At 42.8% G+C, this 1,153,433-nt stretch overlaps 5 protein-coding genes, 4 long non-coding RNA genes and 4 pseudogenes across 26 annotated transcripts; 8 read left to right on the top strand and 5 right to left on the bottom strand.

The window, feature by feature from the left end:
* Nucleotides 1-72,713: 72,713 nt before the first annotated feature.
* NRN1 (neuritin 1) lies at nt 72,714-82,138 on the top strand. Of its 2 annotated transcripts, none has more exons than XM_003897008.4 (3): nt 72,714-73,412; nt 77,649-77,793; nt 80,922-82,138. In XM_003897008.4, the coding sequence occupies exons 1-3, from the start codon at nt 73,358-73,360 to the stop codon at nt 81,148-81,150; spliced, it is 429 nt and encodes a 142-aa protein (XP_003897057.1). In that variant the 5' UTR covers nt 72,714-73,357; the 3' UTR covers nt 81,151-82,138. The 2 variants fall into 2 exon arrangements, with proteins under 2 accessions (XP_003897057.1, XP_009202658.1); XM_009204394.4 differs by lacking the exon at nt 72,714-73,412 and adding an exon at nt 75,613-75,863.
* Nucleotides 82,139-105,193: 23,055 nt separating this feature from the next.
* Nucleotides 105,194-107,772, bottom strand: LOC101003246 (annotated as a pseudogene).
* Nucleotides 107,773-280,749: 172,977 nt separating this feature from the next.
* On the top strand, nt 280,750-282,925 carry LOC108585267 (annotated as a pseudogene).
* Nucleotides 282,926-298,375: 15,450 nt separating this feature from the next.
* Nucleotides 298,376-812,691, bottom strand: FARS2 (phenylalanyl-tRNA synthetase 2, mitochondrial). 12 transcript variants are annotated; one of them, XM_021936584.2, is made up of 8 exons: nt 789,050-790,265; nt 786,980-787,118; nt 693,256-693,888; nt 656,493-656,652; nt 629,821-629,952; nt 514,086-514,246; nt 449,996-450,147; nt 298,376-298,673 (listed from the first exon to the last, which is right to left on the bottom strand). In XM_021936584.2, exons 3-8 carry the CDS (start codon nt 693,865-693,867, stop codon nt 298,535-298,537), a joined length of 1,356 nt encoding a protein of 451 aa, XP_021792276.1. In that variant the 5' UTR covers nt 693,868-693,888; nt 786,980-787,118; nt 789,050-790,265; the 3' UTR covers nt 298,376-298,534. The 12 variants fall into 12 exon arrangements, 11 of the variants coding, with proteins under 11 accessions (XP_021792276.1, XP_031523483.1, XP_003897053.1 ...); XM_031667623.1 differs by having other exon boundaries at nt 786,980-787,032; XR_002521280.2 differs by lacking the exons at nt 298,376-298,673; nt 789,050-790,265 and adding exons at nt 431,984-433,376; nt 441,233-442,330 and having other exon boundaries at nt 786,980-789,029.
* Nucleotides 812,692-812,748: 57 nt separating this feature from the next.
* Nucleotides 812,749-968,960, top strand: LYRM4 (LYR motif containing 4). 5 transcript variants are annotated; one of them, XM_021936592.2, is made up of 3 exons: nt 812,749-813,070; nt 856,750-856,870; nt 959,180-959,477. In XM_021936592.2, the coding sequence occupies exons 1-3, from the start codon at nt 812,985-812,987 to the stop codon at nt 959,420-959,422; spliced, it is 450 nt and encodes a 149-aa protein (XP_021792284.2). In that variant the 5' UTR covers nt 812,749-812,984; the 3' UTR covers nt 959,423-959,477. The 5 variants fall into 5 exon arrangements, with proteins under 5 accessions (XP_021792284.2, XP_017813031.1, XP_017813032.1 ...); XM_017957542.3 differs by lacking the exon at nt 959,180-959,477 and adding an exon at nt 869,945-875,799 and having other exon boundaries at nt 812,757-813,070; XM_017957543.3 differs by lacking the exon at nt 959,180-959,477 and adding an exon at nt 889,253-889,526 and having other exon boundaries at nt 812,758-813,070.
* Nucleotides 819,155-827,444, bottom strand: LOC116275432. The gene is made up of 2 exons (XR_004184515.1): nt 827,154-827,444; nt 819,155-820,167 (listed from the first exon to the last, which is right to left on the bottom strand). It is a non-coding gene; the product is annotated as an uncharacterized LOC116275432 (long non-coding RNA).
* Nucleotides 968,961-980,414: 11,454 nt separating the features above from the next.
* LOC103883429 lies at nt 980,415-988,163 on the top strand. The gene is made up of 2 exons (XR_645658.4): nt 980,415-980,668; nt 986,053-988,163. It is a non-coding gene; the product is annotated as an uncharacterized LOC103883429 (long non-coding RNA).
* Nucleotides 988,164-990,833: 2,670 nt separating this feature from the next.
* PPP1R3G (protein phosphatase 1 regulatory subunit 3G) lies at nt 990,834-993,152 on the bottom strand. Its single transcript, XM_021936591.2, has one exon. It carries the CDS (start codon nt 992,552-992,554, stop codon nt 991,493-991,495), a length of 1,062 nt encoding a protein of 353 aa, XP_021792283.2. The 5' UTR covers nt 992,555-993,152; the 3' UTR covers nt 990,834-991,492.
* An 8,408-nt stretch (nt 993,153-1,001,560) lies between these two features.
* LOC103883428 lies at nt 1,001,561-1,033,587 on the top strand. The gene is made up of 4 exons (XR_645657.4): nt 1,001,561-1,001,736; nt 1,002,472-1,002,563; nt 1,026,633-1,026,713; nt 1,033,194-1,033,587. It is a non-coding gene; the product is annotated as an uncharacterized LOC103883428 (long non-coding RNA).
* Nucleotides 1,010,465-1,015,096, top strand: LOC101026766 (annotated as a pseudogene).
* Nucleotides 1,033,588-1,091,056: 57,469 nt separating the features above from the next.
* LOC108585347 lies at nt 1,091,057-1,108,832 on the top strand. Its single transcript, XR_004184514.1, has 4 exons — nt 1,091,057-1,091,095; nt 1,105,541-1,105,681; nt 1,106,871-1,106,945; nt 1,108,728-1,108,832. It is a non-coding gene; the product is annotated as an uncharacterized LOC108585347 (long non-coding RNA).
* A 44-nt stretch (nt 1,108,833-1,108,876) lies between these two features.
* RPP40 (ribonuclease P/MRP subunit p40) lies at nt 1,108,877-1,117,523 on the top strand. Of its 2 annotated transcripts, none has more exons than XM_003896998.4 (8): nt 1,108,877-1,109,052; nt 1,110,392-1,110,536; nt 1,111,820-1,111,888; nt 1,112,548-1,112,643; nt 1,113,617-1,113,742; nt 1,116,157-1,116,355; nt 1,116,488-1,116,622; nt 1,117,288-1,117,523. In XM_003896998.4, the coding sequence occupies exons 1-8, from the start codon at nt 1,108,930-1,108,932 to the stop codon at nt 1,117,484-1,117,486; spliced, it is 1,092 nt and encodes a 363-aa protein (XP_003897047.1). In that variant the 5' UTR covers nt 1,108,877-1,108,929; the 3' UTR covers nt 1,117,487-1,117,523. The 2 variants fall into 2 exon arrangements, with proteins under 2 accessions (XP_003897047.1, XP_009202652.1); XM_009204388.4 differs by lacking the exon at nt 1,108,877-1,109,052 and adding an exon at nt 1,109,418-1,110,238.
* Nucleotides 1,117,524-1,134,112: 16,589 nt separating this feature from the next.
* Nucleotides 1,134,113-1,134,535, bottom strand: LOC116275235 (annotated as a pseudogene).
* Nucleotides 1,134,536-1,153,433: the final 18,898 nt, after the last annotated feature.

Below are 1,153,433 nucleotides of genomic sequence, written 5' to 3'. Positions count from 1 at the left end.
TATTCCCTGAAGAGAAGAGATTCTGCACTTTGCCCAAGTTGAGTTCACTTCCTTCACATCATGAGTAGGCATTTTACCGACATTTCCTGGCTCTTCTTAACAAGTCTCATAGGACCTTCCTACACTAATCCATCTGAGGATGCAATCTGATTTGATTAGTGCATTTAAGTCTGTGTCTTGACCTCTGTGTTAGTCAGTATTCTCCAGAGAAACAGAACCAATAGGATGTGTATGTGTGCATATATAGAGAAAGAGATTTTTTTAAGGAATTGATTCCCATGATAATGGAGGCTGGGAAGTTTAAAATCTGCAGAGTGGCCAGGTGGGCTGAAGACCCAGGGAAGAGTCAAGGTTGCCATTCAAGTTTGAAGGCTATCTACTAACAGAATCCCCTCTTTTTCCTAGGAGGGCAACCTTTTGTTCTATTCAAGACTTCAACTGATGGGATGAGGCCCACCCACAATATAGAAGGCAATGTGCTTTACTGAGTCTACTAATTTAAATGTTAATCTCATCCAAAAACACATTTTCACAGAAACATTCATAATGTTTAAACAAATATCTGGGTACCATAGCCAGCCAAGCTGACACATAAATTAACCATCACAACCTCTGAGCACCAGAGGGCAAAGACTATTACTTTTTCCTCACTGTACCCCCAACTCATTGCCCCACTCACAATGTGCCATGATAGCTTACTCATAGCAGGTCCTCAGTAAACATGGGCTGAATTGAGTCCAATCAAAACATATGCAGAGGCCCTGACTGTGAAGGAAAGCCAGCATTCTGTCACTCACACTAGATTTGCAAGGCGCTGTCCTTCTGCAGGACTTTTCTTGTCTTCGAGGCTTTCTCCACTCTCGAGACTGCATTTGCCTATAAGTAGTACAAAATAAATATTTTAAAATCTCAAATCAAAGTAACTATTTGCATTCAAAATCTTCTTGATCATAATGAAAATCTCAAATCACAACTTGGGTGCCTCAGAATATCCAAATATGCCCTTGGCTAAGCAAACTTAAGGATACAAAAGAGAAAGTCACTAAAACTAAGTCTACTTTGTTAACCTGGGAACTTCTGCAGGGTTAGGTATCTCCTCTTGACGTTCCCATGGAGTAGGCCAAGGCCCAGGACAGTACACAAATATATATGCAAAGGCTCAAAAGACAGAGGTCTCGAAAAAATAGGAAAATAGGGAACCCCCAGCCTACCACATCCTGACACTTCTGATCTGCAGGGAAGAGCTGAATAAGCAGTTGGCCTACTGGCCAGAAAGCCCTGGGGGATTGCAGCTGAGGAGGGGAGGAAAGGCAGACACTGCCAGACTGCCCCAGCTGAGGAGTGTCTTACGGGAAGAGACAGAGCTCAGAAAGGCTCATTTCCTTTTTTCTCTTCCACTAAGACTCCTACAGTTTCATAATGGCATTTTAAGCTAGCTGTTAATGTTGGTAATGTAGTTTGGGAAAAGGCAAAAAGGCCTAATTATAAGAATCAATATATTATGTGAAGAGAGAACAAGCCTCTATTAAATATGAAGCAGAGCTTCAATTCCAACCAGGACAAGGCCAAACAAGGAAACTGAAACCACTGTGTGAGGTTGAAGAGTAGGAGAGAAAGAAGTTGGTTCAGAGTTTGTTCATTCCTCCTTCCTGTTGAAAATACTGCAGCTTCACTGGGCAAATTAGATCAGCCCCACCCATCCAGGCCCACCCAGCACAGAACACATGATAAGTCCTTTGTAAATAATTGTCGAATTAGTTAATGAACAAATGAATGAATAGATTACTTGATGATAGCCCTGCCCTCCTTTATTTCTTTTAGGCCAGTACTATCAAAGTGTGGTCCCCAACCAGCAGCATCTGCATCACCAGTAAACTTTTTCACAGGGAAAAGGACCCCTCACCAAAACATTAGGGGCGAGGCTCAACAATCTGTATTTTACTAAGTGCTGCTGGTAACTCTGATGCAGGCTTAAAGTTCAAGAACCTCTGCTTTAGGCAAAGCCCAGGTTTCAACAGGAAATCTACCACTCAAGAACAACACATTTTTAGCACTACAGGGTGAATCTGACACATTTCCTGACCTCAAGGAGTCTTTTACTACCATTTCTATTTTTTAACATATTTTTTATTTCAATAGCTTTTGGTGTGTGTTTTTTTTTTTTTGGTTACATAAATGTATTGGTGAAGTCTGAGATTTTAATGCACCTGTCCCCCAAGTAGTGTATGTCATACCCAATATGTAATTTTTTATCCCTCATTCCTTCTCACTCTCTCCCTTCTGAGTCTTCAGTGTCCATTTTACCACTCTGTATACCTTTGTGTACTCATAGCTTAGCTCCCATTTTTAAGCAAGAACATATGGTATTTGGTTTTCCATCCCTGAGTTACTTCACTTAGAATAATGGCCTCCAGCTCCATCCCAGTTGCTGTGAAATACTTTGTTTTGTTCTGTTTTATGGCTGAGTAGTATTTCAAGGTGTGTATATACCACATTTTCTTTATCCATTCATTAGTCAATGGGCACTTAGATTGGCTCCATATCTTTGCAATTGTGAATTAATTTGTAACCATTTCTTTGTACTAGTGGCACTTACAAGGTTCAGTCAGAAAACTCTATTCTTCCCTCCTACTGTCCCTTCAAAGACAGCTCAAACCCAACTGTGGACTAGAGTGTTCCTGTTCCCTGAATGAGAGCTTCTGCAGAACTGATTATTTCTCCAGACCCCACAAAGATAATAAGAAGGTTTGGGTCTATTTTAGTTTATCTAGTTGAGTGTCAAAATCACCCAAGACGATACTTGTTATCTCTCCTTCTCGCCAGCTCTGTCTTCCCTCAAAGAGGAAGTCAGAAAGGAAGGATGAAAATAGTCACCTTCTTTGCCAGTCAAGTTCTTCTGTCCCTCTTTCTCCAGTCACCAAGCTGTCTCTGGTTCCTCCAGGGTAGAGAAGTGGGTAGGGATGGGAAGGGAAAAGTAAGAAAGAGCTAATGAAGCAGGATAGATGTGATGGGTACCCCCACTGAATCCTCAGTCTTCAACCCCTTCACATGGACTATGCCTGGCAACTTGTGGTTTTTCACCCAGTCCCTAGTACCTGCTAGGATACTCCCCTGTTGAGGCTATCTCACTCCTGCAGGCCATTTTCTTGCATGGAATCACAGAACTATCCCCAAACTGGCACCATTTTGGGGCCCACCTTCTTTGGAATGATGTTCACATCCACACAAGTCACCTCTGTTCATCCCAAAGCCTGGCAAGTGGCATCCAGCACAGTCTTTAACCTTCCAGAGATAGAAAAAGACATCAACTTCTGGGTCCTATGTACCCCAGAAGACTAAAGCCAATTCCCCCTGATTCCTGCCACAACCCTCCAACATCTCTCTTTGAAGGAAACATTGTTGATTTTTAACCTCCTTCCCTGACTTCTTAGCTTTCAGTTATATGGCCCACAAAGTGGGTGATGGGTGAACACTGACAAAAAGTTGTTTTCAGAAATCACCTTGGCCAAACCCACATGAGTGTTACATTAGTTAGCTCAGGCTGCCATAACAAAATACCACAGACTGGGAGGCTTAAACAACAAATATTTATTGCTCACAGTTCTAGAGGCTGTAAAGTCCAAGATTGCGGCAGCAGCAGATTCAGTATCTGATAACAGCCCACTTTCTGGTTTATACACTGCTGTCTTCTTGCTGTGTCCTCAAACTGAGGAGAGAGGAAGCAAGCTCTCTTAGGACTCGTATAAAGACACTCATCCCATTCATGAAAAGTCTACCCTCAGGGCCTCATCTAATCTTAACCACCTCCCAAAGACCCCACCTCCTAATACCATCACATTAGGAGGTAGAGTTTCTACATGTGAATTTGGGGGACACAAGCATTCAGTCTATAACAGACGTTCTCATGCCTCACTTTTAAACATGTGGTTGGTTGACATCTAGGCCTGTGGGATGTCAAAACTTGAGCCTGTTAGATTTTGACATCATTATATACTACACACATAAATAACTAATGCTTATATAGTGCTCCCCTGTTAATAAAGTGCTCCCTGATGTGATAAGATACATAATGGCTTTGATGGAAATGGATAAGATCCATATGAAACAAAGAGATGTTTAGAGTTTAGAATTTTTAAAAGAGAGAAAGATCACTTTCATCTGGGGCCATTGGGTCACCATTAATAGATATTCATAGCAATTCAGAATTTGTTCAAATTCGTCAGAAAAGACTCTTCATGAAACCTCAGTAACTCAGCCTTCAGGATGACAGCCACTCAAACAGGTCACTGGTCTTCCATGAACTCCCTGCTCACTCCCTGCCTCTCACAATCTCTCTGAGACTACTGATCCCACCACTTCACCTCTCCTGTAATGCTTCTCAAAATTTAGAATTTACCAAGATCCTGCTTGAGACCCTCTTAAAACAGTCACCAGCTGCCAAACCATCACTTCAGAGAATCTGTACTGAGAGGTGAGCCATAGCCTCTTTGAACTATGTCTTAATGCTGCCACGGGCTGACTTTTTAGTGCAAGGAGTGAAGGAATATGTAAGTAAGGAAACCACATCATGCTTCCCAGCTGGGAGCTGGCCACACAAGGCCCATGGGCACTCTATAACATTCAGACTTTCACATCCTGACCACACCTCAGACCCAGCCAGGTCTAAACTCCTGTGGAACAGAAAAACCATGATTCTAAGGTTTAAATGTTTCTTTTCCTTCCAAAATTTATGTTGAAACTTAGTGGCTAATCTAAAAGAATTAAGAGGTGGGGTCTTCAGGAGGTGATTAGGTCATGAGAGTAGAGACCTCATGAATGGGATTAGGTACCCTTATAAAAGGCCCTGACAGAGGAAGTTTGTCCCTTCTGCCTTTCCACTTTCTGCCATGTGAGGACACAGCGGTTCTCACCTCTGTAGTTGCAGGCTTCATGGCGCCATCTTGAAAGCAGAGACTGGACTCTCACCGGACAAGAAACCTGTTGGTGCCTCGATCTTGGATTTCCCAGCCTCCAAAACTATGAGCAAGAAATTTCTGTTCTTTGTAAATTATCCAGTCTGTTATTTGTTATAACAGTACAAGGAGACTAAGACACCTGGGGATTTCATCCGTTCCCAAGATCTCACCTCTTTCCTGTACCATCCCAGAGAGCACAGCTAATGGCCTCATATTGATTGACTTCAAATAACGTTTCTGACTTGACCAGAATTTAGAAAAACTTGGTTCTGTGGGCCCTAAGGAAATACATCTTCACTTCAGGTGTATTGCCTGTGAATTCATCTCTGATGTGCCATGATTCTATGATCTAGCAGACAGCTACAGAAACTAATGCAGCCCTTCTATACTTAACCAGAGATTTCAAATATTGATAAAGCTTGCCCCTCACTGCCCAAGCCCTGGCCAAAACAACATTAAGTATTCAGGAAAATGCATAAAGCTAATTGCTAAACAGCACTCTAGCGTTGAACTCTCCTTAAGGGGCCAGTAAATGGAACATGCGAATAATTTTACAGCACAAATAAAATTGCCTCCAACTGTATGGTATATATTCTCCATGATGCTCATAAATAGGTTGACTGTACCTCCTGCATCTTCTTCTTTGCCACTCACTCGCTACTTCCCTGGAACTGTTTTGAATGCCTGGAATGGCCAATACTAACTTCTTAATTCCAAAAGTTGACATTTTCCCGGGGTTTATGGCCCTCTCTCTCATACTCATTCACCCTACTCTGCTCCATGGAAGTTCTCTTCTCTCTTGACTAACTTGTCTGATGCCTTTCTTTGCTCCCTCAGCCATCTAAGTACCATTTCCCATAAATTTTCATTCTCTGCTGTCTTCTCTCCCCATCATGCCGTAGACCCTCTACTTAGAGAACATCCTCTTCTAGAGGTGTATCACCAATGCCAGCCTCTCACCTGAGCTCCAGTCCAAATGTTCTAAGCCCCTGATAGGTACTTGTACTTGAATGATCTTTTGGCTACCTGGCATATGACCCCTTTACTATTTCGGGAGACCTAAAAGATTGAAGAAGTTTTGGTGGGATACAGAGGCTATGGCCTGCTATAAATAAGCTGGAAAAGCCAAATACTCACTTTCCCAGCCACCCCTGCAGCTAGGCATGCCCATGTGGTCTGTGCCCCTCTGGTGCACCTGTCTCTTGTACCAGGAGCTTGTAACCCAAGGAAGCAGGGACCCAGAAGCCTGGCAGTAAAGGTGACTGCAGCAGTGGCCATGGGTGTCACAGGCCACAGTGGCCACAGTGTCCAGGCCTCAGAGGCAGCTCCCAGGGGATAACTCCTAATTTGGAGCATTGTTTCAAGGTGGGAAGCTCTACATTTCCTGAAAACTCTGAAAATGACTCAATCTTCTTTTAAAATGTTCCTTTGCCTCTTAAATCAGAGTTGGTGTTGGTTGCTTCCAACTAAGAATCCTAACTGATACCATTTCTTATCCATCATCTCAAATTCAACTTGCCTAAAATTGAATTCTGTTTTTCCCCTAAAACCTGTTATTTATTGTAACTTTCCTTTTCTTTCCAATGACATCATCTTCCCAGTCACCAAGACTGTAACTTCAGAGTTATCTTTAACTTTCCCCACTCTTTTTCCCCCAAACATCCGTTCAAGTAGCAGATGCTGCTGGCTTTGCCGTGATAATGCCTTCCTCATTCATGCCTCCTTTTTTTGTTTGCCTGGCCACAACCCTATTCTTCTAATTTAATCTAACTTTAACATTAGACTAATGTAGCAAGCAGCATTCTAACTGGTCTCCCTCCCTTTTGAGTTTTTCACCTTTCATTTTAAGTGCATGTCACTTGATATATTCATAACACTATTTTTCATTGTATTAGTTCCTGCTCAAAATCTTACGTAGGGCTCCCTAAACCCACAGAGTAAATTCCAGTTTGGCGTCACCCAGAGGCCAACCGGCCCTTTATCCTTGGGTTCTTCCTTCTATGCTCGCTGTCTTTATTTTCATCCCACATCAAACTACATGAGCTTAGCTCCTTTTTGCGTTTCCCCAAAGAAACCAAACACTGCAAAGTGTTAGTGACGAACTCAGATCTTGAAGATTTCTCAGGAGATAGGGAATAGTGGTTCACACTGCACACCCCTATGCAAAGGGGAAATTTATACCCAATGACTCTGCTTCCTAAGTCTTCTTGGCTGTGGAGCCATCAGGGTGTGTGTGTGTGTGTGTGTGTGTGCACGCGCGCATGTGTGTCTGTCTGTGTGTGTGTCTGTCTGTGTGTATGTCTGTCTGTGTGTGTTTCCCTAGCTGACCTTTTCTCCACCAACCCAATACCCAGTCTACCAGGCCTGTATCCCCTCAGTGATTCTCTGCCTCCTGCTCAGTGTGCAAAGCGAGACAGCTCCACTAAGGCCACAACGCATAGCTTCTACGAGCCTAGCTTCATGAGCCAGCTGGGAAGAGTTTAAACCTCACTTCAGCCACTTACTAACCAGGTGACCTCAGGCGCGTTGCTTACCTCCTGGCTCTCTGTTTGCCTTTCTGTGTCGGTTTGCTCATCAGCAAGATGAGAATAATAACAGAACCCACCTTGTTAGGGTCGTTGTGAGGATTAAATGGGTGGATGGATGTAAAGTGCTTAGACTACAGCCTGGCACTATACACATGCTTATTGTCAATGCCCCTGAACTTCCCAGTTATGTGAGCCAAATGTCCTATCTTTGCTTAAGCAAATCTCAGTTGGGTTCCTTTCCCCTTGCCATAAAAGACCCTACCATAAAAAATAAATAAATAAAGATTATAAAAGACATAAAAGACACAACCATACAAAGTAGGTTTTATTTTCTTCATTTTCATAATGAGTTGGTGAAGTTCGGTAATACTCTTTAGAGTCTAGTATCTTTAGGTTTTGGCCTCCAGTGCCATTTTAACCACGGGAAATTGGAAAATACTTATTTTATGATCATCGTAAATATTTTGCCCCTTAGGTTTTCTGAACTGCCCTATAAATAGTATAGTTCCCTTAAATTTCTGGTTCATTTACTTTTTTCTTAAGTAACAGTTTAACTATAAAATATTTTAAACATATAGAAAAGAACTAAAAATAACAGACCTCTTGGGTTTATTTCTAAAAGACTTACAGTTTCTTTTTCAGGATAAGTCTTTAACCCACCAAGATTTTGTTTTTGTGTGTAGGAAGAGGTAGAAATCTAATTGCATCTTTTTCCATATTAGTAAACAATTATGGCTGTATTAAATAATCTATCATTCCCCTAATGATTTGAAATACCATCTTTATCATTTACGAAGTTCCCAGGTATTTGTGAGCCAGTTTCTAGATTTTTTATTCTGTCTCATTATTTGTCTATTCCTCTGCCATGCCCTCCCATAACTGTACATGTTAATTATTACAGCTGTATAATCTCTTATACCTCCCTTCTTCTTCAGTTGACACTATTTCTGGTTTTGCTTTGATCACTGCAGCTACTACTTTTCAAATGTATTTTCTACTGGTTTTGGCCCTTTATGTTTTATATTAATTTTATTTTTATTTTTAATTTTTTTTCATTTTTAATTTTTGTGAGTACACACTAGGTGTACATACTTAGGGAGTACATGAGATGTTTTGATACAGGTACGCAATGCATAATAACCACATCATGGAAAATGGGATATTCATCCACTTAAGCGTTTATTCTTTCTGTTACAAACAATTGAATTACATTCTTTTAGGGTTTTTTAAATTATACTTTAAGTTCTAGGGTACATGTGCACAATGTGCAGGTTTGTTACATATGTATACATGTGCCATGTTGGTGTGCTGCACCCATTAACTCCTTGTTTACATTAGGTATATCTCCCAATGCTATCCCTCCCCTCTGCCCCCATTCCCCGACTGGCCCTGGTGTGTGATGTTCCCCACTCTGTGTCCAAGTGTTCTCATTGTTCAATTTCCATCTATGAGTGAGAATATGCAGCATTTGGTTTTCCGTCCTTACGATAGTTTGCTCAGAATGATGGTTTCTAGCTTCATCCATGTCCCTACAAGGGACATGAACTCATCCATTTTTATGGCTGTATAATATTCCATGGTGTATATGTGCCACATTTTCTTAATCCAGGCTATCATTGATGGACATTTGGGTTGGTTCCCAACCAACCATGGATAGGAATTGTGAATTTACTATTGTGACTAGTGCCACAATAAACATATGTGTGCATGTCTTTATAGCAGCATGATTTATAATCCTTTGGGTATATACCCAGTAATGGGATGGCTGGGTCAAATGGTATTTCTAGTTCTAGATCCTTGAGGAATCACCACACTCTTCCACAATGGTTAAACTAGTTTACAGTCCCACCAACAGTGTAAAAGTGTTCCTATTTCTCCACATCCTCTCCAGCACCTGTTGTTTCCTCACTTTTTAATGATCGCCATTCTAATTGGTGTGCGATGGTGTCTCATTGTGGTTTTGATTTGCATTTCTCTGATGGCCAGTGATGATGAGCATTTTTTCATGTGTCTGTTGGCTGCATAAATGTCTTCTTTTGAGAAGTGTCTGTTCATATCCTTTGCTCACTTTTTGATAGGGTTGTTTGATTTTTTCTTGTAAATTTGTTTAAGCTCTTTGTAGATTCTGGATATTAGCCCTTTGTCAGATGGGTACATTGCAAAAAATTTCTCCCATTCTGTAGGTTTCCTGTTCACTCTGATGGTAGTTTCCTTTGCTGTGCAGAAGCTCTTTGGTTTAATTAGATCCCATTTGTCTATTTTGGCTTTTGTTGCCTTTGCTTTTGGTGTTTTAGTAATGAAGTCCTTGCCCGTGCCTATGTCCTGAATGGTATTGCCTAGGTTTTCTTCTAGAGTCTTTATGGTTTTAGGTCTTACATTTAAGTCTTTAATCCATCTTGAATTAATTTTTGTATAAGGTGTAAGAAAGGGATCCAGTTTTCAGCTTTCTACATATGGCTAGCCAGTTTTCCCAGCACCACTTATTAAATAGGGAATCCTTTCCTCATTTCTTTTTTTGTCAGGTTTGTCAAAGATCAGATGGTTGTAGATGTGTGGGGTTATTTCTGAGGCCTCTGTTCTGTTCCATTAGTCTATATCTCTGTTTAGGTACCAGTACCATGCTGTTTTGGTTACTGTAGCCTTGTAGTATAGTTTGAGGTCAGGTAGCGTGATGCCTTCAGCTTTGTTCTTTTGGTTTAGGATTGTCTTGGCAACGCGGGCTCTTTTTTGGTTCCATATAAATTTCAAAGTAGTTTTTTCCAATTCTGCGAAGAAAGTCATTGGTATCTTGATGGGGACGGCACTGAACCTATAAATTACCTTGGGCAATATGGCCATTTTCATGATATTGATTCTTCCTATCCACGAGCATGGAATGTTCTTCCATTTGTTTGTGTCCTCTTTTATTGCATTGAGCAGTGGTTTGTAGTTCTCCCTGAAAAGGTCCTTCACATCCCTTGTAAGTTGGATTCCTAGATATTTTATTCTCTTTGAAGCAATTGTAAATGGGAGTTCACTCATGATTTGGCTCTCTGTTTGTCTGTTATTGGGTTATAAGAATGCTTGTGATTTTTGCACATTACTTTTTGTATCCTGAGACTTTGCTGAAGTTGCTTATCAGCTTAAGGAAGTTTGGGGCTGAGACCATGGGGTTTTCTAAATATACAATCATGTCATCTTCAAACAGGGACAATTTGACTTCCTCTTTTCCTAATTGAAAATCCTTTATTTCTTTCCCTGCTTGATTGCCCTGGCCAGAATTTCCAACACTATGTTGAATACGAGTGGTGAGAGAGGGCATCCCTATCATTCAGTATGATATTGGCCGTGAGTTTGTCATAAATAGCTCTTATTATTTTGAGATACATCCCATCAATACCTAGTGTATTGAGAGTTTTTAGCATGAAGGCCTGTTGAACTTTTTCAAAGGCCTTTTCTGCATCTATTGAGATAATCATGTGGATTTTGTCTTTGGTTTTGTCTATATGATGGATTACATTTATTGATTTGCATATGTTGAACCAGCCTTGCATCCCAGGTATGAAGCCAATTTGATCATGGTGAATAAGCTTTTTGATGTGCTGCTGGATTTAGTTTGCCAGTATTTTATTGAGGATTTTTACATCGATGTTCATCAGGGATATTGGTCTAAAATTCTCTTTGTTTGCTGTGTCTCTCTCAGGCTTTGGTATCAGGATGATGCTGGCCTCATTAAAATGAGTTAGGGAGGACTCCCTCTTTTTCTGTTGATTGGAATAGTTACAGAAGGAATGATACCAGCTCCTCTTTGTACCTCTGCTAGGATTCGGCTGTGAATCCATCTGGCCCTGGACTATTTTTGGTTGGTAAGCTATTAATTATTGCCTCAATTTCAGAACCTGTTATTGGTCTGTTAAGGGATTCAACTTCTTCCTGTTTTAGTCTTGGGAGGGTGTATGTGTCCAGGAATTTATCCATTTCTTCTAGATTTTCTAGTTTATATGCATAGAGGTGTTTATAGAATTCTCTGATAGTAGTTTGTATTTCTGTGGGGTCGGTGGTGATATCCCGTTTATCATTTTTTGTTGCATCTATTTGATTCTTCTCTCTTTTCTTCTTTATTAGTCTTGCTAGTGGTCTATCAATTTCGTTGATCTTTTCAAAAACCAGCTCCTAGATTCATTGATTTTTTGAAGGGTTTTTTTGTGTCTTTATCTCCTTCAGTTCTGCTCTGATCTTAGTTATTTCTTGCCTTCTGCTAGCTTTTGAATGTGTTTGTTCTTGCTTCTCTGGTTCTTTTAATTGTGATGTTAGGGTGTTGATTTTAGATCTTTCCTGCTTTCTCTTGTGGGCATTTAGTGCTATAAATTTCCCTCTACACACTGCTTTAAATTTGTCCCAGAGATTCTGGTACGTTGTGTCATTGTTCTCATTGGTTTCAAAGAACATCTTATTTCTGCTTCCATTTCGTTATGTACCCAGTAGTCATTCAGGAGCAGACTGTTCAGTTTCCATGTAGTTGAACGGTTTTGAGTGAGTTTCTTAATCCTGAGTTCCAGTTTGATTGCACTGTGGCCTGAGAGACAGTTTGTAATAATTTCTGTTCTTTTACATTTGCTGAGGAGTGCTTTACTTTCAATATGTGGTCAATTTTGGAATAAGTGTGATGTGGTGCTGAGAAGAATGTATATTCTGTTGATTTGGGGAGGAGGGTTCTGTAGATGTCTATTAGGTCTGTTTGGTGCAGAGCTGAGTTCAATTCCTGGATATCCTTGTTAATTTTCTGTCTCATTGATCTGTTTAATATTGACAAGGGGGTGTTAAAGTCTCCCATTATTATTGTGTGGGAGTCTAAGTCTCTTTGTAGGTCTCTAAGGGCTTGCTTTATGAATCTGGGTGCTCCTGTATTGGGTGCATATATATTTAGGATAGTTAGCTCTTCTTGTTGAATTGATCCCTTTACCATTATGTAATGATCTTCTTTGTCTCTTTTGATCTTTGTTGGTTTAAAGTCTGTTTTATCAGAGACCAGGATTGCAACCTCTGCCTTTTTTTTGCTTTCCATTTGCTTGGTAGATCTTCCTCCATCCCTTTATCTTCCTCCATCCCTATGTGTGTCTCTGCATGTGAAATGGGTCTCCTGAATACAGCACACTGATGGGTCTTGACTCTTCATCCAATTTGCCAGTCTGTGTCTTTTAATTGGAGCATTCAGCCCATTTACATTTAAGGTTAATATTGTTATGTGTGAATTTGATCCTGTCATTTATGATGCTAGCTAGTTATTTTGCCCGTTAATTAATTTAGCTTCTTCCTAGCATCAATGGTCTTTACAATTTGTATGTTTTTGCAGTGGCTGGTACCGGTTGTTCCTTTCCATGTTTAGTGCTTCCTTCAGGAGCTCTAATAAGGCAGGCCTGGTGGTAACAAAATCTCTCAACATTTGCTTGCCTCTAAAGGAATTTATTTCTCCTTCACTTATGAAGCTTAGTTTGGCTGGATATGAAATTCTGGGTTGAATATTCTTTTCTTTAAGAATGTTGAATATTGGCCCCACTCTTTTCTGGATTCTAGAGTTTCTGCTGAGAGATCTGCTGTTAGTCTGATGGGCTTCCCTTTGTAGGTAACCTGACTTTTCTCTCTGGCTGCCCTTAACATTTTTTCCTTCATTTCAATCTTGGTGAATCTGACAATTATGTATCTTGGAGTTGCTCTTCTCGAGGATTATCTTTATGGCATTCTCTGTATTTCCTGAATTTGAAAGTTGGCCTGCCTTGCCAGGTTGGGGAAGTTCTCCTGGATAATATCCTGCAGTGTTTTCCAACTTGGTTCCATTCTCCCCATCATTTTCAGGTACACCAATCAGATGTAGATTTGGTCTTTTCACATAGTCCCATATTTCTTGGAGGCTTTGATCATTTCTTTTTACTCTTTTTTCTCTAAACTTTTTTTGCTTCATTTCATTCATTTGATCTTCAATCACTGATGCCCTTTCTTGCTCTTGATCAAATTGGCTACTGAAGTTTGTGCATGCATCACTTATTTCTCGTGCCATGGTTTTCAGCTCCATCAGGTCATTTAAGGTCTTCTCTACACTGTTTTCTAGTTAGCCATTCATCTAATCTTTTTTCAAGGTTTTTTGCTTCTTTACAATGGGTTTGAACATCCTCCTTTAGCTTGGAGAAGTTTGTTATTACCAATCCTCTGAAGCCTTCTTCTCTCAACTTATTAAAGTCATTCTCCATCCAGCTTTGTTCTGTTGATGGCAAAGAGCTGTGTTCCTTTGGAGGAGAAGAGATGCTCTGATTTTTAGAATTTTCAGCTTTTCTGCTCTGGTTTCTCCCCATCTTTGTGGTTTTATCTACCTTTGTTCTTTGATGATGGTGACGTACAGATGGGATTTTGGTGTGGGTGTCCTTTCTGCTTGTTAGTTTTTGTTCTAACAGTCAGGACCCTCAGCTTCAGGTCTGTTGGAGTTTGCTGGAGGTCCACTCCAGACCCTGTTTGCCTGGGCATCACCAGCGGAGGCTGCAGAACAGCAAATATTGCAGAACAGAAAATGTTGCTGCCTGATCCTTCTTCTGGAAGCTTTGTCTCAGAGGGGCACCTGGCTGTATGAGGTGTCAGTCAGCCCCTACTGGGAGATATCTCCGAGTTAGGCTACTCAGGGGTCAGGGACCCACTTGAGGAGGCAGTCTCTCCATTCTCAGATCTCAAACTCCGTGCTGGGAGAACCACTACTCTTTTCAAACTGTAAATGTCATTTTTTTTACACTACATCATCAATAATTATGGTACTACTATTTAAGAATGCTAAATCTAACAACTGCTAAATGTTCTTTTATTCATCTCAACAGATTATCTCTTGCTTATTTCCCATATAGACATTTATGTCATCTGCAAACAAAAAAAAAAAAAGAAAAGAAAGAAAATAACAGTTTGCTACTTGCTTTGCAGCCCATATTTCTTGCATTCCAATGTCTGGTCCTATTGCTTTGACAAGGGCCCTAAGTACATATTCAGTAGAAGTAGTAATTGCAGACATCCCTATCTTGTCACCAGCTGACTCTAATGTATCATCCTAAGGAAATTCCTTTATTTTCTACTTTATTAAATGTTTTATCTTGCATGGCTGTTAAATTTTAATACGTATTTTTTTCTAAACCTTTTGAGGTGATCATATAATTACTTATTTAATCTGCTTATCTGGTAAATTACATTAATAGATGTATTATTACAAAATGTATTACTATGATATATTATGTTAGATCTTTCATCCATTCCTTGATTTGGAGTGCCATTATTTTATTTAGGATTTTTCCTTCTATCTTGAGAAAGAAAGAGATAACTGTGTACAATTTTCCTTATTAGTAGTGCCCTTGACCCGTTTTTGTAATAAGATAATACCGGGCTCATAAAAGGAATGAAGAGCTTACCTTCTATTTTATTCTGTAGAACACAGTATATAAGAATTGTATTTCCTTATTATTGGATGGAAATAATTAATGAAATAGTTCAAACCGCTGTTTTGGGAGAATTTTTTTTTACTATCTATTCCATTTTTTAAAATAATAGAATTATTTAGATTTTCTATATCTCCTTAAATCAGTTTTGAGGAGTTATATGTTTCCAGGAAATTGTTTGTTTCTACAAAGCTTTCAGATTTCTTGGCAAAAATTCGGTGTTTTTCTTTTTCTTTTTCTTTTTAATCAGTGTATATAGTTACTAAACAGTTAAAGCTCCTTTTTTATTTCTAATGTCATTTTTGGTGCCTTCACTAACTTGAAAGTTTTCTCTCTTTTATTAAGGGATTTTTTTTTCTTTCACAGAAATAGTTTTCAGTAGAGTTTATCTTCTCTAGGGTCTATTTTCTATTTCTTTAATTTCTGTTCTTACCCTTATCATTTTATTCTTTAGATTAACTGTTCTCATTTCTCAATTTTTTGAGTGTATACTTGTACGTTTTCTTATCCTTACTCTTTTAAACTATGTGCATTTAAGGACATGATTTCTTTTCTAAATACTACTTTATCTATAATCTCAAAATTTTGATATGTAGAGATTATGTTGCCATTCATTTCTAAAGATTTTCTAGTTTTCATTGTGACTTATCTTGACTCAAATCTATTAGAAGAGTGGTTTTAATTGTCTAAATATAAAAGGTGGTATCTTTCTTTTACTGATTTCTAATTTTATTGCATTGATATGACAGATCGTTATCAACAGACATCTGTATGATATCAATTTCTTAGCATTTTTTCAAACTTGCTTTATGGCTTATTAAATACCCAATTTTATTGGAAATATTTCATGTGTGCCTAAAAATAATGTTAATTCCCTAAATGTTGGATACATTACTCTGTATATATAATTCAAATCTTTCATATGTTTTTCCATTATTTCTGAGTGAATTATTCCTTTTTTTTTTGAGTAATGGCCATCTTTATCTCAAATAATTCTTTTTGCCCTAAAATCCATTTTGTCTGGTAATGTTTCTGAACCAGCTTTCTTTGATTAACATTTATGTGAAATAGTTTTTATCCTTTATTATCAAAGTTTTTTTATTAAGTTTTATGTACATGTATCTTGTAAACAGCGTGTAGCTGGATTTGGTGGGCTTTTTTTCCTTAACCTAATCTAAGACTATCTGGCTTTAATAAATCTTTTATCTTTTAGTTCTATATTTTTGTAATTACTGCCCAGTTTTAACTTATTTCCTATTATTTTATTTTATGGTTTTTATTTAACTGTGGGGTTTTTTCTTTTTGCTTATTTTCTTAATGTAATTTATTGAATACTGTACTGAAAGTAAAAAACAGAATTGTTGTATGGGTACTCGAAGTAGTTTCTACTGAAGGTGCATCACTTTTACACCACCATAAAGTCAAAAATCCACTAAGTCAAACCATTGTAGTTGATGATTGACTGTACTCAACAGCGTTATATGACTAATGACTGCCAGATTAGATAGTGTAGAGATACTAATCATGTTTTCTTAGTTTCTGTATTCTTTTTCAATACATAACAATTGTACATATTTGGGGATAGAAGAATGATGGTTTCCAGAGGCTGGAAAGGGTAGGAGGAAGAGGAGGATGAAGAGAGGATCACTCACGGGCAGAAAACTACAGTCAAATAGAACCAATAAGTCCTGGAGTTCGAATAGCATGGTAGAGTGATTATATATACATCCCCCAGATCAACAGGGAAATATTATAGCTACATTTCAGCCTTTTCCTTTTAAATTACTCGATAATTTAAGCAAGCTATTAATCAATATGGACCAGATTCTCCTTTTTTAATGGGACTGTTAAAGAATGTTGCTGTCTCCATCAGATGTTGCCAGTGAGGATGATAGGATTACTTCTAGGTAGGTCTAGTTTAAATTTAAAAGGAGTACAAGTACAAACAGGAGTCATTGATTCAGATTACAATGGGGACATTCAAATTGTTGTATGTACTTCTGTTCCCTGGAAAGCAGAGCCAGGAGAGTGTATAGCACAGCTCCTGATTGTGTCATACATGGAAATGGGACAAAGTGAAATTAAACAAACAGGTGAATTTGGAAGCACAAATAAACAAGGCAAAGCAGCTTATTGGGTGAATCAAATTATTGATAAACATCCTACCTGTGAAATAACTATTCAGGGAAATAAATTTAAAGGTTTGGTAGATACAGAAGTGGACATTTCAGTCATTTCTCTATAGCACTGGCTGTCCATTTGGCCAATTCAGCCTGCTCAGTTTAACATAGTTGGAGTTGGTAAAGCCCTTGAAGTATATCAAAGTAGTTGTATTTTGCATTGCAACAACCTGGGACTATTCAACCAATTTTAACTTCTGTACCTATAAATTTATGGGGAAGAGATTTATTACAACAATGGGGAGCACAAGTTCTAATTCCAGAGCAATTATAGAACCCTCAAAGTCAACATATGATACATGAAATGGGGTCTGTCCCTGGTATGGGACTAGGAAAATAATTGCAAGATTTGAAAGAACCACTTCAAGTCAAAAGACAAAGTTCCCAGCAAGGTTTAGGATATCATTTTTGATTGTGGCCATTGTTAAGCCTCCAGAACCTTTACAATGGTTAAAAGATAAGCCAATTTGGATAGAACAATGGCCACTGAGTAAAGAGAAACTGGAGGCTTTAGAGCACTTAGTTACTGAACAATTAGAAAAAGAACACATAACTCCAACATTTTCCCCCTGGAATTCTCCAGTCTTTGTTATCAAGAAAAAATAAGGTAAATGGAGAATGTTGACAGATCTTGGAGCCATTAATTCACTTATACAACCTACAGGGACATTGCAGCCAGGACTGCCTTCTCCTGTTATGATTCCAAAAAATTTGCCTTTAATAGTCATAGATTTAAAATAATGTTTCTTTACTCTCCCCTCAGCTGAGCAAGACTGTGAACATTTACAATTCCTGCAGCAAACAACCTGGAGCCTGCTAAGCATTTTCACTGGAAAGTGTTGCCATAAGGCATGTTAAATAGTCCAACAATATGCCAGATTTATGTAGAGCAAGAAATTGAACCTACTCATAAAAAATTTTCACAGTGTTACATTATTAATTATATGGATGATATACTTTGTGCTGCCCCCACTTAAGAAATATTACTCCAATGTTATGCTCACTTATAAAATTTGATTTCTCATACTGGTTTAATTATGGCTCCTGACAAAATTCAGACTACTCCTACTTGGGGACCTTAGTAAATGACACTACCATTGTGCCACAGAAAGTAGCCATATGTAGGGGTCAATTGAAAACATTAAATGACTTTCAAAAATTACTAGGGGACATTAATTGGATACGACCTGCTCAAGGAATTCCTACCTATGCCATGAGTAACCTATTTTCTATCCTTAGAGGAGATCCTAGTCTCCCTAGTCCTCAGCAATTAAAAAAGAAGCTGAGGCACAGCTGCAGCTAATCAAAAAGCAAGCCCATAAAGCAAAATAAGTAGAATAGATCCAGAGAAGGCTCTAGATTTGCTAATTTTTGCAGCTCAGCATTCACCTACTGGTGTTATTGTTCAAGAGGAAGATCTTGTAGAGTGGCTTTTTCTTCCACATACTAATCCAAAGACTCTAACTCCTTATTTAGATCAAATCACTACTATGATAGGAAATAGGAGAACTCAGATTGTTAAATTGCATGGATATGATCCTGGAAAAATTATTGTCCCTCTCATGAAGGCACAAATACAATGAGCTGTTATAAATAGTCTTACTTGGCAAATCCATTTAACTGACCTTGTGGGTGTTCTTGATAATCATTTTCCTAAAACAAAACTGTTTCAATTTTTGAAATTAACTGATTGGATTCTCCCTAAAATAACTAAATTTAAACCAATTGAAGGTGCTGAGAATGTTTTTACCAATGGGTCTAGTAATGGTAAAGCTTCTTATTCTGGCTCAATAGGTAAGGTTTTTCAGATCCCCTATACTTCAGCTCAAAAAGCAGAGCTTGTAGCTGTAATTGAGGTATTGACTGCTTTTAATATGTCTATTAATGTGATTTCTGATTCTTCATATGTGGTTCATTCTATACAGTTAGTTGAAAATGCTCAGTTACAATTTCATACAGATGAATAACTGATGACTTTATTTACCCAATTGCAAGCAGCAATTAGGAGTAGAATGAACCCTTTTTACATTACTTGTATTAGGGCTCATATACCTCTTCCAGGACCTTGATTGCAGGGAATCAAATAGCTGATCACCTAGTTTCTACTGCAATATCTAATGCCAGACACTTCCACAATTTAACCCACATTAACGCCTCTGGTCTCAAATGCAGATACAGCATTACCTGGAAAGAAGCTAAAGCTATTAGCCAGCAATGCTCAACTTGCCAAATGGTGCATTTCTCATCTTTTACAGGAGGAGTTAATCCTCAAGGATTGGAACCTAATTCCCTTTGGCAAATGGACATCACACATATTCCCTCGTTTGGGAGATTAACTTATGTACATGCATGTGTGGACACCTTTTCTCACTTTGTCTGGGCTACATGCCAATCAAGAGGGTCTTCTGCCTTTGTTAAATATCACCTTTTGCAGTGTTTTGTGGTGATGGGCATTCCAGCTTCTATTGAAACAGATAATGCCCCAGGCTATGCTAGCCAAGCTCTGGCTACATTTTTCTCTATATGGAATATTAAACACATTACTAGTATGCCATATAACTCTCAAAGACAAGCCATAGTGGAAAGAATGAATCTCCCTGAAACAGCAGTTGCAAAAACAAAAAGGGGGAAATAGAGACTGTGGGACATCCTATATGCAACTGAATCTAGCATTATCGAATTTAAATTTTTTAAGCCTGCCTAAAGGCCAGATGTTATCAGCAGCTGAACATCATCTACAGAAACCAGCTGCAAAGACAGAAGCAGAACAACTGGTTTGGTGGAGAGATCTAATAACAAAAAAGTTGGGAAATAGGTAAAACAATAACTTGGGGTAGAGATTATGCTTGTGTTTCTCCAGGACCAAGTCAAGAGCCAGTTTGGGTGCCATCGAGACATCTAAAGCCTTACTATGAGCCAGATATCCAGGAAGAGGTTTTTGGAGGATCCCAAAGACCTACCGGTGGCAGCCATGTCAAGACTGACACTGAGGAGGACCCCAACTGTCACGAGCAACACCCGCTGAATACAGCCACCTACCTGAGGACAGATCAAGAAGCTGTCACAGATGATGGAAGAAAACCTGAGGAAAGTGGGACAACCAGTCACAATGAGTAATTTAATGACAGCTATGATAGCGGTGATCACCATTACCATGAGTATTCCTTAAACAAGGGCTGACACAGAGAACAATTATACTTATTGGGCATATTTATCAATCTTGGCTGTCAATAATGCCTAGATGTAATAACTCTATGACAAGTTACACAGGCTTTCTGATCTCAGTATTTACCATAATAAATCTGCTCCTATAATTGAGGCATACCGCCTTCAAAAACCTATTTGTAAATAGGAATGGACCTGGTCAGAAAAAAATGAATGTACTTGTTTGGGAAGATTGTATTGCAGAACAGGTAGAGGTGCTGTGCAACAATTACTATGGAATCATTATTGATTGGTCCTCTAAGGGGATGTTTAGTTTGAATTGCACCTCTCAGTCTGTGTGCCATGGCCACACTATGTTCAGCTGGTCTGAACAAAATGGTCAGATGGTAGAAACGGCAAGACATACAGTAAGGGTTCCTATTATCTGGAAACATGGCAGTATAGTGGCACCTCAACCTCAAATGATATGACCCACTGTAGGAGCTAAACATAAGGATTTGTGGAAACTATTAATGGCTCTTAATAAGATCAAAATTTGGGAAAGAATGAAAAAACATCTAGGAGGACACTCTACAAACTTGTCTTTGGATGTTGCAAAATTAAAAGAACAAATATTTAAAGCATCCCAGGCACACCTGACCTTAATGCCAGGAGCTGGAGTGCTTGAAGGAGCTGCAGATGGATTAGCATCTAGTAATCCATTAAAATAAACAAAAACACTTGGAGGCTCTGTGATTTCAATGACGATTGTGTTATTAATCTGTGTTGTTGTCTTTGTGTAGTCTGCAGATGTGGATCCTGACTCCTGTGAGAAGTAGCTCACCGTGATAAAGCCACCTTTGCTTTTATCACATTGCAAAACGAAAAAGGGGGACACATTGGGAACAGACCCTCAAATCTAGCCATAAACTGGCCCCAAAACTGGCCATAAACAGAATCTCTGCAGCACTGTGACATGTTCGTGATGGCCATGATGCCCACACTGAAGGTTGTGGGTTTACCAGAATGAGGGCAAGGAACACCTGGCCCACCCAGAGCAGAAACCTGCTTAAGGTGTTCCTAAGCTACAAACAATAGCATGAGTGATTTGTGCCTTAAGAACATGTTCCTGCTGCAGATAATTAGCCAGAGCACATCCCTTTTTTTCGGCTCATCTCTTCATTTTCTGTTTTAGTTAATCTATAATCTATAAGAACAATACTTATCACTGGCTTGCTATCACTAAATATGTGGGTCAAACTCAGTTCGTGACTCTTAGCTCTGAGGCTGTGAGTCCCTAATTTCCCACTCCACATGCTATATTTCTGTGTGTGTCTTTAATTCCTCTAGTGCTGCTAGGTTAGGGTCTCCATGACCGAGATGGTCTCAGCATTTCCTAACTCATTTTATGAGGCCAGTATCATCCTGACACCAAAGCCTCACAGAGACACAACAACAAAAAAAAAGAATTTTAGGCCAACATCGATGTGAAAACCCTCAATAAAATACGGGCAAACCAAATCCAGCTGCACATCAAAAAGTTTATCCAACACAATGAAGTTGGCTTCATCTCTGAGATGCAAGACAGTTTCAACATTTGCAAATCAATAAACGTAATCCATCACATAAACAGAACCAACAACAAAAACCACATGATTACCTCAGTAGATGCAGAAAAGTCCTTCAACAAAATTCAACAGCCTTTCATGCTAAAAACTCTCAATAAACTAGGCATTGATGGAACATATCTCAAAATAATAAGAGCTATTCATGACAAACTCACAGCCAATATCCTACAGAATGTGTAAAAACTGGAAGCATTCCCTTTGAAAACTGGCACAAGACAAGGATGCCCTCTCTCACCACTCATATTCAACATACTATTGGAAGTTCAGGCTAGGACAATCAGGCAAGAGAAAGAAATAAAGGGTACTCAATTAGGAAAAGAGGAAGTCAAATTGTCTCTGTTTGCGGATGACATGATTGTATATTTAGAAAGCCCCATTGTCTCAGCCCAAAATCTCCTTAAGCTGATAAGCAACTTCAGCAAAGTCTCAGGATACAAAATCAATGTGTGAAAATCATAAGCATTCCTATACACCAAGAACAAACAAACAGAGAGCCAAATCATGAGTGAACTCTCATTCACAATTACTACAAAGAGAATAAAATAACTAGGAATCCAACTAACAAGGGATGTGAAGGACCTCTTGAAAGATAACCAGAAACCACTGATCAATGAAATGAAAGAGGACACAAACAAATGGAAGAATATTCCATGCTCATGGATAGGAAGAATCAATATTGTGAAAATGGCCATGCTGCTCAAGGTAATTTATAGATCCAACGCTACCCCCAACAAGCTACCACTGACTCTTCTCAGAATTGGAAAAAATGACTTTAAATTTCATATGAAACCAAAAAAGAGCCCTCATAGCCAAGACAATCCTAAGTCAAAAGAACAAAACTGGAGGCATTATGCTACCTGACTTCAAACTATACTACAAGGCTACAGTAACCAAAATAGCATGGTACTGGCACCAAAACAGAGATACAGACCAATGGAACAGAACAGAGGCCTCAGAAATAACACCACATATCTACAACCATCTGATCTTTGACAAACCTGACAAAAACAAGAAATGGGGAAAGGATTCCCTATTTAATCAATGGTGCTGGGAAAACTGGCTAGCCCTATGTAGAAAGTTGAAACTGGATCCCTTCCTTACACCTTATACAAAAATTAACTCAAGATGGATTAAAGACTTAAATGTAAAACCTAAAACCATAAAGACCCTAGAAGAAAACCTAGGTAATACCATTTAGGACATAGGCATGGGCAAAGATTTCCTGATTAAAACACCAAAAGCAATGGTAACAAAAGCCAAAATAGACAAATGGAATCTAATCAAACTAAAGAGCTTCTGCACAGCAAAAGAAACTACCATCAGAGTGAACAGGCAAACTACAGAATGGGAGAACATTTTTACAATCTACCCATCTGACAAAGGGCTAATATCCAGAATCCACAAAGAACTTAAACAAATTTACAAGAAAAAAATCAAAAAACCCCATCAAAACGTGGGTGAAGGAAATGAACAGAAACTTCTCAAAAGAAGACATTCATGCAGCCAACAGATACATGAAAAAATGCTCATCATCACTGGTCATCAGAGAAATGCAAATCAAAACCACAATGAGATAACATCTCATGCCAGTTAGAATGGTGATCATTAAAAAGTCAGGAAACAACAGATGCTGGAGAGGATGTGGAGAAATAGGAATACTTTTCCACTATAGATGGGAATGTAAATTGGTTCAACCATTGTGGAAGACAGTATGGTGATTCCTCAGCATCTAGAACTAGAAATACCATTAGATCCAGTGATCCCATTACTGGGTATATACCCAAAGGATTATAAATCATGCTATTATAAAGACACATGCACATGTATGTTTATTGTGCCACTATTCACAATAGCAAAGACTTGGGACCAATCCAAATGTTCATCAATAATAGACTGGATTAAGAAAATGTGGCACATATACACCGTGGAATACTGTGCAATCATAAAAAAGGATGAGTTCATGTCCTTTGCAGGGACATGAATGAAGCTGGAAACCATCATTCTCAGCAAACTATCACAAGGACAGAAAACCGAACACTGCATGTTCTCACTCATATATGGGAGTTGAACAATGAACAAATGGACACAGGGAGGGAAACATCACACACCGGGGCCTGTTGAGGGTTGGGGAACTAGGGGAGGGATAGCATTAGGAGAAATACTTAATGTAAATGATGAGTTGCTGGGTGCAGCAAACCAACATGGCATATGTATAGCTATGTAACAAACCTGCACACTGTGCACATGTACCCTAGAACTTACAGTATAATAATATAAAAAAAATGAAAAAGAAGGAGGAGATAAGGCAAAGATTTCAAAAGCAAAAGACTCAAGAAGCTGTAAATAGATAAATTCTGAATGTGGACTGTGTCATTATTATCCTCCTTACGTATGTGCTGTCACTGTTATTCTATACAATTTACTCATGAAGATGTCGTAGACTTTTGAGCTTATTCTCTCAAAATCCCATTCTATCTATTAGGCTGAGAGTTTTTTTTTTAACTCTTTCTAACAGCCTTCTCCTCACTCTTGAGGACTGAGTGTTACTCACATATAAACTTGGCTTTCTAAGACAGTCTATGCTTTGCAGACTATAATAGGTGTGTCACACAGCATACTGAGGAAGATATTGAACATATGGCTTTTGTTGGAAATTTATATTCATTCCCAAATTTATATTCAAATTTATATTCATTCCCCAAACCTTCTATGCCTTCTCTCCCATCATAGTAGAAATTTAGTGACTATTTTTTCTTTCTTGTTTTCAAAAGCACAGGGTATATCATTAAAATATTCAGTTTAATGTATTTAAGAATGATTAATCAAGATTATTATTTTTCTATTTCTTTCCTTTTTTAAAAAAAAATCAAATTGTTTCATAAAATTTCCTATGCACTGTGTAATGATTTACTTTAGTTATATGACAATTGCCTGAAGAACAAGATTGCTTATCTCCTCTCACAGTGTCATTTGCCTAACTCAAATATCATTTGCACCTAGTAGGTAAAATGTGGCACCAGTGTTTCACAGCATCAACTATCTTAAAATGTCTATTATAAGAAATAATTACATTTTACTGACTTAAAATCATTCATAAATGCCCATAGATGATAGACTGGATAAAGAAAATGTGGTACATATACACCATGAAATATTGTGCAGCCATAAAAGGAACGAGATCATGTCCTTTGCAGGGACATGGATGGAGCTGGAAGCCGTCATCCTCAGCAAACTAACCCAGAAACGGAAAAGCAAACACCACATGTTCTCATTTATAAGTGGGAACTGATTGATGAGAACACATGGACACATGACAGGGAACAACACACACTGGGGCCTGTTGGTGGCTTGGGTCAGCGGAAGGAGAGGATCTGGAAAAGTTGCTAATGGATGCTGGGCTTAATACTCAAGAGATGGGTTGATCTGTGCAGCACACCACCATGGTACATGTTTACCTATGTAGCAGACCTGCACATATTACACATGTACCCCAGAACTTAAATTAAAAATTAAGGGAAAAAATCATTCATTATGCTAGATAGAATTATAGTCTTTTATAAAAGATACATTGTCTCTGGATATTAGAAGGGAAAATATAATAATGGATGAAATTATCTACCTCTCCAAAAAAATCCTTAAAAAATAGATTGCTTTTGCTTCAAAAGCTTTTTTTATAAAGTTAATATCCTATCTTGAAATTTTTAAATAATCTTATCTTTTATGCATATAACAAATGCTTAGTCTATTAATGGTTTGATGTTATGATAACATATGCTCTTTGAAATCAAGAGATGAAAGACATTTAGCAGAGCACATTTTTATTATATTTCATTATTTTTGCATATAATGTTGTAATGACCACTTCTGCTAAGAATTTTTTGAGACACCAAAAATAAAATATAAAAATAATAATAAGATGTGCTGAAGAGCTAAGCAGCATTCTTCTTTGTTTTTTTTCTACCTAACAATAAATTTGGAGATCATCCTATGCTGGTACATATGTCTACTCATTCTTTTAAATAACTACTCACCATTACTTCATAGCATGGAGTGGTCATTAATGAACACTCATAGTTTTTCACTATTATAAATAATGTAGCAGTGAACAAAAAAAATGCATATATTTTTATACATGTGTATTTCTGCCAAAGAAATTTCTAGAAGTAGAATTGCTGATTCAAAGAAAATATAGATTTTTGTTTTCATCGTTACTGCCAAATGTTTTATAATAAGGTCATATAAAGGTGAATAATATAAAAGTGCCGTAAAATATAACAAACATCATATTAAGTTCATTGCTAAGCTAGACAAAAAAGTAAGGAACTCCAAAGACAAAATGTGAAAGTGAGAGTCATAGATTAAAAGAGCACCCAAACTGAGTTTTGCTGTGAGAAAACTCTAGTGACCTTCAAACTCTAGTGATCTTATAACTCTTTTTTTAGAGCTACATGGACCACAGGTAAAATCCAGGGCCCAATCAAAGTAGGAATCAAATACAAAATGCCCCACATAAAGGTGGAACTCTCAAAGGCCTAGAGGTTCACAATAAGGGTGAACGAGAGATAAATCTTCAGCTGGAAACTTTCTTCTCTTGACTCTTATACTTGATAGAAGGCAAAACAAATTACCCAGATAATTTGTAAGAAGTTCTTCCTCATATAGATTTGGGTCCCAGGTTCACATTACCTTTACAATCCAAAAAACTGTCAAGTAGATTATTTAATTTATAGTCTAGGATAACGAGTGCCCCAGAGAACTAGCAGAAAGACATGAAAATCCTCTATGAAAGACTATAATTTCAAAGCAGCTCTCAAAGCATTTCCCAAAATAAAACTTCAAGGAAATTAATTTGTGTTCAACATCATCAGAAACATACATGGAGAATAAGCACCATGAGTGAGAGCCAGCAGAAAAAGACCAGACATCAAACTCAGATCACAAATACTTCTGAGCATAAAATTTGTATGTTTAGTATGTAACAAGAAATAAATTGAGTCTTAAAACATAAGCAAGAAATATAAAATCTTAATAACAACCAAAGATTTGAAAAATAATGCAGTAGAACAACTAGAAACATAGAACTCAAGGATGACTGAAACAAAAGTATAGACACAGCTGAAAATAGAGCTATTGAACTGGAAGCGATCCAAGGAGCCACTTCCAGAATGCACTCCATGAAAACTAAGAGATAAAAAAATATAGAAATTAAGACAGACAAATGATAAAATGATAAGATCTATCTTACAACCAACTGAAATTCCAGAAGAGATAAAAGATTGATAATACTTAGACAAATATTCACAGAGATTATGATTGAGAATTTTCCAGAATTGTTGAAAGATGCTAAGTTTCATATTTAGAATGATTAAAGAATCTTAAGCTGGATAAATAAAAAGAAGTGAACATCTAGGCACACACATTGTTGTGAAACTACAGCACATCGGGCTGGGCGCAGTGGCTCACGCCTATAATCCCAGCACTTTGGGAGGCCGAGGTGGGCGGATCACGAGGTCAGGAGATTGAGACCATCCTGGCTAACATGATGAAACCCTGTCTCTACTAAAAATACAAAAAATTAGCTGGGTATTGTGGTGGGTGCCTGTAGTCCCAGCTACTTGGGAGGCTGAGGTAGGAGAATGGCGTGAACTTGGGAGGTGGAGCTTGTGGTGAGCAGAGATTGTGCCACTGCACTCCGGCATGAGTGACAGAGTGAGACTCCCCTCAAAAAAAAAAAAAAAGAAAAAAGAAACTACAGCACATCAAAGACAAAGAGAAGATCTTAGAAGCAGCTGGAGAAAAAAGGACAGTTTACTTATAAAAAAAAAATAGTTGGACTAATGGATGATAGAACACAGTGGAATAACATTTTTGAGTCAACCTAAAATTCCATGTGCAAACTTAGAATTATATACCCACTGAAACCGACAAGAGTAAGAGTGATAGAACTCTTACTCTGGATATTAGTGCATCCAGAATCTACAAAGAACTCAAACAAATCAGCAAGAAAAAACAATCCCATCAAAAAGTACACTAAGGACATCAGTAGACAATTCTCAAAAGAAGATAAAATAATGTCCAACAAGCATATGCAAAAATGTTCAACATCACTAATTTTCAGGGAAATGCAAATCAAAACCACAATACAATACCACCTCACTCCTGCAAGAATGGCCATAATCAAGAAATCAAAAAAGAATAGATGTTGGCATGGATGTAGTGAAAGCGGAACACTTTTACACTGTTGGTGGGAATGTAAACTAGTACAACCACTATGGAAACAGTGTAGAGATTCCTTAAAGAATTAATAGTAGGCCAGGTGCAGTGGTTCACACCTGTAATCCCAGCACTTTGGGAGTCTGAGGTAGGCAGATCACAAGCTCAAGAGATTGAGACCATCCTGGCCAGCATGGTGAACACCCCCAACCCTCATCTCTACTAAAAATACAAAAATTAGCTGGGCGTGGTGGCACACGCCTGTAGTCCCAGCTACTCAGGAGGCTGAGGCAGGAAAATCACTTGAACCTGGGAGGCAGAGGTTGCAGTGAACTGAGATTGCGCCACTGCACTCCAGCCTGGGCAACAGAGTGAGATTCCATCTCAAAAAAAAAAAAAAAAAAATGAATTAAAAGTAGATCTACCATTTGATCCAGCCTTGTTAGGTATTTAGCAAGAGGAAAAGAAGTCATTATATGAAAAAGATACTTGCACACACATGTTTATAGCAGCACAACTTGTAATTGCAAAAATATAGAAACAGCATAAAAATCTCATCAATCAACAAGTGGATAAAGAAAATGTGGTATATATGTACCATGGAATACTACCCAGTCATAAATATGAATGAAATTATGGCATTTGCAGCAACCTGGATGGAATTGGAGACTGTTATTCTAAGTCATGTAACTTAGGAAAGGAAAAGCATCATATGTTCTCACTCACATGTGGCAGCTAAGCTATGAGAACGCAAAGGCATAAGAATGCTACGTTGGACTTCAGGGAATCGGGGAAAAAGTGGGGGGTGGTGAAGGATAAAAGACTACACATTGGGTACAGGGTACACTGCTTGGGTGATGGGTACATCAAAATCTCAGAAATCACCACTAAAGAGCTTATTCATGTAACCAAACAACACCTGCTTCCCAAAAACCTATGTAAATAAAAAAAATTTAAAACAAAACAAACAAACAAGCAAAAAACCTTTCATCCCCAACAGTCAAATGTAATGGACCTTGTTTGGATTCTGACTACTGCCCCCATAAAAATTAAACTTTTATTTAAAACCAAATCATAATTGATACTAAGAAAATATTAATTTTGTTAGGTGTAAATAATGGCATTGCAGACATAAGGAAGTTAATATTTTTAAAAGATGCATACTGAAGTATGTAAATATGAAATGGCATGAGCAATGGGATGTGCTTTAAAATATTTCAGCAAAGAAAATGAAGGGATAGAAGCAAATGTTGCAAAATTATGATACTTGTTAAATCCGGGTGACCAGAATTTGAAGGTTTATTCTATCACTCTATTTTGTGTGTTTGAAATTTTTATTAATAATTTTCTTTAATTCCAACCCCACTTCTCTTCCAAGAAGCATCTCAGTTGCCATTTAATCAGATGTAAACAGATGCCTGGACAAGGCTTTCTTACCTAGGTTAAGTTCCATTCATCTCCTTGTCTAGCCTAGCCAAGACCCCACACAAAAAATAACATTTCAACAAACACATTGGTCCCTAAATCTTTGCTCACCTTATTATGATAAGTTTACTGAGGATTAATTCATGAGGTACATTGATTGTTTTTCAGAAAGGTAAAACCAGGTGCATTGCATCCATTGATAGAGTTAAGTTCCATTCATCTCGTTGTGTAGCCTAGGCAAGACCCAACGCAAAAAAATAACATTTCAACAAACACACTGGTCCCTAAATCTTTGCTCACCTTATTATGGTAAGTTTACTGAGGAGCAATTCATGAGGTACATTGATTGTTTTTCAGAAAGGTAAAACCAGGTACATTCCATCCGGTGACAGACAAGGTGCCCTTTTCACCACACCTCTGTCAACGTGGGGTTGGCATTTCTTTTTATAAAACCTCTTATAGGTGCAGTGCAGAAAGATAAACAGGATTCATCTTGTCCCAGCCAAGGGGAAAGGATGTCCAAGACAGTAGAACAGCCTCAGCAAGGCACAGAGGTGGGGAAATGTGTGATTTCTTTAGTTCTATGTGACCAATTCATTCATTTAATACATATTTGTTTGCCCAGAGCCTCTATAATTAAAAGAATTCAGCGAGATTAGCAGTTAAAGACTTATTAGTAGCTAATTGAGCCTTTCTTCCTGATAAAGTAAGAAGAAATGAAGGGGAATTGCTTTTTTTTTTTTTTAAGTTAACATGAAAGGAAGCATGAAAATGATTCTTCTGCAGACTTTCTGGACTATCTGCAATCTTGTGGAGGCCAGCCTGCATCTTCTCCCTTACTTCCACGCCTTCACCACGGCAGTCTGATCACCAAAACTTTAGAACTATATCGAGACCGATGACATCCAACACGTTCCTTTTATCCTGTTACCCATTCAGAAAGTGTCATGGTTTAAAGCCCTTAGTGCAGCAGCAGATTCTCTAACAGGAATTAATAAACTCTTCCAGAAGAATTAAAAAAGCAAGCTCCCTTTTAATAGAGGCAGAGAGGGACGCATTCACTTTCCAACTGGGCTGAATTTCCAAAAACTTCAATAATTAGATCCCATTCTCCAGAAGTCATCATGCTTATCATGAGGAGAGCAATGCCTATTCCAGGTTAATTGGACGGAAAGGATGTTTCCCTTCTGTAGTCACCGTAGTGAAATTATCCCTGCATTGCAAAGCCTCATTGCTCTGTTAGGTTTAAAGCCGGATTTCTCAACTCTAACAAACTGCTTTGCTGTGTTTAATACTCGAGTTGCTCTGACTTGCTTGTCTGCGGGCGTATTTGAACATGAAGGATTAGGAAGGATGAACAGCAAGTGATCACCGAGGCCAGGAGCCCGAGCCAGGGCGGGAAGGCGTCTTCCCACAGCAGCATTGCACTAGGAGGCTTTCTAGAGAGCAGTTTGAAATCGACAGACCTCGTGGGGAACTGAAGCAGGACCTCCGCGCACAGGAGCAGGTTTCCTGGCACTGCGCGCTCATGGGCCTGGTAGGCGCCTGCAGCCCAGGGCGCTGAAACTCCCGCCCCACGCGGCGAGCTGACCTTCCCGGGCGACGCCAGCTGGGCGCCTGGGGCAGGCACCACGGAAAACAACTTAAAATCGGAATTCTGGATTCTGGGATTTGAGTTTTCAAAGTCGTTTTCAAGAAATTCATATTCTTCCTAGAAAGGGAAAAATGCAGTAATACCCCCCTTAAAAGCCAGAGTCTTCAAAAGCAATGTTGTTTTTCAAAAAAATAACCCCTGCTTTGCTTACTCCACACGTGTGTTGATACAGACGGATAAATATATAATAATGGGTACTTGCTTCACGTTTAAATGCGCTATCACACATAATCTCTCATCCTTTGGGATTATTACAATCTCTCATCCTTTGGGGAAGATAAAAGGCAAATTTCCAAAGGAGCTTTAAATAGCAAATGGGCTATATTGCATTATAGTAATATATTGTAATATACGGCACATATAATACTATGTAATATACAGATAAATGTATGCATAAGGACAGAGATACAGTGCCCTCTACTGGATCAAAGTGAACTTGATGAACCTTGCCTTTGGAATAGTTTAACAGCCCTTCAAAGTGGCTATCAACACCAGAATACAAGCCTTAAGGCTAGATGATTCTTCACATCAGGTAATTCTTCTCTGGTTTGCACTAGTAGCAAGCAAAACGCTCTTACATTGTTTTCCAGTCATCCATGTTTAACAGGATTATTCAAATTGACTCCACAAATATCCTATCAGTAAAGGGACATTTGACTGATTAATTTGTTGTAGCCATCTAAGCAATCCAGACTCTGCAGTTCCCAAACTGAAAACAAACTTTCTGTATTGTGTCCTATCTGGGCAAATCAGATGTAATTTAAAAAAACAGACAGACAGGAGTTCAAGCACAGTACCCATGCTCAAACAGTTGAGCAATTCAAGACATCAGGCAAATTAAGAAGTATTATTTTAAAAGCAGCATTATAGCAATGACTTAAATAATACAGAAATTATCATCCTGAATAATTTGTTCTTAAGTAATACAAAAACTCCATAGGACATACACATATGTTCCCAAATAAGCTGGTAATCGAAGGTCTTATGTGGATTCCCAAAATTTTGGAATAGGGATTCTGTGGTATAGAAAATGATGATTTTAAATAATAATAGGAAATGTAAATAACAGGTAATTTTAAAATATTAATAGTTTCCAAAATTCCACACACTTCAATGTAATGTGTGTGTGGCACTGAGGGACAGTTGGACACCTGGAAAATGGCTACCATTGCACTGTAAGGGTCCTCTCTGCATAGCACTAAAAATGTCAGTGTTTCATTTTACTAAGGAGACTTTGCCTTTCCTTTGTGTGGATCTGTATCTCATCTCCTGGCCACCAAATACAAAGACCCACTATGTTAACCTTCCACAGATTTTCAGAAACTGGACAGAGCCTATTATAGAAGTTTCATCACAGCCAAAGTAAGCCAGCTGGGAAATCAGATGCCTGTCTCCTTGATGCAGGAAATTCAAAGAGAAGATGTCAGGTTGATCACAATCTCATCCCAACCTCTGCTGCAAAGAAGCACAGAAAAGGAATTTTCTAGAGCCTCTCAGCCATCGCTATAATTAACATGGAAATTTGTGAATCATTCCTGGCAGAAGAAACATGGCTGGTGGTGAGGCCCACCCGCTCTGCCCGGGTTTCCCAGGGGAGGCTCAGGTAGTAGTATGGGGCATTTTAGCTCTACAACTCAACCATTGTGTGAAAATGTTGACTCTCCCATGGAGCTCACTCCTGTCCAAGGTAGAATATCGTGAGGAAAGGCCACCAACCCCTCCCTGGGCAGTGGTTCTCAGAGTGTAGTAAATATGGGGGCCCCCTAGGAGCTGTGGAAAATCTGGACTCCACACCTGCTCCTGAGATTCTGGTTCAGTGGGTCTTGGAAAGAATCTGCATTTTAACAAGCCACTAGCATCATCTGGTGCAGGTGATCCATGGACCACACTTTAGAAACTGCCTGAAGAAGTGAAGAAGCATATTTGGCCAAATACACTGACATCTTAAGACCTTCTCTTTATGAGCATCCATTTTCTACTGAGATCCTCATGGAATAAAAACTCCTTTGTCCTGATTTCTGCCAGTGCCTAAATAGTATTATAATAAATGTAGCTATTACTTTGAAATTCAACCAGATGACAGTATACAGGACCTTCTGCCAGTGTAGACACCCCCGGGACACTTTGTGATCCCAGACTAGCCCCTGCCATGCTTTTTATTTTCTCCATTGCTCTAGGCCTGGATTTTCTGCTCGTGTCTTCAAAGGACCTTCACTGATTCTTTCCGACCAGACTCTTCTCTCTGCAGCACTGCAGAATATGCAGTCTCATTGCTTTCTCCCACCTACCCTGTCTCAAGAAGTGCACAAGACATTTGAGGGTTTCCTTGAAGCTTTACTATAAACAATGAGGAAAGGGACAAGAGGAAAATAAACATGAACAGAGAATTAAAGAGAAGTCTCACAGTCTTATGCAAAAGTTACTCCCAAATTCCAGTTTCCCTTTTAGCAGCTATTGACTCTACATTAATAATGCCTATTTTATTCCTTCTCTCCATGTTTCTTTTCTTTCTTCTTCCTTCCTTCCTTTCTTTCTCTTCCCTCTCTCTCTCTCTCCCTTGCACAAACTTGCACTGGGCATAACACATAGTGGTCCTGATGGTAGAATCCACAGTCAACAGTGAGTCAAAGTTCTATAAAACACCAAAGAATGGAGGCTTCCAGGTGAGATTTCACTAAGAGCTAGTATTAGAAGAGTCTGGGAGAAGAGTTGATTGAGCAAATTGTGGGGAAAATGAATTTCCAACAGCAGAGAGAACCGCCACATACAAACCACAGACAAATCAAACATATCACATTCTGGGAACCCAGTAGTTCAGCAGAGTTGGAACACAGAGTACATTGGAAAATCCTGGAAATTACACTGGAATGGTAGGCATGGTCAGCTCCCGAAGTGCCACCTGGACTCCAGTAATGAGTGGGGATTTAGATGATAAACCATATGGCTTTTCATAGCCTATGCAGTTGGCACTTTTATAAATCTAATAATTTAAGGTCCATGCAAATGAGGGAGGAGGCAGGGTTAGTAATAACCATACCAGCATAGGAGGCATAAACTTTGGCTGTCTTGGGGCAAACCAGATGACCACTCTATCCATAGGGTGTTAAGCCTTGGGTAATCAGGTTCCTTGATTCATATCTTCCTCCTCTTGGTGAGAAAGCCTTCATGTTAAGGATTTCATCCACTTTAGCAGCTAAATACCATCAGGAAAAATACTTCAGGGAAAATCCCTGAAGCGCTGTCTTCGAGTTCTTTTTTCTTCACAAGGAAAGGCTCTCCTAGGCATTTTCTTGATTTAAAAGATAATAGCTTCTTGAATAGACGGTTGGAATGTTTCAATATATGATTGATGATACTGACCACTATGTGACTTCCTTAATCCTTATTTTTAAAATTCTTCAATAGTGAACAAGAGAGCTTGAGTCCCTACGTGATTTTAAAGATGCAAGGTATGTGACTTCTTAAATATGAAGAATGCCTTATATGTTTTTGAAAATTGGCTGCATTTTATATTAAAACAGCATTCTTCAATAGACTGCATTATCTTGGGAATCTAATAGTATTCACCCAACGCTATCAATATCATCATGACAGTCTGACTCCTAAATTAATTTAAGGACCCAGTAAGAGGGATGGGTTAGTTCTGGGATCTGCTTCCCTTGGCTGGTGGGGCTGCAGAAGCTGCCTGCATCCTTCTTGGACTGGGAGGGTGCGTATGACCTTCCAGCTGTCACATGGGCTCAGTCATTTTTCTGCTCATGAACAACAAGAAAAAAAAAATCACAAATTAAACAAGTGTTTGGTATCGCTCCAGGGTTTAGAATGAAATATCTTTATCCAAGGACTAACGAGTCTCAGTGGCAGACATATTGTGATGTTATTTCCCTTTCAAAGCTCTTAATCCTTTTTTCCCAGTGAGGCAGATGTGTACTAAATGAACATTAGCCGGGTCCCACTCAGGGCCACGTCAACGAGGAGTTCAGCTCTGTTAATGAGAAAACACAACCTCCTCTGGATTTCTCTACAAAGGTCACTTTGTCCTGCTCTGACAAATCATTTTCATGCGGCTAATAATAAGAAGCGCTCTAGAACCATGATTCACGAACTGGAGATTGTATTAGCTTGTGTTCACTAGTCCTGTGGGGGGACCTGAGATTCAATATTTCTTGAACTCCCGACCTCAGGCAATCCACCAGCCTCAGCGTCTCAAAATGCTGGGATTACAGGCATGAGCCACCACACCCGGCCGTGAGATTCGATATTTCTAAGAAGCTTCTGGATTATGCCAATGCTGCAGATCCGCAGACCACATTTTGAGTCCCAAGGGTCTCGAATATATTCAGAAACGAACTCATCAGTGTTTCTGAGATTTTTCAGTGGTAACAGAGACATCAGTCCAGAAAGATGAAGATGCTGAATCAGTCCAGAATATCTGAGATGAGTGGTTCTTTCCCTGCATGCAGTGTCTCTTAGAACCAGATGCGGTTTACGAATCATCACAATTTCTTACACAATTGTTTGGACAAACCTTACTTTGGATCCTCAGGTAACACAGGGCTTGATCTCTGGTGTTACTGTTGCTCATATTCTGTATGCCTTTCCCATTCCATGGTGTCCATTCTCCTTTCCCTTTCCCATCCCTCCCCTCAAGCTGACTTTCCACCTTCATCCACATCAAGTACTTCTCAATCCTGTTCCTCAATTCCCTTGCCCCTAAAAAAAATTCTTTCAGGAGAAAACTCTGACCAATTCATCTTCATATGCACAATCACAGCTTAATGAGGTGTCAGCCGAAGCTAAAAGGATGGCTGTCTAGAGGCAGAATTCCAAATACCAGCCAGGGGCAGGAAAATAACACAGAAGCATTAAGGTCTTTCCAGCAGTGGTCTGGATCCACCCCAGTGTACTTGAGTCTACACGCAGACCCCACTATGGCCTTGGTTTTCTCAGCCCCACCCCAGACAGAGCCTCTGTCTCCAGAGTGGTCCTAGACCCTGACTCAGGGCCACCACAGTCTACACAGGCCCCTGACCAACACCTCAGAATTGGTTTTATGCAGGCATCTGATACCCTGTTGGGTATTGCATTCCTGTTATTTAATTCAAATTATCTAAATGGGAAGTTCTAATCTCAAATTTATTCATTCATATTTACAGAGGTAATGGAGCTAGAAAACCCCCTAAGCGAAATCTTCTAACCGCTTTAGAACATCAGATTCTGCTACAGCAGAAGGCAGGAGAGCCCTCTATGTATTCCTCATTGTCAGGTGCATTACTTGTGTCAAATGTCGGCAAGTGAGGAGAGACAGGAATAGATGGCAGACCTTGGTTTCCTCACCTCCCTCCTCTCTCTGTGTCCTCAAGAGCACCGCTACCTACTAGCTCAACAGAAAAATACAATGGTTCTTGCATCACCTGGGATTAATTTCTGAGGTTCAACCTCTGGGCCTGGGTCACTGGGACCATGCTAGGAAAAGTCATTGCTATAGCTTGCTCAATCTGTCCACCATGTCATTTATGAGGTAAAGAAAATATTGAATTAAGATACCAGGACTATGAATCCAGATGCCCAGCCGGTGAAAAGACCAGTAATGAGAAAACAGAGCTGACCTCTTCCAGCAAAACTAGAAAGTGGCAGGGGAATGTAAGAAGCAGCTGCTCAATTTTGGCAGCTGCAGTGAAGGACAATGTTATGGAATGTCAAAAAGTGGTATATTTCATTGCAGCTCCTCCACTGGCCTTTAATGATTCAGGAGCAGAGCCATCTTTAATGACACTTGGCTTGCTGTCTGGTTTAAAGACAAATAAAATGTCCTCATTCCATCAGTCCTTCCAGAGAAGGAAAATTCAAAAAACTGGAGAGAAAAGGATCATGGTCAAAATCTGTGCTTCTCATGCACCACTTGTATACTGGTTTGTTACCTGGGAGGACCTGGGACACACTCCTCTCCTCCACCTTTACCTGTGAAATGATTTTCTACTTTGCTTTGAGAACCTCCACTGAGATATTTTCAGATCCCATTTCTCCCTTGGTATCTAAATACTCCAAATAATGTGGATCATAATTTGAGGATATTTTAGTAAGTCAAAACTGAGAGAATTTTTACAACCACTAGCCCCATCTGGGAACTTGTTAATTCAACCATGAACAAACTTCATCATCAATTGTGGCATATTCACTTAAACGAGCTCTGTCCTTAAAAGTGTCCTCATCACAAAAGTCATTAAATGCAGTGTACGAAAATGTTTTCTCCTAGTACAGCTCTGTGTACATAGCACGACTAAAGAGGAGGATGTGATGATTATTGTATTTGATCAAAGTGAATCAACTAATATTGTTAAATAAGTCAACACAAACTTTGCAACTTATAACTTTTCCTGAAGGTTTGCCAGACCTAGGTTCAACAGAAAAATCTCAAAGTTTCTTTAATTGACAGCATTTCTGTTATTACAACACTGTATATCATGTGTCATGAACAAAGGATTATATTATACAAAATCCATAATTTTCCCCCAAGATGCTGAGATTTTGAGGCACTTGGCTTGTCAATATCAATTCTGAGGTGCATCACATATACTTTATCACATTTGACTAATAAAGTACTTGAGTTTTTAAATAATTTGCCTTTTATTTTGGCCACATGAGGCTAAAGCAAATTCAAGATTACTCCTAATATGCCATCACTGTCTTTCACATTCCTTCTGAATTGTCTTGAGAGAGAGAGAAGGAGAGGAAGGTGATCGTGGAGAAATGACAACCGAGTCAATACCGTGCATAACCAATGAGAAACAACCATTGTAAATGCCATCAATTGCGTTTAAATGGGCTCCTGTAACCACCCGTTTCATTCATGAGGGGATCTCCCACAGTGTTCCCAGCTGGTATACCCCAAAGGCAAGCCAGCTGTGGAGCTGTTCTTATAGCCCACCCACTCTGAGGAAAAGTTAGACCACGCGCCATGAAAGCCACTTACCCCAGCTGAGCAGATGAAGGGTGAGACATCCACCAGGAAGTCGGACAGTGATCCACATAATTGCTGGCCGAAACTACACAATCTTCCCAAACTAACCAGTGTGGATTTTAACTGTAAGAATGCAAACACAAAATAAAATATTTGAGTAAGCTAAACAATTGGTTCTCACCAAAATGAAATTAAAGCCAAAAAGGACAGAACTTCTGACGTATTCCATTTTGAATCCTCAGTGAGATATGACAAGTTTGGGAAGACAAAATCGGATCAGCAAAGGAACAATATGAGAACAAGAAAGAACTCTCAGGAATAAAAAATAAAATAAAAAACAGATGGTAGGATTTTTCCAGCTAGAAAAATTCATAAGAATTAGCTGGAAAACTTCTAAAAACCGTACATTTTGGTAAGTTGTTGAGTTGAGATAATTTTAGAGTTCTTTAATCTTCCTGAATCCTCCATAAAAACAAAAAATAGGATCACAAAACCAAAAATCCACAGATAACATCTACAACAAAATGCGAGGAGATGTCATTCCCAAGAACCTCAAACAGGAACAGGTGGGGACAAATACAGACAGCCACAAGATCCGTGTGGTATTAGCAACCCTGCAGAAGCGAGCGGAGGGAGACAATATGGTGTCTGTCAGCCTTGAGAACAGAAGAACCTCACAATCACCAAGAACTTTACATTAAGGCAAACTGACCTTCAAACAGGAAGTCTGCAGAGAAGTAGCATGGACATGCAAGAACTCAGAGAATATGTTTCCATGAGCCCTTCTTGGAAATCCACAGAAGAACAAGCTACAACCAACCAAAATGACTAGAGAGACCTTGATAATAAATTGGAAGGAATAGAAGAAGGTAACAGAAGAACATGTTAAATGACACCACAGGATTCAAAGAGAAAAAACAGAATATGGGGAACTCTGGAGAAAAAAAGACCTGAATTCTTCAACAATAACAACAAGCAGAAAAGGGGAGGGCAAGCTTGTAGGTTAAAAAACATGTATGAGGCATCAAATAATTACAATGCATGGAATTTATTTATATTCTTATTCAAAGGAACTGCTAAAAAATAATGTAAAGATATTTGGGAAATATGAACCCTGGATATTTAATGAAATGAAGGGATTGTTGTTAGTATTACTTAAGTGTTAGAATGGTATTGTAGTTATGCTTTTTAAGAAAGAGTCTACATCTTTTAGAAATTTATACTGAAATATGATATCTAGTCATTGCTTCAAAATAACCTGAGTTGGTGGGAGACACGCACAGGGTAGAGATGGTGTGGGATTGGCTTCAGGGTGATGGGTGCTGGGCTGGGTGTTTGGAGCATGGAGATTTATCATATCTTCCCTTAGTTCCGTGTATGTTTGGAATTTTCTATAATGAGAGCTAAAACAAAACAAAAATAGACAAATTTATAAAAATCAGTAGCAAACTTTATTCCAGAAAGAATCAGTTAGGTATACTGAGGAGAAAAAGAGGCAACAAAAAATACATAAAATACCTAGAAATTAACTTTAAAGATGTAAAAAAAAAAAGGAAATCACAAAACTTGACAGAAAAACATAGAAGAGCTTAATCAATAAAGAGACAGCATTTGATGCTCCAAATGGAAAGTCAATATTTGAAGATATTGATCCACACGTTTATATATATATTTAGTGCAATGTCAATCAACATTTTAACTTTTTTTGAACTTGATTAATTAGTTATAAAGTTCACCCATAAAGTAAAAGATAAGAAAATAATGAAGAAATGTTTGAAAAGAATTAAGAAGAAAGGCTATTTGCCTTACCAGTTAACAAAATACACTAAAATACTGGCGAGATTAAAACAGTACAATACTATTCTGGCCCAGACAAATCAATCAATATAACATAATAGAGATTTTGGAAACAGCCATGGGTGTTTATAAGAAGTTATTATAGGGTAAAATGGCATTTCAAATCAATGGGGAAAACATGGATTATCCAAGAAGCACTGCTGGGACAACTGGATCTCTATTTTAAAAAGAATGAATGTTTGATTCAAACTTTGTGAAAACAGTTGCCAGACTGATCAAAAACGTAAAAATTGAAACCATCACTATATAAGAAATATGAGGAATTATTTTTTATCATTTAAAAAGAAAGCATTCTTATCAAGATGTTCTACAGCTGTAGAGAGGGATAAAGATCACAGTGTTCTGAAATGGAAAGAACTCCAAAGTATACTATTAAATGAAAAACAGCAAGGCACAGAATGTGTGTATAGTCTTCTGCCTTTTGTGTATATAAAAGGAGAAAAAATAGACACCTATTTTTATGTTTGTGTCTGTACACAAAAGTAAACTCTGGAAAGTACATAAGCCACTAACAATAGTGGTACCTGTCACCATTGATTGAGGGGGCACTGGATGGATGGGCACAGAGGTAGGAATGAGATTTTCCATTCCAAAACTCTTGTGTTCTTTTTTCAATTTTTTAATTAAGTGAATGTACTGCTCATTTTAAAAGTTAGAGAAGTAAATTTGAGTTTAAAAATTAAAACATTTGGCCAGGCATGGTGGCTCATGCCTGTAATCTCAGTACTTTGGGAAGCCAAGGTGGGCGGAGCGCGAGGTCAGGAGATCGAGACCATCCTGGGTAACACGGTGAAACCCCATCTCTACTAAAAATACAAAAAATTAGCCGGGCATGGTGGCGGGTGCCTGTAGTCCCAGCTACTCGGGAGGCTGAGGCAGGAGAATGGGGTGAGCCCAGGAGGCGGAGCTTGCAGTGAGCCAAGATAGCGCCACTGCACCCTAGCCTTGGTGACAGAGTGAGACTCTGTCTCAAAATAAATAAATTAATTAATTAATTAATTAAAGCATTTTCCCTATAACAGATATTATAAGCAAATTAAATTGAATAGACAAATGAGAGAACAGGGAAATGTTTATCACCTGGATGACAGAGTTAAACTCCTTACTATACATAAAGCTGTTTAAACTAAAGAGAGGAAAAAATAAAACATCAGAATAGAAAAGCAAGAAATACATGTAAATGAATAATTTACTCCCCATCCCATAAAAAGCAACCTCCAATATGCTTAAAGCCTTAGAGAAATTCAAAGTCAAATAATACATATTTTTGCCTTTCAAATCAGCAATATCAGTAATACCTAACGTCGGTGAGAATGCAAGCAAAATGGTACTTCACATAGGTGGTGGTGGTGATATAAATTGGTATTATCTGCTCTGACAACCTATGACCCCACCATCTCTGCTAAGCTGCTTCTGCTAAGTTAGTAATGACTCCCACATCACTAATTCGGGACCACTTTTCAGCATGTGTCCTTCTTGCCACACCTTCCTTGCTTTGGCTTATATGACCCCATAGTTCCATTCATTTGTGTGTTAAAAATGTATGTTCCTGAAATTGTGCTAAGCCTTAGAGGTAAAATAGTGAGTAAAAACAAACCTGGTCCGTAACCACAGGGAGCTTGCAAATCTACAGGTTTTCCCTCTCTCTGGCTTCTCTTTCCCAGCCTCCCTCATTTGTCTCCACCCAGCCTTTAAGTCCTGGAGCTCCCCCCAGGCCCAGCCCCCTTCTCATTTAGTCTCTCCATGAGAGGGGATCACTACCTTAGCCTGCCCCACCAATTTGCATCTAATACACCACTGAGCTGTACTCCAGAGTGGGATGTATTCACTCGGCTATTCCACAGGTGCTGCCGATTCAAGAGTCAAAGTGAATTCGTGGTGTCGCTGCCTCCCCCAACAAGATTCCCCATCATTCCCTCGCTCAGCAAACAAATCCCTCTTTAGTCCACCATGCCTGCCAGAATCCTCCAAGTCAGTCTCCACACCTTTCTCTTCCCTACACTCATGACCAGCCAACAGTCAGGTGGTTTCTATTCCATCTTTTAAATATATCTTGAATCCATCCACTTCTCTCCACCTCCACCACCACCTCCCTGGTCTAAGCTACCATCATTCTCTACAATGGAAATGGCAATGGCTCTGTGTTGTTCTTCAAACTTGTTCTTGGCCCCTTTCCATCCATTCGTCACACTGCAGCCACCACGGTCTTTCTGAATGCACATGTGGTCATATCACTTCTCTGATTAAAGTCTTCTCAGTGCTTCCTATTTCCCTTAGGATCAAGTCCACAGTAACCAGGACCTGCACTAGTTGGCCCCTCTCTGCCTTAGTGGTTTCCTGTGAAACTCCTCTGCTTGGCAGTGATTAGAGAGATGTGGTAGATCTGTGTGCACAGACATGGAACGATATCCATGCTGTATTATTATGTTGTAAAAGCGGGTTACAGGGTGATCTCATTTTAAGTATACAGATATCTTTTAAAATTTATATATATAAAAATATATATATGGAATGAGGGCTATATATACACACATATATATAATGGAATACTGGAGGCTCTCATTCAATATATGTATTATATATATGGAATGTATTATATATATATGGAATAGTGTTTTATTTGTAGACTGTGATCATGTAGGGGAGAAGTCAACTTTCTCTATTTTATACTTTGCCTTTAGATTATACAATACACATGTATGAGTTTAAAATAAAAACACAAAAACATTTGATTCCATTTAAAAATTTCTTTGGGAATGATGCATTTTTATAGTACTAGTGCTTCTAAGTTGTGATTTTATAGTTAATTCTGCTTTATTTCTTAGTTGACCTAAGTAAGGATGCACCAGTAGGTAAAGAAGCATGATTGATAGGCACATCCAGGGCTTCAGTGCACATAAGTAAGAAGGATGCTACCAGCATGCTGCTTAGCACATCCCAACTCTCATTTCAGAATCAAAGGTAGACAGAATGATTATCAAATGAAATCAGCAATAATATTATTCATAGTAATAAGTGTATGTTGAAAATCAATAAATCTGCATGTTGTAATTTTTGTATGAAATAAATTTCGTTTGTGTTCATTATTTAACAGCATATACTTTCTAGCTGGTTAACATTACTTTTGGAGTGACAGTCTGGAAGCATCAAGTCCCTTTCTATAAGTTCAATCATTTTTTTGAAATTGGATAAGCCATATTTTCTTTGTAGAAGGACAAGTTTTGAGACTTCCAAAAGGGCTGATTCATTACTCACACGCTTATAAAATATATTTTATGAATACCATAAAAATTGTAATGTTATTTGCTCTACTTCTCTACAACATTTTGTGGGGATTCATAAAGATTCAGAAATATGCATGGCAATGTGTGGTGCATGAGAACACCAGCCCTCATGTGTACAGAAGCAGGAGAGAGGAAAAGGCTCAGAACTGCTGCTGGTCCCACAAACGGAGGTCAGAGCCATACATTTGGCATCGCACACAGCCTTATTCCCAGCTCCACTGTTGGGTTCTCCAGCTCCCTGTCCTCCATCAGAATGTAGTTGTAATGCCAACATTGCTAGACCAAAGCTCTTACTTCAAAGCTCCTCAAATCAAAGACATATGAGATGACTACGGACATAGGGGAGTTGTGTCCTCGACCCAACCTTTATCAGGAATCTGCTGATAGAGCAGCTCCCTATAGATACACTGGAAAATGCTCCATGGCTGTTTCCTGTTCCAATCTGCTATCACTATCACTTGTCACCTGTCTGAATATCTGCAGTGATGACAATGAGTGTCTTGATTGGAAATTACCACAAATACTAAGTAATGCAACTCCAGAGTTTAGGAAGGGCACAGTGTCATTTTTAAAAGTCTCTGCCTGCTAGTATTAAAAAGAAGTTCATGAAATAAACTTAACACATTAAGCACTGTGTTTTCTCACAGCTGTATCACTTCTCAGCTAGAATTCCATTCCATCTGAAAATGTCACGGGCAATTGCTTTGCTACCAACACAATCTATTTTCCATCTCCTCCAGCTGCTTATGGCTCCTGAGAGAGAATGGCATGGGAGAAGATATGTTGTGGTTTTTATTTCCATGTTTGTTGTTTAAAAAAAAAAAATGAGGCCATTTCAAATGGTAATGGTCGGGGCAGGGGAGATCTGTTCGTTTGTTGGGGATTTACTTATTTATTGGTTGCTATTTTACTCTTTCTCTTAGCTCCTCTTTGACACACAAGGTTTGCATGTACTGGAGTCAGCGCTCTGAGGTTGTGCCCGCTCTGTGGGGTGCGTGGACCCCAATCAGCAGTACTCTGAACACAAACGCAAATGAGTGTCCTCCAGATTTAGGATTTGATCTGCACCAGAACCATTCTAGATTCCGTTTTTCTCTTCCTTGTTCTTCACTCCCTTGCCTGGCTCCACTCTTTGATGATAATCTCTGAATGTTCTCAAGTATTTTGGTCATTGACATGGGCTGGGAGTTAGCAGGTGGCTCCTGGGAGTCATGGTAGCATAGACGTAGTTGAGGGGACACCATGCCATGTGTCTCAGCCCCCCACTCTGCAATGGATCTACCCCTAGGGTTTTATGCACCCCAACCAGCTTGACCCCACGCATCCCCCAAGTGGTCTTTGTTGGCAAGATATCCAGTCTCCTCATGGGTGGATGGATAAAAATCCCAATTCTGAACCTCTTCCACATTTCCTTACCTCTAAAATACATTAGGCTCACCCAGGACTGAAATGTAAAACCTACACCCTCAGCCCCCAGAGGTGTTCATAACAGGGCCCAAAACACACACCGTTCCCTCTACCCCAGGCTACTTCCAGTTTGTGTTGGCTGTATGGACTCGTATAAGCCCAGGGTTGCCATAAGTGAGCCTAGAATACCTAGAACCAGCCCAGAGTATGGGGGTGTGGTTAAGGATATTGGTCATCACTGTGTACTTCCCCTCTCGTCTCTGGGGCCGTGGCAATACAGAACGGCTTGTCTCCTTACACTTCGGAGGATAGGATGAAACACAACCTTCACTTACCTCCCACCTGTGCTGCCCACCTGGCTCATTCAGATCCTGATCAGTGTAGATGGCTCAGCAACAGCCCGTTGGCCTTTCTATCTCAAGGGCACAGGGAAGGAGCTGTTACATGGTTTTAAAAATGTGTGGCCACTGCATTTCCCAGTCCTCAGTTTCTCCATCTGAGAAATAAAACAGGGAAATTAGAATAAATGGTCTTTTACGTCATTCCAGCACCAACGTTATAGACCAGATCTGGGTGGTGACGATGTATGTGATGCGGTTCCATTTCTGGAAACCTCCTGGGTATTGTGCAAACTGATCAAACCAGCTCTTTGCATCTTGAATCCCAGCTCTATTACAACACCGTAACAAGTGAACAATCTCTATTATTAGAATTTTCTGCTACATATCTCTAATGCTAAGTTAACAGATGTTCATACTTTCCAACTTGAAGCATTGCAAAATCTTGATATTGATACTGTCAGAGGGAAAAATAAATTTGGTTTCATTTTTGACAGACCTGAATATAGTCTTTGGAAAATCACTTCTGTCCTCTCTCTCTCTGTCTTATCAGAACATTATATTCTACCATTCCAGAAAAGAGTTTACCACAAATAAGTTAACCTGTACTTCTGTCGGTGATACAAAGAGAACATTCTGGCACTCTGGACTTACATTTTTAAGATGACATTTTGTTACTATTAATTTCCTTAGCAAATGTCAAAAATTATTAAACATTCATTAGAAACTTATGTCGATCCTTTGCTAGAAACTGATCTTAGTAAGTTTATAATCTTCACATTGGAAATACTAAAATATGACCTATCTTTTCCAAATGTGAACAAAGTACAAAAAAAGGAGGAAAACTGCCAGAGGTTACAATGGCCCTGAAGACTCAAGTCAGAGGGGGCACTAGTAAGAAAACTGTAGAAAGGCCTTCATGTTGCCCCATATGTGTGCATTGATCAGAGGCTGAGACGTGCAGCCCCGACGTTGACAGCCTCATGACTGCCCAGCTTCAAAATCCTATCAAGCCGAGCTGGCTTTAGTTTAAGTATGGTCCCAAATGAGTCAGGCTTTTGTATGCCTGTATCAGTCAGTCATTGGCTACAGCAGACTACCTGACTGGGAGAGTGGGTCTAACCTCCCAATGCCTGTGAGCAAGAGGCTCCTGTTGATAGAGGAGGACTCACCAAAAAGCTACAGCTGTGTGCTTCCAGTAGACAACATTCACGGCAGCTGTGGATTGCTACCCAGCGAAGGTGATGTGGCACCTGCCTGGTGAAGGTGATGTGGGCAGGGTGCCAACAGCATCTACTCCATAGCTGTAGCCTAAAACAATCTCTGGTGCTAGGGGAAGAGAGAGATAGTTATCCCCAAAGCCAAATCAAACATTTTGCTCAGGAAAATGGGAGACCCTGAACACTTCCCAATTCGGAATTTTCAGAGGGCATTTTTTTTATGTGTATACAAGGAAAGTAACAAGAAATTGCCATGCTCCAAAGCTACCAAATTTACCCATTGGTTTATTGATTCTGAAAAAATGTATTGAATGCCTAGTATTTGCTAGGCTAGACTCTGGAGCTACATGGATAAAGAAGTGTTGTGCCTGGCCTTAAGTTGCTCACTATGTAGTGATGAGGACAGGCATTTGGACAGATGATAATAGCTGAGTTAGGAGCTGTATAATTAAGGTAGAGACATGGGAACACCTACAAAGAATTGTTGCCTTATTTGGGGTTACTCTGTTTCAGATGCTAGAGATGTATACATACAGGCTATCTCATTTAATTGCCACAATGCCCCTTTTGGATGAGCGCTGTTATCCTCTAGAGCATATGAGACAACTGAGGTAGCAAGTCCAAGGTCACACAGCTGGTAAGTGATAGGTTCAATTTTCCAACTCATGACAGACTCCCACGTCCACGCTTCTGACTACACACGTCCACGCTTCTGCTCTGACATATTATACTGGGAGGGCAGAGAGAAGAAATAGGAAAAGAACCTCCTAATTATTTAACCTATAAACCCCAAATTTGGGGATTTAATTGGGAAGAGAAAATGGGATGATTTATGGGATTGATTACCAAAAACATCATGTTTTTCTGCATTCTATGCAATCGGCTTATTTTATGAGCAATCTCATGAACTGTTACACTATGATCTTAAAAAAGAAGAAAAATAAGGTCATGTGCCAATCTGACACATCTTATCTGCTGAAGCAAGGTAAAACTCTTATGTACATTTTTTTCTAAAATAAGGGATATATATTATCACTGTGACTATCAAAGTGTCTGTAAGTGCAGAATTGTTCATTATTTATATAGCAACATAAATGCATGCAGCAATTTACTATACACAGCACCTGCTGAACAAACAACTCCCTGACTCCCTGCCCCAAAGAGCTGAGAAGAGTTTAACATAGAACAGTACAATGAAGGAAAAACATAATCGAGACAAAGGAAAGGCAGTCTGTGGTCTTTATGGCCAGAAACTTTCCTAGAACAGATATCAGTTTGTGTTTCAGGTATTCAATCATGAGACTCTATACATTGTATTTGTGAAACATGGATTCACCTAATCAGATCTATTATTTATATGCGCTTGGGGAAACCAATGAAACTATGTTTCGAGATCGTCTCTTTGGGAATCAAAGTTGAAAAAAAGTCAGTGGTTCAGGAGAGAGTTGAAGAGTGGATAGCAAAGACAAAATAGGATGTGCATATTAATATAGAAGTGGTCATGGTTTAGAAAGAATTTGCCTGAAAGGTTATTGGAGTGCTGTTTGTCTTATAGAAGTATATCTCTGAGTTGGGCAATGGGTCAAAGTAAGATTGACATGCAAAGTCGATAAAGATATACAGATTAAGGACCCTATGCAAATAACTCACTTCTATCTCTGACCACAGATTTAATCCCCCTGGTATATACAAGTCACAAGTGTGGCTTGTGGCTTATGAGGGGAAATGGGTAAAAGTGTGGCTTGAAGGACAGAAGTCATCACTATTTTGGAAAAGTAATTCAGATTAGCTTTTATGATGATGGTGATGATGAATCAGATTAGCTAGTGTTGGTAAGTTGTTTTAAACTAACACCTTCTATGTTGTAGATATTCTTTAAAATGGTATGAATGTATTATCAAAATATTCATTGACCAAGTAATAGAGTAGGTGATCATATAACTTATTTTCTAGGCCAGGACACTTTTGATGGTAAAAGAAGGCACTATTAATAATCACCCTAACACAATATGAGTAAACCATGACTGTTTTAGGTAAACCTGGACATGTGGTTACCCTAAATATTTGTAAGCTGTGTACCAAATGAGGAAATTGGCCAGGCTACCAAGAAAAATCTATGAAACCTGAATCCTCTTTATCCATCTCCAGCCTTCAGAAAAGTCAGTTACCCTCCAGGAAGGAGGATAAATACAAAACTGCACTCCACAGAGCCTATTGGATAGCAGCCAGAATTAGGTTGCAGACAAAACGGAAGAATGAGTTTGTCTTTATCACCTACTGCATTTCTTAACCAGTTGAACTGACTTCAAAGAAGCTTTGAAGAAAAAAGAGGAAACTTTAAGATGTGTGTGAAAACTATAATGTAAAGGGCATATATGGCAATATTTCTGGCTTATTGCTTAGGAAAATATGACCTGGTGAATGTGAGTCAGCATTTATCCACCCAGCAACTCTCTTCACTCTGCAGAAGAAGACAATGGACTTATTAAAACGTAGACCAAGGTTTCTCAGCCTTGCTGCTATCGACATTTTGGCCCGGATCGTTCTTTATTGTTGGGGAGCTGTCCTGTGCATTGTAGGAGGCTTAGCAGGTCATTGGCTTCTACCCATTCTATGCCAGTAGCACCCTCCCCCCAGTTTTGACAACCAAAAATGTTTCCAGACATTTCCAAGTATTCGCTGAAAGGCAAAATTGTCCTTAGCTGAGAACCACTGGTAGAGACCATGATCCTTTTTGCCATTCCAACCACTACCAACTTAGTCCAGGCCCTGAAGGTCTACAAGTCCCTTGCATCTTTCAGTTAGAAGGGATCTCAGAGGAAATAAATCTTCTCTTCCACATGTTTATTAAAGCATCTGTAACATCCCTGGCAGGCAATCACCTCGATTCTGCTTGACTCTCCAGCATCAGGGATTTCATTTCCTCAGGAGATAAGCCATCCTGTAGTCAGACATTTTGAATATGAGACAGCTCATGAATATCGAACTGAAATCAGCTTCTCTGATTCCCCCTCTCATCCTAACTTTCCAAAGGAAGTGCTATAGAAGGTCTCGCCTCCCTGTTCCACCACACAGCCCTTCTAATATTTGGAATCTCCTTTCTTCCCAGAGAAGCTTCTCTATTGCCTTCCACAATATCTCCCTTAAACAATCCTCCACCTTTTCTCGCTGTCTCAGAATCTTCTCAATAATGAAAACAATGATAGCAGTGAAGAATATGATGATGGAGGTGATGACGATGGTGATGGTGATGATAATGATGATGATGATGGTGATGTTGAAGATGATGATGACGATGGTGATGGTGATGATAATGATGATGATGATGGTGATGTTGAAGATGATGATGATGATGGTGATGAAGATGATGATGGTGGTGATGTTGGTGATGATGATGGTGGTGATGATGGTGATGATGGCAGTGATGATGATGGTGATAATGGTGATGGTGGTAGCGATGATCAGGATGGTAGTGATGGTGGTGATGGTGGTGATGATGGTGGTGGTGGTGGTGGTGGTGGTGGTGGTTGTGGTAGTGGTGGTGGTGATGTTAGTCACCATTTATTGAGTTTCTTCTATGTGCTATATGCTCTTTATCCATCACAATGCAATCCAATGTACCAAGCATACAAACTACACCAAACAAAACTGGTGAATTAATCTATCTAATAAAGAACTGCCATCAAGTCACCACCTGCTTCATGAATCTACCCTAGCTCTTGGCCATATAGTCTTTTTTCAAGTTTTTCAAGTCCTTCTTGAGTGTCTCCATTTTTGGAAATCAATAGATGGCTTCCAATATTAAACCACTATTCAATGAAAAATAGATTCTCCATTTTTCCCCATTGAGGGGTTCCAATGCTCTATGCCAAGTCTCTTCACTGTCCCCCATCCTCATGTACATCCCACCACAGAAAAATAAACCCAGACACCTTGATCCTTCTGTCCCTGGAATGCCCTCCAACTGCCTCTACACCTACTCAAATCTTCCTCTTCTAAGCCAGGTCGAGGGCCTCCCTAATTTGCCTCCATTTACTCACATTTTCAAGTTTCTCTTTGTGCCAAGCACTGTGCTGTACACTGAGATGTAGGACTTGTAGTTCCCTTCTCAGATAACTTGTGGCAAAGATTTACTCATTGACGAGAGTACCCAGCCTCCCTCCTCCCACTTCCAGTCCACTCAGAACAACTTTGTCTGCCAGTTTGGATACTTCTCCTTCCCCACCTTCCAAAGAGAGTCTTTGCCAGGCTGGCTTCAGGGACTTCGTAATGCAGAATTAAGAGAATGTATAGAGGAAAGGTAAGAGACAACAGAAGACACAAGATTAAAAAAAAAAAAAAAAAGAGTTAAGAGATGCAAAAGGGACAAAATAAAAGATGTGGGTTGGGTATCAGTAAAGTTAGGGGTGTTATGTTTGAAAAGCTTTAGAGCAGCCACAGCTATCAGAGGTACTTGGGGAAGATAGAAATAAATTTCTGAAGAGTATTGTTGTAGGTTAGACATTAGATCCCTTTTCATGTTCTTGAGCCTCAAGAAACATTTCTAATTACTTATGGTTACTAGACTGTGCTCTTTTGAATGCAACTACATAAGAAGCCTGGGCTATATGATCTTCAGTTTATGTTTATGTTTATGTTATAATTATATTTAACATCTAAACTGAGTTACTGTTGAGAGTAAAAGGGAGAACTATTAATGAATATTCTGGGATAACAGGCATAAACTGGGACTGTGCTGGGAAAACCAGGATGTCCAGTCACCCGATTTGTAATTATAATAAAATGTGGCAAGTAAAGGAATGGATGTGCCCAGGATATATCTGGGGCTCAGAGAATGAGCGTGTCACTCAGCAGGTGGCAAGAGAGAGGAGAAAAATTCAGGAGAAGAAAAATCTTTCCACTTCTATGGGCCTACAGTATGCTTTCTCTTTTCTAAATTAAACAACCTATGTCACCTGTTAAAAACTACACTATAACCTATCTCATGTTACCTGTTATTTTTTTCTGGAGTGTCGACAAAAAGTAAAAGAAAGGAAAACATCAATCTTTTATAGCATCGGAAGGAAAGAATATCATTCTTTTATATCTCTCACAATGTTGGGTAGTGTGGGAGATTTTCAAAAAAAAGCGCAATAAATACATGTTGCTTGAGCAATTTTGTTCCCCTAAACCAACCAAAATACCCATCCATTTTCCAATTATTTTGTAATGGCCTTTGAGCAAATGCTCAGTAGTGGGGCGATAGTATAATGTCAATACTTTCAGGCAAGCAGGAAAGCATTTCTATTTTTGATTAATGGAGGGGAGAGTGAACTAGAGTCTCATTTACCAGGCTTTGCCAACATCCCAAATCGTCACTTAACCGTCCAACACATTTATACACCTACGCTGCCAAGCGGAGGTAAACACTATTTATCTTCAGCTGTGAAAAAGAAAAATGCTCATTAGGCTCACCATCACTTTCCTCCCTCCACCCCCAATGTGCTGCTCCAAACTTAGCTGGCTTGAGTAAAGAATTTCCAACACAGTTCTGTAATCAATGGGGAGGGCCAAGAGAAAATCCACAATACCCCTTGTTCAGTTACATTCACTGTGATGTGGAAGTGTAGAAAACAGGAAATCCACCCTTAGCAGCTCATGTGAGGCAGCAAATTTCTGGCTGGGGTGGGGAGAACTTTGCTGCAAAATCACATCTTTGGACCCTCTGGAGTACAGATGGAGTGCTGAAAGTTGGGAAAGACCAGTGAAGTGTGCTATAGTAAATGCCTAGACTTCAGACAGGAATGCTGCAGGCAGGGAAGGGAACTAACTTATGGTGACCCAAAATGAGTCTTTTGATTTAGATATCATGTCAATCCTGGCTTCTTCCCAATGAGGACAAGAATGTTCTCTGGTTCTGCCGAATCTGAGATAGAACCTCTGCTGACTGATCGGCTTTGTTATAACATTATTTATGACCTATTGCTTAAGACGTATTTCTGGGATGCAACCAGTTTTCCTGATAGCTGATATTTGTTTATTTACCTCTGCATATATTTATTTAATATGATACAACTTTGGCATTATATTAAAGGAAGAAGGGAAGAAAGGAATGATGTTTGCATGTGGTCAGGCTGAAAGGGCATTGGCAAAAATTCATTGTATTTCATAGAATGGCAGAAACTTGAGTAAACTACTGGTCAAATCATATCACCCTCACCGTCTCTCCATTTTATTCCTTGAGTTTCCTAAGGTACTCAATAAGACAGATCCTACTTCCCAACACCAATATTATTGAGGAGTTCCACTTTAAAGGAAAATGAAATATAGACATTAATAAAACTACTACTTTTCCATCAAAACCCCACTGTTACCACCACTGAAGATGATTACAAATGGCACTTCAAGGTTAGGCTCAGTTCAGGGTAGATTATAACTAGTAACTATCAGTCACAGGCTTTTGGTACATTTTATCCTGTTTTGTGGTTTAACGTCAAACAATTAGGACAAATGGGGTGCAGGGAGTTAAAGCTCAATAAAGATCCGGGAGTCCAAACAGTGATCTGTCCTTTTACTTTGCTGCTAATTAATATTTAATTGTTGTTTAGAGAGCATGTAAGTGGAAATAGCCGTTTCCTTCCTGTGATCATCCTAGTAATGGTAGTTACTTCTCCACGAGCAGAAACAAGAATTTCCTTTTAGCTGCTTGCCTGTGAATAAAGCCTCACTTTCACACGCCAGCTTCTAAAAGACTATGTAAGACTTTCACTTTAGCTAAGTTACATATCTAAAGAAATAAACATTAGACTCTGAGTAGCTTTTGCTAAGACATTTGTTCCCATAGCTAAAGTTTTCTGCAATTTATAGTTCCTCGTGGTTTCATAATTTAGAGATCAGTTTATGGGGAATATATCCAAATCAATTTATTTATGCACTTATAATTACTGAAATGACTCATCTTTCCAACAATACAGGGAAATACCTGCTTTCCTAGTATTTCCCATTTTTTCCAATAATACTAGGAAATGCCTAGTTTCCTACAAAGATTAAAATTCCCTAAACACTAGAGTTGAATACAAGCTTTATTTTTTAGAATTGCATCATGTTTGTGAGGATCCCCGAAAAATATATTATACATTTTTCTCCTTTCTTAAACAGAATATAATGTGTATATACTACTCTCCTCGGTTATCGGAGAGGCTGCCAACACTTACTACAGGTAGTTCCGGGGAGGACTAAAAGGAAGTAAGAGACCAACTGCATTCTAAATTTGAACCCTTTCATGGAAATCACACAGTCCACCTTTGGGATTTATCATACCCCTTCTCATTCGAGTTTATAAAGTCTCTGGAGAGAAAGACATTTACTTCAAATCTCAAATACTGAAACATCCATCCTCTGCCACACAAGCTCACAAAAAGAATATGCAGAGGAGTCACCAAGGAAAACCATTCTGCTTATTATAATTAGGCAGAAAAGCAAACCCAACCCCCCAGAGGAATCAGGTAGATACAATAAGGTAAATAAGGAAAATGCATGTGTGTAGAGAAAGAGGGAGAGTTGAACCTGTGAGGTACTGGAGAGCACGTTGTCTGTCTAAAGGGGGAAGCTGCTGCTCACCTCCAGCTCACTGGGGCCAAACAAGGTTGCGGGTCCCCTTGCTGCCAGTTTCTCTGACTTTACGAGAGCAGCTAGGAGTATAGATCTTTATGTGACAAGTCCTTGCTATTTAAATACTATGCGGAATAAACAAAAGCTGTCTCAGCTCAAAGGTGAACTGGGGGCCGTCTTTTGTCAACATCTAGTGAAAGGCATTGGACTCAGGCTCTTATGTAAACATCACTGAATTCTTGTGAGTGAAACTGATCAATTGAGTGACACCACGTGCAAGTCCCAAAACTTCCATTTGATGCACCTGGACCAAAATTTATATTAGAAATATCTATATCAATCCCAATCAGTCCTGTGGGTCCAGCCTCCTAATGTCTCAGGAATCCATCTACTTCTTTCTATTTCCACAGCTACCAGCATCCTTAGATGACAGAAAGACATTTATTCCGAATCTCAAATGCTCAAAGACCCATCCACTACCCCACAAGTTCACAAAAGGAATATGCACATACCACCTCTATAGCTTCCGGCATGGACACCCTGTGACCCACTCAGTCCATGGTCCCCAGAGCTATTCATTGCTGCAGACCTGTCTCTACCCTCACGTGACACTGGCCTCCTTTGAAACCCTTCCATGGCTTCCCATCACTCCTAGAATAAATTTGAAACCCCTAAGGTGAGGTGCAAGGCCCTGCTTCTGTGCCACCTGGTCTTGTCCCTGTCTCCCCTTTGCTATCCTTTTCACTGGCTGGGCTCTTTCAGACTCACATGTGCAAGCTCCCTTCCACCACAATGCCCTGCTACAGGTTTTATCTTTTCCTGGAATGTCCTCCTCTTGGCTCTTTGCCCACTTTTTCCTTTTTTCCTTCAGGTTTCAATGTAAATACTGTCTCTCCTTGGAGAAAACATCTATGATCCCCATAGTTCACCTCTGTATCTACCTGGTTCCTCTGGGGGGATTGGGTTTGCTCATCTGCCTAATTATGATAAACAGAGTGGTTTTCCTTGGTGACGCCTCTGCATATTCCTTTTGTGAGCTTGTGTGGCAGTGGATGGGTGTTTGAGTACTTGAGATTTGGAGTAAATTGTGTCCCTCAAACGGATATGTCGAAGTCCTAACCCCGGGACCTGTGAATGTGATTTTATTTGGAAATAGGGTCTTTGCAGATGATTAAGTTAAAATGAGGTAATTAAGGTGGGACCTATTCCAACGTGACATAAAAAATGGAAATTTGGACACACAGGCACACACACAGGAGGAACGCCATGTGAACATGAAGGCAAAGATGAGGGTGATACCGCTGCAGGCCAAGGAACATCAAAGACTGCCAAGAGTCACCAGAAGCCAGAAAGAGATCTGGGACAGATTGCTCCTCACAATCCTCAGAAGGAAAGGACCCTGCTGACACCCTGATTTTAGACTTCCAGCCTCCAGAACAGTGAGAGAATAAATCTCTGTTGTTTACACCATTCAGTTAGTGGTACTTTGTCATGGCAAGTCTTATGAAACTGATACAACCACCCAATCTAAAGTAGGTTCCTCCTGTTAGTACTTCTTTCCTATACTTTGAGAAGGCATGAGCACCTGTCACAGTTTGTATTACTCATTGGGTTTGTTTATCTGTGTCAAATACTTCTCTCCTACCAGACCATAAGAGGCACAAGGTCAAAAACCATGCTCATTTTGTTCACCTCTGTATGCCTGGACAGTGCCGGTCCTGCAGGGCTTCAGTAATAGCTGTTTTCATTCCATGAATTGTGCTTTAATACTTCACACACCTTTTGGTTTTTGAGATGTGTGGGCAAAACTAAATAGTCCCAGATTGCTGGCCTGATACTTGCTAGTCCTTCTGCACTCCCAGAATCATGGAACTGTAGTACTAGAGGGACCCCGGAAATCAGTTAGCTACCCACCACCACCAGCCCCCACTGGTTTTTCAGATGAGAAAATTGTGCCTTCTCCATATGCCACCAGCTGTCACTTCTTACAGCTGTCAGTCACCCCTGCTGCTGAACAGCAGCCCTGTGTTGGCTCCAGCTGCTCAGTCTGAGGGTCCGGAGATGGCTTCCCCTCACCTGCAGAAGAAAGCACATGACTCTGTGACAACTATTCGCTGCTCAATGGCATTTCTGCTTTATTAGAATGATAGAATTTTATGCCTTGAAGAGGCCTGTGACATCATCTGAGAAACCTTATCCCCTCGTTTCATGGAGTAGGAAAACTCTCAAGTCATATACACTTTAAAAGTAGTAAGACTGTGGCCGGGCACAGTTGCTCATGTCTGTAATCCCAGCACTTTGGGAAGATGAGGCAGGAGGATTGCTTGAGGCCAGTAGTTCAAGACCAGTCTGGACAACATGGCGAAACCCCGTCTCTACAAAAAATACAAAAATTAGCAGGGTATGGTGGTGCATGCCTGTGGTCCCAGCTACTCAGGAAGCTGAGGCAGGAGGATCACTTGAGCCCCAGAGGCAGAGGTTGCAATGAGTCAAGATCATACCACTATACTCAATCCTGGGTGACAGAGTAAGACCCCGTCTCAAAAAAATAAAAATTTTTTAAAAAGTAACAAGATTGGGCTGGGCTTGGTGGCTCATGCTTGTAATCCCAGAACTTTGAGAAACCACAATGAGAGAATCACTTGAGCCCAGAAATTCAAGACCAGCCTGGGCAACATAACAAGACACCATCTCAAATAAAATAAAATTAAATTAAAATTTAAAAAAATTAAGTAGCCAAGCATGCTGGCACCCACCCATAATCCCAGCTACTCTGGAGGCTGAGGCAGGAGAGTCACTTGCGAGCTGTGATTGCGCCACTGCACTCCAGCCTGAGTGACACAGTGAGACCCTGTCAAGAAGGAAGGGAGGAGGGAAGGAAAGAAGGAAAGAAAGAAAGAAAGAAAGAAAGAAAGAAAGAAAGAAAGAAAGAAAGAAAAGAAAGAAAGAAAGAAAAGAAAGAAAGAAAGAAAGAAAGAAAGAAAGAAAGGAAGGAAGGAAGGAAGGAAAGAAAGAGAGAAGGAGAGAAGGAGAGAAAGAGAGAAAGAGAGAAAGAGAGAGAGAAAGAGAGGAAGAGAGGAAGAGAGGAAGAAGGAAGGAAGGAAGGAAGGAAGGAGAGAGAGAAAAAGAAAGAAAGAAAGAAAGAAAGAAAGAAAGAAAGAGAGAAAGACAGAAAGAAAGAGAGAAAGACAGAAAGAAAGAAAGAAAGAAAGAAAGAAAGAAAGAAAGAAAGAAAGAAAGAAAGAGGAAGGAAGGAAGGAAGGAAGGAAGAAAGAGAAAGAAAGAAAGGAGGGAGGGAGGGAGGGAGGGAAGGAGGGAGGGAGGAAGGAAGGAAGGAGAAAAGAAAGGAAAAAAGAGAGAAAGAAAGAAAGAAAAGAAAGAAAGAAAGAAAGAAAGAAAGAAAGAAAGAAAGAAAGAAAGAAAGAAAGAAAGAAGAAAAGAAAAGAAAAGAAGGAAATTGCTGTAAATTACCCACTTCACTACTCTCAAGTTCCCCAGATATTCCTTAGCATTTTCCAAAGGTCCACCTCCAATGGGCCAGGAATGTGCCCCTCAAAGTCACCTGGGGTTGGCTATGCCTGGGGTGGCCCCAGCACAGCCCTGTCCTTACGCCTCTTCTGTTTCCTTCTGTTGACCTCTCATCTACTTACCCCAAATGTGGAACCTCATTCTTCTCAATACAGCTGATGCTGGGCTGTAAACTGGTAGTGAGACTTTCCCAAAGGTTCATGAAGAATAGAAAGGAAATACAACACAGCAAACAACATACAACTGCTGGCCCCATCCACAGCTGTTCAAAGTCCTACCTGGCTACAGCCTACCTTCCCATGGTCAGAGAAGCTTACTGGGCTCTATCAGCAGTGGGGGTACTTCAGGCTTCCCCCGGCTTCAAAGTCTCAGCCCAGTGGACCTCTGGCCATAGAGAAGGCAGAAAGCCCTTCCTTTAGCTCAGCCTAAGGCCCACCTCACTTTCTGCTCCAAGACAAATGCCTCCTAAAAATTTCACTCCTTTTAAGGAAGCCCCACCCCGGCCCTCCGTGGTGTCATCTCTGTGTGTGTGCTCCAGCTGCTATAATAAAGTGCCACAAACTGGGTGACTTTAAAAACAGAAATGTATTATCTCACAATGCTGGAGGCTAGAAGTTCAAGGTCAAGGTGTTGGCAGGGTTGGTTTCTTCTGCGGGTTGGGAGGAACAATCTATTCCCGGCCCCTGTGCTAGATTCTGGAGGCTCATCAGAAGTCTTTGGCATTTCTTGGTGTAAAATACATCACTCCAATCCAAACTCCATTGTTCACATGGTTGTCTTCAATCCATCTTCCCGTTGTACATGTCTGTCTCTGTGTCCAAACTTCCCCTTCTTAGAAGCACCAGTCATATTGGATCAGGACCCATCTAATAACCTCATTTTAACTTGAGGTCGTCTGTAAAGACTCAATTTCCTAATAAGGTAACATTCTGAGGTACTGGGGGTTAGGACTTCAGCATATCTTTTTGAGGAGACACAATTTAATCCATAATACCCTCCAACGCCAGCAAAATAATCACACTGTAGTCTCATAGCAACCTAGTTCTCAAAGCCTGAGTTATTCAATTTGAAATAGTGCCTCATCAACCTCCCAGTCCTGATTTGACTGCTTCAATCTCATTCAAGTTTCTTATTCAGTACTCCCTCAAAAAACTTTGAAGTCCGGGTTCACCCAGGATTACATGTTTCACACACACACACACACACGAAATGCTTTGAACAGTGTGTGACGATGTGACATTGAATAGTGACTGTGTATCAGGGGTGTGGGGTACTGGTCACCTCTCCCTTTGTTCAAGGTTTTGAACAGCAGAGGACATACATGCACAATACACTGAATAGGAGACAAAGAAGAGCTTCATCAATCCAGACAAATACTCAGCACCTCATAGTAAACCACTAATAAAACCTGGATTAGGGAGGGGGTGGCTTAAGCCTGAGGTCTAAGTGGGTCTCCCTCTTCCCACTCCAAATACATCTTGGGATTGGTATGCCGTAACCACCTGTCTCTAGTGTAAGACAGAGAGAGATGCCTAAGGATACAGAGAAGGTTTACTGTCTTCTCAGTTCCACGTACAATACATGCCATCTACCATGGGCTCTTTCAATACAACATCACACTTTCTCGACAACCCCCATTCGGTAATATCTTTATGCCCTCTTTAGAGGTAAGGAACCTAATGCCTAGAGATGGTATATAATTGGCCCATGTTTCAGAGCCAATACATTTAGGGAGGAAGCCAAAACTCAATCCCACACTGGGCTGTCTGACTCCAAGCTGTGACCCACAGTGTGACCATTTCCATTTTGTGTTAATGAATGATTCATAATGATCAGGAATTCATTGATTGTGATCGGTGTGGTTGAATTTCCTGTTATTTTAAGGGCTAGACAGAGTAACTTCCAAAAGTTTATTACCAGGAGCCTCTGGAAAGAAAGGAAATTTATCCAAAAAGTTTGTGTAAAGATTGTACTCAAGCCCAGCCTCACACCAGGGACAGGGCTGGAGCCAGAATGCCCTTGTGGTGGCTGCCTCAATGCAAGCCAAGCTTTCTTTCCAGCTTCACAAAATAATTGTTGGCGTTTGTAGCCAGGCTAACCTCAGAATAAGGGTTATCTCAGTGTCTTGGCAACATAGGGTCTAAAAGATATAATGACATTTTTCAGAATTATAGTTGGGAAATAAATATATATATACACACACACACACACACATATATATATATACACACACACACACACATATATAAAAGGATATAATTCAAAAGGATGGATCAGTTGAACCTATTTTTTAAAACTTCACAGAAAACCTTAAGAGCAGGAAAGATGACATCAAACATGCTCTGTCAGGAGAAGTGGTTGCTCTTTCCTTTTTGTAGTCACAGGGTCTTGATAGGCAGGTGAAGCTTTCAGTCCCTAATGACAAATAGCCACTTTGTAAATGCCACTTTTAAATCTTCTAGGTGTAAAATAAAATGATAAAATCAAACCATCTTCCATTGAAGCAAAGAAAGAAGACTTTCCAAATTTAATAAATTTCCTGAAAACTGATAATTAGGTCATTCAGCAGGTAAAATAACTAGGAAAGGCTCTCATCTCTACAAATGAGAGGGCTGCCTGCAAGGTAGGGGCTCAGCGACCTGCAGTGAGATGATGGGAATTGCTGAGCTGAGGGAGCCACAATCATCTAAAGATTGAGAATAAGCATCATCGTGTAGTACTCTTGCATTGGGTGAGAGTTTTGCAGGGTTTCAGGGTTTCTTAAGGAACACAGTTTTCATTTGGCATGGGCATCCTTCTGCTGGCCTGGGGAGTTGAGGGTAATCTCATGGTAAATATTATTGGGTTTATCTACCCAGATGTCTTTATCTCAGATGTTAGGGTACTACTCTTTCCCTAACAAAGTCTTAACTTGCACATAAGAAATTGATCAAGTCTATACATTCATTCTGCTAGCTGTGGTTCCTTAAAATTAAATCCTGGGCCTCATTTTTAGCACAATCTGAAAGAAAACTGCTGAATATAAGGGTCTCTTTAATTCTTAAACTATCCAGTATGGTAGCCACTAGCCACCATGTGTCTAATGAAGTCTTGAAATGTGGCTATTCCAGACTGCCATATGCCAGAATTGTAAAATACATACTGGTCTTGAAAACTTGTACCAAAAATATAATAGCACTTACTAATAAGTCTTTATATGTGTTACATATTGAAATAATAGTTTTGATATATTGGGTTAAATCAAACACATTATTGGAATTAATCTCACCTGTATCTTTTTTACTTTTCACTTTATGCCTACTAGAAAATGTAAAATTACATATGTGGTTCTTATTCTATTTCCATGGGGGCAGAACTGCTTTAAATGCTTCATGGGGGCTTCCAGGCTTTCCAAGTGTGCCTAGAGAGCAGAGTCGGCTAGGCTGAGGTTGTTTTCCTTTCTCAAGGATTCTGAAGCTGTGCAAAGTGAGTCAATTCCAATTTGCATCTGTCAAAACACATAGAACTTTATAGCACCAAGAATGAACCTTAATGTATGCAAATTTTTAAAAATCATTTAGGAGGTCAAAGAATCCTAAGACAGAATGCAGAATATGACAAAAGAGTCTAATTACCTTACAAGTGTATGAAACAACCTCACTAAAGGGGGTGAGGGGAAAAGGTGCTGACCAAAGTGACTTTGAACTGAGTGGAGTCTGTAAGACTAAAGGTTAGAGGAACTGCATGGAAGCACTTTACTCAGCCAAAAAGTTGTTTCCAATAGTGGAACAGGTTAATGATTCTGAAATCACTATACATGTGCACTGGAACTGAACAATTAAGTAAATGGCTGGCAGATAGCGGAAGCCAGGTTTCCCACTATTGGAGTGGGAGGTTACATAGCAATGAGGCAAAGGGAGGGGACTAGAATGATCCGTGTGTGATGGGTTAGAGTTGGAGACATCCGTATGAACTCTTGTTCAATCTAATACAGATGTAGATGGTTATATAACAAGATACTGATGGAAATGTGCATATACCCATATATATTTAACATATTTCCTTGTTTAGTCAGCTGAGAGTGCCTAGAAGCAACAATACCTCGGCAGCAACAAGCACATTTACTGCCCAGATTCTGGTTTCTAATACCATTTTCCAATAAAATGAAAGAGAGCTCCTTAGAGAAATAGCCTATTTTAGGCCAGGGTAGAAAATATATATGATGAATATAGAGAATTCTGTCATGCCAGAAGGCAAAGAAGTGCTACAATAAAAGAAAAAGGTTCATAATTATGGGGTATGTCAAAGGGATATGAGAGTCAACTGAAAGAGCTCCCAATGGTCAAAGCTGGAACAATTTGAGGAATAAAATGAATAAAGTAGTATTGGATTATAACTCAAATCATAAAGTAAATATCAGTGAGTCCATACTGATATAAATAAATGATTGAATGCATAAATAAATGAAGGATAAGAGACAAATATCCTATGCAGAAGAATTTCCCAAAAAAATTACGTAGTTATTCTCAAGAATATGGAACTTAACTCCCCTACTCCATAAGTGAGGGCTGTGCACAGTGACTTCCTTCCAAAGAATACAAGATGGAAAGGGGCCGTAAAGAGTAACTTTACAGTGGAAAAACCTAGTAAACGCTACCTGGGGCAGGTGATCAAGTTTAACATGAACAGTGATAAGCCATTTCTTAGTCAACTCAGGCTGCAATAACAAAATACCAAAGAATGGGTAGCTTAAAAAACAGAAATTTATTTCTCACAATCCTCTAGATGCAAAGTCCAATGTTAAGGTAGCAGCAAGATAGGTTTGGTTTTGAGGTGCAGCTGCTGTCTCGTAGTAGGCCCACATGACCTCTTCTTTCTGTGTGCACAGGGAGAGACAGCAAGCTGTCTGGTGTCTCTTATCTGGGACCTTATAAGGGTACTAATACAATCACAAAGGCTTCACCTTCTAGTTATCTTCCAAAGGAATTATCTCCAAATACCATCACAGTCGGGGTTGGGCTTCAATACATGAATTTTGGAAGGGACATAAACATTCAGTTCATAACAGTCATAATGATAGCATTCCCTTGATATGTGATGAGAATGGCACTTAACCTCCATAATCTTCTTTCCAAAAATGCATAATCACCACCTAGTTATGATAAAAATGTAAGACAAATGTCCATTGAAGGACTTAGTATAAAATACCTGACTAGTACTCCTCAAAACTCCAAGGTCATCGAACACAAAGTCTGAGAAACAGCCACGGCCAAAAGGATCCTCAAGAAACAAGTAAATATAATGTGGTATTTTGGATGGGATTCTGGAACAGGAAAATAACACAAGGGATTTACTAATGGTAAGAATATACCATATTAATACAATATGTTAACAATAGGGGAAACTAAGTGTGGGATGCAAGGGAATTCTGTATCTTATTTTCATGATTTTTCTGTAAATCTAAAAATAAAACTGTTCAAAAATAAACAGTTTATTTTTTAAAAAAAATACACAGAGAAAGTTAGAAATTCTTCTACAATTGTCTTCCAGAACATAAATGAAATGGTTTAACAATAGTATAGACATAAATAAAGACAGAATTTATGAAAGTTAGAAAAATGGCAAAAGAACATATCCAGAAGGAGACATGGTAAAACAAAAGGATGGGAAATATGAAACAGAGGGTAAGACATATAGAAGACACAAGACACAGTGAAAAGGAACCACAAAAGACCCAGAATAGACAAAGCAATCTTGGGCAAGAAAAACAAAGCTGGAGGCACCACACTACCTGATTTCAAAATATACTACAAAACCGTAGTAATCAAAACAGTATTGAACTGGCATAAAAATATAAATATAAATCAGTGGAACAGAGTAGACAGTCCAGAAATAAATCCACTCATTTACTGTCAGTTGATCTTCAACAAAGGTGCCAAGAACTCACAATGGGATAAGGATAATCACTTAAATAAATCGTAGTAAGGAAATCGTATATCCACATTCAGAAGAATGAAACTGGACCCCTATCTCACACTATCTACAAGAATCAACTCAAAATGGATTAAAGACTTAAACATAAGACCTGAAACAGTAAATCTACTAGAAGAAAACATAAGAAAAATTCTCCTTGACAGTGTTCTGGGCAATGATATTTTTTTTTTATATGACTCCAAAAGCCCAGGCAACAAAAGCAGAAATAGACAAGTAGGATTGCATCAAACTAAGAAGCTTCTGCACAGCAATGGAAACATGAAGTATATGAACAACCTACAGAATGGGAGACAATATTTGCAAACCATACATCTGATAAGGGGTTAATATCCAAAATATGTAACAAACTCAAACAACTCAAGATCAAGAAAACAAACAACTCAATTTAAACACGGACAAAGGACCTGAATAGACATTTCTCAAAAGATGACATACAAAATGGCCAACAGGTATATGAAAAAATGCTTAACATCACTAATCATTAGAGAAATGCAAATCGAAACCACAATGAGATATTGCCTTACACCTTATCTGTTAGAATGGCTGCTATCGAAAAGACAAAACGTAACAAGTGTTGGCAAATATTTGAAGAAAAGGGAACCCTTGTACACTGCTAGTGGACACGTAAATTTGTACAGTCATTATGGAAAGCAGTATGGAGGTTGCTCAAAAAATAAAAATAGAAGTATCATATGATCCAACAATTTCACTTCTGGGTATATATCCCGAGGAAATAAAATAAGCCTCTCAAAATACTTCCAAGTTCATTGCAGCATCAATCACAAGAGCCAAGATATGGAACCTATCTAAGTGTCTACCAAGAGATGAATTGATAAAGAAACTGTGGTGTGCCTGTATGTGTTTGTGTGTGTATGTGTATATATAATGGAATATTATACTGCACTAAAAAGGAAGAAAATCCTGCCACCTGTGACAACATGGTTGAACTTGCAGGACATTGCACTAAGTGAAATGAGTCAAATACTTCATGTTCTCCTTTACATGTGACCTCTAGGAGGTCAAACTCATAGAAGCAGACAGGAGAATGGTGTTTGACAGGGGCTTCTGTGGAAGGGAATGGGGTGACCATGTTGGTCAAAATGTACAAAATTTCAGTTATGCAAGATGAATAAGTTCTGGAGGCCTATTGTGACAGCATGGTGACTATAGTTAATAATATTATACTGTCTTCTTGACATTTGCTAAGAGAGTAGATCTTAAATGTTCTCACCACAAAAAAGGTAACCATGTGAAGTGATGAATATGTTAATTAGCTTGATTGGGATAAATAATTTTATAATGTGTACCTATATCAAAACACTGCATCATACACAATAAAGATATACAGTTTTCATCAATCATTCCCCAATAAAGCTGGGGAAAATAAAACAAAATTAGAACTGAAAAAATACAATGAGAATGTCTAGTTGTGTGTAATTGGAAAAGAAGAAATAATTGAAGAGATAATGGTATTAAACTAGTGATTCAAAATGTCTTAAGACCCCAAACAGACAAATTATTTTTAAAAATTCACTCCAGCCAGATGCAACGGCTCCACCTGTAATCCCAGCTACTTGGTAAACTGAGGTAGGAGGATTGCTTGAGCTGAAGAGTTCAAGGATGCAGTGAGCTATGATCCACTGCGCTACAGCCTGGGTGACAGAGTAAGACCTCATTTCTAAAAAAAAGAAAAGAAAAGAAAAAAACTTATTAAAAAATGTTCCACATCAAGTACATAATGATAAAATAGCTGAAAACCAAAAATGAAAAAATGTAACTGTAGCAAAAGAATAAAGATTAATTGTCTTCAAAAGAATAACAATTAGAAATGATAACTGACTTCTCGACAGAAAAAAAAAAAAAAAAAAAAACAGAAACCAACAGATAATGAGATATTTTTTAAGTGCTGAAAGAAACTGACAACTTAGAATCAAGTACCATGAAGGATATTTGAGGAAAACATAATTCAAGGATAGCAGTAAAACAAAGCCACGTTTATACAAACAACTGTTACTTGAAAGCCTTCACCAGATAAAAAGGGACCCACATGGAAGCTGTGAGATGCAAGAAGGAATGAACAAAAAAAAATGGTAAATATGTCAATAAATATGTAGATAAATATGAATAAATACTAAATGTATAAAACAGTAATAACAATGCCCCATTAGGTCTTAAATGTACGAAGAAGTAAAACGCACAAAAATGATAGTATATAAACCTGAATAGACAGCAAATGAAGTTATAGTTTAAAAAATTATTGCATTTTCCAACAACAGGATAATACATACTAGACTCTGATAAATTTAAAACATATGCTGTAATTTATAGGGTTCCTCAAACCTAGTAAAAGGGTACGTGACTGCCAGGATTATAGAGGGAGGAGATGGAGTAATAAAAGATAATCAGTCCAAAAACAAGCAATGGAAAAGATAAAAAGAAACATAGAACAGATGAGACAAACAGAAAGTACATGACAAGGTGGTAGATTTAAACCCAAATATATTGGTAGTTAGATATAAATGCACTAGGTGCTACAATTCAAAGGCAAAGATCGTCTGACTGTTTTGGTTTGTTTGTTTGTTTTTAAGACAGAGTCTCACTTTGTCACCTAGGCTGGAGTGCAATAGTGTAATCTTGGCTCACTGTAACCTCCACCTCCCAGCTTCAAGAGATTCTCATGTCTCAGCCTCTTGAGTAGCCGAGATTACAGGCATGTGCCACCACATCCAGTTAATTTTTGTATTTTTAATAGAGATGGGGTTTTGCTATGTTGACCAGGCTGGTCTCGAACTCTTGATCTCAAGTGATCCACCTGCCCGACCTCCTAAAATACTGGGATTACAGGCATGGGCCACTGCGTCTGACCCTGATTGAGTCTTTTTGAAGGATGTGCTGTTTGCAAGAATTATCTAAAATAAAAGAATACAGATGCTTTGTAAGTAAAACGATGGAGAAAGATACATCACACAAACACTCTGCCTCCCAAAAACTTGGATAGTTATATTGATATTAGAAACAAAAGTAGACTTTAGGGTAAAAAGTATTCATAAAGATAGAAACTTAATGATAATAGAAGGTTAGATTCAAGAGGAAGTTATAAAATTCTAAATTTGTAGACATCTAATATAAAACAAAAGTTAACCAAACTGAAGGAAAAAATAGACAAATCCAAAATCATTATATTTTCAACAAAGCTCTCAGTAACTGAAAAAGTGAATACATAGGAAGTCAGTACAGATATGGAATATTTGAAAACATAATCAGTAAACTTGACCTAATAATATTCAAAAAATGCTAAAACCAAAAATTATAGAAAACATATTCTTTTAAAATACACCAAAAATTGTTCCCAAAAAATAGTTGAAACCATGCAACATATAGTTTCTAACTACACTTCAATTTAGCTGTAAATTAATATCAAAATGATAACCAGAATATTACAGTCCTGGACAGGTGAGCTGCTGGTCCCAACCCCAAGGTCAACCCTGAAGAAACTGATAAGAAAACTTTGAGAATCCTTGAGGTGACAGGGGGTGTTATAACGTGTGGTCATTGGGTAGTGGCTTTGACCAATAGACAAAGTACCCACATAAACTCAGTTTTATAATATCTTTTCCAGGTATTGAAATAAAGAAGTGTGTGGAGTGGGTTGGAACATGTGCATCTCTATCTTCTGAGAGGGGGTGGAGGGGGTAGGAACATATACATGTTTGTATTCCTACTTCTATCTTCTGAGGGGGCCCAGAGCCATGACACACTGGTAGCGATGAGCACTACCAGGGTCTAAACTTTGTTTTTGAAACTTTTGGAGAAATGACCCAGGGCTAGGTCAGGATAAAATGAACCTAGAATATCTTTTTGCATCAAAAAGTAAGAATTCTCAATGAACAATCAGGATACACCGAAAGAACACAGAAATCAGCTGGCAGGGCTCCTACTGGCTAAATAGGGAAAAATATAAGCATCAAAATAATAAGAATGGACCACGGCACATTAAATAAAACAGAAATCTATGAGTTTCTACTGATACAAACAAAGAAATAAATAAATGAACAAGGAAAGCTCGTCCTTACAGTCAAATGCCAAATAATACACTTAAAAGCAGTGAGGAACCACCATTTGGAAACCACTATAGATGTGGTTGATTCACACTGGAGTGATGAATAGATGCCAAGGCTGTAGGGTGGGGGAGTTGATGAGGGCTAGGATATCTGCATAATCCCAGAACACTTCCAAATACAAATTATTTCCACATACGGTTACAAAAGGGGGAAACTGTGAATTTAAGGAAGAGAAACCTGGCAGACACCAAACCAAGTTAACATCACCTGTGGTGAAACGGGTCAACGTGACGTAATTCATCCCAATGAGATGTGTTGAAAAGAACACAGCTTCATCTCTGAGGTAATCCCATCCTGATTTTCAGGGTCTGAGGATGATCATGAGGAAAAATCAGATGAACCACAGTAAGGTTATCGTAGAATGTAAGCCCTGCAATCCCTGAAAGCATCCAGGACATGAAAGACTGGGACACACTATAATTTTGGAATATTAAACCAGTTTGGACCATATTTCTGGAATAAATCATATATGATTTTTCTTCTGTGAAACTTATTTTAGGGTGTGTGTGTGTGTGTGCGCGTGTGTATGTGTGTTCTTTAAAACAAAATAGGTTTGGTAAGTTCTTCAGCTCTTGAGACCAATTTTTATGAGTTTGTCATTTGCTCTTTCATTTACTTTAACATATTACTTTACAGACAAAAGTTTTTCAATAATTCTGATCAAATTTATCAATCTTTTTCAATTCATGCTTTTTAAAAGATTTAAAACTATTCACCTGAGTGCTTCTCTTTGTATTTCAAAGCTTTTGACTATTTAGGTCCTTAACCCACCTGGAGTTGATGTTTTTTTCAAATGATTTATTTCGAAATGACTTTCAACCTAAAGAAAAAATGCTGGAACAATGCAAAGAACTTGCATACCCTTTTACCTAGATAGTCACCAGTTAGTAGCATTTTGCTACATGTATTCCATTGCTTTGTATTTATCCCCATTAGCAGTATTCCTTTTTCTGAACCTTTTAAGAGCAAGCTACAGGTATGATGTCTTGTCACTCTAAAAACTTTAGTATATGTTGCGCCAAACAAGGACACTTCCTTCTATAATCAGCATACAATTCTCTAATCAGGAAATCGACATTGGTGCAAAACTAATGCCTACTTCACAGACTTCATTTAAACTTTGCTGGCTGTTCCAACAATATCTCTGTCTTTTCTTGTCTAGAATCGTATCCAGGAATATAGGTTGCATTTAGTTGTCATGCCTCTTCCAGTTGTTTCAGTGTGAGTGGGGACCACATAGGCATTCCCTTTGTCATAAATCAATGAATTGTGCATGCTTGTTTTGTGCATTGTTCTGTGTGTATATTTCATAATAAAAACGTCGATTTGTTTTAAATAAAGTGTTTATTTTTAAGATGAAAGTTAATCACACTTGTACATTTCAAATATAGCATTTGCTTCTGGAATTCAAATTTCTGCATTAAAATCAAGTTCCATTTTTTAATTTTTTTTTTTTGAGACGAAGTCTTGCTTTGTTACTTAGGCTGGAGTGCAATGGCGTGACCTCAGCTCACTGCAACCTCTGCCTCTGGGGTTCAAGTGATTCTCCTCTGTCAGCCTCCTAAGTAGCTGGATTATAGGCGCCCACAACCACGCCTAGCTAATTTTTGTATTTTTTGTAGAAATGGGTTTTCACCATGTTGTTCAGGCTAGTCTTGAACTCCTGACCTCAGGTCATCCACCTGCCTCGACCTCCCAAAGTGCTGGGATTACAGGTGTGAGCCACCGCGCCTGGCCCGCAAAGCCTTCAAGTTTCAACTAACTGAACCCGGGAGGCAGAGGTTGCAGTGAGCTGAGGTCATGCCATTGCACTCCAGCCTGAGTGACAGAGCAAGACTTTGTTTCAAAAAAAAAAAATTAAAAAATGGAACTTGATTTTAATGCAGAAATTTGAATTCCAGGAGCAAATGCTATATTTGAAATGTAGAAGTGTGATTAACTTTCATCTTAATTTTGTAAAGAGTCTCAAGACCAGAGAGTGAAAAAAAAAACCCTTACCAAGTCACAGATGCAAGGGTAGACCCAGGCCTCCCAAAGTAGATTTTATTGGGACCTCTACCAATGTACATACCTCCACAAAAATCTCCTTCCTCTCGTAATCTATATGATTGTTTAAATATGGTATAGTTTTTATCATTTTAATGAAAAGAGTTATGTACATATAAATTCACATTTTGATTAAAGTTTTAGCTGAAGATATTTAAATGGCTGACTAAATTTATGAGAGAGATGTATTGCTAGACCAATCTGTTCTAATAGAGCAGAAGATTTTTTTCTGACCTAGAATACAAAGATGGAATTTCCCAGTGGCCTCGACAACTGCTTTTGCAAATAATTTCAAAGGGCTGTTTGTCGAGATGGCAGTTTCTGGAAAGCCGACCTATGATGGATTCATAGCAGGAGTTGGGGAATCAACTGGCATACTGCTCATCCAGACTGGGGCTGTAGTGGCATGAACTGAGAAAGGAAGTTGGTGCCCACCAGGCTTAAAATTAGACAGAGTCTCTTTCTGGCTGTTCTAGGGATAAGGAGTTTTGCAGATTTATTGCCTTAATTATGCAGACTTACTTTTGGGGGTTACTTTTTGGGGGCTCAATTCAACATGCAGACCCAAACAGCACCTGTGACTTTTTCCCTCTCCTGAACTGTATTTGTTTCTTTAAACAAAATTGCTTTTCAAAAGGAAATACGTTCTTTGCAAGAAGGTGGCTTATAACAAGCACTCTAGCACGGATTTTATTCTTTGGATTGTGAATTTCCACTCCTAATCCCATTCACAGAATTCTAGAAAATCCTTAGTTCACAAAATTTCAAAGGTGAAAACAGCCTTGGAAAATACTTCATAGTCCACTCTTCTTCATTTTCCAAAGTGTGGGGGTCAGCCTGTGAGCTGGGTTTCCCTGCCCCCGTTCAGTGCTCTTCCCACTGCACCTTCAACCTCAAATATGATGTGACATGAGCTTTTCACATTGATAAAGGAGGGAACGTTCTCCAAAGCCACCTCCAACCATGGATGCTACGGTTCCCAGACAGCATGCGTTGACAACCATGAACTGCAATATCCTTTAATTAAAGAACTACGAAGAATCAACCCTGCATGGAACCTTAACTGCAGAACGACCTGTAATTTAAAAGATAAGAAATTTTTTTAAAAAGAAAATATCATGTGCCTCTATCTACCCGGAAAATCATTTGTGTAGAGTACTAACTCTGTTCGCTTCTCTCTTCTTCACTTTAAAAAAGACTCACGCCCATGAGGGGAGGTTGGGACGCCTGGGGAGGAAAGCGAAGAGAGGAAAAAGTCAGCGGGGGTTCCCTCCCGGGGTAGGGCGGTGCGGCGCAGCCACGTCCCAAGGGCAAGACCTGGACCGGCCCGGGGCGCGGCGCCGGCGACAGTGCGCACGCGCGAGGGTTGACCCGCTTCTTTGAGGCCCTCAGCCCTGCCTACTCCACATCCCCAGCGCCCCACACTCAGAGTTATAGGGGAGGGGTTGGAGAGGATCCCAGAAAATGATGTTGAAAAGATCCCAGGTGGATAAGCAGGAGGAAGGCAAGGACATTGAGGGCAAAAAACCTTAAGCCACCCCCAAGCCTGGGCTCTGCACGAGTCTGAGCGAGGTGGAGGACCCTCAGCTGGTGCCCAGGTCCCCGAAAGCTGGGCCGGCCCCACGCGGAACCCCGAGGGGGCGGGGCGGAGCCGTGGGCAGGGCCGCGTGGCAACCCCCCTGAGGCTCCGCCCCTCGGAAAGCCTCCTGCCCTGCCATTGGAAGACGTCGGGGGCGGGTCCGAGAAACGCCCCCCTCTCGCCACCAGCCCCCGCCCCGCCCCCTGTCCGCCCACGTTTTCGGTTCTTCCCGGAGCCTCCGAGCTCGGGGAAAGGAAACACCCGGGGCCACCACTGTGCCCCTGAACGCCGGAAGGCGAGCCCCCAACCGCCCCGCCCGCAGGCGGGTGACATAACCAGGGCGGGGCGACGTGGCTCCGCCTCCAGGGCCAGGGCGGCTGCCTGGGAGTCTGCGGCTCCCGCGGGACGTGGGTAAGAGGCCGCACATTGCAGACACCTCACGTCGCCAAGTGCTGCAATAGGACCCCCGCGGCTCCCCCTCAGCTCCTTACCCTCCATAGCCTGTCCTACCCCCGTTATTTTGCACCTTTCTCCCCCTTTCTCTGTCTATGCATCTCCAAATGTCTGAGTATGGGGACGGCAAATTTGGCCCTGGAGGGCACGCTGCCTGGAGAAGCAAATTCAATGCTTCTCCTTAATCCGTTTGCATTTCTACAGTTTGACAGCTTGACGTCCTCTAGTGTAGTTTGGCAAAATTTGGGGGGTCGTTTTCATTTTTCTCTCTCCACAGGCTTAAGGATTAAAGTTGGCCAATGCCTTCTTTAGCATTTTATTAAAGACGCTACAATTTAGACTTTTGTTTTTCTGTTTGGTGCAGAAGAAGGGAAGAAAACCAGAGCTTAAAGTCGTTTAGAAAGGAAAGAGCCCTGTTAATTTTTCGATTTTGACTCAAGCTGTGGTCGACAGCACCTTGCACCGAGCGCAAACCCAGCTGCAGAAGTACTCTGTTGCAGGGTAGGCAACACCCACACAGGGTCTGTGCCGAGCATCAAAAGACAGTGCAGGTGTGTGTGGGTCCGGGTGTGCGTGTGCGTACGTGATATACGTGTGTGCGTGTGGGTACGTGTGTGTGTAGTCCAACAAATAACCCCAAGAGGCGCATCAAGATTAGAAAGAAGTCCGCACACTAGTGCTTGCCTTGGAAATTTCCTAAAGCGCTGAGAGTTGATTGGTAAATCACTAGTATCCGAAAATTGTCGTATCAGACTCCTTCCCCGGTGCCCTACTCGCCCCCTAAAACAGGTGTCGCTGTGTCCCTTGAAAAGGCCTGTGGCCCGCTGGGGCGTCAGAGGTGGTAAAATTCACAGAGGACATTCGGTGTATATTTCTGGGGCCCCACGTGTGCAAACCAAACCCCCGGGGCCTGGGCGTGTGCGCGCGCTCGCATGCCTTGTGTGCGGGCGGGCATGGGGGCGCTCGGCGCGGCTGGCGGGTGTGCGCGCGCGCGTGTGTGAGTGTGTGTCTGTGTGCTCGTGCGGGGGGCCGGGCTGCGTGCTCACGCGCTGCAGGCTGCGCCCAGAGCTCAGCTGCTGGGTTGGAGAAAAAGAGGGTAGGCAAGCGCAGGGGGCGGGCGGCCGAGGAGGGCTTTCGAATTAATCGAGCCAGCTTAGCTGTTTTTCCCTCTCCCGCTCCTTTAAACCCCCCTGCTTCGTAGAGAGAGGGCTGCATTCTCTGTGGTGCTGATGGAGGAGGGGGAGCAGGTTGAAACAATCGAGTGGGCGCGCCAGGACTCCCCAGCTCCTGGCGGGGAAGGGAGGGGGAGCCCCTGTTCTGCGCAGGGAGGGGGCGGGGTTGGGGGGGCCCCCGGAACGAGGGAGAGGCAGGGGTGACCGCTAGAACAGGGAAGTGGTCACCCCCGGGAGGCAAAATTTCATTCAGATCGCACGTTAATTGGAGATATCTGATTAATTCCAGTTTCTGATGACTATAAATGGCGATTCTCTACCAAGGTGTCTATATTAAAAAAAAAAAAAAAAATCATTCCGTGTCATCCCCCACGTCAGGCCTGCTCGTGGGCGTGAGGCTGTACTTCCTCCGCCCCCTCCTAATGGAGTGAACCATTCCCAGCTCTCCCCCCCCCGCCTCTCTCTCTCTCTCTCTCTCTCTCTCTCTTTCTGTCTCTTCCTCGCTCCCTCTCTTTCTCTCCTCCCTCTGCCTTCCCCGTGCATAAAGTCTCTGTCGCTCCCGGAACTTGTTGGCAATGCCTATTTTTCGGCTTTCCCCCGCGTTCTCTAAACTAACTATTTAAAGGTCTGCGGTCGCAAATGGTTTGACTAAACGTAGGATGGGACTTAAGTTGAACGGCAGATATATTTCACTGATCCTCGCGGTGCAAATAGGTAAGTGGCCGCTCAGCCCGGCTGGAGATTGGAGGCGGGAGGCAGCCTGCCCCGGCCCGAAGCGCGGAAGGGGACTGGCGGGCCCGCGGCTGCCCCAGGGTGCGGAGAAGCCGGCAAACCCCCGAGGGTGGGGGCATCAGTTCCTGGGGACTAGCGCGTCCCAGATCGGTTTTTCCTAAAGCTATAGATTCCAAATGTTCGCCAGGAAATGTGTACGGCCGGACGTTTTCTGGACAGGGTCTTTTTCCACCTTTTTCCAAAGCACACATCCATTTTTGTTTCCCTTTCTGGGTTTAGACCAGGTTTGGTGCGCTCTGGGGCAATGTACTGGCTCCTGCGATACTGCAAGATATTATTTTGAAGAGTCTAAAGGTGAATGCAGGAACAAAATGGCTAGGCAGCCAGGACTGGAAAGTTTATGTGCAGAAAGCAAAGATATTCCAGGGCTCAGACTGCTGCATTTAGAACTTTGTCATTCTCCCGCCCCTCCTCCCCCCTATATCCTAGCTGCAGCGTTTGCACCGCTACCGCAGACCCTGCTGGTGGGCAAACCGAGAGTGATAGGGAACTCCAGACCATATATTTTAATATGCTTACCATTGAAGAGGATGAATTCAGCCAAATTTACGTAGATGTACTTTTCTAGGCGCATTTGTCTGCTACTTTACACATTGGTGTCTGTATTATATATATAGGAAAGGGTTAAGAAGTATTTGGAATATGTCATGTCGGGTGTTTGTTATTTTTGTTTGTTTGAGGTTGGTTGTGGAAGGATTTATTTACTCCCCATTTTATGTTAAGGAATGTTGAGTCGCAGTTACGCTGTCAAGGGTCTCTTAAAGTTCACATTTTTACCATCCAGAATGAAGAAAAGATATACAAGAGGGCACTAGAAAACCCTCTTCTCTGACGCGGGGTCAGAACATTAATTAACGTGGCCTAAAAGTGAAAGTGAAGCAGGTTATTAATAGAATGGACAACAGGGGGGAAAAAAAGAAACTCCTGAAACGGAATTGTTGCCTCCTATCAGTTCAGGCTGTGGCATTCTTTGCAGACAAATCCTTGCAGTATGGGGGGGAGGGGTGCTTTAGGTAATTGGTTTGGGACAAGAAAGGAGAATGCATAACATGTTTTTTCCATAAGAAATGTGAAGGAAAACAAGGTTTGGAGTTCTCTAGACATTAAAATGGATTCTTTACAGTGGGGTTTTATGCAACTGACATGATTTTGAGTATCTGATCTTCTTTTGCAGAAACATTATAAGGATTTTAGAGTGTGTGAATGCAGGATATTGGTGTTTTCCTTTAATTCTAAAAAACGACAATGCTTTAAATCTGGTTGTTTTGAATCTTTGACATTAGTGAAAAGTGCTGCTATAAATAATATTTCTAATGGCAGCAAATGCCTTAAATGTTGGAAATAAGTGAATGTGGCATTTTGCAATAAACCTTTGAATCTTTAGAGAGCAGGAGACAGGGTTGTTTTTGAGATAGAAATTTTAATCGGACAAGATTTGGGACTCTGTTTTCCCGGTAGGAAATAACCTTACTTTGAGAGGTTTGGAGGGGAAAAAAAAAAAAAAAGACGGTGGTCGTGCCTGAGGGACGCGTTTTGAACACATTAACCTCGGTCCGAAAATGACTATTTGTTGGCTGTGGAATTGAAATTGAGCGTATTTGTTCCCGAATGTCTGCCCTTTCCTGCACCAGAACCTCGGTCTTTATTAATTCATGGCTGGGAGCTGTCCCAAATCATTGACATTTGGCAAGAAAAGTGGGGGTTGGGGGGGCGGGGAGGTAGAAGAGTGTGGTGAACACGAAAGAAAACTCAGCAGGAGGAAATTCGGAATGAATGAGATGTCGAACGAATGAATGAACGGATGAAAACCGCACAAGAAAGGGACGGCAGAGAGGACAGGGAAGGAGCCCGGGTCACCCGCCAGAGCCTCGCCTAAGCGGAGTTCAGGAAGGACAGCGAGGGACACACGGGCTGCGACCTGCTGGGACGCGTGCGCCTGCAAAACCCGTCCCGCGCGCAGCCTCCCGGCCTCCCAGAGAAGGCTAGAGTCTAAGGAGTCACAGTTTTAAAAGACAGAAATGTTCACGACTTCTTATTTTACACACGCACACACTCACACATGCGCGGTGTGCAGGGTCTTCTCCAGCAGCTCCTGGGAAGATAACGTGACAAGAGAGCTCCCGCCCCCGGCGAGCCCCAATTCCCCTTAAAAAATGTCAGTGCATTTTAGGGGCTTCTTTCGCCACCGAGTTTTGGGAGTGTAGGCAGGGGGTGAGGAGAGACGTGGACGGGGAGATTGGACTTTATTTTATTTCGTTTCTTCGCTTCAAAGCTGTATTTCTGACATGCGTTATAGAGGAAGACGTGTGGAGTGTATTCCCACTTTGAACGAGTTCTATCAGAACAAAGATTCGTTTATTCTTAAGATTTTACGTGAGTGTTCGATTTGTTAGTATTATAGTCGCCAGGGTACTTAATTTTCGCTGTAAGGTGAACCCGGAGGTTTAAGAAGGTTTACGTATCTGCCCCAGGGGAGGTCGAAGTTAACCTTGGTCCCTTCCCCGGCGCTTCCCGTTCCGGATTAAAAAGCGCAAGGCCCGCCTCGCTCTTCCTGCAGCTCTTTGCAAATGGTACGTTCTCGGAAGCTGCTGCGGGTTCGGTCACCTTCCTCTTCGGCGTTTGGCCCGGCGCTCGGGGACAGGGACCTGCGTGAGGGAACGGGGGAGTGAGGTATCTGGTCCTCCCGGGACACATTCACACACAAACGCAGCCGCCAGAACGCGGCTGAGGACCAGGCCGGAGCCCAGGGTCGTGGGTACCAGTGCGGATTTCGATTCTGAGATTCACCCTTTCTTCCCCGCCCCAAAGCTGTGTTTTCCTGGCGCCCTCCCCGCGCCCGGGCTGCTTTGGGCCGCTGGGCACTCAGCTTCCAGCCGGGTTCGTCGGCCTCAGGGTGGAAAGAGGTGGCCACAGCCGCGCGACCGCAGCCTGGTGCCTGTCTCTCCGTCCCGCGCCTGGGGGCTTGGCCGCCCAGAGGTCAGGGGCTTGGGGCTTGGACCTTCGTGCGGCCTGTGTTTCCTCCTCCTCCTCCTCCTCCTCCTCCTCCTCCTCCTCCTCCTCCTCCTCCTCCCGCCGCTCAGCTTTTATCCCTGCCCGCTCTCTGCAAGGAGTCCTGAGCTGGGGCCGGGAGACCCGGGCCGCGGCGAGCTCACTTTCAGCAGCCAGGCTGGGACCAGGAGAACAGCCTCTCCCCGCTGCTGTCCAGAGTGGAGGCTGGCGTTTTGGCGGGCGGGTGGGTTGTTAAGGGTGTCTGGGGAGCTGAATGACTGACAGAGGAGGAGGAGAGAAGGAGGCCCGAGGTTCGTGGATCTGGCCTTTGCGGAGGTGACCCAGGCAGACTCATCCGTGACCCCGCCCGGCCTCTGGCCTTGTCTGCTCCAGACCACTCATCACCCGCGCCAGGTCTCAGGACGCCTAGGTTGCCCTCTTTCCAGTGGGGCGGGAAAGGGTGCATCCGAGGGTCTTACTCGGAATACAGAGTCCACGGTAGGCAATCGGTTTTATAATGAAACAATCCATTTCGGTGACTGCTGGTGGCTTCCGGGGACTATATTCGTTCATTCATTCAGCAGCGTTTGCTGAGCGCCCACCAAGGACAGAGCGCCAAGCCTGAGGCTTATTCGCGTGATGTGGCGTTGGGTTCAGCTGCGTGACCCCACGCCCTGCCGTCTCCCCACCCCGTTCTCGCCCCCGCACGCTGCAGCCGAGACCCCTTCTGTCACCTCAAAATGGAAGATCGCATTGTGAGAGCTGTGACAGGGCTTGCTGGGGAAGTGTTGGGAGACGAAGGAGGCAGTGAGGAGAAAGAGAAATAAAAGAGATGAGGGAGGTGAGAAGAGGGGGCGATGGAAACAGAAAAAGATATGGAGCGAGATGCGGGAGGGAGCTGGAGGAAAGGGATGGACTCACCTACCTCCCACCCACCCACACCTGCTCACGCACCGACAATCTGCACTAGTCGCAGCGTTAGCCGCAGGTCGGGCATTCCTGGGTCAAGTATTTCATTCACCTTTAACACTGGCGCGCCCCAAGGCTGGGTACTGGGAAAGGCCGCCCGATGCAACGAGGCCGCGCGGAGCCTGGGTCGCACAGGGAAGGGCAGTGGGGCGGCAGGGCGGGATCGTGGCGCTGCTGACCGGTGTTCCCTCCTCCCCGCAGCGTATCTGGTGCAGGCCGTGAGAGCAGCGGGCAAGTGCGATGCGGTCTTCAAGGGCTTTTCGGACTGTTTGCTCAAGCTGGGCGACAGCATGGCCAACTACCCGCAGGGCCTGGACGACAAGACGAACATCAAGACCGTGTGCACGTAAGTGTCCTTTCTGGCCGGTTGGACTTCGGTTTTGAGGGAGCTACTGAGGTCGGAGAGTGCCGAGCCTCCCCGCCTGCGCTCAGCGTTCAGCGCCAGCGCGAACCCAAATCTCCTCACTCTTGCCTTCTGGCTCCAACCCCCAGGCCTAGGACCAGGCCCCCGGGTTAGAACCTGCACTTCCCAAGGGGATCCCACAGCCCGGGGTGGGATATAGAGGAGGATCCTTCAACAGAGACCCAGTCCCAGCTCTACGCGGCCTCACAGGCTTGCACAGAGGTGCGCATGCTCAACGTGCTGGGACCCAGGGCAAGGGGCGTGAAGAGTTGCTACCGGTTCTTGATGCTGCAAAATCTCTCTGCCTCGTAGCAATCTTTATCATTCTTTTCTCTTGCGTGAACGAGCGAGCCAGGTATTCTCTGAAGAACAGTTAGTTTGGATTTGAGGGTTGTTTGGGGGTAATACTACATTTGCCTGAAGGGAAAGTCACTCGTCTCATCTGTCCATTTCTCCCGACATAACGCCCCTGTAATACACATCAAGGAAATGCCGGCACAGGCAAGGAGACACGGGTCCCCCTTCCTGTTTCTAGCAGACAGGCTGAAACACTGTCTTATTGTGTGCCAGTGACTTTACCCAAAAAGAGTAAGTCCAGGTGGTAGTTCAGTGATAGTCGCTGTTGAGTTTACAGCAGATTCCGAGGTTTGGAATAGCCACTCTCCTTGTTTCCCTCGCCCCCTTGCACATCGGCACAGTGTCCCCAGACCTGGACAGCTTCAAAGGTAAAGAGAGATGGGTAGGAGTTCATAGCCAGGCCCAGTGGTGTTTTCTCGGAGCTTGGCTGGAAAGCACTGCTCCCACTAGCAATAAGGTAACCAGCAGAGCACTACTGCAGTGGACCTGCAGCAATTTAGCTGCTGCAGACCTTAGAAAACACCCCCATCCTCTGCAACACACACTGTTTTATTTTGCAAAAAACAGCTGTGTTCCCCCACCCCCACAATAACGCTTCCAGTAAAGCCAAGGCAGGTTATGCCCCTTATTCCCTGAGGTTAGAGTGACTATTTTCTATGGCATCATTTGTATACTGTGAAGGCTCTCCTGTCTCCCCACCTGGGGCAAAAGGGAATGGTGGAAGGAGGGATGTTTGTTTAGGTTTTGATAACTTAAATGGGTGTCAATTTTGCTACTCGGTTTCCTGAATGCCCCAGTGCCTACTAGGAGCCACAGCGGCTGAGTGGCTAGTGCTTTCCTATCATGAAAGGAACAAAGGCATTTAATTCTAAAAGCCTTGTGATGGATAAGAATGTATCTATAAGGATAAGAAAAGGTTGCATATAGAACAGCTCCCGAATCCTCTGTCATTTGTTGGAACTTATTTATTCCAAGCTATTTTAATTTTAAGCAGAACTTTTGTCTTGGAAAACAGGAAAGTGAGAACTCCTCCCTGAGGTCACAGGCCATGGCTAGGTCCCGGCTCTACTCAGTTGGGGGAGCTGGTTGCTCAACACGGAGCTGAAGCCCACCTCTGCCCAGCCCCAGGTAGAGTCTATCCTTCTCTACCAGGTCCCTCAGGACTCTGCCCCCATCTGGGCATGCATGAAGAAAAGAGCAATTTAGGCGTCCTTTAGCAGGGGTGATTCCACAGACTCTCTGCAGGAAAGCTGTCCTCCCTGGGCCTCCTAATGTCCAAATATTGCTGTTTATTACAAGTTGAGGAACCTGGAAGCCCCATGTCCCTCCAGTACTCATAAATTAACACAGTGCCTGCCTTCAATGTGCTTACAGTCCAGGCCAGCGAGCAGAAGGGAAAGAGAGGAGAAAATACAACCAAACTGTGTGGAGGGCAGGCACCGGTAATCTGGTGCTCAAGGCTCAGGGGAGGTGGGGACCAGCTCGGAGTTACAGAGAGGCACAGATCGACCCAGCTCTGAAAGGAGACAGCGCCCCAGGAATCGATCACGGGTTGGGATTATATTTAGTCTCAGGATCTATTTTGGGTTTTCAGAAGAAAGGGGGACAATCAAAAGGGACAGGTTGGATGAAGGTTGTGGGGGCGGGTCTAGGAGCTGAGCCTGGGAGGAGGAAGTGGTTGAGTTAGGCGCCGGTCTCCGGGAACTGACCGCCAGAGGAGGACAGAATGTGGGGGGGTCCTCGAGGGTTGGCAGCGGTGGGCACCACGCCCTCCCCGCAGTTTCGGCCTTGGGGGCTGGCGCTACACCCTGAAAACTGTGGGGAGGAAGCCCCATGAGGCCCAAGCCCAAGGAAAAGACTGGGGAGGGAGAAAGAGGAGGGACCCAACGCGCAAGCCTGGGGCACTGGGATTTGCAAGAGCAGATGAAGGCTACGAAGCCGGCCCCAGGTGCTTGGCCACTAACACTCACCGAGCCGGGGGAGAAGAGAGGCAGGCAGGAGTCTCCAGGCCGAATCTGAGCCGGGGACTGTGGAGAGCAAGGAGGATCGAGGCAGGCTGGGGGGAGGAGGAAGAGGAAGTGGGGAACAGAAGAGAGGAAAGCAGACGGAATGGAAAAAGAAAGAAAGGGAAAATAAGGAGAATGGAAAACAAAAGGAAGAGGTAGTGGGTGGAGGGAAAGAATGAGGGCGAAGGCGAGAGTACCCCGGCGTGGAGAAGGAGGGAGACAGAAGGGGCTTGGGGGAGGAGAATGTAAGAAGCCCCGAGGGGAGGGCAGTGCTCAGAGCTAGTAACCCGTCTTGCAAGCTAAGAGGCATTAATGGGCGGCAGCTTGCGAGGCTTAGCACTGTTTTCCTAGCTTTCCCGGAGGAGGGCGAGCAATCTGTTTGCGGAGGCCGAGGTGCCAGCGCGCCGCAGCGGGTGCACGACCCGGCTCCCGGCTGCCGAGTCCTCTCCCCGCATCTGGAAGGGAAAACCAGGCAGGAGGGGGCGTCCCCCCACCCCCGCTTTAGACAGCCGCTTCTGGCGTAGGCGGAGGTCCCACGAGTCCCGACCTTGCGCAGCCCAGACGCCAGGGCGGTGAAGAGAAGGTAGGGAGGGGACACCCTGGGAAGTTTGCGGGGCCGCGAGCGGGGAGGCGCAGGGGTGCAGGCCCGGGGTCCTCCCGGCGCCCCAAGTGAACCTGCTTCTTCTGTTTTGTTCTGTTCCTCACCAGATACTGGGAGGATTTCCACAGCTGCACGGTCACAGCCCTTACGGATTGCCAGGAAGGGGCGAAAGATATGTGGGATAAACTGAGAAAAGAATCCAAAAACCTCAACATCCAAGGCAGCTTATTCGAACTCTGCGGCAGCGGTAACGGGGCGGCGGGGTCTCTGCTCCCGGCGCTCCCCGTGCTCCTGGTGTCTCTCTCGGCAGCTTTAGCGACCTGGCTTTCCTTCTGAGCGTGGGGCCAGCTCCCCCCACGCGCCCACTCACACTCACTCCATGCTCCCGGAAATCGAGAGGAAGATCCATTCGTTCTTTGGGGACGTTGTGATTCTCTGTGATGCTGAAAACACTCATATAGGATTGTGGGAAATCCTGATTCTCCTTTTTATTTCGTTTGATTTCTTGTGTTTTATTTGCCAAATGTTACCAATCAGTGAGCAAGCAAGCACAGCCAAAATCGGACCTCAGCTTTAGTCCGTCTTCACACACAAATAAGAAAACGGCAAACCCACCCCATTTTTAAATTTTATTATTATTAAATATTTTTTTTGTTGTTTGGCAAAAGAATCTCAGGAACGGCCCTGGGCCACCTACTATATTAATCATGCTAGTAACATGAAAAATGATGGGCTCCTCCTAATAGGAAGGCGAGGAGAGGAGAAGGCCAGGGGAATGAATTCAAGAGAGATGTCCACGGACGAAGCATACGGTGAATAATTCACGCTCACGTCGTTCTTCCACAGTATCTTGTTTTGATCATTTCCACTGCACATTTCTCCTCAAGAAAAGCGAAAGGACGGACTGTTGGCTTTGTGTTTGGAGGATAGGAGGGAGAGAGGGAAGGGGCTGAGGAAATCTCTGGGGTAAGAGTAAAGGCTTCCAGAAGACAGGCTGCTATGGTCACTGAGGGGTTAGCTTTATCTGCTGTTGTTGATGCATCCGTCCAAGTTCACTGCCTTTAATTTTCCCTCCTCCCTCTTGTTTTAGCTGTTACACACACAGTAATACCTGAATATCCAACGGTATAGATCACAAGGGGGGGACGTTAAATGTTAATCTAAAATATAGCTTAAAAAAGATTTTGACATAAAAGAGCCTTGATTTTAAAAAAAAAAAAAAGAGAGAGATGTAATTTAAAAAGTTTATTATAAATTAAATTCAGCAAAAAAAAGATTTGCTACAAAGTATAGAGAAGTATAAAATAAAAGTTATTGTTTGAAATGGGGGTGTCGTTTGTTTCCTACCCCAACCTGCTTCCTTGGCCCAGTTCTCAGGGTACGCGGAGGGACACAGGATGCCAGTGACAAGCTCACCTCTTCAGGAAGCCGCTGGAAACCTGCCATCTTCAAGCAGACCCTCCTCACTTAAGCCACTTGGCCACTTCCCCAAAACCCTGCTTCCTTAAAAAAGAGAAAATGAAAGTTGTTTTTAAATTAATTATTACAAAGCAGAGATTCGTTCTATTTGAGGTTTACAGAAACTGAGCTTGCTCGCACAGGCAGACAATGCCAGTGGCCGGCCGGCTGCCCCCGCCTGAGGCGGGTCGGAGCCCTAACCACCATCCTTGCAGGCCTGGCCCTAACCACGGTTCGCCTCTTCCTCTGTGGTGGCCAGAGGCAGCTTGCGAAGGAACCGCCATTAAGGGCTCCAGCAGAGGGGCCGAGAGGCTGTGTTCCCCGGCAGGGATCAGGTGAATCCTTTCATAATTAATAAGATAGCTCAGCTGAAATGGCGAGGAGACGGGCCCTATTGATCTGGCAGTGGGGCTGCTTCCACCTCTCCTATTTATAGGCCCCGCATGGCCTTACGGAGAAGTAAACATTCCGGAGTAAACAGGTGCAGAGGCTACCCGGGTCCGGGGGCTGTAGGCCTGGAGTAGGCGGGGGGGGGGGGGGGGGGGGGGGGGGGGAAAGAACTGCATGTAGGTCTATGGGTTCAGAGAAATCGAAATCTGAGTTCTTGGAGAAGGTGGCTGTGGGAGGAAGCTGCGGGGGCCCTGGGGGTGGGAGGAAGGGAGGAGAATAGAGGGAGACCGAGGGGGCTGCAGCAGGTTCCTACACGGAGAAGCCCGCCGTCCGCTGCGGGGAGGGTGCGCCCGGGCTCTGAAATGCAATGTGTAAACAATCGCTAGTGTAACAGTTCATAAATCAAACCCAGTGGGTCGCAGCCCAATCTGCATTCCCCCCACGGATTGAATTCCAGCAACACATGCGTCCCTGCGCCCGGAGCGCTGGAAGCTGCAACGATTCTTAATGGCAGCATATATTACGGCCGCGCGCTCACGCACGCGCCGCTCGGGGCCTCTCTGGGGAATCGTTTCGCCCGCTAACTCCCACCCAGTCCCCTCCTCGGTCGATCCCGGGTTCTCCTTCAAAACCAAAGCAGAACCTCGCTACCTGCGAGGGATGGTCACCCGCCAGCAAACGCTCGGGGTTTTGGAAAATAGTTGCATTTTGTTGGTTTCCTTTCAATGGTTATTTTCGGTCTGCGTATAAATAGGATGATTCTAACTTGAGTTCAACCCCTGGAATTCAAATTAGAATGTCTGTGCTTATCTTAAATACGAATCTATGTAATGAGGAGGAGGAGAACCAGGATAAAGAGGGAGGGTCTTCTCCAGTTTTGCCATCATAGCACGCCGCCTCCTATCACTATCTTTTTCTCTGCATATTGGGGGCAAACAAGTGCTCACAACCAAGCCCACTGCTTGTCAAAATAAAAGGCAGGCGCCCTTCTGCTCCGACTGTGGGGAGAAGGGAGACCCCCACGACCCGCAGAGGACGCCCCTCCCCTAGCAGCGCGGGCTTCCCACTCAGAAAGCAATCTCCTGCAAGATCTAGGAAGAGGCAGGCTGAGGGCGGGGCAGAAGGGGCGAGGGGGCGGGGACTGGGAGCGCGGGCTCTTTTGCTCTCCCAACAGGGTTCTTCTCTAGGAACCCCTGGCTCCTACTGCGGTTCCGACTGCTTCCCAGGCGGGGCCGCCCTAGAGGAAGGGCGCCCTCTCCCCTCTCTCAGCCCCTCTACGCGCTTCCAAGCCCCCACGCCACGGAGTCCCAGGTCGCCCCGGGAATCTCCAAACCTTATTGTCCTGTCTGGGGCTCCCTTGCCTGTCCCAAACCGAGGGCCACGCTTACGCGAGCACGGAGACATCCCTGGGAATGCAGGGCCGCTAGTCTTGGAAAAGCAGGCTTCTGCAACTGGAGCGTTAGAGAACGTTTCTTCTTCTTGTGGTGATTGTTTAGATTATTATCGCACCGTCTTCGACTATAATTTGCTGTTTAATCGTGATGACATCTCCATATGTTCGTTGATGTTATCTGTTTTAAGCAGCAAAGCGGCTAGCCTTGTTGGCAGTGCAGGGAGATGACATTAACCAAGGCAAGCATGCCCCATTGATGAGGTGGTGGGAGTATTGGGAGTGGGACGGAGTGGGCTTGACGCACAGAGGACATCGTCATACCTATCTCCTCCCCATGTCGGAGCAGCCTCTCCGTATCTTCTCACCGCCCGTGGCTCTTCAAGTGGCCCACTCAGGCTGGCTTCGAGCCTTTGAGGAGCTGTTGGGATTAGAGAAGGACCTCCTTCATCACATCCCCTGTCCGAGTAGGTTCAAGACAACGCAGTTCACTTGAGTGCAGTGTCTTACAATCCTTATTGTGAACATGTCAGGCCAGCTCCAGAGCCCGGCCTGGGCCCAAGGAAGTCCAGGGCCCGTGGGAAAGGAAATCGGAGGGAGGGAGGAAACTGGCAAGAGAAAAAGGACTCGCGCCTGGAAAATGGGGGACACAGGGAGAAAGGAGGGGGGGGAAGATCCGGAAGTAGAGTTAGAAGGGAAGAGAGGTGGGCGATCACCTGAAACACAGAAGGAGATGATGGAGAAACTTGGAGACGGAGATAGAGCTCTGGGCCAGAGTTAAGGAACAAAGATGACCTCGGTACTTATTTTCATTCAGGACCCCCAGAGAAGCAAATGAGCACAAGAATCTCGACACAGGTTCTCCTTCAGCGGATCCAGAGATCTTTCCACTGTAATCAGAACCCCAGAGGGCCAGGGCCGCAGGGGCCTGGAGTGTTGGTGCTGGACGGACCGAGGCAGGAGCGCCAGCCCCCAGGCCTTTCCCGAACCCCACCCCAGGAAATCCGATGAATCAGGCAAAGATGGAACCAGAGATTTCCCCCTTGCCGAATTCTCCCTCAAATATCAGGAAGGTATTCAACCATTCTCTCCTCGCCACCCCCACTTTTCCCTACAATACGCGAACTCTAGCTTTGCTCGCCGGCTGTCCATCCTCTGGAGCGGTCTATCGCCCGACCCAGGGGCACTCGAGGGAAGGATCCCTGGATCCCTGACCACTCAGAACACCTACCAAGGGAAATCAAAGCGTTGGTCTCCTCCCCATCACCGCCCCCCGCCCCCCGCCCCCCTCCCAGACGTGAAAACGAAGTGGTGAGGTGGGGGTTGGTGGGGGACAGGAATGGGAAGGAGCAGCTGAGGATGCCTGCTTCGGGCTCCGGAAGACACCCCACCCCCATCTCCACACCGGGTCCCAAGTCATTGTACCTCCCTAGGCTAGGGAGTCTAGGAACTTTGTAATCCTGTAGCTTGTGGTTCCCCCACCAACCCCTCCACTACCCAAGAGAAGAACAGTATAGAGAAAGCACCCCCTGCAGAGGCCCTTTTGGAGGGTAACGCCTGGGCAGCCTCCGCCCCCAAACCCGAATGCCGGCGTGAGAAAAGCGAACCCAAACCCTGCCCAGCCCCAGGAGACGAACCTCAGCTTGGCCCCACCGAACTCCGGCGATGCTGGCACGCGCACGGAGAAGGCGCTTTCTCCCCACTCCACCCCCACCGGGTGAGGGGAGGACAGTGTAATCTTTCTGTCCAGATTTGAGCCCTGGAAGGACGCAGCCTTCAGTGTGGCTTCCAAGAGCCAGGACTTCGGAGCTGGAAGACTTCTGTGCCCACCTGCATGACCATGGACGGGTTACTGAACCCGGCTATACCTCAGTTTCCTCCTCTGTAAAATAACGATAATCACACTTACCTCATAGGATTGTACCTTGTATCAAATGAGATAGTATAGGTAAAGTTCTTTCAGACAACATGCCAGTTACCTCCTGCTAGGTGTTACTAATTTAATTTCCTCAGGTGGATCTCACCGAATTCTTCAAAATAACCTTGAGAACCTCATTCTTTTAATATTTTGGGAGCAGCTATTCTTTATGGTAAAGCGTTTTAAATTCCTCTTACTACAGACTACTACCCAGTGCTCCATGGTCCTCTCTGGCCTTCTCAAAGGATGCTCTAGATAAGCTCCTTGGGTTCAAATAGCTAGGTCGATCAACAATGACTGCGTCCCGACTCTACTCCACCCCACCCCGCTCAGTGTCCAGGCCAGACTCCTGGCTTTTCTTTCTGCAAACCCCCAACTGGAGTGGCCAGGTTCTTCCAGCGCACGATTTCTTCTCTATCTTCCTTCACAACTTCTCTTCCCTGCCTCTGCCCTCACTCCCGCCGTTTATCTTAAATTCCTCTCCCAACATTGAAAAATGTAATGAAGTTATTGTAATAATGAAGCAATTCCAGAGTATAGAGAGGGAAGAAAACATCTTCCCTCCACTAATAAATGGTAGCAGGCTGATAAGTGTTCTTCCATGCCTTTCCCCGCTGCTATACACATATACACACATGCATATATGGAGGTTGGCTTTGGGTTTTGCTTTATTTCATTTTTGCAAAATTGTAATATGTATTTCTCTGCAACCAAATTCCTCAAGAGCAATCGTTAAATATCTCCTTTTAAATGGTTACATAATTCCTTCTATTGATGGATATTTAAGTTTTTCAAGGTTTTTTATTTTTTTGTACTGTATAAGTATTGTGTTCATAAATATTCCTGTTCAAACAACATTATGTACCAGCATTTTTATTTCTTCAATACAATAGGTTTGGTCAAAGTTGAAATGCTGGGCAGAAAGTTATGTATGTGTGCTTTTAATTTGAAAAGATGTTTGTTTACTTTCCCAAAGGATGTGGAGTTTCCCTGCATCCTTATCAACACTGTATGCTGACACTTTTTTGCCTCTTTTGTCAACCCAGTAAGTAACCTTGCTGCTCTGGAAGGTCAGGCTGTCCTGCCATCTGCATTAGGTTCCTTGGGTCCCTCTCAGGCCCTGATCACCACCAGAGTGTCCTGCACTAGTGGGGAAGGGCCAGCTGGACTTTGGGTCCCCCTCCCCAGGAGGAGTGGCAAGGGCTGCACAGGGAGTGACTTTTGTGCAGTCAGGCATAATTAGTACTGGAAGACCCTGGCTTTCATCGTCTAATCTAATCAAAATGCCTTGGGGAGTTTAGGGCTTGGACCACGCTGGGCTGGCTCAGCGAGTGATTGTGAACTGGCAGAGGTGGAGCTTAGCTGCGTGTCTCCCCACTGCTCCTGCAGCTTCCATTCAGGACACTCAGCCTGAGCCAGCTCTGCACTGAGGCTGCGATCCCCTGGCCTGTCTGCAGTGGAGGGCCAGCGATGGAAGGAGGCAGCAAAGGAAAAGAAAACAGCAACCACGGAACAAGGGTGGCAAAGATGACAGCTGAACTTTTCTTTTCCTCTCCCACCCAGAGAGCCTGAGAGGCTTCTATGAGCAGGATCCAACCCAAGGAGAGCAATAAGGAAGGCTGAACCACCTGGGGGGGGTTCAGGGTACAGAGATCCAGATCATACTGTCTCTTCTCATCACTCCCACCCCACCACATTTACTGTAACTTTTTAAAAAACTAACTTTCATTGAGCACTTACTACCTGCGAGGTGTTATGGAAAGCTTTGCAAACATCATCCCATCTCCTTCGCAATTTCTATAAGAAGATTGTATTATCCCCATTTTGCAGATGATGAGCTGAGGTTTGGAGAGAGGTTAGTAACTTGTCCAAGACCAGCAAGTAGCAAGAGCGAGAGCTGACCTTTGAACGCTAATCTGTTTTGGGAACCTGCTTTAAGAGATTCCTTCGCTTTGCTTGTTCTATTAGTATTTTGAGGCAAAGAAACACAAAGTAAAAACACAACAACAAAGAACTGTGAGTCCTGTGGTAAGCAGAAAAATGTCCCTGCAAAAATGTCCATGGCTCAATCCCTGGAACCTGTAAATGTGTTAGTTAATGTGGTAAAAGAGAATTAAGGTTGCAGGTGGAATTAGACTGCTAAATCGGCTGCCTTTAAAATAGGGAGTTTATCCTGGATTGTCCCTAGTGGCCAATGTAATAACAAAAGTCTTTAAAAGTGGAAGAGGAAAAAAGAAGAGGTCAGAGTCATATGATGGGAAGATTCAACCCCCCCGTTGCTGGCTTTGAAGATAGAGGAAGAGGCCAGAAACCAAGGAATTTGGGCAGCCTCTAGAAACTGGAAAAAGCGAGAAAACTGATTCTTCCCTAGTGCCTTCAGAAAGAAATGCACCCCAGCGATTTCAGCCCAGTGAAACCCATGTCAGACTTCTGACCTTCAGAACTAATGGCAAGATAATAAAATCATATTAGTTAGGCCACCAAATTCATGGTAATTTGTTAAAACTGCAAATAGAAAACTAGTACAAGTCATTATTCGCACGGTACCAATTTAGTTAAGGGAATACATCACACCAGAGAGGCCTGGGCGTTCAGGATGTGCGTGTACTATAGGGATTTCTCAGGGCCCTTCTTTGTCCGTGTGTGTATTCAGAGGAGGCAGCCGCTTCGTTTCAATCTGGGGTGATGGTGTTTGTGAGAAAAAGAAGACATGGAGAATGAATTTCTAAGGACAAACAAAAAAAAGTGTGTTGATTTTTCACAATGTCTTGTCATAGAATCTTTTTTATTTTTCCCCCTTGTTGTGCTCCTTTTAGCTGCAAGAGCTTCCTATTTGCTTTCTTTCCCTCTAGTAATTTAATGGACATGCAGTTCTATTAAAGGAGTTCTTAGTTTCTGTAACCATCACAGGCCTGCCCAGATGTGAAAAGTCCATCGTCACGGTGATGGATGACTTGAGATACATTCATGAAAAATCTATCACCAGGTAGTTATTCTCTTGATGAATCGCAGCGACTAATATTAGCTACATACCTCATCACCTGGGCAAATCACATGTTGAATTGGTTTTAATGGGAATGGCATTTCCACCCTTTACATTTCCCAGGATACAGAAGGAATGGGTTCAGTCTCTATGGAATGCCTGGAATGAATCCCTTGCTGTGGATGTGGTAAGAAGGGAGAAACAAAGGAAGACACCAAACCAGAAAAGCCTCAGGCAGCCACTACCTTTCACATGGAGAGACACTCCTTAGAATAGTCCAAGTCCCTAGTAAAGAGGAGAAGGGAGAAAAGCACATGTTTGTCCATCCTTGATTTGTTAATCAAGTCACAAATTGCTTTGTTTACATTAAGACACCACCATGGGAGTCTCTTCTTGATTAAGAAAGAAGCAACACCAAACAAGCAAGCCTGTGGGGATGCCAGGCTGGATAATTAACTTCAAAGCACCTTCCTGACCTGGTTGCCACAGACTGCAGTGCCTGGGCCTGCCTCAATCTTTCCATTTCCTGGGAGGGTCAGCTGAGATTCAGCAAGTGACTATAAAAAATGGCTCTCATAGTCCTTAAAGTCCTCTGCTTGCCTCCTCAGGTTGTCACCAAAAACAAGTTGGATTGTGTTCTCCCTGAGGCAGGGAGAGAGATCCCAAGCAAAATGGGTCATTTAACTCTGGCCAAACACAAATTCTTCAAAACAGACAACTTTGAAGGGGATAAGGAGCATCAAAGCGCACAGGAGGCACATCCATCAATCCCTGTCCAGAGACCGGATGGTCCAGTCATGCGACGGCCAGGCCTCCTGGAGGCTTCTGTACTCTCAGCCGGCCTGGCAGTCATGTTGGTATCATGTACACCTTCTACCTTTCACACTGCACCGTTTGTGCAGCATGTTTTCCTGTGTAACCATTCTTCTCCCATCCTCTTGTAATATTTTCTGCTCTTTGGAACATAACATGGGGAAAACTGCATTTCCTCACTGCTTTGTTTATTGGGGTTGTTGTATATTGTTTCCTATTTCTGAAGAGCCCTTGGACACTTTTACAGATAGCAGGGAAAAATGCCTCCAACTCTGCCCAAATCTTTATCTTCAGGAGTCACTATAAATTCAGATCCAAAATGTGCTTGTGTGTACCCATTTATACAGATATTAATATATTCTCTAAATTACATATTTTCTAAGACACAGGTACACACACACACACACACACACACACACACACACCACACACTGCATTTGCAACCCTGATGTTGTTCCTTCTGATTGGCTCTTAGACCTCATCTTTTATCTTTTCCATTGTTTTTGCCATTTTGTGTTTCATTCCCCACATGCTCCTTCCCCTGAGCTCACCAACACCACACTCAAATCTCTTGTAGCCTTAAAAAAAAAAAAAAAAAAAAAAAAAAACCCTTCCCTGTCCATCCTTTTACTCCACTCAGCCATGTCTCCATTTCTCAGCCACTTCAAAATTAGATGACTGCAACTGCAAGTTCCTAGAATAGTGCCCAGCCCAAGGCAAACACTCAGCAGATATTGGGAGATTACATGAATGAGATCCTCCCCTTCTCCTCTTTGCCAGCTTCCTCCTGGCTGGTCTCCAGCCTGTGGCCTCCAGAGCCAGGTTCTTCCTTACCAATGGCAGACACTCCACTCTCATTGGCCTTCTCCTTTTCCCCCATGTGTATCTTACCCTTTAAAAACTATTTTATGTATTCTATTTTAAAATTTTCACCACATGTCCACATTCACTGGGAAAATTAGAAACTACAGGTGACTCAAAGGGAAAAAATTTAAAATAGTCATAATTTCTTCAACCAGAGACACACATTTTGGTCTCAGTGTCTCTGGTATTAATCCTCCCATTCCCACATGGGTGTGAAAATGTCATTTCCCTTCTTTAAGAACCTTCATTTCCTTCCCATTGCTGAATCATTGCTGAGTGACTCTGACTCCCTGCGTGGCACTGAAGACTCACCAGGATCTGGTCCCATCTCATCTTGCCAGCCTCCTCCCCATCCACAGCCCTCTGTGTTTCCCACTCATGTGCTGCAGTCATACTGACTTCCTTCTTGCTCCTTCAACTGACGTATCCCCTCCTCTATTCCATGCCTTTGCTCATTTAGTTCTTCCAGGCTAAAATACATTGCACTTCCACCCCAATGCCTCCCATCCACCCTTGCATGTTGTATTCCTTCAAGACCCTTCTCAGGCTCAACCTTGCATGAGCCCTTCTCTGATTCCCTCGTCAGAATTATTGGGATGCCCCTCAATAATCTCTTGTTGTTCTTAATTTTGTATCACAATTAGATGACTGCTGATCCATTTTGTCTTTAAACCATATGTTCCTTGAGGTCAGGGACTATGTCTCACCCATCTTTGAACCTCCCACAGTATCTGGCACTGTGCCTGGCACAGATGATTACTGAGTAAAGAACATTTCCAGTCCTTACCGCCTCACACATATGTAGTTGCATGTTCTAATTTTAAATAAATAAAGGTGTTGCTAATGCCAACACTTCTCTGGACCTCTTCTTGCTAATGCCTTTTCTCCCTCAGAAACTCCCCCTTGGCAGCATGGGTGTGTATTACTGGTGAGTAGAGGCATAAAATTGTTGGCTGCATGTCATGGAGTACCTACCAATGGTTAGAAACAAAAGAACAGACACATCCATAGCAATGCAGATAAGAAAGAATGAAAAAATGATGGCTAAAACAAAAGGGAAAGAGAAAAGAAGCAACTGACTACGTCCTATTCATGCCTTTCAGAACAACTAGCTCAACATTTCATCAGCTTGTTTTATTTTCTCATAGGCTACAGGGAAACCTGAAGGACTCATGTTCCTTCTTTCATTCCTTCTTTCTCATTTGAGGAACTATTGAAATCTATAATTTTCCTGACCCCTTGTTTGAAGAGGAGAGTTTTTCATGTCTCATCTTCACTCAGACTATGCGCTTATCACCTAATGCATACACAGTGACTATGCACATGGGATCCAGCCTCCAAAAGGGCCTCCAGTGAACTTGACTCCTGGTATATGTGCCTGTGTGTAGTCAGTTTGCACAATGAATCAGGGCTGGCTTTGTGTAACCAATAGACTATGAATAAAGTAACGACATTTGACTTCCAAGGATAAGTCATAAAAGATATTGCAGTTTCCTCCTTAATCCCTTGGATTACTTTCTTTGGGGGAAGCCAGCAGCCATGCCAGGAGGCACTTAAGCAGCCTTGTGGAGAAGCCCATGTAGAAAGGAACTGAGACCTCCTGCCGACAGCCGGCACTGACTTGCCAGCCTCATGAGTGAGCCATTTTGAAAACTAGATCCTCCAACCCCATTCAAAACTTTGAACAGTTGCAGCCCCAGCTGATATCTAACTGTAATTTCATGGAGACCCTGAGCCAAGACCATCTAACCAAGCTGTTCTGAAATTATTTACCCAGGAAACCATGAGAAATAATAAATGATTGCTGTTTAAGCCACTGTCTAAGGATAATTTGTTATGCAGCAACAGATAACTAATAAAGTGTGTCTGGCATATTCTTTCATTTTAATCTGTAATGTTTGTTCGCTTGTCCATGTGTGTTCGCGTGAGTTTTGATAGGTTTTGTTCGTAAGTTTTTTGTTGTCATTGTCGTCGTTTTTTGAGATAGAGTCTTGCTCTGTCACCCAGGCTGCAGTGCAGTGGCATGATCTCAGCTCACTACAACCTCCATCTCCTGGGTTTAAGTGATTCTCCCACCTCAGCTTCCCAAGTAGCTAGGACTACAGATGTGCACCACCACACTTAGCTCATTTTTAAATTTTTTTTGTAGAGACAGGGGTCTGCCTATGTTGCCCAGGCAGGTCTTGAACTCCTGGTCTCAAGTGATCCTCCTGCCTCAGCCTCCCAAAGGGCTGGGATTACAGGAGTGAGCCACACCACACCCAGCCTTTAAGATTTTTTAAAACAAGGAGTTTAGAGATTTAAGTCATTTTGTATAGCAAATAGCAAAATTATTTGAGCATCTAAATGATTCCTGTCAATCAGGAAATGGTTTAGGAAAATAGCTGTAAGTATACAAAGAGGTGAAGAGTCATAAAGAGAAGTAATGTTACTCAAACACAAGTAAATGGGAAAATGAAAACCACAACAGGGCCATTATGACACTATGCTGCCCTTTGCATAGCTGGAGACACCCCCAGAAGCTGAAGGGAGAAACCTTTCTTCAACTTTCCTCCCACCTTCCAATCTCCTGCCAGAGCCTCCCATTGGCAGAAGCTAACAGGAATTAGTAGGCAAAGGAGTCTGGGAAATGTAGTTTTCAGGCTTCCTGCCCTAGCAATGGAGAAAAGATATATAAATAGATAGGGCAACCATGGAGCTGAGCCTAAAACACACACCTCATCACCAGGAACAATAACAGACATAATGGGGGAAAAAAATGTATGTGTTTGAAGCGGCTACTCAAAAATGAAGTAGCCAACCTGAGTGATTAGAGAAAGAGGAATTCAGATGCTCCCACATTCGTCTTCCATGACGTATCCCAGGAGTCGGCCAAAAGACTGGGAATCCACCATAGGTATAGACCTCTAAATTCTTCATATGAGCTGCCACAATAAAGCCCTTTTCAGTAATTGTAGTAGAGCACGTCTATTAAGAAAAGCTAACACATTGGACACAAGATGAGTCAGGCGCTGTTCTAACTGCTTTTCACTTAGCTAATTTAGCTCATCAACATCTCCGTGACGTTGGCCCTATTGTGATCCATTTTACAGGTGAGCACGCTCAGTTCTAGAGAAGTTAAGTCACAGAGATGGTGTGTGTCAGGTCCCAATATGATAGCCTGGCTTCAGAGGCCATGTGTTTAACCATTCTGTTATCCTGCCTCTCATTAGCTGAACCTATGCCCAAAGTTTATTTAAAAAGATGAACAATACAAAAAGGAACTAGAGAACAGGCACTGCAGAAACCCAACCCCTGAGCTACAGGGCCAACCTTAGACTCAGCTTGTCCAAATGTTGACTGACAGACAACCCATTAATTATTTTAGAAAAACCATGGTTTTTTGAGTATCTGGTGCTGTTTTTCTGAAATTCCGGAAGACCTTCTAACTCTGGAAATACCCTCTGCAAACCAAGTGTGGAGGAGTGTTAGTAACCAGTACTCAAGAAGGACTTATTCATGCAAGAGCCATGTGCTTGGGCAGTAACGAAAGTCCATGCAGAATTAGGGTGCAGTTTCCTGCTACCCTATATTCAGGCTGAACACAGGAAGCTGATCATTTCAACAAGCTTGCCTAGCTTTTCCTTTTAATGGAGAGACACAGTGGGAAAAGGCTGGTTCTTCAGAAATTTCATTCCAGTGTCTTTGACAACTTTATTTTTTTGTGTGTTTGGGGAATTTAACTTGTTTTTTAAACAGCAGGTGATTTGCACCATTTTGAAATAATCAGTGCCTTTCTTATCATAGCTTGAGAGAGACTAGGCTAAAGAGCTAGAGAGAGGAGCCCAGGAGGTGTGGAATGCATCATGTAGTAGAACCAGACTCTTCTATCAATTAGCACGTTTTCTGAAGGTGGTGTTTCATTCTTGGAAGTCTCCAAGTTGGGCCTGCCTGTTAGGTTTTAAAAGGAGCAGAAGGATAATAGTGGCACCTATGGCTTTTCAAATATTTTTGATGGCAGATCTGCAATACCTGGGTCTCACTGAGCCAAATACCAGAAGCACCGATGCTTCTTGCCCACCACCTTCCAGTGAAGGGAGGAAGGGCTCTGCTCCACTTGGTCCAGAGCAGTCAACAGGCTCTTTAGGATGTTGCTGGGTGCTGGGTTGCATTGCACAAGGCTACCCAAAGTGGGTCAAATTCCTGTCCTCTTGGATGGGCATCTGAAACAGAGAACATTGACATGGAAACATAAAGAATGACATAGCTGTAATTATGTAAGCTTAATATAAGACACTGGTTTTCACGTAGTTTATGAAAATAATGTTCATTATTTTATAGTCATCCCACCTACAGACTTGCATAATAAACCAATCAGCATTCCCTTTGCTACATTTTCCCTTGTTCATGGCCACAGGAGAAAAACTGGAACCTTCTAAGTAAAAATTTAAAAAAGACCTATTATTTTGATGACCATGGCCTCTGCGTGGTTGTGGATGAAGGGGTAAAGAAAATAAATTATTACACAATAGTCTTTCTCAAAATGAATGGCTTGTTTCAAATAATGCGTTTTTCTTGGCAAGTTCAGAGCTACTACAAAACAACCGCCACTGCTGAAACCTTGCACACCAGCAGGAGCGAGTCATCTTCTCTTGCTCAAGGGACGCGCCAACTGTGAACTCTTCCCTCCTCACCTCCTGGCAGGGGGATGGGTCATTCCAAAGCTCGTATATACCCCAAAGTAGCCTTTTTCTGTTTTGTCCCTCTCCCTTTGGGTCTTTTTATAACACAGCTGTCCACATGAAGAGAAGAAGGTCAGCACCAAGCTGGTGGACTCCAAGTGACCACAGATACAGACGGTGGTTTCTGACTAGGTGCAATGTTACAAAACAGTGAAGACTCTCAAGGACAGGTGGGGGTCCGCTACTGAGAGGGACCGCAAAGAGCTGAGAGAGCCCATCAGGGTAAGGATCATCATTTGCTCTTTCTGTAATGTGTCTCTCCCTATTTGATCCAAGGCCTGCCTTTTTCTCTTACCCCACTGTTTATCTGCTGTTTCTCTGCCTTGCATGCCCCACACTCATTCAGCCTTCATGCCTTTGAACTCATTATTTCCTCTGCCTCTCCCCAGAATCTTTGCATGGAAGGCTCCTTCCTGTCATTTTGTTTCAACATCAATACCACCTCTTCAGAGATACCTTCTCTGACCTTTCATTGTAAAGTGATCGCCACCTTCTCCCGGAAACCCTCCCAGCAAACAGGCACTATCACATTGCCTGATTTTGTTTCATTTACAGCATTTGACACTTGCACAACTTAAAAAAAAATCACTTTACAACATTGTTTCATACTCTAAGTTTCGATGCCCTGGGCAAAGCTGGGCCCTAGGCCTTGGGCAGACAGTCTTCTGTGCAGTTTTCTGTCCCTAAAAGTCCTGAGTGGTCACCTCCAGCCTCTCCCTTGTTCCCCTCTGCATTTGCATCACTACAGTTCCACATCCAGATTTTATCTCCACCACTCAGCTCACATCTTGGTCTCTTTTCTTCGAAGACAGAATCTTGCTCTGTGGCCCAGGCTGGAGTGCAGTGGCACGATCTCATCTCGCCGCAACCTCCACCTCCCAGGTTCCAGCGATTCTCCTGCCTCAGCCTTCCAAGTAGCTGGGATTACAGGCATGCGCCACTATGCCCAGCTAATTTTGTATTTTTAGTAGAGAAAGGGTTTCTCCATGTTGGTCAGGTTGGTCTCAAACTCCCAGCCTCAGGTGATCTGCCCCTCTCAGCCTCCCAAAGTGCTGGAATTGCAGGTGTGAGCAACCATGCTTGGCCAACATCTTGGTCTCTTTTGCTCTTAACAGTAAGCAGGCCTCAATATAGGAACAAGAAGCAAGTGCTGGGCACCTCCAGAGGATCCTACGTGGCTGCCCTCAACCATCCAGAAGAGCAGAAAGTAAGCTGATACAAACCACATTCTTCATGGCCTGCAATGGGGCACGTGAACCCATGACTGCACGAGTAAATGTCGCCGCAGGGCTCTGTGTGGAGTGTGACCGGGGGTGTGTGGATCCTCAGCAAAACGAATCAAGAGGCAAACTTTGCCTGTGATGGCAACACCACTCAGGTCCCCACTTCTCCTGTCTTTGGGGTTGACTTGCTCCAATCGGAAAGAAGCTTCCCTGAAGCTGCTTTTCCTGCCCTTTCTCCCCGAGGAAGCTGAGGGGAGAAGGAAAATGAAGTATCTGATGCAGGGCTAAGGTTAGACAGAAAACATAAGGACAAGGAGGAAAAGAAGCCCTCTGAGACTCTTGGGCGAGGACATTGAGGACAGAATATATATTTCTAGGGTCCCTAGTTGGCGTTCAGAACGTTTTTCCCCATACACGAGTGTTTCTTAACTAGAGGTAACTGTGTTCCCCAAGAGACATTTGGTAATGCCTAGAGACAGTTTTACTTGTTACATCTGAGGAGGGGGTGCCACTGGCATCCCTGAGTAGAGGCCAGGCATGCCATTGCACATCCTACAATGCATAGGACAGCCCCCGCCACAAATAATTGTCTGTCCCAAAATGTCAGTAGTGCCAAGGCTGAGAAACTATGTCATAGACCAATGATGTATTTGGTAATTTTGCTTAATAACTCAACCATAGTGGCTTAAATAGGTTTTGAAGATTTCCTTTATTTATTCATTAATTTATTTTGACAGGGTCCCCCTCTGTCACCCCGGCTAGGATGCAGTGACACAACACGGCTCATTGCAGCCTCGAACTCCCAGGCTCAAGTGATCCTCCCACCTCAGCCTCCTGAGTAGCTGGGACTACAGGTATGTACCACCACGCTTGGCTGATTTTTGAATTTTTTATAGAGATGAGTTCTTGCTATGTTGCCCGGGCTGTTCTCAAACTGCTGTGCTCAAGCAGTCCTCCTGCCTGGGCCTCCCAAAGTGCTAGGATTACAGGCATGAGCCACTGAGCCCGGCCAAGATTGACTTTAATATCTTGCTAGATGTCTCTACTAGATAATATCTTTTAAGCTTCACTTGGTCAAATAACAGCAATTACATGGCTCACACATAGCAGGTACATACATCACTTTGTTCATTTCCTTCACAGCACTAATCATAAAGTGGAACAACCTTTTAAATTTGTTTAATTAATAACTTTCTGCCCCAACTATGATATAAGCTCCTAGAATATTGCCTGATCTAGAGTAGACACTCAATAAATATTTGCTGAATGAATGAATTCAGACAGTTGGCTACTGCCTGTTTCTTCTTATAGGCAGAAGCCATCTCTCGTGTATGTGTCTATATCTATAGCAGCTAGCCCAGATTTTTGTATATTCAGGAAACTCAACAACTGATCTCTGAAACCATGAATCAAAGCATGTGAATGAATAAATGAATTAATTAATATATAAATGAATGGGCAAACAATACTAATATTCCTATGTCCACTGTGAAAAAATTAGGAAGCATGCATGCTACTATAGAGGATATTTCAGAATGCATGGTGAGTTTAAGGGCCTTGTTCTATGCTCCAGCTTCTCCTCTGTAGAACCTTCTCCCTGGGAGTCAGGTGAAGAGTACAGGTTGAGTGCTAGAGACAGTGGTTTTCAGCAGAACTCGGAACCTAAGCCGAGGAGGTGATGACTCCTCTCTCTTCCTAACTACTTTCTAAGAAGTTTTTGGCCCTCTGCCACCAAAGGATGAATGCTGCAAGTAGTGTAAGTTAGTAATACGGCGAGTGTGATGATTCAAATGGCTCAAAGGAGGCAAAAAAGTCTTTGTTCCACAGTTCTGTCTTTCCTATTCTTTTCTATAAAGAGCATGTTGATTTTTAAGAGCTGCTAGTTTTTATAAACTTCTTTTCCAGAGTGATTTATTAGTGTCAAGCATTACTATCATCCTGTAGTTCCAAACTCCTCTCCTGTGGGCAGTAATTTAGCCTTAGTTTTTCCTCTGTGATAAACCTTTGCACGATTAGCGAGTCTCTAATTAGGGATCACAGTTACCTTGGAGGTCTCCGCAAAGAAACAGCCAACAATCTCAGGTTAAGAGACTCAACACAAGAGAGAAACCAGTTTTGCAAAGTGTCCCAATAATGTCTCTCATAGATCTTTTTTCCCTGAGCCAGGATCCAACATAGTATCAGGCATTGCATGTAGCTGTCATGCCTCTTCAGTCTCCTTTAATCTCAAACAGCCGATGGGGGGATATTTGCAGCAAGTATCCGTTAAGAAATACTTACACTTTCCAGATACATCAGCTTGGTTAATTGGAAAGCTCTTTAATAATTGTTTTAGTATGCAAAATTAAGAGTTTCCATAAGAATAATTAATAATACAGTATTTTGTAATAATAAATATTTATGTATCAACTGACTATGGAATTTCAACTTGCAAAGCACATAAATGGATTTTTCACCCTGAGTTACATCTAAAATGCTTACCTATATTTGAAAGTGATGGAAAGCTGGTGAGTAAATATTCCCCTATTCTCTTCCTTGGGTGGACAATTCTGAGACACATTCTACACATTTTCTAAGAAGGTCCTGGCAGCATTGAGATGCATTTGCTCACAAAGGTGTCAGTCTTAGTCTGTATGGGCTGCTGTGACAAATATACCACAGCCTGGGTGGCCAATGTAGTCAGGTTCTGGTGAAGGCTCACTTTCCTAATTCTAATACAATGTTCTGGTTGTGTCCTCACATGGCAGAAGGGGAAGAAGTGAGAGAGATATCTGGGGTCCCTTTCATAAGGGCACTAATCATTTTCATGAGAGCTCCACCCTCATGACCTAATCACCTTGCAAAGAACCCACCTCCTAAGACCATCACCTTACAAGTCAGAATTTCAACATATACATTTGGGGGATCACAAACATCCAGTCCATAACAGTGACCAAATTAAGAGCTCACCCTTGCAAGGATCCAGAAGGAAGAGAAAAAAAAATCAATTAAAGGAAAAATATGATATGAAAGTTGAAAGACATTGAAAATTGAAAGACTTTCATTCATGGAAACTCCAGAAGGAGAGAACAGAGAAAATAGGGGCAGTAGTTGTAGAAATAAAATAAAATTTCCTAATCTGAAGTAAAGCACCAATTGTCAGATTGAAAGAGCCTGCTGAGTGACATCTCCAGAGAGAAGAAAGGAAGAAAGCCAGTTAACTACAATGAAAAGAGACAAAAAACTGGCATCACACTTCTCATGGCAACATGGATATTAGTCAACTATGTGGCAAACCATGGCGATAGTTCAGTGGGTTGGTGGTGAAGCCCTGTTGTTGTTTTGTTTTGTTTCGTTTTTGAGGTAGGGTTTTGCTATATCATCTAGGCTGGTCTTGAACTTCCTGCCTCAAAAGATCCTCCCACCTTAGGCCTTTCATGTATTTCCTTCTTGGACAGAGCTGTGTTTTCATTTTTCTCTCCCTGATTGTTGTAACAGTCTGGAGTTATCTCAAGCTCTGCTTTTCTATTCTAGGCCCCTACACTAGGACGCCTTTGCAGGGAAGGAAGTTTGCTTGCTTCAGAGTGTAGTTCTCCACTTTTAACCTGGAATCAAACACTGTGTTGTGTGTATAAACCAGGAGACAGGAGAGAGATGGTTTCTGGACTGTCCTCTCTGACCTGATGCAGCTCTTCATTACTCACTAGAAGCATTGCTCCATGGCCCCTTCTCTTCTTGTTCCATTTATTCTCTCTAAGTTTGGAATTTCCTCAATTGACCTTTCACTTATGGGTGTGTTGGAATGTAGTTTTCTGTTCACACCTGTTATCAATCTCCTCCCATTCATTTTCTATCTTCTTTCCAGGAATGTCTCGAATTTTCTGCTCTTTTAATGGTGGTTTCATTTCATGTTTTCCTAGAATGCTGTAAATTTATTCTTTCTAAAATACAGCTTTTTATTTTAATAGACTCAGGATTGGAGGTAAGGTGAAAGATTGCACTGTTTGTCAACTGGATTTAATATCATTTATGTGTGTATATATGTATATCTGTTTTATATTTTTATTTTGTGTACTATAGAAAATTTATATTGTAAAATATATATTAATAAATTGCATTGTATGTGTTATTTTATAATCTCTTTTTCACTTGGCATTATACTTTTAACACTTCTCCATAGAAAGACTTCATTAAATTTTTCTCAAATGTAAAGGACAACACCATGGGTAAATTTAACACATAACCAGAAATAGGACACTAAATTTAGGAGCTGTTAATTAACTAGATTGAAAAATGCGTGATATATTCTTTTTCTTTCTTTAATGTCAGATCTTAAAATGTTTGGATCTTATCCAACCAAAAAATTGATCAGACTATCAATGTATTTGTTAATTCAGTTGTTCTAAAGTCCAGTTGTTTTAGTTTCTTAATGGCCAGTTATATGCAAGAATCCAGTGATACAAGATCAAGCATTTTTTTCTGGTTGGGTATATATTTTTTGAATTTGGCTATATTCATAACATGAAGTGAAGATGCAAAGAAATTGCACAAACATCTCTGTTAGAAAATGTCTGTGTGGAAAAATCAGAATACAAGGACTGTGTGTATAAATTTGAAAGCCTAGGGAAATGAAATAGAAGGCAAGTGAGAAAACTCTTTCTCCTTTCCTGGAGATTTTTTTCCCCACTCTGAAAAAATAGGAAAAATCTGTAATCTGAACCATCTCCAAAAGGTCCAGAAGAAGGGATATACAACAAGGAAAAGCAATTTACATTATAGTTGATGACTCTAAGAAAAAAAGGGAGTGCAAGGAATAAAATAATGACATTGAGACTGTGTAAAACTCAGTGGGGAAGGGTAATAATGTTCTTTGAGGGTTTACTAAAATATAAAGGAATTCTCCAAGAAATGGCAATCATTGAAGCTCTTAAATATCAGAAGCATAAGGCTAGAGACTTTATAAGAATATCTTTTTGATTCACAGAGAAGCTCACTCAAAGTTCTAAAGAAAATCTCTACCACCACCACCACCACCCCCGACCTCAATTAATGAATATTTTTGGACCTACAAATATGTCTCTTTATTTTTTCTTTTCTTTTCTTTTCTTTTCTTTTTTTTTTTTTTTTTTTTTTTTTGACACAGAGTCTCGCTCTGTCACTGACTCGCAGGCTGGAGTGCAGTGGCGCGATCTTGGCTCACTGCAACCTCCACCTTCCGGGTTCAAGCAATTCTCCTGCCTCAGCCTCCTGAGTAGCTGGGATTACAGGCACACACCATCACGCCCGGCTAATTTTTGTATTTTTAGTAAAGACAGCATTTCACCCCGTTGGTCAGGCTGAAACCCTGTTGGTTTACTTTCTATCTCCCAGAATATGATACCTTCCATGGTAAAGGGACTTCCCAGATGTGATTAAGGTTAAATATTTTGAGATAGAGAGTGTCTCTGAATTATCCAGGTGGACTTAATATAATCACACAAGTCCTTAAAAGTGGAAAACCTTTCCCAGCTGCAAGTAAAAAGATGAGAGGGGAAAAAAAAGAAGAGAGATTCACAGTATGAGAAGGACTCAACCCACCATGGCAGGCTTTGAAGATGGAGGGAGAGGCCACAAGCCAAGGAATGCAGGGGCCTTTAGAAGCTGGGAATGGCCCTTCACAACCAGCAAGGAACTGAGTTCTGTCAACAACCCAAATCAGCAGGAAATGGATTTTCCCCCTAGACCCTCCAGAAAGAAACATAGCCTATTGACATGTTGGCTTTAGTCAAAGAAACCCATATTGGTCTTCTCATTTAGAGAACTGTAAGAGGATACATTGGTGTTGCTGAAGCCACTAAGTTGATAGTAATTTGTTATGGCAGCAATAGAAAAGGAATACAACTTTGATCCAGTGTTCTCTACCAAGTAGGCCCACATTAAATGAAATATTTCAAACTTGGATTTCTACATATGAGAATATAATTTTTGTTGTTGTTGTTGTTGTTGCTGTTTTGAGACGGAGTCTCGCTCTGCTGCCCAGGCTGGAGGGCAGTGGCGCGATCTGCAAGCTCACTGTGGCTCACTGCAAGCTCCGCCTCCCGGGTTCACGCCATTCTCCTGCCTCAGCCTCCTGAGTAGCTGGGACTACAGGCGCCCGCCACCACGCCCGGCTAATTTTTTCTATTTTTAGTAGAGACGGGGTTTCACCGTGTTAGCCAGGATGGTCTCAATCTCCTGACCTCGTGATCTGCCCACCTCGGCCTCCCAAAGTGCTGGGATTACAGGCATGAGCCACTGCACCCAGCCCCTAAGTAGAGATGTTTTAAAGTAAAAACATCTTTTAAAACAAGAAATGTAATTGTGAGCCAGCTGATGCTGTTGCAGCTTTGTTTGAGTCAAGATTCAAAGGCAGAAGTGGAGGGTGAGGGTGGTGATCACAGACCAGGGCACCTCTCTGCTCAGGGGCCCTTGCAGCAATCTTGTGTCTGAATGTTCCTCCTCCAGACGTGTCTGCAGCATGCCTTCTGCCCACACAGAGGCTATATTCCACTCCTCTTTTGTGGGAAGACTGAATTTTAAAATGGAAGCTCTTCTGAAAATAGAGTCCCATTGGATCTGAAGCTTGGGTGTCATGACATTCCCCCAGTACTACTCCATGTGTAACTGTTTCACGACTTTTGTTGGATGAAATGAACAACATAAATTCCAAAAAACTTCACTCCATTTTTCTTAGACTTTCAGTCTTTTCCTGTGTTCTTGAGTGTTCTGCCTAAACTGGGAAATATTAAATTATCTAATTTCAGCAGTTGGAAGCTGCATTTGTAAATATTTTGATTAGTAAGTTTGTTAGACATTGTGTGGATAGACCTAACTTCTAAATTTAACGTTTCCATTTTTTTTTTTTAAACAACAAAAAAGCTGTGACTGAAAATTATACCCATGCTGTGTGTGCAGATCACATACAGCAGACACTGGTCAATGCAGATTCAGCACAGTAGTTAAGTACATAAAGAAGGTTTGGTGTAACAGAATATTTTCATGTCCCACAGGATTTACCGTAGTCACTGAGCTTGGCTGAGACTATTAGCTTTTTTCTTCCCACCTGCCTTCCTTATTTCCTTTTTCCCTCTTTTATTCATTAGATATTTATTGAGTCTCCACTATGTCATGTGCTATGTTAGTGCTAGAAATTCCGTGATTAGAAAAGCATGCATGGTTCCTATACTAATGGGGCTTAGAATCTAAGAGGTCAGTCAGACTTTAAATAATAGCACCAATGTACATAAATACACTGAAATAAAAGTGCTTCAGGAGAGTATGTAGCAGGGGGCCTAGAACTGCTCTGGAAGTTCAGAAAAGCTCCCTAAGGGAAATAGCCCTAAGCTACACTGTGAAGGATGACAGGGAGCCAGCTAGGAGTCAGCAGCTCATGCAAAGGTCCTGAAAACAGAGGACCATGTCAAAGATGTCACTATCTGAGACCAGTGGTGTGGAGGTGAGAAGAATTTACCAAGACAGTTGTAGGTAAAGAAAGGCAGATTTATTAGAGAAAGTATGAAAATACGCTGTAAGGGAACAATGACCAGTTAGTAAGAGAGGAGCTGACTGTAAAGAGACAAAGGCTTGCTGGGGATTTTAGAGAATAGTGCTTATGCTGTGTGCTGAAGAGGGCTTTGTGCAGTACTGATAGCGCCAAGAGTCTGATGATAACTGGGTGCAGGAAGACAGTGAGTTATTTGCACAAGAGGGCTACGAGTCCTGGACCGTGAAGAAAGTCACACACAACTTATCTGCTTTTTCTTTCTTTCTTTCTTTCTTTTTCTTTTTCTTTCTTTCTTTTTTGATGTACAATGGCGCAATCTCGGTTCACTGCTACTTCCACCTCCTGGGTTCAAGCAATTTTTCTGCTTCAGCCTCCCAAGTACCTGGGATTACAGGCGCATGCCACCACGCCCAGCTAATTTTTGTTTGTTTGTTTGTTTTTGTATTTTTAGTAGAGACAGGGTTTCAGCATGTTGGCCAGGCTGGTCTGGAACTCCTGACCTCAGGTAATCCACCCGCCTGGGCCTCCCAAAGTACTGGCATTACAGGCATGAGTCACTGTGCCCAGCCCAATCTGCTTTTTCTTTTTTCTTTCCCTCAGTCTTGCCATCCTGACTCCTTTTCCCTAATTAGGACTCCACAAAAGATTTCCATCATTATCCAGAAAGAAAAGGGAAACATTGAAGAGTTTTAAATATAGAAAAGAGAGAGTCAGATTTTTGAATTTTTAAAAAATCTTTGTGGCTGCAGAAAATAGGCAAGAGAGGGGTAGGGGAAGCTAGAGTGGATCTGGTGAGAAATGGTGGCCTGTGACTGTAGGATAGAGTGAGCATGGGGGTGGGGAGGGTCCAGACTCCCTCCTAGGTCTCTGATCTGAACACCGGATGAATTCACTTGTGACACCATCAAATCTGGGACTTTTTTGGCTGCAGTTTTTTGTTTTTTGTTTTTTTTTTAGAGATACAGTCTCAGTATGTTGCCAAGGCTGACCTCAGACTCCTAGGCTCAAGTGATCCTCCGGCCTCAGCCTCCCAACTAGCTGGGACTACAGGTATTCACCACCACCCCTGGCTGTCTGGAGATTTCCAATTATTGATTCAATCTCCTTACTAGTCATAGGTCTATTCAGATTTTCCATGTCTTCATGGTTTAGTCTTGGTAGGTTTTGTGTTTCTAGGAATTTGTCCATTTCATGTAGTGTATCCAATTTGTTGGTGTACAATTGCTCCTAGTACTCTCTTACAATCTTTTTTACTTCAGTAAGTCAGTAGTTAATGTCCTCATTTTCTTTCTTTATCTTCAGTTGTTGTTTATTGACATAAAGGTAGGCTCTACAGCCACAGGCCCAGAGGCAGCTGCAGTAGTGGGGGAAAATGGAAGGTGGAGGGTGGAGTGTTTGCTGCAGGACAGCTGAGTGGAGGGTGGGGACAGGTGCCAGAGAGGAAGGCCCAGGGGGTTGGGGAAGCAAGTAAGGGCCAGGGCCAGAGTCTGCTTAAACTGGAACCACTGCCCCATGCCCTAAGGTCCCTAACTCTCGCTGACTGTTTCCTGACCCCAGGCCAGGCTTGGGAGTCCTCTGGGCATCCATTTTCTAAAGGAACTGAACAGAGTACACACAGGAAAGGAAGCTGTCACCCTCTTGCCATACACTCTGGGGACCTCTGTTCTGCATTCCTCCTTCTTCCCTTGCTTGGGTGGGGCCACATGATTGGCAGCCAAACTCTGGGCTGTCCCACCACAGCAGTCTCTAAAAACAGCTATGTTTCAGCGAGGCGTAAATCTTCTTTGCCACACTACAGCCAAGTGAGCTCTATAAGCATTGCTGGCCTAAATGGATGGCTTGGGGGAAGGGGGTGGGACAGGTGCTGGAGGAAGGGCTCTGGGGTCCATCACAGCACAGGAACAACATGCATGATGTTGGTGAAGCCAGAGCCAGGGTGTCACCAGGTCAGCACAATGACCACATCTTCCTTCTTGAAGAAGCCTCAGGCCTTACCAACATTGATGGCCAAGTTCACTCAGAGGTCCACATCCTCAGCCCAGGGCTCCAGGATGGGGTCCTTACACAGCACAGGGAAGAAGCCATGGTACAGGTGGGTCTGGCGAGCTGTCTGGGGATTCCATGTCACAGCAATCATAGGGGCACGTGGGCAGTATCTGGCCCACATGCCCCTATGCCACCTGGTGGGCATACCTGCAGACTTGGTGAGGACAATTATGGCCCCACTGCAGCACTTGAAGGAGGCCTCCACAGCGCTCACGGCAGTGGCTTCTGTAGGGTCGCCGGTAATGGGTGCCCGTGGCAGAACTCCTCAAATAATTGCAAGTGGTAGATAGTGGCCTCTGCCTCACAGGCAATCAGGTGCTGCACGTGCACAGCCTCCAGAGGATAGTCCCCTTTGGCTGTTTCTCCAGACAGCATGATGAAGTCAGCTCCCTCCAGAATTGCATTGGCCACACCATTGCCCTCAGCCCGAGTGGGGTGGAGCTTCTTGATCATGTCCTCCAGCATCTGAGTGGCAAGATGACAGGCTTCCCAGCTTGGTTGCACCGCCCAATCATCATCTTCTGAGCAAGAAAGACCTTCTCTGCAGGAATCTCATCTCAACAGCTTGTGGTAGATCACCACGAGCTACCATAATCCCATCGCTGGCCTCCAGGATTTCATCAAACCTCCAACCCCCAACATAATTCTCGATTTTGCTGATTATCTTGATGAAGACCTGCCTAACTCCATGGACATCAGACGTCTTGCAGATGAATGACGCAAGCATCATATTGACATCTTACCCCCAAACTTCAGGTCCTGGATGTCCTTCTCCAACATGGCAGGCAGGTCCACGGCAGCCCCAGGAAGGTTCGCACCCTTCTTGCTGCCCAAGGAGCTGCCATTTTCCGCCTCTGTCACCAGAAAGTCAGCATCCTTCTGCTTCACCTAAAGAGAAATTAGCCCATCACCCACGTAGATCTTGCTGCTCACTTCCGCCACCTTGCAGATGTTCTTGTAGTCCAGCCACAGGATGCTGTCTTACACTTTTCCATGTAGGTATTATCCAGCGTGAGCTTGAGAGTGGCTCCCTTCTTCAGTTCCACCTCTGCTGTGCCACTGCCCTTGATGGGCCCAGATGGGATCTCAGGTCCTTTAGTGTCCAGAGCCACAGCAATGGGCTGGTAGAGGATGGAGTCAGAAGCAAGGCTTTGCACATTCTTGATGGTCTCCGTATGGTACTCATGAGTTCCGTGAGAGTTCAGATGAACCACATTCATTCCAGACTTAATTGTTTTCTTCAGCATCTCTAACAATGGGGAAGCTGGGCCCATAGTACAGATGATGCCAGTGCTCCAGGCTGTGATGGGTGGCGAGTCAGTGTCCAGGCAGCACATGTGCTCCAGGAATGTGTCAGCCATGGCTGCGTGCAGCTGCTGGGTCATAGTGAAGCCCTGGCTTCACTACAGGGCTTCAACATGGCTTCAGAGGTCCTGCAGTGCTGACCGACTTGGGCTACGCTGCAAAAGCAGACAGGTCAGGAGCCCCGGGATGCGCAGCTGCTGTGACCACTTTCATTTCTAATTGTAGAAATTTAAGTGGTCTTTTTTTCCTAATTCATCTAGCCAAAGGTTTGTCAATTATGTTGATATTTTCAAATAACCAACTTTTGATTTTGTTGATTTTTTGTATTATTTTTCTATTTTCTAGTGCATTGATCTCTGCTCTAGTTTTTCTTAAGGAAAATATATTTTTTAAAACATAAATTAGCTTTATTATTAGCTACTAACTTTGAAAGTTTTATTCTTTTTTAAGGAAAATGTACTTTTAAAAATATATTAAATTAGCTTTCTTTATTGTTAGCTACTAATTATGAAAGTTTTATTCTGCACATGGTAATATTGTACAAAATTATTTTTAAAAATTTCAATCTCCACAAATGCTTGTGTTTGAAAATCATCTTGTTCTTCTTCTCTAAATCCTTATGCAGTTGGAATCTATTTTATTATTTTGACTTTATTTTTTATCGTATTTTATTTTATTAAAGATTCAGGGGTTCCATGTGCAAGTCTGTTACATGGATATATTGCATAATGCTGGGGTTTGGAATTCTAGTGAATCCATCACCTAAATAGTGAACATAGTATACTCTACAGGTATTTGGAAAGGTATTTTTAATGAGAGAGAAAATAACATGTTTTATGCTAATGTGAATGATCCCGAAAAGAAGAAAAATTAATGATGTAGCAAAAGGACTTCTGGAAGAATGTTTCTGGGTTTGTTAGAGGAGGTGTCATTTAGTATGAAGTGGTAGGATGGCTTTGATAAGAGCATTGATAAGAAATCTGAGGTCCTGGGTGGGAAGGCAGAGAAAATGGGTGCAGATAGGTGAGCAAATCTGGGGGCAATTACTGCTGCAAGAGAATCATTACTTCTCTGTGCCGTCATTATCTCTATAGCTATACTCTGGGATGGGATAGAAAAGAAACAGAATAAGAGGCAGGGATTGGCTTTATTATTTCTCCAGCTGGGAAATCTGCAGTGTGCCCAGCAGTCCATAATGGAGCATGGGCCAAGGTCGTGGGGTGATGCAATTCATGGAGGACATGATTTCCAAATGGCATCACGAGATGGTCATTGTGTGAGTGTATGTGAAAGGTTTCAAACCTAAACATTTGAAATAGATGACAGTATGTGCTTCTTTATTATTTTAAAAATATTATTTAGAGCCCTCAAACAAGAGAACTAACTTAGATGTCTCATCCTACCATAGGTCCTGCCTGTCTTACACGCTAACTTGATCGTCTTTCTCACATTGAATTATAGTGAACGATGACTAAAGTTTAGCTGGTTCTTTACTGCCTTGTCTTGTAAAGGTCCCAGGGCCTGTATAGGATTGTCACAGAATGGGGCTGAGGCATGTGCCTTCAGCCTAGCTACCTCATTCCTCTACACCATGAGGGGAGAGGACTCACTACCATTTAACACATTTCTCTACTCTCTGCATTTCCTGTGGGTTATACTCAGATCTGGTGACTTGATTAGCTTCAGATTCCATCTAGATCGTGCTAGTGTTGTGTATCCTGTGACATCTGGGATACATCATGCCTGCCTGTTCCACTTCCAGTAGGCTAAGGTTGATCAGTAGGTTCATGGATACCCATCTATTAGCAAGGCCTCACTCAACCTTCACTTCATGGTTTTAATAGCTATTGATGATCATGCCTGATACCATTATTTCAACAGAGTTGCAAACTGGTAATTTTCTAATTCTAACATTCCTCCTCTATTATCGATCGTGATTTTTTTTTTTTTTTTTAGATGGAGTTTTGCTCTTGTTGCCCAGGCTGGAGTGCAATGGCACTATCTGGACTCACCACAACCTCCGCCTCCCAGGTTCAAGTAATTCTCCCGCCTCCACCTCCCGAGTAGCTGGGATTATAGGCATGCGCCACCACACCTGGCTAATTTTGTATTTTTAGTAGAGATGGTGTTTCTCCATATTGGTCAGGCTGGTCTCGAACTCCTGACCTTAGAGGAGATCCACCCACCTCAGCCTCCCAAAGTGCTGGGATTACAGGCATGAGCCACCGCGCCTGGCCAATTGTGATTTTTCTATAAATAAAAACTTTTCTTACATCAGCTACTTGGTTTCTCTGAAAAAAAAAAAAAATGAATACAGGAAAAACAGGATAGATGTTTTATTCCTTTCCTCTATTTATCAGTCTTCAGAATAATGAGTTGGCGCCCAAGCAACTCCCAAAGGTAGTTAACCAGTGAGTTGTGTGTTGTGGTTTTTGTGAGAGGGTGGTATGGTGTATTATTATAAACTCTTGAATTTTTATATGCTTGACATTTTCAATCCATTTCAGCCATTATTCTTTTTTATCCAAATCATCCATCTCTAGCCAGTGAGTATCATTTCAAGTTGATGCGTGTGTCCTTTCAACATGACCCCAGGAATCTAATCTTTGACTGCTTCTTTTCTTTCTTTCTCAATGTATGCATTTCCTGCCCCAGACCTGGAAATGGCTACTTTTCTAAGGAGCCCTGGTTCCTTTTTGTGAAAGGTATATAAAGTTCACTATCTGAGTGCCTGTAAAGTCTTCCAAGTTGTTTTCTAGGCTCTCCTCACCCCCTCACAGATCTACCATGATAAGTAGCATTGCCAGATGAAAATTCCTGGACCCCTGGTGGGATAGATCATCCTGCGGCTTTCAGCGAACTTATGGGGCCAACAGAATACAAGCCATTCAGATCAGCTAAGACATTCCTGCACCCGGTGCTGCTTTTGTCTTTCACTGCAGCTTTGCAAGAACACTAGGATACAGGATACAGCCAGGCAGCCCTAGCTCCTGGAGAAGTTCATGGCCACCCCATATGTGTCATGGTTGGGGTTGAGCCAGAGTCAAGCCAGCGAATGGGGTGTGGGACACGACAGCACCAGGGTTGGTCCCATCTCCGTCATTTGCAAGCTGGGTGATTTCAAGTTCATCCTCTCCCCCTCAGTGCCTGCAGGTTCCTCATTTACAGAAAAAGGAGAGGAAAACAATAACCTCACAGGGTCATTGTGAAGATTAAGTGGGACCTACATACAGCACCGAGCCCAGGACACTAAAAGACAATAAATAATAGTTTCCTGCCCTTTCCCAGATCACTTACCCTCAGTTATATAATCAGATGGTTCAGAATCTAAAAATTCTGAGTTCTTCCTAAAGTGCTGCAGCTATTTTTACCTGTCCTTTCACAAAAGGTTACAGTCCTGTCCTGTTATCGGGGAGAGGGCAGCCCTGAGTCACTTCCTCCCTCCCTGTGCTGGTCCTTCTGTGCCGAGCTGGACCAAGGCCAGGCTGCTCACCGAGAGCTGCCCATGCCACGAGGGCTTATGCTCGCTGACATTCAGGAGGGTTTCTGTAAAACCACAGGCTTTGCAGGAGACTGGGCTGATCTCCCACTTCCTGAATTGGTCATGCACTTTTACTTCCCCGACATCCTCTTTCTGAAATTGATCAATGTTTCTCCCAAAGTCAGCAATAACTAGCAGGTGGTTGATATTCAGATATGAGGCTGATGTCTTTGGACTTCAAACAAGTGATAAGACTCTTTCCTTTGAAAGATAAAAATGAACGTATAGCTGTGATCCCCAGCTTAACAGCACCTCGGGATGACCAGAGAAGCTTAAAAATACTGACGCGCACATCCCACTCCAGAGACTCTGACATAATTGGTCTGGGGTGTGGCCTGGGCATTGGAGTATTTTATAAACACCCCCAAGTGATTCTAATGTTCAATGAAGGGTGAGAATGGCTAAAAAATAAGTGCTTAGGTAAGTGCGGTTTCTCTGACCCCAAGCAGGTGTCTTATCAGCTGGCGAGCTACAAAGTTGGCCTTTTTTTTTTTGCTTGCATGACAACTTTTTTATACATACTTTAAGTCCTAGGGTACTTGTGCACAATGTGCAGGTTTGTTACATAGGTACACATGTGCCATGTTGGTTTGCTGCACCCATCAATTCATCATTTACATTAGGTATTTCTCTTAATGCTCTACCTCCCCCAGCCTCTCACCAACATGAAGTTGACCTTTCTCTGGCTTGCAGGACTCTCCCATGTGCCATGCCTACAGGTGAGTCAAAAGATGGAAGCACCTGCCAAGTTACGGAAGGCTTATGAGCCATGCCAGAGGGTCTGGGCTAGCTCTTGCTAAAACCCTCGTTCAAGAGTTTTCAGCAGAATGGCAAGTTGTTCAGGTTTGCATTGTAGGAAATATTGCCTGGCAGCACTGAAGAAAATGAATCTGAGTGAGGATGGTCACAGGAGGCCAAGAGACCACTGAGGTCCCAGCAAGAAGGTAAGAACCTGAAGAAAGGCAAGTACCACAGCAGAAGGCCAGGGCACGGAGAACAAGAAAGAGGGGGCTCCTCCTCCTCCCAGTGGTGCTGGCCCAGGACTCGGCCTCTCTGTGCTGAGCCCATTCTCCCTGTTGCCTTGTGATTTGTTGGACTTTTGTATGCAGGCCTCAGTGTCTCCACTGACTTGTTTCTTACTCATAATAATGACTCACGTTAGTTATGCTTTTGCTGTGGGCCAGTCACCCACTCAGAACGTCTCACTTTACCAATAAGACTAAAGCTTAGAGAGGTTAAGTGATTTGCCCAAGGTTACACAGCCAGCAGGAAGTGAAGGCGGACACAGAGGCAGATTTCTGACCAGTAAACGGCCCATTCCCACTTCTACCTGTGGTGCTTCTGTGCTTCTCCCCTGGCTGAGGCCACCTCCTTTTGAATTGAGCCTCAGAACCTGCTGTACCCACAGGCAGTTTCCAACTTTCTATCCTGGGGCTTCCTGGTCAGCCTGCCCTTGGAGTCTTGGTGCCCACAAGAAGGAGAGGGTCCAGCTTGTGGTTCCACTGACGGGATTGACCACCCTCTTGAAAGAGTTCTAATTTTACATTATTTCAACTCCTATTTCCTCATAACTAAAAAGATCCCCTGGTCCCTTAAGTTTCTCACATGCTAAAGTATTGAAACTCTATAAATTCACCTTTTTTTTTTCAGGGAAAATTCTTAAAAATAGTATTCCCACAGAACGTAATCTTTGTGAATGGGTCAGAGTTACAGGCTATAGGTGTGAGTAGTTTACAAGTTCCTGTGTTAAGACTTTGAGTTCAGGTTCCCAGTATGCCTAGAGAAATCCAGAAGGCATAGGGGGACGAGAGAAGGGTTGCACTTTAAGAATTTCTGTGCCAACACTGTTTGAAATGCAGCCTGGAATTACCCCCACAATAGGGAGAACAAATATCTTAAGAAGGCTCCATCAGTTTCCGGTGGTACCATTTCCTTAATCCATGTTACATACTTTTTGGCCATGATTAGCAGTGAGTGAGCGCACACTATATGGCAATGCTGTGATAGTACCTTACATAGATTATCTCTCATTATGACATCCCTATTATACAGAAGAGGAAACTGACGCTCCCAGAGGCTAAATAACTTGCCAAACTTTCCAAGTTAATATGTAGTAGGGACCAGATGCCGTGGCTAATGCCTATAATCCCAGCAGTTTGGGAGGCTGAGGCAGGCAGATCACTTGAGGTCAGGAGTTCAAGACCAACATAGCCCATATGGTGAGACCCCGTCTCTACTAAAAATACAAAAATTAGCCAGGCATGGTGGCATGCGCCTGTAGTCCCAGCTACTTGGGAGGCTGAAGTAGGAGAATCACTTGAACCCAGGAAGCGGAGGTTGCAGTGAGCTGAGATTAAGCCATTGCACTCCAGCCTGGGTGTAGTAGCAAGACTCTGTTTCAAAAAAATATATATGTAATAGAAACTGTACTGTACAGCAAACCCCATGACATGTAACAAACCCTCACATGTATCCCCAAATGTAAAAGTTAAAAAAAGAAAAAGAAAAAAATAGAAAAAGAAACTGTACTTGAAAGTAGGCCTGCCTAACTCAAAAACACCAGGCTCTTAACCATTATCTGTGTAGTTAAGACTCTCAGTAACAAATTGTAGTCTACTGTGTATATTAATGTCCACCACTTCACACATTTTATCTGTTAGCAACAGCCTCTCTGAGCTTTGTATTTGTATATTTGACAGGTTTTTCCTATAGATAGCATTGTAATATTTCCATTTAACTCTATCCTTTGTAAAACGACATCACTGGTATGTTTCAATTAGATTTTCAGTCAGTGACAGCTAGTGAGCAAAGGAGCAATGATTACAGAATCATTTCTTCTTGGGATCTTGAGAAGAAATGATTCTCTAATCATTGCTATGGCTATGTCATCACTATGTCCATGGCTATGTCTTTGCTTATTGTGTAGTGCAGCAGGGATACTGGTCACCTGGGCAGCCCGTGACCAACTGAGGGTTCATTCAGCCTTCAACCCGGTGTGGGGCATGGGATAAGTGGTCTCTCCCGGCCTCTGTTTTCTGCTCTGAAATGTAAGATGTCTTGCAGCGCCAACCTTCTGTGACTCTCTCTGGCGAGCCGCTGGCAGTGCACTAGCAACTCTCTGAAGAGTCGTCTGGTTCCATGATTTTACAGCTTTGTTGTTGGCTACAACAGAAGACTCTTTTAAAATAGGAACCCATCTATATTACACAGAACCTGTGTTTCCCAGTCTATGGTAATCATTAGCATCAACCTGTTGTTAATAAAAATAAGTAACAGTCAATTCAATAAGAGGTTACTGACAAAACAAAATCAGCAGAACTCAGGCATTTCTGGCCACTGGAGACTCCACTGATCACCCTAAAAAGCCAGGCAAGGCTGGGTGCCATGGCTCACGCCTGTAATCCCAGCACTTTGGGAGGCCGAGGTGGGCGGATCACGAGGTCAGGAGATAGAGACCATCCTGGCTAACATGGTGAAACCCCGTCTCTACTAAAAATACAAAAAAAAATTAGCTGGGCGTGGTGGTGGGTGCCTGTAGTGCCAACTACTTGGGAGGCTGAGGCAGGAGAATGGCGTGAACCCGGCAGGCAGAACTTGCAGTGAGCTGAGATCACGCCACTGCACTCCAGCCTGGGTGACAGAGCAAGACTCCATCTCAAAAAAAAAAAAAAAAAGCCAGGCAACTTTGAGGAGACCCAAGCACATTTAGCCCTGGACTGCCAGCACCTGACTCACCCACCCATCAGACGGCCTTGCCGGAGCCACCTGCTGGCAGTGTTGCTCTCCATATGTAGTGGAGTGTATTTTTATTTTTAGGAATTCCAATCTCATTACTAGTTTGAAAGAGCTCTTTGGTGATTCTTTTAGGAAAGCTAAGAATTATTTGGTGACGTGGGTAGTTTTCTCAACTCAATTAGGGGAGGAGAATTTTTGTGTGCTAGTTGTTGTTTGAGTATGCGAATTTCAAGCCTTTGGTAACAGAACTGTGAACTCCTCTGCTACACTGGGGGCACTCTGTGGATAGGACCCGTAAGCAAATTTGCCTGGCACAGGGCAGGCACTAATCTGTGATTGTTGAATAAATGAGTAAATGATGAATGGTTGAATTACAGGACCCCAAAGGCCTTTGAATTCAAATTTCTTAGCTTTATAAGAACCACTATATAAGAATCACTGAATTTACTTAAAGGCTATATATATATACACACACACACACACGCGCACACACACACACACATATTTCTTTTATTAATGTTACAAACATATTGTATACATTTTATAGTTTCTTCTTATACTGAAGAGAGTGGGATGAGAATAATTGTTTATATTTATTGATGTTTCCAGTATGACTTATGATTAGAGAATATGGCTTTCTTTGGAAGAAAATGGTGCATGAACAAAGGCAGGAAACTGTATGGGAAGGAAATAAATGCCAGAAGAATTTTTCTTCTTCATTTAGGTAGAACTGAAGAGTCTTTTCAGGTTCTACCATAAAGAAGAGACTTGTAAAAACTTCAGTTTTCCTTCTATTGGGTTCTGTTGACATAATAACCCCAGCAAATATTTTAAAAGATATGGTATTCAAATAAAATAATCCCTCAACTATGAATATGAGCGTTCATTTAGATAAATGAATATAAAATGAATCAACTGGTGCCAAGTAAATCTTAAAATTCATGTAATTATCTGGATAATATCTGAAAAGTCACCCTCTGTCTTGGTCTGTATAGTATGACTTATGAGACCGTGTTCCTCTCCCATTGGGTAGACAGAATTGGTGCATTTTAATGTAACAGGGATCACATTAGGCAGAGTGTGGGGTAGTCGTGGTGGTTGTTTGGAAGTTTAAATATGGGAAAGGGGTGTGATGGATTTTCTGCTTGGTCTGTGTAAACCCAGCATCGTCCCTGACCCCTGCCACACTGTACTCTGCATTGCTGGAGCGAAGTCTGCAACTTTTTTTCCCAGTGTGCTTCAGAGTTAGGGCTTCCCAATGAAAAGTGGAAGAAAATAATTCTGTCATGCAGATGAGATAATGCGCTGTTGCTTTTGGGGGGAATATCCCCCAAGAATCACCTACTGCAGGCAAGCAACTGAGATTATTGGTAGCAGCTGCCCTTGGCTCTGAGGTGCCCTCCTGAGAATCTCTTGCTTCAGTACTTCAGGGCAGCTGGAGTCTGGGTGGCAGCTTCCTCTGATTCCTACTGTTCTAGATTTAGTGAGAGCAGATTTCCTGACCTTGACAACCCCAGGCCTACTCAATGATCATGAACTTCCTTGGATTTAATCTCTTTCTGCTAAAAATGCTTGGTTTCTCCTTTTCTTTTCTTGCCTGAATGAACCCTGACTGTTAGACTATCCTCACCAACCTCACTCCAGATGAGCCTGAGCCCCAGGGTTCTGGCAGTATTGGAATATGGGGTAGTGACAGAGCTGTCCAATGCCCAAGGGTAAATGGAAGTCACACCCTGGGCAGCCCAAAAACAGGGGGTCAAAGGGAGGGGGAGGAGAGCAGGAATGGAACCAAGTTTGGGTTGTCTGCAAGGATCAGGGCAGCATGGAGAAGCAGATCTTAGTAAGCCATCAAACAATTCCTAGTAGAGAGAAGGATCCTTTAAGGGAGTCTCTGCATGGGGGTGTTGACTGTTGGGACTACTGGGTCAGTTCTTAAAGATATCTCTGACCATTAGATGGCACATATAACAAGGAAACAGACCCCTCAAAAATAAAGTAAATGGAGTGTCTTCATGGGGAAACAGCATCATGGACAGATTTAACTTGGGACAGATTCGTCCCATTTCTTTATTCTTTGCTAGTAGTGCTAGACAGCCACATTTAGCCACAGCCTTGAGGTGTGAGAAATGTACTTCCCTGCCCCTTGATTTGGGTTTTGGTCATGTGACTCGCTTTGGCCAATAGGCTGTTAGCAGATGTTGATGCAAGAAGAGGCTAAAAACACACTAACAGGGCTGGGCTTGTCCCCTAGAGCGCCTGCCATGACCATGGGAAAAATATGCCCTGGATAGCCAATGTCTCTCCAGCCCAGGCCCTAGAACGAAGCACAAGGAACAGAGATGCTGCAACTGACCCAGAGGCCCACAGGCACATGGATGATAAATGCTTATTGTTTTTCACAGAGATTTGGAGGTTATTTGTAATGCAGCAAAATTATAGCAATAGCTACCTGATACAGGTTGCATATGTCAAATCATAGACACTGTTCTTTATGGTGTAATTAAATAATTTTCAGGGATCACTTTGACCACGTTCAGTTTTTACAATCCATGCACTAGCTTTAGTCTCAGATTCACAAATGAAATGAGATCCCACCCTGCCTTCAATGACAACTTTGTTTAGTCTTGTTTCATAAGTAAAATTTGTGACAATTTGTTGCAGTTGATATCCTAGCTTTTATTTAGGTAATGAATGATAGGCCTAGAATTTCCTTGGACAAAAAGATCTATAGTTTCAAGGCCATAGAAATTCTTTTTCTTGTTATCAGCATCAGAAACCTGTACTTTCAGATAATTTCACAATTGTTTTCATCTTCCATTTTTCATCTCTAGTTAAATTTACACAGCGTGGAAGTATCTTTAAGAATGAACGAATTTTTTAAAAAGTCATGAACAAACTGAGAAATATACATGATCATTCATTTGGCACCATCTTCTAAAATTTCACACTTCAAGGATAAGCAAAATTAGTATAATTCACTTCTTAAATTGCTTGCTTACTAACATTGTGAGGCAGTGCAAGAGGAAGGAGATTGTAGCTTTCAATAGATGTGACAAGGCAACCCTCCCAAGGGTATCTGAGAACGGAATGATGCTGACAGATGGCAAACCTACTGACCCCAGCCCTGATGGTTCCTCGGTGGGGGGCCTGAACTGTCTGACCCATGGTGTCCCCTTTGCATACTACACCCAGACTGTGGGTGGTCAAGGAAAATATTTCAGCCACCAAATTTTTCCGCTTGTTTTTTGCTGCCCAAGTTGAATGTTAGTGGTAAGCTATCCTGTTCAATAGTTATTTGAGATAAATAGTTCTTTAACATAAAGTTCTCTTCTTTCTACGGGGGTAGAGATTGGGTTATATCATTGTTGTTATGGTTACACATTCCTTCCTTGAGTTCAGATAGTGCCTCTTAGTAGCCAAGAGAACTCTGTTTATGTGAGCCTGATCCTCCACTCAATCTAAGGAAGTGGAGTGAGAAATGACCCAGCTGGTTTCTTCTGGTTTCTTATTGTCCGGGTCAAGGGAGGAACACGAGGCCCCTGTGATGGGGCTCCCACAGGTACTCTTGCATCGCTTGGCTCCATTTGATCCCACTTGTCCTTGCTCCCATTATCTCTCCAGGTCTTGCATGATGCAGTATAGTGTGGCTAAAAGCATGGGACAGCTTGTGTCTGAGTCCCTGCCTCAACACTCATTAGCTGAGGAAACATGGGCAAGTGACTGAACTAATTCAGACTGGATCATCTCATCTTCAAAATAGAAGCAAAAATAGCACCTACTCAGCAGAGTGAGGTGGCTCACACCTGTAATCCCAGAGCGAGACAATGCCACTGCACTCCAGCCTGGGCGACAAGAGTAAAAACTCCATCCTAAAACAAAACAAAACAAAACAAAACAAAAACAGCGCACCTACTCTATAAGATTATAGTGATAATTAAATCAGATAATCCTATAAATAGCATAGCACAGATCCTGACACATATGTTCTCAGTTAATTTCAGCCACTGCAATATACTGGTAATTACTCTTATGGAGGGAAGATGCCATAGAGTGTAGGTGTAGGTGTAGGGGGTTCCTAGGTTTAGGGAGCTTTGGGCAGAGTAACTGCAAAGCGGACAGTTCCTCTTCCACCATCTTACCCTTAATGTCAGCCCCCAGAGGATCCAGATAAGACAGCAGGGTACTGGAGGATGTGGTGCCCTATGTCCTGACCCCTCACAAGGCTCTGAGGCCCTTCTCACACCTGCCAGGCCTAGCAGAGTGGCCTGCCAGTGTGGTGGCACAGAGCTGGCTGAGAACTGACTCCTGGAGAAGCAGGATGGTGAGGCGAAAAACATACCCAGCTTCCAGGGGCTGAATTTGACATCTTATTTCAGATCTGCTGAAGCTGCCCCAGGCTCCCCCAGGCTGCTGTCTTTCGTGGTTTGACATACACGTCTGTCATTGGGTACATGCCGTTTGGGGCCACAGGGTGACAGGCAGGGCCATGTCACCATGAGCCACACAGCAACACCATCTCTGGAGCCACCACATGGAACAGCACGTGCATGACATGCCTCTTGTTTCCGGGATGTGTCCAGCACTTGCCCCTGCCCTGTTGGGGTTTGGAAGAGAGGCATCTGCTCCACTACTCTGCTCCAAAATGCACTGCTTCAAGAAAAAAAGCAGCACTGGAAGGACTTGAGCTCATGTGGTTCATGGGCAGATTTCTTACAGCACAGTTTGGGGAATCTCACCGTGGGAGCCCTGCTCTACCTAGGGCAGGTTGGCTCCTGGCTTCCCTGTCCCTTAGCTTCACTTTCTCAAACTCACTGTAAGTTGTATTCACTCATCTTTTCATTACAGGGGCTAGATATTGTGATAAATGCCGGGGCACACAGTCTGCCTTGAAGGAACTGACAGTCAGTCAGAAGGGCCCCCAGGGGGCGGTGAGCTGCAATGTCCTATGGTACATATTATGATACAGCTATGGAGTGGAAAAGGGGAGAAAGGATAAGGAAGGACCTAGATCTTCCTAATGGAACTAGGGGTAGAGGGCATCAAGGAAGGATTATCCAGGAACTAACATGTGAGAAGGTTCTAGAAGGAATTCCCCAGGGGGAGAAAAAAACAAGCCAGGTATAAATAGGAGAAGGGATGCTTTAGCCAGAGAGAAGAGCACAAGAAAGCCAGGGACACGAGAAGCCTGACAGTACACAGACCCCGGGAGATTCTTCAGTGTGGCTAGGATGTAGGGTGTGAAGAAGGAATGAGATGTAAAAGGTCAGCAGGGCCAAAATAGTAAAGAACTTTAGATACTTAGAATAATGCATTTAGGGAACTTTGTGAAATAGTGCTATGTATGGAATAGTATCCCCAGGATCCACCTGTAAAACCAGTCAGTTGCCCCAGTTTCAGATGGCATCAGGGAGAAAGAAGAACAGGAAAAAATAATGGAAGTACCCCTTCCTTTAAAATTAACATTTTTGTGGCCTTGGACGAAGGTCAAAGGTAAATCAACCCAGAAATGCTCTTTCTTAGACTAAAAACTCAACTGTTCATTTTAATGGAAGGAAAAAGTGAAGTCAGAAGAGTGAAGTGCCTTACTCAAGTTAGTAGGAGGGCTCAGACATAAACCCAAGTTATCTAATTTCCAGTCCAATCCAACACATTCATTCATAACATGTTAGAAATAGAAGATAAGCTGCCTTAGGGACTCTGGTTTTATACCTGAGAAAACAGAGATGTTCAAGAAGTCAAGTGAGGTCATGAAGTCTTAAAGTTTCCAATGACAGAGGCACAACTTGGATTCAGAACTCAAAACCGCTAACCCTTAACCCCTAAGGAATGTTGAGGCATCCCTTCTCCTATTCACACTGGCTTGTTTTTTTCTCCACCTGGGGAATTTCTTCTAGAACCTTCTCACATGTCAGTTCTTAGATAATCCTTTCTTGACACAGCCCCCCAACCCCAGTTCCATTAGGAAGATCCAGGTCCTTCCCTATCCCTCCTCCTGCCTTCCACTCCATTGATGTGTCATGATTCAGAGCTCATCTAATTAACTACAAATTCCTTACTCCAGGGGAAGCAGCTCTCCTTGGAAGTGGTGACTGGCACCACCTTCGTTAGAGAAGGAGTGCCTCATTCTATAGAAGCTTAGGGAGGTCACGGGAGGTGATTTGCAAAATTTTCTACCCCATGCTTAGAGGACCCTTTCTTTTTTGTTTTTTTTTTGAGACAGAGTCTCGCTGTCACCCAAGTTGGAGGCCAATGGTGCAATCTCGGCTCACTGCAACCTCCGCCACTTATAGGACCCTTTCTAAAGCATTTTCTGGAGACTAGGGCCTGAGAATTGTGACTCTGCGGAACCTTTCCCAGCTTTCTCCACAGAGCTTAGCTTAGTCTCCTATTTATTGCGTACCTGGGTACCACATTCTGTGCTAGCCCAGTGTTAGGAACACCTTGTGAGCAGACCACCCCTCCTGGGAAGTAAAACAAATGCACAGAGTCCCTTTCTGGATCCCAAGCTCCCCCCCTGCAATGTGTGAGCAGTTTGGAAGAAAAAGCTGAATTCTTCCCAGCCAGGCAGAGACAGACAGGTTGTCATCCGCCTTCGGCAACCTGTACCTTCTTTTCCTTCAACTGAATTTATAGCTCTTGGCCATCTTGTCCCTGTGTGGTTTTGCCTCTCTGCTTTGGTCTCTCAGCTGTCACCGTTTTACTTTGGTAACTAAGGGGAACATCCCGTATCTCAGAGACATGACAGGGCCACGTAGCCTGACCAGCCTCACTACGAAGTCATTTCTTTTATGCAAGGTCCTCAAAGAAGCCCCTTTGCGGTTTATGGTGGGGTCGCTGGGAACCAATGAATGGGCTTGGCCAAGCTCTCAAAGAGAAAAAGCACACAAGGAGGAAAGGATGGCGAATATGAAGGTAGAGAAAGTTGAGAGAGCTACATACAGAGAACAATAGCGTGTTTCAGGAGTCACTAAAAAAAAAAAATCAATTCACGTAGATTACTCTTCATAGCTTCAGCACACATGTATTGATAGCACTCTGTGTGCCAGCACGGTGCTCACAGACATGCCCAACTGACCTAGGTTTGCTGCCTCATTCAGAATCATGCAGACTCAAGTCCTGTCATTGCAAGGAAAGAGGATCTAAAAAGCCAAATCTTCCAAAATGCCAACACTGAGCAGTTCTGGCTGGTTCTTCACATCAACAAACTTCTCCGCTCTGCAGCCGAAGTCGCTTTGCTTTGCTTTGCTTTGCTTGTGGATGCCTCAGGACACCTCCCCCATCCCTGTGCAGAGGGAGTGAGGCATCTCACTGCACACGTACAACGGGAAAGCAACTTCCAGAATTACCCTTTTATTTTCTAAATAAGCTTTTAATTTTGGAACAATTTCATATTTTCAGAAAAGTTGCAAAGATAGTACAGAGAGTTTCCATATATCTCTCACCCAGTTTCCCCTAATGGAACATCTTACATTACCATGGTATGTCGGTGCTTTACTATTAACTAAACTCCAGACTTTATTTGGATTTCCCTAGTTTTTCCCCTAAATAGGTATTTTTTTTTTTCTGTTCCGGGATCTTATCCAGGTTCCCACATTGCATTTAGCAGAATTTTGTTTGGAGGCTTACGTACACTTAGAGAAAATTACTCGAAGTAAATGAGGCCATTTCTAAGTGTTCAGAATTTGGACTAATAATTCCAAAGGATGAGTTACATTTCCCGTTTGTTTTGTGTCTGTATGCACAATTTTAAATAATTAACTCAGCAAACAATCGTTTCTTAAAGAAGGTTTTAAGGTTGTTTTTGGTTTTTGGTTTTTTTGTTTGTTTGTTTGTTTTTTGTTTTTAGTTGCAGAACCCATTTTTTACTACTGCCTCCCCTTCACCCAGAAACAGCAGCAACTCAGTCTACTGACTGGACCCACAGAGACTTCCCCAGAGGGCCAGAATTCCAGCTCTTTGCAGTTCTGTGAGCCCCTGAGAGGATGACAGCAGAGTTCATTTTGCCTGAGGGTGTGATGGAAGGTTCTGCCCTCTAACAAATGTGCAACACTGCCCCCTAAAAACTCACACGGAAGTTGTGAGGCTAAAGCTAGGACAGATTCCTCATTTAAGAGTTCAAGTCTACAGATCTACAAAGTGTTGCTTGGCATTTGTGTGACATCTTTCCATGAAGAAGTTCTAGGATGGGGTGGCCACCGTCATGTTTAGAGCTGAGTGTGCCCAAGGACCCCCAGCTGTTGTGCCAAGGGGTCTTGAAGCAGGATAGGATGGAGAGGCTCACACACCTGTCACTCCTCTTCTAATGGACCCTGCTAATTCCCATAAGATAGCGTTCAGCTGACTCATTTTTGCCACAAATTCTGCTTTCCTCTTGTGACTGAACTAGCATAGCAGCTTATTTATCTATTTAACAAGGGGGAGAATTTTTTTTTTTTTTTTTTTGAGATGGAGTCTCGCTCTGTCTCCCAGTCTGGAGTGCAGTGATGTGATCTTGGCTCACTGCAACCTCCACCTCCCAGGATCAAGCAATTCTCCTGCCTCAGCCTCCCTAGTAGCTGGGACTACAGGCATGTGCCGCCACGCCCAGCTAATTTTTTGTATTTTTAGTAGAGACAGGATTTCATCATGTTGGCCAGGATGGTCTCAATCTCCTGACCTCGTGATCCACCCGCCTCAGCCTCCCAAAGTGCTGGGATTACAGGTGTGAGCCACTGCGCCCGGCCTAACAAGGGGGAGGTTTTTAAGGGTGATAGCAGGGACTGTTGTCATTCATATTATTATTCATATTATTGCCCAAGTATTGCGTGTTTTCACACACAGCCCATGCTTAACTATACTTGCTCTTTGATAAGTGTCTGAGATGAGTGAAACCCTAGAAGAGCAACAAACTTCGAAGAACTACTTTGGAGAACACTTAGTGCTTTGTTGGCTTTGAGCAGGTGTGAAAAAGGCAGACAATGGAGAGAAGAGGCAGAAAGGAGGCCATTCGGCCGGGCGCAGTGGCTCACGCCTGTAATCCCAGCACTTTGGGAGGCCGAGGCGGGCGGATCACAAGGTCAGGAGATCGAGACCACGGTGAAACCCCGTCTCTACTAAAAATACAAAAAATTAGCCGGGCGCGGTGGCGGCGCCTGTAGTCCCAGCTACTCGGGAGGCTGAGGCAGGAGAATGGCGGGAACCCGGGAGGCGGAGCTTGCAGTGAGCTGAGATCGCGCCACTGCACTCCAGCCTGGGCGACAGAGCAAGACTCCATCTCAAAAAAAAAAAAAAAAAAAAAAGACAGAAAGGAGGCCATTCATCTCCCACGGATGCCATCAGAAGTTCAGAATCTGGACATGTTTCTTGGTTTCCTAAGGGAGGCACCTTTCACTGTGCATTTTTGTATCTGATTCACAAATTCTTTTAAAAGAAAAACATAATCCCAGGAAAATGATCTTTAAGAATTTAACATCATTTTGCCATTTTTTCCATAGAATAACACAAAAATGATTTTAAGCTATTAATACAAAATATTTTTGTAAATAACTGAAAAGTGATTTTTACTACAATTTTAAAAATATTGTCTTTCCTCATTTAATAACAAACTTTCTGTACTTCCTTCTTTACATGAATTATGCAATTACATGTTAAAAACTATTAAATTATCTGTAACATGTTTGTTTTTAGACTGAATTCATATCAACATGTTACAATGTATGTGTGCAGCATTAAAGTAAACAAAATGGGTTTATTTATATAATTTTATTGTTTTGTTTCCAAATGAAAAGAGAAAGGATTATGGATTTCTGTTTATAAGTTCTTTGCCACAAATAATGCATTGTAGGGTGGATGGTAGACGTCTATACAAATAAAGATTGTGTTTATTGGGGTGTCTGCTCTTGTATCACATGCAAATAACTGGATGGATTTTCACCAAATATAGAGGGTATGTTTGAGATAATATAACCTGAAATATAGTTTATATGGCAAAACAATTTTCTATGTGGGCACCTAAGACCCACTAACAGAATCAGACATTCTCCCAAGCAGCGGAGACAAGTCAAGTTAGAGGATCCTGTGACATCAGGCAGAAGTAACACGTTGTAAGCACTAGGATGTGCTGGACTGGAAAATAGAAAAGCAATGATTTTTAGATGTAAGCACCAAATTAAAAATCAATAGAACAAATGCACCCAGTTGCTAAAGTTAATTTGTGGTGGAGCTACTTCTCACCTGGGGAACTCAGTGTAGCTCCTGGGTAATCAGCAGCAGGGACTTATGTATTTCATGATAGATAATACTGTGCTGTGCAGCGTGAGGAAGCTCAGTCAGACCCCAATGTGAAAAGCCAAACCGGATAAGATCACCACTTAGATGCTTTCTGTTTCATTTTGGTGTCTCGACGTGTTGTGAAGAATTTTGATAAGATAACTACAACTTTAGACCGGGTATAGATTCTCTTGAGGCACATTTGCAGAATGCATATAATTTTATCTGTTCTTCATTAATTTGCTGTATTTCTTCATTAGTTTCTTATGCCTTCTGACCAACCCATGGCCACTGTGTGAATAACTGAACAATGTTTGAGTAAGATTACAAACAAGTGATATTGCACAATGGTCAAAAAAACCTCAGGGCAGCTAGACATTTTAGCCAAGCCATAAACTGAATGCTGGAGTCATGAGCAAGTTCTCTGATCTTGTCCAATCACACGTGTTCACTTGAGATGTGCTCAGGCTTTTGCATGGTTTTGTTAACAATGTATTTATATATTTAGTTGAATAAGAAATACATTTCACATGTTCAAACATTGGAAAATGAAAAGCATATTGTAAAATCTTTTCTTATCCTATAGCCCAGTTCACCTCCCTAAAGACAACTGTTACAATTGCTTGGACTTCTGACAGATATATATTATGCAAATGTAAGCAAACATGTATATTTATTACTTATTTATTTATTTTTCTTAATGAGACATTTTGAAAACAATCCGTATCACTACAAAATGAGATACCTCATTCTCCTTAGTGCCTGCCATTCAATTCCCTTGTATGTACCATAATTTATTACACTCTTCCCTCTAGATGGACATTTAAGCTGTTTCCAATCTCTTGCTGTTACAAGCAATGCTCTAATAATGAATTGCTTTAAACATAGCTCATTTCTCATATTTTCAGGTACATACATGAGATTACTTTCTAGTACTGGCAATAAAAATCATACAATCATCTCAGTAGATGCAGAAAAAGTATTTAGTGAAAATTTAACATATTTTCATGATAAAAAGAAAACTCTCAACATATCAGGTGTCGAAGGAATGTGTCTCAACATAATAAAGGGCATATATGACAAATCCACAGCTAATATCATTACACTCAATGGTGAAGAGCTGAAAGCTTTTCCTCTAAAATCAGGAATAAGGCAAGGATGCCCACTCTCACCACTTCTATTCGCCATAGTACTGGAAGTCCTAGCCAGAGCATTTAGACAAGAAAAAGAAACAAAAGGACTCCAAATTAGAAATTGTTTCTGTTTGCAGATGACATGATACTAAATATAGAAAACTTTAAAGACTCTATAAAAAAATTTTTTAAATTTATTTTTATTATTTTAGAGACAGCGTCTTGCTCTGTAGCCCAGGTTGGAGTGCAGTGGTATGATTATAGCTTACTGCAGCCTCAAACTCCTGTGGTCAAGTGATCCTCCCACTTCAACCTCCCAAGTGGCTAGGATTACAGGTGCGAAGTCGCCATAGCCAGCAAAAAAAAAAAAAAAAAAAAAAAAAAAAAAAGGCTAAACCTAATAAATGAATTCGGTAAAGTTGCGGACACAAAATCAACATACAAGTATCAATTATAGTTCTATACATTAACAAAAAAATCCAAAAAATTAAGAAAATGATTATATTTACAATAGCAGCAAAAAGAATGAAATATTTAGAAATAAATTGAACAAAGGAGGTGAAAGATCTGTACCTTGAAAACTATAAAATATTGTGGAAGACACAAATAAATGAAAAGAAATTCTGCATTCATGAATTGGAATAATTAAAAATTTTAAATGTCCATACAACCCAAAGCAATTTACAGATTCAATGCACTGTCTATCAAAATTCCAATGGCATTTTTCACCGAAAGAGAACAAATAACCCTGAAATTTATATGGAACCACAGATAACCCTCAAAGCAAAAGTAATTTTCAGAAAGAAAGAAAGCTGAAAGCATCACACTCCCTGATTTCAAACTATGTCACAAAGCTATAGTAATCAAAACAATGTAGTACTGGCATAAAAACAGACATAGACCTATGGAACAGAATAGAGGGCCCAGAAATAAACTCACATGTATATGGTCAACTAATCTTTGACAAGTATGCCAAGAATACACAATGGGAAATGGCAAGACTCTTCAATAAATTATGTTGGGAATACTGGACATCTATACACAAAAAAATAAAATTAGATGTTTGTCTTACACCATAAAAAATTAACTCAAAATGAATTAAAGACTTAAATTAAGATCTGAAATGGTAAAACTTTTAGAAGAAAACAGAAAAGGAGGTTTTTGACATTGGTTATGGCAATGATTTTTTTGGAAGTGACACCAAAAGCACAGGAAGCAAAAGCAAAAATAAACAAGCAGGACTACATCAAACTAAAAGGGTTGGCAGCAAAGAAAACCATCAACAAAATGAAAAGGCAGGCTACAGAATGGGAGAAAAATTTGCAAACCATATGTTGATTCATTTAGTCTTCACAGAAACACTGAGCTAAGCACTAGTATTACCCCTCCTTTACAGATGAGGAAACTGAGGCTCAACAAGATTGCTCAAGTAGTGAGCGATGGAGCTGGGGTTTGACTCCATAGTCTACCACTCTGAGAGAACCAAAAGATAAAGACAAAATATCCCACATCTGGGAAGCATGAGTAGACAGGGGCCTATCTTAGTATGTGGGTAGCTGGCAGGTGGGTGACCCCTGGCCAGATGAAAAGAGAGTGGATTGGCAGATAGATGGAATTGAATACACTCTTCCTTACAGGTTTAGTGGAACATCATCTTTAACCTGCAGGTGAAGCAGCTGGCCTTGTGGTCTGGCAATGTGTACTGGTGTAATTCCACTTGTGCACAGAACAAAACACTCGAAAGTTGCTGTATTTTGTTTCGTCTGCCGGCATCTGAGAGGCGAAGAGCCAGGCATTATTTCCCCAGCCAGGGATCTTATTACTTAGGTGGCTGCCATTGTAGGGTGGCTTGAACACCCTGTCCTGCTTTCACACAGCTTTAGAGATTGCAGAGACTGCTGGAATTAGGACTCATCTTCTTTAGGTATTTTAAAGAATGTTTGATAACAAAACAAACCATCCATAATGCTCATTCCCATTCATTTACATCAGGAAAACTTTTTAAATGTGGGCAGGGATAGATATGAATGACCAAATTATTCTAGAATTGATTTAAAAATACAGCGAGAGCCATTAACTTAACAATGATTTGATTGTTGCTATTCCAGTTTACCAGCAAACTTTTTAAAAGCAGAATTTACTCTTCAAAAACAATTTGTAACAATACTGTCTAGTTGTCTTTTAAAAAATGACTTCAGTAGAGTTGCTTAAATATTTGGCTAAAATTATGGGTGCCCCCATCCAGGAGAGCAGCTTACTGGTGAGAAGACCCCAGGAGCAATGGGTACTTCAGTGGTGGGGGTGGGGAGGGAAATGGGGCAGAGACTAAGGGAGTTAGAAGGAAATAACCAGATGTGGACCCTGTCAGGGAATGTGTGGTAGATATTTCCCCTAAAGGAGCCTCCCATAGATCCACACTATGTGCCACAAAAATATCAGCATTTGGATGTCTGCTACTTGAGGGCATTGACTATAATGCCATTTAAGTAAGACATACCCATCCCTTTCCTTGTCTTCATCAGCCCCAGCCCAATACTCTGGAAAATCCAGAGTCCCAGAAGAGAGGGCCTTTGCAGACAGTCAGACAATGCACTCCACCCACTCCATTCTAAAGTCAGATCAACAGGTTTCCCACACTCTGAAATCTTTATGTTGAAGCCTTGCTGGGTCTTAGGGGAAGGAAATTGGAATTAGGTTTGAGACTGGAGTTTTAACCTGAATGGGTTTCTGATAACAGAATTTTATTAAATAGTGATAGGATCTGCCCACTTAGTCAATATGGGGAAGGAAAGGATATTTAGCATAGTTTAATTGGGGAGGCAATAGAAAAAATCCTCCATTCATGTTTTCTTCTGAGTTCAGACCACTTCATAAACCCATTGTGAGTGTGAGAATTGCAATGACAGAAAGAGAGAAGGGTGCCATGAGGGTGGTGCCCCACCTGGGAAACAGTGTGAAGGCCCAGAGAGACAGGGCTGCAGCTGATAGAGCAGCATGTAAAGGTTGGAGTACGTTAGGGGAGAGGTGGTGAGAGATGTTAGCAATGGAATCAGGGACCAGATCACAAAGACCGTGTAAGCCTTGGTAGGGTAGCTAGACATTATTTTAAAGGAAACAGGAAGTTGTGGAAATGTTTTAAAGCTGGGGGAGCCACCGGGGGAGAAGCAAGATGCAACATGGATCGGAGGAGACAGTGGAGGCTGTAATAGAAGGATACAATGGAAGTGTTTTCTCCCGCTACACAACTCTACAGGGTACATTATCATAGGTTGTGAAGGTAGACAGAAAGAATAAACTTCCTACAGCAAGCACAATTGCTGTGAGATGAAGCAATATTCGAACTCAATAGAGTGTGGAAAGAAATTCCAACTCCACTGAAAGTTTCCTTCATTGCATAAGTTAGAGGTGCAAGGCTTGCCCTGCAAGGACTCATTTCTTTCCAGACGTTATGTCCAAAATTTCTACAGCCGCCACCAGGTGAGCAGTGCTACCTGATTTATGATAATGTGGATCACATGGTTAAGCATGCAAATCACAGAGACCAGACACAAAACACATAATTCAGCCATTCATGAATTTTCCACCAGAGTATAACTTTTAATTCAAACAACAGCATACATATTTAACCTCTTGCTGTGTAGAAGTGATCATCCTGTATTCAGCTTCAACTGTTATTAATCACTAGTTAATGTAACTCTGGTTTTAACTTCCATACTTAAGGTTAGAAAATTCAGGGATGCACACATACTGTCAGCATTTGGTCTCAACACTGAGGCTTTAGAGGAGTTTTCCCATAAAAGCCTTTGCCAGTGCCTTGCATTTGCAATTTCCCTCTGTCTTCAATGGTAAGAACCCCGTTCCCTTCGTGTATTGCATTCATGAAAATTTCTACGCCCTCAGAACAACATTTTTAAAAAGTTTTAGTTGTATTGCTGACCTCTTAAAGTAGGTGAAATTCCAAATCAAAATCCAGTTTTCTGGTTTTTCCTGGAATGTCAGATCTGGCTACTCCAACCCTATATTTGTAGGTTATGATGATTGGCGGGAGTCTGGCTGTGCTGCCCCCTGCAGGTTGGACATGAATTCTCCAGTACAACCCCTGGGTTATACTGGCGTTATATACTTGGGTTATAGCTTATATTGCTGGCTTGGCTGGAGACATTTAGTCCCCATCCTGCCTTCCATCTTTGCACTCTCTTTGCGTGAATGATGGCCTCACTCTACCTCGTGTAATTGTTGTCTGTGCACAGCTTCCCCTCTGCCAAGAGACGTGAAATTGATGCGTCTCTCCCCTTCATCTCTGTGGCAGCTCGTTCCATATATCCTCATAGGTGAGAAGACCGCTCTCTGTGTCAGCATAAAAGCCTGTGGTGGCTGCTTTTCAACCAGAAAAATGTCTCCCTGGCCACCATCCAGCCACCTTCCCATCCACTTTTCTTTGTGGCTTCTAAATCTCAGTTTATTTCAAATTATTTTGCATATACACTCAAGTTTCTAAAGATTATTCTGTACCCTAGCATCTCCGGTTTACACTAAATGATTTCTTGAAGTGATATGTTTTCTTTAGAAGACATTTGGAAAAGCACAATTTTTAAGCAAAATTATACAATGATTTTTTTTCACACCTACTTCACAAGTTTTTTGGTTTTTTTTTTTTTTTTTAACAATTCTCTGTCTCTGAAAATGTCTAATAGTTTTTCTACTGAATATGGAAGGGCCTATGATCCCCCCGGTGACCCTTCTCAGTTTCTTCAAGCTGTAAAAACTTTTAAGTCTTCTTTTAATAATTTTCCAAAACATTCCAACTCTCTACCCAAGGATTTCAAGGTGGATTCAATAACAATGAAAAATATAACAGCAGCACATCTCAGCTACTAACAAAATTCTCTCTTAATCACAAAGTGAAAGACCAAATCAATATAATTTCAAGGGAGAATAAAACAGATAGCGAAAGGTTAGCATTCTGCCTTGCTTAGAAATTGAGGTAATTATTTTTTTTCTGAGTTGCCTGTGAAAGGAAGCACATGTGTCTGTGGTCTCAGCTTGGCCACTGCTGTATCATCAAGAGAGCTCATGAGTAAACCAAAGGCAATTCCAGAAGCCCACTGAATCCCCCTGACATGGAAGCCCCCAGACTCCTCCTAGGCAGAGGTACTTTCAAGAAGAATAGACTTAATCTAGTGTTTAGACACATCCCATGCTCCTGAAGAATCTATTTCTGGCTCTAGGCTTCATTATAAATGTCAGGACACAGTGTAGTAATGGTTACAAAGGCATCTTCATTGTAAGCCCCTCTTCCTAGACAATTGCAGTTTTTTGAATAAATTACCCTTTGGGAAAAAAATGTCTCCTCAGCATAAAGGTAAATTTGTATGGAAAGCTTGACAAAATCCAGATTATCTTTTCCTTTTGGTGGGTGACAATACCAGCATAAAGGCATTGAATGATGCCTTACACTAGAATCTTGGGGGTATTCACTGACGAAGCTAGGATGAGGCAACCTGTTTGGGTGGTCTCAGTATTTACAGTCTCGTTGTTTGATTTTATAGTTAGTCGCTACAAAAGAAGATGTTCTGAGACAGTGGAGGGAAAAGAGAGAGGGTCTACCTCTGTTACTCTGGTACATACATAGCCACTGTCCTTCTTCCTTCTTTATTGGGCTGGAGGCTGGGTGGCTGCTATAATTTTTTGTTTTGTTTTGTTTTTGTTTTGTTTTTTACCTCTCTAAATGTCATGTTGAAGTGTGATCCCCAATGTTGGAGGTATGACCTAATGGCAAGGGTCATGAATCGATGAATGCCCTGCCTGGGTGGAGATGGATTCTTACTTTACTAGTGCCCAAGAGAGCTGGTTGTTGAAAAGAGCCTGGCACCTCCTCTCTTCTCTTGCTTCCTCTCTCTCCATGTGTCCTCTGCACATGCCGGTTCCCTTCACCTTCCACCGGGAGTGGAAACAGCCTGCCAGCAGAAGCAGATACTGGTGCCATTTTTTCCTGTACAGTCTGCAGAACCATAAGCCAAAAAAACTTATTTTCTTTAGAAATTACCCAGCCTCAGGTATTGTCTCATAGCCACACGAACGGATTAAGACAGCTGCTAAGATCAAAGGTCTTTTTCTATAGGGCCAGATTTAAAGCAGGGAATCCTCTACCTTTACAGATAGCAAGTGATGCTCAGGGCAAAAAGGTTAGCTAAGTGAAAATGTGAGGGAAGAAAAGCTGAGTTCAAACACCTGCTCCAGGAAAGCAACAAGTGGAGATCAAGAGTCTGGAGAAAAGAGTTGGGTTTTATTGGAATGAAATTGGAATGAAACTGGTGAAGTGTTGATTGGGAAGGAAGGTCTGCCTTGGGCCATCACCTCAGCTTGTCAGTAGATGGAGAGTTTGATGATGCCTCCCACAAGGGTCCCTAGCAATGTGAAGAAGGTAAAAAACTAAGGCAATGATTTCATAGACCCGTTTCCATGACCCCACCATGTTAGCTGGAAATGCAAATGACTGGACATCAATGCTACTAACATAACCTGAACATCTTATCAGTCCTAAGAGTCAAAATTCAAAGTAGGTGCTTGGGTTTGGAGACAGAATTCCTGCTGTGTAATTGATTAGTTATTCAACTGCTTTATAGTTTTTGGTTTTGAGTGGCAAATCCTGAATTCTCTACAAGATCTAAACAATCAGTAACTGTGATTGTCCTATATAACTCATGCTGAATGCTTTGAATTAATAAAGATTTTTAGTGAAAACTTGAATGTTTCAAAAATCCTGGGCTGTATCTGACTCCTCCTCACTGAGTGGGTGTAGAGAGATGGGCTGCAATAGCTGTCCCTTGACATCACCCACAGCTGCTGTGTTTGAAGGACCTCCTTACAGCCAAAAAGGAAAAATTTCTCCTTTCACCCTGGAGGCTCTAATTTCTTCTATATTCTGTCTCCTGCCTTCCCTGCATGTGTGGGTGAATGGTAAATGCCTCTGACATGTTAGAATAGACCTGTGTTAGGAATGAATCTCCAAGGCTTTTAAAAACCACCCACCGAACAAGTAAAAGTTGTCTTTCTCACCCCAATAGAAATTTTCCAACTTTTTAATAAGGTATCAAGGTAGAAAATGGGATGTACATTGAGCCACCACACTAGTAATGAACATCCAAGGATTTTTTTCCTGGCACATTTATAGCCCAAATAGACCCTTCAGATCCCCAAGCATTCTGTAAAAGTTGACTTATTGGATCTCTGCAATCCTTGCAGGATGTGAAGAAGGCAGCCCCCATTAAGGCTCTGCCTCTCCAGGGCCCAAGTACAGTTAGAAGAAAATTCCACAGCTGAACTAAACTCAAACAATGATAACTGAGCACCTTGCCAAAGAAGCAAAGAAAAGGATTAGTTGGGCAAATACTCCCATAATTACACTAGAAATCCTCTTTAAAACAGGGATCATTGGAACCATATTCTTGTGAGAAAAGGGGAGTAAGATTGGTGGACACATTTAGATTCTGCTTACATTAAAATTCTATCTAGAACAATCCAGGGTAGAAAATGATTTGATTATTTTCTCAAAGCAATAAGATATATATTACTTTCTGCTTCAGCATCAAGTCACTGAAGATTTCTACAGCCATGATGGCCTGTGCCTATATCCTGGGAAGATAGTGACATTGCTGACCTTATATTATTAAGGGTGTGGATACTCACAGCCCTTTCCAGCTGTCAGTCAGTGCTCAAGCTGAAGGGTGAAGTTTTTTCAAGGACCGAGGTCCTCAGCACTCCATAGCAACTCCTATCCAATTAGCACCAGCACTATCACTTCCACACCAAGGGCCTATGATTTTTCTCTGATTCCTGCACGACAGAACAGCTCCTCCTATCACTCTGGCTTTCTTACCAGTCCGAACATTGAGTTCATTGGCCTATGAACTTTAGTCATGCTCCTGGAATATGTATACTTTCTGCCATGCTGAGACTGATTCGCTCTTCAGGACTGAGCTCAATTGTCTGTCCTCAAATCTCCTGCTCCCAACTCTTGTTCCCCTTTTCTGTTAACTGTTGCTTCATCTTGACACTTTTTTTTTTTTTTTTGGAGACGGAGTCTCACTCTGTCACCAGGCTGGAGTGCAGTGGTGTGATCTCAGCTCACCGCAACCTCCACCTCCTGGGTTCAAGTGATTCTCATGCCTCAGCCTCCTGAGTAGCTGGGATTACAGGCACACGCCACTACACCCAGCTAATTTTTTTTTTTGTATTTTTACTAGACATGAGGTTTCGCCATGTTGGCCAGGATGGTCTCGATCTCCTGACCTCTTTCTTTTTTGTTTTTGTTTTGTTTTGTTTGTTTGCCTTGTTTTTCTGTTGTGGAGTGAAATTTGCTGAATATGAGCCATCTCAGTTAGCCTTAGTCTTGCCAAATGACTGAGCACACAGTCCAGGGAAGGAAAAATAAGGACCCTGTGTCCACTATGGTTATAAGTCCAGGAGCTGGACAGTTGGAAGGAATGGTCTGGCCACAGGCTATCCCTGTCTCTTACCATATGGAAGGGGTTCAGGACTCTTTACACAAGTCTCCCTTGGTTCCTGACTAGCACTTCTGTTCCCTTGCTGGAATGGCCATGACACTCTGACTGATTCTTAAAAACTCTTGGAGGACAAACCCTGTGTAGATCAAACACCAGAGAAAAAAGCCCCTGTGACTGCATCCAAATCAGTTTCATTTTTTACCTTACCTCAAAGAACATAGGCATCAAAGAAGCCAAAGGTCCTTAGTCTTAATTGCATTCAAGAAACTTTTGCTGAGTCTATGTCACAAACCATCAATAATTAGTACTTGGGCTAGGTGGTGTATAGGGAGTGTTTAGGAAGGGAGGATTCAAACATGACTAAATCATGGTGGCTAGCTTTGTGGAGCTTACAGTGAGCTTGAGATAACCTCATAAATAACTAAGTTCAACATAAGTCAGATTATTATGGCTAGTAGAATAAAATTGTCATGGGTCGCAGGAGTGGGAGAAATCTACCTTAATTGGGCAGACTACAAAGTGCTTCTTAGAGGAAACATCATTTTACCTGGATGCTGAAAAACAAAGGGAATATAATAGGTAGAGATGGAAGTGGAGGGAAACAGGTAAGTAACATGTAGCACCCAAAAAAGGGCAAGTTATGTGGGCTCCAACAGGATATCCTTATGTCTGAAATCATGGGCTGGTAAAGGAAGAGAAGTGGCAAGAAGCGTAGATAGGAAGAAGGGCTGGAGTTCACAAGTGGAGAATCTTGTTGAGAGAGGGTCCTCTGGCTATAAACCAGCCTACCAGTCCTCACACAAATGCTTATGATCCCTCAGCTTCTGGCATTGTTTGAGACAAAATCTTGACCTGACAACTGTCCCAAGTTTTGAGGTTGGTGCAAAAGTACTTGCAGTTTCTGCATTGTTGAAATTTGCCATTTGATACTGGAATATAGTCTTAAATAAATGTGGTTATGTTATACATCATTTTAATGTGCATTTCTCACTTTATCTTTTTTTGCTAATGACTTATTACTTGCAGTTTATTTTATATTTATTTTAGACTACGGAAATGATATTAGGCAAAAAGCAAATTGGAGTGATTTTCTTATTCGAGTTCAAAATGGATCATAAAGCAGCAAAGAGAACTCACTATATCAACAATGCATTTGACCCAGGAACTACTAATGAACATACAGGGCGGTGATGGCTCAAGAAGTTTTGCAAAGGAGACAAGAGCCTTGAAGATGAGGAACATAGTGGTCAGCAGTCGGAAGTTGACAACAATCAATTAAGAGCAATCATCAAAGCTAATCTTCTTACAACCATACAAGAAATTGCCAAAGAACTCAACCTCGATCATTCTATGGTCATTTGGCATTTGAAGCAAATTGGAAAGGTGAAAAAGCTCCATAAGTGGGTGCCTCACGAGCTGAGTGAAAATCAAAAAAAGTTGTTGTTTTGAAGTGTCATCTTCTCTTATTCTACACAACAACAACAAACCATTTCAATTGATTGTGACATACGATGAAAAGTGGATTTTATATGACAACCGGCAATGACCAGCTCAGTGGCTGGACCAAGAAGAAGCTCCAAAGCACTTCTCAAAGCCAAACTTGCATCCAAAAAAAGCAATGGTCACTATTTAGTGGACTGCTGCCAATCTGACCCACTACAGCTTTCTGAATCCTGGAAAAACCATTACATCTGAGAAGTCTGCTCAGCAAATCAATGAGATGCACTGAAAGCTGCAATACCTGCAGCCAACACTGGTCAACAGAAAGGGCCAATTCTCTTCCACAGCAACACCTGACTACACGTCACACAACCAACACTTCAAAAGTTGAACAAATTGGGCTACGAAGTTTTGCCTCATCTGCCATATTCACCTGACCTCTCCTCAAGCAACTCCCACTTCCTCCAGCACCTCAACAACTTTTTGCAGGGAAAACATTTTCAAAACCAGCAGAAGGTAGAAATGCTTTCCAAGAGTTCACCAAATCCTGAAGGATGGATTTTTATGCTACAGAAATAAACAAACTTATTTCTCATATTGGGAAAAATGTGTTGAATGTAATAGTTCCTATTATGACTAATAAAGATATGTTTGGCCTAATTATAATGACTGAAAATTCATGGTCCAAAACTACAATTACTTTTGCACCAACCTAATCCTTATTTGCCTAATCTATTCTTGATCTGCCTTCCTTATCCAAAAATGAGAGCTGCATACTCTTTCCCTTCTTCTCCCCAAACACTTTTACTTTATATTTTAAAGTAATTAAAAATAATAGAAAAATGGATTTCTTTTTCCTTATTTATTCCATTTAAAAGCATTCTGTATATCTTTGTGTGGATCAAAGCTTCTTTCTGTTATCATCTTCTGTCTGCCTTAAGAGCTTCCTTTAACATTTCTGGCATGGTAGGCCTTCTGGAAATGAATTCTCTCAGTTTTGGTTTGTATGACAGAGTCTTTATTTTCCCTGCATTTTTGGAAGATATTTTCACTGGGTGTAGAATTTTGATGTTGTTCCATTGCCTTTGGCTTTCATGATTTCTGTTGAGAAGTCTGCTGTAATACTTATCTGCATTCCTCCATAAATAAAGTCTCTTTTCTCCCCCCTCAAGATTTTCCCTTTGAATTTCATTTTCAGTAAGTTCAATTTGATATACTTAAGTGTGTTGATGTTTTCTGGACTTCATGGATCTACGGTTTGTCGTCTGTCATCAATATTGGAAAATTATTGGCCTTTGTTTCTCTCTTTGTTTATTGTATTGAACTATCTCTGACTCCAGATGTTTTAAGAAATTTGGTTTCTAACCCTCTTTCAGAACTTGGCAAATGGAGTCAGTTTTCAGTCTGCATTGACCTGAGCCCTCAAAATGGTAAGTAGCTAGAACTTTATTTTGCTGGCAGTGTGAAAGCCATGGAAGATTTTTGAGTAGAAGAGAAGTTTAATCACAACTGTATTTTGAGAGGACATAACTGTAAATGAAGAAAAAATTGACATAAATAGGTAGAGACTGAAAGCAGGGAGAATAATTAAGATACTGGTGCAAGTGTCTAGGTAAGAAGGGAATCTCAAAAAAAATGAGCAATAAATGCCTCTGGGAGAGATTTTGCAGGGGTACATTTCTAACAGAATTTTCCAAATTACAGTTAGTACTGAACCACATTTATGTAGACCACTAACAGAAATGCTGATAATTCTTATATTTTTTTTAACATGTGGAAAATTCTGTGGTTGATGAAGTTAAACAGGTTTCTAAATTGCAGAACTTCTCAAAGCATTTAATATGATTAGGTACTCTGAAAATCTCTAAAAGAGAGATACAACTTGTAGTGTTTCCCAAACTTATTGGCCAAAGACTACTGTTCTCGTAATGCCTCCAGTAACATCTCCTGTGTTTCATGGAGTATCAGTTTGAAATACTGCTCAACAAAACTTCAAATGTTTGAATACAGTATTAAGGAGTTAGAGAGGGAGATGAAGGAGAGAGAGGAAGGAGCTGACCACAACTCTGAGGTTTTCATCCTGAGTCACTAACTGGATGGTGATGTCAAAACTAAGATAGGAACATGAGAGGAGTAGCAGGCTTGAAGCAAAAATGAGAAATTCACTTTGGGGCATGAAAATATAGATGCTGGAAAGGAGAATGATTCTTTGATATTTCCTATAAGAGTGATTCATCTCTGCATAGGAAATTTCCAACGTACTTAATAAAAAATAAACCTTACATCCTCTGAGGCCATTAACTAGAGCAAAAATCTATCCATAAAGAGAAAGCTGATTTCCAAACACTTGGCTATGGCCTCCTAAAATTTCTTTCCCTTTGGACCTCTTCACATTATGGCAACCACCATCATGATGGCCTTTGGGAAGGACACTGCTCACCCTTGTAAGTGAATCCCTGACCTAAATGAGAAAACACAACCTTCACATCAATACCCAATAGCATGGCTGAGACAGAGCTGGAATTTTACTAAAGACTTTGACTAGGAAAAGAAATGTAGTCATAAGAAACTGATATATGTCCTACAAACTATTACTTTCTCATCTTCCATTTGGGGCCTAATCAGTTTTCCCTCCTTCCCTTTCTTACAAAGGCCATCGCTACTTCCCTCTCTGAGGAGCAACCTGAAAGATAAGTCCAAAGTCTTGACTCTGATGGTCAGTGTGTCACACAGTAAGTGCCTGACACATATTGAGTTCTTACTGACACACTCAGTAAATACTGTTGAGTTAACCAAATTTTGTTTAGAGAAAAGCAGTTTTTTCCTGCCCCCAGAGTCTTGTTTTCTCCATTCTGGCTTTCTGAATAAGGACCAGACTTGTCTTCATGTGACTGGCAGTAGGAATAGCTACTACTCCCCATCCAGGAGAAAATATAAGCTTTTCCTCGTGAGCCTCAGTATGGCAACCACAAAACACATCACGAATTACAAAATGCAAAACACAGTAACTCAACCTTTACTGAATATACCCAAGGGTTCTCTGTAGGCAGAGGGTAGTTCTGTTGCAGGACGGGTATGGTTACTGCGAAGGAATGAATTCAACCTTGAAGAGAATCTGGTTGTGAGCAAATGAAATGTGGTGAGATAGAGGAGAAGGAAGAATGATATGAGTGCTGCTGGCCTTCTCCAGGTGTTTGAGACCAAGTACAATGAGGTCCAGGGACATTAATCACAATTGTCAGTTTCCTTCTTCATGGATATGTCCAATCAATGTTGGTACATGTTTAAAAAGGATGCAGGTGGCATGTGGCATCCCTGTTTAGAAGGAGGTTTAGGAGAATGAGGCCTCAAACAGTGCGTCCTTATGTGACTGTGTGTAAATCTAAAATCCTGGATGAGTAACTCCTTGGAAGCATTTGGAAGCAACAACCTAAGTTATCTGGCTTCTTTTGAGTATTTCTTGGCCCTCTCCTTCGTGTAGAGGTTGCTATCTGGCAGCCCACGGCTGAATCATGCCCTCAGAGAAAGAGCTCTTCTATGGTTGGAAAGGTGTTTTGTTTTTACTTCAATCAGTTGCCAAACTTTAATAAGCCAGAGTTCACACAAAAATTCAGATTTCTAACTTCTCATGAAAATCCAGAAGGTATGGCAGCACTGGGCCTGCAGTCCATTATCCACCAGATCGAAGTAATGCCTGCCCCTTCTTCAGGCCATCAGAACCCTTCCTGGCCTATTGCATTCTTGTAACTCTAGTCCCTGCAAGCTTCAAAGTGTGCAACCCCTGGTTCAGGAAAGGGCTGGCTGAGGGTGCAGTCATCACTTCAGAAGTGGGCTACACATGTGAAATCCACCTATAGTTTCAGGGGTTCACAAGGAATTCTGCAAGGAACAGACTACTTCTCAGAACTGCTCTCCCAGTATTTTTAGCAAAGCATGCCAGATAGTTTCATGGCTTTCTGCATTCAAAGAAAGCTGTTCTTTAGCTATGTGTTTCATTTTGGTTTACTTCTGATTACCATTTAAGTAAATTCTACATAAGGCAAAAATCATTTCCCTATGATTCCTTTGAGACAGCACCAATGTTCCAAGGCATTTCACTGACCATGGTTGGCTCTAGTCTCGTCCCCAGTGAATTTAGGAATGTAATTTAATGACTCATTTTTCAATCTTGCCAGCAGTGTGAAGGCGAGTTGGAGGGAAAATTAAACCAGGTAGGACCACTGGGACCTTTAGGCTGGAGCTCAGCAGCTTACAGGGAAGGCCCCTTCCTGTGGGCTTAAAAAGACAGGATCTAGGGGGCTACAGATAGGAACACTAGGAGTTGGCTTGAACATGGTGAGGGGCACTGGGAGCAGGCAGGAAGTAGTAGGAAACCTCAAGGGGAAAAGCACAGAACCAGTCAGGAGAGGGACCCTTTGGGGAAGCATTCTGCAGTAAGATTTTATTATTTTTGTTTTTATTTATTTATTTATTTAAGACAGAGTCTTGCGCCCTGTCACCCAGGCTGTAGTACAATAGCATGATCTCAGCTCACTGCAACTTCCACCTCCCAGATTCAAGCGATTTTCCTGCCTCAGCCTCCCGAGTAGCTGGGATTACAGGTGCATGCCACCACGTCTGGCTAATTTTTTGTATCTTTTAGTAGAGATAGGGTTTCACCATGTTGGCCAGGCTGATCTCGAATTCCTGATCTCGTGATCTGCACACCTTGGCCTCCCAAATTGCTGGGATTACAGGCATGAGCCACTTTGCTCAGCCAGTAAGATTTTCTTATGGCAGAAATTGTGCACTGGCCATCCCTAGATTGAACTTGGTTTACAGATGGGTCATAGTTGGCCTATCCAGTGTTTGTTTTAATTTTGAGCAAATGAGGAGATTGTACAATTTTTTGAAAATCTATATTTCTAGTTTTCCTTGGGGAAAAAAACAAAAAAACAAAAAACAGGCCTGTAATTCTAGCACTTTGGGAGATTGAGGCAAGTGGATCACTTGTGCCCAGGAGTTCAAGACCAGCCTGGGCAACATGGCGAAACCTATCTCTACAAAATAATAATAATAATAAATGAATAAACAATTAGCCAGGCATGGTGGCATGCACGTGTAGTCTCAGCTACTAGGGAGGCTGAGGTGGAAGGATCCCTTGAGCCCAAGAGGTTGAGACTGCAGTGAGCTGTGATCGTGCCAGTGCATTCCAGTCTGGGTGACAAAGCAAGACCTTATCTCAAGAAAAGAAAACAAACAAACAAACAAACAAAACAGGAAGATGTTTACAACACTAGGCAGGCATTCCCACATGGCAAAAACCTGCTGCAGCTCAGCAAATCCTGCACCCTTGCAAACTGATCTTCACACAGTCTCACTACACATACGGTGCATGTGAATGTGCTTGCACCTGCTCCCTCTCAGTCACCAGCATCACTGACCTGCTCCAGGTAAGTGTTTGGGTTGAGACATGTGCTTTACGGCACAGAAAAGTTGAAAGTCAACTGACCTGTGGCTAATACTGGCTTAGCCATTTACTAGCATGTGGACATAGGCAAAGCGCCTCAACACACCTGCATCTCAGTTTTTCATCTGCAAAGTGAGGAGCTTGTGTAGAAATACCCTAAAGTCCTTCCCAGCTCTAACAATTATGATTTACACAAGTATAAAACCAGGAGAAAAATACTATTTAAATTTAACATTTCTTTTAAAATACTATTTTAAAATTTAAATTATTTATTCTTTTAAAATATTTAATTCTACTAAAACATTATTAGTAATAATTTTTTAAATTCTTAAGTATTATTAAAATGAATTTGACCTGAATTTGCCTTCTAAGGTGAGGAAACGGTATGGACAGAACTGTATCAAAGGGTAAACTCCTAGGAGAGACGGGTCGTGGGAGGGGGGTCCTGGAGCACTGGTTGTGTAAAGGGAGTCTCAGAGCCCAGCTTGTGTATGGGGTTTGGAGACAGCTGAGCTTTTCTAAGTTAAAAGCAAAACAAGACAAAACAAAATCTAGGAGTAACTGAGTTTGCAGAACTGGCTGTGGATTTCAACAAGGGAAATGCCCAACATTCAATTCTCAGTTATCTGCGTCTGGGGGGTGTAGGTTCCACCCAGCTGCCTACCCTGTGGGAGAGGCTTTATGTGACAGGAGGTTTGTGGGGAATCCAGGGAGGTGTTGTGGCTACCTGGTCCTTGTAGTACCACATGGCAATGCCCTCCCAAGTCAGCAGGCGAGCCACAAGCAGAGCTCCCAAAGAGGATGGGGAGCAGACCATTGGGTGAGAAAGGCAAGAGCCCGCCCGACCCCACCAATCCCCGCCCCTGTGGAGTCTGGGAAGCACTCAGGGCTCACTCTGCAGGTAGGGTGGGATTGGAGCCTGTTCATGTGAATATCGAAGGGCGGGCTCCTCCACGGAAGCCTGCGATGTCTCCGGCGAGCAGATGGTCCTACTCCTTCCAAGGACTGCCATTTCTGATGGAAACAGAACAAAAGAGAACAGCCAGGGCGCTGTGGCAAGTGACTGCTCATCCCCGTGGGCACAGAAGTGGAAAGCAGACAGGCGCTGCCTCGTTTGCCTGGGGCATGGTGAAGGGAAGACTCCCAGCGGCTCAGGCTGTGAATTCATTGCTAACCTTCCTTCTCAGGTGTCTTCAGAACTGACAAGAGGCTGGGAGAGTCCCCCGGGGTTCCCTGCTGGGGTGGCCCTCAAGGAGCTCTGAGGAGCACACCAAGAGAGGGGTGTCCCAGGGCCACCGTGCAGGGAACTGTGGTCCGTCTCCTTCCTCCCTTTACAAAACTCCAGCCTCACCCATACAAACACTGGCTGACAGGCCTTGCTAAGCATTTTTAACTGTTCGAAGGGAAGAGGTTAGTTATGGGGCGTGTATGTGTGTTTTGTTGTCACACCCTGATTTTCACACACTGACTCTTGCCACTCTGAGGCCTTAATCTCCAGTGGCAGGAATAATGTCCTTTCCAAATAAATTGTGAATGTGCCCAGAGGTACAAGCACACCAGAGCTGTGAGGCCAGGAGGGACAACGAGGCATCCCGCCATGAGGTGCGCAGTGGATCGGTGCTGCCAGCTCGCCGTGCCTGCTGGAGTTACAATTCCCTCTCGGGAGCTAAGGGCCTCTCATTGTGCAGCTTCGCTCTTCCCCTACACAGTCTTTTTCCCAGCTCTGTGACCTGGGCCATGACCTAAAGCATTTTGGTGCAGCTGTCACTTTCCGGGCCACCCCCCAAAAAGAGAAGATAGTCCTGATCAGGCTCATTCATTTATTCAAACGAAGATCTCTTATGCAACCTCTGCATTCTAGCTTCTGGGAAAAGAAGTTAACATGAACGATACAGTCTCTTTTCATATTGAACTTGCAATCTTGCAGATATTAAATGACTAATTCACCATTTATTACAGCTATTATTAGTGATATAAGGAGCTACCAGAATATGAGAGAGCTTATCAAAAGATGGCCTGTCCTATTTGAGGCGTCAGCAAAGCCTGCTCTTAGGAATGACTGTTTTTCATTAAGTCTCAGATGTCACCAAATGTAAGACACACCATTATTGTATGTACCACTAAGAAAAAAAAAAAAAATGTTTCCAATTAAAAATGACACGAAGCTGTCTTAGGACTTATTCATTTTACCTTTAATTTGACGTTTTTATTACATATCATTTTGTGCATAATTAAAAGAGAAAATATAAGCAAAATAGGTTCTTAAGGAATTCCTAGAATTTCTTTACATTCAGAATCTATTTCTTCCTAATCACTTTCAATGCAGCATGGTTAATGTCTAGGCTTTTCCCCACAACATCATTCCCTGTGCCATTAAGAGCATTGATGATATGGTATTTCTTAAAAGACTCTATAAAAGAACTAAAAGCTATGGGTACTTTGCTCTTAAGCCAAATTTGCAATTATGTAGAGCTAACCTATTTTTGACTTCTGCTTGGGGAATGTTGCTACACAGATCGGATCCACTCCCTCCCCCACTCACACACCACAACTATTTGCTTCCTAGGAGTTAAAAGAGTGTTCCATGTTATCTCCAGGACTTGCTGCCAAGCCGCTAACCCCATCCTGCAAGTTTTGACTCTGATGCTGTCGGTGTGTGCACAGGTGGACAACCATGTCCCCGCAGCGGCCAGCCAACAGTCCATGCCAACGTACACACCTTAACTTCAGAGATGTTAAAATGTGGAAAACATGCTTTAAAACCAATAAGACATAGTCAGATCTAAGATGAGATCTAATGGATGAGCAAAAACTAGCCAAGTATTCTGAAGCGAGGGAGAGCAATCGTGGTGACCCTGAGGTGGGAGAAATGGTAGTGTGTCCAGGAGATTAAAAATGCTGGGTGGCTGGTCCTCAGAAATAGAGATGAGGCAATGAGGGATGAAGTTAGCTGATACGTAGATCCTTATAAATGGTGTTAGGGATGTGGAATTTCATTCTTATGAAAGCAATAAGCATCCTTTGAAAGGTTTTCCACAGGAAGTTGGATATGAGAGGGTGAGTGATGACTGCAACAATGAGATATTTAAAAGATCTCTCCATTTAGAGTCTGGAGAATGGAGTGGGTGGGGCCAAACTGGATGGTGGAAAAGCCAGCACAGGCCATCACAGCCTCATGAGAGAGCCTAGTAGCTTTATAATTGGAATTTGTGACTGCATTTGTGATTGACTGGATGGAGGGTGAACAAAGAAAGAGAGGAGACAAGGACGATTCCCAGACAACTTCTTGACTGCAGGCACCATTCCCCGAGTCAGCAAATACTGCAGCAGGACCAGGTTTGCAGGTGCAAATAGCATTGGTTTATTTTGTCCAATTTCATCTGGTGTACCCAAGAGACATCCAATAGATGTCATGGAGGCAGAAGGATAGACAGGTCTAGAGCTCAGAGCATGTATCTGGGCAGAAGTCCATTTGAAAGTCACCAGAGTATGCCTGGTAACCAAAGCGTTGGGCGTGGATGTGATTGTTTAGGAAAAGAATGTGGAATGAGGCATAAAAAGGGCCCAAGGCTGCATCTGAAGAACTGTAGCATTTGAAGTTGGGTGGAAGATGAGCTGTCAAAGGAGCTGAAAGAAGCAGAAGGAGGAAGAAGTAAAACCAGGAGAGCTCACCATGGAGGCAAAAGGGTGAGCGCTGACTCTAGTGGCTCCTTAGAACTTGGACACCCCAGAGAACTGCCTCCAGAGTGTGACTTCTTTTATATTTCTACAGTGCCTTTAGCATTTGGTTCCTTTGTAAGGTGTTTTGCTTCTAAAGATCTCGATTTCATTTGCTTTGACACAGAATATACACCTACTCATCACCTCTCCATTTGGGCAACTTTCACCCAGCTCTCAGCAAGCTCATTAATTAGGGTCCTGGTTATAAAAGTACCGAATGCTCCTGAGAAGACAGAAAGGAGAGAGATAGAAAGGTCGGGAAGGTAAAGAAAAAATAGAAAGGCCAGTGTTTATTGGGCACCTCCTCTGTACTGTTTCTTATGCTTATCTATTCTATGCAAAACAGTGCAAGTGAGTGTCACTATGCTCACTTTATAGAAGGCAACAGGCTCAGAGAGGCTGAATAATTTGAACAAAGTCACACAGGTAGCACACCGTGTATGCAGAGTCAGGACTCCAACTTATATCCACGTACGTGAAAAACATTTTTCAAGGGCAGTCCCTTGTAGGAGACCCATGTGTGCTTTTGAAATGCAAGCATATTGTCTGTGAAGCAAAGTGGCTATAGAAGAAGCAGCTTCCAGTATAAAACAGAAATGGTAATAGTTGACAACAGAAGTCTAAACATAAGCCTGATGAATGACCCCCATGAATAAATTTGCTCCCTTTTCCTTGTTAATTATATTGGCGGGTTAGGCTTCAGTAAAGCTATGTGTGGTGTGATAGATTTATTGGTGGCAATTATAAGTGAGAAGTCTCCTCCAATGGGTGTGTTTTAATGGGAGCAGCATCTGGGGGAGTTAGCGGGGACAAGCCTATTTATTTCTCTGCCTCACTTGTTAGCTCCTCTCGGCTCAGTAGGAAACGGCTGCCTAGAGTGGCCCAGATTCCCTTCAGAATAACCACAGTCCTCATAATTCTCATTAAGGTGCCACTGGGGTAGAGTCTGGGGAAGGAGGAGGGGCTGTTTGAGGGCCCGACAAGCTGTAACCATCTCTCTCCCTTATTTGGCAGCGATTCTTCTGTGTGCTAAATAGCCTGGAAATCAGAGAATAACAAATGTTCCCTAAATCAGCCTAAGGGTGCCAATTCCTATCTCTCTGGCCCATCAGACAGGGTGGCAAGGTGTGAGTAGAGAAAGTGGTTGTGATCGATGAGGCTGCTTCTGGGCTTTGATCATGCAAGCAGGGCAGAAGGAACGACGGGGGTGGAGTTTTGCCATGTTACTTTTACATGCAGATAATCATTATTGGGAGCCTCCTCTTGACCCTCAAAGAGAGCATCTGTGACATGAGAGCTTAGTTCTGCAGAAACACAGTAGGCAAGGGTGCTGCCAATCCCCAAAACACTGTTTTAGATTGTGGCAACTTGACATCACATCGTTAAGGGGGCCAAAACTACAAATTGGCGTATTTGAAGATTTTTTTTTTTTTCTGTGTTAAATACAGACTCCTTTGATGAAACTTTCCAGGCAGGAGTGAGGATATAGAATCAAACAGAGGTGAGAATCACTTGAAATGTGTCTGATATCTACCTGGGGCATTCCAGAGGGTACTTCTACCCTCCTTTCCCCATCTTTCTCCTTCCAGCAAATCTAGAGGTAAACACCAAGAAGAGTTAATGAAGAGGAGAAGCTGCTCACCCTGTAGATGGAATTGTAGCCAAAAGATCATGATTGTTTACTTTTTGCAAAACAACTCAGAAACTTGAGAAGGTTTCTTAGAGTCCTGAGCCCTCTTAGAGTCAGATGGAGCCATATGATACATTCTTGTATTCTTACCAACGGAAAGTGAGCAGATATATGTTCCTGCCAGACTAAGCCAGCTAAGAGTGGATGTGCCTTTTTAGTCTCTCTCTGTGTTGACCCTTGTTTGCTGGCTAGCTGATGTCAGGGTCTCTACAAGGACGCACACTGAAGATTGCTGTGCCTCGTCATGAAAGGAGCTTGGATCCCTGAATGACTACATGGAACAGAGCCCACTGACCACACTGAACTGTGACAAAAGCAAACAATAAATTTTCGTTGCACCAAATCGCTGAGATTTTTGAGGTTAGTCTGTTCCTGCTGTCAGTATTACTTCCGCTAATATAGTTGCACAGCTAAAGTTATGATTTTTGCAGTAAGCCTTCTTCTTTCTCATCTCTTGAATCCAACAGCTTTATAAAAATCAGGGTTGGTTTTATTGTTGTTGGGCTTTTTGTTTTTAATGACTGTATCAAGGGCAAGGTATTTTGTCAAAATACTTATTAATGGACAATCAATTAAAAAGCTCATGCTAATAACAACTTGGTAATTAATCATTCAAAAGAGAAAACTGGATGTCCAGGGACTGATGTACTGGCTGTCACTTCCAGGTAAAATTATAGAGATTTGTTTCAGAAGGCTGTCTAACATTTTAGGACAACAACAACAAATGCTCCTTGTTTTCTCTTGAGTCTTCCTGTTTTCAACTCTTGAGTTATCTAACATTCTGTATCAACTCTTTGGAATGTGTCCCCATGTGTCCTTTTCTGCTAAAATGTCATGAGCTGCCCTTCAACATTCAGCATTTCCCAAACTTGGCACCAAAAGACTGTGCCTCTATTCATGTAACACAATGGTCCTCTTTTCCCCAAAGTCAGATTTCTGATTCTCTTCCCTTGAGTCCAGAAAATGTATTTCCGTCACTGTTTCTATCTTGATTTTGAGTTTGTGGGGTTGAAAGTGACGTCATGGGAACCAACAAGGAATTAGGAGTCAAAAGAGGTGAAAACACAAACACCAGTCTCCAATGCGTCTCTGCCTCAGTGGCTTTATTCAGCAGCTCTCCCGTCCCTGAAATGCCTTCCTCATTCTTCCCAGTCTCTCTAAATCCTCCTAATGCTTCAAGACATGGCTCATAAATTCCCTCTTAAGGCTTAGAGAATTTCCCACAAGGACTCTAGTAGGTTAAAATTTCCAGGAGCACAAAGGCCGTGTTTGGTTTGTTCTCCATCATTTGCCAGCATCTAGCACAGAGCCTGGCATTTGTCAGACACTTACAAAATATTTAGTGCATGAATTGATTACTTTGAATAGATGCATTTTGGTCCCTTAGCTCATCTCAAGAAAATGTGAATCATCAGAAAGTGTGGAAAGGAAGATAAATCCATTTATTTTATTCTCAAAACACATATTGTCTATACTACATAATTCAGCAACTAATTACATTTAATGCTGATTTTGATGGTACACAGAAAGTAGTAATTGTGGCCATGTAATCATGACAACATTTCTAACTCAGCTGACTTATTGGGGGCAGGAGGAAGTGCTGGAGTCTGTCCCGCAGACTCCAGCTGCACGACAGGTGAATAACGTACTCAGACACTGATATTCAGTGAAAGAGTAGGCTGGGAGCCAGGCTGCAGACAGAAAAGGTTGTAGCAGCCATGGCCCTAGCAGCCACGGCCTTGACTCGCTGGCCCTGCTGGCATTTATTCAGCACACATTAAATGACAAAGGCTTTGAGTCAACACCACTGGAGGGTAATTAGCCTGGTCACCCTCTCCCTGAGAGAGCAATCCTGCCGGGGAATGATCAAAGGTTAATTTTAGGACCACATGAGTACACAAGTTATTTAGATAAACTCCCTTATATTCCTTTGTACCTCTTTTAAGCTATTTACTTAAGATAAGAGGATTAGGCTGCCTTTAACCAGATCTATTACTGAAGTTATGCAAACCCCCCCTTGTCTTCCAAGAAGGTTTGTGTCTATCTCTTATAACTGTCTTTAAAATTTTTCCCACCAGCCTGCCTGAACTCACACAAGGAAGTGGGATTATAATTACAAATGACAGTACGCACAACAGCCTCCCCACAAACACGAAAAATGGATAATTGTTTTTGCATTAATGAGCCTTGAGATATAGAAAGCTTCTCATTTTCTTCCTCTTGTTTTTATTTTAATAGCAATATTCACTGATCTAATGACATTTGGTCTACATGGCATTCTGTGGAAAGTATACATGCTAAGTATGACAAGAAGCATAATGGCCCCAGAGATGTTCATGTCCAAATCCTCAAACCTAATCAATGTCCTAATCTGAGGCCTCAGACCTAATAACCAGATCTGTGAATATGTTCTGTGACATGGCAGGTGGAAACTGAGGTTGCAGATTGAATTAAGCTTGCTAATCAGCTGGCCTTAAATAAGATTATCTTGGATTATTCCATTGGACTTGGTGTCATCACAGGGTCCTTAAATGTGGGAGAGGCAGGCAGGGGAGTCAATGTCAGAACAATGTGATGTGAGAAAGACTCCACCAGCTCCTCCTGACTTTGAAGGTGGAAGAGGAGCCATGAACCAAGGAATGTAGGCAACCTCTAAGAGTCAAAAACACAAGACACTAGATTCTCTTCCAGAGCTTCCAGAAGGGATGCAGCCCTGCTGACACCTTGATTGCAGCCCACTGAGGCCCGCTGAGGCCCATTTTGGACATCTGATCTCCAGAACTCTAAAATGATAAATCTGTGTTATTTTAAGCTGCTAAGTCTGGGTTAATTTGTTACAGCAGTCATGGAAAACTAATACACTGCAGAGACTAAGTGAAATAGAGAATAAGGGATGTTGGTGCATTTTTTATCAAAAAAAAGTTATAATAAAAGCATTTAATTCCTTATTGTATCCACTTGTGGTTTTGTTTTGTTTTCTTCTGTCTAATCATTCCTCCCTGGCAGAGATTGGGACTTATGCCTTTTTAGTACTCAACATGAAGTGATACCATACAGTAGAAGGTGGCCAGTAAACAAGGATAGATTAAAAATACACAGTGGAAAACAGCAAACATGTTCGCTTACTCAAACTGCACTAAATTGGTGTCTTGCCAGCAACTTTTGGTGGTAAATTGAAGGAAAAGCTCACAACATAGAATAAAATTGTCATATAAACAAGGCTCTCTTGTTGCTCAGTGGTCTGGGGGTCCCAGACCTGATGGCAGGAGGGACAAGGCTGGTATAGAAAGAGCCCCTGACAAGGCATTCCATTAGCTTCCAGCTCTTTGTCTCCTGGTCTTTAGCAGTGCTGGTAACAGCCAACCTTTTCTGACAGATTTGAGTTTCTGCTCATCTCCTCTTCTGTTTGCAAGGGACGTGTCTATGAACAGAGGAACACCAGAAGGTGGGCAGGAGAGGGAGAAGAGAAAGAGGCAATGAGCCTGGGCTATTTTAAAATCTTGGTAATTGGTCCCAGAATGGTCAAGAATAGGCATGTATTTTATATAATATCTATACTCAAAAGGGATTATTTTCCAAAGAGAGAAATAATTATTAGCAAATTCAGCATTTCATACATAATTTGAAAAAGAATCACTTGTCTTCCCCAAGCATTAGCTCACAAGTCCAAGCCTTTTTCTGACATAAAAGCTGGATGCAAGTCACACACACGTATAGGCATTAGTCTATTAATAACTTTAATATCAGCTACCAAATAGAGTCATGGTAAGAATTAACTGTATTGGTATTTGTAAATTAAGTGGAATGGCACCAGGCACATAGTAACTAGCGTGAGTGTCACAGTTCATCATGGTTAAATCAGAGTAAACCATCTTACATAGAACTCTGATACAAAAATAGAACATGGTTCTTTCCATCATGCAATAACACACCAGAGCTTAAAGAACAATTTGATGGGTCCAAGTCGAGTTTCTGCAACTTCCCAGCCCAAGAAAGGGAAAGGAGTTAGGTAGAGATCCTCATAGATGTGGGGCAGCACCAAGGGCAGAGGCACTGAGTGGCCACCAGTCCAGAGAGCTTGACTATGCAGCCCAGCTTGGGCACCAGTGGTGTCACCTCAGGAAGCTGCAAGACTGTGGTGAGACGTCCCATGCATTTGTAAACACATTCTGCAGAGTCTACAGAGGCCAGATCCAATCCTGATAAAAAATCTGCTGGTTGAATGAGTGAATTATCTGAACAAGTCACACACACATAGAGACACACACACAACCCCGAGCCTTCATTTCCCATTCTGTACAGTAAGATGAATGGACTTCAATAATCTCTAGGGACTATCCCAGTGCCTTCCTGCTAATTTATGTAAAGGATATTCTGAAAGATTACTGAAAAATAATAGGAGAATCTGCATTTACAAAACAAAAGCAATCTAAAAAAAGGTCACCAGAACCTGTTCCTCTTTCACTGCCTTTCATTTAGACGTGCAGACTTTAGGGAATACCACTTGATAATAAGCTATGTATTAAAGAAAACAGTTATGATTATTTTAGGTCAGTTTCTCTAGGAACAGCTCTGAGGTAGAGAGATTTTCACACAGGAAGTATGTCATGATGTGGTCTCGGGATCCACACCAGAGGGGAGTAAAGAAAGCAGTTAGAGAGGGAGGAGTTGAACCCCTTATCCTGCAGTCACAAAAAGGCCACAGTTAATTCCACAGAGAGCTCCGGCATAGTCTTTCAGAGCTGTCCCTGCCCCAGGCAAGCAGGCTGTGCCTTCACGTCCCTTTACGCCTGCTCCTACTCGCCAATCTTTGACCAGTCATGTGATCTGGCTGTCACAGAAAATGAGAAGTGGCCCTACAGGAGGTAGCTATCTGTGGTTGAGGACAGTTCCCAGAAACGGACCCAGCCACCTAACCACAGAAGCTGGATGAATAAGAGCCACAGTCCTGTGTTAGTCATCTGTAACTAAGAAACAAATTACCATGCTCTTAGCAGCTTAAAGTAACACATTTACTATCTTAAAGTGTTCATGAGGCATGTCTTAGCTGGGTCCTCTGCTCAGGGTCCTACAAGTCTGCAACCAAGGTGCCCATAGGGCTGCATTTCATCTGGAGCTTGACTGGGGAAGAATTCACTTCCAAGGTCATTTGGGTTGGTGGAAGAACCATTTTCTTGCAACCACATGACTGATGATGGACTTTTTACTGGCTGTTGCCTGGAGGACACCTTCAGGTCTGGAGGACACCCATAGTTCCTAGATGTCACCCAAGGTTCCTTGCCACTTGGACTTCTCTAACACAGCCACTTATTTAATCAAGCATAGTCTCTCACCTCAGGGAGGGCCAGTCCCCCTTTCAGGGATGTTCTCCTGAGTAACTCATTCTCACCCTTTTGATTAACTCCAAACCAATAGATTTGGGACATAAATTACATCTGCAAAATCCTGTTACCTTTGTTATATTCTACTTAACGTCCTGGGGTGCTTCCTCAAAACCAGCAGAGGCAGTTTCAGGGCTGCCTCATGGGTAGGAGACAACAGGAAATAAATCTGTCACTATTGATGAAAAAGTCACAGTTGGGTGGGAGTTAGCACAGCCCTTTGCACGTGGTGGGACTCCATAAATGCCTGTTAAATGAAATTTGTTGAGACTGAGAGCTGTGTTTTATGCTACATGGGAGATGCTGGTCTCTCCAATCTGAATCTTCAGCTGAATGTCTAACTACTCCTAAGTGACCAGACTGTCAGGGAAAATAACAGCCAAGTTTGACTGCCTGTAAAAGTCAGCAGGAAAGTGTTCCCTTTGTCAAGTGAAGATGGCAAGAGAACTCAGAAAAAATCTTCCCTAGACTATAAAAATTTACTTTTATAAAAAATTCCTAGTATGTAGGTTACATTTACAAGCTTTTATTTTTTTATAGAAACAGAGTAGAGGGAAATATAAAAATTGATCTGAAGATGCAAGACAGAACCTACAGGAACTCCAAATTCCCAATGAGAGTGATTGGTCCTGGCATTTCAATGCAGGAGCCAACTCCAGCCATTGAACCTGCATGGCTGATTGACAGACCAAAATGGAGAAAATAGTTTCAGGGGAAGAAGGGAACTATATGCTTAATTCTTTATGTATCTAATTGTCAGTTCATGCTTCAGGGTAGGTACAACATCTGCCTACTCATCCTCATTTTACAGAAAAGGAAACAGTCTTTGTCATCACATGGTTCAGAGCCCACAATGGGAGGCAGATGAGGAGAGAGGCCATGGCTGTATGGTGTGATCACTGCTCATAGGGAGAGCACACAGGTGCGATGGGGGCAGAGGAGGGCACCTAATTCAGGCTCAGGGAAAGGCTTCCTAACAGAATAGTCTGAGCTGACTCCCTGTCTTTGCCATCATGGGGCAGTGTGGAGAACAGGGAACAGAAGGGAAACCTGAGCCTTCTCCTTTGCAGTTTTGCTTGGAGCCAAGTTCTACCAACTCTTGTTTCTCAAGAGCGTGCAAACTGAAAATCACTCGTGTCTTATGTGGAAAAGGATAGCTTTTGGCTAGTTCAACTCAAATACAAATACATGGGAAGAGGCTGGGCAGACAGACAGATGTAGATTATACAGTTGTTCAGAAGCCCTGCTTAGGAACGCAGGTTACCTTCCTTCCCATTGCTGATGGTAGTTTATTCTAAATATGGATTCTAACCACTCAGATTTCTTGGATGAGTTTTGGGAGATCAAGCCCAAGCCCTCTGAAGTGAAGGATTAATATGCCTTCTCTCCATTTCCTTCCTAGCATATTTCTCCTCTCAATTAGGTGTCTTTGTTGCTTCGTCTGGAGACCTGACCCACTCTTAGAGTTAAGAAGCTACATAATTAGAGCAACCATATCATTTATCATCCAACCTGGGAATAATTTTGAGAGTGAAAGGGATCATGAATAATAATTACTCCAAGACAACGGGCATACACTGGAGCCACCCTGGGCAAACCAGGCCTTAGGGTCTTCCTACCCATATAGATGCAGCCCTGTTAACGCTGATGCACTGCAGAGCAGAAAACGGACTTTCCAGCATTCTCAGCTGCTTCCATCTCTGGGGCACAAAGAGGGAGGTGGTGCTACTTTCTTCTTGCTTGAATTTCTTCTTGCTCCCAATGTTGCTATCCCTTGTCCAAAAATAACATTACTGAGCGGGACTTTAGACCCTTTGTGTATAAAGGAGAGAGGAACAGATAATACAATTAAGTTTGTTGAATGCCAATATTTTTTTTTTTAAATTGGCAATATCTCTTTTTAGAATGCTCACTTTTAGATCAGGCACAGTGACTCTCGCCTATAATCCCAGCACTTTGGGAGGTCAAAGCCAGCAGATTGCTGGACCCCAGGAGTTCAAGACCAGCCTAGGCAACATGGCGAAACCCAGTCTCTACAAAAAAGACAAAAAGTAGCTGGGCATGGTGGTGTGTGCCTGTAGTCCCAGCTACTAGGGAGGGTGAGGTAGGAGGATGACCTGAGCCCAGAGAGGTCAAGTCTGCAATGAACACCATGATTGCATCACTGCACTCTAACCTGGGCAACAGAGCAAGACTCTGTCATGAAGAAAGAAAGAAAGAAAAAGGAAGGAAGGAAGGAAGGAAGGAAGGAAGGAAGGAAAGGAAGGAAAGAAAAGAAAGAGAAAGAAAGAAGAAAGAAAGAAAAAAGAAAGAAAGAAAGAAAGAAAGAAAGAAAGAAAAGAAAGAAAGAAAGAAAGAAAGAAAGAAAGAAAGAAAGGAAGGAAGGAAGGAAGGAAGGAAGGAAGGAAGGAAGGAAGGAAGGAAGGAAGGAAGGAAGGAGGAAAGAAAGAAAGAAAGGAAGGAAGGAAGGAAGGAAGGAAGGAAAAAGAAAGCTCTCTTTTAACTTAAAAATTAAAGGAGAGGACAGAATCTTTCAGTATGGAATATCATGACTACAAAAGTGGTTTTCTTTATTAAGAGGCAAGGAAAGTCCCTCAGAGTTTGGCATGGCTTGAATGAAAGAAATTCCCTTCCCTACCTCACCCCCCAAAAAATCCCTCCCCAACAATCCCCTTTGTTGTGTTTTAATCTACATTTTTCAAGAAAACTTCTGAGTGACCCCCATAAGACAGAGATTCTTTGATTTTCTAAATCCACTGATTACTAATGAACAGTATCTTGTTTATGAACTTCACTACCAATAGTCATATTCAGCATCTGTAATTTTCCCAAAACATTAAGAAGATTAAAGATGACAGTTTCAAAATCTGCTTATATATAAAGTATCAAAGAAAAATTCTAACATTAATTTAAATTATTAGAATCTAAATATAGTATCCTATAATTTGAATGTTTGAATTCCCCCAAAATTTGTATATTAAAACCTAATCACCAAAGTGATGGTTTTAGGAGGTGTGGCCCTTGGGAGGTGGCTAGTCATGAGGCTGGAGCCCTTGTGAATGGGATTAGTGCCCTTATAAGAAGCCTGAGAGAGACTCCTCACCTCTTCTACTACATGGAGGACCCAGCTAGAAGGCTGTATGTGGCCAGGAAGTGAGCCCTCATCAAACACTGAATCTGCTTTGATCTTGAACTTCCTAGCCTCCAGAACTATAAGAAATAAATTTCTGTTATGAAAAAGCTACCTAGTTTATGGTGTTTTGTTAAAGCAGCCTGAACAGACTGAGACACTGTAGAAAGAAAACTACTGATAATATGTTATTGGATTTAAAATGTAGGCCAATTTAACCAAATTTTCTAGTCCTGGGAGAACCAACTAGTAGGGCCTGGATAATATTTGACAAATGATATAGAGTTTTCAGAGTCATTTCCACATCACCAAGGCAGGGTTCATAAGGTTTCAATGACATTGTAAGCTCTCCATGGTTCAAGAACTGACTCCCAACTCAACAGATTCATTATTTTAATCAGGTGACTGTATTTGAGTTGAATGGGATCAAAAAGCCTAACATAAACCAAACTTATGAAGTACCAATATAGAAACCAAAATGATTATTCATTTTGAAGGGATGGTCCTTCTTTCCAGTTATGGGAACCTAGGTCCTATTCCATCAGTCTTGTATGAAGCCTTTTTTTTCCCCTTTTTGGGGACAACTTCCATACATTATTTCTTCTACTCACTGGATGGAAACAATCAGGGTGACAATTCTTCAGATTTTTGTAACCAATTCTTGTGTGCTTTCTATATTATTTCTTCTCCAGGCTAAATATTCACAACTCCTTCAACCCTTCTTCATTTTATATAATTTTCAGGCCTTTTAATTTGGTGGCAAGCCTTTTCTAGAGTTATTCCACTTCTCAATGCCTTTCTGAAAATGTGATTCTCAGAACTAAACATGATATTTAGATGTAGTCTGACCAGTAGAGAATAGAGAATGACCATATCTTCTCCTGACTTGTCCAATTAAAGTAGCTCAAGTCTGTATGACTAAGAACTCGATCTATTTGTGTGTGTGCGTGTATGTGTGTGTGTGCGTGTATGTGTGCATGTGTGTTAATTCAACTTTATATTGTGAGATAATTATAGATTTGCATGCAATTGTAGGAAATAATACAGAGACCTCTTGTGCAGTCATTATCTACTTTTCCCCAGTGGCTTATCTTGCAAAACTATAGTATAACATCACAGTTAGGATATTGGCATTGATAGAGTCAAGAAACAAGATATTTTCTTCACAAGGATCCCTTATTGCTATGGTTTGAAATTTAATTGCTAATGTAACAATATTAAGAAGTCAGACCTTTAAGAGGTGATTAGGCCACTAGGGCTCTGCCCTCGTGAATGAATTAATGTTGTTTTTGCCGGAGTGCATTAATTATCATGGGAGTGGATTTGTGACAAAAAAGATGAGTTTGGCCCAATATCTTCTCTTCCTCCCATGCTTACTTTCATCTTACACTTTCTGTTATGAGATGACCCTTGCCAGATGCTGGCACCACGCCCTTGGACTTCCCAGCCTGTAGAGCTATGAATCAAATTTATTTTTATTTGTAAATTACTCAGTCTGTGGTATTCTGTTACAACAGCAGAAAACGGACTAAGACACTCATGTTGTTCTTTTATAGCTATACCCATTTCCTTCCCACTCATACCTTCCCCCATTTAATCTCTGGTAACCACAAATCTGTTCTCCATTTCCATAATTTTATAATTTCAAGAATGTTGTATAAATGGAATCACATCATGGTAACCTTTGTGATTGACTTTTTTCACTCAGCATAATTTTCTAGAGATTCATTCAAGTTATGTGTATCAATAGTTTTATTTCTTTTTATTGCTGAGTAGTAATCCACCTAATGGATATAGCACAGTTTGTTTAAACATTCACCTATTGAATGACACCTTGTTTCCAGATTTTGGCTTTGAGTAATGGAACTGCCATAAATATTTTTGTATGGGTGTCTGTGTGAACAGAAGTCTTCATTTTGCTAGGACAAATGCTCAGATGTGCAATTATTGGGTTATATGGTAGTTGCATGCTTAATTTTGAAAGACACTTCCAAACTGTTTTCTGGAATAATTTCCACCTACTTTATATCAAAATCTGTAATCAAGTCTGGTGTGCCTCAGTCTGAAACCACAAAGTGTTTGTTTTTGTGTGCTTATGCTCGTACATTTTAAAGTTTGGACTCAAATGCAAAATATAATATTTATCTCCTTTAAATGCTAGTTTGTTAATTTCATCCCAATAGTCGAAGTCTTCTGATCCTTAATATCTGATTTCTCTCATTTAACATGTTGACTATCCTTCTTGACTTCATTTTATCTGTACATTTTGTAACTATTTTTATTAAAGCTTTCTTCATTTAAAGATTTAGTAAAAGTTCGTACAGGGTAAAACCTCAAAGCATACGCTGGAGTCAAATTCACCAACTACAGTATCAGCTAACATGCATTTTCCTTCCTGTCCATAAAGATAACGTCAGCAAAATTTGCAAAGGATTTGTCCAACTCAGATCTTCATTTACATAGATTTCCCATTTCGATCAATCTAAGCACTTCATTTTAAACAGAGAAAAATTTAAGTTCTTAGATCACACTATTTCACTGTGAGCATGGTTTATTTCTTAGTGATAGATATTTTTTCTTCTCAGTCAATAGACTGAACACATTAATAAAACACCTTTAGCACGGGGGCTTACTCTTTTAACCAAAAGCTGCAACACTTATTTAGGGCACCAAGATTTTGGAAACGTGATGATGATGGTGGTGATGATGATGATAATGGTAGTGGTGGTGGTGATAATGGTGATGGTGGTGCTGGTGGTGTTGGTAATGATCACAGCTAACATTTGTAGCATGCTTATTTTGTGCCAGACACTGTTGAGAACAAGGAGGTTCTGTTTCATTTGTATAATTATATCTATTTTCCAATAATCATATTCCTAGGGATTAGGAATGTGGATGTTCTTTTCAGATTCACTGTATAGCTGCCATCTCATTTCTCTCAGAAGAACTTCAAGCACTAGAGAAAAAGACAATTGGGTAAAACACAATTCTTTTAGGCAGAAGGGGGCTTGAGAAGTAGTCTGATTACCTTAATTTCAATCATTGTATACTTAGATCATTTTATATCTATGTACTTTTTTGTTTTAGCTCACAAAAATCACAATTTTAAGTAACTGAAATTAAAATCAAAAGTTAAATAAATAAATAAATGATTTTTCTTTGATGAAAAGCGTTTTAGTTTTCTTCTGATTTTCAAGAAAAACATTAAGTTTGTGATATGTGATACAAGAAAAGCATACGAAATGTAAAGAAATAATTATAGAATTCTAAGAAAAAATAGGACATAATGTGATTTACAGTGTTAAGAGGACAGCAGGAAACACAAGCCACATCATGCTTTAAAGATTTATAATTACAATTTTCCCAACGTAATTGTTTTACTATTAAAAAGCAAAAAAAAAAAAAAAAAGTTAATAAAAGCTTTAAAAATGTTGAGGAGCAGCCTGATTTAAGAATCTCTGGTGCCAATTTAAACAGCCATTGGAGGTGCAAACCTGCACTGTGTTAGAGGAGAAATACAATAAAAAGGAAGATATTCTGCTCACGTGGAGGCGTACAACCTTAGTTATAAGCAAGAGCTCATTCCGCCTCACACTATAATGATATTCCAAAATCAGACAAAGGAGTCAGTCCCAAAATGGGATTTCTTAAAAAACAAGTCAGATCTTGAAGGAAGTCTTGGTTGAAACATTCATTTATTTTGTTAAATCCAAAGAGTATTGGGTTGCAGCTATGTAGACTAAACCAATTGTTACCCAGGAAGCATTGTGCTATTTTTTAATATGTAACTTCAAAGCAGTTGAAACCAGTAAGTCGGATTGAGTACAAAACGGCTACTGAGAGATAAGGGGATTCTAGTGGCTGAAAGTTTAAATGCTGGTAAGATGGCAGGGCTCTCCTAGCTGATTTATCATCACACTACTCATGTGACCTTGGCTGACTTTCAAATAGCATGTCTGAGACTCAGTTACCTGGAAAAAGTAGTAGTTAAAATAACTGCCTCAGAGGGTGTATGGAAGAAAAGTTCCTATTCCAGTGTCTTGTGTAGTAGGCAGAGAGAATGCAAATTGTTGTTTCTTTGGGGTATTTTTTTGTATTAGGATAATGACTATTATTTATTAAGCATTTATGATGTACCAAGGATAAGTTCTATCTTACTATCCTATCAAATCCTCACAACTTTATGAGGAAAACACCTTTTTATTAATTCATTTTGCTGATGAGGAAACTAAGGCACAGAAGCTAAGTGAATTGACCAAGATCGCCAGTTAAAGGGAGGTTGAGCCCGGATTTGAAGTCAATCAGTGAGATGGCAGAAATCAAGGACCTATGTTTTCTTCCAAGAGTTTTACAGTTTTAACTCTTACATTTAGGTCTATAATCCACTTCAAGTTAATTTTTACATTTTATACATTTTACCAGTTACTTATAACAACTAGTTTGGAATTTTATGTATTAAATTCTCTCTTTTGGGACTTGGACTAAATGAAGGAGCAATTTGTTTGAGAATCGCTTTTTGGACAACTAGCAGACAAGGAATACTCTGTAATTGTCCCAGGTTTCTGCCTGTAAGTAATTTTCACTTCATGGCACACAGAGAGAGAGAACCCAAGCAGAGTTCAGTGCTCTCACTGAGTTGGGGAGACAGAGAAAGATGCTTAGAGATCCTGAAGCAACTGGAATTTGCAGAGCAGAGTACAGACAGGAAAGAGCCACATGGAGAAAGAAGTTCAAAAATATGCATAAGAGTCTCCTTTAGTCTTTGGTTTCATATTATTCTGGGCATGCATAGGGTGAAACTCCACGAGGCCAGGCAAAGAACAAGTGACAGGCAGCTGTCATTACAAAAAATGAATAATTTTCTGGACTGGGAATTGTTCAAATTCTAATCAGTCTAAGTGGAGAAAACTATTTGAATACCTGTGGCATTCAGGAGCTACCCAGGAATGTCAAACTTTAATAGTAGGGCTAAATTATCCCTAGAGTAAAGGTCTCTCAAGTTATACCCTAATAAAGTTTGAAAACAAGTCTTCAAAGGACCAAGCTCACCTGCAAGTAACTTAACTGCTTGCCAAAACAATCTTCAACACTCTCTAAAGAAAGGCAATATATCAGGAGAAAAAATTAGTCAACAGAAATCATGTTACTCCAGATCCTTAAGAAACTGACACCAAAATGAGATTAAGTGTGCAAAGATTTTATTAGGAGAAACACCTGTGTGCAAGAAAATGGGGAAAAAGCCAGATAAGGGTGAGATTGCTGCTGAGAGAGAGAGAACAAAGCCTCAGTGACCCATAAAATATCACGTTGTCTAATGCATGTATAATTGGAGCCCCGAATAGAGAGGGAGTCAGAACAAACATCTGAAAAATGAATGGTTGAAATTTACCCAAATTTGAGGAAGACTATAAATCCACAGAACCAAGAAGCACAAACCCCAATCAAGAAGTAATTTTAAAAAACTATACCAAACACATCAGTCAAACTGCTGGAAAACAATGAAAAAGAGACAAGTTTAAAAGCAGCCAAAGAAAAAAGATACATTACATACAAGGGAATAAAGATAAAAATTGAAACAGAGGCAGGCATGGTAGTGCAGGCATGTAGTCCCAAATACGAAGCAGGAGACTGCTTGAGTCCAGGAGTTCCGGGCTTTTGTGCACTATGCCCATCAGGTGTCTGCACTAAGTTCAGCATCAGTATGGTGACCTTCTGGCAATGGGAGACTACCAGGTTGCCTAAGGAGGAATGAACTGGCCCCGGTTGGAAACCAGCAGGTCAAAATCCCATGCTGATCAGCAGTAGTATTGCACCTGTGAATAGCCAACTGCGTTTCAGCCTGGGCTACATAGCAAGACCCTCTTCTCTAAAATAAATAAATAGATAATTAATTAAAGCAGGCTTTTTGTCAGAGATCATACAAACCAGAAGACAAAGGAATGGCATCTTCAAAGATCCGAAAGAAAAATCTGTCGAACTAGAATTCTAAATCTAGTGAAAAAATTTTTCACAAATACAAACAGAATAAAGACTTTTTTTTAACACAAATAAAAAAACTGAGAGGCTATCACCAGCAGAACCTACACTACAAAAAAATGCTAACGGAGATGGAGTTGGCAAGATGGCCGAATAGGAGCAGCTCCAGTCTGCAGCTCCCAGCGAGATCAATGCAGAAGGTGGGTGATTTCTGCATTTCCACCTGAGGTACCTGGCTTATCTCACTGGGACTGGTTAGATAGTGGGTGCAGCCCACAGAAGACAAGTCAAAGCAGGGTGGGGTGTTGCCTCACCCAAGAAGCACAAGGTTCTCAGGGAACTCCCTCGCCTAGCCAAGGGAAGCCATGAGGGACTGTGCCATGAGGAATGGTACATTCTGACCCAGATACTACGGTTTTCCCCTGGTCTTTGGAACCTGCAGACCAGGAGATTCCCTCGGGTGCCTACACCCCCAGGGCCCTGGATTTCAAGCACAAAACTGGGTGGCCATTTGGGCAGACACCGAGCTAGCTGCAGTTTTTTTGTTTGTTGGTTTGGTTTGGTTTGTTTTTTTTTTTCATACCCCAGTGGTGCCTGGAACACCAATGAGACAGAACAATTCACTGCCCTGGAAATGGGCTGAAGCCAGACAGCCAAGTGGTCTAGCTCAGTGGGTCCCACTCCCACGGAGCCCAGCTAGCTAAGATCCACTGGCTTGAAATTCTCACTGCCAGCACAGCAGTCTAAAGTTGACCTGGGACGCTCAAGCTTGATGGGTGGAGGGGTGTCTGCCATTACTGAGGCTTGAGTAGACACTTTTCCCCTCACAGTGTAAACAAAGCCACCAGGAATTTCGGACTGGGTGGAGCCAACTGCAGCTCAGCAAAGCTGCTGTAGGCAGACTGCCTCTCTAGATTCCTCCTCTCTGGGCAGGGCATCTCTGAAAGAAAGACAGCAGCCCCAGTCAGGGGCTTATAGAAAAAACTCCTATCTCCCTGGACAGAGCACCTGGGGTAAAGGGAGGCTGTGGGTGCAGCTTCAGCACACTTAAACGTTCTTGCCTGCTGGCTGTGAAGAGAGCAATGGATCTGCCAGCTCAGAGCTCCAGTTCTGCTAAGGGACAGACTGCCTCCTCAAGTGGGTCCCTGACCCCCGTGTATCCTGACTAGAAGAAACCTCCCAGTAGGGGCCAATAGACACCTCATACAGGAGAGCTCTGACTGGCATCTGGCAGGTGCCCCTCTGGGACAAAGCTTCCAGAGGAAGCAATAGGCAGTAATCTTTGCGGTTCTGCAGCCTCCACTGGTGATACCCAGGCAAACAGGGTCTGGAGTGGACCTCCAGCAAACTCCAGAAAACTCCAGCAGACCTGCAGCAGAGAGGCCTGTTAGAAGGAAAACTAACAAACAGAAAGGAATAGCATCAACATCAACACAAAGGACGTCCACACAAAAACCCCATTTGAAGGTCACCAACATCAAAGACCAAAGGTAGATAAATCCATGAAGATGAGGAAAAACCACTGCAGAAAGGTTGAAAATTCCAAAAACTGGAATGTCTCTTCTCCTTCAAAGGATCACAACTGCTCACCAGCAAGGGAACAAAACCGGATAGACAATCAGTTTGATGAATTGACAGAAGTAGGCTTCAGAAGGTGGGTAATAAAAAAACTCCTCTGAACTAAAGAAGCATGTTCTAACCCAATGCAAGGAAGTTAAGAACCTTGAAAAAAGGTTAGAGGAATCACTAACTAGAGTAACCAGTTTGAAGAAGAATATAAATGACCTGATGGAGCTGATAAACACAGCATAAGAACTTCATGAAGCATACACTAGTATCAATAACTGAATCGATCAAGTGGAAGAAAGGATATCAGAGATTGAAGATCAACTTAATGAAATAAAGCATGAAAACAAGATTAGAGAAAAAAGAATGAAAAGGAATGAACAAATCCTCCAGAAAATATGGGACTATGTGAAAAGACCAAATTTATGTTGGACTGGTGTACCTCAAAGTGATGGGGAGAATGGAACCAAGTTGGAAAACACTCTTCAGGATATCCAGGAGAACGTCCTCAGCCTAGCAAGACAGGCCAACATTCAATTTCAGGAAATACAGAGAACACCGCAAAGATACTCCTCAAGAAGAGCAACCCCAAGACACCTAATTGTCAGATTCACCAAGGTTGAAATGAAGGGAAAAATGTTAAGGGCAGCCAGAGAGAAAAGTGAGATTACCCACAAAGGGAAGCCCATCAGACTAACAGTGGATCTTTCTGCAGAAACCCTACAAGCCAGAAGAGAGTGGGGGTCAATATTCAACGTTTTTAAAGAAAAGAATTTTCAACCCAGAATTTCATATCCAGTCAAACTAAGCTTCATAAGTCAAGGAGAAATAAAATCCTTTACAGACAAGCAAATGCTGAGAGATTTTGTCACCACCACACTTGCCTTACAAGAGCTCCTGAATGAAGCACTAAACATGGAAAGGAAAAACAAGTACTAGCCAAACACACCAAATTGTAAAGACCACTGATGCTATGAAGAAACTGCATAAACTAACGGGCAAAATAACCAGTAAACATCATAATGACAGAAACAAATTGACACATAACAATATTAACCTTAAATGTAAATGGTCAAAATGCCACAATTAAAAGACACAGACTGGCAAATTGGATGAAGAGTCAAGACCCATCAGTGTGCTGTATTCAGGAGACCCATCTCACTTGCAAAGACACACATAGGCTCAAAATAAAGGGACGGAGGAAGATTTACCAAGCAATGAAAAGCAAAAAAAAAAAAAAAGCAGGGATTGAAATCCTAGTCTCTGATAAAAGAGACTTTAAACCAACAAAGATCAAAAAAGACAAAGAAGGGCATTACATAGTGGTAAAGGGATCAATGCAACAAGAAGAGATAACCATCATAAATATACATGCACCCAATACAGCAGCACACAGATTCATAAAGCAAGTTCTTAGAGACCTACAAAGAGACTTAGACTCCCACACAATAATAGTGGGAGACTTTAACACCCCACTGTCAATGTTACACAGATCAATGAAACAGAAAATTAACAAGGATATTCAGGACTTGAACTCAGCTCTGGACCAAGCCAACCTAATAGACATCTACAGAACTCTCCATCCCAAGTCAACAGAATATACATTGTTCTTGGTGCCACATCACACTTATTCTAAAATTGACCACATAATTGGAAGTAACACACTCCTCAGCAAATATGAAAGAACAGAAATCATAACAAACAGTCTCTCAGACCACAGTGCAATCAAATTAGAACTCAAAATTAAGAAACTCACTCAAAATCGCACAACTACATGGAAACTGAACAATCTGCTCCTGAACGACTACCGGGTACATAACAAACTTAAGGCAGAAATAAATAAGTTCTTTGAAACCAATGAGAACAAAGACACAATGTACCAGAATCTCTGGGATACAGGTAAAGCAGTGTTTAGAGGGAAATTAATAGCATTAAATGCCCACAGGAGAAAGCAGGAAAGATCTAAATCAACACCCTAACATCACAATGGAAAGAACTAGAGAAGCAAGAGCAAACAAATTCAAAAGCTAGCAGAAGACAAGAAATAGTTAAGATCAGAAGAGAACTGAAGGTGATAGAGACATGAAAAATCCTTCAGAAAATCAATGAATCTAGGAGCTGGTTTTTTGAAAAGATCAACAAAATACATAGACCACTAGCCAGACTAATAAGGAAGAAAAGAGGGCAGAACCAAATAACACAATAAAAATGATAAAGAGAATATAAACACTGATCCCACAGATATACAAACTACCATCATAGAATACTATAAGCACCTCTATGTAAATAAAGTAGAAAATCTAGAAGAAATGGATAAATTCCTGGACACATACACCCTACCAAGACTAAACCAGGAAGAAGCTGAATCCCTGAATAGACCCATAACTAGTTCTGAAATGGAGGCAGTAATTAGTAGCCTACCAACCAAAAAAAGCCCAGGACCAGATGGATTCACAGCCAAATTCTACCAGAGGTACAAAGAGGAGATGGTACCATTCCGTCTGAAACTATTGCAAACAATAGAAAAAGAGGAACTTCTCATAACTCATTTTATGAGGCCAGCATCATTCTGATACCAAAACCTGGCAGAGACACAATAACAAAAAATAGAAAATTTCAGGCCCACATCCCTAATGAACATCGATGCAAAAATCCCCAGCAGCACATCAGAAAGCTTATCCACCATGACCAAGTCAGCTTCATCCCTGGGATGCAAGGCTGGTTCAACATACACAAATCAATCAACATAATCCATCACAGAAACAGAGCCAATGACAAAAGCCCAATGATTATCTCAATAGATGCAGAAAAGGCCTTTGATAAAATTCAACACTCCTTCATGCTAAAAACTTTCAGTAAACTAGGTATTGATGAGACGTATCTCAAGATAATAAGAGCTACGTATGACAGACCCACAGCCAATATCATACTGAATGAGCAAAATCTGGAAGCATTCCCTTTGAAAACCAGCACAAGACAAGGATGCCCTCTCTCACCACTCCTATTTGACATTGTATTGGAAGTTCTGGACCTGGGCAATCAGGCAAGAGAAAGAAATAAAGCGTACTCAAATAGGAAGAGAGGAAGTCAAATTGTCTCTGTTTGCAGATGACATGATTGTATATTTAGAAAACCATTTTCTCAGTTTAAAATCTCCTTAAGCTGATCAGCAACTTCAGCAAAGTCTCAGGATACAAAATCAATGTGCGGAAATCACAAGCATTCCTATACACCAGTAACAGGCAAACAGAGAGCCAAATCATGAGCGAACTCCCATTCACGATTGCTACAAGGAGAATAAAATACCTAGGAATCCAACTTACAAGGGATGTAAAGGACCTCTTCAAGGAGAACGATAAACCACTGCTCAAGAAAATAAGAGAGGACACAAACAAATGGAAGAACATTCCATGCTCATGGATAGGAAGAATCAATATCGTGAAAATGGCCATACTGCCCAAAGTAATTTATAGATTCAATGCTATCACCCATCAAGCTACCATTGACTTTCTTCACAGAATTAGAAAAAAATACTTTAAATTTCCAAAAAAGAGCCTGCATAGTCAAGACAATCCTAAGCAAAAAGATCATAGCTGGAGGCATCATGCTATCTGACTTCAAACTATATTACAAGGCTACAGTAACAAAAACAGCATGATATTGGTACCAAAACAGATATATAGAGAAATGGGACAGAACAGAGGCTTCATAAATAACACCACACATCTACAACCATCTGATCTTTGACAAATCTGAAAAAAACTAGCAATAGGGAAAGGATTCCCTATTTAATAAATGGTGTTGGGAAAACTGGCTAGCCATATGCAGAAAACTGAAATGACCTCTTCCTTATACTTTATACAAAAATTAACTCAAGATGGATTAAAGACTTAAATGTAAGACCTAAAACCATAAAAACCCTAGAAGAAAACCAAGGCAATACCATTCAGGACATAGGATGGACAAAGACTCCATGACTAAAACACCAAAAGCAATGGCAACAAAAGCAAAAATTGACAAATGGGATTAACTAAACTAAAGAGCTTCTGCACAGCAAAAGAAACTAGCATCAGAATGAACAGGCAACCTACAGAATGGGAGAAAAATTTTGCAATCTATCCGACAAAGGGCTAATATCCAGAATCTACAAAGAACTTAAACAAATTTATGAGAAAAAAATCAACAACTCCATCAAAAAGTGGGTGAAGGATATGAACAGACACTTCTCAAAAAAAAAAAAAGACATTTATGTGGCCAACAAATATATGGAAAAAAGCTCATCATCACTGGTCATTAGAGAAATGCAAATCAAAACCATAGTGAGATACTATCTCATGCCAGTTAGAATGGGGATCATTAAAAAGTCAGGAAACAACAGATGCTGGAGAGGGTGTGGAGAAAAAGGAATGCTTTTACACTGTTGGTGGGAGTATAAATTAGTTCAACCATTGTGGAAGACAGTGTGGTGATTCCTCAAAGATCTAGAACGAGAAATACCATTTGACCCAGCAATCCCATTACTGAGTATATACCCAAAGGATTATAAATCATGCTACTATAAAGACACGTGCACATGTATGTTTTTTGCAGCACTGTTCACAACAGCAAAGACTTAGAACCAACCCAAATGCCCATCAATGATAGACTGGATAAAGAAAATGTGGCACATATACATCATGGAATACTATGCAGCCATAAAAACGATTGAGTTCATGTCCTTTGCAGGGACATGGAGGAAACTGGAAAGCATCATTCTCAGCAAACTAACACAAAAACAGAAAACCAAACATTGCATGTTCTCACTCATAAGTGGGAGTTGAACAATGAGAACACATGGACACAGGGAGGGGAACATCACACACTGGGGCCTGTCAGGGAGTGGGGGGTTAGGGGAAGGATAGCATCAGGAAAAATACCTAATGCAGATGATGAAGTTACCTAATGTAGCCTCGGACACTAAGACCATAGTTCAAGCTACTATTTTCTTTCACTGGGATTACTGCAAGATCTCCTAATTGATCCCTCTGCATCTACTCTTTACCCCGAAGTCTAATGTTGATGGGTGCAGCAAACCACCGTGGTACGTATATACTTATGTAACTAACCTGCACGTTCTGCACATGTATCCTAGAACTTAAAGTATAATTTAAAAAAAAGTGAAAGGATATTTCATACCGAGAAAAGGAAGCTTCCAGAGTGAAGAAAAGTGATCCCAGAGGAAACTTGGATCTATACAAAGAAGAGTGCCAAAAAATGGAAAATGTGGCTAACAAAAAAAGACTTCTTTGTGTGTTGTTAGGTTTCTTTAAACTCTCTGTCCAAATAATTGGTGACGTTTCTGTCTCCTTACTGAACTCATACTGATACAGCAGCCTATTTTTTTTCTCTAATCTATCCCATCAGCTCAGAGGGATTTGCAAACCACATCATATCAATCATATCACTCTCTTCTGATGGCCTCTATTATTCTTTAAAAGAACTAAAAACATACAAATATAAACTACTTTGTACTGATTACCTATTATAACCCAAGTATTGCTTTTCTTCCAGCATTATCCTTAAATTCCAATCCCCTTACCTTCTCTGATCCGACCCGTGCAAGCCTCCCCAGCTTCACTGCTACCCTTGTCTACTTCCTGTCCTCTACCTCACACCAACCTGTTGGGTGTCTCAAGCACTTGAAGTTTGTTTCCACTTCAGGATCCTTTTACCCTGGCTAGTTCTTCCCTGGAACGTTCTTCCTCCAGATATTTGACACTTCTTCTTATTGATAGGATCTCTGCTTGAATATCATTCTGAGAGATATTTCTCAACCTTCGTATCAAAATTAGCCACCCCCTTGTTTCTCCCCACCATCAACACCGCCGCCATTCCCCTTCCATTCTACTTCCCCGCTCAATGTTTTTCAAAATGTCACTATTGGAAATTAAGTTATTTATTTATGTTCCTATTAGATTTTAGGTTCTCTGGTAGGTTGAATGATGGCTTCTCAAAGATGCCCACTTCCTAATTCCTGTAACCTGCGAATACATTGTCATACAGGGCAAAAAGACTTGGCAGATTAAGTTAACGATCTTGAGATGATGTAATTATCCTAGATTATTTAGGTGAGCCCAATGTAATCACCAGGCTCTTTATAAGAGGGAGGCAGCAGGGCCACACTCACAGAAAGGGACACAACAAAGGAAGCAGAGGGACCTAAAAAGTGATGTGGCGCTGGAAGCAGGGCCGGAGCAGGAGGTGGAGAGATGCACTTCGAAGACAGAGGCAGAAGCCATGTGATGCTAATTTTGGTCTTCTGGCCTTCAGAACTATAAGATAATAAATATGTATTGTTTTAAGCCATTATGTTTGTGACAATTTGTTACAGCAACAATAGTAATCTCATACAAGTTTCTACTCAGGAACAGAAGCTCCGAGTCACATCATCTTTATTTACTTGATATCCTGTATCTAATATCATCAAATCAATCACATTCGCTCCTCCTTTGGAATATATCACAAATCCAATGACTTCTCAAGGCCTCGGACACTAAGACCATAGTCCAAGCTACTATTTTCTTTCACTGGGAGTACTGCCAGACCTCCTAATTGATCCCCCTGCATCTACTCTTGAAGCCTAAAGTCTCTAGTCCACAGAGAAACCAGAGGAATCTTCTTCAAATATAAGTCGCAACATCACAGGTTCCTGCTGAAAACTCCAATGGCTTTTCTTATCACTCCAAGGAGAATCCAAAGTCCTTACTGGGGTTGCAAGGCCGCACACCATCCGCTCCTGGCATCCTCTCTGACCTCATCCCCAGGCATTCCACCGTATGCTCTCCCAATAAGGCAGTTCATGAATATTTGATGGATACATGACAGATTGGAAGTTCCAAGGAGGCATTTCATGAATAATGCATTTCCTGAATATTTGGTGGCTACATAACAGAACAGGAGTTCTAAGGAGAGGGAGGCCCATGATGGTCGAAGGTAGTCAGGGAGGATCCATGGAGGAAGCAGGGTCTGAAAAATTTTTAATATGTGGATGAGAAAAGAAAAAGAGAAACAGTCTAGGCAGTGAAAATGACCTGGATAAAGGCATAATTTCAAGGAAAACAACTCCATCCCTGTGGGACCCATGTGCCAGGTCAGTGATGGCCTTTGACTCTTCTCAACTCTCTGAAAGTCACTTCTGTCCCCTTATGTCCCTTATGTTGTGACAGTCAGGACGGGAACCAACATGAAGGTATAACAAGAATTGTACATAGTAAGTGCTCCATGCCACAGCTTCCAAGTGTTAAACCTTTATGACATGTTTTTATGTTAATAAATACAAAAATTTTCACTAGAAACAGGCCTAAATTATTCTTTCCTGTCAAGCAATATTAAAGTAGGATGTGTAGGTGTGTCTCCTCTTCTAAGCTCCAAGACTGTGTGTCATATTCATCTTGCTATGCTCACAATACAGCATAGGGTGACATATATTGGTCAACAATTTTTGGTTTAATGAATGAAGGCCCAGCTTTTGGTTCTTTAGAATCCCTAGATGTTTTACTGTTGTGTCATAAAAACACACTGAACACACACACACACACACGCAACTTCAAGATGTTCTACTATAGCATGTATTATGACAAAGTATTAAGGACTAAGAATATGGACTAGCTGTATCAGAAATCATGGAAGTGCTCCAATAACAAAACAGCAGCAGCAACAACATTTGTTAGTTGGGAATTGTGCTAAATGCCTTAGATGTAATTACTCATTTAATCTATAATAACTTTATCCTGAGGGAGATAGTATTGTTAATTCCATTCTATAGATAAGAAAATAGCAGCTAAAAGAGGGTACATGACTTATGTAACGTTGTAAGTGGCATGGGCAGGATTTGAACCTAGGACTGTGCTTCCAAATGACCTCAGCTGATTAAAGTATGATTAGGCATTTTAACCAGGTGCCTGCAAAAGTTTCCCTGTCCCAGGGTTTCACTGTGCAGCATGGGACTCAGTGGACATGCTTGTTTAAATGCAGATCACTGGGCCACTCTTCCAAAGATTTTGATTCAGTAATACTGGCATGAGACCCAGGAATCTGCCTTGAAGATTCACATGTGTCTCTGTACTGCTCACTGAATAGAGTAGGGATTTCTTCTTTTTTAGTTCAGCTATACAAATGGAAACAGTATCTTGTGGATGGACATGAGTAAGATTAACTCAGAAAAACCCAAGACCAAAAAGATCAATTTGTGTCCCCACCAATGGTCTCACCTGAACAATTCTGTAGGAGGCCAGCTTAATTAAACTACAACACGATGGGAAGAGCTAAATGGTTAAAGAAAAATTACCATCATATCCTTTATCTACCTAGTGTTTACCGTGCAATACTAAAAGAAATCTCTTCTTTATGTCCATGTGTTCTCAATATTTAGCTCCCACTTGTAAGTGACAACATGTTGTCTTTGGTTTTCTGTCCTTGCATTAGTTTCCTCAGGATCATGGCCTCCAGCTCCATTCATGTTCCTTCAGAGGACATGATTGCATTCTTTATCGTGGCTGTATAGTATTCCACGGTGCAAGTGTACCGCATTTTCTTTATCTAGTCCTCTGCTGATGGACATCTAGGTTGATTTCATGTCTTATCTATTGTGAAAAGTCCTGTGATGAACACATACATGCATGTGTCTTTATGGTAGCAAGTGGGTTTCACTGGAACTTGATTGCTGACTCTACAGAAATGATAGTAATATTTAATACAGAGTAAGGGTAATTTGTGTCAATGTAAAGTCTGAACAAAATTAGGTCTTGGGTAAAATTGTTCCAAAAATATTTAACATGTGTTCCCTGATGTTGGGACACCTACTCAGATGCCAGTAGGAGAAATGAGAGGTTGGCCTTGCTGGCCTTCACCTACTGGCCTTGGCTGTTACCCTGGTGCAGTATTTTGCCTGGAGTTTGACATTCCCGACAATAAATTATTACCTACTAGATGTCTCATAAAAATTTTTAAAAAATGATTTTATGAAGAAATCCAAGATCTCATCAGCCTTTTGAATGGACACCAAAGTCCTTTTAGCCACTGCCATCTTTATAAGGGAAGGTCACATAAGATGCGACCTTCTGAGTGGCCCCAATGTGGCAGTGTTAAGAGTACGGGCTCTGAAATCCAGCTGTAGTTTTCATTACCTGTGTGAGCCTGGGCAATTCACTTAATTTCCCAGCATCTCAGTTTCCTTATCTGTAGAATCTGATGAATGAATGTAACATACTTACATATTGCATGATAATGTTTGCTGTTATTCCTTGGCAGCGTGATACCCGCCTGTATCAGCCATGGTCCAGTTCCAGGTATAGGAAACCACTTCAGCTCTTTTTAAGGAAAGAAAATGTAATGCCTTGGAAGGGCTGGAGGAAGGACTCCAGGAGACAGCCTTGGAACTGCTGAGCTCAAGAGCAAGAAGCTACAGCTGAGATGCAAAGAGCGGGAAGCGAGTGATGCCACCACTAGGAAGCTGAGGACCAGACAAAGCTGAGCTGGTCACCACAGTCACAAGAATGCCTTTCAGATCCATGAAGACAAGTCTGGACATGCTGCACAGGCCCCTCTGTGATGGCCTCAGTGGTCCCTGCCTCCAGGCGTCCACACTCTTGTGTAGCCTCCTCCTACATGGTACCAGGGATGGTCTGTGTGAGCAACAGAATACAGCAGAAGTGACGGTGTGTCACTTAGAAGACTGGGTTTCAGGAGGTGCTGTGACTTCTATCTTAGTAAGGCACTCAGAGTCTCTTTCTCTCCCAGGTCTTTTGTTCTGGGGGAAACCGGTTGCCTTGTCTTGAGGACACTCAGGCGGCCCTGGGGAGAAGCCCACGTGGTGAGGAACTGAGGCCTCCTGCCAACAACCGTGTGAGTGAACGTGGAGGCAGCTTCTCCAGCTGACAGCTGACTACAGCCTCGTGAGAGGCCCTGGGCCAGAAGCACCCAGCTAAGCTGCTCCCAGACTGCTGACCCGTGGAACTAGGGGAGAGAAGAAGTGTTTACTACAGTGAGCTGCTGACTTCTGGAGCAATTTGTTACTCAGCAATAGATAAATAATACAGCATCTAACTGGGAAGACTTAATTCACCTTCCAATCCTAGCAGCAGGGAGTGTGAGGCATAGATTTTAGCCTTCCAGTGCTGCAGTGCAGAGCAGCCCGTGAGGAGGAGGGGCTGGCTGCTGAATGGTCTAATCCACAGAACGTGCCACACCATTTTCCACCGGGGAGGCTGACGTGGATAGTGTTTTTAAGAAGCAAGGGATCTGATAACCAACATATTCCAGAGAACGCCCTCTTGCCAGAATCTTGTCCGCCTTCATTCACCATTACAAATGAAGCCCTTCTTTTTTTATGATTGGCATTCACCAACAGTTTGTCTCTTTCCCTCGATGACACAGAGAGAGAAGAGAATTCTTTCTGTATCACACAGAGCTTTGACAAAGAATGTCTCAGGATTCTCTGCTAAGCAGAACCGTTTCCTCTGAGGGGCTTACAGTGAAGTGCAAATACTGTAGCAACATAAAGAAACCTGTGCAGGACGACAGCTTGGGACATGAAGCCCTGCTTGGAGGCTTGTAAGAGACCCCTTTGACCGGACCCACTTTGGCTATTGTTGAACAATTCTTGAGCAGTTTGAGTGACCCTCTGTCCACACCACCTGAGGTGGAGAGAAGCCCGAAGGGATCCAAATTACCCTATTTAAAGGGGAAATTGTTTTCCTTGGTGACTCTCAAAAGTATGCGAAGGAAAAGTCTATGCTTTATAAAAGCTAATGCATGGCCTTTGCAAGGACCCACACAAGGAAGTAACTGAGGCAGGTGCTAGTTGCAGTAACAGAGACATTTGTGCCTTTGTTTTCCAGAAACCACGAGAGCCATTTAACAGGGAAAGGGTGTACTGGGACTGGACCTCGGCTTGGGAGGCCAAGGCAGGGCTCTGTATGGAGGCAGTGAGGCAGGTAATTCTCAGAGGGTTAGTGTGGAGATCGTTAGTAGCTTTTCTCTGAGAAATTAACAGAAGGGGCAAGAGTGTACAAACGTCGCAGGGTGGATGCTGTCCACGAGTGAGAGTTCTGAACAGCAAATGATTTATCAAGTGACCTTTAGAAGAGTTAAGCAGGGTGACAAGCGCATTTAATTTGCACTTAGGGCTTGTGTTTCTTTAAACATGGAGTATTACTAGAGGAACTTTCTTTATATAAAAAAACTGTATGGTTTGGGAAAAGTAAAGATAAGTAAATATTATATAATTTTCTGACTCTCTTAGTTTTTTTTATAACTACAAAAAGCTTAGCCCAAATTCACCCTGGACACAGTTATCAGTTTATCAGGTTGCTCTCTGTCCCTAACTAGCGTGTTCTGACTTCATTCAATACACGCACACACACACCAGCAATCTAAACGGATCCTTGGGCTCAGAGTTTTGAATTGCTGAGCATCGGTTAGTGAGCAAACACTCTGAGACGTTCTGTGCTGTGCTTCTGCCAGTTCAGTTTCCGCAGTGCTGCTATCCTTAGGTTTCACATGGGGCCATTTCATTGTACTTGAACCCCATTCTGTCTTAAAGCTGGTGGAAAGTGGAAAATTTAGTTATTGGCCTCTTAAACTGAACGTATGTATGGCAAAGATGAAAATTATTGAGTGGCTCCAAAGTAGTGGATCCTAATCTTGAACCAGACACTTACCGCGCTTAATCGAATTGATTCTGTGTTCAGTTTGAAATCAAATAACAATATTGGAGAGGATTATTAAAAGACAAAATATAAAAAGCAAGTATGGTTGGAGAACTTACAACTTTTTGATCTTTGAAAAAGGAACATGATTTATAAAGTACAGCACTGTTAGACTCTCAGGACAATAGGAATACTTTATATATAAATACTGCGACCAACAGGTGGACAGCTCTCCAGAGACAGTTTGTTCACTGCTGTGGTGGTTAAGAGCCAACAAAGAACAGGAGCTGGGCTTGGCCAAGCCCCAGGAGAACAGGAGCTGGTCCAAGGCAGTCCCAGGGGCTTTAGGGACATGAAATCAAGGCTCATCACCGTACTGTTCTGACATTAATAAGTACCAGCAACTCTTTCCCTCTCTGTTCCAATCCCAACTTCCTCAGTAAAACTGACTTCCTTATCTACCACCTGGAATCTCTTCTCTCCACCTCCCAGCTTCTACTTTTCTTGATGATAGTTTTCACTTATTTATGCTATTCATCATTTTTGGTTCCTTATGACTTTGACTTGCTGTGACCCATCATGATGCTACTGGTACTTTCATTGAAACTTTAACTCTCATTGGTAAATAACAGGTTTCATGTTTCCCTTTAATATTTCTAAGAGTAACAGTCCGGTGAGTAGTAACCACCACTGTTAGGGCTGAGCCTCTAGGTGCCCGTACTTACTATAGGGTGCTGCTAAGCCTATGGGCTGCCTGCCCTTCTGTGAGCCATCCCTAGGGAAGAAAACAAAAAGCTGAGTGTGATTAACCAGCAACTAAGAGATAGTTTTGAAAGCTAGAGGGCCTTCTTGGAAGCCTAGAAAGAGGCTCAAATCTCTGGAAGTGGGAGGGCAGAGAAGGCTGTAGACCAGACAAAGAACTTCATCCGCAGAGCAGCAGAGTTTCAGAGAGACTTACACTTTTAACAAGGTAAGGTTGCTGTGCCGGGGGCAGGGCCGTGCGTGGGAGAGAATGGGCCCTTGACACACATGATGACGGCATCTGGGTGGATGTTTCTGAAGACCCTGGAGGCCCAGATTAGGCCGACCCCTCTGAACGTACAGAAGTGGACTCTCCCTACCAAATCCTTGCTTGAATATGGCACAGAGGCCTCTCCCCACAAAGCATGTGCCCCTGCCTCAGGATCCAACCCCTGCTGCCCACTGGCCATAAGTCCCAGAACTAGGGGTGAGTCACAGCATAACCCAGCCAGGGCCATGCTGGGCCTGAAAAGGGGTAAAGGGACTGTGCCTTGAAGGAGTTGCAGGACCCAGGCAGGTGGTGCAGCAAAACAGGAAATGGTATGGGTGGGCTGGGTCCTGAGGGTGCTGGATGGGAGGCAGAGCCTGAGGTTTGGAACATCGCCCTTGGCCTATGGGGTAACAGCTACTAGGAAATGTTACTGATTTGAAATAATCAATAATGGAAAATGCCAAGGAAATGTTATTGATTTGGGTGTACTCTTTCTGGATTCAGGATGGAATACCAGGGTAAGAACCCCAAGAGATGGTGTAAACATACTACGAGGATGGCCCCAAATAACATGGGATAGTGACAGCTGCGCTGGGTGAGATGGATATGACAGAATTTCAGCAGCATAGTGTGGAGGAAGGGAAGAAAGGCTCAGAGGAATATGCACTCTCAAGTGTATGTGCTCCATGAAGCTGGGAAACACATCAGAGGGATGTGTGTCATGGAAAAGCCCAGGGGACACAGTGTTCACCAAGCACTAAAGGATGTACTGGGGAGAGGGCGCCAGCTTTACTCAGGAGGCTGGTGGTGGCTTTGCAGAAGATACTGCCCCAGAGCTGGGCTCACTGATGGGTAGAGGGACACACTACCTACCACTGATATGTAGAGGGACCCTGAAGCAACCAAGGACTCTTCACGGCATGATGCCCGCTGTGGGGAGCAATCATCACAGGAAGTGGCAAGAAGCTGGGGCCTGATCCTCAGGGAGTGACAGAAAGAATTTATAAAACTCAGTGCCCTGAGGAGCAAAATAAATGGGCAGCCAGTAAGGATAGCATTGCATCTGTGCAATCAAAGAAATCAAGGGGGGTCCTTTGTAGGGACATGGATGAAGCTGGAAATCATCATTCTGAGCAAACTATCGCAAGGACAAAATACCAAATACTGCATGTTCTCACTCATAGGTGGGAATTGAACAATGAGAACACTTGGACACAGGACGGGGAACATCACACACCGGGGTCTGTTGTGGGGTCGGGGGAGCAGGGAGGGATAGCATTAGGAGACAAACCTAATGTAAATGACAAGCTAATGGGTGCAGCAAACCAACATGGCACATGTATACCTATGTAACAAACTGATACGTTGTGCACATGTACCCTAGAACTTAAAGTATATTTTTAAAAAATTCTCAAAAAAAGAAAAAAAAAGAAATCAAAGGGGGGTGAACTGGAGGCCAAGAGCTGTGCCCCCGAAACCATCCTTTCTGATCCACATTTCAGATCCAGAACCCACTGACTAAAGGAGAGTCTGGGTTCCCAGAAGGAAGGGAAGGAGGGTGGGAGCAGGGAAGGCAGGAGCAGGGAAGGCAGGAGCAGGGAGGGCAGTGCCTGCAACACCATGGCAAGTAAACATGGTAATGATTCATCCAGTCTTCCTCAAAGGGACATTTACTTGGATAACTGTACACTGAGGAAAGGCAAGTATCCAAACATTTTGAAGACTGCTGGACACAGTCTAAGCTGACATCATAGAAACACAAATCAATGCTGCTCCCCACCCTAGAATCAGAACATACAGGGATTATGTAATAAATGGAGTCTTGGCCCAGGTCCTGCTCATAGTGGATCCACTGGGCCCATAGACCCCTCCTGGAAGTCATTTCCCTGGTCCTTGAACGTATACTTGGGATAGACAGACTTGACAGGTGCCCAGCACCCATACTGGATCCTTGCCCTGTGGGGTAAGAGCTACCATAGTGGAAAAAGCCAACTGGAAGCCTCTGAACGTACTGCCCCTTTGCCAGCACACAAGTACCTAGGGGCTGGCAAACTTCTGTACGGGGCCAGGTAACAAATATTTTAGGCTTTGCAAGCCAAGAAGCAACATCTTCAACTCCTCAAGCAACCGTCCTCCTCCCCCAAAAGGCTAATCATCTTTTTTATATTTAAAAATCTAAAAACCATTCTTAGTTCACAGACTGTGCAATATCCAACAGGCTGAAGACATGGTGTGGTCTCTGCTGAGTTCACCGTTCTTAGAGAAGGCCTGAAACCTCCAAGGGGGCTGTGAGGTCTCTCAAGAAGCAGAAGTGAAATGTCATTTTTCTTTGGGTCAGGAAGTTCCTAGGACTGTAGACTGTCAAATCCTGGGCATATATGAGGTTTATTTACTTTTTTTCAAAACTAAGAAACTAATTCCAAATAGAATAAACTTTGATCACAGGTTTTTAGCCTGGGAGTCTGGCTCCCCTAATACGTTGCATGCAAAGTTCTCTCTCTCTCTGTGTGTGTGTATGTGTGTGTGTGTGTGTGTGTGTATTTCCCTGCAAGAAGGCCCGAGTATCACTTTCTTCACAAATTCAAAGACTTTGCAAGAACCACCATTGTGGGGTGCCATGCCTGACCACAGCCCAGGCCCCAGGCCCTGCTGGCTGGAGGATTGATGCTGCCTGGCTTCCCTGGTGAGAACTCACCATCAACAAAAGGCCTCTGGGCTGTCACCAGTTCCAGAGGGGCTTCGGGTGGCCGAGAAATGCAGGGGAAAAGCTGTCCCAATCGATAGGCTGAACAGTTCAATAACTCATTTTGCTGCTGAGGCAGTAAAATAAATAAATAAGAACCTGGCTGGAAGTTGAAACTGTCCGTGTTCAGTGCTTCTCAGAGGCCAAGTTGATGGGCTTTAATAGCTTCGGTCGGCTCAGAACACAGGCAGACTGTCCCAGCAGTGTGCCCTCAGTTTCCTAGGTAACCAAACTTGAAATAAGATGATGGCTCAAACTGGGTACCAAATCAATTTGTTGGAGGTACCAATGTGGGGAAGGAGAACTTCACATAAAACTGCAGACTGCAGTATCCACGCTGATGATCTTGTCAGCTCGTGGGTATGCACTACTCATTACCTCCCACCCTGTGCCACCAGCCCCTTCCTCCCAACCCTAGAGTCAAAAAAAAAAAAAAAAAGTCCACAAGTTCCAATTGTGCTGTCATGATCAATAGGATGCTTCTTTCCAGGCTGCCTGTCAGGGGAGGATAGGATAAAAAGAGCCAGAGAAAGCTGTGCATGGGCAAAGCTCTTTTGTGTTACAAGACTTAGCAGTGGGGCTCTGCCTAAAGCAAGGATCTGAGAACTGCTGTGCAAATCTAGGGTGTGAAGAGATTGTTCCAGGGCTTTCTCCCTAGGCAAGAAAATCCCCAAGTACTACAGTTGGCCAACCAGCAATTCTCTCAGCCTTCACCTGGCTTCAGTCTCAGGGAATTACACCAGTTTCCATTTTGGCCCTATCAAGGGTATATCCTTCCCCAGCATCTTGCACACTCCAATCCTAACACCCATCACACTATATTGTAATTGCCTAATAATCCTCTGTGCTGTCTATTCAGCTAACACCAAACATAGTAAATGGCAATGGCTCACAGCATCTTTGGTAAATGAATGCATTTTGATGGAGACAGTCCTGATAAATCCCTCAGCTCATGCAGAATCCTTGGGGTTTGAATCCTCTTGTCACATCCTCCTTTGCACCTCAAGTCTTTACTTCCCGAACTTGAGAAGGAGAGCAACACCTCCTTCCATCCCCAAACCCACAGGACCCCAAGGGAAAATCATTTCCCCCAAGTCTGACACATAACTGGCACTTAATCAGTGCTTGCCAATTAAGCTGGGTTGATTATCATGCAAAGTTATCTCACATTGTTTTAGCATCAGCTTTGGGCTTCCACCTTTTTATTGTCAATTTAATAATTTAAGAGATTTTTTTGAGTGTATCAGTCAAGGTAGGCGGGCATCAGCAAACCTTCTCTCTGCAGGGCCAAATAGTACAATTTTCTACTTTCTAGACCATGCAGCATCTGTCACAACTGTTCATTGCTGTCATTGCTGTGTGAAAGCAGGTGTAGACAATATATAAGTGAATGGGTGTGGCTGTATCCCATTAAAACCTTATTTACAAAAACAAGTGAATAACCAGATTTGATCCATGGGCCATAGTTTGCCAACCCATAAACTAGGATAGGCTATAGCAACAAACACCACCAAAATCTCCAAGGCTGAACACAATGAGAGGCGATTTCTCCCTCATGTGACATGCAATCATGGGTTGGTGAGGAGGCAGGTTTTCTCCACGAAGTAACCACAACATCTTGTGACAGAGCCATCTCTATGTGAGGCTTCAGGGTTCCCCACAGCAGGAAAGGGGAGGCCCAATAAGGCACGTTCTGGCAAATAAATGCCTTAGCCCAGAAGGCACACACATCACTTCTGTGCTAATGTCATCGTCTAGAACTCATCGCCCCACCCGGTCTGAATTCAATGGCATGCAGAACTGTAATCCGAAATGAGAAATTGGCAAATTAAGTCATGTCTACGATGCTGAGCATCAGTCATGAGCAAAGCCCTGATCAGGAGAAGAAAGTAGCTAAGAGGAGGCCCCTGCTTGATAGGCAGACATCCAGCCCAGTGACCAAGACAGGCACACCTGCAGAAAGAGCTGCTGCAAGGCAAGTGGGTTAGGAGGGTGAGGGTCTATACTCCCCTTAGCCATAAACTCCATAACCAATCCTGAGCATGACAATAAGGATAAGCACACAACACATGACAAGGATATCAGGCAAGAATCCCAATTCTTTGCACATTCGATGGGCAGTGAAAATCTGGATGACTTGTGATTGGGCACCCACACCTCCAGACTATTTCTAGATTGAGGGATATTGGGCCTATTAGGGATGGGGTGAGAAAAGAGCAAAGAGAAGAAAGCAAACACAACCTTCCCATGGGTAAAGTAATGATGTAAATTTTTAATATAATTTACTGGAAAATAGTAGAAGCCTATCAAGGACAGATGTTCCTTCCACTCAAGCAACTTTTATGCCACATCAGCAACAGACACCAGTGGATCCTCATTTTGAACACTCATCTGTGACTTTGGGAGGAAAATGCTGGTCAAATTCACTTACAAAGTAGGGAATTTGAAAAGCCTGGAGAGAGCCTGGCAGTGAACAGTAAAGAAAGAGACACACGCACGTGACCCATCGTGCCCTCGTCCAGCTCTGCCTGCAAGCTTGGCATGGCCTGAGGGCCCCTGGCCAGCCTGATACAAAGAGAACTCACAGGTCAGAAGTTGGCACAGGGCTTAGAGGAATGGTATACCTGCTTAATGAAACAATTTATTTTGTCAGTTCCCAAGAATACTTACCTTCTCCCCAGAGACTACCAAGAATTAATTAATACTAAAGGCTTGTCAGGCCTTTGCCAATATTAAGGATTTGTTTAATCTGAAAGGCTAGAGTAAGCACAGATAGAAGAGTTTGGCTTTATTTTATAAATACTCCATCTGACGACAAGCGAAGTGACTTTGCCATGTGGAAATACAAGGAAGAGAGCCCTTCCTGCAAAAGAGTGCCACGCCAGCATACTGTGGCTCAAGCCTGTAATCCCAGCACTCGGGGAGGCCAAGGCAGGCAGATCACGAGGTCAAGAGATCAAGACCATCCTGGCCAACATGGTAAAACCTCGTCTCTACTAAAAATACAAAAAAAATTAGCCAGGCTTGGTGGCACATGCCTGTAGTCCCAGCTACTCGGGAGGCTGAGGCAGGAGAATCATTTGAACCCAGTAGGCAGAGGTTGCAGTGAGCCAAGATCATGCCACTGCACTCCAGCCTGGCAACAGAGCGAGACTCCATCTAAACAAAAGAAAAAAACAAAAGAGTGCCACCTAAGGCAGGCAATATGATATGTGGGAAAGTTCTGTACCTTCTAACCAATTTTGCTGTAAACCTAAAACTGCTCTTAAAAATAAAGTCTATTAGAGCAATGGAACAGAACAGAGCCCTCAGAAATAATACCACACATCTACAGCCATCAGATCTTTGACAAACCTGAGAAAAACAAGAAATAGGGAAAGGATTCCCTATTTAATAAATGGTGCTGGGAAAATTGGCTAGCCATAAGCAGAAAGCTGAAACTGGATCCTTTCCTTACTCCTTATACGAAAATTAATTCAAGACGGATTAGAGACTTAAACGTTAGACCTAAAACCATAAAAACCCTAGAAGAAAACCTAGGTAATACCATTCAGGACATAGGCGTGGGTAAGGACTTCATATCTAAAACACCAAAAGCAATGGCAACAAAAGTCAAAATTGACAAACGGGATCTAATTAAACTAAAGAGCTTCTGCACAGCAAAAGAAACTACCATCAGAGTGAACAGGCAACCTACAGAATGGGAGAACATTTTTACAATCTACTCATCTGACAAAGGGCTAATATCCAGAACCTACAAAGAACTCAAACAAATTTACAAGAAAAAAACAAACAACCCCATCAAAAAGTGGGCAAAGGATATGAACAGACATTTCTCAAAAGAAGACATTCATACAGCCAACAGACACATGAAAAAATGCTCATCATCACTGGGCATTAGAGAAATGCAAATCTAAACCACAATGAGATACCATCTCACACCGGTTAGAATGACAATCATTAAAAAGTCAGGAAACAACAGGTGCTGGAGAGGATGTGGAGAAATAGGAACACTTTTACACTGTTGGTGGGATTGTAAACTAGTTCAACCATTGTGGAAAACAGTATGGCGATTCCTCAAGGATCTAGAACTAGAAATACAATATGACCCAGCTGTCCCATTACTGGGTATATACCCAAAGGATTATAAATCATGCTGCTATAAAGACACATGCACACGTATGTTTATTGCGGCACTATTCACAATAGCAAAGACTTGGAATCAACCCAAATGTCCATCAGTGACAGACTGGATTAAGAAAATGTGGCACATATACACCATGGAATACTATGCAGCCATAAAAAAGGATGAGTTCGTGTCCTTTGTAGGGACATGGGTGCAGCTGGAAACCATCATTCTCAGCAAACTTTCGCAAGAACAGAAAACCAAACACCACATGTTCTCACTCATAGGTGGGAATTAAACAATGAGATCACTTGGACATGGGAAGGGGAACATCACACACCGGGGCCTGTTATGGGGGGGGGGATGGGGGAGGGATGGCATTGGGAGTTATAACTGATGTAAATGATGAGTTGATGGGTGCTGACGAGTTGATGGGTACAGCACACCAACATGGCACATGTATACCTATGTAACAAACCTGCATGCTGTGCACATGTACCCTAGAACTTAAAGTATAATAAAAACAAATAATAAAAAGTAAAATAAAATATTATAAAAAATTTTTTAAAAAGTCTATTACCAAAGAAATGGCTGCAAATTCTTTGACATTCCTCCCATCAAGAGTTTGGGTGGAGGGAGGGGTCTGTATCCCCTCCTGTTAAATCTGGGTGGGCTTGAGACTGTGGGACTTCGAGGGCTAGCTCAGGAAAGGCAATGCTGCTTCCTCTTTGTTTGCTGGGACCCTCGCCTTTAGAGTCTTAAACCACAGTGTATGAAGTCTGACTGCTCTGAAGCCACCATACTATGTAGAAGCCCAGGCCACCTGGAGAGGCCACGTATGGGTGTTCCAGCTGCAGCCTCAGCTGAGGTCCCAGCTGACAGCCAGCGTCATCTACTGGACATATGGATGCCTCCAGGTGATTCCAGTCATATTGAGTCAACCCCAGGTGTTCATGCACCCAGTCGAGGCCCCAGACATATGGGGGAGAGCCAAGCTGTCCCTCATGTGTTCTATCCAAATTCCTGACCCACAGAATTTGGGAGCATAATAAAACAGTCGCTTTATGCAACCATGGTCATAGTGATTTGTTACATATTGATAGCAACTTAAACATGAAGGTGCATAGAGTCATGATTAATAGGGGATTCTAGAACCCACCTGCCTGACTCCCCCATTTACCACCTCTGCAACCTGGTGCAAGGTATTTCAACTCTTGTGCCTCAATTTTCTCATTGGTAAATTGTAGGTACTATTAGTGCCTACCTCATTTGGGTTACTGTGAATATTAAGTGATTCAGAAAGTGCTTAAAATATTGCCTGTTACCCAGTAAACCCTCCATAAAGATTTGCTGTTCTATTTCAAAGCCTCTCCTGACCACTGTAGCCCATGGTGGTGTCTTCTCTTATTCAATCCCTCATCAGGCACCACTCGTCTCTCCCCAGTGACGACTCTTGGGTTGTTTAAGCATGTCTTCTCTCCCTGACTGCTGGGGTCTTCAAGGCAGGGAACAACATGCATCTGGTATCTCAACAGCTCTGGGCACAGAGCTTTGCACAGAATGAATGTTCTAAAGTATATGTTGAAGAATAAAAACACAAGGCACAGACAGGCACATGGCTGGCTCTCATTGGTTCAATGCGAATGACAATTCGGGAGGGCTAATAACTGTCCATCCTCAGTGTGCTTGGCCTAAGACAATCCTCCTCCCTGGCACTTCTCTATTATGCTCTTCATCCACTCTCTTATGTTCCAGTCTTTTTGGAAGATTTTGGTTCAATGAGTTCCTTTCACCCTCAGTGTCAAAAGTACCTTGTTGCATTCCCTGATAAACAGTTGTTTGGACATATGGAAATTCCCAGCATTGCTCAAAGTTGACCTGGGTGTGGGAAATAGTCATTACCTCATCCTGCTGGCATGACAGTACCTGTATGCAGGCATTTTTGAAAGTAAATTAACTTTAACAATGTATCCCCTATTCTGAGGATTTGTTCTAATGAAATAAGTTGTGTATGCAGAAAAGGTTGAGTGGATGAATAGAAGTGCACTACAGCATTATCTACAGTAGTAAAGAAAAATTGAATACAATCAGATGCCCAACATCAGGGCTGGTTAAATATACTATGATTTATCAAAATGTGGCAGGCGATTCCTTCATTCAGAAAATATTTATCAAGTGCTTACTCTGTATCATGTTCTGGAAACGTGAGAGATGCAGTAGACACAATAGTCAGGAATCCTTCCCTTGTGGAGCCTGCAAGCTGGTGGGAAATAGAGACCGCAAGCACAACACACTTTTCATAGAAGTGCAATATGTGGCACATAGGAAGGTACTCTTGGGCTGTGGAGAAGCATAAAACAGAGCAGAAGAATGGAAGACGTGCGTGGGGAGGGGTTGTGGAGGAGTGGGAAACTGTTAAACAGGGTGGTCATGTAAGGCCTCATTGAAAAGGTGACATTAAGTAGAAACCTGAAGAAGGCAAGGGAGCAAGCTGTGGGCAGAGGGTGTTTAAGAGTGTTGTAGAAAATAGCAAATGCATGGCCCTAAGACTAGAGCATATTCAAGGAATAGCAAGGAAGGCACCACAGTTGACGTGGAGTGAGCAAGGGGGAAAGAGCAGCAGATAAGGGGCAGCCGGATGTCACGGGGCCTAGTGGACCACACTGAGGACTTCAGAGCTCCCTCTGAGCCAGGGGCACCAGCCGAGGGACAGAGAAGGCTGAGGAGGAACAGAGAAGGCTGAGGAGTAACAAGATCTAACCAAGGTTTCAAAAGATCCATGACTACCGTGCTGAAGACAGACATCAAGTAACAACGTCAGAAAGGAAGAGACCTGCCAGGAAGCGCTTGCAATATCCCAAGCATAAGATAATGGTACCTTGGACTAGGGTTGAACAAGTGGCCAACTTCCAGCTGGACTGCAGAGGCAGAGCCAACAAGATTTGCTGCCATTTTGAATATAGGATGTGATGAAAGAACAGACATCAAGAAGAGTCGGCCATTCTGAAGGATACACAAGAGAAAATTCAGTGACATGAGAAAATTCAGCGACATGAGAAAATATTCAGAATACGTTTCTAAGTGGAAAAGCATGTCATAAAACAGTGTTTTCAAAGTGATTCTATTTTTGGAAAGAAAAATACATACGTAGGAAAATACATACAACTAAGAAACACCTGAAGGATATCAACTGGAATGCAAATAGTGCTTTCTTCTGGAGTAGGATTGTCAGTGGTTTTTATTTTCTTCTTTTGCCTACATTTAATATCTACTTTTCCCAACATGAATATGCATTGCTTTTTAACTAAGAAAAAGAATTCATTTAAATGTGATCACCCTCCCCACCTTCCTAACCCTAGGTCTGTCAAAACGAGACTCTCTTCTAGACTGCTTTATGATTTTCTGTTTTCCTAACGGTAATTATGGCTACTTGGTACCTTAAAGCGCCAAAGAATGAAGGAAGTTAACATTCAGAAATTTTCATTTGATTTCCCAAAAGCAAACCCAGATAGAAGGGAATCTGTCAGTCATGCACTTGAGGTAAATAGATACATGGGAAAGTTTTAGAGTCACATTTAAGTTTTCGATTCATACTAGATTGTTACACATAAGTGAAGTACCCATCCCAGTATCAAGAACGACTGTGGACGCTGACTGGAAGCATCGCTGCCCCTTTCTATTGAGAACAAGTCTCTTGCTTTGTTAGGAGAGGCAAGACACATGTGTGTGAAAACATGAGGAAGTATATCATGCAGCTCAGACAATCCATGTGACAGGTGGGTGGAGAAAAGATGAGAGCTTGTGCTGGGATATTTGGGTACAGCTGCCCAGAGGTTGTGAGAGCTGACCGAACCCTAAAGGAAAGAAGGGAAGGATGAGGACAGCTACAAAGAAGAGAAGAGGGCATTCCAAATGACATAAAGGGGTTGGGGCTTTCTGCAGCTATTCAGTAAATAATGAAGCCTCTTTGAAGAAATCCTCTCAGGAACATCCAGCCTTTCTTTTTATATGAGGTCCATAGAGCCTATTTACCCAGTTCTCTTTGTCCATGGAAATTTTCCTGTCTACCTAAAATGAAAGTCTACCAATCCTTCTCTTCTCTTAAATGAACAGTTAAAAATGAAGCCTTTAAATTATGAGCATGATATTTATGTGTTTAAGAAATGAATTTCTTTAGCACAGTAATTTTAACATTGCCAATTTCATTGTTAATGACTAAATAAATGGCTCCTGCTTTTGGGTTTGGTAAATATTTCTCTCTCCATTATCATTTATTCTCTTGTGGGAGCCATAGACTGCATCATAAACTCAGTACAGAGAATTGTTTTAAGTTTAATTTATTCAATATTTAGTAGAAACTCCCTATAACATCCATTAGGGGAGATAATGGATTTCTTTCCTTTTGTAGACAGTCTGTACTTCTACTACAGTCGTAAAATGAGCATTGTATACACTCTAGACCTGGGTCTGCCCGAGTTCTTAAATTGTGCAGATGTAGAAATAGGCACAAAGACAATTCTCTGCCATTATGTAAACACCCAGCCTTTGTTATCATTTTCACTGTAGAAGAGAAATATCTGCTGTGTGAGACTGAATACCTGGCACCCCTGCAAGTCTACGTGGATGCATATGTTTGGGAGTTAGCAGGGTAAACTGAGTCTGTGACCAGTAACCCAGCAGGCGTGACACAGGCTCACAGAGTCATCAAGTTCATATGTTTCTCCTACAGTGGCAGCAGTAGCAGCAAAAGGAGATAACCCATGGAGTGCCAACGTGCGCCTGCTGCACACCAGAGAAGTGGGCTTTACTGCGTGATCGTGGACGCAAGACTTGGCCACCAATGCTGAGTTGTACTTGGAGAGAAGGTTGTGACTTCCCCCTTCCCTATACCACACACAGCCTCTCCAGCCACGTCCCCCCTTGGAATTTTTTTTTTCAAAAATACCTGTCACAATCTGTATTAGTCAGGATTCTCCAGAGAAACAGAACCAATAGGGTATATAGAGAGAGAGTGAGACAAAACAAGATTTATTATGGGAATTGGCTCACGTGATTATGGAGGCCAAGCAGTCCCATGATGTGGCGTCTGTAAGCTAGAGACCCAGGAAAGCCAGTGGTCTAATTCGGTCTGAGTCTGAAGGTCTCAGAACCAGAGGAGAGAGAAAGAATTCACCATTCCTCCACCTTTTTATTCTATTCAGTCTCTCAATGGATTAAGTGATACCTGCCCACACTGGTGAAAGCAAATCTTCTACCAATTCAAATGCTAATCTCTTCCACAAACACCTCACAGACACACCCAAATATAATGTCTTACCAACTATCTGGGCACTCCTTAACCCAGTCAAGTTGACCCATAACATTAACCATCACACCATCTCATTTATTTAATATTTACTTCCATTATCTTGCTTAAAATATGGCTGTCTCCCTCTCTTAAAATGCAAATGCCATGAGAGCAGGGACTCTTGGCTTTTTCCCCAGTTACTAGTACACTGCCTATAACTCAATAGTTAGTGAAGAATGAATGAATGGTCCCCTAGTACCTACGAAAGCGCCTAGAACATGGTACTCACTAAATAATTGCTGAATGAATAAGGGTTAACATATTTTATCTCATTTAATCCTACAGGTAGACATTATTATCCCAATTTTACAGACAAGAAAACTGAGACTCAAAGGGGTCCAGTAGCGTGCTCAGGGTCATGTGCATGGTTAACAGTGGAGAGAGAAGGCAAACCGAGTTCTATTTCATGCCAAAGCTCTTATAACAATGCTAGGTTGATTGGGATTGCTTAATGTGGCATTTGGAAAGAGATCCATTGAGAATGCATAGATTTATTGATATCTATATGTACATTTAAATACAACTTGTAAACACTAGTGGCCTGGAGAAAAAAAAATTAATCTGGTTCAGCTTCTCTTTTTTAGTTACCGCAATCCTCAGATGGATTCTGCATCATCAAAGTGTATTAAACAAATATTTATTGAGCATCTATTATGTGTCAAGCACAGTTCTATATATAGCAGGAGACACTAGTGAACAAAAACTGTGTTTTCTTCTGTTCCAGAATCTTGACTCCTTACATTTTATTTGCCTTGGTAGCCTTAAAACCCAATTTTCTTCTCCACAGTCCTGTGAAATTCTGGGGAGCTTTGCTCGGTTTCTCTGTGCCTTAGTTGAGGCTCTCTGCTTTGTGAGAGCCTCACCTGGCTCCATCTTAGGAATCATCGACGGCCTCAAGAGGAAAAGTACTGAAGAAAGTCTGGCTCACATCAACATTTCCCCTTTTCTCTGAGATGTTGGTCCCACAAGTCTGACTGCCTTGGTATCTATCTATGCCTTCTCCAAGGGTTTTTCTGTATTGTATTCAGCTATTCTAGTTATTTTCAGTAGGAGGGCTTATCTGTTTCTCTGATATGAGTTAGACCATAATAATCAGAGGCAGATATCTTCTGTTTCTCTTTAATCTTCAGTAACATGGTCATATTTGCCGCTGCACATCTGAGCATTTCAGTATACAGCTGAGGAGGCTCATGTTCACATAGCCTTTTCCATAGTCATGCAACCTTCCATTCACCTTTTCTTCACTGTTCTTCACGGCTCTGGCTACACTGACTACCTTTCTCCCCCTGACCTGTACCCACCTAAACCATTATCCCTTAACCTTTTTTTTTTTTTTTTTTTTTTGATACAGAGTCTTGCTCTGTCGCCCAGGCTGGAGTGCAGTGGCACAATCTCAGCTCACTGCAACCTCCACCTCCCAGGTTCAAGCGATTCTCCTGCCTCAGCCTCCTGAGTAGCTGGGACTACAGGTGCGTGCCACCACACCTGGCTAATTTTTTGTATTTTCGTAGAGACAGGGTTTCACTGTGTTAGCCAGGATGGTCTTAATCTCCTGACCTCATGATCTGCCCTCCTCGGCCTCCCAAAGTGCTGGGATTACAGGTGTGGGCCACCGTGCCCAGCCCATTATCCCCTAACCTTAACCATCAAATCCCCGCATCCCTCTTGGCTTTAAATGAATGGTTATGCTGAGCTTCTGCTGCTGCCAAAGGAAATTGACTCTTCCCACCGACTGATACCATCTTACCATACACTTCTATCCAGCATGGCAGAGGACACTGTGGAGGAAACTTGCATGATCTATAGATACCATAGACACCAAATGCTTCCGTTAGAGTTAAGTGTCATTGCCACTCCCACTGAGGTGAGTCTGAGAACACTGAACCCTAGGATTTCCCTGATCTCTGGGGCAACAGAAGCAGCCCCCTCTCCCTTGCTAGAAGAAAGCAGCCTCCCATTACCTGGGTATCACAGGAAGTCCTCACCTGAGGGGACTACTTACAAGATGACTTTTGTCCTTCACAAGATGCATCCTCACATCCCCTCATTGCCTCCAGCCCACTAGTTAAGGTCCATTCTCTGCAAAACCCCAGAGAAGGAAAAGAAGTCCCATTGCAAAGGCAGTTGATGAAAGTTGTTCACCAAGTATTTGGTGACTGGTTTACTCGCCAAGAGTCGAAGGGCCTAATACTTACCAGCAGAAGTCAGAGAAACACATATGGGGCCGGATCTTGAGAGTGTGGGGTCAGGAGGTGTGAGTATTATACATAAGAGTGACCAGGGAAAGTCTCCTGACACTCTCCTACAACTCACTGTCCTCCAAAGACAATTGTGCCTATCCTAATAATGCTGGTCAGAGGTTTCTTGAAACTTGGACAAGATGACAGCCTACAGTCAATGAGGGAAAGATGCCATATTTGCCATGGTGTGGTATTGAGGGAGGAGTCAGACCGTCCAGGGAGGATTTATTATGCAAAACCAGAGGCCCTGATCTTGTTCCATGTGAGGCCAAGAGGACACGTCTTTATACAAAAATAAGAAACTCACTGGTAAGGGGCCACCAACAATGTTAGGACTCTCACTAGTGATTGTCTTCCATGGTCTATGGTTCAAAGTAGAAAATGCTGCCACAGAACTGACCTCTCTAACATTACTGAAGATGAAGATATTTTGGATGAAGATATTTTTGAGTAGCAGAGGCCAAGTAGCAGCATTCAGCCATCAAAGTGAATATGACTACCACAAAGTGAATATGACTACCTTATGGCAGCAAGGCCAAGGTGCCAGCCTGGGTCCTGTACACACAGCGTATTTCTAGAGGAAAGATAGATGAGTACCCACTGTGAATATTTCTTGACTTGTGTAACCAGAAAAAAAATATTAAGAGAAGGTAAGCTGAAATCAGATGTCTGCTGCCAAAAAGAAAAGTGATAATCCCTCACCTAGCTCCCAGATTTGAGTCAGTTCTCAGGCCCCTGGCCTAGTGATTGCAGGGGAGGCTGAGTCCCCTTGGAAAAAAAAAAAACCTCTGCAATGCCACAAACCTTCTCCCAAAGGGACCTGTGTAACTTTACACTAAGAAAATGGAAATATACAGATTTTTCAGGGTATACAGGGTCTAACCTTACAATGACATCAGCAGAACCTGAAATTCCATGATGACAGCTAATTAGGATGGGAAATTATGAAGGCAGGTGATAAATGGAGTTCTTGTCAAGGCAGGCTCAACAGTGATGATGAGGGTCTTAGGATTCACTCTGTTGTTGCTTCCTCAGTTCCAGTATGCTTAATTGGAAAGGATAGACTTAGCAGCTGGTAGAGCCCTCATGATTTGTTTTCCTGACCTGTGAAATAAAAACCAGGAAGGAAGAAACAAATGGAAACCCAGAAAGTGCTCATTCCCACCTAAGATAGCAAATCAAAGAAACACCCTATTCCAGTGAAATGACTGAGATTGATGCCACTCTCAAGAACTCAGCAAATGCAGGGGTGGTCATCCCCATCATATCCCCCCGATTCAATCCATCTACATGGTCTCTGCAAAAAATAGGTGGATTTTCATAAATAACAGCAGACTACCGAAATGTTATCTAAGTCGTAGGCCCAATTGTATATAGCTGCCGATTTGGATGTGGTATCTTTACTGGAACAGATCAGCACAGCCTTTGGTACCTGGGTTGTGGCTATCCATTTGGCAAACAAGTCATCTTCAAACCTCCTCAGGAAGGATGGTCAAGGTCAGTTCTGCTTTACTAAGAAAGGATATGAGTACACATTCACTGTCTTTCCCCAAGGCTATATGTATTCTCTTCCTCTCTGTCACCTTGACATATCATGCTGGTATACTATATTGTTGACACTGTGCTGGTTGGACTTGGTGAACAGGAAGTGGCTGGTACTCTGGATGTCATAGTAAAACACATAAAGGTGAAACATAAATCATTTACAGTATCAAAGTCCTGCCATATCGTTGAAGATTTTAGGAGTCCCATGGTTTGCAGCATCCTAAGGCAAACAATTACCCCTATGAAAAGGTATATTGTTTGGTGGGCCACTTTGGATTTTTGGAGGCAGCCAATATTGCACTTGAGATTATTTCTTTGACTCATTTCTTGGGTCATTAAAGGTCTACCAGTTTTGAGTGGGACCCAAAGCATAAGAAAACTGCAGAAATTCTAGGCTTCAGGACAATGTACTCTGCTGTTGAGGCCATATAACTCAACAGATCCAACAGTGCTTGGGGTATCCATGGTAGAAAAGGATGCTATAGGAAATCTTGGACAAACCCTAATAGATTTGTGGTACAGAATGGGTAGGGTTCTGGAGAAAGGCGTGTCTACTCCATTCAAGAGACTATTTATTGTTTAATTACTCACTGCTCAAAAAAACAGCTTCTGATGTGATAAGGGGTCAAGAGAGATCAAGCACCTGAAAGTGGGACATGAAGTGATTATATGATAGGCGTTTCCTATTATGAGCTGGACATTGTCAGATCCAGCAAGTTGGTAAGGTATGATGGAAATGGTATATTCAGGACCAGGTCTGAGCAAGTCCAGAGGGTGGCTCAGGGCTCTATGTTAGCTACCTCTGCTGTCCTGACACATCTCTCAGCTCACATGTATAAATATGGGGGCAGGAGTGAGGGAACTCTAGGATTCACTGATGAAGGAGGAACAACACAGCTCATTCCTGGTTCATGGATAGATTGGTTCAGATAATCAATGCTGCCTGAGAGTGGACAGCTGTCAACACTACCACTCAACTCAGTGGTGACCCTAAAGGACAGTGATGAAGGGAAACCCTCCCAGAGGGTAGAGCTGTGAGCAGTATGCTTGTTTGTCCACTTTGTATTCCAGGAGAAGTGGTATGAGATAAGGATATACAGGGACTCCTGTGTAGTGGCAAATAACTTGGCTGGTGTTGATCTGGGGTTTAGAAGGGGCAAGTTTAGATGACCAGAGACAAAGTGGTCTAGGAAGAAGCATGTAGATGAACTGTTGGAAGTGGCCACAAAATGTGCAGATCTTTGTGTCTCACATCAATGCCACTAGAGAAGATCCGGCACAGACGGGACACTCACTAACCAGGTAGATGGGAGGAACCGGCTAGTAGATGTCAGTCATCCTCTGTCCCAGCCACCCCAATGCTTGCACAACAGATCCTTGAATGGAGAGTGGCCATAGTGGCAGGGAAGGCCATTATTCAAGGCCTCATCCATCATCCAGCATGGACTCCTTTTCACCAAGACAGCTGGTACATTTATTATTTATTTATTTATTTATTACCAAATAAATAAATGTATTAGATCAGACCACTTCCACCTAGGGGGGCAGAGTTCATCTTTACCAGAATTTACCTCTATTCTGAATATGAGTTTGCCTTCTCTTTTCTGCTGCAGTGCCTCTGAGAGCACCACTACCCACAGATGTGCAGGGCACCTGACGTACTGACATGAAATCCTGAGACATCACCACTGTCAGTGGAACCTGTTTCACTGTGAGGGAGGCATAAGAGTGAGTGCAGGACCACAGGATCTACCGTCCTACCACATACCACAACCCTGAAAGAGGCTCCCTGACTGATTGATGCCTCTTAAAGGCTTAGCTAAGCTACCTGAGGGACAACACCCTATAGGGTGGAGGTACTTCCTCTAAGATGCAAGGTGTGTATTGAACTGACCATTGCATGAAACTACATCCCCAATGGCCAGAATACATGAGTCTGTGAACCAAGGGGCAGAAGTAGGATTAACTCCTCTCACCATCACTCTGAGTGACACACTTTGGGAATTTGAACTTCTCTTCCCTCCAATTACTGACTCTGAGATTAGAAATCATATTCTCCTAGAAAAGAAGTGTTTCCACTAGGGAATATGGCAGTGGTTCCACTAAACCTAAAGCTGTGAAGGCCATCAGGTCACTTTGGGCTCACGTTCATAGACCAGCAGGCAGAGAAGGGGGTAGTGGAGGCAGGAGTGGGTATATGCATAGTGGGTATTCCTTGGTGCCTGTCTTTGGTTTTCCAAGCCCAGTAATAGTGGTGTGGCTGCACAGCCAGGGGCTAGCAATGGAAACACACAAAAGGGTTTAAACTGCTCACCAAGTTAGTGGGTTGCTTTACCTGGTAAACAACCTAAATCACATAGGCGCTACTGAGAGTAGGGGAAATCTAAAATGGGTAATGGGGAAGGGACATGAGGAATTAATTACAGCTGGCTTAATCAGAACTGGCTGTATCTGCTGGTACTTTAGCATGGGACATGTACTTTATGTTGCCTAGGCTGGCCTTGAACTCCTGGGCTCAAGCGATCCTCCCACCTCAGCCTCTGGAGTAGCTGGGACTACAGGCGCATGCCATCATATTCAGCAGGATGTACACTTTTAAAGTGTGTGATCTGCTGTCACCTTGAGGATGTGCTAACTGGGTTGACTTCATGTCGGGCGTGGGTAGATCTGAGCAGGGTAAGGAAGACTGCAGGAGATGCTTGGCATGCCCCACACCATGTCATGCCCTTTGCCCGTCTCTGATTTCAGCCGTAGCTGCAGTGGGTAGCTCCGTGCAAACTCACACTCAAGCCAGTTTTGCTTTCTGCTGCAGGGCCTTCTCAGAAGACTCCCAGCCCATTTGGCCCAGGCTCAACACAGCCCAGAAGTGCAAGGGCATTACCACGCCAGGGGCAATACTCCAGCAGTGGGAGATATGAGCCTGTGGATAAATGGTCCCACCTCCCATCACTCAGATGAGAAACACCAAGAGGCTTCCTGTACCTTTCTCAGAGGCCACAGCAAGATCAATCCCTCATTGCACACAGCAGCCATCTCAATAATGCACCATTCTATTAGTGTCTCTCCTTCCCTGTCTCACCCTCCCTGCTCTCTCACTCCTACCTCCAGGATTTTCCTCCCACATAAAGTAACTGCTCCCAAGCCCTGCCCCATGTTCTACTTTCAGGAGTTCCCAGACAAAGGCTATAGCTGCACCTGCAAAAGAAGAGGCTACTTGTTAATATGTGATATAAGCCAGAAAAGCAAGAGTCCACCCAAAGTCAGAGGAGAAGAATTCAGAAGAGTAAGGTGGGGGTGGGTATATTATGTGTATGAGGGAGCATTCGGTAACTTCAACCTACCAAGTGCAGTTCATTCAATAAGCCAGTAATATAGGGTTTTAGAGCTGGCAATGTGAGGTATAACATACAAAAGCTTAGAAAGGCATAGGGAGATATCTTTTTCCTTTGCTTTGAGAGCAGGTGCTTGCATCAGCTCTGTGTGTGTGTGTGTGTGTGTGTATTTACACACACATGTACACTAGACTATAAAAAGAAATCACAACATCCATACAGAAGAACCTGGTTATTTGAACCACAGAAACTTTCTCAAGGCCTCACTAGGGGAAGATAGCCTAGCTACAAGCCAAAGACTCAAGAGGAAAAAGCCCCTGGAGTGAATAAAGTGTCTGATAAACCTAAACATATGTGGTAACTGTAGAAATAAGTCCTTTTTCATCTATAGAGGGAGAGAAGTTGCATATATTAATCATGTCTACTCTTGCCCACACTTTCAGGAACCACTTATACGCCTTGTGAAACATCAATGTTCCATGAAACGCAGTTTGGAAACCTGAGCTAAACTCTTGCCTTTCTTCTAGACAATCTCCACTCAGTCATCTCTAACAGATGGGACCCCTCCACTTTGCTAGGATATCCCAGAGGAGACCAGAGCAGAATTCCCTGTGAAGACGTTGCAATGCTGCACCACTTTGACACAGACGAATATTGCCTTAATGCTTTCTCATTGTAGCTCAATCCTCATTCCTCTTGTCCTAATCTCACTGGGAACAGTAAGAAGCCGCCATCATTTTATGTTATACTTTTATATACCCTAAGGTTATTAATGATTAATGAGAATTAAAGGAAGCTGAGAATATATAAAGCATTTCTTATTTGCAGTTTTTCACTCAATTTGATATACAGACCGTGTATATCAAATAGACATACAGACTGTGCTACAATATTTTTTCTCTTATTGGTAGGGGCTAAATCAGTCTCCCCTCCCCCTGCAAAAAAGAGATGTTGAAACCTAAACTCTCAGTACCTCAGAACTGACTTCATTAGGAAACAGGATTGTTGCAAACGTATACTTAAATTATGATGAGGTCATACTGGAGTAGGGTGGGCCCTGATCTAACATGACTGATGTCCTTACAGAAAGACAGCCACGTACCAGGTACGGTGGCTCATGCCTGTAATCCCAACACTCTGGGAGGCCGAGGCGGGTGAATCACGAGGTCAGGAGTTTGAGACCAGCCTGGCCAAGATGATGAAACCCAGTCTCTACTAAAACACACACACAAAAAAATTAGTTAGGCACGGTGGCAGGCACCTGTAACCCCAGCTACTCGGGAGGCTGAGGCAGGAGAATCGCCTGAACCTCGGAGGCAGAGGTTGCAGTGAGCTGAGATCACACCATTGCACTCTAGCCAGGGTGACAGAGCAAGACTCTGTCTCGAAAAAACAAAAAACAAAAAGCAAACAAACAAAAACAAGAAAAGAATGAAAGACAGCCCCATGAAAACAGAGACACACACAGGGAAAATGCCATGTGACAACAGAGTCAAGAGACTGAGGTTATACAGCTGCAAGCCAAGAAATGCCAAAGATTGCCCACAAACCACCGGAAGCTAGCAGAGGCATGGAATCCTCTACAGGTTTCAGAGGGAGCATGGCCATGCCAACACTTTGATTTTGGACTTCCAGCCTCCAGAACTGTGAGAAATTAAATTTCTGTTGTTTTAAGACACTCAATTTGAAGTACTTTCATTATGGCAACCCTAAGAAACTAATACATTTACATAAACTATTTCTCTTTGATGAAGTACCTAAGATGTGTTGATCAGGATAAAAGTATGTCTCTATTTTTCACCCATTTTCTCCCTTTTTGAGGGACTTTGACAGTTTCTCAATTAAGAGGCTATTTTTAGGAATAGTAATGTATGTATCAATTTTGGATGTATTTAATTATAATTTGTAAATGAGCAGCACTACTTTCAAAAAAGTTCTGTCCTACATCCATCTGCGATTCAAAGAGATACTGAACTGACTGACACCCACTACCTCTGCTGGCCTTAATAGATACACAATTTTCCCTAAGAATAGCAGAGCATTATTCTAAAATTAAAATAATCACTAAAGCTGGGTGACAGAATGCCTTTATGTGGGGCCTCTACAGTCCTGGCTATGCCAGATTTAATTAAGGAGTTTTATTTGCATCGATAAATTGTTATCCAAGGTAAAATAAAAGTTATTCGATTTGTTCACACTCAATTTCATTTAGGTGTACAATTAGTAGTTTAAGTCTATTGCAAAATAATTCAGCCAAGAAATCAATTTTAGCACCTACAAAAAAGCCCAACCAGGCTATAATTACAGTCTTCCAAATGCTAATTGCATACAGTTTTGGATGGGAAATATACATATATCTGTATCTCATCTTACTGTTTACCACCAAAAAGTTATACTTGCATAAAGCATGGGGAAATTATCTATATTATTTATGACTCTCAAAAGGTTAGAATGCTCCTTTTAAAGCCCGTTTGGATTGGCTCATATTAGTAATTAATTGTCTTCTCTAGCTATATTTGTACCTCTTATTCTTCTTGTGCACTCAAAAGCTAAAATGGGTTGGGCAGAAAGCTCCACAGGCATCAGGGACCAGATATAAAAGTAGGAACTGGGACCTCAGGAAGAGTCTGGGCATCTCTGGGGCTTCAGTTGTCTAGAGTGTCAGTTTTCTTGGCTGGACAGCCACTTCTCAATGATCTCATCCACAAGAAGAAAGGTCCTGAGTTGGGGAATGACCCCTCTATGGAGTAATTGGTGAAAACAAAGTTTGTTTCTAAGTAGAAAATTAGATATACGCTCCGGGCCGTCCATAAAGTGACATGCTTGATAAACAATGAGAAGTAAGCAACATTCAACAGGTTGTTCTGGGAATTTTAATGTCCTCTAGACCATTCTGTATCTAAAAATTATGGGTAAATACTTTGGAGCAATTTAAGAATGCAAAAGCAGTGCACATTTGAGTTGGATTTTGCTATTTTGACAATATTATCTCACTCTCTGACAAAACCACACTCACTGTGACAATGATGTCTTGCATTTGTATGGCCAGTCACAGTTTATGAAGGTCCAACACATTCTTCCTGGGAGGTAGACTTGCAAGTGATTATTACTATCATGCTATTTCACAGTTGAAGAGGACACTGGGTGAATTGAAAAAGAAACTGAAGTTTGGAGAAACTGGGTAATTCAACCAAGGCCCCATAGCTACTCCAGCTCCACATTCTGTCATTATGCATATTTGACATTTGCATTTCAAAAGCAATGGTGAATATCACAACAAATACAAGTGCATTATTTTCTTTAATGTAAAGGGTTCTTTTATACATTATTCACTGTACCATACAATGCCTTCTTTCCTGGGCTGTGGAGAGAAAGTTCTTAATGTCTTAGCACCATAAAGAACTGCTCTTCTGAGCACTGGAGCAGTTACCCATTCACATAGCTCATTATCTTTCTGGAAAAATGGATGTATTTCCTTCTGGATCACCTTTACTTGTAATGACACCTACATGTCTCTCCAAGGTGCCCCGGTTTTGAAAGGAGAAAATAAGGATTCACTCAGAGATGAATATGGAAAAGCTAGGTGGAATGGGTAGTAGTGAGGACAAGGTGTCAGCTTCATGGTCACAAATCATGGTGATTTCATGTGACTTTGCTGCTAAGTTTGCGGAGAGATGTTGGTGAATGCAGTGTGCCCAGAAGAGGAATGGTGAGTAGTTGGGAAAGAATTCTTATGAGAAGCTGTTGAAGGAACTGGGAAGTGTTTACTCCGGATTGGAGAAGTCTCAGGAGCCATGATACCTGTCTTCTCTTATGTGGAGAGCCAACATATAGAGAGGCAGGGGGAGGTTTTTGGTGGATGCATGGGGCATAGTGAGATCATTGGGAAAAGACCACCAGGAAGGAAAGTTCACTTCAATTTAAGAAAAGGTCTTCTAACAATTACAGTGACAAACAATGGTCAGAGTGTCTTGTGGAGCTTCCCATCCTTGACTGGAAGTACACAAGCAATGACTAGACACCTGTCAAAAAGAGCACCATATGAGAGTTTCAGCCAAGTGGCCCTGAGATGTCTTCTAACCCTAAATGCTGATGATTCTAAGAATAAGTCCTGCTCGGCTCCCTGGTTTCACTATTCATTGGTGTTTGATAGAGACCTCTCTACAGAGCACCTACCATGATCTCAGGGCCATGTTATAGTATCACTCCTTAAGCTTGTTCTTTCGACTCTGGCTGCTTGCCTCTGAAGAGTACTACCAAACCCTGAAGGAACCACGAAGGGCAGATGGGAAATCCCTATTAATTGTTGATGTACTAATTATTTTACTCAGTAGACTTTTGTATCCTCTGCATACCTCAGTTGGTAGGCACTCAATAAAGTCTTGATGGGTGAGTGAATAAATGCCTGTGTGTATGAGTGTGAATGTTTTAACAGCCAATTATGAAAACAATATTCCAGGCTTCAAGGAAAAAAGAGAAGGGCAAGAATACAGAAAACCTTTTGAACTCTTTAAAGCAGGTGTAAGTTAGAAATTAATTAGCAACAACTCTTTGTGTTTTTAAAAAATATTCTTAGCAAACTAGAAATAGAAATGTTTTCTCAGACTGTTTTTTAAAGATTTAAATATAGCATATGTCATATTAGTCAAATATTAAAAGCAACTCCTTTAAAATCAAATAAAGCAAAAATGTTTGCCAGTGCCATTTATAGTGAACATTCTACTGAAGGTTCCTACATTGTGCAATAAGACAAGAAAAAGAAAAAAAAGTATAAGAACTACAAATTTAAAAACAAAACTGGCATTATTTCCAGATAATATGATTGTCTTTCCCAGAAAAAATCCAAATACATCTGAGATTCGTAAGGTTTCTAGATATAAATTTGATATAAAAAAGTCAACTGCATATCTATACACCAGTTATTAATTGTTAAAAAATTAAAAATTAATACTTATAAAAGCAACCAAACCATAAAATACCTAGCAATAAATATAACAAAATATTAAAGGACTTTTAGGCAAATATTTAAATTCTCTCAGTGACTCCTGGTGGAAGAATAAGTAGTTTTAATCACGTTATAAAATAGCATTATCTAATAAGGTTAAACACATGCATTTCCTATCATTTAGGAATTCTATTCTCAGGAATATATCACAGAAAAGTACTTTTTCATGTACACAAAAATATACATACAGAAATCCTTATATCAGCATTGTAATAGCAAAACTTGAAAACAACGTCCGTCAGTATCAAATTTCCACCAAAAATAAAAAGGATAAATATATTACAGCATAAATAATACTAATAATGATGATGATGATAAAGGGGGTGAGAGAAAACTGGCAGGTGATGGATGTATCTATGACCTTGATGGTAGTGATGGTTTCACGGGTGCATACTTACCCTCAAAATCCAGTTATATACATTAAATATGTACAACTTTTTAACATTTCAACAATATCTCAATAAAGTGGTTTGAAAATATAGAGAGAGCAAATTCATTCAATGAAATACTACACAATTAAGAAAATGAATGAACCACAGCTACGTGCTCTGGAATGTATTAATCTCAGAATAAAACATGGAATGAAAGAAGCAAAGAAATAAAGATTATATATGATGTGCAAAAAAAGCAAAACTAGACAATTTATTATTTGGACATACATATGTATGTGATAAAACTACAATAAAAAGTATAAATTGATTAAAACAAAATTTAGGATAGTGGTGAATTTTTGTGGGGATATAGAGGAACTTCATTGGGAAAGAGCTTCAGGTATCTTCAAAGGTATTGATGGTGCACTATTTATTAGGTTGGGAGGTGGGTACATAAGTGTTTGATTTCTTATTTATACTTTCATCTGTGACATATTTTTCAACTCTGTAGAGTCTCTTTCAGGAAATGCTTTTAAACCCAGCATGGTATGTATCTATTCATTCCACTAATGGTGCATTGCTGAATAATATTTATTCTAGAATGACCAAAAATACAACTGGGGTGGCATAGACTTTAAGTTTTAAATATAAAGATTAAGAATTAGTTTGAGGATATTATATAGGAAGCAAGCTATGTCTCATATTTAATAATATTGTAAGGTTTAGAAAGACCTCAGATGGAATCTAGATAGTATTACCACAGTGATATCACCAGTTTTAGTTAATGGTCAAATTGAGGAATTATTTACAAAATAATTGGAATATTCAGAATATGTCATAAGGCAATACTTCAGCTTATGTGTGGGCTACATATGAACTTCTCGGGATTCTTGGTTGCAAACAACAGGAACCAACACTGGTCAACGTAAGGGAAAAAAAAGTTTCTCAGATGGCTGTGAAGTAACTCACGCATCTGGGGGTAAGGTAAGTCTGGAGAGCTGGGGTCGAAAACCAGACTGATGGAAACTTGTGAAGGCCACATCCCAGGAATCGGTCAGTTGCCACCATAGCTATGAACCCTGAGCTGCCCCTGTGTCCTCTCACCTTTACTCTAGATTCAGGTCTGTGATGGGCTTAAGTTATACATCTATGTTTCAGTCACACTTCTATGTTTAAGTCACACGTCTATGTTTTTGCTGCCAGGTTTCAGTATGAACAAATATCTAATCTTTTTCAATTTCTGGATTATATAAACTTAGGAAGGGAATTCAAGTGATAAGCACTGCAGATGGATGGGTGAATGAATGAATGAATGAATGAATGAATGAATGAATGAAAAGTGGAGATGAAGGGAGGCATGAGAGAGCAAGGAAGAAGGAAGACTAAAAATTATCTGCAGTGCTCATTAAGAATTCTGGCTTCTGAACTTCTAAAACTACTGAATCTTAATTTCTGAAGTTGACAGGCAGAGGAGATTCAACAGAAACTGTCTGTGTTTTTAAGCTGCACCCCAGGTGATGTTTTAAACTTTGAGAATTACTGGCATAAATAACGCAGATCCACAAATCAGAAAGTTTTACTCTTTTCGTGCCTTTCAGTGACAGTGACTGACTTTGCTCTTTGAAGGTTTGGGGCATGTCCTAAAAGAATTTCAAATGTCTTTTCTTCCTAATCATCTCTTTACCAATTTATGCTCTCTAAGTGCATTTCTTAAAGTTGCATAGCAGCAATTTCAATTTGAGAATTAACAATGCTAGGATTTGAATAGAGTCCTGAGAAAATATTACCTGAGTATCCAAATAAATAATAATACTTGTCACTTTAAATAGCAATGCCTATATGCCAGGCACTGTTCTAAGTCTTTTACATCTCTTATCTGATTTAATCATTCCAACAAAGTCTTTGAAGAGTTTCCAGATGATGAAACTGAGGCAGCAAGATCTTAAATAATCACCCCAGCTAATGACTGAAGTGGCTGATTTGAATGTAGATAATCTGTTCCAGGGTCTTGACCATGATTTAATAACCGTCTCCGTAAATATGATTTGATTGGACAAAAGTCTAAAAATTATCTTATTGGTAATAAATAATCAAAATAAAAATAGAAGAAAATTTAAAAATAAAGACCACTAAAATGATCTCTTCTTAATTTGGCCTTGGTAAATCTGTTTTCACTGTCTCTGCTCAGTGGCTAAACAGCATGTTAACAAAAGTTTTCTACACACTAAGTTCCTATGAACTCACCAAGTTTATCTGGGCTGATTGTTTCTCTCTTTTTTAAAAAACAGTTTTTTGGCAAAGGTGCAGTGGTGGCTCATGCCTGTAATCCCAGTACTTTGAGAGACCGAGGCAGGAGGATCACTTGAGGTCAGGAGTTCAAGACCAGCCTGGCCCACATGGTGATACTCCATCTCTGCTAAAAATTCAAAAAAATTAATTTGAATTTTTCCCTTCTTAAGTTTACATAATCCAGGTGGTGTGTGCCTATAATCCTAGCTACTCGGGAGACTTAGGTGGGAAGATTGCTTGAACCTGGGAAGTGGAGGTTGCTGTGAGCCGAGATCACAACACTGCACTCCAGCCTGGGTGACAGAATGAGATTCCGTCTCAAAATAAATAATATAAGTTTTATTGAGATATAATTGTTATATAATAAACTATACATGTTTGATGTGTACAATTTGATGAGTTTGAACACATGTATATTCCCTATAAATCATCACCATATATTCAAGGCAATAGACATATCCATCACCTCCAAAAGCTTCCTTGTGTCCCTTTGTTTTTCTGTGTGGTAAGAACATTTTACATGAGATCTACCCACTTAAGATATTTTTAAGTGCAAATAATACATTATTATTGACTATGGAACAGCATATCTCTATAACTAACTCATCTCACATAACTAAAACTTTATTATACTTATGCAACAACATATCTCTGTAACTAATTCATCTTATATAATTAAAACTTTATTTCTAATTCCCTATTTTCTTCTCCCCCCAGCTCCTAGGAACTGTATTCTCAGCTTCTGTTAGTGTGACTGTTTTAGGTACCTCATGTCAGTGGAATCATGCAGTATTTGTCCTTCTGTGACTGGCTTATTTCACTAACATCATGTCCTCAAAAGCCATTCATGTTGTCACATATTTTAGAATGTCCTTCTTTTTAAAAACTGGATAATATTCCATTGTACATATAAACCACATTTTCTTTATCCATTCATCTGTCAATGAACACTCAGGTTGTTTCCATGTCTTGGCTACTGTGACTGGTATTTCAATGAACATGGATGCAGATATCTTTTTGAGATCGTGATCTCAATTTTGGGAGGTATATACCCAGAAGCGGGATTGCTGAAATCAGAAGTTAATTCTATGTATTTTTTGTTTGAGGGTACCATTTTCCATAGCAGCTACACCATTTTACATGCCCACTGACGGTGCAGAGGGGTTCCAGTTCCTCCACACCCTTGCAAGTGACTGTTCCTTGCATTCCCACACAGCCAGCATCTACTCATCTTCAGTGAGCTCCAGATCATCGTTAGTAAGCAGCTTCACTTTTTGGAGCTTCATCTTAGCTTACATCTTTATAGTGTAGCTCTCTCCTGGAGGAGCCTAAGGCAAATCTTTCTCAGCTGCTCTTCCTGATTTGTGTAACTTTCCATAATCCAACTGTTAAGAATTCATCCTAGGTTAAATGTAGTTGATTCTCTTAAAACAGGAATTTAAATCAAATGGAGTATTTTTTCACATATCCTACGTATAAAATAATTACAAACAGAAATGCGCTATGTCCTCAATAGTCATTCGTGTTGTCACATGTTGTAGAATTTCCTTCTTTAGATGTAAGTTTCCTTCGATGTATGCTAAGATGCAGGATCAGAATAGGCACAAGTAAGAAAGCAGACATCTGGATGGAATGATACGGCTGAAAGAGCTCATTCAAGAGCCCACTGAACACTTCCTCCATGTTCAACATAGAGGTCATCTGAGAAAAACAGGATGTGGCTCCTGCCTGCAGTGGCACCTATCACAGTTAGACAAACAACACCAGCCACTGCAATGGAACAAAAGCAGATCATATACGCTAAAGAGTGAAACTGAATATTCCCATAAACAGATGGGAAAAAATGTGGGCTGGATGACAGAAGTGCTGGGTGATTCACACATAGCTGGTTGAACAAACATACCCAACGGGGCCTATTAATGAACAAATGTCAACAGATAGTGAGATCTCTATTGACTCTACCCTCACTGCAGACTTGTCCGACATTTTGATAAATGATTTGGATAAGAAGAGTAACAGTATAATTGATCGAGTCTGTGATATCATGAAACTGGAAGTGATAGTAAACACATTGAATAACAGAAGCAGAATCCTAGATGCCTACAGCATTGGTCTGATCTGCCAGCATGGTCAGTGGGGTGGTGTGTCCCAACAAAGGGAGCAGACACACTTCTCCTGACCAGCGCTGCACTGACCACACCTATGGTGGCCCTTCTAGGGCAACTCACTCAAACGGGGAATTTTAAATTAGATCAGATTCTGGGAAGAGTGACCAGGAGAACATGCCTTGAGACCAATGGAACTGAGGGGAGAATAGGCAATCTAGCATAGAGAAGATAGCCTATGGTCAGTTGTTATTTCCATATGTTTAAAAAAATAGATGTGAAATAGGACTTCAACTTATTTGATGTCATTTCACAAGGTTGAACCTCACAGATTTTGACTTTCTAGCATAAGCCTTTCAAAGAGAAAGAAAAAGAATATTGATTTAGTACCTATCCAGCGCCAGAAACTGTACTTAGCATTTTACGTCCTTCTTCTAGCAATCAAATAAGATATAAATTATTATCTCATTTTACATACTATTCCATTAATCTATTGCTGAATAACAAACTACTACAAAACTTAGTACCTTAAGGCAACAATTGATTATTCTTATACCTCACCGTTTTGTGGGCCAGGAATATGGACAGGATGGAGGAAGAATAGCTTCTCTCTCTCCCATGGTGTCTGGAGCCTCTTCTGGAATGTCTTGGCTATTTAAGTAACTTTCTTTCTCCACCCAGCCTCTTCACCTATGGGCTTCCTCACAACATGGCAGACTCAGGGTAGAACTTCTTAGTAGCTCAGGGCTTCAGAAGAGTGAGGCAGATGCTGCCACTCCTTTTAGGTCTAGGCATGGAACCAGGGCAGCATAACTTCCTCTGTGCTCTGGTGGTTGGGGTAGTCATAGGGCCAGCCCACATTTAAGAAGAAGGATTAAAAACAATATCAAAATGATTCATGACTGTTTTGAATTCATTACACAGATGAGGAAGTACAGGAAGGTGAAAAGTGGCAGAGCCAGGACTCAAACCACATCTGACCCATTGTCATTTCCTTCCCCCTTCTTATTACCCTCAGTAATGCATCCATGTATGTGGGCTCAAGTGTCTCCTCTAAGATGACTTTAAACTGTGTGTTTCCATCCCCAGCCTTGCTGCTTAGCTCTATCTCCAGTGGAAACTGTACATCTCCATTTGAATTTCCTAGAGCCAACTCAGACTTATTAGGATGAGGCAAGAATTCAGAATTCATCACAGGTCCTATCTCCATCCCAATCTAGGCAAACCAGCAGCTCACCAGTCACACTGGCTCAGAACTTCACTTTGACCTCTGTCCCTGCCCTTTCACTTTTTTCCTGTGTCCAGTCAGTCACCATTGCCAAGGCCTGTAAATTCATGAGCACAACAGTCTTCAAGGCTGCTCAAAGACCAGTTCTGCCTACACCCCCTCCAGCCACCTACCATGCTCACCATCCCCAGCCACACTGCCTGCTGCTCCTCCAAAGCCTCTCCACAGACACCATCTCCCCAGAAAGACCATTCTATCAAACATTACTGATATTTTTATGTCTGTTTATTTGATTATTTATTTATTGTCTGTTTCTCCTACTAGAACAATGCTATTCAACAGAAATATATTTTAAGCCACATCTGTAATTTTACATTTTATAGTAGCCACATTTAAAAGGGCCAAAAGAAACAGGTGAAATTAATTTTAAGAATTTATTTCTCTTAATCATGTGTATCAGTCCATTTTCACACTGCTATAAAGATACTACCTGGACTGGGTAACTTATGAAGAAAAAATATTTAATTGATTCACAGTTCCGCATGGCTGGGGAGGCCTCAGGAAACTTACAATCATGGTGGAAGGTGAAGGAGAAGCAAGGCACATCTTACTTGGTGGCAGGCAATAAAGCGCAGGGGAAAATGCTGCTTTTAAACCATCAGATTTCATGAGAACTCCCTCATTAACACGAGAACAGCATGGGGGAAACTGCCCCCACGATCCAATCACTTCCCATCAGTTCCCTCCCTCAACATGTGGGGGTTACAACTCTAGATGAGATTTAGGTGAGGACAGAGAGCCAAACCATATCACCATGATATCCAGAATACTATTATTTCAACATGTAATCGATATGAAAAATCATTAATGAGATACTTTACATTTTTTAGTCTAAATTTTGAAATTGGATGTGTGTTTTGCACTTTGTTTACCTCTCATTCAGACTGGCCACATTTCAAGGGCTTGGTAGCTACACGTGCTAGTGGCTGTCATCTTGGACAGCGCAGCTCTAAAACAGAAGCTCTTTGAGGGTGTGCACTTTGTTCTCTTTGTTCACCTGTCTCTTCAAGGTGCCCTGAATTTTGCCTAACCCTTAAAAAATATTTTCTTACTGCATGTGTGCAGGAATGCAATGAATGAAGTGCACCCCTTGTTTTGATTGTCCCCCACCCCTTCCTCCTGACCTCACAGTGGCAGAAGCCTCCTACCTGTCAAGCATCTACAGGTGTGGCAAGGAACTGCTCCTTTCCAGCTTAAGATGCTCTTCCCACACCACCAGTTTCTGTCTTGAGCCTCTTTCCACTGGTGAGAGGCCTCAGAATAAGGCTTGTCTGGTGGCCCCAGCCAATGGACACCTGCCTCTTCCCATCTCTTCCCATAGCACAAGAGTGTGTGACTTCAGTCCTCTCTCCTCACCCCTGTCCTACCCTCCCACTGATCTCCACTCCTCACCTTCATCCTGAGGTCCAGAGCAGAGTCCCTGAGAGCTTGTACTGAGGTTGAAGAATGCTGACCTCTGACTTCTCACTTTTTGAATGAGAAAACCTAGAGTCAGAGGCCTGCGTGGTTTGAATCTGTGCTCACTTTGATTCTGAGGCTCTTTGAGGAACCCCACCTTGCGCGTCTGTCCACTGTTTCTGGGACAACCTGGTGCCAGCTTGCAGCCTAGCTCTTAGCCTTGGCTGACAGTTCCAGTCTTTGCATCCCTGGATGTCACATCTTGGGGTGGCACAGAGTACTCTGCTGGCTTGGAGCTTCTCCCCAACTAACGTTTTTGAAAGCTTCTTTGAGATATAATTTACATACCATACAATTCACCCCATTAAAGTATATAATTCAATGGATTTTACTGTATTTACAGATATGTGCAACCATCTTCACAGTCAGTTTTCATATCACCTCAAAAAGAAACCTTTTAGTCACTTCCCTATCCTCTCCCCCAGGCCCTGGCAATCATGAATGCACTCTTCATTTCTATGGATTTGCCTATTCTGGATATTTCATATGAATGAAATCATACAGCATGTAGTCTTTAGTGACTGGCTTGTTTTATAGCATAATGTTATCAAGGTTCATCTAGGATGTAGCATGTGTCAGTGCCTCACTCCTTTTGATGGCTGATAATACCCCATTGTGTGGATAGACCCATCACCCACTGATGGACATTTGAGTTTCTCCTGTCTTGTGGCTATTATGAATAACGTTGCTGTGACCATTCATGTAAACCCCTCCACTGATTCTTCCTACCTCTTGCTGCCAGATGAGTCTTCAGCAAGCATTGGAAAGCAGGTCAGTCCACTGTTCCTAACGTCTGCCATTGGTCCTGGCACTGAAGGCCCTTCATCACAGTGGCCTTCTCTACTCCCCCCACCTGGCTGCAGAGAAGCAGTGAAAGGTCGTGGTCAAGGTTAGGGTCTGAAAGCCAGGGCCTCACCTCCCAGCTGGTAGTGAGCTCAGTCAGACAGAAGGCCAGCCCAGGTTCAGAGTTTGGGAAGAACGGCAGCTACTCACTTTGGTTTACTATCAACATGGCAAGGACATGAGGGATGTGCTCCCCAGGGCTGCCCTCTGCTTCTCACAGAGACAGACCCCAGGCTCCAAGAGGCAGCCTGCCAGGCTGAGTGAGCCATTGCCTGAGAAGCAGGGCCCACCACCCTTCTCATACCATTTTAGGCTGGGGAAGGGGCCACAGCAGCTCTTAGGGGTCCACCACCTTAGCACTGCAGTCACACCCTCTCTATTGTCTCCTACTACCTCACCAGGTACCACCACCACGGTGATTTTAGACAACTTATTTAACTTCTCTGTGCCTCAGTCTGCTCCCCTGGCAAATGGGGATAATAATAGTACCAACCTCAGAACATTCTTGAAAATGCATGCCTGAGTGCTTAAACCCAGCCAGAACAAGGAAAGCTCCATGCGTGTTAGCGATTCTTTCTTCCCAAATCACACTTTGTTGTAGCAAGATTTATCTCCTCCCCATGGTCCTCTCTTCACACCCGAGGTCTGAATTTTCTGCTTTATCTAAGTTCTGGCTATTTGTATTAGTTTCCTATTGCCACTGCAACACATTGTCACAAACTCCATGGCTTAAAACAACATATGTTTTTTTCTCTTAGGATTCTGGAGGTCAGAAGTTCAAATGAGTCTTGCTGAGCTAAACTCTGAGTGCCAGCAGGGCCATGTTCCTTTATAGGGGCTCTGGGGAAGAATCTGTTTTTTGGCTTTTTCCAACTTCTCCCCTCCCACTCCCGCATTCTCCCTTCAACATGCTAGTTCACTTCTGTACAAAGTTGAGTGCAGTTCACCACAGACTCCTCTCCCTGTTAAGTCAGCAATTGTTTTTACTGATTAAAGTGATCGGTCTGTCCCGATCACTTTAATCAGTGTCCAGCTTTGTTTATCTTTGATCATCCCCCTCATCCATCCTCCAAGTCAGCAATGGCCTGCAGAATCCTTCTCCCATCATGTCAGCCTGCTGCTGTGAGTTTGTTGCCTTGTCTTCTCTGACCCTCCCGCCTGCCTCTTCTTCCACTTGTGAGGACCCTTGTGATGTCATTGGGCCCCCAGATAATCCAGGATTATCTCCCTATCTCAAAGTCAGCTGATCAGCAACCTTAAACCCATCTGCAACCTAATTCCTCCTTGCCAAGTAATGTAAGATTTTCAGAGGTCTAGGAATCAGATGTGGACTTTTGGGGGCCATTATTCTGCATGTCATACTATTCTCTTTTTCCCCAACATTATTGGGGTATAGTTGACAATTAAAAATTGTGTCTATTTGAGGTTAACTCAATGATTCAATATATGTATACATTGGAAACTGTTCACCACAATCAAGCAAATTAATACATTCATCACCTCACATTGTTATCATTTTTTGATGCGGTGAGAACACTTAAGAGCTACCTTCTTAGCAAATTTCAAGTATACAATACTGTTAACTGTAGTCACATTGCTGCATGTAGTTCTCCAGACCTTATTTACCTTACATAATGACCTCGCTCATACCCTTTGACCAACATCTTCCCATATCCCTCCCCCTCAGCCTCCAGTAACCACTATTCTACTCTGTTTTTATGAGTTTGACATTTTTGGATTTCAGGTTTGTGTTGTCACAAATAACAGAATTTCCTTCTTTTTAAAGGCTGAATAATATTTCATTGCATATGTATATACAACATTTTATCCATTCATCTGTCAATGGACATTTAGGTTATTTCTGTATCTTGGCTATTGTGAATATTGCTACAATGAACAGATATCTGTTTAAGATACTGATTTCATTTCCTTTGGATATAGACCTCACAATGGGATTGCTGATCACATGGTAGTTCTATTTTTCCTTTTTTGAGAAACTTCCGTATTGTTTTCCATGATGCCTGTACCAATTTACATTCCCATAGATCTTGGACAGGGTTTTTCTTTGCTTGACATCCTCACCAACATTTGTTATCTCTTGTCATTCTGATAATAATCATCCTAACAGGTGTGAAGTGACATCTCACAGTGATTTTGATTATCACTTCCCTGATGATTAGTGATGTTGAACATCTTTTCATATACCTGTTAGTCATTTGTATGTCTTCTTGGGAAAAATGTCTAGTCAATTCCTCTGCCTACTTTTTAATCAAGTTTTGTTTTCTCTGTTGAGTTGTGCAAGTTGCCCATATATTGTGGATATTAACCCCTTATCGGATGTATGGCTTGCAAATATTTTCTCCCATTCTGTAGGTTGCTTTTTGTTGTTGTTGATTGTTTCTTTTGCTGTGCAGAAACTTTTTAGTTTGATGTAGCCTCACTTGTTCCTTTGTGCTTTTGGTTTCATATCCAAACCATCATTGCCAAGACCAATGTTATGAAGCTCTTTCCCCCTATGTTTTCTTCTGGGAGTTTTAGAGCTTCAGGGCTATGTTTCAGTCTCTTTGAGTTGATCTTTGTGTATGGTGTAAGATAAAGATATAGTTTCATTTTCTTACATGGGGGTAGTCAGTTTTCTCAACACCACTTATTGAGGAGACTGTCTTTTCCCCATTGTGTATTTTTGGCACTTTTGTTGAAGATTTGTAGATTTGTTGACCACCATGTGTGAGTTATTTCTGGGTTTTCTGTTTTTTTCTATTGTTCTATGTGTCTGTTTTTATGCCAGTACATGTTATTTTGGTTAGTATAACTTTGTAATATATTTTGAAATCAGATTGGGTAAAGCCTCCAGCTTTGCTCTTCTTGCTCAAGATTGCTTTGGCTACTCTGAGTCTTTTGTAGTTCCATATGATTTTTTTTTCTTTTCTTTTCTTTCTTTTTTTTTTTTTTTTTTTTTTTTGGAGACAAAGTCTTACTCTGTCCCCCCGGCTGGAGTGCAGTGGTGCAATCTCAGCTCACAGCAACCTCTGCCTCCAGGGTCAAGCAATTCTCCTGCCTCACCCTCCCGAGTAGTTGGAATTATAGGCACCTGCCACCATGCCTGGCTAACTTTTCTATTTTTAGTAGAGGTGGGGTTTTACCATGTGTGCCAGGCTGGTCTTGAAGTCCTGACCGCAAGTGATCCACCCACCTTGCCCTCCCAAAGTGCTGGAATTAGAGGTGAGAGCCACTGTACCTGGCCGCATATGAATTTTAGGGTAGATTTTTCTATTTCTGTAAAGGACATCATTGGGACTTTGGTAGGGATTGCTTTGCATCTGTAAATCAGTTTGGGTAGTTTAGACATTTTAACAATATTAATTATTTCAGTCAACATGGATATCTTTCCACTTATCTGTATCTTCTTTAACTTCCCTCATCGTTGTTATAATTTTCAGTGTACAAGTGTTTCATCTCTTTGGTTAAATTTATTTTTAAGTATTCTCTTCTTTTTGTTGCTGTTGCGAATGGGATTATTCTATTGATTTCCTTGTCAGATAGTTAAATGTTTGTGTATAGAAATGTACCTGATTTGCATATATTGATTTTGTATCCTGCAACTTTACTGAATGTATTTATTGGCTCTAACAGTTTTTGGTTGAGTCTTTAGGGGTTTCTATGTAGATAACCGTATCATTCTCAAATAGGGATAATTTTACTTCTTCCTTTCCAACTTGGATGTCTTTCTTTTTCTTGTCTCATTGTTCTGGCTGTGACCTCCAGCACTATGTTGAATAGAAGTGGTGAGCATAGACATCCTTGCCTTGTGCCACATCTTAGGGGGAAAGCTTTCGGTTTTTTCCCATTGAGTTTGATGTTAGCTGCTATCACACTATTTTTCAAATGTTCACATCTGGTTCCCCTTTGTCACAGAATCTTCCCAAATGACCCAGACATCAGGCCCCTTTTTCTGAATGTCCATAAAATTCATCCTCTGTGACCTTCATTTGACACATCTTTTACGTTCTCCTGTATTGTTCCTAAGTGAAATGTGAAGTCTGAGAAGGTGTGAACCACATCTCGCCATCTTGGAGTAGACGGCATGAGCAAGGGAGAAAGGCAGGATAAGCAACCAAAAGGCTGCACTTCGGTTCCACCCAACTGGGAGACATCGGGCAAGTTCCTGAACTTCTATGACCTTCATTTTCTCCACAAAATGGGGTAAATCCACAACTCTAATCCTAGCCATTATAAAAATAAAAATAAAGCAACATAACAATAAAAAACAAACAACGCAATTAAAAATGGGCAAAGAACTTGAATAGACGTCTCTCCAAAGATGATATACAAATGGCCAATAAGCACATGAAAAGACGCTCAACATCATAATCATTAGGGAAATCCAAATGAAAACTACAATGAGATACCTCTTCACACTCATTAGAATGACTGTAATGGAAAAAAAGAGAGAGAGAGAGAACCAGAAAGAAAACCCAGGAAATAACAAGTGTGGACAAGGACATGGAGAAATTGGAACACTTTCACATTGCTGGTGGGTATGTAAAATAGTAAAATGATGAAGCCACTATAGAAAAAAAGTTATAGCAATTCCTCAGAAAAACTAAACATAGAATTACTGTGTGGTCCAGCAATCCCACTTCTGGAAATATGCCTCCAGAAACTGAAAGCAGGATCTCAGGCAGATCCTTGTACACTCGTGTTCATAGTAGCAGTAGTCACAATAGCCAAAAGATGGAAGCAACCCAAATGTTCATCAATGGATGATGAATAAACAAAATGTGGCCTAGCTGTAGAACGTAATATTATTACGCCTTTAAAGGGAAGGAAATTCCAACATATACTACCACAAGGATGGCCCTTGAGAACATTATGCCCAGTGAAATAAGCCAGTCACAAAAGGACAAATACTCCGTGATTTCACTTATATGAGGCACCTGAAGTAGTGAAATTCATAGAGACAGAAAGGAGAATGTTGGTTGCCGGGAGCTGGGAACAGGGGGGAATGGAGAGTTATTGTGTCATGAGGGCAGAGTTTCAGTGCAGAAGATGAAAATGTTCTGAAGATGGACGGTGTGGATGGTGGTGACGGCTATGCCATACATAATGTGAAAGTACTTAATGTACTTGAACTATGCCCTTAAAATGGTTAAATGGTAAATTTTAGGTTATGTATATTTTGCCACAAAAACCCACTTATACAATATAAGGTGACATTATACCTGATATTTTCTTACCTCTCCCCCTCATACACCCACCCCTACTGCTGTGCATATTCCAGATTTCGATAAACACTTGCTAAACCAGTGCCATCCTGACAGAACATACCCTCCTCTCCTCTTCCTCCCCTGCCCATCTGTAGACATGTGTAGTTGGCCAACTTACCTGAATAAATCTTTTAAACCAAACCAGTCTAAATATTTTTAATGTGACAAAACATAAAAAGGGATGGAGAAAGCAAGGGAGAGAGAGATGGGTGTGCCTCGTGCATTCATGGATTTGTATTTATACTCCGATGATCTTGTTATTTTTAAAGTCTGCTAAAGCTGGTTCCACCTGCTGGTTTCTTTTGGTGCCCTAAATCTATGTGTGCATTCTCCATACGCTTGGAGTCCGCGTACACGAGCTGTTTGTCCCCCAACTGGCTTTACGCAGTGGAAGAGGCACAAACAGAATCCGCAGCACGTAGGACAGGAGCCTGAAATCCCACACCGCGCAGCACTCGCTGTGTGCAGGAGCTGAGGGAAGCAATAAGACCTAATAACCTCACCCGTCCTCCTAATTGCTTTCTTCTCCTCACAAAAGAGCCACACCAGCAGCTCTGGTGGCCCTCAGGGAAATCTCTGCTTGTTATGAGGCTGGTGGGCTATCCTTTCATCACTGTGAAATGCTGGCAGTTTGTGTCAACAAATCCAATTTCAGTCAATCAATAGGCACCCTGCCTCCCAGCTCTGTCCCAGCTCGGCAGAACTGCACAGCTGGCCTCCCCTCCCTCCCTCCCATCCGCTGCCACACCCTGGAGCCCTGGCAGCCAGAGCCACTGCTGCCTGTGGGGTGGGAGAATGCCCAGGCAGCCAGGTCAGACTGGATATGGCAGATAGCAATTGACAAGGCTGGTTCCACCACCGAGAGTCACAGCACACTGGAAAGACACCGAGTTGTACAGGGTAGAAGGGCCAGCTTTGTGCAGATAGACTTGGGCACAGGTCTGATTCTGCCACTTTGGGCTATATGACCTTGAACTTCAAGGCAAGTTCTTCACCTTTTTGAACTCTAGCTTCCTTAGTTATAAAGCGGGGATACTACTACTGCCTGCTACAGGATTGTTAAGAAAAGTGTTATAATGCATGCAAAGTGCTTTGTCCGGTCTCTGGCACACAGTAAAGAGAGAGAGAGAAGAGAAAGAGAGAGAGAGAGAGAGAGTCATTGTGATCTGCCAAGTCTTACAAGCCAAATAGGGCAATAAATGGAAACCACTGCAGATTTTACAATCATCATTAGCATCATCATCATTATTATTGTCATGTTGAGGGTTGCACAGAAAACAGCCTGGAACCAGCCTACATGGTTCTACCAACACAGGATGAGAACGTTTGGCCTCCAGTTCACAAAGGTTCGCTAAGCAGAGATGTATACTAGATGATCACCAACATTTGCAAAAAATAAATACTATAGTGTCTTCATCAGAGGGCTGCCACCGGCCTCAGGAGGGCATTCCCAGGTAGAAGTGCCTCAGGAGGTTTGTTCTGTTGCCTGGCCCAACATCCTATGGGGAAGGAGCCCAATAGCGGCTCCCTGAGATTTCTGCATTCTCTGGAAGCCAGAAAAAGCAAAGACCTCCCGGCAATTGAGCTCTCTTGCTTGCAGGGGAGATCGCAGCTTCAAAGATAGACGGCTGTTTTCCCTTGGGTGATAGAGGTCCTTGTTGGGCAACAAAGAGTTAAACACAAATCTATTTCTCGCCAGTAGCTGTCACACCTAATAGATTGGGATGAGATACCACTGCATTCGCGTGCGAATTTCCCCAGATGAAGGCAGCAGCAAAGCCCTTTGGAACAAGCCACAGAAGGACAGAAACAAACTAATCAAGGAATGTACAGCTTCACACAAGATCCAGGGGCTTCTGACATGGGAGGAACACAAAATTTTTAACTAACCAAGGATGCAAACATTCCCCCAGCAAGAAATGGTTAGAAGTACCTTGGAGTGCATTTTGCGGTTGCTGTTACTGCTGCTGCTGTTTTGTATAATTGGGAAGGGAAAGAGAATAATTAGAGGTGAGATTTTCAGGCACAGAATGACCTAGTATTTATTGACTTTCCACTCTGAGGTAGGCACTGTGAGAGGCCCTTCCACCTTGATTATTTCATTGCGTTTGTCATAATAACCCTGCATGGCAGAAATATTTACCCTTTTTGTCCAATGTGGATGCTGAGGCCCAGATAGAACCCAGAAAGCTCTGGGACCTGGCATAGACCAGGTGCTCAGGAACGAGAGATTGACGGAGACTTGCCCAGGGTCACAAATCAAGAGGAGAGATTCAAATGCAGATCCTAAAACTCCAGACCACCCCTCCTTGCTCTCTCCCTATCTGCTTGCTCAGTGCAGGAGACTGGGAGGGCCCTGAGCCAGGATGGGTTTAGACTCACGGAAGAAAATTCCTTGGGGGAAAAATGTTTTTTTCCACAAGAATCTGCTCTCAAATAGCAGCCACACTTCTCCATACAGCCCAGAGACAGCTCCTTCTAACATTCAAGCTAGTTTTAAGTCTTTGGAGGAGAGATTCAAAGATTCTAAATTAAAAAAAAAAAAATAGACCCCCAGAACAGTAGAATATGATTCACGTTTGTTATGAATTACAATTGGGTCTTCATCGTGCAGCAGGGGGTCCTCAATGGTGCTTACATCCTTTGTGAAATTGATCTTATTGGATAGCAATGACCAAAAGGGAAAACAAAAGCAAATCATCATGCGTGTTTGGAAGATCTGGGACTGAGACCCGCAAGTGTGGTGGGAAGGTTCACTGCTCTTGGAAATTTAATTGCTGAATGGAAACAGACATAGAAATCTGGATTCTAACCAGACTTGGGCTCCATGCTAGCATATCAAACTGCCTGTTGGAATCACTATGCAGATGTCCCAAAGGCAGATAAAACTCAACATGCCTAAAAGCAAATGAATTGTTTGATGCTGCACCAGGCTCACCACCACAAAAGGGGAAATCGCCTGCATTCTCTACTTTGGTTGGTGACATCAGCATCCCCCTAAGCCTCTCAGACTAGACACTTGGGATTCTCCCTAGGTTTTCCCTCTTCCTTATTCCTGCTGCCAATGTGCTGTTCAGTTCTCCTCTTCCCACCATCACTGTCCCTTTGTGCCTATCTTCTACCTGTCTTTATTCATCAACCCTTAACCGGTCTCTCTGATAGCAATCTCACTCTCCTCTAGCCATCACTGGTTTCAGAGATTTTTCTAAAATCTAAATTTGACCTTGGCACTCCCTGCTTACCACCTTCAATACCCACCAGCATTGATGGTTTTAAAGCCGAAACTCTTTAGCATTGTATGAAAAACACATAATTTTCAGAGATGAATGCATTGTGCCTGCCTCCGAAGTACGTGCAGTCTTGTTAAATAAGCACCATTGTGATGGTTCGTTTTACATGTCAGCTCGGCAAGGTCATGTGTGTTCATTTGCTATGGCTGCCACAGAAAATACCACAGACTGTTGGTGGCTTACACAACAGAAATTTATTTTCTCACAGTCCTGGAGGCTGGAAATCCAAGATCAAGGTGCCGGCAGGGTTGGTGTTTCCAAAGGCCTCTCTTCTGGGCTTGCCACCTTCTTGCTTCCCCTTCCATCACATGGTCGTCCTTTTGTGCACATGCATCCCAGTGCCCCTCTGTGTGTCCTAATCTTCTTTTCTTATAGGGACACAAGTCAGCTTGGATTTGGGCCCACCCCAAAAGCCTTGTTTTAACTTAATTATTTTGGGGTTTTTTTTGTTTTGCTTTGTTTTGTTTTGAAACGGAGTCTCACTCTGTTGCCAGGCTGGAGTACACTGGAGTGATCTCAGCTCACTGCAACCTCCACCTCCCCAGTCCAAGTGATTCTCCTGCCTCAGCCTCCAAGTAGCTGGGATTTCAGGTGCGCACCACCATGCCTGGCTAATTTTTTGTATCTTTTAGTAGAGACAGGGTTTCACCATGTTGGCCAGGATGGTCTCGATCTCTTGACCTTGTAATCTGCCCACCTCAGCCTTCCAAAGTGCTGGGATTACAGGCGTGAGCCACCACACCTGGCCCACTTAATTCCTCTTTTACAACCCTATCTCCAAATGCAGTCATATTCTGAGTTATCAGGGGTTCAGACTTCAACTTGTGAATTTGGGGAAGACAAAACTTAGTCCATAACAGCCATGGCAACCAGATTTTGCTCAAACACTAATCTACATGTTGCTGTGAAGACTTTTTTTGTATGTGATTAACATTTAAATCAGTAAACTTTGAGTAAAGCAGATGACCCTTCATAATGTGGGTGGTCCTCATTCAATCAGTAAAAGGCTTTAAGAGAAAAGACTGACGTCCCCTGAAGAAGTGGGAATTCTGCCCCCAAATTGCCTTCAAACTTGAGCTGCAACATCAGCTCTTCTCTGGGTCTGCAGATTTTGAACTCGCCAGTCCCACAATCACATGAGCCACTTTCTTAACACACAAACACACACACCCTCTGTGTGTGTGTGTATACATAGCATATACATAACACATACATACGTAAACATATGTATTTCCTGTTGGTCCTGCTTCTTTGGCTAGCCTTGTCTAACAGAACCATCAGACCCAGGCTACTCCATCCTGCCGCTCCACAATACATAATGTGTTACTTCTGGGTCAGAGCTGGCTGCTTGAGCCCCAGACATGGTGGCTCCATTCCAGACAGCTGGAGAGAGGAAGTGACCTAAAAAGACATATTCCTTTATTTTAGGGACAGTTCCTGGAAGTAGAACATGACCATCCCATTGGCCTGAACTTAGTCACATCCAGTTGCAAGGGAATTGGGAACATAGTCTTGATTCCAGAAGCCATGCACCCAGCTAAAAATCAGGAGGGTTTATATCATGGCAGAAAGGGGGAACGGACATGGCGCTGCACCAGGAGACGGTATCTGCCACAAATACCAAACGAAGGGCGCTGACAATGAGCATTTTAGAAGTTAAGGGGAGATTAATGCGGGCAGGGTCCAGCAGAGAGGGCTGCAGAGTGCAAGGGGACCGGGGCTGACTTTGAAAGAGGGCTACTCCGCCCAAGTACAAGAACACGTGAGCACTCTTGCCCCAGAGTGAGCATCAACACCGTGATCTCGATTATTACCTGGGAGGTCTCCTGCCCAGGATCCAGGCAGTGAGGCTGCCCTGGAGGCAGGCTCGCTCTGCTACAGGCGCGCGGGCAGCAACGGCCAAGCCGAGGATGGCAGGCCCGGCGGGCGACCAGGCCTCCGGCCAAGGGCACGCGATCCCCCGACGCTTCCCGGGTACTCCCCCAAAGCCTGGGAGGCGTGGGCACCTGCGCGGGGCGGTGCCGGGGAAACGCAGTCATCGCCTCAGGGCACGCCAGCCAATGGGCGGCCTCACCGATGCGGTAATGCCCCAACGCGGCGTTTCATTGGCCAGCTCTCTTTCAGGTTCCAACTATTTATTAGATTTTTTTTTTTTTTTTAAGAAATTGCAAATAGGCCAAAACAAAATCCAGAGGAGAGGGAAGGGATGCCTGAGCACAGATGGGTGGGAGAACACGAGGTGTAGCGTTGGCACGAGAAGCCCTGTCTGCGAGCCCCGAGGCGGAGATGACTCCCCCAGCCCTGTGCAGACAGGAGAGCCCGCCCCTCCCTCTCCCGCACCTGCTGAACTTTGGGGTCAGCAGAGGAATGTCCCCCGCTGTTAATGTTTTGTTTTTACTGTTTTACAATTCACATTTCGTGCCGCAGGGTCGCTCAGAGTCCTAACACACCAGAGTGTACTGTGAAGCTACAACAGGGACAGATAGGTTTGTAGGAAGCGGCATTTCTCAAAAGCCAACCTCTGAACCTTTTATTCCCAGAGCACATCACAGGTCCAGCGTTCCACAGAACACACCCCACAAAAACGCTCCGGTGGAGGATCCGTCCCGCCAGCATCCCTGGCTGGTCAGGAATGCTCCGAGGGCCTCCTTACTCCGGCTGTTCTCCCTCCCACACATTCACCTGGGCGGACAGGCTCTGGTTAGTTAGAAAATTGTGACATAGCAAGGTATGAGCAGCAGCCCCTTGTCACCTTAGGCCCCAACTGAGGGTGGAGGGTGGGAGATGGGGCTGGGAGGTTTGGGAATGGGAAACCTGACTCTACCTCCCTTCTTCCCATTTGCACCACAGAGCTGGATCCCAGGTGGCCAGATCCCCTCTAACCGACAATGATTGAGGACCTTCTCCGTGCCCGCTTCTTCTCAGCGCCAGCTCCTTAGGTGCTGGACACAGATTCTGCCCTGAAGGTGCTCCCTGGAAGGGCTAAGAAACAGAGAAATAAGCAGATCATTGCGATACAGTGTGCTGGGTATGAGAGTCAAGGTAATGTCAGATATGAGAGTGACTCAAAAGAAGGGAATGATCTTGTCTGGGGGAGGTGGGCAAGCAGGAGGAGCTGTGGCAGAAGGGGATCAGAGAGCATAAAGTCGAAAGTCTGTGTTCGAGATTGTCAAATGAAAGCCATGCACAGTCCAGGGGCTTCAGGAATGTTCTCGTCTCAGGGAATAGGGTCTGGAATCTGGGAATCAGGCTCTCGTTCTCCTGGGACAAGAGTGAGTCTGGGAGTACAATGAATCCCCAGTGCTTCTGCAGAGGCTCGGGAATCCTGGGCTCGTGCAGGCCCTCCCTGGTATTAATACTGCAGCTCCCAGATTCCGCTTGAAACCATAGAGAGAGCTTTGGTCAGAGGCCAGCAAGTCCCTCAGCCCCAAGCAGGGGTAGGCAAAATGCATGGTGGTGACCCAGGAGCCTGGGGTGTCAGTGGTACGGCAGTGTCTTTGCAGTGGTGGCACAGGGCTGAAGTGTTAAGAGGCTGGGAATAAGATGGAGCAGACAAGGTGGAAGGGGATGAGACAGGAGGAAAAGAGAGAGAAGGAGAGGGCAGTTTGCTGTAGTCCCAGTGCCCTGGGGATCAGTAATTTTGCATCCTGGCCCTAGCCTCACTCATTACTGCCTGTGTGACGTTGGGCCAGCTCCCTTAGCTATCAAATGAGCTGCAGAGAGACGCTGCGATCTCTACAGCCCCCTCCTCCTCGAGTGGCATGAGCATTCTCTTTTCTGGAAGGTCCCTTACCAACTGCAGCGGCTACCACTGTGAAGAGCAATGAGCAGGTGGGTGCAGATGGCAGTGGTACTGATGGGAGGGTGGGGGTGCTGGTACCCCAGGATAACTCAAAAGTGGTGCAGGCTGAAGCCCTCCCTCCCTCCTTTCTTCCACCTCCTGTCTGCTGAGCCCCCCAGGACCCAGCAGCTAATGTAATCGTCTCCTCCAATGCCCCATAATGGCCTTGCAGCAGTTTCTGCAGGCTCCGCCTCTCTCTGCTGGCAGCAGGCTGCGAGTTCAGAGGAAAATGAGCTCCCTGCTCTCAGGAAGGTGAAGTCAGGCTCCTGAGTCAGCCTAGAACAGCCGCAGGACTGTAACACCCTCTGGACAAGGGGCCTGTGCAGCAGACCCCACTGGGTACCTTTCCCCACAGAACCTACACAGAAGCACAAGGCCCTTTGCTGCTGATTTGATAAGGTATCCTGTCTTGTGGTTGTTTTCAGACTGTGTTGAGCTAAGAACCCTTTCTTTAAATGAAAGGTGTTATGGAAGCCTAAACAACACATTATTCCATAACGATTTCTTGAAATAAGTGTGTGTCAAGTGCAGTGTTGAGAACCGGGTACACGGTGGTGGCCCAAACAGACTTGATCTCTGCCTTCATAGACCTTGGTCTAGTAGGCAAATCCAACCATAGATGAGTAAATATTTACTAACTCTTCATTGTGATTAGTGTCATGAAGGAAGAAAATGTGGGATGGCCTTTAGGTTGCATTATTTTGAACGATTTCCAGGTCAGGAAGGATGCTGCTGCATCCAGCAGTACCTGTCAGTGTGAAATCTGGGGCCGGGACCAGGTCAAAGCTTTGGATGGCTGATGACACCGAGGAGGAATAAGTTACAAGTTTTTTCTTTTGTTGAGTCTGGTGATGCTCTTATATGGAGTTTAGCATCTTCACATGGTTGATGTATTTAGATTGTATGAAAAGCTCTGTGCTTTCTGCTTGTTGTTGAAATGCAGCCTGGTTTCCTTCTGGCCTCTCGGGGTGTGGGTGGGAGCTGAGGAGGAACAGGCAGCCTCTACACGCAGGTGGGACAGTGAGCTCCTGCCTGGTGGTCTGTGCTGGCCTTCCCCACAATGCAAGCCAAGGCAGCAGCTCCCACCCACACCCCAAGAGACCAGAAGGAAACCAGGCTGCATTTCAACAACAAACAGAAAGCACAGAGCTTTACATACGATCTAAATACATCAACCATGTGAAGATGCTAAACTCCATACAAGAACATCACCAGACTCAACAAAAGAAAAAACTTATAACTGAGGAAACCGAGCTAATAGTCTAATCAGAACAGAAACTTCAAATCTATATACTTAGTATCTTGGAGAGATGTGGGCGGGTATCTATATATCAAATGAGAGCAGATTATTACAAATCAAGAGCTAGCAATTATGAAAAGAAACAGGGAAATTCCCAGGAGTGAAAAATATCAGTATTCAAAAATCTTTCTGGCTATAGTGAGGAGAACGAATTGCAAGGAGGTAAGACACATTTTAGCTGGGTAAGAGATGGTGTGGCTTTGGCTTGGGTGGAGGCAGAGGAAAGGGAGAAGGGTAGATGGATTCAAAATACAGTTTGAATGAAGAGTCGGCAGCATTTGCTGACCTCTACAGCATCTGAGTGTGAGGATGAAGGAGAGGGGTCCCTCTGGGATGATGTCTGGAATGAACACAGAGCTGCCCCGGTTAGAGATGCTCAGGAATTATAATGCATGGCCCCCTGCAGAGACTGCAAAGGCTTCTTTACCCCTCTCTCTGCATCAAAATGAGGTAGCCCTGCCATCATACAATCCTCAAACTGCACCCTTGAGTCTTTCTCCTCTTCCTATCCTTATCAGACACCCAGAGGGCTTGAAAGCAAGAGCCAAGCTGCATCCAGCACTGAAGGACCACTCTATTTATTCCTCCCTGATGTCTTCAGGGAGAGTCTGGTTGGTGAGGGAGGGAAGTGTGACTATTACAAGTTGGGTTCCCTGGAAAGCAGACCCTAAGACGGAGTTTTTTGTGCAGAATGCCGATTAAGGGGTCAACACCTGTGTAAGGAGGAGGAAGCAGTATGCTGAAACAGAAATTGAGCCAAGGTCAAAGACAGCCTTGGTCAGTCCCACGGGGGCAGGGCTTGGGAGATCAAATGGCCCTTCAGAGTTGTTTTAATGTGGTCTGAGATGGCCAGATCTTTATGTGTCCACATCGATCAGTTATTAGATTTGGGCCCCATGGGCATAGGCATGACATCAGTAAGGCTGCTCTCTGCAGCCCAGGCAACCTCTGTGTGCTAGCAGCACTCTGCACCACAGGGACTACAAGTCCTTATTGAGGGGGATCTAGGTGGCACTGTATGGTGTTCACCATAGTGCCCAATGCCAAGGTAGCCTCTGAAGTGGCTTGAGGTACAGCCTTGTACATGCCACGCTGTACTTTGTATGTACCTGCTCTGAAGTCATTCCTGAACATTATCTCCAACCTTTGGGGGAAATCAGAAGTTCAGAAGCAAGGACAGACCTAATTAAAACCAAAGAGACCGTATATTAAGGTAGAAGAGTAAGGAATGCCTTTACATCAATACATAGTCAGCGTAAAGCTGAAAGCACCTCACCTGTGGCAGACTGCATCATCTAAGAAGAATGTCTGGGAATTTACATTCTGCAGTTCAGATTCTACCAGTTCACAACATAAATATCCTGTTGAGAAAAGCAAGTCTCACTCAGTTGATAAATATAATCCTCTCTGCTGCTTTCATTTCAGGTTTGAGATGACCTGGCTGGCAGTGGGCTGAACCAGTCTCTCAGAACCCTTTGAAGCACTGGATGCAGGCTGATGAGCTGCCATAAATGTCTTTGAGTCCCCACACTGCTCAGGGACTGCATATCATACCAAAGTCTGCCTGTGTGATCTTTTAATTTGTGAATGTAAAAACTGAGGTGGGAGGCAAATACTGATGTTCTCAAAGACCCGTCTTGGCTATTCCATTCAAATCGGTTCCAGAATCTTCAAAATTCTGCTTCTTCAGCTTACCTCCTGTCTCAGACTGTTTCCCCAGAAGCATCCTAGAGATGAGGATTTGTGAGAAAGTGATGTATTGGGCAGCGTCCCCTGCAGGGAAGTGAGGATGCAAGACGGTGAGAAAGAAACCAAGCAAGGGTGCAATGTCAAGCAAGGTCCCATGCTTGCAGGGTGCCCGGCTGCTCCCACAGAGGAGGATTGGAGACCGAGAGCCCCTCCCTCCATTGGTCAAGGGCCATCTCAGAGGGATGCATGTTTCTAGGTACCCCCCACTCTCTCTGTACACAGGCAAAGCAGATTCCAGAAGCATGAGGGCAGCCCTCTCACAAAGAAGCATGGGTTCTGGATACCGGGAGTAAAAGCAAACTCAGAGCCAAGGGGCATGAAAATGGGAAAGGGACCCAAGGAAATAGAGTAGTGCATCCACCATGAGTAAGTCCCAGTCACTGAGTCAGCACCTGCCGTGTCCAACACCATGCTAAGTATCACGGACAGGAGAGAAGTTACTAGACTTCCCTGCTGTCATCCTTAACGGTCTATTTTCTCTTCCCTAGACACCTCAAACTGGGATTTAAGGTACATAAGCTCCCAGAAATGGCTTCCTGGAATTATGGCCATGAACATCAATGAACTGTTAGTGCCCATAGTTACATCTGAAAAATGATGGCCATTTCAATACACGGTATTAGTTACAATAATAGCAACAGCCAAAATAATAATGTGGCAGAGACTAGCTTGATGCTCATCACATCTCTACCTAGGCACATAGCAAAGTCTTTTATTCCAGTTCCCACCCTGCATCTCGGGTCCTAGTTCTCAACAATGAAACGCTTCCAAGCCAAGTTAAGCAGCCACAACTTTCCAACAAAAACTTAAAGATCCTGTGTTGAAGACAGTGGCAACTTAAAAATGCAAGGGTAGTATCCTTGAGTCCTCAGGTCACCAGAAAGCCACCCAGTCAGGACCATTGACACTAGACTCCGTGTTAGTAAGAAACAAACTTCTGTTAAGCCATCATGATTTCAAAGCTGTTAGCAGTTAGTTTGCTCCAACAGGATGAGCACTAATAAACACAGTGGTAACAACCCGCTGGGTAGTATCATTATTCTCACTTTGTTGGTGAGGAACTTGAGGCTCAAAATGGTCAGAAAGCTAGCAGATGGCAGAGCTGGTATTTAAAGTCTATTTTTTAATCCCTATCCTGCGCTCCTTGGTCATGTAAACCTTGTGTGACTATATTTGATGCTTTAATGGAGCAAAGAGGATAATATTAAAATATTGGGTTTCTTGGGTAGGATATGGAGTGAGGAGGAAGAACACAAAACAGAAAGGCTCCACATGTCAGAAACCAAACTTTGGGCACTCCACAATTTTGCTAAAGACTTCCCTGCCTGCTCACATCTGGTCTGTTCTCCAGTATCCTCACTGTATTAAAGTTGTTTCTTTGTCACATTTTGCTCATTTTTTCTGGTGTGATTCTATCAACTACTTGCTACCAAGGAGAAGAAATGAGATGAACAAAGGGGTATCCCCCAAATCCCGAAGGCTGTGCCTCTCAAGTTCAAGAAGAGAAACCAGAGAACTCTTGTTTAATATGGATGTGTTAGTTGCCATCCCCTCTGCCATCCCCCCATTTCCTTGTTAGTAGAACTCTGATTTTGCTCATCTTATTCCAAGTTACCAAGTCCTTTAGGGAAGGCTAGGCTGCCTTCTTACCCAGGACTGAGAGTTCATGGTTGAAACCAGATAGAACAGAGTAATTTCCCCTGCCAAACAATTGGTTCAGGCATGAGATGCAATTTGGGCCAATGGAGCTGAAAGTGAAATCTGCTGATGGGGCTTCTGGGAAGGTTTTTCTTGCAAAAAAACAACAATAACAACAAAAAAGCAAAACAAAACAAAAGAAACAAAAGCCACAAGATAAGAATGTTTGCTTTTTTGCCTTTGGATTTGGGCTCTGTGTGTTGTTCCTGAAACCAAAGCATCTTGAGTCCATTAAGAGAGAAGTCTATGAGGATAAGCCAAAACACTGGGGATGGCAGAGTAGAAAAATAGAAATGACCTGGATCTTTAAGACACTGGCAAGCTGGTGAATTAATCAACCCTGGAACGGCCATTCCCCCAGACTTCTTATTATGTGAGATAACAAACCATCTAATTGTTCCAATTGTGATGAATTAGGGTTTCTATTACTTGCAGCCCAATGCATTCCAAATGACTCAACTGGTAATTTGTTCCATGTTCTTTGAGAAGAGCAGAGAAAGGGTTTCTGACTAGCACAACCCCTTTCTTAGTGGCTCAGTCAGCTTTCTAAGTAGATTCTTAGCTTATACCCACCACTCTGATTTGTAATTACCTCTTTCCCACTTCTCTTATTCATGATTCCACTAATCTTAAACCCCACATGTTAGAGAGAGTCTGCTGAATTCCAGCATAACAAATTCTTGCATTTACCTTCCTCCCCTCATTGGCCATCTGCCTATTCTTATGGTTGTAAGCAGGAGAAAGATGTTGAAAACCATGAGTCCTGACAGTGCTTAGTCAAGGGATGGCAAATATTTTCTTGGGTTTCCATATGTGAGTAATTGAAAAGAAAAAGGGGAAAAAGGCTCATTTTTACTAACATTAATTAATTCACACAAGGTCACATTTTACATCATTTTAATTAAATTTCATTGAATTCATGTTCAAAATGAGAGGCAAAAAAAAATGTTCATTAATATAAGTCATGAGGACCCTAGGAATAACAGAAAATTGGAAATTTTTTCCTTCTCCTCAAATGCATGGTGGGGTTTGTAAATTCCTGACTTTTCTCCCACATATCCCCTTCACGGATGATAGGAAGAAATAGACTTGAAGGCATTAACTCTTTCTGGAAGCCTTTCCCAATACTTCTCACCCCTGCCTGTCTTCCTCAGCCACTGGTTAGGTCCTCCATCCCTGTTAACGCCCTAAAAACTTCCATCTCACAGCCACTACATTATCTTGAAATTAACTATTTACTTCTTCATTTCCCCCACAGTACTGTGAGCTCCCTGCGGGGAAGACCTTGTGCTATTTATTTATCTTCTAGCATGATACCTAGCATATATTAGGTGCTTGAGTTTATTGAATGAATGAAAGCCAAGGAAACTTTTCTTTGGTTTCATTTTAATTTCACTAAGGATAATTATGTTTATGTTGCTATATTACATTGTATAAAATGGAAATTAAAACGGGAAATTCCTTTGATAATAGCACCAAAGAGCTGCATATGGCAGGGTAGGTGACAGAACACAGCTGGTGGCTGGGCCACTGTCTGAAATGTAGACTTAGGATTTGAGGTTAGTCCTTGTGCCTCACACCTAGGATAAGAGAGGAGTCTTAAAGTATGCCTGGTAGCGCATCTACTCTCTTTTGGGTGGCTTCCAGAGATACTTTTGTTCCATGTTTTGGCTTTTACAACTGTCCCTAAATTAAACAAAGGCATTTTTCTTAGATGAGCTAACAATGAATCTCTAGATACTTGCTCATCTAACGTGTAAATCCCCCACCACTCATTTGTTATCTATCAGAAATCCCCTGTCAGATGAAATTTCATCCCACTAGTGCTTGTTGAGGACATTGATGTGAGCACATTGATATGAAACAAGCCCGACTGCAGAACTGTAAGTCTTTTTTTGGTTGACCCATTTATCTCTTTCCTCATTGTCCACCAGTCACTTAATTCACTGTCCTCCTTGTTCCAACACACCATACGGAATGACCTTTCCCACCCCCATTTGCCACACCAGCATGAAATAAACTGGAGGAAAAAGCAGTAGTCTTCTCATCTTTGGAGAGGAAGCTTTGTATTCAGGAACATTTGAGGCTGATTTTCCCCATGCTTAGATTTACCTCACTGTTGAAATTTCTAAGTGTGTATACAGTGATCTGCTTCTAAGAAAACCCAGTATTTAGATTTCTAAATGTAGACCCAAATGTTATTCATATCACAAAAAGTTCCCCAATTTCAAAGGAATTGTCCTCCTAGAACTCTTACAAATCAACAAGAATAAGACTGATATCCAAACAGAAAAATGCACAAAATATTTGGATAAGCATTTTCTTTACAAGGTTAGAGGATCTAACCTTTAAATGGCTAATAAACATAGAATATGCTACATTTCATTATTCATCAGGAAAATGCAAGTTAAAGCCATAATCTAATACCAATAGAGCCCATCATAATAGTTAAAACCGAAAATAGTAAGTGTTGTCAAGGATGTGGAGCAACTGGAACTTCTACACACTGCTGTCGAGTTGCCGAATTGCTACAACTGCTGTAGAAACCGATTTGACAATTTCTGTACAGCTGAGTATGCATATAACCTTGACTCAAAGACTCCACTCTTAGGTATATGCCTAACAGAAATGCACATATACATTCACCGAAACACATGTACTAGGATATACTAGCAGCACTATTTGTTATAGGATAAAACTGGTAGTTACATGAATGCTAATTAATAGTAGGATGGATATCAAGAAATGGTGATATATTCACACAATGGAATATTTTACAGCAATGGACACAAATTTACAACTACATAGAACAACATGAATGAAATTTACAAACACAAAGCTAAGCCAAAGAAGATAGACACAAAAGAGTATAAACTGTATGAATCCTTTTAAATAAAGTAAAACCTGACAAAATTAATCTATGTTCTTAGAAGCCATGATGGTGATTATCCTGAGGGGATAAATGACTGGAGGAAATGTAGAAGTTTAGATTATGTTCTATTTCTTGATCTAAACTGGTTACACAGGTATGTTCAGTTGGTGCACTTTTGGGCACGTGCATTATAGATCAACAAAAAGCATTTTTCAAAAAACATATGTAATTCAATTTACAAAATGCTCATGCCATGTGGAACTTTCTAGAAACATATTTGCTGTCCAGAGTGAAATGTAGTACCTACGTTCAAATGGATTGGGTATTGTCCCTCCCACTATTTTCACTAGTTTATTAATTCTGGAAGCACAGGGACTTGAGTTCAGCGTTAGGGAACAATTTGTATACGCATGACATTGGATCCTGCATTTTGGAGTGTTATTTCTAATTACTCCATGACCACACACTCAAATTGAGAACCAGAGGACAGGGAACATTTTACACTTTCCTACATCTCCAAGCCACCCCTTTCTCAATGCCCAACTGACCGAAGGATTCTTCAGAGGAACACAGCGCTGGGCTGGAGAGAAGGATTGCTTACTCCTCTAACTCAGTCATGGAGAAAGCTCCAAGGCAGGTTCCCTGTCCCTTATAAAGAGAGCATTTATTCCATCCTGGGAGCTCACGGGAAGCATCTCAGTTCACCCGCACACACTGTAACCTAGGCCCATTTTACCGAGGAGAAAATTGGGAGGCATTCCCCAAAGGGCCACATCCTTGGGAAGTGATGAGTCGGCACCAGGAGCCAGCCAGCCTCCACTGGCACACATACTGCCCAGCATTGCCTGGAGAAGCCCTCCCCTGCGATTTTAGTGTTCATAAGTGGCTGCCTTTCTTCTGCAAGTAACCACCTGGGCTGCGGCTGTCCTTGGCCAGCCACCAATGGGTAGCTCTCATGCCCCCTCCTCCATCTTACAGCCTGAGACAATCTATCAGGACTCACTTGCTGGTGGTGCTGGCTCTCCCTAGATCGCGGCGGAGCTCACAACAGCCTCACCGGACTCTGAATCCACCTGCTCTTTCTCTGCCAGGAAAGAAGGGAGGCCCCTGGAGCTTTGCTGGCTTTTCTATGCCAGGTGGAGCCCAGAAGCCGCCCTGATCAGCATCTGTGAGGATCTGCTCAGGGCATGCAGCCCCTGCAGACACTCTCGGGGCTGCCCTGGTTAAAAACGATGGCTGGCCTCCTGAATTTCCCCCAGGCAGCCTGATTGCAGGCTCCACATCACAGCCCAGCTGGTCACAGCTCTCCATCTATTGATCACACCCGCTTAGCACTGCAGACATAATGCTGCTCAGTCATATTCTGGGGAAGGCACAGTGCTACCCGGGGATGTGACTACAGCTCAGCGTGGTGAAATGAGCGGCTGGCCTCAAGCTCAGTCCAGCAGCCTTGTTTCTTCCAGGCCTGCTCAGCCTCACACCCAGGGGTAGCAAGCTTGTCCTGTACCCAGTGCTCTGCTGTTGTCATGGAAATCAGTAAGGACAGCCTCGCAGGTGGTGTCTAAACTGGCATGTCATAGGTGAGGGTGGGAAGAACATGAGTCACTGTGCCCAGGGTCCCCAGTCCCCAGGCCCCAATGTTTAGCCAACCTCCAGTGACAAATTTCTGTACTATCTGCTTCCCTGGGCCTGGGGAAGAGAAACTGCTGCATGATCTCAGCAAGAGTTGCAGAGTTTCAATTTGGCTAGAACCTTCCAGGTCATCTGGTTGGTTGGTGTACATTTATCAATGAGGAAACAAGCCCAGAGAAGTTAAGTGACTTGTCCAAGGTCACACAGCTGTGTAAGTAGAAGTATGAAGGGAATCCAGGCTTCCTAATTCAACAACCCCCCACACACATGACAGTTCAGGTTTCTTTGAAACCAAGGAATCCCTCTAAGCCGTGGATGGACGACTACAAGAGTGTCTGCTGATCTGTTTCCACAGGGAAGGCTGGAGAGATCTGTGAAAGGACCCTCCAAGGATGATGAATTCTAAAGGACAGAACACCCTCGGTGCTGGCAGAAGGTCACTTGCAGAAAAGTAGAGCAGAAACTCACCTCATTTGGGCAGCAGTAGCAGGGAGGCGAGGGGACACTTTTCTAGTAGTGTCTTGAAGAGCTGCGCTGGTCGGTGGCTACCACGGGGTATCAGGACGCCCAAGGTCCTTCCAGGGGAGGGACAGAAATTGCTGGCTTCTCCCAGCATCTCTGACAGCAGCAGTGGCATTCAGCTCTCCTTCCTGCTTTGCTCAATGTATCACTGGAACCTGAGAAAATCTGTCCTCTCTCCTGGAAGCTTGGCATGTGGAGCAACTGAGGCAGTGGCAGTAGGTGTCACATCTGTAAGGAGCCACCGTGCAGCCTCTGTGGACACCTGCAGTACTCAGAGTGGTCAGAGCAGGGTCACACACTGGCTCATGTTCTGGAGCTGGCATCCCATGTAGTTTCCTCCTGTCTTCCCATCAGCCCCAAGCAGGGCCCACGTACCTGCTCCCCTCAACTTCACTGTATTTTCTAGTCCCTTCACTGGGAAGATTCTCCAGGACAGAGCACAGGTTTCTCTTCAGCCACAGTGTCCGGCTAGTCCTAAAGCACATGGCACTTTGCAACCGCAGAGGCAGGTCGGGTGCGGGGAAGGGCGTCGTATGAGGCTGGAGCAGAAAACAAAGGGACTCCGGGGAACGCATGTGATTGGATGTCCTCAGGCTCAGCAAGTCTCCGTTTGCTCTTCAGTGTTGTCGTTGCCTTTCTGCATCTCCCAGTAAAGCCCAGGCCCTTACCTGGCTTCACCTGCCCTCATCTGACTTCAACTGCCCTCACCTGCCTCACCTGTCCTCACCTGTCCTCACCTAGGCTCATTTGTCCTCACCTGCCCTCACCTAGTCTCACCTAGTCTCAGCTGTCCTCACCTGCCCTCACCTGCCTCACCTGTCCTCACCTAGGCTCACCTAGCCTCATTTGTCCTCACCTGCCCTCACCTAGTCTTACCTGCCTCATCTGCCCTTACCTGCCTCACTTGCCCAGGGAGCTCCCAATCAATAACCAATCCCCCAGGTAGGACCCTGCATTATGCCCCAGTGTTCCCTCCTCACCCTCCCCGCCTCATCCTCATTCTCCAGGCATGTGCCCACTCTTGTGGACTTGCGAGGTAACTGGCCGGGTACACGGACCAGTACTGAATACCACGTACAGGTGAGAGCAGTGGCCGGTGACTCTGACAGCATGCCCATTCCCAGCACCTTCCAAAAGTGTCCATCCATCAGTGTTGCAACTCCTGGCCAGGCTCCTTGCCTCTGTGGACCCATTTCCATATGAGAGCTCTAGATCTTTTTCAACAAGAAAATCCATGCCCCACCCCACCCCAAAGACAGTGCTATGACTTTTAGAAGAAAATATTCTATTTGTGAGAGAGTCGAGGCTCTGAAGCCAGAATAGATCTGAGCCCTGGCTTTGCCTGCCCCTCACTGCCTGTCCTCTAACCCTTGGTTTTCTCATCTGTGTTATGGGGGTAAACATGATGTCAACCTCACGGTTTGTGTGAAAGACTAAGTGAAATCATACCTAGAAAGCAGTGGCCCTGAGCTAACCCAATAAATGGAACCAAATGTTTGCTTCTCGTCAAACCTGCGAGCAGGTAGGGCATGTTCTACCATCAAAGGGATAAGATGTGCAAATGGAAGCCCGAGGAGTGGCCTGTCTGGAGGCAGAGGGAGCTCAGGCCATACCAAGAAAGGAACGAGGACGCCTCCAGTCCCACCTCCTCAGCGTCCCCGTTTCTATTCTGTCAGCCTCGGTTCTTCTTTGGTAGGTTTGGAAGATGCAGAGAGGGAGGAGCTATCTTTGTGGCTCACATAGACCTGGCTGCATGCACAAAGCCCAAAATAAAATCATTCCTCAGAGTTTGCCCTAGCCATCATTTTCTAGGTGAAGAAGTTAGGCCCAGTGACATGCCCGGGGTCACACAGCTGCATAACAGCCTGTTCCCTCCGTGCCCACCTCTGGGCCTGAGGTGCTGTCTGTTTTTTGATTCAGAGACCAGTGCTCTAGGTTGTTCTTGGTTCACTCTTTTGCAGAATCCTGGAATCAGGGGAGCTTCGGGACCTTGTGATCCAAGGCCCCTCTGGGGACAAGAAGCCCCGCTGGAGCCCCACCTGACCCAAGCTTCTCCTGCCTTCTCCCAAGTCGATGGCTTCGCCTGGTCAAGCCTTGTCCCTATTTTCCACAGCTCTGGTTATCCAGCGACTGTCCTTTTCCTCAAGCCTAAAAGGGTCTCTCTCTGTCAATTTCATCCTGTAGCACTGAGGCTTGGAAGAGGCTCCGGAGAGGGCTATGGTCAGAGCAGGTGGGACCAGGGTTTAACTCATCCTGGATGCATGCAGCCCAGCAAGGGAATATCCAGACTTTGGGTACTACATGTCCAAGAAGTTCCTACTGCAGCATAGCAAAGCCAACCTTCCCAAGTGGCCCCGGTGGCTCAGAATCACAGCCAACCAACCCCCCTCCCCCTGACAACTGTATCAGCTGTGCTGACTTCACGCCCAAACTCTAGCTCTAGAGTTTCCAAAGCAGGACAGAGCGTGCTAGCCTCCAGCTGGAGTCCATGTCACAGGTATCCGATTGCATCTCTATTAAATCCAGCCTGGAGTACTCATCCTGTGTGCCAGCCCTGGAGGGGAGGACGGCAGCAAATCCCAAGAGGATTTTCCTTACCAGAGCTCACAGGAGAATAGACATTCAAGGCTGCTCAAGGAGCAGGTGGCTGCTGTTGTTTTTTGTTGTTTTGTTTTGTTTTGTTTTGAGACAGAGCCTTGTTCTGTTGTCCAGGCTGGAGTACAATGGCGTGATCGCAGCTCACTGCAACCTCTGCCTCCTGGGTTCAAGTGATTCTCCTGCCTCAGTCTCCTGAGTAGCTGGGATCACAGGTGCCCACAACTAACCCTGGCTAATTTTTGTATTTTAGTAGAGACAGGGTTTCACCATGTTGGCCAGGCTGATCTCGAACTCCTGACCTCAAGTGATCCACTGCCTTGGCCTCTCAAAGGCTAGGATTACAGGTGTGAGCCACCGCACCTGGCTGCCTGCTGTTGTTTGACAATATTGGGTATTCTTAGGGATCCAACTCTACTTTTTAGGAAACAAACACAAATATTTATTTTTCACAACAGCCAACAATTCTTTCTTTTATAAGTTCACATTCACAACCATTTTCCCACTCTAAAATTGGCACAAATTTGAAAAGCATAATACATAAAGCTGGTGAGGATATCGTAAGATAAACACTCTCATTCACTGATGCCATGAATTTAAATGAGAACAAGCTTTTTTAAAAAACAATGGCAAAATGCATTCAGAGTTTAAAGCGTCTATTCCATTTGGCTCAATTCTATACGTGCACAGAAACAAAGCAAAAAAAAAAAAAGGGGGAAAATGCAACCCCCGCCCCCACCCAAATCAAAGAACAAACAGGAGCCTCTTCAGGCTTCAAGTGAAGCAAGGCATGTGTCTCGGCTCTGTGAAATCCCCACCCGTAAGACCTGGGAAGGTCACAGCCTTCACGCTGGCTCAAGGGGTTCTCCCCAGTAGGAACCCAGGCTGCTCCTCCTGGGACTGTGCCTCACAGGTAGGCAGCGCTCATAAATCTCAGCGGTTATTATCACTACGGGGGTCCCTAACATCTCAGTGAACCGCCAATGTTGGGGAAACTGAGAAACTGGGAATGCGGCCCCAAAGCCTGTGAGAGACCACATGCGGGCCCAGAGCCTCCCCGCCACCTCAGAAGGCCAGGGAGCCCACAGGCCGAGCAGGGACATCACCAGGGCCCATCCAGTGGACCCCAAGTTGTCCTGTCACTCAGCAACCATACCCCGGCCCCAGGTGGCAGAGGAGGGTGGCCCTCAGGCAGAACAGTCTCCCCAGGCCACCAAGGCTCCTCAGCGCTTAGGCCCCTGGCATGATCCCAGAGTCACTTCACCCCCAAGCACTCCGGGGCCCCACGTCCTCTGTCCTCAGCCTTCTCTGCTGGGCTCATTTCAGGTAGGTTTTTTTTTTTTTTTTTCTTCCCTTCTCATTTTCTTGCTCCCTCTGAGAGGCTAATGTTCTAACAAAGATGTGCTGCTGGAACGAGGCATTAATTTCAATAGTCACTTAAAAGCAATTGCCTGGGAAATATCTCATTTCCCCATTAAATGCCGGAGAGGAGAAGCCTTGGGTGACTCCTCTCTCCCGCTGCACGGCCCCCTCCTCCTCTGTTCTCCACCCCTCCCCTCTTCCAAAAACTCGTTACAACCTGGACACTATTTCCAGTCCCTGTTCTAAAACGCTGCCCTGGGCAGATGGATGAGCTCACTTGGCCACTGGCCAGCACATGCCCCTCAGGTAACTTACTCTGTGGAACTCAAGCTGGGACAGACAGGGTGTGTTTTTGGTAGCACAGACAGGTGGCTCAGCTCAGTTCTCTGGGCCAGGGACAGGGGCAGGCCGGAGGGGCAGGTGGGCCCCCGAGGTCTCCTTTTGACGCTGGGATGCAGCCTATGGAAGGGATGTACTTCCAGATCCCCCTGGCCTTGCAAGACATCCCACAGATGCCCCTCTCAGGGGAAGCTGTGATCAAGGGCTAGAGCCTGGCACACATGTCATTGTTGACTTGAAAAAGTGGACTGAGCAAGAGAAGGGGTCTCAGTCCTACCCCAGGCGCCCCTGTGTCTCCCTGCGGTGCCCAGGCCCTGACCACCCCCAACCGAGGCAGGCTCTTCTCTTGCACTCTGTTACCTTGACGAGCTGTCATCTGACCTCCCTCCAAAAAACTTCATGATAACCTTCTCCCAGGGCTAGCTAATAATTATTATTATATTTTAATAATTAATATAATTAATATATAATTATTATATATTAACATAATATAATTACATATTAATGTATACTGATATAATGATTTTTATTAAAAATAAGAGCTGTTTGAAAGCCCTTTGACGTGAGACAGACATCCCTAGCTCTGTTTCATCAGTACCTGTCAGTCTCTATATGCATAGGTACCATTATCACCACCACAGTCCCCAGTCTACAGAGGAGGAGCTGAGGCCCAGAGAGGCTCCATAATGTCCCCTAAAGCCACACAATCTTGGCCCAAGATTTACTCGGCCCAGGGGTCTGGACGCTTGATCTCACATGGTCTGTCCATGTAGCTTGCAACACTCAGGAAGTCTCTCTCCAGTAAGGGAGCTCCGAACCCTGGCAGTGAGGCCTTTCCAGTGAGGGGGCACCTGAGCCCTGGCAGTGAGGAGCTCTCTGTGACCAGGGGACCCACCCTGCAACCTCCCCATCATTCCACAGCTGCCAGCACCTGTGCCCACTTCTAAGCTTAACCCCAGATGATAAAAGAGACCAGGAGCCAACAACTTTACACACGTCACTTATGAGTCTCAGAACAAACTCACAAAAAAATCTTATTCCCACTTCACAAAGAAGAAGTTGAGGATCGGAGAGGTTAACTCAAATGACAAAGTCACGCAGCTTTTAAGGCCCCTGCTCCTGGCACCAGACTCAGCAGCTTTGATGTTTTTGTTACCTTCCTCCCTGTTTTTATTGAGGGCTTCTGAGGTGTCCTCCTTCTCCATCTCCTCCCTTCTCCATCTCCTCCCTTCTCCATCTCCTCCATTCTCTTTCTTCTCCATTCTCCTTCTCTCCCCCCTCCTCTTCCTCCTCCTCCTCCTTCTCTTCATTCCTCCTCCTCCTCCTCATTCCTCCTCCTCCTCCTCCTCTTCTTCTTCTTCTTCCTCCTCCTCCTCTTCCTCTTCCTCTTCTTCTCCTCCTCCTTCTCCTTTCTCTTCCTGTTTTTAAATTTAAGAGATGGGGTCCTGCTCTGTCACCCAAGCTGGAGTGCAATGGCATGATCACAGCTCACTACAGTCTCAACCTCCCAGGCTCAAGCAATCCTCCCACCTCAGCCTCCAGAGTAGCTGGGAATACAGGCACACCTCACCACACCTAGCTAATTTTTAATTTTTTTTTTTTGAGACAGGGTCTTTCTGTGTTGCCCAAGCTGGTCTTGAACTCCTGGGTTCAAGTGATCTGCCCCCCCTCAGCCTCCCAAAGTGTTGGGATTACAGGAGTGAGCCACCAAGTCTGGCCAAGTCACCCTTCTTGAACTTTGATTCACCAAGCTCTTCAGTGCAACTTTATACAAGTGTGAGCTCAGAGAGGTGTGTGCTTGTGATTCCTTTGTTCACACACAGCCAAGCTGGCACAAGGAAGTGAAACAGAGAAAGGCCTCAGTGTCTGTGGCCAAGCCCACAGAAGGCCACCTAAGCAGGCTGGATGCTGCCCAGGGCTGGGCCACGGTGTGTCCTTTGCAAGTCAGCCAGCTCAGCCCCCGAACCCCATACACACACGAAGACATCGTTCACCCCAGGAGCAGCCCCACAGTGCAAAGGAGCCCACACAGCTGCTAATGGCTGCTCAGGTTCGTCTGAGCTGTCTGGGGTCAGGCACAGCCTCCAGGGGCCTCTGGCCCAGGTTGCATCTTTCCTGCAGAGCGGAAAAGCAAAGCACAGTTAAGAAAACCCCAGGAAGGCCGTCAGTTTCCTCCCTTGAGTTTCTGGGGTGGGCTTCCGGCAGAGCTTTTGGAGAACTGACTGTTGCAGTTAAACAATATGTCTGGCAAGAAGCGAGACTTCCTCCTTTCCTGCTGCCTGGCTCGTGGTGCTGCAGCCTCACTTCCAGAGGTGGCAAGAAAGAACTGTGGCGTCTGCAATCTAAGGGATCCCTGGCAGCCTACGGCAGCCAGAGAACCACACCCCACTGGAAAACTCTAGGTTCTCTATGGTCTCTTGTTACTGCCAGTGCTTGTGTGGTTTGAGGTGGGTAGTGCAGCAGCCTCCTGCAGCCAGCCCAGGACTGGGCAGCATGGAGCCAGGTAGTTAGTGTAGGAGAGAGAGCCCAGGCTTGGAAAGCAAGACTTGGCTCTGTCACTGGGCAACTGGGCAGCATTTTTATTATTTATTTATTTATTTATTTATTTATTTATTTATTTTTGAGACAGAGTCTTGCTCTATTGCCCAGGCTGGAGTGCTGTGGCATGTTCAACCCCTGCCTCCCTGGTTCAAGCAATTCTCCTGCCTCAGCCTCCTGAGTAGCTGGGACTACAGGCACGTGCCACCACAACCGGCTAAATTTTATATTTTTGGTAGAGATGGGGTTTTGTCATGTTGGCCAGACTGTTCTCAAACTCCTCCCCTCAAATAATCTGCCCCCCTTGGCCTCCCAAAGTGCTGGGATTACAGGCATGAGTGACTGTGCCCAGCCTGGGTAACTTTGAAGAAGTTACTTAGCTTCTCTGAGCCTCAGTTTCCTCAACTGTATAATGGAAGCAATAGTGTCCGTTTTGCAGGGCTGATATGACTAGTAAATGAGAATCCTCATGAGGGCCTGGAAATGACAGCATCATAATGCAGGTGGTTCTGCTATTACCAGTGACTAATATTTGTTGAGCACTGATCATAGACTAAGTTTGGTGCTGAACATTTTATATTTATTGTCCCATTTAGTCCTCCTAAAAATCTAATGAGATATGACTATCCCCAGCTTACAAATAAGAAAATTGAGACTCAAAAAGGCCAGCACGTGACCCCAGATAACTGCATAAGGATATGCAGAGAGTGAGCAACAGGAGCCGAAGCCGTGGGCTCACACCGCGCTCTTCCTGCCTCTTAAGCCCATGGCACAGTTGGTGGGTGCTACCTGAATTGAGTGGACGTGCCTGTTGTTTTGAAGTTGGGGTCTATGGCCATACCACCCTGAACGTGCCTGATCTCGTCTGAAGTTGAGGATAGCCATCATCTTTCATTTCAAAATGAAGAAACTGAGGCATTGGGACGTTAAGTCACACATAGGCAGCAAGTGGCAGAGAGTGAAAGGAACCAGCATTGATGAGCGCCTACTGTATGCCAAACACTGTGCTTACTTCAAGATCCTACGATCTGCTGGGTGGTTTTGGAGATGCTGGAGTTTCACTGACTTCCCACACCGCCCTGAAGAGGTCTTATTAGTATTAGCCCCATTTTACAGAGAAGGGAACTGAAGCTCCATACGTGTAATTAGACACTGAAGGCTGTTGATGGATAGGGAAGGAGAGGCTCCCTCTCTGCTTTTAAGGAATGCATGGACAGTTATGATTCTGGCCTGAGAAGGAAACAGAAGGGGCTCTGTGCCCATCTCACATACCCTGCCCCACCCCGAGGGCTTCATGGATCCCACCAGGGAAGGCTCCTGGCTGCCCAACAGAGGAAGGCGTCACTTCAGAAAGGGCTGTCCCCTCAGGCCTTCTGTAGGTGTCCGGTGGGGTCTGAGTGTGTGTGCCCTTCACTCCCTCTTCTCCATTCCCCCCGTTCTCTCTGTGCTCCTGTAATGCCCACTGGACCACTGGAGAGCCCCCATAGAGAGTAAACAGCAGCAGAGCACACAGCCAGCCTCCCAAGGGAACAGGGCTTTCCTGCACTCTCAGGTCTAGTAAAAAGCGAGCTTCCTACAGAAACGCACAGGGGACTGAGATCAGAGTCGAGCGGGCCTGGAAGGATCCCGGGGAACCAACAATGCTGCAAGTGAAGATGGAGGCCGCCCTCGGCAAGCCGTCCTTTCTGGCCCCCGAGGAGCCCTGGGGTGGACCCTGGTCACTCTCTTGAACATGAGACTCTAGTCTTTTTGCTCACTTCCAATATCAGTAAAATAAACTTGAGCACGTATTCCACAATGTGAAGGTTTATTGATTTATAAATTCTATAAATGTGCTACTGAGCTAATAAATGCATCACAATGCAGACATAAAAGTTGGTATTTTACTAGGATAAGAGGAAACCGTAACTAGAATTTCTGATATCTTCTTCCTACACCCCCAGCATTTTGCAGTGTACCCGCTTTGGGCCTTGGGAAAGCGATGTGGAGCCTGCAGAGCCTGGTATTGGGCTAAGGCCTGGCTGCAATGGGACACTGCCCTTCCCTGCAAGAGGCCATCAAGCAAGGCATTTGGCACAGGTTTTGGGGTCAGACAGAAGTGGGTTCTGATCTCAGCTCTGCCTCTGAGGAGCAGTGTGGCCTGGGCAGTGACTTACCTCCTGCAGCCTCCGTTTCCTCATTACAAAGTTGGGGAGATAATCTTCCTGTGCAGAGGTGATGAGAGATGATGACCCCAAAGTCACAGCACGGTGCGTGACACAGAGGAGGTGGGGCTCAGTCGATAGTCCTGAATCCTCTGCTTACCAATGAGCTCCCAGTTCCCACCCATGCCAGGGAGGTCAGCAGGCAGCCTGGGGGCCTGAAGGTTCGTCCTAAGGATGAAGTCTAAACGCGGAGAACGGATGACTTGGGAGAAACGTCCCTGCAGCTCCTCCTTGGCTCTGGGCAAGCCTTTCCCATGAGTGGTAAGTCGCGTTCCTACGGCTCCAGGTAGAATTCCACAAAAAGAAAGATATGCATACACAATTTTTATTTCATCCCTCTTCTGGCATCCTCCCAGTTCGCTCACACATGCTTGTGAGTCCCTTTGGTGACTTAGAAAGCACAGTAGAGCCAGCATAGTCATTCTGCAGCGGTAGAATCTATTTTTAGCCTGGAATAGCCCCATGGACAGGAGACCTGTACTGGCCCCCATTAAGGGGACTCCCCATCCTATGCCATTTATCAGGACTCACACAGCCCTCATGAGGCCACCAAGTCACAGCTGCACAGACAGGACACCTCCCAAGTCACAGCTGCAGCCCTGAGAGGGACACGTACAATTTGGCCCCTGGAGGCAGCCTCTTCCTGAATGAGTGGCGGACTGTTCCGTCATCAAGCTGTCCGGGGCAAGATGGAGGAAGCCGCTGTTGACCGCTTCGCCCACGCCCCAGAGAGGTTCTGAGGCGCTCCTGTGGCCTGGGACAGACTGTCTCTGTGAACAGCAGTCCATGGCCAGGCAATCACAGAAACATCTCCTCTGGAAGACCCGCATTCAAAGGACCACCAAATTAAACTCCCACTTCACACTGAGGGGGAAGTGATAAGTCATGGGGGCGTGGTGCAGAGAGATTGGGCCTACAGGTGGAGGAGGCCTGCAGCGCTTCTCTGGGAGGGGCAGCCTGCTCCCCTGGGAACCAAGCCACTGTTCTCTCCAACACCCCTACCCCAGAGGACTCTGTGTCTGAGCTTTCTGTGCAAGTATCAGCTTCCACTGCGGCTGCAGCAGGCACGTTGTTGGAGAGCCCGGCTGGGTTCAAGGACTCTTCCCTGGTGCAAGCCTGGGTTGCAAAGATCATGCCTGTAGGGGCTGGGATAGATGCCCTCTTATTAGCCATGCACCCTAGTTATTCCCTTCCCCACCTCTTTCCTGCCCTCCCCTTCTTTTCCCCTCAGAAGTGAAAGTGCTGGTAGCGGTCATCAATGTCCTTACAGAACATTTAGCTCAAAGTTGCATAATCTTTAACTTTCCCCAGGCCCCAGCCTGTCGGTCTCCACACCAGCCACTATGAGGACAGGATGAATTCATTTGCAGAGGACAAGCACAAAACCTCCGGTAGAAAATAAAATGCAATGTACCATAGTAAATGGGAGCAGCTTTAAAAAAAAAAAAAAAAGAGCACAAAATCCATTGGGGACCCCGTTGCCATAGGAACTGGCATTACAGCTTGCTTCCAATAATGAATAGAGGGTTTTGCTATTACAGTATTCTGGAAACTTCGCTTTCCCCTGTGCTGCACTGCAGAATGCAGCATCCTCTCCCCATTCATAAATATTTCATGACCACCGGCTGCTGCGTTTCATCACCGCGGATAGCACTCGGCCTAATCCACCCCTTGCCAAATTCATGTTGTCCTGTCAGAGAGCAACTTCCATTTCTTCCTCTTTCTTCTGCAGTCTTCATTTATCTGGTTTGAAGTTCTTTACATTCCCAAACCCAGAATGGTGGCTTTCATTGTGGCTTTGTCTTCAGACGCTGAACATCTCTTTCCTGTGCCTGTCTTATTTTCCTGAAGGTTCCGTGGGCCTCCCCCAGGGGCACTGGTTCTGCTCAGGCCCTTCCTGCCCTCTGCACATCTGCTTTGATGGAGTCCTGGGAGGATACTGGGCTTTTGAATTCTGGTGCCTCAACGTGCTGGCTGAGCCTCTGTTCCCTCATGGTTGAGAGGAGATGCCACCTGCCCTGCAGGGTTGGAGAGAGAGAGCCAGATAAGATACAACACATGTAAAGTAACCATCCCCCATGGGTGGGCTCAAATGGTCACAGTGGCTGCTGGTGTTAGTTTGTTCTCTTATATCTCTTGTTTTTGTCTAGATAAAATAAAATCTGTAACTTTTTTTAACTGACAAAATTGTATATATTTGTGTGTACAGTAAGTTTTGATATTTTGACACATAGAATGGCTGATCCAAGCTAATTAACCTGTGCATTACCTCACATACATTTTTGCGATGAGAATACTTAAAATACACTATTAGCAATTTTCAAGTATGCCATATATTAACTATAGTCACCATGTTGTACAATAGATGTCTTGAACTTCTTCCTTCTGTCTAAATGAAAATTTTAATCTTTTAATCAACATCTCCCCAAGCCCCCCAAGCCCCTGACCCCTGGCAACCACCATCCTATTCTTTGTTTCTATGAGTTTGACTTTTGTTTAGATTCCCCATGTAACTGGGATCATGCTGTGTTTGGTTTTCAGTGCCTGGCTTATTTCACTTACCTAATGTCCTCTAGGTTCATCCATGTTACAAAGGACAGGATTTCCTTCTTTTTAGAGGCTGAACAGTATTACATTGTGTATATACATCATATTTTCTTTATCCATTCATCCATTGATGGATACTCCCATCTTGGCTACTGTGGAAAATGTTCAATGACATGGGAGTGCGGATATCTCTTCCACATACTGATTTCATTTGCTTTGGATATATCCCCAGTAGTGGGATTGCTGGATCATACGGGAGTTCCATTTTTAATTTTTTGCAGAACCTCTATATTGTTTTACACAATGGCTGCACTAACTTACATCTCCACCAAATGTGCAAGGGTTCGCTTTTCTCCACATCCTTAGCCATCCTGGCAGGTGTGAGGCGCTATCTTGTTGTGGTTTTAATTTTCATTTCCATGATGATTAATGATGAGCATTTTCTCATACACCTATTGGCCATTTGTATGTCTTCTCTTGAGAAATGTCTATTCCGGTCCTGCGTCCAGTTTTTAATTGATTTACAGATGTTCCTTGACTTACGATGGGGTTATGCCCCAATAAACTCACTGTTGGTTGATAAGACCATAAGTCAAAAGTATTTTTAGGCCAGGCAGTGTGGCTCATGCCTGTAATCCCAGCACTTCGGGAGGCTGAGGCAGGCAAATCACTTGAGCTCAGGAGTTCAAGACCAGCCTAGGCAACATAGCGAAATCCCATCTCTACTAAAAATACAAAAATTAGCTGGGCATAGTGGAGCACGCCTGTGGTCCCAGCTACTCAGGAGGCTGAGGTGGGAGGATCACTTGAGCCCGGGAGGTGGAGGTTGCAGTGAGCCAAAATGGAGCCACTGCACTCCAGCCGGGGTGACAGAGAGAGACCCTGTCTCTAAATAAATAAATATTAAAATTAAAAAGTGTATTTAATGCACCTAATATACCCGGCATCACAGCTTAGCCTGGCCTACCTTAAGTGTGCTCAGAACTTTCATTAGCCTATGATCGGGCAAAATCATCTAACACAAAGCCTATTTGTGTTGAACATCTCATGTAATTTATGGAATACTGTACTGAAAGTGAAATACAGAATGGTTGTATGGGTATGGAAGTACGGTTTCTACTGAATGCATGTCACTTTCATATCATCATAAAGTTGAAAAATTATAAATGGAAACATCATAAGTGGGGGACTGTCTGGATTTGTTCCCCTGCTGTTTAGTTGAGTTGCTGTTGCTTTAACTTTAAATAAATAAATAAGCTTCTTTCTCCTTGCTGCCCTAGTGGAGGGGCTAGCCGGACAGCACGTTCAAGCTCTATGGCCCGGGATGATCCCAATGAAGGCTCTTCACAGGAACATGGAGAGAGGCCAAACCCTGGCCCTGCAGACACTGAGCTGTGGATAATGCTGTGTAATGGTGACAGGGATGGCCAGGCATGGTGGCAAACTCCTGTAATCCCAGCACTTTCGGAGGCCGAGGTGGGTGGATCACCTGAGGTCAGGAGTTTGAGGTCAGCCTGGACAACATGGTGAAACCTCATCTGTACTAAAAATACAGAAATTACCCAGGCATGGTGGTGGGGGCTGTAATCCCAGTGACTCAGGAGGCTGAAGCAGGAGAATCACTTGAACCGGGAGGTGGAGGTTGCAGTGAGCCAGGGTCACGCCACTGCACTCCAGCCTGGGCAAAAAGAGTGAAACTCCATCTAAAAAAAAAAAGGTGACAGGGACAAGTCCTGAGCTAGAGGAAGTGGCAGGTTGATTCGTGTGCATTTAGTACAGAAACAGTGCTCAGCGTCACCTTCTCCCAGACTCAGAGCCTGGCTCTCCTCCTTCTTGCCTCCCCTAAGCACGCTTCAAGGCTCAGCTAGTGAACATTAGTGAGCCTCACTCTGAGAAGTTAGTGAGCTTCACTCTGAGAAAATGCACTGATGGTGGGCGTGGAATGGAGCCTTCTGCTCTCCTGTCAGGGGAGCAGCATCTGGAGAGGATGGCTGGTGGCTTGAAGCCCAGTGCTGCTGCTGGGTCTTGAGTACCGTCCTGTGGGTGACTCGGGGCGATTCTCCCCTGATTCTGCGCTTGTTTCCTTCCACCTCCCACAAGACCACAAACACACCACGCTGTTGCTCACCACCAGGCCCGTCCAGCCTCGGGGCCTGTGATAACAGGGGAGAGTCCTCCCGGACACCTCCTCGGCAGCCTGCTCTGGGGCACGGTGGTTGTCCCCCTTGTCCCCATTCCTTACCTTCCTCAGCACCACAGAGACTCAGGGGCCGTTGCCTTTTGAAGCCGCGTCCTGAAGGCAGCCCTGAACACCCATCATCCCATGGGCAGTTTCTCTCACAGGGGACAGATGCATAGAGCAGGCCCAGGGGCCAGAGCAGGCCAGGTGGGTTCAAGGATGGCAGGAGCCAGAGGGGTCAAAACTAGAGAGATTGAATCCTGCCATGACGTCTCAGCAAAAGTTCAGAGCAGAAGACAGAAGCCCCCGCCAAGAGCGTTAGAAACGGTGAGATTTCCGCTTGAAACGAGGAACTGGAAGCAGAAAGTGAGGTGGGATTGAGCACAGAAGGTCCAGCCAATGGGCAGGGATACAGGGATGCGTCATTGTCTCTGCTAAGGGGCTAGAGAGGGTCAAGCTAGTGAACGCCACGAATGCAGAGGGACCTCAACCGCTGAGACTGCATTTCTCCCACTGCCTTGAGCTCCTCCTTCAAATCCAGCCCGCGTCACACATGCTGGCTTGGCGGTTTGAGCTCCAGAAACCTCCCACCCAGGTCCTCCCGTCATGGCAGTGGTGGCCAATGGGGAACAGTGTCTCTACTGGCCAACCTGCCAATAGAGACTGGCAGACTCCCCAACCTGCCCCCAACAGTTCAGGACCCTGTTTGGCAGCGCTTCCAGCCTTCTATGCAGACTGAGGAGGAAGCTGATCTGAGATTCAGCGCTGGCTCCTGAAGCCCCAAGAGCACTAGTGCTATCTGACATTCTTCTCTAAACCCCTTGACCAATGAGGCCAGGGACCTCAGTGCAGCCTCACCCTCCTGCCCCTGGGGACATCTGCTGGAATCCTCTGCTGCTCTGATTCTGCCAGCCCCTGCCTGCAGGGAGTTCATACAGCCCTCGAGGAACCTGGGCCCCTGGGTACCTATGCACAGCCCTAGGGGAAGGACCCTCTGCGGGGCAGTGTGTGGGAGCCTCTCCTGTGGGTTCTCTCTCCTGGCCTCCTGGCCTGTTCTGGTTTCCGGGACACAAATTCAAACCCCTGCCCACACTCATCACCACTTCCTTCCCTGCCCATCTTTTAAATATCATCATGCAATAAAATATACATAATATAAAATGTGCCATCTTAGCCATTTCGAAGGACATCATTGAATGGTATTGAGCACGTTCACATTGTTGTGCAGCCATCACCACCACTCAGCTTCAGGACTTTTTCACTGTCCCAAACTGAAACCCTGAACCCATGAACACTAACGCCCCATTCCTCCCTCCCTCTAGTCCCTGGCAACCACCATGTCACTCGCTGTCTATGAATTTCACAATTGTAGGTGCACATGTGAGTGGAATCACGGAGAATTTGTCTTTTTGTGCCTGGCTCATTTCATTGAGCAGTACGTTCTCAAGGGTCATCCATGTGGCAGCGTGTGGCAGAATTCCCTTCCTCTTTAAGGCTGAATGTATTTCATTGTCTGGATAGACCACATTTTGTTTATTCATTCGGCCTTCAGTGGACATACGGGTTGCTTCCATCTTCAGGCTATTGTGAGTAATGCTGCCAGGCACATAGGTGTACAAATATCTGTTTAAGCCCCTGCTTTCAGTTATTTTGGTTGTATACCCAAAGGTGGGATTGCTGGATCATATGATAATTCTATGTTTATTTATTTATTTATTTTGAGAAACCTCAATACTGTTGTCCACAACGATTGTACCGTTTTACATTCCCACCGACCGTGCATGAGGGTTCCAGTTTTGTCATGTCTTCAATGCCTGTTATTTTCTATTTATTTTTAGCTATGGCCATTCTAATGGGTGTGAGGTGGTATCTCGCTGTAGTTTTGATTTGCATTTCTTAATGATTATCGAGGTTTAGCCCCTTTTCCTGTGCTGAATGGCTATCTGTCTCCTTTGAAGAAGGTCTGCTCAAGTCCTCTCTCTGCTTTTTCACTGGGATGTTTGTGTTTTCATTGTTGACTTTTTGGAGTTGCTGCCTATTTTAAAGCTCTTTGTAGCAGGCATCATCATGAATGAGCCCAAACAACCCCCAGCCACTGACCTTTGAGAGTCCTTTTGGAGTCTGACCTCTGCAGCCATGTCTCATTAATCGTGGTCATCTCAGCTGCTCTTGTTGCAACCTTCTCCAGGTCTCTCCTCTTCCTCTCCAGCAGGAGTAAGAAGCACATGGTGTTTTTTCCGTTCTGGGCTCCCAGTGGTTCCCTTTGTGCAGGACAAGTGATGTGCTATTCCTGGGACCTCCCCTCCTGCTGGGGTTCCAGCAGCATCCTGGGTCAATGACCTCTGCAAACCTTCCACAGAATTCCTCTAATGCCTCTTCCTGGGTCAGAGCAGACAGCTCAGTGCCAAACATTTCATGATTACTGCTTCAAAGATCCTGCACCACACGTGCTTCAGGGATGTTCCAGGGGCAGAGAAAGGAAGCGTGCACTGGAGGTGTTATCTGGATTCATTACCACCATCATAAAGATTGAGTACTTACCTGCCAGGTTGCACAGTGTTCAGTGCTGGAGCGCATGTGAATGTCTACGATGCGTTGCCCACTGGGCCAAACCCTAGTTCCCAAGGCCTTCCTTGAGTGACTTCAGCTCATTTCTGGAAAGTTTCAGTGACGCCACTTTGCAGCTCCAGGGAGAATTTCTGGAGAGTCAAAGCAACGAAAGGCAGAGAAAGCAAGAGAGAAAGTAGAAGGAGGGGAGGAAGAAGTGGAAGAGCAACAGATTCCTTTTTCACTCTCAGACTTCCTCCTCTCTCCCACTCAGAGCCCCACACTCGTTTGCTTAGAAGTTGCTTGCTCGGCTGCCCTGGATTCAGTGGCTCCAAGCTCCACTCAGGACGAGGGAAACCTGGGAGAGCCCAAATGCTTAGGGTCTGACTTTCAAGGAAGATGATTTCCCTTAACATTGGGGCATCTGAGCATTCGTAGGTTAGCTCCTCATCTGAGAGCAACTGCCTCTCTTGGGGGAAAACATTTGTCCTTCAGAGTTGGCCTGGGGAGGGGGAGGAGGGAAGGCGGAGGGAGGGGAGGGGAAGGAGAGAGCAGGGAGGGCAAGGACAGAACACAGGTGGGAGGAACAAGGGGGAGGAGAGTAGGGAGACACTTAACACCATTTGGAGAGGAGCTACAGTGCCTCGCACACAAGACACATCTGAAGACTGAAAGGCTGGCCCCAACAGATCTTATGAAATGGGGGGGTTTCTTCTAGGATCGCTGCCCACCCTATCCCCATGTCATCTGTGGAAAATAAGGCTCAACATGTCGCCTTTGGGACTCTACAAGTTTCTCAGAAGTGCCTGAGGCACCAGGTCGTCAAGCAGGGGATGTCGCATGGCGGGGGCCTGACCCTCCAGCCCACTATCCAAGGAGAGCTACTCAGTGTATATCTGTTCAATGTGTATTAAAAAGACATTCTGGGGCTGGGCTCCATGGCTCACACCTGTAATGCCAGCACTCTGGAAGGCCAAGATGGGCGGATCACAAGGTTAGGAGTTCGAGACCAGCCTGGCCAACATGGTGAAAGCTTGTCTCTACTAAAGATACAAAAAATTAGCCAGGCATGGTGGCAGGCGCCTGTAATCCCAGCTACTCAGGAGGCTGAGGCAGGAGAATTACTTGAACCCGGGAGGCGGAGGTTGCAGTGACCCAAGATTGCGCCATTGCCCTCCAGCCTGGGCAACAGGGCAAGACCCGGTCTCAAAAAAATAAATAACCACTGCTTCAACATAAACACACAGAGGACTGGCCTGGACTCCACCCCACCCCCCATCAAGGACCCCTTCACCTCAGACATCTCCTGGTCTTCACCCTGCCCCAAGCAGACAGTGACAGATGTCCACTCTGTTAGCCGTAAGGAACTGGCTAGGTCAAGCTGGCACAGAAGGAAGGGACTTGGATCAAGTTCGTGTTCCTCACACCAAGAACTGTTGCCCCTGGGAGCTGGGAGAAGTTGGAATTGATTGGAATGCCCAAGGTGGCTTGACTGGGCCCAGGGATGCTCAAATTCATTAAAAGGAGACCTTCCGGGGCCTGTTGTCAGTCAAAGGGAGTGAAAAAGGGCTGATGTTAACTTCATATAGAAACTCTCTAGAAAAATGAAATTGATTTTTCTAGAAATGAAAATAAAAATGTTTCATAGGCCAGGCGCAGTGGCTCACACCTGAAATCTCAGCACTCTGGGAGGCTGAGGCAGGAGGATCACTTGAGCCCAGGAGTTTGAGACCAGCCTAGGCAACATAGGGAGACCCCATTTCTACAAAAAAGTTAAAAAAATTAGCTGGGCGTCTGTAATCCCAGCACTTTGGGAGGCCGAGGTGGGAGGATCATGAGACCAGCCTGGCCAGCATGGTGAAACCCTGTATCTACTAAAAATACAAAAAGTCACGGTGGTGCCAACCTGTAATCCCAGCTACTCAGGAGGCTGAGCCAGGAGAATCGCTTGAACCTGGGAGGTGGAGGTTGCAGTGAGCTGAGATTGCACCACTGCACTCCAGCCTGGGTGACAAAGCAAGACTCCATCTCAGAAAAAAAAAAAAAAAAAAAAAAAAAATTAGCTGTGCGTGATGGCATGTGCCTGTAGTTCCAGCTACAGGCTGAGTCAGGAGAATCACTTGATCATTTGGGCCCTTGGGTTCATCGCTGCAGTGAACCATGATCACACGACTGCACTCCAGCTTGGGCAACAGAGCGAGACTCTCTCTCTCTCTCTCTCTCTATATATATATATATGTGTGTGTGTGTGTGTGCACGTGTGTGTGTATTTATATATATACACACACACATACATATATACACATACACACACACATATATATATATAAATTTTTAAAAAGAAATGTTTTATAAAACATAACAAATACTTGGTCATTTAACCATTTTCTTACTGCTCTCAGAGTCTGAATGTCTCTTGGTAGAGAAGCTGAGTAGAAATCTGCAGAAACTCGGGAATCTGGTGTCAGCCTCTGAATTGGTGATGCTCAACACCGGCTGCACTTGAGGACCTCCCAATGGGTTGGCTAACACTTTGTTCAAGCCCCACCCTCACCGAGTCTAGTTTAAGTGGCCTGGGTGGGGGTGGGCATAGGGATTTGTTAAATGCTCACCAGATGGTTGCAATGGGCAGCCTGGGTTGAGAGCCATCAAGGCAAAGTAAAAGTTGTGTTAACTTCCAGCAGCCACACCCCTTATTTATGAAAGGAGTTGAAAACCTTTTCCACACAAAAACCTGCACGTGGATGTTTAGAGCCACTTTATTAATATTTGCTAAAACTTGGAAACAATCAAGATATCCTTCAGTAGGTGAGGGGATAAACTGGGGTACATGCAGACAATGGTATATTACTTAGCACCAAAGAGAATTGAGCTGCAAAGCCATGAAAAGGCATGGGGAAACCTTAAATGCATATTACTGAGTGAAAGAAGCCAATCTGAAAAAGCTGCATACTGTACGATTCCAACTGTATGACATTCTGGAAAAGGTGAAACTATGAAGAGGGTAAGAAGATCAGTGGTTGCCAAGGGGGAAGCGGGAGGAAGGGATGAATTAGTAGGTTACAGAGGATTTGTAGGGCAGTGAGACTACTCTGATATTATAATGATGGATACATGTCATAATGCATTTGTCAAAACCCATAAAATGCCCAATGCAGAGAATGAACCCTAAAGTAAACCACGGACTCTGGGGGATAGAGATGTGTCAATCTTGGTTCATTAATTGAAACAAACACGCCACTCTGGTGGGGGATGTTGATAATGAGGGAAGTTGTGCACGTGTAGGGACAAAGGTACCTGGGATACGTCTGTACTCTGCTCAATTTTTCTGTGAACCTAGAACTGCTCAGAAAATGAAGTCTGTTTTTAAAAGAGAAAAGCTATGACTCTCTTCTCCTCTCTGTTCGACAAACAGCCCCATCTACTCATGCAGTGTCAGCCTCATCCAGGATACAATGGTGAAAGTCTGAGTCAATGGATTTGGCCATATTTGATACCTGGTCACCAGGGCAGCTTTTAACTCTGGCAAAAAGGACATTGTCATCATCAACGATCACTTCATTGGCCTCAACTCCATGGTCTACATGTTCCAGTATATTTCATGGCAAGTCCAATGGCATAGTCAAGGAAAGAGAACAGGAAGCTTGTAATCAATGGGAAGCTCATCTCTATCCTCCAGGAGCAAGATCTCGCCAACATCAAATGAGGCAACTCTGGTGCTGAATATGGCGCAGAGCCCACTGGTGTCTAGCACCATGGAGAAGACTGGGGCTCACTTGAAGTAGCCAAAACTGTCATCATCCATGCCGCTCATGCTCTTGTGCAGATTCCATGTTTGTGATGGGTGTGAACCATGAGAAGTATGATTTCTCTTCTGGAGATTGTCAGCAACGCCTTCTGCACCATCAAAGTTTGGCACCCTTCGCCAAGGTCATCTATGACTATAGTCCATGCCACTACTGCCACCCAGAAGACTGTTGGAGAAACTTCGGCATGACTGCTACAGAACATCATCCCTGCGTCTACTGGTGTGGCTGAGGCTACGGGCAAGGTCATCACTGAGCCAGATGAGAGGCTCACAGGTATGGCCTTCTGTGTTCCCACTCATAAGAGCCATGTTGGTCATGGTTTTCATGTGCCATCTGCAGAAAGCTGTGAAATGTGATGGCATGAGAAGATGGTGAAGCAGATATCGGAGGGCCCCCTCAAGGGCATCCTCAGCTACACTGAGGACCAAGTTTTCTCCTCTGACTTTAAGAGTGGCACCCGCACTCTTCTACCTTCAATGCCAGGACTGGCATTACTTCAATGGCCACTTTGTCAGGCTCCTTTCCTGGGATGACTTTGGCAGCAGCAACAGGGTGGTGGACCTTATGATCCACATGGCCTCCAAGGAGTAAGACCCCACGACCACCAGCTCCACCAATAGCACAAAAGGAAGAGTGAACCCCCAGCTACTGGGGAGTCATTGCCCCACTCAGGCTTCCCAAAGTCAGTTTCCATTCCAGACTCCTGGAGGAAGGGGAGGGGCTTCAGGCACTATCAATGAAGTATACCATCTCCAGCCAAAAGAAAAAGGCCACATAATTTAACATGGGCAAGAGTCCTCTCACATGACTCATGGTATTGAGCATTTGGTTAGTAGAACAGAAGATCGGTCCACTTTCTAAAGATTTTAATCATGTGTATACTGATAAAAGTGAAATCATTACAGGTGGTCATTGGTTGATGTGATGCTGTGGTGTCTTTTGATGGAAGTGCTGCCATAAACTTTTCCCTCTGGCCAATCCCCAAGACCAGGCTGCTCCAGAGGGACTTTTGAGAAGAATAAGACTCCAAAGACATTAAGAATCCCCCAGTTCAAAGGAGCCCTCCCTAGCTCAAGGTTGCCTAGAATTCCAGCCCTCTCCTCCCAGGCTTTATGGGGCTGGTGTTCCTGGGAGCGTCCGTGGCACAGTGTGAGTAGCTACGCACCTAGTGGGACTGTGTTGCACCTGTTCCTGAGAGCAGGTGTGATAGGAAACAGCAAGACGAAGGGCAGCACCCAGGCATGTAGGGGTGAGAAGGCACTGGCACATCCCTCCCACCTGGGGCTTGCTGTAGGAGAGGCATGGTCTCCAGAGGACCCCTCCCTTCACCAGCGTGCAGGATGCTTGGTCAGTCCTGAATATTACAGCCAAACCCTAGCCAGGGCCCCTGCCACCTGAGGCAGAGGCTGAGTATGCGAGGATGGAGTTCCCACAGCCTGCTGGCAAACTCTTTGAGATGCCACACATCCTGAGAGCAAAGGAAAAGAATCTATGCCAAAATCCATGCTAGCCTATGTCCCTCTCTTCTTAAAACTGCTTTGGGAGCTTTAGTTCTTGTAGAAACCACACTTTGCAGATCCAATTCAAGACTTGCCACATACCCCTTGTAAATGAGGATGTGCATTTCTCAAGCCTGAACAGTTTGTACAAAGGCCACAGTTGGTCATTCCAGGGACAGTGTCAAAAAAGCGGGTGGTCTTCCTGAGAAGCCAAGGGGTGACACACCCCTGCAGGGGTTCATTCTATGCATGGCACATTTAAGTCAAAGCTCTCCACACACAAGGTTCAAAGGAACAAGCTCTGAGATATTTTTCAGACCAGCAAAGGGTTCCCATGATGTGGGCAACTCACATCCTTGGAGGCATCAGCAGGGTTGGCTGGGATGCAGGCTGCAGCTTGTGCTGGAAGTGATATTCACTCTCAGAAGGAAACCTGGACCACTTCTCCCTTTGAGAACGTTGGAGTGTGGTGGAAAGAGCTGGATGTCCAGAGTCATGAGACCTTCTGGGTACAACCCTATGGTCATATCTTCATCTCAGAGCAAATGCAAATACCCTGTAGTGCCTGTCACCCTGGAGGGTATGAGGATCAGAGGAGGTGCTTTGGAAACACCTTGAAACTGTATAGTTTTTTGGATATAAACTTGATACTCTCTGATCTCCCAGTGGCCCTTTGGGAGGAAATGGGATCACTGTTGAACCCAATGCAACTCTCAGAGAAGTCAAGACACAGGGTAAATTGGTTGTAGAGGCCACTTGTGCCCGTCCCACACATCACAGCTGCGATCCTTCTTTTGGGTTGCATGATGCAAGTCTCCGTGGCTTCCAAAACAATGAGTCCTCCAAGGTCAAATGTATTTTTAAATTTCTCATCAGAGTTCTTTGAGAAAGGGAACGTTGTTGTCAGCGTCTCTTTTTGCAGAGGATAATTAATACTACTGATAAAATTGCTGGTTCTGTGAGTAGACCCGCCGTGATGCTGGGATCACATGACCCTGCAGGCCTTTGAGTCACTGGAAGCCGTTGCCTTCCAGAGGGAGCCCTGCACCCCAGGGCTGTGCAGGAGGAAAGAGGGAGCCCATGGGAGCAGGGTCACATTGTGAAGGGCCAGCCAACCCCTCGGACGGTCCTGCTTCCCCCGAAGACACATGACAACACTCCTTATAAATAGGCTCCTCCAGCTCAGGCAGTTGACAGTTTCAAGAAATCCGTTAGAAGAAACAGGCAGAGTTGTGATGCTGGCAAAGTTCTAGGGCTTTTTTTCTTCCCCATTTTAACTGTTAAAATTTATCTCCGACATTGCACAAACGAATGAAATCAACAGCCTCTTATCAGATCCCAGATCTGTCAGCCAATGTCTACCAGCCACTTGGAGCCAAAAGCCTCTTAGCACATGTGTGACTTGAGCTGAGAAGGGACCGGGACAGGAGCGCAGGCAGCTTTGTTCTGGCATCCTCGTTCCCAAACATTTGCTCATTTAGAGCCCAGGAGGCAGCAGTGCCTCCACTGCCTCCGATCTCGGTTCTGTGGGCTTCCAGACAGGGTTCAAGCACCTCCCTGACAAGCCTTCATCTCTTTCTTCAGTTACCAACCATCACCCATGGCCGTAGGGGCCAGTGGCCAAATTCTGTGCTGTCCTCCTAGCCTTTCATGCATGCCCAGGTCTCCATGGGGTGGGAAGAGTTAGAGGTGCTGCTGTGAACCCACAGTTGCCTTAAATGGCTTAGGCTGAACCAGGCAGAGAAAGAAGCCCAGCATTCCCTGGGGCACGGTCACCCTGGCACCCACCTTGGGCTGAGCACTTTCATGACTGGAAGCTTTGGAGAGCAAGTCCTTGAGCAGTACCTCTGGCTGGGCTGGCTCCAGGAGTTTCTGATCCTGGACAGATCCCAGTGTGCATCTCTCCAAGACATGTCTGTTCCCATGATATCTGGAGGAAGGCGACATAAGACTTAACGTAAGTTCCCCTAGAGTTCCTCTGGGTTAATCTATTTATGTATTCCTGGGGTCAGCACATGAAAACTACCAATAATAATAAGTACCACGCATGGGCCATCTCCCATACAGCAGGCACTTTTTATACAGGCATAGCTGATTTTATTGCACTTCGCTTTATTGTGCTTTGCAGAGATTGCATTTTTTACAAACTGAAGGTTCATGGCAACATGGTAAATTGGTTGTAGAGGCCACTTGTGCCCGTCCCACACATCACAGCTGCAATCCTTCTTTTGGGTTGCATGATGCCGGTCTCCGTGGCTTCCAAAACAATGAGTCCTCCAAGGTCAAATGTATTTTTAAGTTTCTCATCAGAGTTCTTCGAGAAAGAGAACATTGTTGTCAGCGTCTCTTTGGCATTGAGCAAGCCTATAGGTGCTCACTTCCTGTCTCTGTGTCACATTTTGGTAGTGTTTGCAATATTTCAACCTCTTTCCTTGTTATTATATCTGTTATGCTCATCTGTAATCAGTGATCTTTGGTGTTACTACTGTAATTATTTTTGGGCACGAGAAACCACACCCATATAAGACAATGAATTAATCAATTAATGTCGTGTGTGTTCTGACCGCTTCACTGAGGCTGTTCCCATCTCTCTCTCTCTCTCTCTCTCCTTAAGTCTCGCTATTCCCTAAGACACAACAATATTGAAATTAGACCAATTAATATAACCCTACAATGGCTTCTAAGTATTCAAGTGAAAGAAAAAGTGGTATGTCTCCCAACTTTAATGAAAAGCCAGAAATGATGAAGCTTAGTGAGGAAGGTATGTTGAAAGCCAAGAGAGGCTGAAACCTAGCCCTCTTGTGCCAAAGAGGCAGGCTGTGAATGCAAATAAAAAGTTCCTGAAAAAAGTTAAAAGTGCTACTGCAGTGAACACACAAATGATAAGAAAGTGAAACAGACTTATTGCTGATATGGAGAAAGTTTGTGTGGTGTGGATAGAAAATCAAACCAACCACAACATTCCCTTAAACCAAAGCCTAATCCAGAGCAAGGCCCTAACTCTTTGGTTCTATTAAGACTGAGAGAGGTGAGGAAGCTGCAGAAGAGAAGTTGGAACCTGGTAGAGATTGGTTCATGAGGTTTAAGGAAAGAAGCTATCTCCATAAAATCAAAGTGCAAGATGAGGCAGCAAGCGCTCCAGATCTTGCTAAGATCATTGGTATGAAGGTCACTCACTAAGCAACAGATTGTTCATGGAGATGAAGAGCCTTCTATTGGAAGAAAAATCCACCTAAGGTTTTCATTGCTAGAAAGGAGAAGTCAATGCCTGGCTTCAGAGCTTCAAAGCACAAGCTGACTCTCTTGTCAGGGGCTAGTGCAGCTGGTGACTTGAAGTTGAAGCCAGTCCTTATGTACCGTTCAAAAATCAAAGAGCACTTAAACTTATGCTAAATCTACTCTGCCTGTGCTTTACAAATGGAACAACAAATGCTGGGTGTCAATACATCTGTTTATGTCATGATTTGCCGAATATTTTAAACCCACTGTTGAGACCCTCTGCTCAGAAAAAAAAAAAAAAAAATTTGTCAAAATACGACTGCTTATTGAGCATCAGGTCACCCAAGAGCTCTAATGGAGATATACAAGGAGATGAATGTTGCCATTGCAGCCCAGGAATCAAGGAGTCATTTTGGCTTTCAATTCTTATTATTTAAAAAATACATTTTGTAAGGCTGTAGCTTCCACAGATGGTGATTCCTCTGATGAATCAGGACAAAAGAAATTAAAACTTTCTGAGATAATTCACTATTCTAGGTGCCATTAAGAACATTCATGATTCATGGGAGGAGGTCAAATACCAACATTAACAGGAGTTTGGAAGAAGTTGATTCCAACCCTGGATGACTTCAAGAGGCTCAATTGAGACTTTGGTCAATTTACCAGAGGAAGTCACCGCAGATGTGGTGGAAATAACAAGAGAACTATAATTAAAAGTGGAGCCTGAAGATGTGACCGAATTGCTGCAATCTCATGATAATGTTTAAATAGGTGAGGAGCTGCTTTCTATGGATGGGCAAAGAAAGTGGTTTCTTGAGACAGAATCTACTCCTGGTGAAGATGCCGTGAACCTCGTTGAAATGACAACAAAGGATTTAGAATGTCACATCGACTCAGTTGATAGAGCAGTGGTCGGGTTTGAGAGGACGGACTCTAATTTGGGAGGAAGTCCTACTGGGGGTGAAATGCTATCAGACAGCATCACATGCTACAGAGACATCTTTCGTGAAAGGAAGAGTCAATTGCCGAGGCAAACTTCACTGTTGCCTTATTTTAAGAAATTGCCACAGCCACCTCCACCTTTGGCAACTACCACCCTGGTCAGTTAGCAGCCATCCACAGTGGAGCAAGACCCTCCACCAGCAAAAAGATTATGACTCGCTGAAGGCTCAGATGAAGTCTAAGACGTCACCACCGGGCACCTCTTTGTCCTCACCCTTGGCAGGCAGAGCCCCGAGGCTGCCTCTGAGAGAAACACAACACACTGGCATGTCTGTGCCTCTGACACCCCACATCAGACAGACACACAGACAACCTGATGGGAGGCACAGACCCAATGGGGAGGCCTGGTGGACAGCACAGGAGAGCTCAGCAAGCCACGTTCGTTGAGCCCTTATTGCAACCCCAGCCCCATGCTACACCCTGAAAGGGTTTGAGAAGAGACGGGGCGAATGATCCAGACTTAGCCTCCTGAAGAATGGATGAGCAAGTGCTTACTTGTGTTTTAAGGGTCCCCAGGATCTGTTTTAATTAAGGATGATAAGGTACACAGACACAAAAATGACTGTCATGACGGAAGAAGCTTATTCTGCTCATACATCCCTAGAAACAGGAGGCCCAGCACAGCACACAGGGCCTCACAGGAGACACTGGGCCAGTCAGGAACACAGGGAGAGGGAGGAACTGGGGGCTGGAGCCTTTTTATGGTTTCCACGGGAGGAGTGGATAAGCGGAGCACATAGGCTTAGGATCACCTAGTTTAACTAATTTCAGGGCTCCGGGGCAGATGACTGTCCCTAATGTCTGGCAATGGCCCTGGGGCAACTAAGGCAGGTGGATAGACAGTAGCCCTCATGTGAGAGCCTGACAGGGAAGGTGATTGGGTGTGGCCTCCAGATTGGTGGGTTTTCATATGAAGATGAACTCACAGAGGAGTTTGCTATCTCTAGGAATTAGCTAGCCCTGGGAGGGGCAGTCCCCCCAGGGTCACCCAGGCCTCAGATGTCAAAGTGTCATGAATGAATATGGAAAAGTAAAGACACAGGTAATACACCCAGTGCCTGAGGACCCATCAGGGCAGAGGTCTGCCCTGGGCAGTGGATGTCCAAGAAAGGACAATAATGTTCACATATTTAAAACATAAGTCATATCCAGGATCATACAGTTTTGGGATGATAAACCAGAAAGAATATGCTTCTATCAACATCTGTCACCATCACCTCCCTTCATTAGTGCTGTTACCAGGTAGAGACGGGCCTTTAGTGCCAGGGCTATGAGAGCCCCTGCATGGCTGGCCCCACCCTTGCCTGCCTCTGCAACCACATCCTTGCCAGACCCTTTTGCTGCAATCCCTCCAGCACGCCAGGCTCCTCCTGGCCCCAGGGCCTTTGCACCTGCTGTGCCCGTGCCCAGCTGGGCCCTCAGCTTACCCACCACAGAGCCTGGCCTGGGAAACTCTTACTCCTGCTTCAGGTCTCAGCTTGAAATCAGGCCCGTCTTCCCTGATTCTCATCCCCTGAACGTGAGCTTCCCAGGACTGCTCTAAGCTTCTCTCACAATCACTGTTTCAGTGGTTCATGTATCACTGAAGTGTTGCTCTGTCTGAGCCAGACTTCTCTGCTCTAGTCCAGAAATCAAACTTTCCTGTAGACTCTATCTCTATACATCAAATACATCAGGGTTCTCTAGAGAAACAGAACCAGTGGGGTGTGTGTGTGTGTGTGTGTGTGTGTGTAAATACCTTTATGACAAGAAACTGGTTCACATGACTGTGGAGGCTGAGAAGTTCCAGATCTGCAGTCAGCCAGCAGGAGACCCAGGAGAGCCATTAGTGTAGCTCCCGTCCGAGGGCAGAAGACCTGTGTCCCAGTTCAGAGGTCAGCTATGAGGAAGAGTTCCCTCTCACTCAGCCTTTTCGTTCTACTCAGGCCTTCAGTTAATTGGACCGGGCCCACACACATTGGGGAGGGCCCTCTGCTTTCTTCAGTCTACTGATTCCAATGTTAACCTCATCCAAAACCTCACAGACATGCCCAGAATAATGTTTGACCCAATACCCGGGCACCCAGTGGCCCAGCCAAGATGACACGTTAAATTGTCCATCGCACTATCTTAATGTTTCCCAGTCTCCTGGAGCTTAAAATGTCACATATTGACCTCAGTACCTTCCCCTTCTCAGCACAAAACCCTGCACACTCTGCCTTCTACAACACCTCTCAGACCCATGCCCACCTCGCAGCCCCACCAGGCCTGGCTTGCTTTGGGTCTCATGACATCCTGAGTTCCAGCCACTGCCTGTGTGGCCTCAGACCAGCAGCATTTCCTCCCTGCACTGTTCCCCACATGACACCTTTCTGTCTCTCTGATGTCAGGCTCTTGCCTAAAATCTGTCTGAGGTCTCCTCTCAGGGTGAAATTTCTGCTCATGAGCCTGTGACGGAGGCCTGCCTAACAGAGCCCTGACCCGCCCCTTCAGGCCCGTTTTATCTGCCGCCCCAGGAGCCACCTACAGTTCTGAACACCTCTGGCCTCTTTATACCTCTGTACTGCACCTTCCTTCCCCTGTCTCTGCCTCCTCCCTCGACTAACCCCAGTCCCATCAAACACTCACAGCCATCTGAACTGAACTCACCACACGCACCCCACAGCTGTTCCTTCTCCTTCCCCTTCATCTCTTTTCAAATATTACCACCCTTCATAGCATGAATGGATTCCATCGCATGCACCTGCACACATCAGAAGCGCATTCACAGAGCACCGCATGGAGCTATGTGCACCGACGGCTCGGGAGACTCCCCTACTGGTTTTGACTTATGATGTAATTTACGCCCTTGGGTGGAGAACACTTTGCAAAAGACACAGCTTCCATCCCTGCACACTCAGCCACCATGACAAGGCAGGGAGGGTGGGGAACAGGGGGTCCTCATTCTTTATTCATAGCCTCATGAACTTCAGGGAGCTCAGGCAGCATTATCCCCAAGAGGGTTGCTCCTTCTTTCCTTCCTTCCTTCAACAAACATACTTGGAAAGTGTATTTCCTGACTAGCACTGTGCCAGACACTGGAGATAATAAAGAAAAATAGCAGTGGGCCTATAATTGGGAGTCTAGATATATGACACAGAAGTGCAACTGACAATGCAAGGAGCAAGGGGAGTAGCACAGTGGTGCATGGCATTTTCTGGGCACAGAAAGCGCTGATGGAAGGGAAGGAGAAGGGGAAAAAGGAAGGAGGGAAAGAAGGAAGAGGAAAAAAGAAAGGACAGGAAGAAGGGAGGAAGGCTTCTGCAAAAAAAATTAAAATCAAATTGTTGACATTCTTTTTATTTGTCTTTTTTGAAACAAAATGACACTTGCCAGACACCAGCTTCCTGGCCCATGTCCTGGCCCCTGGTATCCAAATGACAGCAGCGTGATCCTCCTGTGAGGTCCTTCTGTGGCCTCTGATCTGAGTTCCTGAAAACAGAGGGCCACTCAGGAACTGCTGTCCCTCAGGCCAGCTGGCTGGTGATGAGCTTTTGAAGACTCTGCTCTCTCTCCTGCTGGAAGAGCTCCCCAGAGGCCACCGGGAGCCAGGTGATCGCTCTCAGCCTCTGTCAGCTACTGGAGATCAGCAAACCTTTGCATACCCTGGGCAGGTGTCAGGCTTTCTGCTCTGCAGGGATGTTCTGTGGGCTCCAGTATTCTGGCGAGCATCAGCTTATTCTGGGCTTAGTCTTCTTGCTCAATCACTCCTGCCTCTGTTTTGCTTCTTTTTAGTGATACACTGTTTCCATCTTATGAAGAAGGCCTGTAAAATCTAAGATCTGCACAAATCCCCAGGGGTTGTTAGGGGCATTGGAGAATGGCTGTGTGTCAGCCACTTGGTTGGATTTTACATCCCTTGGACTCGAATACTTATAATTTAAGTTTGAGTCTCTGTCAATGTAACTCTTATGTATTTTCTTTTTAAAAATTTCTTTCCCCAAAGTCTAGGGTATATGTATATATGCTCAGTACCATGAATCTGTTCTGAAATTTTCCTTTCTGCCAAGATTCTTACACAATTCATCTTCATAGATCAACAATAAATCCAAATCAGAGTTCCTTTATTGCTTCCTCTTTTTGCTTTTCATTTTATAACTAATTCAATATTTATTTGGAAATATGGTGAAATATTTAAAATGTACACAATGCATATAGAATAATTCAGTGAACTATGTGCATCCACCATCCAATGGAAGAAATAAAACATTATCAGTACATTGGAAGCCCTCGGGGTACCCAGTCCCAGGCTGCATGTTGACCTCCCCACAAACAGATAAACACCACCATGAAATTAGGGTTTATAATCATCATACTTCTCTTTATACCTTTAGTACATATGCCTGTATTTCTATGTAGTATGTAGCATATTAAACTGTTCTTGTATCAATATAAAGAACTACCCAAGACTGGATAATTTATAAGAAAAACAGGTTAATTGGCTCATGGTTCTGCAGGTTGCACAGGAAGCACAGTGCTAACATCTGCTTCTGGGGAGACCTCAGGAAGCTTACAATCAGGGCTGAAGACAAAGGGGGAGCAAGAGTGGCAGGGGAGATGCCACAGTTTTTAAACAACCAGATCTCATGAGAACTTGCTCACTAGCCTAAGAACAGCATCAAACCATGAGGGATCTATCCCCATGACCAAAACACCTTCCACCAGGCACCACCTCCAGCACTGGGGATTGCATTTCGACAAGAGGTTTCAGTGGGGACAAATATCCAAACAATATCATTCAGCCTCTGCCTCCTCCCCCAGCAAATCTCATGTCCTTCTTACATTGCAAGATACAATCAGGCCTTCTCAATTGCCCCCCAAAATCTTAACTCTTTCCAGTATTAACTCAAAAGTCCCAAGTCCAAAGTCTCATCTAGAATGAGTTCCTTTCACCTACGAGCCTATAAAATCAAAATGAGTTATTTACTTCCAAGATACAATCAGGGTACAGACATTGGGTAAATATTTCCATCCCAAATAGGAGAAATCAGACAAAAGAAAGGAGCTACAGGCCCCATGCAAGTTCAGAACCTATCAGGGCAGTCACTGTCTTAAGCTTCAAAATAATCTCTTTTGACTACATGTCCCACGTTCTGGGCACGTCATATGCTGGGTGGTCTGCCAAGGCCTTGAGGAGCTTTGACCCTGTGGCTTTGCTGGATTCAGCCCCTGAAGCTGCCCTCACAGCTTACTGAGTGCCTGCCACTTTTCCATGTGCAGGATGCAAGCTGCTGGTGGATCTACCATTCTGGGATCTGAAGGATGGTGACCCCTCCCCTTGTCACAGCTCCACTAGGCAGTGCCCCAGTGAGGACTCTGTGTGGGGACTCCAATCCCACAATTCCCATCTGCACTGCCCTAGTAGAGTATCTCCATGAGGGCTCTGCCCCTGCAGCGGGCTTCTGCCTGAGCATTCAGGCTTTCCCATACACCCTCTGAAATCTAGGCAGAGGTTGCCAAGCCTCCTTTACTCTTGCACTCTGTGTGTCTGCAGGCTTAACACCACATGGAAGCTGCCAAGGCTTATGACTTGCATTCTCCAAAGTGGCAGCCCAAGCTGTATCTGGGGTCCTCTGAGCTGAGGCTGAAACTCGGGTGGCCTGAATGTGAGAAGCAGTGTACTGAGGCTGCACAGGCCCTGGACCTGGCCCACAAAGCCATTCAGTCCTCCTGGGCCTCTGGGCCTGTGATGAGAGAAGCTGCCTCAGAGACTTCTGAAGAGCCCTAGAGGCCTTTTTCCTATTGTTTTGGATATTAGCACTCGGCTCCCTTTTAGTTATGCAAATGTCTCTAGCAAGTGGTTTCTCCACAGCCTGCTTGAGTTCCTCCTCTGAAAATAGGCTTTTCTTTTGTACCGTATATCCAGGTGGCAAATTTTCCAAATTTTTATTCTTTGTTCCCCTAAGTTCCAACTTTAGGGCATTTCTTTGCTCCCACATCTGAGCATAGTTCATTAGAAACAACCAAGTCACATCTTGAATGCTTTGAAATTTCTTCTGCCACATACCCAAGATTATTACTCTTAAGTTGAAATGTCCATAGATCCTTGGGGCATGGACATAATGCAGCCAAGTTCTTTGTTAAGGCATAACACTCATGACCTTTGCTCCAGTTCCCAATAAGTTTCTCACTTCCATCTCAGACCTCAGCAGCCTGGACTTCACTGACTATATCACTATCAGCATTTTGGTCACAACCATTTACCCAGTCTCTAAGAAGTTGCAAATTTTCCCTCATCTTCCTGTCTTCTTCTGAGTCCTCCAAACTCTTCCAACCTCTGAACATTACCCAGTTCCAAAGCTACTTCCACATCATTAGGTATCTTAATAGTAATGCCCCACTCCTTGGTACCAATTTTCTGTATTAAGCCATTCTTGCATTGCTATAAATAAATACCCGAGACTGGGTAATTTATAAGAAAAGAGGCTTAATTGGCTTATGGTTCTTCAGGCTATACAGGAAGCCTAGTGCCAACATCTGCTTCTGGGGAGACCTCAGGAAGCTTACGATCATAACAAAAGGCAAAGCAGGAGCAAGAGTGTTGGGGGAAGATGTCACACTTTTAAAAAGCCACATCTCATGAGAATTCACTGACTAGCATAAGAACAGCATCAAGTCACGAGGGATCTACCCCACTGACCCAAACATCTCCCAGCAGGCTTCACCTCCAGGATTGGGGACTACATTTGGTATTAGTCTGTTTTCATGCTGCTATAAAGAACTGCCAGAGACTGGGAAAATTATAAAGGAAAGAGGTTTAATTAACTCACAGTTCAGGATGGCTGGGGAGGTCTCAGGAAACTTACAATCATGGCAGAAGGCAAAGAGGAAGCAGGGCACCTTCTTCACAAGGCAGCAGGAAGGAGAATTGTAGAGCAAAGGGGGAAGAGCCCCTTATAAAACCATCAGATCTTGTGAGAACTCCCTCACTATCACAAGAACAGCATGGGGGAAACTGTCTCCATGATTCAATTGCCTCCACCTGGTCTCTCCCTTGACACTGGGGATTATGGAGATTGAAATTCAAGATGAGATTTGGGTGGGGACACAAAGCCTGACTATATCACATTTCAACAAGACATTTAAGTGAGTACAATTATTTAAACCATATGATATAGTATTTTTTTTATGTTTTATACTTATTAGAACTAAATCTTGATGATACATATTCTTCTGTAACTTTTCTTACTCAACACACTTTTGAAATCATGCATGTTAATATATATAACACTAGTGCATGCATTTTCACTGCTGCATATTACTCTCTTATATGACTGTAACATGCTTCATGTATCTATTATTCTACAGATGAACATTTAAGACGTCTCCAGTTTGCTGTTGGGATTTTGTTTTGTAATTCAAAGAATGTTGCTATAAACAAATACCTGAACCTGGGTAATTTATAAGTAAAGAGGCTTAATTGGTCTCTTTCCTTTGCATTCCTGGGAAAAGCTCAATGCTGTCATGATGTACTTTTATTTTTATAAGTTACTCTATTTGACTTGAAACTTGACACAGGGACTTGCAGTCATGGATGGCCTTTCCAAGAGTCACGAACCTCCTTGAAGGGCCATGTATAATTCAAGGTTGGGTGGCATGACCAGCCTGGCATGCCTGTTCCAGGCCCCCAACCCAAACTTCTCCATGCTCCCATCCCCCTCAAAGGCACCCTTCACCCCTAGCCACAGAGCCCTGCTCACATTTGGAACAGCCCTCCCCTCCCCAGCTGGGTCACTATCTTGTGGCTGTGCCTGCCTCTCCTCCTATGTCTGTGTCTCAGTCATCTGCAGTAAAGCCCATATTTACCCAGTGTCCATGTTCACATCTCCACCCTGAGGGTGGCTGGAGAACATGTCTCCTACACAGCCAGGTGCTGCTGTGCATGTGCATGTGACGTCTGGCTGCCTGGGATGCTCCCTCTTTGAAGGCTCTGCAGAGATGACTGGGCTGGGGAAGCAGATACTTGCTGGCCATGAAGCCTCATTGCAAGTTGTTCTTGAACATCTGAGCCCTTCCTGGTGCCCACCAGGCACCATGGCTTCCTCTCCAGAATGTGGTTTTGCCTGGGCGCAGACAGAACCAGCTTGGGATGCTCTTGGCCAAGGGTATTGGGGATCCTCTGACCTTTTGCAACTGATCCAAAGATACCCAGAGCCAACTTACCTCAACCTCACCCTTATGGAAGACTCACCTGCATGCAGGTTGTCCTCACACCCTATCCTCACAGGAAAAGGCAGATTGAGGCTGCTGAGTCAGCCTTGATTGCACAGACAGAGTCTATGCCAGATTTGGCCCTGTCGAGGGGACCGGTGCCTTATTTTCAACACTCCTTTCTAGTTCTACTGTTTGTGCTTCTAAAATAAACAGGACTTGATCATAAAAGAGAGAGAGAGAGAGAGAGAGAGAGAGAGTTCTATTTAGGAGAGACAGAGGTCCAACCTCATTGGGAAATGATGGGAAACCTGGATGAGAAGTACACTTTCTTTAAGTGAACATAAGGATTTGCAAGAAGAGTAATTTGGCAGAGTGCTATTTTAAGATATTAATATGAGAGAGAGAGAGAGAGAGAAGCTAGTGCTTAATGCTCTAAATAGGGTCTGTGACAAAAGAAACTCACTTCTTGATTCCTTATTTTGTAGGAAACCCTAAACACTTAGGGAAAGGGAATTCACAGAGCACCTTGAGGAAACCTAATGGAAGAAAGAAGCACACAGGCTTAAAAGAAATGCTCCTGCCACTTCTGCCGCTGCCCACCACCAAGCCCAGGCTGCCCCTCAAAGAGGTCAATAAACTCCAGAAAGGAAATGGCCACATGAGGGGTCCAGACGGATGAGGCCACAGGCCCATGCACAGGAATTACTTTCCTCTGGTGTGATATGGGCGCGAGAGTTACCAGGCACCCCAGCTGCATCCTGCCTGTGCTGATGTCCAAAGACCAAACGGATGCCCCCCTGGGCAACGGGACTTTGTTAAACCCCATGATGGTAGTCCGATGCTAAGGAAGGGGGAAACCTCCCGGGAACAACCATCATTATGTTTTTTATCTGACCGAATAGACGCTCAGAGTTAGAAAATGTGAAAAGTTATTTATTTTTGCACACCCAGTTTGTGCGCTACGCGTCACGCATCATTAAGTGGTAAATTCTACTGTTCTGTCTTGTTAGCCCGAAGCTGTAAAGAAGGCTGTTACCGCAAACTACAGACAACGCACTTGGTAGAAAGCAGCAACATCCTGAATTCTGGTCTTGCAAGGACATACCCAAGCAACAGCAGCGACCCACCCACCTCAGGACCCAGTTCTCAGCCTCTGTGTGGCTGGCTCTTAAAGCTGAGAAAAGCCGGTAGGAATGTAGAAATCCAGTGAGAAGAAAGCCATGGAGCTTCTGAGCACTCTGTGAGTAGCCAGGAGCAACATGTTCCCAGATCCTGAAACTTCCACGGTAATAAGTCTGGCAGCGGTGGAGTCATGCCGGGGATGGAGCATGTGAGCCTGAGACCCCTTGTTCCTACTTTCTATAAAGCCATAATAATCATCCTATTAGGCCTCAGTGCATTTCCCACAGGCGCCCCGGTGGGCTTGTGTGGCAGCGACATTTGACACTACCATGATTATTTTTTGGATGCATATGGAAGATGCTGGTGGTTCTATTTTATTAAAGAAACATGGAAATAAATTGATCTCAGAGAAAAGATCAAACCATGAAGTCACACAGAAAAAGGAATGGACCAGAATGTTCTCTGTGTTGCGCTTGGTGCTGATTCCTGAGGTTCATAGTTAAATTATCTTTTAAAGCCATTTTCTTTCTTCTCCCTATGTTTAACTAATTCTATCCAACCGTCTAGCTCAGATTCAGGACTGTTAACCTGGAAAATAGGGGAAAAACAGAGGTTTCCTTGGTAACTATGTCTGTACACCGGCTGGAGTTGCTGCCTTCGGTGGATCTGAGCAGAGTGCTTCTGAATCACTCTTGTTGCTCAGCTCCCGGCAGCTTTGCCTGGGGGCATCAAGAAAGGTTTAGAAAGATGAGCACCAAACACCCCTGTGTTCAGAGGACCATCTATGCCTGGGTGACACAGCCCCTGCTTCTCCGTCGGGATTTTAAAATTTGCTCCTATCTGTTGCAAATCTGCCTTTCTTTCTACTTTATCTTCAGATCTCTACTTAGATCATTGGAAACTTTTTTTGAAATAAAATAGCACCTTTTAACTCAGAAATTCCCACCCGGGAATCTAGCCCAAACAAGTTAATCCACAAGATAATAAAAGCTGTATGCATGAAGATGTTCATTGCAGAACTGTTTTACACCCATGACAAACAGAGACAGGTTAAATGACAGGAAGATGATTATATGAATTGTGATATATCCAGGCAATATGTTATTACACTCAACAAAAGTATAACTAACACTTCGTGGCAACAGGGAACAACACGTCTTACAATCGTAAGTTTTAAAAGAATACACGATTATAGCAAGTAAAAGATATAGGCCAGGCGTGGTGGCTCATGCCTGTAATCCCAGCACTTTGGGAGGCTGAGATGGGCAGATCACCTGAGGTCAGGAGTTTGAGACCAGCCTGGCCAACATGGTGAAACCCTGTCTCTACTAAAAATACAAAATTAGCTGGGCGTGGTGGCGGGCGCTTGTAATCCCAGCTACTCGGGGGGCTGAAACAGGAGAATCGCTTGAACCCAGGAGGCGGAGGTTGCACTTCAGCCTGGGCAAAAAAGAGCAAAACTCTGTCTCAATTTAAAAGAAAAAAGATATATACATATATGACTGTGTGTGTGTGTATATATATACACACAAAGTGCCAGAAAGGAAGGCACAAAATAACACTAGTAATACTAGGTGAGTAGCTGTAAACATGAATTCCCTTCTGATGTATGATTAATAAAATAAATAGCACCCTGAGCATCTTCAAATATAAACCAAATGTCATAATTGCTTGCTGGTGTGAGTCCAGAGTCCAAAGGCTGACTATTCTTATGATTTCTTTTTAACTAAGCCTGTTAGGTATGGGGCCGAGTGAGTCAGAAAAGATTGAAAGTTGAGCGTTTTCAAATTTGAAGAAGGATTTCTTTTCACCAAAGCAGTAAAATTGCTCTCTTTTTTCTACCCTTATTTTGTTTCAGTTTCTCTGAGTTAAATGCTAATTTTTATTATCTATTTTTTTAAAATGCTGCTTTCCATGCAAACTTTAGATCTTTAGGTCACTATTTTCCAATTAACCCTCTTATCCTCGCTGCATCAAGCTGGTCCTTCTCTCTCACCACTGCAGGCTCAGAAAATCATCGCATGTTAGTTGGGCATGATTGCCCGAACCTGCAGTCTCAGCTACTGGGGAGAGTGAGATGTGGGGATCACGATCACTTGAACCCAGGATTTCCAGGCTGTAGTGCCTGATGATTGTGCCTCTGAATAACCACTGAACTACAGCCTGGACAACATAGCAAGACCCTGTCTCTTAAACGTTAACTAATCAGTTAAAATGAAAAGAAAATCATCGCATGTTAGAACTGTAAAGGATGGGGCCAGGCATGGTGGCTCACACCTGTAATCCCAGCACTTTGGGAGGCTGAGGCAGATGGATCATCTGAGGTTAGATGTTCGAGACTAGCCTGGTAAACATGGAGAAACCCCATCTCTACTGAAAATACAAAAATTAGCCAGGTGTGGTGGTGGGCACCAGTAATCCCAGCTACTCAGGAGGCTGAGGCAGGAGAATCACTTCAACCCAGGAGGTGGAGGTTGCAGTGAGCCAAGATCATGCCACGGCACTCCAGCCTGGGCGACAGAGTGAGACTCCATCTCCAAAAACTAAAAAGAAAAAGAACTGTAAAGGATGCTAGAATTCTTCTGTTCAAGGTTTCTCAAATTAGGGTCAGTTGGAAGTAGAAAGGTATGTGGCTTTGTTGTTACGTAGTCCTTCAATTTACTTTGCATTGATAATTTTATAATAGTATAAGGCTATATATAAGCATAAGGCATTTTCAATGGACTGAATGTTTGTGTACCTCCAAAATTCATGTGTTAAAATCTTAAGCCCCAAGGAGATGGTATTAGGAGGTGGGGCCTTTGGGGGGTGATTAGGTCATGATGGCAGAGCCCTCATAATGGGATTAATGATCGTGATGGTTGACTTTGGGTGTCAACTTGGCTGAATTGAGGAATTCTCAGAAAGCTGATAAAGTATCATTTACTCCGAATGCTGCAGCAGGCACTGAGCTATTTCTCTTCTGCAGAAAGGGACACCCAGCTGGTTTTACTTTGGACTAGAGTGTTTCCCGAGGAAACTGGCCTGTGGGTCAATGGACTAAGTGTGGGGAAATCTGCCTTCGATGTGGGCAGGTACCGGCCAACTGACTGGGGGCCTGAATGGAACAAAAAGGCAGAAGAACAGCAAAGTTCTCTCCCTCACTTTACCAGGGCTGAGACACCCTTCTTCTCCTGCCGTTGGACGTCGGAACTCCAGGTTCTCCAGCCTTTGGACTCTGGAACTCACACCAGCAAGCAATGCCAACTGGGGACAGCCACAGGCACCCAACTCCAACCCCTGAGAGCGGCTGCGTGGGCTGAGCCCAGCAAAGCCATGGGGATGGGGCTGCCCAGGGCTGTGGAGGATCAACCCTCACCCAGTAAATTCAGATACCAAAATGTAGCATCAAAGAAGATTGAATGCCTTAAGATTTAATGACTTTTGCCCTGTTAAGTTTTGGACTTCCTTGGGATCTGTTATTCTTTTCCTCTTTCCTATTTCTCCCTTTTGGAGTGGAAATGTCTGCCCTGTCCCTGTACCACCAAAGTATTTTGGAAACATTTAACTTGTTTGATTTCACATGCTCACAGTGGGAGGGAGGGAAATTTGTCCTAGAATGACTCCTGCCTGGGGTCTCACTCATACCAGATTCAGATGAGTCTGTGGGCTTTAGACTTTTAAGTTGATACTGGAATGAGTTCAGAGATTTGGAGCTATTGGGATGGAATGAACATATTTTGCATGTGAGAAGGACATGAATTTGGGGTGCCAGGGTCGGAGTGGTGGAATGCTTTGGTTTGAATGTGTCCCTTCCAAAATTCAGGTGTTGCCAATGTGATAATATTAAGAAGTGGGGCCTGTGGGCTTCATCCTGGGATGCAAGGCTGGTTCAACATATGCAAATCAATAAACGTAATCCAGCATATAAACAGAACCAAAGACAAAAACCACATGATTATCTCAATAGATGCAGAAAAGGCCTTTGACAAAATTCAACAGCCCTTCATGCTAAAAACTCAATAAATTCTGTATTGATGGGCATTATTATCTCAAAATAGTACTAAGAGCTGTTATGACAAACCCACAGCCAATTCATACTGAATGGGCAAAAACTGGAAAAATTCCCTTTGAAAACTGGTACAAGACACAGATGCCCTCTCTCACCACTCCTATTCAACATGGTGTTGGAAGTTCTGGCTAGGGCAATCAGGCAAGAGAAAGAAATAAAGGGTATTCAGTTAGGAAAAGAAAAAGTCAAATTGTCCCTGTTTGCAGATGACATGATTGTATATTTAAACCCCATCATCTCAACCCAAAATCTCCTAAAGCTGATAAGCAACTTCAGCAAAGTCTCAGGATACAAAATCAATGTGCAAAAATCACAAGCGTTCTTATACACCAGTATCAGACAAACAGAGAACCAAATCATGAACGAACTCCCATGCACAATAGCTTCAAAGAGAATAAAATGCCTAGGAATCCAACTTACAAGGGATGTAAAGGCCCTCTTCAGGAGAACTACAAACCACTGCTCAGTGAAATAAAAGAAATTTTCTAAACAAATGGAAGAACATACCATGCTCATGGATGGGAAAGAGAATTCAATGTCGTGAAAATGGCCATACACCCAAGGTAATGTATAGGTTAGTGCCATTCCCATTAATACCAATGACTTTCTTCACAGAATTAGAAAAACTACTTTAAAAGTTCATATGGAACCAAAAAGACCCATTGCCAAGACAATCCTAAGCCAAAATTAAAGCTGGGTATCCAGCTACCTGACTTCAAACTACACTACAAGGCTACAGTAGCAAAACAGCATGGTACTGGTACCAAAACAGAGATATAGACCAATGGAACAGAACAGAGTCCTCAGAAATAATACACATCACAACCTTCTGATCTTTGACAAACCTGACAAAAACAAGAAATGGGGAAAAGGATTCCCTATTTAATAAATGGTGCTAGGAAAATTGGTTTGAGTCATAAGTAGAAAGCTGAAACTGGTTTCTTACTCCTTATATATGAAAATTAATTCAAGATGGATTAGAGACTTAAATGTTAGACCTAAAACCATAAAAACCCTAGAAGAAAACAGGTAATACCTTTCAGGACAGGCATGGGCAAAGGGACTTCATGTCTAAAACACCAAAAGCAATAATGGCAACAGAAGCCAAAATTGACAAATGGTATCTGGAGTAAATAAAAGCTTCTGCACAGCAAAGAAACTACGATCAGAGTGAACAGGCAACCTACAGAATGGGAGAACATTTTGCAATCCCTATTCATCTGACAAAGGGCTAATAATATCCAGAACCTACAAAGAACTCAAACAATTTACAAGAAAAAACAAAACAACCTCATCAAAAAGTGGGCCAAAGGATATGAACAGACCTTACTTCTCAAAGACATTCATACAGCCAACAGACACAGCAAGAAAAATGCTCATCATCACTGGTCATCAGAAATGCAAATCAAAACCACAATGAGATACCATCTCACACCAGTTAGAATGACAATCATTAAAAAGTCAGGAAGCAACAGGTGCTGGAGAGAATGTAGAGAAATAGGAACACTTTTACACTGTTGGTGGGACCATTGTGGAAAATAGTGTGGCAATTCCTCAGGATCTAGAACTAGAAATGCCATTTGACCCAGCCATCCCATTACTTTGTATGTAATAACATACAAAGTAATAACATTCCATTACAAAGGATTATAAATCATGCTGCTATAAAGACACATGCACATGTATGTTTATTGTGGCACTATTCACAATAGCAAAGACTTGGAATCAACCCAAATGTCCATCAGTGACAGACTGGATTAAGAAAATGTGCTTTGTTGCGCCGTGAATACTATGCGGCATAAAAGAGGATGAGTTCATGTCCTTTGTGGCAGGAACATGGAGTGGGGCTGGGAAACCATCATTCTCAGCAAACCTCGAGAAGAACAGTAAACCAAACACTTGCATGTTCTCACTCATAGGTGGGAATTGAACAACGAGATCACTTGGACACAGGAAGGAGAACATCACACACCGGGGCCTCGTGGGGAGGAGGGAGGGGGGAGGGATGGCATTGGGAGATATACCTAATGTAAATGACGAGTTAATGGGTGCAGCACACCAATATGGCACATGTATACATATGTAACAAACTTGCACGTTGTGCACATGTACCCTAGAACTTAAAGTATAATAGAAAGAAAGAAAGAAAGAAAGAAAGAAAGAAAGAAAGAAAGAAAGAAAGAAAATCCTCTGTGAATATAATAAATTTCTCGTGACCAAATCTTGTTTGTTTATGGAACCAGGGTATGAGGAAAATGGAATTCCCTACTCTGAGCCCTCTGCTTATAGCAGTGCCATGCTCCAGAAAAAAGAAAAAAAAAAAGAAGTGGGGCCTTTAAGAAGTGATTAGGCTATGAGGGTTCCTTCTTCCTGCATGGAGTTAGGCTTGGTAGAGGAAGTTCGTCCCTTTTGCCCTTCAGCCTTCTGCTAGGTGAGGACACAGCATCCTCACCTCTGGAGTATACAGCAATAAGGCACCATCTTGGAAGCAGTGACTGGATGGTCATCAGACAACTGAATCCACTGGCACCTTGATCTTGAACTTCCCAGCCTCCAGAACTGTGGGAAAGTTAATTTCTGTTCTTTATAAATTACCCAGTCTCAGGTATTTCATTTATTTTTTAAAATTTTTAAACTTTAACTTTTTGTAGGTACATAGTAGGTAGATATATTTCTGGGGTACATGAGATGTTTTGATACAGGTATGCAATGTGTAATAATCACATCATGAAGAATGGGGTCTCCATTCCCTCAAGCATTTATCCTCTGTTACAGACATTCCAATTATACTCTTAGTTATTTTTAAATGCACAATTACATTATTAGTCTCGGGTATTTTGTTGTAGCAGCACAAATGGACTAAGACAATGCATTTGTAAGAAGAGACATGGTGAGAGATAATCTCTCTTGGACATGTGAGGACATAGTGAGAAGTTGGCTGGCTGCAACCTCGAAGCAGGCCCTCACTAGAACCCAATCATGCTGTCACCCTGATCGCAGACTTCCAGCCTCTAGAATAGCAAGAAATAAATTTCTGTTGCTCATCAGCCACCTGGTGTATGGTAGTTAGTTTCAGTAGCTTTAACTGACTAAGACAGCATTTATACTTAATTGTATAATTACATATATTTAAGCATCACTACAATAGAAATATTTTTATTCAGTTAACACCCAGGAGGGGCATGAGAATTTTCATTCTTTATAAGAGGCCAGTCCTTAGTAAGTCTCTACCTGCCTTCATGTGATAAGGACTCTGAGTCTGAGGCAAGAGAATGACTGGGCCCTGCTCCCTCTGGGTTGGGGGACTAAAACCTGTTCAGTATGTGTCTTAGTCTGTTTCGTGCTGCCATAACAGAATACTAGAGACTGGGTAATTTATAAAGAAAAGAAATTTATTTCTCACAGTTCTATAGGCTGGGAAGTCCAATATCAAGGTGCTGGCATCTAGGGAGATCCTTCTTGCTGTGTCATCCCATGGTTGAAGGTGGGAGGGCCTTCTTGCTGTGTCATCCCATGGTTGAAGGTGGGAGGGTCTTCTTGCTGTGTCATCCCATGGTTGAAGGTGGGAGGGTCTTCTTGCTGTGTCATCCCATGGTTGAAGGCATCACATGGTGAGAGAAAGGGAGAGAGAGGGAGAGAAGGGAAAAGAGCCAGACTTATCCTCTTATCAGGAACCCACTTTTTGGAATAATTAACCCACCCCCCTGCAAATGGCATTAGTCCATCCACGAAGGCAGAGCCCTCATGACCTAATCACCTCTTAAAGGTCCCACATTTCAACGTCATTGCACTGGGGATTAAGTTTCCAACACATGAACTTCGGGGAACACATTCAAGCCATAGCTACACACTTAATTATTCCATACAGGATTTAGAAGCTCTGGCTGGCATTGGCCTGTCAGACTCTACATCACAGGTCTGAGAGCTCAGTGGTGGTTGTAGCTTCCCCAAACCATCTTTATAGTCATGATCAAATTCATATATCCCACCCAGAACTGTCCCCTGAGCTCCAGATTTACATTTTGAGGCATGTACTCAACATCTATTCTTGGACATCTCAAGCTTAACACACCCAACAAGTGCCTAAGTCTTCCCCTTCCCATTTACAAGGACACTCTCTGATATGGTTTGGCTGTGTCCCCACCCAAATCCCAACTTGAATTGTATCTCTCAGAATTCCCATGTGTTGTGGGAGGGACTCAGGGGGAAGTAACTGAATCATGGGGGCTGGTCTTTCCCATGCTATTCTCGCGATAGTGAATAAGTCTCGAGATCTGATGGGTTTATCAGAGGTTTCCGCTTTCACTTCTTCCTCATTTTCTCTTGCCACTGCCATGTAAGGAGTACCTTTCGCCTTCCACCATGATTCTGAGGCCTCCCCAGTCATGTAAAACTGTAAGTCAAATTAAACCTCTTTTTCTTCCCAGTCTTGGGTATGTCTTTATCAGCATGAAAATGGACTAATACAGTAAACTGGTACCAGTAGAGTGTGGCGCTGCTGAAAAGATAATCCTAAAATGTGGAAGCGACTTTGGATCTGGGTAATAGGCAGATGGTTGGAACAGTTTGGAGGGCTCAGAAGAAGATAGGAAAATGTGGGAAAGTTTGGAACTCCCAGAGACTTGTTGAACAGCTTTGGCAAAAAAGCTGATAGTGATATGAACAATAAGGTCCAGGCTGAGGTGGTCTCAGATGGAGATGAGGAACTTGTTGAGAACTGGAGCAAAGGTGACCCTTGTTATCTTTTAGCAAAGAGACTGGCAGCATTTTGCCCCTGCCCTAGAGATTTGTGGAACTTTGAGCTTGAGAGAGATGATTTAGGGTATCTGGCAGAAGAAACTTCTAAGCAGCAAAGCATTCAAAAGGTGACTTGGGTGCTGTTAAAGGCATTCTGTTTTAAAAAGGAAACAGCATAAAAGTTCAGAAAACTTGCAGCCCGATGATGCAATAGAAAAGAAAAATCTGTTTTCTGAGGAGAAATTCAAGCCGGATGCAGAAATTTGCATAAGTAGCAAGGAGCCTAATGTTAATCCCCAAGATCATGGAGAAAATGTCCCCAGGGCGTGTCAGAGACCTTCAGGGCAGCCTCTCCCATCACAGGCCTGGAGGCCCAGGAGAAAAAAGTGGTTTCATGGGCTGGCCCCAGGGTGTCTGTGCTGTGAGCAACCTAGGGACTTGGTGCTCTGTGTCCCAGCCTCTCCAGTTGTGGATGAAAGGGGCCAACATAGAGCTCAATCTGTGGCTTCAGAGGGTGGAAGCCCAAAACCTTGGCAGCTTCCATGTGGTGTTGAGCCTGCGGATGCACAGAAGTCAAGAATTGAGGTTTGGGAACCTCTGTCTAGATTTCAGAAGATGTATGGAAAAGCCTGGATGCCCAGGCAAAAGTTTGCTGCAGGGGCAGGGCCCTCTTAGAGAACCTTTGCTAGGGCAGTGTGGAAGGGAAATGTGGGGTTGGAACCCCCACACAGAGTCCCTACTGGGGCATGCCTAGTGGAGCTGAATGAAAAGGGACACCATCTTCCAGATCCCAGAATGGTAGATCCACCAACAGCTTGCACCATTTGCCTGGAGAAGCTGCAGACACTCAATGCCAGCCTATGAAAGCAGCCAGGAGAGAGGCTATACCTTACAAAGCCACAGGGGCGGAACTGTCCAAGACCATGGGAACCCACCTATTGCATCAGCGTGACCTGGATGTGAGACCTGAAGTCAAAGGAGATCATTTTGGAACTTTAAAATTTGACTGCCTCGCTGGATTTTGAACTTGCATAGGGCCTGTAACCACTTTGTTTTGGCCAATTTCTCCCATTTGGAATGGTTGTATTTACCAATTAACCGTGCCCACATTGTATCTAGGAAGTAACTAGCTTGCTTTTGATTTTAAAGGCTCATAGGTGGAAGAGACTTGACTTGTCTCAGATGAGACTTTGGACTGTGGACTTGTGGGTTAATGCTGAAATAAATTAAGACTTTGGGTGACTAATGGGAAGGCATGATTGGTTTTGAAATGTGAGGACATGAGATTTGGAGAGGCCAGGGGTAGAATGATATGGTTTGGCTGTGTCTCCACCCAAATCCTCAACTTGAATTTATCTTCCAGAATTGAGGGGTCCAGGGGGAGGTAATTAAATCATGGGGGCTGGTCTTTCCCATGCTATTCTCCTGATGGTAAATAAGTCTCACAAATCTGATAGGTTTATCAAGGGTTTCTGCTTTTGCTTCTTCCTGATTTTCTCTTGCTGCTGCCATGTAAGAAGCACCTTTCACCTACTGCCATGATTCTGAGGCCTCCCCAGCCATGTGGAACTGTAAGTCCAGTTAAACCTCTTTTTCTTCCCAGTCTTGGATATGTCTTTATCAGCAGCACGAAAACAAACTAATACACCCTCCTTGGCCAAACCTGAGTCAGGCCCTGCTCAGCTGTCTTCTAGATTAGGCCTCATCCTCAGCATGCCAAGCCCAGGTTGGTGAGAATCTGCCCACTCTTGATACCTAACCAAGTTCCTTTTGGTAACTTTCTGCCCAGTGACCCCTCACCCTGTTGGCCATAAATCCATGGCTGCCCCTGTTGCATTAGGATTTGAGTTCAGTCTCCTTCCCTATTGCAATAGTCTGGAAAAAAGTCTTCCTGGCCTGTTAAACTCTGTCTGGTGTAATTTTTCTTTCACATCACCTCCACACCCACCCCCAAAACTCATGCACCTCCACCTTTTTCTGCCAGACACCCAGATGCATGGGCCCTAAAACACAGGTGTCATACTTGATGCCACCCCTCCCTTATTCTTTGCATCCAATCAACCCATCTCAACTCTGTCCACTTCTCCCTCCCTAGTCCCAGTCACGCTGACCTCCATCCCCCATGACTACAGCCTCCTCCAGCTGGTCTCCCATGTCGACTTCCCCCCCCTTGAATCCATTCACACAAAGCAGCAAGACTGAACTGCTTAGGTGACAAATCAAACAATGGCTTGCTCTTTCTCAAACCTTCCAAGGGCTTCTCGTTTCTCTGAGACTGAAATCCAGACTCCTCACCTGACTGCAAGGCCCTTCTCCCCAGCCTCATTGCATTACCTTTCCCTGGTTCCTCTGCTCCAGGGGCCACACTGATGGGTCTTCTGTTTCATAATCACCCATCTCTGCCTCATCTCGGCTCTTTGTTCTGGGTCTGCCCTTGACCAGGATGATGTCTTCCCCTCAAGTGGGTCCTTCTCATCCTCTGGGTCTCAGCTTCAATGTCAACCTTCTGAGACACTCTTCTGACCAATACCCCTAAAGTGCAACCCCTGTCTGGTTCAGACCTATGCTCATTTTCTTCACAGCCCCCACTACAATTGCACATAGTTATTTGCCTGCTTATCTGTCTTCATGTTTCCCTCCCACTGGCATGTAAGCAACATGAGGGCAGGGCTGTGACATCCTTGTTGACAGCGACGCCACCTTCACTTGCCTAGGACTGCACCCAACATGTGGTAAACTCTCAGTCAAAACACACTGAATGACCTGAGTTAACCTTGAGTCGACATTGACCTTTTCTGTAAGCTCTTCAGTCACAGAACAGTCCCCTGCAGACCAGGGGGTGGGTTTCCTGATGGGGCCCACAGTACTGCCTACTTCAGACAAGCTCCTGCCCTCTACCTTGGCACAGCCAAACGTAGGCTGGCTTGAGGCAGGGAAACACATATTGTTTATGTTGGCCTCAAAGTAGCATTAAGTGTTTTTTGTTTTGTTTTTTGTTTGCTGTTTGTTTGTTTTGACGGAGAGTCGCTCTGTCACCCAGGCTGGAGTCCAATGGCGTGATCTCGGCTCACTGCAATGTCTGCCTCCCGGGGTTCAAGCAATTCTCCTGCCTCAGCCTCGCGAGTAGCTGGGATGACAGGCGCCCACCACCACATTTGGCTAATTTTTTTGTATTTGTAGTAGAGACAGGGTTTCATTGTGTTAGCCAGGATGATCTCTATCTCCTGACCTTGTGATTCGCCCACCTCGGCCTCCCAAAGTGCTGGGGTTACAGGCGTGAGCCATCACACCCAGCCAGTAGCATTACGTGTTCTTACATTTTATGTCACAAAGTGGCGGGGTCCCATGACATGACATTGGACATTGTGTGGGCCATGGGCAGATAAGCTTGCACCAGAGCCCATGGCAACCATGAGTTCTGAGAAGCTGAAATGCACATTTGGGAAATTTAATACTTCTTCAATACAACAACAGAATTTCTCTATTTCCATCAAAGAAGGTCACTAGGAATGAAACTAAGCATAAAAAAGGAGTTAGGGTTTTATTTGTTTATTTGTTTTTTTTTCATTTCAGCTTGTAATTAAGCCATCAGGTAATGGCATTTTACTGAAAGTGGCTGCTGTATGTCCCTCTGGTACCTGGGGTTTCCTGCTCAGGCTTCCCTTGCAGACCCACAGGAGGCGGGAGGAGGCTGCTCAAGAAATTCTCATTGCATCAAAGCACAGCCTCACCCTCTTTAGGCTGAGCAGTTTCAAAGCGTGGACATATCAAAGGGAACGAGGGCTGAGTGAAATCCTGGAATAGACGAAGGGGGACACAAGCTCTGGTAGACACCCAGTGACTTGTGTAGGAAACGGGAGATGAGGTACGGGAGCATAAAGGCACTCTCTTCTGATGGCTTCCATTTCCCAGGAAAGTTGGGAATGGGAACCAGCTCCCCTCGAGTGAGAGCAGGAGGAAGGAATATTGGAGGCTCCAGGACAGAAGAGTATGAGCTGATATCCAGGAAAAGGAGGCGCCTGCTGATTAAAAAACTGCAGTGGAATTGGCTGGAAATAATTAAGGGCCACTGAGGTTCGGTCAGCAATGCAGAGTGCCACCCGTTGGCATTGGCTGGGCTTTTTCTCCAGGCTGTTTGGGTTCACAGATGTAGGTGGGTGCAGAGATGCAGACACCAGGGGAGGGATTTTTCTAGGCAAGCATGAGAGCGACAAGCAGGGCAACTGAGTTGTAAGTATTTGCCAGGGACTGGTTAAAATGATGGAATGTGGCTTTACAGTTTCAGGTTTTATGTTTAAGTCTTTAATCCATTTTGAGAAAACATAGGGAAAAAGCTTATGGGTATTAGCCTTGACAATGATTTTTAGACATGATCCCAAAAGCACAGGCAACAAAAGCAAACAGGTGGGATTGCACCAAACTAAAAAGCTTCTGCACAGCAAAAGAAACAAAGAGTGGAGAGACAGCCTGTCGAACGGAATGAGATATGTGCAAACCATATATCCTATATGAGGTTAATGTCCAAAATATATAGGAAACTCAAACAACTCAACAGCGAGAAAGCAAATAACTTCATCAAAAATGGACAAGTTACCTAAGTGGACATTTCTCAAATGAAACATATAAATGACCAACAGGTTTGTGAAAAAATGCTCAACATCACTAATCATTGGGGAACTACAAATTAAAATGAGATATCACCTAACGCCTTGAGAAAGGCTATTATAAAAAAGACCAAAGGCCGGTGTCGGTGAGGATGCAGAGAAAGAGGGACCCTTGTACTGTTGGTGGGAATGTGAGTTAGACCAGCCATTATGGAAAACAATTTAGAGGTTCCTCAAAAAATTAAAAATAGAGCTACCATGTGATCCAGCAATCCCACTACTGGGGATATATCCAGAGGAATGAAATCAGTATCTAGAAGAAATATCTGCACGTCCACGTTTGTTGCATTATTATTCACGGTAACCAAGACATGCCATCAACCTCTAAGTGTCCACTGATGGATGAATGAATAAGGAAAATGTGGTATATGCACACATGTGATATATATACTCCACATCCTCACTAACACAACAGAATACTACTCAGCCTTAAAAAAAACATTTCCAACAACATGAATGAACCTGGAGGACATTATGCTAAGTGAAATAAACTAGACTCAGAAAGACAAATACTGCATGATCTCACTTATATGTGGAGTGTAAAAAAGTTGAACTTTATAGAGGCAGAGAGTAGGATAGTGGTTACCAGTGCCCTGGGGTGAGAAGAATGGGGAAATGCTGGTCAAAGGGTATGAAGTTTCAGTTAGACGGGAGGAATGAGCTCTGGAGACCTATTGTACATCATGGTGGGTATAGTTAATAACAATGTATTGTGTTCTTAAAAATTGCTAAGAGAGGCCAGGTGCAGTGGCTCACGCCTGTAATCCCAGCACTTTGGGAGGTGGAGGCAGGTGGATCACGAGGTCAAGAGATCGAGACCATCCTGGCGAACATGGTGAAACCCCGTCTCTACTAAAAACACAAAAAAATTAGCCAGGCGTGGTGGCGGACGCCTGTAGTCCCAGCTACTCGGGAGGCTGAGGCAGGAGAATCACTTGAACCCGGGAGGTGGAGCTTGCAGTGAGCCAAGATCACGCCACTACACTCCAGCCTGGGTGACAGAGTGAGACAATGTCTCAAAAAAAAAAAAAAAAATTGCTAAGAGAGTAGATCTTAACTGTTCCTCCCACAAAACATGACAAGTATGTGAGATGGTAGATGTGTTAATTGGCTTGATTGTGGTAATTATTTCACAATGTATATGTATATCAAAACATCATGTTTCTTGTCATAAATGTAAACATTTTTTGTCAATTACACTTCAATAAAGCTGGGAAAAAAGAGAGTTCATTCAAATGAATAGCACATTAAATACACCCCACTATGTAATTTTTTAATGATGGAATATGGGGTCTTTTCATTTTTTTTTTTTTTTTTTTTGACACAGAGCCTTCCTCTGTCGCCCAGGCTGGAGTGCAATGGCATGATCTTGGTTTACTGCAATTTGAGTAGCCGGGATTGCAGGCGCCTGCCACCACGTCCAGCTAAGTTTTGTAGTTCTAGTAGAGATGGGGTTTCTCCGTATTGGCCAGGCTGGTCTCAAACACCTGACCTCAAGTGATCTGCCCACCTCAGCCTCCCAAAGTGCTGGAATTATAGGCGTGAGCCACTGCACCTGACAGTGATAATATTTTTTAAGTAGGAATATTTTTAAGTAGGAAAAAAATGTAAAGCAGATGCTAGTCAGATTAAGAATGAGCCGGTCCCAAGAGATAGTCCATGGAAGCACGCAAGACTTCATCCTGCACCTTTGACTTCCGGGGCAAAGGAGTCACCGGGACACAGGGTATGAGGAGCACCCCTAGAATCGCCAGCACCTCCAAATGGGTTTTCTGGTCAGAGTCTGGCTCTCCAGGGCACAGCTTCCACTCCTCCTAAGATAGAATCCACTCCACTCTTAGGTAAAATGTGAGTTAATACACCAAAGACAGGCAGGGGGAGAGACTGGCCATCTGTGATGGGTTGGGTTGTGTCCCCCAAAATTCACTGATGAAGTCTTGATCTTCTGAAGTCTTTACAGGGGTGGTTAAGTTAAAATGAGGCCATGAGGATCTGTCCTAATCTAAAATCATTTGTGTGCACGTGTATATTCATTGCAGCACTATTCACAATAGCAAAGACATGGAATCAACCTAAATGCTCATTAATGGTAGACTGGATAAAGAAAATGTGGTGCAAATATACCATGGAATACTATGCAGCCATAAAAAGAAAAAGATCATGTCCTTTGCAGGAACATGGATGGAGCTGGAGGCCATTATTCTAAGCGAACTAACACGGGAACAGAAAACCAAATATCACATGTTCTCACTTGTAAGTGGGAGTTAAATGATGAGAACACATGGATACATAGAGGGGAATAATGCACACTGGGGCCTATCAGAGAGTGGAGGGTAGGAGGAGGGAGAGGATCAGGAAACATAACGAATGGGCACTAGGCTTAATATACCTGGGTGATGAAATAATCTGTACGACAACCCCCATGATACCGGTTTACCTACGTGGCAAACCTGCATTTGTACCCAGGAACTTAAAATAAACATTTAAAAAAGAGGCAATTAGGATACAGACATGTAGAGAGGGAAGTCTGCAAGCCAAGGAGAGAGGCTGCAGGAGAATCCAAACCTGACACTTTGATCCTGGACTTCCAGGCTCCGGGACTACGCAGCAATAACCTTCTGCTGTTCATTCCCCCAGTGTGTGTAGCTTCCTTACAGGAACCCCAGCAAACGCATACACCATCCAGACTAGGTAGGCCATTTTTCTAAAATATTACTAAACTATGTCAAATATTTAAACACTGTTTTGTAAAATACAAGCTGAAGTGTTTGAACAACGTTTCCTCATTTGCACATTTATGCGCCAGTGAATTGCTGGTTGACATATTCATAGGTTTCAGCATATGGCTTCTGGTGCATTTCATATATGTTTGGTTTCATCACACTGAATTCTGTTGTCACTTACATTAAGTCCCCAAAAGACCTTTTCATGAAATGTTACGGAGGGATCATGAAATAATGAAATCAGATAAATAAACAATTGAATCTGGTGAATCCAACCAAAATTAAAAGTCATCATATTAGGGTCGCGTTTGTACTATTTTGAGTGATAGCAACATATTATGGAATGAGACACAAGATGCATTCCTAATTATATGTGTCTGTGCACGTGTGTGTGTGTGTGTGCGTGTTGATGTATCAACTCTGGACCAAAAAAATGTTTTCTTAAATAACTATCTGAAGGCAAATAGTTCTCCAGTTAAATAGTTCTTCAAATAGTTAAGAAACTATTTAAAGTTTCTTAAAGAACTGTTGGAAAGTGGATAAGAACAGGCAAAAACGGGAAGAGTGTCCATCTGTAAGGGATGAGGATTTGCCTGGCTTTCCATTGGGGCTGATGTAGAAAGTAGAGGCTCTCTCACTGCCTTGAGGGCTCAGCAGAAGAGAAGGGATTCCTAAAAGGCTTGAAAACGAGGAGGGAAAGGAGCAGGTCAAAAGGAGCAAGTGAGCGCTTCCGGATATGTTGTCTGCAGGCACTTAGAACGGTCCGGCGTTTGACATACTGTCGTAGGCTTTCCTAAAATACAGCCTTTAACGAAACTAGGCTGCCCTGAACCCCTGGTAATGGAATTGTTTACCTTTATACCAAGAAGGTTGGGAAAGCACCAACATCTGCATGTGGCATGTGCCCAGGCAGACTTCGAGGGGTTCGTGCGGTAAGACCTAAAGTTCTTATGAGATGGTCCAAAGCGAAGAAACATGTCCGCAGGGCCTGTGGTGGCTCCATGTGTGCTAGATGTGTTCGTGACAGGACCAAGCGTGCCTTCCGTATCGAGGAGCAGAACATTCTTGTGAAAGTGTTGAAGGCACAAGCACAGAGTCAGAAAGCTAAATAAAAAATGAAACTTTTTTGAGTAATAAAAATGAAAAGGCCTAAAAAAAGAAAGGAGCAAGGGGGGAGCTCTTAAAACCTGTGTATAAATTCCCCCAGGTCTTCAACTGACCTCTCAGCTGTGCCTGAGTGGGAGAGAGTCCAGGGAAACTTTCAGAAGGAGCCAGCTGGAGTGCTGAGGAGACAAGGGAGGAACCAGAAAATACGATGTAGTAAATCTCAAAAGGTTGACATTTTGGGGAGCATGTTCTCTGACTACAGTGAAATTAAACTAGAAATCGACATTTTGAAAATCTCCAAAAAGTTACAGTGGGCATTACTGGGCAATTGATGAGCTTTGATTGTGGGCTGAGGATTCAGGTAATAATATCGTATCGGTGTTAAGTCTCCGGATTTTGGTAATTACAGTGTGGTCATGTCCAAGATGGTCTTTGTTTCTGGGAAATACACGCTGGAGCATTTAGAGGTAAAACGGCACAGTCTGTGCGGAGGGGAGAGGGAGAGAGAAGGGAGGAGGACGAAGAGAGAGGAGTGAAAAAGCAAACAGCATAAAATGTTAAACAATTGTTGAACCTGGGTAAACAGTACGTGGGAGCTCTTTGTACTGTATTTGCAACTTCTCTGAAATTTTAAAATTATATCAAAATGTACCCTTAAAAAAAAACAAAAGAATACCTAACTGGCATCCTATTTTGCTTCTATTTACTTCTGGAATTGTCTGTATAGGAGATTAGAGGTAAGAGCTTCCAAAGTGCTCCACCCTCACACCCAGCTGGGAGGGGCCGTGAATGGTACCATGGGGATGGTGGCCAAACGGCAGACAGGGGCTTTGTCACCTAGCGCAGAGGGCAGACCAGGTCCCCACAGCGCCAGCCCGCTCCTGAGCACCATCTCACCATTATTGGGTTTCTAAGTGGACAGCAGCAAGATCCTTGTGCTAAACTGCAAAACACATCACAGAGCCCAGAGGCAAGGATTAGTGTCCGCTAGACAAACGACCAGCTGCGATTATCATCTTGTTGAACGTTTAGAAACATCGAGATAGGAAAGGTGAGAGAGTAATTGTCTCTGAATAATGAGTTTTTCTGCGGTGGCAGTGGTGCGGGGCGTTCAGCGGAGGCTGAAGAGGGGAGAGAAAGTTGCCAACCATGAAGAACGCTTTAGAGAGCAATGTTGACTTCGCGATCGGCCCCTGTCTTAGCATTTCCTGCACATCCCCCACGCACCACACTCCTCAGACAGGTTCTCTTCTGTCTTTGAAGCAGGCATTAGCTCTGCACATGCTAGTGGTCCTGAAGCACCTCTCTGCCACCTTCCTGTGTTTGGGAGAATCTCTCCTCCTGGATCTCAGTGGGAGGCAGGGACTGACTCCCACAGCAGAAGACAAAATGCCAGGGACTTGCTTCCTCAGCCTTCCTTGCAGTGTAAGGTGGGATGTGAGGCAGCCAATCAGATGTGTTTGCCCAGAGTCCCAGGGATCCCCAAGGCCCTCTCTCAGGCAGCTAGCACAGCTGCAGGCCATGGAGACCCTGGGTCAGCAGTGCAGGTGCAGCACCCAGCAACTAGGACCCTCAGTGGCTGCAGAAGCAGCGTCCCTGAGGAGCGGTCACGGGCATGGTTCCCACACAGCTAGCCGCTCTGCGACTTGCCAGACATCATGTGTACAATCCAGTGACATTAAATACTTTCTCAGTGTTGTGCAGTCATCACTACTATCTAGTTCAGGACTTCATCACCCAAACGGAAACCCCGTATCCACGAAGCAGCCGCTTTCCTTCCTCCCTTCCCCACTCGGTCCCTTGCAACCACTAGTGCATTCTGTCTCCATGGATTTGCTTTTTCTGGATGTTTGATATGAATGGAATTACGTGGTCTGACTTCTTTCCTTGAGTGTTTTCAAGCCCCATGCGTGTTGTAGCATGTGTCAGAGCTTCAGTCCTTTCTGCAGTCAAACAATATCCCATTGCATGGATATATTACATTTTGTTTACCCATTCATTTGTTGATGGACAGTGGGTTGTGCCCAGCTTTTGGTGATTGTGAATAGAGCTGCTATAAATATTCATGTACTAGTTTTTGTTTGGAGACCTATTTTCCATTCTTTCGGGTATAGACCTAGGAATGGAATTGCTGGGTCATGTAGTGATTCTATGTTTAACTTGTGGAGGAACTGCCAAGCTATTTTCCCCAGTATCCTTTTAATACATTATTTTCTCCTTAATACAATCAGAGTTTATTTCTGTTGTTTGCAACTAGGAACCCTGACTGATACCTTATTCCCTTACTGATGGGAAACCTGAGGCTCAGGGAAAGACTGAGTGGTTTGTCCAAGGCTCCTGACTGGATCCAGGCTACAAATCCCTTAACAGTTTGCTGCTGAGACTCTAGGACAGTGAGATTCCCTTTGCGTCTTACCTCCTGCATAAATAATATGGTGCGGTGGTTCCCAACGGGGGTCCCTGGAGGCCAAGGGTGCCATGAATTATTGACCAGGGTCTGGGAGCTATTTTGAATATTTCACTAAGTGTAATGGAAAACCTCCCACTTTCGCACGATGAAGCTGTTCAAGCTACCTAAAATGTCAAGTTTCTTTGCTTTTGGCAGAAATTAAATCAACCCATGGTGGTAATAAGAGTTACTGCCTGCTGATCAGACTCTGGCTCTCTAGCTGGCAGTTATGTATATCTTTGATTAATTTTAAAAATTGGAAAATGAATAAATTATTACTTAATAAATGAAGTTGTTTGGTGAATGAAAATCTTTTAAAACATGGGGTCCACGGGGAGAGAAATCAGACATGAGTGTCTTGGTGACAAGAAAGTCATCAAAGCATTGAGAACACGTCCTCGGCTGTCTCCTGGGGCTCTGGGTCTGAGGGTCTTGATTCTGCCAACGACAGCTCAGACCTTGTGCAAGTGACCGTGGGTGTCCCCTTCTCTGCTACAGAGGGGCTCACTTACTGCTGCCAAGCTTCCTTCCAGCTGTGGTGTCCTGTGATTCTAACCCACCTATGAAGGGAGGCAGCGATGAAGAGGGGGGAATAATTCGTTTTTTCTAGGTGGCTGTGGGGCAGATTCCCAGGGAAGCCAGAAGCTGAGCTGCCCGCAGGACACGGCAGTGACCAGAGATGGGAGGTCCTGCACATACCCCAGTCTCTCTCTCCAGACCCCTTCTCCTGCTGTATCCTCTGGCTTACAGATGGTCACTTTCCTTCACCCCTCACCTCTTCCCTCACCCACGTCCCACCAGGCCATTGCCAGGCCCTTTCTGTCTCTGGAGGTCTGTCCTCTGGATCAACACCTCTCTGTCCCCAGGCTGTCTCCCACAGGGTCCCCAGCCGGGCTCTGAACCTCAGGCTGGGCCTCTGAGCATTCACCACCTACTTCCCTGTCCAGCATCACAGAACCCTGATACCTTTGTTTTGTCTTTGCTAGCAGTGGTGTGGTCACATCACAACTTACTTCGTATAAGGTAAGCAAGTAAGGTAAGTCATGAAGCAGCCGTGACACCTGCCCTCCCAGCACACCTCTCACCATCCTTCCTAAAGCCTGCACCAGCCACAGGGAGCCACCTGCGGCCTCCCGGATGGCCAGGCTGTTCCCGGCCTCCAAGCCTTTGGGTCATCCCTAATTGCTTTCTTGACATTTAGCTTGAAAGAGTGACAAAGTGACATTTTAACTCCTGGCGATACATACTGGTCCTGATGACAAATACAGTCAGCCCCATTGGGCTTCTGTGTGATTTTGAACCCGCCCCTCCACCTCTCTGGGTGCTGAATACACTCATCACCTGAAAGAACATTTACCACCTACTTAACCATGAGCTATGGACATAAATAAATTAACGTTTGTAAAGAGCCTCAGAACGTTCAGGGGAACGGTACCCAGCAGTGAGTAAACAGCTCCGTGAAGTGCCAGCTCCTGAGGGCAGCCTTGCATGTCGTGAATACCAATGTCTTTACTGATGAACCCACAAACAGGCATTCATCAGTCAAAGACAATGGTCTGTGAACTCTTGCAGTTCACGCCCTGCGTGGGCATCAGACCTGAGATTTACTGCTTGATGGGTTTATTTAATATCTACCCAGAGATAGCGTCAGATCCCACAGCGGGAGGGCTCAGTCTGGAAGAGTGCCCCTCAGCCCTCAGACACCAGTCGCGGGGCCAGGCCTCCAGAGCTTCCCACCCATTGGCTTCAAGTTGGGGTTCCTACAACTCCCACTTTGTGTTTGATTAACTTGCTGGAGTGACTCACAGAACTCAGGGAAACACGTTTACCAGTTTATTTTAAAGAATGTCGCAAAGGATACAGATAAAGAGATGCACAGGATGAGGTACGGGGGAAGGTGCCTGGAGCTTCGGTGCCCTCCCTGGGCGCGCCACCCTCCAGCAGCCTCCATGGGTTCAGGTATCCGGAAGCTCCCGGACCCCATCCTCGTGGGTTTTTATGGAGGCTCCGATGCACGGGCATGCTTGACAACCACGTGGAAATGTGACTGGACAGAAAGCGTGTGATTTAAACCCAGCAAGGCCGACCCACTCAGACTTTTCTTGGCCTCTGTAAGCGGCATTCCTTCCTCTAGGGTATGGGGCAGGACCTTCTGTGGAATGAGGGCTTTTTGATCCACAAACAGATTAGCATCCCGCCATGGGCAAGTGAGAGAAAGCAGAAGGTCAGAGAGAGATTCTGTTTCCTGAGTCCTAAAGCACCCCAGCATTCTAACAAGGAATGTGGGCATTGGGAGCCAGGAACCTGGACCAAAACCAATACGCATATCCTAACACCACAGGCCTTTTGCGATGCGACGTTTTCCAGACACTTCCCAGACCTCACAACCCCTTCCGTCCTCCTTTCACTGTCGACTTCTCGGGCCTGATGCTAGCAGCTTTTGCACACACTGTGCCATTTAACTCTTACATCAGCCCAGTGTCCCAGCCTGCAGGTGTGGCTCAGGGAGCTTAGTAGGGGCTCAAGGACACTGTATTTGAACTTGAACTGCCCGACTCCAAAGTCCAAACTCTTCACTACTTTGCTAGTCGTCTTGTTTTCATCCTGAAATGTGCTTGAGGCAACCCTATGAAACAATGTTTCTCAGGTCTGTTGCCCACATACAGCATGAACTACCAGAGCTCACAGGCCCTCTTCTGGCCTGGAGTGAGTCCCCAGCAAATCCCAGTTAGAGCCTGCTGGGGAGGCAGGCAGGGAAAAGGCCAGGCAGCGGGGTGCTCTGCCCCAGGCTGGAACAGCACAGCCAAACCACGTCAGAGCCAGTCAGCCCCAAGGTGTGAGGCAGGGAGGCTGGGCTTGTTTAACTTTCTCTCTCCCAGGGTTCTGTGGTGCCTGTCTGTAGGGGACAGAGAAGCTCTGTGAGCTCGTTGTCCCTGTGCTATTAAAAGGCCCTGCAGACGGTGCCACCTGGGCGTGGGGGTGATTAAGGCACAGCAACAGCAGGTTGGCCTGCTGCCCTGGCCAGGGAGCGGTGCTTTGCCAGGCATTGTTTCCCTCATCAAACGGGGGAAACAGGTGGCTGGGCCCAAAGTGCTTCCCTCCGATGCGGGTGCGGCTTCACTCCCATCTTCTAGGTCTGAATTAATCCCAGAGCAGCCTTCTCCAGGTGGGCTGGGCAGGAGACAGGTGCACAGGGGAGGGAGCCGGGGAGGAAAGGAGTGAGAGGAAGGATAGGAGGAAGGAAGGGAGAGAGGGAAGGAGAAAGTTCCCTTGCACTGCCCAATGCCAGTGCTTTGCAGGGTGGGGAAATGGGAGAGGAAGGCATTGAAGATGTTACTCGTATCCAGGCTTCCCTTGGGATCATCAGGATTTCCTTTGCCTGGGTCCCGATGGCCTGTGACTGGCTTAAGGGGCACCATGAAATCCTCTCACATGTAGCTGCCTCATCAGAGCAGGGAATGTGGACCTGCTGGGCACAGCAGCCAATGGTGGCCACTTCCTTGCTCCTCCTCCTCCCCACTGAGTAGCAAATTCTTAGGGAATCCAGAAGACATTCTTACCTGCGAGGGTCGAGTGCCTGGGAGCATCTGAGATCTGCTCTTCTTCTCGTCCCAGCTGTCACTGCCCTTCTGTCTCTTGTGCCCTCCAGTGCTGAGGTCATGGGCTGGCAGAGCATGTGGTCTGGACCCTCTGCGCATGGACAGGCCCTCCTCAGCTGAATTGCCCTGAACTGGGAGCCGGCAGGCTGGGCCACCCCTCTGAGTCTTGGCCATGGATTAGGGGCCAGCTCACAGGCTCTCAGCTCAGCTGCCTCTCCAGCGGCTGCCAGAACATGTCGGGGCATCTGGGTCACATGAAGGCTGAGCATCTCCTGGGGACACTAAACGTGAAGGCCCCTTTAGCCTAAAGACACCATGAGCCCCCAGTTTACTAGCTGTGGCCACTGTCACAGGCAGGCACGGGGGGAGTCATCTGGAGAGGGGCACAGTCCGCCTGTCTTGGGCACTGTATTAGATTCCTATAGCTGCCATAACAAAGCACCTCGAGCTACGCGGCTTCAAACCATAGCAATGTCTGGTCTCACAGTTCTGGAGGCCTGAAGTCTGAGATCAAGGTGTCAGCAGGACCACGTTTCCCTCTGAAACCTGTAGGAGAGGAGCCTTCCTTATTTCTTCCAGCTTCTGAGAGCTTGCTGGCAATATTTACGTTCCTTGGCTTATAGATGCTCCACTCCGATCTCTGCCTCCATTGTCACATGGCGTTCTCCACGTGTCTCTGTCTTCATGTGATCGTCTTCTAATGAGGACACCAGTCACATTGGATCAGGGCCCAGCCTACTCCAGTATGACCTCACCTTCGCTAATGACATCTGCAAAGACCCTACCTCCAAACAGAGTCACACTCTGAGGTGCTCAGGGTCAGGACTTCAACCTTTGTCTTTTGGAAGACACACAATTCAACCCATATCCGGAGCTCTCGAGGATCTGAGGGTGAAATTTCCTTCCTCCTTCCTTGTGTAGTCTACTGGTTAAGCCTCAATGGTGAGCAGCTCAGCCTTGCGTGCTCTGAAAGGAACACAGTGCTCCAGCTCCCCTGAGTGCATGGGTTGCCTGGGGCCTTGTTAAAGGCAGATTCAGACTCAGCTGGTCTGGGGAGGGGCCCAAGACTCTGCATTTCTAACAAGCGCCCAAGTGATGCTCAGGCTGCTGGTCAGTGAACCACACTTAAATAGCAAGGAGCTAGCCCATGAAAACTTCCCAAGGAGTCAGGCCCCTCCTGCCCCAGAGGAGAGTGGAGGACTGCAAGGGTCAAGTGCTAGAAGGAAGGAAGCAAGCAGAATACTGCAGTTTAACAGGCAACAGAAAACGGTATCCCTATTACACGTGCATAGTCAAATCTGCTCCAAGGCCCCAGGCTGGGAGCTGCCATCTGAATTATCTATAGCCAAATCCCTAGCAAAGACACAGGCTGAGTTGCCAGGGAGACCTCAGGGGAGGCCCACCACTTCCGCCTGCGTCCACCTTTGTCCCAATTCAATCAACTCCCACGCTTTTATTTCTCTTGGGAAATACTTTAGAAATGGGATTTTTCTGGGTCATATGGTAAATGTATGCTTAACTTCTTAAAATAACTTTTTATTAGGTATAATTCACCTACCATAAAATTCTCCCTTTTCTAAAATGTGTGATTCAATGGCATTTAGTAGATTCACAGAGTTGGGCAACCATCACCATGGTCTAATTCTGGGATACTTATGGATTAAAGACTTAAATGTTCGACCTAAAACCATAAAAACCCTAGAAGAAAACCTAGGCAATACCATTCAGGACATAGGCATGGGCAAAGACTTCATGACTAAAACACCAAAAGCAACGGCAACAAAAGCCAAGACAAATGGGATCTACTTAAACTAAGGAGCTTCTGCACAGCAAAAGAAACTACCATCAGAATGAACAGGCAACCTACAGAATGGGAGAAAATTTTTGCAATCTACCCATCTGACAAAGGGCTAATATCCAGAACCTACAAAGAACTCAAACAAATTTACAAGAAAAAAATCAAACAACCCCATCAAAAAGTGGGCAAAGGATATGAACAGACACTTCTCAAAAGAAGACATTTATGCAGCCAACAGACACATGAAAAAAGGCTCATCATTACTGGTCATCAGAGAAATGCAAATCAAAACCACAATGAGATACCATCTCACACCAGTTAGAATGGTGATCATTAAAAAGTCAGGAAACAACAGGTGCTGGAGAGGATGTGGAGAAATAGAAATGCTTTTACACTGCTGGTGGGACTGTAAACTAGTTCAACCATTGTGGTAGACAGTATGGCGATTCCTCAAGGATCTAGAACTAGATGTACCATATGACCCAGCCATCCCATTACTGGGTATATACCCAAAGGATTATAAATCATGCTGCTATAAAGACACATGCACACATATGTTATTGTGGCACTACTCACAATAGCAAAGACTTGGAACCAACCGAAATGTCCATCAATGATAGACTGGATTAAGAAAATGTGGCACATATACACCATGGAATACTATGCAGCCATAAAAAAGGATGAGTTCATGTCCTTTGAGGCGACATGGATGAAGCTGGAAACCATCATTCTGAGCAAACTATCACAAGGACAGAAAACCAAACATGCAAGTTCTCACTCATAGGTGGGAATTGAACAATGAGAACACTTGGGCACAGGATGGCAAACATCACACACCGGGGCTTGTGGTGGGGTGGGGGGATGGGGAGGGATAGCATTAGGAGAAATACCTAATGTAAATGACGAGTTAATGGGTGCAGCACACCAACAGGGCACATGTATGCATACGTAACAAACCTGCACGTTGTGCACATGTACCCTAGAACATAAAGCACAATAAAAAAGAAAAATGCTAATTCACTTGTAACATTGTACTGTTAGAAACTAAGAGCTCCCCTGCCTTAGCTCATTTTAGCCTCACTACAATCCCATGAGTATGATTAGTACCCTCATTTTCCAAGTGGGGAAACCAAGTCCCAGAGCTCTGGGAACTGCTCAAGTTCTCCCAGCTGGTCAGTGGCAGAGCCACAGTTCATGCCTGATGCCTGAGGCATCTAACCCTCAGCAGGGCTTTTGGTTCCTCCCAGCTGGCAGGTTAATATGTTACCCAGGGGGTGAGGGGTGTGTGGGGTGGAGTCAGGCCCTGGTTCAAGGGCGGGTGCTGGTCTCACACCATCTGAGTGGAACGAGGCAGACGGCGGGGCTGGTGGCCTGAGAGCAGTGGGTAGAGGCTCATGGAGTCTGACTCCCATGGGTGGGAGAGGGAAGCCGTGGGCAGTTGGCCTGGCTTTGCTGTGTGGTCACTGGGTGGGAGATGGACTGAGGAAGTACTCATGTCCACCCCACTGCTCTAGCTCAAGGGACTTTGAGAAGAAGTAGCGTGGATAAACCAGAGGCTCCACCCTCAGCACTGGGGTCTCACCCTTTCCCTTGCCTCTCTGTGCTGTTGAGTCCACCCTATCTGTTCCCAGGATGCTGCCCAGCTGGGCAATGTCAGCAGCCTCCGATGCTCCGAGGAAACCACCGACAGCTGGGGCCACATGGCCTCATTGTTTCTCTCCCTTTGTCTTTGCAGGCCTGGCTTGCACCCTAGACACCTCCAGCTCCACCCTGCAGCTTCATCCATGAGCTGTCACTCTCCTGGAGAGAGCTCCATGCCCCAGGTGTTCCATCAGCTCGAGGCTGACCTAATCCCCAGAGCCCTTTCAGACCCACTTCTCTACCCATCTCTTCTGGAAAATCTGCTCCCTCAGCTCTGAGCTGCCATCTCCACTTAGGAGCTGCGCTGCTCATTTGGTTGTGAGATGTAGCGAGTCATTTTCTTCTTCTATTGTGGCATAATTTGCATACAGCGAAAGGCATAGATCTTAAAGTCTAGAGTTTGATGAGTTTGGACAAATGCATTCATCTGTGTAACCACAATCCTATGAAGACAAGAACATTTCTGGTCAGACGTGGTAGCTCATGCCTGTAATCCCAACACTTTGGGAGGTTGAGGCAGAACTGATGGAAACCAGGAGTTTGAGACCAGCCTGGGCAACACAGTAAGATCCTGTTTGAGAGAGAGAGAGAGAGAGAGAGAGAGAGAGAGAATTGCTATTTGGGAATCTGGGCAGCCTAGCCAAAAAAAAAAAAAAAAAAAAAAAGAGAGAGAGAACATTTCCCATCACCTGAAAATTTCCCTTGTTCCCCTTTACAGTAAATTCCTTTCCAGCCCCAAGTGGCCTCTGATCTGTTTTTTGTCACTGGAGATTACTTTTATCTCTTCTGTAACTTCATAAATGCATTTCCCCACTGACAGATAACGTTGACCATCTTTTCATCTTACTGGTCATTTATAATCTTTTTGTGAAGTATTTTTTCAAGTCTGCCCATTTTTTCAAAATGGCTTTTAAAAACATTGTTATCAAGTTGTAGGAATTCTTTGTATATTCTGGATATAAGTCAAATATATGTGTTACAAATATTTTTTCCCAATCTGCGGTTTGCCCATTCATTTTCTCAATAACGTATTTCAAAAAGCAGAAGTTTTAATATGGAAAAAGTTCAGTTTATCATCTTTTTCTTTATTAATGTTTTCTGTGTCCTTTCTAAAATATCTTTGCCTATCCAAGGTCAAAAAGATGGTCCCATATGTCTCTTTCTTTAAGCTATGTAGTAAGTTTTTGGCTTTTATACTTAGGTCTGTGCGCCGACTCGAATTAATTTTGTGTGAGGTAGGGTGTCGAGATTTTTGTTTCTTTCCTTATATGAATAACCCATTGCTCCAGCATCGTTTGTTGAAAAGGCCTTCCTTTCTCTATAGGACTGCTTTGGCATCCTAGTTATTTCTCATTAATAATAAAGTATAGATGGCATCAAATGATTCACTCTTGCTACATTAGCAGCTGTTTAAAAATAGATGTCAAATTTTCCTTTATACTAATGTCAAGCTCATACGTGTGCATTGTGAGGTCCTTTCTTGATTGGGAGAGCAGGGGCGAGTTGTACTCTCCACACAGCCATGGGTGCACCTGTGTCCTGCACGTGAGCTTCTAACAGCCAAGGGTGCAGCAGGAAGCACAGGCCGGGAAGTGTAGCTCTAGACAGTGTAATGCAGTGATTTCCTTTTCAGATGAAACCTTTTGTTTAACCAGTCTCAAGAGCCCACCTTGATTTTTCTTGTTGAACTCAACATTCTCTCCGTTGTTTTGCATGTGAGCGCGTGCTACGTCCTTCCTAAGGCTTACATCCAGAATAGACAGACACACTTCACTTGGGGGAGGGAAGGCTGTGGAGGGCAATGCACTGCTCGTATTCATAACGTTCCCATCTGTCTTGCATGCCTGACAGACACACGGCATGGAGGGAAGGCTGCGGGCTTTAGTCTCAAGGAGAAAGGACCTTAAATTCTCTCTCCAAAACCCACTGAGGACTCAGGCCTGGTCCTCGGGCCTCATGTTCCCAACTCCCAAGTAGACACATGGTGGCTACCTTTTGTGGAGTTTTTGTGAGGTTAAAATGAGATGCATCAAGTTTTACACACACGATTTCCCTACTCCTTGCTGAGCCATTCACACTAGGGCCAGAGATTATAGCCTCCATTTTAGGGCTGAAGTGCAGGCTCAGGGATGTTAATGACTCATCTGTGGCAGAGCTGGGTTTAGACCCCCGGTGTGGCCTTGGGCTTGGTCCGGGGCTCCGAGGAGCATTCCTGCTCCGCTCTCCTCCTGAGCACAGCCCCTGAACTGTCGTTTCTTATATATGAAAAAAATAGAACTTCCAGTGTTGAGGGGCTTCCTTTTCCATTTCTTGGCTGCCTGACCACCAGCCACCGCTGGGAGTATCAAGCCCCGGCTGAGCTTTGCTGACTTGTTCAGGACCTGGGCACAGCCAGGAGCAGAGCAACCCGGGGAGGGGAAGAAGACACAAATGGCTGTTGAGCCTGCAAGGCCCCCTCTCCACCCGAGGCTCCAGCTGGTCACAGAATTCATTCCCACGACAAACCCAATTGCTAGTGCCTGCTGGCCCCAGTCTTGCTGGCGCCTTTAGAGGCCTATCACAGGGATGGGTAACACATGTGCTAGAAGGATCCTTGGTCCCCAGCTCCAGGATGTGGGCTCCTAGACCATCCTCACAAGGAGAGAAACTCTACGTAAGGTTGTCCTCTTACGTCACTGTATCTTGAAGCACCAGACAACAGGGCTGCAGGGAAACTTCTCCAAAAGACCATGCAGTTGCAAGAGTCAAGCCTGAGGGCCCTTTAGGAAGGACTCTCCAGCATATCCCAAGGCGCTGCCGCCCCAGCCTGACCTGTCCTGACCCCCGTGGTGGCCTTCCACCTAAAGACACCCTCAGGATCTCTGCCTCAATGTGGTGTTTGGAAAAATGCTCTGGAAACCCCAGTTTGAGGCCCAGCTCTACAATACTTCACTGTCACTGTGCCCTTGGGTAAGTCACTTTGTCCCTTTGTACTTCAGTGTCCTCGCGTATAGACGGGGGGAACACGTGGATGCCCTGTGGGATCTGTTCCAGTTTGGATGGTTCACGCGTCCATCATTTTCTCCCTGAATAATGATCAGAGCAGTGTCCCTTCCTGACGGCTTATCAGGTGCTGGGTTCTGTGGCAAGAGCAGTGCGCGATGTCTCACACAACCCTCGCCACAGCCTCTGCAGCAGGCGCTATTATTCTCCTCATTTGACAAAGGAGGAAACTGAGTGTCCCGGAGGGTCACAGCCATAGTGCTGGTATTGGTCACCATGCTGTCCTTCCTGTGGGACTCATGTGTTTCTTGAACTGCAAAGTGATTTCATCTAATGGATTAATTTACCTTTCTTCTTCTTCGTTCATTATTTATTTTCCTGTGGGAGTCACATGAAAAAGTCAAGAGCTGTATGTCCCTTTGGCTCTTTGATGGTAGGGAAGGCTCACTTTTGGCACAAGTGCTGGTCAGAGTGGACCCTGAGGGGGTTCTGCACAAGCCCTCGTAGAAACAGAATGAAGGTCTAGGGAGCAAGAGAGAGGAGAGGCACAGACCCTACAGTCAACCCACTACTGTTTACACAGATTTTTTTTTTTTTTTTTTGAGACAGGGTCTTGCTTTGTTGCTCAGGCTGGAGTGCAGTGGCACGATTATGGCTCACTGCAGCCTCCACCTCCTGGGCTCAATCAATCCTCCCACATTGGCCTCCCAAGTAGCTGGGACTACAGGGGCATGCCACCATGTCCAGCTGGTTTTTAAAATTTTTTGTAAAGACAGGGTCTCACTGTGTTGCCCAGGCTGTAGACAGACATTCTTAATGTGGAGGCTGTGGACTTGAGTGTGAGGCCTGCCATCTCCTGTGTACGTACCTTAAGTAACAGACGAGACAACAGAGGCCTGAAGAAGTCACGGATTAAGTCATGGCCAACTCCTGTGACTTCTTCAGTCTTTTGTTCCCTCACTTGTAAGATTTAAATAACAGTCGATTACACCTCATGGAGTGTTAAGGGGAGTGTTCAAGAAAGGCCTCTGTGAACCCTCTGGAATGTCAGCCCTACCCCAGGACCTTAGTATACGGTTTGGCACAAATATAACGTCACGTAACAATGTTTCAGTCAACAACAGATGGCGCAGGGGACAGTGATAATACAGTACTTGTTGCTATAACTTTTCAGTTTAGAAACACAAATAACATTTGTTACAAGTGCCTACAGTATTCAGCACAGTAACATGCTGTGTTACTCTGTTCTTGCATTGCTATAAAGAAATACATGAGACTGGGCAATTTCTAGAGAAAAGAGGCTTCACCGGCTCACAGTTCCGCAGGCTGCACAGGAAGCACAGGGGCCTCTGCTTCTGGGGAGGCCTCAGGGAGCCTTTCCTCATGGCGGAAGGCAAAGCGGGAGCAGGCATCTCACATGGCAGGAGCAGGACCAAGAGGATTGTGGGGAGGGAGAGACTATGCATTTTTAAGCAACCTGATCTCATGAGAACTCACCATCATGAGAACAGCACCAAGCGTATGGTGCTAAACCATTCACGAGGAGCTGATCTCCATGATCTAACCACCTCCCAGCAGGCCCCTCCTCCAACACTGGGGCTTACATGTAATCATGAGATTTGGGTAGGGACACAGATCCAAACCATACCACATACTGTGCAGGTCTGGAGCCTCTCGCCTGCAGCCTCTAGCAATAGGCGATGATGCCATGTAGCCTAGGGGTGTAGTATGCTATACTGTTTAGGTTTGTATGAGTACATTCCATGGTGTTTACACAATGACAAAATCACCTATGACACATTTCTCAGAATGTTTCGCTGTCCATAGGTGACGTGTGACTGTATTTGACAAATATTGCTCAGATTCTGGGCCACAGGGCAGCATCATGGTTTTGCATTTTATATACCTAGTTTGCTTTCTTTAAGAACATTAATAAACGCCTAATCAGTCACGGGGATGAAGGGACATCTTGAAGGGCAGCCTGAGGCCGAATCAGAAATGGCCTGCTGGCAAACGCCACGGAAGAGGAAATCACTGTCACACTGTGCCTTCCCACTCAGACCCAGTCACTTGGGGAACTGTACCTGTAGGCCCTAAAACCCCAGACAGCGGTTTGGTTCCAGGACTGGCTGTGGGACTTGGGGTATGGCTTCCTCAATTCCCTTAAAAATCCAAGGGAAGAGTCCAAATTAATCACATGGTAAGATGACATTAAAGCTGTTCCTTCCCTTAGGAAAGCAGCTGCCTACCCCCATGCCGCTAGCTGATAATGGCCACTCCTCATCAAATATTTATCCCGGCGCTTGCAGCCCTCCATCAGCCTCTAGCATCATGCCAGGGGTGGAAGCTGATTATTAAAACTGGTCATGAATGAGGCAGGCAGACTACAAAGTGCCTGGGATGGAAAGTGGGGGACATCAAAGCCCCATATTCTTCCTTAAAGGTCGCCTTCTGGAAGTGGAGGCTGCCTGCTGGGAAAACTTGAAGGGAGTTTGAGGACCTGTGCCTCCAAGACTCGGGCAGCTCTCGCCTCTTTCCTTCCTCTCCAGTGCGGCGAAAGGCAGCTAAGCCCAAGTCCTGGGGCCAGAGGCCTGACTCCAAGCCATGGGTTTATGAAAAGCAAATAGATATCCTGCCCTGGCTCAAAGATGCAACTCCCTTCACATTCAAGGGGAGCGCTGGCATTTCATTAGTGCCCTCTTTGAAGGCTGCCCTTTGCAAAAGTGAAAAAGAAGAGAAGGGAGGAAGGAATGGAAGCTGATTCAAAAAGCTTCCTGTATTGTATCTGGAATCTCTGATGTCCCTCTGTGTGGCTTCACTCATTACACGGGTGGAAGAGCCTGTCAGGCAAGAAATCATGCCTGGTGCTTAATGGAACCCAGGGACCAATTAACCATACTAAGCACCAATGCCAGTGGGCAGAGCACTTCTAAAAGGAATAGGAAAAGACCTTCCCTCTTTCCCCAAATAAAAGACAAATGCTATGTCAACAGCTTTTCAAGAGTGATCTTTTATTTTGTGAAAGTCCTAAGACTGATCCATTTATCAAAAGATGATTGATGCCCCAGTTCACAAACCGTATCTTTTTCTCTTTCAGCAAATCCTGGAGCCCCAAGAGGGCTGCAGCCTGGGTGAAGTGGTGACATCAGAACCTGCCCTCCACACCCAGCCGCTGGACTACAGCCTCCTGCAAGGCCTGGTGGATGTGCCTGACCTCTCTCTGGGACAAAGTCCGTTCCATGTGGCGGTAGGTGATGCGGTAGCAGTGGCTGGTCTTGTGCGTCCTATAGAGAGGAAGAGAACACAGGTGAGTGTGGGATGAACGAGGCTGTGCCTGAAGGAGCAGTGTGGCTTGCCCTGGCCAGATCTCCCCAACTGCAGTGGAGAACTGAGGTTGGGATCCAGGTACCACTTACTGCTAATAATCTGCATCTTTTACAGGGGGAGAAGGTGATAGTCAGGGAAACATTAACTTGACTAAAGGAGGCTGCTGGTTTCCACTGGACTGGATGTATCAAAGTCCCCTGGGAAGGACGCTGACAAATTTGATTTCCTAGGCCACACTCCGGAGATTTGGATTCAGCAGGTGGGAGGTGGGACCTGGGCTTCTAAGCCTGTCCCAGGTTCCCCACGTGATTCTAACAAGCAGACAGGGTCAGGGGTCAACCCAAGTGTGCCTCCTTCATGTCATGGAAGGTAACTGTGTTTGTGAGGCACATTGCAGTATCAGCAAGGCTTGAGGCAAGGCTGAGGGACTCACTCTCTCAGCACCCCTGTTGGCAGTCCAGGAAGCATACAGGCCATATACGCCATGTATGTGGTGTGTAGACAATTACTTTAGTCTCTCCTTTACGACATAGGTGTTGACTTGGCTTGCATGGAACAGCTGAGTAATTCTGGAATACGTGGAGAGGACAGCAGTAGGGCCTTCTATTTGCATGGCAGGTGCTAAGACACACTGGTCAGTTGATCTCATGAGAAAGACCCCTGGACCATGAACTAGCAGGCCTGGCCCTGTCCCCAACCTGCCTCTCACTGGCTGTGTGGCTGGGTGTCTGACATCTCACCATCTCTGAATGCTCACATTTCTCTTCTATACAATAAGGGGACCTGGTCAACTTCAGAGCCACACAAATTCCTCTTTTCCCATCCGCAGCAGCAGCAGCAGCAGCAGCAGCAACAACAACAACAACAACAACAGAGGCAACCTAATCCCTTCTTGGCCTTAGGGGAGGAAACGGAAACAAAGTGAGGGCTCCCAGGCAGATTCCTTTCATGATGCCGTCAACCAGCCCTTAGCCTAGTCAGGGAGACGCCATGTGCTTTCTGGCAGGTGAGACAGGGCTGGGCCTTCAGTAATACCAGGGTCTTGAACAAATGGGCTTCTGGTGGAGCTGGCACCTGGGCCACTCCCACATAATCACAGGAAACTGGTAGTCCCATTGATGCCACCTGAGTACAGAGCCTTTGCTTCCAGGGGCCTCCCGACGCTTCATGGATTGCTCTCACTGGGTTCTCTCCTCTTTCCTCTCCCTCTCCCTCATCTGAATGCCAGAGCCCTTGGCTGGGCAGAATATGCCTGGTGCGTGAGAGTCTGCCTTAGTCCTGGCCTCCCTAGTCTGCCCCTTCACCTCCCCTTCCAGTGTCTCCTCCCCTCTCCCCCGCTCTGGCTTGGTCATCTTTGTCATGCTTTTCTCCTTCCACTTTCAGGGAGGATAAGCTGCTACACTGTGCCTCACAGGGTTATGTGCATTTCAGCCAAGTATGCAGCCCCCATTTGGATCAAGCCACAGGAGGAAGTTACCACTGAGGGGCTGCGATAGGCAAGCTGGGCTGGGGGAGGAAGTTTTCTTTAGGGACTTCCTGGGGATTCCCGATAGCACATGGAGGCCTGCCCCATTCCCTCACCCAGTGTCAGCTGCCTGCTTTAGACCAAGGGAGAAATCAAATCCTCTCCCCACCTGGCTCCTTCTTTTTCAGTCCAGCTCAGGCCAATGGCTCTGCTCTGTGGACATTCCTCTGGGGTGGGGACCCTGACTCCTGGGGGAGGCACTGCTGCTCAAAGTGCCCCAAGGACCTCCCACAAAGTAGAGTCGTCTTTTCTCCTCACTCTCTGCTCCTAACAAGAGTACTCCAGGTACCATGCCCACCTAAGCCTTTCAGGCACCAAAATGCAGCGTGACATAAAACCTGGCTCTGAGAGGAAAACAGAGGCTCTTCAGGAGTGGGAGCTTATGAAACCAAATAGCCAAGACCCTGGCTGCCACCAAGTGCTGACCCATTCCATTCAAACTACAATTGTTCCATTTACAGTTACTTGTTTTTTGACAAGGGCACCAAGACCATTCAAGTGGGGAATGTCTTTTCAACAACTGGTACTGAGACAACGGGATATCTACATGCAAAAGAATGAAGTTGAATCCCTACCTCACACAACACACACAGACTAACTCAAAATATATTATATATCTCAATACAAGAGCTGAAACTATATCATCCTTAGAAGAAAACAGATGAGTAAATCTTTATGACCGCATAGACAAAACCTCCTTAGATGACACCAAAAGCACAGGTGAAAAAATAAAAAAAAAAGATAAGCTTGGAATTCATAAAAATTAGACATTTTCTTAATTCAAGGCATCAAGAAGGCGAAAAGGAACACACAGAATGGGAGAAGATATTTGCAAGTCATATACCTGATAAGGGATTTGTATCCAGAACATACAAAGAACTCTTACAACTCAACAATAAAATAGCCAACAACACAGTAAAAAAAGTACAAAAGATTTGAATAGACATTTCTGCAAAGATAAACAAATGGCCAACAAGCACATGAAAAAATGTTCAACTTCAGCCATCAGGGAAATGCAAATCAAAACCGCCATGAGATACCACTTCAGGCCTATTAGGATGCCCATTTTAAAAACAAAAGGAAAATAACAAGTATTGGAGAAGATATGGAGAAATCAGGGCCTGTTTAGAAATTGACAGGGCTTGGCCGGGCGCGGTGGCTCAAGCCTGTAATCCCAGCACTTTGGGAGGCCGAGACGGGTGGATCACGAGGTCAGGAGATCAAGACCATCCTGGAACACGGTGAAACCCCGTCTCTACTAAAAAATACAAAAAACTAGCCGGGCGAGATGACGGGTGCCTGTAGTCCCAGCTACTCGGGAGGCTGAGGCAGGAGAATGGCATGAACCCGGGAGGCGGAGCTTGCAGTGAGCTGAGATCCGGCCACTGCACTCCAGCCTGGGCGGCAGAGCGAGACTCCGTCTCAAAAAAAAAAAAAAAAAAAAAAAAAAGAAATTGACAGGGCTCTGTAAATTATAAAGTGCTAATTGGGTGTGAGGTGAAGGTATCATTGTGGCAACTGTTATCACATTGTATTTTTTCACTGGTTCACTCTGGTTCCTCCCAGCAGAAGAGCTGGTAATATGGCACCTCTAAAAGTTATTGCCAATTGAAGATGGATGGGAAAAAATCTGTTTTCCTATTTCTATGTACGCAGAAAAAGGTCTCTATAAGGATTCTTGGGATTCAAATAGCTTATACAGAGCATTTTGATGAGTTAGGTGTAAATGATTCATAAATACGTGGATTATGAGATAAATTCTCATAATACATAGATATGAGAGAAATACTATTTAGCAGAATGTTTGTTTGGTGATTCTGTTGAATTCAATAGAATCAAGTGAAAAGCAACCAGATTTGCCTTTTCCTAACATGAATGATGACAGAGAAGGCTTCCTTTTATTTTCCAGAAACTTCTGTGTGTAGCTTTCAGATGACAGGATATACTCCTGTCTTCCTTTGTCATGTTGGAGAGCTGAGAGAATGGAGCTGGCAAGTGGTCGGGGTGGAGGACCCCAGTCTCTCATTCTTGAAGAGTCTCCCCAGGAAAGCCACAGGCACGTGGAGCTGAAGATTCTTGGAGCTCATCAGTGAACAGGTAAGAAAACTGATTCCTCAAGTGAAAGATGTCCTCAGCAACCAACCCCAAGTGTCTGGACTCTCCTTCTGCTGGTTCTTTTACATCACCCAATGCAGTCTCTTTTAGACCAAAAGCTTTTCAGTCTTCTATCTGCCGTGACCTACACTGTCTCTTGGTAACAGCGGCAGCAGCAACAGCAAACATTTATGCAACAGTTTTGTATACCAGGTACTGTTCTGAGGCATTCACGTACACCACCTCTTTTAAGTATCACGACCTCATTGAGTAAACAGCATTACTGACCCATTATACAGATGAGGAAACTGAGGCACAAAGAGCATAAGTAACTTACCGATGCTCACAGAGCTAATAAGAAAGTGGCAGGGCTGGATTCAAAGCTAAGCAATCTGGTGGGAATGTACAAGCCACAGTATGGTGGTTCCTCAAAAAGTGAAACACAGAATTACCACATAATCCAGCAATTCTACTCCTAGGAATATATCCTAGAGAACTGACAGCATGTGTTGAAACAAAAACCTGGCCAAGAACGTTCATAGCAGTGTTATTGACAACTGCCAAAAGATGAAAATGTCCATTAATATCTGTATGGACTGGCCGGGCACGGTGGCTCACGCCTGTAATCTCAGCACTTTGGGAGGCCGAGACAGGTGGATCACTTGAGGTCAGGAGTTCGAGACCAGCCTGGCCAACATGGTGAAACCCCAACTCTACTAAAAATACAAAAATTAGTCAGGTGTGGTGGAGGGCGCCTGTAATTCCAGCTACTTGGGAGGCTGAGGCATGAGAATCGCTTGAATCCTGGAAGTGGAGATTGCAGTGAGTGGAGATCCCTCCACTGCACTCCAGCCTGGGCAACAGAGTGAGACTCAGTCTGAAAAACAATTTTTTTTGGATGGATTAACAAAATGTGGTATATCCACACAATGGAATATTATTTAGCCATCAAAACGAATGAAGTACTGATACAGGGATAGATACTAGATGGATTGTGGATGAACCTCAAGAATGGAAGTGAAGAAAACCAGATGCAATAGAGCACATATTATACAATTCCATTTATAGAAGATATCCAGAAAAGGGGAATCTATAGAGATAGAAGGCAGACTGATGGTTACCAGGGGTCGTAGGGAGAGACTGCCTCATAGGGATATGGTTTTCCTTTGGGGTGATGACATATTTTGAAACTAGATAGAGGTGATGGTTGCACAACACTGTTCTTATTTAGTATACTAAATACCATTGAATTGTACGCTTTAAAAAATGGTTAATGTTATGTAAATTTTTTCTCAATTAAAATAATAAAAACTAGGAAATCTGCTTTCAGAGCCCAGCTATTAACTGTCACCCTCTTCCTTTAATCCCAACGTCCTCTAAGAAGTGACAAGGTTTGCAAGTTATGGAGAAGAGTAATTTCTTTTAATTGTGCTGTTAAAAAAAAGACGGAATGAGCCCATGCTCCTCTCTGGTTCTGCCGTTCCACCAACAACAGAGGGCACAGCTGGAGAGGAAGAATGACTGTGAGTGGGGGCGCTGTGCCTGGGGCACAGATGCTTTCATGTCTTTCCTGCTTAAAGGGGCATTAAGAGGTGGTCTGGGAAGCCAGACAGCTGGCTGGGAAAATGAGAGGGCTGCAAGGGTAAGAAAGGACGGGTAAGAGCATGGGGCCAGGGTGGGCACCACGAGGTTGCCACTGCCCCTCCCAACTCATGCAGGTCCACTCATCAGGACAAGAAACCTGCCCCGAAAGGAGAGAACAGGCTGCGCTGACTGCCTGGAGTTTTAGAGGCAAATAAAGTTCCCTTTTATGTACTTCACAGCTTCTACTCATAGGCAAAGTAAACGAGATTGCCCATGACTGAGTCTGAGAGGTCAAATTCCATCATAAGGAGTTTGAAGAGAGATTCTAAAAAAATGTTTTTTGGTGCTACAATTTCATTGCATTGGGGTATTGGCTAAAATGAGTTGGTCACTGGATACAGTTTGAATTTTTGAAAGATTTTGGTATAGGAATCTTAGAATGTTTGAACCTCTGGGGCTTTGATTGTCACCAGTTTATTCATAGATTCCTTTAGTTATTCAACAAACAGCATGTTCCAGTCACTGGGCTGGACACAGATAAGCACATGAAGGGGATCCAGTATCTGCCCGCAACCAGCTCACATCCGGGAGTTAGCAGCCTGCTGAGGTCCTGCAGCAACCCAGGAGCCGGCTGAGCAGAGGACCGTCCCCGAGTACGCCCATGACAGCAGGAGGGGCTGGTACTTGCTTGGCAGTGAAGTCAGCCACATCTCACCCCACGTGGAACCTCATGTTCTCCTGAGATTTGCTCTTCAGTACATGATTTTTCCCACCTCCCCGAGAACACTGACATGCACGGTTTGTCTAGTACAGTGCGGCACTACAGGGCGCACCAGAGGGCTTCAGATTATCCTGCCTGCTAGGAGCTTACCTCTTGAGAGGGGCAAACAGAATATAAGACAGCCCACGCTCCCTGCCATTGGCAGGTGATGAACGATGCCATGGCACATGCTGCGCCCAGGGCCCACCTCTTCCACTCTCCCACTGCCGCCCATCAGCTCCCCTTCTGAGAGATTCAGCCTGGCTCTGGAAGCTGGAGACATGACTCAAACTTATCCTGAACCTTACTTTCACTTGGATCCTGGTCCCTGCTCCAGTGTGACTGCCACCTAACTTTACCATCCTGTACAAGAGTAGCTGCTTGTGTGGAAGCCGAGAGCCAGGGCCAGAGGGGCAGCCCCGCGTGGGCCGATGGGAGAGCTGGGCTGGACAGCAGAATGCAACACCACGGAGCAGATGGCGAATTTTGATGCCGCCTCCTACCGGAGCCCTTGGACCAAAGACAAGGATGTACAGGTGCTCAGTATAGTCAAGGCTGGTTCTGTGAAGCATTCTCAAAACTATAAATGTTAAAAGGGGTCCCTCCCCAGCACTTTTTTTTTTTTCCTGATCAACTTAAGTGATACAACTAACAAGTACCAAAAGTACTGCCAAGAGCGTCACTGCTCTCCAGTTCAAAGTGTGCCAAGAGGAGATTTTCCAAAGAGCTCAGGGCTCTCAAGCCTTACTGGAAAGCTGGCACAAAGGGTCAGAGTGTTAGCGAGGGTTGGAATTCCTCTATCATACAACCCCTTGGTTTACCCTGGCAACCAAACAGGCTCTGAACTCAAAATAAAACCTTTCCAGGGGATCCAGCCAAATCCCAGCTCCTGCAACATCCACAATAGTCTGCTTCTCCATCTGTGACAGAGCAGCGACTTCATGTTCTTGGATGATGCGCTCGCCACCTCCCAGAATAGATCACATACGACCAGCAGTCACTGCAGCTGCCATCTATTCATGCAGGGATTACTCAACAGGAGAGAAGATGCTGTCACGGGGCAGCTTCCATTTTCAGAGTAACAAACACTGGGTTTCCCCGGCTCACTCCTCATCTGTCTCCTGCTTTTCTGATGCAGAAGCTCAGTCTGGAGCTGCCCACGTCAGAGGCACGGTGCATGGCTGTGAGGGTCAATACACGCAACGCTTTAGTGGGTGGGGCTGGACTTGGGCAAGAGGCACAGTATGGCAGGAGGAGGAGGAGGAAGTAAGGACAAATTCCATGGCCTCTCCTGAAAATATAGAACTGAATGGGCATGGTGGAGTGGAGAACCAGAGTTTGCAGCCAGAGAAACTGGGTTCTAATTCCCGCTCTGCCCTTTGCTATCTGTGCGACGCTGGGCAGTTTACATCACCCTTCTTGCCTCAATAACTCCATCTGCAGGGTGAGCGAACAAAACTTGCTTTCCAGGGTTTGTGAAGGCTGAATGAGGGGGCATGGAGAGTATTAATACAGAGCCAGCCACCCAGAGTAGGCGCTGAATACCTACGCACCCGCCCCATCTTCCTCCTTTACTCCTGTGGCTTACTGGAGAGTGGAATGAAACTGCGGGGGCGAGGGACTTGTATTTCTTCTGTTTCTTTTACCCTCGTCTGGGTTTGGACTCTGACTTTGGACTGAGGATGGGAAGATTCCTTCCCATGGAGCACGAATGCATTAGTTAGCTTTGGCTGCATCAGTGAAGTGAGGAGTGGAAGTCAGATCGGGCAGGATTTAAATAAGTGGTCTGGAAACTAAGTAAATCATTTTCCCCCTTTACCTTCCCTATGTTTTTTTAAAACAAAAAACAAAAACAAAAACAAAACAAAAGGGAAGAGAGGATGAAATTCTGATCATGAGACTTAGGGTCTGATGACTCTATATGGCTTTCCTAATGAACTGCTCTGGGCTTAATGCAAGAAGAGGACACAGGCCTGGGAGGCAGGAGGCCCGGGTGCCAGCCCAGGCTCCCGTGATGACTGTGTGAGTCTGGGTGAGTCATTTAACCTCTACTGGCCTCATTTTCGCCCCCAGTGACAGGGGTGGAATAAACAGGCTCTGAGGCTCCTTCTGGCTCTAGAATCCCAGGAGTCACCTCAGAAGACAGAAGAGATCCTTTTATTTTTATGTATTTATTTATTTGAGACATGGTCTTGCTCTGTCACCCAGGCTGGAGCGCAGTGGCACAGTGACACAATCACGGCTCACTGCAGCCTCGACCTTCTGGGCTTAAGCGATCCTTCTACCTCAGCCTCCTGAATAGCTGGGACCACAGGCGTGCACCACCACGCCTGGTTAATTTTTTGTAGAGACAGGGTCTCGCTATGTTGCCCAGGCCAATCTCAAACTCCTAGGCTCAAGCAATACTCCAGCATTCCCAGAGCCTGCACAGGAAGAAAGGGCAAGGCTAGGATGGGTCCGTGATACAAGCGATGGGAGCCAGTGGGAAGCATGCTGGCCTAATGAGGGCAGAGTGCAGCCTGGCAGGGCCCACTGAGAAAGCCGTCGTGCAGACCACGGGGCTCCAGCAGTAACAATGCTCTGGACACTTCTTCAGCCCCTCCATCTATTTCCTTTGTTATTTCGCAAATACCATCCACGTACTCCCCAGAGGAGGTTCTCCTCCTCGTTCTCAGAAGGGTCTGTCCTGGGCCTGACGCTCCTGTGGGGCCGTTCTGAGTGGTGCCTCCCCCAGCTCCCAGCCAGCAAACACCAATGTTGCCGCTCCCTGCTGCTGCTGCTGCTGCTGCGCCTGTGATTTCCTCCCAGAGGGATTTCTGTTCCTCGGAGTCAGTCACAAGAAACCAGTCCAGATGGTTCCTCTGACAGTTATTGCCTTGGGAAAGACAACTCCAATCCAGGCCTTGATGGAGGCAGGGCCAGAGGCAGAGAGAGAGAGAGAGAGAAAGAGAGAAAGAGAGAAAGAGAGAAAGAGAGAGAGGGCCTCCCCCGCCAGGCCCAGCTCCTAGCCAGCACACGTCGGCAACGTAAGAGTTCCTTAGAGACACGCGTTTTGCAGGCAAGAAATGCTTTTTAACATCAAATACTCGCCAAGTCCTCAGGGATGTTTCAAAACACCCCCAGGTTTTTATTCCCATCACTCCCTGTGACTTCTCCTGGTACTTCCCAGTGAGTGTCTCCTGCCAAGCGCCTCCTGGGGGATGTGGCCGAGCTCCTTGGTCCTTGCGCGCATGTGTATATGAAAATAACTGCTCTGGGGAAATCTAACGGAATCTCTCATGGAGAGGCTTGGGATGCAGACGCGCCTAGCTCTGCCGCTTCTCAGTTACAGAGTCCTGGGCTGGTTCTTAATTTCTAGTCCAGGTTCTCCTTCTAGAATATAGATCATGAACTGACAAGAGCTTTTGAAGGAACTGAATGAAAAAAATATATAGGTAAAGTGTTAAGTGTTGTTCAGGTTAACAGTTAACAATCGGTATTATCATTCAGGTAGCTGAAGGCTATAGCGCCCTCTACTTTGGCCCACACAGAAAGACCTGAATGACCTTAGACAAATCATCTGAGCTTCAACCTCCTCGTCTGTATAGATGGATCACTGATATGACGCAGGCTATGACACAGATGAACCATGAACACATGATGTCCAGTGATTATTACCAGAAATGCAAGGTGGGAACCCACATTATATTGAAAAGCAAAACAAAACAGGCAACAGCTCACTGGTGTGCACACAGCAGGGGGCTGCAATGAGTCTCACGTGACTGGCTTCTGCCCTCCCCGATGGAGCATCTTCATGATTTCATTAGCTTAGCAACGAAGATATCTTGCCTTGTATACAAATGACTTTTATTTTTTATTTTTTTAGATCCTCCACTCATAATGCTATGGCAGAGTCGGGCCATATTTAACACATTCTTTTCAACTATTCCATTATCTTCGAAACCATCTTTTTACATTTCTAACAAGAAGCAATGTCTCATTTTACACGGATTTCCAAAGCCCTGTGCTTTTCGTTTGTGTGGAAAATTTGGAAGAGATTTTATTTTTCTCTCTGGCTTAGTCTGCAGAGCCAAAGTCAACAGAGCTAACTTTAACCGTGTACTGTTACAAGGCAGCCTCCCAATCGTGTCGACACTTTGGTGGCTGAGTCAGGTTACAGAAGATAAGACCTGTGTCAGGTGAAATGCTACGTTTCCAGCTCAAGCAACTGATCAGCACTGATTTGTTCTGTGCTGAGGTGGACACTGCAAGAGACACAAACAGGTAAACGAACTGCTTGATCGATCGATAAATATTCATGGAGTGGCTGTTCTGTGCATGACACAGTGGTAGTGTGAGGGGAACATGTATCTCAAAGTTACAGAAAAAAGGATTAGGCTATATTACAATCCACTTGGGGTCCATAAGACATTCATACCTGAAAAGACAGTCAACAGGATGAAGCTATCAATACTAAATGTTAAATAAATGGCATGGACCATAGACAACTTGGAGGTCAGCAAAGACTGGCAGAGGAGATGAGATTAGGTTTAGATGTTAAAGCACAAGTAGAATTTTAACAGGTGGAGAGAGAGTGCAGTCCAGTTGGCAAAACGTCACCAGAGGTACTGGTGGCAAGGGGCATTCATTGTATTACTTTGCCTTCCATTTCAACAAAGATTTGCTGAGTATATGTTCCAGGTACAAATGGCCCAATGGGGACCTCTTCAGAGGGTGCATGACCTACTGAAAGAGGACAGGCTGTGTACAATCACCGTAGGAAGCTGGCTTTGGCCATGGCAAGTCCACAAAGTGGTTCACCCTGCCCAGGAGCGATCAGAGCAGTTTCACAGACTGGCGCCAAGTGACCTGGTGATGAAAGGATGGGACATGACTTTGGCACATGGTTAAGTGGTACAGAGGAAAAGCCCTTTCTGCAGAGGGCACAGAGAGAACTGTGAGCCTGCACAGACCAGTCCAAGGAGCAGCAAATAGTTGAGAGCAGCTGGTCTGCGTTTTCAGAGGGTGGAGTGCAGAAATCGGGTGGGATGCTGCAGGGAGGGGTGGGGTCACAGAAGAGGGCCTTATATTTCTGTTTGAGAAGGCGCAGCCAAAAATCAATCATTAAGCAAGCAACAGGCACAACTGGGCCCAGGATCAGGTCCTGAAAAGCCTCCTCTGAGAGGCTGGGATGACCTTGCTCTGAGTGGCTTCACTGCATACAGAGGCTAGCCTCCTGTTCACCTCAGGTCTCATTCTGGCAAATAAGAGAGAAACACTGAGATGTTAAAGGAATGGCACGGACCATAAACAAGTTGGAGGTCAGAAAGGACAGGCAGAGGACATGAGATTGTCGTGTCACCCATACGGTATTAAGAGCCACCTATCCAAGGAGTTCACTGCAGCATCACCCTCAATCCCCATTATTCATGAGTAGAATTACCTATGACTGTGTTATGTTGTAAAACTTTTCTTCAGTGACTAATGGAAGAAATAGGTTAATTACTTTAAGACTCAGTGTCAGTTAATTATGAAGGAATTACACATCGGTAAAGAGAAATTTGTATACATTTCCAATGACACTGTTATTCTGCAAATACCTTTGAGGGGAACTCTGGGTCTAATTAATTGCATCATCTCTTGACAAACAGTGAGAGATTGAAGGGAAGAGGGGCAAAACAGGGATTTGGCTGGCAGGATGTACCTCCTCCATCTGTAATATTCTAGGCTGGAATATAGCAGTGATATCCTGATTAAAGATTCATCATACAAGTAATGTTCATGAAATCACAGACTCAAAGGTAAGGCACCAGAAGGGTCTTCTGGTCCATGCTTGAGCTCTTTCTGGCAGGCCTTATGTTGGATCCCTCGTGGGGCAGCCCATTCTATGCTCTGACAGTGCGGGCTCCCCGTATACTGAGCTGATGAGTGTGTCCTATGTCTCTCCTCACATTCTTTCAAGGAGAGAGAAATCCTTGCTCTGCAGAGCATAAAGGCAGCAAGACAAGCAGCAAACAGGCTGAGGAGGTCAGACACTGGATTCTCAGCTTAGAGCTCCTCTTTGTAAGAGAAGAGAGTTGGTGCGAGTCCCTTCATGGCTCTAAGCCTAGGCATCCTGTTTTACAGTGGGGATTCCAGCTGCCTCACGGTGTGATCGAGAGTGCATAGGTTTTTAAGGCACTTTATAATTATAAATGACTAAATTTATCACCATAAAAGGGAGACTTCATTTTTGCAAATGGCCCAGCAACATTTAGAGCCAAAATTGGTGAGAGAAAGTAATCTAATTGATTAATATTCTATGTATGTTAAAAGAAGGCATAACCATAAAGTAACAAGATATGGTTCCTGATGTGGCTTATTATTGGGCCTATAAAAATTCTTTAAAAAAAAAGAACTGGCTGCATTACAGGCCTTCGCCATAGGCCACATGGAGGGTGCAGTGCTTGTCTGAATTCAGAAGTTGCTAGAATGTTTGTGCTTACTATTTCATAGCTGTATCACAGTTATGCTACATGTCTTGTGGATTCATTTTTACCTTCTAGGGAGAAACGTGACTATCCCATACCACCTCTTCACCTGAAGAGCTAACATGACAAACTGATGGAAACTCATCCTAGGTTCTATATGAAAACAAATTTTATGAAAACAAATTTTAAATTCCAAATATGCATAAAACTAAAGAAAGTTCTGGGTCTTGCCGTCACACAGTATTTGTAAAATTGAAGACATTTTGTTAATAGTAACCACAGCAACAATAGGGACAATGAACAATTATAAAGTTATGCAGCTTCTAGAGCCCTTGTACCCACGTGATCTCACTGGCTGTGATTGGAACAGCCATCCTGAGAGGCGGGCACTGTCACCTCCTATTGCAGAGGTGCACCCAAATAATAGGTGACAGAGGTGGGATTCCAATTTAGGCATGCAGCGGCCTCCAAAGCTATGCTCTTAATCCTGGCTAGAAAACATCGTCTGATGTTTGTGGCCAACGTCTCAGCTATATCCCACCTCAAAGCACTAGCAGGTTTCATAAGGCTGATCCCTTGATGAAACTTGAGGGAATAGCCTTAAAATAAACTTCCACAAAAAAGTAATTTTGCTTGGGGCAAGCGGGTTGGGTTGGGTTCAGGTGCACAGTATTTTTGGAGGTCTGGCTATCTTTGCTACTTGGATAAATCTATGGACTCTCCAGGTCTCAATAAAACAGAAATGATGCTATTTGCTCCTAACTACTCCCTCAGTTAGGAAAATTGAAGCCATGAGAGTGAAGCATTGTCAGCAACTTGGAACAAGTAAGTACTAATAAAGTAAAAGTCAGAGTCAATAAACTCTTTCAAAATCATATTGAGTTGCAGTTGTCCATTTCCAAACTTTGTGAAAAGAAGTGTTCTATTCTTGGTATTGTCTTACTTCAAAAAAAAAAAAAAAAAAAAAAAAAGATGTCAGGCTTACATTTCTAGTGCACTGGAGAGAAACATAATCAACTTTTTCAACTTGAAGTGTGTCTATTATGAATGCTTAGGGAGAATTTAATAAGACTGCCCATGGGTTAATTTCAAAGGCAAAATGTCAAGAGACTTCAATTATGGGCTTGGGGGGATTGTGAAACACTGTCATGCCTTGAAGAAGCTATTGATGTGGACAAACATTTTTAGGCCCCGTTGCTTCATGTTGAATTTTTTACTAGGCAAATAAATGAGCACAGGTTGGGCAGAGTGCGTTTTGGACAGATTGCTAAAACACATGATCAAAGAGTATGTCTGTCTCTTTCTCTACCACAACTTTTCCTATGTATGACAGTTAGTTTATAATAAGATAGTATGACTTAGAAGGTTCTAGAGTGATGCAGAATAAGATAAAATAAAGATTCTACTGCTACATATACCTGGATGTGCTGAATAACATTAATATGATTTTTTTTGACTCTGTGTCCCCACTTAAATCTCATGTTGAATTGTAAAGCCCCAGTGTTGGGGGAGGGATCTGATGGGAGGTGACTGGATGATGGGAACAAATTTCTCCCTTGCTGATCTTGTGATGGTGAGTTCTCATGAGATTTGGTTGTCTGAAAGTGTGTAGTGCTTCCCCCCTTGCTCTCTCTCTCTCTCATGCTCTGCCATGGTAAGGCATGTTTGCTTCCCCTTCCACCATGATTGTAAGTTTCCTGAGACCTCCTGGCCATGCTTCCTGTACAGCCCGCAGAACTGTGGGTCAATTAAACCTCTTTTCTTCATAAATTACCCAGTCTTGGGTAGTTCTTTATAGCAGTGTGAGAATGAACTAATACCATATGTAAGAGCAGTGACTTTCTAAAAAAAGTAGGTAGCTGAGGAGATAATAAGAAAGCAAGGGAAAAAAAATCTCCAGATGCAAAAAGTAAATAACACAAACCACAGCGGTAAGTGCCCAATGCTGCAGCTACCTGGAGCAAAGACAGTATCCATTATTGTAACCTAGAGCTTAGATTTTAACCTTCACCTGAGAATGAAGGCTTTGGCCCACACGAACCAAGAAGTTGGAACTGAGATTCCTGCCCAGTGTGGGTATCCTAAATGGTTGCCACCCTTGATGTAACAGCAGACTAGGGAAAACAAAACAAAACATATCCTTGGCACAGATTGGCAAAAAGGAATCTTGTCTCTATCCGGATGTGAAGAACACGGAGAAGAAGCTTACCCTGAAAGTTAAAATTCTAGGTCTGTGTCTTATATGGATTTAGAGTTCAAAGTGTACAATACCTCAGATCCTAAAGCTGAGAAATTAACAAAACACTGGTCTTGGGAAGGTGCTAACCCTTGGAGAGTCGGCAGAAGAAAATGCAGAAACAGCACTGAGGAAAAGGCTGGCCACAGGGGATTGTCTCAGGATATGCTCCAATGAACATAACCTCAAGGCCCCAAACTACAGAACACATGAAGAAATAACCCATTATGTGCTAAACATGAAAGACAGAAGGATCAGTGTCCCAATGATTTCGGATATAAGAACAATCTAAAAAGTATTTAAATGATTGAAAATGAATTTAAACATTTAAGAATGTTTAAAATGCTTAAAGACATGAAAGAACCACATGAAAGAGCATAATGAAAAAAGAATAGCAGGGACACGGATGAAGCTGGAAAGTATCATTCTCAGCAAACTAACACAAGAACAGAAAACTAAACACTGTATGTTCTCACTCATAAATGGGAGATGAACAATGAGAACACATGGACACAGGGAGGAGAACATCACACACCAGGGCCTGCTGGGGGTTGGGGGGCTAGGGGAAGGATAGCATTAGGAGAAATACCTAATGTAGATGACGGGTTGATGGGTGCAGCAAACCACCATGGCACATGTATACCTATGTAACAAAACTGCACATTCTGCACATGTACCCCAGAACTTAAAGTATAATAAAAAAAAGACTTACATAAAAATGTATGGAAATAAAAATGTAATTTAAAAATGCGTCGCAGAGTTAAATGACAGATTAGACACAGCTGAATGGAGAATGAGTAAATTGGAAGACAACTCTGAGGAACTGTTTGGAATACAGTAGAGAGAAGGACAGAAATGGAAAACATAAAACAGGTTAAGAAACATGTAGAATACAATATGAGTATTAGAAGAATGTAGAGAGAACAAAGAGGCAATATCTAAAGAGACAATGACTGAGAGGTTTCCAGAATTAATGAACTCTTCAGACTCAGGAAACACAATAAAGTCCTGAATGGGGTTAAATTTTAAAAATTTGTATTAGTCACATTGTAATGAAACTGCAGAATACCCAAGATGAAGAGATGACCTTGGAAATAACTAGAGAAGAAAAACAGGACTTACAAAGCAACCACAAAGAAATAGCTTTCTCAGTAGCTACAAAGAGTTTAGGAGCCAATGGAATAATACCAAGAAAGTGTCAACCTATATCAATTATACCCAGCTAAGCTGTGATTTTAGAATAATGGCAAAATAAAAACATTTTCAGATGAAGTGAGACACAATGAAAAGGTCTGCAACTCACATACCTTTGAAGAAAGACCTAAGAAGGGTATATTTCAGGAAAAAGAATAATGAACTCAAAAAGTAAGTGGATGTGAGAAGCTAGCAACAATAACATGATGGTTCAGATCACAACCTGTGGAAACTAAGTTTACTCTCTAGTAAGACTGTTTTAAAGCTGTGGTTTCAGATGTCCCAGTGTTCCAGAGATAGTCTCAGATGGTTTTTGCAGAATTGCCCTAAGCTGGAGTAAATAGCTCAGGAGAGCTGATTTCCTGTCCTGGCCATTACAATCAGTCTCAGACTTCCCAGAGAACCGACTACTCCCTGGAACACACTGTGAAGCAAAACAGCAGAAGGGCTGAGAGCGCAGGCTCTGAAGGCACACGGACCCACTCTCAGTGCATACTAGGTGATTCCACTGTGGCAAGTTACTGAATCCCTCTAATCCTCAGTTTCAACGTCTTTAAGTCAGATAGACACACGTGTATGAGATCCTAACACAGTGCCTCGAACAAAATAAATACTCAATGAAAGATAGCAGTTACTATAATAATTATCAGTATTACAGGCTTTGTTAATTAATTTGTTTAATGAGAAACACATATATGTATTTAGATTAATAAAAAGTTATGTGTCCCTGGCATTACTTAAAAAGAAAAAAGTAAGAGCATTGATGTTAACTAAAATTTTGGTGCCATGTGTTAGACACTATACAGGCAATCTCATACTATTCCTGGTCTGTGAGCCCCACCAGCTGCCTATGACATGTAGGCAGGTCCTCTGTCAGCACCACCATAGTGCTGGACTGCCACTTTTCATTAAAACTATGAGAAGTTTCAATGGCTGGTGAGTCTCTCTCTGAAAGGCTATGCTGACCATATTTGATCTGGAAGATATATCCTGGTTGGTTTTGTCTTTTAAAAATCACTCTCTGCAGCAATCTCTCGTCATAGGGAAAATCAAAACAGAGCGGACAAAGGCATGAAATGTCTCTGCATGTTACATGGGGAGGTGATGGGTGGCAAGAGAGGCTGGGTTACTGACAGCTCCGTGCCACAGCTGATCATTTCTGCGATTCATTAAAAGACACTCATTCACCTTAGCCTCCAGGTACAGAAACTGGTCTATTGTGATGACAAAAGCAGCAACTCACAGATGCAGGCAAGTGTCCAAGGAGAAAGCTGCAGAGAGATCTAATATCTTGTTGGCAGGCGCGGAGCAGAGCTCTATAGCTGGAACAGAGGTTTAAACATAAATTCTGAGTCCTAGAGAAAAATGTCCAAGAGGGCACCCTTTTTCTTTATTACCTACCAAATAAATTGATGTCCAAAGTAGAGTCCCCTCTGGCCACCATCTTTCTTCAAAGTTTGCAGTAGTAACTTTGATTCATAATGTTTTCACACAACACATATTCTCACTCTCTCTCCTCTCTCACCCTCTCTCCGCTTCATTGTCCTCAAATCAAGAATGAAGGGACTTTCAGGTGCCTAAAACAAGAGTTTCTACTTGTTTTGGGCAATTTCTTATGGCTATCTCATACACTTCTCAAACTCTCTTACAGAGCATGACGCTTACGGGAACAACCAGGAAACTGAGAGCTGGGAGGGTCATGACCTGCCGCTTCACCCTGCTGAATGGGGCAGAGTCAGCAGGGTCCTCTCCGGACACCACACTGTCCCTTCCTAAGACATATCTGGGAGAGAGACCTGGGGGGATTTTGGGGAGAGCAAGGTGTGGAGTGTCAGGAGGTTTGGGTTCCTGTGATGTGGGCCTTCTTACCCACCTGTGTAATCCTGAGCAACTGCCTTCCACCCCTGGGCCCCAGCCCCTTCATCAGGACCAGGTGGTCGACCACGAAGATCTCTCTCTGGCTTCTCAGCTCTAAAAGTCTCCAGGAGCTTCCTAGTGCTTCTGTGTCAATCTCTGGTGAGGACAGACAGAAATCTGGGATCCAGGGGAAAGCATGTGTCTAACTCATCGCAGAACCCGTCTGTTCCGTTCCACTCTGGCAGTGATCCTTGCTGTTAGCATACAAGTGAATCAGGGGCTGGGAGACCTCGCTGTTTGTGGCGTTTGAAGCGAGACTTTGCCATAGCCATTCTGAGTAAGTAGCTACAAAGCTGCTAATTGGATTCGGCAAGTTGCTGAGTCACTGTCGTGTCAGATCAAGTTGCTTTGTGCTGATGAGGAGGCCCATCCTGTCGGCAGCTAAGAACATCTTCTTTGTGATTAAAAAGAACAGGAGTGTGCAAAGACACGCTGTGGATTAGTTTTCACAATTCACCATGAGTAATTAAAATCTAACAGACCGCAATTAGACAACATCCACCAGAACCTTATTTGCCATTAGTCTTTTAATTAAATATGTCCCGTGATTTGGCTCTAATTCTGCACAGATTTCTGATGGGCGCGGGGGAGACACAGAGCGCTGGGCGCCCTGATGTATCGGTTACGACATCTTCCTGGAAGAGGAGGGTAGGGAGGAAGCTTGAGTGTTTCGTATCAATCACTTACTTTCCCTTCTTGGGATCTTTGCACAAGAGATATGAAGTGAGCCTGGCCCCTCACTAAACCACCACCGGGCACATAATGCAGCCCAGGACCCCCCATGAAGAAGGGCCAGGGCAGAGCTGGTTGAGGACTTTGATTTTTTAATCTTCCAGCACTGACAAGGTGAGAAGTGGGAGAAATGTGTCATTATGCCATTAAAAAGAAATGTTTACCAGGGCACTCAGGCACAAACTGAGGTGGAAAAATCATTTTTAAATGGAAGAAACTGAGAGTCCTTTTTTTGTGATCTCACTGGCTTATCACGAGGGAGGAATGGCAGTGCTGGGCATGTCCAGGGTCACTGTGTGGAATCAGAGCCAAGGAACAAGGGCGTGGGGGGACCTGTCTTCCTGTGCATAGCCCGGGGGGGGGTCCAGGCCAGCACAGGCTTCCACTAGGCCCACCCCTGGCACTAGTGGGCAGAAAAGCATTTACTCATCTGCCTCCTTTGGAGTTGGGCAGGGAGAGGGAGGAGATATTCTACTCTAGAGGCTTGGACAGGATCCATGATTGCAATTAGATTTACAGACTCTTTTTTAAAGGATTCCTCACTAGAATGAATGCGGGTGAGGACAGAGTTAAAGGCAGTTCACATAATGGCTCATTCTTAAGCTTGCTTTTTGCCCAGTAGGAAAATGGTGTCTACTGCTTGCTGAGAATTGATGCATTTGTATTATTTCAACAACTATCAGGTGCCCAGGATAACAACACCTAAACCCAAGGCTAGAAGAAGCCATTTGCCCGATAAACTAAAAGGAGATGGAAAGCCCAGACTTAGCCTGAGTCCATTCATTGGCTACTCTTGGCTTTCCTTCTAAGACTGACAAACTGCGGAGGTTCAACTTACATGATTTCCTAATATAATTAAAATCACTCGAGGGAGAGTCCTTACAGAGAGTTATGTTCCAAAGTATCATCTACAAGACTGAGTTTGGGCCTAGAATGCATCGTACAACTCAGAAAAAACATTGAACAGTATATGGTGTTAGGATTGTGGCCCAGCCCCCCAAAACCCACCTAACTTATTATATTTACGAAGTTCACCTTAGCATGGGAAAATGAAGCATCAAGTTCTAGTTTGAGTCAGTTGGGTGTCTAGCAAAACAATATCCAAAATGATGGTGATGAAAGACTTAGAAATCCTAAAAGAATGGGTTGAGCATGAGAGATGATCAGAGATGAGTGAGGAAGTTGAAAGAGAGCCTATTAATAGTCATCTTTTAAAATATTCTAGCCTTTCTTTCCAGGCAGAAATAAGAAGCCACCGAGAAATGCTTTCAAAGTCCAGCCACCAAAATCAAAACTCCCCCACCTCCTGCATTCACAGCAATCCTGTTCTTTCTCTTCTGTCCCCTCCTGAGTCTAACCCCACCATGGCGAGCTGCATTCCACTGCCTTCGACTTCTCAGGGGCCTTGCCTACCAATGATCCCTTCTTCCTCCTTTACCTGCAACCCCTCTTTCGCCTGGAACCCTTCTCTTCCCTCCCACCAGCACTTAGGGAAGCTGAACTCCAGCCCATGTGAAAGAAACTCACTCCTGCCTGGGCCTCCTCTCCGGTCATCTTGTTTATCTCTTGCCTCTCCTTCTCAACCAAGCTTCCTGAAAATATCTCCATTGTCCAGCCCACTGCCATCTTGTCTGATCAAGGTACAAGTAGGAACTGAAGGCCAGTTTGTGCATCAGGTGCAGGGCTGGGTCTGCGTCCCAGGAGAGAAGGGTGCCCGGCCATCACTCCAGCGAGGGCATGTTCTTCCCCTTCCTCTATATCCCGCCCCACCCCGACCTTCCATTTCATCAATTCCCGCTCATTCCTCAGGTTTCTGCTTGGAAGGTCCTCCCTGCTTGGAAGGTCCTCCCTGGAAAAGATTTCCCTGCCCCACTCTTCTAGGAATTCCCCTGGCATTGCCGTGCTGTCGTATCATGATGATCTGACACTTGGCTTTTCCCCCAGCCCAGACCCACTAACTCTGAGAGGGCAGGGATTCTGCCTTTCTTCACTTTCACTTGCATCCCCAGCACCTGGCATGATGCTTGGCCCCCAGGAGGGCTCCACAGATACCTGGTGAATGGCAAATGAACAAACTTCCTTCCTAGGTGGAATGCCTGTATCTCCCCACAGGCCCAATATCCTCAGCCTCCCAAGGGCCGCTCCGCTGGGCCAGCTGCAGCACCTTCACGGCGGCAGTGAGTGGAGGCAGCACACAGAAGTGGACCTGGAGTGCTTCGTGTTCTCTCATTAGCAACATGCACGCCTTCCCTAGTGACAAGCCTTCCTCCCCAGGGGAGGTCGGGCTGGTAGCCTGCCAACGACTACACCTAGGTTATAGCTTTGGTATGGGGAGGATAAAACTCTTTACGGTCTTTTTACTTCATCCACTGTAAACATGCCAGGAGGAAGAAGTTTTCGGGTAAAACTGAACCTTGAAGAGCAAACACTTTTCACTGGGGCCTTCAGTGCAGAAGGCACGGGCCAGGGTCTGAGGCCTGAGCACAGCACAGTTGATGTTCTTGAGGACCAGCAGCTGTATCTGCCCCACCTGTGTCAGTGCCAGTCCCAAGGAGAAGCCGGCAGCAGGAGGTGACAAAGCAGCCCCTGGCTGGCCTCCATTGCCACTGGCACCTTCCATCCAGGCCACCAGCAGCGTCTCTGTTTCTGGTCCTCCCCACCCTGACTGCAGCCTTCCTCCAATCCCCACCACAGCTGGTGAGATCTTTGAAAAACATCAATCCGATCATGTTACACCCTGCTTCAAATGCTTAGCCAGCCTGTCTGGCCCCAGCCACTTCCTCACTCTGTTGTCCCGCCTCACTCCTGCAGCTGGAGCCCCACAGCCGTTCGGCGCGTTCCTGGAGGCATTCTCACAGGCCACTCCCACTCCCAGACCTGGACCCTTCCCTCGGGGAGGGCTAGTATGAGGGGAGGAGAGGAGAGGACGGGGCCCATGGCTCAGTCCCCTTTTGGACCAGCTCATCTTCTGGCTTGCAAGGCTATCTCTTTAGAGTTGCAGTGGAGATGACATCAGGGAAGGCAGGTCAGGGAGCCTGACTGTGGCTATAAATCAAACCGTAGCCTCTCATTTCATCATATCAGTAATGAATATTTGATCTTCGCCTGATTCCTGTCTGTACTCTTAATGACATCTGAACTCAGCAAAGGAAGAGGGATGCCACTTACAGGTCCCCCTCGAAACATCAACAGACCCGATCTTTTACAGTTGCAGGCTCACATACACGAATTAGAAAGCAGAGCGGCAAGCATCCACAGCATTCACCCACAGGCAGCACTTCATTTGTGCTGGTTGAATGAGTGACAGAAAAGTATTCAGAACTGGCTGGGAACAGTTGAACGAACTCATTTTTGGTGACTGCTCCAGGCTCTGTCACTGACTAGAAGTGTGTCTTCGAACGAGTTACTCAACCTCTCTTGGCCCCAGCCGTGCCATTAGGACAAAATAATATACTGGATGCAATACACTTAGCAACTGTCAGGTATACACTGATAATCTATGTTAGCTCTTCATTTTTACCAGTTTTTACTCTTATCACTGATTCTTGCCCGTGGCCATGATGGCTGGCTGGACTCATGCCTGGCCCTCACCATTCTTGGGGAGAAAAAACTGGCCAAGCACATTAGCTTTGAGGCTTGAGAGTCCCAAAGCTTTTGAGGTTATTTTCTCTTTACATTTTCTGCATTGAAGTTGGCTGTGCCCTTTGTACCAAACATGCCATCTTTTCCACTATATATGAGTCCCTGAGACGCACTTATTTTTAGCTTTTGCTCAAAATGAGAGGTGTCATTTTCTCCCTTGGCCAACCACGAAGAAAGGGGCTCCTGGTACCAGTGGGAAAAGGTGAAGGGGAGAAGGTCCAAGCCTCAGGAAGCAAAGATTCCTGCTCCCACAGCAGGGATAGTGATGGGAAGCTGAGGGGAGGGGTGAGAGTGGGTAGGAGGGGTGAGGGAAGGAGAGAAGGGTAGCAATGGGAGTTTTCTTGGGATGAGGGTTGAACTGGGTTTGGAGGCAGATTTTGAGCAACATTTTTGTTAAAGCTATTTCAGATGAACTCTTGATCTCAAGAAATGATCCAGGATGAAACAGAATATTTCAGAAAGGAATGAGCTTAGAATCAGAGAAAATGGAGGCTTCGGATATAGATTTTTAAAATCAATTGATCTCTGAATCGAATAATTTTAAAAAGAGAAGCATCTTGGGAATATAAAAAACAGATCGACAACTCAATATATTTCAGCAATCAATAGGAAAATATTATTTAGCAACGAAGTGAAGGCTGTCAGGTGACTGCCACCTGTCCTTCCAGCTCTCAAGATTACATGCACAGTTTCAGCAAGTGACTGAACCCTCCGATCCTCACTGCAGGGGCTGCTGCATATGCTTCTCACGCATCCATTCACCTCCATCCATTGTGGCATCCAGCCTCTAAGACAGTGCCCAACAACTCCTGCCATCTGGCACTCATCGCTGGTGTGAGCCCCTCCCACATCGTACTGGGGTTGGCCGGTGAGGCCAACAGCATATGGCAGACAGGACAGGGTGTCACTTACTTCACACCCTGCATCTAACCCAGAAGCAAATCCCACAGTCTCCATCTCCAGAGCATATCCTGCACCTGAGCACCTCTTACCACCTCATCACTGCTATCCAACCACCACCATCTCTTGTTTACATTTTTGCAATGGTCTAACTGGGCTCCCTGCTTCCACCCTTGCCTTCTTACAGCAGCCAAAGCAATGCTGCTAAAACAAGGCACATCACATCCCTCCTCCTGAAAATCTTCTAGTGCCTTCCCACTTCCTCCAGAGTAGAGGCCGTCCTTTCAATGCCCACAAGCCCATGTGATCTGGCTCCCGCCTGTTCTTCCTGACCTTATCTCTTGCAACGCCCATCACGGACCCTGCTCTAACTGCTGTGGCCTCTCTTGGCTGGTGTCCATGGTACCACCGCCTGTTCCTCAAACTTGGGGCATGCTGCTGCCATCCCCTTTGCAGCCGCTGCTCCTTCTGTCTAGAATGCTCTTCCCAGTCTCCAGCTGGCCCACTGCTGCATGTCTTTGCTCAGCTGTCACCATCTCTGCACAGCCTTCCCTGACTGTCCCATTTAAAAGTGCACACGCTCTCCCATCCCAATCTAAAGGTCCTACATATGTTCCCCATTTATTTTATGGTCTGCCTTTCCCCACTTGTCAGCTGTACACGCACAGAGCTTTCTCCTTAGTTTTGTTCTCTTCTCTTGTCTTTGACCCTGGCAAACAGCAAGGGTTTAATCAGTATTAGCAGATATTGATACTGATCACTGTTAGTGATGTGCACAGTCCCATGCACTGACTGAGGCGACAAGGAAGAATAAGACCTGACCCTTGCCCTAAGGAAGCTCAGCCCCCACCCCCACCTCTGCCTATTCTCCACTCTGCTTCCTCCTGACAGAGCCTCCAATCTCACCAGCCAAATCCTGCTGCCACCTGGAGGCCAGGACAATATTCACTGAATTCCTCGGCCCAAGGAGATGCTGCTTGCAAAGAACTTTGGTTTGAAAACTCGAAGAGCACCCTGTCACCCTGCTTGGCTGGGGGACTCTGAGTGGCAGGACCTCAACGACAAGGGGGACAGAATGCTGCTGTCTGGATTGCACTCAAAGTGCAAATGAATGTGTGGCAAGCAGACAAAAACCTGCCGTTGTGAAACACATAAAGCAGACACCTTCTGTATGGAAGAACAGTGCACACACACAGACACACGCTCTTTAAAATCCCCTCTTCCACACACCATCTAAGGACCACGTGGCCATCATGTCACTGTCTTTGTTCATGAGGGCAGGCTCTGACTGCTCCTAGTGGAAAGGCTGCCTGGCTTTGGGTTGGTCTCAGCAGTGTAAAAGGATAATTATCTGCCGGCTGCCTGGGAATGTAAGGTGTCAAATAGATTACCTTAGTAATTAAAATAATGAAAAGAATCATCAGGACTAGAATTTTTAAAAATCATTTTAATTGAAGACTCTAAAGAAGGGCTAAAATATGAATTGGAAAGGAGCATCCTTATTAATCCTTATTAATCCATCTCATAATTACAGGACGCAGTTGGAGGCTTGCTGCCTCCTCACAGGCTTTTGGGGTTCCTTCCAACGGAGAGGTCTCCCCAGGGTTCTCCTCCGACTCTGTACCATACAGGGTCACAGAGGGCTCACTCTGATATAAAGGTGGCTGTAAAGACCTATTGATTGGCGGGGTGCAGTGGTTCACACCTGTAATCCCAGCACTTTGTGAGGCCGAGGTGGGAGGATGAATTGACCCCTGGAGTTTCAGACCAGACTGGGCAACATAGTAAGACCTCATATCTACACAAAATACAAAAAATTAACCAGGCGTGGTGGTGCGTGCCTTGTAGTCCCAGCTACTCAGAAGGCTGAGGTGGGAGGATCGCTTGATCACAGGAGGTGGAGGCAGAAGTGAATCAAGATTACGCCACTGCACTCCAGGCTGGGTGACAGAGCGAGACCCTGTCTCAAAATAAGAAAGACCCATTGATTTATTTATTCTCTTATTTGTAGCCAATGGACATTCTGCAGACTTTTTGATTACACTGTCTTTGAAAAGAGCTAATACAGAATCAATTACAAGAGATATACACAATCAGAAATGGGTATTTATCTATGCAGGATATCTCCTGAAAAATAAAAAGATCATTAAAGCACAGACACACATACTGAAGTGTATCTATTTAAGATGGCCCGCCTCAAATGTTAGTGTGCTCTGGCTGGCACAAGGCCATGGGTGGCATGACAGATGTCCCTTCTAATGGTCTTGGAAACCACTCTCTAACTTTGGATTTCCAAGAAATCACTTTCGGGGCCATTTTCCCTGAGAATTTGGCATCACGAGAGATAGAAAGTAGAACAGGGCTAATAATAGCTTCATTGCTGCTATTGCCCTGACTCAGTCAGTTTTATTTCATTAATGGCTCTTTTCTAGGATAGCATTTTGTGGGTATATTTGTGGATGTTCGTTGTGGCATGAATGGTATACAGACTAGGGTATAAACACCATTACTTTTCCTAAAGAGTGTCAAATGCGGGCCGGGCGCGGTGGCTCACGCCTGTAATCCCAGCACTTTGGGAGGCCGAGGCGGGCAGATCACAAGGTCAGGAGATCGAGACCATCCTGGCTAACATGGTGAAACCCCGTCTCTACTAAAAATACAAAAATTGGCCGGGTGTGAGGTGGCGAGGCACCTGTAGTCCCAACTACTTGGGAGGTGAGGCAGGAGAATGCGTGAACCCAGGAGGTGGAGTTTGCAGTGAGGCTGAGATCCATTACACTGCCTCCAGCCTGGGTGACACAGTGAGACTCCATCTCAAAAAAAAAAAAAAAAGTGTCAATGCTACAGGTATAGGTAATGTCGTGACTAGGCCAGGATGACCATCTTGATTTCCTTTGCCACCAATGTTTAATTGCCAAATTCAAACAGTTCTTGATTTGGGCATTGTTTTTATAATTGTTCATTATATCGTATATTTATTTTTTATGCATTTTTATGCATGTGTGTTATAGCTAGCCATAAAAGGGACTGAAAGATTTAATGTACTGCCTCCTGTTAGGTTTCCTTGGCTATGTGCCAATCACAGAACTGCCCTGAGCTGTGAGGTGTGTTGCAGAAGCCACTGACCACGTGCCCTGTGCTCTGGCCTTTATCCATTTTGGCTCAAGGGCAGAACCAGAGCGGGTTTCCTCCTGCTTCCCAGAAAGTGAGCACCTTCCCGACGATCAGCTGGTGAGGATGTGGGAACAGACAGAAACCGCGGGGCAGAGGAGGCAGGCTTGGGAATCAGATAGAACTGGGTTTGTATCCCAGCTCTGCTACCTAGTCCTGTGATCTGGAAAAGTTAACTAACCCCACAAAGCCTCCGCTTCCTCATCTATAAACGGAGACTTAATGGTACTTATCTCAGAAGACTGCTGTCATGGGTGATTTACTTACACACTGATTGTTACCAGTGCGAACATACTGTTGGCTGTGGGTAACAGAATTTCCAATCCAAACAGCTTCAAAGGATGCAGAACTGTGTTGGACTGAATTCGATTCATGAGGAGGAGGGCAGGGTTGTCTTACCGCAGTGGTTCTGGCTTGGTCTCTCCACCCCTGTTCACCTCTGCTGTCTTCTTTGTGGCAGCTTCGTCCCTGGGCCTATAACAGGCCCAGCTGCTCAGCCTCCCCAGGCTTCTCTCTCCAGAGTAAGGCATCACTCCCAGAGGTCCTCAGATCTCGCACACCTTCCCCTCACAAACCACTGTTCCCATTTGGGTTATCCCCTGTTCCTAAACCAATCCTGTCCCACAGGAAGTAGTGTGCACCGACTGAGACCTGGTGAGAAAGCTGGGGTCAATGCCTCAAATGGCCGAGCTCCTATATAAGAGGTAAGACAGGAAGGACGTTGAGGAGAAATGCACAGTGAGTGTGACCCACACATATGTGATTAGCACTCAATGAGTGGAAACTATTACTGTGTAATAGCGTAAATAAGGAGACAGTTATTCAATGCCTGCTGATAGAATACCTTTGTTTTTAACTTCCTCCAAGGAGAGTGAAACAGCTGACTTTAAACTCAGCATGTTTTCGATGACAATGCTTTCCAAGCTTCCATTCATCCTCTCTCTCCCCCAACTCCTCCACACAGTGGCGTCTACCAACAGTGTGCTCCCTTATGAGGCCGCCGGAACGTGAAAACAGCTTCGGTGCCAGTGTGAGCCTTCAACCACAGCATTCGAAGGAACATGGTTTTGTTCTAAGCCAGGCTTGTTACTGATCAAATGCTAGCATGAAACTTTCATAAGGTTATTATAGAGCATGGCTTTCACCTTCTAATATTCAAGCTGTTTGGTACAGTTGCAAAGGGACAACAAAACTGGGAAGCGCTCCTGTAAATCAATACAAACACTGTGGCCTTTCAGCCACTGCCAGGAAGGTGATACAAGGTCCTGGCCTCGTCTGTTGGCATCCAGAGCTTGTGGCCAGCACCCCCAAAACAGGGTGGGCTATAGATTCCAGTGTTAGGGCTAGGGTGGGTGAAAGGACGTCTCCGCCATTTCCAGTGTGGCCATTTGAAGGATGTGAGTCACCAACTTGAGGCTGGTCCATCAAGAGAATTTTAGAGATGAGAAAAGTGAAAGGTTCAAAAGGGAGCTTTGGTTGCCATTTAATAAGATATTGGCATCCTTAAAGGTTCCCAAGAGAGCTCGAGATGACAGCCTGGAGAGATTTTCAAAATTCAAATACCTGGACAGAGCCTACAAGGCAAAATTGATAATGCCCTTGATTTTTGGAGCCCATATATCCTGCCCCTGCCCTGTGAGCCTTATATACACCCCACTCCACCCTCACACAAACACACGCACCCCTGGAGGTACCCTGCTGGCCTTCAGGAAACACGCACATTCTCTCAGGAGTATCGGGAGCCCATTTCCTCGCAGGGCTGTGGATACTTGCTCCCTTCCTCCTAGATCCAAGAATTCCTTCAATATTATGTCGTTTTTTTTTCTATTTAAAGAAACTCTTATGGGATAGAAAGTTTACCAGTTCAGAACAATGTCACCTGATGATTTTTCCTTGTTTGCAATACCCTCAAACATATCTTCTTTTTTTCAGACACTCAAAAAGCAAGAGGCAGGCAGAAGAGTGGAAGTGGCGGGGTCGTGCGAGGATAGGAAAATGCAACCAACCAACCAAACCAAGAAAACCAAATGACAAACTCTGCCAGATAAAAAATAAGAGGAAACTTTGTACAGAAAAAACAACAAAGGTCTCCAATTCTAAAAGCTTTCTACCAGTGAAATTCTCACTGAAGTCAGTGCTTAGAAGGTGCTACATATAATGGGGAAAAAATACTGTGTGCTTAGCAAAAAAAACAACCTACTAGAATTCTTCAGAATTGTCATCCCTCTCCCTGCCCTCCTCCCGTAGACTAACCGACTTTGTTCTTTTGAAGAAACTGTTTAGAATGAAAGGGATAAGAAATATGGGAAGAGAAACAATGCAGAGAGAAGGTTTCGAAGTAAGAGATGGGAGGAAAGTGTGACTATTAAAAGCAAATTGTGGAAGGGTGAAAGCTGCACCCCAAACTGGATCTATGGGACATGAAATGCCGGCTGCATGTGAGCATCTTGGTAACCAAATAATAAGAAAGAATGTGGGAGCGGGCAACCCTGGGGCAAAAGCTGATGTCAACGTATCCATTCATCTTAGAATTGAGACTCTGATCTGTTGTTCCCAAGGCCAGATCTACAGATAAACTTTCTGTCTTGGGCAGAATAGATGGCTGAGATATCAGAGACAGAGACTGAGGATATATCCCAGGAGCCTGTTGACACAGAGGCCCTGATAATTAAAGAGAAGTTCCAGCCGGGCGTGGTGGCTCACGCCTGTGATCCCAGCACTTTGGGAGGCTGAGGTAGGCGGATCACTTGAGGTCAGGAGTTCAAGACCAGCCTGGTCAACATGGTGAAACCCCGTCTCTACTAAAAAATACAAAAATTAACTGGGCATGGTGGCACGTGCCTGTAATCCCAGCTACACAGGAGGCTGAGGCAGGAAAATGGCTTGAACCCAGCAGGCGGAGGTTGCAGTGAGCTGAGATCGTGCCACTGTGCTCCAGCCTGGGCGACAGAGCCAGACGCTGTCTGAAAAAAACAAACAAAAAAAACCAAAGGAGTCCCTCAGCGCAGCCAAGCCAGGAGGCTGTTGTGCAGGCCTGGCTGCTGGTGCATACTCACAGGGGCTGTAGACCCCACGGGGGTGGCCCCGTGGAAGCAAAGGTACAGAAGTGAGCAAGGGTCACTTGTAATATCAGCCGAACCACACCCTGGAGAGGCTCTCCCAGCTGCTGGGCATCCTAATCCTGTGCATAGTGTGGACGAATCAACAGGAGACCTGGAAACACGCAGAACAGACAGAAGGGCAGGGAAAGACATGGCATCATAGGCAGAGCTGCTGTATGGCCAATGCTCTCCATTCCCATAGCATCCACATGCCCTGTGCATCTCCCGTGCAGCCAGCAGAGGGTAACTCTCTGTACAACTGTGGGCCCAGTGCACAGAGTCAGCTGGAAGAACAAAAGCTAAAAATGTGAATCTTACTAGAACCTGGTTAAACTTTTCTTCCTCAAACTTAAAATGACTGTTGGTTTTACCAGGAATTAGTTCACCAACTCTCGGGATGCTTTAAGATTTGGATGTGCACCAACTCTCTTGGGATGCAGAGGCTGGTGTGGGAGGAAGGACAGGCATTTCCCGAGAGGCCCTGGGGGACCCTGCCGCGGTCTGTGATAGCACTGACTTGTTTGAACAGTGTGGCGGTCAGAAGTGAGTCCATTTTCCCTTTAGTAGATCCAGTAGGCTGTCGTGAATATTCTGCCTCGATAAGGCTCCTGGTAAGGAGAACAGGCTACGTAGGGCAGAGTGTGCCAGCAGTTATCTTCTCAAAGGCACTGGCCTACAAAAGACGGAGCCTGGGAATGAAGTGCAACGCGGATCCTGGAGCGCTGAAGTCTCCAGCAGTGGTGCTGTTCCTCCCAGGTTACAGACTAACGAGTTGTTTCCCTGCCTTCAATTTCCTGGACAATGTGTGCTTGCTTCCTGGGGATAAAAGGCAGGGCTCCAGGAGGGTTTCTCTTTGCCCAGGTGAAGCACAGTGGAGCTGTGCTTTCTTACTGCAGGTAAGCGGTGAGCAATCGGAGAACACAGCATCTGGAAACGGGGGCGTCTGTGGCTCCACGACAAGCCTGGGAGGGAGGTTTGTAAATATCCGCAGTGGGGTTGCTGAAGCCAAGCTGATGGATTTTGCTTTTTCGAAAAAAGAAAAAATGAAAACCTCACTTGGTACTTCATTTTGATTAGGAACAACCCTTGCACAGGCGGTGCATCAACAGGCTTAAGAAATCTTTACTATTTACTTACCTCGTTGGTAAAAATTAAAATGGCCTCAAAGGTCAAATGTATTTCAAAAAACCATCAAGGCAGGCCGCTCTACAACGAGGCTCCCAGAAAACTTATTTTGGACGGTTTCCTTACTTTTAAGTAACAGCTGAAACTTTCCTGTATTTATCACGCCTGAGATGAAGAGGCTTTGAAGGGCCCTAACCCACGACAGAAGGGGACCCATGGTAAGTCTGGAGGAGATGCTCTAGACTTCCAGTGTTCCCAGGACACGTTCCCTACCAGCACACAGCGGTCAGATGCCACTGTATATAGGGGCTTTGACCTGTTCTTCACTTTGGACTAAAACCATGCAGTGGTCAGAAGCATGGACTCTGGGGGCCTTTGAACCTTGGTTTAAGTCCTGGCTTTGCTACATGACCTTGACGTGTTAATTTTTCTAAGCCATAATTGCTTTGCCTGTATAATTGGGTTAGCAACAGTATCCATCTCATACAGTTGTTGATGGGATTAAATCAAACGATGCAAGCAGTGTGTTTAGTGGGGTGGCAGGGACATGACAGGCTCCAAGAAGAGGGAGGTCTGGATGTAGACCCAGGTCAACTCCCCTGCCTTTGCTCACAAAGGCCATGTGACCTTGTGGCAGCACCAGGCGCTGTCCTGCCTGACCTACCGTTCTGGGTAGGGGAACCCCTCATCCACTGTCCTCCTGGATCCAAAGCAAGGACTACAGAAGAAGATTTAGAAGGCAGATTATTTTCTAACACTCCAGAGTTTTGCTGTAAGAAGCAAAGTGGTCGCTGGTAGCCTGAGAAATGTCTTGTAGACATTTCCCATGAAGCTGGTCCTGCCTCCTACACACAGGCCATTGGGCACCGGAGGGCCCAGGCCACAAATTCCTCCTCCTAAGCCATTTTTAATTAATTTTAAACATAAAAAATAACCCACTGCTTTATTTTGGTTTTTATTATTGCTTCCCAGGGAATAACTGATCAAACAACAGGTCAGTGTTCCAACTTTGCCAAAATTGGAAATGGCTGTGCTAGAAGTTAGGATTCTTGATTTTTTTTAATTATAATTTTTTTTTTTTAGAGATGGGGTCTCACTATGTTGCCCAGGCTGGTCTTGAACTCCTGATCTCAAGCAATCCTCCTACTTTGGCCACCCATAGCACTGGGATTACAGGCACGAACCACTGCATCTGGCCAGGATTCTTCATTTTTTTGATACACGCAACAACTTGGATGAATCCCAAGGGCATTATGTTGAGCGCAAAAGGCCTATCTCAAAAGGTCACATAGAGTATGACTCCATGTACATAATAGTCTTAAAGGGACAAAAGTATAGAGATGGAAAACAGATTAGTGGTTGCCAGAGGGCAGTGATGGTGGGGGTAAGGAGGGCAGGTGTGACAAGGACCAGCACGAGGGAGAGCCTTTTCATGAGACAATGTTGCATGACTGATGCCTGCTCTGACGAGTCATTGCCTAGGCTGTGCTGGCTGTTAAATATTATGAATATAACCCCTAAGTGTTCCAAGATTTTGTCTTGCATCCTAGAAAATGAAAAAAACCAGCAACAATACACACACAACTCTTTGATTAAAGTTTTATGCTTTCAGGAGTCTTGAAACTGCTTTTTTTTTTTTTTTCTAAATGTAGGGTCTGTGTTAAGTTTTTTGATTTTAACTGTTGGAAAGAAATCTGACTAGCTTCGTGACTCGTAACCAACTCTTCTTGCTGTTACCATATGGTGTTTCCTTTAATAAAAACATTTTACAGAAATAATGATAAAAAAACTACTTTAAGCTTTTATAAAAGTTAGATGTTTCTGGCAATAAAAACATCCCTTATAATTATGTAGATGGCTTTGTACCCAGTAAACAGGAAAAACTCTTGTTCTCCTTGCTGTTTTACTTCTAAGAAATGACGATGCTCTCTGTCATTCATCTCTGGACATATTCTGAATCTCTTATTCATTGACCTCACTTTGGATTGTAGTAATGTACACTCAAAGAACCTGTTCTATTCATATATCTTTTAGGGTTCTATTTCCTCTGACTGTTTGCAGTAGAGCAACATATTCAATCTCTTCAGAGCTCTGGCATAGTGTGTCACTTCTGATGAGGGCAGCTGCATTCAACAAAAGAAAAAGGACACATTAAAAAAATTCCAGAAGTAGCTGGGTGTGGTGCTCATGCCTGTAATCCCAGCACTTTGGGAGGCCAAGGCAGGAAGATTGCTTGAGCCTGGAGTTTGAGACCAGCCTGGGCAACATAGTGAGACCCTGTCTCTACAAAAAAATTAAAAAATTAGCTGGGTGTGGTGGTGTGCATCTGTAGTGCCACGTACTCAGAAAAGCTGAAGTGGAAGGATTGCGTGAGCCTAAGAGTTCAAGATTATAAAAGTGAGCCAAGATTGCACCACTGCACTCCAGCCTGGGTGACAGAGCAAGATGTGCTCTCTAAACAACAACGACGACAATAACAACAACAGATTCTGAAGGTATGCAGACCAAAGCAACTACTAATGGTGCCACGGGGAATCCGGGCTCTTCTTTCTGTTCCACCATCCTTAGGAAGCAAGCCACTGTCTTCATGGTTTACAAGACGGCTGCTCCCTCTCCAGTCCTCCCATCAGCAATGCACAGAGAGATGGAAGAAGGGATACATGGTGAAAGGCCAAAGGGGCATGACAGACAGTCCTCAGGAGACCTCGCCCAGAAACCTCTGCTTATTCTCACTGGCCAAAACTGGGTCACATGACCACCTCTAGGCTGGGACGGGGAAGTTATGCATGCGGGCTAGGTCAGCTGACCAATGCCATCTGCCACTCACACTATTCCAGAAAGCAGGGAGGGGCTCACTTCCCTTCCCATAGGATCTTATTTCTTTTTGAGACAGAGTCTCGCTCTGTCGCCCAGGCTGGAGTGCAGTAGCACAATCCTGGCTCACCGCAACTTCCGCCTCCTGGATTCAAGCAATTCTCCTGCCTTAGCCTCTCGAGTAGCTAGGACTACAGGCATGTGCCACCATGTACCGTTAGTTTTTGCATTTTTAGTAGAGACGGGGTTTCACTATGTTGGCCAGGCTGGTCTTGAACTCCTGACCTCGTGATCCACCCGCCTCGGCCTCCCAAAGTGCTGGGATTATAGGCGTGAGCCATTGCGCCCGGCCAGGATCTTATTTCTAAAGCCTGTTCTATTTCTTGTTTCCCCCATTGCCTTTCAGGATCCCTTTTGAGCGGCTGTGAGTGTATTTCTGTGAGGTTTTTGAAGCTCAATTTTAGTTCCGATGGAAGCAACTATGTGATCTCCCTTCATGCAAGCTCATCTGTGTTGCTAATATATGGTACCTATGAAGTCTGATTTCATTTCCTTACATTAATTCATAGGGCAAAGGGAAAGTACAGTAAATTTAAATGAATGTTTTCATCCAGAATAATCTGGCTTAGTGCGGAGGGCGAGAGGAAGGGAGCAAACTCACGTGCTAATGGGAATGGTGGGGACAGAAGAGAGATGAGTGAGATGGGATGCAAATTATTCCACATTACAGCAGCTGAGGTAGTAAATTGGTTTGCCATGTACTTACCCATCACTCTTAGATAACTCTCCCTTCTGGATTTAAAAAAAGGGTATTCTAGCACCTATGTGGTTTAAATTTATGCAAGAGTTGAATTCATGCTGGTCTATATTTAAAGATGTGCAGCCATTTCTATGATAAATAGCCAGGGGTACATGTAATTTTTTAAAAAAAAATCCCTTGAGGTTAAACTGGAAAAATAGTTTCTAGCTTGTTTTTAAACTAATATCGGTTGAGCTTTTTGCACTTGAATATAATCCAAAAAAAAAAATCAGGTGACATGTCTTAGAATAAACGTGGACATAACCTTATTCTGAAGGGCTGCCCGCCCTATTTGGGCTGGTCTTTTTAGAGGCAACAGTTGTGAGGAGGAGGAGGAGAATTCTCTCAGCTCTCCAGAGACGAGAATGTGCCACCTGAGGTGGCAAACTCCAGAGATGCCCCCTAAAGATCCCCCCTCCTCGTGTTCCTGTCTTGTGTGGTCCCTCCCACACTGGACCAGGGTCGGTCTGTGTGTTCAGGAGAATATGGCGGAAGTGATGGTGTGTCACTTCCAAAGCCAGGCTATACAAGACCCGTGGCCTCTGCCCGCTCTTGGGCCACTCCCTGGGGAATACAGCTGCCATGCTTGCCCTGTGGAGGAGCCCAGGTGGTAAGGAGCTGAGGTCTCTGACCGACAGCCAGGGAGGAACCAAGCCTTTCCTGGCACAGTCGACTGAGCTGGGAAGGGGGTCCTCCAGCCCCAGTTGAGCCTTCGGACTCCTGTAGCATCAGCTGACATCTTGGCTGCAACCCCATGAGAAATCCACAGCCAGAATCAATCCGCTAAGCCCCTCTGTTTTGGGAGGTAATTCATTCTGCAGCAACAAATAACTCATCTAACATCCTTCTCACTTCCTAAATGGTTTAAGCCAGCTCTCCAATCTTCTTGAGAAGAGTCTTCTAAAAGAAGAACATCAGTGGCTGTCAGGACACTCTTAACTTCCTTATGATTTTTGGCAAGTCAGCATGGGACAGCACAAAGCATGGCGCCACAGACAGGTCCAGCCCCACAGGGTGTGTTCCACAGGCTGGGGAAGGAGGCAGATCCCAAACAGTGAATTTGAAGGGCTAGAACATTACCACTATTGACTGCGGTTATTAACAGTAAATATTCAGAGCTTCACAAAGGCCTTTCAGACTTCATACTGTTTTATTAGCAGGTAAAAGATAAAAAATTCCTGGGAGAAAACAGCCAGGACTGTATGGTGTACTATTAATTATAACCACAGTGACCACTTCTGTGCTGACACTTCACAGCTTTCTTTCATCTGATCCTCATAACAGTCTCGAGAGAAACGGAGGCCCCGGGAGGTCAAGTACCCAGGGAGCAAGGAGCGATGGAGCGGGCGGAGTTGGGAGTGGGCCTGGACCCGTCTTCCTCCAAAGCTCCAAGCCCTTAGTCACCGAGTATCTAGCATTTTCCTTGGTCCAGTCCACTAGTGTGACCTGGTGAGCTACACACACCAAGGGAAGGATCACAGGAAAATGATGTGGAAATAGCAGCTGACAGAATCAGAGAATCCAGAATCAAATTACAGTTCTGCTATTTATTAGCTCTGTGGCCTTGAGTAAGTTACTTAACCTCTCAGTCATTCATACATAGCCATATTGCATAGATTAAAATTCTATAATAAATTTATGATAAATGTATAATAAATGTAGCCAGGGGTACATAGAGTAAAAAAGCCCTTGCAGCTAAACTGAAAATTAAAGTTTCTAGCCTTTGTTTTAAAATTAATAACTAATAACACTTTTTTGCATTTTAATATAATCCACAAAATGACCAGGTGACACATCTTGCAATAAATGTGGAGTGAATCTTCTAGAAAGCTGCTTAGTTTATTGGGTTGGTCTTTTTGGATGCAGCAGTTGTGAGGAGAAGAATTAACTACCTATAGCTAGATATAGTATACTATACTAACGGTTTCTATCTGTGCGACAGACAGATACAGTTTCTATCTACACTATAGATACAAATTCTATCTATCTATCTATCTATCTATCAACCTATCTATCTGTCCCTCTTATTTACCGAAGAACTCTCCAGGCTCTAATGAACTGTCCTCATTTTGTGTCAATTTCTCTAGGTATAAGATGAATATAATATAATGCCTATATCAAAGGGTTATTAAGAAGATTCAGTAAGATAATTTATATGAGGCATTTAAACTACTATCTGGCTATGTTAAGTGCTACATAAGTGTTCCCTGCCGTCATCACCATCATCTCTCTGCTCCCTCTCTACAGAGAGGGATTCTGATCTGAAGGGTCAGATTCTGGGGCCAGCTGGCTCTAAACTAGAGAGCACATGCTTGCCATGTGTTGCGACGGTGCCCACAGATGCACGGCCCCTCCTGACACCCTCTCCTTGCTTTACGTCACAGTGGAAAGAAGACTGAAAGCCCAAGGCTTGCTTCCTTCTCCCATGTGCTTGAAGTCCTAAAGAGGACCAGCTCTTTCCTATAGGACAAGAGCTGGCCATGGCTTCCTTTCTCAGGATAATGGGGATTCAGGATTGCAGGCTCTTGTGCTCCGGTGGTCAGACCCCAAGTGCTGGTCTGTGGCGGGCAGGAAGAGGTCTCTTTGGCCTTTAGGACAGGGGTCCTGCTCCAGCCTAGCTTTCTAGAATTCTCAGAATGATACAGGGCTGTATTTCCATCTGCCACTGGAACTTGCCAAGAAGTGATGGCCATTGTCCACAGCAGGTTTTGGCAATCCCAGGTCCCTTAGCTATGACACCAATTTAGCACTCTTGAATCCCCTGATTACTTTTTACAACAGCAAAGGTGATTATAATAGCAGGTATTTCTTGTGGACTTACCATGCACTAGACATTCATATATCCATTCACTTAATTCTTACAACAACTCCAGTGGCAAGGCTATTCCAATCCCTACTCCATACATGTAAGAAAACGAAGTCCAGAGGGGCTACTCATTTCACAGGGTTACACAGTAAAGAACTAGGATGGGACCAAAACCCAGGTCTCCCTCACTTTGGAGCCAGTGTCCCCCATGGTCAGTGGGACCTGTCAGTGTGTGGCAGCTATGGGATCTCTGATCTGATTTCATGACATTGAGGAAAAAGCAGACCGGGGGGTACAGCATGGACTCTACAGTGTTGCCAACACTCAACTCTGTGCTACTAATCTTTGTTCTTGAGCAAAGGCCATTAAAGACTGGAGAGTCAGTGTGATTAAAATTAGGGCAAGGCAGTGGAGAGGAGGGAGAACAAAAACAAAACATAAACCCACCTGTGGCTATGAAATGTTTTTGGTATTTTGGAAGGAGAGTCAAGGGTTTGGATGGAAAAAAAATCACATCTTCTTAGAGCAAAAATTACCTTTCCTGGTTCGTGGTATTGCATAGATTAAAGAAAATGGGCCACGTGACCTCCTACTGTAACTTGAAATGATTCAGGACACACTCCACGCTTAACTGACAGAACTCCAATTTCCTCTGTTGAAAACCAAATCCCATTTTCACTTGTGGGTATTCCATTCATCTTTGCTTTTTTGGTTTTTTAATTACACAGCAGAAAGTGCTACTGTGATTTCCTCCCCATGTCACGATGGCAGTATTCATCAAGAAGTTTTTAATTCTACACAGCAATTGCTTCTCTTCAAAAATCTAATTTCAATCTCTGCAGAGGCAGAAGGGTAGGATTTTTTGACCCTGAGGTTAATTATCTGCAAATAAGTTAAAATCACACAAAACCTCTTCCTGGGAAAAGGGAACCCAAGCCCAAGCCCTCCCTTCGCCTGTCTGGCCATTGGTGGTGGTGTGGAAGGTGAGGCTGGGCCGGGCATCACCCAGCCAAGGGGGCGTGGGGGCAGGACTGTCTCATGATGGTTGCATTTTCAGAGCCTGGTACAGTATGTGGCACGAAGGAAGAATTCAACAACGGTGGAAGTGATGCGAAGTGAAGGCAGAGTGAATAGAAGAACAGGATTTTAATCATTCCTGATTTTTTGTTTTTCGAAGTGTATGAAAAGGTCCTATCTCTGGAGGAGAAAAGAAAGAGGGAAGTGAAGAGGAGACTCACTGGGAGCTGTCCAGGAGCTTGTGACTGGGGCTGGAGACCAGCTGACCCCTGGCAGGAAAGCTTGATGTGTCTGGAGACCAGGGTTCTTGCTCCCAGGCTCGGCCCCTCGGCACTGTGCTGCTTTCCTCCCTCCTCACTGAGAACGTCTACTCTTCTTTCCAAGTTCTCTGATTCTCTCTCCATGGGCCCAATATTCATTTCATTCATGGTCATTTATTCATTTGCGGAACACAATCTGTGTGGTCTGATACTGAAAGCTCAGGGAATGGGTTGCAAGGGAGAGGAGCTACAGAGATGAGAACAATGAGAGCTAACAGGTGTTGTGTGCTTGCTATGTGCCAGGCCCGACAGCAACGCTTCCCCAAGCCTTAACCCGTCTAATCCTCACTACCTCCCTAGGAGGCAGAACGCATATGGGTCGCTGCCCTCCACGGAGGGCTGCAGTGTTCACCACTCTGTCACCGACATGTACCTCCCTCAGTCATGTGGTAGAGCTGGGACACAGACCCTGCTCTAGAGCCATTTGTTGACACTGTCACTTTCAAGGACTGTTCTTCACTTTTGTGTCCCCAGCATCCAGCATAGTGGCTGGTACACAGCAGGTGCTGAGCAATGTTTGCTGTGTTATTTAAGCAACTTTCAATCCAACAAGAAAGGACACTCACATAAGAAGAACACAAAACTGTGCATGAGGAGCATCGGGGACAGCTGTCTCAGTGATGGGGTCAGCAGGACCCTGAGGAGGAGCACAGGAGATAGGGAGGCAGAGAGTATGAGGGTCTCATACAGCCAGGCCCATACAGCTCAGATGAAACATGAAAGAATAAATCACATTAGGACACCAAGAGGGGGAAAGGGTCCCAGCCATGGCTAGCAAATGCTGAGGACCTCAGAGGGACCAAGGGGCCCCATTTTTCTGATCTTCAGTTTAATGAGAAAGGATGTTGGAGAAGACAGACAGAGATCAAACAGTGTGCCCCAAAGGGAAAGATCCATAGGTTTGGGTGGAATTTCACTGCAAAGGGACTTTGAGCTCCAAGTACACGATACGCCCTGGCTTCTGCCCTGCTATGACATGGTGCTACTCATAGAGGAGTATGCAGGAGATAAAAGGGTACAACAGAATAAAACTGTTCATTAAAAGTCATACTCCTGTGTGTGAAAAGTGCTCAAAGAATGGCACCCATGGCTTCTAATCCAAGGGGCAGGAGCCCAGGGCGTGAGTGCAGAAGCAGGAGACATAGAACGAATCTGGGGAGCAAGAGGATTGAGGATCTGGGGCCATGGTCTCTGAGGGGACCAAGGAGACAGCCCCATAGAGGAGGAGAGTCTGGGGGGCTATACGGAGAGAGGAGAGCTGAAAACAAAGAGGAGGAAGAAGGGAAAGAAGAAGGTACACGGAAGAGAAGGAGGAGAGAGGAAGGAAGGAAAAACAGGAGCGGGGCTTGTCTTCCTCTGAGTAGTAGTCCCTGGGGTCTGTCCAACACACTCAGTCTCATTTTCCCAGTTTCTTTATGCCTCTTTTAAAAAGCCCAACTCCCAGTTTCTCTGAAATGACCAATGCTTGTCACTTTCTCAGATCAGCGGACTCTCCTGAGAATCATCGGGGGCGGGCTGTATGGTGGGAATGCACACACGTGCTCCAGGTCTCAGTGTTTTCTCCAGACTAATGAGCATGTAGTCATTAGGGCTGATGCTTTCAGAGCCAGCAGTGCGAGTCTGTGTCCCAGCTCTACCACTCAGTAGCTGTGTGACATTGGGCAAGTTACTCAACCTTGCTGTGTTCCAGTTGCCTCATCTCTAAAAGACCATCCAGGGCTGAAAGGATTAACTGAGTTAATCCATATAAAGCTCTCAGAACAGTGCTTGAAACATAAGTAGGCAGTAGAACTGGCAATCATCACTGCAGTGATTAGGGGAGGTAAGATTACTACTACCAAAAGAACCATTTAACAAGGGTGAGCAAGTGAAGACCTCGCTCATGACCTCTGAAGCATTGCCAACCCTTGCATAATCTGTCCTTTGTGAGGAATATTTTGCTCCTCTTAGAAGGAGGTTTAATTCCTCTCTGCTGGCCCTGTGCTGGGACATATTAACTGATGATGGTGAATTACTGCCTTGTGACATATCTTTGGAAAATAAATCTAAGAAAAACTTAGAAAATCTAAGAAAAATCTAAAAAAAACCTCTTTGTAATCTAGAAAATCCCTTTTCTACATAAATAGATCTAGGACTGGGTTAAGTGATCTTCCTTACGACCAAAACATTTTCCTCTCTCTTTTCCATTCTTTCTTCCCTCTGGTCTCAAAAAGGCAGCAGCTATCTTCTTCCCAAGTATCTTCCCCCAACTGTGTAGTACCTTGGATCTTATCCAGCTTGCTCAGTAATTATCTCCTCCATCCTCAATCAATCAATCACGCTCTCTTACTGCCTCTCTCTCTCTAGAAAGCCTCACAGTTGGAGTCTGTTTAGCTCCCAAGGCACTACTGTCCCAGGATGGATACTGGGCAGCCCAGCTACATGGACAGATGGACAGATCAATGGGTAGGCAGACAAGTGAATAATGAACAATTATTAAACATTTAATAAACAAACAGACTGGCATATCTTTAAAATGGGTGGGCTGCCTTGGTGTGATTCCTGTAGACCAGCGGTTCTTATCTGAAGGGAATTTTGCTCCCTAGAGGGCACTGCACAATGACTGAAGATATTTGTGGTTGTCACAACTGGGGTCAGGGGGTTGCTCCTGGCATCCAGTCAGCAGAGGCCAGGGATGCTGTTAAATGCCCTATAATGCCCACGTCAGCCCCCATGATACAGAATCATCTAGTTCAAAATGTCCAGAGTTTTGAAAGGCGGCTCTTAGGAAATAGGTGTTTTTAGGGTAAGTGAAGGAGCATAGGAGTCATTTTATACTCGAAAATATGTGCCTTGAAAGCATACATACAAAAAACAAAAGCAAAGCAGAGAAAGAAGCCTGTGCCTAAAGAAATGAGGGCACAGGTACCTGTGGGTCACCTACACATCCATCCTTGAACGCGAAAGAAGGGGGAAAGGCAGACGCAGTCTTCTGAGTACCGAGGAGGACAAAGCTTTGCAAAAGAGCCTAAACATTTTCTAAGAGAAAAATACAATGAGCATAAACCTCATCTTTGGAAAATACTTATTATGAACAGGTGCAGGCTGCTTTTTCTGGACAAGCTCCCTAGCCTCTAAGGTGAGTGTCTACTAGGCAGCCTCTGCCCATTTCCTACAGTGATCCCACTCCAGTGTCCTCAGACCCTGCTCTCTGGGATGTCCATGCCCCCATCCCAGGGGCAGGCTCTCAGCCTTGCCTCTGCTCTGCCCGTGGGAGGGCTGGGACAGTCACAGGGCCTCACTGGACACCTCCAGAGACTGATGATGCTCTAGGGACACCTCATTCATTAGCACAAGCTATTCATTTCCCTTACTTCAAGAGGAAGGTGAGTCAACACATACTCAAGACCAACTCCAAACACCAGCTGCCCAGGGCCTGGCTCTTTCCTGCAGCAGGAAGATTGATTTCGCCTGGGACTAAATGCCTGCTTTGCTTAAGTGCCCTTTTCAGTTAAGTTGTGAAAAATGGAAATAACAGCCATCTGCAGTATGAGTGTGCACTGCGGATGCGGAAAGCCATCGAATCTCCTGCCAGCTTCCCAGGTAGCAGGCGTCCTAGCAGGCTTCAGAACAGGCCACTGTCAAGAGCGTACCAGCCAGTGCTGGGGACAAGGAATATCTCTCCCCTTCTACCACCTTCAAAAGTCAGTGAAAGGACAGTGGTGAGCTCAGGCAGGGTTTCAGGGCAGGCAATCCCTGCGGTGTAGGGTTGCCGAGGGAGGCCAGCGCAGTGGCTGAGAGTGGAAAGTTTCACCCAAATCCGCAGCTCACGTCGGGAGGGTACCTGGTTCTTTTCTGAAGAAACCCAACCACGGGAGGCTCAAGGCTGGGCCTGTCTCTTCTCGTACTCTAAACCCAGCCTCCATTTCCTTCCTCCAGCTAGGCTTTCTGAAGGAGAGGGGGCTGTGTATACGGAGCCTTTCTTTATGATTTAAACCAATTTGCTGCTAGTTATAGCTATCCACGGCGCACAATGTGTTTTTCCTGTCACTTACTGCAGGCAGAGAATCATGTGAGTGTGTTCTCAGCTTTGCCAACAGCAAAAATCATTTCGAAGAAGGAATCCTTCTTCCATGAGGAGAATTACTCCCTGTACCTCCTCACCCCCTCCCTGTCATGAATAAACAGTCATTTTAGCGTTAGCAACCCTCACTTCAAAAACAGGCAAAGCAAAACAATAAAGCTTTAATGCTCCAAAATCCATAATCCCCCTCCAAATGTCACTGAGTGAAAGCACTCGAGCCCCTTCAAAGCCCATTAGCAAGCCAAACCAGCCCATTCCCAGCTATCAGACTATTCGGAAACAAACCCAAATTATTGGGTGGAATTGCAGGCCTGGCCTGATTCCTCCATTTAAGTTTCTCATGAAAACTCTCCCTGTGATCGGAAACCCTGGCTACCATTTGAGATGAACAAAGGATGCAGACGCTGTTGATGAAACATTAATGACCAATTTGCAAATGTTCTCGGACCCCTTTAGTTCATCGAGGGGCCATCAAGGCGGCATCCACCCATCTCTCCCTTTATTCTTTGAATTATTTAGCATCCATTAAGTGCCCACGGTGGTAAGCTAAGCTCCCAGGGACCTTTCACCCCAGCGCTTCCCCTCTAACAGCGTCATTCACCTGGTGGCCCTCCCAGCTGCATGGGCAACTCAACCTTTGCCTTGAGGCAGGAAGCTCATTTAGAAACCAGTCTGTTGGTATCCCTCGCATTACATAGCCAAGTGCTGGGGACACATGGCAATGAGCAGAATGTATAGAAGCTCGAGGAAGTGTTTTGAGCTGTCACAGTGCATTGGAAGAAAATGCACCTGAAAGTGTGATCCTTGTGGCACTCCAATCAGTGAACTCCTCAGACCCACTTTATCTGGACTTAACTCATCAATTGGGGCATGTATTAAATATGTATGGGTGCCACAGTAGCCCAAGCATGGCCTCAGTAGGAGGACAGAGATATAGTGACACTGCAGGCAGGGCTGAGCAGGGCTGCAGACTCAGAGATATAGTGACACTGCAGGCAGGGCTGAGCAGGGCTGCAGACTCACAGAGCCAAGTTCTGAACACACGGAGACCGCTGAACGCACTTTCTTCCGTCACCCGAAACCCACGAGCATGGCATTTTTGGTCTTTACTTAAACAGAAAGTCTCTGACCTGGACTTTCCTGCGTTCTGGCCAGTCAGCACCCTGCCTTTGAAAAGTGTAACAAGTATAAATGACAACACTGCCACAGAGAAAGTAGCCGGTGCTGTGAGACAGGCACAAACACAGTGTTCCAGGAAACCAGGGGAGGAGGGAAAGTTCTGTGCAGAAGAACTGGGTCCAACCTCATAGAGGAAGCTGCATTTCAACCATCTGAACCACTGACTAAAACTAGTGATGAGAGGCACAGCCCCCTCCCATGCCCACCCCTACAGCAGCAGCCACCATTACTGTTGACTTAGCAGCTTCCCGGGTGCCATGCACTGCAGTCATGCTTTTCCTACTAGTAACAGCCTGGTGAGGAAGGTAGGTACTGCAGAGGCATTGCTCCTTTCCAGACGGTGAAAGTGAAGCTCGATGAGGCCAAGTATCTTACCCAAGACCATACCATTTGCAGCTGACAGTGCTAAGGAGGGTATTTGAACTGTGTTTGTTTTAACCAAGACCATCAGTGTAATAGCCTAAGGATGCTACTTTCAGCCCCTGTCCAGTTACCCAGGAAGCTCACCCTGGAAGGGCCCTGATCCTGAGGAAGCACTGTCTGTGAGGAAGGGAAGGGCCCCCTCTCTCTGGTGCGGGAGCCATTGGCTGCGATTTTCCATTGCTAGAGATGGCGGTGCCTCCTGGGGCTTAGAGAGGGCCGAGGGGCTCTGCAGACCAAGGGCAGTTCTGTAAGAACGGACATCCCCCACCCTCTGGAGCCCTCCATCTCTGCTAAAACAATGGCTGCTCTGCAGTCGTGGTCTCTGAGACATAGAGGGATCCTGGGCACACGCTCCCTCCTTTATTTTTTCTGCTTTAAAAATATTGTTAAGACAATTGCAGAAACATTAAAGGAAAACTATCGATGCGCTCCTGCGCTGCCCGTCTTAACACGAGCGCCACTGTTGATCTGCGTTTCTTTAGGGCCCTGGTTCATCCATGTTTTCACATCGTGAAGTGAGTCGAGATGGGGCTACTGCGCTCCAGCCTGGGCGACAGAGCAAGACTCTGCCTCTAAATAAATAAACAAGGGTAAGCTGGTATTATAATTACCACCATTGTCGTCATGATTGTTGGAACATGCATTGGAAGGAGGTGGGTGAATCTGGGTCAGTGGTTTCAGGCTTTATTTCATTTATCATCATTGCACAGATATTTGCCCACGTGGCTGCAGAGTCTTCATTCTTAGCCTCATGCTGGTGGGTTCCAGCCATCACCTAGGAGCCCCCTGGCACTGGGCCTGCTGCTGAGAGAGTGAGGCTCTGGAAATTCCTTCCCCAAGTTTACACGTGGGCAGCATGGCCTCAAACACACACAAGTGCACTGTACCCCCTGATGAGGGGCTTCCGGAGGTGATTAATCCCAAGTGAGGATTAAAAAAAAAGATTCTAAAAAGAAAAAAAAAGAGCCAGGTTTCTACTTATGTGAGTGAACATAGCACAGGTGCCGTTTCGAGGAAGGTGGCAGCATACCTAGACTTTTAAAGTCAGGCCTCTGGTGTGCCCTACTGCGAATGACACCCACTGACCCAGATTCACCCACCTTCTTCCAATGCATGTTCCAACAATCATGACAACAATGGTGGTAATTATAATACCAGCTTACCCTTGTTTATTTATTTAGAGGCAGAGTCTTGCTCTGTAAGCCAGGCCTGGGCGCCAGTAGCTATCTCGTCACTGCATTTCTGCTTCCCCAGTTCAAGCGATTCTCCTGCCTCAGCCTCCTGAGTAACTGCGATTACAGGTGTGCGCACCACGCCCAGCTAATTTTTGTATATTTAGTACAGACAGGGTTTCGCCATGTTGGCCAGGCTGATCTCAAACTCCTGAGCTCAACTGATCCACCAGCCTTGGCCTCTCAAAGTGCTGGGATTACAGGTGAGAGCCACTGCGCCTGACCCCAGCTAACCTTTTTAAAGCACTTTTCCACAGCTAGGCATGGCTCCAAAAATGTCACATGCATCAACTCATTTGCTCTTATAAGTACATATCACTATTATTTCCATTTTACAGATGTGGAAACTGAGGCACAGAGAGGCCAGGTAACTCTTCCCACTGCTACTGGCCAGGATTGGAGCCTGGGAAGCCAGGCTGCAGAGGCCATGCTTGGAACCATTTTATAATAACTGCCTCGAAACTCAGTTCTAACTTCCTTCCCTGCTCAAAGCTCTTCTCACCTGATGATCATCAAATGCAGTTCCAACTTCTTAGCCTGGCACTTAACACCCTGCACGACCTGCCTCCAAAGCTCCTTTCCAATTTTCTCCCCACAGACACCCTTCAACTTCCTCCATACACCCCAGTGCCCATGTTTAAAGTCATCACACCATCCCCAAAACAGGCTGTGAATTTGGTGATCACTAACCCTCCCTTTCAACTAAAGCAAGCTGCTCAGCACTGTGGTGTGTGCTCTGCATCACCCAGAGAAGATTTCATGGAAATCCCATGGCTTTTAAGTCAGGCCATTGCAAAATACCTTCCCTTAGCCAGAAAACATAGCTGACTATTTTCCACATGTGTGGTAACACAGTAATAACGGGAAACTTCATTTTATCTTTAGAATTTTGTGTGATTATTTGTTTAATAGCATCTGCCCCACTACATTTCAGTCTCCTGGAAGGAAAATCTATGTCTGTGTCTTGTCTGCTGCCTGGCATGGTGCAGGGCACGGAGTAGATCTAATATAAATTTCGAAAAGGGACGGATGTATTTCATGATACTGTGGAGACCTGAATTAGGATTGATCTCTCGAAATTATGGGGCAGATTATGGCTCAATGTAAAGAAGAATTCCCTAATTACAAAGAGTTGTCCTGAAGTACAGTGGGCTGCTATGCCCGGAGGTTGAGGGGAGGTGAGTGGAGCCTGTGTCAGGGAGGACACAGAAGCCTCAAGATCCTTCCATGAGGGACAGCCTGAGCCCTGGCTGGCCCCAGTAGAGCACCAGGCTCTGGCTGCAGGATGCATCGTCTCCTGCCAGGTAGTCGTGAGAGGAGTTCTTCTCCTCCCTTCTCACTAGTGGTGGTTTCTTTTTGTGCCCTGGGGGCTCCATTCCTTGGCTGTGGGCCATCCTGGGACTCAAGAGCTGGCTCTGGCCACCTCATGGGCACAGGCAATCCTGAGACTCAGGCCACAATGGCATCACTATGGTCATGGATATTTCCTGATGACCACAGAGGGAAGGGATGGCTCCAGCCATGGAGTCCTCTGTCATTTCCTGCAAACATTCTGTTATTCCTTGTCCCTGCTAGCTCCTCTTCATCCTGGAACCCAGAATCACCCAGCTCCTCTTGAATCCAGCAGGGAGGGCACCGATGGCTGCCCTCTCCGGTCTCTGATGGCTGACACCGCTGTGCCAATCCTTCCTCAGGAAAAGCGTCTAAGCTGTGGAAGCTGCCTAATGGGGCAGATTCTAAGCCCCGTCAGAGAAGTGAAACCATGCAGTGTGGGGAAAAGTGAACTGAAACTTAAAACCCTTGCCTGGAGCGGCCTCCTGTGTAACCCACTGGGGCGGCCCTTCCTTTCCCGCGGAGCCCACTCTTTCTCTGACAGCCCCTGCGCAGTGGGCAGCCCAGCGTGGCCACCGCTCCGCAGTGCTCTGCAGGGCGTTTCTGCTGTCTTGGGGGAGTCTGCCTGTCACTAGCAGGGCCCCTCACAACAGACACTGCCTGCTGTGGCTGCTTCTAAAATTCATTTCAAGGCACAGTTTGGCCCAAAGCCCTGAAGCCTCTTTTCAGGAAGAAAGCACGGAGCCTCCCAATTTCATTTTGTTTTCTTACTGCTTGTTCAAAGAACAATCATAAAAGATAAAAATACCATCCCCAGGCAAAGAGAATTTAATTCAAACATTCTTGAGAACAGATTCAACAACCTTTTCCTCACAAGCAAAACAAAAACAAACCTGCTTCATTCTTGGTTTTTCCCAGTTACATAAAGAAAGGAAAAATGCATAGAGGGAGGCAGCGTACACAGGAGAGAGAATTTCCACCTGTGCAGTAAACGTGACTGAGAGACTTGTGACAGCGGTTCACACGCATTGTCCTATTCGATGTTCTCAACGAGCCTGTGAGCGGATCCCGCAACTATTCCACACCGTAGAGGAAGAAGATGAAGACACTGAGGCCTGGAGGGGTCTGCAATGTGTCCAAGGGTGTACACAAAGCCGAGTTTTGAATCCAGCGGCCTTTTGCCATGACCCATGGTGGTACACTTGATATTTGCATAACTAGGGTTGAACAAGCTAGAAAACAAACTTCTGGCATGTAAATGAATGAAATATATAGATATGAGCTTTGTTTCTTTTCTACCCTTATTCTCTTTTTATATCAAACCTAGGGGCACGTACTTGGGTCTGTCATGACCCGCAACTCCTGACACACTCGTGAGTGGCCCATTCATGGTCTGTCACCTTCACTCACTCATCCTTACTTAGTAAGATCACAAATACCCACAAAACACCACTCACCCCCAGAACCAGAACTCGGACGAGGACTTTTGTCCATCTGTGGAGTCTTCCCCAACTCGTCCTCCTGCCTGCCCCCTCTCAGGGAATCACTCTTCTGAATCCTTGCTTATTGCTCCCTTGACTTTCTTTGTAGATAGCTTTATTACAGCTCTGAGCTTTTAATAAGTTGTTTATTTTACAAAACGAATACCATGTTGTATGTAATCTTTTGGGATTTTCTTTTTCACTTATATTTACAACTTTATAACTGGGGTTAGAGTTTCAAACCCAGTGGTGGCCCCCTAGAGAAGAATGGAGGTGGAAGTAGCGTGAGGGGAGACTTCCTGAGGCTACAAGGTGGACGTCACCTTTCACCTTGCTTCACACCCCTCCAAGGACATCCTCGTTGCCCTTAGAATAAAATCCTGCCCTCACCTTGGTTCCTCAGGCCCGATCAGGGTAGCCCTTGACAGCCTCGCTGACCTTTTCTCTCCCTGCGCTTCCCCCTCCTCACCATGCTCGGCACGGGGATTCTTCTGCTGCCCCTGGAACATTCCCTGTGAGCTCTTGCCGTCAAACCTGGGCTGGCTATCCCAGTCGACCTGCTCTTAAGTTTCATCTTAAATGTCACTGCCTCCGCAGCCTTTCATGGCCATCCAACCTGAGGTAGCCCCTCTGTCACAGCACACTGCTTTGCTTTGGTTACAGCACTCCTGGTGTATTCTGTTTATTATCTGTCTTCCCCCTTTACAAGAAAAAAAGTCTTGTCTATGTCAAACTGTATATCTAGTGGGGAGTTTTAAAAGACTGTTCTGCAGACCTCTGGGGGTCTCCAAAACCCCTTCAGAGGCATTTTCATACTATTAAGACTTTATTTGCCCGTTTTGCTGTATTGCGGCTTACACCTTTGGTGCAAAAGCCACAGTGGATAACACTGCGGGTGCCTTAGCCGGGATCAAGGTAGTGGCACCAGCTTATACTGGTGGTCACTACATTTTTTACCATCTCACACTTGCAGGGCAAAAAACAACAATTTGTTTCATCCATTAAAGCTGGAAAAAAGGAGAACATTTAAAAAGCACTACAAATTATTACCTTTATTAAGTTTCAACCCTTGAGTACGTCTTTTTTATATTCTGTGTGACTCAGTGGGGAACACACAGAGAGCCTGTGGTACACGCTGAAACACAAGGTTGTCTCAAGGAAATGTGCGCCTCAGATTCAACTGTGAGCTGAACCAGCAACTCTTTTTCAGGGAACATTATTTTTACATGAAAGAAGTACTGACAGACCAATGATGGCAGAGATAATAAATGCAGTGAGCCTGCCACTTCAAGAACTGATGGTATTTTTGGCCAATGATAAAATTCAAGCACATCTGGAAAATTCTCAACGTTGGAAAACGTGTCTCCATATTTCCCAATACTCAAGGCATTCCTGATAGGATTGGTGATGATACTAATGAATGTGACTTTTTGGTCTCAGATAATGAAAAGTGTCGATGCTTCAGAGTGTTACATAACTCAGTGAACCAATATTTCTAATTGAATGATGCATGATTTCACACAATCATTCCAGAGTAAATGATCCACTCAGAACTGCAGGCTAGACTAAAGGATTTCAATGTAACACGTGAAAAATTATACCAGTCATTGATATAATTTCAGATTTCACAATGCAACTAACTTTTAAAAAACTACTACTTGTCCAGTTTTGGTAGAGTGTCAAAGAATGAATAGCCATGATTTTCTCAAAAGGCTATTAACACACTTTTCCCTTTTCTAACAAAATATCTTGGGTAACCAAAACAACTGAGAGCATCAGACTGAATACAGAAGCTGATATAAGAAGCTAGTTTTCTTCTTAGACCAGACCCGAAAAAGATCTGCAAAAATATAAATCAATGTCATTCTTTTCATAAAAATTTTTATAGTTATTTTTCATACAATTATATTAGGTTAACATGCAATGGTTTTATTATTGATATGTTTAAATAAATTAATAAAATCTTTTAAAATGTTTTACTTAAAACATTTAAACTTCAATTTTTTTAAAGAGACAGGTTTCACTATGTCACCCAGGTTAGAGTGTAGTGGTATGATCACAGCTCACTGCAGCCTCGACCTCCTAGCCTCAAGCAATCCTTCTACCTCAGCCTCCTAAGTGGCTGGGACTACAGGCATGTGCTACCGTGTGCAGCTAATTAAAAAAAAATTTTTTTTTGTAGAGATGGGGGTCTTGCTATGTTGCCCAGGCTGGTCTTGAACTCCTATCCTCAAGGAATCCTTCTGCCTCCACCTCCCAAAGTGCTGGGACTATAGGCATGAGCCACTATGCCCAGCCAAAACATTTAAACATTTATATACAGTTTTAATTTTTAATATGTCAATATCAGTAGCTATAACCCCACATAAACAAAAACTCTCTGGGGTCCTCAATAATTTTTAAGAATGTAAAGGGGATCTTGAGGCTTTTTAAATTTAATAATCTTGAGACTATTAGGAATGTAAAGGTGATCTAGAAAACTAGTGGTCTGAGAATGCTGCTCTAGTGCCTAGTACATGCTAGGTACTCAATAAACGCTGAATGAATATTGTAAAGACACATTCTCTTTAGAATTTGTCTGCCTTCTGAAGGTTCTCTCTTTCAAAACCGCTCCAATTAACATCTGGAAAACTGATCTGTTTGTTTTATTTCCTTGTGAGCCATAATGCTTTAACTATGGCTCATACATGTTCGAGTAGCACTACTTAGATGAAGACCCAACGGCAAGAGTGTGTAAGCCCCAGAACTCAGAAGTTACCCTCAGAATCACTACAAATGTCTACAACTATTTCTTATCCTTTCCTTTTCTTTAAGTGCCTTCATCAAGATAAAAATTTAAAACTACTTCACAATGTGTTTAATGTAATTGCTTTTATTTTAACTATTGGTATTGCAGCAGTGTTTTTTTTTTTTACTGTTGAGCATTGTGAATGCAGGGTGATCTAGCTACACTGCATACTAAACAGGAGCCTAACTACCATTGAAACAGCAGTTTTTAATAGGAAAGCACTTGCCAACTTTTAAAAGTGACTCTCAAGTGTCCTTCTGGAAGACGATAGACATTGTGGTTATATTAATTCTGTGGTATAACAGAGAGTCCACAACGGGTTTGTGTCACACTAAATGGACACCACATTGCAAGCTGTCTCATGTTTAAGCAAACACTATGCTTTACAAGATTATTTCTGAATGGGCTGCAATATATAAAATCAACTACAAGCTTTCAGATGAGCTGAACGATGCTACAGAACCTGAACTTGGAACTACCTTGTCTTGGTAAGATGTACATTCTCTCTTTTAGTGTCACATCAGTGACAAACTGGTGACAGCCACAGCTCTTGGCTGGCCACATCCCCAGAACTTCTGGTAAAGTCCACATAAAGCTCATCTTTGTGGGAGGCCCCAGAGAGTTGAGGCCTCAAGAGGGCACTGAGTTGTGCCCTCGCAACTGCCTTGCCTGAGATTTCTGAAAAAAGGTCTCCTGCTTTCAAAATCCCACATTAGCATCTAAGTGCTATCTTTCAGCTACAGCAGGCAGCTCTTTTCTTTCCTTTCTTCTCTTTTTCTTTTCTTTTCTCTTTTTCTTTTCATTTCTCTTCTCTTTCTTTTTCTTTCTTTCTTTTCTTTCCTTTCTTTCTCTCTCTCTCTCTCTCATTTTCTCTTTCTCTCTTTCTTTTTTTTTTTTTTTTTGAGACAGGGTCTTGCCTCACTCTGTCACCGCTGCAGTGCAGTGGCATGATCACAGCTCACTGCAGCCTTCACCATTCAGCTCAAGAGATTCTCCCACCTCAGCCTCCCAAGTAGCTGGGACCATAGGTGTGTGCCTCCAGGCCCAGCTAATGTTTAATTTTTTTGTAGAGAGGGGATCTCACCTTGTTGCCCAGGCTGGTCTTGAACTCCTGGGCTCAAGCCATCCTCTTGCCTCAGCCTCCCAAAGTGCTGGGATCATAGGCATGGGCCACTGCACCCAGTCAAGCAGCGTTTACTTCAGACGAGCTTAACTAAATCAGCAGGAGAGGGAGTAAGGTGAGAGACGAATCTCAGATCCTGACTATGATATGAATTGTGATTTGTTCTGCATAAGCTGCAAGCACTTAGCCTCAAAGTGGGATTAGAAATCTTCCTGCCATCTTCCATAGGAAGACTGGTGAGACACAGAGGCTCAGAAGAACCAAAGATTCAGTATTAACAGGAAGATTCTAGATAACATTTCCCTGTTTTGCAACACATCTAACCTGAATTTAATAAACCAGGATTAAATAAAAGCATTTTATTTTCAGATCCAAAACATGAAGCCACACAGCCTTAGGCTGAGAGTCAGATTTCACAAGCTGAGCAGGAACAAGCCCCATTTTCTATTAGCTACTCGGTGTGTCAAGGAGAACTGGAGCTGCAAATTGGGAGGGAAAAGGGCCACATATTTTCTGGTTCAATTAGGTAAGAGGCTTTGGTTTAAAAAAAAAAATGAGCTTGCGTTCTGAATTACCAGGCTTAAATTTGATATTTCAAATGTCTCTTGTGTGTATACGCAGGCTACAGTCTGTTTCACCTGGTTTACTGTTAAACAGTGACATCGTCGGAAAATAGGGAAGTTGTTGAAAAGCTATCAGCAAAAATGCCGCCAATACTTGTATCACAGGAAATCTTCAAGGAGAGTATACTGTAACAAGTACCTGATAGTCATTCACTTACTCAACAACTACTCAGCCAGATCCTATCATAGGTTCAGTTGGGGGTGGGCGGGCACTGAGAACTAGCAAGACAGACCTAGTGCCTGCCCTTGGGAATTTTTCAGTCTACCAACGAAGGGTTAAGTAAATTATCACATAATTAATACAAAAATAAAACGGCCCTGTAATAGCTGATACAGGCCAGGTATGGTGGCTCACACCTGTAATCCCAGCACTTTGGGAGGCTGAGGCAGGTGGATCTCTTGAGGTCAGGAGTTCAAGACCAGCCTGCCCAACATGGTGAAACCTTGTCTCTACTAAAAATACAAAAATTAGTCGGGTGTGGTGGCACACGCCTGTAATTCCATTACTCGGGAGGCTGAGGTGCGAGAATCACTTGAACCTGGGAGATGGAGGTTGCAGTGAGCAGAGATCGTGTCACCATGCTCCAGCCTGGGCAACAGAGTGAGACTCCGTCTCAAAAAAAAAAAAAAAAAAAAAAAAAAAAAGCTGATACCTTCTCATTTTCCTGCCTTTGCAATATAAGGGCACTAGGGCATGGTAGAAAAAGCACTGTTGCATTCTTAGAAGGCGTTTACTACCATTATGAGGAAAGCCAGCTCCCTGATGGATAATGGACTTAGGCAGTGCTCATCAATGGCTGTGGAATGTATTAGGTAAAAAAGCCAATGGAGGAATTTTATAATTATATATATTGAGTTAACAACACCTGAATCTATTGATCAATCTCAATAGAATGAAAGGAGAGACAGTAGAGGCACCACTCATCAAGTAGTCTTGCCAAAACCCAAACCAAATGAACTTAAATCTGATCAAGCCTCTAGATTCAGCGACTAGTTTTCAGGAAATACAGAGGATAGAAGAACATGTTAAATGACACCATGGGGAAACAACTGGCAAAATTCCAAACATGGAAAACTGCATAGGGCCAACAACCCAGTTTCTTCAAAAACAACAGAATGACCAGAGAGGGGGTTGTGAGAGAGATATACATAGACACACACACACATACACGTATATACATATGTATGTTTCTATCCATGGTTCCTGGCTGGTAACTCCCACAACCTTTGTTACACTCTTTTGTTACAACGTTGGGGCACTTTAGGTCTCAGAAGCAGGCCTCAGAAAACAGAATCTCTCTCTGACCTTCTCCTACCTTCTTTTCCCTTGCTCCTTTTTCTCCCCAAGGCAGGATTCTAATCTTTCCCCACCTTTCTCTGATCTACCTTGTCTGACTGTAGGTCATAAGTTCCCCATTTCTGAAGGGGCCCTGCCTCATCCCAGGAGGAAGGAATGCTGCACAGAGAGACCAAGAAGAATCTGAAAAGATAGGACTTGCTGGGTTCCCCCACTCAGTCTATTAGTATTAGATCATACCCTTTGTGTCCACTCACATATCTACATGGTTGTCCATGCTTCAACATGCCTATCCAATGAAGTCTCCATACAAGCTTTAGGAGAACAGTGTATAGAGAGCCTCCAGATAGCTGAGCATGTGGAGGTTCCTGGAGGGTAGTGCACCCAGGGAGGGCATGGAAGCTCCATTCCCCCTCCCCCATATTTTGCCCTCTGCACTTCTTCATCTGTATCCTTTGTTATATCCTTCAAAATAAACCAATAGATGTTAGTACATGTTTCTGAGTTCTGTGAGCTGCTCTAGTAAATTAATCAAACCCAAGAAGAGAGTTGCAGGTTCCCTGAATTATAGCCAGCTGAGGCTTGTGAAGACATCTTAAATGGAAGCAGTCAGGTGAGATGGAGCCCTCAACCTGTGGGGAGGGGGGCCCCATTCCCCTGAGCTGGAAAATAAGACCCCCAAGAGAAATATTAACCAAATGTAAGTGTGGGCCTTGTTTGGATCTAGATTAAACCAATTTTTTTTTTTTAAGTATGAGACAAACATGGAAAACAAGAAAATCTGAGCACTCTATATGTAATAATTAAATACATTTTTAGGTAGTGGTAGCAATATTGCAGCTATGTTCTTTAAAAGTGTCTTTATATTGTTATAGGTATACTATGTGAGTATTTACAGATGAAATGACATCCCGAATTAGCTTCGAAAAAATAGCTGGAAAAATAAGCGCATGAAAAATGCTCAATATTACTGGCCATCAGGGAAATGCAAATCAAAATTAGAATGAGGTAACACTTTGAACCCACTAGGATGGCTATAATAAAAAAGAGATGATAACAAATGTTAGTGAGGATGTGGAGAAATCTGAACCCTCATACACTCTAGTACAAATATGCAACAGTGTGGCCACTTTGGAAAACAGTTTGGTAATTCCTTAAATGGTTAAACATAGTTATCATGTGCAACTCAGCAACTGCACTCCTAGGCGTACACCCAAGAGAAATTAAAATGAGTCTACAGAAAAACATATATAAATGTTCATAGCAGCATTATAAATAGCCAAAATGTGAAAGCAGTCCAAATGTCCATCAAATAATGAATGGATAAGTATGGCATATTCGTACAGTAAACTACTATGCTGCAATAAAAAGAAATGACGTATTGATATATGCTATAATATAAATGAACCTTGATATCATTATGCTGAGTAAAAGAAACCAGTCACAAGATACCACATATTACATGATTCCTTACATGTGAATGTCCAGAATAGGTAAACTGTAGAAACACAAAGTAGATCAGGGGGTTTCCTAGGGCTGTGGTGTCAGGAACAAGGAGACTGGGGGCAGTGAGTGGCAGGGAAAGGGCGAGGATTGCTAAGGGGTCTTGGGTTTCTTATGGGGTAATGAAAACATTTAAAAAAATAACCATGGTGATGAATGCACAACTCTGTGACTCTACTAAAAGCTACTGAGTTGTACGCTTTGAAAAAAGCATGCTGGGGAGGGTGTGGGCAGGGGTACAGGTGAAATATAATATGCCATGTGTTGAAAGTTTTTAAATGTGAAGGCTCTATCATCAGACCCCCTGGATCACATCCTTACTCTCAAAATTATGAGCTGTGTGACCCTGGGCAAGATATTTAACCAGTCTGAGACCTAGTTCCCTCAAATGTAACATGAGGATAGTAATATAGGCATGCACAAGTTAAATGAAGTTGATATATTTAAGGCACATAGAACAGTGTCCTGTACATGTAAAATGTCCATGGGACATCAAGTTGTTTTTATTTTTTATTTTTGAGATGAAATCTTGCTCTGTCACCCAGGCTAGAGTGCAGTGGTGTGCTCTTGGCTCACTGCAACCCCTACCTCCTGGGTTCAAGCAATTCTCCCATCTCAGCCTCCTCAGCAGCTGGGATTACAGGTGGTGGCCACCATACCCAGCTAATTTTTGTATTTTTAGTAGACATGGGGTTTCACCATGTTAGCCAGACTGGTCTCGAACTCGTGACCTCAGGTGATCCACCCACCTCCGCCTCCCGAAGTGCTGGGATTATAGGCGAGAGCCACCGTGCCCAGTAGGATGTGAAGTTTTGTTACTCTCATCTGCTTGTCTTTGGGTCAGCTCCTTCAGGAGTGCCCATTTCTTCAGCATCTCCCTCAGAAACCGCAGTCATTAGGGATACCTAGCAGGGGCTCACAAAAGTCTTCCTTTGGTGGCTCTGACCTTCTTAGTTTCTATGATGCCCCTTACCAAGGCATTATCTTCAGAAGGTTTTTCATGACTTAGTAAGTTTGTTTTCTCTTTGATTTTAGGCTACGGATGAAAATGTAGGAGCAGCAGGAAGAGATGGAAGAAGGAGACCAACTGAGTCACATTCATGGACTCTGTGCCAGAGGGCCTGACTCCCCCACCCCAGGGCCACACATGTGGGGACAGCAAAGGATAATAAATCCCATGGATCGTCCTTCCAGACCCTTCCCATGGGTGATGCCATTAGAAGACTGGCTCAACCTGGAGGCAACTGTGTGCTGTTCCTGACATTACCAGACCTGCCCACTCCTCCCTGGATCCCAACATGGCCATCTGCCTGGGTCCTCACTCTTGCAACCCAACGATGGCCTCCTAAATTAGCAAAGTGCTTTGGCTCCTTGTCAATAACAAAAGCTCTTTTTGAACCTCATCAGCGAGACTATGATAAATATTTTATAAATGCCACTCTGAAAGCACAGCTCAACACACACGCACACACACAATGGCGTGTATAGATACTCACATGAGCTGTCTGCCCAGGGATGCAGCATTTTCTCCCCTTCAAGTTTGTTCCCAAACAGATTTATTTTTTAACTTTTATTCTGTTGTACTGTATGTATCAACTGCACAAGGCAATCAGCCAAAGAGATATTTAAACATACGGACTAAATTTCATGTCTTGGAGAACATGGTAGAGCCAGACAGCAATATGATCTTCCACTCTGCTCTCTGGAGCTGCCACCTGGCTGGGGAGGGGCCATGTTACACCTGGGCCAAACCATCCTGGGGCTCCCACTCAGAGCGCCACCCTCATGTCTGCAGCAGCCTGTGCAAATATGCAGAGGCCCCTTTGAAAGCTCTGCGGTGCTGCTTAGCGGTGTTCTTTGCACCTTGAGCAATGCTCAAGACCTGCCCGTGGACATACCAGGATTAGCAAAATAATCTGTAGTACTGATTTTCTGTGGGTGTCTGCATTTGGTATGCTACAAGGGTAAGAGATTGTCAATTACAGTGAAAAATAAAGGTGGTGTTAATTAAATTTATTTTCCTAAGTGTCACCGTCTCCAGACCTCTATTCCTTTTGTGAGGTGAGCAAGTGTGTCCTACAAAAGAGTAAGCCAGAAATAAACTTCATTTTAGTGTGATAATATCCAGAATTCACACATTTTTAAGCATTTGCCAAAATAAGTAGTGATTTTACAACTGACTTGCATAAGCTCTTTGTATTCCTCTGGTTTGGAAATTGAAGTAGAACTGTGTACTGTATTACTTTGCCCAGATACAACATTGACACTGATGTTTTACAACCAAAATGCTATCACCTCTAGCTACATACTGTAACCTCACATACACTGTGTATAACTTGCCTTCTTCCCTCTCAAATGTATCCATTTCCAGGTCAAGTTAAAGAGAGTAAAAGTTTAAAGACAAAATCACAAATCAGCAGCTCCACCATAATGCCAAATTGCCAGGACCATTAAAGGTTTGTGATTGCACACTGGATCAGGGTAAGCTAGGGCACACACTGTGCATTGTAACATGGCTCTTTCTCTTACTTCCAGAAAGCTTATCAGATGGAAGGATCACAATGGGGACAGTGAAAGTTCTACAGGTACGCTTTTCATATGCTCCATTTTAGATACAAGTAGGCGCGTCTACTGTGTGAGCTTCAGGACTAAGCATTAGTAACAGGTTCCTCTGTGCATGCCTGACTGTGTGTCTGTGTGACCACAGCAGCGATTTGGCAGTGTGAGTGCAGGCGTGCTCTCTAGACCAAGCCGGTCAGGATGACAAAGCAAGGATGGCAAGGACTGGGACAGGTGGGCAGGGAGTTGGAAGACAGGCAGGTGCTGCAGCAGAAAGACTGCAGGCTTTACAGGCAGATGTGCCTTAGTTGGAAGCTTGGCTCTGCCACTTTCCAGGTCTGTAAGTAGGGGAGTGAAGTCACTTCTCCTAGCCCTGTGTGTCTCACATGAGAAACAGGAACCGTCTATATTTCAGAGTTGCTGAGGAGATGGAAAGTGAACAGCAGGTGCACAGCAGGGGTAATGGTGGTTGTAAAAAGTGGGTGAAGAAGCTGCGGAGGTCCATGCCAGGTACCCAGCCCTACCCACTCCCTCATGGACACTTGCCACTCGCAAGAGACTGGGAGGCTTGGAAACCAGAAGGGTCCTGGATGGGCTGACTGCTTATCTCAAGGGATAGCTCAAGCTGAAGGCATTGAGTGGCCTGATTTATTTTTGTAATGAAGTAACTCGGGTTTTTAAAACTAAATTCATTATACTATTCTATGGAGCTACTAACATCACTTGTGATATTAGGAATGGCTGTCATAGTGAGGATGGGAAGGAGAAGGAAGGAAAGAAGCAGTGAGAAGTAGGTACTTCAGCTGTGCTGGATATTTTGCTTTGGTCCCTTTTTAATATTTAAAATAATCTGGTAAAGTGAACGCTTGAAAAATATTTATTGCCTTTGTTTTAAATATTATGTAATTAAGTTTATATAATTACTTTTTAATAAACTTTTTATTTTAGAAGCTTTAGATTTACAGAAAAATTGGAAAGACACTACTGAGTCCCCATATTCCCCCCACTCAGGTTCCCCTGATATTAACATCACACATTAGCCTGGTACATGAGTATGTTAGTCACAAGGAGTGAACCAACATCACGACATTATTTTCACCAGCATCCACACTTTACTCAGATTTCCTTCCTTTTCCCCTGCTGTCCTCTTCCTGTCCGGGATCCCACACTGCATTTGGTTGTCATGCCTCCTCAGGCTCTCTTGCCTGTGACACTTCCTCAGGCTTCCCTTGTTTTGGGTGGCATTGACTATTTTGAGGAGCATTGGTCAGGAATGTTGCGTAATGGCCCTCCATTGACAAGTGTCTGACTTTTTCCCCTCATGATTAGACCGGGGCTATGGGATTCTTTTTTGTGGAAGATCACAGAGGTTGAGCATTCTCATCACACCATAGCAAGGGGACATTCTCTCAGCATGGTTTCACTCTTGATGTTGGCCTTGGTCACGTGGTAGAAGTAGTGGTCATCAGCTTCCTCCACTAACTCTCTTTCCTCCCTTTCCAACCCCTCCTCTCTGGACAGAAGCCTCTATGTACAGCCCACACTAAAGGGTGGGGAGTTATGTTCCACCTTGTTGGGGGAAGAGTATGAATTACTTGGAATTCCTCTGCACGGGAGATTTCTCTATTCATCCATCCATCCATCCATCCATCCATCCATCCATCCATCCATCCATCCGTCTGGCATTCATTTATATTGGTATAATCGGATGGATTTTTATTTTATACTTCGTGTTATAACCCAGCATTCCATTGTTTATTCCGTTTCTTATGTGTTTCAGCTCTGGCTGTTGGAACTCTTTCAGTTGGCTCCTGTTCCCCTTTGACATTCTGCCATCCCCCAATATTGTGGCCTTTTGGAGCACCTTCTTATTTTCTGGCATTATGAGATATTTGTATTATATTATTATTGCATTAATTATTGGCTCATATATTTCCTGACCCAGTCCTAGAATAAATCACTTCTCCAAGAAGACTTGTAGACTTGCTTTTTAAGCTGTTAGCAGCTTTCAGTCCAGGGCTGTTCACCACCATTGAAGTAATACCCTTCTGAGTATCGTACCCAAAGTTCATCCTCCCGTGGCTGCTGGGAGCACAAACTATTCCCTGCTGCAAATGAGCTCAGAGATTTTTCTGCCTGTCCTTTCTGGAGTTCTTTCCGCAGCTGCCATGGGGGCCCCTATGCTCACACACGTGTCCGTCAGTGCCCAGCCGAGGACTGGGGGATCCTCTCTGGAACTCCAGAGCTCTCTCTCTGGGCAGCTCTTGCCTGTCTGGCACTCTGCCTTGAGAATTCCGGATGCTTCAGCATCCCAGATTCCTATCACTGTCTTGTGCATTTAGAGACTCCTGGGCTTTGTGTGGGGTCCCCTCCCTGTGCTGTGGCCTAGGAAGCCCCCCAGGCAGTGAGCGGGGGAAGCGGCAGGGCTCACCTCCATTGCTCTCCCTCTCATCAACCACTGTCCTGGACTACTCTATGTCCAATGTCTGAAAACCCTTGTTGCATTTCTTTTGCCTGGTTTTCAGTTGTTTAAGACGGGAAGGTAAATCCAGACCTTGTGACTCTATCTTGGCCTGAGTAGAACTTCTAATTGACACCAACATTTACCAAAGGGTCCCATTTAGCAATGAGACTGACTTTCCTGGGATGCTAAATAGTCTCGTCATAGTCAGTGACCCACAGTGAATCTCCTGACCAAAGGAGGGACGCGGCTTGGACCGTGCGGCGTTGTACAGCTGCGCTCATCTGTCTCTATCACATATGAGATTGCTCGTGGTACAAAATTAGGAATGGATTAGACTGAGAGGGTCTGAAAGCCCAAGGCTTTCCTACTCGCTCTACAGGACCATCAGAAGGTAGCTGCAGGGAGGGCTGCTGGGCAGGCCCAGCCACTCTCTCAGGAGACAAGGGTCTGTGCTGGCCAGCAGCCACCACAGGTTTTAAATGAAAATGGCCTATAGAAGTGATATGCGTGGTGGCACAAGAAGCCTCAAGAGCCCAGGAGAGCGATTGGTTTCACAGGAGTTCATCCTGGGCAAGCTAAGAAGTGCTGAACGAGCACTCACCAGAGCTTGAAAACCCACTTGGCTAACAAGGGTGGAAAGTGGAGAACAGGGCTGCGAACGCCCTCTGGGCCTCTGCTCAGTATCTTTCCTTCAGCTCCACTACATCAGAATCACACACACACACCCCCAACAACCACCACCGCCGCCGCAGCACACACACACACATACACACACACACTCCCCACACAACCACCCCCCGCACCACACACACATCCCACAACCACCGCCGTCGCACCACACATGCACACACCCCCTACACAACCACTCCCACACAGCCATCTATAATGCGCGCGCGCCGGATCCTGGATCGCGGGTGGTCGCATCATGCCGCCGCGCGCCCATGGATGCGTAATCGCCATCAGATCCGTTCATTACGTGCTCCGCCGCCGCCTGCCCGCCTGATCATGCGGTATGCGCCGCCTGGTGTCGCGGATCCACTGGATCGCCAGTTATGTCGCCTTGCGCGCGGTGTATCCGCCTGATCTTAACGCTGGCATGAATAAATGGGCATGGCAACATCCGCCTGGTCGCCATCATGCTTGCTGGATAAACCGAAGATTATCGCGCTTGCATTATTTTATGGGTAAATTGATGGCGGATCTTCCGCATGGGTATTACCCTTCACGCCGTATGCGCCAGACATCGCCGCTCACACACACACACACATCCCTAGCCGCCCCGCACCCCCACACCCACACACCCTCTTGGAACATCAACAGTGGACCATAATTTTCTTCTTGGTTTCAATTTCATTGTCTTCAGATCTTAGAAACTTTCCTTCTAAAACAGTGCGGTAGATTTGGAACATGAGCCCTCACCAAGAGCTTGAAAACCCACTTGGCTAACAAGGGTGGAAGGTGGAGAATAGGGCTGCGAATGCCCCTGGGCCTCTGCTCAGTATCTTTCCTTCAGCTCCACTACATCAGAATCACACACACACACACACACACACACACACACACCCCATAACCACTTTGAAGTAATACCCTTCTGAGTATCGTACCCAAAGTTCATCCTCCCGTGGCTGCTGGGAGCACAAACTATTCCCTGCTGCAAATGAGCTCAGAGATTTTTCTGCCTGTCCTTTCTGGAGTTCTTTCCGCAGCTGCCATGTTCTTCCGTCCATGTGTCCATTTGGAAACATTTTTTTTTTAAATCCAGGAACTTTATACTAAACAAAAGAATGCTTTCCAAAGGTGAGTGCAAAGAATTTTCTTCAAGCAGCTCACTGTGTACATCAGAGTTCCTCCAATTGGCAGATTTACCTGTAGTTTGCAATAAGTACCACAAAGCCATCACCAAGTGAGTTAATGAGACCACATTCTCTGTCCTCCTTCAACCAGCTGTGAGGGAAGGTGCAGCTGGGATGGAAAAGGTGCCAAGGAGAGGCACTGCCCTCCTCTGCTTGGGCCCACCTGCCAGGCCTCCACTGTCCTGAGGGTAAGGTCCACTCTCAGCATCTATGGCCTCACCCTCACCTTCAGTCTCATTCCACACCTCCCACCAACCATACCTTCTGGCCCACCCAAAGCAAGAAAGCCCTTAGAGAAATGAAAATGTTCATCCTCATTAAAAAAGACTTCTAATTAGTGAAGTAACCATAAATGACCATGGAACTCCTTGTTTCAGACATGGAGCTTCTTCAAGACCTGTTTAGTGTTGTTCACAACAAGGGAGGAAGTATCCCATTAAGACAGATGAAGGCCAGCAACCCTGGCTTTAGAGTTAATTAATATATTCATCTTTAAGAAGGGAATGGGTCTCACTGATTTGGGAAGCTGAGGCAGGATGATCACTTAAGGCTAGAATTTCAAGACCAGCCTGGGCAACATAGTGAGGCCCTGTCTCTACAAAAGATAATTCAAACATTAGCTGGGTGCGGAGGCGCATGCCTGTAGTCCCAGCTACTCAGGAGGCTGAGGTGGGAGGATGGCTTGAGCCCAGGAGTCACAGCTACAGTGAGCTATGATAGTGCCACTGCACTCCAGCCTGGGCAACAGAGCAAAACCCTGTCTCTAAAAACCATAAAGTGGGGGAAGGGTGTGTGGGGGTGTAGGAGGATTTGGGGGGATTGTCATGAGCTCAGCTTCAGTATGAAGCCTGCTTTGAGTGGTTTGACCAGAGTCTTTGCACTCCGTTGGCACTCACAGATCTCTGCTGGATGAAACCGAAGTAGTTTCCATGACCGAGCCCCTTTTTCACCTGATTCCCTTCAGGACACCTGCCTGGGGCCATAGCTGTGGACTCCCACAGCCTAGGGGACCACAAGACAAACTGGAGCTCACTGACCATGTGGGACTTCCTGAGTAAAGGTGTGAGCTGGCCAGTGACAGGTCCCCTTGGATCTCACATCCTGATAAGAGAGTGAAATGACGCCAAAACAAAGAAAAAAGAAAAATCCATCCAATGCAAGATGTAGGCTCAACCCATAAGGAAATCCCATCTTCTGGGCAAATCTAAGGAATGAAAATTTCTCACAAAATTAAACTGCTATTTTCTACAATAACTGATCGTTACCTCCAGGGCAATGTTGGTACAAAGCTCTGCTACCCAGCCCTTCTACCACCCCGACAGTTCACTGTTCTACAATCACACCACGACTTCGAGGCCCACACGTTTTCATTCTACCCACAACAGCCCCCCTGACCTGCTCCACCCTGGGGGAATTCTTGCTTATTCTCCAAGGTTCAATTCCAATGGCACCTTCCATCTGAGATAGTCCCTAAGATTCCACGATATTTGCCACGGCCATAAGGAATTAGTAGCCAAGGCTTTCTTCCCTGGGCTCCCGTGGCTGCACCCCACTGTTCGTTCAACTCCTGTCTTCTGTTCTGGACTGTGAGGCCCCTGATGGCAGGGCCTGAGATTGATTCTGTCTGGGGCCCCGAGGCTACTCAGAGACAAGACGGGGCTCCGCGAGATGTGCGCCGGGGGATGGACACATGGACGGAAGGACATGGCTGCTCCACACTGGCAGTGTAGGCTTCAGGATTTTCAAAGTAGACTGGCATGTGCGCTCTGATTTGCCCTTCCCCTCCTGGGAAGGCAGAAAAAGTATTATTCATGCTCCACTCACAAGGACACGAGTGTTGGAAAATGTGAAATGAGAGGGAGCCTGATGCTGCCCGGAGTCCTAAACTAGACCCACAGAGACTTGAGCTCTAGTTCTGGCTTTCCTGCAGAGTATTCTGGGTGACTGTGAGCAAGTCTGTGGGCCTGGGCTTTAAGGAATTATCTACATAATCTCTGATGCAGTTGCAATCGTCTATGCCTCCCTTTCGGTCATGTGTTCTTAAGTAGTGAGGCCTGAAGTAGCATCAAGATTTTCAGATGCTTAGTGGCTTGTGAAAGATCCTGGTACCACTTCATTCTCAGGTGCTGAATCTGTTTTTCAAATCTATGTAATACTGGAATAATGGTTGGTCCTTAACTGGTAATGAGAAGTTGTTTTTCTGAGTGAAACCCGCATTGCCAGCTCGGCTTGGGGTAGGTCCATGCTGCTAACTCTAGACGGGGATCAACGGGAAACTGCACGGATACATTCATTTCTTTCAACAAATATGGCAACAAGATGATGATATCCAACAGGTCTCTAATAAAGGAACGCAGGAAAAGCACATACAGAAGAACAGAAGTGAGTGAGAACAAGCAAGGGCTTACAGGTTCTGTGCTGCCCATGCCTCTGCTAAAACAAAAACAAAATATTTTGGTTCATCCAGATGCGCTGGAGAAAGCTGAGCTGCTGCTGCTCAGACTCTATCACAGTTCTGCTGACTGTGACATGCAAACAACAGGAGCCCCATCAACGGATGGAAAGATCGTAATTTCTCAGACCGCATCCAAGTCTCACAAAGCCTTGTCTGAATGCTGTTCTGAGCGCTTCATTCAGCAACATTTGGCAAATCTCAAGGCTGGAGATGTAGCAATAGGATTAATAGAAGGAGGAGTTGCTGAATGAATTTCTCAGTCCATACACGAGGAGCAACACAGAAAGTTAAAACATGGCCAGTGATTTGCAGCTGGCTTGCCCAGGGGAGCCGCTGAAGGCCTCCTTCAAAAGCTAAATATGGTCTTCCTTGTAGGAAACCCAACAGTGGATGTAGCCACGAGTTTAAAGGAACCTCCCTGGGCTACTATCAGGACTCTCAGGCAGGGTAAGTAGCACCTGTCAACCAGGCCCAGTGAGCCTTCAGTCCATAAGACGTCAGCAATGCTGCTATGGAACGGGAAAAGGCCCTAGAGTAATGGAGACAGCACTGGCCAACTTGAACATTAGAACTACTGACCACCAGCATACTATGTGGGAGAATCATGATGGTGATCAAGACACAGCCGCTGCCCTGAGAGAGCTGTCGTCTAACACAGGAGTCCCCAGCCCCCAGGCTGTGGACCAGTACCAGTCCGTGTGCTGTTAGGAACCAGGCTCCAAGGCAGGAAGTGAGCGTTGGCTGAGTGAGCACAACCACCTGAGCTCTGCCTCCTACTAGATCAGTGGCAGCATTAGATTCCCACAGTAGTGAGAACCCTACTGTGAACTGTGCAGGCGAGGGATCTAGGTTGCGTGCTCCTTATTAGAATCTGATGCCTGATGATCTGAGGTGCAGCAGTTTCATCCTGAAACCATCCCCACCCACCCCATCCATGGAAAGATGGTCTTCCACAAAACTGGTCCCTGGTGCCATAAAGGTTGGGGACTGCTGCTCTAACAGATGGAGGAAAACAAATATGTCACTGCTGATCACAGAGGACTAAGATAACAATCACCAACAAGGAGAAAATGGCAAAGTGAGATTGAGGTTCAGAGGCAGCGAGCGCAGGCGACTGGGAAAGAAAGGGTGGCTTTGTGTGTGCGGTTGCATTGGAGATGGGCGAGGAAAGATGGGCATAAGCTCAAAAAGCCGAGATGGGGAGACACAGGGGGGCGAGCTGAGGGATGGGTGCATGGAGGTGTTCAAGAAATGGGAACATTCCAAACGGCTAGAGCAGTGACTATGCAACTAGGCAAACAAAAGGAAATCACATTGGAAATATGATGGGACCAAAAGGGCAGTGAGCCACAGGCGAGACCCCGGGGTTTCAGTGGGCAGAATGGGGAAGAACTGTGCCCTCTTTAGCGGTCAGGTATTAAGGCTGTCATTGAAGGGGCTGGCTGTACAGCAAATTCAGGGTGAATCGAGGCAGGAAACCAGTTACTGGCAGTTACTGGGCGCCTCTTCAGACGCTCAGTAACTTCAGACGCTCAGTGAAGAGCCATACTCTGTGGCTTGAGTAGAATGCAGAGCAGACCATCTGCCAACTCGCACACCGGAACCGCTCTTCATGGCGCATGCAACTCACATCGCACGGCCTCCACGCTGTCGCTTAGCAGAGGAATTTTGCCAGCAGCTCACTCTGCTTTTCCTCTGAGCACGAAGTCAAGAAGAAACATGGGAATTTTCTAATATTTCACTATCTGGAACTATTAACAAAATGGCAATTTCATGATTCGAACTATATTTTCTATTTAGTTTATGGCTTATTTGGTCAGACTGCAACTTGGACCAACTTTTACAAGTATTCATGGTACTGCCACAATTCTGGTCATTTCTCCATCTTTAATGACACAAGTGTAGCCTTTTCCTAACAAAGCACTGTTACTTTCATTCATTCTGGAAAAACCTGATAGGTTTAGAGAGATGGCTGTGTTTTATGTTAATAATAATAATTTCGATAACTATAATAATGACTGCCCAGACAGCACATAGACATGTACACAGCATGCCACATGTGTTACCTCATTTACGCCTCACAACCACTCTGAAGTAAGTTCTAGTATCATCTCCATTTACAGATGAGGGCACTATTTAATGGAATTCCGTAACAGATAACTACCAAAGGCCAGAGTTCAGTGCCTCCACAGTGCAAGTCAGTTCAAATTTTCAGATGTTCCTTATTATACTTCCGATTTGTATTTTTCTTTTTGGGCTGTTTTTATAAAATCGTGACACTTACAGATTCACAATCCACAGGCACAGTAGAAACTTAATTACTACCACTTGCATATGTCTTGAGTTCTAGGATTTATGCATTATTTTCACTTGTTTTGGACGTCAGTGAGCCACTTTGAACTGATCCAACCATTGCTGCAAAGGGAAATCTAGCATATGTATATATTAAAATGTGAACGAGACAAAATGCAGTTGCAGAGAATTACACTCTTTTACTTAAATGTTAGCTGAAAAGTGACCAAGACAGTCCTTGCAGCATATGGGCAATATATTTTATCATTACTCTGAACTGAATGTTTATCTTCCCCTCAAATTCATGTTAAAATCCTAACCTTCAAGGGCCCTTTGGGAAGTGATTAGGTCAGGAGGGCATAGCCCTTATGAAGGGATTAGTGCCCTCACAAAGAGGCCCTGGGGAGCTCCCTTGCCCCTGTGACATGTGAAGACGCAGCAAGAAGAAAACCATCTATGAGCCAAGAGGTGGGCCCTCACAGACACGAAATCTGCTGGTGCCTCGACCTTGGCCTTCCCAGCCTCCAGAACTGTGAGGAATACGTTTCTGTGGTCCCAGCCTATGGTGATTTGTTACAGCAGCCAGCATGGACTAAGACGACCATCATGAAAACTAAGCAGACCAGTGTTGGCATCTCACCCCATCTCCACCACCGTAGGAAGGAGAACCCACCATTATGTTTTTAAAGCTCACTAAAGGGAGGAGGCGACGCAGGAAGGAGGAAGAGGGACGAAGGAGCTCAGAGAGGGAGAAAAACGGCTGGATCGGGGCAGTTTAGGAGGCACAAACTGGGAAGGCAACAGAGGTTGGAGGATCGTAGGAGAAGGAGAAGCCAGGAACCCAGGCCTGTACAGCATTTTCCAAGGGTGGCAGGGCCTCTGTGGGAGAGCTCTGGGATACAGGGTGGGATGAACATCAAGAGCTGGAGCTTCTGGAGCCCTGGTGAAAAGCCCCTGCGTCCAGCTTTGCACGGAAGCAGAGGAGCTGTCTGCCTGTAAGACTCTCAGGCCAAGATGGCAGGTTGAGGGCGTTTTCCCAAATGTTCCCAAGGCCTTCCCCAAATCTGGTCTGTGTGTGGGTGGAGGGAGGGAGGAAGAGGTAGTGTGAAGTAGATGTAATCACATTTAGACAAATAGAAGGTGGTGACATTTCTCACACCCAGAGTTGTGGGATAAAATGTGTATCTGCTATAAACTGTTACTAAGAATACAATGGGATAGCTGCAAAAAATCACAACTGATCTTACACTTCACATTTCCTCTAAAATTACCAAGCCGCCAGCAGACCCACTAGTTAGCCCACAGAGACCACTAGGGACCCACAAACCTTATTTTCTAAAATAATGTACTGGATCTGAAACAACTGGATCTTAAACGCCGGGGCTTTCAGCACCCTGTGGATAGTAAGCAGTGAGAAGGCACCGAATCGCGCCAATGGTGTTTGGTTCCAGCTGTTAAGCTGGTGACTTCGGAATCACAACAGTGTGAAAATCTCCCATCCCTGGGGCTACCAGAGGTTCATCATTCTTTGGAACCAACACGTATAATCCATAAGGCTTGACAGCTATGTTTGCTTTTGACAAATGTCTGAATTTTACTTAATGAGGATTAAAAAAAAAATTTGTTTCCATGAAAAGTATTGCCTATGGAAGTTTTTGAGCTTGAAAATTTCAGACCTAGTTTCACTCTGAGGCAGAAGGACCCCATAACACGGAAAAGTCAATATCCATAAAACAAAAGCAGTGCCTGTGGGAGTTCCACCGAAGTCCCTTCGTATGAAATTTCCTGGTGTCCCTAAGGGTGAACACAGTGACATCCCAGGGGGTACAGGAAAGACAAGTCCTCCCAAGACCCTGTCCAGGCGCCCTCCAAGCCTGGGCCTCTCCCCTCATTCTTAGTCCTAAACGTTTGGGGACATGTCAGAACCTGAAAGGGAAAGGAAAACATTGAAGAAAAATGATACTAGAAGTCTGGTTGAGCATATATAGTTTGCTAAAGGAACACTTTGAAATACTTCGCTTTCTGGTATCCTAGTTAAAAAGCATAAAACAATCTCTAACAGGGAGAAAAATACTAAAATGTGTTTGTCCCTTGCTGTTGCTCATTTGCTTACCCTGAATGAAACATTTAAAAAAGATACATATTGGCCGAGGTGGGCGGATCACGAGGTCAGGAGATCGAGACCATCCTGGCTAACACGGTGAAACCCCGTCTCTACTAAAAATACAAAAAATCAGCTGGGTGTGGCAGCGGGCGCCTGTAGTCCCAGCTTCTCGGGAGGCTGAGGCAGGAGAATGGCGTGAACCCGGGAGGCGGAGCTTGCAGTGAGCCGAGATCGCGCCACTGCACTCCAGCCTGGGCGACAGAGCGAGACTCCATCTCAAAAAAAAAAAAAAAAAAAAGATGCGTATCATTGGTTGTCAAAGTACCTTCTATAAGCTACACCAAAATTTCGATCTGGTTGGGAGAGTGGGGGAAGGTCAAGAACAGCAGTACAATAAAACAGAAGTCAGAGAAAGGCTTGACAAAGTTACGAAATAGCCAACATAAATTTGAAAATGGCATGAGAACACATCTGTAAGTATGGTGCTGTATTTTGTATCTGACGAGCCACCCATCATTTTCTACCTATGTTATCACTCCCAAGATCTATTTTAATATTTACCATATATGTTAATAAAAATGAGTGATGGAAAGCATCACGACTCAACCACATGCCATGAGCAGCCCATTAAAGCACAAATAACTTACTAATAAAAAATTCTTATTAGAATACAGAGAATTCCAATTAGCCTTTTTATTTACTAACATTATCTTAGAGTCAACATAAAGTTAACCGCTCCCTGCTTTTAATTTAGTTCATTCTAATGACTATTTCTCTGCATCTCTACTGTTCGTTTAGGGACGAACATGGGGATAATGAAAACCAAAAGCCCTGCCAGCACTGACATTGTCAGGCCTTGATATCGGCACTTAAAACAACTGTTTGTGAGAGAGAACCTGGTATCTGGCTTCTGACGTTTCAGAATAATCTTCTATTCTGCCCCTGGATGACGTCACTGTTGTGTGTGAGTCCTTGGTCCCGAGAATAGCCCAGCACAGAGGCGCCAGGGCATGCTTTCATACTTACATTCATATGGACATAACAGGAGTCCTGCATTGCACGCTTCCCCCAATGACACACGCCCCATGCCTCCAGGTTGTGCATAGGCAATGCGCAGTGGCAGCCCAGAGGGAGAGGTGATTTACGGTGGCTCAGGCAGACACCACTAATACCGGCTTTTCATGTGTTTGACCAACAGCCTTTGCAGAGATGTGCACACAGGGCCCTCACTCTCCGGGGGCTGCTAGGGGCAGAGCCCGGTAATCCCAATGACTTAGTGGATCCTGTGCCTCCCAAGGCTGGCGCCCACGGTGACTGCGCACTTGTCACAGACTGGCAGGCCATTTGTCTGCTGCAGCCCAACAAATCCCACAGATCCTTCTGGACCCTTTGCAGCAGGCTTTTCATACCTTGAGTCTTATTTAATGTTCACATGAAAAAGCAACTGCTGCTTGCTGCGCTCATAAAAGTCTTGTTAGAAATTAACACCTTGCGCGAATGAAAACATCAAGTAAAGTATTTATCTGAGGTCGTTTGGAAAAAATAGTCCCGTGGGTAAGGTTTTACAACAATAGGTGCTGTAGTGACAGAGGAGTGCTCCCCAAAACGACGGGGCTCTCTGAACAGCCGGTGTGCAGCAGAGCGCGGCCCATGTGTGCAACCTCATTCCATTGGGAAAGGTAATAAAGAGGTCAAGGATCCTGATTTCTGTCTCCAAAGTCAGGTGTCTCTCAAACATGTGTCACTGATCACAAGTGGAGGTGAAGCAGTGAGAGTAATGAAAAGCAGTTGCGGCTACGCCTATAATCCCAGCACTTTGGGAGGCCGAGGTGGGCGGATCATGAGGTCAGGAGTTTGAGACCAGCCTGGCCAACATGGTGAAACCCCGTCTCTACTAAAAATACAAAAATTAGCTGGACATGGTGGCACACACCTGTAATCCCAGCTACTCGGGAGGCTGAGGCAGAAGAACCCGGGAGGTGGAGGTCGCAGTGAGCTGAGATCACGCCATTGCACTCCAGCCTGGGTGACAGGGCAAGACTTCATCTCAAAAAAAAAAAAAAAAAGAAAAAAAGAAAAGCAGTTACCACTGCTACTGAGAGAGAGAGATATATATGTGTGTATATATATATATATATTTTATGTCGCACTGCTACTGCAATATAAAAAAATATATATTTATTTTAAAAGCTCCTCAGTTTATAACTCCCAAAGTTAACTCAATGAAACAAGCATATTCTTCCAATTATCCATCATATTTTTGATGTTCAATAAGACTAAAACAAAAAAAGATACATAGTACCACGGTAAGCTGTCATCTGGATGAATCAAGCCCTACATTTTCTTAATCAGGAAAGCTAAATGTACAATTGAGTAAATGCATGTATTTATGTCTCCGTGACTTGTAGTGGTGGCATTTTCAAGGAAAAATTTAGATGCAGTCATCCTAGGCCCTCTCCAGTCATGAGAAGAAGGCATGTACAATGCCTGGTGACTTCTGCTAATAGGCTAAAACACATTATATAAAAGCATAGAGTGTTTGGGGACTGGAGGTCAGTCTGATATAGTTAGAGTGAAAGACGGCACAGGGAAGGTTTGGGAGCCATACTATGGGTGGTTGGGAGTGTCCCCTGAGTTCTTAAACTCCAGAGTTCTCAAATTCTCACCCATGATAGTCACCTGAGAGCTTTAAAGGATCTTGGTGCAAGGCCCCAGTCCAGACCTGGAAACTGGGAATTGGCAGTTTTTGAAGCTTTCCCGATAATTCAACTGTGCTGCCAAATTTGAGACCCAATACTAGGCATAAGTGCTTTTCAAACTTTAATGTTTGAGATCTCGACCAGCCTGGCCAGCATGGTGAAACCTCATCTCTACTAAAAATACAAACAATTAGCTGGGCGTGGTGGCGGGCGCCTGTAGTCCCAGCTACTCGGGAGGCTGAGGCGGAGAACTGCTTGAACCCAGCAGGCGGAGGTTGCAGTGAGCTAAGATTGCGCCACTGCACTCCAGCCTCGGCGACAGAGTGAACTCCATCTCAAAAAACAAAACAAAACAAAAAGAAAAGAAATCTCCTGTTATCCTGTTAAGATGCAGACTCTGATTCTGTCTGATTCTGCAGGTCTGAGGTGGGGCCTGAGAGGCTGCATTTTAGCAAGACCCCAGCTGATGTTCATACTGCTGGTCTATGGACAAGTTTGACTTGCAAAAGTATAGAGAATGGGAAACCTCGAAACATTTCTGTGTGAGGGAGTGATGTAACCAAAGCTGAACTGTGCAAAGAGGAATCAAGCATCCCTTAGCAGAAGCAGACTTAAAGGGGAAGGAATGAGGTAGCAGACCATTAAAGAAGTTGATGAGAGAGAACAAGAGATGGGCTCGGAGAAGTCTGAATGATTCCTGGTAGCAGGCTCCCTGTGGAGAAGTAACCCCATCACATTCCACGCCACTCTATGGGGGCTGTTGCTATGGGGCAGGCCGGTAAAAGACCCTACCAGGATCTCAAAGACCCTGTGAACTGTAGTCTACTTAGATATACAGTCCTTCCCAGCAGTCTGAGTTGCCTGCACAGCACAGTGCCTTCCCTCTGCTTCCAGGCACATGGAGGAATTGCCTGTGCTCGCGCCTTAGCAGTTGGCAGGGCACGCAGGTGGTGTGGCTTCGTTCCCTGCAGCCCGGCAGCCCCAGGAACAGCCGAGAGAGTAGATCCCCCACAGACCAGCTCTGTGTGTGAGAATTATGTAGAAGGCACCCCACCCGCACATGGCCAGAGTGAGAAACACTTCTGTTGGGTGAATTCACAGATATTCTCAGGTTATTTGTTACTGCAACACTAGCCTGGCTGACTCTGACTGTTACACTAATCAGCTGGACCCACACCCTGTGGGTCAGTTCCAGGAACCTGGCAAAGGTGATCTGAGGCCTGGCGGGCCTGCTGGAGAACTGCCCAGATTCCATTTTATAAGGGGGATATGGCCTGAGGATCTTGATCCTAGTAACTCACCTAACCTCCAGGACCACTAGTGAAACTTGGCAAGACCCCACATGTTAGAAGGGTGGCCTCAGCTCCTGAAGCTTTCCTTGTGATATAGTTTGGATACTTGTCCCTGCCCAAATCTCATGCTGAATTATAATCCCCAGTGCTGGAGGTGGGGCCTGGTAGGAGGTGTTTGGATCATGGGGGTGGATCCGTCATGGCATGGTGCTATCTTCGGGATAGTGAGTTCTCATGAGTTCTGGTGTGTGTGGCACCTCCCTCCCCCTACTCTCTCTCACTTGCTCTTGCTTTCGCCATGTGATGTGCCTGCAGCCCCTAGGCCTTCCACCATGACTGTAAGCTTCCTGAGGCCTCCCTAGAAGCTGAGCAGATGCCAGCATCGAACTTCCTGTACAGCCTCCAGAACTAAGAGCCAATTAAACCTCTTTCTTTACAAATTTAGCCTCGGGTACTTCTTTATAGCAATGCAAGAACAGACTAATAAACCTTGTGAGTAAGATATTTCGTAAGTCAGTGCTGTTGACCGTGGTGCTTTACCGTTTCTTCCCTCGTCCTCCCAAATCACAGTGAGTGAGAATCGGACGTCATTTTTGGCTTTCACTTCTGCTGTCTACTTCAACCCATGCTGCATTTTCTACATTGAGTTCTAACTAAAGAGCATGACACAAACTGTTGTTAAGAAAATTGAAATAATACTGGATTTTTTTAAATTAAAAAAACAAGTGTTGCTTTTAAGTTGAGGATTTAGCTTGATATTCTTTTCAGACCTCTCACTTCATGCCAAACCAAAGAGAGTTCCCAGGGCTCTAATGTCACTCAGCTAAACTTCACCCTGAAATGAGATATTTGAAGTCTGCAAATGAATGCAAAACAGGTTCTGTGTGAATAAGGTATTAAAATAGTGACCTGAAACTACTTCAAAGGTGAATCATCAATTTTAGTTATATCTTATGATTTTGCCTTTGTTTGTTGAAAGCCATACTTATTTCTCAAGTGAATAACGAGCAATGTCCTAGAAAAATATTCTTCTTGCATCAGATAGGATCAGGAAGTGGAAAGAGTATTGCATTGGATACTTGTTATTTTTAAATTGAATTAATGAAAAAATTAGACCCCAATTTTTTCTTTGTAAAATGAAGGAGTTAGACGTCTTTCATCTCTAAAGTTTTATGCAATGATGGTTTAAGATTCCCATAAATGGTGGATGTGACTCTAACTTGGCTGGAAATCTGAATATTTTTCAAAGGAATTCTCAGATTTCTTATACACTCTCAAATTCTCCAGCCATCAATCTATTTCCTTTACCTCTTATATAACTCAATTTTAAAAAGACAAAAATCATTCTAATCAATCATCAGTTCGGCCATCAATTTGCTCTCTTTGCTTAGACATAATCTTGCAATTGTTATCTGTATTTAAATTTGTAGCCTGTTAAAAATAAAGCCCATGTGAGCTTACTGGTATTTTCCAAATTTTGACAATGAATGTGTCACTTTGTAAATAGAAAAAAAAGGTATTAACATATACACGGAATTGGATAAGATTTCAGAAAGTATCTTTCCAAAAAAACTATTTTCCCTTATTTCTGCTAGGCTGAAGAACTCATCTAGCTGGAGAAACTCACTCCCAAGAGGTTCTAGTTGGTTTTGCTAAAATTTTTATTATCTCTACTGCTTATTAAGTCACTGATATCTGTTCTCTACGGTTGGATAAGTTCTATCTGTCAACATGGGATGATTTACTTATGCTGCTTCCTGCAAACAGGGCCCTAATAAATGAATGCCTTCCACACTGTATTTTTAGAAATTAGCGTTTTACTATAAAAAAAGGTATGTTCATAGTAAAAAATTTAAATCGTATGCATATGAACTGCAAAGTAGACAATACCCTCAGTTCCAGTCCTCAGTAGATAATAATTGTTAATGATTTCCTTTGTATCTTTATAGATACTTCCTATGCACAAAAGTCTACATGTTTATACAAACAAAAAATGGAATAATTTATAATACATTGTATACCTTAGTTCTTTCAATGTATCTTTGTCTTCTTTACTTAATGGTGTATAGAACACTTTATAATGGCTACTTGAGGGGGCATACCTATTGTGGAATATTTAATTTCACATCTCTACTTGCTACACATGAGATCCAGAGCAAAAATTAAAAGGAAACAAAACAAAATATATGTGCCATGCCCTATAAAAAAAATCTTAGCTGGGTGATACTTAATGAGACAAGCTGTATAAAGTGCTAAAATAAAAAACAAGATTCAAGTAAAAAATAATAATAACGGCTACTAGTGTTTGTTAGTATAAACATTCTATGATTTATTTAATCAGTCTTCTATTGATGAAGTTTCTGGCATTGCAATGAATACTGCAGTACCCATATCTGTGAATATCTGTATTAAAATATTTGTGGAATAAATAAATGCTGAGTCAAAGAGTATGTGTAGTTTCAGTTTCAATATAGAGTTGTACCGATTTGCATATCCACAGATAATGCAGATGGAGGATACCTGTTGTCCTGCACGCTTGACAGCACTGAATATTATCCACTTCTAAAATCTTTGTCAAACCTACAGCTGAAAATGTAATTTGCAGCAAATAATTTGTATTTCTCTAATCACGAGTGAGGGTGAGCATCCTGTCCTATGTTCACAGCAGTTTGTATATCTCGTGCTCACTGACTGTTAAAGAGTTCTTTGTTATGTTTTAAAAATTGGCCTTTTATCACAGCCTGGCAGTCTCCTTCCCCACCCCACTAGTTTGTTATATATCCCTGATCCAATTTTTTGGTGCAGTTTGTTCAGCAGAAGCCTTAAATTTTTATGTGGCTAAATTAATCACTCTTTTCCTTTATGGCTTCTGACTTTCCCACTAGGTTTACTTTTCTAAGAAAGGAAGAACTGCTTCTAATTTAATCTCTATAATCAGCTGAAAGTAGATGGAGAGGCTGGGTCCATCACATACGGTGTGACCTTCTACCAGTTACTCATCCTCCCAGAACTTCAATGTCCTCATCTGTGAAACTGGGACAGTAAAAGGTCCTTTAAAGGATCATCGTCAATCCCAAATAAAATAATGTGGTTACGACTGAGCGCACAGCGCACAGGAAGTGTTCAGTAAGTGGTGGCTTTACTTCCCCGAGATTGTAAACACCATCATCACTTAACAGCTCCAGCAAATGAGTCATAGACGTGTGGCAAATTCCTGTTTCTCTGGAAGGCAGAGAGAGCACTGGGAATGACAGCGTACCGCCCGTGGGCCAGTCCCTGGCTTGCTGTGGCACTGCCACAAATGCTGCTGCTGTGTAACTTCCTACGGAGCAGGATTAATTCCTAGCATGGTTCTTAAGTCACTTTGGGATCTGAGAGACGTTTCAATCATTCTAGGATTTGAGCTTCTTGAAAAGGCTCAGGACAAATGGCAGTGAAGGCTACGTGGACACACAGTTTGTGGGTAAGCACAGCGTCATCACCTTAACTTTCATGAGAATGAAAAGAAGAAACTGCTCAAGAAAAAACCAGAATTGAGACGAGAAATAAGTGTAAAAGCTTACATGGCATATATATATATTTATCTGTTTTTTTCTTTTGGAGATGGGGTCTTGCTCTATCACCCAGGCTGTAGGGCAATGGTGTGCTCATAGCACACTGTGGCCTCAAACTCTTCCAGGGCTCAAACGATCCTCGCACCTCAGCCTCCCCAGTTGCCAGGAATACAGGCGTGTGCCACCAAGTCTGGCTAAATTTTTTTTTTTTTTTTTTTGTGGAGGGGTGTGTGTGGGGGTCTCACTATGTTGCCAGGCTGGTCTCAACCTCCCAGCTTGAAGCGATCCTCCTGCTTAGGCCTCCAGAGGGCTGGGATTATAGGCATGAGCCACCGCGCCTGGCCGTTACATGGCATTCCACATAGGAGTCCTCCTCTGTCAAATGAGAACTCATAAGCACTACACATTGCTGAGTCCTTTAGAACATAGAGAGAAATACATACGTACACCTGGCTAAAGGTTGTGCTGAATATTCACACTCAGTCTCTTATCTGATTCTATTTATCATGGCTAGATAGGTAAAAAAAATATAAAATATAAACATTCCTCTGAAGAACTCAATTATTTAAAAAGCTTCTTACTTTAACAGAGAATAGAGTCAAACTTTAACCAATTTTTATATGAAGGAATCTACTTTCCCCATAATTTCTAATCAATGTAACCTTCTACTATTCAGGAAAAAAGGCAGCCTAGCTCTAAGGTATCAGGACGTAACTGATTCAGAGCGGCAGTAGCTTTTTTGGTTGAATTTCGAGTTCCAAATAGCTAGAAAACACTCCTGTGGGCTACCTGTTGTCAACTTAGCATCAAGACTACTGCTCAGGTGCCAGGCCTAGCATACACTGACCTTAGCTACTCCAAGAAATGCTAAGGATTAGCTATACTCCTATTACCACGTTTGCAGATGTGTTTTCACCAGAGAACTTAACTTGTTTATTTCCTACAGAAACCTCTACATAGAGCACAGCACAATCTCTCAAATACAGCAGCAATGCTATCTTCCACCTTACATGGTCTTCCAGTTTGGCTTTGACAATCCTCCCTTTGAGAGGCACAGGCTGTGTACTCTTGCCTTGAAAATGGGTGGGCTTTTATGACTGTTCCCACTAGTAGAGGGCAGTGGAAGTGATGCTATGCGACTTCTAAGGCTAGGTGACAAAGACAGCAGAGCTTCCACCTGTTAACTTGCACACTTGCTACCATATAAGGAAGCTAACAATTCAGAGGCCACTGCAGTGAGGAAGGCCAGGCTGCTTGGAGAGAGCGAATGTTCTCCAGCCATCACCCCAGCAAGCCCCAGCAGACAGCCAGTGTCCAGTGCCAGATGTGTAAGTAAAGATGCCTCATCCCAGCCCAGTCAAGCAGTCACTCCCAGTCTTTGAGTATTCCCAGACAAGGCCCCAGCATCACAGAACGGAGATAAGGACACATGAGCATCATAAAATCAGTGCTTTATGTCACAAAGTTTTGAGGCAGTTTGTTACATGGCAATAGATAACTAGATTTTTACTCTAGGTTTACTTGAAAACAGGCCACCTTGCAACTGCTAAGGATAAATGATTCCCCAAAGCACTGCAAAACTTCCGCAGAACAATGCAAATGCATTAGCCACCTTGCCCATTAATATCCTGCTCAACAGCCATGCTTTGGGAAGCGGTCGTTCATCTCTCCCTCCCTCCATCAAAGCTAAGCAATGGATTTCCCAGAAGTCATCAGGCTGCTCCAGGATTAGTGGTGAGGGGGCAGATCTGGTGAGGGTTTTCGGAAAATAAAGTAAAATATTTAGATCATTTTGCAAGTTGCTTTTCAGATGCCACATTTTTCTCTTTCATCTGTTCCAGCTGACAATGTGTGACAGTTGTCTCTGTGGCTGTTTAACCTCAAAACCATTTATCCTGAGATCATTAAAGATGAACGTCAGGCTGGATTTGCTATGTGTAAAGTAAACTAACAGGATGTTACTATGCCAGAGGAGTACAATAATAACTTATTGTTAATATTTGTTTTGCAAAACAGATGAAATACAAATTCCCTAATACAAAGTCTAACACAAAACAATGGGACGGGGAAGGGAAATATGGTATTGACTAACCTGATTCTATAAAGATCCTCATTTCTGGCGGGGAAGAAAAAAGGAGGGTGGGATAAAGAGCCAGACTATTACCTCTGAAGCTTGGGAGGGTTGGCAGCAACTTGGTGGGCTTGGTGACAGCACCCCTGATTTGGCCTTTGTGACACCTTTTAAACATCTGGACCAACATACAAGGATATAAAACTAGCGACACACACATCATATCCCACATGTTCACAGGCCATAAATTCAATACATTCATAAATTCAATACATTCGTTATTGCATATATTTTCACACCAGCATCTATTATTGATTTTCATACATTACAGAAATAATTTCATATTCCTCTGCTAACATTGGTTAACATAAACAGATTAAGATTTTTAACCATTAAGCAGTATTTTTAAGCCCATTAAGCTTCCGCCTATCTATTTTCCTTCAATCTAAAGTTTTCAAAATTCCTATTATCAAAGTCAGTTCCGAGCACAACTTTACAGTGTCAAGCCCAGTGTGTGGTGCAGAGTGAGTACTTAGCCAATATGTTTTGATCGATGGGAAAGGAAACCTGAGGCCAAGGCAGTGAATATATGGTTTGCCAAAAAATACAGCAAGGGCTAGTTATTACTTTGGCAGCTGAGGTTGAGATACATTTTAAACAGCCTAAGAAGTTCATAGAAAGAAAGACTGTTGTCATCCACAATATCAAACCTGCATGACTTCTGCAGACATCTATTGAGTGCTCATTATGGCCCAGGCACTGTGCTAAGAAATGCAGGGGAAACAGAGGTGAAACCTCATCATCCACCGGTCTTTCTTGGGCATGCTTCCAGGAGCTGTAAATTCAGCTCCAGCATCATTTTCACCCTTCACGTGGGAATCCTGAGGCAGTAGAAGTGATCCGAATATCCCCCGAGTGGTCTTGTGGGAAGAGTATTCTAAAGTTATTCAGTCTAAATAACATCATTTAAAAATTACAGTCTTCATTCTTCTTGCTAATACAAGGAGAGTTTTCTCACCTTGAAATTGGAGGAAATATTGTCAAGCAATTAGACTTGAACAGGAAGGGGCCTGATATGGGCCTCTTCTAGGAAGCGCTTGAGTGAAACCTCAGCTCTGGTCCTGGGTGAGGCCTGTGGTAGCTGGTCCAAGAGAGGGTGTAGCACGTTCCCCCTGCCCCAGCGTCCAGCCCCCTAGGCCTAAAGCCAAAACCTCATACACTTTATCTACTCCAGGTAGAATTTAAAACGACTTCTCCAGCCCAGAGTCACTCTGGCTTAAACTGCTCCCCAACCCGAGTTCTGTCTACTCGGTGCAGCAGAGTTGGCCAGGTCTTGAGGACACCCCTCATTCAGCGTAGTCACACAGTAGGCCAGTCACCTCAGGACTAAAGCCACTCTGGTGCGATAGTGATTTGCAGGGTGTTGAAAAGAGGCCTAACTGCTCACCTCCATTGCCACGATTTCGGATGGGTTGGAAGGATTGGACAGGGCAGCTCTGAAGCCAGCCATTGGATCTCCAGACCTAAATCTTTTCAAGACTTCAGTGTGAAGAGACCCAGAGGAAACCAAGGGGCAATCTTGGTTCTGTACCTGGCTCAAAAATAATGAATCCTTTATGAAAAAGCAACTATACGTACAAGGGAAGAAAATTCTTCCTTGAAATGGCAGATGTGAAGAAACTATTGATTGGTTCTGTCCCCAAAAGACAGGAACCCTTGCCTTTTGCTTCCATTCTGCTTGCGGCTGGCTCTGCTTCTTCTTGAGCTGGCTGTGAAGAGCCTCCTGCCTCCAAGTGACAACCCCACACACTGATGTCATGAGTCTCCATGGGTTCCATGGTGTTTTGGGTCAAGGATTCTGAGTTTCTTTACTTCAAGAAAAGAAATTATAAAGAAAATTGCTCTCTGGCTCCACTTAATTTTTTTTCCTTGATTGCTAAGGGGGAAGGCACACAAATTCTTCCCTGGCTGGTGAATTGGCAATTTGAATGACTTTAGAAGCTTAAATAGAGTGCTGGGAGTCACAGAAACCTGTCTTAATGGAGTCCTTTCACAAACATAATAGAATTGGCTCCTGTTAGCAAGAAAAACATCTGATGGCTGAGATTAGCTCCCTAAATTGTCCTTTCAAAATCCATTCCACCTCTCCATTCAATGTGAAAGATGTCGCCTTTAGGTGACAGGCACTGGGATTTTTGAGATGGTATTGGAGAGAGAGAAAGAAGCTTCCTGACTGGAAGCTCTAAGCAGTGCTTGGAGGGTGAAGCTAGATCCTTGTTGCAGCTTTCCATTTATATGGCTAGCTTACTCTAGGGTAAGGGTGATGGAAACAGCCGTTGGAAACAAAGCGCAGCATTCGCTAACTTAGGAAGGCAGTGATCATGAAAACAAACGAATCACCTTAGTTGGCAGGAATCCTCAGAGAATGACGTGCCAGTTTAATTTTCTGGATACTCAGGGATTCATAAGGACATCCCTTGGTCTCACTCTTGAAGGCACTCTTTCTCAGCTGTGGTTTTGCATACTAGTGCACAGGGCTGGGCAGGTGATGGGCGTGCAGCAGAACTAGGCGAGGGGCCGGGGACTTGTCAGTGGGGTTTATTATTAACACAGTAGGCACATCAGGGATGGTCCTCTGAGGACCCGGGCTGTGACTGCTCATGCGCAGGAATGCAGATAACAATGATGACACCGTTATGCACCTGAATTAGGCTTTAAGTGGTTGACAAAGCTCTGAAAGGCAAGCTAGGCAGGTATGCAAGAAACCACGTTCTGAGAGGCAAAGTTATACTCTCTATAAAACTGTTATTTTGAGCAAAGACTTGGAACCAACTCCAATGTCCATCAATGATAGACTGGATAAAGAAAATGTGGCACATATATACCATGGAATACTATGCAGCCACAAAAAAGAATGAGTTCATGTCCTTTGCAGGGACATGGATAAAGCTGGAAACCATCATTCTCTCAGCAAACTGTCACAAGAACAGAAAACCAAACACTGCGTGTTCTCACTCATAAGTGGGAGTTGAACAATGAGAACACATGGACACAGGGAAGGGAACATCACACACCGGGGCCTGTCGAGGGGTAGGGAGCAAGGAGAGGGAGAGCATTAGGACAAATATCTAATGCCTGTGGATCTTCAAACCTAGATGATGGGTTGATGGGTGCAGCAAACCACCATGGCACATGTATACCTATGTAAATAACCTGCAGTTCTGCACATGAATCCCAGAACTTACACATGTAAACCTATGAAAATAAGAAAAAGAAAAAAGCAAAAAAGCACTGCTCTTTTGTAGCAGAGGCGGACCAGACTCATGTTTCCCAGCTCCTAGGCTGGCGGTCTCTCCTGTATCCCTAGAAATCCTTTTCCTGCCCTGAAGAGATAGCCATGGAATTCTGGGAGTGAGGAGCAGCTCCCAGACTAACTTAGCACACTGCAATCAAAGCTAGGCAAATGCTCACCCAGGAATAATAAAATCTATTCCTTCTTCCTCCCAGAAAATGACATCACTATTCACCTGCTTACTTAGTCCCAAACCCAGGATGTGTCCTTGTCTCCTGGCTTCTCCTCACACCCCACACAGCATGCCCTATGCCTTCTGCCTTCAGAGCAGACCCTGACTCCCTTCATTCCCATGCCTGCCCTCCTAGTCCAGGCCACCTGGACGGCTGAAAGCCTCTAACAGCCCTCTGCTACCCCCTTCTCTGATAGGCCATTCTCTCAAGAAGTCACATCACATGCTAAATGAGTAAATCTGTCCCACCCCTTAAAACTCTCCATCTCACTTAGACCCCAGGCTGTGGCCCACACAGCCCTACACATCCCAGCGCCAGCTTCCCTCTTTGAACGCCTTTCCTCTCACAGCCATGTCAAACTCAGCTCTGCCTCAGTGCCTTTGCACGTGCTGTTCCCACTGCCTCCCCAGCCTTTCTACGGTTTGCTCCTTCACTTCCCTGCTTTCTCAGAGGAGTCTTCCCTAACTCTCCTTAAAATGAGTTACTGCTTTTCCCTTCACTCTCTGCCCCACACACTCCTTTACTTTTCTTCACTGCAGGTGTCACCATTTGAAATTACATTGCAAACGAACTTGTTCACTTATTTAGTTTAGCGTCTGTCTTTCCCAATGCCTGGAAGCTCTGTGAGGGCAGAGCCTTGTCATCCTGGTTCTTGTGTATCAGCTGCGGCTGAACAGGACCTGGCTGACAGCAGGGCTCAGTATCTACTGAGTGCATGGATAAAAGAATGACATGCAAGGCAAGAAGGAAAAGCCCCATCTGCTCACTGAGGACTGGACAGACATACTGGAGTCCATCACAGTACGTTTTACATAAATTCAGTGTGGAAAAGAATGACACGTTCAGTGTTCCCTTCGGATAGAGCCAGGCTGCCCATAATAACATCTTTGCAAATGAATTCCATCACCCCTACTTTATACTTCTTTACAACTTAACGTATTATTAAACTACCTTAAAACAATACACGGGACTTGCATAGCGTCTGGCATATGGTGAAAGTTCAATATTTATTGCTGAATTTAAAACATTTCTCATGTGTCATTAAATTTTCATTTTTCCCTGCTTCCTTTATTTCCTTCCAATACAAATGCATATGTTTACATTGCTGTAACTATATATAGATATTAATTTGTTTCCTGTTTTTCTTTGGTAACACTTTTTGACATTGCAACCTAGTTACTGTCATTTTTAACAGCTAGGTAATATTCCATCAAGGTGATGTACTATAATTTGCTTTTTGTAGTCTCCTCCTTTGGGCATTCAGCTACTAAAAGTTCACTGAGAGTAGAAATGCTAAACAAATGGAGGTAGAGTCGGAAATGTCCTTTTAGCAGAACCCAAACCACATGCTGACCAGGGCAGAGTAAAATGGCATGCTGGTCTGTCACCCAGCAGCCTGAATTCCGACTCTTTACCGCATTAGTTTATTAGAGCAAACTGTAGGCTGCTGTTAGAAAGCTCTAAATCACTTCACAAATTATTGATGAAAGAATGACTTCAAGCACTGAACAAACGTAGCCACCAGCCTCAGGAAAAGCACCAAAAGAGGGAGGGAGCCAGAGAAGGAAGGGGAGGGGGAGAAGCAACAGCTGTAAGGAAGCTGAGAAGACTTCAATAAAGGCCTCTGCTACAGCCTGTTTCATTTCTTCGATCTCTTGAGATACAGCCCGCAGTTTGTTAGCAGACGGATCAGCCAAAGTCAGAAGGGGAAGAAAGGCCTTGTCTATCTTGGGGATTTCCCTCTCTTTCATTGTTAAAATGCTCCATAACTGCTGCGAAGGAGTGATTTTCTTCTTTTTCCATTTTTTAAGTAGCGTTTTCCCCCGTACACAAATGGAATACTCATTGAAAATAATTTGGGAACTATGGGAAGGCATAAAGAAAGTAAAAGTCACCTGTAGTCCTGTGAGCCACAGATAACCATTGTGAAAACTGGATCTGCTGTCCTGCTCTCCCGCATGGACAAAACATGAATATTTATAAAATGTGAACTAGATCACATACTCTTCTCTTTACCCTTTAAGCCCATTGTTATACTGTGAACTTTTTTTTTCAAAGGTGTGCAACTGTTCTTTAAAATGTTTTAAATATCCGTAAAATAGTTCCTTGTCCAGATGAATAAACTATAACGTATTTGTTTCTCAATAGGTCACATTCAGGTTGCTTCCAAATTTTCAATCTAATAAAGAATAATGCAGACATCTTTGAACTTTTCTCAGATAAATCTCTTAGCACAGATTGCTAAAAAGCAGAATTACCAGATCAAGGGAATGGGCACCTCCAGGCTGATTAGTGTTGACAAAACACAAACTTGGAGATTTACACTCAAGGCAGCCTTCTACGAGAGCGATGATGTCAATACTTCCTCATCGGAAGCAGGTATTATTGTTTTTATATTTTTTACTGTAGATGAAAAATGGAATCATTATTTTAAATTACATTTCTTTGATTACTGGTAAGGTAAAACTTTTAAATTTTGTTTTCTGGCTATAAGTGTAGATAAACTGTTTAGTGAACTGTTTTTATTGAGCTGCTGCTCATTTTTCTATTAGAACAAATTTTTTTTCACTGGTTGTTGGAGCTACTATAACAGTACTTTGTAGAAGTAAAAAAAAAAAAAAAAAGACAACGGCTATACTTTCTGCAGAACAAAAGAGATGTGCATGAAAACAAAATTAGAAGGACATACACCAAAATGTTGAGCAGGTGTTATGGATTAGGTGGTAGGACTGCGGGTACTTGCTGAATTTTCTAGAAGCAGCCTAATAAAAAGGTAACAATAAACCATCTTCCATATACATCTCATGTGGTGAAGATAGCAGGACGGATGGGACAGCTGTATGGGAAATACAGGGTGGACTGATTTTCCTTTTAATTCTAGTTGATCATAATTCTCATTTAACATTTTCCCTATGTTCACCTGTGTTGTTGATAGAGATGCCCACCAGAAACCCTGTTCTAGTTGACCCTGTGGATGAACAATGGCAGGTGACAGCTGCCCAAGCTGGTGCTGTGGATGCTTATGTATAACCCATGGCCACTCATGCCTAACCCGTGGCTACTCTCACCATCAGCTGCAGTCTTGTTTTCCTGGTTATGTGTCTCAGTGTTGGTTGGGCACCTTTACTGAAGTACAAGTTTGCTCACATTCGCACAATGTCCAAGCACACACAAGTGCTCTGAGCACAAGCACTGTTTCTCATGCCTTCATCAAGACCCTAACAGCATCTGAGCTATGCTGCATTCTGTTGAAATCAAATAATCATTAAAATAACTGTGATTATGTAGTAGGAAGGAAAGATTGCTATGGGCACATACTGGGCTATAGCTGTTTCCATATTGGGTTGGAGGAAGAAATTCAACTTTAGAGGGAGAACAACTCTTTAGGAAAACACTTTTAAGAGTTTTTTTTTTTTTATGAAAAGTAAGGCTCTCAAGAACTGGGAAGTAAAAACGGAAAGTAAAAGGATCTCATTCTAGGGTGTTGTTACAAAGGAAATGTGTGTGTTGAGGGGTGGGGATGGGGGAAGTGAGGGTTCCTCTTAGTCAGGACAAAAAAGATAGGAGTTTTGGGAGGACCAGGCACTTAGGAAAAACCAGGAAAGGATAGAAGATTTTCTAAAGAGACGGCTGCTTCCTGGTGTGAATCTATTCACAGGGCAAGGATGGAGAGTAAGAGATTCTTTATGGTGATGAATCACTGATAAACTGTCAAAACTGCAATGTGGAAATTCAATTTTAATAGTTTCCTCTCCATTATTTCTTTTGAAAGCCATTGTACTGTTCAGGAGACCCTGGGAAAAGAGGGAAGTAAGGCAATCAGCATTGTGGACACGTTAACACCCCAGGGAACGTTGACAAGAGGGGTGATGGAGGAGGGTCTTGAAGCCAGAATTTAGAGCTGGAGGAGACAGGAGGACATAAATACCTCCCAGGCAATCTGCAAAAGCACTCAACAGGGCAGGTAAGTGCAGGAGAGCTTAATGTTTTTATTAGGATTTTAGAGGGAAGAGTAGAAGGAGGCTGGTGACCCCAGGGCACATTTTGGTCGCAATTATGTTCCACGGGCTGGTATCACTCATTTTGAGGACCAAGTTTTAATGTCTTGGGCGGCTAAGGTCTCTCAGGATATAGAGGGGATCACCCCTAAAAAGTATAGCCTGAAGGAAGCATTAGAAACTGAGAGGTTTGCTTTGTCGCCTCCGTTCTCTGGCCTTCAACAGAAGGTCAATTGCAGCATGTCATCTCTTCTCAAGCAAAAAAATTTGTGAGACTATTTCCTAAGGACAAGCCTCTGGCAGGATGTTCCTAGAGCTTAGCTTACGATTCCCGCCACAAATCAATGTGTTTCAGACATTCCTTCTGATCCAAGGGGCGCCACTTCTGGATCAAGACAAGACTGCAGCCTCATTCACCAGGTTATGAAACAGACAGTGGGGAAAATCTCCAGGAGGCACACAGCAGGGATTTCCGCATTCGGTCAGCTGGTAGAACTTTCAGAGAAGTTCTTGGGAGATTTAGAGAGCTCATTCCAAAACTTTGGAGAAAGAGGGGCTGAAAATAGAAAATGAATTATTTATCATATTCTCTCTGTAACTCACAGACTTTAAAGAGCACAAACCAGGGTCTTTCCCTCCTAGCTTCCACACCACTCGGCCAGGTAGGTGCCTCTTCGGCACCTCTGAAGGATGTGGGAATGAGACACATTTGAAGCTCCAGAGGCCAAGGAAAGCGCAAGCAGCGCTCGTATTCCAGAGGATGGCTGTGTGTGAAATGAGGTGAATCTCTTCCCTGAGAGATCGTTTACTTAGAGAGTAAGAGGCTATCTGCAGTAGTGGTTGAGGGCACAGCACTGACAACACAGACTATAAAAGCATGTCCTCTCTGATGTAAACTTAGTGCCTCTGAAAGAAGCCATGGCCTGAGGGGCTAATCTCGGCTGACAGGTACCCTCTTCCAGGAGGCCAAAGTGTCTTCTCACGGCACCAGCTCAGATTTCCTATCTCCCTCCCATCCACCTTTCCTCCTAAATCTACGAAGGATGGCAACCTTCAAGCGTGGATGGAAATGTCCCTTAAAACATGGACATCGGCTAAGTCTACAAAATAGTTTCATCTGCTTATCAGACCTCCAGGAACTTGGGTGAGTGTGGTAAGGGGAGGGGATGTGAGAGGCTAGAAATGCAGGCACCTTTTAGAGGATGCTTCTTTGAGAAAGAGATTTGGCAAACTTTATCTGTTGGCTTCCCTCATGAGGTTTCTCACTGAGTTCCCACTTCTACGACTGCCTCCCAGGCTCTTTTACTCAGCAATAAGCCTGGGAGGCTTTGATGCCTTGATCTCTCCCGCTTTTCTCTTAGTTTTGTCTCTCTGTTTTCCACATCCATCCATTTCTTGTAGTTTTCAAAGATGCCATTTGAATCCATACTTTCCTTGCTGCCATCTGCATTAACGGACTGCCTGACAGACATTCATTCACTCATTCATTCCTCACCCATTTACTGCATTCCTCCTTGGTGCTAGGCATGAGACATAATTCCTACCCTCGGGAATTTCACAATCGAGTCAGCAAACAGACATGTGAACACTTCAAGTAGCTGCGAGATAAAACTGTATGTGCGAGAAATGAACGCACACTCTGCTACACAAGCTCACAGGCAAGAACAATGACTCTTGCCTTTGACTCTTTGACTACAGCCCCTTGCTTGGCTCTGCATGGGCTGGGTACCCACTCCTCTCTGTCCTACTCACTGAAGCCGGGATAATTTCCCAAAGCATCATTGCAAGGCCACTGTCACTAACGGGGACTTACCTGTGGCACTGGCTCCCACACAGGTATCTTGGTTCTGATTGTTGGAAAGTATTTGGAGCAGAGCACTTAAATGCTCTACTGCCAGAGAAGTCTAGCCAGAGGAATTTGATTATGCTGGCTCATTGCCACGTTCTTGAAGCAATATTACAGTGTGAGGGGGCGAGGCAGGGGCAGGGGCGTTTGTACCTTGCCAGAGAGGAAAGCCGGAAGAAATAACTTGAATGGGAGCTAGGAGGAGATAGAAGAAAGCAGAACACAAACCTTACCTACTTTATGGATCCTCTTCAGACCAGGCCTTTTAAAATATGGTTGCTTTGATGCTCAGTATTTATACCATGCCCATATTAAAAAAAAAAAAAAAAAAAAAAAAAAGCGAGACACATGGTTCGCTCAAGAATTTGTTCTGATTCACAAATTTATATGAAAGTTAATCATCTTTGGTTACATAAAAATTAATCATCTTTGGTTTGTTTTAAATTAAAAAATAACATTTCATGAAATTAATTGAGAACAGTTTTAGATGTGTGGGTGCTTTAAATATACATATGCCTCTGAATTGAGATCGATTTTTAAAAATAATTGTTTCCAATGATAATAACCATCTCCTGGTTGTTCCAGGAATGACTATACTCTGTGCTTTTCTCAAATGGAATTTTCTTTGTACTAGGTAAATATTGAGACAACATTTAAGTTGGCTCAAGTCTGTCTATATTGACTGCAGAAAGCAGCAAATATCATGGGACAATACCAAAATGAAAGAGGGAATCTTGCAGTCATAAGATGGGGCATACACTTGAGATTGACTACCAAGATTTTCTCTTACTAACATAGAATAAAAGCACACACTAAGTCCTAGTAAGTTTGGGAGCATTTAAGAGATAATTAAACAAAATGAAAGTCTCACATTCAGAAATATGACTTCAAATATAATTCTTTTAACTGCTGTTAACACTTTCCATAAAAATCCGATTTGCGATCATTTAATATATTATTATAAGGCATGTGGCATACAGTCCACCTTTATGTGACATTGTAAATGTCCTTATGGCTAGCTCTGCTCTTTGCAATGGTTTTATTAGAATGTTATTGAGAATTAAAGCAGATCCCAAACTCAGACACCACAGGCATGTGCAATAAAATATATTGTTAGTCTTATAATGTTAAAATAGAAGATGATATAAATCTGAATTTGCAAATATGTATCCAGTCTAATATGTGTATTGTTTCTATTTAATGAATACACAATCCAATTGAAGGCCATGCCTAATCTGAGAATGTAGGAGGAAAGAGAAGAATCAAATAAATGAAATCATCAATAAAAGACAAGAGCAGAATCCCTTCGTTCATCTCATGCTCGGTTCAAGTGTTTCCTTTATGACTGGAGCCGACATCTTTAAGTGCCCTTAAGAAAAGCTTCTTGCATACATAAATGGGCTGTACTAAATTAAGCCTTTCTGTCACAAACTTGAGTCAGGTTGTTTTGACTGCCATTTAAATATTTTTTTTATATGAGCCTAACCAAATTTAATAGTTAGTTATCTTTATTTTAATTTATACTTTAAGTGCTTCCTTCATTCAGTAAAAAAGTGAAATTTCCCTCAGGCGAGAAAAAAAAGAATGATTTTCACCTTAGGTTCAATGCAGCATGTGCCATGATTATGACCGAGATGTTGTTCAATACGTAGGAAAGGTGATTAGGAAAACAAAATCTGTGCTATGCAAAAGACAGTGACATTTAACTTCCTACTGGATATGTTAGCCAATGGAAAATAATGAAAACAATGTATCTTCTGTAGGTTATTATGAATTAGTCCAGGTTTATTTTATTCATCTCTGAATTTTTTACTGAATTTAGTAAAGATCAGCTCTCCTAGGCACTTACATGCAACTTCTCTTTATGGTTTCTAAGTTACTCTTTCAAAATGAAATATTCAGAAACTTGGAGACACAAATCTCAAAGACATACTATATAATTACTCGGTAATGTTCTTACTATACTTGTTCTGTGATTTATCCCAGCTGAACAGGACTCTTTTTAACACTGTATTTGGTACATGTGGAATGGCAAGTAACATATTTCATGACTAGACAAAGAGTTACCGCAGACAATACTACACTGATACCAAAATACACATAGAGATGTGTATGGCTTTCTCACTTCAACAATTCCGATAAGTTTCCATTGAAAAGAAGTCTATTTTCTCTGTCTCCTAAAATTCTCGGTCACTCCTCTCCAGAGCTTCTTCCTTTGAACAGAGCCACATAGACTGGGACACATGACAATCAAGTCCCTGTACTGATTGACAGCACACATGTGGTTACCAGCTACTTATCACTGTGTGTGTGTGTGTGTGTGTGTGTGTGTGTGTGTCTATCTATCTGCAAATATATTTTTATTGACTCAAGAGGTAAAGATATGCAACTTTATCAAACACCTTCTTCACCAAATATTTATTGACCACCTAAGTTGTGACATAACTCTGTATTTTTTTCTTTCCCCCCAAAAATGCAGATTAGAAAACATTTTTTTTATTAATTCCCCATAGTAATTGGGAAATATTGGTAGAAAGTACAGAGTATGACTGGTAGTAAAAAGGAAATTGGGGTCTGGCCTCAGCCTGGCCACCGACCACTTCTTGTGACTCTGAGAACTTCCCTTTGCCTGGGTTGGTCTCAGTGGTTTCATTTGTATAATGAAGGAACTAGACCAGACAATTTCTTTAAAAAATCCCTCCAAGCACAAAATGCCACAGTTCCAAATATGGAAGTATTTTATAATGTTGGTAACTGGCAAAAATAGTACTTCTCCCAGAAGAACGAAATGATATTGATCTCATTTAGGTTATAGGCATTCCTATGTGAGAAGAAGGCAAATATCACACCTCCATCCACCCACTCAAGAATCTGAGAGTCTAGGCAAAGAGAAATCAGGCATTCACAGAAGTACTGTGAAAAAAAACAAATTTGAATGACCACAAACATTTTGCAAATGTAACGTGATATAAAATACCAATAGCAAATCATTGCTCCTTGTCTACAGTTGCCGGGAAATAAGAATTCCCAACTTGCAAACTATTACCTCTGCATGGGTCGGCCAAGGGTCCGATCCCCAGTGGCCTTTACAGTGTGGCCAACTAGAACCAACATCTGACCAACAAGTCTTTCTCTTAATATCTCTGTCAAAAACATCCTCAATAGGAAGTTAACTTCCTAAGAATGTCGACAAATGAAGAAAGTTGGCAGTCTGGGCTGTTGCCAATATTAGGCTTACAGGCAAAGAAAATAAATGGTGTGAATCTATCAAGATGTGGCAATTTCTCTGATATGTGACATCTGCTTTCCTGTTTCTTTTTCTTTCCTTTTTTTTTTTTTTTTTTTTAATAAGAATGCAGTAACTGAAAACAATCATTTTTAAACTGACAAAAAACAGGACACATCGTCAGGGCAAGTGGTTTCTAAGTCAGTGTTTGAATACAACATAGACATAAACCTTTGGCTGGATCACCGAATACTGATACGATTCACTTCAATGTTTTGGCTAGTATTTGGTTGGGCTGAAAGAATTCTTCCACACACACAATAAATTCTTATAGACTCAAAAGTTTAAATAAGCAAATAAGTAAAATGATTAAAGGATTCCATAAACCTACCATCCAGAGAGGAACGCATTTAACATCTTGTCTATCTAGTCTCCTAAGTTGGACAGATACATTATATATATTACGTATTTATATGTATATTCATATCTCAAGTCCATCTCATACTCCAGATATCCCAAGGCGTCCCAAGAGCTGCACAGATCATTATGCTGGCACCCCTGTGTGCAAATCTGTGCGCTAAGGCACCCTGGTTGGGAAGCTCTACTCTACACTTCCGTAAGTTTGAGTTTATCGGAAACAAGCATCACTGACATGGCAGCTAAGAAGCTTCATTTCTTGGAAAGTCCCCATGTTTCTTACATCTGTCCCTCACTTCCACAGAGCTGGCGTGAGTTCGACTAGCGTAAGTTTAGCCGAAGTCTGCATAAATGGGGGGGAGCATAGAATTTTCTCACTGCCCCAGTCCCATTAAAAAAATAAAACCATTGTAATTGTATCCTTGCTAACCTGGATCTCTTCCTGCTTCTGCAGATACTTGCACCAGAATGGACAGGCCCAAATTTGTGGCCTTATTAACCGTGGTGCCCTAGGAAGGGAATGAAGGAATGTTTTCCCGAATGAGTCTTTCTGATGGCAGAAGTGGGGAAGCAGGTGCTGGAGGCTGGACCCGTTCACTTCAGCTCCAGGAACACAGGTGCCATGCACAGCAAAACCAGATGTGGCTTCTGTCCTCCAGGCGCACACTGGTGTGGAAACTGACACATACATGAGTATAATCAACATGGGAAGCAGAGAGTGCCTCTCTAATTGGTTTGTGCTTCCCCAAATTCCTTCAGGGTAGGGACCGCATATTCTATCATTTGCCTTTCCTCAATGGGAAGCACAGTTTGGGGCCCAGAGGAGGTGCTCGGGGGCTCTTGGTTGGTAGACTGACTTGATGCTAAACTGCAAAGGCAGAGGAGATACATTCCCTTCACAGCCCCAGAGGTCTTTGGTTATGTTAATTACTCCTACCTTCCCCTAACAAATGGCTAGGGTGTCACAGCAAGAGGACCCAGAGGGCGCATTAATTGCAGTGGCCCATCTCATCACATTACTCTCACTATTCAAAGGTGTTTCTAATCCAAAGGCAAAATACAGTGTCTCCAAACTCCAGGGAAAGAACAGAGGAACACATGTTGTCAGTGGCAACCAAACTTAGCTTCATCATGAATCACTGTGGCCTCATTCTGACAGGTCCAGTTGCAGCCTAGCCCTAGATCACACCAAGCAGTGACTCAGCTACAATGAAACTTCAGATGCTATTTTTAAGAGGGGGGCTCGCAAGGGGAAGGAGGGAGGTGTAGAAATGCTTTATTATTTTTTCCTGAATTTTCATAGCCTCAACTAAATCTTTACTTTGAGACCAGAATTCTGGAAAAGTTAACCTGCCCCTGAAGTTATGTAACCCATAGTTTACTTTTTATATCACAGTTTGCCCATTAAAGTCACAAACCATTTCCATGGCCAAAATTTGTTTTGAGTAAAATCGAAAAGTGTTCAGAAGGGTCTGGACACAAGGGAAGCAATTATGGTACAGTGGGAGGAACACTGGCTTAAGAAGCAGATGGTTCTGCAGCTTGTAAGTTGTGTCACTGTGGGACTGAATGGCCAGGATGTGGCCAGGGGATAGTGAGGCTGAGGTGGCTGTCCTGGATGGAGTCTCAGGGTGGGCCACCACGGGCATCGGTGGGTGTGCCTACCCTGCTAGCTCTGCACTTTGGATTGGTGAAGAAACCCCACCAAAGCCGCTTTAGGTTCCACAGACTTCAGTGCTGTCTTCTTTTTACTCTTGCCTTCCCACTGAAGGGGCTTTGCTGTTCCCACGGCTACCAACTGATTCCTGTGTTCATTTACTCATCCTTCTCTGGACTTTTTCCAACTGCTACCTTCTCTTGAGCAATTAGCACAGTGCACATATTTCCAGAGTGGAGGCATGGTATTTTTGTGGAAAAGTAGGACAACGTCTTCCTCAAATGCACGTTCCTCACGATGATCGGAATTGTGTTTCCTCTCCTGGCATGGTCCCTGTCTTCTGGGGAACAGTCCCCCTACAGTGATTTTTGGCTTAAGTTCTTAGACACAAGCGATGGCTCAGAAGCCTCACCTCCCAGCGTTGTTGCGATTTCTCCTGCGGGTGTCCCTGTAACATCTTTGGGAGAGCAAGACATCCAGCTCAGAAGCCCTTTCATGAGGCAAAATCTAATCTAAAAACTCTTCAGTGGCAACATCTTTAAAGGTTAAACCATCCTGTGTAAACACGTGCTTGGTTCTTGGAGTAAGTCCTTTCCTATTTTTTCCAGAGCTAAGTCTTCCAGGCTGGAGGGCTTAGGAAGAAATAACGCCCAAATTGGCCCTACAGTGTTGAGTGGAAGTGGGGCACAAGAAGGGGGAGCCTCAGCATCTGCTGATAAATCCATTCATACCACAGTGACCTTGAACACCATAGTTCTTTCTGTAACACCAGGAAGCTCCAGCAGAAACAGAGGAGAGAACTGAGCAGAGCCCCAGCTCAACGCTGAGACTTCCCTGTGCTACACCACATTAATCCTAAGACCGAAGAGCTCATTAGCCAATCACTTTCATGAACAAACCCATCTAGCTCTGGGGACAGGAAGAGCAGAGACAGAGTGGGAGTAACTCTGACGTCATGCTCTGAAAGCTCGGCCATGAAGCCTCATTTTTCTGAGGTACTCATGGACACTGCAACTTCCTCCTCCTCAGCTTCTGGCCAGCAACAGGCCCTAAATTAGTTAAATTTAACTATAATAAACATGCTGCAAATGAATTATATTTAACTCTAACAGCCACCTCAGGGTTTGTCTGGAGATGAAATAATTTTAGCTTATGCTACCATACGTCCCCCAACTAAAGCAGAAAGTAATTACCTAAGGATTTACTGTAATGAGTTCACTGACACTCATTATTCATTATAGTGCGTGAACATTCCAGTCTTTTATACAGTCAGGCACAGACTGCACACTGCTGAATATATAGTCTTGAGTGAGCACAATAAGGACACTAAAAATAAAAAACCACCTGATTTCAGTCTTAAGAATTAGTAATAATTATGAGAAGCCCTGGCTGAAACTTTACACCATCAGTAGAACTGGGCCTGCTAAGAAAATGAACAATGTGATAAGGTTTTGGAGCGATGACACTGCAGAGCAACGCTTAAAAAGTGTGCTTATTTAAAAAAAAAATGTAACTGGGCTTCAGTGCTGTGCATACTAATGAGAACTCATGTTTTTCTATCCATTAAAGCAGGATCCTACTCAGAAGCATTTGGTTAGGGGAAGAGCTTGTGTTTCTAAAAGTACGTACAAGTAATAACTTGCCCAAAATGCCATTCCTTATAAAATATTACGATATTCTACATTTCATTTACTCTGAATAATCTTGCCATTAAAAATTCTCATTTATCTAGTCACCCCTCGTGATCCATTGTGTATCAGTCGTAGGCCAAGTACTATAAGCATAAAGAAAAATAAGACACGGTTTCTACTGTCTAGAAGCTAAAAGTTTACTTAGCCCTGTAAGTAAATATTTCCCGAATTGTGATATCCACAGTGATCGGGGGTGTACTGCCCGTTGAATACATATTATCTAGTCAGTACTGATATAAGTTATTTGGGTGGAGAAATCTAAATATGACTTGATCAAGGATCAAAGCAACTCTAGCCAGCTTTGGCCACTGAATGTCCTCTGTATACATTGTGCATTCTGGGCAGACGCACCCATGCTTGGCTGCATATATCATTAATACACCGCTGTTAACTTTTATATAAGGGTTTATATCTTGCCTCATTCTATGAAAATTTTAAGGAGGCCTACAAAAGAAGGTATACAATAAAATAATGTTTCAATAGGATAGAAATCAAGAATCAACATAAGAAATGGGATGTTACTGACACTTTTCTCACGTCAGACTCCATTTTGCCTGCTTCTTCCCCACTCCCATTCATAGGTCATGAGCTGTGCAAGCAGTTAAAGGGATCTGAAGGTGTGGGGTTAGAGGGAGGCACAAGGCGTGCTTAAACCAACTCGGCCTCTTCTTCTCCTTCACCAGCTCCTCCACTAAGCCCCACTCCGGACAAGGTGCTGGGTGCTCTTGCAGGTGAGAAGGCGGTGCCGGCAGTCACTCCGCTTCACTCTCTGAATCTCAGGACCTCTGTTTGACATCAGGAGGCCAAATGACGAGCAGGGCAGGATTTGGAAGCTCTTGACTTGGGCCTATAATATCACAGAACAGCATCAAAGCCCTCTCCTAACACACTGCAATACGATGGGGGAAAATATTAGCAAGTACAGGACTACTGAGAGCCGGGAAAAGAGCACACAGCAGCAAGCCCTGGGGCTGACGCATTCGGAGGCTCTCTCCAGCCACAGTGAAGGAAAAATGGTCACTTATGAAACCCTTAAGGTTAAATTTATCCTTATCTTGAGGCACACGAACTCTTGGTGCTTAATTTTTAAAACATTTCTCACAAAAGGTTTTATAGGCGGGACGGGGGTTTCTCTGGCTATTTGACCAGGGGACCGGGGGGATGGGGGATGGGCTGAGTGACAGTAATGGACAACCCTCAACAAGCTTACTATGGGACCTACAGTAGTAATTTTCTCTGTTTCTCAGGATCTGCTGATGGAAGCCGAAGGCACAATGTTCAAGTACTGACCACAGAAGGCAATGGCGAAGGAGGCCAGGATAACACGTCTGCTCCATGTCAAGGAATGGCTCCTATTTTCCCATTCCAGGACTACTTTCTTAGGAGAAAGGGAATTAACATCTGTTTGTTGTTTTCAGGGACTGCGCTAGGTACCTTATATTGCTTATTAAAATATAACCTTGAAAGCACTGTGCACTATTATCATCATTACAAGTGATTAAAGCCCTTGAGGCCTAGAGAAGTTAAGAAACTTGCTCAAGGTGGGCCGGGTGCAGTGGCTCACACCTGTAATCCCAGCACTTTGGGAGGCCGAGGCAGGTGGATCGCCTGAGGTTAGGAGTTCAAGACCAGCCTGGCCAACATGGTGAAACCCTGTCTCTATTAAAATACAAAAAAATTAGCTGGGCGTGGTGGCAGGTGCCTGTAATCCCAGCTCCTTGGGAAACTGAGGCAGGAGAATTACTTGAACATGGAAGGCAAAAGTTGCAGTGAGTTGAGATCATGCCATTGCACTCCAGCCTGGGCGACAAGAGCCAAAAAAAAAAAAAAAAAAAACAAAAAACAAAAAACAAACCCCCCCCCACACACACACAAAAGAAACTTGCTCAAGGTAACATAGCAATGAAGAGGTAAAACCTGGATTCAAACTTGGATATTCCTTCAAAGCCATTCATTTTTTGCCTCAGCTGTTTCTACATAAAGAATAACAAATGTTTTGCCTGAATTAAACAGTAAAAAACATCTAAACCTCAATACATTTAATTGAATGAAGTTCAGGAATTCACTTTCCCTCTGGTTTCTCTGGCTATTTGACCAGGGGAGCAGCCATTTCAGTATCACATGAACACACACGGATAACCCTAACAGTGTGCTGGGTGTCCAACAGTCATTCCAAGCTTGAATTGGTACAGTATTATTCATATGAGCTGCTGCTGTCCAACAGCACAAGAGTGACAACAAATTAAATACTTGCTTATGTGGCTACTTATAAGATACATATAAAACAGAAAATAAACCTCACATTATAAGAAGTCATCACCATTTATAAGTAAAATTCAACACAGCTGAAGCTACTAAACCCCACATCATCCCTTGAGGGAAGAAAGCCTCTCATCTGTTTTCAAATTTAAAAACCTCTCATCTGTTTTCAGACCTCCTATTTACTGTTGGTATGCACAGACTTCTGATGGAGCTGAGCAGAGGAACGGTAAAGAGAACCTCTCTGATGGTGGGCATTAAAGGAAAGTGGGCTACGAAATAATAGAGCAGGAGATTGTGGAAAAGCTCAGCAGCTCAGGAAACCCACACACCACACACAAAATCCCACATCAATGTTAGAAAGTGTTTCTCTTGCTCTGAGAGTCGATCACCAGCAGCCAAAATATTTTTTGAGGAAAATAGCACCTGTCTTTTTCAACCCACTAAAGTTAAGATGTATTTACCCACTGTAAATGCAGCCAGAAAGAAATGTAAACTAACTGTTGCTAATATCTTTGCATGGCTGGGTCTCCACTTCCCCCTCTGTAAAATAACAGATTTGGACAGATTGTTCTAAGGGCTTATCCAGCTCTGATGTTCTAGAATTCTATGGGTTTAGCTGGATGGCTCCATGTTTGGTACTGATAGTTATTTTCTTAAGCGGTTATCTTTAATGCCAAATGATATCTTACTTTTTCCCCAAATTTTTATTTTGTTTATATTCACTTAGTTATATTTAACAAAGAATATAATCTTTTTTTTTTTTTTGACATGGAGTCTTGCTGTGTTGCCCAGGCTGGAGTGCAGTGGTATGATCTTGGCTCACTGCAGCCTCTGCCTCCTGGGTTTAAGCGATTCTCCTGCCTCAGCCTCCTGAGTAGCTGGGACTATAGGCATGTGCTACCACACCCGGCTAATTTTTGTATTTTTCGTAGCGACGGGGTTTCACCATGTTGGCCAGGCTGACCTTGACCTCCTGACGTCGTGATCCGACCACCTCAGCCTCCCAAAGTGCTGGGATTACAGGTGTGAGCCACTGTACCCAACCAAATATAATCTTTATTTTTAACTTTTATTTTAAGTTCAGGGGTACATATGCAAGTTTGTCATATAGAGAAACTTGTGGCATGGGGGTTTGGTATTCAGATTATTTTGTCATCCAGGTATTAAGCCTGGTATCCATTAGTTATTATTCCTGATCCTCTCCCTCTTCCCACCCTCCACCCTCCGATATGCCCCAGTATGTGCTGTACCCCACTATGTGTCCACGTGTTTGCAACATTTAGCTCCCACTTGTAAGTGAGAACATTCAATATTTGATTTTCTCTTCCTGTGTTAGTTTGCTAAGGATAATGTCCTCCAGCTCTATCCATATTTCTGCAACGGATATGATCGCATTCTTTTGTATGGTTGCATAGTATTCCATGGTGCATATGTACCACATTTTCTTTATCTAGTCTACCATTGATGGGCATTTAGGTTGATTCCATGTCTTTGCTATTTTGATTAGTGCTGCAATGAATACACATGTGCATGTGTCTTTATAATAGAACAATTTGTATTCCTTTGGGTATATCCCCAGTAATGGGATTGTTGGGTCAAATGTTAGTTCTGTTTTTAGGTCTTTGAGGAATTGCCATACTGTTTTCCACAGTAGTGGACCTAATTTACATTTGGATATGATCTTAACCACATTTTAATTATTTTGTCTATCTGTCTTTGCCTCCAGTGTCTAGCACTGTACAGGCCTGGTATACAGCAAAGCTATCATGTACTATTTATTAAAATAGTACTGCTCTCTGTCCTTGCAACCGGAAAGTTTCCTGGAACTTCAGGCATCATATAGTTCTTCCATAGTCAGGCTGGCTGCTCTCCTGACTTGAACTCCTGGGGGGGCATGTTGGTTGCATTTCTTTCAACTCAAAGCAAATTCAGGGACTTGCAGTGGTCATTAATGAGCAAGAGTTTACTGAGCATATTTCTGTGCCTTATACTACATAAAAAGCAAAACAAACAAACAATATTATTAACTCTTAGTTATGTTTCTTTTAGTTAGGAAATAAATATTCTAAGTCAGTTGAGGGAGTTACTGGATTCTTCTTTACATAGCCCACTATTCCTGGCACTAAGCACCACACACATGAGGTACCCAGTATTTCGGGTTTAGTTGAGTTCAATGAACTGATAACTACTATAGTCTTTTCAAGTGCAGCACCCTAGACCTGTTATGCTATGAATCTTCCCTTCCTCCTTCCAGATCCTACCATGGACCCAGAGGTACCTCCCTTCCCTGGGTCTCTTCAATGCCAGGGCCTGTGCAATTACAGCCACCTCCTCTCCAAACCCTTATGACATTCAGCCACATCACCAACTCCTTCCACTCAAGGAAGGGTGGAACTGTCCTAAAAAGGAAGCAGAAAGCTCTTACCTCCTGCTAAGAAGCTGCCCAGTAGTTGGTAGTAACTGGCTTCTCACTTACCAATTTGAGTCCTTCCAGGGTCTGTTTTGTGAAAGGATTAAAAAGGCAATACTATACAGTTAAACCTCAAAGGAATTAGTTGAAATTTCCATTATCTTTTCAAATGGCTAAATGCATCTCAGCCCCTTATGTTTCCAGAAATTGTTTAGAATGTACTTCTCTCTGTCCCAGGTCACTGACATGTCTGCTCTGGGATACGTGGTTCTGGCTCAGACAACCTGATCTGAGAGGAAAATAAATACGATAGAAACATAAAGCTTACTACCTTATTATCAAGCAGTTAGAAATCACCTCATCCACACACACCCAGGCCTCTGTGTCTCTCTGACAGTCTCCTCTCAAATCTTTCTAGAGTCTGTGAGACTACATCTCCGAGAAATGCTTCCTGTTTTGAAGACGGAGCCGCATCATGACCTCCGCACGCCTGCCCAGTCAGCACACCCCAGCATCCTTGCAGCTATGACCCATGTGCTTAACAACACTGTGAGTGGCCAGCCTCTCCAGGGCCACCTCTGGAGAGAGCCTGCAGAACCATGGCCCCTATTCACCCATCTGTGGACCATGCTGCTTGTCAGCGGAGGCTCCAGATGTCAACTCTCCAGGGTAAGCCATCAGTCAACATCCTGGCCATCGGAGTTTTTGGGTGAGCATCCTCAGGACAATGGTCGCATGTGACTGCCCAGCTCTACTTAAACACATTTAGTCCCTTCACAAACAGCCTGTCCTTAGAAAGCTTTTTGTGAGGAGCTGAAATTGACCTTTGATAACTTTCTTCCCACTGGTCTTTGTTTTGCCCTGAAGCAACAAGTATACTCCCTTTTCTCTTTAAAACAACAAATAAAACAAACAAAAAACCCCTCAGCATCACCGTATATGGAAGGATACAGGAAACCAGATGAAGAGAACTGACAGGACCAGAGTAATAAAAATAAAGTATCTTTGTGAACAAGTGAAGGGGCAGAAACAAGACTTCTAATCGCTTCTCTGTCCAGCTGCCCTTGAGCTACTGAATGATAGACCCATAGGACTCTTCAGAGATCACAGTTATATGCCTCTGCTGAGGAAGGGTCCGCATTGGTGCTCTTAAAGCACAGAGAGGACCAGGATGAGATCCATCCTCAACATCTCATGTCCTAAGAAGAAAGACAGACCAGTCTAGAAGTAAGCATAACACAATGTCCACTTCTTATTCAAGGAACTTACAGTCATTGATTATAGGATACTTTGTGCTTTTGAGATGATGCTTTTAATGGATTAATTATTCATTTAAAACAGAAGTGGAGGAAACCAAGGGAAGTCAGCTTACTACCTTATTATCAAGCATGAGGTCTGGATATAACCTGCAAAATCACTGGCGTAAGACCAACCAGAATCTGGGTGAGGGATCCATGCCCAAGGCCTGGAAGCCAGTTCCCAGGGTGGCAGGCAAAGGCCTCGGCATCCCTGGCGGACCCTTGATGTAACACTGGCTGCCCTGAGGGCATTTTCTAAGTGAAAATGAGTCAAGGGGGTCCACTTGATTCTCAGCCACTTGGATAGTCTTTGACTTCCCAGCCCTTTCTCTCCTCTCCAGCACAGGGGAGTTCCTATTTTCAGCATAAAATTAGCATAGAGATGAACCATTTCAAGGAGCATAGAATGAATTGACACAGGAGACATTAAGTTTTCTGTTTCTAAAATGAAAAAGTTTTCCTTTTTCCTTAAAACCCCAAAGCTGCCACTTAATTTGTGTTCAGATTATACTTTCACTGCAGAGCTGCTAACAGTGGGACACTGTTCAGGGGGGCTGAGAGGGCCGGGGGGCCACAGATCTGAGCTGTGAACACAGCCATCTACTGTGGGGACATTTAAGCACCTGCAGGCCATGGCCCTGGCCAGCGTGCATCCATCCTTTCCGCCTCCAGTAAAGACACCAATGCAGCCCCGGAGCGCACAGTAGTGCTGAGTACATCTTCCCTGGAGATCTACAGAGCAGGACCTGGTCCTGCTCACCTCCATGTCTGTCTCTGGCTCCCCTCATATCATTTCAAAGACATCTTCCTTGTTCTTTTGGACAGGATTTCTCTTCATCTCTCTTCCCACTGGAAAAATGATTCTAAATAGCTGGACTGGGACGAATGACAAATCTGCCATGGAGCCCGCGCCACCCCTTCTTCCACACCAACTTTTGTCTTTTTTTAGGTTTTCTCACATCTCTCCTCTCCGCTCTTTTAAGCTCTCAAGTCCTCTCCACTTTTTCTTTAGTGGATTGCTTCTGATCTCATCGAAACACATTCTCTGAGTCATTAACAATACGAAGCACTGAAGGAAGCTGTCTGCTGGGGGCCCCAAAGGCAGGCCCTGTCCAATGCCAATGTCAGGGCTTTTCAATTAAGGGAGCACAGAACGGCTTTGAATAATGCCAGATCTTTACGGCAAATGATTCCACCCAAACAGATTTTGGGAAGAATTTTTTTGAAAGTTCAATCATCTGATCCCACTGCTAAATGTTTAAAACAGCTGAAAAGGAAAGAGGTTTTATTTGTGCCAAGCTGGCTAAGATATTCCCTCCATCGAAGAGCCATTCGGTACCCAGGGGGGCTTGTTTTTAATGCAAAGGGAATGGCTATTGATTATTATATATATGGGAAATGAGATGTAAACATTCATCTGCTACAAAATCTTATGACTGTGAACCATATTATTTTAGACACTGTGAAAAACTGGACATAGAATCACCTACTTTTGAGAGTTGTATGTGACTAAAACAAAAAGTGTTTCCCAAATGAAACTGTAGCACGTGGAGGCAGCACAAGGTAACAGGCTCCTAAAGCACCATCACTGCCTCCAAGATGCTATCATAGAATTTATTAAGTACTTACTATGCGTCACGCATTGTTCCAAGAGCTTTACACAAACTAATTTAAATCTTACAATAATCCTACGAGCTTGGGAGTATTAGGTCTGCTTTATAGCGAAGTAAACTGGGGCACAAAGAAATTATAACCTGCCGAGGTCACACATGGCCAGCAAGTAGCAGGACCAGCATTCAAACCCAGGGATCTGATCTGAGAATCTTCCCTCTTGACCACTGCACACACCAATTCTACATTGCTGGCTTCTCAATGAAGGGCCTAAAAATTGACTAATTTGCATAACTTTCTAAGATAATTATAGTTTTGATAAATAACTGAAATTAGAAGTTCGTCTCTTCACACACATTTGGATGAATCTAGAGACACCTGTCCCTCGTTCAAACGGTAAAGCCAACAAGGGGAGTGGCCTTGGTAGGTAATGCCTCCCTCCAGGGCTTCCTCCAGAGAAGGATCAGGGAAGGCTCCTTCCAAAGGCAAGCGGCAACATGACGACGCTCTGGGAGCCAGCAGTGTGGGTGACGATTTCCACGTTGCTGTTCGAGTGAGTTTAACATATAGTACAGAGGTGTATTGAGAATGATTGTCAGATTTCCTAAATGACATTCTGCTATTCATGGGGAAGTCCCTGCAAAACTAAAGTAATAACATGCATGTAGAACTGTAATAATAATATTGTCTGCAATGCACTGCAAGGATGGGAAAATACAACAAATGAATAGAACAGTATGTAATAAAAGAGCTGACAAAGAAAAAAAGAATGAAAAAACCCCAACTTTCTGAATTTAAAAATACGTTAGGTGGAAAACCCACGGTAAAAAGTCCATAAAAATTACAGTGGTCTAGATCCATGTCAAAGATAAGCCTAAGATGAAATCTAAGCAAAACAAGAGGAAATATTTTTCCTTTTCTTTTTCATTCAATGTAAAATACCCTTGTGTCCAGTCTAAGGTCAACCCTGCTCACCCTCCTCCAGTGTGGGGTCCCAGGATGTCTTACCTTCTGAGGAACGCTGCACCTCTCCTCTGTCTCTCTCTTACATAGTTACCTCTCCTACTCTGCTGGATCCTTCTACTGACTTCTACACACTCCGACGTTATTACACTTTGACGAAACTTCTCTTACTGCACGCAACCTTTCCAAGCACGGCCTTGTCTCTCTTCTTCCCTTGAGGTGTCTACTTACTATCTCCATTTCTTCTCCTCCCACTTCATCTTCAACCCACTCTAATCTTGCTTCTGGCCTGCTGAGTGATCATTTCTCCCCACAGACACCAGTGACCTCTGTTGCTAAATGCAATGGCTTTTTGTTGATCATGTCATTGGCTCTTCAGTGACGTTGGCTACTCCCGCCATCTTGGAACCTACTACCCCTGGCTTCCAGCGCTCGCACACCCTGGCTCTTCCTCACTCCTGGCTCCCCCATTTCCAGGCAGATTTGCTCTCTTCTCTCTGGCCACTAAGGGCCCTAGTTCCATAAGATTCATGCAAAGCCCCTTGCTCTTCTCACTCCATGCTTCCTAGTCCACCTTCTCCATACTTCAGTTTTAAACACATTCTCGGTGAAGATCACTGACATTTATATGCCAGTGTCTGTGTTTCCTGTAAGCTCCAGACTGTTTCAAACTATCTGTGCAATGTGGTAACTTCAGTGCCTCCAGTAAATCTCAAAGCCAATGTGTTTAAATGCAAATCTCAACCAGTTGTGTCCTTAACAACAATGGCAGCATCATCCATCTGGTTCCATAATCAGCATCATCCCTCTTCCCTCATGTTCAACCAAGTAGCAAGCTGTGGAAGTTTTGGGTTTTATTTATTTTGGGATCTGCTGACTTATCTCTATCCCCTCGCCACAGCCTCAGTTGGAACAACCTGTTGCTTGTGTACCTGTGCTGTAGCCTCCCACTGGTTCTGTGGCCACACTCTTCCCCTTCAGTCCCCCTCCATAGAGCAGCCAGAGTCATGTTTTTGGAAACCAAATCTGATCATGTGACATTCCTTGCTTAAAACATTCCTGGGGCTTCCTATTGCTCTTGGTAAAGTGAGAGATCCCTACATGGTCAAAAAGGTCCAGTGTGGTCTGGCCTTAACCCTGTTTCAGCCTCAACACTGTGTCTCCCACTTTTCCAGCCACACTGGCCTTTCTGGGGCTCTGATCCATAGATTTCTTTTCCTGCCAGGGAGCTTTGCTTAGGCCACTCCTTGGCTTTGAATGCTCTTCTCTCCCCGGCCCCACACTCAACCTTGACTCCACTGCTCACTGTTACTTTTTTTTTTTTTCCCCCGAGACAGGGTCTCCTCTGTTGTCCAGGCCAGAATGCAGTGGTGTGATTATACCTCACTGCAGTCCTTGACCTCCTGGGCTTAGGTGATCCTCCCCTCAGCCTCCCAAGTAGCTGGGACTACAGGCATGTGCCAATCATGCCCAGCTAACTTTTTAATTTTTTGTAGAGATGGGGATCTCACTATATTGCCCAGGCTGGTCTCCAATTCCTAGACCCAAGCTATCCTCCAACCTCGGACTTCCAAAGTACTGGAATTACAGGCGTGGGCCATGGTGCCCAGCCTGCTCACTGCTCTTAAAGCATCAAGTTGCAGATGTTTATTTCAGCTATCACTCACATCTACATGTGTGATTATTCCATGAAAGTTAATTTCCCCTCTAGTCTAGACTATTGCTCTTTGAGAATATCAGCCATGTCTGCCTTTGCTTTCCACAGTGACTACTGGCTTAGCAAACGGTGGACATTCAACTGAATAAACAAACGCATGAACGAAAGAACGAACGAATCAGTGAAGGGAACAAGCAGATTGTGAGCCAGAGAGGGCAGGATTGGTGGATGGCATTCTCTTTGCACTTCATCATGGAGCACAAGGCTAGGCCCACCTCCTCTAACACAGGTGGGACACAGTCTCGAACGTAAGAAAGAAAGTAAAAGAGGGAAGGGAGAGGATGGTTAGTAAAGCGGGTTTCACAACCTACTTTAAAAAGTAAATGCCCCAAAGAAGGAGGTGCATTGTAAAGTTCCTTCGAATAACTAACACATGAAATACCTGTGAAAACCTCAGGAGGATTTAGGCAGGATGAAATTGTGTCTTCCATGTACCTTGCCATGTTTATATTACAGTTCCTTTAACACGTGTTTGTACCTTGTTCTTTATATGCTGGTCTCCTTCAACTAGACTGTACATTACTTGGAGGCAAGAACCATGATTTTTCTCCACTAGTATGTAGCATTTAAGTGACTCTGGGGTCCAGCATAGCTCAGGCATTCTTAAGTGTTTTTGGATGAATGACTTATAGATAGACAAATAAATGAATGGATAAATGGAGAGACAGGCATCAAAAACAAAAGCTCCCCTCTTTACAACCATGTGGATGGATAAGAAGCTGAAACAGTATATGCCAAAGGCATTCCAGTGCAGGGAAACAAGCAATGGGCTGAGAATCAGAAGGTAATTTTCTGCTCACCTGACTGTCAGCTCACTGTACTGTGAGTTCCTCAAGGGATGGCAGGGCCTTTTTTATTTGTCCTTGTGCAGAGTGAACGTGAGCTCTCTTCTCATCCCCCTTAATGTAGTTACCAAAGGAATCAAAGTCTAGTCTAAGCCCCTGCACTGACGACCAGGGCTAGACTTGGCTGGAAAAACGTCATTTCTCTGGACTGAAAATGAGAAAATAGCACTAGATGACCTCCAAGATCTTTTTCCCAGCTCTGACATTTGATGAATCCACAATTAACCATGTGAACAAGCAGAGAAAGGCTGGGGACAGCCAGGACTTAAGCAGTTGCACTAATCTCAGTGGGACGTATATGACTTTGAAAAACCTTCCATATCGCAAATCATATGAGGTACTGCTACGAATGGTAAAGGAACGACTGTAGTCCAATACGGGCACTGGGCATCAAAGTCTCCCAATACATAACAAAGCACTATCAGGAACAACTGTAAAACACAGGGGCGAACATTCGTGTTGGGGCGCCTGGCAGCTAAGGAGATAGTAATTCAAATAAAACATACATTGGATATGAGCATATATCAAATGTTTGTATTTTCAGGGTCTGTGGAAAGGATATTAAGCCATTTGACACAAATTTAAAATTATCCAGTAACTTGTGTTATTGGGGTGGGGGGAAAGATGCTTCATTTCTCCTAGAATTCATCTCCTTGAAAATATCTAAGACAGAAATCCAGTCATACATTTTGCTAATCATCTACCTAATTCTAGAAAAGATTAGTTCTTCGATGAAAAACTCTTGTAACTTCCCTCCAGTTTATAAAACATAAATGCCATCACGGCTATGATAATAAAATGCTGTGCCACATACATTTCTTAAAGAGGCAATGTATGAGTAGACATGTAATGCAGTTTATGTAGTTAGGGTATACAAGTGTATACTAGAGTGCACACTGGTATACTCTTGGGACTAGAAGGGTACATTTGAATAGCTCAGTGGTCACCCCCTTGAAGTACCCATATGTTTCCGGAATTTAGTTACTGGAGATAAAAAGTCTTTGAAATATTATGTGTTAATGCGTCCAATCTCTGCTAAGTAATAACAATAATAATAATAGTAACAACCACCAACGGATATTGAGCAATTATTTTGTGCCAGGCACTGTTCTAAGTTCTTTTTTTTTTTCTTTTTTTTTTTTTTTTGAGACAGAGTTTCAATCTTATTGCCCAGGCTGGAGTGCAGTGGCACGATCTCGGCTCACCGCAAGCTCCGCCTTCCAGGTTCAAGCGATTCTCCTGCCTCAGCCTCCCGAGTAGCTGTGATTACAGACATGCGCCACCACGTCCAGCTAATTTTGGACTTTTAGTAGAGACGGGGTTTCTCCATGTTGGTCAGGCTGGTCTTGAACTTCCCACCTCAGGTGATCCGCCCGCCTCGGCCTCCCAATCTAAGAGCTTTTAATACGTTATCTTATTTCCAATCTTCACAACCATTATGAGGAAGGCATTGTTTATGACTATTCCCCACGTCATAGAAGAGGAAATTGAAGTTGAGTAACCTTCTAACCAACATGGCTGGTGAGGGGTAGAACTACAATTTGAACCTAGGCCATCTGCCTGGGAGCCTCCACTCTTAACGATGACTCAAAACTGCTCCTTTATAAACTACTGACCATACAGAAATTTTTATTGGAAACTGAGAGTTATAAAATTGAACATCAATTTTTGAAAGTGACTCTGTCCTCCCTTTCATATTATCTGCTTTTCAGAACCATTAATGCAGCCCAGGTTTTGTGTAGCTAAATGCATATAAATCCCCCTGGAGCACTTATAAATCAAGACCCCTCTGAAGCCAGAACCTCATTTAGCCAGGGCAGAGGATGCCAGAACAACAGACTTCCAGGACCAGTTTCATAGTCACTGCCTTCCTGCATCTTAAGAATGGAAACCTCTGGGTCCCATAATCAGTGGACTTCAGTGATCCTGTAACAGGAGGGCAAATATTTAAAAGATTTCCCGCATCCGATCTTCCATGCCATTTCCTATTCTAAGCTTGATTGGTCAATCTAATCAGTGCAGCATAGTGTAAGAGATGCCTTCATTTCAACAAGCAATCTTTCATCTGGGTTTGTCCAGAGAAATTTAACCTCGTGGGTCCTCATTTAAATAAAGGCTTCCATCTTGAAAGATACAAGCATCAGTCTTCTGAACTGTGAGGGGAGTAGAAGCAGAACAATAATAAAGGGTACTTAATATTTTTTTTAAAATACACATCCCGCAAAAAGTGATAAAGAGATAATAGTTGAATTCACAAGGCCTTTATATATATTTTCACATATTGTGATACATATGTATATATACAAAATGTATATACATATATGCATTACATAAGGATATGTAAAATATATTTTAGTATCTGTAAAATATCTGTATAACATTATTAAAGTATCTGTCAAACACAGATCAAAAGCCACCCATGTGACACTCACTGGACCACCAAGGTATATACAGTATGGTTAGCCATTCACAAGATTTTCATTCTCATTGGGACACACCACATGGATGCTTAAAACAGCTGTGTCAAAGAACAAGGTTGGCCGGGTGTGGTGGCGCACACCTGTAATCCCAGCACGTTGGGAGGCTGAGGCGGGTGAATCATTTGAGGTCAGGAGTTCAAAACCAGCCTGGCCAACATGGTGAAACCCTGTCTTTACTAAAAACACAAAAATTAGCCAGGCGTGGTAGCATGCACCTGTAGTCCCAGCTACTCAGGAGGCTGAGGCAGGAGAATCTCTTGAACCCGGGAGGCGGAGGTTGCAGTGAGCCGAGATTACACCATTGCACTCCAGCCTGGGTGACACAAGCCTCCGTCTCTAAAAATAAATAAATAAATAAATAAATAAATAAATAAATAAATAAATAAATACCAAAAACAAAGAACAAGATTAAGGAGAAACACGGCCGAGAGGTGAGAGTTTGTTTAATGTCACCGCTCCGGTGCTCTGGGGGGTGGCAAGAATCAGACGGTAAGTAAAAGTGAAGTGGGCCCTGGAGCTCAAGCACATCACGCACTCAGCTTATTTCCTCTCCTCTACAAACACTTCCAGTTCTAGGTGACCCGGTTATGCCCGTGCGGCAGATGAGAGATCGGAGCCAGCTACAGCCGATGTGTGTGAGACGAGGTCAAGGTTTCCACAGCAAAGCTAGTGACAGGTTGGCACAGACGGGAGCTCTGGAGTTGGAGATAAAGAAGGCAGGAATCCACAACAACAAAGATGACGGCAAATGCAACAACAGCGTGACCATCCTCTTCCTTGTCTTCCATTGTACTTGGAGATGAAAGGAGAGTTTCCAAGAAATATGGCGATATTGGTCTTTCTGGAGTGTTAGTGGTTCCCTAGGATGATACCCAACACACCTGGAGTTCAAGTCCAGTTTTCAGAGTGATGACCCACCATCACCGTAAAGACATTTTAATAATCTCCTAACTGCTTTAAATAACGGAGAGAAATTTTCTAACATGTATTACTTTATAACAAGGAAGTGAGTGATGTGTTTTGAAAACCTGGTCCACAAACACTCAGAGACAGAGATGGAGAAAGGAAACGACCAGCTGAGTTTTAAAGATGTTTAATTAGCACCTGTGGTAGGTAAAAGAATGATCCTCTGAAGACATCTACCTCCAATTCCCTGGAACCTGAGAAAATATTGCCTTGCATGGCAAAAAGGACTTTGCAACCATGCCTAAGTTAAGAATCATAAGACGGGGAGACTGTCTGGGTGGACACAACATAATCACAGGAATCCTTATAAGAGGGAGGAGGCAGGAGGGCCAGAGTCAGAGGGGGAGATGTGAGGAAGGGGCCACAAACCAAAGGATGGGGGGCTGCTAGATGCAGGAAACGGCAAGTCCATGGATTTTCCCCTAGAGCCTCCAGAAGGTGCCAGCCCTGCCAGTAAGTCCCTTTCGGCCCAGTGAAACTGATTTCAGGCATCCGATCTGCACCTGTAAAATGATCAATGTGTGTTGTTTTAAGCCACTATGTTTGTGGTAATTTGTTAGAGCAGCGATAGGAAACTTGTACAGCTACTCACTGCAGTGAAAGGTGGGATCCTGGACACAAAAATGAATGAAAAAAAAAAAATCAATCAAGCTAAAAAGGATTATTGCTCAAACACCAAAGAAAGAGGTTTCTCAGACCACGGGCTGGAAGCTCAAGCTCTATAGAGTTGAAGGAAGACAAAATGTGGCTAGAAGTTTTTTCTCAAGGAGAGAAAAGCATATATGGTGGACCCTTGAACAGCTTGGGAGTTGGGGACACCAACCCCTCACCCAGTCAAAAATTCACATGTAACCCTTGACTCCCCTGAAACTTCACTACTCATAGTCCACTTTTGACCAGGAGCTTTGCCAACAGCACAAATGGTTAACACATATTTTGTATGTCATAGGTGTTATATACTAAACTGTTACAATCAAGTAAGCTAGAGAAAAGAAAATGTTACTAAGAAAATAAGAAAATATACATTTACTCTTAACTAAGTGGAAATGGGTTATCATAATGGTCTTCATCCTTGTCATCTTCACATTGCGTAGGCTGAGGAGGAGGAGGAGGAGGAAGAGGAGGGGTTGGTCTTGCTGTCTTAGGGGTGGCAGAGGCGGAAGAAAATCCACGTAGAAGTGGGCCCATGAAGTTCAAACTTGTTCAAGGGTCAACTGTAATGAACAGAGAACCACTTCCTGACAGGACAGACACTGAAACCCCCCACCGACGGGTCTCAGGTGCAGTGGTGTATGAGGCTCCCGACATATACAGGGAATATGTAAATACCCCTAACAGAGTCTTTGCAAGGCCTGGAATCCACCCTTGAAGAGTAGCAGCTCTTTGAGTCTGAAAGCTTTTCGGTGTTACGCTCATCCTTGTTGAACATTCAGTTAAGCTTAAGGGGAAGGGCAGTAGCCTAACGCCAGAGGCAATTAATGCAGTCCAAGCTATTATCCACAAAGGATGTATCAGGCTGACAACACCGTTTTTTTTTGGAATAAATATTTTAAACATCAACTCCAGGAAAACATTTTTAAGTTCTGATTTAATCTCTCTAAGATGGTTATCAGTGAATACTGTAACAGAGATACTGGGGAAGAGTCATCCGACCCCATGGTCTGCCAAGAGGAAACCCGTGGATGTGGCAGGTAAGGTGGTCCAGAAAGGATGCTATGTCCCATTAAAGCAGACCCACGCCGACCTATGACCCGGCTGGGATGGGGCAGCCCTGGTTTCCACAGAAGGTCTCTGCTCCTGCTGCTCCCCTGTGGGCTTAGGGCCCTAATGTGACTGGGATTCCATGTCAAAGGGTCAGGGCAGAAGCTTCTGAGAAACACTGCTCACTCCACTAGTGATGTCCTGGTGCTGTCAGAGAACCCAGGGTGCCACCGATACTGTCCTTACACACAGCACCCATGCCAGCCAAACTCCAAGACTGCCAAGGACTGCCCAGCATTACACAGGAAACTTCTGAATGTTCACAGAAACCAAGGTAGAGTCAGAGCAGGGAGCTGCAGCCCACCCTTTCCCACTATCCTCTTCCGTGCACTCCACGAAGGGGAACTTTGCTCTGGTGCGTCCCCAGGGTCCAGAGGAGCATCCGACATGTAACAGGCCCTCACAATTGTTGAATGGGTAAATGAATCAATGAATGAAGGTTGGGGATGTGTTATTGTATAACTCCAATAGTGCAAATCCCTCAGCTCATGTCTATCTCTTCCTGATCCCTGAAATGAGACGTCTTCCCCTCCGATCCCCCAGGAGGGGCCTGCTTGTTCCTCTCATACACTACTCTTGTCAGACTTGTGTTGTGGTCAATTAGTTCTTAGGATTTTCCTTTTCAAAATAAAATGCAAAAAGCTAAGGGCTAAGCCTACTTTACTCACCATTATACCCACTGCAGCCAGCCCAGTGCCTTCCACATAGTAGGTGCACAATAAACACTCGTGGGTCTGAATTGGTAAAACATTTTTTCTTCAATTCTTTTTGGAGTGATAGGGTTTGCATAGAAAAGCTCACTTGTATTACTGAGCAGAAGATTACAGTAAATCAGTGTATTTTTTTGTTAAAATCAGGCTCATAATTACCCCGTAGGAGGAAGAACTGCTAGAACTGCTATAAAATAATAAGATGATACTTCAGTAAGAGAATTCAGGTTCATTAATGTCTAAGGTTCTGCCAGAAATGAAAAGCATTCTTAAATCAATTTATCAATATATAAACACTTGATATTAATGTAGATATATATGCATATATGTATGATTAGATTTACTAATTAATAGGCTTTCCCTGTCTTCGAAGTAAGAAGAGATAAAAATAAAGTGGCATATCGCATTGAACAAATGGCATATGGCCTGCTTTATAAATACACACACTTTGTCTCTCTCTCCTGCATACATACAAGCCCCAAACTCTGCCTTTCAAGATACTGGCCTCTTGCCCTAGTTGGAGGTGGCTAAAAGAAAACTCTTACGATCCTGGACGCGATCATTGCCTTACAGACTGTCTGGGGCAGCTCCCCCATTACCTGCAGCCAGGAGGGCACCTTTGCTAGCGCCCCGGGAGCAGTCAGACATTGTCACTGTCCCTTCCCACAGCCGCAGGAGGTGCTCTACCCACATTAGCTACGCCCCACATCTGGCCATTTGCTGGGCCTCGATCCAGGCACCCAACAAGGCCACGGATGGTAACAAGCGCTCATCAAAGGTCTGTCAACAGAATCCCCTGCTTTTCTGTCCTTCCCTGGAAGTTAGCAAGCGAGAAATGAAGGCCTGAAGGGCAGCCGGGCCATTCTGAGAGAGGTGAGCCATCAGCGGCCGCACCGTGCCGGGCTTTCATTTCTGCCTGGGACGGGAACTTGTCCTTTGAAAGAAAAAGGAAAGAGGAACACTAACATTTACCGAGTTCCTAGGAAGATAAAACAGATTTATTTTATAACAGTACTGCCAGGTATTTATGCCCTTCTAAAGTTTAGCTTTTATTTTTATCAAAGTTTGACTTGCACAGATTTGAAGGGTCAAATAATTCTCAGGACTTTTCCTGAAAGACAGTAGCCCCCATCCCCTATCCTGCCCCAGTCTGCCCAGACAGCCTACAGGTGACCTGTTTTCAACTCTTTTAGTTGGTTCCTTTGGTGGGTCTCTCTGGAGCTTTAAACAAGCTATTTTTCTTGCTACTTCTGGTTTGTTATTTGTTTTAGGCATTGCCTCTGTATCACCGAAGAGAAGCACTTAGCTGTTTCACGCCTCACACCTCCTGCCCATGCCCGTGCCCCTCCTGGGCACATCTTCCTGATGTGGGCATGCTAAGACTCCCGTCAGATCACCTTTCACACTGTTACCTGTTTAGGTCACTACTGAGCTGCACAGTACACTAAGATGACTTCTTTTCTGCGCAACGTTCTGTTTCCCCTAGCTTTCCCAGCCGTGTTAACTTGTTACCAGCTTGGTTGCTCCTGTTGTCAAGGGGGTGAGGCGTGGTATGCTGGTTATTAGTGTGGACTGCCTGGGTTCAAATCTCAGTGTTGCCACTTACCAGCTATGCAATTTTGGACTAATGATTAAGCACTGAGTGCCTCAATTCCCTCACTGATAAAAGGAGGATAATGATTACTATCTAATAGGGCTACTATCAGGATTTAATCATTAATACATATATGCTTAGAACTGTGTCTGGCACACAATGAACACTCAATAAATATAAGAGGCAATGGTTGTTATTAGGTTTGCAGTTACTTGATCCTCTTGAAGCATCCCTGAAGCCTTCAGATCTGCTCCAGTCTGAACAGATCCGCCTCTGATGATGACCGTGCAGCTGAGGCTTTGGGATGGTTCTTGCCTTGCTTTTTTTGTTGCAACTCTTATTTCATGGATCTTGTCTTAGCTTACTTCTCGTTTCGGTGGAAACGCTTTGCTTTTATCCTCTCCAGAGAATAAATCTCCAGACTTCTACCAAGATGAAGGCTTGTTGGTGATTGGCAGGGTGGTCTTTTTGCTACACGTCAGGGGGAGAAAATTGAGGGTTCTGCTCCTCAAACACATTTTCAATCGACAGTCCCGTGTTAGCCCTACTTCAAGAGGAAGCTGGTACTACTGACTCCTGAATCTTTGGGGGATTTTGAAGTTCAAGTTGGATTGCTTCTTGACTGTGCCCCGGCCAACTTGGGATTTCAGCTTTCTTGGGTCTACTGAAACCTAACTACTCCACTTCTCCATCTGCTTTTCAGCTTCCAAAATTAAGTTGCTGATGTCTCCTCTCCCCTTCACTTAGTCTCTAATTACTTTATACCCGAGGGGGAAAAAATCAAACCCTTTACTATTACTGTATTGAGAGGCAACTGAGGTTAAAGCATATGTGCTATCTGCCATCTTTAATCAAAAGTCTATTAACCCTACATCTTACTGAGAGAGTAGCTGAGGTACCAGGAGAGGGTAAATAATTGGTGGGAGCTCGCAAAACCAGTAAGAAATAAATCAGAAAGTGAACTCAGGATCAGGTCAGCCTGATCCTAAAGTCCATCCCTTTCCATTGGAGCACATTCTCTCTCCAGGGAAACATGGGGCCTCTTCCAGTAGCAACTGTTTATTGGAAATATGTCCCACTTTGGCCGGGCACAGTGGCTCACGCCTGTAATCCCAGCACTTTGGGAGGCCGAGGTGGGCGGATCACAAGGTCAGGAGATCCAGACCTTCCTGGCTAACATGGTGAAACCCTGTCTCTACTACAAAAATTAGCCAGGCGTGGTGGCAGGTGCCTGTAGTCCCAGTTACTCGGGAGGCTGAGGCAGGAGAATGGCGTGAACCCGGGAGGCGGAGCTTGCAGTGAGCCGAGATCGCGCCACTGCCCTCCAGCCTGGGCAACAGAGTGAGACTCCGTCTCAAAAAAAAAAAAAAAAAAAGTGTCCCACTTTGACATCAGTACCAGGATAACCACCATTAGACCTTGAAGATTCAAGTGACATCTCTCAGCCTACTGCTGGTACCACGGCGCATTCCACGTCCCCCTCCTGAATGCCCCTGCACTTTTGCTCCGTGAATTCTTTTAAAACCCAGGCTCAGTCCTCTGACCTTAGTTTGAAAGGGTTCCTAACAGGAAAGAAAATGGGTCCGGCAGTGGGGCCCTCTCCCTTGCTTGCCTTATAATATGACTGTCAACTGGAACCTTTCCCAGTGATCAAAGCACCTGCAGGAAATCTAAGAAGCCCCTTCTCGGAAAAAGTCTGGGGTCTTTTTATCAAAAAGGCAATGAGAGGGATACTTTTAGGCCTCACTCACCAACAATTATGGCTTTCAGCTCATGGGCAACCCTAGACCACATCTGCCGAACTTGGCCTGCGAGTCCCCATCAGTCCATCCCACACAGCCTAGTACATAAGAGTACAGGCTCTACAATCACATGGACGGGGGTTTGATCCCAGCTTTGCCACTTATCTACTTGCGTGCACTGAGGATGAGTTACTCAGTTCTCTAAGCCTTGGTTTCCTCATCTATAAAATGGTAATAGCTGCAGTATTCACTTAATTGAGTTGCCATCAGTTGAAATGAGATACCGTATATTAAGCATTAGGCATAATATCTGGTCTGGTGCCAGGCAGGGCAAACACCACAGGTATCTTCACGGTGTTCCTGGGAACGAGGTCCCCAGCAGCCTGCACCCTCAGCTCCTGGCCCTGCATGTAAACCTCGAGGGTCACCAGAAGCTGGCCTCAAGGTTCCAGGGTTGCCCCCAGCCACTCAAATCTTCCAAACAATGTGTACTGGGGACAGAAACTTTGATTATGTAAAAGTTTAAAAGAGTGAAGTGATGCAAGCTACTTTAAGGATACCGGAGATAAATGATCTATTTATATTTTTATGGTGAAGACATAAATAGAAAAAAACACAGCACCCAAAGAAATGTTCCTTAAAATATATGTACAGCATGGAAGAGAGATATATGCACAGAACAAACAGATGCTAACTATATACCTTTTCACATCAGCCATAATTCTGCAACACTCATTAATTCAAGGAGATTTACCAAGCACCATTATAATTTTAAAAACCCTGTAACAAATTGCTGCATGGTGTGCTTTGGTGACTTTGAAAAGACATTTTGTAGTAAGTCTGTCAAAACAGAATAATGAGGAGCTCCTAAATCCCAACCTTAACTATTGACCCACAGACATTATAAATATACAGGACAAGGTTGTTTTATACTGTATTTATCCATTCAACTACTATTTACTGAGTGCCTACTAAGTGCCAGGCATTGTCTGGGCCCTGGGGATGCAGCATGTGCAATGGAGACAAAATCCTTGTTTCCACAAAAGGTGTTTGCCAGTGAGGGGAGATGGGCACCAAATATGCTGATACATAATATTTTTATATAACTAAAAATTACTATAAAAATAGTAGTGGAATTAAATTAAATACTTCAAATAAAGACAGTTGGGTAATCCAAAAATCTAGCCTTTGAATTTGAATCCTATGAAGGGTAGATGGAAAGAGAGAGAGAAAAAAGGAGAGATTAAAAGGGAAAAAAAAGAAAGCATCAGAAAGGAAGTGAAGGAGCTCTGAGGCTCATAAAATAGGAACCCAGGAAGGACACTCACCTAGAGACCCTGGGTCCAAACACCCTGGTTTCCTCCCTTCACCCTACAGGGAATGGATCCTGAGTGCAGGGAGAGGGAGGCCCCCTTTGGGTCCCACTCAGGACACAGAGAACCCTGACATGTAGCACCCCAGGTAGGGAGAGAAACAAGCCGACCAAGGGGAGTTGATGGGGTCACAGACGACATGGAGATCTGGGGGGACCCGTATTCTTGCCAGTAAGTGACAGCAGAGACTGAGGGCTCCACGTAAGAAGCCAGCCCTGTAGCCCTGTTTCTGAAGTTTGAAGAGGTGCTGATGTTGGCAAATTGGCAAAGGAGGCCGATTGGCTGCTAAAGGACATGAGGCTATTGTGTTTAACTTGAGGAATTTACTCCCGTTTGGAGTATGTGACTTCACTGAAGGGAAATTCTCTGGAATTATCTTAGGTCTTGTGGACTATGTACAAATCAAACAGAAGTACATTTATTTACAGTGAGAAACTTAACTGTCATTGAGTGTAGAAGGCAATGTGCCTGGCACTTCATGTGTACTAATTTATTTAATTCTCACAATAACCTGAATGCAGTAGAAAATATTATTATCTCCATTCTACAGATCAGGAAAGTGAAGGACAGAGAAATTAAAATAAGTGAATACAGAGCTGTGATTCAAACCACGGCAATGTGGCTCCAGATTCCATACTCTTAACCATTAGGTTACGTGCTAATTACAGGAGATGAAAAAAGGAGAAGGATTTAGAAAGTGGTTTGGGTCACTGGGTGTATTATACCACGCACTGATGATCCTGTGGAAGCTAAAGCACATGTTTGCATTTAACCTGCCTTTGTTAGTCCTTTCCCCATCACCATGTTTTATTCCGAACCTGTTTTGCTCTGTTGACTTCAAGATGTGGTGCTTGACATATAAGAGACAAGCTTCTCTTACCTTCCGAATGAAGAACGCAGTGATTTGGGTGAGTTTGACAGAGTAAGTCGTCTATCTTCCATTTTGATACAGAAATCATAAGTGATCAATCAGTTGCCAAAACTTTTTAGATAACTCTAGTCAATACTTGGGCAGGAAATGTGCCTCCCAGGTCCAGGCTGGTAAACGTGAACATGCTCTACCTCTCCTAGATCACGTTAGTTTCCATTTTACTTTGAGGACACGGTTGATTATGTTAAATTCTAGGTTTAGTTCCATGTCTTCCTTTTCATCTTCTTAGCCCTAAACTTTGGACCAATGCAGTCAACAAATATATTTTGATTATCTGGTATGTACCAAACTACACTAAGGGGACAGAGATGAAGGAGACACTGGTTCCCCCAGGAAGAGAGGCGGGAAGGTGGGAGGAGGCAGGGAAGGCAGGTAGGCCTAGAGTCAGACTCACTACTTGAGATGGGATGAAGGTGAAGACCCTCCCTGACAAGAGAGTAGTAAGCAATAGCAAACAATGCTACCTTTACCGTTGGTGAGGAACACAACAAACAAACAAAACCATTGGGCCATTGTTTTCATTCTCCTGCTCCTAAGCCTTAAACTAGGAGGTTGTCACAGCTGCTAATAAGCAAAGGGGACATGGAGGGGTTCATCTCACCTTTCTAGATATTCTCTGATGAAAATCTTTACAAGGAGCTAGGAAAAAACAAAATATCGTTGGTCCTCCATATCCATGGGTTCCATATCCATGGATGCAACCAACTGTGGATCAAAAATATTTGAAAAAAGAAAAGGATGGTTTGGTCCATACTAAACATGTACAGACTTTTTTCTTGACATTATTCCCTAAACAATATAGTATAATAACCATTTACATAGAATTTACTTTGTATTAGGTATTATAAATAGTCCAGAGATGATTTAAAGTATACAGGAGGATATGTGTAGGTTATATGCAAATACTATGCCATTTTATATCAGGGACTTGAGCATCCCTGGATTTTGGTATCTGCTGGGGGTCCCGAAACCAATCCCCCATGGACAGCAAAGTGCAACTGTAGTTATACTGAACAGATTCATAATCCACACCCAACTAGGCATTCTTTTAAAAACCTCTACTCTTTTCAAGAGTAGAGGAGCTGTGAAATCTGAGGCCGTGACGCATAGACCACAGACTGGCAATGCTAGAGTAGACCATGAGACTGTGTGGGCCCATGGCCCTCACTGCACAGGTGGGAAGCAGGTTCACAGAGGCTGAGTGACCTGTGCAAGGTCATACCACAGCCGGTTTGTCAGAACCACTGCAGCCTGCATATATTCTTCTCTAATCTAATTCTCGCTGCAATATTATAGCCTGGATATTAGGGCAACATTAGATATACTCGGAAAATAGTGAGAGGCCATGGGAGTAAGAATATTAAAGTCTTCATTAAGGACACATGGTGACCCCAAGCAAACCTCACCATTTTTCCCCTGTGTCTCCCTGCTGCTCTCTCTCTCTGTCATGTCAGTTCTAGCTTCTTATTCTAAGAAAACTCATCCTTATCAGCCACTTACACTGAAAAATGCCCCTTCAGTCCTAAAAACAGGATGGCTTCCTGGCATCATTCTAGTCCCTACCTCCGTTAAACTAAGTAAAAAACATGTAAAAATGCTTCACTCTTTGAAGGGAGTGTGAGACAACCAATTGCCACATGGCACTAAAAATGGTAACGCTGAAAAGGTTCTTTGTTGAAATGCATGGCTTATTTATCCTATAGCCTCTGGAAACACATGAGGCCTGTGCAATTAATTTTAATAGTTCACCGTGCCAATCTATCAAAGCACCAGGTCAACTGAATGCAGTCGGCTGTGCCAGACAATACGTTTGCCAAGATAAAGGCAGGATTCGACTGGACCCAAGCCCCCCCCAGTTCTCAGGGCAGGCCACCTTCTTAAACCTGACAGCCTCCATATGCACCAGCTGCATTTTTGCAGCAGTTCATGCACACAGAGGAAGTTTCAGAGGATGGAGAAGCGGGAAAATGGCTACGTGGCCCTGAACAAAAGGCACAGCTGCTCTTCTGCATGCATTTTCGTCATTCCTAAATGAATCCCTGAAACCTGGCCCGACTGTGTGTGGGGACAGAGGAGGAGCTTGGCGCTCGTCCCTCATCCCTTAGGGTTTGTTAATCTCTTTACACTCTCTTCCAAGGTAATATTCAAATCAACCACACAGCTCAATTTACTTGGCTTGTGACTCTAATTGAATAAATCTAAAATAACAACAGACGCACTGGCCCAGAGCCTTGACCAAATTTTTCCTTAGACATTTCAAGCACATTCTGGCTGTTTTAATTCTGCCTGCAAGCAGGTAAACGCACTCTTGTCCAGCGCCTAATTTTATACCAGAGGGAGAATGACTGTCATTCTGTCTACTGCTTCCAAGGTGGCTAATATTTCCCGATGGGTAGAAGCTTTGCAGGAGAAGTAACCCAAGAAAAACTTAAGCATCCTTGAAGGTGGGGAGAACATTCTCATCCAAGCAGGTTAGCTGGCCTTTCACACAAAGATGTTTAATAAGGTACTGTTCTGTGCCTGAATATCACTTCTTCAGAATCATAAGGGCTGAGTCGCCTCTGAGAGTTTGTTCAGTCTCTTTTCTAGGTTATGTTTAGGTGAGTCTTCAATGATCCTGAGTTTGCAGCTATTCCCATTTGTAAACATATCCAGAGAACCACTGCTCTACTAAGCCTGCCGCTCATTCTAGTTTCTCTCAATCCTTTTGTAGAGGGTAAGAATTTTAAAAACTGGATCATTTCCTACTAGGGGTAGGAATGCAGGCCAAGACTTAGGAACATGGCAAGATAAGTAAGCAGTCAATGATAGTTTAGAACCGGTCAAACTTCAGAATGTCCAAGCTTTCCTCTGGGGCACATCACCTAACGAGAATGTTTTCGAGGTGGCTCACACCTGTAATCCTGCACTTTGGGAGGCCAAGGTGGACTAAAGATGCTGAGTATGTTTTTAAGGTTATGTGAGTAGATCTGCTGGCATTCTTGCAGCTGTCTGAAGACAAGGGTTAAAAGGAAACAACAGGCCAGGCACGGTGGCTCACTCTTGTAATCCCAGCACTTTGGGAGGTCAAGGTGGGCAGACTGCTTGAGCTCAGGAGTTCAAGACCAGTCTGAGCAACATGGTGAAACCCCATCACTACAAAACGCAAAAGAAAAAAAAATTAGCCAGGCGTGGTGGTGCACACCTATAGTCTCGGCTGCTTGGGAGGCTGACATGGGAGGATGACTTGAGCCCAGGGAGCTTGAGCTGCAGTGAGCTGTGACTGCACCACCCAGCCTGGGTAACAGAGTGAGACCCTGTCTCAAAAAAAGAAAAAAAAACAAAAGAAAAAAGAAACAACAAACATGATTGGCACCTCTCCAAGAAGGGAAGGAACCTGCCCAGGGTGGCTCTGCTATGGCTGGGTGGTGATGGTGCTGTGGCAGTATCTGCTATCTTAATGGCAAATGAAGACACCCCCACAAGCGCAGGGCCTTCGCAATGAGCACGTCTGTTTCTCAGTGGGCAAGCGTGTTCATTACACCTGCATCCAACATTCGTCAGAGTTTGGAAACTCTTTCTCACGGGTACAGTAAATGTCCCAGCAAGCACTGTCAGGCCAAAGGCCTCTTCTAGCTTCTCTACAGAGACCAAGTGGCCTTCGCCTTCTCGGCAAGCCTGCCACACACGTGACCCTAGCCCCTCCTTGAGTTTTTCTTCTACGTAGAATTATTCCAAGTCTTTCTTTCCCTTTTCCAGGCCCTAGTGTCTCATGAAGCCCAGGTACAATGAATGCTCAGGCTGGTAGACTGTGGACCAACCAGTTTATGCTTGGAAATTGGCTCCAAACCACTGGGAAGTCTGGTCAGAAGGTGTCGTCTTAGCAACCCAAATCCACCTCCGGTACAGAGTACTCCAGTACAGAGTACCTCATGCTTCAGTGAGAGCCAGCCAGTTGCCCTATCTTTTTATATAAGGGTAACATGTGATACGTTACCTTAACATGACTGCTAATACCATCACCGATGCCCAACACAGTGAGGAAATGTTTACCGAGTGAATGAATGAATGTCGACATCATTCCCTGGAGCAGGCCTCCGTGCTTATTCAATATCTCACAGCTGCACATTTTGGCTCCTATTTGAGGCTTTTCCTCCTTATATTCGTCGTCTGCCCTTCTGAGCCCACATCTTGTTTCTAATCACAGCTCAGAGTGAAACACGTGTAAGGTAATGACTCCTCAGCGTGCTGTGGCAGCGCTCATTGATTAGAAATCATTTTCACAGGGAACACTATAACAAGGAGTTTTGATCAAAGGTGGGTTATTATTTCACTTCTTTGTCTCCCCCAGGTACATTTGCTCCCTCCTCCTCCTCAAAGAAAATGTGTGTGTGTGAAGATAGATCCTAAGGGAGACAGGAGACTTTTTTTTAGAATGAAGCTATTTCTTTCTTTAAGTAATCTTAAGTAAATATTTCTTTAAAATAAATTACTAATCAAGCTTTTTCCTGAAGCTCATGCTCTGAACCCACAATGCTGTTCTCTTCAAGCTCATCTCTCTGGGAAGAGGCTGTGTTCATGTCCAGATGTCCTGCATTGCAGGGCCAGACCCAACCACAGCCAGCGTGAACACGCTTCATCAAGGCTGCAGGGGGCTGGGGTATCAGGATCCAGTGGGCTCTTGGAAGACATCAAATGGTCTGTGGAGGTTTGACGAATCCAGCGAGTTTCCTTACAGGTCCCGTCTTTCTGTGCCTGCCCTAAGAATGGACTGAACTCAAAATAACGAGCAACTACACCACACAAGACATTTCAAGTATGTCCTTCTTTTAAGTTGTTTACGGCTGTATACATCATTCTCTTTTCGAATACTGGAAAGCAGGCATCTAAGGTCTGCAACAGAAGCTGAGGTGAGAAGCACAGGAGGAAGTTCAATTTTTTTTTTTTTGACATTTAAAAAAATCATCTTCCATTCTTCTTCCTGAGATGCTGGGTTAGATTCCATATGCAAGGGGGAAGATAGGGCATGCTCTGATGTCAAGTCTCAATGACTGCTTTAGATGGAGAAAGAATAACTCAAGACATTCCAAAAGGTTTTAAAATTACAATTTATTTTTTTAGTAACATTTTTACCTTGGCATAAGGTATCATTAGTCCTTAATCCAAGCAATCAGATAGCTTAAACAATAGATAAGAAACTTAACAAAAAAGTCCTATCGGGGACTTACAGTGCTCAGAAGAGCACTTCCCATGGATTGTCCTGGATCAATGTAGCTCAAGCTTAAGTCTATCATTCTACATTTATAGCGCTCTAGAGGAATAAACCTATTCCTCCCAAAATGATAAACTACACGAGTTTAAAATATGTATTATGTATGCATATACATATACACGTATGCATGTGTTATAATACATACATACATAGACATACACACACAACATGCAGACACACACAAATACATACATATATGTATGTATGCACCCATGTAGTATCAGTGTGAGTCCTTGGCTAAGGAGATCTTATTCATTCAGTGAACATTCTAATCGTGCAATCAGTATGGTAAATACCAAGGATAACATCAACAGATTTCCTACCCTCAAGGAGTTAACAGTCTAGTGAGAGGGACACAAAGTCAGTAAGTGTCAAACAGCAGCTTTCCGATGGGCCTACATGTAGGTACGGTGACCACCAAGGACAACGACCTTGGAGGACAGGGGCAACATGAAAGCTTTTCTAAAGAAGTGGCCTTGAGAAGCATCTTAGAGGTGTTTGCCCAGAAGCCTCTGTGTATGAGATCTTTGATACATGGTTATCTTTCATATCCTGCTCTTGGTATGTATGGTAACTTACTGATAACCATTTGGGGTATGCAAACATCTTCTATATTAGCTCAAAGGGCTGACGTCAATCCTGAGTTTTACCTGCCTTTGGCATCCAGTGAACGCAGCCTAGGTGCTTTCCTTAGAACTGTGGACATGTGAGGCTGGGCACAATGGCTCACGCCTGTAATCCAGCACTTTGTGAAGGCGAGGCAGGCAGATCACCTGAGGTCAGGGGTTTGAGACCAGCCTGGCCAACATGGCAAAACCCTGTCTCTACTAAAAATACAAAAATTAGCTGGGCATGGTGGCGGGCGCCTGTAATCCCAGCTACATGGGAGGCTGAGGCAGGAGAATCACTTGAACCCAGGAGGTGGAGGTTGCAGTGAGCCAAGATCACGCCACTGCACTCCAGCCTGGGTGAAAGAGTAAGACTATGTCTCAAAAAAAACACACACACACACACACAACAAAAACAAAAAAAACAACAACAAAAAGAACTGTGGACATGTGAAACGGACAGCGCAGTGTAGAGAGTGGAGAGGTTCACGGGAAATGCCTGGTGAACTGGATGAGTTGGTGCCCTCGCCTCTCAGTGGCCCGGTAATGGCATACCACAGTGAGCAAGAAGCACACCCAGGGAAGTGAAAGGTATTTTGAAAATAAAGACAATGTTGCAGAACAACTGTTGGCTCTTCTCACAGTGGTCCTCTTGTCCACAGGATGACAAGCTGGCCTCCTCTCCAGCTTGTACTGGGAGCAGGGCATGGGGGAGCTTTTTAAGAAAACCTTTGCCATTAGCATAGCCATGTCAACCTAAAGGGAGAAACTGAGGCAAAATCAATAAGAGGGGAGTTTATTAGGGCCAAGATAAGAAGATCTTCTTAAAAGACTCAGACCCAAGTAACCTTGGATATGAGTTCCATTTGACCTTTATTACAAGTAGGATTTAAAAGCCAAGAAAAGGGACAAGGAGTGGGGTGTCAGAAAGGTATTTGTCAGGAATTCTCATTGGTTTACAGAAATAGCATTGATTAGTGATTGGCTATACGCAGTTGAACTATGTGGTATGGGTCAGGTGTCTGGTGTGCAGTATTGTTAGGTTAATTTACGGCTACTTGTGACAAGTCGGCCTAGAGGCCATATAGCAGGCAGCTTCAAGAGATGATTAATTAACTCATGGGGGCAGTGGGAGGTGGCCGCTGCCTCATTCCCATGCCTCTCTGGGCCTGATAATTTAGAGGCAGCTCACATTCATCAGATAAAATGTTTCTTTTTCTTCCTCAGTAACTATGTGAGCAAGCCAGGCCTCCAGTCTGTTATACTGACCTAGAAGGAGTAACATTCAGATGCTCCAACTCGGGGGAAGCCAGGGGTGCGAGTAGCCAATTTGCAGATTTAGCTTGGTGGTTTGCCATGATATGAAGCCAATTCAGATCTGCTGCATCCCCTTTAATCCTGCCATGACTGCTTAATGGCCGTGAGACCTTAGACCTGTAAGTCAGATGCTCTGAGCCTTGGTCCTCCCACAGTACCAGCACATAATACGGTACCTCATACAGAATGGGCACTCAATGGCATGTGCAAGCATGTGTCTACACGTGTGCATGCAGGCGTGTGTGTGCATGTTTTCTCAGGTACACACATACACACACACACCTGACAAAAGTTCCCTCAAATGATTAAAGGAAAAAGGGACTTGAAAGACACACACTCCCCCAAAAGTTAAACATTATTTTGGGAATACAACTTTTACAAGCTCAGCGCAATAATGGAACAGATATGCCCAAAATGGATCCCGATGTTAAAAAAACATTATTCCAAAACCCACCAGATGAGCTGAGAATTTACTAAAGAGACCAGTGAGGAAAAGCAGGGGACCCACTTGGGGCACTAATGCTCTGAAGTGAGCGGAATAAAGCAGGTCACTCTTTAAAGACCTCGGGGTTCCAGCCGATGCCCAGGACGTGATGGGCAGCAACAGGGACCCCAGCCCAGAGGCACTGACCCCATCTTCAGTGGTAAGCAGCCACTGGTCATCAGGGAAGTGCTGTAAGTACAATACAACACCTTCTCAAAGGCTTACACTCGAAGGGCCTGCTGGGCACCGTTCTTAGCTGACTCATTTGGAAATAAAGAACAAATGTGGATAGAAGAAGGGAGGAAGGTAGGTCTGATTCCCCAGTTTACAACAGAATATGGCCTTTCCCAAGCACCAGCGCTTCCCACAGGGCATTTATGCAAAGGGCCCCCTGAGAAACACACCCCTCTACTGAAGCAAGAGAAATCTACTTCTCATTGTTGAAAATCCCCAAAGGCATTCTGAAGATATCTGTCAGGATTCCCAGATGAGTACCTACCTTTAGGAGTTCTTTTAAGTACAGGGTGTAAACCTGGTAACATTTCATATGCAAATTTCAAATAATCACTGAGAACAACATGGCTTCTGGTTAAATGGTAACTCCCATGATGGGACTTGAAATGCAAAGGCAGAGGGACTGGGCACTGGCACTGGGAATATGCTGGCCACCGAAAGGCTGAAGAAACACGTCAAAATGAAAAATCCAATACCTTGCTGTGAAATATGTGGATGTACGTTTAAGCACTTCAACTCTTAGACTTATAATACTGCTTTTAAGGTACAGTTATTACATCAGTGGCTCATAGAGGCTAAGTAACTTGTCCAGATGAGAGAGGAGCTGGGGTTAGAACACAGATCTCTTTCTACTACATCAATCAATGTCACTGTACTTAAAGTATCTTTAAGACAGAGATTTTATCTTGTAGTTGACAGGCTATACGAGTTGCCAGTCAGTTATGAGTGATGTTATGAGCAGCCTTAGAGTGCCTGCCACCTCCAAGGCCCCTGTATAAGTCTGTGCTTGGACCTCATCACCGGGGCTGGGTGCCAGGCATTCAGCTGTGAGTGGCCTGAGCTCTGCCCAGTGGAGGCCCCTATCCTGGTGGTGACTGTATGGACCGATTAGATTCTTTCTTGCGAGGAAACTGGACATGGCACAAACAGTCGTCAGGAGCAGAAGGCTCAACTGAGGGAGGCCCCACCAAGTGCCCAGACTCCATACTGGTTGAGCCAGAGCAGGGGGTATGGGAATAGGCTTCCTGGAATGCTAGCAAGGCACCCTCTCCTGAGAGTCCTCAGGTTTCAGTGAGGCCTGCTCTGAGAAGACTGGGATGGTTTTTGTTTTTTGTTTTTGTTTTTTGAGACAGTCTCGCTCTGTCACCCAGGCTGGAATGCAGTGACACGATCTTGGCTCACTGCAGCCCCTGCCTCCTGGGTTCAAGTGATTCTCCTGCCTCAGCCTCCCAAGTAGCTGGGACTACAGGCACGTGCCACCACACCTGGCTAATTTTTGTATTTTTAGTAGAGATGGGGTTTCACCATGGTGGCCAGGATGGTCTCAAACTCCTGACTTCAGGTGATCCGCCCGCCTTGGCCTCCCAAATTGTTGGGATTACAGGCGTGAGCCACCGCGCCTGGCCCGGGATGGTTTTAAGTCTCCCCTAACAGCTTGCATATTCTCTATGCAAGCCTCCAGTACCTGTAGTAGCTCTTTTCATTGTAACTTAGCAGAGCCAAGCATATCATTGCTTTAAAGTACTATATTAGAATATAGGATCAGAGAAGGACTGGACAGCACCATCTTGCAGTATAAGGTACACCATCCCCCGGCAGAAGTCACTCTTCCGACAGGGCTCTCCAACCACCATGGACATCCGATGGACTGAAATTTATGGTTATCCATAAAAATCCCTGGAGACATCTGTTACGGGTCCTCCCAAAATTCATATGTTGCAGTCCTAACTGCCAGTACCTTGAATGTGGCTGTATTGGGAGACAGATAGGGTCTCTAAAGAGATCAGAGGTCATTAGGGTGGCCTAATCCAATCTGACTGGTGTCCTGATGAGAGGTGGAGGACACAGACACATACAGAGCAGGGATCACGTGAGTATACAGGGAGAAGACGCCATCTACCAGCCAACGAGAGAGGCCTCAGGAGAAATTAACCTGCCCATACCTTGACTTGGACTTCCAGCCTCCAGGACTGTAAGGAAATAAACGTCTGCTGTTTAAGTCAGTCTGTGGTGTTTATTATGCAGCCCTAGCAAATTCATACAGAAGACTTCAAGTTGGATTTTTATGAAAAGAAAAAAGAGGCTCACAAGTGATTAAATCAACGTGCTGGAAGCAATATAGAAATTTGGTAAGAATATGGTCCTGGATTTTGACTGCTGAGGGCGATGCTGTCTCTGTCACTTATAGGCTGTGGCTCCCTGGGCGAGCTGCTTACCTGTGGCCTCATAAATAAAAGGCAGCCAGGAACACTGCACACGTCATGGGTGTGGTGAAGGTGTAGGGACGCCAGGCGTGCAAAAGCCTTGGCATGGTGCTAGAGCCTGTGATCCTTGTCCTCAAGAAAGATTTGCTTTTATTTTTACCTAGCTAATCCAGATGCCATCAGATACAACTACCTAGATGTGATATGTGGAGGATGAAGCTCTTGGTACCTAAGGCCTCCTCACCAGGAACGGTTGGAGAGCCTCGTCTGACTTGGCAACTGGAATGCCCCCGGCAGCTCTGGGCTCTCTTCTCTGCAAGTCTGCCACGCTGGCAGGAGCGTCGCACGCCACTGAGGCTGGCAGAACCGTGTGCGTCTATTCAGCTCCGAATCTTGGTCTCTTCCTATGCACTTGCCTAAGTCTCCCTTTAACTGAGAGTGTTTATGGAAAACAAAGAGCTTTGCTTCTTCCCGGAATGTTCTATGGACTTCTCGTCATCTGGAGCCTGCAGTGGCTTTTCTCCCTGTGAGGCCCTGGGGCGCACTGTGCTCACTACCTGAGGCCTCTTTGCTGCACCAGCTGCTTCTGTTAATGTAGTGGGTTAGGGAGAGCAACTCATTGATCGAGGTGGACACTTAGGCTAATGAAGAGGCTCTCAGGGGACACAAACAGGACACCTCTGTGCTCCCAGGGTGCCTCTGCTGGACTCCTGGGGGCAAGCAGTGGGAAGCTACTCCTGGTGGCTTGATCAGGCGGGGAACTTGTTTCAGAAGCTAGCAGACGAAGGCGAGGCACAGAAATGGGGACTCGAATGCCCTCTGGACTCTCTTGCCTCCCTACTCTGCTTCTCTCTGAAGGGAAGCTTGCTTCTGCTCTCTGCAGACTGCCATTCTTGGCCTTGCTGCTGCTCAAGGCAAACAGACAATGTGGAAAGTGGCTGTGGAATGAAAGACTACCTCTATCATCGCCAATTGTAAATTCCTTCATGGGTCAAGCATCTGTCCGGGTCCAATCAGCTGAGACTCGAGGGTAAAAGGATGCCTCACTGCATAAAATGGCTGCCAGGGCCCATGGCTCTGGATTGGGAGGGAGGAGCAGTTATTAGCAAAGAGGGAATCACTGGGAGCTGGGTGGACACCCCAGACAGTGACTGTACACTGTCAGGCCTTCGCTGCAGAAGCTCAGGTCCTGTAACCACATTTTCTCAACCCTGCTATCACATGGAGGGCCCTTCACAGTGACTCTTCCTTTTAGTCTTCCTTGTAAGTGTTGCCCATTTTGTTAGCAATAACCAATATTATAATTTCATTTAGGACTTTACACTTGGGGATGCTCATTAGATATCTCCAAAGAAAAATACTGATAAAGCAAACAACAAACCCTATTACACTTCTTTAAAGCGCTACCCCCACCAGAAACACAACTGCTTTTTGTGAATGAGTATAGCAATGCTATTTTAAAACAGATGTCTATAGCTTATGTGTTTTGGAAATTTTTTCTACCATAACATTTTTTTAAAATACCAACAGATAATACAAAACAGTGTCATGTCCTAGAAATATGGCTGATATATCTTATTTCGTGAACACTGACAGTGACTGCTGGATATTCTCTTCCAGCATCAAATCAGCAGCTCACTGAATTCCAAATGCAAATACAAAGCGCCACACGCCTTCTGCAGGCTCCCTTTGCCGTGTAGACTCCATGGGGTGGGCTTCGGGCCTGAATCAAAACCTGGGGCAACAAAGACATGAGGCCTGGCCAGGCTGCACGTCTCCTCCGACGCCGCCCTGCACACAGAGGGGCTGGGTGCATGTTCCCATTCTGCCATTTTCTGCATGGGGCGTCCTTCCCATTTCCTCTACCTTACTTCCCCACCAGCACATGTGTTACCTACATCCTATAACACTTACTGTGCATAAAAAAAGAAACAAAAGTATATTGCAACTTTTTTCCTTAAGGTGTTAAAAAAATTTCTTTTTCACATCTTAAAAACCCACCAAACTTTTATTCCCAGCTTGTGACATCCTCAACCTGCTTTATTCTTTTTTTCCTCTTCTTTCTGTCGAAAACAATTAGACCTTAAGAAAGTAATTTTATTGTTTGGAGTAAATCATCATCAGCAACTGGGTGCTTATTTTGAGTATGGGCTTAACTACAGTAAACATAAAACACAAAGTTTGCTCATTAAAAGCTTGGCTGTTCTTTGTTTGTATTTAATGCTTGTACTTAATTACAATTAGTTTTTCCCAGAGGAAACTCACCATTAGGATGTAACCAGCACCATCAACAATAGTAGTTAACATTTACTGGACACTTGTTATGCACCAGGCACTGCAAAATAACCTTCTAAGGTAGGTTCACTGTTAAACCCAAAGATAAGAAATTGAGGCTTAGAGAGGTGAGTAACTTGCTCAAATGGTTCCACGGTCAACAAGTGACAAAGCCAGGACTCGCACTCAGAGTGGCCTAAAGCCAATGCTGTAGCCACTACTCTACAAAGGCTTCAAATTCCATTCCTTCCAGGACACATTAAGAAACAAGAGAGAATATGACAAAAACTACATTGTATAGCGACTGCAGGAAACTGAACTCCAGAAATCATAACGAAAGCTCAGGAAATGGATCAATCTGACTGTGGAATGATTTAGCTGGGTCGAAAGCCACACAGAGGCTTTGCATTCCAGTTACTTATGGCTACACTGTGGCCTCCAAAAAAGGGACTGGGGGACTGCCACATGGGCTACTCTGGTCACATTAAGAAATAAGAGAGTATAGGACTATAACTTCATTGGTATAGAGACTAGGAGCACAAGTAAAATCCAGAACCATCATAATGAATTGCTTCATAACTGGTACCTAAAGTACTATTTTAAAAATTGAGCAAGGCCTGGCATTGTGGCTCATGCCTTTGGGAGGTGAAGGTGGGAGAATAGCTTGAGCCCAGGAGATCGAGACCAGCCTGGGCTCTCAAGCCTGGGCAACACAGCAAGACCTCATTTCTACAAAAAAAAAACAAAAAAGAAAAATTAGCTAGGCATGGTGGTACACACCTGTGGTCCCAGCTATTCAGGAGGTTGAGACAGGAGGCTTGCTTGAGCCCAGAAGGTCGAGGCTGCAGTGAACTGTGATCATATCACTGCCTTCCAGCCTGGGTGACAGAGCAAGACCTTGTCTCAAAAATAAAAATAAAAAAATTGAGCAAAATAATTGGTTTTGTATCTTTTGTAAAAGATTCACTTATTGTAAATTATCTATCCTATAAATGGTATCAGGAAAGCTGGTTAACCATTTAGAAAAATAAAAGTTTGATCTTCTCATCTCACAACACCATAATTACAATTCCAGATGGAACTAGAAAAAAATGTTTAATAATAAACAACTTAAGAGAAAATGTAAGTAAATATTTATATAATCTTTTGATGGATAAGAACTTTTTACACGTAAAAGCAATGGACAAAAATTAATGAAAAAAAGTTGGATATTACAAAACAAAAAATATAAAATAACTTTATGCCCCACATATGATGAAGGATAAGAAAAGGCAGATAACAACTTGAAAAATTTGTAACAAATATGAGATAAAATGGATTAGTATTTTGGGTATATAATTAGCTAATCATTTATATGAGATTTTTACTATTTATTAAATGCCAACAGAAAAAGTGGACAAAAAAAGAGTTGAACAATTAAGAGAGGAATATAAATGATTAACAAATATAGGAAAATATTTTGTTTCACCAGTCATAACAAATGCTCTAATAAATCGATGCAAATAACTATAATTTTGCCATGTAAAAAAGGGTTAAAATGTTAAAATAGTATATGACAATGGCAGAATTTTCTTAGTATATATGTATGCAAGTTTATCCTACACATTTTTAAAAACACTAGAAAAAGGATATAAAAATTATCTCTGGTAAGCCTGGTGCCAGGCACAGTGGCTCACGCCTGTAATCCCAGCACTTTGGGAGGCTGAGGCAGGCGCATCACCTGGGTTCAAGACCAGCCTGGCCAACATGGTGAAACCCCAACTCTACTAAAAATACAAAAATTAGCTGGGTGTGGTGGCGCATGTCTGTAATCCAGGCTACTTGGGAGGCTGAGGCATGAGAATCACTTGAACCCAGGAGGCGGAGGTTGCAGTGAGCTGAGATTGCACCACTGCACTCCAGCCTGGGTGACAGAGTGAGACTCTGTCTCACACTCACACACACACACACACACACACACACACACACACACAAAGCCAGGCATGGTGGCATGTACCTGTAGTCCTTGTGACTCAGGAGATTGAAACTGGAGAATCCCTTAAGCTTAGGAGTTCAAGTCCAGCCTGGGCAACATAGCGAGATCTTGTCTCTAAAACAAAACCAACTCTCTGGGTGGTAGAATGATGGGGAATTTAAATTTTACTCCTTACAGCTTTCTTTTCTAAAATAAAAACCCACTACTTCTAATAACAAAATCCAATACTTTCCGTATGTAAGAAGCAAAGAAAGGAAAGAAAAAAGAGGAAAAAACGGAAGGAAGGAAAAAATGGAGGAGGGAAGGAAGGACGGACGGAAGGAAAGAATTCTTCACCTTCGAGAGGTTAGGAGGCAATGAAAAGTTTACAGTGATAAAGGTCTAGTGTTCAGAATATATAAAGAACTCTTACAGCTGAACAAAAAAAAGAGAACTCAACTGAAAAGTGGGCAAATGACTTAAATAGATGTTTTTCCAAAGGAGTACATAAATGGCCAAAAAGCACATTAAAAGATGTTCAACATCATTTAGTCATCAGGGAAATGCAAATTGAAATCACGATGAGACACTGCTTCACAACCATTAGGATGGTAAGAAAGAGAAAGTAAGAAAGGGGAAGAAGGAAGGAAGGAAGGAAGAAAGGAAGGAAGCAAGGAAGGAAGGAAGCAAGGAATAAAGGAAGGAAGGAAGGAATAAAGGAAGGAAGGAAGGAAGGAAGCAAGGAATAAAGGAAGGAAGGAAGGAGGGAGGGAGGGAGAAGGAAGGAGGAAGGAGGAAGGAGGAAGGGGGAAGGGAAGGGAAGAAGGGAAGGAAGGAAGGGCGGAGGGCGGGCTAAATGGGTATGCAGCTTCTTCTGGGTAATGGAAATATTTTGTAACTACATAGTGGTGGTCATTACATTAAGTACCACTGAATTGCCCTCTTGAAAATGGCTTGAAACTTTATGTCATGTGAATTTCACCTCATTTAAAAAAAAGGAAAAAGAACACCCTTCCCACATCACCAGAAAAAGTTTGGAATGGCCCTTCTAGAGTGTCAGCAGCTGAATGGAGAACAACTGAAAATAGATTTGTAGCACATCTTGAATCTGAGACCCGGGATTCAGAGGTGAAACACGGGCAGAGCAAGTCCTGCCTGTGAAGAGATTCTCCTCCTGTCGTCTGGTATGAATTTTTTGGATCTGTTTTTCCACAGAATACACCTATGGGATATTTTAACAGATACAGTTTCTGTATTTTTATTGGGGCATAGGGTGAAAAAGTGATTTTTAAAACGTAATTCAAAAGCCCAACTGATAAACAAATACAAAGTTTGAAATTATGGCTAGTTTTATCTAACTTTAATTTTCATATTGACTGATGAAAAAGAACTAAATCATCATCTAACAAAATTATTAGCCACTCAAGGAAGCATACCAACAGATCATAATAGCTATTTTTCACAGTTGCTAAAAAATGTGTCAGAACAGTTGAATGTAATTTTAATTAAACAAATTTGCAATTATGAGTATAATAACTGCCTTGACATTTTTACATTATAGCTTGAGCTAGAAGGAAAAAAATTTTCCTTTTATTGCAAGAAGCATGAAACTTAAGTACAAATATTATTTAAAATAGTTAAACAGTGTAATTATAATATGTAAAATGCATAAATCAGGCCACATGTTATAGGGTTCAATTGCCGACCTCCACTTGGTCCAGCCACTGGCTGAGTGAAGCTGGCTGTAGGGCAGAGTGGTATCCAAGATCTTAGACAATCCCAGCCACGGAAGAAGGATTCTACACAGACAGGATGCAGGAGCACACCCTGCCTTAGATGGCCCTGGCTACACTCTCTAAGAGACATTTGTTTCTTGAGAAGCACTTGAAACAGCTCTGCTCTGAAGGTTACAGGGACCTTGAATTTTGGTTTTCTATTAACTATTAGGATTTTTTCATCTTGAATATCTATATTGATCTCCTTTACTTAAACCATGCTAAGAATAGCTTCCATTCAGACTAGTCATCTTGATAATTTGATCTGTTTAATATTGCCAGATTTATTCCTGTATCAGACATGATATAAATTTATTTGGGATTCGTATTTAAATAGATTCTCCTGCAGTAGGAATCCCAAAACTAAGACATTCAATGCATAGGTATTCATTGATTCAATCTGGTTTGAAAAAAAATTCTAAATATAATCAACTCTTATCTGTTTTCCCAGCAATATGTTCCTCACACCTTCCTTTCCCAGCTTTCTTTCTCTTATTTTGGGGAGGCTGTTTTTAGTTTGCGAGGTGAGTGGAGGTCAGGTCTAATTTCAAATTGTGCATACTTTGCATTGTATTGCACTTTGCTTCCCGAGGACTGGCTTTCTCCTTCGGAGGAGGCAATTCTTTGCAGCAGGTGAACAGATTTCCCGGCCAAACAAAACTGAAGGGAAGTAAATGCAACTTCAAGAAGTTTTCTCCCCCATGTGCCATATTAAGAAATGCTGATCAAAGCATCGCTCAGAATCCATTCATATTTTCAGGTCTTAATGTGCGTGCTATATCCTTTCTTAAGTTAGACACATTGGCTTTACTTGATGAAGTGAATTGAATGAGGCTTGTCTTAAGTGGGCCACCCCAATGCTCGGGAACTCTGATAGCCAATCATCACGCCTGTGTCATTCTCCCTTCTCAGACAGGGCTGACAGGAGAGCTTTCAGCCATCTTATCCCATCCTTCAAGTGAGCTATACGAGGATGAAAAATCAGAATGGGTAAATGACAGCAACGTGAAACTTCCCTGCAGTATTATTCCAAATGTCTATTACCAGACACATAACTATGAAGAGGCGGGTCTGTTTCCAGAGTCAGGACGTTTTGCTTGCTCCATGAGACACCAACCCTTTGCATAAATCCATTAAATCAAGTATTCTCTAGTTATGAACATTTGTGGAATAAATATAAGTAAAGGCACAACAGGGGGGATATTTAAAGAAACATGATCATCCAAAGTATTTTTCTACCACTGAACTGACTACTAGAAGACTACTCATCGTCAAATCCATGTGGTCTGCGCGTTTTCTGACGACACTACAGTCTCGCTCCTGCAAGAGACGCTACCTTCCAAAGGCTTTCATTCCCAGTCTCTGCTCTTTGACTTCTTCCTCCTGGGTCCTCCTTCTTAGTTCCTCACTCACTCTCTCCACCATCCTTTAAACCTTGGTGTTCCCTCGGGTCCTTTCCTCACCTTGCTCTTCACCTGTTCTAGACATTCACCGGGCATTTAGGTCATGTCTGGAGCTCTCGTGGTCAAGAATACTACACATTCCAATACTGGCCTCTCTCTGCTGAGCTCTTACAGTAACATTCCCCTGTGTCCTGCCTCAAACTCAGGAAGTCCAAAAGTCACTAATCATCTTCTCCACCAAAGCACTGCTGCCACTACTTAATCCTCATCTCCATTCCAACCACCAACCTCTCGGCCACACAGGTCAGGACTCCGGGAGTTACGTGATTTCTTCATCCCCACGATCTCTCCTTTGAACTGCCCCCTTTCCCATAGATTTGAGCTCCTGTCTTTTTTTTTTTTAATTGTCAGCTTCTCTCCACCAGGCCCCTGGCACTGACTCAGCCCAGACTCTCATTTCCTTTCACTCAGACTATTTATTAAAAGTTTGCTTGACCTGTTTTCCAACCACCAACCTTACCCTTGGCCAACATAGTTAAGATAGGTAATCATTTAAAAACTGCACATAGAATTATTTAATGACTCTCCACATTTTCTACCAGGAAAGCCCATATTTGTATAAGGGAATACAGGCTTTAGGATCTAGCCCCTCATCTCTCCAGCCTCGTTTTCCCAACTCTCCCATCCTCCCTATTATGCTGCTCACACTAAATCACTCTCACATTTCTGTCTTTATACGTGGGCAACATGTACAAAGACAGACATATAAATTCTACCTGAAATTTCTAGGCCCCTTCCATATCAAATTCCTATTTTTGTTTTTCAAGATTCAGCTGAACCACAATCTGCAAACATTTCTTGAGTATATAAAGCAAAGTAAGGTGCTACCCCTGTTTGAAATCATGGTGACACGTTTCTAATTCAAGATATTTTTTCACAATGAATCACATATATCTATGCGATACCTCCTATCAGACTGTGAGCTCCTTGAGGACAAGCACTCATTTTTTAAAAGTTACTTTTATGTCTCAGACCATAAATATCACAGATGGCAGAGTGTCTCACCCATGGTGAGTGTTTAACGCATTCATGGGTCATCCCATGTTCCCAGGAACAGATGTGTTACAACCTGACATCGTGTTGATTTTCAGCTGTTCTAGCTATAAGGAAAAGAACCCTTTTTGGTTCATACTGAAATGGTCATCTCAGCCTCAACCCTGTGGTGCTCCAGAGTTCTCTCACAAAGAAGTTGATCACTTCAACCTCTTACCTCTTCCTTCTTGTCCTCTTCTAGTGCCTGAAGTCTGCAATTGCACGTGTTTTAGAACTCATTTGATCTCAAGTGATGGCAATGCACATGAAACCAGCTTAAACAATAGGGGAACTACCACTGGCTTAGGGAATCGGAGGAAGGGCTGGATAACCAAGCTGTGGGAAGGGCAGCATGCGGCTGGGCGCCAGGACACCAGCGAACCAGGGACTCAGGCACACCAGCACTTTCCCTCCATCTCTCATCTCTGTTCACCACATTCTCCCCTTGATGGGAAACGTGGCCATGGTTCCTAGGTACTCACAGCTTCAGCTGCTGGAGGAGTAACCCAAGCGGCCTTTGGTTTTCTGTCCAAACATTACAGAGAAGAGGCCTCGCCTGCCCAGCTTTGCTGGGTGCCCATCTTCAGATCTGTCCACGGGGCCAAAGCATGGAGTCTCGCTCTGCCAACATGGAGGCTCCCTTACTGACCATGCATGTGGGGGAAGAAGCTGCTTCTACAAAGGGGTTCTGAGAGCCCGGGCCAGAGGTTCACAGTGGTTTGGAAATTACACCTTCAAGAGACCTGAAGTTTCTCTGCTTTCCCTGTACAGACAAGCATTTTACTTCCTTTGATGTTACCTTCCTTCAGAAATGTTCCCTGCTCCTCATCTGTGGCAAACAAACGAGCAGACTTACACACAAACATGTTACAATTTGACTCCCTGAATTTCTCTCCGACCCTGTGATCTCCGTGCTTCCTATCAGAAAGGGTTTCCCAGGTAACCGTGACTAATTTACACACTTCCTACCGTTTTCTGCTCCTGGAAGCTAAAGAGTTTTAAACTATATTTTCTATAGGATTTGATTAACCTTGTTAAAAGCACTTTTCTTTTTTTCCCTTTTCCCTATCTGAATATTTGGCCAGAACCAAATTATTTTTATATCAGCAATTTACTAAGAACCCAACTTACTGTACACCCAACTTCTGTTTCTAAGGAGTGTTCTCCACCCCAGTCAGTTTCTCCCTTTTAAAGAAATCATCATCATGGACAGTAAAGAGTTCTGGTCACCTAGCTGGAAAACACTGCCAACTGAGGTTAAGTTGTGGCCTGTGGAGCAAGTTAGGTCAGTTACATCTGGAGAAAAAATAATACAACATATGCTGTTGGTGGGATTTCTTTCTCTTTATCATTAATTCATCAAAAATATGTATTGAGTACTTATTCTGCTGTATATCCCAAATGTAGTGGAAAGCTAAAGACCCAGTACTTCATAGTAACTTAGTGCAACGATGAAAAGACATATAAACACCATGCAATGTGGCAATTGCTATAACAGAGAAATGGGTTAGAAATGCTTATTCCATCATCAATGCAGAATTTCAAAAATTGTATGCCACGTGCATTGCTGGACAGGCAATCTGCTAGGAGAAATTAGCATATTTAATGAATTATGACATAAGCAATTACTCTAGTAACATTCTGTATAAATGTCTAGACCACAGCTGTCATGCCTTATATAAATACTTCACCTGCTTAATTTTCACTACTTGTTTCTTCTTTCTTCATCTTACTACTGTTATTTCCTTTAGGGGGAAGTGAAAGCAAAGAAAAGCAGCCACATCTGTCAAACACAGAATCCAAAACCTACTGTAGGGTATGCCTTCATTCCCGAGAAGTATAACGCAAATTAGGCTCATCTTATAAAATATAGTCATGCACTGCACAATGGCATTTCAGTCAAAGAAAGACTGCATATATAATGATGGTCCCATAAGATTCTAGTGGAGCTGAAAGCTACCTCTCACCTAGTGACATTATAGTCCATGTAAAGTCACAGAGCAACACATTACTCGTGCATTTGTGGTGATGTAGTGTGAACAAACCTACTATGCTGCCACTTGTATAAAGTATCTTTAGATATGTTCAGATACACATATACTTAACATTGTGTTACAACTGCCTACGGTATTCAATACAGTAACATGCTGTGCAGGTTTGTAGCCTTGAAGCAACAGGCTACACCGTACCCCATACAGCCTATGTGTGCAGTAGGCTGCACCTTCTAGGTTTGCTTAAGTACACTCTATAATACTTGCATAACAAAAGCTAATGATAGATTTCTCAGGATGCATCCCCGTCGTTCAATGATGCATGACTCTAGCGATGCTCACAAAAGATTACTAGGCAACTGGAATTCTGTTGATTTCGTCCTCATTTCTGAACTGTGCTCCCACGTAAAAGAATTTAGTCAAAACTGAGATCTAATCAGGTCTGAGGTGAAATCTCCAAACCTTTATTTGCATGGGTTTACCTGGAGAGGAAAGCCTAAGGAGGATTTGGGAGAGGGGCTTTGCAAAGGTGGTAGAAAGGTGGGGCTCAAAGCTGAGCTGCTTAAGTCCCAGGTGACAAGCGGGCAGTGGGGAAAGGCAAAGCTCTGAAATACAATTGGACACCATCATGGCCCCAAAGCCTCAACGGTGGTGTCCCCTGGGGGCCCAGTGGGAGTCACTGTCATCTCCAGTGGAAGTTAGCTTACTGTGGACACCCCCTGAGACCTACAGAAACACTTTTGGGGGGCTCTGCGGGATACTGGGGTCCATGACACCAGGTAGGTGGCGATGCACTTGGGATATCTGAGTATGAACATTATTACGTACCCTCATCTGGACCCGCAGGCTGGGGATGTCTGAGTTTGAGAACTCATTTCCTAAGTGTCTGGTTAGTGCCTTTTCCTTGAGGTAGTTCCCACTAGAAAGCAGGGATTCCCTTATTTGTACTAGGCTTCCTTCGGGCGTTATCTTCTTCCTGTGAATGTCATGGAACATTCTGCCTTGCTTTTTTCTTACTAGACACCCAATTAAATTCCAATCATGGTAACACCTTCCCTGGCTCTACACTATACATGAATATGTAGATTACTATGAAGCTGTACGCTATTAAACAAAACAAAAAACCAGCTGAAGCCCCTGTAAAGACCTGCTCGATGCCTGGATGTTTCTAACTTAACTATCCCCACCACCTGCGCATCTGAGATTCAGCCTTGTTGTGATTCCAAGCCCAGTCCTACCTCTCAGGAGAGACCATCTGGAGCCTGGCCAGTGGCTCACCATCAGGGCAGGCAGGCAGCCTTGCTGATGATCCTGCTGTAACAGCAGGGTCCCACAGCCCAGGGAGTGATCTCCCCATGCCTCTATAATTGTGCCTTACCTAGGACTCCACTCTGCCAGTGACTGGATTGCTGTCCCCCTAAGCCTTATTTCTCTGTGACCACTTGTCTGCCCCGCCACACATGTGCAGTGTCCACTGGCCACTTGTCTCTCTACCAAACATCCCTCCTAAGACAGACACCCAGGATCTCGGGTGCCATTAGGACCACTGGCAGACATCTGTGCACGTCATCAGTCCCTCCCCTAGGAGCTGACCATGCATCCCTGTCTGTGCTGGCCCCTTGCCTTCTTTGGTTCACCCTCCTGGCTGCTACTTGAGCCTCAGTTATGAGCAAATTAAAGAAAAGAATTAGCACAAGAGACATGGGAGCTGCCTCAGCCTGCACCCCCATGTCAGTCGTGGCCCTGCTTGTGTTATCCTGGAGCCCAGCTTGTTTCTTGCTCTGGAGAAGACCAGCAACGTGTGGCCCAAGTCTGCCAGACCCGTCTGCGCTGCTCAGAAATGTGAACTGGTGAAGCGTGACTCCAACAGGTATCACCCGCATATCCTCGAGACTGTCTCACAAATCACAGGCTTGTCTTTAGAGACGTAGCCTCAGGATCTACAATTAAGATAATGGTCCCTCTGAAGGGGCCAGGATGTATCCAAATTCACAAATCTCTTCATTTTCAAGACAATATCATTAACTGTGGGAGCTACGGTGCATTCAAGGCTGAGCCATGTGTGGGATGAGAAGAACTCCAAGACTGACACAGGTGGATGGACAGTGAGTTGGGCGGGGATGAGGGGCAGACTCCCATGCTGGCTCCGGACATCGAATTTGGGTGGTAGCCAGAAGGAAGTGATGTTGTGAACGGAGGCAACAAGTTTAAAGATCTCGAACAATTCAGAGTCTCACTCATAACTGCCTAAAATGGCGGGGGGGTGCCCCACCCTACGCTGTTTCTGCCAGCAATTCTGTAACTTATATCATGTCACAGGTTGCTCTCGGTGTGCATTTAACTTGCTTGAATCTAATCATAAGGGGGTGGGACAGGGAACATCAAAGGATGTGAGTTGCTCTCATCCCTCATCTTGGAAAGACAGCGTCCCATCACCACACTACAAAAAGGTACCCGGGATGCCAAGGGAAGACAATAGCCAGAGACTCGCTGAAAACCGCTAAGTGAAAGTTACAAAGGATTTCATAAAGGTGCGCATTACCGCAGATCACTGAAGACACAGCTCCTTCAGCGCCTGGCTTTGCTCCCTGCCTAGCCACTGCTGAGCGGTCTCTCTGCCTCTGCCCTTCTCTCTGCAGAGACGCTACTCCTGGGTCCCTGCCAGGACAGCACTGAAGGGAATCCCGAAGAATCTTCAGGCAAATGGTGATGTGCAGGGCAACAAGGAGGAGCAAGGTGTTTGGGGACTGAACTAACTGTGATTTAATTCGTCTAATGCTGGCGTCAAACAGGGCTGCTATGTGATGGGAATGAGATGCACCCATCCTAAGCTATTAAAAGAAAGCTTGGGGAAGGAGGAAAGAGAAAGGAAGAAGGGGAAAGCAGATATCCAGGCTAAAAATAGTTCTTGAGAATTGCTTTCTCGGCTGTCTGAACCACGACAACAAAAGTTCTTATACCCACATCACCAGCATTACAATAAAAATGGGAAAGAAAAGGGAGCAGCCAGGAGAGTTTTAAAGAGGCCTGGCAGCATCTGGCCATCTCCTTGGTACTGCATGCTGTCAGTTTCAAGGGGACATAACTTCTGACAAGCTCCCTGCACCCACGCCTCTCTCAAGATTAGCTGTCATTGGCTCTTCAGTGCTGGCCTATCTTTAAGTTCAGATAACTGCACTTATTTGGCTCTGTCCAGAGGAATAAGACCAGGATGTGATTTGCAAACCAGAAATGTCATCTCATCTGCCACTGTCCACAGCATTTTCCCAACACAGGACCCAGAGAACACCAAGACTGGCTATATAACTCTGCTGACCAGCATCGATGTCACTTTACAAAGTCTTTTTTTTTTTTGAGACACGGTCTCGCTCTGTCACCCAGGCTGGAGTGCAGTGGTGTGATCTCGGCTCACTGCAACCTTCACCTCCTGGCTTCAAGCAATTGTCCTGCCTCAGCCTCCTGAGTAGTTGGGATTACAGGTACACGCCACCACGTCCAGCTAATTTTTGTATTTTTCACTGAGACGGGGTTTCACTGCATTGGTTTCACTGCATTGGTCAGGCTGGTCTCGAACTTATGACCTTGTGATTCACCTGCCTCGGCCTCCAAAAGTGCTGAGATTACATGCATGAGCCACCATGCCCGGCCTACAAAGTATTTTTTTAATTAAAAATTTCCTCCTTAAATTGCAGGAATAACATGCATCGTTTCTGAATGACAGCTTTATGCAAAGTCTCATTCTGTTTCCCTTCATTATCACAACTTCCCAGTTATATGCATTTGGCTGCCAAGTCCAAGGCTCCTAGTTGTACTGAGGAGGTTATTCTTCATTTTAAAGTACAAGTTAGATTGACTATGACACTTACTGGTTTTTTACTCTACCAGCTAACTCGTGTTTTGGAACTCTCTGTAATTTTCAAAGCATTTCACATATATAGTGTCATCTAGTTTTCATAACTACCATTTATGGATGATATTACTCCTGGTGGTAGATGAGGAAACTAAGGCTCAGAAAGTCTCAACATCACACATCTAAGATGTAAAAAATCAGGACTCACCCATGCCTTCCAATTCTAAATTCTGAGCCCTTCCACTAAACTACATTGACTCTACTTCTCATGTCATAAACTATTTCCAGTCATTTAATAACAGTTCCTCTAAGGAAGGAAGAAGGACTAGTTAACCATCCACCAAGCATTATGTAGTAAGTCTCCCTCCACTGATATAAACATTGCAGGAAGATGAAAATGAGCTATTGTCTTAATCTGTTCCTGCCACTATACAAAACAGCTTAGACTGAGTAATTAATACACAATAGAAATGCATTTCTTACCGTTCTAGAGGCTGGGAAGTCCAAGATCAAGGTGCCAACAGATTTGGTGTCTGGTGAAGGCTGTCTCTCTCCACTTCATAGATGGCTCCTCTTATTTGTCCTCACATGGCGGAGGGACAAAGGACAAAAGAGACGAACACTGTGTCCTCCCCATGGTGGAAGAGATGGAAGGAGCAGGCAGCTCTCTGAAGCCTCTTCCATGAGGGCACGAACCCCATTCATGAGGGCAGAGCTCTCATGACTTAATGATTTCCCAAAGGCCTTGCCTCTTAATACTACCACAATAGAGATTACTTTTCGACATGAATTTTGGAGGAACACAAACATTCAAACCATAGCAGCTACTATGCCACAGGCCTCTAAGGAGTTTCCATCATGTGGAATAGCCTAGAAAAGTTTAAATGCAAATAGAGAATAAAAGCTAAGAATGAGCCAACAATGAGGTGCAGTTACACAGAGTTCTACACATGGAGCTGACTGGTGGCGGATGGGGGAAAGAGGAAGGCGGTGTAAAAAATCTGATGAGCCCTCTAGGTTGAAATTGCTCTGCCAATGGCTTCCTGCTCTGGTGAGTAAGGTTGGGCTGTTTCATAAGTGGCCCCTAATGAGATTGACAATGGATTCTTAACCCAATGGTAGTCCACGTGCAGATGGCCCAGCACCTCAGGAGGCAGCCTGATGCAAGGGGATCTGCCCGAAAGGCGTGATGGTGTTTAGCTCAGTCAGTCAGGCTATTTCATTCCAGAATTTGCGCTGGATAATGAAGCAGATTGGCTAGAAAAGACTGCAGGTAATGTAGAAAGAGCAGAGATGTTAATGTGTGTATGGTGGGGAAGTAGAAGATACAGACTGGCCAGCAGAAGGAAGGACAGAAACAGAGCCAGAAGCACCCAGAGGCTGAGGGTCTCTGGCCCTTAGACCTTCCCTCAGTTCTGAAGAGCTTTCCAGTTTTGATTCAGGTGTATCCTCAAATAAATCCCCTTTGTCCTAAGGGACTCACCATAAGTGGGTCTATCCTGGCAACAGTTTACGGAAGCTGAGTTTCTATGACAGGTAGTTTACACACATTAACTAGAGTTGTGAGCAAGACCTCCATCTCTACAAAAAAAAAAAAAAAAATTAGCCAAGTATGGTGGCCCACGCCTGTAGTCCTAGCTACTTGGGAAACTGAGGTAGGAGGATCACTTGAGCCTGGGAGTTGCACTCCAGCCTGGCCAACAGAGCAAAGTCCTGTCTCAAAAAACAAACAAAAACAAGCAAACAAAAACCTCAGAATCTTGCCTCCCTACCCTTATGACCACATGGCAATTAGCCCAATGTTTTCCATAGCACAGGAACTCAAGAATCACTTGGCAAATTTATTTATGGCATGTCTCTTTGCATGAAGTTTAAGGAAGTCTAGAAGTGGTAGTGCCTAAATCAGAAGCTATGTAGTTCAGGTGAAAGAGAAAATAAAGAAGGATGTGTAACAACAGTAAACCTACTGACAGGTAGGAGAAGGCCGGAGGCCTGTTTACCTGACCCACGTGGCTAACTAGACCCTGGGCAGGCATCTGACTCAAGTGGAGCCCATCTACCAGCTGCCTCTGATCTGGCAGGAAAAGTTGAGTTGGGCTAATCAGGTCCCTTTGTTGTGACCATCAGAATAAGGCAAGGGACTTGGAGTTGGTGCTGATTGCTGGACAGTGAAGGTCATGTGGGCTCAGGGCCCTGGTGGGGTATTCTGAACTCTGTATAAGACAAAAAAGAGCAGAAATGACACAGTGGGAAAGTGGGGAGAGACAGAATGAGTGTGAGAAAATGGAACGGAATAGGGAAGTAGTGACACCACGGAAGGAGTGAAGGTCAGACCTTTCATCTGCCTCAGTTCCTGCTCTTTCCAAAGCCTGGTTAATTTGTCCAGCTTGTCCTAGCTTTGAACAAGTGGGTCTCTCTGTTCCTTGGGACCACTACAGCTCCTACTAGAACACCTCCTCCTGTGATGTGTTCTATCCCTTCTCCCCACTGCTTGTAACATAAAATGAAGCACAATTTTATGAAACTTTTTTTTATACGAAGCATAAGACATTCTCCATTAAAGAAAATCCCAGTGGTTCTCAAACTGGGGGCAATTTTGCCTATCAAGGGGGCAATGGAGACATTTTTGACTGTCGTGTGTGTTTGTGTTTGTGTGTGTGTGTGTGTGTGTGTATGTGTGCGTGCACCGTAGGAAGGCTGTTACTGGTATCTAGTGAGTAGAGGACAGGGGTTCTGCTAAACATCTTATAACACACAGGACAAAGAGTTACTGGGTCCAAAATAGTAGTAGTATGAGGTTAAAAAAACCTTCCCCAAGACCAAGGGATGACAATGCAAAGCATATACTAACTTCTTTATGTAAGGGTTGAAAACTCATCTGATGCACACATATGGAAAACAGTCAGGATTGGGAAAATGTAAAAGTGTAAGAGTTGGTGTGTTAGGGTGTTGAGATGATGGGTGAATCTCATCTTTCCTATTTTCAAATTTTTATGCATTGGCATTTTTATTGGGTGTAATTTGACAAAGTGAAAATGAATGAACACATGGAAACAAGAACGAAGAGAGGGAGACTGGAAGGAGAATGCACTTGAACTGCCTCATCGAATGCTGCTCCAGTACTGCAGAAAGAAGAGCTTGGACCAGGTCAACATGCATGACTCATGCACACAGGGAAGCCAGGCCAGCCACACCGAGAAGGTGTCTCTCATGGTGAAGACCCTCTTGAGAATTCTGTCAGATATAGTCACAAGTGTTCTAGTCTACTCACTTAAGCCAAATTATAAAAAAAGGCAAGTGATCGATCACCAAAGGGAATAGAACCATGAGGAAGTTCAAGTAGGGATGAAGAGAACTGAGAGGCCCCTTTAGTGACCTGGGGTTGAGGGAGCTCACTTCTAGCATCCCTGCTCTGACTGACAGTGCACAGACTCAGGAAGCCCCTTTTTTTTTACTGTAAGCAGGAAGTGGCAGGCCAGCTGCAGCCCCAGGAACAAGGAGTGAGTCTATGAGCAGAATCGGGTTGGGGCATCAGTGAATCCACCTTTTCAAGCCTGCCCTTGCTGCAGGTGCCTGGGGCATTTTTCACCACCAAATCCCTCCTTGCAGTCAAAGGAGGGGGATAGTAGTGAAAAAAAATTTTACTTCCCAATTCTAACTCTCAAAAAGGTCTGTCTTAAACTCAGACCAAATCTGACCTGTTAAGGTCTACTTAATTTTACAGTCCATCTCCACAGTTCATAAATAATCAGCTGGCATCTCCAAATGAAGTGTTGGCAGCTAAAGGCAATGGCTAAGTTCCCCTGGGCTACTCTTCACTCTTCCTTGTACCCCATTTCGCTAAGAAATATTCTGAGCAACTGGTGTTACAGAATAAAACAAAAAACAACACCATAATTCCTTAAGGTGCACGAACTTGGAGACTGAAGATGATCAATGTATTCCTATTACAAATGTGTTGGAGGGGATATCAAGTTCATATGCTGACATACATGACTGCCTTCTCACGTTACCCATTTAGTCAGTGCATCGTATAGTACAATATTCCAAAGAAGTCAAAGGCCATGGCAACCTGGTTCCCTTCCCTACAGGTAATCACCATTCTATTTTTTGTTACATTAAATTTTAGAACTACAAGAACTCTTCTGCACATTAAGTGGCCCATAGATTAAGTGGAAAAGATCCTCTGGGAGAAGGTTCTAAACGACTGGCTGGAACAAAATGCCATTTTTTTCTAACCTGAACATCTATCCTCCTTCAGGGCACAAGCTGTTATTTGTAATCAAGAAAAAATTTCTCCATTTGTCTAATACGAAATTAGGCTCTTCTTCGGCAGTTTATGTCTCCCTGAGACATCTCAGGATCTGTTTTTGTTCAGAAAATAACATGCAATGTGTTCAATGACTTTGTCTTTCACTCAGTCCTATCACATCTCACACGTAAGCATGCTTTGATATTAGGCAAAGAAAGGGTCGAAGCTCTTTTGCACTATCTGGCTATATTTCATTTATGTGTTTAGAGAATAAAATAAATCTTGAGGTCAAAGTTCAAAGTCAGGAGACCATTCACTTTGTACCACCTAAGTAGTCAGGGACTCGGTGGGGAGATGGGGGGGGGGGAAGGGTGCTCAAGGAAGGATGATCTCCTAGTAGAGGGTTTTGGAATTTGAGAGTCAGAGTCTTAAACTTCAAGTATCCCCCTCCCCCAAATCAAGGGTTAGCAACCTATAGCCCATGGGCCAAATTCACACTCCACTGTCTGATATTGTAGTCAAAGCTTCATTGGAACACAACTAGGCTCGTTTGTTCATATTTTATCTGTGACTGCTTTTGCAGTTGCAGACTTGAGTAGTTATGAGAGAAATCTTATGACCCACAAAGTCAAAAATATTCACAATCTGGTCAACCCTTGCCCTAGATACTTATTGAGGATCACTGCACAGTAAGCCATCATTACTAAATAATGTGTCCTTTTTCTCAGGTATATTTTCCAGTACTATAATAGCTAGGTTTCGCTTTGGCTGTCAATAATGAGATCTAAAAAACAAGTGGCCTAAACAAGGTATTTCTCTCTCAGCTAAACGTCCAGGGCTGAAGTGACACAGATTCAAGCCCCAAGCTATTTCTTCTATGTTGTTGCTCCACTCCATACAGTCTCCATTGCCAAGGCCGCACCATGGCCCAAAATGGCTGCCAGAATACTAGCTATCACATTCACAATGAAGTAGCAGGAAGAAAAAAGAATACCCTCAGTTCAACTTTTAAAGAAACTTCTGGAAATACCACTAGACATGTCTACTTACAAATCATTGGTCAAATTTAGAAGTATAGACTTCTAGTTGGGTGCAAAATTGCTGAGCTAAAAAATCAGGTTTTTGTTATTACAAAAATGGTACCAGGCGGAAGGACGGGGGGAGTTGGATATTGAGAGATAATTAGTAACATCTGCCATAGGAACCTTACTCCAATCACCAAGCCCCTTATTAAGAGGGTCACATGCCCTTGGCAGCCATGCCCTTTGGCATAGCTCCAAAAAAAAGTCTTTAAATATCTGTACAATATGTATTTAAGATATTGTAAGATCAGTGCCAATGAGGAATTTTTTAAACTTCTAATCAACAGTACTGTCTCCTTCAGAAGGAACTGAAAAAGTTCACCTTTTAGCAGTCAGTATGGGGTTGTGTGTGTATACCTGCATTCAAAGAGTATTTCTAATACTCTATGTTTTTTAGAAAAATATTCATGTTTTTTCAGTGACTTTGTTTTTCATGGGGTGTCTGCCTGCCTGATCTGTCCCTGGGTCCACAGGACCCTGACACTACCCCACTCCCACTGCAATCTCTCCAGTTAGCATGCCCATTCAGCATTCCCCTTGAACACTACCAAATTATCAAACAAATTCAATGTTTACCCCCTCCTCAAGCAACATCTACGCCCACATCCAGCACAACAGAAATTTCTCTCAGCTTCCTAGGTTTTTAGCATCTCTCTATAACCTTGTAGGTTCTGAAAATCTCCAAGCGAAAAGGTCACTCATCTCACTTTTGACGCTGGCAAGGGTGAAGCTACAGCCATATCAGAAAGCAAGAGGCTGTGAGCTCAAAAATTAAGAATGAATTCCAAATCCCTGATTCCAGAGTTTTCTGTAGGTTGAGCATCTCTAATCTGAAGATCCAAAATCCAAACTGCTCCAAAATCTGAAGCTTTCTGATTATTCAATATACATAAACTTTATTTCATGCACAAAATTATTAAAAATATTGTATAAAATTACTTTTCAGGATACATGTATAAGGTATATATGAAAGAAACTTTGTGTTTAGACCTGGGTCCCATCCCCAAGATATCTCATTACATATAGGCAAATATTCCAACATCTGAGAAGATCCAAACTCTGAAACACTTCTGGCCCCAAGTATTTTTTGGATAAGGGATACTCAACTTGTACTAAAAAAGAATGGGAAAAAAATTACAAGTCACATGCTTTTGGCATATCAATTAGTACTTAGCAATCAGTCGTGTTCCAATATTTTTCCTTCTCTTCAAATGTAAATAACTAGACTTCCAGTATCAACATGGAAACTCCTGGAAATTTCTTTCTCACATAAAAGTCCAGGGCTGAATTGGCACTCCACAGCATCAGGGATCCAGACTACCCCATACATTCTATTTTCTGTAAAGTTAGGAGACAGATATCATCTGCAAGCTCCAAAATATATTTAAAGGTTGCCAACAGCAGCTGAAATCAAGTAGAAGCCAAATGAGAGGAAGTGAAGAGATGAAATACACAGAGTGGCACATCTCAGAAAACTCCAGCAAAAACATGGTTTTTTTTTTTTTTTTTTTTTTTTTTTTTTTGAGCTAAGGGTTACAATCTGAAGTGTAAAGTCTCTATCTCCAAGTGTTGATAATGGGGTAGGCAAAGGTCATTCTTCTGTTTCTAACAAGTGTAGATTTGGGGTGGGAGGAAGACCTATACAAAAAAATCAAAGAGATGAGTCATGTTTAAAGAAAGAGTTGGTTTCTTGGCACTGGAGAAAAAGAAAGCGTGAAAACAAACTAGGCTGAATGTCTACCCCAGCCCCTTCCTGCTATGCCAACCCTCAACCTCCCCCCAGTCTTGTGCAAATAGCTGGTCCAGGAAACCCAATGTATTCAAATGTGAGTGGCAAAAAAGCGATCATATGCACACCATTGACAGATCAATTAAAAAAGAATTGAGGGAAAAAAGAGGACAACGGCAGAGAAACGGAGAAGTCACAAAAAAATGTTGCCATTGGGGCATTTGAAATTTCTGGCTAAATATTTTACAATGAATTTTTTAAATGTAGTGAAGCAATTTCTCTACGAAGGAAGACCAGAAAGCAGAAATAACTCAGAGAAAAGATGGCAAGAAATCAGGGGGAGCTGAAATGTGAGCTTGCAGAACTCAGAACAGGGAGAAAAGCAAAGTAACTGCAGATGGAAGGTACACAAGGGAGAAAAGACAGAAGAAAACACAGTAAGGGACAAAGAAGAATAACAATGAGGAAAGCATACCAAATGAAGCGGAAATAAGAATTTTAAAACATTAGAAAGAAAATAATAGGTACAGAAGTCAGACAAAGGAGAGCCTACTTATGCATAACTGGATCCCTGAAGAACGAAACAGAACAGAACAATGGATCAGAACAAATCCCTAAAGATATAATTCAAGAAAATTTTCCTAAAATAAATAAGAGTCCAATCTGTGAAACACAATGATATATACTAGGGAGTATATATCATATATACTAGGGAGCATAGATCAATACTGAGGTGGAACTTGATAAAGGTATTAAACTTGAAAGATAAAGAAGGAATCCTTTAAAACAAAAAGCAAAAAGATCAAGTATGGCATCAGATTTCTTTACATGAAATTAAACTTGAAAGAACAATTGAGCAGCACTTACAAGATCCTCCCTAAAAGAAAGACGAAGCCAAGATTTTACTTCCAACCAAACTGTTATTCAAGTATAAACAAACATGCGAGAGCTCAGGGACTATTGTTTCCACAAGTTGTTGAGTAAAATTCTGGATGATGTACTTCAGTCATTTAGATGATTGGTGAAAGTAAGACAAAAGAATTGGCAGTGAACACTGAACATCTTTATCTAGAGAATGAAAGCTTTAAAAGACAAAGAAGAAAACAGATGGGAGTCTGAATCACAGGATAGAACATGGGGTCCAGGAGCCCTGACAACGTAGATATGACACACCTGGAACAATCAGGAGGGGAAGGCAAAAATGGAGGTGTGAGCTAGACAGGATTTGGTGGCTGTTTCTTCTTTAACAGTTAGGAGCCAAAGGGGACCATTTAAAGGTGACCCATCAGAAATGCAAATCAGATCACGTCCCTTATCTCTCTGCTCCTATCCTTCTATAGCTTCCCACTACAATTAGGGTAAAATTCCAAGTCTCAGACCTTGCAGATTCTGGCCCCACCTGGCCCTGGAAATACATCACTACCCTACAATCATCACTTTACATGGCCTCCCCCTTGTTCCTTGAGCTGCTGTGTTCTTGGCTGCCTTCTGCACCTCATGTGCCCTTTGCCCCCCAGGACTCCCATGTGCTATCTGGGATGCTCCTGCTTCTTTCTTCACCGCCCATCATCCTTCTGTTCTCAGCTTCCATGTCTCAAAGTGGCTTGCCCTGACTCCCCAAATGAAATTAGTTTTTTGATGACACCCAGTGCATTTTTCCTTCATAGTAGCACACTTTCATAATCATGTATTTAATGTCTGCCTCTCTCACAAGACTGTAAGTTCCAAGAAGGCAGAAATAAGTCTGTTTGGAACACGTTTAATTCCTAGGACGTAATATAGATCTTGGCATGTGGTAAATGCTTAATAAATATTTGCTGAGAGTCTATCAAAACAACTTCTACTCCACAAACCACTCTTTCTGCCTCATTTCCTCTGCACCTGGAACATGCTAAGGTTAGAAGTCACTTCCACAAACAATACTGAAAAGCCACAGGACTTTTAAAAGATTCTGTTTCATATATTTTCTTTACTAAGGCAGGAAGGATGGAAAATGCATCTTGGAAAGATTTTCAGAGAGGACTGATATCAAAGAGTTTCCTGATAAGCTATACATTCACTACAAATTCAGAAGACATTCTGTTCCAGATACACTGGGTTTCAGCAAATTTTATGATATGCTTCCATATGACATTTATCACATGGAGATAGTCAAGGGTAAAATCAGAAAGCTTTTCACTTACTTTGGATGTTCAAACTTGTCTATGAGATCAACCTTTTCCACCAGGTCTCCTCCAATCGTTCGGACTAAGTCGTAGAAATCATTCTCTGCGTAATTCTCAGAGGGCAACCAGAATGAAATATCATTTATCATAGGAGGATATTTGCTCAGAGGCTAACAAAACAAGAGCAGAAAAGATACATGAACTTGTTAGTTGAACGAGAATATTTAAATTTTTCATAAAAAGTTGCACTTGGCTATTAGGAAATGCTGGTAAAACATCATTTCAGCATTTAAATTTGCAGAACAAAATGAACTTAAAAGATAAATCAATGTTCAAAAGTAGCAAATTCCATTATGAATATTACAGATTCTTATCACATTCATGTGTAACGTTACTATATATTATATTTATATTGCCATTAATGTTCAACTTACTACAAAGCAATTTGAATATATTATATTTCAGTTTTTTCCATTTGAATACTAGAGGAGAAAAGTTCAAATTTAATTAACATGCAATTCATTAACTTCTTGTGATACTTTCAGAAAGCCATGTTAGTAGAGAAATAAGTAAGAGCTTATCAAAATTCACATTTCAATTAGTAATGTCATTATTTGTTATTATTTCTAATTATTAAAATAAAGGATTGGGTTGATAAGTAGTCACTTGGGGAATTATTTTTCAAATTATGCCTTTAAGGATGTGATAAACATAAATGTAGCCATTTCCCCCACTTTATTCCATTTTTTCCAGCTTATTAAGCTCAGTAGTTCACCATTATATAGGACAGATATTTAAAATTAGATATGTTTAGAAGTTACTATATTTATTGCTTTCCCCCACACACAAATATATATATATATAAATATAAAACAACTAAACATACAGCTCTCACATATATACATCAAAATTATACATAGACATATGTGTGTATGTGTGTATGTTTTGGTCTACAAGTTACTGCTGCAATAAAAAAAGTTTCGTTACATACCTATGAAATCCTAAGGGAATATCTGCTAAATCCGGGCAAATTTATAAACTGATGTATGCCAAGCCTGACATTGCTATAAATCCTTCGGTGAATCATTGATCAGAGAAAGTATAAAACTTTTAAATGGCAAAATATCTGAAGAACTAAATGCTCAGACATAGATGATTATTCAACTTGAAATATCAATAAAGTTGTCAAACAAATGCATCAGTTTAGAACACACATTTCATACAAACACGGTAAAATTAGCACCCTGGTGCTGTTGACAAAATCTGCTGGCTCCTGAGAAGCACTCTGTTTTCTCTCCTACAGTCACGAGGCTGTGATAAATGACCCATGGGTTAATGTAACAATAGATGACAGGAGTTTGGTGGTTACACAGGTTGTTTTTCCTTTTGACAATACCCTCTTGTTCCTCACGGAAAATGGAAATTTAGGGAGACAAGAGACTGAGATTGCCAAGAATTAGCACGGAATCTCCTCTTCAATTAATCCAAGCTGAGGTACCGTACTTACTGAGTTCTGATGTGAGGCATGGTGACAGAGAAATGGGAGAAGGCGTCCCAGTGAAACATACGTCAGCAATTCCTGGACAACACTCGGTATGATGATAACGCAGGCAGCCAGAGCACATCCCCCAAGACGTTATTAAAATATACATTGTGGTAAATACAGTTTAAAATCCACGCAGTTCAAAAGAAAAACCCAGACAGCTTATTGCATTGCAAGCCTATTTCAAGTTAAAAAATATGAAAAGTTTAATGGTTTAACTGAAAAGAAAGCATTTAATTCACTAATAGATAGGTATCAGACACAGGATATCCACTAGTGGCCTTTGCTTTTTTGAACGGGAGAAACAGAATTTTGTTTGGGAAATAAGAGGCTAACTACAGATCATGGCTACTGAGATGTGGGCTTTCTTTCAGGTGCTTAACCAGCAGTGGTGGTAAAAACCATCCGGTGGCTCCCCATTGCCCCAGAAGAAAGCCTCCAATTCCTAAAAGCTTCTACCTCTTTCCCATGTTCTCTAGGCTCGGGCCAGCCCAGCCTACTGGGTTTCTTAAACACACTAAGTGGCTTTCTCCACATACAATTTCCCACCCTCCCTACCTCACTTCTGGTCCTCAGCCACCCTGTTCACTTGGTACCCTCACAGACACCGTCAATCCCCTGTTACTGCACCCTATCCTTCTCTTGCTCAGTACTTTTCATCCTCACTGTTTGTGTACTTACTTATTTCACGGCTGTCTTCCTAAGAGGTTGCCATTTTTGAGGGTGGGGTGTGCATCTCTGTTTCCACCTCTGGAATCTATTGTGCATAGTCCCTGTTACATTGTAGGTATTCTAGAGGCTAGAGGAGCACGTTACAGAGCGCCTGCTGTGAGCAATGACTACATTACAGTCAATGCATTCAGCTGTGTTTTCTCGTCTAACTGCATGAGCTAATGGACATACCATGTGGGTGAGACATAGAGCCTTGCCTCCATCCCTGGATTGTCCTAGCGTTTAGTAACCAGGTGGAACGGCAAAGAGGCTGAAGCTGGACAGGCAAAGCCACCTAGTAGGAATTCCATAACCCACAACCACAGAATCGTGGAATTTTAGAATCCAAAGGGACTTTCAATTACATACAATATTATTTGTGTTTTCCTATTTCTTTTCTTAACAGAAGGATGACTATTTTACTAGTTTTATCAGATAACTGCATACAGTCGTCCCTCAGTATCTGAGGGGGATTGGTTCCAGGACCCCCACAGCTACCAAAATCCACAGGTCCCTTATACAAAATGGTGTAGTATTTGCATATAACCTATGCACATCCTCTTGTATACTTTAAATCATCTCTAGATTACTCATAATACCTAATACAATGCAAATGTTATGTAAGTAGCTGCTATATTTTTAGATTTTTATTTTTTATTGTTGTATTTTTAAATTGTTTTACCCCAAAATATTTCGGACCTACGATTGGCTGAATCCACAGACGTGAAACCCCCATATACAGAGAGCTGGCTGCACTGACATGTTCTTTTTTTGGTCCTCTTTAGAATTCTTTTTTTTTTTTTTTTTTTAAAGAATTGAAAAGGGCATCAAAACTACAGATACGAGACACGTTCGTCAGCTTGCTACTTTCTGCTCGTGGACACACCAAAGATGCATCGTTAAAGTCTCTCTTCTCCCTGCCGTCCTGTCTAAGTCAGAGTCTCCCATAGAGCCCGAACAGCGGAGGAAGCTCTTCATTGGAGGGTTGAGCTTAGAAACAACCGATGAGAGCCCGAGGAGCCATTTTGAGCAACGGGGAACACTCCCGGACTGTGTGGTCATGAGAGCTTCCAACACCAAGCGCTCCAGGGGCTTTGGGTTTGTCACATATGCCACTGTGGAGGAGGTGGATGCAGCCACGAATGCAAGGCCACACAAGGTGGATGCAAGAGTTGTGGAACCAAAAAGAGCTGTCTCAAGAGAAGATTCTCAAAGACCAGTTGCCCACTTAACCGTGAAAAACATATTTGTTGGTGGCATTAAAGGAGACACTGAAGAAGAAAAACATCACCTAAGAGATTATTTCGAACAGTTTGGAAAAATTGAAGTCATTGAAATCATGACTGACTGAGGCAGTGGCAAGGAAAGGGGCTTTGCCTTTGTAACCTTTGACGACCATGACTCTGTGGATAAGACTGTCGTTCAGAAATGCCATCCTGTGAATGGTCACAACTGTGAAGTTAGGAAAGCCCCATCAAAGCAAGAGATGGCGAGTGCTTCTTACAGCCAAAGAGGTGAAATGGTTCTGGAAACTTTGGTGGTGGTGGTGGAGGTGGTTTCGGTAGGAATAACAACTTTGGTGGTGGAGAAAACTTCAGTGGTTGTGGTGGCTGTGGTGGCAGCCATGGTGGTTGTGGATATGGTGGCAGTGTGGACGGCTATAATGGATTTGGTAATGATGAAAGCAATTCTGGAGGTGGTGGAAGCCAGAATGATTTGGGCAATTACAACAATCAGTCTTCAAATTTTGGACCCACGAAGGGAGGAAACTTTGGAGGCAGAAGCTCTGCTCCCTATGGTGGTGGAGGCCAATACTTTGCAAAACCACGAAACCAAGGTGGCTACGGCAGTTCCAGTAGCAGTAGTAACTAAGGCAGTGGCAGAAGATTTCAATTAGAAAACAAAGCTTAGCAGGAGAGGAGAGCCAGAGAAGTGTCAGGGAAGCTATAGGTTACAACAGATTTGTGAACTCAGGCAAGCACAGTGGCAGGGCCTAGCTGCTACAAAGAAGACATGTTTTAGACAAATACTCATGTGTATGGGCAAAAAAATTGAGGACTGTATTTGTGACTAACTGTATAACAGGTTATTTTAGTTTCTGTTCTGTGGAAAGCGTAAAGCATTCCAACAAAGGGTTTTAATGTAGATTTTTTTTTTTTTTTGGCACCCATGCTGTTGATTGCTAAATGTAATAGTCTGATTGTGATGCTGAATAAATGTCTTTTTTTTTTTTTTAAATGTACTGTGTAAAGTTAGTCTACTCTGAAGCCACCTTGGTAAATTTCTCCCATGAGTATGAAGTTAGAATTCCTTCAGGGTGATGCCAGGTTCTATTTGGAGTTTATATACAACCTGCTTGGGTGGAGAAGCCATTGTCTTCAGAAACCTTGGTGTAGTTGAACTGATAGTTACTGTTGTGACCTGAAGTTCACCATTAAAAGGGATTACCCAAGCAAAATCAAGGATTTACTGGTTATAAAAATGATTGTTGGCCCATCCTATGCAGTATATCTAAATTGAATCTGGTACCAGATAAAATTATAGATGGGAATGAAGTTTGTGTATCATTCATTATCATGTGTAATCAATAAATGATTTAATTCTCAAAAAAAACCACTACAGATACAGCAGAGACTTTAAAAGTCATAGGTGAATATTTTGAATGATTTAATAATAATGAACTTGGAAACTTTGATCAAATGGATATTTCACTCAAAACAGAAAACTTAAACTGATAACTAGGTACCCACCATTAGCAGTGCTCTGTCTCCTCACAGGTCTAACCAAGGCAGTAAACAAGAAATAGCTATGTACCTAATGAATAGAAATGGCATAGGCAAAAATGTGTGATCCCAAATTTAAAGTTTTCCTACCAGGCATACGACTTGGACATGTGCAAACTGATGCTAAACACTCCTATAACACTCTCTTCTTACCCTTACATTTATTGCACTGCAGCTACTTCCAACGGGCTTGAAACAATATCCTTATATTTGAGGTTAAAAAGCAAGTTACAACAAAGTTCCAATAATGAGTAATACTAACTTTTCTGACATCAATGCAATTACACTTGATATTCACAATAAAAAGATATTCATTAAAAGTCACAAAATTCATATATTTTTGCAAACTAAAAAGAAAAAAAATTCCATGCCCAAGTAGAAAGTAGCAATATAATCAATGTTCTCGGGGTGCCTGAAAAGTATATTACCTCTCATTCTGGTGTGGTCACACTTCTTTATTGTATTATTCAAATCTTCTATATCCTTTCTTTTATCTGCTTGATTTTCTTGATCTATCAAGAAGATAATAATATCTCCCACTTGATCTCTCGGAAAGGTCCCTCCTCAGTCCCAGGAAATGAAAGTCATGACTTGTTAATCGAGACTAGCATAAACCAGTGATGGTTATTTACACCATTGGCCAGGCGAGGAGTGGGCATGAGCTCAGTTTCACCAATGACATGTTGTGGCAATTCTGCGGAGACTAAAACATCAGACCTCAGTGGGGACAGCTTTTCAACCCGTCCTTCCTGCTTGAGATGTTGGAACAAGGTCACGATGACTGAGTGGCTTCAGATTTTTAACAGGTCACTTTAATCTATATTCACTGTGATAACCAATATATTTTATTTCTACCATCTTCATTTGTGTTTTCTGCTAACCAGTCTTCCTCTTTTCATAAATTTTCTCCTTTTCTGCCTCCTAGTAGATGCTTGATTTTCAAAATATTCTAACATTTTTCCCTCTGGTGTAAACAGTAAATTGGATTTCTCTTCTTTAAGAAATATATGTATATATAATATTTATATTTATATTATATATATTTATTTATATATATATATTTTTTATATATTCCTTTAATAGATTGTTCCAAGCACAAAGTTATTTAGTGTCTCCATTCAACTCCTAAAAAAGACAGGAAGTTTCATTTTCCCTAGCAGTCCGTCTTCCTGGTTATTCTTACCTAGAGTTTCATCTTCTAAACGAAATCACAGGTAAAACAATAAACTCAACAGCTAATTTTAAGTTAAAAGTATTTTAAAATTCCATATGTTTTTCTTGTATTCCACCTCTTTGTTGGAGGACAGTGCTCCACGGAGTTTTCATAAAACTCGTGGTGGCTTGTACACCAAATAGCACTGGAAGATGGTGAGTCTCTCCCTCTGGAGCAGAAAGTAGGTTGTTCCCTCACCGGAATGATAAACATAATGTCTTCCTCAGGGACAAAGATTGGGCAGGTTTACTAGCAGCCCCTTTAAAAGACTGGGATAAAAACAAACACATGTAAACAGACAAAGGAAATACTGGAAGGAGCCCAAGCTTGAGGCTTTTCAGCTGTGCCCCAGCCCAGTGTGTGCACAGCATGTGGAGCTGCTCCACCTCCCCGCTACTGAACTGGGAAACTAGAAGAGCCAACGCCAAGAGGACTCACGCTGCCTCTGCGCTGAGTAACAAAGTCCTTGGAGGCAGGAGTCTCTTGTCTTTCTGCCTGCATCTATGAAAGTGCAGTGGTACCTTGTTAACCTGCACTGAGGTAAAAAAAAAAAAAAACAAAAAACAAAAAAACCCAACCTGAGGTAAAATCTTAGGCCTTTCCTAGTCCTAACACCCTTCCTTCTTTTTCACTTCTGCTCTCTCAGATAAGTATCCTTCGACAGTTTTTTTGGCAGTGCAAGTCCACAGGAGGCAAACTCTCCCAGTATTTACATGTCTGAAACTCCTCACACTTTAATAATTTGGTAGGACACAAAATTCTAGCTTCATGTTTGTCTTCCCTAAGCACTCTGACAATTTCCCTGCTGCCTATTAGTAATGGTGACGAGTCTGCTGTCAGTCAGTGCTACTTCCTCACAGGTAATCTGTCTTTCCTTCCAGGCAATTTGGAAGCAGCGAATCTTTATCCCCCAGGCTCTGCAATTTGACTCTGATGAGGCTGGGTCTGCATTTATCCTTCTTTATGCTGCTCAGCACTCTGAGAGTGCTCTCAACCAGACGGTTCCCGTCTTGTTCCAATTCTGAAAAATTCCAGCACTACTTCTCTGCCATTCCTTTCATTCTCTCCTGGATCTGCAATAATCAATACTGTGGAGCTTCTGAATCTATCTTCCTTTCCTCTTAACTGACCTAGTTTAGGTTTTATTCTGTGTGTGTCTGTGCCGCATTCTGGGTGAATTCTTCAGTAACAGCTTCTTAACTAATTCTCCTGTCAACTGAGTCTACTAGTCTCATCTGCTTTTCCTTCTTTATTTTAATGAATCTATCACTCATTTCTGAGATTCTAATTTTTTCCCTTATCTACTTACCCTTCATTTCTGCCAGTTTTTGCCTCTTATTCAGAATTTTCTTTTTTTTTTTTTTTAAATGGTTATTATTTATCCAATGGTCTCTTTGAGGGCATCACACATTTTTTTTTTCAAGATAGCTTTTTTTATTTTCCTTTACTCTCAGTGAATTCACATTCTGATTGTTGATTTGGATGGCTGACACCCCAAGGTCAGAGTTCCTCACGTGGCGTGGAATTTGGGTGTGTACGCTTGGCCTGTACAGGGGATAATTGTGAATGTTCTCTTGCTGATCACCCTCCCTGCTCAGAGGTTTTTATGGTTCCTCTGCTTGAACCCCTCACACAGAATGGAGTTGACATGGTGGTCTGGGTTTCTACCCAATGGTGATATGGCTGATGAGGACATGGGGGTACTTGGCTCAGTTCCTGAGAAGGAGGCCTTGTCTCTGTCCTGTGCTCTTCCCAGGATCAAAGCTTTCTATAGGCTAGAGGTTATGGCGGGCAGTGATTTGGACCTCCCTTCTAGGTCAGAGGACAGGACCACTACCCTGCCTGCTTTCAAGCAGAGCACATGCTCTGGCCTGGCACATTTAGTCTTACTGCCACCAGAGCTCAGCCTCTGTTTCCACCTCCCGGCTTGTGATCCTGCAGCCCACAGTGTCCAACGTTTCACACTCTGCTTTGTGTGTGTCTCTTGTCTATAGTGATATATCTTTTTTAGGGGAGTAGGGGGCATGATTATGACTTTTTCATTTTCCCTTTTTAGATTTTGATCTATCACTGCTGTGTGTTTGGAGCAGGCAAAGTGCAGCCTACAAAGCAACCACAACGTGACTCTGTTTCTTTACACAATGGTTCTTAACTTTGTCGGGGAGCAGGACACAGGTCTCCCTGAGAATATGAAAACAGATTCAAATTCTCGTTCCAGAAATGTATATATCTTCTTAAATACAGATTTTCATATAGAACTTTCAGGATTCACAAACCCAATAAAGTCATTCAATGACCAGAATAAGGATCTGGTCTGTGACCCAGACTCAAAATTGTGTCATGCAGTTCAAATATAGACAGCTGTGATGACTGTCTTAAGTGAGTTAAAAAATACCAAAATCATACTTTACTAACATGATCTATACATGTATGTACATATACTGTGTATACCTTGATACTGTTAAGAATATATACTTAATGATAAAAGCATACATGAAGGCAATCATTGTTTGTCTTGTGGTAACTACTTGCAATGCAGCATATTTATTTCAATAACAAAAGTCTGCCTTTTATGGGCTAGAAGAGAAACCCCTCCCTGCAGCTCAGACAATTCTGCAGTTTCAGAGCTGCCTGGGGTCAGCTGAGGGCCTGGTAGTGAGTGCACGGCAGCCCACCTCCTCCCCTACCCATTCCTGCTGCCACCCCTGCCTTTCCACAGGTGTTGATCCTGCGAGCACCTGCTAATGAGCTTCCGGCATGTTCATCTCTGCCTCAGAGTTTGCTTTCTGGGGGAAACTGACCTATGACTCCAAGACATCAACAAAACGTCAGCAACCATCAACATAAGAATTGGTGTCCAGGGAAACAGCAAGCCTCAAGGAGTGTAGATGGGAGTGTGGCAGACCTGGCTTAGAATCTGCCCTGTCCTATGACCGATGACAGAGGAACAGCTCTGTTGGGGCCCCTGGCAACCTTGCACATAGCTGCTTAAGCCACCAAACAAAGACTTGAACCACAGCTCATCTGTGTCTTGTCTTGAAAGGATAAATGCCTTGTGATCCTCTGGTGTTCCAGGCCTTTAAGGAGCTACCAGGAGCCATCTCCTGCCCATCTCCCTACTTCCCTGGGAGGCTGTCATGAGGCAGTCTCTCCTCACCTTCCAGGTTCTGAAGGCGTATGAGGCTTTCTGGCTCCCCTCCTTGGAATAGTACCATAGAATATAAAACGTCTTAGCTGCAGCCTTTAACTGGCTTCTCTGCAATGGGCTATGTCACAGCTGGCATTGTAATCACCTGCTCTATTACGGATTGACTTGTGTTCCCCCCAAAAAATAGATATGTGGGAGTCTGAAACCCCAGTACCTCAGAATACGAGCTTACTTGGAGACAGGATCTTTACAGAGGTAATACATTTAAAATGAAATCATTGGAGCAGACTCTAATGCAATGTGACTGGTATCCTTATCAAACGGGGGAGATCTGGACACAGGCACGCACACAGGGAGCACACCACATGCAGATGAAGCCAGAGGCTGGGAAAATGCTCCTGCAAGCCCGGGAATGCCATAGCTTGCCAGCAAACCACTGGAGGTGAAGGAGGCACAAAACAGATCCTCAGAAGGAATCAACCCTGCCGACACCTTGATCTTAGACTTCCAGCCTCCAGAACTGAGACACAATAAGTTTCTGTTGTTTACGCCACCCTGGCTATGGTACCTGTTTATGACCGCCCTGCTAAACTAACATACCCTCCCTTTGTTTCAGGATCCTCCTTTTACGACGTGTGGGAGCTGGTACCTTTGGCTACTCTTCTTTCTGCGTCTACGTAAGTAATAAGCTGTCTAAATCTACAGAGGCTCCTAGCCTGGCCAACATGGCGAAAACCATTTTAACAAAAAAATACAAAAATTAACTGGGCGTGTTGGTCCATGCCTGTAGTCCCAGCTTCTTGGGAGGCTGAGGTTAGAGGATTGTTTGAGCCCAGGAAGCAGAGGTTGCAGTGAGCCGAGATTGCGCCACTGCACTACAGCCTGGGCAACAGAGCAAGACCCTGTGTCAAAAAATAAAACGATACAAAATAGAGTGGCCCCTTGTATCTTTACCAGCTGAAATCGGTCAGGCCTTGGCCCTGACTCATGTGCCGTGGGCTTGACACATGACTGAGGCCAATATACTCGGTTTCTTCATCTATAAAATGGAGACAGCACCTGTGGCAGCATACTGTGGTGAAGAGGACATGAAAGAACATTCACAAAGCACAGACGTCATAGTGTTCCGGACAAAACACTGATTTGGAGAATTCAACAGATACACAAGTTTCACAGTTGTCCATGACCCCGTTATAAATTATAAGCTTGCCAAAGGGGACTGGGGAGGGGAAGGGGAAAAAGTGGGATTCTGGTTTAACAATGCTACTCCATCCTAACTGTCTCTGCTCTGGGCCTAGCCCCCATATCTGAAACACAAATGTCTCCATGCACCTTCCAAGGTTAAAACCCTGGGAGGTTCTCTTTTTTTTGAGACGGAGTCTCGTTCTGTTGCCAGGCTGGAGTGCAGTGGCATGATCTCGGCTCACTGTAACCTCCGCCTCCTGGGTTCAAGCAATTCTCCTGCCTCAGCGTCCCGAGTAGCTGGGACTACAGGTGGCCACCACCATGCTCAGCTAATTTTTGTATTTTTAGTAGAGATGGGGTTTTGCCATGTTGGCCAGGATGGTCTCGATCTCTTGACCTCATGATCCACCCACCTCAGCCTCCCAAAGTGCTGAGATTACAGGTGTGAGCCACTGCGCCTGGCCGGAGGTTCCCTTTTATCATTCCGTGATTGAATAAAAATTCTTCAGCTCCCATGAATCTGTTCATAAACATTCTCAAGAAGGCTAATAATACATTGTCAATTGTTAATACAACCCAGTACCGCAGCACCATTATTTCAGTAAAGTTTCTTTCTGCACCAAAATCTTCCTCTTACCTTAAAACTCTCTTCTCCTTTTTAATGTTACTGAAACAGGGTAATATTATCATTCTCCATTTGCAAATTTTTCCATGCTAGTCAATCATTATTAAGTCATTCTCTGGTTTCCTTCCCTTTAGGCTAAGTTACTAGGTTTTTTGGTTTTCTTTCTCAGCTCAGAAATTATTTGGAAAGAGTGTCAAACAGGGGAGGGTCTCTGTTTTCTCCACAAGTTCGCCACAGTTATGACATTGCCAAGGTGACCTTCAGTCAGCTTCGAACCATGGCCACGTTTAGTTAAAGGACCACTTTGCAGCTTCTTTGGCACTTGTTCTCTTTCTAGATCAGAACACACATCCCCGATTCTGATTGTGATTATATGATTACCAATGGTCACTGTTTGTGGGGTGCTGTGTGCCAGAGACTGTGCCAGCCTCTTCATGTGCATTATCTCATTAACACACAGCACAACCCCACGAGATAGCCACCATTACCACTCCATGTGTCCACAAGGACAATGAGACTTAGAGACCTTAACTAAGCTGTCTAAGGTCCAACAGCCAGTAAGTGACAGAGCCAAGGTCAAATGTAGGTCTACTAAGGCCAGGCTGTGCTGTTAACCCCTGTACTTTGAGGCCTCCCCGCCACCCCCCCTTTGTTTTTTTTGTGATAGAGTTTCACTCTTGTTGCCCAGACTGGAGTGCAATGGTGCGATCTGGGCTCACTGCAACCTCCACCTCCCAAGTTCAAGTGATTCTCCTGCCTCAGCCTCCCGAGTAGCTGGGATTACAGGTGCCCACCACCATGCCTGGCTAATTTTTTTGTATTTTTAGTAGAGACAGGGTTTCTCCATGTTGGTCAGGCTGGTCTCGAACTCCCGACCTCGGGTGATCCACCTGCCTCAGCCTCCCAAAATGCTGGGATTATAGGTGTGAACCACCGAGCCCGGCCCCCAGGCCTCCCATTTAAAACCAACGGCTCTGCTGTAGCTCGGGCTGCTGTAACAAAAATACCACAGACTTGGTGGCTTGAACAACAAACACTTACTTCTCACTGTTCTGGAGGCCACAGGGTACCAGCATGGTTGGGTGCTTGAAGGCTCTCTTCCTGGTTTAGAGATAGCAGGTTTCTTGCTGTATCTTCACATGGCGGGGGGAGAGAGAGAGCTGCAAGCTCTGCTGTCTCTTCCTCTAATGGCACTAATCCCATTCCTGAGAGATCCACTCTCATGACCTAATTACCTCGCTAAAGCCCCACTTCCTAATACCCTGGTGGTTGGATCTCAAAGTATGAATCTGGGGGGCATACAAACATTTAGTCCAAGTTTCTACTACTGTTTCCAGAAGTAGTCTACTCAGCCTAATTAACAATTATGTAAATAAGACCAAATCCAACATTTATCCCTATGGTGCCTCCCATGACATTTCCTTTCCAAATGATTAATTTAGCTTTTAGATTAATTATCTTGAGTCATAAGTACTTCCAGTCTGTTTATAGCCCGTGCGATTGTGTTCTTCTCTAAATTAACTTAAAACTCAGCTTTACCTATAAAAAATAGCACGTACTATCAGTTACTTCATTTTACATCTAAATGTTTGATGGCCCTTACTTTTAATTCCATCTATTCATTTTTTAATAAAAACTGATTATCAGATTTGGCTGGTGAGTTTGGTATTTTATGAATTCAGGTTGTTTTAACTTATGATTTCATGCTGCTTTGATATTTACAGATTTTCTCGCTTTGTTCCAATATTTTGTTTTTATTCTTACTCAATTTCACTGAGTACCAGGAGCATACTGTGTTGGCCAGAGTTAGGCACAGTTCCCACTCAGGCAACTTTTGTTCTGTTACTTCATTAAGAAACCACACGAGACTCACCAAGTTCTAAACATCCCTCTAAATTGTACTGTTTCCCATATTTGTACTTAACTTTTGACAGAATTTCTGTATTTCTATAATGAAATCATATGGAACAATCATTTTGGTAACCTTGTATTCAATTAACTTTTGATGTTTCAATATCATGGTTCCCCAACTATCTAGTGAATTCCTTGAGGACAGAAACAGAGTTTTAAGTCTTTTTGAATCCTTTCACATTTGCCTTAAAGCTCTAGAATGCTTCACTTAAACAGATCATGCATTTGGAAAATGGAGCTACAGTGTGCTACTCTAGTTAGACAGGAGAGTAAGAGCCCATTTGCATTGCATGTGGCTCCAAAATCTTCATGGTTCATGGGGACTTAGGGGTCTGGAGCAAGGTTTCAAGGCCCCTGCCTGAACTTAGTGGTTTTTCACACACACACACACACACACACACACACACAGCAGCAGACCTCAGAAATCTTCATTAAATAAAATATCGCATGTGCCTCTGGTTAGGGAAGGACTTGCAGAGGAGGTGGAGGCCTCAGCCCAGAGTTCATAACATTTCACTACCTTTGAACATCTGGCCAGGTATTTTATACAGAATAAAAATGCCAAAAGTACAGTATCTTGTGGGGTGATAAAAATGTTCTAAAATCGACTGTGGAGATCACGTATCTGTGAATATACTGAAAAACACCACTGAATTACAGACCTTAAATGGGTGAATTGTATAGCATGTAAATTAATCTTGCAAACGTTTTTATGAAAACAAAAAATGAATAAATATATTGATAGAAGAAATACAGGGAACTTCTCTTTTCTATTCTGCCTCTCTATCTCATCTTCAGAACTTATCAAATACTTCAACTTTTACATCCATTTTTTTTTTTTTTTTGGTTAAATAACTAGTCTTTCTGGAGGCGGCATTACTGTCACACTCTATTTTTCCTCTCAGAGGTAAAATATTTGCAGGAGGTTTGCCCATCTGTGTAGATCTTCCATTCCATTTCTTCTCTGTATCGTCATGGTCTTGTACCAGCACATACTTTAAGTGAACTCACGTACGGTTTTGATGATAATTTCTCCCAGTTAATCATGCTTACTGTGGCCTTCCATTTGCCTCATTTAAAATGAGTGGAGATGCTAGGTGAAAACACACATAATGGGAGCTAGGTCTGTGAACCCCTAACCTTGAATTTAACCTCAAATATACTTAGAGGATGAACTCTCAGAGTTGGCTCACAGTTTCTTGTTAATTTTACAACATCTCAGTCTCTGCAAGGCCCTCATTCTGACAGGGACTATATATGCTGCAAGGTAAAACTGAAGCCCAGCTAGCGAAGTCACTTGAATTTGCCTGAATCCACACAGAGCTGGCCTTCTGACTGTTGCAGTGTACAGAGGAAAAGGAACAAATCAAAATGAACCCAAAGAACTTAAGACGTTGATTTCCAATGACTTGTTCAAAATTGGAGTAAATGTCAAACTTCCAAATCTCACAGAAGGAAGGCCTTTTATAGACTGGACCCCCTTGAATCTGACCTTCCTCCTTTCTTCCTCACCCTGCCCCTAACCCTATGTCCTGGTCTAGTGGTCCTTTGGGGCCAGATGCTTTGATACTACATGTTTTAGATTTCTTCCTGACCTCTACAGTGCCAAAGAATGAACACTGTTTCTGTTGTTTCTCTGCAGTGACCCCAGTCCCCCAGTAGACATTCATCCTATGCCTGTGTTGGAAGCATTGTTCTCTATCCCTTTTGGTGACAGAAATACCCAGGGAAAGTGGCTATGTTGACTTGATGACTTCTGAAAACATTTATTGATTGATACTTCCAGAAAAGTCTCACATCAACTCTCAATTACAGGGTAGAAATGGAGAGAAGACAAGAAAGCTAAACATGACCACTTATTTATTTATTTATTTACTTACTTATTTATTTATTTATTTATTTTGGAGACAAGGTCTCCCTCTGTCGTCCAGGCTGGAGTGCAGTGGTACAGTCATAGCTCACTGCAGCCTTGACTTGCTGGGCTCAAGTGATCCTACAGCCTCAGCCTCCAGAGCAGCAGGAACTACAGGCAGGTACCACCATGCCTGACTATTTTTGCAGAGACGGGGTCTCACTATGCTGCCTTGCCTCATCTTGAACTTTTGGCCTCAAGCAATCCTCCCACCTTGGCTTCCCAAAGCGCTAGGTTTACAGGCATGAGCCTTCTTGCCCCATCTTTCACCTAACTTTTTAAGAGAAAATATCACAGTTGCTCTGGGCAAGGAAAGGGGTGGCAGGGAGACAGGATGGAGAAGAAAACTCATGGTGACCCCAGGGACTGGTGAGATTTATCACAGGTCGGGTGGTGGCTTCATGGGTAGCTACTGTATTATTATGTTGTATAATTTAAACATAGCATGTATTTTCTAAATATCAAGTACTAGATAAAGAAAATTAAAGGACAAAGGATATCAATGTTAGTCATTACCTAGAGAAATTATGTAATGGAAGGAAATATTGGCTACAGTTTATGCATTTGCATGTTTTTAAAAATTGGCTTTTCTATATTTAAAATAAAATTCCACCTGTTAATATTAGAGTATACTTCAACAAAAAAGACAATGAGTTCAATTTCTCCACATTAGGGAGAAATGTGAAATGTTATTTTTTTTCGCACCAAATTCAAATGAGTTCAACAAAGTCTACACCAAAGTTCACAGGGGGCCGCTGTGATGCCTTGCTTAGCAGAGTGACGAATACGGAGTGCTGCTGGAGAAATGGCTGGCTCCAAGCTCTGGCGGTGGCCTGCAGAACTCAAACATCAGACCAGAGAAAGAACGTCAGGCGCTGCGATGTGTCTTGCCTGCGATGGCTGCTTCAGCCACTCAGACTTCCTCCCTGCCCCCCAAGAGCTCATAGGCCAGAGGGGAAAAGGGAATTTTAGACGTGGCAAGTGCAAAACGTGGCACTGTGCACCAGGAGCAGAAGCAGACCCAGCCGTCTTGGCAAACATGGCTCAAAGCCCTCAAGGGGTCAGGTCACTCTCCCCTTCCCAGAGACAGCCATGCCTTCCATCCAGCAAGTAAAAGTCTCAGTATGATCAGCACATTCAAATAACAAAACACGGGTGAATATTTACAAGTTGTTGGCCATCTGTTGGGTCAAATGCCAAACTTAGCAGAGAGAAGAAGAAGGTACTGAGTGCTTTCTGGAGCAGCTGCTTACCGTCTAGGGCAGCAGTCCCAGGGCCGGGCCTGCTTCTCCCTGACCAGGCACAAACTGTCAGCTTTCTGCATCCAGGTTTCCTCATCTGCAAAAGTGGGTGCTTGGCACCTCACACACTGTCATCTGACCGAAACTGTCCCACAGCGTGTCATGAGGGGGACCGTGAAAACCCTGGGCCATTGTCAAGTACCTCTGAGACCTGCTGGATTTAACCAAGTTAGGCAGGGGAAACCTGACAAAGATTATAAGTGTGTTTGTCCTTCCTACATTGTAAACAGAAAAGACCAAGTGCAACCCACATTTTGGATTCCACTGGTTACCAGAGGCCAGAAGAGAACCTGGCAGGGGCATTCACATCCGACTTGCAGGCTACCTCATATCTCACCTCCACTCAAATCACTATTCCTGTTTCTCAAAATGACCATGGGCTTCTTGCTGGTTTAAGAATATTAACTATTTGATATCTGGAAAAGTAGCTTTTTAGTGTTTCATCAAATAAATTCTATGCAATGTCGCAGAGGCTATGAACAAGTAAAATCATCAATTAAGAGCTAACATTCTAAGCCCTTTAATGATTAATTTCCCTTATGCAAAATGAATGATAATGGTTCCATACATAGCACTAGCCAGGAAACCAAATTTAGTCTTCTTTTCTCCAAAAACTATCGTGTGTGTGACTCCCCAACCTCCTGTTCAGCCAGAAATCACAGCACACCCAACAAAGCATCACCTCTTCCTGACGGCCTCCCCGAATATGCTGAACGTATAATGGTGGTGGCGCCTCTCCTGTCTCTTAGAGACCATCTCTATTCCTATTTTAGCTTCAGTAGACTCCTACAAAATAAGACTAACATCCTTACCTCATCGAATTATTATGAAAATTAAATAGGGTAACATATTTAAAACCCTTATAAATTACAAAACTCCATACAAGGTAAGGTATAATTAACTACCCGCTTTCTCTTGCCAGGCACTGTTACTTTATCTCATCTTCAAACGAAGTCTAAGGGGGAGGTCACTCAGCCACTACAACTCAGCTCTGCTACTTGCTAGCTTTTGTGATCTTTGGCGTTTCCTTAATCGCCCAATGTCCCATCTACAAAAGGGGGATCATTGCAGTCATCTGTCATGGCGTTGCCAGTGAGGATTAAAGGTGTCGGTATTGGTAAAGCATATAGTAAATATAGATGTGTTTATTATTTTATTGCTCTTCCATTCATGGCCAACCACAATTTAGTTCAGATCTATCTGCTTCTCCCACCTCCTCAAGCTGTGGCAACGACCATCCCAGTCTGTAACCTGGGGAAGAGTTTACATTTCTGTTTACATTTGTGTCAGCTGATGGCAAGCGGTAAGGGCAGGGATCACATTTTCTCCCGCGTTCTATTAACCACAGTGCCTGGCACACAGCGGAAATAACCAACATCTGTGGACTTGAATTAGAAAGTCTGTGGCTCTCTTTCATGATTTCTGCTTTCACCAGCCTCGATCTGGCTGCGGTACCAGGACGCAGGAAATGGGAGGAAGGGCCATCGGAGAAATGCCCACAGAAGGAGCGCATGATTGGCGGTTCAGCTGAGACGCCATTTCCCCTTAGGTACACGTCAAAGGATTAAGGGGTAGACCTCCTAGGCAGAAGGCATGAAGGGATTATAAAATGGACACTTGGAAATGCTGAGGGTCTTTTAGACCTTTTCTCTGAAGAGCTAAAGGGTCAAACTCAGAGCTAGAGAGGAAGAAACAACAAGAGAAAAGTGCAGGGCTCAAAGTTACAGGACAGAAAGGGCCTTTGGCTTTGCTCTGGGCTAACAAAGCAGTAATTAAGCTGTGGCCTCTCAGCTCTAAACCTGCTTCCCGCACTCTGCTGTGGGAGACTGGGCTGGACTCTGCAAACTGCACTTCAATGCACTTCAGCCTGGCCAGCGGCTCCCTGGGAAGCGCCTCCAGTTGGCCCTGGAGGAAGGCTGCTGGCCGGACAGAGGAGAAGGGGCTGGCTCCATTCTGCTGGCTTCCTGTTCCTGTCAGGAGCTCAGCAACGCGGCTCCTACACACTGGCAGCCAGGAGCAGAGGCTTCATTCACATCACAGTTTTCCCAACATCACAGCATCAGCCTCATCGCACCCTCCCTCAGAGCTGCCAGTGCAGCCCCTCTCCTTGGAGGTGGGTCCCAGCCCCACGGCTCCCTCCTCTGAGCTCAGAGACACCTGCTTGGCTTGTCCTCCTCTTTGGGGGTCTGGGCCTTAGCTCTGAAGGACCCTCCACTGAGGTTTTAAGTTTCATTAATTCCAGCCTCTTCAATTGTTCCCTCAGCCCCAGAGTGGGGAGATGCTTTCTGTCATCTACCTCCATGACACCTCCACATTCTCCTCTTGACTTCTTAATCACCTCCCTCAAAGGCTAACATGTCTTTAGGTTAAATTCTCTGTATTAAAAACCAAACAAATGGCATGGTTTCTGTCTCCTGCCTGGACCTCACTGATATGGCAAAGAAGGAAGAGAGAAACAAATTTATCAAGAAGACTGTGGTCTCTACCCCTGTTATCACACCAGATTCTAATAAAGTACAGAAAGAAAACACAGAAAAACCAATTCACAACATAAATTTAAACAAAGAACTGCAGGAACAAGGGTGTTGATAAGTTGCTCAGGGAATAACAAAGGTGCTTCAGGCATGAATCCTCCGCTCATTGAGGGAAACTTCAAAGGTACCAACTCTCCTCTCCTAATACTCAACAAGAAAACACTCTCCAAGTACTATGCCCTACACTGAAGGATCCCCGTCCCTGCAAAGAAAAGATCCTAGGCCTAATGCCCTCAAGTTTCTTTCCCTTCCATTCTCAAAAAATACTCAGCATGTCAGAAGAGAACTCCAGCCAGGTGAGGGACCTGGGAATGAATGTCAGGAAGGGTGAAGGAGTACGGAACAGGACTGGAGGGGCCTGTTCCCATGCCTGCCACATGGAAATACTCCTTTCACAGATCCTTAGCCAGGGATTTAGTGCTGTGTGTCCAGCCACCTGCTACCCTGTGGGGCCATCATGAATTGTGTTTGAGCAATAGCAATGAGCCAGAAGACACAGCCCTGCACTCTGACTGGCACAGGACCCTCCCACTGTCCTCCTGTCCCCAGGGCTTCTCCACTGCCCTGAAATGCCATAAAAAATTCAGCCTGAGCCTGAATAAAATAGAATCAAACATTTTCCTACAGTCTGTTTTCTTTCAATAACTTCCTCCCCAAATAACCCAAGGATTCAAAATGGTTTGCAGAGTCTCACCATTGTCCCCACTTGACAGGTAATATGTAGACAGCCTTTGTTCCCATGGAAAGTGTGAAGAACCTGAATCTGACAAACCACACAGGAGGTCATTTCCTCTTGGCAGAGATTTCCACAGGTGCTAAATTTCTTTAATTTATTTATTTTTGTGGAGAGGGAGGCGGAAGAGGATGGGCATAAAAAGACGACTACTGGCTCGTCATTTCAGTTGGAGGGGTTTCTCTGCAACATTTTCTCTAGCTTTCTCTGCTGCACCTTCTCTTACAGGCATCACTTTGTCCTTGCATTGTGAAGATAACTGTTTGCTGGGTACGGCGGAGCACCTCTGTGTTTGGAAAGGTGCCAGCAGAGGCTGAGGGGCGGGAGGTGCAGTTCCTCCATGCAGGAGCTATAGGGGTAAGCTTCCGAGAGACACGGCTTCGCATGAGCTGGAAAACCTTGCATGGATATGCTTGTTACTCACTCACGGTTGGCAGGATCCTGTCTGTTCTGTCCACCCCTCCTCACTTGTTCTGTGTGCTGCTAATGAACCAGAACCACGGCAGTGCTCAGGATGGCTTTGGTCGGCTCACCCTTTCTAGTACTGTGACAAGGAGATAAGGCAGAAAGCAGAGATGGGAGGAGGGTGAGGGCCAGAGGGAAGATTTGTGAGATGAGGCAGAGAGAGAAGAAGAACCCATTGCCTTAAGAGGCGGGGCCATGAGCAGGCTGCGACCAGGTGCTGTGTGGCCCGGTGTGATGGATGGTTGGTCCCTCACGCCACCAGCTATGACTTCAAGAGGCCTAGGTACCTGCTAGGTCCTCCTTTCTGGGCTTCTCTCACTCTGGGCCTGGTGGCAGGCAAGGAGTACTGACTGTGCTGTGAATATGAAACATTTCTTTCCTAAGGGAAAGCGAGGGGAGACAAAGCAGGGTATGTCAACATCAGAGGCAGTGTCTGCTGTCTTCCCCATTCTTACTGGCTACTGGTTGTTTTGAAATACGGGATCTCTCCAGGTGAATAGCATATGTCCTCTCAGCTCTAAAGCAAAGGCACTAGATAAATCTAATAAACAAAGAAAGCCTGGGGCTGAGGCTCAGTCTATTTCAGGGTTGGCAGGTTGGTGAATTTTCCACTGTAAGATCGCACCACTGTTTTCAAGGGATTTAAAATATTACAAGTGATAGTAGAGGCTGTATCTCTTAAAGATTTGAACCAATCAAAGTAAATATGGCAGATTTGTTTTTTCTTCTTGTGGTTTTTTTGTTTGTTTTTTCCTGGTTTTTTTGGAGACAAGGTCTCACTGTGTCACACAGGCTGGAGTACAGTGCTGTGATCACGGCTCACTGCAGCCTCAACCTCCTGGGCTCAAGTGATTCCCTGAACTCAGCCTCCCAAGTAGCTGGGACTACAAGCATACACCACTATGTGTGGCTAATTTTTGATTTTTTTGTAGAGATGGAGTTTTCCCATGTTGCCCAGGCTGGTCTCAGATTCCTGAGCTCAAGCAGTGTTCCCACCTTGGCCTCCCAAAGTGCTGGGCTTACAGGCGTGAGCCACCACGCCCGGCCAAATATGGCATATTTTAAAAGGCTAGAGCAGCAATATAAAAATATAAGCATCTACAAAATGTACTGTCTGCAAACACTTCGGCATCAATTGACCCATCTTAGACAGTCTTCCTTTTCACTCATTCATTCAACAGATATGTATAGAACACTATGTGCGAAGAAACACGAAAGGCACACAAGATTAGTAAGATACTCTTTTTCCACAAGAAATTTACCAAGTGATGGGGAAGTAAGTATGGGTTAAATTAATTTAAATATTTAATTTAAACATCGGTTACACCAATTTAAGGAACGAAGTACAAACACAGTACTATGGGAATCCAAGGCGCAATCATGATCTGTTGGGAGGATCGTAGAGTGAGGGGCTATGTGAATTGATGATTGGATAATGGCAGGAGTGGAAAGGGATAGGATCCTCGGGGCAAGAAGAAATGGGTCTGGCAACAATATTCCATCAGCAAACGCTGGGAGGTAAAGCTGAGGTTCCTTCAAGCTCCACATGCCATGGTATAGATGAACGAGGTTTAGTATGTCGAATGTGAAACACAACAGGTCATCTGAGTGGACGTGCCAGCAGGCACCTGGATTGCCTATAGCTCGAGGAGGTGTTCAGGCCAGAGGCAAACCTCGTGAGAGCAGAAGTCACGTCTCGTGTTTCTGTGATCTTCCCCACAGAATCCAACAGGGTGGTCACAGGTGTGCACAGAGAAGCTGACGTAAGTTGTGGAGGGGACATAAGATTTCTTCTCATATTCAATCAACTCTCAAATACAGAAAGCTGACCACCTCGTCTAGGAGCACTTGGTTCTAGTGTTTTCCCTTGTTCCTGCTGTTTGTTACTCGACCTTAGTGTGACTCTCAGATATCTAAACTTCATTTAAGTACGGTATTCTTTTCTCTAAATTCCAGGAAATTAATTTATAACTTTGTCAAAAAAGATGAAATGATAGGGTTTTCTTACCCAAGATTCAATGGCATTAACACCAAAAGATTCCCTCATCCATTCCCGAAGGTCCAATAAACAGAAGTCTGGGTTTATTGTGAAAGTGTAATGTTGCACTCATATTTATTTTCTTAGATCGACATGTTTTTTATATGTGATTGATATGGATAATTTACACCATATCACCAGAATACATTCTCACAGCTCATCTCCATGACTGCTTAGTAATTTCTCATGGTTAATCCATTTCCCAGGAATTTCACTCTAAGCTTACAATGTGCAAAGCAATGAGCTGTTAGGAAATTTAAAATAAGTAAGACACAGGTATTCTTCAAGAGGAGTTTGAAATTTAGAGAAAGGGAAAGGCCTGGAAATGTTTATAACATAAGACATGATAGGCCAAATGCAAAAGTGGAGCAAAATCTCTTCCCTCAAAAAATTAAAGTGCTGGCCAGCTTCAGTACAATGGACAAAGCTGTACTTCCACTGACTAACATAAAGTCTACTGGGATAAGGACTGCACATATGGGATTGAGGGGTAAAACAGGCATGTGAATAGTGCATGAGGCCCATTTCCTACTCAAATCCATATCAACAGATGCTACACTGGGAATCTTTTTCTCAGAGATGGGGACAGATCTGAATGAATGCTCACATTCCCAGCCTGTCCCTCCTAAAACAACGAACACTTCTGTGCTAGATGACACCAAGGTACAGCTGGTAGCTATGAACTCAGTAACTGTGGAGCACTGTGCTGGAGCCGAAGGGCTCTCAACCGGGCTGGCTGGGTGCCTGAGACTCTAGGCAAGTGAATCTACATCTCCAGGAATAGTGCTGGGCATCGGTCTCCTCTAAAAGCTCCCCAGAGAACTTAGACACATACAAGCACTGCTCCAGCCTCACGCAACGTGTTTCTCTCACTCAGTAAAAGGCCACTGGTCATCTATGAACGTTCTTCACTATCACATGTGCCTGCACTGAGATCCAGTCCAGTAGCACCATCAACTTCAAATATGTTATCTAACATTACTGAGCACTTAGAGTATGTCAGGTACTGAACTGAGGACCTTACATACATTTTGATATATAATCTTCAAAAACTACCTTAGGAGTTAAGTCCCATATTGGTTTCCCAATTGATAGATGGAGAAACTGTAACTTGCAGTTAAGTGACTGTGCAGTCACACAGCGATGCAGGGTGGAGCTGGGGATGGAAACGATCTCTGCTCGGCATCCAAGTTTATGCTTCTAATCACTAGACTATAGTAGCTCATTTATATGTATGGAATATTCAATTTTTTAATGTGCTCTGCATCTATGCACAAAAAGCTAAGTGACACATACTTATCCATAAAATAGAGAAAAATAAAATATCTACTTGGAAATGATTCACCAAAAGGTTATATATTCAGCATTTATTTTCATAAGCTATTTTGCTCCTTATCTGTGTCCAGTCTCAGCATCCAGACTCTTAGCAGGATACCACTGGCGTTCCCAGATACGGCAGGTTGCAATGTGCTTCATCCAACACTTAAGGAATCACTGCAGCGAGGCTGCTGCATTCCAGCGCATCTGCTGAGGTAGCCGCACTCAGTGTGCAAATCGAGCAGGCTCTGAAAAACATGGCACTGCCAAAGCGAAGCTACGGGGTTCTTGCTGTCTTCAAAATAAAATATGATTCTTACATTGTTCAAGAGAAGATGACTGCCAAAGACAAACTAGTTTTCTGAGCTCTGTCCTCTGATAAGCATGTACTGCAAAACTGCCACATGAATACTAATTTTACCACTAAGGGTCAATATTTATGCAGCTCTAGCTGCCTGCCAAGTGCTCTCTTGAGGCTTTCTGTTAATCCTCACACCAACCGCTCATCAGAGCTGAGGAGACCGAGGCACAGCCAGGCTAAGAAAGTTGCCCCGGGTTAAGTTAGGAAGCAGCCGAACTGGGGCTGGTGGACCTGGGAGAAGGGGAGCTGGCTCTGGCTCCTTGGCTTTTTACCACCCCCTCCCTACAGATGAGGCTGTGTGACAGGCCTTGGGATTATAAAGGTATCTGAGCTGCAGTTCCTTGAGAAGCGGAGAAACACACCCACCACCGTGGAGGTGGGACGTGGACCCATCACCGTGGAGGTGGGACATGGACCCATCACCGTGGAGGTGGGACATGGAGGGCCAGTTGTCTAAGTCTAAAGGAGCAACATAGTAAGGACTAACCTAAAACTGTCAAGAAAGACTATCAGGAAAGGTTCCCTCTCGTAGAGTATTAACTCCTGGAAAATGGTTCCAAAGAGCTGATCGCCTACGGCGATGATGTGAATATAGAGAAAGGCGTAGAGAAACAGGCAGGCATGGCCTTAGGATGAAAACAGAACTGAAGGCTGTAATGTCAGGCTGCCTGGGGATCACAGATGAGGCAGCTGGATCCCCACAAAGAATTGCACGCGAAAGAACCTAGCAAGTCTGGAGCCTGGTGGACAATGAAATAAACGGCGATTACTGGTTAGGAAGCACTTGGAGAAGGAGTCCTGTGATGGAAAGAAAGGCCCAGTAGGCAGAACCAGCGGAACCCATTGGTTGAACAGAAGACATGGATTTTCTTTCTTTTTAGCAAGGCGAAAGGGGAGAGGTCAGAGCAAAGCTAAAAGGTGAGCAAGCTGGCAGGGGAGGGAGAGGGCAGCTGCCAGGAGCCCATTAGCAGAGGTCGCTAGGACTTTGCTTTTATACGCAGACACTGCAAAACTGACAGCTCATGGGCCAAACAGTGTGCTGCTTTGTGTTTTACTCTGAACAATTTTTCTACAGGAAAATCAGGAAAGTTAACATCTTCCAGATTTCTAACTTACCTTTTAAAAAATAAAAGTCAAGGCAGATTGGCCTTGGGCTTCCAGGAGGCCACAGCGTGGTCCTGTAGAGAAGAGGCTGGCAATGCCCTGCTGCCCGCGACCCATACCACTTCCCCCTGCCCTTCACCCTGGGCCCCTTAACATGTGGGCATCCCCTGCCTGGTCCATGTACGCATTTGAACAGGTGACCCTAAGTTCAGAGACTAAGAACAGGAGGGAATACGGCTGCCTTGGGGAAGAACAAGGACCCATGCTTTACAGTAAGGGGAGACTCGATTATGAAGAGGCCCTGCCGTCACCTTCACTGGGGAGTTAAAGGCCAGAGAAGACCACTTGCCCACGAGTGCTTCCAGCCTGCTCCCACCTCCCATTCCCACCACAGTCAGGGTTTGACCTATCTTAAAATATGTTATTTCATAATTTACATACACTGTCCCATTAAACAACATGTATTAAAAATATATTACCTCATTTAACAAGCTTATGAGATAAATATCATTGTCCCCCTTTTACAGATGAGAGTGTTGAGGTTTAGAGAGTTACGTAATTAGCCCAAGGTCACACAATGGAGATCTGAACAAGGGCAGTCCACCTCCGGAGCTCATGAACTTGAGGTGGTATGGGATATTAGACCCAAAGAATGTTAATAGATGCTCTCTTTAAGAGGATTTTTCATGTCAAGTAAGCTAGGGAAATATTCGTTTCAGGTTTCTTTCTTAAGATTCTCAGAATCTTTAAAATACTAATGGGCTTTGTGAATCTTCAAATGTCTCCAAATTGAGTCATGAAATCTTTGCCAGAAACACAGCATGAAATATGCTGTGGTGGAAAGATGGTTTCTAAAGCAAGATGAATGAAAACTTCTAATTATGGGTCGAGCAATGTGGATTTTCTAAGCCAAATCAATTATTTGCAAACCTTACATTTTTGAAAACAGTACTTCATGTATAGACATCTATTAGCTTATGATCCCACCTTTTCCTTACTAACCTAAAATCTCAATGAAAATAAATCCTGTTGTTATGATTCTATTAATCTGAAATTCTATGAACTGTGACTCTTGCTATCTTCAACCATAGCAAGATAATAAAAAATAATCCCACATATGTATAGGATATTTTGACATGTATTGTTTTACATATTCCTTAATATCACCTTTATGAAGTAGAAATGATTTTGTTTCCATTTTATAGATGAAGAAAATTAGGCCCAAAAAGGTTAAACGAATTGACAAAGGTCAAAGAGCAAGCAAGTAAGTGACAGTACATCTTTAAGTGTTGCCAGACATTAATGTACTGACTAAATACTAATACAGTTTTTATAAGAAAAGCATTTAGTTCTCTTAGTTATCAGGAGATTATTCATATTATTAAGTCATACAGCTTCCATTAGCCACACATTTTGATAATCCCATTCCTCAACCTTGGTAGTTTAAAGAGAATGTATTATAATAAGTCTTCTAAGTAATGTGGTTTAGCATATCAGGATTACAAGGTCTTCAATACGCCAAAAAGTCAATCCTAAGTGTCAATAGTTTTTAAAACAGAAACATGGCTACCAAGAATTTAAGGAAGAATTAACAACAACCCTTCTCAAACGATCCCAAAAATTTAAAGAGGAAGGAACACTTCCAAACTCATTTTATGAGACAAGCATTATCTCATTCCTAAGTTAGACAAGGGTACTACAAAAAGAAGAAAGAAAATTACAGACCAATATTTCTAATGAATATGGATAACAAAATCCTCAACAAAATACTAGTAAACTGAATTCAGTTGCACATTAAAAAGATCATACACCATGATCAAGTGGAATTTCTCCCTGGGATGCAAGGATGGTTGAACATACACAAATCAATAAATATGATTCACCACATTAACAGAATGAAGAATAAAAATCATATGATCATCTCAAAAGACGTAGAAAAAGGAAATGACAACATGCAACACTTTCATGATAAAAACACTCAATAAATGAGACACAATAAAAGCCATATATGACAAGCCCACAGTACATATCACACTCAAAGTTGAAAAGCTGAAAGCTTTTCCTCTATGATTAAGGAAAAGATAAAGATGCCTACTCTTGCCACTTCTAGTCAACATAGTACTAGAGGTGCTAGCCAGAGCAATTAAACAGGAAAAAGAAGTAAAAAGGCATCTAAATATGGCAGGAAGATAAATTGTCTGTTTGAAGATAATATGATCTTACATATAGAAAACTCTAAAGATGCCACCAAAAATCTGTTAGAACTAATAGACAAATTCAGTATAGTTGCAGGATACAAACATCAACAAACATCAGTTGTGTTTTTATACACTAACAATAAACTACCTGAAAAAAAATCATTATGAAAAATAGTACAGTGGTTCCTCCATACATCCATAAATTGAAAAAAGAACTACCATATGATCTAGCAATCTCCCTTCTAGGCATACATTCAAAGAAAATGAAATCAGTATTTAGAAGAGAGATCTGTACCCCATGTTCACTGCAGCATTAGTTAGACTAGCTAGTGGAAACAGCCTAGGTGTCAATGATAAATGAATAAAGAAACGGACATATCTATGTGTATATAAGTGTTTATATGTAAATATAAGTATATATATGTGTGTATTCCATATATAATGGAATATTACTATATTTGAATATTATATATAATGGAATATTATATATATAATATATTGGAATATTATTTAGCCACAAAAGGAAGGAAATCCTGCCATTTGTGACAACATAGATGAACCTGGAAGACATTATGCTAAGTGAAATAAGCCAAACATATAAAGACGAATAGTACATGATCTCACTTAGATGAAAAATCTTCAAAAAGTTGAACTAACTGAAGCAAAGCATAGAAAGTTTCCAGGGGCTGGGGGTGGGAGAATGGGGAGGTGTTGGTCAAAGGGCACAAACTTCTAGTTATAAGATTAATAGGTTCTGGGCATCTAATATACAGTATGATTACTATAGTTAATAATACTGTATTCGTTTACTTGAAATTTGATGAGAGCAGACTTCAATTGTCCTTACTGTACATATACTCACACATACACAAAAAAATGATAACTGAGTGGTGATAGATATGTTGATTAATTTGGTTATAGTAATCATTACACAATGTATGCAGACATCGCATCATCACATTGTATACCTTGAATATATAAATTTTTGTCAATTAAATATTTTAAAATAAAAAACAGTAAAATAGAAATATGAAGATTTTTAGTCTACAGAAAAGTAAATATTTATTTTCCCCATATAATTCTGCTTTCTTTTCATATGTAACATATATATGAATCTTAAAGACCTTTAGAGCACCATGTTTTGGTATGAAAAAGAATATGGGAAGGATATTACAATAAGAGAAACAATGCATTTTTCTTCTCTATGCTGCCTCTTGTCATTTAGTTTCTGTGTAACCTAATTCTTATTCTGATCAGAGAAGAAGGAACTGAAAATCAGGATTTTATTAACATCATCGATATCGCCCCACTCCTTGGCAAATGCACAAACATAGTCCTCTGGTTTCTAATTATGCATTTCACAGAAGAGTTTCCATGGCTGCTCTCCATGCAGATGATGAATAAAGTAGCTTTTGTTTTCAGAGATTTATTTCGAAGACCTCTTCATTAAACGCTATTTGGGGGCAAATGCGTATCTATGGAGGGTTAAGAAAAACATGCTGATAAAATAGCCATCAAGGAAATGTGCCACTGACAAAATCTAACATGGTCTGTCTTCAAAGAATACATTTAAAATATATAAACACACACACATGCACAGGCACACATGGGAAGGAGAGAGGGAAGAGGGGAGAGAAAATGAGAGAGGAAGCCTGGAAGGAGGAATTAATTTTAAAAAGACCTTTGAAACCACATTTAAAATATATGAAAATTCTAACCAGAGTAATCATTACTTGCAAATATGGCTGAGTGTTGAGAAGTCAAACCAAGCGGTCTGCTTGTTTGTTCTGATGGTGGGGTGCTGGGGTGGGGAAAAGATGATAATGTTGCAAAAATTACCCAATTCTTTAACGGAATCTAGTAATTCTGCTTTTTTTTCTGTCTCACAGTTTTGATGAAGGAGTGAATGGGTTTATAGGACTGAAAGGAAGAGAGTAGAATTTTGACAGGCAGTGGGAAAGGGCTGACTCTATGCCAACTTCTTATGTTGTCAGGCAGGAACTCGGCCCATAGGGTCCTCATCCAAACACTCAAGGAGTGTGTGTGTGTGTGTGTGTGTGTGTGTGTGTGTGAGAGAGAGAGAGAGAGAGAGACAGAGAGAGAGAGAGAGAATGTCAGGGGAGAGCTAGCTAAGGGGAGAAACTGGAACTAATGGCTATTCCATTATAGAAACAGAGATACCTCCTGGAAAAATCCTTCCTTTTGTTTCTGAATTCCTTCACAAACTGGGTAAAAAAGGCACTGAACCTTTAAGAAACAGCAATAGTTTCCTCAGGAAATAAGTGCAAAATGCATCACATTTAGGGACACGAAGAAGAACCCTTTCAAAACAGACGTCCCCAGTGAGAACAGCCACTTGCCTGTGCCCGGGATGGAACAGGCTGCAGGATTATCACATTAGGAAGGGTATGAACCAGGCTGCCAGGGTTTAACCCGGCTTCCTCACTGACTTTCAGAGTCCTGTGGCCTTAGGCCTGTTATCTAACCTTTCTAGGTCTCAGTTTCCTCATCCGTAAAACGGGAACAGTAACAATATCTATGTAATAGGTTTTTAAAAAATATGTAAAATGCTTAGAACAGTACCTGGAAGTAAGGCTTAAGGATCTGTTAAACAAACAAACCACTCTAATTGTAAATACAGACAGGCTGAGTGAGCTGGTTTCTGTTAGGGAACAATTTTATTTATTAATAATGTAAATGGCAGCCATGTTTCTCTGGAAGATTTTAAGCTGCCATACAAATGAAATCTCTTGGAAGCAGAGCTGTCTTTATTCATTTTATAAATAGGGAGACTGAGGCACAGTAGGGAACACTTAAGCATGTATGACTCTTCCACAGATTCTGCAGAATGCCTCTCACCTGGCTACAGGTGCACAATCAACACTGGTGGACCGAGCCGAATTTCCAGAGGTCCAAGACCTATCTGCTCATGCAACCAAGATAGAAATGTTCTTCTTTATTCTAACACCACTCATTCTAGACATTCTAATTGCTAAGGAAGAACAGTGATATATTAGGCACACTGACCATTTTGTTTTCATAATTACTTCTCAATTTTAAGCATGAGAATTATGTATTGGACACAGGGACCACTTATCCATGGACTGGTAAGATGTTTGTTTGGAGAGTATCACTGGTCTAACAATGAAAGAATGAGGGCTGGAAATCACCAGTCATACCGCCACAGCACACTGATTTCTTACAGCTCATTAGGCCTTGGCTAAGCACCCATTTTAATAAACTCAAATATCTCTATGTGAGCTTCACAGCTCACCCTGCAGGCAGGGCAACACACCCAAGCAGTCAAAAGTCAACCATCATGGAATCTGCAAGTTCAACACTGTTGTAACCACAATGATATCATGAACTTTAGTATTCCATGTCTCAGAGTTTAACATAAAGAGCTATTTTGCTGAAAGTGCAAACAATTTTTTTTTAACTTTGGAGAAGGTCATCTTTTTAATTTGGTGAAATTTGACTAAAAGTTAGCCCAGCCATGGAGAGTTTTACATCAGCATATACATCACAAACTTAGAGTTACCTGGTGGCCATGGCTCTGCCAGAAATTGTCAGCATGAACTACGTGAAATTTTTAATAAGTGACTGGTTTTTGACACCTAGAAAAGCAATTTCATATGGGCTACCTGATAGTTGTATAACGTAGGACAGATTTCTAAATTCTCTAAATGTCAGTTTCTCATCTGCAAAATGGGACACTCTTAGTACTTTCTTTATGGTATTATTGTAAAGATTCTAGGAAATACATGAAAAGCATTTAGCATAGTCACCGTGGGTCCATTAGTACTTAACATAGGTAAGTCATTATTTGTAGTCATAATATTAGCACCTGGTTCTGATGCTAAACTGAAAGTATGTTATTGTGACCATTTTTAAAAGTGCATCAGGAATTAAGGGCCTGGCTCCTCAGAGAGAACCACTCCATGCCCCAACCTGCAGAGGCAGGACACCTCACGATGCCCTCCTTTCTTTTTGCTCCCTCTTCAGCATTAACAGCGGTTTCAACAAAGCAGCTGTCAGCTGGAGGAGGGTGCCAGGGCTCAGAGCAAACAAGCATACCCAGCAACTGGCACACACCTGGCTGGGAACTGCCTGTATGACATGCCAAGAGTTCTGCTGCCCTCTGGGACGATGTTCAGCTTCTTCAGCAGCAGCACTAGCCGGTTAGACATATGACAGATTTTGGTTTTTTAAGAAAAAGCAAAATATCACTCATCTAAAGGCTTTCTGAAATCCCCTTTCTGCCCACTATGGCCGACCCTCATTTCTCTATGTGTATGTGTGGGTTTGGTTTTTAACTTCTTTTTGTATTCCTAGTCAAGAGAGCAGTAAATGTTCTGAAACTGTTTCTTGGGCACTGTTTTTCTCTCCTCAGCTGCACTCGGTGCTAAGGCAGGAGCCATCCCTGGTGCTGGGCACATACCAGGCTCTCAGTGAACAGATGGTGAATAATTGATGCTGCAAATCCAGTTGTGAAAATGGCTTCTTGTCCTCTGTAATTCTGCACACCTTTAAGGCTGCAAGCCTTCAAAACCACCACCATGGCCCTTTTCACTTCCTGTAAACTCTGTCACGCTGCTGTGAATTCCAAATTCTTAATTTTATGCGCACAGAGGGAAAACTTTCCAGAACCAATGAACAGACAACCTTCCCAAAGGTTCTGTTTATCTTTCATACTAAACAAATGTGGTTTTTGGCAACCTACGTCTTCCACTAATTGTGCATATTGACAGATAGATATTTATGTCCACAGATGGTAGCAGAGGATAGGAACCAGTATCCAATGTGGACGTGAAGAGGGCTGCCTGGACTGGGAAGGGTGAAGCCTCTCTCTGAGAATGGTTTCCCAACTTCCATCTCATGAATGGCAGTGTCCAGAGCATGACAATCAATCACGTCTTCCGAGCACTGTCTAGCACTATCCCTGCACACAAAGCCATCTCTCAGGCAAGGTCTCACTTACCCTTGTGAGGTGAGTAAGGGAGGCATTATACCCACTTTACAGAGAGAAACTGAGGCAAATGTGGCAGCAGAGACACACGGGGGCTGCTGCTGCTGGCCATGTGGGTATCTGGGCTTTAGGTGGGTGCAGCTGTTAGGACAGGGGCACCTTGTTTCTGTGTGGTTGTTTCTCTGGTTGAGAAATAGATATGCCTCAGAGAGCCTCCATTTCTTCAAACAAAAAATGAGAGTAACACAATTTAGAGAATCAAACCGTCTTAAACTCTACCCTTCCTCCTTCCTTCCTTCCTTCCCTCCCTCCCTCCCTCCCTCCCTCCCTCCTTCCTTCCCTCCCTCCCTCCCTCCCTCCCACCTCCCTCCCTCCTTCCTTCCTTCCTTCTTTTTTGGACGGAGTCTCCCTCCGTTGCTGTGGAGTGCAGTGGCATGCCCTCGGCTCACTGTAACCTCCACCTCCCGGGTTCACGCCATTCTCCTGCCTCAGCCTCCTGAGCAGCTGGGATTACAGGTGAGTGCCGCCTGCCTCGGTCTCCCAAACTGTTGGGATCACAGGCATGAGCTACTGTGCCCGGCCTACCCTTTCTTTCTATAGGCCCTATGTTCTGACAAAGCAAAAGCAGACAAAACTAAAGGCAGAAAACAACAACAACAACAACAAACAAAAAACAAGATAGAATGAGTAACTGATTCAAATGTGAGAGCAATATTTTTTTAAAGCTATTTTATTTTTAAGTAGATTTGCAGAGATGTGTAAAGTCTTATTTGCATCATTAACAAGTGACAGCATTGCCATGGTGATTACTTATTTTCAGAAAAGAAATAACCATAGATCATTCATTAATAACTCAACAAGATACAAGGTGCTGGTCAGGGACTGGCAGGCACACACATCCCTCCACATGCAGTATAAAGCATGTTCTAATGGACAAAGAAAAATATTGGTTTGGGGGAAAAATAACTTGTTCCTTCTGCTAAACCCAGAGAATAGGCATTAAAACCTCATAATAGTCTGGGCATGGTGGCTCATGCCTATAATCCCAGCACTTTGGGAGGCTGAGGCAGGTGGATTACCTGGGGTCAAGAGTTTGAGACCAGCCTGGCCAACATGGTGAAATCCCATCTCTACTAAAAATACGAAAATTAGCTGGGTGTGGTGGCGGGCACCTGTAATCCCAGCTACTCGGGAGGCTGAGGCAGGAGAATCTCTTGAACCCAGGAGGCGGAGGTTGTAGTGAGCCGAGATCGCGCTGCTGCACTCCAGCCTGGGCGACAGAGCAAGACTCCATTTAAAACAAACAAAAACTCCATAATAAGATGGGCAAAGTCACTGGCAAAATGTAAGAGCAGTGAAAAACATGTTTTGAAACATTTATTTACACCTTTAAGTACATACAGCAACTCCTAGCAGGGCAAGAAGAAGTTTATACACAAGCCTTAATATACTCATTTAAATACTTGTAAAGCATTTATTTAATACACTGACATGGACATTTATAGCTATAAAAATTAAGGCAATGTTTTCTCTATGTCAGGTACTGTGCTAAGAATTTTATGTGTATTGAAACTCACTAATCCTCACAAAACCTTATCCTCCACGTAAGCATTAATATTATTCCCATTTTACAAATGAGTACACAGGCCAGAGAAATGTCATAAGCTAGTAGAGGTGGGATGTGAATTCAGGCAGTCTGGCTCTAGGGCTCATGTCTTGCCACTGTTTTCTTTTTCTTTTTTTCTGAGATGGAGTGCCACTGTGTCTCCCAGGCTGGAGTGCAGTGGCGCGATCTCGGTTCACTGCAAGCTTCGCCTCCTGGGTTCACGCCATTCTCCTGCCTCAGCCTCCCGAGTAGCTGGGACTACAGGCGCCCGCCACCACACCCGGCTAACTTTTTGTATTTTTGGTAGAGACGGGATTTCACCGTGTTAGCCAGGATGGTCTTAATCTCCTGACCTCATGATCCGCCTACCTCAGCCTCCCAAAGTGCTGGGATTACAGGCGTCAGCCACGGCGCCTGGCTCACTGTTTTCTTTTTGCTTAGTTATCTTTTTATTTTCAATTTTTTTAAAGTTATTTTCAAATACGGTGGCTCATCCTATAATCCCAGCACTTTGGGAGGCTGAGGCAGGTGGATCACCTTTGGCAACACCCTCACAGACACACCCAGGATCCATACTTTGTATCCTTCAATCCAATCAAGTTGACACTCAGTATTAACCATCACAATTACAAATACCTTACAGATAATATTAACAGATGCTAAAACCAGTGAATAGAATGTGATGAGACTCAACCTTAAAGTACCACTCCATAAATAACTTACTTATAATGTGTAAAGGGGGAAAGGGTAAGTTTGTGATAGAGAAACATGGTGCGCATCACCTTAACCTAATGGTCAAAGCTAGCGCCACCAATGTGGGGGCAAACTGACACCATGCCCCTCCTGACACAACGCATCGAAAAGGACAAAACTGCACTTCTGTGGTATTTCACTAAAAATGCACAATCTGAAGCCAATAAATAGTATAAAACAGAATGAAATCGAATTTTATGTTATGAGGAAGGTTCTGTCAATTCGAATGGAAGCCCATTCTACTATATTGGCCTGTAATCTTCAAAAATATCACGATTAACTAACACAAAGCAAGACTGAGAAACTATTTCAGATTCAAGGAGACCAAAGAGCTATGACAACAAAATACAATGTATAAAATTGTATTGAATCCTGGATCAGGAAGAAAATGGCAATAAAGGACACTATTTATGAGAGAGAGCTGACAAAATTTGAATATGGGCTTTGGATTAAATATTGAATCAACATGAAATTTCCTGACATATATTAACTTTACTGTGATTATGTAAGGAAAAGTTCTTGATCTTAGAAAACACATGATGCTTTTAGGAGAAGAGGTTATGTGTCTCCTATCTGCTCTCAAATATTGAGTGGAGGGGGGAGGTACAGATACACAGCTGATCCTCATGACGCCCAGATCCTGTGTGCACTCATTCATCTACTTGTGAACATTTATTTGTAACCTCCAAATCATTCTTTGCCATGCTCCATGAAGGAGCGAAAATTTAGAGAAACAGAACACACATGTTCCCAGCTGACGCTGAACAAGGTGATGGTCTATGGTCTGCATTCTTGTTTTATTTTGATTAAGTGCCACATTGTTTGGAATTTGGTGCTTTATGTTGGTGGTTTCACAGTTTAAAATGAACTCCAAGCATGGTTCTGATGTACTCTCTGGTGTCCCTTAACCCAAGAAGGCTGTGATGTGTCTTATGGAAAAAATACTTGTGTTTGAGTTATAGTGCTATTGGTCAAGAGCTCAATGTTAACAACACAAGGACACACAGCTGACCATTGAACAACATGGGTTTGAACTTCACTGGTCCACTTATATGTGGATTTTTTTTTCAATCAAATGTAAACGGAAAATATAGTATTCTCTCGATCCTAGAATACAGAAGCTGACATTTTATATATGCAGGTTCCACAGGGCCAACTACAGGACTTGAGTATGTACAGGTTTCAGTATCTGCAGGGGGTCTTGGAACCAGTTCTCTGAGTATACTGAGGAACAACTGTAATTTAAATAAAGTACCACTAAACAGAAACACGCATAAAACAAAGCTATTCATTAAATGATTTGATGAAAAGGTGATCAGAAGCTCCCAGGAACCTAATCCTGCATTTTCTCTAGGAACTAAATCTCAGTATTCAGTGTTCAGGGCAAGTTTATAGAACATATTTACTGCAAATAATGAGAATTTACTGTACACACACACATACACACAAAATCTGAATAAAGAGTATAGCTTTCATTGCCACAAAGTATTTATTTTACACATTCTGCATAATGTATTTAACCACTCTCTTCCTGAGGGAGGCATAGGGTGTCAACATTCTACTATTATAAATGTGACCGCTCCATACATTAGACTTATGTTTCTCAAAAGACTCTCCTAATGCCTGTAATCCCAGCACTTTGGGAGGCCGAGGTGGGCAGATCAGGAGGTCAGGAAATTGAGACCATCCTGGCTAACATGGTGAAACCCTGTCTCTACTAAAAATACAAAAAATTAGCCAGGTGTGGTGGCACACACCTGTAGTCCCAGCTACTCAGCAGGCTGAGGTAGGAGAATCGGTTGAACCTGGGAGTTGCAGTGAGCTGAGATCGCAGCACTGTAGTCCAGCCTGGATGACGGAGTGGGACTCTGTCTTTAAAAAAAAAAAAAAAAAAAGACTCTCCTAGTGATTTTCATAAAGAAGTAGTTGAGAAGCACATGCAATTAGCATATTCACTACTTAAATACAAATGCTGCTGTTGAAGTGTTCCTTGGAAAACATTTGCCAGCCTTTACTGTATAGCAGGCTAAACATTTCTCCAATGTTCACCACTATTTTGGTGAGCAAATACTTTAAGTCATAGACTGTAGAAAATATACTTTAACTGAAAATGTTCTACTTCCCTTAGATTGCTCACTAAAGATTACTGAATACTGATAGGACCCAGACACTGTGCTTGTGTGAGAGAGAAAACCAGTGCTGGGCCCTGAATATACAAGGAATGCCATGTGATCCACTATACTTAAGGATCTCCCATGCCAGGAAGCAGAGAGAGAACGCCCGTGCCTGGAAAGTGTCGTAATTAAGCCCAACAGAAAGAAGGCACTTAAATGCTGTCAGAAGTTTGTTGAATAAACAAAGGGAAATGGAAACAATAAGGTAAAGGGGTGTAGGGAAGAGGGGATGAAAGATGGACAGAATGTCTGAATGTGGCCTTAAGGAGAAGCAGTGGAGCACAGGAGTCAGAAGACCAGGTTTGCAGATCCAGCTCACACACACCAGCTCTAAGACTAAATTTCCATTGCTTTCACTAAAATATGGGGGTAAAAATAATACCTACACCATTCAGCTGGGATTAAATAAAACTATACACACACATATGTGTCTAGATGCGTGTATGTGTGTGTGTGTGAATAAAAGCAGCAAGGGAAAGAGAGGGCTGCCTGGCTTAGGCCCATTTCTTGGCCCATGGTAAGCACTCAATAAAAGTTGCCTATCGTTTTCAATGAGAGAAATGGAGTGAGGAGGGTGTTTTCTAAGAGGAGTAATTGAAAAGAGGCATGGCTGTAATCTCACTGAGGGAAGGGACTATATGTCTTGTCATGAACTTGGTGGCTGAGTGCAGAGTCTGTATCATAACAGAGACTCAACAAAGAGTTATTGAATCAGTGAATCAACAAATAAATTTCTACTGACTTCAGAAAATAGAAGTCCTATGTGACCGCCAAAAAGTGGGTATAAGGGAGCAGGGGGCAAGACAGACTGGATAGGAAGAAACATTTAGTGAACAAATAGTTTTGATATTGTGCTAAGGAACTCAAGATCTATTTCTTAAGTAATGAGGAACTACTGAAACAAGATCGTATTAAACTATTAACATGAGACGGTACCATGATATGTGGATGATGGCCAGAAATAGGAAGAACCAAGTTAGTGGAACCAGTCCACTGGTTCTTACTACAGTGTTGGGTAGAAGTGCTCAAACGTTAAGGCACAGAAGAATCACCGGGAGCATTTTAAAAAGCAGATTTCTGGATTCTATCCCCAAAGATTTTGATTAGGCAGATCTAGGATGGATAGAGGCACCTGAAAAAAATCAGAAGTGGAGAAGAGAAAGGATGGGGGATTTCATGTCAGATGGTCTAAGCTCTTTTCCTGGGATAAAATGAGGCTACTTGTTAAGGGCTTGGGGTGGGGAGGTGGGCAACGAAGCTGTGGCACAAACCTAGAACGCCCAAGAGGAGATCGTACATTTGTATGGGAGGCAATCATCTATCTCTTTCTTACTATTTTTTTTTAGGCATTGATATAGTTTAGATATTTGTCCCCACCCAAACAGGATGCTGAATTGCATCCCCAGTGCTGGAAGTGGGTCCTGGTGGGAGGTGTTTGCATCCTGGGGGTGGATCCTTCATGGCTTGGTGCTGTCTTGTAAAAGCAAGTGAGTTCTTGTGAGATCTGGTCATTTAAAAGTGTGTAGCACCTCCCCACCCCCAGCTGTCTCTCTCACTTGCTCCTGCTTTCACCATAGGATGTGTCTGCTGCCCCTTCACCTTCTGCCATGGCTGTAAGCTTCCTGAGGCCTCCTGAGAAGCAAAGCAGATGCCAGCACCATGCTTCCTGAATAGCCAGCAGAACTGTGGGCCAATTAAACCTCTTTTCTTTACAAAATTACCCAGTCTCAGGTATTTCTTTATAGCAATGCAAGAATGACCTACTACAGGCATGTTCAACATGAAAACAACATGTCCAAACAGGAAAAACATAAGTTTGGGGGCTGATATAGGATAGGGGCCTGACTAAGTAGGCTGGCAGAAATTAAAGGATGAGGGAGCTGAGGGTGCAGGTGACAGGACAGTGCACACAGGTGACTGTGGGTTCGGTCTGGGCTTGATGGCACAAGAAGTGCGGCTTGAGGTTTGCCTAACAGCAGACTGGCAAGCAAGAGACAGGGGGTAAAGAGGGAGCCCAGGAGAGGGATTGGTGGAAATGGGGGGAAGGGAGAGAAGAGCAGAAGACTGTGGGATGAGAGGCTATTTCTGATAAAAGAATGGTGGCTAGGGATCCAGGTGTGGCCGTGAAGGTCTGCGAAGTCCCAGTTTACAGAAGACTGAGTTACTGGGGCACTTGCACTGCCTCTAGGCTGGTGGGGAGAACCGCAACCAGGTGCTGGAGCCACTAGATGACACAGAAGGACGATCAGGAGGTGACAGACGACAGTGTGAAGCAGAGGGCTCATGATTCAGAAAGCCATCTCTGAAAAGGCAAACTTGAAGAATCCTAATGAAGGCCCCAGTTGTGCCTTCTTTTCCACCTTCAATGCTTCAGTAAGTAGGATTCTCCGTGTGCGTTGGTGAGACTTTCTTTTTTATATGATTTAATAATCTTTTCTACTAAATTAGCTATTTTTATTTAATAGCTAAGTAAGCATCTAAATCAACTTGAAATGAAGGTATTCCACCCATATGTCACAGAAGAGGCATGAATTAAGTTAGACCAAAATGAAATTGACATCTGCTCATATTCATGCAGGCCCATCATGCATAGTTTTACGCATTTCTATAGGCTCTCCTCTGATTACAATAATACTAATTAAGTCAATAAATAACGTTTGAGGCTCTACCTCATTTGTTCAGCATACAAGTTCAATTTACATACTAATGGCTGCATATTTGCCTTTAATAGATGTACTATGTGGAAGTAAGTATAATAAATGAATAACCATTTGAGTGAAAAGTTACCACATCTTCATGAAAAATTTGAAAACGAAACAGTCAGTGAATCTATTTATTTCTTCTATGCTAGGAAATAAAGCTAATCCCAGGATGAGATGATAAATGGAAATTATTTCAGAGTGGCATAGTAATGGAAGTGGCTCAGTGATTCTTCCACAAATAAATGTGCAGAGCCTGATGGATCAGGCTTGGCTTCTGTGGTTTGAAGCTGGAAATGCGTGCACAGCTGCGGTGACGGCGCAGACGTACTCCCTGTTTCCAGGGGTCTGCCAGAAGCTTTTCTTGTTCCAGTTCTAGAATCTATTAAACAATCAGGTTCTCCCCCCATCAGCAATCATGTTGTGGTTCCACGCCCAAAAGCATCACTTTTTGAGGTTGAAATAACCTATTAACAGAGTGTTTTCCATTCTCTCTTTTTTCTTTAAAAAGGCTAAATGGCATAATACAATTTTCTGTGCAGCAGGTGTGTAGTTAACAAGGTGCTAATTGGGAAACTGGGTGAGAATAATAAGAAACTCATACAAAACCGGAAATTTGAATCATGCAGGAAGAGGGCAACTGAATTACCTTACAAGATGCAAAAATTATGGTAATACGATATTAAAGATGCAAATTTAAGCCCAGAAGAGTGAAATAAAGAGAAGATGTTGTGGTTTTTATCACTGCACCAGAATGCAAAGGGCACACCATAATATTCAAAATTGTCAAAACTTTAAACAAATAATGCAAGTCAACTTTCAATATCATCCTCTCTTCTCATTTCCTCACATTTCCACCAAAATAAACACATTAGGAAGATGTTCCAACTATTCAAATCTAGATAGCACTTTCTAGAGAGAACATCTTATTCTATCTTTTTTCTTTCACTTTTCAGTCCTTGGTCAAGGGAGAAATATTTTCTGCTTAATATATAGAAACATCTGGGAGAACAGACCTCCAAAAGCTTAATGCAGCTGTGATTAAAGAAAAAAAGAATGTGAGTTTGGCTTTTGCTGATGACTAGCATTTACATAACCTGTCCTGAAGCAAGGTTCAAGAACTGAAGGGCCTTTACAGAGTCCAGCATGCTGGGCAGTCGGGGAAGAAAACTGTAGACCCGACCCCGACATCCATCTTCTACCTCTCCCCCAACCCTGTTAACACAGTCCTCTTCTGGAGGAAGCTTTCCTTTACCTTACCTGTTGACCTTTGCACTCTGTCCTCTTGACAGCCATTCCCAAGCATCAACCCATGCCAGTGCTTGCTCAGCAACTACCTCTCCCCAGTAACAATACGCCCTGACTTCACCTCCCCTGGACCATCCTCTCTTACAGGGCTCAGTTCTGACTCATCCTCCACAATAAACACCCCTGTTTCAACTTCTCACTTCTGCTTTGGCCTGAGTTGTCACTTAGGCCAGTCATACCTAAGACCGTATGCTCAGCTGAAGACTTGACTATGCCAATTAAAACAAACAAAACAAAGACAATGACCACTGCCACCACCACAATGAAGTTGTTTAAATTCACATTTTTATAATCCTGCCCAAATACATGGCTGACGCCTGTAATCCCAGCACTTTGGGAAGCCGAGGTAGGTGGATCACTTGAGCTCAGCATGGGAACGTGGCGAAACCCCATCTCCATAAAAACTATACAAAAATTAGCCTGGCATGGGGGCATATGCCTGTAGTACCAGCTACTCAGGAGGTTGAGGTGGGAGGATCGACCAAGCCCAGTTGGTCAAGGATGTAGAGAGCCATGATTGTACCACTGCACTTCAGCCTGGGCAACAGAGTGAGACCCTGTCTCAAAAAAAAAAAAAAAAAAAATTATACTCCTGTACTCACTTGGCCAAAATCAAACTCATCATCTTCTTCTCCAGACCTGTTTTTCCTCCTATTTCTCATTCACCCAGCTCCTAAGGCAGAAACCTAGGAACCATTTTCTTTCTGGCTCATGTTTACCTACTGTGATTAAACACCCACTTTACCCAGGTCAATCCCAGTTAGTACCTGGACATGCAGCACAGTTATTAACAATGCCCCTGCAAGTCTCAAAGGCAGCCAGACCCCAATTTAGGTGTTCAGCCATGCAATCACTGTGCCTCTGCCTCACATCAGGATCCAAGATCTTTCAATGTTGTCTCCTAAAATTTCCTAAGCCCAACCCTACCTTCTAGTCTCTGCTACTGCCCTACACAATATCACATCATTTCTTCTGTGCTGGGCCTCGAGTGGGCTCCTAGCCTCATAGCCCCAATCTATCCTCATCTTATCAGCACTAGGATCTGTCTAAAATAGAAATCTGAACATGAAACTGGATGTCTTGCTAATTGCCTTACAGAGACCATTCAAAGTCTAAGCTTTGCGAGCTAAGTTTACCGTTGCCCGCATTCCCCAACCTAACTCAGCACACTATGCTAAAACACCCTACACTGAACCACAGACTATGGCTGTCTCATGCCTCCAGGCCTTTTCTCATAACTTCTGTCCCCTTCCCATTACTGGACTGATTGCCTGCCACACAGTGCAGACTCCTCAGGCCTAGCTACCTTTGTCAAGCACCTATACATATTAATGCCCCTCCCTCACTAGTGCGGGAGCTATCTGAGGGCAGGAAACTATACTCCCTGTGTCCCCAGGGTCAAGCACGGTGCCTGGCACAAGAGCAGATGCTCAGAAATGTTTTATAAATAATTAATAACACTCTTGTGGTTTGGGATAAACCCTGTCGAATGTCACATACATCAACAATAGTCTCAATAAAGAACAGATAAATCACTCCCATTGTGGATTTTATGCAGCCTGGGACCATTTCCCCCTTGCTATATTGACAGTTGAACGTGAATCAGAGCCGCATATTAAAAGAGTGACAAGAGACAGAGTGAAAGAAAATGCCACATAGAAAAAGACAGCAAGAGACACAGACAGAAAGGGGGAAGGACAGAGGCAGACCAGACAGATGCAGAAAGAGAGGCTTGCACTCTGCACTGTTCCCATAATCACAAGTCAACAGAGAAACAGTCATCATCTCTTTTCACAACAATTTTTTTAAGCTGGCAAGATTAAGTCAAGATGAATGTCAGGAGTAACAATGTAATCTGAGGTACACAGAAGAGGAGATAGGGAAATCCTACTCACCTTTATAGCATCCTAGAATAAGGAGTGGCCTTTGAGAGTATCTGAACTTATTTTACCAGTGAGAAAATGTAGTGACAGAACGGTTAGGTGAGTGACCCAGGGAAAATAGCTAGCGACCAGTTAAATAATTCCAAGGCCTCTAAATTTCAGATCTCTTCTTTCTCATCATACACTCAAAGATGATGTTGGGGATGGATCTGACTGTATGTCATATATAAGCATAAACATGGGCAGAATTTTAAAAGACTGTTAGAATCAACTCTTTATCCTCCATCTATTGTCTGAACCTTAGGAACCTTAACGTGTAGGACCTAGGGTGATGACACCAGGCTATACTCAACAAATAGATATGTATCTAGAAGAGTAACCGCAAGACAAAAAATGAACCTCAAAAATCACATCAAACAATACCAATTCCTTGTGGCCAGTAACGGTCTAAATGTGTTATATATTTTCAATCATGATGCTTAACGATGTAATCTGTATTGACAGCAATTTGTTTACAGTAATACAATGGCCACATTTGCAAATGATTTGCTTTTTAAAATATATAAAAATAACAAGAAACCAAGAACTCAATTTAAAAATGGGCAAAGTACTTGAAAGGACATTTCTCCAAAGATGATATTCAAATGGCCAACAATTACAAGAAAAGATGCTCAACATCACTAGTCATTAGAGAAATGCAAATCAAAATCCCAATGAGATACCACTGCACACCATTAGGATGGCCATTATTAAAATAAACAAAAATAACAAGTTGGCGAGGATGTGGAGAAACTGGAACACTTGTGCACTGTTGGCAGGAATATAACATGGTGTAGCCACTATAGACTACAGACTGTAAACCTATAGACTGTTTTAGACTACAGATTGTAAACCCAGCTCCTCCCAAAGTTCGTTCAGCCTACGCCCAGACATGGGCAAGGACAGCTCTGGGGCTGGAAACAAAATGAAGTTGTTTGGGTCAAATCTCTTTCACTGTCTCAGTGACAGTTTTGCAATGACAGTTTCAAAGCTGCTTATCACTCCTATTAAAAATACCTTGTACAGGCCGGGTGCCGGGGCTCACGCCTGTAATCCCAGCACTCTGGGAGGCCGAGGCGGGCGGATCACGAGGTCAGGAGATCAAGACCATCCTGGCTAACAGGGTGAAACCCCGTCTCTATAACAATACAAAAAATTAGCCGGGCATGGTGGCGGGCGCCTGTAGTCCCAGCTACTCAGGAGGCTGAGGTGGGAGCATGGCGTGAACCTGGAAGGCGGAGCTTGCAGTGAGCCGAGATCGCGCCACTGCACTCCGGTCTGGGTGACAGAGGGAGACTCTGTCTCAAAAAAAAAAAAAAAACCTTGAAAAACTTGTACACTTCGTGGTTAAGTCATAACCTCATTAAGGCTCATTGGTTTCACCTGTGAGGGCACCTTTTGTAACATTCAAAAGTCGAAAATCTTAACTGCTTGGTGTGGCTAGAGTCAAGTAACAAGGGATGTAAAAGGATTTTCTTAAAGAGTGCTCAGCTTAATTAAAAGTAGATATTCAAGTTATAGGTATATTTAAAAGGCCTTTATGTTTTTCTCTTCTTGAATCTTGTTTTTCTGGAAAAAGGCTCTTTTCTTCTCAGTTGACTGAATTATTTTTCTCCATTTTTTGTCTTACCACTCTTAATGCGTGCATAGAAGGCCCTAAAATAACTTCTGCTAGTATGGGACTTCTGGGGAAAAACAGAGGAGGCGTCACAAAGCCTGTTTTGGGGGAAAACCTCTGTTTTCCTCATGAAACCCCGGGAATTAAAAGGAGCTAAATCCCTCTCAAAATCAAAGGCTCTGTTCTGTTTTGCTTGTGTTATCTGAACAGTTTTGGGTTTTGGGGGTATCAGAAATTGACTTCGTATTACGAGAGAGCTTTGGTGTGTAATAACTAGGTAGAAAATACACTGTAAGGGATGGCTGATAGTAGTTATAAATCAGAGAAGCATGCTCTTGACCACCTGGAAGATACGGAAACATCCCCACCGCACACTGGGAGATGAGATTCCCATCAGGGATGGGCTGATTACGAAATAAACCAATTGGCTTTGGGTTGCCTTGCAATGAAATGCATGGTACAAGCACTACACTATCTTCTCCCACAGCATCTAGATGGTCTTCTCATAAATTAAGCATTAAAATAAAAGCCATAGCAAGGAGGTCCTAAGACACTAATCTGCCCTTTAGTAAAAGGGTTATAAAAGGTTTGTAAAGATTTCACCTCATGGTCAAATTGGTTAGGATTAGATGGAATAATCCATACGGTTTCATGTAAATGAATTGGGGTTAACATTAATAAACTAATGCAAGGGTAAAATTTGGCTTTGCACAAACTTTTCATGTCATAGTAAAGGCTAATGAAAGGTTTTTGCCTTTCGAGTCATCATTTTGGCAAAATAATTTGTGGCAATCTGGAAATTGTCCTTTGTGATGCCTGGCTTTTTGGATAGTTCAGAAGGCCCCTGAAACATTCAGAAAAGAGGTAAACGGGATCATCTTAGATGTTTAGTCACATGAGATTGCCGAAATGATGTCCAATCTTCTTTAAGTTATATTTTGGTGAATAATACAATATATGTTCCGAAATTGTATGGGATTTCTAAATGCTAATGTGTAAGTATATGCTATCAATCATAATTAATCGTAAAGTTATTGTAAACCACGAAGATAAACTTGTCAGTCATATTTTTAACTATAACTATCCTGGAAACCTGTCATTTGCAAACAATTGTTGTCTTGCTTTGTTCCTTCTCAAAAGACAGTTTATAATCAAGCTATATTAAGGACTTTAACAGGTGTTCTCAAATGCAGGTTTTTAAAAGCTTTAAAGATTGTTACATTGAAATAAAGAACGTACAGGACTCATAAAGAACTGACATGTTGACAAATATCAAACTAAAACAAAAGTTCACTAAGTGGACTACACTCAGAAAGTTAAAGTAACCTTTTTAACTTTTGCTTGGAATATTGCTGATCCTTGTTTTGATTTTCAGAGTCGAGGAAAGTTATTTTAAACTATTTATGGCCTTTAATAATTGAGTAAGGTATACTCCTGCGAACAAAATTTGGAGCATGTTTATTTTTCTCTGCCTGGTTCCTCTAGAATTTGGAAACTATCTGTGAGTACTCTTAACTTATGGCAATATAGTTGTTTGCATCAGTGCAGTAAGAATCCATTTTTCTTCGTCAACAGGACACAACTGGAAAAATTGGTTATTTTACTAAGGCTTTGACTGAAAAGGTGTGTTTTCCTTTAAGGAATCAAGCTTGACATGCAACCAATAAAAAAAAAGCCCCTTGGGAAGAACTGGCCTCATATCTTGTCTGCACAGTCCCCGCAAAGGGTTCCTAACCTGTGGTCAGTAAAGAATGTCACTTTCTAATAGGTCTGGAAGCTCCAAGTTTATCTTGGGACCTCAAGAGGGGAGGATCCCCCAACACACAGGTATTAGAGGATACAAACCCATGGCTGGGCTTGGCTTTAAAAGTCTTATCTGAAATTCCTTGTGGAACAGTTTCATCAAAGTCAATCCAAAAGGTCTATGTAAAAACCATTCTTGCTGCACTTTATGCAAATAATCAGGCCAAGTATAAGACTAAAGTTTATTCATAATTAGTTTTTACCAAAAATAAGGACTGGAGAGAAAAATTTTGCTCCAAAGCTTATCATACATTTGTCATTAAATCCTAGTCTCATTAATTGTTTTTAAGCTTTTTGTCTACATTTTAGACTAACCCCACTTATTCCTGTGAATCAAGTGGTTATCTGCAACTTGGAAAAAAAAAAGGGATGCGTAACATAAAAATGTGAATCAATATGCTGGTTCTGGGCAATTATCTTGCAAATTCTGCCAGGTAATGAAAATGAGTAAGGTGCTCATAACCCAGAGGTTTCTTTCTTTGGGAAAATAAAACCAAGGAACTTCATAGACCCCCAACGGGGAATTCTATATCTTAGGCAAGTAAAATTTTAGATGGAAATTACCTACCCACACCACATTTGTGGGAATTGCTGTCCTCACTCTACTATTTGCGATAGGGTTATACATGGTAGCACCTTCTAGGTGAAATATTGGACAGAGAGTTTCCATTGCTATAGTATTTTGCTTAATTATTATCCTTATAACAGGGATAATAGTTGACAAAAAGGAAGCATTAAAGTTTTACTATCACTGAATCTGCTAGGACTTTTTATTGGGTTTAGTAATGCAGTTTTAAATGAAACATGCTGCTTTTGGATTAACACCTCTAGTAAAGTAGAAGAAAATCTACAGGTACTTAAACATCAAATCAAAATTATTGACAGGCTCAGGGAAAATGCCGGCTTCAGCCCTGAGGGGCTGCGATCCCTCTTTAATAAACTCCAGTCTTCTTTACGGAATTGGTTAACCCCTTTATTAAGCACTTTCTTGCTTATATATCTTGTATTGATATTTGGACCCTGTATACTTAATGCTATAACTTGAATTGTTTCTTCTCGCCAAGAAGCAATCGAAGTCCAAATGGTGCTGTAAGCTGAACCACACATGGACACGCCATTCTTCCAAGGACCCTTAGATCGATCCTAGGCGGAGCCCTAACTACTTTTTCCCATTCGAAACCCCTTTTCCGCAAGAAGTAGCCAGAAAGAGTCCTCACCCAAAGCCCCCAACAGCAGTTAGGGTGGCATCTCCACAGGGGGGAATGATGTAGGAAAACGGGTCCTTGGGAAGTTTTCATTTTTTAAAGCATCTCTGGAAAAGTTTCTTGTAAAGCCCTGGCTCTTAGAGCCAGGCCAGTAACTTTTGATATGCAAATACTGTCCATTAGAACCTGGGTCTACCCAAACATGGAGATTCCCTCAGTCTTCTTGTCCTTTCCCCACATGATCCTGGCAACACGGCCGCCCCCACATATTCCCAGGTGTGTATAACATCATGGTGCCGTGCATTTGCATATTGAAAGGCTAGGGTGGGAGGGCCAACATTTTCATGGGCTACATGAATGACATGCCTAGTCAAACCAATCCCCTGAGCCCCATGCAAATCAAATACTGCCTCCTCCAGCCTCTGCATATATACCTGGCAGGTGGGGACCTCTTCTTTTGACTTTGGAGCCCCCCTCCCTCTGTCTCTGTACGGGGCAGCTTCTTCCTTCTTTATTCTCCCTTCCTTCTTGCCTATTAAACTTTCTGCTCCTTAAAACCACAAAAACAAAAAAGAAAAACAAAAAACAAAAATTAGCTGGGCGTGGTGGCAGGTGCCTGTAATCCCAGCGACTCAGGAGGCTTAGGCAGGAGAATCGCTTGAACCTGGGAGACGGAGGTTGCAGTGAGCCTAGATGCGCCATTGCACTCTAGGTTGGGCGGCAAGCGAAACTCCATCTTAAAAAAAAAGAAAAGAAAAGAAAAGAAAAAAATGGTTAAATAGTTAATTTTATATTACAAAGATTTAATGCAATGAAAAACATTGTGTGTGCGTGTGTGTGTATATATATATATATAAATTACAGTGGAGTCAACGTTGTCATTTTAAGAATATCCATTTGACTGACTTACATAAAATATACATCTGTGGGAATAGGCTGTGCCAATAAATGTCAGGGCAGGGAAAAGGCTGACATAACAAACACAGACACATGCCATACAACTTGCTTTCTGATGAACACTCATCCAAAAACCTAAATGTTAAGGAAATTGTTTCCTGGGGCCTCATTTCAACATCCTGTCATGATGCTGCTATGAGTTCATGCTTTGAATCACCTACTGCTTTATAGGAAGCCACAGGAAAAAGAGATACTCACTACTCTTGATCAGGTATTGAGCCAAAATCCCCACTAACCTGGTGACAATATAATCAGAAGGCAAGCACTCTATAATGCCATTAAAAGACAAGTTCTTAACTGGGCACCCTAGGGATAAGAGGATGCCATAAAAAGTTGGTAGACAAGATGGACAAGTGGTGATAATCAAAAATGGGAGAAAATGAGCATGTATTCAAAATGAGCTTGCAAAGTCAGACTTTGAAACACAGAAAAATTATATGAAGAAACACAACCAATTAAATCAACAACAAGAATATGAACTCATTTTAGATTTAAAAAAATACAGAATAGCTAAAGGCTTTAAAATAAGCATACTGAGGATATTCAAATTACTAAACAAAGTAACCATTTTTAAAAGCAAGAAATTTGGAAACGAAATCAAACAAGAAAATGGAGAAGAAAAGGAGCTCATTTTAGAAATAAAACAGTAAACATTATTAAGTTAAAAAATTAGAGAGAAAATTATTAAATTGGTAGAAAGTACTGACAAATTCACCAATACAAGACAAAGAAATAAGAAATGCCAAAAAATAGTTAAGATAACTGATAACTAAGAAGCTCCGATATACAATAGGAAACCCAGAGAAGATAACAGAGAGAATCTAGGAGAGCCACCGTTCAAGGAGAGTAATAACTAAGACTTTTCTGGAGTTGAATAACTATATGAATCTCAGAACAAAAACACCCTCCAAATACTAAGTGGGATAAACAAAAACAAATCCAAACCAAAATGTGCCATATTAAAATTGGAGAATGCCAAATTTAAACAGAAATTCTTAAACATCACCCAAAATAAAAGGCATTATTATCTACAAAGAAACAACAATTTGATTAATATTAGACTTTTCCAGAAGGCAGAAGTAGCATCTTCAAAGTCCTAAGGGAGAATGAGTTCCTTTCCAGAATGTTATGCCCTGTTAAACTGCCATTCAAGAATGGGAGTAACATGAAGACATTTTCAGATATACAAAGACCAAAAGAATATACCACTCATAACCCCTCACAGAAACAAACACTCAAACAATATACTTCATTAAGAAGAAAAGGACTGGGAAAGTACTAAGGTGCTCACGCCTGTAATCCCAGCACTTTGAGAGGCCAAGGTGGGTGGATCACAAGGTCAGGAGATCGAGATCACCCTGTGAATGGTGAAACCCCGTCTCTACTAAAAATACAAAAAAATTAGCCGGGCGTGGTGGCGGGCGCCTGTAGTCCCAGCTGCTCTGGAGGCTGAGGCAGGAGAATGGCGTGAACCCGGGAGGCGGAGCTTGCAGTGAGCCGAGATCGTGCCACTGCACTCCAGCCTGGGCGACAGAGCCAGACTCCGTCTCACAAAGAAAAAGAAGAAAAGCAAACTCGAAGAGAAGGTTTGGTATGCCAAAAAAAAAAAAAGTGTGTGCAAAATTTGATAAAATATTAACAATTATGCTCAACTGTTGACTAATTTAAAATAGTGTTTTTTTTAAATCGATATATTAAGAGAATATTACCAACAGTTTTATGCCAGCACATTTTTTCATTTGTTTTTGTTTTTGAGATGGAGTCTTGTTCTGTCACCCAGGCTGGAGTGCAGTGGCATGATCTCAGCTCATTGCAACCTCTACCACCCGAGTTCAAGCAATTTTTGTGCCTCAGCCTCCCAAGTAGCTGGGATTACAGGCATGAGCCACTGCACCCAGCTATTTTTTTTTTTTTTTTTGGTATTTTTAGTAGAGACAGGGTTTCACCATGTTGGCCAGGCTGGTCTCAAACTCTTGGCCTCAAGCGATCTGCCTTCTGTCCCCCAAAGTGTTGGGATTACAGGCTGAGCCACAGTGCCCAGCTGTGCCAATACATATGAAAATTTAAAAATAGACAAATCCCTAGAAAAAAACACAATTTATCAAAACTGATAGAAAATAAAACAGAAAATCTGAATAGCCTAATAACTAATTAAAAATATAATTGTAATTTAAAAACTTTCCACAGCCCCAGGTGACTTCACTAGTAAATTTGATCAAACACTTAACATAAATCTTCAAATAATAAATAACATAAATCTTCAAAATACTCTTCCAGAGGCTAGAAAATGGAAATAACTTCTAAACTAGTTTTATGAGGATATCATAATCTTAACATCAAAACCTGAGATCGTAACAAACACAGGAAATTAAAGGCCTAGTTCATCCCTGAACACAGAGTTAGAAATCCTAAAGAAATATTAACAAATAAAATCCACAAGTATATAAAATGGTAATATTTTGCAACCAAGTTATATATATTTCAGGAATAAAATATTGGTTTAACATTCAAAAAATAATCACTAAATGTCACAAGATTAACAGAATAAAGCCAGAAATCATGAGATCATCTCAAAATACATAGAAGGGTTTAATAAATTTTAGCGTTCATTTGTAACAAAAACTTTTAGCAAACTCAAAGTAGAAGGAAACACCCCTAATTTGATAAAATGCTTTACAAAAAACTTACAGGAAGCACTTTAAGTGAATACTCATTTCTTAATTTCTTAAGAGCAGACATTTAATTAGGTTTTAATTTTACATTACCATTTTACATTACCATAGTTCATTTAGTCCAATCTCCTCAATTCAATTTGCTCCAAAAAGAATGAAAGAATCACTCATGGTAAAATGGCTTTTTCAAAGGCAGTAAGCTAATAAATTGCTTTTCACATTCAGATCTATGAATCCCCTGGAATTCATGTTTGATCAATTATAAATATGGGGTCGTTTCATTTTTTTCCATGTGGATACCCAATTATCCCTTCTCCATGTACACAGAAGCCTTGTCCTCTTGCCTCTGGTCCATACTGCTAGTACTGCCATAAATCTGCCATAGTGTGCAGGTGTGTTTCCAAGCTCCTTACTGCATTCCATGGGCCTTTTTGTGTTGATCCCTGCATCAGTTCCGCATTCTCACAATTACTATCGCTTTTCAAAAAGACGACATAAGATTAAGCAAATCCTTCAACATTTGTTATTTGGCTATTCTTGGCCCTCTACATTTCCATATACATTTTAGAATTTGCTCAACAAATTTCCAGAAAACCTCTCTGGATGTCTATATTTTAGCCAATTTGACCATATACTATAAATTTTGAAGCAATCCTACACAATGGTTTTTGGACACATACAAATGGAGTACGAACATGAGAATGGTAAATATCAAACTGCAGCTAGTGATGACCTCTGGGGAGACTGGGAGGCAGAATGAAATCAGGGAGACATAGGTGTTTCAACTGCATTTCTAATGCTTTTACTGTTTTTTTGTTTGTTTGTTTGCTTTGAGATAGGGTCTCACTCTTGCCCAGGCTGGAGTGCAGTGGCATGATCACAGCTCACTGCAGCCTCGACCTCCCTGGCTCAAGCAATCTTCCTGCCTAGCCAACCAAGTAGCGGGTACCACAGGTGCACCACCATGTCCAGCTAATTTATTTTTATTTTTTCTGTAAAGACGGGGTCTCTCTATGTTGCCCAGGCTGGTCTCAAATGCTTGGGCTCAAGCGATCTTCCTGCCTCAGCCTCCCAAAGTGCTGGGATTACAGGCGAGAGGCCCCTGAGCCTAATCACTTATACTCTTTAAAAAAATCTGTAGTAAAATCTTAGGATTTGACAGAGGTAAATAGCTGGCTGGTAGGCACACAGTTATACATTTTTATTAGCAAGTTAAATCCAGAAATATATGTTTAGAACTTATCATCATTTAAAAAATGAATCAAAATAGATGCACAATCGCTTCTCAAATCACAGTTACCCAAGAGTTCAAACTCTGCCATATGAACTCTTACAAGGGTCCTCCATTTATAATTCACTATAAAGGACAGTGAATTATAACTTGTAATTTACACATCTTACAGGGAGAGTTAAAAAATAAATTCTGAGGCTGAGGCGGGCAGATCACGAGGTCAGGAGATCGAGACCAACCTGGCTAACACGGTGAAACCCTGTGTCTGCTAAAAATACAAAAAAAAAAAAAAAAAAAAAGCCAGGCATGGTGGCGGGTACCTGTAGTCCCAGCTACTCAGAGGCTGAGGTAGGAGAAGGCAGAGTTTGCAGTGAGCCGAGATCATGCCACTGCACTCTAGCCTGGGCGACAGAGCAAGACTCCATCTCAAAAAAATAAAATAAAATAAAATAAAATAAAATAAAATAAAATAAAATAAAATAAAATAAAATATTATTCTCTCACATTGAAAGAAAACATTTAATTCATTATTTGGTCAAGTGATAGAATAATTAAACTATCCACTATATAAAGTACTGCTTCCTTTAACCACATTCTTCATCTTCAAGGTTGCAAGATTACACATAGAAAATGCCAGTATAAATGCATGAAGTTTGAAAAGCCATGTGACACTCTACCTACAAAGTAACTCATTTCTCTGTCTAAATACAGGCAGCCTTCAATTCCTCACATCTCAGGTGTGCCCATGTGCTCCTCTTACCCTCTGAGTAAAAGGAGTAGAATGAGCCTCTGACTGAAATAGTGAAGAAATGTGTTTGTTCTTTTGTACAGGATGAGGGAAGTTAACGACACAGAAAAACTACATTTACCTTTCTTAACTAATTACTCTTACTCAGTAAATTACTTTGACTTAATTTGGTCCCTAGACAAAGTTCAAATTAATATGAACCTGGACTTTTCCATTTGAATTAGTTCTGATCAACATTTGAGAGTTCCTTGGTAACTCTGAAGATCTAACTCCTAAGTTGTGTAAAGTTAGTTTTCAGCCCCTTTTTCCTTTTGACCAATAGAGTTAAGTTAGTTGAATGCACCACAATGACCCTGATTTCTATACTCAATTTCAAACAGAAAAAAGTGTTCCATAACTACACACTTCCCACTAATCCATCCAGTTGTCCTATGAAAGGTAGGCACAGCCAGTTCTAGGCAAAAGGAACATGTTACTTTTAACTAGGATAAAAGTATTAAACTAAAGGAAGTGAGCTCTAAGGGGAGATTTCAAGCATTAGCCAGCAGAAGATAGAGTGTAGGTTGCAACAGTTCTTCCAGTAGCCCCTATCATCCATTTAATAAGTGACTGACTGTTCATAAAAATATCTACAGTAACAAGAGATATCTTTCTCGATAGGCCATAATTGTACACATGTGGCATTGTTCGTTGTGAAATAATGCAAAAGCATAAGCTTTATTGACAAGAGCTTAGTACGAATATCAGAAAATAACAGGCCAGGCACGGTGGCTCAAGCCTGTAATCCCAGCACTTTGGGAGGCCCAGACGGGCAGATCACGAGGTCAGGAGATCAAGACCATCCTGGTTAACACGGTGAAACCCCGTCTCTACTAAAAAATACAAAAAACTAGCCAGGTGTGGTGGCGGGAGCCTGTAGTCCCAGCTACTCAGGAGGCTGAGGCAGGAGAATGGCATGAACCAGGGAGGCGGAGCTTGCAGTGAGCTGAGATCCGGCCACTGCACTCCAGCCTGGGCGACAGAGCGAGACTCCGTCTCAGAAAAAAAATAAAAATAAAAAAAAAATAACAGGCTAACTTCACAGACCACTCCAACTACCTTGAAAATGAGATGTGAGGGAAATCTGCTGAGGTCTCCCTGAAAAACTCTCCCTCACTCTTATGAAAAGGAAGCAAATGTGTTCCATTTTCTGCCTCTAGACTTTGTCGTAAGAGGTAATGCTTGGTGGTCCTGTCACCATCCTTCAATCTTGAGGGGACAAATCTGAGATTACAATGTTCAGTGTTTTAGAGCCCTGACATCATTGCGGGTGTGCGCTCTTGTTCTTATTTAAGCCACTCTTAGCTGGGTCTTCTCTTGGTTGAAGCCAAAGTCATCCCTACTACCACCCTGTAACAATTACTTCCCATTTCACACCCCGGGGGGAAAAAAAAACATTAACTTGTCCATCATCAGTTAATTGACATGACCTTTCTTTCTATGTCAGTTCCTTCAAACTGGTATTTGTTTCTGGTCCCTATTCTGATGATCTCTTTCTACAACTATAACTTTTTAACTCTATAATCCACCAACTGTTAAATATACAGTTTAGGTGATTCTGTGCAGTATAAAAGTATCTCTCTGATTACAGGGACAGAAGTACCAAAACTTCTTTAGTCGGATAGATGATTCCTAAAATACAGGACACCTAATTTGTCAAATTTTATAGACTGTTGGCAAGATTTAAGGTTTAATATGCTATCTATAAATAGAAAGTTCTTATATATTTACTTCCATAAGGTTAATAGCCAAGAAAATGCAACAAGGATATTGAATATGTTTAATATTCTTCCAATCTACACGACAAGAAAACTGTAAGAAAATGCTGAGGACCCAGTTCGTCTGTTCGTTCTTTCTTTCTGCCTTTCTTTCTGCCTTCCTTTCTTTCTTTCTTTCCTCTTTCTTTCTTTTCTTTCTTTCTTAAACAAGAAAGAAATATGGAGTTACAATAATCTAAATATGTAAAATATACCAAAAGATCTCCTTTTTCACACAAACAAATTGGCCCATAGACCGCTGATGGAGCAGGTTTCAACACAAGCAGAGGGCCACAATCCATAGAACTCCACAGACTACAGGGCAATTAAATGTCCTAACGTCATCAGGCTAAGGTTATACAACATCAGTGTTGGCAAAGCAAACTGAAGATGGAAACTGAGGGTACAAGGGACTGAGAATCATGAGGACTGTGGCTGCTGCTCTCAGAACAGTGTCTGTTTCCTTTTGACCAACAGAGTTAAGTTAGTTGAACACACCACAATGACCCCGATTTCTATACTCAATTTCAAACAGAAAAAAGTGTTCCATAGCTACACACTCCCCACTAATCCCATCCAGTTGTCCTATGAAAGGTAGGCACAGCCAGTTCTAGGCGAAAGGAACATGTTATGTTTAACTAGGATTAAAGTATTAAGCTAAAGGAAGCAAGCTCTAAGGGGAGATTTCAAGCATTAGTCAGCAGAAGATAGATTGTAGGTTGCAATAGTTTTTCCAGTAGCCCCTATCATCCATTTCATAAGTGACTATCTGAAGTTGTGGGGGTGGTGGTGACAACAGAATAGTGGTAGTGGTGAAAATGTAAATAACATTTAACATGGATTAAATGCTTACAATGTGACAGGCTCTGTTATAAATGCTTTAGATATAAGCACTATAATGATTCCAATACAAACTTGTCTAAGTCTTGGTCACTGCCCCTCTCCTTATTTTTAAGTCAACAGTGTTTACTGAATACATATAAAAGGTTCTATGATTGGTCATCTTTCACATTTCTTCCTGTATCCCTAATAGAAAATTAGTTTTTTTCTGAGATAAACTTCCCTAGCAAAAGAAAATACTTAATATACTTTTGGGGGAAGTAAAATGAGAAAAACACACATGGAAATAATGAAAAAGTTTGAGATCCATGAATTTCATTGCAACACAATGAAGCTGATGTGATTCTCATAGCTGGATTTATTTGGGAATAGAATGAGGAAACACTGCAAAATCCCACATTAAGTCTCTATTAGACAACATTTATGATAATGACAGCAAAACCAGATCTAGAAGCTATTCCAAGCCAAGGAGATTAGCAAGTAATCACAGGCTCAAGGCCTAATACAATTCTGGAGAGACATGGAAGGATTTAGAGAATTAACTAGCAAAAAAGGATTAAAGAAAGGAAGAAGAAAATTTTGACCGCCACATTCATTGGTCAGTATCAGTGAAATTCCACATTCACCTATGTATAGTTCCACTGCTGCTACATACTGTATTAGTCTGTTTTCATGCTGCTAATGAAGACATACCTGATACTGGGAAGAAAAAGAGGTTTAGTTGGACTTACAGTTCCACGTGGCTGGGGAAGCCTCAGAATCATAGTGGGAGGTGAAAGGCACTTCTTACATGGTGGTGACAAGGGAAAATGAGGAAGATGCAAAAGCAGAAACCCCTGATAAGCCCATAAGATGTCATGAGACTTATTCACTATCACGAGAACAGTATGGGGGAAACTGCTCCCATGATTCAAATTATCTGCCACCAGGTCCCTCCCACAACATGGGGGAATTATGGGAGTGCAATTCAAGATGATCCAGGTTGGTTAAAGAAAGTCATGGTAGGCAAAGCACTTAATTCAAAATATGTAAAATGAAAATCAAAAATTAAAATCACATTTTAACTTGAGTTTCTCACTGACTAGATTTAAACAATGGGTTTCAAGGTATTCAGGAAAAGAGTCGCACAGGTAAGGACTCAGGGTCCCATCAATCAGAGACTGTTGCTAGCACCCAGGAGAGAGACCCACAGCTGGACAGAAAGATGTACATGACAGGATGTGGAGGCCACACAGAGAAAGACACCACGGAAGCCAACACAGCCTAGAGCATAACTTAGGAGGGCCTAAAAGGAGACCAAGGAAGATAAATTTCTGCTTCTTGCACAGCAGGATTCCCAAACGGCTTCCAGAGTTTCCTGGCCAGAGGAACCACAAGTTTATAGCTGCCAACAGGCCTTTCCCCTGTTTTCTTGCCCAACCTCTGGGATTGCAGAGGATTACAATCATTTTAAGTATTTTTCTCAAGGCAGGTTAACTGTGGTGATAAAACAAGTTTTCTGTCGATACAGTCCCCTCTTATATATGTAAATATGACTACTCTACATAAATATTTGAAAATGGCTAATACTTTAATATTACCCGTATTTTTTATCCCTAAAAACAAACCACTCTATTATACCTGAAGGCAAGCAATCTGTCATGATGAAATAGGATATCAAATGGCACAAGTGATAGGCTAAATAATAGCCCCCTTCCAAAGATGTCCACGTCTTACTCCCTGGAACCTGTGAATATGTTATCCTACATTAGGAAAGATGTTTATAGATATAATTAAGGAAGGATGTTGAGATGAGGTGGTTATCCTGAATATCCTGGTGGGTTCCATGTAATCAGAAGAGTTCTTCGAAGAGGGAGGCAAAAATTCAGAGAGAGGGTGAGGTGCTTACAGAGGAAAGAGGCAGGGCGTGGGGGAAGGCAATGTGATGCTGTCATAAGCCAAGAACTGAGGACTGTCTCTAGACTGGCAAAGGCAAGGGAGCACCTTCTCCCTCAGAGCCTCCAGAAGGAACCAGCCCTGCTGACACCTTTACTTTAGGCCAATCAGGCTGATTCTGGATTTCTGTCCTCCAAAAACATAAGAGAATAAGATCACGTTGTTTTAAGCTTCTAAGTTGGTGGTAATTTATTAGAGCAGCAACAAGAAACTAATACATATTTCTGTATCTGGAAGTAAGGTACTGCTTGTAACAAATGCATAAAAATGTGGAATTAGTCTTGGAATTGGTCAGTGGGGAGTAGAGAACTTGGAGCACCATGATATGAAATGGCTATTTTGCCTTGAAGAGACTCTTGCAGAAATACAGATTTACAGACTCCAACAGGCAAGGAAAAAGTGAGGAGCATGGTAGAGAAAACCTATACTGTCTGAGAATCCAAATATTCATAAACATACTGGTGGTAGAAATGCAGATGTCCAAAGCCCTGCTGGTGACGGCTGGCAAGGAAATGAGGAACATGTTAGTGGAAGGTGGAGGAGAGGGGATTCTTGTTCATTCACAGTGGCAGAATTGGATGAATTGGATGTGGAAAGCAAAACTTGCAAACAACGAACTTGGATATTTAGCTGAGGAAATTTCCAAGCAAACAGTGAAAATGCAGCCTGCTTTATTCTTGCAGGAGAAAACAGACTAATCAAGAGAACTGCTATGCGAAGAGGAGCAAGATTAGGTAATTTGGGAAATTCTTAGCCTATCTAGATTGCGAAAGACAAAAAGTTAGGAGTTTCACTGACAGAAAAGTGCTCTGGAGAGAAAGCCAAGAGTGCAGCTATACACCCCTTTGCTGATGCCTCAGAAGTTTCGAAGGATCAAGGTATTTAGTGACACAGAGGGCTCTTTGAAGAAAGTAAGCATATGATTCAAGGATCCCCTCAGGCATCTCAGCAGAAGCCAAAAATAGCAATGAATTATTCAAGAAAGATCTGCAGAAGAGCCTCTTGTGTAATGGAATGAATCCCTATGACATACATGGGAGAGCCACAAGGTTTTTGAGAATGATTTACCATCAGGAACACTGTCAGCTGGAACTGAGAGGGACAAAAGAAAAGAACAAAAAGAAAAGGAAAGAAAGAAGGCTATCTGACTCCCTAAATTCTTCAGGCAAAAGCCAGGGTAATAAAACAACTCACTGGCAGATACATGCCACCCTTAATAAAAAAGGAGGTTAGGCATAGTGGCTTATCATGCCTGTAACCCTGACACTGTGGGAGGCCAAGGCAGGCGGACTGCTTGAGCCCAGGAGTTGAAGACCAGCCTGGGCAATACGGCAAGACACCCTCTGTACTAAAAATACAAAAACTTGGCTGGCTGTGGTAGCATGTGCCTGTAGTACCAGCTACTTGGGAGGCTGAGATGTGAGCTTGGGAGGTGGAGGTTGCAGTGAGCCGTGATGGCACCACTGGGCTCCAGCCTGATGACAGAGCAAGATCTGGTCTCATAAATAAATGAATAAATTTTTAAAAAGAAGGATATTTTAGAGGGTAGAAATACAGGTCAAAAAGGCAAAGCCAAGGGCCACAGAGAAATATCCCCAGGCCTTGAAACCTAATGGCTGAATTTTGAAATTGCTTGGAACCAGTGATTCTTTTTTTTCTCCTTTCATTTTCTCCCTTTTTGAATGGAAATGTCTATGACTATTCTCCAATGCCTATCCTACTCATTGTATTTTGGGAGTAAGTACCTTGTTTCAGGTACAAAGGTGGAGAGGAATTTTGCCCCAGGATGAATCATACCCAGAGTGTCACATAAACCAGCTTTAGATAATTAAATAATGAAATGGGACTTAGGGGCTGCTGATTTTTAGATGACATTTTGGATTTTGAGTTGATTTTGCAATGGGTTCAGAGTCTGTAGGACCTTGGGATAGGCTGAATGTATTTTACACAAGACAGATGTGAATCTTTGGGGCTCAAAGGGAAGACTGTGGTAGACTGAAAAATGCCCCCAACCTTACCCAAAGACATCCATGTCCTAATCCCTGTAACCTAGAAATACGTTACCTTATATTCAAAAGGAAATTTACATTTCCTTTTGTATTAGAGAATTAGTTTGTATTAAAGTATTAAAGGATTACTTTAAAAGAAGTATTTTGAGATGGGAAGATTATCCTGAATTATCCAGCAAGGCTTGATATAATCGTAAGGGTCCTTATAAGAAAGAAGCAAAGGTGGAAGAGGAGGCAATGTGACACAAGACGGAAGGAGAGAGAAAAGGCAACATGATGCATGGCTATGATCCAAGGACTGAGGACGGCCTTTAAAAGCCAGAAAAGGCGATACTTCGCAAGGACAGAAAACCAAACACCGCATGTTCTCACTCATAAGTGGGAACTGAACAATGAGAACACTTGGACACAGGGTGGGGAACATCACACACCGGGACCTGTTGTTGGGTGGGGGGACAGGGGAGGGATAGAATTAGGAGAAATACCTAATGTAAATGATGAGTTAATGGGTGCAGCACAACAACATGGCACACGTATACATATGTAACAAACCTGCACGTTGTGCACATGTACCCTAGAACTTAAAGTATAATAAAAATAAAAAAAAAAGCCAGAAAAGTCAAGAAGGTGGATTCCCCCCAGAGCCTACCGAAGGAACCAGCCCTGCTGACACCATAACTTTAGCCCAGTTGGGTGGATTTTGGTTTTCTGACCTCTAGAACTGTAAAATAATAAATACATGTTGTTTTAAGCTACTAGATTTGTGGTAACTGGTTACCTAAGCAACAGGAAACTAACAAGAATAGATACTAATTATAAGTGAATACTTAGGTAATAGTATGATCTGTAATCTATACTTTACAAAGTATTTTATAAATATATACTAAATATGAATATACAAATCCTAACTGCCCCATTAGAAGTTCTTAAGTTTGTTACACAAAGACAACTATAAAAATTATATATTAGTGCAGGTATGCATATATTGGCTTTCAAATTTGAAGGCAGAAAAGAGAAAAAGAATGATATTTAGTACAAGAGATCAAGAGTCTATTTCTGACTATGTCTGTGTCTCATAAAAAAGATTGTTGTAAGTACACTTAAAATTGAATTTAAGCCACTTAATTATGGTGGCAACTGTGTTTTTCATCTTTATTTGTCACACCATTCTGCACAATGTTGGTGTTCTATAAATGTTTGCTGATTAAATAACTGACAATATATTTAAAAAATGAATGAGAAAAAGTTACAGCCTTTATCAGGTTTTATTGTGAATTAGACACAACTTTATTTCAAATTAGTCTAGAAGGAATTGATGCTAAAATAAAACGATAATTATTCAAGTAGAAATTTTTAAAAGTCCTCATAAGGTAAAACCAAAAATATATGCATATATACATATATACATAGGGAGGTTTAAGATGCAGATGAGCACACACACAAAATCAGTGTGTTTCACTGTAACAATAAAAAAACACATTTATAAAAATCATACCTGTCCTTAAAGTTGATGATATGGTTTGGCTGTGTCCCCACCCAAATCTCAACTTCAATTGTATCTCCCAGAATTCCCACATGTTGTGGGAGCAACTCAGGTGGAGGTAAATGAATAATGGGGGCTGGTCTTTCCTGTGCTATTCTTGCGATGGTGATTAAGTCTCACAAGATCTGATGGGTTTATCAGGGGTTTCTGCTTTTGCTCCTTCCCCATTTTCTCTTGCTGCTGCCATGTAAGAAGAGTCTTTCGCCCCCTGCCATGATTCAGAGGCCTTTCCAGCCATGTGGAACTGTAAGTCCAATTAAACCTCTTTTTCTTCCCAGTTTCGGGTATATCTTTATCAGCAGCATGAAAACGGACTAATACAGTTGAAGAGATCTGTACACAAAGATAAATAAGTGTAACTCCAGAGAGAGATGAGCCCTGATGGCTGCTTTCACCACTGGGGCATGAGTAGGCAGAAGAGCTAGCCTGCTACTGGCAAAGACATTTTGTTGAAATAAGAAGAAATGAGCCACACTTGTATCAGCCAAGCATGGGCTGGCATGGCAGATTGGAAAATGGAGAAACAGAGCTAACCCTCCCTGCCAGCCAATTCTCCTTCATAATATTTCTGCTTACAAATGCTGGTGGTGGTAGAAGCTGGTAAGTGGATGGAAAACAGAAAGATATCCTGTTATCTCACATGGTTAGATCCCAAACTCTGCGGCACGGCTAGATCTCACCATCAAGAGGAAATCAGATGTGAAATCCAACTCAACTCCTGATTAGAACAAAAAGATCTGGCCTAGTCACCTTAGTAGCCAGATGGTGGAAAGCATAAGGCTTTCTGGGGATAAATTTTATCTACCTCAGTCTTTGTCCATTCACACACACACACACACACACACACACACAAAGACAACTGAAGAAGCAGGAAAAATGTAAGCCATGATTAGGAAAGGAAAACAACAACAACAAAAGAATACTAGATAACTAAGTGGTTGGAATTCACAGACAAGTACTTTAAAATAACCATCACCAGGCCAGGCGCGGTGGCTCACACCTGTAATCCCAGCATTTTGGGAGGCCGAGGTGGGCAGATCACGGGGTCAGGAGATCGAGACCATCCTGGCTAAGACAGAGAAACCCGGTCTCTACTAAAATAATACAAAAAAATTAGCCAGGCGTGGTGGTGGGCGCCTGTAGTCCCAGCTACTCTGGAGGCTGAGGCAGGAGAATGGCATAAACCCGGGAGGCGGAGGTTGCAGTGAGCTGAGATCGCGCCACTGCACTCCTGCCTAGAGGCAGAGCGAAACTCTGTCTCAAAAAAAAAAAAAGATACTAGATGAGAATTTTCCAAAATGCTTGAAAGATATTAACCTAACACAGTAAATCCTGAAGCAGAAAAAGAGATAGGAAGTCATATGTAGGCCAAATTGCTGAAAACCAGAAATAAAGGCAACAACCTGACCTCTTTAAAGTCCCAGGACAAAAAGGAAAAAAAAACAAAACCTGACACCTAGACAGCAGGGATAACAAAATTACACTATTATAAAGTGACTAAATGTTTCACAAAGTTAAATAATATTTATTCATGATCAAACATGATGAATGAATTATGCATATTAATATGTAATCATTTGAAATCAGAAAATGATGAAACTGAATACAAACAAAAAATAAAATGTAACACACACACAAAATAAAAACAACAAACTTCAATTTTCAAGCCAAATAAATAAAAAATTGATGAGGAAAATGGAAAATAAGTTAAAAACTGATATAATTAGGCCCAAGAATGTCAGTTATTATTTAATATATTAAATGTAAGTGTATTCAACACTCCAATTGAGAAGACAAAGACGAAATCTGGTTTTTAAAAAACAGACCCAACTTTATGCTGCTTATGAGACGTACAATTAACATAAATACATAGAGTGAAAGTAAATGATCTACAATGCAAACACTATTCATAAGAAATCCAGGGTGTCTATATTAATATTATGAAAAGTAAACCTTAAGAGACAAATATCAGTGATAAAGTTGGATATTTCATAATGATAAAATGTTCATTAAAAAAGTACAAAATTGGCCGGGTGCGGTGGTTCACGCCTGTAATCAGAGCACTTTGGGAGGCCAGGCGGGTGAATCACAAGGTCAGGAGTTTGAGACTAGCCTGGACAACATGGTGAAACCCCGTCTCTACTAAAAATACAAACAATTAGCTGGGCGTAGTGGCAGGTGCCTGTAATCCCTGCTACTCAGGAGGCTGAGGCAGGAGAATCGCTTGAAACTGGGAGGCAGAGGTTGCAGTGAGCTGAGATGGCACCACTGTACTCCAGCCCAGGTGACAGAGTGAGACTCTGTCCAAAAAAAAAAAAGTACAAAATTGGTTCTCTGTCTAGACTAATAATATTGACAAATATCTTTTCTCTTGCATAAATTTTCTGAAGGTTTATAAACCCCTTGTGTGTTTATGGACCTCTATTTAGGAACTTCTTTTTTATTGAGACAGAGTTTCGCTCTTTTTGCCCAGGCTGGAGTGCAATGGCATGATCTCAGCTGACTGCAACCTCTGCCTCCTGGGTTCAAGTGATTCTGCCTCAGCCTCCCAAGTAGCTGGGACTACAGGTGCGCACCACCACATCCAGCTAATTTTTGTATTTTCAGTAGAGATGGGGTTTCATCATGTTGACCAGGCTGGTCTCGAACTCCTGACCTCAGGTGATCCACCCGTCTTGGCCTCCCAAAGTGCTGAGATTACAGGCATGAGCCACCGTGCCTGGCCAGGAACTTCTTTACAAATTCACATTATTTAAAATTCATGCAGCCATAAAAAAGAATGAGTTCATGTCCTTTGCAAGAACATGGATGAAGCTGGAAACCACCATTCTCAGCAAACTAACACAGAAACAGAAAACCAAACACCACATGTTCTCACGCATAAGTTGGAGTTGAACAATGAGAACACATGGACACAGGGAGGGGAACATCACACACTGCGGCCTGTTGGGGGGTGGGGGTAAAGGGAGGAAGAGCATTAGGACAAACACCTAATGCATGCGGGGCTTAAAACCTGGATGACGGGTTGATGGGTGCAGCAAACCACCATGGCACACATATACCTATGTAACAGACCCGCACGTTCTGCACATGTATCCTAGAACTTAAAGTAAAATAAAAAATAAAAATAAAATAAAATAAATAATTGAATTTTACAGTGGCTTTCAAATACATGATCCTGTCAATCCTTGACAGCCATTTTTATTATTATCTATTCAGTTCTTACAAGTCCTCTTACCTGAAACTTCACCTTCTGATCAATGTTGGATACACGGAACTGCTTCAGGAAGCGCTCGTCCTCACTCCAGAAGAGACGGATATCAGGGATGTCGTAAAGGATCATGGCTAGCCTTTCTAATCCTAGGCCAAAAGCCCAGCCAATTCGGTCTTGAGCACCAGCTATGATTAGGAAACAAAACAAAACAGTTGCTTTTAAAAAGTATTGAGATTGGATAGGCTCATACCACTCCCTGATAGTTATCAGTGACACTAATGAGATGCCTACCAGTGGCCAAGGCACTGGGCAGCCGCTACAAAGACATCCAAGAGGCTGTCCAATCTTCCACACTTTTTCCTCTCCATATTCCCGACTGCCCTCACGGAAGCATTCTGAAGTCATACTGTCTGGAGTACTGTCTTTTGTTTCTGATTAAATCCTAGGCTTTCTCAAGCACTGGTTCCTGAACTGAGTTAAGATTTTTCTGTAGTCTTTGCTTGCTCTGATGCAAACATTTAGCCCACTGTATACAGGTTACAGAGCGGAAAGAAAAGACGGTCTTTGTCCCTAAGTATAGTAGATAATGAGAGACATTCAAAACGTGCCATACTGACCATAACATGTTTAGAATGAACTCACATTCAGAAAGTATATATGTCATGCCTTTAAGAACCTCAGCTTTATTAAAACACCATAATGCTTATGCCTAGGAAGAGCTACTTCAGCATTGCAGAGAATACAAGCAAGCCCAGATGAAGGGCGTATCTAGCACCACCTGCTCCAAAGGTATAGTGTCCTGCTCAGATTGTGTCAATGCCATAATTAGAAGGGTTTGCTTTGCAGACTGAGGCACCATAGAAGAGAAGACAGAAACTGCAGAATGAAGGCAGGCAAGGGAGCCATTCACACTGCTGGAAAGCTTATGAAATGAGCTCACGAAAGGAATATAATTCCAACTGGACACTAACAGATGAGTAGGATCCTGTGGTAGGCTGAGATGGCCTCTGAGACTCGCACTCCGCATGCACATGCCTTGTGTAAACTCCTCCCATTGAGCTGAGTATAGGTGGGATCTAGGAACAGCATGGGAATTTAAGCCTGTGACTGGTTTACTTTTTATCCAAGACTCCATCCTGGCCGACTGGAGAGAGATCCCCCTCCAGGTTGAAGAGGCCGCATGGCTCGGCCCTTGAGAAGTCCTAAAGGAGCTCAGAGAGGCACCAGCAGCCAGAGAGAAAATGGGAACTTCACTTCTACAGTGGGATGGAACAAATTCTCCCAACAGCCAGAGTGAGCTGATGATAGGACCCCGGCTTCAGAGGAGAACACAGCCCTGCCTCTGCCTTGATTTCAACCTGGTAGGATCCTGATCAGGGGACGCTATCAATCCATAGCCAGACTCCTCATGCAAGGATATTGTGATATAGTCAATTTGTGCTATGTTAGGCCACTAAGTGTAATTTGTTACCCAGAAAAAAGCAAAACAAACAAACAAACAAAAAAAGCAAACAAACGAAAATAACTAACCCAGATTCAAAATGTAGAGAAAGGTGATAGGAAATTCCAGACTGAAGGAGTTTCTTCAATAGCAAAGGGAAGGGACGCAGCATGGGAAGGCTGAGGAGTGGATTCTGGAGATACGGGCAGGACTCATCTCAATGAGCCACAAGAAACATTTTGTTCTCATTTCTACTTTGCATTTAATATTTTCCTAAAACATAAAAACCTTGGCCGGCAGCAGTGGCTCAAGTCTGTAATCCCAGCACTTTGGGAGGCCACGGCTGGCAGATCACGAGGTCAGGAGTTCAAGACCAGCCTGGCCAACAGTGAAACCCCATCTCTACTAAAGATACAAAATTTAGCCAGGCAAGGTGGCGTGTGCCTGTAATCCCAGCTACTTGGGAGGCTGAGGCAAGAAAACTGCTTGAACCTGGGAGGTGGAGGTTGCAGTGAGCTGAAACTGCACCACAGCACTCCAGCTTGGGCCACAGAGCGAGACTCCATCTCAAAAACAACAACAACAACAAAAACCACTTACAACTGTTTCACAAATCCCCATTCGCTCTAGCTGAACCTGAACATCCATGGAGCCTCAGGATCAGATGTGCAAAGTCCAGGAGGGAAAATGCTGCATTACAAGTGAAACACCAGCACTTGTGGTTATCACTTGGCATCAAGGCAATCATCAAGACAAATGGGAACACAGGCTATAAGTTACAGAGAGATCGAGAGGCACTGGTCATTAGCAAAGAACTGTTTAAAAATTTCCAGCACATCACAGGCTGATAATTTGGTCACGTATAAAATTATGCACATGACATTCCACTTAACAGCAACATAATGGACATTCTTTTCAAGTGCACATGGGTCATTCACCACCACAGACCATATTCTGGAACATAAAATAAATATTTTTATATAAAATAACTCAAATATTTAAAAGGATTGAAATTGTACAAAAATGTTCTATGTCCAAAATGCAAATAAATCAGAAATCAACAGAAAAATATCTGAAAAATCTCCCAAATATTGGGAAATTAAACAACATATTTCTCTAAGTAACACATGAGCCAAAGAAGTCATCACAAGGGCAATCAGAAAATATATTTAAATGAATAAAAATTAAGATATGACATATTACAATTGGAACTCGTAAATTATTGGGTGGGAATGATAAAGCCACCTGGGTAGTTTCAAAAACAGTTTGGTAGTTTTTTACAATAAACCAATATTTCTCAACTGGGGGCAATTTTAGCCACCAGGGGACATTTAGTAAGCTCTGAAGACATTTTTGGTGATCAAAACTGGGAGTGGGGAGCATCCTGACATCTAGTGGGTAGAGGCCAAAGATGTTGCTAAAGATCCCATAATGGAAGGAATGGTTTCCCACAACAAAGAATTATCCAACCCAAAACATGAAACAGAGAAACCCTGATAAACAGACACTTAGCATAGGACACAGCAATTCCCTTCCTAAGTATTTACCTAAGATAAGGAAACATGTGCACTGAAAGTCCAATGAATCAATGTTCATCACGGCTTACTTCAGAATAGCCCAATCCCAAAACACCCGAAATGTCCATCAACCAGTGAATGGAGAAATTGTGGTATATTCATGTAGTAGAATTGTCAAAGGCATCTGAACCAGAGTGACTCCATCTTGAGTAGGGGCTGGGTAAAACGAGGATGAGACCTGCTGGGCTGCATTCCCAGGAGGTCAGGCATCCTGAGTCACAGGATGAGATAGGAGGTCAGCAGGGGTGGTATCACAAGACACAGGTCATAAAAACCCTGCTGAGGAAACAGGATATGGTAAAGAAGCAGGCCCAAACCCACCAAATCCAAGACAGCGACAAAAGTGGCCTCTGGTCGTCCTCATTCCTGGTTATATGTTAATTTTAATGCATTAGCATGCTAAAAGACATTCCCACCAGCGCAATGACAGTTTACAAATGCCATAGCAATGTCTGGAAATTACCCTATATACTCTAAAACGGGGAGGAACCCTTACTTCTGGGAATTGCCTGCCCCTTCCCTGGAAAACTCATGAATAATCCACCTCTTGTTTAGCATATAATCAAGAGATAACCACAAATATTATGCAGTGGAACAGCCCGTGCCACTGCTCTGTCTATGGAGTAGCCATTCTCTTGTTTCTTTACTTTCTTAATAAACTTGCTTTCACCTTCACTTTCACTTTACACTGTGGACTTGCCCCGAATTCTTTTTCACACGAGATCCAAGAACAGTCTCTTGGGGTCTGGATCAGAACCCCTTTCTGAGAGCAGAATATGACCTAGTAATAAAAATAAATTATTCCTATACAGAACAAAATAAATTAATCTCAAAAGAATTATGTTTAACAAAAAGAGATTAGTCACTAAAGATTATCTACAATATGAATTCAATTCACATGACATTCTAGACAAGGTGAAACTACAGAGACGTGTAACAGATAGGTAGGACATAAGAGAACTTTTTCGGGAGATGGAAATTTTCTCTATCTTGAGTGTGGGGTGTTTACATGACTGTATATATCCTTCAAAACTCATCTAGCTATGTTTTAAAAGTATGAATTCTGTTGTGTGTAACACTACCTCAGCAAACTGGCATTTCAAACACACTATACTTGAATGACATGGCAGTATGAAGTCAAATTCCTATAAGTTTCTAAAGGCTTACTCTCAGCATCTGCGGTTATCTCCTTGTGAACTGGAAACTGATAGTTTGTGGATCAGCACCATTCTGAGCACCACACTTTGAAGTACACTGATTTAAATGATATAGAATATGCTTTCATATATATATATATATATAAACCCACAAAGTTAAGACGTTTCGTAGCAAACTCTTACATATTCTAAGTGCTGATTCATAGACCCCCAGGAATCTGCATACTGCAAGCTGAGAATCATGACTGGGAAACAAAATATAACCCCTAACAACAGCACCAAAGGCCCCTCACACCGGGTGCTGGGCCCACCACCTCGGATTATCCACAGTTCTCTAAACATCACATGTCCTTGTCATAACATAGCGGATCTTCCTAACACTTGCCCCTCTCCTAAAGTAACCTCTCACGGTCCTCTAAAGCTTCACTGAAGTATTCTGACTGTGAGATTCTTCCTCTGACCCAGATTCATTAAGTTTACCTTCATTTCCCCATCACAAACATGCTGTACATATTTCTACTAGCAACTATTATATTTGTAAGTCTCTCTCCCCATCTAAACCTGAGAGTTCTGAGAAAACAGTCCCTATACAATGTCATACACAGTATTGATTACTCCATAAATGATTTTTAGACATATATCTGTGCTAATGAGAAGAACATGCACTTCCCATGTAGTGAATTCTTTGAGTCAGTCTCATGGCACAAAACTGAAGATACGACAGTGTGAATGAATGTCTCAGAGAAAAACAAAAAGGGCCGGTGTTCTGAAAACCAAAGTTTACACAACGTTCACAATTAAGGGTTGTGAGGCTAAAGGCGTACAGAAGAAGAAAAAGAGCACTAAATGCTTCATTCATTGCTTGCTAGACACAGAATACCAGTTCCACAGATGGGAAATGTAAATAATCACAAAATGCTCAGAAGTAACAGCATTAAAAGGAATAAATACCATCTAAAAGTTAAATCTACATTCTATGATGTTTGTCCAAATAGAAATACCAGAAACAATAGGAAAGAAAGGTATGAGTCCAAAATCAAATTATCATAAAGTTCTGGAAAAACAGAAATTTCCCATTTGCTATCTTCGTGCCAGCTGAGCCAGGGAGCCGCCAAGCACAGCGAGCGGTCCTGAAGAGGCCAGACCCACGCGTGCACTGCCATGCGGTACAGGTGAGAAACATGGCTCGGGAAAAGGGTGAACAAACTTCACGTAAGAGAGAGCCCCATGATTGCCACTGTGAGAGCAGTCTAGGCTCCACTGTATCATAATAGGTCTCAAAGTCAAGGAGGACTTGCTTTACCAGCCTGATGTGGCCTGGCCTCTGAATGGAGCAGGGTAAGAGGGAGCAGAGGGAGCACCGCCAGCTGGAAATCACATCTGCAGAACACAGCGAGGGAGGCCGGGCTGTCCGGTGTGAGGAGGTAAGCTGCACACTGGGAGTCGTGCCGATGACGAGAATTCAGTTTTTCGCATTCGAAATGGCCACAATAGATAGTTGCTCCTGCCATTCCATGACTGCCATGCAGAATGGCTCAACATCAATGAGTCTTAAAATTAAAGTCATTAATCAGATTAGCTAATATCCAAGAATTCCACTGAAAAGATAAAAAAAGTTACCTTCACAAATGCAACTTCCAGTTGCTTTTCTCAGAAGGCTCACTGCAAAGCTACATTGCTAAAAGTCAGATGTTCTAGAGCTGGATTTTTTAGAAATGTAGAAATGTTTGGCTGGGCGCGGTGGCTCAAGCCTGTAACCCCAGCATTTTGGGAGGCGGAGACGGGCGGATCACGAGGTCAGGGGATCAAGACCATCCTGGCTAACACGGTGAAACCCCACCTCTACAAAAAAAACAAAACAAACAAACAAAAAAATTAGCTGGGCATGGTGACGGGTGCCTGTAGTCCCAAGCTACTTGGGAGGCTGAGGCAGGAGAATGGCGTGAACCCGGGAGGTGGAGCTTGCAGCGAGCCAAGATCAAGCCACTGCACTCCAGCCTGGGCGACAGAGCAACTCTGTCTCCAAAAAAAAAAAAAAAAAAAAAAAAAAGAAACGTTCACTGGCCTAAGTGGATGATTGGCAGGACCACACTAAAAGGTTGATGGGGGAAAGGAAGGCTCATGGTTGTGCTAGGGATATGCATGACTCCAGAGCCTCAGTCCCATGTGGCTGTCAGTAGGGACAAATGGACATCCTCTTCTAAAGACAGGAGACTGGCTCTACCTGAGAGGACCCAGTGCTAAGGTGACTGAGGGGGTCATTCCCACGGGCACGTAAAATCCCACCACGTATGTCAAACCTTATGGGCCAGACCTTCATTGGGAACGGAGAGCAACTGGTCTCCAGCTGCCTACCACTGCCTACAACCTTCCATTCTCATCATCATCCTGATAAAAAGTTTGCCTGTGACAATCAATTTTCATGGAGGGTTGCAAGAAAGGATACGGTGTCCATTTGCTGAGTTGCATCAAATTTTACCTTTAAAACATTTTGTTTTGGTTCCCTTTCGATTTGTTTCTTCTGAATCGCACCCCTGCATTGTGTCATTGGCCTATTCCATTAGTAAGACAACACTGGGGACTCCTGTGAAGGACCCGACCACTCTATCATACAGTTTTCTGTAGGAGGCTCCAGGAAATAAATTGATCTTAGATTTAAGAAAATGACTTTGGATCCTGGGAACAGAAAAGCCTTCCTTTTCTTGACAACTGGATTGTTTTTAATTTTAAGGACGCCATGTGCTACATAATTGGTCAAAATTCACTTTTTACTTTGGCCCCATGGGAGCTTAGAGGCAAACCTGCAGGTCACCTTTACAACTGCACAAGTGTTCAGGGTACATTTCTCTTTGTGACTCTTGGTCCAGTTTTATTTTCTTATCCGTATTTCCTCTTTGCCCTGATTATCTCAACTATTTATTTTATCCTCGGATATGTACTTTTATAAGGCACTTCAAATTCTTTATGGAAGAAAGTGAGTCATAAATACATAGACACTTAAAGGTATTGTCAGCCAAGGTAGGTATAATTTTCAGGTCTTTGGCACTCCTCAGCTGTAATTTGTTGCCAAGTACCCAGGTCTGGCAGGGTTTTAAGGCAGTAGTTTTGTTTTTTGTTTTTTTTTGGCCTCATTCCACAACTAGCGGGTTCCAGTAAACTAGAGTCACCAGAGTATAGAACTCACTGTGGAGGAACGTTCCCAATTAGACAGAATATGCAGGATTGGAAGCAGTTAGGCATTTTGACTAATGTAAGTCTGTACAGCACTGAGCATCCCATGCAGGAACATTTTTTGTATTTATAATTCTTGAAAATCTTCCTAAGAGGGCAAGTCTATGCACAGAAGTAAAAGAATGTAAGAGAAGAATCCAGAGATGGGAAAGTTTTTAAAAAAAGGAGAGGAAAAAGTGGAGGACGAGGAGAATGGCAATAGAAAAGAGGACAGTGAGAAGCTATCAGTGTGAAAGGAGAGAAACAAAATTTATCTTAGAACTTAAAAGATTCTGATCCCACAGGGTGATCCTTCTAAGCAGCATCTGGCTTTACAGGCTCTGCCTCTACAGCTGCAGAGATAGAAGCATCTGCAAAGGAGAGCCCAAAGCACAGAGGTTCTGCACGCGGCCTCTTGTCTGTATCTCCAATTTTAGAAGAAGCCCGGGATATCTCCAACTCGAGAGGAGGCCTGGGACATCACCAACAGGAACACAGCTCTCGGGAGGCTGAGGCAGAAGAATGGCGTGAACTCGGGAGGTGGAGCTTGCAGTGAGCCGAGATTGTGCCACTGCACTCCAGCCTGGGCGACAGAACAAGACTCTGTCTCAAAAAAAAAAAAAAAAAAAAAAAAAAGAAGAGATAAATTAAAACTGGAGGTTTAAAGTAAAGATAGTTTTCACAGGGGCTCACTACAAGAAAGCCACATACCAATATCTCTTATGAACACAGATGTAAACTCCTCAACACATTACTAGCAAACCAAATTCAGCAGCATACTAAAAGGATCATATGCCATGATCAAATGGATTTACCCCAGGAGTGCAAGCAAGAATGATTCAAAATATAAAAATCAATCAATGTAATATGCCACACCAATAAAGGAAATAAAACCCACATAACCTTATCAATTGATATAGTGAATGTATCTGACAAAATCCAACACCCTTTCATGATAAAAATATTCAATAAACCAGGAATCCAAAAGAATGCCCTCAACAAAATAAAGACTATGTGTGAAAAACCCACAGCCAACATCATACACAATGGTGAAAGTTGAAAACATTTCATTCATTCCACTTAGATAAATTTCACTTAGATCAGGAACAAGACAAAAATATTCAGTCACTGCTACTAGTCAGTATAGTACTAAAAGTTGTAACCAGAGAAATAAGGCAAGAAAAAGAAATAAAAGACATCCTAACTGAAAAAGAAGAAGTAAAATTATCTCTATTTGCAGATGACATAGTTTTATATGTAGAAAGCCCTGAAGAATCCACACACAAAAAACTATCTAAACTAATAGACAAATTCAGTAAAGTTGCATGACACAAAATCAACACATAAAAATGTTGCACATATTTACATTTCTATACACTAACAAAGAACAATCTGAAAAGGAAATTAAGAAAACAATTTCATTTACAAAAGCATCAAAAATAAAGTACTTAGAAATAAATGTAACAACAGGCAAAATATTTGTACATTCAAAACTATAAAATGTTACTGAGAGAATTGTAGGAAGATTGGCCATGAAAAGATTCATGGCCAATAAGCTTATGAAAAGATACTCAACATTATCAGTCATCAGGGAAATACAAATACGAACCACAGTGAGATACCACTTCACATCTACTAGGGTGGCTATAATAATGAAAATTGTCATAAAAAGTGTTGAGAAGGTTGTGGAGAAACTGAAGCCCTGTGCGTTGCTGTTGAGAATATAAACTGGCGCGGCTGCTGTGGAAAGCAGTTGGGCAGTTTCTCAGCAAGTTAAACACGGATTTGACCATAAGACCCACCAATCCTCTCTCTCAATCTCTGTGTGTGTGTGCGTGCATGCATGTGTGTATACATATGTCTGTATATATGCCTCTGTGTGTGTATCTCTAAAAGAATTGAGTAAAGAAGCTCAGACACTTGCACACCAATGTTCATAACAGCTTTATTCACAAGTCCCAAGGTGGAAACAACTCAAGTGTCTGTCAACAGATGAATGGATAAACAAAACATGTTAGTTATACACAATGGAATATTATTCAGCCCTAAAAAGGAATTAAGTTCTGATACATGCGACAGCATGGATGAACCTCAAAAACAATAGGCTAAGTGAAAGAAGCCAGGCGAAAAAAAATCTATGATATCCCTTACATGGAATATCTAGAACAGTAAGCAGATTAGAGGTTACTAGGCACCGGAGGGAGAACGGAATGGGGAGTTACTGCTTAAAGCGTACAGAATTGATCTTTGAAGTGATGAAAATATTTTGGAGATAGATAGTGGTGATGGTTGCACAACACTGTAAATGTTATTAATGCCACTGAATTGTACACTTAAAATGCCTTAACTGGCTAAGTTTATATTATGTAACATTTTATCACATAAAAGTAAAATTTCAGAGGATGTAGATATTTAAAAAATTTGAAGAAAGTTTTCATGTGTTCTTCCCTTTCTGAAAGGAAAACAATAAACATATATTTTTTCTCATCACCACATCTGTCTCTGAAAACACTGAGATCTACTAATTGAGCCATTATACTACCAATTATTTCAATGGACTTCAGCTTTTTCTCTCCTAAAATGAAGAACAGCAATGATAGGGTGTCTCAAGTTCCTCCTAGCTCTGAACAGTCTATGATTTGGCTCAGTTTAGAAACAGTTAACTAAGGTTCTATTCTAAATCTCCCTTAATGAAATAAAAACTACTGCAGAATAATTTTGCTTAACATTTAACAGCATAACAAAAGATACCTGCCAACTGCTCTCTCTCCTCTCAGCCCCGGTCCCCTTAAAGCCTTGGGACATACAGGTACATTCAATGTCACACCCCTTTTGGGGCAGTAATGTCCAGGGGGAAGGGTCTTCCCTCCATCTGTTTCAGGTCCCTGTTTGAATGTCCCTTCTCAGTGAGGTCTCCCGGACATCCACTTTAAAACGGTAAACCTCTCCATCAACCTACCCTCCAAACCCTCTCAACTCTGCCCTCTTTTCCCCAGAAAACACCACCTTCTAATATGCTACAGCCTTTTCGTTTACGTATTGCTGACTTTCAGACTCCCCTGCTAGCCTGCAGCGCATGAGGGCAGCAGCTGAGCTGGTTTTCGCCACTGACCCGTCTCGAGTGGCCGGCACACTGGCACACAGCAAGTACCCAGTAAATATTTGCAAAGAAACAACAGAATGGTATGGTAGGAAAGGTTTCAAGACTGTCCCCCTTTTTAGTTTACTCACTTCATTTAAATGGATAGTATTATGAAGAATTTCATACTTTAAGTTTTCAATACAAGTGATGACTTTCTTAAATTTTGTAGCTGTGAGAGATTTTATCTATCGTATTATAAAGTGACATTTAACAGTAGTGATATTGGGGGTGCCATTTCTGAAAAGACATCTCAGAAAGGAGAGAAATGGAACACACAACGTAACAGAAAAAAGTGAATATTCTTTTTTTTTTTTTTTTTTTGAGACGGAGTCTCGCTCTGTCGCCCAGGCTGGAGTGCAGTGGCGCGATCTCGGCTCACTGCAAGCTCCGCCTCCCGGGTTCACGCCATTCTCCTGCCTCAGCCTCCCGAGTAGCTGGGACCACAGGCGCCGCCACCTCGCCCGGCTAGTGTTTTGTATTTTTTAGTAGAGACGGGGTTTCACCGTGTTCGCCAGGACGGTCTCGATCTCCTGACCTCGTGATCCGCCCGTCTCGGTCTCCCAAAGTGCTGGGATTACAGGCTTGAGCCACCGCGCCCGGCCTAAAAGTGAATATTCTATTCATTGACCCCTACCTTCATCACCATTCACTGAGCTCTGTTGTATACAGGGCACCAGCAGGCACAGGGTCGCAAGTCCCCTGACGCCCAGGATCTTATTGCCACTTCTGCTTCAACATTCTTTCTATTTTATTTTCTTCCCCAATGACTGGGCTCTGGAAATGCAAACAGCCCCTGCATCCTCAGGTTTCTCCTTATAGACTGTTTTGTTACAAAGCCAAGAGATAAGTGAAATGCTTAAACTATTACATATCGAAAAAAAAAATTTGTATGATTTTAAGTATATTTTTCCTTCCTTGTCAAAAAGGTTGACTTCCGGGAATTCTTCCACTTAATGAACTCACATGTTTCCAAAATAACTGCTACAAGGAACACTAAAACAACCTAGCAATGAACATTCATATTATTATTATCATTATTATTTTGAGACAGAGTCTTGCACTGTTGCCCAGGATGGAGTGCAGTGGCACGATCTTGGCTCACTGCAACCTCTGCCTCCCAGATTCAAGTAATTCTCCTGCCTCAGCCTCCCGAGTAGCTGGGATTACAGATGCCAACCACCACACCCTGCTAATTTTTTGTATTTTTGGTGGAGATGGTGTTTCACTATGTTGGCCAGGCTGGTCTGGAATGCCTGATGTTGTGATCCACCCGCCTGGGCCTCCCAAAGTGCTGGGATTACAGGTGTGAGCCACTGCGGCTGGCCAACAGTCATATATTACAGAACCTCACCAATGACAAAGAACTTCACCTATATTATCTTGAGTTCTATCCTCACAAGTGCTTCTATGGGAAATGTCAAACTGGTATCATCTATGTTGAAAAGATAAACACCGTTTAAGCAAGATCACTAGACACTGGGACTTGAATTTATGTTTTGACTTTAAGTCTACACCCAGTAAATGTTCCCCTAGATTCACGCTGAAACATTAACTGAGAAGGGCTACATTCAAGGTATGTCAAAATATCAGAAAGTGCTACTGACATCTGTGTGCTTTCTATGTTGTTACAGCTGATTTCCTGGTTGACTATAATTATTCCACAGACCAGTAAAATGATTTGTGTAGGTAGGTGCTCACATAACAGTAGATTTCTCTTCTGAACGCTGGGTTTTATCACTCCAAAATGCCTTTCACACTGGATTTGACTGTAATATACACACAGACCTACTGAGTGAACTGAAGGGTCTAGTAGTTAGCAGTGGTATTAAATGAAGGCATCCACGTCGCCTGACTGTTAGTTACAGTGACGGACGCACAGGAATAAAAGCACTGCAGTATCCTGCTGAGACACTGCACATCCAGAGGCAGGCCTAGAAAGGTCAGCCCAGCTAGGTAAATTCTGATTTCTTAGCTTCCAGCCATGGATGTAGTCCTTCATCCCCTGCTTTCCAGTCACAATACTTGAACTGCTTCCTCAGAGACTCGCTATCGGATGATTGACTTTCCAAGCTGTGCCCAAAGATCACTCTCCTGCCTGAAACGTTTCTCCAGCTATATATATCCTTGGCCCCAAACACTCTGCCAATAAGTGCTTCAGCTCATCCAAAGGCAGACCTCTCTTTTAAAAGAACGCTTTTCACGGTACGGAGCAGACTGTGGGTGCGAGTCTCCGGGTCTTACAAGCAGGGTTCTTTAATACAGTCTGAGCTGGATGACATTCTCATCAGCTTACTGCAAAAAACTTTCATACCCATCTCAAAAAAACTCACTTTGGACCACCCCCTTTCCTTCCTGAGTCCTAGATTGTGGTTCTCTGGAGTTTAAGAAAGAAAACTGCAGTGTCTGAAGCACATGCTAATGAGCAGTGCATGAAGCAATTCCCAGTGGTCCCGCGCAGTGAGAATCCTCCTTACATGGAATGTGTAGAAAGCGTTGGTCCCTCTTTGCCTGCAGTTTGGACAGTGATGCACCACCCCCTTCAGGGGCTTGACTCCCACCCCCCACCAATTTCCAGTGACTGGTTGAGGGGAGACATGGCCAATAAGATATGAACGATATAAAATATAAGATATAAGTGAAAATCTGCTAGGATGCTCATAGGCAAGAGTTTTTTTGGTTTTTTTTTTCCCCAGAAAAAAAGGCCCTCTGAACTACTCCCTTCTTTCTTTCCACATTAGATGCTATCACTCAAGAATATAATGCCTGGAGCTGCAATAGCCAACATGTGACCTGGAGCAAAAAGCTGGAGGTCAGCAGCCCTGTATTTATATTGATATTTATTAATATTTATAATGTATGTATAAATTATATAATTATATATGTATACATTATACAGTTATATGTAGATTGTAAATATATGTCTCTTGATATATTATATAAGCATAAATATACATCTATTGATATATTTATAAACATATCTCCATTTATATATTGACATACTTGTTAATAGTTATATATTACATAATATATAAAATATTTATATATAAAATATATAGTTATATATTTGATATTAATACAAATATATAGACAGTTATTGTTCTATATATTTTATATTTATAAATATAAATATATCAATATATTTTTAAATATTACAATAATTTATCAAGCCATCTGAGAGTAGGTTACATACATCATGCTTCTTTACCACTGAATACTTCTGTGTATACTTCCCAAGAACAAAGATATTCTCTTACATATCCCTAGTATAGTTATCGAATTCAGGATATTTCACATGGATGCAATAACCCCACCTTATCTGCAATTCATATTCAAATTTTGCCAATTATGTCCTTGTAGCATTTTTTTCCCTCCCATTCAGGATCCAGTCGAGGATCACATATTGTACTTACATATCATGTCTCTTTAGTCTTTATTAATCTAGGACCATTCCCTAGCTTTCCTTTGTCTTGTAAGACATTGACATTTTGGAGACTCCTAGCCGGTTGTTTTACAGAAATGTTCCTCAATTTGAGGTTACCTGATACTTCTTCATGATTGAATTCAGGTTCAGGACCCCAGCTGGAACACTGCAAAAGTGCTATGGTGTCCTTCTCCAGGTGACATATCTGGAGACCCCTGATGCTTACTTATCCACTTCAGAGCTCCTCTAGATCATTTTTTTTTTGCTGCAAAACAAACCACCCCAAAACTTAGGGGTTTAAAACAACAACTATTCACTTAGCTCAATGTTGGCTGGCACTTTGGACTTAGGTGGAAAGTTCTTCAGCTCTCAGGTGGGTTTACTCATGCATATGTGGCCTGCTGGAACTCACATGTCTGGTGTTGGCTGCCTGCTGGCTGGGGCACTTTGGTTCTCTTATATCATCCAACCAGGTAGCTTGGGTTTATTTATGTGGGTTGCAGGGTTCTAACTGCATCAAGAGAGCAAGCCCCAGGGTGCAATCACCTTTCATGCATCTCTTTTCATCATGTTTGCCACTCCCCTGATGGGCCAAAGCAAGTAACAGAGCCAAGTCTGATTCAAGAGGCAGAGAAGGACTGTCTACTCAGTCATTCAAAAGGCAGTGAGAAGCCATTAGAGTGGCTTATCTTGAAAAGTCGGTTCAACTGCTTTATTCTAATATTCATTTATTCATTCAACTGATAATTACTGTAACTTAGGCCGGGTGCAGTGGCTCACACCTGTAATCCCAGCACTTTGGGAGGTCGAGGCAGGTGGATCACAAGGTCAAGAGATCGAGATCATCCTGGCCAACATGGTGAAACCCCGTCTCTACTAAAAATACAAAAATTACCTGGGTGTGGTGGCAGGTGCTAGTAGTCCCAGCTACTCGGGAGGCTGAGGTAGGAGAACTGATTGAACCCAGGAGGTGGAGGTTGCAGTGAGCCGAGATTATGCCACTACATTCCAGCCAGGCAACAGAGTGAGACTCTGTCTCAAAAAAGAAAAAAAAAAATACTGTGACTTGTTTTTGTACAAAAAATGTGATAGATGCTTTCTGGCAAACAATACCATACAAAGGAAGGAGAAAGAAAGAAACATTCGCTTGCTCGCCACGCGTCAGAAAACAAGACCTCATTAATTGTCACATCAACTCTGTCAGATGACTATCATTAGCTCCATTTTATAGACAAGAAAACCAAAGTTCAGAGAGTTTAATTTGTCGCAGATTATACAGCTATTTGGAAAGATTTTTGGCTGCAAGCAATAGAAAACTCTATTAAAAGTGATCTAAATAAGAGACATCTAATTTCCATAAAAAGGACTCTGAAGATAGGCATTTCCAGAGTTGGTACAGGAGCTAGAGGATGCCACTGAAGACCCTTGCTCTTTTTATCTTTCTGCTCCAATATCTTAGCAGGTCCGTTTCCATCATTATTGTGGTGACTTCGTAACTACAAAATGGCTGGTCGATCTCCAGTTATCATATATCAGTCAGGAGGAAAGCAGGAACAGTTTCAGTGTGCATGACTTACATACCTGTTGCTTTTATAGGGAAACACAAGCTTTCCCAAGGGTCCCCAGCTGTCTTACATTTCATTGCTCCAAACTGGTTTGCTTGGCCACTCTTATATTTAAAGGATGAGAAGAGCCTAACTGCCTGGCTTTTCCAAACTCTCGAGTGGGATGTATGCAAGGTCAAATAGTGCTAGGACTGCCACTGAGTCAGTCAACCAACAGCAAGCAAGTGTCCGATCTGGGATGTGAACCCAGCATGTGTTAACTCCGTAGTTCAAGCCTTCAAGGGATGTTTACTTTGAAAGCAGAGAGAGAAAGATATATAAATGCATAGGCAAATCAGTGCCATGAGTGATAGAAATTAGGTTCTATGGGGTGCCAGAAGAAGAGGTCACTTTAAACATCCCGAACAAGGATATTTTAGAAGAGTCATGCAAGTATGGTCTTAAACGACATGTAGGGGTTTTAAAGGTGAGCTAGGCACAATGACATGTATGTACCTGTAGTCCCAGCTACTCAGGAGGCTAAGGTGGGAAGATCACTTGAGCCCAGGAGTTCAAATCCAATCTTGGCAACAGAGTGAAACCTCCATCTCTTTTTTTAAAAAAACACAAATTTTAAAAAAGGTAAAGATCTTCCAACAAGAAGGAAAAGTAAACACAAACATACGAAGACAGAAACGTGAAATGAAGATGAAGTGACCAAATTGGGATAGGGTATTGTAGAACTTTTTGAAAATGTAAAGGTAATAGTTATGCCTTGCTTAGCATTTATTAATAGTTAAAGGCTAAATATACTGACTTGCATATGATCTACCAAGGACTCATACACCATCTCCTACCTCTCCCTTTGACTAGCCCCCAATACAGCATTATGTCTTTCATCCCTTTCCCTCAAATTTCAATCTAAGTTCCTAGAACTCAGAATTAAGTACTGTTAAGCAGATCATTGCAACAAACAGTTTTCATTCAGCAAAAGATAGATTTCCTAACAGTTTACCAGTCTTGAACAATTTCCATTTTTCAGTTTCCTAACAGTTTACCAGTCTTGAACAATTTCCATTTTTCAGTTTCCTAACAGTTTACCAGTCTTGAACAATTTCCACTTTTCAGAAGCTGTTTTCGCTTGATTGTTTATTGTGGTTTGTTTTTAGCTGCCTGAATTGAATTGCATACAGAGCTTCAGGAAACAATATATTCCCCCAAATTTATAGGGGAGACTTTAAAAATCTGAATGATGTTTTAAGTGCATTAAAATGATCATTAATCAAATAATCACTTTCAACTTAATGTGGATTCTTCATATAATAATTTTTATAATGCGAGTCATATCCATAAGAAGAGTTTGAGGAAACACTGTTGAAACACTGTACAGAGTTGTGAGTGTTGGGAAATGTTTTCGTTTACCTCAACTGTATTATTAAATTCCTTATTAATAAGAGTCATCAAAACTAGGCCACAAGTAGAAAGCTAACTAGAGTTTAGTGAGTTCACTACAGTAAAAATAAGTCTTTCAGAAAGAACAGAGCAGAAGGGAAAGGAAACTGAGTAAATCCTCTGAGCCAAAATTATGGAGACACTATGACTCTAGGGTACATGCCGTTGGACAGCAGGGTCAACGCAGTCCTTCTGACAAATGCCATGAGCCTTTGTTGCTCTGATTCCACTCACAAAATAGACTTATAGGGTCAGTTCCAGCTTGGGAGAAGCACTGGCCTAGCACACTGCTGACTGATGAGAAAACAACGCAAGAGATGAAAGAAGGTAAAAAACAGTGGCTACAGCACTTGAATAACTTTTACGTATATCTATATAATACCGTATATACTAAGAAGAGTGTCTGCTTCCTTCCTGAGTGTGGAGAATATGAAAATCCACTGATAAACCTTTTAAACACTTTCACCCATTATTGAAATTCTTGAAGAATTATGTACTTCATAATTCTTGAAGTATTCAAATTCTTGAAATAGGTATACTTATCTGTTTCTTTCTGTTAAGAAACCAGGCATAGGCCCGGCGCAGTGGCTCACGCCTGTAATCCCAGCACTTTGGGAGGCCGAGGCGGGTGGATCATCTGAGGTCAGGAGTTTGAGACCAGCCTGGCCAACATGGTGAAACCCCATCTCTATTAAATATACAAAAATTAACTGGATGTGGTAGTGGGCGCCTGTAATCCCAGCTACTGGGGAAGCTGAGGCGAGATAATCGCTTGAACCCAGGAGGCAGAGGTTGCAGTGATCCGAGATCATGCCATTGCACTCCACCCTGGGCAACAAGAGCAAAACTCCGTCTCAAAGAAAAATAAAAAAGAAAAGAAAAGAAAAAAGAAACCAGGCATAATAGTGACTTTCATCTCTCCAATAGAAAAATCGCTTTCCAAAATAAAAGTTAATAGTGCTCTATTTCTTGTCACACTGTTATAATTTTTTAACCAGGAAAGGAACTTAATTTAGAGTAAGTGATGCCACTGTCACTTAAATATATGAATGATAAAAGGGATGTCAGCTGCTCTAATTCCATAATTCCCACGTAATGACTATTAATGAAATACTCTTTACTAGAGGGAGTTGTTTTAAGCAGTAGATAAAGGAGTCACTGAGCCTTTTAAGATTTATTCTCATAACCAAATTTCATCTCTCTTCATCATTATCCAAAATATAATTAAAAGATGACATTTAAAAACAAACTAGAAAATCAAACTGCATCCCACTCCCAAAGGAAAAGCAACTGAGAGACAACTCTTTCCTTCCACTTGAGCACTGAGAGGAATCTGAGAAACCCCTATCTCTAACTTCTACCTTTTATGCTTTAGCTGTCGCCCTGGAGCACCACTCTCACTTATCAATACAGGAAACACTGTATCACTGAATCTTGAATCTTATTCAATAGATACTTGTTGAATAGATACTTATTGAATAGATACTTGAATCTTATTGGATTCAATCTTATTGGAGTCAATCATTGAATCTTATTGGACAGATACTAATTAAGTAGTTTCACTGCTGCAGAAATATTCTTCAACCTTTCCAAAAAGAAAACAAATCAATAGGATTACCTTGTAAAGACTTCTGTTTTCTCCCTCAGTTTGCTCCAGTAGTGTAAAATTTATTGAGTTGCACATTTGTGGTCTTCCTGTTACAACATCTATTTTACCAACTATCTACACTAAGAGAAAAGGCATCTTTTCATATTTGCCCAAACACAAAATTCAGTGGCCTCTATAACTCCTTGGCTGAAGCCCAGTTAATTATTAACACACAAAATTTCTGAGAGAAAGTTAAACATCTTGATCCAGTCTATTCCCAAGTATCTTAAGGGCAAGTAACTAAAACCTAGGTAAGCTCTTTGAGCTGCTTTTCGCTCCTTATTTTTAAATCTTAATCTACTAGATTCTGTTCCCCTCATTGACACTCACACAGTTTTCTTTATAAGACTTAACTCTAACGAAGTGTTTGCTACTGGAGGGCACATCCCTTATGAAGCTACAGTAATCAGAGGTTGATTAGAGGCATGTGGTCAATGCCACTCTGCAATTCTCCAGGGCCTGAGCCTCTCAGCTGTGTGCAACTACTTACAATAAAACCTGGAAATGCATGAATCACGTCCCAACACAGTCCTGAAGGGGCACTGTTCATTCACTGTGTTATGAAATATGTAACAGCCGGCAACGTTACCAAATACCAGCTACTGATTCCCCACAGCAGGAAAGCCAGGGATGGAATAATAATCTAACCATAACAATAAACCACTAATAATATTAAAAATATACCAAATGGATTTTTTTCTATCAACATAGAAAATGAGAGTTTTCTTATGGGGGAGCTCTGCTTGCTGGGAAGAATGCAGAAGCCAAGAAGAGATGAATCTCCTGGGAAGCAGAGGCTGTATGTTGGCAGCCATTCCCTTCCCAGGAATTTCAGAGGAAAGCGACTGCCCAAGGAAAGAAGGAACACTGCCCTTTTGCGTTCTACAAAGGCCTATTTATTGGCCATTCCCTGCTCAGGGTTTCCCCAAGAAGCAATGTCTGCTCTTTAGTAGAAAGTAGAACACAGCGGTCTCAGGCCAGTGGCAAAAACCTACTGTAGAGTCACCAGGGTTTGCTTTCCTTCTCAGAGGAAAACTGGGCTCTAGGTAAGCCGCAGCCTCTTCCTGTCCTATAAGCATAGCTATACAGTTAGCTTAATCACACGCTATTTACCTATCAAAAGAGTAGACAGGTTAAGAGCACAGACCCTGGAGCTAGACTAATCCTGACTATACCATTCACTGGCTGGTGATGCTGGACAAGTTATTGAATCTCTTTGATTCAAACTCGCCATTTGTCAAGTAAGAATAATTGGCAGTACTTACCTCCTAGAGCTGCTATAAGGCCTAAATCAGTTATTACAGGGAAAGGGCTCAGAAAAGGGCCTGGTGCAAAGGAAGGATTACAAAGGTACTGGTAAGTATTATCATTATACAGTTCTGTGTAGATACAAACACATAAAGTAGCAATGAATATGCTCTGCTTTTAACTTGGGATTTGTCACTGAATGTTCACTGTGAACAAATCGCTCATATCCTATACTAATACATCTTCTCTAAATCTTCTCATGTTTACACAGTAGCTTTTATTCTGCTTAGGGGTTCTAGGATTCCCTGTAGCTTCCTCTGCCCAGGAAACCAAGAGCCTCTACATGACCAGCTCACTCTGTAGTCAGGCACTCAGTGCCCTCACAATTCCTCTTTCCCACATATGCCCTTAATCCTTGAAATCCAGCATACATCCTCTTCCAAGTTCCCTCTCTCCTATGGGTCTCATTGCTTTTAATGTCTTACGGATTGCTCACCTTAATATTTCCTTCCCATAGGTATCACTGTTATCTCAAAAGATGTGAATATGAGTAGAATGTTAAGTGGTACATTATCTATTGTCAGCAGAGGTTCCAAAGGCTAAAAAGAATAGATGCTGGGCAAACTCTGAAACAGTGAGACCAGTCTTCTCATCACTCCCCTTTATGCTGTATTGGTAAAAACTAAGAATTCATCATGTTCTTGGAAACATGAACCCTTTGAAAAATTATCATGAGATAATTGCCTTTCCCTTACTCCTAGGGAAAAGAGACAGTGGCTCTCCCATCAAAGAAGTAGGGGGATTTGGGAAACCACATGGAGAACTTGGCATGTGTCTCCTTGGATTTGAGGGACCTAGAGACTAACCATCATCCATACCCGAAAAACCCTGAAGGGTAAAGACAAAATGGAAAAGGCTATAGTTGTGCAGGTGAGAAAACACACACACACAGAAAGTGTGCTAGATAACAGTAGAAGAATTGTGAGTTTGCTGTAGCCTGGACTGGCACCTGAGCATGCAGCAGCTGTCTGTGAACCTCCATGAAAAGCACCCTATGCACGAGGTCTGATGCAGCGGCTGAGCCGACCGCAGCAGAAACAGCCCACAGGTAGACCACTGAATACAGAGACCCTGAGCAGGGACCCAACCACCAGCCAGATATGACATCACCCAGGCCCAGGCCTCCAATCCAAAGTCACTAATGGGAAATCTCCAAGAAATCCACCAAAGCACTCCCATGAGAAAAAAAAAAAGATAGCATCTGTATACTTACTGGTCACACCCATGCTGGTGGATTCCAACTCTACCAGTCAAAAAAGCCCTCTGTTGTCCTTGCCCTACTTCTCTCCTCCCTCTCGATCCTTTCTTCCCCTTCCTCCCAGCTCACCACCACCATACCACAAGCTTCTACGCGTGTGCAGGTGTCCTGAGCCAGAGGAGGGAAAGAAGCTTTAAATTAGATGGAAGATGGAAGCTTTGCCATTAGACTGGACTGGTCATGAAAATGACCAGGAAAGTTACAAGATCTCTTGAAATTTCACTCTGACTGAGGAAGACTCTGGCAGAACTCCGTGAAGGCAGTGATGTAAAAAATAAAACTATTCTAGGAGTTTACTTCCACTGAGTCCAGCACATTGAATGCAATGGTTATCACTATGTTTTACTTCAACCTTCCTTCTCTCCTCCTCTCATCCCAAATGGCTTCACTCAGTTCTCTTTTCCTTTCTGTTTTGTTCGATCCCGTATCTGGCCTTGTCTCCTTATGCCTCTAGCTAACAAACAAATACTTGAAATATTTAAGTACTTTGTTCCTGGCCCAAATTAGAGTAGCACATCATGTTAAACTAAGTAGAAATAATGAAGAAAGAAAAAATGAAAGAGATAATTTGGGTTAAATAGGTCCAATTTCTCTATTTTTATTGTTTTCCTTCTAATGTTAAATCTTGCCAAAAAATTCATCCAGTTAGTCAAGAAAATGGCTCACTCTTCCCAAGCGAATCCAATGTATCTTTTAGCCATGGCTATGGAACATAAGAAAGAAAACAGATGGAGGAGGAACTTAAAAGGACATTGAATAGCGATGGATAAAAATAAGATATTGGTTGGCAAAGCCAAAAACATACTTCCGCTGGTCCGAGCACATGAAACTTCTGTAACAAAATGTGCTAATGAGGCAAACCAAATCGGTATATTTATCTGTGGAACAATGATGCAGGCTGTCCCTTTCATCAACAAACTTTGTCCAGTCACACCTGAGCCAGTAAGAATGACCTACATGACAGAAGATGCTATATGAAAACCACATTCTCCTCTCGTGGTCACAGAGGAAGCTGTACATCCTAACCCCCTTGCAGACAGACTGGGGCCACATGACCTTCCTCTTGCTAGTGGCATCTAAACAGACAGGCAGACAGACAGATTGAGAGCCCCTTCCAGGTCTGGGCTTGGGAGACCCTGCAACGCTCTCTTCCCTTGCTGTGAGGACCTTGGTGGCCATATGCTCCAGAGCTTGACTGCGCATGGTGGACTCGACACTGGTCTCTCTCTGACTGAGAAATAAAGCATCAATGAATTAAGTCACTTAAATTTCAGGGGGTTTATCTGTTAGCACAGTAGCAAGCCTAGACTATCCTGACTATTAATCAGCCCTAACAGTCTGGTACACAAGAGGAATCTGGAGTCACCGAAGTTACATAACCTCTGAATGGTACCAAACTCTTATGGTCAATGACATTTTATCCTTGTCCTATAAAAATATTTTTGCTCACTGATTATATACTTTTCTTTTTTTTTTTTTTTGAGACGGAGTCTCGCTCTGTCACCCAAGCTGGAGTGCAGTGGCGCGATCCTGGCTCACTGAAAGCTCCGCCTCCTGGGTTCACGCCATTCTCCTGCCTCAGCCTCCCGAGTAGCTGGGACTACAGGCGCCCACCAACGCGCCCGGCTCATTTTTGTATTTTTAGTAGAGACGGGGTTTCACCATGGTCTTGATCTCCTGACCTTGTGATCCGCCAGCCTCGGCCTCCCAAAGTGCTGGGATTACAGGCGTGAGCCACCGCGCCCGGCCGATTATATACTTTTCACTTAAGTTCTAGAGGAGGAGATTTGTAGAGACTCAACCACTTATAAACAGTTATAAAAAAGATAATGTTCTTCAACAGTGCAAAGGTTCAATAAGCACGACTTTGGTTAAAATATGAGAAAAGAAAATCCTTGAATGTCTAAGGACCTACACACTGAAACAGGTTACCCAGAGAGGTTGTATAACCATGAGTTCTGCAAGTCCCTATAATTAAGACTGACAATCGTATGTAGTCTTGTCTGTACCCAAATTTTAGTTAGTTTCTTGCATAGCTAGAGTCTTGGGTCTTAGTCAGAAGAGCTTTTCCAGCTTTATAATTCTTTGTTCAAGCAGCGGCTTTCTACTACAGGAAGAAAATAGAGGTAACTCTGGTGTGTATTCATCTGACAGCTATTTAGTGAGTACTATCTATGTACACATCAACACTGCACCAGTATGGGGATACAACAGGAAATAAAGAGTCCCTGCTTTCCCTTCATACATTCACAGTCCAGCAGCTTTAGGGGCTATCCTCATCTTTTTTTTTTTTTTTTCTTAGTAGAAAAAGACAAGTATCATATATTGAACACAGCTTCTCAATTTGAGTGTCAACTGCCAACTGGTATTCTAAATACTGAATGTTATCAGATGTCGGTACACAATTTCCCACTGCCTGGCAGCACCAAAACCTAAATCTTACATAAAACCTCAAAAGAAATCATCAGGATCTTCTTCAAGCCTCTAGGATTCAACTCTTTCAGAAATATGCTCTTTGAAAGTTAAAAAACAGAACCAAACATAATATAAATACAAAAATAATTTAAAAGGGAAACGAAGGATTTCTAAGAACTCCTACAAGTATGCAAAAAAGCTTCTAAGAACCAGAGCTCATCTGTAGTGCAATTTTATCAGGAAAGAGGCAGGAACAAGACTATCACTCTTGTTGTTAAATAACACCTGTCAAAAGAAGCCTACCCTGATTCTTTTGGGGGTAGCATCCAAATCCATCATTTCAGCAACCAATCACAATCCAACAGGACATTAAAAATATTCTGATTCACTCACACACACACACGTCAATATTCTCTGATTTTCAATTTTAATAAATTTACCATGAATTTTTAATCAATATTTTACTTCCTTTTGGGGCTATATTTCTTTGAGAATGTGTCCTTCATGTGTTATTTTTCTCAGGAACTCCAAGGATAATTCGAAAAATATGGCTTCATCATTTTTCACTCATCAGATTGGCAAATGTGTCAGTTTGACAATGAAAAATGTTGGCAAAAAGGTAGTCAAGACTTCCATACGCTGATGCCAGGGGAAGGAGGGTAGACAACAGGCTTAATTTGTATCTGTAACGTCTTCTTTCTTAAGCTGGTGATGTGAACAGGGTGTTTCTTATTATTCTCCATATTTTGTGGAATGATTGAAGTTTTTCTTAACAATAATTTTTAGAGTATGTCCTGTAACAGGACAGGTCACTTTGTTCACACACTGCCAAATAGAAAGAAATAACTATGCAAGTCTAAGAAAGCAAGACACAAGCAGTTTCCTAACTGGGCAGCTCTGAACTACATGTGGCTATTCCCAGCAAGAGCGAGACTCCAGTGGGAAGTTGTGAATATCTGATCACCAGGTGTAATTACAGCCTCTTTTTAAATGCCCACACGGAGGCCTCAGGAACCTAGAAATAATAACATTATTAACCCAAAAAAAAAATCAACCCAACATGCGCCCAAATTCAGTTCAAACCCAGTCTTGGAACTAAACTTATGATCCTCAGGTCTTGCTCACCCTAGGGTGTAGCAGGTTCCTCCTTAGTTTCAGGCCAAGAGAGGGTACTACTGGTTACCACCCCTGAAAAAGTGCGTTGTAGGGAACTGGGCGGAACTGTTCAGCAGGGAGACCCCAATCCATCTGACATGAAGCAAAGTCGAATTTTAAGGAAGTCATCAAAGGTCACTGCTAAAACTTCTGAGCTTGAATTCTCTCTTCTAATTTGGCTATTCAAAGCAACACAATAATATTACGAATAGATACGTCAACCACTTTCTCAATAGAGTTTGTTATTAAGATCACACCGCAAGCCATGAGTGAGGCACAATGGAACCAATGTCATAAATTCAATGACATAAGGGGATGTTTGTTTTATTTTACTGTTATTATTTTAATTGCATAGGGGACTGGACTCAGAGTCATACTGCCTTTAAGAGTGTAGTTAAAGAAAATGGATACTTGGAATACAGAACTGCTCTTTTATTAGATACATCTTCTTCCTTGCCCTTGTTGGGAGTACAGAAATTAATAGCCTTATTTTTGTTCTCAGTCCTCACTCAGCAGTCTGTCTAAAACCATGACCTCTTTCTTCAACCAATCAACATGTTTAAAACTCCCCTATCACAACAAAACCCTCCGTGACTGGTACCCCTTCTGGCATACTTTACTTCTTGGTTTCTGGACAAGCTTCTTAAAGAGTAATCTACAGTCATGGTTTCCACTCCCTCAACTCTCATTTACTCCTCAATGCAATTAAATGTAGCTGCAATCTGGCTTCTACCACACCATTCTATTAAATTACTTTCACTGACATTGACAAGAGCCCCTAGCCTCTGATTCCAAAGCTGCCTTCTAAAGCATTTTAGAAGTAAAATTTTACCACAAAATTATCACCTATTTTGTGCAAACTGGCTCCTTAAAACCTCAAGAATTATATCAGTTCACACTAATTTGAAAATCTTCTATACATCCAACAAAATTGCAAGTGCTGCTACTGTAACCACTACAAAGCTTCTGTTTGCCTTAGAAATTCTTAGATTTCATAAGGAATTAGTTTTGCTGCTAATATTAACAAAAGCAGACATCAATTTTATTAGGAATTATTAGTTAGAAATGTAATATAATTATTTAAAACTATGAAGTAATTATGAAAAAATATATTTCTTGCTTGATGCCAACACTCACATTACTAATAATAGAAACGCTATACTTTCAACATTAATTATAATAAATATTAGTGACCCTTGATGGAATCAGTGATGGGTATTTAAACATATGTAATCAATCATAGCCATATACATTCATATATTTTCCTCTGGTCCTTTCTTAAAAGTCAATGTTCTTCCAGCAACTATTTCTGCTTCCTATACTTCTCACTCTATATTCTCATAGAATTTCACTGTTTTAGCCACCACCTGATCACTTCCAGATATATTTCTCTAGCTCTGACATCCTTCCAAAACTTCATTCATCTACCGTAACTTCTTTTGAATATGCCACATCCAAGTTATATCAACATTTCCAAAACGGAACTCACTGTTTATTCTTCCTGATACATAGTCTACTTCTCTGAAATTCAGAATCTCAGTTTTGTGACACAACTGCCCACCTGTCACCCAAAACAGGAATCCAAGAGTCATATTTGACTACTTGCTTCAAGCTCCAAATCCTGATCACCATAGTTATAGCCACTGCCCTTAAGCAACCCCTCATATTTGCTCCCTGGATACAGTAACAACAGCCTTTCGATCAGTACCCCAGCCTCTGCCTTAGAGCCTGTTGTACCATCACCCACACGGCCTAGAGCTAAGTAAAATGCAAACATGACCTCATGACTCTCATATTTAAAATTCACCAGTTTAAACACCTTATTCTGAGTCTGCTTAGAGAACAGCACCCAAGACTTAACACACCCTATTTCTGCCACTCTCTGCACCATCAACTCCTACCACACCTTCCTGTACGAGTTATGCTCTAGCACAGCCCAGGCCAAGGCGGGGACTTACATTATATTTCTATTGGGCTGGGCTATGCTAGAGTGTAACTTGAATAGGAAATTTTAAAAATGTTCTAGCTACATTTAAAAAGTGAAAAGAAACAGGCAAAGTTGATTTTATTAATATACTTTACCTAATACTATGTATCTAAAACACTCATTTCACCATGTATTTAATTTGGAAAATTATGAGATATTTTACATTCCTTTTTTTGAACAAAGTCTTTGAAACCCAGTGTGTGTGTATGTTGTGTGTGTATATATGTATATACATTTTTTTTTTTTTTTTTTTTTTTGTGATGGAGTCTCACTCTTGTCTCTCAGGCTGGAGTGCAGTAGTGCGATCTTGGCTCACTGCAACCTCTACCTCCCAGCTTCAAGCGATTCACCTGCCTCAGCCTCCCAGTAGCTGGGATTACAAGCGTATGCCACCACACAAGGCTAATTTTTGTATTTTTAGTAGAGACAGGGCTTCTCCATATTGGCCAGGCTGGTTTCAAACTCCTGAACTCAAGTGGATCCGCCTGCCTCGGCCTCCCAAAGTGCTGGAATTACAGGCAGTGAGCCACCATGCCTGAAACTCAGTATACATTTATACTTAAAGCAAATATCCATTGGAACAAGCCGTATTTCAAGTGTTCACTAGCCACATGTGGCCAGTGGCTATAGACAGTGTAGCTCCAGCACTAATAAAATGCTTGATGTTCTTCCTCATAGACTGTGCTTTTTTTATACCTTTGTTCTTTTTTCCAAACTCACTCATACCATTCTTTGAAATTCAGCTCAGAGAGCCCTTTCCATCTTCCAAGCTGTGCCAAGCACAGACACTCTTATTCCATTCATGCTCATATTCCATACCACCACAGTACTTCCCAAAGCATAATGAATGCATCTGTCTAAACTTTTGTCTCTAAGGCTAGAAGATTAGTTTCTCCAGAATTACATCCTACTAGATCTACTCATTTTTATACCCCAAGCATCTTGCAAAACGCTTATACGCAGCAGTGGACAGATACATCTTCAATGAATTCACAAGATTTAGAGTAGCATGCGCACCACTGAAGCTGGAATTGAAAAATTTAAACTGGGGGGTTCCTGAGTAAACAAATTATATCCTTGGTTAATCAAAAAATGCAAAGTTATATTGCAAAGTTACACAGCTCTTTTATAGGTTCTCTTTCAATATAGAGCCCCCTTATAACATTATACCTATGGTCAGAGCTTGAGTGGAATAAAGAAATTTAAAAACTTTGGAGTTATAAGGGATCTTAGGCATGATCTAGTTATTTTGCAAATGAGTAGAAAATAGGTGAAAGAGTTTAAGTGACAAACACAAATTTGAAAAATTAGGTAACACAGAATAGCACCATAATCAGAAAGGTGCCCAGGTCCCTAGGTCCCCAGAGCTTTCTTTACACCACTCTGCTTCTGTGGCTGTGTCAACTATGCACATTAATCAAATAAAATTTATAATTAAAATCCATTTACAAACTACAGAGAACCTATACTACTGAAAACCCTTTTGGTTGTTGTTGCCGTTACTGTTGCTGTCAATTACTTCCAAGATGGCATGGCAGAGAACATATTGTTAAACAAATATTCCTTGTGCTACACTTTCTAGTCCCTCTGTAGTCTAATGGGGCTATGTGACTCATTGTAGCCAATAAAGTATGTGTGAAAGTGTGTCCCTTCTGGGCAGAGACATTCAAGAGCTGGTGTGATGATTCCATGCTTCTGTTCCCTGACCCCAGAACTAGCATTGGGCTGGCACTGCCACAGTCTGGAAGGGGCCTGGCTGGCTATGCTGAGTTACCACATGGAGGGGTCAACCACTGCAGGCTCAGAGCATTTGCAAGAACAAGACATAACCTTGTTGTTCTAAGTGACTGAGGTTTTGAGATGTTTTTTCTGTTGCAGCAGCTCATGCTTAATTACCCTAACACAGACAGCAAACTAAATTACAGACATAGAACTGTGCGTCTTGAAGTTGAGCACTGTAACAAATGTAATTAACATGACATAAATTACTAAACATAAACCCACTTAAAATATTTTTCTGCTATTTTTATTTTAAAATGATATGCTAAATCATACATTAAATTTAAGATGTATCAGGTATAAACCTGATTAAAGTCCTATAAAATTATCAATGTCTAAAACACACAGTCAAAATCAAATGCTGGGCTGGGCACAGTGACTCATGCCTATAATCCCAGCACTTTGGGAGGCTAAGGCAGGTGGATCACTTGAAGCCAGGAGTTCAAGACCAGCCTGGCCAACATGGCAAAACTCCCTCTCTACTAAAAATACAAAAATTAGTTGGGCGTGGTGGTACACATCTATAATCCCAACTACTTGGAAAGCTCAGGCACAAGAAATGTTTGAACCCAGGAGATGGAGGCTGTAGTGAACTAAGATCACATCACTGCACTCCAGCCTGGGTGACAAAGGGAGACTGTCTCAAAAAATAAAAATAAAAATAAAAAAATGCTGAATCAGGTTTCAAACACTAATTACTTTTTCTAAAACGGCAATATCCCCATGAAATGACTATACATAGTTATTGTCCGAGTCTAGGACCTAGAGTTTTTGTTCCACATGGTCATAGTACACCATGAGAAATATTCCTATTGGCAAGTTTCATGGGACTTCAAGTAAGCTTCATTCGTCATCTCTGAGTAGCAGTGCGGTGTCACCTTATTTCCAGAACTACAAAAAAGTTTTTATTACTACTGTCCTCTTTCATATTTTATTATGATGTACCTCTTTCAATTTTACTATTTGCTATTATTTTCCTATGTCCACACATATTACAATATGTCCATCTTTAATTAAAAGCCACAGATGGAGTTTTGCTTGAAGGCGTATCCCTGTAATCCCAGTTACTCAGGAGGCAGAAGCAGGATGACCACTTGAGATCAGGAGTTCAAGACCAGTCTGGGCAACAGTAAGACCCCATCTCTTGGTGGGGGGCGGGGGGGGGGGACATTTAGCCAGGCGTGGCATGCACCTGTACTCCCAGCTTCTTGGGAGGCTGAGGCAAGATGATCACTTGAGCCCAGGAGGTTGAGGCTATAGTTCATGCCACTGCACACCAGCCTAGGCAACAGAGCGAGACTCCATCTCTTAAAAAAAAAAAAAAAAAGAAATGAAATGAAAAAGAAAAAGAAAAAGAAAGAAAGAGAAAGAAAAAGAAAAAAGCCACAGATGTCATTTTGGGGGAAGATTAAGAATGTACAATTTGAATCTCATGACCGTACCCATAGGGATGTCAAGGGATGTCAGTATAAGACTGTAGTGGAACATTTGGAAAGAGAGTTGTTGTCAATTTCAGAGAAAATACTCTTCACCAGGTAGAGCTGCTCACAGCAATAGCTACTTTACAAACTAAAACCATGATTACTTTGTGTTTCGGCAAGAATCATTCAGCCAACTGTGGGGTGAATTCCCTAAGCCCAGAATGTCCCAACTTTAAATTCATACTGAAAAACTTTTAGAAATTTAGAACAGATTTTCATGAATGTTTAGACTTTTAAATGCAGCCAAGCCTCTCTAAATAATAAATGAAATTAGGCAAGTCCCAATTACTATTACAGAATGACTATGCAAGACAAGGCTATCCACATTTCTGAGACGATCAAGAATTTTGTCTTTTTAATGTTCCTCTAAAGTACATTTCCTTCCATTAGAAATGTGTACTTGGAAAGAATTTCATAATTCACAAAACTTGTTTTAACTAGGTGGCTGGCAGATTACTTATGTTTCATTTAAGGGTTTGGCTGCATATTTGTGAATCTGTAATACACAGAATATTTCTTTAAACTACAACACATCTGGCACATTCCGAGATTCACTTTATCATATATATATGTCCTGATTTTTATGTTAATTTTCTATTTTTTCCCTACTTTACTACATTGTATATTTTCCTTAAGTATCCTCAAACCTTCTGTATATCATGGAGAACACAAATCCCCAATGAAGAGATACAACAGTGCATTTGGCTGGATCAATAGTGTTTTTTTTTGTTGTTGTTGTTTTGTTTTTTTAAATAACCTAAAAATACCTCATAAAGTCATTTTTTTCTTGAACTGTTGTGATCTGCAGTGGTATAGAAAGCCTCCCCTCCCTGGGAACCTGGCAGGACCCTGACTAGGGCCTACATGCCCACTTAGACAGCAATAAACTAAGAACTCAGCACTCATTTTCTGTGACTGAGGGCTGCTGAAAGAGATCGGGAAACTAAACACTTAATAAACAGTAGTTACTATGACGTTACCATTCTTATCACCCTGGCCAACCTGCTGCCTCCGTGAACACACAGAAGAGGTTCAGGAACAGAAGGCCACGAGGCAATGCCAGGAGTAGAAAAAGGTAGAGGCATCTCATTGTGGTTTTGATTTGCATTTCTCTGAAGGCTAGTGATGATGAGCATTTTTGTATGTGTCTGTTGGCTGCATAAACGTCTTCTTTTGAGAAGTGTCTGTTCATATCCTTTGCCCACTTTTTGATCGGGTTGTTTGTTTTTTTCTTGTAAATTTGTTTGAGTTCTTTGTAGGTTCTGGATATTAGCCCTTGGTCAGATGAGTAGATTGCAAAAATGTTCTCCCATTCTGTAGGTTGCCTGTTCACTCTGATGGTAGTTTCCTTTGCTGTGCAGAAGCTCTTTCGTTTAATTAGATCCCATTTGTCAATTTTGGCTTTTGTTGCCATTTCTTTTGTGTTTTAGACATGAAGTCCCTGCCCACGCCTATGTGCTGAATGGTATTGCCTAGGTTTTCTTCTAGGGTTTTTATGGTTTTAGGTCTAACATTTAAGTCTTTAATCCATCTTGAATTAATTTTTGTATAAGGTATAAGGAAGGGATCCAGTTTCTGCTTTCTACTTATGGCTAGCCAGTTTTCCCTGCACCATTTATTAAATAGGGACTCCTTTGCCCATTTCTTGTTTTTGTCAGGTTTGTCAAAGATCAGATGGTTGTAGATGTGTGGTATTATTTCTGAGGGCTCCGTTCTGTTCCATTGGTCTATATCTCTGTTTTGGTACCAGTACCATGCTGTTTTGGTTACTGTAGCCTTGTTTGAAGTCAGGTAGTGTGATGTCATCTCACACCAGTTAGAACGACAATCATTAAAAAGTCAGGAAACAACAGGTGCTGGAGAGGATGTGGAGAAATAGGAACACTTTTACACTGTTGACAGGACTATAAACTAGTTCAACCACTGTGGAAGACAGTGTGGCAATTCCTCAAGGATCTAGAACTAGAAATACCATTTGACCCAGCCATCCCATTACTGGGTATATACCCAAAGGATTATAAATCATGCTGCTATAAAGACACATGTACCCGTATGTTTATTGTGGCACTATTCACAATAGCAAAGACTTGGAATCAACCCAAATGTCCATCAGTGACAGACTGGATTAAGAAAATGTGGCACATATACACCATGGAATACTATGCAGCCATAAAAAAGGATGAGTTCATGTCCTTTGTAGGGACATGGATATAGCTGGAAACCATCATTCTCAGCAAACTATCGCAAGAACAGAAAACCAAACACCGCATGTTCTCACTCATAGGTGGGAACTGAACAATGAGAACACTTAGACACAGGAAGGGGAACATCACACACTGGGGCCTGTTGTGGGGTGGGAGGAGCGGGGAGGGATAGCATTAGGAGATATACCTAATGTAAATGACGAGTTAATGGGTGCAGCACACCAACATGGCACATGCATACATACGTAACAAACCTGCACATTGTGCACATGTACCCTAGAACTTAAAGTATAATTAAAAAGAAAAAAAAAAGAACAAAGAAAAAGGTAGAAGCAGCACCCAGAACGAAGAGATAGAGGCACCCTGGATGGCATTTGAGAGTCGAACACAAACAATGCAAACTTCTCTATTTTCCCTGATTGCCTCCAAATCATTCTCGACCTTCGGCTAAATATCATTTCTTCAGGTGGCCTCCTGTGGCCTTCTGAATTAGGATGACTTCCCTTGTTAGTACTTCCTGGTATGGTCCTGTTTGTAGTATTCAGGTATTCACTCAAAAATATTGACTGAGTCCCTCCTACATGTCAGGCACTGCTCAAGGTAATGTGGATACAACACAAACACAGCCCTGCTCCTTTCCCCAGAGTTCCAGTCTCAGGTAATGACCTTGCCGTTCACCAAGGTTCCTGACTGTCTGAACCCCATTCCCTCCCTCACCTGTCACGTTAGATGAGTCAGTAGGACTTGCTGATTTTGACCTCTGGATTCTCTTGTGAATCTAGTTTCTCTCCGTCCCAACCACTGCCACCTCATAGTGTCCACCCTCTCCCCAGGACATATTCCCACAGCCTCCATCAGGTTTTCCAGCCTGCCGTCCAGCCCTCTCTAACCCAATCCACGCACCTGTAATTGGAGTGCCTAGAATGAAAATCGGACCAGGACACTTTCTTGCGTCAAACCTATCCAGGGTCTCCAATGTGTCTGATGACTGGACATCAGCCTACGTTTTTCCCTCGCTCCCATATCCTCCCATGTGTGCCCTGTGCTTCTGCCATAGTGAACTATTTGCAGTTCCTCACCTATGTTCTACTTTTTTAATGCCTACTAATGACACCTAGCATACATAGTTCCTGTCACCTACTTTGTGCTTAATACATATTTTTTTGTTGAAAAGAATGAATGCAAGAAAATGTTTGTATTTTTACACTTACTAGGCCTTCTGCTTGAATTGCCCTTTATCTCCAAATTATCAATGTATCTCGGGTATCTTTATCACATTTGTATCTCGGGTATCTTTATCAATGTATCAATGTACCTTCATCACATTTGTATCTCAGGTGCCAGGCACAGCATCTGTAACCTAGGAAATGCTGAATCATGTTTTCAGAATAAATGGATGAACGAATAACTGACAGGCAAAACCATCCACCTTAGCTTAGGACAGAAAGTAGAATACAAGGAGGTAGAAAGCAATGATTTCTCCTTCACGAAGACGTCCAAAAGCCTTTGCTAATTTCCTTCAGGAACATGAACAATGCGAGTCTTGACAGGTAAAATCAGAATAAATTATTAGTGGCCCCAAGGAGAAGACATGCCCTTCTTGTTTCATTTTGTTTTTAATTCAGCTGCTATTGATTGAGGTAGCATAGAGGTAGCACCAGGTAATGGAAAGAGCATTGCCCTGGGAGTCAGAGGACCTGAAGTCAATTCTAGAACTGACTCTCCCTCTAATTAGCTGTGTGGCCTGAATTCAGCTGTATCAGAAGCAAGCCCACCCCCCGGGCCTCCTATTATGTGAACAATTGAAATTACTTATTTGCTTTAGTTGGGTTTCTGATTCTTGGAACTAAAAGAATGCTGACTAACATCCCATTCTTATCATCTCTTGTGGTTGCATTTACTGGGAGGGCAAGCCAAAAAATGCCATAGATAAAGCATATTCTGATTATAGCAAAGCATTTGGCTGAAGTCTCTGGAATATACTCACAAAAGAGAAAAGAGGACTCAACTGTTTATTTAGATGGATGTGAAACTTGTTGAACCTTTATATGTGAAAAGTTCTGATTAATGAATGTGTACACATGGAAAGAGGTTCCTTGTATCATCTTACCCCTGAACCTGTCCCTAATCTATTTAGGGTTCTCAGCAGCCACTAGGAGAAATAAAAGGGGTGTTTATGAGACTTCTACATCCCTCAAAGCTAGAATACATCATTAACATAACAGAGGCATGAGTCAAGATTCACCAGTTTAACAAGGAAAAGAGAGAAAAGGCATGGTTAGGGCCATAGGTCTCTGAAACGACCCTTTTCCTCTGATATCCCTCCTAATACATTTAGAGGCATTACCTGGCTTAGGAAGTGAGACTCTTCTGTTTTTCTCTTTGGTTTTTATGGCTTGTAATGAAGTTTCTTGTCTGCTTGTGTATTTTTATTCTACTTTGTGCACAGGGTATTATTTCTTAATTGTAACTATTCCTAAAATTATTTGGGAAACTTGCCCATTTGTGATTAATTAGCTTTTTGATTATTGCATGGTTAAGAGCCTTGTGCCTTCAGGCATGTGCACCTAAAAATTAAAATGTATTAATATGAACACAATGAAATCAAAATGATTTTATGTAACTGCATGATTTATGCTTATTGAGGAAGTTATTTAAGTATAATTTATAGGTTAGTTCTTACAGCACAAATGCTTTCCTTCTCCTCATTTTCTCTTTTTCTTCTGCAGGAAAACTACAAGATCCCTTAAATACCTTGTCATATACAAAATCTTCATCTTGGCATCTATCATTCTTTCCTGTTCTTGCTTCTGTCCCTCTACGGTTCATTTGCTGGTTTGACTAAAAGTTGGACCAATTTGGCGTGAGAGTGTGGGACACTCGTGCCATCTGGCCTCTCCTTCTCCTTCCTGTGTCTTGAGAGAGAAGGGAAGCTCAGTCCCCTCTGAGCTCAGGACAGGGCACGGGAGAAAACTCTGGCTCCGATCCTCAGGCCTCCCCAAGCCCTGCTGAGGGAGGGAGAGGAGATCTCACATCCAGCCCACCGGGGGGCTCCACCTCTGCGTACCAGTAAAGCCCGGCACAGACAGGCACTCCTAGGCATCTGCCCGCCATTAATAAATACCAGCTCATCTCTCATGGGCTCATTACCTCCTGAGTTCATCTCCTCTGACAGTGAATCCCCAAAAGGACAAGAGGACAAGACGGGGTGGGTGGGGCTCAGAAACAAGGCTGGGAACCCGTTCTACTACATATGGGGTCAAGCTCCTCACTGCTTCATCACTCACCTACTCGCTGCTCACTCGGCCAGCGCTGGGGAGTGTGCTAGCTCTCTAGCAGGCACAGGGACTGCAAAGATGAGTCAGACACAGACTCCGCACGCAAACAGCTCACAACCCTCTCATGCGCTCAACAGGCACCGTGTGCCCACCATGTGCAAGGCCCTGGGTGTTCGGCGGGCATTCCGGAGCTTAAAGACTAGGGTGGAAGACAGGCCAGGCTGCGGCAGAACAAAGGGTCGGAGAAATGCTCTCTGAGGTCCGAAGGGGAGAGGCTGCATCAGCTCCGCAGCTCTGACGGGGCTGCCTGGAAGGAGGCAGGCCAGGATGGCGCCCTGCAGGGAGAGGGCAAAGGGACCAGGCAGAGTCTCCCCTAAGGGGTAGACTAACTCATCTGCCACCCCTGAGGAAAAATAATATAACGTTTCACTCTACAGATATCCACAGAATCACTGAACTAAAAAAACAAAAAACAAAAAAAAAATGAAATTAGGCAAAATCTTTGTTTAAATAGAAAAGGGAGCAAAAACCAACCAACCAATCAACCAAACAAAAAACCCCTCGAAACCCCAGCCTTTGGTTGTCCTATAAAAATCTAGCAGTACTGCCTTCTTGCCATCTATCCAGATGACACTCTTCTTAATCCCCAGCCCAACACTGGCGGGCCTCACAAAATGTAGAGCTAAAATTACAGTCAGCACTACCATAAAGAGCTCCACATTAAATGAGAAAACAAAATTGGGCGACATAATGTATTTTGAGTAAGAGGAAAATAAACCAGAAACGATGTGTATATATAAACATGTAGAGGAGTGTGCATATGCTATGTGTTGGTATATATAGATGTTGTGTTGTGGAGAACGCTCTTCCCAGTAACCTGTTTTTTAAAAACCAGCACACTCCAGCAGGTATCCACATAAAGAAACCACCCACTTTCTGCGGAGACCACAGTCCCCACGCTCAGCCTTTCCTGCTGAGCTTCCACGGCTCTCCCGCTCTGGCACCAAGCTAGACGGACGACCCTCTGGACATCCCTTTCTCCCTCATTATCGACTCCTTGGAAAAGCAAGCCACTCACAAGTGGCTGGGACCTCTCGCCTTACCCTTAAGAACCCATTTCCCTGTACTGTGCCCATCGAGTCTGCCCCTTGTCTGCTGAAGTGCATTGGAATTGTAAAAACCGGGGCCAACTGTGTCCTACCAGGAACAGCTCACTTCCCCAGTGTGCTCACTGAGATTTCTGTGTGACATTTTCATCAGCTACCTGGTGTAAGCCGAGAGCCACTCACCAGACGGAGGGGCCGCTGCTTTAATCAAACCTCGTAACTTGTTCCCTTTCTCTATCTGCATATACAAACCCAGTGTCACCCTGGCGCTCCACACCAAGGAATGCTGGACAGGAGAACCTGGGCAAAGCTGGAAGTTTAGTATCTCAGGAAGAAAGTGTTCTCAGCAATTCTGATTGGGTGAAATGAAATCTTGGCTACAAGGTTAACAGCTTTTAGCTAATGTCTACTTCTCTTCTCTAAGGTTGAAAATGTTTTTCATGCCTCCTATTAGGGGTTGGCAAACTTGGCCCTTGGGGCAAACACAGCCATGAGCATGCACGGATGTACTGTCCCTGGTTGCTTTCACACTACCATGGCAGAGCCAGATAGTCACAAAACTCAACTGGAGACCAGCCCGCAAAACTCAACATGTTTACTATCTGGCCCTTTACGGAAAATGTTTGCTGACTCCTTCCTTTATATTTGTCACTAAATACTGTCGTTTCTTCCTCCAAAAGTCTTCCGACTTCTCAGTGCCCCCTCATTTCCAATGATAGTACTATGATTCAAACTCTCTCTACCTCTCCGTGCGGGATAGCTTCCCAATCCAGTCCGCCCTGCGTACGGCTGCCTGGCTGTCATCCTGTCACTGGCTGAATCTTCTCAAACCCATGCCCAAAAACATACATGCTCTTAGGTGCCACCAGAGCCAATCTCCTAATTTTACCTTTCAGGGCCTTCAATTCAGATTTCGGTCTCCCTTCTGCCCTGTACCCTTTGGGCCCGTACCCTCCCTGTGGGCACACCCACGCTTTCCTCCACTGCTGGGCAGGCTTCAGCGCCTTCCCCGCCCCACCTGCCAGCTCTGCTCCCCTTTCCCCAAGAAGATCTCCTGCTGATCCACAGATTCCCTCCAGGCCTCTCCACGTTCGGCCCTGTGGTTCAGTCCCTGCTGCCATGTGTTCAATTACCTGAGCTTGGTTCTTGCTGAATTATCTGCTCATCTTATAGACTCCGATGGTAACAAAAAATAAATTAGGACAAAGACTACAAGAAAGATTCTGATGAGAGGAATCCATGTGGGGGATGATCCCCTTGGAGATGTGGCCTCCAAAACTATACTAGGTCTCAGCATGGGGATCACCTACACTCCAGGTGGAAATTCCTATCTTGGTGCACACTGCACTTAACAGTTTCTATCACTGACTTATATATCACTTGCTTTCCAAGACATTTCACATCTTTGCCTTTTATCTCTTCAAAGAGTTAATAACTCCCCATTAGAATATGCATATATATTGTAGTGCTAGATAATAAGTAGAGGAACTTAGTAACTTATTGTGAAACATATAAGTACACCTTGCTTTAATAAAACTTCATACCTTGTTCCCTTTCTCTATCTGCATATGAAAACCCAGAACTTTCGATCAATTGCTTACCAGACATTCTGAAATTGGGAAGAAGAAGAAACCTTCTCCTCCCGCGGGGCACATGCTCTGGCCACACATCCCATTTGGATGGTCAGCTTTTAACAGGCTACACATTTATAAATAAATTCTTATACACCTCTAAGTTTTTCTCCCCTGCTCTCTGCTTCTCCTTTGTCCCTCTGCTCCCTCCAGTCTTCTCTTCATGTGCCATCATGGCATGTCAGCAGTCTGACCCACTAGCCAGGAGGCCACTGAGAGGTGGGCTGGGACACTGGAAAATGAGCCTCATTTAGAAATTAAGCTCAAATTATAATTTCCGCCTCTCCTAAAAGCTATTACCATTGACAATGAACAGCTCTGCTTCCCCTTCACATTCTCTTAAAAGCAGGTGGAGCCCCTGCCTTCCACCCCAGCCTGCCAATTACACACTCTTGTCTGGGGACTTTCACTTTAAACTGCTTTTTACAGACATAAATGAAAGTACTCAAAATTAACAGCTGAAAGGAGATGAAAAGAAACATGTCTCAAACTCCTTCTCAGCCATTACAAATCAACAGGAGCTAAATATCAGACTTTTTTTGTTTTGTTTTGTTTTTAAGAGCTTCCTTTTAATGAACAGGTAAAACATATGTAGGAGAGAATACCTCAAACCCCAAATGTGTTGTGAACATAACATTTTAACTTGTGTGCCCAGTTCCTAAGTAAATGTTACCAGTTTGACCACACTTAACAGTGGAAAGCTAGTCAGGCATGGCAGAGTTAAGCAACTACTATCGTTAACCATACTGTTAATGTGTTAGAAGCCATCACTTTTTTTTGCTGCCAAATTCTGAAACCTCTGTCTTTGAAAGGCTGCAAGCACTGTATTCACAGAGAAGGTAGGTGGCAGAAAGGGGTTAAAGAGGTTAGGTGTCTATGTGAATCAGTTTTTAGAAAGATCTAAAACTCCAAACAGCAGTGTGCATGCACTCAAATGTGCAAAACTGGACAAAGTCATCCTATGTTGAAAAATCAAAGCCATTTACAGTAGACATGTATCCAGGAAAGGGGGGCAGTCTTTAAATATACGGTTAGCCTTTTAGCCTCTCTCTATGAAAAACTCTGGATTGCCAAGAGCAACACTGAAGATTTATTGTTATAGTCAGATTTCCCCTGCTATCTTATTGTTCACGAACTTTCAGAGTGATTCTCCATCTAGCTGTTTTCATGAATGCCTCAATGATCAACCACTGAAGCAGATGACTTTTCTCACCAGTTGCCATGTCTATTAGCTAAATCTGCTCTTTCCCCTCAAAGCAGATCCTTCCAGGCTCCAAGCATCTTGCTGTAACGTTATGAAGGTTTGTATATGCTAGGTGTCCGCAGAGTGATACCCATCTGGAATCTCAGGCAGTGGTGGGAGGTGCTAGACACAAACCAGGGAAGCTTCCGCACTGATCCCAACCAAAACATGGGGAAGAAGCCCGCAGAACGGTAAACAGAAGACAATTCGGCGGTTAAGAGGCTGTGTCCAGCTCCACTCTCTCTAGCTGCCCGTTTGAATGTTGGACCAACACTGGGACATTCACGAATCTTGAGAGTCGAGGTTCAGATTTAGTTTCAACTCACAGTGGGGTGCCTCCATTCTGCTGGCCTTGTGTTTTCTATCTGCTAAAAACCTTCCATTGGAGTGACCCTCCTGACCCCGTACCCTGCCCTTTACTGAGTCCTGCTAGGAACTCAGTACTCCCTAGGAGGAGCAAGTTACCTGCTGGTCCACATTTCTGGATGAGGCGGAGCTGATCTACTAAAGGACCTGAAAGTTGGGAACAGGCTTTCTTGCCCTGCTCTCCACTGGGACGGCTGAGAGACTATGCTTGTTATGCAGACCCCACCATTCCCCAGGTTGGGCTGGAGGGGAGGGAGGGAGAGCAGGCCCTCTTCATGTAGCTGCAAAGCCACGTGATTCAATCAGCCGAGAAGAAATAAAGCTGACATTCTCTTTCCTTCACCTGTTTCAGTGTCTTAATTTGCTTAAAACTTAGGTGGAAAAGAAAAGACTCTTCTGGTTGCCAAAGGCAAGTAAACTTAAATTTATAATCGCAAAAGGTTAATTTATTATAAAAATGTTTATAATATTATAATGGCTGGTGGAACCGAAGGGGAGTCTCGGGAAAAACCACACCCTGGATATCAAACATGCTGTTTTTCTTCTGCATCTGCTGTCTTCCTCTCTGTTTGAAGACTGGCCACCTCTGCTCCTCAAGTGCAAAGTTGAGAAACATGATCGTTCAATGCTCACAGGCATTGCATCCTACAGCTTCAGCCACTGATGAGAGACAGTACTCTTTCTTCTCTTAAATCCAGAGTTCTCTGGCGAAAATTGTGATTGCCTCCACAGTGAGGGGACCATTCCTAGACAGACAACTGTCCAAATTGGAGTGGAGCTATTCAATTAAGAAACGGGATCGTGGTGGAACAAAACCACTAAGGCACAACAGAAACTAAAGTATCAAGCTAGAAGAGCGAAGGAAGCTCCCAGGGACTGAGCTGCTGGGCCTCCAAGCCTTTTCCATGTAATCTCAACGTTGTGAATTCCACCATGTTTTAAACCTAAAGGTTCACAAAAGCTATTAATAAAATAGCCATAGTCATCATTCACACCAAGACACTTCTGGGCATGAAAGTGGGAACTACAAATAATTAAAATTATATTATTTTGAAATGTCTATTTATTGACTAACAAACTGGTTTTCTCATAATGATGGATCTATATAATCACTCTTATTCAGAAAGTATTTTCAAATCTAAAATCTTTATTTAAAAAACGTCCAAGCCAGGTGTGGTGGCTTGCACCTGTGGTCCCAGCTACTTGGGAGACTGAGGTGGCAAAGGCTGCAATGAGCCAAGATTGTGCCACTACCCTCTAGCCGGGGTAACAGAAAGACCCTATGTCAAAAAAGAAAAAATAAAAGTCCACATACATTAAGGCAAAATATAAAAACTTTATATTCTTTACATTCATGTTAATTATAAACATTTAAAAGTAATATAAATAGTAATTGATCTTAGCATGTATTTACATACCTTGATCAGTTTCGTAATTGTATGTTTTGAATTCTGTCCTGGTATTTCTCTAAAAGTATTTGTTTTTGATACGACCTTGGTATCCAGTAATTTTTGTCAATCTTCCTTAATGTTGCATTTTGTGCAACTTGAAGTTGTTGACATCTTCAATGGACCTTTTTGTGAAGTCCACATTATTTTAATTTTTGAAAACACCTAAGGGTAAGTAATAAGCTCAGAGCAAATCCTACCAAAGGAAAATGTTCTCAATTCTTCTTCTTTTTTTTTTTACTGGAAAGCATAAATATTTCATTCCCAATATTTTCAAAGGAACTATCTTTCTGCTTCCACTCAGTATATAGGTGTTTAATGAAAACTTTAGCAAGATCAAGCTCTTCATATTAATTGTCTCTCTTTATGATTCTTTTGAATATCTGAGCAAATGTGGACGATGCAATCTTATAAGCCTTTTCAACTTCATTCCATTGTGATATAGAATAAAAATTTATCCAGTAAAATACAGAAGTCTCATGAAAAAATTATTTCCATAACACAGTTGTCCTAAGGAAAAATTATACAATTTTGAAATTAAATTTTGTGTATCTACCATTGGGCCCTCATCCTATAATTTGTCACTCCCTACTCTGCTTTTGTGAGGAAATATGGCAATATCTTCTAGTTTGCAGGCTGTGGTTTTAATAATGGCAAATCTCTAAAAGCTGCCTATGCTGAAGTTCCTGATGCTCCATTAATTGAATACTTTTAAGATTTCCACTTGATTTGGGGGAAAAATGCAGACAAGATTTAAAGGATTCATACACTCATTAACAGTGTAGGATAGTTACAGTGAGATACAAAGAAGTTTTTCAAAGGCTGACATATTTCTAAAATCTGATCATTGATGGGGGCAAAGAGAGCAAGTGTGTTCTTGTCACAGTGAGGTATGTTTTTGTATTTAACTTCAGCCTTGAAAAAAATTGAAAAAAATTCTGTAGTTTGATCATTCTGTGTAAAGATATAAATATCTGTAAATTTTTACAACTGCAGCTTCTAATTCTAAGAGTACAATATCACAACTTGTTTGGATACAATTATCAATTATATGTACATTCTACATTTAATGATTTTACAAAATACATTTCATATTATATACTTGCATATCTTATTTAAATATTTTAATTAATTTGTTTTCTTTTAAAATTGTATGTACTTACGGTATACAATAAGATGTTTTGATATACATACACTTAGTGAAGTGATTACTATAGCCAGGCAAATTAACATAGCCATCATCTCACACAGTTCTCTTTCTCTTTCTCTTTCTCTCTGTGTGTGTGTGTGTGTGTGTGTGTGTGTGTGTGTTAAGAATACCTAAAATCGACTCTTAGCAATTTCTAGTATATGATATAATATTATTGACCACAGTCCTTGTGCTGTACATTTCTAGACTTGTACTTCATAACTGCAATTTCATGTCTTTTGACCTACATCTTCCCATTTTTAATAAAATCTTTTATTTACTATTTTCTCAAAATATTTTTATATATTTTATTAATTTTTAAATTATGAATTATATATATATATATCTCACCATCAATCCAGGTATATTTCTGCTACACTTTTCTTAATTTACTGAGGATGTTTTTATTAAAACATTGTTCTCCATAAAAGTTTTCATACATCATCACTACAAAAATAAATAATTTGATCATAAACATTGAGCTTTTTGAATGGATTTACAATCACAAGCACAATCAGGTGTGTTACCTTTGACAAAATGAACTTCCAAAAGCATTCCTTTTATCCCATGAATCAGATGGAAAACACAAAAAAAAATTGGAATTAACTTTCTATTTGAAGTATCTGATGAGATGGCTGTGATATAAAATTGGCAGGATCACTTAACTGTTTGCAAAGTTCTTTTGCTAACTGACCCAAGATATTAAAAGCTACATCTACCTTTTTACATGTGTGCAAGAAAACTTGAACTCCAGAAAGAATGAAATGATCTTATAATGAGAGTTACTTGGCCTAAATGAAATGTCATTCTTTAAAAACAATCTGCAAAAATGCTGCATTATGTTTGTTACAAGCTCCTCTTTGAAATTTTAAAAATTTTAAAAATTTTAAAGTCTTCTTCAATAGATTTCTTTCTTTTAGAAATCTGGTCAGTGATATTGTTATGACCTTTATGTGAATGGTAAATATTGATAGGTTACACATTCAATATCAACGTTCTTGACAAATCCAGTAATACATTTTTCCTTAAAAGGTGCTTCTGGAGAGAGAGTAATTACCACCAAAAGGGTTTATTGACAAATAATTTTTAAAATCACCAAAAAGTAAAATAAATGAAGAACTTCAGATGTATACCCAGCCTTGCAGCAAGGGCTATTCTCTGTATCTATAGGTTCTAACACATAATGGCTCAGCCTCTCTCCAACACATATTTTAACGAATAATTTGCTATAATTCTCACGGTTTCATCTGACTAAAGGCCAGTGGCTCCTGTACTTTGCAAGCTATGGAGAAGTCCACAGCACAGCTGGCTGACAGACCACAAGGCTGGCTGGGGTAGTAGTCTCAAATACTCCTCCCACACCATGCTGGACTGGGAGGAGCTAACTGCCCCAGCCACTGGTGTCTCAGCACACTGTTTTATCAAGAGCACCTGCATGCTTCATTCCAGGAGGTATTGGCTCAGCTGCACTGTGAAAGGTCTGAGAGAAGAGAAGAAGGTCACTGCTAGACAGATTTAGATTCCACTGAGAACTCTGTTCACTGCACACGCATCTCACATGTGACTGGAGGGGCACCCTGGCAAGCTCAAAGTACAAAGTCTATCAAGCCCATTCTGGCATATTTTAATGCAATGCATAATGATGATACTTTCTTTTAAAAAATGAGAAACCATCTGGCCATGGTGGCTCACACCTGTAATCCCAGCACTTTGGGAGGCTGAGGCTGGCAGACCACTTGAGGTCAGGAGTTCAAGATCATCCTGGCCAACGTGGCGAAACCCCATCTTTACTAAAATACAAAAATAATCCAGGCGTGGTGGCTCATGCCTGTAGTCCCAAGCTACTCAGGAGGCTGAGCCATGAGGATCACTAGACCGGGAGGCAGAGGTTGCAGTGAGCCAAGATCATGCCACTGCACTCCAGCCTAGGTAATAGAGCGAAAATCCATCTCCAAAATAAATAAATAAAATAAAATAAAATTAAATTAAAAATGAGAAACCCAAGACAATGCTAATTAGGAAGGTTAAAGGCGCTAACTGGGACTGTCCTGGGCAAACTGAGCTGTGTAGTCACCTATCAGTGAATGGCTCTGCAAAGAAAATGTAATTAACATAGCTAAGAGTTCAGAACTTACCACGAGGCATATGCTAAGAGCTTTACAGGCAATATCTTTTTCAATATGCCCACAGTGCATATATCTCTGAGATAGGTGTTATTTCTTCATTAGACTTATGTCCTTTGTTTATCTTAAGTAGAAGGCTGAGGTATACAGATACTACCTAAAGTCTTTGAGGATTAGATACCAGATGGGGAGTGGCAATATTCATTCATATCACATCTGTTGGCTTGGTCTGTCCAGCAATTCTAACCCCTTCTTTTGATAAGCACAGTCCAGTTTTCTCTGGGTGAATGAAACTTGTGTTTGTTAATAACTGTGTTCCCTCGTCTAACCCCATCTCTCAAAATAAGAACAAGACCAGTCCTGGCATCTCTCTCTGTCTCTCGGGGATTTGAAGCTTGACTGGAATGTCACAAGGACAGAAACTGTTTTGTTCCAAGTCATTCCAGTGGCACCACCTTCAAGAGGCTGTCCTAGATACCAGAACTACCCTGTTCTTATCCTTTATCCTTTCAACTCTTCTACCAGTTCTGCGAATTACCCAAAGTCCTTTTAATACATCCTCCATTAAAAAAAATGTAAGGTAGCAAAAATTGGTTTCCACAGCTTACAACCAAAGCACTCTGACTCCCTTAGCAATTAAACCTAGGTCTGTCCAACTCCAGAGTCTGTGCCTTAACCACGGTACCCTGGTATGTTCCTTAGCCAGCCCCTGGTACCAGACAGGCCTGCACTTTACCTGCTCTGATGAAAAACAGTGGAAGGAAACTGCACAGGCCTCTCCTCTGCAAGCTGCATCTGAGGCGCCTGGCCTTGCCCCACCCTCCGCTGGTTTGACTGGCCTTGATTTCCCTTCAGTCATCCAGGAGAGATGCTTACTAATGTGGTGTCTCCCTCCTCAAGTCTTATTTGGTCTCCATTCTGCTTTGACAGAACCACACGGGCAGCTCTTCGCAGCCTGGAGAAAAGTTGCATTTCTATGAGTACTTTCCCAGCCTCCACAGCAGCCTTTTCTCAAAAGCTGAAGAAAACGCAGTACCCAAGTTACCAGAATTTCTCACTGTACCACACACATTTTCCCAAGCTAGAGAAAATAACGTTTTCTAGGGAGGGAGGCAGCGCAGTGAAATAATAGAGAACAGGATCACATACCCAATAGACTTCTTCAACGATGGCAAGTGGTAAAACTGCTGACACAAAGAATCATGTGAAAATTATATCTTCATAAAACAACACATTTGCAAAGGACACTGGCCCTAGAATTGTTTCCTCAGCTTGGGACAACTGGCAAAATTTCAGATGTCCCTTATATTAATGTATGCAGGGAGAAGAAAGAAGGCATTGAAAAGGCAGCAATCATATGGGGACAGTTGAAAACCAACACAAAAGAAACAGGAAATGTAGGCCATTGCTATACCCAAAGTTTAAGTAGTCAGTGACTACTATTTGAGTCACTTAGTTTTAAAAAGTAAAAGAACAACTTATGATCTCATCAAAGATATTCTGGCACACAAAACTAGATAAATGGCTTGGTACCAGTTTTCTATTTCTGCAGGCAATGATATCACCAAGCCAAAGGAAGTAAATTGGGAGACAATGATCCTGAGGTTCAAACTACAGCAAACAGTAAGAACTCTGCGGGGAACTTGAGGGAAGTTTGAATTTTCTAAATGCATGGAATTTAGGAGCAGCAATCATTAGCTGTCAATCTATCTAACACACTCATGGATGAGCATGTTGGCACCCAGAGAGATTAAATGACGTGCTCCAAGCTCACAGACCCAAGCAGTGTTAAATCTGAAAACAGAAATCAAACCTTCTGACCTTATTCTAACCATTCTTTCCTGCTCACCGCACTGCCCCAATTCATTCCTGTCCTGCGCTGAAGGGCACGGAAGTGCGGTCTGCACCTCATGAAGGAAACATGTGTCTGGACCTCCCTAATAAAACCACTAGGGAAGCACCACACTGTCTGACTTGCTTCCCTTCTTTCTACTCCCAAGAGACTTCATCCAAAAAAAAAAGAAAAGTCTTTGCTGCAATCTTCCAGGTTCCTTGAGTTAGGTACACTTTGGCCAGAACCAAGTGAGTGACCTGCCAGTGAAAGGCCAGATGCAGCCTTCATCGATACACGCCCCGTCCAGAATTCTTTTAACAAGAAAAGGGCACCCCTTCGTGACCAGCCTGGCCAACACGGTGAAACCCTGTCACTGCTAAAAATACAAAAATTAGCTGGATGTGGTGGTGCGTGCCTATAACCCCAGCTACTCAGGAGGCTGAAGCAGGAGAATCACTTGAACCCAGGAGGCGGAGGTTGCAGTGAGCGGAGATGGCACCACTGCACTCCAGCCTGGGCGACAGAGTGAGACTCCATCTCAAAAAAAAAAAAAAAAAAGGCACTACTGGCTTCAATCTTCAATGGAAATGCAACTGCCTTGTTTCAATTTCTAGCATCCTGCTTAATTTATGTTGTAGGTTATCCCAATTCAATGGAGGAGCTCCCTCATCTTAACTCAGATATCTTAACCTTCTCTTCATGCTCCTATCCTGCTGTAAAGAAGCAGGAATTCAATCTGAAAAGTGACTAACTGCTGGTGGTGAGTGACAGCTGCTTTGCGGAGGAGTTAGTCATAGGTGACGTAAAGCCAACTCTGCTTTTTGTGTAAACTAAAAACAAACAAAATACATGGATCATAAATCGAATTCAACAACTGAACATCCACTGAGTACCCAGTGCGTGCAGTCACTCTGCTGGTGTTAGAGACACGGCGATGAACAGATTCCTCCCTCCAGCAACTGAAAATCTGGAGGAGAAACACGTGTGCTTATGATAAGTAAAATAAGCTCCATCGGACAGTCAAATGGTTAACTTGGCTGATCTGATTCACCTTGGCATTTCCTTTCCCTGCTGATGCTCTTGAATGATAACTCTTAAAAATGAAACAACCAAAAGCCTAGTGACACGAATAAAAGGAAAAAATAAGGAGCCCGAAAACTGCCACTCAAATGATCTTATCTTCTGAGATAATCTAGAACTGACTATTTTATCATCAGAGGATGTGTTTCCAATTTAGAACACCAAAAGATGAAAAAAAAATTTAATCGTTTCTTATCCTTTAAGATCTGTCCTAGATTCCATTCAGTGAAACTACAAGTAGCACCAAATCGCCTAACTCAACAAATATGTAAGTCCTAAACACCCCTAGAGAGTCCCTTCCACTCCCCAGGGCCCCCAGCACAGCCAGTGAAAGCAGATGTGATCAGAGAAGCTATCTATCCCTCTCAAAACTGGCTCTAGAGTTGTATAATTAGCTGCACAATCCCTAAATTATAGCTCTCTGGGGAAAGAGGGTGAAACTATTTGTTTATTCACAATGAATGATAATGTAAAACAGTTAATTGCCTTCAGATGCTCACACTCCTGTTACAATGAAAGGTTAATGAATTACTTATTTAGGGTAGAGGAGAATAAAAGAAAGGATTACATTTTAAAAATAAACATTTCCTAAAATTCTATTTAAAGTGAAACTAAGAATAATAAAATTACCCACATCTCTCAATCAGAACAATATTGAGGAAAATATTTTAAATACATTTAGAGAACTGTAAAAAGTTTGAATGATACCATTAGCATTCATTTTCCATGTTAATATCTTATGTACCATGATAACAGTTAATACAGGCTTTTAACTGAAGGTGTGAAATCATGTTTGTTGAAACATTTTTACTTCTATTATTAATGAAATCAACACCCAATGTTCCTTTTACTTATTTTTCTGACATTTAATCCATGACAGCCAATCATTTTAGGTGCTGTTCAGTTTGTCCTTTATCCCACATTAAGATTTTCATTCTCATCAGGCCTGGCAAAAAGATTCAGTATTTTAGAACTGCTCCAAACTCAACAGAGTTGCAACAGTGCTGGCCCCTGGCCTGCTCCTGACATCTTGGTTTACTTCTCTACATGCACTAGTTTCTCTAGGAACAGTATCAAATTCAAACTCACTCTTTCCTCATGTGGACGCAGTCATTTCAAACAGGATCAGTTTTATACTATAACGATCATTATATGTACTGTTGTATTTTATATAATAATGATAACGATGCTACCATGCCTATAAGTAGGGATTTGGAGTTTTCAAAATCATCCAACACAAGATTTTATTTAAGTCTCAGTACCATCCTATAAGGGAATTAGTCTTACTTTTATATTGAATGCTGTTCACAGTCACAGGATTAGAGCTTATTCACCCCATTTGGGGCTGAATCATACCCCCCTCAAAACATATATTCAGCGCTGGGTGCAGAGGTGCATGCAGGTAGGCCCAGCTACTCAGGAGGCTGAGGTGGGAGGATTGGTTGAGGTTAGGAGTTTGAATCCAGCCTAGGCAATATAGTAAGACCCCTATCTCTGAAAAAATAAATAAATAAAATTAAATAAAAAGAAAGAAACAACAACAACAAAATCTTCATATATTAAAGTCCTAATCCCCAGGACCTCAGAATGTGATATAGCCTTTAAAGAGGTAATTAAGAGGTAATTAGTTAAAATGAGGTCTTAAGATGGGCCCTAATCCAATTTGACTTGGATGTCCTTACAAGAAGAAGAGATCAGGACACAGATACACACAGAGGGAAAGACCAGTGAGGACACAGGGAGAAAGTGACCATCCACAAGCCAAGAAAAGAGGCCTCCGGAGAAACCAGCCGTACTAACACTTCGATGTCAGATCTGTAGCCTTCAGAACTATGAGAAAATACATTTCTGCCACTTAAACACCCCACTCTGTAGTGTTTGTCATGGCACCCGTAGCAAGTTAATGCACACACACCCCCATCTCTTGGATGCTCTACACAGATGTCCAGCTTTTAGGTAGAGCAAATTCACTAATTTCCCAAAGCTCCTCCCTCTCGATGACAAAATATTCTGAATGCTGAACACCTCGTAAGGCTTCATTTTAAATAATCTTATACTGATTCCTATAGTACCAGCACCAGAGTCATCAACCAAAAACACAGAAGTGACAAATGGCCCACTTAAGCAATGTGTTCTGCTGCAGAACTAGAGAGACACGCAACACGTTCAAAAAGAGGGCCCAATAGAGCATCAACCTCCCTCCGTCCCCCACCAAATAAAAGGTAAGAAGAAAAGGGCATATATTGTTTGATAGGGCCAAAGTAATTGGGAAGAAAGCACAAGAATTAGCTGGGGGTGGGGAGTCAGGGAGAATTGGGCACGGATCCTAGTGGAAAAGCAGATTATAGTAATTTGAGATGATTTTAAGGAGACAAGCTTTCTTCCATATTCAGACAGTGAAGCGCTGGTTAGCTGCTCAGGCAGGGCATCGTGATATTGAATATTTTACAGGATCGCAGTCCATCAGCCCTGCACTAGGGACCGATTTGGCCTGATACACATATTGCAATCTACTTACTATTCCTGCTTAAATCATGAGAATTTAAATACAAATCTCTCAGAGTCCACATTGTTCTATTATGGTCTCTGCCCTTGATTACTTCAACTGAGAAGATAATTAGCGTGGATCAAGCCAATCACAAGCTCTATGAGCTACCACCTCAGTATTACTGGTTTAATTTTGGATAAAACTTTCTAATGATCTGAGCCAAAGAAAAGAGCAAATTTAGAACAGAAAACCCAAAGGCTTAAGGGCTGAAGTTCCACTAGGAACCTTTTAGCCTGAATTGCAGGCTTCCATTTTCCCTTCCTAGCTCCAGATTCTTTTTGCACCTTTCCATGTTTCTATTAGACCAGACCCCAGAAGCATCGGTGGAACAGAGGACGTGTTCCCATTTCCAATTCACTTTTAATTATAGAAAACAGTTGGCAAAATATCAAAGCCCCATGTACAATTTCTTCTGGCTCCACTGGGAGCACAGGGGTTTACCAAGGGGAGAGAATAACAGAGAAAAACAATAAAGTTTGAGAATTACGACAGTGTAGAAAAGGAAAGAAAAGATGAAACAAAGGCAGAAAATGATGACAAATTTACATCTTCCAGCTGGCACACTACCTTGGCTCAAAAGCAAAAATGTGCATTATAGTTTCAGGTGGCTACAATTTTCACAGGGTTTAACCTGAGTCACATTTTGACCTCTACAGTTTCTATAATTGGAAAAGGATTTTATTATCTGAAAGGGAAGAAAATGAAGGCAATGAGAGGGAAGGAGGGAAAACAACAAAGTTATCTGCTCTGGCAGACCTTTGTCACCCAGAATGTTCAACCTCACACAGCAGTCATTTTAGGAGGTGTATTCTGAAGAGAAGAGCAATTACCCCCTGAAATAGGCTAACACGTTCATTTGTTTAAAGGGGTCAAAAAGAAAGGGATGAATCTGAACTATAAGGAAGCTTATAATAGAGTTATTTTCGATTGCTTTTTCCTCATCTAGTTTTCTTTTGACATTTTAGACCATTAGGACACCTTGAACTAGCTCTAGGGTAAAAGGGGGAGAGAGGAAAAAGAAAATAATAAAGCCTCTTGGTACAGACTATGTTTGAAGTTTCATTCCTCAAACACGTGAACTTGTGCAGGCAGTACAGCAAGGGAGACACGGGAATGATAAAGAAGGGTAAGATGTGAAGGATACAGCAGAAGAGAATACTCCAAGTGGAAAGGATGGGTAGTAGGAAGAGAGAAAAGAGAATTAGTGGGCATGAACCTAATAATGGAGTTTGCTCTTCCACAGGAGGACCACCTTCCCAAAATGTAGGAAGTATGTTTTTACAGTGCAAAACGAAAATTTGCTCTTATTAGCAATAGAAAGATACAAAAAGAATAAGAACCTATCAAGGACACCTAAACATGCAGAGCTTCAAAGCCCGCTGAGAAGCAAGGCAGTGTGAAGCCGCAGCCAGTACAGGCCCGGATTCCAGTCCTGCGGCTGCACAAGCTTGGCAGGCTTCCTGAGCCTTCTCTGCCTTGTTTGTGAACTAAAGGATGGGAGGACTGTACGATCACCAAGGCTGCTGCTTTCTTTGAAGGTATTATGGTTCTAAAACATAGAATTTTACTTTTTAAAATCAAATCTGACTCAAACAAGTAGTCACTGACTATTTAAACTCTGAGTATATACCCTACATTTTAAACCACCCCCACAAAAGCTACTTGACACCACAAAAAAAGGAGGGGGGAACAGAAAATAAGAGCTAGAGAAAAACAATGTAAGGAGTATTGAAACGGCCCAACAGTGGCCCAAGATGAACTTTTGACAGGAATTCCAACAATCCTCGCTGCTGAAACAGTCCTGGCACTCACTGTTGTTGTATCACACGCCACTGTCCACTGTGTCTTTAAACTAAAATGGTATTTTCATAATATAGAGGGGTATGCCATTAATGCAAGAGACAAAATAAAAGCAAATGACAGTAAAATATTTGTGCAGCACATTGTACTTTATAAAGCAATTGAACTGTCATTACACCTCTAGTGCTTTATGACAAAAATATTGTAAATAATTTGTTACGTGTGTGCGAGTGCCTACTATGTAAGAGTTATTCATTCATTCTGTGTGCTTTCTGTGCCTCATTTCTTTTAATCCTCAAAACAACTCCATGAATAGCTAATACTACTGGTCTCATTTTATAAATGAGGAAACTGAGTCTAAGAGCCATCAAGTGACCTGTCCAAGGTTGCAGAGCTAGTTAGCAACACAGCTAGAAGTTAGATCTCAAGTCCTAGCTTGGCGGTCCGGGGTAAACATAAGGTCCCCCATAGAGACTGGGACTCTGACTTTCCATTCCTCTTAGAGGTCAATACACTGCAGTCTTCATCTAGCCACACATCAAAAGACATTTGTTCTATCAGTGTTTTGTCAGATCCTGCTTTCATTTAAAGCAGTATTTCTTAAATGTTGCTCTGCACTGAGCACTGTACTAACAGACCTGTGATCCCTACCTTCTAGAATATTAAATTCTACCTGGAGAAAAGAGGAATAAATTAGAATGAAAAGCAACTGTCCAATAGTTAAGTAATGAAAGAGCAACATAGTACAACACGTGGCTCATTTCTTCCTTTTTTTTTTTTTGAGACAGAGTCTCCCTCTTGTTGCCCAGGCTGGAGTGCAATGGCACAATCTCAGCTCACTGCAACCTCCGCCTTCTGGGTTCAAGCAATTCTCCTGCCTCAGCCTCCCAAGTAGCTGGAATTACAGGCACCAGCCAATATGCGGCTCATTTCTAAATAAGTAGATAGAATACAGGGCCATAGGAGAAAAAGTCCAAAGGAAAAAAATGTGTAGGTGCCTTTGTGAGCCATTAACCAGAGGCAAACGTCAGCTCCAGCACACAAGGGCGTGCTTATAAGGCTGGAAACCCTAAAGTGGTGGGTGGCAGGGCAGGAGCAAGGTCTGCAGAGTGTAAGGCAGCACGACCCGACTATAGCCACTATGCAAATTCCATAAACAAAAGGTTGCAGGGAAAGCCAGGCACAGTGGGGCATCTCCATGTCAGCCTCTCCAACTGGGACTCCCTGGACTATGAGATTCTCAGCTTATTCATTTTCATATATTCACTCCCAATTCTAGGCCCAGAACATGGTGGGGGGTCAATAAATACTTGTTGAATAGAAAATAAAGTTCATAGAAAATATGCCAACTGCCAACATTGGCATTTACAGACCTAGTACAATGTTTAATACATAGCAGATACTCAATAAATATTTGCTGACATGATTATATCGCTGGTAGAATTTTAAATCTGTACTTAAAATAAAGCTGTGAAGAAATGCCCATTTAAACAAAACCAGCAATAAATAGTAATATTTTATCAATGTTTACATAATACATTTTACTTTTTCAGAGTTTATCCTTTAACTCATCTCTTGAGATAGAAAAGTTGAATATGCACTATCTTAATAAATCAGTCCTGTACTTATCTTAAGTACTGTAGAAAGATCTCACTTCTTTCCTTAAGGCTGTTTTTTAATATATATAAAAATTAGAATTTATGTTTTTAAAGAAAAGCATTCAAATATGACAATATACTATCTGTGTTTTCACCATTCAAAGTGCTGTTTGTTACTTGAAACATCAACTACTACCACTTTATTAAATGTCACTTAATAAAGTGACCAAAATGTGTTGTGCTCTTTATTGCATTTTCACAGCTTTGAAAATCTATGCGCATATTGTTTCACAGAAAATGAGTAGTTTTTATTGACCTAGATAATGGTAGTTCTTTTGCACATTTAGTGATTTAATATCGGGAGGTCAAGAAGTTTGGTTACTGAATCTGTTATATACTAAATCCTGTAAAAGGAGATCTCTAACCTCAAAAAGAATTTGCATACCAGGAAAAAACATCTTTACAATAGCACCGTGAGGTAGGTGTTATGAAAATTCTGCTAATTTGATTGGATATAGTTTTCATAGAATTCATTGTGCTTTATATTTACATGTGAGGTGTTACAAGAGTGGCAGTAGCCTATGATATCTGGTGAGTACAAAAGCAATGGGTGTTAAAGGGACTAGTGAGAAAGAGGGCAAGATTACAATGGAAACAAAAATTAGGGATGACTATAAAATATGAACAGGTAAGAAAATGACGAATGTGCCATAAAGCAGATGCAGAAGAAAAAATGCTCATATTTTTCAGAGAAGGATTCTCGCAACATGGGAAAGTAGTGTGTCTATGGAACCCTCAGTAACTGGCAAGAGACAGGGAAGCGATTAATGATACGGAAAACGTTTTGAGTGCAGGCTGAAGGATTGCCATCAATGGTGCATGATTACTAATTCGACGTCACTGCAGGAAAATGCAGGAGATGGAGAACTTAAAGCTCAGTATGATCAAAATGCTGCTAGAAAGTTACTGCAAGGCTTACTTAACTCTGCACAGCAGCAATTATGGTGACTGCCTCTGGTAAGAATTCTCATCTCTTATAGAGACAGGGCAACCAATTTTCAGGGAAGAAAATACAAAATGAAAACATAGAAATGACTCAATTTTTTAAATGGGCAAAATATTTCAACAAACTCTTCACAAGACAAGATACACAAATAGCCATCAAAAACATGAATATAGGCTCAACATCATGAGTCAACAGAGAAATGCCAAACAAAAATACAACAAAATGCCACCACATAACTACCAGAATCGCTAAAGAGAAGTAACAGTATAAAATGTTGCTGAGAGTATGGAGAAGATGGAACTTGTATTCCTTATCTATTGATGTGTAAACAAATTATCCCCAAAACTTTGCAAGCTTAAAACAACAAAAATTAATTATTTCACACAGTTTCTGATGGTCAGGAATCCAAGCGCAGTTTAGTGGAATAGTTTTCAGGGTCTCTCTTGAGGTTGCAATTAAGAGGTCCCCTAAGGCTGCAGGCATCTGGAGGTGTAACTGGTTGGATATCTGCTTCCAAGCTCACTCACATAGCCGTGGGTAGACGGTAGCAGTTTCTCACTGGCTGTTGGCCAGAGGACTCAGTTCCTCACTATGTGGGTCTCTGCATAGGGCTGCTCACAACACAGCACCTGGCTTCCCCAACAAAGCAAATGATTCAAGAGAGCATAAATAACCAACCAAGATGAAAGCTAAAGTGTATTTTACAACCTAAGCTCAGAAGTGATGTACCACCTCTTTTGCTATACTCTACTGATCACACAAACCCATGCTGACAAAATGTGGGAAGAGACTGTATTACCGGCACAAGCCCAAGGAAGCAGGGATCACGGGGGGCCATCTTGCAGGCTGGTGGGAATACAAAATGGTACAGTCGCTTTAAAAAACACTACAACAATATTTTAGAAAAGTAAATATACAGCCCTATATGACCCTTCACTCCCAGTTCTAAGTACTGAAACAAAAGAAATGAACACATTATCCACACAAACATGTGTCCGTGAATGCTCACAGCAGCATTAATACACAATAGCCCCAAACTGGAAGCAATCCAAACGTCCACCAGCTGATTAGTGGATAAACAAATTGTGATATATCTACACTATGAAATGCTACTTAGTAATTACAAAGAACAAAATATTAATACGTACAACATGGATGAACCTCAAAAATACTTTGTAAAGTTAAAGACAACAAACACAAACATCTAGGTATTATCCAAGTCCATTTTTATGACATTCTAGAAAATGCAAACCATAATGACGGAAGAAAATCAGCGATTGCTTGGGTTTGGGGACGAAGAGAGAGGTCAACTGCAAGGGCCACAAGGAAGCTTTTAGGGTGAGAGAACGTTCTGTATCTTGATATTGCGCCTACGCGACTCTATATACTTACTGAAGTTCATCAAATTGCACATGAAATGAATAGCTTTTATTCTATGCAAATAATACTGTAATAAAAAATATTATCATTATGTGCGTGGCATTATCATATGTTTTTCAACTTCAAAGAAAACTATGGCAATCTATTCAAATTTTATAAAATTTTCATAACCTATTTATTCTAACGTAAGTTCACTATGCATAAAATGCAAAACCATTCTATAATAATAACCAGCAATGAATAATCAAAAATCATATTTAAAAGAGCCTAGTGACTGGTAGGCCTATCTGAAGGCTAATATGCCTGTACAGGAAAGAGTGATAAAGCCCAGAACTGGAAGTAATGGCGTTGTGAGTAGAGAGAAGGAAATAGATGGAAGCATATTACACAGGTTGAACTGACTGAATTTGTCAACTCACTGGAGATGAAAGAGAATCAAAGGAGAAATTCAAATGTCATGATAACATTGAAACATCAAATGTCACCTTCCCAGTGGGACATCTGATGACTGTCCTATTTTCTTTTATTTTTTGACATGGAGTTTCATTCTGTCGTCCAGGCTGGAGTGCAGTGGTGCCATGTCAGCTCACTGCAACCTCTGCCTCCTGGGTTCAAGTGATTCCCCATCCTCAGCCTCCTGAGCAGCTGAGCCTATAGGCATGCACCACCACACCTGGCTATTTTTTGTATTTTTAGCATAGACGGAGTTTCACTATGTTGGCCATGTTAGTCTCAAACTCCTGATCTCAAGTTATCCGACCACTTCAGCCTCCCAAAGTGCTCAGATTATAGGTGTGAGCCACTGCACGCAGCCTGTCTTATTTTAAACTGAAATACCCCGACCCCCACTCCCACACTCAGAATTTCCTATCCTCCTTCCCTGATTCATGTTTCACTCTATCATTTATGACCTGATGATACTAGATAATATAATTTACTCATTTTCCTTGTTGATTGCCTACCCCCACCATACTGTAAGCTCCAGAAAGGTAGAATTTTGGCCTGTTTTATTCACTGCTACAGACCCAGTGTCTAGAAGTGTACCTGCGACACAGTAAGAGTGCAATACATATTTACTACATGAATTGACTGAAAACATTAAAAGACATCAGAGCACCAGAAAAAGAAACAGGCATGTACATGTGTGTGTTTGAGGAAAGCAGGAAGAAATGATGGATTCAGATGTAGATATGCGGAGTATGAAGTATTTAAAAGCCAGATAAAAGCCAGAGACTGCAAGAGAAGTTAGGTTGGTGATTTTCCCAAAGATAATGGCTGAAGTTCTGCGAAGACACGAGATTTCCAAGAGGCACCTAAAATTCAACAAGTCCACAACCAAACTCTTATGTTCCATTAAATCAGCTCTCTTTCATGTAAGAGACCTACAGCAAATAAACAAAAATCTACAATATTTTATTCAGCACTGTACTGTAAAATTATTCATTTGCGCATGAACAGGTGAATATGAACACATTGTAATGATGATTTCATGTACGGTCAAATATTAGTACAGAGCAAATAATTCTGTCCATGGAATCAAATATAAGTACATTAGATTAGAAATATTTAGGCAGTGCAAGAGTAGACACTGACCCTACTAAATCCTTCAGCTCTGACAGAACTGGTGGAAGCCTGAGTACTTCATATATGCAGAACCAGTGAAAAAGTTCTTCACAAGGAGCAGAATTACAATCTGACTAAACAAAGCCTTTTGAATATTATCACTAATGTATGTCTGTACGTTTTTCCTTGAAGTTTGAGTATTCCAATCACTGCTGTTTAGGGAAAGTTGGGATCAAGTTAGGGAAGATTCAGAGAGACAGAGGTAAAGAAAGGGCCTAGGCTTAATACAAAAGCAAAAGATGCCAGGGCATAGGAGAAAACACATTTGTCCAAGGACACAGCTGATCATAACATCTACTTTCTGATGAAGGGTAAAATCCAAAAAAAAAATCTTCAAGCAAATAACACCTCTTCAAGGAGAGACTATTCTCCAGAATAGGCCCCAGAGTCCAGCTCCCATGCCCCTACAACATGGGATAATATGGAAGTCAGTCTGCTCATCAATGTTTACTGAGTCTTTCCACATGCCACATACATAGAGCATGTGTCCTCAAGGAGACCAGGTGATGTAAGCAAGTAAAGCCACTGAGGGGTCTGATGACTGCAGGATCTAAAAAAAACCACGACATGTCAATGACCAAAAGTCTTTGGAGCAGTCTGGTCAAACCATTCATTTTCCAGAGGAGGCCCTGAGTATTAAAGCCACGTACCTCCATCAGCTGTTGGTGAGTGGCAGAGACAAAAAGAGAACCCACACATGTTGGGGAGACCACAGGATCTGCCCTCAGACCAGCTAGGGTTGAATCTGGCTCTGCCACCGAATGAAATGTGTGACTTGCTCTCTATGCCTCCAGTCTGTAATGGGTGACATGGGAATAGCAACAATAGTGCCAAATACACAGGACTGTTGTAGATACTAAAGGAAATCACTGAGGTATGTTTTTGATCTTGGTACCTACCACTTGGTTATTGAGTGCACACTGCACACTCTATGTTAGGAATTGTAGTGCTGGTTGGTTCTATTATCACTTTGATTCTGTTTTTGTCAGTGGTCATTGGAGACTGGTTCTCACTAACTCTGCTCCAGGATATACAGTCATGGGGTTATTGAGTTTAGTTCACCTCCACAAGCCTGTCAGTGCAGACAGCTTGTTCCTACAACGTTGGCACCCATGTAGGTGCACCAGGGGCTGTGTGATGAACCCAGAGGTCCAGGGAAACAGCAAAACGCCTAGATGTGGAAATTGAAAGACAAACAAATGAAAAACCTTCTCTGTATAAGCAATGCTATATCAGCTGAGTATTATCTTTTTATGCACACCTTACTTGGTGATTTATTTGAAAGAATCATCAACACCCCTGGACATGAGCAGCTAATATCCAAACACCTTCATTTCTGTTAGTGACGGGGCCCTTCTAGGATTCTGTGTGATGTACACGGCACAAAAAAACTGGTAAATGAGTAGGTAAACCATACAATTCAATTGATCAAAGATTCATTTGAGATTGCTAATAATACTGCCATTATCAGCTGATCATATTAGCATTGAAAGACCATGATCTCTCTTCACAGGAGACAGAGGTGGATCATTTTGCTTGGAAAGACAGAAGGATTAACTCCTGGTGGCCTGTTCATGCATTCCCATGATGGAAACGTGACTGACAGCTGACCACAGGGGATGAAGGAAAGCAATGCAAAGCTGAAGCCCACACCCCAACGTGCTGACCTCCTGACACCACATTTGGCTCATTACAATGTATTTTAAAAGTCCTGTTGCTCAGCAACAAAATATACTCGTATTGAAAGAGAAGCTAATCAATACAGCACTGGCTATCCCTCCTCACAAGCCAAGGGAAAGCAATCATTTACTCAGCAGTTCTGATCACGAAGCCCTCTCCTCCGTGAGATAACTTTTATCCCTAACCCCACCACTAAGCTGAACAAAGATTTATCACAACTTTTTCATGAAGTTACCACAGAGTGAGAACTCACCTGAATAGAAGGTTAAAATAAAAACAAGTCATAGAAATGACAGACACCAAGAACAGACCTGTTCTGTGTGGAAACAGAGTTCGGGGCTTAGGGAAATGCTTCCCTTTCTCTGGTCAACTACTAGACTAAAACCAAAACTGCATCTCTGACTTCCCAGGTGTCCTGTAGTAAGGATGATAATCCCTTTTTCCAAATCTGAAAATATATAATATATAAAAAGTTAAGCTTTACTAAAATGAGTAGTAACAGAAATGTATCTGTTTCTATATTAATAGCTAACATTTACTGACTATTTCCCATTAGAGTATTTAAGGGATCCAAGCCTGAGAGAAGGCAAAAAATGCTGACCAAGGTATGCCCTCATTAAGTTTTGTACAGTCAGCCTCCAAAACAACACTTAACATTTACAAACTGCATTTGCATTCATTATCTCATGTTTTATTTAAAACAATCTCATGAGCAAAGTATGCCCATTTTACAAAGGAGAAAAGTGAGACATCATGCTCAATGCTACATCAAAGGAGAGGCAGCTCCGAGTCCACTGACTTGGCCATGAAACAACATTTCTGTAGAAGCTGAAAAAAATGGTGCATGTACCAGGGTCACAGGAGTAGCCAATAAGTTCAACTAATTCAAGCAGAATAGCTAAGGCCATGGGCTTTCGGCCTCTTTGGGAGGAAGAGGCTCTCTCCTCTCCACCATTGAGTGCGGAGGGAGAGCTCCTCCGGGGCCACTTCTGGTTTCCAGAACACCCACAGCCTCTAACGTGGCTTTTTCACAGGGGTTCCTGAAAACTAGCACAAACACAGCCCCAGGAGTCCAGGCGCCCTCTGAACGGTGAACAGCTGTGCCCCCGTCTACCCCGTCTACCTAGCTGCATGCACTAAGGATACCATTCTCTCAGCAACAACAGAGTCCCTTTGGAAACTCACTGTGCCCTGCAACCCGCTAGCAGGTTTCTCTCTGACACACCCTCCAGGCCACTCCTGTGATTCCTGGGATGTGAGGACCTTCTGGGGCTTACAGAGTAAAGCAAACTACCCTTTTCTTTTTCACCCTGGGACCACTGACTGTCCCCAAGTTTCCCAGAGGTTACATGTGAGACTTCAGTATTTTGTATTCTTTCCTTATGCTCTCTCTAAACGTCACTGTCCAATAAAGCAGCCAGTGGCTATTTCGGTTTATACTAATTAAAACTAAGTAATATTAAAGCTCAGTTCCTCAGTTACACTCACTTGGAACTCAAGTTCACTAGTCACATGTGGTTAGTGGCTACCATACTGGACAGCACAGATGTAGAACATTCCCATCATCACTGCAAGGTCTACTGGACTGTGTTCCCACCTAAAACCTAATATTCACACAATTCCGATTAGATGCAAATACATGATGAGGAAGATCGTGATTTCCTTCAAACTTCTGATTGGTAATGCACCAATGCCACATAACCATTACCAGATAATTCCTTCACCACACAATGAATTCAACTCACCATTATGATTACTTTTTGAACACTGCCTTCTACATGTCCCCCTTGGTCCATCCAGAAATAATGGAATCACCTATTTATGTGTTTGCCTGAATGATTTCTACTTTTGTTTTTGTTTATTTTTAGAGACAGGGTCTCGCTCATTCTATTGCCCAGGCTGGAGTGGAGTGGCATGATTCTAGCTCACTACAGCCTCAAACTCCTGGGCTCAAGCAATCCTCTAGTCTCAGCCTCCTCAGTAGCTATTGCCTGAATGTTTGACTGGGCATTACAAATTTCCAAGTCTCCTTTATCCCCTGGAGTATTCTGGTGTTGGTGGCATGCATTGAATCTGTTCAAATTACTCTATGAACCACTTCAGCCTTAGAAATGCATGTGCAGCTACACCTTCCATCCATTAGCTCTGGCTGTCTTTGTCTTAATGCCCTGCCTCACCTGCTCATCCTCTTCTTCATCTCCATCTCTTGGGCTACCTTTCTTGAGCCAGTTTTATAGCATATTCTAAATCTCCTTAACACAAGCTTTATTTATTTATGTTTTATTTATTTATTTATTTATTTTTGAGACGGAGTCCCACTCTGTCATCCAGGCTGGAGTACAATGACTCAATTTCGGCTCACTGCAACCTCCGCCTCCTGGGTTCAAGTAATTCTCCTGCCTCAGCTTCTTGAGTAGCTGGGACTACAGGTGTGCACAACTAAACCTGGCTAATTTTTGTATTTTTAGTAAGACAGGGTTTTGCCAGGTTGGTCAGGCTGATCTCGAACTCGTGACCTCAGGTGACCTGCCCGCCTCTGCCTGGGATTATAGGTGTGAGCCACCATGCCTGGCCTAATATAAGCTCTAAGTTGGTACTATGAAAAAAATTTGGTACTGAATTACTTTGGGTTGCTCCAAAAGCAGAGCCAAAGACAAGGACTTTGTTGCAGGTGGCTCCTTTGGGAGTTGATCCCATAGAGTGAAACAGCAGGGGGGTGACAAAAGGAGAAAAGCTATGATAAAGGTGTGTTTTGAGATGGCTACTGTGAGCAATAGTATCCACTGCACAGCATACTTTTAGAAATTGTCAGCTTGAAGGAGAACCCAGGAGTCTGGAGCATCTAACCACCAGTTCCCATCCCTCCTTATTTGAGGGCTGCCATTCCATAGTTCTTGAATATGGACCAGGGAGTGCCCACAGAGCTGGAGAAGTCCCAGACAGAGGTGGATAGATGTGCGTATGGCTTCTTGTGGGCCCTGATAGCAATGGTCAGTCAGAGCTCCAGCGATTCCTTCCACCGCTGCTGTGGCAGAAACCAGAGCTGGGTCATGAGGAGGAAGCATTAGGTACACCCAAGGCAGGCTGCTTTACAAATGAGAACAAGCACGATTTTCCCAACTGTAATTTCTGGAAGGTGCTGACTCTGAACTTTCCTAGCTAATCCATCATTGTCCTTTAGGACTCAGCCCAGTGGCCCCTTTCTTGAAGATTTTCCTACCCAGCCCCACGTCAGCTAAGCTGGGTTTTTTTTCTCTGTGCTTTCCCAGCACCTTGCAGTGCTTATCACAGTAATTTATAAATGGGTACTGCTCTGTCTCTCTCCACTAGACCCTCAACTCCCTGGGGATAAGGCTGTCCTTCGCCTCCAGGAACCTTGCACTTAGCACACCACCTGGCACTCGAGTGTTCAATACCCGCAGGAAGCAAAGAAGGACAAGAGAATCCCTAGAAATCCACTATGAAGTCAGGATGCCAAGTCTCTCTCCATGTTTATGCTCTCCATTAACGAACCTCAGCAAAAAGGGCCCAGTCTCAGAAAAATTCAGTGGACATTTGTAGAGTTCCACATGCCTCATCTTACTTCATTTAATCTAGCAACAGCCCTGGTCAGTTTAACCATATTTCATCAAATCAGAGATTATAAGATGCTGCATTATTTTATTTACCACTAGAAAAAAATAATTCTGCCAAAATAATTGAAAGATAATATGGATTGTACTGATATCAAATACTGATATCAAAATATAAAAATGTGAGGAGGCATTATGCTTCCTAGACTTTTTGAAATGTGGCATTTATTTCTTTTCCATCTGATTCCAAAAAAAAAAAAAGATTGAAGGTGGCAATCCTATGAGACAGATACTTACTATTCACTTTACCAGTAAAAACCTGAGGTTTCTAAGAAAGAGAATGCATGTTTCCTTGGCTTCTCTCCTCTCCGTTTCATGAGACTCAGTCCCCACTCTGGTAAGACCTTCCTTCAAGAAAGCCTCTGATGAACCGATTCATGCTGAGAAGGAACTTACAAGGACAGTCTTCAAGCATATCCACAGATACTTAGGGAGGAGCAAGAAGCCAGCCTAAGGGCTGCATCTCCACGTGTGAAAATACAGCATCACAGAGCAGACCACGAGAGTGGATTTGGAAGCAAGGTGCGGGGGGGTCTTTTTAACAGCCTGCCATTCCAATCCGCCTAAGTACCCGCCAGAATGTATACTAACAGATATCCCAAATTCCCAGGGAAAAATGGCTGGATAAGTGCAACTGACCAGTGAGAAATTTAAAAGGAAATTCTCTTGAAGCTGTGCATGACAAATGCAAGCAATAAATAAATAAGACTGTGACTCTAAAAGACAAGGGCCTCGGGATAGAAAATGGTATCAAATTGTTGTTTTCTTTCAAAGAGTCAACTTAATGGCCACGGATTCTGGACTACTGATAACAAATGGTTGGAGATAGCTTCTCCCCTTCCCAAGTCTAAGAACAATGAACTGAGGGAGACCCAAAAAAATGACAAAGGAAAAGAAACTGTGGTAGTAATTACAACTTGCCCAGTGTCCAACTGACAGCTTGCAATGTGCCCCATGGCTTCATTCTCCCTTCACAACACCACGGGCAGCCTTAACTAGCTAATAAGTAGGTGGCTGTGGCTAAAAGCTTTGCAGGGCTTTGCACATCCCCTCCCCCTTCCCTGCCTATTAACACGTCTGCCTGGCACTGTGTCCGCATTTCCATGTGGTGTGCCTGGGCAGGAACACACGGAGGGCTCCCCTGGGCTCTGGAGGCAGGTGGTGCCCGTTCTGAACCGAGACGAGAAGATGCTTGTGCCAGAATATTTGTCTTTCCAGCGGGGAGAGATGGGGAATTGAAAGGGAGGTGTAAGACGTGCATAAAGGACTGACTGCCTTTTCCTGCTGTCAGTGAACACTGTGCTGCAGGCTAACTGCAAAGACTGTTTTAAAGAGTGCTTTCATTTTTAATTTTGCAAAATGGCTTCGACCAACAGACTAGCACATGCACAAATGCACGCAAGCGTGTGCACATACACACGCACGCACTCAAAGTTGTTTACATTTTTAAAGTCTTCTATAGACCCTGTAGAATCCTGCTTTATAGAGACATCCATTATGACACTATAAATTCACCATGCAGTTAAACCTAGGGGGAAGGAGGAAGGATGAAAGATTGCAGGCAACTCAGTCAGAAAAGAAGCCACCTATTTGGTAGCTTTGCTTTAAATGGCAGTGGTAGCAGAAGTTTTTATTTGAGGGAAGGGGACAGAGTGGCAGAGAGGCAACAAGGAGATAGCAAAGGGCAGGGCTTACTCCAGATCTTTGACAATTTCCCTAAGTGTGCTTGAAACCATCATTCTTACTTCAAAGAGTTTATCCAAAAGTCACATGTCTCAACCTACCTCAACCTGCAGTTAGAATATTTGCCCTTTAAGAGATATACCAATGTAAATGATGAGTTAATGGGTGCAGCACACCAACATGTATACATATGTAACAAACCTGCACATTGTGCACATGTACCCTAGAACATAAAGTATAATAATAATAAAAAAAAGAATATTTGCACTTAACTTACTAAAACAGGTATGCCATTTGATAATCTCTGAATTTTAGTATATCTCAGGTCAGGAAGAGAAAAGAAACACCAAATACAATAAACTAGATGCATTCTGCTCCATGTTCTTGCTTTTCTTGAGCTGCCTATGTACTTCTACAACATTGCCTGCATTTTTCAACAGCCTTATTATAAGTTAACTCATATTGAATCTGTGACAAATTATATCCTCCACTTCTCTCCACTCTGGAGTTGTGCAATTAATTTTTTAAAACTAATTTGAAGGCTTTATATTTAACTTTACTATTTTTCACTTTGCTATTTCTGGCCTATCCTTTTAGAGGATCAAGATTTTCTTGACTCAAGATCAAGTTACTAATCACATTAGCTATCCTCCCAGCCTTGTGTCAACTGCCAGTTTGATAAACATGTCTTCATCAAAATCATTGATAAAAATCGGGAACCAGACAGTTCTGAGGACAGGGCTCTGCATCACTCCACTAGAAATATTCCTCCAGGTTAACATTAAGCCAATAATCTACACTTTGGAAAGATCTGTTCACATAAATACAAATATAACTAAATTCATTATTCCTCTACTCAGCCCACATCTTTCCAGTTACTCAGAAGGGCCTCTGGGGAGACTTCCTCAGATGCCTTGTGGATATACAGATATGCAATATACTATGTGGTCTCGATCCATTGTTAGTTAGATAAATGAAGGTCCTGAGCGCAGTTGAATGGGACGGGAAGGAGAAGGGAGGGGGAGGGCAGGGAGGAGCTTTCAGTCACATCTTGGCAGCACAATGGCCATGATAACCAGTCACAGCTACCCTGGCATCCCCCAGTCCTAAGGATATTGTTCATAACCATCCCTCCTCCTTCTTACCCAGGACTTCAGCCACCTACATTGGCTTATATACTCCCTTTACCAGAGGTCTGCATATTGGTGGGCTAGAAACCCAAGTTATTTCATCTTCAGAGGCAAAGTAAATCAAATTCAAAATCTGAATATGACGTTTTAAAAACCGGCCTCAAGCAGTGAAAGCAGAAACTACAAGCCCCTGGGTAGTATCTCTTCCCCGTATGCATGTGCCCCTCTCCTGGAAGCAAGAGGCACTGAACAGCGGCTCAGGAGACCCGCGCCCCAGGGCTGCCAGGAAAAGCTCTGCGTCCTTGATCATGCCAGTTGTCTTTTAGGCACATTTCAATCATTTTATCTGTCAAAGGAGGGAGCTTCCTTGGGCGGGCCCAGCTATAGGCCCTCCTCAATTCTGCACAAATCATTGCTTGCCCTTATTCAGCCCAACCCCTTTTTTAATTTGGGAGCTGAGGCTTATCATGCAAGGACAAGAAAACTCAAGAGAAGAGAGAGAGAGAGAGAGAGAGAGAGAGAGAGAGAGAGAGATAGGGAGAGACAGAGAGAGACTGTGTGTGTGTGTGTGTGTGTCTGTCTGTCTGTCTGTCTTGTATCAGCATGTGTGCTTATTACCGTGGGTAAGTAGAGGACCTGCAGACACAGACATGACAGAAGGGAACTGTAGGTCCCTAACTCCTCCAATTGTCCTGCCCTTTTCCTTCTCCTGAGGAGCAGAGGCCTGTGCTAGAACAGGGTGCACCAATATAGCTAGCTGATGTCTCCCTGAGACTGGTATATTCAGATGTGCCTGTGCAGGTTTTGGCTTAACTGCTTTAAAGTTGTTACCTAACCATACAATTAAGTTGTAATGTGGAGTTAATACAATAATTCAAACCAGAATGATTTTTTTAAATCACTGTGGAATTTTATATATAGGATACTGCCTGAACTGGGTCACTGCACAGGGCTTTAGCAATTGCTTTATTATGCAGAGATATGAGCTGTAACAATATTTGTTATAAGAAGTTATAACTTCTATGGATACATTATGTAAAAGTAGAAGTTATAGATCAGAAAGATGATAAAATTTAAAAGATAAACAACTATGTATTAGAAATGCTTTCATCCCGCTGGGAGTTAAAACTAGATGACTATCTGAAAATTTTGCTGTCCTGGGTTTTCAAGAAAAGACTGTCCCCTGGTCAAATGCATGAACACTAAAGTAAAGTAGAACTCCATTCCTGCTTCAGACTCCTTAAATGCATTCTATGTCATTTTGCCTCTCCCATTGTGGTATGTCCTGGAATAGAATATAACATTTTGAATACAATGAGTAGAATCTAACAATGCCAACAAGAAAGAGTACACACACCCAACACATTTGTAGGCAACATGCTAAATGCTGTAACCCCAAGAAGGATTTCCCTAAGAAAGGGATTACAAGTGAAAAGACTGTATACAGAGAACCAACTGTGCTTGGATGACCAGACCCTTACCCTAAGCAAAAGTGACTACAGGCTGATATGCAATGCAAGTATATCCAGGATACAGATTCCCGGGTTCACCCCGATGGAATTCCCAAAAGCCATAATTTTACCACATAACAAATAAACTAATTGCTTTTATATGTTAAAATAAATGCGACTATATGATGGTGTCTGTAATTTGTATATTTTATAGCCAAGAAAAGATAGGGAGCGTCTAAAAATATTGGCACTTTCAGCAAGTATTTGGGGCTCAGCCTCACTTCCCTGCGGGCCTGAGCACTCTCTCCTTGGCTCAGAGGGAGAATACGGGCAATCCTGGGAAGCCCTGCTCTGTGGCCACCATGAGGGAATGAACAAACCACAACCATCTGGCCACTTATGGCAGCTCGGACTAGGTATACAGCAGCCCAAAGAGCACCAATTTGGGGGCAAGCCAGGGAAGCACCCTGGATGAACCATTCTTTTAATGGTGGTGTTGGCTGTTCTGCACTTGGAAGATGGGGGCCCTGAGTCGACGTGAGAGAATCATGGCGGTTTGAACACTTACCTTGCCTGGGCCTCCGGACATTTATTCTATGTCCATTGGTAGCACAGATTGGGATGAACAGATGGGGAGCTCCAGCCAAGGTCTGGGAAACAGGAGGCTCATACTCTACTCGTGCTTCTGCCATGAGTTATTAAGGACACTTAACCTCTCTGTGACTAAGCTTCCTGTTTCATAAAACAGAAATGATATTCCTGTCTATTCCCAAGATCAGCTGTCAGGATGAGATCAGATAGTAAGAAAATAATCTGTAAAAGCATCATACGAGTGAAAGATATATTATCACCACCTATCTGTCTGTAACACACTGGAATTTTATCTAGAATTGGAAAAAGCTACCAATAGACAGCCAGGTTAAATAGTAACTGGTCACAGTTTAGGCTAATGAAATTATCTGGAGCCTCTGTTACAGCCACATCTATCTGTGCTCTTTCAGTTGGATTCCACACATATTGACTGAGTGTCTTCATGTGCCAGGTTAATACTGCATCACGTTTAATATGTGCCCCCACTACCTAAATGTTTTATTGTGTGTGTGTTGGCGGGGGCGGGTCATTGTTACTGGGTTTGTTTGTTTATTTGTTTGTTTGTTTGTTTGTTTGTTTTTTGAGACAAGGTCTCGCTCTGTCACCCAGGCTGGAGTTCAATGGTGCAATCATGGCTCACTGCAGCCTCGACCTCCTGGGCTCAAGTGATCCTCCCACCTCAGCCTCTCAAGTAGCTGGGACTACAGGTACACACCACCCCACACCCAGCTCATTTTTTTATTTTTTGTAGAGATGAGGTCTCACTATGTTGCCCAGGCTGGTCTTCACCTCCTGGTCTCAAGCCATCCTCCCATCTTGGCCTCCCAAACTGCTGGGGTTACAGGCATGAGCCACTGCACTCAGCCTTACCTAAGTATTTTATATGGATTTATTTGCTTACTCCTCAAAAGATATCAGTTAGTTACACACACAAAATTAATTTACGATAATTTGTAAACTGAGGCTCAGAGACATTAAGTAATTTGCCCAAGATCACCCAGCTAGTAAGACTGGATACAAACACAGGCAGTCTGACTTCAGAGCCAGTGTTCCTAATCACTATTTTGTATGTCCTGGAGATGCCGCAGTGAGACAAGACAAGTGAAAACATTGTAGTATTCTCTACCTCAAGTCAACTAGGCCTTATAATAGTCGCCATTGGCATTAATCAACCCTGTTCTCATGGGTCAAACAAATAAAAGTGGTATTTCAGGAAAGCAGGAAGTGTCAGCAGGAAGACAAGAAGCTAGGGTAATGAGAGAGGGAATACCTGAAGGAGGTCTGTTGTGAGCTGAGACACTGCTCAGAAACTAGTTCCTGGCTAGTCTCGGACCATCTGAATATTCTTAGAACTAGCTCTATTTAGCCCTGTTAGACCCAAGGACAGTCAAGGTCTTTACTTGGTTTTGGTTTTGTTCTAATAAAGGAATTATACACAAATTATTATGATAAGCACATAAAACAGGGGCTCTGGCCACATAAATTGAATTGGACATCGAGTCTGCTTTTGAGTCATGCATAATAACTAGGAAAGAGAAGTACCAATTGCCAGGCCTGATTATCTTCAGAAAGAAAGAGAGGGATATTTTCTTCTGATTATAAAAGTAGTCTGTCTTCATTTCCACATTTTCAACTACCAGCTAGAGCTCCACACTGATGCCTAACTGGCACTTAATATTCTACACTTCCAAAACACACTTCCTTGTTTTCCAGTATTGCAATTGCTATTCCTCCTATATCCTGTTCCTCGCAAAAACCCCCCGGTGCAGCCTCAGGAGTTAAGCCCACCTCTCCCCCTGTTTCCCCTCTGGCTGCAGTTCCAAGTCCTGTCAGGTTTGTCACATCCCTTTTGTCTGGCCCTTCCCCACTGCACTGCAACAACCAAGGGGTAGGCTCTCAACGCCTAGCTGTGAACTCCTCGGCACAGCAACAGCCTTCTATAAGCCCTCTCCAACCCCTCCCCATAATATTTTATAAAACACACAAGGGCGACATTAATCTCCCTCCCTCACTTCATTCATTCATTCATTCATCCAATAAACATTTATTGGTCACCTACTGATACTCCTCACACTGTTCTAGGAGTTGTGAATTCAGCAGACAAGACAGATAAGTTCCTGTCCAAATGAAGCTTAACTGATAGTAGGGAAGATAGGCAATAAACATGAGAATAAATAAACAGGATAATTCACCAACTGACAAATGCCATGAAGAAAATAAAGCAGAGTGATATAAAAAAAAAACATCAATCAGTATGCTTCCCATTCAGGTAATAGAAAACCCGACTCAAAGGGACTTGAGAAGGAGATAACATCTCACAAAGCAAGAAGTCTAGGTGTGGATATGTGCCATCCAGACTCTGGCTCTCTGCCATTCGCCACGGGCTGCCTTCCTCTGAGTGTCAACTGTCCTTACTCAGCAGACCCAGACCTCACCTCCTGATCTTCAACTTGGAGGGAAGGAAGAGGCAACATCTCTTTAGTGACATTTTCTCAGAAGGGAAGACACTTTTCCCCCCACCATGTCTCATTGGCCCCTCACTGGGTCACATGCCATGAATGAACCAATCACTGATAATAAGAGAATTACTATGATCACATTAGCCCCTGGCCAATGGATAGGCACACCTCCCCTGAGTTACAGAATGGCTACTGGAGCCAAATCATGAGAGAAAACAACATCAGGGGAGCAATGACCAGCATCCATGACAGTAAGCCACTTGGGACTGGGGCATAGAGAGGAGAACTGGAGGCTGTGAGGCAAAGAGTGGAAGAAGGACTCTCTGAACGGCATCTGAGTAATGAGAAAGAGGCATCCATGCAAAGCCCTGGGGTAGGAGTATTTCAGCTACAGAGACCAGTAAGAGCAGAGACTCAGCTCAAAACAAGGTCAGCCTGTTCAGGAAACAGTAAACAGTGTGACTACAGGAGTGAGGGAAGTAGAAGGTGGTCTATGATGTCCAAATAGGAGGCAGGTGCCCACGGTGCAGAGCCTTGAAGGCCATGAGCTAGAGCCGAGATTCTCGGCTCACTGCATGGGAAGTTTTTGGAGGACTGTGGTCAGGGAGAGTCCTAGTCTGAAACGCACATGCTTCGTGCAACGTCGTCTCATCTGTCCTCTTTTATTATCCCTCAACTCACTGACTATAAAAGGAAGAGTCTAAACTCCTTGGCTGAGCATTTAAGGTCCTCAGTAATCTGGCTCCAAAAGGCTTTTTCTACATCATGCATTCAAATCAAGTTCTGTTTCTTTGTTATGTCCAAAGTCGTACTACGCCCACATTCTTTCACGTGCCTAAAATATACTTCTCTTCAAGCCTGCATATCCAACTCTTTTCGAGAACTGTCCAAGAAATCTAGTCTTTCAACCATTGGCTATGAGTGAATCGGGAACCTCTTCAAAGACTAAGTCAGATGCCACAAAACCTTCCCCAGTACCCATGGAGAAGTCATTTCTCCTATCTGCAAACAATCATATCCTTTCATTTAGTTTTCCTCTTGTGGTACTTGTCAATTTCCACTTTATATATGGTTCTTTCTGTATACTGTAGTTCACCAAGTAATAATGTTTCGGTAAATAGCAGACTACTTATATATGACAGTGGTCCTTTAAGATGACAGAACCTGGCCCGGCACGGTGGCTTACGCCTGTAATCCCAGCACTTTGGGAGGCCAAGGCGGGTGGATCACGAGGTCAGGAGTTCAAGACCATCCTGGCCAGCATGGTGAAACCCTGTCTCTACTAAAAATACAAAACTTAGCTGGGTGCGGCAACAGGCACCTGTAATCCCAGCTACTCGGGAGGCTGAGGTAGAGAATTGCTTGAACCCAGGAGGCAGAGGTTGCAGTGAGCTGCAATCACACCACTGCACTCCAGCCTGGGTGACAGAGCAAGACTCCGTCTCAAAAAAAAAAAAAAAAAAGACAGCACTGTATTTTTACTGTACCTTTTCTATGTTTAGATATGCCTCAGATATACAAAAATTTACTATTGCATTACAATTGCCTACAGTATTCAGTAAACTGCTGTACATGTTTGTAGCCTACAAACAATAGACCATACCATACAGCCTAGGTGTGTAGTAGGCTACACAATCTAGGTTTGTGTAAATACACTCTATGATGTTCACACAACGACAAAATTGCCTAACAACATGTTTCTCAGAATGCATCCCTGTTGTTAAGTGACACATGACTGTATATCTTATCTCTACAACACACCTTCAGCATAAAATTTGTGACTGTGAGTCTCCCTATGTCCCATCTTCATCTCCCCTTCAAGTACCCAGTACACTGCCCAACATACGTCAATAATAAATAAATGAAATATTGCATTAATGAACAAACATATGTCTATAATAAATAAATGAAATAATGCATTAATGAACAAACAAATGAACACACCGTGCTGGCTGGCCCTGGTTACTGAAGCCCCAGCAGAAATTAATACATGTAGACAGTGGCATGTGCCATTAGAGATAACAGAAATGTGATGATGGCTCGAGAAGTATGCAGTCCTTTAGTCTGATGGGTATGAAGGACATTCACGAACGATGTGTTTTCCTGCCTTCACAGAACTGAAGGGCTGGTTATTGGGAGGTTACATGGAGAGCACAAATTTGGTAACAGGAGGGATCCTGAGGTTCCTAAATCATTCATAGATAGACTGGGTTTCTAGAGTGGTGTTCTAAAAACACAGTGATATCAGCAGTTAGGGGTGCAAATTTCTAAAGGGATCTAATAGGACAGCATCCATTCTGTGTGGCCTGTGCAGTAAGATCTTTGCTTATGCTGATTATTTTCTTTTTCTACTAGATTGAAACACATCGCTGCCCACATCACAAACAAATCTAACCTCATATGCCTGGGTAGATCAGGCTAAAACGTAAGTAACAAAGATAATCCAATTTAGCCTGCAAATAAAAAACTGAGTCTTCTACCAAATTCACTCTAAACAAGAACAATGGAATAACTCTGAGGAGTGCTGTAAGAAGAAAAACAACGTATGTATATATAATTCAATGTTTTCTAAAGCTTTAGATGCCTCTCCTGAATCAGGAGCAGGGCATTCTTTTTTTTTGAGATGGAGTCTCGCTCTGTCGCCTAGGCTGGAGTGCAGTGGCGCACTGTAGATCTTGGCACACTGCAAGCTCTGCCTCCCGGGTTGACGCTATTCTCCTGCCTCAGCCTCCCAAGTAGCTAGGACTACAGGTGCCCACCACCATGCCCAGCTAAGTTTTTGTATTTTTAGTAGAGACAGGGATTCATCGTGTTAGCCAGGATGGTCCCGATCTCCTGACCTTGTGATCCGCCCACTTCGGCCTCCCAAAGTGCTGGGATTACAGGCGTGAGCCGCCACACCTGGCCAGGAGCAGGGTACTCTTAATGCACACAGTGTATCCAACATGTGTGAGTTACAAAGCATGAGCCTTTGCTTGCGCTGATTCGTGTCACAACCTCCCTGGCATTATTTAAATGTAGCGCTTTGTATACAAAATATAGGTAACACCAAAAGTAACATCTAAATGAGAACAAAATAAGAACAATACATACTGGTTAAAAATAATTTCATGTATGAACATGTCTATGTACTGCAAACGTTACCCTTTTGGGCCATGAATATATATTTGCAGATACTTCATCCAAATGTTAACACACTTTTTCCTTACGCACAAAATTTTGTGTGCGACATATACTGAATGTGTGCTCTCTGTATTTAACAAAGTTGCGGGTGTGTGTATTCTTATTTCTTCCACCCAAATAAACAAGCAGATTGACATCACAAGGCTTCTTTTTGCTTAGCAGAATATTGAGCAAACAAATATTTATTCTGGGTTACTCAGCTGTGATACATAAGGGGATTCATGACATGCTATGTCTGGTGCCTGCTAAGCTTTTACGAGATAATTGCACCTTGGACCACCTAGGACATCACATTAAATGGAGAGACCTGATTTTAAAATTTAAAAAACATGGAATGGGCAGAATTTAATCAGTCATGCTTCTGTAAAATTAAGGAAGATATAAATAAATGGGCAACAGAAAGGTGCAATAAAACCAGGATTAATCAAACCGTGATTAATTCAGGATCAGATTAAAACCAATAGTGCCAGCTGTATCCGATCCATTCTGCAGCATTATTCTCTCCTGCTCCTTTTTGTTTTCCCATTTTTCCTCCTTCTCATTCCCCTTTGCTCTCACCCCTAGGGCACCCTCCTTGGTGGATAAACCTGCAGGAGAGTTAATTGTCACATACATGGATTTAATCACATTGTCCATCACATTTGGGGGCCCTGCCTTCAGCGATCCATGACTAATTGTTGTGGTAATTTTTCAATCATTAACAGCAGCGCATATGCTGCAGACAAATCCCAGTGTGCCTGCTAAACCCCAGTGACATGCGGCCCACGGGCTCCAGAAGCGCCACTACACCAGCCCCCAGCCCCAATCCTATTAGTCATGCGTGGTCATTAATACATATCTATTCCAGGGATATGTCAGGCCGCGATGAGGTCGGAGGGGGCTGAGCATGCTTTACAACACAGCCTTGTTTTCAATCTATTCTTTGAAAAAGGAAGAGGAAGAGGAGGAAAAAAGGAAATTAAAACTCCATGTGGGATAAGGAGCTGGGGGACTATTCTGAATTCCACTTGTTTCTCATTCATTTTCAGGCAGGCTCCTGAGCTGTGGCAAATGCCCTTTCTTTGGGTTTCAGCAGTATTAGCGATCTCCATGGCAACCACCAGTACGCATCTGCTGCACCACACTGCAGCTTCCCTGGGCTCAATTCTCAAGTTGCCCTGGTGTCAGACAGGGCGCACCATGTGCACTGGTGGGACGAGACCCTGCCTTGGGGAATCATCCAGCTGACTGAAGCCCTGCTCTAATCACCACATAATATGAGCCAACAAGATCACACAGAATATGATCTGCCTGCACTAGGCAATAGGATTCCAGGACTGCTATTTATTTTCCATTTTCCTCTCCTTAAGGGCCTTTGTTGGTTACAAGCAAAGAGCCACTAGAATAGCTATCTAACAAAAGGGATTAATTTTAAAATAGGTGGTACAGTGTTGTGGGTAACATTTATTTAAAGCAAAAATCTCATATGTCCTTCATTAAAGGAATTATTCAAGAGGAAATTAAAACTCCTGGAGTTTCCCTTTGGTTCTTCCTAAATGAAGGGCTATTTGGGATATTAGCCAGAGCAAGAGAAGGTAAGAGAAGGATTCCTGGGTTTTTGCTGAAATTCTGACTCTTGCTATGGAGTCTCAGGAAATTCCCTCTTATACCCAGTTTCCCCAAGATTAAAATAAGATCTACTTATTTTAGGCACTTAGCACTGGATCACTGAACAAGGCCTCGGCAAGACTTAATTAATACGTGCAATTCATTTTTAGCTCCTCAGATGAAAGATGTTTGGTGCAGGCTCCATTATTATGAAATGAGGGGCCGAGCGCCCTCTACTGCTGCTTCTGGGTCAGTCTCTCAGTGGCTGAAAGCCCTCCACGGGCTTCACTTATTGTTAACATGTAACTCTCACTCTAGTTTAGAAAGCCTTTTCTGATCAGTAAGAGCAGGAAGAAAGGAACGCAGTAAGAGGAAGAGAGCCAGATAATAGACTGGTTGTTATAAATAGAATATACCTGTACCAAGACTAGTCAAAGGTACTTGAAGTTAATACAGCGAAGGGAGAAAGATCTGGGAAAATGCAGAGTGCTCAATTTTGCATCATGCACACATATTAAAAGATAAAACAACTGAGTCTCTTACTTTCCACTCACCTTCTTCCAGGACAATGATACTTATAGGATCTCATTGATTTGTCTGTTTTCTAGAAAAGTTAGACGAAAAAGAAAGTCGTGTTTTTCTTTGAATTTTTAATAAACACAGGACTTAGTTTCCAACTTTGTTTTTGAGTTTAGTCGCAACAAACCCAGTCCCATGTGCTACACAGAACTACACAAACGATACAGAACAAATCCACTTTCGAGCCTTATATGTAGTTACTAGTTATTCTAATAAAAAATTACAGAGGAGAAAATAAAGCGATTCCATTACGTAATGATGATACTTAACATTTACACATCTGTAAATACGAGTTCGGCATCGAGCTGAAATTGGGCAGTGTACAGTCATCCCTCAATATCTTCAGGGGACTCTTCCAGGACACCCTGCAAATACCAAAACCTGAAGATGCTCAAGTCCCTGATATAAAATGGCATAGTATTTGTGTATAATCTATGCACATTCTCTTGTACACTTTAAATCATCTCTAGGCCTACTTATAAAACATAATACCATGTAAATACTATGTAAATCGTTGCTACACTGTATTGTTTTTTACTTGCATTTTTTTCTGAATATTTTTGATTCACAGTTGGCTGAGTCTGTGGATGCAGAACCTGCAGGTAGGGAGGGCCAACTGTATTAAATAAATTCTGCTTCTTTATCAAAAATTAATTCCTTTTGGAATGGTGTTGTGAACGAAAATAGTAACAATAAAATAGATAATAATGAAATCTACTACTCATTGAAGTTTTATTGTGTCAGAAACTTTTCTAAGTGCTCTACATCCATCACTTTTTAATTTTTACAACTCTTCAAAGTCAGCACCAGTATTATTCCTAATTTTGAGATGAGAAGAATGAGACCCGGAGAGGTAAGTATCTCATGTAAGGGCACATGAATGACAAATAACGAAACTAGAATTCAGATGCAGGACCCTGAAATCCTAAACCCAGAAAGTTAGCCATTAAGTTATATTGAAAACCAGTGATTAGAAATCTAGTTCCCTTAAAAGAAAAATTGTAAAAGTTCTGTTCATCTTACGTATTTCCTACTCCAAATCCAAACCTTATCCTTTTAGAAGCAATGACTACATATTTTTCCATCACCTTTAATTTTTTCATGAGACATTATCAATTGACACTTGAACTGAGTCATCCTCACTCACAGAAACCCAGTTCCTTTAAGAGATGCGGAGGCCAGTGTACAGAACATTCTACATGATTCAATTCCAGAGCCTGGCAGAGGGTCTGAGACTTGCTGGAGTGGCAACTAGCAGCGAGGCACTGTATTCTGACATGCTGGAGTGGAAGAAGCGGTTTCCTCAGCTCTCTGCAGTTGTTTAGAGAGAAAATCAAGAAGGTATCCAGCGGAGGGATTAGCTACTGACACCCCCTGAGGGACACACAGCAAGGATATGAAGTGTGGGGCGGGGCTCCGCACAATGGGAGACAGGCCGGTTCTGCTGTAAGGCAGTGACAATGGAGTGGGATCGGGGGTGCAGCAATGCACAGGAGAGGAACCTCCGTGGACCAAGCAAGTGGAGATAGCTGCATGTGGGTAAACAACGGAAAGTACGAGCTGGGCAGCTGACTGAGGGCCTGCCACCAAGTGGTCCCAAGAAACAGTCACTGGAAGTGGCAATGGCTAAACACTGGTTTCTGTGAAGACATCTGTGTAAGGGATTTATGTCAGACTCGAGTCCTTTTCAAGAGCCCAATCTCATCAGGCTTGAGATGACCAGAATCCAGTAAACTGAGATGGGCAGGAAGATACATTTTCAAACTTTACCTGCCACATAACAGCTGGAAAAGGGAGTTATGGTATGCCAAGTCATATACACATCTGTGTTACATGGATACAAATTCCAGATACGGAAACCCTTAAATTTCACCATTCCAAAAGGATATGACTATACAGGAACATCTCCCATACATTACCAGTGAAATCATCTTTACATCATTAGAGATGAAATCATCTTTTTACTCTTATCTCACTGTCATTTTCCTGTGTAAGATCTGAAACGGACTACTGCATGCTAGGCATTGCATTCTTGTGAAAGTATGAATAACTGGCTAATTGTTAGAAAACAAAACGGATTGCTGATTATGCAAGGAACCTGAAATCCATTCTGCAGACACAGGAATAAAAAGGAACAATCAAACACTGGTATTAGAATAGTGTCATTACCTTTTATGAATGAAATGGTCCTCTTTGAAACAGATTCAAAGATTTCTGGTCGAATTATATTTTAAATTTATATTCTTTCTATAATATTATGGATTATCCTTAAATAATTCTCTCCCTAAATATGAAGCACTTGATGAAAATATTAAAGGGAATTCAATTATTTTAGTAAGATACAACATTACCATCACACAAATTCTCCTTTTCTTTCATTATATGGCTTTTTAAATTTTTTTTTACTTTCCCCAGCCAAGGAAAAAAATATCTAATTGGCATGCTCTGAAATCTTGAGCTAACCCTGGTACTACAGATGTGTAGTCTTTCACGGTTTGGGAATATTATTTTGCAGTGCATCGTAGAATGAGAAATGCCACTGAGAAAATCATGGGCTTTGATGTTGCTGACACAAAGGGTTTCCATGACATGAAGCTATTAAAAGAGTTTATCTTGATGTATATAACATGTCACCATAACTTTTGGGTTGAGAATATCACCACTTTCTGAAAGCAGGGACAGACAAGATGCTCTCTCAGGTCCCTTCCAACTCTGGTATTTGGTGGCTATAAGTTTTTACTACTGGCCTCAGTCTCTCAGTCAGGAAAATGGATAATAAACATTGCACCAATATATATTCTATTTAATGATATTCTGAAGTTAGACATATTAAGAAATAAATGTTTAGAAACATAGTTCATCATTCCCTTCTGATAACTTTCTTAAGGTAATGAGCATCTAGAATCATCAAAGTCTGTATCTAGAATCACAGAACCATAAAATGGTAAGGCAGAAGTTATCTTAGAAATCATCTTTTGGTCTGACCACATTTATTTTACTGATAGGAAATACAGAGGTCCAGAGAAGAATAATAGGAACAGTAATAATGATAATAAAACTTATGACTATTATTATCATCATCAAACTAACATTTATCCATAGAAAAGAGTGGAAGCTACTGGAAAAAATTAGATTGTTCACCTATAACATTTAGCATGGTGGGGGTAGCGTCAGTATGGAAAGCCCACATTTTGAGGAGCTGAGACAGGAAGAGGATATAGCAAAGTTGACTAAGAAAGGAGATCACTGAAGAATATTTTATTAATATTTCAGACTTATGGCATCTTATTTCAGTATCTAAAACTTCATGGGCAAATGTTGTTAGCTCATAAGCTTGTAGGACTCTAGATATTACAATGAGAAATTACTAGGGCAATGATCATGAACCTTCTCAGAAATGAAATGGCCCCGAGATTAGGGTTTCTGAAGCTTTGAAAGTCATTCTCCAACTGCAGTAAAATGTTGTTACTTAAACCTTAAAATGCCCATTTAAGGATTGGTTAAGAATGGGTGATCACCTGTGGCAAAAAATAAATAAGTAAATAAATAAAAATAAAAAATAAATTATTAAATTCATACAGTCAAAAAACGTGAACCACAGATAGAAACATTTAGTTTAATTTAAACAAACTAATTCTTTAAAATGGAGGGTTTAACAAGCAATAAATCAGGGAGTGAGTATTCAACTTACAAAATAACTCACTGCCGGCATCCCATGGTCCATTCATAAAACTTTAATTTGTATTCAACGTCTTAGGAGCACATCCTGTTGCAAGAACTGAAGAATATGTGCCTCTTATCATTCCTGCATGGGCTGTGCTAGTAAAGAGAGAAATCACTGCAGCATAGGCCGAGGTGCCCATGTGCTCATGGGTTCAAGGAATCCATAGAAGAGTCAGCATGGGCTGCTCACTCCAAATGGGCTCCATTCCCAACTCAGTGCTTCTCAGAGGTGGGTAACAACTTCCTGCACCAGAATCACCAGGGGTGCTGCTTCAGTCTACGGATCCCAGGCACCACACACAGCCTTGCATTCGACCCTCTGGAAGGAAATAGGCATTTTTACCAAGCTCCCCAGGTTTGAAAATCACTGAGTCACTTTGCCAGCATGCCTGAGAATGAGCTCTCAGTTGATGGGTGAGTGCCATCAGGACCAATATTAAGTCTCACATCCTCTGGGTTGATGTGAAACTGAAACAAGCCTAGCGAATAACAAACAAACAAAACCTCCAATGAGGTATTGAACGTATTTCCTTTTCTTCTTCCACTAAACATTTATTAACTATGTTTCCAGAGCTAAGCCTGGGAATATAGTTGACTAAGACATGGCTCTTGCCTTTAAGGAGCTCAACATCTAGTGGGGGAAATAGGAAGGAGACTCAGAAATCACACAGGCATGACAGTGGCACTGGAGACAGGCACACAGAGCATTTCAGAAATACAACATGTTTCATGTTGGTCTGGAGTGGGGATGGGAATGTAAAAGGAGGGGCAGAGGCAGGATCTGTGAAGACTCTGCAGATGAGAAACAAATTACATCTTCAAGGATGAGTAGAAATTAAGGGAATGGGGAAGGGACTACAGCCAGGAGTGGCATGTGTAAAGTTACCAAGGCAAAGAGAGAAGGAGCATTCGGAGAGCTGCGCATTACCCATCGCTGTTGAAAAGAAAGAACTACACAGGTGTTGTGTGTGAGAAATGAGCTTCAGAAGTCTGCAAGGACCAGAAAAAAGAAGCAGGTCCGTCCTGCTAAGGGCCACTCACCACAGAGTTATTGAGGTATGTTAAAAATAAGGATAAAATTGATTCTCCTACAGTGGAAGAATCCAGACAAAGGTTGATAAAAAAATTTTTGAAAAAAATTCTTTTTTTCAAAAAAGTATGGCTATTAAGAGGTCTTTATGTTATATAAGTTAAAAGTGAACAAATAAAAAAGCTAATGATGCTTACATTTTTTAAAAAAAAACTTCCAGTGAATGGACTTTCAATGCCTCCATTTATTAGAAGAAAAAAGATATCTCCTAGTGCTTATCAAATAATTTCTGACAAATACCAAAGGCTACAGGACTGGTTTTCACAAGAGTACTTAGAGTGATATGGCTATAGAAGGTAACACTGGGTTAAGAATTAGAGGTGTGTCCATCAGAGTTAGTGGGGATGAAACAGATAAATGGGAAGACCAGGGGGTCTTTTAAAGTCAGAACAGAAAATCGATTAGAGATGTAGTCTGAAGCGAGGCGCTGAGCTGGTCTAGTTTTAGTTAGAAGCCAATGAGCAAAATAGCAAATAAACTATAATATGCAGATAAGACTAGTAGAGTGCCCAGATTAAGTTAACTTTAAACGAGTATTAACATAAAATGAAGAAACAAAAAGTATAAACATCACCAACCAACCATCTTGCTAACCATGCTATTAGAATTCTCGTTGTTTTTACTTTTTCAAAGGATGTAGGCTTAACAGACAGTTGTTAAAGATGAAGATCACAAGTTCACTTTGCATCCTAATACAACTACACAAAAATTAACTATTAAAAGCAGATTTTTTTTCTCCTTTTTTGCTTTTAAATAGATTTGACTAGTACTTGCGATTAAAATGGACATTTACAAGGATGTTCCACATATCTATTCCTTTCAAGAGGACTGTATTTAAAATGCCTCCAAGAAATGAAAATCTACTCAGTAAACTTCAAAAGTCTAACATACTCTTCATAATTCAGTTCAAGCTTCTGCATTCTCCACCAGCTAGAGGGTCTTCCTTATATCTTATCTAAAGCACCTATGCGGCAGCCTGCGTGACTCCTCTAGTTGTTCTCATCAAGGACACCTGAAAAGATAATTCATCCTCTTTGTGAAAACATGTTCATTTTGTTATTTTCACGTTAAGATGTGATTTCATGATTAAGTTGTTGACCTCTCCAAGGAGGCCAATGTTTTTCCCTTTCTTTTCCTTCTTTCTTTCTCTTTCTTTCTTTCTTTCTTTCTTTTCTTTTTCTTTCTTTCTTTTCCTTCTTTCTTTCTCTTTCTTTCTTTCTTTTCTTTTTCTTTCTTTCTTTTCTTTCTTTCTTTCTTTTTCTTTCTCTCTCTCTCTCTCTCTTTCTTAACTCTATAAGAGATACTTTTCTCTGGTTTGTGGTTTGAAATTTTTCATGTATTATAAAAAGGTAAGGAATGCTGGCCTGCTACTGATTTCACAGTTATAGGAAAATACTATATGTGGTCCCAGTACTATAAGAGCTTATAAATGAAAGAGGAAAATAGGTATCTAAGAGGTTGAGGAAAACCTAAACACTACTAAGGAATGTTCTCATCTCTGGCAATTGAGTAAAGGTAAGGAGAGTTTTCAAAACAGAGAAGGGAAAAAGTGACAAAGCAATCTTGTAGAATCAGCAAGGCCTGACTCAGGCAGCAGTTCTTTCTCCCCCAACATATCCCCAGTAATAAGGAAGACCTGCAATAAGCTAGAAGGCAGCCCAAGATTCCCAATGACTCTACCCAGACTGCTCTGATGGACTTGGAGGACACCGGCCTGAGGGCCAGTCAAGGTCAGGACTGTCCATTGTGGGAGTATGAAGCCTGCACATATGGTGGAACCAGCTGCTGACCAAGCCAGTTGCTCTGCTGAGTCACAGCCTGTTCCTCAAGCTCAGCTGGGTGGCAACATAAGAAACTATTTCTGTCTATCCAATATGTAATGCTGGCCCCTTAACAGGGGCTAACCTTCCTTTGCATTTCTAGGAAACAGCACACAGCAGGTGTTCAATAAATGCTGCTTAGAAAGGAAAAAACTGGTTAATAAAAAAATAAGATGGAGAAGTGCAACCAAATGTACATACTTAAGGCCAGAGGTTGAATCGTGGTCCACTCCACAGCACCTGCCATGAATCCCGACACTAGAACAACCCCTTATGAAATCTTCATAAAAACTTATGAAGTTATTAGCATGACTACATTACCTTAGTAAAGACTCTTCCATTCCTTCATTTTAACAAGGCCTTTCCCAACTGGCTATTACTGGGAGAAGGGGAGAGAGGAAATCAGTAATGTAAACCAAAAGGAAAATGAAAGAAATGCAGGGTTGAAACATGCTGTTAAGGGACTCACTATGCAGAATCCACAAAGCAGTTTTCAAGCACAGGGCAACAGAAAAATGGCATGTGCTGTGGGCTTTAATCCCATTTTTTTTTTTTTAAGGAAACAAATCTGCTCATAATGCTGTTGATATATTGATGCCACAGGCATAAGAAATGAAATCTACAGATAATTTGTATTATTAAAGTTTTAACACACCTATTATTGTTGAAAATTTTCCTATGATAGTTTCAGTATAGGCATAATAACAACCATGCTCTTTCTCTTTCCTTACAAAGACGAGGCCACAAAACAAATGCCCTAAGCTCAAGAAAGGAATTTCACTGTTAGTTTTTTTACAGATGACAAGAAAGTCGGCCCATGCAATGGATGAAAGTAGATCCACACCAAGACACACAATGTGAGCTTTCAGAACCCACAAGAACAAAGAAAAGGTTCCTGAAAAGTCCTGAGAATCCACAAAACCTCCTAGAACTAATAAACAATTTTAGCAAGGTCACAGGATACAAGATCATCATATGAAAATCAATCATAAACAGTCTGAAAATGAAATTTAAAAAGCAATCCCATTCACAATACTGTTAAGAAGAATAAAATACTTAGAAATAAATTTCATTAAATAAGTGCAAGATTTGTACTCTAAATAAAACACTGCTGAAAGGAACTAAAGATGATCAAGTCAGAGGCCCAGGGTCCGGCCTCCAGCTTTCGTAAATAGTCACTGGAACACAGCTCATTGTCCACACTACTTTCTCACCACAATAGCGGAGTTGAGTAGCAGGGCTTATGAAAACAATTCTTTACTACCTAGCCCTTTCAGAAAAAAAGTTTGCCAAGTTCTGATATAAATATAAATTCCATCCTTACTCAATACTATTGAGATGGCAATTTTCTCTAAATGATCTACAGATTCAATGAAATTCCTATTAAAATTCCAACAGACTTTTTTTGTGAGGTTGACAAAACTGCTATTCTAATACAAAGGCAGTAGAATAGCCAAAATAATTTTGAAAATAGAACAGTTTGAGAACTTAACACTAACCGATTTTAAATAGATTCTAAAGCTTCAATAGTCAAGACTGCATGGTACTATATACAGATTTTCAACCAAGATACCAAGGCAATTCAATGGGGAAGGACTAGTTTTCTCAACAAATGGTTCTAAACAAATGGATATACACATTCAAAAAGATGAATTTTAGAACCTTTCCTTATGTCACACACAAAACTTAAATCAAAATGGAAAATATACCACAATGCAGGAGATAAAATAATAAACTTCTAGAAGAAAATACATGGGAGAATCTATGTGACTTGGGTTAGTCAAATATTTCTTAGGTACAACACGAAAATCATAATCCATAAAAAAACAGATGAATTAGATTTCATTAAAATTTAAAATTTCAAAAGATACCACTAAGAAAATAAAAAGACAAACCACAGACTACAAGATAATATAAGCAATCATACATATAATAAAGATCTTATATCTAGAATATATAAAGAACTCTTACAACTGAATAATGAGACAAATAATCCAATTAAAACTGGGCACAATATTTGAATAGGCATTTCATTAGAAAATATATACAAATGGCTACTAAGCATATGAAAAGATGCTTAACATGATTAGTCAAAGGAAAATGTAAAGTAAAACTAATGAGATACATACTCGTTGGGACACCTATTTTCAAGAAGTCAGATAATACAAAGTGTTGGTGAAGATGTAGAGAAACTAGAACCCTCATATATTGCTCATGTACAGACACTTTAGAAAAAGTTCAGCAGTTTCTTTAAAAGTCAATCATAAGCTTACTATACAATCCAGCAATTCTACTCCTGGGTGCCTACCCCAAAGAAATGAAATCATATGGCCACATAAAGACCTGTATGTGACTGTTTATAGCATCTTTATTCATTACAGACAAAAACTGTAAAGGATCCAAATGCCCACTGACTGGGTAAATGGATAAATAAAATGTGTACAATACTATTCAACGATAGTAAAGAACAAACTGCTGAGACATGCTAATAGGATGAACCATCAAACACTGTGCTAAGTGAAAAACTCCACATGCCAAAGACTACATATTGCAGGCAAATGATTTAGGCAAATGATTCCATTTACCTAAAATGTCAAGAAAAGACAAATCTATAGAGACAGAAAGTAGGACAGTGGATCGCGCCACTGCACTCCTGTCTGGGCAACAGCAGTGAGACCCTCTCTCAAAAAAAGGCAGTAGAACAGGTGGCTGCCTGGGGCTGGGAGAGAGTAATGACTGGCTGCACATGGGCATAAGGAAACTTTTTGGGGTTGATTGTGATGGTGGCTGGAAAACTCTATAAATTTACTAAATAATCCTTGAACAATTACCTACATTTTTCCTCAATAAGCTATTCAAAAAATTTTAAGTCCCAGGGAGAAAAACTGGCTAAAAATAAATGATCAGAAATTAAAATGTCTGGGCCGGGCATGGTGGCTCATGCCTGTAATCTCTGCACTTTGGGAGGCCAAGGTGGGTGGATCAGCTGAGCTCAGGTGTTCAAGACCAGCCTGGGCAATGTAGTGAGACTCCATCTCTACTAAAAATACAAAAAAAAGTAGCCAGGCCGGGTGGTGCTTGCTGGTAGTCCCAGCTACTCGGGAGGCTGAGATGGGAGGATCGATTGAGCCTGAGAAGCAAAGGTTCCAGCGAGCTGAGATCGTGCCACTGCATTCCAACTTAAGTGACAGAGTGAGACCGTGACTCAAAAAAAAAAAAAAAAAAAGATATTAAAATGTGTGCAGTCCATCAAAACAAGCCCATAATCTCTCACACACACACACACACACACACACACACAGAGTGCCCTGGTGTGGTGTGCACAGTGGAACGGCACTCAGCATTCACTTCCACTCCCATCTGCCTTTCTGTACTACAGAACCCAGAAAGCTAAACACCACATTTTCTGGCCTTTCTGACAACTGAGTTCCTTGAGTAAATTAGGTTTTTTCCAATTAGATGTACTCAAGTAAGACTCGAGAAGTGAAGGTGGAGGCCATCGTTCTGAAGCTTGGCTCTTCCTCCTGATCAGCATGTAGAGGGCTACTGGATTGTTCTGTAAGTACTCCAGCAGTCAGTCACCAGCTTCATGGGTATCAAGAGGCAGTAGCTGCAATGTAAGGTTCTGATCCTTGGACTGCAGCTACAGCAGAATGTTCTTGAAGTGAATAGTCACAGAGGCGGCCTCCTGACTCCCTCCCATCCTAATGCAGTAGATAAAGCAACACCCCTGGCAGGCCAGGGCAACTGTGTGGTTTTGGGGCATTGCTAGAAACCTAGTCTCAAGCCCACTCCTCCAGCCCTTCCAATAATTTAGAAAGCACCTAATCTCTGTTTTAAGTCTCTTTCTGTTTAAAATAGCCCGTGTGGTTTCTGGCCCTCCAACTGAACCCCTGAAAAACATAACACACAGGAAGACACAGGAAGCAGTACACCTATGTGATAAAAGAACAGCCTGCCTAGGTAGGGGCAGGTCAGAGGCTCTGGGACAGACATCTCCAAAAGATCAAACCAAAAGAGTGATGTATGTGAATGTATTGAGAGTCAGTTCAGGCCATTTGCAGACAGTGTGCGTTTGCATTACTGAAAAGCATACAGAAAACTAAGCAGACAAAAAAAAAAAAAAAGACTGAAGAAAAAGTTATGTGAAAGAGAAAAGGTAATTACAGTTTACTAAATATTTCACCAGTGGATAGCATCAGTCAACATAACCTAATGCAGAGCACCGATCTATCCCAAAATATGCTCTAACTGCAGAGAAGTTAGAAGAATGAAAAGGCTGTCTTTTGGTTGGTTTGGTGTTAGGGTAGGGGAGACATGGCTAAGTCCTCACATTTCACATTGCATGGTCAAAGGAGAATATTTAAAACGTAAAGAAATCAAGAAGCAGCAATATGAACATGTTACTTAGAGATACAGAGAATGATTCCAAAGACTCAGATGTCAAAGAGTTGAAACTGGCAGCCTCTAGGGAGGAAGAAATAGGAAGGTGGAGAGAGTCGGGGAAGAGGGAAACGTGTACAGGAGACTGCTGGGGCTTGGTACTAAACCTTGCAGAACGATTTGACTCCTTAAGCCAGAAAGTGAGTAAACTTTAATAGAAGGAATAGAAGTATTTTTTTAAAAGAGTAAAGAAAGAAGAACAGGCAGTGACATGGATTCTCTGCATCATTCTAAGGCCAAAGTGCTGTGGTCAAAACAATGTCCCTCCCGCTCTGGGCACACCAACATGGGCAGCAGGCAACCAGAGCACATTCCACCACCGTGCAAAAAGGGGGCTGGGTCACTGTGAGCCAAGAGCACAAAAGAGAAAAGGAAAGAAGTTCCCATAAAAGTGGAGCCAGAGCAATACAAGAAAATCATGTCAAAAAGACATCCCAGTATACTAGGGTCAAAATAAAATCATAAACTGCTTTTTAGAGATCAAAGATCTGAAGAAAAAAAGTTTGAAGCAACCACTAACAATGATCTCTGTCTAAAAGAGTTGTGAAAATACCGACGTTTTGAGCTAAAGGTTAATTAGATTGCCTAAATTCAAATTTGTTTCTGATGTATCCAAGAGTTTCCATTTCTAGAAATATATTAAACTAATTTGTTTTTCTTGGAATTAAGCAGGTCCAAGAAACGGATTATTAGACTGCTCTCAGAGGAATCATGGTTCCCTCCATGCCGGCCACGTGGACCAGTGTCAGCAGTTCTGTTGAACATTGTGGGTGATGAGACAATGCTAAAGTTTCACAAAGCAACACATCAAGTAGAAACAAATCCATTTCATCAAGTTAATATATTTCAGGCTTTAATTTTAATGGAATGCATCTGAGAGAACAAAAGAATAAAAACTATTACCACCATCCTTGTTAAAATGTATCTTCAGGGTAGAATAGCACCATTTATACAGGCATGGATGGCCATTCTCACCACAACAGACAAATTTGCACTTGCCTGAGCAAAATTTCATTCTTCCTGCAATCAAATTGCTACCAGCATGTTTGTGAACACTGTAAATCTGCCCATGTTGATTCTTGAAATGAAAAATATCAAGGGAAATAAATAATCCTTTACTCCCTGCCATTCTTAGGAATAAGAAACAGACATTTTGATGAGGTAGAAGAAACAATAAACATGTCCTTATTTAGCAGGCTTCTGCTTGGAAGTGCCAGTCTCAATATTATCCACGTGTGCGAGGTGGATTATATAACCACTCAGGGCTGATGGGCCTGATCTCTATGTGGGAAACAAGATCCTGATTTTATGTTCTTAATAATTCACTATTATTAGCAGTTATGGGGGAGGTGTATCTGAGTCACCTCCTGCTCTTCCCATTTGTGAATTCATGTCTGACTACAGAGGCCCTTGCTCTGGCTGGCCAAGGGGCTGGACAGCAGCCTCCTTCTAGGGCTCCAGTGCTCCTCAGCCCTGGCAGGAAGGCCAGCTTTGCCAACCCAGGCTTCTTGCATCCCTAGGCCTGGGAGGGCCTCAGGTGTTTCAGACACAGGTACAGCCAGCTCTTGCACAAACCCCTTTCCTGCCAAGCCAGGATTGCATTTCTAGTCATGGGCAGGCTTTGCTGCAAATGATTACATAGGACTAAACCTAGACAGACCTGAGGAGCAGAAGGCAGAGTCAGGCCAAACCAGAGCCAAGGGGAAGGGAGCCAAAGGGACTTGGCCATGGGCGCAGACGCACAAGCTGCGCCCTGGAGCTGATCAAGTCCCTCGCAGGAGAGGGCTGGGCAGAGGAACCACGACGGCCATGCGGAAGCCACACAAGAGCGATCCAATGTCTCATCTCCGCCCTCAATCATGGCCTCCGCTGATGCCAAAGTAAACCCATTCAGCTTCAGGAGGCTTTCCAGCAAACAAAACATAATTTGTATGACAGATCTTTGTGTGACAGGTAGGAAACACTCCTGAAGGGAGAGATCTGGAAGCTTTCTAATATTACAATGCTCTTTTATTGCTGATTTTCTCTCTGGATTTTTAGCCTTGGTTGACACATCAGCTTGTGAGTTATTTATTTTTCTTTGACTCAGTTTCCCCTGAGAGAAACAGAAATAAAAACCATATGATCATTTCCACCTCTCAAATTCAACTATCCAGGAATTAAATTCTGTTTATTTCAGGCTATTAAATATTCATGGAGTCCAAGAACCGGGTACTTCAGGAGATTAAAAAATAAATAAAACACAGGCCCTGCTATCAAAGAGCTCAGACCTAGAAAGTTTAAAAAATTCTCAAATAACCATGCCAAAAGGTAAAATGTAGTAAATATCACAGGAGATTATGATAACAGTCTGCTCAACAAACAATTTCAGGGGATCTGGTATGTGCCAGGTATTGTGATAGGCACGGAAAGAAAGTTTAAAAAGTCTGTCGGCCCTTCCCCCACAGTTGTGGATGGTGCAGCAGGGACTGAGAGACTCAGGGAGGAAGAAATAATCTCTGATCCTAGGCCGAGAATTGGGTGAGAAGGCGCCGTTCAGCTCTGATGGCACTGCCATTCAATACCTATGCCCCCTGACCATAGGGGTGGGAGTGGGGGTGGTGGAGGATGTTGGCAGGCAGAGATAGTGAGTCAGCTTCTGAACTGTGAACACACACACAATGGCCTGCAGATGAGACAGGGGGCACCCCATGTGCTGCAGACACCGGGCTGCCAGCTCGCCCACTGACTTGGACATGTGTAAGGGAAAGGGAGGAGGGTGGCTCGGGGCCTCGCTGGAAAAGCAAGTGTTCATGCTCTTGTCTTGCACACGGTAGAGGATCACGGGCATTTGAAATGACACAACTGGAAGCTAAATCCAACAGCAGGGAGACCCTTACCAAGGCGAGGTAAGTGGGCTAGCCTCGGCCTCCCCCTCCCTGCTATTGTTTTGGTAGCTGGACAGGAGTATGCTTTCCTCCTGTGGACCGTTCGGGGGGCCATGCCCTGGGGGAGCCATTTTCACCAGCCAAGGCAAGATGGAGCCTCACTTTTCAATCCTGCCTGCTAATGACCCTGCCCATCTCTTTTATTTATTTATTTATTTGTTTGTTTGTTTGTTTGTTTATTTTGAGACAGAGGTCTCACTCTGTCGCCCAGGCTGGAGTACAGTAATGCTTTCTCGGCTCACTGCAACCTCTGCCTCCCAGGTTCAAGCAATTCTCCTGCCTCAGCCTCCTGAGGCTGGGCTTACAGGCATGCACCACCATGCCTGGTTAATTTTTTGTGTTTTTAATAGAGATGGGGTTTCACCATGTTGGCCAGGCTGGTCTCGAACTCCTGAACTCATGATCTACCTGCCTTGGCCTCCCAAAGTGTTGGCTTACAGGCATGAGCCACTGTGCCTGACCAACCCTGCCCATCTCTTTACTCAACATATTCTCCAGCCACAGCCTTTAATCACACAGAACCTTTCATAAATTGGGACTAAATAGTAGGCCCTTCAAATGCTGAGTGAATGCAAGCTGTAGGAGGACAAGAACACTGCTTTGTTTGCACTTTGCTGTATCTCAAGCACCTGGGAGAGTACCCGGCACATAGTAGGCATGTAATAAATATTTGTTTCTTTTTTTGCTTTTTGGGTTTTTTTTTTTTTTTTTTGAGACAGGGTCTTGCTCTGTCACCCAGGCTGGAATGCAATGGCACAATCACAGTTCACTGCAGCCTCGACCTCCGTGCTCAAGCAATCCTCCTGCCTCAGCCCTCCAAGTAGCTGGACTACAGATGCACGTTACTGTGCCTAGCTAATTTTTGTAATTTTGGAGAGACGGGGTTTCACCACATTCCCTGGCTGGTCTTGTAGTCCTGGGCTCAAGCAATTTGCTTGCCTTGGCCTCCCAAAGTGCTGGGATTACAGGCACAAGCCACCGCACCGGCCTTGTTAATGAACAAAGGAAGCTTGATGCATGGAGGGAGTATAAACTGAGATAATAAATAATCTTAAATACCATTTCTAATAGCTTCCTTTTATAGATGAGAAACTGAGGCTCAGAGATGTCAAAGGATTCCTCTAGGGCAAACAGTCAGCCAGGCAGTAATAAGTTAGTTAAAAACTATTGTCCAGGCCTCCTGATGCTGTTTCTACTACCCTGCATTACTTCTGTTTTTTGCACTTTCAATGACCTATAATTAAGAGCAATGAAATTAGAAAGTAGCAGTTTATAGATCTCCAAAGAATTTTATTCTAAAGATGTTTAGAACCTCCATGACACAGAATATTAAGGCAATAAAAACAAATTAGAAGTAGGATGGGCGAAACAAGCTGATTTCAGGTCAATGAAATGAAAGCAACACTCTATGCGTTTTCAATGCTGCTGTGTAGAATTGCTGAGGTTACCTCCATTACTCTGCTTTGAAACTGCTCGGTAAACGACATCAGACATTACTCCACTAACACTCACAATCTGGCCTTCCCTGCTGGTTCCCTGGAGACTAGCGCATACCCAAGCTTCAAAAATTTTCCCTTGGCAATAAAAGTGTATATATTTTGAAAGGCAATAAAATAGAGGCTTGTGTCATCTTTGGAGGGGCTTTTTGGAATCTTCTGCAAAGATTTAAAAATCAAAAAGCTGCTTGGTAGCCATCTGCAGGGTAAGAAACAAATAAGCAATAACCAAGATGGTTTTGAATGAAAACCGGAAAAGGAAATCTCCTCCCAATGACATCAAAAACAAGTACACGTGACCACCAGCTCTGTGCCAGGTATCGTGCTAGATGCTGGAGGGTCAGCAGTCTATGACCAACAAGGTCTTTGTCCTCATGGCACTTGCAGTCCTGGGAAGGGGAAGTCAGAATCAGTGACATTAAATAAAGATAGCATCACAATTGGTTTACTACAGTGGTGATGCTTGCCGTGAAGTAGATATGCAGATGCTACTGGAGCAGGTCACAGGGTTATCAGATGTGCCCAGGCAGTCCCAGCAAAGGAAGGGAGAACCAAAAGGCTTGCTCAGCTGCAATGACGGTGAAGGCGGCCCTGCATGGCCAGAGAGCTGGTCAGAAGAGAGCAGAGCAGGCTTTTCCTCAGAGGACACAGTCACTACAGATTTGGACCTTTACCCTCACAGCAATGAGAATCCAGAGATTATACAGAGATTATCGGGACTGAGAGTTGACTGCTAAAAGATTATTCCTTAAAAAACAAGATCGGGCTCGGTGGCTCGCGCCTGTAATCCCAGCACTTTGAGAGGCTGAGGCGGGTGGGTCACGAGGTCAGGAGATGGAGACCATCCTGGCTGGCTAACATGGTGAAACCCCATATCTACTAAAAACACAAAAAATTAGCCAGATGTGGTAGCACGCACCTATAATCCCAGCTACTCAGGGGGAAGCTGAGGCAGAAGAATTGCTTGAATTCGGGAGGCGGAGGTTGCGGTGAGCAGAGATCACGCCACTGCACTCCAGCCTGGGCAACAGAGCGAGACTCCCTCTCCAAATAAATAAATAAATAAATAAATAAATAAATAAATTTAAAGAAACAAGTGTTGATAGTTTCAGAACAGTACAAGCAGTTTGACATAAGCACATATAAATTAGGATGTAGGGATTATTTGATAGCATTCACAAGTGACAGCAGAAAGACATGTAAATTAGGATGTAGGGATTATTTGATAGCATTCACGAGTGACAGCAGAAAGGCATGTCCATGGGTCTTAAAAAAAACTGGAGGGAGAACTTAGTAACCCCAAATGGCATTGATAAAAGTACTAGGCATAATGCTTTGAAAAAAAAAACAACAACAACAGTCCAAAAAAAATGTCAAAATAATCAACTTTTTAATTTAGTATATAAGCTAAACAATAATAATAATATTGGTGCTATTATCAAAAGCATCCCGCCTTGTGAAACCTCCCTTGGCTCCTCCAGCCCACACGGGTCTTGGCGTCTTTTGAATTCACAGACCCCACCTGGTGTCTAAGCAGGTACATAGCAGTAAATCAGGCGCAGCTTTGTGGGCTCTCCTGTACGGTTTCTCATTATTCAACTCTTGCATTTAACATACTTTCCATGTGTTTATGCCTAGACTACCCACTGGCACGGTGAGCTCCTTCAAAAATTCCTACATACCTTGGTACCATCTGGGGCACCTGGCAACCTACCACACACACAGGAGCTGCAAGTATTGACTCACCAATAGAACAATTGGTGTAAAAGAGAAAAAATAGAGTTTTGGAAATAATTTGCAGATTTGGATTGTAGAGATCTTTCACAATTAACTTCATCATATGTTAAATGGAGCAAATCAAATCCTATTATACTAGTAAGAAGAGACTAAGGAATGTCAGAAAGCTCATTTTGAAATTCAATTGTTTGGAACACATTCCGCCTCATACATGAGGGGAAATTTTTTTCTCAGCTTCCTCTGTCAAGAATATTGTGCTTTCTCTGAAGAAGAATGAGCATGATTTTATCTTGCAGACACTGTAGATAGTATTAATTAATTATGTTTCCCTCCTTCCTTTTACCATTAGGCTGCTGAAATCCAAATCTGTGCTTTTTTGTGGTAACTGACAGAAATGTGTATTTCTTCATGCAACCTCACCCCAGCTTTGCCATTTTTATATTCTTATTTTCCTTTTACCTTTTGCCCCTTGGTTTTTGTTTTCTCCAGATACATCTATATCTACAGATGCCACTATCTCATATCCTTTATAGAACTATGTTGCAGCTAAATTTGTAAATAAATTGAATAGTTAAGCGAAGGATGCTTTAGTGCTCCACAATTTACTATGCTGTGCAGCCTTTGGTAGTGGAGTTTTTCAAACCAAGGCAATAATCCTCAATAAGCTGATTCTCAAACAGACCTACATAGAACGGTCTCCACTCCCATCCCATACCCCACTTTCGCCCACTGCGCACCCTGCAAAACATCTAATGACATGATTAGGCGGGCTTCAGGTGCCTGTCTTTAACTTTTCCACTTCCCTTAGCTCTTCATAGCATCCATTTTATCCACTGATCACTGGGTCCTGTCAGTTCTACTTGCCCAGGTCTCTAGAATCTATTTCCCCCCCTTGAATTTCTACTACTACAGCTGTAATTCACAGGCTCAATGTTTCTCCCCCAGGTATGACACCCCTGCTTGGTCTCACTGCCTCCCATCTCTGCTCCATCCAATCTATCTTCCAGCCCAGAAGTGAAGGTTTTGTGCCAAAATGCATTCACCCATCCAAACATTCAATAAATATCTACTAAGCACCCACTAAAGATTAGGTGTGCGTGAAGCCCTGGTGACAAAGAAATAAAGAGACCCAGCCTCTTCCCTTAAACAGCCAGTGAACGGTGCAAAGGCAGGGCAATAAACCATGGCATGGTTTGAAAAACGAGCATGAGGACTGCCAAGGGTCCCTTTGGGAAATGCTGAACAGAGCAGGTGCATGGCACATTCAAGAGCTCCTTGGAGCACGCAGTACCCTCAGGCAAGAGTGGAAGAGAAAGCAAGGAGGCAGGCAAAGGCCAGGGCAGGAAGGCCCTGAAAGGCCATGTGGACCTCACCATGTGATTTCTGTTTAGAAACTCTCAATGGCGCCCCATTCCAAACCCTTAAGCATGGCCTCTGTGCGTCCTGGTGTAGCCCCCAAGCTACATGTCTGATCCATTCTCAGTTCGTAGTACTGTGCTATACCCACCTACACCTCACTCCGCAAAGACTCCAAGTAAACTCACGCTCCTGGCCTGACTCAAATCATTCCCTTAGGCCACTCTGGATCCCAAACCGTCTCCTCCACAACTCGGCCTGCTGAAACCCCACTTACCGTTTCTTCAGTATAATACTGCAGCCACTAACCAGTAGAAATTAAGCATGGTCCTACCCTCAAGGAGGTTAGACTCTTGTCGCAGAAAAGGATACATTTAGTAACTATCATGTAACTATAAAAGACATGGTGATGATATGTGATAGGTGTTTCCATAAAATAATCACTTCACTGCAATAACGACACAGTGGGAGATGAGTTGTTGGACTTCTCAAGAACTGTTTCAAGAATAAAAAAGCATTTAAACTGATCCTTGCCAGTTAAGTAGGGTCCAACCAATCACAACAGACACTAATACCAGCTGATTGTCACCCCCTCCTTCTCTTGCTGTACCCCATTAATAACAGCATCTCAGAAAATGCCTGCTGAATAAACCATACATAAGCATAATAAATTCCAAAAGAAAAGATTAATTATGTAGAGTATCATCCTTAAATGTTACTTCTCTTAATTCTAACAAAAATCTAAAGAGGATTTTACATTAGCCCTATGCCACCGAGACTGACGTCCCCAGTGTCCCCTGTAACCTCAGACACGGGTTACATGAGGACCTTAGTGATAAAAAGTCTCCACTGGACATTTCTCCATTGATTATGGAAATGAGCAGTGAGCCCCAACTCCCCAATTCTTACGACAGTTCGAGAACCATCACCTTGGCATACTTGAGAATTAAATACTAAGCAGAGCGTGTTTCCTGGAGACAGGAATAATTGAATTTTCATGAAACGTAATGCAATGTTTGTTCATTCTATGTAAACACATACAGATTGCAAGTAAGGCTAGATTAATTCCTTCAAAGCACACTAGATTTCCACAAACATAATGAAGCTGTCTGAGGTAATAAAGCCTTAGAAGTCAACATTTGAAGACTTTTTCATTTGTTTCCCTATACCTGAAGTGGCAGGATAAAAATAAGATGAAAATATAGGACTTTTATATGTAAATTAATCCCAAAGTAACTTTTCTAGGAAATACACAAAAAGTTCACAATGAAAGCAAACTATGTGTGCATACACAGGAATGAGCAGCGGCTTAGAAAGCCCCGAAGTGTTTACAGCACCTCCAATCGTATCTAAAACACCAGATTCCTGTCCGTGGAGCAGGATTTTCCCCAAATCTTCATGAAAGGAAGCAGAGGTAAACAAAGCAGAAAATTAGGGGAGGACCCTGAATACCTTCATGAAGAATCACAGAAGATTATCCAGAGAGGCACAGCAATAATGAAAGAGGTAGCCCAAGGCGAGGTATCCAGGGATTCCACATAGGGCAGATTGGAGGAGGGAGACCCTGGAGGCAAGGAGACCCATAAGAAGAGGCTCTCAGAGAACTCCTGTGTGCTTCTCTCACCTTAACCTTTGAACAGGCTGTTCCTTGCGCCTGGACTAAGAGGCAGCACACTACATCCTGCACGCCAAGTCTAGCTCCCTAACCCTCTGGTTTTTGTATGGCCTACAAGCTAAGAATGAATTTTTCTTTTTTAAAAGGCTGGAAAACATCAAAAGAAGAACACTATTCATAATGCATGGAAATCAGAGGAAATTGTCACTATTCATAAATAAGGGGTTACTGGAACCCAGCCATACTTCACTGATGGCCACCGCGACCCTCACACTACAACAGCACTGGGGAGTTGGAGCAGGAGACCAAGGCCAGCCCAAACCCAAATGCCTACCACTTGGCCCCTTACCAAACTGGTTCGCCCCTGCAGACCACATCACACTTCCCCTTCCCCATTCCCTGTTACCACTAACCCTTACTCATTCCTCACACCTCAGAGTAGAAGGCCTTTCTGAAAACTTCCCCAGGTCACACTAGATGCCACCTCCTACTATTCCCACAGTGCAATGTGCTGCCTTCCTCACAGCATGTGTCAGTACATACTGACTACACATTTACCTGACCATATTTCCCGCCTGACTGTGAGCTGCAGGAGGGCAGGGACCATCTGTAGCCTCATACAGTTGACACTTGAACCACAAAGACCGGAACTACACAGGTTCACTTCTACATGGATTGTTTTCCACCAAATGTGGGTAAAAAATACAGAATTTGCAGATGCAAAACCCATGTATACAGACGGCCAACTTTTCATATACGTGGTTCCTCAGGGAGCTGCAGGACTTGAGTATGTGCAGATTTTGACATACTCGGGGGTCCTGGAATCAGTCCCACATGTATACCAAGGGATGACCGTATTTTCATCATTAATTGGTACAGGCTGAGTATCTCAAATCTGAAAAACTTGAAATCTTAAATGCTTCAAAATCCAAAACTTTTTGGGAGCCCACATGATGCTCAAAGGAAATGCTCATTGGAACATTTCTGATTTCGAGTTTTCAGATTAAGAATGATAAATCAGTAAGTATAACGCAAATATTCCAAAATACACATACACACACAATCCAAAACCCAAAATATTTCTTATCCCAAGCATTTAACATAAGAGATATGCAATCTGTACTACTAGGTATTCAGCAAATATCAAAATGAATGAATGCATGAACAATGAATGAGTAAGTCAAATAAAGACCTGAACCACATGAGAACTCTTGCCTTATGCAAATGAATTCCAGTAAATTTAATAGACAAAGGAACCCAGGAGAATGTTTATTTTTCTGAAACCTTACACTTTTTGGCCTTTCTCTTCTTTTCTTTATGATAATTTTCATATGTAGATAAAATCTTAAGTCTATGGCTTTTCCTTTTTTTTTTTTTTTTTTTGAGATGGAGTCTTACTCACTCTGTCAGCTGGGCTGGAATGCAGTGGCACAGTCTTTGCTCACTGTAACCTCCACCTCCCAGGTTCAAGCGATTCTCCTGCCTCAGCCTCCCGAGTAGCTGGAATTACAGGTGCCCACCAACACACCCGGCTAATTTTTGCATTTTTAGTAAAGACGGAATTTCACCATGTTGGCCAGGTTGGTCTGGAACTCCCAACCTCAAATGATCCACCCGCCTCAGCCTTCCAAAACGCTGGGATTACAGGCATGAGCCATGGCACCTGGCCAGTGACTTTCAACTTCACTGATGAATTCAAAATCTCCTACAGAGCTCTCTTACACTCTCTGATCTTTCACTTGCAACTATCTCCTAGATATTTCTACCTAGAAGACATTTCAGGCTTGAGAGGTCGAAAGCAGGGGTGCAACCTGCATAGCTTCTCTGTCTCCATCTTGTGAAATGGCATCATGAGTCACCAAGGCTAACTTAGCACCATCCTCCATTTTGCTCATCGCTTACCCCCATTCAATCCACATATCAGATATGACTGTTTCGCCCCAGGTCTACTTAATAGGCATGATGTCTATAAGAATTATAAATGCATATACTGTGTGATTTAGCAATTCCACTTCAAGAAATAAATCCTATAGATGTACTTGCATGCAAAATGTGACACATGTACACAGTTATTCACTGAAACATTGTTTTTAATAGCAAAAGATGGAAACACACAAAATGCCTATCAAGGGAGCACTGATTAAATACATTATGGTTCATACACACAATGAAATACCATGCAGCTGTGAATAGAAATGGGAATGCTTTCTAACATTCAAACATCTCTAAAATACATTGTAAGTGAAAAAAAAAAAAGTAAAAAATATTGTATGCTGCTTTTGTTTATAAGGAGAAAGAAAAATAATATATATTTGTATTTGCATTAAAAAAACTTGAGGACACAGAAAAACAGACATGAAAGTAGTGGGAGGAAGAGTGTACACACTCACAGGCACACTCGCACCCCAAAGAAATGCATGACCTATAAAATAATTGTATACAATACATGAAGAGGAGGACTCCCTTCTTCCACTTTCTCATTGCCTTCCCTTCCCAAGTAAGTCTCTACTGGCTACAATAACAATAGCACAGAGTCCATACTCCTTTAGCTTTGCGTACAAAGCCTCACACTCCAGGCTTCTCTGGATCTACCTCCCACCAGCACTCTCATTGTCCCCTAGTCTACCCCAGCCACACTGTGATTCTCTGTCCTCAAATAAACATTCTGGATCTTTCGAAACTCTGTATCATTGAATGTGCTATCTCCTCTGCCTAGAAGGCCCTGCCTTCCTACTGTCCTGGCAAAGGCCTATGCATTCTTCAAGATGAAGGTAAAAGAACCTCTCTTCCAGTTAATTCTTCTGGGATAACCTCCCTGATTTTACAGGCCACTTGCCTCCAAGCATGATCATGTATCTGCCTACGGGGCTATTTGTGAGACTGCGTCCCTCATCAGACCATTCACCCCTTGAAGGCAGTTCTGCCTTGTTCATCTTCACTTGCCAAGCATCTACCTTTCTTACAAATGCTACTCATCCTCCCTACTTTATCCTCAAGAAATGTTTATCCTCAGTAAATGTTTACTGAGGATAAGGTAGGGAGGATGAGTAGCATTTGTACATTTTGCCTTCTTAGGTAACAAGAGCCTTCACCTCACAGATTGTACTTCTCTGGATAATGTTCTTTAAAAATGCCTCCACGATGAGGAAGAGGTTATGCTAGTGATGATGATTTAGGTAGCTTAAGGTAGAGAATGGGGGTAAAAAGCGGGCTGTGGAATTCACCTACAATTCTCTGGAGGGTGTGCCCGTGGCAGCGTATTGCTCAAAGGTTCTGTGTGTCAATTATGCTTAGGAAAGCTGCAATCAGAACTAATCTGCTCCTTCAATCCATGACCTTTTCCTCATGCCAAGAAGGTGGTCCCTTGCACATAAAGCCTGGTGATAACTCTTAAAAGGCACACAGTCTGGCCCCCTCTCTGCCCACTGCTTCTGCTGCTTCAGCTCCTGCCCTCATCACTTAGAGCCTAGACAATCCTCCTGTTCTCCTTGTCTTTGAACTTTTGCATTTCTTCCACTCACACTCCACAGTAATGCCAGATTCCCAAATATCAGTCTGGTCACATTATTTTCCTACTTTCAATATTTCAGTGCCTCAGTACTTACTACCAGAAGGATGAGATGTAAGGTCTTTGATTTTGCATTCGTAGCCCTTCCGGAACCGACCCTATCTAGGTTCCAACCTCCTCCACCTAACTAACGTGTTTCCTGGTATAATCCAGCGATCCATGAGTCAGTCTTCCCAGACACACAGTGCTGCCTCTCACTCCCTGCATCTCTGCACAAGCAAATGAGTAGCCAACAGCTGCTCATGACACAGCGGGGGAAATGGGTGACTAAGTGAGATGATGGCTATGTTAATTTGTTCCCCTAGAGTAACCATATTACTATATATATGTATCTTATAACATCATGTTGTATACCTTAAATATACACAATAAAATGTACTTTAAAAACCTCCTCTTCCCTCAGCCCCTGTCATCTAAACTACTCAGACTTCATCTGTCAGCTCAAGCATCACATCCAAGTACGAAGATTTGCACAAGCTCTCAGGGAACCGTTTCCTCCTTCAACTGTTACCATAGCACCTTGGACAGAGCAGCTTACCCATCAGCCTCTACCACTGGACTGGAAGTCCCCCAAAGGCAGAAACCACCTCGACATCCATAGCACCTGGGTATGGTTCCTACCACACAGATACTTAAAGGTTTGCTTCAGGGATGGAAGAAAAGAGGGAAGGCTGATTCTACTACATGAAGTATCAAATACACATAACGGATTTTGAGAGCTTTTTTCTTTCTAATGCCTTTGAAGCCCACAAGCCCTCAATTTCCAGGGCTCCACAGACAAATAATCTAAAATGGTAAATGAATGTTCTGAATTCCTTATGTTAGTATCAGCTACTACCCTTGGTATTGAAGGCATGCCTCAAGGTGAAATTTTTAAAGAGTATCTTACTATAGTTTGTCCCTGCTTCCCCAGAAAACATTTCTATCAGCCTCCTAGTTTACTGTCAATCCCGGCAGCCAATGGATGAGCATGTCCCCATGTGTACTTCTTGGGACAGGATCCATAGAAGAAATCTTTTCGTGAAGGGATTCTGCGGTCAAAGAAGTCTGGGAAATACTGCACACTCCCTCCCTCAAACAGAGCTAGTTCTTCCTAGCTTGGAGACACTCTCCAGTAAAGAAAACTCAAACTTTTTCAGACCATCATTTGCCATACTTAGGTGACTATCAAGTCTTTATTTCTGAGAATCACCCAGTAATATCCAACTTTTGAATTATACCAATTAAGAATCATAATTTTAAAACCTGGCATAAATTTTACCTAGTGACATTACCTGGGATAAATTTTGCCTATTGACATTACCTCATTTTGTCCATGGACATAACAACATGGCCATTTCATGAAGACATTGCTTCCAGCCTAAAATACAGGAATGAACCTTGAAAAAAAAATGATACAAGAAAAACAACTTAGCAGATTGTGTTTATCCCCACAGTACCATAAATAATTCCTAAACTTCTAAATTGCCTTTTTGCAAGGGAGAAAATAAAATTGAGCCACTGAGAGCACATGACTACCTGCCTGCAAAGCTGCAGTGATCCCATGAAGCAAGAGTTTCATAAATAGTTTAAATAAAATCCAATTATATGAGCATCCTCTTTTTTTTTTTCTCTCTCTCTCTCTCTTTTTTTAAGGTCTCTAAGAATTTCTTTAAGAGGAGGAAAAACCCTGATTAACCAACCATATATACCCAAGTCCTGCTGCTACGCAATTTTCTATGTGGTGCTATACAAGAAAACACAATCCTCTACGGGTTTTATTGATATTAAGAACCTCTAGGCTGTTTAAGATTTGAGAGCTAAAAGGAAATCTGAAAATTACATAATTTAGGCCCCTCATCTTACAGATGAAGAAACTGCAACCCACAGGACTTGCCCAAGATCTCCAGCCCAGCTGGTGGCCGGGCCTGACTGGAGCCGGGTCTTCACTCTGAGGCCTATGTGCTTCCCACTGCACCATCCTTGGAAACTGGGAATTGTACTGAATAGCTGAGGGCAGAAAGAGTCATGAGGAAGCTTCAAAAATTAGATCAGTTTCCCCCCACATTTTACTGTTTCCATGAGCCTGAAGAAAGAATAACAAACATTGGGATGAGGAGTGGGGGGTCCACCCACCCACACACTCATCCATCTAATTTATATATGGATATTGAGTGTCTTCTATGTGCTAGGCATTGTTCTAGGAACTGGAAATACCACAGTGATCAAAACCAAAAAATTCCCTGCCCTTATGAAGCTTACAATTCACTGATTCCAGAGTCTTCGACCTGAGGTTGATTATAAATTTAGACACCTGGCACTAAGAGTTTTTTCTTTTTCTTTTCTTTTCTTTTTCTTTTTTTTTTTTTTTTTTAAGACAGAGTCACACTTTGTCGCCCAGGCTGGAGTGCAATGGTGCAGTCTCGGCTCACTGCAACCTCCGCCTCCCGGGTTCAAGCGATTTTCCTGCTTCAGCCTCCCAAGTAGCTGGGATTACAGGCACCTGCCTCCACGCCCAGCTAATTTTTGTATTTTTAGTAGAGACGAGGTTTCACTATGTTGGTCAGGCTGGTCTCGAACTCCTGACCTCATGATCCGCCCGCCTCGGCCTCTCGAAGTGCTGGGATTACAGGCGTGAGCCACCATGCCTGGCCTGCACTAAAATTTTAAAAAGGTTATATTGCAAACACATGCACGTGCACACACACACACACACACACACGCACACACGCAAGAGGATCTTCCATATATCAGTAGCTTTTCAAAAACCTCCCATATAGAGGACATTCCAGACAAATCCCACCCCCAATCCCTGTCTGGTTTTCAGAATCACCACCACAACCCACTAAAATACTGAGAAACTATTTCAGTGGCTTCTCTGCAGAGGGAGGGAAGTAAAAAAGTCAAGTTCTTTCCAAGTATCTTTCCTGCTAAGTTAGAAAGGGGAGTGAAGAGGAAATACTTGAGAGAAATAAATGAGCTGAATTTTCTGTGAATGATATTGGAAGAGAGAATCTTAAGCATTCTATGAGCCCTTGGTAAGCTGAAAAACAATATGACAACCACAATGTATGTTGTATCAGCCAGCTACAGCTGATCAACAAACCACTACAAAATCTCAGTGCCATGCAACAACCACCACCCATCTGCGAGGCTGGGGCTCGGCTGGTCCAGACTGCCTGAGCTTCAGGCCCTGAGGTTGGTTCAGGTCCACTCCACATGCTTCTTACTGTTCTGGAACCAGCAAGCCACATAGGGCATGTTCACCTCATAATGGCAGAAGCTAAAAAGGGCAAAAGCAACCGCTAAGTACATTTCAAGCCTCTTTTCCCGTCACATCTGCTAACTTCCCTTTAGCCAAAAAAGTTACAGGGTCAAGCTTCAAATCAGCAGGGCAAAGAAGTATATTCTTCCCATAGCAGACAGTGCTTCAAAGTCACGGGACCAAGTGCACAGATACAGGGAGGGGTGAAGAACTTGGAACAATACTATAGTCTGATAAAAGAAGGGACCACTTGCATCAATACCAACTTGCCAAATTCCATTTCTTTTCAATCCACACCTTTTATTTGCTCACTCACAAACTGTCCCAACAGCTTCTATGTGTAAAAAGCTAATGGTTAGACTGTGTTATTGGTGTTGCTGTTTCAGGAATGGGAGAAGACAACAGGAAAAAGGATAACAGTTGAAAATGGAAAATTAAGTCCACATTGATGAGGGAAAAACTGGAAAGTTAAATGGAAATTGCTTCATATACCTGGCAAGCATACAAGACCTTAGATGTTGAAATGAACATACAGGACAGACTCTCAGCTTTCCAGATGTTTCTTATATCTAGAAAGCATGCCACAGACGTATCGCGACAGTTGCAAAAACATCAGAAATGTAGACATATACCACAGCTTAAGACAAGGTGCCAAAGCCTTTATTTTTATTACAGTAATGGAAATACTGGAGGGGTGGTGTGGATGAGAAGCAGGATTAGGGAAAACTAAAAAACATAGGAGGAAATAAATCTAATTCAGTGACAATGACATCACTGGACTCCTAGGCAAGCTCTGAGCTACATTTCCTAGTTAAACAAGCACATCCTAGAGTATGACTTCCCAGCCAAGGGAAACTGTCACCGAGGGTGGGACTAAATCTGACAGAACACTAGGAAAGAGAGGGTAAATGCTTGGAAGTCATTAAATATTTAGAATCCCAATGCTGAAAATATGAATAATAAGGCAATAACATGAGAGACTTAAACTACCAGAATCAAGCATGACAAGCGAAAGGGTTATCTTCATAAAACTTGCCAACTTACACCCACGCACAATCCCGGGCAAAGTGACTTTTTTGGAGAATGATGTTATATAAAGAAACCTAAAGCTACTCAAAAAAAGAAACGTGTGTGTGTGTGTATATATATATTCCTTTTATGAAAGAGCAACTTAAGAAAAGAACAGAAAAGAAAAGCCACAAACCTAAAGAATATAATTGCAATATATAGAAATGACAGATGATTAGTAAGCGATATAAATGTAGAATTCCTGCCAATCAATTTTAGAAGACAGAAATGAGCCTCACCCAAAAAATGAACAAAAGAAAAACTATAAATGTCAAATAAATAAATAAAAATGTGTTCAAACCTAACAGTAACCAGGTAAATACAAATAAAAACCGCAATATACCATTTGATTTAATTTATTATTTATTTACTTAATTTTTGAGAGAGGGTCTCACTCTCCCACCCAGGCTGGAGTGACGTGGCGGGATCATGGCTCAGTGCAGCCTTGATCTTCTGGGCTCAAGTGATCCTCAAGCTTCAGTCTCTTGAGTAGCTAGGACTACAGGCACACCACCAAGTTCAGCTAGAGATACTATTTTCAGCTTATCAGACTGCTAAAATAAGTTGAACAAGGTTAAGTGTTAAAGAGGATGTAAAGCACCAGGGAACTTTAGAAAGGCTTAAGACAATGTAAATTGGGCCAACCACTTTGGGAATCAATTTGATGATACCCAAAGATGCTTGTAAGTGCTGACTTCCAGCAATTTTACTGCTATGTAAAATATAGCTCAGTGAAACTCTTATACCTATATATTCAGATGTATAAGAATGTTCAGCAGTAGCATTTGTAATAGCAAAAAGAAAATTGTAACCAAGCAAATATTCATTAAAGAATGGATGAATGAACTACGGAACATTCATCCAATAGCTGCAAAAAATAAACGGACTAAAACTCTACCTATGACAACACAGATGAACTTCATACGAATGCATGAAAACCAAAAGTCATGAAAGGATCTATACTGTGATTTCATTTGTTAAAATATAAAAGCACATGAAAGTTAACTTGTTTTACTATATAAATAGTAAAACTATAATGAAAATAAAGGTAATAACACAAAATTCAGAATGTGATTGCTCCTAGAAGGGAGGGAGAGAGGGAAGGAGTGAAGACACTGACAGGGAGGCATACACAGAGGACTTCAACAAAGATGAGAATAAGTTATCATTTGGAGTGAAAGAACAAAAAGAAAACTTACAGAATATATTCTAGCATCCTTCCTAGTCTCATCAGAAAATGGACTGAGTGGCTGGGCGCAGTGGCTCATGCCTGTAATCCCAACACTTTGGGAGGCCAAGGCAGGCAGATCACTTGAGGTCAAGAGTTTGAGAGCAGCCTGGCCAAAATGGTGAAACCCTGTCTCTACTAAAAACACAAAAATTAGCCGGTTGTGGTGGTGCATACCTGTAGTCCCAGCTACTCGGAAGGCTGAGGCAGGAGAATCACTCGAACCCGGGAGATGGAGGTTGCAAGGAGCAAAGACTGCCACTGTACTCCAGCCTGGGCAACAGAGCAAGACTCCGTCTCAAAACAGAAACAAAACTAAGAAAGAAAACGGACTGAGTCGATAGCTTCTGGGAACATGTTCAGTGACACTAGTGACCAGGAAAAAAGAAAGGGAATTATACCACCACCAGTATAAGCTTGATACTGTGGCACATGCCTATAGTCCCTGCTACTAAGGAGGTTGAGGTGGGAGGATCATTTGAGGCCAGGAGCTCAAGTCCAGCCTGGGCAACACAGTGAGATCCCCCACTTCTAAAAAACAATAACAACAAAACACCAGTGTACATTTTTTTCCTGTTAAATGTAAAGAGTAAAGAGACTGATAATGTTCAATATTGGTAAGGGTGTGGAAAACTCAACACTTTCAAATACTGCAAGTACTTTTTTCTATTGTGCCTATGAATATGCACCATAAACCTTGGGAGGAAAAAAACAGTAATTCCACTTTCATAAACTTATCCCAGGAAAATATTACGACAAGTGCACAGGACACATGGATAACAATTTTATTGTCAACAACTCATCGATCTAATTAAAATAAAGAGCTTCTGCACAGCAAAAGAAACTACTATCAGAGTGAACAGGCAACCTACAGAATGGGAGAAAATTTTTGCAATCTACTCATCTGACAAACGGCTAATATCCAGAACCTACAAAGAACTCAAACAAATTTATAAGAAAAAAAACAAACAACCCATCAAAAAGTGGGTAAAGGGTATGAACAGACACTTCTCAAAAGGAGACATTTATGCAGCCAACAGACACATGAAAAAATGCTCATCATCACTCACCATCAGAGAAATGCAAATCAAAACCACAATGAGATACCATCTCACACCAGTTAGAACGACAATCATTAAAAAGTCAGGAAACAACAGGTGCTGGAGAGGATGCGGAGAAACAGGAACATTTTTACACTGCTGGTGGGACTATAAACTAGTTCAACCATTGTGGAAAACAGTGTGGCAATTCCTCAAGGATCTAGAACTAGAAATACCATTTGACCCAGCCATCCCATTACTGGGTATATACCCAAAGGATTACAAATCATGCTGCTATAAAGACACATGCATATGTATGTTTATTGCAGCACTATTCACAATAGCAAAGACTTGGAATCAACCCAAATGTCCATCAGTGACAGACTGGATTAAGAAACTGTGGCACATACACACCATGGAATACTATGCAGCCATAAAAAGGGATGAGTCCATGTCCTTTGTAGGGACATGGATCCAGCTGGAAACCACCATTCTCAGCAAACTTTCGCAAGAACAGAAAACCAAACACCGCGTGTTCTCACTCATAGGTGGGAATTGAACAATGAGATCACTTGGACACAGGAAGGGGAATATCACACACTGGGGCCTATTGTGGTGTGGGGGGAGGGGAGAGGGATAGCATTAAGAGATATACCTAACGTAAATGATGAGTTAATGGGTGCAGCACACCAACACAGCACATGTATACACATGTAACAAACATGCACGTTGTACTCATGTACCCTACAACATAAAGTATTAAAAAAAAAAAAAAAAAACCATCAACATGGGAGTGGCCAGAAAGATCCATCCACAGTGGTTATGCAGCCACTGACGATGATGTAGATAAATATTTGGTAACATCAAAGGACACTTGTGTCACATTTCTTGTGGAAAAAATTATTACAAAAAATATTCAAAGTATGATTCTACTTTTTACAAAACATATAATAACTTCTACATGTAGGTATATGTGACAATTATAAATATCCATAAAGATTTAAAGTTTTATATAGCAACTAAATTTTATAAAGAATCTATTTTATGTCGGATCATGGAATTACTTTCATTTTCATTTTTATATTTTATTTTCTGAATTTTTCAGTGATTACAGATTGCTTTTACATCAGAAAAAAAGTCTTACCATCTTAGCTGTTTTGAAAAGGGAAAAAGGCTAAGTAAATATTTGAACAGGCATCTCTATTCTGGCAGCTTGAAAATATGTCACCATGAGAAACTCGAGGCAAAACCTACACATGGGGCTGACGTGTATTTGTTTGCTTTTCTGAATGGGCACTAAAAAGGGCAAGACTGACTTAAAGGAAGAAAGGAAAGTTAGGAAGGTGAAAGAAAGGAATGGAGAAGGAAGGGAGGGCGGGAGGAGGGAAACGAGCCAGAGTTTCACAAATCATAGACAGTCTCAACTAACTGGCCTCAAAAATGTACCAGGCTTAATTCTGATTAATAAAGTTGATAGAGTAAACAGACAAATGGAGCCAATACTACACATTTCCAGCACCACATGCGTGTCACGTAATTATCCTTTCACCTGGAGTGCATACACAACCCAAACTACAGTTCAGGTCCACTACGGGGGCATGAGCCCACCAGTCCATCCCTCTCTCTGATTACAACCAAAATCTCTAAACAACTAACAAAGGACTCTGAAAAGTAAACAAACAGAAAAATTATAAAGGACAGTTAATACTTGGAAAGGCAACCCACACAGGGTGAAGTTCCTGCTTTGTTTTCTTCTCATATGATTTTGCCCCAAAGGTGAGCCCCAGTTGCACAGCTGCACAACAACACAGGCAACTCAACTCAAAGAGAAACCTGTCTGTCTGTCTGTCTGCAGATAAAGGAATTCTGCAAGTTGAGGAGTTTGAGGGTATGATCTTGGGGTAGAGAAAGCCCAGGAAAGGATGCCCACATTCTCTGTGGAAACCCGCACAGATATCGGCCTGACACTGGAGTGACACACGCACAGCCCAGACTCAAACTAGCACAGAAAAAGCTGCGCAAACCGAACTGAGATCTGAACCACTCACACAAGTTGCAGACTAACCCCTCAAGCACAGGATGTACAAAAATAAGCCCAGCAACAACTGACACTGAGAACTGAATCGCTGCCCCTAGGAAGCAGATCCCACTGAAAGCCTAGAGCTCACGAGGTTGATCACTCTACACCGCAGATGACAGGATGCATTCAGAATGTGCAATATACAATCCCAAATGTGTTTGCAAACCACCAGGAAAATGTCACCAATTCTTAACAGAAGTCAATCACAAGACGATCCGGACATTAGAACTATCAAAGAGATACAAGTTCAGTATCCCTAATCCAAAAATCCAAAATCCAAAATGCTCCAAAATATGAAACTTTTTGAGCATGGACATGATGCCCATTAAGAAACGCACATTGGAGCATTTTGAATTTTGGATTTTTGAGTTACGGATGCTGAAACAGTAAGTATAATGCAAATATTCCAAAATCCAAAAATCTGAAACACTTCTCGTTCCAAGCATTTTGGATAATGGATATTAAACGTACTTAAAGCAACCACTGTCACTTTGCTTTATGAGGTAAACGAAAACAAACTTGATAGAAATGAAAATACAGGAATTCTCAGAAGAAAAATAGGAACTATAAAGCAAAACCAAATGTAAATTTTAAAACAAAAAAAAAAGCACTGAAATAAAAATGTATTTGGCGATCAAGGCAGCAGAATGGAGATGACAGAGAACAGAGTCAATGAACATGAAGATGGATCTGTGGAAAGTATCCAATCTGAAAAACAGAAAGAAAAAGATTAAAAAAAAAAAAAAAAAAAAGTAAGCAGAGTCTCAGGGTCTCCTGGGACAAAATCAAAAGATCTATCATAAGTGTGAGATAAACTTAAAAGAAAACCGTACCTACACATACCAAAATCACACTGCTGAAAAACAAAGATGGTGGGGGGGAAGTCTTGAAAGTAACCAGATATCACAGTAAAAAATTATAATTAATAATTTTTTTTTTTTGAGATGGAGTCTCACTCTGTCGCCCAGGCTGGAGTGCAGTGGCCGGATCTCAGCTCACTGCAAGCTCTGCCTCCCGGGTTCACGCCATTCTCCTGCCTCAGCCTCCCGAGTAACTGGGACTACAGGTGCCCGCCACCTCGCCCGGCTAGTTTTTTTGTATTTTTTTTAGTAGAGACAGGGTTTCACTGTGTTAGCCAGTATGGTCTCGATCTCCTGACCTCACGATCCGCCCGTCTCGGCCTAATAATTTTTTTTAAAAAAAAGAGAGATAACAGTATTTACAAGTGAAGAATGACTGAAAAGATTATGGCTCTCTTTTTAGAAACTATAGAGGCAGAAGACAATGGATCAACGTCTTTGAGTTGCTGAGAAAAAAAATAAAAATCCATCAATCTGGAATTCTATATTCAATAAAAACATTCTTCAAAATAAAGGGGAAATAAAAACATTCTCACAAAAAAATAACACTAAGAAATTATCACCACTTGACGTGGTTTATAAAAAATGCTAAGGGAAGTTTTTCTTATTGAAGGGAAAAATAATTACCAGAAGGAAACAGGAGGTATTTTCAGGAATAAAGGAACAGCAACAGAAATGGTAAACAGCTAAGTAAATACAAAAGAAAACTACTTTCCTCTTAAGGTTTTTAAAAATGTATATGACTGTTCAAAGGAAAAAGTGTAACAATGAATTGTGAGGTTTTCAATGTATGTAGCTGTAATTTATGTAACTATAACAATATAAAGGCAACTGGGGAGAAAGGAAGACAAGGCGGGAATGGATATTATAATATAAATGAAACAGAGTCCAAGGAAAATTACCAGAGATAAAGAAAGACATTTCACAATGATAAAAGGAACAATTCCTCATGAAAATATAACTACTATGAAAATATATGCACCTAATAATATGGCTTCAAAAAAACATAAAGAAAAATTGACAGATAAAAGGGTAAAACAGACAAGTCCATAATCATAGTAGAAAATCTTACTCTTTCCTGAGCAATTGATAGAGTACTAAGACCGAAAAATCAGTAAACATAGAAAGAGGAGCTAAACAACACTATTCAATTACCTTGATGTAACTGACATTTATAGAACACTCCACTCATAGGATTTTTGCCTCTAGAGAATGGAAATATATGTCCACACAAAGAATTTTACAATGAAACACTACTCCAGATAAAAAGGAATAAATTGATACACACTATACACAACATGGATAAATCCCAAAATCATTATATGCTGAGTGAAAGAAGCCAGGTATAATGAATACACACTGTACAATTCCATTCATATAAAATAGTAGAAAATCCAAACTAATCTATAATGACAGCAGGTAGATCAGTCATTGCCTGAAGACAGGAACAAGGGGAAGAACAGATTACAAAAAGTCCATGAGAAACAGCTGGGAATGAAAACATTTATCATCTTGATTGTGGTGATGGTTTCACTGGTGTAAACATATGTCAATAATTGATCAAATTGTATACTTTAAATATGTGCAGTTCATTACACTTCAATTATATCCCCAAATAATTGGGAAAAATATTCAACCTATGCTATAGACAGGGTTTTCGAAGTATGCTCTGAATTGGGCCATTCATAAGAATTATCTAGGTTTAATATTCATATCTTGGTCTCCATCCCAGACCTCCAGATTCTGATGCTCTATGAACAGACATTTTAAATAACCTCTCCAAGTAATTACTAGTCACACATCTGAGAATGACCACTTAAGGCCCAATTCAAAGACCGCCTCCTTTATGAAGCCTCTGCTGATCCAACTGATAGACACAGTTCACTTTTCTCATCTCACAACACTCATTCTCACAAAATGCATTTATATGCATGACTATGTACTAATGATATAATCTTATCTTCCCTAGTACACAGAACTACAAGTTTTCACAGGGAGAAGGTATGTTTCATCCATTTTCCTAACTTCCTCTGTCCAGCACAGTGCCTTGCACACAAAAGACACTAATTACATAAATGGCGTATTTATTACTAGTACCGCCTTCGTTCATGCTATTACAGATTCACCAACTTAGATCAACAACACTGAACCATGTTAAGTATGCGTAGAGGCTACAGAGATCAACCACCAGAGAGAGGGGCAGACTGGAAATAGATTCATGCCAATATAGGAAAAGCAAAGAGAAACTACATCTCTCCTTGCAAACAAGAACCTAACTCACTCTGGGATGCACATTTCAAATACCTATCGCATCAATATTCCATCCTGAGTGTAACCAGGGAAAGGCCTGGCACCACCTTCTCTAACCCATCTCTTCCCCACACATTCTGCCCACGATACCCCGTTATGAATACTTACCACATGGTACTGTATACGTCTGTGTGTGCTGTGATATTTTCAAAAGCAGGAGCAATGCTTACTCACTTTGATATAGCCTTAGAAGGACTTCAAGAAATATTTGATAAGCAAGTCAATGATGATCCTTTAAAACCAGAAACTGTTCATGTACCTGTTTACAAGGTTTTCCCAAAAGAGCCAATTTTTAAATTTTGACAAAAAGGTAAGGAAGGAAATTTCATTTTTAAAAAGATACTTTTAACTATCAAGCTTCTTCTCCCTCTTGGCCCACGTAAAATCTTCTAAACTTCACAGGGGCAAGGAATGGTACATTCCTTCCTGGCACGATCACGGCCCATAGCTGTCCCAGTGATGGTTTTGGATGTGGCGCTCCATTTACTATGTGAAAAGACACAGCAGCCTGAGTCAACCCAGTGGGAGGCAAGTGTGTAGTATTTGGGGATGTGACTCAGTACTGTCCTCAAAATACCTCCCTAAGGGAAAAACAACCAACTCAGCCTGAAAACGGTCACCACTCACATCACAATCACTCAGTCTCAGGATCCTGAAAGCAATGGTGAAGACACTATGACTTAGGGAAGAAGAAATAAAGTAAAATGCTAGAAGCCATTTAGAAGAGCCGTGTTCCACACATAAAAACACATATATGCCACAGTCGCTTAAATGTGTAATAAAATGTTTTTACTGACTGTTCAAATTAGCAATCTAATTTCATGCTTTAATTAAACACACTCTATCACAGGAAGAGAACACACATGGGGGCATAGCCCTTCCATAGAGGTAACTACAGAACAAATAAAGTTTTGTTTGCTATGTATTTGTTTGATTTTATTTCAGTTCTTTCATTCTATGTTAGGCAGAATGATTTATTTGAAATGCATTTTTAGCAACTTCAAAATCATGCAATTTACTATTTGGGGAGCATAGCTTATTAGTTAACTGTTGTCAGAAAGACTTGGCAAGTTTCACTAGCACTGTCTAGCTATTTGATCTGAATTACATTTCTCCAGTTCTGTAAAACACGGGTTATAATAGCATCTACCTTGGAACCTTGTTAGCAAGGTTAAATGAAAGAAACCATATGAAGCATGCTTTATGGGACGCTGGCATCCAGGAAGGACTCAACTGATGTCTGCCACTATCATTGCTCCATCAGCTTCTTTGTTTTCTGGTTATTTTAGCACTCACCTGATTCTCTATAAGAACCTTAAAGGGGAGTCATCAATTATATTGTTTCTTGGAAGTTCTCTTTAAAATCAGAAGGGAATGAGGAAAAGTAAAGAGAGGGGAAGAGCAGGGGTGGGGAGGAAAAAGGAAGGGAGAGCAGGGAAGCAAATACAGAAGAAGAGATAGAAAGAACAGCAAAACTGAACGAGCAGGATAAAGTATACATATTTGGTCTTTCTCCATGCCATACGAACTCAAAAAACAGAAAATTAGCTGCACTTGCAAATGTCTGTGGTTAGTGACTGCCAGGCAGTTTACAAATTTTAACTACAGCCATCCAAACACCTTCGAATTTGAGAACACAGAGGAGAACTCTGTCATAGTAACTTCAAATTCAAATAGCAAAGTCTATACAGAATCTCTTCTATAAAGTTGTCTCTTCTTCCATTTCTTTCATTTCCCTCTCTTGTGAAATATTTAACTTAAATGTTATGGCTGGGCACAGTGGCTCATGCCTGTAATCCTAGCACTTTGGGAGGCCAAGGTGGGTGGATCACCTGAGGTCAGGAGTTCGAGACCAGCCTGGCCAACATGGTGAAATCCCATGTCTACTAAAAATACAAAAATTAGCCAGGTGTGTTGGAGGGTGCCTGTCATCCCAGCTACTCGGGAGGCTGAGGCCCAAGAATCGCTTGAACCCAGCCAGGGGGCAGAGGTTGCAGTGGGCTGAGATCGTGCCACTTCACTCCAGCCTGGGCAACAGAGCGAGACTCTGTCTCAAAAATTAATTAATTTTTATGTGTACAGTTTCCCCAAAACTCAAAACATCCTACCATCACTGTGAATCTCTGAAACATATTTACAACTTAGGTGTCTTTTTCACTTTATCATTCCATTCAAGAATATCTAACACGGCTGATCTAATTGCAGAACAGCAGCCTCATTAATGTGCAATAATGACTTTGAAACCTGCTTCAGATAACAATATTCAGCCAATTACTGTGTGAATCAACCTCATAAAAACTCATCAAGGATATTGGAAACCGTGCAAGGAAGTGCAATTCCAAGCAACAACTGATGTGTAAGCTGATCGTCCCTGATTTGCTTTCTGAGCTCCAGCCTCCTGACACCAGGCACTGCTGGGAGGAAGCCGAGCAGCCATTCAAATCTTTTTCTAAAAAATAAAACTATCAAAACATCACAGAGGTATCTGAAGTCAGCTCCTACTCAAGGAGAGATTAAATATTTCATATTCACACCCGGTATTTTACGTTTTCTGTTGAGATGCATATACGTCTATTAAGCTGATTTTCCTTTTCTTCCTGTTTATTACTCCTACTTTTCTTTTTCCCTGTAAAATCACTCACTCAGTATAAAATCGTGGACACAGACATGACTACAGGTCAAAGAGGAACAAATTACATTGGTTAGAAATTGTTTCTATGACAGGCAGGAACAACTTCTGTTTAAATATTTCCTACTAAGGGGACCCTCTGTTGATAAATGGCTCTAACCATTAGAAAAATTTTAAGTATAACAACATCAGCAGTTAATTTTTATTGAATGTTCACTGTGTGCCAGACCCTTTGCTAAGCATGTTAGAGGAATCCTCTCAATCTATCCCCATAATGGAACTCTGAGGGTGTATCCCTGCACCCATCTTAACCATGAGAAGGCCAAGGCTCATGGGGTGATGAACCCTGCCTAAAGATACATAGCTGTTAATGAACAGAGTTGTGACAAAAACCCTGGGTTTCCAGACACTTAAGCCCAGGCCTCACAACTTCTCCTCCCAGGTCCTGATGTCAACCCCTGTGCTCCTTCTCCTCTAGGACAGCTCTTCACCTATTTTAAAACCGTCCACGAAGCCTCCAGCCCTGTGCCAGGCTTTCTCCTGAGGCTTCCTCGGCAGGATGAAGAGGAATCTGGGAGCCTGTGGAGTCTAGGCCTCTGCAGACAGAGAGTACCTAAGAGTAAGAAGGGAAGGCCAGGCCTCCAGTCTCCCAGCCAAGGTAACACAAGCTCCTGCACTTCATGCACCCTGCCTCGTCACTCTCTGCTCATCCTCATTTTCCAAGCCCATCACCACATATATGTCCTTATCCATGGTCTATTCACCTTTCTTAGCTACCAAGAAGGACCCCTCTTCATTCTGCTACAAGAGGCTGGGCGGTGAACCCTGAGTCAGAACTGCCCTCCAAGGCCAAGCAGCAAGTGTCCTTCCAAGGGAGCAGAACCAGAAAGGTTTCCTGAACAATCTACATCAGTTCCTCACTGCTTATGCAGTGAGCTCACATGCCTGATCCAAACCAACTTTCCCTTTTTTTCTTGGAGGATTTATATTCTGAAAAAAAAAAAAAAAGAAAAAAAAAGAAAAAAAAAAGAAAAAAAATTATATATATATATATTTTTTTTTTCTTTTTTTTTTTTTTTAGACTGAGTGTTGCTCTTCTGCCCAGGCTGGCTGGAGTATAGCAATATCGGCTCACTGCAACCTCGGCCTCCCGGGTTCAAGTGATTCTCATGCTTCAACCTTCCAAGTAGCTGGGATTACAGGCACACCACCACACCCAGCTCATTTTTGTATTTTTAGTAGAGACAGGGTTTCACCATGCTGGCCAGGCTGGTCTCAAACTTCTGACCCCAGGTGATCCACCCACCTCAGCCTCCTAAAGTGCTGGGACTACAGGCACGAGCCTGTAATATTTTTAAATTAAATTCAGATAGTGACTTCAAAAAAGTACTAAATTCAGACAGTGACTTAAAAAATCAAATTCAGATAGTGACTTTAAAAAATACTAAATTCAGATAGTTACTTAAAAAAATACTAAACTCAGATAGTGACTTAAAAAAAGAACTCACAGCAATGGTCTTACAGAAAAGAGCTAGACAGATCCTTCTGAAATGCCTATAGATATGGGTAGAATTCAATCAGCAACCTTGTGTTTCCATTTTCTCTCAGTCAGGTGGCACTGCCTATGCAGAAGGAGGTGATGGATTAAGCATCATGGGCCTATGTGTTTTTACATTGCGTTTTAGTGTATTTATAAAATACTTGCTGAATTTGGGACACTATACTAAGTGCAGTAAGAACAAAAATGGATTATGCATTGTCTTTGTTCTTAAATAGTCTGAAAGACAAACTATACTCCTGTGACATGCAGCAAATGCCTTTGGGGCAATTACAAAGCAACATATCAACAAACACGAAATCACAAAGTACAAATCCAGCAGCCAAGTGCTGACAAGGAGGATCTCCAAAGACAAAGAGCCTTCGCAAATAGATACGTGAGAAATTATTTTTTCCAGGACTTAGTATCAAAGACAAGTCTACAGGGGACTCTGAAGAGAGACCAATGATGCTGCTGCCCCCACAGAAGTATGTAAATACCTGCAAGTGTGCCGTGGGGCTGCCTGAGAAGGGAGGGTTCCTTTAGAGCATGTGTAAATAAAATGTGGGATTCTTTTGTACCTGAATTGACCAGTTGTTGTTCCATCACCCCGCAGCCAAGAACTTCCAGCCATTCTCCATGAAAGTTGATCTCCATCTCAAAGGAAGGATGTGTAAAAGGAAAGTAGCAGTCTACCCATCTTATCTCCAGCCCTGCAAAGTTGCCAAAGAAACAAATAAGTAGTGTTAAATAGCTGTCTGCCCTTTCTTGTGATCAAATTTTCCCTTCCACTAATGACACCAATTACTACATTCTGAGTAAAATAAATAGCAAACAAACTAATTTGCAACATGTTAGGGTGAGGCAATAAATCTTAAAACTTGTGAAAAACTGGGCATGTCTTCTCCAATACAGAAAACACTTTGTGTAATTCCAGGACCCTCTGAAACCAAATCAATCACTTGTCAAATCTCTGCCACCAGCTGGCAGAAGAAAAAACTAGGCCAAGATCATGGGAAAGCAAGTAATTCTGTTAGTTTCTATACATGAAAATGACATTATTTCAGAGTTAAAGAAAGTATATTTTTACCATATAGTCCTCCAAACTTATATATCAATAATATGACCAATTAAGATAAACTGATCAACTTTTACTTCCATAAGTATACATAGATATATATATTATTTTTAAGTTTATAAAGCTAATGAAAAGTCAGATTAAACCAAATCTATCAGTCAATTTTAAGCAAAGCGTTTTAAAAGTCCAACATTTTTCCTACAGACGAATGATAAAAAGTACATATGCTAAACGCCAGAATGAATTTCTAAACAAGCAAACATAAATACAGCACGTCTGAGAAAAAGTGCTGTAATTTAAGCAATGGCCTTATAATTTAACAAGGGAAAAGACTAATGAATTCAAAACAAAGCCTGCAAAGAGCAGAGGTCACCAAAAGCAGTGAAACTGTATCAGAGGGTCACCTAGGAACTCAATGCCCCCTGAGAAGAACACAGAAAAAAGTGGGCATTTTGACAAATCCTAGGTTCCTGTCCCTGTGCTCCTTTCCCTTCCTGTGCTGACCTCTTCTTTTTTTAGGCAACGCTCTGCTAAAGTACTCGATTCTCCATGGTAATATGGACATGCCCCCTCGTGAATTCAGAATACTGTATGTTCTCACCCCAAACTACCTACATTTTAAAAATCTTGTGTAAATCACAATGTGAAGCAAATAAAAATAATGACAAAAATGGTTTCCATCTATTGAGGACTTACCATGCTTCTACCAACCCATTTCATAGATTCAGGAAGAAAAAAAAAAAAAGGCAACTGTTTTGCCCCAAGTCCCACTGCTAGCAGATGCCTGGGCCACTGTGCCAAACCCACGTCTGCTCTGCCCAACTCCAAAACCCCTGCTCTTGCTGTTTTTTTGTTTTGCTTTGTTTTGTTTGATAGGCTCTCATGCTGTCACCCAGGCTGGAGTGCAGTGGCACCACAATCATAGTTCATTGTAACTGCAAACTCCTGGGCTCAAGCAATCCTCTTGGCTCAGCCTCTGAGTAGCTGGGACTACAAGCACGCGTCATCATGCCTAGATAATTTCTCTAATTTTTTACTTTAGAGATGAGGTCTCGCTGTGTTGACCAGGCTGGTCTTGAATTTCTGGCCTCAAGCAATCCTCCTGACTCAAACTCCCAAAGTGCTGGAATTACAGGCGTGAGCCACGGCACTCGGACCCAAAACCCAGCTCTTGACAGTTAAAACATAATTGCCTGCCAATCAACAAAGATATTTTGAGAGTCAAACATTAGATAAGAGTGTAATTATCAAACACGGGGGGCTTTCCTATGCCCCAGATTCCACAGTAGAAGGCAGATTTTTCTTTAATTGTTTTGTTTTAATTGCATTTATTTTCCTTCTTACCTGCTGTCTATGACAAGTGTCAACTGATTTCTGTTTACAACAGTAATACAATATTTCCCCTTCTGATTTTCTCTGTGGTATAATAGACAAACATTAAAGTGCACAGATATAAATGTACAATGTGACAAATGTTGACATATGTATGCACCCATGATACTGCCACCACAATCAAGATAATGAACATAACCATCACCTCCCAGTTTTCTCATGCCCCTTTGTAATCCTACCTCCCGCCCACTGCCCCAGTCTTCTCCCGACCCCCGACATCCACAGGCAGCCACTGATTTCTTCTGTCACTATACATGAGTTTGCATTTCCTAGAATTTTATAAAAATGAAATCATACAGAATGTACTCCTTTTTTTCTGGCTTCTTTCACCATGGTTATTTTAAGATTCACCTGTGTTGTTGCACCTATCAACAGTTCATTCCTTTTTTTTTTTTTTTTGAGGCGGAGTCTCGCTCTGTCGCCCAGGCTAGAGTGCAGTGGCCAGATCTCGGCTCACTGCAAGCTCCGCCTCCCGGGTTTACGCCATTCTCCTGCCTCAGCCTCCCAAGTAGCTGGGACTACAGGCGCCCGCCACCTCGCCCGGCTAGTTTTTTGTATTTTTTAGTAGAGACGGGGTTTCACTGTGTTAGCCAGGATGGTCTCGATCTCCTGACCTCGTGATCCGCCCGTCTCGGCCTCCCAAAGTGCTGGGATTACAGGCTTGAGCCACCGCGCCTGGCTGCAGTTCATTCCTTTTTATTGCTGTGATCGCATCAACACTTTTTCTAACTGGGAAAAAAAAAAGCTGGCCTTGTCACAGGCCATTGGAGAAATGTCCCCAGGTCCCCCAGAGTAGTCGACTTTTCTGTGTGGAAGCTCAGACATGCAGAGTCACTGCTTATTTGGGACTGTATTCTGAGAAGAAGGAATTTATACACCTGTATCCTTGCCCATCTTTAGGACCAACAATTCCCTATCAATATTTTTGTAAAAAGCACCAGAGACAATCCTGCTAACAAACGGAAATGTGTGACGCCTTGGGACATGTAAGCTGAGTGCAGAAGGACTGACAAACAAAATAATTTTTATCTTTCTTTTTTTATAACTCTTGGCAGGTAAGCAAAAAACATTTTATGAGAACAGTTTGGAACGATATATTTTGTGTACCTGGCTTTTGATATTTGGCCTGAATTTTACCAAAAGCAGGAACAGGACTCAGGGTTAACATCATGATTTCATATAATCAAATGTAATTAATTGTATGCAATTAAACATTACCTAAATGCTTGGAACATAGCGGTAAAGTAAGTCCTACACAAGTTTACTTTCTCGGTATGCCCTTAGGTTCTGTTAAAAAAAAAAAAACCATTTTGGATAGGCTAAATAAATACGTAAGAGTTCAGTTATACAACTTCACCTCTCACAACTGTAATATCTTAGGTTCCCCTAGTCCAAGAGGAAGTCATTTCCAGACATTAATAAGCACTCAAAACAATTACAACTGTTGATTAAAGTTATTCCATAATCAACGTTTATTAAACCCTAACTAAATGTCTACTGCATATGGTCTTATGGGAAGCCGGGTCTCCACAGAGACAGGTCCCTGTTTACACACAGCCACTAGAGCTGCTGGTGCTGATGGCGTCAGCACAACTCAAGGATAGAATTGAGAAGTGATGTGATGGCTCTTCCCTTCTCCAGGAACCTTCCTTCACTGAAGGGCTTTTGCTTTACCACTTCTATAACGAGAAAAAACAATTATAGCTTTGGATGGAAAATTTCTGTAATGTTGAACAAATTATTAAGATAAAATACGTTTTATCAACCCTTGCTCTTTTTTTGGTTTAAGATCTCAGCCACCACAGTCCTCAGTTTCTTCCTCCTCAATCATCCTGCAGGTGTCTTTTTTGACAACAATGAAAGTAACTGCTCCACAGTGAAAACTACACATAGCAAAGCAAGAAAAGCAGGGAGGTTAGCCAGTGTTTTTCAGAATCCACCGAGATGATAAACACTAACGGTTTAACGTAGCAGAAACTATTGATAATACCATAGAAACTAAAACGGAAAATACAGACTGGTAAAAGTTGTGTCTAACGATACCAGGAAGTTTTTAATCCTTTTTACCCCCTCAGATCCTCTGCTCAGTTTCCTTTTAAAATCTATACGACCCCACAAAGAATGCCAAATCTATACACCATTCATTTCCTTTGTTCTGCTACTTTAAGGACTTCTTCAGTTCTTAAGATTTGCCTCTTTCCCATAAACAGACAAAAGTCAAAATCTGTGCTTTTGAAGTCTTATCCATAAAACCTTTGCCTAGACCAATGTCCTGAAGCGATTCATCCATGTTTTCTTCTAGTAGTTTTATGGTTTCAGGTCTTACATTTAAGTCTTTAAACAATTTTGAGTTGGGTTTGTATATGGTGAGAAAGACAGGACTTGCCCAGCATCATTTATTGAAGAGAATATCATGATGGATATGCTAATTTCCCGAATTTGATCATCACATTGTATACATGTATTAAAATGTCATTCTGTACCCCATAAATATGTACAATTGTGTGTCAACTAAAAATAAAAAAGGCCAAAATTTGCAAAGCACTATTTTTGAGTAGGCTATGTCTCTACTTCAAACATAAATAGTAATTATTTGAAAGTAAATTATATTAATGTGAACTTTTTCCCAATATACCATATTCTCTTACACATTTTAACAATTTAAATTTGTTACATTGGGCTGGGCACAGTGGCTCACGCCTGTAATCCCAGTACTTTGGGAGGCTGAGGCGGACAGATTACTTAAGATAGGGAGTTCAAGACCAGCCTTGCCAACATGGTGAAACCCCATCTCTACTAAAAATGCAAAAATTACCCAGGTGTGGTGGCACATGCCTGTAGTACCAGCTACTCGGGAGGCTGAGGCATGAAAATTGCTTGAACCTGGGAGGTGGAGGTTGCGGTGAGCCAAAAGTGAGCCACTGCACTCCAGCCTGGGCGACAGAGTAAGGCTCAGTCTCAAATTAATTAATTAATTAATTAATTAATTGTTACATTGATACATTCACAGTGATTTTTTAAAAAATCATTGGTAGTGAAATTATTTCTTGAATACTTTGATATAACCCCCAAAATACACTTTCTTCTTGTTTTTCACCCTATGATCTCAAAATTACTGTAGGTATTATTATATCTAGTTGAAAAAGCATCTTGACATGCTTCTTGTATTAAAAGATACAATTAAAAGCCAAATGACTAGCTCAAAACTATGTTGAGTGTGACTTATTTCACATGTCAAGTATTAGAAGTCAGAATATTTACTAACAAATATGTATTTCGTGTTATATATTAATAGAGGAGAATTTTTAGTAAGCATGTCCAAATCGTATGGATTCATTCTGCATAAGACTAACCTCTTATTGCGGCTATAATTAAGTGCATATATGAACTATATATCTAGTGGAAAATAATGTCAAGGGTTTTTTTTTTTTTTTCCCTATTTCCATTTTTCTTTTTATGAGGGGGGAGGGGAACTTAATAATTTCCTAAACCACATAGATGAAGCTCTGAGCTTTTTTAATGGCTTCAGAACTCTGAGATTACAGCAATTGTCAAAAATTATACATCTCAATTTTCAGCCTAGAGCCACATAAAAGAAAGCACACTTTCAGAAAAAACCACACCTGGGTTGAAGTCTCAGTCTTCTACCTTTTTCCTGTGAAGCCGTGGGAAGCTGCCTCACCCTCTTTGAGCCCCGCCCGCCTCTTCTCCACACTGGGAGAATGACTGCTGTCTCACCCAGGGAGACCACCCAGTGGTTTCAAGAAAAGACCCTGTGGGAGCCCAGGTTTTCTTAAGAGGCAGCGATCCTCTTTGGAGATCTGGACACTGACTCGAATTTCTCCTCTGAATGAGGATGCTGAGTTTGTCCAAGAATGAGGAGAGCCCAAAGTCAAGAAGCAATCCCTCAAGCGGGACTTCAGAATTAAGTAGAAATTCCTTCAGGACAGTGACATGAGCCCACATGGAGGAGGTATAGCAAGAATTCTAAGCCTTTCTCAACTCTGGCAGGACACTACCTGCCACAGGGATGGGGCACCTTTGGCAAGACCAACCAGGGACACGTGCAGGGTGTGTGTGGGGGGGGGGGGGGGGGTGTGGTCTCTTCCCACCAATCCCTGAAGGGGCTGAGCACTCTGTCTGACATACTGTAAACATTTAAGTGGATGTCATTCCATCCCATCCCACCTTTGTTATGGATCTCATTCTGAATAAACATCACATTCCATTTCCCTGATTTATTGACTCATTAAAGAGATTCTTCTGCTGTTTCCCATACCGTTTATATTTAAAGGTGGGACTTTGCTATCAGAACTGCCTTCCACGGGTGGTAGAATTTAAATTTTGAAAGATCCCTGGCCCAAACTAGAGCATATACCAGTGATTTTTCTACACCATACCAGGGGTACCCTTCGTGAAAGCAAATAATTTTTTTAAATTAACTAAACAAATATGCAATTAATCACTGGTGTTTGGCATTATTTTTAAAATAGATTTTCCCTCAGTTGACACAGAAAAAAATAGTAGAATATAGTGGTTTAATATAAGGGTTGCTACTCACACTTTCTGAACAGCTATGCAGTGTGTATCCAAGGAAGGAAAGGAAAGTGGAAAGAAAAAGGAAGGAGGGGACTCTCTGGCTGGAAATAAATTCTTAAAAAGCTGGGACCATCTTCGATAACCACAATCTAACCAAGGGAAATCGCATCGCTGCCACCGTCAAAGACACCTGATGATTCCATCTCTTCTGCTTCTGTTGAAGACCCACAACCTTTCGATAGAGCCCATGTTTTCCTGATGTTTCAATAGTGTTCTAACAGCATTCTTTCATACATTGTTTTGTTTTGAATAGGTAATATGTTCACAACATTCAAAATCAAAATACTATAACAGAATTCATCTCATTATGTAATAGGGTATGACGAAGAAGTCTCACTTACTTCCCTTTCCCATCTTACCCCAATCTCCTGGACCCTTACAGTAAACTCTCAGGGTTTCCTTTTTACTGCCAGATGTAAGCCAATACAAATATGTTTCTATTTTCCCTCCTTTCTTATATAACAAGCAGCATAGTGCACACGTTATGTGGCACCACACTTTTTTCACTGAATGATGTGTCTGGAGGCCTCTCCATATGAATGCGTAGAGCACGCCCTCAGTCCTTTTCTTACTCCTGCCAAAGATTCCTGCGTGTGGCCCACATTCATATAAGAAGTCTTACCGACATACACTTGGAGTATATTCAGTATTTTGCTACTGAAAGCAATGCTGTGACTAAATACCCTGTTGAGACGAAGAGTAAATGCTTTTATGATTTTAATAAATACTGCCAAAACGCCCTCGATAGGTGTTGTATAATAGTTTGCACTAACATTAGCTCAGGAGCCAAGGCCATAGAACTAACTGGTAGAAGAATACAATGAGACTGTAGGTCCCAGACAAAGATCCAGGGCTTTGCTGATAAAAGAACACCAGCTCAACCCTCTTACGCAGCTCCCACTTAGATAAAGCAACAGTTGAGCACCCACAGACAAGATTCCCAGGGCTGCCTTCCTCACCCTTGCTGTTTGCATCTCGTCTCTCCCCTAAAAGAAGAAAAGAGTGTCTTCTGGACTCAGTAAACGTGGCTGGCAATCATAGGAAGAGGAGGCATTTTTAAAGCCTGAAGCATCCATGTGGGAATACAAACACTAATTCTGTTTCCAAAGCCCACCTCACACGCAGCATGAAGTCATTCACGACTTACACTTCATCTCTACCTAGGGCCTTACAAACCTGGCAATGCCACCACTGTGACTCTTTAAGAGCGCCATATATATCCTATGTGTCCACACAACCATGTACCCTGGAGTCCAGTGCTGCGGAGTGCCAAGTGGAATAAAACCATTCCTACTACAAAGTTAATGGTAAATACCACCTCTTCCCTCTCAGAGAGGGTAATAAAAACCTCCAGTGTGGGACCTCCCAAGCACACAGCAGAAGATATTAACACTGTTTCAGCCACAACGACTCCTGCTAAGACATACACAAAGCAACAGGGGGAAAATAACAGGCAGGCGATTTCCTCCACCATTGGCAATGGCGTAACTGGTCCCACAGCTGTTATTCTTCTGCTTGGCAGAAAGACCAGTGTGTGAAAGTGTAGTTCCACACTGTTTCCCTGGGACTCCTCTACACAGGGATCCTTCTGACTAGGGCTTGGATCATAAGACGATATGATCGTTTTTCTACCTCACAAGGAAATGAGAAATGGAGTATGGCACCAGTTAATGGGCCCCTCATTCTGAAATCTGGGTATGGGTTCAGAGGCACTAGGTTAAGTGATCACTCCCCTGCTCTCTATCAAGCAGCAGAGGGGACAGTCCAACAGCATCCCAGCCTCAGGGAAAGCCACAGCACAGCCCTTTGGTCTTCGATCCTCTCATCAACCCATTCTCGAAGGAAACCATCTTCAGATCCCTGCAGGCTACACAGAGAGGCATTGTAGACAGAAGGCTCACACACCAGCCTCCATAAAGCTGGTCGGTTGGGGGGCAGCCTGGATCTAAGAGCCAACACAGATCTAGAAGCAAATCCCAGCTTTATCACTTGCAGCTGAGTGACTTCAGGCCAGTTACTTAACCTCGCGCTGCTTCAATTTTGTCAAAAATAAGAATATCTCACAGAGTTTCTGTGACAATTCAGCATGGAAAAGTGTGTAAAAAACCTAACACAATACCTGGCACCTCATAAACACTCAGTGGGTATTTTTTTTTTCACTGAATGTCATGAAATTCAGCTCATAATCTGAAATATCTCACTTTTTAATAAAATATGAAAAAATAAACATTTCTAAATTGTGTTCCTAACTGACATTTACTGTTCATTTACTATGTGCTAGGCACTGTGCTAAACATTTCCCATGCCTCCTCTCACTTCATGCTTACGCTGATGTGAGGCTGGCATATACACTGCACAATCATTACTTTCATTCCCACTTTGCAGATGAGGGAAATGTGACTGCGACAGCTTACATATCTAATCTCGGTTTACAGTAGAGAGTAAATGCCAGGATCAGAACCAGGTGTGTGGCACAGCACAGCCCCATGCTGCCCTCCACTGGAGCAGACAGTGCAACACCACATTAACTCAGCTTCCAACACAAAGCACACTCATGAGACCAAGAAGGCACGGTCTGTGTCCTTGTTCTCCTGACACACAACAGTGACATTTATAGTTTTAAAAAGGGAGAGAGAGAGAAAGAAAGAAAGAGAACCAAATAGTCATAGTCTAAGTTGAAAGACAAAAGGCGATATGGTTTGGCTGTGTCCCCACCCAAATCTCATCTTGAATTCCCACGTGTTGTGGGAGGGACCCAGTGGGAGGTAACTGAATCATGGGGGCAGGTTTTCCCATGTTGTTCTCGTGATAGTGAATAAGTCTCATGAGATCTGATGGGTTTAAAAACAGGAATTTCCCTGCACAAGCTCTCTTCTCTTATCTGCCACCATGTGAGATATGCCTTTCATCTTCCGCCATGATTGTGAGGCCTCCCCAGCCATGTGAAACTGTGAGTCCATTAAGCCTAGTTTTCCTCCCAGTCTCAGGTATGTTTTTATCAGCAATGTGAAAACAAACTAATACAGTACATTGGTGCCAGCAGAGTGGGGCACTGCTGAAAACACATCCAAAAATGCGGAAGTGACTTTGAAACTGTAAAAGGAAGAGGTTGGAACAGTTTGGAGGGCTCAGAAGAAAACAGAAAAATGTGGGAAAGTTTGAAATTCCCTAGAGACTTGTTGAATGGCTTTGACCAAAAGCTGATCGCGATATGGACAATGAAGTCCAGGCTGAGGTGGTCTCAGATGGAGATGAGGAACTTGTTGGGAACTGGAGCAAAGGTAACTCTTGTTATGTTTCAGGAAAGGGACTGGCGGCATTTTGCCTCTGGTCTAGAGATTTGTGGAACTTTGAACTTGGGAGACATGATTTAGGGTATCTGGCAGAAGAAATATCTAAGCAGCAAAGCATTCAAGAGGTGACTTGGGTGCTGTTAAAGGTATTTGGCTTTATAAGGAAAGCAGAGCATAAAAATTTGGAAAATCTATAGCCTGACAATGCGATAGAAAAGAAAATCCCATTTTCTGAGAAGAAATTCAAGCTGGCTGCAGAATGTTAATCCCCAAGACAATGAGGAAAATGTCTCTGGGACATGTCAGAGGTATTGGTGGCAGCTCTTCTCATCACAGGCCTGGAGGCCTAGTAGCAAAAAGTGGTTTCATGGGCCAGGCCCAGGATCCCCATGCTGTGTGCCTAGAGACTTGGTGCCCTGTGTCCCAGTCATTACTGGGGTCAACGCAGAGCTCGGGCCGTGACTTCAGAGGGTGCAGACCTCAAACCTTAGCAGCTTCCATGTGGTGTTGAGCCTGTGAGTACACAGAAGTCAAGAATTGAGGTTTGGGAACCTCCACCTAGATTTCAGAAGATGCATGGAAACGCCTGGATGCCCAGGCAGAAGTTTGCTGTAGGGGCAGGGTCCTCATGGAGAACCTCTGCTAGGGCAGTGCAGAAGGGAAACGTGGGGTAGGTGCCCCCACACAGAGTCCCTACTGGGGCACCACTTAGTGGAGCTGTGAGAAGAGGGACGCTGTCCTCCAGACCCCAGAATGGTAGATCCACAACAGCTTGCACCAGGCACCTGGAAAAGCCGCAGACACTCAACACCAGCCCATGGAAGCAGCTAGGAAGGAGGCTGTACCCTGCAAAGCCACAGGAGCAGAGCTGCCCATCTTGCATCAGCACACGTCTTGCATCAGCCTGACCTGTATGTGAGACATGGAGTCAAAGGAGATCATTTTGGAGCTTTAAGATTTGACTGCCCCACTGGATTTCACACTCGCATGGGGCCTGTAGCCCCTTTGTTTTGGCCAACTTCTCCCATTTGGAAAGGCTGTATTTACCCAATGTCAGTACTCCCATTGTGTCTAAGAAGTAACTAACTTGCTTTTGATTTTACAGGGTCATAGACAAAAACGACTTGCCCTGTCTCAGATGAGGTTTGAGACTGTGAACTTTTGAGTTAATGCTGAAATGAATTAAGACTTTGAGGGACTGTTGAGAAGGCATGACTGGTTTTGAAATGTGAGGACATGAGATTTGGGAGGGGACAGGGATGGAATGATACCGCCTGGCTGTGTCCCCACCCAAATCTCATCTTGAATTCCCATGCGTTGTGGGAGGGGCCCAGTGGGAGGTAACTGAATCATGGGGATGGGTCTCTCCCGTGCTGTTCTTGTTATAGTGAATAAGTCTCACGAGATATGATGGTTTAAAAAACGGGAGTTTCCCTGCACAAGCTCTCCTCTCTTTTCTGCCGCCATGTGAGATGTGTCTTTCACCTTCCACCATGATTGTAAGGACTCACCAGCCAGGTGGAACTGTAACTCCATTAAACCTGTTTTTCTTTCCAGTCTCAGGTATGTCTTTATCAGCAGTGTGAAAACAGACTAATACAAAATGTAAACCTCCACAGGCCAGAAACAAAACAGGAAGAGAGGATAAAGTGAGCCTGCTGGGCTTGGAGTCCACAACCAAGAAGAACCAGGAGCCTGCCTCCTGCAGGATGGCACACGGCGGGCTTGTGGCAGGAAGGAGGCAAAAAGCTTCGAGTCAGAGGCTGGGATGGGATAAGCTCCATGATGGTGCCAGAAGGAAGTCAAATACTGTCACCTAAATGCAGCATGGGGCTGTAGCCCTAAGGAGCTGTAAGATTAGGGATCCAAGTCTTGGGCATAGAATCAGCGCCAGCCCCTCATTGTATGGGTGCTAGACATCTGATGGATCCCTAGGAAATCTCATTCTGGATTTCAAGCCTAGAGAATTGGGTGGAATCATCTGCAAAACCACTTATAGGGTGAAAAGCAAGAGACAGGGGATAGGGGGAGAAGGACAGGAAGAAAGAAAACAGAGAAAGGGTAAAGAACAAAAAAACCTTCCTCTGAATATGACCCTGCAACCCAGAATTCTAAAACACATGGATAAATCTAATGCTAAGTAATACAGCCAGCAAAACAAATAATCAAACATTAACTTACCTCAGATAAGATTATTTTTATGAAACAATCTGAAACTTTAAAATAAGTGTGTTTTAGATCTCCTAAGAGATACATGAAAGCATAACTCACTGATGTGTTCTAGAAAATAAAATTCACAAAAATTTTGGTTTTGTAAACCAGATCTAAAAATGCATCTTCAGGATTGTATCCATCTCCCAGTCAAATTCTTCTCTGAGAAGGAAAACACTAGCCACCCTTTCAAAGAGTTCCTGTCACAAACATTAAGCTGCATCAGAAAAGAAGACCAAAAAAGGCACAGAGAGTAAGTGATGAGAGAGATGTAAGAATATAACGAAGGCGAAGAGGGGAATGAGATGTAATAAAAATCGCAGGAAGGAAGGTCCAGAGGGAGTAGCCAAACGATTCAAATGAAAAAGAGAAACTTCCACATCGGGACAGGACAGAATAATAAACCAGTTTTACCCCCCCCATATGAAAAACTGAAAAATAAAATAAAATAAAAAACAGACAAATACATAAAATAACACCACTCAAAACATGGGACACCAGTTGACCAAGGACACAGACCCCCCAGAGGGGCGAGACCTAACAGTGCTCCAGGAAGGAAGGAGAGCACGGAGAGCCCAACAGTCTCTTTGATTTGAGGAGACAGAGCCGGGAGTCTGGACAAGCCAGGATAGCTAGAATTCTCAGGGCAGAGTAAAGGAGAGAAGAGAGCTGTGCAGAGAACTCTGGAGATCTGCAGAGGAACCCCTTCAGTATTCAGCTGAACACCGATCCTGTGTGTTGAAAAATCTACCTGCGGTCGGGGAACAAATCCTCAACAGGATTAGAGGGAATAAAGATGGAGCTCACACAGGACCAGGAATAGTGCCAGTTCTCAACAGCCAAGCGGAAAAGCCTCATAATTCACGGGTTATCAATTACAGAGCTGAGACAGGTCTGGCATAGGTAGTGGGCAAAACTATCCCCAGACTAAACTCTATACTGGTCCTGCCTAATAAGGCTTAAAAAGACCTAAAAGGATCAAAGTGTTTCTAAGTAATCCCAGAACAAAGCTCATGGATATCAGGAAGGTAAAAATACCCAATGCATCAGAAGGTAAAATTAATGATGTTTGGCAATATCCTACAGTAAATTACCAGGCACGCAAAATAGAAACAAAATACATAAAGAACAGAAAAATCAAAAGCAATTCACCAAGGAATGACAGATGTCGGAATTAGTAGGAAAAAATGAGTTAAAATATGTATTATAATAATATTTGCTATGTTCAAAAAGCTAGAGGAAAGACTAAACATTTTAAGTTGAAACAGGGATGATATTAAAAATATCCAAACTGAAGCAAATGAATGAAAAATACACAGGACGGAGTTAATAGAAAATTAAACACTGTAGAGGAAATATTGGTAAATTTGAAGATAAAGCAATATTAATTATCCAAAATGCAATACAGAAGAAAAAAAAATCACTGAAAGAAAAATGAACAGAGCACCAGCAGTGGAAAAGTTTTAAGTGGCCACATACACATGCAAGTGGAGTACCTAAAGGAGGAGAGTGACAGAAAATATTTGAAGAAATAACTGACCAAAATTTCCAAGATTTCATGAAAAACATAAATCCAAGAAGCTCAACCAATTCCAAACATAAGAAATCTGAAGAAAACTTTAACTACGTACATCATAAGCAAACTGCCTAAAATCAGTGACAAACAAAACACTGCAAAACCAGTCAGAGAGAAGAGACACATTAGGTACAGAAAAACAAAGACAAGCAAAGTTGAGAGCAGATTCCTCACAGGAAACAGTGCAAGTGAGAAGAGATAGGAATAACATCTCTAAAAACTGAAAAGGGCCGGGGCACAGTGGCTCACACCTGTAATCCAAGCACTCGGGGAGGCAGAGGGAGGAGAATCACTTGAGGCCAGGAGTTCAAGACCATCCTGGACAACATGGTGAGACCCCATCTCTCTATAATTTTTTTTTTTTAATTTTAAAAGTTAGCAGGGTGTGGTGGTGCACACCTGTAGTCCCAGGTCTTCAGGAGGCTGAAGTAAGAGGATCCTTTGAGCCCAGGACTTGGGGGCTGCAGTGGGCCATGATCACGCCATTGTACTCCAGCCTGAGTGACAGAGCAAGACTCAATCTCAAAAATAAATAAATAAAAGTAAAAAAACTATTAATCTAGAATTCCTTTCCCGTGAAAATATCTCAAAAAAAAAAAAGACAAGATGAAGGCTTTATCGGACATACAAATGCAAAAGAATTCATCACTAGCAGAAGCAGGCCTTCGGTTGTGCAGAAGGAAAAATCGGTTGGGAACCCAGATGAAGAACACTGCAGATGGTAAGGACCTAGCAGATATAAAGGCTTTTCTTATTATGTAAATCTCTTTAAAAGCTGATCAACTACTCAAAGCAAAAATAATCATAACATATTTAGGAGTTGATAGCATACATAAGAATTAAAATATGTGACGGCACAAAGGCCAAGATGGGAAAAAGGGAAGTCTGCTGTTCTTACCCTATACAGGAGTGGGGTAACAACACTCAAAGTGAGACTGTGATAACTGTAAACCCTAAAGCAACTGCTACAATAACAAAACAAAAAGTTACAGCTCATAAGACAAAGGAAATAAAATGGAGTAATAAAAAATACAATTACTCCAAACAAAGTAAGAGAAGAAACAAAATGTTACTCATAGAAAACAAATAGCAAAATGATCATTTAAATCCAACTACATCAACAATAACATCAAATGCAAACAATCTAATTAAAATCACTTTGAAAAAAGAACAAAGCTACAAGAATTCAACCGATTTCAAGACTTATTATAAAGCTACTGTGATAAAGACAGTGAAGTATTGGGTCAAGATAGACAAATAATAGATGCATGGAACAGAATAGAGAGTCCAGAAATAGCCCCAGACATATATGGTTAATTGATTCCAGACAACGGTACAAAGGCTTTGCAGTGCAGAAGGAAAGGTCATTTCAACAAATGATGCTGGAACAACTGGATATCAATATGCAAAACAAAATTTCAATCTGTACCTCAGATCATCCATAAAATTCTTCAAAGTAATCATAAATCTAAATATAAAACTGAAACTATAAAACTTCTACAAGAAAACATAGTAGAAAAATCTTTGTGACCTTGGGTTAGGAAAGATGTCTGAGAAACAATATCAAAAGCAAAATCCATAAGAGAAAAAAATTGGTTAATTGGGTTTCATCAAAGTTAAGGAACTTCTGCTCTTTGAGGGACAACATTAATAAAAAGGCTGAGTGAAAATATTGCAAATCCCACATCCCACAAAAGAATCATATCCAAAATTCACAAAGTTTCAAAAATCAATAAAAAGATAATAGGGTCAGGTGCAGTAGCTCACACCTCTAATCCTAGCACTCTGGGAGGCCAATGTGGGCAGACTGCTTGAACCCCAAGAGTTCAAGGCCAGCCTGGACAATATAGTGAGGCCCTATCTTCACAAAATATGAACAAATTAGCTGACACTGTGATGAGTGCCTGTAATCCCAGCTACTTGGGAGGCTTAAGTGAGAGGATCACTTGACCTGGGAGGTCAAGGATGCAGTGAGCTAAGATCATGCCACTTCACTTCAGCCTGGGCAAAAGAGCAAGACCAAAAAAAAAAAAAAGGAAAGAAAGAAAACAAACGGGCAAAATATTTGAATACTTTGCCAAATAGTTACATGAATGCAAATAAGTACATAATATTCAGCATCATTATCGACTAAGAAAATACAAATTAGGCAGGGAGCGGTGGCTCATGCCTGTAATCCCAACACTTTGGGAGGCCGAGGTGGGTGAATCACCTGAGGTCAGGAGTTCTAGGCCAGCCTGGTTAACATGGCGAAACCCTGTCTTTACTAAAAATACAAAAATTACCCAGGCATGGTGGCGTGCACCTGTAATCCCAGCTACTTGGGAGGCTGAGGTGGGAGAGAACTGCTTGAATCCAGGAGGTGGAGGTTGCAGTGAACTGAGATCGCACCACTGCACTCTAGCCTTGGCAAGAGAGCAAGACTCTGTCTCAAAACAAGAAAAGAAAAGAAAAGACAAATTAAAATCATAATCAGATACTACTACACTCCTATCAGAATGGCTAAAATTACAATGACTATAATAAGTGCCAGCAAAGATGAGGAGCAACTTCCACTCCTAGGCACTGCTAGCGGAAATGTAACATGGTACAACCAGTTGAACAATTTGACAGTTTCTTTAAAAGTTAGTCATGGCCGGGTGCGGTGGCTCACGCCTGTAATCCCAGCACTTTGGGAGGCCGCGGCAGGTGGATCATGAGGTCAGGAGATCCAGACCAGCCTGACCAAGTTGGTGAAACCCCATCTCTACTAAAAATACAAAAAAAATTACCCAGGCGTGCTGGCGGGCGCCTGTAATCTCAGCTCCTTGTGGGGCTGAAGCAGAGAATTGCTTGAACCCAGGAGGTGGAGGTTGCAGTAAGCCGAGATCGTGCCACTGCACTCCAGTCTGGGCGACACAACAAGACTCTGTCTCAAAAAAGCAAAAAAACAGTCATAGACCTACCATGCAGACATTCCATTTGTAGCTATTTACTCAAGAAAAATAAAAGCTATGTCCATATAAAGACTTGTCCACAAATATTTCTAGAAGCTTCATTTGTAATAGCCAAAACCTGGAAACAACCCAAATAGCCAACAAGAGGTGGATGAATAAACATATTGTAGAATATCAACACCATGTAACCCCCTACTTAGTAGCAAAAAGGAATGAAGTATTGATAACATGCTACAAAATGCATGCATCTCAAAATAATTATGCTGCATGAAAGAAGCCAGAGAGAATACATACAATAGGATTTCACTGAACATAAATCTAGAAAATGCTAACCAACCTACAGTAACAGAAAGCAGATCACTAGTTACCTAGGCCTGGTGGGTAGGGAGAGTGGGCAGAAGAGGTGGTAGAGGGACAGTGAAGGAGCAGAAGGAAACGTTTTGGGGTGATGAGTATATCTTGATTGTGGTGATGGTGTAGTGTGTGTATAATTATGTCAAAAGTTATTAAATGGTACACTTTAGCTTATTGGAAGCCCATTATAATTCAACAAATAAAAGAGTAAGCAGAAAGATTCAGCATGATAAATTTTTTCCCCAATCTATTGAATTTTATAATTTGGAAATCAATTGTGACCTCAACAGAAACCATTACAATGAACTAACCACCACTGCCTGTGTTGGGCAGTAATTGGAAGGTATATTTCATAAACTGTAGCTGAAAGGACAGCAAGTTTCCAGAGAAAGATGGATAGTCAAATAATGGTAGCTGTTTGTTTTATCGTGAGATGACATAGTTTAGAATATATTTAAAGCTGATGAAACAAAATTCTAGAGAAACTGATGGGCTGGTAATCAGCAGTCCAGCTAAGCACAAAATCCACACCCAGTCACCTAGATTTTCTCAGTAAAATACAGCTTTTACTCTGACACAGACTAGAAAAACAGAGACTGAAAAACTGGTGTAGAGTAACAGAAAAAAGGAATTTGTACAGTGAGCTGACCAAAAATAGAAAGAAGAGAGCCACCAACCTTGACTTGGCTAAGGTGGCAAATCTGAGCCGCTACAGGAGCGGGAAGCACAAAGAGATTTGGGCACCGATTCAAGGCTAGGCTTTCATGGAGTGTCTAGTGCAAGTCAAAGGAGTGAATGAGTTAAAGTGGTTGATAACAGAGTTCCGATAACTAACTTTATACTGATGATCAATTCCTCAGTAGAGCTAGGAGAGGCCAGAAGAGAAGTGGCTGAAATCAATCAGGAAATTGAGCTTTCCACGAACCTAAAGAGTAGAAAGAGAATCTTCCCTCTCCCCCTAAATCTTAATGGTTTCTAGGTCACCTGTATACCAACCACCTAAGAGTTATTAGTAGCAGTAAAAATAGTTTGTAATGGGTGTAGTTCCAGGCACACTGATGGTTTTCATTACAGTAGCCCTAAAATTTTCAGTGCCTTTTTCTCTGTATCTTAAGATCCAATAATTTTATTTTAATTAGCATAAAACCCCAAATAATTTCAATGTATTATTTCCCTAGATTAGTGAACCTCTCTGTTATCCTCTGCCCAACTGCCATAGAATCAGGAAGGTTTTTGGGCTCCTTAAAAGTATCATAGTTCAGCTCAATCACTGCTATCTCAAATTTTCTCTAAAGAGGTTCCCTTGTACCAATTCCTTAGCCCCGAAAGATCAACCCTAGAATACATTTTCCCCATTCACTAGACATCTAAGGAAAAGTGGGTCTTAGGCCTCCCTCCACCTGATTCCTAGGGTGATGTCTTATTTCCACTGAGTCCCTCCACTGGCTTAAAGCGAGGCACTTCACTTTTCATAGTTAATGATCCCAAGTCTCAGAGGTTGAAGGTGTTGGCCCGTTTTTATCGGAAAGAGCAACCTGCTCTAGACTACATCTAAGCTACGGTGAGGCGAGTACAGACAAGTCAAAATGGCTTGAATGCAACAACTGCCGTGGCTACTTCACTGCCAAGCGGTACTCTGAGAAGGATAACACTCCTCAAGCCAGGCAACACCAGCCAGCCCAAAAGAGCTGATTTAAAAAATTATTAAAGTGATACATACTTAAAATTTTTGATGTGATTCCATTTAGGAAGAATGTAGCACTAACAATTATAAACCTAATTCTTACTCTCAATCCCTTTCACTTCATTTATACTAACACAGCCTCATGGACAAAAAATATGAAAAGATACGGAAGACATGATTCCTTATTACCATGATCAAGCGATTTCACTCCTGACCAGGACATCACTCACAACACAGGGCCCCAGAACGTTTCTGCTGGATGGGACCGTATATAGGTCCCTATGCAGGTTGGGCTGGCAAGCAAGTTATCTGAAGGGAATCAACACCTGTGGATGGAAGACAGTGGCAGCAAACTGGGCAGAGGGAGAAGCCAACAAACTACAATCAGGCCAGTGAAGCCTTTACCTTGCCAGAGGTCTGGAGCAGACAGCCCATTAGAATGGCCCATGGAGGGCCTTTGTATTCTTGCCACATTCAGTCTTCAGATGTGGGCTGCCCTGGGAAGGGCATGTCTTTGGGCAAGGAGGCTCCCTGCAGCTAAGGCAGTTCCCCAAGAAGCTGACAGCTGGAGGCGATCTGCAATCCCATCAGCCTGGACCCTTGGAGGGGATGCTGGGAGGTGCACTTCAATGACCACCACAGGTCTTTCAACAAGCAAAGACAAGACGTGACTCCCCCATGGCGACATACCTTGTCAAAAACGGAGGGTCCCAATCCATCTCTCCTTCACACTCATTAATCTAAACCGTGCTATGAGGCCAATCCTTTAGAAAGGGAAATGCCAATGTTTAGCAAAGAAACTGTGCCAAAGAAAGGCTGTAAACTCAAGGACAGAAAGAGAAATTTAAAAGTTAGAAATCCTAAATCCCCACCTTACTTACTCTGAAAGAAATGATCTACCAAGCACAGTACAAAATATACAGAAAACACTTGAGAAATATTAAAAATGACAACAAAATCCACAAGCATAAAAATAGTCTAAAGGGTTATTTTATTTCTTTTTTTCTAATTCTAAAATGATAACCTCTCTTATAATAGCCTTAGGATGCTGGTACAATTGAAATGTTAGCAGAAAATAATAAACCACATTTGGACAGGAAAAAAACCTGAAACTAAAGCAGCTGTAATAACACACTGCCACAAGGAAATAGTGTGTTCCAATTTTTAATTTTGTTTTTCAAGAACAAAGGAATCCAATAATAATAATAACAAAAGGTGAAAAGCCTAGACCATAAACACAAATATAAAAAGAGTTGCTGAATATTTCTGAGGCCTGTAGAGGTAGTTCCCATTCATCACTAACTGTAGAAAGAGTGAACCTTAAGTTTTTAAATGGTCTTTGCTACCCAGAATATAACTGGATATGATGTAGTAAATGGAGGCTTTACCACAAGCTAGCTACCAGGAGGCACAGAATGGGGAGAGAAGGTAAAGGAAAGAGTCAGAGGCAGCACCTAGAGAGAGGTCATTTTTTTTTTTTTTCTTTTTAAAAGAGACAGGATCTCAGTCTATTGCCCAGATTGGAGTACAGTAGCATGATCATGTCTCCCTGCAGCCTTGGACTCCTGGGCTTAAGCAATCCTCCTGCCTCAGCCTCCTAAGTAGCTGGGACTACAGGCGTGAGCCATTGCGCCTGGCCCCGAGGGGATTTTTGTTTTGTTTTGTTTTTTTGGGGGGATGACATCGTGGCTTTTGTAGACCTCACAGTCTCTGAAATATTACTAATAAGATTTCTTTGTATCTTATCAAAAAGCTAACTTCTGGTATGGCCGTAGAAGTCAGACTGGGGGCTCCAACTGCCTCAAATACTTACCAGTCCTGTGATTTTTACGTGGCACTTTATTTCTCTGTGTCTAGGTTCCGTCATCTGAAAAACGGAGATTGTAACACCCGTATCATAGATGCAGGTCAAAAGAAAAAAACTCCTTGTCAACATGCTTAGCACAGGGTTTCACACTGCTACTATTATCTCTATTGTTACCATTATCACCATTATTATTGCTATTATTAATCTAAATTTAATCCGGGTTGATGGCACCTAGACAGGTTTACCAAGATGTTTTCAGAAGCTAGCAAAATTACTTAATAAACCAACCAACAGCAAGAACCCAAAACCCATAACTAAATAGTGCTTCTGAAATGCCTGAAATAGAACAAGGTGGCCAGGCACGGTGGCTCACACCTGTAATCCCAGCACTTTGGGTGTCCGAAGTGGGTGAATCACCTGAAGTCAGTAGTTCAAGACCAGCCTGGCCAACACGGTGAAAACCCATCTCTACTAAAAATACAACATACAAAAAAGTAGCCAGGTGTGGTGGTGCACGCCTATAATCCCAGCTACACAGGAGGCTGAAGCTTGAGAATCGCTTGAACCCAGGAGGTGGAGGTTGCAGTGAACTGAGATCGCGCCACTGCACTCCAGCTTGCATGACAGACTCCGTCTCAAAAAAAAAAAAAACACAAAAATGAACAAAGCACTTTTCTTTAGATTTCAGAAGAAACAGCTGAGAATCCTGAAACAGTTGTTAACATTCAGTGTGAGCATGAAGGAAGCACACAGCACTGTCTGTGTTCTGTGATATAGACCCACTCACCCTTCTAGTTCATCAGATGGGCCCGGGCTCCGGTCACCTTCCCACTTCACATCTCCCCCGAGAGGCAATACAGCGGACATCACAAACACGGCAAACACAGTCGGGGACAAGCTCACACACCTCTACAAGAACAGCTCATGGCAACACACCCGGAAGAAATACACCAGGGCATGGCAAGGGTATGTGAATGAGGTGCCTTTCAGCAGTCTCAGGATGCCTGGCCACCGTGTGGATGGGGTTAACAATGACCATGGCTCAAAGGAAAGAAGAAAAAGAAAAGGCTTTCTTCCCAGATAGATTCTAGTGTATGAGAACCAACGTGTATTCTCCAAGCAGGTGAATTTTTAAACTTTAATTCCATTCCATGATTCTGCCAACTCAGTCTCACAGACAAAAAATTTGAACATTTATAAAATAGCAACATCGATATGTAATAAAAGCTGACTACTGAAGTCTAGGCTGACAATATTTTTTAAAAAATAAAGCAAACATATGCCTAAATGAAAGAAGCTACAACTTCACTGCTATTCTAAAATTTAAGATTCTTTATTTTTTCTTTTTTGGAGACGGAGTCTCGCTCTGTCGCCCAGGCTGGAGTGCAGTGGCGCAATCTCAACTCACTGCAACCTCCGCCTCCCAGTTTCAAGCGATTCTCCTGCCTCAGGCTCCGGAGTAGCTGGGACTACAGGTGCCCGCCACCATGCCTGGCTAATTTTTTGTATTTTTAGTAGAGACGAGGTTTCACCATGTTAGCCAGGATGGTCTCGATCTCCTGAGCTAGTGATCCGCCCGCCTCAGCCTCCCAAAGTGCTGGGATTACAGGCATGAGCCACCACGCCCGGCCCAAATTTAAGATTCTTAATTCTTGTCCAGGATCGTGCCCACCATGTCAGGACGGGCATCACAGTCAGAAAAGATATATTGCAGAAATGGTTTTTTATAAGGAAACCTGCCATCTGGTTTTGAAAGCTACGGAAATATGAATATAAAAAATAATACAAAGGAAAGTCTAGGACCGTATTTTCAGAGAGATATATATCCTGAAACACCTTGGAAAGCTTACATAATCTATACAGAGGCTAGTACATGGCTTATTTTTTAAAAATATCTGCTGGTGCAGATATGAAAGCCACCATCAGCACCAGTAAGGCTGTGGTGCTACAGTCTGGCGGTACACTGCTCCTTCTCGCTTCCTTAGACGTGATAAAGGCAAATCAACCACGACCGTTGTTCTTTGATCGTATTACTCTTTCCTCATGTGCTCCCTGCTTTTACTGTCTTGTCTTAACTTTCCTTCCCTTCCCTCCTCCTTCCCTTTGTTCATATTTACGCATTTATTTGATATTTTCTACTTACAAGGCATCTTTCACGTTATCTTGTTTTATTCTCAAGTGAAGTAAGTATCACCGCAACTTTTAAAAGTTAGAAAACTGAGATCTGAAGTGCTACGTGACCCGTTCAGGACTTCAGAGTAAGGGGATGAACAAGAGCTTCATTTTAAATTTTCTGATTCTACACTACCGTTTCTCCACGGTCATAAGAGTCTGCTGCCAATCATTTTTCTTCCCCTTGCCTCTTCTTTCCTTCTTTCCATAGACTGTGCTGCATCATGCTTGCTCTCCACTAGTACTTGTGTCACCTACTTTGTCATTTTTCACCCCATTCGTCTGCCCCTCCCCTTGCTTATCCCTTCCCAAGGCTAATTCCCACTTCTCCTCTAGGTGTCAGTATGCATGTGCCTCACCAGGAGCCTTCCAGGAGCACAGGCTGGGTTCAGGAGGAGGCTCCCTGCCTGTGGCACCAACAGCAAATCATTTGATCATAGAAATGTGTAGGATGACATAAATAAGGAAGGTGCTAAAAAAATTCTCTCCATAGTTTGACAACAGAAAAATTCAGATGAGCCTGAATCTTTCTGTAAAGACAGAACACTATCTCCTTAAAATACCAGAATCCCTTCTACCTTACCCTGCCTGTAAAATGGCCTGAACAGCACAATCCATCTCCCTGTATTTGTGTTAAATAGATTATATAACTGTTTAAAATATTACAATTCCTTTCTTTTATCATGAAAGCAAAGAGATGCTGGCTATCATAGGTTTTTCACATCAGCAATTTCTGTTTGAAACCTATTTCACTATTATGCCATTTTAATGAAATATATCAAACCTAGAGACAGGAAGAGAAAATAGCAACCACGCATATACTCATTATCCAGTTTTATCAAACTATAACATTTTGTCATATTTAACTTTAGTTTTTAAAAAGTAAAACATTATAAATACATTTGAAACATGGTTTCCACCCCTCCCTAACGCCATTTCCCACTTCCTAGAAAAACATTACCTTGAAGTTGATGTACACTTTTTGAAAATATATCTATATTAAAAATATACAGGATTAGCTAGTGGTTTCTTATATATTACATGAACTATGCATTTGGCAATACGGCAGTCAAGATATTCTAACAAACTTTGCTAAACAGAGCAGGAGAGGCTTAATAAATTACAACAAGATTCTCTTTAAATACATATTTGAGTTCAGGCATAAGTAGGGGAAATCTGGAGTATGAAAAAATAGAGGTGAATCAAGAATAGTTAGTACTAAAGTCCCAGTTGGAAGAATGGTGACCATGAATCCTAACTAAGGCCAGAACTTTGTGCTACACTCTATTTCTCTACATCTTTGTCAACAATTCAAAACGTTAGATTGAAAAAATTACTTCCCATTTGAAAATGCTCCTGGTGGTTTTCTTTTGTTTTGCCCTGAATACTAATAAAGATAAGCATCTTTTCATATATTTATTGGTCATTCTATATATATCATTTGCCACCTTCATGTTCACCCATTTTTCTCTTAAGTTGCAATTTCTGTTTGCTTATATGGAGGAGTCCTTTATAAATGCCAAATGTGTATTTGACATACCACGGGACTCCTGTTAGAATGGCTACAATTAAAATGACTACCCTTATCAAGTGTTGCTGAAGATGTACAGCAACTGGAATTTTCATAGACTACTGGTAGGAATTGAGATGGTGAAACCACTTCAGAAAATAGTTTAGCAGTTTTGCTTTTTTTTTTTTTTTAAGTTAAACATACACCCACTATTTGATCTAGTCATTCCCTCTTGGGTATTTACTCAAGAGAAGTAAAAACTTAGGACCCAGAAAGAATCATCCATGAATGTTCAGCGATGCTTTACTAGTAAGAGCAAAAAACTGGAAACTACCCAGATATCTATCAATGAGTGGATGCATAAACAAATCATGGAATTGAATACTTTATAAATGCCAAATATGTATTTGACATACCACTAGACTCCTGTTAGAATGGCTACAATTAAAATGACTAACCCTATCAAGTGTTGCTGAAGATGTACAGCAACTGGAATTTTCATAGACTACTGGTGGGAATCGAAATGGTGCAACCACTTCAGAAAATAGCTTAGCAGTTTTTTTGTGTTTTTTTTTTTTTTCAAGTTAAACATATACCTACGTTTATGAGGAGTGAAAACTTAGGACCCAGACAGACTCATCCATGAATGATCATAGACACTTTGCTGATAACAGCAAAAAAACTAGAAACTACCCAGATACCTACCAATGAATGTATGGATAAACAAATCGTGGAATGGAATACTGATTAACAATAAAAAGGAATCAACTACTGATATACACTATGACATGGATGAATTTCAACATAATTATTTTAAGTAAAACAAGCCAGACAAAAAAGAGCACATATTCTAAGATTCCATTTATATAAACCTAAAAAATGCAAACTAATTAATGGCACCAGAAAGCAGATCACATGTGGCCTGGGGTGAGATGTGGTAAGCGCAGAAGGGAAGGACTGCCAATGAGCAGGAGGAAACTGCTGGGGACAATGAAGGTGTTCATCTATTGATTCTGCTGGTAGCTTCATGGCATGAACTTGCAAGACGTCAAAACTTGTAAGATTGTGCAAGTACGTTCATGTTCAGTTCATTGTATGTCAACTTATCAAAATGTATACTTTAGATATGTATAGCTTACTTTATGTTAATTATACCTCAACAAAACTGATTTTTAAAAAAGCTCACAAGAATAAGACAGTAAAGGAGAATCCCAACCACAGTAGGTATCTGTCTTCTCAAATAAGAAATATAAGTATTTCTTAAAGATAGTCACAATTAAGAAAATCCACCAACCTTCTCTTTATATCGTGCTTTAAAAAAACAAAATACATCTCAATTAAGTTAAAAATAGTTGGAGTGGGAAGGTGGCATTACTGAAAACAAGTATTTTTTGAAAAATAAAGGCAAGTGACTAAGTGAGGTCTACATTGTAACAATATCGTTCCTCCTGCAGGAAATAATATACTGTTAGTATTTTTGCTGTTGATAGTGGTAATCAGTATGGCAATATGTAAAGTTTTCCACTGGTTCATTCACATGGTTAAGAACCTAGCTCCACTGGGTCGGCGTGGTGGCTCACGCCTGTAAGCCCAGCACTTTGGGAGGCCGACGTGGGCAGACCATGAGGTCAGGAGATCAAGACCATCCTGGCTAACACAGTGAAACCCCATCTCTATTAAAAATACAAAAAATAGCCAGGCATGGTGGCGGGCACCTGTAGTCCAACTACTCAGGAGGCTGAGGCAGGAGACTGGCGTGAACGCAGGAGGCAGAGCTTGCAGTGAGCCGAGATCATGCCACTGCACTCCAGCCTGGGCGACAGAGCGAGACTCCGTCTCAAAAAACAAAAAAAAACCTTGCTCCACTGATTACATCCTCATGTAATAACATAATAATATACTCCTAATCAGCCTGTATATTTTTACTCCATTGATGACATTGATCCCAATCCATTATCATTCTTAGCAAAGGTTATAAGCATTTTTCTTTCTCTAGCTAAAAGTTTCTGAGAGTCAATCTGAAGCCACAAGTGAAACGTTTCATACCTGATCTCATTACAGTTTTCAGTCAAATCACAGTCAAAACTTTGTTTCATGCATGAAATTATTTAAAATATTGTATCAAATTACCTTCAGGCTATGTGCATAAAGTGTATATGAAATACAAATGAATTTCGTGTTCAGACTTAGCTCCCATCCCCAAGACATCTCATTATGTATACGCAAGAATTTCAGGCCAGGCGCAGTGGCTCACACCTGTAATCCCAACACTGTGGGAGGCAGAGGTGGGCGGATGATGAGGCCAGGAGTTTGAGACCAGCTTGGCCAACATGGTAAAACCCTGTCTCTACTAAAAATACAAAAATTAGCCAAGTGTGGTGATGGGCGTAATCCCAGCTACTCAGAGGCTGAGACAGGAGAATTCCTTGAACCCGGGAGGTGGAGGTTGCAGTGAGCTGAGATTGCACCACTGCACTCCAGCCTGGGCGACAGAGCAAGACTCTGTCTCGGGGGAAAAAAAAAAAAAGAATTTCAAAATCTGAAAAACAAAACAAAACAAAACAAAACAAAAACAAATCCAAAACACTTCTGTCCCAAGGATTTCAGATAAAAGACACCCAACCTGCGTTTGAGGACTTACCGTCTCCAAAAAGATGTGCCACGAGCCTGGTAAGCGTCTGCTTAAGATCAAACTCTACAAGCTTCACGGCCTCCATGGTGTGTGTCTCTTGTTTATGCACAGAGCGAGAACTTTGTTCAAAGAGCTGCAGGCTGTCTCCATCCTTTATACCAGCAAATAACTGTAAACCAACAAGAAAGGATAAATAAAGAAAATATCCTGGCCCATCTGTATCAGATAACTTTAAAATTCTGCTAAGAATCTTTGACTTTAAAAAGTTATAATGTGGGTATAAGACTCATTATGTCTTGTCAATAAATGTAATGAAATTAACATTCACTTGGTACAGCTCTGAAGAAAGCACTACACTACATGGTATGGAGGGTCTTTAAAGAATTAAGACATTCTTCTGATCTTTGCTAATCTGTTTTTCATTTGCATGAACTTATAGTCATTTCCTAGCAAGAGACATTATCCTCAATTCTAGTGGAAATACCAGTGAATCCCTTTCATACTCTAAAATTACATCCCTGACCATCCCACAGTGTCGAGGAAATAAATCCTGTAAGGTCCATGAAGGTAGAAAGCAAGCTGGAATTTGCTAGCCCTGTATCTCCAAAGCTCAAGGCAGAGCCTGAAACATGTTTCTGCCACTTACTATCCATGTAAACTTAGGCAAGTGATATGGTAGCCAAGCCTCAGGGAATCATCTACAAAGTGGGAGTAATAATAGTAAATTAGTAGATTTTATTACAAACAAAATAATATATAAAAAATACAGAGTACCTGGTGCATTCCAATGGCTAAATAAGTTTTCCTCATATCATGATTATTAACCACAGCTATCATCAGTCATAAGTTGCTTTACCACTGAAATAAACTAACTTTCTGGTCAGTGACAGAGCAGGTCTTTACTTGGTAGAAGATTGGCTCAAAACAGATAACTGAGCAAATGAATGTACCATTCTTCCCACTCAGAGTTGCATAATCAAACATAAAAAATATTTTCATAAAAGAATGAATCAGCTGCCATTTCTAGTAATATTGGTTTGGATAATTAGAACCAAACTTCCTGATAAATGCTACTGAAAAAATACAGAAATTCTTAAAAGCATTAAAGAAGTAAAAACAAGATAGAGCGGAGTGACTGAACTCTATAGGAAGCATGAAGCCAGGGGTAAAAAATTTAAAAATAAATAAATAAATAATAAAGTAAACACAAAGCCAGAGAGAAGCATTGAGAATATCTGCCTATCTAACCTATCAACTGAAAACCTGAACGTGGGGTATATAACAACTTACCATGGAAGTGAGACAAAAGGGAAAGCTTTGCTGTGGAACCAAGCTGGGGTGCTGGAGTCCCTAAAAGACTCATCCCCCTGATGAGGATAAGCACAAAAGTAAACCAGTCCTTGCGCAGACTTGAAGTCAGATGTCACATTTTCTGCACAATAGAGAGAGCCTTGGGCTAAGAAGATGAACTAAGGCAATCCCAGACACACTTCCTCTAACGTGCCAGCAAAATTAGACAAAACCATTTTCAGAAAAATATTCTAATCTCCTAGGCCTCAAATTATTCTTGTGAGGACAAAAGACAATGACAGCTGTCAATGCTTCCTCTAAAAATAATTTAGAGCAACAAGAAGAACAAATAAAACTACTGAACACAATGCCGTTGGCAGACAGGAAGGAAGGAAGGAAGGAAGGAAGGAAGGAAGGAAGGAAGGAAGGAAGGAAGGAAGGAAGGAAGGAAGGAAGGCCGGCCAGCCAGCTAAAACCTAGGGACAGAACTGTTACACTCCTACCCACTGATAAGGCTTTAAAGTAAGCAAGAGCAAGCTGGAAAAAATAAGAGAAAGAGAGGAGAATGAGTGAGGTGCTAAGGTTGACCTTAAAAACCCAGAAAGTGTAAGTTACACTAAGTGTGAAAATCCTTTAAAAAGTGTCCCAGTAGGCCTGAGCAGGGACTACAGAAAAGTGGTATAAAAGCATGCCCAATATGAAGTGACAGGCCTCCAAAAGCATAGTTACAATGGAAGAGAAAGGAGTTAATACAAAGTGAAAGACAACCTGTTCAATCGAGAGGAACATAAAAAAGATGCAAAAAGGAAAATTCAAGGTTGCCAAAGATAAAGCACAACTAAAACATCAGAGGATTTACAAAGCCATTCTCTAACCCATACCAAAAATAAATAAATGAACCACTAAAGTGTGCATTGCTACACTAACAGAAGAGGGCACCAGAGACTAAGGAAGTCTTTTTTTTTTTTTTTTAAATACTTTAAGTTCTAGGGTACATGAGCATAACGTGCAGGTTTGTTACATATGTATACATGTGCCATGTTGGTGTCCTGCACCTGTTAACTCGTCATTTACATTAGGTATATCTCCTAATGCTATTCCTCCTCCCTCCCCCACCACACAACAGGCCCCAGTGTATGATGTTCCCCACCCTGTGTTCAAGTGTTCTCATTGTTCAATTCCTACCTATGAGTGAGAACATGTGCGTGTTTGGTTTTCTGTCCTTGGGACAGTTTGCTGAGAATGATGGTTCATCCATGTTCCTACAAAGGACACAAACTCATCCTTTTTTATGGCTGCATAGTATTCCATGGTGTATATGTGTCACATTTTCTTATTCCAGTCTATCACTGATGGACATTTGGATTGGTTCCAAGTCTTTGCTATTGTGAATAGTGTTGGCAATAAACATATGTGTGCATGTGTCTTTAGAGCAGCATGATTTATAATCCTTTGGGTATATACCCAGTAATGGGATTGCTGGGTCAAATGGTATTTCTAGTTCTAGATCCTTGAGGAATCACCACACTGTCTTCCACAATGGTTGAACTAGTTTATACTCCCACCAACAGTGTAAAAGTGTTTCTATTTCTCCACATCCTCTCCAGCACCTGTTGTTTCCTGACTTTTTAATGATTGCCATTCTAACTGGTGTGAGATGGTATCTCATTGTGGTTTTGATTTGCATTTCTCTGATGGCCAGTGATGATGAGCATTTTTTCATGTGTCTGTTGGCTGCATAAATGTCTTCTTTTGAGAAGTGTCTGTTCATATCTTTTGCCCATTTTTTGATGAGGTTGTTTGATTTTTTTCTTGTAAATTTGTTTAAGTTCTTTGTAGATTCTGGATATTAGCCCTTTGTCAGACAGGTAGATTGCAAAAATTTTCTCCCATTCTGTAGGTTGCTTCTTCACTCTGATGGTAGTTTCTTTTGCTGTGCAGAAGTTCTTTAGCTTAATTAGATCCCATTTGTAAATTTTGGCTTTTGTTGCCATTGCTTTTGGTGTTTTAGTCATGAAGTCCTTGCCCATACCTATGGCCTGAATGGTACTGCCTATAAATCTTTTACACAACCAAAAAGGAACAACAAATAAATTCAATAAAAATATAGAAAATTAGTACTCAAAAATCAGAAAGTCAATTCAAAGGAGCTCAACTAATGAAAATCTAACTTTTCTCCCACCCCCCCAAAAAAACCAAAGAGCACTAAAAAGAAACATAAACTAATACTTAAAAACTAAGTTACATATGTTCAATCAAGCATATAAGGATATAAATTGCTTTAGTCAGAAACTCAAAAATTAAGAACAAAAAGAGAGAAAAAAATGAAAAGATAACTGATTTAACTCAGAAAAAAAAAAAGAAATAAATAAAATCATCTCAGAAACAAAGTCTAAATTCCAAAGCATTCAAGGGACAATGGACTCAATCAAGATTTAATAAAGGGGCACTGAAGACAAGGAGAAAAACAACCAGGAGGAGGATGGTAAAATAAAAAAAGAAGAATCAGAGAGAAAGTGGTAGAAATGGAACACAGGCAAAGAAGGATTTACATTTATATAATTGGAGTCTGTTAAAGAGGGAAGAAAAACCAATGCAGCAGAACTAATACCAGATAAAACAGGTACCTGTGAAAAAGAACCTGGAAGGATCAAATATAGGACACATTCACAAACAATGGGGAAAATCATCAAGACCTCTAGGCAAGAAGATCAACTAAAGTAGAGGGGTAAAGCAATCAGAATGGCATCAGATTCTTCAAAAACAACACAGAAACAAGACAACAATGAAGCTACATTTTCAAACAACTCAGTTTTTAAAAATGTGGACCAAGAAGTTTATATCCATCAATACTGTCCTTAAAGCACCAAGTCTACAGAAAACACTTGAAACACACAAGAGCATAACGAATGCCACATTAATGAGCTCTTTCTAAAGGATTTACCAAAGCATGAGCCTTGTTCAAGTAATAAATAACTAGGAAAATTTAAGCACAAAACAAATCGAGAACATGTTAATACATAAACATTGTAGATTTCAGACTAAAAGCTGGGGATTACATTGATAGACTATTATCCAATTGTTGTACGTTCTGACAAAGTAGAAATAACACAGCTAAAAAATGAAAGAAAGAAGCAAAGAGGAAAGTAGAATATATTAATTATTGCATAGGCAATAGTTAAAGAATACTTTTACGACAAACTAGACAGAACAAAGTTAAATATGAGGAATAAGGGAATTTAAAAGTTTTAAGAATAAAAGCAACCATTAAAACAAAAATATAACCTTTCTAAAGAGCAATAAAAATTTCAATTCAAAAGCATAATAAAACATATTTTGTAGAGAAATAAAATATAACATGTTATGACATACATAACACCACAATATATGATAGAGTTGAGATCAAATATATCAATAACTCAATAAATGTGAAAGTCTTATCAATAAATGTGAACAGGTTTAATTTACCTCTTAAAAAAATAAATCTGGCCACAAAGCATTACTCAACTATACAAAAGATACACCTAAAACACTGTTAAAAACAAATGGATGGACAGAATAAAACAGGCAAATGGATACAATAAAAAAGCAAGCATAGCATTCTTAAAATCAGAAAAAGTAGAATTCAAGCAAAAAAGCACTGAGCAAGACAAAGAAGATCTTGTAGTAATGCTAAGTTTCAAATCACAATGAAGGTATAATACTTACGAATAGCTATACATCAATAAGACAATAATTACCTTTGTGTAGAAAGAACCATAGGGGATGCAAAAGACACACATAGAAACACATTAATATTAATAATAGGAAACTTTAATACACCATTCTTAGTATAAGATCAAATGTGCAAAATTAACAACATAAAAGACCTAAAAACATAATCAGGAAATGAAATCGTGTGTATACATAAATATGTGTACATGTATTTTACACACACACACACACACACATATTAAACTTACTCCCTTCATAATTAAAAATACATTTTATTTTCAAGGGCCCAGAGACTATTAACAAAAACTGATCACATAGTAAGTCACAAAGAAATAAGTATATTCCATAAAGAAGAAATAATAAACTATACTCTCTGATTAAAATACAATAAAACTAAAAATCATTAACAACATACACACACACACACATAAAAGTCTTTCCGCCTGAAAACTGACAAAAAGAAAAAAAAAAAAGAAGGGGAACAAAAGTCAGGAAACATATACCACAAAGAGGTAACACCACTATCGTAAAGAAACTTTTAAAAGTTGACAAAGGGCCAAAAACTCAATAGAAAAATGGGAAAAGAACAGACAATTCACCAAAAAAAGATATGAAAATGACCCCTGAACATATGAAAAGGAATTCAAACTTAGAGAAGAGCAAATTAAGCAAATTAAAATAACACTGACATAATACTTCAATCAAAATGGCAAAAATTTAAAAGCTAGACAACACATTCTTTTGAATACGTTGAGGCTTTAGAAAGTAAGTACAGTCATACTTTGCTGGTGAAAATGGAAACTGGTAGAACCCTTCTGGAGATTAATTTGACAATACCCAACAAAACTACATATTTGTTGATCTCTTGACCCAGTCCTTCCATTTCCAGGTACTTACCCTGAAAACATACTTCCAACATTAATACATATGCACAAAATTTTCATTGTAGTATTGTTCGTAGCTGTACCATTTTTTTTTAAAGTCTTACATTGTAAAGATGTTAAATAAACTGTGGTCTATATATACAATAGAATACTTTTACAGGTGTAATACAGAACGAGCAAGATCTCTCTGAACTGATATGGAATGATTTTCAAGATACACTGGTAAGTAAAAAAGGCAAAGTGCAAGAGAGCATATATTACTTGCTACCTTTCACGTAAGAAATAATAAAACATACATGAATCATCCCATTTGTGACAAAAAGGAAGGATAAGCTAGAAATAACAGAAATAAATCACCTACAGAGAGGTGGGTAAAAACAGGATGGAAAAGATGGTTGAATGGGAATGGAGTATAATGAATGGCAGAGTGGGGGTCATGACCTTTAAGTCAACCTTGTTTTATAGTTTGGAGTTTTAGAAGGACGTTAATATTTTATCTACACAAAACATTAAAAATACAATCCTGGCTCACACCTGTAATCCCAGCACTTTGGGAGGCCAAGGCAGGAGGATCACTTGAGGTCAGGAGTTCGAGACCAGCCTGGCCAACATGGCGAAACCCCGTCTCTATCAAAAAATACAAAAATTAGCCAGGCTTGGTGGCGCACGCCTGTGGTCCCAGCTACTTGGGAGGCTGAGACAAGAGAAGCACTTGAACCTGGGAGGCAGGAGATGCAGTGCGCCGAGATCACACTACTGTACTCCAACCTGGGCAACAAAAGGAGACTCCATCTCAATAATAATAATAAAAATAATAATAAATATAAAATCTACCCAGAGGTGGGAAGAACCCAAATGGAATACAAACAGTAATGATGGACAGAAGTTTATTCTAAATAAATGACAGCCACTTAAAGAGAGCGGAGAAGAAAAGAATTAACCAAAATAACTTTCAAAAACAATATTTTAAATATTCTATGGTGAAAAATAAAGTAACCATAGCAAATATTGTAAACTAGTTAGCAAATTGTTTCCACAGAGGTATGTGCTAACAATTATGAAACTACCTTATGTTCATTCCAGGACTGAACAAGAAAGTAAATATATCATGAGTAAGAAGAACCAGGTTTCTCACTGTCACTGTCAAAGGCAATGGGGAGGGCTAGAATGAGCCATGCGGTGCTGGCTCAGATTGGAGGTACCCATATGAATTCATGTTTTGTCACACATATGCAGATACATCAATACAGAAATAGAAGTAGGCATATATATTTCCTAGCTCTGTCACTGGAGGGGGCCTACAAGTAATGATATCCCTAGGGCAGTAAGTACACTCAGGTCTAGGCTTCTATATACCATTCTTTAATAAAAAAGGAGCAAAGTTTCTAAAAGAAGTGACTGATTCCAGGGGTGGGGTGGAGAAAGCAAAAAATGAATCTGGGATATCTCATGGGGACAAAAAATGACGACAACATGTCAGAGGACAGACAAGACTACTTGAGGGGGCCCCCAAAGACCAAATCTGGGTAAATTTCAGGAATAGAATAAATCATTTTGGTAATAGATTATAACCCATACAGTAACCAAATATACATGAAGTCATACTGATATAAATAATTAAATAAATGTATGGGAGAGAAGGTAAAGGTCTTCCTTATAGTAAAATTCTAATTAATACCTTTAGAATAAATTAGAAAGAAAATAACCATTTGACAAACACCACAATAATTTCAGGCAAAAATTATCAATGGAATCCAAAGTTAGCAGGGCAAAATATTATGAGAACTATTTACACAGTCTCAAAGTATCTTCCTGCAAACACTTACTAACTACAAAGGGGAAAATAATAATAGCAGACAATCCTAATAGATGCCACATTTACCAAGTGATCAAAGTCAACATATCAACACTACGTTCCTCATGATATAACGCACTAAGGGCACAACAAAATTTCCATGACGTTTTGTCAAAAATGTAGAATATGAATTTCACCATGAGAAAATACCAAATTATGTCAAGTTGAGAAACATTCCACAAAATATATGGCCAGTACCCTTCAAACATCAAAGTCATGATAAACAAAGAAAGACTGAGTAACTAACCCAATTTAATAAAGCAGATGGACACATGAAAAATATAACATGTAATCCTAGATTGAATTCTAGTCCAGAAAAAGGACAAGTTTTTTAATTTAAGCAAACACATTTTTCAATTTTACATGTTCTATTTAGTTCTTTCTCAAATCAGTATAGTCTCTTTTTTTAAATAAAGACTTTTTTTAAGAGCAGTTTTAGGTTCACAGCAAAACTGAGAGGAAGGTACAGAGACATGCCATATAATTCCCCCTCCACACACGCACAGCTTTCTCCACTATCAACATCCTCCACCAGAGTGGTACACTTGTTATCCTAGATGGATTTACACTGACACATTAGAATCACCCACAGTCCTTAGTTTACCTTAGGGCTCACTGTTGGAGTTGTCCATTCTATGGGTTTAAACAAATGAAGAACATATATCCACCATTATAGTATCACACAGTGTTTTCAGTGCCCTAAAAATCTTCTACACTCAGCCAATTCATCACTCTCTCCCCACTGGCCCCTGATAACCACTGATTTTTTCACTGTCTCCCTAGCTTTGTGTTTTCCAGAACATCATATAGTGGGAAACACGGAGTATGCAGCCTTTTCGGCTTGTCTTCCTTCATTAGTATTATGCACATACATTTCCCCCATGTCTTCTCATTGATTCAAACTCATGTATGATCTTTTGTTAAAAACCATTTTTATTACTTATACATATTTGAGATTGTATTTTCTACTTCTTTAAAGATTTCCCACAGTCATTTTATAATTTGCGCCAAGGAATTCAAATAGCTGAAGCAACTGGGTGGTGACTTCTGCTGATTTTCACACAGGATAGTTTGTGTTTGCTGATCTTAGGCTGGATGATATCAATCAGGGGGAACCGTGAGGGCCTAGGTTGGGGACACTTGCCTTTAAAGACTGTGTGTAGCCAGGGCACCAACAGCCCTGGAACCAATGTAGCTTTCTTGAAAAGGCAAAGGGGAGGGGTGCAGGTTTGACTTCCCCATCTTGCCACTACCACAAGGCCTGATCTCCCAGCTGCCCTGCTGCTGACAGCAGTTGCAGCACCTCCACACACTTCATGTGAGCTCATTGCTTCTGGCACTCAGTTCCTTCCATTATTTCCCCTCTCCCTTGGGAAGTTCTCTCACTTTCGGTGAGCCTAAAAATTGTAACAAAATTATTTTATGTGGAGTATAGTTGGCGTATTTTTAGCCAGCATATCTAGTCTGTGATAGAAGTAGAAGTTTCCGGAACTTGATTTCATAAACTGCTTTCAGAATCAGATTATAAATCTCCCAGGGGGTGAAAAATCCTTATACTTTTATACCTTGTTCTTAATCAAAAAAAATTACTACTCTGCTTGACAACCCAAAATTCCAGCCTTGTATCCAAATGATTTTTTACTGTATGCAAAAAACAAATCTCTGAAGTGATGAAGCCTGAGTATCAAGGACAATATATAATGGTGAAATTAAACACAACTCTAACAATATTTGAGCAACTTTAGCATCACTGGAATTTATTTCTCCTGAGGAAATTAACTGAAAGATAAAAATAGCCTTTAATTACTAGAATCTGTTTTTAAAAATCTCTCAGTACCTTTTAAACATAATATACATGTAACACGGAGCTCTTGGGAAACAGTTTATATGAATTCCAGGTTTCATGAACATTATTCTTCTTTAAGAACAATGAATTTAGCAAATACAACAGATTAAATTAGCAAGCAATAACAATTTTCTTTAAAGAACAGTTATATATGAAATAAAATTATTCTAATAGAATACTAGAATGTCAGTGGGCTATGACATTAACATTAAAATTCAAGATTTAAAACAAAACCATAACATTAAAAACATTTATCACCACTAGGTGGTCCGATTGCCCACAATTTTTTTCTTCTTGGTGCTTTTATTATATTATACATTTCCTCAATAAGTAAGATTACATTTGAAGTTGTGGAGAAAACAATAAATGTTACTAGAAGGATAAAAAAGGGGAATAGGAAAGGATTCAAATGTCAGTGTCTCCTAAGGCTAGAAATACAGTGGCCAACCCCAAAATTATTATAAGCACATAGTGTTTTGATATTCCTACAAATGAAGATAAAGCTGTCTGTTCCTGAGATGGAAACTACTCCCAGAACATGATAATTAGTGGGGAATAAGGAGAGGAGAACTAATAAGATGAAATAGGGGGAACACTTCTCTGCTAATGGTACAGAGAAAAATGAGGCGTTCTTGGTCAAAATGGGGCTCCAGGTAGCAAGTGTCATCCCTACTAAACAAAAATATAAATAACTGATCAGGGCCAGAAAGACCCAGGTTCCGAAGAATAACTTTTATATCCAGGAAAAGTGAAAATTTTGTTACCTGATCTAGTTTGGTAATAAAAGGAAGTAGTTACTTGCAATTATACATTAAAAACCAATCAGTGGCCAGGCACAGTGGCTCACACCTGTAATCCCAGCACTTTCAGAGGCCGAGGCGGGTCGATCCCTTGAGGTCAGGAGTTCAAGACCAGCCTGGCCAACATGGTGAGACCCTGTCTCTACTAAAAATACAAAAATTAGCCCAGTGTGGTGGTGCACACCTGTAATCCCAGCTACTCAGAAGGCTGAGGCAGGAGAATCGCTTGAATCTATGAGGCAGAGGTTGAAGCGAGCCAAGATCACACCACTGCACTCCAGCCTGGGTGACAGAGCGAGACTCTGTCTCAAAACCAATCAGCGGTGTTGATGGTCATTCAACTAGAAAAGGGAACTAGAGCAGGGACTTGAAGAATAAGCCTGGCTAAACTAAGAAAAGGCAAACAAAAAAAAAAATAGGCCCACAAGGTAACAGGCCTACTCTCTTTCAAAAGACGCAGGTCATCCTTTTTTAGACAACGGAATATGGTTTCTATACCACTTCAAATGGCAAAATGAGTGTGATGTCAAAAGTTAATGAGCATCAAGAAAAAAAATCTTTTTATGTTGCAGTTATTTAAGGACACCAAATTTTTTTTTTAAAAAAACACTGTCCTTTCCTAACACAGATGTTTCAAAGTGACACGTGGAAGAGAAAACAAACAGCCGCTACTCCATGTCACTTACAGGAGGTACAAGAAAAACAGCAGAGTTTCCATGAGATATCACCCAGTTTGACATTTTCTAATTAGGTAATAAAACCTTCATAGTTTTACTGTAATATTTATATATACATATATGTACACACACAAGCATGTGTCACTTAAGGAGGAGGATACAATCTGAAAAATGCTTCATTAGGCAATTTTGTCATTGTACGAACACCAGGGAGTGTAGTCACACAAACCCAGGTGGTATAGCCCACTACGCACACCTAGGCTATGAAGTATAGCCTATTGTGCCTAGTCTACAAATCTATAACAGCATGTTACCATACTGAATACTGCAGGCAACTGTAACAGATATCACTAGGTGACAGGAATTTTTCAGCTCCATTATAGTCTTGTGGGACCATTGTCACACATGGGGTCTGCCATTAACTGAAATGTCTTGCAGTTGTGCTCGCCTAGGCAACATATACCCTAAAATTGAAAGGTTTTGCGGTGCAGGACTGTGTGGTATATGTATACATACACACATACATATATTTCAGCTTTATGCTCCTCCTCATTCTGAAGCTTAAATAGCCCTCTTTATGACACTAATGTCATTAAGTAGTTGCTAGAGAAAAATAAACTCTTCTCTCAAATTTCTGCTCAAGCCAAGGAGAAATACTTGATCATTTAGGAAGTCAGAGTCTTAAGCTTCAGTCCAATATGGCCATGACCATTCCTGGCAATAAAAACTAAAGCCAACACATTTTCAGTCTGAATGCATAACAGTATGCTCGAGAAGTCTCATTCATTCTGCCCCTTCCACCCACACACTAAACAAACATCAGGGAGGAGATGACCAATGAGCATCTCAGCAGTTCTCCGTCCTCCCGCAAGGAGGACAGCTCTAATACCTACAGTCAAAGAGGAAAAGGGTGCGTTTCTCCAAACAACACATGATTGCGTGACAGTACTAATTATACCTCACACTGGTAAACTGTATTATTATTTTAAAAGCACTTGTCATCTTCTTGCTTTTTTTTTTTTTTTTTAGGCAGAGTCTCGTTCTGTCGCCAGGCTGGAGTGCAGCGGCGAGATGTCGGCTCACTGCAAGCTCCGCCTCCCGGGTTCCCGCCATTCTCCTGTGTCAGCCTCCCGAGTAGCTGGGACTACAGGCGCCGCCACTTCGCCTGGCTAATTTTTTTGTATTTTCAGTAGAGATAGGGTTTCACCGTGTCGGCCAGGATGGTCTCAATCTCGTGACCCCTTGACTCGCCCACCTCGGCCTCCCAAAGAGCTGGGATTACAGGCATGAGCCACCGCGCCCAGCCAAAGCACTTGTCATCTTCTACATGAGCCACTCCATCGTCACTCCAAGACCCTCCACTGCTGCCACTGACACCACAACCTCCACTCCTTTACACACATGGAATCCAAATCTTTGGGAGCATCTTTTCCAGGGTTCCATGGTTAGTATATAATAATCCTGGGAGTCCACCTGAGCACTAAAGGATTCAATTATTAATTGCAGCCAAGCTAGTTTCAATAGATCAATCAGAAATACTTGTGTGTCCATGTAGGTACATATGAAAAATATTAGGGGCAGATGGGAATGGTTGAAGCAATAAATCTAAAACCCACTGATAATTCCCAAAATGCGGCACACATTCCATTTTGAAAATTTATTTTACATATATTTTAATAAATTTTAAAAATATTTTAAGATATTTAAAATCAATATATTTTATATATATATCTTAGAGATAGGGTTTTCCTATGTTGCTCAGGCTGGTCTTAAAGCTTAACCTTCAGTCCAGTGTGGTCATTCTGGTCATCCTAGGCTCAAGCGATCCTCCCACTTAAGCCTCCTAAGTGGCTGAGAGAGCAGGTGGGCTAAGTACTTCATTTTAATAACTACATTATACTTTCAATGTGTACTAGAAAAATATATAACTCTCCTATCAAACCCATGATTTCACAGGTCCTATAGCTTAGTATAGCGCTAAGCAAAAGAGGTCAGTCACTTTAAGGCTATTTTTAGAAAAGTATTAAGATCTAATCATACAGGCACCATATGAGTATGACCAAAACATAACTGTAACACACACTAAAGTTTTCAAAACTCTGAAATAAGGAAAAGCAGCAGTTCATAAGGCCATGTGCACAACACAACACAGAAGAACAAGACTATCTAATCAAAGGCAGAGATTATTTCTAATGGAAATATAACACTGGAGTTAGAAGAGACTGTAGTGCATTAACCAATGCCATACAAGGAGAGGAAACTCAGAAAGGTAAAGATCCACAGAGGATAAGATCACTCAGCCAATTAGACATCAAGCCAGGACCAATCTCACCCTTGACGCCAGGGACCATTAAGTGTCTGCCTATCACTTAGCTTTATGTGTGGGAGATACCACAGTATTGAAATTAAATTAATTTGCATTAATTGCACACAACAGTCTGTATAATTTATTTTTCCACAAGGACTGCTTCTGTTTCTCTATTTTCCTAACTGTCCTTGTGCAAATCCAAATGACCCAGAACACAAATTCAACCCCAACTACAGTTGCTTACAAAAGCCACAGAAACTAGTCCAGAACTATTGAGGAATTAATGAGCAAGGAATTACTTCTCATCAGATTTAAGAATAAAAGTAGATTGTAAAAGCCAATTAAATTTAAAATTTGGAAAGCCAGCAAGATTCTTCCAAAAGGTCTAGATTTTAAACACATATTTAAAGAGCATATAAGGCCGGGCGCGGTGGCTCAAGCCTGTAATCCCAGCACTTTGGGAGGCCGAGACGGGCGGATCATGAGGCCAGGAGATCGAGACCATCCTGGCGAACACAGTGAAACCCCGTCTCTACTAAAAAATACAAAAAAAACTAGCCGGGCGAGGTGGCAGGCGCCTGTAGTCCCAGCTACTCGGGAGGCTGAGGTAGGAGAATGGCGTGAACCCGGGAGGCAGAGCTTGCAGTGAGCTGAGACCCGGCCACTGCACTCCAGCCTGGGCGGCAGAGCGAGACTCCGTCTCAAAAATAAATAAATAAATAAATAAATAAATAAATAAATAAAGAGCATATAAAAAAGAAAACGGTCAGAAGAAGAATCTGCATCTACGCAAAATCCTAGAAGTGGCAAAGTGAAAATGGGCTTGGATGATAACAGATTTTCAAGGAAATATTGAGGACTGGTCTGTGGCTCCCAAAGTAGTCATTTTTATACCAGTCATTACAAAAATAACCATTGACCACCAATTTCATCTATACAATCTGCCTTACAAATTAATGCTAAACACTTATCTATCGTGACTCTGAGTTGCTGTGACTGATAACATGACCCTGTTACACACTTCACTGCCACTTGCAGTACTAACGGTTAGTAGTTCCACACCATTTAGTACATTTGTTACCCTGCTGCGTGCTTATCTTAGATACTATATGGTTTCCTTTCATCTTCACAATCCTCATTATTTCCCCATTTCTCAACTAAGAACCCTGAGGCTTAGCGAGGTTAAATAACACGTACCATGACATAGTAAACGGTGGGGCCTGAATTCAACCCAAAATCTCCGAGTCATGACCCCAGCTTCCAGGCTCCGTGGTTATTTCCATGATGGAATATACATTATCACTCTCTTCAGCTTCAGTATTAAAAGGGCCAATAGGGTCAGAAGAACAGGATTTAGAACTGGACATAAAACACCCATGAACAGAGCTGAGCTGCCGTGGTTCCACGTACTTCTACTGCTTTAGGCACCCTGAATAAAATAATGATGGTTTACCCTAGTGAGATCATTCTTATTGAACAAGGACTAATATATTTCTCAAAAAGCGATAAATTCAGGTCTGCCTTTAAAATGCACTTAGCATACATGCAATCGCATCAGCGCGGACAGTTTCTTGGGCTATTCTAGGAGGACTGCTTTGAAAAAAATGTAAGCTATGATCATGTTCCTCGCTACTCACAAGAAGGCATTGTGTGGTTAGAGGCCCTGTGAACTCCCAAAGGCGACACGGAGCACGGGAAAGGGGCCATACCTGGGGCAGCTATTATGACACCAGGGCTTGACACTGGTTATCTCAGCCCCTTTCCTCTTAAACTAAGGGAATGGAAGAGAACCAAAGAGAAACAGCGGAAGAAATGTAGGCATAATATGTTTGAGAATTGACCAAATAAATGTTCCTCATATACACGGTAAGGGAAAGAAATTTTGCTCAAACCCAGGAGTTGTTCACAAGAAAGCCTTCACACAGAAAAGACACTGGTTTGTGATACTGTTGTTCAGTTGATAAAATTCTGAAAGATGATGTGTCATAGAAAATAATCAAAATAATCCTTGAAGTAACAGTAGGACTTGAGTAGTCCCTGTGGTTAGCTGGGGACTCATAAAAGGCAGGATCCCTCAAGGGTACTGAGTAAGGATATTTTTAGCATGTGGGATGCAAAAGAATACATACTCATTGCTTTCCTACTTAATCCTAATGCTGATGAAATAATTCTACCTACTGCTCCTCCCTGAGGTGTCTGGGGCCAAGCATGGGCTTGAAACTGGCCTAATATCACAGGGAAAGAAAGCGATAGTACTCACTTTCTGAATAACCTGAACAAGCAAGGTAAGTACTGGAACAAAAAACTGTAGTAGACGCTGGGTGCGGTGGCTCACACCTGTAATCCCAGCACTTTGGGAGGCCAACATGGGTGGATCTCTTGAGGCCAGGAGTTCAAGACCAGCCTGGCCAACATGGTGCAACCCCATCTCTACTAAAAATACAAAATTAGCCTGGCGTGGTGGCGCATGCCTGTAATCCCAGCTACTCGGGGGGCTGAGGCAAGAGAACTGCTTGAACCCAGGAGGTGGAGTTTGCAGTGAGCCAAGATCGTGCTACTGCATTCCAGCTTGGGTGACAGAGAGACACCCTGTCTCAAGAAACAAACAAACAAACAAAAACAAACAACAACAACAACAAAACAAAACAAAACAAAAAACTGTAGTAGGAGCAGAATTCAGAAAGCTCTGTTTCACAGAGGAACATCAGAAACAGATGTAACATTTTCAAACTACAAGGCATTTTTGCATTGTAACATTAAGACAAATATAATAAAGTCACTTTAACTGCATTTGAAATTTTCAAGCAGGTGGTAAGTCAGTTAGCCACTACCATATCACCAATTTCACTAATACTAGCTTCATAAGTCAATTTTTGCCTGAGGTAATAGACCAAAAAGGTAAAGTCTGATGGGACACACCACAGGGCATTCTTGCTCTGCACAATACCAAACACAAGTACAAGTGACATGAGCAGTGAAGAGATGATCCAAGAGAATGCTAATAGAAAAATCTTGCTGGGTAATGCAGCCAAACAAAATCGTTTAAGTAGCAGATTGAGGACATGAAAGAAAGGAGGTCATAACTAAGAGTCCAGGCTGTGCCAACCAGCATTTTAATGAAGAGGAGAGAGAGAGGACATGAGAGAGAAGACAGGGAGGGAGGAGAGGAGGAACAGTAGCACCTTGGAGAACTCAACAGCAGTACTCAAATAACACTGTGGTCAGCTGATGTAACATTTTCAAACTACAAGGAATTTTTGCATTGTCCAAGAATGAAACTATGTCCAAAGTCATAAAATATTTCTGCAAGCTGATATTTTTTAACTGTTTAATTTAGCTGTATAATTCTATTCGAAAGGATCTGACAGAAAAGTTTAGCAGCTTAATTAAGAAGGAAAAAATGTTACTCTCTGAGTAAAAAGTAAAGCGAGTCTTTGACATTCGTGGATGCCAGGGGAGGGCAACGATAAACAGATATGACGGAGAAGTGAAAACCCAAAGGGGCCCACGGAATACAAGATACCTGCTAAATAACTCCATATGACAAGTATGACAAAAGGGATTTTTTAAAAGGATTTTGGAATATCCCGGCTCTGAGAAGCGGGTACCAGAGAGCAAAGTTCCACCTGGAGGAATGGCTCAGGACAACTGCCCACCGACAACAGGAAAAGGAACTTGAAGAAAATACAGATCCATTAAATATTTTTCAGAATGATTTCATTATAGGTTACATGATACAAATGCTCTCTTCCTTAAAAATTCATCAGCAAATTCCAGATCACTCACCAATGATTTGGTGATGGCTGGACTCTCACAGGAACTAAAACAGGTTCCCAATTCTGTGTTTTGCTGAGAGCGAAGTAAAAACAAGTGAACACAGACACAGTGGCAGCCAGAAAAGAACAGGCTTTATTATTCCAAACTGAAGAGCTTAAAAATCATGGGCAAATATAAAATCAGTGCCATCTAGAGGCAAAGACATAGAGAACTATTTTATTACTGGCGATGGTACACGATCTTGTCACCGAAAAACATTCTTCATTATTAATTCCCCATGAACCCCATTTTTAAAAAGATTTGTGTCAAATTGCATTTAATAAATAATCATACTTTTTAAATTAAACACACATATAACTGACAGTAGGGTCATATGAACTTGATAAAATCCCAGTTGATATTTACTTTTTCTGTGCAACCATTTCCCCCCTCCCCACAAAGTGTATGATTTTTGAAATAAGAAGACGTAGGGTTTAGGATAAGAAAATCCTAAAGACACAAGGAAGGGGATACTTCAAATTATTGGTTCATCTCAGGTTTCTGAAGTATTAGTAGATAAGTTCTTCTCCCACTGCCAAAGATAACTGAAAAGGTCATAGCAAGAGAGTTTAGAAACAAAAGAACAAAAATGAATGTAGGTAATAACGTAAAAAAAAATTGGTTCACCAATTGTGACAAATGTACCATGCTAATGTAAGATGATAATAATGCGATAAACTGAATATGGATTATACAGGAACTTTCTGTACTGTCCTTGCAATTTTTCTGCAAACCTAGAATATTCTGAAATTAAACGCTTATTGCAAAATTTAATATAGAAACAATATACTCCTCTGAATGAGTTCAGCCTGCTATAGACAGATTACAGCCCCAGGAACAACACTTCAGTCTCTTATCATGAGAGAAGACAGACAACCATGGTTTGTAACCAACATAAAAGCACAAGGAAAGGGCTCTAGAAGGGTAACGTCATGACCTCCGGAGAAGAGACCCCCATCACAGTGCCCTGAACATAGCAGATGCTTCACGCTATTCTTCCTAATTACTTGATCAATGTAGACTGCCTCATAAGCACATGCCGAGTCAAGAACCAAATTTTGGAGAAGAAAGTATTAGCTGTTCTCTCCAGTTAACTTCAGAGACTATGCTAATCATGTACCTCACTTGTTAAAATGTCTATCCCACCCACACTACTTTCAATTGGGGAAAAAAACTGGCTTTGTCCTCTTCTTTACTGAGAACAGAGAAGCCAACAGAGAAGAAGCTCCCTAATGTCTAAGCCTTGTATTCCCATTCATAAACATCTGTGTCTTTTCTGCAGCCATGCTTCAATCCTTCATTCCTACCTTAGTAACAAAAGGAAAAGTGTGCCTTCCCCTGGTCAGGCTGCAGATGTTACTAATCCATCTCCTCACATCTTGGATACACCCTATCCCATCACTCTGTCTCCTCAAAGATGTCACTTAGAAATCACGCCATCTCTCTTGCACCAGTAATCTCTCCAAAGGTTCTTTTCAATCTGCTACTCCACCACCTGAAACACAGTGCTCCTTCTTCTCTGCCTGTACAACTATAATGTTTTGCCTGAGATTCTTTGGGACACCTTCTATTATTACCCCCAGGAATAGAGCTCTCCCTCTTCTGTGCCTTGGCTGTATCTTTCACTATGCTGACTGTGGGGAGTAGAGTTTATACTTTATCTCTCTCTATATATATAGGAACAGCACTTAGTCAAGATCTTATTTTACACCAATCTGGTTTAGGATGAGCTTCCCAAGAATGTGTGGCATCCAAACACAAAGGCAATCTATATCCAACTCGGCTCAACCAAAACCTGTCGCTAAGCAGGCGACCTCTGAGTCCCAGGGATAAGCCAGTCATCTGGAGAGTGACAGACACAGGCTGTAACTGTGATGAATACAGCCTCACATATTTGGCAGGCCTACTGCTTACTAATTCTTGGTTCACAGAGAAATAGGAATCACTTCTAAACATGAGCACACTCACATTTCTTACCAAAGAAACTCCCAGCTGGGCGTTTCCAGCAGGTGGCTTACACCTGTAATCCCAGCACGCTGGGAGGCTGAGGCGGGCAGATCACGAGGTCAAGAGATCAAGACCATCCTGGCCAACACGGTGAAACCCCGTCTCTACTAAAAATACAAAAAAATTTAGCGGGGCATGGTGGTGCATGCCTGTAGTCCCAGCTACTTGGGATGCTGAGGCAGGAGAATCGCTTGAGCCTGGGAGGTGGAGGTTGCAGTGAGCCAAGATCGTGCCACTGCACTCCAGCCTGGAGACAGAGTAAGACTCCATCACAAAAAAAAAGAAAAAATAGAAACTCCCAAGCCTTCATTTCCCCTAAATGCAGCAAGAAAATTCAATTACATTATTCAAATCCAACTAAAGCATTTCAGCAAATATTAAGTATTCAAATCACTTTGGAGGAAGGATTGGGATGCCTTAGTAAGATGAATAGACAGATATATTAAAGGGATAGCAAACTTATCCAAGTGGATTTCAGCTGCTAATTTCTACAGTTTTCAATTTCTCTAAACAACTGGGCCCTAAGTAGGATCTTCTACTGCTCATCATTTGGGAAGACTTGTGTTTGAAAGGGCCCAGTTAAATACAACTCTGTCCTAAGTCCATTCCTGTTTTAACTAATAGACATTGAACCAGCTTCGCCATTCCCTGGATTTTCTATAACGCACCACATGCCAATTAATCAAGTTACAGAGATTAGCACAGGGGAAGGAATGCATTAAAGCTCTGCATTGCAAAACGCAGACTTTATTTTCTCCCTGCTGCTTGTCTCATTTCCTCTCCTTGCAATGAGACTTTGTGCCAGTGGATTAATGGGAAGAGATGTGAAACAGTCAGTATTCTGTGGTGAAAGATACTACAGAAACACATTGGTGGCTGAGAAACAACTGCCAGGCAGCTGAACAAAATACTGGCTGTCAGGGTGCTATACTAGATTAGAAGCTCAAGCTTCAAACAGACAGCTTCCTCCTATTTCAGTCTAAGCTTTCTCAGGGAAACCCCTATGTCAGACCTTTAGTTTCCAACTCAAACAAGTCCTCGCTGGAGGACTTGTCCATATGGCCTGTGCATACATGGCCTGTCCATATCTCTCCTTACTTAAGCCTCCATGGCAGAAAAATCAAGTTGAACATATCACAGAGGCTACTCAGTTCCTTGCTTAGTGACCAAAACATGTGCTCTCCAGAGGCCAGGGACAACAGAACTCCTAAGGGCAGCAGGTTCCATCCCATGGGATTCCACACAGCCATGCAGCCAGCACAAGGCGAGGCTGCCCTCCACAGTGCTGTCAGTGGGGTGGCATCGGGCAGCTACCTGAACTCGGTCTCCCCAAAAATACTGCCAAATGCTGCTGGGTATTTTGGAAATCTGGCCATTTGCTTTGCCTGCTTTTATTAAGCCTGACATATCACGATGAGTATACTTTCCAGCACTTTTCTTCTCTTAAGGGCTCTCCTAGGGGGACCAATGGGAAAAGGAAGTAGATTAATATTCCTGCCAAGCTCTGGCCTCTACGGAGAATCAGAAATTTCAATCCGTCAAAGCAAGGAAGCTGCACACAAATTACATGGAGATTAAATATCTGCATCTGTCAAGGCAAAAAGCACAATGACAACAACAAAAAACACCCCATTCTGGTGTGAACTGGTTCTCATGACAACCACCATTTAAAGTAGGAGAAAACTTCACCCATTCTGCTGTCAACTTTAAAATTATGATCTCTCAACATCTTCTTCCCGGCCCATGATGACAGATAAAACAGAGAAAAAGAGATTGCATTTTCTTCTCCAGGTGGCTAAACAGCTCATTCATGATGCCAGTGGGTAAAATATAACGGGACAAAGGCCCCATCTAAATTCCATCCCCTATTCTACAGGAAGGTGATAGAAGACACATTACTAATCAGTTACCCATGGGAAGGAACAGAAAAGACAGCAATGGCTTAAAAAAAAAGTAGATCAGAACTAAAAAAGACAACCCACAAGATACATAATTGACATTGACAATGCTCAGATAGATCTACACTTAACACAAAAGGAGGAGACAACTATTTGTAAGACACATGGAAGGGGATGGGCGGGGCAGCCACTATTAGCTGAGAATACCTCCTAATGTCAGGGAGCGTGGCAGGCTTGTTCACCACCACTCAAGGGCTGTCCTCATTTTAGTCATGGACACTGAAGCTCAGAGTGTAATGTTAAATGACTTATTTCAGGTCAGCAGAGGCTGAGTTGCAGAGTCAGGATTTGCCTCTCCTTTCACTAGCTCAAAAGCTGGTGTTATTCTAGAGAATAAGTACTGCTATAAAAACAAACATTTTCAAGATATAATGCCCAGGCCCATGGAGGGGCTCCAAAAGCCAGTAACCAAAAGTTCCAGTCCTTTATTCAGTCCTAAAGGGCAAAAAAGGCATAATTCCTTATTCCTATACTTTTATGTATAAATAAAGGCTATTTATTAGTAATTGGCTAAGTGGTATACTAGGAGTTACTAATAAAAATGTGGCATCGATAGAACATAGAAATTGGAACTGACTGAGGACTCTCAGTGTTTCACCATGAAGTCTAGATCCCCAAGAATGGTATGATGGTTAATTTTATGTGCCAACTTGATGGGGTCACAGGGTGCCCAGATATTTCGTCAAACATTATTTCTGGATGTGTCCGTGAGGGTGTTTCTAGACCAGATTAACACTTGAATAGGTAAAGCGAGTAAAGCATGTGGCCCTCCCCAGTGTGGTGGGCCTCAGCCAATCCATCAAGCACCTGAACAGAATAAAATGCTGAGGAAGAAAGAATTCTCTCTGCTTGACTATACCTGCGCTGGGACATCAGTCTTCTCCTGTGTTCAGTCTTGAACTCCATCCCCTCTTCTGCTTCAACAGCCTTCAGACTGAGATGAACTGTAACACTCATTCTCCTGAGCCATTATTTTTATTGCAGATCTGTGCTATATCCTGTGGGTTCTGTTGCTCTGGAGAACCCTAATACAAATAGACAATAACAAAGAACCGTCTAATCCCTGCAGCACTCTTCAAAACGTGGAATCTCCACAATTCCCAAGAAGTAAACTATCAGTAGATCTTCAGTGGTAGCCTGAGTTGGTTGTAGACCTCACATACTATCAAGGCCTTTTAATAATAAATCACTGTTACTCTAGCTACATCATTATGGATGACTTTACTGTGTATAAATTGACATGATAGAATCGATATCTAACAACTAGATTTTAAGATTATATTTGAGGCAATAAATAAAAATCGTATGTACCACTATTACCAAAGGAGATGGATACATATTCTACATAGTCCTACCACCAAATTCCCAAATGACACCTCATTGCTATCACTGAATTCCTTTTACATTAAAAAGACGAAAGACTTGAAGTAACTGAACTGAACGGTCTTTTACCTTATCTGGGAATCCATAGCATAAAAATATTAAGAAGCATCACCCTGGAGAAGGTTAACCCAAGTTCCCTTGACACTCATTCTCTCACTCAGAATCTTTATGGTGAGAAAGCATTTCTTGTCATTTGTCAAATGTAAATCTTTCTCTGCTTGATTTAAGCATAGCTCATAAACCTTGAAGAATACACACACGTTATCTAAATTCCAACACATAACAAGATTCCAAGGGTCAGTATTTACCAGATGCATGGTAAGATCTGCTCCCCGCAGCACCCATGCTGCCCACTGTCCCTGAGTCTGCTCTCTGGCTATCCCTCCGCCTTACCAGCTTTCTAAACAGAAACCAGCTCTTTGTACTTCCTGGTTCAGAAATGACCACAACTTAGGAATGTTCCCAGCCCTGGGAGAGGGACTTTCAACTTCTCCATTGGCTTCGCCCAACACATTCAACCCAGCCTCCTGTTCCTATACTGCCTCTGACTCTGAACTCCTGACTTGGTTCTCAATCTCAAATCATTCTAATAACTGACATCTGGTCACACCCAAGTTAGGCAGCACTCTCTGTCTTCCTACAGGTAACTTCACCCTAACTTCTGTTGCTACTTACATCATCTACCATCAGACATAACCCCAGCATGGCAACGCGACCCAAAAGAAGTGTTACAGAAAAGCGGCAGCTGTGGAAAGAGAGAGGATTGCTGAAAGAATCCAGAACAGCTTTTCCAGTTTACTACAGACTTAGACTGGGAATTACCTATTAACAGCGAAAACTAGCTCCTTGACCCTGACTTCAAATTTCATAATCTAATCCAGGAACCTATAAAACCCTTTTAAATTATATAAAAAATTCTGTGTGCGTGTGTGTGTGTGTGTGTGTGTGTGTGTGTGTGTGTGTGTTTCTGGGCAGTATGCAAATTTCTCATCAGACTCTCAAACAGGAAAAGAAAAAAAACATTAGAAATCATTGCGATACATGTTCTCACTCATAGGTGGGAATTGAACAATGAGATCACTTGGACACAGGAAGGGGAGCATCACACACCGGGTTCTATTGTGGGAAGGGGGGAGCGGGGAGGGATAGCATTAGGAGATATACCTAATGTAAATGACGAGTTAATGGGTGCAGCACACCAACGTGGCACATGGATACATATGTAACAAACATGCACGTTGTGCACATGTACCCTAGAACTTAAAGTATAATTACAAAAAAAATCATTGCAATAATGAAATACTATTGATCTTATATAAAATTATATAAAGTTTCTATAAAAACTAAAAAATACAGCTAAAAACTAACATTATATTTAGATGATGTATCTAGTTTAAGAAAACTATCTTACCTTTCAAAGTCATTGAAACTAACAAAAGTTTACAATTTTGCAGAGACCTATCCCAGGATGAGTCAGGGAGATGACGCGGAAAGCAGATTTTAGGATAAAGCCTCAGAGCGAGGACAATGAAAGTACCTAGTATAGCGAGCGTTCTTGGTCAAACAGCAAGAGTGTAGTCTTTTACATTTGTGAGTAGACTTGGGTATCTGGACATATAATTCAACACAATGTGAGTGGCACAGGCTGCTAGCCATTTTTGAGGCTGGCTGGTAAAGAAAACTCCCTCTCACCTACAGCCCACCTGCACCTACCAAGCTCGAAGTGTGAAATTAGACCACTCCATCCCCACAAGTAGCGTTCGCTAACACACACCAGGCAGAGAAATGCAGTTCCTCGCAAGGCGTGAAGTTTACTGTTAAGAGCATCATTTCTCTGTGAAAATATTTTTGCTATTTTCACACATCACTTCGGCTAGTAGAAAAAAAAACACTGTTACTGTAATTATATGGATTTGGTAAACCTAATGAGGCCCTCTTACCCTTCAACAACAAATGTAGAATGTAAATGGAAATAATTTTCCTGAGATCTTAGAGACATGACATGTAAAGAATATTAATCTGTTCTTTGGATGCTATCATTGCTCCAGAAGCACAAGCTTTTACCCTTGAGAACATCCTCTATTCTCTATGTATTCCATCTACTAAGATCCAATAACTAGAGAGCTTTCCCATTACCTATTTTCAGAAATATTAAATTTGAATTCGGAACAAATATTTTGCCTACATAAATATGACTTTCCCAAGCAGCTCATGTAATTGCATAAATGATAGCCTATCTCCCTAAAGGCTTCTAGACATTCAGGAAAGGGAGCAAGCTGACTCTGTCACTTATCACCTACACAAAACAATCAATCCTTCATTGCCTGCTCCGTGAAAACTGAGTTGAGTCCTTGAAATATTTTTCCTTTGCCAGCTGGCACAGGAAATGCTAAACTTTGTCAGTAGAGGTCACTGGAGGGACACTGCAAAGGAAGGTATTCTTACTGGGCACCCTGTGCTCCTTTTGCCCAGATCTGCAGTGCAGGTGGCAACACAGCTCCTCCAATGGCCAGCTGTTCCCCTCAGTACCCCATTTGATCATTTTCATAGCAGAGTGCTTCCTGCAAGACAAGTCTCCCAAATTAACTTTCCCCACACCCAGGAAAGCATATTTCAATAAATTCCAGAGCGTGGATATCAAGCAATTTCACCAGCATGGCGCCACTACCACTTCTGAGCCACTCAGTGAGCCACAGCCGCCGAAGAAGGAAGGGGCTCTTCTTTGGGTCACCCATCTTAGTCCTAGGGGTAGCAGCTGCCCCTTACAGATAATACTTCTGGACTCTCTCATTACCCCTTACTAGCCAATCCCTGATTACCCAAGTTCTGTGTTGAAGTTTCTAATTCTTTACATTATGCTTCCTTGATCAAGTTACTGTGTGATTTCTGTATCAGAGTTGGACCCTAACTGACACGTGTGCTCTTACAGCTGAGAATACCCAACCGGAAAAGCAAACAGGTGAGCTGCCATGCAGTTAACAGTGCTAGCTGTCATCTTTTGCAGTGGAAGTTGGCAGTTCAGAAAGAGAGAGCCATTGCTGTTCTGTGCAGAATCCAGGGTTAGAAATATGAGGCACAAAGAAAGATAGAGTGGCCCCTTTACGGAGCTGACTAACCAGCTGGAGACCCCAGGCTCACACAAACTAACATTTCAAGGCAGTGAGTTGCTGAAAGCCCAGTAAGGGTCATGGGCAAGACTGTTACAAGGCAGTGATGGATCTCAGGCTAAGAGCCTAACAGTTTCTATCTTGTCATAGCCAAGGACTAATTATCTGCAGAAGCCCTGTGCCACAGAAAAAGGGGTCTCTCTCTCCAAACGGTCCTCCAAATCATGCTTTGTCCCCCAATAATGGGGTATTTCCCAAATCCATGGACTCCTCGCCGTGACCAGTTGCCTCTCACTTCACTGTCAAGACAGAGAACTATGTAAACATGTGGGCAGAGAAAAATAATTTTAAAAAGGAAAAGCTGTTTCAATTTAAGTGTGTCTTCGACAGGGACAATGCTTCCTAAAATATTTTAAAGAAGAGATTAGGGAAACATGGGGACTATAATCTGTCAAAGCCAAATAAAAATGCCTTCAACAAAACCCCTCCACATGAGGCTATTAAGGAAACCCAATAACCACACGGCGGAGAATAAAACCCTGTCACTCACTGAAAGACAGAAAAGTGATTCGGAGCAGAAAGCAGGAAGAAAGAAACTACCATGGGCTCACTACAAGAGTAACAGTGGGGAAGCTTAGAAAGAGAAGCCCAAGAACAGGAGGGTTCCAATGAACCATCTGGAAAGTGGGAGAGAATATCAAAGGCAGCAAAAGTAAGATTTTCTAATGATAAATGACAGTGTTTTTTTCTGACAAGGATGAACCACAAAGATTGCCAAAGGGGTGTTCACAATGAAGTACCTCACTCCCATGGGAAGGAATCGCGAGGGCGAGAGCACCACCTGTGGAAGGCGCCCCTCACCCGCACCCCTCCACGAGGAAATGGCGAATGAGCATGATTATGTTGAAAGGGGTGGGTGGTATATGAACTGAACACACACCTCTTGATGAAGGGCCATTCCAGTAACGGTTTGTGGTCAACATTATATAAAAAGCTTACTTCTCTGTACACCTTCACTCATCTTTTTTATAAAAAGATTTCCCTTTGTTTCTGTGTGAATATCTGTAAATTATATAATATTTATAACTTCTCCACAATTATGCCTTCATTTGTTAAGGTGTAAGGTTATATATTTCATAGATTGGTAAAAATTTCAAAAAAATTATAGGGACTGAAGGTAGGCAATGCTTTATTTTGCCAAGTACAGGCATATGCTTAAAATACTATCACCATCACTTCGTAAGAGAAATTATATTTTAACACTGAAGAAAGTGGCAAGGAAATCATCCAAGAACAGAGAGGAGCTCTTTAAAATAAATAAATTTACCTTTATAAAAATTGGTACATTGCTCTTATATTTTTGATTTTCCTGCAAAATGAACAAAAACTTGGTCATGGACCAAGACTGGTGAATACACTCAAGTTTGAGAACTACTAGCAAGGACAAGAAACAGATACAAACATTCTTATATAAAATTTAAGAAAACAAGAGTCATTTAGAATTTTTTTAAAAAAATAATAATGAAGACAATCTAGAAGGAAAGAAGGCTCATTATGAATCATCTTAAATTCAGGAGGAAATATTGCCTGCATATGCGTGTACACGACAGAAAAATCCTGGAAGAAACGGACCCAGAAGATGTTATCAAAGGGGAATGAAGACAAAATAAGGAAGCAAAGACTCCACCGCCAAGACTGGAGAACAACCTGTAGAATGCCTGTCTCTCACACAACTCCTCTGTCCATCCTCAGGGCCCACACACGAGTGTGCACCTGGTGAAACAGGACAAGGCGCCGCCAGGGAGAGTGGGAAAACGGAACTTCTCTGAGCACTGGTCTACACATGCATGTTTCAACTGATATTTTTAATCAGATTAAATAGACACAGGATTTGTGTGAGCTTCCGCTGGTGGGCCTGTCAAATACTTGAAATCCACCATTCTCTGCAAACTAAATGTCTCAAGTGTTCTGTAAAAATTTCGTTTTGAAGCTATAGTACAGTGGTTCTCAAACATGTAAGTCTCAAAATCCTTCTATGCTCCTAAAAATTATAAAATATTGCATCATTTGCAAAGAATGATATGATGCCTGATCTCATTCACCCTCCTTCCACATCATAAATAATCACTACCTTGATTTTGGTGTTTATTATTCCCATATATTTTTTCACATCTACTTTTGTGTTTATCTAGCTGGATTAAAGAAAGATTGTGTTTGTGTGTGTGAAAAAGAGAAACAGACAAAGACAGATAGAGAAAGAATATAAGCAAGTCCATAAGAACACACGTTCTCAGGCATGTTTTCGTTGTCGGATGCATTTTGAATATCCATTTTAAAAGATATGATAGTTTAGTATCACTCATGGTGTACTTGTTTCCATCAAGATTACATTAAAACCCATCCATATTGACACAAGTACCTCTAGACTGTTTACGTTCATTGCTATAAAGTATTCAATATAAAAACAGACCCCATTTTATTTATCCTTGCTCCTCTTGATGGGTATTTGAGACTTTTTAACACTTAAAGAAAAAATGCCAAAACACATAGCATACAATTTTTGTTTTCATTGGAAACTACCAAATTACCCTCCAACGTGGCAGTAACTACATACACTCCCAAGAGAAGGACATAAGATGGACAGTTCCTCTAGGCCTTTGGTATTGTAAGGACTATTAAATTTTGCTAATCTGCTGAGTTTGAAATAATATTTGGTTGTTTTAATTTGCATTTTCTTGTTTATTGATAAAGCTGGTCCATGTGCCTTCTTCTTACACAATAAATCATACACGTAAAAGTATACGAGTATGACATGTTTAAAGAATAGTAAAAGCTCAAACATGTGTACTCATCACCTATATGCATTTTCAGAAGAGAGAGCAGTGTCAAAAGATTGACAGAAGATTGGTAGTGATCATGTAAAAGAAAGTCTCAGGATGAAAAAAAGAATCCAGTAGGAAACTGTCTGACAACATAGCAAACATCTCCACCTAGCACGCAGAAATGTCTCATAACTTTGATTATGGAGACTTTTATTAGGCAGCTGTTTTAACAATGTAGCCAACTTTAGCACTTCTTTCCCTTAAGGATTTTTCTTGTTTAAGAATTCTGATGTTTACGATATTATATTCTATCAAAGTAAAAATGATAATCTCCTATATTTTCTTCAGAAAGTTTTAAAGATTTCTTTTCACAAATGAATTATTAATCCATCCATTTGATGGATTTAATGTGAGGTAGAGAGATCCATTGTTTTCCTATAGAGATGATTGTCTCAGAACAATTAATGTAGAATCCATCACCTCCCACTTATATAATATCACTTATACTTTATAAGTTCTCAAATATGAAGTAGAGCTGTTTCAACGTTCTCTACCCAATTAACCTTGTGCCATTACTAAACTATCTTTGCAACTACACAAGTATAAGTCTTAATACCTGGGGCTCTTTCTATAAATTTTAAGATTAGTCCTTCAATTTTTCCAAAATATCCAGTGAAACTTTTGGTTGGATTTGTACTGGATTTGTAGATTAATTTTGCATGAATTGTCGTCTTCATGATATTGTTTTCCTATCTATCAATCGCCAAATATGGTAAATCTCTCCTTGTGTTCTTCTGTGCCTTTTAACAATATTTAATAAATTTATCCATAAATATCTCAAACATCTGACGCAAGATTTATACCTAGGTACTGAAATATTTTAGTTGATACTACAAATAAAATGTGTTATTACATTTTCTAATTGGTTCTTACTTATGAATAAAAACATTAATTTTTCTATATTGTCTTTGAATCCAACCCAACTTTGTTGAATTGTCTTATTAGTTCTAATAGTCGATCTGTATATTCTATTTTTTTCTAGGTAAATCATTAAATCATCTACAAATAAAGCAGTTTTATCCATGTTTTCCAATGCTTATGCCTTCTATTTCTCTTTCTGGCTAACTGCATAAGCTAGAATTTACCACATAATGACGAACAGTAATAGCAAGGAATCCTGAATTGTGCCTAATTTGGATAGAAATGTTTAGAATGATTCACCATTAATTATGTTTGCTGTAAGTGCTTCATGGATTTCATTTATAAAGTCAAGGAAGTTTCCTTCTATTTCTAATTTGCTAAGTTTTTATCATGAGTCATTGATGTCATGAAATGCTTTTTCAATGTCAGGAGACATTAAATGCAATCAAAGTATTTTTCTACATCTATTGAGATGGTCACATGCTTTTTCTCCTTGTATCAGTTAATACAGTACAATGTAATGTATGTACAATAATAATGTGGTAGGATACAATAAATCAATGAATTGAATTTTCAAATATTTCATTTAATAATTCTATATCTGTTCATTAAAAAAAGAATAATCTATGTTCATAACGATGAAACTTCAAAAGTTTTCTTTCTTATCTAGTTGGGATATTAACATGTCTAACCTCATAAAATGAGCTTGATAGGACTCTCTTTTTCTATGCTTTGAAACAGACTGTACAAGTAATTCATGATTTGGTAAAAACTTGTGTAAAATCATCTGAGGCTGATTGAGGAAAGGCTATTAATTTTAGAGTTAATTGCTTTCAGTTTTCTATTACATGTAATGTATGCTTTTATCTTTAATTTATCCTGCATTCTTTTTTTATATTAATAGTTGTCTTCCCCATGAAAGCAGAGACAATCTCATGACTGTCTGATATCTTCTTACAGTCTTGAATCACAGTACATACTCAGCCAGTGTTTTTGACTGACTGACGGATCCCAGTGTTTTCCTTCAGTCTTTTCCCTTAGCCTTTTATTTGGAAATTTTCAAACGTATGCACAAATAGAAGGCATGATGATTTCTCTGCATCCAACGCCCAGTTTCAATAATTAACAATTATTAATCCTCTTACATCTATCTCCAAATGCCTAATCCACCTTCCCACATTATTTTGAAGAACATCACAGACATCAGATCATTTTGCCCTTAGGTATTTCAATATGTATCTCTAAAAGAAAATGACTTCATAAAAATACAATACCATTTATCACACCTAAAAAATAAAAAGAAAAAAGAACTCAATTTCAAATATTCAGTTAGTGCTCAAATTTCCAGCAGTCTCAAATGTCATGGGTTTTTTTTTTTCTTTAAAAATAGATAGGATCTACACATTGTGACTGATTGATCTTTCTTTTAATCTACAGGTATCATTTCCATCCCTTTTTATTTTTCTTGCAACTATTTGAAGAAATTGGGTCATTTATCCCATAGAGCAGTGCTTCTCAAGCCACAGTAAAGGAATAGTTTTAGATTTCCCATGGATCACAAACTGATACAGGGGCCTACTGCTACTACATAGACTAGGCACACTCAACCCATCAAGAGTATTTAAGGACGCTTGAACCCATCCACACACTATTCAACAAAAGAAGTCCACTAATAATGTGCTTGAATACAATGGCATAAACATTTCTAAACCCTTAGCATTGGTTAAATGTTTCCTAGCACTTACTTTTGGGTCCTCTATTTATTTCATTCTGCAGATCACATCTCCAGCAGACCTGCTACACAATTTCCCACAGCCTAAAGATGTCCTACAAATACGGTAGTTGGGTCTAGAGAATTCATCAGACTCAAGTCCAACATTCTGGGGGAGACTGTATAGTTGGTATTGTTTCCTTCCTTCAGGAGACTCGTTAAGTGTGGTTGCCCCTCTGTTTGTGACGTTAGTAGTCACTGATGAACAGTGATACTGGAATCTCTCCAGTAAATCTACCTGTGGGAAGTTTGTTCTCCAAGAGACCCCTAAGGAAGCTCTCCTTTTCTCTCAGGTACTGCTGTGTCCCTATACTACCTGTTTCTGATACAGTGCAGACCTTCTAGCTGTTCGTTATGACTTCCCATGCGTTTGTGAGGATTTAGGGAGAACTTGTCACCTAGTTGTGTCGTAGATGCTGTCTGTGGTTTTTGATTTTGCTATTCTAGTTGCTCTATCAATTTGGTAAGATTTGGGGATATTCAAAAACTATACACCCACCTCCCTTCCACATTTTTTTGTAATAGAGTCATTTTTAGCATCATAAATTGAACACTTAATTTGATGATTTCCATTTTCAATTTTTAAAATAAGCTTATCTAAAGCTAAAGGTGCGACCAATACCCCTTTAGCTAACACCATCGGTTTTGTTTTTCTAATGTTAACTGTGATCCTATGGCTTAGGTGGGGACTATCAAGTTTCTCCATAAGGAAGTGATTATGGTTCCCCACATTGGAGCAGTTCAAAGTATTTTCATTGCTCATCCGTGATAAGCAATTTGCAATTTATTGCTAATATTTCTCTTTAACCCATGAATCTATACTTGTATATTTTTAAATTTCTGAGAATATGGAACATTTTTACTATACTTTCTTATTGCTTTCTACATAAACTACATTGAAGTCAGGAAGGCAAAGTTCTATTTCTGTTGTTGATCCTTTGACATTTGTTTAGACTTTGACTGTCAATTAGTCATGCATAAGTAATTTTTAGAAATCCATATGACTATACAGTTCTGATATTTGCATATAAAACTCCATGTGTGTGCATGGGTCTGCATGTGTGTTTATACACATATACATATATAATTGTGTATGTGTGTGTATATCTGTTTATGGCAGCCAAATTTTAAAAATAAATATAAATCAAGCTTGTCAACCATCTTTTCCGATTGTCTGTATCTTTATACGTTTTATTTTCATAACCCATTGGTTTCTGACTGAGGTCACTTAAAATCTTCTAACATGGTTATAAATTCGTCAAACTTAACTTTTAATTCTTCAGTTTTGCTTTATGTACTAAGCCTATGATGTTGAATACATTAAAATTCTTAATTCATAAAGTTTCCTGATTGAGGAATTATCCCTCTCTGTTACTGTTTACCACTTTTTCATAAATTTTATTTTACATAATATTAATATTGCTATACCAACTTTCTTTTGGTAACTATTTGCTTGACATATCTTTTTCCTGCCCCTTATTTTCACCCTCTGGTGTGGTTTTGTTTCAGGTTTCTCTAACTGAAAAATATCCAATCTGATAATGTGTGTCTTAAATTAGTAAGTTTAACCTATTTAAATTCGTGAATACTGATGTATTTGGACTTATATCTACATCCTTAATTTGGGGTTTCTATTTACCATACTTTTTTTCATTCCTTTTTCCTAATGTCTGTTTGATTGAGATTATGCTCTACATTCCTCCTTTTCTACTCCGTTTACAATGCATACATTGTACTGTAATCTAATTTTTTTCCAAAGAAGTCTGAAGTTACTCAATAATTTTAACCTATCCCCAAATATGACAAGAGCCTTAGCAGACTTTCAATATCTATTTGTTCACTAGAGTTTTCATTTTACCATTTTTCAAAATACAAAAGGTTTTTTCCCCACAATTGATAGCTAAGTGTATAGATTATTGTGATTCATCCATTTCTTTTTTTTTTTTTTTTTTTTTTTGCAGACGGAGTCTCGCTCTGTCACCCAGGCTGGAGTGCAGTGGCCGGATCTCAGCTCACTGCAAGCTCCGCCTCCCGGGTTCCCGCCATTCTCCTGCCTCAGCCTCCCGAGTAGCTGGAACTACAGGCGCCGCCACCACGCCTGGCTAGTTTTTTGTATTTTTTAGTAGAGACGGGGTTTCACCGTGTTAGCCAGGATGGTCTCGATCTCCTGACCTCGTGATCCGCCCGTCTCGGCCTCCCAAAGTGCTGGGATTACAGGCTTGAGCCACCGCGCCCGGCCTGTGATTCATCCATTTCTATACTTATCATTGGTTTTTGGTTTTTTTTACCCTGCCCCTCCGTATTTACTTTTCTTCTTGCTGAAATACACATTATAGTGATGAAAGTAGCAATTACAAAGATCAAACAACAAAAATTGTGTGGGAAGTCAGGGACCCTGAATGGAGGGACCGGCTGAAGCCGCAGCAGAAGAACATAAATTGTGAAGGTTTCATGGACATTTATTAGTTCCCCAAATTAATACTTTTATAACTTCTTACGCTTGTCTTTACTGCAATCTCTGAACATAAATTGTGAAGATCTGAGGGACACTTATCACTTCCCCAATCCATACCCTTGTGATTTCCTATGTCTGTCTTTACTTTAATCTCCTAATCCCGTCATCTTCTTCGCAAGCTGAGGAGGATATAAGTCGCCTCAGGACCCTGTGATAATTGTGTCAACTGCACAAATTGTTTGTAGAGCATGTGTGTTTGAACAATATGAAATCTGGGCATCTTGAAAAAAGAGCAGGATAACAGCAGTGTTCAGGGAACGCCAGAGATAAGACTTCTGGCCGCCAGTGAGCCGGACAGAACAGAGCCGTATTTCTCCTCTTTCTAAAGCAAATAGGAGAAATATCACTGAATTCTTTTTCTCAGCAAGGAACATCCCTGAGAAAGAGAATGCGCCCTGAGGGTAGGTTTACAGAGGGCCCCTTTAAGGCCTGCTGTCTTTTATGGTCTAAGCTGAAGGGATGAAATAAGCCCCCGGTCTTCTGTAGGGCTCCCAGGCTTATTAGGACGAGGAAAATTCCCACCTAATAAATTGTGGTCAGACAGGTTATCTGCTCTCAAACTGTTTCCTGATGTTATCAATGACAAAGCGTGCCTGAAACTTCATTAGCAATTTTAATTTCGCCCCATCCTGTGGTCCTGTGATCTCGCCCTGCCTCCACTTGCTTTGTGGTATTTTATTAGCTTGTGAAGCATGTGATCTCTGTGACCCACATTCTATTCGTGCACTCCCTCTCCTTTTGAAAATCGCTAATAAAAACTTGCTGGTTTAAGGCTCGGGGAACATCAGGGATCCTGCCTACATGTGATGTCTCCCCCAAGCCCCCCGCCGCCCCGACACCCAGCTTTAAATTTCTCTCTCTTGAGCTCCTTCCCTTTATTTCTCAAACCAGCCGAGACATTTAGGAAACAGAAAAGAACCCACGTAACCAGCGGGTTCTCCCGATAAAAAATACCTTAAAACATAACAATAAAATGTTTAAAATTGTCTCTGTAAAATTATTATTAAGTCTAAAACTCCTATTCACAGGGGAATAAACTGAAAGAGGAAAAAACAATTTGTTTAGAGTTAAGATTAGGTCAGAATTAGTACCAACACTTTAGTTGAGTTTAGGAATTCAGAAAATACCACAACCTTCTGACTCCACTCTCCATACCATTCTTGGAACCAAAACTCCCCTTTCGGTCATAAGCAGGCCCCACATACAAAGGAGTGTCATGAAAAAAAGCAGAATATAGAAAAATAGGCAATGAATTCAGAAGAGCTGAGTTCCAGCTCTAGCCATGTTACTAACTGCTGCAGCAACTTTGGGTAAGTCACTAAACCTTCTGGGACCTCATTCCTCATGGCTGAAGTCAAAATGATCTACCTTGCGAGATTTTTATTAAGAGGAGTAAATGAAGCAATGAACACAGATGCACCTTATATAAGAAGATTAGATACATACATACACATGAGCATAATTTTTTAACTACATGCAGAATATACAGTAGCATTATCAGTTTAGATTAGTAATTTGTGCTAAAATTGGACTGGACCCAAAACAAATATGAAACAAGGTGAAGGCTAATTTCCTATCCACTTCCTACTTCCCATCGTCTGTGGCAGCCTTGATTTTCCCTCCATTAAAATGCTAGAAGTGCCTGGCGGCCTTCATTGCCTCTTTCATGGCACGCAGGCTTACAAATCAGGGCGCACGGTCCTTTCTTATCTCTTTAATGAGGTAAGCTGGGCTGAGCACCTGTCTGCTACTGTGACCTGGACATCATATTACTGGCACCACAGCTACTCTTGCACATTAATTTTAAATGACATCCCTTCACTTGGACATATTTCCCAGATTTTGACCTGTCTTTGTTCATCTCATTTTAGTTCCCTAATAAATCTATATCCTTATTAATCATTATTTTTCCTAACTTGGAAAACAGTCAGCTATTCCAAGTAGTGAGAATGCTCATTTAAGATCCCCTGAGATCCAGCATGGATGGCCTTTCTGTGTAAGGCTAACCTATTACTGCATTATCACAGTCACAAAATAATAGCACATCCAGAGGCAAACAGAAAGAAAAAGAAGAGAAGGGGAGGGCAGTCCTGTTCAGTTATCTCCTGCTATATGACTTACAGAATACAACAAAACAATGGTTACCTATTAGCCTAAGGATGCTATACTATTTGTTTTCATATTAATAACTCATTTAGCTTACATGGCAGGAGAGAGTTTTGTGACAATAATAATTCCCCCTGTTCCAATGAACATGTCTGGAAGGGACATTGCTAAGGAGGTAAAATGAAATACACCCTGTGTTAGTTTAATGCATCTGTTTCTTATATAAAAACAGAGACGGTTTTTAAAACATGAGTGAAGGATAAGTGGTATGGCAAGTTTTTAGGAAATGGAATCAAGCTTGTAGGGATTTCATAATTTGAAAAAAAAAAAAAAGAAAAAAAAAAAAGATGCACACAACGTATTAGGATAACATCTAACAGATGCAAGGAGTTAGGAAAAGGCTCCATGCATCCTAACATATACTTCAAGAATAGCAGCAATTAAGACATCCCACAGCAATTAAGACATCCCACAGCAACATGCAAAGCCAGGGAGGGTGAGGAAAGTGCCTGGGGACAAGACACAGTTTACAGTCCAAGCCAATAAATCGTCAGGCCCCTAAGGTACCTAGAAATTCATTTCTCTCTAACAGCATGAAAATATAATTTACTTCTCCTAACAGAACTAAGAATGACCTGATCACAGGTTTCCAAGTTGCACCTTCAGCCATCCTGGATTAAAGGTGAATTTGAGCCACAGACTATTCTCCATTCATAAGAAGTAACCCAGAGAAAGGTGGGTCAGTATTGAGAGAAAGGATAAGGACAGACAACTGAAAACTAAGGCTTTTCAATTTCTGTAGTTACACAAGAAATCAGTCAAAAAATATGGAGGCACACCTATACACAAGCTGTCATTAAGTATGGATGATTCACTAAGGCAAAATAAGGCAAGCAAGGATGACTATACTGGTCTCATTGAGCTAAATGTTAGTGACCTCAACATAAAACGTCTATGACATCCTCAGCCATGAGAAACATCACAAGACTCACCTCATGTTTGGAGAAGAGCCGCACGGCCTCCAGCTGGTGGAAAATAGGGTAGTGCTGGGAGTCGATCTGGTCACGCCTGTAGACATCACCCACCACCAGGAAGGCATCTAGCCCCGCGTGCAGCAAGTCCCACTGATGTGCAGACGTGTGCGCTCTCAGCATGTGAGTCCGATTCAGGTAATAGTTGTCCCCCTTCTTCCTGCTGGGGTGGTCGGCTGGGATGAGCAGGCTGTCAAAGTTCTGCCAGGTCGTGACCACTGGAGAAAGGCTGTCGTAGACTGAGAACAACGGGGTCCCGAAGCGGCCCACGTACTGCTCGTAGAAGTGCTCCTTCACCCTCTCCTTGATCAGCCACAGAGGGTGGTGCTGCTGGTTGTGCAGGTTCCTGCCAACTCTGGTGAGGACCTTCCGGGTGAGGTTGCTGTAGTCGTCCTGAGGGTAGGATGTGCCCAGCAGCTCCACCACACTGCCTGGGGCTCTCTGGGCAGCACACTCTGCTGCAGCAGGTCTCGATCCCCAGGCCTGGTGCTGATGGCCCCTGGAGATGTGACTGGCCTTGCTCACCAGGTAGACATAGGCATGGGCACCTCTCCTGAGAGCTGAGCCCATCATTGTAGAAACTTCTCACGGGTTCTGGAAAGAGCACACAGGCAAAGCACAAGTCAGGTGTCACTCTGTGGAAAGCAAGTCTGTTCTTTGTGTCTCCCACCAGCTGCCACTTGTCATACTGGCATGTCTCCCCCACTATGACCTCCACACAGCTGAAAGAGCCAATTAAAGAAACCTAACAGATGCGTGATACTTAATGCACTAAATCAGAAGGTTCTTGGAAGTCACTTTTAGATCCCTAATCTCTAGTTGTCCTTCCTTTGTCATTCAGATCCTTGGCTTTGTACAAAACCTCATTTATTATGTTATCATGTCCTGAACTTGTGATGTGGAAAAAAACTTTAAATGTGACAACCTCTACATTATAGAGCCAAAAACCTTTAGAGGGATCCCCTAAAATACAGCATTTAATTGGACCCTACTATGGGTCCCACTAATAAAGGAAGCAAATGATTCGATAGAGGCCTCTGAAGGAGAGTGGAAGAGAAGAGATTAGAAGAGCCATCCTTCACATTTCTACCAATCATTAGAAGTTCTCTTTATCTCTGACATAGCATAACTTCTGGATTACTTCACTAGATCACAAAGGGATACTACTAATTTTTTTAAAAAGTTTTAAATAAAATACACCACTTTAGATGGTGGTTAACTTTAATATTTTAAAAATAAAATAGAAAATCTAAGGAAATGTTATACAAAGTGGTAGCCTATATCAATGGACAGCTGTAAACGCAAGTCTTCTCCCATCTGGTCACTTAAACTTCATACCTTTGTGGCGCCTTCTCAATTACACCTTTGGCAAAACAGCAGATTTCTACTACACACCCACAATTAACCAGAAACAGGACTAAACTTGTTGGGGGAGAGGGACAGAGCAGCCAGAAGACAGAGCACTGACCTAGATTTTTAAGTAACTAAAATGCCTAGAATTTAATAAAATCACCAAACTTTACAGCTGAAAGTCACCTCAGCTGTCATCTAGTATAGGCGGTTCAAGTCACGGATGAGGTAAGAAAGACCTAAGTGTAACAGCGAAACTCTAAGCTAGTGGAAGAGTTCAGTAAGACAATCGCAAAGGGCTGTGGACCACTCACACGGTGTCTTCTTCCCACTCCCACAGAAGCCCGTGATGAACTCACTCAGGGATCCCAATAAGGAGAGTCTTGAGATGTCACTTCCCAATGTTCACAAATAATTTATGTTCACAAACTTCAATTATAAAAATCCATCTTCTAAAATGTGGAATTCTTCCCTACTGGGCTACTTTAAAGCATACAACTACGTGGCTGTTTTACTGCAAGGGCCGTGCAATTATACCAAGAAAATATGTAACTTCATGATATGAAGCTGCATTAGGAGAGAATTATATTGTTCCAAGTCACTATCAAAGGCACAGTCTGTCCCTGGACAACACAATCCACCTGACTCCAAATTAGAACTGAGGACATCTAGCTTCAAGTTGAAGGGCTGTGCTTGCGTGTGATTGCTTCTTAGAAGCCGTGCACAGCACCTTTGTCTGAGACTGTCATCACTTGAGAATTGTTCTGGGAAAGGTGCTTCTGATGCAGTTACTTGTGCGCTGTTGTCGATGCTTTTCCTTCCCAGTTTCCTGCTCTTCACACATCCAAACCCACACTTAGGTTCCATTCCCAGGGATGCGCCCCAGCCTCGTGTCCCTTCCTTGCTCTCCTCACACAGTCCCCAGCTTCCCGATGAAAGTTTGAGGTTCTTGCCCTCGTTTTCAGGCCTTCTATCTATCTGCTCAGCCCTGCTTACCTTCTTCACTGTCATTCACCCCACCCAGAAAAGTATTTGTCCTCTATTACCATCTCTAACAGAGGGAAAGGGATGACTAGGAGAGCCTTCCCACTTCTATCTGAGAAGTGACTTCCTTTCCTCCCACCTCTATCAAATTTCTCTATAAGAAATATATCATCTGGAAATACATAAGAGACCCAGGAGGATAAGACCAACGACGTTCATACTTCTATTAACACACTGTTCTTCCATTTGATCCTTCAACAGTTCTGTGATGTAGGTATTGTACATACCACTTTACCAACAAAGAATATAAAGCTCAAAAAGATCACGTAACTAGCATAAATTCATATGCCTAGCTAGCCATGAGACACAGTTCAGAATTCTTGGCAATTCAAATATAGCTGACCCTCAAACAACATGGATTGAACTGTGAGGATCCACTTACACGCAGATTCTTTTCAATAACAGTTACACTGAGTGCGACTGCCCCTCCTGCCTCCCCTGCCACCTCCTCTATCTCTTCTACCTCTGCCAGCCCTGAGGAGGCAAGACCAATCCCTCCTCTCCCTCCTCAGCCTACTCAACGTGAAGATAAGAATGAAGATCTTTAGGATGATCTACTTCCACTTAATAAATAGTAAATATATTTTCTCTCCTCATGATTTTCTTAATACCATTTTCTTTTCTCTAGTTTATTGTAAAAATACAGTATATAATGCCTGTAACATATAAAATATGTGTTAATCAACTGTTTATGTTATCAGTAAAGCCTCCAGTTAACAATTAGTAGTTAAGTTTGGGGGAAGTCAAAGGTATACAGGAATTTTCAACTGACTGAGGGAGGGTAATCAGTGCCCCCAAAGCCCCCATGTTGTCCAGGGGTCAAGTGCATTTCTCAGTAGGGTGTGGTGGCTCACACCTATGATCCTAACGCTCCGGAAAGCCAAGGCGAAAGGATCACTTAAGCCCAAGAGTTTGAGAGCAGCCTGGGCAACATGGCAAGACCCTGTCTCTAGAGAAAAAAAAAATTCTTTAATAAATTAGCCGGGTATGGTGGCACACACCTGCAGTCCCAGCCACTGGGGAGCTAAGGCAGGAGGACTGCATGAACCCAGGAGTTCAGGCTTCAGTGAACCAGGATCGCACCACTGCACTCCAGCTTGGGTGACAGAGTGAGACCCTGCCTGACCAAAAAAAAAAAAAAAAAAGTATTATTTCTCAATCAAACGTCCAAGATTAAGTTCAAATGATATCTCCGCAATGACCTCCCTTAACTTCTATTTTATCTAATTGAGATTATATATCAATGTGTTTTTAAATACATAAATGCATGAATAAGTAAATCCAATAAAACACATTAGTTTAGATGGCAAAAATGAAATAAGTATTTAACTACAGACCTAAGGGCCAAATCTGCCCACAGTCGTCTGTTTGGGCTTTTTTTTTTTTTTTTTGGCTTTGGCTTTTTTTTGTTTTTGAGACAGGGTCTCACTCTGTCACCCAGACTGGAGTGCGGTGGGATGATCATGGCTTACTGGAGCATCGACCTCCCAGACTCACGTGATCCTCCTGTCTCAGGCTCCAGTGGCTCCCTGCCCCAGAGATAGCTAGGATTACAGGTCCAAGCCACTACACCCGGCTAACTTTTGTATTTTTTGTAGAGATGAGGTTTCGCCATGTTGCCCAGGCGGGTCTCAAACTCCCGGCTCAAGTGAGCTGCCCACCTCAGCCTCCCAAAGTGCTGGGATTACAAGCATAAGCCATTGTGCCTTGCCCATAGTCTGTTTTTGCAAATAAAGCTTGTTGGAACACAGCAACAGCCATTTGTTGATTTATCATCTGCAGTGGCTTTCTTGCTATCAAGGTAAGATTGAATAGCTGCTACAGAGACTGTGTGGCCCACAATGCCCAAATACTCACTATCTGGTCTGTTATAGAAAGAGTTTGCTGAGCCCTGTTTTAGCTTAACCTACTGAAAAATTTTTCACATTATTAATAAAATCTTCCTACTCACAAATATATGTAGATTATAAAGTCACAAAAAAGGAGCAAGAATACAAATGTGGACATCAAGTATGTTAGCACTGGTACAAAAGAAACAATCAGACCAACTATAAGAAGAGAAAACACAGTATAATGGGCAACAGGCCAGACTTCGCAGAGATGCCAATGTTGGTTTGATCCTAAGTTGACCTCTTAGCTGCCGTGTATCATCCTTAAAAACATTATTTAACCTTTCTGGCCCTCAAGGTCCTCATCTGTAAAACAGAGAAAAATAATACCTACCTCATAATGAAAAGATTACACTAGACTGTGTTCATCAGCTAATTAACTCATTGCTCAGTGTTTAACAGATAAGATGAGCTGAATTCAGAGTTAAAAGTGACCCAGAGATTTCAAGAGATCAGGTAATGGATGAACTAATAAAGTCATTCACTGATACAGAGAACTCAGAATGGGTTTTCGTTGTTTGTCCAGATCATCTTTTGTAGAGGGAAACAGATTTGGACAAACGGAAGTTCAGTATGAATGAGATAGCCACATTACAATTTCTGTAATATTATAGTTTGGAAAGGAGGTAAGACATTAGTCCTGGAAATGTAGACCTTGGAGGTAATTTGCATAGATGGAAGAGTTAATATCACAAGCATATATAAGAATCCACGGGAGGCTAAGAGCAAGATAGAAGTGGGCAAAAGATAGAAGAATACTTGGAACTTAGCACATTGAAGGGAAGGGGATGTAAGGAGTAAGACAGAGGGGACATAAAGGATGTCACAGCACAGAAGTCAGGGGAAAAGACATCTAGAAGGAAACAGGGGCCTTTTCTGAACCCGAATACCACTCAATGTGCAAGTTTAGCGTGCCGTATTATTACTACCTGCTGTTGTCTGTATTCCTACTAGACTGTGTGGTTCTTGAGAGAAGAGCACACAGTCACACACATATATACACACATACTCTTTCTCCCCTCTCCGTCTCTCATATTTATCACTGTATGCCCGGAATCCAGCACCACATCTGGCGCTGGGTGGAAGACGCTAGAAGAACAGAATAGGAAGAAAAAGAAAAGAATGGAAGGAAATTGGTCAGCAAGGTCACACAAAACAAAGAAGCCCGCCGCTTTGGTAGGGGCAGTAAATAACTATTTAAAAACTCAATAGAGTGAAGAGACAACTCACAGAATGGGAAAAAGTATTTACAAGCCATATATCCGGGAAAAAGTCAATGTCCAAAATATATAAGGAACTCACGCAACTCAACAGCAAGAAAGCAAATAACTTAAAAATGGGCAAACGGGCCGGGCGCGGTGGCTCACGCCTGTAACCCCAGCACTTTGGAAGGCCAAGGTGGGCGGATCACAAGGGCAGGAGATCGAGACCATCCTGGCTAACACGGTATTTTCTCTACTAAAAATACAAAAAATTACTCGGGCGCGGTGGCGGGCGCCTGTAGTCTCAGCTACTCGGGAGGCTGAGGCAGGAGAATGGTGTGAACCCGGGAGGCGGAGCTTGCAGTGAGCCGAGATCGCGCCACTGCCCTCCAGCCTGGGCGACAGAGAGAGACTCCGTCTCAACAAAAAAAAAAAAAAGAAAAAAGAAAAGAAGAGGGGCAAAGGATCTGAATAAACATTTCTCAAAAGAAGACATATAAATGGCCAACAGGTATGTGAAAAAAATCCTCAAAATCACTAGTCATCAGAGAAATGCAAATCAAAAGCACAATGAGATACCACTTCACACCTGTTTAGAATGACTATTACCAAAAAGAGAAATGGTAAGTGTAGCTGGGGATGTGGAGAAAAAGGAACCATTGTACACTGTTGGTGGGAATTTAGATGAGTATAACCACATATGGGAAATAGTATGGAGGTTCAAAAAAATTAAAAAATAGAACTGTTACTATATGATCCAGCAATACCACTTCTGCATATATAACATAGGAAATGAAATCTGTATGTCACCTTGTTCACTGCACCCCCTTGTTCACTGCAGCATTATTCACAATGGCCAAGATATGGGATCAACCTAACTGTCCATCAACAGATGAGTGCATAAAGAAAATGTGATGTATGTACACAACAGAATATCATTCAGCCTTTAGAAGTAAATCCTGTGATTTGTGACAACAAGGATGAACTAGGAGAACTCTCGCTCTCTCTCTCTGAATCTTACTTTCCCTATATTTCTCAGCGTGAAAATAACATATACCTTGCAATGGCAGTAAGAGTATTAAATAACAATGAAGGTAAAAAACATAACACAGTATCTTGAAGGAATATAACAGGTCCTCACTAAATGGCAGCTATTATCAGTATTATTATTATTTCTATCATTACTATTGGGATACAGCTGCCCGGAATGTCCAAACAGTGGGCATGGTGGTCAAGTCCACTTCTCTACAAGACTGCTCTAAGAAGTAACATTTCAAAAGGTATCTGAAGCATCTGTTACATGGTCATGGATCACATTTGAATTCTTTCGCTTGTTTTTCATTTTGGACACATGTAGAATGCTGTAAGCTTTCTTTATCACTATAAAGCGGCACAGTGACAACAACTAGTAAAATACTGAATAAATGTTTATTGTTAGAATGAATGAGTTTTATAATGGTTTCAACAGTCCTTTCAACCTCCCTCATTCTTCTGTGTAAAGAAAACATTAAGCAGCATGCAAATTGTATTGGACTGATCATTTCCCTAAAGCATTATTAGCTTAAGGGAAATAGCCAATGGTGAGCAAGCATAACCCATATACGGTCACCACTATACAAAAGTGTGCAAGCACAATCCATAACCACCAGATGCAATACTCACACAATTTCTATCAAGAAAAAACGAAGCTTGGTTCAGTCAACACAGTTACACATTTTATTCTACTAAATAGCGGTGGGAAAATGGCCAAATTCCATTCACTTTTACTGATAGAAAGGCAAGTCAAGAGAATGCTTTGGTTCCTGCTGACTAGTATGAACAAAAAGAGAAGGGCTATAAGCAGGCCATTTCCTGTATTACTCACGAGGGTGTTATTGGCGCAACATTTCTAGAAAGCGATTCAGCACTATCAAGAGACTTAAAACTGTTCATACCCTTTGACAGGGTAATTACCCTTCTAGGAACTTATCACGAGGAAATAATGTAAATGAAGACAGAAATTAAACACAAAGAGGTTTCATTACAGTATTATTTATAATAGAAAAAAATAAATACATCACATAAATGTCCCACAACAAGGGAATGATTAAGCAAATTACCGGAGAACCATAAAATAAAATATTATGCAGTCATTAAATATAATGGTTGCAAAGAGTTTTGATGATATAACTATATAAAGTGATAAATAGGATATAAAATTATATGTATGGTATGATCTTAACTCTATAAATATATATCTACCTATAAACACATGCATATGATATTTAGAAACCATGAGAAGAACTAGCCAGAAGATTTCATAGCAATTATCCCTGGTACTTATTTTCTATTTTATGTATTAATATTTCCAAATATTCTAAATAGACATTCATTCTATTTTAAATTAAACTTTAAAACCATTGTCCTATCTGACCGAGTTTCAACTGTGCTCTTAGTTGGTTCAGGTAATATAAGCATTCTCTAGCCTGATCTTGTCTGTTTTGCTAAAAATGTCTTGAATACTGGCATGAATTTTTCTAAATTCAGAACATTCTCCTTCTACTAACATAACATGATAAATTTTAAACTGTACAAGCTCAGCTCCTGATCCCGGTTACCCTATCCAGACCTTCTTTCTGAGAGGGAGGATAAAAATTTTTTAAAGTTCACATGCAAATGAAATCAATTATCAGGGACAAGGTCACACATTGTCTAGATATCTACCTTGGAGAATACTTGGGGGTTATTCTTAGAGGGACTTTGTGTAATACGCAAATAATAAAATCACCAGGAAGCCAGCTTGGATGTGTAGAAGAACAGAACATGCTGGGTCTACAAATTCTGGAACTAACTGGGCACTGGGGAAACCTATCTCCCATTAGCTTTGTTGAAATCATTATAAATAAGCTGGATATTTAAAATGGAAATACATTTTTCATGCCAAATGACCCAGGCAGTACTTACCTGCAGACATGTGTACCTCTCCCACTAGAAAATAAGACTTTGAGGGCAGGAGCTATTCATTTGATTGTTTCTATAAGATGGTCAGGCACAGGAAGTAAGTGCCCAAAGAAAGTGCTCCTTCCATGAATGAATGAATGAAAAAAAATGAATGAATGGCTCTCATACCACACTGCTACAATTGTTTCCAGTGAGCTTAAGAAAAGCGAGTTGCATAGTACCATTCAACCAATATAAGGCCAAATGAACAGTGCATTTTAAAATCATTAATTTGAAGTAACACGAAATGCCTAGGAGAAAATGTTACTATACAGTTGTAATGAGAGCATCTCACACCCTTTTCTTGAGTTTCATCCATTTAGACTCAAATATTAATTTTCAGAGAATTTGGTGTACCTAATTCTAGAAATGACTGCAGACCCTGATACAATGACACTGCTTCTAGACTGGGCACTTTAACAGCCTTGAAGAAGCAGATAACCTCTTTTCTGTGATGGTTCATCAGGGCATGTTTTTCTGATTGATTCTGGAGCTAGTAAGTGACAAAAGAGGAGCCCTCAAGGGAGGAAGATGCAGCTCCCTCACACGAGAGTGTCTACAGTTCAGAACCCCAGCAGCCCCTTACCATTCACAAATGCGCTTGGCTTCCATGGATAAATATAAGTATTTTTAGGTCAAATGACTATTTACTTATCTATCATTGGTCTCAACAATGTATTTAAGGCATGGTTTATAACCATCAGCAAGAGCTTGGCACTGGATTTCACTGCCCGGGGCACATGGCTTCCATGGGTTGGCAAAGGCCCAACACAATATTAATGAGTATGCCATTTGTCAAGACAATTATGCAAGCACTTGGCAACTGCACAAGGAGGGCAAGCCTTAAGAGAGACAGTGCCAGGGCATACGGATCAGACAGCCCAAGAAATCCTTTGACATTTCAGTCTTTTTTGTAATAGCTATCTTTTGTGCAGACAATGTCTATTTAAAAAATTAAGTCTAATGGGGAAAAAAAGTAGTGAGGGAAGCAATTCTAAAACAATTATTATCTCAATATACAATGCCATCTTCCCCATTAAGAAGAGATATCTTGGCCAGGCACAATGCCTCAAGCCTGTAATGCCAGCACTTTGGGAGGCCTAGGTGGGTGGATCACCTTGAGGTTAGGAGTTTGAGAACAGCCTGGCCAACAGGGCAAAACCCCGCCTGTACTAAAAATATAAAAATGAGCCAGGCACAGTCGCACACACCTGTAATTCCAGCTACTGGGGAGGCTGAGGCAGAAGAATAGCTTGAACCCGGAAGGCAGAGGTTGCAGTGAACCGAGATTGCGCCACTGTACTCCAGCCTGGGTGACAGAGCAAGCCTCCATCTCAAAAAAAAAAAAAAAAAAAAAGAAAGAAAGATATATTTTCATCACTGTAATTCAGTTGAGAAATGACTATCAATACTATTCTTTGCTAATAAATGCCATATGTTCAAGAATGAGAGATTTGAAGGTGTTCTGTCGCACTGGAAACTTCTATACTTGTGAGAAACATATCTTGTGACAAAAACAAATGGAAAAATACAACTTTTAAAAGTTTTTTTTTTTAGACACAAATCATAGTACTTAGTTCCAAGAGAAATCTGTTTTGCTATCCTAAGTCAAAAGGTTAAAATCTGTAATTAAATGAATACATAAGAGAATGACTACAGACCAAAGACACTACAAAATTAATCTGAAGATAAGCATCTAAAGATGTCATTGTATTTGGAATTGTAGTGATTCCCAATCCTTCTTTTGCTATTGTTTTTAACTTTTAAAAATATATTCAGTTAAAATTAAGTTCACGTTACCAATATCCACTTGTACAAATGCTTTCTGAAACATAGCAGGGAAAAAAATTCCTCTCAATAAATAGAAAAAGCACAATACATACTCTCGCTTTCTCTCTCTCTCACACACAAAAATATCTAAATCACCCCTCATGTTTTTTAGCATCTCAACAAAATCATTTATTTTTGTTTTTAAAAAATGGTATTAACCAAACTATAGTTCTACATATTCCATATTTCAGGAATGTTGGCATAATTAATTATCCATGATATTCAGCATTTAAAAGAATTTTATAATAATCTTACTATGTACATATATATAACAGTTTTAAAATTAAAAATATTCAGCTAATGAAAAAGAATCAAGTTTTCTCCCACAAATAATTTAGCAAGCAGAACAGTTATGGCAAGTAAAATTAAAGTTTTTTTTAAATCAACTCTCTAAACTGCATATTAAAAACTATTTTAAGCAACTGAAAACATTACTGTGCTACAGAAGAAATAGCCTCCAGGTTAAAAATTCTTCTCTCCTAAATATTCTAAATAAACTGATTATTTATAAGATTCTCTAAATGAAGTCAATGCATATAAACTCCTTGCTCTTGACTGTAGTGCAGCAATTACACAAAGGTTTCGTCAGTCTTCACACTCACAATTAGTAAGTAGAGTCTAACAGCCTGAAATATTTCTCTACCTACAAATGGTAAAGGAGCATCATCTTCTCTCTGAAGCCTTTTATTACTTCTTTCTTTTAATTCTCATAACACCACTATGAAAGACAAACATTAATCTGTGAAAATCATGCCAACTGACCAAAAGTACTTAAGTGGCAGCACCAGGATTCAAACCAGGTTCACCTGACTCCTACCTGGTTCCAGTCCACCCCTGCTATTTCCATTGCCTGCCCTCTCCTAAGGAATATTAGCCTACCTTGCATTTTTCAATAGATGTAGTCCTAGTAAGTTCTTGATAAAATTTATTTTTAAGTCAAAACACATCTTCCCACTAACATGATCTATAATTCCAGAAATGTTTTACTTCTATGCAAACCATAATTTATCCTATATGCTCTCCTCGGGGAGAACTGAGCCATCTCTTCTCTCTTCCCAATTGTCTTCTGTACACACTTCATTTGTGGCACACAAAACACTCACTAAACTTACCAGTTAGGATGCTAGTCCATCTGTCAGATCTTAAGCAACTTGAGGACAGGGACAGTATGTCCTCAAGTTGCTTCAGACAATGTTTTGGACAATATGTCTGTCTTTAAAACGAATGTTTTGCCAAATCAAACGGAGTAAACCCATTATGAACATTTATGTTATAAATTTCCAAATCATTGTTTAGCTAAGAAAAGATACCATTTATTTACCTCACAGTGACATTTCCAAAGCTCCATTTTCTCTCCATAGTGGATCTAGTGACAAAGTAGTTGAAAAACTAAAGCACAGCACTGAAGTTCATTTAGCAAGTCCTTCGAAAAGACGGACATCAAACAACTTTTTATTTTATAATTCAGAGTAGGCTGTTCTATGCATGGTAAGTCATATCCTGAACATAGTGGCAAGACTGCTAGAAGAGTAGAATTCAGGCCTACATATCAGAGTTCCATTAACCCCAAACAGCCCCATCATACTGTGCTCTCTGCTAAAATTCCCGTTTAAAAAAAAAAAATATATATATATATATATATATACACACACACACACACACACACACAGCCCTCCACTTCTCTATAACCTTTGTAGGTCTGTTGTAAGGATTAGCAATACGTGAAATCATTTAGTTGAAACTGCAAAGCATATAAGAAATAATACATATGCCATCCATTCTTCTTATCTGCAGCATAGTCTATAAAGTTGCTATGACCACTGAATTAGCAAACAGTGAAGCGCTGCTCCAAGGGGAAATATACAGTTGGTTTCCTGCGAGCCTCTGGTCACGTTTTTGTCAACTAATCAATACATAGTCTTGTCTTATGTGTGTTTCTGTTTAAAACATTTAATACATATTATTGACTCATTAACATTGCACTCACAGCCAATAGCATTATAACTCATACCTAAATGAAGCTCTTAACATACATGTTTTCTCTGTAAGGCATATCACAGCCTTCCTGTACTTAGAGACACTATACAGCACTTCGGTCAGGTCTATCTGTCTAATCTATCTAATCTATCTATCTATCATTTGACAGAGTCTCGTTCTGTCGCCCAAGCTGGAGTACAATGGCACGATCTCAGCTCACTGCAACCCTCTACCTCCCAGGTTCAAGCGATTCTTGTGCCTCACCCTCCTGAGTAGCCAGGATTACAGGCGTGCACCACCACACCCGGCTAACTTTTTGTATTCTTAGTAGAGGTGAGGTTTCACACATTGGCCAGGCTGGTCTCGAACTCCTGGCCTCAAGTGATCCTCCCACCTCGGCCTCCCAAACTGCTACAATTATAGGCATAAGCCACAGCGCCCGGCCCAGTCTCACCACTTTTAAACAGCAAAATCACAATAAACAGCACAAAAAAGTGTGAAATGTGACACTACATAGACCATGAAAAGGACACTTGTTTACACTTGTTTGAGAGCTGAACAAGGCAGAACATCACCATGTTCGACCTCAGCTGGGAATGTGTGCATCAGGCAAGTCAGATTTATTCCCCCTGTTGTGCACATCTCTGAAAATGCCCATGAAAGCGCCTCAAGTGCTGATTTTGAGGTTACAAACTGATTTTAGAGAGCAGGCAAATTCACAAGCACGGAATTCATGAATAATACTGGATTGAGTGTATATCAAGAAATTGATAATAGTAGGTGTCTCCAAGGAAGACAATGATGTGGCTGGGAGAGAGCAGGGAAAGAAATTTATGTTTTACCATATGACCTTCTAACTTTGTGCATGTTATACTGTGTGTGTGCATGTGTGTCCGTGTGTGTGTGTGTGTGTGTGTATGAATATTATGACCACTGCTCAGAAAACAGCATTAAAAATCTAAAAAGGCTGGGCACAGTGGCTCACACCTGTAATCCCAGCACTTTGGGAGGCAAAGGCGGGTGAATCACAAGTTCAGGAGATCAAGACCAGCCTGGCCAGCATGGTGAAACTCCATCTTTACTAAAAATACAAAAAAATTAGCCGGGCATGGTGGCACGCACCTGTCATCCCAGCTACTCAGGAGGCTGAGGCAGGAGAACTGCTTGAACCCAGCAGGCGGAGGTTGCAGTGAGTTGAGATCATGCCTGGGTGACACAGTGAGACTCTGTCTCAAAAAAAAAAAAAAACTTAAAAAAAGTAAAATTATCCTTTGGGTTCAAACAGGAAAGGGAAGCAAAATAAAATAAAAAATATGAAAATAGAAGTAAATTCAAAAATGGAAAAATCACATATATTTACAGTCTCTCTAAATTGAGGAAACCGAGGGCAGATTCCCATGGTGGGGGAATCACACGGAGAATTATTTAAAGGCAAAGAATCCCATGACTCTCAATTCACACCAAAGGAGGTGGGAGCCACAGGAAGTAGGATACAAAATGAAAATATTTTAAAAATAATTACGTAGTAAGGACTAAGCTTTACATACACGTTATTTTTCCCAGGAAATTTAAACTTCTTATTTTAAATAACACTTAAAATAATTTTGAATACAACAGTAGTTCTCAAAGTATAGTCCTAAGACCAGCAACATCGACATCACCAGAGAAGATGTTAGATTCTCAAGCCCTACCCTAGACCCAAAAAATAGGAACTTTGGGGCAGGACACATCCGTCTGTACCCTAATAACCCTTTAGGGTGATTCTCATGCCAGCTACGGCTTGAAAACCGCTAGCATAGAAATCCACTGAAATGTTACTGTACTATTAAACAGAGGGTATAAATATATTCTAAGCTTTTTGCAATGACCATAGTAATTCTTTAGGAAAATCTGCATTCTGTGCAATAGAATAGTTGTTAGTGTTTTCATTTTTACCCCTTTGATTTCAGCTGGTCAGCAGATCCTCTACTGCTATTATAATAATAGTACTCAGCTCCTCCATCCTCTCTGAGTCTAAGAGGCTTTCATGCTGTTGTAAGCTATCTGGGAAGCAAAATAATTAAGCTCATGAGAACTGAATGTTAAGTAGTTTCAATGAAATTGGGTAAAGACCTAGAGAATATGGTGTCTGGTTTTAGTGTAAGAGGATTGAAATGGCCATGTTTTATCCTTAGAGGCTTTGAATTCTCAGTCCTGGGCTATGCTCCAGAGGATGACATGGAGAGAAAACTAATCTCTAGATGAGATGGAGATATTAACATAGTAAGATTAGAAAAAAACATTAAAAAAAGATTTTATCACTTCGACCAGAATATATGTCTGTGACCACTGTTACAAGAAATCACTTAAAAAAAACCACACACACACACAAACATTACAATTTAAACACAGGTAAAAAAATCTGAAGACATACAAATGGCCAACAGATGTATGAAAAACTGTTCAACATCATAAATCATCAGGGAAATGCAAATCAAAACCACAATGAGACATCATGAGACATCACCTTGCCCCGGTTAGAATGGCTACAAAAAATAAATCCCGGCAAGGATGCAGAGGAAGAGGAATGCTTATACACTGTTGGTGGGAATGCAAATTAGTACAGCCACTATGGAAAACAGTATGGGGCTTCCTCAAAAAACTAAAAATAGGACTTCTGTATGATCCAGCAGTCCCACTATGGAGTATGCACCCAGAAGAAATGAAATCAGTGTGTCAAAGACATATCTGCACTCCCATGTTTGTTGCAGCACTACTCACAATAGCCAAGAAATGGAATCAACCCAAGTATCTATCAACAGATAACTGAATAAGGAAAATGTGGTATATATACACAATGGAATACTGTTCAGCCATAAAAAATAATTAAATTGTCATTTACAGCAACATAGATGAATCTATAGCACATTATGTTAAACGAAATGAGTCAGACACAGAAACTCAAAAATCACAGGATCTCGCTCATGCAGGAGCTAAAGAAGGTGATTTCACAGAAGTCAAGAGTAGAGCAGTGGATAGCAGAGGCTGTAGAAGGGAAATGCGTAGAAGGGAAATGTGACCCATGTACAGGGTCACAGACAGGAAAAGTAAGTTCTGGTGTGCAGAAGTTCTGTGCAGAAGGGTGATTATAGTTAACAATATTCTACGGTATGATTTCAAAATATCTAGAAGAAGGGATTTTGAATGTTTTCACTACACAGAAGGAATGAATGTGTGAGATGACAGAAGTGTTAAATACCCTGATTTAATCATTACACAATGTATATGTATCAAGACATCTCACTGTACCACATATATATGTACAACTATGTGTCAGTTAAAATAAAAATAAAAACTAATCCAGGAGGAAGGGAGGAAGGGAAGGAGGGAGGACAGAAGGAAGGAAAGCTCTCAAGGCTAGTCTAGCAAGTATTTACATCTCAAAAGAAATGTAAAATTTACAGTTAGAGGAAACTGAGAGATGAGTTAGATCAACCAGAGGGCATTTCCTAGATGAGGAAACCAAGGCCCAGAGCTGGTCTTCTCTGCAGAAGCAGTGCTGACTGGAGGTAACTGAGGACAAAGCCTCAGGCCTTGCTTTCTCCCTTCCTGCTCACCTAGTGCTAATGACCGACCCACTGCATCTTCCTTCACACAAAGAAAGCACCAGCATGAGGCACTGACATAGTGGCAAGCCAAACACCTGAGCAGAGTGGGCATGACGTTCTTCAAGTTAGAGTTTAAGATTTCAGAGGATGGGCACGGTGGCTCACGCCTGTAATCCCAGCACTTTGAGAGGCCGAGACGGGCGGATCACGAGGTCAGGAGATCGAGACCATCCTGGCTAACCTGGTGAAACTCAGTCTCTACTAAAAAAACACAGAAAACTAGCCGGGCGAGGTGGCGGGCGCCTGCAGTCCCAGCTACTCGGGAGGCTGAGGCAGGAGAATGGTGTAAACCCGGGAGGCGGAGCTTGCAGCGAGCTGAGATCCAGCCACTGCACTCCAGCCTGGGTGACAGAGCAAGACTCCGTCTCAAAAAAAAAAAAAAAAAAAAAATTTTTAAGAAAAATATCAATGCTCATCTTCTGGTTAGGAAGCATTTTTTTTTTTTAAGGCTCCCTCCCAGAAATCAAGTGACCTTCAAAGAACATCATGACAGTGTATCACCTATCATATAAATCAGGGGTGTCCAATCTTTTGGCTTCCTTGGGCCACATCAGAAGAATTATCTTTGGCCACACATAAAATACACTAACACTAATGATAGTGCATGAACTAAAAATTAAAAAAAAAAAAATCACAAAAAAATACTCAATGTTTTAAGGAAGTTTATGAATTTGTGTCGAGCCACATTCAAAGCCATCCTGGGCCACATGCGGCCCACAGGCCATGGGCTGAACAAGCCTGATATAAATGAAGGGCGGGGATAAGCTGTTTTCAAATTTCTATTTCCAGAGGTTTACTCTAGTAGACATGGTGGCATCTTTTTATAGAGATAGCAAAAGTATACTGCCCCTAACACAATATGGCAGAACAAGAAACAGTTATTATTCCTAATGAGAAACAACTTGACTGTCTAACACTAAGGGGCTTGTGCAATAAAGCATGTGTGATGTGTGAATGAAGATTGTTTTTTCACATTGGGCAACGGTCACAATATAGATAAAGCAGCTAAAAATTACACACATCTCATAACACCATCTTTATTTTCTATGTATGTAGGTGTGTCTTATGCTATTAAAAAAATACCAGAAGAGCTCATAAAGAAATTAACAGTGGCTTACGAGATTATGGCAATCCATCTGATTTCCTCCACCCTGCTTTTATGCACTGAGCTTCTCTAATCAAGGAAAATAAGAAATGTAGTTTACTGTGGGGGGGATCAGTTAATCTCTGTCAATAGTCTATCAAAGAACATCTGAAAATCTTCCATAAGCTATTACAAGAAATATATCACAAATATGTATTTTGAAGACTGGATTTTCTGAGTTTGCTCAATCTTGGGTCCAGTTGTCACCATACTGTGAAAAGATATGCTCCTGCAATCTATAAAAAGAAGAAAATTTAGTTTTACATCTCCCTGTCCAGTCCCTTTGTTTGGTCAAATGGCTCACTGCTCTCATAAAAAGTAAAAGCATATATTCATGTATTAAATCAGTCATTCACCATATTTGCATACAATGGCTTATATACACCAGCTACAAAGGCAGGTAGCTGGTATCTGAAGATGAACAAATAATGGCCCTATGCTCCATTTAACAGGCTGGTAGAGGCAGCTCTGTGGAATAAATGCAATACAGAGAAACGAGTATTGCCTTGATGCTCTCTGAAATTATACATTCTTCCTGGGGTAATATCCTACCACCCATATGGCTCTGAATCTCAAATATTTATATCTAGACATGTACTCATTTTTTGAATTTTCAGAACCTATCAGTGAATTTGGCAGAAAGTAACAACTTACTAAATGATGAGTATGTAAATGACTAAATGAGCAAACACACAACAAGCTGGAAGACACCCCAGCTCTCCAGAGGAATTAGCTTTGAAGGGGATTTTTTTAATTAAGCTTTTCATTTGAACATAACTATAGATTAACATGCAGTTGTAATTAAATAATACAGAGCAATTCCACGGACTCTTTACCCAATTTCTCCCCATGATAACATCTGGCAACACTAAAGTACAATATCACAACCAGGATATTGACACAATAGCAATGGTATTGATATATATACATGATCCATTTTCGGCTACTTTTTACACAAACTGTGAGGTGTAGGTCAAAGTACACTGTTTTTCCTAGGGATGCCCAAATGTTCCAGGGCCATTTTCTGAAGAGGGCAGCCTTTCTCCACTGAAATGCTTTTAGACTTTTGTCAAAAATAAATTGCACATTATTTGTGGGGCTCTACTTCTGGATTCTCTATTCTGTTCCACTGCTCTCGGTGTCTAACCTTTCACAAATGCCACAATGCCTTAGTTACTATAGCTGTAGCAGATATGAAGATCAGGTAAAGTGATCCTACTGACTCTTCTTTTTTAAAATTTTAGTTATTCTAGAAACATGTCTTTCCAAACAAAACTTAAAAACAGCTTGTGTATAAAAAAATCTTGCTGGGGCTGGGCACAGTAGCTCATGCCTATAACCCCAGCACTTTGGGAGGCTGAGGCAGGAGGAATGCTTGAGACTAGGAGTTTGAGATCAGCCTGGGCAACATAGTGAGACCCCGACTCTACAAAAAAAAAAAAAAAAAATTCACCAGGCATGGTGGTGCACACCATGTAGTCTCAGGCAAGAAAGACAAAACAAACGAACGAACCTTGCTGATTCCAAAGAGAATAGTAAAGAAAAGGTAGGGGTGGGGGAAGAGTAACTGTACAATGGAGAAATCTGACAAACACTACACTGCCAGGTGATCAAGGTCAACATCTACAGTAATAAGCTTTGTTGAAGGTAATGAACCCATGTACACTGTGATGAAAATAATGGCCCTTTACAACTGTAATCCTTCAAAAAAAAAAAATATATATATATATATATATAACTCCAGTCTAAAAATGAGAAAAAAATCAGAAAGATCCAACTGACAGACATTCTTCTAAACACCTGACAGGTACTCCTTTAAATTGTCAAAGTCATCAGAAACAAGGAAAGTATAACAGTCACAGTCAGGGAAAGATTACTGACTAAACGTAATGTAGTATCCTGGAACGGAAAAAGGGTATTAGGTGAAAAATAAGAAAATCTGAATGAAGTGTGGATTTGGTTAATAATGTAACAATAGTGGTTCCTTAACTGCACCAAGTGTACCATGCTAATTTAAGACATTAGTGAAAGAGAAAGGGTGTAGGCTATATGGAAACTCTCTGTATTATCTTCCCAATGTTTCTGTAAACCAAAACCTGCTCTAAAATACAAAGTTTACTGAAATATTTATATACATGCTTTCAAGAAAAAAAAAACTTTGCTGATATTTTCATATGAATTGAATTAAACCTACAAGTCAATTAGGGGACAACTGACATCTTTAGTATGTTGAATTTTCCAGTCTGTGAGCACAATATGTCTCTCCATTTATTTGGGTCCTTTGTCAAAAATCAGGTTTTTGTCATCTTCAGCATACAGACCCAATATGTTTTGTTAAATATATACCTAAGTATTTTATTTCCTTGAGAGTGATTGTAAATGATATTCTGTTTGGAATTTTGGTTTCCACATATTCATTGCCAATGTAAAGAAATCTGACGGATTTTCATGTGTTGATCTTATATCCTGAAACCTTGCAGAACTCACTTATTAGTTTAAGGAGGGTGTTATGTTTTATTTTTGATAGACTACTTTGGATTTTCTATGTAGACAATTATATCATCTGAAAACAGACATAGTTTTCGTTCTTCCTTTCTAATCTGAATGTCTTTTATTTTTCTTGCCTTATTGCAGTGGCTAGAACTTCTAGTATGATGTCAAGAAGAGTGGTAAAAGCAGACATCTTTGTTTTTTCCCAGTCTTAGAGGGAAAGCATTCAGTCTTTCACCATTAAATATGAGGTTAACTTAAGATTTTTATAAATGTTCTTCATCAAGTTGAAAACAGATAGAGATCTGTAGTGTGTTGAGAGGTTTTTTCTGTTTGTTTTGTTTTGTTTTGTTGTTGTTGTTGAGACAGAGTCTCGCTCTGTCACCCAGGCTGGAGTGCAGTGGTGCAGTCTCGGCTCACTGAAAGCTCCACCTCCCAGGTTCACGCCATTCTTCTGCCTCAGCCTCCCCAGCAGCTGGGACTACAGGCACCCACCACCATGCCTGGTTAATTTTGCTTTGCATTTTTAGTAGAGACGGGGTTTCACCATGTTAGCCAGGATGGTCTCGATCTCCTGACATTGTGATCCACCCGCCTCGGCCTTCCAAAGTGCTGGGATTACAGGCGTGAGCCACCGCACCTGGCTGAGAGTTTTTATTTTTATGAGTATTGAATTTTTCTACATGCTTTTTCTGTATCAATTGATACAATTTTTCTTCTTTAGCCTGCTGATAATGGTAGATTACATTTATTTGTCTTCAAATACTGTAAAAATTGAGTTTTAAAGGATAAAAAGAACTTCACCAGATATTCATAGAAGAGCATTCGTGTTTATTTGTTTAATGCCTATCCTTACTACACAACAAGAACCACAGTGGCACAGATTACTTACGTTTTATTTAATACCACATACTTAATACCTATCCCAGTCGCTAGCACATAATAAGCAATCAATAAATAAAGAAGTGGGCCAGGTGCAGTGGCTCACGCTTGTAATCCCAGCACTTTGGGAGGTCAAGGCAGGCAGATCACAAGGTCAGGAGTTGGAGACCAGTCTGGCCAACATGGTGAAACCGTGTCTCTACTAAAAATACAAAAAAGTCCACCAGCTCTGGTGGTGTGCACCTGTATTCCCAGCTATTTGGGAGGCTGAGGCAGGAGAATCACATGATGGAGGTTGCAGTGAGCCGAGATTACACCATCGCACCCCAGCCTGGGCCACAGTGCGAAACTCCATCTCAAAAAATAAATAAATAAAATAAAATAAAATAAACAAGTAAATAAGTGAGCCAATAACACAACATACAAGTACACAGACATGAGTGTATATATATTTGGGAAATGGCCAGTCAGCCAGGGTAACAGCAGCAGAGATTATGTTGAAGGAGTGGCCAGAAGAAGGCAGAGCTCCTATCTCACAGCCCACACATACATCCATTCAAGACATAGCAAAGACCTAAACGTAAAGACTAGTGACCAAATGTGCAGCTTGTACAATAAAATATATGAGAATACTTTCATACCTTGGAGTGGACAAAGGTTTTTTAGAATACAGAAAGCAATAATGACAAAAGAAAATATTTAGAGAATGGATTTTTTTGAAAATTAAAATCTTACATTCCTCAAAAGACATCTTTAGGAAAATGAACAGGGAAGCCAAAGACTGGCAAAGAATATGATACAAACTGACAGCTGGATATATGAAGAATTCCTACAACTCAATAATCAAAAGACAAATAGCTCAGTTAAAAACAAATCAACAAAAGATTTGAACAAACACTTTACCAGAGAAGATACAAAAAAGCTGATAAACACATGAAAAAGTGCCTGACATCATTAGTCACCAGGGAAATGCAAATAAAAGCCAGTGGAATACCACCATTAGTTATCACCATCATTATTATTGTTGCTGTTGTTGTTCCAGGAGAAAAACTAAATTTAAAAAGACTGAAAACACCAAATGTCAGTGAAGATGTGGAACAGGCAGAACTCTCAATTTGTTGGTAACGTTGTAAAATGGTACAGGCTCTTCAGAAAAAGGGCTGGCAATGTTTTACAAAGCTAAACATACACCTACCATATGATTCAGCAATTCTAATCCTAGGTATTTAACCAAGAAAAACCACTCAGAAGAAAAAGAGTTGTACATTCACTGCAACTGTATTCATAACAGCCTCAAAATGGATGCAGTCCAGATATCCATCAACAGAAGGGTAAACAGTGGTACATTCCTAAAATGGATTACACACTCACACACACACAAACTATACACAACGGGGATGAATCTCAAAAACATTTGATAAAGGAAGGAAACCAGACACAAAGAATATATTTTATATATATATCTCATATATATATGGAAACTATATAACAGATAAAACAACTTTTTTGGTTGGAAAAAAATCAGAACAATACCTACTCTAGATGGTGTGAATGAAGACTGACCAGAAAGGGGCATGAGAGGACTTCTTGGGGTAAAAGGGATGATTAGTATCTTGACAGAAAGTTTAAATTGCAAAGATACATACTTTTCTCAGAACTTAATGTGCTGGCTCACACCTGTAATCCCCACACTTTGGGGTGCCGAGGAGGGAGGATCACCTGAGGTCAGGAGTTTAAGACCAGCCGGGCCAACATGGCAAAACCTCATCTCTACTAAAAACACAAAAATTAGCCAGGTGTGGTGGTGGGCGCCTGTAATCCCAGTTACTCGGTAGGCTGAGCCAGGAGAATCACCTGAACCTGGAAGACAGAGGTTTCAGTGTGCCAAGATCCTATCACTGTATTCCAGCCTGGGCGACAAAACGAGGCTCCATCTCAAAAAAAAAGAACCTACTGAATGGTATAACCAAGGTCTGTGAAGTTCACTGTATGGAAATTTTACTCTAAAAAAGAATTATATATAAATGTTGAACTCCAGCTAATTAGCTATCGTTATCTACATCTAAGGGGAATTCGCAACATATTTGAAACCTATCAAAAAAAAAAAAAAGAATTGGTGGAGGATACAGGGATACACAGATGAATATGTGACTATAAAGCAAGTACAGTAATATGTAAATTATAGAATCAAGGTGGTGGCTATGTGAAGTTTAACTGTAAAATTTTTTCAACTTTTCCTGTATGCTTGAAAATTTTCATAATAAAATGCTGGTGGGAAAAGTAGACACAGGATTGGATCGAGAATACAACGGTACACTCAGGAGCATGGATCTAACCCTGAATGTCTAATTTTCAAATCCTGGGGCTCTATAGATATCTCAGGGATGCTCAGGGAGTGAAAGTGAAACAGGAACTGAGGGTTCAGTCCCTGATGAAACCACAGCAATTCTACTTTATTTATTTTACAAACTGGCCCTTCATATAAAATAATTTTAATGACTCCAATGATGCAACGAAACCCAAATACACAGAAAATCACTGCTGGAGGTGGTGATGAATTTTATCCACCCAAGTACTATGGGCATCCGTGAATAAAAATGTACTCATGTATTATTCTTCAAGAATGGTTGATATGCAGAGTGGTTTTTCATATGTATGCCCAAAGACATGGAACTCAGGAAAGAACGTTAAGGATCAGCTGGTTTAATATCTTGACCTTATGGACGCGAAAGCCTGGTCCTGCGAGGGAAGAGACTTCTGGGTGACTGCATGTCCCTGGTAGTCAGGGTGAGGTGGCAGGACGCCCCGGTCCATGAGCACTGCTGATCCAGGCCTGCTCTTCCACACCGCCATATCCTGCCACCAACCCCAGGACTCCTCAAGAGTCTTTTAATGAGACTTGCTCATGGTTTCTGGTGACAAGGCATTTGAAAAATAAGGTCTGTGCTTCACAGGACAAAATGCTTCAGAAACAAAGTCCATTCTCTTCATAACTGCCTGTGAAAGATTATAGGCCTATTTTCTGATTTTGACATTTATTTGAAATTCAGATTCTACTGTATAACCTAATAGGAGCTGTGGAGATAATTAACACAAATGGAAAATCTCAGGGTAAAATGGGAGAACGGAGGAAAGGGAACATTCTTAAAGTTCAAGCCACTTTCCTGTGCCACTTCCCAGCATTTAATTGTGAGCTATTCTCAAACACAAAATTCAAACACTAACCTGAAATTACTCTGCTCTCTGAATCTCTTACCACTCACCTCTGTTGTATTCTGCACAGAGAGCACGTGGACCTCATTTCACACATGCATGCCTGAGAAGCTGTGGGTAAACTGCTACGTAAAGGAGACCAGAACTGAACTTTTGCTGTAATCAAGACGCTGCTCTTAATTTAACGTACCTGGGGGTGAAGTGACACTCCTGCCAAATACATTCTGCCTAACTACCAGGTTTACTATCTGTGCAGCCCTGGGTCTTTCTGAGAGTTTTCAAAATCAAAAATAGCAGCTTGCCTTTAAGGTTTTTCACCTCTGTAGCAGATCAATGAGGAATATCTCTAAAAGCTGGTTACCTTCTTACTAACACCTCCAGCAAAACATCTGGTGGAAGAACAGACGCATAATAAAAATAATTATAATGGTGTTTTATTTTTATTATTATTTCTTTATACACCAACCAGGCACTTCACATACATTGTCTCATCTAGTCATCATCATAACTAAAAATACATTATAGAAAGGGAACACATTGGCCAGGCGTGGTGGCTCACGCCTGTAATCCCAGCACTTTGGGAGGCCAAGATGGGTGGATCACTTGAGGTCACGAGTTCGAGACCAGCCTGGCCAACATGGTAAAACCCCGTCTCTACTAAAAACAAAAAAAAATTAGTCAGGTGTGGTGTCATGCACCTGTATTCCCAGTTAATTGGGTGGTTGAGGCAGGAGAACTGCTTGAACCCGGGAGGTGGAGGTTGCAGTGAGCTTGAGATCATGCCACTGCACTCCAGTCTGGGTAACAGAGCAAGACCCCCTCTCAAAAAAAAAAAAAAAAAAGAGAAAGAGAAAATGAGGTCCTGTGGTTACATAGAGAAGAAGCGGGACTGGCAAGCATCGGAAATCCAGATCTCACTCCAATGCCCATTCTTTTTTCCACTGAATTTGGTTGACAGATAAATGTCAGTTATCCCAGCCAAGCGAGCTCACTCTCACTTCACTGCCTCTGGTTAGTGGAGCAGATTTTATCAGTTGGTGCAATGTGTCCTTTCACACAAAGACTTCCATAACACACTGCCTCCTCCCTAAACCACTCAAGGTCAGTAAAGGTTCAGCTGCCTGCACTTGACCTTTCAGCCCAGCAGATTAGGGGGGTACAGTATACTGAAGACGACAACATGGATTATCCAAGACACAAAGATAAGCAGCAGCAACTACTCTGAATGGGAAAAGGGGACATATCTACGTCAGGGCCTTCCTTCGGGTCAGTGTGATCTGTTACAAATCCCTGTCACTTCCTCTCTGGGCCTGTATGCCTCCATCTCCAGGAACCCATTCTCATGCAACAATGGTATTAGCAAGCAGATACCCCCACAGGGAATGAAGTCCTTGCCTCGGCCAGCCTCTCTACGGGAAACAGCTGCAGTGGCTTTCCTGAATCGCAGCTTCTGACTTAGATAACTGGACCTGGAGGCCACTTGCTCTGAGGTCACCACATCAAATGCAGTGACTTCTGTGTCGTTTGGTGAACCAAAATCTAAGCATCCATTGAGGTGAACACACACCCAGAAACAAGCCTCCGAAGAGAAGCATGGAAGGCACAGCTGTCACGCAGCTCAGAGCAAAGACAGAGGACACCTGAGAAGCAGGCAGTGTCCATTCTTAGCCATTGCCACACACAAGGACCACTTACGGCTGTGGCTAGAATTTGAGCTAATTTATTTTTATCTTTTAAAGGGACTGGGGAGGTAAACTTCATTTCTGAAATTCTCAAGTGGTAAAACTGACACCACAGACCTGGGCAGAGAGGCATGAATATTAGTACAGTAGACAGCTACCAAGGCAAAGGTCCCCTCCCTCCCACAGGAGAATCCCCAGACAGGACCTATGTCATACCAGCTCCTCCTCCACTTTCATTCACCATACATTCCTGGAAAAGGTGATAAAAACTTAATGTACAGAAGTTCAACACTGGGTTTACATGTTCCAGATTACTAAAAATGTGTAAAATTTCTAGTTATAAAATGTATATTTTTATATCCAACTGTTAAGGAATGCACACTTTTAAAACACATCAAGAATAACTGAAATGTAGGCTGGGTGCAGTGGCTCATGCCAGTGATCCCAGCAGTTTTGGAGGCCGAAGCAGGCGGAACACTTGAGGTCAGGAGTTCGAGACCAGCCTGACCAATATGATGAAACACTATCTCTACTAAAAATACAAAAATTAGCTGGGTGTGGTGGCGTGCACCTGTAATCCCAGCTAGTAGGGAGGCTGAGACAGGAGAACCGCTTGAACCCAGGAGGTGAAGGTTGCGGTGAGCCGAGATCGCGCCTTTGCACTCCAGCCTGGGCAACAAGAGCGAAATTCCATCTCTAAATAAATAAATAGATAAATAAATGAAATGTACAGTTTTGTCTACAGTAATAAACAACAGTTTTGTCAGCAGTAGTACCATCTCTAATCGGTAAAATAAATTATTACTACCATTATTAACTGTAAGGAGATATTAATGGTCATTTCATACAGATTAGGGAAGAAATGAGTGATGTAGAATTTAATGAGGTCTTGTCTGTTTTCTTGTAAGGCACCAGCTACCTTCTGTTGATGACGAGTCTGTAGTAAGATGGATACCTAGTGAATGGACCCATGAACTCTTTCCCAGTATTTGAGTTCCCAGAATATTCTGATAATAATTTTCATTTCATATTTTAGTGATCTTTTCTCAATTCTCTCTCACTTCCCCCTATCACTTGGACATTGTAGTCTTGGAATTTGGGATATGTTTAATTTTTACCCCTTTGTGGCACTGAGTGGATCAGCTTATATTCTTTTTTTTTTTTTTTTTTTTTTTTATTCAGATGAAGTTTCGCTCTTGTTGCCCAGGCTGGAAGGCAATGGTGCGATCTCGGCTCACCGCAACCTCTGCCTGCCAGGTTCAAGCAATTCTCCTGCCTCAGCCTCCCAAATAGCTGGGATTACAGGCATGTACCATCAAGCCTGGCTAATTTTGTATTTTTAGTACAGACAGGGTTTCTCCATTTTGGTCAGGCTGGTCTCGAACTCCCAACCTCAGGTGATCTGCCCACCTCAGCCTCCCAAAGTGCTGGGATTAACTTATATTCTATAAGGCCTAGTTCACCTTATATTCTATAACTGGTCTAGTTGACCATGAGTCACTTAATTGTGTCCATCATTGTCTCAGTTGTCTGGCTGTTAGTATCAGCACTTATATGTTACCACTTCTGTTCATTTTTAGGAACTAATATAAATAAATGCACCACAGTATTCAAATAGTTGTGCAAATAAACACTGCTTAGCAAAGTGCAACTGTTGACTATTGTGCTTGACTGTAACGAAGTAGTAGAACTGTTCATCAGCTGATGCATGGAAGTCCCAATTAGGCCTAGAAAAGGTAGTTTGAGGGCATCTATCTTTTAATATTGAAAGTGCTGATTGCATGAAAGTCACATTGTCAAGTTGTGAAGAACACATAAATAGCTAGCATTACAAGCCTTAAGTTGCTTTCTAGGTCTCAGTTCCCTCTTCTACAAGATGACCAAATTAATCTTTATGATCTTTAAGATGTTTTAAAATATGATCATGTGATTCTACTTGGGCTATTCAGATCCTTACAAAGAAACTGAGTTTTCTTACTTTCGATGTAATTTGAACTGGCTTATTTTACCTATCTCATTTTTTTCAGCTCAGGTAAGAACTGGAATTGTTTTTTGTTTGTTTGTTTGTTTTTGTTTGTTTTAACCTTTCTCTTAACTTGAATAATTAAAATCAGCTTACAGCAGAATATATAGTTACGATAAAAAATTAGCCAGATGCGGTGACTCACACCTTTAATCCTAGCACTTTGAGAGGCCAAGGCGGGTGGATCGCCTGAGGTCAAGAGTTCAAGACCAGCCTGGCCAACATGGTGGAACCCCATCTCTACTAAAAATACAAAAAGTAGCCGGATATGATGGTGGGCACCTTTAATCCCAGCTACTCGGGAGGCTGAGGCAGGAGAATCGCTTGAACCTGGGAGATGGAGGTTGTAGTGAGCCAAGATCACACCACTGCACTCCAGCCTGGGCGACAGAGCGAGACTCTGTCTCAAAAAAAAATAAATAAAATATAACAAAATAATAAATAAAGTTATGATAAAAAATAAAAACAGAGTCCTAAGTAGGGAAACAGAAATAAGAGTGGAAAATCAGAACCATACAAAAGTATCACAAATATATAGATGATTAGGGACCTACTGATGTTTTGCAGTGTAGGCAGGTCAAGAGCAGCTGGGACACTGATGACTGAAGGGGGAGCTGTCAATCCCCACCCACTGTCTCCCAGGAAAAGCTTCTCACAGTTTTCTCAAAACAACTGCTCTCACAGGGGGGAAAAAAAAAAAAAAAAAAATCTCTCCCCATGGCCACAAAACAGGCAAAGGAAAGTGAAAAAACGTGTGCATATGAAACTGAGTCAATAAAAATATTTCCTCATCCATTTTGTGTCTTCTGTTCCCTGCCAAGCCCCCAGGCAGATGGCTCCTCCTCCCCACAACAGCCAATTCATTTACAACCACAGCAGCACCCAGGCAGGAGGGCAGAAGATGGCTTAGCCTTGACCAGAAACAACAGGGAGCTCCAGAGTTCCTACTGAAAGAAGTGGAGACCTTAATGTAGCCATTTCCTGAGACCTACTTACATCTTTGCATTTATTTTTTACCACCTGTGGCACTGTTGGTGCTCTAACCATTCCCAATATTAAGAAAATGTAGGCTAAAAATGATTATTTTTAAAAAAAAAACAGAAAATTCTGATTGGTTTTTAAGGAAAAACTTTATGGGCTCATGTACTTACACTAAGATCAGAGAAAAAAGGTGATTATTCTTATAAAAGTATTCTGAGACCTTAGGAAGGAAAACACAGTAGGATTAATCTTTCACCAAGAGTAGACTTTAGATAGAATTCTCTACTTGACCTAATAAATAATCAATAAACTTGAGCTATTTCCAGGGTATACGCATGCATCCTTCTGAACACATGCTGATGCTCCAAGTCATGTAACAAAGCCTGCTTCCTGGACATGTAGGGTATTGGACAGAGCAAGGCCATGTGGAAAAACATGTTACAGGTGACTGGTTGCTACCTTATCACAAAGTATGGCCTCATCATTGCATAGCAAACGCATAGCAAAGCAGACTCAACATCAGTTCTGGGTCACTGTGATAAGTAGATGTGAAAGGCACCTAACAAGAACTCAGTCAGTATTTGGTTGTTATTAATATTGTTATTGTTAAAGAAAAATCAAATGGAGGCCACAGTGTGGGGATATCCTTAGGCCAACCACCCATAGCCACAGAAGAGAAATGTCAGCTATCCTGACTTCTCTAAAATGCTGGCTCTGGCCATAAAGGAAACTTAAGCTCTCTGTCCTTGTCAGCATGATAAAAGGGAACCAACCATCTACAAGCAAATAAGCTTTTACAGCTCTGCTTGCCCTGAAAGGAATGTAAGGTTATAATAACAGCAACAGAGATTAATGTACTTCTTCATTTATGCTTTATAAGTTGCTGTGAGCCAAGCTTCTGTGAGTCAAGACTCCTGGTTTGGCCAGGTGCCATGGCTCATGCCTGTAATTCTACCACTGTGGAAGGTCGAGTTGGGTGGATGGCTTGAGCTCGGGAGTTTGAGACCAGCTTGGGCAACACAGCGAGACATCATCTCTACAAAAAATATAAAAATATAAAACTTAGCCAGGCGAGGTGGCATGTACCTGTGTCCAGCTACTGCCAGCTGAGGCGGGAGGATCACTTGAGCCCAGGAGGTCAAGGCTGCAGTGAGTTGTGTTTCTACCACTGCACTCCAACCCGGCTGAAAAGGTGAGACTCTGTCTCAAAAAAAAAAAAAAAAAAAAAAAGGAAGAAGTCTCCTGGTTTGTGAATTAATTTTTGGTATGCACAATAAACAAAAAATTTGCTAACTTGCCCTGATTTCATTTTTGACATTATCACTAATATTAAACATGATTTTAAAATATAGTTATCTTTGAGCCAATTAGGAATATTTGCTAGATAAAATTGTTTGTTACTGAGATAGAACGTTCCCAGTTACATGACAGTGTCTAAAACATTACACATTGGCACTAGCACAGTATTTTTCATTAGAGGACATAACATACTGACAGAGTAGGCAAGCCATGCCACTGGACACAAAGTCCTGGCTTTGGTCACAGTTGTATTTTTGTCATCTTGCATTTTTTCTGATCCTTTTGGTGTGTTTTTAATTTTTTAAAATGTTTGAAATGAAAAAGCCATATAAAAATATAAACTTTAGTTTCAACTCATTTTTACCAATAGCCACATATGACACCCAATAAAAACAAAAAGCATATACCTGTACGTATCTTGACAGTCATTAATATATTATTGAAAATAACAGTATATTGAGGGAAGGCTAATAAATCTGGGGACTGTATAGAAAAATCGCAAGAAAACTGCATGTGCCAAGGCACTGAGCACCAAAGTACAGCAGCCCTTCGCTCACTTATTCAACAAACAAGGGTGATGCTAAGCACTGAAGATTCACAGAGAAGGTGACATAGCCATGAAAACACTGTGCCAAACTCTAAACATGTCTCAAATACACAGAATGCAAGCTACAGAGTATTAAATGCCATGGAGAATGCCAAGAAGTGCCCTGCAAATCCAAGAACTCATACCTGAGATAATCAGAGCGCTCTATCAAAGAGGTAAACTTCTGTGCAGGTGGGTGGGGGGGGGGGGGAAAAGGGAGAGCATTTTAGAGCAGAGGAAAGAGCATGAGGAAAGTCACTGCGGTCAGGACGACCTGGACAAGGCCAGGTTCCATATGAATTCTACTCAGGACTGTGGGGCATTTGAAAGACTATGCAAAAGATTGCTGAGGAGAAAAGAAAGACAAAAAGTCTGCATCCAAGAAAAAGTACAGAAAGGGAGACGAAAACACACCCAGAGAGCAAACAGATAGATGTTTTCAGCTCTGGTAAAAACAAAAGCGCAGTACACAATTCAGGAAATTAAAAACAGCACATCGTGAGAGCGAGTTAGTAGGGAAGTCACATGAATAATTTTTTAAAAAGATAACTCTACCTGAACCTCGTGAAAAAAATCCGAACTATTTTATTCCATATAATCTATAGGTCTATTAAAACAATCACCCATAAAAGTTGGGTTTTACTTTCGAATCAGTGAACTCATTATTTTTTTATTCTAAGTGTCTCTGTCTCAATATCACCAAGTTTCCATCCAGAAACAGAAAAAGGACAAAAATATACAATTATCTATTTTAAAATCTGCCTTAAGTTTTCAAAGCTACTATTTTAATAGATTTTCCCTAAAATTCTAATTGTTCTACCAAAAATATGAAAAGATGTCATTGGTCATTACCACATGAACTTGATGCTTTCCAAGAAGCCCTTCTTCACAGTAATCTGTGGTCTCTGGATGAATTAGTTACAAAATCACTCCAAACAGCGAATAGGCAATTTACAGTCCATCATTTCTAAAATGTATAGGACTTCAGCCAATGTAAGAACATTAATTAGATGGGCACTAATGGAATGTGACTACTAGAAGGAAGAAACTGAGATACGTTTCTGGCCACAACACAATGGAACATCCAGAATGCTCAAGTGAATCAACTCATGAACTATTAGAACAAATAAAAGCGTGGTGAAGGGAATTAACGTACAATTTTGAAAAATCAACAGCTTAAATCCCAGCAATTACCAACAGTAAATAAAGATATAATGAAAAACATCCTTTACAATAACAAATATATAAAGGGGCCTATGTGAAACAATCACAAAACTTTGTAAGAAACCATGAAAGAAATTTGGAATTTAAAAGGGAGATAGTCCTTGCATATGAAGATTGAATAGTATACAATGCCGCTCTACCCAAATTATTGTCCTGGAATTCACAGTGAAAAGGTCTGCAGAAGAAAAGAGGAAAACAAGGGGAGCGACTTGTGAAAATGATTCCCAAGTTCGTTGGAAAGATTAAACAATTGACAGGACCCAGGAATTTTTTTTTTTAATTCCTTAAATTTTATTATTATCTATTATTTTAAAAAACAGAGCAACAATAATGAAAACTAACACAAGACTTGACACAGCAAACAAACTCTGATATATTAGTTCTCTCTCAGTCTCTCTCTCTATATATATATATATTTATACACATACACACACACACACACACACACATAATCTCATAAACCAACGTAGAAGGAATAAATTACATACAAAATAGTGTTGAAAAACTATTTGGGTAAAAAAAAAAAGAAGTGATATTTACTTCCTGTCACATGCCAAAATAGAATGTACAGGGTTTTATTACCTGTTTAAAAAGAGAAACAAACAAAAAATACTGGTAATTCTTTAACTGATTTTGTGTGAGGAATGACTATTTTACAAAAGAAATTTAAAAGAAGTATACAAAACCAAATGAAAGATACATACATTTGACCACATGAAAATTGAAAACTTCTGATGTTTACAAACATCAAAAACTTGCAAGGCTGAAAAAGCAATTGTGGGAAATATCTGCAGTGAATGAGGAAACACACGCAGATGTTTTCTTTCAAAACTAATCTGAAAAAATAGAAAGAATGAAGAAGATCTACTATTTGATAGCACAATCAGGTGAATACAGTCAGTAACAACCGTACGTTTTAAAATAAAGGGTGTAACTGGATTGTTTGTAACTCAAGGATAAATGTTTGAGGGATGGATGCCCCGTTCTCCACCATGTGATTATTTCACACTGCGCGCCTGTGTCAAAATATCTCATGTACCCCATAAATATACACACCTAATATGTACCCACAATTTTTAAAATTAAAAAAATACAAATTAAAAATAAATTTTTAAAAATCTGAACTTTTGAAAATAGGTTATCTGACCATAGGTTTATGAGATCCACATACGTAAAGAAAAGTCTTTGATTTTAGAAACACTTTGAAAAGACTCATAGCTTCTAGTTATATGGGTATAAAATAAAGTCACCGAGACTTTTAAATCCATCAGATTGTCACGTCTCTGTTCTTCCAGAAAAAAAGGCTGTCTTATTTTATAACCCTGAAGTGTTATATTTAGAACTAAGGTGTTTTTTATTTTCTCATTTCTGAGTGTTTTTACCAAAAACCAAGCTTACCTTTCAGTCTGTTTATTTGTCAGATACTTTTAGTATCTGAAAAACAAAAATAAAACACAATAGGAAGAAAAAGCTGAGAATTAACAGTTCCACTACATTTAGACCTCTGCAAATTTTCCTATTAAGTCTTAAGAGAGCTCTGTGCTGAAGAAACAGGTCCACTGCTCCTCTGAGTGTACACTAGAAAGACAGTGGGCAAATGGGGAGGCACCTCAGATTCAACACAGGCTTAACAATAAAATCTATTCCTCTCTCTTCTCCTCTAAACAAAGCAAAGTAACTCAGAAGTATAAAAAGAATGGAATTAAAAGCACAGGTATCACTATCTAGTACACATACTGTCCTGCTACTTGACAATATGACTAAATTAAAATGAGGCCTATGTTTACATATCAAATGTTAATAATTTTTCACTTTCCACTTGGCTAAATGTTTTATACCTTTTGATTACTAGTCACACAATTTCTCCAAAACTTAAATCTCCAATAATAGTGAAAAACTCATTTATGACACTCTTACACACTGAATCATCCAATAAAACTTGATTTCACCAAACAGCAGTGATAAAGTATTACAGAAAACTAATTTACATTACAACTAATTGCTAATTGCTCAATAACATGTTAATATTCACCTAAGAAAATTTGTTCCTAAAAAAAGAGCTTGGAACAGTTTCTATCTGAATGATAAGTCTAATTAATCAAATTAATTCTACATTTCAATTTTGGTTAAAAAAAAATCAATATGTAAGTGCAAAATACAAAGATGAAAAAACGTTCATCAATATAGTAAGCTTTCACCACTGCAGAAGAAACATCAACATAAAGCACCTGTACAGTTAACTCCGGGTCCCTCCCTGGCACTTATTCATTTCTTATTCTCATTTCCCCTCTCTGTTTGTTCCTCTTTCAGGCCAGGGCTGTTAAACAGATCACAAAGGATCAGATGGGAGCAGAACTGAAATGGATATGGGCTTTGCAAATACAAGAGTCACTTAAAGCAATGAAAATCCTGAAGTGAGGAGACTGATTTGGAAGTAGGAATTCAGACAACACCTTTCTAGAGTACGGTCATACGCGTGTCAAGGAACTAATCCTCTCACAGGTCAAATGTCAAGAGATGGTGACATGCCTTAGAAGCCATATTCAGTTTCATCAACTTAAATCACCAAACTATCACAGAAACCATCAAAAAGCAGTATCAGATCCCAACCTTAATTTATAAATAGAAAGCTTTGCTTCTCAAAACAGGGCTTGCCTACATATGGAGCTGGGAAGCAGCTGTTCCACACTGCCCTAAGATAAACATGGCTCATAGGCCAAGACTACACATTTTCACAGAATAATATTTTTATTCCTGGAGAGATAATATTTTTGGATTGTTTTCCTGATATTAAGCGATTTATCATTATTTTATGTTAAAGACAAATGGGGAAATATTGCAGAGGAGAATAAAATCATAATTTGGTAACTAAAGCCCCAAAACTATTAAATATTTCACACTTTCCATCATCATCTTGTATGTATAAGTATACATACCCATCTTCCGCCAGACTTGATTCTCAAACAAACATGAGCAAACTGCTCTGCACCTCTTCTTGTCTGATAAGAATTAATACGGGTGACTGCCCACAGCAGTACAGTAGTGCATAGCGATCTACCTCATTCTTTTCAATGGTGCCAAGTATTCCGTCATATAAAAGCCCATGTTTACTTCGCTGTTTCCTTACTGATAAACATTTGTTTCCAATATTTTGCTAAAATCAGTAACTCTACAATGGAAATACTTGTATCTTTTCATACACATGCAAGCATTTTTAGAATAAATTTCTGAAAGCTGAATTGCTAGTCAAATGGTTTGTGTGTTTTATATTTTAACAGATAGGGCCAAATGGATCTCCTAAGAGGGAGTGCGCCAGTTAGGACTCCCATCAACAATGTACAAGTGCCATACTCCCCGCACGCTTTGTACCACTGTGATTAAACTATTTTACTGCTATACTGCCAAGTAGTTTTACTACAAGTTACTGTACACTAAGTGATAATGTGAGAGGACTTTAAAAAAATGTCCTACTTTCCAAAATACTGTTGTTTAAATCATCATCCCTGGCCACAAACATTTTAAAATGTATGAAGCCAGAGGGCCACCATATTCATAGGGAAACATAAATACATTTCTAAAAGAGCATGTGATTAACAAGAGGACAGGCATCAAGTCCCTTGGAGGCTTAGGAGAAAGAACTGCAAAAGTAGAGGATGCCAGAGGAGACATTCCTTGAAGAGGCTGAGGTTCCAACTGGATATTTAATGATGAATCATACTGGGAGAGCCCAAAGCAAACAGGGATGATGCAGTAGATGGTAGATGATGTACGTACAAAGTGCACAATGGCAGAGCTCAAGTCAATAGAGAATTATATGGTAAGCTATAGGTCTAACACCTCGCTAGGGACTGCTCAAAATACAAACAGGCCAGTCAAACAAGATAATCAAAACAGTGGCCAGAGTACAGTTTTTAAAGTGCAGGAAACTCAACTATACTCAGCCACCACCAGTTCAGAAAGACACTTGCCTCTGCTGAAGATGAATACATCCGCATTGCCCAGCAAGGTAAGAGGTTCCTCAGACATGTCTAAACTGTATAAAATATCTACTTAATATGATAGCATTGCTCAAAATAAGTAAGTCAGAAAATAACCACAACTTTCCCACTTCGTGTTTCATAATCTAGCTGGTCATTACAGTTCAGTCATTTCAAACTGCAAGAAGCAGCACACTCCAGCAAAAGAAAGGGGTTTTGAAAGAAACAGTCCTGGGCTCAAATTCTGACTGCATCGTAACTAGCAAATTCATTCAGCCTCTTAAAAAATCACAGTGTCCTTATCTGCAAAATGGTCATCAAGGCTACGCAGATGAAATGGGATAGGTATGAAGCTAGTGGGCCATAAGAGACACAAGTCTCCTTCTCCTCCCTGTCCATCTATTTCAAGTAAGACCAAAATAAACAGTATTGCTTAATTATTGACTGTTCCCAAAATCTTTTAGTTTTCTAATTTCATTGCCATAACTCCATTAAAACAGTAAAAAAGTATTTGGTGATGAAACATGTCAAGGCGATTCAGAAAGCAGAATGGTACACTTTAGAGGTTCCCAATGCCAAGAAAAAGTATTATGGATTAAATTCAAAAGATCATATAAGAAAATCAATATTAGTATAACATTCTTGATTTGGTCTATAAACCTAAGAGCTGGGTCAACTAAGAATAACTCATTTTGCTCAATAAAAACCAATGTTCAGTATCCACTCTTCTCTACAACTTAATACTGAGCCATTACCTTTTTAATGCGGTTCATCCTTGTCTTGATTCTCATCACCCTCCCATGAAAGCGTTTGCCCTACGTGCCCTGCACACATCATCACTAACCCCTTGGGCACAATATCATATGCAATATACAGACGATTGGTGTTGAAACCACCTAACATTGCCCTTGTTTTATTTCTTTCCTCTGACTCTGTAACATCTTACATCCAACATAAATAGGTAAATACCTTCAAGTGTATTAAAAGTAAGGTTCTCTGAGTTAGCATGGTTTTAAATAAAACAAGTGATGCTAATCGGAGTAACTCAGCTACTTTAGGTATAATATCAATCATCAAAATCAGCCAAAAACTGCTAGAGTAGCATCTTCCCAACTTCACATAAATAAATCTGCTAGTTTCTTAACATTCCATGCTTTCCATTAGCCTTTCTATGGCTCTGCTCATTTCTTTTTTATAACCATATACTTCTTTCTATTGATTCTTAGCACTTCATATATTGGCAGGAAACTATTGCCAGCCTAATGTCATGCATTTATGCAGTGCTTTCAATTAAGTCATTTTGGAACCTCCTTAGCATTCTGCTGAAGATGATGTGCTATGCCCCTGCAAAGTGGGTGGTTTCATTCTTCTTTACATTTCCAGCACACGACCCACTGCTTGCTGCACACTGGGTGCTCAGTGTCTATCACTGGAGCAAGATGACAGCATGTCTCTAAAGTTACACAGTCCTCAGCCTGAATCTCAGCGCTGGTACTTCCCAAATTTAACCTGAGGCCTGGGCAAATCATGTGACCTCTCAGGGATTTCGTTTCCTGTCTGAAACTAAAGGGGATCAGGAATATCTATTTCATTGACTTTCTGTGAAAACTCAATGAAATAATGTATTTACAGTGACTACTACAGCAGCTGTGCCATGGCACATTAGGGCTCAGGAAATTGGAGCCAATTCACTAAACCATGCACATATCCTCATTCAAGTTCTCTTGGAGATCATAAAGTACCTCAGCAATGTTGGGTAATAGGTTCAGAGTAGGGCAGTAGGTTCAGGGCTAAAGCCCTCTCTCTAAGACCAGTCACTATAGAGGTGTGACCCCAGGCCCCAAGAAGCAGCTGATGCTCTCTGAAATTCACTTTGATAATGCTGAATTATTTCCCACACATTGTTTTTAGTTCAATTCTGTCAATGTTGACCTCGCTCTGCCTTTCAGACTCAACCCCACTCTGACCCAGTAACGACACCAGCTGAGGTAAAACTGGGCTGGCTAATCCCCAGCTCTCCCTTACACATGTCCATCTTCATATCAAACCTTTGTTATTTCACTATTGGCAATAATAGCACCAGGGGAACTAGAGACAAATGTGAACAAGACACCAGGTAAGTTAACTTATGTGATCAGACAGGAGAAAATCCCAGCCACCAGAACACTGTTATTCAAGCTCTTCCCTGTGGCCAGGGAATCCTAAGGGATATAATTTGGCAGGCTGGACATGGGACATGTGAACACTCCCAGAGATGTGATCCGTGGCTCTGGTTAATCTCTCATTATGAATATCTAAATACATAGCACTTTAAAACTACAACTCATTAGTCAGGCAAAAACTCTTTGAATGAGGTAACATTAACATGAAGAAGGCCATGATTAAGACAGCCAAGCAAAATAAAAGAGAAAATTCATTCTGTTAAAGCCCATCTAAGTAAAATACTGAAAACATCATAGAAATAAGACTCAAAAAATATATACGTAGAATAAGACCATCAACCAATTTTTTTTTTGAAAGAGTTTCACTCTGTCACCCAGATGTGATCTCGACTCACTGCACCCTCGACCTCCTGGGCCCAAACAATTCTCCAGCTTCAGCTCCCCAAGTAGCTGGGACTACAGACCATACCACCACACCCGGCTAATTTTTGGGACTTTTTTGGAGACGGGGTTTTACCATGTTGCCCAGGCTGCTCTAGAACTCCTGAGTTCAAGCAATCCTCCTGCTTACGCCTCCCAAAGTGCTAGGATTACAGGCGTGACCCACTCCACCCAGTCAAAAATTACTGAATTAATGTCTACTACAGTAACATTCACTCCTGTAGAATTTACAAACTACACACTCAAATACATACATATTCTGACTTCTCAAATTTACCCCATTAGAGAAGAGTGAACGAATACATGTCTGGGGAAACATGCATAATCCAAAGGTATCTGTCAATGAACATAAAATTTCATTGATGCCCCCTGTTTGTGAATCATTTGCTACTCCATAATATTCCTGTATTCATTTTAATTTCCTCCAAAGCTTTGAGTGAGATTAAAACTCCATAAAGATGTGCTACAGTTATTCTCCTAGCCTATACCATATAGGAGGCAACACCCCACACAGTACCCTCGATGTTCCTGGGGTACCCGTGGAGCCAGCATAAGAAACATAGCTTCCTCTGGGGATACATAACACTGAGCTGAATGGAGCCACCAGCACAGAAGCAGCATAAGCTACATCTCCTCTCTCGTGGGACTTAAAACCTACTTTGGGACGTAAAACTGAAAAAGCAAACATCTACATGGCGAAGTAGGTCTCAGAGATGTTCAAAGAAAGGGAAATCACAAAAGAAAAAAGTGAGGATGGATAAGATTTAGAAGACAACACTACACTACACTCTGATATAATAATAAATCTATATATTTGCTCACTGTCCCAGGTTCCCAAGGGGCTCCTAAAATCTTTGTAGTATCTTGATTAATAGGAATAATAGGAGCAGCTTGTGTTCTAAAATTTGGTGTTTGTCCCATTCCCGACTGAGAATTCCTAAATCCCGCGGAATTTCTAGGAAGCTAGGAGTACGTTTTCTTCTCTTAATGCCACTCTTGGTGGCCCATGAGACAGCTTCCGGATGGACACAGGTCTCCAGAAATATCAAAGCAAGAACTGAGGGCCTCACAAACAGAAAGGGGAAAGGGGCTGGAGATTAAGGCAATGACCAATAGCCAATGATGTAATCTATCATGTCTATGTAATTAAAGCTCGATCAAAACTCCTGAACCACAGAGTTGAGAAAATATCCCGGCTGGTGAACACATCCAAGTGCTGAGAGAACGGTGTGCCGGGAGATGGCATGGAGGCATCACACCCAGACCTCTTCACCCTGTGTATCTCCTCCTGGGTTGTATTCTTTATAATAAACTGTTAATATAAGTGCAGTGCTTTCCTGAGTTCTGGGAAACTTTCTAGCAAATGATCAAGGGGACCCCCCAATTTATAGCCGGTTGGTCAAAACTGCAAGTGATAACATGTGGTTTGAGACTGGAGCCTCTACTGTGGGTAATCTTGTGAGACAGTTTTTAACCTGTGCAGTCTGGTCTAACCCCAGACAGTGTCTGAATTGAATTGTAGAACACTCGGTTGGTGCCCAGAGACTTGGATGATTGGTTGACATAAAAAAAAAATTTTTTTTAACTCATACATTTGTTGTCACAAGTTTTATTAAAAACAAAACAAACAAACGAACAAAAAAACAGGTTGAAAGCATATCAACCATGCCAGGACAACAAAAAGACAATTGAAAAACACTGGTGAATTCATTCCAGATCTCAATCACAATTCATAATTTGGAACCATCACTCTGACATTGGGAGAAACTGAATAAGGTAAAGCATATGATTTGTTTTACAAACTGATAAGCTGCATTAACTTTAAAATATCTTATCACATGGTTTACCTCACAGTAAAAAAGGATTGCCTCCAATCAGCTTGTTTATAAGTTGGTTGGCAGCCACATTTTTTGTTTTAATAGAAACAACATTAAACAGAGACTTTAGAAATCGACCAGGCTACACTATCACTGAAACACAGCACTCTAATACCACAGAACTTACCCACCACACAGAAGAGGATGACTTTGGAAAGTTATAGAGATAAGACACTTTCCTCCCTCGAACTGCTCAGGCCCGCTAATCCCACTTTATCTCCAGCGAAGATTTATAAGGTCATGTCTGAGGAAGTACGAAAGACGAGCTCTTTGGCACAAAACTGGGCAAACTGCAATAAGAAATTACTCCAATATTAACAGTCAGGTTAAAAACAGAAGGTTCCGGAACATGGGGCTGCAGAGAAAAAGTCTACATGTTAGGTTTTTTTTCTTTTATTTTTAAGGACCTCTTACTTATAAAGCATTCTTGCTAGGAAAAGATTCCTAACTCAATTTGCCATAAAATCTTAAAAGTCAACAGGGATAAGGTAGGAGTCACCAAGATACCATAAATACACTGCCATCAGTTATCCTTCAAACCATACAGTAACACCAATGAAAAGATGTAGCCTTAGTGGATGTCAGAGACATGATGGACCAGAGGGATCAGTTTAGGAAATGGAGGCAGAGATTGCCCCCCATCATATGGGAGCTCAAGGGCACAGAGCTCAGCCAGAACCTAGGTCTCCTGAATCTCGAGCTGTTCATCTTTGATGACATGACACTGCCAATGGAGAGCCTATTTCACGGTCTCAGTGTGAAAAACAAAACACAAACAAAACCCCCTATCATTGTATCATTCATGCTTAAAACTCATGGGAGAACATAACTGTAAAATTATAAAGAATATAAAATTATTTCCTAGACCAACATTCTCAACCAACAGGGTCAATAGTGCTTTGGGGGAAAGGGTAAACAAGGAGGGAGACTGAGCATTCTCTGGCTAAAATTATTTTCCTAATTCCTTAAAAATACACCAAAGCTAACATGTAGGCTCTAAATGAATAAGTGACTTAACAGCAACAAAAACAAAAGGTATACATTTAGATATCAAAAATCTATTAAAATCAGTATTTTAAGGTGAATGCAAAGAATGACATGAATTGCAGGTACTCTTTTACTGTTGGACAACCAGTCGTCCTACTCTCTGCACAACCTATGAAGGGGTAAAATTTCCCCAAAGGGTATTGAAAGTCATCTGTACACACCAGTAGTCAGCATGTCATTCCAATAATGTGCAGGACAGTATCAACATCCAGTGGAATCCATCAAGTGGAAGTCAACACAGGGTCAGTGGCAGAGCGAGCCGAGCTGTCCCCTTTCCTGTACTATCTGTTCTCAAGTGAGGCAGGTGGTAGACAACTCCCTCCAGGATAAAGGGCAAGCAAGGAGAAAAGGAGGGAAAGATAAACTCAGCTCCAGTGGTACACTGTAAACCCTAAGGGCAATGTATTAGTCTGTTCTCACAGTGCTAATAAAGACATACCCAAGACTGGGTAATTTATAAAGAAAAAGAGGTTTAATGGCCTCACACGGCTGGGGAGGCCTCACAATCATGGCGGAAGGCAAAGGAGGAGCAAAGGTATATCTTACATGGTGGCAGGCAAGAAAGTGTGTGCAGGTGAACTTTCCTTTTATAAAACCATCAGATTTCATGAGACATATTCACCATCACACGAACAGCAAGGAAAAACCTGCCCTCATTATTCAATTACCTCCCACCAGGTCCCTCCCATGACACGTGGGGATTATGGGAGCTACAATTCGAAATGAGATTTGGGTGGGGACACAGCCAAACTGTTATGAGGCAAGCTTCACATAATCTGCAAAATCTATAGTATAGCCTTTCCTGGATGTTTCAACTCTTCATAAACCAATTTGACAAATGATACAGACTTTGTATTAAATAATAGAATTAAAGTAGAATAATAATGGTTACCATTAGCACAGGCCTATAAAATGAAAGATAATAAACGTTAATTTCTTTTCCTTCCTTTTTTGTTAGGGGGTAGGCTAATTCAGCCAAAAGTTATGAAGGCACAATTTCCCTGGAATTTGTTAATTGAGATATCACTCCAGTGTAAGGAATCATGGCTAAGGAACAGCTCTTGCCAGCTGCATTTGTGAGCGGCCTAAGCTGATTTACCATTACCATGATTATGGTTTTACAAATCTATTCAGTAATTCACAGGTTTAATGCCCTTAATGCTGAGTTGGGCTACAACACTGGTTAGCTGCACTAATTAGCTGAATAGAAGACTATCTGAAGTTATTAGAGGATTATATGTAAATTAATGCTAAGAGTATGTAAATAGGTTTCTAATTCCAAATATTGCCTCTAGAAAAAAAAATCCAGAGCACAACTGCCCCATGCTCCCCACACCCCACTCTGACCACCTGATGACACTGGCACATGGAGATGCCATTCATGACGACAGAGCAAATCCTGCTGCTGTGAGTGCATCGGGTCACCCAAATGGCCACCAGGCTCCAGTGGTGTTCCTGAAGAGGGTGGAGGGAGACGGCTGCTGCTCCTGGAACTTGAAGCTTTCACGAAGGTGACACAGGAGGGAGCCCAGGCCAGACTCTAATCCTGCCTGGTGCCAGTCAGTGCGGGAGACCAAACCTGCCCTGGCTAAATACATGCTGGTGGATCTCAGAGCAGGCATGCTGAGCCCTGGGGACAGCAACCACATGGGCCAGGCTCTGTCTGCAGAGCTGACACAACTGCCGTGTACTGGACGTTAATGATTTGCTTCAGGGAAAGACAAAGTGGATGCTGCTCACCAAGTGTCAGGGCCCCTGCACTAGAATCTGTGATTGTTCTATCCAGAACAGAAGAAATGTTCCTTCAGTCACTAGCCTGGTACCTTGGGTTTGCCCTGGGGCTGCGCATAAGCTCTGAATCCAGTGAGTTACACATCAGAGAAAGCAGGAGGCAGAGCAGGCTCCACTGATGGCACGGGAAATAAATAACACTGCACTCAGTCATCCTGGGTCATTCTCCTTTGGGGTTTGTCCACTTATCTTAGGATGAGTTAAGAAGAAATTCCCATGTCAGAAATAGAGTGTGCATATTCTAAACTGTTATCACACATTGCCAAACATTGTCATAAACATTGTCCCTGTAAATGCCCCCATCAACAATATATGAGAAGGCACTTTTCCCAATTCCCTCCTGACATGGTATATTGTGAGTTTTTTTCCATCTCTGCCAATCTGATGCTTAAAAATGTATGCTTTCATATTTATTTATAATATTAGTAATGCTTAAAATTTTTCATTCAACTTTGGTACTTACTTTTTGTTAACAGCCTATCCTTGGCATTTTACTACTACTGTGTTGATTGTTTTCTTATCAATTTATCCATCATATGTACTGCAAATATTTGGTAATTTCTCCTTCATGCTTCCTTATGAAACTTAATAATAGAAAAAAATCATTTAAAATTTTCATCAAAAAGGATAAATTGAGGCATATTCATAAACAAGTAGACCATTTTTTCATGGCTAGCTTGATAATGAGTACAAGTAATTCTACCGGATACTTGTTTAGGAGACTGCGCTTAAGCTGTAGGAAGATTACTGGGCCCTACAATAAACTACCAGAGGTGCTTGTGGCTTCTGCTCTTCAGCGACTGAGTAATCCTTTGTGCTTGAAGCTTGGAGGCTGCACAAAGCTGAAACTGGCCCCTGCACAGGCAAGCAGCCCAGGCAGCAAAGCACTGGGAACTATGCCAGTCCCTGCTGCCACTGGATGGCAGGAGGGGGCAGTACTCAGCATGCCCACTAGGTGCATTTAGCACCAGGAAGCAAAATCAGTGATATGTGGCTCTGTCAATTTCCTTACCTGCACTATTCAAGCTGGAAATAGATTTGCTTCAGGTGCTCTGGCTCCCACGATGTCAGCAGTTCCTCTCCCCTTTGACTCAGGAAAAGAAAAGTATATTTGAGAAGCACCCACCAGAGCTCCCAGCTTACAAGGGGGTGAGGGATCCGGAAGCAGCTGCTATGTTGTGCATCTCTGGAGTAGCCAAGCAATGTTCAGCCATTCTTTCCTAACTAAAAAAAGACTGAACAAAACCAAAAAGGAAGTTTTCAAACACCAAAAGCCTTTTTTGATAAAAGGTGAAGTTTCTCAAAATCTGCCACCATGAGGTACACAGATGTACAAGAAACCAGATGTGTTTGCCAAAGCTTGCTAACAAAATCCTTCCTGTGGCAGGGATGGCACATCTCTCAACAAGACGCTCTCAGGAGGCAGGGATAAGACAGAGGAGGGATAGGATCTCTTCTTGGTGGAGAGCCCTGTGACGCTCCCTCCCTGCACGGGGTGAAGTACACAGTGACCTTGGTGCACTTCTTCCTAGAAGGGGACTAAGACTCAGGGGCTACCAGCCAAGTCTGGAAAGGCTCGAGTTCATTGTTCATTTCATCAAGTTGTGGTAGTAAACAGCTGGGTTTCTTCAAACACTGTCTGTACACAGTTTACTGTATATTTATGCTTGGAGTATGTGTACTGTTCACACGTTGGTAAACAGAAATTTACCTCACAAAAGGGCTCAACTGTTTCTTCACTGACATGTTCCAAAAACTTGCCAGAAGCAGAGCAATAAGTGAGAAAAGAAAGGGATGATGGTTGAAAGGTGGGGGGATCCACATTTTTCCAGAATAGTAGGATGGAATTGTAACCAACATCTTGGTAAAAAAAATAAATAAATAAAAAATCATAGTCTCTTCCCCACAATAATACCACAATACCTAAAAAGACCAGTGATTGGCAGGTAAGGAAAGAGAAAGGTGAAATAGATTATAAATTAATTGATAAAGCAAAACAAAAAAAAAATCCCAGAAGTAAATTCCCAAGCAGCTTCAAGCAGGTGAAATGCATATGCGTGATCCTCTCTCTTCTAAATAATTTTACAGCCCCATACAATAGGGTTTGTCACTACTGTTAAGAGCTAAAACAAGAGGAAAGAAACACGAACTGCGGCTTGACAGTTAAAGACTGGTTTACTTTAGATAAAACCGGAGAGGGGCTTCTGGCTGATTTCACTCAGGAGCGCTTTCTCTTACAGACTAAGAGTATATATTGGTTTTAGGGTGAGGGGGTCTATCACAAGCTTGGCATGTTTCCATGTGAGGGAGAAGTTTTATGACAGGTTGGAATGTCTCTGGGAGGAGGGGAAGTTATCTTGGGAGCTAGCATCTTCCCGACTGGAGGGGGATTATCTTGGGGCTATAATGTCTCTGGTCAGGGAGGAGTTTGGAATATTTCTGGTTGAAGATGTTATTTGTGGTTTATGGTCGTGCTGACCTTAGCCATTAGGCTGATGCCCTTTGAATTCAGGTGGTTTTTGATCAAGGTGAATTTTAAAATGACAGTGCTTGTCCAAGATGGTGATACTCCTGCTCTATCAACTACAGAACCAGGATCAGCTCTGGAAAGTACTTGAGGAAGCCAGCTTCCCTCCAGCTCTTCCCTCAGGCCCAGCAGGGATGAGTCCTTCCGTCACTGGATCATTCTATTCTGTCCTCTCAGTTGGTGGTAGAAACCTTGGTAAGATTCTGGATGGCAGTTCCTTTACATCCTAATTGTCATATTTTAACAGAAACTCATAATGAAAAGTCAAGACTTCAAAGCCTACGTCTCTAATTGTATAATCTGAGGTACAAGGAAAGCAGCAGGAGGTTTTTTCAGCATCTCTCAAATCATAACATAAGAACAACCCAGGCTTCCTAAGGCCAAACCTTGGGGTCTCTATTGTGCAAAGAAGGTTAAGTCGAAGATGTCATAAAAGACAGGATTATGCACCATTATCCTCAGTCTAACAAAGCTCTCTCACTTTAAATGACCCAGTGGGTCTTTAAAATAAATAAATTATGGAGCATAAACAAAGAAAAACTTTTTTGAGGGGTGGCATTTTACAGATCAGAGAAAAATCTAGAATCTTTGCATTTTATAAAAAATAAATTATATGCCCTATAATATCCAATATCTATATCTATGAGTATATGATGAGTACTTCCAAAATAATTATTTTTAATTTTCCCCTCAAAATGTATAGATGTTTAATAAAAAAAAAATTAAAACCTGGAAACACAGATTTAATTGTTATTAAATTGATAAAAGTAATAATGCACTAGTTGCTTGCAAAAGAAAGCTTTCAAATAAAACAATCGTTTTTGGTAGGACTGAAGATGGGAGCTATTGCTGTGAAATGATGAAACTAATCAGAACAATCCATGTATTGATCAATAACAAAGAGAGTAATCAGATGTCCAGGAATACTCACTTATCAAACTCTAATCATCACTGGAAACACTTCTAAAGCTTTCTCTCTGAACACAAGTTTTTGTCTTTCAAAACAGCAGACAAAATCAAAACCAAAATAAACACCATATAGAGGAAGGTGAATCCTGCTTAGGCAGGCAATAAAAGGGAATTAGTGCCCGAAGGTCACATCTCTGCAAGCCCCACTGTCCCTCTGTGTGAGGGCTTTCACCAGAACAACAAGGGTCCCACACAACAAGATGAGCCCTCCAGGACCCTAATCTTACCACTCACCCTATTACAACCAAAAGGAAACAAACCAAAGAAAGAAAAAGAATACATGCTAAAGCTTTAGTTCCTCACTTAAAGCAGCCAATGCATTTAACTGTAAATTCAGGCAATGGAAACAATCTACCTTCATTCTAGTTAAAAAATAAAAAAACTTACTCCTTAATGAGAACATGCTCTATGCTTCCTCATCATATCACCAGGGATAAACACTGTTCACTGTGGTTCATAACCAACTTTTCTATACATTGGCAAACATGAATTTGTTTTTATAAAAGATTATACTCTGTACTTTTATTATCAAACTTTTAAACTATCCAGTGTTATTAAAATCATTTTATAATTCTTGGAAATAATTTCAGTGGCTACCTAACATTAAGCCAAAACAAAATGACAGTTTGTTTCATCATTTCCCTATTGGACATTTAAGTTGCTTCCCATGTTAAATTTATATTTATATGACTATTTGATGAAAGTTTGCCTGCCTCATCAGATTGTAAACACGTGTTTGTTTTTGGTCACCATTATTGTTCATTCTCTAGCAAAACCTAAAATATAACAGGTACAAATAGCATGTGGTCAATAAATGAACCTGTCCTTCAATTCTTGCCTCAAACCAGCCTCATCTACAAAAGGTTTTAGCACCAAGAGCTGGTTGGAAATAATGTAAGACATAATTTATGTCCCACCACACCATAAATTTTGAATAGCTCTACTCTGTGTGTGTCATAACACACATGTGAAAGCGGGTGATCAAGTATCTAGTTAATCTTTACTAAAGATTACAGGAAACGGCTACTTGACTTCCTAAAAGCAATCAAAATATGAGGCAGATTTAGTGGATGAGGGAGGAAAGGGTAGCATCTGGAGGTTCCCGCACTTAACCAGATTTGATTGTAGAGACAATCTTTTAAGCACTTTATATGATACATTTCTATATGGATGAAAAATGACACTAGGGTGTGAGTTAAACATAGAAGATACCTACCAAATGGGGATGAAGTAATTACAGCAAAGTTTAGTGCAAATGTCCCTGACTGAACAGCCTCACCTCTTCACCCCTGCACAGTCCTAACCTTGTCTCCTACAAGGCACAGAGGCCACACTCAAATTATGACAAGAGAGAAAGATAAATAAACACAGGAATGCTTCCCCCAACACATCACACAGGCCACACTCCACCCTCTGCTCACACTGTTTCCTCTCCTCTTCATGCAGAAGCTCCACCCATCCTTCCAGATCCACCTTAAAGGCTACTTCTACAAACAGTGCAAGAACACATCAAGTCCAATGCACCATCTGCCATCATGTGTAAAGTCCTTTTCTACCCATAGGATTTTAGAAGTCTGAGCATCATGAAAAACACAAATGAAATACTTACTGAAATTAACACCTGGAAGGTACATAGTGACATCAGGAGAGTAACTGGGGCAATGATCACTTTGTACAAGTGACCCAAGAACAAAGGCTTTATGGAATCAGGAGAAATCCATAATTTTTTTTATTGCTTTGATGTCCAAGAGAAGGTCAGATCCTTTCTAAATGACCTGCGCTCATTGGTAACCTTGACATTTCCAATATAGCTGAGAGATGAATCTTATGTAACTTTCTCTAACAAAATTCAGCCAGCTTCCTGCTGTGGTCTAAATGGCAGAGCCCTCATGAATGAGATTAATGCTCTTGTAACAGAGGACCCAGGGAGTTAGCTTGGCCCCCACCACCACCACATGAGGGCACAGGTAGAAGGTGCCATCTACGAGAAATGAGCCCTCACCAGACACCTAATCTCCTGGTGCCTTGGTGTTGAACTTCTCAGCCTCTGGAACTGTGAGAAATAAATTTCTGTTGTTCAAAAGTCACTCATATTATGCTGCTGCCGTTACAGCAGCTTAAATGAACTAACAAACTGCCTCTGACACTGAAAACGAAAGTCTTAGAAAGCATCATTTTCTCAAGGCTTGACGTACCAAAATACATCAATTATTTTCTAACTTCTCCTCTCCCTATCAAGAATTCCTACTTTCTCCCACCAATATTACAGCTATGAAAATAAATGTTGATGTTAAAATTCATACAAGTCACAATACCACCTTAAGAGGTCCAAAGAATGCAAAGGAGGAAAGAAAGAAGCAGGTGCTTTTCAGCCACAGCAGAAAGCTGGCACTTGGGGAGCTGAAGGGCTTGGTCCCCAGCACAGAACTAATGGATGGTCAGTCAGCAGAGGTGACCCTCAGTCCTCTGGACAGCTCCTCTTACTCTGTTTGTGGCCTGCCATCATTAACACTTCTGCAGCCCCTCCCTCCAGCTGCTTCTAGCTTGTGTTGATCTCCCTGGAGAGCAGCAGATCTTCAGGGAGATCCATCTGTTAGACCAGCCAGGGAACATCCATGCCACTGGAACACTGGAAAGGTGTTTCCCAAGGTGCGCCCAGTTTCTCCAGACGCTCAAGTGAAAAGTTGCCCAAACCTTCTGGAAACCCATGGACTCTTCTCCTTTTTAGAGTCACGATGGACATTTGCATTTTCTGCACCAACTTGACCTTGGGATCTATTTATCGAGTGGCATTATCCCAAGCATTGTGTGTTCTAAAGAACATCTTCAGGAAAGCACTTGCTTTTTCTTTCTTTCCCACATGGGTAGAGCGCAAATTTTCCAAACTTTTACACTCTGTTTCCCTTCTAATTATAAATCCCAACTTTCAGTCATTTCTTTGTTCCCACATCTAAGTATAGGTTGTTAGAAGCAGTCTGGCCACATCTTGAATGCTTTCCTGCTTAGGAATTTCCCACCCCTACCTTCTTGCCTCCCTTTAAGCTGATCCAGGTTAGGTAACAGAAAGCTTCCCGTTACCAGCAACTAATCCATACAGATCTGCAGCAACTCGATTCTTTCCTCCTCGGAAGAAAGAATTCTGCCAAGGGGCATAAGGCAGAGTGACAGACCACAGCAACTTTTAGAAAGGAGTGAGAGTTTATTAAGTTTTAGAGCAGGAACAGAAGGAAGTAAAGGACACGTGGAAGAGGGTCAAGTAGGCAACTTGAGAGATCCATGAGCACTGTCTCACCCTTGACTTGGGGTTTTATACACTGGCATGGTCCGAAGTTGGCATTTCTCCTCCCTTAATTTTTCCTTGGGGTGGGCTGTCTGCAAAAGCAGTGGCCTACCAGCACTTGGGAGGGGCCACATGCATAGTATGTTTACTGAAGTTGTGCACATGCTCATTTGAGGCATTTTTCCCTTACCAGTAGAGTGTTCCTAAAGGAAGGCTATATACCAGTTAAAATCCATCATTTTACCTCTTAGTGTGCATGCTGGAGCCCACCTGCCCAACTCCTGAGATCTTATCAGGAAGCTACTCATCAAAAGCTCAGGGGTCCTCTACCTATTGGGAGACTGCCTTTCCCTAGCACCAGTAGTGACCAATTATTATTTTAGACAGACAGTGTAACAACTTCCTATCACCTGATGGTCACCTGACATTCCTGGGAGGGTGCAGGGGGCCTCTCCACCTGCTCATGTCTGGATAGCTATCTACTCTAACAACCCCTCCTAACATAGCTGACCAAGCAGAATTCCCAACCATAAGGAAGACCTAACCACTTATCTCCTTGAGTTACTTCTTAGCAGGTTGCTGAAGCTGAGACAGGACAATAGGGTCTGGAGGCAGGGAACCTAAGGCCGATGCATGCTGAGTGGATATCAGAGGCTACTCCCTTTTCAACCACGCCCTTTTCTGCCTGGCAGTTGCTGACTGGCAGTCGGAAATGAAAGTACCTCTGATTGGTCCCCTCCTGCAACCAATCAGACGGGTTGCGGACCTACTCTTCCCCTCCCACAACCAATCAGACTGGTCGTGGGCCACTACTTCATTTGAAAAGAGTGAGCCAATGGGAAAGCTCTAGAAGGTATTTAAACCCAAGAAAATTGTGTAACTGAGGCTGAGCAACTTGCTGGAGCCTGCTCCCACTCTGTGTAGCGTACTTTCATTTAAAATAAATCTCTGCTTTTGCTGCCTTGCTTTGTTTGTGCTTTTTGTCCAACTCTCTAAGATGCCAAGAATCTGGACAACTACCCTCAACTGGTAACATAGTGAGACTCTGGCACTCCTGATAAAAACCTGACCAGATCCAGTCAGCTAAAGACAAGACGGACTCCAGCACTGACCTTCCACCAAGTTTTTCCTCATTATCTTGTTGGGGGTTTTTTGGGGTTGTTTGTTTGTTTTTTCTTGAGATGGAGTCTCACTCTGTCGCCCAGACTGGAGTGCAGTGGTGCGATCTTGGTTCACTGCAAGCTCCACCTCCTTGGTTCAAGCGATTCTCCTGCCTCAGCCTCCTGAGTAGCTGGGACTACAGGCGCCCACCATGCCCGGCTAATATTTGTATTTTTAGTAGAGACAGGGCTTCACCATATTGGCCAGGCTGGTCTCTAACTCCTGACCTCATGATCCTCCCGCCTTGGCCTCCCAAAGTGCTGGGATTACAGGAGTGAGCCACCGCACCTGGCCTATCTTGTTAAAATACTAAAAATCAGACCCAAGGGTGGAGATTTAACAGGCTAATGAGACACGTAACCCATGTACTGCACAGGTGTGAAAAGTTCCCCACCTCTACATGTCTATATGTTGCTCCTTTCCCCGCCTCAACTTCCTGAAAATGATAAGAATGAAGCCCTCCAGAGAGACAGCACGGAGACCCCTTTCCTGGACGCTGCTCCCTTGTGACTGCTCCTCAAGCCACAAGCCTACTAAAACTTGTCTGCAAAAAATTTGTTTGGCTGGTATTAATTTTTCCTTTTTTTCTGAGATAGGGTCTTTGCTTTGTTGCCCAAGCTGGAGCATAGTGGCATAATCATGGCTCACTGCAGCCTGGACCACCTGGCTCAAGAGATCCTCCTGCCTCCGCCTTCCGAGTAGCTGCAACTGCAGGCCCACGTCACCATGCTCAGCTAATTTCTGTATTTTTGCAGAGATGGGGTTTTGCCATGTCGCCCAGGCTGGTCTCAAACTCCTGGGCTCAGACAATCCTCTTGCCCCAGCCTCCCAAAGTGCTGGGATTACAGGCATGAACCACCACACGCAGCCTGGCCTGGTATTAATTTATGTTTACAGGAAAGCCACGAACTCGAGTCTGAACTGTAGTAGCACGTGTATGCTTCCCCTTTTTCCATGAGCACCCCAAGCATATTAATATTAGTTACTTTACATTACTGCTCTGATAATTCAAAAACCTCTGCCTGAGTCTAGGCCTGTGGGTTGCTCTGCCTCTTCAGACTGTGCTTTCTGCCTTTTAGCATGCCTTGTAATTTTTTGTCGAATATTAGACAGAACCTATTATGTAAAAGAACTGAGGTAAACAGGCTTTTGGTGTGAGGTTTTCTGTTTATCTGAGTAGGAGTTAGCTGTTTTTACTGTTTGCTGTAACTGTAGATGCCGGAGGCTAAAATTTCCTACAGTATTCTTGTTTGGTCTCCTTTAACCCTTGCATTACTTTTCACTGTAATCCCGTTACCACACAAGAGCCTAACTGATGTGGAGGTGAGTGTGAGAGGAGGTGAGTGTGATTAGGTACCGGGCTGTGCCCTTCACAAGTGGGTCTCAGCTTTATTTTTCCCCCTTAATGGAGACAGGAAGGCTAGAAGGGGACAAGAGCTGGGCATTTCCCATCCCTTGGGTCAGTTAGACTCCGATAAAAGCTAAGTCTGCTGGGCTTTGGTAAATAGTTTGAGAGCAGGCTTTTGTTAAAGAGAAAAGCCTGTTCTGGATATATTTCAAAATGGTTACTTTCCCCCTCCCTCTGCCAGAAACAAGTAGGATTTTGGTGAGACACTGGTGAGACTCCTGGAACTAAAATTCATGGAAGTGTGGCGGCTCCCCTAACGCTGGGCCCCACGGTCTTTAACCCTCAAAGTCAGTGCATGCTGGGCCCCCAGCAATTCATCAATTATAGCTTATCTGTTCCCACTAGTATAGGGGGTTGGAGTGAGGTTCTGCTCCTGGACTTCTATTTCTGGTAACCTGTCCATTCCAGGTATCCTCTCTCCATTTCTCAGGGAAGCAGTTTACCCAGTCACCTCAGTTCTCCCATGGGTCTAGGAAGAGTCATTGATTTTCAGTTTTCTCAGTCTTTTCTCTTATTGCAAGGACAGGAGTACGGACGTTCAAGCTCTTTACATTTTGTCTCATTAATATTTTGGCTTATTAATGTGTCGTTCGAGTAGTTTTATAGTCCTCTACGTTTACAATGTTCATAACTTCCAAAACATATGTTTGTTTCAAATACCTTGTTATAACATGCTGTCTTAAAGTACTACTTACACACAGGAGAAACACACTGTGCACATACAAGCATTTAGAGAAACTGCTAATCCCTCCCACAGCGTCAGTCACCCTAAGTGAATCTTTCCCAGTACATCTGACATTTAAAATCTCTCTGGCTGTTTTGATTACAGCGATCCTTTCTTTATAAATAAATTCTGAAACCAGATGTCAGCCAACAGGCAGATGGCTCCATTAGTCAGTTCAGGCTGCCAGTTAGGCTGTCTGGATCACCATCAGCATCCCTCTCCATGATGAAGCCCCTGCAAGATGACACAGTGAGCATCAGCACTACGTGCTTCTCCCTTCCTCACGCACCACTCATTTGTCGATGCCCTGTAAGGGAGCAGGAGGGAAATGACTTCATTTAAATAAAGCAGTTTCCTAGATGGTAGTTTATCATGGTCATGTGCCTCTGAACGTGCATTTATAACCAGCCCATCACAAATGTGTGAGGTATTCTGCGTCCTCTATTCCTTCCTTTCTTCTCCAAAAAAGAAAGAAATAAATCAATATACCCTTTAGAAATGAAACAAACATTATATTCAAAATAATATGTTGGCAAGAGTAGATTTTGGTGTCTGGGGAAAAACTTGCTGTTTTTCAGATTGTAGATGGGTTTTGTTTGGTTTTTAGATTGTGATTTCGTCATTTCTCCTGGATCCTTTTTCTCACCATCAAATGATTTTCCCACTTACTCCTGTGATTTCTGGCTTCAAGACTTACTTGCTTACCTACATAAATCTATAGTGAATTTCTTTACAGTTTATGACTTTAGAATTACATTGATGTCAACAGACCAAAATGTCACACACAGGGATTCGATTTCACTATGGAGTTCTTTAGGCACTGCATGCAAGGAAGGAGATGGGAAAACTTTATACCAAAGACACAGTAATGGGGAAAGGCTAGACAGTGTATACATAAAGGAAGACTTCCTTTGTCTGACATTTTAGCATTATATGGGGGCAAAGGGGTCTTAATCCTTGCTAATCCTTGGCCAAGATTCTCATAACAATACATAGTAGATTATATACATTATAATACCCAGATAGGCTGTTACTTATTCCAAAAATTTATTCCTAAAATCCAAGTCACTTAAAGAACATAGAAAACTTACTTTACAAAAGATTCTCAAAGGACATCTTTTTCACAAAGCCAAGAACTCGCTACCAAAATCATCAACCGCCAACTACCTCTACACAGAATGTGCCTGCTTTGTAAATTCAGATTTTTGTATATTGGATTTTCCTAAAGAAAGAACACAACTGAACTTTTGTTACAGAGGTTGTATTTCTTTCTCAAAGAACACTAGATTGCTACATAAAATTTGCCTCACATTTCTCCAAAAACTTTTCAGATAAAACTGAGATGTATTTCCAATTCAATTACATGAAAGAGTAATGAAATCTGTATTTCCCCAGCTGTCTCTCATTCTTCGCACAAGAGATCTGAAGTTCTCTGGAGGCCACTGAGCCAGTGGTAACCGCATATCGACCAGGACCTGCGTGGGTCACAAGTGTGAGGAGAATCCCCCTTAATCAAGGCCACAGATGTCTCATGCAAATGAGCTATAAGATGATTAATCATTAGAGAAAAAAAAAACCCACTCAAACTGAAGAGGAACAAGGCATCACCTCTGCCTGGAAGAAAACAGACTCCAGGCAGTTTATCATATAAGGTCAGTGCTCAGCAAACAGCTAATGGATTTTCTCAGCTACCTCTTGAGAGGAGAAACTAGTATAACTTGGTCACCCTGGTTCAGCAGGTCTGGTAGAGTGACCCCTGCTGAAACATGGAAGCAATCTCCCAGGATCATCCCTTTCTCCCTGCTCCCACCCACCTAAGCTCAACTCATCCCTCTCCTCCACCCCCACACACCTGTCCCATCCATCACACCCGTGCCATCCATAAACAGTTCTGCTGAATCCACCTCTTCAATATCCCAGCTAACCATCTGCCTCTTTCCACCTCTACTGCCACTCCCTCCTCCAAGGGGCCACCTTAACCTTCAGGGACCTCCAACCAGGTTCACTGCCTCCAGCCTAGACTCCTCAATCCAGTTTCACCAAAGCAATCTGAAGGATCTTTCTAATTTACACATCTGCTGGTTAAAGACTTTCAGTGGTTCCTCGATGCCATAAATCCCGCTCTGAATAAAATCCAAATGCTTTAGCATTAATTCGTAAGATGCTTAATAAACTGGCTCAGAGGTGCCCACATTTTGCTATGCATTGTAATCTGAGAAAGTTTTATAATTCGCAATGCCCCAGCACACTACATACCAATTAGGTCACGATGTCTGGGGCACAGGAGGTGGGGAGGAGCTAGGGATTGGGAGGTTATTTTATTTCATTTATTTTTTTTAATTTAATTTTCCTCTAAATTCCCAGGTGACTCCATTGTGCAGCAAAGTTTAGGAACCACTGAACCAATGACTTACCTCTCTAGGCTCACCTGTTACCACTTCTCCACCACATATAAAAATCATTTCTCTGTTTTCAATACTTTCTTATGCTTTCTTACATCTATGCAGCTCCACCTAGCTCCACGTAGGCTGTTTCCTCCCTCTGAACACTTCTCCCCTATTAAGTCCTGTGCAAATCTCCTTCCCAAAATAGCTAAACTCAATTTACAGTAGAGTTCTTAAAAATGTCCTAACAAAAACTGCCTACTGGAGAAATCCATATGAAGTTACCAACCAGGAAAAGATATATGAGACGGCAATAAATGCAGATCTGCGTTGTGAAAGCTGTGATATGTAATTAGGGAATACAGCCAGGAATCAGCTAAAACGATAAGGTATGGCTCTGCATCAATTAGCCTTTATGCAGTAAGTACTAGAGATGAGCTACAGAGTAAAATATAAAGCCAGTAGTAAATTACAACTGGGAAACTAGGAGGAGCTAATGGTAGTCTGTCTGAGTATGGACAGCCCTCAGCAGACAGACAACCGGCGATTTGCATAGAGAATTTGGTAGCACATCCCAGCCTGATAACAAGGGGCAGGTGATTTTCTAACATCAAATTCAGATGATCCTTTAATAAGCCATTATCTGATGATCTTTCAATGAACCACTGTATGTGTAAACAACACTGAAGTTTGTGTTAGGGGGTGTTGGTTGGTTGTACTTTGCTGATTAGGTTGTTCTGCAGTACCACCACACACTTTTTCTCTTTCTTTTTTTTTTTTCCTCTCCATCTCCCTCTCACTCTCCCTCTCCCATCCCAGAGTCCTCAAATTTGGATTCGATGCCATAGCTATGTGCTCTCCAGTAATTCATACATCCCCTATTATATCACTGAACACAAGGTATTGGGACTGCTCATTGACCTGACAGTATCCCCCAGGTTCTTTGGGGGCAGGAATGTGTCCACCGCAGTGACCACAAGTCACCAACAGGAAGCCCCAAATGTAAGCTCCTAAAAAAAAGGACGGTGTCTTTGCTGTTCAACACGGTGCCTCCAGCACTTACTACAGTGCTTGCACATACGGGGCACTCAAATTCTTATTTGAGTCCAGGTTGGACTCCTTATAATTGATACTCAGCACTATGGTCTTGAAAATCAGAGGCACTTCTTTAGGGAACGAGAGCCCAGAACAGAAGGCAAGAAGAGAGAGCCCTACACTTTCTAACACGCGTTGGGAATAACCCTACTGTTCAAAACCCTCCTCCATAAGCACATTCCCAGCGGCTAGAGATGACTTAAACCTTTCAAGTTTTGATATTTCCTTTTTTCTGCTGTCTTAGTCTAATCTTCTGCATCATTGTTAACGTCTTCTTTAAGTTGGCAATATAGTCCTCAAATATCAAACAATAAGTCCTTGGATAATGAAGAAAATTCCCAGTCTACTTCTCAGGGATGTTATGAAGTTTAAGTGACAGTGTATAAAAAAGGCCTTCTGAAACACAAAAAATACTACACAGACATAAGCTATGAGACTTATTATAGATTAATAGTAAGCAAAGCCCAAAATAAATTCTTATTAAAATTTTTATACTTCAATTTCTGAAGATAAATGAATGCTATGAATTAAACTGCCACCCTTTTGAGTTAAAGGCACATTCAAAAGGACTGCAGCTTGATTCATAATCTGAATCACTTTCAGAAGATGGTCCCAAGTTATTTGCTTGTTCCTAGATTATTTATAAGTTTCAGACATTCGACACATGTAAAATGTTCATTAGAAATCAAGGAGCTTTATGTACCTAAATATGGTTTGTGGATGAATATGTTTGTATTACATAAAACCCCTAAACACACCAAAGAGTCTATGATGCACGGAAAGTTATTTAAGCTTAACTTACGCTCCCCCAGACAACCGGCACATTCACCTGAGGCCACAATTAATATATTATATCAGTGTGGATCAGAACTACATTACAGCTGTGGAACAAAGGAATCTGTGAGTGGCTTTTTATCTCTCATTTTTGACAGTTAGATACAAATATGAGCTGCTTCCTCCCAACAAGTACAAACCATTACGTTCTCATGTACCCTCCACGCCAAAAAGAGGCACATGGTCCTAGTCTTAGCTAAATAAGACAACCAGGTCAAAAACTGAGAACATCCCAATCTTAAGACGGCTTCTTATATCTAAAGAAGATAGGATAAATAATTTGATCTGACGCCAATACCACAGTCAACAAATAAAGAACATTTTGTGGAAATTTTTTTCTAAGGAACATTTATTAGGGCTGTGTAAGTGTATGTATGTTTTAATACACAGAAGTAAAAAGAAGGAAAAGTTCTGTAACCTCATACTCAGATAACTGTTGAGTTAAAAATAATGAGAATAATAAAACACACCAAATGTACACACACACACGTGACTGAAATAGGACCCCTTCTGTATCTCCAACTCAGTGGCTTTTGCGACTTTTCCTAAGTTTCCTGTGATCCCTTTTGAAGGGGTTGAGGGAACCCCTGCGGCATCTATTTAATCTATCAGTAAAACATACTCCTTTTGATTCTTAACACAAAGAGGTCATGTACCACATCTTGTGCAGCATCTATTTAATCTATCAGTAAAACATACTCCTTTTGATTCTTAACACAAACAGGGTCATGTACCACATCTTCCTTTTTACTTAATAACAAAATGCACTGGAATTCCTTCTCTGACAGCACATACAGATCCTCTTCACTCTCAACAACTACAAACTGTACCATCATCTGGATGCACCATGATTTATTTAACCAATGCCTCACTGATGTGTTCTGACTGTTCCCAGGTTTCTGCTATGACAACCAGTGCTGAAATAAGCATCCTTGCCCACATATTTTAGCAAACTTTTGTAAGCACAGAAGAGGAGTAACTTTTTAATGGTGGGATTGCTGGAGAAAGGGGCACATGAATTTTATTTTGATATTGCTAAACTACACTCCACTCAAGTGAGATTGCTCAACTTACTCTACCAAGAACAATATTTTCATGCATTCATTCATTCACCACATGTTCACTGACCCCTTATATTTCTCTATTTTCAGGATATGGCAGTGAAACAGATTTTTTGTTAAAAAGGGCCTCTGCCTATAGAACTTACGTTTTGGTAGGGAGTTTCTGTTTGCCCAAAGCCTCATGAGTGCTTAGATTACTTTTTGTTTGACTGTTTGCCAAACGGGTCAAAAATGATGTCTCACTAACATACCTTCCATTAATTATCAATGAAGCTGCACGTTTTCATTTGTTTTTAACATTTGCATTTTTTTTCTTAAACTACCAATTCTCACACACACACACACACACACACACACACACACACACAATGTATTAGACTGATAGCTTTTTCATTACTTATTTCTATAACTTTTTTTTTTATTAAGATTGTTACTGGCAACTCTTTCTTGGTCATACGTATCACAAATACTTGCCAGTTTGTGGCTGATCTTTTGACTGCCTTTGTAGGTATTTTTTTTTCTTAAATTTTATATAAGCAAATCTAACAATTATTAGTTTATGACCTTTGAGGTTTTTGCCTTGCTTAAAGGCCTTCAACACTCCAAAATTATTAATAAATCTATTCATGTTTTCTTATAGAAATTATAATTTATGCTTTTATGTTTCAATCTTTTATCTATCTGGAATTTACTTGGGTATAAAGAATGAAATAAATATATTGCATTTTGTTTACTCTTGTTTCCTTAAACATTTAAAATTACTGGAAAATTTATTTTCCCTAGTGATGTGAAAACCATCATTATCATAATTTAATTTCAGGTCCATTTCAGGTTTAGTTTTGAACAATTATTTGGTTCCATTGATCTGTGTCCCTTTTTCTTTTTCTGCAGCAAGATCTTAAATTATTCAGTTATTATAGCTTCATAACGTATCTAACATCCAGTAAGTCAAGTTGCCCCTCATTACTTATCTTTGGAGAATTTTCCAAGTTATTCTCACAATTTGATTTTTCCGGATGGATTTTGTATCAGTGTGCCAAATTCATCTGCACAACAAGAGCAACAAAAACTCTGTTGCTCTTTAAATTAGGATTTCATTGATTATTGGATTAATTTATAAAGAATTGGTATCTTTCAATATTGTCTTCCTTTCTAACCTGTTTCTTTTTCCATTTAACTCTTCTAGCAAATCTCTTTGTGTTTTAAAGTTTTCATCATATATATCTTCCACATTTCTTATTTCAAATTTATCCACAGGTATTTTATTATTTTGGCTGTCACAAGAAACCTATTTTAAAACACATTTTACTGAGTAGGTACTCAGGCACAGTACAAAATTCGAAACTCCCCTACCCTTATCTTTAGCCACCCAGATTTCTTCCTAGAGGCAGCATCTCATCAGGGAAATTCATTTCAAATCTGTATCAGTATGCTAATCTTTTTGCTTTTATGAAATTAGTATAATCTCACACAATCCTGCCAAGTCTAAAGAAAATGTCTCTCTCCCCTCTGGAAACAGTGCCCCGTCCCTGCCTCTCAACCTGGAGTCCTCCTTCTCCTCGAATCTTCCACAACCAATCCTTTAGTAAGTCTTAGAGAGTCTATCTGCATTATATGCCTCATATTAATCTACTTCTCTCCCAATTCAACCTGACTATAAAATCTGAACAGCAGAGACAACCTTTACTTCATATCCCACTGTTTATCTTGTACACACAACATTGTATGGTGTAAATAGTTGCTATAAACTCAATGTTTGTGTGCCCCCAAAATTCATATATTGAAATTCTCACCTCCAAGGTGATGGTACTTAGAGACGGCGCCAGTGGGAGGTGGTTAGATCACAGGGGCAAAGCCCTTATGCATGGAATTAGTGCCCTTATTACAAAGGCCTGAAAGAGATCCCTTGCCTCTTCTATAATGATACAGGGAGATGGTGCCATCTATGAACCAGAAAGCCCTACCAGACATCAAATATGTCCCTTGATCTTGGACTCCCCAGCCTTCAGGTCTGTAAGAAATAAATTTCCATTGTTTATAAATCACTCAGTTTATGATATTTTGTTACAGCAGCCCTAATGAACTAACACAGTTGTTACCCATATACCACGGCTTGATCCACAGAAAAGATGCAACACATTGTTAATGTTGGAGCTGCATTGTCAGCCAAGGCTATCAAAGTGTGGTCCACCTGATACCAGCCCATGATAAAGTAAGGACACAAGGCGAGAGTAAGTACATAGAAACTTTTGTAGCAATTTGACATTACTGTCACATTCAAGCTCATGGTCATTCTTCTGGTAATCCATGTTTCTTGTATTCTATAACAGTATCAGTGTACAACAGATTAGAAATAAAAACTTATGGCCCTTCACCAGAGATGGTTTAGGAAGCACAAGCACACGGGGTACCATCACCTCTTGCCTTGGCTTCTCCAGGAGGCACCCATCGGGAGTTGCTTCTTCCTCTCTTGCCTTTCCAGGGTGATGCTTCTGTGAATCACATGCCTGCAACTCAAACCCTTTGGTGATTTGCCATAGCATTTGCCCCGACCTACTAACGTCTGCATCACTGGGCTCCCTCCCGCCTTCTGTGACTTCATCCAGGTCTTCCTTGTAAACATCCAGGTACCCTGGTTTCATCATTCTTCTCGGGACATATCACTCCCTTTTTTGCCTTGAGGCCTTTGCATGTGGCATTCTCTCAGCCCAGAATGCTGGTTGAGAGGAGACACTCAATAAATTGAGGAAATAAGAAGAAAAAGAAAGGAAGAAGAATTTTGTAGCAAGCTGTTTTTAAAAAGCGAAAAAATTCTCACATCCATGACCCATTTTATTTGATAAACATAAAAATCTCACACCTTCCCTACTGTCCTTAAAAAATCTCCATATAAATTGCAAATAGTTGCCAACTCAAACTGAAGCAGTAGTAAGGTCAAAAACAAACAAGCGTTTACTTCAGTGTTGAGAGATCCTGTCTTCCTAAAGCAACGTGGGCAGTGTAAGTGCTTTCCTGCCAACTCAGGTCAGGAGCCTGGAGGCTGACCCCTGAGGCTGCACAGCAGCTTGCTTCCTAACCCCAAGATTCTGGATTAGTGCCCCCCCGAGATTCTGACAGGTGCCACTCCTTTCTAACCACTACAACTTCAAGGCCACGATGAATTAGTTCATAAAACAGGAGATCAAGTAGCTAATCAAGTAGCTAATCAATGTGTGCTGAAGTGTTCAGGCTCACTACTAAGCCAAGAAATTTAAAACTTGACGCTATTTTTTGCCTATCAAGTTAACGAACTTAAAACAGCAATAATACCCAATGTTATGTGTAGTATGTGGTTAGGTTTATACATTGAGATTACTAGTGGCAACTTGCAGAAAACAATATATACAATATGGTACGATGTACATTGTGCATGGGTGTGTGCACACGTGCGTGTAAAACATCAAAATGTCTCATAGAACTTATCAAAATGTCCCTTTCATGGACAGCAATTCTACTCTGAAAAAATATCCCAAAGAACTAATGCACAAAAAGCCCACTAGAGGATAATTTTAATTGGAAAAATATATGAGCTGTTCAGATCAATGACTCTCAAATGAAAGAGGAGGTCTGGCCACTACTGAGTGAAAAGACAGCCAACTCGTTAGTCATAATTACTGATGGACAGTGCCATTAGCCACTCACATCCCACTGATAAGTAAAGGACTGAACCATTGGATAACATATGGAAAGAACAAGTAAAGATTTTAACAAATGCCCCTCAATGGAAAATGAAGCTTCTCTAGGAAAAACATATAATAACAAAGAGAAACATATGTAATAATTTTTCAAATACCAAATTTTCATAAACAGATTACAACTACATAAGAATTATGCATTAAAAAAGAATGAAATAAAAATTAAAATGTCCTAAGTGGTTTGCATTCCATTGGAGGGGTCTTAGATAAGTTTTCTCTCAATTTTTTTTTAAGTTTTTCAAGACAAGTTCATATTTATCAGTTAAAAAATGTTAATCCCTTCAAAACCAAGCAAAGTCAAAATACGCCCACCTCAGCACACTGTAGGGAAATATTTATCAACAGCAGGTCAGTGAGACTCCTCTAACTTCTTTTCAGCATGTGACGTATTACTGTACAGAAGACAGTGTGGAGCTAGTCTAGCAGAGAAGCAGAGAAAAATCCTCCTGTCTACTAATCCAAAAGGAGGACTGAGTAGATCATCTTTTTGCTGTCCCAGAAAGAAAGTGGCTTACACACTGGGACACACTGGGAATGTGAAGGGGCTTAAACACTGTAGCACCATGCGTAAAAAACAGTTATATCAAGGACAAGCATTTCTAATCCAAAATTACAGAAACATAGTAAAGGCCCTCTGAAATGTAAATAGCCATAAATTCCAAACCTGATTACCCAGTGGCTGTAACTGCTGACAGCCTACGAGGTTCACATCAATTTCCATCAATTTCAAGGGGCCTCAAGCCACCATGGAATGAGCAGGATCCAGTCATCTACAAATCATTCCATTCCCAGGGCAGCCATCACATGGCTGTTAAAAGAACCAGTAGACTGTTAATTCTCTTTCCTGCTTTGTCTCCTCAGTCATTTCATTCGACATTCACCGTGAACACTTCCCTCACTATTAATGCATTTAGCTTCTGAATCTCAACTACAGAACCAAATGTGCTCATCAGATTGGGGCTAAGGGGTTCTGGAAAGAAAGGAGGAAAAACAACCACGGAGTTGATACAATATTGAGGTTTAGATTTCAGTCACACAAGATAAATCAAGAAGCTCAAAGTTAATGCTACCTTAACAACCTTAAATCTCTACACTAGGCATATGGATCAGAATGGCAGTTTTACTAGGATCACAATTGTATCAAATACACACTCAAATCATGTACCACATCTACCATTATACGTTCTCCCTTTAAAATGAAAAAAAGGTTATATTCCAAACTGGAGATAAGGCAAAGCTATAACTTTGAATAGAAATGAATTGTGATCTGGCACTGTCTCTTGGCACTCAGTATAAATCTTCATACCCCCATCTGACTACTGCCTCAAGGCCACAATCTCTAAACTCATTCCTAATTCAGTTACATAGGAGGACAAGCATGGTGAGACAGCAAAGAAAACTCCCAATATACACCTGTAGGGGCTATGGCGGGAGAGGCGCAAGCAAAACAAGCATGCCAAGCTCTCCCAACAAGGTGTAGAGGAAAGGACATTGGACCAGGAATCAGGACCCAACTTGGAGTTCCCAGTCACCCACCATCTCTGTGATGGTGGGGAAGCCATTTGCTCTTATTTGACTGACTTTACTCCTGTATAAAACAATGAGGTCTCATTAAATGATTTGGGTGGTCATATAAATGAGTCAAAGGTCTCTGCTGGCATTACCTTCCCTAAGTTTCTCGGTTGAAATTTCCTTTCCTTTACCCCTGTGAGGTCTGCTGGAGGTTTCACATGTGAGCAGGCAAACTGTGGGATCCCACTACTGAAACACAGGGCTTTGATTAAATGCCTGGGACTATGACGAGAAAGTAGTATATTCCCTCATTCATTCAATCAGGGGACACAAAACTACCATACACATACATCATATACAACACAATGTGCTAGACGCTTTAGGAAATGGGTAGAAAATTATAATTTTAAAAGGTACAATTCCTACATAAAGGCATGAAATGTTTATAATCCAATTGGATAGATAACAAACTGAAGAAAATTGCAATGACAAAAATCTCGAACAAATTGCTAATTAATCACAGTATCTTTCCCACTGAGCCTAGGTGTGACCTCAAAATCCTCTCAACACAAGCACTCCATTCAGCACCCAAAAGACTGTCCTCACCAGGTGAGGTGAGGTGCCTTGTGCAATCCACAACAGGCCCTCTTCTGAGCACATGCCCAGCTACTTCCAGTGCCCTCCCACTACTGCTCCTAGCAAGCTCCTTTGACTTCCACCTTCACCTCCAAATCACTAGGTATTCCTAAAAAAAAAGGGAGCCACTAAGAACCTTGTCACGCTGGCTGAATGCTCTTGTCAACTCACCTTTGTCCATTTTTTTTAAAAGTCCGAATTCTAGGAAAAGAGGAAACACCTACACCTTGCTTTAATCCATAGCAAGCACACATCTATTTTAAACACTAATGGATGACCATTATGTTGTCAGTAGACATCTAGTACATTCCTATTAACAAAGGCAACGCATGGTGTCACTGGGCTTAAATCAATACACAAAGGCACCAACAAGTTTTATACACACATAAACACAAACACAAACACAGACACAGCTTCTCATCTACTGTGAGAGGCTGCATCCCTAACCAAGTTGGCCATCTGGGAAATGAAGGCCTTTGTGGTGGCCTTGTAAATTGCCTCCACTCTTCTGGAAAGCAATCTGGCAATACATTTTAGAAGCCGTAAAAATGTTCATACTCTTTGACCCAGTCATGCCACATCTGAGACTCTATCGTAAGAAACTAATTCAAAATATGAAAATAGCTACATGCACAAATGTATGCCTTGAACTGTTACTAGTAATTGTAAAAAGTTGGAAGTAATGCACGTGTCAACAACAGAGTTAATTAATGATGTGGCATCACAACAGAATACGATACAGCCATTCAAATGGTAACTATGGAGATTACACAGCAATAAGGGGAAATGTATATACAAAACAACTGGTACAACTATGAAAAGCTACTGAACAACTGTTTAAAAACTGATTACCATGTTTTAGCGCGGTAAATGTGGATGTTTCCCCTTCTCTATTTCTAAGCTTTTTGTAATACTGCTATGATGCCTCTATAATTAAAAGAGAATCTTTTATTTAAAAATGATATGCATGCCTTTGATCTCAAAGATAAAGAAAGAGCCACAGCAGACCATGCAGCCTGCTATGTTATCCAGGGAGGAAGAGGGACCATTAGCATTCCACAGACGCACGGGCATCATGGGCTGAGCCACACAGAGCAATCCGTGGAGAGCCACCTGGAGGTGTTGCGTACTTGTCAATGATTGCCAAAAAATGAGCAGTGTCCATCTGCTAACCCCAGTCAATTCCCTTCATTACGAGCATCCTGAGGCAGAGAATTCCCCGGGCGCACTTCGCGTACTATCAGCTTAGTTATCCATTTAAAAAATTTATTTGAGGTCACGTGGGGCTGTATAATCATTTGGTTAAAGTAACAAGCCCAGATTTTCACATTGGGAGCAATGAAAAATGTCTGTGGCAAGAAATGCAATAATCACAAGGATGGAGGAAGGCAAACAGAAGCAACTTTTCACTTTCAGAGAAGCAGGGGGCTTGGGGAGCAGCCAACGTGGCCGCAAACACGTTTGTCTAAGAAACAGAGTCGTGGGGAGGGCAGGGTCAAAGGGAGGGCAGGTATGGCTCTCTGGAGATGACACAAGGATGAAGACACAGGAGGTAAAGATGTGTGTTCAGCCCTAATGAGCCTGAACCATCAGATGGCAACCGACTTCACCTCGGGGCCATTTAACCCCACATGCAGTTTCAGCCCTGTGCCAGTCCAGGCACCAGTCCTACTCAGGAAAATCTCAAGAGATCTTCAGTCCAGTTTTAACCATTCAGTCCCAGGAGCTGCTCCTGCATTCTTGCCCCTCATCCCTGTGTCCAGGTACCTCTTTATACCCTAGTGTCAATGCTCAAGTTCTTTTCTCTCCTCTATACCTTCACTTCCCCACTGAGTCCCTGCCAGGGAAGCAGCAGGGCAAAGAAGCCTCAGACAGAGGTTGTGAAATCAGACGGCACTGACTTAAAATTCAAGTTAAGCTACTCTTCTCCCTAGATGACCTTGGGAAAATTACTCTCTTGAACTTCGGTTTCCTTCTCTAAAAGATTTGTACCTGCACCATAGGATCGTCATCAGGGTCAAATGAAATAACAAACGTAAACCCCAGTATCTGACACTTACGAATGCTTAATAGAAGTTTGCTATATTTACTCTCGTTCCTCAGCAGCTGGTACCCTGTGTGGCTTCTTCCTCCACTAACCCTGTCCATTGAACACGACCCACACAGTCCCGCTCTCTGTTGCTCAGCCCTCCTTGTGCTGATCTCAGTCCTGAACTCAGCGTGCCTTCTGGAACCACTCCACTGCCCAAACTGAGACGCTCTCACTTCTGCACCGTGAGCCGACTCTCCCTGCCGACAGCTGTAGCCCCCCAAACACTCAGGAAGTGCGCAATAATGTCAAAGCTTGGTACCGAAGCCACACTGCCTGGTTCAGAGCCCTCCTCTTTCACTCATTAGTTCACGTGACTTTGCTCAAGCTACTTAACTTCTCTGTGCCTCATCTCCCCATCTGTAAAAGACAGTAATAGTGTCTACCTCCTCAGACCCAGGAGAGGATTCAGTGTACAAGTAAAGCTCTGAGAACTGTGCTAGCACATAGTAACCAGGCACATTTCTTTTTTAACTGCAACTCCCCAAGGCCAGAGGTACTTGGTTAGCCTATGTCATCCCATGTCATCAGATAACCCAAGCAGCTTTGCTACTCTCTGACACAGGGAGAGATAATATCTCTCGACAGCAAAGCCTTGCTATCCACCACGTGGTGCACAGACCAACATGGGCACTGCCTGGGAGCCTGTTAGAATCTCAGGCCCCACCAAGCCCTACTGAAACAAAATCTGAATCTTAACACGTTTTGCAGACAGAAGTCACCTAGAGGTCTTGTTAAACAACACAACAACACAGGTTTGGATGGGGCCTGAGATTCTGCTGTTCCTAGGACCAAACTTAGGGGAGCAGAGCTCTAGAGGAAAGTTCTTAAGTAGAAGTGTTCCAACATGTGGGAAGACTGTCACCTGGAGTCTGTAAGTGACAAAGAGGGTAGGTAGGCGTGACTGGTAACTGGAAAAGTGCGTGGCTAAGAAGATAAACGACCAACAGCATAAGGAGTTCCTTGGTAAGTTCTTACGAGGGTAGGGACCAAGTCTTCTGAATCTGTTTTATTGAGAGAATTCCCAACATGAAGGAGATGGTTCACCAAAATCATCTGACATAATCCTTACTTGCGTGGGGTCCACCAATTTATTCCCATTTTCTTTCTTTCTTTTTATTTATTTTGTGTGTGTGTGTGTGTGTGTGTGTGTGTGTGTGTGTGTGTGTAGATGCAGGCTGGACTACTTTGCAACAAAACTGGAACGTTAGTTTTAAAAAAAAAAATTGTTTTATATTAGTTGCCCCTCCCCAACCCACCCTAATATATTAAGCTACACACTTTCTGCATGGAGACAATGCAAACTACTCTTGATAGAAGGGAATGATTTCACAATTGCTTCCCTTAGAAATGATGCTGGCTTTGATCCAGAAGATGGAGTGGGTGGCCTGGAGACAAGAGATGGGGCTGGCAGAATATCTTGTGCAAAACATTGGACTGGGCTTTGAAAGAGAACTTGCAGTTACTTTACTGCCATCGTCTTTGTTTTTTTAGAGACAGGGTCTCGTTCTATCACCCAGGCCACAGTACAGTGGCATGATCACAGCTCACTGCAGCCTCAAACTCCCGGGCTCAAAGGATCCTCCTGCCTCAGCCTCCCAAGTAGCTGGGAGTACAGGGGCATGCCACTATGCCCAAACTTTTCTACCATTTCATTTCAAACTCCCAGGATGTTGCAAACTAAGTTAAGGCATCAGAAAAGTTAAGTGCCTCATTTCTATAACCCTTGATCTTTTCTTAGTGACATATGTAACTAACCAGACCCTGGAGGTCAACAACCAGAGAATAATAATTATAGAGAAGAAAAATAAAAGCCTACAGACTAGAAAAAGCATACCAATTGATCCAAAAGGTCCTTAAACACTCCCTCCCACTCCCAGTAAGCCCAGTCTTCATTTTCTAGGACTTCAGAAAAATCCAGAGGTGGCTGGGTATGGTGACTCACGCCTGTAATCTCAACACTTTGGGAAGCCAAGGCAGGCAGATTGAGACCAGCCTGGATAATGTGGCGAGACCCCATCGCTACAAAAAAAAAAAAAGTTTAAAATTTTTTAAAAAGTAGCCAGGTATAGTAGCACATGATTATAGTCCCAGCTACTTGGGAGGCTGAGGCAGGAGGGTTGCCTGAGCCTGGGAGATAAAGGTCACAGTAAGCTATGATGGCATCACTGCACTCCAGCCTAGGCAACAGAGCAAGACCCTGTCTCAAAAGAAAAGAAAAAAAAAAGGAAAAAGGGAAGGGGAGGGGAGGGGAGAGGAGGGGAGGGGAGGGAAGGGAAGGGAAGGGAAGGGAAGGGAAGGGAAGGGAAGGGAAGGGAAGGGAAGGGAAGGGAAGGGAAGGGAAGGGAAAGGAGAGGGGAAGGGAACGGAAGGAAAGGAGAGGGGAAGGAGAGGAAAGGAGAGGGGAAGGAGAGGAAAGGAGAGGGGAAGGAGAGGAAAGGAAAGGGAAGGGGAGGGGAAGGAAAGGGAAGGGGAGGGGAGGGGGAGGGGGAGGGGAAGGGAGGGGAAGTGAAGGGAAAGGGAAGGAGAGGGAAAGGAAAGGAAAGGAAAGGAAAGGAAAGGAAAGGAAAGGAAAGGAAAGGAAAGGAAAGGAAAGGAAAGGAAAAGAAAGGAAAAGAAAGCAAGGAAAGAGAAAGAAAAGAAAGAAAAGAAAAGAAAAGAAAGAAAGAAAAGAAAGAAAGAAAGAAAGAAAGAAAGAAAGAAAGAAAGAAAGAAAGAAAGAAAGAAAGAAAGAGGAAATGACCAGATGCCCATGACTGTTATCTAAGCAATCTGTCTCTCTCATCCAACAGTGCTCCCTGCCCCACCCACCACCTCCACACAGACACCTGTCACCTCAGTAATTAACTAAGGGAAAAATCTGCATAAGAGTGAGAAGACAGCTACATTCCCAGTCCCCACAACCGTTACAAAATTATCTAAATGTGAATGCCATATCAAACCCAAACGTGCTTCTCTCTGAAAAAAAAAAAAAAAAAAAAAAGTAAGGATCAGCATCAGATGTCCCTTCCAAGTCAAAGGTCAGGAAGAATTTCCACTGTGTCACTCTGAATCAGCAGCTATGTATGACCATAAACAGATATAATATTTGGACATGCTTATGTTATATATACTTACATGTACACACGCAGACACACATATCTCTGTTCTACCTACATCAAAAAAGGTTTTGGAGCAGGTAAGAAGTCCTTGTCCTCAACCACCAGAGTAATCCAATCATTTTCTGCCCTCAGTGAGGGCTCTAAAAGATACACAGCAGGAAATCTACCACGGATCATACATCCTTTCTCTAACTACTCACAGAGTCCTCATAGATAAATAAAAAACAAAAAATGAAAACATTTTTAAATTTGACATCTAAACTTTCTGCTCCAACTACTGACAGAGCTCTCATATATAAATTTAAAAATGGCAAATTTTTAAAATTTTACATCTAAACTCATCCTTTTTTTAATAGATAAAGGAATCTATTACGGAAATTGGCTTATGTGGCTATTGAGACTGTGAAGTCCTGTAATCTGTAAACTGGAGAACTAGGAAAAAGGGTAAGTTCATGTCCTTTGCAGGGACATGGATGAAGCTAAAAACCATCATTCCCAGCAAACTATCACAAGGACAGAAAACCAAACACCGCATGTTCTCACTCGTAGGGGGGAACTGACAATGACATCACTTGGACACAGGGCGGGGAACATCACACATCGGGGCCTATTGGAGGGTAGGGGGCTGGGGGAGGGATAGCATTAGGAGAAATACACAATGTAAATGACGAATTGATGGGTGCAGCAAACCAACATGTCACATCTAAACTCATCTTTTAAACAAAAGCAAGGCAAAGAGAATACTTGTTTCCCCTGAACCCCAAGTGTCATCCCCAAACTTTGATGAACTTTCAACCAAATAAGCTTAAAGCCACAGTCCAAGACAGCCATTGCTGTTATAGAAGAAAAGTTATAACACAGATACAGCTCTGTAGTTTTAAACAAATCCCAGGGTCCCAGAAGGGGCTTAGACAAAGCACTCCTTGAAACCAAAAAACTCTCAGATTGACGGTATGGTTCAAAGATACACCTAGATTTTCTAATTTAATAATGAGGCTAAGTGTTTAAATACACAGGAGTGCAGGAAGCATTATAACTATGTTCACCAGAGGAGATGACGGTCTAAATGAGAAACCTTCAGGAACTATCAGAAATATCAGCACAGATGTCTACATGGTATATAGTCTTCAGTTTATAAAATGGAACTGCCATCAAAACCCAAAGTGAGCTAAAGCTTGCATTGAAATCTAGGCAGCAAACAGTTGCTCTTTACCTTCCAAAATGCAAGGCTCTGCAGAGTAAACTAGATCTATCTTTTAGCAACCCGCACTACATGATTTCAATGTAAAAATATACTCCATAAAGACATAAAAATGATCTTCCACCACAAATTAACAAAATAGAAGAAATCCCCTTCATATGTGAGGAATAAATTTCAGCAATCTCAGCTAATAAGGACACCCAAAGACAAGAAAAGACATTTTTGTGTCTTTTTTTTTTTTTTTTTTTTTTTGAGATGGCGTTTTGCTGTGTCGCCCAGGCTGCAGTGCAGTGGCACGATCTCAGCTCACTGCAACCTCTGTCTCCTGGTATTTTTGTATCTTTTGACAGTAAAAATCTTATTTAAAGCCCAAAGAACAAGGTATTAAAAAGAAATCACAGCAGTGGTCCCACATCTTGATGGCACGTTAGAATCATCTCAGAAGCTTTTTAAAAATCCCACTGACCAAGGCCCATATCAAATCTGTTACACTGGAATCTCTGGACGTGAGACTCTAGCATCATTGTTTTTCTAAGGTCCCCAGGTGGACTGCAGTGTATAGCCATAGCTGGGAACCACCAAATTAGAGATTATTCTAAAGATATCTTCCAAGTCAGAGAGTTCCTCTTTGCAAGATCATGGGCCCTTGATGTGCTGGGACAAGAAGCATTTGTCTAAAGCAAGTGTTTGTCTAACACCACCAGCTAAGATACTGCACTGAACAAGCCACAGTCCAAGGCAGCCATTGCTGTTAGAGAAGAAAAGATTACACAGATACAGCTCTGTAGTTTTAAACAAATCCCAGGGTCCCAGAAGGGGTCCCGGGATGGGACTGAGGATCATGTACACCCCGGCTTCCCAGCCTTAAAATGCAACCCTGATGAGGCAGGTCCAGGGTCCAGTCTGTATTTTCAAGAGGCATCTCCCTGACAACAAGAAGCAGTGGAGACAGCCAGTGACACTAAGTGACGCACAGGCCCAGCAGAGCAGCGTCATCCAGGGGCAGTGCTATTTTCAGAAGGCCACGCAGCCCCACTGTGTCTCTGAGGGAAAATGCATATCCTCTTAACAAAACTAGTACAGGCAAATGTGTAGGTTTCTTAGCTGTTGCTCCTCTGTTGACAAAGCTGCAAAATTCACTTTATCTAAATGTTAGAAGTCCTCAATGTTTACCACTGATGCCCTTCAGGCTTCCCCTAACCTATATCCCAGCTTTAGATACTGTTGCTTGGTTTTATTTAAAAGTAAACTTCTGATGGGAATGGGTAGAGTGGAGATGTTTTTAAAAACTCCACAGGAACCAATGCATATTTGCTTCAAATTATTTAAAGGCAAAATTTTACCCAAAAATTTTAAATAAAAGGGAAATCAAAAATACTACAGACTTTTTAAAGATGACGTTTTAAATAACAAGAACATTTTAAAGCATACATTTGGAAAGCATACATTTTAAAGCATACATTCCAGGAAAAAGTCATATAAAAACATGAGAAAATTAGTTTTTGTTGTTGTTGTTGTTGTTCTTTTGGTTTTTTATTTATTTTTTGTTTCTGAGACGGAGTTTTGCTCTTGCTGCCCAGGCTGGAGTACAATGGCACGATCTTGGCTCACTGCAACCTCTGCCTCCTGGTTCAATCAATTCTCCTGCCTCAGCCTCCCGAGTAACTGGGATTACAAGTGCCCACCACCATACCCGGCTATGTTTTCTATTTTTAGTAGAGATGAGGTTTCACCATGTTGGCCAGGCTGGTCTCGAACTCCAACCTTAAGTGATCCGCCCGCCTCAGCCCCCCAGAGTGCTGGGATTACAGGCGTGAGCCACTACGCCAGGCCAAAATTAGTTTTTTTAAGAGAATTTTTATTTAAAAAGAGCGAACTCTACGAGTCCTTCACGACATGAGCTCTGAAGGCAGGCTCTGAATCACTCATGCTATTAGGCAGGGGCCCTCAGTCACACCCGTTGGACTCTCTGTGCCTCACCTTACCTGTATGTCACAGGAGTTAAGCTTCTGGAGTCAAATTCAGATTCAGGTCTGCACATGTGAGCCATGTGAGCTCACTTAACCTCTCTGTGCTACCCTTCCTCCACTGTAACACTGAAAGACAAATAATTACCTACCTCCTGTGTGAAGAAATTGGAACCCCTGTGCTCTGCTGTAAAATGTAAATGGAACGTAAAATGGTACCGTGACCATGGAAAACAGTATGGAGGTTCCTGACAATGTAAACATAGAATTGTCATATGATCAAGCAATTCCACTTGTGGGTCTGTACCCAGAATAACTAAAAGCAGGATCTTGAAAAGATATTTGTATGCCCAAGATCATAGCAATATTATTCACAATAGCCAAAAGGTAGAAGCAACCCGAGTGTCCACTGGTGAATGAATGGAGAAACACAGTGTGCTCTGTCCAGACAATGGAATACTACTCGGCCTAAAAAGGGAAGGAAATTCTGGTACATGCTACAACATGGGTGAACCATGAAAATGTTATGCTCACTGAAATAAACCAGATGAAAAGGACAAATACTGTATGATTCCACTGATATGAAGTTCCTAGAGTGGTTAAATTCAGAGACAGAAAGTAGAATGGTGGTCGCCAGAGGCTTGGGCGAGAGGGAATGGGGAGTTCGTGTTTAATGGGTACAGAGTTTCAATTTGGGAAGATGAGAGAGTTCTAGAGATGGGTGTTGGTGATGGTTATACGAGACCATGAATGTACTCAATGCTAGCAAACTGTATGCTTAAAAATGGCCACAATGATAATTTTTATGTTTGTACATTTCACCACAATTAAAAGTAAAAATAAAAAAATGAGAAAGAATAGTACCTACCTCCTAGAGTTGCGGTGAGGATTAAACATACGGGAAGTGTTTAGCACGCACCTGGCACACAGTAAGCCCTCCGTGGATATCACTGCTATCTTACCTTCCCGCCTCTGTAGCTCCCCACACTCCCTGCCACAGTGTTTTACGTGAAAAGATGCTCACTGCCTAGACTCTGATTCTCCCCCTTGGAGCTATACACCTTCTGTGACAAAACATTTCTAGCCCTGGGCTTCTTTCCAGCATAAACACTCCTTCGTCTAGAGAAAACTCCCACTGCAACAGGATGAAGATGAAGAAGTCACCTATTTCTGAACTGAGTCTTCACCTTATACAAAGCTAAGATGACCCACTGAAAACAACCGAGTCTACTGTCTTTACCTCCTAAATGGTTTGTTAATAATTTTGGCTCAAAAATAGGTTCAAAGACTATGGTTATCGTATAAATTGATAGAAGAGAGAAAAAAGTCCCCTTGCTATTCATAAACATTCTCTCATTTTTATCATTTTTTACCAAAACTATTTTATTTCTTTGCTTGATCCTTTTTAAAATATTTTATTATTAAATTTCCAAGCACACACAAAAGGAGAGTTCAGCTAGCATCAGGTTACCAGCTTCAAAGCCAATCGTAACCCTGTTGACTCAAACACCTAAGACTCAAAAAAAAAGAATAATACCATCAGTTACAATTGAAAGAATTTCTAACTCTAACAACAATCATCATCATCACTATTTTTATTTACTTTTAAAAGATCTTTTAAAAATATCTTTTCACCTCCTTTCATTTCTTCCTTTGAAACTTCAAATAATGTCAATGCCCACCTTGCTAGGTTATTGTGAGGATGTAATGTATATGAAGGCACATAGCTTGGTGTGTAGCATGTACTAGTTCCTGAGAAATACTAGTTCTCCATAGACTGCTGCCTCATGCCACTCTCCAAGACTGAGACACACCCCCCATCTGTGGTGTTAAGTGGTATGTTGGCTTTTGCCCACAGTTCCTGGCTCATAACTCCTACAGCCCTTGTTGTGAGTGTGTTAGGCCATGTCAGATGCTTCAGGCCTCAGGGGCAGGCCTCTGACCTCCTGCCCTCCTTTCACTATATGTTCCCCCAGCTTTCTGATAGTGGGTCTTAAGATCCTTCCGTGAGAGAGTCCCACCCTATACTTTGGGGGAAGGAATGCTGATGTCATGAAGCTTCCATAAAAACCGAAGGGGAAAGGGATCAGGGAGCTTCCTGATAGCTGAACATGTGAAGGTTCCTGGAGGGTGGCACACCCAGGGAGGGCGTGGGAGCTACACGCTACTTCCCCCATACCTTGCCCTGCACGTCTCTTCATCTGTACCCTTTGTAATATCCTTTATGATAAACCAGCAATCATAAGTTTCTCCCTGAGTCCTGTGAGCCTCTCCAGCAAATTAATCACACCCAAAGAGGAACTCATCAGTCAGAAGTTCAGGAGGCCAGGACTTGTGACTGTCGGGGAGCGAGGGGGGCAGTCATGGGGACTGAGCCCTCAACCTGTGGGATCTGACACTATCTCTGAGTAGAGAGTGTCAGAACTGAATTAGAGGACACTCAACTGGTGCCTGCTGCTTGCTGTATAGGGAAAAACCCCACACATTTGGTCACAGAAGCCTTCTTCTGTGTTGATGATTGTTGTAGTGTGAGAGTACAGGAAAAACACAGTTAGAGAGTTTCCCCTACACACCACCACAAACACGTCATTCTCCACTCTTTGTCCTCTACTCCTCCTTTCCCTTTCTAAACACTGGTCCTGGCTTCCTTCCTGCCCCTCCTTTTACACCAAGAATCCGAAACTCAAATGCCTAGTCACCAATTCAATCATCAAGAAGACCCCAAATAAGTGGCTAAATTGAACTGATAAATGTATTTCACAATTAGGGCACTTGTTTCTGAATTAAAACTATAAAACATACCTCTTTATTATTTATAACTATATAGAACATCAGGCTAGATGCTAGGTTGCATAATCACAAACAGGAATTCAAATGCAGGTCATTCGTGTGTGTGTGTGTGTGTGTGTGTGTGTGTTTTAAACATTAAACTTACTTTTTGATGATCTAAGAAGTTTTATCTGATAATGAGATTCATTTCTTTGCAGTACTTCTCACCTGTGGCAGACCTGCCACCTCTAATTTGCTTTAAAAGGAATTCTAATCACCCAATCAATCATGTTCTTGACCTTCAGCCTTCACAGCCACTTCACTGTGGTCAAAATTGACTCTAAAAATTCCTGTTGTAACAGTTCTGTTGTCCTCAAGTTCCAAAATGCCAGTGACAGGGATATAATTTGAACAAACTTTCTGATCGATGAACAACAACAACAACAAAAAAATGGTACATGGAGTTTCTAATTTGTTTTCTAACAAGATTCTTTAAATAAAAGTGAGTACCTATGATATTATTAAGTAATAACCTTTCTCCCGTTGGGGTTTAGAGATTTATAAATCATCCAAGTTTCCTGTAGTGAATCTAGTCTCTTCACCACAAAAATCTCATGGCCCAGTTGTGGCTTTAAATGCCATCTTTTATAATGTAGATATACAGAATGGTCAAGTAATAATCATTCCGTCCCCACCTCCTCCCCTCCCAGCATACATGCAACCTTAATTGCATTAGCATCCATCTTTCCTGCTCCCATCCTATGTGGATGCGAGCAGAAGCTTTCTGGCCTAGGCCAAAGCCTCATGGCTCATTCACTTCAGCACATAATTTCTCCTACTGAAACAAAAAGCACCCCTTCTCTTGACGATCCTCTCTTGATAGCTCAACCCCCTCTCTCACGGCCTTGTGTCTTTCTTTCCCAAGAAGGCACTGAGACATAAACACTAAACACTTCTTGTTTGCAATTCACCTCTCAACCCAGTGAATTCTGGGTTCTCTCTACCACTGCACTGGAGCTATTTCCAACAGTGTCACCAATGCCCTCCTATCTACTCAATCCAGCGGCCACTTGTCAGTGCTTTTCTTACTTGAATTCTGTGCAGCATTGGCCGCCATCGGTTGCACATTGGTTGTACCCTCTTCAGAACTGCGCCTTCCGTCAGTTTTTGTGGCCTCTCTTCTGGCCTCCTCACCTCCCTGAACACTCCCACTCATCTTCTTTAAGGATCTTCCATCATCCCTATCCCTCAATACAGAGTTCCATCTTTGGTCCTCTTCTCCCTCTACTACATACCCTTTCTTGGTCTCATCTACCTACAAATATAATAGGCTTGAATTACCAATTATACACCAAGGTCTCTTAAATATTTGTATTTCCAACACCAGTCTCCCTTAAAAGCTCCAGGCTACACGTGCACCTGTCTATGCGGGACTTCTCCATTTGGGTGCCCCTCAGGTACCTCAAACTCAACACAACCAAACCTAATACCACCTTGTGCATTTACTACCTGGGTGAATACTACCAACCACCACCCGAGTACCCAATCCAGAAAACTGGGAGACATCCTTTAGTGTCCTTCTCTTCAATTCCTCATGTCCAATCAGGGACCACGCCTTATTACTTCCAAATCCCAAGTCACTCTGGCATTTGTCCATCTCTCCATTTTGTCTATTGCTGGCAGTTCAAGACTTCATCATCTCTCACTGAGATTACCAGAAGTATAACACAAACGTAGTTCTCTGCCACCAATTCACACACGTGCCTCTGGCCTGCTCTCCAGGCTGCTGTCAAAATGATCGAAAACACAAGTCTTAAAAGGTCACTTTTCTGCTTAAGACTCTTCAGAAAAATCTAAAGTCTTTTGCCTTCATAATTTATTTCCTGAATACCTGACCAATCTCATGTCTTGTCATCAACTACCTCCCTGGAAACATCAACCATACAGACACATGTGTCATACAAACATAGTTCCCTCAGCCAAGGAAAGGTCTCCCAGCCCCTTCACCTGCTTACCTCCTGTTCATTCTGACAACTCTCCTGAGAAAACCTTCTCTGACTCAATCTGTCCGGGTCTTCCTTTCTGACCTCACAGCACATATCTGTCTACCTATCTATAATATGATCACCCATATTATAGATTTTTATTGTAATTGTTCACTTATTAGTCTCCCCTACAGACTATGCACTCTTTGGAGGAAGAAAATAGTATATCTCACTAGACTTTGTATATGCAACAATTAGCACATCTTTGTAAAATTAACAAATGAATACTCACAAAGAAATCTGATTCTTCATCAAAACTATTCAATATTTAATTCTTTTTTTTTTTTTTTAAGAGATGGGGTCTTGTTGTTGTCCATACTGGTGTGCAGTGGCTCAATCACAGCTCACTTTAGCCTCAAACTCCTGGGTTCCCGTCTTAGCCTCCCTAGTAGCCGAGACCATAGTCATATGCCACCACTCAGGTATTCAATATTTAATTCTTTTTTTTTTTTTTTTTTTTTTTAGACGGAGTCTCGCTGTGTCTCCCAGGCTGGAGTGCAGTGGCGTGATCTCCGCTCACTGCAAGCTCCACCTCCCGGGTTCACGCCATTCTCCCGCCTCAGCCTCCCAAGTAGCTGGGACTACAGGCGCCCGCCACCGTGCCCGGCTAATTTTTTGTATTTTTAGTAGAGACGGGGTTTCACCATGTTAGCCAGGATAGTCTCGATCTCCTGACCTCGTGATCCACCCGCCTCGGCCTCCCAAAGTGCTGGGATTACAGGCTTGAGCCACCGCGCCCAGCCTCAATATTTAATTCTAAGGGTAAAAAGTATTGATAAAATCTCTCACTAATTATCAGTACCAGAAAGACTAAATAATTATTTTTCATAAGAAAGATCTCAGACTTCATTTTCTTAAAAATTATAAAAATCAAAGAGGATTCTTTTCCCCAAATTGGATAGTTTAGGAAGTTGGGATCACCATTGGCCGCTAAAGCCTCTTCACCCACCTCCCGCCAAACCCTCCAGGACCTCACCTTCAGAGAAACGTTTTAAGCAGCACTGGATTTTGGAAAAAAGATTAGAAGGTGTTCAACTTATTCAAAATCAGCATCCTACTAAAATCCCAATGATAAATGAAAGGATCGAGGCTAAGCACCAGCTTCTTGTGGTTAGATCTGGTATTATGTCATGTCAACAAGACTGAATTAATCAGAATGACTAGGTACTTATTAGGTAAATGCTAACAAAGCCTGTTCTTCGTGGTAAATGCACATTGCACCATAAAGTTTCTACAACTATTTCTGAAGTGTATGAAAGTAATAAAAATACAGGTAGACTCTTATATACACTACATGCTTCAAGAAGACATTTGGAAAGAAATTTTCCTTGTAAGATTAGCACAGGCTAGGCATGGTGGCTCACACCTGTAATCCCAGCACTCTGGGAGGCTGAGGTGGGAGGATCACTTGAGCCCAGGAGTTCTAGACCAGACAGGGCAACATAGTGAAACCCTGTCTCTACAAAAGAGTTTCAAAGTAACTGGGCATGGTGGTGTGTGCCTGTGATCCCAGTTACTCGAGAAGCCGAGGTGGGAGGTAGGAGGCTGGCAGGAGGTGGAGGCTACAGTGAACCATGACTGTGTCACTGTACTCCAGCCTACAGGGCAGAGTGAGAAACCATCGCAAAACAAACAAACCAAAGATTAACACAGTGCTGCCATTCTAGAATTATCTAAAACCACCCCCAGGGGGATAAAATGGAAATACTACCAACTAATGTTGAGCTCATCAACCAATCACAAGTCATCAAAATAGGAATATGTCAACCTAGAATTTTTATCCTTCAAGTAGAAAAACTGAGCTACTTTCCATATGAAGCATATTCTGCTTTAAAAACTCCTATATTATTTAATATAGGCTGTCTTGTTTTCTAACTTCGAAAATTTAGAAATAAACATATTGTGCATTTTAAGTTGTCAATTTAAAACAGATACCCAAATTGCTTTGATCTTTTCTCCCATGGAGTTTGCAATCTCAGAGGTAACTTAAATGCAATCTGTGAGATATCATGGTTTCCATCCACAGAACCTGCCAACTTTGTACAGAAAGTGAACTACCCACCTAGAGAAACCTCTGTATCAGGAAGCTTGAGTTGTCAGCCGTTACTGTTTCCCTCACACACAGAGTCGGTACAAAACAGATAAATGGGGTAAAATGTCATTGACTTAAGACTTCTGTTGAAGGTTCTGGATATCAAAATATACCAAAAGTCAACTTTCCGGTAGTTTCAGGAAATGTAATACACAGTAAGCTATTTCTTATTTCTGTCCAAAACTATTTTACACTTTAAAGCACCATTATTTAATATCGATCTTGAAAATTTTACACTCTCTAACTAGCTTTCAAAAAGAACCATGAACACAAAAGAGTGGCATTCCTTCTGTTTTGGATTTTCTCTGGTACAAGAATTCAAACTGAGGCAGGAGAATAGGGTTTGGAGGCGAGGAACCTAAGGCCAATTCACACTGACTTCCTACAACTAAATCAAAAGGAAAACCCCAACTTTCCATGCCCAAGTAACAAAAGAACCAGAGCCTACTTCTCCCCACTCTTCTCCATGTGGCAGATGAAAAATTGAAAGTACCTCTGATTGGTCCCCTCCTGCAACCAATCAGACTAGTCACAGGCCAAGTCTTCATTTGCACTGGAGTATAACCTTGTAACTTCACTCCAGCCTCTGATTAGTTCCCTCCTGCAACCAATCACACTGGTCACAGGCCAAGTTTTCATCTGCATAGGAGTGTAACTTTGTAACTTCACTTCAGCCTCTCATTGGTCCCTTTCCGCAACCAATCAGACTGGTCGTGGACCACTACTTCATTTACGCAGAGCGTACACCAAGTAACCAATGTGAACCCTCTAGAGGGTATTTAAACCCCAGAAAATTCTGTAACTGGGCTCTTGAGCCACCTGCTCGTGCCCCTTCCCATTCTGGGGAGTGTACTTTCAAAATCTGTGGTTTTCTTTCATTGCTTTGTTTGTGCTTTTTGTCCAATTCTTTGTTCAAAATGCCAAGAACCTGGACACCTTCCTCCAGTAACAAAACAACCTTGACTTCACAATAAGTTATCAAACAAAGGTGCTCCAGAAAGAAGCGATGACCCCAAGAGTTCTGATAGTGATTCCCTCTTGGAAGGCAGGAGGGATTGGTGTTTGGGAGAAGCTCAGTGGTGTATGTAATGTTCTTTTTTGACTAGGATGGTCAGGGTATTTGCTTTGTTATAATTCAATGAGGTTAAAAAACAAGAAGAAGAAGAAGTCACTTCAAGCTATTGACTAGAAACATCAAAAGAAGCAGACAGCAAGATCTCAGGGCAGATGGTTGGACAAAACATGAAAGATGATCACTGGACTCGGCACAGTAGGAAAGCAAGACCCAGAGGAGAAGATCTTTGTCACCCAGTCCCGGCTGTGACGCTGCCAATGAGCAACATGGGAACAAACATGTTGGATGCAGCGACACTCCCTTGATAAATACGAGGAGAGCTCGGGGAACAAGGCAGGTGGGAGGAAGATGACCAAAGGGAGAGGAAAAGAGAAAATATTGCAGGAGAACATGACAGATACCTGCACTACCTTAATAATAATCAGAGGCTTCTGTGACTGTTTTCCTCATCCCCAGCCTCTGTCTTCAGTAGAGTGAACAGCTTTAAATTTCCCAAGTGTGGCCACAAAGATGAATCATCTCTTGAAAAAAACAACTGGAGCCACATGGGGCTGGAGCAACTTGAAGAGCTCTGCATCTTAAGGAATTCCCCGTATGTACTAAAGTGTTTTTCTGGAAGAGGCTGACATCCAACCATTCAAATAAACAGAGCTATTTCTGACACAGAATTTGTGGCATTCTACAAGGTCCTCCAAGGGAGTAGCATCGACAGAAAGTAGGCCAACTCTCTAAGACTTTCTGTGGGACGGGAAAGGGCTATGAGGTGGGAGAAAGCACGAAGGAACAGCAGCCCGAACGTCCCCTCGTGGGGCTCGCACCAGGCCAGGGGCAGGCTAACTTGAGGGACACAGGAGAGCAGGAGGAAATAGGCAACGGAAAAATGGCCACTCTCAATGCCAAAAAGAGAATCAGGATAGAAAAAGGAAACAGTGCAGCCAGGAAGGAACGGGCCATGGGATGGGCTGAGAACACCTCCGTGAGAAGTTCTGAGCACTAGAACAGGATGATAACAAGGACCACTCCACCATTTCTCTTCTCCCTTCCCCACTAGCACCACTGCCACCTCTGACACAAGGTCCACAGCAAATGTCTGCAGCCCAGTTCCCCACAAACAGAGCTGAGAAGCCAAGTCAGGCAAAGGAATGCCTCGGGCTCAACATGCAAAATCAAATCTGAACACTGTATCACACCTGGAAAATTTGCTTTGCTTTGGAAAGAATCAACACCAAAACCAAATTGAGCTTCTCTGGCTCTTTACCTAAAAAGCTAACCAGGCTAACAGTAAAGCTGGAGCTAACAGGCAGCCCTCAACAGAGTCAAGCCACAGGGCAATGGCCATGCTCTGTGCTCCACAGGTGGCCAGGCCTGGGACCACAAGTGCAGCCAGTGTTCCCGTGTTAGGTCTGATGAGGTCAGGCTTTCTGCACTCTGGGTTCGGAGGGGAACAGGCCCCAGGAGGAGTTTATCACTCTCGGAAAGATTCTGTAGTGGCACCAAAATTAACGTGGAAATTATTTAACCTATAGAAACTATTCTCTCTCACACACATACACACAGGCCAACATATGTGTTACATACATAAAAATAAACTATATAGTATGTATGTTCTACATTATATACATAATTATATGATATTAATGTATTTGGTACCCATATCATACATGTACTTTATAAATCGCATTATATATAATTATGTATATAATACACACACATACACATCTACGTAATTTAGTTCTACATACAGAGTGATAGAGCATGGGTAGGAAAAAGCACTTTATATGCTGAATAGAAGTACAAATTGGCCAGGCACAGTGGCTCACACCTATAATTCTAGCAGTTTGGGAGACCGAGGCAGGCAAAGCACTTCATCCCAGGAGTTACCAGTCTGGGCAACATGGAGAAAACCCCTCTCTACAAATAACACAAAAATTACCCAGGTATGGTGACATACAACTGTAGTCCCAGCTACTTGGGAGGCTGAGGCAGGAGGATCACTTGAGCCCGGAAGGTCAAGGCTGCAGTGAGCCAAGATCGCACCCCTGCACTCCAGCCTGGTGACAAAGTGAGACTCTGTCTCCAAAAACAGTATAAACTTAGTGCCCTTAGGAAAAGCACCATAAGATACTATAAGGAAACATGGACAGTCAGATTATAATTCTATCTAGGAAAAAGGGGTCCGTGTTGACCCCACTGACAACAATCAATCCAGTGTTCAACGTAAAGTGTACTAAATGCAGGCCTATGAATTAAAGTGTTTGGAAATCAGTATTTAGATGAGCAAAAAAGGTCACCTTTATCCTGGAGAAAGAGACATAAGAAGGGCACAGCTATCATATTTGAAATGTTATGATGCAAACGGAGGAAGAAATGTGTTCTGGGCAGGTGTATGAGACTGTGGGTGGGAAGGAGAGAGCAAAGTGGAAGAACCATATTCTCCACAGGTACGAACTTTCTTAACACCTGGGGCAAACAACTGGAGAGAAGCAGCCCCGTGCAAAGCAGCAGCACCACCCAAGACTGAGGAATTCCAGGGAATGCCACGAGGCCTCTCAGGACTGCCGAGGGTGACTGCTAGCTGGGCTTCATGGCCCCTTACCACCCACAGAGATAACATCGCTGAGACAGACACTGAAACTTGACCTAAATGGTTTGATTGACATTTCAAGACATATGAACTCCTTCTCTACCTGCCCTAAAGCTGCTGATATGGAACTGCTAATGGAGAGACTGAAAAAGCAGTCTTCCCTGAAGACAGAATGCACCTGCTGACGCAGCCTTACATTCCAGGAATAACTGTCAGTGCCCACCACGTGCAAAGATGAACCCCCCATGGTCCTCCGCATTCTCCTACACACTTTAGGACTCTCTCAAAAGCAGCTGAGAACAGCATTTTGCTCACAAAGGTATAATACACGTTAAGAAAAATGTTCAGAGGACTTAAAATGCCTATTCTCCTCAAGAACCAAACCCCACTCTTCTTCTCAGCACAGGCCTCATCCTCCAGCCGCTGGTGTTCCCCCATGAGTATCTCTGGATCCCACCTTCCTCCCCTTCTCCCTGTGGACTCCTCCTCCGGCTTCTACTCCCCTCAGTCGCCTCCTGGACACTGCTCCCTTGGCCTCTTCAGTCCCTGCATCTGATGCTTCTCACCCTGACTGCTTCTGCACCTCAGACAGATAAGGCTCCTGTCAGCCTCTCCCTCTCCAACCTGTGGCCTTTTCTTTCTCGCTTCAAGTCTCTTGAAATCTGTATTTGTTGCCTGCCCCCTTTGCTGTTACTTTTTCTCCTTGCTACCTGGCTTCTCAGAGCCAGGCACATGGCAGGCACTCCACACATGCTGGAGCCAGGATCCTTAACAGAACATTAGAGGTTGAGTGAGAAGCTGACTCGGGGTGGGGGTGACAACTGAGTTTGTTTCAGACACGTTGAGTCCCAGGCTATGGCAGGCCATGCAGATGACCACGTTAAGCAATGTTTCAGACAGGCCCACGCCAGTGATCATGGGAGTCCAAAGGCCACGGAGGGAGCCTCTGGGCAGAAGACAGAAGCGCTGCGAGGAGGAAGACCCACCAAGGACCACAGAGCTCAGCTCTTCACGTCACAGAAGAGGAGGGAGAACGTTTCAAGAAGGTGAAATGAGAACACTAGTCAGGGTGCGAAAAGCCACAGATGAGTGGAAGGGGTTGGAAGACAGTAAACAAGGTGAGGGAGTGTTAATGTAATCACCAGGAGGCGACTGGTGATCCTTGAAAAGTAGTTCCAGTGATAAATAAGACATAAAACATAAGCACTGTTTATGCTCTAAATGCAGAAATCCCAAATAACATATTAGCAACCAGAACCCAGAAGCCACGGAGGGAGCGCCGGACCCCAGCCAGAGCAGGTGGCGGACAGCAGGCACACATGCCGCCATTCAAAATAGGAAATCTATTTCTCTACTTTGTCCTATGATCAAGAGAAACAACATACCATCAACTCCCCAGACATTTGACCAAAGTTAAAATTCCCTCTTAAGACAAATAAACTTTTAATAAAATAGAAGACTGTTGCCTCAATATATCCACCAAAACTCCAGAATAGTGATTTACTAGAAACCACCACCAGCATTCCATAAAAGTCCAACCTCTGAATAGCAAAATGAGAATGAGCTAATGACAGAAAGTTCCCCTGAAATGAATTACAAATGCCTCTGAAAGCTCTAACAAGGTGCTCAATAGCATTCATGAGAGAAATGCAAATGGAAATGACAATTAGATAGCATTTTCAATGTGCAGTTTGGGAAAGGTCAAATTGTTTGATAACACGATCAGTAAGGGTCTGAGAAAGAGGCATTGCTGGTAAAAACCTTTGTAGAAGATAATTTGACAATATCTATCATTTTAAATGCATATATCCTTTTATGCATTTAAAGTTTAAAGTAGTAATTTAAACCTACATATACACCTGTTTGTATGTGTGCAAAATGGTGCCTGAATGAGAGTATTATATTCACTAAACAATTTGTAAAAGCCAACGACAGGAAACAAATTTTTATTGATTGGGGACTGGCTAAGTAAATTAAGAATAAGGCACCTCTACATGTATTGACATAGGGTATCTGTGGGATATACTGTTAAAGGATAAAAGCAAGATACCTATTAGTGTGAATGGTACCTGACACCTTTTAGAAATGCAATATAAATGCAGTTTATGCATATACATACATATATAAGAAAATGTCTAAGACCAGGTAAGAGCTGAAGGACAGAGACAGGAGAGAAGCTGATTTTTCATCCTGTATACATTTATGCCTTTTGATTGTTTTGTTTTTTTTTTTCAGAGTCTTGCTCTGTCATCCAGGCTGGAGTGTAGTGGCGCGATCTCAGCTTACTGCAGCCTCCACCTCCCAGGTTCAAGAGATTTTCCTGACTCAGCCTCCCAAGTAACCAGGACTACAGGTGCCCACCATGACTCCTGGCTAACTTTTTTTTTTTTTTTTTTTTTGAGGCAGAGTTTCACTCTTGTTGCCCAGGCTGGAGTGCAATGGCATGATCTCAGCTCACTGCAACATCCGCCTCCCAGATTCAAGCAATTCTCCTATCTCAGCCTCCTGAGTAGCTGGGATTACAGGGGCATGCCAACATGTCCAGCTAATTTTTGTATTTTTAGTAGAGATAGGATTTCTTCATACTGGTCAGGTTGGTCTCGAACTCCTGACCTCAGGTGATCTGCCTGCCTTGGCCTCCCAAAATGCTGGGAACACAGGCATGAGCCACCACATCCAGCATTTTTTTTTTTAACTTTTAGTCAAGACAGGGTTTCACCGTGTCAGCTAGGCTAGTCTTGAACTCCTGACCTCAAATGGTCCACCCACCTTGGCCTCCCAAACTGCTGGGATTACAGGTGTGAGCCACCGTGCCTGGCCCTTGAATGTTATACTATATGCATTGCAAGCTAGTGGCTTTATGGCCACTCTCTCCTTTATCCCTGCTGTTCAGCTGGCCTCAGTTTTGACAATATATCTGCCATTTGGCCCTCCCACACCTCCCACCCTCACCACAATGGACATAACGTAGAGACCCTCAGCGTCTTCCTCCTGGAGAATTACAACAGGCTTTAACCACTTTCCCTTTTAAATAACTTACCTTCTCTGACTGACGTTAGGCACCATTCCTGGACCGACCTTTCTAAAGCACCAGTTTATTAACTTTCACAAAATCAGGGTTCCACTTGGTCTATCAAAGTGCTCCACACGGGCCCAAGCCCCTTTCTCTTCCAGGGACTACATCGCACACTCCAGCTGATCAAAACTTGAACAGCTGCTCCTTTCTTCCCTACCACTAACCCTCAACTCCGGTGGCCTCCTTTATCAGAAATGCCCACGTCATGTTTGTCTCCCTTCCCCATGTGCACCAGCTAAAATGGCTCATGGCCTTCAGCACCTACTGAAACCACCAGCAACCTCAGGCGCTTCCCCTGGTGTCCACCTGGGATATGAATGCTCCCTCCCCTAAGCGCCATGGATTGTGTTTTTCCTTTGCAGCCCCTGCAATAGGCTGCCTCTCATGCCTGCTTGCTGCTGCTTCCTTCTAAGCAGCCATGGCAATGGTAGGCCTCTCCCTGCAGCAGCTGCATGCCCTGCTCTGTTCCTCAGTGATATTACCCTAGCAATACAGAGCAAGTCCTCTGGTAAGGTAACACTTTCCTTGAAATTCCAAAAATTCCTATTGCTCATTAAATGACTAAAAAGTCATCTGAATCCCTGTGTTTAAATGTACTTATTTTGTATGGTTGCACAGCATTCACAATGACATTATACTGAAAGCTAGTAAGTATTAAAAATATTACATAACAGTTACTGACTTTTTTTGCCTTCTCAGTGGAGACTGGTAAAAAGTTTGGAATATCAAGCACATACCCAAGACAGTCCATTTTACCACCTGTCAGTTAAAAGTCATTTTCTAGAATTATTGTTTTCTTAAATGAGAGAAATGATCTGACTTAGGGTGAACACGTAAGGTTAGTGATGGCTAGGGGCACTGACTAAATTGAATGGTTTCAGGTCCTTAAGAAGTGTCTACCATTTCCCAATCCAAGGCAATTATGCATTTAGTTAGGTTACAGTCATGTTAAAGGAGGTGATCGCTGAAGACACACAGAGAGATATCATCATTATATATTGGTTTGGACAATCACTGTGGACAACAATTTTATTTATTTTTTGAGACGGAGTCCCGCTCTGTCACGCAGGCTGGAGTGCACCGGCGCATCTCAGCTCACTGCAAGCTCTGCCTCCCAGGTTCACGCCATTCTCCTGCCACAGCCTCCCGAGTAGCTGGGACTACAGGTGCCTGCCACCACGCCCGGCTGATTTTTTTTTTTTTTTTGTATTTTTTTGTTTTGTTTTGTTTTGTTTTGTTTTTAGTAGAGACGGGGTTTCACCGTGTTAGCCAGGATGGTCTCGATCTCCTGACCTCGTGATCCACCCGCCTCAGCCTCCCAAAGTGCTGGGATTACAGGCGTGAGCCACCACTCCCGGCCGAGGACAACAATTTTAAAATATCATCAAATTCACAGAATAGTGGTTACCAGGGGCAGGGGAGTGGGAGAATGGGGAGTTGCTGTTTAAGGAGTACAGAGTTTCAGCATGGGATGATGAAGTCCTGAAAAATGGATGGTGGTGGTGTTTTACTCAACCATGTGAATATACTTAATGCCACTGAACTGTATACTTAAAAATGGCTAAAATGGTAAATTTCATGTTATATATATTTTACCACAATTTTAAAAATCCATCATGAAACATGACTTTTAAGCATTTTTTTGACACAGTAAAAACAAAACAACTACAGGTTCTTTTCATTTCTAATTTAAAGACTGGAATAAGACAAAATAAGTGAAAGAGCAGCAGTTTATTTTAAACCTGATGCCTCTAATACATTAATTATTACAGTTTATTCTATTAAATCTTTTTAAGTGTTACCTTCACTTATAAAGTATTAATATATTATTAAAGTTTAATCTGCTAATTCTTCTTTTCTAAATCCCATGCTTTGTTTAAGAAGCTTTTAGACTGCAGGACCAATCCATGCTATGAAGTCATAACGGCAACAGTTGCATAAATACTTGCTGACAATGGTTAGCCCTACAAAGGAAACTGTGGAAGGCTCAAGTACAAAGTAAACCCAATCTTTACTCCCCAAAGTGTCATCCCTCAAACTAAAGTCCAGGATAGCTCCAGCTAATCTGACAAAATACAATTAAAATAATATAAATCAAAAATGAAAAATGGAAGGAAAATGCAATGACAATCGTAAGTCATAAAATGTCACTAAAAACATAAGATCTTCTACTCCTACATACTTCTTAACTAAACCTTAAAATATACCTACAATATATTGAAAAATGAATTACACATAGTGTATAATTTACTGTAAACCTAGGTACTTTCTGAAGCTGTGAAGGCCTAACAATTCAAGTAGGAATCATTAGAAACCTAAAAATAGGAATGGAGACCTTTTTTTTAATTTAAAAAAAAAAAAAGATGGTTTGGGAAGGCCTGTCTGAGGAAGTAAACTTTAAATCAAGATTAAAAAGATAAGCCATTCAAAAAGACAGTTTCCAGATAAAGAAATTGATATATCAAGGTACTCAGATGGGAAAGGCTTAGCATGTTCTAGAAAACGATTTTAGCTTATTCTACAGAGCTGTCTCATTAAACTTGAAACACCAAGCAAAGCATTTAACTGACACCCAAATCTATTCCAATGGGGAAGTTAGACAACAGTTCATATATTATCCAAGGCAGTTCTCCTTCTCCCTCTAAATCACCTGCCTGTCATTTAATCTCTTGAAGCACCAATTTCTGAGTGGGCAGGTACAGAAAGAGCAATTAATTTTGCTACTTCTTAGAAGAGAATAGGTGTAAGTGAGTTTCTGAATTACTGTGAATTTTAACTAGTTGTGTTCTTCCATGCCACTATTCATATGAGTAATTAAGATATTTTCATCATAGGTTCAACAGTTTCCATTTAATGGCACATTATCATTATTTATGCCAAGAGCAAAAAATGCACATAGACTTCAAGCAGCAGTATCCAGGAAATGTAGCTGGCAGACATGCAGCCACAGCACTGTCACTGCTCCACAGACAGCTCATAGATAGCAAACCAAAAACACCCCTAGCCTTCAAAAGACAGGACTAAGGGGAAACTAGGTGTTTTCAGTGCCTTTGCCCAGTGTAATAGTTAGTCTTATGTCAACGTAACTGGGCCTTAGGGTGCCCAGATATTTGGTTAAACATTATCTGGTGTGTCTATGAGCATGTTTCTGGATGAGATTAACACTTGAATCAGCAGACTTAAGTATAACGGATTGCCCTCTCCAATGTGGTAGTCCTCATCCACCATTCACTGAGGTCCTAAGTAGAAAAAAGGCTGAGTAAGAAAGAATTCTCTCTCTGCCTGTCTTTCAACCTGGGACACTGGCCTTCTCCTGCCTTTGAACTTGGACCTGGACTAGAACTTACACCATCCACTCTCCTGGTTCTCAGGCCTTCAGTCCTGAGCTGAAACTTATGCCATGTGCTCTCCTGGGTCTCCAGGTTGCCAACTACAGATCTCGTCTTCCTTATTTTATATAGATTAGATAGATAGATAGAGAAAGAGAGAGAGATACATATACATACACACACACACATATATAGTATATATATATACACACACATATTTATATTTTTTATTTCTCTATATTTATTTATAGAGAGAAATATAACCAAACGAATACACTCAGCAACTCACTGAACTCCATTTACATACGCTTTTCATTCTATTATCTTTCAATCTTCTCACTGCATTTTCAACTCAATATTGTTTTCTTTTGTTTTTTTTTTTTTTTTTTGAGATGGAGTCTTGCTCTGTTGCTCAGGCTGGAGTGCAGTGGTACAATCTCAGCTCACTGCAACCTCCGCCTCCCAGGTTCAAGTGATTCTCCTGCCTCAGCCTCCCGAGTAGCTGGGACTACAGGCACGTGCCACCGCGCCTGGCTAATTTTTTGTATTTTTAGTAGAGATGGGGTTTCACCATCTTAGCCAGGATGGTCTCGATCTCCTGACCTCGTGATGCACCCACCTCGGCCTCCCAAAGTGCTGGGATTACAGGCATGAGCCACCGCGCCCGGCCTCAAGATTTTCTAATCTCACAGCCCTGGCTGTGTTCATCACAGCACACCATCCTTAGTTCAAGTTCCTTTCAAAGACCTATGCAAAGCATCTGCAGGACACACAGGACACATCGCCAAGACCTCCAAACCGTGTGGACAGGAGGGCCACAAGCAAGCGCTGAAGCCACCTGTCTTCTTGTGCACTCAAGGCCTCCTGAGGATGACTGGAAGACTCTACCCTCCTCTCTACTTAGTGGGAGCCAAACCATCCAGGCATTTCCTTTCCCGCTGCATTTCTTTCAGAGAGAGAAAACAGAGCCTCTTTTGCTGGGAAGAGCGAAAGTGTATCATACTGGGTGGGGAAGGGGAAGCCTGCGTCTCAAACCAAATTAATTCAGAGTCAAATATGGAAATCATGCTACTCATGACAGGTTTTGATGGGTTTTTTTTAGTCTAGTAAAGAAAAGACCATTGCTAACCAAACAGGGAAACCCAGTGAGGTTGAATAGTTATGGAGGAGAATGTTAAGGAATGTATTTTAAATCCACACAGGCTATAACATACATCAAGTATTTCAGTAATAAAAATAAGGCTTCTTTCAAATAAAGTATGCCATTAACATTGTTATTTTTAGTAAAAAAAAAAAAAAAAAAACTTTGTGTAAAAAATCCCTTCATTGTACCACATTTTGAAGAAACCATAATCTTTTGCTATTAAAACACCGTGCAAGTTAAAAAACAACCAACCAAAAACCAGTGTTCCTATCAGACCCCAGCACTCATGGCAACAATACCAAGCTCTGCCTACACACCCTCCTTATTTCAGAAAACCAAAGCACACTAATGAGAATATGTTCTTAATCTTTACAATGTCCCTAGGGGTAAAAAGAGAATAGGTTATTTCAGTTCTGCTTTAGATTGAAGAAAGCCAAGGAGGAAAAGGTCATTTACTCACAGACCATACAAGCTAGGGTACAGCCAGAGCCAAACTCTCATCTTTCAGGGCTCTGTTCAGTCCTTCCCCATTTCAGGATCACACTGTAATAACTGAAAACATCAACAGTCAACTGCTTTGAGACTATAATTTAGATTAATTACAGAGGAAGTATACTTTAAGGAGAAAATATTGAAAAGATTAAGGTTTTAGTCCAAATGGAGCAGAATATAAGACATCAAACTCCTAAGTATCCATTCCGCTAACACTTCCCTCATTTATGAAGTCAGGATATCCAAAATGGACTGGGTACAGTGATATTCCTTAAAATGAGGGGTCAGGGGGCAGTGAAAATGGACAACATGGTATTAGGATTTTATTGCAAAAAAATTTTGAATAATGCTGAGCAAGGAAAAAAAGCCAATGTTCTTACATATTATAAATTATGATATATAAAGATTAAATAACAAACCGAAAGTCCTCAAAATATCTTTCAAATCTTAAATATATTCACTCTAAATCTGGTATTGCTGATAATATGCTATAACATAGAAGTAGATTTTAGTTTTGAAATTGCCAGCACCCTTTATGCCCTACAGAGATTATATATCATCTCTTTACAAACAAATGTATAAAGTATTCAGAAGGTGGCATTCCTTAACTTTACCAAGCTTTACTGCATTTTCTTTGCAGCTGAACTTGTACTTTTCTGGTAAACAAAAAAATGTGTATTATTGGAACTATTAAAAAAAAGTATCTGCCACCACCCATTTGTAATTGCTATCCATTTTCTTTTCCTCAAAAATGTAACTGAAAAATACAGTCATTCTAAAACCTCTTGGGTCAATTTAATTTGTTTAAAAAACCAACCATTTTGCCATTCTAAGCTGCTACTTTATTTTGCCATTCTAAGCTGCTACTTTATTTAATGTTTTGGTTTCTTTTAAGTCTTTCAAAAAGTCAGACATCTACATGTGACAAGCCACAATTGATCTGAAAAAATAAAATAAAATACTGCGAACAATCCTGCTGACAAATGAAAAAGCTTTGAGTGACATGACACTGCACTCGCTATCTGTGACACTATCTGTGCCTTCACCCAGCTGCTGCTTCAGTCACCATTTGATCAATGAATGACAGAAAGGTGAAGTTAATTACAGAGCAGCTTCTATTTGAATCAGGCTTAAACACCACAGAGAAGAAAAATTATTTCTCCTTACACCACAATGTACTGAGGCTGGCTCAGGAGATCTGGATTTAGTTGGATATAGTTGGATTTCACTTCAAGGTATAACAATAACATGTGTTTATTCCTCCTGTGCTGCCTGATTTATAGAGATGGGAAAGGACAGGCAGAGAGAAATCCTTGAGGGTCAGCCAAGTCCCTGGGAGTGTCTGGACAGCCCGACATGCCCTCCTCCTGGATGCCCAGCTACCTGGACGACCACTCCCATCACATCAAGCCATGCACTCTGCTCACCATTTCCTACAAAAAGGCTGGTTTGGTTTTTGTGTCGTTGTTTCAATAATTATGCACACGAGTCTGTGCTTATCTAGGGAGATAAAATCCGTTTCAGCTAGGAAGCAGCTTGAATTCTGTCATATTTTAAAACAAATGAAACTGATTTGAAAATATTTACTGTAGACTTGAGAGGTTCAGAGCTGTCACCTATTATGGAAACAAAGAAGAGTAAGAAATTTGCTTTCAAAGATTTAACAAGGCAGGACTTGCAAGACTCCGAAATTAGGTATGGGCAATTACTATCACTTCATAAGTCACATATTCTGGGGGTAACACTAAGGCCAGCGTTTCTCAGTCCTGACTGAACATTAGAATTTCCTGGGAAGCTATTTAAAAATATCTCTGTCAAGGTGCCACCTCCAGAAATTTGTATTTGATTTATTGGAGGATGGAGGAAACTGGATGCCCTGACAGCAGTTTTACAAGCTCCCAGGGATTCCAAGGTGCAGCCAGGACCAAGAACCACAGCCTGAACCAGCAGTTCACAAATTCCCGCCATCGCTATGGTCCAGGATTCCTCATGCTGGTTCTCAAACTGTCAAGCAGTGTTCATGTCGGTCTAGGATTTCATGAAATACCTAGCACACTACCCATCAATTTCTTCCTTTTTTTTTTGCTTTATGTTCAAAAGACTTTCTGTAACTTGAACTTCAACTAGTATATAAACATAACTTAGAAGGCTATAAGCACATTTAGATAATCACTTTTAAATTTATCTACATTTCCCGATATCACTTTTATCAGAAAAATCACTTCATATGATAATTTCATTTTGAATTAATTACTAGGATGTGTCAAAATATTTAACAGAAATAAAAATATTTTGCAAAGAAGTAAAAAGCAAGAAATACTAGCCATTTTCAGAAAGATCCTAAAATTATCTTCACATCTTCTACAGAAAGTTTTGCTAAGACCAGTTCAACAAAAGGCTAAGATATAAATTCAGGCCTTTATGCAACATCAGATTTTGCTTTACAGTTTTGCTGTTAAGAGTTTGAAAGAATGACACACATATGTTATAAGAAGACTGGTTAAGTGAGGTAGCAAGAAGTCTTGGTGTGATGTTAACTGTCACGTATTTCAAAATTACGGACAGAATCAATTCTAAAGCTGCTTAAGGAAGGAAAAGTTCAAGTACAGGACTTTTTTTACCCTAAGAGTAACTTCTCTCTCATGTCAAAGGAGCTTACCAAGAGAAGCTCTGCACACAGCTCACCCACAGTCATGAGTTGTTTCTGGAGATCTGTGATGTGGAGACAAAGGTGGCAATTATTTTTCCTGGTGGCATTTATATCATCCTGCTGAATTCAGGGACACATCACAGCTGTGCTGAAAAGAAATGGCAAGGACACACTTCATGCGGGCAACAGGCACAGATGGGTACCCTCTGCCATTCCACTCAGCTGTCTGACTCAGGCCTGATGAGCGTGGTCCTCCATCCTGGTGTCACGTTAGAAGCCTCTGGGGCTTTTTAAAGACCTTACTGCTGTGCCCCATCCCTAGAGTTTCTGTATCTTTGGTACAGGGAGAACCCTGGTATCAGTATTTTTTCAAAGGTTCTCGGCAGTCTAAAGAGAGGCCAGGATAGCTACCCAGTGCCAATGAAACTAAAAAGTTATCTATCTGCCAACTCATGTGGCAGGAAGTAACTCAAGGGGCACAGAACTAGATGAACATGGGTCTGACCTCTGGGCTTGGTGAGATGATTCAAACCTTGGTCTCTAATCTAGACAGAAATATAAACAGAAGGCAAGTGAGAAGAGAGCTTGAACTCACAGTCATCCAGACAAGAGTTCAAATCCCAGCTTCACCAATAACTAGCTGTGTAATCTTGGTAAACTTGTGAGAGTTCTTTCAGGCGTGGTTTTCCCAAACGTAAAATGGGACTCAATTATATCTCATCCAGGTTTTGCCAAGATTAAAATGAACAAGATGTAAAAGTAGTGCAACAGGTATTCAAAAGTAAGAGCTGTGTCAACATCTGAGCAATCCACATGAGCTACGGCAATAAAGAGAAGCATCCCGTAGTTCAGCCCTTCACACATAAGAAGCATTCAATAAATCATTTCTCAAACTTTCACAACTTTCACAATCTCCAAATTTTTCTCCAAAAATCTCTCAGGGCTAACATGTGGAGAGAGCATAGCTTGCCTGTTAAACAAAATTGCCAGTAATGCCAAACTCTGAAAAAGAGGGAAGTGATTAACTTGAATGTCAGAGCAAAGGAAAAATGTTCAAGAGCCTCAGCCCCACATCTACAGAAGAATGGAATACTTAACTGAGAGGCAGAGAAGGAATGCAAACTCCAGAACAAACACATCCCTATGGCTTTAGAGTCCCACGGTCTTGGGTTCAAACTCCAGCTTCAACACTTCAGTACATCATACACCCTTGCAGCTTCAACGTATTCATCTACTAGACAGGGATTCTGCCATCTTTCTCAGAGTTCTCATCAAAAGTAAAAGTGAAATGTAGAGAAAGTGCTCAGCACAAGGTGATGTTTGGCCAATCTGGCTTTATTTCCCTCTTCCCAGCTACATTTTGATCCCTGGTCAAGAAGTTTCTGATTAATAATGCCTCTGAAATATTTCTTCTTCATGAATCAAACAACTGTCAAACATAGTGAGCAAAAATTCACAGACAATCCTATTAAAAGTCACCAGAAAGGTATCTTTGGTAGAGTGGTTTACCTTTTGGAAGCAAGTAATTAGAAAGGTAAGAAGAGGGTAAGACACAAATTGAGATAGAGATGAGTTAATTCCACTGAACACTGACTTCAAGTCCTATGTAACATTTCCAATGTCTGAACTTCAACACTATTGCAAAAAAAAAAAAAAAATTCATTAAAAAGAGTAAGAATGATAATGTCATAAGTTTATTTCTTGCTCTTTCATGTACAATGGACTGTAATATCCTTCCAAATCTTGAAGTTGTCATCATCTGACCAGGTCTCAAAGGGGCACTCTATGGAGGTACAGATTAATTACTAAGCAGCAAACAAATCACATTAAATTATGAGATTCATATAGGAAATCTGTATCAAATACTGCAACTAAGTGACACAAAAGCTGAGATATGTGATCAATTGACGAACAATTGCCATTGGTTGACAGAAAAGAAACTCAACCGGTTTTCTACTTGAATTATGAACCTGTGAAATCTAGCAACCTACAGATGATGTTATATAATTATTATTATGGTTAGAATGAGATGGATGAGAAGTAGAGGTATATGATTATATAAACATCAAAATGACTTACTTTTTCCAGTAGTCTACAAAAATCCATCCGCATGCACTCTTCTGAAATATCACAACTAATATCACTGTTACACAGGTTTAGCCATTTTTTAAGAGTGAATTGAGTATTTGGCACCGTAACTAACAACTGGTCACACCTTTCAAGCAGCTCTCAGACTACCAGAGAACCAGGAGTGAGAGATATATAGGTTTGCAACTAAAACACAGGAAGTGACTACCCAACGTGGGGAAAAAGAAGAAGCAACAAAGAACAAAGATTTCACAACAAGGGAATCTTCAGTGGTTGACCACTCACACCATTAGACACTGTGCACCCCTCTTCCCAATTCTTTGGTGCCTTCATGTTGGCATCCTGAAATGGAGTGTAAATACACCCCCCGTGGCCAAACACTGCAAATCAGCCTCCCTCTATACAAACGTTACTGAACACCTACCGGCACACCAATGATCTTAATGGCAAAGTTCTCAGCAAAGACCACATGTGCAAAGGACTAGAGGCAAGAGAGTGTAAAGACCATCAAAGAGCAAGTCGTTCAGGATGAATGAAGTATAGAGAACACATGGGGTGATAAAGAATAGGAAAACAAAGGGAGTTTGGGGCTACACATTGAGGAGCTAATAATACTTTTTTTGCCCTAAAGAAAAAGTAAGGTCAGTATCATCAGAAGAGCAATAATAATGACTTGTGTGTTACAAATATCACCCTGAAACTCACAGGGGAGGTGGGGCTGAAGGAAAAGGAACGGCAAAGATACACCACCTTTAATGTTACAACCTGTCAGTGAGTGACTGTCACAGTGAGGTAGGATTGAGGAAGGAAACAAAAAAGCAGCAGTCATTACATCACAATATACAAAGCTTTTAACATAAGCCACACTGACGTGAACCTCAAAAACTCAGGAGCCCTCAGACTGTGATAAATAACCAAACCAAAATGGAAGCTGCACGGTGACTATTTTTTGACAAAAAGAAACTGCCGATCCAGAGATGAGGAATTACCAGAAAAGAACCAAATCAAAGACTATCCATAGACACTGATAGACGAAAACAAAACTTAAAATATAAGCAGAAAAGAGGAAGAGCACATTCCTCAGAACAGAAATTATCCTAGGAGGCTAAGTGTTTAGACAAATTGCTATCCAAAATCTAAAGATAAAGGTAAAAAATAAACAGGCCAGGCATAGTGGCTCATGCCTGTGATCCCAGCACTTTGGGAGGCCAAGGTGGAAGGATCACTTGAGCCCTGAAGTTCCAGATCAGCCTGGGCAACTTGGCGAAACCCTGTCTCAGCAAAAAATACAAAAATTAGCCAGGCGTGTTGGTGCATGCCTATAGTTCTAGCTACTCAGGAGGCTGAGGTGGGAGGAAATCTTCAGCCCAGGATATTGAGGCTGCAGTGAGTCATGAGCATGTCACCGTTCTCCAGCCTGGGCAACAGAGTGAGACCCTGTCTCAATAAATAGCTGGATGGATGGATGGATAGATGGATAGATAGATAGACAGACAGATAGATAGAGTCGTCTTGGGAGGGGCAAGTCAAACAAGATATACCAGAGATTTAAAAAAAAACAGAGACATCTTAAGACAACAGAAGACAAAAAATATATTGGTACAGCTCAAAAAATAGAGGAGAAAAATGAAACTAATTCAAAACGATTATGATATTAGAAGTAACAAGATGTTAAGTAAGCAGAAATAAAAATCCAGTCAAAAGAAGGGAAGACGAGCCTGAGAAGCCTCACCAAAAACGATGACAAAGAAGATAAACACAAGCACAACCAGGAGGAAGATGCTGGGTATGTAAGACAAGAGATCTAGCTTCACATTACATGCTCCTAAGGAAGAACAAAAAAAAAAAGAAAAGAAAAGAAAAGAAAAATATCCAAAGACATTATAGAAAAGAGACCTCTCCTAAATTAAAATAGCAGACCATGCTCTGAGAAAAATTAATATGTCATGATCAACACTAATAGCCTGGTAAAGGTACTGAACTTCAGAGACAAAGAATTCATCATGTGGGCTCTGAAAGACAGTAGAGTCATTCAAAATATGGAAACTGGAACCAGATTCCGTATGATTAGGCAGAAAAAGCTAGTCACCCAGAAAACAGAAAAGTCAGGCTGGCATCAGTTTTAAGGCTGGCTGGTGTTTCTTGGAGTACAAAGGTAACACATATTCTCAAACATCCAATAACTCAGACATAATACTGATAAATCTTTCCTTGAAAAAAAGAAAAACAGTTGGTCAAAATACACATCCAAGAAATGGAAAACTCTTTGAAAAGAACTGGTTGGCGGGCACTGATGCCACTTAAAAGAGTATAGCTAAACAACCGCTGGAGTTACTGGGTAACAGCAGAAAGTTCAAGTCAAAAATCAAACAACATAGAAATAAAACAAATCAAAGGGTGGAGCAGGGAGGGAAGGTGGGAGGAAGTGCAAATGCACTCCTTTTATTCATCTTTCAAAGCAACCACAAAGACCAGCTAAAATCAAAACTTTCTGTCAAAAAAAATCATGACCCAAACATCAGTGTTTCATGATTGAAGTTCAGCAGTACCTTCCGTTTCATAATGTCTCTCTCTTCTGTTACATTCAAGTAAAATTAAATATGTTTATTAAAATTAAAAACACCATGTGTGGTATGATCCTATCTTTGTAAAAGACTGTCTAGCCATCCATGCTTCCATTCATAGACATAAAAATTCAGAGAGGAGGCCGGGCATGGTGGCTCATGCCTGTAATCCCAGCACTTTGGGAGGCCAAGGCAAGTGGACCACATGAGCCCAGGAATTTGAGGCCAGCCTGGGCAACACAGTAAAACCCTATCTGTAAAAAATAAAATTAAATAAATAAATAAATAATACAAAAATTAGTTGGCTATGGTGGCTCACACCTATAGCCCCAACTACTCAGGAGACTGAGGTGGATGAATCCCTTGAGCCCAGAAGGCAAAGGTCTGCAGTGAGTCAAGATCATGCCATTGAACTACAGCCTCGGCAACAGAGCAAGACCTTGTTTCAAAAAAGAAAAAAAACTCAGAGGGGTGATGACATGGTTTGGCTGTGTCCCCACCCAAATCTCATCTTGAATTGTAGTTCCCATAATCCCCAAGTGTCATGAGAGGGACCCGGTGGGAGGTAACTGAATCATGAGGACGGTTTCCCTCATGCTATTGTCGTAAGAGTAAGTTCTCATGAGAGCTGATGGTTTTAAAGAGGCTTCCCCTTTTGCTTGGCTCTCATTCTTCTCTATCCTGCTGCCTTGTGAAGAAGGATGTGTTTGCTTCCCCTTTGCCATGATTGTAAGTTTGCTGAAGCCTCCCCAGGAACTATGAGTCAATTGAATCTCTTTCCTTTATAAATTACTCAGTCTCAGGTATGTCCTTATAGCAGTGTGAGAACGAACTAACACAGGTGATTAGAATGATGTTTACCAAATATTAACCACCATTATTTCTAGACTACAAGTCTTGGGGTGGCTTAATTGTCTCCCATTTCTTTTCCAACGTGTTTGGATTTTTAAATAATCAGTGGGTATCATTTTTCACAAAACCTGTATGTCAGGATGTTAAATGAAGTTTTCAATGAGGTAAAAATAAATAAATGTCACATAACAAAATGTTTAATTTACAAAGGGAATGGGTGAAAATTACTTCTGCTACTCTAGGACTACAGTCAGTCCAAAGAAGATACAAAAAGCAGTCAGAGTGTTGAAAGGAGATGGATTTTAAAAGGATTCCTTCAGAGGAAGCTTGGTGGAGCCCCTGGCCTCAAGCCAAGGGAAGGGGAGAAAAGTGTTTGCCTCCTAAGCTCAAGAAGTTTCAACCAATCCCCTGCGGAAAGAGGCTGATGTGTGCTCCATGCAATGGGGTAGACTATGAACATGCACCCAACGGGCACTAGAAACCTGAGGAAGGGCCAAGAGTGAGCACAGAGGACTGCACTGCTGAGGTCACTGCACCAGCCAGCAGTGAGTTGTCTCATGGGCCAGACAAGGCAGTAGAGGAGAGAGCCAGTGCTAAGCCACTGTAAGTCTTGCCCAAGAAAGCACCTGGGCAGGTTGGAGAACATTAACAATAACATTTCTTCTGTGGAAGGAACCTCTGAAGAGCCAAGGGCAAAGGGCGATATAGCAAGCCAAGGAAGAATAGCCTAATTCAAGGAAGATGGAGTTGGAAGGATCTACTAGGGGTCTTCTGAAGAATCCAAGAAAAAGCCTTGAGTACCAAGCCACCCAGCTAACATGACTGTTGTGGTCCTTTACTCTCCTCTCCCAATTCTTCCACCCTGGCAGTGGCCTAAGTGGTAAACAGCCAGCTCAGGGGAAAGGGAGAAAGCAGAGAAAGAGAAAAAAAGCCAGACGTACACCCCAACCCTTTCCCATCACCAAATCCTTTGCAGGGGGAGTGGATAAAGAAAGAAGTTTTCATCCAGAGGCAGGAGAAGAATACCCTGAATGACCACATTTCTTTTTTAGTTGAAAGATCTCAACTGGCTTTATTAGGATTCTAGAACCACACAACACTTCATTTCATTTCATAAAATAAAATAAAGTAAAATAAGTGTCCCTGAACACAGTTTTGAAGGCGTGCTGGAGAAAAAAAAAAAAAATGTGTTTGATTTACATTTCATGGCTTGTGCCAGGTCCACATACTGGTTACATATGCAATATCACCAAATAATAAGCAGAAATGTAGATAGCTAGCAAGGTGCACATACACCTACAAGGTTTCTTCTTTACACTATAAATTAGTCTACAAGTAAAAGCTCATCAATAAAGCAGATTAGGGAAATAATTAGAACTGGAAACTATACAGCAGACCAATTAGGATATTACAAAGCAGTGAACACAAAATCTAGGCTAAGTAAGGAGGGAAGTAAAGATATGAGAGGGATATGCCACAGTGAAAAGGTGGAAAGGCCAATGGATTGTAAATCTAGCAGTTTCAAAGAACTGCAGAGTAGTGGGAGCAAAAGGAGTAAAATGGCCGGGCGTGGTGGCTCAAGCCTGTAATCCCAGCACTTTGGGAGGCCGAGATGGGTGGATCACAAGGTCAGGAGATCGAGACCATCCTGGCTAACACGGTGAAATCCCGTCTCTACTAAAAAATACAAAAAACTAGCCGGGCGAGGTGGCGGGCGCCTGTGGTCCCAGCTACTCGGGAGGCTGAGGCAGGAGAATGGCGTGAACCCGGGAGGCGGAGCTTGCAGTGAGCTGAGATCGGGCCACTGCACTCCAGCCTGGGCGACAGAGCCAGACTCAGTCTCAAAAAAAAAAAAGGGAGTAAAATGAAATCTAAGAACATCAGAGTAAGAGAAATGCTTAAAATTGAGGTTATGGAGGAAGTTCAGTCAATAAACCATGTTTGACTCCAAATCCCAGCCAAGCCACTCACTGTGCATGTTTCGTCCTTCTGCAGGATTGCTGTGAGTATTAAATAAGGTAACACCGGAAGCAGCTACCCAACACCCAACACGTAATAAGCAGTCAGAGAGTAGTCCCACTAATGCAGATGGGAGCTGAGGAAAGCATGAACCAGGAACATCAGAGGGACAAGGAACAAAGGCAACTGAGCTACCAGAATAGAACCACGCACATTTTAAAATTCATATTACCTAGCTTCAAATACAAGAATCCTGCATCATGAAAGAAATCCAATTTTCAGGGGAAAGAAGTAAGAAAATCAACAGACATTAGTAAACAATGAATCTACAGCAAGATAAGGGTATTCCAGTGAATAATTAATCATTTAATTAGCAAATACTTGTCGAATTCTATGCAAATAGTTATTGAATCCTACGCAAGGTGCAATCTCAGAATTTATCTCAGCATCTATCTGCTAATTATATATTGTTCAGCACATAAACAAAATCAGAGCTGGATTAGAAGCAAAATAGAGAGTTTTATTGATTGCTCAGTCAAAAAGGGGTGGGAGCCAAGAATGACATGACCCAGGAGCTGCCAACAGAATGACGAGAGGACATGCTTCTGCCACATGAAGGTAGATGAGAATATGCCATGTAGCCATGGAAGAGACAGAAGCCATATGGTCAAAATGGGAGACACAGCCTGACCTGATTATGACCACACCAGGGATTCCCAGGCTATTCTAGCCTGAGGGTAAGTTTTAACTTTGAAAAAGTATCCAACCCCCAACAAATCAGATACATACTTTCAACATCCACTGTGTAATTAAAAATTACTTGAAAGCATTAATGAATCACAGTAGCTTTTAATCACTGTGTATTTTTACAATTACTACACTGCCTGCATATGTTTGAAAATGGGGAGGACACACATATGTTTAAAATTTTAAAACTCTTGTTAAATCAACAGATGATGTTGGGAACACTCAGGGATTCGTAAGCCTTTGTTTCTGTGGCTCCCACAGTTGCCTAGCACACAGGTTAGAGACCGAAGTTGTCACCAATTAAGCTGACAGAACCACAAATCTTCTAAAATTCATATTCCCCAGCCTAGAATTGCAAAACCTGCAATATAGTCAGGAAAAAAAAAGCTGATATTGAAGTTGAAAAAATGCTTGCGAGGGATTCAAAGTAAATACAAAATCAAAGCTCATGTTTCCTCGAATGACCAGGTAGCAAATATTCATTGAATGTTTAGTGTATGCTTACTAATGATCACTTTCTATAATCATCCTTAAAAATCTACACACCCATCGTACTTCTTCAAGCATAGAGCCAAAGAGAATAACCCAATTATTGGACAACTAGGGCTTGAAAACAAACGTTTAGTGGTAAAAATGCTTACCCAGTGTAGACGGATGCTAATTACAGACAGTAAAGAATTAAACATAAATAATTTTTTAGTTGTTCAAGGCTGCTTTTAATTTGTACCACCAAATCAAATATGGCATGCCATAGTCTGGCAAATGCACACATTTTGGAATCAAACAGTCCTCAGTTCAAGTATCAAATCTGTCATGTGAACTGGGGCCACTTACTTAAATTCTCTAAGCTTTGGTGGTGGTGGAAGAGGAAGAGGGGTGTTTCTGTTTTTGTTATTGACAAAATATGAGTAACAATGTCTACTTTGTTAAATTAGTATAAGAATCAACCAAGTAAGAATGTATGTCAAACGTCTTTTGCAATGCTGGGCAATCAATCAAAAACTGTTTGAGAGGCCGGGCGCGGTGGCTCACGCCTGTAATCCCAGCACTTTGGGAGGCCGAGACGGGCGGATCACGAGCTCAGGAGATCGAGACCATCCTGGCTAACACGGTGAAACCCCATCTCTACTAAAAATACAAAAAATTAGCCAGAGGTGGTGGCAGGCGCCTGTAGTCCCAGCTACTCGGGAGGCTGAGGCGGGAGAACGGCATGAACCCGGGAGGCGGAGCTTGCAGTGAGCTGAGATCCGGCCACTGCACTCCAGCCTGGGCGACAGAGCGAGACTCCGTCTTGGGAAAAAAAAAAAAAAAACTGTTTGAGAAAGAAGAGAATTCAATATTGTCTGTGACTCTCAGGAAAATCTCCTACATGAGGCTCAAGACCACCTCACACTGACATGTTATCATTTTTCTGTTTAATGGAAGACAGACTGAGTTAACAGACAATCACTATCTTAACCAAGGAAAAGCAGGGGTAGGGGCCCGTTCCAAAGCACAGATGGCAGAGCTGCAGCATGGGGAAAAGACTGCAAATCCTTTGCTAAAAGTTCCTGTACTGAAATGCCCAACTACTTTTTTATGTTCCTGTTGATATTCAGAAGCTTTCTTTTAGAAGCCCAAATAATACAAAACAAGATCATGATTAAATAATCATGTACCCCCAAATTCTGTATTAAGCGAACATTTCCCTTCCTCCTGCACCTTAGTACAGCCAGCTAATCATGCACAAAGAGATTCATCCCTGAAGCAGAGAACACCCCACAGCCCCAATCTCCTACTGCCCAGGGAGCCACATCAGTTTGGGGACCCAGAGTGATCCCCACAATTGAAGAATCACACCTCTGGGCAGAAGGTGTTGAGGATGCAGCCACTCTGTAAAGAATAAAGGGAAAGTAAAGCTCTTTGATGAGCCTCCAATTCTTAGTTCCTGCAATTCACAAGGGTATGCAGATTAACATAGTCATCACAGATTATTGTTATCACATAGAGTGACCATATGTCTCAGTATCCCCAAGACAGTTCATGTTTATGCTTGTCATGCCAGCAGAATTAGTTAACAGCACCCACTTTCACTCATCGCAAGTGTCCTGATGTAGGAAATAAAGTATGTGATTGTCCAAATGCTAAGTAATTTACCTAAAACGATGTGAAAAAACCTACGACACAGCTGCAAAATGAGACCAAATCGACAAAATCTTAGTCAAGTTTTCTCCCTTACTATCACATATATACAGCATTTACACTCATTTCAGAAATGCACAATAAATCTTCCTCAACACAGTAAAACTAATACCAACAATCTAGATTACAGCATGCTGAAACTAAAAAATTTATTTTAAAATATCTCCATTCTAAGTCAATAACTTGTGTCAACAATTCATACAATCCCCCCCCCCCAACTGAGCCTTTTTTGGAAAGAAAATAGGGCTTCCAAACGCAATTTCAAATGATTGTGACTAGTAACAGAGCTAAAATGATAGTCATTTCCGTGCTTCTAGCGCTATCCAAAAGCATAAAATAAAAACGTTCACTACTAGGGGCTCTTCAATTTATAAAAATAGTGCCAGCAAAGCTTAAGATAATGTAAAATTCTGGGAGAATAAATTGTAACGCAAGAGATAAAGTATGCAAAATATGAATCACTCTTCTGAAGGAACTGACAGTGTGTTTACTCAGTTACTATGCTAAGTGACTATGCTACTCCCATTATATTTTCTATTGAGGTAAACAAAATTAAAGTCTAAACGCCTAACATCTAAACGTAAATCCTGACCAGCAGGGAGCAATATGATCCAAAGAAATGCAGCAGATTCTGTGCTGTGGTTGAACACTCCAAGTTCCCTAATATTCTTGGTGGTGACTGGGCAGGAGGATGAAAGATGCAGAAATCTAAAAAAGTCAGGCTTATATTCCTTCATTTCCTCATTTAACAAAGGTCTACTGCGCACTTAGTAGGCACTATGTCTCTAGTGATGAACAAAACAGACATGGTCCCAGCCCTCATGGAATTCACATTCTGGTGGGAGAACTCAACATTAAACCAAGAACCTTCTATTATGTAGATATACTTTGTACAATTTTAAATTATAAAAAGTTAAGGTAAAGAATAACATGTCATAAGAAATAATAATAAAATCAGAAGGGTGTAATTTAAACTGAGGTTGGGAACATTCCCTGAAGAAGTAACATTTAAGCTGAGTAGTCATGACTGGAGTGAAGAGTATAAGAAAATATTGATTACTCAAGAGAATGACCCTCATATACAAATGTCCTTCAGTGCAAAAAAGCTTGGCCTTATATACACGTAACAAACACATTCTGTTTAAGAAAAAAAAAAAAAAAAGAAAATATCCCAGTGCTTCAAAAGTAGCAAAAACAAATAACCTTAAATTGACAAATCTAATAAATTCCAAATAAAGACTTTTGGCAAGGCTGAAGTGGGGAAGCTCTATTTCATTTTTGGCACTATATTGAAATATGTTGGGTCAGGCTCACACCTGTAATCCCAACACTTTGGGAGGCTAAGGCAGGAGGAATGCTTAAAGCCAGAAGTTTAAAACTAGCCTGGGCAACAAAGCAAAACCCCATTTCTACCAAAAACAAATTTATTTTAATTAGCTGGGTGAGGTGGCACGCACCTGTAGTCCCAGCTACTTGGGAGGCTGAGGCAGGAGGATTGCTTGAGCCCAGGAGTTGGAGGCTGCAGTGAGCCATGATGGTGCCACTGCACTCTAGCTTGGGTAACAGAGCAAGATCTTGTCTCAAAAAAAAAAAAAAAAAAAAAAAAAAGGACATGGTGAACTGCATAAAACAGAAAGACCAAATAATCGTGGCTGAAAACAGGAAAACAGAAAGACATTAGTTGTTAAAAAAAATATATGAAGTCTAGAGGCATCCAGTTCCAGGGTTCATTCCATGGCTCAGAAAAGCCAATGTTTAGGCTGGAATCTCATATTCTCTTGGTCTTTCCCTCACGCATATCTGCTGAGCTTCAAGCTTTAGTATTACTTGCATTCCAAGCAGGGGAGAAGATGACATAAGCAAGCCCTCTTGTGTGAATACTTATCTTTTAATAGAAAAAATCTTTCCTAGAAACCTTCCAGACAACTTCCTGTTGTCTCATTAACCAGATCTGTGTCTTGTGGCTATGCCTGGCTATGACAAACAAGTATCTGGTAAAGAAGGAATGGAATCACCATGAAGCCTAAGACCACATTACAATTCATTTCCAGGAACTAGGCACACAGCCACCCAACCAAAATCAGGGTTCTAATGGCCGGGAAGTACAGTTGATATGGTTGATAGGCAGCCAAAAAATACTATCTGCCAAAGTCACTCAACAATTTTTACAGATAAGTTACGGTAGCTCCTCTTTGTCTGCGGAGGTTCCAAGACCTGCAGTTGATGCCTGAAACCATGGAGCATGCGAAACTCTAAGTACTGTTTACTATGTTTTTTCCTGTATGTGAATATCTCTGATAAAGTTTAATTTATAAATTAGGTACAGTAAGAAATTTAACAACAATAACTAATAATAAAATAGAGAACCAGATATAAATCCACACATTTACAGTCAATTTATTTTCCACAAAGGTCTTAAGAACATACAATGGGGGAAAAAAACACTCTTCGATAAATGATGCTAAGTTCCTATCTCTCACCATATACAAAAATCACATAAAAGTAGATTAACGATTTAGAATCTAAGACCTGAGACTATGAAACCACTACAAGAATACACTGGGGAAACAACCCAGGATATTGGCCTGGGCAAAGATTTTTTGTGAAGACCTCAAAAGCACAGGCCATCAAAGCAAAACCAGAACAATTAGACTACATAAAGCAAAAATGCTTCTGTAAGCAAAGGAAACAATCAACAAAGTGAAAACACAACCCAGAATCTCCCAAAGTATAGCAGAAAGTATCTGCAAACCATCCACCTGGCAAGCGATTAATAACCAGAATATATAATGAGCACAAACAACTCAATAAAAAAAAAAAACACACACACAATCTGATTAAAAATTGGGCAAAAGATCTGAATAGACATTTCTCAAATGAAGACATACAAATGGCCAGTAGATATATGAAAAATGCTCAACATCACTAATTATCAGAGAAATGCAAATCAAAACCACAATGAGATATCATCTAACCCCAGTTAAAGTGGCTTTTACAAAAAGGGAATAAAAGATGCTGGCATGGGTGTGGAGAAAGGGGAACCCTTGTAAACTGTTGGTGGAAATGTAAGTTAGTATAGCCAACATGGAAAACTGTGTGGAGGTTCCTCAAAAAACCAGAAATAGAACTACCATATGTCCAGCAATTCCACTGCTGGGAATATATCCAAAAGAAAGGAAATCAGTATTATCAAAAAGATATATGCATTATAAACAGCACACCCGTGTTTACTGCAGCACTATTCACAAAAGCCAAAATATGGAATCAACGTTAAGGGGACATCAACAGATGAAAGGACAAAGAAAATGTGGCATAAATACACAATACAGTATTATCCAGCTGTAGAAAAGAATGAAATTCTGTCATTTGCAGCAACATGGACGGAACTGGAGGTCATTAAGTTAAGTGGAACAAGCCAAGCACAGAAAGACAAATATCATATGTTCTTACTTATACATTGGAGCTAAAAAAGTGAATCTCATGGAAATAGAGAAGAGACTGGGAGTTACCAGAGGCCAGGAAGGGTACAGAGCAGGAGGGATGCAGAGAGGTTGACTAATAAGTAAAAATGTAGCTTCATAGAAGAGATAAACCTTAGTGTCTGATAGATCACTGGGTGACTACAGTTTATGATAATCTACTGCATATTTCAAAATAGCTAGAAGAAAACAATTTGAATGTTTCTAGCATAAAGACAAATATTGAAGGTGATAGATATCACAATTACACTAATTTGATCTTTACAAATTATATGAATGTATTAAATTATCACATGTATCCTAGAAACATGTACATCTATTATGTATCAATAAAAATAAATAAATAAAAGAATTTGAGACAAGAAAAATACAAACCATTAAAATCATAGTTTTCTGCCTGTTCTGTGATTGCATTTTCTCCTTGATTTGATAATGCAACTGTTCGTGATACCATTTCTGCATAAGATCATGGTTATTATTATTTTTTGGAAAGAAAAAAATAAAAACCATCATTAATTCAACAAGAAAAACTAATAATAAAGTAGAACAATTATAACAATATATCTACTGTAATAAAAGTTATGAAAAAGAGAAAGAAGACAGTCTCTTTCTCTCTCTGGAAGTATCTCATCCCACTGCACTCACCCTGTTTCTTCTTGTGATCTGTCCATAACTAAAATCGTGATCTTGTGGTAACTGAGAAGGCAACAAAGTGACCAACGGGCGGGTAGCCTGTACACAGCATGGAGACACTGGACAAAGGGAGGTTTCATGCCCTGTGCGGATTTCAACACAAAACTCAGAATGCACTCATTTAAAGCATGCACTGTTTATTTCTGGAATTATCCATTATATATTTTCAGAAGATAGTTGACTCTGGGTAACTAAGAAAGCAAAACCATGGGTAAGGGTGGGGAAGGGGGCCTTACTGTATTTGGAGCTTATGTGATTGACTGAGTCATCACACTATTAATATTTATTGATCATTTACTATGTGCAAAGCTAGATGTAAAATGTTGAAGAAACAATAATAATCAAAAACAGACTTGGGAGGCCAAGGTGGGCAGATTACAAGGTCAGGAGTTCGAGACCAGTCTGGCCAATATAGTGAAACCCCATCTGTACTAAAAATACAAACATTAGCTGGGCGTGGTGGCAGGCGACTGTAGTCCCAGCTACTCAGGAGGCTGAGGCAGAAGAATCGTTGGAACCCCGGAGGCGGAGGTTGCAGTGAGCTGAGATCGTGCCACTGCACTCCAGCCTGGGTGACACAGTAAGACTCCTTCTCAAAAAAAAAAAAAAAAAAAGACATAGTTCTTATACACAGCCTAATATCACAAAAAAGTATTAATCAAATAAAGAAACATATAACTCTGGCAAGATTGCTCTAGTGAACTTTGTTACCTTTTACAAAAATTAATTCCCCTTTCTCTCTAGGAGCTAGGCAAGTTGTTCAAGACCAAAAGAATCCTATCTTCTCCCTGGCCACAGTTATTGGTTCAGAAATGGATGAGTACATGACACAAGGAGGGCCAGTGACATGAACGGAGAGGACTGCTGGGCACTCTTGGTCCAGAAGCTCTCTCACTCCTCTAAGATTCTGGAAACAAGTACCCTCAAACTGTTGATGGCTTCCCATAATCAAGAGAGGACTCTGGCCAGACGATAAAATTGACAGTAGAGAAGACAAAGTGGAGAAAAGCACAAAATTCAATCTTTGGCAACATCACTCAAACCAATCAACCCTAAAGCCCATCTGGTTTCTGAACTCTCAAGACACAGGAAACAATAAAGTCACTATGCTTGTTTAAATCAATTTGACTTCAGTTTTCTGTTACTTGCAACAGCAGTCACTCTAAGCTGAAGAGCAAGTCACAATACTAAAGGAGCTTAACAGACGAAGGTTTACTCAAATTAGAGAAGGTAGCTCTTGAGTAAGCATTTCTTAAACTGAGATCAGAAGAATAATTAGGAAGGGAAGGAAGGGCACTCCAGGCAGCTGGACCAGCATCTGCAAAGGCCCCCAGGGTAGCGGGGAAAGAGGTGAGTACTACAGAATGAAAAGCAGTAAGTGAAAAAGAAAAAGCAGCAAGTGACATGGGATGGAGAAGTGGGTAAGCGCTATACTCATCAGGGTCTCACAGGCTGTGCTAAGGAATTAGACTTCATCCAAAAAGTGCTGCAGGTTTTTGCAGAGAAGGTGGCATAAAAATTACTGTCTATAGTGTGGTGACATTAATTCACATATACCTAAGGAACATACCTGACCACCAGTACTATAATGAACATTTAATTTTCAAATAGCTTTCAAGACAACAGAAAAATTTCAGGAAACACTGTAACTTGACACACGTGGAATCTCCTCTACCAAGTTAACAGAAGGGCATCCAGACAGCTTGACAGCTCTAGTGAACCACACTTATGTCCTGACATGTGTTAATCCAGGATAGTTTACTTGGAAATTATTTGAAGACATGGGCTGTACAAATGAAAGCTGACTGTAATTATCAACCAGCCCAGCTCTCACGGTGCGCTGAAGCCAAGGGTGTCAGTGGGATTCCTAACGGGGCTCACTGTCAGGAATGCCCAGGCACATGTGCTTGTCTCAAAGTGCTCCAAGACTGGAAATAAATAACAATGTGCTTATCTCAAAACGTCAAGAAACAGCTGCCTGCTAAGCTTTTTTTCTTTAATGACTGCTTCATTTTACTTTCCCCTGCACTGCAGAATTCCAGGAATTGCTAAAAAAATATAATTCTCCCAAAAAACTCATCTTCATTAACTGAAGCTAACTGTTTTACTCTCTGCCAATATTACTGCAATCCATTTCACAGAAGACAGGCTTTTATTACTCTCACATATTGTTAGTTAACTCAAACTCACAATTACACATACAGATTACAGGTCTGCCAGGCTGAAGTGTTTCAATTGTGCTCAGAAAATAAATGTTTACATTGAAAAGTTACAAAATATTAAATCATGTAATTCACTGTAATAGCAAAGAAACCATTAATTCTCTGTATATCTATTGTTTATAACAGTCTACAGTATACTATCGATGGTATGTATCATCCTCTGAGAGATCAGTTAACATCACAGATCACAGTACTGCATATCTTAAGACATTGACCTAGTATTTTTCCAGTGATTAGCAAAATGTTGGCTGTTTTTTGTAAACCGACTCAACACTGCAAATCCTAAATGTTTTCTGTAAACAACCTACTGACCTGAACAAACAAGAGATGGCGGCTAATACTCTCATTCAAAGAAGTCAATCAGAACTTGAAATATGTCACTAGAAAAATTACTAAAATAAGATATTGCTAAACAGCATGAAAAGGACTCTCCTTTTTTCTTTTTGATTATTTTTTTTAATTATACTTTAAGTTCTAGGGTACATGTGCACAACGTGCAGGTTTTTACATATGTACACATGTGTCATGTTGGTGTGCTGCACCCATTAACACGTCTTTTACATTAGGTATATCTCCTAATGCTATCCCTCCCCCCTCCCCCACCATGACAGGCCCTGGTGTGTGATGTTCCCCATCCTGTGTCCAAGTGATCTCATTGTTCAATTCCCACCTATGAGTGAGAACATGTAGTGTTTGGTTTTCTCTCCATGATAGTTTGCTCAGAATGATGGTTTGCAGCTTCATCCATGTCCCTACAAAGGACATGAACTCATCCCTTTTTATGGCTGCATAGTATTCCATGGTGTATATGTGCCACATTTTCTTAATTCAGTCTATCATTGATGGACATTTGGGCTGGTTCCAAGTCTTTGTTATTGTGAATAGTGCCGCAATAAACATACGTGCACATCTGTCTTTATAGCAGCATGATTTATAATCCTTTGGGTATATACCCAGTAATGGGATGGCTGGGTCAAATGCTATTTCTAGCTCTCATACCTAGGAATCCAACTTACAAGGGATGTGAAGGACCTCTTCAAGGAGAACTACAAACCACTGCTCAACGAAATAAAAGAGGACACAAACAAATAGAAGAACATTCCATGCTCATGGATAGGAAGAATCAATATCGTGAAAACAGCCACACTGCCCAAGGTAATTTATAGATTCAATGTCATCCCCATCAAGCTACCAACGACGCTCTTCACAGAATTGGAAAAAACTACTTTAAAGTTCATATGGAACCAAAAAAGAACCCACATTGCCAAGACAATCCTAAGCCAAAAGAACAATGCTGGTGGCATCACGCTACCTGACTTCAAACTATACTACAAAGCTACAGTAACCAAAACAGCATGGTACTGGTACCAAAATAGAGATACAGACCAATGGTACAGAACAGAGCCCTCAGAAATAATATCACACATCTACAACCATCTGCTCTTTGACAAACCTGACAAAAACAAGAAATGGGGACAGGATTCCCTATTTAATAAATGGTGTGGGGAAAACTGGCTAGCCATATGTAGAAAGCTGAAACTGGATCCCTTCCTTACACCTTATACAAAAATTAATTCAAGATGGATTAAAGACTTTTAAATGTTAGACCTAAAACCATAAAAACCCTAGAAGAAAACCTAGGCAATACCATTCAGGACATAGGCATGGGCAAGGACTTCATGTCTAAAACACCAAAAGCAATGGCAACATAAGCCAAAATTTACAAATGAGATCTAACTAAACTAAAAAGCTTCTGCACAGCAAAAGAAACTACCATCAGAGTGAACAGGCAACCTACAGAATGGGAGACAATTTTCGCAATCTACCCATTTGACAAAGGGCTAATATCCAGAATCTACAAAGAACTTAAACAAATTTACAAGAAAAAAATAAAATAACCCCATCAAAAAGTGGACAAAGGATATAAACAGACTGTTTTCGAAAGAAGACATTTATGCAGACAACAGACATATGAAAAAATGCTCATCATCACTGGCCATCAGAGAAATGCAAATCAAAACCACTATGAGATACCATCTCACACCAGTTAGAATGGCGATCATTAAAAAGTAAAGAAACAACAGGTGGTGGAGAGGACATGGAGCAACAGGAACACTTTTATACTGTTGGTGGGAGTGTAAACTAGTTCAACCATTGTGGAAGACAGTGTGGCGATTTTTTTTTTTTTTTTGAGACAGAGTCTCACTCTGTCTCCCAGGCTGGAGTGCAGTGGCGCAAACTGGGCTCACTGAAAGCTCCGCCTCCCAGGTTCACGCCATTCTCCTGCCTCAGCCTCTGGAGTCGCTGGGACTAAAGACGCCCGCCACCACACCTGGCTAATTTTTTTTGTATTTTTTCAGTAGAGACGGGGTTTCACCGTGTTAGCCAAGATGGTCTCGATCTCCTGACCTCATGATCCACCCGCCTCGGCCTCCCAAAGTGCTGGGATTACAGGCGTGAGCCACTGCGCCCGGCCTGCACTCTTCTTTTCATGGCAAAGCTCCTAGAAGAGAGAAAACAAATTCTAAATAAATAATAGCTATCATTACAATAAGCTGTAGCTAGTTTGATTAACGAATCATTCTAAAATATCCAGACAATATGAAAGCATTATTCCTAAAATACCGGTCCCTCATAAGCATCAAGAAAGAAAGAATGAAAGTTATCTGTAACTGATTACAACAAATCACACTGTCAAAGAATTCTCATGTTGGTTGGGGTTTGTCATATGAAAAGACGGTTTCTTTCCTTTACAATGAAAGGAAGTAATGTGGTGTTTTTTTTAAATAAAAAAGAAAACCTCTAGAAATAACTGACATTTGATATACTTTACACAAAATAAATTGTCAATTTTATTGTTACTGCCCACAAATATGGGAACCCTTCGCCTCCAATCAATGAAGCTAGAGTGTCTAGTTGCAACATATCATAGCTTTCAAGATTCCTCAAAACAGAGAACAGATTTTCATAAGTATATCTGAAAAGAGCTTCTACAGAAATGCGAGTCTCAGAAAATCCCCCAAGAGGAAATGTCTCACATACACACATAAATAGACAACCTAAAAAAGCACTAAGTCTTTTCAAAGAAATGTTAATAGAATAAAATGTAAATTTATCTTAAATAACTAAAAAGCTAGTACAAAATCAACACTTGAGATTCCCAGAATATTTATAATATTTCCAATACAAACCGGTTAGCTTTACAAATAAGTGAGAATCCAACTAAATTAAAATTCAAATATGACTAAAATTTACCCATGTTATCCAAGAAAAATCAAAAAACTTCAAATTCCTGAAGCTGGTGCTTTATCCGTGAAGCAGTGTTGCATCACAGCTAGACAGATCACATCTCAGGGCAAGGCCCACCCCTAGCTACTTTCCAGTTGTCTGACCCTGGCTAAATAAACTCTCAGCTTCAGCTTCATTTTTTTTTTCTTTATTTTATTTTATTGGGATGGGGTCTCGCTATGTTTCCCAGGCTGGCCTCAAGCTCCCAACCTCAAGTGATCCTCCCGCCTTGGCCTTCCACAGTGCTGGGATTACAGATGTGAGCCAACACACCTGGGCAGCTTCACTTATCTTAAATGGAGATCACAGCTCTTCCATCAGGTCATGGAAAGATTAACTCACGTCCTATCAGGATTCAGCTCATCTCGTGCGTAAAACATAGGAAAGCCGATGTATTAACTTTCCACGGGATCTCCCTGTTCTCACCCTCATGCACTCTACAGCTCTGGCCAAAGCCTTCTGCAGGTTATGATTGTTTTTTCTTAGATCTCAACCAGGGTTTCTCCTTCATCCTTTCAAGGTAAAGGGCTACAGTAGCCATCTTACAACCACACTCACACATTTAAATCCTTCCATTCCTTTCAAGGCCCAGGAAAAACTTAAATCCTCTCAAGCCCAACACAAACACCACCTCCTCCATGAAGCCCCCTGATTCCTTCAGGCCAATGTTTCTCAGCCCTGGCTATTCCCAGTCATGGAGGGAATTTTTCAAAAAATTAAACAAAATTCTCTGAAGCCTGGGCCTTAGCCATGCTGTTGGTCTGAGGTGTGGCCCAAGCATCAGGGAAGGAAGTGACCTCTCCTTGCACTGAGACCCCACAACACTTCACCAGCCCTTTCCTTGCAGCACTTTGTACAGGATGGTGGAAAAGTTATTGCAGTTTTTACTATTAAAAGTAATGGTCAAAACCACAGCTACTTTGGCACCAACCTAATACCTCATTTTAATCATATACAAATGCATTTAAACTATAAAGTTCTGGAAAACAGGATCAGTGTTTGATTTATATATCGCCCTCAAGTTATCACAAGAACAGTAACTTGAATTGCTAGGCTGCCAGCTATCTCCTGAATGCACAGGTAAATAAATAACATTTCAGTGCCCCTGGAATATAGGATTCAAATTCATGATTTGAAACAAAAATATTTATCAGTACCCGAATAAATAAATAATCTTCCATTTCAACAGCTCAGCTGTTACATTCTACTTATATGACTCAGCCAATGCATAAGGGAAAAAATAATTTATTCCAGAAAGAGACACAACATCACTAAAATAAAGCTAGTACAGGGCTAAACACTTCAGTGCTCCCTCCCTTCCCACCTCCTACCATTCTAAAACACTTAGAGTTCTCTAAATAGATCAAGCACCCTTCTTCCTCCATGCTTGGAATATACACTGCAATCTTCAACCACATTCCTCAACTGGCTCTTACTTCTCATTCTGGAAACACCTTCTACGATGGAAAGCCTTCCCTTAGGTGAAAGTCCTGGCTCAGTATTCCTCTTCTGTATTCCTTTAGTGTTTGCTAATATTACTCATATCACAGCAACTGTCAAAAATAAATTACTGGCCAAGTGCCATGACTCACAACTATAATCTGAGCTCTTTGGGAGGCCAAGACAGGAGAGGCACTGAGGAGTTTGAGACCACCCTGGACATCATAGTGAAATCTCATCTCTACCAGAAAAAAAAAAAAAAAAACTTAAAAATTTGTGAGGCATGGTGGCATGAGCCTATAGGCCTAGCTACTCAGGAGGCTGAGACAGGAAAATCACTTCAGCACGGGAGTTTGAAGTTACAACAAGATACGATCGCACCACTGCACTCCAGCTTAGTAAACGGAGCGAGGCCCTGTCTCTATAAAATAAATTATTGTTTGGCTTATCTAGTCACATACAAGTTTCTTAGGGGTGGGGAGGCTCTCATCACTGTAACTATATCGTCTTATATAACATATGGTACTCATGGGCTGGGCGCGGTGGCTTGCGCCTGTAATCCCCACACTTTGGGAGGCCCAGGCAGGTGGATCACCTGAGGTCAGGGGTTCAAGACAAGCCTGGACAACATGGTGAAACTCCATCTCTACTGAAAATACAAAAAATTTGCCGGGCAAGATTGCACTATTGCACTCTAGCCTGAGCAACAAGAGTGACACTCTGTCTCAAAAAAAAAAAAAAGAAAAGAAAAGAAAAACCATAACCTATAGTACTCAGGAAGTGTTCAATAAATGCTGAAGGAATGAATGAATGAGGAAAAAGGCTTCAGTTTGTTCATCTGTACAAACGAATGAGTTGGTATCTAAGGTCTTTCCCCTTCATGTTCTATTAAAATGAAGGATCAATGTATAATACTTGGATTCATGTGTGCTGTAGAATAGAATAATTTCTTTTTTCTTTTTTTTTTTTTTGGTAGACAGGGTCTCACTCTATTGCCCAGGCTACAGTGCAGTAGTGTGATCATGGCACAATGCAGCCTCAACCTCCAGGGCTCAAGCAATCCTCCCACCTCAGCCTCCCAAGTAGCTGGGACTACAGGCACATGCCACTACACCCAGCTAATTTTTGTATTTTTTGTGTAGAGATGAGGTTTTGCTATGATGTATTTTTTGTATAGATGGGGTTTTGCCATGTTGCCCAGGCTAGTCTCAAACTCCTGGGCTCAAGCAATCCATTTACCTCAGCCTCTGAAAGTGCTGGGATTACAGGTGTGAGCCACCATGCCCAGCTGAATAATTTCTAAATAATACCATAAATTACTACTACTATACAAATTTTACTTTATACATCATTTTGATATTTAAGCTTAAGGACAGAAAATTGTTGTTACACTGTTTATGATTAGAGAAATTTCTCTTCACAAAGCATTAAGTCGTCATTGACAACCCTAATTTTAATAGAAGGTAATAAATGATCTTACATAAAGAACTACAGGTAGTCGGTAACTTTCAATAAACGAATACTAAAGAAATTTTTATGTTTTGATGCCTAAATGGTACCTCCTACTTTACAGATATTCGCTAAGAAAAATTTCAACCCAGAATAGAACGCATATTAAAGGACATATGTGTAAGGTCCATTCTTCTGCTTCTGGCCCAATTCTACTTACAATCTCAAATAGAATTTTTTTTGTTTTGTTTTGTTTTACGTAATCTCTGCAGTGAAGATGTGCAAAAGTGAGATGTAGCTTCAGAATGATTATTTTCTTTTAGTTTCTCCAGGCAATGATGTCCAACACATTGGTAAACCATTTTAAATAAAATAATGAGGTATTTTTGTGAAGATTTGGCTCAGAATTAACCGGGAAGCTATCACTTTCCTAACTGCAACCATTGCTCGTACTAACGGAGGACTAAGCTACCCAAACTATTTAAACTATACATATTTATTTGGAAAAGTTTTATTTGATTACAACAAAGTTGAGTCATTTAGATATACCATATACATTAATGATTAAATTCCTTGATAATTAGGTAGAAACAATTGTATATAGTTATTCCAACTTTACTCTCAAAAGCAAAATATAAATAACATAATCCTTGCTATTTTTAAACAAGCCAAAATAATCTTCAAGTTTTTCCTTTCCACTCTGATAGCATTCTCTATCAGCAACTTGCATTAATGTTGCAGCTTTAAGGTGCCGCATATCATTTCATATCACCAGCACACAATAGTGTATCAAGAGAAATCAGCTCTGAATCTTACTCTGTAACAATGTGCAATTGCCTTGGTCTTGGATCCTTTAAGAAATACCAAAGGGAAAACTCAAAAAAGTCTTTTCAATAAACCCGAGGGTAGATTTGCTCAACGACCTGGCCAACCAGGAAGTAACAGAAGTTTTGCTATCCTGTTGAAAAAAAAAAACAAAAAAACAAAAACAAAATCACAGACATGAGATTGTCAAGAAGTCAGGGAGGAGACTTAAAGGTATCTTAATGAAAGTATTTTCTCTTCAGTGCCTTTTAAAAAATGTCACTGCATCAGGATTAATAAGAATATCTGGATGCAAGGACACCAGGTTGCAAGTACACTAAAGAATGGTAAGGTCAGAGAAGTGTTTCCTGCCTTTAAAGTTCCTGAAAATAGAGGCTAGACGTGGTGGCTCACACCTGTAATCCCAGCACTTTGGGAGGTTGAGGCAGGCGAATCACAGGGTCAGGAGTTCGAGACCAGCCTGACCAACATGGCGAAACCCCGTATCTACTAAAAATACAAAAATTAACTCGGCAAGGTAGTGCGCGCCTGTAATCCCAGCTATTCGGGAGGCTGAGGCAGGAGAATAGCTTGAACCCGGGACGCGGAGGTTGCAGTGAGTCCGAGATCCTGCCACTGCACTCCAGCCTGGGCCACGGAGAGTGACTCCATCTCAAAAAAAATAAATAAATAAATAAAAGGGAAAAAAAAGTTCCTGAAAATATAAAGTTGCTTAGATATACAGCAAGTTTATCATTTTAAAACCAAATACACTAAAGCAGATGAGAACACAACCGTGACCAAGCGGTTGGGAGAAAGATGGATTTTAATGCAAAGTTGTTTTGTTTTTACGCATAAGGTAGTCCTCGCTGTGCTCGAGTGCGGAAAGGTGGGGTTCTTCCTAAGGTTGATTACATAAAGCAAGATTCCAAAAACAAGAAAAGTGCTTTGCAAACACAGTAACTAGAACTGGCTGAAGCTTCCAGCGTCCAGTCCCATGCTCAAAGATCAGAAAAAGCAACTTTATCCACCACTTTAATAAAATGATTCAAAAAAGTTGAAGTCTTCTGAAGAAAGCCATGGTTGAAAACTTGCTCCGCTTCTTGGAGAACGCCTAAAGCCCTAACGGGCTCAAATTATTCTCCAAAGTCTACAGCCCAAGCTGCATTTTACGCATTTATTAGACTACAAAACCACGGGTACTCTTCACTCAAAAGCAAAAACACATCCGGAAAGAGGAAAAAATCCATCGCCAATGTAACCCCCTAATCACACGAACCGCCCACGTCCTACCCCAGGCTGCAACGAGGTCGGCACTCACCCACCGCTCGCCCGGGAAACCCAGACCCACGTATTTCAAAATCAGAAGCACGGCAGGCTCGTTGGCTCTCACGGGCAAGAATCTTAAACCCCAACTTCAGAGATACCCGTGCACGCTGGGCGCTGCCATTTTGACAGAAAGCGGGCCTTGCCCCGGAGGCCCCTACGCAGGTCGCCCTGAGCAGAGCCGGAGTGCCACGGAACCTCTGTCTCATCACCTCCACACCCAGACGTCGCATCCCCCGGCCCAAGGAATGCCAATAAATCCCACCCTGCCGACCATGATCGGGCGAAGTTAAGTCACCCTTGAAATCCCGCAAGGTCTCTCAGGCAGCGCCGAGGGCGGCCGCCGCCAGCGTGGGCGGGGCTGTCAGGGGCGGGGCGTCGACGCGGCGGCCTTCGGTAACCCGGGCAACGCGGCCTTCTAAAGGTACAAAGGGGCGCTGCGCCCCGAAACACAAATGTCTCCGCCAAAACTCCAGACGGTTCGCAAAGGCTCTCCGTGATGCAACTGCACGTCCCTCGAATGCCCGGACCTCCAATATCCGTCCCCCAGGAGCTTGGCTGGATGCACGGGCGGCCGGGCCTCTTATTTTCTCGCCCTCCGGCCGCGTGGAGCGGCTGCTGGATCCCGAGCCTCCCGGCGGGGGCGGAGGCGGGAGCGGGGCGGGGCGGAGGCATCTCCCTCCCTGCACCGCCCCTTTAGCTGCCCCGAGCCCTGCCTTCGCCCGCCCCCGAAGCGGCGCGGGACGCCCGGCGCGGTCTGCGGTCCGCAGGGCTGCCGGCTTAGGCTTAGGACCGGCCCGCTGGCAAGGTCGAGCCGCTGCATTTTATTTCGTGCGTGGTTTCTGCACAGGCTGGAGTTCCGAGGTTGGGTCGTACTTGGGACCTCGGCGAAGAGGACCCGTTAATTTTTTTTCTTTCCAAAATGGCAGCCTCCAGTCGCGCACAAGTGTTAGATCTGTACCGGGCGATGCTGAGAGAGAGCAAGCGTTTCAGCTCCTACAATTACAGGTGACCCAGCGGGCACCGGGGGCCAGGGGCCGGGGACCGGGGATGTGGGTTGCCGCGGAATGTCCCCGGGAACTGGGAGCCACTGTCCTGCGCCGGCGTCCGCGAGGCAAGGACCGGGCTCCGCCATCGAAAAGCGTGGTCCTACCTACAGGTGTGGCCTCTGTGACCTCGGGGAGGAGCCCTTGTTTCTATCAGGGAAGACGTTCATGTCCTGTGACGCTTTCCCCCTAACGACTATCTTGGTAGTTGTTCTAGGAGCATGATTAGTGTTACGTTTCTGCAGAAGAGAAAAAAAGGATGGAAATCAGCCATTGGTGAAGTTAAGGCCAATGTGTTGCATATGTAAAACTTCCCTTGAGCTGGAAGAGTTGAGAGTGGAAGTGGCCAGTGAGTTGCACACAGCGACAAAGCTGAAGGCACACTCTGGCACCTCCCTAAAATTTCCTGGGTGTCGTAATGAGTTCTTTTGGTTGCAAGAATCAAATCCATTCTATTTAGGGTACGGTGGAAACGTGTAGCGGTAAAGGAAAAAGCGTCTCAAGCTTTAGAGCTGAAACAGTTTATCCTGGCACACCAGACAGAGATCCCGCTTCCTGGACCTTGACAGCAGAATACTGAGGGCCTAAACTCTTACATCGTTAATATAACACATTCACTTTTTCCCACGCCTCCCCATTCCCTATTTGCCCATGAGTCTTTTATTGTTACTCTTTGTATGTTTTTTGTAATTCAGAACCTCTGCTTTCACAGTGTTGCTGGTTGTGACCCATCATTTTCTTATGGATTCTCTCTGCATTTTTTTTAGGTTTGTTTTTTTGTTTTGTTTTGTTTTTACTAACTACCTGCTCCTCTCTAAGTTTGAGCCATATTCCCATGAGAAAGAATCTGATTGGATCAACTCATCTCTTTACCCCAAGGCCCCCTTAGGTGACTGGCCAGACTGTGGATTGGATGTCATAAGAGCAGAGCCTACCCTTGGAACACACCTGGTTAGGTAGGCCGCGCTCCACCAGGTGTGTGAGCTGGCAGGCCCTGAGATGGGTCTGCCCAGTACAACTTCGGTTGGAGGACAGGAACACTAAGCCTCTTAAGCAATGATTCCCAAATTTTTAGAAACCTGCCTAGAAAATGTACTCATCCTGCAAATTTGAAAACAGCATCTGTGTCATGCCACTGAGGTTGTATCCACCCAGTTAAGTGGTTAAATTTCATGGGAGAGAATGATTTTACTTAATGACTTTGACTCTGGAGGATAAAGAGTGTAATAATAGGCATACTGGTGGAACTTTAGCAAGAATTAACCAAACATCTAGCATCAAGTACTTAACCAAGTCTGTTGAGGAAACACATGAAATATGCAAGTTAAATAAATAGAAAGCATTTGATTTCACCATAGTCTGGAGTAAGGTAGTTTGTCATAAAGCTTACTCAGGATACACAAGGACTTGGAATCAGTAGGCAGTTCACACTGGCAGGGAGAGTCTTACGTGAGAGCATGTAGGAAAGTCAAGGTGGAGCCCTCGAAGACTATAACTTGGACAAGTTATTCAATCTCCGTATTTCAGTTTTCTTGTTTATGAAATAGACTGTTGGACTAGACAATCTCTAAGGACCCTTCCGTTTCTGAAATTCTGTTTGGAAATGATTTATGAGCAAATGAGGCCCAAGTGTTTTCAAATGAGTAATTGCCAACTGAAGAGGAAAATCATTCAAACTTTAGGAAAATCATTCAAGGCTGTACCTGAAAGGCAGCAAATTGAAAATGGGTTTCAGTATGGGCAACTGTAAGATCATATGCGTTCAGAAAATAATTGGTCAAATTACACTTTATAAGCATATACTTTTAAGCTAAATTTATTATCCAAATATAAATATATTATCCAAAGAAATCTGGTAATCATTTTATACTGTTGCCTGAGATCATGGACCTAAAAACCTAAATACCTGCTACTATTACCTCCCTAGATAAACTTACTTGTTATAAAATATGCCTTTCTTTTACATTAAGGCTGTGTCTTGTGAATTTCAAGAACAGTCCCTTCGTCCTTTCTAATCTCAGCAGCTGTTTGTCACTAATGGCAAATCAATGGCAACACAACATCCACTATCAATTCTGTGTACCACTGCTATCTTATGTTCTTCACGTCTATTAACACATTTGTTTTGACAATAATCTTGTGAGGTAGGTACTATTTTTATTACCCTGTAAGGCAGCTGAGGCACAGGGAGGTTAAGTTACCTATCAAAACTAACACAGGTAGTGCTGAATAAGTAATCAAAAGTAGACTAGTAAACATTTTTTAATGACCTGCGAATTGTGGTGCCTAAAGTAATTGGAGTAGTGAAATAAATACTTTGGAACTCTCTTGCAAGACCTATAATATAGGCCACTTTTTGATAGCAGGAGCCTTATCTGCTCCTCCAGTCTCAGCCCAAGTCCCACATGTGCATCGTGTCCTCTGTCATCATCTGTTGCAGTTTCCTAAATGTGCCACGTCCTCTTGGGCCTCCAGGCCTTTGCAAGTACTGTTCTATCCAGCGGGACCTTTATCCTGTCTAGAGTGCCTCCTCTTCCTTCAAGATTCAGCTCAATTGTGACCTTCTCTGAACAAAAGTTTTCCCAACTCTCTTCATCCCACAGCCTCCACTCCCATGCCTCCCACCACCCAAATAGGTCTCATTGCTGTGTGCCATTTTGTAGAAGCATACTTTGCCCAGTGCTATACCATAGCAGTCCCCAACCTTCTTGGCACCAGGAACCAATTTCATGGAAGATGACTTTTCCATGGACCGGGTCAAGGGAGGGTTTCAGGATGAAACTGTTCCACCTCAGATCATCAGACATTAGATTCTCACAAGGAGCATGCAACCTACGTCACTTGCATGCACAGTTCACAATAGGTGCACCTACGAGAATCTAATGCCGCAGCTGATCTGACAGGAGATGGAGCTCAGGCCATGATGCACACTTACCTACCACTCAATTGCTGTGTGGCCTGGTTCCTAACAGGCCACAGACCAGTACTGACAGGTCTATGGCCCCAGGGTTGGGGACCCCTGCTGTACCAGGCCCTGGAGAGAGAAAGTTGAGATTTTTGAGCTAAGCTAGGCACCTGTTATCAATGACTTTACAGGCCTATGTGGGACACAGGTACAGAGATAGTTATCACAGACTGGGTTAAGTGCTGTGACAGAAGGATGCACAGGGTGTAGAATCTAGAAGGCCTCCCAAGGGGTGACGTTGAATCAAAGGCATGAAGCAGCGTGTTGTGCTCAGGCAGGCAAACAGCACAGCACTGCCAGAGAGAGAAGTATGATACAGGGGGTGACAGGAAGGCACTGAGGTTGGAGAGGGCCACTGATTTGAGGGTCTGGGGGCTATGCTGAGGACCCTGGATTTAACCCTTAGCTCACAGGCAGCCACTAACATGACGTGACCAGGTTTGCAGTTTTTGATAGATCACTCTGGCAGCATTGTAGAAGATGATTTTGAGGGGCCAAGGACATCAAATGGGAGTTGATTACAGCAGTGCAGAGTAGAGATTAGGACGCTAGTAAGGACCGGAATAGTGGAAGATAGAGAAAAATGTTGTATTTGAGAAATCATTACAAGGGAAAATTGTTAGAACTCGAATGATTGGATTGAGGACTAAGGAAGAAGAGAATCCAAGCAGAGTTAAGAATGGCATCCAGGTTTCTGGTGAAGCTAAAGCAGAGAGGGTGAATTTAAACTTGCACATTTAACTAACTTAGGTAATGCAGAACTAGGTCTTGTGGAGAAAGGGTTTTTTAGTTCATTTTTAGGGTATCCTGGGTGTAAATTTCCCCTGGGATGCCCAGCAGAGGTGGTTAATCACAGGGCTCTGAGGCTCAGAGGAGTGGTCAGCACCGCAGTAGTCAGCAACAGCAGCTCTGTGTGACCCCAAGCAAGTCACATCACTCTCTGTTCTGTAGTTTCTTCATAAAATGAGAGTCATAATTGATCCATCTCACACAGTGTAAAAAGGTCCTGAGACCAGTAAGTTTAAGAACCACATTTTTTTTTTTTCCAGTTGAAATCTTGTCCTTGTTGCCCAGGCTGGAGTGCAGTGGCGCGATCTTGGCTCACTGCAACCTCCACTTCCCGGGTTCAAGCGATTTTCCTGCCTCAGCCTCCCGAGTAGCTGGGATTACAGGCACCTGCCACTGTGCCTGGCTAATTTTTGTATTTTTAGTAGAGACGGGGTTTCAACATGTTGGCCAAGTTGGTCTTCAACTCCTGACCTCAGGTGATCTGCCCATGTCAGCCTCCCAAAGTGCTAGGATTACGGATGTGAGCCACCGTGCCTGGCCAAGAACCACATTCTTAAACTTTGTCTTCTTGGCTCTTCTTCAGCCAACTCCTTCAATTTTGATGTTCCCTAGAATAGCATCCGTAACCACTAATTTTCTCACCTCAAACTAGGATTTCTCAATCTTGGCATGACCAACCTTTTGGGCCAGCTAATTCTTTGTTAATGGGGGCTGTAGTCAGCACCACCGTTGTGAGTTAATGCACATCAAGTACTTAGGATAGTCCCTGGTGCAGAATAGGTACTTGATAAGTGGAATTATCACCGTTAAGTCAAATGAAAACCTAGATATTAGATGAAGTATCTAGGAATACTATTTAGGTTAGTAGTTCTCATCCTGGGGTGATTTTATTTGACAGTATCTGAAGACATTTTTGGTTGCCACAACTTGGAAAGGGGGTGCTAGGCGTCTGAGGCCAGGGATGCACGGGGGATGGTGTCTGAGGCCAGGGATGCACGGGGGACGGCGTCTGAGGCCAGGGATGCACGGGGGACAGCCCCCACTGAAAAAGAATTAGCTGGCCCAAAGGGTTGGTCATGCCAAGATTGAGAAATCCTAGTTTAAGGTGAGAAAATTAGTGAGCTACAGATGCTATTCTAGGGAACATCAAAATTGAAGGAGCTGGCTGAAGAAGAGCCAAGAAGACAAAGTTTAAGAATGTGGTTCTTCAACTTAGCTGGTATTAGGCCTTTTTGAGGACCCCAAAAAGCTTTTGTGTATGTGGGACACATTTATCACATTAGAAAAAAAAAAAAAAAGCTTTTAAAAACACCTATTTTAAAATGACTAAATCCATTATCTTAAATAATACTTTTATGAAGAATAACCATTTTTCCTCCCCCTAAATTAGCAGATTGATAGTTTGACACTTGTGCACGTCTCTTTCATGTTTGGCTTAATAGAAGACAACTGGGTGCTTATATTTGTTGCTAACTACAATTTGTTGCTATATCACGTGTCGCTTAGTATCTAATAACTTCCCCTGTATGCTCATAAGAGAATGCAATGTCTTCCTGATAACTATGAAAATAGTTTTCCTGGTGGATCCGTGAAAGGTCTCAGAGACCCCCGCCTGGTCTCTTGGCTAACTACTGCAGGGTTTAAGAAATGGGAGGAGACCAAGTAAAGAGTAGTGGTGCAGAAGTCAAGATAGTCGTATGTTTGGGGAAGGTAGCTGTGGCCAGCGGTGTAGCTTGTCTAAGCAATATCCAGTTCATAAAGAGGGCAGTGTAGAGACCTCTGGTACCATTACCAGAGCAGCATTGTTAGTTAAGTGGTTATGGCAGAACCCAGATTGTGGGGGTTTAGAGTTGAATCAGAAGTGAGTAAATTGCTCCCACGAGTATAGATACCCCCTCCACCTCCCACCAGAATTTTGGTTAATAAAACAGGAAAGTAGATGACGCTAGAGCAGGACCCCATGAGACGTGAAAAGTGGTGCCTGAGAGCACAGCTGGAACGGTGTTTCGTTTTACAGGAGTGGAATGAAGGAGAAGAGGGTAAGGTGGAGTATGAGAGGGTGGAAAGTTGAGTTTATGTGCCAAGCCTGACAGCCAGTTTCTGGGTAAAGCAAGAGATAAGCAGATGTTGAGGAAGCACCTGTTCTTACCTTTATTAGGGCACATATCACACATACACAGTTAGCAGAAATTCTGTCTTATCTCTATTCCTAGTGCTCAGCACAGTACCTATGTAGCAGGTTGGTGCAAAAGTAATTCCGGTTTTTGACCATAAATTTAAAATTATTATAACTAGGCTCAACTGTATCTTTATTAATCAAAACAGGAAATATTATAATCAACACGTTTTTGCCAAAAAGAAATAAGTTTCTTGCTGTGGCATAAAAATCCATGCTTCGGGATTCTACAAACCCTTGGAAAGCATTTTCTTCATCCTGCTAGTCAAGGAAGCATTTTCCCTGCAAAAAGTTGTCGAGATGCTTGAAGAAGTGGAAGTCGGTTAGCGAGAAGTCAGATTAATGTGGTGGATGAGGCCAGTTTGTTCAACTTGTGAAGCATTGGTGTTGCGACCAGCAGTCGAGGGTCATTATGGAGACAGTTGGGCCATTTCTGTTGACCAGTGCCGGCTGCAGGCATTGCCGTTCTCAGTGCGTCTCCTGGATTTACTGAGCATATTTCTCAGATGAAACGGTTTTGCCGGGATTCAGAAAGCTGTAGTGGAGCAGACCACCAGACAGTGAGCATGATTTTTCTTCGGTGCAAGTTTGGCTTTGGGAAGTGCTTTGGAGCTTCTCGGTCCAGCCACTAAGCTGGTCATCGCCCATTGTCGTATAAAATCCACTTTTCATCACACATCACAATCTGATCAAGAAATGGTTCACTGTTGCATGGAATAAGAGAAGACAACACTTCATAATGACAATTTTTTTTCTTTTTTTGCTCAGTCATGAGGCACCCACTTACCGAGGTTTTTCACCTTTGCAATTTGCTTCAAATCGAATGACCATCAAATGGTCAACATTGAGTTCTGTGGCAACTTCTTGGGTAGCTGTAAGGGGATGAGTTTCCATGATTGCTCTCAATTGGTCGGTGATGACTTCCAATGGCCGGCCACTAGGCTCCTCATTTTCGAGGCTCTCGTCTCCTTTGCAGAACTCCTTGAACCACCACAGCACTGTATGTTCGTTAGCAGTTTCTAGGCCAAATGTATTGTCACAAGTTGTCTCCGCTGCTTTTTGACCCATTTTGAAGCTCAAATAAGAAAACTGCTCAAATGTGCTTTTTGTCTGACATCATTTCCATAGTCTAAAATAAACATAAACAGCAAGTCATTAGCAAAAAAAAAATAATAAACTGAGAATTGCCCATTAAAATGATGTATAATATAACCACATTTATTCAAGAATGTATTCCAGTGTCAAACAGCAAATTCCAACAATGCAAAAACCGCAGTTCCTTTTGCATCAACCTAATAAATATTCATTGTTGAAATGCAAGGGAAAATTGTATTCAGAGGTATCCCTCTTACAAATTAAGAAATATGTTATTGTAAAACTTGAGAAAAGGCTAAAGTGATGCCCAAATGCATATCAGATGTAGTGTCAGAACTCCCTAATTCTTCATCAGATATTTGAGTTTTTATTAATGTGTTATACACTAAGCATTGTGCAAAGAGCTGCAGATCAAAATGAGCCCCCTATTAAGGGTAAAAAATTACAAGCTCCCAAAGAAGTTTATCAATGAAGTACAAACGAAAGGCCATAGACAGGAGCTGGTCTCCTAAGTGCCAACTTAAAATTAGGAATGCTTTTGACCAGAAGTCATAGGAAGCCCTTACACGGGCTTAAGTAAATTGGGGGCTTATTCTTCTCACATAGAAAAAGTCTAGAGGTATGTAGCTGCCAGAGCTTATTTAGCAGCTAGAAAACATGAGGTGTGTATGAGTCTCAGTGTTCCTCTCAGGCTTACGCCTGATGGTTGCAAACAGCTTTTGAAGCTCCAGATATATCCTTGTTTAGTCAGGAAGAAGAAGGGCAGTCACAGCCAGGAAAGGGTAAAGCTTTCCAGGAGGACTCTGCTTTTGTCTCTTTGACCAAAACTTAATCATTACATTTTATATCACTAGGTAAACAACAGGCTGGAAAATTAGGATACAGTTATTCTAGCTTCTCTAGTGAAAAGACAGCAGAGAGAAAATGGTGGGAAGAACTACTGGTCAGGCAACAGTCTGTGTCAGCCACAGAGGTGGACATGCGATGGAGGAGCATTCCAGGCAAAGACAGTAAGGCATGTGAAAAGTAAAATGCAAAGTGTGTATCAGAACCAGATGTGGGTAACTGGCTGAAGCGTTGGACTGAGCTAAATGCCATGATGTTAAGTGCTAGGTAAAATCCCCAGTAAGTAACAAAATAGGTCTCAAAGCAGAGTGAGGGATAGAAAGGGGAGGCAACTTGATTGGCCTCACAGTTGGTCAAGGGCACAATGGGATTAGAAGGCCGCCTCACTCCCCATGGGCTGCTGCTTCCACAACCCCGTCCTTTTCAGAAGAAACTTCCTGCACCTGTGCATCCTGTGACTAAGCCTGCAAAATCTGTAGAAACATCAACCCGAGGAAATTTATTTTCACAGTTCCTCCTTACAGGTGAAATGGTTAAACAGGCTCCCTAGTTTCACGAGTGGTATGATTCCTAAGTCCTGATCAACCTAAGTACTGATCAACGTCAGATCTCGATTACTATGTACTACACAACTGAATGAAACATTATTGATATCTGTGATTGCAGTCTTAATGAAGGAACTAAATAATGATTCATGTTTAGGAGTCTTGTTTTCTTTTTGAGCCACTGGAACTCTTTAATATATTACCAGTTGCAATCCAGATTTATTGGCAAGCTGAGGAATTAGAACCATGAGCTCCTGGAATGGGAACCAGGCAGCCCTCTCACTCATCAAAGGATTTCTTTCGCATGTTTTCCTTGTCGCGAATCTTTTAACGGTGACTGCCTCTTCCACCCTATGTGTCACTGATTGATCAAGAAAGCTAGCATGAATAGTAATGATACAGTTTGGATGTTGTTTCCACCCAAATCTCATGCCAAAATGTAATCCCCAGTTTTGGAGGTGGGGCCTGGTAGAAAGTAGTTGGATCATGGGGGCAGATTTCTCGTGAATAGTTTAGCACCGTTCCCCTTGGTACTGTCTTCACAATAATGAGTGAGTTCTCATGAGATCCAGTTGTTTTAAAGTGTGTGGCATCTTCTTCCTCGCTTGCTTGCTCCTGCTCTGGCATGTGATGTGCCTGTTCCCCCTTCACCTTCTGCCTTGATTGTAAGCTTCCTGAGGCCTCCCCAAACCTGAGCAGATGCCAGCATCACAATTCCTGTACAGTCTGCAGAACCGTGAGCCAATCAAACCTCTTTTCTTCATAAATTATCCAGTCAAGTGAGAACAGACTAATTCAGTATCAACCCTAATTTGAATAGTATTCACAAGCACCTTTCACTTTGTAAAACAGGGCGGCTACAGTGAAAGCCTTAATGCCAAATATTCTTCCTCTTTGAGACAAATCAAAATCCATTTCTTCCTAATATTTCTTGAACATTCACAGTGTGTGTGTGTGTGTGTGTGTGTATTACCACACTAGAACCTAGGAATAGGTAGAATACAAACACAAGATGGCCCTGCTGCTACAAGATTGTAGTATGGTTGGGCATATGAAATGTGCATATAAGGACAGCTCAAGAAACTCACAGAGGAAGCATGCAAATTGAAATAGTGCCCAAACAGTGGAGATCTGCAGAATGTAGTGGGGCTGAGGAGACACCTTGCATAATGTTTTGGCTGTCACATATTATATTACAGAAATATTTTTAAAATAACACTGTATTCTATTTTCAGCAGCCAAATAAGAGTTTTGCTCACTGTGAAATGTTGAACACATCATACATATCGGTAAAAATTGCTTTAACTCTTTAATTATACCATACGTAAGAACATAGTAAAGGAAGGGAAAATTGAAAGAGAAAAAGACTGCTTTGTCAAATTTTCTCAGTTGTTTCCAAATCAGTTCTTACATTTGTTCTGAATTTGTGTGACTGGATTTCATATAGAGCCTGTGGCACTATATTACAAAGAACTATTGTTACCTGACCTCTTCAACAATGCACCACAGGCAACTAGAGGTAATTCATTTGTGCCTAAAAACAGTTTCTTAGACTTTTGAAAGATTATTCATTATTGTTAAATATGCTGGAGTTTCCAAAAAAATTTTTTTTCTCTTACGTTGCTAAGTTCTGCCAGGTTTAATGATAATGGTTTCAAAAAATAAAAACAGTACGGTTAACTTAGAGTAGAAAATATTTAAGATGTTTATATTGAGAAAATTATATTCAGCAGCCAAGGTTTTGGGGTGAAAAATAACATTCTTTTTTACTCTAGATATTAAAGCGAAGTGTCAAAAAGTTATTAGATCTGTGTGTCATTGCTGATTTATTAACTGTAGTTTACAAGAGTTTCTAAATTGCACTTATTCTATTTATACTCTGCCTTGGCCTTTAAAGCATTTTTAAAACTTACAAAAATACATATAGTAAAATATAATAAAATAAAATAATTGTTATAATTAAAAAATAATGAGGGAATCAAAGCAAAGAGAAAATAGAAGGGAATATAAGAAAATGAGGAGTAAAGTTAGGCCAGAAAGTACAATTATAAGTAAATAGAATTTTCTGAAAGTATCTCTAAATTATTCTTTGTTGCAGTAGGATGATACTCTTTTGTATGCAAGGTATAATTACAAAACATTCTCTTTGAAGATGGCTATCATGAGCCTAATAGAAAATTACCTCTTAATGACTCATGTCGAGAGTCATATGCAGACTTTGCTGAGGATGAAAGGCACTTCATATCATATTACTGCTCCTGTATACCCCTTTCTTCACACTGAATCCCACCTCATCAGATCATAGATTTCATTTGTCTTAGTATTTCCCCAATCAACTGGTACCTAGCCAATTTAGGAAAGTTCTGACCTTCAGAAACCAAATGAAGTAATAAAACTAGATAAGTTACATGAGCCAAGCTGAGAGTTTCTAGATTTAGCAAAGTTCGGCTCAGTTAAGGCGGGTCCTCCTGGCTGTTGTCTGGATCTGTGAGAGGAATGCAAGTTGCCAAGGTTATGACATAATGTATCACTGTGATATCTTAATCATCTGTGTGGTTTCATAGGTTCTCATTGGAATTCTGTTTGATTGTATTAATAGTTCTCTTAACTCAGGCATTTTGAGGTTAAAACACAGCTCGTAGAAATGATCTTTCGTGATTAAAAAAAAAAAATCGCAGTGACTTCCTTCTAGAAGTTTCCCCTAATTTTCTTTTCACCCCATCTTTCCCCAAAATTGTGACTCCTGAACTACTTTGACTTACATGTTGTTTTCACTATAACGGATGAGTATTATGAGTGAGGCAGTCTTGACTTAGAAAGATTTCTGGCCTTTAAGAAACCTTGGCTCAGGCCGGGCGCGGTGGCTCAAGCCTGTAATCCCAGCACTTTGGGAGGCCGAGACGGGCGGATCACGAGGTCAGGAGATCGAGACCATCCTGGCTAACACGGTGAAACCCCGTCTCTACTAAAAAATACAAAAAACTAGCCGGGCGAGGTGGCGGGCGCCTGTAGTCCCAGCTACTCGGGAGGCTGAGGCAGGAGAATGGCGGGAACCCGGGAGGCGGAGCTTGCAGTGAGCTGAGATCCGGCCACAGCACTCCAGCCTGGGCGACAGAGCAAGACTCCGTCTCAAAAAAAAAAAAAAAAAAAGAAACCTTGGCTCAAATTTTAGGCCAACTAACTTTTTTATTCTGTGACTTTGGTATAAATCATATACTCCCTGTGTGTCATCTGTAAAGTGAGACTACTACAGTTGCAGAACTTTCTAGCAGAATATTTGGTATTCTAGTAAGTGCTCCAAAATCATTTCTGTATTTCAGTAGATACAGATGAATTAGTTACTACATAGTTGTCTCTTACACTGGTAGTCCAGCTGCCAAATCTTTGAAATTTCTCATAACTAACTGTCACTTTGCCAACTCAGTTAAACTTGTTGAACCGTATTCTCAACCAGGTATTTATTAGTCATCCAAAGAACTCTATCACTGTAGTATGTAGCTTTGATATGATGCTTGTTTGATGTTTCATTCAGCAAACATTTATTGGGTACCTGCTTTGTGCCAGACTCATTGTTCCTTGCTGAGGATGTGGAGATAAACAAAACATAACCTTTGCCCAAGAGGCACCTGTAGTTCAGAACATGGACTGATAGATTCCCTTGTTGAAATTTCTACAACAGCATGTTGACAAAATACCAATAGCGAAATGAACAGAATATTGTGGAAGCAGATAGGAGAGACAGCAGCCTAACCCAAAAGGGGATCGGAGCTGAAGAAAGCAGTGGTGGCTGACCTGAGCTATAAAGGGCTAGTAGGGACTCGCTGGGGAAGGGAGGCAGAAGCAGATGAGAAACGCAGCGTAGTTGGTGTTGGCTGTCAGGAACTCTGGTTTTGCTGACACTCTGGTTTTGCTGATGGCATGTAGTGGGAGATGAGGGTGGAGACAGGTGGGACTGCTAATCACAGAGAGCTTCATATGCTGTGCTAAGATAAGATGCTAGAATGTGGTCCTTGGCATTGAAAAGCCATTCAGGTATTTTCAGCAGAGTGCAGACACTCCTTTAGCTAGCTCACCCCGTATAGAAAAGATGCTGAGGACATGGAGGCCAGTCAGAAGGCCGTTGCCCTAGTTGAGTTTACTCAGATGATGCCAGAGGCTTGGCTAGAGCAATGTGACAGCACAGGGAGAAGGGGACTGGCTTTGAGGTATGTTGATAAACAGAATTAGCTGGCTTTAGTGTTAGGTTGAATATGTTGGATTAGAGAGAACAAATCAAACTAAGGTTATGGGAATATCATTGGAAGAAGAAAAGTCATTCCAAATGAAGCATCAGACATAGAGGACACTGCCTTCTTGGTATGAAGAAGACATCTTCCTTGAGTAGCTTTTCGTACAGTGTCACTTCCTGAGAGCATCTGAACATTGCACGCATGATCTTAAAGCAGGTACCTGGATCTGGGTCTTAGCTTAATGTGTAGCCCTCTATATCTGCTTATTTCTCTCTTCTTTATCCAATTTTTATGTATCTTTTCTATATTAATGTTAATAATTTGCCTATTAATGTTCTTCAGTGCTCAATTAGTTGATTATGTCTGCTCTCAGAGTAATTTTTTTTTTTTTAATTTATTGGATGACTGCTGCCCTCATTAGACATCACTGATGCTTGTATTAAGCCGTGTATATTTATTCTTTCGTTCCTGGTGTAATGTTCTGAAAGGGTTTACCACCCTCTCCCTTTGACCTAGTTTATTCCAAGTTAACTTATGTGATCAATTCATTGTAATTATGAATACTACTCTGTAGCATAGTTACTGACTTAAGGATTCTATACATTTTTTCTGCATATTCACTCAGTTATTTTCCCTATACAGTTAACCATCGTCCACATCTGATTCCTAAGAGTGATATTGTTTTAACCAGATATCACTTCTATAGGCAGAAGTGTCTCTTAACTAAGATCTTCTTTGCCCTTGACTAAACAAAAAGCTAAATTAAATGAGAATACAATTCCTTGCACACAGATTAGACCCAGAAAGAATCACTGATTCTCCTGTCTTAGTCCAGTTGTCTTTTATTCATCCAACAAATCTTGTTTGAGCACTCACTGTGTCCTGAAATCTAGTGTTCTGTTTCTCTCCTCCTCAGACTAAGAATCAAAAGCTTCCAGCACTGTGGGGGCCTCTGGAGTTGTGGTGCAATTGACGTAGTGAGCATAGCATGCTTTCTCCTCAAACTTGAAACTTGAAGGAAATTCCCAGTGTGGGTATAACCACACCAGGGCAGACCCTGATCAGGCAGCCTTCTGGAAGGGGCATTGCTCACAAGCTCTGCCTGCTGTGAGCCACAGAATCCTGACCATGACCATCAGTCTCAGCACGGAGGGTTAGAGGAGGGTTAGACACGCCTCCTTTCCTGTGTCGCAAGGACTGTTTTCTCTTGAGGCTCTGACGTACTAGAATTATGTCCATATACCTCAGATCTCTGTGGTTCGTCCTTCACCCATTTCCTTCTTTGTACTCTCCCTGTCATTTTATCATATTCCATGGTTTCAATTGCCACCTCTGTCTTTACTCCCAAGTCTCTGTTTCCAGCCCCAGCCCCTCTTCCAAATACCAGACACATTACTCACCTGCCTCCTGTGAGGGTTCTTCAGAGGTACATAGGCAGCTGCTCCACATCCACCTAGACCTGCCATACCAGAGCTGGAACTGAGCATTTGTCCTTCCTCGCCCCAACTTCCCAGCATTCTGCCTGGACACCTCCCAGGCCCATTCCCTCCCCTTCACCCTCACTACCTTCGCCCATCCCATCCTGACTTCTCACTTGGATGGCTGTGTCTGTATACCACTGTCAGTCCCCACTGTACCCTGGCCTCCTCTCTGTGAGGTTTCTCAAGTACAGCAGCAACTCACTTAGCTGTGTGCTGGGCACTAGGATAAATGTGGTAGTTGGGGGATTCTTAGGAAGAGGAAGTTCAGTGGTTTCTCCAAATTAAAGACCTTGTAAGGAGAACAGAGAAGTGAACCCAATCTTTGACTCCAGAACCTGCACAGTCTCACCCAGCCACTCCACCCCCTTGCTTCAAATGTGCCAGTGGCACCACGTGGTTTCTGGAAGGGAACTCATTCTTAGCTTCACATGGCACTCTTGTTCTTCCCCCTCGCTTCCTGTCTACTCTTCATGTCAGCAAATCCAACTTCCTGCATATTCTTAATAGTGCCACAGGGCTATAGACCTTCATGTGATTCCATATTGCTTCCTATGTTTGGAACACACTTTCCTCCCTTATTAGCAAAGTTTTATTCATCCTTCAAAATTCAACTTACAGGTCAGCTCTGGGTAAGCACTCTGAAACTGCCCAACACCACCCTGCTCCCTTTTTTAAATTTTTTAAAGAGAAGAAGAAGGAAAAGGAAAAAACTATAGTTGTTTCTTATTGTTCTTGGGCTAAAGTCCAGAATCCTTCCCATAGCCTGTGTTTCCCTCCCTTTCTCGCCTTATGTCCTGTCACCTTCCCATTTGGGGATGGTGGTGTCACTCTGGCGTTTTCCCAGCTTCTTAAATGCTCTGCTCCCTGGTGCTCATGCTGTCCCTCTGTCTTAAGATCTGCACTCACTCGCCTGGACCCCAGCAAGGCACTCCCTAGTCCTGTAAGCTCACAGCCCCATACACGTTTCCATAGTGACACTTACACCACTTGTAATTGTAAATGTATTTTGTTCTGATCTGCATCATAGTTCTCTGGCTCAGGCTCCAGGAAGTCAAGGATGAGGACTAGATTTGCTTTTGCTCAGCACTGTCAGCCCAGCATCAATGCCAGGCAGCTTGTGGGGTGCACAAGTCCGTGCATATGAGTTATGTTTATGGCAGCCCCTCTCTTGTCTTCCAGACACTGTATGCAAAGTCCTGGCTGTAACATGTCCCCATCACTCTTGCCACATTTTCACTAGACTGCCATCTTCCGTGGGGTGCAGGAACTGTTTGAGTTAACTGTTTCCACAGTGACAGAACACTGCAAAGCGTAAGAACCATTGGCTGAGTGAACGCTGCATGTGTGCATGCTGCTTATTAACAAGTAGGAGTAAAGGGATTTGGGTGAACTACTGGGGCGGCCATGTTCAGGCCCAGTTACTTACTTCCTTGTCCTTCCTTCCTCATCACATCTGAACATGAAAGATTCTCATAGAGTTTTAATATCAGGTGCCGTTTTCCCAAACCAAATTTATATCAATCTTTTTTGTTTCCAGAAATTCACCTATTTTTTTTATATATATATATATATATTTTTTTTTTTTTTAAGATTTTCCTGCAAATGAAGTCAGCATGATTTCTTTGTCATTGGGATCAGTGTCACATATGTGTTGTAGGCAAACAAAGAGCTAATGCATAGCCATGCAGTAACAGGATAATCTGGAGAAGACAATTAGCAGGGGATGAGCCTCAGCAGGAACCAGGAGAACAGCCCTCAGCCTGCCCCACCCCACCTCAGATGCCATCCGCTTCTCAGAACTACACTCAGCTGCCCCCATCAGTGCCATGAAAGCTCCACGCTCATCCTGGCACCTCTTGTACCACAGCCAGCAGTCAGCGCAGATGGGCTCTTCGTGCCTCATGATTTGAACGTCCATGTGTGCATCCTGTCACTACTGACCCATCTGCCCACGTCGTCACTGTTGTTGTGGCCCTCTCAGTGCCTCACGCTAGGTGGCCATGCAGACAGCGGGTCCCTCTATCCCAAGCTAGGTCAGAACTGCTTCTCATCGCAGAGTAAGGGACTCAGGTCTGGGGCTCTTTCTTCCTGTGTTCTGGCTGAACTCACAAACTGGCCCAGAGAGGAGTCTCTCTTCTCCTTTCCAACACTCTCACCCCTCTGCTTTTGGCTCCCCATTCCCTGAGATCTTCAGAGCTGGTCCATCCCCTAAGGAACGAACAGGGATGGGGGAAGGGATGTATTACAGAGATGTCATGTCAATAGCATTTTTAAGAAGGACAGATGCTCCTCGACTTAGGACAGGGTCACATTCCCGTAAAACCATCATAAGTTGAAAATATATTTAACGCAGTACACCCAGCCTACAGAACATAGAGCTTAGCTAGCCAATTTTAAATGTGCTCAGAACACTACCCTTAGAATACAGTTGGGCAAAATCATCTAACACAAATCCTGTTTTATAATAAAGTATTGAATATTCCACGTAACCTGTTGAACACTGTACTGAAAGTGGAAAGCAGTGATTGTATGGGTACTCGAAGTATGGTTTGTACAGAGTGCCTGTTGCTCTCATGCCATCATAAAGTTGAGAAATCCTAAGTCAAACCATCGTTCGTCTGGGACCATCTTTAGACTCAATTCAGGAAACAAGATATGTTAGAAATACAGTTTCTTGAAAATCATTTCCTTTCCCTTTTAAAAAATAAGAACATAAGGGAAAATTACCCCAGATATTGAGACATTTCAGATTATGAGCAAAATTTGGTCTAGGAATAAGAAAGGTTCGTGTCATTGGAAGTGTCTGCCACCATATGATTGTGGATACGTTGTTTTATTAAGATGCCACCATCTGTTTCACCAACGATTTTCGAAGGCCGGAAGAACCAATTTGAAAGATAATGTATGGAAAAATAACTCTTTGTTTTAATTAATTAAAAATAACTGAGATATAAAAAGAACTTCTTGTTTCATAACTTCTATTATCATATCCAGTCTTCTGGTAATATTGTTTTCATAGTAATTAAATTTAACCCACAGTCTCTCAAACAGCTTCACATACTTCAGGCATGTAATTATTATCACAGGGAATTATTTCCCAGAATTCTTCTAACTCTAGGGAATAAGAGGGATTCCAGTGTTTATTTTTATTGTATCCTCCATTTTTTCTTCTTCTTCTTTAAAAATGGAGGAAAGAGTTATTGCCTTTCAGCGCAACCTGTTTCATTTTGCAATTCTTTTATATTTTCATTTGCCAGCCTGGAGAAAAATGTGTTCAGAATATTGGTACGTAAGAAAAGAGAATATGGTTGATGTATTTCCTATTTGCAGAGTCCTTGCCCTGTGCGCAAGAGTGGGAGCTTTATGGCCAGCAGGATTAGAACCCAGCATGCTGTGCACCCCAGGCATGAGCGTCACCACAGTCCTGACTGACTCGGTGATGGGGCACTGCAAATAAAAGAAAGCACAGGGTACAGGCAAAACAAATGGGACAAGCGTGGGTGGAGCAGACAGACGAACTGAGCATTTGCCCTTCAAATTTGCCCTTGAAGAATTCTCTCAGCCCTGCCATATTTCCAGCTATATTTAAGAGCAGAAATCCTATCATATTAATGTTGTTGTTGTTGTTGTTTTGAGAAGGCGTTTCGCTTTTGTTGCCCAGGCTGGAGTGCAGTAGCACGATCTTGGCTCACTGCAGCCTCCACCTCCCAGGTTCAAGTGGTTCTCCTGCCTCAGCCTCCCGAGTATCTGGGATTACAGGCGCACGCCACCACACCTGGCCAATTTTGTATTTTTAGTAGAAACGGGGGTTTTACCATGTTGGCCAGGCTGGTCTCAAACTCCTGACCTCAGGAGATTAACCTGCCTCGGCCTCCCAAAGTGCTGGGATTACAGGCGTGAGCGACTGTGCCCGGCCTCACGTATTTTTAAATCTCCCACTGACTTTGCCTAGAATAGGAACTCTAATAAAAAGTGTAAGTGACTGAGTGCGGTGGCTCACGATTGTAATCCCAGCACTTTGGAGGCCGAGGCGGGCAGATCACGAGGTCAGGAGATCGAGATCATCCTGGCTAACATGGTGAAACCCCGTCTTTACTAAAAGTACAAAAAATTAGCCGGGCATGGTGGCACGTGCTTATAGTCCCAGTTACTCGGGAGGCTGAGGCAGGAGAATCACTTGAACCAGAGAAGCAGAGGTTGCAGTGAGCCGAGATCACACCACTGCACTCCAGCCTGGGTGGCAGAGCGAGACTCCATCTCAAAAAAAAAATAAAGTGTAAGTAAGCCAGGAAATTATAAATGAGAGAATTTGTGAGTGAAGACTTTGTAATCTGTAAAGCACTTACAAATTAAGGTAGTAGTAGTAATATGATTGGGAGTGTTTGGGAGTTTCTTATCTAGGTTGGAGGATCTTACAGCCTTGCTAAAGAAGATGAAGGCCTCTATTAGAATCTCCAGTATTTCTGAGTCAGACCAATGGCATGTATCACCATTTTACTTCCAATTATCTCCACTGCCTGTTTTCCTGTCTCTAATCCTTGTGGACAGTAACTTTTTAATACTGATATATAACATATGCCTGTGAGCCATATTCATTCAATCAACAAATTTACTGAGCTTCCACCGTGTAACAGGCACTGTTCTAGGCACTGGAGATTCATCAGGAAAACGGAACTTACCAAGTTTCAGGCGTCATGGAATTTATGTTCTACTAAGATTTATGCTACAACAGACACTTCCAATACTTTTGATCACTGAATACACTGGAGGCAGTAGTCTCATAAATGCCTTCACTGTACAAAATTCTATGCTGAGGCTAAGTTACAGTTAGATTCCAGGGATCAAAAACATTGGAAGAATTGGTTTCATTCAAATGCTGATGAAAACCATTGTAATGCTAATAAAGTCTGTACTTGCCTATGAGACTGTTTACTGCCTTAGGGATCTCTCTTCCCTACTCACACAAATCCCTTATTATTTGCTAGACTGAGAAGAAAGGGTAGCTTCAGAATGAATTAACATTGATTGATTACATACTATCTGTCACACAGTATATGTTATAGACTTTAATATGCATTGTTTTATTTCGTATAGAATCACTACGAAATGGGTATTCTTACTTCATTTTACAAATACAATCATAACAGCTCTTTTTTTAATTAACCATCTCCCATGGGCCAGACACATGCTAGGCCCTTCCTTGCATTATCTTATTTAACTGTCATAAAAACTCTATTAAGCAGACACTTTTAATTTCCCCCATTTTGCAAACAAGAAAGCTGCTGCAGTTCATAGAATAGAAGTAACAAACCTAAAATAACTAAGTTGCTATGGAGCCAGCTTTACACCGGATTCTCCAAAGCCAGCGCTTTTCCCCATATTCCACGTTGGTTCAGGCAGGTACATGCTCCGCCTCCACCTCCTTCTGCATCTTTGGATGTGCTTCTTTATGTAAGTGATAATAAGACTGGCAGGTTCCAGTGTCCCGCCAAGTGGGCCCCCGCCGTTGAGCTGCTGCTGGTATTGCAGTGAAGGTTTTTCTGCTCTTGCCTCCCCTTGACTTCAAATTACAGGTCATAGTGTGGACTCTTTAGTTGTTACTCCCTAAATAATTATTTTCATTTTCTTAGCAGTCCTTTCTTTCCCTGGCCATGCTCACAAAGCTGGGACCTACATTGGATACCACTACTGCGGGTTTACAATCCTCAGTCCACCTGTCTGTGGGGAGACGGAAGCCCCTGAGTACTTTGCCCAGGATGTCTTGTCTTTGGAACTCCACTCCTCCCCCAGCTTGGCAAAACCCTTTGTGTGCTCTTCTTTTAAGACAGAGGGTAAAACAGATACTTAACAACCGTCATTTCACAGTTGGTATTTTAATGATATTTCTCCCAGCTGCTATTGGTTTAGATTTCTTAAGTAAATATTGTTGTATTGTGTTTGAATATCCTAGGTAATATTATCACAAAGGGTACAGTTTTATAAATTGAAAATAAATTAACTTGGGTGCATGCCATATTTCAAAGTGTCAACAGAGGAGGGTGAGTAGTGTTAATGTAAAATATTTCTGCAAAGTAGTAATAATGGATGGCAGAAAAAATGAAGAGAAAGGAAAGATAGGAGGCAAGATTTTACCAGAGTGAGTCAGGGAACAAGCAGACATACAGAAGGCCTGGAAAGGTTGGATGTACTGTAAGGAAAGTTTTCAGCAATAGGATACAGCTGAGGCTAGGTTTGGCGGAGCTGGGTGGAGTACTGAAAGGTGATGTCTTCGAAGCCTGTTGGGTTTTGAGTCTTATTTTGCCCTGTTGACCTTAATGGAAGGAAAAATCCTAGACCACAGGCGCTGAGTTCTACCCGATTGGCTGCAGCAGGCAGCATGAGCATCCCTGCCGGGGGCATCAGCTTCCCTCCTCTCTCTGTCCTCCCATGCACTTGTTCTATCCCATGGCCAGGTACTGTTCCCTATGCGGGTGGTGAGAATGTGGCTAAGGGCCTGTGCTCAGGGACCCTCACAGAGCAGAAACCCAGATTCTGCAGGTCCACATCAGGACCTGGAAGAGCCTGTGACCCTCCTGGGAAAAGACCAATGTGGCCTGTGCTGATGAGGAAGTCAGTGACACCCTGACCGCCTGCTGCTGGTGGGAGTGGCCCGCGCACTCTCCCTGCTGTCAGCTGTCCCCACTCCTCACTGCTGCAGTCTGGCTTGCCACCTTCCTTCTTGTCACTTTCCTTCATTGTATCTTTGGTCTGTTTGACCAGTCTCCAACTTTTTTCTTCCTTCCCTAGCCCGCGGGACACCACCTTCTTCTTGCCTCCTCCTTTCTTGGCTCCCCTTGACATTGGAGGCCCCCTGCACTCCATCTCGAGCGTCTCACACCCTCCCTAGATGCCCACACAAGTCATGGCTCCAGCCTTGTCTGCTGTAGTGATTCACCTCCATTTGTCCTTTCCAGGGGCCTCCTGGGCATTTTCTGGTTATGCTACCAACACTTCGTATCTAAACTAAAACTGCACATCATCCTTATCCCATCCTGGCCCATCAGGCAAACGCAACACTCCAGCATTCCCTCTCATCATCGCAGTATGGACTTGCGCAAGCTGGAAGTCACTTCACTTTCTCCCGTTACTTTACCATAGTCAGTGGGTCCTTATGCCCAGCAGGTTCTCTCTCACTTATTTCCCTTGCGGACCTTCTTTATGTCTCACGAGTGACTGCTTTTTGTTGGGTCATCAGTTTCTGTCTGCATTTTTACAGCCCCCTCCGGGTCTATCTGATTGTGCACTTGTTTAACACATGGGTGTAAAAGTAGCATAATGGGTTATCAGAAGCAGAATTCTTCCTTTAGAGGCTAAAATTTTGTCAAGAAAATTTGACTAGATAGATTTCAAATGCATAAATGCTGAGAGCGAGCCCAGTTAATAGTCTTGGACTATGAATAACTGTGTCCAAGACATTATTATGTTTATATGAAATAGGTTGGATTTGCTTATAAAATTCAGGTATCCTAGTAGATTCATTTTCTGCTGCTGGAAATAGTAAGGTCTGACCCTGGGTCAAAATTTGCATTTGTTTCCTATCATGTAGAAACTTCAGCAAAATAGACAGGATCATAAAATTAACATTTTATTGTTCTTCACAGATCTGTATTCACTTCACCTCACTGAATTGAATCACCCTGTTATTTGTTTATATAAGGAAAAAAGAACAAGTCTACTGACTGAATAAAATATGGATTATTTACAAGGCCCTTGGACTCATTCCTATTTAAATGCTTATGATTTGTTAGTTGACTTAACTTACATATCCAGTGCCTATACAAATTCAGATAATCAGTGATGTCTCTTTAAACATAAATCCTCTAATAAGAATTTCTTTTTTAACATGAATATAGAATTACCCTGGGATTGACTTCTCTTAACACTGTCATTTTGCTGTATCATGGTTAAATTAAATTTTCTTGGACTGCCCTGTGAACTTTACCATCTTTTAACATTGTTGTTCCAAATTCTCAGTAAGAAATTTTAGAACCCTATCATGTCTCTTAGTATATAGTTTATACTCTCATAGTTTATTTGAAAACAAGTTGCATTTAATTTTATTCTGAATTTCAATGTGTTTTTAACCACAGATCAGAATTGTTTGTGGGTGCTTTAAGTAAGAAAATCAGGAAAATAAGAATAGGAAAACCAAAATAAGCCCTGGGATGAGGTTTCCAAGCAAAAGAGTGGTTAGAAGGCAGGACAGACAATAGGCAGCCAGGAGTACAGCCTCAGGTCTGGTTCTGAGCTTCCCAGCAGCCTATGCAGGGAGAGGACCATGATTAGTAACGTGAGTCAGAGTGTCTGTGGTACACAAGCAGCCAGTTTCTTAGAAGAATTGTAACTCGGGTACGAAAGCGCAGGACATTCTCTTATGCTTTTTCCATGAAGGGCAGCATCCTCAGCGTAAATACAACGGTCTCAAAGGGCCTGTGCTTCTGGTGTCCTGTCATGTTGGCTGGTAGCACAAGGCCACAGTAGGAAAGCATTTTGCAGGTAACCAAAATTACAGGTCCTTGGCACATCCACAGACACAGCTTAGCATATCCAGAAGAGTAGATATGGGGCTTGCCTTTTAGACAATCCTTCATAAGTAGTGCTCAGTCCAGCCCAACTTTTGATACATTTTAAACCAGTGGTCCCCACCCTTTTTGGCACCAGGGACCGGTTTCATGGAAGACAATTGTTCCACGGACTGGGGTTGGAGGGGGAGGGGATGGTTTCAGGATGATTCAAGCACATTACATTTATTGTGTACTTTATTTCTATTTATTACATTGTACTATATAAGGAAATAATTATGAAACTCACCATAATGTAGAATCAGTGGGAGCCCTGAGCTTGTTTTCCTACAGCTAGATGGATCCATCAGGGGATGATGGGAGACAGCGACAGATCTTCAGGCATTAGATTCTCATAGGGAGCGCACAACTTAGATCTCTCGCGTGCGCAGCTCACAATAGGGTTTGTGCTCCTATGAGAATCTAAGGCCACCACTGATCTGACAGGAGGTGGAGCTCAGGCGGTAATGCGAGCAGTGGGGAGTGGCTGTAAATACACATGAAGCTTCGCTCACCTGCTGCTGTGCGGCCCAGATCCTGACAGGCCACAGACCCAGGGTTTGGGGACCCCTGTTTTAAACACCAATGGATGTGAAGTTACACTCCCATACAAGCTCTAGACTGAGTAGAGAGCCAGTTCTTTACCTTGAGGGATTTCCAATGGACAAAGACCCCTAAGAACTTTGAACCTGCTGCAATTCAAAGCCCTTCTATTCTGTTCCTTAGAGATTGTTTTTTTTAAGAGACAGGGTCTCACTGTCACTCTGGCTGGAATGCAGTGGCGCAATCACAGCCCACTGCAACCTCAACCCCTCGACCTGGGCTCAAGTGAGCCACCCACCTGAGGCTCCCAAATAGCTGGGACTACAGGCGTGCAGCACCACACCGAACTATTTTTTAATTTTTTTCTTTTTTTTTTTTTAGAGGCAGGGTCTCACTGTGTTGCTCAGGCTGGTCTTGAACTCCTGAGCTCAAGCAATCCTCCCGCCTTGGCCTCCTAAAATGCTGGGATTACAGATGTGAGCTACTGCGCTTGGCCCCCTTAGAGACTTTTTTAAAGGGATTATTATAACAGACCATCTCTTTTAAACAAAATAATGTTCAGATGAGACCTTCAAATACTTTATAAACTATAGGTCTGTAGGGTTAGTTAGAGCTGGGAGCCACTTAACATGTACCAAAAATTGAAACTTTGGTTTCAGAAAATTTTATCTAACGCTTTTTTTTTTTTTCTTTTTTTTCAGTTGGAGTCTCTGTCGCCCAGGCTGGAGTGCAGTGGTGCTATCTCAGTTCACCGCAACCTCTGCCTCCTGGGTTCAAGCAATTCACCTGCCTCAGCCTCCCAAGTAGCTGGGATTACAGGCGCCCACTACCATGCCCAGCTGATTTTTGTATTTTTAATGGAGACGGGGTTTCACCATGTTGACCAGGCAGGTCTCAAACTCCTGATCTCAGGTAATCCACCCGCCTCGGCCTCCAAAAGTGTGGGGATTACAGGCATGAGCCACCAAGCCCAGCCTGATGCTCATTTTTCTTAATGCAATATTTTGAGCTCAGTGCCATTACCTATTAACACCACTCCACTTGTTAATTGAGACCTCAATATCCACCTACGGGAAAATGGCTTTCCCTCTACGCTCAGGAAGAATATTTTGTTCTTGTAGAGTGGTCACCGATTTGTTGACATAGAGTTCCTTCTCAGATAGTGTCAAAAATGTGGCATTTAGCATGATGTTAACATTGTTTTCTTATTCTAGGCCAGTATATTACATATACAGTATTAGGAATCTCAAAACCAGTGAGAACATTTTATATTTTCACATTTCTTCCAGTGGCAGTCAGTAAACACATTTTCTTCTGATGAAACCACTTCGTAACCAAATAAAGCTCAAACACAGGGGTAAAAGAACAGACTTTGAGCTATGTTCTTAAGACTAATACAACCAAATTATTTTTCTGTTCAAAGAATTTGAAAGTAACTTACATCCACATACTTAATCTAGTGCCAGAGTAGAATTGTAATCATGTGTTTAAATACCTTATGCCTGATACAGCAAATGTTGAGTATAATATGCTGATAAATAGAGGTATATGTAAATTATTTCCACAACTACCAAATATTAGCATTTGCTGTAATGGCTGTTAAATGAATAATGAAGAGAAGATAAGCATGTGATTAGTCGCCAAAACATAAAACTATTATCCAAAATTTCTTGTGAAGTTAAAAAAAAAAATGAGTACTATATTAGTTTAGTCTATTGATATATATCATTCTTGTGACTAAATGTAACTGAATTTTTATTCCTTTTAGAATAGAAATCAGCTCATGGGTCTTTGTGATTGTATTTTTTTTTAATTAAATAAAATTTACAATGTGCCAGGCGCAGTGGCTCACGCCTGTAATCCCAACTACTCAGGAGGCTGAGGCAGGAGAATCGCGTGAACCTGGGAGCTGGAGGTTGCCATGAGCCGAGATCATACTACTGCACTCCAGCCTGAGTGACAGAATGAGAGTCCATCTCAAAAAAAAAAAAAATTTTTCAATTCAACAGTGGTTTTGGCACCACTGTGTGCAAAGCATAGTAGGTCCTGTGGGGGAAGTAATGATGGAAAGGGGCCAAGCACTGCCTTAAGGAGATGCAGAACCTGGTGGGAGGAGAGACCTGCGGTGAATCCCCGGGTACAAGGCAGTACAATAGGTAAGCAGCGTGCCAGGTACAAAGCTCGGCAGGTACACGGCTGGCAGTGAACCTGGGCTCTGGGGGCTTGGGAGTAGGGGGACAGGAGTTTGGCATTCTCATTGGTAGAAACCGAATTTTGCTTGCTAGCTGTAATTCTGAAACTACAGCTTTACTGGTAATTTCCTTCCCTCTCAATCTAATAATATTACTAGAGAATTCCATCCCATGTTCAGTTCCATGTACTTCTTTATAAAGTCACCTTTCTTTTTTTCTTGTAGCTCCTCTCTCCTTTTTCCAAAACTTTGTATTCTTTCTTCCATATTTTTATCTTTCCTTTTCTGTGTTTTCCTTCTCAGGTAGAACATGGGATTTTGAATGCTGTATTTATTATTAGCCTGTCTTTGCAGAATTGCTTTCCCTGTGGTGAAATTCTATTCATCCTTCAAAGACATCACCTTCCCTGGAAAGACTTCTCAAAGCCCCTGGCTGAGTTACTCCCTCCTTCTCTGTTCTCAGAGCGCCGCATGTATACTCCTGCTATAAAACAGAGTAATTTATAATATGTCCCCAGCACCAGGAGCTTTGTAAAGCTTGTCCTGTTTTCGTTTGAATCCTTACCGCCTAAGGGCACCTGGCACCTCTGCAGAGAGCGCAGGAGTGAACGGAGCTGCCCGGTGAAGGCCCCTTGCCGTTGGGTGATAAGCACACGAGGGCCTCATCTCACAGAAGTTCCTTGTTTTGTCCACATCTCAGGGATGCTAGACGCAAACAGAATAAGCAATTTAAATAATAGTGAAATTTTCCCCAAAACTAATGCTTCAAATGTAAAGCAGTGCTAAATTTAGTCTTCCTAAACAAGAATGAGAGTTTTTTATTTTGTTCTTTTATGTTTTACATCATGATAGAAAATATATTGTATAGACTATTTTCAGAAATATGACTTGAAATTAGAGCCAACTTTGGTCACCTGTTTTAAACCAAATGAAATGATTAGTTACAGTTGTTGGGGAGGAGGGGGTGAAAGGGCAGGCTGTAGAACTGCATTGTGACAAAGAATGTTTAGATCAGACCAGGTTTCACTTGCCTTGGTAGGCATCTTCTCACAGCCAGTTGTGTGCATGACCATGACCCAACACAGGGATCTGTATGGTCTGGGACCTTTTGGGAGAAGGGACCGTGAATATATATTGAAGATCTCTGTTGTAACTAATGGAACTCACCTGGCTAAGATTATCAGATGCTAAGCTAAGCATGGTGGCATGGGCCTGTGGTGCCAGCTACTGGGGAGGCTGGGGCAGGAGGATCAGTTGCACCCAGGAGTTGGAGTCCAGCCTGGGCAACATAGAGAGGCCCTGTCTTTTAAAAGAGAGAGCGAGAGAGAGAGCTCTGAGGCACTTCTTAGGATATGTGGCTAGAGGGTTATGTGAGATTCAAGTAAGATACATTGAATCCGCCTCCAGCCTCCGAATGTTGAAGGCACTGGCTGGGCAGAAATTTTGTGCAGATCAGCATTTCCCACAGTATAATGGGTGTTACTGGGAGTGGGTAAGGTTCTGCGAATGAATCCAGGTCCCTAACTTTTCTTCTCACGTTCCAGGGCTTCTCCACTGCTTTAATATTCAAGTTTTCTTTGTGATTGTTTTGGGATTAAAGGAAATAAGATACTATGTTTCTTCTTCCTCACTTAGGACTAGTATTTTCAGGTAATACACGCTGGGAAATGCTGGTTCACATGTCGAATCTGATTGTCACCTGCTTTCAGCTTGCGGAAGCACAACTAGGCAATCAGAAGGCCCCCCCCAAATTTGCCAAGTCACTCTTTTGGGGTTTTTTTTTTTTTTTTTTTTTTGGTTTTTTTTTTTGCCTGCCGTTGATCATGTGGATGAGACCCTCTCTCAGGAAATGGGAGGCAGGGCATCTTCAGAGAGAAGGCAGTGAGGACAAAGTGGAGCCTCCGCATACTGAATGCTGGGGATGCGGCTTTGTGTGCTAATCCGTGGATGAGCGTTCTCTTAAGTATTCTGATAAATACAGAGTATCACACTATTGTGGCCTTTAATGCAGCGTGCACAATTTTAAATTTTTAGTAGGTAGTTAAGATGGAACTCAGTTAAGTGGGTCTACCCTACATTGACATGGTTGCTAAACACCCACAGGGAAGCTGCTGTTTGTTGATTCTGAACAGGGCTTATTGGATCTTGGAATTACAAACAATACTGAGGCCAAATACCTTCTTGCTCTGAGCATTTATGTATATGGAAAACTCAGCCTTGGACTTAGGCCAAGTAATAAAAGTTTCATGCAACTCAAAATGAAAGTGTGTTGCAGATTTCTGATCCCTGAGGTTTTAGTGCTAAAATACAAGTGGTGGAGAGTAAACTCCTTATTTCACCATTTGCAACCTGGTATCTACATACTTAAGGACAGCATCCAAACAGCAGCAGTTGCTGAGACCCTGGACTGAAGCAATTGGAAGATACCAAATTCAGAAAGAAAAGACTCCAGTGAGATATGTGAATGGTTTTGTTACCAATGCAGCAAATTCTTTCTTGTACTTCTTTGCACTGCTAGAAAATATACTGGCTCCTTTGATGTAATGACCCTCAATTGCCTGTCTTTTCCATGTCTCCTAAGCCAGGCATGTTCTCTTTAAGTGTCTGGAAATTGGCACCACCTCTGTGTGGCATCTTTATTTCTAGAGAATTTCCACAGCTGGGCTGTCCGGTCAAGCAGGCAGTTTTCCTTGGAGCTCTGCAGAGTGACTGCAGCTTACAGGAGTGACCAGGTTTCTTCAGCGGCAGTGTGCCCTGAAGGGAGAGATGTGATATTCCCTCAGGTGAAGACTCCTTTTGCCAATCCTGTGGCAGGAAGGAGAAGAGTCCAGTTTATATTATTCATCAGTTTATTCTGAGACTGCATTTTTTGACTTGACCTTCCATGTCTGTTCTTCTTGTGTGTTGACAGATCAATGCCAAGTGCCATTCTGATATTGTTTGGTTAGTATTAAGAAGAAAAAAGTGGCATGGTAACCAGTAACAATTTGTAAATGCAAATGTTTGCTCAATTTTATTCAGCCTCAAAGTCCTCAAGTTCTTTAAAGTAAAAATAAATCCTAACACACAAAACACCTACTGGATGATTCACAGGGATGTTATGGAAATAAATTATGTAATGCATGGAAATATTTTGACCTACTTGGAAGAAAGATGCTGTAACAAGTTATTTGTATTATAAATAGCCAAGCAAACAAACTTTGTTTCAAGACAATATGGCACTCCGATCAAAATAACTATCCCTAGTTATGTTACAGTGCGTGGTATTGTATTCCGGGTCTCATGCTGCTTACGGCATCCCAGCAGATGAAAGAAGCTAAGTGTATTTTCAAATTTATGGAATTTTAGACTGGACAAGACTTTAGAAATGCCCCTTCTCTGCAACAGGGAAAATTAAAGTTCTCCAAAGGGAGAAAGGGTTACCAGAATTTTTTAGTAAACACAGGCATGTGGTTCACATGCTCATCTGCATAAAAATTACATACAGCATTTGGAGCCCTTTAACTTCAAGAAGTGAAGTAAAGTTAGCTGGTGGGTTCCCTTGCCCTAAATTCAATCCAGTATTCAGGGATTCAGGGAACAGAGGCCCAGCTTGTTCCCTTGCTGTCCTTTCAAAACCAGAACTCTCGGAAGCCCAGCAAGCTTTTATGCTCTGTGGCCTCCCCGAATTCAGCCCTGCAGCCTTTTTTCGTTACCTCCCGGTTTGTAGCTTTCTTATAAATGGGTGAGGTTACTGTACACCTGAAATGTTCGGGGGTTGTTTGTGTGTGTGTTTGTTTGTTTGAGACACAGTCTTGCTGTGTCGCCCAGACTGGAGTGCAGTAGCTGGGATTATAGGTGCCCGCCACCACGCCCAGCTAATTTTTGTATTTTTACTAGATACACGGTTTCACCATATTGGCCAGACTGGTCTCGAACTCCTGACCTCAAGTGATCCATCCACCTCAGCCTCCCAAAGTGCTGGGATTACAGGCGTGAGCCACTGCACCTGGCCTTGAAATGTGTTTATATAGACTTTTTTTTCCTCCTGAATAGCCCAGTAAACATTCTGCCATTTCACATATTTTAGGAAGGGGGAGGGAGAATTGTTCTGCATTTTTGTGCTGAGTTCATCATCCTTCATGACGTGTCCAGAAGAAGGTAAATGACTGATATGTGTCCCCTGTTCTCCTTCCTTCCTTGCTCTTGTGTTGTTGCCAGTGACTAATAGCTGTTGGAAAGGGTAAAGTGAAAGTCATTTTCTTTGACTCCTATTTCCTATTTCCAATGGAAATTTTAATGAAGAGGAATTTTCATTGTTCATGCTTTATTTTCCCCCATAAAGTGGAAAATCTAGAATTAACTGATCTACCGTATGTAGTTATTCTCCATAAATTTTAAATAATTTAAAGGCCATGTCTTACATTATTGGCTGGTTCACACCTAATTTTAAAATAAAATTTAGAAAACTGTGTTCTGTAGTCTAATATTTAACTCCTAATACATGATGGAAGCTTGAGCTGGCTTTTCTGGTATGAGATCAGGCTCAGTCTGGTAGGTGGGGGAAAAAATAGGCCAGAAAACCTTTTCCACGTACATGGAGCTTTTATACATGGGCACTGTACTGTCACAGTGACACTTTTATACATGGGGACCTGTACTGTCACAGTGACACTTTTATACATGGGGACTGTACTGTCACAGTGACACTTTTATACATGGGGACTGTACTGTCACAGTGACACTTTTATACATGGGGACTGTACTGTCACAGTGACACTTTTATACATGGGCACTGTACTGTCACAGTGACACTTTTATACATGGGCACTGTACTGTCACAGTGACACTTTTATACATGGGCACTGTACTGTCACAGTGATACTTTTAGAAGAAATATGACCAGTTTCATAAGAGGATATGTAGATATGAGGAAAGTGTGTTTTTCCCCTGACAAAAGTAGTTTGTAGGACTCCACAAATGAAGCATGTGGTCATCTTTGAGTCTAGGAGCATGTGGAGGGAACTGCGGATCTTAGCTACAGCCACCAGTTCTTAGCCTTCAGCCTTCAGGGAACTGCACTGTCTGAATAGGTACGTCTAAAACCAAACAAAAAAGGAGCCAGGGACCTCGCTGCTGCTTGATCTGTATGCCTAACTGCAGACAAGCTAAATACGTTTCGTTTTATAGGTGGCCTTTACTTTGATAAATTGGTTTACACTTTGAAAAATCTTATTTGCAACAAAATGTCAGTGGCTATGAGGATAAATCCAAGTGATAGAGTTTAATTTTGATAAATTATAGGTTAAAGATCTTAAATGTTATTGAGCACCGGGAAGGACGCCTGGGCAGAAATACTCCTAAACTTTTCCTCTAGGGACTGAAAGGAGCATCTGCTGTAGAATGGTGACGTTTCTTTCTTTCTATTATTTTATTAATTTTTTTAAGACAGTGTTACTTTCAACAGACTCTGTAGAACCTGTCTCAAAACCTCCAGTTATATGAAACTGTGTCATGTTGTTTTGAATATACTTTTTTTGCACATAAATTTCATATTTATCTCAACAGATATCTTTCAATTGATTTACCATAATTTCTCTGACTGGTTTTTATTGGACATTTAGATTAGGACTTGAGTCCTACTTAGGGGGCTGAGTCAGAGGTTAGCCTAAGTCACAGGAGCTGGGGCTTTGGGAATTTTGTAACTGTGGAGGAATAAATTACTAGCGCCACCCACTCTGAGCCGTGGAGAGAGTTCTTCCCTCCCTCTTTGCCCTTATGTTACACCCATCTGTCAAAACTGCACCTGTGGATGTAATCAGACGTCTGCCTTTTCTGTAACTACACCTGGGCATCAACCACAGCTGGAAGACAGCCACCCTCTTTGGCAAATTGGTACCGCCACATTGGCCATTTCCAGCCTCAGCAGCCTTTTTCATTTGCTTGGCAAGTTCTGGAGTCTGCCCACAGTTTTCAAAATGACTGTCCCAAATGAGGCTCTTACCAAACCTCTTCACTTTTTTTGTTATAATTGTTTTTTCTGAGGTGTAACCCAAGAGCCACAACATTAAAAAACAAAATTGTCTTAGCTGTGTCTACTGACATTTTTTTTTTTTCACTTTGAACTTGTTTAACAAATATTTTTAAAACCTTGTGTTCTCTATTTTCTCGTGGGAATTGTACTATTTTGCTTTTCTGGACTATTAGGAAATATTCTTAATTTATTAAACTTCGCTAGTATTTTATTATTAACAAAGATATTTAAACCGTTAAGTTTCATCTAAGTATGGCTTTGACTAAATTCCAAAGATTTTATGCATTATCTTTTTCATTATTTTAAAGACACTTTCTTGGCCGGGGGTGGTGGCTCATGCCTATAATCCCAGCACTTTGGGAGACCGAAGCAGGTGGATTACCTGAGGTCAGGAGTTCAAGACCAGCCTGGCCAACATGGGTGAAACCCTGCCTCTACTCAGATATACAAAAATTAGCTAGGCATGGTGGCACAGTCCTGTAGTCCCAGCTACTCCAGAGGCTGAGGCATGAGAATCACTTGTACCAAGGAGGTGAAGGTTGCAGTGAGCTGAGACCACATCACTGCACTTGCAGCCTGGACGACAGAGCGAGACTATCTCAAAAAAAAAAAAAAAAGACACTTTCTTATGGTGTAATGAATTTCCTCCAAGGCCCAATTATTATTTATGACTGTACTTCCATGAATTTAGGGGTTTTTTTTCTGCCATATTTACTACATTGTGATCAATAAGTATATGCTGGTGTTTTTTTGTTTTGTTTTTGTTTTCGTTTTGTTTTGTTTTACTTTAAGTTCTGGGATACATGTGCAGAATGTGCAGGTTGTTCCATAGGTATACATGTGCCGTGGTGGTTTGCTGCACCTATCAACCCATCGTCTAGGTTTTAAGCTTCACATGCAATAGGTATTTTTCCTAATGCTCTCGCTCCCCTTGCCCCCCACCCCCCAACAGGTCCTGGTGTGTAATGTTCACCGCCCTGTGTCCATGAGTTCTCACTGTTCACCTCCCGCTTATGAGTGCGAACATGCGGTGTTTGGTTTTCTGTTCCTGTGATAGTTTGCTGAGGATGATGGTTTCCAGCTTCATCCATGTCGCTGCAAAGGACATGAACTCATTCTTTTTTATGACTGTATAGTATTCTGTGGTGTATATGTGCCACATTTTCTTTATCCAGTCTTTGATGGGCATTTGGGTTGGTTCCAAGTCTTTGCTATTGTAAATAGTGCTGCAGTAAACATAACGTGTGCATGTGTATTTATAGTAGAATGATTTATAATCCTTTGGGTATATACCCAGTAATAGGATTGCTGGGTCAAATGGTATTTGTGGTTCTAGATCCTTGAGGAATCGCCACACTGTCTTCCACAATGGTTGAATTAATTTACACTCCTACCAACAGTATCAAAGCGTTCCTATTTCTGGTGTTCCTAAGCTGGTGGGGTTTTTTGCAAAAATCACTGACATCCTAACAATCTTATCTACTCTCTGTAAAATTTGCTGCCTTGTCTCCTGTGATTATTCTAGCTTTCCAGCTTCTAGGTTGACCCTTCTTGCTCCCTCTCGTTTCATAGATCCTTCTCTGCCTGCTCTTAAATATTATGATTTCTCCAGGGCTCCTTCCAAGGCTAATGCCTCTTCCCATTCTATGGCTTTCATCAGAACAAGCTCTTCTTACCCCATGGTGTTGCCTCACACTTCCTTGTCCCTGATTTTCAGGTTTATTGCCAGTCTGAACCTTCTCACCTGAGCTCCAAAACTTTATTTCTGGTAGCCTATTGGACATGTCCACCTTGTCCCATTGTTGCCTCAAAATAAACGGTCTAAAAATATACTCATAGAGCCTTTGTCTTTATCAAATAAATACTTCTTAATCCAACCCCTCTTCTTTTCACCAGGGTTTAATTCCTCATCATATATCTCACCTGCTTATATGTGTTGATCTAATTGTATATACCCTTCCCCATTCTCTTCTCACACAATTTGAGCCCTCTGTACTACTGATGTTTCCTTATTGTGGTATATTACTGATTTCTATTATATCAATAGGTACTTTAAAATCATTAAGAAATAACAGTTATTGTAGTAATTTAGGAGGCATAAATTTCAATAACCAAAAGTAATTATCGTTAACATGCTGTCATATTTCCTTCTAATTTTTCCTACACATATATTTTCCATAATTGAGATCATCCCAAATATCAAATTGTATCTTTCACTTTTAAAAACTTAACAATGGGCCAGGCGCAATGGCTCACGCCTCTAATCCCAGCACTTTGAGAGACTGAGGTGGGCGGATCACCTGAGGTCGGGAGTTTGAGACCAGCCTGACCAACATGAAGAAACCCCGTCTCTGCTAAAAATACAGAATAGATTAGCTGGGCGTGGTGGCCCATGCCTATAATCCCAGCTACTCAGGAGGCCGAGACAGGAGAATCGCTTGAACCCAGGAAGCGGAGGTTGCCGTGAGCTGAGATTACGCCATTGCACTCCAGCCTGGGCAACAAGAGCGAAACTCCATCTCAAAAAAGAAAAATGTTAACAATGGATGGTGAAGTTAGATTCATATTCAACAACTTCCACCAAAACAAACTCCGGAAAGACCAGAGTTAAACATGAAAAATTAAGTTCTCGAGAACACATGGATGAATATTTGTTTAAATCTCACAGTAGGGTAGGCTTTTATACATATGAACAGAAGCCGTAACACAAAATTTGATACACCTGACCACACAAAAAGTGAACATTTCTACATCACAAAAATAAAAAGCACCATAAACATAGCCAAATGGCAACAAACCAGAATGAATATTGTAACTCTACACAAAAGGCTAGCTTCTTAAAGACCTCCTTACAAATCCATTCGAAAGACCAATCACTCAGTTAAGAAGAGGCAAAGGATATAAACAGAAGTACAAATAGACTTGGGACAATGTGGTGGACATCATACATAATGAGAGAAAGGCAATTAAAAGTAAAATGAAGTACTGTTTTTCACCTATTAGATTGATTAGCAAAGATCAAAAAGTTCGATGATGCACTGTGTTGGCAGAGATGTTGGGGACATAAACTTGTGCTTCCTATGAGGAAAATAGCCTTATAATGTATAATTTTTATAATATTTTGCCCAGTAAAATATTTATCTATCTTTGAACTATCAGTTCCACTTTAGAGAATCCATCCCACACATAGATATGCACGGGATGCTACCGTACGCAAGGATGCTGATTACCGCATTGTTTGTGGTAGCACAATTGGAGACAACCGAAACATCTGTTAATAAAGGGCTACCCGAATGAATTCTAGTTCATCTGTATAATAGGATATAACCGTCTTTAAAACTGGTCACCTTTATTTGTGTTATCAAATGATCACTAAGATAGATTTTCATTTAAAAGTTAAAAGTCTACAGTATGTTTAGAATGCTACCATTTGTGAAAGAAAAAAAATGTACACAAACAGATTTTAATATGAACCTAATGTCTCCAGAAAGCTGTAAAAGAAACTGACAACTGTAATAGCATCTAGAGAGAACTGGTTGTTTAAGGGACAGGAATGAGAGGGAGAATGATTTTCCACCTTACACCTTTTTTACCTGTGACTTTATGTTTTTTTAAAACATTTTTTTTTTTTTTGATTTGGGGTCTTGCTCTGTTGGCCAGGCTGGAGTGCAGTGGCACATTCTCGGCTCACTGCAAACTCTGCCTCCCAGGTTCACACCATTCTCCTACCTCAGCCTCCGAAGCAGCTGGGACCACAGGTGCCCGCCACCACGCCCAGCTAATTTTGTATTTTTGGTAGAGACAGGGTTTCCCCATGTTGATCAGGCTGGTCTCAAACTCCCAATCTCAGGTGATCCTCCTGCCTCAGCCTCCCAAAGTGCTGGGATTATAGGTGTGAGCCACAGCACCTGGCCTATTTTTTGAGACAGTTTGACTCTTGTTGCCCAGACTGGAGTGCAGTGGCGCAATCTCGGCTCACTGCAGTCTTCGCCTCTGAGGTTCAAGTGGTTCTCCTGCCTCAGCCTCCTGAGTAGCTGGGATTACAGGCATGCACCACCATCCCTGGCTAAGTTTTGTATTTTTAGTACAGATAGGGTTTCACCGTGTTGGTCAGGCTGCTCTCGAACTCCTGACCTCAGGTGATCCACCCACCTCGGCCTCCCAAAGTGCTGGGGATTATAGGCGGAAGCCACCGTGCCTGGGTGAAACATCTGTTTTTAAAGCTACATAATTTCATAATTTATGTAGCCAATTCTCTATTATTGAAAACTTAGGTAGTTTCTATTTTTAATGCTTATAAATCTAAAATGAACATCATTCTGTATATCTCTGCATATTTCAGGTTATTTCTGTAGGATAGATCCCTAAAAGTAGATTACTGGGTAAAATATTAAGAACATCAGTATCCATCCATTAGTATACTGTTTTCTTCACAGGAAGTACCAGTTCGTGCTCACACCAGCAGGGTGTACCTGTCCCTTTGTCTTTTCAAAAACTTCAGGTAATTTGGTGGACACAAAATGATGCCTCATTTAAATTTTCATTTGTCTGATGGTGACTGAGGCTGAACATTCACACATCTATATCTGTCTATTATATCACTCTCTGGTCTCTTGTGAGTTATTGTTTTATGCCACTTATTTACTGTGGTCTTATTGTCTTTCTACTCAATTTATATGTGCTGTTTGTATTCTAAGGATATTAATATTTTGTCATATGTTTCTAACTGGCTTAGATCTTTAAAGAGGAATAGGAGTTAGCCAAGAATCCAGCTGGAAAAGGACACTCCATGTGTGGAGAAATAGCAGGCCTCCAGGAGAGAAGACCCGGGAGACTGCAAGTCTTCCAGGATGGCCAGAGTTGGTGGTCCTTGCTGGAAGCTGCTCGATGGAGTAGGAGAGATGAGCAGGAATCCAGAGAGTCCTGTAGGCCATCCATGCCAATGCAGTTGATCGTTATCTCAAGATAATGGAAAACCATTTGGGAATTTTAATAGGGAAGTGTGTAATAGGTTTTATTTACAACTGCCCAAAAACCCGAAGCTTTGATCTCCAAAATGGATTTTCTCATGGTAATTTCACTTCCCACTGCACAAGCCTCCATTGGTTGCCCTCCTCCTTTTTAAAACAATTAAACTCAATTATTTCACCTAGTGCTTTTATTAATAGTTCTTTCCGTTGAAATGCTCTCATCCATTTGCTTTTCTGAAGACATGTTTGGTGCTGAACTATTTGTAGGAACACTTGAAGCAGAGTTGAAAGGTTAGATGACCTTTTTAAGCTTTGTGATGCCAGAGACAATTTTTTTAAATGCCTCTTCAAATGGACAACCACTCGGCTTTATACCAAGTACTTAACAAAGATTGGATGGGGGTTATCGACCTGTGGAGGAGGAATAGCCTAGGGTTGAAAATCACAGGCTCTAGAGTCAGCTGGGTTCAGAACCCAGCTCTGCCACTTACCAGACATGCGAGATCTTGGCCTACATTTTTTAAATCTTTCTGAGTTGTAGTTTGTGAGGATTAAATGAGATCAATATGTATCAGGTACTTAGCACACTGCTCTGTGCATGGTGTGTGTATCATTAATTGATGATATTCTTTTGTTATCCTATTGTACCCTTAAAACAGCAATGCAAATGACTGTGGAAAGCAGCCCTTTTCTTTGAAGATTTGAAAATAGGTATCTGAGGATGTGCTTATCTGTATTCCATTCGATATTAACTGCTTAAAGTTCTTTCTTTGTCCTTAAAGTATTCTTTCTCTTAACCTTGGAGTCCAGGGTTTTATAAGTAAATATCTTGGCATTGTCCTCTGGTTGTTAAATTTCAGTGGTGAGTCTTCTCAATTTTTTATAATCACTTCTGGGACATTTCCTTCCATTATAAATTTAATTGCCTATGCAGTTCAGTTTGTTCACACTTATTATTCATAGGTTATACACCTTTGCCCTATTCTGAAGGTTTTTTTAATACATGTTTCTCACCAACATATTTAATTTTTCCATGCTTTGTATTTGAATTTCTAGTTTGTCTTCTGTTTTCTTTGATTCAGTGTTATTGCTTCTGTCAGCCAGGTACATATTCTCTAGCATTCTAATCTTTCTTTTGTGTTTTCTCGTTTTGCTGTTCTTAAAAGTGGGCAAATGTAATATAACTTCTATACTTTTTTTTAAATTTACTTTAATAGTCAACTTACTGAGGAATAATTTATATACAATAAAGTGCATCCATTTTAAGTGTACAGTTCAGTGATTTGACAAACCTAAGGGCATGTGAAAACACCGCCACATTCAAGAGAAGGACCACTCCATTACCTCAAATCAGTCCCCTCGGGCCCTTTGTGTTAACTTGGAATGGCTTCTATTTCTTATATCATCTCTTTATCTACAGATCTCGTCACCCACCGAACCTGAGACCAGCACCCTAGTTATTCTCCACCATATTCCCAGCTCCTGGCATAATGCTTACATAGTAGGCATTTAGTATGTATTTCTTGAATAAATTCTAATTGTGAATTTTGTAATCATTGCCTTCTAGAAGTTGTTTTAATCTTTTTGCTGCAAACCCTTTTTTCATGGTTTTGTTTTCATTATTGATTATTGATGTTTTTCTTGAAGTTCTTTTTGATATTGCCTATGGTATTTTGATAAGCTCATTTATTCATTAAACATGTATTGAATATCTGCTCTGTGCCAGACACATACAGTGGTGAGCCAGAAAGATTAAAGTTCCTGCTACATGGGGCTTACTTTGTACCAGGAGCTCACATTATCAGAAAGCAGCTTTCTGCTCTTCTTCACTCTGTTACATACCTAGCGTCCGTGTGACCTTCAAATGATCCTTGAGCTTCCTCTCCATAGGCATCATGATCCATTTTGTTATACACCACACACATACACACACCATAACCCCAAGACTGTTAAATTACTTTGAGAGAGAAGAGCCTGAGCCAAGATTGGGACTGAGGAGTTGGAGAAGTAAAGGTGATTTAGAAGGGATGTGGAAAGTTAACATTGGAAGATTTATGATTGGTTGCATATAGGGAGTTCTGGGAAAGGAAAGAATTTAGGATGAGTCTCTTAAGTATTTGATTTGGGCAGTTGACTACATGAAGGTTCTCCTACCTGAGGAAGGAAATACTGGTCATCATGAGCACTTCAGTTGTTTTTAGTTTGTTGTTGTTGTTGTTGTTGTTGTTATTGTTTTTAGATATTGTCTTGACCCGTAGCCCAGGCTGGAGTGCAATGGCATGGTCTTGGCTCACTGCAACTTCTGCCTCCAGGTTCAAGCAGTTCTCCTGTCTCAGCCTCCCGAGTAGCTGGGATTACAAACATGCGCCACCATGCCTGGCTAATTTTTATATTTTCAGTAGAGATGGGGTTTCACCATGTTGGCCAGGCTGTTCTCGAACTCCTGACCATGTGATCCGCCCACCTCAACCTCCCAAAGTGCTGAGATTACAGGCATGAGCCACCTCGCCCAGCCGGGCACTTCAGTTTTGAATGTGTTCACTGGAAGAGTCTATATTTTAGTTGACAAGTCCAAAAGGCAATTGGGTATATGGATTTTGACCTCAGAAGGAAGGTCTGGACTAGAGAAATATTGGTAGCCAATGGCATCTATATGGCAGGTGAAGCCTTTGACAGGTGCAATTACTGGCAGAGATCTTATAAATAAGAAAAATGGTTCACATATGTGCCCTAGAGAATACAGCGTATAAAGGGCAGCAGAATGAGATGAGCCCACAAAGGAGCTTAGGAAGGAGTAGCTATGCCAGACACCGTGGCTCACACCTGTAATCCCCACACTTTGAGAGGCCAAAGCGAGAGGCTCCCTAGAAGTCAGGAGTTTGAGACCAGCCTGGGCAGCATAGTGACACCCTGTCTCTACAAAATAAAAATTAGCGGGTCGTGGTGGCGTGCTGCTCTATTCCCAGCTACTTGGGAGGGTGAGGCGGAAACGGTCATTTGAGCCCAGGAGTTTGAGGCTACAGAGAGCTATAATAGCGCCATTGCACTTCAGCTTGGGTGGCAGTGAAACCCTGTCTCTAAAAAAAGAAACCTAAAACTGATGGCCTGTGTATTGCAATGAGTGCTCTTTAGACATTAAGACTTGAATATGAAGACTTGACCTCCAGAAATTAACAAGTAACAATGTCATGGAGGCATGCAACACAGTATTGTCAGATGGCGTGGCCTCAAAGATGCATAGGGGTGAATCAGTGATCTGGAAGCAGCAGCAAGCTCCCGGAATACACCAGCACCCTCCTCTGGGCCCTGTGGAATATGGGGACATGCTAGAATTTAGCAGCTTCCCCTTGCACATTTCAGTTAAGGCAAGTAGGTGGAGGATGTGTCCTTCCAAGTCGTCGGAGGTAGATGAGTTTGCCCCACAGAGACCAGTAGAAAGGACTGAGCTTTTTATTGTTCCTAGGATACTTGAGTTAAGGTTGCAGAGGACCAAGAAAAGGCACGATGTGTTTATAGGATGGGTACACAGAGAAACCAGCACTTGAGATGCTGATGAAGATGACAGAAATGAAAGGCATTACATTAGCTGGTTTCCACATCACACATTGGATGCTAAAGCTGATAGGAGCCTCTAAGTGCTCAGAGGCTGTGATTATGGCTGCATTTGGTGTTTCTCTGAGGGGACAGAGTAAAGCAGAACCTCAAACACTAATGAGCTTTCGTTACTGCCTGCTGTGTTGCTGTGCAGCTGGGAAATTGGAGTGAGTGGAGGAATCTCAGAAAAGAGTATATAATGCTTGCAATGGTAAAAAGAACCTGTGGGCACTTGAGATCTAATGACAGAATGAAGCAAAGGCTGGGGTGGAGAAAGAAAGCCCAATGGGAGTCTCCTGCGCAAAGAAGCATCAAGAAACTGCCAAGCTTCAGGACAGTGGAAAGGACAGTGTGTGTGAGAACATCATCACCTCGCCGTTTCTGTGGATGTGGGGCTGCTGCTTTGTATTTGGTTGTGTTGCCCTTTGTGTGTTAGTTTTTCATGCTGTATTTCAGACAGCGCCTGACTTATTAGGATCATCCTAATGCATGGCATTGTGTAACAGCTAGCTGCCATTTTCACTGCAACATCTGCAAATTTTTCTTTGAAATGTTCTTGCTCAGTGGTATGGTCAAGAGGCTGATAGCCAGAATCTGCACAAAAAAAAAAAAAGAAAGAAAAAAGAAAAAAAAAATGGTAAAACCCAGGGCAGGGCCAGGATTGAAATAATTGATGATTAGCCCCCCCCACCAAATTTGAAGATTCACTCAAATTTGTGATGACTTTCACCAAGCTGTGATCATTTGAAATAAGAATTCTTACAACTAAAGAATCAACTGTTCATGCAGTAGGAGTTTTGCGTTTCTGAGCCAGTGAAATATTTTCCCTCAGGGCAAAGAATAACACTTGGTGCTGTAAGTGGGGCAGAAAGAGCAAGACAGAGAGGAGGGAACCATTACAGCATTCATCTCAAAAGTGCATCGAAAATTTGAATCATGTCTCTTGATTGCTTTAGACACATCGAAGTCCAAGATCTAGAGCTTCTTTTCTTTAGGTAAGGACTTTGGAGAGCTGGGGAGACAAACAAGAATACATAGCAGAATATCCGGACCCTGGACCTTGAGCTCAGTTGATATAAATTGTTGAGTGTTTTAAGCTATTTTCTCATTTCCTTAAACTTTGGAAGACCTTAGGTCTTTACATTCCAAACAGTACTCCTTTTTTCCTAGCTATTCTAAGGTAGTTACTAGCTTTTAGAAAAATGAGTTTAGCAATGACTACTGTTGCCCATTTTGTTTGTCCAAGAAGCCCATGCAGCATACGAAATGAAAAATTGAAACAATAGATGATTCCTGGAGGTAAATTCATGTTGTAAACCAATTTTGCCTATGGAACAAATATTAGAATTAAATTATTTTGTCCCCTCTTTGCTGCCATCATTGCCAAAAGAGAAACTGCTTTAGAGGAGTGTGTGGGTGTCAAGAAGAACAGTGATACTGTGTTATATAAATAGCCATTAGGCAATGCAAGAAAGTGTGCCAGAAATTGCTGTTAATTTACCTAGCTGCCATCTAAAATCTTGTTAGATTAGCAGCTGCACCTGAGGAGAGTCTGTATCTGATGTATTCTATTTGTAAAATCCTCCCATATCCCTTTAGAAGTGAATGAGCCCCAGTTATGTAGCAGCTGCTAGTACATGGATTCCATGCTCAATCACTGTAGCCCTTTAGGATTGATACTGAGCACCCAGCAGCTCCTCTGAAATACTCCAGCTGGTTCACAGAGGGTTAAGATCAAAGTCTCAGCAGTGTCTTACATTCTGAAAGTACCAGTTCCTAAACTCTTCCCTTCTCCTTTATGATTCCTAATATTATAAGATTTAGTTTTACTCTTGCTCTTAAATGCAAATAGACTGACATTTGAATTGTTTAATGTAAAATGCCTTTTTACTTTAAAAAACTTGATCTAAAACAAAATTTGTCCTTTTTAAGATAAAGTTTCCCAATAAGTTGTATGAGCTCCCAACACCCGCTCCCCGCTGCTCCCAAGGAAATTGATATTCCCTTCCTCTCATTTCTTTGCCTATATTTCCATTCTTCTATTGCTCAATATTACCACCGGCATCACATGGATTCTTTAACCGGTGCTCAAGGTTAAAAGCAGAGCAGTCTGTGATCATTAAGACTGGAGAGCCAGGCACTATGGCGTGTACTTGTAATCCTAGTTCCTTGAGATGCTAAGGCAGCAGGGTAGCTTGAGCCCAGGAGTTTAAGACCAGCCTGGGCAACACAGCAAGTCCCCATCCCCCCCAAAATTTTTTTAAATTAGCCAGGCATGGTGGTGGGTGCCTATAATCCTAGCCACTGTGGAGGCTGAGGCGGGAGGATCACTTGAGCCCAGGGGTTTGTGATTGTAGTGAGTTATGATCATGACACTGCCTGTGCAACAGAGGGACACCCCATCTCTAAAAAAGAAAAAAAAAAATAGAGAAAATGGTGTCTCACATGTCTGACTCAGTCTGCTTCTCCTTAGTCTTGTGCCTTTCATTCTGGAGTAGATGGGGTGGAGCTAGAGATAGACCATAGCCATCTGAGTGTGGGACTATGTCTAAGGACTGCTGAGTTGTCTGTTGTGGCTAATTATCCAGACCACTCTACCTTCTGTAGACACACTATGGTGTGACTGTAAAGATGCAGGACTAAGGAAGGCAAGGTTATGGCATGAGGAGAGGGAATACTAATTGCATTAAGGCGTAACAAGTGTTAAGAATAGCTTTCATTTATTGAGTCTTTCTATATAACAGGCTTTGGGCCAAATTCCAGACCCATGTTATAAAGCCAAATTCTCCCAGCAGCACTTAGCATTATTATGCCTTTTTGACAGATGAGGAGACATGGCCTTTTGTTAAAAAGCTTGCCCAAGTTCACACAAACAGTAGGAGCTGGAGCAAGGCTACAAACCCAAGCCTGTCTGATCCGCAAGCCTTGCTGTGGAACTGCTGTCCTGTACTGCAAGTGATCTGTCTGCTTGGGGGTGGGTGGTAGGCGTGTGCACTTTCAAGATGGAGGAAAAGAAAGCATGTTGGCCTAATTCCACAGGTTCAACTGTGGTGGGATCCTAATGTGGACCACAGAAAGGGAAGTGAGAGCCAGAAGATGGGACAGGGATTGGAAAGCATAGGTCACTATCTGGGTACATGCAAATGTGATCATCATTTAACCTCTGAATTTTTTTCTTCCTTTTTTAAAGACAGGGTCTTGCATTGTCGCCCAGGCTGGAGTGCAGCAGCACAATCATGGATCACTGCAGCTAACCTCTGAATTCTTGATTTATGTCTGTACACTAAAGGTTCAATTATCCATGTAAATGGAGTGAAGCCAGATGTGAATAATGCTAAAGAACCAATAATCTAAGGAACTCTTCAGTAGCAGTTTGCCATTTGTATGTGGCTTGTTGAGAGTAGATTTATTTTCCTAAATCTGTTTGCTTAGTTATCCCAGAATGGTAATGGATCTGCCTGCGCCACGAGCAGAGATCAAAGTGGATTATCCATAGGGGAAGATTAGACAGTTAATTCTAAAGGAAAAGCTTTTAAATTCATTTGAAAGCATCGTCTCAGACACGCTGACACCTCTTCTTTTTTTTTCCTCTGAATTCATTTAGAACATATGCTGTCAGGAGGATAAGAGATGCCTTCAGAGAAAATAAAAATGTGAAGGATCCTGTAGAAATTCAAACCCTAGTGAATAAAGCCAAGAGAGACCTTGAAGTAATTCGTCGACAGGTAAGATAGTTCAATGACGTACTGGTTTTTCATTAAGAGCTTTAAACTTTGACATATCCCCCTTGCTTAGACAGCAGTGCTTTTGGTGTTGGTGATTTACAGAGCAGGATCATGAAACTCTGTTCCTTGTACTAATACAGACATGTAAAGGTGAACTCTCATATTTTCAGATTCAAGTTGAACTTAAAATATCAGCTTTCCAGAATTTCCAGGAAGTGTATCCTTCTGGAAAGCTGATACTTTAAATATGAGAAACTTCTGCATTACTTTTATTGAAAGCTAAGTTTTTATAAGATGTATTGCACATGTATACTTGGATATATTTCAGAGTATAAATATATTCTCCCTTTCCTAGTATTTTTAATCACAATTCGGGATAAACAGAACGTGGCCCTTTTCTTGAAGACACCATCGTGGGTGAACCTGAATTACGTTGCCACATGGGCGGTGCATCTGCAGGTGCAGATGGTGTAAAGTCAGCTGCTTGGGTGCTGACCCCATAAAGGACCCTGGAGGGCGTGTTTTCATTTCGTGGAAGTGCCAAGGATCACCTTGTGCTTCCTTTTCTCATTCTCGTCAGGCGGGTGCAGCTTTTCTCATCCTCGTGAGGTGGGCGGGGCTTCTCATTCTCGTGAGGCGGGTGGAGCTTTTCTCATCCTCGTGAGGCGGGCGGGGCTTCTCTCATCCTCGTGAGGCGGGCGGGGCTTCTCTCATCCTCGTGAGGCGGGCGGAGCTTCTCTCATTCTCGTGAGGCGGGCGGGGCTTCTCTCATTCTCGTGAGGCGGGCGGGGCTTCTCTCATTCTCGTGAGGTGGGCGGGGCTTCTCTCATTCTCGTGAGGCGGGCGGGGCTTCTCTCATTCTCGTGAGGTGGGCGGGGCTTCTCTCATTCTCGTGAGGCGGGCGGGGCTTCTCTCATCCTCGTGAGGCGGGCGGGGCTTCTCTCATCCTCGTGAGGTGGGCAGAGCTTTTCTCATTCTCGTGAGGTGGGTGGAGCATGTGCAGCGGCTTGATCTCCTGGGCGGTCTGATAACATCCCCAAGAGTAATTAGAACGTCAGAGGTTGAAGTCACTGTCCACCGATGGGTTTTCTTGCTCTCTAAATAACACCCTTTTCACTGTTTCTCTTGGACTTAGCAGCAATCACACAATAAACTCCATTTCTGCTTCCATTCGTGTTTCTCTTTTACTTGCAGGAAATTTGTTTATAAAGTATGGAGGGGGAAACCCTTTACCATTTCTGTAAGTTATGCTGTACTGTTTTGCGAGGGCTTCTTTAGCATCATCAGGAGATGCCAGCTTGGCTGATATTAAATTAGATAATAATCTTTCCCTGACCCTTCTTCATGCTTGACTCTAAACAGAATTCAAAAAAGAAGCAATATTTGAAACTATAATTTGCAATTTATGTCAAGATTAAAGGTCTTGTTATATTGCCTACATAACAGTTCTTTCTAGAATAGCATTTTGGATTCTCATAACCACCCTTGAGTTCTACAGCTATTTAGTAATAGAATAACTGCCACACTCAGACAGTCCTGGGAAATGATCTCTAAAGCCAGAGGATAGTAGGGTACTCAGAAAAGAAACTGATCTGTACATTTATATATATTTTTAGAGTGGCATTTACGTGAGTAAACATTTTGAAAACTCTAGAACAATGGTATTTCCAATCACCAGTGGTTGAATTTTATGAGATCCTTTAGCAGTGGAGCATAGAACAAGCAGCTGAGTTCTTATTTTGCATAAACGCAGAAAGATTTTGTTCTTTGGCACTTTCTGTGTGTAGAGGTTGGCAAAACAGGCAGGTTTTATCTTTAGCGTAAAATTATACAGAGTATAAACTGCTTAGAAAAGAGGGATTGTAAATAATCTGTGCCATCATTTCTCCTGCTATATCTAATTGTCTGTGTCACTTCTTGGTTTGAAATGCTCAAACCACCCTTTCAACAAAAAACAAAAACAAAAGACTAAACTGGCCCTCATCTGACATCCCAGTGATTCCCCCTCCCCCCAGGACAGACTCCCTGGAGCAGTGGCATGTGCAGGGCAAGGGCGCCCTCCCCAGGGCAGCCTGTCCACTGCACCTTCCTGATGGAGAATACACACTGCGGGGCCAGGGCTTCCACGGCGACCTTGCAGAACAGCATGCTGTCACCACCTCAGGGATGAAAGCGTTCTCATCCCTTCAGAGAACCACTTAGACAGCAGCAGCTAGGAAGTTTCTACTCACTTCCCTTTCATGTCAAGACTCTTCCTGAATCCACATGCAGCCTTTACCGTAGTTAGGGTATAAGGCGTAGTGGCCCCCCAAGCCATCTGGCTGCAAGCTGGCATAAGGTGCCTTTGGACTAACAGCCTATGGTGAGGTGGAGAGTCTGTATTTTTGCACACTGTCCTCTGTAACTGGCTGCTGTAGTAGCCTTCTGACCTGTCCTCCGGGTGCCCCCACTACCACTGCACCCCACACACGGTCTGTTTTCCACACACCACCATCACAGTGATCTTTTTCAAAAGAAAGATTGGGCCACTGCCCCGCTCAACCCCTTCCAGGCTCTTGCTTCATGGCACCCTAACATAAAACCTGAAGCCCGTCTGAGGTCCCCAGAGGCCCTCCATTGCTCTCCTCTCCCTCACTCTCCCTATTTCCATGAACTTGCTCCCATCTCAATGCCTGTGCACCCCCTACCTGGAGGAGTCCCTCCAGACGTTCCTGTAGCTCCCTTCCCCTTCCACCCAGGCCTGTGCTCAGATTTCATCTTCCCATAGGGGCCCCCCTGGGATCACACCATATAAAACAGACTCACTGTCTCTCCCCTGCCCTGCCTTAGTTTTCCTGACAGCACTTATCAGTACCTACTATGACATTACTTGTGGCCTTGTCTGTTTTCTCCCTCTTTTGCAAGACAGCAGGGGGCATGAGGACAGGGATCTCCCCTGTCGTTGTCATCATCTCCACTGGGTGGGGAAGAGCATGGACTCTGGGGCCAGCCCGTCTGTGTTCACGTCCTGACTCAGCCTGCTAGCTATGTGACCCTGAGCAAGATATTTAACCTCTCAGCGCCTAATGCAAACTGCAGATGAAAGTAAGCCCTACTTTATGGGTGGTAGTGAGGATCAAGTACCCTAACATATGCGAAGCCCCTGGGATAATGCTAGCACATAGTAAATGTTGTGCAAATGCTTGCTGTTATTATCCACAGGATCGAGAACATCCCATGTAAGAACATCCTTACTAAGAGCTGGCTCTTAGTAAGTTTTCACTGACTGACTAAATGCATGAAGTATATTCCCTGAGGTCATACACCTCAGTCACGGGGTCTATACCACCAAAATCAGGGTGTCTTTTTGGCCACCCGCAGTCTCCCTCCTGAAGGAATGAACCATGAAAGGAATATGGAAATCTGATGGGGATCGTGACATATTAACCTTCATGGAGTTGTGATAGTCTTCATATCAAGTCTCTCTTCCACTTGATGATTTGGACTCCAAGCCCCACCTGCCCAGGTGCACATGGATCCCAGCTTCACGGTTCCACCAGTGAGGAAGCCCACAGCCACTTTTCCAGCTGCCAGACATGCACACCGTAAAGGCAGTGCTCACACTGAAATTCTCCACCCGCAACCCTTACCCGCTCCCCCTGCTTTCCACTCATTCTTCAGAGGGTGGCTTCTTCAGTCACGTGAGTCCTCTGTGGTGCTAATGATACCCCCCACCCCTGGTCCCATAACCCTGGTAAATTTTGCTTTTTAAAATAAGTCTGTGGACAAAAATGATCTGGTTTTCTGGGTAGAGAAACCGAGGTGCAGGAAATCTGGAAGCCTTGTCTAAGGTCACATGGCCTGGCATGCGCCCAGCTCTTCTTCTAGCTCCTTAGAGCAAACTCAGAAGTTCAAGGACATGGGCTCCTGAGTCAGTAGAAACTGAAGGATAGTCTTAAGTCATCCTCCCGTTTTGTTCTGATAATATTTAAGGACCACTTCAACTCTCCTCAGAGGTCATTCATTCTTCCTTTGTTGTCCTTAATGTGCAAGATCTTCGTCTTCATTGTGGCAACCCTGAGGGATTCTAGATACATCAGCCTTTGTTAGCCTTCACCCAGTGCTTAAGGATTACTCTCATTCCAAGAAGTGGCAGCTCGTTTTTCTTTCGTGATAAGCAAGTCAGCCTCCTTTTGCTCATTTCCCATGATTGTGGCCCACTCAGTAGAAGCCAGACATACACTTGTTCTTTCCTTAACATTCTTGGACCACATCTTCCCTGGAAAATTACCATCCAGTCTGTCAGTCTCAAATCTCTTTCCAACTTCATGCATCGTGTCATATCCCAGAATTAGCAGAGGCATTCTTCTACCTTTTGATAAAATGCTGTTATTTCCATATAAGATGATTCTGTAAAGCCAGCTGACCCTGAAAGCTCTCCCTCTCTGCTGAAAGCAAGTTCTGGGCTAGCCCCCATTAAACCTAATTTCCCTGTCTGCCCCCCGGGTGAGATCAGAAAGATTTGAGAGGCCTTTTATGTCCAGACTGGCTGGAGCCAGAAAGAATGGACAAACCTGGGTGGTTTGTAGGGTTGGGCAAATAGCTCTCAACAGTCTGAGCAGCAAAGAAGCACCAAAGGATTTCTACCCCAGACAATTGACAAGGCTTCTTAGATGTTTCACATCAGAAACAGGAGCAAAAAGGCAGCCCGATTTTGCTTTTGTCTTTGTACTTTTCTCCATTTTGCTGTTCTAAATAAAGATACTCCTCTGGACCCTATTTGCAAGGCATTAGTTAGAATAACTATCAGTAAACTGCCCTGGCTTATAGGTAGTTCTGCAGTATGCCACTCCCCTTTGGTTTTTAACTCTAATGTACCTTGTTTTGTGTCACTATTTCCTGTCTGTTAGCACCTGCTCTTCAAGCATCTTCTAGAGACTTGCAGCATCAGCATCACTGGGGCGCCTTCCTTCCCTGTATAGTTCATAGAGGTTTAGTGTTCACCAAAGAGAAAATATTTTCTAAGCATTTTCAAATAGAGTTGTAATCTTTGTTGTAGAGCTAGCTTCATAGCCTCATGTCTAGAGAAAACAAAGTAAAAGAGAGCGTTGTGGCCAGGCGCGGTGGATCACGAGGTCAGAAGATCGAGACCATCCTGGCTAACATGGTGAAACCCCATTTCTACTAAAAATACAAAAAATGAGCCGGGTGTGGTGGCAGGTGCCTGTAGTCCCAGCTCTGGAGACTGAGGCAGGAGAATGGCATGAACCTGGGAGGCGGAGCTTGCAGTGAGCCGAGATCGCCACTGCACTCCAGCCTGGGCAACAGAGCGAGACTCCATCTCAAAAAAAAAAAAAGAAAAAGGGGAAAAAAAAAAAGAGAGAGAGTGTTGGGAATGGGAATGGGAAACAGGAATGGGAATGCACCAGATTCTAATGAGATTCCCCTGAACCACATGAATTAAGATCATGATTTCAGGAATATTCAGCAAAATCTAAGTATTTGGATGAAAAAATATATTGTTATTATAGTACATAATTGTGCAGTAAGAAGATAACTGGATGTGTTCCAATTCTAGATAATGGTAGGGTTTTGGAGTCGTGCCCATCTTCCCATCAGCTTTTCAGGGGTCACTGTTTTCTACCACAGCAGCTGTTCTTCAGCTAGTGCTTTTTTAGTTAAGCAACTCAAAATAGTGGATGTGTTACACTCAAGTTCAGAATCTGCAGTTGTAAGAGATTAAGAGCAGACACCATGTACAACCATTAAAGATTATTGGAGAAGGGGTTAACATTACACGTAATATCCATTTTTGTTAATGTCAGTGTGAGATGAAGCATTTTCAGTGTTTCTTAGCTTACACTTTATTTTTCCTTTTGTAGAATACTAAGCAAAGTAATTTGGTGAATTTATTGCTATTTGGGGTAGTGGTAGTTGAGTCTCTGAAACCATACTTATTTTTACCTTTATTTGCTATTATATGGTTCAGTCTTTGAATGTGCTGTTGTGAAATTAGAAGCTAGTGAATCATGACCAGGCCCTCTCTCATTGTCAGTCACTGCAATATCCACTCCAATGCCCTAGATGGTGGTTAAAACTTGAATGAAAGTAACAGCCTGAGAAGAAGTAGGTATGTTTGAGGTCCTTTGTGGGAAAACACATAGTGCACCCTGTATCTCTCCACTTGTATGCATTCAACTTAAGTATTGTTAATATTTGATAATTTGAGAGAATTTATAAAATTTATGTGCCTATTGTTTTAGTGGAATAAAGGGAAGTCAGTCCCTATCTAAGGGACATTTAAAATACATGAAAATAATTATATACTATTCACAATAGCCAAAAGGTAGAATCAGTCCAAATGTCCAACAATGAATGGATAAACAAGATATGGTATATACATACAATTGAATATTATTCAGCCTTAAAAAGGAACAGAATCCTGTTACATGTTACAATATGGATGAACCTTGAGGACTTACTAAATGAAATAAGCCATACACAAAAAAATACTGTATGATTCCATTTATATGAGGTGTCTAAAGCAGTCAAATTTGTAGAAATTCAAAGTAGAATGATGAATAACAGGGGCTGGAGGAGGAGAAAAAGGCAAATTGTTTAATTGGTACAGAGTTTCAATTTGGGAAGATGAAAAAGTTCTGGTCATGTTTCACAACAATGTGAATATACTTAATACTGCTAAACTGAACGCTTAAAAATGGTTAAGATGAGAAATTTTATGGTTTGTGTTTTTTCCACAATAAAAACAAACCCCTTCTTTTTCAAAATGAATTATAGCCAGTCACTGATTTTTTTTTAATTTGGAAGAATGAAATTAAATTTTTCAGACCCTGGTATTTAGGGATAGGAAGCTTAAGTTATTGGAAGCTTGAACCTAGTGAATTTATATCTGTGAGCCCTGTGTTTTCTCATCTGTAAAACCAAAGGATTATACTGTAATTTCTAAGGCTGCTGCCAGTTCTAAAATCCCATGGTTCAACATTCACATAAATATCTGTCCCCTTCTTCTCTGTTTAGAGAAACTACTGATACATGTTAGACTGAAATACTCTGTGCCCGGTTTTCCTTGGCCGTTTTTCACCAAGAACTTAACTCTACAGAGTTTAGGCTGCAGATGAACAAAGTTATATGCCAGCTATATGTTTATATCATCATAGATTCCATAGACTTCTCTTCATCTAGCCTTTCTGTTAGAAGGAAACGCAGAAAATTGAATTATTTCATTCATGTTGTTAGCACCTCTGCTGTTAGCCTTCTTCCTTCCTGGTAGAAGATATGTTACCAGTACTAGAATATATCTCTGATCAGACAGTTTCTTCCAAAGAAAATGAAATAACAGTTGAAGAACAATAATGTAATAACTGATAGACAAAGAGAGATTTAAATGCTTTTCCCAAGCCCCATCTTAAGTTTATACTACTGTCTTGGTTTGACTTCTCCCCGTTCCCCGGTTGGCTTCTCAGCTATGTTCCACATCGTCTTCTGGATAAGTGACACACACTGTATAGTTTACAATTCCGTTGCCCATGGTGTCTTTTCCTAGATATTTACTGAGCACCCACTCTATGCCGTATAATTATGAAGTGGGGAGTTAACATGGAACTATGAGGTCCTTCAGACCTTGTAGAAGTTCTGTCTCATTTTGACCCTTCGGGGACATAGCACTCTTCCCACTTCTAAATGTCCCATCTGTTCACTCATTTAATAGAACCGGGATAAAGTTTAAAAGCATACCCCAGCAGTACTTTCCCCTATACCTTTATAGATCAATTATGATTAAATCAAGGGATCAATCTACATATTTAAAAAGTAATAGTAGGCTGGGTGCAATAAAAATGTAATAATAGGCTGGGTGTAATAAAAAAGTAATAATAGACTCAAACTTGTAATCCCAGCACTTTGGGAGTCCAAGGTGGGTGGATCACTTGAGGTCAGGAGTTCCAGATCAGCCTGGCAAACGTGGTGAAACCCCATCTCTACTAAAAATACAAAAAAATTAGCCAGGTGTGGTGGCAGGCACCTATAATCCCAGCTACTTGGGAGACTGAGGCAGGAGAATTGTTTGAACCTGGAAGGTGGAGGTTGCAGTGAGCCAAGATCACGCCACTGCACTCCAGCCTGGGCAACAGAGTGAGACTCCATCTCAAAAATAATAATAATAAAATAAAAAGTAATAATAAACCCATCAGAGGCAAAGGAGATTTAAATATTCTGTCTTGGACTGCAGTAAAAATCCTCAGGAAAGCAACATGAATTTACATACAAAGACCAGAACTGCCCCCTAAGTGAACCCTTTATCTTTTGGATATAAGAAGTTTTTCCAGATGAGTGGAAAATTCCCCAGCCCCCTGTCGAAGTTTAAGAATGCAAGGCAATGAGACAGTTTGTTTAGCTTTATAGCTTGGCCCCTGTATGACATTCATTTTTTCAATCTACTTAATATATAATTCCTCTGCAGCCATAAAAAGATGTCTTCAAATAGGAATTTAAACTAATTTCCTCCCTGCTTTTTCTAGAAATTCTAGTAAATCCTCAAGTCTGGGCAACAGCATTCCCATAGTCGGCGTTCCTGTGGAAGGAATGCCTCTCATTTGGTTGGAGATTGCCTGTTAGTTTTGCTTGATTTCTCCAAGGATAATGTGCATTAAACAAGATTCCATTTCCTTTCTAAAAGAAGCCTGTCTCACCATGCGTCTTTCATATACAACAGTTGTCCTTGAGTGTATTTCCATGTGCTGGAGAGCTCCCGAAGAAGGCAGCAGTAATGCTCTGCGTTCTTCTGCAAGAGTTTCATTTGGGAATTTTTATTATGATATCCATCCTTCTCCCATTTAGTCCTCATATCATTCACTGTGGAATTCCTTGAGGAACTGTTTTGATGCTGAAGCACCTAAAGTGGAAACAGATATTATTAACTCTGGCAGAGAAAGCACATTGGTCTCAGAGGCAAGAAGCGGAAGTTCTCAGCTCAGATGGTATTTTACCTCATGATCTCGGGCAAGTTGCCTGTTTGCCTAATTTACCACATCTGTAAAGAGTCACGTTTATGATGGTGGTGACAGCAGTGGTGATGTGTGCTTGTCAGTGCTGCTTCCTTGCACACACACCGTGCACCACACACTGTACTCCACACTTTAAATATGTGGTCTCAGTGTCTCCTAAGAGAAAGGAACTCTTATCCTCATTTTTTTAGGTGAGGAAATTCAGACCTGGCATTCTGGAGTAATTCTCCCAAGGACACACAATTAGGAGAATGATGGGCCCATATGCACTCTCGCTTGTTAGTCAGCTGTCAGAAGAGGGATCAGATTATGGGTGGCCTTACCTTGACAGAAGGAAGACAAGACATTGAAGATGAAAGACAGTGGCAAGATGCAGGCTTCCTTTTTCTAATTGTTCATTTAGAGCTCTTATTAGAAGGTAACAGCTTACCCTCTGTAGGCTCATGAGTAGCTTGATCCCTAGAGGCCTGGCTCCTTTATCATTTATCAGAAAACACACTGTCTCTCTGCCTTCAAAAGAAAAAAAATACAAAAACTACACTCTGAAAATGTGAAAGTTCAACCACCTTATTTAAGAAGTATTTGCTCAGAATTTCCCTGTAGATCTGAAGGCTGCAGCTCCAATTGTGCTTTTCCAGGCACGCTGTCACTGAAGTACCCTTAAGTGGAAGCTTTCTGATGCCTCACTGCTTGTCTTGTCCTTTCAAGTAATCAAAGTTGACTCCAGTCCTGCTTATGCAGACCTTCTCCCAAGATGACAAAGGAAGAGTGTCACATCTTTTAGGAAGGACAATCCAAGGGGCTCCCCCTTGTTTGTGTTAATTTGTATTTCTGTATCGCACCCTCTGAGGTGGCAGGGAGGTGATGACCCCTTGCCCGCTGTGTATATGAGGGCATGCACTCATTTCCTGAGCCCTTGATAGCTACAGCTGAATTTTCTTTTCGGACTGGTTGGATTTCACCTGTGTATATGTGAAGGCTAGTTTCATCAGTGCTGTTGGGAAGATCTCTCCTAATTGTACATCTATCAGTCTAAAAAACGGCGTGACTTTTTCCTCCCTGAGATGTAATAGGAGTGGTGAATAAGAGAAGAGGTTTTGAGCAAGATACACCTAAATTTAAATCCTAATAACACTTACTCAGTAGCTGGTATCAAGTCTCTCTAAAGTCATGTCAAATACCAGAGCCAAATGATGTGTCAGAAATTTTGTATCTTCCCCAGTCTGGTAATTAAAGCTGCGATTTCATGGATTGGTCAGTTATGAATACTGAAAAGGCTTTAAGAATTCTCTAACATGTGGTACCAGAATGACCTTCGTTTGATTAAATAATGCTAGTGTGGAATTAAATCAGTATTTTACATATCTTTCTTTTCCCCAAACATTTCCACTTCATCCAGCCTAAGAAGCACTTTTCTCCCCACTCCTCCCGCCTCCTCAGTGGAATAAAAATAGCACCACCCTGAAGTCATAAGGATTCCCCTTCAAAGTCTGTCACAAGTTAATGATAGCATCACCACGAAGTCCTCACCTCTAGGCCTCACCTGTAAACAGTGAGGAGTTGAGCATATTGGTTTCCAAGATCCCTTATAGCCCAAGAATTTTTTCATGAATTGGCTCTATTGTTACAATCTAAATTTAACTGCCTTGTTGAGATCCTTGGGGTTTCTTTCAATAGGCTATTCCATTTCACTGATAAGTGAGTGCATTTCGGAATTACACACAGAGATAGCTATGCCGTGGGAACCCAATAAATACTCACTGATTGCTGGCCCAGTGAGCCCGGAGACCTAGGTTCTGCCCCCACCCGCCACTGGCTGGCAGCCAGCCGTCAGAGGCCAGCTTCCTCCTGTGGGTAAAGAGAGGGTTGCTCAGTGGATCTCTAAGGTCCCTTTCATGCCTGACATTTTCTGGTTCTGAAAATAAATGCTAATGATTGCTAAGTCCCAGAAACACCCTGGCGAATGCTGGATTTTGACCAAGGGTGAGCTATGTCACTGACCCTCTCTATTGACCAAACTGACTGTAAAGGGAAAGCCTGACTGCCCAGATCTCCCAGCAAGTGTGTTTTCTTGCACATGGGAGAGTAACTGGATGATGTAATGCTGAGTTATGTAATGCTGGTTCTTCACGGTCGGCCCCAGCAGCAGGGCCTGTTTGAGAAAAGCCTGGAGCTGCACTTTGTGAAAGCTTTTGACACCCAGCAGTGGCAGGAGTGTTGCATGGATCATCGTGACTTCTGGGGTACTGTGACCTGGAAAACAGAGCCTGCCCTTTCCTACAGGTGACAGGTTGTAGGTACCTCATTTACGAACGAGGTTTCCCTCCCTGGAACTCATCAGAGCTTGTGAGAAGGAGTGAGGTGGAGAAGGGAGGGGCTGGTAAAAATTGCAAAAATAAATTTTCCTCTTGCTTTGAACCAGGTTCTATTTTAACAGAGCCAAACTTAGCGTTTTGTTTTTTTCAAAATAAGTCTCAGCTATTATTTAAAGCTCACTGCTGTCTGTATAGCTGTTCATGTTTTTCATAATATTAAAGTATTTTTCCTACTGGAAATAATTTTTGAAACTCAGCCTGTTTTTTTTCTACAAGACGTTGACCATACTTTTTTCTGTCCCAGGCAGATCAGGGAACCACTCGGAAAATAGCTTGCTCCTGTCTGTTCCTGTACTGTGTTCCGCCCGTCCCATGATAGTCTACTTCATGGCCAGCCTCTGCAGTATTCCGGTTGATTCCTAACCATGAGTCTCTCTCCAGCCAGATTGCAGGATGCTGTCGGGCTGGGCCTTGCATGTCCTTGGAACCTAGCACAGCATGAGGCCCACAGCACACCCAGTGCACTTCTGTCTGCATTTACCTCCTCCCCTGGGGAAGGCCTTCGGTGACCTTCCCGCCCTTTTCTTCCTGTTGAAATCTCGTCGTCCTCTGGGCCAACAACACACTTGATTGTGACTTCGCTTAATAGCATGATCACATTGTTTTAGAATGGCATTTTAATAAGTCACCGTGTCCCTACCCTGTGAGCTACCAGAGGGACAGGGTTGTTTGTATTCACTGTGATACCCCCAGTGCCTTGTCGATGCAGAAAGCACTCCATTAATGCCTAATAAAGTCAAGCTGGCTTGGTAGAAAAGCACAGGGAGTTCTACCGAGACTCATGGTTCTGGTCCAAACTCTGACTTGCTTTCTGGCCAACAGTCTTCACCTGCCCTGCGCACCACCTACTATCTGTGTGAATAGACAAAGTGAAATGATGTGCACTAGCAGCCTCTGAAAACAGCAAAGCTGCTGATCAGTGTAAACCAGAAAGTGACGGAGGCAGACCTCAATCGATAGAGGTTTCTTTGGCGAAGGTTGAGGACGCACCCTGGAAAAAGAAACACGAGTCATAGGAGGATCTGTCATCTGTGCCTTTTCCAAAGAGGGTTTTGGGAACTTCAGTGTTTAAAGGGGAAAAAGCGTGCAGGAGAGGAAGGGGAAAAAAAAAGGAGAGAAGGTAGCAGTGAGGCAAGTGGATCCGTCCTTGTGAGGCTCTGACTAGCGCTCAGTGAGTCTGCATTTCACATGTGAAGACGGGGGAATGTCAGTTATCTGTTTGGGAGCAAAAGGAAGGCAATTTTTGTGACTCACTTCCCAAGCTTCACTTTCCCTTTGGCATCATGAGTTTGGGGTCCTTCGATTCTGCTTTTCTTTCACATCAGTGAGTCCTGTTATCCTTAACTAACAAACACTCAAACTAATACTCCTCCTTTCCTTGATGAAGTGGCCATATCCTTTTCCAGAAAAGAAGCCAAAGAAACTAGAGTATTCTCCTGTCCCCCAGCCCACCCCCAGAGTCAGTTGAAAAGAAAAGGTGATCCTGAGGTAAGTTCCAGAACGATGAAAGGAGACTGTGGAACTCTTTTATTTTCCCTGGTGCCCCATGGGGAGGCATGAAGGCACAGGCCCAGGAGTACAACAGGAGTGGTTTCAAGTCCTGGCTGTCACTCCCAAGCTTTATGAGTTTAGGCAAATGACTTTCTGTGGGACTCTTTCTCTTCTGTAAAATAGGCATAATTGTCTGTCCTTCCTAGGGGTGTGAAGGAGACTGACAGTATTTGTGAGGCACAGAGCACAGCACTGGGCCCATGGTAAGTGTTCAATAAGCAAGAGACAGCTGCAGCCTCATCTATACTTTAAACTGCTTTTTCCATACTACTTTTAAAAACTCAAGTGCTAAAACAAATCCCGATGGAGACATTCCCACTTTGGTTTCAGCCCCATAAGTGTGCGGAAAGGGAACAGCTGTCCGTTCGTCTTTCATGTGCTTCTGCTGCCCAGCCACTTAGACACGACACGAGGGGCCCTGCCCAGCTGCAGGCTCTCGGCACGCTGTTCTTGTTATAATACACATCTGACTTTCCCAGACGCTTTTCAGTGCGTTAGGTGGAGCTGTGAAGACTAAATTCCAAGTGACAGTTTCAGTATGAAATATTTATTGCATGCTGATAAAAGTATATCTACCCGAATAGAATCAGGAGGGCCAAGGGAGAATTTCAGTCCACGTAATCTTCCATATTTTGAACGTTCCCATCACATTGCCGACTGCTAGGCAATGAAGTGAAATAAAGGCTCCAGGAAAATAGAAATCTCATGTAGGGCAAGTTGGTGTTTGGAAGTAAAAAATGGGAGTCCCTTAATTTGAATAAAGGTGTTCTCAAATTCAGAAGATGGGGAGGCAGGACGAGGAGCCATTAGGAGGCCTAGCAAGCAGCTATCCCAGACAGCAGACTACTGTATATAGACAGAAAGGCCTGATTTTCACTGTTGTCTTTTCCTCCATACCCATGTGCATAGAGTGGTGCTTGATCAACAAGATGTGCCTCATTAGAGCTTCAGTGAAATTGTCCTTGGATTTCCGTGCTACCCATCTCAGCCTGTCTTTCCGAGCATCATGGAGTTACCAAAGTCCAGGGGGTGTGGGTAGTTGATGGTTTGTATTTGAGGAACTTGTTTTCTAATGACAGATGAAGGACAGATTTCATGTGTGCATGTTCAAACACATGCCTATAGAGGTGGGCAAGTAATCAGAGTTGCTTATGTGACTTCTTGGTTTATTAGTGTTGTATGTCCTTCTCTCCTTGGGGACTAGGGCTGTCCTCTCTGTCTCACACTTATCACAGTGCCCTACACACTGATAATGCTTAGAAAATGCTGCCAAATGAATTATATGCTGTAATTATAAAGAACTAGATTCCACAAACTTGAATTCCTTCATAGTAGCTCATGTCATTCACTATGTTTATGGAATACCCTTATGAAAAAGCAAAAAGTCTAAGCTAACAAAATTTTAGCTATATCTTGGAACAATAATTAGAGCTATAACTAATTATAACAGCTCTGTCTTTGGAGGCAGTTGGCAGCCCTGACATACATCCAAACTTAGGGCAGGCTATTCATCTTTTCTTGGGAGAACTAGGGAGAAATAAGGTGGGTAGGGTGGCCAAAAACCACTTTGGAAAGGCCTGTTGGAACAAGTACTTCTTGCCCAAATCTGAACAAAAGGCCCTTTGCTGAGTTAGGCCACGTGGTCCATCCAGTGCCCATATCATCCTTTCGCAGCCTCTTGGGATGGCATAGAAAGTTCATATTCCTCCTGTTTGTATGTAAGGAGGTTGGAAGTTGGGAAATCAGGCTGCCCGTGGGAGTTGGAGCATCAAAGGCAAGTCCAGGAACCACACACCGCACAACGAGCCAGGCCCCCCTGCCTCTCAGTTTGTGTCTGGACTTCCATGGAATACAGGTATTGTAGACACACAGACTCTTCACACAGTGTAATTTACTCACCTGTACCTGTGGGAGAATTCTATGTATGTAAATTCAGACATGATGAAAATACAGAAAGATCATATGCAGTAATGTTCTTGTCAGGGCACTTAGTTTACACAAATTCATTATAAAAATTTAGATTTACCAACAAAGTGCAATTCGGTTCATTGAGCACCTGCAAAAACAGGTGTTGGTCATGGTTATTCACTGATTGTGGAGGCTGAGGCTTTTCATTTATGTTTTATATACCAGGTGCCGCAGGCATGGATCATTTCATGAAAGAGGATGACCCTGCAGGGCCTCCTTATTTTGCAGATGAGGAAACTGAGGCTCAGGGAAGTTAAGAAATGAGCTCAGAGAGGTTAAGGAGCTTGAGACTCCACAGCCAGTAATGGTTGATGCCAGGATTTGAGCTGAGGTCTCTGTCACCATATCATGCTGCCCCCAGTAGGATCCTTTAATTACATTTTAATAGAATGAATTTTATTAAAATTTTACATAGATATCCTTTTGTAGCCTTGGCTAACCCATTCCAACTGAGAGCCAGTGACTTGCTCAAAGTCAGAGTGCATCTCTGGGGAAGGCGCCCCCAGCCCCGTGATTCCTGACTGCCCCGTCTCGGTGCCCTGGATCTTCAGGAGCTCACAGAGAGAAATGAGGCACAGCTGCCCCCAAGCCCTCAGAAGTGTGAGGGGGTCACTGCCAGCAGGTTTGGAAAGACAGATGGTTCCCTCTGGAGCAATAAACAGATTAGCTAAGGAGGTGACCCAGCAGGCCAGCCCCAGAGCTGAGCGCAGAAGGCTGAAAAGAGGATTTAGTCAGCTCGGTGAACTGATTCACTCAAAGAAAAGTAAGACAGTTTGTGGCATGAGCTTGTCAACCCCCTTCCCTCTTGCCAGTTGACAACGATTTAATGCGTTGGTATGTTTCCAGGTCACTTTCAGGGGTCTGAAATTCTTGGCTAGACAGGGAAGATCATTGGAGCCTGCCCATGCACTTGCACTGCCAGGACTGGTAAGCAGTGCTGAGGTTTCCCTGATCACTTGTCCCCATCCTTGATGGCAAAAGAAAACTAAATGAAGACTGATGCATTCCATACCCAATACCCATGTTGCACTCTAAAGTACTCTCCTCAGATACATTAAACCCGACACAGCTGGAGCTTTCCACTATCTAAGCACTTGTAATATTTGGAAAGAAAAACCATAACCAATCTCAAAACAACCATGATTCACTCCCCCCCAAAAAATGAAAAATTAATCTTAATTTTAAAATATTTTTTTCTTATACATTACAGTACACTTGGAATTTAGTTCAACTTTCTCTTTTACACAGTATTACTAGGTGAACAAAAGGCTATCTGGCTCTAAGGGTATCTTCAAAGACGAGACTTATGCCAGTGGTTATCCGCCCTGACTGTACATCAGAACCATCTACAGTGCTTGTACAGTGACCAGGCTACTCCAGACCAATTGAGTTTGAATCTCTGAGTGTGGGACTCAGGAACCAGTATCCTGAAGCGATGACAGTGCACAGCCACAGTTGAGAACCAGTGGCTTACAATGAAATAGAGAGGGACCTTGGCCTGGTCCTCCACCTGTGAGCCCTGCAGAGTACATGTTCTCCAGAAGGCCAGTCTCTGGGCAAGCTGTCTCTGGTTTTTGTAATGACTTTCCCTGATCTCTGAATCTCTCTAAATTCAATCTTTGTTCTGCCGATTATTTTTATTCTGTTGCACTTTTACCGAGTTTCAGACTCTGTTTATGAGTTTTATTTTAAATTAAACAGTGAAAGTTTTACTGCAACTGAAAATTTCATGTGCTTCCACCCAATGGAGTAGAGTGCATACTCCTGATGAGGCTCTTTGGGGTTCAGGCTGATATCACAAGACAATACCCTTAACAACCAAGTAGAATAACAGGGCTTAGTGCCAAAAGAATACCAGAGACATATCCTCAAGAATGGAGTCCTGATCTGAGGGAGATGTTATTTAACATTCTTTTGCAGGCATTTTTGTAGTGCAGCTGAGGGTTTGCTACCCATACAAATTGTGGCTCATCCATCCTGCACTTCTGGAGATAGGCTTATCATGTAAACGCTGACAATAAGAATATCCACAGTGTCCTACATATTTATAGCAAGCATTTTCCCAAGTAGGATTCCAAGTACATGTACAGTTATTAAGAAAGTCACACACCTTCTGTCCTTTCAGGGGGAATTTGTGGGAAGAAAAGAAGATTAGTATACCTATATATCAAGAAAGATGCATGTCAAATGTGTTCAGCCCTTCAAGATTGTTGTTATGGGTATGCTGTAGACCAGTCTGTTTTGAAACTATGTTACTGTCCTCAGCTGCACAACTTGTTCTCAATATCAACTCTCTCCTAGCACCTTGGGAGCAGCAAGGAGACCTGTAGAAGCAAAACAGGGCAGTGGTTTTTGGGAGCTGGCCCAGTGATAAATGCTAATACCCTGGGCCAAATGTCCTAGCATCCAAAGGAACTGGATGGCACAACTTAAATTGGGATGAGTTGGCCAGACCAGAACACCAAACTTTTTTCAGGCAGTTGCCTGGCAATTCCCTAGTCTGATTTTTCTCACCTTTGGGGCCATTCAGGGTTCAGCCTGTTGATGGAAATCTCTGTGACAGTTTCAGTCTGGTAGTGACTGTTCTTCCCTACAATACTGTGTAGATTTCACAAAAGCATTTATAACAGCTTTATTGAGATGTGATTCATGTACCATAAAATGCACCCATTTAAAGTATACAAGTCAGTGGTTTTTAGTATATTCAGAGTTGCGCAACCATCACCATGATCAATTTTAGAACATTTTCTCTCCCCAGAAAGAAACCCCATACCTGTAGCTGTGACTCCCCATTTTCCCCCAACCCGCCCTTCCCTAGCCCTAGCCAGTCGTCAGCCTACTTTCTATCTTTGTGGATGAAATTTATATTCATGACTGGCCTCTTTCACTTAGCATAATGTTTGCACGGTTCATCCATGTTGTAGCATAAGGGAGTACTTCTTCCTTTTTAATGCCAAATAATCTTCCATTATATGGATATACTACATTTTATTTATCCATTCATCTGTAGATGAACATTTGGGTGATTCCCATGTTTTTGCTGTTGTGAATGATGTTGCTATGAACATTCATATGCCAGTTTTTGTGTGGCCATATGTTTTCATTCCTCTTGGATATATACTTAGGAGTGGAATGGCTGGGTCATATGATGACTGTGTTTTAACTTTCTGAGGAATTACCTAGTCTTTTTCCAAAGTGGTTGCACCGTTGTGCATTATTACCACCAGCAAAGTATAAGGGTTCTAATTTTGCCACATTCTTGTAAACACTTGTTTTTTTCTGTCATTTTGATTATAGCCATCCTAGGGGTTATGAGTGGTGTAAGATACACCTTTTATACATAAAAGCAACCAGATTTAGATTAGGCGGCTAACTTTGATCTAGTTACCCTTTAAGGAAGGTTGAGACTGGGGGGAGGCGGGGAAGGTCATGAACCTTAGGCCAGTCCTCTGTATCTAAACTCCATTCTCTGTGGATTGAGAACCAGTTTAGCCCTTTGCTGACTTTACAGTGCTTGTAAGAAATGGGTATCACTGGGCAATGAGGTTTGGATAGCTTGGGACTAATTCAGAGCATCTGGAGCTCTGGATAAGAATCCCGTCTCTCACTGCTCCCTGTGCGCCTCCCTGAGCTGCAGTGGAAGAGAATGACCTCCAGATGGACAAGAGTAATGTGTCTTGCCTTTCGTGGTACCTCATAGAGTCCTTTAACACAGTAGGTGTAGGCTGATTTTTTTAACATCAAAAACACAGACCTTCTTAGTGCTAAGCCAGCCATACTTTTGTTAGCCTGATTCTTCTTGACAGACCTGATGCTGTTTATCATACCTCCTCTTTGAAACTTCATCTTTAGCCTTCTTTTTTCATGCAAGATATAGGCCTCTGTGACAAATAGATATTTGCACTTGGGTGTTTTATGAGTACTTGAAACCCGTGATGTCCAAAACTGAATTAGTTGCCCTCCCTTTCTCTTTTTTTTTTTCTTTTTTCTTCTTCAAGACGGAGTCTCATTCTTGTTGCCCAGGCTGGAGTGCAGTGGCGCAATCTCGGCTCACTGCAACCCTCCACCTTCAGGGTTCAAGCGAGTCTCCCGCCTCAGCCTCCTAAGTAGCTGAGATTACAGGTGCCCGCCACTACACCCAGCTTTTTTTTTTTTTTTTTTTTTTTTTTTGTTGTATTTTAGCAGAGATGGGGTTTCACCATGTTGGTCAGGCTGGTCTCAAACTCCTGATCTCAGGTGATCTGCCCGCCTCAGCCTCCAAAAGTGCTGGGATTACAGGCGTGAGCCATCGCGCCTGGCACTGCCTTCCCCTTCTCTTAAACTAATTTGTCTTCCCAGTTCCTCCATTTCTTAGTAACCAAGGCTCAAATCCTCCCTCTTGCCTACACATAGAAGATGGTACCTTGATTAGTTTATCTATTTAAAATAAATTCAGGACTTTGTTCAGGTTCTCCAAAATAGAAGATCGCTGTGAATATTAAAATATATCCTTTTTTTTTTTTTTTTTTTTTGAGACAGAGTATCATTCTGTTTCCCAGGCTGGAGTGTAGTGGCAGGATCTCGGCTCAGTGTAACCTCAGCCTCCCAGGTTCAAGCAATTCTCTGCCTCAGCCTTCCGAGTAGCTGGGATTACAGGCTCCCGCCACCATGCCTGGCTAATTTTTTTTGTATTTTTAGTAGAGACGGGGTTTCACCATCTTGGCCAGGCTGATCTTGAACTCCTGACCTCGTGATCCACATGCCTCGGCCTCCCAAAGTGCTGGGATTACAAGCATGAGCCACTGTGCCCGGCCGAATACTAAAATCTATTCTAAGATATTACCCTTTTTCTTGAGGTTCTGGCTTGGCATATGCTCTAGACTTATATAATCAGGCACAGCCAACTCAGGCACTTGGCCCCCACCTTTAACCAACTGTGTCATAGTCTTGAACCCTCTTGAAGACCTTCCTTGCCTACCTTATCATGAATCACCAGTAAGCACCTATGTTTTTTTCCAAAGGACTTGGTTTGAGGTTCTGTTAGATGTTCCTGTTGACTGGATGCTCATCTCTTTCAGTAATCTCACTTGAATGTGGAAGCACCCTTTGTTTCCTGGCAGCCTAATTTCTCTGCACAGTTACAGTGGTTAGATGTGTATTGATGAGCATTACTCTCTAACTGCTTGTGTCAAAGCACTTGGGGAGGCTCATCAATCTTTTGCTTTTTTAATTGACATCAATAATGTGTTTGCATTTATCAATATTTCCTAATTGCCGAGTTATCACAGTGGAACTTCTGTAATAAATCATGCCCACAGATAACTTCAGACATTACAGCTTAACACTCCTGTCAATATTTTGATGTATTATAAATTGTTTTTATGAGAATTTTTTCCTGGGAGGTAGGAGGAACTGTACAGCAAGAGACAAAGAATTGAGTCACTGTCACCATATACAATTACGTTAAAGAACCAAATCATTCCAGTGGAAATAGAACAAAGCTATTTCCCAAGCTGGTACAATTCTTTCACATAGAGTTTGGCGTCATCATCTAGATTAAGGCAAATATGTTTCCCCTGAGAGTGGTGTGCTGTGCCCAGCTCCTCTGAGGAGAGGTATCTGGACGGTGGGACAGTGAGCACTCTTAGGAGGAAGGCACCGTATCAACCTGCTTTTCAGAAGAGGAAACTCTGTGAGGAAGCTTGGTGAGCTGCAGTTACTTGCCCAGAGTCAAACAGTGATTTTGCAACTCAGGGCTGTCTGAGTCCATGTTTGGACTCGACCTTTTAGGGAGAAGCTTAAACCCAAAGGAGGATGAGGCCTGGGTGTTAGAAGGCATAAATGTCTGTCATCTGGTAAAGCAGGTAGAGGCAGTAAGGTGTTGGGCTTGGAAAAGGAATGGTTGTGAAGGCTCCTGGAGCCGCAAGACAGTCACATGAGGGAGAGTTAGACACGTTATCTGCACCAGATGATGGGGACTGGAAAGGTAGAGGGAGTTCACTGCCCTGGGCAGAGGCAGTGCTGCGGGGTCGGAGCCACACTGCCCCAGCGTCCTTAAGCGACTCTTACCACTCTCTGTCCCAGTTTCTTCAGCTCTGAGATGGAGATGTGGGAGCGCCTCACTTGTGGGGTCATTAGGAGGATTCACAAACTAATATATGACAAGTGCTTATAATGATGCACGGTGCATACTAAGTGCAGTATAAGGATTTGCTGTTACTTTGTTATAAAGCCAGACTTTCAGTTGGTGTGAGGAAGTTTTTTCCTAAGAAATCATTCAATATTTATTCATTAATTCTGGGGATACAGTGATAGATAAGACAGATATAGTATCTGCCCCTGCCCTCATGCAGCTTACAATCTGTGTTAGAAAGGGAGTTGCCATGTGCATCAGGAGAATAGCTGTTGAGCACCTGAAGGAGCCATGTCTGAGACCGTGACCCCACCCTTTCCTCGTCATTGGAGATGCCGAAGCAGACACTGAAGTCCTTGTGAGCAGGGCTTCATACTGTGGGGGTACTTTGTTTTGTTTTGATGAGACAAAGTCTCACTTTGTCACCCAGGCTAGAGTGCAGTGGCAGTCTCTCAGCTCACTGCAACCTCTGCCTCCCAGGTTCAAGCGATCCTCCTGCTTCAGCCTCCCGAGTATCTGGGACTATAGGCACATGCCACCATGGCCAGCTAATGTTTGGGGTTGTTTGTTTGTTTGTTTGTAGAGATAGGGTTTCACCATGTTGGCCAGGCTGATCTCAAACTTCTGACCTGAAGTGATCGCCTGCCTCAGCCTCCCAAAGTGCTGGGATTATAGGCGTGAGCCACCACGCCCAGCCTGATACTGTGGGGTTTTATAATGTCCTTAACATCCCTCTGCAAGGGAAGGTTAATTAAATGCAACCAATGATAACAGCATCAATATGTACATTGCTTTACTTTAAAACTACCTGGCACCCTCCAGGTCTCCAGAGTGAGGTGAGTAAACTTCAGGATTATGAAGGGCTGCAAGAACGAAAGGTAGGACTTCTCCTTACAATTTTCATTTATCTATTGTATGTATTTTAATGAGAACAATTTCGTGGCACAGGAACACGTACATAATTTTTAAATAAATGTATGTATATTAAGCCTTTATGTGTAACAGTTTCTTGCTAATGTCGTAAACAATTTTAAAAGTTTAAAGTCTACCACTGTAGGTTTTACCAAAATACCTGAGCTTTGTAAAGCCAGAAGCTATTAGAGTAATGAAATAGTGTTTCCATAGCTGGGTGCAGTGGTGCACACCTGGAGTCCCAGCTATCCAGGAGGCTGAGGTGGGAGGATCGCTTGAGCCCAGGAGTTTGAGGCTACAGTCAGCTATGATCATCTACACTGCACTCCAGCCTAGATGACAGAGTGAGACCCTACCCATAAAATAAAATAAAATTAACAGTGTTTCTGTATTTTCCTAATGTTATGATTTAGCCATTTATGGATAATTTTCAAAGGTAGTATTTTTCCAAAGACACTGTCACTTCTACTGGAGAGCTTAAAAAAGAATCATGAAATACTTGATGTTTTTATAGGACTTAACAATGCTATTGCATTTAACCCTCCTAGGAGCCATGAGGTAGGTCTTATGTCCCACCTTGAAGAAGAGGGAACTAAGCCTTTTTGAAGGCATGCCCAGTTCTGGTGGCACCTCATCATTTTGCCAGAGAAGAGAAATTACAGACTTAGGAACCGTAAAGCTGGTGCTTGTTACCAGCCGCACACCAGGGTATGCCTGTTCGCACGGGTCACAGGGGATGCTGGGAGGGACTGTGCCCATTTGTTCTTACTAGTGCCACCATCTGCTCTTACCCAAAGACAGCACCCTTAAAATACGTATCCTTCAACAAGATTTATTAGGAAACTACAGTTGGCCAAACCTTCAGGAGCTTTCAGTTTATAAGAAGAGGTAACGTGTCTTTTCCAATCCCCAAATGGAAAGTATGAAGCTGGCTGTTAATTAGTGGCAAACTTTAATTTGGAGGATAGTCTCCATGTTTGTCCTTTGTCTCTCTCTTTCTCATTCTCTTCCCCCTACCACACACACACATATGTGGGTACACACAAACACACACCCTGTTGGTTCTGTTTCTCTGGAGAACCCTGCCTAATACAAGATCTAAACCTTTGAAGTCAGACCTGGCCTACGTAACATGCATTTTTCACAATCGTGTATTTCTGTTAAAGCAGCTGAAATGAAGCATGAACCATTAAATTTGATCATCCGTTTTATTAAAATTTGGGAAATTTTAAGTACCTAGGTGCTCTATGTCCCTTTTCAGAGTTTCTCTTAATTCCTAACCAAATCATATCCATAGTATGCATCTTTCTAAGTCGCTGTCAGTCCTGGCTGTGTCATACTTTCCAAGGGCTTTTGCTGATGCGTTCTTAGTTTCAGCCTAGGAAGGTTGTCAGGATCTCTGGCTGTTCATCTATCTCAGCCATCAGCGTGGTCTCTTGATAACTTAGATTGTTGGTTAATTAGAGAACAGCTTTAGTTTGCCCTTTTAGCACTTCTGATTAACTAGGACAGTCTGCTTTACTCTCCCTCCGACTTCTCTAAGATTCCCTGCTGCCTTAGTTTCAAAGACCAAAACAGGAAGACAGAAACGCAACACACAGAGTCTCTCAGCTGAGTATGAAATTTCTGGCCATCCTTCACTGCTCTCTCTCAGGATTATTAAATGCTTTGGGAAGAGTCACAAAGAACCCTGCCCTCTATTTCATGTTTCTCAACTCGATGGCTAGCAAGCTACAATTTGAAATGGTCTTCAGAAATACTGTTCTTTACAAAGCTAAGGTGTTTTAAAAAAAAAAAATCACATATAGTACGTAGAGGTGCTAAAAATAGAGCTTACAGTTATTTCTATTTCTTCACTCATAGGAGAAGAAAGCCCTGTAAGCCCAAGGGTTGTTCCCTTGTTGTTGTTTTTGTTGTTGCTGTCATGTCAGCCCACTCTTCTTATTTGAGGAACCTTGCATTTTGTAGGATTGTGTGCCTGTTACCTCTGCCTACTGAACTGAAATCCAATAGTAAGCTCTTAGGCCCAAACACATTTTGTTTTCTGTTTTTTGTTTTTGAGACAGCCTCACACTATCACCCAGGCTGGAGTACAGTGGCGTGATCTTGGCTCACTGCAATCTCTGTCTCCTGGGTTCAAGCAATTCTGCGTCAGCCTCCCAAGTAGCTGGGATTACAGGCATGCACCACACATGCCCAGCTAATTTTTGTATTTTTAGTAGAGATGGGGTTTCGCCATGTTGGCCAAGCTGGTCTCAAACTCCTGACTTCAGGTGATCTGCCCGCCTCGGTCTCCCAAAGTGCTGGGATTACAGGCATGAGCCACCACGCCAGGCCCTAAATGCACTTTGGATACAGTGAAATACACAGCCTGTTGTGGATTTGATGCCTTTTAACCATGCACAGATTCAGAAAGATTAGATCTCATCATGGAAGAGGACAGCAGCAACAGCCCCACAGAGATGCAGTCCCCTGTGGATGATGCCCCTCACAGGCATTCTGTCCTGTGCTGATGAGCACAGTGGGACTCAAAGGCCTAATTCTCCCAATGCTGTGATAATGATTAGGACCTCAGAACGGTTTTCGTTAAATTGAAAAAGTCAATTTTTCCTGATAGAGCCTTAGTACATGTCTCTTTTGGGGGACTGAGTAAGGGGAGGGGTGCTTCCTCAGAGCACATTCAGGAAGCGTATTAACACGGCTCCTGCAGTGTGTGCTGTCCTCCTCCTGCTCTCCAGGCGAGGACATTATGTACTGGCCTCCTGCCTTGCCCCTGGCCGTTCTCCACCCACACAGGGTCCCTCCACCACCCCACCCCAGGCCATCTTCAGTCAGAAGTAGCAGCACTTTAAATGTCATTCACAAAGTCCTGTGGGGAACAGCCCCAGGATGTCCAGCAGAGGAAACACAAGCTTTTATTGCTGAAAAGTTGGATTATAAGCCCGTTGCCTTTTCTAATATACTCTTTGTTTTCAAATTTCCTCAATTGTCCTATATTATCTTTTATAATTTTCTCTTCTTATCCAGAATCCATGCAAGCATCAAGTATTGCGTGGATTAGCTCCCCTGCATTTTTTTAACTTTTATGACATTGATGTATTGAGTCCAAATGTTCTCCAATCTTTGTTTGTCAGATTTGTTTCTCTAAGATTACATTCAGAATAAGCACTTTCGACAGGAAAACTACGTTAAGTAGTATGGCATTCTTCTCAGTGCACCGCACCAGGAGGCCCATAATGTCAATTGTACCGTTTCTGGTTCATACTGAGTTTGATCATTTGTCAGAGTAGAACTGATCAGATGTTTACACTGTAAACATACTGTTTACTTCGAATTAATAAATCTGTTCCCCAGCAACCTTTCACTCAGTGGTTTTCAGACCCATTAATGTGCCTTGCCTGAATCAGTTGTTACATTAGTGGTTGCAATATGGTGACTTTTCTAATTCTCTGATCACCAAGTTGTCTTCTTAATAACACACTAGGGCCCATTTTAATGAGAATTAAGTCCTAAGTTACAATCAGGTAAATTTCTCACTAATCTGTCTCAGTTCTCATTCCTAGTTTAACAAATTCATTCACTTAGCTAAGTGTCACTTAGCTCAAGACAGTGAAAATACTCTCTCACAACACATTTTCAGGTCTTATCTTTGAGTTGTATACTTCTCAGAATGGCACGTAGCTCTTATTTCCACTCAGAGACATGGGGTCAGTCTGGCATGAAAAGGACTTCAGATTGCTTCCCTGAGCTGCCTGTGACAATCATCCAACCTGCCTGGACCACTGACATGGACAAAAATGGAGACCTAGGTTCCCTTTCTAGTCTCTTTGGGATAGTAACCTCTTTTTACCAAATGCATGGTGAACTTTTCTCATGTGACCCCATTCTCTCTCGACTCATGTTGTTTTAATAGCTTCCAGTATTTCATTTTATAGCTTATCTAAATTTGTTTATTTTTCCTCCAAATGTTGAATATTTACTTGGTCCCTAATTTTTTTTTTTTCTATTACAGTGTTGCCATAAATATCTTCATGTACGTCCCTGATTTTTTCTTAGAAAAAATCTTATTAAAATAACTAGATCAAATAATGTGGATGCTCTTAAGGCAAATGAAGCAAGTTTTTAATATAATGCCTTTATCTGATAAAAACTCGTCACCCTTTCCCCAGAAATAGGTATGTATATACACAGAGACAAAGTTTTGCATAACGTATCTGGAAGCTCCTGAAGCTATAGGCTCAAGTTCAGAAACTTGAAATCTGAAAATTCCCAAGATTATATTATCTAGGAAATTCTCTCAGGCTTTCTCTGATCACACCATTCCACAGTTTCAGACACTAGATTTAGCATCAGCCTTATGACAACACATGAGTAATGCATTGCACAGTGGTGTTACAACGGCAGAGTTACGAGATGACAGGAATTTTTCAACTCCATTGTAATTTTATGGGACTGCTGTCATACATGGGATCTGTTATTATGTGGCACATGGCTGGTTTTTGGGAATCAGTGTTTTGAGTCACATGAGAGATGGTCAAGTTATCCTGCTCTGCATGCATGCCTGTGTGCGTCCCCCATGTGTATATTAGGGGGCAGTGATTTTAATTAAATAAATATCATTTAATTGAATATTTAATGCCAGAGCCTGTTAGAAAAGATACGGTGTTACTACAGAATATCAAGTGAATTTTTTTCTAAATGGGCTTTTACCTAAGCAGAGTTACATTGTGCTAAAATACATCCATGCATCTATCTGTCTATTAGGAGAGCATTTAGAAGTCACTGCTACTTAAAAATGTTGAGCATTCTCAGTTTGAGCCAAATTGGTTTAAAAAAAAAAAAAAAGCCTCAAGGAAATCAGTTGCTTTGAGTCTATTAAAGAATTTACTGAGGCTCCAGTACTATCTACTCTGTGTACTTACTGTAATACTTTATTATTCCAAAATCAACTCAGAACTGATTCCAAGAAAATCCTAGGGAAAAATTAAAGTGAGGAGGAAATAATCCCTTTGTGCCGTGTTTGAGGCAAATTAGAAAGCAGGAGTCTCTGAACTCAAATCTGGTTCCGTCATTAAATCACTAAAGGACCTGGGGAAATTGCATAAATTCTTTTTGTTCTGTCTATTAAATAAAGACAACAATATCAGCCTACTTTTCTAGACCAGGAAAAGAATTATTTAGGTCAGATCAACCTTTGTTGTATACAGATGTATTGAACACAGTAGTACTACAGTGAAAATGCCTAGTTTTGGGGAGAACAGTGATTAGATTCATAGATTAGGTGAAGCATGTACTGATTTTTTTAGACAGGTGATTTAGCCACCTTTGTGTGTTTTATTTTTTTGCTTTTTGAACTCTTCTCACTCTCATGGCTAGCACTGTAGGCAAATTTAAAAGCTTTTAAAGTCATGCTCATCAACAAAATGAAGTTATAAGTAGCTCTTGATTTTCCTGTCCTAGGCACCATGTAGAATAATGTAGAGCTTTATGGTGCCTTGTGGCTGGAATTTCAGTCACCCAAAATGCATGTCAGAGCGCCAGGACTGGTGGCTTACCGGCCTTCCGACAGCTGTGCTGGAGTGACATCAACTCTTGAAGTCACAGATCTGCTTTCAAATCCTCAGCTAAACACTTAATTTCTCCAAAACACATAAAACTGGGGCTGTTGTGAAATTGAGATATGATAATAGTGTTTTATAATCTAAAAACAATATGTTAGCAAGAGGCAAATGTTAATAACAATTGTATGTAATACAGTATGGGAAAATGGGCCAGGCACCATGGGAGCCACGTGCAGTGGCTCACACCTGTAATCACAGCACTTTGGGAGGCTGAGACAGGCAGATCACTTGAACGCAAGAGTTTGAAACCAGCCTGGGCAACATGGTGAAACCCCCATCTCAACAAAAAAATATAAAAATTAGTCAGCGCGGTGACATGCACCTGTAGTCCCAGCTACTTGGGAGGCTGAGGTGAGAGGATTCCTTGAGCCCAGGAGGTCAAGGCTGCAGTGAGCCATGATTGGGCCACTGCACTCCTACCTGGGTGACAGGACAAGACCTTGTCTCAGAAAATATATCATAATAATAGTGGGTCATGTTTATTAAGTTCTTACTGTGTACCAAGCTCTACACAAAATGATTTAATGCACTGTCTCATTTAATCCTCCAACAGTACTCTAAGCTGAAGAAACAAGTTTAGAGGGGTTAACTTACCCACTGTCACTCCCTGGTGAGTAAAGGAGCCCAGTTTCATACCCAGACCACTCAGACTAAGATCCGAAGCTCTTAATCAGGACTTGATGTGATTATTATGATCACTATTATTATTGTTAAAAATAAGAGGAACAAAAACCCAACCAATAATCCCCTTTTATCCTCCTTCGATTTACAACTTAGGTCACTTAATTTTTCTGAAATTTGTATTTATTTACTTACCATTTTTTAACCAAAATAAAATACTGTCTCTTTTTTTTTTTTTTTTTTTTTTGCTTTTGAGAGTCTTGCTGTGTCGCCCAGGCTGGAGTGCAGTGGCATGATCTCACAGCACCTCCAGTGCTCGAGCGATCCTCCCACCTCAGCCTCCTGAGTAGCTGGGACCTCATGCCACAGGCACATGCCACCACTCTCGGCTAATTTTTGGTTGTTTTTTGTTTGTTTGTTTGTTTGTTTTTGGTAAACATGGGGTTTCAGCATGTTTCCCAGGTTGGTCTCAAACTCCTGGGCCTCCAGTAGTCCTCCCACCTCAGCCTCCCAAAGTGCTGGGATTACAGGTGTGAGCCACCATGCGTGGCCAATGCATTCTAAAGATTCGAAATTTAAACAAGAAACTTCAAAGTCAACAGGAAAGTTTTTCTCCTCTCCCTTTCTTCTGACTGCAAAATCTCACTTCCCACATAAAGATTCTTATGTAGCCTTCCAGAAATTTCCCGTGCATTTAGAGAGATTGTGTGTGTGTATACTCTTTTTTTTGTTTGTTTAACACAAATGAGATTACACTATAAATACTCCCTTACAGCTTCTTTTTTTTTTTCCACTAACACAACATATAGTACATTATTCTACATTGGAATATATAAACCTGTCTTTTATTTTTATTTTTTTTATTATACTTTAAGTTCTAGGGTACATGTGCACAACGTGCACGTTTAATACATAGGTATACATGTGCCATATTGGTTTACTGCACCCATCAGCTCATCATTTACATTAGATATTTCTCCTAATGTTATCCCTCCCCCAGCCTCCCACCCCCTGACAGGCCTTGGGGTGTGATGTTCCCTGCGCTGTGTCCAAGTGTCTCACTGTTCAGTTCCCACCTATGAGTGAGAACATGCGGTGTTTGGTTTTCTTTCCTTGTCATAGTTTGCAGAGAACTGTCTTTTATTTTTAATGCCCAAATACTCCACAGTGTGGACATGCTGTAATCTCTCTAATTATCCACAGAATGATGGACATTTACATTGATTTCAGCTTTTTGCCATTATAAGCAGTGCTGTAGTGAACAAGCTGATATGTGTGTCTTTGTGATGGACAAAGGCCTTGAGGTAGGATGGCTGAATCACTGGGTAAGAACATTTAAAATGTGGTCTGGACGACTTACTGTCCCAGCCACCTGTCTTCACCCTAATTCTTCAGCCCTGAGAAGATCACATATTTTCATCTTTATCAACACAGCATGTGAAAGACAGTATCTCCTCTGTTGGGGTCATGTTAAGAATATTTGGTGCCATTAGCATGTGCATTTCTTTTCTATATTATTCATTCACCGTTCTATTGTTTCTTATATTTGTTACAAATACAGTTCCTTGTTTGTCATTTATTTTGGGGCCCCATTTATTATTCTTTTATAGATTTTTTTTTTTTTTTTGAGATGGACTCTCGCGCTGTTGCCCAGGCTGAAGTGCATTGGCATAATCTCAGCTCACTACAACCTCCACCTCCCCGGTTCAAGCAATTTTCCTACCTCAGCCTCCTGATTAGCTGGGATTATAGGCGCACACCATCACACCTGGCTAATTTTTGTATTTTTAGTAGAGATGGGGTTTCACTATATTAGTCAGGCTGGTCTCGAACTCCTGACCTCAAGTGATCCACCTGCCTCAGCCTCCCAAAGTGCTGGGATTACAGGCGTGAGCCACTGTGCCTGGCAGACAATTATAATTTTTATGTAGTTACATTTCACTTTATTGCCTTTGAATTTTGTGTCATGCTGAATTCCCACTGCAAGATTATAAAAATTCTCTTGTATTTTCTTCTGGTGCTTTTGTAGATTTTTTAAATGTTTAATTTTTGAAGTATTTTGAATTTATTTTGTTACAAGAAAGGAGATGAGAGTTCAGCTTAACATTCTCCAAAATGATAACTTTCTCCTATTCTAGTATCATTTATGGAATAGGGAGACATTTTTGTCTTAGTCCAACATACCAGAACGCAAGGCCAGAACTCCCTCAATTCCCTGCATTTTGCTTCCAAAGGAAACATCCATCCTTTTGCTGAAGTGACTGGTCTGCTTTGCTCCGAGTTACCACGTTTTCCTCTGTGATGCCAGTAAGCCTGCTCCCTCAGCTGTCTGCTCTCCTAAACCTCCCCTTCTTCCTCTCCATGTTCCATCTCCCCAGTCCAGAAAGAAGCCTTTGGCTTCCTGGCTTCCAAGTCATACTTCCTAGCTCTTTCCCCTACTCCTCTATCTGCAGGGTCATTTGCACTCATAAGCTTCACTCCCTCCCCTTAACACCTCAACCCCCTGGCATCCAAGCAGTAGCCTCCCGTGCTGTGCTGAACCATCTCCTGCGCAGATACCCAGGGTTCTGATCGCCAAAAACATGTGCATGCCTTTGTCCAGTTTGACCTGTCCATGGCGTCTGACCATTCCGGCTGGCCACTCCAGGAGGTTCTCCCAGCCCTCCTCACTCCTGCCTCCCCTTCTGCTGACCCTGGCCCAGTCTCCTCTGCTGGCCCTCCCCCTCTGTCCCTCTAAAACTCAGGCACTCCCCAGGCTTTCATTATTGGTCCCTGTCTTTCCCTGTGATCACATCCACCACCATAACATACCTGTCTCCTGCAAGGATGACTCTGAAGTCTGTCTCCTGTCCTGACATCTCACTTCAGTGTGGTGGTTCAGAGCACAGGTATTGAAACCAGACAAGCCTGGGTTCAGATCTCCACCACTAACCAGCTGACCCTGAGGAAGCCACTTAGTGTTTCTCAGCCTCCTTGTGGGCCTGTGTCTCCTCCTAGACTGTGGGGTTGCTCGGGTAGAGACTAGATATTAGATTAGATTCTACCATATTGAATGCCCACTTGGTGTCAGGTGTTACACTGTGCACTTTATGCAGCTCATCTCGGATGAAGTAGGTATGTGTTTGTATTTGCTTTATATCTCAGCTCAGAGGTATTTGAATCGAAAACCCATTGCTTCCCAGTATTTGGTAGTATGTCTGCAGAAGCTTATGCTCTAGCAGAAGACAAGCCGTGTTCTCCTGGGAAAGTGTCCTTTCTAGCTGTCTTAGCTGCCTGTGCTCTTTCCACTGGCTTAGCCAGCTTTCTGCCTTTCCTTAGCTTGAGCACAGGGCAGATGCTTGGTCATTGTTTAGTCTCTGAGGGACACAGTATCCTCCTTCATTCGTTCACTCATTCATTCATTGGACACATATTTATCCTTGTCTTTGTGCCAGACTTTCACTCAGGTATTGGGATTCATGGCAACAAGGGGCAGACTCGACCCTCGAGGAGCTAGGTAGGAGAGTATTGTGATGCAGCAAAGTAAGTACAGGGGCCAGGGAAGACACAGGGCAAGGAGGAAGGGACTTCAATGCACAAGTGACAAGAAGCAGGGCTTGTGAGGTGAGCCTCAGAGAAAGCAAGAGGCAGCAAGCTCGTGTGACCTTGACCCTGTGCTTGGGCTTGTGCGGGGGAAGGGCCCTTCTAAGTGTAATCAGAGGTGTGATTAGGCTGTGTTCCTCCGCTCTTCCCTGTTTTCTGTACTGATATCCGCAAGGACCATCTGCTCATTTACCACCCTCTCGGAGCGCCTGGAGATCGGGGACTGCCTTTTTCAGCCCCAGAGCCCAGAACAGTGCCTGATCCACAGTAGGAGCTCAGCAAGAGTTTGCTGGGTGAGTGAGTGGGGGTTACAGTGCAGGGTCTACTTGTTCTTAAAACAAAAGCATGAACTCATGAGCTACTTACATCCTGTTCATTTATTTTCTTTGAGGAACAAGATCCATCTTCTAAGTACCCGATGACTTAAATTAATTTATTAAAATGTTAATGAGGTTGCCCTTTATAAAATGTAAGCAAGACTTTTTGTTTTCCTGTGTTCTTAACAGCATCTCCACAAAGCAAAACAATCCTTATGGCTATGTGCTTATTAATATAGGTCCCTTTTGGACACTAGGATGTTTAATATCTACTGCCTTCTGATGGGGAAAAAGAAAATTTTAACTTCTTTTCTCTTAAAGGGACAGCTCTTTTGAAGAAGGAAGAAAGATTATCCAGTTATAATTTTGAACCCCTTTCTTGTGAAACTCCATGCCACTCGCCATTTATATCCTGCTTTAGATTGTTGGGGTTTATTTATTTGAATAACTACAAAGTGGACATCTCGGGATCATTGTCTTTAAGAATATGTATGAAAAACATTTGTCTTCAATGCAGGCAAGTCTGAAGATAAGAAAATGGACTAGATTACCACTTAGTTTCTTGTATAAAAGCTTTGATACACAAGAAAAAAAAGTGTGACTTTTGGTTCTTACTCTTTTTAAAAAAATGGACATGTAAAAATTGTATATATTTATGGTGTGCAACATGATGTTTGGATAGATGTGTACATTGTGAAATGATTTAATCCAGTTACCACATCCATTACTTCACATACTTACCATTTGTTTATAGTGAGAACATTTGAGGTCTACTTTCTTAGCAGTTTTCAAGTATGCAATACATTATTATTAACAATAGCCCCCATGTTAGACAATAGATCTCCAGTGGTTCTTATTATTCTTAACAGCTCAAGTGAAGCATTAAATAAGATCCAGGCTTGCCTTCTTATTTAGTTGTCAGACTATTTTTCTCCCATTTTGTTTATTTCTAGTCGCATAATTGCACAGCTGAAAGATGAGAAATTACCACTTCTGTGCCATACACTTGATTTTGTCGATCTAAAGGGGGACAGAAGGGGTGTGGGAATAGGGAGAACTGAGGTTTGATGTGAAACTCAAAATTGGAGATTGTAGAGGCACAGCAGAATTACTCAGTAGTAAGCTTATTCTCCAGAAATTTTTTTACCAACTTTATTACGTTGGTGCAAGTTGATTCCTTTTGAATAGGAGACCTTTGCTTTACTGTATATTATTATGGCTATAATAACAGCAGTTACCATTGAATGCATTACTTATATGCTACACGCTATAAGCTGTTCTCACTGACTAAGGTTAAAAAGAAATGCATGCCACTGAAAGCTGCAGAATTCTACATTTAAGTATTTAGGATTATTTCTCCGACAGCAGACGGAGGATGCTGTGCAGGGCAGAGCACAGGGAACCTTTCATGTATGCATCATAGGACAGGGTGGAATTACAACACGGCACTTTTATTTTCTCTTTCTTTCCTCCAACCATGTCCCCACAAGCTCTGGATTCGCCAGCTAGAGGCCTGATCCCTGAACGTCTTTCTACATAAAGACACATTGGCTGTAGGTTAGTTTTGGTAGCACGGGGAGCCTAAACCCTGGAGAGGGGAAAGTGGGGTGAAGGAAAGAAGAAGCTTTAGTAATGAAATAATGTAAATGTGCCAAGTACTTTCACTTAAAATCTAAGATTTATGCCTTCATTATAGTCTCTACAACTGTATGTGGCAAATGCTAAAATATAAAAATAAAGCATGCATGCAGATTAAATTTTTTACAATAAAAATTTCTCTATAACATAAAATATTCCCCACTCTTAGGCAATGGCTTCCTTCAAAACTGATGCATTTCAGCTAAAAAATACAGAAGGTCCATGAATGTCAAGCAAAATTAGATTTAACTAGTAATTCAGGTGTTAACAAAGGCTACACTAATTACTGTCCTCTCTCCTGGCTGGTTAGAGGATGAGTCTAAACAGTGGTTCTCAAACAGGTTACCTTTTTAAAATACACTTATTCAAGCTTGTAGTTCTGAGCCCCTGGGCTCTCCTAAAGTCATTGTTCTAAACCACTCTTAGGATGAAAAGAGAGATGTGTATGATACATATCTAAAGTATTGATGGGTTTTCAGTATCTGCAGGGCTTATGAGTATGTATAAGTTTATTCTCAGTTTAATGATTAATTTATGAATTTTACACATCTAATAAATGAAACTTTAAAATGGATTTTTGTTAAACATTTAAGCATTGATTAAAAGCTAAATTATATTTCTATAACCAATTTAAAAAGCAGTTGCTAATCTAATATAGGTTTCTTTTAAAGTTTTCAGACACCTTAAAGGGTAACTAAAACAACACAAAAATAGTCATTACAAAACCAGTTACTACATTTACAATTCTACCTGTTTCAAAATATTCACATCATTGGTTTAATTCAAATCTTCATTCTTCCTACATAACATCATAGGGGTTCAGAAATGTCACATTAATTAATACCTGTCTCAGCTTAATAACATGAGGAAAAAAAAATAGCTGCAGTTACTGGACCTGGAGGAGATATCACCTGACTCCCAGGCAGGGCGCTGGTCACCAGTCTGAACTGCCTCATGGGCGAAGTTCATTTGTTCATTTGTTATAAAGTTTACTTATTACAAAGTACGTTTGGGGATCGGGGGGAGGTATTTTTTGGCTTGGTTCAACAGGAATGCTATTAACAGCAATAAGGAACAAAGGGGATCCATGGAAGGAAGGAGAGTTCTCTTGGAGACAGACTGAGTCTAAGATGCTAGCATTGTGTCTTCTGGGTACATTCAGCAGGCAGGTGAAAATGCAGACCTAGAGCTCAGAGGCCATCTGGGCAGGAGACCCAAGTTTGGAAGTCATCTGGTAAGAGGTGAAGCTGGACTATGTTACCTAGAGGGAGTGACCAGAAAGAGAAGAGGCTGAGAAGAGCAGTAGGAAGAAGAGAGTTGCAAAGTGGGGTGTTTGGCCACATCTCTTATTTACAGAGAGCTCGGCAGGGAGGCCAGTTGAGCACTGGCGACACAATACAGGGTAGAAAACCATTCATGGAGCCTGATCCCAGGGCAACGAGGGGAAAGCCAGGTTTCTCGCATGAGTCCTCAGGATCAGTGTCGTGGAAGGAAGAGGAGGGGAGGGACACAAAGTGGTCAGGAGCTCTGCGGGCACCACTTCTAGAGGCAACAGAAGTTAAAGAAGCTCACATTTTCTTTTCCCACCTTATCATTCCTCTTTCAACCTGGTTTGTGCTTTTTTTAAAAAAAAAAAAAAAAACCCTTTTAATTGTGTAATCAAATATTTCAATTACTTCTTTCATGTTTTTGTTTATTTGGCATGAAAATTCATCTTAAATGGGTGTGATCCTTTCAAAAAATTAAATGAAGAGAGCAAAACTCTGCATAAAGTCTGTGTTGTAGGATTGAGATGTGTTGCTTGAGAAAAGAGAAGAGGGTTGAGTAGTAGTGTAGTGGATGTGGGGACGGTGAGGACACTCCATGAACAATGGGTTCAAGGATAGCTGTACGCAGTGATAGCAAAGGTGAGTGACACACTTCACTAGCAAGACCAGTCAGTCCTGTTTTACAGAATGCATTATCCCCCAAGTTGGCAGTGTTGAGGAGCACGTGAGGCCTAGTATGTTCTTGGAAAGAAATCTTTATTTCCCGATAATCACTTCTCATCCCTGTATAAATGCATGTGACCTGTTTGTAAGAGTATGAAACAGTTCTGGCGCTGATGGGAGAGAGAGATTGGTGCCATCTTCCCCAAGCTGGGATTGGCAAGGAGAATGCAGCAATAGAAGTCAGGTGAAGCAAGGGTATCCACGAGAGCATCACTGCAGTGATGGGTCACCAGGTCCAAGCCGGCAGAGCAGCTGAGAGGCTGGAGGGGACTCTGGGCTAGAATAGGAGGAACCAACAAACCAGAAGTCATATTGAGGAAGAGCAAGCTCAGGGGTGACAGATTGAGAAAAGTGGGAAGATGGGAAACTGAGTCAAAGTCTAGGGCTCAAATATGTTCTAAATGGTGGTGAGATCCAAGCTGCAACCTACCTAAGTTTAGGTAACATTAGGGAGGCAACAAGGATCTACATTTGAGGATGCTAGGGCCTGTGTAGAGCCAGACTGTTTGGAAGATCTTTAGCCTAGATGCTGAGCCTAAAAATGCAGGCTGAATATTGACAGGAAAACTGAGCTATGTATTGACATTGTCACGGTAAGGAAATCATGAGACAACAGTCACACACTTGGGAAGAAGGTCAATACTGCCATGGTGTACACCTGTGCCACCGTACATGATAGCCCCAGGGAACGGCTACTGTCTGTGGAGCAGCAGGAGGTGTAAACTGCAGAAGAATCCGCAGGTTTTGTAGAGACCTCTAGGTTTAGCAGCCCTTCAGATTTCATTAGTAACCAGCTCCTGTGAGATGCTGGCATTGTCAGATCAGCCCCGTAAACGAATCTGCTTATTTAGCTGAGTCATCATTTGTGGTTCTGTGTTGAGATTTAGCCTTGTTTGTTTCTGCCTAAGAAACTGGTATGTGACCAGAAGTAAAGGAAATTGATTATTCTGAGTGACTGGCCTAGTGAAGATTCTATCTGCCATACTTACATCTCCTATGATGAGGCACAGTAAGAAATTATTGATAAGCAGAGCCATAGTCTAAAGTGTGTTGTAAGCATGATGGGGCAAAATATTATAAAACCCAGCTTAGTAATGTTGTTTCTCCAAAAATGAAACACAGCATTACCGTAGGATGCAACAATGACACTTCTGGCTATATACTCAAAGGAAGTGAAAGCAGGGTCTTGATTAGGTCTTTGTACACCCTATATGGGTAGCTGCATTTTCACAATAGGAAACAGGTGCAGCCCAAGTGTCCATGGATGGATGAAGGGATAAACAAAATGTGGTCTATACATACAATGGAATATTATGTAGCCTTAAAAAGGAAGGAAATTCTGATACATGCTATAACATGGATGAGTCTGGAGGACATGATGCTAGGTGAAATAAGCCAGGCACAAAAGAACAAATACTGTGCTATTCCAATTATATGAGCTACTAAAGTCAAATTCATAGAGATAGAAAGTAGAATGGTGGTTGCCAGGGGCTGGGTGATGAGGGGCTGGGGAAGGCGGAGGGGTGAGGATGGAGAGTTGGCGTTTGATGGGTAATGTGTTTCAGTTTTGGAAGATGAGCAAATTTTGGAGCTGAATGGTGGTGATAGTAGAAAAACAATGTAAATGTATTTCATGTCACTGAAATTACACATAATTACAGTTTAAATGGTAAATTTTGCTATGAACAATTAAACACCTTTTTAAAAAGAAAAACATGAATAGGTCCTTCTGGAAAAGGGCTTTACATGCTAAATCTTGTGTTATATATATTTTGCCACAGTAAGGAAAAAATAAAAATAAAACCTTAGCCCTGACTTTGAGTTATTGAGGGGTGTTTCCTCTTTTCTTTCTCTTTCTTTCTTTCTTTCTTTCTTTCTTTCTTCCTTCCTTCCTTCCTTCCTTCCTTTCTTTCTTCCTTTGTTCCTTCCTTCTTTCCTTCCTTTCTTCCTTTCTTCCTTTCTTTCTTTTTTTCCTTGCCATTGTACATTTACTTCTTAGTGAGAAGAAAAACAGCAAGCGCATGACCCATAGATCATTTTCTAATCTGACAAGGGCATGGAAAAATATATGCTTTATTCAGCTTTTGAAACAACGAATTTGAACTGCCAGTAAACTTCTTTCCTTAAAAGAAACTCACGGTGTTTCAACCCTTTGTAGCAGTGAGATACAATCAGAGGAAACTCCTCTCTTTCTCTCTTTTTTTTTTTTTTTTTTTTGAGACGGAGTCTCGCTCTGTCGCCCAGGCTGGAGTGCAGTGGCGTGATCTCGGCTCACTGCAACCTCTGCCTCCCGGGTTCAAGAGATTCTCCTGCCTCAGCCTCTAGAGTAGCTGGGATTACAGGCGCGGGCCCAGCTAATTTTTGTGTTTTTGGTAGAGACAGGGTTTCACCATGTTGGTCAGGCTAGTCTCAAACTCCTGACCTCAGGTAATCCACCCGCCTTGGCCTCCCAAAATGCCTAGATTATAGCATTTTAGGCACCCAGCCTATTTCTGTATTTTTCATTCCCCCCTCCACCCACTAATGCAGAAAATAAAAGAGTTTACTTTTAGAAGCTTAATTAAAAAAAAAAAAAGTTGTGAATCCCTGAACAATTTTTTTTAAGAACCATGTGAGAATTCCTACATCCAGGTGTTACCTTTCAAATTATTTGCCTTAGAGAGTCTGTCGGTTTATTCCAATAAACTTCCGTTTCAGAATGGCCTTCCGTTTTAGTTGATGATAAACATAAGAAAATTGAGTAGTCTAGTGGCTTCTTTCTTCATACTTGACTCCGAATGACTTTTGACTGTTACCAAAAGGTAAATCTACCCTCAAAGGATGAAACTGCCAACACAGACAATATACAGAAGAAAGTATGTGTGATTCATTCAATAAATATTGAGTGTCTACTGTGTTGCCAGGTGTTCTGCTAGACACCAGGGGTATAAGATGAAAAGACAATTTTAGTCACTGCTCTTAAGCTGCTGACACTCTTAGAGGAAGACAGACATTCTCACAAGTAATTAAATACTTAGTTTAAAAAAAAAAAAAAAAGTAGTGGCATGTGTGGGTATAATGAGAGCCCAGGGTGAGGAGTGGCTTTCAGAAATGTTTTAAACAAAGATGTCATCCCCAGAATGCATTACCCCCAAGCTGGCAGTGTTGAGGAGCACGTGAGGCCTAGTATGTTCTTAGAAAGAAATCTTCATTTCCCGGTAATCACTTCTCATCCCTGTATAAATGCATCTGACCTGTTTGTAAGAGTATGAAACAGACATTACTATGTGTGATAACTTGTCCTCTAGGCCCTCAGACTATTCAGAGAAGATAACAAGTCACAGCATCTTGTGACTCTAGTTAGATTTTATTTTTTTATTAGTCACTGAAATAACCTGGTGCCGCAAGGATATATTTGACAGATGTAGCTAAAGGGATTAAAGAAAGTATGTAAATGAAAGATTCCTCAAGCCAGAGCGGCAGGACAGAAACAGCATGTCCTAACAAGACAACATGGGAGACTGGGTCTAGAGGCCAGTTCAACAAGGTTCATTCGGGATCCTTCACCCGCATGATCAGTGTGTTGGCACCAAGAGCTTGTGTCTCACTGAATGGTGCCCTTACAGAGGCAGGCAGTGCCTAGGAAGGGGTCATCCTGGAGAGCTGGGTAGGCTTTCCAGTCAGATGACTGAGTTCCAAGCGATTGAAATGTTTGGATGCAGTACTCCTCCAAGGACATGCTTATCCCTAACTGTCACTGCCTTTCTAGGAAAACTTACTTGTTCAGTCCTTAAGAGGACTGTGTCATTTGAGGACAGCCTTAAGAAGATATTAAGTAGCAGAGAAACTTCTAAGCTCATCTGTGATTTCAGCAGTGGTCACACCTGTTAAGAGCAGAGTTCTTTTAAACACACAGGGAAGAGACAGGAGGCCTTGGTAATCCTCTGGCAGTTGTTGATGGTGCAACTGTATTCGCACTTTTCTATATTTTCCCTTCATATTGCCATTCTCAAGTTTTGTCAAGTTTTGTGTATGATATTTACACAGTAGGGGATCTATTGAGATAGTTTCAAAGAACCAACAATCCTAATCAAAATGTGTGCTACTGAAATAAGTTATTTGGAGTATTAAAACAAGTATCTTCCTGTGGACAACTAGTCATTTGTAATTATGTGATGGGAAGCTCGGGGAAATGTGCAGGAGCTTTCAGAAGTAATACTTCTGCCTCCATACCGTTGTAGATAAAATTATATACTCATACTTTTAGAAATCCGAGATACACATTTACCAAAACTTGTAACCACTGTGAAAGAAACAGGTAATCAGCTGTCATTGCCCTTGTGTTCAAGATGAAGCCCAAAACTTCATTTTCAAAGGCAAATCTGTCATAACATAAGCACACTTCCTTCAGTCCTTCAGGCCTCAGTAACAGCCAAGACTTATCTCTAAACCACACTACTCATCAGGGTGCAGTCTATGAAAACTGCCCAGGAAACCTCCTTCCCATTGGTTCCTGAGGAGGGGAGGAGCAGACTGCACACAGGTGAGTATTCAATTTGATCATCTCAGGTAAAGCTTAGAACCCAGCAAAGGCTAACAGTAACACTGGTAGCACAAAAGAAGCCATTTCAGATATTTTCTTAGTATTCCATAGGCCTTGGTATACCAACAATCTGTTTCTATCACCTTAAAACTTAATAGTGTAAGCCGGGCACGGTGGCTCACGCCTGTAATCCTAGCACTTTGGGAGGCTGAGGCGGGTGGATCATGAGGTCAGGAGTTCGAGACCAGCCTGGCCAATATGGTGAAACCCCATCTCTACTGAAAATACAAAAAGTAGCCGGGCATGGTGGCGTGCCTGTAGTCCCAGCTGCTTGGGAGGCTGAGGCAAAAGAATGGCTTGAACCCGGAAGGCAGGTTGCAGTGAGCTGAGATCGCGCCACTGCACTCCAGCCTGGGCAATAGAGTGAGACTCTGTCTCAAAAAAAACAAAAAAAAAAAAAAAATAGTGTAATACAACTACTATTTTTGTTATAACTCACAGATTATCTGGACTGGGAATGTGACAGTGCACATGCTGTCAGCCTTAGCTGAGAAGACTAACGCTGGGTGTAGTCAAATGGCTGGGGTTCGGAATCACCTGGAGACAGGTCTGGTGCCTAGGCCAGGATCAGTGGCAGCTGTAGAACAGAACGTCTGTATGTGGCCGGGGCTTCCTCACATCATAGTAGCCTCAGAGCAGTGTGACTTCCTACTTGGTGGGTAGAACTGCAGAGAAGAGTGTCCTGGAGGACAAAACAGAGCTGTGCGACCTTTTGTGAAATAGCCTTGGAAATACGTAGTTTCATTTCTGCCATATTTTTGTGGTCAAAGGAGTCACAAGCTCAGATGTAAGGGATGGGGACATAGACCCCCGACTCTCAATGGCAGGGTGTCACAAAACGTGTGACCCTGTTTTAAAACCACCACAGGCCCCCTCTCCTTAGTATTCCACTGGCCCTTTATCCCGGAAACCTCGGGAAATTGTTGTTCCTAATTATCGTCTTTAGTTCTCCTCTCCCATCCCTTCCTCAATCCAGTTCAAAGATGAGGGCCTAGAACTCCACCTGTGTCCTGTTCCCTCTTGAATCTACAGGTCGGGCAGGAAAGTGAAGGGTGAGGTTGGCATGTGTACAAGTGCCAGTGGAGGGCGCTGTGGCTGACTGGAAAGCCCCTGTACGTTCTAAAGGACAGCTGTTCCAAACGGAGGTGGGAATGAAGTCCTTGTGTTTCCAGATTTCCCATTTTAATGTGAAATGAAATATTGAAATGTTGCTTCACAGTGTTTTAAAAGCATACCATGAGATCTGGGTTTATGCTGTTGTCTGTGTCCTGGCTCTGAGCCCCTCTTTGAAAGACCCAGAACTCTAAAACAAGGCAGTATTTAAGATTGCACATTATGTTTATCCCCAGAAATTTCCACATTGGGGTCTGGAATGCCCTTCCTTCTTTAAATACTTCTTACTTTAAATCATATTTGCAAAGAATTCTTATAACTGAGAATCTAGGCTCTCAATAAATAGACCTCATCCTTCCTTCATCCACACATGAATGGCAGCATTTTGTGCATTAATTATGTGTGTGATGTCTCTAAGCTGAATTGGCTGAGGAGCAGAACTTTCATGATTAGCTGTATAAAAAAAAGAGAGCTTCAATTTTGACGCTAAGCCTTGCTTATCTTTTATATTCTCAGCCTTTCTCAATGTTTGTTAGAATTTAAACTTGTCCTAAGCATGACAACATCTGTTCAAAAGAAAAGGGGGATAGTATATGTTTATATATACACACCTTAATTTAGTATTGGGGACCCTCCAGTTACCAATTATAAGTGTAAAGACTAAATCAAAGTTATAGAAAAATAGACAAAATGAACAGTGACCAAGAGAAGATTTAAGAAATCTGAAGCTAAAGATTTATTTTTCTGCCTGCCCTCCTTGAAGTAATTATTAACTAAGTTTATAAATAGCCTCCTTCCTCTGAGAAGAAATGTCCAAGTGACACCAAACAGGCTGCGGTGTGCTGAATGCTCCCCCGTTTCATGTTGAAACTCGAGCTTTTGTGAAGACTGTCGTTGTGCATGCCTCTGTCTCCCCTCATTACCACTTCTGGGTGGAGCCGGAAGCAGGACAGATGCAGATAGTCCTCATTTCAACCACAGGAATTGATTTTAAAGGTGACACTGTCCTCAGTAACGTGGCTGATACCCTGTAGGGGTAAAATTAGTTGTGTTTTCTGTGCAGGTGAAATGTTAGTGATTTTTTTGATATTCTGTAGAGCACTCACTGCAAAATGCATTGTAAGATCTAAACACCTGCAGCTGATTGTGGAAGACTCTTTATTTTTTCTTTACCCTAACTTAAAAAAAAAAAAAAAAAGAGAATGTTTCCAGAGAATCTGCTAAGGAAAACATCAGGTCTGACAACAAGGGAGAACTGCGAGCGAAGAGGAGGCAGCTTTCTGCACTTTGCACACTGGGTTGCAGTTCTCACAGAATCCTGGGGCTCAGGACAAGATGGGAGCTTACTCCTTGGACCTGCATTTACCCCAGGCCTCGAAACAAAGCCCCCCAGTCTATAGCTCTAGTATCACTTCACAGACCTTTTCATGCCACAGCAACCCATACTGCCAGGAATCTGCCAGTTGTCTCCAGGACAGCTTCCTATTGAAAGCAACTCTATGGTAACCTGCCTTAAAGCAGATTACAGCTCTATTTTGAAACCCACTGCAGTAATTCGGGACAGATCTTTTTATCAAACGGCTTTCTCTTTTGCATACATGTTTAAACATGAGCCACACACTCAGAACAATGGACTGGTTTATAAAAGGTGATTGTGATTAGCACATAGTACTCACTCAAAGAATTTGTAAATGAAAAAAGCTGAAAATATGAAATACTGATCACTGGGGTACTCATTAACTGTTCAAAAGCATAATTTAGTTGAATTTCAAATGTGTTAATATAGGATATCATTCATTGAAAAAAGGATTGTAATTTTACACTTCATGTTTAACTTTGTAAACTGTGGCATCTTTAATGCGGGTGTTTGTTCTTAGAACTCTTAATTGTATGACTGATTCAGACTTCATGATTCATTAGCCCTGCACATCTCGAGAACATACATGAATGTGCTCATACAGAGGTTAGAACCTTGGGCTAGCTCAAGGGTAGCCTAAGAGAATATTGCAGACAGAAGGTTCTAGTTGCTTGAGCAGTGCCCAGAGCATAGCTCCGTATATAGTGAGCATAACAGCGCTGATGTGTCTGATTGGTGTGTTGGTATTAACAAACATGTAATGGCACAGAGTACAGGAAATTTCATTACATCTCTGGCAAATTCATATTGAAAGAAAGAAGGACAGATGGTTGAAAACAGCCATAAAATATTCTATTACATGTCTGCAGAAATCATTAGCCAGCAGTTAAAGAGATGTTATTAATGGATCAGATCCACTTGGGGAGTCATGTTTCTATAATGCACATTAAAGTGATGGTACTTCTGGTGTTTTTAATGCAGTCAGGGCCAAAGACAAACCTGTCTTTCTGAGTAATTAGAAAATGGATTTATTGGCAGTGAAGAAGCTGCTCTCCAACTTGACTCCAGATCATTTGGGGAGGTGGTTTTGATCATCTGTTGTCAAAGAGTAGAACGTAAGTGGCTGCTAGCCCTGTAGGTCACTGAAATAATACCATATTGCTTTATTAGTATTTTGGGGGAGATAGGAATAAAATTAGTATTTCTGAAAATCATCAAGGGATAATTTTAATCTCTCAAGTGCCTGAACGTGTCTCTTTAGAATTAATGCAAACATCAGGCTTTTGACTTTGTGAGCATGAGAATGATTTTCGGTGCGTGTTTCTGTCTGCGTGATAAACAGCACAGTGTCTGTGAGATGCTGGGGAGCCCTTTGGACCAGGTGCGGTAATTTGTCTGGTCCTCCCTTCGCAGAGAGGAACTTTCAGCCCCGCGGGTCCAGGATGTGAGAATACAAGGTGCTCAGTCCCTGGGAGGAGAGGCTTTCCTTAGGGCATCTCGCATTTCAAAGCAAGGTAGGGTCGGGGCAGCTTAGTGACGCTTGCATCAAAGCAAAAGGAAGGGAGGTGCTCATGGAACTGTGGTCATCGTTCCTGGACAGTCCAGAGCTTCCTCTGCCTTGAAAGTGTTTGGAAATGCACTGACAAATCCTCCCCCGTTAGCTCCTTTTAGTGGGCCTTCTGAGAATTGTTGCCGCTCGGGTGATGCTCTTCCGTGCTGTGCTGCCCGTGTTTCAGCGTGCTTTCCCAGCATGTTGGAACACACGACGTGCAGCACATGTCTTCACTTGCTTCCTTTTGGATCAGCTGCCACCCTAGGGTTTCCAGGTAGACCTGTCATCAGGTGGTTAGTGTGTCTCCAGAGGACCCTTCAGGAATGGTGAAGGGTTCCTGTATGCAGCCTGTGAGGCTTGTGGTGTGTGGACTCTGCATTTTGTAACCCAGGAGAGCTTTCCCTAAAGGACATGACCCAGAGCTCCACATACAGACTGCAGTCCTGTCCATGACCCCGTATTGCCGTGTGGGTGTCACTGTTATGGACTCTCTTCCAATGGAGTGGTGATTTACAGTGTTCTGTCCTAGAAATTGATAAACTCTGAGTAGGTTTTCCCCCATTCATAATTCTTCCCATATCCCTTCAACCAAAAAATCATGATAAAAAACAATCTAAAGATGCTGTATACATCTGCCATGTTTGATAAAGCAAGGGAAATCTCATCACCTACAATGACAGTGGTGTAAAAGCCCTGCATTTTGCGTAATTTTGCTTAATGAGAGTTTTCACCACAGAAAGAGGTGCTTTGTCATCACTTTGGACTCTTAAAATGTTTATGCGGTTGGTTAACAAGCATCAGCAAAATGGTAACAACTGCTTATCGATTCTTATATTGAGTTTGGGAAAAGTTTAAACCCCCTGATTTATCTCTGCTTATAAAAACATCGCCTGGCTCTCTTTTAGCCTTCACTGTTTCTCCCCCCACCACGTCCCCCAACACACACACCAGGAATCATTTGTTTTTGTTTGACGTTGGTGTGTCTTTCTCAGGCAAGAGGTATAAACTGGAGGTCGGAATAGGTCTTCCAAATATTAGGTGCTGAATGGCTTTAGTGATTCACAGTTGTAAACATGGGAGCTGGAGGGATGGAGGACTCTCCTGAAACAGTGTTTTAGTGTTGTGCCTGGCAGGAAAGGAGAGTTAGGGTGGGAGCTAGAGAGGACTGTAACGTTGATGGATGACTAGGGGTTTGGTTGGCATTAGGAGCGGTGGCTTAAGGGAAGTATTGCTTTTTTATTACACAGATAATCCATGGTTATTGTAATAATGTTTGAGGGTAGAAAGAAAAATTATTCATAATCTTTTTATCATGAAATATTATTTTCATGTATATCCTTTCAAAATGTTATTCTGCAGATAGATAAATATGAATGTATAGTTTTCCTTAAATGGAATCCTACTAATCATTTATAACTTACTTTTACGATTTCCTAATTTCACATTAACATCTTTCATCAGTAAAAAATATGCCTGCATCATCGGTTTAAAATGGACACATAGGGTGCCACTCAGCACAGAAACTATCAGATGTTGGGCCAACCCCTAATGGTGGACCGTTAGGTCACTTCAGCTTTTGCTTCTTTAAGTGATGCTGTGATGAACACCTTTGTGACCCCTATATCTTGGTTCACTAGGATAGATTATTAGAAGTGGAATTGACAGGCCAAAATGTATACCCAGTATAAAGAGATTTTATACATGCCCAATTGGGGAGAAAAGGGGTTGTGTTTGTTTTTAACATTCTGCTACTGTGTTGCTCTTGTAGTATGAGACTGAATGAAACCCTGTTACTCGTATAGCCCTATTTAAAAGAAATAAAGTCAGGAGGCTGAGGCATAAGAATCGTTTGAACCCAGAAGGCAGAGGTTGCAGTGAGCTGAGATCACACCACTGCACTCCAGCCTGGGCGACAGAGGGAGACTCCGTCTCAAAAATATAAAATAAATAAATGAATGAATGAAATGAAGTGAGAAAGCTCTTTTGATACCCAAGTATATTTTGGGTTACAGGCCCTTTGTGAATCTAAGCTTTGGATACTCCCCTTGAAAAATACATATACGTATATATGCACATACACACACAGTTTCACTAAGGCATGGACCTAACCCGTGGATTTCAGTTAAGTCTTTGATTTATAGCTACTTCCTAGTGATTGCTTTTTGTTTTTAATTATTATCTTCATGCCAGTTAAGAATGAAGTTAATTCATTGTTTCTGTGTTCATCTAGTAAATATAACTCCTTTTTTATAGTCTATTTTATGTTGGACTATCAAAAAATTGAGAATGAAATGATTTTCCAGACATGTAGAATACCCCTACTGCTCTAGGCTTAAATTTGGCAATGATTCACCAAAGATTTATCTGAACCATTTTAGTGAGACTATTGCAAATATACAGGATGTGGTGGTCTCATACTTCACCTTATTACATCTGTTCATGTATTTTCCCTGATTGTGGTTATTTATCCAGTTAAATACTGTCCCCTTTGGCGTGACCAAAGCCAAAGTCATTGTTTTTCTCTCAAAACATGCTCCATCCGACCAGCCACAGTGGCTCATGCCTGTAATCCCAACACTTCAGGAGGCCAAGGCAAGCAGATCGCTTGAGCTCAGGAGTTTGAGACCAGCCTAGGCAACATGGTGAAACCCTGTCTCTACTAAAAATACAAAAAATTAGCCGGGTGTGGTGGCACGTGTCTCAGGTGGGAGATCTGAACCTGGGAGGCAGAGGTTGCAGTGAGCCAGGATTGCACCACTGCACTCCAGCCTGGGCAACAGAGCCAGATGCCCTCTCAAAAAAACAAAACAAAACAAAACAAAACTGCTCCATCCACCTCCTTCTATCCAAATACTTGTTCGTTGCACCCCACTTTTCCCAGTCACTTATGGTTGAAACTTTAGATTCACCTCGAGCCCTCATTCTCCCAAGAAACAGAAGAGGAGATGTGTGTGTGTGTATAAATATAGATGCAGACACAGATGTAGATAGATTTATTGATTATAAGGAATTGGCTCATGCCATTATGGAAGCTGTGAAGTCCTAAGATCTGCAGGATGAGGTGGCAAGCTGGAGACCCATGAAAACTGATACAATTCCCAGCCTGAGTCCAAAGACCAGAGCACCGGGACAGCTGATAGTATAATTCTAGGTCAAAGGCCAGCAGACTCAAGACCAAGAAAGAGGCTATATTTCACTTCAAGTGTGAAGGCAGAAAAAATGCCAGTGTTCCAGTTTGAAGGCCATCAGGCACGAAGAATTCTCTTACTCTGGGGAGATCAGCATTTTTGTTCTATTCAGGCCTTCAACTGATTGGATTAGGCCCGCCCACATTAGGGAAGGCAATCTGCCTTACTTAGTCTGCTGATTCAAATGTGAATGTCATGCACAAACACCCTCACAGACACACCCAGGGTAACGTTTGACCAAATACGTTGGCACCTCGTGGCCCAGTCAAGTTGACACATGAAATTGACCATCACACTCCACATCTCCATGTATTAATGGGCTCCCAAATCGTGTTAATTCCTCCTGCCTGGTGTCTCTTTATCTCTGGCTTATTCTCTCCATCTCCAGCTCTACCTGCTTAGTTCCGACTCCTCTCTTAACCCAGGTCTATTGCAGTCACCTCCTAAATGGTATTTTTGCCTTTGTCAAGTGATTGTCAAGGTTTTTACCACCAGTACCCTTTTTCCTATTTTTCCCTATGAATCCCAGCTTCTGAGAGAGTCTACCAAGCCAGCTGTTTTGCCATTTTTATTAATGGAAAACATTTATAGTTGTCAATAAGTAGCACTTATTATTTACTATATACAAGGCACTATTCTAGCCTTTGTATAAATCACATTATTTAAATGTGATTTCTGTATTTATATTTACATATTTTAATATTTATATATTTCTATAAATTACCTTAAGTATACAAATTACCTCTCTATAAGGCAGACACTGTTCCATTCCCACTTTATCACGAGGAAACTTAAGCCTCAGAGGCTACATAAACAGCCCAATATTGCACAGCTAGTAAATAGTAGAGGCAGGATTCAAATCCAGAACTATGAACCCAGAGCCCTGGTCTCCACCTCACAGCTACGCTGCTTCCAGTTCGGTGCTGGGAGTGATGTGAGACCATCTGTGCGTTTCTACAGCACATTGGTAGAATCTCAACCAAGACCAAAAGGTTGATGGTTGGATTCACTTGTGCCATGTTATTGTAGGTCAGTATGCTAATTCCATTAGGTTCGCTGGGAAAACAAAATGAAAATGCTTGCTTTCAAACAAAGATTTGATGTTGACGTTTACGTTGCCCCCTTTCTCAGATCCAAAACCCTTTGGCATCCAAAGGGGCCAGGTGAAAATCCTATAACCTCTTCTCCCTTCAACCAGCACTGTACACTGTAGCCAAGTTAGCCTTTTCTCCTGCAATTCTGCTTGCACAACCGTTACCAAATCCCTGAAACCTCAGCTCCTTCAGCCCGCCCAGTTGTTGTCTGCGTGACCCTGGGCTGTAGACGTGTTTGTACCTTGTCCATAATATCCCTCCACGGCACCTTGGGAACGCTTGTCTCTCTGAAAGCTTTCTCAAGTTATCCTACCCTTGGAGCTTTCCCTCCTACACTGGTCATGGGTTCCTCCTCCAATCCCAGTAGAGGGCTCACAGCAGACACAGAACACAAGGCGATCTGTGATCTTACAAAACAGTGAGAAAAATCATCGGTAAATAGACAAACAAATAAGTCCGCGTGTCATTGTACATTGTGAATCGTAACCCAAGACAATAACCACTTTCAAGGTTGAAAAAAAGGTTTGAATTAAAGGTGGTGTATATGTATGAAAATAGGTGTGTATTTCACATCCCTTCTACTCTCATTCTCATTATTCATGCTTATCAGTTCGGCTACTCACTGAATTTATTTGTAACCTTAGAACTCATGCTCGCTGCATTTTTGCCTTGTATGGTTATCTGCTCAGTTCCACTTATTTAGCTATACTCTTGGCTGTCATTAAAAGTCTCATTGTAATTCCTCATCTTAAAAGGGATTCCTGCTTGAAAATACTCCTGTGTGGCCAGATGCATTTTGTGTGTGCCAGTGCCTTCCTTTCGTTCTTATTCTGGCCAGTTTTATCTCCACCATTGAATTCCAAAATGATCAGATCTGACTGCCGTCATATAAGTGATAAGATTTGATACTCAGGCAAGAGCAAGCCAGTGCCGGGCCGGGCACGGTGGCCCACACCTGTAATCACAGCTGCTCCAGAGGCTGAGGCTGGAGAGTGGCTTGAACCCAGGAGTTCCTGGCTGGCCTGGGCAACAGAGTGAGAACTTGTCTCAAAAAATAAGTTAAAAACAAAAAAAAAGAACAAGCCAAATGCACATTCATCTTTTTTCCCCCTAATTTTTTATGTTGCAAATTTTCAAGAATAAAAATAATATAATGAAAACCCATATACCTTCCCCGATTCACCAGCTGTTACTGTTTGCCACATTTGCCAGGTCTCGCTCATTCACACATGCCCTGGCCCTCCTCCCTCTCCTTTATCACCGTCACTCTCGCAGTGTATTCTTTCCTGAGCCATTTGAAAGTAAATTGCACATGTAATGAGACTTCACCCCTAAATTCTTCAACATAGTCTCCTAAGAAGAAGCGTGTTCTCCTGCATAACCACAGTACTAATGTCACACCCAAGACATTTATCAATGTTGCAATACTACTATCCATTACCATAAAATACAATCCAATGCAAATTTCTCCAAACTCCCCACCAAGCCCTTCCCTGCCCCTGCCCCATCCAGGATCAGTAAAAGGTCAGTCCATTGGCTCTCCTTGACTATCATGTTTGTTTTATCTCCTGTAATCTGGGCACCCCCACTTTCTCCTTTTTTTGTCTTTCGTGACGTTTTGGTTTTGAAGAATCCAAGCCAGTTGTCCCGCAGTCTGGACGTGTCTCATTGTCCTCATGCTTGGGTTCAGGTTAAACGTTTCTGGCAAGAATACTGCATGCATGATGTGTGCTTCCCATTCTGTCACATCAGGAGGCACATGTTGTGAGTTCCATTATTGGTGATGCCAAGTTTCAGCATTTGCTTGAGATCTTTCTCCTTGTCATTAGCAAGTAATATTTGAAACTTAGTTAATACCCTGTTCTGCAGCAACATTTCACCCACATGTTGCATCCATTGGTGATGACCCTTGCCTGATTTAATTATTACATGAGTGGTTGCAGGAGATTAATTTGTATGTAGCCAGCATTATTTTATAAAGAAGAGCTTCTTTCCTCCTTCCTCTCTCTTCTCCCACTGTTTTTTGTTTTTGTTTTTGTTTTTTTTAAGTATCATGATAGACTCATGGATTTTCTTTTATTCAGCATATTACAGTCCATGACCATCCTTATTCTTTTTGATGTTCACATTGTCCCACATCTGCCAGTGGGAGCCCTTGCACCCTAGTTCCTGTGTCCCTTTGACATGGCCCCATTAGTCTTTGAGCACATCCTTGCTTTATTACAGTTTTTTTCCTCTGTCTTTTCCCAGTAATATGATAAGATGCAATTGTTATTTTCTAGCCATAGTTGTATCAGAAGAGCTGAGTATTTCAAATCAGCAAACAAAAAAAGGTACACCCCATTCATAGCTTAAAAAAAAAATGCAATGTATTTCTCTAGAAATGGATCTCTGGATCAGAGCCCAGCTACTAATAACCCAAATAAACAGGGACTTCCTATACATGAAGAGTAAGCCATTAAGAAATATCGAGCTCAGCATTGTTTGCGTGTGAAATGCCTCCTTCGTGACAGGAGAAGAAGGAAGGCGAATTCTACTTGTGATTCAGAATGTAAGAACATTCATCAGACAGGGGTTTTATCATTTATATTGCGTGCCTAGCACTGCATTAAGTGGTATTATAGATATAAAAGGAGGTGCTGTTAAAAAAGCAAAATAAGATGGAACTACTTGAAAAATAGAAATTGTTATTAAAAGTAAATACATTATGGTGTACTTACTAGTGTTACAGGAATTAATAGGGGAAGAGGTAAGGCAATGAAGAGTGTGGAGGAATTAGTCTGTTTCTGTGTATTTGGGTAGACACAGAACAAGATATTTTCAGGTATAAGACTGTTAATGGTGATTATCTTTGGGGAGGGTGACCAGAGGGATAAGAGAGAAGGAAAATTAAACATTTAACTCTATTCCCTTCTGTGCTTTTAAATATTTTACACCTTGCATATATTACTCTGACAACAAAAAAACTAATTTAAGATTTTTTTTTAATTAAAAATGTTTGAACTTATGGGAAAAAGGTGTCTACACCAACTGAACAAAATGCCTCAAGCCCCATAATGGACTGGGTCAGGTGATGAGGGTAGAGCCGATCTCAGGCAACAGTAACTGCCGAAAGCCAGTGATGAAAGCAGGCACTGGGCTGGGCCAGCGGCTCACACCTGTAAAACCGGCATCTTGGGAGGCTGAGGCGGGAGAATGGTTGGAACCCAAGAGTTCAAGACTGGTTTGGTTTGAGTGACTTTTTGGTTTTGACAGGTTTCAGGTGTATGTATGTGGTGTGTGTTTGTTTCCCTCCCTTGAATATAACAATCTATATCGAAGGAAAATAATCAAACACTCTGAATAATTCAACTTTCATTCACTCACATCCAAGCGAGCTTTTGAAAAAGAATATTTCATTCCTCATTCATTTTAAGCAACTTGTCACTTTCCTCCTGTCTCCAAAAGTAACCATGTGAAACCCAGACCAATATTTTGTTTCATCTGTGCTTGAGTCTTACCTGATTGTGGTGACGATAATGTACATGGGTTATTCTGGGGGTAAAATGACTCGGTTTTTTTTCTCTGCTAGTCTCGGACCGATATCCTAGAACAAATAGGACAAGTAGGAAAAGGCTTCCATACAGTAATGTTGTCTACTGTCTTTCTCTCCTGCCCCCAAAATCAACAGTCAGTAGAATACCTTGAAAACAAATGAAGAATAACTGTATGATATATTCAGCTTAAAAAGTGAGCCGGAATATCACGTGACAGGGCTTTCTAAAATGACCGTCAAACACTCAGCTCTCTGCTGTTTATGTCATGATATGACCACGTCTGTGCTTTCTTTAATGAAACCTTTAAATATTTGATGTGGTTTTTAAAAGTTTTTCTGTGAATGGCTTTCAAAACTACCACAGATCTATTTGTAGTAATAGTTATTATAATGTGTTCCTTAAAAATTTTAAGTGTTTAATGCATTACCAAAGCTGAAGTAAATACAGACACAACAACATATTCTTCAGGTTAGCTCTTTCACAGCACTTGCTATTCTCGTGTGTCAGAATTTATTTTTATTGAAATATAAGTTATAATTACAATTTTATATAAGTTTATGATTTTAGAAAACACTGAAATTATCCATCTAGCCATTCAGTATATTTGTTTGCTTAAATAATCTCAACTTCTTCGATAATTCATAGTTTCATTTGAGAATTTTTTAGTGAATTATATGTGAGGCTCAATTACAGTACCATATTATCTAAAAAGAAACTAAAAGGATATAAACTTGCATTTGTGGCCGGGCACAGTGGCTCACACCTGTGATTCCAGCACTTTGGGAGGCTGAGGCAGGCGGATCACCTGAGGTCAGGAGTTCGAGACCAACTCTAGCCAACACGGTGAAACCCCGTCTCTACTATAATTGTGAAAATCTGTTGGGTGTGATGGCATGCACCTGTAGTCAGCTACTCGGGAGGCTAAAGCAGGAGAATCACTTGAACCTGGGAGATGGAGGCTGCAGTGAACCGAGATCGTGCCACTGCACTCCATCCTGGGCAACAGAGTGAGATTCTGTCTCAAAAAAAATTTAAAAACAGAAAAAAAATAAACTTGCATTTGTTTCAAGTGTCTTCGGAAATTGGGTTGTATCACATCTAAAAATGAATCTCCTGGAATTCAGTAATTGCATCTACTGATTAGTTTAGCATTAACACAAAACTAGAGAAAAACAAATTATAGCAAGAACAGTAGCATAACTAATCTGCAGAACCTGAAAGAATACTTAAAGTCGCTGTGCCTTTTTATGATATTGTATTACAGTTCTTGGAAAACTAAACCCAGATACACACTTGTGTCCACGCTGGAGCGATTGATAAAGCGCTGTAACGGGGATGATAAGTGATCGTTTTAATGGGAATTAAGGCAAACCGATTGAACGTGGGAATATGTTGTATTTTTTATTTCTCCATTTTCTCATCTAATAACAAAGAAAATGTTTCTAATTGTATGCTTAAAAAGAATTCAGCATGCTAGGAGGAAAGATATAATATTCAAAAGTACTGCATTAAAATATTTAATTTACAATTTTGAAAGCTTTTATAGAACATAAAAACTTTTTTTTTCCCTTGGTACTAGTATTTTTTTTTTAGACGGAGTTTTGCTCGTGTTGCCCAGGCTGGAGTGCAATGGCACGATCTCAGCTCACTGCAGCCTCTGCTTCCCGGGTTCAAGCGATTCTCCTGCCTCAGCCTCCTGAGTAGCTGGGATTACAGGCGCCTGTCACTATGCCTGACTAATTTTTGTATTCTTAGTAGAGATGTGGGGTTTCCCAAGTGCTGGCCAGGCTGGTTCAACTCCTGACCTCAGGTGCTAACCCACCTCGCCTCCCCAAAGTGCCATGGGATTACAGGGAGCCTCACCATGCCTCGCTTTTTTTTTTTTTTTTTTTTTTTTTTTTGAGACAGAGTCTCTTGCCACCCAGGGTAGAGGAGTTTATCTCGGTCTCACACACTGCAAACCTCCTCAGCCCCTGGTTCAAGTGATTCTCCTGTCTCAGCCTCCCAAGTAGCTGGGATCACAAGTATGCACCACCACGCCCAGCTAATTTTTCTATTTTTAGTAGAGACTAAGACTGGGTTTCACCATGTTGGCCAGGCTGGTCTCAAACTCCTGACCTCAGGTGATCAGCCCGCCTGGGCCTCCCAAAGTGCTGGGATTACAGGCTTGAGCCGCCGCAGCAGGCCAAGATGGATTTTTATATACTGAAGATAGGTATCATCTTCCCAGAATCCACATAAACAAAGAGAACCAGAAACACCTAGAATTTTTTTGCAGTCACTGTACTCTACCACCAAGAACCACTATCCTGACTTCTGAAAGAGGCTGGTTTTTGTTTTTTCTCTTCTATAAAAGGAATCTCATACAGTGGTGCTCTCTTTATACGTTATCCAGATGGAGTCTGATTACTCTTGCTCATTAGTATTTGTGAGATTCATCCATATGGCTGCATGTAGATATGGACAGTTCTTCCTCAGAGCTGTATGTTTTTTCATTGTGTGAATAAAGCACAACATATTCATTCTTTTTACTATTGCTGGGCATTTGGGTGGTTTCCAATTTTGGGCTAGTGGGAATAGTGCCAATATGAACTTTCAGGTACTTACCTTTAGTGAGCTGTCATTCTAGGAATGGAATTGCTAGATCATAGATTTTGCATATGTGTCCAGCTTTAGAAAATATGACCAAGCGGTTATCCAAAGTAGTTATGCCAAGATGCATTCCCATCAGCAAGGTGTATTCTAGCTTTTCTACGTCCGTTCTAATACTTGGTATTTCCTGTATTATTTTTAACCATTCTAGTGGATATGGTGGTTTTAATTTGAATTTCTGTAATGAGATGATTGCCTTTTCATGTATTTATAGATGACAGCATATTCCATGTGTATAGGTTAGAATACTCAATAGCTTGAACCCGGGAGGCAGAGGTTGCAGTGAGCCAAGATTGTGCTACTGCACTCTAGCCCAGGTGACAGTGAGACTCTATTTCAAAAAAAAAAAAAAAAATTTAATGCAGTCCTGGGACTAGCAAATTTTCTTTTGCAGAAACTGAGACACTCATTCAAAAATTCACATGAAAATGCAAATGGCCAAGAACAGCCAAAGAATTCTTAAAGAAAAAAAGTTGGAATGCTTCTGCCACCAGATGCCAAGCTCTGATGATGAAGGTAGTGTGGCGTTGGTGCGAGGCTAGGCAAACTGATCAGTGAAACAGAATAGCCTGCAGAAAGAAACCCACTTTTATACAGTCACCTGATTATGTCAAAGATGTTGTGCAGTGCAGTGGAAATGGCACGGCCTTGTCAATAAATGGATTTAGCCAATTGGATTGCTATTTGAAGGGAAAGATGTCTTGACCCCTTCCTCATACCGTACATGAAATGGATTGTAGACTTAAATGGGAATGATGAAACAACGAAGTGTTGGAGGAAACAAAAAACACCTTTGTCAACTTGGAGCAGGCAAAGACTTCTTAAACAGGTCACAAAAGAGGGAACCATAAAAGGGAAACATTAATACATTGGATCGTAAAAGTCTGGTGTCAGGGGCACTATTATTGAGAGAATGAAAAAGTAGAATGAAAAGGAAGAAAATATATGAAAAAATTTATATAAATATATGAAAAATTTGTATAAATATATAAAGAATCCTACAAATCAATTTTTTTAAGGCTGAAAGCCAACTTCTAAAAATAGGTAAAGACTTGAATGTTCACTTTACGAAAGGCGGCATCCAGATGGCCAATTAACATACAATGATTCCATCTTTTATTGTTACCAGTTTCCCTTTTCTTCTAGTGAGAGAATATGTATGTAATTCAGCTATTCCAATACTTCTATACTAATGACGTTCTTAAATAGTATGTTTATAAAGCATTGGCATTGTGTATGATTGCATTAAAATACAACGTCCTTTAAATATTACTGTTTAGGCCTACGATGTTTTGATGCCATAGACACGTAAACATACAGAATCTAAAGGATGCAACAGCAGGAAACACCAGATGGCTTCACGAATACTTATAACCCTTTGAAAAAAGTAGTTTTTCCATTACCATGAAATGTGAGCAAACAGATCTCCCCTGCCACCTGCCTCCCTTCTCTCTCTCTCTCTCTCTCTCTCTCTCTCTCTCTCTCTCTCTCTCAGTTTCTCTCTCTCTCATTCTCTCTCTCCCTCCCTCCCTCTCCAGTCTCTGAGCTGTAGACATCACATCCCTGACCCTGGGCCACATCAGGCTCACTGTCGAGGGTCAGTTGTGTCATCCTTCGGGAAACACTGAAGGGACATGTAAGGAGCAAGGATGAAGTATGGAGGCTTCTTGTGTGCTCTGCCTGGAAATTCTAAAAAGCTGGAAGACTTAGTGGGATTTTTAAAAATAAGGTAAATGAAATAGGTGTAAAATTGACACAGAGACCAAGTTAAAACATTCTGCTCTGATACATACTGATAGATTGAAATCATCTAGCGAGCTTCAGAAACTAGCAATGCCTGAGGCCAAGAGTGTAGCCAGGTGATCTTGCAATGCAGGCAGGGTTGAAAGCCTTGGTGGTGCTCAGTCCTCTCATAGTTAAAGCTGAAATGCCTTGGTCACCCTCCTGAGCAACCCTGTTAGGCTACATGACTTGTGTTGTAGCTGGGTTGGGGAGGAGTTCTTTTTACAGTTTTTTTCTGGGGGCTGTTATAAATCCTGGGAATGAGTAACAGAAAGTGGTAAGAGTGTCTTTTCATGAATATGCTCACAGATTTCCTAAAGAGTTAGATTTCCCTTCCTAATCACCCCTTGAGAACCTCGCTGAAGATAATGGGCACCCAATGTTATCTCAGCAGAGAGAGCTCTTGCAAACAAGAAAGGCCTAGATTGTTCCTGTGTCCCTTCTTCTATCCTTCTCCTCAGCCCTACTACACTGATTAGGAGTTCATGAGCGTAACACAATTATGTCAATACTGTGAAAGCACAGGGCTCCAATAGCTTCCTCCAATGAGAAATGGAGTGGTAGGCACTGTTTTAATTTTTATTTCTTAAATGCTATTGTGAATACAGGTATACTGTAATGAAAATACTTTTCTGAAATATTTACATATTTCATACAGCCCTTTGCAACTGCTTTCTTCAGCAGCTAAAATCTTGTTTACTCTTCAGTAACAAAAAATACTAGATATATTTTAATATTTTGTACTATACTGCTTTGATTTCATAAGTTATTCCAAATGCTAACCAGTAAGGCTGTACTCACCTAATAATCTATTTAAAATTGTCATATGTTCAAGAAAACAGGTTATATAGAACAGTTTGAAGACAATGCAATAGAAAAGTCTAAATAAAAACTTTTAAAGATAGGTCCTACTAATTTCTCATTTAGCTAATAGGTTTTTGCATTTATTATATTTTTCTGTTTATTTACCTATCTTCTCTGCCAACCAAAGAGCAAACAGTAAATAAAATTTTCATCTACCACCTCCAACCTGGTTCTTATTCTTAACATAGTTTTTCATTCACTAGTTCAGAATATTGTTATTTAATTTTAAAAATCTAAATTTATATATCAATATAATGTGGAATATTTTCTTTCTTTTTTTTTTTTATGCTTTTTTTTTTTTTTTTTTTTGAGACGGAGTCTCGCTGTGTCTCCCAGGCTGGAGTGCAGTGGCGCAATCTCGGCTCACTGCAAGCTCCGCCTCCCGGGTTCACGCCATTCTCCCGCCTCAGCCTCCCAAGTAGCTGGGACTACAGGCGCCCGCTACCACACCCGGCTAGTTTTTTGTATTTTTAGTAGAGACAGGGTTTCACCATGTTAGCCAGGATAGTCTCGATCTTCTGACCTCATGATCCACCCGCCTTGGCCTCCCAAAGTGCTGGGATTACAGGCTTGAGCCACCGCGCCCGGCCAATGTGGAATATTTTCATAATTCTGTAGCTTAGCAATTTCTTCTTCTAGTTTTAGATATTCCACATATGTAGTATTATCAATGTAGGGTCTCAGCATTTTCCATAGTTTCGGACAAGACCATATCCTTCATTTGTCTAGTGAGAAAAGGAAAGCTGAAGTCCAGAGCAGTTAGACTGTGACTAACTTTCTTTGTTGTTAACATAGGGCACAGAAAATGGAATGCCATTTTCTGGTCTAAATCATTTGCTCTCCATCATATATTTGGAACTTTCCCATGTCTATAAATGGCCAGTTGACTCGGAGGCATAGGGAAGGAGAGCATCTCGTGGTCATTGAAGGCCCACAGAGCCATGCACCAAGCAGGTGCCTTTCCGCCTTACCTGGTGTGTTAGCTCGTTTTCATAATAAAGACATGCACAAGACTGAGTAATTTATAAGAGAAGGAGGTTTAATGCACTCACAGTTCCACATGGCAGGGGAGGCCTCACAATCATGGCAGAAGGCAAAGGAGGAGCAAAGGCACATCTTACATGGCAGCAGGCCAGAGAGCATGTGCAGGGGAGCTGCCCTTTATAAAAATATCAGATTTTGTGAGACTTAGTCACTATCACAAGAACAGCACGGAAAAGACCCACCCCCGTGATTCAATCACCTCCCACCAGGTCCCTCCCCCGACACGTGGGAATTATGGGAGCTACAATTCAAGATGAGATTTGGGTGGGGAAACAGCCAAACCATATCTCTTGGGTTGAGACCCATACCTGATGCATGATGCATCAGCCTTCTGTGCTCCACTTCTCAGCTGAGCATGTAGAGGGTCCGAGGGGCTAGTAACCAATCCAAGGGAGTTGAACCCAGGTTTACCAAACTCTGAACTGCCACCAGTTTGCTACGTCTCCGGGAGCTTAGCATCCACTGGGAAGAAGGGAATGATACACACACAAATAGACACAGCTGAAGAAAAGGGCCAGTTAGTGTTATGAGTTACAAAAATGGCAGTCACCAAGCTAATGGAGTCCTGAGAAATAAGATCTCACTTCCGGATGGTTGGTCCTCGAACTGCTTCTGCATTAAAAAGATGAGCCATAAGCTGAAGTTTTAAAAAGAGAAGGGATTTCAGGAAGCAAAAAACTAAAAAGAAAAACATCCTAGGAAAAAGTTATGGCTTCAAATGAGAAAGGCATAGACGAGGGGAGATGAGGATATGGGAAAATCAAGCAGATTCCCAGCCAGTGCACATGTGTCAGGAGGACAGAGCTGTGTTTGATATAAGCCAAAGTCAATGTTCATATGCTTTCTGAGGTTATAAAGGAAGTATCAAGAACTGTGAACTGAGGAGTCCCATAAAACTTCCCTGAATGTGATTCAAGGTCGATTATAAAAGATAGATATGAATTGTGAGGAAAGGTCTTGAACAGAATGTCAAGATGGGAAGACCCAAGACCTAAGGTGTGCTCGCGCAGTGGGAGGCTAGAGGACAGGTTTTCTTTGGAGAGAGCTTGAGATGGGCTTGGATAGTAGCCGTGTAGGCGGTAAAGGACCGCTAAAAATACTTGTGTTCAAACGCTACTCTTACCAGGGTCACCAGTGGCCTCTTTGTTGTAAATACAATGAATAAATTATAAGAAAATAAGTTTTTTCCATCCCTTCTCCTGCATGATCACTCTCAACTTCTGACAGTGCATTGACCAGTTTCTCTGGAAAATCCTGCTGCGCTGGTTTCTGAAACACCCTCTCTCCTGGCTTCCCTCTCACTATGACTCAGTCCCCTCCATGGCCCCTTCTAGGCTTGTCCCCTTGTCCCAGCATTGCCTAGTCTGGCCCTGTCCTCTACTCACCTTCATCTTATCCTGAGTGGGGATGACACCCACGTACCTGTCTGGGGCCCACCTGCCTGCCAGGACCCCATGGGTACCATCCTACCTGCCTACTATACAGTTCTCTGAAAGAGTACTGTCACTGCTGCCAGTCTGGCCCCCTCCAGCCCAGCTTTCTCCCGACACAGATGTGGTCATGCCTTTCCCTGAAACCCATGACGTTAGCATGGAGTGGCATTAGAATTTCCCTGATCCCATCTCCCCCATGCGGCCCAGCCGAGGTCCAGAACCTGCCTGCACGATGAGGGGGCCAAGGTTGCCATCTCACCCACATTTCAGTAAAATTATGAACCTTTAAAATACTCCCTCTCAAACTGCTAGGCATGTTGTCCCTAGAAATCTTTGTTTCTTCCAGATTTGACCCTCTTCCAGCCTGGCAAAGACAGTGGCTGCCACTCTAGATTTCTGCTTGACAGACATGACCTCAAGACCTGCAGACTTGACCAGGCATGGTGGCTCACACCTCTAATCCCAACACTTTGGGAGGCCAAGGTGGAAGGATTACTTGAGGCCAGGAGTTTGAGACCAGCCTGGGCAACATAGTGGGACCCTCCACAAAAAAGTAAAAAATTAGTCGGGCGTAGTGGTGCATGCCTGTAGTCCCAGCTACTTAGGAGGCTGAAGTGGGAGGATCGCTTGAGCCCAAGAGTTTGAGGCTGCAGAAAGCTATTACTGAACCACTGCACTCCAGCCTGTGTGACAAAGCAACACCCTGTCTTTAAAAAAAAAAAAAGAAAGAAAGAAAAGCTGCAGACCAGAGAAATAAACCTGCCATAGCCAATTTATCTCACTCTCTGTGTGGCAAGGGCTTTAGAAAAGAATATTATCATTAATGCTGGCTTGTAACAATGCATTCAGTGTAAATTTTTATTGCCAAGAATACTTGCCCAAGGTTTTTGTGTTCCTGTTTATTTATGCTTCTTGAAATACTCTGAAACACTGCTTAGTTACTCTTATATCAGTATAGATCTATATGTACATACATGAAGACACATGTATATGCATGCATACTGTGAACATACATGTGTGCATTCACATGCATGCATAAATGTACACACACACACAGACATACACATTATAAATTTGGGTTGGGGGGGCTGTGTTTCTTCCTTTTTTTCTTTTGTTCTTTTTTTCCTTCTCTCTGATCCTGTCCTCATAGCAAAGAGTGTGTGGTTTGTGGTGCTGCCTTGGCGTTTCGGGCCGGCCCTCCTGTCAAATCCTGCATCCTCTTTTCATCAGACCTCCTGGATGGCAGCAGAGCCTGCCGACAGTGCAGAGCAGCTGCTGGCCGGCCGGGGTGTTCTCACTGCAGTCTGCGCCTACAGGCTTTATGAAAATCCAATTCATGTTACCCTACTCTGGCTCAGGCACTGTTAAAATTGAGAGATATATTCAATTTTAAACAAGAACAAACTAAATCTGTCTTCTAAAGAAAAGTACGAACAGCCTCTTGTGGCATTTCTTTAAATGGACTAATATGTTGATCTCGGAGAAACTGGGAGCCATCCTTCGTGTTTTCATTATTAAGCCAGGTAAAATGAAAACCAAATCTCACTCCCAAATGCCACCTCTGGGAATTCTCTGTTGTTTCTATTTTAAAGTAACCTACATGATTCCTTCTGTAGTTAAGGCATACTGTTGAAAATATAAGATTTCAGTCTTCTTTTTTTTTTTAGTTTTAGATACTGTTTAGGTACTTCCTGTTCGCAGGGCTCATGCAAAGAACATTTCATCATGTTTACTGGTTGTGACTATCTGATTGTATGAGAAGTAATTGCTGTGGATCTTCCTTGACAAATAAACTACAATCCGAACCTGGCAATAAACTACCAATTATCAGAGTACTGCATCATAGTCCGTCGCAGATACCTAAGTCCTTATTTATTTACATGTTTTTAAGTGAAATTATGTGTCATAAAATGTAGGCATTAAATGGTACCTTTTGCCACACTAGGCTATTCCTGATGATCTAGGGGAAATACTTTTTCACATCGAGTGCTTTCACTCAGTAACTCTTTATAAAGGAGCAAATATTCTTAAGAGAATAGAATGCTTTCCTCTTTCTTTTGCTAGGGTCACTAACTCACTGACCTTGTAGCTCAGTACTGTTTATCTGGCTTGAAGGGGGAAATTCTGGAAAGTGGGCTTAGCATTGCTTTACTCTTATTTACCGGGAAAAACTCAAAAGGCCAGAGAGGTTTGTGTTTATTTTTCTCTTAAAAAGATGGAATTGGGCTAAAGCGAGAGCTTCAGGGGAGACTTGTGACATTCCCATCATGTCTATTGTGATTTGAAACCCTTGCAGGTTCATGAGCCGCTGCAGAGCTGCCCCTGGGATGTCAGGACTGCCTTGCAGTACAGATTCCCACCCGTACTCTCCTATCCATCTTCCCCGCCCCCACCCCTTCCTGAAGAAGAGCTGGGTGTTTCTGTTTCTTGTTTTAGCACAAAACAGATGATAAGAGATCTGGATTTCAGTTGCATAAAACAAATCTGAGACAGGGCATTATTCTAATGACACCTAGAGCATGAGGCGGCTCAGCAAGGAGCCTCCACAGGTCACCCACCCAGACTGGAAGTCCTTCAAGATGCATGGGCAGCTCCAGCCATTCCACACGTGCACCATTGCTTTCCTTTTTATCTCTTTGCCCTTCTATCCTGGCTTCTGCCCCCCCGCATATTCTTTCTGCTACTAGTGGATTGGCTGCCACTGTGTTCTGGAATGCTATGATGAGTTCAGTATAGCAAATGCACAGGCACACTCTTGCACACATACATACCATGGGTTCCTGCCCCAGCCACTCCAAAGACCTGGACCACTAGCAGGCGCCTGTGGTCCCACGTCCTCTCCTAGGACCCAGGGCTCTCCACTTGAAGCACAGTGCCTTGCTGGAAGGAGCCACCTCTGGACCACGCTGCAGAGAAGGGCTGTGAGCCTCAGCTTTATGAACGGCTGCCTTGCGTGTTGAGCTGAGGCTGTATCTTGGGAGCACAGTCTTCCTCTTCAGAGCTAACTTCATTTCATCATCCTGGATTTGATAAGGGTTATTCATTCAATCTCTTTGCCTCCTATTTTGGCAAACACTCCAGAAGACAGATGATACCATCCTATTGAGAAAATGACTGTTGAATAACAGATTATAAATCTGTGTATTTCCTCTGGAGAACTGTGTGTGAAATGAGAACACTGGGTTTGTCCAGCCTGCCTCCAAACGTATCTCAAGACATTTCTCTCTGCCTGTTGTCTTTAGCCACAGGAGTCAACTAATGTGTATTTCTCAGGGATCGTGTATAATACTTTGGAACATACACACTTCCGAGGGGTGTAACCTACCAAAGACCTGTGTTTTTTCCTTTGCTTTGCTTAATGCCTTAAACTTTCTTAAGTGCTCCTCCGGACATTAACATGTGAACCTTCACAGTAGCTAGGAGAGGCTATCCATATATTTTGCTGCCAAGAAAAACAGGCCCAACACTTTACAACAGAAAAATGGCAGGACCAGTGTGAGAATCCTGGTTTTCTGGTAGGCTGGTTCCCTGACATCCCAGTACAGCAACGTATCGTCCTTAAAAGATATATAAATGTTGGCATGACGACCCCGCCTTCCCAGTACCCACAGCCAGTGAAACCCAGTTACTGAAAAATGACGGAATTTACCAGCATCTGTAATTTCCTTCTGTGTATATGATCTCGGTGGCTGGGGAACTGCCTAATAGCCTAGTAAAGGCAGACTCTGAAAACTGTCCTATGTTTCTGTAGTAGTATTTAATAGTAATCTATCTCAGCTGGGCTCAGCGGCTCACTCCCGTAATCCCAACACATTGGGAGGCCAAGGCAGGCAGATCACTTGAGACTAAGAGTTCAGACCAGCCTGACCAACATGGTGAAGCCCTGTCTCTACTAAAAATACAAAAATTATCCATGCATGGTGGCACACGCCTGTAATCCCAGCTTCTCAGGAGGCTGAAGCAGTAGAATTGCTTGAACCCGGGAGGCAGAGTTTGCAGTGAGCTGAGATCACACCACTGCACTCCAGCCTGGGCAAGAAAGCAAGACTCCATCTGAAAAAAATAATAATAATAAAAGTTCAGTCTCACAGTAGGCAGGGTAGGGGACTCGATGATTCTGTACAGAAAAGAAACAGTGCTTCTGTGTCACTCTTGCTCCATCTATCCATCCCATCCACCATCCTGTTAGAATGGCATTGTTTATTAAAAGTCCCAGGCCTGGGGTGAGGAGACCTAAACCCCGACGCCCCCCTCTGACACTGTGTAATTTGGGTTAAGTTACTGCATCTTTGTGAATCCGCCTTTCTTTTTAATCTGTATGAGGTGTTGGGTTGTCCTGTGATGTTTCTATCTGTGTCCTGTGTGATCGTAGATCCTGCATGCCACTCTCTGTCCAGCACGGGATCCCCTTTGCAACCTCCTTTCTCACCCACCCTGGGGCTTGGGAGCTGGAGGTGGGGGAAGAGGGGTGGTCAGTGAAATATTACAAATCAACCTTCTGTAGACCCAGTTTGCAGATGTTATGTGGAATTCCTTCTGCTGTTTCATTCCACTGCATTACATTTTTATGCTAACTTAATAGGCTAATATTTTATGAACTTGTAAGATTGAATATATGGAATGAAATCGATGTTTCTGATAATTACTTGTAGGGTGGGGAGGTTCAGGAGAAAGTCATTTAAAACTTCCAGACTGATATTGATTAAAATTAGTGGCTTAAAGATTTAGAATATCTAATTTATACAGTTTTTTTCTTGGTATAGCTTAGGTGAAAAATGTTTCTGTAGCATTTATGATAACACTTAGCAGGTAATTTTCTTTACTAGATTTAGGGAAGAGCCAGTAATGTACAATCAGAGCATTCCATGTGTCCCTATTTAGGACGTTTCAGGGTTTATTGATGCAATTTAGCATTTTTGTCTGGGATGTTCAACTTCTAAGGGACAGGCTCTTTGTTTGCTGTTTTAGAATTATTAGAGTCTTTCATTGTATCTGTCTGTATTCACAGCATATATGGTCATTTCATTTGCGTGTTAATGAACAGGCATTATATCAATATTCAATAACAGATTATAAATCTGTGTATTTCCTCCGGAGAACTGTGTGTGAAATGAGAACACTGGGTTTGTCCAGCCTGCCTCCAAACGTATCTCAAGACATTTCTCTCTGCCTGTTTTTCCTTAGCCACAGGAGTCAACTAATGTGTATTTCTCAGGGATCGTGTATAATACTTTGGAACATACACACTTCCGAGAGGTGTAACCTACCAAAGACCTGTCTTTGGTATGTTACTCTATATATCAATATATCAATAATTCCTTATATTTGTCAAGCACCACACAACGGTAGTTGCCAGTTCTGACTACACATCAGGATGTATTTTTGAAGATTTACAGAGATGATTTTGATGAGCACTACTGTTGAAAACCACAGGTTTTCCGAGAGTGTCCGTGTGTATTTCACATGGCTTTACTCATCAGAAGAAGGTATTGCACATGGTACTGGTGATTGCCTCTTTTACCAAAGAGGAAACTGAGGCTCTGGAAGGTTCTGTGAGTTACCCCCGGTCACACTGAACAGCAGCACTTCATCAAGTTAGTTTCCAGATGTCCAGCTTCTCTCCGCCCAGCTAGGCAGGCACAAGAGACTTGCTGTGTTAGGACCTGGTGTCTTAGTCGTGTTTAAGATTACCAAGGGCGCTGGGTGCAGTGGCTCACACTTGTAATCCTAGCACTTTTGGAGGCTGAGGTGCATGGATCACTTGAGGTCAGGAGTTTGAGAGCAACCTGGCCACCATGACAAAACACCATCTCTACTAAAATACAAAAATTAGCCGGGCATGGTGGTGCACACCTGTAATCCCAGCTACTCAAGAGACTGAGGCACGAGAATGGCTTGAACCCGGGAGGCGGAGGCAGAGCTGAGATCACACCACTGCACTCCAGCCTGCACGACAGAACAAGACCCTGTCTCACACACACACACAAAATAATAAGATTACCAGCAGTTCAACAGAAACAAAACTGACAGCATAGTGTATTGTGACAGTCATGGGACATAGAGGAAGAATTAGGTACGTACTGCCTTCATTTAAGGAAACTGCAAGCCCAGCGGCCTTAAGTATGCTGCTAAGGATATAGTAGTTGTCACATAAATAAAATTCTAAATCCTATCATTATAAAAGCCACTCTATGCCTTTCTCATCTGGCAACAAGTTTGTCAGCACAGGCCAGTGGGCAACGTGTTGCCGTGTGTTTCCATTTGCCCCGTGATGTAGCCTAGAATTCCTACCAGCCAACAACAAAGGAGGCCCGAGAGGAAGGCTTTCCCCGGCAACATGCAGTCCCATCCTTGGGAACAGTTCCCATGAGCACGTTAGCTTCGCTGGTTATGAGCGTAGCGAGGCGTCAGCTCAGGCAGTGAGTAAAACAGACCTTTGTAACAGGGCTGTGGGAGGAAGGGTGTAGACCAGAGGGGAACAGCCAGGCCGGAGACAGACACGCAGCTGGGGCTGCCTCACTTCTCCATTTGCCTCCGCCAGCCATGCCTTCTGACTGGACATTTTCACCAAAGAAGGTACAGTGGGGTATGCTTTTTAAAAAAATATTAGAAGGATGGCAGGTTATTAAAAGCCAGCTGTCATTCCCTATTTAGTGCGTCATGCCGGCACTGAAGACAGTACATGTGTGTTGTTTATTGTTTGTGGGCGTTTCCCCGAGTGGCATAGTTGTAAGGGAGGTACCACTTTCCTAGGACATGCTTTTGGCATCACATACCTCCCTGCGGCTGATCAGGGAAGCAGCTCGGCAGGGCAGGAGAAGCACAGAGCTGAGTCTGCCACTGCTCACTGGCATGCTAACCATGGGCAAGCCGCTTAGCTTCTCAGCATCGTATTCCTCAGCTATAGAACGAAATTGGGTCAATGATTTATCTCTAAGGTCCTTTCCAGTTCCCATACTTAGTGGTTCCAGTGATATATTGACAAGAATGTGGTATCATTCTTTTATTCCTTCATCAAGTCTGTGTGAATCACCCATGTCTGGGAGCTTGCTCGATGCTGTGAGCAATGCAGCAGTGAATTCCACAAAGATCCTGCTTTCCTGGAGCCTGTCATCCAGCCAGGGAGACAAAATGGGGGCACACATGATTCTCCCAGAAAGCAAAACGTGAAAAATACCGGTTGAAAAGGACATGGAAAAATTATCTTCTATTTGTGACGCTTTCCTCTGTGCCCTAAAGACTCTCTTTGATAATTAATGGACTTTTAATTTAATTATGACAGTAATCTGGTAGGGTGGATATTATTATCCCACTTTATAGATAAGGAATCAAACCTTCAGAGAATAAATAATCTGCCCCTAGTCATGCAGCTAGTAAATTGAGCCAGGATTTCGAAATAAGCCTTTCTGATTTCAAAGCCCATTCCTTCTCCATTAGAACATGCTGCCTCCTGATAAAATGCTCAGAGAATTGATAAAGGGGATAGCGTATGCCACTGAGGGTAGGATAAGCATTTTCTGATAGAGGAGCCATTTGCTCAAGGACCTAGAAATGGGAGGACTTGGTGGAGAGGATTTCCTGGAGGCAACAACTGTGAAGGAGCAGGAGCAAACCCAGTGAACAGGGAGACCAGCCAGGCAGAGACTTCAAACGTTAATTAAAAGGCATTTTGGAGGCCAGGCGCGGTGGCTCACGCCTGTAATCCCAGCACTTTGGGAGGCCAAGGCGGGCGGATCACAAAGTCAACAGATAGAGACCGTCCTGACCAACATGGTGAAACCCCGTCTCTACTAAAAATACAAAAAATTAGCTGGGCGTGGTGGCGCACGGCTGTAGTCCCAGCTACTCAAGAGGCTGAGGCAGGAGGATCCCTTGAACCCGGGAGGCAGGGGTTGCAGCGAGCCGAGATCGCGCCACTGCAACCCAGCCTAGCAACAGAGTGAGACTAAGTCCCAAAAAAAAAAAACATTTTGGAGCCCCCGAAGATTTGGAGTTAAATAGGTAAAGGTTACCTCCAGTCATGCCTTGAGAGTACGAGTGTAGACACTAATTAAATAAGCTGATAGGGGCTTGAATTTAAGATTAAAAGTCAGGAAGGGAGAAAAGAAGACATGGAAGAGAATGCTATACCATTCTCGTAAAGGCTGTATCATCAGAAATATCAAACTCAGGAATAGGAGCCAACCTTAGAAACACATTGAGGACTCTGAATTTAGTGACTCTAAGCTGCAAGAGATTGCTTCAGCTGTAATTCTAAAACTCAAGACAGTGGTCAGAGCCTGAGTGTGCAGGGGTCACACAATTGCAGGGCAGAGCTGGAGGCTCGACTGAGAATTAGTAAATGCGTGGCACTTTGCCGCTTACGGAGCATGTGCACATTTGCTATCTGAGATGCTTTTCAAGGTGGCCAAACGAGAGACCACAAAGAAAGAATAATTATGTTAATAGCTAACAATTAGCGAGGGCCTACTGTGTACCAGGCACTGTGCTCAGGATTTTGCGTACCTCAGACCTCACTTCCTTATGAGGTATCATTATTATATCCCATTTTCATAGAAAGTACCTGAAACCAGGGTATCCATGGTCACAGAACTAATAAATGGCAAAGCTGAGACTTGAACCCAGGCCTGATGGTCTAAGGTCCCCAGCCTTGGTTAAACAGAGAAGGAAAGGAGGTGCGGCAATAGGGGAAAATCAGACTCCAAAAGAAGAAAAAAATTGCAAGGAGGGCAGATACGGTTGGTTTCTCTGTTGGTTCGTTTGCCATTAGAAACTTTGAGAATAAAGGTCGAGAATGTAGTTGCTTAAAATAATGTACACCTGGTTCACCACGGTTAATGATCACCTGCCTTCTACAAAGCTTACATATTGAGCTTTTATGGGACAGATGGGCTGCGGTGCATTACTGCCTCTTAATACCCTGCATTACTTTAGCCTGAAACAAGGGTGACTGTCTGAATGTCAGCGAGGACTTGGGAATGCCAGAGGCATGCTGCTGCGTTCATCTGCTTCTGTGCATAAAGATTAAACATTTGACGTTTGCCCTTTTTTCCAATTATCCTAGAGTTTCTTAACATTATTTTAAAGTGATGGATGTTTTGCTTGTAGGAAATCATTCAGAGGAGTAACAAACTTACTACCACGATGAACTAGTAAGACGACATGTTCTGGGAATGGCTTGCACCTGCCTGTTGTGTATATGTGTGTCCATGTGTGGACAGGCATGCTTTTAAGTGGAATTGTGTATCTGATGTTTATGTATCTAAACAATTTATATATAATTTGGTCCAGATTTCCTATTATCTCTTAGTTTTATTAATCCAATCAGAATGTTTAAGATATAAAAAGCCCTCTGATGTCCTGATCTCCACGGTAATCAGGGGCTTCAGGGTCCCTCTTTCCGCCCCCACCCTCCAGAAGACACACCAAGATTTTTAGATTAATGTTTCCCTTAATCCTAGAGTATTCTGGAGAATGTCTCTCTGAGAAGCAGTAAGGGTCAGTGGTTTGAGCCACGACTTTGAAAGCAGACATGTAAGGAGGTTTGAATCCCAGCTTTGCGACATGCTGTCTGACCTTGGTTAAACACTGAAAATCTCCCTGGCCTCAGTTTCAGTGTCTGAGATAATGAGCCAGACACCATCCTTGATATCTGTGTCCTGGGGACCTGGAGGAATTAATGAGCTGATGCCATAAAATCCTGATCCTGGCTTGAAGGGCCTCTCCTGTGAGGTCTTTCTGTTGCAGTACATCTTTGTTAGCAGGCTTTTCCCACATATGGGGGCTTCTTTCAGGTCCTCATTTAGTGTCATCACCACGTTAGTGCCTAGTTTGCTTATTTTTGAAAACCTGAAAATATCACACATACGAATGGAGATTTCATTGAATATTGATGAACACTCAGAACTGTACATGCAACAGAAAGCGAAATTGGCTAAATATTACTCATTCAATAATTTATCTGAAATACGGTGTCATTTTGCAGTTCTAAAAATATAATAATTAATGTGAAATTTCAGGTTTAAAGTACAGTTTTAAAATATCAAACAAGCATCATGTCAAAAGATGAAATTTTATTAAAGGAGCTATTCTAGACGATTAAGAAATGAAAACTAGAGTTCTAGGGGAAAAATTCAGAACCACGTTTAATTTTATACTTGGTAGTGCACTGCAAATGGCAAGGTAATTTTTACGTGTATATTTATAGATTTAATTAGCAGTTATTTCATTATATCTTTCATATAACTATACATGGAAAATGATTTCAAACAATAGACTGTCATCTTCAAGAATTATTGTTAGTAAGGTTATGGGAAGCTGATTTCTTGGTCACTATAAACAGAGAGAGAAGTGTGTCTGTGTAAAGGTCATTACTTGTCACCTAATATGAATTCTTTCTTTCATTAAAAAAAATTTTCTATAACGTTTCTCATTTTCTCATCCATGTTTTGCACTTGAGAATATTTAGAAGGCACCATGATTTGTTCAAGGCATATACCCAGCCCAGCTCAGGATTAAGATTCAGAGTTCTAACTCTGCCCCACACAGCACAGGGAAGTCCTGCATACCCTGTTGATCTGGGTGTCAGATAGTCTTGAGGCTCGTAAAGGTCTTTGCTTCTCCTTCCTGCTTTCACGTGTCAGTGAATATTGAGGCACTGGGTAGTGGATGATGGAGACTCGGTACCCACTGCAGAGGGTGGGGACCAAGTCTGCATCATCCACTCCTCAGTGCCTCAGTCGGTCTGGGAGCCAGTGTTCAACAGATGAGCATGCGGGTAAGTAAAACACAGCCAGCTGTAAGAAGTGCTGTTCAAAAGGATGGACTGGGAGGGTGGCAGGGACGCCCGTCTCAGATGTCTTCTATGAGCAGGAGCGCTTTAGTCTGGGACCTGGCGATGAGTAAGGTGAGGTAAAGGGAGAGGAGGGGAGGGCAGGTGGCCTGGGCAGGGACAGACTATCGGCGACCCTGAGTGCTAAAGAGCTTGGTGTGTTCTGGAACTAAAAGAAGACAGAGATTGTTTTCCCGCTGCATGTGGAGGGAATCTGTCGCCCACTAATTTACAAAAGAAAAGTCGGACAATAATCTCTCATCAGTGCAGCTATTAATGAGACCTGGAGCTTCCAGGAAAATCTGGCTTAATAACTACCACACTGTTACTTCCTCGGGAAAATTAAAAAGGAAGGAGCGGTGAGACAGAAGGGCCTAATTCACCCCCCAGTTGACCAAGTCTGACTTGGCCTGCTAACAAAGCAACTTTAGGCAGTAGGGAGAGAAGCGAGGGAAGATGGATGTCTCTACAGGGAAATATTTTATGACTGTGAATTTTAGTATCTCTGTTTCTTGTCTTCCTTCAGAGATTAAAAGGAATCCATGTATAAAACAGGTAGTCACATGAGCATATGTCAAATTTGGTTAAGCAAATTCAAGGACATTTTTTTTTTTGAGACAGAGTCTTGCTGTGTCGCCCAGGCTGGAGTACAGTGGCGTGATCTTGGCTCACTGCAAGCTGCGCCTCCCGGGTTCACACCATTCTCCCACCTCAGCCTCAGCCTCCCGAGTAGCTGGGACTATAGGCACCCGCTACCACGCCCGGCTAATTTTTTGTATTTTTAGTAGAGATGGGATTTCACAGGATGGTCTCGATCTCCTGACCTCATGATCCACCCACCTCGGCCTCCCAAAGTGCTGGGATTACAGGCGTGAGCCACCGCGCCCGGCCATTCAAGAACCTTTTCTACTTACCTAGGGTCAGTATATTCTATGGACATTGATAACCCATGGTTTTAACTGTAACCTCACATTGATCCTCAGTTTTCAGGTCACTGACATTTTAGGTGAAATCCTGAAGTGATTTATGAGTAGCCTAATTAGGTACTTTTTCCATTATTTAACCCAAAATCCAGGTTAAAATATTATGACATGAGTGACTTGAGCTAGACCATGACTACACACGTTTACTTCCTAGAGTCATTAACCTGGTTAAAGAAAAGAAAATCCCAGCACATCCTTGTTTTGTTAAGGTAACAAAATGAGCTCATATCGAACACATAGGTTTAAATTACTTTAAAATTTTTTTGTGGGCTCAAACAGAAACATCACAACAAAGCCTTACCTGTGACCCAATTAGGAGCATCATGAAAATATAAATCCCAATTCTACTCAAGTAATACCAATGGCCTGGTACCAGTGGCTTCCAGCAGGCCACTGGGGTTTGACTCCCAAGTAGGAAAAGCCCCTGCCTCTGGGGGGATAGATGATGGGGAAATCGTTCCATCCATCCCAGTGCTGAGCTCTCACATGCCCTTCTGCTTTTCTGTAGATTGACCTAAAATGGCCATCTTTGATGGTCTCTCACTTTCTCTCTCAATCCCTGATGTGAGAATGTATTGGAATTATTTTATAAACAGTGAGTCTGCCCACAGACCGACCTCCTAGCTCCGGTTTAGCAGTGTCCAACAGTAACAATAGAAAAGCCCCTGACTTATGTCTTCTTTTGAGAGCAGAGAACCCTTTTGCAGAAGGCCCAGGCACCCCCTCCTCTAGCCACGTTGACCAGAGTTGTGGTGTACAGTTATGCCTAAGCTGTTCACTGGACAGGTAGCTGGACCGCACCACAACAGCCTTAGGTCGAGCAAGATTGATGGCTTGGGGCTAGGCTGGGAGGAGGCCCACTTCAGGGGAAAATTGGGGCTGTGTTGAGAAGGAAGGAGGGCAGCTGTGGAATGGGCCACTGAGCGGGACCGTGTTTCACAAGCACTCCAGGTCCTGCCTGGGGGTATAAATCCTGGCTCTCCCTTTTCCAGCTCTGTGGACTGCATAAAAGTTTACTATCTAACTTCTTGGCATTTCTGTGTTTTCACCAATAAAAAACATGAAGATAACAATACCCCTCAGAAGATAACATGCGATGCAAGATGGAAACACAGACCCAGCACAGGCCCCTTCTTTACTCTGAGTCAAGCTTCCTTAGGGACAGGGCATCAGTAAGGGACCCGTCAGCACTTCGCACGATTCATGTAGTTCTCAGCCGTTCATTTGCTAGGACTGAACAAGGGAGACAGGCTACTAAACTGCCCCCGAACTCACAGGCTTGTGGTGTGTGCTGGATGAGACACAGCCCGTGCTGAGGCAGGCAGGTCTGAATCCAGTGCCGCAAGCACCATGGGCCGTGAGGTGGCATTAGAATATTTGGAGCACTGATGCAATGTCATCGGATGTATACATGTGCTGGAGAAATTGCCATCATGAGAACAGTTAATTGTGGAGTTGATCGTAGAGGCATAGTGTCCAGGCAGAACCCTACTCCAAGCAAGAGATCATTTGGCGGCTGAGGGAAGAGAGTGCCAAGGGGAAGGGAATGGAATGAAATGCAGGAATTCTAGAGGGGATTTAAAGGCTGAATGTGCTGGTTTGCAGGCTTGAGTTAGGAACCTGCATCTGGCAGTCAGTATTACTAGAGCATTGGTGATGAAGCTGTGGGTATAAATAAGACCACATGAAGTGGGCATATGTGAAAGACATATTGGTGATCTTTCTGATGTTTTCTACCATTTCATATGAATAGGCAAGAGGAATGAAAACAGGAAATGATTTTTCTTTCCTCCTCCCTGGCAGCCTTGTCTCCTGTGATGTTTTTTCCTCATAAGGCTGGGGTCCTGTTGCGTTCCTTTTCGATGAGGCTTTTTTGTTACTTGGTGGGTATGGGGCCTTAGGTGTGGCAGAGAATTTCCACAGCCTCGCCCTTGCCGTCGCAGTGATGAAGAGCGTTGACTTCGGAGTCAGGCGCTGGGTTTCGTTCCCGCTGCACCACATATTAACCAAGTGAAATTAAGCACATGTTTTATTAATCTTTATAAACCTCAGTTCCCCTCCTGCAAAATGAGAACGATAATAGTGCCGACTTCACAGCACTGCTTGCAGTGGCAGTGAGCTAAGGCGCTTACACAGGCGCATGCCTCCACCTGGGGGAAATGCTGTAGATGCTGCTGGCTCCTCCACTCACCAAAACTGCATTTTCTCTCCTTTGTTCTAAAAGAGAAACCAAGTGTGGGGAGCAAATGGGAGAAAGGAGCAGGAGAAGCTTGCCTCAGATTCCAACTCATATGACCTGTTAGTGACTAAAGACGGAATGCCAACACATGCATTGTGTGTTTGGAATGCCAGGTTGGTGTTTTCCACAGGGATGTGCCCATTGTTCTCTGTTTTCTGTGGAACTGTCTTCCAGCGCCAGACCTGGAGATGGGGCCTGCCCTTTTACCTCTCAAATATGTTCCCAGGGAAGTGTGTCCTTCTCTGGGGGCCACCCCATCACACTGAATCTCACGTTGGGCTCATTGCTAGAAACTCTGTAGCCTGTACCTGCTTCCCATGTCACATCAAAGCATCTCAGCACACAGACCTAAAGGAGACCTCAGAGGTCACCCAGCGTGGCCTCACAGAAACACCTGCGGGAAGGGATTACGGAGGTTTGCAGGGAAGGCCGGGCAGCCTGGGAGTGAGCGCCGCACTGCAGCCCCCAGACACACTCAGCTCCTGCTCCCAGGCAGGAATGAAGTGGTTTCCCAGCTCCTGGGGCCATGGGTAGCTGACTGATTAAATATCTGGTTTGGGAAATTCACCTGACATATTTCTTTTTTTTGAGACAGAGTCTCGCTGTCACCCAGGCTGGAGTGCAGTGGCGCGATCTCAGCTCACTGCAAGCTCTGCCTCCGGGGTTCCCGCCGTTCTCCTGCCTCAGCCTCCCGAGTAGCTGGGACTACAGGTGCCCGCCACCATGCCCGGCTAGTTTTTTTTTGTATTTTTAGCAGAGACGGGGTTTTACTGTGTTAGCCAGGATGGTCTCGATCTCCTGACCTCGTGATCCACCCGCCTCAGCCTCCCAAAGTGCTGGGATTACAGGTGTGAGCCACCGTGCCCAGCCTCACCTGACATATTTCTTTCACGTAAGCCACTTCTTTTTCTTGTCCAAGCTGAGGCCAGCGCTCACCCAAGAGTCACCTGTATCTCAGTGCAGGTAGCTGAGCAAGGCACAGCCGCCAGGAGGAAGGCAGGGAACAGCAGCCGGAGCCTGGGGAAGCCCTGCACACATTGGCCTTGAGGAAACCACCTGACAGACGTTTGCTCTTCCTCACACGGAGTTGGTGGGCATTCTGACTACGTGGTCATATCAGATCACTCTCACCTCTCTAAGCATTTCTTTTTCTGGAGTATGAAATAGCTGTTCAGGGAGGAAAGCAGTTTGATGTCAGAGGCTCCTTTGAGCCCTGGGAATTAGACCTCAGAAGCTTAGAATTGGAGCTCTGCTGCTGGTGGAAAATACACTGTGAATGTTTTATTCAGTAATGCATATATAACATTGAGCAGAATCCAAGTACATAAATCACTTATACAATAGCTGTGAAGAGCCACCTTCCAGCACTTCGGAACCAGGCAGCCAGTAGCTCACAAAGGCCTCTGTTGCCATCTGCTGGCCACATGCTTTCTCATGCTGTTCATTCTTGCTCTTTGGTATTTTTTGTTCCTGCAGCCTTTGGGGCACTCAGGTTCTTCTGCTGTAAAATTTGCCTCCATCAAAGCTGTATTGCCTTGTGTTTTTGAGGCTTTCAGAAGAGACCCTTAGCACTCTAAAATTCTGGGAGGACAGAGAAAGCAAGATGGAGAGAGATGACAAAGCCGATTTCTTCCCCCTGGCTTTTTTAACCGGTTATGTGCACTATCAGGCCGTCTGAGCTTAGGCCTATGCCAGACACATCTCAAGGCCAAGGACACAACACTCAGTTTGTCTTTGTAACAGGTCCTGTTATTGTGTCTGTCAACCTCCCGATGTCTGTATCACAGTCACCAATATATTATACTAAGGAGATAGGAATTATTAACGTTGCCAGTAAAACTTGCCCATGTGTAAGCACGCAGTCACACAGTTATGGGCCTGAAGACTACCCCCAGGGGCGAAACTGTGCCCCAAAGGTTGCCGTAAGTCACTGGAGCCAGAAGGCAAATTTGTGTAAGATTGGCCACCATTCCCTGAATGACAGTGGTGTGCTGACACGGCATCAGACTCCTCTCACACAGAAGATCCGCTCGTGGTGCAGGGCTTGGCCTCCTCAGTGTGGCCACAGGCCCTACAGTGCTAACAGATGTCACTTGTCGGGATCGCCCCCGAGCCATTGTGAACATGAAGTGGCATCACTGATCTCTCACCAGCTCTGAACCAATACATGTGGCATCCCAACTTCTTGAGAGGCTGACAGAGCATATCCAGAATGCAGCCACATGGGGAGTCAGAGTAGGGCAGGGATATAGGGGTGCTGTTGAAAACTGAAAACACGGGGGACCAGCCCGCGAAGCAGCCTTCTGGGAGACATCTGCATGAGGCCAGCAGGCCAAGGGTCCGTGGCTAGGGATGGCTGTGCTCTCCTTAGGGAGAGGCGTTCCGGAAACTGAAGTTACGAGGCAGCCGTAGGTAAAGCATCCTGGGCTCTTCAAATCTGGGCATGGCTGTGAGCCCCAAAGAGTTGTCGTCGGTTTACGTAGTCTCCTAATACACAGGCTAAGTCATTAGGGAAAAAATCATGTCTCAGGTTTTAAGGGGAAAAAATGAAAAGGTGCATGGCCTTTAACTGTAAACAGTAGAAGGGGGTGGGGAATGGTTGAATGGTAGAAATGAAAATCAAGAAATGTAACGATGGCTGGTAACTTAAGGACCTTATGTATCAGTTACTGCTGCACAGTAAATCATCCCCTAAAACTTAGTGGCTTCAAAGAACAATCTTCATTTATTGCCACACCCCACTTCTACAGGTCAAGAATTCAGACAGGGCATGGCGAGGCGGACTTGTGTTGCTCCACAGTGATGGAACCTCAGCTGGAAGATTGGAAAGCTGGGGACAGGAATCATTTTTTACGTAGCTGTCTGGAGGTTGATGCTGGCTGTGATCAGGAGTCTGGCCACGGTGTCAGCCGGAATGTAGCACACATGGCCTCACTGTAACCTGGGCTTCCTCACAACGTGGCGGCTGAGTTCCAAGGGCAAGAAGAGTCCCAGCAGAGAGAGCCAGACAGCAGCCATATTGTCTCTACGGCATAGCCTCAGGAGTTGTACAGCGTCACCTCCACTGTCAAGGTTACAGAACCTGTCCAGGTTCACTTAGAAGAAGATAAACCCCTTCTCTCGGTAGAGGAGGGTCCAGTCATTGTAAGACAAGCATTGGAAAATACCATCTGCCACACCAGTTCCCTTATCACCCGTATCCGCATCCCCCCACACAGTCACAGAAGCAGGGCAGCCTGTCACAGACCCTCAGCGATCGTGGCGTGGGTTTGTGCTGGGTAAATAGGTGCGTTTGTGGGTCGGCTCTACTTGTGGTTTGTAGTTTGACCTGGTCTTAACCTCTCTGGATCTCAGTTTCTTCTTCTGGGAAACAAAAAGGCTGAGCTGCAAACCAAGTCATTGGAAACTTTAACCTTTTCTCTTAACCTTTTTTGTACCCTGATACATATGTCTCAGTGGTAGTGAGGGTCACAATTCAGTTTGGTGGAGGGGGTAAAAGTTTGGAAAAGCCTCCCTCAAAAACTCTAGAATCCCTTCCAGCTCTGACCTCTGTGAGTGCTGAGACGTTGGTCATGCTCTTTGGCCTTTTGGGATTTTCCTTTCCTGCTGTGTAAAATGAAGGGTCTACTCAATTATCAGTTAAACTTTTTCCAGCTGTCACGTTTGATGGTAGTGTTCGTTTTGACATAATGAGGTTCCTTCATCCACACCAGTACTGTTCTGCTACTGTGGACATGTGAGTCGACAGAAGAAATCCTATGTTTACAAGTTCCTGCCCGGGCTATTGAAGAAGTCTTCCTTTCTGTGGAATGATAGAAGCTTGAGTGGCTTTTGCAGCAGGGACCTGGGAAATCAGCATACTCTCCACTTTACAGAAGAGAAAACTGATGCACAGAGAAGCCAAGCGATTGCCAAGGACAGAGGGCGAGTTACTGATAAATCAGGCTACAATTCTATGACCTAAGGCAGTGTACTTTACTGTTGTGACCTCATCCTCTTAATAGAAAATACGTGAGCATGAGGACCCTGAGTCATACCACCCCATCTCTCCCATCTGCATTTTTCCTGTGAAGGGCCAGTGCCCTCAACAGTGCCATCTTATTTTTATTTCCACAAATGTGATCAATGCTCAACTGTTATGAAAGTACAGTTTTTCAAACATGAAAATTAGATTCAAAAGCTGAATGTGCAAAATAATTATAACCAAAGGTCGTGGTAGTCATAATCACACATAGAGGCTCTTGGTCTGATTTCTACAGAGAGAAACAATGCTTGAATACTTGTAGAACTGGACACCTGAAAAACAAGTGGGAAGGCTTTTAAAGCCATTTGGTTGGTGATTTAGGAGGTGGAAGTGGCATAAGGAAGTCAGTACTGCTCACAGTCTAGGAAAAGGGAAAGCGTCTACATTTTGGTTTCACTTTGTGTTACCTCTTTTATTTTTCATACTGGCAAAATACACGTAACATAAAATTTACCTTCTTAACCATTTTTAAGCATGTATGTTACATTTTTAACATGCTTTTGTTGAATGGTTAAGAATCTCGGAAATGATAAGCCTCACGTGTTCCCAAGTGCCAATCAAGTTGAAGAACAAATTGACTTCCCTGAGCCCAACTCCATGTTCCAGAAATGGGGTCCTCAGCCACACACTGTGAATACCTGTAATGCACTTAAGTACTTTTGACTTGTAAAGTACAGAAAGCACATCATAGTGTATACAAACCTTTGTGTTGGTGTCCTGCAATGCCACAGCCTTATGTCCTTTGGAAATACTCATTGTACAGGTTTAAATACTCCTTCCTCCAAACAGACTTTTTCAATCTTTTCAAATTTTAGTTAAGCTTTATTTTGTTTTAAGTATTGTTGAAAGAAAAACCTTAGACAAATTAACCAAGTTTAACTGAGCAAATAACAATTTGCAAATCAGGCGGCCTATGAGTCAGAATAGGTTCAGAGAGGCTCCAGCACCGTCATGTGCTGAAAGATTTTTTTTTTCTTTTGAGACAGGGTCTCGCTCTATTGCCCAGGCTGGGAGGCAGTGGTGTGATCACGGCTCACTGCAGCCTTGGACTCCCAGGCTTAAGTGATCTTCCCCCCTAAGCCTCCCAAGTAGCTGGGCCAGGCACAGCACCATGGCCCACTAATTTTTGTATTTTGGGAGGGACAGGGCTTTACCACGTTTTCCAGGCTGGTCTCAAACTCCTGGGCACGAGTGATCCACCTGCCTCAGCCTGAGAATTGGTGGTGTGCTTGTCCCAGCTGCTTGGGAGTCGTATGTGGGAGGATCACTTGAGCCTGGGAGGCCAAAGCTGCAGGGAGCCATGATCACAGCACTGCCCTGGAGCCTGGGCAACAGAGCGAGACCCTGTCTCAAAAAAAAAAAAAAAAGTGGTGGGGTCACAGGCATGAGCCACCACACCCCAGCCTGGAAGAAAATTTATAGGCACAAAAAAGGAAAAGGACGTACAGAAAATGGAAGTGAGATGCTAAACAGCCAGACTGGCTACAGTTTGTTTGTTTGCCGTATTTGAGCGCAGTTTGAACAATTGGCTGCCGGTAGCCAAAGCTCAGTGATCAGCACAAGAGTAGATTATAGTCTGTGTAACACATCCAGTTAGGTTACCATTCACTATGTACACAGAAACCTTTAAAATATGTAAAGAGGCAGCTTTAAGCTAACCCTAATTTAACAATATCTTGTTAATATTAAACACAATCATAGCAAAAATGTCGAAAACTAGTCAAGTGCTACTGTTTTAAATCGAGCCAAACATTAACTTTTATCTGATACTCGTCCGTGCCCTACTCCAGTGTGTATTTGTAAATACAGAGTGACCTGTGTCATGAATGAACCTTGATATCCTGTTGCCTAACTTTGAATGAAGCCTGTGCCTTCATTGGTCAGAGTTGTGGATATGATATGCTCACCATGTTTCCAGAGTCAGAGTTCTGGATATGATATGCTCACCATGTTTCCAGAGTTGCTGGTGTTTCTCCAGTTAGCGAGGTGGAAATGCAGCAGTGCCTGGGAATATCAGAGGCATTGGGCTGACAGGGGTACTTTGCTCTGCCACTCACCAGAACATTGTTCATTCAGAATAAGCTACTTCTGCTCTTCTCCTACCACAGAGATGTCAAGACCTATTTCCCGAGAATGTTAACAAGGACGACATTCAATTACATCGACAAAGTACCTAGCGTAAGGGCCTAGAACATAGTAGGTACTCAATGAACATTAATATTATTCTTCTTTTGAGATCAAATTCTTTTAGGCTTATGTGTAACAATCACTTTGAAGTCCTCTGATTGCTCAAAAGACTTTCTTTAAGACTTCAAAGTATTAACCTGATTTTGAAGAGCAAAATGTCTGTGTCTAAAGGATTAATCTCATTTCTATCTTTTAACCTGTCTTAAACACCTCTAACACTTGCTTCTGTTTGAAATCCCAAAGACCTCTTTCTTTCTGTTAACTCTTACTCTTAACTTTCTTTTAGTTTTTTCTCTTTTTTCCCCCCAGGCATAAAGTCCATAGTCATGTCTGCCACCAGGTTTGTTTTCTATTGCATCTCGATATTTTCTTGTGTTTTCAGGGGGGAGCATGTTAGAATTCCTTCATATACAGATGTCATTGTATATAAGGTTTTCTTGTGACTTAGTCTACAAATCAGTCATTAAAAAAAGTAATTATTCTTACTGGCTACTGATAAAAATTCTTTAAGTAAGAAAAACTATCGAATATATATATATACACACTTTTTTTTTTTTTTTTTTTGGATACAGGGTGTCACTCTGTTGGCCCAGGCTGAAGTGCAGCTGGCATGATTATGGTTCACTGCAGCCTTGACCTCCCCAGTCTCAGGTGATCCTCCCACCTCAGCCTCCCGAGTAGCTGGGACTACAGGCGTGTGCCACCATGCCCGGTTAATTTTTGTGTTGTTTGTAGAGACAGGGTTTTGCCATGTTGCCCAGGCTGGTCTCAAACTCCTAGGCTCAAGCAATCTGCCCACCTTGGCCTCCCAACGTGCTGGGATTACAGGTGTGCGCGACCACACCTGGCCTTTGAATATCTTTTCTTCTATATATAAAATCTTGGCAGAAATGTCTTCTTTTGTCATCATGAAATTTACTTTCATGAAACCTTCTGAGAGCCCCTTATCTACCATTAGTCTTTTTGGAATCCTTTTTGACCTGCTGAAAGGCAGCGGCATAGTATTTTTCTTGGTGACTTGTGGAGCCACCACCATACCCAGTACATTTTGACTAAAGTCAAAGTTAAGTCTGCACCACTTCAAGTCTATGAGTAACACAGTGGAAAGGGGTCAGAAGACTTGGCTGGTGTGATTTGCAAAAATGGCAGGACGAATGCTCCATATCCTCCCTCAAAAATACATTCAGATGAGGATAATTTGGGTGTTGGCCACAGGCAGCTTGCAAACTCAAAGCCTTGTCAACTCTTACTCCAGTGTGTGACCTGAGTGGAAATGTCTGCAAAAGAGCAGGAATCCTCTCTTCTTTGAGAATAGGGCAACAATCGAGTGGGTGGTTTTAATTATTCAGATGGAGTCACAGGACATTAGATGCAGAATATTAAAATCTCCATCATCCAGGGAAAATTATTTTAAATACAGGTAGACATATAGAGGCATATCACCAGCTGGGTAGCAAAGTCATTTTTTAAAGAACACCAGAGTTCCTTTGTGAGGAGGAACTGCGCGCAGAGATGATGCTCAGTATCAATACAGTGAGATTACAAAGTACAAACCTGAACACCTTTGTAAGCTTCTCACTAAGTGGAGGAGTGGGGCCAATTCCAAGAGCTTGGTGTTTGCTTGTCTGGTAATCTCTTGACAGATCCTAGAAGCAACAATTCTATGTTGAGGCTTAAAAAGAAGAGGTAGTGTGATCCAGCAATCCCATCCCTCCATGTATACTCAAGAGAAATGAAAACATGTCCACACAAAGACTTACATGCAAATATTTATTGAAACTTTATTAGCAATAGCCAAAAAGTAGAAACAACTCAGATGGCCATCAGATAATAAATGGATGAGCAACATGTGGTGTAGCCATACAATAAAAGTATTACTGGTGGTAAAACGGAACAAAGCACTGACACGCGCTAGACCATGGATGGTCCTTGAGAACATTATGCTATGGGAAAGAAGCCAGACACAAAAAGTCATGTATTGTATGATTTCGTTTTTATGAAATGGCCAAAATAGGCGAATGCGTAGAGACAGAAAGTGGGTTAGTGGTTGCCAGGGGCTAGGGAGGATGGGACATTTAAAAGGTGACTAATGAGTGGTGTTTCCTTGGGAGTAATGAAAATGCTCTAAAACTGATTGTGGTAATGGGTGCACAACTGTGAATATACTAAAAACCATTGAATTGTACACTTTAATTGGATAGATTTGATGGTGTATGAATTAAATCTCCATAAAGCTGTTAAGAGACATCAGGAAGAGACCAGAGTTTCTTCTGTGCAGAGCCCTCTGCCACAGGAAATGAAGGAAGTCTACCCAGTCCTCCTACAGGCGTTGCTCCTTGGGGTGGTTTAGCGTGCCGTTACCACAGACCGTGGCTAGGACCTGTGAGACTCATTTGTAAATGCCGCCTTCTTTGACAATACCTGGGATTGTTGAAAGGGAAGTAATCAATTACTAGAAGCCATAAATTGAATGCTGTGTGCCAGGCGTCGTACTAAGACATTATAAATACCATCTAATTTATGTAAAATTGATATTATCCCATTCTGTAGGTGAGGAAACTGAGACTACAGAGTTAGGTGAAACCCAAGGTTTCTGAGCCAGTGATTGGCAGAGCAGGTGTTTAAACTAGGTTTATCTTGGAACAAACCCCAGGCTCTTAAGTACTACATTAGCCTGCCTTCTCCCTTCTCCACCCTCAACCCAGCCCCAGTCAAAAAAGCAGCAGGAAATGGGCCAAGTTATCACTTAGAAGAATATTGATTTGGTTTTAAAAGTATTGAATAGAATGACCAAATGATCTAGTAATTCCGTTTCTCAGTATATGCCTCAGAACTGAAAGCAGGGACTCAAAATGATACTTGCCCACCAACGTTCACAGCAGTATTATTCACAACAGCAACCCAGTGTCCTCAACAGATGGATGGATGAACAAAGTGTGGTGTAGCCATACAGTGGAATGTTACTCAGCCCTAAAAAGGAAGGAAATTCCGCCATATGCCACAACAAGGATGAACCTTGAGGACATTGTCCTAAGTGAAGTAAGCCATAAAATAAACAAATGCTGTATGATTCCACTTATAGGGGTCCCTAGAGTCCCCCTATAGACAGAAAGAAGAATTGGGGTTGCCAAGGGCTGGAGGGGAGGGGGAGCGGAGAGTTAGTGTTTAATGGCTACAGGGTTTCATGGAGGAAAATGAAAAGATTCCGGAGAAGGGTGCTGTTGATGGTTGTACAACAGTGTGAATGTACTTAACGCCACCGAACTGTACGCTTAAAATGGATAAAATGGTACATGTTGTGTTTTGTATATTTAACACACACACACACACACCCCAGTATTGTGTGTGTTTGAAAGTCTAGAGCTAGAAAGCTTTTTTGAGTGTATTTAGCAGGAAAACTTAGAAGAAAGTTCTTGTCTTTGGAGGAGACAGGCCTGAGGCATCCAGAGGGAATGGAGGCCACCCAGGGAGGCAATTCCGTTCCCACGAAAATCACACCTGGAGCGATCCGCACTCGTCACAGTCCTAGGAGTGCTGTTACCAAGGGAGAGGAAGGAGAAGGAATAGGGATGAGGTCTCTGAAATAGACATTTGATGACATTTTCCCCAATTTGTTAGTTTGCAATGACTAAGACTTTTTGCTTTTTAGCCTGTTATTATGGAAAAATGTGAACATATACAAAAGTATGTAGAATTGTCAAATGAGTCCTGTGTATCCATCACCCATTTTTAAGAGTTAGATACTCTGTAATATCAATAGCTGGTATTTTTTTCATCCTTACAGCTACCCATGCTCTCCCGTATTGTTTTGAGAAAATGTGTATTCGTTTCATATTAAACTATTTTGGTACATATCTGAAAAGATGATTCTTTTTAAAACATAGCTATGATACCATTATCATAACTAACAAAATAATACTAATTCCTTAATATCATCAAATACAAAGTGTTAAAATTTTAATGTCTCACAAATATCACCAATTTTCAAACTGGGTGATCTGTCTGTCATAGGTCTTTAAAAGAAATCTACAGGCCCATGTGTATGTTTTTTTCTTCCTTGCTCTTCTTTTTCCTTATAATTTCTTTGTTGAAGAAGTCAGTTCTTTTATCTGGATTTTGCTGATTTTATCTTTATTTTCTTGCTTATCTTATGTAAAAACTGAAAGCCCTATCTTAACCAACTTGGTTCTTAGCCTTGGCCAGACATTACACTCACCTGGGAAGCCGGTAAAATCCTGGCATGTGTGGAAAGCAACTTGTCACTTCCTCAATAGGTTAAACATAGAATTACCATATGACCCAGCATTTTCACTCCAAAGGAATTGAAACAGGTTCAAACATAGTCTTGTATTCGTATGTTCACAGCAGCACTATTTTCAGTAGCCAAAAGATAGAAACAATCCAGATGTCCTTCAGCTGAGGAAAGGGTCAACAAAATGTGGTATATCCACGCAATGGAATAGTGTTCATCCTTAGAAGTCACGAAGTACTCATGCATGTTTACAACCTGGATGAACCTTGAAAACACTGCAGTAAATGAAAGAAGCCTGACACAAAGGCCATGTAGCATATTATTTCATCTGTATGAAATGTCTACGGAAACCCATAGAAACAGAACATAGACTAGTGGTTGCCAGAGGCTGGGAAAATAAGAAAACGGGGAGTGGCTGCTTAATGAGTATGGGGTTTCCTTTTGGGGTGACGAAAATTGCCAGAACTAAATAGTGTTGATGATTGTACAATTGTGAATGTACTTAATACCACTGAATTACGCACTTTGAAGTGGTTTAAATGGTTTTACGTTATGTGTATTTTACCACAATATTTTATAATTCTGATGTATAAGAACACCCCAGACCAAGTATCATAGTCTCTGAAGTGTGACCCAAGCATCAGAATATTCTAAAGCCCTCCAAGGGATGCCAGCGTACAAGCAAGGTTTGGAATCATTGGCAGAGGCTGGACGGGCCAGGATCACGTCTTTCAAGCCTTCCTCGCAGGTGGTGGTGGCGTGCTATATTTAAACCCGTGCAAGTTTGCTTCTGTTTTCTAAAGGACAGCCACGTCCCTTGCATCCCTGTCAGACAGCAGACACTGTCAGGAATCTGCTGTCTACAGTCACAAAAAAAGTTCTGTCCTTTTTTAGAAAATAAAACTTAGTAAAACCTAAGAAGAAAACGATCGATCATCTTGATTTTGTTTTTATATGAGAGGAAAGGGCCCTCTGTTTCTAGCTACCATCTTGATGTGTAAAACAGTGCTGCCTATGGCCTCACCCGTGAGATGGCAACACGGGGACAAGTGGCCCTCAGGCTGCCCAGCACATGCGCACACACTCTACCCAACACAACAACAACAACAAAAAGAGGCAAGAGGCAAAGTAACCACTCCTGATTCCTTGGGGAGACTGGCGAATCTCCTGTAGTCATCTTTCTCCTGCAGTGTCTGGTGCTGCCGTCACACGCGTAGAATCTCAGCAGTGCGTGCTTCCCTACCCTGGGAAGGAAATGTCATTTCCTTGCAAGACTCACTTCTCATGAGCACTGATAGGCCACAGCTGCTGCTGGCTCTGCAGCCTTGGCAGAGCTGCAAATAGGTTAAATGGAGATGGGAGTTCTAGTTCTCCTTTGCTTCAGCCAGCTTCCTTTTCTGGCTAAATCTGAATAAACTCAAAGAAACTGGGCAAGTGGTTTGTGGCTCCCCGTGGAGCTTCACAAAGGTAAGTTCCACTTATGTGATCCAAGAGATGGTTGGCTTGTGATTTTCTTTGCTCAGCATTACTCGTTAATATCCTGAACTCACATTTCTGAAAACAACTGTAGCTGAGATGTGCTCCTGGAGCAGAACTACAAGTTAAACTTGGAAATCAAACCTCCCACTTTCACTCTCAGCCTTTTGTAGCACAGACTGGGTACTCCTCCTTGAAAGCATGGGATTTTCATTTAAAATGTTCATTAGAAAGAAGACACTCTTTCAGAGGAGGTGTGTTGTAGTTTTCATTTTTGTTTTTGTTTTTTTAAGTGCTAGATTTTGAAGTCAGAAGACCTGGAAAGGAATATCTCAGCTCCATAATTCATTTACCAGTTGTGCAAATGTACACAGGTTACTCAGTTTCTCTGGTTCCATATACTCATTCGTAAGGAAATGTGAATATTATGTATTGCATAGGACAGGGCAAAAACTGTGAGAAACTAAAGCATGTAAGCTTAGCACATGCCCAAGAAATGTCACTTTCCTAAATATGTGTTGCTTATGTATTAAGCAAGTAATCCTCAAACTTAATCCCAAAGAGGCAGGGAGGTTAAGAGGCGAGATGCAAAAATGCCCTTTTTCTTTTCTGTGGGCATGTCCTGAAAGCCACAAGGAATTGAGTACAATCATGAAAACTTGCCTTGGGTTAAACCAAGTTAAAATTTAGGATCTGCTGATATGTCTTGATCTGTCAACTGGGGATCCACAACTGCTTAAAGATAAAGGCGTACGTCAGGGATAAAATAGAGAAGCCAAGGCATACAATGATTGCCTCTCAATTATGAGTTGTATCCTGCTGCTTCTTTTCACAAAACATATTTTCCAAGTCTTTAAATATTCTTCTATAATGTCATTCTTAATAATTGCATAGTGAGGATATGGCGTAGGAAAAAGCTATGGACAGCTCTGTGGCAGCTAATTTGAAAATCTAATAAAAAAGTAAATTAACCTGAGGAATAGAAAGCTTGAATAGACCAATTACCATAGAAGAGATTAAAATATCTACTGGTTTGAACCTTTTCAGACTTTCTTTTGGCCTAGCCCTTGATGAATTTTTGTGAATGGCTTACAGACAACGTTTTCTTTGTTGCTTTTGGAGGGAGCTTTCTTGCAGGCACAATTTTCTTTTTTCTCTTTTAAGAGATGAGGTGCCAAGTTGGCCTCAAACTCCTGGCCTCAAGTGATCCTCCTGCCTTTACCTCCCAAACTGCTGGGATTACAGGCGTGAGCCATTGCACCCGGCCAGACACCATTTTGTTTTTAATGTATTCCCTGAGATACATGTGTGCGTAGCGTATTTAGTTTGTCCATTGTATTATTCAAATTCTCCGTCATTACCTTTTTAAATGTACTGTTCCTATCCAGCTTGGAAAGAGGAATGTCAAAGTTCCCTACCATCATTTTGTCTTTGTCAGTTTCTCCTTTTATTTCTAATAATTTAGGTTTTATGTGCTTAGCTACAGTCTTATTTAGTGCATACAGGTTTATGACTGCTGCATCCTTTCTGTAAATGTTGCTCATTATTTAGTTTGAATTCTGCCTTGTCAAATGTTAATACAGAACTTTCCCCCACAAATGTATCCGGTATATCTTAACGCATCCCTTGATTTTCAGTCTTCCTTTACCACTTTTGTTTAAGGGGTTTTTGTCTTGTTTTGTTACCTATCCCAGTTAGTCCATTCACATTTCATATTATGGCTGATGGAGTTGATTTTATTCTGTCTTATGCTATTACGTATTTTAGTTGATTCTGTCTTTTCCCTTCCTTATCTTTAATGGTTTTATCAGGTAACTATTCATTCCCTTTTTATCTCTCTTTTCTTTTGTCACTTTGGAAATTCCATTCTACTTTTCTGTGCCCTTAATGACTGTCTTCTGTAGCCCAATGCTTATAATTAGAAGCATATATTTTTTACTATTATGTGTAAGAGGAAACCAGTTGTTCCCACCAAGCCCTGTTTCCCTAGACATACATTTCATAAGTAAGTGTATTGCTTCCTAGTTGTTCCGAGTCTCTGAGTGCTCTTCCTGCGTACCGCTTGTCGTCCTCTCCTCCGCAGTTTGAGAAGCAGCCATTTCTTTCTGATTTTTTTCTCTCTGACTCCGGGATTCCCTTAGACGTATTGGTATTTTTCTTTGTCACCTCACTGGGGCCCAGGTCTGCTTGTCAGAGTGCCCCCGGTGGCTGCAGTTCTCTAGGTGATAAAGGTGAAGGGCTCCCTACTCCGGAGGACCGGTGGGGCAGCAGCAGTGGCAGCTGCCAGTCTCCCTGTTCCCAGGTCCCCTGTGCAATCCCAGCCTGAGGAGCAGGGAGCAGCAGCCTTGCTCTCTAGCCCCTACTTGGCAGATAAAGCTCACTTGGGAGGCCAGTGTCAGCCGGATCCCCAGGGCCCCCATGTCTCCTCCAGCCCCACTAATCCCAGAATCCCAGCGTTGGCCTCCAGGCCCTGCATGGTCCACCAGGAGGAAAGCTCTCCCGAATTCCCCCTGCAGCCCACTCCCAGGCCCAAGACCTCACTCACACCAGCGTTGCCCCCAGCCCTGAGGTGGGTACAGGGGAAGCATAGTCTATTCAGGGCTGCACAGTTCAGAATTCCTCTCTCTAGTACCTCTTAATAAAAAGATTTCAGATGTAATTAGTTTTTGTAGTCAGAGCTGGGAACCTAATCCATATTTAGAACATAATCTGTAAGAAAAGCATATTCCAAGTACTTCACCAACTTTGAATAAAGACTTCCGCAGCACAGCTTCCTTCCCACCCTTCCACACCCCTGCTTCGCCTCGGCACGAATCTCTCTGACTTGGCCTGTTGGGCTGCTTTGTGCTCTCGCTTCTCCCTCCCTTCAGTGTGGCTGGTAGAGTAAGGATAGTCCTAGAGCTATATTTTCACATTTTCTACAGTAAGGTACATTAAAATTTTTAAAAATAATTGTTTTCAACAAAGCCATAAAGTAAGATATGGTAGGTTGAATAATGACCCCCAAAGGCGTCCACATCCTAATCCACGAGACCTGTGAATGTTACATTTTATGGCAAAAGGGACTTCACAGGTATGATCAAATGAAGATCTTAAGATGGAGATCAGCCTGGGTTATCCACATTGGCCTACTGAAATCACAACTATTATTCTAAGAGGAAGGCAGAGGGAGGCTTGACTGCTGAGGGAGAGAACGTGACAGAAGCAGAGATCGGAGTGGCTGCTCTGAGGATGAGGCAGGCACCACACGCTAAGCAATGCAGGAGGCCATGCAAGCTGGAAAAGACAAGGAAACAGATTCTCCCCAGAGCCTCGGGAAGAAGCCAGCCCTGACAACACCTGGACTTTCACCCAGTGAAACTGATTTTTGACTTCTGGCCTCCATAACTGTAAGAGAATAAGTTTGTGTTGTTCTAAGCCACCTGCTTGGGGGTAATTTTTGACTGCAGCATTAGGAACCTAACACACAGGGCAATCCTTTGGAGAAACCTGGGTTGCCTCAGGGCAGCCCGCAAGCCCAATGCCACTATTTCCCATATCCCCAGCTGAGTGCGGGAGCAGGTAGACGCAGTCCTAGGATCTCACCATCAAGTGCAGTGGTCCTTGATTCCCTGGAAGCATGGCTGGAGTGCAGGCAGTGGCTAGTTGCAGCTTCTAAGCCCTCAGAGACGGTGCACACATGGAGAGAAGTCCTTTGGGGAGTTGAGCATTTTTTTGAGCAAATGCATATGTAAGGAGCACATCAGAAGCTCTGGAGAGGCAAAGTCAAGCCTTTGAAGGGCGTAGGCCCAAGCACTGGCTGCCCAAGAGAAGCCCCAGGCCGTCTCTGCTGGTAGCGTCACCTAGTCATGCAGGTGACATGGGGCCTCACACAAAAGATGTAAGTAAAAGCGAGATTGATAAGCTTGGTCATACCCCATGTAGTCGTTCACATCCAGAGTCGTGTGAGAACATGGATGGGAACTGTGGACAAAGAGGAAACCAGAAGAACAGTAAGAGGGTTCAAGAGACATGTTCACAAAATGGTCATGAGGGAAAAGAAGAGGGAGGCATCTTCTCCAAATGCACGTGTTTGTTTTGTGACTGTCACTTCCTCACAAGGGGCACTGAAATCTCCAGACAGGATTTCCTTCCCTGAAGAGGGAAAAGTAAAAGGTGGCTCCTTCTTATCTGCCATCTGTCATCCAGGCAGCCTTGTCACTTAGACTTTCCTCGAAGAGATGCACTCCACCACTATGAAGCCCAACAGTCCCATTTACTCCTGAGTGAGGGCTGAGCTAGGGACGCGATTTGTATCTACAAGGCCACAGGGCATTCTTACTTTGCAACTCCGTGTCACCCCTACCTACAGCTGGGAGCAGGGTGTGAGCGGTGATGGGTGCCCTGCTTCCAGGATATAAATGTCATCACTGCTATCCTCTTCACTATTGGCAGCTTCTATAAAATATTTCTCTGCAGACAGTAAGAAACCTAAGTTTGGATTTTGACTTAATTTTTGTTATTCCGAGCAGAACCAAATTTGCTTTATAGAGAAATCAACAACTGTAAGACACCCTCTCCCACTGCCTGCCCAGACTCTTCCTCATCCAGGTGCCGATTTGGCTACCACCAAAAAAATTGTAAAGGATGGTGCAAATGTCAGTTTCCAGGTTTCATGCTGTCCTATAATTCATGCTGTCCTATAATTCGGCAGGATGTCTCCATTGGAGGAAATAGGGTGAAGGGTACAGGGACCCTCTACTATTTTTTGCAACTTCCTGTGAATGTATATTTATTTCAAAATTAAAAGCAAGGGTTAAAAATGGTAAATTGTAATGTAACAATGTTGTTTTTATCACAGGTTTTTAAAAACCAACTAAAAATAAATAAAAATGAAAAAAGGATACAGATCACAGTGTCCGTTAGAAAAATAACATAAGCTATAAATGCAAGCTATATGTGTAATTGTCTAGTTGCCACATTTTTTTTTTTTTTTTTTTTGAGACGGAGTCTCACTCTGTCACCCAGGCTGGAGTGCGGTGGCGCAATCTTGGCTCACTGCAAGCTCCGCCTCCCGGGTTCACGCCATTCTCCTACCTCAGCCTCCCAAGTAGCTGGGACTACAGGCGCCCGCCACCAGGCCCAGCTAATTTTTTGTATTTTTTTTAGTAGAGACGGGGTTTCACCGAGTTAGCCAGGATGGTCTCGATCTCCTGACCTTGTGATCCGCCCGCCTCAGCCTCCCAAAGTGCTAGGATTACAGGCGTGAGCCACTGCGCCCAGCCAAGTTGCCACATTTTAAAAAGCAAAAAAGAACAGACAAAATTAATTCGAATAACATAATTTCTTTAACCCAGTATATTTAAAATATTGCCATTTAAGCAATACAAACAAAAAAATTAAGATATTTTGCTTTTTTTCTTACTAAGTCTTTGAAACCCAGTCTGTATTTTATACTTATAGAACATCTCTGTTTGGACCAGCCATATTTCAAGTGCTAAATAGCCACATGTCCAATAGAGTAGCACAAGTCTAGACAGTATTGGGGCTATAATTGCAAAATCTTTAATGACTTTTTAACCTGTATTTTTAACATCTTTATTGAGAATTCACATACCTTAAAATTCACCCATTTAAAGTATATTATTCAGCCAGGCACGGTGGCTTATGCTGTAATTGCAGTACATGTGAGAGGCCGAGGTGGGTGGATCACTTGAGCCCAGGAGTTTGAGACCATCCTGGGTAACATGACAAAACCCTATCTCCACAAAAAATACAAAAAGAGGCTGGGTGCGGTGGCACATGCCTATAATCCCAGTACTTTGGGAGGCTGACGTGGGCAGATCACTTAAGGTCAGAAGTTTGAGACCAGCCTGGCCAAGATGGTGAAACCCTGTCTCTACTAAAAATACAAAAATTAGCCGGGTGTGGTGTCAGGTGCCTGAAGACCCAGCTACTTGGGATGTTGAGACAGGAGAATTGCTTGAACCTGGGAGGCAGAGGTTGCAGTGAGCCAAGATCGTGCCTGGGTAACAGAGTGAGACTCTGTCTCAGAAAAATAAATAAATCAATAAAATATATTATTCACTGGTTTTTAGTATATTCAGAGTTGTGCCAGCATCACTACAATCAATTTTAAAACATTTTCAGCACCCCAGAAAGAAACCCCGTACTCATTGGCAGTTGCTCCACATTCCCTCCCACTGGCCTACCCATCCCCAGCCACTAACCTGCCTTCTGTCTCTGTGTATTGGCCTATTCTGGATATTTCATATAAATTGAATCATACAGTATGTGGCCTTTCGTGTTTGGCTTTTATCAGTTAGCATAATATTTTCAAGGTTCATCCTTATAGCATGTATCTGAACCTCGTTCGTTTTTGTGGCTAAATAATATTCCATTTTATGAATATACCACATTTTATTTATTTGTTCTTCAGTTAATATGTCTTTGGGCTGTTTTCACTTCTTGGCTGTTGTGAACTGTGTTGCTGTGATAAGATCTGCACGTTTCTGAGGCGCATGTTTTCATTCCCTTGGGTGTGGCTGCTGTACAGAATCATTCTTGCACTGTACTGCAGTTGCTTTTTCATGCATTTCTCTTGGCCGTGATCTGCCTGCTGTCTGCATTCTTCAAATATCTGAGCATTTCTAGCAACTTCACTGCCGATCTCCCCGTGGTCTTGAAGGGTTTGTTTCCATTCCCCTGAGCATTATACTTAGTCGGTGCTCGTGGCCTGGCTCTAGCCAGATCACTAGCAAAGGGCCAAGGATGTGAAGGGCTTTCATCACTGTCTCCCAAGGGAGAGGAAGCCTTGCGTTTGCACAGCTCCGAAAGAGCCATTGTTTTGCATCAGAAGACCTTAGGATACTTCTATCAAAAAATAAAGGAAATAATCTTCATATCTAAAGGGCTCAACTTTGTGGTAAACTCTGCAGCTTTCTACAATAGGTTCCCAAAGGTAAGTGGCAGGAACATATTACCGTAATTCAGAAATAAACCATGTGAGTGGTGAAAGGCGATATCTTTGCAAACTGCCCAGAAGGAAGATCTTGTCCCACCAATGGGCGGGGTCCTTAGGGTTGGACCCAGCGTCAGTGTCCCTTCGTCTTGATGCTGGGAGAAGTAGATCAGCCACCTTGTTTGAACCAAAACACACATCAGAAATGGGTCCGAAGGAAAGCCACTTGCTGCAGGCTGAGTTTGTGGGATTCAGGGGTCAGAAAGAAAACCCAGAGCTTTTCTCACTGAGCTTATCGTCAAAGCCTTTAAGGTTTGCTTTGCCTAAAAAGATCTAAGTCCCTCCGATATCTCAGTTCCCTAATTCATATGAGTACATTAGAACATCTTGTCCCTAAACAGCATGAAGAATGCTCCTAGGAGGGCTGCCTTCCTCTGCCAGGCTCAGCTGCAGGCTTGTGGCAACTCCATATGTGGCGACCACTCTGGGATTCTTGTTCCTGTTCTGCCAGGGCTTGCCCTGAAACATTACACAGGTGCCTCCTTCTCTTGGAATTCATTCCTTCGTTCAGCAGAGTGGCTGAGGCCCTGGGCACAGGCCAGGGTCACTGTGCTCGAGCAGCTGACAGGTCCATGGGGGTGTTTGCTCACAGCCTGGGTCATGGGCTCCACCCTGGCTGCCTAGACCAAAGATTCCATGTCGAGGCAGCCAAAGCAAGTGATAGGCCAGGCCTAGTTGCTTGAAAGAGAGAGGAGAGCTGGGGGAGGGCCTGGCACCCAGCCAGGGAATGGGGATTCCATAGGAGGGAGCCGTCCTAGAAACCACTGGAGGTTTCTGGGCCATGGGTTGATGTGATGAGCATGTGTCTGTAGAGGGATGACTTCAGCAGCCGTGCAGGTGCAGCAAGGTGGGGCACAGGCCCCTTCTCCTTACCATGGCTGCACCAGCCACATCAGCAAGGCCAGGAAGATGCCCACAGGTCTCGTATGAAAATGACCGGCTTCCCAGACTCTTAGGAATAGTTTCACTAGGAGATGAGGGAAGCTCTGCACTGCTGGGTGCTGGGGACATGAAATGGGCTCATCCCCTGACTTCAGGGAGCTCACAGTCTCATGTCAGAGACAAACACCAAAACCACACAAAGTATATTGACAGCCCAGTGTGGCTGGTGCTGGGATGGTGACAGAGCACAGTTGTGAACAGCTGGAGCAGTTTTCCGAAGCATGGTCTGCAGCCTTGTCCCAGATCTACTAACTCATAATCTCTGGGGTGGCAGAGAGCCCTCCGGTAAATCTGACACCCACTGCAGTCTCAGCCCTGCTGGCCAAGGGAGCTGGGCAGGGAGGTGGGTCAGGGACACTTGCTGGTTGGAGCGCCAGCCCCTGTCAGAATGAAGTCCGCTGCCCACTGTTGATCCTTTGTTAAATGGCTACGTACTTGTAATCATGGTGATTAAAGTTGAATCCCATCTCCCTGAATTGAGGTGATTATTGCTTGGAGGTTCACCCATGAGGGACGAATATTTCCGAAGTCACACTTTAGGCCAGTCAGAGGCAGAGGCAAAAGGGGGAAATGGAAAAGAGGAGAAAGAACAGAGAAGCAGAGAACACATGAACTCATTAAAGCACTGTGTCCGCTAGGAAAGAAGCCTTTTCTCTAAATTTTCTTAAAACTAGAAAGTAAGGCTGGATGCAGCGGCTCACGCCTGTAATCCCAGCACTTCATGAGGCCGAGGTGGGAGGATCGCCTGAGACAGAGCAGCAGGGGCGGCTGCGGGAGAAAAGTGGGCATGTTCTGGTGTGGAGGCCGAGGCTTCTGGGCCGGTATGTGGAGCCCGGCAAGTGGATTATTTTCCCTCTAGGTGTTTAACTGGAAGGTGTATCCAGTAAACTGGGCTTCAGGAACCACACTAGGGCTGTGGAGCCACCAGCCAGTTCCCCATGCCCTAAGACAGTCCCAGGGACCCGAGAGGAGAGCTTGCTTGAGAGAGAGTGTGTGCCCGCCCTCTCTATGGCCCTGGGAGAGCAGAGGACTACCAAAGAGCCACCACAGTTGGACTGGCACCAGAAAACAGGAGGCCCAGCTCCCCACCTCCCAGACCCCGGTGTGGTCTGAGGCTCCCATTCGCATCATCTTCATCTCTTGCAGCACAGGCTGTTCTGTGCAGCTGTGCGCGCATCTCCCCTGCACAGTGCTGGAGAGAAACTGCATTGTGAGTTGCTTGATCGTGGCCTGTCACCACAGACCATGGCTTCCTTTCCAGGGACAGCCCAAACTCTTACTCCGAGGTCCTCACCCTCCAGGTGACGCTCAAAATACTGAACTGCTGTGGGCCATCAGCCTGGGCCCCTCAGAATGGAATCTGGTCATGCTAGAGCAGCATTTCAGGGACCCACCAGGCCGGACGGGGGTCAGGGCACCCCAGGGGAGGGAAAAGGGAGGAAGGCGGCTTATTAAGGAGGGGCCCTGGGAAGAGCTGGAAGTTGTTCAGCTTCTGACCACAAGACCAGGACATGCTAGCTGAACGTCAGTTAGCTACCCTGGCCAAGCGTCCCCTTCCCCCAGAAGTGCTTATACCTATACTCAGACATCTCCTAGGCCCTGCCATGTGGGGGTCCTGCAGAAGAGTCTAGGACCAGCGTCTTCGGGAGTGACTCACGTTAACCAGGGCACTGCCTGTTCTGTGCTTACCGCCCCCTGCCCCACCACTGCTGACTTCCCATGTCCCACCCTCTGTTCTCTCTCTCACCTCCACTCTCAATGACCAGCTCTTCCTGAGGGCTTCTGGGAACAGAGCTGCTGCCTTCCCGAGGCTGGGGTTGGGATGAGGATATGTGTGCTGGGCGGGGGTCAAGTATTCTCAGAGCACTGGGCCCACCGCTCCAGCTGAGGCCCTGTCACGCCCTGTGGCTCAAGGCGATGTTTTCCCTCTCACCGTGTTGGTGTTCCCTTCAGCCTGATTTCTGGGTTGGGGGAGACAGAAGGGAGCCCAGGTAGTTGGGTATGTTGGTATACATATGACCCCAATATTGTTAGCCCATGACATCATTCCTGGAAGGCTCCCAAGCCCTGGGCCATTGAGAGGGTGTTGCTGGCCATGTGTTTTCAAGTCCGTGGATATCACGTAGCTGCTCCCTGTTGAAGGTGAGCAGAGGAACATAGTGCAGCCATCGGGAAGAGACAGTTACGTGGAAAGATGCCTGGGATGCTGAGCGTGAAGGAGAGCACGTGCTAGGAAACCGTGCAGACAGGGATGTCGGCCTCATTGGTCTCTGTTGGTATTCACCACCATTTCTTGCATGAGCCAGATGCCAGCCCATCAGGGCAGAGGTAGGACAGCTGCCACCAGCCATGGCATGCAGTCAGGAACAGGTGGATGTGGGACTGTCCAAGAGAAACTTCTGGAAAGCACTGGGTTGGCAAGAGGAAGGAGCCCAGCAGGGAAGGGGCACTCATTGTCTCTCCTCAAGGGATGTTCATTCCTGACTATTTGACGCCCAAAAGTGTCAAACTCCCCTGGACCACTTATTTAAGGAGGCTAGTAATCAGCACATTTTACAAGCCTGAATTTAAAGAAAAAAAAAAAAAGTGTGACTCCTGGTTCCTCTTCTGGAAGCCCTTTCCAGTCCTCAGTGTCACGTTTCTAGTGTGGGACCCTTAACTTGGGTTCTGCTGTGTTTGTTGCTCTGGAGATTGTGAAACTCTCAGAGTGGTGACTTCTCAATTAATGCTACCCCCCATCTGGAAGCCCACAAGGTCAGGAACTTCTAGAATCAAACGAATTAGTGTGGGTGGTTATTCTCTGTACTCTCCAGCCAAGCAGGGTGTTGTCAGTCATCACCGGGGGAAGGCAACAAGCAAAACCAAAGAGGCAGTCAATATTCCTGTCTCTGTATACAAGTCATCTGGGCTGGGCGAGCAGGCTCGGGATGTGCCTTTTTCCGCAGGTTTCTGCTGAGCTTCCCTGCTCAATTATATTCTGTTAAAGCAAATATCAAAACCAGAACTGGTTCAAGTTGACTTTTAAAAAAGGTGTCCCTGGAGGGGTAAAATAGAGGCAGCCTGATAGCCCCCAGAAAGTTTGTCAAAGATATATATCCCCCAGAGCAGGCGGTAAACACACCATCAAGAACTTGCTCATTCCCCGGACACATCCCAGGAAGGATCAGCCTCACATTTGCATCACCTTGTAGTTAATTGTAGAGCAGCCAGGATTCTGGCCTTGCCGCTGTGGTTTTGGTGGCGTGAAGCAGAGTTCAGGGAAAGACATGCAGCTGAGCTTTGGTCTCTCCCCAGATGCGGGAGTGTGACCTCTGATAGGACATGACCTCTGGCAGTTTGCCTGGGCTCTGTTGTCGCCATCCCAGGGAAATGCCAGGTCTTCCTCTGACGTGATGTTTGGGCCCTGAGTTCTGCCCAGTTCCCAGAAGGGCCTGGTGACAGTTGCAGCGGTGGTGACATGTAACATGGTATGCTGACTGTTTGGATGCTTTTGTCTCGAGGAGGCTCTGTTGTGCAATGCTGCAGTGCCAGCCCCAGGGGACTCCTGGCTACTGGCTGGCACTGTTGATATCCACTGTCCCCATGTGGCCTTCTCTGCACTGACCATCAGGGGCGGAGAGGGTGGATGTGTAAGTGTGATGGGAGATAGCTACCTGTCTCCTGTTTTATAACTGTCTCTCCACCCTGAGCAGTGGTCTAGAGCAGCAGATAGAAATCACCCATAAAACCCAGCTCCCCTATAAAGTACAGGTGTATGTATAGAAGACAGGAAGATATTCCCTGCCTTCAGCTAGCAGTGTAGCAGGCAATAGCATCCTATAGGAACACCATAGGGTGCAAAGGCACTTCTGTCCCCTGGTTTTGTAGTCCATGGCCCTACCTTCTGGAAGAACTGTACCCAAAGTGCACCTGGTAGGAAAATCGCTACCCTGGTTTTTTGTTTTTTGGAAAAGTATGCACTCCATTGCAGGGCAGGGGTGGAGGGGGAGGAAAGCCAGGCAATACTCAAAAAATAAGTGCTCAGCCTGAATCCCCGTAGATGAGCACTGCTTCTCATTCAGGGACGCTAGTCAGAAGCAAGGAAGCGATGACATGCGTGCCCCCACCCCCCAGTTACCTCCATAAGGAAAAATTCCACAGGTGGGGCTGGGCCACCCAGGTCCTACAGAGCAGACCCCGTGACTCCAGTGCACAGACCTCAGTAGGAACCTCTGCCTTAACCCGTGTGTCCATTCAAAAAGGACTCATTCCTGCAGAGGGAACAGAAGGCTTGTGAGATGGGAACCTCTGCTAGCTGCCCACAATTTCGGACTCTTTGAGATCCATTAAAATAGTTTCATTCCTGGCCGGGCGCGGTGGCTTACACCTATAATCCTGCCACTTTGGGAGGTCGAGGTGGGTGGATCAGGAGGTCAGGGGATCAAGACCAACCTAGCCAATATGGTGAAACCCTGTCTGTACTAAAAATACAAAAAAATTAGCCAGACATGGTGGCACACGCCTATAGTTCCAGCTACTCGGGAGGCTGAGGCAGAAGAATCGCTTGAACCCGGGAGGCACAGGTTGCAGTGAGCCGAGATCACGCCACTACACTCCAACTTGGGTGACAGAACGAGGTATCATCTCAAGAAATAAAATAAAACAAAATAAAATAGTTTCATTCCCTTTCCTGTGATGATGTGGAATGCCACGGAAAGACCGTCACATGGTGGGCCTGTTTTTTTTTGTTTTTTTTTTTTTTTGGAGAGAGAGTCTCATTCTGCCACTGAGGCTATAGTGCGATAGCACAATCTTAGCTCACTGCAGCCTCCGCCTCCTGGGTTCAAGCGTTTCTCCTGCCTCAGCTTCCCGGTAGCTGGGATTACAGGCATATGACACCACACCCAGCTAACTTTTTTTTGTATTTTTAGTAGAGGTGGGGTCTTGTCATGTTGATCAGGCTGGTCTCGAACTCCTGGCCACAAATGATCCACCCGCCTCAGTGGTGGGATCACAGGTGTGAGACGCCGCACCCGGCCTTTTTTAACTGAACATGAGACATTCAGAAAGACCACAAGCTGGGGCAGCATGCTGATAAAAGTGGATAAGAGTGAGGGCAACTGTGTGTTCATGATTGAGGCAGACACTTGAGAGTGGACAAGGCTGTATCTATAGTCACCCTGGGACAGTGGATGTGGACTGGACGTGTGGTCATGCTGACGAAGAGTGCACGCTCTTGCACCTTGTTTCTCTCTTGTCCCAGCAAGCAAAGATGAAACATGTTAATTATTAACTGTGACACGGGATAGTGGGCAGGGATATGAATTTACTTATCACTCTGCCAGCAACAACACAGAGGAAATAAGAGGCCGACTCCCCACCACCTCCCCCCACATTAAGATATCCCGGCCGGGCGCGGTGGCTCAAGCCTGTAATCCCAGCACTTTGGGAGGCCGAGACGGGTGGATCACGAGGTCAGGAGATTGAGACCATCCTGGCTAACCCAGTGAAACCCCGTCTCTACTAAAAAAAAAAAAAAAAAAAAAAAAATTAGCCGGGTGAGGTGGCGGGTGCCTGTAGTCCCAGCTACTCAGGAGACTGAGGCAGGAGAATGGCGTGAACCCGGGAGGTGGAGCTTGCAGTGAGCCGAGATCCAGCCACTGCACTCCAGCCTGGGCGACACAGCGAGACTCCGTCTCAAAAAAAAAAAAAGAATATCCCATATCTGGAATTCAAGGCTTACAGGAAGGATGGAGATGGAGTGTGTACCGGGAGAGGGGAAGCAAAAAGATGCACTCCTGCTTCTTTGAAATGGCCTTCTTTCTCAGCTACCACGCGTCATTGGAGATTGGGGTTTCAGTAAATCCAGTTTGGATGATCCCTTCAGGCACCCTTCTGTTGCATAAAATGGTGGCAGAATTAAACGTAGCAGTGTTATGCTATTATATGTAAACATTTTGAAGAACAAGCCTACTGGATTCTAAAAAGAAGAAAAGGTTATGTGGACTGAGGGCTGTTTTTAGAGGAACACCATGTGGTCGATATTCCTAAGTTTGGGTTTCACAATACTTCTTGTTGCCATACAGAAAAGACTGAAAAAATGTAGACATAAATTCATGCGTGCCTATTTCAGTGTGCTTTTTAAAAAAAATGGGAAATATAAAAAACATGATAAAAAACAGTCTATTTGACAAATAAGCTTTTATCACTGGTGACTTGACTGTGACAAGGCTGTGGCAGTGCCTCTCCATGCTGGGATCTCACCAGGGACAATTGCTGCAGGAATTGCAGGCAGCGTGAAAGGATGTCCAGCCTTGTCATAAGCCAGAGGAGGGGCACAGATGTCATGCTTACCTTCCCCAGTGCAGGTGAACAGGAGCAGGCAGCTTAGCATGTGCCATCTGAGACCATATGTTGAAATTCTGTCAAAAACGTGTTGGCCGGGCATGGTGGCTCATACCTGTAATTCTGGCACTTTAGGAGGCCAAGTCAGGCGGATCACCTGAAGTGGGAGTTTGAGACCAGCCTGGCCAACATGGTGAAAGCCCATCTCTACTAAAAATACAAAAATTAGCCAGGTATGGTGGCGCATGCCTGCAGTCCCAGCTATTCAAGAAGCTGAGGCATGAGAATCACTTGAACACAGGAGGAGGAGGTTGCAGTGAGCTGAGATCACACCACAGAACTCCAGCCTGGATGACAGAGTGAGACTGTGCCTCAAAATAGATATGTGTATAGATACTGTTTTGGTGGTTCAAGGGGGGGTTTTTCTTGCCTTGCAAAGCCCCCATGAAAGTGTAGCTATCTTAGGAAAGTGCAGTATCTTAAAAATATGTTTCTGAAACTAGGTGTGTCAGAAGGCACTCAAAGGTAACAGGGTAAAAACAGTGCGTCCTCTTGGAGGGTCAGGATTACTTGTCAACTTGGAGGGGAAAAAACTGTGAAGAGACCGGGTCTTGCTCTGTTGCTGAGACTGGAGTGCGGTATGTATTCACAGGCGAGATCATAGAGCACTACAGCCTCGAACTCCTGGGCTCCAGCAATCTTCCCACCTTAGCCTCCTGAGTAGCTGAGACTACAGGTGTGCACCAAGGTGGGTTTCCCTACCACATCTGGCAGGGAAAACATTTTTATATGAAAATAAGCACAGATACGCTGTACAGCAGAGTACACCATTTACGTGAAGATCAATATGAGACTTCCAAGAAATATTCCGGCTACCACAGCCCCTTTAGCTAAGTCCCAAATCCCCAGAAGAACGATTTTGGTTTTTTGTGTTTTTTTTGTTTGTTTTGTTTTGTTTTTTGTTTTTTGTTTTTTGTTTTGAGACGGAGTCTCACTCTGTCGCCAGGCTAGAGTGCAGTGACTCAATCTCGGCTCACTGCAACCTCTGCCTCCCAGGTTCAAGTAATTCTCCTGCCTCAGCTTCCCAAGTAGCTGGGACTATAGGCGCACACCACCACACCCAGCTAATTTTTGTATTTTTAGTAGAGACGGGGTTTCACCATGTTTACCAGGACGGTCTCGATCTCTTGACCTCGTGATCCACCCGGCTCGGCCTCCCAAAGTGGTGGGATTACAGGCGTGAGCCACCACACGGCCAGGAGTATGATTTTATGTGTGAACTACCTCTGCATAACAGGGTCTGGTTTGTAACTCTCTTGTGTGAATTTCTCTGTCCTTGGGCCAATGCCATTATGTTTAAATAATATCTTAAAAACGCTTTAAGATTTTCCTTTACAAAGGTTTTCTTATTCGTGACTTTTTATTCACAAAAACCTTAAAGTCATTTTGTCATGTATTTTTTAAAATCTTGTCAGATTTTGTATTATCATTGTATTAAATGTGAATTCATTTGCAAAAATTGGCATTTTTATATGACTCAGTCTTTTCACGAATATGGGTAACTCTCACTAAAATTTTATATTTCTTAGCTTTTTAGTTTCTTTCTAAAGATCACACATGTCTTACTAAGTTTACATCTAGGAGTGTTTTTTGTCACTGTGACTGTTGTTACTGCCCTTTCCAGTACGTTTTCAGTGTGATTCACTGGGGTGCCAGCTTCTGACATGTGAAATGGAAGAGCATGCCTAGCAGAGCAAGTACACACCCTCCAAAAATAGAAATTCAAAGAAAACATGACAGAGTTTGCCTGTAAAAGCCTACAAATTGATGATAATACTGGTACTTTCCTCATAAAGTCATTGTGAGGCCAAAAGAAATACTTTCATTTAGTTATTAATAATTGATTAAGCACTTAGAGCAGTGCCTGGTACATAGTAAATGCTCATTAATCGTCACTATTGCTTTCATCATCATCATCATTATTTTGTACTAGTCATAGCATTATCATCATTAATTGAAAAAGTATCATCATCGTGACACCAGAGGCAAGATTTGGTACTGTGCCCTGCGGCCCCCAATCTCTGAGGGGGAAGAGAGCAGAACAGTTTGCCCCTTGGCTTCACCAGCAAAGCTAGACATCCATGTCTCTCCTGTAACTTCACAGGGCACAGCCACCTCCTTCTCGTACCAGACTCCTCTGACCAACTGGCAGTGTCATGGGCCCTGTCTGGGCAGGAAGCCGATAAGAGAAGAGATGAGGAAAGAACAACTCAGCAGTCAGTCCTTGAGTCCAGCCCGGAAAGCTCACATTCACACCCAGGTGGTGAGCTCAGCTGTCATCGCCACCATATTCTGCAGTTGGGGGTTAATTATTACAGAATCATGTGCTCTTATAGCTGAAGGGTGAGGGGCCTTGAGATCCTAAGATCAGGGTCTGGGACCCCATGATATGCATTTTGTTTTTTTGGGTTTTTTTTGTTTTTTTTTGTTTTTGAGACAGAGTCTCGCTCTGTTACCCAGGCTGGAGTACAGTGGCGTGATCTTGGCTCACTGCAACCTCCGCCTCCCGGGTTCAAGCGATTCTCCTGCCTCAGCCTCCCGAGTAGCAAGGATTACAGGCGCCCACCACCACACCCGGCTAATTGTTGTATTTTTAGTAGAGACAGAGTTTCACCATGTTGGCCAGGCTGGTCTCAAACTGCTGACCTTGTGATCCGCCCACTAGGCCTCCCAAAGTGCTGGGATTACAGGCGTGAGCCACTGCGCCCCGCCCATGATATGCATCTTGACAGAGACAGGCCTTGCACAAATCTGTGCATGTAAGTAATGTTTAGCAGGCCCTTGCCAGGTGCCTAGCACTGTGCTTATTTGATTTTCCCAGTAGTGTTAGGACATTTCATGTATGTGGGCCCTGGGAAGGAACTGGGGAAAATGGTAGATTTTCTTCACATCTAGTGTTTCGTTTGATTCCCATAACAACTCTGCGAAATAGGCTGGAAGTGGCAGAGGCAGGAGTAGGATCCCAGCCCAGGGCTGCGTCCATTCCCCACCTTCCCCACCCACTCCCCTGGCGAGTGAGCCCAGTTCCTGGGACCCAGGTCCTGTAGACATGTGTTGCAGGGATGGCTGGGCATTGCTTCAGAAGAAAGACTACGCAGTGAAGACCTGAAACATTGTACCCAGTTGTATTTTCTTATATCTTGCTCCTTCCTCCCCTGCAGGTTATTTGTCTAATGAGTCTCAGAGCTCTTAAGTGTTTCTGGGCCATCTAGTCATCCCGGCTACTGGCAGTTGAGTAATCTGTGTACTTTTCCAATGAACTCTAATGTCAACCCCCGAAACTTAATAGAATAAAAGTGTGATCAGCTTTAATGACCAGTTTATGCACAGTACTGGTTTGATGTGGCTGTATAAGTCAATTTGGGATTCTAGAGGGACTGGAATTTGAAGCTGTTAATTGCACTACCTTACTTGCGTTGACCAGACCCTCTCACCTGCAGCTTGGAGCATCATTCTCTGCCATTAGCACCACAGCATCAATCCTGGCTAGCCTCCTGTTGTGTGCTGACACATTTTACAGCCCAAATAAATGCAACAGAACTGCTACACAAACATTTATTGCCTCAACTCCTTAGCCCTCATTGAGATAACTTTTTAATATTTCCCCCCTGTGTGAACTGAGTATTTCCCCTACTTCTTCTGTAATGGCTCTAGGTAAATCCCATATAGCCCTGGATTCTAGCCTTAAACCCTCTGCTGGGCCACATTTAAATCATTTCATTTCACTTAACGGTCAGTGAACATTCTTGTTGCACTAAATGATCCTACTGCTGTTTTTATTCACTTGTCTTCATCAGTTCTATATTTCCACTTGTGGCTCACCATCAGAGCACTCGGTAATCACTCAGCTATCTGGATTTTAGAGTCAGTGGGCACAGACCCTTAGAACCGTGGAGTACGGGACTGATATTTTTAGTTGTCAGGTACTTTCTGAGCACTTTGTATGTGTCTGGCACGGTCCTAAACTGCGCTTTGAAGGCACCTAAGTCAAGTAACATGATCCCTTCTCCCCCCTCCCCTCAGTCACCGATGCTTATGCTGGGGAACTGAGGCAGGCCCACTTACCATTACAGTATAGGGACCATGTGGGTGGCCCCAATATATGCAGTACATATGTCAGACAGACATGCATCTCTATATCCTCTTAATACCATTCACATTGTAAGACCTGATGTCATTAGTTTTTTCCCCCCCAAGGGCCATAAAATTGTCATACTGGAATGGGGTTTGTTTTTTGTTTTTTAATTTAATTAAAACTTCTGTCAAAGCAGACTATAAATTTGGTTTGTTTTGATTTCAAGTTTCCTGAAACTTGGCTCTTCAGATTGCCCCCCAGTTCTTCATTCTGTGGGTTTCCTTTGGGGTCTTTTCTATGGGGCCGTTCCCACCTCACAGCTACATGCCTTACAGGAGAGCACCCCTCCCCCAGAAGTTTCATCCTCTAGATTGGTGGACTTTGTGAAATAAACATGATGGTAACTACTGTAATGGGGGCTTTTGTAAGAAACATAGCAGAGGGCCGCATTCTCCTGTTGGAGAATCCTGTGTTCTTGTTCTAGCCGGCACATAGAGAATACAGCCTTTAGCACACAGAGCTCACGCACAGGGAGCTACATGGGGAGAAGCGTGTTTGTTCTGAGGCATGATAAGTGTGCCACCAAAGCCTTCAAAGGGACCACCAGAGGAAGTGTCGGCCAGACAAACAGACCTTCTGGAAAGTAGTTTTGCAAGATCCATCAGTAACCATAAAAATATTTATATCTGGCCAGGCGCGGTGGCTCACACCTGTAATCCCAGCACTTTGGAAGGCCGAGGTGGGTGGATCACAAGGTCAGGAGATCGAGACCACGGTGAAACCCCGTCTCTACTAAAAACACAAAAAAATTAACTCGGCGTGTTGGCGGGCGCCTGTAGTCCCAGCTACTCGGGAGGCTGAGGCAGGAGAATGGCGTGAACCCGGGAGGCGGAGCTTGCAGTGGGCCACTGCACTCCGGCCTGGGCGACAGAACGAGACTCCATCTCAAAAAAAAAAAAAATTCATATCTGTTTATCCAACAATTCTATTTCTAGAAACCTTTTATAAGGAAAAAAGTCAGATTTGATAAAAGGTTATATATGAATGATAATCCTGGCATTAAGTGAAAACAGTCTAAATGTTCATCATATGGGAGTGATTAAATACATTATGGTACATCTTTACAATGGAGTATTACACAGTTACTGAAAATATTCCTTCAAAGGACAGTTAATGACATAAGGATCATAATGTGAAGTTAAGTTCAAAATCAAGTTATGCTATGATCCCACATTTAAATATTCTGTGTATTTTAAATCTACATGTGATTTAACAGACTACTCAAAAATACCAAACTACTAATAGCCACATATCCGAATGCAACTAAATATTTAGAGCAAGCTTGTCCAACCCACAGCCTGTGGGCCATGTGCAGCCCAGGATGGCCTTGAATGCAGCCCAACACAAATTTGTAAACTTAAAACATGAGATTTTTTTTTGCGATTTCTTTTTTCTTTAGCTCATCAGCTTTCGTTAATGTTGTGGGTTTTATGTGTGGCCCAAGACAATTCTTCTTCTTCCAGTGTGGCCCGGGGAAGCAAAAAGATTGGACACCCCTGATTTAAAGAGAAAAAGAACAGAATCTTTATAATTTCCCGTGTAGCTTTTTTAAACTTTGGAAACAGCTACAGTAGGTACCTGTTAATTGCACCACCCCAGATGACAGGGACATTGTTTCCACTTGCCACAGGGCACAGATCACCCCCTTCTCTGCACCAGCCTTCGTTTCATTAGTCCTATGATCTCACATTAAAATTCTCATTGTGCATTCAAGTCAGTAAAGATTGGTTTAGCTGTATGTAACAAGAAACCCAAGCAACAGGAGCTTTTAAAAGATGGAGGTTTATTTTTCTCGCACATAAAAGCTGGCAATAAGGTGTCCAGAGCTGGCATGGTGTCCCCATGGTCATCAAATACTCAGACACCTCCTTTCTACCCCCCAGCCTTAGCGTGTAGCTCCCATATCAAACTTACCTTATGGTGCTAGATGTCTGCTGGTGTTCCAGCTATCAAGTTCATATTCCAGGCAGAACGGAGACAAACTAGGGGGCAGGCAGGCAGTGGAGTGCCCCCAGTCTGAGGCGGCCCACTTTAAAGAACTTTCCTAGATGCTCCTGCCTTGATGACAGCTAACACCTCATTGGCCACATCTAGCTGCACAGGAGTCTGGAGAGTGTAAACTTCTAGATATGCACTGACCCTGTAAGGATAAAAGGAGAGATGGATACTGGGCAGTCCACAGTTCTCTCATGTGGTTATCTCAAATTTTCATAACATAGGTTCATAATTATACTGATGTGTAATTTGCGTTATGAAGAAATCATTGATTAGCCAGGCATGGCGGCACATGCTGTAATCCCAGCTACTCAGGAGGCTGAGGCAGGAGGATCACTGAAGCCCAGGAGTTCAAGACCAACCTGGGCAACATAGTGAGAACCTGTCTCTAAAAAAAAGAGAGAGAAAAAGAAAAGAAAGGAAGAAATGGTTGGGACCTGGTAGAGGAGCAGCATTTTGGAGAAAGCACTGGACAGAGATCAGAAGATCTGGGGTTCACGTCTTTGCTTCTATATGGATTGATTCTTCTGGGCTTCATTCTTCACCAAAAGCTGAGGGCAGTGATTCTTACAGCATCCACGTGCAGCAGTCTTGGACTTGCAAGGGTGGGTCCCCTTTCAGTGCAGCACCCATTCCTCTGGCTGCTCCTCTATAACTTCTGCCACTCCTTCCAAGCTGGGTCACCTCTCACCTGCACTCCTTTTCTTTTTTTTTTGAGACGGGGTCTCGCTCTGTCACCCAGGCCAGAGTGCAGTGACACGATCTCGGCTCACTGCAACCTCCGCCTCCCGGGTTCACGCCATTCTTCTGCCTCAGCCTCCTGAATAGCTGGGATTATAGGCGCCCGCAACCTCGCCTTATGTATTTTTAGTAGAGACGGGGCTTTACCATGTTGGTCAGGCTGGTCTCGGACCTGTGACCCCATGATCCACCCACCTCGACCTCCCAAAGTGCTGGGATTACAGGTGTAAGCCACCGCGCCCAGCCTCACCTGCACTCTTACTGGTCCCTTAACCGGGTCCCCTGCCACAACTCTCCACCTCTTCCTTGCCTTGACCCTAAGACAAGGTGATCTTTTTAACCACAGATCTGGATGCTCTGGTCCTCCATTTTTAACATTCTACCAGCTTTCCATTCCCTCCAAGTGGAGCATGGCATCTGTGTTCTGGCCCTACCACACTTTCCTTTTATTCTCTCTTCTCTGCCGTCTCCACCCCCATCCTCACCCTCACCCTTCCGTATCCGCACTTAGTCTATTTCTGTCTCTGACAGTCTCCGCATCCAGTCGTGTCATGGGCTTCTCACCCCTGCCGCGGCTCCAGCCTCTGGGCCTCTGAGCTCCTCCTCCCCTGAGGCTGTCTCCTCTGAGAAGTCTTCCGTGACTCCCTCAGGCTGAGTCACATCTTCTAGATCCCTCTAGTCCTGTGTGCCCTCCTGTGCTAGTACATTCCAGATGCTAGGTCGTTTATCTCAATTCTTGTCTGTTTTCCCTTCCTGGACTCAGAGATTTCCGCAGGCATTAATCACATCTGAAAGTCTCACCCGCACAAGGTGCCTGGAACAGGAGGTGCTCACTGCTTGTCTGCAGAATGACTCAGGGCTGGGGCTGCCCTTCCAGCTCCTCCGGGTTTTCTGGGTCTTTGAACACCTGTGCATTGTGTGCTGTGTATGCCTTTCACTTGTAGGAAAGGGCCCTGCCTGCCTGTCCATCTTCGCTGCAGAGCCACTTGCTCTCAGTGCATTGGGCTCAGATTCCTTCTCTCGCTCACTCGTCACAGATCTGCTGAGCAGTGTTGTCTCCTAGGACTGTGTGGGGCCCAGGGACACAGAAAGCAGTGTTCACCAGTCCTGCCCTTGAGGGGCTCTCAGGGGCTGGAGAAGGGAAGACAGACATGAACTAGAGCACGTGACCTCATAGGGACCACACACACAGACCACACACATGGTCCAGGTGGCTGCAAAGAGGAGGGCGGGCTTCGCGAGCATGCCGCCCGGGCTGCAGGCGGTGAACGGGTGGACAGAGGTGCGCCCTCCCTTCAGGAGGGGGCGGGAAGCCAGTCACCCCTCCTGCTGCTGCAACACGTTTCTCCCCTCCATGTCTGCCACGACTCTCCCTTGGCCAGATTCCCACCAGCTGCCCTAGGGACTCCCATGCCATGTAGGTGCTGTACTGGTTGGGGACCTCACACATCTTTTTCTTGACACTGGCCAACTTTACTGAAGGCCCAAAGACTGCTGGAGCTGCAAAGGACCGTAAAGATCACCTAGAAGTTTCCAGACCTCATCCCACAGGTGAGGAACTGAGTCTAGAGGAAGTGGAGAGTCTCACGTGGCAAGTGGCGGAGCCATCCCAGCTGCAGCCCAGCTGTCCTGTTCCCGCTGCCCCCCTCCCCCTCATCCCAGGGCCTTTCCAGGGTGCCGCCTTTCCTTCCAGAGTGCCAGAAGTAGAGCATGTGGATCAACACTGGGCCATTCAGAGACCATGTGTCCCAGATGGATCCTGGAGCCATGGACAGTGCCTGTAATCACAGAAGCTGAGAGTTGGAAGGAATCCATCTGGTTCAGCCCTGGTCTAGCATATACCTTCCTTCCCATCCTCAGTTTCTGCTCCTCACGGGGACAGAGAACTCACAGCTTCCCAAGCCAGCCCATTGCAGTTTTGAACAGGTTTCTTCTTATGCCATCCCATAACCCCTGCCTGCCACTAAAGCCTTGAGAAGATGATGGTAAACTCTGTCAGGTACTCATGGGATGTCCAATTGTGGACACTTCTAGGACAGGTTCCTGGTGAATCCCCTGAGATCAATTGAATACAGAACAAGCTCCCAGGTAACTGAACCATCCAAGCTGTTTTACAAAATTGTTTGTATTAGCCTAGTTTTAGTTATCCAAAAAGTAATGGTTCCTTTTTTTTTTTTTTTAAGGATCATTGGTATTCTAGCCTTTCTGTTCTCAGTATCGTTTGATAGTGGGTGCATCTATCTGTTGAGGTTAATATATGAAAACAAAGCCATGTACTATTCAGGGTGGAGGACAATGCCGATCCTCCTCTTCTCTGTAGTAGGGTATAGATGGCTTCAGCTCACCCAGTAGCTATTTCAGGTTGTCCAGAAGGGAAACTCAGAAAGTCCCTGCATTCATCATGACTGTACTGTAGCCCCCAAGAAACCCAGTGCGGCTCCTCACAGCCCTCAAGATGATTTCCGACCTTGCCACCTAAAGTGTGGCCCATGGACCAGCAGCATCAGCATTACCTGCAGGTTGTGAGAAATGCAGCACCCCAGACGCCCCCATCCACTTGTATCCAAAGTCTTCTCTATATTAGTGAGCGGAAGGGAGGACTGAGGACACAGTAGCCAAGCTCATCACTGTGACTTGTTAGGAGTTGTGCTGGAGCGCTCGTTCTCTACACCACCTTCCCATAGCTCCTACCTATCTCTTTTGGTTTTTAATTAGGACATTCACTTGCATTTAAAAATACCTGCAAGATCTCCCCCATCCCCCAAATCTCCACTGTCTACTTTTCTTTCTTCTTAGATGACGCGCTGCTCTTGCCTCTTTCTTCGCTTTCTCTTGCACCTCAACACTTAGCAGTTATTATCCGTGCCACGGACCTTCAGGACACCTCTGTGCAAGGGCAGACCGAAGACCGAGCAATGGCATGGAAAACAGGACACCTCAGATGGACCGCGGGGCTGTCCTTGGTGACAGAGTACTGCTCTTTAACACGTGCTGTAGTAATGACATGATCGCCTTCTGTCCGGGGCCTTCACTTCGAAACAGAGCACTAAGGTCGGGGAGGAAAACCATATGAGGATGTTGAGCCCTGGCTGCTCTGGGTGGTAGCTGTGGCCTTTAGGAGTTTACTATCGTTTGCTTAAACAGCAGTTACTCGCCTCGAATTTCCCATAGATAGTGACCAACTGGTCTGAAATCCAGATAGAGTTGCTAATGGTCAGCCCTTTCTTCACCAGTTCCACTTATCCTTAAAAATGTATCACTCAGGAAATGCTTTTACAGAAATATTGTGGCAAGACCCTTTGTTCCCAAGGAAAGACCTTCTCTAGCCCCAGACAATGACTCCAGCGTCCACCTGGGACAGTGGAAACATTGGGCATGAAGACACTTAATAAAAAGGACACTTTAAAAAGAAGGGGGCAGGAAAGATGGAAGGCAGGAGGTGCAGGCACACAGACAACTGCCCTCAACCCCACCCGGGATGGGCCATGGAATAGTGTTTGCATTACCCTGAATGCAGTGCTTTTTCTACCCCAGCATAGTCGGCACCCATTTCTACATTGTTCTAAAACCCTTTCCCTATGCAATAAGCAGTTCAAAGGGAAGGAAACCGTCTTAGGAGAGGAGGTACTGGGCACACATCTGACAGCTATGCCAGCAGCAGGCAGGCCTCACCCAGCTCAGCGCAGCCCCGCTATGCTGTTTCAGAGAGAAGGAATGGGTGTGTGGATCTCTGTAACTTCTCACGGTGAGGGAAGTGGGGGTTGGATGGTGCAAGGAGCTAGCCAAGCGGCTCTAATGACTGGCTTTGCCCCACAGTGCAGTTGCCAGAAGGGAGCAGCCCTGGGATGGCCAACATTTGTATTCGAAATGTTAGGAAATGTTCCTTCTGACCTTTCCCAGGGGCTAGAGGGCCACGGTTCCTGACCTGTGTCCTTTCTTTGCCTTCAGGTCCACATTGGCCAACTGTATTCAACTGACAAGCTGATCATTGAGAATCGAGACATGCCCAGGACCTAGCAAGCCGGGGACCAGCCACCAGCGGCGGCCAGGGACCACCTTCAGCATCCACTCTCTGTTTGAGATGGGGGCTCCCAAAACCAGCTTACAATAGCCTTTTGCGCTGCCTGCCCTGTGGGAGCTGATAAACCAAGTCACGTTTGCGTTCTGTTGCAGCCTTAGTGAAAAAGGATGGCTGTGTCTCCTTGGTTCACGTGTTAGAATGGAGAGCTGGAGTTTGTTCAGAATAGTGCTGTGTGTTACCACGTCTCCCCTCCACCCCACTCCTGTCTCGTAGCTCACGGCCATTGTGTATAGCATTTCAACGTGTTGTTTCTTGGTCCTTGACAATAAAAAGAATTATCTCCCTGAGCCTTTCACACCAGATAAACCCCTCCCGATTAATGCATTTTCATTTTCTACTGACAGAAGGCCTGGAGAGGGCTGTTGGGGGCCCTCAGGGAGGGTTCGACCCGAGAAAAGAAGTGCCTGTGTGAAGGCAAGTCCAAGCACCGCTTGAGACTGGGGTCAGTGTGGAGTAGGGCAGGGCTGCGAGGGTACACGGTGCACCCTGTAACTTATACCTGAACCCAGTACAACAAAGGTAACGGGTGTGTAGGTACATGCCCAGAGATGGCGCACTGCAGATCAGCAACCTTAGCCCCACCTGTGAGCTTGCTGGAAATGCAGGCTCAAGCCCCTCCCAACACCTGGTGAATGAGAGTCCCCAGCCTGATCCAGGCCCAGGACAACCCCCATACCCTGAAGCCGGGAACGTGCTGCGCAGCACTGGTGCCCACATCTGGCTGGTGGACAGAAGCACCTGGAGAGTTGGAGCGCTTTTTAAAAAGACGTCTCAGCACTTCGCTCTCTGCAGATTCTGACTCAGTAAGTGAGAGGTGAGGTACCTTTTCTTCTCTTTCTAAAGCTCTGCCAGTGTTTTTCATGTTTAACCAGTTGGGGACCCCTGCTCTTTAAGCATATTACAGGTAATAAAGATATTGTTTCTATGCTTTTATTCTTGGAAACAGATTCATTCCAAACATAGAAAGAACGTATTAAATAACTTGCTTGTCATCTGGGGAGTTTACGAGGGACCAGACCCGTCAAAGTGGTTTCTTGTTTCCCTTTGCATACAGTGCTGAGTGGATTTGGTATCTGTGTGTTAAGGTTTGGAACAGGCTCATATAGATAGCACCAGTCCTGGAATAGCTGCAGCGCTGTCACCCCCTCATTTTAACTCTCACAGTCATGGGAGTGGGCACGCGCAGTCTGAGCCCACGTTCTTCTCACCCTCACGTGAGAACTCATGTCTTCTGTTGTCTTCCAGAGAGCATAGATTTGCTACAGTGATGCATTCAAATAGATGTAACATGTAGCCATTCTATTTGGCAGTACAACCTTTGATTTCAGGATAAAGTCTTTTTTTTATTATTATTGAGATGGAGTCTCGCTCTGTCGCCCAGGCTGGAGTGCAGTGGTGCGATCTTGGCTCACTGTAACCTCTGCTTCCTGGGTTCAAGCCATTCTCCTGCCTCAGCCTCCTGAGTAGTTGAGATTACAGGGGCCTGCCACCACGCCCAGCTAATTTTTTGTATTTTTAGTCGAGATAGGGTTTCACTATGTTGGCCAGGCTGGTCTTGAACTCCTGACCTCATGATCCCCTCAAAGTGCTGGGACTACAGACGTGAGCCACCGCGCCCTGCCAGTTTCAGGATAAGTCTTGAGCATCTGTGAAAATGAAGCCCTTAGCAAGTCCCAGATCTCTTACCCTCTAACCAGTTCCTGCCTGGGAGCTGCAGTGTTAGAGCACATGCAAAGCCCTTAATGTGGGGAGAGCCCTTCGGTGGACAGTGAACGGAGGTGACGTGGCAAGAGTAATCACTCCCTTCAGCTGACTGTCACGGGGCAGAGCCACCCAGTCCAGCCCTGTGTGTGGCTCTGGCTCAGGTTTCCCACCCTGCATCAGTGAAGTTCGTGGTCACTCAGCAGTGAATGCCTCCAACCACGGTACTAACGACAGCACTGCCAATTTATACTTAATTTAAGCAACTGCTGCTTGGAACCGAAGTCCAGATTTGAACCTCCGTGCTAAAGGTATCAAATTGCTAGCAAGATAACAGCTCCATAGTAGACTTCTCCCACGCCCCCAGGTTTTAAGCAACGAGGCAGTCCACCCAAACTTAACGTGGGCTGCAGGCTGTAACAGCAGGTTGCTTTTGTGTTCATTAAACTGCATGAATGGGTTTGAACATGCCCAAAGCCTTGCTAATGCAAACTTAATTTCGTAAAATTAACTATGCAGTTGGAATTTGCAGAAAGATATAAATCCGAATTCTGTGGCAGGAAATGCCACAAGCAGGCCTTGGTCCTCCACATCTCAGGTGTATATCTGGCAGGCAGAGCCTGGCACTGGGTACTCCCCAACTCAGATGACCCAGTATTGATGCTAGAGCTTTGAAGAAAGTGGCATTCCCATGGGGATGATCCCTGGTGTTTCTCTAGGGAATCTTTACGCCTCCTTGACTATGCACCAACTGAGGGGACTGTGGGCAGCTCGAACGTCCATGGCCTGCCAGCCTCACAGAACTCTCTAGAACTTATGCCTGCTCTGAAGATAGGATCCAGGCTGGGGTCTGGAGATCACTTAGCAGCGCTAACATTTGGCAAATGAGAAATACTGTCATTAGTTAACTTCCCAGGCAAAACTCATTGGCCGAGCAGGGCTATCTCCTAGACATTCAGAGATGGCTCTGGGCTGGGCTGGCTGGCATGACCTCATGGCTGGGAAGTCTTGCACAGCCAAGTACAGGGCTGTGTTCTGATGGCTGTTGGAATCTGGATTTTGGAACTGAAAGAATTGGCTAGATTGCTTTAGGTATACTCCGTCCTGCTACTAGGTAATTAGCTACTAACTCCCCTCATCCACAGCCTCACCCATTATCTCAAGCCCTGCCATACAACCCACCGTCATCCAGGAGCAAAAGGGACAGGCAGAGGGTGAAGCCTACAAAGATGACAAACACCAGAGCTCCCCTAGGCCAACCCTCAGATCTTCAGGTGTTAAAACGAAGAGCCTGAACATCGGCAGATCATGTAGAGAGTCAGGGCCTTTTCCCTAAACCCCTTTCCCTCATTAATTTGTTTACTCAGTATTGACTAAGGCCACCGAGTGCCAGGTGCCAGGGAGCAACCAGTGAACAAGACAGACGTACCTTCACAGAGCCTGTGTCTAGCAGGGAAATCCAAGAAGAAAATGACAAGTCTTATGAATGTTACAAAGGGGGAAATAAGAGTGCTGCCGGAGCCGATGGGATGGGCCAGGGAAGGGCTCCCTGGGGAGGGGATACTTACGCTTGCAAAGTAATGATGAGGATTGGCTGTGTGAAGGTGGGGAGAGGAGCTGTCCAGGCAGGAGGAACGGCACATGCAAAGAACTGAAGGGAGTCTGGGATGGCGGCAGGCAAGAAAGAGGGTTCTTTCCACATCGTGGAGCAGCTTGGAGCCTCAGCCTAAGGATGGAGCAACTCAGGAGTTTTTAAGCAAGGTGAGGTTTTTGTTTTGTTTTGTTGAGATGGAGTCTCGCTCTGTTGCCCAGCCTGGAGTGCAGTGGCGCAATCTCAGCTCACTACAACCTCTGCCTCCCAGGTTCAAGCAATTCTCCTGCCTCAGCCTCCTGAGGAGCTGGGACTACAGGTGTGCACCACCACACCCAGCTAATTTTTATATTTTTTAGTAGACACAGGGTTTTGCCTTGTTGGCCAGGCTGGTCTTGAACTCCTGACCCCAGATGATCCGCCTGCCTTGGCCTCCCAAAGTGCTGGGATTACAGGCGTGAGCTACCACCGCCCCCGCCAAGGTTTGTATTTTTTTAAAAGGTCACATCTGATTTTGAGGGGATACACTGGGAGAGATGCAGGGAGACCAGCTTTTTGGAGGAATGGGGATTGGGTGTGGCATTCCAGGCAAGCGATGATGGTAACTTCACCAAGAGACAACAGCTGAACAGAAGCAGAGTCAGCATCACCCTGAGAACTGGCGGGGCTGGGCCGCCGTCCAAGGAGGACAGGAAAACTGGAGCAGAGCGGCCGCAGCTGAGCACAGCCCGAGCTCCCCAGCCCACCTGCGGACACACGAGGACATCCACAGAGTCCCCTAGCCTGGGCTAGCTTAGGTCAGTCATATTCAGCCACCCCTCAGACATGTGCTAAACAATTAACTGCTGCATTAGTCACTGAATTTGGAGGTAGATTATTATGAGGTAACAGCAAACTAATATACAGAGCATCTCGTGTAATACTTTATTACTTTCTCAGGGCCACATAGCAAACCAAAGAGTAGGTAGACAAACGGCCAAAACTGACGTCTCCTGTATGGGGACATTTCCACAAATATCTTCAGAATACAGGTCACTCCCTTTAGAGAACAGGTCCTGGAGAAACAGTGTCCTACAGATAGACGGGCTGGCCAACCAGAAAGGAAAGAAAAAGTCGAGTCAACAGGACCTGGTGATTGATTGGATGGGGAGACCAGGGCTGAGGACTGCGGGGAGTCCAGGAGGAGTCCCAGGAGCAGAGCCTGAGGAACGAAGAAGGGGCCCTGGCTGAGACCGAGCAGGAGCAGCCACTGTCTGGAATGTTCCCCCCTGCTGACTTCGAACAGCCTCAACTTCAAACAGAAAGCCCGGACACTGTGAATTTATCTTTTCTTCCCAGAGGTTAGAAATTGTTTATTCATTTAATAATTTAAAAAATCACTGGAGTCGGGTGTGGTGGCTCCTAACTGGTAATCTCAGCACTTTGAGAGGCTGAAGTGGGCAGATCACTTGAGCTCAGGAGTTCGAGAACAGCCTGGGCAACATAGTGAAACCCTGTCTATACAAAAAATACAAAAATTAGCTGGGTGTGGTGGCTTGCAACTGTTGTCCTAGCTGCTCTGGAGCCTGAGGTGGGAGGATCACTTGAGCCTGGGTGGCGGAGGTTGCACTGAGCCATGATCGCACCACTGCACCACTGCACTCCAGCCTGGGTGACAGAGTGAGACCCTGTATCAAAAAAAAAAAAAAAAAATTCACTGGAATAAAACAACTTGAAAGACCCTTATAAAGATTTTAACTGTAACTCTCTATAGAGCAAATAACTTCCGTTTTTAGACAAAGCTCTTTGTGTGTAACTTCGATTGGAAGAGGAGGGCTGGTAGAGGGGAAATTTTCTACTTTGGTCACGAGATTAACATTAAAAGTTTGAGGAAGGTTGCTCTATATATTGGCTGCCTGTTTCTAAGAGTGAAAATAAAAGCACAGTAAAATAACAACAAGTATACAGAAAATATAAAATACATTTGTAGAAAATGAGCTGGGTTTTTTGTTGTTGTTGTTTGTTTGTTTGTTTGTTTTGCTAAGTACTTCATACAAACTAGTATTTGCTTTCTAGATTAAAGAATATCGGCCGGGCGCAGTGGCTCACACCTGTAATCCCAGCACTTTGGAAGGCCGAGGTGGGTGGATCATGAGGTCAGGAGATCAAGACCATCCTGGCTAACGTGGTAAAACCCTGTCTCTATTGAAAATACAAAAAATTAGCCGGGCGTGGTGGCGGGCGCCTGTAGTCCCAGCTACTCAGGAGGCTGAGGCAGGAGAATGGCATGAACCCGGGAGGTAGAGCTTGCAGTGAGCCAAGATCATGCCACCGCACTCCAGCCTGGGCGACAGAGAGAGAGACTCTGTCTCAAAAAAAAAAAAAGAATATATCATCTAGGCGCAGTGGCTTACACCTATAATCCCAGCACTTTGGGAGGCCGGCCGAGGCGGGTGGATCACAAGGTCAGGAGTTCAAGACCAGCCTGGCTAATATGGTGAAACCCCATCTCTACTAAAGATACAAAAAAAATTAGCCAGGTGTGGCAGTGGGTGCCTGTAATCCCAGCTACTCAGGAGACTGAGGCAGAGAATTGCTTGAACCCAGAGGCGGAGGTTGCAGTGAGCTGAGATCACGCCACTGCACTCCAGCCTGGGTGACAAAGCAAGACTCCGTCAAAAAAAAAAAAAAAAATCTCAGATATTGAAGCCAACCTATAAATACAGCAGAAGCTGAAGAAAAGATAACGGCTCAAAAAGCAGAAGGAGAAAGCTTCCCTGTCCCTGAGGACCTGCCCATAGTTGTGGATGAGAAGTCCCTTGATAAGTAGGGTCTGAACCCACATGATCCAATGTTAGCTCTGTGAACCTGGGACAGTGGCTGTGTGTCAGTAGCCCAGGGTGATTCAGAAGCGCCATGAAGCAGCCATCTTGCCTGGATCTCTGGAATGTGCACATCTGCTGAGATCACAAAGATGAAGCTGGCAGAGCCCGTGTGGATATTCATTATTACGAACGAAAGAACAGCCAACAGGAGCCGTGCCACGTGCATACCGTGAGTTGACAGATGCCTCCCTGCTTCTTCTAATGTTTGCCAGTTGTTACAAAATGATCTAGAGAAAAACCGGAACTTGATGGAGAAAGCGATGACTTACGATTCAGCAGGCTTTCTTCGAGAGTTTACCCAAAATCTATATGCACAGTGCCTCAGCTCACCTCTGAGAACACTAGGATCTTCACTTTTCAATCTTTCTGCAGCCCTTATTAGTGCCGCAGGGAACCATGGATGAAAATTGCTTCTCGTGTTGATACCCATTTGGGGAATAGGATGGATGCAGTTGCTTTTGTTCAAAGGCAGAGTTCTAACTCCAAAGACCCTGAAGAGAACCCAGAAGGAAAACTCTCAGAGATTAATGGACTATATTCTTTACCTGGGGGATCGTTGACGCCACAGCCGTAACAGCAAAGTCAGTGTTGTGCTGTCTTGAAATTAGATGACAAGAATAACTGACGCCAGTAGAGCTGGACCTGCACTTGGAGCCTGTCTGAGTAGCCTGTCTCAGGCTGACCATATCTGTGCTGACCACACCGTGGCCCGTGTTCATCTTGAGGCATTCTGGCTGTACCTCCACAGGGATGCCAGCCTTCCAGTGAGAGGCTGGTTCAGCAAGAAAATACCCGCCTAGAGATGGTCCACTTTCTCTTCCTAGTAAAGTGATAAGCTTTCTTAGTTCAATGGTACTAAATAGAAACCTTTTTCTTCCGTCAGCCAGAAAGGTACTTTATTTACTTTGTTTGGGAGTGCCAGTTAAATATTGTTGAAACATTTCACTAGAACTTTCTGTCAGTTACCTAGTGAATCCATGTGACTTCATCGGTCTTGAATACAGAGACCGTTGAATAATAATACAATTGGTTCTAGTCTTAAAGGAGCGTTTCATTGACGTGCACGTGTGTGAAATACACAGCACATATAGGATGTATGATCAAGGACTACAATGCTGAGGCTAAGTCTTGTCCAGAGTTGCCAAATACACTCTTCCATTCGTATTTCAAGAATGTAATGGGTTTAAAATTATTAATTTGCCAAATTTTAGCATACATTAAGATACTTAAAACATGACCAACACTTCCCTGTGGTTCTATATAAATAGAAGCTTGTCCAAAATCAGGCCAGGTGCAATGGCTCACACCTTTAATCCCAACACTTTGGGAGGCCAAAGCAAGAGGACTACTTGAGGCCAGGAGTTCAAGACCAGCCTAGGCAACATAACTCTCAAAAAAAAAAAAAAATCAAAACAACATTAGTTGGATGTCGTGTTTCGCCTGTAGTCCCAACTAATCGGGAGGCTGAGGCAGGAGGACCACTTGAGCCCAGGAGGGCAAGTGAGCCATGATCACACCATTGCACTCCAGGCTAGGGGACAGAGTGAAAAAAGAGAGAGAGAAAGGGAAAATGGTGTGGTGGTAGTTTTGAGAATGGTGAAAAGAAACTAGTCACTGGATGGGACAGTCTGAGCTATTGAATGTCTTCATGTACGAGAAACTCTAACCCCAGCCCAGCCACTAGCTGGCTGTGTGATGTTGCCTGAATCCTGGTTCATAGAGGCTTCTTGTTGAGAAAATAAGAGCAGGTCAACTATATGTGGCCCCCAGGTATGGACAGCCTAGAAAGTCATTCATTCCTTCATCTTCCAGCCCTGCCACTTCCTAGCGGTGAGATCCTGGGCAAATAGCTTCACCAAATTTCTGTTTCCTCATTCATAGAAAGGAGTTAATCACATACCTACTTTGCAGGGTTGCTATAAGGATTTTAAATGCATAACACAAAATTCTTTCACGAGGTTTAATGTACAGTAAGCAATAACTGTTAGCTCCTGTGTCATTCCTTCTAGAAACTGCCAGATACCTTAGGGGATGAAGAAATGGACCAAACATGGATTCATCATCCGTTAATCACAGAACATTTTGCATTGTCCTTAAGACATGTATGTAAATAGCTTTATGAGTTCTATGAATTCCCTGGGAGAGGCACAGATAAAATAGGGCTGGAAGAGGGAGGGAGTAATATTCAGAAGGAGGAACTACTTCTACCTGAGCCAGGCGTGTGGGGGTTATGTGGTGGGAAAGGGAGCTGTTATGCAAGGGAACAGCGATGTATGACAGCGATGTGTGGTGGAGCAGCTAGGGAGAGATACAGAGTGGCCACTGAGTGAGGAGGGGGACCAGCTAGGGCCCTGTGGCAGGCATGGAGATATGAGGGGACTAGGAGCTGGCAGAGGGCAGTGTCTGTATGGGTCAGATGGAGAAGAAAGAATGGATCTAAAAGGCATTTCCAAATGATGGACTGGATAAGTAATGGAGACACAGAATAAAGGATGGGGGCGAAGCAAAGATAACACCAGCGCTTTGATCCTGAAAGACTGGCAGGGAGAATGCCCCTCACTGAAATAAGAGGCAGGCAACAGCACATCCCCCTTAACAGAAACACACGTCCACAGGAACACACCTCACGCACCGCTGTATGCCTGTGTTTTGCAGTGTCCTGGTTGCAGTAGAGACATTGGGGTATCAGCCAAGCTCACAGAAACCTCTTTTGATCCTTCACAACAGGAGTTGGGGGCTCTTGACCACCATTTTGCATCATAACCCCATCCCCACCTCTAACCGCAGCTGATGGAACTGGGATGACACCCGTCCCCAAGTAGGCCAAGTACTTTCTCTTAGAACTAGGAGTTGGCCAGATGCGGTGGCTCACGCCTGTAATCCCAGCACTTCAGGAGGCTGAGGCAGGCAGATCATGAGGTCAGGAGATGAAGACCAACCTGGCTAACACGGTGAAACCCTGTCTCTACTAAAAATAGAAAAAATTAGCCAGGCGTGGTGGCACGTGCCTGTAGTCCCAGCTACTTGGGAAGCTGAGGCAGGAGAATGGCGTGAACCCAGGAGGCAGAGCTTGCAGTGAGCCAGGATCATGCCACTGCACTCCAGCCTGGGCAACAGAGCGAGACTCCATCTCAAAAAAACAAAAAAAGAGCTAGGAGTGAGAGCTGCTGTTTCTGTCTGGGATTCTTGCTGGATGGAGCTCAGATGACATAGGCCTGGGAGGTCCAGAGCAGCCATCTTCCATCCATCATGTAGACAGAGAAGAGAAATCGGTCTGGAGGGAGAGAAGAATGAGCCGCTGAGATCAGAGATGAGGCAGGGACCGTTCCTGCTGGTTCCAGGACTCCATATGTCTTGGCTTCCAGGCCCTGGAGAGGCCCCACAGCCCTTAGATTCACAAGAACCCAGCATCCATGAGCCAGCTCTCCTTCTTGCTCAAGCTGGCTTATATCAGTTTCTGTAACTTGCAGTTTGGCACATGCTGGGTTTTATTGAAATATGGGGCCATGTTGAGACCTGCAAGAGGTAAAGTCCCATTTTTTAGTAGGTAAGTTCCCTACTGAGAATGGGACCTCGTCCTGCTCAGTCCTGCAGAACAGCCATGACAGGTCCAAGGTGGTAAAGACAGGAAGGCATTAACAGGTCCAAATGTCTAGGGCTGCATCCTGCAGAGAGACCAAGGAGGGGAGAATCAAGTGCAGATGTGCTGTCTTCTCTGTGTGTGTATTTGTTTTATGAGTAGATTGTTAAGAGCAGTGGATCTGGGTCAGATTGACCTGGGTTCAAATCCAAGCTCAGGCTCTTATTTCCTGGCACATGACTCAACCTTCTGACAGTCAATTTCTTCAACAATAAACTAGGAATAATGTGCCAGCTGCAGTGACTCACACCTGTAATTCCAGCAACTCAGGAAGCAAAGGTGGGAGGATTGCTTGACGCCAGGAGTTCAAGGCCAGCCTGGGCAACATAGCAAGACCCCATCTCAAAACAAAAGAAAAGAAATTTAAAAAATGAAGATCATAGAGACAGAATGTCACCTTGATAATTGACATAGACTACAATGAACAACATGAGAGTCAAAATTGGTTCTATCCCGGCACTTTGGGAGGCCAAGATGGGAGGATCACTTGAGCACAGTAATTCAAGATCAGCTTGGGCAATATAGTGAGGCCTCATCTCTACAAAAAAAAAAATATATATATATATAAATATATATGTACATAACATACATATAACATATATATGTACATAATATATATATAACATATATGTATATAACGTGTGTGTGTGTATATATTTTAATTAGCCAAGTGTGGTAGTACGTGCTATAGTGGTCCCAGCTACTCAGGAGGCTGAGTGAGGAAGATCGCTTGAGCCCAGGAGGTGGAGGTTGCAGTGAGCCTAGATCAGGCGTCTGCACTCTAGCCTGGGTAACAGAGTGAGACCCTGTCTTTAGGAAAAAAAAAAAATCTGTAAGTGTGTATCTTCAACCAGCCCCCTCAAATCCAAGGGAAACATGAGTCTGCAAAGCACAGGCACTGCCCAGGTTGTAGCCCCCACTGGTACAAGAAGAGAGAAGAAAGCTGTGACCCACCCTCAGAACCTCTGATAGACGAGCTGATGCCACCCGTCAGTGTGGACAATGGCTGTCACCCACCGAGCAGGTGACTGTGAGCAGTGGTTGCAGGGGAGTGGCAGGGGAGAGACCACAAATATGGGAAAAGTCCTCTCCGCAACCAGGTGTGAAGAATAGGTGTTCCTCCAGCCCACCCCCCAGCTGAGAGTTAGGATTGAGTAAAGTCATCCAGGAAAGCGGCTTCACATCCTATGAGTACCTAACCAAGTCGAAAGCAGCCATTCCCCTCAGCAAGGGAGAGACACAGTTGACAAGTGAGGACACCAGGGGTTCTGCCCACCTGACACCGATGGGTGCGTGCCTCGGGTGATGTAAGATGAGGTGTGTGGACGTGTACCTCCCTCACTCTGTTCCAGCCACCCTGCCTCAGGTGGGCCATTCGCAGCATGCATTGTTCCCAGCTTTTGACTATAGCAGATAAAGCCACTGTCAATGTTCTTGTGTGGTTCTCCTGGCGCTCATGTGTACACACTCCTGTACCTAGGTGGATTTCTGATCGTGAGGTTGTTCTGGTTCAGGAGATCCTGCCAAACAGGTTTGCACAGTGACAGGCCCACTCCGAGGTGTGTAAATGGGTTTGCTTATGAGAATGGCATTGATGTGAAGCGGGCATCTCTGGGCCAAACTCAGGCTGAGAAGCAGCTCTCTGCTGTGGGCAGCCTGCATCCAAAGGCCGCCCGGCCCTACACCGCTCCTGAGCAGAGCAGAGCCACGTGGCCTGCTGGCCCTGCCCTACCAGCTACTCACGATGCCAACCCGGGGGAGGCTGAGGGTCCATCTGAATGAAGAAAATGCCATTTCCTTACATGTGTGGAGCTGGCTGGGTTTGGAATGAAGCAGGATGTGTAAACGCAGAGACTGTATCTGTAGATGTAGGTGTGGAGTTGTCCATAGAAATTAAGGTCCAAGCTGGGTGTGGTGGTGCACCCCTGTAGTCCCAGCCACTCAGGAGGCCAAGGCAGGAGGACTGCCTGGCCCAGGAGTTCAAGGCCAGCCTGGGCAACATAGCAAGATCCTATCTCTAAAAATAATTTTTTGTTGTCGTTTAAAACACACAAAAATAAAAAGAACAGACAGCAAACAGGAGGCCCCTCAAGAGTAGCTGCCTCAGATCGGGCGGATACTCTCTGAAGAGGCTGTCGTAAGGAAAGGCAGTGTATGTAGGTGAGATTAGCGTGTGTACACCATGTATATGATGTCATAATGATGTGCATGCTTAATACACATCTGTGGTGGTTTGAGTATTTGTCTCCTTCATTGCTCATGTTGAAACTGAATCCCAAAGTGGCAGTATTGAGAGAAGGAGGCCTTTAAGAGGTGATCAGTTCATGCAGGCTCTGCCATCATGAATAGATTAATCCATTAATATATTAATTTATTGGCCGGGTGCAGTGGATCACACCTGTAATCCCAGCACTTTAGGAGGCTGAGGCAGGAGGATTCCATGAGCTCAGGAGTTAGAGACCAGCCTGGAAAACATAGTGAGATGCTGTCTCTATAAAAAACCAACAAAAATGATCCAGGTGTGGTGGCTTATGCCTGTAGTCCCAGCTAATTAGGAGGCTGAGGCTGGAGGATCACTTTAGCCCAGGAGATCGAGGCTGCCATGAGCCATGATCATGCCACTATACTCCAGCCTGGGTGACAGAACAAGACCCCATCTCAAATATATAGATATGTTAGACTGGTGGCTTTCTAAGAAGAGGAAGAGAAACCTGAACACGCCTGCTCAGCCCCCTCACCACGTGATGCTCTGCATCACCTCAGAACTCTTCAGGGAGTCTCCACCAGCAAGAAGGCCCTCACCCCACGCAGCTCCTTCACCGTGGACTCCTCAGCCTCTATAACTGTAAGACATGAATTCCCTTTCTTTATAAATTGTCCAGTTCCGGGTATTCTGTTATAAACCACAAAACAAACTAAGAGCATCCCGCTATGTGGACAAGAAGCAAATGGATGCTTTCTGCCCAGGTAGCAAAAACAGTTCGTCTGGTTAGCACACTCGGGGCTACTATCATTTGTTCTCCCAACTGCAAGATTCAGTTATGCTTCCTACATTCAGCTGGAGCCAGACACTGTTTATCCTCAGAATAAAATCAGCAAAAACCAAACTGGCAGAGGCCAGAGGGAAAAGAGAAAGATGCTGAGACCAACGGCTTGCTTGGCACTTCACAACTAACTTCCCTCAGTGCTCACAACAAGCTATATTAGGCAGGAGTTACCGCCCCTATTTTGCAAGCAGGAAAACTCACTATTTTAAGGGTCTTGTCTGAAAGCACTTGGCTAGCCAGGGGCGAGCTGGTGGCACCTGCAGGCCTGGCTGTCCTGGAGCCAGTGCCTCATCCCCACACAGGCCACCTCCCCCATAGCTAAGGGTACTTCTTCACCAATGCTTTATACACTACTCACTGGTAGGGTTGGATTTTTGTGTTTGTTTTTTTGAAACAGTCTTGCTCTGTCACCAGACTGGAGTGCAGTGGCATGATCATGACTCACTGCAGCCTCTACCTCCCAGGCTCAAGTAATCCTCCTACCTCAGCCTCCCAAGTAGCTGGGACTACAGGGGTGCGCCACCACACCCAGCTAATTTTTAAATTTTTTGTAGATATAGGGTCTCACTATGTTGTCCTGGCTGGTCTCAAACTTCTGGCCTCAAGCAATCCTCCCACCTCAGTTTCCCAAAGTGCTGAGATTACAGGGATGCACTACTGCACCCACCTAGTGGTAGTTTTTTCTATCTCTCTTTTTTTTGTAAGGTTTTGTTTAATTTTTATTATTGTAACTCTTATTGTGAAATGGTTTAAAACTCACAAGAAATTGCAGAAATAGCACACACAGGTCCCATATACCCTTCACACAGATTTCCACAATGAAAGTGTCTTTTGTAATCATAGTACATTGTCAAAATCAGGAAATCTACTTTGGCATAATACCCGGGGTTTTTTTTGTTTTGTTTTGTTTTTTGTTTTTTTGAGATGGAGACTCACTCTGTCGCCCAGGCTGTAGTGCAGTTGTGCGATCTTGGCTCACTGCAACCTCCACCTCCTGGGCTTAAGCAATTCTCCTGCCTCAGCCTCCCGAGTAGCTGGGACGACAGGGGTGAGCCACCCTGCCTGGCTAATTTTTGTATTTTTAGTGGAGATGAGGTTTCACCACATTGGCCAGGCTGGCCTCGAACTCCTGACCTCAAATGACCTACCTGAGTCGGCCTTCCAAAGTGCTGGGATTATAGGCATGAGCCACCACACCCGGCCAATACTCAGGGTTTTTAACCTCAGCAATGAGATTTGTTAAATTAAGTTTATCCTAAAGCTGTCTCCTTACATATTTTAAGTTTGGCCTAGAGGTTTTTCTGTACATAGTGCACTGTAACCTAACTGGATATGTAAACAGACTGTAACCTACATTTGTGCCAATCATTGAGTTTCAGCCAATCACAGGCAGCCAACTGTTGAAATCAGCTTCAAATAAGGCAATAAGTTGTAACCAATCCGGCTGTTTCTGTACTTCACTTCCATTTTCTGTACGTCACTTGCCTTTTTCTGTTCATTAATCTTCTTCCACCACGTGGTTGCACTGGAAGCCTCTCTGAATCTATTCTAGTCCCCAGGCTGCCTGACTCATGAATAGTTCTTTGCTTGGTTAAACTCTGTTAAATTTAATTTGTCTAAGGTTTTTCCTTTAACAGGTTTTAGGTCAAATAATTCTTTATTATGAGGAGCTGTTTAGTAGCACCCAGGGGTCCTACCACTAGATGCCAGACTCACACCCTCTCCCCGATTGTGAGCACCAAAAAATGTTTGTATACACAATCATCACTTTTAAATCTTTAATTGATATATAATAGTTGTACATATTTGGGGTACATGTGCTATTCTGATACCTGTATAATATGTGTGATGATCATATCAGGGTAACTGCACTATCCATCATCTCAAACAGTTATCTTGGTGTTGAAAACATTACAAATCTTCTCTCCTGGCTATTTTAAAATACAGTAAATTATTGTGAACTATACTTTCCCTCCATTACTACCGAATATTAAACATATTCCTTCTATCTAACTGTATATTTTTACCCATTAACCAACTCCTCTTCATCCCCCTTCCCCTTCAGTGATCTCTTTTAAAGTAGCACATTGCTTACATTCTGTATTCAAATCAGGGCTTTGGTTCCACAATTTTTAGGTGTAATACATACAGAAACATAACCATACAGTCGCGCAGCAAACAAAAAGTACAAGAAAATCCTCAGAGTTGAACAGACATTTTCAAGCCACACGCATAGAATTACCCTGTTTAAAAACCAAGGAGACAGCTGAAGGCTGGGCTTGGACTGCAGTAGTTTTCAGTGTAAATAAACACTGTCAAAACCACATTCACAGAAATCTGTTAGTCATCCCTAATATTCCACCAAGCACGTTGCTCAAGCAAATGTTTTTTCTAATTTGTTGTTTTGTTGTGTTAAGAAACAGGATCTCATTTTATCATCCAGGCTGGAGTCCAGTGGTGCCATAATAGTTCACTGCAGCCTCAAACTCCTTGGCTCAAGCGATGCTCCCACCTAAGCCTCCTGAGTAGCTTGGACTACAGGTGTGTGCCATCAGGCCTGGCTAATTTTTAAAAATTTTTTATAGAGATGGGGTCTTGCTTTGTTGTCCAGGCTTATCTTGAACTCCTGGCCTCAAATGAACCTCCTGCCTCAGCCTCCCAAAGTGCTAGGGTTACAGGCATGAGCCACTGCACCTGGCCTCAAGGAAATCTTAAAACAGAGGTAAATGAGGTTTTTTTCTTTCACATTATTAGAAGGAACTGTATAAAATTCCACGTAATCACATTAAAATACACCATCTACCATAGTGGCTCGTTCTCGCCACGGCTTATCACTACTTGCATAGCTGATGAAGGAGCACCCAGCCGCATCTGGTTTCAGTTAAGTCAGACAGTTTACCAACAGAAGTGGATGGCTGTCTCTGCCTCAGTCAGGATTGGGGGCCTCATCAGGCCCACTGGCAAGTCAGGACCCTGTGCAGGCAGCATCCCGAGAAAGCTCAGGGACTCCAGACACACACCCAGCTAGGCTACCTTGCATTTTCAGACCCTGAAGAAATGACTTGGACATTTCAGTGACATCACAATGGTGGACGATGGACTATTACTCACAAGGAAGCCATTGCACATGAAATTGGGTCTCCCTTGCCCTACAATCCCAAACCTCTGCTATCACATCATGGTTAATAGACCACAAGCATCCACCGTTGCCTCTCATGCATGTGCCTGCAGAGAATGGGGCCGAATTGTTATAGACACCCTTGAATCTAACAAATCTAACCAGATAGTACAGACCCTTTTTAAAAGTTTTTTTTTGTGGCCGGGTGCAGCGGCTCACGCCTGTAATCCCAGCACTTTGGGAGGCCAAGGAGGGCGGATCACGAGGTCAGGAGATCGAGACCATCCTGGCTAACACAGTGAAACTCCGTCTCTACTAAAAGTACAAAAAATTAGCCGGGCGTGGTGGCGGGTGCCTGTAGTTCCAGCTACTTGGGAGGCTGAGACAGGAGAATGGTGTGAACCCGGGAGGCAGAGCTTGCACTGAGCCGACATGGCGCCGCTGCACTTCAGCCTGGGCGACAGAGCAAGACTCCGTCTCAAAAAAAAAAAAAAAAAAAAAAAAATTCATAAAGTGACAAATTATAGCTGGATATACCAGACTCATTTTGTAAGATTTTCTGAGTCAACTGGACGTGGCAGAGTCTAAAGTGAAGGCTCAGAAAGCTCTGCCTTTGCCTTTGAAGCAGCATCTGGGCACTTCTGCCCAGACCAGAGTCAGCAGAGGCCAGGGAGAATAACCCACAGCCTGGGCTTGGAGCCCCAAGGCAGGCGTTCCATCCCCTCCACTGTCATAGTGGTGAGCCATGCTAGGCACGGACAGCCCCTGGCCTCAGAATATTTTTACAATACATCTCAAAGGCATTGTTTCCTCTGCCAGGAAAAAAAAAAAAAATCAGTCCTCCAGGGCTCATTGCACCAACGTATAAATTCATCTTTAATTACTTTGGTAAACAGCACAATCCAAAATAGCTCAGGATTCTGGTTACAAAAGCAACATCTAGTTCAGGTGGTTTTTTGGGAGGGGTTGCAGGTGGGGGGCTCACAGACCTTTCTAAATGTGTACTGAGTTATTTTATTTCCAAAGAGCATATCGTGTGTTTCATTGTTAACACTTGTCTGCAGTTTAATATCCAAGTATATTCACAGATATCTTGGGGACCTTCACACCCAGTTGGATCTATGCTTTTACAATCCTAATGCAGCAAACAGAAACTCACTAATCCCAGGTTCTGCACCTGATGGTGATCCAAGCGTCACAGGGGCTCTGGGTTTGCTGGCTGAAAAATGCAATTAAAAAAAAAATGCCTGAAGTCTGTGCACATAAACGTGACTGCTGCTTCGCTAGACTGAAAGGAACGCAAACAGAATGCCTCAACCTACATACGGTGGTTCTGAACATACTCACTGCACTTTTTTTTTTTTTTTTTTTTTTTGAGATGGAGTCTCCCTCTGTCACCCAGGCCGGAGTACAGTGGCACGATCTCAGCTCACTGCAACCTCCGCCTCCCGGGTTCAAGGGATTATTCTGCCTCAGCCTCCCGGGTAGCTGGGACTACAGGCGTGCACCACCACACCCAGCTAATATTTATTTTCATATTTTTAGTAGAGACGGGATTTCTGGTCTTGAACTCCTGACCTTGTGATCTGCCCGCCTCAGCCTCCCAAAGTGTTGGGGTTACAGGCGTGAGCCACCACAGCCGGCTATTTTTAAAATACAATGTAAAATCTATGGGAAGAAAAACTTTCAGGGAAATAGTGAGTTCTTTCACCTACTAAGGGTTTATAAAGATGGTGCCTCACCTGCACCAGAACAGCCTCCTGATGACAAGGGTTCTTTACCCAAAGCCATCAAGGGAGGAGCTGAAACCGCACATCCTCAGAGAGCACAGCGAGACTATCCCTTTAAGGGCTGTTAGTTTCCCAGGAACATAAAATTGTCATCTGCCAGAGTGGACGCTTCCTCAACCTGACCCAAGAGTAGCTACTTCTAGAAAAATCATCTGCAGGATGTGCTCATGAAATTTTCAACTTAAAGATGAAATGTTTTAAGCTTAGTTCATGAAATCTGTCTGCCCCACTCCTAATTCCATCCAGATTTTCAGACCGAATTTCCTATTTCCAGCTATGTTAGGATGCTGTTGACTCTGTGGGAAATGACCTCAGGTAACAAGTTTCAAAGAACAGGACCTGACCAATGACAGCGATGAGAATGGGAGGAGGAACTACAATCAGAGAAATTATACCAGCCCAATCTCCTTAAATGTCTTATAAGTCACTTGAAAATGACTTTGCCTTACCAGAAAAGTTTGCATATGTGTACGTGTGGTTTGTATAAATGTGGAGATTCTGGTTGAACTTGCTCTGAACTCATGACTTAGTTAAATAGCCTTTTACTACTCCATTGATCTCACCTATTTGATTCTTCTAGTACCCAACTCAGCAGGAAAATCTCACCAGCAAATCTTAAAAAGAAGCCCTTGATCTTTGCCATCTCAAACATCTTCATTTAGCTGACATGCGCCTCTGTTCTTTCCAAAATTTTCCTGTTCACAGTCTACCAAAGTCAAATAACTAGACTTCACAAAAAGCAAATGCAATGTCTACCAAAAAGATTCAAAAGAGTTGAAATCTGAATGCGCCTGAAGTTACAGTATTTGGCCCTCTAACAACCAGACCTTGGAGGATTTAAGGATCAGTGACGGCTGCGTTCTGATGGCACCTCCCTGATCAGCTACAGAGAGTCCAAAGAGGAACGCAACAGATCACAAGGTGGAATGTGTCTATTTTGTGGTCTGGAAGCAAAACACAGTGTTTCCCAGGTTTCCAAGCACCTGCCCACTTACACACAAGACAGCCAGAACCACTGTGTGGGAGGGGAGGCCGGGACACTGCAATGAACCCAGGCTGTCAGCTGTTCCCAGCCCCTTGCCTTAGTGACTTCAGGCAGCACATCCCCGATTCCAGGAGCCCATCGGGTCCCGCATCTTGGGGACTGGCTGGACAAATGCTGGACTGCAAATAGCTCACGATCCGTGTTGCCAGTTCAGTTTCCACAAGTCACAGCATAGTCTTTTAATCTCCAAACCTGGGTCCTATTGTGTGAACCAAAAATGCAAGTTTGATTTCATTTCATGATGCCACATACACAGACACACAAATCACATTTCCTCCCTAGGACTGTTCCTTACACTCCTGACAAAGAACACGTGGCAGCAATCACTCTGCCTAACAAAGCTCCAAGCCACAACACTCCAAAGAAACACACGACTGAGTCGGGGGATGAAAGATCTTAGCCTGCTACAATAGAAACCGTTGTGCTAGCAAGCTGAAATATGGAAACCTGGGAAATGATGTATGAAGAGTCCGACACTAACGCTCCTAAAATGAACTGAGTAGGAAGGCTGTGCTTCCCTGTGGGGGGACTCCTTGTGGACAGGCTCAAGAGCCGCAGCATTGCAGGGAAGCCCTCAACCTGGGTCAAGGCAGAAAAAAGGACGCTGCGTGAGGGGATGGTCAGAATGGAAAGCCCACTGCACACCTGAGAGGAGAAAATCCCCTGCCCCTACAGCCGAGGTTTGTGGGTAACAGCAACTACCCCCTTTCCCAGTTGCTCCTGAAAGGCTGCCTGAGCTGCGGCTCTTGCTGCCCTGGAGAGACTTCTGGTGTCCCCAGAGCTCACTGGGCTTCCAGAGTCCACAGTACGCTTCCTGGAGCAGGATCCTAGCCTCTCTAGTTAGGTCTTGGAACTGGCTGACCACCTTGCTCCATACACCGGAAAGTTCCCAGGTAGAATATTGTTTCATACAAACTGCCACATTCTCAGCCCATGCTTCTGAAGCTCTAGATCGGGACACAATTCATCCAACGTTCCCTCACCCAGTGATCCATGGACACGCTGCCAATAAGGGAGAAACTAGACTCCCTCTCTGGTGGAGGACAGGGTCATTAACTCAGCTGAGAACTTAGTTTTTATCACTAGAGCTAGGTAACATGTTAAAGTTACTGCATTTTTAAGGAGAATGACCTTCACTTACTCAAGTTGAAGCAAATATTGCTGCAAAAAAGCACTGACTGCATGGCAATAATTTTGTTTGTGGTGTGTGTGTGGGGGGTGTGTGTGTGTGTGTTCCTTTCAGGAAATGCACTCTTAAATACTTCCTGACTCTGGCCATATTGCCCTTTCCTTTGAAATAACTTTTCAAAAACAAAGAAAACCTATTTTTATTACCTTTACATCACTGCGTAATGTTTGCTATTAGTCTACAATGAGAAGCTGGCACTTTTATAAAACAAAATTGACATTCAAAAGATTGCCAATGCTAATGCTTTGGAAAGGCTGCACGCATTGGTGAAATACTGGGCTGTTTAAAATATTTTACCAAATTATGAACATTTGAAGCGTTAGCACTACTCTGAGACTGGGAAGAGAGCAAAACTAGGTTTCCTTTCCTAGCAGCCATACTGGATGCTCATTATACTATGAAATAATTCCTTTTAAAATGAATCATTTGAACTTTAAAATATAGTTCTGAAAATCAGTAATGCTGTTATGACAGAATAGAAAGTCTTCTGGACATAACACTAAAAATCTATTTCTCTCTGATTCTAGATTCAATGGGTTACCATTTTAAAGGATACTAGACAAGAAGATCTCTGGATTATTATATTGGGCTCCTCATTTAATTTTAAGTAATCCAAAACAATCCAAAATGTTGCTTATTGCCACATAAACAAGCATTTTCAAACAATGTTATAGCGTATGTATATTGTCAATATCTTAAAAATTAATGTATTTATAAATACATAGGAAAAACACGGTTATGCACTAATTTACTTTTAAGAAATGGTATACCAGATCAAGATTACCTAATGATGCATGAGAAGGCTTGATTGCTTTTATATTTAGTAACAGAAAAATTATGTCATTTTGTCATTTATTTTTAGTCATAAAGTTTTATAAGCATATATGAATTAAGTATTCATTATTTCATCGATGTGACCATTGACCATTTTTAAAAGTCTAAATTGTAATTTGTTAACTCCTGATGGCTTGCTATCAATAAATTATTTTTTCCTATGATCCGTTTCCTTTGGAAACACTGCCATAGTCAAAGGGATATCTCCAACCCAAAGTTCAAACTAAATACGTCTATCGTGTAAGATGCCACATTTTGAAGCACAGAAATACCTGGCAGTTTTGTAGTTTGAAGCTAATTCAAACAGGTGCTGTATTTCAGTTGCACTGATGTGTTATTATTTTTTTAGGTGAAAGAAGGCAACAGGTAGATTCCCCTATCCGACACAATAATAACCGCACTTTTCACATTTTTGTGTTTATTCTAAACAAGATTACTGAGAGTCATATAAAGTTTTACCTTTACCCAAAGGGGGTTTATTTCAAGTGGCAAAAGCTCATTAAAAGTCTAAATGCTTTATTAACTATAATTCTCAGCATATAGTGTTTTAAAAACACTACTTCTCTAGAGCAGGGGTTGGCAAGTCTTCTGTAAAAGGGCTAGACAGTAAATATTTTCCACTTTGCCATCTGGTCTCTGCCGTGTCTACTCCACTCTGCGGCGGTAGCATGGAAGCAGCACAGAGAAGACAGAAACGAGTGTGTACGGCTGTGTTCCAGTAAAACCTGATTTGTGAACACTGAAATATGGATTTTATATAATTCTCATGTACCACCAAATAGTACTGTCTTTGGAATTTTTTTCAACAATTTAAAAATGTAAGGCCGGGTGAAGTGGCTCATGCCTATAATCCTAGCACTTTGGGAGGCCAAGGCGGGTGGATCACCTGAGGTCAGGTGTTCAAGACTAGCCTGGCCAACATGGTGAAACCCTGTCTCTACCAAAAATACAAAAATTAGCCAGGTGTGGTGGCAGATGCCTATAATCCCAGCTACTCTGGAGGTTGAGGCAGGAGAATCGCTTGAACCTGGAGGGCGGAGGTTGCAATGAGCCAAGATTGCACTGTTGCACTCCAGCCTGGGCGACAAGAGTGGAACTCCGTCTCAAAAAATAATAATAAAATAAAATAAAAAATCAAAATGTAAAAACTATTCCTAGGTCGCAGGCCTTACAAGAACAGGCGATGTGCCAAATTTGGCCCATGGGCTATGGTATGCATGCCCAGCCCTGTTCTATCAAGCAACAGTGAAACTGCCCCTCCTTAGAGACTACCATCCCTAAAACCACTGATTGTACTCGCCACGTGCTGGAAAATGGGAAGAATAAAAAAAGGGAAATCACTGAGGCAGAGTCAAGGGGTGACAGACCTTACTCGGGACGCCCTCCTGCCTGCCCGTGCACAGACGGCCACATCATCTTGCATCCACAGCCAGCACAGCGACCAAGGCCGTCCATACCCCACCCCACAGGCCTGCAGAGGTGGCCATCTGCGTCTGCGCAGCACTGACTCGCTGGGCATGCTTCCTCTTCCATCAAGTCACCACTCGCCACTGTGGCTCTGAGAGGAACAGAGAGCCACCTTTCCATCCCCCATCCCCTGCGCTCGCAGTCCAGCGACTAAAAGGGCCCAACTTCTCTGGCTGCTAATGGCCCGGCGAGTCTCACAACAGTGTGCTCTGTCTACACAAAGGGCGCTGGGGCGTGCGTGCCCGGCTCTCCCAGATCACAGCCAAGGCCTGCCCGAGGACTCTGGCATTTCAATTCACCAAACGTCTTAATTCGGAGAGGGTCAGAACACTTTCTACAGAACATTTTAAAGCACAAGGGAAGTTTGGGCCCTTTCGCAGTAAAGAGGGAGGACTGAAGGAGAGGAATTTGTAGGCTGTTGTTTAACAATTGTTAAAGCACGCACATCACCAGCTGACAGAGATTGGCTGACTGCCAACGCCTCCCCAAACGCACGAAAGCCAAAATACAGAGCACAGCGTAAAACGGGGTGCGAGTGGCCTTTACTTTTTTAAAGGACATTTGTACACAGTCGCACAAATAAACAATGTCAAGTCTGGGCAAACATTTCCCACATCTCAGTCAAAAGGAAAGGGTGGCCTGACCCAGCCACGACCAGGTTTTCTCTGAGAAATAGGTTGGGATGTAAAGGTCCCACGCGTCCACCCACAGCCCGTGGCACCTTCCGTTGGTGCACGGTGGCAGGACCTTTGTTCTTTCCCTAGGGGTCTCCAGCAAGCTGCAAGGGCTAAAATATGTTAGAGTTAAACACCCATCCCCAGGCCTTAGAACCACGCCCGGGAGTCAGCAGCCTTTTCCTTGGAGGCAGCTGCTCCGGGCCTTGGAAGTTTCTTCCGATTCTGACGCAGGCTGGGAATTCTAGAGGCCTTGTAGAAAGGTCCAAAGGACGAGAAGACTGGGGCCAGAGGCTTTCGGAGCTTTGCCCGGGCTCTCTAAGCCCGCTCACTTCTCTGCTGGGGTGCGAGTCAACGGTTCGACGTCTCCCTCCTTTTCCTCCACGCGCGTCTCCCGCCAGATTCGCCGTGCTCAGCAAAGCGTCGCAGCAAGTCCCTTGGGGCGGCAGCCCGAGCTCCACGTGCTAATCAACCCCGCCCCACGGCTCTTCGAAGCTCTCCAGGCTCAGAGCGCGTCCGCAGGGCGCGCGAAGCGCAGCGTGTAGTTGGCGCCCGCGTTGTTGTCCCAGTACTCGCCCTGCGCACAGCGGTAGCAGACAGCGAAGTGGACCGCGACGCCGCGCGCGTCAGCTTGCTCTTCGCCCTCAGGCTGCAGGCCCGGGGGCAGGCACAGCGAGAAGTGGAAGGACTCGGCGCCTGGCTCTTTCTTGGCATCCCCCGAACCTGGCTCGGAGGCCCCCGACTGCGCCTCTGGCGGCTGTGGCTCCAGCGGCTCGGGCTGCAGCTCAGCTGGCACGTCCAGGAAGGAGCGCCACTCGGTAAAGGTGTAGCGCACGGTCACGGCCCTGGGCCCAGGGCAGCTGAGCACGCGGCCGGAGCCCTTCACCTCCGCGCCCGAGGCCGTCGAGCACTGCACGCGCTCCAGGCACACGCGCTGCCGCTGCAGGCGCTCGGCCGCGGCGCTCGGCCCCGGGAGCTGGAAGAGCGGCCGGAGTCGGGAAGGCTGCGCTGAGAGGGGCGCGGCCAGCAGTCCCCCGAGCTGCTCCAGGTCCTCGGCACGCATAGGGAAGCTTCGGAGGCGCGAGAGCACTGCGGGCGGCACCTGCGGCTCCTCCGCCTCGCTGAAGTGCTTCACGCTGGTCAGGGTCAGCCCCAGCGTGTCCGCGAACTGCACCCGCTTCTTGCACTTGGCGCAGCAGCCGCCCGGGCCGAGCGGCGCGTCCTCCGCCCCCTCGCCGCCCAGCACCGCTGCCTGTTGCTGCTGCTGCTGCAGGAACTTGGCCGCCTGCAGGATGGGGTCGGCGGGCAAGGAGAAGGAGCGCGCGCGGCAGCGGCGGCGGCATTGCAGCAGCTCCTCCTGCTCCTGGAGGGCGGTCTCTTCCTTCGGGGACAGGGGCCTGTCCCCTAGCTGAGCGTCAGGACTCGGGGTCTCCGAAGTGCCACCGCCGTCGCCGCCACCCTGCACGCAGAGGACCCCCGGGACGGACGGTTCCTCGACCAGCGGGGTCTCTCCGAAGGGCGCTGGTCCCGGCGCCTCCAAACTTAACCGCGCCCCTGTGGGCTCCATGACGCCGTTCGCCCCTCTGGAGACGTAACTAACTCCTCGGGCCGTGGAAGGAGCGCAGGGCTGCAGTTCAGGCTCGCCCTCCCCGAGGCGAGTCGCCCCAGGCTCGACAAGACAACGCAGTTAGTTCCACTTTGGAGCCTCCGGCTTTTAGCTGCGGCAGGGCGAAGTGGGAGGAGGATGCGGGCCTGGGGCCGGCTCCGGGGCCACGCCGCCTCCTGGTTGAACCTGCCCGCGACGGGGGAGGGCCGGGGGCGGGGAGGCGCGGCCCCTGGAACACCTGGAAGCGAGTTCCCGAGTGCTCGGGTGCAGTGTAGGGGGCGACGTCCTGTCGTTCGCGGACTCCCTGGGGCCCTCACCCGCACCCCCGGCCGGGCTAGCGTCTATTCCGCCGCCGGAGTGCCTCGAAGTGGGGGTATAGACGCCGCGCTCAACCTTCAGAGACCCCCACGTGCACAAAGTCTTCCTGCCCATGAACTTGACCTGACGTGTCTGCCCCCCGGAGGGTCACTGAGCGCTCTCCTCTTGGCTGTCTCACGGGCCTGGCGAGTCCCCGGTGCAGCGCGCAACTGGGGAAAACTTGCCTGCGCAGAGGCTTGAAGGAGGCCCATTCCGCGCCGCCGGAAAGCAGGGAGCGCATCCCTTCCCTTCTGCTCCTGCCTTCCCCAAACTTCAGGGTGCCCCGGGTTCCAATCCCACTCGGAAGCCTGACTCGATCAGGCGCGCTCCGCTCTGCGCTTCCGAAAGCCGGGAGGCAGGAGCCGCCGCCCCCATCCGCCCAGTGGCGGCGCGGGGTGGGCTGCGGCCAGACTGGGGCGGGGACCGTGCGGGGACGCGCGGGGGAGCGGCCACGGCCAGCAGCCGAGAGCGGCGGGAGGCCATTCGCGCCGGGCCCAGGAGCACGTCCCGCCCCTCCCCCTGTCCCGCCCGCCGCGCCCGCGAGTCCGCGCCCCGGGTCCCTGCAGGGAGGGAGGAGAGGGAAGGGAGCCCCGTGGGGCCGGCGCCCACGCCGCACGCACCACCTCCCACCGCGACCAGACGCCGGCGCCCTGCGCACCCTCCCCGCCCACCGGGAGTGGGGGCCAGGCCCGGGCCGGACTGAGCTGTCACCGCCCTGCCGTTCGGCCTTGCCAGGGGCCAAGGCCTGAACCTGGGGCCGCGGAGGGGTGGGGGTACCCGGGGGTTGGTGGAACTTCTAAAAGTGTTGTTTTTCTTGTTTTAGTTTTAAGGCCACCCTGAGGGCCATCTAAGTCAGTGATTCTCACTTCAGCATGCATAGACATCACTGGGGGGCTTGTTGGCACATCACAGGGCCCCACTTCCAGAGTTTCCTTCTTTCTAACTTTTTCGAGATAGGGGTCTTGCTATGCTGCCCAGTTTGGTCTCAAATTCCCGGCCTCAAGCAGTCCTCCCGCCTCAGCCTCTAAGGCAGCTGGGATTACAGACACGTCCCACTGCTGCCAGCTCCCTAGCGTTTGTGACTCAGTGGCTTGGGCTGGGGTCTGGAAGTATTTCTAACAAGGGGGTGCTTATGCTGGGCTCTGGGGACCGTATTTAAACCTATGTGGATGTGTCTACAGTTACTTACATAGAAAGATGGGGATTCTAGAAACAGAACCACTAATTAAGAAACATAATTAATTGAGGCTTCATAAATAAAACATGTCATGGTTTGGCAGAATTGAAAGGGGCCAGGACTTTAGCCATGTTAACAGAGGGCAGGTAAAAGAGATGGTGAGTGGAGGGTGTGAAGCATGTTAAGAGCTAACATTGATTAATTGAGTAGCTACAAGATGTCCCATCCATGACATAGGAATCACATAATTCCTGACTACAGATAGGACACAACACTGCAGAAAGGTTTCTCATCACCAAGGCTCCCCAGGGTGGCTCTCAAGAGATTTGAGCCCAGGCAGCTTAGAGGAGACATTTCCCCCATCACTACTAATCTTGGGCTGGGAGTGGTGTCCTGTAAAGGGGGCCCTGTCGGTCCCTTTGCTGGACTCTTGCTGGTCGTTTTACACCAGTGTGGAATTCCATGATTGTGTCTCGACATGGGCGTGGCACCTCATGCCCTGGGGCGTGGCCAAGAGGCCCCAGGCACACATAGCCTGTCTTCCTGCAGCAGCTCTGATTTGGAGAAGGATATTGCTTTTACACTTAAACAAACATTGCTATATTGTGGACTTGAATACAAAATTCACAAGCTATTTTAAAGATAAAATAAGACTTAAAGGAGATTTTGAGGTGGTGGTGACCCTTTGGGCTACAACCCTCATTGGGGCACATGTTCGCTCCAGGACAGGAAGAAGGTGAGGGAGGTGCTGAGGCATAGAATTTAAGGAGACGTCACTCTTAGGGTCATGCAGGTGCACTGGTCCCAGCCCCAGCCCACCCTCCTCTGTGCGGTGGAAATGCTAGAGGTCCCACCCCCGGGGAGCTCTCAGTGCATTGAAGGGGCCAATACTATACAAACTCAGCCCCTCTGGCCGATGCTGAGAAGGCGGGATCTGACCTGGTCAGGAGGCCAGGGAGGCCTGTGAGGAAGGTGAGGTGGAAGGAACAGCTCGGACTGCAGGAAGAACACGCTGGGCCACGCAGAGGCTCTGTGTTGGAGGGAGTGTCAGGGGGCTGGACTGGAAGAAGCCCAGGATGGCCTGAAGGCAGAGAGCAGGGAGGAGCTGGCAGAGCTGAGGATGGGAGGGGACAGCCACTCAACCTTGAGCAGTGAGAGGCACTCAAAAGGTTTTGAGTCATGAATGTGACTAACCAGATTTAAATTTTGAAAAGATCATTGTGGATACAGGACAACGAGCAAATTACTGGGACAGAAACAATGGAGTGAGCCCCGTAGGAGACTGTTGCCATTGTTGCAGTGAAGGGTGATCATACTTAAGAGATGGCTGTTGTGGGGTGGACAGATCTGAGAGCTATTTAGGAGTGAAAACCAAGGTAGCACACTCATGGCCCCAAGTCGGGGGAGGTGGGGGGAGGTAGGGGGAAGGAGGTGCCTTAGGATTTGGACTTGAGCTGTTGGGTAGAGATAGTAGCAGTCACTGGGGCAGGGATCCCCAGAAGAGGAATAGAGGGAGGGCAAGGTCATGAATTCTGTTTTGACCAGGTTGAACTTCTCTGGTTCTTTCCAACACCAAGTGGTGTCTAACACCCGTTCTCCAACAGGGTGTCCAACAATTCAATTCTGACATTATCTACCTGGAGCTACTGTCTGTCTCCACAGTTTAGAGGCTCAGTCCCACAATACTGCCCCCACTGCAGAAGCCACTTGCAAATGGGCGCCCAGGCTGCCTGCATTCTGCCCCGCCAGCTACCAGTTAGTGTTCCCACAACCCGTCTCCAGCTTCCAGATGTCTTGTGGAACTCAGGAAAACACTCTGCTTGAGTTCACAAGTTTATTGTAAAGAAGAAAACTCAGGAAGTGGCAAAGGGAAGAGATAGAAGACAGAGTGTGAGATGGGCATGGGACTTCCAGGACCCCTCTGGGTGCACCAGCCTCCAGGGTCTCCACATGCTGCCCACCCAGAAGCCCCACCAGCCTTGCTCTTCAAGACCTCTGGAGCTCCGTCTCCAGCTCTTGCCCCTTTCTGGAGGTCAGTGGGTGGAGTTAAAAGTTCCAGTCCTCTAATGACTTGGTGTTTCTGGTACCCAGCCCATCTGGAGGCTCTCTGCGGAGCCCACTCTAAGTCATCTCATTAGCATACATTCAGGTGTGATCAAAAGGGTCTCTTTATAAGAAACAATTATGTTACAACAAAATAACACTAACAATGGAAATAATAACAAATGTCCTATCAGAAAATTCCAAGAGTTTTAGCCTTTCTATTGCAGGAACCAAGGACAAAGACCAAACGTCTATTTTTATCATACCACAGTAGGTCTATAGCTGAGAAGGGACGAGGGTCCAGGACTGAGCTTTAAGCAGCCCTGATGTTCCCAGATCAGGAGGAGGAGGAGGAGCCTGCAAAGGGGATAGAGAATGACAGCCAGAAGTGTTGGAGGGAATGGGAGAGGGTTGTTCTCAGAAGCCAAAGAAGGACTTCAGAAGCAGAAACGGTGTGCACCCACCTTGGGGCCCATGAGGACTTTGGGATCCTCCCCCTTGCCTCCCAAAAGGTGCAGAAACAATGGGTGATCTCTGGCTCCCACACCACTCCTCCACTCTGGCACAGTGTGGGGTGGGGATGGACTGCTCTCCCAAGCTCACTGTCCCCTAAGCTTTCTCCTGGGGACAGGGCCCAGGTCTTCTCTACTCTGAGATGCAAAGCCCTGAAGTTAATAGTTAAATGATGTAACATGCAAAATAACTTCTTGAAATTTAGACTGTGCAGTCTACCCCCACTGAAGTGTGTTCAGTCCTACTTCAAACATCATGTGCCTCCACTGCTAAAAGATTTACTCCAGGCATTCAGAGGCTCCAAGCTTTACCGTTTGTTCATGTTACCTATTGCTGCATAACAAACCACCCCAAACAGGGCTGTTTTTAAAAATAACAAATTTATTCTCTTTATTAATCTGTAGATAGGGCAGGGCTCTCTCAGGAATAGCTTGTCTCTTCTCTATTTGCAGTGGTTTGAAGGCTGGGGCTGGGATCATCTGATCACCAGGTTTGGGGTCTGGGCTGGGAAATGTCAAACAATTCAAGTGAAGTCATTGGAAAGGAATTTTCCCCTTTGCATTGAAAACAGAAATGGTCCTGGACCCTTCCTCGGTGATACACCAGGCAGTGTTATACTCAAACCCTGTAGTCAGATGCCATAGGTAGCATTCTCAAACCCCTCATGGAAGTCATAAGTGGTTCCCGCACTGCCTTTTAAGCACAAATCTTTGCCAAATTACCAAATGTTTCAGCTGTTTCCCAGGCCACACTTGCACAACCAGAGATAGTTCAGGTGCTCCCCAGTTCAGATGCTCGACACCAAAAATTATGAATGAGTAGACCGAAAACCTGGAATAACTTGGCCAAGTAACAAAACCAGGCCTTAGAACTTCAGACCCAGATTGCAGGCCTCCTGTATCAGATAGATGGCAACCAGTTCTGCTCTTCCCGGGGCACATGGAGGTGTGCAGATCCCAGTATGACCAATGACAAGGGTCGTGAAACACATTAGATCTGGAGAATTGCAGATTCCACTCTGACTTTGACCGTGAACAGCACTGGTCTTTTTCTCTCTTTTTATTTTATGTGGCAACAAGGCATGTAAAGGGTTTTCACTTAAAAGGTCAGGACAGTGTGGACTCAGATATCTGGGACTTTCCATCACCATGTACTCTATCTTGAATGCTAGCCACATCACCAACTCGGACTCCTTCACCCATATAGTAGTGCCACATAAACATACCAGATGAGATGTCATAGAAGACCCACTATATCCTCACTCCAAGTTCTTTTCAATGTTGAGGACCTCATTTCCAAGTTTTAGAATTTATGGTTTGGAAAAGGTGATCCTAAATCTTCTCGTGGTAATAGAACCAGAGTTCAATACTACTGTGCAAACACTGGAAGTATTCCAGTCAGAAATGAATAGTTTAGTGACTATCATACTCCAAAATAGTTGTGCCCTGGATACACTGACTGCCCAACAAGGAGGAGCTTGCACAGTCACTGGTGAAAAATTCTGCTTCTGTGTGAATCAGATAGGATAAGTGGTGTCCAATTCATACCTTTAAAAACAGGAAGTTAACACTCTGTCAGATCAATGAGGCTCAACCATTTGATTGGACTGGCCTATTCCCAGGATTGGGAGGCTGGTTTAATGGTATAATGAGAAGTATGTTTAGATGTTGTTGTTATTCTGTTTGTTTATTCTTGTTCTAATCCATCTTCTTTTCTCCTTTTGCAAATCTCTTACCACTCAGCTACTGATTCAATTTTTCTCTTCACATCCACCAAGTCAGCTTTTAACATGTGATGCTTCTTGTGAAGTTTCAGATAGGGAATTGAAGGGAATCAGAACATGTGACCCCAAAATATGCCATTTTAGCATGTTGATTATTTTGAGCTGGAAGCAATTGAGAAGATGCTGGAAGACCTCTCAAACTTCCCCTTCCTACCTAAAAGCAGGACGTAAATATTCTATAGGAAAGATGCCTTCCTTCACCAAGAAGAGGAGAGTATTCTTATCATTAGAGATGGGAAGTCAATGCAGAGATGAATCTGTGCAAACAAACCTACTAAATTAACCTTTATCTTTCATTAGTTTCCTCCACATATTTCCTAGTTACTTTCTGACAGTTTACTGACCCCAGCTCAAACCCCTTTTTCCTTTGTTTTATTACATCTCCACAATTTACCATTCTTTATTAAAAGGGTGTGTAAACTCTCAGACCTATCCAGTTCTTTGGGTTTCTATTTCTTACATAGGAAGGGCGCTGTGTACACATAGAAATATTCGGATTAAGTAAAATTTATATGCTTTTCTCCTGTTTAGCTGCCTTTGTGAGTTTAATTCTCAGGCCCAGTCACAGAACCTAAAAAGGTAGAGGAAAAGTTTTTCATCTCCTACACTATATATAATATGCCAAAGTATTTTTTTAATATTTAAAAATTTTAAGGATTTCAAAAGAGCAAAAGCATTTTAGAAATAACTTTCCTAACTCTTCTTTGGCTTTTTGAAAGAGATTAGCTTGCTTAAGCTAAAGCCACAGTGATTTTTCAGGGGCTTAACTGCAGCAGTGGAAACTTTCAAGAAAAATGCCTTATAACTTGAAGGGATCAAGTTCTATAGCACCTTAGGCCCCGTTTATCAACGGAAACTGAAATATGGCAAGGGAATAAACTTGTAATGAATTTGAAAAAAAACATGACCCTGCTTGCCTGGATCATTTGTTTTCTCATATGAGTGCCTTCTAATAGAATTGAGGAACCGGAAGGGTTCAGAAAATAAAGCCAGAGAGATTTAAATAATGTGTTTGACCAAAGCCATTTAGCCAATCCAGAAGAGCCAGTACTAGAATGACATCTAGTACAGCTGACACCTACTGGTCACCGTGTACTAAACACTGCTTACATCATTCGTCATCCTCACACAGCCCTATGGGATGAGGATGATGATTATACCCAACAACAGGTCTTGGAGGTTAAGAGAGGTTAAATGAACAGCTCTTGTTACCCAGGTAGCAAACTGCTGAGCCAGGAACTGAGCTGAAGGGCACTGGCACAGTCCACCGTCTGAGCCCCATTGCAGCCCTCTCTGGAATTCCACTTGAGACAGGTCATGTTGCTTTTGATTTGGAAAAAAGAAAAAAGTACCCAGTTAAAAGGGGCCATCCCACCTTCTTACAACCAAGGGGATGAGGAGTAAATAGGAAAGATTTGAGGCTTTTTATGTGTTTTTAAAATTCTTACTCTCTTTGGCTTCTCCATGTCAATGTGCTTTACTTATGCTTACTTGATTAAGACTTTAACATGATTTGCATAATCTTGTCTCAGTGTAACTTGTAGGTCGGAACTGACTGGCCTGAGGATGAAACCCAAAATGTTTCTAAAAGTAACAATAATGTAAACTTTAAATTCTGCAATTATTGTTAATGTACAAGCGATACAAATTTGTTAAGGTTACTGAAGAAAGTTGAAGAGCCGTCCTTCATATTTTAGAAGAAGAACCCTAAATGGATTCTGCTTCTGAAGAATCAGTTTTAACTCAGTTTTGCTTCTATTTATATGATTCCGTTAGTTGTGTAATCATTGATTTTACATGCTGTTTTTAGTAATAAAATTCTTAGAATATTTCCACCAAATAAAAATTAAAGATAAAAAACCCTTTACATTCTAAAGGGACCACTAGAAGGTAGTTGACTTTCTTTCTATTAATTCTTCAAGTTTTAGTGTCAAGTTTTTATGCTCATATAGATCTTACACCCCTTTTAAGTCATTTCACTTGTATTTCATAGTTTTCTAAAATTTAATTTTGAATGGCTGTAAATATGCATCATGATAAACACAAGTATGTGAAAATGTCAGCTCTTGATACATGTGGCAGGATTCTAACTGATGAACAGAAAAAACCGTCGGGAGTCCAGGACTGACGGCGACCTCCAACTTCCACATCACCACCAGGAGCAGGTCCTGTCCCCAGCCTCTTTCAGCTTCTGGGAGGAACGCCCTTCGTTCGCCTTCTCAGCTTCCCTGCCCACAGAGCCTGCCCATTTTTCTATGGGAGGTGGAACTAAAGGGTTAGGGAAATGACCGCGTTTGACAGTTTTCTTTGAGGGAAGAACTTTGCGTTCTCACTGTATGACAGAGACCATGTCTTCTGTAATCCTCATAGGAACCTAGTGAGGTGGTGGGGCAGGCAGCGTGGCTGACCTGCCCTAATGGGTATCCCCATTGTCCCACACAAAGCCCCTGGCTCAGGGGAAGCTGACCCCACCCTGCTCCAGAATGGTGTCCGCGTGACCTACAACCAGCCTAGGACGAGTTCAGGAAGGAGCAAGTAAGATGTGGTAGCGGGAGCCTTCGAGGAGTCTCCGGAGGGAAGGTTCCTTTTTTCTCAGGAGAAAGTGAAAGATATAGCCTCTCTTGTTCCCTGGACATTGTTGCATCACCCTGAATGGTCGCAGCCACCCTGCTACCGTCAGAGGTGAAGCCATGAGCATGAGAAATGGAAGCGAGAAGAACGGAGGTCCTTGGCGTGGTCATGTGATTGAATGGCTGGATCAATGCTTCTCAATGAGCCGGCTATCGGCATTTTCAGCAGAGCAGTTCCTTGATGTGGTGGGCTGCTACAAACATTCTAAGATCTCCAACGTCCATGATCCCACCCTCAGAATGCTGCTAGCAGCCCTTGGAATTGTGACAACCGGAAGTTCTACACCCCTGTTCCCAAGCACCCCTCCTTGGGTGGTGATACCATCTCAACCCCGTTGACAGCAAAGATGCACTGTGGCTAAACCTCCTATTGTGTGGGATGAAAAACACAACCTTAGGTTTCAGCCAGCTGGAGTTGAGTTGACTGCTCCTTGCAGCCCAGAGTGTCCAAACAGGAAGACATTATAATAATAATTTTGAAAGAAAGAATACATTGAGCCTCCAAGAGCTCAAGAAATGTGCCCAAGGCTATCAGTGAATTGGTAACAGAGCCAGGATTTGGCTCAAGGTCTAACTCTACGGCCTGGCTATTTTCTCCCTGTCTACCTTCCTTCCGGTCACATGCAAGCTACTCTGGCTGGTTAGTTCAAAGGGAAACAAACAAACAAAACCAACAAAGTACAGAATAGTTATGTGGAAAAAAAAATAGCTGGGAGCAGTGGCTCGCACCTGTAATCTCAGCACTTTGGGAGGCCAAGACGGGTGGATCACTTGAGCCCAGGAGTTTGAGACCAGCCTGGGCAACATGGTGAAACCCTGTCTCTACAATAAAAACAGAAAAATTAGCTGGGCGTGGTGATGCACACCTATAGTTCCAGCTACTAAGGAAGCTGAGGTGAGAGGATTACCTCAGCCCAGGAGGATGAGGCTGCAGTGAGCCATGATCGCACCACTGCACTCCAGCCTGGGTGACAGGTTTTTTCTGAGAAACCTGTTTCAAAAATAACAATAATAATACATAAACCCAGTTAGCAGGGGGTGCCTCTGAGGAGCTAAGGTATATGAAGTGGGAGGGAAACTTACTTTTCATTGCAGATTGAATTCTTTATCTAGTGCAAATATCTTTCTATTTTGTAAAACAGCAAAATTTAAAAAGCAGTTGTAAATAAATGTTATGTTGTGTATGTTTTGCCACAATTTAAAACATAATAAGAATTTTTTTAAAGCAATGTAGCACTCAACATTGTTCTTACGGGATTCATTACAGCATTTGACTTCTGTCCTCTCATTCGCTACCTTTGGCCACTTGGTCTTATTTCTGTGCCCATTCTTCCTTTCATTATAATGTCTTCCTGTCCACTCCTTCCTTTTCCAGATCGCTGTTGCCTGCCTAGTGTGACCCACCTCCAGTCCTCTGGTGCAGCTCTGATGGAGAAATCTTTGATGCCAACTATATCCACCTACCAAGTATGTTCCGAACTCCTCACCCCAACATAATCTGACACCAACCATGTGTCCATCCTCCTCTCCTCTAGCCCCCTTAATACAGTGTGTTCTGCAGAGCTTCCCCAGGAACCCCTTGGGCTAATGTGAGCTCCAGGCCCTCTGCTCCACATTTAGCTGAGAGCCATACTTTTACCTGTTTTGCATGTGCAGATTCCCTAAGATTTTGTTTGAGCAAAGTGCTTTTCTTACGCTGTTCTTCCACTGCTATAAATATCTGAGACTGGATAATTTATAAAGAAAAGAGGTTGATTTGGATCACAGTTCTGCAGGCTGCACAGGAAGCATGGCACTGGCATCTGCTTGGCTTCTGGGGAGGCCTCAGGAAGCCTGCAGTCACAGCAGAAGGTGAACAGGGAGCCAGCAGGTCACAGGCAAGAGAGGGAGCAAGGGTGGAGGGAGATGCCATATACTTTTAAACACCCAGATCTTGCGAGAACTCGCTCCCTATTGTGAGGACAGCACCAAAGGAAGAGCGCTAAAACAGTTATGAGAAATCTGCCCCCATAATCCAATCGCCTCTCACCAAGACACACCTCCAACATTAGGGATTACAATTCAGCGTGAGATTTAGCAGGGACAACGTACAAACTATATCAGCACTCCGCAGTAAAACAGTATCACCATTATGACCACCATCACCACCACCACCACCATCACCTTGTATACAAAAGCCAATGCCTTAGAGAAAACTCCTCCAAATCGCTTCCCTTAAAAGTACTTGTGCTTCTCCATATACACCTATATAACAAATCTGCATGTTGTGCACATGTACCCTGGAACTTAAAGTGTATTTAAAAAAAAAAAAAAAAAGAAAAGCAACTCCTCACTTGTTCAAGTTTTGTTATGAAATTGCAGCAATTCAGTCACAGCTTCAGGCTGTACTCGGAATTCTAGTTCTCCTGCTGCTGTTCCTACCACATCTGCATCGACTTCTTCCACTGAAGTCTTGAACCCCTCAAAGCCATCCATGAGGACTGGAATAAACTTCTTCCAAACTCCAAAAAAAAAAAAAAGTACCTGTGCTTCTCTCCCCACCTCGTTATCAAAATTAGCTAGTCACAGACAATTTACAAATTTTACCACCTTTTTGCCATTTTTCTGGACCAACTTAGTAATAATGGCTTCCACTCAGAGGCCAATTTATGGTGAAACTACTGAAGCTTCAGTGCTCTTTGACCTCTTTTCTATGTATTTACATAACCACGTTTTTGTAGAATTTGCAAAAGTAAGGTATTTTAACTGTATTCAGTTAAGGCCATTTGTATAAGATGGTGTTGGAGTGGCCAGTGGCATGTTGAGGATCTAGATGGGGGGCAGGTGAATTAAGGACAAACAAAGGACAGATGAGTTTAATGGTGTACATAGAGGTGGCTTGCAGTCACTTGTGTGTCTAGCTGAGGCATTGATGGATGTTGGAATAGTGTCAGAATGGCTTCCAGGAGGCTTCTGTGACCCCTTGTGCCCCCAGCTAGCAGCATGACAGGAAGGTATAAGGCCAGCCAGTCGCAGAAGAACCCACTTCCGGATGTTCACTTCCATGTTACCCACTCCCCTGAGTGTGGCGGGGCCTAGAGCCCCCTGCCTACTGAATAGTTGTGGGATGTCATTTCTGTGATTAGGTCTCTTGCCAACACTCCCTCTTGCTGACATTCTGATGAATCCAGCTGTTGTGCCTTAAGATGCTTTCTAGAGAGGCTCACATAGAGAGTCACATTTTATTTTATGGTGATCATGCGAAGTGGAATGTATCAGATTTCTGTGCTTGTTGGCACAATCCTCTATATATATATATGATTATATATTATATATACTAGATATAAAATATATATACTATATAGATTGTAGGATATATAGTAGAGAATATATATATATATAGTATAGGAAAAAATATATATATGGGTTTTTTTTTAACAGTCTTGCTGTGTCATCCAGGCTGGAGCGCAGTAGCACTATCTCAGCTCACTGTAACCTCCACTTTCCGGGTTCAAATGATTCTTGTGCCACAGCCTCCCGAGTAACTGGGGTTACAGGCATGTGCCACCATGCCTGACTACATTTTTGTATTTTAAGTAGAGATGTTGGCTAGGCTGGTCTCGAACTCTGGCCTCAAGTGATTGGCCTGCTGCCTGCCTCGGCCTCCCAAAGTGCTGGGATTACAGGTGTGAGCCACCATGTCTGGCCCCATACTACATTTTTTAACAACTGACATACAAAGGAGACTTCATAAAGGTCTTCCAAAATTTTTCTACAAAAATGTAAAGGAAAATGTAGCATGGAGACATGTCATGCAATTAATTTAAAAATTATGTTTAATACGTTTTGTGATGTTTGTGGTATATGTCAGTCTTTAAATGTTTAAACTTTGTTATTTTTTTATTCTAAATAAATACTTCTTCCATCTAATTTTTACTGGAAATTCTGTGAACTTTTTCTAAAAGAAGTCTTCATCCCCTGCCACTCCCTGATCACCTACAACCAGAAAAGCTTCAGGCTCTGTAGAGTCTGGATCTGCTTTTAAAAACAAACAAACATCTTTTCATGTGTCTGTTGGCTGCATGAATGTCTTCTTTTGAGAAATGTCTGTTCATATCCTCATCACCCATCAAATGCAAATCAAAACCACAATGAGATACCATCTCACACCAGTTAGAGTAAAGCGATCATTAAAAGTCAGGAAACAACAGGTGCTGGAGAAGATGTGGGAGAAATGAGGAACACTATTACACTGTTGGTGGGATTGTAAACTAGTTCAACCATTATGGAAAGAAAAACGAGTATGGCGATTCCTCAAGGATCTAGAACTAGATGTACCATATGACCCAGCCATCCCATTTACTGGGTATATACCCAAAGTTATGAATCATGCTGCTATAAAGACACATGCACCGCATTATGTTTATTGCGGCACTATTCTAATAGCAAGACTTGGAGATCAACTTAAATGTCCATCAGTGGCAGACTGGTTAGAAAATGTGGCAATATACACCATGGAATACTATGCAGCCATAAAAAAGGATGAGTTTGTGTCCTTTGTAGGGACATGAATGCAGCTGAAACCATCATTCTTAGCAAACTATCACAGACCAGAAAACCAAACACCGCATGTTCCTCTCGCTACTTAGGTGGGAACTGAACAATGTACTTGGACTCGGGAAGGGAACATCACACACCGGGGCCTATCATGGGGAGGGGGAGGGGGAGGAGGGCAGGGGAGGGATTGCATTGGGAGTTATACCTGATGTAAATGGCGAGTTAATGGGTGCTGACGAGTTGATGGGTGCAGCAGCAACATGGCACAAGTATACATATGTAACAAACCTACGTTATGCATTGTACCCTAGAACTTAAAGTATAATAATAATAAAAAAATAAAAAAAAATAAAAATAAAATAAAAAATAAAAATAAAAAAAAGAAATTCAAAAAACAAAAAATAAAAATAAAAATAAAAACAAACAAACAAACAAACAAAAACCTGGTCTTATCTTTGTTTAAAACTTTGATGAGGGCTAGGCACGGTGGCTCACGCCTGTAATCCCAGCATTTTGGGAGCCTGAGGCAGGCGAATCACCTGAGGTTAGGAGTTCAAACCAGCCTGGCCAAAATGGTGAAACCCCATCTCGACTAAAAATACAAAAATAATTAGTCAGGCGTGTTGGCACATGCCTGCAGTCCAACCTACTCAGGAGACTGAGGCAGGAGAATTGCTTGAACTCAGGAGGCAGAGGTTGCAGTGAGCCGAGATCGCGCCACTGCACTCCAGCCTGGGAGACAGAGCGAGATTCCATCTCAGAAAAAAAAAAAAAAACCCACACAGAAAAGAAAAACAAAACCAAAACAAAACAACAACAAAAAGAAAACTGGCCAGGTGCGGTGGCTCACGCCTGTAATACCAGCACTTTGGGAGGCCAAGGCAGACGGATCACCTGAGGTCAGGAGTTTGCGACCAGCCTGACCAACATGGAGAAACCCTGTCTCTACTAAAAATACAAAATTAGCAGGGCGTGGTGGCGCATGCCTGTAATCCTAGCTATTGGGGAGGCTGAGGCAGGAGAATCACTTGAACCTGGGAGGCAGAGGTTGCAATGAGCCGAGATCGTGCCATTGAACTCCAGCCTGGGCAACGAGTGAAACTACATCTAAAAAAAACAAAAAAACAACTTTGATTGAGAAATGCAAATCAGAACCACAATGAGATACCATCTCACAGCAGTCAGAATGCCTATTATTAAAAAGTCAAAAAGCAACAGATGCTGACAAGTTTGTGGAGAAAATGTAGCCTTTTACACTGTTGTTGAGAGTGTAAATTACTTTAACCATTGTTAAAGGCAGTGTGGCTATTCCTCAAAGACCTAGAGACACAAATACCATTCAACCCAGCAATCTCATTACTGGATATATACCCAAAGGAATATAAATCATTCTATCATAAAGACACAGGCACACATATGCTCATTGCAACACTATTCACAATAGCAAAGACATGGAATCAACCTAAATGCCCGTCAATGACAGACTGGATAAAGAAAATGTGGTACATATACACTGTGGAATACTATGCAACCATAAAAAGGAACAAGATTATGTCCTTTGCAAATACATGGATGGAGCTGAAGGTCATTATTCTTGCTAAATTAACAGGAACAGAAAACCAAATACTGCGTGTTCTCACTTATAGGTGGGAGCTAAGTGATGAGAACACATGGACACGTGGTGGGGAAAAACACATGCTGGGGCTTGACAGAAGGTGGGGAGTGGGGAGGAGGGAGAGGATCAGGAAGAACAGCTAATGAGCTGGGTGCGGTGGCTCACACCTGTAATCCCAGCACTTTGGGAGACCGAGGTGGGCAGATCACTTGCGGTCAGGAGTTCGAGACCAGCCTGGCCAACATGGCGAAACCCCATCTCTACTAAAAATACACGCAAAAAAATTAGCTGGGTATGGTGGTGCATGCCTATAATCCCAGCTACGAGGGAGGCTAAGGCAAGAGAATCGTGTGAGCCTGGGAGGCAGAGGTTGCAGTGAGCCAAGATCGTGCCACTGCACTCCAGCCTGGGTGACAGAGCAAAACTCTGTCTCACATATATATATATGTGTGTGTATGTGTATATACACACATACACACACATATATACACATACATATATACACACACACACATATTTGCACATGTATATACACATACATATATACACACACATATACACACTTGTATATACACATACATATATACACACACACATATATACACATACATATACACACACACATATATTCGCACATGTATATACCGCATACGTATCACATCAGCACGATATTAATGCACGTACATGTCAATACCTGCAATATGCACGCAATGCAATGTCTGCCGCATATGTGCAATACGTATGTACGCACGCGTAATACGCATGCGTATGCTGCTGCCCATGTACATGCAGCCGTAATGCACATGCGTAACGCACGTAATAATGCACGTACGTAATATGCCTGCGTAATAATGCGCACGTACATGTCTGCCTGCGCATGTTCGGCGTGGTAATATGCGCGTAATGTCTTGCCTGCGTAATACTGCGTACGTATGTAATGCTTGCGTATCGGTTGTCGTGAGTTCGGGTTTTCTGAAGCATCAGCCAGGTTCTGGGTCTTGAATGGATCTTGTGGCTCACCTCACCAGAGTCCTAGCCCTGCTTGCTGGAGGTGGCTGAAAAGTAATCTAAGATACATTTTCTTCCTAAGTAGCCAGCCCTTGGGTTAAAGTTGAATTTAGTGTGGTATAAAAAAAATTTTTAAATAGCTGTAATTGTATGTGACTTTTATGCACAGACTGTCATTGAAAGGTTATCCCAAAACTAGTAATAAGAGTTCACTTTGAGGGAGGGAAAATGGAAAGATAGGAAAGAAGCTTATCTTAGACACTTACCTCAGAAACTTTTTATTTTTTTTTTTGAGACAGATTCTTACCCTGTCACCCAGGCTGGAATGCAATGGCAAGATCTCAGCTCACTGCAACCTCTGCCTCCTGGGTTCAAATCATTCTGCTGCCTCAGCTTCCCGAGTAGCTGGGATTACAGGTGCTTGCTACCATGCCCAGCTAAATTTTGTATTGTTAGTAGAGACAGGGTTTCACCTTGTTGGCCAGGCTAGTTTGATCTCCTGACCTCGTGATCCGCCCACCTCAGCCTCTTAAAGTGCTGGGATTACAGGCATGAGCCACCGTGCCCAACCGGAAATTTATTTTAAATTTATTTTTTTTTTCTTTTTCTTTTTCTTTTCTTTTTTTTTTTGAGACACATATGTGTATATATATATGTGTGTGTGTGTGTGTGTGTGTGTGTGTGTATATATATATATATATGAAACAGAGCTTTGCTCTGTCACCCAGGCTGGAGTGCAGTGGTGCGATCATGGCTCACTGCAGCCTTGAATTCCTGGGCTCAAACAATCCTCCACCTCAGCATCCCAAGTAGCTGGGACTACAGGCATGCCCCACCATGCCCAAGTAATTTCTTTTTCCTTTGGTGTAGATTGTGTATCGCTATGCTGACCAGGTTAGTTCTGAACTGCTGGCCTCCAGCAATCCTCCCCTCTCAGCCTCTCAAAGTGCTGGGATTACAGGTGCAAGCCACTGCGCCCAGCCTGTTTTAAATTTTCAAGAGAAAATTTCTTAAGATAAATATATTTTTTCTATATGACAATACTTGTAATAATTACAATACTTATTACAAACAATACTTGTTTATTATGGAAAAATTAGAAAACATAAGCTAAAGTAGGAAATAAAAACATCAAACATTTATACTTTCACCATCTAGCAATAACACTGTTATTAAACATCTTGCTGTTTATCTTTTTCTGCCCGCCCATTTTCACTCCTGCACCCTCCATCACACTTTATACCATTAGTGCCCTGGTTGGTTCTGACTTACTTTCAGATTTTATCTCCAACTAGCATATTCTGCTTGCAAAACAGGGACTGTATCTAATTGGTCTTTGTAACTTTCCTAGAGTGTGGCTTTGGAGGCTTGGTCTGAACTAAAGACCTAGAAGACAGAACACCTGGGATTAAACCCCAATGCCACTGTGTCTGCAAGTTACATGGCCTTTCTGAGCTGCAGTTTCCTCATCTGTAAAATGGGATAATGTTAGAGCCTGCGTCGTAGTGTTGCTCCATTATGAACATTGAAACAGGAAAACTCATGCAAATTGCTAAGCCTAGCATGTTTTGGTGCACACTAATTGTTTGCTGTGATGACATATCAGCACGGCGCTTCCATTCATTAACTCAACTCATAGTTATTGCATGCTGGCTGTGTGACATGCCTTTAGGTGCTGGGGACACAGCAGTAAATAAAACAGATACAAATCCTTCCCTTTGGGGAGTTCATATTCTATTGTCTGGGAAAGGGAGACAAACAATATGCAAATAAATACATAAAATACATAGTGTAGGCCGGGCACTGTGGCTCACACCTGTAATCCCAGCACTTTGGGAGCCCGAGGCGGGCAGATCATGAGGTCAGGAGATGGAGACAAGCCTGGCCAACATGGCGAAATCCTGTCTCTACTAAAATACAAAAAATTAGCCAGGCATGGTGGCGCGTGCCTGTAGTCCCAGCTACTTGGGAGGCTAAGGCAAAGGGTTGCTTGAATCCGGGAGGTGGAGGTTGCAGTGAGCTGAGATCATGCCACCACACTCCAGCCTGGTGACAGAGCAAGACTCTGTCTCAAAATAAAACAAACAAAAAAAACCCCTCCAAAAAAACCCCATATATATATGTGTGTGTGTGTGTGTATATGTGTATATATGTGTGTGTGTATATATATGTATATACGTGTGTATATATATGTATATATACATGTGTGTGTATATATAGTATAGCTGATGATATATGTATTGTGGAAAATATAAAGCTTTGGATATCGTAAGTACTCATTAGATATGAACCGACTGACTAGTTTTTTTATGTTAACATGTAGATGTTTATTACTTTTGTTTTTTAACAAATTAATATCTTTACAATATCTGAGTTTTAATTTCTAACAGAGTACACATTAGTAGATATAACCCAAATAAACTGATGGTCTTGGGATCCTTAACAACTTTGAAGAGTGAAAAGAAATCCTTAGAACAAAATGTTTGCGACGCTGCCTTACGGCATTTGGTATGGAAGCTTTTCCACGTGGAACAGCGTAAGTATACAATGGGTCTTCAAAAAGCTCATGAAAAATGCATATTATTTTAAAACTATGCATGGATTTCCTTTTTTTTTTTTTTTTGCACCAAATAAACTTGTACTAACTTGTTGTAGCATGTCTGAACAGGATCTAGGTTGAGGCTGTAAGAAGGGTAAGACATCAGTTTGAAAAGACCCCTCTATCAGAGAAACATGAATCCTGCTAAAATTGAAGCAAGAAGAAACATCAAACTTATGGTGAAGTTTGGGTGGAAGACTGGTGAAATCACCGATGCTTTACAAAAAGTTTATAGGCACGATGCCCAATGAAATCAGCAGTTTGCAAATGGATAACTCATTTTTTAAAATTCTTTTTTATTATTATTATACTTTAAGTTCTAGGGTACATGTGCACAGCGTGCAGGTTTGTTTACATACCGATTGACTAATTTTTTCCCCAGACTCCCCTCCTCTACTTTCTCTCTGTTCCAGTGTCCCCTTTCCAATGGGATTAAGTAACGTGCACAGGGTCTGCTGCAGAGACAGCATGCAGTGGGCCCTGAGTGTGCCGTTTGGAAGGGCTGGGGCATGGAAGAGCCAAGCCCCAAGGTCATGGGACATTTGAACCTAGGACGTCAGAAGATACCAACAGGTGTTTTGATGTGAGTTTTCCTCTGGACCATCACACTGTTGTACTCTTGTGTTTGCGCTCACCCGTGATCAGTAGTCATGGCACTGTGAGGTCAGAACAGTAAACAGCGGCCCGTGGTTCTGTGTGGGGTGAGGGGCTGGCACGCTGGCAGGAGGCGTTTGTGATCCCAGGCAAGTCCTGACTCTGTCTGGCTGGCTGCTGCTGCAGGACCTTCCACCGTGTTTACCTTTGCTCTGCTCCCCAGCGGACGACGTTTGACGTCGCATTTCCAAACAGACCTCTACTTTGACCTCATGCAGCGTGACGGGGAATAGACAACAGAATTGTAAGGCAAACACCTGTTTGTAAATAAGGAGAAACCCAACCACCTGGGTCAAAATGAATGAGCCCAAACCTAAAATAAATCAGAGTAGGGGCAAGAGGGTTGCCTTTATAAAGGAAAAATAAAACTTAGAGCCTGTTTTCCGTAAGCGTGTGCTTTCCGTAGCACCTTCAGCACTGTGATAAATGTAGGGTGTTCTTGTGAGGAGATTTTAAGTATGTGAAAGTTAATTTATTCCTGCAATCTTCCCATATCCAAACCTTAACAGATCAGTTCTCACAAAGTTTAAATCATCACACTATATATGTAATCATTTTTTCACTACTATGATGGCTAAAATTCCTCAACACAGATTGTTTGCTACAAACTGGCATGCGATGTGTTTTAATACTGCTTGCTTTGTGTGTATCAGTAAAGCTTAAAAACGATTAAGATTTGTAACTTTTCCTTTTCCCAAATGTAAAGCTTTCCACAAAAACTACAAAAAAATCCATTAGTTTCTCTACATGGTAGTCAGTCTTTATAAAACAGTCGCCAAGCCTTGCCTCCTGGTGTTCACACCTCTCCCATAGCCCATGTCACCAACTGGAGGCTGCACAAGTGGTAATGTGTAACGTCCAAGGCTGAGTCACAGAAGAGCTGAGCACTCCCCCAACCCTCCCCTGCTTTGAGGAAGCTGGCCGCCATGTTGTGAGAACACTCAAGCAGCCCTTCAGAGCAACCAGCATCAATTTGCCAGCCATGTGAGTTAACCTCCTTGGAAGCAGATTTAAGACTCTGATGGCTGTAGCCCTAGCTGACGGGTTCATTGCAACCTCATGGGAAACTGAGCCAGAACCACCCTAAAAAAACATTCCCCAATTCCCTAACCCTCAGAAGCTGTACAATTGTAAATATTTACTGTTGCTAAAGACATACTAAGTTTGAGGTAATCTGTTACACAGCCATAGATAATTAACATACTCTGTGTACATAAATATCTATAAATGCTTAGGAAGGATCTAGAAAGATGCACGTGGGGAATGTGGTGAACTTGGAAGAGGTGGAATAGTAGCAAAGAAATAATACTTTTGTCTGTATCGCTTTAATTTTTCCTCCAAGTGCATATATGTATGTTTCAATTATATAATTAAAAATAAATTTAGGGATTCACTATAGTAGCAACCCTGGGTAATCCTTGGAGAGGGCCTGAGAGACAAGGACATGTGGATCCCAGTGGCCGGGCTTCCTCCTTGGCTGAGGCTCTCCGCCTTGGTGAGCGCTGGTCACTTTTGCATTTGAGGGTCTGGAGCCGCGACGGGAAAGCACTTGCCGGCGAGGAACCGCCGTGGCCTGTCTGACTCCTCTCCGCAGCTGTGGCCCAATCCGGATTTCAGGAACACGCCAAGGAAGATGTCTAAGTCCAGCTTAGACTTTAAGCGTTACGTAACCAATCGGAGATTGGCTGAGACCCTGGCGCTGCCCGCTGTGGGCAGCGACAAATGTCGCCAATCGTATGGAGAAAACAAAACAGACCTCCACACCTATTGCTGCAGTGCAATCTGGGTCCTGGAATCCTGACTCAGGCATTACTTGAAGTTGATGCCAAAGCGGTTGCCCTTGAAAGTGACAAAACTTTTATTGCACATTTGGAGTCCTTAGGAAAAAATCTGGATGGAAAACTACAAGTGAGTCACTGTGACTTCTTTAAAATAGATCCTAGAAGTGGTGGAGTAATAAAACCACCTGCTATGGCTTCTCAAGGGCTGTTTCAGAATTTGGGAATAGAAGCAGTTCCTTGGACAGCAGGCATCCCTTGAAAAGTAACTGGAATGTTCCCAAGTAGAGGTGAAGAAAGGGCATTTTGGAAACCTGCATATGACTTGTATTCCTGTACTTCTAGATATAAATTTGGACGAATAGAATGAAATATCTTTATTGGTGAAAAAGAATTCCAGAAACTAACAGCAGATACCCGAAATCCAGACTTGTATCATGTATGAAGTGTTATCTGGCACGCAGCTTGTGAGATTAAGGTTCTGCTCATGGAGCCTTGGTCATCATTTGATGTGTACACCCGAAATGGGCGGCTGGAAAACCCAAAGCATAGGGAATTATTAGAACTATTACAACACAATCTGTATCTTATTCGAATGACTCCTTGTGGAAATTTATTTACCAAGAACTTAACACTTATTCACTATAATATATTTTTTCACATGTTAAAGCACTGTTTTGTGAGGCGCAGTGCCAATGTAATAGACCACTTACGTTCACTGACTCCACTTGATGCAATGGATATATTGCCGCAAATAGGAAAAAAGGAAGAAGAGAAAATAACTAACGTGTACCCTCAAAACTTCAAAAAACTTTTTGAAACTATAGAGTGTTCCAAAGATTGTGCTTATAAATGGCTATATGATGAAACCCTGGAAGATATGTAGCACCTACACTGTTGTTTTTGGTGGAGCAGTTTATTTGGAAACTATGACATGAAAACCAAATTTGAAAGCTCACATCCTTTCAGCAGAAGATAACTGTTCTTGTTTTGCACATGCCAGGCAGATCATTTAGTTGATATCATTGGTATATTGGATGAAATAGTGGCTGCTATTTTATTCACAATCGAATAAAATGAAAACTTCAATTAATTGTGGATTTGATCAGATTGAATTCGTTTTGTTTCAGATTCCTATTTAAATATTTCACTTTCACTGTTGCTGATTTTTGCATCTTCTTGAGGAGCAAGAGTCTGTTTATTATTAAGCTTAGAAAGTAAACAAAACCTGATTTACTGATTTGTTTTGCATTTCAGTTGGTTGAAATGTATTGTCAAGTACTGTACAATGAAATTGTTTAAATTTTAATATGATTTAAACTTTTTTAGAAATTAAAATATTTTAAATAAAAATAAATAAATAAATTTGAAGCCAAAGCTTGGAAGCAACGAAGATGTCCTTCAGTAGGTGAATGCATAAATAAACTGTAGTATATCTAGACAGTGGAATATTATTCAGCAGTAAAGAGGAACACACTGTCAAGCCACAAAAAGGGAGAAAACTGAAGTGCATATGACTAAGTGAAAGAAGCTTGAAAAGACTATATACTGTATGATTCTCACTATGACATTCTGGAAAAGGCGAAACTTGGAGCTAGGAAGAGCAGGGGTGCCATGGTTTAGAGGAGAGAGGGATGAGTAGGCAGAGCACAGAGGTTTGAGGGCAGTGAAACTATTCTGCATGCCGCTGTAATGGTGGATGCATAACATTATTAAAACCCGTAGAATGGGCCGGGTGCGGTGGCTCACGCCTGTAATCTCAGCACTTTGGGAGACCGAGGCGGGCAGATTATGAGGTCAAGAGATCGACACCATCCTGGCTAACACGGTGAAACCCCGTCTCTACTAAAAATACAAAAAAATTAGCCGGGCGAGGTGGCGGGTGCCTGTAGTCCCAGCTGCTTGGAAGGCTGAGGCAGGAGAATGGCGTGAACCCGGGAGGCAGAGCCTGCAGTGAGCCGAGTTGGTGCTACTGCACTCCAGCCCGGGCGACAGAGCAAGACTCCGTCTCAAAAAAAAAAAAAAGAAAAGAAAAACCCTGTAGAATGTGCAACACCAAGACTAAGCCTTAATGTAAACGATGGACTTTAGTTTAAAATAATGTATCCAGCTAGAAGAGCACATTTTAATGTTCCCAACACAAAGAAATGATGAATGTTTTAGGTGATGGACAGCTTAATTACCCTGATTTGATCACTACACATTGTATACATGAATTGAAATATCACACTGTACCGCATAAATATGTACAATTGTGTTTCAACTAAAAATAGTAATAAGGCTAGCCACAATGGTTCATCCCTGTAGTCCTAGCACTTCGGGAGGCTGAGGCAAGAGGACTGCCTTGAGGCCAAGAGTTCAAGACCAGTCTGACCAATATAGTGAGACCCTCGTCTCTATTAAAAAAAATTTTAAGCAAAAAGTTAATTAAATTTAAAAATATATGATACAAAAGAATGTATCAATGTCTCATCACCTGAAACAAATACATTACATTCATGTTCATTGTTAACAGAGCAAACAATGAGCTTGGGTTGCCAAGGGGTGTATGGGAAAGCTGAACCTTCCGCTCAGTTTGTCTGTTAACCTAAAACTGCTCCAAAAATAAAACATATTAATTATTTTAAAAATAAAATAAAATTATAAGATGACTAAAGACAAACAGACAAACATAGATATCACATCTAATTTGCCATTCAGGGCTTGCTGGAATAGCAACTTTTCTGAGCAAGGTGGGAAGGCTGATTCATTTGTCACCCTTATTTCTGCCCCCACCTTTTTTTTTTTTTCAGCCAGCAGATGGGATAAAATTTTAAAAACCTTGACTTTGGAATAAAGAACATTCTAAAACCTGGGTCCCTTACAAGCATGTATTGTTAGAAACAGGCCCCAAAAAGCCAAACACAAGTTGAGAATGGGCTCCCATGATGTGCTGAGAGGCTCTGGGGAGCCAACAGATCTGGAAGAACTCAGCCATGAACCTCACTGCATGGATCTAGGCCACAAGAGAGGCAGCTCGCACTGGAGCCACTGCCCCTGGCCTGGCAAGTCAACTCCTTCGCCCAGAGGCCTAGTGCGCCCAGACAGCTCCTGGGACCCACACATGCCCACTTTCTGGGTCAGGTTCTTAACACGAGGGGGTGAGCAGAGAGATGAACAGGACTGTCCAGGGTCTGGGGAAGGGGGGCAGACTGGAGAGGCGCTGGGTGGCACCAGGCTGGGCAGTGATGAAGGCTGAGTCTGGTCCCGGGAGACGGCTTCCCCACTGTGGTCCACGGTGGCACCCACATGTGATCTGTCTGGGGAGGAAGCCACACACACCAGGAGCAGTGCCTCTCACTCACTGAACAAGCATCACTCCAGGCCAAGCTCAGTGCTGGGGAGACACAGGTGAACAAGCCTGGGTTCCAGGCTTCTTCCAATGGGGTTCAGATTGTGTCAGAATAAGCAGCCACACTAGGGTGTAAGTAGCATCCCATGGCGACAATTGCTGTGAAAAAACCAAAGCAAGGGAAGGAGACCAGGAGGAGAGGCCCGCGGGAGGGGCCGGGTAGGATGGGGGTCAGGAAAGGCTTGCGGGGCTGCAAATGGGCGGTTGGCTAACGTGCCTTCCAGGGACTCCAATCTCCCCAGAAAAGCACCAGGTCCTCCCTGAGGGCTACAGTGCATCCAAAAAGCCCAGGGTCAGCCAGGTCTCGGTGCACAGAATGCTTCATGGGGACCAAGGCTTTAGTCAGTGGATGAAATGGCCTGCCCGTCTGTGCCATTCTCAGTGCCTTCCTAAGAAAGAAAAATCAAAGCTTGCTGCCCAGCTTGCCCCATTCAAAAAAACAATCCTATTCAGGAAGACTTTGTGTTGAGGGAAAATGTCCACAGTGACTCCTCTCGTGCCCATTGAGAAGGAGGTGCAGGGATGGAAATGACTCATGGGAAGCTGCTTTGTGAACCAGCAGACCTAGTGGTTCGATGATGGATGCCCACAGCACCCTCCACCACCGTCCACTTGACCACAGGACAGTCAGCGGCACATGAGTCCTTCCAAGGGCCCTTGCCAGTGTGACCTCCTCCTTCCCTTCCCTTCCCCTCCTGGCTTGCGGCAGGCTTTGATTTGCTCCAAATCCAATGGTTGCATTCATCAGAGATCACAGATTCTAAAGTGTGCAGCCTCGCCCATGAGGCTACAATTCCAGAGGTCACCTGACAGAGCCAGAAATGCACGTGCCGCTTGCACAGAGAAACAAATTATGTCCTGAGAGTTGCCTGGATCCTGGGGAGGTGGAAAGCTGTCCTCAAACAGGACGTGCGTTCAGTAGAAGAGGCAGCTGGCACCTCACCCGGAACTCGCAGCGAGGTGGGCTTCTCACCCTTCCTGCCGCGCTGCCCGGCTGATACCACCCCTTTGGCCACGCCTGTCTTGGGCCTTTATTAAAAGGGAAGGGTGAATTAAATAAAACAATGATGTGGAAGAAATTCAGGGGAAATGATATTATTACGAAATGAAAATAAGGCCAGACATGGTGGCTCTCAGCACTTTGGGAGGCTGAGGTGGGAGGATCACTTGATGCCTGGAGTTCGAGACCAGCCTGGGCAACACAGTGAGACCCTGTTATAAGTTAATATAGATTATAAATATAATATATATTTATAAGTTAATTATATTTTGTAAGTTAATATATATTAACTTATATAGTTATATATAAACATATAGTTAATATATTATATATTATATAATATATATAAAACATAGTCAATGTATATAACTATATAAGTGTATATATTATCACTATGTTAATTAATAGGTATTGATATTAATATCTAAATATATAATTAATAGATATTAATTAGCTGGAGGTGTTAGTGTGCACATGTCGTCCTAGCTACTTGGGCGACTGAAGTAGGAGGATCACTTGAGCCCAGGAGTTTGAGGCTGCAATGAGCTATTATCACACCACGGCACACTAGCTTGGGCAACAGAGCAAGACCCTATCTCAAAAAAAAAAAAAAGAGAAGAAGGAAGAGAAAGAAGAAATAAAGAAATGAAAATAATAGTATTTTAAGCCAGGAGAATGAAGGAAGAAAAGGGCAAAATATCAGTATGAAACACCCTGCTATTGTGGAGGTGGTACAAAAGTACCAGAGTTAATTATAAAAAAGTTGAGCAATGACCACATATACAAGACCTCCATTGCCAGAGAATTACAAAGGTGATAACATTCTCAATTATGGCATAAATATTCCATCTCTGGGTCTTGCATCTTATTCATGGTGTTCATTTCTTGCAGTGCTTTGTAATTCTTTGTGTGTGAACTGATTTTTGTGAGTTTTCTATGGGAGTCCTGTGAGTTCTGGGTGGTAAAAATGTGGCTGCGGAATAAAACAGTACAAGACTTCCTGTTGCCAGAGTCTCTGGGGATTTCAATGGTCATGGGTCCAGTTGTGTGTTCATTTTTCAGATTTTAGTTCTTGCACCATGCAGGGAGTTAGATTCAGATCCCAACCCCATAGCTCCTAGCCACCTTCAGCTTTTGCTATTGAAGACACATTGGATCGGTGTAATCCTGGTAAGTGAAAAGCTTGGGAGGCAGCTAATATTTCTATATTTCTCTCATTATTTATGATACAAATAGAATTGCATTTTTTATTTTAGACTTGTTCACTATTTTGTATAAAATAAGGGCAAAATGCAATAAGATATTCAAACAATTGTGAAATCATCATTTTACTATTGTGAAACAAAGGTGGCAGTTCAGCCAAAACTGAACTATTGACTGACAGGCAGGCCTCTGCACGTGGTGTGATAGTTTATGCATGAAAATAGACAACTTGTAGTAAATCAGGTTTGGGATAAAAGAGACAAAAAGCTAAAGGTGATAAATAAGTTAAAATCAGAAAAATAGATGAAATGAAGGATTACAAATTAAACACTAAGAAGTTAAAAGTAAAATAATCCCTCACCAAAAAATACAGTTAATTAATTGTCTTTTTAATTAATTAAGTGACCTGCATGGCCAGCCTCCTGTCTCCAGGACCTGAAAGGACTATAAACTGTTTCTGAGCCTCTCCTGCGTCCCCTCTTGAGGTTGCACCTGATTGGCCATCACCTAAAAGAACGCAGAACAGTATGGGATAAAGGTGGCATTCAAAATTGGTCAGGAAAATATGAATCATTTAATAGATACCACAGGTAAAACTAGTTGGCTATGAGGTGGGAAGAATCTCTCTGACTTCTAATTCTCAAAATAAATTCCAGGTAGATTGAAAAACGTAATACAGCTGGGCACGGTGGCTCACGCCTGTAATCCCAGCACTTTGGGAGGCTGAGGCAGGGAGATCATCTGAGGTCAGGAGTTCAAGACCAGCCTGGGCAACACAGTGAAACCCCATCTCTACTAAAAGTACAAAAATTACCCAGGCATGATGGCACACTCCTGTAATCCCAGCTACTCAGGAGGCTGAGACACAAGAATAACTTGAACCTGAGAGGCAGAGGTTACCGAGTGGAGATCGTACCACTGCACTCCAGCCTGGGTGACAGAGTGAGACTTTGTCTCAAAAAAAAAAAAAAAAAGTAATACAAAAATCGAAACCCAAGGGGACTCTAAGAAAGTATAAGCGAGAAAAAAAAAAAAAAGAAAACCTTCACTGGGCAAGACCTGACTTAAGCAAGAAACAAAATCAAAAGGCCAACATGAATGTACCTGCAAAGCATAAACAGTAATTCACCTGCTTAAAAATCCAACATTTCTTCACGGCAAAAATTATAATGAGCAACGCCAAAAGAAACCACAGAAGAATCAATATTCCCACCATCTTTGACAAAAGGCTCACTCTTTGGTGGGCAATAAAATAATATCTATCAATGTTTTCAAAGAAATAGTTTTGACCCAATAAGTCTGCTTCTAGAACTTGATCTCACACTTTTGTGTGTACATATGTATTTCACTGAAGCACTGTTAGTAACAGGAAAACAGCAGAAACACTGTACATGCTCTGTGAAGAGGGCACAGGTTCAATATATGACGGGACATCCATAATTTATGTCAGAGGGGCCAAAGGAAAACTTCCCCTGTGCCCTCTGAATGCTGGCTGAAAATCAACTGACAAAAGATAGATTAAAGCCAGGTGTCATGTCTCATGCCTATAGTCCCAGCTACTCAAAAGACTGAGGCAGAAGGATCACTTGAACCCCGGAGTTCAAGGCTGCAGTGAGCTATGCTTATACCCTCTACTCCAGCCTGGGCAACAGAGCAAGATCCCTGTCTCTTAAAAAAGAAAAAAAGGGCCGGGCGCGGTGGCTCAAGCCTGTAATCCCAGCACTTTGGGAGGCCGAGACGGGTGGATCACGAGGTCAGGAGATCGAGACCATCCTGGCTAACACGGTGAAACCCCGTCTCTACTAAGAAATACAAAAAACTAGCCGGGCGAGGTGGCGGGCGCCTGTAGTCCCAGCTACTCGGGAGGCTGAGGCCGGAGAATGGCGTGAACCAGGGAGGCGGAGCTTGCAGTGAGCTGAGATCCGGCCACTGCACTCCAGCCTGGGCGACAGAGCGAGACTCCGTCTCAAAAAAAAAAAAAAAAAGAAAAAAAAAGAAAAAAAGGCAGATTAACAGGAGAAGAGTCATATAAATTTATTAGTGTGTGATTCTCCCACCATGCAATGGGGTACAGATGGTTAAATACCCTTTCTTTTAGGGAAAGGGAGGTGAGGAAGCATGGATGATGTTAGGAGGGTAGTAAAGGAGTTTTAGGATGATTCAATGAACTTGAAGAGCATACAATGGCCTGGGGACAAAGTCTGATGGGGCCGCAGAGCAGGCATGTCCAGGTGTGTTGACAGACCACAGTCCTCTTCCTGCGACATGAATTCAGTTAATGGGAACTCAGGGAAGGGAGTCGAGTAGCTATTCTTGTGTGGATATGAAGCAATCCCCAAGATACAGAGTTAAGAAAAAATCAGGGAGGCCCAGAACTGTGTGAATACCAAGCTTTTATTAGTGCAATAAAAGGGGAGGAATGTGCTTGTTATGTACATAGAGGACTTTTTTTTTTTTTTTTTTTTTGAGACAGGGTCCCACTCTGTTGCACAGGCCGGAATGCCGTGGCACCATCATAGCTCACTGCATCCTTGAGCTTCTGGCCTCAAGGGATTCTCCCACCTCCCGAGTAGCTCAGACTACATGCGTGCGCCACCACATCTGGTTAATTTTTCAATTTTCTATACAGACTGGGTCTCTCGATGTTGCCCATGCTAGTCCTGAACTTCTGGGCCCAAGGGATCCTCCGGCCTCAGTCTCCCAAAGTGCTAGGATTACAGACATGAGCCACCATGCCTGTCCACATAGAGGACTTCTAACAGGCAACACAAGAAGCCAGTAACAGTGTTGCCTCTGGAGACAGAGATTAGGAGAGCAGAGGTCTTGCTTGCTTTTCATTGTATATGCTTTTCATCTCTTTCCATTTTCGTCATGTGCTTTTATTACTTTTTCAATTAAAAGCAGTTAATACTAAATCAGGGAAAACAAGTTGGAAGCAAGACATTTTTACCTTAAAGGAATATAAAGAAAATTAAACTAGAAAGAGAAAATGGAAAACAAAACAGCAAGCGTTCAAGCATTTTTTATATATATATATATACACACACACACACACACACACATACATACATATATGAATAGTGTGGAGATAAAGGGCTGTAAAACCGAATCAAGCATGGCTAAAACAGGAAAAATAACAGGGGAATAAGGAAGGCAGAAGGCAAAACATAGCAGGGGGAGGCAGACAGAGCCGAGTCCTCTGAGGAGGGCGTAGGTTGGACACCGGGTGCCCATGGGTTCCCCCCAAGGGATGCCTGAAGCTGAGTCACATGGGGGTGGCGGAGGCTCAGAGGCAGAAAAGGAGGACAGAGAGAATACAGGCTGAAGGGGGAAACCACTGTGTGGCGGGTGCAAAGGCTCACCCAGGCCAACTCTCCATGGCCCCGTGGCTGTGGTTTGGAGAACGATGGCTGGCGTGGAAGCAGATGTTAAGTCCTGGGTCTTAGAGCACCTGTTCCCATGGACATGCGAGAGCAGGCTTGGGACAGGCTGTTGAGAGAGCAGGCAGCACGCAGACCAGCAGCTCTGAACCGACATCTGCTGCCACACTGTGCAAGACTTGGTTTCATCAATGACCCCATATGACAAAAAGAAGCAGTGGTTCCCATGGTTTCCTGGAACTCAGGTCCTCTCCTCTCTCCAGTCACAGAGAGCCTCGTGTAGACTCTTCATAGGGTGGAACCCTAAGAAGGAGACACTGGGTCTCGGGTAAATGGAACAATAAAGGAGATGTTGTATTTGGAACCTAATGTGGAGGAATGGGCCACATAAATAACTGAATAGAGGCCGGGTGTGGTGGCTCATGCCTGTAATTCCAGCACTTTGGGAGGCCAAGGCAGGAGGATTGCTTGAGGCTGGAATTTCAAGACCAGCCTGGGCAACATAAAGAGATTCCATCTCTACAAAAAATAAGAATTAGCTGGGCATGTGGTGGTGCACCCAGCTACTCAGGAGGCTGAGGTGGGAGGATTGCTTGAGCCCAGGAGGTCAAGGCTGCAGTGAGCTATGATTGCACCACTGCACTCAGCCTGGAGGACAGAGCAAGACTCTGACTCTTTAAGAAAAAAAAAAAAAAAGTGAGAGTTTCACCAGGAATGGGGGAAGTTGTTGCTTCTTTTTCTTTTTCTTTTTTCTTTTTTGAGATGGAGTGTCGCTCTGTCTCCCAGGCTGGAGTGCTGTGGTGTGATCTCGGCTCACTGCAAGCTCCGCCTCCCAGGTTCAAGCAATTCTCCTGCCTCAGCTTCCTGAGTAGCTAGGACTACAGGCACCATCACGCCCGGCTAATTTTTTGAATTTTTAGTAGAGATGGGATTTCACCATCTTGGCCAGGCTGGTCTCGAACTCCGGACCCCAAGCAGTCCGCCTGCCTTGGCCTCCCAAAGTGCTGGGATTACAGGCTTGAGCCACCACCTCCAGCCGGGATGAAGGAAGCTTAAACTCCAAAGCTAGAGTCCCTTTGGGTCTTCCATTCTGGTCTCTTTTGTCCCAAAGTTGAGGGAAAGGGTGGGCAGGGAGGAGAGGGAAGGAAGAAGATTGGGAAGGCCTTGAGCTCCCCCTTCAGGTCAAAGTCTGTGCAGACTTTAGCAATGACAGCAGGCTAGGAGAGCAGTTTTCGGTGAGTGGCTGGTGGGCCCCCAGGTCTCCTAGAGCCTTTGGGGAAAGGGAGTTGGGTTGTGAGGTTGCAACTATTTTCGTAACAATGTTCAGACATTATTTGCCTTTTTAACTTTGTGGACACTTGCACTGATACTGCAAAAGCAATGATGGGTAAAACCTTGCCAATATCACTTAAAAATATCCTAGATAAACCAATAAAAAGACTTAATTTTATTAACTCTCAACTCTTGAGTGCATGTCTTTTTAATATTCAGTGACGAAATAGGAAGTATTTTGTCACTTCTACTACCAATGTATGACGGTTGCCTTGAAGAAAAGCTCTTGGATGATTGAGTTTTGAATTGAACTGGCTGCTTTTATAGTGAAACACTATTTTTTACTTAAAAGAACAATGGATAAACTATAATTATTCAGACTTGGGCATCTGGTAGACATTTTCTTGAAAATGTCCCATGTGAGCCTCTGACTACAATGAAGCACAGTGAAAACAACTGAAATAATGCATTGCTGATGCTAAAATCTGAACTTTGAAGGAACAATGATAATTTTGAAATACTTGTATGCACCATGAGCTTGGCAGCTACCTGGTATTTAAAGACTTTTATGGTGAGCTTAGCATTGAAACAAATGTGATTGTTGTTATTGGATAAGAAAAGCTGTCAACATTTGGAAGACCTGCATTTTTCAGTGAACCATATTTTCCAAGTGATCAACGTATAATGTTACACAACCGTGCATTGGTAAAAGATCCATGTAAAGTACAAGATAAACCGACTGTAATGTAACATAGTGTGGACAGTTTGATGATAAGGTTTCAGATTCCACATTGTAACTACCTTAAAGACATCCAGTTTAGTCTTGGTGTCATATCAAAGAAGAATGTCTACAGTCTTCTGAAAAAGGCCGTTAAAGACACTCCTTCCTTTTCCAGCTGTATATCTATCCGAGGCGGATTTTCTTCATATACTTCAAGCAGAACACATATCAAAACTTGTTGAATGCAGAAGTAGGTATGAGGATCCAACTGTTTTTTTAAAAGCCAATCATTAAAAAGATTTGCAAAAAAGCCAGGCGGGCATGGTGGCATGTGCCTGTAGTCCCAGCTACTCAACAGACTAAGTGGGTGGGAGGATTCCTTGTGCTCAGCAGGCTAAGATGGCACTTGTTGAATAGCCACTGGATTCCAGCTTGGGCAACATAGTAAGAACCTGTCTCTAATAACAAAAAGAAAGAGAGAAAAAATGAAGGAGAGAGAGAGAGAAGAGAGAGAGAGGAAGGAAGGAAGGAAAGAAGGAAGGAAGGAAAGAAGGAAGGAAGGAAGGAGGGAAGGAAGGAAGGAAGGAAGGGAGGGAGGGACGGAAGGAGGGAGGGAGATCCAAAAACCAAAAACGTGAATACACTGGCCTGAGGTTCTAGTAGGTCTATCTGGCAGGTGCACGTGGTTTTTAACTGTTCCCAGGTTATGTTGGTGGGTCCCTTTGGCCCTGTCTCTCAAGCCCCACTGAAGGGAAGCCACAAACTGACCCTCTGAGTGGATTCTGGCATGGGAACCAGAGATCTCTTAGCTAAGGATCCTTTCTCCCATTTAGAAGCTTTCTCTGAACCTGAGTGGTTTAGGGGTGGCGGGTAGAGTGAAGGTATATTCAGTTTGGAGATGCCAGTCAAGAATGTGACACACTTTTAACTCTACCAAGAGGATTCCAGGGTGGGGAGTACAAAGTGGGACAGATACTAGGTAGCATTTGAGCCTAATCTTGAGGAACGTGTCCTATTTGGCCAGGCAATGTAATAATCACAGGTCTGAGATATTACTCGGCACACTGACATCATCAGGGTGAAACCATGTCCATTCTTCTCTTCTTTGGCCTACTCGTACTCCCATTTCTACTTTTCTTCTGTAAACCAGAAAGTATTTGAGACAGGCCTCTATCAAGTTAGAGGTTTATTTTGCCAAGGTTAAGGACCATGGCCAGTGACACAGCCTCAGGAGGTCCTGAGAACGTGTGCCCAAGGTGGCTGGGTTACAGCTTGGTTTTATACCTTTTAGGGAGACAGAAGTTCCCAGGGAAATACGTAAATTAATACACGTAAGGTATACATTGGGTCTGCCCAGAAAGGCAGGACATCTCGAAGCAGGGGCTTCCAGGTCATAGGTGGATTCAAAGATTTCCTGACTGGCAATTGGTTGAAAGAGTTAAGCTGGAGCTTAAGCCAAGGTTCTTGTCATGTAGATGAAGCCTCCAAATAGCAGGCTTCAGAGAGAACAGGTGGTGAATGTCTCTCGTCTGACCTTAAGAGGTGTCAGCCTCTCCAGAAAAGGCCTAATAAGGGAAGAAGATTATAGAATGCAAATTTCCCCCACAAGAGACAGGTTTTCAGGGCCGTTTCAAAATATGTCAAGGAAATATATTTTGGGATAAAATACTGCCATTTCTTTCAGGGCCTGCTATCCGCAATGTAATTCCATACCAGAGTCAGGTGGAAATGTGGTAGGTTATTGCTACAAAGAGTTTGTTTTTTCAGTCTTAAGGTCTCTGAGTCAATGTTAATGTTGGTCAGTCGTGTCTGAACTCCAAAGGGAAGACAGTAGAAGGAGGCAAGTCTGACTCCCCCTTCCCATCATGGGCTGATGTAGTTTTTCAGGTATTTTTTGGAATCCCTCTTGGCCAAGAGAGGGATCCATTCAGTTGGTTGGGGGCGCTTAGAGTTTTATTTTTGTTTTACACTTCTCATAACCAAGTATGACTCCCAAGACTCTCGGGGCATGCCGTAGAGCAATGCTGTTACCAGGAATTTGTCAGGAAATACTCTGCATGATTGGAGGCTGAGAGTAAAGGCTTAGAATTTGGTGTTGTTTGCACAAACCTCCCATGAAAAGACCGTGCACACTGGAGCAGGACAGTTGCAATTTTGGCTTCCCTCTCTCCTGACTCTGGGATCTTGAGTAAATTACTCCAAGTCCTTAAGCCTCTGTTTCCACATCTGGAAACTGAACATAGTAACACCAACCTCTCAGAGTTGCTGGGACAATTAATCAGGAACATATGTGGAAGCACAGTGCCAGGGACAAGGCATTCATGTGATAAATACTGATGTCTTTCCTTCCTTTCCTCCTCCTTTTCTTCCTCCCTGCAGAGACACTCAAACTGGGATTCTGGTCACGGCCAGGTGACTGCCATGAGGACAGAGCCATCTGGCGTTAGTTCCTGGATGAAGGTAGGAGGCTAATTAAGCTAGAAAACATTGCGTACCCTGTAAATGGCCATCTTAATCATTTTCTGCTAGTGGTGAGTCAGCAAGAACACAGGTGTTACTCTCAGAATTTGTAGAATAACCAGACTATCTTAAGTCCCATTAAAGTACATTCTGGGAGCCTGTTTACCTGTTTGGGGGCACATTGAGTTCTAGCTGTTTTTGCTGTAATAGGCAGAAGGCACCCCATGAATGTATGTATGCTTGATAGGTTACTTACCTTGGGACTTCATGAAGGCAACAAAGAGAGTCGTCGAAACTGGCTGAGATTCCTCCAAACAGGCCAATTACTTACAATTGTCTGTACAGATAACTTGGAAACAATACAAAAATACTAGAAATAATTTCCTAGGGATTCTGGTTTTAATGTTCAGTTTCTTTCCTTTTCTTTTCTTTTCTTTTTTTTCCAAGAGACAGGATTTCACCCAGGCTGGAGTGCAATGACAGGATAATAGCTCACTGCAGCCTCAAACTTCTGGGGCTCAAGTGATCCTCCCAAGTAGCTGGAACTACGGGTGAAGTCACCTCACCAGTTTTCTTTCTCTTTCCACCTCACCCTCTTCTGCTCCCATGTTCCTCCCTCTGCTTCTCTATCCCTGTCTTCTCTTCTTGCTCCCCAGCCCCATATTCATGGCCCTGAGGTAGAGTCAGAGACTTTACCCTATATCCAGCCATTTCCATTTTCTGGATTCTGTGCTCTGTGGAACTGTTAGTGGGCTGGAAGTAGAGGAAAGGGTTTATCTGTCTCACTTTCTGGCAGGAACAAGAACTTCCTGATTTAGAGTAAGAACTGAACATAAAAACCCATTCTGGTGGAAACAGATCATCATGGCATTTCCTGTTTAAAATCATCTAAAAAAAATCCTCTATCCCCACTTTCTGCAGAGCTTCCAAGGGGATGACTACTTAACCATTTCATATCCAAAACAGCTAGTACTACATAGCACCAAGAGAAGTAGAAATATCTTGTCTTTCTTTCTATTATACATAATCATAATATGTATTTTTTTGGTTTGCATGGCTCCATAATATAAGAGACAGTAGCTGGTCTTCACTAGTAATAGCCAAAAGTGAGAGAAAGAAAAAGCATTACCCTTTGAAAAGAAGAATCAGTTAATGGGAGCAAGTTCAAAACTGAGTGTACATGCTCCTCCTCAAAAGTGAAGTGAGTAGGAGTGAAGCATAGAGAGGGTAGGTAGAAAAGCATAAGCTGCCTCTTCTTTAATTTTTTAAAAATTATTTTTCAAGATTGTAAACATGCATAACATAAAATTAACTATTATGTAACCGTTTTCAGTGTGCCGTTCAGTGGCATTATGTACATTCACATTACTATGTAACTATAACCACCATCCATCTCTAGAAAATTTTTCACCTTTAAAACTGCACTTCCTGATGTTATACACTGGGCCAGACAGGATGGCTCACACCTGCCTGTAATTGTAGCACTTTGGGAAGCCAAGGCAGGATGATCACTTGAGGCCAGGAGTTTGAGAATAGACTGGGCAACATACTGAGATGCTATCTCTGCAAAAAAAAAAAAAAAAAGATAAACACTGTAGTTTGAATTTATAACAGCTTAACTTCAAGAGCATACAAATGTTCTGCTTCTATGCAGCTCTGTTCCTAACCCCTTTCAGTTATTGATATCACAAAATGGTATCTTTGTGCATCCTGTCACCACAAATATAAACTAATAAGTTTTTAAATACATTACTCTCTTGAATCATGTAGAAAATAAAAAGTGGAAGTAACAAACCAAAGTTGCAATAATACTATTTTATAATTGTTTATATATTTACTTTTGCCAGAGGTCTTCATTTTTCACATAGCTTTGAGTTACTGTTTAGTGCCCTTTCATTTCAACCTAAAGAACTCCCTTCTTGCAGGGCAGGTGCTACAGTTTGAATGTTTGACTCCTCCAAATCTCTTGTTGAAATTTGATCCCTGGTGTGGTGGTGCTGGGAAGTGAGGCCTAATGGGAAGTGTTTGGGTTATGGAGGCAGACACTTCATGAATAGATTAATACCTACACAGTCACAGGGAGGGTGAGTTCTCACTCTATTAGTTCCCATGAGAGTTGGTTGTTAAAAAGAGCCTGGCATCTCCCTGCTACCTCTCTTGCTTTCTCTCTCACCACGTGATCTTTGCACATGCCAGCTCCCCTTCACCTTCTGCCATGAGTGGAAGCAGCCTGATCCTTCATTAGATGCCCAATCTTGAACTTTTTCAGACATGAGAATTCTAAGCCAAATAAACTTCTTTTTTCATTAAAAAAAATTACCTAGCAACAGGTATTCTTTATAGAAACACATGACAGACCAAGACAGCAGGTCTAGTAGTAACAAACTCCCTCAACTTTTGTTTATCTGGGAATGTCTTAATTTCTTCCTCATTTTTAAAGGATAGTTTTGCTGGATATAACATTCTTGGTCAACAGTTTCGTTTTGTTTGTTTTTTCCTCCTTCAGCACTCTGAATGTATCAACTCACTGCCTTCTGGCCTCTCCAAGGTTTCTGCCGAGAAATCTGCTTACCTTACCAGGGATTCATTGTATGGGATGAGTCATTTCTTTCTTGTTGCTTTCAAGATTCTTTCTTTGTCTTGACAATTTGAGTATAATGTGTCTGGTGTGGGTCTTTTGAGATCATTGAGCTTCTTGAATTTATGTTCATGTTCATATTTGTGTTCATGTCTTTATCATATTTTAGAAGTTTTAACCACGATTTATTAAAATAATCTCCTTGCCCCTTTTTCTTTGTCTTCTCCTTCTGGAACCTCAACAATGTATATGTTGGTTTACTTCATGATGTGCCACAGGTTCCTAAGGCTCTGTTCACTCTTCTGTAATCTTTTTGGCCTTCAAGTCCTCAGAGTCAAGAATTTCAATTATTCTATCTGCATGTTTGCTTATTCTTTCTTTCGCCGGCTCAAATCTGTTTTTGAGTCCTCTGTGAAAATTTCATTTCAGTTATTGTACTTTTTAGCTCCTTTAGTTCCTTTTCATGTTTTCTATCTCTTTATTGATATTTCCATTTTGTTCATACATTTTCTTGATTTTTGTCTACATCTTTAAGCTCTTTGAGCATCTTTAAGACAATTGTTTTAAACTCTTTGTATAGTAAGTCTACCATCTAGTCTTTCTCACGGATGGTTTCCATTGACTTTTTAAAATCTTACACTTTTCTGTTTGTATGCTTTGTGATTTTTTGCTGAAAACTGGACATTTGAATCTTATAATATATAACTCTGTAACTCTCTGCCTTGGTAGGGTGTCTGTCTGCCAAAGTTCAGCCTTAAGTGTAAACTTAAGGTCTTCTCAGATCTTTTTTTGAGCCTGCACCTTTCCCTGGGCATGTGTGATGACTTTCCAAATGCCTCTGTATATGTTGTTGTTGTTGATATCCTAGTTCTTAAATATTTTATTACAAAAGGGGAATAAAGGAAAAATAAAGAAGAAAAAAAGAGCAGGCTCCAAAAACAGGTGCTGGCCCTTTAATTCCCCTGGAAGTTGCTTCAGCCAGAGAGATGAAGATTGTAAAAGTGCAAATGATGGTTGCAGCAATGCTGCTCACCTCTGTGTCTACACTTCCATAACAAGAAGCAGCAATTAGCAATCACAGCAAAGATCCCCATTATTTGGAGGATTGGGTCCTTACACCCACCGCGGCTCCTTCAAGCTTTTTGCAAGCTGCCTCAGGCACACATGCATAGCTGTTTGCCTGGCTGGTGGGTGACAGCTGCTACTGTGTTGATAGCTAAAATTAACCAAAATCAACCACAATTTACCGCCCAAGTCTTCCCCTGGATGTTGCAAGCCTTCAGTAGACACCAAAGTTCCAAAATAGTTACATTTGAGAGATCCTACCAGTGCAATTGTTGTCTAAATGGGGAGACAGATTCCTGGTGCTTCTATACTGCCATCTTCTTGAATGTCAAACATCAGAGTGCTTCTTAGTGCAGGGTTTGGATGTCTATGGCTGAAAAGCCAATGCCTTTATATTCTAGAAGAATGACACTGCCCAGGCTGGGCACAGTGGCTTACGCCTGTAATCCCAGCACTTCAAGAGGCTGAGGCAGGCAGCTCACGAGGTCAGGAGTTCAAGACCAGCCTGGCCAACATGGCGAAACCCCGTCTCTACTAAAAATACAAAAATTAGCCAGTCATGGTAGTGCACACCTGTAACCCCAACTACTGGGGAGGCTGAGACAGGAGAATCACTTGAACCCAGGAGGTGGAGGTTGCAGTGAGCCAAGATTGTGCCACTGTACTCCAGCCTGGGTGACAGAGCAAGACTCTGTTTAAAAAAAAAAAAAAATGACGCTGCCCAAACCAAACCAGGAGGAGGAATTCAATTTAGGTTCTCACTCAAGGAGGTTATGTACTATTACAATGAGCTGTTATTAGGTTACAGATGAGGAAACTGAGGGTTAAAATAGTTAATAACTTACCTATTAAGTGTTCCTTAACTGCCAAATGTCAGGTCCTACTAATTCTAATATCTATGATCTCAACTAGTACTGTGCTCTTTTGTCATGGGATGGTTTCCTGGGGGTGGCAGGATGCAGGGAAGACTCGAGGACAGTATGTCATGACTATTAGCTGACCTAGGTAAGAAGCTTGTGCTCCCAGTAGTTGGGTGCTCTGAGGATAGGATATTAATTTGGCAGTGCATTCAGACTCAAACGGAGAGCCCATCCTCAGCTCTCAATTTGGGTGGTGGAAGGGGACTCTATGTTATCTCTGCAGCTTCTCACTCCAGTAACATAGTTACTCTTGGGACCAGCGATGGAGGTGAATGTTGTCCTGATGAATACCAGGTCTGTCTCACAGTGGTCATGCCCATGAGACCTTTACTACCTCACTCTGCTCATCCTTCCACTGCCATCCCCCTTCCCAATCTTCCTCTGCAGTGACTCCTCCCAAATCTTTCTTACACTGTAATTAAAGCCCTCTTTGTTCTCAAGGTTTATCCCAACTTCCTCCCTGAAAGTCTACTCGATCTTCTGGCTCTCCCTGAGTGCATTGACTCCCTTGCAGCCCTCTGGAGCAAGTCCTGCTAATTCTTCCACATTTATTTCCAAGTCCCACAAGCTCAGAGGAACGATTGGCTTTCTTTCCCTTTCCATTGCCCCATTCAAACCATTATTTACCTTCCTTTATGCAATTGCTCTCCTCACTTTAGGTACATACTATTTGGCTACACCTACCCTCTTGTGAGCTGCTATATGCCTCCATGGATCATTGTACACATGGGGCTCTGAAGCAAGAAGTGATGAAGTGAAGTAGGGGTCTGTGATGGACAGCATAGAATGCATTAATGGAAATACAAGGGCTGGGCACGTTGGCTTACACCTGTAAACCCAGCACTTTGGGAGGCTGAGGCAGTAGGATCACTTGAGCCCAGGAGTTCAAGACCAGCCTGGGCAACATAGTTCAAGACCAGCCTGGGCAACCCTGTTTCTACAAAAAATAAGAAAATGACCTGGGCATGGTGCCATGCACCTGTAGTCCCAGCTACTTGGAAGGCTGAGGTGGGAGGATCACTTGAGCCCAGGAATTCAAGGCTTCAGTGAAATCCAGCCTGGGCTGGATCACATCACTGCAATCCAGCCTGGGCAACAGAGAGGGAGCCTCCAAACACACACACACACACACACACACACACACACACACCCCACAAAGTGTCAAAGGCTGTCTTTAAATGTAATGTTGCCATTCTGCTGAAGCCAAGATAGCATGAAAAGAAGATTTATCACATGGAAAAGTTCCTACAGAATCATCGAAATTTGTCACTAAAATTTTAATCTATCATCTATATTCAATACAAATCTTAGAATAGGGATGCTCATAACTTTAACAGAATATGAACTATGTTTGGAGACATTGAGACTAAGAGAGATTAAGCTTATCCAAGACCGTTCCATGACCCAGAATTTACTGAACATATACACTGTAGAAAACTATTGAAGGAGATTGATGCTGTCTGACTTTTAAGTCGTCTTCCAACTTTAATGGTGACCTCAATGTGGAAGAAGCACACCTGGGAACCCTTCCTCATAACCCCCACCCAGGGCACAGAGCTACTCAGCAGGACTCCTGTCCACCCAGAACTCTTTTTACTTTGTGATATTTTATGCTATTTTAGCAAGGTAACAAGCATGTATGTATTAATACTAATAGTGTATTGGTGTTCATAGTCCAAATACAACTTGAATTGCTTTTTGATTATATTTTTTGTCAAATTGATGGTTTTTTGAATATGCCACTCCCACCAAGACAGGGTCATATGAACACCCAGATTTATATTAGTTACATTTTAAGGCTTATTGTATGAGATTTTAGATCTAAGATATGGTGTTCAGCTGTATCTTCGATTAAAATAATAACTGTGGGCCGATAAAAGAATGCATTATCACTGTCATATTATTGGATTTATACAGCTCTGAAGTCAAGTGGGTCCTATACAAACCAGAAAGACAGAGGAATATGAGGAGAACTCATCAGGACGGAAATCACAATTTTAAGGCAGATACATGTTTTTGGAAGATCAACCTTATACAACATGGAGTTCCTGAAACTAAGGAGGTCTAAAAGTAGGGTGACCAACCATCACGGTTTGACATAGACTGATAGATATTTCCTGGGGTGCAGGACCTTCAGTGCTAAGACTGGGGAAGTTTCAGAAAATTCACTGATAATGGAAATCTAAAGTATACTCAGAAATACGTTGATCATCTTATCTAAAAGATGGTGACAGATTGTGGTAGCTAGTCTCCAAAGACAGTTCCCCAATAAATTATACCTTCCTGAATCTGTGACTTTGTGTAATCCTATCCCCTTGAATCTGGGTGGAGATTGGCTTTTTTTTTTTTTTTGAGACAGGGTCTCACTTTGTCACCCAGACTGGAGTGCAGTGGCATCATCATGGCTCACTGAAATCTCAACTTCCCTGGGCTCAGGAGATTCTCCCACCGCAGCCTCCCAAGTAGCTGAGACCACAGAGATGGGCCACTATGCCTGGCTAATTTTTGTATTTTTTTGTAGAGAGGGGGTTTCACCATGTTGCCCGGGCTGGTCTCGAATTCCTGGGCTCAAGTGATCCACCCATCTTGCCCAAACTGTTGGCATTACAGGTGTGTGCTACCATGCCCCACGTGTGGCTGATTTTTGACCAACAGAATATGACGGAAGCCATCTTGGTGTGAAATCCAAGACTAGGTCATTAGAAACCTAACAGCTTCCACCTGGGTATCTTGGCATATTTACTCTAAGGGAAACCAGCTGCCATCTAAGGTCAACTAGTTTAAAATCACCAAGCTCAGACTAACCATATGGGGAGCCTGTGTGGACAGAACGCGATGCCTGTGCAGGCCAGCTGTCCCAGCTGTCCCAGCTGAAGCACCAGATGTGTTAGTAAAGAAGCCATGTGGGACGTCCAGCCTTCAGAAGATGGCAGCCCTGCGAGAGACTCCAAGTGCGAATCACCCAGCTGAATCCAGTCAGTCCACACAATTATGATAAAAAAATAGTGGAATATCTGAAACCCAGCACTTTGGGAGGCCAAGGCGGGCAGATCACAAGGTCAGGAGATCGAGACCATCCTGGCTAACACGGTGAAACCCCGTCTCTACTAAAAATTCAAAAAATTAGCCAGGCGTGATGGCAGGCACCTGTAGTCCCAGCTACTGGGGAGGCTGAGGCAGGAGAATGGCGTGAACCCAGGAGGCGGAGCTTGCAGTGAGCCGAGATCCGGCCACTGCACTCCAGCCTGGGCGACAGAGCGAGACTCCGTCTCAAAAAAATAAAAATAAAAAAAACAGTGGAATATTATTTTAAGCCACGAATTTTTTCCTTAAAAAAGCTGTGGTAAGCTCATGCTGAAGGTCTATTTCCCTACCTAATCACTAGAGACTTCTTCCTTACTTCTGTGCCTAGGGGAAAGTGCCTGGGCTCTGGGCAGAGTGCCCCGTGCTCATGCAGGTAGACGTTCCCGCTTCCCACTGCAAAGCCCACTAAGCAGCATGATGTCCTGCTCTTTTAGTTATGCAGGCACCACAAGCTCAAAAGGCAGCAGAAAAATACTGACAATAGAGGTAAGGCTGTTCTGGGTAATTCAGTTCATAAAGCTCGCTTTGGAGGATTTCATTTCTCCACGTTAAATACACTATGTTTTTCTTTTGAGATACCTCTTTTCAGCAGGAAAATCTTGCCATCATCATTTCCCATTTGAGTTCCATGAGCTTCTACCTAGAGGCAAAATGGAAATGGAATTTTACAATGAAAGAAGCAGACGGCGAAAAGAATCTGCCATCTTCTTAACAAGCCAGTAACAGGCACCGAAAATCTGAGAGCTGCCAATGACAAGCATGTTCATGCTCAGCGCAGCTGCTCTTTTACAAATCGTGGTAACATAAACAACATAAAATCACCATTAACCATTTCCAGAACATTTTCATCTTCCCAAGCTGAAAGTCTGTACCCTTTAAACAATAACTGCCCTTTCCTCTCTCCCCGAGTCCCTGGCCACCCCAGTCTACTTTCTACCTCTGTGAGTTTGATTATCTTTGGTACCCTATAAAGTGGAATCACACAGTATTTGTCCTTCTGTGCCTGGCTTACTTCACTTAGCATAGTGTCCTCAAGGTCCATCCATGTTGCAGCACGTGGCGAGACTTCCTTCCTTTTTAAGGCTGAATCATATTTCATTGTATGGATGGACCACATTTTGGTTATCCACTCATCAGTTGTTGGACATCGGGTTGCTTCCAGCTGTTGGCTATTGTGAATAATGCTGCTATGAGCATGAAATGTGCAAATATCTCTTCCAGACCCTGCTTTCATTTCAAGCCACTGAATGTTGAGGTGGTTTGTTACATTGCAATAGACAACCAGATGTTGAGTGACGATTAGAGCGTGCCACCGACATGGTACAAGGATGATGATCACTGAAGGAGAGAAGTGTGTTGTCCATGTGAGTGCCTGGGGTCCAGCTGGAGAGATTATTAAGCAGGCTGTAGAGTAGTAGCAGTTTAGAAATTGCACTCCTAACTGTGTGTCAACAAAAGAAAAGATTATTCTGGATTTGCATTCAGATTGGGCAGACTGCTAGTGTTCCCTCCACCAGGATGGTCTGAGAGCCAAGCTTGGAAAATCGGAAGTGATTGGGTCATCTGGTGCAAGACAGTTTAGCACCATGAATGGCCAATCAAACTTGGATTCCATCACAAACTAGAGGGGATACTTTTTCTTCTGTTGAACTTAATCAGGGCTGAGGAAGAAAAAGAAGAAACCATGGCTGCCTTTTTGAAACAAGTCAACAAACAGGTCAGAGAGAGGTTCCAGGCTGCACGTGGGGATCTGGAAGTAAAGCAGGTGAGCCTCGCCCTCCTGAAGCTGGACCCTGCACTGGTGATGAGGATAAGAGGTTTCCCAGCTGTTTAAAAGAAAACAGTGTATCAGCCGGGCATGGTGGCTCACGCCTGTAATCCCAGCACTTTGGGAGGCTGAGGCTGGCCGATCACTTGAGGTCAGGAGTTTGAGACCAGCCTGGCCAACACAGTGAAACCGTATCTCTACTAAAAATACAAAAATTAGCCAGGCATGGTGGTGTGCACCTGTAATCCCAGCTACTCGGGAGGCCGAGGCAGGAGAATCACTTGAACCCGGGAGGCAGAGGTTGCAGTGAGCCGAGATCACGCCACTGCACTCCAGCCTGGGAGACAAGAGTGAAACTCCGTCTAAAAAAAAAAAAACCCCACAATAAACAGTGTATCAATACAAAAACTGTGAGGTATGCTAAGGCCAATGGAGAGGAAAGTTCCACACGGTTCCCAAGAGGAAGGTGTGCACCACACCACAGGGCCGCACAGGGAAGCAGGAGGCAGAGCGAGAGGGGGACTGTGGACAAATGCCTTTTTTTTGTGGTTTCCATGGGAAGAAACAGGAAGGCAAAGTAAAGAGGCTCAGGATTGACCGGTTTGCTAGTTTCAGCAGGCTCTGAGGTATAGGGGCTGTCCCTAGCTGTCTGGTACCCGACTTTGGGTGATTAGGGAAAGTGGATAGTGGCCCAGCATGTGAGAGACCAATAAAGGAGGTGGTTGGGGTGTGGGCTCTGGATTGGTTGGTTTGTATTTGAAAAGTGCACCCCTCGGAGGAGGAGGACTTCTGAGGAATGGTGGGTGGAACAGAGGAGGCGACAAGGGAGGCCTGAGGCTGAAGCAAAGCATATTGTTGGGTTTTCCAGATCAAGGAATGTTTGGTACACGCATGTAGGACAGATGTTAAAACTTTATGGATGCCAGAAACATGGTCAATACATTTGGCCCTGTGACACTTTAACATCAAACTAAGGCACCTTTGCAGCGATGATGGATGAGACTTAGAAAGAAGGCCATCATTTGCCCTGAATAGTATAGAAAATATTTTTTTATAAGAGTTGAAAGGAGGAACAAAAATCAAAGTATAAGGAGTCCTTGTAAGCCAGCCTGTATCTAAGCTTCCCATTCATATGGCATTAGCAGGGGAAATAGATTCGAAATTTCCAGGATCTCTACCAATATCTTGGTGGATTGCAAAGTATGTTAAAAGTATGAGATAGATATATACCTCTCAAAAAAAGTGGACAATAATATCTTGGTGTATTTCTCAGGTCACGGTGGTAAGTGCTGCAGTTATGTTGTTGGAGGGTATGATCTGTGAAGTCAGTAAAGTACATGTGAAGATTGGTCATATTTGTGTGTAACCAAGGGGATGGGGTGGTTGTGGTGGTAACAGTTGGGGACAGGGCAGGAGGTCCTGGTGGAAAGCTGGAGGGTGGAGTAGAAGTCACTAGGGAGTGTATGACCCTCTCCCCAGGGTCCGAAGGATTCACTGACCTGCGGCAGCTGCCTTTTGGGGAAAACAATACTCTTCGTTAATTTTAGAATGGCATTGAGAGTAGTAGCTTCTACCAGATTTTCCTTTAGGCGTGGAGGGGAGGGTGTGTGTTTTGGCAGAGAGCAAGGAACATACCAGGATCATAGGCCAAGCAGATAGTAAATTCAAGAAACACAATAGAGCTCCTAATTCAAAAGAAGAAAAGTAGTAATGTCCCATGTCCATTTTGTCAGCACCTTGGGAGAGGCATTCCATGGGTGTCACTGGGGTGGGGGCTTTAGTGTCCGGGTGATGCATCTCTAATAGCGATGTCTTGGGCTAGGGTGATGTTGTCTAAGGTGATGTCATCTCCAGCTGCGAGCTTCTGAGCAATGTCATCTGGGATGTGGGTCTGAGGTGCCCTGTGCAACTGCAGAAAGGTGGATGTGATTAAGATCTTGTCTGCAAAGATAGTGCGCAATGGCAAAGCTGTTGAGGTCCCCCTGGGTAGCCTAGGTAAGGTAAATTGTGACCCGTTAGAGGTGAAGGCAAACTGTGTGAAGGGTTTTTGAAGGGGGCAATGAACAGAACACAGTAGCCAAATCTGTAATAATAAAATACCAGCTATTGACTGGGTGCTGTCGATTATTTTAACAATACTGAAATATTGCATATGGAGCTTTTTTTTTTTGCTAGGAACTTCTGGTTTTTATTTTTTAAACATCATTTAACAAGAAAAACAGTCAACCAAATTAAAAAAAATTAGGTTGGATTAATTTACAATAAAATAATCAACTTAAAATATCAGCCCCTCCATTTAGGGCCAAGGAGGCCAATAGTTCCTGTTTAAACAGCAGAATTGCACAATTGTTTTTACCTATATTTGATGACACACAAAAATAAAAGTCTTACAATTTCTGCTGACACCCTCCCCGCCCTCCAGAGTAGAGTTCATACAATTGCATCTTAGATCAGTACTCAGGCTTTTAAAAATCATCTCACATTTTGAAAGATAATACAACTACTCTGGTAACAATAATACTTTTAAAACAATTCTTACAGAAAACAAATACCTTAGATAATTCTGTGGCACATTAGACTGCTCAAAGAAACAGCGAAGATGAACAATAATGTACAAGAATTATAGTCCCTTGTTTATAGAAACCATCCAAATAAAATATTTTCCCTAATTTTCCTTACTTCTTATAGTTTGTTAGCAGAGATGAATTACAAGAAGCTGAATGCACCATTTTTTGGTTCTTGGTTGTAGCTGCCAGCTTAGGAATTCATGACTATAAATATCAAGCAAATGTGATTATACTCACAAGTTCTGGAATGGGAAAAAACCCCAGATATCTCTAAAGTGTTTCTCTATCCTTTCTTTCAAGTCATGACAAAAAAATTCACAGCAGTTTAAAGGATGGTGAAAGACTGAACATGGGCCCACTAAAATAGAGATTAATTTTACGTATTACACTCCCATAGTAAAAATTGTAATAAGTATGATATTGTATTAAGTAACATTCTATAGTAAGCTGTTGGAGCAAATACAGCATTTAACAGGTTCATTTACAGACCAGGCATAGTAGCCTTTAGACAGAACATCTTATTTTCACACTCTTGAACATGTAACCTTTAAAAAACCAAAAGAAATATGTAATTTATGACAGCTGGCCAGGCACTTAATTTGGGGAAAGAGAAGGATTCTGAGGTAAACGAGAATTATTTTTAGCAATCACAAACATAGCCTATAAACCACATTTTACACCACACTGAAGTTATTCAGCTTTTAACTATAAGTTTGTCACTCCTTTGTGCCAAAATTCACACCTAGGTGTAACTTTATTTTTTGAGCCGAGTCTCACTCTGTCACCCAGGCTGGAGTGCAGTGGCGTGATCTCCGCTCACTGCAACCTCCACCTCCTGTGTTCAAGTGATTCTCCTGCCTCAGCCTCTCAAGTAGCTGGGATTACAGGCACAGGCCACCATGCCTAGCTAATTGTAACTACTTAAGAAGCTCTTCAAAGAACATACTCAAGTCTGAATCTTGGCCCTGCATATGGGACTCTTCATGCATGGAACCACAGCATTAAGGTTGCAGTAATCCACCATCAGGCGCCACTGATTTTTTTCTGCTTCCCAAAATTTTGACAAAATTGGATTGTCAAATGGAGAAGCAGTAAAGATAACCATTCTATTAATTAGGTTTTTATTGATACATAATAGGCGTACATATTTTGGGGGATAATGTGATACTTTGATACATTCATATAATGTGTAATAATCAAATCAGAGTAATTGGGATATCATCACTTTAAACATTTATCTTTTCTTTATACTGAAAACATTCAAATTATTCTCAAAGTTGAAGCTGTTTTGAAATATGCAATAGATTATTGTTTTCTATAGTCACTCAACTCATTGATGGAGTACTAAATCTTATTTCTTCTTTCTTCTTCTTCTTCTTCTTTTTTTTTTTTTAGAGATGAGGTCTCACTATGTTGCCCAGGCTGGTCTTGAACTCCTGAGCTCAAGAAATCTCCCCATTTTGGCTTCCCAAAATGCTGAGATTGCAGGTATGAGTCACAATGCCTGGCCTTCTTTCCTTAAAAGACATTTCTTTATCTATGTATCTATGTATGTGTGTATGTATGTATCTATGTATGTATGTATGTATATATGTATGTATGTATGTATGTATGTATCTATCTATCTATCTATCTATCATCTATCTGTCTACTGTTAGAGACAGGGCCTCACTCTGTCACCCAGGATGGAGTGCACTGGCATGATCATAGCTCGTCTCAACCTCTTGAGCTCAAATGACCCTCCCACCTCAGCCTCCCAAGTAGCAGGGACTACAGGCATGCACCACCATGCTCAGCTAATTTTTTTGTATTTTTTGTAGAGATGGGATCTCACTACATTGCCCAGGCTGTTTAAAGCTACATTCCTTCTGAAATTGATTTTTGTGGGTAGTTTAGGATATGTTTCAAGATTTTCTTTTTGCATATGGCTAATTGATCTATCAACATTAATTTCTTAAGTATATTTTTAATCACTGATCTACAGTATTTTCTTTGTCACAGATATGTGTCCACACATGTTTGGGTCTGTTTTTAGGCTCTGTTCTATTCCATTGGTCTATTTTCTATTCTTATTTCAACATTACTCCCTTAATTCCTGTGGCTTTATATTAAGTCCTTATATCTGTAAGTTAATTTCTTTTATTTAGTTCTTTCTTCTTAAGAATGTCTTGGCTTTTCTTGGTCCTTTTCACCTCACATAAATTTTAGATCAGATTTTCAATTTCCATACCTAAAACCCTGTGGGGAGTTTGACTTATTTAGTTTTAATTTTTAATTGGATGTCAGAATGCTCCCTTTCTCTGTTTCCAATTTTTATTATTATAACTATGATGTTTCATAGATGATAGCAGGATTACAAAATATCAGAAAGCAGGGTCAGTATTTATATATTTTTTAATGTTAAACACATCCTGGCCGGGCGTGGTGGCTCATGCCTGTAATCCCAGCACTTTGGGAGCCTGAGGGGGGTTGATCACCTGAAGTCAGGAGTTCGAGACCAGCCTGACTAACACGGAGAAACCCCATCTCTACTAAAAATACAAAATTAGCCAGGCATGGTGGCAGGCACCTGTAATCCCTGCTACTCCGGAGGCTGAGGGAGGAAAATCACTTGAAACCAGGAGGCAGAGGTTGTGATGAGCCAAGATCCTGCCACTGCACTCCAGCCTGGGCTACAAGAGCGAAACTCCATCAAACAAACAAACAAACAGACAAAAAAAAAGACATATCCTGCAAGAAGAAACCCCTTTTAAAGTTTATAACTGGTCGTCACAATAGATTTGTCAGCATAGCCATGCAATCAAGATTGGTGGATCAATCTGGAATTTTATGAGAAGCTCCAAATCCTGGGAGGATTAGGAGAAATGGATGGAGCTCTTAATTGTTTCTGCAGAAACGAACTATGGGAGGGTTCACAAAACTCCCAGGAATCTACAGACATATCCCAATGAGTCCAGATTTCTCAAAAACGTTTTTAAATGTTGTATTTTACAGGATAACCTTAAAAAATGAGATAAGCATATTCTGGATCTTTTCGATGACCTTTAAAAAATTAAACAAGTCGTATAATATCTATGCCCAAATCATGGTAAAGAAAACCAGAGAGTGATATGTAAATTTCTTAATGTTTTTCATATCATATGTCACAGATTCACCTGAAACCTGTAAGCCTCACTTCACCTGGTGGATAGGGTAGACTTACTGGATGAGGGCTTTAAAGATGTCCACTGTTTCATGTATCAGTAAGCTCTACAATCACCTACCAGATTTTAGTAATAATTGGTACTTTTTGTTTTATTTGAGATAGAGTTTCACTCTTGTTGCCCAGGCTGGAGTGCAATGGTGTGATCTCGGTTCACTGCAACCTCCGCCTCGTGAGTTCAAGCGATTCTCCTGCCTCAGCCTCCCAAGTAGCTGAGCTGGAATTACAGGCATGCGCCACCATGCCCAGCTAATTTTGTATTTTTAGTACAGACAGGGTTTCTCCATGTTGGTCAGGCTGGTCTCAAACTCCCGATCTCAGGTGATCCACCCTGCCTCGGCCTCCCAAAGTGCTGGGATTACAGGCATAAGCCACCGCACCTGGCCCAATAATTGATACTATTACTTTAAATACAAAGATAGGCTATCACAATAAAAATCAATATGCCCTTACAAAAACCTATTTCAGTCTTACAAATTTACCAGCATGACAACTATTTTAATTTCATCTCATAATATATATGTTATCTTGTTACTGAATCCAGCAAGCAGTCTACCAAAGCGGGTAAAAGCTGCTCAGACACTTCCCTGTACCTGTAAGTCAATCAATGTCCAAGGGTGACGTGTCCATCAGGTGGCTTCCAGGTAAATCTGACAGCTGATTCATTTTCCAACAGGAGGTCAGAAGGATCCTTCTCCCAGTGAAATGGCCCAGGAGCTCAGTATCACAGGGTGCTCACTTTCACGGTTTAGGATTATAATACTATCTACATTGAAAACAGTTAGGGTGGGAGTTGGGGCTGAGTGAGTGGCTGTACTTACTAATTATGTAGATATTAGGGGCCAAAGATGGAAAGAGACTTTGGTTGAAGACACAGAGTATTATAAACCGTTTCAGAACATAGAAGGAGAGTTGGGTGAAGCTCAAAAATGTAAATCCGTGTCCCATTTTAAATAAAGTGATATCAAAAAAATAAGATAACTAGGATATATTTAAGCAGGAGATGAAAGATCTCTACAAGCACAACAAAACACATCTGAAAAAAATCATCAATGACACGAGCAAATGGAAAAACATTGCATGCTCATGGATTTGAAGAGTCAGTGTTGTTAAAATGGCCATACTGCCCCAAGCAATCTACAGATTCAACACTATTCCTACAAAACTATCAACGTCATTTTTCACAGAATTAGAAAAAATTCTTCTAAAATTCATATTGAACTGAAAAATAGCCCTAATAACCAAAGCAATCCTAAGCAAAAAGAATAAAGCCAGAGGCATCATACTATCTGGCTTCAAACTATATGATAAGGCTACAGTGACCAAAACAACATGGTACTTGCACAAAAAACAGGCACATAGACCAATGGAACAGAATAAAGAACCTAAAAATAAAGCCACACACCTACAACCATCTGATCTTATACAAAGTTGATGAAAATAAGCAATGGGGAAAGGACTTCCTATTGAATAAATGGTGCTGGGATAACTGGCTAGCCAGAAGAATGAAACCGGACCCCTGCCTATCACCATTTACAGAAGTTAACTCGATGTAGATTAAAAACTTAAGTGTAAATTCTCAAACTATAAAAATCCTAGAAGATAACCTAGGAAATACCCTTCTCAACCTCTGCCTTGGCAAATAATTTATGGCTAAGTCCTCAAAAACAACAGCTGCAACAAAAACGAAAATTGACAAATGGAACCTAATTAAGCTAAAGAGTTTCTGCAAAATAAACTATGAACAGAGTAAATGGACAAACAATAGAATGAGAGAAAATATTCACAAACTATGTATCCAACAAAGGTCTAATATCTAGAATCTGTAAGGAACTTAAATCAACTAGCAAATACTAAATAACCTCCTTTAAAAGTGGGCAAAGTACATGAACAGACACTTCCTAAAATTAGACATACAAGCAGCCAACAAAGATAGGAAAAAAATGCTCATCATTATTAATTATCAGAGAAATGCAAATCAAAATGCAATGAGACACCATCACACACCAGTCAGAATGGCTATTATTAAAAAGTCAAAAAATAACAGATATTGGTAGGGCTGCAGAGAAAAGGGAATGCCTATGCACTGTTGGTGAGAATGTAAATTAGTTCAGCCACTGTGGAAAGCAATTTGCAGATGCCTCAAAGAACTAAAAACAGAACTACACAGCAATCCCATTACTTGGTATATACCCAAAGGAAAACAAACCGTTCTACCAAAAAGACACATACACCTGCATGTTCATCACAGCACTATTCACAATAGCAAAGACATGGAATCAACCTAGGTGCCCATCAGTGGTGAACTGGATAAAGAAAATGCAGTACATACATGCCATGGAATACTACACAGCCATAAAAAAGAACGAAATCATGTCCTTGGCAACACCATGCATGCAGCTGCTGGCCATTATCCTAAGTAAATTAATGCAGGAACAGAATACCAAATACCACATATTCTCACTTATAAGTCGAAGCTAACCGTTAGGTATCCATGGACATAAAGATGGGAACAGTGAACACCGGGGACTCCTAGATGGGGAAGACAGGGAAGGGGCAAAGGTTGAAAAACTACCTAATGGGTACTGTGCCAGCATGCTACCTGGGTGATGGGTTCAGACATACCCGAAACCTCAGCCTCATGCAATATACCCTTGTAACAACTCTGCACATATACTCCCCAAATCTAAAATAAAAGTTGAAAATAAATGAAGTGATAATATTGTTCAGGCACAGGCTGGGGTTTGCCTTTTGGCTCAGTATCCTTTGGGTTTGAGGAATGATGTGGGCATCATCTGTTGATCCTGATCGGAGCAGCGATGCTCCGGAAGCAAGGTCTTCCCCTGGGAATCTGGGCCATTGAAGGTCTAGGCAGTGAGCAGGAAGATGTTAGGTTATTCCAGAAATCGGCTGCTGAGCCTCCGCTGCCTGCAACATGCCCTCTCAGTGCTGAGAGTCACCGTACAGAGGAGAGCCCCATTCAGGGTGCATACTTCGGGGATTTTAATGGGACTGTTCTTTTGTTTGTTTTTGTTTTTTATTTTTCGAGACAGGGTCTTGCTGTGTCCCCCAGGCTGGAGTACAGTGACCATATAGCTCACTGCAACCTCAAACTCCTGGGCTCAAGGGATCCTTCTGCCCCCGCCTCCCAAGTAGTTGGGACTGCAGGTACACATCACCATGCCTAGCTCGTTTTTAATGTTTTTGTAGAAATGGGGTCTCCCTTTGTTGCCAAGGCTGGTCTCGAACTCCTGAGCTTAGGCAATCCTCCTGGCTTGGCCTCCCAAAGTGCTGTGATGACAGGCATGAGCCACTGCACCGGCCTAAAGGGACCGTTTTAAAGGAATTGCTTTGTGAGCAGTGATGAATCTGCTGCCAAAAAAGTAAATCAGAGCTGGAAGTAGGTCAGGGTCTTCATGCCCTTCAGGGGCCAGATGGACACCGGCTGAGGCAGCTATGAGTCTTCTGTGGTGGAAACTGGGTTGTAGAGCTGAGGTTTCATCGCACAGTACTGGGTTTATGAAATCTATCCAGTAGGGAAGATATCAGCTGTCAACTGCCAGTTATTTCTTGAGAGTTTTGGGTTTTCTTTTCTTTTTAGTCAGGGAAAATGAGAGTGAGAGAGAAGGAAAAGGAAGCAACCAATTAGTGGCCTCAAGACCATTAATAATCACAAATCTCATTAAGCACGATTCTGACTCACAGCTTGCTTAAAGTTAAATTGCCGTTTTCAATGTTCAAATTGTGAATTTGGTGGCATAAGGTTGTTCCTTCATACTGTAATTGGAAAACTTTGGGGCAGGACTCTAGGACTTACTTTTGACCCTCATTCCACCCCTTACCCTGCTCTTCATTGTTCTAAAAAATGGGGACACAGATTGATTGAATACATACTATTTAAGTTTCATGAAAGCAGGAATATGTTTGCTCTGGTCACTATTGTATTCCCAGCACTTAGAACAGTGCCTGGAATATAGTTGGTTCTCAATAAATATTAATTGAGTAAATGCTATCTTACACATTACCTTGCTTTGAAATCTAAGACAAAACAATACTAATAGCTTTTAAGTAATGATGGCTTCTGGTAAGCTTCATACCAATTTCCCTTGTAGTGTTACATATTTATTTTTAAAGCAACAACTCGTTTATTTAGATTAATGAAAACAAATACTGTATTGTGAGCCCACCTTTTCAGTGTTCCAGTGATATCAGGCAATCTTAAATTTTAACCATAAATAATTTTGATAAAAGAAACATATGCAAACAGCCCATAAACCAGGTGTGGCTGTTCATCCAGACTTTGCAGGCTTAACCCAAATATTTGAGGCAGGTTTTTAAAAATACAATCTAAAGAGACAAGACTTCTCAATACTGGAGCAGTGATGTGCTTCAGAGACCTAGATAACAGGGGGGTTTTGAAGGGCACCCTCCTAGGAAGGACCTCCTAACTTCTCAGTTTCTGCCTCTGTTGACTCAGAAAGGAGCTCCCAGTGGTGTGACTTGAGCGTGTCCCGTGCCCACAGGTCTCCTGAGAAAGTGGACTGTGTCTTCTCAATGTCCGGGCCCAAGGAGAAGGTGTTGAACTGAAGGGAAGTTCATTTAGAGGGAGGCCTTTATCTCAGGAGAGAAACTGATGTAAGTTCTCAGTCCAGCAGGAAGGAGAGTGATATCTGAAGCAATCGGATGCCTTCTTTGCAGAGGGATTTGAATTTGAAACTGTAGAGACCATCAGCACTCGCTAGTCTGGACAGAAGCAGATGGCAGGCAGAGACAGCAGTGGTAGAAGTAACGAGTCAGGACAAACCATGGCCAAGCAGGGCTGAGCGGCCAGGGCTCTGTGACAGCAGCCCCAGCTCCCGGAGCAGCAAATGCCAACTCAGCGGAGGCAGCTGGTGTTGCCTCTCAGAGCTGCTGTGGAAACCGTGCGCGGGCTGCCTGTGAATGACCTTCCTTTCAGGCTCCCGTAGCCTGCCGAGGCTCTCTCTGTTCTTTCCTTCCTGTCTCCTTGGCTAACCTGGAAGGGTCTAATTAACACATGTGTAAATTAAGATCTCCTCTGGCTCAATATTCTAGAATTACACTGAGAAAGCTCATTGATTCAGACCACTTCTTCCACATTTTTAATTATTCGATTTGGATTAAACTGGAGTTTATTTTGCTCAACAAAATTTTATTATAGATAGCTCAAATTAAAAAGAGAGGGGGCAGAGGAATTACTTAAAATATTTAAGGGAACATGCTCTTAATTTAACATGTTAATTTTAAACTATTTATTAAAAATTCATGACACAAGGAAGTTCAGTTGGGTAAAATAAATAGAATTGTTAAGCTTTGTGCTTTTTTTCAGCGAATATTTATTGTCCTTTCTTTGGGCCAGGCTCTATGCTAAATTCCAGAACACAACATCAAATTAAGTAAATAGGCATGATACTGTAGTTTAATTTAAAAATAAAAGTGCAACATAAGAAATATCTTGAAGTATTGTTTTACACCGCCATCCCAAACATGTCTGTATGTATACACATATACTAATATACATACATACGTATGTGTAGGGGCAGGAGGAAGAAAGGAAGGAAGGAAGGAGGGAAGGAAGGAGGGAAGGAAGGAAGGAAGGAAAAGGAAAGAAAAGGAAAGGAAGGAAAGGAAGAAAGAAAGGAAGGAAAAGGGAAGGAAGGAAAAGAAGGAAAGAAGGAAGGGAGGAAAGGAAGGAAGGGAAGGAAGGGAAGGAAAGGAAAGAAGGAAGGAGGGAGGGAAGGAAGGGAAGGAAAGGAAAGAAGGAAGGAGGGAGGGAAGGAAGGAAGGAGGGAAGGAAAGGGAAAGGAAGGGAAGGAAGGAAGGAAAGGAAAGAAGGAAGGAGGGAGGGAAGGAAGGAAGGAGGGAAGGAAAGGGAAAGGAAGGGAGGGGAAGGAAGGAAGGAAGGAAAGGAAAGAAAGGAAGGAAGGAAAGGAAGGGAGGGAAGGAAGGAAGGGAAGAAAGGGAAGGGAAGGAAGGAAGGGAGGGAGGGAAGGAGGCAAAGGAAAGAGAAGGGAAGGAAGGAAGGGAAGGAAGGAAGGAAGGAAGGAAGGAAGGAAGGAAGGAAGGAAGGAAGGAAGGAAAGAAGGAAGAAGAAAGAGCCTTGCCTTGAAGCAGCTGGTGGGGGAGGTGCAGGAGTGTGCGGCTGATCTCGCTGCTGTGATGCGCACTGAGCCAGAGGTGTGTGCAGGGCGTGTCACCTGGCGCCGAAGAGGAAATTCTCAGCCGCCCTAGGGGAGGGTCCCGAGAGACTTCTTGGTCATCACTGGGGCTGAGGCTTAACGGACGGATCTGGATGACTAGACAGAGAGGAGAGGGCACCCCAGGAAAAGCAACTTCAGGCAACTACAGAGAGTTCAATGGGACGGGAGCCCCCGGGCTAAGGATAGTGGGAAGCACAGCTGATTCTTGTGATTCAAGGTAGTTATGTTCTACGAATGTGCTTCAAATCCTGAACTAGCAATCACTGAGCTATTTCTCTTGGGGAAAGCATGGGTTGGGTTCTGTGAACCTCTGGTTACAACATTTTTATCAGCTGAAACACTATTTGTGTTACATAGGTTTGTTTACCAACAAACCTGTAGAACACGCAGGTCTCGTCAGCACTGAGAACCTGCCCTTCCACATAACCCTTTTCCTGTACAGCACTCAGAGGGTGTTTTCACAACTCTCCCGCAGCCTCCTGATCTGCAGAACCCGCCTCGCCTGCAGGTTTAACCTTTTTTCACATTGTATCGCCTTCTGGAACATGGGAGCCAGTCAGCGCTAGCTGAGAAGGGCTTAACATTGTCCTGACTGTAAACTTCTTTGGCTTTTAGACTCACAACAGTGTTGCTACCATGCTTTTTGGGGAAAAAAAAAATCATTTATTGTCAGTCTTTGCATTTCTATAAAGGAATACCTAGGCTGGGTAATTTATAAAGAAAAGTTTATTTGGCTGTTGGTTCCGCAGGCTGTACAGGAAGCATGGTGCCAGCATCTGCTTCTGCTAGAGGGTTCAGACTGCTTCCGCTCATGGCAGAAGGCGCAGGGGAGCCGGCGAGTCACATGGCGAGAGAGGAAGCAAGAAAGAGAGGAAGAGATGCCAGGCTCTTTTTAACAATCAGTTCTCATGGAAACTCAGAAGACCGAGAACTCATTCATTACCGCAAGGATGACTCCAAGCCATTCGTGAGGGACCAGACTCCGTGACCCAAACGCCGCCCACCAGGCCCCGTCTCCCACGCTGGGGGTCACATTTCAACATGAGATTTGAATGGGACAGACATCCACACTGTATCAGACATCATCTCACGAATCCACAAATTCAGCTGCTTTTCTTTCTTTTCTGTAGTTTCACAACCTACTATAGAAGCACTTTCCAGAGGGGCCTGCAGAAGTGAATTTCCTCTTCCATGGCCTCGATGTACCTGGCTGTTGATTCAGTAACACTGAACTCACTGCCAACAGCACTGCAACTCATGCTGAAGGCAGCTCATCCAGCTCACGCTGAAGGCAGCTCATCCAGCACAGGTATTGTCTCCACAGGTACATCGCAGCCTCCTGCACTCAGAGACAGTAGACAGCACTTCAGCGCCGTGCCTGGGAGCATTTTAAACAGCAGAATCACCAAAAAAGTACAGAAATGCAAAAGCATGGCCCTGTATAGACAGCAGGAAGGACCACTTGTTTACAGTGTGAGAGGCAGATGGGTCACCTGGCTTCGCCTCAGCTGGGCACAGGTGCCTTGCACTACTCAGATATTTTCCCTGCTCTGTACAAGCCTGCGAATCACTGTGAAGCCACAAGTATTGATTTGGTTTACAAATACGTTTTAGTGAAGAGGTGAATTTGCAAGTACGGAATCCAGAAATAATGAGATTGGACTGTAAGGCTGCAGACGAAGATGGAGAGGCTGCTGCCAAGTGAAGGGCCGGCTCTTGTCCCAGAAGCTGTGGACTGCCACTGGAGTGTTTTAAGCAAGGGAGTGGCTTGATCTGTGTTGCAGGAACAGCACCTTTTCTCAGCTTAAAGTGTGGCTTGAAGAGAGGAAGATGGGAGACTGGTTGGGCGATGGATGTATCCAGGCGAGGATGAGGGTGGGTGAACCGAGCCAGGGGTAGAGGTCCTCGGAGGAGCGGATCTGAGAGCTATGTGAGTCTCGGGTCCTGGCAACGAGGCGGCGGTGAGTGGTGAGGGGGAGGCATTGAGGACAGCACCTGGGTCCCTGGCTGGGGCACATGCTGGGGTGTAGGGCAGTGGTCAAGGGCCCTAGCCTTGGAGTCAGACACCCCGGATTTTAAATCCAGTCTCCACCACTGGAGGGCTGTGTGGCTTAGACGTGCTCCTCCACTTCCCTAAGCCTATTTGTTTTATTTCTAGTATAAAGATTCTGTGTGGCAGGAAGAACACACCCCCTGGAGTTATTCTGAGATTGAAATGAGTGCTGGTGCTTTTCACCTGAACAAGGAAAACAGGGAGAGAAGCAGTATGTGGGGTGGGAGGGACAAGGAGAGGAGTCTGTCTGGGCGTGGGGAGTTGGACCTGCCGTGGACACCCACGGACAAATATCCTGAGGCCGTCTGATGTTTCCTGGGGCTGCGGGGGTGGGGGGAGTGGGAAGCTGAGGTGGAGACACAGACTCGGGCAATGCCAGCAGGTAGGAGGCTGCTACCGCCATGAAGAGCAGGCAGTGCCAGGATCAGAGGCCGGGGTAAAGCCTGCGGAATTCCCACATTTCGGAAGAGGTAGGGAAGGAGGACTAGGAAGAGCAGCAGGATGAGGAAGAGGAGGAAAAGCAGGAGGGTGTGGAGGGACGGGAGGCGGGGAGGAGGAGTTCCAGGAGGGAGGGGCCGGGGTGACCGTTCTGAAAGCATGGACTGGAAGCCGCAGCGGATTTGGGCTGCAAGGAACCCGGGAGATCTTTCAGTCTAATCTTTTAGTCTCCATCCCCGTCCAGATGAAGACAGCGAGATTCAAAAGTAAAGTCAGTTGTACTGTGACTTCACAGCAGGATACCCTAACTCCTAATTCATAATAAAACTACAGACATCCTCAGTTCAAAATTCTTCCTGTTCAGTCACACTGGACTTTCTCCCAATGTGACAAAATTATTGAGATTTTACTGACTTACTGAACAGCTGTGGTCTTTGCCATGTACTAAGATGCTGTGTAGTCAAACTGCGCCTCTGAAATCTATTTTTATTGTACATTTAACAAATTTTGCTGTAAACAATAAGTTTAAAAACAATAGTCATAACTCATTAAACTGTATCTTTTAATTTTAATATATGTTATTATACCTCAATGAAGCTCAGTTTTAAAAAACAGTGAACAAAAAGTTGAGCTATTAAAACTAAAAGGTAATTATTTGCTAATTTGTATACCGAGATCCAAGAAATAGAAATATAGGAATATTTGGAACTTGCTCCTTCTTACAGCCTTGAGGGAACCGCTTATCCCTTATTACGTCTTGGCTTCCCTCAATGAAGCCAGAAAATATTATCTTGCAAGACTGCTCATAGTTAATTAATATGTATGAAATTATTGAATCTAAATATTAAGTACTTGATGATATTGTATGGTAAATATTATCTAACTGCATGTATAAATACTAGCATTTTTACAGCCTAGTTGTAATCACAAAGTATAGCCCATTTAAAATGTGCACAAATATATGCATATATATTTTTTCCCATGAAAGTAGGAAAAGAAAGTCGAAATTATGCAAGAACAAAGTAGGAAAATATGCCTTTCATATAAGTTTGTTTCCATTGATCAATATAATTTTTAAAATGTGATGATTCTGTTTTCACTTAATTGGTTATGTCATTTGCACTCTACCTACCTGAGATATTAATAAAATTGCACATGATGTAAATAGCAGGAAACAAAAAGAACTGCTGGCCTTATTCATAGTTAATAAAGAGAACCAGATGATGAAATTGTCTGAAAATAAGACATTTTGTTTATTCAAAAGTTACTTCTGCTCCAGGGATCCAAGTAATAGAGCTTTGTATTTTTGGAGGAAATGATGCCATAAATCAAGGTATCACAACCTCAGCACTGCTGAGGTTTGGGGCAGCTGGATAACTCTGTTGTGGGGGCTGTCTTGTGGGCCGTGGGATGTTTAGCAGCATCCCTGGCCTCTGCCCACTAGATGCCAGTAGCACCCCCTCCCTCATTTGTCACAACCAATTGTCCCCAGGGGGCAAAACTGCCCCCAGTAGAGAAACACTCCTATAAGTAGCATGTTGATGCTGGAGTGGGTGTACTTTTACATGTACTGGGGACAGGCCCATAGGTTTGGCAGTAAGTCCTGGGATTCCAAATTGGCCTTTCCCACAGCTGGGCTGATGCGACAGCTTTCAGCTGCTTGGGCCTCCAGGCAGAAAGTGGAAGTGCAATAGGGGCTGTTTGCATGCTGCCTTGGCAGAGTTGGGGTGACAGGCACATCTCATGTGTTCACAGACACTGCCAGGCCCTCTCAGAGCTCATGACTTGCCTCCCCTTTCCCTGCAGTTAGGGAACCTTTTGTCTTGCCCTCATTTCTCCAAAATAACCCAAAAGGTTTCCTTTATCTTTAACTCTGTTATAAACATGTTGACATTTCGCCAAACAAAAACCTGGTGAAACATATTCTGAATTTTCTTCTTTCCTACATAAAAACTTAAAAACAACAGGCTGAAGGAAAGAATGTGTAGAGAAGATACAGGAAGTGGCGTCCTAAAGCTTGGGGAGACCTTAGAGCTGAGCGGCTCTCGGCCACGCGGCATACGGTCCCAGTGCTCAGTCACCATGTGTCCTGCCTGGCTCCCATGTTGGATGGCACAGACAGAACAGCGCCATCATTACAGGAAGTTCCACCAGATGGCGCTGTCTCCAGGGACATCTAGGGCACAGGCCTTACTTTATAGGGGAGTAACGACGTCCGAGAGAGATTTATTTATGTTCACCCTGCTGAAGAGAAACGACGAGCTCAGGACAGAACCAAGACTGGGAACCAGCCCAGTTAACCCCACGCTGTGCTCTCTCCTGCACACAACTGCCTTTGGCAGGTCCACACCTGGAATGCCACATGGGGTTTTGGCCATTGTAGCCTAAGAATGAGGGTCAGATAGGTAATTAAGAGAATAGACCAACTCTAAATAAAAATTTAATCCAGTTCAGTAACCATGTCTCGCATACTTGCCATGTACCAGAACTTGGTCTGGTTATGAAGTTGAAAACAAACAAACAAAAACCGACGAGATCCCTGTCCTAGTAGGGCACACAGACTGGGAGGCACTCACTTTTAAACCCTCATAGCCATCCATTGCAAAGATAAAGACAAGCCCAGGGCCCAGCCTAGAGTGGGGAAGGTGGGGAAGGCATGCTTGCTAGAGGAGATAGCATCCCTGTAAAGAAGGCAAGAAAGGAGCTGGGATGGAGGGAGCTGCAGAGCCCAGGACACAGGGGAGCAGATGGGAGGGTGGCCTGATGATTCCCCTGACTGTGGCTTTGTTCCATTCACCAGGCTCTGCCCGGCCACCCCATGTAGAGGTCCCTCCTCAAGGCAGCATGTTCAGGGCACCATCCGCACACAGGTTCCCTTCCCATCTTGTGGCCCGCTTCTCATCCTCCACACCCGCCTTGCTCAGTGATGCCGTGCTCCACGTAGGCTTATGCTTCTGGGGCCTGAGAACCAGCCTCCACTCTTCTCTCTCACACTCTATATCTAACCTGTTGGCACACTCTATTCCTTTTTTTTCTATAAGTTCTAGAAACTGCTTCATCCATCCCCACGACTATCTTTGTCCCAGCTCCCATCATCTTTTTCTCTCTTTCCCTCTCCTTTTTACTTTTTTTTTTTTAAGAGATAGGATCTTGCTCTGTTGTCCAGGCTGGAGTGCAGTGGTGTGATCATAGCTCACTGCAGCCTTGAACTCCTGGGCTCAAGAAATCCTCCCACTTCAGCCTCCTGACTAGCTGGGACTACAGGCATGCTCCACCATGCCCAGCTATTTTTTAAATTTGTTGTAGAGGTGGGGTCTGTGTTGGTCTGACTGATTTTTGAACTCCTGGCCTCAAATAATCCTACTCCCTTGGCCTCCCAAAGCACAGACTACAGAATGAGCTATGATGCTTGGTCTTCTTTTTACATTAAAAAAAATTGAGATATAATTCACTGCCATAATATTCATCCTTTTAAAGCATACAATTCAGTAGTTTTTAGTGTTTTCACAAAGTTGTGCAACCATCACCACTATCTTATTCTAGAACATTCCATCACCCCAAAATAAGTCCCACATCCATGAGCAGCCACTCATCTCCCCTTCCCCTCTCCCTGGCAACCACAAATCTCCTTTGTGTCTCTATAGGTGTCTCTGTTCTGAACATTTCATATAAATGGAATCCAACAATATGTGGTCTTTTGTAACTATCTTCTTTCACTCAGCATAATGTTTTCAAGTTTGTTGAAAGGTTTCCATGTTGCAGCACACATCAATATCATTTTATTCCTTTTCATGGCCGGACAATATTCTTTTGTATGGCCATAGTGCTTTTGTTTATCCATTCATGGGTGAGTAACAGTATGCTTTTGTTTGCCCATGGACATCAGGGTTGTGTCCACTTTGGGGGGATTATGAATAGTGTGGCTATGTACATTCCTGTCTTAATCCATTTGGGCTGCTATAAGAAAATACCACAGCTGGGTGGCTTACAAACCTTTCTCACCCTTTTGGAGGCTGCAAGTTCAAGCAAAGGTACCAGCAGATTTGGTGTGTGCTCAGGGCCTGTTTCCTGGTCCATGATGGCACCTTCTCACTGTGTCCTCACATGGCAGAAAGGACCAATGAACCCTCTGGGTCCTCTTTGATAAGGCAGTAATCCCATTCATGAGGGCTCCATTCTTATGACCCAATCACCTCACGAAGGCCCTGCCTGCAAATACCATCACCTTGGGGGTGAGGATTTCAACATAGGAATTTGGGGGAGACACACACTTTCAGCCTATAGCAATTCTTGCTCAAGTGTTTGTGTGAACTTATGGCTTCACTTCTCTTGGATGCGCCTTCAACTCTTCGTAAGATTGGTGAGTACATTGTTCAGTTTTTCCTGCCTCCAGACTTATCCTCTCAACCCATTCTCCAACCTTTTAGTCAAATTTATTTATTCATTCATTCATTCATTCATTCATTCATTCATTTATTGAGACAGAGTCTCACTCTGTCTCCCAGGCTGGAGTGCAGTGGTGTGATCTCGGCTCACTGCAACCTCTGCCTTCCGGGTCAAGCGATTCTCCTGTCTCAGCCTCCTGACTAGCTGGGACTATAGGCGTGCACCATCACGCCCGGCTAATTTTTGTATTTTTAGTAGAGACAGGGTTTCCCCATGTTGGCCAGGCTGAACTCCTGAACTCAAGTGATTCGCCTGCCTCGACCTCCCAAAGTGCTGGGATTATAGGCGTGAGCCACTGCACCCAGCCTAGTCTAGTTTTTTTAAACATGTAAATCTTTTAAATGTGTAAATTGTATCATGCTGAACCCTGTATGTAAAATCTTTCCATAATTTTCCATTGCACTGAGAAAAAAAATGCCAAAGCTTCATCTGGCCTTCCTCTTCAACCCCATCTCTGGGGGAGGGGAGTCGGAGATGGGGCTAGGAACACCCCTCTGTTTGCCCCAGCTCGCTTTAGAGTACAGTGGGGCTACAGTCCTCTGCAGCATAAACACTGTTGCCACTTGCCTCTCTCCTGTGCCCAGCCCCCCACCAGCCCAGGGCACTTAAGCAACCTGAAAGGGAAAGGCTGTGGTGCCACCAGTCCTCTTGTCTCCAGGCCCCTCTTGAAAACTCCACAGCCCAAGGCCCCTGAAAGTTAGAGCTGAGAGGGGCTTGGGGAGCACCCAGCCTGGCTGGCTTTCCAGCTGTGCCCTGGGCAGCTCTGTATTGCGGGGGACGTGTCAGAGCTGGGAACCAGGGAGTGGTGCTGAGTCTCAGGGCTCTGTGGGTGTGTTTTCTGGCAGTTTTGTTTGAACAGAATTCTTATCAGCAGAAAGAAAAAGTGATCTGAGCCAGTGTGGTGGCTCACGCCTGTAAACCCAGCACTTTGGGAGGCCAAGTCTGTGGATCACCTGAGGTCAGGAGTTCGAGACCAGCCTGGCCAACATGGGGAAACTCCGTCTCTACTAAACGTACAAAAATTAGGCCAGTCATGATGGCTTACGTCTGTAATCTCAGCCCTCTGGGAGGTCAAGATGGACAGATCACCTGAGGTCAGGAGTTCAAGACTCGCCTGGCCAATATGGTGAAACCCTGACTCTATCAGAAATTATAAAAAATTAGTTGGGTGTGGTGGTGAGCGCCTGTAATCCCAACTGCTCAAGAGGCTGAGGCAAGAGAATCACTTAAACCCAGGAGGTGGAGGTTGCAGGGAACCAAGATTGTGCCACTGCACTCCAGCCTGGGCAACAGAGTGAGACTCCGTCTCAAAATAATAATAATAATTAAATAAATAAAAATACAAATACAAAAATTAGCCAGGCGTGGTGGTGGGCACCTGTAATCCCAGCTACTGGGAGGCCGAGGCAGGAGAATCGCTTGAACCCAGGAGGTGGAGGTTGCAGTGAGCCCAGATAGCACCACTGCACTCCAGCCTGGGTGACAGAGTGGGACTCAGTCTCAATAAATAAATAAATAAATAAAATAAAATAAAAAGAAAAGGGGATCTGAAAACAGATTAATTTAATCCGGCCTTCTTCATTTTACAGAGGAAGAAACCCAGGCTAAGGCAAACGCAGCCCCTTCTTCTCCAGACCAGAAGCCAGGAGTTGCTGTCCACTCTCCGGGCTACCCATGGACGCAGGGCAGTGGCTCTGCCTTCCCCAGGAAGCCTATGGAGTCACCAGAGCAGGGTCAGTGCTCTAGGACACCAGGGCACAGAATGAATGCAGGAGAGAAAACCAGACACGGGCATTCAGCCAAAGGTGGAAACAGCAGAGTCGCCTGCTCCGGCGGGGCAGAGACCAGGAAAGTGACTCTCCAGAGACTCGGGAAGCGCTGCCTCCAGAAACGCCGTCCCAGACCGCCGAGAGCAAAACCTCAGAGGAGACCTCACGTGACCAGGCTTTAAAGAAAGTTTGGGGGGAGGGGTCCCAGAAATCAACGAAGGGAGGAAGGAAAGAAAGGCGCTGGGTGGGAGCCTCAGGAGAGGCTCCGGGAGGCGGGAGGCTGAGCTGTCCCCCTTCCTCCTCGCTCCCTCCCTCCGGACCCACCCCGGGAGCAGCAGCTGTCGGGATCCAGCTGCAATTTTTCAAACCAATTAAGGAGAAGTGCCTCGGTCGCAGAAGGGAGCGCTGTGGGCCTCTCCTGAGTCAGCAGGCACAGACCAGGACCTTTGGGGACGCGATCTGAGGGCTCCAATTGATCCCCTTTAAGGAAGAAATCACAAGTAGCAGCAGCTACTCTTTCGACTTTAAACTACTGAAGGGGCTGCCTGTTTTTTGAGAGAGGTTCTCCACGGAGCGCGCGGGTTCCCGGCTGCCTTAACTATCTGCAGGCCGGCAGGTTTCTCTCTTCATTCCCAGTGTCTCCTGCACAGGTCTCCTGTCCTGCATTCAGCAACAAGCCTCCTCGAAGTTGCATTGGGTGTGACCTCGCCATCCAAAACAAAGAGGCCGAGAGTCTGCGGCTGAGAAAACTCACAAAGACTTTGTGCACGGTCTGAAACGGCCAATCCTCAGTTACAACTGAGTGGAAACAAAGCCGGGGAATAAAGCAGAGACCCAGAGCCAAACCACCCTCTTCGGTTATTCTGCCACCCTTGTAGGCCAAACCGCTCAATGTCCCCCAGCTTGTTTGGCATTGTGTAGATGTTTCTTCAGAAAAAAAAAGCCCGATGTACCTGATTTACCTCCGAGACTGAGATCAGAATAGGAAGCTCCTGGCTTCTAACCCCGCCCTTGGGGAAGAAGGTGAAGCCAGGATTGCTGTCCTTAGATCCCACACCCACCTTTTCTATCTTCCAAAACTTGAAAGCAGGAGTGCTTCTGTTCTGCTATAAAAATTGGGTGGCAGCAAAATCCTCAGTGACTGTTGTTTATGAAAACACAAGTCTCAGTGCAATGTTATTCATATAAACATGGAACCCCAATAGGGCCCATCCTTGCCACCTTCCAAAAAATAATAGCCTGACATAAAGAAAGACTGAAAGCAGTCCAAACCTTTATGTAGTCCTTTGAGGGAATGCTAAGAAGGAACATTTGTTCTTAAGACACAGCAAAACATCTATTAAAAATTATGCCTCTTGATCTCCCCTTTCCCCCACACTCCCTGACCACCAGCATGGCAGCCTCCTGAAGACCCTGCCTCCGGCACCCTTGACTGTGTAAGATCCAGCCCGCAAGGCCCCTCCCTCTCTTCTCTCTCCTTCACTCTCCATTCTCTGCCTCTCTCACTCTCTCTCTCTCTCTCTCTCCTCTCTCTCTCTCTCTTTATAGAGACAGGGTCTCCCTCTGTCACTCAGGCTGGAGTGCAGTGGCACAATCATGGTTCACTGCATCCTCAAACTCCTGGGCTCAAGTGATCCTCCCACCTCAGCCTCCTGAGTAGCTGGGACTCCAGGCATGCATTACTCACCCTGCTAATCTTTTAATTTTTGTAGAGACAGGAGTCTTGCTGTGTTGCCCAGGCTGGTCTCAAACTCCTGAGCTCAAGCAATCCTCCCACCTCGGCCTCCCAGAGTGCTGGGATTGCAGGTACGAGCCATCACACCTGGCCTCTGCCTATCTCTTTATTCTGTCATCCATTTAACCTTTCTGGATGCTATAATTTTCTTTTTTAAAAAAATTTCCTAGCACCTGGGTTCTGCACAAATTGCATCCCAGAAACCAGGAATTGATCTAGCAAGAAAGTTGGAGGTGACCAGAGGAGCAGGGAGGAGGAAAGCTGTTCAAAGGTAAATACAGACAGTTTTTTGTCCCTCCCTTGTTTGATCTTTGTGGGGGTCTGCCCAAGCGGAACATGTTTATTGCACCTCCCTGTGAAGCTTTTCCTCAGCCCCATGCCCACCTTCACCTTTTCTCCTTCTGGCAGATCAGGAACCCCAGAACCTGGGAGCGAAGACCCTGGCTTCAGGCCTTCCTCCCTCGCTCCTCCAGAGCCTTCGTGAGTAGCAGGCTGAGGGCGCTCACTGCGCTGTTTCCTTCAAAGGGGCCTTTGGCCGCTACATGGCCTGTGCTGCCAATCAGAGCCAGCATGGGACAGCTCGCCCCACGTCTGAGAAGGCTGGAGGTGTCTCTGGATTGGCACCACCCATATTTAGGGCTTGTGAGAAATCAAGGGAAAGTGGCTAAAAGGTTGAAGCAATCCCATTTGTCACCCACCCAACCACACCGAAAGTCAATCGGGGCATGGAGTCTACAGGCTGCACCCCAGCCTGGCTCTGGACGCAGAGGGAGCTGTCAGGGCTGGGGTGTGTGGACCTCATTGGCAGCGTCTGTGAACTTGATGCTTTCACATGCATCCTGCAAGCACATGCCTGACACGCCTTGGTCCGGACATTTCAGGCCACCGTGTTGAGTAGAGGGAGGATGTGTTTTGGAGCCGTTCACGTTTCCGGCCCCACATGGAGTCAATGTGGGGCGTCCACCTCGGGCCATGGCTCCCACAAAGGTGCTGTTCTGGACCTAGTCTCATGTTGTTGCTGTCTGTATTCATCCCTGACTGTAATATGAGATCCCATCATTGGAGACCCATGGTACGATGTCTAAGGAAAAAGGAAAAAGAACAAGCAGCATTTCCTTCTGGCCCCTCTTAAAACCCCAGAGTGGGTCATGCAGTTAATTTAGGAGTGCAGAGCACCCAGCAGTGTGCCCAGACTTCATTGAGCACTGCTGCCTATGAACTCAACAGGGGCCTGTAGCCTAGAAAATTAGTGCAAGGCCACAGTAGCCTGGCTAGATGCTGACCCCACCCTAGCAAGTTTGCTTGGGACACTCCGGAAAAGAAGACCACTGTCTACAGGCAGGGCCACTACACTCGCAACCACCAGAGTTTATCCAGTAAACACTGAAGGATAAAAAGGGTTGGAGACAGGAGACAGAAAAATTTTTTGTTTCCCACCTAGAGATATAAGGAATTCTGAACAATTTTGCCATGCTGCCCATGGTGGCTCAGTAATCCCAACACTTTGGGAGGCCAAGGCGGGCTGATCGCTGGAGCACAGGAGTTAGAGACCAGCCGGGGCAACATGGCAAAACCCTGTCTCTACCCAAAATACAAAAATTAGTACAAAAGTCAGCAGGGTGTAGTGGCGCATGCCTGTAGTCCCAGCTACTTGGAAGACTGAGCCTAAGAGGTGGTTGCAGTGAGCTGAGATGGTACCACTGCACTCCAGCCTGGGCAACAGAGCCAGACCCCATTTTAAAAATAAATAAATAAATAAATGATTTTGCCCAGATAGACAATGAAAAAGGACTGATACTTCAGGCAAGGGGTCTAAGTGCATTGTTACACATGGTTAGACAGGGGATGTCTAAATGTACTGTTGGGTCTAAATAGAGGGAGAGGCTGCGATTACTCTTTAAGTGCAAACCCCAATCTGTGGGATGTGGAGTGGGAGTCTTTGAAGCCCAAGGAGGAAAAACCAACCTAGATATGGGGGAAAAATAAGAGGTAAATAAATAAATTACATGTCTATAATATTTTCAAATTTTAAAATGTATATATGTTTACATATACAAAGGTCCATAATTTAACCCAATTGGAAATTCAAAAATTTCAAATTCATAGACTTAATCAATGCAGAAGCTCAAATTATACTTTGAGATGCCACTAAGTTTAAACACCGTACCCCCTATAATCTTAGGAAAGTAAATATAAAATAGAAGAAAAATAGGTGTGGCTCACTTTAACTATACTCTTGCCTAAATGTCTCATAGTCATCGTAGCTGGCCATTGCCCTAAAATATCTGATATTGGGAATAAATGTGCTAACACAATGAATAATACATTTAAAGAATCAAATTTTTGGTATTTACAAATTGGCTTGATTAAAATGGGATCCCAGTGGTTGGGCACAGTAGCTCACACTTGTAATCAATTACCTAACACTCTGGGAGGCTGAGGCAGGCAGATCGCCTGAGGTCAGGAGTTCAAGACCAGTTTGGCCAACATGGCGAAACTCCATCTCTACTAAAAACACAAAAAATAGCCAGGAGTCATGGTGGCTGCCTGTATTATAATCCCAGCAACTTGGGAGGCTGAGGCAGGAGAATCGCTTGAACCTGAGAGGCAGAGGTTGCAGTGAGCCGAGATCACACCACTGCACTCCAGCCTGGACAACAGATGGATACTCCCTCTCAAAAAATAAATAAATAAAATAAAATAAAATAAAATGGGATCCCACAGATTCACAATTAAAATAGTTAATATAGCCTTATGTAAGTTAAAACAGGGCTTTCAAGGATTAAAAACTTATGTAGCATGGGCTAATCTAAAAGAAAGGAAATCAATATGGAAGCATCTCTGCACTCCACGTCTAGTGCAGTACCGCAATCATCAAATTCTGGCCAGTGCAGTGGCTCACATCTGTAATCCCAGCACTTTGGGAGGCTGGAGCAGGCAGATCACTGAGGCCAGGAGTTTGAGACCAGCCCCTGCCAACATGGCAAAATATTGTCTCTCACCGAAACAGGCACATCTGGGCATGGGTGACACACGCCTGTAGTCCTAGCTAATCAGGAGGGTGAGGCAGGAGAATTGCTTAAACATGGGAGGCAGAGGTTGCAGTGAGCCGAGATCATACCCATCAACAGATGAACGAAGAAAGAAAGCGTGACACACACACACACACACACACACACACACCAGAATATTATACAGCCATAGAAAGGAATGAAATCTTGTCATTTGCAGTAATGTAATTTGGATGGAGCTGGAGGCTGTTATCCCAAGTGAAATAACTCAGAAACAGAAAATCAAATACTACATGTTCTCAATCACGTGGAACTGAAGAAAGTGGATCTCATGAAGATATACTCTATCCAGCAGTTACCAGAGGCCAGGAGGGCTCGTGGGAAGCAGGGACGGGTGAAAAGAGGTTAACGGGTACAAAAATACAAGTAGCTAGACACAGTGGCTCACACCTTTAATCTCAGCACTTTGGGAGGCCAAGGTGGGTGGATCACTTGAGTTCAGGAGTTTGAGACCAGTCTGGGCAACATAGCAAGACCCTATCTCTACAAAAAATACAAAATTTAAAAATATATTTAAGAAATTAATGCTGACAGAACAATTAGATAGCCATGTATAAAAAGAAAATCTTGAAACATATCCTAAACTGCCCACAAAAATCAATTTCAGAAGGAATGTAGCTTTAAATGTAAATATTAAAAAATAAAATAAATTATTTTTATAACTTTGAGTAGGGAAATATTTTTAAAACAGATCACAAAAACCAATAGCTGTAAAGGAAAAGATTGATAAATTAGGCCACATTCAAATTAATAATTTTTATTTATCAAAAGACACCATCAAGAAAGTGAAGAGGCAAGTTTTAGTGTGGGAGAAAATATATACACACATAATTGACAAAGGGATCACATCTAGAATGTGCAGAGAACTCCTATAAATAATAAGAAAAAGACAATAGAAACACAGTAGGCGCAGAATAGATAATTTACAAAAAAAAAACACCAAATGTGTTCAATTTCCTTAATAATCATGTAAATACAAATTAAAATCAATGAGATATCACCACACATCCTCCAGAACAGCTAAAATAGAAGAGACTGATGGGGATTTCTGGCAAGATATCTGAATAGGAACAGCTCCGGTCTGCAACTCCCAGCAAGATCAACGAAGAAGATGGGCTATTTCTGCATTTCCACCTGAGGAACCTGGTTCATCTCACTGGGACTGGTTGGACCGTGGGTGTAGCCCACAGAGGGTGAGCCAAAGCAGCGCGAGGTGATGCCTCACCTGGGAAGTGCAAGGGGTCGGGGGATTTCCCTTTCCTAGCCAATGGAAGCCGAGAGACTGTACCAGGAGGAACAGTACACTACCACCCAGATACTGTGCTTTTCCCACAGTCTGCAACTGGCAGACCAGGAGATTCCCTCTGGTGCCTGACTTGGTGGGTCCAACACCCATGGAGCCCAGCAAGCTGAGATCAACTGGCTTGAAATTCTCACTGCTAGTGCAGCAGTCTGAGATCAATCTGGGATGCTGAAGCTTGGAGCAGGGAGGGGCATCCACCATTGCTGAGGCTTGAGTAGGCAGTTTTATGCTCACAGTGTACACAAAGCCTCCAGGAAGTTTGAACTGGGTGGAGCCCACCACACACTTAGCAAGGCAATGGCCTCTCTAGATTCCATGTCTGTGAGCAGGACATCTCTGAACAAAAGGCAGCAGCCCCAGTCAGGGACTTATAGATAAAACCCCCATCTCAATGGGACAGGAGCACCAGGGTGGCAGCCAGGAGCAACAGCTGGCAGACTTAAACGACCCTGCCTGGCAGCTCTTAAGAGAGAAGTGGTTCTCCCAGCACAGTGTTCAAGCTCTGATACCAGACAGACGGCCTTCCTCAAGGCAAGCGTCCCTGACCTCTCATTATGTTTCACTGCAAGCATATCCCAGCCACACACCTCATACAGGAGAGTTCTGGCTGGCATGTGGCAAGTGACCCTCTGGGATGAAGCTTCCAGATGAAGGATCAGGCAGCAATCTTTCCTGTTCTGCAGCCTCTGCTGGTGATACCCAGGCAAACAGGATCTGGAGTGGATCCAGCAAACTCCAACAGACCTGCAGCTGAGAGGCCTGACTGTTAGAAGGAAAACTAACAAACAGAAAAGAATAGCATCAACATTAACAAAAAAGGACATCCACACAAAAACCCCATCCGTAGGTCACCAACATCAAAGACCAAAAGTAGATAAAACCAAAAAGATGGGGAGAAACAAGCACAGAAAGGCTGAAAATTCCAAAAAGCAGAATGCCTCTCTTCCTCCAAAGTATCACAATTCCTCGCCAGCAAGGGAACAAAACTGGAGGAAGAATGAGTTTGAAGAATTGACAGAAGTAGGCTTCAGAAGGTCGGTAATAACAGACTCCTCTGATCTAAATGGGCATGTTCTAATCCATTGCAAGGAAGTTAATAACCTTGAAGAAAGATTAGATGAATTGCTAACTAGAATAAGCAGTGTAGAGAAGACTATAAATGACCTGATGGAACTGAAAAACACAGCACAAGAACTTCGTGAAGCATACACAAGCTTCAATAGCTGAATTGATCACATGGAAGAAAGGATATCAGTGATTGAATATCGACTTAATGAAATAAAGCAAGAAGACAAGATCAGAGAAAAAAAGAGTGAGAAGAAACCAACAAAGCCTCCAAGAAATATGGGATCCCAGTGGTTGGGCACAGTAGCTCACACTTGTAATCCTAACACTTTGGGAGGCTGAGGCAGGCAGATCACCTGAGGTCAGGAGTTCAAGACCAGCTTGGCCAACATGGCGGAGAATCGCTTGAACCCGAGAGGCAGAGGTTGCAGTGAGCCGAGATCACACCACTGCACTCCAGCCTGGACAACAGATGGAGACTCCCTCTCAATAAATAAATAAATAAATAAATAATAAAAATAATAAAATGGAATCTCACAGATTCACAATTAAAATAGTTAATATAGCCTTATGTAAGTTAAAACAGGGCTTTCAAGGATTAAAACTTATGTAGTATACACCTAAAAGAAAGGAAATCAATATATGGAAGAGATTCAACCTAATGCCTAGTGCTGCACTCTTCATAATCATCAAAATTTGGCCAGGTGCAGTGGCTCACATCTGTAATCCCAGCTTCCAGAGATGACACTTTTAAGTCCAGAGCATGAAGGCCCTGAATCACCTCAACACTGTGAAACTATTGGAGGTGCTGGAAACCTGGGAACACTCTTCCTGGTCATGGCTGCTGCTAGTGAAGGAGAAGGTCAAGGCCCACTTACTGGGCCATGACCACATGAAGAGAAAGAAACTAGAGACAAACTCTACCCGATGGGATCCACTGGGCAGTACTGCCACAAGAACAGGAGTGTTCACAGAGACTTAAAGCCAGAGAACCTACTTTTGGATGTTGACCTGAACATCAAGGTTGCAGATGTTGGCTTCAACAATGAGTTCACCTTAGGAAACAAGCTAGATACCTTCTGTGTCAGTACCCCTTATGCCGTCCTGGAACTCTTCCTGGATCAAAAGTAGCATAGCTCTGTGGTAGATGGGGGCAGCCTGGAAGTTATTCTCTACCCCATGGTCATCAGGTCCCTGCCTTTGAATGGGATAAACTTTGGGAGCTGCAGGAGCAGGCACTGAGCAGAACATATCATATTTATTTTTGCATGTTCATGGAGTGTGAGAACTTGCTTTGAAACATAGTAAACATTGTTACATACATTAAAACATGTAAACTATATCAAAATAGCACATTGTGTCCCATAATGTATACTATTAATATTTGTCAGTTAAAATTAAAATTTTAAAAAGACACTATCAACTAAGTAAAAAGGCAACCCACAGAATGGAGAAAATATTTGCAAATGATATATCTGATAAGGGATAACGGAGTTTGTTGTTAACATTCTGGATATTAATCCCTTCATAATAAGCTTCCCAAGGCCGTGGGAGCCTACTCTTGCAAAAGAAAAACCCGCTGAAATCTCATAATCCCTTCATAATAAGAAATTAATATACAGAATGTACAGAGAATTCCTAACATTCAACAACAACAACAACAACAACAAAAAGATTTAAAAATGGGCAAGGACTTGAATAGAACTTTCTCTAAAGAAGATTTACAAATGGCCAATAAGCATGTGAAAAGATGCTCAGCATCACTAATATTAGGAAATGCAAATCAATACTACAATCAGATACCACCTCACATCTATTAGGATGGCAGCTATCAAAAAACCAGATGTTGGTGAGGATGTGAAGTTGGAACCCTTGAGCACTGTTAATGGGTATGTAAAATGGTGCAGTCACTATGGAAAACAGCATGAAAGATTGTTCAAAAAATTAAAAATAGAATTACCATATGATCCAGCAATTCCACTTCTAGGTATACACCTGATACGGTTTGGCCATGTCCCCACCCAAATCTCATCCTGAATTGTAGTTTCCATAATCCCCACATGTCATGGGAAGGACCTGGTGGGAAGTAATTGAATCATGGGAGCAGTTTATCCCATACTATTCTCATGATAGTAAGTTCTCATGAGATCTGATGGTTTTATAAGGGGCTTCCCCTTCGTTTGGCCCTTATTCTTTTCCTTCCTGCTGCCATATGAAGAAAGATGTGTTTGCTTCCCCTTCTTTCATCATTGTAAGTTTCCTGAGGCCTCCCCAGCCATGCTGAACTATGGGTAGATTAAACGTCTTTTCTTTATAAATTACCCAGTCTCAGGTATGTTTTTATTAGCAGTGTGAGAACAAAGTAATACAGTAAATTATTATTGGGTCGTGAGTTGCTGCTGTAAGATTCCTGAAATGTGGAAGCAACTTTGGAACTTTTGGTAGTGAGTTGCTGCTGTAAAGATACTTGAAATGTGGAAGCAACTTTGAACTGCGTAACAGGCAGAGGTTGGAACAGTTTGGAAAGCTCAGTAGTCAGGAAGATGTGGGAAAGTTGGGCACTTCTTAGAGACTCATTGAATAGCTTTGATGGACACACTTATAGTGATATGGACAATGAAGTCTCTGCTGAGGTGGTCTCAGATGGAGATGAGGAACTTGTTGGAAACTAGGGTAAAGGTCATGCTTAGTATGCTTTAGCAACGATACTGGTGGCATTTTCCCCTGCCATAGAGATCTGTGGAACTTTGAACTTGAGAGAGATGACTTATTGTATTTGGCGGAAGAAATTTCTAAAAGGCAAAGCATTCAAGAGGAAGCAGAGTGGCCAGGCGCAGTGGCTCAAGCCTGTAATCCCAGCACTTTGGGAGGCCAAGATGGGTGGATCACGAGGTCAGGAGATCGAGACCATCCTGGCTAACATGGTGAAACCCCATCTCTACTAAAAAATACAAAAAAACTAGCCAGGCGAAGTGGTGGGTGCCTGTAGTCCCAGCTACTCAGGAGGCTGAGGCAGGAGAATGACATAAATCCGGGAGGCAGAGCTTGCAGTGAGCTGAGATCCAGCCACTGCATTCCAGCCCAGGCAATAGAGCGAGACTCCGTCTCAAAAAAAAAAAAAAAAAAAGGAAGCAGAGCATAAACATTTGGAAAATTTGCAGCCTGATGATGATAGAAAAGAAACCCCCCATTTTCTGGGGAGAAATTCAAGCCAGCTGCAAAATTTGCATAAGTAACAAGGAGCCAAATGTTAACTGCCAAGACAATGGGGAAAATGTCTCCAGGGCATGTCAGTCACCTTCACAGAAGCCCCTCCTATCACAGCCTTGGAGACCTAGGAGGGAAAAATGGTTTCCTGAGCCAGGTCCAGGGCTCCCCTGCTGTGTGCAGCCTGAGGACTTCGTGCCCTGTGTCCCAACTGCTTTAGCCTGGCTAAAAAGGGCCAAGGTACAGTTAGGGCCATTGCTTCAGAGGTGGGCTCCCATAGCCTTAGGCAACTCCAGCCCTGTGGCTTTGCAGGGTGCAAGCCCCAAGACATGGCAGTTTCCACATGGCGTTGGTCCTATGGGTGCACAGAAGACAAGAATTGAGGTTTGGGAACCTCCACCTAGATTTCAGAGGATGTATGGAAACACTTGGATGTCCAGGCAGAAGTCTGCTGCAGGGGTGGAGCCCTCATGGAGAACCTTTGCTAGGGCAGTGTGGAAGGGAAATATGGGGTCAGAGCCCCCACCACAGAGGCCCCACTGGCCCACTGCCTAGAGGAGCTGTGAGAAGGGGGCCACCATCCTCCAGACCCCAGAACGGTAGCTCCACCAACAGCTTGCTCCATGTGCCTGGAAAAGCCACAGACACTCAACGCTAGCCCATGAAAGCGGTCAGAAGGGGGACTGTACTCTGCAAAGCCACAGAGGCAGAGCTGCCCAAGGCCATGGGAGCTCACCTCTTGCATCAGTCTGACCTGGATATGAGACATGGAGTCAAAGGAGATCATTTTGGAACTTTAGGGTTTAATGACTGCCCTATTGGATTTTGAACTTGCATGGGGCCTATAGCCCCTTTGTTTTGGCCAATTTCTCCCACTTGAAAGGGGTGTATTCACCCAATGCCTATATCCCATTTATATTTAAGAAGTAACTAACTGGCTTTTGAGTTTACAGGAGCATAGGCAGAAGATACTTGCCTTGTCTCAGATGAGACTTTGGACTTGGGCTTTTGAGTTAATGCTGAAATGAGTTAAGACTTTGGGGGACTGTTGGAAGGACAGGATTCTGTTTTGAAATGTGAGGACATGAGATTTGGGAGAGGCTAGCAGTGAAATTATATAGTTTGGCTGTGTCCCCACCCAAATCTCATCTTGAATTGTAGTTCCCATAATCCCCACATGTCATTGAAGGGACCTCAAGGGAGATAATTGAATCATGGGAGTGGTTTCCCCATGCTATTCTTGTGCTAGTAAGTTCTCACTAGATGTGATGGTTTTGTAAGGGGTGTCCCCCTTTCCTTAGCTCTCATTCTTCTCCTTCCTGCTGCCATGTGAAGTAGGATGTGTTTGCTTCCCTTTCTGCCATGATTATAAGTTTCCTGAGGCCTCCCCAGCCATACTGAACTGTGAGTCAATCAAACCTCTTTCATTTATAAATTACTTAGTCTCCAGTATGTCTTTCTTTTATTTTTTAATCTTTTTATATTATTATGCTTTAAGTTATGGGGTACATGTGCAGAACTTGCAGGTTTGTTATATAGGTATACACATGCCATGGTGGTTTGCTGCACCCATCAACCTGTCATCTACATTCGGTATTTCTCCTAATGCTATTCTTCCCCTAGCCCCCGACCCCCTGACAGGCCCCATTGTGTGATGTTCCCCTCTCTGTGTCCATGTGTTCTCATTGTTCAACTCTCACTTATGAGTGAGAACATGTGGTGTTTGGATTTATCTTCTTGTCTTACTTTGCTAAGAATGATGGTTTCCAGTTTCATCCAAGTCCCTGCAAAGGACACGAACTCATCCTTTTTATGGCTGCATAGTATTCCATGGTGTATATGTGTCACATTTTCTTATCTAGTCTATCATTAATGGTCATTTGGGTTGGTTCCAAGTCTTTACTATTGCGAACTGTGCCACAATAAACATACGTGTGCATGTGTCTTTATAGTAGAATGATTTATAATCTTTTGGGTATATACCCAGTAATGGGACTGCTGCGTCAAATGGTATTTCTGCTTCTAGATCCTTGAGGAATCACCACACTGTCTTCCACAATGGTCGAACTAATTTACACTCCCACCAATGGTATAAAACTGTTCCTGTTTCTCCACATCCTCTCCAGCATCTGTTCTTTCCTGACTTTTTAATGATCGCCATTCTAACTGATGTGAGATGGCATCTCATTGTGGTTTTGATTTGCATTTCTCTAATAAGCAGTGATGATGAGCTTTTTTTCATATGTTTGCTGGCTGAATAAATGTCTTCTTTTGAGAATTGTTTGTTCACATCCTTTGCACACTTTTTGATGGAGTTTGTTTTGTTCTTGTAAATTTGTTTAAGTTCTTTGTACATTCTCGATATTAGTCCTTTGTCAGATGGACAGATTATAAAAATTGTCTCCCATTCTGTAGGTTGCCTGTTCACTCTGATGATAGTTTTTTGGCTGTGCAGAAGCTCTTTAATTTAGTTAGATCCCATTTGTCAATTTTGGCTTTAGTTGGTATTGCTTTTGGTGCTTTAGTCATGAAGTCTTTTCCCATTACTATGTTCTGAACAGTATTGTCCTGAATGGTATTTTTCTAGGGTTTTTATGGTTTCAGGTCTTACATTTAAGTCTTTAATCTACCATGAGTCAATTCTTGTATAAGGTGTAAGGAAGGGATTCAGTTTCAGCTTTCCACTGATGGCTAGCCAGTTTTCTCAACACCATTTATTAAATAGGGAATCCTTTCTCCATTGCTTGTTTTTGTCAGGTTTGTCAAAGATCAGATGGTTGTAGATGTGTGCTGTTATTTCTGAAGCCTCTGTTCTGTTCTGTTGGTCTATAGATGTCTTTTGGTACCAGCACCATGCTGTTTTGATTACTGCAGCCTTGTGGTACAGTTTGAAGTCAGGTAACGTGATGCCTCCAGCTTTGTTTTTTTGGCTTAGGATTGTCTTGGCAATGCGCGCTCTTTTTTGGTTCCATATGAACTTTAAAGTAGTTTTTTTCCAATTCTGTGAAGAAAGTCAATGGTAGCTTGATGGGGATAGCACTGAATCTTTAAATTACTTTGGGCAATATGGCCATTTTCATGATATTGATTCTTCCTATCCATGAGCATGGAATGTTATTCCATTTATTTGTGTCCTCTCTTATTTCCTTGAGCAGTGATTTGTAATTCTCCTTGAAGAGGTCCTTCACATCCCTTGTAAGTTGGATTATTATTCTCTTTGTAGCAATTGTGAATGGCAGTTCACTCATGATTTGGCTCTCTGTTGTATAGCAATCCTTGTGATTTTTGCACATTGATTTTGTATTCTGAGACTTTGCTGAAGTTGCTTATCAGCTTAATGAGATTTTGGGCTGAGATGATGGGGTTTTGTACATGTACATCCAGTATGTACAAATTATATTTAGTCCATTCTCACACTTTAATTAGCAGTGTGAGAATGGACTAAATATAATACCCAAAAGAACTGAAGGCAGACACTTCAAGAGATATTTGCACACCCATGTGTATAGCAGTATTACTTACAATAGCCAAAATGTAGAAGCAACCCAGGTGACCACTGATGAGTGAATGGATAAACAAAATGCGGTACATCTATACAACGGAATGTTAGCCTTAAAAAACAAGAAAATTTGCAATGTGCTGTAACATGTATGAACCTTGAGGACATAAAATAAGCCGGTCACAAAAAGAGAAATATATAATTCTACATATGAGGTACGAAGAGGGGGGATGAGAGTGATTGTTTAATGGATAAAGTTCCAGTTCGAAAAGATGAAAACCATTCTGAAGATGGATAGTTGGGATGATTGTACAACATTGTGAATGCATTTGATGTCACAGAACTGTACACTCAAAAATGGCTAAGATGGTAAATTTTATGTATATGTATATTTTACCACATTTTGAAAATATGAAAAAAAAGGAAAAAACTACCAAAACCCAAAACCTGATTCTCATCCCCAGTGAGATAAGCTACTTTAGAGGAAATCATGAGGAACCTATGGATGAACATGGTTGATGAAGAGGAACTGAAACCTTCCATTGAGCCACTTCCTGACTACAAGGACTTCCGCCTCGTGCACTGGGCAGAATTAGTGGCAGATCATATGTTGTGAGCTTGTGCTATTCACTGCCCTTGGCTCAGGCCTCTGGGCAGCTACTGTGTGCCTGCATGGTGCTAGAGCTAGATGAGTAAAATGGAATACTTGTCCTTGCAAAACAAACACACCTGTGCAGTCTGAAAGTCATTCACAAGGATTTATTCAGCACCTTTCTATGCCTAGCAACAAGCAAGTAATAAGGCAGCATTTCTCTGCTTTTCTTTGTTGAATGGTGGAGATAAGTACAGAGGGGGGCATTTAATTTAGTCTGAGGAGGGAAGTTAGGTTCCTATAGGAAGTGATGACTGAATAGCTGGATGGTGAAGTTAGCTAGCCAGGGAAGGAAGAGGACAGGCTTTCAGAGACCTAGCACCAAGAAAGATAGTAGAAAGTGCATTTCAGCAGTGAGTACAGGGCTGAGCAGGTGGTAAAAACAGCACTTCTTTTACCTGGAAAAATAGGGCAGAAGACATGAGTTTCAGGCTGTTGGGGACCAACAGAGGCAACAGACATGCTTTATTCACCTTACTGGGTTGCCTGAAATGCAGACAATGATTAAGATTTCAGATGCATAAACATGATGCTTTGCAGAAGACATTCTGAATGACACAAGGTATTTGCCACTTGATATATAGGTCCCAGGGTAAAATTGGTTCAGAAAATGCAAATGTCCATTGGGAATCTGAAAAGGGGAAAGTCCATAGGTTTCCAGAAAGCTTGGGCAGCTTTTCACCTGTGTACCTGGAAAAACTGGGTGCACCTTGGGAAATGCCTTACCAGTAGCAAGGATGCTCCCTGGCTGGTCTAACTGGTCTGGATCTTCCTGAAGGCCCACTGCTCTTCTGAGGGATGAACACAAGCTAGAAGCAGCTGGAGGGAGGGACTGCAGATGTGTTAATGATGACAGGCCAAAAACAGAGTGAAAGAAGCTGTCCACCCCTGCTGACTTCTCATCTGTTCTGTGCTGGGGACTGAGCTCTTCAACTCCCCAAGTGCTGGCTTTCTGCTGTGGCTGAAAAACATCTGCTCTTTTCTTCTCTCACTTCTTTGCATTTTTCTGATCTCTTAAGGTGGCACAGAGACTCACATGAACAGTGAAATAATAGCTATTTTTTCAGCTTGAATATTGGTTGGGAGAAAGAAATTCCTGACAGGGATAGGGGAGGTTGATGGGGAAATAATTTCATGTTTTGGTTCTTTGACACTTAAGAAAATTGTGTTTTCTAATAACTATGGTTTTGAAAGTCAACACAAGTTCACTTTCTTTTCTTAGTGAGAGTCAACACAAGACAGCTTTATTTTTTTTAATTTAAAATTACTTCAGAGCTATCTCTCATCTATACTAGAAATGTCAGTGTTATTAGTGAGGGCTGGTCATTCAGAGAGGATCGGACTTACTGTCAGACATGTTAGGAAAAAAGGCAATGGATTTCTCCGGATTCTGAATAGTCTCTGCTCACCCATAGAAGGTTACTCTCCTGAAGTCACTATGTACCTTCCAGGTGTTAATTTCAGTGAGTATTTGGTTTGTGTTTTTCATGATGCTTGTAGACTTCTAAAATCCTATGGGTAAAAGAAATCTTTACAGATGATGGCAGATGGTGCATTGGGCTTGATGTGTTCTTGCACTGCTTGTAGAAGTAGACTTTAGGGTGAGTCTAGAAAGGCGGGTAGGACCTGGGCATGAGCAGACGAGAGGAAACAGTATGAGCAGAGGGTGAGGGTGGTCTGTGGGATGTGTTGGGGGATGTTCCTGTGTTTATTTTTCTCTCTTGTGATAATTGAATGTGGCTCTGTGCCTTGTAAAAGACAGGGTTAGAACGATGCAGGGATGAAGAAGTGAGGGTGTTCAGACAGGGACACATGTAGCTAGCAAGATTTTGCACTCAGTTTTTTTCTGTCTACTTCATTCCCATTTGGTTGGGGTCTTTCGTGTTTAGCTCATACCGTAGAGTCATTTTTCATCCATACAGAAATCTATCATGTAACTGCTTGACTTTTGAAAGGTTATGTTGTTTCTAAAATCAAATCTGGTTAAATGTGGGACCCTCCAGCTACCATCCCCTCCTCCCTCCCTCCCACATCCCTCTCATACATTGACTGTCCTTAGGAAGTGAAGTAGCTTTTCCCAGAATCCTTAGCCAGGACTAGCTCGATGCCTGCTCAGCTGCTTTCACACGTGTTGTGACGCACACAAAAATGGAGCTACGAACCTTTATGTGTGGAGGAACACAAATGTCTTGCATTATTTTCAATTAGCTCTTGGTGCTGAAGTCTTGTGGGGTTTTTTGTCTCCCATATGTAAGGTAGAAAAAAATCTGAGAAATTCATTAGTTTATAAAGTGTCATTTAAAGGAGGAAGGAAATTCAGATCTCTGTGAACTTGAGCAAGTGAAACTTCACATAACTATTTCTGGCTTGCAGTTTGAGGCAGGAGGGGAACCGTCTTGATTTTGGGCAGGAACTTCTGAGGAAGTATAATGTGTTAACAAGGCAAGAAAGTCTCAAAATAACTACTTTCTTCTCTCTTTCTCTAGAGAGTGGGCCAATGACCTCCCATCCAGGTTTTCTCCTTTACTTCCCCCTCGTTGCAGATGATGTCACAAGGCTCTGCTGACACCGTCTGCGATCTTCAGAGCTGTGCAGGACTCACTCTAGTGCCTATTCTTCTAAGACAATCTCCTAAGCTTCTGTCCTCTCAAACTGTCCCCACACAGAGGGGACAGAGACCTCATTGAGGGTGGGACTTCAGAGCTTTTTCCAGAGCCAGATTAGTTGATAGAGCCACTGGAGAGTTCTAGAAATTTCCTTAATTGAACATTTCATGGCAGTTTGTTTGTTTGTTTGCCTGTCCTCTAGGCTAAGGTGCAACCTTTTTGGCACTTTTTCCTTTAATATGACTATCACAGTGCCTGATACATAATAGTACTCAATGAATAGACTTTTACCTCTTTTCCCTGCAAGGGAGGTACAAAAAAATAACTACAGGGAAACTTTATAAGAAAGAGAGACAATTATGTATGGCTGAAGTGAGGATCAGAAATGTTTTGTAGATGAGACTGATTTGAGCCAAGAATTAAAGGACAGGTTCATTCACCAGATACTATAAACACCTGGTGTATTTTAGGTTCTGCTATGGAATGAGAAATAATGGTGACCAAAAACAAACACAAAGGTTTACAATCTGATGAGGCAGATGAATGCTCACCAAATAATCACATAAATAAATATAAATTTACATGGGAAACAACATAAATGTCCAACAGGAAAATGGTGAAATACATTGTGACATGTTCTTTTATCTTAATGCTATATTGCCATTGAAATGGTTTCAAATAATCATAAAGTGATTGCAATAACACTGGTATTTTAAAAATTGGATATCAAAGTACAGAATCTAATCTCTACTTTATGAAAATAAATGCATGTTTGTCTATGATAGGGAAGCTGGTTATAGACACAGTGAACAGTGGTTTTCCCTGGTGATGAATTAGGAAGTGTAGAGCATGTTCTCATTAATGACGAATGTTTTGCCAGGAGGCAAGTGGATTTGTTTTTCCACTGTTTGAATTTACAGTTAGATGCTTTCCATGCTTTAAATGAGGATTTAAAGCTTTAGCAGGGATTCTTTCTCTCTCTTTGGGTTGTTTCCATTTTGTTCTGATGAGCAGGAGGAAGGTGAAGGTCACCACGCACTTACTGAGTGGGTTGTGTGGCTCTGGCAATAGTTTATCTGGTTGTGGGTTTCGTCTGCTTTTTTTTTTTTTTTTTTTTTTTTTTTTTGAGACAGGGCTTCACTCTGTCACCCAGGCTGGAGTGTAGTGGCATGATCAGAGCTCACTGCAACCTCAACCTCCCACCAAGTGGTTGAGACTCAAGTGGTCCTCCCACCTCAGTCTCCCAAGTAGCTGGAACAACAGGTGTCTGCCCCATGCCCAGCTAATTGTTTTGTATTTTTCAGTAGAGATGGGGTTTTGCCATGTTGCCCAGGCTGGCCTCGAACTCCTGGGCTCAAGCAATCTGTCCGCCTCGACCTCCCAAAGTGCTGGGATTACAAGCATGAGCCACCATGCCCAGCCCTGTCTGCTATTTTTGAAGGCAAAAACTTGTACCCAAGGAGAAAGTTCTAAGAAATGCTTCCAGTGATGATAAGAGTTTGAGTTTCAAGTGAGTGTTCCTGGGCATCTGATTAAACTCCTATGTCAGTAACAAAAACCTGCATTGTTCTGGATTAGTTGCACCATTTCACAGTGATAGCTCCCATCTTCCACATTTCCCTTGGAAGCCACTGGAATATTATTCCTTTTAACAGCTGTTTAAAAGTCATTTCTGTGCCTTTTTTTTTTTTTTAAGTAGCTGGGCATTTTTGAGCCTAAAGTCAAAAGTATTTATTATGAAGGTTCTGATGATATACCCATAAGAATAGAATAGGGCATATAACTTGTTATACAATGTAAAAATTCTAAAAGGTTTTTTCCTCTGATCTGCAAAATTTTCTCTTTCAAGATAGTTTGTCATTCTATGCTCTATAATGTATTTATTTTAAAGACCCACCGTGTTGTTTAAGGTGAGAGAGCCCTGTTGGACTGAAGATAATGGTTCACACAGCCTGTCTTTTATGCTGTCTTGGACTTACCTTCCTTTGCATAATAGAGATACCAAGGGTAGGCCTTTTGAAGGTGGGGATGTTTTTACATTATGATGTGACAGATGCTGAAAAACCTCTTACTGCTTTCATTACATCCAAAATGGGTGAAATGCAGCTGTCTTCCAGAATCTTACCAGGGTTCCTGCCACCACCTGAGAGGACAGAGTGGACTGACCCAGTAGGGAAAGGATTCATCCCCACTGGGCCAGACGGAAGAGCTGGAGGGAAGCTGGCTTCGCCAAGGACTTTCCGCAGCTCACTCTGGTTCTGCAGTGACAGCAGCTCCTATAGCAAGGGCTGTACAGTTATTCAGAAGAGTAAGGATAATGCACATGCATTTTATAAGCTTGAAGCTGGTTGACAATTTACTTTAGGGATTTATTCTTTTTACCAATTAATTTATAACCTAGTCCATTTTGTCTTTCCTTACCTGCCAATCACTGCCCTTTTTAGGGATTGTGGTGGGGAAGAGGCTGTAATTTTCTACCAAAGTGTTGGTTACAATTCCATCCTACTATTTTGGGAAAATGTGGATCCTCCCACCTCTCAACCACCACTCCTTTCCTTTCTCAGTTCTTGCTCTGCTTCTTGCAAGTTTTTTGAATATGTCAATGAAGATGCAGTGGAGCCATTTTGTGAGATGAGTTTCCATTGACCAACATAGGAAGCAACAAACGCTGCAAGCACAGGGAGACTATGAAATGTGGACCGTGTTTGAGTAAACCTGGCTGTTTACTGCCACAACCTGATGAAATAAATGGTGGACTCAAGACTTTACGGGCTTGGCTGGCAGCCCCTAAGTCTCAGTCGCCTTCTAGGAAGAAGTACGTGGGGAGAAAGAGTCACATGGCTCTCCACCAAGAACAGATCCCATCCCTCTTCTGTCTCATCCCTGCCTCCTGAGATTGTTATTCCATCGCTGCCACAGGATGAAGTTTGTTAGCAAGCTCTGGCAAACATCTGGTTCCTTGTACTTCCTATATACCCCACAGCTGCAGATCTCAAGAAACTTGAGCATTTATCGAAGATGGCTTTCAGTGTTAAATTGTTCCTTTTTGGTGTTGTTTAGTTTTTTAGTTAAGAAGAATGAGTGATCGTTGCTTGGCTACTCCACAGATGCAAGGCAGAGCAGCTCCTTCTGGATCCCTCACTGCCTTGTAAGCTGGGAGCTCTGGTGGGTGCTTTTCAAATCTACTTTCTTTTTCTGAGTCAAAGAGGAGAGGAACTGCTGACATCCTGTGAGCCAGAGCACCTAAAGCAACTCCATTTCCAGCTTGAATAGTGCAGGTAAGGAAATTGCCAGAGCCACGCATCACTAATTTTGCTCCCTGGTGCTAAGTGCACCTAGCGGGCATGCTGAGTACTGCCCCCTCCTGCTATCCAGTGGTGGCAGGGACTGGCATGGTCCCCAGTACTTTGGCTGCCTCGGCTGCCTGTCTGTTCAGGGGCCGATTTCAGCTGTGTGCAGCCTCCAAGCTTCAAGCACAAAGGATCACTCAGTCGTTGAAGAGCAGCAGCCACAAGCACCTCTGGTAGTTTATTGTAGGGCCCAGTAATCTTCCTACAGCTCAAGCGGCAGGCTCCTAAACAAGTATCCGGTAGAACTACTTGCATACATTACCAAGCTAGCCATGAAAAAATGTACTCATTTTAAAACATGCCAGAATTTACGCTTTTTGGTGAAAATATTAAATGATTACTTTTATTAATTATTAAGTACCATAAGGAAGGATGAAACATAAATGATCAAATATTTGCAATATGCAATACATATGACGGATAAATTAGTAAGAAAACAGTCAACACGGTAGTAGTAAAATGTCAAGAATAGGCAGTGAACAAAAAATGAAGTACCAAAGTTTAATAAAAAGATTTTAAGCATCACTAATATTATAAATAAATATGAAAGCATGCTTTTCTAGCATCCTAGCATCATATTGGCAGAGATGGAAAAAACTCACAACACACTATGTCAGGAAGGAACTGGGAAAAGTGCCTTCTCATATACAATTGGTGGGAGCACTCACAGGGACATTTTTGTAAAGCTGTTGGGAAATAGATTATGATGGTTTGGAATATGCACACTCTTTTTCTGACATAAGAACTTCTTATTTCTTAACTCATCCTAAGATAAGCGGACAAATCCCAAAGGAGACTGGCTCAGGATGGCTGAGTGCAGTGTTATTTATTTCCCGTGCCATCAGTGGAGCCTGCTCTGCCTCCTGTTCTCTCTGGTGTGTAGCTCACTGGATTCAGAGCTTATGCGCAGCCCCAGGGCAAACCCAGGGTACCCGGCTAGTGACTGAAAGGACATTTCTTCTGTTCTGGGTGGAACAGTCACAGATTCTAGAGCAGGGGCCCTGACACTTGGTGAGCAGCATCCACTTTGCCTTTCCCTGAAGCAAATCATTAACGTCCAGCACACGGCAGTTGTGTCAGCTCTGCAGATGGAGCCTGGCCCATCTGGCTGCTGTCCCCAGGGCTCAGTGTCCCTGCTCTGAGATCCACCAGCAAGTCCTTAGCCAGGACAGATCTGGTCTCCTGCCCTGACTGGCACCAGCTAGGACTAGAGACTGAGTGGCCTGGGGCTCAGAGAAGCAGCCAGGCTCCCCCTTTCCTCCCTCCTTTGTTAAAACTTCAAGTTCCCGCCGGGCACAGTGGCTCAGGCCTGTAATCCCAGCACTTTGGGAGGCTGAGGCAGGCGGATGACAACATCAGGAGATCGAGACCATCCTGGCCAACACGGTGAAACCCCGTCTCTACTAAAAATACAAAAAAAATTAGCCAGGCGTGGTGGTGCGTGCCTGCAATCCCAGCTACTCAGGAGGCTGAGGCAGGAGAATCGCTTAAACCAGGGATTCAGAGGTTGCAGTGAGCCGAGATCGCACCACAGCACCCCAGCCTGGCAACAGAGTGAGATTCCATCTCAAAAAAAAAAAAAAAAAAAAAGGGTTCGAGTTCCAGGGGCAGCAGCCTTTTCCCTCTACCCCTCTTCAAACACGTTCTGGAGTCTGCTGTGTTGTGCTGCATGGCGTCTCCATGTGCAAGTGTCATCACATGGACAGAGTGGGGAATGGGGATCATAGGATAGTTGTGCTGTGGAGTTTTTTTCCCTAGAGGCAACGTTTTGAATTAGAAACCTATTTACATAACTTAGTATCAAATTACATGTCAACCTCTCATAACTAACTCTAAATACTCTTCCATGAATTCCAACTAATTAGCGCAGCTAACCACTACTGCAGCCCAACCCAGCATTAAGGGCATAAGTTACATAAAATACTGAATAGATTTGTAAAGTCATCATCATGATAATGGTAAATCAGCTTAGGCCGCTCACAAATGCAGCTGGCAATAGCTGCTTCCAGCCCTGATTCCTTATGCTGGAGGGATAGCTCAGTCGACAAATTCCAGGGAGACTGTACCTTTATAAGAGTTGGCGGAGTTAACCCCTACTCCCCACCTGCCCCAAAAAACACAAAGAAGGAAAAGAACCTAATGTTCATTTACGGTCTTTCATTCAATAGGCACTGTGCTGAGGCGGGCAGTTATTATTCCACATGTATTCTGTCATTCAGTAAGAAATTTACGTGGTTGTTGGTTGATGAAGAGAAGAACACATAGAAAATGCCACGTTGTAGATTTGAGGGTTATCTAAGATTGCCCTTAGCATTTGCAGTGTTTGGCCTGCATGACTGCCTGCCGCAGCTGAGTCTACCTTTCCCTCCTTTCTTACCCTATATCCTGGAGTGACGAGACCACGGCCTGCCTCACTTGAGAATAGAAAGTATGGGGAGATAAGATGGCAGGTAGTCCTATGAGGCAGGACTAGCTTGCAGCTCCCACTCAGACAGAACAGCAAGTGGAGACTCACATCATGAACTTTTGCTCCAAGAACTACCACAGGAACAAACCAGGAAAACCGAAAGAATTCACAGACTCTACGAAGGAACTGTGAGTCTGTTTGCTTTCTTAGGCTCATGGTCTGGGGCGAGTTCTCAGTGGCCTTTGAACCACACCCCCATCCCCAACAGCAGCCGTAGCAAGCCCCGCCCACAGGGAGGCTGAGCTCAGAAACATCTATCCCTGCCCCCACCTGGTGGTCTTTCTTTACCCACCTTGGTTTGCTGAAGACAAAGGATATAACCTCTTGGGAGGGCTATGGCCCTGCCCACAACCCAAGAAACCTGAATACTTCACCAGGCATCCCTAGGACAAGTTTGCAACCTCCCTATAGTACCGCAGCTGATGCACTCTTGAATGCACCACTTCTTGGCTGGAGATCAACCAACACAAAACCAGTGCAGTAAACAAACACACAACCAAGAATCCTCACAGAGTCCATTTACCCCACTGCTACCTCCACTGCAACAGGTGCTGGTACCCACGGCTGAAAGCCCTGAAAACAGATCACATCAGAGGACTCTTTGCAGACACTCCGCAGTACCGGCCCAGAGCCCACTGGGTGGTTAGATCCAGAAGAACAAAAACAATCATTGCAGTTTGGCTCTCAGGAAGCCCCATTCCTAGGGGAAGGAGGAGAACACCAGATCAAGGGAGTACCCTATGGAATGAAAGAATCTGAACAGCAACCTTGAGTCCCAGATCTTCCCTCTGACACAGTTTACCTAAATGAGAAGGAACCAGAAGAACAATTCTGGAAATAAAACAAGGTTCTTTAACACCCCCAAAGATCAAGCCAGTTCACCAGCAATGGATCCAAACCAGGACGAAATTTCTGAATTGCCAGAAAAGAATTCAGAAGGTCCATTATTAAGCGAATCAAGGAGGCACCAGAGAAATGTGAAGTCCATCTTAAGTCAAAAACATGATACTGGATATGAAAGGAAAAATCTTCAATGAAATAGAGAGCATAAATAAAGAAAAATCACGATTTTTAGAAATCAAGGATACACTTAGAGAAATGCAAAATGCATTGGAAAGCCTCAGCAACAGAATCAAGCAGAAGAAAGAACTTTAGAGCTCAAAGACAAGGCTTTTAATTTAACCTAATCCATCAAAGACAAAGAAAAAAGAATAAAAAAAAAAAAATGAACACAGCCTCAAAGAAGTTTGGGACTATGTTAAATGTCCCAACCTATAAATAATTGGTGTTCCTGGGGAAGAAGAGAAATCTAAAAGTTTGGAAAACTTATTTGAGGGAATAATCGAGGAAAACTTCCCCAGCCTTGCTAGACATCTGGACATCCAAATACAAGAAGCTAAAAGAACACCTGGGAAATTCATCACAAAAAGATCATCGCCTAGACACATAGTCATCAGGTCATGAAAAGTCAAGACAAAAGAAATAATCTTAAGCGCCATGAGGCAAAAGTACCAGGTAACCTATAAGGGAAAACCTATCAGATTAACAGCAGATTTCTCAGCAGGAACCTCACAAGTTAGAAGGGATTGGTGTTCCATTTTTAGCATCCTTAAACAAAACAATTGCCAGCTAAGAATTTTGTATCCAGTGAAACTAAGTGTCAAAAATGAAGGAAAGATACAGTTTTTTTCCAGACAAACAAATGCTGAGAGAATTTGCCACTACCAAGCCAGCACTATAAGAACTGTTAAAAAGAGCTCTAAGTCTTGAAACAAATCCTCAAAATACACCAAAACAGAACATCCTTAAAGCACAAATCTCACGGGACCTATGTAACAATAACACAATGAAAAGAAACACAAGGTATTCAGGTAACAAATAGCACAATGGATGGAATACTACCCAGCATTTCAATACTAATTGAATGTAAATGGCCTAAATGCTCCATTAAAAGATACAGAACGGCAGAATGGATAAGAATTCACCAACCAAGTTTCCGTTGTCTTCAGGAGACTCACCTAACACATAAGGACTCACATAAAGTTAAGGTAAAGGGGTGGGAAAAGATATTCCATCCAAATGGGCACCAAAAGTGAGCAGGAGTAGCTCACTCAGGCTGGAGTGCACTTGCACAATCTCGGCTCACTGCAACATCCTGGGTTCAAGCGATTCCCCTGCCTCAGCCTCCCGAGTAGCTGGGAATAAAGGCATGCACCACCATGCCTGGCTAATTTTTTGTATTTAGTAGAGATCGGGTTTCACCATGTTGGCCAGGATGGTCTCAATCTCCTGACCTCATGATCTGCCCACCTTGGCCTCCCAAAATGCTGGGATTACAGGCTTGAGTCACCACACCCAGCTAGGAGTAGCTATTCTTACATCAGACAAAACAAGTTTTTAAAGCAACAGCAGTTAAAAAAGACAAAGAGAAACATTATATAATGATAAAATGATAAAAGGACTAGTTGAACAGGAAAATATTACAATCCTAAGTACATATATACCTAACACTGAAGCGCCCAAATTTATAAAACAATTACTAATAGACCTAAGAAATGAGATAGATGGCAACACAATAATAGTAGAGGACTTTAATACTCTGCTGACAGCACTAGACAGGTCATAAAGACAGAAAGTCAACAAAGAAACAATGGACTTAAACTATACCCTACAACAAATGGACTTAACATATTTACAGAACATTCTTCCCAACAACTGCAGAATATACATTCTATTCATCAGTGCATGGAACATTCTTTAAGGGAGACCATATGATAGGCCACAAAACAAGTCTCAGTAAATTTATGAAAATCAAAATTATATCAACTACTATCTCAGACCATAGTAGAATAAAGTGGGAAATCAACTCTAAAGAAATCCTCAAAACTATGCAAATACGTGGAAGTAAAACAACCTGTTCCTGAATGACCATTGATGAACTCAAGAGAGAAATTTAAAAATTCTTCAAACTGAATGATAATAATGACACAATCTATCAAAATCTCTAGGATACAGCAAAAGCAGTGCTAAGAGGAAAGTTCACAGCCTGACATCGAAACGTCTGAAAGAGCACAGACACACAATCTAAGGTCGCACTTCACAGAACTGGAAAAACAAAAACAAGAACCATTCAAACCCAAACCCAGCAAAAGAAAGGAAATAATGAAAATCAGAGCAGATCTAAATGAAATTGAAAGAAAAAAATACAAAAGATGACAAATGAAACAAAAAGCTGGTTCTCTGAAAATATAAATAAAATTGATAGATGATTAGCAAAATTAACCAAGAAAAGAAGAGGGAAGATCTAAATAAGCTCAATGAGAAACAAAACAGGAGATATCACAACTGAAATCACAGAAATACCAAAGATTAGCTACTATGAACACACTTACACACAAAAACTAGAAAACCTAGAGGAGATGAATAAATTCCTGGAAATATGCAACTCTTCTAGATGAAACCAGGAAGATATAGAAACTCTGAACAGACCAGTAACAAGCAGTGAGATTGAAATGGTAATTAAATAATTGCCAACAAAAAAGAGTCCAGGGTCAGACAGAATGACAGCTGAATTCTATCAGACATTCAATTCAAAGAAGAATTGGTACCAATCCTGTTGACAATATTCCAAAACACAGAGAAAGAGGGAATCCTCCCTAAATCATTCCATGAAGCCAGTGTCATCCTAATGCCCAAACCAGAGAAGGACATAACAAAACAAGAAAATGACAGACCACTATCCTTGGTGAACATACACGCAAAAATCCTCAAAAAAATACTAGCAAACTTAATCCAACAGCATATCAAAAAGATAATCTACCATGATTAAGTGCGTTTCATACCAGGAATGCAGGGATAGTTTAACATACAAAAGTCAATAAATGTGATACACCACATAAACAGAATTAAAACCAAAAAATTACATGATCATCTCAATAAATGCAGAAAAAGTATTTGACAAAATCCGGCATCCCTTTATGAATAAAACCATCAGCAAAATTGGCATGGAAGGGATATAAAGCCATCTATGACAAACCCACAGCCAACATTACTCTGAATGGGGAAAAATTGAAAGCATTCCTCCTAAGAACTGAAACAAGGATGCCCACTTTCACCACCACAAGGATGCCCACTTTTCACCACTTCAGCATAGTACTGGAAGTCCTAGCCAGAGCAATCAGAAAAGAGAAAGGAATAAGGGATATTCAAATCAGTAAAGAGGCATTCAAGTTGTCGCTGTTTGCTGTTGATATGAATGTACACATAGAAAACCCTAAAAACTCCTCCCAAAATCTCCTAGAAGTGGTAAGTGAATTCTGTAAAGTTTCAGGATACAAAATTAATGTACACAAATCAGTAGCTCTGCTATACACCAACAGCGATTAAGCTGAGAATCTAACCAATAACTCAATCCCTTTTACAACAGCTGCAAAATAAAATAAAATAAAATATAATATAAAATACATAGGAGTATACCTAACCAAGGAAATCCCCTACAAGTAAAACTACAAAACACTGCTGAAAGAAATAACACATGACACAATTAAATGGAAACACATCCCATGCTTATGGATGGGCAGAATCAATATTGTGAAAATTACCATACTGCTGAAAGAATCTACAAATTCAATGCAATTCCCATCAAAATACCACCATCATTCTTCACAGAACTAGAAAAAGCAATCCTAAAATTCACATGGAACCAAAAAAGAGTCCACATAGCTAAAGCAAGACTAGGCAAGAAGATTGAATCTGGAGGCATCACCTTACCCGATTTCAAGCTATACTATAAGGCAATAGTCACCAAAACAGCATGGTACTGGTATAAAAACAGGCACATAGACCAATGGAATAAAATAGAGAACCCAGAAATAAAGCCAAATACTTACAGCTAACTGATCTTCGATAAAGCAAAACAAGAACATAAAATGGGGAAAGGACACCCTATTTAACAATTGGTGGTAGGACAATTGGCTAGCCACGTGTAGGAGAATGAAACTGGATCCTCATCTCCCACCTTATATAAAAATTAACTCAAGATGAATCAAAAACTTAAAACTAAGACCTGAAACCGTAAAAATTTTAGAAAACAACATTGGAAAAACTCTTCTAGACACTGGCTTAGGCAAAGACTTCATGACCAAGAACCCAAAAGTATATACAACAAAAACAAAGATAGATAGATGGAAATTAATTAAACGAAAAAGCTTCTGCATAGCAATGGAAACAATTAGCAGAGTAAACTGACAACACACAGAGGCAGAGAAAAATCTTTGCAATCTAGACAAAGGACTAATACCCAGAATCTACAATGAACTCAAACAAATCAGCAAGAAAAAAAACCAAACAATTCCATGAAAAAGTGGGCTAAGGACATGAATAGACAATTCTCAAAAGTAGATATACAAATGGCCAACAAGCATGCAGAAAAATGCTCAACATCACTATTTACCAGGGAAATGCAAATCAAAACCACAATGTGACACCACATTACTCCCGCAAGAATGGCCATAGTCAAAAAATAATAGATGTTGGTGTCAATGTGGTGAAAAAGGAACACTTTTACACTGTTGGTGGGAATGTAAACTAGTACAGCCACTAAGAAAAGCAGTGTGGAGAATCCTTAAAGAACTAAAAGACCTCTACTGTTTGATCCAGTAATCCCACTGCTAGGTATCTATCTAGAGGAAAAGAAGTCATTACACAAACAAGATAGTTGCACATGCATGTTTACAGCAGCACAATTTGCAATTGCAAAAATATGGAACGAACCCAAATGCCCATCGATCAAGAAGTGGATAAAGATACTGTGAATACTACTCAGCCATAAAAAGGAATGCATTAATGGCGTTCACAGCAACCTGGATGAGATGGAAGTGAAGTAACTCTAAGCAATTCTAAGTGAAGTAACTCAGGAATGGAAAACCAAACATCATATGTTGTCATTGATACGTGGGAGCTAAGCTATGAGGATACAAAGGTTGGGGGAAGGGTGGGAGGGGGGCAAGGGATAAAAGACTACAAATAGGGTGCAGTGTATACTGCTCAGGTGATGGGTGCACCAAAGTCTCACAAATCACCACTAAATAACTTACTCATGTGACCAAACACTACCTGTACCCCAATAACCTATTGAAAAAGAAAAGAATATATAAAATAAATTAACAAAAACTATCACAATATAAAAAATGAAAATCTAAAATCAATAATCTAAGTTTCCACCTTAGGAATCTAGGAAAGATAGGCAAATTAAATGCAAATAAGAAGAAAAAAATAATAAAAAGTGAAGCAGAAATCAAGGAAATTGAAAATAATAGACGAAATCGCTAAAACCAAAAGCTGATTCTTTAAAAAGATCAATAAAATTGATAAACCACTAGCCAGACTAAATAAGAAATAAAAACAGAGAGAGAGAAGATACAATATTAATATCAGAAACAAATGAAGAGAGAATGCCAGCAAGATGGCTGACTAGAAGCCCCTAGTGCTCCTCTTCCCCACAAAGACCACAACAATGTATAAAGAACTATATTTTGATGAAAATAACTAAAGGAGAGTGCTGGAGTACATCAGAGGAGTAGCAAAAGTCCTGTAGAGCACAGAAACCAAGGATGGCCACATAGAGAAGGGAAAGAAACACCTCACGTTTGCTGCCACATTCTCTAGTCAGGATCAGCTTGAATAAAGGGGGACTTCTCCCACTGGGGAAGGGGTATGCAGGAGGACCCAAGAAGCCCTTAATACCACGTTGGCCTCCTACAGTCCTCACAATGGGGATTCCTATATCCTCAGAGGTATTAAGCCCAGTTGAAGGAGCTGCCTGGAGTCCACACAGCTGTATTCTTCCCACTGAAAGAGCCCCATTATGCCCTGTCCACTACGGCCCATGCTATTACCGCACTGTGCCATCCTGGAACTGGAACCCCTGCTGGAGTCTGGCCTGCTCTAGGAAGTGAGTGGCTCCACAGCACCCTTTCATCCCTGAGGCTTTATTGCCAGTACACCACCCACATCTACTGACCCACCATCACTGAGCCAAGCTGCTGCTACACCCTATTTTGTGGGACCAGCTGACACGGAGCCACTCCGTATACCCCTACTAGTCACTACTGAACCTTGTCCCTCAGGACCTGAGTTGACTTAGTGCCCTGTCTCCCAGAAAAATGGTGTCTTGGCTATACAGAGCATTCATAATCCCTGGGGCTGTTGTTGTAGTGGTGCCCTGCCTCCCATGGAAATGGTGCCTTGGCCATCCAAAGCAGTAATGGCCCCAGAGCCTGAATTGAAGAGGAACCCTACTTCATGGGGAATCGATGCCTTACCTGAGCTGAGCATCCAGGGCTCCCAGGGTTGAGCTGATGTGGCACTTCATGTCCTAGGGAAACAAAGCATTGGCTGAGGTGAGATCCCGGTATTCCAAACCAAACAACTGTAACACCCTGTTTCTTTAAAACCGAGCTAGCTCTCCAGAGTATGAGCCGCCAAAACACACTGTCTGGGGAGCTGAGTCATCACTGTACTTTCTGCCCTCTGAAGTTCCAGTCACAGCTGTGCTTCACCATTTCTGGGTCCTTCCTGCCACGACATCTGGCCTCAGAGAGCTTGGGATACTGTTGTGCCCTACCACGGCCAGATTTAGAGTCACTACTTCATGGTGCTTCATCCTCCAGGGTGTAAGTTGCCACTGTGCCCTACTGGGCTCTGGGTCCCAAACTGCAGCTGTGCCCTGTACCTGAGGGCCCAAAACCCGTTCCCTAGGGCCAGCCCAGTGCTATGCTCTGTCTCCCAGGGTCAGAGTCACAACTAAAACCCATCCCTGTGGACCCAAGCTGTTGGGGTGTCCTTCAGAGTCACATGCTTTGGCTTTGTGGGCAATCTGCATCTACCTATGCCCCTGAAAGTGAACCTATGCCCCAAGTCCCAGGGACCACAGAAGGCTTTCAAGACTCTAAGCCCAGGACCCTGGCTCCACACTACTCTGATCACTTGCACCCTGAAACCCAGTGTCACTGTGGCTGCTTATAAACAATATCAGACCCATTGCCAAGGGGAGTTTCCTGAGCTATGACTCCCCATTGTAAAGAAAATGAGAACAGGAAGACTCCCAAGTCCCTTGTCACTAAACAATATAACATCACGAGCTGCTGCTGCCACTGCCACAAACTCCTGTAGCTTAGGCCAATGAGGCACTCGCAGTCATTGATGTTGATCACAGCTGAAACGGTTGTAGGAAGGCTATTTCACTGGGTCCACTTGAATTCAGAGCCACCAAACCCTTTCCAACTGGTACTACCCTGACACATCTGCAAGTAAACTCTCTCTATAAAAGCCATTCTGTAAAGTTTGAATGAGGTCATTGTTCCACCAGGTGTTCAGACATCGATACAAGGACACAGAAGTAAGAACAAAACAAAACAATGAAACATGTTACCACGAAAGGAATACAATAGTTCTCCCGTAACTGGCCCTAAAGACAAGGAGATTTATGAAATGCTCAAAAAGAAATTCAAAATAATGATCTTAAGGAAACTCAATGAGATATAATAGAACACAGATAGACAATTCAACAAAATCAAGAAAACAATTCATGATCTGAATGAGAAATTCAACAAGGAGATAAATATAAAAAAGAACTAAATAGAAATCCTGACACTGAATAATCAGATGCATAAAACAAAAAATACAACAGAGAGCTTCAACAGCAGACTAGATCAAGCAGAAGAATCTGTTAAATTGAAGATAGATCTTTTGAATCTACTCCTTCAGAGGTAAAAAAGAAAAAAAAAACAGAGAGAGAGAGAGAGAAAGAAAAAGAAAAAAAAAACTAAAAAGAGTGAAGAAGGCCTATGGGACTCAAGGGAAACCATTAAGCAAACAAACAATCACACTATGAGAGTTTCAGAAGAAGAAAAGATACAGTAAAGGACATGAAGCTTATTTAATGAAATAATCACTGAAAACTTCCCAAGTCTTGGAAAAGATATGGACATCCAGATCCACGAAGCTAAAGGTTCCCACACAGGTTTAACCCAGAAAGGCACTCATTGAGGCATATTGTAGTCAAACTATCAAAAGTCAGAGACAAATAGGGAATTGTAAAAGCAGCAAGAGAAAAGCAATATGCCACATATAAAGGAATTATTGTTAGACTGTCCATGGACTTAACAGAAACTTTGCAGCTCAAGAAAGAATGAGATGATATATTCAAAGTGCTGAAATAAGAAAACTGTCAGCCAATAATATAATACCCAATGAAAGTGTCCTTCAGAAATGAAGGAGAAACAGTCTTTACCAGACAAGCAAAAGATGGGGGGATTCATCACCACTAGACCTGCCTTACAAGAAATTAAGAAGGTTCTTCAAGTGGGAAAAAAAGGATACTAATTACTAACAAGAAAACGTAAGAAGGTAAAAAATATACTGTGGTAAAGGTAAATATATAGTGAAATTCAGAACACTCCAATACCATAATGGTGGCTTATAACTCATTTATATGTCTAGAATGAAAGATAAAAGTCAAAATTGACAAAAATAACCATAAGTACAATAAGTTAAGGTAAATACAACGTTAAAGAGATGTAAATTATACATTGAAACTATAAATTGTGAGGTGCAGGGTAAAAGTCTAGTGTTTTTGTATGCAACTGAAGTTGTTATCAGTATTAAATAATCTATTATAAGGTGTTGTATGTAAGCCTCATGGTAGCCACTAAACGAAACACTATAGCAGATATATAAATGATAAAGAGAAAGGAATAAAAACTTAGCACTACAGAGAATAACCAAATCACAGAGGTAGACAAGTGAAAAGAAACAAGGGATGTACAAAACAACTAGAAAACAACTTATAAAATTGCAATAGTAAATCCTTACCCATCAATAATTACTTTGAATGCAAGTGAATTAAATTATCCAATGAAAGACACAGAGTGGCTGAATAGATAAAAATAAGATCCAACTATATGCTGGCTACAAGAGACTCTATTAGCTTTAAGGACACATAAGTTGAAAGTGAAGAGATGGAAGAAGACATTCCATGCAAATGGTAACCAAAACAGAGCAGGAGTAGCTATACTGACATCAGATAAAATAGACCTCAAGTCAAAAACTCTCATGAAAGACAAAGAAGGTCATTATTTAATAATAAAGAACTCAATTCATCAAGGGGACATAACAATTTTAAGTATATATGCAACCAATATCAGAGTATCTATATGTATAAAGCAAATACTAGTGAACAAGAAGAGAGAAATAGCAAAACAATAATAGTAGGGGACTTCAGTAACCCACTTTCAACAATGGGCAGACCAACCAGATACAATATTACTAAGGAGATGTGTCCGGAGTTGGTTCCTGCTGGTGGGTTCATGGTCTTGCTGACTTCAAGAATGGAGCCACGGATTCTCGTAGTGTTACAGCTCTTAAAGATGGCATGGACCCAAAGAGTGAGCAGTAGCAAGGTTTATTGTGAAAAGCAAAAAGACAAAGCTTCCACAGCATGGAAGGGGACCTGAGCAGGTTGCCACTGCTGGCTGCGGTGGCCAGCTTTTATTCCCTTATTGTCCCTTCCCATGTTCCATTTCTGTCCTATCGGATTGCCCTTTTTTCTATCCTCCCTGTGACTGGCTTTTAGAATCCTGCTGATTGGTGCGTTTTACAGAGCGCTGATTGGTGCATTTTACAATCCTCTTGTAAGGCAGAAAAGTTCCCAAAGTCTCCACTCAACCCAGGAAGTCCAGCTGGCCTCAACTCTCAATCCCCCCTCTAAACAGGACACCTCCACTGCTGTTGGGAACTGGGCAATGACCGCTCTAGCTACTTCCTGCTGGATGGGGCAAAGAAGGGGCCCTGCAGTTGTAGCATCCCCCAGAGGGGAACTCTCTAGGCCAAAGGGCCAGTGGGTTGGTCCAGGGGTCCTCAGTAGAAGTTGTGAGTTGAGCTCATTTGGGGATCCATTTGTAAGACCATCTGTAGCTTTACGGCCTCGATACTGGAAGAGACAAATTTGACAAGGAGGTTAAAAATATAGGTCCCGAAGGCGAGTAATAGCAAGATATCTGTCATGGGACCTAGAAAGGGGAGAAGCCATGTCGCCCAACTCCAGAGGTTGGTATAAGAGTTTGAAAGGCTTTGTCTGATTTCAGAAGCCTTTTCCTGTAAACACTGGGTGGCGTCACATACTATCCCTGACTGGTTAGTGTAAAAACAACACTCTTCCCCTAAGAAGGTTCAAAGTCCTCCTTTCTCAACAGTGAGGAGGTCTAGGCCTAGTGGTTTTGGAGAGTCACTGCTGCCGAAGCATCTATTTGGGATTGTAGAGTAAGTATAGATTTTGTTATGTCTTGCAAACTGTCTGAGGAATCCTTTGAGAGTGTATGGTAGTACGATAATGAAGTAGATAAAGAAGTAGATAAATCTGATAGGACGGAAATGGAACATGGGAGGGGACAATAAGGGAATAAAAGCTGGCCACCCTAGCCAGCAGTATATCCAGAAGTAGGATAATGAAGTGGCTATTCTGGTTGCTGTAGCAGTGGCCATTCCTAATCCTAAAAGTAGGGGTGTTAGTTGTACGGCTCTGCCCCGAGGGACTTGAGCTTTGAGGGGGCACTGATAGGGTCTCATTTCCTGGGGCAATGTCAATGTAGGGACTTAGGAAGACTAAGGTGCAGGTGCCTGTCCAGTTAATGGGGAGACAGATATAGGCTGAAGTTTCACATAAGAAGAATATGCTTTGGCTGGGTAGACAGAATTGGTTCTGTATGTTAAAAAGGTGTGAGAGTTTGTTTTTTTCATTTTCCCATACTCCTAGAGTACTAGCCAAGGTAGTTCCAGTGAGCAGCTGGAAAGGGGTATTGGGACCAAATGAGTGGCTCCCTGTGTTCTATTTTCCCACTGGAGGAAAAAAAAACATTTTATGTCTACTAGGAACCATTCAAGAGAGTAATTGAAAGAGGGGATGAGAAGGCATTCATTAATGGTGGGGGCGCTGCTGCAGGGGGTCCAGGGGTGAATGATCATGCAGGAAGTATGTTTGCCATTACAAAACCCAGACTACTTGTTAAGCAGGGAGGAGGTGAAGATTTTGGGGGGCCCTGAGAAGCGGACAAGCCATCTGAATGGAACTGTTTGGGTGACTTGGAAGTTACTATGATCATTTGGGGCTTGAAGTTGTAGGGTGTAATTACACTGATAGGATAGTAGGTGCCCCAGGGGCAGGCCTGATAACAGGTTGCATTGGATGCATAAAGAGGCTTGGAAAGTTAAGATGGTATTCGTGGTTACAGGGCCGTGTATGGGCTTTTCATTGCTCATGTAATAGGTGAGGTTGGAAATGTGAGAGCGTAAAAGCTGGATTGTGCATCCTGTTAGGGTATTTTTGGTCCTATCAGAGATGGAGAAGTTGGCTAATGATTGCATACTTAGAAGTTGGAAAGGGTCTTTTCCTTCATAACAGGGGTGGTAGGTTAAGTTAGTAAAGACCCAGTTTTTGCAGGAATGGGAGTGACAACGTAAGCAGTGGCTGATAGAGGGATATAAAGCCGACAGTCATTTGCCAGGGAAGGATTGGACTGGTTTAACAGAGAGTGGGTTGAGAGTCTTGTAGAGGTAATTAGGAGCTAGAGAAGGGGAGGGGCGACTATGTGGGGTAGCCCAAGAAGCAGGAGGGATAGATAGGCAAAGAGTAAGTGGGAAGGAAAAGAGGGTGCCCTGGAAGATAAGATCGTTTGATCCAGTCTGAGTTAAAGGCGGGAGTAATTGCTGTCCAAAGGAAGGATGATGGATAAAAGGTTGATGTGATTAGGATTTTCATCCCAGCAGGAGCTACAGTATACAGTCCTACTGCAAAGAGTATGGTTAATATACTGCTCAATAATGTGATGAAACAGTAAAAGGATTCCATTAAAGGGGCAAAGAGAGGTGTTAAAGATTATGTAGGGTTTCACTTATCTTTTTTAAGTAGGAAGGGGTTTTTCCTCAGGATCAGCTGTAGGAGCCTTTTTAGTCTGGGATGTTTCCTTCTGAAATAGGAGATGCAAGTCCTCCAATGGTTCACAGGTGTATCAAGGCTGGTCTGGCTGATCTTGGGACTCCTGAGCTGACAGTCCGCAGGTTCTTCAGGGGGTGTCCAAAGTTTAACTTGGGTGTGATAAGTCCAAGATTCCACTCCTGCTGTCTAAACTACAGTGGAGGTAGAGAGGATTAGAGTATGGTCCTTCCCACAGGGAATCCATAGAGGGGAGGGACTTGACCAACAATAGATCTCCCAGTTGGAACAACTCTGTTTCCTTGTCTCTGTAACATCTTTCGGGTAGATTTTTTTTTTTTTTTTTTTTTTTTTTGAGGCGGAGTCTCGCTCTGTCGCCCAGGCTGGAGTGCAGTGGCCGGATCTCGGCTCACTGCAAGCTCCGCCTCCCGGGTTCCCGCTATTCTCCTGCCTCAGCCTCCCGAGTAGCTGGGACTACAGGCGCCGCCACCTCGCCCGGCTAATTTTTTGTGTTTTTAGTAGAGACGGGGTTTCACTCTGTTAGCCAGGATGGTCTCGATCTCCTGAACTCGTGATCCGCCCGTCTCGGCCTCCCAAAGTGCTGGGATTACAGGCTTGAGCCACCGCGCCCGGCCCTCGGGTAGATTTTTAAGCTTTTGTTGATATTTTGCCAAGGAAGTTATATCCTTGACCAAGTTGGCTGTTTCCTGATCAAGTAAGAGGTCATTTGTGAGAAAAGGTCGTCCATACAGCATTTCATATGGACTGAGCCCCATTTTGTGAGGAAAATTTCAGATTCTCAACAAGGCCATGGGCAAGAGGGTAGGCCATGGGAGATGAGCTTCTTGTATTAGTTTCCTTAAGTGCCTCTTGAGTGTTTCATTTGCCTTCTCGACCTTCCCTGAGGATTGTGGCCTCCAGGAGCAGTGAAGGTCATATTGTATCCCTAGCGCCCTGGAAATTCCCTGAGTTACTGGCTTTAAAAGCCAGACCATTTTCCCTTTGTAAGCTTTGGGGAAGCCCAAATCTAGGAATTATTTCATGAATTAGGACTTTAACCACTTCCTGAGCCTTCTCTATCTTGCAGGGGAAAGCTTCTATCCAATTTGTAAAGGTATCAACACAGACCAACAAGTATTGAAATCCCCTTGACTTAGGTATATGGTGACGTCTAATTGCCAGTCCTCTCCAGGATAGTGCCCTATTCTTTTTTTCCCCCAGAGGGGCCTTACAATGGACCAGGGGATTATTCCTTTGGCACACCTCACAGGCTTTGACTACTTGTTGGATGGTCCGGAGGAGATTTGGCCCTGTAAATAGGGATTTGGCCATTTGATGATTGTTCTCAATACCCATATGAAAAGTTTGGTGGAGGTTCTTAAGTATTTTCCACTGGCTGGCTTCGGGTATCAGTACCATTCCCTCTTCTGTCGTTAACCACCCCAAGGGGAGAAAACTGTGCCCCCATGAAAGTCCCCATTCTGTTTTGGTTGAGGAATACTGGGGCTTAATCTCTTGGAGACAGTTGCTCCATACCAAGGGTTCTTCTGTAGGTATTTCTAATGGGAGGTTCCACCTTGCAGCAATTTTGGCCTCAGCATCTGCCCAATGGTTTCCTTCTGCCTTTTCTCCTTCACCTTTTTGATGGCTTCGGCATTGTAAGACTGCCACCTCCTTGGGTTTCTGCACTGTGTGCAATAACTCCATGATTTCTCTGTGGTATTTAATGGGGGTTCCCCCAGAGGTTAGGAACTCCCTTTCTTTCCATATTACTGCATGGGCATGCAGGATTAGATAAGCATACTTGCTATCTGTATACACATTTATTCTTTTTTCCTTTCCCAGTTCTAAGGCTCAGGTAAGCAGCAGTAGTACTGCTAACTGTGTGCTAGTCCCTGGGGGAAGAGGCTTCTTTCAAGTACAGTTACATCACTAACTATGGCATAACCTGCCCTTCACATGCCATTCTCCACAAATGAACTTCCATCGGTATATATAGGTTAAGGTCAGGATTAGTTAAGGGGACTTCAAAGAGATCCTCTCAGGTGGCATAAGTCTGAGCTACAATTTGTTGGCAGTCACGCTCGATTGGTTCCCCATCCTCTGGGAGAAAAGTAGCAGGGTTGAGGGATGCACACATGCATATTTGAAGCATCGGTCCCTCAAGGAGTAGTGCCTGGCATCTAAGCAGGCAGTTGTCTGATAGCTATAAATTTCCTTTGGCACCTAGTATGCCATTTACATCATGAGTAGTCCAGATGAGTAATACAATTCTTTCCTTGTATTATTTTGATAGCCTCTGATACTAAGATGGCCACTGCCACAACTACCCATAAACAGTGAGGCCAGCCTTTTGCTACTACATCAATTTCCTTACTTAGGTATGCCACTGGTTGTGGGGTTGTCCCACGAGCCTGAATAAGGACTCCAAGAGCTATTCCTGCTGTCTCTGTGATGTATAAAGAGAAGTTTTGTCCTGTGGGAAGGCTTAAGGCTGGAGCTTGTATTAGGGCCTGCTTTAAGGTTTTGAAAGATGTTTCTCCCTCTGGTTCCCATTCTACTAGATGAGTATTTGCCCTCTGGGTCTCCTTGATTAGAGTATAGAGGGACCTGGCCCATCTCACTATATCCGGGGAGATCCATAGTCAGCAAAAACTGGTGATCCCAAGGAACCCCCACAACTGTTTTCATGTCTTAGGGTGAGGACAAGCCAGTATAGGCTGTATTTGTTCTTTGCTGAGGGTCATGGTTCCTCTGGCTAAGATTAGGCCTAGATATTTGGCTTGTAGGCAGAGCAGGGCCTTCGATTTAGACACCTTGTACCCTTGATTAGCTAGAAAATTCAAGAGATTTAGAGTAGCCTGCTGGCATGAAGCTTCCGAACTGGTAGCCAAAAGTAAATCGTCCACATATGGAAGCGCCAGAGTGTCTGGACCTGAGAGGTGGCCTAGATCTTGGGCCAGTGCCTGACCAAACAGATGAGGGCTATCCCTAAACCCTTGAGGCAAGACCATCCATGTAAGTTGGGATGTGTGGTCTGTGAGATCCTCAAAGGCAAAGAGAAACTGGGAGTCAGAGTGCAGGGGAATGCAGAAGAAGGCATCCTTGAGGTCCAGAACAGTGAACCATTCTGCTTCCTCTGGTATTTAAGAGAGCAGGGTATAGGGGTTAGGTACAACTGGGTATAGAGGAATTACTGCCTCATTGATGAGTCTAAGATCTTGCACTAGTCTCCACTGACCATTTGGTTTTTGTACCCTAGAATTGGGGTGTGGCAGGGACTGCTGCATTTTCTTACTAAGCCTTATAACCTTTAAATGTCTAACAATATCCCGTAATCCTTTATGAGCTTCAGGCCTTAAGGGATATTGCCTTTGATAAGGAAAAGTGGTGAGGTCTTTTAGCCTGATTTGGATTGGGCAGGCAGTTTTTGCCCTTCTGAATTGTCCTTCTAATGCCCAGACTTCAGGGTTGATTCTCTCCTCAAGTAAGTGACAACAAATGGTTAACTTGTTCCCCATATTCATATAGATAATAGCTCCAGCTTTGGTAAATACATCCCTCCCTAATAAGGGTTTGGGACTTTCAGGCATAACAAGAAGGGCATGTGAAAACAGCAAAGTCTCCCAGTTACAACTGAGGAGGTGGGAGAAATACCTGGTTACAGGCTGTCCCAGGATTCCTCGGATGGTAACAGACCTTGGGGACAGCCATCCAGTGCAGGAGATTAACACTGAGAAAGCCACGCCAGTGTTCGGGAATAAGTCAATTTCCTGGCCCTCAATGGTTAAACTTACCTGGGGCTCAGTGAGAGTGATGACATGAGCTGGCGCTTGCCCGGGGCACCTACAGTCCTGTTGTTGGATCATCTGGTTGTGGGCTTCTGGCCCAGAGAACCTTTGTCCTCTGGGGCAGTGTGCTTTCCAGTGATTGCCTTAGCATAGTGGACATGGGTGAGGGGGAGACTTGTTTCTCATTGGACAATCTTTTTTAAAGTGTTCTTGCAAACCACACTGATAACAAGCCCTACCGGGTGATTGGCCTGCTCCATTTTCTGTCCTCTCTGAACCACCAAGGTTTGTCTGTCTGAGGGCCATGACTAAGGCTGCAGCCTTTCTCTTATCTCACTTTTCCTTCTCAGCCTGTTCCTCTTGTTCCCTATTATAGAACACCAAGGTTGCCAGGTTTAATAATGCTTCCAAATTTTGTTCAGGGCCCAGGGCTAGCTTTTGAAGCTTTCTCCTGATATCTGTGGCTGATTGGGTAATAAACTTATCTTTTAGGATCAACTGACCCTCGAGGGAGTCTGGTGACAGGGGAGTATATTTTCTTAATGCCTCCTGTAGCTACTTAAGGAAGGTGGTAGGATTTTCTTCCTTTCCCTGAGTATGGGAGACATCATTGAATAATTCATGGGCTTTTTCCTAATTCTCCTTAGTCCTTCTAGAACACAGGTCAGCAGAAGTTTACAACTCCAGTCCCCATGATCTGAGTCTAGGTCCCAGTGGGGATCCATACTGGGGACGGCCTGCTGACTGGTAGGGAATTTGTCCCTTTCTTTGGCTGTCATTCTACCATTTACTTGACTAAGATACCAAGTATCTCCAAACTCTCAGGCTACAGCTAAAGCCGCATTCTTTTCATTAAAGGCCAGGATTTGATCCAACAATAAGCATGACATCTCTCCAAGTGAGGTCGAAGGTTTGCCCTAGACCCTGTAAGACACCTATATACCTATCAGGATCATCTGAAAACTTCCACAAGGTTTTGTCTACCTTGACACGCTTTAAATCAGTGAGGGAGAAGGGGACATGTACCTGGGTTGGGCCAAATTCCCCTCCCCCTACAGCTTGAAGGGAACAAAACCGATAGCCTGGGGGGTTTTGTGGTCCCTTGAAGATTTCTCTGCTTGTTTCCTTCTGGGTGGGGGAGATTAGAGGAGGCTCATGATTAATTTATAAAAGGGAGCTTTAGGGAGGCTAGGATATGGGGGTAAGCTGAGAGGTCCTCCTGTGGAATGTGGATTGCAAGATTTGCATAGTTGTGGATTATCCTTCAATGAAAAGAAAGGTTGGACATAAGGTATTTCACTCCGTTTGCCTCCCCTCCTACAGAAAAGTTCAAGCTGCAGGATATTATTGTAATTATACTTCCCTCAGGTGGCCATTTTTCCCCATCAGAGAGAGAATCTTGGGGGCCAGGCTGTAATGCAGAAAAAAATAAGCTGCTTCTTTCTCAGGGTTTGTGGGTCAAATTGCTCCCAATGGCTTAGGATGCATTTCAAGGGTGAGCTTATTGATGCCTGAGTGTTTCCCATCTAAAGCAGAAAAAAAACTGCCCAAGGTTTTGGTCTGTTTATCAGCGCCCACCGCTCCACCTCTGCCCAAGAACCCACCAGGGTCCCTGACCCTGCTGTTCGGAATAGTTGTGCTTACCAAAGCAGCCGCGAAAACACGTGATTTCCTCCTAGACCACGAAGAGGACTGAGGAGGGTTGGATTTAGTGGCCCTTACTAACGCATTCTCGAAAACCTGCACCCTTGCCTTTCCTCTTAGACCACAAAGAGGACTGAGAAAGGTCAGATTTAGTGGCCCTTACCAACACATTCTTGAAAACCTGTTAGTTAGAGTCCTAATTGTTTTCTCCTGTTGGTATTGGGAGCTGACTTTTGTCATATAAAGATCATATGCCTCAAAATGGAGTGAAGGGCCATACCTTGAGGAAGGGAAGGGATCTCCAGGGTTGGGAGAGTGATGCCTTTTGTCCTCACTTCTCATCATATGAATAGGAAGGACATCCCCCCCAATTTTGGAGTCTATAATTTCTGAGGCTCCCTATATCCTAGCTTTGGGAATAGCCTTCATTAGGCCTACTAGTCTGAGGAAGGATCCTAAAATTCCAGATAGTCCACCCCACCAACGGGCCTTTGGGCAAAAGTTATGTTCCCCAGGGCACCTATTTCCCATTGAAGAATTTGGCTCTTTCTGGTTGGTGAGTCCAGGTGCCTAAAGAAGGGAACAGAGTCGGAAATTTATATTAGAAATCATCCTTATAAGAGAAACTAGAAGAGCACCAGGGACACGAAGTGGTTTTTAGAAGCAGGATTAGCCTCAGAGAAGAGAGGCAGGAGGTAATTTGTCTGACAGGCATTAGGACCCAGAAGACAAGGGTCAGGATAGATAGGATAGATGGGCGAGTCTCGCTTGAGCGACATAACTTTGAGAGCTCCACTCAAGTCTGCAGGGTCATCCAGCGTTTTGTCAGGACCCTGGAGCTGAATGGCTTTCCTTTCTGTTGACCCTTGGCTCAGCCCAGAAGTGCAGGAAAAGCGAAAGCTGGTTCCAGGCAAACCAACGCTCCCAACTCCGAAAAGTTTGGGGGTTGTTAGAGAGCCCTTTCCCAGAAAGACTGACACCTGTGTCTTTAGTCTGGCAGTCACTTTTAACTGGCTGACAGGTGCCTGCTGTTTAGCCCCCGAATTCTAGGGAAAAATAGGACAGAAAAGCAAGTGAAAGGGGTCCAGTGGTACTCACCGCGTGGCAATATCCTCGACGAGTCCCCAAGATGTGTCCAGAGTTGGTTCCTGCCGGTGGGTTCATGGTCTCGCTGACTTCAAGAATGGAGCCGTGGAACTTCGCAGTGAGTGTTACAGTTCTTAAAGGTGGAACGGACCCAAAGAATGAGCAGTAGCAAGGTTTATCGTGAAGAGCGAAAAGACACAGCTTCCACAGTGTGGAAGGGTACCCAAGCGGGTTGCCGCTGCTGCTGAAGTGGCCAGCTCTTATTTCCTTATTGTCCTCTTCCGTGTTCCACTTCTGTCCTATCAGAGTACCCTTTTTTCAATCCTCCCCATGATTGGCTACTTTTAGAATCCTGCTGATTGGTGCGTTTTATAGAGTGCTGATTGGTGTGTTATACAGAACGCTGATTGGTGTGGTTTACAATCCTCTTGTAAGACAGGAAAATTCCCCAAGTCCCTACTCAACCCACGAGGTCCAGTTGGCCTCACCTCTCAGAAATACTGAAATTGAACTACACTTTATACAAAATGGACCTAACATTATATATATATAATTTTTTATCCAACTGCAGCAGAATATACATTCTTCTATTAGTGCATAAGAAATATCTCCAGGATAGACCATACATTAGGCCACAAAACAAGTCTTAACAAATTTAAGAAGATAAAAATGATATCAAGTATTGTGTCTGACCACAATGGTATAAAACTAAAAATTAAAACAAGAGGAATTTTGGAAAAGTCATAAATATGTAGAAATTAAACAACATGCTCCTGAACAATCAAAGTGTCAAAAAAGAAATCAAAATGGAAATGTAAAAATATCTTGACACAGGCCAGGTGCTATGGCTCATGCTTGTAATCCCACCACTTTGGGAGGCTGAGGCAGGAGGAACACTTGAGGTCAGGAGTTTGAGACCAGCCTGGCGAATATGGCGAAACCTCGTCTCTACTAAAAATACAAAAATTAGCTGGGCATCCTGGCGCATGCCTGTAATCCCAACTACTCAGGAGACTGAGCAGGAGAATCGCTTGAACCTGGGAGGCAGAGTTTGCAGTGAGCCAAGATCGCACCACTGCACTCCAGCCTAAGCAACAGAGTGAGACTCTGTCTCAATTAAAAAAAAATCTTGACACAATGATAGAAACACAACATACCAAAACCTACAGGATTCAGCAAAAGCAGTTTTGAGAAGGAATTTTATAACAATAAGTGCTTACATTAAAAAAGAAGAAAGATCCCAAACAGTGTAACATTATGTCTCAAGGAACTAGAAAAAGAACTAATCCCAAAGTTAGCAGAAGAAAGGAAATAAGATCAGAACAAAAATAAATCAAATAGACTACAGAAAAATCATGGAAAAAAGTCAATAAAAGTTGTTTTTTAAAAATAAATAAATAAATAAAATCAACAAACCTTTAGCTACACTGAGGGAAAAAAGAGAGAAGACTCAAATATGTAAAATCAAATATGAAAATGGAGACATTACAATAGATGTCTGAGGAATAAGAAGGATCACCAGGCACAGTGGCTCCCGCCTGTAATCCCAGCACTTTGGGAGGCCGAGGCAGGCAGATTACTTGAGCTCAGGTGTCAAGACCCAGCCTGGGTCACATGGTGAAACCCTATCACTACAATAAATACAAAAATAAGCTAGGTGTGGTGGCACATGCCTGTAGTCCCAGGTACTCAGGAGGCTGAGGCAGCAGGATCACTTAAGCTGGGAGGTCAAGGCTGCAGTGAGCTGTCATCACGCCACTGCACTTTAGCCTGGGTGACAGAGCAAGACCCTGTCTCAAAAATAAAAATAAAAAAGAAAGAAAAGAAAAGAAATAAAAAGCATCATAAGGGATTGCTGTGAACAATTATATGCCAGTAAATTTGATAATCTAGAGGAAACTAATAAATTCCTAGAAAAAGACAACTTACCAAGGTTGAATCAGAAGAAATGGAAAGCCTGAAAAGAAAATACCAAACAAGAATGAGGTAATAATTTAAGGTCTCCCAAAAAAGAAAAGCCTGGGACCAGATAGCTTCACAGCTGAATTCTACCAAACCTTCAAAAAAGAATTAATGACAATACTTCTTGGCCGGGCACAGTGGCTCACACCTGTAATCCCAACACTTTGAGAAGCCAAGGTGGGTGGATCACTTGAGGTCAGGAGTTCAAGACCAATCTGGCCAACATGGTGAATCCTCGTCTCTACTAAAAATACAAAAATTAGCTGGGTGTGGTGGTGCACACCTGTAATCCCAGCTACTCGAGAGGCTGAGGCAAGAGAATCACTTGATCCCAGGAGGCTGAGGTTGCAGTGAGCCAAGATCTTGCCACTGCACTCCAGTCTGGGTGACAGAGTGAGATTCCATCTCAAAACAAAACAAAACAAAACAAAAACAAAAACAAAAATAAACAAAAAACTTCTTAAATTTGTCAAAAAAATAAAGCTAGAGGGAATACTTCCTAAAACATTTTACAAAGCCAGCATCACTTTGATACCTAAGCCAGACAAAGACACCACAAGGAAAGGAAACTATAAGTCAACGTCTCTGATGGGCTTTGATACAAAAATCCTCAATAAAATATTAGCCAACCAAGTTCAATGACACATCAGAAAGATCATATACTATGACCAAGTGTGATTCACCCCTGGCATTCAAAACTGGTTTGCACACGCAAATCAATGTGATGCACCACATGAACATACTGAAAGGCAAAAACTATGTGATTATCTCAATCAATACAGAAAAAGCATTTGACGAAGTTCAACAATCATTCTCAATAAAAACTCTCAGCAGTTTAGGTAAAGAGGGAAAGTTTAACATAAGCCATTTATTTAAAAACCAACTGCTAACATCACAATCAATGGGGAGAAACTGAAAGTTTTTCATTTACGATCTGGTACAAGGCAAGGATACTCACTCTACTCACTTCTATTCAATAGAGTACTAGAAATACTATCAAGAGTAATCATGTAAGAAAAAGAAATAAAATACATCCAAATCACATTGAAGTAAAATTATCTATTTGCAAATGACATAATCATATATGTGGAAAACCCCAAAGACTCCTTCGAAAAAACCTGTTAAAACTAATAAATGAATTCAGTAAAGTTGCAGGATACAAAACTAACATACAAAACCTAGAGAGTGACCTAGCTGAAAAATAAATCAAGAAAACAATCCCATTTACGATAGCATAAAAAATACCTAGGAATAAATTTAACAAGGAGGTGAAAGATCAATACACTGAAAATTATAAAACATTGATGAAAGAAACTGAAGAAGACACAAATAAATGGAAAGCTATTCCATGCTCATTGATAGAGAGAATCAACATTGTTAAAATGTCCATACAACATTGCGAAGATTTAGTACAATCCCTATCAAAATCCCAATGGCATTCTTCACAGAGATAGACAAAACAATTCTAAAATTCAAATGGAACCACAAAAGATCCCAAATAGCAAGGCAATTTGGTGAAAGAACAGAAAAACAGATCAATGGAACAGAATAGAAAGCTCTGAAACAGGCCTACACGAATAGAGTCAACTGATCTTTGACAAAGAAACAAAGGCAATTCAATGGAGAAAGGATAGTTTTTCCAACAAATGGTGCTGGCCCAACCAAACATCCCCATGCCTAAAAACAACAACAACAATAAAACCAACAACAACAAAACACAGAAAAGAAAAAAACGAATCTAGACAGACGTCTTTCAGAAAAATTAATTCAAAATGGATCTCAGACCTAAATAAAAAATGCAAAACTATCAAACTCCTAAAATGTAACATAGGAAATAATATATATGACCTTATGTTTGGCAATGACTTCTTAGTACAACACCAGAAAGAAAGAAATTGATAAGCTTGACTGCATTAAAATTTTGCCTTTGTGAAAGACACCATTAAGAGAATGAACAGACAAGCCACAGAGTGGGAGAAAAATATTTGCAAATGACACAGCACCAAAGAAAATATACAGATGACAGATAACCATATTAAAAAGTGCCCAACATCATATGGTATTAGGGAACTGCAAATTAAAACAATGAGATACCACTACACACCTAGTTAGAATGGCTAAAATATAAAACTGGTATGGGGTAGGGTTACATGGGAATTCTGTGTACTTTCTACTCAATATTTCTGTAAACCTAAAATTGCCCTAAAAAAATAAAGTTTATTAATAAAAAAACAAGATGACCATCAAGACTAGAATGGACAACTTGCAGTATGGTCCTATCATTAAATACTACATAATAATTAAATGAACAGACTCAGATGCTAAATGTGATCCCCTTGGTGGTAACCACCCCTCCACCCTGCAAAAAAGATAACTATACATACCAACAAAAAAGAGAAGGAAATTAAAATTTTCACCACAAAAAAAGTCAGCTAAATACAAAAGAAGACAGGAATGCGGGAAACGTGGGACATAATGCTCTCAGGCATATATTAAAAGTAATAGCAAAAGGCTGGGCACAATGCTCATGCCTGCAGTCCCAGCACTTTGGGAGGTTGAGGAGGGTGGATCACCTGAGGTCAGAGGTTCGAGACCAGGCTGGCCACCATGGGAAAACCCCATCTCTACTAAAAATACAAAAACTAGCCTGGCGGCTGGACACAGTGGCTCACGCCTGTAATCCTAAAGCTTTGGGAGGCCGTGGCAGGTGGATCACTGGGTCAAGAGATAGAGACCATCCTTGCCAACATGGTGAAACCCCGTCTCTACTGAAAATACAAAAATTAGCTGGGCGTAGTGGCGCACACCTGTAGTCCCAGCTACTTGGGAGGCTGAGGCAGGAGAATCGCTTGAACCCGGGAGGTGGAGGTTGTGGTGAGCCGAGATGGGGCCACTGCACTACAGCCTGGGTGACAGAGAGTGAGACCCTGTGTTGGGGAAAGAAAAAAAAAAAAGATAGCTGTCATACATAGTATCTTCCCTGACCACAACAGGACAAAGTTAGAAATCAATAATAGAAGGAAAATTTAAAAATTGAGCAATACATTCTTAAACAACCACAGGTCAAAGAAGAAATCAAGGGAAATTAGAAGGTACTAGAGACCAGTGAAAATGAAAACAGCATACTAAAACTTCTGAGACACTTCGAAAGCAATCCTAAGGGGGAAATTTATAGCTATATTACATTAAAAAGGAAGAAAGATTTCAAATCAACACCCTAACTTTACAACTTAAGAAATGAGAACAAGAACTACATCCAAAGTTAGTAGAAGGAGGAAATAGTAAAGATTAGAGCAGAGATAAATAATGGAGAATAGAAAAACACAAGAAAATCAACAAATCCAAAAGTCAGTTCTTCAAGAAGACTAACAAAATTGACAAACCTTTAGTTTGACTAAGAAAAAGGACAGAAGAAGCAAGTTACTAAAATCAAAATTAAAGTGGGGACATGACTATCAATTCTAGAGAAATAAAAAGGGTTACAAGACTGCACTATGAACAACTGTATGCCAACAAACTGGACAACCTAGATAAAATGGGCAAATTCCTAGAGACACAAAATATTGAATTGCAAAGAAATACAAAATCTGAATAGATCCATAATTAAGGGGACTGAACGGGTAATCAAAAACCTCCTGACCAAAAACAAACAGCCCTGAACCTGTTGGCTTCACTGGTGAATTCTACCAAACCTTTAATGGAGAACACCAATCTTCTTCAAACTCTTTTTAAAAATTGAAGAGAGGCCGGGCGCGGTGGCTCACGCCTGTAATCCCAGCACTTTGGGAGGCCGAGGCGGGCGGATCACAAGGTCAGGAGATCGAGACCACGGTGAAACCCTGTCTCTACTAAAAACACAAAAAATTAGCCGGGCGCGGTGGCGGGCGCCTGTAGTCCCAGCTACTCAGGAGGCTGAGGCAGGAGAATGGCATGAACCCGGGAGGCGGAGCTTGCAGTGAGCCGAGATCGCGCCACTGCACTCCAGCCTGGGCGGCAGAGCGAGACTCCGTCTCAAAAAAAAAAAAAAAATTGAAGAGAACACTTCCAAACCCAAGTGATGAGGCCAGCCAGCATCATGCTGACACAAAAATCCTAACTCAATATCTGAGAATAACAGCAGAATTTTTTTTTTAAAGTGGAATACCTTCACTTACGGTGTCATCAGACGGATATTAAAATTCCAAGGTATCTATTCATGTTCTCTCAGGTGACCACCCAGATATTTGTATTTTTGCCTCAGTTTGGTAAATGGCATGGTTTTGAGTTTTTATAATACAATTTTTTTTTTCCCAGCAAAGTCCTTCCCCAACAATGATGCTCACCAAGGCCATGGCACCTGCCACACTCTTCTGCACATAAAATGCCCTCAATACCCATGGAACTGAGTTGAACCAGGAACAAAACAAGCAGCAGAAGTTGGTTTGTACAAAGATGGTAAGTAGGTACCACAGATAAGACTGAAAGCCTACAATTCAGCAGCAAACATTTTACATTTATTTGAGAAATTATTTGCAACTAGTTCATCAAAAGATGCTGGTTTAAAGCAGTGGCTTTTCAGCCTTGACCACACAATATAACCACATAGAGAGCTTTAAATGACACCGTTGCCTGGGTCCCACTCCAGGGAATCCAACTTAATAGGTCTGTTGTAACTTAGGTTTTGGGAATTTTAAAAGCTCCCCAGGTGATTTTAATGTGCAGCCATGGATATGGACCACTGGTTCAGAGTGAGGGATGCATTAGCTGTGTGTGATTTCCATGTGTGCCCCATGGCAGTTCCTCAGTTTGGGGTCTTGGAAAGAGCTTTGCCCTGTGAAAATCAAAGGACTGCTTCAATACACAGTCAGCTGTTTGTCTAAATTGCAGCAGGTGGAAATGTCTTCTCAGCAGATCTATCTTTATGTTGCCTGCTTTTCAGAGTAAGAGGTTGTTTCAGGCACCGTTTGATTTAGCTTGCTTTGAAAATCATAAATAGCCTACAAATACTAAAAATGGACGCAAAGAATTTGCAAACATATGGAGTGCACTATATGTGTTTTCAAATTTCCCCTATAATTAGAAATAAAAAATATATTGCTGGAGCCTTGATTTCTAAACTCAGCCCTCAGCTGTTTCCCTAAGTTATTTTAAGTTCTTCCAAGACAGTTCAGCTTTCTCTGGAGGGAATTATACCCAATGGGTATAAGTGAAGAGCCCTAGATGGGCATTTACAGAAGTGTCACTCTCCAGAATCTTGAAGGAATAGGGGAGATGTATGAGTACTGTGGTCTATAGAGGTGTCTGGGCTTTGGAGTCAAGTACAGTTGATACTACTGAGTTACAACCTAGTCACTTAGTAACTTCAAGGTTTTGAATTTGATTTGGAACAATTAGGTAAACCTCATCTGCAAGAAAAGGCATAATGATACTGATTGAAAAAATAAGAACAATTCTTCATACTTCCCTATCTATGACCTTTGCAATGAGATTTTATAGCTGCTCCCATAAACAGAATTTGTTTCCCCAAGTCTTGTATCTGGGCTGGCCTTATTTACTCTGGCCAGCAGAATGCAGAGAGTATGACAGTGTGCCAGTTTCAGGGTTAGGCTCAAAAGATCTTGAATGCTTCTGCTTTTTCTTTCAGAATGCTTTCATCTCCATGAGAACAAGCCCATGTTAGCCCGCTGGAGGAAGAGATACTATAAGCAGGAGAACCAAGGTACCCCAGTTGACAGCCAGCTCACCCCCTGAAGCAGAGCAAAACACACACACACCACACACACCACACACATGGAGCTGAGCTGAGACCAGAAGAATGGCCTAGCTGAGCCCAGCCTAAATTGCTAACCAGCTCAATTATAAGCTAATTAAGTTTTGGGATGGTTTGTTACGCAGCAATAGCTAACTCATACACACACCCATTGCGGATGGGACTCAATGACATGTTGATTACAAGTTACTGGTAAACAGCAGGCTGCCTCTACATTCTGATTTCCTTTTCCCCCTATTAAAGTTGGATCTCTTGGGTTGTACAGAAATGCATATAGATATGTGTGTATGCGACTGGTGCTTCAACTCACACATTTCCCCACTCCAAAGAGGAAACAGACAATCACAGCCTGGCACTCAGGCCCCAAGGCCAAACTGCAAAATAAGAAATTTGCTTTCCCAGATGCAGTGGCTCGTGCCTCTACTCCCAGCACTTTTGGAGGCTGAGGTGGATGATCACCTGAGTCCAGGAGTTCAAGACCAGCCTGGGAAACATAGAGAGACCCAATCTCTACAAAAAATACAAAAATTAGCTGGGTGTGGTGGCACACACCTGTAGTCCCAGATACTCAGGAGGCTAAGGTGGGAAGATCACTTGAACCTGGGAAACAGGGGTCGCAGTGAACTGAGACTGCACTCCATCCTGAGTGATAGAGTGAGACCCCATCTCCAAAACAGTAACAACAGTGACAGTTTGTTTTTAGTCTATTCCTCCCATATCTAAGGTCTGCAGGTCAAAGCTGTGAATAGATCAGAAGGCATGAGATTTCCCTCTCCTGGGACCCCATCGTCCTTTGATCACTTCCATTTTTCACATATTCTCTTCTTCCAATGTGATTAGGGAATGAGGCCAAGATTAAATTTGAAGCTCTCAGAGACCACAAGATTTTTCTTTCCAAGGTTTACCAGCACTTTAGTTTCTAACATCACAAATACTAACTGCAACCCAGTGTGGTGACTCACGCCTGTAATCCCAGCACTCTGGGAGGCCAAAGTGGGTGGACTGCCTTCTCTAGTTTGAGAAGCATGTAGTAACATACTTGATTTTGCCCTGAATCGGTAACGTACCGCATGCTGGGAGCCGCAGTCTCTTAACCGCTCCAAGCCCGTGACAGAAAAACTAAATGGAAAAATGACTTAGGAGAATTATCACTATAACCCCCAGAAACACCACATTGTTAAAAGCGGTTCTGAAGGTTATTGAAAAGGGAAATCAATAGTAGTTTCAAAGGAGTCCTATTCTAAGGCAAAAATTGTGCTTTACCGTCCCGCACAAACCTCCCTGATGTTTTGGGAAGGGCGGAGGCAAACCTTTAGTCCTGTTGGCCTGTGTTAATAATGGCCAAGAGGTCCCCAGTGGGTAACAGAGTCCTGTGAAGCAAACAGTGTGAGAAGTCAGAAAAGCAGCTGGGTGTGGACCCCCCAAAGCAGCTTAGGGGGTTACTTAACTGTGCGGCTACATTTCTTGACCACACACTAAAGGAACTGGGCCTTTCCATGCGATGTTTTCCTTTCATAACGGTGGCAGGAAGCGGTCCCTCTGAAGGGCCTGACCGAGGTATGTGCCGGCGCCAGGCCGGGGTCCAAGGGGCGCTCCGAGGCGGGGCCCATAGAGGGTTTAGGGCAATTCCGAGGGATGGCGAGGACGGAGGAAAGGTGGCGTTGAAAAGGCAAGAGCCAGGTTCCCAGCGACTGGATATTTCCACTTGAGGCAGTGAATTTACATTTTCAGACATCCACCAGGGAGCTGCCTGCTGCGTGGGGTGTAAGAACGTCTCAGCCGCCCGGCGCCGCCAGCCCTACTCCACCGCCACCAGGGGCGCACAGCAGCGGGTACGCGGCCGGAGGGAAGGGGCGGGGCGGGGCGGGGCGGGGGGAAGGGGCGGGGCCTGCCCTGCCAGCGAAGGCCGGGAGGACCAGGAACCCAGGAGCGCATGGCCACGCTGCGCCGGCTTCGGGAGGCGCCGCGGCACTTACTGGTTTGCGAGAAATCCAACTTCGGCAACCACAAGTCGCGCCACCGGCATCTTGTGCAGACGCACTACTATAACTACAGGGTGAGTCCGGTTGTCCTCGGCTTTTTGGGGCGTACTCAATCCCTGCGTGCGAGAGAGGTTTAGGGAGAGTGCTAGGCTTCGCGGGGCGGGGCCGCCGGCGGTGCGCGGAGGGGCGGGGGCCCTCGCCTGGCTTGCTGGAAGTTGTAGTCTCTTAACTACTGTAGGCCAGTGGTTTGCAGGGCTGCAGGACTACAACTCCCAGGATAGGCAGGGCGTGGGGGCGGCACCCAGTCTGGAGGGAGCTGTGTCAGGGGCGTTCTGGCTGCTCACTCGGGTCAACCCGCCTAACTGGGAGGGGGTCCAGGGAGGGATTGGAGGTTTAGGGCCGGGACCGGAGAGTTACGACGGTGTGACGGCTGCGATGTGTAGCTGCCGGGCAGCCACGTGCACCTCGCTTTTTCCCCAAATCAGGGCGGGTCTCGCGCCTCGTCCCCACCACCGCCTCTCTCCCCAGCTTGGATCTGTCTCCCACCTGCACCACCCGCACACCTGTGGATTTCTCCGGAGCATTCTGCCTAGGCTCGGCCCGGGAAGCTACCTGATTTTCTAAATTGGTTGTGGGAACTAATGTGATATCTAGAAACTTCAAGAAACCAACCTTATAATGGGGGATTAAACATTTTACACTTTAAATGGATCAGCTTAATAACTCAGGTTTGACTGAGCAGTGTCTCAGAGATTTAAGTGGTGACCTGATCAGTCAGGACAGGCTAGTGTTTGAGCCTTGGGACAGTGATGACTTTTACAGTGTGGCAACATTTGAAGCCTGTCCTGTTTTTAACACCTATTTTGGATGGAAAGCTCATCACAGCAGCCAGGGATGTATACCTTAACTCGCCTGTTGAACTTTTCTGTCTCGAAATTGGAAACATACAGGAGCACCATTGCTTGCACACAGCTTCTTAGTAATTGGATATCCATAAATTAATTCCTTATGCCCCGACAGACAGTTCATTTCCGTCCAGGATAACACCAGGGTAAACAAATCAAGGGATATTCAATTATACTATATTTCCTTGAAAATGGTGAAAGGAATAGGACATAAAATATACAGTATTGCTAATTTGCAAAAGATAAAATGCAAGCAAGAGTTTTCCATTAAAAGTATTCTATTCAGTTCCCTTCCTGTACTGTACGTTTGAATGCAGAAATGAAGAGTAGTCAGATTTCTCTTTGCCTGAGATAGGTAAGTTAACGTAAGAGTTTTGTTGCCTGTGTTTTTATGTTCCAGTGAAACTCGTGGAGAAATAACAACTTTCATGATCTTATTTCATTCCTAAAACCCTGGGTGTTCATCTTCATGGAAGTAAGACCTTGTTTGTATTACACATTCCAATAGGTTTCATTTCTCCTTCCTGAATGTGGGATACTATCGGAAGAACTGAAAAATCTGGTCATGCAAACTGGACCCTATTACTTTGTGAAGAATTTACCTCTTCATGAATTAATTACACCCGAATTCATCAGTACCTTTATAAAGAAAGGTAAGAAAAACCTGAAATGGCTTTAAACAAGGCAAGATGAGGAAGTGTAGGTAGACCACATCACAATGCTGGGGCTGTTATTTTGTTTTGAACAGGGCCTGTGGGATAGTCTGTGTGGTCAGGTGCACACATGCACTACCCCCCGCCCCCCGTTCTCATCCTGTTCTTTCTTGTGCCCTCTTTAGGTGGTGGTTTCTGATTGCAATTGCCCACAAGTGTTGGATGGGGACGTTGTAACATGAGGGTATCCGTCCCCTTAAAATGAGGATTGATGGAGAGGAGAGACTTGCAGTCTGTGTTGAGACGCACTGCTTTCGAGGAAGTGGCTGCAGAGACCCTGTGCTGTGAGCAGCCCCACAGCAGCTGCCTCACAGGGTTGGTCTCCAGCTGCAGCCACAGCTACTGTTCACAGAGCAGAGTGCTCGTTGGGGTCCAGTGTCCTCTGCTTAGATTTTGTAGCCATAACCCCTCTCTGCGCACCCCATTTCCACCCACATCTGCTGGGTTGGACTGGTTTGTTTCAGTTGTTTCCTGGGAGCCGTTTGTTTGAAACTATTTCAGAGGGTATTTAGGGATTCCACCCACATACGTGAGTCACCTGTACAGTGGCCACATGCTTATCTTGTGGTAGCCCCCACATGTGTCCTCTCCAGTGAAGATACAAAGAATTCTAGTTACCAGTAGCTCCTCTCATTCTGACACTGCTGGGGCTACTTACGAGCTGGGCGTCTTGTCAGGTCTCATCACCATTATTCCTTTCATCTATTTTGAGGTCTGACACCACTCTGTCAATTACATGGACACTGGCTGTAGCAGGCACTATTCAATATCTTACCAAATTTAACCCTTGCAACAATGTTATAAAGCAGGCCTATGATCCTCATTTAACAGGTGAGGAAACTGAGGCTTGGAGAGGTTGAGTAGCTTTTGAATCTTAACCCGGAACTCTGCCTCTAAGATGTGTATGTTTATCTAGAATTCTACTTTGTACCCCTCTCCATGCATCCCCAAAGGTCACATTCCATTCTGAGTCAATTTTTTGCTTGATGATAGTACACTTGCACAAATAGGCCCTTGGTCGGGGAGTGAACTAGCTGGAGCTTGGTCTTCTGCATGCTCCAGCTTACCTTTGGCAGATGTTTGGTTTACTGAATGGACTGGAGCAGTGGTAGAAACTGACCTTTAATTACCTGGAAGACAGGTTATCTTGTGAAAATAATCCACTAACATCTTGCAGGTGTAATTTCTTCTTTTAAATTTTTCCTCTGGACTTTCTCTTACAGGTTCTTGCTATGCACTAACATACAATACAAATATTGATGAAGATAATACAGTCGCCCTGCTACCAAATGGTAACGCTTATTTTTTCATCTTTCTTTAATTGTTAAAAAAAAAAATGCCTACTGTAAAAAAAAAAAAAAAAAAAAAAGCCAGGCACGGTGGCTCACGCCTATAATCCCTGCACTTTGGGATGCCAAAGCAGATGGATCACCTGAGGTCAGGAGTTCAAGACCTGCTTGGCCAACATGGTGAAACCCTGCCTCTACTAAAAATACAAAAATTAGCCAGCGTGGTGGCGCACGCCTGTAGTCCCAGCTTGGGAGGCTGAGGCAGGATAATCACTTGAACCCAGGAGGCGGAGGGTGCAGTGAGCCAAGATCGTGCCACTGCACTCCAGCCTGGGTGACAGAGTGAGACTCTGTCTAAAAAAAAAAAAAGAAGATATTCAAAAGAATGAGTATACCATGACTTATTTATTTCATCTTTAGTAGAAATTCAGATTATTTCTAATTTCATTATTATGAATAATATCCTTGGATGTATAATGTATAAATAATATCTGTGTTATAAGACATGTATACATATAAATATTCTTGTGATATAAATAAGATCCTTGTATGCAGTTTGGTACATCAATATCTAACTGCTCAATTTGCTTTGCTTTCTTTTAGTCAGACAGCATAAGTTCTATTTTTGGTATCTCTTACGCAAGTTATTATTTGATTTGTAGGGAAATTAATTTTGTCACTGGATAAAGACACTTATGAAGAAACTGGACTTCAGGGTCATCCATCTCAGTTTTCTGGTAGAAAAATTATGAAATTTAGTAAGTATCATGTGTGCTCCATCTGTTTCTAAGAAGTCTGTAATCTTCTTGTGGCAATTTAAATTTAAATGTTTGAATTGCCTCTAATCTCTTCGTTCAGAAAAATGTGGCTTTTTAAAAAAATCTACCAAACTTCTGACTTAAGCTTCATAGAGGATAGGATGATGCTTTTAAGTTCATTTCTTTTCAGCTGTAGATGCATTTGATAAAGATCGCAGACTTGGACTGGTCAATTAAATATATATGTTTTGGGTTAAACATTCAAAGTAATTTGGGAAGCCTAGGCAGGCGGATCATGAGGGCAAGAGATTGAGACCATCCTGGCCAACATGGAGAAACCCTGTCTCTGCTAAAAATACAAAAATTAGCCGGGCGTCGTGGCGGGCGCCTGTACTCCCAGCTACTCGGGAGGCTGAGGCAGGAGAATCACTTGAACCCAGGAGGAGGAGGTTGCAGTGAGCCAAGATCACAATCACTGCACTTCAGCCTGGTGACAGAGTGAGACTCCATCTCAAAAAAAAAAAAAATTCGAAGTACTGAACCCAAGATAGGAGTCTGCTTATTATAATGAAGAATTTCCTTTGGCTTCCCCAGGTCTTTATGATTACTAGTAGAAATTCACCCATGAGTGAAGAGATCTTTTGCTGACAGTGTCTGGCTCGAACATCAATAACTAAGGCTGCTACATCCATTAGTAGATTAAACCTGACCTCTCAAGGTCCTCTGCCCTTGGTCTTTGACCTAGGAAATATATAAATTTAAAATGTCTGTTTCTGTTAGCTCTCAAGGTTAGAAGTGCCCACCAAAGGGATCTTTTTTATTTGGCAAACCAAAGGGAGTGGAAGAAGAATAAAATAATTTTACTATCCATAAAATTTCCCAAAATTCTGGTTTTTAAAAATACAACACTTTTTCCATAGTATAAGCTGTATGTATATGAATGAAATATATATTCTTTTTTTCATTTTTAAAGTTGTTTCCATTGATTTGATGGAATTATCCTTAAACTTGGATTCTAAGAAGTATGAAAGAATATCTTGGTCCTTCAAAGAAAAGAAACCATTGAAATTTGATTTTCTTTTGGCTTGGCATAATACAGGTATGAAGAAACAATTATGTAATGATACAGTGATTTTGAAATTAATTGTTAATTAAAGAGGAGTAATGGAGGATTGAATGGTGATTCACTCTTATAGTCAAGGAATATTGTATATGTATATAAAAATAGTATTAAGGAAATTAGCCCTTCTGACATCTCTGCAAACCATTGTTCAGGATTGTCTAGGCATGCAGGCCTTTCTGCCTGAGTCTTTTTGGGTTATACATAAATCCAGAGATCTTGAGAGTGGCTTTAGAGCAGCTAAATTTTATCTATTTCTCCCCTTTCCTCTCTCCAGCTTACCTTGAACAGTCTTGACTATAATATTTTTATAGTTATATACACAATCTGCTTATTTATTATCACAGGGCACTAACTCAGACCTACCATTAAATGTCAGATTAATTTGTAATAACTTTTAATTGGTTAGGACACTAAATTTAGTTCGAAGTTTGCTATTCACCACACAGTGTCATCTGCCGAAAACGGCCATGTATGTTGCTGCTTTCAGAAGTGTATCTTTGGCCAAGATCATAATGGATCAAGTCATCAGGAATTAGGGTGTAGTACTCTCTTTTGGAGGATAGGAAGCATGGTGGTCTGTTTTAGAAATAGACCCATCTGTCTGCTCCTCGTGGGAGGTGTCTGGTCACTGGGTGCTCCAAGTTGCTCCCGTGAGCCCTAGGTCTGGCCTTGGGTGCCTCTCCTATGGTAGATAGAAAAGAGAGCAGAAAGGCTTATTGAAGTTTCCGTTGCATAAAGTCTTCTATGCGGATCATCCAGACATTGGGCTCCGAATAGCTCCCTGTTCCTAAAGCTCCTGCTTTAAGGATTTGTCAGGAACTGTGAAAGGTCTGAGATTTCCTCATACTTGCAGGCTAACAAGATAGCCTGCCACGTTCTCAGGGATGCTGGCAGAAGACACACGAGCCCTGGGTCAGAGACACAGGACTTAATCCTCAGAGGAATAGCTGTAGCCAGAATATATCAGGGTTCTCCAGAGAGAAAGGACCACTGGATGGATGGATGGATGGATGGATGGATGGATGGATGGATGGATGGATGGATGATGGATGGATGGATGGATGATGATGGATGATGGATGGATGGATGGGTGGGTGGGTAGGGTGGATGGATGGATGGATTGGATGGATGGATGGATGGATGGATGGATGGATGGATGGATGGATGGGATGGATAGATTAGGGAATTGATCACACAACTGCGGAGGCTGAGGAGTTCCGTGACAGGCTGTCTGCAAGTGGGAGACCCAGGGATGCTGGTAGCGTGGCTCAGTCCAAATATGAAGGCCTGAGAATCAGGAAAGAAGATGGTGTAATTCTCAGTCCAAGGCCGAAGCCTGACAACCTGTGAATCTGCTGGTGCAAGCCCCAGAGTCCAAAGGCTAGAGAACCTAAAGTTCTGCTATCCAAGGGCAGGGGAAGAAGGGAGTCCCAGCTGCAAGGGACAGCGCATTCACTTTTCCTCTGCCTTTTTGTTCTGTCTGACGCCCCAGCCGGGTAGATGGTGCGCCCACAGTGAGGGCAGATCTTCCCACTCAGTCTTCCCACTCACATGCCAGTCTCCCCCAGAAACACCCTCACAGACACACCTAGAAATAATGCTTTACCAGCCATCTAGATAACCCTTCATCCAGTCAGGTTGACACCTAAAATTAACCATCACACCGAATATCACCGTTTGCACCAGTTCACCAAGTCCCATTTGCCAGAGTGACACCAAGCAATGCTGGCACATGCAGTAGGTTGCATTACAGGAGGGGAACCTGGAGTTTAAGAACTCCAGTCCTTTGTAAGGGGCAGTAAGCCTGCTGATCTCTGCCTGGAGAGAGGGAGGGTGACATTACTTCTATTATACTGGACAGTAAACAAGCCTGCCCTTTGCTGTGGAGGGAGTACTATCTCTGTCTTCCAAGGCCATTGGCTACACAAACATCCCTGAAAAGATACACTGGATTTTACTGGGTTTTCAGAGTCAAGTTTGGATGAGGTTCCATCACCATTCAGTTTCTCTTATTTTTCTTTAATAGAGATTGTGCAGATAAGCTGCTTCTCTCTGGAGTTCACTAATGTTATTCATACATCAGGAATGCTTTTGGTTTTAAGTGTGAAGTTGAAATTTTTTTATTAGCACACACGGTGAAACTAGTTTGGGTCTGATCAGAAACTATTGTGCTTTTCCAGGAAAAGTGTGAAAAAAGATGAACATTTACAGAACTTGGGCAAAAGGAGCTGAAAGCAGCTTTAAATGATTTTAATTTGAATGCAGCGCTGCACAGCTTCCATCTTACTTAATCTTGCCACTCAAATGGGAATGGATGGGTTCCGGGATTCACTAAACTTGCTTACGATGGTCAAATGGATTCAAATGGCTTTGTGTGGTGTGTTTTTAAGGTTCGGAAGAATCAACAATGATGTCATATTTTTCCAAGTACCAAATTCAGGAGCATCAGCCAAAAGTAGCGCTGAGTACAGTGAGAGATCTCCAGTGCCCGGTGCTGCAGAGCAGTGAGCTCGACGGAGCGCCGGAGGTGTCCTGCCAGGCTCTGGAGCTCTTCGACTGGCTTGGCGCCGTCTTCAGTAATGTCGGCCTGTGGGTATCTGGACTCCCTGTGTCTTCTAGGGCTCTGGCCTGCTGCTTGTTTTTAATAGGAGTTTAATACTTTGGAAGGGATCATGTGATGGATATCAATGTGTTATCTCTCTCTTTTTTTTTTGGTGACAGAAATAATGAGCCTAATAATTTCATATCAACCTATTGCTGTCCTCAGCCAAGCACGGTGGTGGCAAAAGCTTATTTGTGTACAATCACTGGCTTCATACTTCCAGAGAAGATCTGTCTCCTATTGGAACATCTCTGGTGAGAACTCTTTGCCTTTTATATCGCTCATCGTTGCTGTATAGAACAGTATGTAAAATAGTGCAGATTTTTCATTTTGGGAGGTAGTATATAAATAAAATGTACATTGAAAGGAAACTCAAATCCCCTATTGCAAAGACTGTACATTGAGTATAATCCTATTTAGTAAGCATATCTTCTCAATCTTCCCTTTTAAAATGTCAGATTTAAGTCTTGAAGGTTTTCCTTTTTAAGCCCAACATCCCTTTTCACATTTATTGGTTTAGTACTTTGATTTTCTTCAACCGGAAGGCTGGATATTAAAACTCTGGTGAATTATCCTGCAACGTTTCAGTTAACTGAGACTCTGAGAACAGTACTCTTAATAGGAGGGAAACTATCCTTAAACGCCTGTGGGGTTTTTTGTTTTGGATTCTTTTCCTCTTAAAGACCTCCCAGAATGAGGGGAGGAACAGCTGAGGTTTGTTTTGTGTGTTGTATATTAGTTAACCCTTATGGAATTCACAGTGTGACATCAGGAATTTATCACACACTTGTTGATTTTCATAAATTAAAGCTAAGATCTAAGCTTTATTAGAGTATCAGAAATACTACTTATCCTGAATAAATTTTTTAAAAATCAGACATTCCTAACTCTCCCTGTTTAACAATTACCTTTTTTTCAGTCACTACTTTGATGAACTGAAGTTAGCTCCATGGGTTACATTGTCCGTTCAAGGCTTTGCAGACAGCCCTGTTTCTTGGGGAAAAAATGAACATGGTTTTTGGAAAGGAGGAGAACATTTATATAACTTTGTGATTTTTAATAATCAAGACTATTGGCTTCAGATGGCTGTTGGGGCGAATGATCACTGTCCACCATAAAAATTACAAAATTAAAAATCATGTTTGCCTACGTTTATGCTTGCTTTCAGATTTCTTTTTTTTTTTTTTAATTTATTTATTATTATTATACTTTAAGTTGTAGGGTACATGTGCATAATGTGCAGGTTTGTCACATATGTATACTTGTGCCATGTTGGTGTGCTGCACCCATCAACTCGTCATTTACATCAGGTATAACTCCCAATGCAATCCCTCCCCCCTCCCCCCTCCCCATGATAGGCCCCGGTGTGTGATGTTCCTCTTCCTGAGTCCAAGTGATCTCATTGTTCAGTTCCCACCTATGAGTGAGAACATGCGGTGTTTGGTTTTCTGTTCTTGTGATAGTTTGCTAAGAATGATGGTTTCCAGCTGCATCCATGTCCCTACAAAGGACACAAACTCATCCTTTTTTATGGCTGCATAGTATTCCATGGTGTATATGTGCCACATTTTCTTAATCCAATCTGTCACTGATGGACATTTGGGTTGATTCCAAGTCTTTGCTATTGTGAATAGTGCTGCAATAAACATACGTGTGCATGTGTCTTTATAGCAGCATAATTTATAATCCTTTGGGTATATACCCAGTAATGGGATGGCTGGGTCATATGGTACTTCTAGTTCTAGATCCTTGAGGAATCGCCATACTGTTTTCCATAATGGTTGAACTAGTTTACAATCCCACCAACAGTGTAAAAATGTTCCTATTTCTCCACATCCTCTCCAGCACCTGTTGTTTCCTGACTTTTTAATGATTGCCATTCTAACTGGTGTGAGATGGTATCTCATTGTGGTTTTGATTTGCATTTCTCTGATGGCCAATGATAAAAATCCTAGAGGAAAACCTAGGTAGTACCATTCAGGACATAGGCATGGGCAAAGACTTCATGTCTAAAACACCAAAAGCAACAGCAACAAAAGCCAAAATTGACAAATGGGATCTAATTAAACTAAAGAGCTTCTGCACAGCAAAAGAAACTACCATCAGAGTGAACAGGCAACCTACAGAATGGGAGAAAATTTTTGCAATCTACTCATCTGACAAAGGGCTAATATCCAGAACCTACAAAGAACTCAAACAAATTTACAAGAAAAAAACAAACAACCCCATCAAAAAGTGGGCAAAGGATATGAACAGACATTTCTCAAAAGAAGACATTCATACAGCCAACAGACACATGAAAAAATGCTTTCAGATTTCTTAATGGTAAAAGGTCTGTGTGCCACTCAGGCTTGTGTGATTGTGACGTTTCTCAGATCAGCTAGCATCCTGCGCTGCACCTGGGACCCATCTGTGATGGTGGCAGGGCCTGCTGTCCAATGAATAGCTCACAGTTGATTTCTCTCTGTCAACATAAGCACAAGGTCGTGGTTACTACGTGGTAGACTGGGCCAGGATGTCCAAGGACCAGGGGGTATTGGTCCCCATCTCACCCCATTGGGTGAGATATATTTTGCTCATTACAACTTTTTCAGATAATAAAAAGAAATCTCATCCTTACCAGGGCCAGTCCCTGTTGTAAGTGCTGTTTATATGTTACCATGTTAGATTCTCACACCAACCCTTTGAGGAAGCTGAGGCACAGTGTGTAAATACGCTACCGAAGTTACAGTGCTAGTGGACCTGAGACTTCATCTCAGGCCAGCCTAGTTCCTAAGTGTGTTCTCACGCTAATGCCTAGGGATCAGTGGATACTGTCAATTGTTACAGAACAGGTTGAAAGAATTTTATTTCCAGCAGTAAGGCTGATAAGGACCAGTTGAAAACAACTAAAACTTTAGAATACATATGAAGAAATATTTTTTTAATGTAAAAAATAAGAGCTGCAAAATAAGAGTTCTCAAAGGCAAAAAGAATTGTGTGTGTGTGTGTGTGTCAATGGAAGCAGAAACCCAAAGAAGTAAGTGACGTACTGATGCCACTTTTCAGCCTTAGTGCATCTGCCAAATGTCAAATTGAATTTTTCTTCTCATAGCCTGGGGTGGGAAGGGGCTGCAGAACCGCACACAAAGCTCAGGGCCTGCCCAAGGGAGGAAAACTAAGAGGAGACCTCATAAAGTGAGACCCCAAAAGGATAGATGTAATGTAGAGGTGAACTAGGAATAAATCCATCTGCTTCACCCATCGCCCCAACCCCTGGGAACAGCAAGGAAGATTTCTGTCCTGGGGGGGAAAACATCTTACTTGAGAGCCTATATACAACCACAGGCAGTTTTTAGGGTGGTTTGTTTGCTCAACCTGGGTAGTCTTAAAAAATCTCAAGCTGGAAATTTCCAGTGATAACAGGATCTTAGTGCCTTACAGGAACTGGCAGAAGCAAAACAGATTGTCTTTGGAGAAATTCAGAGAGTTTCAAGGAATAAAAGTTCATAGAAAAAAATCACAAACGTAAAATAGGCAAGAACCGGCAGAAACAAGGGGCAGAAGAAGGCCGCTAAGTCTTAGAAAGACTTAAGATGTTAAGTTAGCAAGCACATCCACAAAGTGTGCTTTATACTTACAGAAATAAGGGGGGTTAAATGGCATGAGCATAAAAACAATGAAGCAGATTGTAAAAAGTGCCAAACCAATCTAGGAATGAAAAATATAATTGAAATTGCAAGTTCCACTGGTTGGTTTAACAGCAGACTAGATGCCATTGAAAATAGAATAATGGATATGAAGAAATTAAGATCTTTTCAAATTTGCAAAAGCTGAAAGACTGTCATCCATAGGTCTGCACTACAAGAAAAGTTAAAGGATGTCCTTTGGGCATAAGGAAAATGCCTGCCTTCTGAAGGAAATGAAGAACACTGAAAATAGTAAGAACATGGGTAAATGTAGGATTTATTATTTAAACCTCTTTAAAAGACAGTTGTTTAAATGAAAGTCATAGTGTGGGATTTATATGTGTAAAAGTAGAATGGATGACCACAATAGCTTAAAGACCAGGAGAGGAGAATCATTGCTATTGTAAAGTTCTTATGCACAAAGTGACATGCTACCATTTGAAGATAGAGTGCGATAAGTTACAGATGTGTGCTAAAGCAGCTGCTAAAATGACGTACCAAAAAATCATACCTATTAAACTATCAAAAGATAAAATGGAATTATTTTTAAAACTTGATTCATCAAAAAGACAGAAAAAGAGGTAAAAGGGAATAAAGACCAGATAGGATGAATAGAAGACAAATAGCAAGATGACAGACTCAACCTAACTGTATCAAAAATCACATTAAATGTGAATAGTGTAAACACCCCAATTATAAGGCATAGATTTTCAGACTGGATTGAAAACACATGACCCAATTATATTCTGTCTACAAGAAATGTACTTTAAATAGAAAGATACAAATACTTAAAGGATGGGAAAAAAGGTATGCTAACACTAGTTACATGAAAATTGAAGTGGCTATATTAATCAAAATAGAGCAAAAAGTAATTCCCAGCATATTAGTCCATTCTCATACTGCCATAAAGAAATATCTGAGAGTGGGTAGCTTATAAACAAAAGAGGTTTAATTGGCTCATATTTCTTTTTTTCCTTTGAGATAGAACCTCCCTCTGTTGCCCAGGATGAACTGCAGTGACACAATCTCGGCTCACTGCAACCTCCACCTCCTGGGTTCAGGTGATTCTGCTGCCTCAGCCTCTTGAGTAGCTGGGATTACAGACATGCACCACCACGCCCGGCTAGTTTTTTTGTTTGTTTGTTCAATTTTTTTTTTTTTAGTAGAGACAGGGTTTCACCATATTGGCCAGGCTGGTCTCGAACTCCTGACCTTGTGATCCGCCCACCTCAGCATCCCAAAGTGCTGGGATGACAAGCATGGGCCGCCGTACCCGGCCTAATTGGCTCACATTTCTGCAGGCTGTGCAGGAAGCACAGTGGGCATCCACTTAACTTCTGGGGAGGCCTCAGGAAAACTCAGTCATGGCGGAAAGTGAAAGAGAAACATGGCCATAGAAGGAGGGAGGGGTCAGGGAAGTACCACACACTTTTAAACAACCAGATCTTGTCAGAATTCTATCATGAGAAGAGCACTAAATGGGGGAATCCACTCCCATGATCCAGTCACCTCCCACCAGGCCCCACCTCCAACACTGGGGATTACAATTTGACATGAGATTTAGGCAGGGACACAGACCCAAGCCATATCACCCAGGATCATAGGAAGTTATTTCATACTTATAACACACACCTCATAACAAAGCTTCAAAACACATGAAGCAAGAACAAGTAGAACTTCAAGGAGACATAGATCAATCCACTATTATCAGACGTTAATATCCAACCCTCAATAATTGACAGAACAAGTAGGCAGGAAATCAACAAGAATAAAGTAGACTTCAACAATTCTATCAATCTACTTGACCCGACTGATATTTTTAGAACATTGTATCTTACAACAGCAGAAAATTTTTCTTGAGAAAATTGAGAAACAACTCAATTTTGTTTCTGAGAAATAACTTGAGAAAAATTTTTAGTTGTTTGAGTTAAAATAATAGTATCGGATTTATAATATATGTAAAAGGAAAAGTTTTTGTAAAAAGGAATGTAAAATGTAGAAGGATTAAGTTTTTCTCAAGTACATATGGAACGTTTATAGAGATGGACTACATTATAGACCATTTTAAAAGTCTCAAATTCAAAAGATTTGTCACATGAAGTATATTGTCTGGCCACAGTGGAATTAAATTAGAAATCAATAGCAGAAACTGGAAAAGAGAAAAACCCAAAGTAAGCAGAAGGAAAGGAATAATAAAGGTCAAAGTGGGACTTAATGAAATTTTGTAAATAGAGAAAAAGTAATCAAAATTTGGGGAGTTTGGAGGGAAATATTTTTAAATTGAGAAATCTCCAGCCAGGTAGATATATCAGGGAAAAAAGAAACAAGACATAAGTTACCAATATAAGGAATGAGGCAGGTGACATCACTGAAGAGCCTACAGATAGAAAAGGATAGTGAGGAAATATTAGGAACACCTTTATGGCAATAAATTCAACATGGATTAAATTGACACATCCTTTGAAAGGCACAAATTACCAAAGCTCACCCAAGAAGAAATAGATTACCTGAATAGCCCTATGTCTCTTCAAGAAGTTGAAATTACAGTTTAAAAACCTGTAACGAAAATCTATGGCCATGTGTGACTCGCACCTGTATTCCCAGCATGTTGGGAAGTTGAGGTGGGAGGATCATTTGAAGCCAGGAGTTCAAGGACAACATAGCGAGATTCTGAAGAAAAAAGAAAAAAACTAAAAAACTTAAAAAATTAGCCAGGCATGGTAGCACATGCCTGTAGTACTAGCTACTTGAGAGGCTGAGGCAGGATGATTGTTTGAGCCTAGGAACTGAAGGCTGCAGTGATCTATGATCACACTGCTGCACTCCAGCCTCGCTGACAAATCAAGGCCCTGACTCAAGAAAGGGAGAGAAGGAGAGAGAGAGAGGAAGAAATACTTTCCACCTCATTATCTGAGGCCAGAATTATCCTAGTATCAAAATTATCCTAGGACCCTGGTCAAACAACATGCTACGAAGGAAAGAAAACTACAGACCAACATTTCTCATGAACATAGGGTAAAATTCTAAGCCAATTTATCAAATTGAATCCTACAAGATAAGAAACAGGTAACAGCATGATCAAGAGGGAATATCCAAGGAGTGTAGGGTTGACTTAACATTTGAAAAATCAATCAATGTAATTCATCATATAAACAAACTCAAAAAGAATAATTGTATAATCAATCAATACAGAAAGGCATTTGACAAAATCCAGCTTTTGCAAAATTCCATTGCAAAATTCAATGGACGTACAAATGAGCTACTAGAACAAATAAGTGAGTCTGTCAAGGTTGCAGGATAAAAAGTAGTGTACAAAAATCAGTTGTGTATGGTAGCAATGAAAAATTAATAATTGAAATAAAAAATCAACATTCGCAATCGCATAAACAATACTACCTTTGCAATCGCAGAAATACCTGGGATAAGTCTGACCAAAAAAATGAGAAAAATACCGTATACTGAAAACTACAAAATATTACTATGATAAAGAAGACCTAAGTAGATGATATACCTTGTTCATGGGTTACAAGACTCAATATTGTTAAGATGTCGTGTCATACTCCCAAAATATAGATTCAATGTAGATTTAATATAATCTCAATCAAAATCCCAGCAGCCTATTTGTGCGTGCATGCGTGTGTGTGTGTGTGTATGTGTGTTTGTGTAAATTGACAAGCTGATTCTAAAATATTTGTAGAACTTCAAAGGACCTAGAGTAGCCAAACAACTCCACAAAAGAAGAACCAAGTTTGAGGACTAATATTACCATATTTTAAGGAGTTATTCTGAAGCTACAGTAATCAAGACAGTGTGGTATTGACATGAAGGATATACCAATAGATCAATGATACAGGAATTGTATCCAGAATATAAAGTACTTTCAAAACTCAGCAATAAGAAAACAAACAATCCAAATGGAAAATGAAGGAAAGACATCAACAGACATTTTACCAAAGAGTATATTTAGACAGCAAATAAATGAATGAAAAGATGTTCTAACATCATTAACCATTAGGAAAAAGGCAAATTAAAATCATGATATCACTAACTTCTACTAGAATGGTTAAAAGATAGCGATAACATGGAATTCTGACAAGTATGCTGAGAAACTTCATCTCTCATATATTGCCGGTGGTAATGTATAATTTCACAACAATTTGGAAAAATATTTCCCAGTTTACTTATAAAAGTAAACATGAAATTATTGTATGACACAGTATTTTCACTCTTGGGCATTTATCCTGGGGAAATGAACTTATGGTCACACAAAAACCCATACTCAAATGTTCATGGCAGCTTTATGTGTAATGAAAAAAACCCAGGAAAAAAACAAATGTCCTTCAGTGTGTGAACTTGTGATCCGTGAAATACTGCTTAACAATAAAAAGGAGCAAGTTATTAACACACCCAATAACTTGGAAGGATCTCAAGGGAATTATACACAGTGGAAAAAAACCCAGACCGAAAAGGCACTGTTGTATGGTTCCATTTATATAACATCCTTGACATGAAAAAATTGTAGGAATGGAGACCAGACTAGTGGTTGCCTGAGATTAGGGATGTTGGGGGTACGGAGGGGTCGGTGTGGCTGTAACAGGGCAATAAAAAGGATCATCGTGGTGATGGAACTCTTCTATATCTTGACTGTGATTGTCAGTACATGGACCTACACATGAAATAAAACTGCACAGAACACACCCCACCGCTGCCCCCAACACACACACTACAAGTAAAACTAAGGAAATCTGAATCAGGTCTGTGGATTGTACCAACGTCAATTTCCTAGTTTTGACAATGTGCTACAGTTATATTAGATGTTACCACTGGAGGTATCAAATGTTACACAGGACCTTTCTGTATGATATCCGCCACTTCCTCTGAATCTATAATGGTTTCAAAAGGTAAACACAAATTTGGGAAAGAGAAAAGGGGATAGGAGGAGGGAGGCCCATACAGGTCTATGTGAATTGTCCTGACTCAAACTTCCTTGCAGAATGGATGATTCCTGTGGATTTATTACAGTATTCGAATAAATAAATGGTCATGCATGGGAACAGTGATGAAAATGGGTCAAAATCAATGCAAAATCACAGTGGTTACTCCAACCCTGTGCACTGAGCCTGGAGGAAGTCTACAGGGGGTGGAGGGGAATGAGGGTGGGGTGGATGTCTCCAGTAGACAGTTAGTCCTGGATTTCCGGAGGATGAAAAGCAACTGAGAGCATAGGAACAAGCAAAACAAAGAAGGCAGGTAGTGCTCAGAACATAAGGCCGCAGCATGCACTGCCTTTTGCACCGTAGGTAAGGCTGGTCTCTCCCTGAAAAAGGCAGGCAGCCAGGGTGACCCCAAGGACGGTGAGGCGGGGCGCAGGGCTGGGCTCTGTGGCAGCCTGTTCTGGTGCCCAGCCTCTGCTGGGAAGGAGCTGTGGGCCAGCCTGTGGGGAGGAATGCCTAGACTGGTTGAAGAGGGCTGTGGTGGGTCAGGATGTGGAGGGCACTCGTGGTGGGCTTCCAAAAACCTAGGATTGGTCCCCAGGACTCTCCCTCCATGTCTCCTTCATGCCCCCAACCCCAGCCATTGGCCATCCCCTGCTCTAGCTGGGGCAGCCTCCTTCAGTAGTGTTGATGGCAAAATTTTGGATCTTATTTTTAGCAAAACTACTCTGTATATGACTTGTTTAGCATCACACTACCTGCCAAGTGGATATCTCCTCTGGGACAAGTTGCTGTCTTTGCCCATCTGTTATGGACTGAATGTTTCTGTCCCCTGAAAATTCATATGCTGAGGCCCTAACCCCAGTGTGATGGTCTTAGCAGGCGGGGCCTTTGGGAGGTGGTTGGGCTTAGATGAGGTCTTCAGGGTGGAGCCCCCACAGTGGGATTAGTGTCCTCACAGGAAGAGGATGAGACCACCGCTCTCTTGGGCATGTGAGGGTACAGCAAGGACACAGCCATGGAAAGGCCAGGAAGGGAGCCCTCACCAGGACCCCAGTCATGCTGGCACCCAGCTCCAGGGACTTCCCAGCCTCCAGAACTATGAGAAATCGGTTTCTCTTGTTTAAGGCATGCAGTCTACGGTATTTGGTTATGGCAGGCTGAGCTAAGCCCCCATCTCTAGCAGTCACATTCAGTGACTATCCCTATCATGTTCAGAGTGATATCCCTCCAGGGGCATCTACTGCCTCCCCTCTCCACTAACCACTCAGCCACACCCATCCTTACTGCCAAGAGGTTTTTTTTTCCCCCCCCTTTCTTCATTAAAACTTTTTTAGAGGCTAGGCATGGTGGCCCACCCCTGCAATCCTAGCACTTTGGGAGGCTGAGGCAGGTGGATTGCTTGAACTCAGGAGTTCAAGATCAGCCTAGCCAACACGGCAAGACCCTATTTCTACAAAAAAATACACAAATTAGCTGGATATGGTGGTGCATGCCTGTAGTCCCAGCTACTCAGGAGGTTGAGGTGGGAGGATCACCTGAGCCTGGCAGATTGAGGCTGCAGTGAGCTGAGATCACACCACTGCACTCTGGCCTGGGTGACAGAGCAAGACCCTATCTCAAAAAAAAAAAGACTTTTTAAAAGAATAGTTTTAGATTTATGGGAAAAAAGCAGTACAGAGAGTGCCTATGTACTTCCCCCAACACACACACATACACACACACACAATTTCTCCTAATATTAACATCTTTCATTAGTATGATACATTTGTTACAGTTAGTGAACCAATATTGATACATGTTGTTATTACCTAGGGTCCAGACTATATTCAGACACCCTTAGTTTTCCCCTGAGTCCTTTTCCTGTCCCAGGTCCCTCCAGGACCTCACGTTCCATTGAGTCCTCCTGGCTGTGAGTGTCTGAGACTCTCCTGGTTTGGGGTGGTCTTGACAGTTCTTCAGGGTGCTACTTGGGGAAATTGTGGAATGCCCCCTTGTTGCAATTTGTCTGATATTTTTTTCTTGAGATTAGATAGGCGCTTTGGAGTTTAGAGAGGAAGACCACAGAGGTAGAATGCCATTGTCATCACGTTATTTCAAGGGCACATAGTCTCAATGTGATTTAGGGCTGTTGCTGTTGACCTTGATCAGCTGGCCGAGGTGGTGATTGTCAGGCATCTCCACTGTGAAGTTACTCTCCTCTGGTCCCCTTTCCATTCTGTCCTCTTTGGAAGGAAGTCACTATGTGCAGTCCACCATTAAGGAGTGGAGAATTCTGCTCCCCTCCTTTAGGGTGGAATAGATACATAAAGCATTTCAAATTCTGCAGGGGAGATCTCTTCTCCCCCACTCATTAATGTATTCAACCATTGATTTCTATCAGTGTGGACTCATGGGTCTTTCGGCTTTGTTAAAATCCAATTCTAATACTGCTTTCTGTATTTTGTAGCTCAAACTGTTCCAGCTCTGGCCACTGGAAGCTCTTTCAGTTGGCTCCTGTGCCCCTTCAACATAAAACCATCAATGGGATGTGTGTGTTTTTACTGTTATGCTGAGCACTTCCTTACTTCCTGGCACCACAAGATGCTCCAGGCGCACCTCACATTTCCTGCATCAGTCCTAGAATCAACCATTTCTCTCAGGAATGTTGGTTCCTTTTTTTTGAGAATGGCACTAGACACTAAGCTCTGGGTGCTGGGTGTGCTCACCGATACTGAGGTCAGCCAGGTGTCTCTAATACACTGTTGTCAGGTTATGTTCTGACCTACACTCTCCACTCCATCAATCTACTCTTGCATTTTCCAGTTCTTAATTGGCATTCCCATATCTATGTCTTCCTCACCTCCAACCCCAGACCATCACATCCCCAGGGGGTTGTCACCTCCTGCAGGATTCCCCAGCAGAAGTTGCCTTTCTCTTCTCTGGAGTACTCCGCACACTGAGGACACAGCTTGCTTGTTTGGTCTTGGAGTTTCTCTGCCCTATCTTCAGGCCCCTCCTTGGCTCTAAGCCTTGAGGGCAGGTCAGCGTCTCCAACCACTGACTCTCCTGAAGTTTCTAGCTCTGTAACTCATCCATCCAGGACTGCTTAGACCTTGACAATATATCACCATCCTGAGGAGTCCTGTCACAAAGGACTGAGAAAGCTTCCAGCTGCTGGGTTCTTCCTCCCTCAACCTGATGGAACCAGCCCAGCAGGAAGCCAGGAAGGGGTGTTGTTTCCGTGTTACTCTTATTATCTGTAAGAATGCACACCAACGGAGAGGAAGTGATATAATAAGGAACTTAGGAGGTGTCAGTTGAAGCTGGAAATAAGATTAATTGCTGTTAAGTCTCTTTAGTCATCCCATGTTGACTCATGTTTTCAAACTAACTATATCTACCAGTTAATACCATGTTAGACTATCTTCCATTTTAAAGAAAATACTGGCCGGGTACAGTGGCTCACGTCTGTAATCCCAGCACTTTGGGAGGCCGAGGTGGGCGGATCACAAGGTCAGGAGATCAAGACCATCCTGGCTAACATGGTGAAACTCCGTCTCTACTAAAAATACAAAAAATTAGTCGGGTGTGGTGGCGGGCGCCTGTAGTCCCAGCTACTGGGGAGGCTGAGGCAGGAGAATGGCGTGAACCTGGGAGGTGGAGGTTGCAGTGAGCAGAGATCACGCCACTGTACTCCAGCCTGGGTGACAGAGCAAGACTCCGTCTTAAAAAACAGAAACAAAAAAAAAAAAAAAAAAAAAAGAGAGAGAGAAGACAAATATAAAAGAGGGGTTTTAAAAGACTGAGTTGAGGAATTTATATAAATAGGGGAAAAAAAAAAACTTGTAAATCTTCAAGGAACGAGTGTCAAGAGGTTTCTGTGGGGAAAAAGACTCTACAAAGTTACCTAGGCAGCTCTCTTAGGTTTGGAGCAAGGGAGCAGTAACACAGCAAAAAACTACACCAGAAGCCCTCCTTTTAAGGAGCTAAGATTGTGCTGAATTCTCAGTGTAACCTGCTGGATCATGGGGAGTAGAGTGTCTATGCAAGCATATTCCTCAGAATACAGGTTATGGAAAATAGTTTCTCCTCTGAGTGAACGTTATTCAATATTCGCTTTAGCGAAGAGGTCAAATTAAACTAGTTAGTTGGCAGCCAGCAAGATCCACCCAATTCCAAGGAAATGACTGAGGCCAAAGAGGATGCTTTTCATCTCTTATAATTGGAGAAATAATGGTCTCGTTTTCCTGTGGCCAACATTGGGGTTGGCCCCAATGGCATGTTGCCCCCAAACCCAGGTGGCATTTTCACCACAAGGCTCCTTCGTGAATTACTTGGGTCCATTGTAACGTGCACTGAGCACCTGGCTTATACTCCATCCAGTTCCTGTGGGGGCTGTGAGGACAGGAGGAAGGGATGAACCCACTCCTCCCTTTGAGGAGAAGACTTTTAAGGGGACTTCCGTCCCTATCTTGACCTCATCAGTTCTTGGCTCAAGCTGATGTGCTAGACGGTTATGCCCAAAGAGCTGCATGAACACGCGGGAAGAGGCAGAGCCTTGGGACCCTTGCCCGGGGAGGAAAGCCACCGGGAACTTTCTGGTCTTGGAGCTCCCCCCACCTCACCTTTCTCCCATTCCCAGGCCCCAGTGTACCTGTTTAGAAAGGCATTGCTCAACAGCACACTGGCTAGAGCTTCACAAGGGCCATTTTCCCCTAGTGGTGATGGAAACTTTTCTCAGAAGAATGCTTGACTTTACAGAAGCAACAGTTTTCTTAGATAAAACTCCATACCCAGTGATGGAGTATCAGCTCCCACATTGTGCCTATGGTGACTTTCCTTGTTTTAGGACAGGGAGAGTCATGGAAAGGTGGCTGGACTTGGGGTAGGGCTGCCTTTTTTCTTTCTCTTTTAATATCCATGGATGGGGGTTGGAGGAGAGGCATCAGGGGCAAGCTGGGCGGGAAGGAACTGCAGAAGCACACTGTAGTCACCTGAGCACCATCGGCAGGGAAAGCTCCGTGAGAAAGGTGAGAGCGTCAGATGGTTCAGGGACTGGAAACCCAGGCCATTCCTCAATTAGCATCTGTGAGCTCTGTCTGAGGAGAAAATATACACAGAAAAAAATGTATATTTGGCCGAGCTCAGTGGTTCATGCCTGTAATTCCAGCACTTTGGGAGACCGAGGCAGGAGGATCATGAGGTCAGGAGATGGAGACCATCCTGACCAATGTGGTGAAACCCCTTCTCTACTAAAAGATACAAAAATTAGCTGGGCGTGTTGGTGTGTGCCTGTAGTCCCAGCTACTTGGGAGGCTGAGGCAAGAGAATCACTTGAACCAGGGAGTCAGAGGTTGCAGTGAGCCAAGATCTCACCACTGCACTCCCGCCTGGCGACAGAGCAAGACTCTGTCAAAAAAAAAAAAAAAAAAAGGTATATTCTTACAGACTTTGTCTTTCTCAACTAGTGAGGTAAGTTGGAGGCCTTCCTTTCATTTAGGAGGTGCTCACATCTGGCACACTGTGCATCTTAGTGCCTCTTGGTTCTTAGACCACGCAGCACCCAGGGAAGATTGGGAGGTGTGAGAATGGGGGGCAGTTTCTTGGATCTATAAGCAGCCAGATTTGTCATGTTTCTTTTAGGCCTCTAACAGGCCTCCATCTCTTTGTTCCCGAGGGAAAGTCGTAGGCATATAATGCCTTCTGAACTTCTAAAATGTGTCACTTTTTCTCAGCTGGTAAACTTTGCCCCTATTTCATTTTAAAGTTCTCAGAATAAAAGTACAGCTGGTATATTTGACTTCATAATAATAGCTGACATTTCTGAGCACTTCCTGTGTGTTCAAGCAGGTTGAGCATCTGATATACCCTCCATCAGTTCATGCCCCCTACAGCCCCTCAAGGCAGGTTTTGCTCACACAGGAAAATAGAACATACCGGTCCAAAACGCAAAGGATTGTAGATTGCGCTGAGGATGATGAAGAAGCTGATGCAGCAGAGCTCCATGCTGACCCTCTGTCTGCCAAAAGGCAGGACATAGATTGACAAAAAGAAAAGGTATCCTGCCCTGTCCCTTGCTTTGCCAGGGAGAACAAAGGTTGCCACCCAAGACAGCTGTGGACCTCCAGTGGCCTGGAGATGGAACCAGAGACGTTTACACTAACAAGCTTTACTTACTAACCTGCATCAGCCATGGCTTGCCTTCCCTCGAGTTGCTGCCCACAGAGACCCACAGTTCTTCTGCTTTATCCTGCTGCTTCTCCAAACTGTATTGTTCTTTGTTGAAGATGCTAGATAAGCCAGCGTTCTAAACCCCTGCTCCGAGTGACCTCTCACTGAGATTTCTCCACATGGTGTGCACTGTGCGTGTTCATCAACTGGCCTATCTTCCTCTTGTTAATCTGTTTTTTTTCCACAGGGGTCTGCCCTAACTGTGAACTTATGAGAGTTAAGGACAAATTCTATTTCCTCCCCGATACTCACATTTTACAATTAAATTTAGAGAAATTAAGTAACCTTCCCAAGGCCACTTGGCTAAGTAAGCAGTCAAACCAAAATTACTAATTAAATTTGATTCCACAGTTGGATTTTTTTTCTTTTTCTTGTTTTGAGACAGGATCTCACTCTGTTTCTCAGGCTAGAGTGCAGTGGCACGATCACAGCTCACTGGAGCCTCAACCTCCTGAGATCAAGCTCAAGGCTGGAGTGCAGAGGTGTGAACACAGCTCACTGGAGCCTCAACCTCCTGAGATCAGGCTCAAGGCTGGAGTACAGCGGTGTGAACACAGCTCACTGGAGCCTCAACCTCCTGAGATCAAGCTCAAGGCTGGAGTGCAGAGGTGTGAACACAGCTCACTGGAGCCTCAACCTCCTGAGATCAAGCTCAAGGCTGGAGTGCAGAGGTGTGAACACAGCTCACTGGAGCCTCAACCTCCTGAGATCAGGCTCAAGGCTGGAGTGCAGTGGTGTGAACACAGCTCACTGGAGCCTCAACCTCCTGAGATCAAGCTCAAGGCTGGAGTGCAGTGGTGTGAACACAGCTCACTGGAGCCTCAACCTCCTGAGATCAAGCTCAAGGCTGGAGTGCAGCAGTGTGAACACAGCTCACTGGAGTCTCAACCTCCTGAGATCAAGCTCAAGGCTGGAGTGCAGTGGTGTGAACACAGCTCACTGTAACCTCAAACTCCTAGCCTCAAACAGCCCTCCCGCCCCAGCTTTCTGAAGAGCTGGGACTACAGGCATGCACCACCATGCCAAGCTAATTTGTATAGTTATTTCTGTAGTGACAGGGTCTCACTATGCTGCCCAGGCTGGAATACATGTATTTATTCAAAAAGGAAGAAAATTCTCAAACTGCCTTTGCAAAAATCATAATAACAGAGAAAATTATGACCGTGAAAGATATCAGATCTAACTGACCCCATCTTGCTTCTAACCTCTAAACTGTTCTTCCTTCCTGGGTGTAGGCCAAACTAGCTTTGGGAAGGAATTTAACCTCTAAACTGTTCTTCCTTCCTGGGTGTAGGCCAAACTAGCTTTGGGAAGGAATTTAGTGTATAGTTAATATAATAGCCTTTCCTAAAAGGCTAAACTGTTCTTGTAAAACAAAGGAAAGCCACCAGCCACCAAGGCAAGATGAGAGGGGCTAGAATTCTAAATATTACCAGCCATTATTCCAGAGGTCATAAGATTTGCAACTTCCCCAATTACTCTTAAAGGTAACATCATTACTGTGAACCTGAGATTGAACTTTTGAGGTATCTTTTCAGGATTTTGCATTTCTAACATCCAGATGGCCCTACCTGGACTTGCCAGTAAGTTCTGTGGCCCCCACCCAGGAACAGACCCAGCAGAAGAGAACAGCTTCAACTCCCTGTGATTTCATCCCTGAGCCAGCCAGTCAGCACTCCCAATTCGCTGGCCCCCTGTCCACCAAATTATTCTTTAAAACTCTGATCCCTGAGTTTTGGGGGAGACTGATAAAACTCTGGTCTCCTGCACAGCCAGCTCTGTGTGAATTACTCTTTCTCTATTGTAATTCCCCTGTCTTGATAAATTGGCTCTGTCTAGGCAGGAGGCAAGGTGAACCCCTTGGGTGGTTACAATTCTGACATGCTGCAACATGGATGAACCAAAGACATATGCTAAGTGAGGTAAGCCAGTCACAAAAGGAACAGTATTATATGATTTCACTTATAGAATCAGCAAATTCATAGATACAGAAAGTAGACTAGGCCAGGCATGGTGGCTCATGTCTGTAATCCCAGCATTTTGGGAGACCAACGGGGATGGATCACTTGAGGTCAGCAGTTCAAGACCAGCCTGGCCAACATGGTGAAACCCTGTATCCACTAAAAATACAAAAATTAGCTGGGTGTTGTGGCAGGCACCTGTAATCCCAGCTACTCGGGAGGCTGAGGCAGGTGAATTGCTTGAAACTGGGAGGCAGAGTTTGCAGTCAGCCAAGATTGTGCCACTGCACTCCAGCCTTGGTGAGAGAGCAAGATTCCATCTTAAAAAAAAAAAAAAAGAAAGAAAGAAAGAAAAGAAAGAACAGAGCCAGGTATGGTGGTGTGCTCCAGTAGTCCCAGCTACTTGCAAGGGTAAAGTGGGAGTGTAACTACCTAAGGGGTTATAATATCATGTCATCTACAGAGACAACTTAACTTCTTCCTTTCCAATGTGGATGCCCTTTATTTCTTTTTCTTGCCTAACTGCTCTAACAAGGACTTCCAGTACCATGTTGAATAGAAGTAGTGAAAATGGGCATTCTTGTCTTGTTCCTGATCTTAGAGGGAAAGCTTTCAACTTTTCCCTGTTGAATATGATGTTGACTTTGGCCTTATCATGTATGGCCTTCATTGTGCTGAGGTGGATTCCTTTTTTACCTAATTTGTTAAGAGTTTTTATGAAGAAAGCACAGTGAATTTTGTCAGGTGTCTTTTCTGCAAATATTGAGATGATCATATGGTTTTTGTCTCTCATTCTGTAAATGTGATATATCACATCAATTGATTTGAATATGTTGAGCCATCCTTGCATTCCAAGGATAAATCCCACTTGATCATGATGAATGGTTCCTTTACTCTGCTGTTGAATTCTAGTTGCTAGTATTTTTGGGGGGTATATAAACTATTAATTAACAGACAAGGCCCCAGACTTATTTCTTCTTGGACATACCTATGGTATGGACCTGATGGCCAATGGTCTTGGTGTGCTGACCTTGGACACAAAAGTCCCAGAATTGGTGCAGCCCTTTATTGACCCAAATCTTCTTTAGTTTCTCCAGACCATTGGCCAGGTCCTGGCTATATTTTCCATCATGTACATCCTCCTGTCTATTCAAGAACCAGTCTGGGATCTTGTACTGGCATGGATTCTGCATAATGGTGATGACATGTTCCACCACATCCTCAGTGAGCTTTCCTGACCTTTTGGTGAGGTCAGTATCTGCTTTCCTCAATGCCACATGAGCATATCTTCGACCCACACCCTTAATGGCAGTGATGGCAAAGGCTATTTTCTGTCACCCCTTGAATACTCACAAAATGTGCTGGAACCTCTCAAGGATCACTGAACACATGGTGGCAGCATGAGCAGCAGTCTGTAGGACTCTAGTGTAAGAGTAGCTTGCTAGAATTGTGTTGAGGACTTTTGCATCTATGTTCATTAGGGATATTGGCCTTTAATTTTCTTTTCTTGTAGTGTCCTTGGCTGCTCTGCTATAGGAGTAATGCTAGTCTCATAAAACAAAAGGTTTTATCTTTTTTCCCAAAAAAATTCCTTTTCTGATAAAGTGTCATTGCCTTTTTGCCCCAAGTCTGGCTCCATCAATGAAATAATAAACTCTGAAGTTGATGTCACTACAATGCTCCCAGGCACTTTAGGATATTTGACATTTTATTTAGGAGACAGTTTCATTTTTCTACTGTGCGATTACAAAGAAATCATTTTCCATGCAGCATACTTGCTCTCAATCGAAACACTCGGATGTGATTTCAAAGCCTTGACACAGACCTGGTGGGCTGTGGATTTCCAGGACGGGCTGACTCTGGACACTGTAGCCCCCTGGGCCTCCCAGATATGTGTGTGTGTGTGTGTGTGTGTGTGTGTGTGTGTGTGTGTGTGTGTATGTGTGTGTGTGAGAGAGAGAGAGAGAATGAGAGAGAGAGAGAGACTGAGCAGTGACTGTCAGCCCTGATTCTAGATGCCGGGTGGCAGCCCCCAGATCCTAAAGGGAGGATCTGCTGATCCCAGAATTCACCCAAGCTGGAGAAGCTTAGCTTTTGGATGCTGTGCAGTCTTCTTGCACTTTTCTTCTGTACGCTGTGTAGATCCACATGTGATCTCTAAGGACTGAATTCTGAGGGATGCCAGCAGTTCAAGGAGATTAAAGTATCAACAGTTTACCATGTGCCAGAGAGTGCTAAGCAACTGTGTGAGTTTCCTCGTTTAGTTCTCCCAAGGACCCCATGAGGTAGGGACTCCAGTGCTCTCTCTTTTTAGCAAGCCTGTGCATTGAGCTTCTCTTTGGTTTTCAATTCCCACAACCATAGTTTTAAGTCAAGACTTCCTCACTGGAACAACAGGCATAGAAGCGCTTGTGTCCCCTGACTCCTGGATATTGCTTTGAGGAGTCTGACCCAGCATCTGATGTGCTTGGCTGTGCCGAGACAGAAACCTTTAACTGTGGACATAGCAGAGGCTGGTCTCTAGGCTGGACACCATGCAGGTGACACTCAAATGACTGAGTAAATAAAGGGGATTCTGGGGATATGTATTCCTGGCAATAAATGACACAGAAAGAGTCACTGTAGGAAAACATGACTCCCGCCAGACTGCACAAAGGGTGGAAAGAGGGAAAGAGAAAGGTATGTGCTTGATTCTCCCTGAGAATTGGAACAAGACAAAAATGCCCACTTTCACAACTTCTACTCAACTTGGTACTGGAAGTCCTACCCAGAGTCAGACAAGAGAAATAAATAAAGGTCATTCAAATTGGAAAAGAGGAAGTCAAACTGCCACTGCTTCCTGATGACGTGATCGTATACCTAGAATGCCCTAAAGACTCTTCCAAAAAACTCCTAGATCTGATAAATGAATTCAGTAAAGTTTCAGGATACAAAATTAATGTACACAAAGCAGTAGCTGTGCTATACACCAACAATGACCAAGCTGAGAATCAATCAAGAACTCAATCCCTTTTACAACAGCTGTAAAAAATTAAAATAATAATAATAAAATACTTAGGAAAATACTTAACCAAGGAGGTGAAAGAGCTTTACTAGGAAAACTACAAGGCACTGCTGAAAGAAATCATAGATGACACAATCAGATGGAAACACATCCCATGCTCATGGATGGGTAGAATCAATATTGTAAAAATGACCATACTGCTCAAAGCAATTATAGATTCAATGCAATTCCCATCAAAATACCATCATCATTCTTCACAGAACTAGAAAAAAAAAATCCTAAAATTAATATGGAACCAAAAAAATGTACACATAGCCAAAGCAACACTAAGCAAAAGGAAGAAAGCCAGAGGGATCACATTACCTGACTTCAAATTATACTACAAGACTATAGTCACCAAAACAGCATGGTACTGGAATAGAAATAAGCAGATAAACCAATGGAACAAAATAGAGAACACAGAAATAAAGCCAAATACTTACAGTCAACTGATCTTTGACAAAGCATACAAAAACATAAAGTGGAGAAAGGATATTCTATTCAATAAATGGTGCTGAGAAAACTGGCAAGCCACATGTAGAAGAATGAAACAGGATCCTCATCTCTCACCTTATACAAAAATCAACTCAAGATGGATCAAACACTTAGAATCTAAGACCTGAAGACATACAAATTCTAGAAGATCATATTGGAAAGACTCTTCTACACATTGGATTCAGAAAAGAATTCATGACTAAAAACCCAAAAACAAATGCAACGAAAACAAAAATAAATAAATGGCACCTAATTAAACTGAAAGGCTTCTGCACAGCAAAAGAAATAATCAGCAGAGTAAACAGACAACCCACAGAGTGGGGAGAAAATGTTCTCAAATTATGCCTCTGTCAAAGGATAAATATCCAGAATCTACAAGGAACTCAGACAAATCAGCAAAAATAACAATAATAATAATAATCCCATCAAAAAGTGGGCAAAGGGCGTGAACAGACAATTCTCAAAAGAAGATACACAAATAGCGAACAGATGAAAAAACGCTCAACGTCACTAATGATCAGGGAAATGCAAATTAAAACCACAATGTGATACCACCTTACTCTGCAAGAATGGCCATAATTAAAAAATTAAAAAAACAATAGATGTCGGCATGGATTTGGTGAAAAGGGAACACTTTTACACTGCTGGTGAAAATGTAAACTGGTACAACCACCATGGAAAACAGGGTGGAGATTCCTTAAAGAAGTAGAAGTAGAGCTACCATTCAATCCAGCAATCGCACTCCTGGGTGTCTACCCAAAGGAAAAGAAGTCATTATACGAAAAAGACACTTGCACACACATGTTTATAGCAGCACAATTCACAACTGCAAAAATACAGAACCAACCTAAATGCCCATCAACCAATGAGTGAATAAAGAAAATGTGGTATATTTACAACATGGAATACTACTCAGACATAAAACTAAGTGAAATAAAAGCCTTTGCAGCAACTTGGATGGAATTGGAGGTTATTATTCTAAGTGAACTAACTCAGGAATGGAAAGCCAAATATCGTATGTTCTCACTTACAAGTGGGAACTAAACCATGTGGATGAAAAGGCCTAAGAATGATGTAATAGACTCCAGGGGGAGTTCAAGGGTAGAAGGGGGATGAGGGATAAAAGACCACATATTGTGTTCAGTGTACACTCGTGGGTGATGGGTGCACCAAAATCTCAGAAATCACCACTAAAGAACTTATCCATGTAACCAAAAACCACTGGTTCCCCAAGAAACTATTGAAATAAAGTAAAACTTTTATTTTTATTTTTAGAAAAAGAAAGGTGCGTGCTAGGAGGAAGGCACCAGATTAAAGGCGTGTGAAGGAGCTGGCAGGCTGGGCTCGGAGGGGGAATGGAGCCTCCAGCTCTCAGCAGGGCAACAGTGGAACCACCTGGATGGCGGGACAGAGAGGAGCTCACAGCTCGTCCTGGACCCCATCCCCAAAAGAAAATGTCCCACCTGCTCCTTCCAAGATGCAGGGGGCCTTTGTGCACAGGGCTTTGTGGGCTCTGTAGAAGTAAAAGTATCGAGTTTTTGCACCTCCCTGGAAATTCTCTCACAACTGCCACTGTATGCCCCGGTGTCAGCCGTCACCAGCCAGGATGGAGACTCATGCCCCAGGCCAGGTCCCAGACAAGTTTGTGGCTAAAGGAATTTCACATTTCTTTAGTCTGTCTCTCTATCTAAAGTAAAGGGAAGAAGGGAGGCCCTTTGAAATATCTAGAAATATCTGAGCTAAATGTATGGGTAAAAATTCCTTTCACAAAGTGCTATTTTTCAAAAGGAAACAGGGTGTCTATTTTCACCAAGATGGGTGTTTCACAGCACTTTGGGATGTTCATAACACTTTCTTGCTTTCATTTAGCCCAAGAGGCTGAAAAAGAGACAGAACTGAATGAATTTGCCTTGCTTATTCTTCCCTGAAAGATGGCAGACAGCAAGTTGCTGCTTGGCATAAACCCAAGACCTGTGTGATTAAATAATATATAACCATGGGGAGCCAGCAGGCACATGAATTGGTTTTCTAACAAGTGCACTTTCGGCCAAGAGGGTTAGCTGAGGTGCCTGCTCCCTCTCTGGAGCCACACCAGCAGCCTCGGGGCTTTCAAATACAGCCACTGTCTGCCCCAGGCATATTCAAGACAGGGAAAAAAAATGCACATTTAAAGGAGTCCAAATCTTATGTAAAAACAAGTCCACAGGTCCAACTGGAATGGTCCTTCCAAAGAGGGAGAACATCAATTTAAATATTTGATTTGTATCCAAATCCATTTCATCAAAGTCCTGGCACCCAGAACAGTCTGCCGACCCATCTGAGAAAGAACACAGACATTTCTGGTGTGCCTGAAAAGTAGCCTCAGCTCCCCTCAGGCCGCTGGAGCCAACAGCCAGAACTGGCTCTGAGTTTGGGGCATCAGGTTACCCAGTCCCAGTATTACACAGGCAAGTCCGGCTGAAACCGGAGCTGCCCCAACCCTTGCTTCACGCTGGCTTTGGGGCTTGAGCTTCCTCAGTCACAGCCAAACAGGGCCTGAGGCTGGGAGCTGGTGGGCTGGGAGCTGGGGACCCCTTGGTTCTAGCTTCCCTGTGCTTTCTGCCGCTCTCTCTGGATCCTTCAGCGGCAGATTTTCGAATGGTCCGGCCAAAGCCCAAGACAGCCACCGAAAAATTGGCTGCAGTTTGCAAAGCCATTCCATTTTGCAACTGCTGTTTTCATTCAGAATTTTCTGGAATTCCAATCCTCTCCCACCGCCCTCCATTGTAAGTTTTTTTAAGTCTTCACACTTAGAAGGTACTTGGGCCTCTGAGGTGAGGACATGGGAAGGACTCAGATCTGCCTCCCCACTTTGGAAGGACACCCGAGACACAAAGGGACCCAAGGGAGGGCAAGGTGGAGCGCCCCAGCTGCTTCTGGGAAAAGACCAGGCCATAGACATGGGAGAGCAGGGAGCACCCCAAATCACAGCACTGCTCGACACGGCTGTTCACCTGGAGAGCAACATGCCAGTCGTGAAAAAGCAGAGCACGAGAAAAAGCCAAGTCATCATGCAGACAAGTCTCCCTCCCTACCACGCCTGGCGCACAGTGGATGCCCAATAAGTGTCAGTTCAGTCGAATTGCTTGTTGACGAGATTGCCTCACTGAGTACCAACTTCCTCTCTTTTTGTCCATTGGAAAGGTCAAGTTACGTGTACTTCATGGACTGTTCCGAGCAACTCTTCTGACACTTTCTAAAAAACAGCTTTGCTGATCAAGACCATTAGGGATATTTTGTCCCAAATATTCAAAAATGCATGTCAGGGGGGAAAACTAACTCCATAGAAATCTTTCTTTAAAACAAATTTATTTATATTTATTTATTTATTTATTTATTTGAGATAGAGTCTTGCTCTGTCACCCAGGCTGGAGTGCAGTGGTGTGATCTCAGCTCACTGCAACCTCCACCTCCCGGGTTCAAGCAATTCTCCTACCTCAGCCTCCGAGTAGCTGGGATTACAGGTGTGCGCCACCACATCCAGCTAATTTTTGTATTTTTAGTAGAGAAGAGGTTTTACCATGTTGCCCAGGCTGGTCTTGAACTCCTGACCTCAAGTGATCCATCCACCTCGGCCTCCCAAAGTGCTGGGATTACAAGGGTGAGCCACCGCACCTGGCCTAACAATTTATTTATTTAAATTGTGGTAAAATACAACGGAAAATTTACCATCTTAACCATATTTTTTTTTATTTTTTTGAGACAGAGTCTTCCTCTGTCTCCCAGGCCGAGGTGCAGTGGTGCGATCTCGGCTCAAGCAATCCTCCCACCTCAGTTTCCTGAATAACTGGGACTGCAGGTGCACGCCACCATGCCCAAAAATGTTTTGTGTTTTTAGTAGAGATGGGGTTTCAGCATGTTGCCCAAGCTGGCTTGAACTCCTAGGCTCAAGCAATCCACCCACCTTGGCCTCCTGCAGTGTACCATCTTAACCATTTTTAAGTGTGCATTTCACCAGTGTTAAGTGCTTTCACATTGCTGTGCAACCATCACCACCATCCATCTCCAGCTCCTTTCCATCGTCCCAAACTGAAATTCTGTCCCATTAAACACTCATTTCTTACTCTTCCTCTCCCTGTTCCCTGGCAACCCCCATTTGTGTCTGCGAAATTCACTACTCTAGGAACCTCACATAAGTGGAAAAAATTGTTTTTTAATTTAGAAAATATCTTGTGGCTAAGGAGACAATTATCAGCTAAATCCACAGATTTGACATTTCTGTTCCATGAAGCCACAGTGACACAACCTCTGGTGTTCCAGGGTGACCAGTTCTTCCTTTGGTCACCGTTCCTGAGGGAGTGAGAGCCAGGATGCCTCAGGGTTTGACACAGTCTCTGGGCAGGCTCCATGCTCTCCTGGAGGTTTAACTCAGTGTGCGTGATGTGGGGCAACCTGGACCCCAGGCAGACATGCATGCTCGGCCAGTGGCTCTGTGACCCCACCTTTCATCCCTTCCCTCCCTCAGTCCACGCTTCCCTCAGCCTGTGCCCTGCTCAAGTCCCTCCTGAGCCTGGAGACTCCTTCTCCATCCAGCTCCTGCCCACAGTCAGCCCCTGGGCTACCCCATGTCGCCCCCTCTCTCCAGGCCTGCAGCCGGCCCCTTTCCTCTCCCCTTGTTCTTATCAAGCACATCAATGACTTCCCAATGCCAAGTCCAGCAGGCCTATTATAGGCTGAGCTGTGTACCCTCAAAATTCGCTGTTGAAGTACTAACCTCCAGCGTCTCAGAATGTGACTATATTTGGAGATAGGCTCCTTACAGCGGTGATGAAGTTAGGGCGAGGCCATCAGAGTAGCCCCTAATCCAGTAGAACTGGTGTCCTCATAAGAAGAGGAAATTTGGACATAGACAACACTCAGAGCAAGGAGTGAGCGTGTGAGGACACGGCAGGAAGGTGGCCGTCTGGAGCCAACAGAGAGGCTTCGAGAGGAACCAGCCCTGCCCACCCTTTGCTCGCGGACTCCCAGCCTCCAGAACTGTGAGAGAGAAGGTGTCTGTTGGTGAAGCCCCCAGTCTGTGATACTTTGTTATGGCAGCACACAAACAAACAAATACTAAGCTCCTTCTGGTCCTGGTCCTCCTTGTCTTCCCCTCTCCCTGTGCTTGCCCCCGGGTGCTGGTGCTCTGAGGCGACCCCTCCTCTCTGTGCCTGGCATTCCTCTCTCACAGTCCCAGCATCACACACGCCCTCCCCGAGCCTCAGCTGGGTGTGCTGACCGCTTGCCAGACATTCGCTTAAGACTGCTTCACAGGCAAATCCAAGTCGGCCAGGTCAAAACAGAATGCGTGGCCCTCTTCCGCCACACCCAATTTCTTCTTGTTTCCGGTGTCACGGACTCCTCGTCCCTTCAACCCTAACCGATCAAACACCGCGTCCTGATGATTTTACTTCAAAGGCATTTAACAAAATCCCCTCAGTGATTCCCTGTCACAGGATGAGATTCTAGCTCATCCATCTGGTATAGAAGGCCCCCCTCCAGCACCCCCACCACTCCCCACCACTCCGTACCCCACACCCCGGCTCCTGGAGGGTTACGCTGTCTCACGTTCTTGGATTGTGCCTGGTCTGAAACACATTCTCCCTTTTTTTTTTTTTTTTTTTTTTAACCATAGCCTCTCTCAAACGTTTATCTTCTAAGACCCAGCTCGGGCATGACCTCCTCCAAGAAGGCACCCCTGAATTCCCGGGCTGGGTTGAGTGCCCCTTCTTGATGGGTGCCCTCATCATCGTCATCACCAGGGTCTTGCCATCATTGTTACAGTTATACAGCAAAATCATGTACTGAGCCATGGTCGTGTTGGGCACAGGTTTAATCTCATTTTACCCTTACAACAGCCCTGTGGAGAGGTACTATGCTATCCTCAGTTCACTGCTGAGGAGACTAAGGCGCAGAGAGGTTCAGCCACTTGTCCAGGGTCATAGTCTATTACAGCATTATTCATCACCTTTGTATCAAGACCCCATCTTCTAATCTCCTCCTCCTTTGTATCGCCTGCGATGGTCTGAATGGATGTGGTCCCCCCGAAACTCGTGTGTTGAAACCTAATGGTCAATGTGATAGTATTAGGAGGTGGGGCCTTTGAAAGGTGAATAGGTCATGAGGGTGGACCCCTCATGAATGGGATTAACGCCCTTATAAAAGAGGCTCCAGGGAGCTCCTTTGCCCCTTCACCATGCGAGGACACGGTGAGAAGGCACCATCTGTGGTAGAGAATGTGGGGCCTCGGCAGGCACCACATCCACCAGCGCCTTGATTGCGCACGTTCAGCCACCAGAGTGTGTGTGTGAATAGCACATTTCTGTTGTTGATAAGCCACTCCATTCATGGTATTCTGTTGTAGCAACCCAAACAGACTAAGACACTGCCCTTGAGAACAGGAGCCACATCGAATTTATTTTTGGATCCCCAAGGCTCAGCGTAAGTAACATGATAAGGAGTTGTTGCCATGAAGAACTGAACAGAATAGAATGGAACCTCTCACAGGCCACCTGGTCTGGCAAAGGCAAGACACCAGCTTCCCGGCTTCAGCTCCTGCCCTATGCCCAGGACTGGCCTTAGGTAAGAGTCGGTCCGCACGGAATCAGTTCTGTAAGAAAGGCACCTGCCTACATGTGAACATCTTCCCTGTCTGCTCCACCAAGGTACACTTCTCTTTAAGGGAGAGAATACCCTCATTCCATCAGTCAAAGTGAAGATTCAAAAGAAAATATGGCTGGTCCCCGCCTTTCTCTGCTTGGCATTTTGCAATTTTATCCATTGGCCAATTTGTTGGTTTGAAGACCTACCCTTCCCTTTATCAATCAATTCCAGAATCAGTAATGCTTTATTCTTTTATAAACAAAGAATGCATGCATTGTTGAGATGTACATATCATTACATGGAAATCAGTCTGCTGAGAACTATTCTGCTTTTGATTATTTCATATGGGGCAAAAAGAGCAAGTGAGGATGCCAATGAGAAGAGGTTTTTGTCTTTGTTTTTGAAGTGCAGTCTCACTCTGTCGCCCAGGCTGGAGTGCAGTGGCATGATCTCGGCTCACTGCAACCTCCACCTCCAAAGTTCAAGCAATCTTTCTGCCTCAGCCTCCTGAGTAGTTGGGATTACAAGTGTTCTCCACCACACCCGGTTAGTTTTTGTATTTTTAGTAGAGATGGGATTCTGCCATGTTGGCCAGACTGGTCTCAAACTCCTGACCTCAAGCGTTCCACCCGCCTCAGCCTCCCATAGTGCTGGGATTACAGGCATGAGCCACAGGGCCCAGCCAGGAGTGTTTGCTTTAAATACAATATAATGCTTCGGCCTGGGTGTAGTGGCTCATGCCTGTAATCCCAGCACTTTGGTAGGTTGAAGCAGGCAGATCATTTGAACTCAGAAGTTTGAGATCAGTCTGGGCAACATGGTGAAACTCTATCTCTACAAAAAATACAAAAATTCGCCAGGCATGGTGGTGCGTACCTTTAGTCCCAGCTACTCAGGAGGCTGAGGCACGAGGATCATTTGAACCTGGGAGGCAGAGGTTGCAGTGAGCCGAGATGGCGCCACCGCACTATAGCCTGAGCAGCAGAGAGACACCCTGCCAATCACCCAATCAATCAACCAATTAAGCTTCAATCAGTAGGAGCTTTTAAAAATCAACTGAAGCCCGGGCACAGTGGCTCATGCCTGTAATCCCAGCACTTTGGGAGGCTGAGGTGGGCGGATCATGAGGTCAGGAGATCAAGACCATCCTGGCCAACATGGTGAAACTTCGTCTCTACTAAAAATACAAAAATTAGCTGGGTGTCGTGGAGCATGCTATAATCCCAGCTACTCGGGAGGCTGAGGCAGGAGAATCCAGGAGGCGGAGGTTGCAGTGTGCCTAGATCATGCCACTGCACTCCAGCCTGGGTGACGGAGTGAGACTCTGTCTCAAAAATATATATATATGTGTGTGTGTGTGTGTGTGTGTGTGTGTGTGTGTGTGTGTTATATATATACAGAAAAGCTACTGACCCTGAGTACAGCTTGATGAATTGTCACAAAGTAGGCACACCTGGGACACCCAAATCAAGAAAGAATATTACCAGAGCCACCCTCCCCACAAGCACCATTCCCCAAAGCACTAAGCAGCTCACTGACACTGGTTCTTAATACCATAGTTGGTTTGGCCTGGGTTTTAACCTTGTCTAATGTAATCATGCGGTATGAATTCCTCTGTATCTGGCTTCTTTTGTTCAACACATTGATGAGATTCATCAGCTGGGTTTAGCAGTTGCTAATCCACTTTCATTACTATAAGAATTCATTTATAAGTTTATTAAAATGTATTTAGGCATTCTCCTGGGTTTTTTTAAAATTAACTTATTATTGTTATTTGTTTTAGTGACAGGGGCTTGCTCTGTCACCCAGCTGGAGTGCAGTGTTGAATCATAACTCACTACAGCCTCTGACTCCTGGGCTCAAGTGATTCTCCTGCCTCAGCTTCCTAAGCAGCTAGGACCACAGGTGTGCACAACCACGCCCAGCTAATTTTCAAAATTCTTTGTAGAGATGGGGGTCTTACTATGTTGCCCAGACTGGTCTCGAACGCCTGGGCTCAAATGATTGGCCTCCCCAAGTGCTGGGATTACAGGCGTGAGCCACAGCGCCTGACCAGCCATTCTCCTGTTGACGGACATGTACACATCACTGGTGAACACGTTTTCACGTTTCTTTTGGGTCTATGCCTAGGAGTGGCATTTCTGGGCAGTGGAGTATGCTGGTGTTAGTAGATACTGCCGAAGAGTTTTCCCAAGTGGTTGTGCTATTTTACATTCTCACCAACCATCTGTGTATGAGAATTTTGGTTACCTCACATTTCTCCCAGCACTTGGTATTAACAATCCCTATAGTTTCAGCCATTCTGGTAGGTGAGTATTTGTTTCTCACTGTGGTTTTAATTGGTTGATGCCTTATGAGGTTGAGCATTTTTAATTTTCTTCTTGGCCAAATGCATCATTTTTTTCTTTCTTCCTTCCCTTCCTTATTCTTCCTTCTTTTATTGTTTCTTTCTTTTGTGAAGCAGCTGTTAATTTCTTTTTCTTTTTACAATTAATTAAATTATTTTATTATTTTTAACTCTGGTTTTATATCTACTCAGCCATCTGAGTAGCTCGGATTGCAGGCATGAGCCCCTGTACCCAGCTTCCATTTTTACCAGTGTGCAGTTCAGTGGCATTAGGTATATTCATGTTGATGTGCCACCATTACTGCCATCCATTTCCAGCTGTTTATTTCTTTGGCTCTTGTTTTTTTTTTTTTTTTCTATTAAGTCATCAATCTTTTCTTACTAGGTTGTAGGAATTCTTTATATATTCCAGATATGGGTCTTTTGGCTACTGTATATTCCTTTTTACTTTCTTACTGATGAAAAGAAATTCTTAATTTTACTATCATCTAATGTAACGATCTTTTTCTTTTGGGTTAGTGATTTTTGTGTCTTGTTGAATAAATATTTATGTATCTCTTACAGAGCTTTTAAAATCTACATCTGCCTACTAAGCTCTACTCTTCTGAGTTTTGTTTTTTCCATAACCCCAATAAATCTCTTGTGTAAGCCCTTCAGTGTCCTGATGCCTACACTGTGCTAGGAAATGAACCAGGCGCCATCACAGATGTTCTCTCCTATTTTGTGGGGAAATTATCTTCATCATGATTTGCCCAAGCCAGAACACCATATGTACACTGGAAAATTTCCATGGCTCCCCAACATCTGGAACCCTTCCTGCATCGGAGGGGGATCGGATTGATGCAGGAGTGGGGTCAGGGGAGTGCCCATTCCCAGCCCCACCTGCATCCCACAGGTGCGGGACTTGGAGAACGGAGGTGTGGTGTCTTTGAGCAGAGCCAGGCCAGGGCAGTGGTTCTGCAAACAGACTGAGGACATAGATGAGTCTGTTTGCATTGCCATGGGCTGCAGGGGTGGCAGAAGGTGGGAGAGAAGCCAGTAAAGGAGAGATCCAGATGAAGAAGAGCAGAGCACCAGGAGCAAAGCCCTAAGGAAGGAAAGAGAGAGAAGGACCTGGTTTAGCAGCTCAGCACCGCAGGGATGAGAGAGAGGTTGCAGGGATTGGCTCCAACACCCACCGCCCCCGCCGGCGCCCCGTCTCTGGTTTTTGTTGTTTTGGCGTCGGGACTGGCTAAGAGTCCCAGATTGTACAGAGCCTGACCAGGAAAGGTAATGAGGGCCCTGCAAAGCTTGGAGAGGGGAAGTCAGGGCTGTCCTGTGGGCAGAGGTTCCAGGGCACGTGAGCCAAGTTGGGGTTGTGGTTAGGGCCAGGCCTCCCAGAAGGGGCCCAGGCCAGTCTTCCCTGTCCTCCTTCCTCCCATCTCTCTCTGAATTGAGAATTTTAAACAATCAGTGAAAGGCCCACCCTCCAAAAAGAAAATATTTGCCTGCTGGGCTCAGAAACGGTTTTAGAAGCGGTTTGCAAATCTTTGTATTGTGGCAGAAAGCAGATCAGTGGTTGCCTGGGGTGGGGCAGAGTGGGAGGGGCAGAAGGGAGGGATTGCAGAGAAGCACAGGAAAATACTTAGGGGGGATGGACGTGTTCACTGTATGGTGATGGTTTCATGGGTATATACGTCCGTCAAAACTTGTCAGATTCTACACTTTGAACACAGTGTTATCGTATGTCAATTGCCCCTCAGGGAAGCTGTTAACATCCCCCCAGCACACACGCATGCGCTCGCACACATACACCCCACGTGCGCACCTACACACACACCCCTACAGGCACACACGTGCGAGCTCTGGCACAGTCTGCAGGGCAGTGGTTCAGGTTACACTTTAATTGCACAGTGCGCACCTCTCCGCAAACCTCCCTGCTTGCAGGAGCCATGGATCTTTTGCGTCCTTGTCACAAGACAGACAAACCAACACTCAGACGGCCTGACTCTGTGGCTGCAGTGTGACTGTGATACCTCTTAAAGTTCAATATTCCAGGATCCGGGAAGGCCTGAGCTGAGGAGAGAACTGCCAGGTGCACGGAGCAGGGCAGACTCCTGAATCTGCATCTATCTCATCCCCACGACCCTTCAACCCCAACGATCACTGAGCTTGTGGCTTGAACTTCACAATCTGCAGGGCTCACCCCAGGATCCCTGTCCTCACAGGCAATGGGAATGTCTTTTTTCCTTCTTCAGGGGAAATTTAAAAACGGAGAATGAAGGGTTTGGGGGTTAACACACCAAGGGAATGAACCATATCTGGGGCCCCCAGGACAGAGCTGAGGATTGTGGTTCTAATGATCACCACACACCTCTAGAGAACAAGAATTACAGGGAATTTTCTTCTCTCCAAACAGTGTGTTTATGTAATAGTTTCTCACTGCAGGAGGCTTTAAAGCTCCAAAGAATATTTCTAGTGATACAGAAAAATAAAAAACAGTGGTGACTGTCACACTCACAGATTGCTACCAGCAGACATTTACAACAAGGCATAAATATCAACAGATTATCTTTCCTTTTACCAAACGACGGTAGCCGACTACTGACCTGTGCAGCCTTTTGCGGGAGGCCCGCTGGCCCTGGACCATTGACTCTGCCTCTCACGGGCTCTCTGCTGATCAATCGTTCTTGCTGGCGGCCAGCCGAGGTCTTCGGTGGGAATCGGGGCTGCTGGGGTGCGATGGGTCCCCACACTAGGAACACACCTCATCAGCACAGGGCTCTCACCATCTCTGAGCACCAGCTCCAGAGGAAAAAGAGAGAGGAGCAGTAAAGCTGAGCCCCAAAGCAAAATGTTGGAAAGGCTCCCGCTCCCCACTCTTAGAAACACCTGGCGATGGACCCTGAGTGACCGAGGGCCTGGGGAGGAAATTGTTTGCTTCATAGTAAAATCTAAAAAGCTCTTGTGATACGTGGGTGAACGCCTCTAAAACACGGAACATCCAGCCAGCAAGCCGGAGGCCTCCCTCAGGTGAACTGAGATCTTTTTACGGGGGGGTGGACATGGTCTCGCTCTGTCGCCCAGGCTGAAGTGCAGTGGTGTGATCACAGTTCACTGCAGCCTTGACCTCCCAAACGCAAGCAATCTACCCACCTCAGCCTCCTGAGTAGCTGGAACTACAGGTATGCACCACCACGTCTGGCTAATCTATTTTTATTTTTTATTTTTGGCAGAGATGGGGGTCTTACTATGTTGCCCAGACTGGTCTTGAACTCTTGGCCTCAAGTGATCCTCCTGGCCTTGGCTTCCCAAAGTGCTGGGACTACAGGCATGAGCCACCATGCCTGGCCCAGATCTTTAAATAGGAAGAAGGGAAACAGAGCTGATGTTCATATCTCCGAGGGCATCAGTTTCCAAATACTCAGGCAAAACCCCTTGGGGAAACTTGAGACAGGGACAAGAAGCAGCTATCTATAGTTATGTTTTGTAAGAATTAGTCATGTAAACATATTTGTAACAATTAAAACATTTCCCCAATTGATTTGAAAAGTAAAAGTTTCTCATAATCACACCCACTAGAGGTAATTAGTGATGATCAAACCGAAAGTTGGGTGTCTTTTCTGTGCTGACATAACTGTCCCTCATCATGGAAATCGCCAAGAAGCTGCTGCTGGGGATAATGAGTGTCAGGCACCAAGCTTGAATCAGGAGTGATGGCACATATTCCAAATGAACTGCATTCCTGAGTTTAAGACAGTGAGTAGCCAAAGTTTATATACCAAGATTTTGTCTAAAAACTTACCTAATTTTATTTCACCCAGGAGCTCAACAGTGACAGCCTGGCTAGCGAGAATACCTGTAAGAACAGACATATGACAAGTCTACAAATTGCTTCTAAAATTCAAGGGGCAAGAAACATCACATTTACTTATTGTCACAGAAAGAGAAAGCCCAAGAGCTCATGACACACCATTACCCTGGGGTCTATAGAGCCCAAAGGATGAAAAAGGAGAGAATGCTGTTCTTGGATGTGGCTTAGTTGCTATGAAATCTCTGTTCCAGCCCTTACTAGGGGGTTGACCTTACGTAAATTATATAACCTCTTTTGGTCTCAGAATTTTCATTTGAAAAATAGGGCTGATTGTAACTCTCATCTAAGACAGTAATAAATATTCATCATCATCATTGCTACATGTTCTCTTAAAGAGTTGCACAGTGTGAGCATAAGATCGTTTGTACATCCAATCCCACATAAAGGGACATTTAAATGCAGAGAATAGACTATTTTAGCAAGCGGTTACAGGAGGTGAAGATGAAAATTTTGTCTGAGACCCCATCTATATCAATGTCTATGTTTGTATTTATATCTCTATCTCTCTCTCTCTATCAATCTATCTATCTCTATATCTATCTGTATATTTATCAAAAGTGAGCTGTGAGAATTACCACCGTGGTTGTATTAGTTGTCCATTGTTGAACAGCAAATTACCCCCAAACTCACTTTCTGGAATGAAAATCCAGATGTAGCTTGGCTGGATCCTCTGTCTAGAGGTCTCTCCAGGGCTGCGGTTAAAGGGTGAACCGGGCTGGACTGGGAAAGGATTCTCTCCCAAGCCCGCTCCTGTGGGCACTGGTAGGACCGAGAGGCTTGTGGGTTGTTACACCGAGTGCCTCAGTTCCTCACTGGATGTTGGTGGGAGGTCGTCCTCTGTCCCTTGGCTCATGGGCCTCTCCTCAGGGCACCTCCCAGCACGGCAGCTGGACTCTCCCATAGTAAGACAGCCAGAGGAGGCAAAAAGAGAACATGTGTGCACCAGCCGCAAGTCACAGTCTTTTACAGCCAGATTTCAGAAGTGACTGTTTTGCCATGTTCTGTTTGTTAGAAGCAAGTCAGCAGGTCTAGCCCCACATCATACACGGATGTGAAGAGCAGGAGGTTGGGATCACTGGGAGCCAGTTTAGAAGCTGCTGACCACACTTCCTTCTCCTTCTCCTTCTCCTTCTCCTCCTCCTCTTCTTCCTCCTCCTCCTCTTTCTCCTTCTCCTTCTTTCTCCTTCTCCTCCTCTTCCTCCTCCTCTTTCTCTTTCTTCTCCTCCTCCTTCTCTTCCTCCTCCTCCTCCTTCTCCCTTTTTTTTTCTTCTTCTTTTTCTTCTTCTTCTCTGAGGATAAGTAACGAGGCGCACACAAATTCGGAACTATATATCTTTCAATAGAACTTAGTCTGCTGTCATTATGAAAAACTTTTTCCTCCCATGCTTTCTGCTTTAATAGATATTTCGATACTAGCATAGCTACACCAGTTTTTGTTTGGTTATTGTTTGCACAGTATATATTTTCTACCTTTTTACTTTCAACTTTTCAGTTTCTGATATGTTTTCTTGTCAACAGCATATATGGATATCCAGGTCAATATATTTTCAATGCAGCCTGAAAATTGTGGCTTTCACACAAGACTTTAGTCTATTTTTATTTAATGTATTTGTTAATATTTTGAGATAAAATATGACATATTTGCTCTGTGTTATTTGTCCTGCCAGTCTATGCTCCTTTTTCACATGTTTCTTGCATATTTAGGATCAGGTAAGTATTTTTCCATAGTCTCCTTATGTTAGTTTAGAGGATTATATATATAATATACACACATATTCAAAAAATTGAGATATAATTGAAACAACATAAAAAATTAACCATTTAAAAGCATACAATTCCATTTTTAAAGGATATTTACAAGGTTGTGTGAACATTACCATCATTTAATTCCAGAACATTTTCATACCCCCCAAGTAAAAACCTGTACCTGCCACTCCCCACTCCAACTGCCCCGTGTCACCCCCAGTCCTTGGCAACCACGAATCTATTTTCTGTTTCTATGGATTTACCGATCCTTGGCATTTTATATAAATGGAATCATACAATATGTGGCCTTTTGCGTCTGGCTTCTTTCACTTAGCATAATGGTTTCAAGGTTCAACCACACTGTAGCATGTATCAATACTTCATTCCTTAATCTTTATTACCAAATAACATTCCATTGGATATGCCAATTCATTGTTTATCCCTTCTTCAGTTGGTGAATATTTGGTGGCTATTATGAATAATGCTGGTATGAACATTCACAGAGAAGTATTTGAGCACCTATCTTTAATTCTCTTGGATATATACTAGACGTGGAATTGCAAGGCTATAAGATTTCCTCAAGAAGTTTAACATCATCCTTATGCCAGTTTGAGGAAATATCAAGCAGTTTTCTACTGTGGCTGTACCAATTTACATTTTCATCAGCAAATGTGGGAGGATTTCAATTTTTCACATTTTCATCAACATTTGTTATTGTTATTATAATTGAACTTACTAGTTTAGTTTTTGGTATTTTCCTCTTATAGTGGGATAAAGTGGTATCTTATTGTAGTTTGATTTGCATTTCCATAGTGGCTATGACATTAAGCATCTTTTCATTTTCTTTTTTTTTTTTTTTGTGACAGAGTCTTGCTCTGTCACCCAGGCTGGAGGGCAGTGGTGCAATTGCAGTTCACTGCAAACTCTGCCTGCTGGGCTCAAGCGATTCTCCCACCTCAGCCTCCTGAGTAGCTGGGATTACAGGTGCATGCCACCACACCCAGCTAATTTTTGTAGTTTTTGTAGAGACAGAGATTTGCCACGTTGTCCAGGCTGGTCTTGTATTCCTGGCCTCAAGCAATCCTCCCACCTTGGCCTCCTAAAGAGCTGGGATTACATATTTGAGCCACTGTGCCCGGCCCGAACATCTTTTCATGTGGTTATTGGCCATTTATATATCTTTGGAGAAATGTCTATTAAGATCCTTTGCCCATTTAAAAACTTGGGTTGCCTTTTTATTGCCGAGTATGTTTTTTGCTTTAATAGATATTTTGATATTAGTATAGCTACACAAGCTTTTGTTTGGTTATTATTTGCACAGTATATATTTTCTACCTTTTTACTTTCAACTTTTCAGTTTCAGATGTGTAGTTTTTTATTTGTCAACAGCATATATGTACATTTAGGTCAATACATTTTGAGTACAGCCTGAAAATATTTGTCTTTCACAGAAGAATTTAGTCCATTTTTGTTGAACGTATCTATTAATATTTTGAGCTAAAATATACCATATCTAATGAAAATTGTTGCCTAATCCAAGATCATGAAGTTGTACACCTATGCTTTCTTCTAAGAATTTTATGCTTACATTTAGGTTTTTGATCCACTTTAGTTTTTGTATATGGTATGAGATAAATGTCCAATTTCATTCTTTTGCATGTGGATATCTAGTTGTTCTAGCATCATTTGTGGAAAAGACTATTCTTTCTGCATTGAATGATCTTGGCACTGTTGTTGAAAATCAGTTGACTATAGATGTATGGGTTTATTTCTGGACTTTCAATTCTGTTTCATTGATCTCTACATCTATCTTCTTTTTTTTTTTTTTTTTTTGAGACAGAGTCTCGCTCTGTCGCCCAGGCTGGAGTGCAGTGGCGCAATCTTGGCTCACTGCAAGCTCCGCCTCCTGGGTTCACGCCATTCTCCTGCCTCAGTCTCCTGTGTAGCTGGGACTACAGGCGCCTGCTACCACGCCCAGCTAATTTTTTGTATTTTTAGTAGAGACGGAGTTTCAGCGTGTTAGCTAGGATGGTCTCGATCTCCTGACCTCATGATCCGCCCATCTCAGCCTCCCAAAGTGCTGGGATTACAGGCGTGAGCCACCGCGCCCGGCCGATCTCTGTATCTATCTTTATGCTAGTACCACATTATCTCGATTTTCCTGTGGCTTTGTAGTAAGTTTTG

Source organism: Papio anubis, chromosome 6, assembly GCF_008728515.1.
Source record: "Papio anubis isolate 15944 chromosome 6, Panubis1.0, whole genome shotgun sequence".
Lineage (NCBI taxonomy): Eukaryota > Metazoa > Chordata > Mammalia > Primates > Cercopithecidae > Papio > Papio anubis.
This window is presented reverse-complemented; position numbering and strand designations above follow the sequence as displayed.

What these genes read in the sequence shown, in the direction of transcription:
- PPP1R3G (XM_021936591.2), bottom strand. Translation starts at nt 992,554, where the DNA reads ATGGAGCCCACAGGGGCGCGGTTAAGTTTGGAGGCGCCGGGACCAGCG.
- LYRM4 (XM_021936592.2), top strand. Translation starts at nt 812,985, where the DNA reads ATGGCAGCCTCCAGTCGCGCACAAGTGTTAGATCTGTACCGGGCGATG. An exon ending in TTCAGCTCCTACAATTACAG is followed by an intron (nt 813,071 to 856,749) that starts GTGACCCAGCGG and finishes GAATTCATTTAG; the next exon opens with AACATATGCTGTCAGGAGGA. An exon ending in TTGAAGTAATTCGTCGACAG is followed by an intron (nt 856,871 to 959,179) that starts GTAAGATAGTTC and finishes GTAACTTCACAG; the next exon opens with GGCACAGCCACCTCCTTCTC.
- FARS2 (XM_003897004.4), bottom strand. Translation starts at nt 693,867, where the DNA reads ATGATGGGCTCAGCTCTCAGGAGAGGTGCCCATGCCTATGTCTACCTG. An exon ending in GGCTCTTCTCCAAACATGAG is followed by an intron (nt 656,653 to 693,255) that starts GTGAGTCTTGTG and finishes GTTGGTTTACAG; the next exon opens with TTATTTGCTGGTATAAAGGA. An exon ending in GGCACATCTTTTTGGAGACG is followed by an intron (nt 629,953 to 656,492) that starts GTAAGTCCTCAA and finishes GCAACTTTGCAG; the next exon opens with GGCTGGAGATAAGATGGGTA.
- NRN1 (XM_009204394.4), top strand. Translation starts at nt 75,776, where the DNA reads ATGCGTTATAGAGGAAGACGTGTGGAGTGTATTCCCACTTTGAACGAG. An exon ending in GTTTATTCTTAAGATTTTAC is followed by an intron (nt 75,864 to 77,648) that starts GTGAGTGTTCGA and finishes TCCTCCCCGCAG; the next exon opens with CGTATCTGGTGCAGGCCGTG. An exon ending in AACATCAAGACCGTGTGCAC is followed by an intron (nt 77,794 to 80,921) that starts GTAAGTGTCCTT and finishes GTTCCTCACCAG; the next exon opens with ATACTGGGAGGATTTCCACA.
- RPP40 (XM_003896998.4), top strand. Translation starts at nt 1,108,930, where the DNA reads ATGGCCACGCTGCGCCGGCTTCGGGAGGCGCCGCGGCACTTACTGGTT. An exon ending in CAGTACCTTTATAAAGAAAG is followed by an intron (nt 1,110,537 to 1,111,819) that starts GTAAGAAAAACC and finishes TTTCTCTTACAG; the next exon opens with GTTCTTGCTATGCACTAACA. An exon ending in CTCCTATTGGAACATCTCTG is followed by an intron (nt 1,116,623 to 1,117,287) that starts GTGAGAACTCTT and finishes CCTTTTTTTCAG; the next exon opens with TCACTACTTTGATGAACTGA.